The sequence below is a fragment of the Triturus cristatus genome, chromosome 4_1 (assembly GCF_964204655.1).
Source record: "Triturus cristatus chromosome 4_1, aTriCri1.1, whole genome shotgun sequence".
Taxonomy (NCBI): domain Eukaryota; kingdom Metazoa; phylum Chordata; class Amphibia; order Caudata; family Salamandridae; genus Triturus; species Triturus cristatus.
Window position 1 is genome coordinate 326,532,788 of NC_140585.1, and position 1,043,243 is coordinate 327,576,030.

General features: G+C 44.7%; 1 protein-coding gene across 2 annotated transcripts; it reads left to right on the forward strand.

Moving 5' to 3' along the window:
* Window positions 1-21,339: 21,339 nt before the first annotated feature.
* On the forward strand, window positions 21,340-531,664 carry LOC146854882 (sodium- and chloride-dependent GABA transporter 1-like). 2 transcript variants are annotated; one of them, XM_085652291.1, is made up of 16 exons: window positions 21,340-21,447; window positions 214,025-214,094; window positions 220,829-221,177; window positions 307,912-308,043; window positions 311,427-311,527; window positions 316,162-316,271; window positions 341,790-341,922; window positions 378,599-378,733; window positions 379,802-379,905; window positions 380,092-380,216; window positions 441,219-441,331; window positions 451,624-451,755; window positions 483,685-483,787; window positions 494,614-494,714; window positions 503,367-503,534; window positions 531,007-531,664. In XM_085652291.1, exons 3-16 carry the CDS (start codon window positions 220,949-220,951, stop codon window positions 531,112-531,114), a joined length of 1,794 nt encoding a protein of 597 aa, XP_085508417.1. In that variant the 5' UTR covers window positions 21,340-21,447; window positions 214,025-214,094; window positions 220,829-220,948; the 3' UTR covers window positions 531,115-531,664. The 2 variants fall into 2 exon arrangements, with proteins under 2 accessions (XP_085508417.1, XP_085508416.1); XM_085652290.1 differs by lacking the exon at window positions 214,025-214,094 and having other exon boundaries at window positions 21,381-21,447.
* Window positions 531,665-1,043,243: the final 511,579 nt, after the last annotated feature.

Here is a 1,043,243-nt window from a genome sequence, read left to right on the forward strand (position 1 = left end):
CATAGAATATATTTTAATAAATACAACAAGACTGAAACAACAGAAATACAATCAGTGGAGTAAGAGATATGCAATTTTAAAGGTTTAAGTGCAAATAGTGCCAAAAAGCACAAAGATTCAACTGTGGATATCTGGTCACGTTAGACCTAGACAAAATCACAAATTCAGGCTGACTTTGATGGAGCACAGGCTGGCTACATGGACCCACTCAGGCCACCTGAACAGCCACCTGAACAAGAGTACCTTAAATTCTGGTTGCGTAGCATTGCGAGGTCTCTTGACAAAGATGTGTCGCGCAGCCAAGCAGAAGCGAGGTAGGTCAGAGATGCATCGCGGAGCACCGATTCCGGGAAGCTGCAAGGCTGCGATGAGAGATCTTGCGTTTCTGTTGATGAGGCTGTCGACAAGGAGATTACGGTGCGAGGGTCTGTGTCTAAGATGAGTCGCGCAGAGGTGGTATTGATGAGGCTGCGATGTGAAGTCCTGGTGCCAAGAAGTCCACGCAGCAGAGGTGATGAGTTGGCTCTACTCAGGGTTGCATAGCAGAGATGCTTTCTGCTGGATCTATAAACGAGCTGGCAGATCACCTTTGGGACCACTACCAAGGGTCCAGGACTGGGGTGGCACCAAGTGGAAAGGTAGACTCAGGGTTTTAGAGTCCAGGTGCTGGGTTGCAAGAGACTAGCCATTGGAGTCACTCAGATAGTCTTGGGTACAAGTTGCAGGTCCAGTCCCTCTAACCCAGACAAGAGGATAGGAGGTCAGTACAGCAGGCAGCAGTCCTTCAGGTCAGCAGTCCAGCAGAGTGGCTATCCTTTCAGCAGCACAGCAGACCTTCTTACTGGTAGAGTCTTCCACAGGTTCAGAAGTGTACTGAAGAGTTTGTGTCTGGGGCCCAATATTTAGACTTGGGGCCTTCTCTGTAGTAGAAGAAACTTCTAGAGGATTCCCTTTAAAGTGCTCAGGTGTCTTGCCTCCCCAGCCCTGGCTGTAGACTGACAAGAGGTTGTATGCAATACGTTGTGTGAAGGCAGGACACATCCTATTCAGGTTTAAGTTTGGCTGTGCCTAACTCTGCCCTCCCATCCTTCCAGTGATGGCCGATCCAGGGCACACCAAAGCTCTCTATTGTGTGTGGCAGTGGCTGTGTGGCACTCAATGCTAAGGCAGGAAAAGTGCCATTTTCAAATCCGACTTTGCAATAAAAGACGGTTTTTCATTACAATTCAAGAGACACCAAATATTAATTGTTTGCCTGCTCCCATTTGGAAGTTACAGCTTATTAAATATAATAAGGTAACTCTCATGCTATCCAATGGGAGAAGAAGGCATGGCAGTAGTGAAAAACTAATTTAAGAGTTTTTCAATACCAGACCATGTAAAACTTAAAATGACATCCCTATATTTTAAATACATTGCACCCTGCCCTGTCGACTGTTTTAAAGCCTAACCTAGGGGTGACTTACGTGTATTAAAAGGAATTTTTGAGCCTGGCAAAAGGTTTATTTTGCTAGGTTAAAATTAAGCCAGGGAGTAAAACTCCGCTCCGCTTGTGGAGTTTGTGGAATTCGGCAACTTTGTGTTACGTGGAGAATGGGGAGTTACTGTTAAACTCCGTACTCCGCAAAGGAGCAGAGGTCTTTTTTGGTTAGCAAGCTCGTAATGTCATATCGTGCACTGGAGCAACTTGCTGGATGCTAGCGATCACCCACGAGATTTTCAGGGCTGCTCGCGGGTGCCACAAGATTTGCTTGCCGGCCATATACTCTCGCTAGAATTTGTGGTTGCCAACATGTTATATGGGCGCACCAGCAACTTTCGGTGGATGTTTTCTGCCGTATGCGGTCCTGAATGCGCAGGATAAACTGCAGCTGCAATCTGGGGGAAATTCTCTCCTCAAGAAGCATTAAAATTGATGATTTGTAGTGAAAAACCTCCATAAGTTGACATTTGGCATTGTTTTTTTTGTGCAAGGAGTCTTTTTAAAAAAAACGTTTTTTCCAACTGGAAGGAAGTGCCCCAGAGTCTCCAACTTCCTGTTCCTTTCCAGCAGGCTGTCCTATCCTTCATTGCTTTGTCCATCTCCTGGTCACTTTTCATTTGGACTTGGAGCTGGAAGGATCATTCTTTGTGTCTGCTGCATAGTCCATTGGATTTTAGGACTTTTTGTATTTGAGATTTCACAAGTAAGTTGAAAAACTGGTGTTGTTTGTTTGATTGGGGCCATGCACCTAGATTTATTTGCACTTTACTGCAGGGATGAAATGGATGGAAGTGATGCTAAATCCCAACATCCCTCACCTACCTCCTTCGCCCAACTTAGTCAAAGCAAAAGAACGAAGGTGGGGAAGGAGGGAAACAAAACAAGGGAAGGAAGACGGGGTAGACGTCCACTGGATCTTCTGTGGGGTGGTGTTCTAGAACCTTGAAGGAGAAAGCACAAGGTGAGTACTACACATGGGATAAAAGAGCTGGCTAAATTTTACCCCTAACTGAATATACATAAGACACTGGAGGTAATCAGTTCCTCTGTTGTGGCAAGTATGTGATAGATGTCACTGTATGCCTGAGATAATTGTCGCTGGGAGATCTGAATTTCAGATCATAATGCCCTCACACACCTGTTAGGGTGGCATGCTTCATCATAGGGCGCTCCTCGTCAGACCGGCGCTGCAATGTCCAACGGGTCTGGTGGCTTCTTTGGCGGAGTTCTTTTGATCTGTGAAGGGTGTATGTGGGCAACAGGTGCTGGGTATGTGTTAAAGTGAGTAGGTGATTTTAAAATAGGCTCCAGACCTATGAATATTTTAATTTAAAAAAAAGAGGGCTGGGACTATATAAAAACAGTGGTGCCACCAACAGGTCGTAAGGTACCTAGGTAGCTAGTGAATAAGTGTGGTCGACATGTTTCGTGTCATCTGAGCTCCAAAATCGAGCGACACTTCTTCAGGACCAGGGTAGGTAATAGTGATCCCCAATGGAGAACACCAAAAACGCCGCACCCTAATTATGGGGACGTGATTAGAACAAATGTAGGTCCCAGTAATGGAACCTACCATGCCTCTCCACCTAAATAGAGGGAGACACAAGGGAAAAAGAAAAGCCAGGAGGACAAAAAAGCGACATGAGTGGATCCTGTCCAATAAAATAGAGTATATTATACACACAAATTGAGCAAATTCTATACGCTAAAGTGGTCGCATAAGTGACGGGGTATGGTGTTGTTTGTTCTCATCCCCATCCTCACCAAGTATCAATCAGAGAGGGGTGTAGTGATAAAATTGAAGATTCTAAAAGAAGTAATCGCTCGCATTGGCTGCTGGCTGAGAAAACCAAACCACAGTTGATACCCCTAAAGAGTGCAGAACAAAACCAAATATAAACGGATAAAAACAAAACATGGCAATATTGGGTCTTACCTTATTGTTTAGAAAGACTCACTTCATGGAAGGTGGGGAAGTTGGCCCAAGTGCTCATGGGTGAACCAACTGAAACGAAAATAATGAGGGACAGACAAAACCAAAAGACAGCTAAATCAGCTAAGGGAGGTAAAACACGGAAAGAGCCATGATACGACAAGGGTGGTCTATCGCTGCACGATAGTGCGCATAGACACAAATATTCTACTGGATGTCAAACACATGTTTACAGTATCCGTGCGGAATAATACGTGTCTAGAGGTATGGTGACATTACGCTCCGAATGTCAATATCTTGTGAAGACTGCACGACTTCGTGCTGTGGAAAATGCTCATACGAATAAGGCTACTGAGAATGGGAATTTTGAGATTAAAAAGGTGAGCAGCCTGCTGCGTCCAAAAGGAAAAGACTATACATATTACCGGACGTAAGCGAACATCACGCTCGTATTTAGTAAGTGTAAACAGGGAGTCTGAAAGGGACAAAGGACGAGTGGTACCCTTACCGAATAGAAGGTGGGCACTGCCTGCTCATCTACGTTGTCCCCCGCTTCTGAATCTTACTCTGGATGTGGAAGCTTCGGTAATAAAAGGACTTCCGGGATGATGATCGCGTTGGTAGTCGCGTCGATGTAACGTGAGGCGTCAGAGGTCGCCTTCTTGTCCCAGGAATGTATGCCTGACTTAGTGTGAAAAGGCTATCTCCCGAGAGGGTGCAGAAACTCCGTAACAATTAGGAAGCTAAAGTGAATATGAAAATTAGGTAATAAAAATTATAAAAAGATAACAAGTAGAGGGATAATAACCTCACGGTCAATCAATAGAATGAAGCGATTTACATGGTAGTCAGAATTCTATGTCACAATGTCAGTGGAGCCCGACAAAGGGTCAGATGGGTTGACAGGTACTATGATGGAGAGAGATAAAAAGAGGGGTACTCAAACCAAGACTACCCAGTGGCACTAGAGTAAGAGTGTATCTGTAGGGGAAATGGGCCATAAGGAAGTATCGGCCCCCGATGTATAAATATTATATCTGTGAGGTCTCTACAGATACGGTCAGTTACCGAGTCCTATATTGAAGGTGGAAGTGACAGATTCTTCTTCCAAGGGTAGTCAGTATCCATGTCAGAGTTCTGACCAAGGAATGGCATCATTCAGGCCCTTCATTTGTGTCGGTAAGCGGAAAATCCATCTTTGCTCGGTTTCAAAAAGTTTTTGCGTTGTCCAGTTAATGTTGCTTTCAACCACTGTCCAAGACATTTCGTCCGCCCCATGTGGGTGGGATAGGAAGTGGGTGCTCATTTTGGTTGTGGATCTACCACATCGTATGTTGCTGCGATGTTCCATAATCCTTGTCTTTATTGGGCGCGTGGTCATCCCCACGTACTGTAGGTTGCAAGGACATTTGATGAGGTACACACAGTTTTTTGAATTGCAATTCGTATGTGTTCTTTGGGTCCAGGTTTTACCTTCTTCCAGATTGAGTTCCTTTGTCATCCTTGTTAGTGCGCACACTCCACAGTGTCCGCACGGATAGTGTCCGCGTACTGGTGTAGTGTTCCATAGTGTACCTTGTGCGTTTTTCTGAGTATTTTTTGGTCGAGTATGGACTAGTATGTCACGTAGGTCACTTGTTCGTTTATTGGCACACCTTGGTAGTGGCAAAGAAAGTTTGCCTGTGGAGAGGATTTTCCAGTGTTTGCGAATGATTCTTTGGATGCTATTTGATTCAGGCGTGAATGTAGTGACACAAGTTATCAAGTCTTCAGTTTTCCTTTGTTTTGGTTCCAAAAGTGCCTCTCTGTTGTTGTTGAGTGCTCTTTTTTTTGATTGTGTAATGATGTTCTGAGGATAATCTCGGGCTGCTAAGTTTGTACTCAATGTGGCTGCTTCCTTCCTGTAGTCAATGGTAGATTCACAGTTTCTACAGAGGCGCAGAAATTGGCCGAAAGGTAAATTATTCCTCAATGCTTTAGGATGATGGCTTCCATATAGTAGGAGATTGTTACAATCCGAGGTTTTTTTATATGTATGTGGAGACAGTTGTCCATTCCTGAGGATGATGGTAAGGTCAAGGAAGTGTATCTCAGTAGACGATACAGACCTGGTGAATTGTAGAAAGGGGTCCAAGGAGTTGGCCCATGTGAAAACGTTGTCACATGTTTGCATATCTCCCTTCCAAAAGATAAGGATGTCGTCTATGTAGCGCCTCCACAAGATGATGTTCGTATATACATTGTTGTCTGTAAGGTGGAGGCATTCAAATTCAGCTACATAGAGACAGGCCAGGCTCGGCGCGAATGTGCTGCCCATCGAAGTGCCCTGGGTCTGATGGTAAAGTTGGTCGTGGAATTGGAAAAAGTTGTCGCACATTGCTAGTGTGGCGCATTCCATTATGAATGCTACTGGCGTCCATGATGTCCAGTTCCCTGCAAGGAGGCGCTCTTCTACCACTCTGAGAGTCTCTGCTTGTGGAATATTAGTATAGAGCGCCTCTACATTCAATGTCATCATGAGGTTTATTTCTTCGCTTCTGGTGGTGTTGGAGATGAGGTTCAGGACGTCTCTTGTGTCTTGCAGGTATGAGGGAATTTTTTTCACCAAAGGTTGTAAAAAGCAATCGCAGAACTTACTCAGCGGTTCTAGCAGTGAGCCTATTCCGGATACTATAGGACGTCTGGGGGGGGGGGTCACCCCCTTGTGTATCTTCGGAAGTGTATGGAAGGCCGGGTTACATGGTTCCAGGTTCACCAAAAATCCAGCTTCATTTTTTGTAATCCAGCCCTGCACTTCTGCAGAGGTCACGATTGACTTGATTTTAGTTAGTAGTGTTCCTGTCGGATCCTTATTAATTTTCTTGTAATGTCTCTCTTGTGCCAGCTGACGTAGGCATTCCTGATCGTAGTCATCTGTGTCCATGAGGATAATGGCGCCCCCCTTATCTGCTGGTTTGATAGTCAATGTGGTATCTTCAGATAGACATTTGATAGCTTATCTCTCTGCTGTGGACAAGTTATTGAAATATTGTTTAGGATGAATGTTGTCTAGTTCCTTGATAACTGCCTGTTCGAAAGTGAGCACCTCGTGTGGAGTCATGTTGTCTTGAGGTGTAAATTTAGAGGGTGTTCGTAGGCCAGTGTCTTGTGGGTCTTGATAGTCTTTGTTCAGGAAAAATGCTTTAAGTCGTAGTTTACGAAAAAAGTCATGTCGTTCCTTATGTAGCTGGAAACTATCCAAATGTGGTGTAGGAACAAAGCCCAAACCACGGTTCAGGGCTTTGATTTCGACTGGGGTCAAGTTCCTCTTTGAAAGGTTCACTACTAGATTCTGTTGTTTTTCTTGCTTCGTAGCTCCATCCGTTCCTGTTGTTGTGGAGCTGGTTGGTCTTGCCATTGGACCTGTTTCTGTGCCCCGTTTCGTCTTCTGCCTCTTCCCCTTCCCCGGCCTCGTCCTAAAAAAGGCTGCTGATTCTGATTATAATGGTACATTGGTGGGGGAGCGTGGTAAATAGGGTTCTAAGGTGGTTGTTGACCGAAGAAGGGAGTCATTGGGTAACCATACATAGGTGGTGGTGGGGGTCCCAAGTTCTTTTTGAAACTTGAGCGGCTGTCACTGCTAGAATTGTTGCTGTTTGAATCTAGGCGTGGTCTAGTATCTAATGAACCTCCATCTGAGGCGTCATCGCCACTTGGCATTTGGTAGTCTTCTTTGATGTAAGGATACACCTTCTCTTTGTCAAATTTCTTGATGTCTTTTTGTAATTTAGAGATCTTCTGTCGCATCAGATGGTTTTTGTGGTCATCCATTTCGTTATTTATTTCTGCCAGTCTACTCTTGTAGGCAGTGATATTAACTGTTGTTTTCAGATTATTTTCTGCAGTCATGATCTCAATGAGTAGTTTGTCTGCAAGTCTTTTGGCAGTGTTTATGATTAGGATGAGCCAGTCCCTGGTACATTTCCACGCCACCAGGGACCATTCTCTTCTAAAGCCAATGTCTTCCAAGAAGAGTCTTGGAGCATTTGTAATCAGGAGTCCATTTGGGGCTATGTTTGCCCGCAAGTATTCAGTCATCATAGCACCATGAAGTGCTATCTTAGTTTGTAGTTTCTTCTGGTTGGTTAAAGAGTTCCAATCTTCAGTCGTGCTACTTGATGGATTACCTCCATCAGGTTGTAATAGAGAGGCTGCACGGAGGATCTCTGACACCATGTCATCGGTGAAGCTTAATCCCTGATTATCCATGTTCACAAAGATGTGTTAAGGATATATTGAGGAATGGGCAAGGTATGTAGAGTGGGGTTGAGTGGTTTTAGGCAATGCGTTTGAGTTCTAAGAAGTATAACAGTTCCTAGGTAAAGATGCCGTGCATGAACGTGCAATCAATAGGGGAACAGAAGAGCTAATATTTATAGAGGTCCTGTTCCTATGCTCCTCAATGAATATACATAAGACACTGGAGGTAATCAGTTCCTCTGTTGTGGTAAGTATGTGATAGATGTCACTGTATGCCTGAAATAATTGTCGCTGGGAGATCTGAATTTCAGATCATAATGCCCTCACACACCTGTTAGGGTGTCATGCTTCATTATAGGGCGCTCCTCGTCAGATCGGCGCTGCAATGTCCAACGGGCCTGGTGGCTTCTTTGGCGGAGTTCTTTTGATCTGAGATCGCCGTATGTATAGGGTGTATGTGGCCAACAGGTGCTGGGTATGTGTTAAAGTGAGTAGGTGATTTTAAAATAGGCTCCAGACCTATGAATATTTTAATTTGAAAAAAAGAGGGCTGGGACTATATAGAAACAGTGCTGCCATCAACAGGTCGTAAGGTACCTAGGTAGCTAGTGAATAAGTGTGGTCGACATGTTTCGTGTCATCTGAGCTCTAAAATCGAGCTACACTTCTTCAGGACCAGGGTATCAACTGTGGTTTGGTTTTCTCAGCCAGCAGCCAATGCAAGCGATTTTTTCTTTTGTAATCTTCAATTTTATCACTACACCACTCTCTGATTGATACTTGGTGATGATGGGGATGAGAACAAACAACACCATACCCCGTCACTTATGCGACCACTTTAGCGTATAGAATTTACTCAATTTGTGTGTATAATATACTCTATTTTATTGGACAGGATCCACTCATGTCGCTTTTTTGTCCTCCTGGCTTTTCCTTTTCCCTTTTGTCTCCCTCTATTTAGGTGGAGAGGCATGGTAGGTTCCATTACTGGGACCTACATTTGTTCTAATCACGTCCCCATAATTAGGGTGCGGCGTTTTTGATGTTCTCCATTGGGGATCACTATTACCTACCCTGGTCCTGAAGAAGTTTCGCTCGATTTTGGAGCTCAGATGACACGAAACATGTCGACCACACTTATTCACTAGCTACCTAGGTACCTTACGACCTGTTGGTGGCACCACTGTTTTTATATAGTCCCAGCCCTCTTTTTTTCGAATTAAAATATTCATAGGTCTGGAGCCTATTTTAAAATCACCTACTCACTTTAACACATACCCAGCACCTGTTGCCCACATACACTCTTCACATATGGCGATCTCAGATCAAAAGAACTCCGCCAAAGAAGCCACCAGGCCCGTTGGACATTGCAGCGCCGGTCTGATGAGGAGCGCCCTATGATGAAGCATGACACCCTAACAGGTGTGTGAGGGCTTTATGATCTGAAATTCAAATCTCCCAGCGACACTTATCTCAGGCATACAGTGACATCTATCACATACTTGCCACAACAGAGGAACTGATTACCTCCAGTGTCTTATGTATATTCATTGATGAGCATAGGAACAGGACCTCTATAAATATTAGCTCTTCTGTTCCCCTATTGATTACACGTATATTTTACCCCTCCCCGATTCCTAAGGAGATACCTGAACAGTAATATGCCAAGTACTTGCGAAGAAACGGCTCACATGGACGATAGAACACTCCCACTGACTTAAATGAAGGACAATGTTCAATATGAAGAAGGACTGCGGAAGTCTGCATTTCAAACAAGGAATGAACAATAATATACAAACCTAGGTTAGAGACACCATAGGAGTAGATAGGACTCTTAGATAAAAATAATAATGTATCCGTTACTCCTGCTTTTAGGGAAAAACCAAAAAACTAATTTCCCTGGTCAGGAGGAAACACGGAAGAAAAAGGCAAAAAAAGCAGGGGTCACAATAACCAAAAACACACACTAGTGGGGTTTTGGGATTTTGTAACAGTGTTTTTTCTTTCTCCTTTGCAGCCAAAAAGGAGTTTACCAAAAATAAAGTGGACTTCAAGAATCCCCCGTCAAGAGCAGAGAACCATCAGATAAATGCTTCTCTGAATACAACAAAACAAAGATACTATGATTCTTTATAACACTTGCCTTATTTCTTGTCTTTCAGAGACAAGTTACAAGGAAGCGAAGCGAAGGGTTAAGAAACAGAAGCTCCCTTGATATAAAGTTACCAGACAGGAAGGAGCAGCGTGTGGACAAGCCCCGGAAGAACACCAAAAGGACCCAGGAAGAAGGACACATGAGCAGCCCAGCAACAAGAGCGAAAGACTACAGAAGAAACTGCAGTCAACAGGGTTCAGGTAAGACGGGAAAAACCGGTGGGAGGCCTGGCGGGATCCGTGCTGGAACGCGAAGCGTGTTTCCAGCGCGGACCCCTTCTTTAAATACTGATTAAGCCCCCCCCCCGCGCCCGCTGACAGAGAACAGCGGGTGGGACTCGTGTCTCTTTCCTTGAATGCAAGAAGAGGCGCCACTGTAACCAGCGCGTTCTGTGAAGCACGACAAAATGTAGCCTTGGAGTATAGGATTTTTAAAATTTATTGTGGTGGGTAGCCTGTTGTTTCAGTAGAGACCTAGTGATCACTGATTTCTTTGCATTTCATTTTCCATCTTTTGTAAAGGAAAAATGTGTCACAGTTTACTACATTTTCTCCATTTCTTTAAAATACATTTGCAATATTAATTTAATAAGCTATGTGCCCTAATCTGCAAGTGGGCCTTCCAGCCAGTAAGCCCAGTGGTAGTCATAGGTGAATGAAACAATTGTTTCTCTGATGTCTGTTAAATTTGAAACATCATTTAGAACATGGATGGATTTGGATTGAATACAAAATGTGTTTTTTTGTGGTGTTTCACATATTTTTTTCCTGCAAACAGTGTTGAGGACTAGGTTGGGTAATGCTTTTGAAGGATGTATGTTGTTGTAAACAATTTTTTTAGCCCTAGTAATTTTCCTTTTTTGCACTGCTGAATTGATGGTGTGTTCTTTGTTTTACCGTGCCTCCTTTGTCTGGCCAGAGTGTGTGTGTGTGTGTTTGCCTTAGGCCACCATTTACCTTTGTTTCAGATGCCATATGGCCACTGGACATTTTGCATAGTCAGTGGACTGGTCATAGGCCTGCATGTGCTCTTTGTTTTACAGGCATCCTTCCTCTTGTTGTGAGTGACCATGTGGCTGGTGGCCATTTTGTGTTTACAGCCAGTGTGCTATTGCCATAGCCCTGATTGTCTTCTTTGTTTTGGCCATGCCTTCTTGCTGGTTGTTGTGACCATGTGGCTCATGGCCATTTTGTGTAGGCAGCCAGTGTGCGTTTGCCATAGGCCTGCATGCATTCTTTGTTTTCTAGGCCTCCTGTTTCTTGTTGTGAGTCTGTGACCATGTGGCTGGTGGCCATTTTGTGTTACCAGCCAGTGTGCCTTTGCTGTAGGCCTGCATGATTTCTTTGTTCCAGGCCTCTTGCTTCTTGTAACCATGTGGCTGGTGGCCATTTTGTGTAGACAGCTAGTATGCTTTTGCTATAGGCATGCATGCGTTTTAGTCTAGGGCTCTTGCTTTTTGTTGTTACAATGTGGTCGGCGGCCATTTTGTGTTACCACTAGCCAGCCAGTGTTCTTTTCCTATAGGCCTGCATGTGTTCTCTGGTTGTGATCATGTGGTCGGTGCTTGGCCATTTTTTGAGTAGGCTAGGCAGCCAGTGTGCTTTCCCTATTGGCCTGCATGCCTATTCTTTGTTCCCAATGCCTGCCTTCTCAGTGTTGTTGTTGATGACAATGTGGACCTGGCTGGCAGGCATTTTATGCGTCCAACCAAATTCAGCCCTTTGCCATAGGCTACATGGATGGTTGAGCAATAAGTTCACAGTTTATTAACTTATTATTATATCATTATGGATAAATTCACTTACGTTGAAATTTAAATATTCATTTTTTTCCATTTTTTTAAATTAATTGGTTCATTGAATTTATTATTTTTTAAACTTCTTTTATAGTTTTATGTATCATTTTTGTAATTTTATTTTTTTGGGACATACCAATTTTCCCCTACATCTGCTATCAATCAAGTCAACCACATTTCTGCTATATGTGCACAACAGCATTCGTTGTCTAGGGATTATTCCTCTCATTGTCATTTGTCAGCTGCACCTCCCTTAGTGCCACATCACACATGAGTGACGTCATATGACGCACATAAATCAAACTGTATCATCTGTATGTTGTTGTTGTTTTTGCTCTCTCTTATCCTTTCTGAGTGTACAGTCAGTCACCATGAAAGTTTATGTTGGTGTGGTTTTCCGTTATACACAAATAGACTATATTGTTAATTATTTTTAATAGGGAGTAACCAGTGACCACACTAAATAATATTGTGTATGTTTGTACTACTAATTGAACACCAACAATGCCACGTTTCACTGATGTCTTTCTTGCTTCTTCTCTTTCAGGTGCACAAGAGACAACATCACCCACATTACTGCCAGAAAGAAGGCCTGTGCACGGCATGACATGTGAGTGACCCACACATCACAGACATCTCTTCAACTTGTGGAGCTGAGTACCATTGTTAACTGACAGCTTCAAGATGGCCCCAAAGAAAGGTGCTATACTGCTACCAAGAAAGAGGCCAGTGAGAAACAGAAGGAGCTTACCACCACCACAACCACTGGTATGTCACCCCAGATCTTTTTTGAAAACAAAAAAATGTGCCCTCCGCACCGGCCTCTGGGGAGCAAGCTGGGAGCAGCACCCCCAAATCAGTGGATCCACCCCAATGCAGGCCCAAGCCCATGTCTGGTACAGAGGCAGCCAGTCTAATCATGTCAACGCCGATGAGCAGGGATGTGGAAATTGACTTCTCTCTATCGCAAAGTAGCACCCAATCACTGAAGGAAATTCAGAGAAGTGGACAACAGCCACAACCGCCAATAGTAGTTCATCCGAAAGTAGGCGCAACTCAAGAGATTGAGCTTCATGCTGAGGAAGTAGAGCAATCTGGTCCAGAAGATCCATTGCCTTCCAGATCTCCAACTAGAAAAAGGGGGTTAGTGGTGGATCATCTTCTTCTTCAGTGATGATCTAGACACCACTTGGATATCGCCTCAGTCTGAGAGTGAGACATAACATGAGATGAGGCTAGGGAAAAGGAAGGTTCCAGAAAGCCTTAGAGTTTTGGAGGCAGTTTTTAGAAGATGAGGATGATGATGAGCCCGCCATCATGGATGTTAGCCCAGCCCCAGTGGAGACTGATGTTAACCCATCCCAACTTCCCAAGGGGGATGTGGCAGTGGCACCACAGATCCAACCACCGCCAGCTGCCATATTTGCAAAGTCCCGGCAGTGACCTACATCCACAACCACCTCAGTAGAAGTAGGTACTGCAGAGAGTCAAACATCAAAACTCCCATCTACTTCCAGATAATCCGACATTGGCAGTGTCACCAGCATCAAAAAGTTGAGCTCCCCAGTTTAGGACTTCTTTTTGGTTAGCCAGAAGGAGGCGAACATTGCCATATGCTCCCTTTGCAGAGCAAGTGTTATTCGTGGTAAGCTTGGTACAAACTATAGTACTTGGGGCCAAACAACCAATTTGAGACAGCACCATACGATCCGTTGGGAGGCTCACCTCAGCAGCCAAAAAACTGCAAGTGTTGATGGTGAAGGGGGTGAAAGCCGGATGAGAGGGAATCTGAATCCGATCCAATCACGGTGAAAGGTGAAGAAGAGGAAGACATCGTCATTACGCAAAGCTGCCATCTCTCAAGCCGTGCAGTAGTATCTCCCACATCAGAAACATCGTAATGGCACAAGACTGTGGTTGAGATACCAAGGCAACAGAGGACAGTGACTGCCCTGCTAAAAAGCACAATGAGCCTACCACCGCCTGCTCTCCAGAAGTCACCTGCATCAGTGGCATCAGGAAAGAAACAATTCAGGCTTCTATTCTTGCCATGTTTAGGCCAGAGGGGCAGTATGAACGCAACCATCCAACGGCCCGTTTCTACACCGCGAAGCTGTCTAAAATGTCAGCACTGGACCTCCTCCCTTTTTCTTTTGTGGAAGGGGTTGGTTTTCTTGAATTTGTGGCAGCCATCTGCCTGAAATGGAAGGTTCCCAGCGGTCCTATTTTGTCAGAGTTGCTGTTCCAGCTCTATAATAAAATGTTCTTTTTTTATTATTGGTTTTTTTCTGGTCAGCAATAAGAAAATACAGAGTTACACATCACAAATATTATTTATTATTTTGACATACGACTGCGCGGTACAAAGGTCATACATTCGTTGACATGTTATAGCATATGTGGTACATTTTCTATGGCACTCTCCCAGTTGCTGCTTCCTACTTAGTACATTATATCTAAGTTACACATTGTTTACCCCTACTTCCCACCTCCAAGCTCATGTTGCTGTGTGTTCACCTTCCCAGCCTGTCTGGAGTGTCCCGACTATTCAGACGCTATGTGGGCAGGCTATATTATGTGTTCAGTCCTCGTTTTGTGCAAACCTAAGGTGTTGTACAAGGGGTTCCCAGAAATCTCTGGGTCTAGAGGCCTGTGGTAACTCTTCTGCATATTTCTCCAGTGTCTCTTTGCAATAGGTCATGTCTGCAATCCAGTCCTTTTGTCGTGACGGGCACTTGCTACCCCATCTTAGGGCTATGCGTCTCATTGCCAGCAATAGTGCCACTGCTAGAAGCTTTCGTCTCATAGCCAGCCAGATCTTATAGATACCCAGCAGGCACACCCGCGGAGCGTTAGGTACATCCTCTGCCAGCATTAGCATCAGAGTACTAGTGATGTCTTGCCAATATTGTTAGAGTTGGGGGTGCTATAATAAAATTAAACTCCCAGAATGCAGTGATATGTTAATTCAAAAGCCAGGCCTAGAGCATTTCTGTCCTTGTCACATGGATCCATCTGTTTCAACTTGTACTACCAGAAATGTTTAATATGATATTGTAACATATCAAGAGTTAAAACACATTAGTGGGTGGAGCTTACACTGTTATGAATAACTTTAGGAATGTTTAAGGCTGGGTGGCAAACTACGCTCTGCCCATGGAGCTCTTGGAGTTTTGCCTACTCCACACTGTGGTGGAGAGGTGACGTTTAGCAAAAAAACTCCGCTGGTCGCGTAGTGGTGGAGTTCACTGTGTAACCCTGCTTTGTGCTTTATATTATTTTACTCCTCCCCCCAGAGTAAAATGAATTGCTTGCATTTCTGCACAGTAGACTGTTTAATGAAGAACGATCAAAACAGACTAGCCTCTGTGTGATGATCCTTTGCCGGCTCCGTGAACACCACTGTCTTCTCTGTGAATGAATGACACACTTACGCAACCACAGAAATTCTGAAGGAGAAAAAGCAGCTGGACAATTACTTCTCTGGGATGCCAGCGAGATCTCCAGGGGCGGTGTAGCCATCGCTTCCGGGGCAGGGCGGAATGAAGCATTTTACTCGGAGGGTCAGAGTCCCAGAGACAGAGTAAATGGTCCCATTGATGAGTTTAGGCAGTTACTTCAACTCTGTCATTGACGGTCACCTCTGTCATTGACGGGCTGCATTATAGAGCAGCACCTATAGGTATAGGGAAAATAAAAAATATTCATTTTGTGTAACTAATTTTATCTTAACTGGCATTATTTAAAATCATGGCCAGTAGATAGCAGCAAACAGAAGTATTCATTGTGGGATTTTATTTGTAAATTGTCAATGTGTCATACAAGTGCATGCATGCAGTATCTGTGGATAGTTACAAAAAATAATAATAATGTATACATTGCTATAGTTTTGAATTGAGGCACAAAAATGAATGACGAAGCTACCTTTATGCAGTTTATTTGGAGTGATATTTTAAAAGTACGAACGGAACGGAGCTCAGCGGAATTTCACTGAGTTTTTGTACTACTACGCAGAATTCTGTGGAGTACAACTCAGTGAACTCCGCCCACCTTTATAAATGTTGTTGTTACATGGGAGGTTGATTTGTGGTCCAAATGTAAGGTCACGCCTGTTTGTTTGTATTTTCAGTATGAGTTATGTTAATGAGAATGATGTTCCAGAATCAGTAAATGGTAGATTGTCATTACATAGGGAACATAGTGAGTTGTGACAGACCTCAGGTAGATTACAGATTAGGGGTGAAAGAATTCAGAAAGGGTGAATTAATTAGTGTGAGAGACCTAGCGTTGGAATTGGCCCTTTCTGCTAGGGCATCTACAAACTTTTTGCCTTCACCTCCTGTTTTCTGGACCTGCTTTTGTTGGCTTTTAGCACTCTGAACACTTTACCACTGCAAGCCAGTGCTAAAGTGTGTTTGCTCTCTCCCTTAAACTTGGTAAAATTGGCTTACACCAATTGGTATGTTTAATTTACTCTTAATTCCCTAGTAAAGTGGTACTACATGTATCTAGGACCTGTGAAATACATGCTACTAGTAGGTCAGTAGCACTGATTATGTCACTCACTTACATAGTCCATTAAACATGTATCAGGCCTGACATTGCAGACTGTGTGTACAGTTTAAAGTGCCCTTTCCTCCTGGCAAAAACAAACTTTTTGTCAGGCCTATCTATATCTTCCATTTTAATACATATGTCAACCCCTAGGGTAGGCTCTTAACAGCCCATAAGGTAGGATGCAGAGTATTTAAAAAGTTGGAGAAGAACTTTTACCTTTTACATGTCCTAGTAGTGAAAAATGATTACATTTGTTTTTCACGGCTGCAAGGCATAACTCTCCCATAGTTATCCTATTACATTAAATAAGCAGTAATTTCCAAATGGGACCAGGCAACCAGTTCATGTTTAGTATTCTTGGAATTGCAATGAAAAATCCTATCATATGGTGAACTTGGATTTTTAGCTACAATTATGAAAATGCCACTTTTAGAAAGTTGCCATTTTCCTGCCTTAGTCAACTAGTGTCTGTAGCCTGTACCTGGGTCAAATGACTGAGTGTAGCTGACAGTTGAGCTTTGTGTATTCCTACTTAGCCTCACACAATAGGGAGCTTAGGTGTGCCTGGATGGGCCACCACTGTCAGGCTGGGAGGGTGGAGCTGGGCACAGCCCCACTTACATTTGAATAGGCCATGCCCTGCCTCAATACAAAGGGCTGCATACCCCCTGTAGTTAGTCTAGAGTCAGGACAGGGACAGCAGGATGCCTGGGGACTTTAAAGGGAAACCCCAGAAGCTTCTCCCACACTTCAGAGGTATAACCTGTTATAAATACTAGACCTCAGATACCAATTCTTCAGTACACTTCTGGACCTGTGGATACTCTGCCAGGAAAAGAACTGCTGTGCTGCCGGAGGACTGTCACTCTGCTGGACTACTGCCTTGCTGTGCTGCTGCATTGGTGTGCTGACCTGCTGGCATTCTACCCAGGTGAGAAGGACAGGACCTGCATCCCTTAAACCCAGAACCCAAGAGTGACTCCAAGAGCTAGAGGGCTAGACTCCTGACTTGAGTCTCAGGGACAGATGGCTCCAAAAACCATGCACCTGCACCAGGACTCTGCAATCTGTGATTCTTCCCTATCAAGTGGTGCCACCACAGTCCAGAACCCTTGGAGGTGGGCCTAACATACTCTGCCAGCCTCTGTGGATCCAGAGAAACTGATGCATCTCCTCTGCTGAGCGGTGCAACGCTGAGTACAACCATGCATCGCAGCTGCTGCATGGATAGGAACTGCTGCAAAAACCTACATCGGAGCCTGTTTCCGCATCCGAGCCGCCATAGCGCGACACATCCTCTGCATAGGCACTCGCATCCCTCATCGATGGGATCTTCAACGCCAATGCAGCAGGATCTTGCACCACAGCCTCGATGCATCTCAGAACCGACGCATTGGTTCGACAGCGCAACTCATCTTCAACGTGGATCCTCGCAACACTCCACAGATCAGGATTGATGGTACTTTGTTCAGTGGGCCTAACTGTGTCCATGTAGTTGGCCCACGTTCCATCATGGTCAGCCTGAATTTGTGACTTTGTCCTGGTTCAGCACGACCAGATAGCCAGCCACATTTGGCGCTTTACGCCTTTTGGTGCTTTTTTTTGTTTTACTAAAAGCATGAAAATCTCTGGTCTATAGATTGGATTTTTATTGGTTTGGTCTTGTTTTACTTCTTAAGTTAATATATTTTTCTAAATATGTAGTGGACTCTTTTTGTGGTGTGTTTTCACTGTATTACTGTTTAAAGTGTTACACAAATACTTTACACATTGCCTCTGAGTTAAGTCTGACTACTCTGTGCCAAGCTACCCGAGGTTTGAGCACAAGTTAATTTAGGGATTGCTTGTGACTTCACCCTGAGAAGAATAGTGCTTGCTATTTGAGAAGGGTTTCACCCTCCTCAACCATTAACCAATTTCTTACACCCATATTGGCCTTCTCTGGCTGATGGTCGTTGTCTGGACTAGCGCTCCAAGCAACTTGAACTAGTTGGAGGCACATTGAAACCGCTCCCTGCTGGGTACACTAAAATGTGGACTTACAGACTGAAATATAAAGATTTTTAATACTGGGTTTTGGAATGTATGGCTTGATTTACGCTCAGTGTCTATTGTTGAAGACCTATTGTGTACAATGCACTACATGGAGTGGTGTTTGGGCAGCTCCTTTCTCATGATTGGAGAATTTCACTGTCTATCTCTGTTAAATGATCCTGATTCGTTAGCTTTCTTGACTATTTTTGAGTTTGCCCCATCCCTGTAGTACTTCTTCTTTACTGAAAGATTTGTCTCCTTCCACTGCTGCCATCGCAGAATTATTGGATCCTTTGTCTTTTAGTCCCACATGTGAGTGCATGGCTTTCCTCTCTCTTCTCATTTGCCTTTTAGAGCTCTTTGTGAGCATATGGCTCTCTCTTTCTTTCTCTTGCTTTCTCATTTCCAAAAGCTGACCACCATCCCTTCTCTCCCCTTACACATCTATTGGCCCTTTCCCGTTCTCCCTTCTAGCATCATTGATTTATTTTAAAATACTTCGTGCAACAGGCCAACAGTTTCACACTGTTTTTAGCCCACTAGCTTTCCCTCTTGTCGTTGCTAGATGCCACTACTCCTTCCTCCACAGATGTTTTTTTCTTCTTCACATTCTTTCAGCAAGGGTCTGCAAGGAGGACGCTGCTACCGGGCTGCCCCCTTCTTTGCTTCTCGTTGTACCCGTCACTCCTCTTCAAGTTGTGCTTGCTTCACTTTCTTTTTGCAGTCTTTTGCCACACTGCTCCCTGATCGCGCGATCCTTTTGCTTTACGCAGCCTCTGACGCCCAAGTAAACAAGCATTGCAAAAATAATAATTCCGAATTTTGGCTTTGCAGATTCTTTTTTGCATTTCCAGCACAGACTGTCGAGACTGTAAATTGGCCAATCCAGACTGAAAACATTGCAGATCAGAGCTGTGCAGGGTGAGGAGGCCCCCCGCGGTGAGGAGGCCCCCGCTGCCGGAGAGCTTGTATGTACACTGAACTGAACATTGTGAAATAAAACGTTTAGCGCCCCCAAGAGTCGCTGCCAGGGTGAAATGAAGGGGCATATTATCAAGCCAGGCGATAAAATTATCGCCGCTTTAGCGGCAGAAAACTGCCGCTAAAACGGCGATAATGGGCTTGATAATATGCTCTATGGAATTCCAATTGAAGTCCATGTTAGATGTGAAGGACATCTAACCTGAGCTTCGATTGGAATTCCATAGAGCATATTATCATGCCCATTATTGCCGTTTTAGCGGCAGTTTTCAGCCGCTAAAGCAGCGATAATTTTATCGCCTGGCTTGATAATATGCCCCGAAGTGAGTCGCTCAACAGCGTTATCAGGCGCTGTCATCTGTTCTCTGGCTACATCTCTGGAGATTCGATTTTGCCACCCGTACCATGACTACCCCATGATTGCTGCACGCTATCCGAGTTCGATGCTCATTCTAGGGGGAATCTCAAACACTCTCCTATTTACACATATGGATGTACCCAGCTACTCTACTTGCTATATCGGATTATACCATTAATCTACATTGACCATATTGTCACTGCTGAACGCCATTCAAGTTCTTATCTTCACTTAATGGGGTACACTTCTTTGTGCAAATATACGGATGTACCCTGCTACTCAGCCTTTTAATATTGGATTATACCACTAGCCTTACGGATCTCCAATTCGCACGCCTTGAAAAAGTCTTTGTACTCATTTGTGTACAGACGAAACACGTGTTGGCCATTTCTCCTTATATCACATGCATTGAAGATCATTAAAAATCATCGACTAGATTGGAACCTAGTTGGATCGTCATTTCATCCTCGCCGCAATTTTGTGAATATCCTGCAAACTTTATGAATTATGGACTTTTTTGACATTCTTTGCATTTAACAACAGCTCTAACACTGCTACTGGTCTGTGATTTATTTGTAGTGGAATTGACCTAGCCTGTTACAATTGGGAGTGCTGTCTAAGCCAAATCTTTTGGATGAGTCGAGTGGATTTGAACTTCGGATAAAATGTGAAGGTAAGTCTGCCTTGTGAATTCGTGGTAGAGCCGATGAATACATCCTTGATTGCCTTGGTATAGTTACTGACTGAGTCTATCGTCAAAGAAAAAGCTGCGTTTCATCTACCTGGTGCTTTACTGGGATGTAACCAGCTTAGCTTGTCAAATAAAATGTTATCAAGACACTTGAAAGGCCTTATATTAGCAAAGGCGGTTCTTCTGGTTGGTAGGGACACAGAATAATAGTTTACCAAATATTTTCAGAAGCAGAATGGATGAGCTTCTCCCTTCGTTTCAGCTTCCATACACATAGGTGGGACTTCATTGTGGCTACATCACCTTACTAGACCCAGATTCGGGAATGTGTCACATTACAGCTGCACGAGTGTGACTGGGGCAAAATTCATGCTTTTGAATTTACATAGTTATCCAGTTTTTTGGGCTTCTGCTAAACGTCAACTAGAGCATTTTTCAGCAAAACAAACAAAAGAAACCTCCTAAAAATAAGAGACATCATATTCTAAAAAACACAATCTACAAATAAATAATTTGCGGTAATTTCCTCCCCAAAACTATTTTTCAGACTCTTTCTCCTAGATTTAAAACATTGTTTACAGTTTCTTGCATTTTGCAGTTTTTATTCAGTAGTGGAAACTTTTCAAAATGGACAACTTGCAATTTTAGCACAAGCCTGTGGCCACCCTGAGCATCTGAGTTTCTGAGGGGGTAAAAAAGAACATGGGAGCGCAACCTATGAATGTTTCAAAATGTTAATTTACTCTTATTCAGACTTGGAGCCCAGGCACTAACATGGTTATCTTTAGACGTTACTCCAGCTAGACATGCACTAGAATAATGCGGTAGGGGGGTTGTCAACTAGATACCAGGGGTTAACCACAAAAGATTTGTGAATGTCCTTCAGAACCGTGTATTCAACTCCTTTCCGTGTGAATTTGTCATTTGCCCAATGATGCGAACGTCCTTATCCATGATTTGATCAGACATGAGCCCGGATCTCATTAAATTCTCATCAATAGTAGTATTGATGGCCAAGAATAGAAGCTGGAGGGTGGACGGTGGTCACGCGAAGAGATAGTTAGTTTGCGCAGGGGGTTCACGGTGATCCTGCTTAAGCTCACCACCCTCAATGAGAAATTAGTCCTGGAGTCAGCATCCCAGAGAAGGGACCACTTTGTCCTGCCCAGATTAGCTGACTGGTGCACGGAAAGGTAACCGGGGATCCCAGAACTCTTACAGGTGAGGGAGTGAGGAGGGGTGAAGAGGTGGAAGCACAGAGCAGGCAAACATTTTATGGAATTGTATTTCATGCCATCCTATGTCATTTCATGCTATGTTGTTATGTTATGTTATGGTATGATATGCTATGTGATTGTGTTATATTAAGCTATATCTTTTTTTTATTATACAATGCTATTTTATGTCAGGGTATTTACTTATTATGCCCTGATGTATTTATGACCTTTTGTTTTGCTAGGGTAGGTTATGCTATTTTACATTTGGTTTATGACGTCAGGTTGTGCCGTGCCCTACCGTGTCCTGTATTAGTCTATAGTATTGTGTTATGTTAGACTGATATTTTAGGATGTTAGATTACATTTTGACACATTATGCTGTACAATGCTGTTATATTACTATATGATGCTATGTTATGACGTTTGGATATTAGCTCATGTCATATCATGATGTGAGGTCATGTGTTGTTATATATGCTATAAATCCACATCTTTAAAATACCTGAAAGAGATATGAAGCAGCAATGTTCTATTGATACTATCTGTGAAGTCTTGGTTTTGAAGAGATATTAACGCACACTCACATACGTAACTAGCGATGAGCACTACTTGTTGTATTATTTTAACTGAGGTTTGTGTAGCATTGTTCTGCCATCAGTGTGGCCTCGCAGCGCTGTGGGTTCGGGTACCGTCACTCCCATGTTTCGAGAATTCCGTCCCTGAGTCTGTTTTCTGTTTCAGTGGGGTCACCCGCAGTGTCGGTGTTTATATGAGTAGGAGACCCCTCAAGGTGATCGTTTATCAGTTGTGTGGACATGCGCTCCCTAAGTGGTGCACCTGTGAGTAAGATCCAGACACGCTCCTTCCTGACACCATCATTTCCACGAGATTCCAACAGGTGCAAGTCTCACATTCTCAAAATATCCATAACGAGATTGTTGTGAGTCGTAGGTCGATCCACCAAAATGCCAGGGGTATGCGAGCTCAAGTAAAGCGCTCTGATACCCGATATCTTTGGGTCAGGTTCGCGCTATATAAAACTCCACGTCACGGAAACCTTTAACTGCACCAAGGCCGTTTTGGGCGCCCTCCCATGACCCCCTTCTCGGATTCCCCTCTTCCCTAGGGCAGAAGTGCCCTCATCTCTCCTTAGCCCCCCTTACATACATTTCATTTATTTTAAATCACTGGTAAAGACTGGCTTTACTAATAAGAATGTATATATATCTAAACAAACACTTTCAGCAACATTAGGAATAGATACTAAAAGACTGGGGAGAAAAACAACAGCCTAACTTACTTTATACAATTTGCATGCAGCTATTTGATGACAGTTTGTAACAGTCTCTGTTCTATATCAGGGTTGTAACTTAAGAACTGAGGTAACAAATGAATCTCTGTGACAAAAGCAGTAATCCACTCAGCTATCCACATAAAATACAGATCTGTGATCTGCAGGATACGCGTTCTTTGCAGCAAGCACATTAACCCTCTGCGCTGCTTCATGGCGAGCCCAAACTGCCACTCTGTCGTGTACCCCACAATGCTTACCTCGGCTGTGGAGTGATTCCGCAGGGATGACAAGAGCGCCCGCCCCTGCACCCACCTACCCCCTTAAGGACAGCAGAACCCAGCAGGGATGAGATGGAAGCAGGGAAGGGAGCCAGTGGGAAGGCAGGAGGCGGCGGGTTGGGTCGTTGGACGGTGGCTGGAAGACAGGGAAAAGGACCTAGTTAGTAGGTAACCCCACTCTCTCTTGTTCCACCCCCGTAATCCACACACAAAGAAGAACCTCGTTGTTTCCTCTATCGAGGACTCACCAGTGTTGGACAGGCTACGGGCCTTAGTCCTTATGCCGCTCCGGGCAAGGAAGGCGAGGGGCTGTAACGCTGATCAATGCCCTCCAACTGTACCTCGCTTCTGAAGGCGCACGACGGCGCTTGGACAAGGTATGTACGGGCTCTTCCCCTTGGTTTGTGGTGAAGCAAAATAAGGAAAACCCAGAAAGCGCTCCTGCGCGATGCTAACAAAATAACTACAAGGCACTCCTGCGCGGTTCTAACAAAATAACTAAAAAGCGCTCCTGCGCGGTGAAAACAAAAACAAGCCCCGCAACACTCCTGTGTTTGCTAGGCTCCAGTTGTGGAGGAGAGGAATTACCTCGCCTCGATGTTCGGCATCGATCAGTCAGAAGGCTTCCCCAACGGTTCTTCAGATGAAAGGGTCGGCTCTTGATCGGCGCGGCTGGGCTCCGGATACGATCCCCGCTCCTCGGGAATCAAGAAGGAATTCGAAGCGGTGAGTTGGCGGGAAGACGCGATGATATGCGTTCTTCCCGGAAGTGCTTCTCATGACCTTACGTCCGTGGTGAGGACTAGACCGGGAACCTGCTTCGGACCGGAAGTGAGTCTCCCGGTTCGTGTCTGTGTGTGTGGATGCGGGAGCGCCGGCAAATGCCGCGACCATGACACACTAGACACAACTCCCATCTCTCTCTCTCTAGCAGGAACATTAATCACAAGAGTTGTCATGACATTTTTAATGCTGCCTGAAAGCTGGACACACTGCAACTCTGCAGCAGGTTTTTTTTAAATTGTTAGTTATTGCTAAACACAGCGCCCCCTTGAAGTCAGCGCCCACTTCCCCAGGTCAGCGCCCACCGCGGGTGCACCAGTCGCACCACCCTCAAGCCAGTCCTGCTTAGCACCTCAAAAGCCTCCTGTTTGCTTCTGTAGAGCAAGGAAGTGGATGCTATTGCAAGGAAACAGGACTCAAGAGTCCATGCTTACTGTCTGCTACATCCATGGTTTTCATGACCTCTGAGTCCATGGATAGAAAGTAGAAGTGGCAGGAGGCTTGTCATTCTTTTGTCGGATTTGCTATCTACTGGCTCCCGTTGAGAGAAAAGACTTAAAGCATGCACAATGAGATATGATACATACTGTACGCATATTTGCGTTTGCAATGGTTGCACCTCAGTCACACACTCACACACTGGTCCCTGAATTGCCTGGTACATGACCTTGCTGTTGCTGTATTGCTTACGCTAAGGAAGACCTCACTGAAGGCTTTCCTTGCACTGAGAGGCACATGTCTAAAGCTGTCACACAATTGATGGATGGAATGCAGAACAAATCAAAACATTCACCCCCAGTCAAGAGATCTGGGTTAAATCCATCATTCTTTTGCTCACCATGCCACCCCAGTTTAATGTATGACATTGTTCTGTATTCTGCCCATCAACTGTTCTTTTTGCATTTGTCACCTCAAGTGGGATGGGTATGCCCAGACGTGGGTCCCATGCTCTCCATGCCACTGGAGTCAAGCTATCCTGGCTGATGAGTGGTGAAACCCCAAAACCGGTCCCAGGATGCTTATTTCCAGTCCAGGGAGGACCTGGCCTGGCAGTTCGGGCTGGACGGTTCCCATTGGGTGCAGGGTCAAGTCTGATGTGCATATGGCTTGGTTCAAACTGGAATGGCATGGGGAGCAAAAAAACGATAGATTTAGGCCCAGATATCTGTACTGGGGTGAATGTATGACATTTTTGTGCATTCTGTCCATCAATTGTTTTTTGTAATTAATTGGTTGGGCATCCCTTGCAGGAATGGAACAGGAAAGGCAGATGAAAGGTTGTCTCTTCCTCCAGAGAAGTCCCTATACCCACCAACTCTAAAAACATCTGCATGCCTGCTAAATCTAGACCAGCCACCAGAAGAATGAGGTAGCATCTGGGCTAGACATCAGCTGTAGGGTTAGGCATCTGGACCAAACGTCAGCTGTACTTTTTAGCATTTGGGCCACACACCATTTGCATAATTTAACAACAATAACAGGCAGCAGCTGGTCCTGTAAACTTTTGGGCAGACACTGGTCGAACGTGTTAACATCGGAGACATACATCTGCTCCAGGACTAAGAACTTGGGCCAAATATCAGCTAAATCAATGGTACAACCAACGCCCATTGCCAGTGTTAGTTGCAGGAGGTAAAACTATTGCTTTAGTGACTGTTCTGAACTCGTCTTTATCAGTACATTTCATTTTGGGGGATACTCTGTATTGGTTTACCATGTTCTTCACTTGTAATATCAATAGCCCCTTTTTGTTAACATGTGTGAAATGAAATGCTCTGTTGGACCCTGTAAGATCCAAATTTCTAGCAGCTAGGCTACACATGGATTTCTATAGCAAATTCAACAACGGACAGTGAACGGCTATAGCTCCTGCTTGAATTAAGCTTCAGTTTCTCAGAGAGTTTTGAGTGGTGTGAGGCTACTTTCTCAAAGGTGTTGCAGTTACTAAGGTTGATTAGATCATTGGTATGTTGGGAGCTCCATTGAAAGCAATGGAGTGCTACAGACTTCTAATGACTGGTAGAAGCCCGGAGTTCCAACATTCCAATGTTCACAGCTGTCGCTGTGAACAAAGGGCCTCATGAAATCTCAAGGTGACAATACTATAGACTTAGAACCTGCTGTAGCGGGCTCTAGCACCCATTAAAGGTCCTCTCCAGCATTAAAGGCCCCAGCTGAAGGCGAGGGCCTTTAAGAAGGGAGCGGGCCTTTGATAGACAGTAGCACTACAGAGGGCTCTAAGGCTATTAGAAAATTCCAGCCTTAGAGGCAGAATGTTATAATTTGTAAAATAAAGGCCTTTCATTCACAGCAACAACTGAGAACAAACATTGGAATGTGGAGCTCCGGGCTTCTACCAGCCATTAGAAGCCCGCAGCACTCCATTGTTTTCAATAAAGCTCCCAACATTCCAATGTTCTAATCAACCGTATTTTCACCTTAGGTCATTACACAGACCTTTGCCATAGCTCTCTCACTGCAGTAGCTAATGTTTTGGTGCCCTGTAATAGAGGCTGAGAGCAGGGCCGGACTGGCTACCGGGCATTTTTGTCAACTGCAATTCTGGGGCCCGATTTTACTGCTGTGGGGGATGATTTATGGTGATGGGGACCTGCATTTGCTTCTAAGTAAAGAAAGCAAAACTAATGTTTTTAAAGCATACTTTAAAACCATTTGGTTTTCCATTCTTTATTTAGAAAGACCTGGTAGCCAGTCCGGCCCTGGCTGAAAGGGGGGGATCGAAGGCCAGCACCAGCTGGAGGTAGGGTGGGGGCTGTTGTAGGATGAGTTGATGTTTGAGGAGAAAGCAGCGACCTAGGCAGGTGTTGGAGATCAGGGCTCTGAAGGTGATGACGTTGAAGCAGTGGAAACAGAGAAATTAACTGACCCCAGCAATAAATAATTTTTCAATTGAACTCCATCCAAAACAGAAAAAAACAACACTTAGGACAACAGCATAGCATTAAGAACATCAAAAGTGAACTAAAGTGGGCTTTTCGCCAGATCCCTGAAATGTCTTGGTATAGAGTTCCAGGAACCTGATTCCAATGGAAGAGCCTCCCTGCTTTGTCAATGGAGCGGAATATATAAATGCTGGGGTACAATACAATACAAAATATATGTAAAATAGGGCATTTTGAGCACAGTTACATTTCAAATCGTTTTATTTACCACTTCACAGCTAGGTGTTTTCTGCCCCTTTTTAGCTATTTGGCCCCCGTAACATTTTGTACACATATAAGGTATTGACGCCAAATTTATGTCCTTTTCTTCCAGCATCCTGAGGATTCTAAAGATACCCAGGGTTTGTGGATTCCCCTAGAAGGGACCAAGAAATTAGCCAAAATACAGCTACATTTAATATTTTGGGGTGGAAAAACGTGCTGCACAAGGAAGTGTCTTTTTTTCCCTGCAAATGATATCAGCAAAGGTTTGAGGTGCTACAATCACCACATTCCCAGCTTTCAGGAACAGGTAGACTTATGTCAGAGAGCCAACATTTTCCACACAGTTTTGGCATTTTTCCTATTATTTGTGCTTTCAACCTCCTTCAAAGTTAGTGGTAGAAATTGGTGTACACCAATAATGGATCGTGGAAAGGTATACAATTCTGAAAAGTAGACAAACTTCTAAATTCAACTAGAGGTCATTTGTGTTGATCCTTCCAGGTTTTCCTATAGAAAGTAACAGTTGAAATAAAAAAAATATTGAAATTGAGTTGAAAAAAAACAGCCATTTGTGCCTATATTTTCACCTGTAACTCCTTCTAAATATGACCGATTTGTGAAAGCAATATACCATTACGTCAATAACTGAGCTGTGCCTTGCAATGGTTTTTCATTGTGTACTGGGTATACAGAAATTCATTTGGTAAAATATAAAAGAGTGAAAAATAGTTATCAAGGATACCTATGTATGGCCGAAATGGGAATAAAATATAGAGTTTAGAAGCAATGGTATTTGCATATACCCGAAATTGTGGGTACCCATACTAGCATGTGAATTAGAGAGAATTTTCAAAATGACTTCTTTTTTACACATTGTCTAACATCTGGAAGGCAGAGTTGCATAGAAAATCAGTTGGTAATAACACTTGTTCTACTATTCTGTATTCCCCTAAGTATCCCAATAAAAATTGTACCTCACACTTGTGTGGGCAGGCCTAGTGCCCGCGGCAAAAAACGGCTCAAAATGCAACTTTGTCGCATCACATTTTTCCAGTGACATCTGACCCTTATTTTGCAATGCGCCTAGCTGTGGATTTTTGACCCTTGCACAGCTGGCACCTATGGAATCCTAGCAAACCTGTACATTTTCAAAACCTAGGCATCCAAGGGAATCTAGGATGGGATGACTTGTGTGGCTCTCACCAGGTTCTGTTACCCAGTACCCCTTACAACCTCAAACTTTGTAAAATAAAACACATTTTCCTCACATTTCTGTGATGGAAAGTGCTGGAATCTGCGAGGAGCCACAAACTTCCACCCACCATTCCCTCTGGTCTCCCTATAAAAATGATACCTCACTTGTGTGGGTAGTCCTAGTGCCTGTGACAGGAAATGCTCCAAAACGCAACGCCGACACATCATATTTTTCCAGTGAAATCTGATGCTTTTTGTGCCTAGCTGTGGATATTGGAACCTAGCTCAGCTGGTACCATGGAAAACCTAGCAAACCTGTACATTTCTAAAAAGTAGATATCCATAGGGATCCAGGATGGTTGACTTGTGTGGCTCTCACCCAGTTCTGTAACCCAAAACCATTTGCAAAGATCACAATTTGTAAAAAAACAAAACAAAACAACTTTTCATAACATTTCTGTGATGGAAAGTTCTGGAATCTGTGGGGATCTACAAATGTCCACCCACCTAGCATTTACCTAAGTCTCCAGATAAAAATGCTACCTCAAATGTATGGGTATGCCTAATGCCCGCGACAGAAAACACCTCAAAACGCAGCATGGACATATCAAATCTTTCCACTAAAAGTTTACCTTTATTTGTAATGTGCCTAGCTGTGTATTTCGTACCCTAGCTCAGCTGGTACCTGGGGAAACCTAGCAAACCTGTGCATTTCTGAAAACTATACACCAAGGTGAATTCAGGTTGGGGTGACTTGTGTGGCTGTCATCAGGTTCTGTTACCCAGAATCCCTTGCAAACTTCAAACTTTGTAAGATAAACACAAACACAAACGTCCACCTACTCAGCATTCCCTCAAGTCTCCCAATAAAAATGGTACCTCACTTATGTGGGTAGCCCTAGTGTCTGAGACAGGAAACGCCCCAAAATGCAACGTAGACACATCACACTTTCGAGTGAAATCGGAGCCTATTTTTGCAATGCGCCTAGCTGTGGATTTAGGACCGTAGCTCAGCCAGCACCTAGGGAAACCTAGCAAACCTGAACATTTTTTTTAAATCTAGACACCAAGGGGAAGTTAGGATGGGGTGACTTGTGTGATTGTTATCAGGTTCTGTTAACCAGAATCCCTTGCAAACTTCAAACTTTTCCAGAAAAAACAAATCTTCACATTTCTGTGATGGAAAGTTCTGGAATCTGTGGGAGCCACAAACGTCCACCCACCCAGCATTCCCCCAAGTCTCCCAATAAAAACGGCAACTCACTTATGTGGGTAGGCCTAGTGCCTGAGACAGGAAGCACCCCAAAATGCAACGTGGACACATCACACTTTCTAGTGAAATCTGAGCCTTTTTTTGCAATGCGCCTAGCTGTGGATTTAGGACCATAGCTCAGCCGGCACCTAGGGAACCTAGCAAACCTGAACTTTTTTAAAACTAGACACCAAGGGTAAATTATGATGGGGTGACTTGTGTGATTGTTATCAGGTTCTGTGAACGAGAATCCCTTGCAAACTTCAAACTTTTCTAGAAAAAACAAATCTTCACATTTCTGTGATGGAAAGTTCTGGAATCTTTGGGGAGCCACAAACTTCCACCCACCCAGCATTCCCTCAAGTGTTCCAACAAATATGGTACCTCACTTGTGTGGGTAGGTCTAGTGCCCGCGACAGGAAACACCCCAAAACGCAATGTGGACACATCAAATTTTTCCAGTGAAATCTGACCCTTTTTTGAAATATGCCTAACTGTATATTTTGAACCCTAGCTTAGCAAGCACCTAGGAAAACCTAGCAAACCTGTACATTTTTAAAAACTAGACACCCAAGGTAATCTTGGATGGGTTGACTTCTGTGGCTCTCACCAGGTTCTGTTACCCAGAATCCCTTGGAAACCTCAAACTTTGTGAAAAAAATAATGATGTTTCTTATATTTCTGTGATGGAAAGTTCTGGAATATGCGTGAAGCCACAAACTTCCACCCACCCAGCATTTCTCCAAGTCTACTGATAAAACTAGTACCTCACTTCAATTTCAATTTCAAACAACTTTATTCAGTTTTCAGCGATTAAAACCATAAAAGTTACCAATACATAAAATCCATAAAAAGTTTACACAATTCATCACATGGTGGACCATTGAAATAATACGCAATTCATCACATTGTAGTCCTGATTCAAATAGGAGCCTATAAAACAATATTAAGTGCACAATTCCTTCAGCCCTTTAATTGAAGCAAGTCCTAGCCTTTACAGCAGATTTTAAACAACTAAGGACACAAAGGATACAATCTTCATGCAGCAGTTGTAAATAAATAAGCGCTGGGCGTACCTGCTTAAAATTCAACCTCTTTAAAATAGGGCTAATAAAAGTTTTCCGGTGGACCTCATAAAATTTACAGAACATCAAAAAACATAGCAAATCCTGTTTGAGACTCATGGTCGCAGCCACGGGGTGCTAACAGCTGTTCTCTACAGCTCCCCCGTGGGAATGCCAACAAAAAATGAAAGAGGACCAGGCGAAATCTAGTCAATAAAAAACGTTCATATGTCCTAAAAACCCGCAATAAATACGGCTCAGTCAATAGAGTTGTTTTCAGCATCATAAATTTCCGCACACTAGATTTCCTCAGTTCCAGTTCTTCCCTCTCTCTTATTCTTAGATTGATAAACAAGGTTCTCAGCCACCCCACATCCTTTTTAATTACCAATTCCGGATTGGTGTACAGTTCTACTCTTCCTAAGCGGCCAATACTACTCTTGATGTATCTGAGCTAGGGTATGTGGTGGGCGTAATCCAGAGTCATGCACTCTTTCAGTATTAACTGGTTCAATGACAGCCCTTTATTGAGCCAGATTTTCAGCCAGAATAATAAAGGGCGGAGTGCCAACATATCACTCAAATAGGACACCCCCAGGTCTTCATGAGCGGCCATGTTAGATGTGCCACAGGGCACACCCAAAAAGCTCTTCAGGAATACATTCTCAGCCACTTGTAAAATATCTGCAGTAACATGCCCCCAAATTTCACTACCATAAGAGACCTTCGCAACACGCTTAGCCTGATATATTTTCAAAAGAGCTGCGATCCGTCTCTTGCCCAACTTAGAGGCAAAATTGAAAATAGCTGTGTTAAGCCGTACTTGATCTCCCGTCTTTCTTTGCTTAAGGGGACCCCACTTCATCTGATCATCCAATACAACCCCCAGGTACGAGAAGGAGTCAGTGCGGGGAACCTTAGCGGATCCTACCCTGAACTGAAAAATATTTTTTCATGCGGAGGTCCACCTGCATGACATAAGATTTAGAGTCATTAATCGAAAGATCCCGATCCACCATAAAGGTAGAAAAGGAGTCAAGCAGCGTTTGTAGCCCCCTCGCGGTCCTAGATATAAGTACTGCGTCATCCGCATATAATAGAACTGGCAACCCACGTCATCCTACCAGCGTATAATCAACCTCTGTCCTCAATAGCTCTCTTTCCATCTCATTGATATACAAATTAAATTGAAAGGGGGCCAAAATAAACCCTTGACGAACTCCTCTCCTTATTTAAAAATTACGGGTGACTCTTGGGTCCTGCAACTATCTGACATGGGCCTTGGTTGCTCAATGAAGATCTAGAAAGGCAACAATGTTATTGTCAACCCCACTAGCCAACATGGACTGCCAACGTTTAATTCTGTTCACACGATCGAACGCGGAAGACAAATCCATGAATGCTAAGTAGACAGTACCAGGGCGGTAACCGTATATTTGTTGAGGATCATACATAAGTTGAGACACTGGGCCACAGTGGACCTTCCAGGGCGAAACCTGTACTGTACGTCTGACAAGATGGAATATTCCTCCGCCCAATTTGTCAGCCTATCTAAAAGTACCCTACCCACCACCTTGACCACCGAGTCCAGGAGAGAGACAAATCTATAGAAATAGGTGCTCTTCAATAGCCTTTTTTGAAGACTGGGACTATGGTCACTAATATGTGCATCTACAGCACTTCCACCTTCATCAATAAAAAAACGGCTATTAATAATACTCCAGAAACTTGAGCTGTTTCTCAGGGTGCTTGCCTCAATTGCCTCCTCCATGCTTCCTCCTTTAAAGTGGATTTGCGTCTACCCAATTCTAATTTATATTGTCTTCGACATAATCTCACCAAGGTCGGGTCTCGTGGGCTACTATTTAGAGCTGCCCGCAATTTCCTTGCTGCCCGAGAGCAGGAGGAATCAAACCATCAAAGGGTCTGCGCTACCTGCCGGCATGCCGGTGTGCTTAAAAACTCACTTATTTTAGCAGAGATGGTATTACACAGCAATCTGAAGATCTTGCAGACAAACTGATACAGAGAGCATACCCCAAAAGGGTAGTTAACAGAGCACGCAAAAGAGTCCGCAATACACCACGTGAGGTCCTTTTAGAAAGGAATGTTAGACAATCTGGTGATTGCTTGCCTGTTGTCATGATGTTTGACCCCTTGACTTCTAAAATTCGTCAAGCGATGAGGAAACATTGGCCATTGCTGTCCACTGCTGATTTTGAAATGCCACAGCCCAGATTCGCATTTAGACATGCGTGCAATTTAAAAGATAAATTGGTACATACGTGACCTTTGCAAAAACCGAAAATAACAAGGATGCCGGCTGGACACTACCCTTGTGAGGGTTGTTCTGTATGTAAACTGACTGAGAAAACCAGTACTGTACAGTTGAGGAGGGGTAAGATGTGGCACTTAAATAAGTTCTCCAACTGTAACACAGTGAATGTGATATATAGACTCACATGTCAATGCGGGCTCCATTACATCGGTTTAACATCCCGCAAGATTAAGGTCCGCATCCAGGAGCACCTGAACACTATTAAAACAGGAAAATTGACCACACGTTTGGTGCAGCATTTCTGTGAACAAAAACATGACTATCGAGCACTAAAGTGGGTGGTTTTAGAAAGGGTAACAGCTGGCATTGATTGTATGGACAGGATACTGGCAGTAAAAGAAGCACGCTGGAATTCTTTCTGTGAAAGCGGACCAACTGGGTTTAAATGATTCCATTGAGTGGAAAAAAGTTAGTAGATAGATATGTAATAAGAAATGTTGTCCCCACTCATTTAGGAACATTGGTTGCTTTCCGAGGTCTCGGCGATGGTTGTTGTCGGGATTTATGGATATGAGTCTGGAATGTGCTGAAACAAAATAGTAAGTATATGATTTAGAGAAGTACGTTTTAAGATTTACTACCATTGATGATAGAAGATTTTTTCAAAATAAATAAATAATTTGAAAAGTAAATGAAACCGAGACAGTGATTTTACTTGGAAGGTCCTTCTCTGGACTTATGGATATAAGTCTGGAGTATACTCGAATAATGTATTCAATATATATGGCTGAATAGCTGAGTTAAAATTCATCACTATTGATGGCACATGATGTTTTGAAAATAAAAATGTTATGTTATTAATACTTTTAGAGCGCACGATTATCCTAGGGTGTCCTGGCGCTAAGCACTGATTACCTGCGATAACAAGGATCTAAAACTGGGAAAAGAACCATGTCTTAAGGTTTTTCCTAAAATAAATAAAATCAGAAGCATTTCTCAAAGTGAGGGGGAGTTCATTCCAGGCCTTGGAGGCACCATCCACAAAACTTCTACCTCCCCAATTAGTTTTCTTAAAAGAGGGATTTTTCACTAGCTTGGCACCAGTAGACCTAAGAGTTCTGTTGGGGATATACCATGAAAACTTATTTTTGAGGGCCTCAGGACCTGTTCCATTCAAGGCCCTAAAAACAATACACAGCTCCTTAAAGCGAGATCTCATATGAGTAGGGAGCCAATGCAGTGTCTTTAGTTCACCTCTGACTAAAACAAACCTAGATGTCCCAGTCAACAATCTAGCTGCTGCATTCTGAACTACCTGCAACTTGTTCAGATGTTGTTTTTGCATATTGAGATATAGACTGTTGCAGTAATCAAGACGTGACATTATTAGTGCAGTCACCACCGTCCTCAGACTCCCTTCAGACAGGAAGAACGTAATTTTCCTAATCATTCTGAGAACCATGGAGCATGCAGACGTCACCTTGCTCACCTGGTCCCCCATGGTGAGTTTATCATCTATCACCATGCCCAGGTTTTTAGCTTTCCTGGATGGTATAGGACAGAGACCAAGATTCTCAGGCCACCATTCTGGTGTCCACATCCGGAGATTGTTACCGAATCTCAACACCTCAGTTTTAGCTGAGTTGAGTTTTAAACAGTTAGCAGACATCCATGTTGAAATAAATCCCATACATTCATGGAAGCGTGCACCTGTTTCCATTTCAGTTCCCTCCATCACTGACAACACAATTTGTGTGTCGTCTGCGTAGGAGGTGAGCTGGAACCCAAAGGATCTAATAATGCGGGCCAGGGGTGCCACATAGATGTTAAAAAGTGTGGGGCTAAGAGCTGAGCCCTGCGGCACCCCACATGGCAAAAAAAAGGGTTCAGAGATGTTACCGTCTAGTTCAACTATTTGTGACCTGTCAGTCAAAAAGAAGTTTAATAGTTTCCAGGCCCGGCCACATATCCCAATCTCAGATAACCGGTTGAGTAGTACCTTATGGTGAACCATGTCAAAGGCCGCGGATAGGTCTAATAGGATCAACAACGCATTCCCTCCCTTATCCACGGCCTCACTGATTTCCTCAGTTGATTTTAGTAGCGCCAGCTCAGTGCTATGGAAAGCTCTGAACCCGTATTGTGATGGATCCAGAGAATTATTAAGATGAAGAAAGTCACTGAGTTGCCTATTTATTGCTTTTTCTAGCAGTTTAGCTGGCAGAGGAAGTCTAGAAATTGGTTGATAATTCATTAGGTCCTTGGGATCCAGAGACTGTTTTTTCAATAACGGAAGAACTGAGGCTTTTTTCCATAAGTTTGGAAAGATTCCAGATGAAAGTACATGCAAACAGTATCAGCAGTCTGCTTAATGATCCACACTGGACAGGGATCACTCGGGGCACCAGATTTGATACTGTTCAACAGTTTCAAAGTATTACACCTTTCCAAAGGGGAAAAATGATCCAATGTCATGTCCGGGGGATGTGGGTTTTCCGATTTTTTTAAATTCAAATCAGTCTGGCTTTTATTTATCAGTCCCAACAAAGATAAAAAAATCGTCTCCACTTTAGACTTAAAAAAAGCAGCAATTGTGTTGCAGAAATCAGGAGCAACATGATCTCTTGGCATATTGGGACTGGACAATTTAATAACCGTTTTAAAAAGTTCCTTAGAATTAGATTGGGCCTTGGTTATTTCTAAGGAAAAATACTCTTTCTTGGCTAACATGAGAGATTGCTTATATTTGGAAATGGCTGTTTTAAACTCTATTTTGTCTGACTCAGCATAGTTGTTACACCATTTCCTTTCAGCATGTTTGCAAATTATTTTTTTAGCCTTAAGCTCTCCAGAGAACCAAGGTGTGGTGGGAGAGGTTCGTTTCGGTATCCATTTTTTAGGGGGCGCTAGTTGTTCGCATACATTGACTAACCATCTGTTATACTGAATCGTTGCCTCTTCAATGTCCCGCGAGGGCGTATACATTAAATCTATGAGGGAAGATTCCAATTTTTTGGCGTCCAATTTGCCCCATGCCCTAGTAACGATCTCCTTATTCTGTTTGGGGCCAGCAAGATGCAACCCGTAGCTATTCAGTTCAAACAGACCATGTGATAGGAAGGACTGAAATATTGACTAGATCACTGTTATTGGAATATATCCCATCTAAGGTATGACCTTTCACATGTGTGGGAGAAGAGACCAATTGTTCAAGACCTCCTATAGCCATAATGTGTTCTAATCTGAATGTATCAGAAACATTAGGTTTTTCCAGATGAAAATTGAAATCTCCGAGCATTGTGAAGGATTGTTGACTCAATCCTTGAACGATTGTGAATAAATAGGGCAAATCTAACTGTGTTTTATCTCAATTTTAATTGAAGGGGCCTACTGCCCTTTATAAATCACGGGGTTTTCTGTTTTGGAGGTAGTAAATTTTTCTCTTCTACTCTGTCAGTCTTCTTATTGGACACAATTCTGTTTTTTCAGTGAGTAAGTAGCCAATGATAACAAACATGGGCATGCTGGTGAGAACCTGCTGGTAGCCTCCTTGGTGTTGCGTACGTGAGGTGCTTTCTCACTCTTTCACTTATTTTTGTACATGTCCTATACTCACACATTGTGGTTAAGGGTATGTGTTTGCGGATTGTCTTGATGCAGTTCATTTTAGGAAATTTAAATGGTTGGGGGATCTAGGACTGGCCTAAACGGGACATATTGCCAGATATTGGGTGGAGGTAGATACCCCCACGTTATAAGCTTTTCCTCTGGAAAAACATTTCTACCCCTTTAAAAGCCAGGTCTTTTGTTGTATAAATGGTATTAAAAGTGCCAATAATCTCCCCTGGTTGCGAAAGCGGCATAGTGCATAAAGCTAACTCGTTGACACATGAGTCTGAGATGACCTTATAAAAAACTTTTGGTGAAATCTGAGCCCATCTTAACCTTCTCCCACCGTCCATTGGCCTCACCACCCCACCATGCCATGCTCCTCTTTTAGGTGATAATAATGGCTCACGTATGTTAACATACAGTGGATTATGGTCACTATGCACACTAGCTGTTATGGAAAAACCTACAAATAGGTCTTGTAGAGGAGATAAAGTTAGTATAAAGTCAATAAGTGAGCCCTCACCCCTTCCTTTAAAAGATGGGATAATGGCCTTGCTACATAGAGACATGAGAGATAGTAAGTTAAATTCCTGAAAAAAATCATTCAGTATGTCCCCTTGTACAGAATGTTCAAAATGAAACCCCCTCACTCGTGAGCACCCCAAATCAGCCAGACATGCTGCTTTGGGGTCCTCACATGGGTGGGTATTAAATTCCCCGGAAATTATAAAGTTTTGAAAGTCAGCATTACAATGTTGCCTAACAAAGGAGCCTAACTTGGTGATATTACATATTCCCTCGGTATCTGATGTTGAATTGTAAAAATTAATAAGCAGCATTTTGTTTGACCCCTTGCCTAATACCTTGGATTGGATACATGGGCTAGCTGTATCTAAGACTGATCCATTGCCTTCAACTGCCAGAGAGATGAAATTACAAGGCCACCTTGTGGTCTACCTACAGGTGAAGGAGTAGCTTGAATAAAGAAGGACTTATAACCTTCTAAAAGCAAACTACTATCGGTCAGCCAACGTATCACACAAAATTGTTTTATAAATACAATTCACAGCGGAACGGAATACTTACTAGCTAACCCCGCAATTTTCCAAGATATAAAGTTTCTACCACATTCACCCAGAGTCCCTTCAATTTGCCCTATAGCTTCCTGCTGAACAGATGGTTTCAATATTTCCATAGGAGGGGATCGGCTAAGTCAATCACACTCATCCATGGCAGCTAAAGATGCAAAACGGTTTGTCAGCTCCAGGAAAGGTGGACCTTTGATCTGCCTACCTTGAGCCATCTGTTCCGAGTAGGCTGGATTAAATAGCAATTTAGGAAACACATTACTACTGGATGGATTTAATGGAGTACCTCTATTGAATTGGGCCCTAAATGTATTCATCATATGATTCTGTTTAAATAACTCAGGTTTATAAAAAAAAAGCCAAGAGGTAAGGCCATAATAGATGACATAAGGCCAAAAAGGCTAGGGTTTAAGTTTATAGCCAAAACCCTTTCCGCAACCTGGGGTCAGTTGAAGTTAATTATAACACAGTCACCTTTACAGGTCTTGGGGGAAACTACCTATCCAATTAACCCTTAGTACCATGTTGATGTTCTTCTCTACTGTCATGCCTATGGTGGTATTACAGGAAACCCAGTGTAGGACTTTATTCTTTAATTGGGAAAAATCCTCCCTGGTACCCTGAACGAGAGTTGGGACATTCCCCAGTATCACAACATATGGGGTTGCTTCTGCTGGTAAAGAATAACAGGCAAGTTCTTCGTGGAGACCTCCCCTCCCCCCTGTGTTTGATCCCCAGATGAATTACGCTCCAAAAATGAAGGCTCCCGAGTAACAGGCCTATCCACATGGCCGTTGTTTAGACCAGAGTTTGCCTCTGGGCAGGGGGCACATGCCTGTCCCCCTAGTTGCTGTGCTCGATCCGTGATGTTAGAGTGTAAGATTGTCTATGCGGGGCGTTCCAGTACTGGGCAAATCGTTGATTGTCCTGTTTCCACGGTAGCAACTTCTCCACCGGGTGGCGAACAGCGTTTAAGGTCCAGAATGCCCTTTTCAATCAGAGTTAAACGTTGATTTAACAAATCTAGTTTGGAGTATATAAAAGCCTTCAAAGAATCCTGAAAAGATTCTATTAAACACGTTAAATCTGCCTTTGTCAATGCTTGCGCAATGGACGACTCTTGGGTAGACTGGATGGTTCTTAGCTTTTTAGCCTTTCCCCCTAGGGTTTGGGCTTTTCTTTTTACACTTGATCCAGGGTTGACAGCTTCCACAACTCCCAGTCTCCCCCTCGTAGTAGATCTGGCAGAAATTAATTTGTCTGGGCTCTTGTCAGAGGTTACTGCCCCACACCCCTGACCTAAAGATCTATTCTCGGCCCTAGAATTGGAAACTAAAATGGTAGGAGAAAGAGGTAACTGCTGAGCTGTTACATGACTATTTGATCCGTCGAGTTCTTGTACCAGTTCCTGAGCCCCCGAGCTATGTAACAGCTCGTCGTTGCTAACCGTGGATAAATAAATGTCTTTAGAATTAGAGAGGGGACCAATAACAGGAGACCTAGAGATGTGCCGGTTCACCAACTCGATCTCCTTATCCAGTTTTGCTGAGGCCCGCTGCAGGAATAAATCCATGGTTACCACCAAACCTGTGGTACATGTCTTGGCCATCCCCGGAGCTGTGGTCACCTTGCGCTTCCCCATATATGTTCAAGTCCACGTCCAGCACCGTACTGAGCAGACGAATCTCTAACACACAAGGCAAGGCATGCAAAGGCAGGGCAAATCAATATATGAATAGGGGGTAGCAAATAGACAGATGTACAAGGAGCCGTGACCTCTGATTACAAGCCCTAAGGCCAGTCATCAGAATACGGAAGGCTTTGAAAGTTGACAAAGAAAAGATTATCTCCTACCTGCTTTTCTATATGTCCTGGATACTACAACAGGGTCCTCAAGGTGGAAATCTTGAGAATAAGGTGAATCCAAAAAGGTGGATCCAGCCTGGCCTCCACTGGCCGTGGATGGGCGCAGACGGTCTCGCCCTTTGCCCGGACTGCCTGGGCACACAATCGCACGCCCCGCGCTGCGGGAGCCCGAGCCTCCTTTTGAACACCTCCTGGCGTAGAACAAACGCCTTGGTGCCTCCCCGGTGATTGGGACTCTGGGCGTTGAAGTCCCCACTGCAGACAGTAAACACTGGTGGCACTTCCAGAGACAAAATACGGGCTCACTTCTGTGGGTAGGCCTAGTGCCCGAGACAGGAAATGCCCAAAAACACAATGTGGACACATCAGATATTTCCAGTGAAATCTGACCCTTTTTTTGCAATGTGCCTAGCTGTGGATTTTGGACCACAGCTCAGCCGGCACCTAGGGAAACCTAGCAAACCTGTAAATTTAGACACTGAGGGGAATTTAGGATGGGGTTTTGTCACCCAGAATCCTCTGCAAATCTCAAACTTTGCCCAACAAAACATTGTCTTCATATTTCTGTGATGGAAAGTTCTTGAGATCTGTCGGGAGCCACAAACTACCACCCACCGAGCATTGCCTCAAGTTTTCTAACAAATATGGTACCTCACCTGTGTGGGTAGGTCTAGTGCCCGCGAAGAAAACACCCCAAAACGCAACGTGGACACATCACATTTTTCCAGTAAAATGTGACCCTTTTTTTTTAAATGTGCCCAGCTGTGTGTTTTAGACCCTAGCTCAGCCAGCACCTAGGAAAAACTAGCAAACCTGTACATTTTTTAAAAATAGACACCCAGGGAAATCTAGTATGTGGCTCTCACCAGGTTCTGTTACCCAGAATCCCTTGGAAACACCAAACTCTGTAAAGAAAAACACATTTTTCTTACATTTCTGTGATGGAAAATTCTGGATTCTGCGGGAAGCTACAAACATCCACCCACCCAGAATTCCTCCAAGTCTCTCGACAAAAATGGTACCTCACTTGTGTGGGTAGGCCTAGTGCCTGCGGCAGAAAGTGCCCCAAAACGCTATGTGGACACATCACATTTTTCCTGTGAAATCTGACCCTTTTTTTGCAATGTGCCTAGCTGTGGATTTTGGACCCTACCTCAGCTGGCACCTAGGTAAACCTAGCAAACTTGTACATTTCTAATAACTAGACCCGCAAAGGAATTCAGGATGGGGTGACTTGTGTAGCAATCATCGGGTTCTGTTACCCACATCCTTTACAAAATATAACTTTGTAAAAAAACAGCACATTTTTTCACAATTCTGTGATGGAAAGTTCTGGAATCTGTGGTGAGCCACACTTGTGTGGGTAGGCCTAATGCCCATGACAGGGAATGCCCCAAAACGCAACGTGGACACATAACCGTTTTCCAGTGAAATCTGACCCTAGTGCAATGTGTATAGCTGTGGAGTTTGGACAAGAGCTCAGTTGGCACCAGGGGGAACCTAGCAAACCTGTAAATTTTTTAAAGCTAGACACCCTGGGAAATTCAGGATCGGGTGACTTGTGTGGCTGTCATCAGGCTCTGTTACCCAGAATCCCTTGCAAACTCAACCTTTGTAAAATAAAAAATAAAAAAATGTCTTCACATTTCTGTAATTGGAAAGTTCTGGAATCGGTGGGAAGCCACAAACTTCCCTCCACCCAGCCAGCATCCCCCCAAGTCTCCTGATAAAAATGGTACCTCATTTGTGTGGGTAGGCCTAGTGCCCGGGACAGGAAACGCCCCAACACACAATGTGGGCACATCAAATTTTTCCAGTGAAATCTGACCCTTTTTTTGCAGTGAGCCTAGCTGTGGGGTTTGGACCCTAGCTCAGCCAGCACCTAGGGAAACAAGCAAACATGTACATTTTTAAAAACTAGACACCCAGGGGTATCCAAGCTTTTTGTGGCTTTCACCAGGTTCTGTTACCCAGAATTCCTTGCAAACCTCAAACTTTGTAAAAACAAAAACACATTTTCCTCACATTTTTGTAATGGAAAGTTCTGGACTCTGCGGGGAGCCAAAAAACTCCACACACCCAGCATTACCCCAAGTCTCCCTATGCAAATGGTACCTCACTTGTATGGGAAGGCCTAGTGCTTGTGGCAGGAATCGCCCGAAAATACAACCTGGACACATCAAGTGTATCCTGTGAAATCTGCCCCTTTATACCAATGTGCCTAGCTGTGGATTGTGGACCCTACCTCAGCCGACACCTAGCTAAACCTAGCAAATCTGTACATTTTTGTAAACTAGACACCCAGGAGAATCCCCAGTGTGGCTCTCACCAGGTTTTGTTAGCCAGAATCCCATGCAAACCTCAAACTTTGTATAAAACAACACATTTTTCTCACATTTTTTGTGATGGAAAGTTCTGGAATCTGCAGGGAGCCACAAACTTCCACCCACCCAGCATTCTACCAAGTCTCCCAATAAAAATGGTACCTCACATATGTGGGTAGTCCTAGTGCCTGTGACAGGAAAGCCCCAAAACACAATGTGGGCACATCAAATTCTTCAAAGTGAAATCTGACCCTTTTTTTGCAGTGAGCCTAGCTGTAGATTTTGGACCCTAGCTCTGCCAGCACTTAGGGAAACGAGCAAACCTGTAATTTTTGTTAAAACTAGACACCCAGGGGTATCCAGGATGGGGTAATTTCTGGGGCTCCCACTAGGTTCTGTTACCCAGAATCCCTTGCAAACCTCAAGACAAAAACGCATTTTACTCACATTTCTGTAATGGAAAGTTCTGACTCTGCAATTGAGGAAGGAGGCAGAGGCCGATCGGTTTTCAACACTCAGTAGGGTTTCTGCAGCATGCATCCCAAAAAACGTGCCCAGCAGAAACAGTGGGCCGCAAAACTTGAATCGTGTCATTTGGCCGCCGGGGTATTAATGATAGGTGACAGGTATAAAGGGGGAGGCTTGGTACGTACAGTATCGGAGCGTAGTTTGTCTTCCGACCTACCCCTGGCTCTGGTACCTTTCATGAGGATTGGTCCTAATTAATGTCAATGAAGAGACAACTCATTAAGATTACCTTACACGGCACACTGATGACAGAATACATGTTTTTTAAACTCTTTTTATTAAACAGGCTCATGATGTCCAGCAAGACAGAAGGTGTTCACTTGCACTTCATCGGTCACATATACAGCATCATGTTAAATTTTTTTAATACACAATTATATTGATTTTATTATATTTCAGATGGTATAAAAATGTTACTGTTGTTTGATGATACATACATAGGTGGAAGGGACCTTTTATTACAATACCGGATTATCAACCACTGTCCAAGTGATATGTCACATTCCACATGAAATGACCATTATAATTTACAAACAACCATACAATATGTGAATCATTTCTACATATAACACTACAAACTAACATTTCTTAATCTAAAGATTCCCCTCCCACCCTGGCCTCCCACCCATGTGTGCATACGCTGAAGAGTTATGTGATTTCTTGGATAACTATAGAATTTGGCAATAATGTACCGTTAATCGTTCCTATGCATTGCAGCATCTTTCAATATACGGCATTAAATGGGTTCATTCCTATTGGCGGGCATTAACGGGGAAGATGGCACTGCGACTTGGGAGACTGGAGGTTCAAGTGTATCTATTGCTTTTAGTGATTCTAACATCTGATCCCATTCCATAGATATGGGTATTTTACGTAAGCCACAGAATTCTTCTTTACGTATAATAGCACTCTCTGCCCTTCCCCAGCGAGTCATTTCTGTGTGCCAGGTAAGTGGTGTGGTTGGAAGGGCTGATTTCCATCTCAGAGTAGTGGCGCCCTGTGCTATAAGGGTGGCCATGTCTGCAAACCTATATCATACTTTCTTCCCTTTTGGACTACGGTGTAACCACAGTAGGAAGCTCTCTGGTGTTGTTCAGACATCAGTGCCCGTTAGTTCTTGTACTAGATATCCTATTGTGTGCCAATATCCTCGTAAATGCAAGCAATACCACAACATATAGAGTATATCAGCGTCGGGTTCCTGACATCGGGGGCAAGGGAGTTGTGCGTCTGGATACATACTATTAATACGGTGTGGTGTAAGATATGCCTTATGTAAAATCATACTGTATATATTTAAATTTTGCATTTCTAGGTACCTTTTTAGGAAATTCCAATATAGTTGACCATTCTTTATCCATGAAATCCCTGCCCAGATCTCCAGTCCACTTTGTACGCAGGGGGTGAGTGATATTCCGGCGTGTGTCCTAATGCCTTTATACAACCAGCGGGTAAGGTGTCACCCTTCCCCCATTAATTGTACTGTGTATACTAGTTCATGAGCAGAAGGCTACGCCCCATCGGGGGACCAGTGGTGCTTAATATAATAGGAGATGGTGGCATGTAGGATAAACAATGTCTGGGGACACTGTGTGAAATTTTCGTGATCTGCCACTGCCTTATCTATAAACAGTGCCCAATTGTCGTCACCCCTTCCTGTGTCCATTGTGTAACTTTATGGGTAGTGGCAGTAGGTATCCCAAGCAAAGGGATATTGGGAGAGTATGGGGAGACTCGTTTAGTATATTGTAGGTTCCGCTTCCAGAACAATATAGCAGCTTTAGGCAAAGGGGGAGCAGTGGGAGGTAACTTAGTATTAGGCAAGAGCAATGTATGAAGTGTACCTCGATTAAGGAGTTGTGGTGTGCAGCCAATCTCGTGCATGTTATGCCCTGCCAACCAGTAAGAAAGCCATTGTAGCTTATTGGCCATACAATACGCGCAAAAGTCAGTGGCACCCAATCCACCCTCCTCTGGCTTCAGTTGTAATTTAGCTAGACTCACCCTTCTGTGCCCATTACCCCAAATAAGTTCTATTAGAAGGGTATCAAGTGTACGAAAAATGTGGGCAGGAAACAGTGTTGGTAAATGGGTGACAAAATATAAAAGCCTCTGGAGCATCACCATTTTGGAAATGGCCACTCTGCCCATCACTGACAGAGGCAGCGATGTCCAGAAAGAGACCTGCGCCCGCAAGGGTCTAATCGTCTTCACTAAGTTTCCATCTAGCAGATCTTGTGGGGATCGATATATTTGTATACCCAAATACTAAACATTTTGTGCCGCGATTGATATAATAAGAACGCCAAAGTTGATATGGTCTGGGTTTTCCCTAAATTGCATGAAAAATACATATGATTTGGGAACATTAATTGCCAAGCCTGGAAACCATTCAAACTGTTGAACGTCTTTCAGAAAAAGTATAAGGTCATCAGCATATGCTACTACATGTGTTGATTGTCCTTTTTGGATCCCCATGGCTGCAGCCTCCTTGCAGAGATTAATGAGTAAAGGTTCTAATGATAAAACAAATAACAGTGGCGACAAGGGACATCCTTGTTGTGTTCCCCTCGCCACTGGGTAAGGGTGAGTATATGGGAACCCGTCCTAACACGAACCGTAGGGGCGGTGTATAATAATTTAACCCAATTTAGGTAGCCTTCTGGGATGCCATATTGTTTCACAGTTGCTAACATGTATTTCAAATTAAGCTTATCGAATGCTTGCTGGAGATCAAGAGAAATACATCCAGCTTTACAGGAAAGTTCGGATGTAGCTTCCATTATGTAATGTAGTCTCCTAATGTTTAGGGAGGTCAGGAATTAATTTTGGAAGATAAGGAAGGAGGCTTCCGGCTAGTATCTTGCTGAGTATTTTATACTCGGTGGGCAATAATGAGAGAGGGCGATATTCTAACATATCCCAGGGATTTCTGTTTGGTTTGGTGAGAGAAGTGACCAGTGCTTGCATGGTAGTCCGTGGTAGGGAGCGCTTTTCATAAGCTGTGTTAAAATAACTTTTCTAGACGTGGAACTAATTTATCAGTGTATGCAGGGTAGAATTCCGCCGATAAGCCATCTAGCTCTGGTGTTTTATTATTCGGGAGCTCTTTAATGACAGCCTTGATTTCAGTTCTAGTGATAGGATTTTGTAATTCTTTTTGGGCATTCAATGGAAGTTTGGGATATGTGAGATCGCTCAGAAATCTTCTATATGTCCCGGTGATGCAGTGTCAGGGTCACTATATAGTGTTTTGTAATAAGCGCTGAATGCAAGATTGATCTCTGCCTGTGCGCGAACAATAGTGCCATCTGGGAGGGCTTTTTCTGGTATTGGGACAGGGGGGGAGTGTCTCGTATAATGCGTGCCAGTAGGGTGCCAGACTTATCCGCCTCCACATTCCTGTGTTGAGTGTATGCTCTATAATCTATTAGGCGAAGTTGTTCGAGGAGTTCAGCATGTTTAATCCTTGCTACCTGTAAATGTTCTTGTTTAGATGGATCGGTATTAGCATCTCGTTCAACGACATTCAGGGAGTCTTTGACTATAGAGTCTTGTGTATTTCCTGTCGGGCTCCCACAGTTGCCCCTATGGCCGTTCCCCAGATTACAGTTTTAAAAGCATTCCACTCAATCAGACAAGATAATGTGAAATTATCGTTCTCTGTAAAATAGTTGGTAATGGCCATGTCCAATTTATCACAGAATACCGTATCTTCCAGGGTCTGGGGCCACAGTCTCCATGTTGGGACCGGGGTGGGTACCCTCCCCCATTCTAGAATAATCTCAAGTGGATTGTGGTCTGAGAGCGTCTTCCCAAGATATGTAGATTGGGAAATCTGGGGTATCAAAGGCGTGGAGCAGAATATTCTGTCCAGTCTAGTATGCAATTGATGTGGTGGGGAGTAAAAAGAATATGCCCGGCTAGCCGGATTTTGAAGGCACCATACGTCATACAGTGTCCAACCCGTAGCCCAGGACTGTAAGAATTCTGCTTGTTTGGTGGTAGCAGCACCACATGCCGGGGGATGGGAACAATCTAGTTGGACATCCAGGACGGAATTGTAATCTGTCGCTAGAACCCATGGAAAAACAAACTGGTAAAATAGGCATTTTGTTCATAGTTTGGGGCATATATACTACCAATAACGATTGGATACCGTCTAGCATGCCCTGTAGCAACACGTAGCACCCTGTTGCATCTATACCCTGTTCCTGCAGCACAAATGGAACCCCGTGTCTGATCCAAATGAGTGCCCCCCTCGCAAATGCAGAGTAGGATGTGTTAAATATTTGGCCCTTCCATTTTTTATGCATTTTGAGCACTTCAGAGTTGGTAAGGTGATTTTCTTGAAGCAGGGCTATCTGCGCTTTCCACCTATTTAATTGTGCGTGGATTCTGTGGTGCTTATGAACTGATCCCATTCCCGGCACAATCCAAGTTACTATTTTGTATTTACCTCTCATAGCCATTTAACATTCGTACGTGTACAATAATACAGCCCAGGAAATCACAGGAATATATTTGTTGACCATAAGGTGGGGTATGCCAGGAACCCAATAAGTACATTTGAACTACTAAACCCAATACTAGGGCCAACAGGAAAACTATGTTGGTCCAAACATTTACACGGCAAACTGTTTCCAAACGGTTACATAATGCAGTAACTGCAAGGGGGGCGGGTTCCTACTATGTACATGATGCTCCATACCTATGCAGAGCTATTCTCGTGACGGGACCCTTATCTAATATAAAGTAATGGAAGCTTGGGGAAAAGAAAGAAAAGGACAAAATATTTACACATTTGACATTATCTCACTTCCCTGCAGAGCTTGTAGGTGGTCTTTAACAGTCACACTTCTTTGTGTACTGTTCTGTTGTCTTTCAGCCAAATAAGTCCTTAACTATCTGTGGAGTAATCAATGGGAATAGTACCTCATTGCTTTCAGAGTCAGAGTGCATTAAAATATCATCTGAGTGTTCCGGTCATGTTATTTGGCTATGCTCTCACATAGAAGATGCTTCTGCCAACGCTGATTCTCATTCCAGTAATGCCTGTTCCGACGGTGGTTTCTTTGTGGGAAGTTTGTGCATAGATCTATTTCGGCGGGTTCCTGGTTCAGCAGTTCGTACTGAAGCTCGTCGTAACTGTTGGCCAATATTGTCCAGCATTCGAGAGGGAAGGTCGGACTCCAGCAAGTCATTTGCCGCCTCCGGACATTTGAAAAAGTGAGATTTTCTGTTATGTATATTTTTTAATCGTGCTAGAAACAGTAGAGCATATTTGAGATCTAATGCTTGTTGTTTTCGCTTCAGTGGTTGATAGGTGGCTCTTTGTCGCTGTACTTGGACAGTATATTCTGAATAAAAGGAAATCCGAGTGTTCTCGAATTGTATTGTAGCATTTTCTTTGGCTTTCTGGAGCAGAAGGTCTCAATCCCTAAAATTCAGGATACAGACTATTAGTGGTCGCGGCTGCATTCCTGCCGTTGGCCTGCCCGTGGGGATCCGATGTGCCCACTCTACACAAAAAAAGGCGGATAATCCTTCCGGAGCTATATGATATCTTATGCAAAAAACAACCGTTGATGGATAGAATGCAGAACAATGTCATGCATTCACCTCAGTACAGATATTTGGGCCTAAATCCATCGTTTTCTTTGCTCACCATGCCATTCCAGTTTGAACCCAGCCATATGCAAATCAGTCTTGACCCTGTGCCTCATGGGAACAGTCCAGCCCGAACTGCCAAGCCAGGTCCTCGCTGGACTGGAAACAAGCATCCTAGGACCGGTTTCTGGGTTTCACCCCTCTTCAGCCAGGATAGCTTGATTCCAGTGGCACGGAGCGCACGGGACTCACGTCTGGGCATACCCCTCCCACTCGGGGTGACAAATGCAAAAACAACAGTTGATGGACAAAATGCAGAACAATGTCATACATTCACCCCAGTACAGAGATCTGGGCCTAAATCCATATTTGTTTTGCTCACCATGCCATACCAGTTTAAACCCAGCCATATGCAAATCAGTCTTGACCCTGTGCCTCATGGGAACAGTCCAGCCCGAACTGATTTGCATATGGCCAGGTCTAAACTGGGGTGGCATAGTGAGCAAAAGAATGATGGATTTAACCCAGATCTCTTGACTGGGGGTGAATGTTTTGATTTGTTCTGCATTCCATCCATCAATTGTGTGTCTTTTGGTTTCTCGCCCTCAGTGCACCAGGTATGCCCAGACGTGGGTCCTGGGCTCACTGTGCCACTGGAATCAAGCTATCCTGGCTGAAGAGGGGTAAAACCCCAAAACCGGTCCTAGGATGCTTGTTTCCGGTCCAGGGAGGACCTGGCTTGGCAGTTCGGGCTGGACTGTTCCCATGAGGCACAGGGTCAAGACTGATTTGCATATAGCCAGGTCTAAACTGGGGTGGCATGGTGAGCAAAAGAATGATGGATTTAACCCAGATCTCTTGACTGGGGGTGAATGTTTTGATTTGTTCTGCATTCCATCCATCAATTGTGTGTCTTTTGCTTTCTCACCCTATATGAACTCTTAGCCATTGTTGAACAAATTGGGTCGCATTGGGGCCCTTCGAATGCTCCGGCATTCTTATAATTCAGACGTTATTGCGCCTAGCTCTACCCTCTGCATCATCTGCTCTATTAAGGAGGGTAGTCAGTTGTTTTTGCATTTGAGACAATTAATCTGTATGTTCTTTGTGTTGTGGCACTATTTCTAATAACGTTTGCTTATTACTTTTGATCGCCTCGGACAATTTATTATGGTCTGCACGTAGGAGAGTAAAGCTAGTGGTAAGAGTGCCAATTTGATGTTCAGTGGACTGACGTGAGTCTCCTATTTCTTGCAAAATTTGATCCAGTTTATCAGGTGCCGGCGTCATATTCGTAGGGGGAACACAGCTGATGGAGGAAGCTTGAGAGGCTGAATCAGAGTCCCCCTGGGCAGATAATTTCGCTGACTGCATTTTGGTCGGTTTCCCTTTTGTACGCCCCATTCCAACACGAGTGAGAAATCTGCGAAATGAACAGAGCGTTCGAAGTAGCAACTTCTGGGTGCGCTTTCCGTGTTGATATTTGTGTCAGCAACCCTGTTTGTTGTATTCCACTGCAGTCTCTGATCAGAGCACTCCGTTGGGGACTTTATGGTGCCAGATGGAATGTGGGCCTTGCACTGGTAGAGCTCAACACACTCAACTGGCGCTTAATGTACAGTATGTGGCAGCCTTGCAGGGTAATCACTGCCCAGTCCACACACAATTCTCTACCATCCAAGCCACTGGAGCCGCATGGCAGCCAGCCGTAATCAGATGGTCATGGGGACAAAAGGAACGTGTCAACTCTGTACATAGAATGATTCTGAAGGTATTATTTCCAGCTCTCAGACCTTGACATAGGCATAAGTATGTGCAACACTTGCTTCAGTGTACTTGGTATCTCGTTCAGAGGTGAAGGAAAAATTAAGCCCCAGGTACCTCACCCACAGTAGAATAGAAAGTTTTTTTTTTTAAACGTGTTCACACAGTCCATCTGCTTAAAATTCCCTGGAAATGCACCTCTTCACCTCGATGCATGTGCGCAGGTATGCCCCGGTTATGATCCGTTGTGTTCCGGTTCCACTCACTGCACGAGCGGAACCCAGTATCAGCACAATCTCAACGACCAAAGGGAGGTCTGTACGTAGGGACGACACAGGCCGGTAACTGCGGCAGAGGCGCACTGCTACTCCCAGAGTTCAGATAGAAGTGCCAACGGGGATTTAGCAGGTACAATGTAGCCGTGGCCTGTGATGACGCAGTTAGGCCGCTGTTTAGTATCGGTGTGTTGCCAGAGTCAATGCAGGCACCAGCACCAGATGATGGGTTAATAAAATATCCACTGGGCAAGTGGGCACCACAGCCAGAGCCCCAGGACGGCGCCAAGTAAAGGGTCACTAATTGCACACGTAGGTGTTACAGTTAGCGCTCTAGCGTTAGACGCTAGAGCGCATAATGTCACTACGCAACGCGTACGCCACGAACGTGGCGTACGCCTCGGTATAAAATAAAGGGGCGCGGCCTGCTGAGGCAGTCATGCGCCGATACCAAGACACAGAGTGTGGTGTCCCTTATTCCAGCGGCGGGGCATATAGCGAGGGCCTACATCAGCGCGAGCGGCCCCACAACACTGGCGACGAGAGCGAAGATCGACCACGTGTGCCCCAGCTGATAGACGCGCTCCGCGGCAGTCCCGCGCGCGCGCACGTGTTCCTGTCGGGCCCGACTGGAACAGGATCGGTCTCACGCGGGCAGTGCAGCTGGGCCCCTCTGACCAACGGTGAGTGCACGTGTGCACCGAACACAGCCCATCTCGGAAGATGAACATCCCTGCCTCTGAACTGTCTGACTCTGTGTCCCTGCTGTGCCCTGGCTGGGTGTTGAAGGCCTCTGCCCCAGTTGCCTGCTGTGCCCTAGCTGAGCCCTGACGTCCTCTGGCAACACCAAGTGTGGGCATCTCCTGCCTCTGCGGCCTCCTCTGCCTGCTGCTGTCCCTCCTGCTGTGCTGTGCCCCAGGGAACCATGGGGGATGATGAACGCCCCGCCCAGGCAGTGCCTCTGCACCCCGCGTCCGGCGTTCTGCCGCCATTTAGTGAAGCTGCTGACCCTGCCACTGCCGCCCCACGCTGGCAGACGTGGATTGGCCGACTAGACAACTATTTTGCGGGCACCAGGGAGACGGATGGCACCGTGAAAAGGTCCCTACTACTCCACTATGCAGGAGAAGAAGTCTATCTCCTATTCAAGCACCTCCCCAACACAGGGAACGCGGACGACTATGACGCGGCCGTGAGAGCCCTCAATGCGCACTTCGACCCCCAGTTGAACCCGGACTTTGAACATTTCAAATTGCGCCAAGCGAGGCAAAAGGAAGGGGAGTCGGTGGATGCATTCCACGCTCGACTGAGGGTGCTGGCAGACACGCACCTCGTGGGTGATAGAGCCAAGGAAGAGATCAGAGCCCAGATAATATGCGGCATACGCAGCAAAAAGCTGCGGACACTCATTCTCCGCCAACCGAACATCCCGATGGCGGACATTCTAGTGCTGGCACGGTCCCATGATCTATCCGATGCCCGCGCAGAGGAGATGGAGATGGCGCTCACACGAGGCGCCGGGTCAGGAGTAACAGTCAAAACAGAGCGGGCCGACGCAATCCAGACGCGTGAAGCTTCCCGCCGACCGGCGGCAAAGAAGCCTGCAGCCCCGTGCGGGTACTGCGGGTATGATGAGCACGGAGGCAGAACGTGCCCTGCGAAAGGGAAGGCGTGTGACAACTGCGGCGTGATGAACCACTTTGCGTCTGTTTGTCGCAAACGAGCCACGCAACGGGATCGGAGAGGAAAGAGGCCGGAGAAGGCCATGGTGAGACAACTATCCCAGCTGTCGCTGTCCTCCCCCACCAACCCAGGGTGCAAGCAAGCACAGGCCCTGCAGGAAGATGCAATGGAGTCCGATGATGACGAAGGGGAGACATACCTGATCTCATTCACCAGAGCCCTCAAGAGCTCGAGAAGACCACAACCGAGGTGCGACGTCCTAGTCGCTGGGTCCCGGATAAACGCAGTGATCGACACAGGGGCGTCAGTCACCGTGATGGGAGTGCAACAATACAATCGCCTCCGACCCAAGCCTGAACTCCGACGGTCAAAAGCCCAGATTTATGCCTACGGAAGTGACACGCCACTGCCGTTGGCAGGAAAGATGACGGTACCGGTGAAGTCAGATGACGCAGAAATAACAATTGACATACATGTGATCAATCAAGAGGCAGACACCCTCCTCAGCGGGCACGCAGCCGAAGACCTAGGGTTGATCGCATTCCTCCGGAAGGTGCAAGAATCCCAGACGACTACCCTGCTGGACCAGTTTCCGGAGCTGTTCACTGGTCTGGGGAACATCCGACGACCACCAGTCAAGCTCCACATTGACCGTTCAGTCACACCCACAGCGCTAAAGCACAGGAGGATTCCTTTCCACCTATGCCCGCTGGTAGAGGAGGAGCTGAGGAGGTTGGAAGAGCAAGGTGTAATAGAGACAGTAACCGGACCCACCCCCTGGGTGTCACCCATGGTGATAGCGGAAAAGCCCCGGCAACCAGGCAAGATTCGAGTGTGCATCGACATGAGGCTGCCCAACAAGGCCATCAAAAGGGAGAGGCACATCACGCCCACGATGGATGACATAATCGCAGACCTTAACGGAGCACGGTGGTTCTCCAAACTGGACCTCAACGCGGGGTACCACCAACTAACGCTGGCCGAAGAGAGCAGGTACATCACTACCTTCAGCACGCATCTGGGGCTACGCAGGTACCGACGCCTTAATTTTGGCATCTCTCCGGCAGCCGAAATATTTCAGAACACTATCAGAGACATCTTGCAGGGGCTACCAGGAGTACTAAATGTCAGTGATGACATATTGATACACGCCACAACAGTGGATGAACACTACCGACGAGTCCGATCCACACTGATGAGGCTGAGAGAGTTTGGAGTCACGTTGCACAAGGAGAAGTGCCAGTTCTTTCAACAAAGCATCGAGTTCTTCGGATACACGTTCACCAACCATGGCATTCAAGTGGATCCAAGAAAATCCCAGGCCATCAAGAACGCCCCAGCACCGACCTCTGCGTCGGAGGTCCGCAGCTTTCTTGGGATGGCCACGTACTGTGGGCGGTTCATCCCAAACCTGGCCACCACGGCGGAACCTCTCCGACGCCTCACGAAGACAGACACCCTGTGGCGCTGGGGGCAAGAGGAAGAAGATGCATTCCATGCGATCAAGACCACGCTGCTGGACCAGGCCACTCTGGTCTATTTTGATCCGACCAGGAAGACAGAGCTACTTGTCGACGCCAGCCCGGTGGGACGCAAGAGCAAGAACCAGGTACATGGGCCACCCTGGCATACGCCAGCAAGGCGCTCACCCCAACTGAACAGAGGTATTCTCAGATTGAACGTGAAGCACTAGCCATCCGCTGGGGTTGCCGGCATTTCCACCTATACGTCTGCGGACATCCGTTTACTGTGGTGACAGACCACCAGCCACTGGTGCCCCTGTTCAAAGGGACAGCACCCCACCCCCCCCCGAGGATCGAGAGGTGGGCCATTGGTCTACAGCAATACCAGATGGAGGTGACATACCGGCCAGGTGCGAAGAACCCGGCAGACTTTCTGTCACGACACCCGGAAAAAGGGGTGACGTCCCCGGTCGGGAAAGAAGAGGAAGAGGAAACTGAAGCGCACATCGACTTCTTAGCTGCTCTGACTTGCCCTCGGATACTAACAATCCAAGAGATCATACGTGCCGGGGAGCGCGACGCCGTGCTGGCAAGGACACGGGGGGCTCTTCAAAAGGGGTCCTGGGCTGATTTCCTGCACACCGCCAACTCGTGGGCAGACGAGGACAAGAAGGACTTGCAGCAGATGTGGCGAGTGCGGAACGAACTAAGTATGACCCGCGATGGTGTCGTCCTGCGAGGGTCTAGAATCGTCATGCCCGCCGCACTACGCCGTCAAGCCACGGCCATTGCTCACGACGGCCATCAAGGGACGGAGAAGATGAAGACCAGGATGAGGGCGAAGATATGGTTCCCGGGGCTAGATGGCATGGTGGACGAGGAGGTAAGGAGCTGCGCCGCGTGCCAGGTGACGAGCGGCCCGGAGCCTCCGGCCCCCATCGTGACAGAAGAACCAGGAAGGTACCCGTGGGACAAGATTAGTATAGACTTTGGGAGCCTCCCAAACGGAAAAGTGTCGCTGGTAGTCATGGACAATTTCTCGAAGTATCCCATAGTGGAAGTTCTACCATCTACAGCCTTCATGTTCGTGGGACCAGCGCTGGAGAAAATATTTGCCATGTTTGGGCGCCCCTCAGAGGTGAAGAGTGACAATGGGCCACCCTTCCACGGTCATGAGTTCCGGGAGTTCCTTCAGCATCAGGGAGTACAACATCGGCGAATCACTTCTCAGTGGCCACAGGCCAACGGAGAAGTAGAGCGATTCATGAGGACCCTGAATAAAGTAATTCGAATAGCCGGCGTGGAGCAACTAGACCCCGAGAGGGAAATCCAGCGATTCCTGGGAGAATATCGGAGCACGCCCCACTGCTCCACCAAACAAGCCCCGTGGTCTCTCATGCTCAATGGGCCTCGCCGCGATGGGCTACCCACAGTCCCTGGGTGGGTGCCCCCACCGTTCGAAGCGGAGGAGGCCTTCCAAAGACGAGCACACCGCAACCGACAAGTCAGCCGGGCCAGAGGCAGTCGAGACCGCGACATCAGACCAGGGGACAGCGTCCTCGTGAAGGACAGAAGGCCAGGAGGAAAATTCAGACCCCGGTATGAACCAGGCAGCTGGACCGTGGCACAGAGGCGGGGGACAATGGTCACAGCGGAAAGAGGGGTGGAGTCGACCACCAGGAACATCTCATGGTTCAAACGCATTCCGGAGGCCACCGACCGCGACCAGAGGGGACTGGACGGAGTGGAGGAAGAGATCTCAACTCCAGAGTTGGGACCAGGATTAACGTCCAGTGGAGCCTGCAGCGCCCCAGAGCAGAGCCATCACGCCCCCACGGAAGGTGAAGCCCCGAATAACCACCCACCCAGCTCCGGCACTCGTGCCACGGCCAGGTATGGTCTGAGAGCGAACCCCACGCCCAGCAGCCGCCTTAAAGACTTTGCCTGCCAAGCAAGTGAGTGACTGTTATGGACTTTGGTTTATTTTGTTGTCCAAGTTGGAGAGGGATGTTACAGTTAGCGCTCTAGCGTTAGACGCTAGAGCGCATAATGTCACTACGCAACGCGTACGCCACGAACGTGGCGTACGCCTCGGTATAAAATAAAGGGGCGCGGCCTGCTGAGGCAGTCACGCGCCGATACCAAGACACAGAGTGTGGTGTCCCTTATTCCAGCGGCGGGGCATATAGCGAGGGCCTACATCAGCGCGAGCGGCCCCACAACAGTAGGGTTCAACTGAATTGAGTCACGTTGCCGTAGCTTGTAAGGCGCAGGTCCCACATCTCCGCAGTCTCGGTGATTCTTTGCCTCCTCATCCGCCCCAGTCCGTACACACCTCTTGATAGGTCGTGGGTCTCGCGAGGGTCCCCTCTGCAGCAGCATGGGCAGCTTCTCCAGGGCAGGCAATGTACGTCCTCCGTTCAATCACTCCTGGGAGGCCGCGCCCATAGTCTCCACAGAGCTATGCAGCTCGGCGGCGGGCTCTATCATCAATTTTCAGCAAATGCGGGGCTCCGCAAGGTAGATTCTTCAGCCGATCGTCATCCATGGCATCGTGCTTGGATAGGGGAGAGGTTGCAGCGGATTATCCCCAGACTTCTCTAATAAGTGCAAGATTCTGTTGGTCCCGGACGGGAGCTCCGTCAATGTGCGGCCGCCATGCTTGACAGTTAGCCACGCCCCCCTGATGACAGAATACATACGTGCCAATAGTGCACCCAACGGAACTGCACACTTCTGGTATTAAACATGAACAAGACATCCAGGATGTCTTGCTACAGCCCATCTTTAAATGGTGCCCTTAGCTTCATCTTTTATTCATTATGGAAACTTGGCTAATTGATTCTAGTAACTCAGTTTTTTATATTTGCGCTACTGCATTATCAGATGATTGCCTCCGATAGAGTCAGTAAGGAGAAGGGAAGTATCGGCATCATTATGATGACTAGCTAACCCTTAAGTTAACACGAATAGACTATACTTGGGTTAGGGCTATTTTATGTTGTAATTGTTTTAGAGCGTGTTAACACCTGGGAGGTATACTGGTGCTGATGTAGAAACAATCTGGGCCTAGCCAAGCGCTGGACTAGTTGACTAGGCATATAATCAGCTTCTTGCAAATTAAAAAATGTATGAGGTGCTGGGGCATGTCCTTCCAGGCTTTAGTCACGAGCTAGGAGAGGAGAAGGCACAACTGCTGGCTCTGATTCTGGATATGCATGGGATGTTTGTGAGAAGGAGGCCGGATGAGCACAGGTGTCTGGTCGGTTTGTGAAAGTTGATGTGGTCGTTGAGGTATGCTGGGCCCATGTGGTGTAGGGCTTTGCAGGTGTTCATAAGGAATTTGAACATAGCTTGTTTGTGGATGGGAACCCAGTGGAGTTCCCTGAGATCAGTAATGATGTGTGAGTGGCATAGTAGGTAGAGTGTGCTTCCAGCCATCCGAGTGGGTGGCAATAGTGATAAAGGCGTTCAGGATCAGAGTGAGTGCTGAACTGATGGGGTTTAGTCCTTTGATGAAGACATCATGGGGGAAAGTGTCTAAGGGGGCTACAGAATGGGTGGATTGCATGGTGGTTGTGTTTCTTCTATTGTGATGGTGGGCCACGTGGTCACTGTCCTTCCTTGGGTGTTTGTTAAGATTGGTAGGGGAGCTGCAAGGGTGGAGAGCCCTGTTAGGGTTCGAAGTTGTCACAGATGTTGGCAATCTTATTGCGGAACAAGAGAAGAAGCTAGGTGCAGAGGTCCTGTGGTGGCCTGATGCAGGTAGAGATAGCTGCTGGGGAAGTGAAATATTTCACAATGGCAAACATCTCTTTGAATCTATAGGTGCTAACATCGATGCAGTTTGCGCAAATGCAGCATTTTGTTGCAGGATCAGCTAGTGGTAGCGTCTGAGAGTGGATTTGAAGGTGTTCCAGCCCATTCTGTCCTGGCTTAGGTTCTGTCTATGCTCTAATTGTTTGCAGTGGTGCTTGGTCATCCTGAGTTCTACTGCTTACAGACTGAGTTACTGTCTAGATCTTGAGATATTGTTGATGTCAACACAGGTGGTGATCAATCATTGAAGATGGGGATCGATTCTGGAAGGCTATTGTTGCTTAGGGGTCAACATTCGAGGAGTTCAAATGTCCAGGATCCTCCTATACTTTGTTCCAGTTTCGGCTTGTGGATTTGGTGGTGATGGTTCTCTGGCAAATCTGGATAGGAATACTGAGCTTGACTATTAAATGGTCAGACCAGGTGATTGGTTTGGGCTTGTTACCATAATGTCGCTGGAAAATTGGGTCCAGTAGCTGTCCAGCAGTCTGCATGGGCCATTCTACCCAGTGGATGAGGTTGAGTTGGGCAGGAAGGTTAGGAGGATGAAAGAGCTTAAGTTGAGGATCAGGGATATGATGAAATCTATGATGGTACTGGCGAAGTTGGTGCATGGTCCCGGTGGCTGGTAGATGAGGGTGCCACTCATGGTAAACTTGGCAGTGTAGTGGAGTTTGAAAATCAGGTATTCCATGTTGCTGGTGGTGAAGCATATGTATTCCTTAAAGATTATCGTGATTCCACCTTTGTTTGTGTGACCTGTCATGACTGTCAATCTTGTAGCCAGGTAGAATAGCCATGAGGATTCTGGGGGCAGATGCAGAGGTCAGCCATGTTTCTGTCGGGGAGAATCGGTCCGGTGAGTGGTTGTGAAGGAGGTCAGAAGATTTCAGTGGTGAGTTTGGTGAGAGAGCAGGTGTTTTGAGGGGCATGCAGGAAAGGGAGGTGTGTGGTGTTGTGGATGTCTGATGTGTGTGGTTGAGTGTGGGGTGAAAGTTGGGTGCAGAGGGTGCAGGTATTGTGAGGGATGGGTGCAGGATATTTTGCTAGTGGCACAGTAGATAGCCCCTTCAGTGTTATGAGGTACAGTGTGGTAGTAGCACAGCGAGCAGTGGCTGGGATTGAGTGCTTGGAGGGTTGCAGCACTGTAGCAGTGATGTTGTGTAGGAGTACCAAGTTCCTGGCACTGGGTGTGGGTGGGGAGCAGATGGGCACAGAGGGTTTGCCTTTGGCACCCCACTGCATGCATCTACTGTGCAACTGTGCTGCAGCCACCGTTAAGTTTGTCTGGGATTGGGTAGAAGGGCCGGGTCGGTGGGTAGGGCTGGAAGCTTGAGGATCTACTGTGCATCTGAGCTGTGGCCACCATTAAGCACATCTGGGAGGGGGACAAGGGCCGGTGTCAGTGGATAGGGCTAGAAGCTGAAGATGGGAAGCAGGAGAGCATGGGGTGGGAAAGCATATCTGGGAAAAGGAGTGCAAAAAGAATGGATTGAGCAAGAGAAAAATAGATCGAGAAGAGTGAAATGAGAAAATAAAAAAAGAGTGCTAAAAGGCCTGAGAAAGCATAGCAAAATGAGTGCAATAGGAACAGCAAAAGAGTGGCCAAAGAGCAGAGTGAGCAAGCGAGTGGAAAGAGAGCAAGATGAGCAAGACAGCGAGTAGAAAAAAAGATCACTAGAGCCGCAAGAAGACAGAGGCAAGATTGAGAGGTCAGCATAGAATCACACTTAGGAGGCGGCAGAAACAGTGCAACAGAAGCAGAAAAACAGGCAAAAAGACACAGACAAAAATACAGGCAAACATGGGTAAAAGAAGAAAAGAAGCCAGGCAGCAGTGAGAGAGAGTGGGACTGGAGTGAGAGAGGTGAGAGAGAGAGAGAGAGAGAGAGAGCAACAGCAAAGAGAAGCAGCAGTAGCGTTGGCAGGGAGCCTGACACACAGGAGTGGGGTTGGCAAGTGCACTGGCTGATCGGGGGGCCAGGGACAGGTAAGCCCTTGGTAGAGGCCAGGAAGCTTCTACTTAATGAATGGTCCACGATGCGGCAGCCATTAAGTAGGACCGTGTGGTAAATAAAATATATCTATCCATTACCGATCTGAATTTCATGCGAGAACTTTAAACAAATAGCTCAGAATAATGAGAGGCAGAATCCGTGGTATAAGAGGTTTCTGAATGGGCTTTATTCCAATATGGCCGACTCGAGTGGCGGACCTCAGGTTCCGTCACCAAGAAGGTTCAGGAAGTGAAGTACGATTCTTTATTGATATACATACATTTTTATAGTTATTACATTATAATGGAAACGAATGTAGGAGGCGTAACATTTGATAAGAAAAGTGACATATTAATGACGTAAACGAAACTAGGCGTAATAAGGAGTAAAAAGAAACATAATTGGTTAAAGTTATCAAATATAAGTGTTTCTATAAGATAATGCTTGACATAGATGCGCGCGCAGCAGCATGACGTGCATTTGACGTGTAACTAGGGGGGGTGAAGGGACCTCGTCACTAACTCTACGTGTGGAGACGAAAAGTCTAAGAGGTCAAGTCAACCTAATCCTAAATCATATCTAACATCCTATGTTTAAAGAACTATGTTATCCACAAGGAAGGACTGAAGGACTTTCGAACAGAATCTATTCTATACTGACTGTGTGCGTGCACGAACGCCTAAGTGTCTATGTGAAATACAAGAGGCAGAAAACTTTCCATGGCAACTGGGCTATGAATTACTTGCAGGAGGACAGCCCTTTGCACGAGAGCTAAAGGAAATGTTTACCTAAATCACTAGACAGGAATGCATCGGCTGAAGAGCAAAGTAGATAATTCGAAGGTGAAATACAGCTTCTTGGCAGACCGGCTAAACTGGCCGAGGCAGGCACCGTTAGCTGCACAGGAAATAGGACAAAGTTCATGGATACAGATGCAAGCTCAAGCTGACGCTTGTCAGAGACAGAGAGCAGGGAAAGGCTTTGAGGACAGAATCGGGCCTACTTCATCTGAACTGTAAAAATGGAGTAACTGAGCCATATAAAGTCGGTGGCCTTTCCTACTTAGGAATTGACTATCCAGCCCATTGATGGCGGATCTGACAGAGAACATATTGACGGTGGACGCACATGTATTTGCGTCTTCAAAACTGGAACTGGAGAGAACATACATGTACTTGTAACATGCATATAGAACCGTTGGGGTCCAAGATAGGGGACATAACTGATCAGGGAAATCCACTTTTCCACATTCCCTCCTTGTTCCCCTACTTGCCCGTCAAGAAACATCAATCTTCATTAATCCATCGATTTGCTCATGGAGCATCATTTCTTCTTCTTTCTTCTTCCGAGATTTTGAACGAAAACCTTGATGTGGAATACACGATGTGGCACACAGACCACAGATCGCTGGTCCACATTGCAGGCATAAGCAACAACTGAATAGTATAAGAAGGCCAATACCTAGGAAGGATAGAACTCTCCATCCCCAGGCTGATATCAGACTCCAAAACCACCCGGACCAAGTCCAAGTGCCTGGGTCTTCGTGTATCTGGCTCACAATCTTATGAAGGCGGGTTATAGCTTTATATACAGATGGCGAATTTTCTGGTATGAATATGCAGCAGCTGGATCCGATGACCCTACAAGCTCCGCCCCTATCGGCCAGGATGACGTCAAGGACAAGTCGATTTTGAAGGACAACGATCCTCATCACTGATTGTTCCTCTGTCAGATTGCCTAGGGCAGCTATAGTCTCATTCACTACGGCTTCAAGAGTCTTGGTTAGTCTACGTATTAGCTTACTATTTGTAATTGTACCTATATATGGGAAGATACCTTTATTGAAATCTACATACTTATCCCACGCCGTCTCAGTATAATCGACAACTGGGAGATCTCTTCGCTCTCTATTGTGTGCTAAACGAGTATTTCGATAATAATCAGGGGGAGCTAAGAAAACAGGTGGCAGAAGGAATGCAATGTAACAGGTACCATCCCAATCTAGAGGTAGACGCATGTATGCCGTCTGACCACATATAAAGTAGGAATGGCGAGAAGCTCTAAATGTAGATTTTCCTTCATCACTATATTCTACTGTAGTAACACATTTGCTATGGCCCATAGGTATGGAACCAACTTTTCTTACACATAATTCACCTTTAACTGGGAATACTGACATGGTGGGCAAAATTAACTCAACTTCGGAATTGACAATCAGAATCATGAGATTAGGTGTAAAATTACCCAATCTATATACTTCATTTTCTAAATCAGTTCCCGTTCTACTAGGGTGACCCTCCTTGTCAGGATGACAGACTTTGTATAACACTATATTCAGATTTCCCCATATCCAATGGTGTTGATAAACTGCTGTGTTTGAATCTATAGAATTCAATAAACTAAACCATGCTCCACAGGTGCCATTATATGTGAACGGATGTGGAAAGAAAGGCAGAACTCCTTTGTTATTCTGATAGGGAGGGAGTCGACCACACACCCAACAATTAGTGGCATTACTAGTCTGGTGAGAATGATGTAACATACTAATGAAAGTGTTATTACGCAGCGCAAGTCTGTAGGATAACTCATGAGGGGGTAGGTCACTAAAAGAATGTTCATCAGTTATATTAATAGCACGCCTAGAAACAGGATAATACATATGCAATAATATACTTGCAGTAACTATTATAAAACTTAAGACAAACAAAATTAATAAAGTCACAATACAGTGGCTACGCAGTAATTTACAGTATGTATGTCTTTTCATTATGATTCGGGACTCTTCATGATTCAGGCCTAAAGAAGACATGTCGGGACAGATTCAACCGCTTCACCTTGGAGAGGACTTAAACAATCAAATCGTCCGACAGTGTAGGCCTGGGCCTAAGTTTTTGTTTATAAAGTTCGGAGCTACTGGCCTCAGCCAAAGGTAGCTTTGAGTCAATGGAGTCAATGGGAGAAGATGCACGGGAAGTATTGTTCATATCAGGAGGAAGTCCATGAAATTTCTTAATATGGCTGGAATGGAGCCAGCCCTTCCTCCCTTCGATCTTCACGGCTGTTCTTGTTGTCAACAGGACCTGTCTAGGCAACTTCCACCTGGGCTCCAGTTGGCTTTTCCTATCGAAATTCCGAACGAGTACGAAATCCCCGGGAACCACGTCATGGGGTTTCACCTCAGTGTTGTCAGGAAAAGCTGCGACCACCTGTGAACGAGAAGATTGTAGTGCAGACATCAAGGAAGCCAGGTAATCCGTCAGCATATTACAATCAACATCAGTTATTTTACGCGGTATAGGCGTCCCCCACATATTCGGTGGTCTGCCAAAGATCACCTCATACGGGGATAGCCCTGTTCGAGAGTGTGGTACCATTCTCATGTAAAACAGTGCAACTGGTAAGGCTACTATCCAGTCAACACCTTTTTCCTGACATATTTTTGACAATCTGATTTTCAAAAGTTGATTATGTCGTTCCACGAGACCTGCTGCCTCGGGGTGTCGGACACAGTGGAATTTCCACTGATATCCCAGCAGAAGCGAAACATGTTTCATTAATTCGGATGAGAAGGGTTGGCCGTTATCTGAATATACCACACGTGGTAAACCGTACCGTGGGAAGAATTCTCGAACTAGCTGTTTGGCAGTAGTTGGGGCAGTGTAATCTGATACAGGATACGCCTCTGTCCAACGGGAGAGAGCGCAAACAACTACGAGAACATATTTGAATCCTCGACAACGTTCCATCTGAATATAATCCATCTGGAGGACTTCAAAAGGATGATCAGGAGGCTGAAATCCACCCTGTTCTACGGGGACACTCTTCCCTGGATTAAACTGACAACATATCATACAGGTACGGACTTTTTGTTTAGCAGCAGCTCGTAAATGTTTGTTAAACCAAATGTGCTGAATGCTGTCTAACATGGCCTTTTCTCCTAAATGTGCGGGACTGTGAACTGTAGCTATAATGACTTGAACCATGGAATCAGGGAGAAACCATACAGATTTTCCCTTCGTCATCCATCCTTGATCTGTCTGAATCCCTCCTAGTTCAGTCCACTTCTGTATTTCTTTCTCTGTGGCATGTGTCTGTATGTCAATTACGTCAAGTGCGGGATCCTTAATTGTCATACACTGTGTTGGTGTCTGAACTATAGGCTTTGTCATGTCGGATGTACGAGTCTGAGCAGTCTGTTTGGCTGTTCTGTCAGCTAAATCATTGCCTTGGGAAATGATATCAGTAACCTTCGTGTGTGCTTTACATTTCATAATTGATATTGCAGTCGGTAAATGAATTGAGTCTAACAAAGCATGAATGAGGGACCCGTGCTGAATATGGGTTCCATGAGAAGTCAAATAACCTCTCTCTCTCCAAAGCACCCCGAAGTCATGTACGACTCCAAATGCATAACGTGAATCAGTATATATGTTGACTTTCTTGTCTGTGGCTTGAATACAGGCTTGTGTTAGAGCAACAAGTTCTGCTGCTTGGGCTGACAAAGTATCTATACAGTTTGTTTCAATAACTTCGGTGTCTGTAGTGACTGCGTATGCGGCAACTAAATTTCCTGTATTTGTCCTTATACACGAACCATCTACATACAACGTCAGGTCTGGATCTAACAATGGAACGTCTGTTAAGTCTTGTCTGGGTTTTGTCTTTATTTCAATAACTTCGACACAATCATGGGCTAGTGGGTCGGTTCCAATTACTGGCAAAAGTGTAGCAGGATTCAGTGTATTACAACGTCTGATTTCTATATGTGGCTGAAACAGTGTCAATTCGTAACCAGTAAGTCTTGCTATGGTCAAGTGTTGTGTTTGCGTTCGGTTCACAAGAACCTCCACTGCATGTGGTACTTGTACTGTCAATGGATGTCCTAACACTATGGCATCGCTTTGTCTGATTGCTAAAGCTGTTGCTGCTACTGATTTCAGACACGCAGGCAAAGCCTGAGCTACGGGGTCTAATGTACTGGAAAAATAAGCACATGGCTTACATGCTCCTGCTTGTTCCTGAGTGAGTACTGACAAGGCAGTACCTGCACGTTCTGTAACAAAGAGTGTAAAATGTTTACTGTAACATGGTGTCGCTAGAACTGGTGCTTGACATAGAGCTTTCTTTAAGCTCTCAAAAGCTAGTGTGTGTTCCTGAGTCCAAGGGAGGACAGTCGATGTGGCTGCCTCCTGTGTTGTCAACTGAATGAGTGGCTTTGCTAGAAATGCATATTGGGGAATCCACTGTCTACAGTATGAAGTGAGGCCTATGAAAGCCCGCACTTCCTTTTGCGTCTGCGGTATTGGCATGTTTGCAATTAACTGAATGCGGTCAGGTGTAAGCTGCCTTCCCTCCTTGGACAGCGAGTGACCAAGATAAATAACTCGCTGAACACAGAATTGCAGCTTAGAAGGGGACACCTTGTGCCCCTTGTCCGCTAGAAAATGTAAAACCGTCAGTGATGCTTTTTCACATTCGGGTTCGCTTCGTGCGGTGATCAGCAGATCATCAACGTATTGAAGCAATGCGGTGTTAACGGGCATGTGTATACTGTCAAGTTCTCGTTTCAATGCTTTGCTATAGATGCTGGGGCTTTCTGTAAATCCTTGGGGAGCGCGTGTGAATTTAAAGCTTCGTCCATTTAAGCTAAATCCGAATAGGTATTGGCTTTCCGGATCTATTGGGACGCTGAAAAAGGCATTCTTGAGATCAATCACGGTAAAGAATGTAGCTTGAGAATCAATGGCTGTCAGTAATGATGAAATATCGGGGACCACGGGGAATTGTGGCACAATGCATTTGTTTAATTCACGCAAATCAATAACTAATCGATATACTGGTGGGGCCATAGGATCAGTTCGTTTAAGAATCGGAATTATCGGTGAATTACACACATTGGAGTTGGTTTCTACAACCACTCCTTGCGCAACTAGCTCATCAATGATTTTCAGTAAAGCCGCTACAGCATCCGGAGGTAACTTGTATTGTCGCATTCGTGGCAATACTACTCCTGCCTTCAGTGTGACTCGATATGGTGTAATGTTCATGCAACCAACATCAGTAGGGCCTTGTGCCCATAGATGCGTTGGTAAGTTCTGTAGTCGGGAATCCATGTCTCTGGATACATAATGACCTTTAAAATCACGTAAAAACAATCTTACTCCTTCCGGAGAACAACAGATAATAGCCCCTAGAGCTTTCAATGTCTTTATACCTAACAAGTTTTCTGGACATGATTTGGTAAGCAATAAGTCAGTAGTTTGTGTCAAGGGACCAATCGTAAGCGGAAGTGGCTGTGTTACTTCATTAACAATAGGCTTTCCTGAAAAACCAAGGGAAACATTTTTAGAGCCTGAGAGGGGTGCCCCTGGAACTTCACTACTTTTTATTGTCGTTCGACTTGCCCCTGTATCGAGTAAAAATTTTCTGTCATGACCTAGTAATTCACTATGGACGTAAGGTCCTTCTTGATCTACTGGAATCTCGATAAGGGGTAAGTCAACTTCCCTCTCTAGGCTGCTTCATGCGTAACGTTGATACTCAGGGTATTCGTACTGTGCGGTCTGATACATTTGTCGTGAAGTTACTTGTGTGGCAGCAGCAGGCAACGGTGGTGCGGCTGGCACGAACTGTATGGACTGTTGTGCGGCTGGCATAGACTGTTGCTGGACTGGCATGGACTGTCCATGCTGCATAGTTCCTTGTTCACTCGGATCTTGTCTAACTAATCGTGGTCTCTCTTTTGCAATACCTGAGGCTATATTACGTTTCAGGACTTGACAATCGTGTACATGATGGCCTGGTTGTTTACAGTAATTGCAGGTTCCTTTTACAGGAACTGCAGAGTCTCCAGAATGTGTCGCACCCTTTTTGTGACCATCCGCTGGTACTGTCTGAGAAACTAGCATTTTCATTTTAGTATCCTTCATGCGTCTATGCTCGTGTTCTTGTTCATCCCTAATTCTATTGTGGTGATACTGTAACATTTGTAGCATTTGTGACGGAGTATTACTTTGCCAGGTACTCTCGAATTTCAATATTCTATTCTTCACTGGAGGTAACGCATTTTCCACCAATTTAGTCACAAATAAATGTGGATATGAATCACTGCTTGCCTTTATACCACTATTTATACCAAAACATTTTTCAAATCGGGCATAATAATCACTTGTGTCTTCATCTTGCTTTTGTTTACAGGCTGAGATTGCACCCCAATCTTCCTTTTTCGTCGCTAGTAAACGTGGCAGTACCTGTACTAGTAAACCTGGTAACAGTTTAACTTTATCCCCGAGCCCTGACCCTGCAGTTCGGTCCCTTTCCTCCGCTGCTAATGCTGTCCAATCTATCTTTTGGTCTCCCACTTCCCACTCTTTTTCTTTCAATTTTTCATAAATGCCAGCAGGTAAAAGCACCTTTAATATTGTCATAATATCAGGAAAGGTATACTCTCCCATCAGTAACATGTCTTTAATTTCTCGGTGGAAACCCGCTGGGTCTTTATCATGACTGGGCACTACTTTCTTCATTTCTAATAATTCCATTTTTGATATGGGTGTATAAACAAATACACGATGAAACTGATTGTCATCACCCTTTATTGGGTGGACTTCTCGTAAAGGATTCTGTCTATCCATATAGTACGGTGTTCCTTCTTTGTTGGGAATCGAGAAAGGATCCGCATTTCCTAAAAGGATGTACTGTTTACGTGACATTAGTATTTCTTTGATTAACTTGTTACTGGATCCTCTCCATCTATTCGTGAGAAGTTCGGTTAACATATCAGGTAAGGGACCAGGATCAGCATGTTGGCTCTTATATTGTATAAGAAGTTGCTGGATCATATAAATCCCAGCTAAACATTGTTCGTCTGGACTGAGGTTCAAAAACGCGTGTGCGACTGTCACGTCACCATATTTACCGGGACTGTCCATCCAATGAACAGCTGCCCTTGCTAATTCTTGTTCGTCCATAGAATCGAGGAGGTGGTAACCCCTTCGTTCCTGGAGTATTTTATCTGCGGCTTGAAACAAACGCTCGGGAGATTTCATATTTATTATTGTTGGACGCGTAGAGTGTATCGGATCAGAAAAACCTCCGGTATTATTACAGGACCTTCCTCTGCCTACATAGGCTATGGTGTCTGCCTGTCTTTCTGACTCTCCTGATTCGAACTCTTCATCCTGCTCGAACTCGTCTGTTTCCAATCTCTCTGCATGTATGTGTTCTACTTCTTTCCTAATTTTTCGGCACATGGCTACTATACTTCCCTGTTTATCATGTTTTCCCTCGGATATATTCTGACTCCATCTAGTAAGAGTTTGCATTACTTCCGGGTCTACCCCCGGTCGGTCTTGATTTCTGATCACACAATTTATAAGAAAACGTAACAATTCTCCCTGTATCTCGACTTTCTGGTATTCCATAGCTCTGTTAATACATTCAGGATCTTTCCCTGTTTGCACAAAATGATATATATTATCTAGATGTGCGGCCATTCCTGGCAGCCTTCCTAAAAATGTCGCAGCTCGTCTAATACGTAATGATGTTATAATCATTTCATCCTCTTTACCAGGCACCGGATCATATCTACAATCTACCATAAGCTCCTTAAGCGTACGGTTATTTATAAGTTTGGGCGTACGTGCATGTGCTGATTCCAGGAAAGAAAATTTACTCCCTTTGGGTGGCGTAAAATGGAGGCTAGCAGCACCTCCAGTAGCCCCCTCTGAGGTGTCAGACGTGAAAGGGTTCGTTGAACGTGCTACAGCCACTACAGGTGTAGACACGGCTGTGGAAACAGTTGCGGGGACAGACGCGGCAGCAGATGTGCTTGCCGAAGCTTGTGTCGTGACTTGTGTCGGAGCTTGCTGTGGTACAGGGACAAGAACTTGATCTTGATGTTGAACCCCCCCAGCAGCCGGTCTGTGCGGTGCGGGGTTAGCATATTCGGGAACTGTATCATCTAAATATGAGGAAAGAAAAATATCTTCTGCGGTTCTAGGATGTCCTTTAGGATGTACCTTTATTGGAAACAATGGGGGTGGCAAGTCTTTTGGTATGGCCGTAATGGCTTGAGGCAATCCTTCGGCCAGAAGGGGATACATCCCTTTCATAAGGGCATTTCTTTGTCTCTCTGTTTGTTCTGTTTGTACTCTTGTACCTTCTTCAATCAACTGCTTATCTCGAACCTTATTTGCACTTTCTTTACTTCTCTCTTCTTGTCTCAGCGCCTTTTCAGTGCGCCTATGCGACTCTTTACGCCATAATTCAATAGCGTCTTTCTGTGACTGTCTAGCTTTCCTCTTCCACAACTCTTCTTCTACTTTCATGATACAGTCTGCATCCCAGGTCCCAGCTACGGGCCATCTCTGATTCTCTGGTAACTCTTTGGTGTAGTCCACCCATAGATCTAGAAATAATATGGCATCTAAGCCATGTTTATGGTACATGAAATGGCCTGGAGTGTCCCTAGGAGGGATAGGGACTGCCTCTTCAAGCACCCCTTTTCGAGTAGTAATTTGTCTTAACTTTGAAAAGAGTGGCATATTGACAACAGCTAATCTGGTACTTACTCTTGAACGGAACTGATCTGATACTTAAACTTAAACACACTTAGGACAAAAACACAATAATGAGCAAAGCACAGTAAAACAATCATTCATACCACAATATGCAGGACATTTTAGCACGTTAAAAAAATAAAATACTAAACATTTGTTAAAAATAACCAACAATGATGACAGTCTGCATAACTAATCACCAAGCAGAATTCTTGATAATCACTAGATACTTCGGAATACTTGATATACGGCTAAACCGTACATATACACTGCTAAACAGTGCAGACCGGATTTGTGTACCCAAATCCGTCTTGACCGGCACAACCTATGTGCACGTCAACACGCCTCCCCGGCGATGGTACTCACCGAGTAGCTCACAACGAAAGGCCTCGGACACTGGACTTGATTTCGGACATCGGAACTTCTGGACATCGGGACTTCGGAAACCTGGTGGGCCTCTGTATACCTCGGATCTTGCTCTCTCAGCTAGGCTCTGGTCGGGATACTTTGCGCTTCTCACCGCCTCGTCTGGGTTGATCGCAGCCTCAGTCGCCCCCGCTTGACCGGAGGGAGCTACAGGAAATCCTGCTGGTACGCGTTATGGTCCGTCCAGCTGTGGCAGGAGACCGGGCCTGCAACGCACCGCCGGCGCGTGAGATGAGAAAGTGTCCCTGTTCGGGCGCCATTATGTGGTAAATAAAATATATCTATCCATTACCGATCTGAATTTCATGCGAGAACTTTAAACAAATAGCTCAGAATAATGAGAGGCAGAATCCGTGGTATAAGAGGTTTCTGAATGGGCTTTATTCCAATATGGCCGACTCGAGTGGCGGACCTCAGGTTCCGTCACCAAGAAGGTTCAGGAAGTGAAGTACGATTCTTTATTGATATACATACATTTTTATAGTTATTACATTATAATGGAAACGAATGTAGGAGGCGTAACATTTGATAAGAAAAGTGACATATTAATGACGTAAACGAAACTAGGCGTAATAAGGAGTAAAAAGAAACATAATTGGTTAAAGTTATCAAATATAAGTGTTTCTATAAGATAATGCTTGACATAGATGCGCGCGCAGCAGCATGACGTGCATTTGACGTGTAACTAGGGGGGGTGAAGGGACCTCGTCACTAACTCTACGTGTGGAGACGAAAAGTCTAAGAGGTCAAGTCAACCTAATCCTAAATCATATCTAACATCCTATGTTTAAAGAACTATGTTATCCACAAGGAAGGACTGAAGGACTTTCGAACAGAATCTATTCTATACTGACTGTGTGCGTGCACGAACGCCTAAGTGTCTATGTGAAATACAAGAGGCAGAAAACTTTCCATGGCAACTGGGCTATGAATTACTTGCAGGAGGACAGCCCTTTGCACGAGAGCTAAAGGAAATGTTTACCTAAATCACTAGACAGGAATGCATCGGCTGAAGAGCAAAGTAGATAATTCGAAGGTGAAATACAGCTTCTTGGCAGACCGGCTAAACTGGCCGAGGCAGGCACCGTTAGCTGCACAGGAAATAGGACAAAGTTCATGGATACAGATGCAAGCTCAAGCTGACGCTTGTCAGAGACAGAGAGCAGGGAAAGGCTTTGAGGACAGAATCGGGCCTACTTCATCTGAACTGTAAAAATGGAGTAACTGAGCCATATAAAGTCGGTGGCCTTTCCTACTTAGGAATTGACTATCCAGCCCATTGATGGCGGATCTGACAGAGAACATATTGACGGTGGACGCACATGTATTTGCGTCTTCAAAACTGGAACTGGAGAGAACATACATGTACTTGTAACATGCATATAGAACCGTTGGGGTCCAAGATAGGGGACATAACTGATCAGGGAAATCCACTTTTCCACAACCGGGAGAAGGGAGTAGATCCTGCAGTGGTGGGCGGGACTGGGCGCAGAAAGCGGGAGTGTGGGTAAGAATGTGGATGCGGTGCATGGCAGGAAAAAGGTAGAAAGAGGTAAGGAGCAAGGGCGTGGCAAAAGGAGGGGAAACAAACTAAAGAGCAAGACAAAAAGGAGTGCAACAATAGTGAACTGAGCAAGAGAAAAATTGGGCAAAAAGAGTAAAATGAACAAAGAAGAAGAGTGATAAAAGGGCTTAGAGAGCATGGTAAAAAGGTAGAAAATTAGTCAAATGGATGCAGCCAAAGGATGGTGAGAGAGTACAGTGAACGCACACAGGATGGAAAGAGAGTGAGATGAGCAAGAGAGAAAGTACAAGAAAAGATTGCTATAGGCGCAAGAGAGACAGAGGCAAGACAGCAATGTCAGCACAGAGTCAAAATGACAGAAACAATGCAACAGGAGCAGAAAAACAGGAAAATGAAACAGAAAAAACAGGCAAAAGCAGGCAAATGAGGCAAAAACTGGCAAGCAGAAGTGAGAGAGAGTGAAGAAGGAGAGACAGGCGAGACAGAGAACAACAGCAGAGGGAAGGAGCAGGCGATGAGGCAGGGACCCTTATATTCACAGGAGCAGGGTCTGCTCGAGCCTTGCCTGGTTGGAAGGTCAGTTCTGAATAATTCCTGTTCCTGGTGGTCTGATCCATTGAGACCTAACTCTGTTGGTAAGTTTTGGCTTTTGCCCTTATGTCCTTGATGGCTCACCTACTATCGTATTTCTCGTTTGCAGTTAACAAAACCATTGGATTTTGTGTTTATACAGGTTGACTGTAGACATTTAGGATGTGATTCTGTGTGGCTGTGAGTACTGGGTTAGCACCTTCCAGTATGCTTGAGCGATTGGTCTTTTGGGTATTAATTATCCTGATTATTGACATCTATTGTGTTGCTCCTGTTATTTTGAATTTCCACATTGATTGATTACTTTGTTCCTTCTACTTCATTTATTTCCTGAAACTGGGATGGTGAGTTGTTACTAGGACTCTTTCTTCTTGGTCTGTTCTCACCTCGTTAGTGTGGGATTTTATGACATCGTTGTTTTAAATCATTGCCGCACGTTTTGGTGCTGTAGATCAGCTTGTGTTTGGTGACTGATTTACATTGTGTTTTTTGTTTTTTCTATGTTTCACTGAGGCGAACTCATTGTTTGCTTTATACTACGTAAAACATATATTAATTGCCATTTATTTATTCTACTTGGTTTCATTAGGGTCTTCCTTCTTGGCACTCTTTGGCGTGAAGATGGTTTCACTGAATTTAAACTCTGCCTATTATTAAAACAAAGATCATTTGAAAGGGCATTCATCTCCGAACGAATTATGGTTTAAGAGATGTATTTGCTGGGTGGATTTACCCATTGCCAATGATCACTATTCAATGAATTGTGATTAGTATCTTGTGATTATTAGTGGACGGCTATGTCTGTATGACCCTTCAGGATCATGAAGTGATGTTTGATATACATGTGTATTCACTGTATATATTGTATATAATTATCTTCTATATTGTATATATATAATTGTTATAATCTACTTAGAGTTACTTTATTATACTGAATCTTTTGCTGGAGTTATTTCTTAAATTGTCAGTGGCTGGATTCATTTGATACCTACCACATAGACAGGTTTAAAAAAGTTCAAATAATTAATTGCAAATTACTCTTTCATGAGCATCTTGTTTGGTTACTTTAAGCCTTTACCCAGTCTCCTGGGATTTATTGGGTAGCCCTAGTGTATTAACTGGTCAGAAGACCAGGCACAAGTAAGTCTTAGGTAGGGGTCAGGAAGCTCCTGCTTTTAATGATGTTTTTGGCAGGAAACCAGTGATGTAATTTCCTGTGCAGATGGACAAAGGGAAAATGAAGTGTGTCACTTCCTGTACAGATGGATGGGATTTATATTTAATTCATTGCAGATCACTCTCATAAACATTGTAGCTTGTATGCTAATCTATCAAACTACTGGGTGTTTTACTAAGTTTGTTAAATACCTTCACTGAGTAATTTCTGGTAATTAATGATTGGGGATTATAACTTCCTTAGAGCTCTCCAGTATAGAATGCAAGAGATGTGTCCATAAACATTCTGTTATTACTGCAATTTGCAATAGTAGACTCATGCTCAATGTACTATATTACCTAGCATTGTTCTGTAGAAAGGTCAGGCATGTATGCAATTTTAATTGCAGTTTATTCATTAGTGTTTTACTAAAACAAAAAACAAGCATTTGCAATGCCAATAGGTCTGGCTTGTGACAGCAAGTGCTGGGTCATTGATTAGTGATTTTGTGTGTGCAGTATTGTGGACGGGTGAGAGGCTGATTGTAAGTGTGAATCAACGGGGAGATGAATGCTTCCATACAGGCACTGAGTCACTTATTACTGCTGCACTCAACCACTTCTACTTACATCCATGCTTCTATTCACCTATCCATTTACCCATTCTTGAATTCATTCACTTGCCCATCCACAGCATCCGGCACTCAAACTCACCAGTCAATAAATAGACACTATTAGTTATAAACCAGCTCTAATGGCTTTTACATTGCTTATTGGGTTTTGGAACCTGGCCACCAATAGGTCTGTGTTATATAAATATGCAATATAAAATGTATAAATTGTCTAGGTGCTCTTTCATTTACTCACTGTTGAAAAGAAGAATCAAATCATGAACTAAAGATGTGCTGTGTATTTCTAATTCAGTTAGGTCTCTCTCTGTTAGGTCATACTCTCTCTGCAGAGGTAGAACATGCTTGTATTTCCTCTCTAATGCCTCTTGAGGGCTCTCTTTAGGAATAGATGGCGCATGCACTAATTTCCTCATGTTGGGGACATCATCAGATGTAGGCTGCTATGAGGGAGTGTTATGGGTTGTGGTTTTATTTGCTTTCTTGTAGAAATAAAACGATCAGTGGAGATGAGAGGGGTTGAAACCATGGCCTTGTATGTGCAAAACATACACTGTACCACTTAACTACTTACCCCAGGGGTATCAGTATCAGCGATAGTTACATTCATCGATAGGTGGTCAAATTCTCTTACGGCCATCTGGCCTTAGTGTTTAAAACAGATTTATGTTCTTTTTGCCATGTTGCACACTGTATGGTCAGACGCTTGTCTATAGACATTTTATATTCCCAGCCTCATCACAAGTCAATGAACAAACCTCAGAAGCCTAAGTCGAAGACATTTCCGACACCAATATCTCTCATGTCTGATGTTGAAATACAATTGTGCACTTTCTAGCAAAAAGTATTTGTTTTGTTGAAAAACCAAATGTAAAATATATAGAATGTAGATGGGTAACAGTGAACAACAGGGATGTTTCCCATGAGGAGTTCTGACTGGCATCAAATCGAGGAAAGTGAAGCTTGAGTTGTCTATGATGTCATTCAGAACCCCAAGGTTAAAAACATCCCTGGTGGTATTTTTTTAATCATCTATAATTTTAACATATAAATATGGCCCCCACATTTTTTTAGCTTGGTCAGTAAGATGGGGGTGTGAGCTTCAGAATCACGCTGGCGTATCATGTGAATCATTATAGAAAACATCGCATGAGGGGGGCTTAATGGCAGAAAGGAGGGCGAATTGTGAGGGATATTTACAGTATTTTGTCATTTAACCATGTTTTAAGGCCTTCAAAACAGAGATGAGAGAGAGTATGTGTGTTTGGGTGAGTGTGCGTGTGTGGGTGTGTGACCATGTATAAGCCATGCTGTGGGCACCAACTTGGTCCTCATAGCCCAGGACGAACTTCACAGCGCATTTCTATCTCAACTTTTTCCTCTCCACAGCCACATCAATTACCAATTACAACATTCACCGCATTGCGCCCATCACCACACGTACCTGCCTGGATGATTTAACAGCTCGATATCCACATCTCGTAAGCATTGTACTTCAAACTTCATCAGCAACCAACGGCTGGCTACATTACACAACAACTAGATAACTCCTTTAATTTGTACCTAGCAAATACCCCTATAGATAGTCCCTCCTCGATGACTACCACTCTACCGCTCTCTCCTCTATCCTTTTATCCTTCAAACCATTCATCATCACAGAATTCAACCAATCACAGTCAGGCTACTCCCATCCACCATACAGCATATTTATTTAATGACGAGCCAAACCCACCTAAGCGATAATTTTTAACATAAGTCATTTCATCCTGACTGCATCAATATTACAAGTGAAACTCCTCTTTACTCAAGTTCCTGAATTCTTTCATGGTGCATATGGATTTCAATCACATAGTTATTCAGAAATAATTAGATAAACAATTGATCAATCAACCTGACCGGCTGCTGCAAGCCAGTACCTCCAGTGGGACGCCTTATTAAAGACACTAGTTAATGCAGATAATCTGTACCTCATTTGTATCATCAGCAAATTGCACCTCCTTAGTTGCACCTCATTGTACCACATTAGTTTTACTAGTCAATTTTTGCACCTCATTGCCGCCTCATTAAGCAGAATGGTTAATTTAGTTACTTTGTACCTCACCAGGACTCATTGAACTGTTCCTGTCTCCCATGTATGACCTTATGGTTTGTCTCCACTCTTCCCACCACTGTGGGAGTTCATTCAATTTGAATTGCTGATCCCAGCCACCAACTCCTTGCCAAGTTTTATGTTGATAAGCAGAACTCTTAGCTCTGACTCTGGTAGACTCTACTCTTCAGTACCCTGATATTCCTTTTTTGCTAAGTGTCTTCCTTAAAAACAGAAAAAAATGCACTACAGTCATAAACGTATTTTCTCATCCAAAACCTAAATCCCTTACCTCCAAAAGTGTGCAAACATCAACAATCCTGAACTCTTAGCTAAAACACAGTCATGGCAACAAATCCCCTTCCTTGAACTGCAGGCTCCATAATGTCTGATCTGCAAATGCTTTTAGCAGTGCCATTGATAACCTTGTTGATAAGCGGAATCTGTATCTTCTGGGCATCATAGAGTCAAGGCTAAATAACCACTCTCAAGCGATCATTGACCTGCTGGTCCCTGAAGATTACACCATCTTCCATAATGATGGAAAATTAAACCATGGGGGGCCATAACTGTTATCGACATAGACCCTCTGGACTGCATGTTTATACCCTACATCTTATTCACTGCATTTGAATAATTGAAAATGTCATTATCTGTATTGCCTCAAAATACTACCTATATATACCTCTTATAATATTCTCTTATATTAAAGATAAACTTTGTAGATTAATTACCCAACGATAGGGCCACTATTACAAGCTATAGGTCAGAAATATATACTTAGGTGACATCAATATAGACTGGGCAACCAACTGGGCCCGATTCACAGAACTAACTTACTAAAAAATCCTAAACTTACTACCATTTTGGTATTCACAGAAGGCACTTACTCATTTTGGTATTCATAGAATGCACTTACCGGAATCTCCTCCTCCGGGCCGAAATCTCCACCACCGGGCCGGAATCTCCGGCCCGAGTGCGGACATAAAGTTAGTATGAGTAAGTGCATTCTGTGAATACCAAAATGAGTAAGTACATTCTGTGAATACCAAAATGAGTAAGTGCCTTCAGTGAATACCAAAATGAGTAAATACCTTCTGTGAATACCAAAATGAGTAAGTGCTTTAATGAGTAAATACCTTCTGTGAATACCAAAATGAGTAAGTGCTTTCTGTGAAAACCAAAATGGCAGTAAGTTTAGGATTTTGTAGTAAGTTAGTTCTGTGAATTGGGCCCAATATGAGTATATTTAGTATCTATTTTAAACTCACCCAAACTTTATAACTTTTCCCCCATACTTTACCACAGGGAGATCTCCGCCCTGGTGGTGGAGAGCCACCTAGCTGCAATAGTTACAAATATTAACTTACACTTATAAATTAGTCTCCAGCCCCTGAATTTAGGAGGTGGAGACATATAAGGCTACACTTTGTGGTTAATTTACACTTGTAAATGGTGAATAACCTAAAGTAGTATTTTTATTACAAAGTGTAAGAGTAAACTTGAAAATGTACACATGTCGATTAATTACAGGTAAATTTACCTTTGTGAAGCTCTTATCATGTCTGAAGGATATCGGCAAATTGAAGGCCTGCCTCCCAAAAATATCGTGCTGCAAAGAGTAAATCTCCACGTGTGAACTTGCTCTTGCACTTTGTAATAAATGTATTAAGCCTAAGCCTGGGAGGAGTTTGCGGACTTCCACTTCACAGAACTCAGCGAAGTACAAGCAAAACTCCACCATGCTATGCAAGCTCCTCAAGTGGCAGAGTACGTTGGATAAATACTGTTCACGGTGAATTTCACTGCCAGGTGCTTGTGTGCACTGTGCAATCATCGCGAACGGCACCATGCACAGCGCAAGCGGGCGCTGCTTCCTTTCTGCCGCTCGAGTAGATTTTTACTGGAGCGGCAGCTTTCTCAATGCAAGCAGACAGTTTCTCAACGCGAGCAGTCGCAAGCATAAGCGACCACTCGCAATGAGAAATCTTGCCGCCTGCGTTGAGAAATCTCGCTGGGAGGGCGATTTTCCACGCCTGATTCGCCAACTTGATATTGACTATCGCGAACAAGGAAAAAACTCACCTGGGGGTAGATTTTTCTCGCTCGCGCTCACCAATTTGATGTTGACAAATGCGAGGGAGGGAAAAAAACTTCGCTATGCTGAGTGGAGTTTTTCAGAACTCCGCGAGCTCCGTGTAACACGGAGTGGGGAAATCTCCGCAAACTCTGCGAGCAGAGTGGAGTTCACCGCCCAGACATAAAATGTATCAATTTTTTTGCTATTTATTATTTCTGAGTGTACGTTTACTGTAGACTTACATGCCCCGCTACCCTGAAACAAGGGGTGGAGCCAAATTTAGGAGATTAATGTTACTATTAGTAACTTTTCACATCTATCCGAAGTTTTCGGCCACTGAGTCAGCAATCTCACTATTAAACTTAAAAACAAATAGTGAAAATATTGTTCAGTTAAATATAGATTTAAATGAATTTGATATATTTATTTTAAATCCTTAAAAACATGTTTCCAGTGCTCTCTCTGGCCGGTGGTTGTGGGACAGGCGTCGAAAATGCCCATAAGGCTAATGATCAGTTGAATACCCTTTGATGCCTGTGGAATGCAATGTCAGTTTAAGTGTATGGTATCTAACCTAAGTGGATATCATTCATTTTGTTTACCATGTTATTTAAATAGGACTTTGGTTAACTGGTTTGTTATTAGTGTGCTATTGAACGCATTAATTTTTCCTGTGCCCTAATCTAAAAAGTAACCTTTCCAAAATGGCATTTGCGTAACTCCATTTACAACATCATTAGTATTGCCTGTTTTTTTATGTCACTCAGCACTGTTAAGAAGATCTTTGCTGCTGGAAAACCTTGTGTACGTTGAGCAGGGGGAAGTGTTACCCGAAACGCGTTGGGTGTCTCTGCTGCAGCTGATTAAAAATTCACTGCAACAATTACCTGGGCTCGTGGTTTAAGTGTTTTGAACATTTTGGAACGTGGTCTGTTCTTGAATTTACTTCAAATATAGAACAACATTTTAAAAATGCTACTGCAATATTAACCTGATTTTGAATTAAATATGTATTTCATTTAAATATATTAAATTAAATTGAAGTAATTTGTTAAAGATTCCTTAAAAAGTAAACTGTTTCCATTCATGTTTTATGTATTAAAAGTTTTAAGTGATGCATGGAATTCATTGATATTAACTTAGTTCCTTTTATTTTAAAAATACAATTTCAATTAAGTATAAATTACAAAGATTATAAAATAATTTTTCATTTTTATCTATATAGAATTTTGCAACATTAAATTGCATTTATATATTTATAAAAAACTGAAATGAATGAATTTAGTTTAACAATATTTCCTATGGGATTCTATTTTAAGTCCCTGACGTCACTATTTTCCATTCCATGGAGAATGTGTGTTACAGTACTTACCCCATTTCTGAGCTGGAGTACATTTACAACTGTGTTTGATCATTTTTGTCTGCAGTAACTTTAAATGTGCAGTTTTTGGATAGAAATGGGTGTACTCTTTTGTGGGTGGGTCTTTATTTCTCGATATTCCCTTGTTTGCCCTCTCCAAAGCTGTTCTTAGTCTTCGCTAAACCCCTTCGATTTAGTGGCAAGTATTTCCTATTTTCCAGCTATTCGTGCTTGCCACTCCCACATTTACTACTAAGGGCCCAATTCCGATGTCAGACGGACCGGAGTCCGTCCGACATCAGTTGGGAACTGGAACCGAAAGACCTCCTGTCGTTGGTTCCAGCCCAGAAAGTAGGATGCGACCGAACCCTGTTCGGTCACTGTCCTATACTTTACAACGGAAGCATGCATTCCGGACGGAATGCATGCTCTCATTGTAAAGAGCAGGGGTGCAATTCATCCCTGCTCCCTGTGGCAGGCACCTCATGGTGCCCGCCACCAGATGCAGCGATAAACAGGGGGGCACCAAAGCCACCATTTGGTGGCCTTGCACCCATGGGGGCCCTGCTGGGGGCACCCAAAGACAGATTCCAAAAGCCTTTCTGTGTCGGAAAGGCCAGCACAGAAAGGCTTAGGGAATCTGCCATCGTAATCTCTCAGCCGGAAAGAGCCAGTCGAGGGATTACTGAAGGCTTTCCGAATGGCAGACAAGCTCTTTGAGCTCGTCAAAGGCCATTCAGAAATCCAATTCGGATTCCCTTCTGACTGATGCCATAAAAATGGGTTGGTCAGAAAGGAATCTGACCAGCTGATTACAATGCGGGCTGAAGGGTTTCGACCGATGGTCGGAGCCATTTCAGCCCGCATCGCAACCGGGCCCTAAGCCGTAAACTTACATTTGTAAGGATCTCCTTTGGAAAAGACAGAAGAGGTGGGGGTTTTCACATGTAAGTTTGTGAATTGCATTTTGTAGTAAGTGAGTAGGACTAGTGTACCACTACTCTATGAAGTAGAAATTGCAGTTTGTGAATCCAGCCCTGGATGTCAAACAATTTCCTCCTGCTAAATACTCAAAAGACAGAATTCTTACTCATCATCCCCAGATATAAAAACAAACTTGATATAGCCCCTCCAGGATGAACTTACCATAATCAAATCACACCTGGATTACAGCCATGCAATTCTTATCTTATCAAAGTGATGTTCAATGCAACAGTTTTGGTGATCTCTTCATCAAGAAAATTAGTTCAGGGGACTCCAGTGCCGAAGGAACGCAAAAGGTTACGCATTGACACCAGGCGACAACTCAAAACTGGATAGTTCACCCACAAGTCCATTTATATTAAGACCCCTCTCTACCTCGATGGTCTCCTGATCATCTCTTAAGGAGACAGAGGACTTAGAAGCTGACCTCTCCTGACCATTCCAGCCTGGAATATTTCCTAAACGCTAAGACAGTCTTTCTCTTCAGGTGCTACTAGGCTCTGGAATTCTCTTTTTTTCATCAGAATTCCATCTGACTTGCTTACATTCCAAAAACTACAAAGAAAGCCTATTGTGACTTCATCTATTCTGCTCCAATTGTTTCCTTTCCCATTTACTCCTTGTTATAGTTTTTTACCCTTCTGCCATTCTTCTCTTTGGTATTGTATCTTTCTGGTTATTTTTAAAGCACAGTTAACACCTACCTTGCCTAACTGTGCAACAGTAAATAAATAGATTAATAAACAGGCCTACTATTCCAATTTCTCACAAACATGCTTTCAACCACAACCTTCACACTGCACGCAGTGACTCCTTTAGGACCTGATGCTCTTGTTACTGTGCACCGTCCATACCACATTATATGGCTCGGTTGACCCTACACAAGGAAATATCTAGTGTCTTAACTAGATGTCATGCTTGGGAGTTCAATTTTAAGTTTGTATTGTTATTTATGTTTGTTAATTACCCTCCCCGCAGATATGGGTCCCGAGTAGATGGTGTCATAACAAAGAGGATGTGGGATAATTTTCATCTGTTATTGCCCTGAGGGTAGAAACACAATTAGGCTATAAACAACCCTACCACAAAATAGAGAGGGCGGAGGGAAAACGAGCTACCTCTCACCCACATATTAGGGGAGAAGAAATAGCTTCATTCGCTTATGGTAAGCCTTCTGCCCTCGATGGATGCTACCTACAGCATTCTATAGAAAGGTAGCTGGTAGCACACTTTGCAACCTTTGCAAACCTGTAGCAGAAGGTATATACCATAAATAGAGCATTTTAATTGACTGGCATGCTCTCCACTTCCTATGAAGGATGCTAACATTTAAGAAACATTATTGAAACTAGTTACTCAAGGAAGAAAAGTTCAGTACAGGAGCTAAAAAAGTTATTATCCGCATAAGCTGAATTATATAATTAATACTGTACTCCAAAATGACCTGATAGCTCCTACATGAATGTCATAATCTCATGCCTTCACAATACATGTTGGACTATTGGAAGGGATTGGGCAATTGGCATGCCCAGATCACATGCATCAGAGTTTCATTCTCTGTCTTAATGAACATTTAATATTCTAGATGATGTCCAAGAAGCCTTTAACTTATAACAATACACGTTTTTTGCCTTATTTTCGTTGATTTCGGTTTTTGTTGACTTTTCGGACTCTGCAATCTTTACCACTGCTAACCATTGCTGAAGATTTTATGTTCTCTCTGTAAACATGATAAAATTGGCTTAAACCCATTTGGCACATTTAATTACCTGTAAGTCCCTAGTAAAGTGATACTACGTGTACTAAGGCCTTGTAAATTAAATGCTACTAGTGGCCATGCAGCACTGATCGTGTCACACTTTTAAGTAGCACTTTTAGGCATGTCTAAGGTCTTCCATTTCAGCCTGTGTGTGCAGTTTTAAACTTCCATTTCGACCTTGCAAAATAAACCGCTTGCCAGGCCTAAACTTTCCTTTTTAATTCATATAAGTAACCCCAAGGGAAGGGCCTAACAGCCCAGAGTGAAGGGTGTAGTGTATTTTAAACGTTAGAAAAGTACTTTTAAGTTTTACATGTCCTGGTAGTGAAAGATTCTTAAATTTGTTTTCACTACTGCAGACCTATCTCTCCCATAGGGTAACATTGAGTTACCTTATTACATTTAATAAGTGATAACATTCAAGTGGGATTGTCGAGCTTGGTGTCTAAAGAATTGTAATTTAAAACCCTCTTTAATGGTAAAGTTGGATTTTAAGTTACAATTCAAAAAATGCCACATTTAGATAGTTACAAGAAGAAAATAGTGGAATGCACTCTGCATTTATGCTTAACTCAAGCAGTGTAAACCAATCTTCAATGTTGCCTTTGTTTGCGTGCAAGCCAGAAGTGTGCTCTGTCCAAGTAGCACATCAATATGTCACAGATGTCTGGTGCGTTGTCATGCACCAACTTCACGTTCCACTACGTTCATTCCAGTCTCCACAAGGATACAAAACTTGAAACCAATTTTAATCCAGAGAGTCCGTCTTTATTCAAACTTATTCAATGTATTTTAATCCAATATTTAATACAGAGGCATCATGATTCTGAGCTTCAAATGCCTAGGAAATGCCCATCTAGGCATTTATCCCACAGCACGACAGAATACACTTTTATCCGGGGTAGCCATGATGTCAGAAAAACCCAATGCATTTCGGGCCGGTGGCCCTTCCTCAGGGGTCACTAGAACATAAAAACATCTCGTAAGAAACATAACGAATCTAATGTCTGAAAAACCCAGCCTAAAACTACCATCATGCAATGCATCTGGTGACAGAAATCAGAAGCGTGCTTAATGAAGAAAAACATGCTCAATTAGGAAATGTGCTTAGTAAAAGAATTACACTAGCAAAGAACATGTGCGCTTAATACTAACAAAACAAACTTCAAGAAAACATCAAAGAAACACATGCCTCAAATGAAAATGAACCCAAAGTGCTCCCTCAAACACACCCTAATCATGATACAAATAATCTATCCCACCCCCATGCCGTGCTCTGTGCAAAGAAACCACATGCAAATACATCAAGCTAAAAAACCGAACCAAATGCAAAATGATCCAAGCAAAGTTAATTTAGGAGCATATCAAACTATATTAAATAATGGATTCAAATACATTGAATAAATTTGAATAAAGACGGACTATCTGGATTAAAATTGGTTTCAAGTTTTGTATCCTTGTGGAGACTGGATTGAACGCAGTGCAACGTGAAGCTGGTGTGTGATGACGCACCAGACATCTGTGACATTTAGATAGTTAGCATTTTCTTGCCCTAACCATTTGGCGTCCGCAGTCTGTGTCTTGGGTCACATGACTAGGCATAGTTGGCAGTTGGTCTTTGTGTATTACTTTCATACAATGAGAAAAATAAGATACAGGAGGAATAAATGTTGTACCTCTTTGACTTGATAGGGGGTGGAGCTGTCACACTTGCACATCACAAAGACACTGCCACAGCACACTCATAAAGGGTTTCACACTAGTCTATTGTGGCCCCAGTCAAGTTGGGACCAGGGCAGGGAGGCAGGAAATTCCAGGCACCTCTGGGGGTAGAAACTTCGAGAAGCTTCTCCTACTTCAAAGCTGGCACCAATAGAAAAGAAATTGGACCCTCAGATCTAACACTTCAGTACACTCCTGGACCTATGGATACTACAGAAGAAGGTGCACTGCTGCTTGAGGACAGTGCTACTTGCTGAGAAGGAAACTTGGACATGCACCAATCATCCCAGGCTGACGTGGCTCCAATAGTCAGCTACTCATGCAGCTACTCATACAACCAGTCACTCACCTATACAGCCACTCAAACACCCACTCACACATCCTCTCAACACAGCCACTCACTCACCCAAACAAATACTCACACACTCACTCACACACCCATACAACCACTTACATACCCATTCACACATCCATGCAGGCGCTCTCACACCTGGTCACTCATCCATACAGCCATTCACACAGCCACTCACAAATACAGGCACTCATACACCAACTCACTTATCAAACACCCACTCATACAGCCACTTACATACCAAATCACTCACTCATACAGCCATTGAGACACCCACTCACCCATAGTCACTCACGCACCCACTTACCCACCCATGGAGCCACTCACAAAGCCACTCACTCACCCATAGAGCCACTGACATACTCACTTACTCACCAATACAGCTACTCACGCACCCACACAGGTACTCACACCCACTTGTACACCTATACAGCCACTCGCACACCCACTCACACACCCATACAACCACTCAGACACCCACTCACACAAGAATATATACAGTCACACAGCCACTCACATAATATATGTTGGAAGAAGTATCACTTGTTTGTAGCACACCTAGTATACTAATTTAACTTTTGTAGTAGCTTAAAAAATATGTTAACAATCAGAAACTCTGAGCAAATACTAACACTCACTGGATGATGTCATCAGTGATGTCATTTGAGATGTCATGAGTGATGTCACAGACTATGTCATGAGTGATGTAATATGTAAGGTAATAAGCAGTGCATTGCAGGGGCATAAGTTCTAGTCAGGTCAGGTAACTATAACTTCTTAATTTCAGTGGTTTTGTATGAGTGAAATCTGAGCCTAACTATAACGTCCCTGTAACCTTTAGTTTTTTTCAGTGAATATATATGCATATATCTTGAAAAAAAAACACTCCTCCTGGAGCCCAGGACCCTCCTGGATCCCAGAACAACTTGAAGTCTGGATCACACCATAAGTCGGTCGAAATACGTCATGAGTTTTGTTCAGTAAATCTTCAGTACTTTCTGACTGTGTCCTGACTGAGCGTTCATTTTCTCCTGCCAATATATATATACATATATTTTACCTACTGGCAGTCGCCAGTAGGTAGTTATAGTTAGGACCAAGTTTCCATAGGAAAAGCATTTTTTGATTTGCTTATAACTTTATGAAATTTTCCCCCAAAAGTATTTCTTCAGATCAGCTCCTATCTTGAAAGCTTGGGGGTGAATCGTCAAGGGGGGGCTGAGAAAAAAGGGGGGTCCCAAAACGTGTTTTCTCCATGCAATTTCCATAGGAAACTTTAGACAAGGCTTCAGGTCAAACTGCTGAACGGAATTATGCCAAATTTGGCAGGGAGAAAGGTCTTGGCCCAGAAAGCACACTTTTGTTCAAATGGTGTAAATTTGTTCAGTAGTTTTTGAGAAATATAAAAATTTACAGATATCGAAATTTGAGAATTCTGACGTCTGATTGGCTGAGGCGTTACGAGCACGAGCTTGCAGCTCATTGGCTGTGAACGGTTGAAACTAGGAAGTGTTGGCAGCCATTTTGTGACTCAGTTGAAAGGAGTAGGGGGGAAAAAGAGAACAATTGTATTAGAGGGTATAGCAGGAATACTGTGGACTTAGTTTAAGCAGTCTGTACGGTGCAGAGGCAGGGAGTTGGAATGTTGCGTAGGCCGTGGAAATCACGTCTGCAGAACAACGGTGCGCGGTATTGCGGCAATGTTCAGTAGGCTTGTGGAAATCATATCGGTAAAAGAACAATGCGCCGTATTGCGGCCTTCCTTTAATATAATGCGCAGTAATGTTTACTTATAATGCGGTGTTCACTTTTATCACGGATAGTGTCACTTTGTTAGAGGCAATTTAATATTATGTGGGAGGGTGTGTTCTGTCCCTGTGCGCGGAACAAAATTAATGTTTAATTGGCTGAGGTGTTCCAACAACGAGCTTAATGTTAATTGGCTGCGAACCATTGAAAGTAGAAGTGTTGCTAGCCATTACTTCCTCCTTCGCGGAGTAGCAAGGACATCTGATTGGCTCACATGTTCCAAGCAGGACCTTCCAGAGCTTAATGTTCATTGGCTGTGAACCATTGAAAGTAGAAGTGTTGCCAGCCATTCCCTTCCCCTCCGCGGAGTAGCAGGGACATCTGATTGGCTGACGTGTTCCAAGCAGGACCTTCCCAAGCTTAATGTTCATTGGCTGTAAACCATTGCAAGTAGAATTGTTGTCACCGATTACCTCCCCCTCCGCAGAGTATCAGGGACATCTGATTGGGTAACGTGTTCCAAGCAGGACCTTCCCAAGCTTAATGTTCATTGGCTGCGAAGCATTAAAAGTAGAAGTGTTGGAAGCCATTCCCTCCCCTCTGCGGAACACCATGGACATATTATTGGATAAAGGGTTCCGAGTACAAGTTTGCTCCTTATTGGCTGGGAACGGTTCACTGTTGTTAGCCATTTTGTGATGCACTTCAAAGGAGTACAGGGAAAAAAAGTAGTAGAGGGGAGGTTAGGAACACTATTAACTCTGTACAGTGGTCACAAGGTGGTGGACAGGGACTGTGAAGGTAAAAAATGTTTTTAATATATTTTAAGGTCCATTTATATAATTTGCATGGGGCCTACAAATCATGGCGGGAAAAAACCAGAGTGTGTTGCGGTCTTCTTTTTATTAAGTCCGCGGGTGGGATACTTCCCAGGAGCACTAATTACTTAGAATGTGGTGTTTACTTTTCTGATGGGGAGGTGTGGTTGCGCTGCAAGAATTTCAGTCTAGGTTTGAAACAGTTTTTATTAAGCAATCACAAATATACTTTCTTAGGAAAGTGAAGCTGTATATATCAGAGGGGTGACAAATAAAAACGCAATTTTTTAAATATCCCTTAAGCGTGGCCACACCCTCCCTTTTTTTGGTCACCTATAGTTTGTAAAAGTGGTGCCCCATATTCTTGTTAATATAAAAGGGCATCAGTTACTTTTAGATAAAGTAGAAAAGAAGTGCTACAAGAAACACTCCCGCACTACATCATCTCAGGTCACAACAACAATAACAAGTAAAAAACAGTTAAACACAAATGATGTCATATTACATAGAAATGTACGCTTTATCAAAATATTAAATGAAGCACTATGTATACAATTTTTTTTTAGCATCTACTATTTTATAAATCATTAGCAGTGTTACAAACTGTGAGGTACTAAGTTATCAACGGAAATAACTGTTGTATATATTGTTAATTTCTCGCACCAACCCCTTTGAACTACTATAAAGTCACAGTATTAAAATATACAGGGTGAGTTTATAGTATTCCACAGGAGAACAAGAATAAGGACTACAACAAAAAAAATCAAAATTGTTACTATTTCTATTCTGTAGAACTTGGGAAAGTTCTGTTGTAGTGCTTAGAGGCCGCTCACTGCTCCGCTAACAGATCACGTACTCCTTTAAGAACATATAGGATAGTATTATAATATACACTACTATTCCAATATATTCTATAGGGAGAAGGAGAATATTTTCCAGCGGTAAATATGTTCAAAGCTTCTTTTCTACGGGACTTCGAAATCTTTTGTGTTTGCGCCGACGGGTGAAAAACTTCACTGAGGTCAGTATGAATGTGAATTTTACAATATACATACTCACACTATATGATCCCAGGGGGGAAACAGAGAAAGAACCAGAAGCTGCTGACGTTACATATAAATATTTAGGGCCCGATTCACAGAACCAACTTAAGACAAAATCCTAAACTTACTACCATTTTCGTATTCACAGAAGGCACTTACTCATTTTGGTATTCACAGAATACACTTACTCACTTCGGTACTCACAGAAGTTAAGAGTCCTAACTTTAGGACTCCTAAATGCCTTCTCTGAATACCGAAAGTCTTAAAATTAGAATTTTTCTCAGTTTAGGAGTCCTAAAGTTAGGACTCCTAACGTTACTACTACTAAACTGAGAAAAATTTTAAGGCTTTCAGTATTCACAGAAGGCATTTAGGAGTCCTAAAGTTAGGAGTCCTAACTATACTACTACTAAACGGCGAAAAATCCTAATTTTAAGACTTTCGGTATTCACAGAAGGCATTTAGGAGTCCTAAAGTTAGGACTCCTAACTTCTGTGAATACCGAAATGAGTAAGTGCCTTCTGTGAATACCAAAATGAGTAAGTGCCTTATGTGAATACCAAAATGGTAGTAAGTTTAGGATTTTGTCTTAAGTTAGTTCTGTGAATCGGGCCCTCTGCCTTTGCGCCCACGGGTCACCAACATCCGATACGGATAAATGATCCGCTGATGTGGCGACCCTTCCTTTCCTCCTGTGCAAAAAAAGAGAAAAGAAAATGGTATAGTAAATATTATACAAAAACATGATTTAAAATTGCACACAGTAATACTATTACGTCATAGTACCTGTTATTGGCTAAAATTGAACATACATAAGCAACCAGCAACGGGACACATGTAACCTAATAAGTAATATTACGCTTAAGGTTAGGCAGAAAGTATACAGAAGGCAGGGATGAAACAAAATTTAGTCATCGTGTAAGTGTACACTAAGTTCTTCATCCAAGTTATGGCCCTTTGGGAACTTAGTCTCAAGTACAATTATCCAATTGGACTCTCGTTTACAGAGTAGTAAAGTTCTATTCCCACCTCTTGGGCCAAGATGGACTTGTTCGAGGACAAAGAAACTCAATAAAGAACTGTTAGATAGATGAAAAAGATCGAAATGTCTTGCAATGGGATAATTGCTGTCTTTCTTAGTGATAGCACGCATGTGTTCTAACACTCTTTTCTTTGCCATGCACGTGGTGCTGCCAACATACCATAGTTTACATGGGCACATCAATACATATACACAGAAAGTAGTACTGCAAGTTAAAAATTGGTTGATCGTTTTAGGTAGAGAATGCCCCGGAATAGTCACAGTTTTTGTCATGTGGCTATTGCGGCACGCTTTACAATGGCCGCAGGGGTAGAAGCCCTTCAGGTTATGTTCACTTGTGGTTGATCTCGAAGTGATATCGTTATGGACCAAAAGATCTCTTAAACTGCGGCCTTTCCTGTAAGTTATTCTGGGTCTATTTTCAAAAGTGTGACCAATAATAGGATCACTTTGCAATATATTCCAATTTTTCGTCAGTATTTTCTGTATTTGTCCAGAGTTACCATTGTAAGTGAGAATTACTCTGGTTCTGCCCCCTGAGATGTTATCAGGGGTATCGGTATCAGTTGATAATGTTTGGGCATGGTTGATTGAATTAACCTTAGTGACTGCTTTTTGGAGGACCCACTTGGGGTAACCCCCATCACTGTATCTCTTGATCATAACCTCTTTCTTCTAGCTCTCAGCAGTTCCCCATATGGAATGCTCCATTTGAGGGGCTCTGGGTGGCTGCTGAGAGCGTGAAGGAGCGTATTGCCTGCTGTGGTTTTCCGAAACAAACTAGTCAAACGTTTGTCCTGATGAGGTTGGATCAGTAGGTCCAAAAATTCAATTGAAACCTTACTCAAGTTACTAGTAAGGGTAATGTTGCGATCATTAATATTGAGTTTCTCTATGAATTTGTTAGCCATTTGTTCGGTATCGGTCCAGATCACAAAAAGATTGTCTATGTATCGCAGCCAGACTTTGACTTTGCTGAAAAAAGGGAGAAACGTGCTGTCTTTTCTAATGTCCTCCTCCCACTTGCCCATGAAAAGGTTGGCAAAGCTTGGGGCACAACAAGTCCCCATCGCTGTACCCAGTATTTGCTTGTAGATGGTACCATCAAACATAAAAATATTGTTAGTCAGGCATAGGTGCATCATTTCCAACACCATATTTGTGTGTTCCAAAAATTCTATAGGTCTTTTGTTGAGATAATGTTTGCATGCATGTATACCCTGTGTGTGGTCTATAATTGTTTAAAGGGAATTGACATCGAGTGTCACCATGAGATCAGTAGATTCCCATTTTATACTATTCAATTTGATTAAAAAGTCTTTGCTGTCTTTAACATACGAGGGGAGTTCTATAACAAATTCGTGAAGAAAGTGATCAACATATTTCGATACATTTTCCAATGTGCTCCCGATAGATGACACAATCGGTCTCCCTGGTGGTATATTTGGGTTTTTATGGACTTTGGGTAGAAGGTACAAGATTGATAGTTTTGGGTAATCACGTTTCAGGTAACAATATTCTTCCCATGTAATGTAACCTTTTTCTTCCCACAGTTTCAATTTCGCCCAGGTATCGAAAATGCTGGCATTGTACATGTCTATGTTGGTCTGCATGTAAAATTTGGTGTCGTTTAGTTGTCTGTACGCTTCCTCCATATACATGTTTTTGGCCCACAAGACAATGTTGCCCCCCTTATCGGCGGGGCGTACTACAATATTCGGATCATTAGCCAATGATTTCAAAAATTCTTTCTGTTCAATGGATAGATTGAACTGTATGTTCTTGTTTTTCTGATGTTTGAGCTTAAGTAGAGATTGTGTAACCATCTCTTGAAAAGCATCTATGTTGTCATGCGGGAGGTTAGGATAGAAAATAGACCGGGGTTTAAATTTAGTGGATGCTGCCGAATCGGTCGGGATATCCAAACCACTGTCTCACTGGAAATGGTGTCCTGCAGGCCATTATCCATGGCTAGAACATGCATGTCTCGTAAGATATCTGCATCGTCAATATTAAGATTTTGAAAAGGACGGCTTACACCTTCATTGGTGGAGAGCTGATTGTCATAGTCACGTTTGTACAGAAAATGCCATTTTTTTAATTTGGCCTTTCTAATGAATCTGTATAGATCAATGCGTGTATCAGCATAATTAAAGATTTCAGTAGGGCAAAAAGTCAAATCTAGACACAAAGTGCTTTTCTCAGTGAATGTCAATTGTTTAACACTTAAATTAATGATATTTCTATTTACCATGTCCGGATCCATCATTTCCTGTATCTTGAGCCGCGTGTCTTGTTTCCCATGGGCTCCTTTGTGTTTGTTTGATTCCCTTTGTTTTCTTCTTTTGCGTCTTTGTTTGCTCCTCCCCTCCCTCTTCCTCTTCCACGGCCTCTGCCTCGTGGTGTTCTCCCCCTTCTCGGCGGTGACTGTGTATTTGATCTTGGTACTTGTCGGCCTTTCCTCAAGACCCTGAAATCGTCTAAAAAAGTTGCCGTTCTTGTCGAGGTTGGTCTTTCTAGTGATGAGCTCGCAGTGGAGGCTGAGATGTCGGTGTCTGATCCATCGGCTTCTGGAACAGGAGGGCTAGCTTCTTTCTCCAATGGTTGTATTACTTCTTGAATAGGTGGTAGGTCATTATAAAGGTGGTCATATTTATGACTGTAGGTTAGTATCCGGCCGGATTCATAATCCACACAGTCTCTATGGAGTTTTCTTTGTTTTCGATTCCTTATGTCTTCCTCATGTGATTGTAATTTGTGTTTCAGATCTGCCATAAATTTTTGAATCACATCTTGTTCGTTACATTTGGATAAATCTGCTTCGATTGTGGTTATTTCAGATAAAATTAGTTCCCTGTCTTCCCATGCATACTTGATAAGTATATTAAGCATGTTCCTGGAACTGTTGGCTGAGTTCTCTTGCCAATCCTGCAGCATCCGTGGATTCTGTGATTCATATGAGGGCATGATGTAAATTCTCAGACCTCTGGGGACCATTTGTTTCTCCACGTAGTCCTGTAGAGAAATAGCTTCCCACCATTTTGCAGTTTCTGATTTCTTAAGTTTTTCTAGACGTTTAAGTTTCACATTCAACGAAGTGTCGATCTGTTGGACTGGTTTATGTGAAGTGGTTCCCACACCAGGTGTACGTGCTAGTAGTGTAACTGCTGCCGCACGTCTTTCTGCTTCAGTGTCCATGCTGGTATACACAAGTTTAGTGAGTCGATTACACACTTGAGCCAAGTGGCCATGCGTAAGTTAGTTTACATAAGGGCCCTTATGTTTGGTAATATGGTTGTTGTTTTTCCTTCCCCTCCTCTGAATTGGAGGTTCCTGCTGCCGCAAAACTGAAGATAAAGTACCAGTGCAACTCGGAGAATGTACGCGCTTCTTAAGCCACTTTGTGCTGTGTCTTTATCTGCAATCCACATCAGATGCTTCGTATAGTAAGAATACACATGTAATTGCGGTGTCAGCACGAAACATCCAAAGTAGCGCACATACGCGGTACAGCCTAGATGAAAGTTAGGGAAAACCGTGTCTCCTAAAGCAATATGAGTAGTAGGGGCAGGGTACGCTTGCTCCCAAACGATATCTACCCCCCACCAAACACAGGCTCCCCGTCTGGGAAAAAGAGACACTTACCTCCCGGAGGCTGTGGAGAAGCACGCAGTCTTCGGCTACACTCACACAGTAGCTTTTCTCGAGATCGAAGCGGCCGGCCGTTGGATTTCTCTGTATTATTCACCACAAATGACCCAGGTTGCTGAAATCCGTGTCCCATTGGCAGGTGGCGAGCAAAAAACCGAGCAGGTCTCCCTGTAAATATTTCACACAAGGCGCGTCATCCAAATTAGTTATATATGCATACATGGTTTTCGGAAACCATGTATGCATATATAACTGTCACTAGAACTTTTTAAATACGCTACTGTCTGCCACTAGAGGTGTGAATACCATATTAGTATTTCTATACGTGTGTCAGCACTATGTTGCATATGATTGTACTTTTAGCCTTGGAGACATCATGTCAGTAACGATACACTATGCGTATAACCAAATTGTTCTTTCAACATTTGAAAAACGATTAATACATATGTGGATACATGTTTTGGTATACAAAGGTATCTTGACACGTAAATGTATGTGTTGCTACCGCATTTGGACTTTCAGTAATGGCCGCCAAAGTCACAAACACCACTTGGCTAACATTTTGTCTGTTGTTTGTGTCTACAGCCATGTAAATACCTCTCATTTTTCACTAAACTTCGTGTGATCAAGTCAGCTTCAATGACGAAACGCGTAACGAGTAAACAATAAACCTTTGGTTTTTCCTTCCGAGTGCGAGTCCTTCTATGAAGAAGACGCTGTGTGTGAAATATATATATATATATATATATATATATATATATATATTTATTTATTATCTACTGGCGGCCGCCAGTAGATACTTATAGTTAGGACCGAGTTCCCATAGGAAATCTGAAAATTCTATTTTGAATAACTTTGGCGCCGGTTGACTTATCTTCGTGAAATTTTCAAAACTAATGGGGCGTTCCGCTCAGCTCCTACCCTGAAAGTCTCGGGGGATTTGTCAAGCAGGGGCTGAGAAAAAAGGGGGGTCCCAAAACGCATTTTCCCATAGGACCTTCAGTCGAAGGTACAGCCCGAACGGCTGAACAGAATTACTTGAAATTTGGCAAAGAGGTAGTCCTCAGGTCAGGCATGTGCCTTTTGCTTAAATGGTGTAAATCCGTTCAGTAGTTCCTGAGAAAATCAAAAGTAAAATCACATATGTATCTGGGCGGAGCCTAACCACACATCTCATCGTGAGATCTGATTGGCTGTCAGCACTTCATCCAAGAAGTGTTGGCAGCCATCTTGGGACCAATATACATGATAGCACCTCATCAAAAAGCATTGCAGTTAATAGAAGTGTTTCATTCTCACTTTTACTGTGTGCCACATAGGTTATCATTTGTCACACATTCTAGTTCCATTTGGAACCATCTGGTAGAAGCTGAGCTGAGACTGAGCCAGTTGCACTGGAGCTGTCTAGGCATCAGTTGTTCCTGTGGTGGTGCTGCATTTTTTTTACAATAAATCAATTTATTTCAACTGGACTACAATTTCTTTCAATGGCGACGAGTGGAGGAACATTCATCTCAACAATAAGAGCAGCACAGAAGATTGATGTTCCTGAACCCAACTTTAAGGATTTATACGATTAACAAAGGAGAAAAATTGTTATTTGAACCAAAAAGAAAGAGGGAACAACGAAATCATAACCTTTCCAAGAAAACTTCAAGGACTTTTATTTTTGAAGAAAATCATTCACCGGGATATTTGAAAAAGAATGACCAAACTTAACTTAAACAAGGATTTTAAAAGATTGCAAATCAACTGTATCAATGAGGTAAATGTAAGGCCGACGTTCCACGCTGAAAGTTTCCTGTCATACAGTAACAAAAGGTAATTACGAGCGTTATCTACCTACGAGATTGGAGGTTGCAACGCTCCCTGCATCTTTTGAAAGCGGGCGCATGGACTTCGCGAGTCTTCTTGGAACGGTGGCGCATGGTCTCCGCTGAACGATCTACAAACATCCTTTCTTCTCCTGGTGAGTGCGCAGGGTATGCTGGGAACTGCACTGAATTCTGGGAGCGTACGCCTGCGTGATGAACGAGGATTAGGTGGCGGCCATTTTGGATCGGGATTGGTACAGTTTTAACAAAATAACGCGTTGAAAGATAGAGAAAATCACCACGGACCTTGATTCAGCGGTAAGGTGACAGCGCTGAACAACGAATTCAACGTTGGGAGTCAGCTCATGGCGATTACAAGGAATGGACACTTGTAAGTGGAAGAAAAAAGTTTTTGGGGGGAGGACTTCGTTTGTGGAGAAGAAATTTAAAGATTTAAGGGGGAGAGACTTTATCTTTATAATTGCTGTTTTTTTATTGGTCTAATTTTTGTCAAGCACAAGATAAGAAAATACTGGAAAGGTTAAAGGGGAGAAACTTTATAACTTTAGACTCAGTGCCCCTTTTATTTAAGTTACTTTTGGTTCAAGAACAAGACAAGGAAATACTTACTTATGATGGTGATGTTGCTTTTGTTTGTTTAGGTTAATTTCAAGTTTATTTGCAGGTAGAATTGCAAAGAAGGAAATAATAAAAAAAAGGAGTGGTAAATTAAGTGCTGGAAAAGAGGGGTTCCAAAGGCTAACTAACAGTGTTCACAAGGTTTTAGTAAACAAAAATGCAGTTTGAACCACCAGCAAAGTTTTTGCAAATGAAAGGTGATCCACCTCTTCCATGGGCCAGATGGAAGGAAGAGTTTATAAATTACATGAAAGCCATCGATGGAGAGAGGATGGGTGCAGAACGAAAGAAAAGTATTTTACTACACTGTTTAGGCTCTGAGGGACAAATGGTTTTTAGAGCGTTACCACAAATAACACTTGCAGAAAATGGAGAAGCAACAAATGTGTACAATGAAGCGTTGCTTAGAATAGAAAAAAGATTTAAACCTAGAAGCAATATAGCATTGAATAGGTTTAGGTTTTATACTAGGGTACAAGAAGAAGGTGAGTCGTTTTATGACTTTTTAACAGCTTTACGCAATTTAAGTTTACATTGCAGTTTTGGTAACATTTCAGATGAAATGATAAGGGACCAGATCATAGTCCATGTGAGATGTAAAGAAACACAAAAACAACTGTGGGTGATGGGGGATCCCTAATTATCAGAAGCTATTTCGACAGCAAAAGCTTTTGAACAAACTGAAAAATGGATGCATGTGGTAAAGAATAATAGCAGGGTAGATAAAGGTGAAGAGATTGCTGCTGTGCAACGGCAAGATGAAGTTAAGAATGAACCGCATAATTTTAATTCATTATCAGCCCATAATACTAATTTCAGGAGAATGGGGAAGAATGTGGTTTGTTACAGATGTGGGAACAGGAACCACATGGCATCATTTGCTGGTTGTCCAGCCATAAAGAAAGAGTGTAAGAATTGTGGTAGGATTGGTCATTTTGCTAACATGTGCAGGGATCAGAGAACATTTTCCACTCAATATCGCCACAGAATATCATGTACATTACAGGGACCTGCACAAGATTTAAATGAGGGAGGTAATCTCGACATGCCACAAAATTCAGGTTTTGTGGTGTCGGTCTTGGGTGGCATGGCTAATCTTGAGGGGAATGAGGACATTCCTATTAAAAATCCTCCCATGTGTGTGGTTCACATTTCCGATGTGGATTTAGATCTTATGGCTGATTCAGGATCACCATGGACTATTATTGGTAAACAGTATTTTGAAGAAAAGATTGCTAGGGTCTTTGATGTCAATGAGATGTTGCCACCAGATATAAACCCGGTGAGTTATGATGGTTCACGTATAGACATGGTGGGGTATTTTAAAACATCAGTGACTTTTAAAAACAGGTCGGCTGACATACATCTATATATTGCAGTCAAGGGTATAACCGTATTGGGTTGGAAGGATCAATGGAAGCTTGGAATAATGTTGAATCCAAGACTTAAAGAACCGGTGGTTTTGGATGAGTCTATAAACAATAATTACATCTCATTTACAGGATGTGAGAGTATGGAAAAATTCATAAAAGAATCGTACAAAGAAGTTTTTTCTGACTCGTTGGGAAAATTTAAGGATTATTCTCATCAGATTAAATTTAAGAGTAATGCCACACCGGTTAGACAAAGGATTAGACCAGTACCCATAAATGTAAGAGATGAGTTAAACGAAATGTTAAAAGATCTGGTATCAGAAGGTATAATTGAGCCCATTATCTCATCTGAATGGGTTTCTCCCATTGTTTTGGTCCGAAAACCAGATAAAAATTTGAGATTGTGTGTGGATTTGAGAGCTTTGAATTCGGAAATTATTGTGGATTGTCACCCATTACCAAATATAAATGAAGTGGTGTCATTATTGGAAGGTGCAAACGTTTTCTCTACCTTCGACTTAAGGTCGGCATATCACCAAGTCCCTCTTCTTACTGAGGATTCAAAAATGCTAACAGCATTTATAACTCCACAGGGTTTATACCAATATAACAGAATGACGTTTGGCTTGGCCTCTGCGGCATTGGTATTCCAAAGAATCATGTTTAACATCTTCAAGGACATTGATGACTTCGTGAAGTGCTTTCAGGATGACATTTTAATTTTTTCACACAATAATGAAGAGCACTTAAAACATCTGGAGGAGGTTTGTCTTAGATTAAAAAGAAATGGTTTAACCCTTAAAGCTCATAAATGTAAAATGTTTAAAAAAAGTGTGGAGTATTTGGGTCATACCCTAACGGGTGATGATGTAATTCCGAAAAAATCCAATGTAGATGGAATTTTAAATGCTCCCTCTCCCAAGACTAAGGAACAATTATTGTCTTTCGCAGGAATGTGCGAGTATTATTCGAAGTTTGTATCAAATTTTGCGAATAAAATGGAGCCTTTAAGGAGGTTATTGCGTCAAAAGGCCATCTTTGAATGGTCAGAAGAGCAACAACATGCTTTTAATGTGATCAAGCACGATATTGTCAATGCTCCTATTTTAAGACCGTTTTGCATTAACAAACATTGTGTTATTACGGTGGATGCTAGCTTGTATGGAATTGGGGGTGTCCTATCGCAAAAATCAGGTAATGAAGAATGGAATGTATGTTTTGCGTCTAGAACCCTAAATGAAACTGAAAGGCGATATGCAGTTATAGAAAAGGAGTTGTTGGCATGTGTATGGGCTATTGAGCATTATAGAAACTACATTTGGGGTGGAAGGTTCACGTTGAGGACAGATAACAAACCCTTGCTTAATATACTTTCACCAGGAGGAGGATGGAATTCCACGGCCAGGATTGCAAGGTTAACCTCTAGATTGCAGGAATATTGTTTTAAGACAGAATTTGTACCGGGAAAAAAAATGTAACAGCTGATTTTATGTCACGTCATCCATGTGACTCATATCCTGAAAAAAAAAATGATGAAGTTGAGAATTTTCACAACCATTCAGGATGTTGTAGTAGGCGCATTTGCTGATATTTCAGAGGAGTCATGGAAATCAAGTGAGGAGAATGATTCCTTTTGGGAATTAGTGAAGAAATTTATTGTGGAAGGATGGCCAAAGAGGAAAGATGTTTCAGAAGAACTTATGCCACTGTTTAATGTGGCGGATGATTTGGAATTAGAAGGGGATTTTGTTTATCCTTTTTGACTGGACGCTCCTTCCAGGTGCGGGAAAACGACAGCTGCTCATCCACCATCCCCCTCCGGTGTGGAGTGCCACAGGGCTCATCTCTGAGCCCTACACTTTTCAACGTGTACATGGCCCCACTGGAGAAGAGGGTCAGCTCGTACGGCGTGTCAGTTATCAACTACGCCGATGACACCCAGCTGGTCGTTACCCTTTCTCACCCTCACCACGCCCCATCCGACCTCCACAGCTGCCTTTCCGAAGTCCACCGATGGATGAATCTCTCCTCATTAAAATTGAACGGGTCCAAGACTGAGATTCTCCTGATGGGCCACAATGGGCCCTCTCTACCATCTCACCTCTGGCCTAAGTGCCTAGGGGACCCTCCCGCACCCAAGGAAGAGGTCAAGAGCCTTGGTGTGTGGATTGAGAAGGACATGAGTTTTAAAACCCAGGCAAAAAGAACCGCAGGGACATGCTTTGGGCTACTTAGAGCCTGCAGGAAGATCTTTCCCCTGCTCCCAGATACCGCAAGGAGGCTCCTCATTCAGGGTCTAATCCTGGCAAGATTAGACTACTGTAACGCTATATACTTGGGAGCCCCTGAAGCCACCCTGAACTCACTGCAAAAAGTCCAAAACGCCGCAGCCCGCCTACTTACGGGCACACCTGGAAGATCCTCCGCCAGGCCGGCCCTCAACTCTCTCCACTGGCTCCCAGTCAGAGAAAGGGTCGTTTTCAAAGCCCTCTGTCTGGCCCATAAAACCCTCAACAACAACGGTCCCCCACTTCTGAAAGAACTCCTAATCCCATACAAAGCAGAGAGAAATCTCCGGTCCAATACAGAAAATCTCATTGCAGTCCCTAGAGTGAGAAAAGCCAAGACCGGTGGCCGTCGCTTTTCGGTTCACACGGCCAAACGATGGAACCATTTACCCCGAAAACTCAGGACAGAACCGAACTATCTCCAGTTCAGAAAAACCTTAAAGACCCTCCTTTTCCCGCAAATATAATTTTCACTAGTTGGCTAAAACCCCTGGAGAAGCAGATCAGCGCTGGGATGCTCTTCGGAGTTACTACGCGCTTTACAAAAACCATTAAATAAATAAATAAATTATAAAGCTGGTAAATGTGTACCACCCTTTGGAGTTCGAGAGGTGATTCTTAAGTTAGCTCACAAATCACATCCAGGAATGTCTGCTATGAAGCGCTTAATCAGATCTTATTTTTGGTGGCCAAGGATGGACCGCATGGCAGATAGGGTGGTAAGAGAATGTGATGTTTGCATCTCAAATGAGAAAATGCTTAAGATCAATATTCCTCCTCTTAAAAGTACAGATTGGCCAGAGGAACCCTGGAAGAAACTGTCCTTTGATATTTCTGGCCCTTTCTTAAATCTGCCGTTGGATTCACGGTATGCTCTTGTTTTGGTAGATTACCATTCAAAATGGCCAGAGGTCACGTTTGTATCAATGGCCACCACCACTAGAGTTTTGGATTTCTTTAAAGAAATTTTTGCAAGGGAAGGTTGTCCTTCGATCATTGTGACTGATAATGGTGTGCAATTGACTTCGAAAGATATGGAGGAATATCTTAAATGTCACCATATCAAACATGTTACCACAGCATTGTATGCACCACATGAAAATGGTCAGGTTGAACGTTTCAATCGTGTTTTAAAGGGTTACATTTCGGAGGTTCTTAAACATTCTCAGGATTGGAAGGGTGCATTAAGGGAGAGATTATGGATGTATAGAATTACTCCACATTCGGTTACGGAAGTCAGTCCATTTTGTCTTTTGAAGGGCAGAGATCCAGCCTCTTATATTTGTCCATGGTGGCTTAAAGAGAAGTGGGACAATAAAATAAGGAATGTTCAAGATATAAGAGATACCAGTATTAGAGTTAAGGAAAAACAGAAAAAATACAAAGAATGATATGACCGGAAATGGAATGTTAAGGAACACAATTTTAAGGTAGGGGAATGGGTGAGAATAAAAAAACCTGGTTTCCTAGGGAAATGCATGAGTAAGCTTTCTAAACCCATTAAAATCACCAAAGTGTTCAAGAATTCCCTTATAACTCAGGATGGTAAGCTTTGGAATATTAGACGGGTTTCTAGGTGTCCTACAAATTTTAGGTCCAGGCCTGAATTTGGTTATAGTGATACGCATCCTTCATCTTCTAATGTAGATGTTTCCGATGGCTCCCAACAGGTACCTTCCAATGGTCTGCATACCACAGGCTCACACAATGATTCTGTTGCTCTTAGAGTTAAAGATTCCACTCGTTCAAGATGTTTTCCCATGAAGTTGTTAAACTTTGTTAGATAGATCCAGCTTACAAATCTTTGTTATTTTATGTTCATTCCTGTTTTCTTTTCTTTATATAAGGGGGATATGTTACATTCTCACTTTTACTGTGTGCCACATAGGTTATCATTTGTCACACATTCTAGTTCCATTTGGAACCATCTGGTAGAACCTGAGCTGAGACTGAGCCAGTTGCACTGGAGCTGTCTAGGCATCAGTTGTTCCTGTTGCTGTGCTGCATTTTTTGTACAATAAATCAATTTATTTCAACTGGACTACAATTTCTTTCAAGAAGGTTTTAAGACTTTAGTGACATTATAAATCATTTGTTGATGGTACCATACTCATTTTAGGAATTGTGGTGTGTTCTAAGGGGATTTTACCATGTGAAAAAGCCTTCTGCTGTGATATCATGAATCATGTTTGAGAGAAAACTATTTTTTCATGCTTTTCCCACAGAGGTTTGGAAGGTGATCTATAAGCTATCTGAGAGCATATTTTCTGTAAATTCACATTATCTTTCTCAGTCATGTGAGAATGAAGTCTGAGATTCTCAGTAAAACATGTACATCCAACAAGGGCAGAGACTGTCAGTTGATTCCTTTGTGTTCTACTGCAGCATCCCAGAGTGTTCTTAAGAACAACTAGAGCGCTAACAGTCCTACTTATGACAAACGTATGGCACACCTGAAGCCATCTTGGTTGGAATAAAGTGGTAATTCTTAAAACATTTAATTTAAAAATGAACAAAATGAGGGGGTTCATTTTGCCATAGAAATTATGATTAGTGCTGCAGAAAGAAAAATTAGGGCACATTTTGAGTGACTTCTCAAATCCTCTTCTATTTCATTAAAAAATTCTGACATGCAGACTGAAACATGCACTTTCAATACCAGCAGCAGACTTCCCTTGTGAGCAGTAGCTTTACTACAGTGATCTGATAAGCAACTAGAGTGCTAACATTCTGAATTTATGGCACATTTGTGACACATCTGAATGCCTTCTTGATGGAATCAAAGTAAAAAACTGAAAGTATTTCCTACTGAGGAGACTGTAGTAAATGAGGAAATTAGGAAACATCATAACAAATAAGTCTCCCAAAATGGCCACCAGAGACAAAAGAGCCCAAATGTAGCCCAAATATCACCCAGATGTAGCCCAAGTATAGCCCAATGACAGAATGTCCCAGAGTGTTCTAACGAACAACTAGAGCGCTAACAGTCTTACTTATGACAAAAGTATATCACACCTGAAGCCATCTTGAATGGAATAAAGTGGTAACACTTAAAACATTTAATTTACAAAGGAACACAATGAGGGGATTCATTTTGCCATATAAATTATGATTAGTGCTGCAGAAAGAAAAATTAGGGCACATTTTGACTTCTCAAATCCTCTTCTATGTCATAAAAAAATTCTGACATGCAGACTGAAACATGCACTTTGAATACCAGCAGCAGACTTCCCTGGTGAGCAGTAGCTTTACTACAGTGATCTAATGAGCAACTAGAGTGCTAACATTCAGAATTCATGGCAAATGTGCGACACATCTGAATGCCTTCTTGATGGAACCAAAATAAAAAACTGAAAGTATTCCCACTGAGGAGACTGCAGTAAATGAGGAAATTAGGAAACTTCATAACAAATAAATCTCCCAAGATGGCCACCAGAGACAAAAGAGCCCAAATGTAGCCCAAATATCACCCAGATATAGCCCAAGTATAGCCTAATGACAGAATGTCCCAGAGTGTTCTTAAGAACAACTAGAGCGCTTACTGTCTTACTTATGACAAAAGTATGGCACACCTGAAGCCATCTTGATTGGAATAAACTGGTAACACTTAAAACATTTAATTTACAAAGGAACACAATGAGGGGATTCATTTTGCCATATAAATTATGATTAGTGCTGCAGAAAGAAAAATTAGGGCACATTTTGACTTCTCAAATCCTCTTCTATTTCATTAAAAAATTCTGATATGCAGACTGAAACATGCACTTTTAATACCAGCAGCAGACTTCTGTGGTGAGCAGTAGCTTTACTACAGTGATCTAATGAGCAACTAGAGTGCTAACATTCAGAATTTATGGCAAATGTGTGACATATCTGAATACCTTCTTGATGGAATCAAACTAAAAAACTGAAAGCATTTCCTACTGAGGAGACTGCAGTAAATGAGGAAATTAGGAAACTTCATAACAAATAAATCTCCCAAGATAGCCACCAGAGACAAAAGAGCCCAAATGTAGCCCAAATATCACCCAGATGTAGCCCAAGTATAGCCCAATGACAGAATGCCCCAGAGTGTTCTAACGAACAACTAGAGCGCTAACAGTCTTACTTATGACAAAAGTATATCACACCTGAAGCCATCTTGAATGGAATAAAGTGGTAACACTTAAAACATTTAATTTACAAAGGAACACAATGAGGGGATTAATTTTGCCATATAAATTATGATTAGTGCTGCAGAAAGAAAAATTAGGGCACATTTTGACTTCTCAAATCCTCTATGTCATAAAAAAATTCTGACATGCACACTGAAACATGCACTTTGAATACCAGCAGCAGACTTCCCTGGTGAGCAGTAGCTTTACTACAGTGATCTAATGAGCAACTAGAGTGCTAACATTCAGAATTTATGGCAAATGTGTGACATATCTGAATACCTTCTTGATGGAATCAAAGTAAAAAACTGAAAGCATTTCCTACTGAGGAGACTGCAGTAAATGAGGAAATTAGGAAACTTCATAACAAATAAATCTCCCAAGATGGCCACCAGACACAAAAGAGCCTAAATGCAGCACAAATATCACCCAGATGTAGCCCACATGTAGCCCAATGACAGAAGTGTGCAAAACACTTATTTGTTGTGTATTTGCAGTTTTATATAGTGCAGACTTGTCAGGTATTGGAATGCTTTACATGAGCATTGGTTACATCACACAAGATCAAATTCATTTTTGTTGTAGATATGGGGAGATTAAGTGATTTGACCACAATCACAGAATGTTGAGCTGAAGCAGAAACTCCAACCTGGTTCCCCAGTTGCAAAGTCTGCAGCTCTGGAAGTAACACCACATCCTCTCGCCAAGGTGCACCATTTAATCAAGTGGTCAACTGGATAAAAAAACACAGATTACAAATAATTTAAAAGTTCTTTTTCACTATTTGAAAACTCAGAAAATATGTCCTCATTTTAGTTTTTAGAGCACTAACCATAATTTTGATGCAAATAAGGCCCTCTCATATATGTAATTTCTAAAGGAAATACTCTAGGTATTACAGTATTGATTACATCAAGATGACGTCAGGCGTTCCACACTTTTGTAATAAATATAGAATGTTAGCAATCCCGTTGTTCATTGGGATACTGTTGAGAGGCAGAGGCCAGGGGCACGGACTCTGAAAATTGAAGGCAGGTAGGAGAGTGCAGAGGCAACAATTTGACCACACTGGGCAGGCAGGAAGGGCAGTGGCAGCACAACAGACTATGGAGGGCAGTGGAAAGGGGGGCAGGGGCAACAAACCAACAATACAGGACTGGCAAGAGAGGCTGTGGCAATATAATAGACCATTGTGGGCAGAAGAAAGAGGCAGTGGTAGTACAACCATACATGCCAACAGACCCGTTTCAGCCAGGAAACGTCCAATGTTTTTAAGTTCAAATGGGCTTTCTTTGATCTGTCTCCTGTCTACAATCTCCTCTTTTTCAATGTAACTGTAAGGGGAAAATCAATACCCCAGTTTTTTTTCAAAATCTCCCTCTTACCAAGTTCAAAATGTTCGCAAGTATGGTACATTGAATCATGGTAGGCAGGAGGAATTGGGGTAGGGACATGGACTTGGACAACAGAGGACAGGAGGGACATGGAGAGGTGCACCAAACTGACCCTACAAGGCAGGCATCAGGGTTTGCAGCAGCACAATACACCACACAGCTCATGCGGGACTGGAGTGCAGCACAACAATCCATAGAAAGCAATAGGGAGGGGACGGGACCATGCACATGGACAACAGAGAACAGATGGGAAAGAGGCAATGGTAGCTAGCTGACCATAATGGAAAGACATGAGAGAAAGCTGCAGCATAACAGACCATAAAGGGCAGGAGGGACGGATCAGGGGCATTACAATGGAACAGACAAGCCAGGAGGGAGGGAATAGGGGGTCTGCACATGGAAACAGAGGGCTGGGGGCAAGGTGGCAGGGCAGGAGCAGCAAAATGACCATGGAGGTCAGGCAGGATGGGCACTAGAAACAAGACACACCATGGAGAGCAACAATGAGACTATGGTGGCATACACACAGACCATGGAGGGAAGGTGGGAGAGGGTCAGGGGCAGCTAGCTGACCACACAGGGAAGGTGGGAGGGGCCATGGCAGCACAGAAGACCATGCATGGCAAGCAGGAGGGTTAGTGGCAGCACAATGGCTATGATGGGCAAGAAGGAGGGTGCAGGGGCATGCACAAAGGACCATGGAGGATAGAAGGGAGGGTCAGGACCTGGGCACAGACAAGAGAGTTCAGGGGAAGGGGCCTCACAACAGACCGCGCGGGGCAGGCAGGAGGAGCAGTTGCAGCACAACAGATCAGGGAGGGCAGAAGGGTGTGGCAGTAAAATGGACCATGGAGGACAGGATTAAGGGGATAGGGGCATGGCATGTGGACAGGCAGGGTGGAGGTGGCAGGGACAGGTTACAGTCATCTGACAATGATAGGCAGGTGGGAGGGGAGTGGCAGGTCAACAGAACACTCAGAGTAGATAGGAGTGGCAGGTCCATGGAACACAGTGGGCAAAAAGGATGGAGCAGGGGCATGCACAAAGACATCGGAGGGCGGGGGGAAGGAGAATAGGGGCAGCAAGCTAAGCACAGAGGCTAAGCAGGAGGTCAATGATGGGCCATAGAATTGGGCAATGGAGGGCAGGAGGAGTGGACTGGTACGTCATGCTAAATGGAGGGCAGTGGCAGCACATCAGACATGCATGGCAGGAGGGAGGAGGCTAGTCCATGGATTCAGACAACAGAGGATAGGGAGGAGGTGGATGGGGCAGCAAGCTAACTGTTCAGAGAAGTTGGGTATTAGAAACTTTATTGTTTTTAAAATGTGTGTCTGTGTGAACTACTTAAAATATGAACAAGTATGCAGCATAATATCACTTTTATTCAGGAAGAAGAGGACGTTTGTGACTGTGACTCCGGGCTCACTTGGCAGAAACACCCCCTGACCCTCCACCCCCATCGCAAAATGTAATGCCCGTGAAAAGGGTAGGTGGACGCAGTGTTATATAGAACATAGTCCTGAGAGCACGATTGAAAATGAAAACTAGATGTAGTATATGGTATAAACTATGCACCAAAAAGTGTGATATAAGATGAACCGGGCGTGAAATATAATATGCAATACATTGTGCGCAATGACAGATTCATTGGAGAGCGCGAGATAGCACAGGCACTAGCGCGTGCTATGCGATATGCGCCTTGGAGTGTAATATGCACAGGGCAGTGTTGTGTAACATATCTAGTTTCTAAAGTTGTAATATAAAATATGTGCTGGGGAGTGTAACGTTGCATATGCACTGTGACAAAGATATGGATCCCAGATTGTAATATGTATGGCATAGCGCTGTGCGTTATAACATACACATCGAGGAAGGAGCGTTAGATGGGGCAATATAACCCGTGCGAAGGCAAGTGTGGCATGACACATTCACGGGGTGGTGTTACAGTGCATATGGGCTATAGAGTGTCATAGCATACGTGCTAGCTGGTGGAATACAACACAGAGGTGTGAGGCAATCGGCGGGCACTGGTGGGTGTAACACAGCATTGGGCTCAGCCAGGAGCACGCTGTGACTCAAGTGAGGTTTGTCTCCTTTCCAGAGAGTGAAATAAAAAGTATTACACATCCGGCGGTGGATGTGTTTTTTATTAACTGTGAGGGGGGTCTCTTGCATAGTTTGGTCGAATTTTTGTCGAATCCCCTTTGAATTGCTTGGTGTGCGTGTATATTAAATGTGCCCGTCAATAGCTACCCATGTTTGTATAAATAAACGACAAGGGTGTCTACTTGGCGAGTACCCACCGGCGGGGGCGCCGGGATTAGGCACGGTAAGGCGTCAGACACGTCAGAGCTTCACTAGCGGTGTAAATACATTCCATGTGGATTCATTCTATGCATAGTCGCCTTTTAAGGAATATCACGCAAATCGTCATGGTGATAGGTACATACGGTTTGTCCAGCATGTCCTAGGTGTTTCTAGAAATATATATATTTTTAAAATAATAAAAAACAAAGGCCGGCCCCGGGGGATGGGGTCCCCGGAGCCATAAGTGGCCTGAGGAGGGGGGCAACGCAGCCCCCTCCTAAAGAATTTAAATTAAAAAAAGGCCATGACCCGGGGGTTGGGGTCCCCGGGGCCGATTAAGGCCTTGGGAGGGCCAAATTTATTTTTTTCAACAAAAATAATTAGGGTGCAGGCCCTGGGGGATGGGGTCCCCAGGGCCAGTAAATTAGAGAAAGAAGGGGGGCCACACAGCCCTCCTTCTTAAAAAAATAAATAAATAAAAGACCGGCATCGCGCTGGAGGCCACGCCCCCTCCTTGCAGCACTCTGCAAACGCGCCCCCTGGCCAGTTGTAAGTTGGGGAATTAATTCCCCTTCAATACTGAGGGTCCCTGAGGGCCAACTAGCCCAACAGGTATCTCCAGTGTGCGCCAGGGAGCTGCGTTCAAGACAGGTGTTCTGAGGCCACGCCCCTTTTTACACCTCTATGAAACGCAGCTCTGTGGCGCTTACTGGAGGTACCTAGTGGGCTAGTTTGACCCTAGGGACCCTTAGGATTCAAGGGGACTTAATCTCTCAACTTAGAACGGCCACAGGGCGCGTTTACACAGTGGTGAAGGGAGGGGACGGGGCCTGAGGTGACGTGTGCAAACACGCCCTGTGGCACGTTTTAAGTTGGGGAAATAATCCGCTTTCAATCCTGAGGGACCCTGGGGGCCAACTAGCCCACCAGGTGCTTCCAGTAAGTGCCACTGCTCTGCGTTGCAGAGAGGTGGTGCAGGCCGTGCCACTTTTTACACCTCTCTGCAATGGCGCTTACTGGACGTACCTAGTGGGCTATTTTGCCCCTAGGGATCCTCAGGATTCAAGGGGACTTAATCTCCCAGCTTAAAAAACGGCCACAGGGCATGTTTACACAGCGGGGAAGGAAGGGGACGGGGCCTGAGGTGACGTGTGCAAACACGCCCTATGGCGCGTTTTAAGTTGGGGAAATAATTCCCCTTCAATCCTGAGGGCCCCTGGGGGCTAACTAGCCCACCAGGTGCTTCCAGTAAGTGCCACTGAGCTGCGTTGCAGAAAGGTGGTCCAGGCCGTGCCACTTTTTACACCTCTCTGCAACGCAGATCTGTGGCGCATACTGGAGGTACCTAGTGGGCTAGTTGGACCCTAGGAACCCTCAGGATTCAAATGAACTTAATCTCCCAACTAAAAACGGCCACAGGGCGTGTTTACACAGTGGTGAAGGGAGGGGACGGGGCCTGAGTTAACGTGTGCAAACAAGCCCTGTGGCGCGTTTTAAGTTAGGGAAATAATTCCCCTTCAATCCTGAGGGCCCCTGGGGGCCAACTAGCCCACCAGGTGCTTCCAGTAAGAACCACTCCGCTGCGTTGCAGAGAGGTGGTCTAGGCCGTGCCCCTTTTTACATCTCTCTGCCACGCAGCTCTGTGGTGCTTACTGGAGGTACCTAGTGGTCTAGTTGGACCCTAGGGATCCTCAGGATTCAAGGGGACTTAATCTCCCAACTTAAAACGGCCACAGGAAGTGAGGGGACGGGGCCTGAGGTGACGTGTGCAAACACGCCCTGTGGCGCGTTTTAAGAGGTAGTTTTAATCCCCTGCCCTATTATATACTAGGGGCTTACAGAGGAGGTCATGCTGATCACAGGGGGACCCCAACGTATAGTGTTCCCTAGTGTATGTAGGTGTTTTCACTGTATTCTGAGTGTCTTTTAACATAGCACTGGCTCTAGGACTGGTTAGTCAGACTCAGTTACCACCAGTATCCGTCTGAAAAAGTTGAGGGTACAGGATGATTTTGCAACAAGGCTTCTTTCTGCTCTTCTGTTTGTTCTTTCTGCACGTTATCCTTCTTCCTGCACTTTTCTTCGTCTTTGAGGACTTCTGTTGCTTCTTTCTGCATTTCTTTTTTTTCTTTCTGTGCGTTTTTTCTTCTTTCTTCACATGTCCTATCTCTGTAGGCATAGTTAGAAATTAGCATTTAAAAAACCTTTGAAATTCACTGAAAAAACCATAGGTTTCAGGCACGTTATAGTTAGGAATTAGCATTTAAAAAACCTTTGAAATTCACTGAAAAAACCATAGGTTTCAGGGGCGTTATAGTTAGCTGGACTTTTCACTCGTACAAAACCATTGAAATTCCCCCGTTATAGTTAGGTCAGCACCCGCAATGCACTGCTGATGACGTCACATATTACATCACTCATGACATTGTCAGTGACATCACTCATGACATCACTGATGACATCTCAAATGACATCACTAATGACATCACTGATTACATCATCCTTGTGATAGAGTGGCAGACCTCCTCTTCCCCTAATATAACCTTTGATACACACATTCAAAAATAGAAACTACAATGTTCAAAACAATGGACATACCAATACCAGTTACAACAACCTATTCAGTAATTCTAAGATCCACATACACATTCACTCATTCACCAACAGTCCTATACAGTCACTCATACATGTACTCACTCATCATATGGACTCACACACCTATACATCCTGTTACACAACGCCACTCATCCATAGAGTTACTCACACACATAGTCACTCATGCTAATAAAGAATCAAACATCCATTTACTTGCATATACAGTTATACACACACCACCACACTTACTTCTACGTAAAATTACACATACTTAGTCTTTTAAACAGTCACTTATAGAAACACATACTTATTCATACAGGAACTCTTTCAATCTCTCACTCTCACATATACTCACTTATATACACCAATAGTCACATATACTAGTTTAAAACATATGTAGTTACTCATAAAGACACTATTGAGACAGTCTATCACTCACTAACACACCCATGCACACACTCATCCACCCATACAGTCCTGCACACATGCTGTCTTCAACACATACAAACAGTGAGTCACTCATTCATGCACCTATGCACTACGTAATACCCCCACCGAACCATACAGACACTCAGACACTCATACTGATACTCAAAAAACCAACTAATAACCTATATAGACACTCATGTAGCTACTCACCAACCCATGCAGCCACTTATACACAAAGTGAGAGACTGATACAGATATTTACACATTTAAACATTACTCACTAAGCCATGTATTCACTAAGATACACTTAATCAGTCAGTTATACAATCAATTTTTCAAAAACAAATCATCCATTTAGACACTTATATACCCATTTATTCTTCCATCGACCTTGAGATATACATATATAAAACATATGTAATTTTCAGAAAAACACACATTCACTGGATGATGTCATCAGTGATGTCATTTGAGATGTCATCAGTGATGTCATGAGTGATGTCACTGACCATGTCATGAGTGATGTAATATGTGACGTCATCAGCAGTGCATCGCGGGCGCGCGAGTTATAGTTAGCTGAACTAACTATAACAGGGGAATTTCAATGGTTTTGTACGAGTGAAAAGTCCAGCTAACTATAACGCCCCTGAAACCTATGGTTTTTTCAGTGAATTTCTAAGGTTTTTTAAATGCTAATTCCTAACTATAACGTGCCTGAATATACACAAATGTCACAATCTCATGCGCTCTCAGTAATCAACAGACTCCACGACAATCCAACTCTGTAAAGGTGTTTAATCCCACAACGCGTTTCGGCTTACTGCAAAGCCTTGTTCACGTGAAATTCGTGCACACTCTATGGTAACTGATGAAGTTAAGGATCATGAACATCGAAAAGGGACATAGTACATGCATCCAGCTTCAATGGCAAAATTCATAGCGGACATGTTGGAACAGTAAGCATATGCGTAAAATACAGCGTAAAGTTGCCTTCCAATGCATGTAGAAGAAAAAGATGAATATAATGTAAAATACAAAATACACAATGCAATATGTAATGTCCATAATGTCCACAAGTTATGTGCCACCAATGAGTTCTGAGCATCCAATTAATTGTCCCCCTCGCATGTGTTGGTTTGACACAAAGATCTAGGAATGCATGCGCAAGTGCGCGGGAAATTTCCCTATATTCTGGAGCTATAGTAAAAACCAGATGAAATGAAATGAAATGAAAAGGGAGGTTTATATAGCGCAAATGTCACTCCTAACGGAGTCTCCTGGCGCTGCAGATAACTGAGACTGACTGTAACTGTCCGGGCTAGATCATAGCCAAAGAGCGGACATCTGTTAGGCCGAAGATCCAGGTCTTAAGGACTCCTCTAAACAGGTCTTCACGTTGAATCGCTCTCAATTCCTTTGGCAAGTTATTCCATGCTTTTGCTCCCAAGACCATAGCTGATTTCCCTCCTCTAGATGACAATTTAAACCTAGCTATTGTCAATAAGTTTGCAGAGCTAGATCTTAGTGTCCTTGTTGTGGTGTATGGTTTAAATCTAGTGGAGAGATAAGCAGAGCCTACTCCACGAGAAGCTCTGAAAGTTGTCAGGAGCAATTTAAAAAGGATTCTTTTGTGAATCGGGAGCCAATGCAGAGTCTTCAATGCAGCAGAAGCAGACGCTCTACGAGGAAGTCCCAAGACCAATCTTGCTGCTGCATGCTGGACTACTTGAAGCCACCTCAGGGAAGATTTGTTCATCCCAACGAGGAGGCTATTACAGTAGTCCATCCGTGACAGTATAAGAGCTACTGTCACCGTTTTCCTAGCTGCAAGTGGAATAAGATTGAAAAACTTTTTCAATGTTCTGATATAGCCGAAACAGATCCCTGTTAATTTTAAAACATGGGGCTTAAAAGAAAGAGAAGAGTCAAACAGTACTCCCAGACTTTTTGCAACCTCAACCGTTGAAGGAGGGGCTACAATATCATCTGGCCACCAGTCTTTGGGTTGGAACAGATTGTTTTTTCCGATGAAAAGGATCTCTGTTTTGTCGGTGTTACAGCAGAGATGGTTGTTGTTCATCCATTTAATGACTGCCAAAAGACAAGCTTTAAAGTTTTCTTCCACTTTTGTCGATCTCTCTTCTAATGACAGAATAAGTTGGGTATCGTCAGCGTAGGACGTAGTCTCAATCCCAAAGGACGAGATTAGTGAGATAAGCGGAGCCATGTATATGTTAAACAACAGGGGACTAAGAGAGGCCCCCTGTGGGACACCCGTAGAGACAATGAATTCAGATGACAAGCAGGATCCCAAAGAGACAACCTGTTTTCTATTTGACAAAAAAGATGTAATCCAGGCCAATGCCAGGTTAGTGATGCCCCATGATCTCAATTTGGCTAGCAGGATGTCATGGGAGATGGTGTCAAACGCGGAAGACAAATCCAAAAGGATCAAGACTGCCTTCCTGCCACTATCCATGATGAATTTTAGGGTGTCTGATATCTCAAGTAAAGCTGACTCTGTTGAATGTTTTGGGCGAAAACCAGACTGGCGGGGATGAAGGATAGATGTAAACTCAGTGAAGCTGACAAGTTGTTTATACACTATTTTCTCTGTAATCTTACCCAAGATTGGTAAGAAAGATATGGGCCTATAATTAGATAAAATTGACGATTCAACATTCTGGTTTTTTTTTTGAGGGGTTTTACGATAGCAAGTTTCCATTCTTTGGGAACAATACCCAAGGCAAGGGAGGAATTCACTATACTGTTAATGATCGGGTTCACAACATCAATGATGTGATGTAAAAAAATTGGGGGACATGCGTCCAATGGTGAACCAGATTTGCAAGCTAATATAGCCTCTTTCGTTTGGACTAATGTAGCAGTTTGAAATGATTGCAGGACAGGAGAGTTCATACCGTAGTCTGGTATTCTTTCGTCAGTGAAGTCTTGTGGCCTAAAAATCTCGAAATTCCTTTGAATGTTCTTAACCTTGTTATCAAAGTAAAGTGCAATTTCGTTACAAAGTGCAAAAGACGGAGGAATAGCAGTATGCAAGGCTTTAGGATCTGTGAAGGATTTTACAATTTTAAATATTTCTTTTTGATTATGCTTGGCCATGATGATTCGATTGTGAAAATATTCCTTTTTTGCAACTTTGATGGCCAGCTTGTATTGTTTCCTAAATGCTTTGAAAATGTGCAGATTAGTTGCTTCATATCCCCTTCGCCACTTGCGCTCAAGCTGTTTGCTGTGCAGATGAAGATCCACAAGAGCTTTTGAGAACCAGGGGTCATTGTGAATTTTCTTTTTAGAAGTTCGAGTACCTCCTTTTGGGGGTTCTAATTTATTCCCTATAGATGTAAGCCAGTTATACATTCTAGCCGAATCCTCACCCGGTTCCCCGATAAGTACAGGCACCGTATCTTGAGCTGTATCTAATAGTAGGGGGTTTGAGACTAGCGAGTGCCATTTCCGGCTGCATACGTTAGTAATGTCACTATCACTTATGCCTATACTGGATTTTTGAGGAATTGAGAGGGCGAAAGGAATAAGGCTGTGGTCCGACCATACCTGTGGCATTGGATTGCTAGTCTGTAAAGAATTTAGGTTGGTGCAGACTGTATCAAGAGTGTGCGATGAGATGAACCTGGGACCATTTGTTTGAGTCCCAATATGGAGATCATTTCTAAAAAAGATTAAACTCCTGGGCTATTATCACATTCCAAGTGAAGATTAACATCCCCGAGCAGTGTAAAGTTTGAATATCTAAGCACTACCTCGCTAAGGGCATCTCCTAAAGATTCTAAGAAGACATTGCTGTTGCCTGGAGGGCGATACAGCAATTCCCCAGAAAAGGAGAAAGAGTTATGCATGGTACAGCAAAAGCCCATATTTTCTGCTCCTTTTAGTCCTTGCAGGGTAAAGGTCTTCAATTGTAAGGTCTCCCTATGTATGATGGCAACTCCCCCTCCCCTGCCGTCCTCTCTATCCTTCCTACACATAGTAAAGTTTGGCGGAAGAGCGACCACTATATCCGGGTTACAGTTTTCCCTCAACCAGGTCTCAGTAATGCATAGGAAATCAAGCTTATTGTCAATGATCAGTTTATTAATGTCTAAGGCATGCTTAATTAGAGATCGCGCGTTTATTAGGCCCCCTTGAACGGAGACCGAATGACTGCTTTCAATTCCTGAATCACTCGTGATATGATGGTCCACGAGAATTATTTGTGTTTGGCATTTCCAGCAGCTTATCGGGCCTGTGACATTATTGACATCTAAGATATGACCACATTGTTTACTAGTGTTCAATTTCTCCAAGTGACAAGTGGTCATATTATGTTTGGCAGGGTCACGGGCAGCATGGCTGGCGTTGGTCGCGCATCGGGTGCAGACGGGCTTGCCTTAGGTGCGCCTTCGGCGCGCCGCCGGAGCGCCCGCTACGCGCGTCCGCTGCGCGTCAGCGCCACAGCTTGACTTTATACAGTGCTGGGAAGAGTATGGCAATAGACTAGACCGTCACCCTGACAAGATGGCGGGCGAAGATGTCCCACCGGAAGTGGGGGCAGGTATATCGCGTAGATACTCCCTCCACACAATCAGCACAAGCTGTGGTGGACCGGGGAGTGAACGCAGAAAGCAGAATTACAAAAAGCGAAATATAGGCAGTAAGAAATGATTTCCCTTTCAAATTATTTTTGTCAAGTTTCAGGGCCAATTTAAAATACAAAATACAGACGGCGCAAACAAAATGAATACAATGATTTTAAAATAAGAATTTAGCCACAGAGAGAGAGCCTTAGCCTTCGTGTTACAGCTAAACAAGTTATCCAACTGAAAGGCAACTGCCCGAAAAGTTGTAAAGGGAAACATGCAAAGGGCTAGTAACAGGTTATCCTAAGGTAGCTGACTGTAGGGCAAGTGCCCACAGACTCATAGGTAATAAGAAAGGCAACCGGTGTAAACATAAACTGAACCAACAAGTCCGATAATAAGTCCCTGTACACATCCATACTGTACCCATCAGTCGACCGTAATCAGATAAGATAAGGGGAAAAGGGTAGGTTGCCCATGAACAGTGAGTGCCGGTGTCTGGGCACCTTCCTTTCCTCCTGTAAATAAGCAAAAAGAAAGAAAACAATAAATAACTAACAACATAATGCAATCCTTAATAAAAACAGTGCAGTATTTTCATTTCTAATGCACAGATAGAATATAGAAAAATAGGATGAGACAAAGTTTCAGTTTGCAAGGGCAAGAGTACGAGAGACACAAAGGCTAATTCAACCTCTCAAATGTATTGCCAATTCTTCGTCATGGTTAAGCCCACCAGGGCTTTTGGTCTGAAAGTCCACAATGTATTTGGACTCCTTCTGCCTGAGTTTGAGAACCCGATTACCGCCCCTGGGATTGCTAAGAATCTTTTCCAAAATGAAAAACTTCAGAAGTGCTGGGTTCGAAAAATGCTTATCTCTGAAATGGAGGGCCACTGGATATTTCTCATCGATGTATGCGATTGCCCGGCAATGCTCTAGTATACGTTTCTTGGCCATGAGAGTGGTGCTGCCAATATACCAGAGTTTGCACGGATACTCAATCACATAGATGACAAAGGTGGAACTGCAGGTGAGAAATTGGCAAATTTCTTTATTGATCCCATTGCAATTGGCCTTATTGCAGAATGTACTATTCCTGCATGCCTTGCAATGACTGCAAGGAAAAAAACCTTTGAGACCATGTTCTTGTCTTTTGGGATATATGGTGACATCACTATGTACTAGTTGGTCCCTGATGTTTCTACCCTTCCTATAAGTGATGCTAGGTCTTGTGGGAATGCTGTCTCCAATGATGGTATCACATCTGAGAATTTCCCAATTATTAGTCAAGATTTTTTGTATATTGCTGGAATCAGAATTATATGTCATAAGGATCCTGGTGTTGTTCTCACTATCTTCGCTGGCTTCTGGGGGTTTCTCTGAGATGGTGGAAGCTCTATTAGCCCCATCTGCTCTTCCTTTGGCTCAACGTAGTACCCAATTGGGATACCCCCTGGCTCTAAAGCGATCTGGCATGTGTGCACTTTCCAGTTGATAGGCTGCCTCAGTATTGCAATTTCTTTTTGCCCTCAGCAGCTCTCCATAAGGGATACTCCATTTTAGAGTTTCAGGATGGCTCCATACATGATTGTATTTCTGACAACAACAGTCTGGAGCATTGTGGGATTAAACACCTTTACGGAGTTGGATTGTCGTGGAGTCTGTTGATTACTGAGAGCGCATGAGATTGTGACTTTTGTGTATAAAAATAGCCAGCACGCTCCGCCGGCGTATGCACCACCTCTCTTGGGTCCCTCGCAGTCGGAAGGAGCACCGTTTTGAGATATATTTATATATTTTTTAATGTTTTCAATTGTGGCCTGTTTTAGAAAATGGTTCCATATATTTTGATATACTTTATTATTTCATAAATATTAGGTTTGGTGATATATTGTAGATTTTTTTTAAATCATTTTATATAGAAATATGTTTATATGTTTATATATTCTTATAAATCTATATGTGTGTGTGTATATATATATATACATATATATATATATATGAACTTCGATATATATCGACTATTTCCTACAACCTTTTGTCAAGCAACTTCCCTCTTACATCCAGGACACAGGGGATTTCTTGTACAAGATACAACAGATCAAATGGGAAGACGCTACTGGATGCTAGCGCTAGATGTCACAGCTCTCTATACGAGCATCAAACATGAGACTGGTCTTAAAGCAATCTTTCATTTTTTGCACCAAAGGGGTGACCAGGACAATGAGCACAATACCATGCTATTGCAGATGTTACAGTACTGTTTAAACAACAACGTATTCATGTTTAACCCCTTCGGCGCTCATGACGGAACGGTTCCGTCATGAGCGTCGGTTGAGCTGTGCTCATGACGGAACCGTTCCGTCATGACCACGCCCGCGCAAGCAGCGCTCAGCACAGCGGGGGAATCCGCCCCGCATGGAAGGGGTTAATAATTTGCTCTACCGTCAACTCCAGGGTGTGGCTATGGGGGCCAGTTTTTCGCCAAATTATGCCTGTTTAGTGATGGGAGCTTGGGAGGAACTGGTCCTCAGAACTCAATTTAATGAAGTAATGAATAACAATGTGGTAGCTTGGTATCTATTTATCGATGACTTATTCATTGTTTGGCGGGGTGAAGAGAATTTGGCCAAGAAGTTCATTGGAGAAATCAGCAGTAATGATTATAATTTAAGTTTTACTGCAACAATGAGCCAGTCGTCAGTAACATTCTTAGACACCGAAATCTATGTTCTCAAAGGGGTATTGGAAACTAGACATTACCGCAAAAAGACAGCTTGTAATACATTATTACATGCTATGAGCTCACACCCAGCCCACCTGATAGCTAGCATCCCCTATGGGGAAATGCTACGCATCAGAAGGGTATGCAGTAATCCAGTAGATCTGACCACGGCACAACTTTCTAGCAGCATGAGATTTCTTGAAAGAGGCTATTCTAAAAAAGTCATTGACAGTGCCATTAGCAAATCTATGCAGCACACCAGGGAGGAACTTCTGAGCTCCTATGCTATCAGCCAAAGCTCTCCAATTGAAAGCTTAAGTATCATTCCTGATGTAGAAAAGAACAATACATTCAGGGTTATCACAGGATATAGTAAGCAGCATAGAGACATATATAAAATAATTAATCGTAATTGGCCCATTGTACTTAATGACCCAGTCATTGGTGCTTCATTACCAACACGTGCCTCGCTTACTTTCAGTAGAGCTCCTTCGATGAGGGATCTTCTTGTGGATACGAATCCTGAAACTATTGAGAGAACATCATGGCTACAGTCCAACACAGGCTTTTACAAATGTAAAACATGCACATCATGTCTCCAAGGTATGAACACTAGAATCTATCAGGACGGGTTTAGTAGCTTGGATCACCAGATCACCAAGTTTCTTACATGTAAAACGGAGTTTGCAGTTTATATCCTGATATGCCCATGTCCATTAAGGTATGTGGGAAGCACCAAATTGCCGGTGCATAAACGTATTCTTCAACACCTTAGGGCAATCAACAATCAGGACAACACATACCCAGAGGCCAGACACTTCAGGGAGTCCCACAACAGTGATAGTCGCCAGCTCAAGTTTTATGTCATTGATGCTATTAATGCGAGCAGACGAGGTGGCAATAGGGAGGCGAAACTGCGCAAATTAGAAACCCAATACATATTACGCCTTGATACTAAACACCCGAAAGGGCTCAACACGACTGAGGACCTTTATACTTGTTTACCTTGAATATGAGATTTGATTCTATATGTAATTGATTTCTAGAATATCTTCTTTTATTGATGAACCAATTTTAACTCTAACTGTGTTCCGTTGTTTCCTCTCTTCATTCAATATACTTGAAGTTCCACCTTATTTACAATTTATCAATGAGAGATTTTTTATGTGTTATGTTCCTGGACAACCATATGTTTCTTGCTCTGATTGCAATGATTTGGAATGACATCTTTATCCAATATTATATCGTTACACATTAACGTTGGATGAAATACACGACTTTTAATTGCCTTTTTATCCCTTTCACAACATATGCACATATAATTCTATTAGTATCTATTTATGAATCCATTTTAGCCTTGATACATTTTATGTGAGACCTATTGATGCATATTCTTTGCATACGACCGCTATTATTCATTCAGGTTTCTTCCCTTTAACTTTAGAGACAGACAGCAGTTTGTAGTCCCCTACTTGAAGGCCCTAATTTACACATATCAGTGTGTCATTCACTTAGATAATCGATGCTTTTGGCATTTAAGCCATTATTGTGTTTCTTTAACTTGTTACCTACTAGAATAGCATCCAATGTCTGGTTTCAATTAGGGCTATAGGCATATGTTTAACAGGCATTTAAGCCATGATTACAGGTTATGCCCTGACCAAGAAGGGTGACACTAACAAGTATAAATAGATTGTATGTTTTTATTTTAACTTATTTATCTATTTATTGTCTTAAAATGTATTATCATGTATTATTGCGACAATTTGCACATTCAAAATTTCTTTTTCCTGCTGTATATTGGGATCAAGCCATTTGCTGCATTTTGCATAATACTATGTGAATGTAATAGTATTTTCTCTATATTCATGAAACCCAAGGTCACATGCTATCAAACGGTGCACTTTGAACTCTGTACCCTGGCTATTTATTGGTCTTTGTAATTTACTGACGTCATGTGATCAAGGCTCCACGGAGCCGAAACATTATGACGACAGCCTCACGAATCGATTAAAATAAGCACTTTACCAAAGGTCCGTGTCCGCGAGGAGGGCGCACCACCCAGCGGATTGCATGGGGCCACGGGGCGCTGAATTTTCCGCTGCTCCATAGGTGGGGACAAACAAGCCTTGGATTACAAGCACTGATGGACACTTTTGCGGCTCATTGAAGGGCCGTTTGCAACATTTTTCTCCCATCCCATTGGGGTTGAAGGTAGGCTGCAGCACTACATATCCCAGCAAACACTGGGGTTCTCATTTGAGGAGCCCATTGGAGGGCGGGTATTTAAATTAATTGCTGCAGCATTGCGAGACTTTGGGACTATGCCTATGATTAAGGGAATGTTCTCCCGAAACGCGTCAGGCAACAACAATGAATAAAGCGTCTGCAGTGCTTGATGGATGATTCTTGTGTCAGAGTGCGCCCTCGTTTTGCTGAGCAAACTGTGTTTGATGTTTTCGCGCCGGCTTCAGGGCGTGGAGGGCGCACCACCCAGCGGATTGCATGGGGCCACGGGGCGCTGAATTTTCCGCTGCTCCATAGGTGGGGACAAACAAGCCTTGGATTACAAGCACTGATGGACACTTTTGCGGCTCATTGAAGGGCCGTTTGCAACATTTTTCTCCCATCCCATTGGGGTTGAAGGTAGGCTGCAGCACTACATATCCCAGCAAACACTGGGGTTCTCATTTGAGGAGCCCATTGGAGGGCGGGTATTTAAATTAATTGCTGCAGCATTGCGAGACTTTGGGACTATGCCTATGATTAAGGGAATGTTCTCCCGAAACGCGTCAGGCAACAACAATGAATAAAGCGTCTGCAGTGCTTGATGGATGATTCTTGTGTCAGAGTGCGCCCTCGTTTTGCTGAGCAAACTGTGTTTGATGTTTTCGCGCCGGCTTCAGGGCGTGGAGGGCGCACCACCCAGCGGATTGCATGGGGCCACGGGGCGCTGAATTTTCCGCTGCTCCATAGGTGGGGACAAACAAGCCTTGGATTACAAGCACTGATGGACACTTTTGCGGCTCATTGAAGGGCCGTTTGCAACATTTTTCTCCCATCCCATTGGGGTTGAAGGTAGGCTGCAGCACTACATATCCCAGCAAACACTGGGGTTCTCATTTGAGGAGCCCATTGGAGGGCGGGTATTTAAATTAATTGCTGCAGCATTGCGAGACTTTGGGACTATGCCTATGATTAAGGGAATGTTCTCCCGAAACGCGTCAGGCAACAACAATGAATAAAGCGTCTGCAGTGCTTGATGGATGATTCTTGTGTCAGAGTGCGCCCTCGTTTTGCTGAGCAAACTGTGTTTGATGTTTTCGCGCCGGCTTCAGGGCGTGGAGGGCGCACCACCCAGCGGATTGCATGGGGCCACGGGGCGCTGAATTTTCCGCTGCTCCATAGGTGGGGACAAACAAGCCTTGGATTACAAGCACTGATGGACACTTTTGCGGCTCATTGAAGGGCCGTTTGCAACATTTTTCTCCTATCCCATTGGGGTTGAAGGTAGGCTGCAGCACTACATATCCCAGCAAACACTGGGGTTCTCATTTGAGGAGCCCATTGGAGGGCGGGTATTTAAATTAATTGCTGCAGCATTGCGAGACTTTGGGACTATGCCTATGATTAAGGGAATGTTCTCCCGAAACGCGTCAGGCAACAACAATGAATAAAGCGTCTGCAGTGCTTGATGGATGATTCTTGTGTCAGAGTGCGCCCTCGTTTTGCTGAGCAAACTGTGTTTGATGTTTTCGCGCCGGCTTCAGGGCGTGGAGGGCGCACCACCCAGCGGATTGCATGGGGCCACGGGGCGCTGAATTTTCCGCTGCTCCATAGGTGGGGACAAACAAGCCTTGGATTACAAGCACTGATGGACACTTTTGCGGCTCATTGAAGGGCCGTTTGCAACATTTTTCTCCCATCCCATTGGGGTTGAAGGTAGGCTGCAGCACTACATATCCCAGCAAACACTGGGGTTCTCATTTGAGGAGCCCATTGGAGGGCGGGTATTTAAATTAATTGCTGCAGCATTGCGAGACTTTGGGACTATGCCTATGATTAAGGGAATGTTCTCCCGAAACGCGTCAGGCAACAACAATGAATAAAGCGTCTGCAGTGCTTGATGGATGATTCTTGTGTCAGAGTGCGCCCTCGTTTTGCTGAGCAAACTGTGTTTGATGTTTTCGCGCCGGCTTCAGGGCGTGGAGGGCGCACCACCCAGCGGATTGCATGGGGCCACGGGGCGCTGAATTTTCCGCTGCTCCATAGGTGGGGACAAACAAGCCTTGGATTACAAGCACTGATGGACACTTTTGCGGCTCATTGAAGGGCCGTTTGCAACATTTTTCTCCCATCCCATTGGGGTTGAAGGTAGGCTGCAGCACTACATATCCCAGCAAACACTGGGGTTCTCATTTGAGGAGCCCATTGGAGGGCGGGTATTTAAATTAATTGCTGCAGCATTGCGAGACTTTGGGACTATGCCTATGATTAAGGGAATGTTCTCCCGAAACGCGTCAGGCAACAACAATGAATAAAGCGTCTGCAGTGCTTGATGGATGATTCTTGTGTCAGAGTGCGCCCTCGTTTTGCTGAGCAAACTGTGTTTGATGTTTTCGCGCCGGCTTCAGGGCGTGGAGGGCGCACCACCCAGCGGATTGCATGGGGCCACGGGGCGCTGAATTTTCCGCTGCTCCATAGGTGGGGACAAACAAGCCTTGGATTACAAGCACTGATGGACACTTTTGCGGCTCATTGAAGGGCCGTTTGCAACATTTTTCTCCCATCCCATTGGGGTTGAAGGTAGGCTGCAGCACTACATATCCCAGCAAACACTGGGGTTCTCATTTGAGGAGCCCATTGGAGGGCGGGTATTTAAATTAATTGCTGCAGCATTGCGAGACTTTGGGACTATGCCTATGATTAAGGGAATGTTCTCCCGAAACGCGTCAGGCAACAACAATGAATAAAGCGTCTGCAGTGCTTGATGGATGATTCTTGTGTCAGAGTGCGCCCTCGTTTTGCTGAGCAAACTGTGTTTGATGTTTTCGCGCCGGCTTCAGGGCGTGGAGGGCGCACCACCCAGCGGATTGCATGGGGCCACGGGGCGCTGAATTTTCCGCTGCTCCATAGGTGGGGACAAACAAGCCTTGGATTACAAGCACTGATGGACACTTTTGCGGCTCATTGAAGGGCCGTTTGCAACATTTTTCTCCCATCCCATTGGGGTTGAAGGTAGGCTGCAGCACTACATATCCCAGCAAACACTGGGGTTCTCATTTGAGGAGCCCATTGGAGGGCGGGTATTTAAATTAATTGCTGCAGCATTGCGAGACTTTGGGACTATGCCTATGATTAAGGGAATGTTCTCCCGAAACGCGTCAGGCAACAACAATGAATAAAGCGTCTGCAGTGCTTGATGGATGATTCTTGTGTCAGAGTGCGCCCTCGTTTTGCTGAGCAAACTGTGTTTGATGTTTTCGCGCCGGCTTCAGGGCGTGGAGGGCGCACCACCCAGCGGATTGCATGGGGCCACGGGGCGCTGAATTTTCCGCTGCTCCATAGGTGGGGACAAACAAGCCTTGGATTACAAGCACTGATGGACACTTTTGCGGCTCATTGAAGGGCCGTTTGCAACATTTTTCTCCCATCCCATTGGGGTTGAAGGTAGGCTGCAGCACTACATATCCCAGCAAACACTGGGGTTCTCATTTGAGGAGCCCATTGGAGGGCGGGTATTTAAATTAATTGCTGCAGCATTGCGAGACTTTGGGACTATGCCTATGATTAAGGGAATGTTCTCCCGAAACGCGTCAGGCAACAACAATGAATAAAGCGTCTGCAGTGCTTGATGGATGATTCTTGTGTCAGAGTGCGCCCTCGTTTTGCTGAGCAAACTGTGTTTGATGTTTTCGCGCCGGCTTCAGGGCGTGGAGGGCGCACCACCCAGCGGATTGCATGGGGCCACGGGGCGCTGAATTTTCCGCTGCTCCATAGGTGGGGACAAACAAGCCTTGGATTACAAGCACTGATGGACACTTTTGCGGCTCATTGAAGGGCCGTTTGCAACATTTTTCTCCCATCCCATTGGGGTTGAAGGTAGGCTGCAGCACTACATATCCCAGCAAACACTGGGGTTCTCATTTGAGGAGCCCATTGGAGGGCGGGTATTTAAATTAATTGCTGCAGCATTGCGAGACTTTGGGACTATGCCTATGATTAAGGGAATGTTCTCCCGAAACGCGTCAGGCAACAACAATGAATAAAGCGTCTGCAGTGCTTGATGGATGATTCTTGTGTCAGAGTGCGCCCTCGTTTTGCTGAGCAAACTGTGTTTGATGTTTTCGCGCCGGCTTCAGGGCGTGGAGGGCGCACCACCCAGCGGATTGCATGGGGCCACGGGGCGCTGAATTTTCCGCTGCTCCATAGGTGGGGACAAACAAGCCTTGGATTACAAGCACTGATGGACACTTTTGCGGCTCATTGAAGGGCCGTTTGCAACATTTTTCTCCCATCCCATTGGGGTTGAAGGTAGGCTGCAGCACTACATATCCCAGCAAACACTGGGGTTCTCATTTGAGGAGCCCATTGGAGGGCGGGTATTTAAATTAATTGCTGCAGCATTGCGAGACTTTGGGACTATGCCTATGATTAAGGGAATGTTCTCCCGAAACGCGTCAGGCAACAACAATGAATAAAGCGTCTGCAGTGCTTGATGGATGATTCTTGTGTCAGAGTGCGCCCTCGTTTTGCTGAGCAAACTGTGTTTGATGTTTTCGCGCCGGCTTCAGGGCGTGGAGGGCGCACCACCCAGCGGATTGCATGGGGCCACGGGGCGCTGAATTTTCCGCTGCTCCATAGGTGGGGACAAACAAGCCTTGGATTACAAGCACTGATGGACACTTTTGCGGCTCATTGAAGGGCCGTTTGCAACATTTTTCTCCCATCCCATTGGGGTTGAAGGTAGGCTGCAGCACTACATATCCCAGCAAACACTGGGGTTCTCATTTGAGGAGCCCATTGGAGGGCGGGTATTTAAATTAATTGCTGCAGCATTGCGAGACTTTGGGACTATGCCTATGATTAAGGGAATGTTCTCCCGAAACGCGTCAGGCAACAACAATGAATAAAGCGTCTGCAGTGCTTGATGGATGATTCTTGTGTCAGAGTGCGCCCTCGTTTTGCTGAGCAAACTGTGTTTGATGTTTTCGCGCCGGCTTCAGGGCGTGGAGGGCGCACCACCCAGCGGATTGCATGGGGCCACGGGGCGCTGAATTTTCCGCTGCTCCATAGGTGGGGACAAACAAGCCTTGGATTACAAGCACTGATGGACACTTTTGCGGCTCATTGAAGGGCCGTTTGCAACATTTTTCTCCCATCCCATTGGGGTTGAAGGTAGGCTGCAGCACTACATATCCCAGCAAACACTGGGGTTCTCATTTGAGGAGCCCATTGGAGGGCGGGTATTTAAATTAATTGCTGCAGCATTGCGAGACTTTGGGACTATGCCTATGATTAAGGGAATGTTCTCCCGAAACGCGTCAGGCAACAACAATGAATAAAGCGTCTGCAGTGCTTGATGGATGATTCTTGTGTCAGAGTGCGCCCTCGTTTTGCTGAGCAAACTGTGTTTGATATATATATATATATATATATATATATATATACACACACAGATACATTTATAAGAATATATAGAATATATAAACATATTTCTATATAAATGATTTTTTTTTTAAATCTGCAATATATCACCAAACCTAATATTTAATAAATAATAAAATATAGCAAAATATATGGAATTTTTTAAAACAGACCAAATTGAAAAAAATTAAAGAAATATACATTTTTTTTTAAAATATACTTATAAATAAAGCACCCTACATTTTTATACATAAATATAGGGTAAATAATAAACAATTGCTAGCTCCAAATTAAAATATTTTAAAAACTCAGCTTTTGACCTTGTTCCTCTATACCCTCATGGGCCTCCTTGTTGACTCAATATCCTTATAGTGTAACTCATCAGGTACTATATAGCATATATAAAACAAAGGACCCTGCAACCCATGTATAAAAGTCTGTCTCAAATTTCCTTATTAAAGGTGACGTGACATTTCCAATTGCCTGTAATATAGAAATAACATACATAGCCGCTCTACTGTAATTCATTATTACAGTTGAGTTGTGACATCTTAATGCCGGCAAAAAACAACTCACAGAACATATTTAAAACTGCAGTTTAAACAACAAAAACAAAACCTGGCATTTCCTTCTTCTGATCATTTGTAATTTTGAGTGATTTCAATTTTCGTAATAATTTTTAATAGTAATTTATTGTGTTGTAGCATGATGTTGGATTTCTCATGGGATAAGGTGGGAAGGTATTAAATAATTAAAAATGATTTCATACATTTTATCTATTTATATGATTGATGTGTATTATGTAATTTATTTAATACTGATTTGTTTTACTTATATTTTATTTGCAGTCTTTTAGGCTTATAGTTTATAGGTTGGGAGGTGAATTGAAAAAGAATCTAATAACAATTAATTATTAACTAATTATTTAATTTATTTGTAGCTATGCAATTTATCAAATACTTATTAATTTTATTTTAGTTGTGAGCTGCTAGGTTTGTACAGGTGTAGGGTGGGAAAGTAATTAAATAATCATTCATTAACAATTTGTTATTAATAATGTAATCATTTAATTGAATTGTAATTGTGTATATTTATGGAATACTTATTTAATGTAATTTAATTTTAGTTGGGGATACTAGACTTATAGGGGTTTATGGTGTGAGGTTTATTAAATAATAATTAATACATTGTTACTTAATTATTTAATGTATTTTAAATATGGAAGTTATGGAATACTTTTTTAAAAATTATATTTTAGGTGTGGACTGCTAGGTTTGTAGAGGTACACAGTGGGATGTTAATTAATTAATAACTGAATAACAAGTATTTATTAATTGATCATTAGTCTTTTTATTGAATAACAATTATTTAAATAGAATATTATTTTTTTTTAAATACAGATATATATATATTTTAATTTTTTTGTCAAGAGTTTAACATTTGTTCTACATTCATGTGGTTACTCTTATATGTAATGAGTTTAAAGTGAAGTATTTTATCCACTCTAGCTTACATTGCAGTAGGAATAGAAACATTAACCTCTTCGCAGTTCAACACTTTCCTTGCTGTTTCTCTGTTTGGAGTGGGAATAGTAAGTTTAAACTATTCCAAGTCCAACTCTCCCTACTGTCATGTAAACTGAACTGGGAATGGTGAATTTCACCCCTACCAAGCCCATCACTTTCCCTACTGTTGCACTGACCGAAGTAGGAACAGTAAATGTAACCCCTCCGAAGTCCGAGACTTTCCCTGTTATTATGGTGACTGGAGTAGGAATAGTAAATCTAACCCTTCCGAAGTCCAACACTTGAGCTACTGTTGCATAAACTAGAATGGGCATAGCATATTTAATATTCTTAGGGCCAGGTGTATGACCATTCCGTTTTGCTGGTTGCAAATTGCAGTTTTATTCGACTCGCAATTTGCGACTCACAAAACGGAATGTACTAATGTGTCTCTGACACTTTTAGCCATTCCCAATGGAGTCGCAAATGACCTGCATCATCAATATTCATTAGGCAGTCGCAACCATTCGGAATGGGCTACAATCACAGGGATGATGGCCTGCTGGGAACAGCAGATCACCATGTCTGTGTTTGCTTTTTAAATAAAGCTATTTTTTTTCAAATGCAGCCTGTTTTCCTTGAAGGAAAACGAGTTGCTTTTAAAAGAAAAAATGAAAAGGTTTCTTTACATTTGTTATGGGCAGGCAGTGGTCCCTAGGACCACTGCCTGCTCTTAAAAAATATTTTTACATACATTCATAAAGGGGAAGGAGGTCCCATGGGCACCCCTTCCTGTTTGTGACTGGCTTACCACCTACTTTGCTATTGTTTTGCGACCGCATATGCGGTCACAAAACAATCGTACACCCCCCTTTGACTCACTATTAGGAAGGGACACCCTAGGTCTGCCTATTTTTAATAGCGACTCACAAACAATATTTTGCGAGTCGATAATAGGTCACCGACTCTCAAAATAGGGTTTGTGCATGCTAAAACTCTTTTTAGCAGTCGCAAACGGCCTGATTTTCCATTTGCGACTGCTAATTACAGCCGTACATTTGACCTTTAGACTCAAATAGTTTTTATGATAATGGTTTATTAGATTTTATAGCATTAATTGTTTTCATTTTTACATTTATTTTAATGCATGAGAGTAGGTTTGAAATGCTCTTCGTGACACCTCTTTTCTACTAATCCTTGCTGCCTCCATAGGCGGAAAGAGTCACTGAATTACTTCTCAGGGCAGTGGCGGAGCAGATTTCTTTAAATTGCTCTATATTGGCTTTATTCATATACGTAAAGTCATACGCTATTAAATTGGCATTCTTTGACAGTGCCCCGTGCAGGGTAGCTATCATCAGAGGTAAATAAGGCCGGAATGGAAAACAACAGAATATCAAACAACTTCACAGCAATAATCCTGGTTAGGGACGTGCTAGAAATCAAGTTAGAGATGCATTCTGTATTATGAAGGGGAAGTGTGTTAGTGCATTAAATGAAGAGTACATGAGTACGGGTGGGTATGTGTGGAGGGTGGGATGGACTAATAGGTAGCTGGGAATGCCATGTTCCGGTGTCATTGATCCAATGTGGGTACACCCTATGGTGGTCTATCATCCACCCTGGGGTCAGGAGAATGATGTCCCCCACAGGTTTTATGGCCTTGTATCTTAAGCACCTGATAGCGTCATTGACTGCCTGGGCCCACTTCCAAAGTTCCTACTTTCAGAGCGCAATAGACAGGGAAACAGGATTTTCAGTGAACCGCAATGGCATGCTTTGAGAGGGCCAGGGCAAGTTCAATAAAAGTATAATGGACGCTGTTGATTTGGGCTGAGGCAACAAACCGAGGAGGCATGTTCTGGGTGTGAGAATGTGCTATTCGCCAGTAAGTTGTGTGAGCAGCATGCACACACCATTCCAGAAAGATAGGAGAGAACAGCATGTCCAGGTCATGTGGTAAAAGCCAGCTTCCTAGCTGCCACACCTGGGGTAGCCCTGTGGTACATTTACAAATAACAAGTGTAACGTGGTGGAAGCGAGATACGAGCAATGTACATAGTTGAACAGCAACAATTTAAGACAGGTATTCCTGGATTCTTTAGATATGATTAGATGTCTGAAGCAGAACGTGGTCGAGTCCCCATTGGTGTGTTCCATCTCAAGGTCTTGTATTCACTTGGTTCTAAGAGCTGATAGAGATAATAATTGCCCCCTTATAATCACCCTATATATGTTTGTAATTATATGGCAGTAAGAGCCTCGTGTCAATGGTATGTGTAATGTGTCATCCTTCTCCGGTTCTTCATTAGACCTACCCACGTTGCACTAACTGCTTTGTGGAAAGCTGCTCGTGCCAGGAATTGCCAGGGAGGACCTGGAAGTTCGGGCTGGACTGTTCCCAATGGGCGCAGGGTCAAGACTGATTTGCATATGGCTGGGTCCAAACTGGAATGGCCTGTTGAGCAAAATAACGATGGATTCAAGCCCAGATCTCTGTACTGGTGTGAATTAATGACATTGTTCTGCATTCTGTCCATCACTTGTTCTTTCTGCATTTGTCACCCCAAGTGGGACGGGTATGCCCAGAGGTGGGTCCTGTGCTCTCCATGCCACTGGAGTCAAGCTATCCTGGCTTATGAGGGCTGAAAGCACGAAACCGGTCCTAGGATGCTTGTTTCGAGTCCAGGGAGGACCTGGCCTGGCAGTTCGGGCTGGACTATTCCCATTGGGCGCAGGGTCAAGACTGATTTGCATATGGCTGGGTCCAAACTGGAATGACATGGTGAGCAAAAAAACGATGGATTTAGGCCCAGATCTCTGTACTGGGGTGAATGTATGACATTGTTCTGCATTTTGTTCATCAATTGTTCTTTTTGGAATTGCTCGACAGGCAGGGCATAAGCTGCACATATTTCAGTGAAGGTCATAAGAATCCCGGAATTAAACAATTGCCCCACATGCAATCCCGACCACTGCAATAGGTTAGCAACCAGCCCCTCCTTCCCAAATCTGGGTAAGCACCACAGTGGCAAGTTTGAAGATATCCGAGCATGCAAGAATGAGAAATGTAGAGGAGAGGATGTTGAGTGGGGACAGTCTCTCAATAGTGCTCCAGGACAGCCACCCGCCCTAGATAGTGATCCCAGTAACCCACCTCTGGGCAGGGGTTCGTGATGAACCAAGTCATGACCCACAGGAGCTGTGCTGCTAAATAGTTGGATTCAAAATCAGGTGCCCCTATACCCCCACCCTCCACTGGGAGAATTAACTTGTCCAGAGCCACTCTGTGCCTACCTGCACCCAATAACAGCTATGTAAGGCAACTATTGACTTTCCTGAAAAAGGGTCTATTTAGTGGGAGGGGTAGGTTATAGAGCAGGTTCAGGAGCTGTGATAAAGCCTCCATAGTGGACAGCGCTATGCACCCTATCAGGGACGATGGTAAATTCCTCCAGAACACAGAGGAAAACCTTAGGGATGCCAGTGCCCAATCTAGGCACCCAGCTCTGACATCTGGCAGTTGTCTATAAATTTTCACTCCCAGGTATATAAATGTGTGTGCCTCAATGAGTAACACAGCGGCTGAGCCAATAAGAACAAATACTTGTCAGGGGAAATATAAAGTGTCTAGCGTTGGACCAAAACACGTAATTATGTCCGCTAAGTATAACAATAATCATCTTTCTACATCAAGATGAAGTGTCTCTGGCCCACAACATCTAGTTGTGCCTCTTTCCTTCTTGGTGAATACAACTAGATAGTAACTCCATCGCGAGGACAAAAAAGAGTGGGGAGAAGGGGCTGCTACCCCTGTGGCTCTGAACTCCCTCCTGGTCCTGCCATGGGACATGGGTCAACATGTAGGATACTGATCCAAAAAAACATAACTACTCTGAAACTCATGTGCCACCGAATTGCAAATAAATATGTCCAGAACAAGCTATTGAATGTTTTTTTCCATGTCTAGTAACAGCACAACAGCATGGGCCTGGTTTATCAATATACCATCCAAATCATAAAACAGCCTGTACATATTGGAGGATGTCCTCCTGCCCAGAAATAAACTATTTTGATCCTTAAGAATCAGACAATGAGAGATATTGGATTGTTGTTGGCTGGGGTGTGGGCCCTGGTCAAGCAGCAACTACAAGCAAGCCCCAAAATAATCTGTGCACAACTCCCTGGTAAATTGGCACAGTGCAGTTATGCTTAGCTTAGAGGCAATGTATTTGTGCTACACTTCAAACCGTAAAACAGTGAAAACAATATGAACAGAAACGATACCTCACCAGGTTAGGCACATAGAGTAACATTTTATAAATAAAACAAGACCAAACTGACAAAAATCCAAATAGTAGAAACAAAGATAAGAATTTTGAAAGAATTTAGTGAAAATAGCACCAAAAAGCACAAAGCGCCAACTCGGGATATCTGGTCACACTTGACCGGGTCAAAGTCAAAAGTTCAGGTCAACCGTGATACAGCGCGTGCCAGATACACTCCCACTTTAGCCTTGCTGAGGTATTACCTTCTCAAGTTCATGCCAAGAGTTGTTCACATTGAAGAAAGCCGCAGGGACAGGGAGAGCATCGCAGAAGGCTGTCAGTGAAGCGCAAAGAGCTGGCCATCATTGCGGGTGGATGTTGCGGGAGCTTTTAGTTGGCATCCCTTGTGACCGGCGATGCTGCAGTGCAAAGAGTCGGGTTGTCTGCGCTTCATGCTGATTTACAGTGCAAGCAATGAGGTCTCGGTTTGAGCAGGCCCATTCGTAGTAACAAAGAGCCCAAAAGCTTGATTTCAGCATCCTTGAGCTACTAAAGGTCCAGGACCTGAAAGGCATCACTTGGGGTCAGGAACTCTCTGCAACTGGGTCCAGGGGCTTGTCAAGGATATTGGGAAGCCGTTTATGACCCTGAGGATCGGATCAGATCAGGAGGCCAGCAGACTAGCCCTTGGAGTTACTCTGGGGTCCTGGGTTCTAGATGAAGTTGCAGGTACAGTTCTTCTTCCCCAGGCAAGAGGGCAGCAGGTCAACATAGCAGGGCAGCAGTTCCTTTAGAGCAGCGGTTTAGCAGAGTGGTTGTTCTTGAGGCAGTCCTTGTAGCAGCACAGTTCTCCTTCCCCAGGCAAGTGGGCAGCAGGTCAACACAGCAGGGCAGCAGTTCCTTTAGAGCAGCGGTTTAGCAGAGTGGTTGTTCTTGAGGCAGTCCTTGTAGCAGCACAGCAGTTCTTCATACTGGCAGAGTATCCAAAGGTCTAGAGAGGTACTGACGTGGTGGTGTCGAGGTCCAGTATTTATACAGAGTTGTGCTTCTGAAGTAGGGAGAGGCTTCTAACTACAGGGGTTATGCAGTCGTTTGTGGGGAGACAGGACACAGCCTATTTAAGTGTAAGTGGGGATGGACCAAGCTCCTCCTTCCAATCCTGCTAGTAATGGCCCATCCAGTCACACGTAAGCTCCCCATTGTGTGTGGCTGTCTAGGAGGAATACACAAAGCCCAACTGTCACCATTGCCCAGTCATGTGACCCAGAGACAGGCTTCAGGCACCAAATGTCTAAGGCAGGAATATGGCAACTTTCTAAAAGTTGCATTTTCAGAATTGCAACTTAAAGGCTAATTTCTCCATAAATTAAAATGATAAATTAAGATTCTAGAGACACCAAACGTGAATGGGTTACCTTTTCTCATTTGAAAATTATATGTACAAAATGCAATAAGGTAATTCTAATGTTATCCTATAGGAGAGGTAAGAAATGTAAGAGTGTTTTACTACCAGGACATATAGGACTTAAAAGTACACACCCACCTTTTTAAATACACTGCACTCTGCCCTCGGGCTGTTCAGGGCCTCCCTTAGGAGTGGCATATATGTATTAAAAAGGAAGGTTTAGGCCTGGCAAAAGTTTTACTTTGCCAGTTCAAAATGGCAGTTTAAAACTGCACACACACAGGCTGCAATGACATGCCTGAGACATGTTTAGAGTACTACTTAAGTGGGGGGCACAATCAGTGCAGCAATCCAATAGTTTTTAATTTACAGACCCTGGGCACACATAGGACTACTTTACTAGGCACTTACAAGTACATTAAATATGCCAATTGAGTACCACCCAATGTAACCATGTTTTAAGCAGAGAGCACAAGCACTGGTTAGCATTGGTAGAGTGCCTCAAGTCCTAAGGCCAGCAAAAATGAAGTCAGTAAAAACAGGAGGTCTGAGGGCAGAATTTAAGGGATAAACCATGCCAAGGATGCCAGGTATAACAAGATGTGTGAGCAAATATTGGATTCATTTTGCAATGATTTTCTTCAAAATCTGACAGTCTAGGTTCAAGATAGACAGCGGGCAGTATGAACCACGATCGAGTGGGTCACCACTATATTTAGGCAGCATAATTATGCGATCTTCTCAAGATGACAAACAACTTGCCTTGCTCCATGGACACTTCAGACATCGAAAAGAAGTGCATTATCAGATCAGTTTGATAAATTTTAAAAAATTCCTGCAGGAGGCTGTACAGAGTAGAGTCTTACCCATCATGAGTTGTTTGATCGCAATCGCAATCGCAATTTCACCTTCTGTCACTGTCCCTTACATTTCGAGTGTCTGATCACTTGCAAACTTCTGCAACTGGGTAAATACCAAAAAGCATTCTATGCGGGTATCATCCATTGGGTCTGGTTGTGAATAAAATTGTTGGTAATATGAACTGAGCAGTAGCTTGATGTGTACTAACCTGTGCAAGCGATGCCCATCCAGGTGATGGATGGTTTTTATGGCCATTATGTGCTTCTCCTCTTGAATCAGACCAGCTAAGAAATGGCCAGGCTTGTCCCCCTCCATATGAATGAGGGCAATATATTCTCTGTAGTCATGATATGTCAGTCTATTACCAAGATCAGCATGCTGTTGTCTTTTTTGTAAAATGTCCTACCTTAGGGGGTCTGATTCGCCTTTCCTTATCTCGAGGTAGAACAAATCCTCCTTTAGACTCATTAATTGGTCCCGGAGTATTGCAAGAACACCAGTGGTGCTTTTGATACTGATACTAGGTATGTATACCTTGAAGATCTCTGATTTGTTCAGCAACAGATCATGCATTGTGTTGAAATAATGTTTAATCTCTTTTGCCATTGTGCCCCTATATGTAGAATCATCAAATGCTGATACTTGCAAGCAACTCATAGGAATTTTAGCCCTCAGATCAGTCCCCCAAGGACAGTAGCAGCGGATTGTGGTCTGAGAATGCCATCTCTAAGTATTTCATGGCTGGTATGACTCCCTTAAGGTGGAGTGAGAAACAAGTCATGTCTATGCACATGCGTAAGTATTGCACAAACCCAGTTATTTGCCCAATTGGCTGGCTCAACTGTAGCTTTCTGTGCGGATTCACCAGGAATGGGGATAGGGATCTATCAGATGCAGTGTCAAGTGTATAATTGAGAAAATCAAGAAATTGTATAACCCTCCAATCAAAAGTGGTTCATAGCCTGGGCAGTAAACGTAGCCAGCGTGTGCAAGTACACACCTTCACACGTTTTGGGGCAGTAAAGGGTGAGGATATGAACTGTGGTGCCATTCAACAATCCTGATGCATACATGAACCTCCCCTCAGGGTCAACTTGTTACATTTCCAACTGGAAGGGGACACCCAGAAAAAGTCTTACCAAACCCCTTGGAAGGGGCTGATAAGGAAGTTTAAAACAGCAGACCTAGGCTGCACTGTCATCATTGACACACAGGTGCTTCGTCGTCAAGACGTGAATCCCCACTCATCGCAACACCCATGGCATGATAGCAGCCCCCAGGGGCTCCCTCTAGCGCAGATACTGCCAGATAAATGTGGCTGCTAAGAAGAGCTCAGTTAGATAGCGACCGTCATCTTGTCCGGTTGGCCACACATGCCCCTGAAGTTTGGCTTGGTTAATTAAGCTTCATTGCTACTTCTATTGGAAAGGTAGTGAGGCAGTGAGTGAACTTTGTCTGGTAATGCTTCCACAGGACTTTGAGGTCAGAGGAACGGATACCCTCAATGTATCTTCTTTCTTATAGCACTTTTGGGGGTCATAGGAAGTGCCTCTCTACTGACAATGAAGGAAAATAAGAACCACTAAAGAGCATTTTACACATGGCTAGATAATTCAAGTCCCTAAAACAGTATGACCACGTCATGCATATTTCTCAAGAACTTCACTGGCTACTTCTGCCAGTCACCATGACTAAGCTGAAACACTGCTTTCATTCTAAGCACTGCACAATTTTTGAAGAGCGGTATGTCTACTTATTCCCTTTACATGATGGGTAGCTCAACCTTCTGTGTGCAGTGCTCCATTGCTCCATGTGGGGGTCTATACTATACAAGTAACCATTTATGGCTCCATACATGCACAGTCCTTGCAAGGCTGCCTCTTAGCTATGGCTGGGATCTGCAAATGTCACAGTATGTTTACAGGCTGAGGGCAGACAATTGACCCTTGGAAAAAAGCAGAAGCAGGTAGATTCCTCCAGAATGTTTAAGGGATCTAGTTCCACATCTACTTAATTACTGAAAAATCGGGTGCAAAATATAAATGATCTCTAGGTAAAAAGTATATCACTGCTTTTTTCCCAGTTTTTCTAGTCAATATCACTTTACATAGAGTATCAAAGATTGTGTTAATCTTTGGCTGTGATGAATAATTAAAAAAAGGAAAACTGCATGTCACTGTAGTGCCAACAATAACCAGCGAACATCACTGTATATACCACAAGTATTGTCTGAGGCTGTGCGCTCAGAGAACCCTTTTTTTATAGCTAGAGGCCATGCCCAGCATTAAAGTGTGTGGATGCGTGCTCAGTGTAACACGAATACGCATGGCACATTACATTAATTTCCAACATGTGGTGTGAACAAGCGTGTTATGAATCAAAAAGGAATGAACCACTTGTCCTGTGTTACCAAGGTCTTGTCGGTTGTTTCCGTCATAAAAAGACCCTCATACATTTACACAGGTCGAGGGCGGTATATTTTCATTTTCCGCCATTAGTGTACTGTTTCAGCAACATCATAGGGTCATTTTTTTGTAAAATGCTGACCTCCACCTGGAGGAAGACCTTTTTGGTGCTAACAGTAGTGGTCAGAGATAATAGTGAATATGTGCTCGTGATAAAGTGAGAAAAATAAGATGATAAAATCCCTAAGTCACTCTTAACCTCAATATTTTTATTCGGAGGCAGTGATTGGGAAGTTAAAAAGTGAGGTTGTGCGTTTAGAATGAGTAACTTATCGTACGCACTATTGAATGGTCACTGTTAGTACCAAAAAGGTCTTCCTCCAGGTGGAGGTCAGCATTTTACAAAAAAATGACCCTATGATGTTGCTGAAACAGTACACTAATGGCGGAAAATGAAAATATACCGCCCTCGACCTGTGTAAATGTATGAGGGTCTTTTTATGACGGAAACAACCGACAAGAACTTGGTAACACAGGACAAGTGGTTCATTCCTTTTTGATTCATAACTTAACGTGTGGAAGCCAGATGAACCTCAGCTTCTTTTTCCTTCTATTTGATTACAACACGTGAACAAGCGTGTAACATATTAAAAGCTTTCCATCCATCGATCCATAGTTCAAGTTATCACTCACAGACACACTGTCTTTGAGATGATAGAGGATCGGACCGGCGATGGTATGGGCTGGTATCCAGTCTTGGGCAGGGGGTAATGCTTGGTTGGGTCCTTCAGGGTTCTTGGGTTCTTATTAGGACTGTGAGAACAACTTGTTAGTTGAAGATCAGGCCCTTCTTTCCACTTATCTGCTTCTGGTTCAGGTGTATTAGCTTGTGCATGATCAGCTTGGCTACCTGGCTGCCTCCATTTCTTGAACAAAGACACATTCTGTGTTACTATATCACTTCATTCCGGGGCCATAACTAGTGTGACCTTCTTGTCTGTAAGAAATTGGGTCATTAGTTGAGAGAGGTGAAAGCCCCACTCTATTAATAAACGCACTCCATGTCGAGGCAATCCACAATATTCACAAAATAACACGTTTTTGACGCTCTAGTAGCTGGGCACAAAAGTACTTAGGCTAAACTTAGAGGCAATGTGTAAAGCACTCAAAAAAAACACAACATAAATAAAATTCAAAAGCAATTTAGTAACCTAGGGTCAATTTTATTAAGCAGAAAGGCACCAAAACAATAAAAATCCATGAAGTAAAACTGGAGTTATATATTCTTAAAATGTTAAGTAAAAATAGCACCAAGAAGCACAAAACACCCAATCAATGTTTTACGTTCATACTGGACCATGCCAAAGTCGAAAGTTCAGGCTGACCGTGATGGAGCACAGATCAGATACAGGACCATCTTCATCCCATTTGAGAGTTAAGTTTACCTGCTACTCAGTCCAATTCCATGCAATGATACTCAGTCGGAGCTTTGCATTGGCGGGAGCCCCAAGGAGATCATTGTTGGTATGAACAACAGGTCGTCGACAGAGATTTGGGCTGGCCGGAGGCGCAGTCGACCTTTGTGAAGAGCCCAGAAACTCTGTATTTTTATTTGGAGTCCAGGTTCCTGCAGTTTGTAGGTTAGAGGAGTACATTCGGACACCATTCAACGGTCCAGGACCTGGGAAGGCACCTCTTGGGGATCAGGACTCACTTCAGCAGAGTCCAGAAGCAGGACTCAGGCAGGTCAAGTTGGTCCTGGGCAGTTAAGGCCTCTGTAAGCTTGTTGTGTCACTATATAAAACAAGAGGTCAGCCAACTGACCCTTGGAGTCACTTCGGAGATCCTGAGTTCAAGGAAAGCAGGTCCAGTCTTCTCTTTTCATACAGCAGGGCAGTCCATCTTCTGAATCTTCACAGGTCCAGGAGTGTTCTGATAAGAGGTTCTGAAGAAATCACTTTTATACCCCATGCCAGCCTGTGTGTGGGGTGCAAGCAAGTCCAGTCTTCCTTCTTCAGACAGCGGGGCAATTCGTCTTCTGAATCTTCACAGGTCCTGGAGGGTTCAGATGAGAGGTTCTGAGCCTGTTGCTTTTATACCCAGTGCCAGACTGTGTGTGAGGTGCAATCCATGACCTACCGCCAAGCTGGTTCTGGGCATTTCTTCCCTCTTCAGTGGGGTTTGTTCCAATCTGGCTAGGGGAAAAAGGGAAGGGCAGGCCTGGTGGCGGGTTCATTGTGTGTGCTGTAGGTAGGTTCCTATGAGGTTTAATAAGGAAAAGGAACAGCTCCTCCCCAGCCATCCTGCCAGGATGCCCCACTCCCTCTACACCCAGGCCCCTATTGTCCCCTGTCTTAAAGAAACACACATCACACCCCAGGATAGTCATTAACATTAATATGACTGTGGACACTGGCAGAAAGACACATGTAGTTCAGGCAGAAAAATGTCAACTTTCTAAAAGTGGCACTCAGAATAGTAACTTAAACTCTGACTTTACCATTAAAGAGGATCTTAAATTACAAGTCATATGAATGGAAGAAGTATTTCTCTATCTGTTTCCAAACTGAAGTTGGCATTTAATAATAGTCATACTGTAACTCAGGGTTAGTCTATGGGAGAGTTAGCTTTGCTACCATGAAAAAAAGCTTTGGGTGTTTTTCACTGCTGGGACGCGTAAAACTTACATACACATGTCCTACTTTTAAAATACCATGCACCCTTCCCAGTGAGCATTTAGGGCTTATCTTAGGGGTGACTTATATGTATTAAAAAGGAAGGTTTTAGCCTGGCAAAAGGTTTGCTTCGCCAGGTTGAAATGGCTGTTCAAAACTGCACACAAAAGCTGCAAAGCCAGGCCATGAGACATGCTTACAAGGCAACTTGAGTGGGTGGCACAAAGAGTGCTGCAGGCCCACTAATAAAAGGAACAAATGCTGGATGGAATGCTGAACAAATCAAACATTCATCCCCCACTTAAAAAGATCTGGGTTTAATCCATCTTTCTTTTGCTCACCATGCCACCCCAGTTTGGACCCTGCCATCTGCAAATCAATCTTGACCCTGTTCCTCATGGGAACAGTCCCGCCCGACCTGCCAAGCCAGGTCCTCCCTGGATAGGAAACAAGCATCATGGGACCGGTTTTGGGGTTTCACCCCTCATCCTCCATGGTAGCTTGAATCCTGTGGCGCAGTGAGCACGGGACCCACGTCTGGGCATATCCTTCCCACTTAGGGCAACAAAAGCAAAAGGAACAAATGATGGACGGAATGTTGAATAATGCAAACATTAACCCCCAGTCACAAAGATCTGGGTTTAATCCATTGTTCTTTTGCTCACCATGCCACCCCAGTTTGGACCCTGCCATATGCAATTCAGTCTTGACCCTGTGCCTCATGGGACCATTCCACCCTGAACTGCCAAGCCAGGTTTAACCTGGACCGGAAACAAGCATCCTGGTACCGGTTCCGTCCATCATCTCCTTGTGCTTGCTTTATATGTAATAGCACATCATAGGGACTTATAACTAAATGACATGTACCAATCAGGTGCATACCAATTGTCCTCCAGAACAACAATTTCTAGTTGGCAAAGTATCTCCTGGTTGTATCTCACTCTCTCTGTTTGTTCAAGTAGATTCCTCATTGTTTCCTCACTATTTTTGTTGACTGAAGTCATGGTCAGGTGGTGCCAGGGACCATGTGGGTGACACTGGTATTGTGTCCTCCAGCGACCAATCAAACAACATAGTCGCTGAAGTGTAGTGAGTCACACAGTGTGGTGTATTGTCATAAGGTTCCAAGAACTGGTGAATTGCTAATTAATCATCCTCATTGTACACGAGGTATCTTCTGATGGTTTTATACAGATTTTGCATCTTCCATTCTCCTTGACCTGGGATTATCTGGGGGTTCTTTTCTGGTGGTGTATTCCAAGAGGCTGAACATACTGTTAAAACTATGTTCCTTGAAATGGAAGGCCATTGTCTGCCTTGATGATATTTGGACAGTCCCAAAGTACCCAGTATATTTTCTAGTTTTGTTTGTATGTATTTAATTGATGTTGAGATGTTCCACAATGGGAAATTTGGTAACCAGTAGGTGCTTTCTATCAGGGAGTCCACACTGAGTCCTTGTGAAAGTATTTGGGAACCTTTCTTCAGTTATAACAGGAGCGAGATGTTCCAGAGCTCCAGTGACTTGATACCACCAACATTCTAGGGCATCCACCCTTGGCAAACAGACGTTTTCCCTTAGCTTTGCTTTGGTTTTCAATGCCCCTTGTTGCCCTTGTTGCCCAAAGTGTGTCATGTGGTGTTGAAGAGACTGGCAGAATCCTGAGGTTGTCCCATCTCAGTAGCACATCTCGTTCTGAGATGCAATGCCGAGTTCGTTTAAGAGCCAAATGCCTGGTTTCTTCTTTATTGCGAACCTCCTTATACTCTACCAACAATCCCTTTCTGTAGGCATTCATACCGGGACGAGCTGCGCACAATGTCCTCTAGGGAGATCATTTTCCGGGACTGCCCTCAGTGCTATTTTATTGGCATATTCAATAGTTTCTGTGGTAAGGTCTATTCAGCCACAGTTGTCCAGTCAGGATTGTTGCAACAAGAATTCTCCTAGGTCATTGCACCCTGACTAATATGACAGAGAGAATTGTTAGTTTTGTATCTGAAGAGTGCATTTTTGGTAGAGAGGTGAACAGCAGTTCCAGCAAACGGGGCAGAAAGGGCTTGTGATCCATTACAGCTCTGAAGTGGTGTCCTACAGATACATATGAAAGTGAGTGCAGCCTCACTTGATGGCTGGGGACACTTTCTTAAATTCTCAGTACTGCTACTCAGTGCCTGAGAGTTCTCGCCTGACAAATGCAATGGGCCTGAGCAGGTTCAAAGTGGTCCATAGTTGTGTCATTTAAGATAGAGTCTTTAATGGAATGCAGTGCCTGTTGTTTCAGGTCACCCCACTACCATGGCGTGGACGATTTAGTCAGTGTCCCCTGGGTTTATATACGATTTGACAGATTCTGGATAAATTGTCTGCAAAATTTTGCCATCCCACTGAAGTTTCCTACTTCTCTCACTGGTCAGGGCAGAGCTGCAACTCGGATGTCTGCTGTGGGTCCACGTTTGACTCTGAGCTCGAGAAGACATCACCATAAAACAATGCATGTTATGCAGGGTAATCTTTATGTCTGAATACTGCTGCAGACAGGGCCATCTCAACTGCATTATAAGGCCCAGGGCAAAGCAGTGCACTGGGCCCTGCCACTCAACCACTCACAGAAATAAAAATGTTTAACAGAAAATGTATGTTAAATTCTGGTCTTCATAGGGCCCCTATGTTCGTGGGGCCCCCGGCCGACTGCCCAGCATGCCCATGTGTTAAGCCGGCGCTGGCTGCATTGTCCCTCTCGAACATTTGTGGTGTTACCTGATGGAATAGTATCGAAGTGAGGCTGTAGGGCTGCTGCTGCTCTTTCATCAACTATTTAGTGCTGACATTGTTGGCACTAATAAACACACAGGCACAATTATATACACCATTGCCGGCTCTAGGGAGTGCGATTGGTGCCACCTCACCGGGCAGCTGACTCAGGGTGAGGACGTCATTTTTGCAAGTAAATATTCATTTTAAAAGCACCTGCTGCTGCGTTCCTGGCCTCCAGCAATTTTCAGGCATCAATAAAATGTCAAGATAACTCCGTAGATTAATCGTCTTCCTGGGAAGAGACCGAAGGCTTGTGTATTGGAAGTCTTGACTCATGGTAAGGTTACGCAGAGGGTTAAAATGCCTGCTGCTAAGAACTTGTACAATCCAGATCACAAAGCGCATATAATGTAAATAGGTCAGTAGGTTACTGCTTCTGTAGGAGAGATTCTTTTTTTTACTTGTAGTTTATAAGTCAAAATCCTAATAAAGAACATTGAGCTAATAACTGTAATCAAAGAGCTGCATGCAAACTGCAAGGTATATGGTATAGCTATATGATTTTTTACACAGTCTTTCATTATCCTAATCTTGCCAAAATGGTTCATTCTGGTAGAACACAATTCTTATTATTAAAGAGAACCTCTAACAATGGTGTTATGTTTTAAATTCTGAATTTGTGCTTTTCCAGAATAAGAACTCAATATATGGGATTTATGGTTGGCTAGGAGAAGTGCCTAAGCCAGGCAGAAACCACCACTCTAGTCAGGGCAAGGGAGTTACACACCGAAGATAACCCCTGCTCACCCCCTTTGGTAGCTTGGCAGAGCAGTCAGGCTTATCCCAGAGGCAATGTGTAAAGCTTTTGCGCAATACATTCACATAGCAGCGACACACTTGGCACACCACAAAAGAAACTCCAACCAAGGTTATATCAAAAACAGCCTTTGTATTACTCATAAAACACATTAGAACGCAATCCCATATATACCCTCCGCCAATTGGCACTAGTTATTACTTTACAGGGGATTATATACATGACAGGGCCAATCGGGCCGCTGTCCGAACCATCACGACTCACAATTGTACAGTTAGAGAACCAACCAGTAACTACTGGCAATAGGGCACTAGCATGAACATTACATTTGGGGTTAACCAATAACCACTGGTAGCCTTGTACTTTGGCACAACACATTAGGTATAACCCACAAACCAACACTGACCATAGTATATTTGCTCATACACAAAATTAGCCACAGTTCCCCCATGGAAACACTCGCAGTAATGCCCACTAGCCAACAGACTTCCTGTAGTGCATCTGGGCATAACACATCACAGTATGGCACCTCATGCCCACCTTAGACCTATGCAGATCACCAATACTGCACATCTGGGTGCCTTTCTGGGTAATGCAACCCCACATACATGTGAGCACCAGCATTAGGATGAACAGTAACTATGGGCAGGGTTACACAGGGCCAAAAACATTATGTCCATATCACCCACAGTTTACCATATGCGGGCCACTGCACCTCTGTACTTCCGCTGTGCTTTAGGCCCCTTAATTACCATGTGTCCGGTGCCCTCCAGACACCTAGGTGCTCGCCTCCGCCTGGGCACTTCCAGCGGCCGAAGGGGAGAACACCAAACAGTGGCAGATGCAGGGAGACCAGTCTTCCCCGTGAGCCAGGATTCACAGCAGCTGCCCCCAACCAAGATTTGCCAAGTTGTCAGGGAGGCCTCGCTCGGTCCTTCCTGCATGCTGTGACCTTGTTGGGCCTCCCACGCAATGCCCCTTCTTTACAGTCAGGGCTGAGACCACTACTTACACCCCATGCACAGCTGCCCGCGATCTGGCAGTGCAGCTGTCAACACTGGCCTCAGGCTCTCTACACCGGGAGCATCAAGTGCGGCGGGGTCACTCACCCCACCGGCCTCAGGCACTACTGACTTTTCAGGTCTAACTCGGCAGTAGCGGGACACAGAGCGAAGTCTCCGTCGACGTCGTCCCCTCTGCCCTGCCTAATCCAGCAGCGGTCCCCGTCTCCTTCTGGGAGTGTGGCCACGCCTCCGTCCACACTCGGGAATCACGCGGGGCTCTCCTCTCCTCCCAGGAGTCCCGTTCAACAAGGCAACAGATGCCTGGCTTCCAGCACCTTCACCATTTTTCTAGCAGCGCCGCTTGCAATCATGCTTCCTGGGCATAGCTCCGCCCACAACCAGGCCAGGCGACTGACTTCCTGTGGCTTCTTTGTGCCCCGGCGGCATACTCACTGTGGGATAGGGAGGGGGGAGCACTCCTCTGTCTCCGCTCCTCCCTCCGGTAGCAACTTTTCTGAACCTCGCTGTTCAGCTGTGGGGACACACACAGGGCTCTACATGCACTGTCCCCAACAAGAACACTTCTTCACACTGGCAATCATGCCGCCTGACTAGTGCTTCGCGGTGTGGCTGCTCTCGCCCTTCTCAGAGAGCTGGGGCCCCTGCTCTGGCTCAAAGGGGCAAAAGATGAAGCGCTCACGATGCGCTTGAAATCAGGAGCCCCCCCTCCTCAGTCCCAAAGGCATTCAATCAGGGGAATTGTACGCGCGCTACTCACCCGAGTGGGCCTCAAGGCGCTGGTGGGGGGTGAGCCGCTCCCTATCAGTCGAAAAGCCAGGTCTTGAGCGTCTTCCTGAAGATGTTCAGGGAGGGGGCACGTCTGATATTGAGTGGGAGCTCGTTCCAGGTCTTGGATGCGATGTAGGAGAAGGTTTGTTGGAAATGGCCCTTTTTGCAGGGTTAGCCCCAAACTTTTTGCTTCTTCCGCCTATTTTTTCCTGACTGGTGGTTGTTGGTTTTAGGACTCTGGGCACTTTACCACTGCTGATCAGTGCTAAAATGCATATGCTCTCTGTGTAAATTGTTATTGTGATTGGTTATCCATGATTGGCATATTTGTTTTACCACTAGGTTCCTAGTAAAGTGCACTGAGTGTGATAGGGCTGGTAAATCAAATGCTACTAGTGGGCTTGCACCACTGATTGTGCCACCCACATGAGTAGCCGTTAAAAGAGGTCTCAGGTCTGCCACAGCCTGTGAGCAGTTTAACTGCTATGTCGACCTGGCAAGTGCACCCACTTGCCAGGCCCTACCCTTCCATTTCCTTGCGCAGAAGACACCCCTATGGTAGTCCCAAGGTACCCCCCTGGGCAGGGTGCAGTGTATGTGGAAGGTAGGACATGTACTGGTGTGTGTAGCATGTCCTGATAGTGAAATACTGCCAATTTCGTTTTTCACTATTAAAAGGCCATCTTGCCCATAGGACAGAATGGGGAATGCCATGTAAAATTTTACAATCATATCTTCCCATAGGAATAAGATTGAAAATTGGAGTCTGGTATCCCTGAACTCAGAATTTAATAACACATCTTTTAGTAAGGATGGTTTTTAAATTCTGTGTTTGAAAATAGCACTTTTGGAAAGTGGCTATTTTCTTATTCAACCTTTCTGTCTGCCTCTTTGTGGATTGACTGTCTGGCTTTGGAGTGACAGGGGCTGGGGAGTCACAGTGGCTCCAGGAGTCTGGATGAGTCAGCACCAGGGTGAATACGCATGATCTGCATTTGGAGTGGTGGGAGGAGTAGCCCCTGTGGTGCGTCTGAAACCAAGGCTCACACTGACAAAGGATTTTGTTGTGCACTTGCAGAGTACCCCCCTGAACTGGCTTGCACTGGGCTCAGAGCCCCTTGCACAAAGGGATCAAAGACATTTTGGGGCATAAGTATTAGAACTAAAACCCCTAAACGTTATACTATTGCTGGAACCAGGAGGAACCTTTGCTGAGGAGAAGAGCTGAAGAATGTGAGGAGAAGTACTACCCTTGCTGTGTGTCTGGGGTTGGCCTGCAGTGGCTGTTTCTGCCAAAGAAAGGAGAAGGGCTTTGCTGTGTGCTGTGTCCCCTGATTGAAGAAGGACTTTGCTGTGTGCTATGTCCACTGCTTAAGGAAAGTCTCCAAGTACCTGAAGAAGAGCTGGCCTCCTGTTTTGAAGTCCGAGGAACCAACGCGTGACCATTCATTTGGCCTACAGCAGAGAGACAAACGCTGTCCTGCTGTCTGTGCGTTGGACCTGCACAAGCTCAGGAACTCCCTGATCGATAGGATAATACTTACTGAGGACCACATCAGACTTAAGCTGCCCCATGGTTACACGTTGGTACCAACTGGACCAAGCATCGTATTGATTCATCATTAGGAAATCACCGCCTACTTGCCTGCCTAACCACAGTTGCTGACACTTTATTAAAGACACAGACCAGTGTGGTTGCACAACCCGTGTGCCACATCGCTTACTTGATAATTCTGAGTTCCACAAGGCTCGCACACATTGCTGTGTGCCTACATAATACCTCTACAATACCTGACTGATAGCATTGTGCTACATCCAGCCTTCCCCTACCCTCACTGGGGCACCCGGCTGGGTCCCTTGTGAGTATCTTTATCTTTTTCTTTATCACTCACCCATGGCATACCTTTACTCACGCGGCTGCGTATTCATTGAACCAGATGTCCCTACACTCTTAGGTCCTGAAGAGACCCTACATTGCCCAAAGGGTCGAAACGTCTTGACAAAGAAAATAAAGCAAATCATTAAACCAGTGCATATCATTGTATATAGTCGCAGTCTACGTTGTTTATATTTCCAAATGGTCAACTTAAAAATGCTTTGGAAACCGATCACAAATGTCACTAATTTGTCACCCATGTTTTAGGTTCCATTTTCACTGGGGACACCTTGCACGATTGTTTATATTTATTTTTGTATATATTTGAGAAATATAAAAAAGTAATTTGGATTAACTGTAACCAAGGTGTATTTGGTCCTTTCTCCTTCTGGCATTACTTTAACCCTTCCCATTGCTATTACGCACAGTCTTACCAGTATAGCGTTGTATATTATTCCACAGGAACCATTGTTTCTGATAATAAATTGACTACCCTGGTTTCATGTTAGTAGGGTCCCCTTGTTCCTTTTTTTTACCTTTTACCTACAGCACACCCTGCCCATAGGGCTAGCTAGGGCCTACCTTAGGGGTGACTGATATGTAGTAAAAGGGAAGTCACAGACGTGGCAACCACTTTATGTGCCACGTCACAGCAGCAGTAAACTGCGCGCACAGGCCCTACAAAGGCAGAGGCCTGAGACAGGTTTGAAAGGCGACTTTGGTGGGTGGCGCAATCAGCGCTTCAAGCTCACCAGGACCATTTAATTTATTGGCCCCAGGTATATGAGATACCACATTTCTGGGGACTGATAGGTAAATTAAATTAGCCAAACAGGTGTAGACCAATCTTACCACGTTTTACCATAGAGAGCACATGCACTTTACACTGGACAGCAGTGATAAAGTGCCCAGAGTCCTAATACCACCAACACCAGGTCAGAACAAATACTAGGGGGAAGGCAAAAAGTTCAGGGATGACCCTGCAAAAAAGGTCGAGTTCAACAGCCTACCAGTAGGGATGACATGTTACTCCCACACCTTGTAGTGCTGTCTGATGTACCATTTCCTATACAGTGATTTACACACATATGATTGTCTCTATGCAATATGTGTGCAATGTAAAGTGCTCTGACACTTTACACTGGTATGAGTGGTGCTATAAAACTAAATGAATCTGTGAGCCAGTGGTTATGGAGACTTGAGGGGCACTGTTAAAGAGTGGCAGTGAGGGAATCTGTGGCAGAGGTGGTCATTGGGGGGGCAACAAACATTGTCACACAGGGCGCCACCAGCACTAAAGCCGGCCCTGGTTCACACCTCACGTGATGGCTAAGCCTATGTGCTCTGGCCACCCTTTATTTACAGCCTGATGCCGTGGCTGGTGTCGGGGTGCGTGGATGGATATGTGCCCAGTATTATGCAGGTGATGGATGGCACATTACAGTCAACTCTTCTCACTCAGTCGCCCTCCATTTTGAATTCTCTCTGTCATTGTGTCTCAGCAGTACTAACCATGAACAGTGCTTGACAGTCCTCACAGGAGATGCATTTGGTAACTTGAGGAAGGATTTGCCAAAAATTAAAAACTAAGAACAGCATAATCTGCACGGAAAGGAAGGTGAAAGGTCTCAAATAAAAATAAGTTAGGAGAACAAAACACTGAAGACAATTGCTATGGTATGCAATAAAGACAAGATACCGGACGAGAAAGTACCAAAAGACACTGACTAATGAATGTTCCCTTTTGTCAATTTCAACTGAAAAGGGTAGTTAGTCAAAAAGGGCGATGGTACATCTGAGGAGATTTCACCCTGCGTGCATCATTGGTAGCAAAATCCATGCATATTGGCTTCTTTTCACCCTGTTTTACATCCGTCCGTTATGCTTCAGCATTGAGAGGCATTATGCATCAGTGGCAACTAACACGCGGAGTCTATATTTTCAGACAAATATAAACCTTCAAATGCTTAATCTCTGCTGAGATATATTTGTCGCCGGCTCCGCCTTCCTCCCCTGTGCTCCAGCAAATGTGTTGCGAAGTTAAAGCTACAAAATGTCCTCTCTTTGCGGCTCGACAAATGCAAACAGACAAAGAATAAACATTAGTTTGACAGACATTGCTCCCAGGGCTCGGTTTAATTACATCTGACATTTAACTGTCTTTGAACGCTTGCAAGTGCTGCCAGAGAAAAATAGAATAACGCGTGACAATGCCTCCTCATTACTTACCCATTATCCTGCCGAACTCTCGCTGGCCGCCTGGGGGTGCTGCAGCACCTGGAGCACCGCGTGTTCCAGAATCGCAGAGCCCAGGTGCAGCACAGGAAGTAAACACAATTATGTAAATAGGAAAAAGGAGCCCTCACGTGGCTTAGGTACCATCAAGTGAAGACCAAGGCTGCACCTGGTTCTCTGCAGGGGCTAGGCGTGGAGGAAGCATTGTGGAGCGAGTGCTTGCAGGGCCGCAAATAACGGGAGAGGAGGGGAGAGGAAAGGAGACGTGGAAACTAAGAGATTGGAGACAAAGGGAGAGTGGAGAAGTGCTGCAAGGAAAAGAGTGGATGGCAATGCAACGAGAAATCATTTAAACATATAATCATAACAGCAACAATAATGATAAGACCAGCAAGATCAAGACATCAATCTAGAGTGAAAGAGAAGTAACAAAAGAGATATATTTGGATACGAGAGGCAAGATGCAGTAGAAAATATACAGAGAAAAGGGAAATATAATTAAAAGGGAGAAATGTTGTATGAACTGTGTTTTATAAATCTAACCGAGCTGGAGATCAGAGTTTGTGTACGTAAAGTGATTTTTCAATAAATAAATACTGTCCACGAGGCAGAGAGATAATACAGCGAGACAAGGATGAGGTTAGGTAGATGGACGAAGGGAGAGGGGGGGGGGGGGGTCAGAGACTATATAAAATGGGGAAGAGAGAACACTTATATGTGGTGCCAAGAGAAAAGTGAATCTGCGAAACAAAATAATGAGCAGAATAACGAGAATACGTGAAAGTGAGACAACAAGAGAGAATGGGGAAATACACCAAAAAATAGGAAGCAGTATCTAAGAAACAAGAGAGAAAACGTGAATGAAAAAATGGCATAGATAGAAGCAAATTGTGTATTACAAGAAAAAGTTAAAGCGGAGTATACTGAAGAGGGACATTTAGAGTGCAATACATTTAGAAGGGGAGAGCAAAATATGTGATGATGGAGGGTTGCCCGTGTAATGGCACAGTGAGCACAAAAAAAAAAAAAAAAGAATGTCATATACCATGAGCACTGTGGATGTGATTAAGTCAATAATTCCATTCATCCTCGTTTGCGAAATCGAATTAAGGGGGGACCCAGGGGGTGCAGGGCGCGAGCCAGGTCTCCCCCTGGGTGGCTTCGCACAATGGAGCGGCCACCCAGGTGTAGGTTAGGGGTTTAATTAGGTGGGCGCGCGGCGCGGGGGAAGGTGATATGTAGCGGGAGGCAAGGGCGGGAAAATCACTGGGCCCTCGGGAGCGGGGAGGAGGGGCTGGTTGCACTTTTTGTCCTTTCTGGCATACCGTAGGTCGGCGGCGGAAGCATGTTGTCACAGGAGGCGGTACGGGAGGCGGCCCGGGTGCTCTGCGAAGCCGGCAGAAGCGACCTCCTGAAGCCTGGCGTGGCTGGCCAGGCATGGGTGGGCCTCAGTCGTGCACCGCGGAAAGCCAGCAGTGGGGTCGCGAAGGCGGTGGCAGCCTGCTTATCCCCGGGGCCCGCAGCAGTGGTGGAGGTTCCGCTTGGTACGGAGGTGGGGCTGGAACCGGCCCGTGTGGAGGGAGAAGAGGCGCAGGCCGGCCCTTCCAACGAGGTGTCCACAGTGATGCAGGTATGTGCGCCCGCCCGCTTTGCTGTGGCCGGGAGGCGCGCTACGGTGAGGGGAAGGCGGGGGCGGTCCCTAGCATCGGCCGGGCTTCGTGCGAGGAGTGCTGGGGGCAGGGCCGGTGTGCAGCCTCTGCGTGCTAGGAGAGGAGGGCGGGCACGGAGTTATGATGTGCTGGAGTCCCCCGGGCCGGTTCAGGAGCAAGCTACCCCCCAGTTTTCAGGGCCTGAGGGGTTGGTTTGGCAGAGCAACCCTCAGTTGGTGCAGGTTAATGGGCAGACTTTTCTTTTGAGCCCAGCACCAGCATTGCCTGTGCTATTTAATTCGGACGTGCCTACTGAGTGCCCCTCTGGGGGACCGCAGGGGGTAGTGCCACTTCGGGGCGTGGTGGGGGCCCCGGGTACGGTTGGGACAGGGGCAGGCCACGCAGGAGGAGGCGACATTGGACCGAGGAGCGCACAGGGAAAGGTGGATTACTCGCAGTTACCTGCCAAATCGCATACCATATTGGGCGCATGCCCCCTGGTTTCTCAGGGTGATTTCAGTGGCCAGGTTGCGGAGCGGGGCGCAGGCGTTGTGACAGGGCAAGAGCCACGTAACCTCAATTTGTCGGGGTTTTCACCACCCGGGGTACAGGATTCCCGGGAGGGCCAGTGGGTCTGGGTGGGTAGTGGGGGTGCTCCAGGCGTTGGCAGGAGTGGATTTTCGGGCGCTGGAGGGTTTGCAGCGGGCGAGAAGGAACAACATGGTTTGAGCGGCTTACAGGAAGATATGCCGGTTTTAGCCACGCGGTTTGCGGCCGGCCAGCGAGCAAGGCGGATGGAGCACGCTGCGGCTCTGTCTGGGGGGCCTACTGCGGGAGGGCGATCTGGAGCGGATTTCCTTTCCCAGTTAGGTCACCCCTCAGCTAGCACGGATGCACAGTGGCATTTGGGTTCTGGAAGTGGGGGTTTCTTGGACAAGATGGGGGAAAGTGGGGCACCTTCTGGTGTTTTGGGTGCTTTGGGGAGTATGGAGGTGGACAGTGATGATCTGGAGGATGGCGAATTGAGAGATGGGGATGGTGACGTGGGGCGCAAAATGGGGAAAGTGGTGAGGGGTAGGAGGGGTTGTTTGGGGCAACCACATGTGCTTAGTTTTTTGCAGACGTCTAGTGAGGACAATGCAAAGGAACAGGCTCTGGCAGCTACCAGTCGCAAGCAAGCGGAACGGCCAGTCAGCAACCCTCGACCAGCTCCATTGTCTACAGGTACGACGGGGTGGTGGTCGGTTTGGCAGCAACGGGGTCAACCGCCAAGAGCTACCAGGTCGATTGGCATTGGGGAGGATACTTTGGGGGACGAGGCATCCTCTGAGCAGCAAGGTTCTTCCATGGGTGAGGGGAGGGGGGGGGGGGGTTGCCCCTGGGTCACAGCCTCTTTCGGATCAGGATAAGGGAGCCCCGGAGGCAGTGGAGGAAGACAAAAATATACACAAAAAATTGCCTTATATGGGGATTGCTATGCCGTTGGGCTCCCATTTATCAGAAAAGACAAAAAGCAGGATTTGGCGTCATGAGTTTGTGGATGTTTTCAAATTGTTACACCATGACATTCAGGCAAAGGAGGGCTCCAAGGAGGAAGAGTGGGAGCTGGCGAGGCGTCCTAGGGTACCTACGACTATTGAAAACTGGTCTTCTGCGTTCCTGATATATGCCAGCGTATATTGTGAAAAATATCCAGATAGGGCGGTAGCGATTTTCAAATACATGGATATTATTCGGAAGGCTCAGAGTTACTTTGGGGGTTTTGCATGGCTGTCATATGACGAGGAGTTTAGAGCTCGGCTGAGTGTGTCTCAGGACAGACCTTGGAGCGATGTGGATTCCGAGCTGTGGCTACAATGGATGGCGTCTTCTCAGCCGCCTGCTACTACGCACACGGCTAGTGGTTTACCTGTATCTTATCGGCCCTTTCCCTCTCGTCCCGCCCAACCTGGGGCGGGGTTTGGGGGCAGAGGTCAGTCCCATAATTTTGGAGCCTGTTGGAATTTCAACAGGGGTTTTTGCACTAGGCATTTTTGCAGATACAAGCATGAGTGTTCACAGTGTGGCGGCAGACACCCCCTTACACAATGCTTCGCTGGCCAGCGGTTTGGTGACATGGGCAGGGGACAGAGGGGAAGAGGCAATGCTTTCCAGTTTGCAGGAAAAGGGTCCTACCCCGGTTAAGCTGGAGATTTTGGGACAATGGTTGCAGGAGTATCCGGATGTTGAGGCTGCCAGCAGACTTTTTTGGGGTTTCAGGGACGGTTTCAAAATAGGTTACCAGGGGCCGAGACAGAGTAGGTGGGCAGATAATTTGAAGTCCGCTAAGGAGTTACCGCAGGTGGTTCAGAGGAAGTTGCAGGATGAGGTGGAGGCAGGAAGGGTTGCTGGTCCCTTTTTCGGATGTCCTATGCCCAATTTGATTGTCTCTCCACTGGGGGTGGTGCCCAAAAAGAAAGCGGGGGAGTTTCGTCTGATACACCACCTGTCATGGCCTGAGGGCTCCTCCATTAATGATTTCATATCGCCCGACGATGCATGTGTGTCATACGCTTCAGTGGATGATGCCCTGCGTTTGGTTAGATCGGCGGGGAGGGAGGCTCAATTGGCCAAGAGTGATATCCAATCTGCTTTTAGGCTGTTACCCATCCATCCTTCTGACTTTGAACTTTTGGGAATGCAGCTGCAAGGGGTGTTTTATGTGGATCGGATGCTTCCTATGGGATGCTCTATCTCTTGTGCCCTCTTTGAACTGTTCAGCACGTTTTTGCAGTGGCGTTTCACTCAGGTTACTGGTCATACCCTCATTTGTCATTATTTGGATGATTTTCTTTTTATTGGCGTTCAGGGCACAGGTCAGTGCCGGGAGGCGTTGCTGTCTTTTCAGAACTTGGCTCAAGAGCTGGGAGTGCCTTTGGCCCCGGATAAGACAGATGGCCCGAGTACAACGATGGTGTTTTTGGGTATTGAAATAGACACTGTTGCTATGGTAGCGCGGTTGCCAGCAGCGAAAGTTCAGGAAATCACTGCTTTTTTGTCATCGGTGATTGAAGAGCGCAAGTTGGAGCTCAGGAAGGTGCAGAAGCTTTTGGGCTACCTTAACTTTGCCTGTAGGGTGGTCCGTGCTGGGAGAACGTTTTGCAGGAGATTGGGCATGGCCATGTCTGGGGCTTTTCTTCCTCACCACAGAGTGCGTATTTCAGCAGCTACGCGGGCCGATTTGGCTATATGGTTGACTTTTCTAGCAGATTTTAATGGTGTGTCTTTGTTTTTTGCGGATGAAGACATGATTTGGCAAGTGCAGATCTACTCTGATGCATCTGGTGCGCACGGCTTTGGTGTCTTTTGGGAAGGGCGCTGGTGTGCTGAGAGTTGGCCACGTCATTGGCTGTTGCAAGGTCGCAGTATTGCTTTTCTAGAGTTTTTCCCACTTTTGGTTGCCCTGTATGTTTGGGGTGAGGAGTTTCAGAATCGCTCAGTGCTTTTCCACGTGGACAATTTAACGGTGGTGCAGTTGATCAACAAACAGAAAGCCAGGGATTTGAGAGTTTTACGCTTACTGCGCGCTTTTATGCTCAAATGTTTACAGCTCAATGTTGTTTTTAAGGCGCGTCATATCCCGGGAGTGCATAACGGTATAGCAGACTCTCTGTCTCGTTTACAGTGGGCGAGGTTTCGCAGGCTGGCCCCTGGGGCGGAACACACCAAGACTCCAATCCCGCAGTGTGTCTGGGAGTGGGGGGATTGAGACTTGCCGCCTTCGTGGAGAACTCCATAGCGGCTTCCACAAGACGGAGTTATCAGCAAGCGTGGAGAGAGTTCTTAAGCTATGGTAAACTGTGTGCTGAGAATAGGCGGAGTCTGATCGATGCTCATTTGGTACTGGGTTTTGTTTTACACTTGATTGACAAAGGTCTTACACATACTACTATTTCTGGCAAGTTGGCGGGGATTTCCTTTTACGGGCAGTTGTGGTGGGGGAGGGATCTGGTGCAGGGGGTCCTGGTGAAGAGGGTCCTCAAGGGTTTAAGCAGGGTGCAGGCAGGGACGAAACAGTTACGCAGGGCAGTGACTTATGATTTGCTGCGAAGAATGCTGCTGCAGCTACCATTGGTATGTTATGATGAGTCTGAGTGCAGGCTGTTTAGATTATGTTTCCTATGGTTGTTTTTTGGGGCTTTCAGGGCGTCGGAATTGCTTGGGCTGCGACATAGGCCAGGTATCAGCAGTGATGAAGTTTTCCTTGAGGGGCACAGGTTGAGCCTTTGGTTGAGATTTTCAAAGACGGACCAGCTGGGCAGGGGTAAATGGGTCTTCTTACGCAGAAATGAAGATGGTTTCTGCTGTCCTGTAGGGGAATGGGAAAGTTTCAAGGCTGCTAGTGGTTTTGCTTTGGGACTCATATTTTGCCACGCCTCGGGGCAACCACTTTCCATGGCCCAGTTGCTGGCGGTGATGAGAAAGGTACTTCTTCTTTTGGGGGAAAACCCTTTATGTTTTGGAACACACTCTTTTCGTATCGGGGCAGCCACAGAGGCGGCCAGGTTGGGGTGGTCCTGGGCAGACATACGCCGTATTGGGAGATGGAAGTCCAAGTGTTGTGAGAAATATGTTCGGAAAGTCTCTGCATAGCTCCTCGTTTTTCTTTGGTTAATCATTGTTTTTCTATCTAGGTACGGCGCCGGGGCCTGTAAGTTCGAAAAAAGCAACATGGATAGTGGGACACTCCTTCGTTAAATGGGCTGCAGTCTATGCTGAACAACAGATGTGTGGGCGTTCCCTTGGACTGCGCAGTGCCAGTCACGAGGTGGTATGGAAAGGCAAAGGGGGAATGCGTTAGGAGGGTTTGTTTCCGGTGCTGGCCTCGATGTGCTCTGGAAGGGGACCGCCGAATTTGCTAATTATTCATTTGGGTGAAAATGACCTGGTTGATTTATCTGGGTTGTCGCTAATAAAGTTGATGAAACATGATCTGGAGGTCCTTCAGGCTACCTGGGAGAGTACCCAGTTGATCTGGACAGAGTTTATTACGAGGTTGCACTGGAGAGGAGCACGTCATCATGCAGCTATGGAAAAAGCGATACGGAAGTTTAACCGTACTATGAGACATTTCTGTGAGGGTCATGGGGTGCGGGTCCTTGCTCATCCCAACATAAAATGCACTGAAGGGTATCTGTTCGTGAAGATGGGGTACATTTATCTACAATGGGGCAAGCGTATTACGGAGTATTGGAGTATTGGAGTTACGGGATTTGATTGCGCAAATTTGGAAGGAACAGATATGGTGCTCTTGAAAAGGGGTTTGTTGCATTACCACCAATTTTCTGGGTGGGGCAGGAAAACTCTGTTGGTTTTCCTGGGTGGCGGGGTTTTTGCTGGGGGGGTGGGCAGCCTTGAGCGGGTTAGCCTATCCTCCAACGGGGGAGGGGGGGAACAGTCACGTGAACAGGAAATGAGAAGTAGGGGAAATGCACACAGGGGTCAGTATTCTGTTTAGGGGTGGGGTTTTACATTTGGGGTAGGTTTTGGGGAGATTTGAAGACAGACTTTGGAAAGTTATTTCATTGCAGAAAATTATGTTTTGCCACCTGTCTTAATAAAGTGGCCTTTTTTGCTAACAAGTAAGTGGTGGTTGGTGATTTATTGTGCGAGGGGGGACCCAGGGGGTGCAGGGCGCGAGCCAGGTCTCCCCCTGGGTGGCTTCGCACAATGGAGCGGCCACCCAGGTGTAGGTTAGGGGTTTAATTAGGTGGGCGCGCGGCGCGGGGGAAGGTGATATGTAGCGGGAGGCAAGGGCGGGAAAATCACTGGGCCCTCGGGAGCGGGGAGGAGGGGCTGGTTGCACTTTTTGTCCCACCCACCCACCCTCTTTTTCATAGCCATTGTTGTCTTCCCCCTTTTTTCTTGGTGTTGGCGATAAGCCGATGTTATTTTTCTTTTGCCACGATAAGACAGGTTTTTTCTTTTGTTTTTCAGGCCTGATAGTGTCCTGGGTAGGCGGGGTTTTTGCTGGGGGGGTGGGCAGCCTTGAGCGGGTTAGCCTATCCTCCAACGGGGGAGGGGGGGAACAGTCACGTGAACAGGAAATGAGAAGTAGGGGAAATGCACACAGGGGTCAGTATTCTGTTTAGGGGTGGGGTTTTTACATTTGGGGTAGGTTTTGGGGAGATTTGAAGACAGACTTTGGAAAGTTATTTCATTGCAGAAAATTATGTTTTGCCACCTGTCTTAATAAAGTGGCCTTTTTTGCTAACAAGTAAGTGGTGGTTGGTGATTTATTGTGCGAAAGACAATGCAGTAGTAAAGAAAGACAAAGTACAAAATCATATTTATTTCTAGAAAATATTCGTGTTAAGTCAGCAGCCTTTTGTCTTCAATGGGGTCGATGGAAAACTCGTCTCTGACTACCTTACGTTGAAGAAACGTTTTTCATATAATCCTGCACAAGGAATGGCCCAATTGTTTTGTGCCTTGATTACAGCAACGTTGTATGTCTTATTCTCTGGGCCTCATGCACCCAGGCTGGATGCATACTTTGTGCAAAGTCAGTGACACCTTTATTTCTCTTTATTGGCTCCTGGTGAAGCAAAGAGCTAAATTAAGTGCCTTTGCATTGTTCACCCCCGGACCTGGGATTCTGTCCATCGTACTGATACTTTATCTTAGTTTCAGGCGTCTCTGGACTAGCATGCTACATCTCCTTTCAGCTCCTCAATGTAGTCATGTCTGATTTTGGGGTAGAGTCTTCCAGGTCTTTGGCAAAATCTTCCTAGAACAAGCAGTTACCATTGAAAAACAAGCATTTGCAATGCCATAGGTCTCGCATTTACGCAAGTATAAGCAATTGGCTTTGTAAATGACAATGCCTTTAATAAATATCATGTTTAAGTTTAAAACTGAGCGTGGTGCCGCTTCAAGGACAACGTGCTCAGTTTCTTTTTAACTAGAACACTGAGCACGGTGTTCTTGAAGCGGGAGCCGCGGTTGTATGACTGAGGCGAGCATGGCTAAACCACCCGTGCCACTACAAAGCGATCCCAACCACAAATGCATCCTAACCACGTATTCCTTGACCACGCATGCCTTTACCATGCAATTTCGTTGTAAAGGCATGATTGGTGAAGGGATATGCGTGGTAAAGATCACTACTACCCGACCCACCCTCCCTGCCCTAAAAACTGAGCAAAATAAAACTTGCCATTACTTTAATGGAATGGAGAAAATTTCAAGAAAGAGAATCCTAAAAGATCATCTTTTGGCTTAAAATCTAACTGGACTATACCAACTAAATCCAGAGTGTTGCGATGTATATAAAAAGGTCCAGCCATTTTATAAGCTATTTCAAATACATCCTTTTCTCAACAAAATGTGAGTAGTGGCATGAACATCACAGTGCAAAATACCCTTAGATTATTTCAATATTTTGGTTGATTGGATGTCCAGTTTCTGTCTAAACAGTTTCAACAAGAGGTTTTAGAGTATATCCAAGAACAACCAAAGGAGATGCAGAACTAATGACACTGTCTGCACCATCCTCTTCTGCTCACCATGGTACACTCGCAACCGGCCTTTTGATGTCAAGCCAACTCCTGCCTAAGAGGTGGTATGGTTCCAAAAAGTTTACTTACATCCCCCACCCCCTTAAGTGTGAGAAGATTTTCAAACTTTCAGCACCTGGCAAAAACTTGTTGATCTTTTAACTCAAACAAGTCTCCCTCTTGACTGTTCCTTTCAAAACGTAAATGAAATTGGTGCGAGTAGCTGCATCCGTTCACGGCAGTTTACCAACCCTTCTGGTACGTGGCTCTTAGAAGGAGGTGAATCATGAATGGGAAGCCGCTATAATTAGACACATTTTGAAAGCCTGAGAGAGTGAAGGGGACATCAGATGAACTAGCCTGTCCTGGAAAGTTTCCAATGGATGGTACCCTGATTATTTCAAAATTAGAGACAAAGATTTTAAATCAACATACCGGTTACTATTGCTACCCGACTAGAAGTGGCCAAGTACATGTCTAAGAAAATTTGTGGTAAGCGCCTAAAAATAGCAGTCGCAAATTATCCAATAAACTTGCCAGTATTTTCTGAGATAATGGGACTTGAATATATTTAGGGTTCTGCTAAAACGTTGATTAGCACACATCTAAGAAAGAGCAGGTCAACTGTAGATTAATTAATCTTATTGCTATCAATCTGCATACAAACTATTAACGAGTATTCCAATTATATCTTCTCATCTGGAGTAAATGATCTTTTTATGTAACCTCTTATGGAGCCACTGTCATTTATGTGGTGGCTATTTCACTAGTACCATGAACCCATTTATGGTAGAAATTAGGCAGCTACAAACGAATATCAAATCAATTTCTTATCATGCTCATAACAGATTTAACCTTCAATGCCCTTCACTAAACCCGAGATCTGTCAACTATTGGCAAATATGCTGTCTAAAAAATGTCAGAGTTCCTTACTGGGAACTAAAAGTGTCATAAGACTGTTTTTGCTGTGGTAATGCCAATTGGACAAAATAAAAAGCTAATTAAAAAAAAACTCACAGCATACATTGCCCAGAGAAAGCCACGTTCAGAGAACTGCCCCTTAAAGGATTTATCAACAAGGCACCATGAGTCATGAAGATTCACAGCTTTCAGAAGTGGTTGACAGAAACTGGAAGCTCAAAGTACAAAATAAGAATTGCAAAATAAATCCCACAAATCATCAATGTTTAAGATTATGAAATTTCTTGCAATCCCCAAATATTTTAGGACCTCTGTCATACCATCTTCTCGGGTCATTCTAGAAGCAATAAAGACAGTCAAATATACTCCTCATCATACACTCCTTCCACTACAACCCCCCTCAGTCCCTAAAAAAATATCTTAACCAAACAAAATGTGATTCTTCAGTGGATACTTATTTAAGTTTTGCACTACAAATAATTCTATCACCACTGATAAAATGTTCATGTTCAAAATTCAACAAAAATATTCTGGATACACTTTAAGAGTTTAACTCTGGTATATTTCACAAAGAATGTCAAAAGACAACTTCAAGTTTGTTGTCATCAAGGTGTCAAACGCATTAGGCACCAAGTTGGGCTCTTATCTTAGATACCAGTTGGAGGGGTGGAGTATTAGTGTTCCTGTCTTGACCAACTAATAACATTCAGTGCAATGTAAAATCTGTCCACATATCAATATTATCCAATCATAGGCCAAAATATAATTTAGTAGGTTTACTTGTATATTAACAGTAGGATTTCTGGTGGGTAATCTTTGTAGCATGGACAAAGGTACATTTCAAAATGCAACAATGGGTGAAAATACAACAATGAACATTAAGTAAAACAGCATAGCTGGTTCAGAAATGTTCGAAACCTGTTAAATTCTTACCATGTGTCACCAATAATACAAACTAGAATTTTAAGATTAGCAAATACATTTTGGTGATTCAAAGGAGACTAAAGGAATCAGGCGTAGTGAGGTATGTCTTTACTGGTCTGTTTTGCGCTCCATAATCAGGAAAACACTTTGATAAGAACAATAGAAAGCAATGAACACAGAACTCTTCCTAAAGTCCCATCCCACACTGCTCTAGGAAGAAAGAAAATCCAGATTAGTGACAAACAGCTAACTACAACAATCATGTGCTCTATAGGTTTAGCTGTCTATTCTGAAAAGGCAGAAAAAAATGAAAAGTTAATTTACATCTACAAATAAAACATTGTTACATAAAATAAATACCATGGTTAAAATTAAAACTACATTTTCCAAGCCATTCTGGAATGAGAATTATTTTTGTTTCTAGGAAATCAGTATAGTCCATATTCCAAAGAGGTGTCAGTAAAATGTCCCTGAATCAAACGTGCTCAGTTTAAATTGGAAAGTATGATTTTCACAAGCAAACGTTTTTAAGTTACTTGCAAAAGTTATTTACAAGTGCTTTCCTTACTTATGCAAAGCTATGGCAATTTAGTGTTAGATGACATGCTTACTCACTGAAAAATCTTTACATAGTCGGTTCCTCAACATTTGCATGAAGCTCAGTTTTGCAGGGAGGAGGGCGGGACTGGGTTGTAGTCATATATGAACATTATTGTCACTAGGACACAATGTCTGTCAGGGCCAAAGTATTTGAGTTCAGAACGTCATATATGAGCAGTTACAGCAGATGTAAAACATAATACTGAGACGTGCAGCTTTATTGTAAAATTCTAAATTGCAGCAGCGACACTCAAAATAACTTTTTCAATAGGCGGGCCTTCGAGTTTTATTGTTTAGCTAGATTACGGGTGAGTTTAAGCGTTGACTCACTGACTATAAGAAACAAATTAAAAACACAGTACTTGCACAACACAGAACTTCATTTAATGGATTATTGGATGGCCATTTTAACGAGGCACCTATAAATGTGGCACAATTTTACATACATACCCACTACATGGGCGATGCTTAAAATTATTGATTAGAGGTCGACAAGGAATGAAAAGTTTTAGGGCATGGTGATAGTAGTGGGGAACACGAAGATGTAAAGTGACACGATCGTGAGTGTCCAATCGAGTGGACGCTAATGGGCAGGATGAAATGTCACCTATGACTTTCACAATGAAGGTGTTGCAGTGAGTGAAAAACAAGTAATGGAGGAGCGGGAAAAACATTCAAGAGCGGGAAATAGCTGGTTTGGAAGAGGAAATGGGGTAAATAGTTGTCTGTTTGAGATAACTGAATCTGCAGTATATCGTGAAGGGCGTTAACTATGCCTGTGTGGGATGCAGTGGCATAACGAAACCTGAGGGGGCCCCCCTGCAAAGTATATGGAGGGGGCCCCCACCCACCGCCCACCACTTTGCCCCACCGCCCAAAAATCTGGTATATTTTGAATTGAAACCTCCAACATTTAATTAAATGCCTCTACATCACGTACTCAAAGTTTGAATAAGAAAGTAGGAAACACTCTTAACATATAGGCTACGCAATTTACAACATTATTGTCAAGAGCAGATTGTTTAACTGAGACAGGAATCAGAGCAATACCAAGGAGCTGTCATACTCTGAAAGACAAACCCAAATCTGCAATTTAACAGACTCGACTGACAATATACACAAGTAGTACACAAGATATAATTCAGTAACCTGCCACCTCCAAGAGAAATAAACTGGTGTTAATTATCTGCATGCCACACACTTGTGTCTGTCAGGGATTTTGTATGATATTATGATATCTATAGTATTTAAAATGAACTGAGGATGCAATTTCCATATCTACCATCAGGGCTTTATTAGTAAGCAGGGCATAAACAGGCAGGCAGCCACACAATGCTGAAGAAAAAAACTGCTTGGATGCTTCAGAACATTGATGCAGATGTGTGTATGTATTTATCATTTCTGTATTGTAAATAAAGCTAATTACACAATTTCAGGAGCACATATTATAGACAAGTGCAAACATTTCCATCAATAACGCATCATGTAGGATAAAAACAAACCATATTAGCAAGTACCTAATGACAGAATCTATACTAACTGTAGCTGGTGAAGCAAAGGAAAAAGTGCAAATACTTTCAAAGTGCATAATAAAAGAATCAGCAATCCAGCAATATACAAAACTCAAGCATGTTTTGTAAAGTAATCCCCCTTTCTTCTTGCACCAAGGTGAAAACACTTTAATCAAAGTGCATGATAAAAACAAATCCAGCAGTATGCAGAAATGAGGCCAGGTTGGTCAAACAAATTCCCCTTTGGTTTTTATATGAAGGCGCAAATATTTCAAAGTGACTGGTCAAACAATAACAAGCACAACAGTGTACAAAAATCAAATCTAACCAGTTTAATCAGACTATGGCCCATTGATTTGTGAATGAAGGCGCACAAATTTCACAATGACTTTTTAAACAATAACAAGTACAGCAGGCAGCAGCATACAAAAATCAAACCAGTTTAGTCAACCAATGCCCCTTTGGTTTGTGCATGAAGGTGCAGATATTTCAAAGTCACTGTTAAAACAATAATAAGTACAGCAGGCAGCAGCATATAAAAATCCCTGTACTGTACCCTTCCCAGGCACACACACATCTAGCGCAGAGTCACTGCTCCTGCGCAGCACTGCACATCTACCTGAAGTAGGCCATGGGTGAGTTAAGCACACAGCAGTGGAACTTTAAAGTGAGTGAGCCTGATGGCCTCACTCCAGTGACAGGGTAAAAAGGATCTGTTCACTACTACTGATCACTAAACAGTATGCTGCTACCACGGCACGTGGGCTGCTTAACACCTGGCGAAGGCACTAGCCTTCCACCACTATAAGGTTAGCACTTTGGGTGCCCCACCTGGTCCAACAAGACCGCATACCGTGAAACAGACCTGTGTCATGGCACACCCGCATGATCTGTGCTCACCTATGAGAAAAAAAATCAGCCTTAGGGATACAGACGATAGATAGATAGATAGATAGATAGATAGATAGATAGATAGATAGATAGATAGATAGATAGATAGATAGATAGATAGATAGATAGATAGATAGATAGATAGATAGATAGATAGATAGATAGATAGATAGATAGATAGATAGATAGATAGATAGATAGATAGATAGATAGATAGATAGATAGATAGATAGATAGATAGATAGATAGATAGATAGATAGATAGATAGATAGATAGATAGATAGATAGATAGATAGATAGATAGATAGATAGATAGATAGATAGATAGATAGATAGATAGATAGATAGATAGATAGATAGATAGATAGATAGATAGATAGATAGATAGATAGATAGATAGATAGATAGATAGATAGATAGATAGATAGATAGATAGATAGATAGATAGATAGATACTTACTCTAAGGGGGTGAATGTCATGTGTATGCAATTATGAAGGCATTTCAAGCCAGGATCCAAATCATGATTCTAGGTTTCAAAAACCTCTCTCTGAAACCATATAGTATAGGCAACTAGCTTGTTACTCTTCTCTTCAAGCCTGAAGGGGGGCATGGTACCATAAATTGAGTTAACAATTCATCCCCTCTTACTTTGTCTATTTTGAGTTACTGCTAAAAAAAGATCCACAGTAGGGGAGAACTAAAATTTCTCTTCAAGATTAAAATACTCAGCACTCTCTTTTGAAAGCTAAAGTGGTATTTCTCATTATGGTTATAAAAGCAGAACATGCAGCAGTCATGGGTCATCCGGTAGGCACTCAGGGTAAGTCAATTCAAGGTGTCCCCAAAACTGGTGTAGAGAAAATGAACGGGTTTAAATGAAAGGAAACATTAAGCCCCCAATTACAGGTGGTCTGGATTGAGATGTCAGGATACTATCTAGCCAGAAAGAGCGATTCCAGATGGTATATCCAGACCTGAATCCTGCTGTTCTGAGTACTGGTCTCTAGAATGTGAATCAACATGTGAACTGGGAATTACCAGGTCCAAAACAACATCTTGAGTCTCCCTTCTGTGGACAAATCTGCTTCGATTCACCATCAGCTATTAGGAGGTGATAAATGGGTGCAGGACCAGGCCAGTCTTTGTAGGGTGGGTAGGGCTTCAGGGGGTATTAGAGGCAATGGGTTCTGATGTTGTAGGAGGTGACCAGAGAATGGCGTGTAATCTTGGGACTGATTTCCAGAAGTAAGCCAAGAGTTTTCCTGGTTTATTAATGAAATTTGGAAGTAAGCCAGGAGTACTGCAAGAATACGTCATACCTACTCATAACAAAACCTTTTGTGAATCGGGACGTGTGTGAATTGAGCTCCATGATCCAATTCACAAAAGATTTGCTGGGAGTAGGTGAGACTTACACATATAGTACTCCTATCTTACTCATGAATTGTAGACATAAGGTAGACTGTTCCTAACTTACTCCTTCCTTCCTCACAGAATTCAAGCATAAGCCAGGAGTACTACAAAATTAAGTTATAGCAAAAACCTTTGGAGATTGTGCCCTGTGTCTTTCCTTCTGCAATGTCATTACACATAGAAAAACTCTGCAAAAGGTAGACTCGCAGACACATTTTTCATCCTGGCTTGCTTTGTTGAAAGTGAAAAAATATATTGCTATGCAGTAGAAATTATCACACTATGCAGAGACAAACTTGCAATGGGCAACTTTGCAAGCGTCGCAAATGAAAATAATTGTGCGCTATGTAACTCCTTGCAAGTTAAAAACAGCACCCTTCTGCACTCTAAGCCTTAAACCTGTTGTGCAAATGTCCTCTTTTGGCTGATATCCTACTCTTTCCTTTTTTGTATGTTTTGTAAAATCAATATAAATGCGCTCAGAAATTAGACAAATCAATGGCATTAGTGTCCCAAACGTACTTTAAATGCACATTAAGTAATTTAACTTAAATAAAGGGTCAGTACATATAAAATATAGTAAAATGCAACTGAAAGGTACAACTGATGACAAAAAACAACCAGTACAATAAAACGAACCCAATCCAGGTTCATGATTAGACAGCCCTGCCAAGTGTCACACATCTTGCGTTATACTAACGCATTTTAAGTCAACATACTGCATTACCGCAAGCAAACATATTGTCACGCACATCAGCTTATTATAACATTTGAGCGTATTACCTGTTTTTGTGATCCATAGTATCAGCTCCCTATGTTTTTTCGTGAGCCTATCGATGCACATGTGGGTCAAGGGTGCTCAGCAGCAAATTGATGTTCTTACTAGTTACGATGAGGCTGGCCGATTCACCCTGATAGGATGTCATTTTATTTGTTAGCACAGTGATTGGTCACTACCATTGCGCACATGCGTGCTCTGTGCAGCCTGCCCTGCACCACGAGAATCACCACTGGTCGGCCAGAAGAATGTGTGCTGGTAAGGGATGTTTGGCAGTCGCTTCAGTATGGCCCACTGGGACTCAGACAAAAAAGCATCAGAATGCTAGCAAGGGTGTTCTGGCTGTGAGATGCTGTGATATCACCTAACAACAACTGCTTGAGTTTTTTCCGAGGTTCGATGGTGCCAGGTGAGCAGATCTCCATATAGGCCCAGCTTTTTATGACGTATAATTTCACTGCATTCTTGAGACACTTGGACTGATAATGGCTTTTCAGTAGCTCTGTATGAAAATGAAGCGTGTGCGTGCGTGTGTGTGTGTGTAAGTAAAGCTTTCACTGCCGCTGTCTATTTTGCTTTACTCTATGGGACTAGGAATGAAGCTTTGGGCCCTACGGGGGGGGGGGGGGGGGCAGCACAGACCACAGGCTAGCTTGTTGGTGTGAAAAAGGCCGCTTTATTGAAAACATCCCTTGGCCTGTGCTCGCACCAACCAACCCAGCCGGCCGTTGTGTCACGATCCACCGAAATGGTGGGTCGCCACACAAAATGGCCGGCTATAAACCCCACCAGCCCAAAAGGAGCCCAACCAGCCCAAAACGCCCAAGGAGCCCAAGTCCCGGAAGTCCGCCCCCGTGCTCCGGCTGCCCCCCCCCGGCCCAAAACCCCCCGGGAGGGCGAGCCTCGCGCTGGTCGGCCGCCCCCCCCAAAGCCCTATACTCCGCCTCTGCTACTTTTGGTGCTCTTCTGTGTTTGTGAAGCTTGAGCTGCCTATTCTGTGTGTCTTTTGTATGCATATGTTGCTAGCACTGCCATCCCAGAAGGCCTCTGTGCCCTTCGGGCAGTTCAGTGCCTGGTGCAGAATGTCAATGCTACAAGGGCCAGGTCATGGTGGCAGAAAGATAAGAGGGGATTTCATTTACACAGCTCGAGATCCTGTGTTCTTCGCTCTGTGACACGTAGACAATGCAGTATAAATGAGAGTATGGGAGTAGTGTGTGGTGCAATAACCACCACTGAAGCACAGAATCCACATTAAGTAAACTATTAAAAGCGCTCTCATCAGTCATGCCCTCCGTAGAACACGATTCTCTACACGGGTCTCTCACTGCAAAACATTAGACAAGCTGCACTGTAAACCATTCTTTCCAAAGATGTAGAGAGAACAGGCTTCTGTGTGCTCATGTGAGACATGTTTTGCCACAGATGCACCCTACGGGAAAGAGCTCAGTCAGCCTCTCACACAAACCAGCTGAGCTACTTCAATTGTTGTAGCTTTCAAGTGGCTTTCATCTTTTCATACTTTGTTTTAGCCAGTAGTATCAATCGTCCGAAAATGCAACGTCATCTAGGTTAATAAGTTAAAACTATAACAAGGTGTTACACAGGATAGAGCAATGTAGGAAGTAAACATTAAATAAGAGTCTTGCAGACTAAAAGAGTCAGTAGCTCTAAATATGAACAGGAGTCAGACATCAAGACTTGGGAGAGTGGAGGAGAGAGATAGACCAGGGTAAAAGTGGTGCAACCGAGGAAGTATGGAGAAAAGGAAGAGGGTGAAATGAGTGGAGAGAAAGGAGCAATACAAGAGACAGAGGGTGATGGGAGAGTGGTTGGTGGAGAGAGACTGTTTCCCTCGTCTTCATTGCTTGATTTCACACGTGATAAAGTGTTACTCATAGTCGTTGAAATATCACTCATAATTCCAATGAAATTCTGGAAATGTCACATACCAATCTGAAACCTTGGCAGCTATGATTAGATAAAATGCAGCACTAAATCTAGCTCATGATTGTAGGACAGTATCGACGCGCAGCAGGACAGAAAGTATAGAACTGCTCTCTGGATTGTTCTGGCACAATAGAAAACTGCTCGGAAACGGGAAATGAAATACTTGAAAAAAGTTACTCGGAGGACGAAGCAAGTAAGTGTGATAAGGATCAGCAAACAAGTCTGAGGCAAGCCTGACATTATTGAAAAGGAAAACTCGAATACAGAAAAGTAAAAAAACAAAAAACCTCGAGAACTGCAGTGTCTAGGATGGGAGGTGTTAGGAAAAGGGAGTTCAACCACCTCGGCACCCGTGAATATTCAGCGATCACACGTCAAGGGCGCACTCCTTAACTTATCAATCAGGCAGGGTAATTACAGTTGAGTTCGCCACGCGCTGCCACCCACAACCGCACCCACAGTCTGCCTCCTGAAACTGTTATCATGAAAAATGAATACCTGGGAACGGTAGGCAAGATGACAAGAGGCCGTCTTCTGTAGTGTCCACGGGAGCAAGCACAGATGACTGTTGCTGATGGGCGCAGTTTACTCTGTGCACCTGACCCACACTGCCCCACCCTGTAAAGCAATGGGTGATGGCGCGCAGGGGGCGCACTACATGTGAACGTGCGCGCGGCCACGTGATCCCAGCCTCTGCTCCGTCTCTGAGGCAGAGGGACTGTTTTAATAATGGCCTGCTGCCTGTGCACAGAGCCAGCCTTTGCAGTGCATGGGCGGCAGGTCATTATCATTTTGAAATACTCCTCTGCCTCGGAGACTCTTCCCAGGCGAATCGTGCAGCCAGTCTTCTATGTGCTTAGGGGGCCCATAGCTGCCAAGGTTTCAGATTGCTGTGTGTGACATTTTCATAATTTCAGTGTAATTATGAGTGACATTTGAAAGACTGTGACACTTTCTTGCAAGCAAAATCAAGCAATGAAGACAAGATAAAATGTATAAATATCAGAAATTACACCCATATGAGCAACGAGAAACTCTAAGACGTTAACTTCTGCAAAGTAACAGAAATGGAAAGGCACTAACCTTGTACCCTTGTAATCTGAAGTGGCCTTTGAGCTCCGTGGAACTGACTGGTGATTGCTTGCCTATGATGCAATTAGAGGAAGACTCCAAACAGCAGAAAGACGTCATGTAGAGATGGCAGGTAATGGGACATCCACCGAAAACTGATGGCTACAAAATCTGTCTTACCTCTCAGCACCCCCCAGTCCCACCCCTCCTCATTCAGAGGTTGGGTACCTCTGTGTGTTCGATCATGATGCTGAATTGTACAGTAGCTCCATCGTCACTGAAGCCTTGCAGGAGTGGTGTGGGGCATCAGCTGCTACAATTTGGTATGGCATTACATAAGAAGGCAAACCAAAACTGTTGTTTTTTTCTGCATTCTTGATGCAGAACATGGTGGTGCTGGTCATGGAAAAATTATCAATGGCTGCTGACTTTGGCAATGGGAGCCAGGTTCGAGTCTCAACGCACCGGCCCAAAATCTTGTGATTCTGGGAATATCAGTTAATATCCACGTGCCAAACAACAAATGAATGTGACCTTGTAATGAAACTGTGGCGCAAGTATAACCCTTCAATACCATCGGGTCATCTCCGCGCCTTTTAAAAAAACTGCAAAAGAAAGGATGCCCTTGGAGAAGGTTCCAGTGTGTTTGGAACACTGGCTGAATAGCGGACTAAAAAGGGCCTGCCTGAAACCTCCTTCGCACTAGGTGTCTCGTGAAAAAGCCAACTGAATCTCCACCGCGTGGCACAGTAGGTTGGGGAAAACTGAAAATGTCAATTAAGTACTCACGTAGTTTGAGAGGTGAAGTCCAAGTTGGGCACATAGCTGCAGGGTCAGCGGTAACAACAGGTCCTCGACGCTCCAGTAGCTTAAGTCTGAATGAGACCGTAATTAGTTTATTATTTAGAAATAGGTGAGGCGGCTGCAATAATTTCGGCAGGGAGTAAATGAACAGCTGAGCAACAGGCAAGGCGACAGCCCGGGTCAGTGCGAGGTGCCTGCGGCAGCGTTGTGAACGGCACCATGATTCAATTTTGCGGGACCTCCCGCAAAACGGCCAGCACGAAGTGGCACCTTCCTCAAATCTCCACGCTCCAGCAGCAGGATGTGACGTCCCCCATGGCGCTGCAAAGTACTAGCACAACCTGACTGGGCCCGGCATTCTAGTCGTTGGATCATGACGTCAGGCGTCAGAGCCGTGCCGAGGGAGAATGAACCCAATATTTAATGGTGATACATTTGAAGCACTAGTGAAGTTGAGAGAGTTATGAGGCTGCCAGTAGTCCAGACCTCACAGCGCACGGACTGTACGACACTGGGGGTGCGGCGCACTGTAGCTGCCACACTTTGTGCTTTCAGAGTCACGGTAGATATGCGTGACAATGCATTTTAGTGCGGTAATGCATATTACCACACTGAAATGCATTTGTGTTGCGCCTGATGCGTGATACTTGACAGGACTGGGGGCCCCCTAGACTTGGCCCCCCCCGCACCACAGGGGCTGCAGGGGCCTATGTTACGCCCCTGCTGGGATGGCTATGTTGGGCAGTGGCTCAAGAATGCCTGCTATACGTGATGACATGTCAGCACCACCGACCCTCACTGTCACCGCTCAGCCCTGAATTCCCTCCTCACCTGCCCTCTGCTCCAACTGGCTGTCATGGCTTTCCCCAGGCGGTGGCAGCGGTTCTCATGGAGATCTCTCCAGCTCACACACACACACTGCCCTTTCCTCCCCTCACAACCCTCTGCCTGTGCTTCCGCGGCCGCCCTCCGCTGCCATATGCCAGGTCTGAAATCTACAAGGACAAGTTACACCAAAAAGCCCAAAGTAGCTCCTCACCTCGGCAATAGCGAAAAATATGACTGAAGATAAGAATTCATTGACATTAAAGATATAGCTCCATAAACGTTAAAATACACACTTAAAACAAATATTACACTATAGGTGGTTGTTAATTTTTCAAAGATATACATTTAATGGGAGATGCACAAAGTCTTTCGGACTGGCTCAATTAAATGTTTTTCCATTTGTTTTTAAAGCTAAGACCGTTGAACAACAAGTAATAGTTAAATAGCGTTCTCACCCAGACGGTATTTGCTAACTTTACGGTGAAACATTTGCTTCTAAGATGGCCACCACGTCGCTTACATTAAACAGCGCTTCTGCAGAGATGGACAGTCCTTAAATTTCACATATTGGGAACAATTAATGATCAGGCTCATTCTCAGTCAAACTGTTAAAAGTAGCTAATTTTCCCATGTTAATCTAAAAAGCGAGAGCAAAAATTAAGATACTGAAGTAATACACGTGAAAAGAACAGTAACAAGCATTTGCAATGCAATAGGACTCGCATTTACGCGAGACCTATTGCATTACAAATGGGAGTGCGTATGGGAGGGGGGAGGGGATGCATCGGAGCGGGGTAAAATAGTGCTTATAAATAACACGTAGGGTACAGTGTAACACTCCAAGTAAAGGGGCCAATAGCCATAGGAGGGTACACATGACGACATAGACATAATAAGGAGGGACTAACAAGCCTCATAATCAATCAGAAGACAGAATTTAGGAAGGACAAAGACAGAAGCCAATTAAAAATATGGGCGGAGAGTGAGGGAAGCTTGTCTCCCCATACTGGACTATTGCATGCCTCGCAGAGCGACCAGCGCTTGCGCGCTGCTGCTAAAGCTCGACCTAACAATAGTTTGGGGTTAATCGGGACCTAGTTGTGATTTCAGGAAGCCCATGATAGAGCAGAAGTCTGATACACATTCTGTTTTAGGGGCTGATTTATATCTTGGTAGTATAGATACCCTGTTGCAATGACAACGGAGAATCTATACCGCCAAGATAAGATGTGGGTGGACCATAGGTTTAATCACAGTGGAGACTACTCCGTCTACTCCGTGATTAAACCCTTCCGAAGGCACTGCGGATTAAGGGCAGTAGGAGGCAGACCTCTAACTCCATTCACCTGTTTTTGATGGGCACTGTAGGGGTCAGTTTGAACTGCCTGTCACCGCCAGGAAAACACTGGTGGTAATGAGCAGTGAAAACTGCTAAATGCCAATGGCGATGGGGAGCATTTTATTTTTTATTTTCAAACAAGAAAATCCTGCTTTAGGATTTTCGTTTTGATAATAGGAATGAAAACCTTTTGGTGCAGAGCTCTGTCATGTTGACGATTCGTGGCAATCCTTTATTAATGACTGCCAGCTTGACGGCCATTTATAAATCTGGCAGGCAAGACTTCCACTAGGACGATGTATTAATTCACTACTTCACCCTGGCGTACAATGAGCCGTCCTCCAGGTTTTAAATCAGGCCCTTAGTCTCTGATGTGACAGTCAAAATTCTTCAATGAGGGAAGGTCCAAGGCCGAAGCTGGTGAGGATCCCTTGAAGTTAGACACAATGCCATCAAGCTCCTCCTGAAGCCATTGGTTTTGGCACAAAAAGTTCAAAGCAGAACAAAGCTTGAACAAAGCTAAATTCTGTAACCACCAAGGTCACTTCATCACTGGGATGTACAAGTTGCCAAGATTTTACCTTCAGACTTAGGGCCTGATTTAGATCTCAGCGGGCAGGTTAAGGTTACTCTGTCACAATGGCGATGAATATCCCATCAACCAAAATATAAATCCCATAGGATATAATGGGATTTATATTTCAGCGGACGAGATATCCATCACTATTGTGACAGAGTAACCGATTCGCCACGATCTAAATCAGGTCCTTATTTTATTTTTTGCTTCTCAAAATCTTCCAAAGTGGATGTTGTACCCGGGCACGGCTACATAAGGGCCAGATGCCTTTATGATGAGGTCTCGCTTAATCATTTTTCAGCATTGCAAAAAGCTCAGACTAGGACACAAATCTGGTTTACCACCTTGGATAAAACTTCCTTGGGCAAACCTCAGAACCTTGTCTTGGTCCTCTAGAGGTGGGAAAGAGTGATGCTTTTCTCCAAATGTTGCAAACCAAGGCCTTTCTCTGGAAAATCTATTCTAATCTACACAGTGAAAACAGCTTTTAGGCCTAGGATCACTGTGAGGGCACCTATTTCAAATATATAATGCGTTACCTTTTCATATGTTAGGCACACTACCACGTGGGCTCATAAGGCACACTTCAGGAGGGACTTATGTTTAAAAATAGGTGTACTTACATTATAGACGTGCTGTTCCTGCTATGAGTTACTGTAGTGCCTTTAACTTGCAGCCCAGCAAGAGCACCATGGTTGTAATCCGGTAATCTTATATTTTGTCATATAGGTGGGAGGTGCAAATACACACTGTAGCCAACATATGGCAATTCATGCCCATGGCGTTAGTGAACGTTTGGTGCTATTTACTGCCGTTCCTGGAAAGTTAAATAGAGCAATTGGATGAAACCAATTTTATCAATATGATATTAGGGCCATAGCATACGCACTGCAGTACCGAAGAACAATTTTGCAGGGAAAAGATTCCTAATACATACTAAAATATGATCCAGAAAAAGGCATTAAAGCACAGTTGACCATGAAAGAAGGGCAGGTTTCTACCACATTTCTATAGAACCCAAAGGAAAAAGCATTCCTCCATCTCGAGGCACCACCTCTCCTTTTTTCTTGGATAAACTTCATTGGGCAAATCTCAAAACCTTGTCTTGGTCCTCTGGAGGAGGGAAATGTGGGAAAGTAACTAAGGGCTGCTTTTCTTCAACTGTTGCACAAGTTCTTTCTGGTCAGTACTGCAGCCCAGAGGTCCTCAGGCTTCTAGGTACTAGAGCTCTCTCCAGTCAGAACTCTTGCAGGAACACCACAAATAGTCCATTCTTTGTTGAACCTGAATAATGCTTTAATGCATCAAACGTATCTAGGTTCATGTGAGAGTACTTGAATGGAGGTGTCTTCAACCCAGGACCTGCTGACCTTCAGGAGACTTCTCAAGACCTGGCTGTTCGATCAGTAGCTGCTTATCTCCCCCTCCCCCCTCCCCCCAACGCCTTGAGACCCTCATGGGTGAGTAGGGCGCTTTACAAATGCTTGATTGATTGATTGAGGGTAAACAAAACAAGATGTAATCCTAGTGAAACTCATAAAGACTTAACAATCAACGTTTAAGTAAGTGCCACCTTCTCATTGCGGGGAAAAAAAACAGAATGGCAAAAAACCCGCACAAACCAAAAAAAATAAGAGATCCCTTTAGAAAATGTTTGGTTTGACTACGCTTCCTGAAAGCGCCCAAGAAACCCACAATGAAGTAAATAAATTGCACAATGAACCTTGTCATTGAAGAGTGAGAGATGGGAAACAAACGAACAACCCTGTTACCTCACCAGCATGAGACCCAAGTGAACAGTCCAGCGAAGGGTGGAACAGAGTGCCTATCAGACACTCCAAGGAATTCTGTGCAGAATGTCAAAGGAGCTAAAATCCCAACAAGCGATTCCAAAGCGGGGCATGGAAAGAAGAAGACACAGTGAATCCAAGGGATGCTGTGGGCGAAGTCCTTCTAGTGGCGTGTACCAGATGCAAAACCAAAAAAGAGGTGAAGGTGGGCGGTGTTTATATACCTGTCGACTTCACACGGAAACCACCGCAGTTGCATCACACACTCTCAGCATCAAACCTAGGCAAAAAGGTAAGAAAGAAAACAAAAGGAGAACAGACCCAAGCCCCGCAAGACACTAACTATACTCAAAATATGACACTATGGTTGTCAAAGTTCAGCACTTCCTTCTTCTGCTGCGATGTTCTTCATGCAGTTGTGGAAGTTGGTCTTTGTTGTAGTGGGGTCTGCTGAGAGCGAGAAGGTGATCTAGGTGTCATTGGCGTAGGACTTGATCTTGATATTGTGGGCTCTAACGATGCCGAATCATGTACATGTTGAAGAGGGTGTGGCTGAGGGATAAACCTTGGGGGACACCGCAGATGGTGCTCCAAGTTGCGAGGTGAAGTGGAGAGACCGATTCCATACGTGAGGAATGATGGTGTCCATCTCAGTATTTCTCCTGTGATTTCAATATGGTGCAGTCTTTTGATGAGTGTGTGGTGGGACATGCATTGTAAGCTGCAGAGATGTCAAGAAGGATCAGGGCAGCCGATTCTCCTCTGTTGAGTAAGGTGCAGCTGTCATCTGTGACAGCCATCAGGGCTGTCTCGGTAGCGTGGTTGGCTCAAAAACCTGATTGGGAGGGGTCTTGCAGGTAGTTTCTCTCCAGGTGTTTGGTGAGCTGACGGTTGATGGCCCTCTCGAGGACATTGGCAGGAAAAAGGAGCAGCAAGATGGGGGTGTAGTTCTGGAGATTGCTGGGGTACAAGGAGGGTTTCTTGAAGAGAAGCCTGTTCTCTGTGTTGAGGTTGGTGGTGAGTTGGTGACTGATCTCGTCGCTTCCTAGGTTGAAGAGACATGAGTTGGTGGGCGCTACTGAGTGGATGGAGTTCATTAAGGTTGTGGTGTACAGTTTGGTGAGCTGTTCCCATGTGGTAAGAAGTTGGTTGGAGGTGGCTTCTGTAGGTGTGGGGAGGCTGAGGATGCCTGTGGGCTGGGGCTTGAAGTTCCTGTAAATGGTGGATATCTTGTTGTGGAAGTAACTTGCTAGAGCATAGCAGAGTTCTTGTGATGGGGGATTGTGTTCTCTGTGGCTGTTGGGCAGGAGAACTCTCTGATGATGGTGAAGAATTTCTTGGTCTGCTTGGCGGTCACCTTGATGCGGTCTGCAAGGGCAGCCTTTTTCGGTTCTTTGAGTTGATGGTGGTATTTGTTGAGAGCTGAATTGAAGGTGGCTCGGTCTGTATCTCCTCTGCTGGTGTGCCATCTTCTACCTAGTTTTTTGCAGCTGTGTTTCATTCTAGTGAGTTTCAGAGTTCACCGGCTGGCTTGTTTGGTGGATCTAAGAGTTCTGACTGGTTTGATGGGGGCAGCTCAGTTGGCAGCGCTGGTGATTCAGGTGTTGATTTTCCCGACAGCCTGTTTTAGGTTGGCTGTGACGTCAGGCTGGGTGGTGTTGAGGGTGTCAGTTTGCTTCAGCTGTGGAAGGAGGTGCCGGGAGGGTTGGGGTGGTGTGGAGGGGTGGCAATGGTGAAGTGGATGATGACAGGTCAGTCTAGGTGAGTTCAGTAGTATGGCTGTATTTGACTATGTTGCTGGATGTGAAGATAGGGTCCAGTGTGTGTCTTGCTCTGTGTCTGTGACCAACTGGGTGAGGCTGATGTTGTACATTCATTCCAAGAGGTTGGCAGAGTTTATGTCTGTGGGGTCAACCAGGCAGAAGTTGAAGTCTCCGAGGAATATCTATTCACTGGATTTGATGGCCAGTAGGGTGAAGAAGTCTCTGATGGTCCTGCCGAGGCTGGTTTGTGGTTCTGAGGGTCTGTAAGCGAGGGTGCAGTTGATGGTTGTTTTGTTGTTGGTGTGGAGTTGGAAATTCAGGTGTTCCATGATTGGCGTGGTTTTGTCTTCAGTTGTGGTGCAGCAGATTGATTCTTTGTGGATGATAGTGATGCCACCTCCGTGTTTGTTGGTGTAGTCCTGGTGTTTCATCTTGTAGCCATTGGGTGTTGTGGTGGCGATGTTAGGGGCAATATAGGGGTTGCCCCACGTCTCTGTGATAAAGCTCACTTCGGGGACGAAGGTGGAGATGGTGTCCGAGACTTTGGTGGCATGTTTGAACAGTGATTAGGCATTGATGAGGAGGCATCAGAGTGGTTCAGGGGTGGTGTCGGCTGGTGGGGTGGGAGCTGCGTGGGTTTCTTTGAGGACAAGCGGGCCTAGTATGCAGGAGAACTGACATCGGTGGCAGTTGAACAGTCCTGATGCGTAGTGCAGAGATGCGAGGCAGCAGTTATTGCGGCATCCAGGGTTTAGGGCTCGGAGATCTGCAATGGAGTAACTGTGGGTATCCAGAGGGCCTGGGTTCCTGGTGCTGGGCACGGTCCAGGAGCAGACGGGCACAGACAGACTTGCCTTTGGTGCACCAGCGGCATGCCAGCAGTCTGCGTCCGCTGGGTGGCCATGCTATGGCCTCCATTAAGTAGGTCCGAGGAGGGTAGAGGGGTGCTCGGGAGGCATGATGTTTTTTCTTCTTCTAAATCAGCTTACAGTAACCCCAAAAGGTATTATGCCTGAACTCCTCAATCCTATTCCATCTTGGCTATCTACTTTATTATCAATGTAACCATGTGGTGTGAAGTTAGAGACGACATGGCTTTAACAGATAGGACTTTCCTGGGGTGGCTATTCAAGTCAGCTGCAGAGCTTCTACAAGTAAGTCATTTAATAAACATTAATTATCTTTACATTTCTGGTGTAAGCATTAAGGGATTAGGCCTTTTGATGGTGTACTTCAATTTCCCAGGAAGACTTTGATTTGGAAATAATAGTGATATCTCTTTAGGCGCATTAGACTACTTTCAGAGTATCACAGAACTAGGTGAGAATCTTGTAGCCAGTGAGAGCCTGCAAGAGCCATCTACAGTAGGTGACTGCTGGCCTTTTTGCATTCCCTCTAGACAGCCACTCACAAAGGGAGCTTAGGTGTGACTGATGGACCATCCATAGCCTGATGGACCATCCTGGGCAGGATGGGAGGGAGGATCTGACACTTACACTTGAATAGGCTATGTCCTTTCCCCGCACAAAATGCTGCATACCACCTGTATTGAGTCTGGAGCCAGGGCGGGAAGGCAGGGACACTGTGCACTTCGAAGGCCTTTCTTTGAAGTCTCCCCTACTTCAAAGGCACAGCGGGTATAAGTACTGGACCTCAGACACCACCAACTAAGTACACTTCTGTACAAATGGATACTCTGTTAGGAAGAAGGAGTGCTGTGCTGCTATGAGGACTGCCACTCTTCTGGACTGCCACTCTTCTGGATTTCTGCGTTGCTGTGCTGACCTGCTGCCTACTGTACTCTTGTCTGGGAGTAAAAAAGACTGGACATCCATCTCTTCAACCCAGTACCAATTTGACTTCATCGGCTTGCTGGCTTGACTCCTGTTTGAAGTCTCAGGGACATAAAAGACATTCAACCACCCTGTTATAGCACCTGGACTCTGGCAACTGCGAGTCTTGCCCTGTTAAGTGGTGCAAATCCAGTCCTGGGCCCTTAAAAGTTGGAATAAAGTGCTGCTGCAGCAGAAATCCATGCATTGATGTTGTTGCACCTCTTGGAACCAACGCACCTCCATTAGGCCTGGGCTAAATTTCCGTTCCGCTCGCGAAAAATTGCGATAATTTGACTTTTTCGCGTTCCACGAAGAGCGCGAAAATGTCAAAATTTCCGCATTCCGCGGCTTAGCGATAATTTGTTTCTTGCTCGCGCTGTAAAATAATACATTCTCGCGCGATAGCCTTACCTGAATCCCCGCGTTCGCCGCCAAGTTTTCCCGATCCGGTCGCGTTCTCCACGAGATGTTGGATTGTTGGTAGCCATTTGCGCTGTCTCACGACAGTTCGCGCCCGCAGTAATGTCATTGGTCGCACGATCACGTCTTTCTTCTCGCGATCATGCACCGCCAGAAGAGTGAAAACAAGATGGCCGCGCCCGCGAGCAACCGCATGGGTAAGTTGGCGAGCCGCGACCACGCAGAAAATACCGCGAACGGGCGGGAAAAAAACTTCTGCATCTTCGCGATATTTCCGCGTGTTTGCGGAGATTTTTAACATTTTCGCGATAATTTGCGAAAGTCACTTTCGCAAATTCCGCCCACCCCTAATCTCCATCAACGCTGACGCATTACCGCTGCCACAAGGATTAAGTCCTTTCCTTCGTTGACTGTGGAGGAGGAGCGCGTTTAGGGCTTTCCTTCTAAACTGAAATTGGGTACCATATGTATCAATAGTTTATGACCATAAAACCATTGATAAGTTTCTGATTCCCAAGTTGGGGGTGGTTACTCAGGGGTTTTCCTCTCCCACTTTGCAACTTTCAGGAGAATTATTACAAGGGATGACAGCCAACTGAAGTATTTCACTGTCACTGAAGTATTTCAAAAGTGGAATTTATTTATGTATTTAATAATTTATTTTGGCAGTCCTGTTACCTTAAAAGAACTTAGACTGCAGTTAAAAAAAAGTTTTCACATTTGAAATGTAAAAACAATCATGATGGTCTGCTGCTCTTTGCAAGCCACCATCCCTATCTTTGCAGCCAATCGTAGTGGGATGCTAATTGAGACCTGCCAAATATATATACAGTACTAATGTCAGTTCACAAAATCCAATTGGATTCACAAAACGTTGGTGCACAATTTGTGACCGTTGTGTGCCAAAGCATTGCCTTAATCCTGAGGTTCGACAATGACACATCCCCTCTTTGCTTCTCACATCCAGGATCTGTTAACGACGTAACAAAGGTACTTTGCAGTGGGCCAAAAACTGGTCCCTGTATTCAACCCACGCTCCATCGCGGTCAACCTGAACTTTTGGTTTTCACCCAGTCTAGTGCTACCATAGACCCCCAAATGGCACTTTACGCTTTTAAACACTGTAATTCAGTACATTCTTTAAAAACCCATAACTCTGGTTCTACTGATTGGATGTTTATCGGTTTGGTCTTGTTTTGTTGATTAAATTAAGCTCTATTTTTCTAGCTAGGCGTGGTATCTTTTGTCTGGTGTTTTCAATGTTTTACTGTTTGAAGCGTTGCACAAATAGTTTGCACATTGCCTCTTCAGCTCTGTGCCAAGCTACCAACGGGTGAGCTAAGGTTAATTCAGGGTGTGTTTGTGAATTACCCTGACTAGGATTGTGGTTCTTGTTAGGACAGGGTGCATTCCCCTGCCAACAAGAAATCCAATTTCTAACAGCGGCACACATCTTGAATTCCTTAGGAGGCTCGTGCAAACCATTTTGCTTTAGTACACTGTGGCTTTCACTAAGAATGTTGATCATTCCACAAGTGGTTTGTTTGCTCGAGTAGCAGAAGGTTTTGATGCTTCGAAAGAAGGTCCCTTTAACCATTGTATTCACTAATCAAACTCTGAATCAATTAAAATTAAAAGGTCGCCGACATTCCCTGGCATAGTCCATGAAGCTGGGCTACTGAAGTGGTGGAGTTTTCCTGCTGGTGGAGCTATCCAGCATAAAGTTCACTTTTTTCTCACTAGTGTGTCCTGATCATCCAGTGGTAGATATTATACAAGCCAGGTGTAATGTTTGACTGTTTTTCCTTGTTTCCAGCTGCAGATTAATTTGTGTGTTATCTGCATACATTTGAAATTCCATCAGGGAAAGCTTGCTCTATAGGGCACATGTAGATGTAGAATCTGTGGGGGGATGATGATAATTTCTGACCTTCCAAAAAGTAGATTTGAGAGCACCAATCCTGAGACTCAGCTAGTGATTAATGAGTAATGTTTGGATTCAATCTAGGGTGGTGCTGGAGACTGACTCAGGTTGTTTCAGTGTTCTTATCAGCATGTTCATGGTGTATGGTGTCACTCTGTACCAAAGGCTTGAGGAGAATTGGGCCTGCCAGTTGCAGGAAAACCTTTCACTTCCCAGCACCAAGGAACATGAAGGAAGCACATCTGCACTTATAAAATTCATGTTTTTAGCAGTGTTCTAAAAGTATGTAGAATTTGCTGAGCTGCAGCGTTCTGCATAATCTGCAGATGCCTAATGATAAAGCGAATGGTGCCAAGATAGAGAACATTCCCCTTATCTAGGCATGACATGGTAGTTGCCAGGACTACTGTTTTGTGTTGGTAAGAGGCAGAATCCAAAGAAACGCTTTGAAACTTCCTAGAAGCCGACATAGCATCCAGACAGTTTCTTGACCTGGATGTCCATAGTCGGATCGGCATCCACCCAAATAACAATAATCTTGACCACATCCATACTAAGGGGTACATATATCAAGAAAATAGCATTTTAATACATTCCCAGGTCTACCAGTAATGGTAAACCTAGGAATACGCCCAAAATCTGTGGGTGTATGCGTGAGAAGAAACCCACTCTCCACCCATGGAACACCTCCTTGGGGCAGAGTAACGTAACACAGTGATTGGCGCTGCGTTCTGTTACTCTAGATTTATCAAGCCACTCAGGGCCATGCAAGGTGGCCTTGCGTGGCTTGATAAATCTAACTTGGTAGTTGTGTCGCTCTTGTCTCCCAATGCGTGGTGCAAGGGCAATGCAGCTGTTTGATAAATAAGCCCCCAAGGGTGCACACAGCAGTTAAGTATTCCAACAGTTAGCTCTAAGACTGGTTCTTTGTAGCTCTGTACCTTTTGCTTATTCCGCTCAGACCACTTCACCAAAGGTCTTTGTCAGAAGTTGTGAGCAAAAAAGTGGGGTGCATCTGAGAGTCCCCAGGCAGGATAACCAAACACAAGGACATAAAAGCAAGGAATGCTCTCTGGTGTAGTTGCCTGTTAACCTGTGAGGGGCAAGCCTTCCTGAGAACAATAGGGCAGGAAAGGACATGGGGAACACCCTAGCTCAGTGAGCCTCTATCTCCTCTCCTTAACAACCCATGGTGTGATACACTACAAAACACCCCTGGATCCCATGGCGGAGTTTTGCAATTCACATTTACTGTTGCTGCGCTCCCTCCAATCCTTCATCTTAGGAACTACTTAAATATAGTAGCAAATACAAAAAGGGATCCCGGTGTGGTTATAGACACCTGTGCCATGCGCACTCCACAGACACATCCTCTACAAATGCTAAACGATACACGCATGGGACATCTATTTCCCACATGGATGGGAGAAGGACCTGTTTGTGGGGGACTGATAGACCACTTATAGAGAAAGTTTGGAAAGGCCGGTATGTGACTCCGTGGTGTTGACACTTCCTTGCCGCAATGAACGGAATCACTACCCTCACTATCACGTTCTCTCTAGCCTGGTAAGCTGCACCCCTTCTCAAGTTAGGGTGATAAATGATTTGCAAGGGGGAAGCTAATCCTGCGACACAGCTTCAGATCTGGAAATCACGTCGGCATCCTCTAGATGCGCAGGTAGTGCTCCAGAGGACCACTATCTGCACCCCCCAATGTGCTATCAATGTTGTTTAAGGCAGCACCTGTTTAATGGGCACATACTGCTTTTTGTTTGCAGTTTTCTATAACACAAACTTGGCCAAAGAGCCTTAAAGTGCTTTACATGACCACTAGAATACATTAGACAAGGTCAGATTATGTTTTTAAGCACAGGGAGAGTAAGTGATTTGCCCAGAATCCCAGGATGTTGAGCCAATGCCAGCATTTGATCCTGGTTCTCCAGTTCCAAAGCCTGGTCGTTAAGCAATATCTTCTCCTTTTACAAAAATATTTCTTATTTGGGAAACCCAATGCAGGAATGGTGGGCAGCTGTCCATGCACGTCACCGTGCTGGCATTTGCAGTTGTTCATAGAGGTTCAATTACAACCTGCCCAATAAAAGTTCTTTAGGCAAGTCATTCTTCAACACCCTATGGGCAGTTTGCGATGTGACCTATTAGTACCTAGGTTGCATCCATGCTCGGAAGCTAGTCAGTGTGCAATTTGCCATGCGTGGCAGATAGGGGGAGTAGATCTAGCCCCTGAGTCTATATGACCTGAAAGCTTTGTCACTGTCAGGAAACTTCAAAGAGAAAATATTTGTCACAGGCAAGAAAATCCAATGATAATGTTTTTGTGTAAATAGAACAAGCTTCTGGTTTAGGGTTATAACCTCTTCAGTACCTGAAACAAGTGGTGTGAAAATGTTTAACCTTGTCACTATAAATGTGCAAAGTGAGAAATCTTTACTCAACTACAAGGAGGTGGTTTCATTTTTTTCTTTACAGCTGAATGTTGCACCCAAGAACGGTAGTGTCAGAAAGAGGAAATCACCTCCTAATTTCCCCACTACTAATCAGAGTTGTCCTGTTCCATGAGTGGCAGAGGGGAAATGCTTGAGGGCTCATCGGGTCATATATGCAATTGCTAAATAGGTTGAGGAATGCATTCTGGATCGCAATTTGGAGGGGCGTGTTTAGGGCGTTCCTTCTAAATTGCAGTTGCCTACCATGTGTATCAATAGTTTGTGACCGTAATTCCAGTTGCAAACCATTGATAAGTTACTGATTCCCAAGTTGGGGTGGTAACTCAGGGGTGGACCCCTTCCACTTTGCTACTTGAAGTGGCTGCTTCAGGGGAATTATTACAAGGGGCCACAGCCAGCTGAAGTATTTCAATGTAACTGAACTATTTCAAAAGTGGAATTTGTTTATTTATTTATATATTTTTGCAGGCCAGTCACCCTAAAGGAACTCAGGCTGCTGTAAAAAAACAATTTCACATTTGAAATGTAAAAACAGGCATGGTGGTCTGCTGCTCTTTGTAAGCCACCATCACAATCTCTGCAGCCAGTCGTAGTAGGATGCTAACTGAGACCTGCCAAATGAATACACAGTACAAACGTCAGTTTGCAAAATCGAAGACGTCGGTGCACAATTTGTTACCGTTGGTTGCAAATCCAATCTGAGTACATCTGGTCCTTTGTTCCTTTGATGAGTAGAAGTACAAGGGGCTGAGGAATGCTACAGCTGGCAAGGTGCACACAAGGGGGGCGAGGGTGGGTGAGCAGTGGCAGGACTGCAGTGGGGTGGCTGTCAGCCCTGATCTCGGTGCTATCTTCCCATTAAAAAAGAGTTTAGCACTTTGTAAAACTAATGAAGGTTCAAAAATTCTATGCAAAACTGTGATAGGTTGAGCTTCACAACTGTGTACACCTCCACTTAAAATATACTCATCTTAATTGCAGGAGGTGCTATTGACACAGGGTTAATGCCTATACCCTCAAGTGGAAGCATCCTCACAGATCTTAGGTGGGTCCGGATGTGCCACAATTGCAACGGGTCACACAAAGTAACTTGCAGTTCCAATTCTGTAAGCGCTAGAGCTTCCTGAGCCATTGAGATGCTGAATTCCATAATATTTTGCCATACAAGCAGGACCACAGAAATTAGCAGCTGCTGTAATCTCAATAGTATAATCGAAACCGTGACACTGGAAAAGATGGCAGATGCCCCAACGTCATGGGTTTTCCTATTTCTTTGCTTACCTTTGGATAAGGTGGTGGGTTGAGGGTTTAGAGGGGCAATATGAATCTCCCTCTTGGCCATATACAAAAGTCGGTATTTGGATCTGGGTGGGGGGGGGGGGGAGTGTAATTGTATATGGGGCCAAAACAGACATCCTGGGTAAGACCAGGGGGTCTGAAATTTGGTTGATTTTGACCTCTCTCCCTGACCCGTAGAGGATGCCAGGTCTATTGAAGCAGGAGGCAGCAGTGGCACGGCCAATGATAGGGGGAATGCAGGCTGTACCGTACCAATAGCCCCTCCTGCTATTAAACAAGGGATAATTGATCCACTGACAATGCTTGTTTTAACATAAATCTAATCAGAATGCTTATGATATTTGTCCTGCATCATTCTGCTTTTCAAAGCAGTAGCCAATGTATACGTAATAGGCACATGCGCAAAGATCACTTTTTTGGGGACACAATTCTTACTTTTTCTCCTTTGGACTAATCCACACCTAGGGGTATATTTACTAAAAGTTCTCAAAACACAGGGGGGCAAGCAAAGGTGCTGCGCAGCATTGCAAGAATGGAAGAGAACTGAACAGGGCTATTTCTACTCAACTCTCTACCCATGCTGGCATTTGTGAGGCTGCCTAGCCCCAACGCAGGCATCCTTGCACAACGGTGCAAGGATGTCTGGGCTATGGGCAGAATTGTTTTTCTGCAGGAAGAAATACCCTCCTGCACAACATGTCAATTTGCTTTTTCTATGTGTAACATACAATCCTATTTGTCCATGTTACTTCATGGTCTGGATGGGATACCATTTTGGCTCAATGCCAGGTTTACTAATTTTAGTGTATGTGGGACTGCGTCAAATTCCATGGGTGAATGCATTAGAATGCTCATGCTCCACCCATGGAAGGCCTACCACTATGAAATGTAACGCATCACAATACGCTGCTTTGCATTTGATTTCTTTACAAAGTCACGCAAGACAGGGCAAATCAACCCTTCCGTGGTCTTGTAAATCTTACGTAAGCCTTTGTGTTGCCTTGCGTCGCCTCGCATCTACTTGAGCATGCATTGACAACGCAAAGGCTTAGAAAATCTGGACCCGAATTCTGTTATGAAAGTTAGTCTTTTCTTCCCTTTCTTTCACAGTTAGGTTCGAATATATGACGGGGTGCAAAGTTATTAACAATGCAAAAATGTGCTTTCTTATGAAGTATCAGGCAACTTTAGCAACAGAGGAGTAAAGGCTATGGTTGTGATTCGCAAAGGTATGTTTGGATGTTTAGATATACCCATGAATAGATCAACTTCACCTAGGTGTAGATTTCCACTTGCTTCCTGCTGATCATTTCTGAGCACGGATTTAAACCTAGAAGTATACCGAAGAATTTTCACACCCTCAAATGAAGGGGTGGGAAATCCTAGTGCCCGAATGAAATTGTGTATTTGCATGTGCAGCTCTACTTACATATACATTTACTCCTACACTAAAGTGTAAATTTCTTCTTTTTTGCTATACAGTATTAACCACAGGGTGATACTCCTATGACTGAATATACAAGTGTAAAGGGATAGTAACTTTCAATCTGCTTGTGAAGATCTCCACCGCTGAGTCGAAGATAACCCTATTGAAAAATTAAAAGAACATTAATAATGATTTTTTTTAAACAAACATATTTAACAATAATTTAATGTAAATTAAGAGTGCCAAATGGTAACCAATTAATATTAACCCAGGACTAAATAAATAAAAAAAGACAAGGCACTACCTACTAAAATTAACTTTGTATTCAATTGTAAATATGTTTAATTAATTTTTTAACATTGTTTTTAACAATAGTTTAAAATTAAAATCTCCCGCCCTCACTAACATTTTATTTTTATTTAATTTGTACCAAACTTTTTAAAGTGAGTTAATTTATTGTATTTTAAATTTCAATTTCAATACAATTTAGCATTATTTACTGTTAAGTTTAGTTTTTTTACATTAAAATGTTTATATGTATTTGTATATATATATATATATATATATATATATACACACACATATATATATAGTACAACTAATTTAATTTATATTACATTATTTTCTATGGGGTTGTTGGAGTTCAATCCCACCTCCATTTATTTCAATGAGAGTGTGTTCCAGTTCGCTATGTGTGGTGCTTGACTTACTCCAAGGCTCTGTTTGAGTGCATTTAATCCTGTGTTGCCGTTATTAGTAGAATTAGAAGTGTATTTTGTGAATACCAGTTGTCTTACTCTTATGTGGGTGTGTGCTTTCTCTTATTCTCTCTCTCCCTAAGACCCATTTACTTTTCCCTTAACCCCACCCATTTAATGGTCATTATTCCCCACTTCTCACCATTTCTCCTTGTTTATCCCAAATGTACTACTAAATCCTGTGCTGTGTGCAGAGAACTCACCCACCAGGATGAAGAGCTCTGTACAGAGAAGATTGGAAAGGTTGTGACCTCAGCTTGTAGTTTTGTCAATTGCACTTGGTAGTATGTAAAGTAGTAATACTGGAGTACTATTTTTTGTACTTCAAAATGCCTTTTGTATATTGGGCCTAAACTCTCTAAGTTAAGGAGGTATACTCATCTCACATTGATGCTAACCATCCAACTAGTTAATCTCAAATCAATGATCTTCATGGCTGGGGATAAAATTGTACCTTATTACGATTTCAGTACAGCATACAATAGGTGTTTGTTTGCCTCACCTCCTGTGCTTTCTCAATGACAGTGTGAAAGTGGTTGGGTGTTAAAAGAGACGGTGAAAAGCCTAAAAAGTAGTATTCTGGGATTTTACTAATCAACAGCCCTGATGGTTAGAGAAAATATGGGGCGCGGGGGTAGGAGTAATGAAGCTGGGACAAGATCTGGGGCAAGAGCCATACCAACCAAGAAGGCTGACTCTGTGACTGGGCTATTCCTTCAAGTGTGGAGGTGGGTCTCCCTTCCATGTTGACTTCATCTTTATCTAGATAGAGAAGCGCAGGCGCAGCAAGAAATTCAGCATTGACTGGGTAATGCCTTTTCTACATAATATATAGATGTGTTGCAGTTGAATGGCAACGTAATATGAGATCATGTTTTTGCTTTTCCCTGTACTTTACCATAAGGAGATCTCACCCAAATCAATAGCATACATCCCTCTATAGTAAAATATAGGGAAAAGTGTACATGTTTATTAAACTTGAAAAACATAGTAAAGATAATTGCATGTTAAATATAAATTTAAGTTATTTTATATATTTAATGTAAAACAAATTAAATAGAATGCTACAGTACTATTAACTTAAATTTGATATACAAATGTGTTTTGAACATTTTAAATTAAATTAAAATGATTTTCCTGAAGATTGAGTTAAAAACCACCACCTAAAGTAGAAACATTTTTTAATTAAATATTAGCAAATACTAAACTAACAGATCAATCAAAATTGTCATTTTCGAATAAAAACATGTCATTAAAATATTAAGCAATAAAATAATTCTATCTTTTATGTTTGGATATTTTTAACATTAGATTAAATATATTTATATTTTTGACTAGTATAAATAGTTTGAATTATTTAAGCATTAAACCTTACAGAGTCTTATTTTAACTCCTCACCTCAATTACTTTCTATGGGATGGTGTTGCAGTACCAGTGGTTGGGTATGGGTGGTGCTGGAGTTACCCCAACTCTCAGCTGAAATACATTTGCTATTGTTTTGGATCCCCTTTGTATATAGTAACTTTAGAAGTGCAGTTTGGAACAGCAATTGTGCTTTCTCTTTTGTGTCTGGGTGCAATGCCCTCCCTAAACCCCTATGTAACCTTTTCCAAGCCCCTCCTTAGTCCTCCTATTTAGCAGTAAGTACATACTTTTTTCAGCCGGTCCCCAAGTCCCTCGCACATTTACTTCTAAGGGCCCAATTACGATGTCGTCAGGAAAGGCTCCAAACTGCATTTGATTAGTTCGAATCCGATTCGGAAGCCATGTTCCTGACCAAATCGGTCTGCTTACTGGACACCCAAGTACGATGCAAGGGAGCCGTCCAGGCTGTCTGAATCCGTTCCAAATGGGATTCAGGCAGCCCGAGTGATTCGGAGCCGAATTGTACAGCCCAATGGAGACGGGGGTCCCAATAAACAAGTACAATGACTGATTCAGACAGCCGTTCCGTATCGCTTTGGCAGAGATGAAACAGCTGTGGGAATCGGACTTTGGGGACATGTAGTCCCGCTTCACCCAGGGTTCTTTGAATCGGGCCTGTGGGGGTACCCATGGGTCTCCCATACCCATGCATGCACAGTGTGGCAGGCACCATGGGGTGGCCACCACAGGGTGCACGACTTTCCCCAACCACCTCTTTTTTTAATGTGAGTCTGTATTTACGTTCGGAACACAGGCTCCCATTGAATGGGAGTCCGACCGAATCGTATCCGGATGCATCCAAATCGCTCGGTAGGACTCCCCCGATCTGAGTCGTTTAGAAAGCATTCTGGAACCGATTCAGTGGAAATGCTTTCCTAATGACATTGTAATCGACCCCTGAGTATTAAATTTACTTGTGTGAGGATCTTACGTAGACCTGCACTCTTAGGATTGTGAATTGTATTCTGTAGTGAATAGCACTACTTTGCTTACTAAAAAATGCAGTTTATGAATGGGCCCATACGGTCCATAGATTGAAAAAGGAGCGCTTCTTAAAGTGAGAATTATATAACTGAAACAGCGTGCCATCTTTTGTTTGACTTATTGGATGTTAGGGCCTGTGTTTTTGCAGAGGGGTTGTAGCTGGCAGACCCATCATCCTAGATTAGCTGCTTGTTCTGCCTCTATAACTTTCATAACAAGTGCAGTAACACCTTAACTAGGACCAGCCAATGACAGGCTGTAATTCGTTTCCACTACAGATACAGAGGGTAAACTAGCCTGATTTTTCTAACTACCCTCTTCAAAATCAGACCAAGAAACATTTATTAACTCTGTTCCTTTGGGTATATATTTCAGAGGTGGATGAACTGCTGGTCTTCCAATGGCAACGTTTCTGATGCTGGAAACCATTAAACAGATGGCCCATCCACCACTGGACCACTGGTTCACAGTGTTAGTAACCATAGCCTATTAATGCAGGTTGTCTTCTCTGATTTTTCCTGCAAAGGCCTGCCATTCCAGGCAGGGACAAAGAGTGCAAACTTTGGTGTAAACTCCCTGCATGCCAGGGCTATTGATTTAATTGTGTTTCTCAAAAAGACCCTTACTTATGGAGTTTGATGCAGTAAGACAAATGCAGTGTGAGCCAAAATGAAAGATGCCCATCGCAAATTCTTTGCCGCCACCTTTGGTCAGTATCCTACTCTGCTTGCCCTGCCTGAACAGTCCCGGGGGGACTGCAACAACTTACTTGCTGCCACGCTACTCCAGCGACAGGGACTACATCTCCCAGCTTCTCTTAGTGGCGCCTACCACCTGCGTCAGAGAAAAGTGCCAGGAGGCGCTATAAAAACGCTCGATTGGTCCCGCAGCGCGGGTCCCTCGCAAATTCTTTGACAACAGGAAGTGACAATAGGGAAATGGGCTTACGGGAACAGGCACAGAATAGAGAGGCCATTATGAGGGGAACAGATACCTTGAATGGAAATGGAACTTTAAATCAACCCATGAGGAGGGTAGGTTTAGATAGAACCAAAAACCCAAAAGATAGTTCCCTGGCTTCAAGTTTTGATGTCATTGGCCTACCGCCTGCCCATATGTCCTAATCTTGGTAGGGGTTCTGGTGTTAAAAATAGGACAAAATGAATCATGGATGACCCTATGAAATAAAACAGCAGATTGGCTCACAAAACATAAAAAATTCAGCCCAAGACACATTAATGAAATCTTGATGGTCCGAAGAGTAGGATGGGTTGGTGATTCCCCTAAATATATAGACGGAGATTGCATAATAGTAAATTTCGGTCGGCCGCAGCTGGTTAGATCACTCCTGAACACCAGAGAGAAAACTTTTATACAAAATACCAGCATAAGTGCTCTCCCACTGGGGTATTTCTATAAACCTAATCTAAGGTCAACAGATGTTGTCGACACCCCAATACTATCTTCGAATAGATTCCAAGTTCTATCTACACTAGACGCAGTAGAATGACAACCAACTGAGGCCGTCAGCAAAAATCTTTATCTAGAAACAAATACAATTAATAGAAATAGGAGAGAAATACCCATCAATAATATTCAGTATCAAGAGGAGGGACTGGGGAAGCGAGAAGATCATAACATATATAGGTTTTGCATTAGAGTTAGGGACGAGGAGCAAGAACGGACATTATCAAGGTCCGTAAATGCTCCCCCTGATTTAAATAATAGTGATGAAAGGTTAAATATAATAAATTTAGGAAGAAAATGTGATGAAGCCTTAAGATGAACATCGTGGAATGTAGCAGGATTAAATAGGAATCTCAGAGACGCCGAATGGATGGAGTATACGGAAAAACGTGACATTTTATTTTTACAAGAGACATGGGCATTGGATTCCCCACACTGGGTAGGTTATAAGACCTTTAATGTAAAAGCCATTCCTTCAACGAGGGGCAGGGCCTCAGGAGGCCTTACCATATGGATTAGGATAACCCTTAAAATAGAATCTACGGCATTACAAACACTATCTGAGGATTTGACTGTTGTAAAAATAAAAACACAGGGGATTTTTTAAAAATATTTAATTCATGTTTACAACAGGTCGGGCCCAAATACAAAGGAATCGATAGTAATAAATCATCTGGGTAACTTTTTGAACTCATTAGAGCCCGGTGCAATGATAATTGTTGGAGGTGACCTCAACTGTAAGTTCAAACTGGTTGTGGGGTTCGGCAATTTATTTGAAGATGAGGACACCGCCTATAATATCCCTGCCCTACAAAGTAGCCCGTTAGTGTCCTGCACTATAGCAGTTGCCCAGATAATTAAATCAACAACAGGGCACGGGCTTAGAGCCTGTAATGGCCGTGTATCTTCAGATAAACCTAATACTCTTACCTTCTATAGAGGCACTTATAGGAGCTGTATTGACTACATAATAGCATCTGTTAATTTCTGGGCAAATATACTGGATATGAAAGTAGATGTTAGATCCGACAGCGACCATCGACCCTTGCATTTATTAATAAAACCAGACCTCTTTATGGGTAAACCTCAGAATAAAGGGGAAATAATGCCTTCACTTGATGGTAGTATAGTGAGTAATAATCGTCGTGCCTTAAAGTGGCCGAATATATTAGGCAAGGTGGAGTCCATGATACAAATATATAATGTTTTTTCCGATATTATTCAGTCACATTTAGACTTCCTAGAAGTGGAATTCCCGATAATGACTGCACATTCCCAGTTGCAGGAAGCACTGGTACCAATATTAAGTAAATTACCAGGAGAACAAGGTGGAGTGGGAAGTGGAGTAAAATTAGGTGCTAATTTGGGGTATAACAAGGAGTGCCGAGAGGTAAAAGCTGATCTCCTACTGGCAATAAAAAAGAACAATGTAATAGACACAAGGGAGAAGAGAACTAAATATAAGCAAATTCTAGAACAAGCAAAGTAAGAGTGGGAGGATAACATCTGGACAGAGTTAATTGAAGCAGCTAAATCTAAAGATCAAGAAGGTTTTTGGCGTACAATAGCCAAGGGTAGTAAGACAAGTAGGGATGCGAAGGACCTCTTTTTAGATGCAAAGACGTGGGAGGAGCATTTTTCTAAACTATATGCCGACAATCAAATAGTAGAACTACCCTGCCCTATATCAGTGGTCCCCAGTTCAAATACAAATATCCTGCATTTTAGCTTGGAAGAAACATTGCTAGCAATTAGAGCAGTTAAACCAGGCAAAGCCCCAGGGCCTGACTAAATCCCGGGGGACTTATTAAAACATGATGATAGTGTCTGGGGCCCTTATATTAACTATCTTTGTAATGCAATTGCTGGTGGTTCGCCGATACCGGAAACATGGAAAGGGGCGGAAATTGTTACTATTTTAAAAAAAGGTAATCGTGACGACCCTGGAAACTACCGAACAATTAACCTAATTGATATTTTACAAAAAATGTATTCCAGACATATTTTAAGGAGATTAATCAATTGGCTCGATGAAAACAAGGTGATTTCAAAATTCCAGGTGGGATTTAGAACAAAAACGAGAACAATCGATCAGGTTTTTCGATGTTTATGTTTATGCTGGAAATACATAAATATAAAAAAGGGCCACTTATATATAGCTTTTGTAGACCTTAAGGCCGCTTTCGATCTTGTGCCTCGGAATTTGCTCTGGGAATTTCTAAAACAACAGGGTGTTCCCGTTGAGCTACTGAAGCAAATAATATGATTACATGAGGACAACTTTGCTAAAGTAAGATGGGGCCCAAGGAGCGAATTAACAGAGGCAATTCCAGTCAGACGGGGTGTACGTGAAGGGTGTGTGTTGGCACCCACGCTATTCTCTCTTTATGTTAATGACATCCTGAGTTATTTATTGGGCTGTGCACATGGTTCTCCTAAATTGGGGGAGATCCTATGCCTATACGTACATTGTTTTAATTATTTAGGGATAATGTTGGATGCAAAGCTGTCTTTGAAACATCAGCTGGAAAAAAATAAAATTGCCCAACTTCAAAATTCGTTCCCAATAATAAAGATGCATGGGAGCAGCACCTCAAAAGCAATGACTCCTGCCCTGGAGGTGTATAAATATAAAGTACAAGCAGCTGCAATATACTGTGCCGAAATTTGGGGACCACATTGCAAAAAGACCTTTGAAGCGGGAGAAAACAAATTCATTAGGAGGGTGTTGGGGTTGCCAGTAAGAACACCACTAATACCCATCCTGATGGATCTAAATGTTAAACGTTTGGATCACCACGCAGTACTACGACCCCTATTATTTTGGGTGCGACTCTGGTCAACCCCTGAACTGATAGGTTACAAAGAGGGCCTCAAAGAGATTTTAGAAATTGATAAAGGTAGGGGTACTCCGTGGATAAAACATGTTTCCTTCTGGTTCGAGGAATTAGGTCTCAAATATTTCTGGGAAGCACCGACACAACTGATTGGGTGTAACAAAATATTGTTAAAAGCCACTTTTTGGACTTACATCCAAAATAACTTGATGTATATCGCAGATAATGGTATATTGACATCAAAGTTTCTACGACACAAGGGAATAGCCAGCTTTGAAATGTTTATGGACAAGATACGTCCTCCATTGGCTAAAGCCCTATATATGAAGTTTAGGTATGGTGTACTAAATATTAACGGAAATACATCAAACTGGGCAGTAAACAGGAATAAAAACAATAATGAATGGTGCGAACTATGCAAAAATACTTCAAAGGAGAACGATTTGCATGTCTTATTCTTCTGCTGTGCATATGACAAAGCAAGGAATAAATGGATTAAACCAATTTACCTTAATCTGAATATTAGAACTTGCACTGAGGCAGAAAGAATATTGAAAACGGATACATCCCAAAAAATAGTTTTTAGTATTAGTAGGTTTTTATTCAATGTGAGTCTTATACGAGCTAAAGTGGGACTATAATTTTAAATGAGTATAAGTCCCCTAAGGCTCACATGTCAATAACTACCGATGGAAAAGAATAGAGTACAAAAATAATGATTTTAAAACAAAGTGTACTATTCTACGTGCTCAGAAGCTTAAAATTATGGCCCAAATTGTACAAAAAAATAAATTAATGGAATTGTGTGGGATTGTTAGAAATAATATGCCCTGTAGAAATTATGTTTTTATTGATCGAATGAACAATTTTTTTTTTTTTTTTTTTTATGTCTAGATCATAATTATTTAAGTATTTTTAATAGGATTTTTTTGGTCGGTGTGTAAATGTATTAATGACTAGGATTGCCTTTTTACCTTTAAATAGAGCTGCTCATTCTTTATTTTCCTTTCCCCTACTGATGCCGGAATGATATGTATTTTCTTCTATCGTCTTTTTTATGTGACTTTTATGGTTTTATTTTGAGCCGAAATAAAGAATAAAATGAAAACGAAAGATGCCATCTGATCCACAGTAAGCTGTGACCACAATGTATCTGCTGCACTGGCTGGCTGGCATGTACTAACCCAAAGTCTAGGCCAACCCCAAAGTATTTAATGTGCACCTATTACATGTGACTTGTATTATGATGCTTTTATTTGTCTTATTTGGGTTATTGTCAGGATTCAGAGTCATAGAACCTTTGAAAGCCCCTGCCATCCCTTAGCCAGCCACTGTATTGGCAAACAGAGTGATGAGTATCACCAGACACCGCAATAAAAGGAGAACAGGGATAGCGGGTAAGAGAGAAATCCAGGAATGGCTGTCACTCTCCTAGACTTCTCCTATTTCAAAGGACAGCACCACCCTGCCTTGATGGTATGAATCTTGATGATATATCTGAAACAGGGGAGAGGGTCAGTATGGATACCAGCTGGAACGTAACATACAGATAACAATTAAAACAAGGCTGGCCAGTTCCAGCAGCAGATTATGCAATGACAAGCTCAGAGCCAAGAATCCGGTAAGGCCCCAGGACATTGCTGGACACAAACAGATGAAGCACTACAAGAAATGGGGTTTAACAGACAGGGCATTAATAAAGGAACCAAAAAGGTAAAAACAACATGTGGAAGTCATACAAAACTGTAATCAGGGGGTACATTAATCAGCAAAGTGGCAGATAAAGTGAGGGTGAGAACTGCAGCGTGAATGGGAAAAGCCAATGCAACCATGCAACTTGTTTACAGACAATGACCTAAGGTTTCCGGAAGTCTAAATAAGATTCTACCACTCCTGACCTGGAAATGACCTCAACTCAAGAAGTAAGCTCCCATCCGTCTAAACTTCCACTCGCCCATTTTCCAGCACTTCCGACCCCTCCATGCCTTTCGCCTAACCTGGTTCCTGACAGTTATTCTTGTGCATTTATACATTTTTATTATTGTTTCAAAATGGATCTTAAGGTATAAAATGTCTGATGGTTATTGGTGGACTTTCTTCAACTGATCTATGCATACTGATATTTGGTAAGCAATAATTGAGTTGCACTTCAATGGGCCAACCTATAAGTGTTTTGCATGAGAATGTGAGGGAATTAACAGTACAATTAACAGGAAAGAGTATATTTTAATTTAAAAGGTGGTGTGGAAAGGTCCAAGTTGTCCAAAACAAATGGGGTTAATAAATTTGTTCAAGGAAGACCTTAGCTTCAAGAAAGACCCCTGCCAAATTATTTTAAATACATGGCAGGGATTGGTGAAGGAAATAATAGAGGGGTCCTGCTAGTAGTTCGTTGTATCCATGCCCCTAATAAATATTTGCCATCTTTCTTCAGAAGCATGAAAGATATCCTTACTTAAATAAGGGGAGATAGGTTTTTCATTGAAGATTCTTGGTGTTAGATGGTGACGTTGGGAGCTCTGTCATACTAATATGCATGGTGCAAAGTCATTATAGGGAGTCTATGTAATGTAAAGCAACTTTGTCTTAGTTGATGGCTGGAGGACATAGCATTATAATGAGGTCATTTATACTTATTTTCTCCAGGGCATCAATATAGTTAACATATCGATTTTTACTTAATTTCAATGAGTCTATGTGATACTGTGACGAATACCAATGGAAAAGGAATACAAGTTTTATGTCACTTTAAAATAATTTTTATCAAATTTTAGAAAATTCTGACTTTACAAAACATCAATGGAACTTCAGTTCATTTATTTAGAATGATGAAAAGTTGTTATCACCTCTAGGCCAAAATCCAAATAAATTTTAGGCATAAATTCAAGGAACAGGAAATTCAGGAATGTTTTGTTTACGGAAGTCATGTAAAACAATAAACAGGCAGTACATTAATCAGCAAAGTGGCATATGAAAAGAAAACATCTTGTAAAATAAAACGAAAGAATTAAAGATGTGGAAATGTGTTACATGCTGGATAGGTAAAGTATCAGTTAGTTGAGACAGGCATGATCTCTTTATTCAGACTAAACCATTTGAAGAACTGAATCTATTATAAGATTCCTCACAGAAAGGGCAGTGATCAAGAAACATCAATTTTTCTTGACATAACGAGTGAGACCTAGGAGACTCTTAGTTGAAAGATTCCAAAAAGGAGAAGAATCAAGAAAAATCTTATCAGTGGTCAAGAGAAATGAAGTAAGCATTTGAAACAAGAACACCAGTGGTGCCTTTGCTCAATATTAGAGGAATCTGCTTAGTGAAAATATATCAGTGCCTAAAGAAACGTTTGAGCATTTTTCTGCAAAAGAGAATTATCTAGTTTTTGTGGAGAAAACAACACATCAGTTGGGCCCCCAATGCAAGCTGAGAAAGCGCTATTAATTTCATACAGATTGGACAGTCACATGAAATTCTGTGTTTTACAATGGAATATTATAGTCCAGTACTATGTGATTTTCTTAACTGAATTTCTGAAAGAATGTGATGTGCATTCATTGCTTTGATTGAAAAACTGAGGACAGATTTGACTAGTTTCGCTAATTGAAAAAAGAAAATGAGGAGAATGCTTAAAGATGATGGGGAGAGAAAAAGTGAGAGAAATGGAGGACTCCCTTTTGAATTTGGATGGAAAATTCTTTATTTATTTTAATGAAAAGGCTAGTAATCAAGACATTGATAAACCTATCTCAAACTGGTCTTGTCAAGTGAAGGTATGCTATCGATAACCTCTGTCAAATGATTATTATTTTGAATATGCGTAAAGGTTCTACTAGCTCTTTGCAAATGTAAAAATTGATGCTGAGAAACAAAAGACTGTTTGAATTTGTCTTGTGAGACAAATTCTTTCCAGACATACAACTATAATAGATCTTTTTGATTATTCAACACTCTCTATGGGAACACAAAATCAGTTGTGACAACAAATGACATTAAATTGCAACTATTTTATTTGGAATAAGATAAATGTATTTTTATTTGGACAACAACAGAACATGATAGACGGGTTACAGTTTGGTGTGAGAACAAGTCTTAATTATAAATTAGAGGCATGTTGATCGACCTACTGATAGAATCATAAACGTTGGCAATTAGTCAAGATCCCTGTACATCACCTTTTACTTGTGGGAAGATAAAGTTTCTCTGTGTAAATGGTATGTTGCTCCTTGTACCAAGTCCTGTAAAAAAAACTGAGAATTATTTCAATTATTTTAAGATTATGGTAAAATGTTTAGTAATTAGATTAATTAGAAAATATTTGAGGTTTTTCAACCCACTCCCTTTAGTCCATTTTTCGAATCAGAATGTAAAATGTTCTAAATAAGGGAAAAATATTGTAGGATTCACTGGGTGAAGAGTGTACAACAACTGATGACTAAGGGGCCTATTTAATTTTTGGCAGAAGAAGTAATCACCATTGGCCATACAGAGGACTTTATGCCTGCCAGGCTTAGACTACTCCGTCCACCAAATTTATAGATGATCACCTAGCAGGCGGTCATTTAGAAAGGCATTGGCAGGAACTGCCGTCACAGAGGATCCTGTCAATGCATTTTACTGTTTGTTACAGAGCTGCGTTGGAAGGATGCAGCCCTGCAACAAAAAGTAATCTTTTTTCCGTTCTAAATGAAAATCCCATAAGTGGGATTTTCTTTTTGTAAAGACCAAAAGTAATGATCCCCTCAGAATGGGAGGCTTCTCCCTTGGCATGGAAAGCATTAAATTGTTTTTACTGTTTCTTACCTCTAAGTTTTACCTGGCAGTAAGAAACAGTAAAAAACTGCTACATGTTCATACATCCAAATTGGGTTGGTGGACATGCAGTCATTTTTCTGATGGCCCTTACTCCCCAGTGGAGTTAGGGCCATCACAAATTATTGCAGTGACACACTGGAAAAGGGGTGTAAGAGGCCAACTGATCCCCAGTTATGGCTGCATCACAAAGCTTGGGTTCCGGGTCCCAGTTTTCCATTCTTGCATTAGGGGCAATGGCAACTTGCTACGCCACTGGTTGCTTGCTAGGTAAAATGGATAAATGACCTGAATATGGATTTTATTGACGAGAGGGGTAACTATATGTGTAGTTCAGTCATTAGTGGTATTAGCTATAAACTTAAATATGTTCAACAGAGGATGCTGTTTCACACATATTGTGCACCTGCACAAATGCATAAACTATTGTTAAGCGACTTTCATGTCTAGTGGGGGTGTGCTTTGTGTTCTGGTTCTATGAGGACCTGGCCCGGCACTTTGGGCTGGACTGTAACCATGAGAAGCATAGTCAAGACTGATTAGCATGTGACTGGGTCCAAACTGAGGTGACTTGGTGAGCAAAAGAACGATGGGTTGGGATGCTACGCTGAGCGATTGTCAGTCTTTAGACTTATAGCAAGCATTCCTCCCACCACCTTTTGTGTGCTTGATGTTCCGCACTAAGTGGCAAGGGTATGCCCAGACGCAGGTCCTGTGCTCACTCTGCCACTGGAACCAAGCTATACCTGGCTGATGAGCCCTTATTAGGGTGAAGCTGGTCCTAGGTTGATTGTGTTCTGGTTCGGTGTGGCCTGGCCTAGCATTTAATGCTGGACTGTTCCCATGAGGAGCAGGGTCAAGACTGGTTGCATATGGGTGGGTCCAAACTGGGGTTGTGTGGTGACCAGAAGAACAATGGGTTGGGATGCTACCCTGAGCGACTGCCAGTGGTTAGGCTTATTCCAAGCAGCCTCCCATCTCTTTTTGCGTTTTTGATGTACTGTAATGTCACCTGTTTGGATCTCCTCAAGACCATTGTTGGCCATAAGGAACATTTCTACTCTTTGGGAAAAGAATAGGAGAAACCTAAATGGGATGGCATGGCTGCATTTGCAAAAGAACAGTTTAACTTCTTTATAATATATAAATCAACTCGCAAATACAATTCTCACTAATCTTTGAACTGTACCAGACAGAAATGTAATGTTCACTATCAAGCACTTGTGATTTAATACGTAAATTAAGATATATGTCAGTAATATTTCTATTTTCTTTATTTTTCCTTTAGTTCCATTTTAATATTGTGGCTATTGAATTTAAGTTGGTTTATATTTTTTCTTGAAGAACCTTTTTATTGATGAAAATTTAGACGAATCCCGAATAGAGTAACACATTCGTCTAATGTCTGCATTAGATCTCATGTATTTTTTCTGAGTACTGAATGCTGAATCTGGTTTTGTTGTTTGATCGTTGTGCTACGTTTTTGGCATTTCATAATAATTTGAGTTTGTTAAAAATAATGTTACTTTTTCTCTGATTTGAGATGATAAACATGAATAATAACTCTGTCAACACCCAGGGTTAGCAGGGCTATTTCACCTTCGACCACTTAGCATGAAAACCTCCCTTTTCGCAGGTCATCAGTCTCCTTGAGCAAACATCACAATTATTCAGCAGCATTTTACTTCTAGTTCGTTTCAGACACCATGCGTCTAGTGCTCCAGGTGTGTGAGTTCTGCTTGCAGCATATCATGAATGCAATTTATCATTAGTTTACATCCCAGCATCATTACATCCATGCCAAGACCAGGATGTGTGTTATCAAAGGATAGTTCAAAACACTTGCAACGTCATGACGCTCCAATTCCAATCGCACAGCCACAAGCAATAATTGCACAATTCCTCTTATATTTTAGTCCATGTTTATTCCAATTTATCCTTAGTTGACCAGACTTTACTTCACAGTACACGATTAAACTGATAAAAGTCCCAGTTTCTCAAATGAAACAATTATGCCCATCCGGGCCTTTTCCTGATTCACGTAGGTACATACAATTCATGTTGGGCAGCTTTGGTCTTAAAAAATCCAACGCATTTCGGGCCTTTTTCTGCCCTACGTCAGGGTTAGCTGTCAAGTTAAAATAAAGAACCTCTGTTAATGTCTTTCATGGTAACAGCCGTAATGGATTCACAAAAATACATGTTTTCACTCAGTCATATTTAGATACTGTAAACCATATTAGAATAACACAATGGCTTTTTTAACAAGCATTTACAATGCAATGGTCTCGGCATTGGTAAAGTTAGAGCTATTGGCATTGCTCATGACATTATTTTTATTTATGTTTTTGTTTTTAAAACATTTAAATAAACGGCATTGTCATGAGCCATGCCAATAGCTCTAACTTTAACAATGCCGAGACCGTTGCATTGTAAATGCTTGTTATTATTAAGTGCTGCTCTGGTTCTGATCCAGACTTGTCTCAATGAATTGTGATTTTATAGCTTTTATTGCTGAATGAAATGTTTGTTTTATCATTGTTCTACTGATCTTGCTGTGTTTTATAGATTTTATCTGAAATAAACAATGAGTTGATAAAACAAATATTCAGCGATAGTGAATTGTGTTTTCAATGATGTTATTTGGTAGCAAGGCAGAAACTCACTAATATTACTGCACCCAATATCCGTGACACCTTTCTGTTTCCCATATGTGAGGTCCTGTTTTGATTTAAAATAAACTGTTTATGTATCTTGCATGAAACAATAAAACCAATTTTATCGCTGCAAAATATCTGTAATATACGCTCACACATCACACACATTAAAAAGAAATGAAAGAAAACAAAATTTACAACAATCTGTTTAAGAATTATTCAAGGTAATCAGGGCAAGACTGTGCAGAACAGATCTGACTCTATCTGTGGGGTTGGGGCTCTGAAAGCCTGGGCCCTGGGCCAAGGCACACTTTGCCCCTGTCTTAAAACGTCTCTGCCTGGTTGCTCCTCAAAACATTGGCCCCAGTAAAGTGGGCTCTGTGGAGGGTGGTATGTATTTCTTTCACCCCCACAGCGGAAACTCAAATAAAGTACACAATGCGCATGAACTAACAACAGCAGAGAACAGCCCTGTGTTAGCACGCTGATCTTTACAGTTGATGGATATGTCAGAAGCAAGGTTCAAATTCGAAGGAACCAATCCCCAACCAGGTTTAGCATTTAGCAAGGCATTTACAGCAACGGCAAACCTCTTGCATCTTGACTCACTGTGAGTGAAGCAGTGTGTATTCTTTTCAGCACCTATCAGAGTTTCATTTATTCATACAACAAACAGCAAGAAAGAAAATCGCCCGTTTGCCGGAATCAGGCACACGTGGGTTGTGGAAAGGGGCTGGTGTTTTGTTCAGTTATCTTAGGAGCAGGGAGCCTGTCTCCAGACTGTGGAAGTAAAGCTGGAGTAATCAACGGACCAGTAAATTATCAAAATATTTTAAAAAAATAACCGGGCGCAGAGGAAGTAGAATTTATGCTAAGAGAGACCATGTCAGATATGGCTCTGTGCATTCATTAATTAACGTGTGGAAACATTATGCTTGAACTGGTAGATAAATAGGACGTACAAAGTGTGCTGGTTTACTATGACACCAATCGGGTGCTCCTCTGCGCCAAACCAAAGGTTTCCCGAAAGATGCTCGAATGCCGAAAATAGTGTTTTCTCACCTCTTTGAAAGAATTCATAAAATTGCGCACAATGCCATGGTAGAGTGCTCCTTTCCTAATCTAGCATTAGCAGGAAGCAACATGCAGCTGTTTGTCGGCCTTATCTCGGAGAACAGCGCGCGCTGATTTGTTCACTTCTTTTTCACTGGTGAGTGAAGACGTGTCAGAGGAAAGCTCGTGGTGTAGACTTGGAAACGGTCTCAAAAGCTGATGAGTGACGACATGCACGCTGAGGGCCTTGAAGCCTGAGTACTGCTGATGAGCAATCAGTAACTGTGGTGTGGGGTTTGACTAATCTTTTTGGATCGCCCCTGTGGTCGAAAGCAAAGGCATTTCTGCCTCTCTCCGTTTGTAACAAACAGCGAGCAGCATCCGGGTCCTCACGCAGAGGCCTCCTATGCTCAAGAGAACCCTCGCAGAGGCAGTGCGTAACAAGTAGCTTCAACGCGTCTCACAGGAATAATTTATTTTGTATTTGTACCTAGAAGTGGAGTTAAGAATATTCGCTGGAGAGAGTCGGTCTTTTTACGAACAAGGAGATCAGGTGAGGGAGCAACGCCGGGACACCACCGCCTTTCTCCGAGGCAGAGAAGAACTGCCTCGGAGAAACGCAGCCTCGGTTTCGGATTCGGGGGCGTGTTTCTTTTTCTCTCCTCTTGCCATTGGCTGGAGGAGAGAAAAACACGCCCTGCGAAAAGCAACGAAAAAACACGCCCCCGATCCGAAAAGGACGGGGCTTCAACGGAGTGACTGGACCTCTTCTCCAGTGGCTGGCCAGCATTTAAGAGGCCAGCCAATGGAGAACAGGAGAGAAGAGGGGCGGGTGCAAGCCCCTCTTCTCAAAGTCACTCAAAGTCATTAAATCTCGGAGCGAGACTGCGCAAGCGCAGCCATCGCTAGCCGAGACCTAAAAATCACTACATTAATGAAAAACCATTACTTCACCCCAAAACGTAGTCATATCACATCCCTATTGAGTATCCGCTGAACTCTCAAACTGCATTCTTATCAAAGGATAGGCCACTGGCATGCGCCCATTATGCTCATCCTAAAGCTAAATGGAAATAATTGAATTTTTTATATTGACTTTAGTCTAGTTAATAAGTATTTAACTGTTTTGCCTGCTCCATGCCCTTTGTGGAGATGTTGATTGAGAGCCTCGGGGAAGCTCATTTTTATGTCAGCATCTGCCTTGATTGAAGGGCATTGTAAGGTGTGATTAAACCAATGGTGTTTGTTGCGCTTTCGGCTTAGATTCTCACATTCACAAAGAAGCAATTGTCAGCCTATTTTTATTCTACACCAAACAGGCTACTGCACACTTAGGGGCAGATTTATCAAGAGTTCACGCAGCGCAGCGAGCCACCTTGCTTTGCTGCGCTGCTTGAAAGGGAAAGGGCAGGAATGCGGCGTATTTAACATTATACAGAACATGCCTGTCCTTTGCTTGCACTGGCACAAGTGTACCTGTGTTGTAAGCAGGATTGTTTTTGTGCAGGAAGGTACACTTTCCTGCACAAAAACAATCTTCTGGGGCATTTTCCTCTTTCTATCATAGAAAGAGGAGGAAAAAGAGGCAAAATAAAGATATTTCTCCTCATTAAGCCTCGCCTGGGAAGGCGTGGCATTTTGACACATTCCCAGGTGTACCAGTAATGGTAAATCAGGGAATGTGCCAGGATCCATGGGCGGATGCGTGGAAACATAGAAGCTCCAACCATGGAATGCCTCTCTGAGGCAGAGTAACACAACACAGCGATTTGTGCTGAGTTGTGTTACTCTAGATTTATCAAGCCACTCAGGGCCAGGCAGGGTGGCCTTGCATGGCTTGATGAGTCTGACTCAGTAGTTGCGTCGCCCTTGTGCCTCCTTGCGTGGAACAAGGGGGACGCACCTGAATGATAAATCTGCTTAGATTCTTCAGCAAGATGTACCTAAAATGCCATTGCTAAGTATTGCAAGCAGTTTGAAAGGTCCTTTGTCAAGCTGTGAAGATGCTTATGTAAACAAGCACAGAAAAGGCCATTTCAGGCTTTTAATGTACTAACACATGCAAAAAGCATTTTTGCATGCCCATTTTTGAGTGGTTTAGCACAATAAAGACAGACCTGTAGCCCTTGCCAATGCTTCCTTCTTTCCAGTAGTGAACAGAATTGAAAAAGGAAGTAAATTGAGAGGCACAAGGGATTAATCATAGCGTAAATGGAAGATGTAGCTGGAGATTAAGGGCCACACTAGGACTCCCCTAGGAGCGAAGGTGAATAACCTGCACTACCCTAGTGTACTACCTCATGCCATACTTAGCAGTGGTCGAAGTGTGGGGAAAAAAGTAGGGGAACCGCGGGCGAAGAATCAGAGGGCGGGAATAACCAAATGATTGGGTCAGTAGGCGGAGTCGGAGGTGTGGTCAGAAACAGCAACACATCCCAATTTGTATTATTTGTGTGGCATTTCACTCGCCAGTTATAGCTTAATAAGTTAATTCAACCTATGGATACACATGTTTATTTAAGGGTTAATATGAGTTATCGACATTAAAATACATTCACAAAGTCGTATATGTTTCCAATCACAGAATGTCCCAAATACGCTTAAAAGTGAAATCACAAGCCATTGGCTTCGAGCCATGGAGTTTCTGTCAACAGCACTTCTCCCTTTTTGCACAAGAGCAGTTCAAACATGAATGGCAAAACATCCTAGTTCACAAATGTTTTCCAAATAATGATGGCGCTGCCATATTTGCCACATAATATATCATGTGCTGCATAACCTGACGATTATAACTAATAAATTGTAGCTCAAATGGAAATTACTAAAAAATTTGACTTTTGTAGCTGCAAAGTGGAGGGCCCTTTGCAAAGGTCACCTGGTCACCTTTCACACTGCCGCATTTGTATGTTACACTGGTACTAATGAGAGAAAATCTTTGAAGAGACTGCTAGTATGTGTAAAAATGTCAAAATAAAGTATTAGAAAATATACCGCATTACTCTGTAATCTTTTTTGCTGCAAATTGTAGTCAACACTGAGGCATAATTTTGTCCTCCATTGCTGCATAATTCCAGTGGCCCCAAAACAGGCAGCACAAGTTAAGAGTGCTTGTGCTGGAAGCAGGGAGACAATGAAGTTTGAAAACGTAGTTTGGTGTGCATGCTAATCCTGCATTGCCATTCCATGATGAGTTGCAGCTACTACTGCTAAAACAAAGCCAATGGAGGCATCAATGGGTGAGATGGACTGGCCTCAAGGGTTTTGTGACCTCAGTGACCGATTAACTGTCACTCTTGGGTGTGCTGCATCATGGGCCTGTCCGCAAGACTGGTGGTGAACTTCAGTATGGGTTGTGGTGGGCAGGACTTAAAGGTTAACCCACACTTTCCACCACTATGGTCCACCTGCTGGTGCTAAGACACCCGGGCTTCTAAGGTTTAGTGGGGCTTTCTAAGGTCTAGCATGGGAATGTGCTCCCTCAGGAGAGTGGTCTGGTCATAAAGGCTGGACCTGGATCCCTAGTTCCAAATTCGGCAGCTCTGGCCATAGTGTCATATCCTCTCACCCACTGAACACCAAACTACCCACCTAAGAGAAACTCACACTGCCTTCAGCAACAACCCAATTGTGCCCTGCTATAAACACCTGGATGCACCTCAATTCAAATTATGCACTAGACAAGAGTAACATACTGCCTACAAAAAAGTAACAACATCCATGAAAAAGCAAATACTCATAGGGAATGCAAGATTAAGTAAAGCATGTGAAATGTAAGCAGGAACAACATGGTTACCTTAACACTTTTACACTCATTATTCAGAAATCAATGAGTGTTTTTACCTGAAAAGTTAACGACATGACTACAGGGCCCAGAAAGGACGCGTTTCAATTTCCATTGCTTATATCCTTACAAAAAGTTAGCAGTATGGTTTCAAAAGATCACATCCATGAACAGGGAGCAGCAGTACACACTTTAAGAACTAAAATAAGGAATACAGCTGACAATGATCATATTAAAAGTTTTCCAATAGACCCATCAACCAGGTATTACAGTACCTCCAGGTATGGTGCACTTCCCCACTCGGGCAAAACAATTCTGTTCAAAGAAGGACCAGAAAACGAAAGTAGCGCCTCACTAGAAAACTCTGTAAAGTGGCATTAATATGTGTGGTTGTCCAAAAAAACAATCTGGTCCCTTTCCAACCACTCTGTCTAGCTTTATTCAGTTATTTATTTATTTTTCATCTTTTGAACGTTTTGTTTCTCTCCGTCCCCGAGGCTGCACTTTTGTAATAGAAAAATGTCAGAAAAAGATGACATTTCCAGCAAAAGTGTATTTCTTTTTTGGCTCCATTTCACAGGGGAACAAATAAAGGAAAATAGAGGTTAGGGGCCGTTTCTTAAAGTCACAGGTTTCAGCAAGTGAGGAGGAGCGAGACCCAGACAGAAAGAAAGGGAAGAAGAGGAGAGAAAGTAAGACAGGGGGGGCAGCGGCAGAGCAGGAGAAGTGAACACTGACTGTCCTTGTCGTCTCTGATCAAGAAGGAAGAGACAGAGCCCTTAGTATCACCATTGGCATCCTATCCCACCCCTCCAACATAACATACATGCAAATAAATAAACACACCACACATATTTTGTTTGGGTAAAGTTGCTGCAGATTTATTACATACACCATTATGTAATAGGTGGGTTATCTTACGGGCGATCCAAGGGCAGGCAACCAACTGGGCTGTCTGACCGCCTGATGAGCCAGGCAGCAATCCTCTTCCCGGATCACGTGACACATGGTCCCTTATTACTCACGCCCCTTTCAGGGCAGAGCGTAGCATCGCAAACCCCCAGTTGTTCAGGCCCACAACCGCCCGAAGGACTAACGGGGCGCCGACACGGTTTCCCAGGAACCTCCCATGAGGCTCCTAGGATTTGGCTCTAGCAACCCTATGGTGCCGCGCAGAGGTACCCATCTGTACCCATCTGCTTCCAGATCGCCCTATAACTCCGCCTGCAATGATAAAGAAAACATTACAACATTCTCTGCCTCCTGCCTGCCACAAACCACGCCGGGTAAGCGGTAGGGTGGGAGACAGTGTGTCGGGTGCGCAAAGAGGGCGCCAAGATGGTGGGGGAGGCATATATACCCTCCCCAAGTCCTGGCGCCCAGAAAGTGATGCCCCTAGCGTGCTACAACCAGCCTGGGGGGACTCCACCCAGAGTCCCTGCCCCTGAAGGAGGCAGGGGTCTGGGGTGCCCAGGTGACACTAGAATGCTGACCTCTCTAGTGGCCCCCTGCGGGGGCCTCGTTCAGCCGCATTTCCTTCTTTACCCTCCCCGCCTGTCCCCGAACTTCCACAAAAGTCAAGCCTTATCTATAGGACTTGGCTATTTCTGCCATCCTGGGATGCATTTTTAAAATAAAAAAGTTGTGGAACTGATTGCATAAAATTAAAGTAGGGGCACGCTGTGCCCTGTCGATCCCACCTACTTCAACCACTGATAGTTAGAGATCCCCACCGTTCTGACAGAGATCTCTATTCCTTCGGAAGAGCTGGCTGCACAGCCACTCCTCTGAGGGCATTGAAAGATTGCCATGCGGCTCAGCAAACTATTTGTTTTTCAAAAACTAACTCCCAAAGCCTGGCCTTGTTTTTGCCAAGCAAACAAATAAGGCCCAGAAATGCTGTTAGTTTTCTCCTAGGATGTGGGGGTCATTTTTTTATGGTGTTCCCCAGCAGTCCCGAACATAAAAAAAGTACATTGGACTGTCTGCTCTTAATAAGACTGACTGAGGTGCTTAGGGTGATGGCTCCAACTCTTTCAGGCTGTTGGTTTAAGTTTTCTGCCAGCAGAGCATGCGAGAGCACTGCGGGCAGAAACAGAATGTTCTATCTAACTCTAAATGGAACGGGTGGACCGCGGTTTAATGGGCAAACTCTAAATGAGGAGTGGAGCGTATGGTGCTGAAGCAGACACGAACCCAGAGGGCTTTATAAGCCTGAGGTTTCTCAGATGTGAATATGTATATAGTTCTTCATCTATGACATGGCTGTTATATAACACTTTTGCTCAATAGAGGATTCTGCCAGGTATCATCAACATCTCAAAGACCCCTTGTCAATAAAACCTCAAAAGAACAATGAGTCACTGGGGTATATTTACAAGGGCATTGTGCCACAGGAACGTCACTTTTTCCAAAGTTCTGGTGGCGCAATACCCTCTTCCATCTTTACAAAGTGTCATTAAGCCACATTTTGTGGCTTAATACTGCTTTGTAAATATGGTAGCCTTTCATGCAGGTATCTGCATGAAAGGAGAGTTCAATGGGTGTTGTAGTGGGCGTTCCACCGCTATACCCATTGCTTTTGACACTGCCCCAGATTTACAAGAATCTGTAAATCTGAGCCAGTGCCAAAAACGAAGGCCATGTAAGAGCAGGTGTTATAATGGTGAAACAAGGAGGAATACCTTTATTTCTCCTCGTTTTTGCTTTTTCTGTGTGTGCTGAATTCTGCAGAACACATAGAAAGAGCAAAACACCATGAATAATTGTTTATGTGCAGGAAGGTGTTCCTTCCTGCACAGAAACATTCATTAAATAATGTGGATTTTCTACTTCTATGTTTGCTGCATTCTGCAGCACACATAAAGTAACAAATCACCTTTATTGATTGTTTATCTGAAGGAAGGAACAGCTTCCTACACATAACCAATAATTCCCTGCAACACAGGCACCCTTGCACTATGGTGCAAGAGGGCCTGCATTGGCAAAAGGCAGCTAATTTTAACACCAGCGCTATGGAAAACACTGGTGTGCGCCGTATTGTTGTAAATCCGGTGCATCCCTGAGTTTTGGAAATGTCTGAGCATGGCATTGCGATTTTTGGCACAGCTCTGCGCTCCGACATTTCTTGGTACATGTGGCCCTTGGTTTCTTTCTTGGATAACGCTCAAAAGGTCGGCATGTGATCAGAGTGTTTATGCACGCATGGCAACAACTCCTAGGTGTTGTAAAGAAAGGAGTGTAGTCTGTTAGTCAGTGGGAAAAACAGAATGATTTGAGGCAGGCGATGGTCCTGAGAGCATTGTTTATAGATTCTTTAGGGAGTGTACATAAAGTAAAAAGAATTGAAAAGCGAGTAGTCCACTGCCAGGGATTACGTTTCATTCCCTGTGACCTGCCTCACAGTTCCTTACATAACTTTTCAAGTTAATTTGTCTCCTGCATGAAAAATTGTTGTAGCTCATAAAACACTAATATTACTGCCGTTCTTGTTATTAAGGATGATAAAATTACCACCGGTGAGCTGGATAATAGCAGCATCTGATGTTTCCAGCTGGTCATACATGGAATGAATGGCTTCAGGAGCTGGCTTCTCCTTTCTGTGTGTATTCACTTTTGACTTTAGTTCAGTAACCTCATGCTAAAGCATTATTGTTATTATTATTAGCCATAGTAGCAGTAGTAGTAGTAGAATTACTAATAGTAGTACTATAAATATTACTATTAGTAGTAATAGCAGTAATAGGCGTATTACAATTACTATTATTTTGATCTAATTATATAAATAAATGTTATAAAAATAAATGTTTATTCAGCTAAGCAACATAAGTATTAGAGGTATACATTTTTAGAAAATGAAAACATTTGTAATTGCTCTAAAGTTGTATATGAAATTAATAAAGAATAATAAAAAAATGTCATTGAATTAATATGTCAATGATTAGTTTTCTGATTAACAATTATAATCTAAATTGAAAAATCATTCACAATATATTTTAAGATAATAAAATTCAAACTATAATAATCATGCCATGCAATTGGTAGAAATAGCTAATATTATTGAACTATGTTTGGTAATTTAACCTATTCATCTCCAATATGACTAATAAATAATACTAAAATAGGATATTGATTAGAATGTTTAAAGAAGCTTCTAATATGTATAGGAAATAAAAATGTGAAAACTATGAATTATAGTTGTAAATGTTTGTGGATTATATACAATAAAATATGTGCACTTTTTCTAATGTTTGTGTGACTGGAGTTAGATTAGAAAACAGACTCCACAAAATGTATGCACTCTCACCATTGTTTTTAGGATTGGATCACAATAGTATATGTGAATATGTCAAATATTCGCATTTTCTCTTATGTTTTTGGGTATTGGAGTTAGATTTGTGAATCTGTCTGGGGCAGAAATGTATGCACTTTTTCAACATATTGGTGATTGGAGTTAGAAAAGTAAATTTGACCTGGTAAAATGTATTCACTTACCCCAAAGGTTTTGGGCTGCAGTTACAGTAATAAATTTGACTCCCTACAAATATATGCACTTTCACCAATTGTTGGAAACAGCAGTGTCTGATTGGCTGATGGGATGCCCAAGCCAGAACTACCACTCCCGTCAAAGGCAAGTGATTACACTTGCTGTATAACCCGTGTCCACCCTTGGGTTGGGTAGACTGGCACTGAGCAGTCAGGCTCACTACAGAGGCAATGTGTGAAGCAAAGACACAGCAGACACACACAATAAATACACTGAATATCACATAGAGACTTCACACAGGATGTATGTAAAAACGTTTATATTCAGCACACGTATTCAATCATTATAACATGAGCATCATATACTTTGCGCATAAAACACATATATAAAATATATTACTTGCAATACTAGGCCCACTTGTATTGTTATGATATCAATGTTATGCACACTGTGGAAAATACCTAATCTAATCCTCCCTCAAATGAGAGAGAGCACCTTTATGCAGTTCACGATATAAAAAGTATACTCATACACAAAAATAGAACTCTTTTTAGCAGCACCACGGGCTGAAACCACGCAGGAAATCTCAATGTCAAAAGGTATTGTGCTTTTGGCAACAATCAACGTATAATGTGGCACCGCCGACAAGTGTTGTGAATCACAGGCGGTCCACACATGATCACTCCCACTCATACACACTCTTTCTGCACCACTACAGTGTGCGACAGTCCGTATGGCATGCTCCTACACACACACATACATACTCAGCACTCTAATGCAGTGCCACTAGTACCCAGCAAGACAGTGGTTCACTGTCTTCATATTCTGTGGCCCAAGCCTCCCTCCACCCTCTGGTTCACCCCGATTGTCCTATACCCACGGAGGGAAGATAACCAGTCCCACCTCCCGGACACTGGACCGCATGCGGCCAAAATCACACTGTCTGGGTCCTTGGGAAGAGCAAGTGGGAATATGTAGGAGGTAGACGTAGACAAGGAAGAGGTTAGCAGCCACTTGATAAGTTCCCCACCAGGTCTCAAAACACAAAGGAGTCACGCAGTCTCTTGTCCGGCTTCTGAACTGTCTCAGAAGCGTTTCTCCAACCCAGTCAATCTCTCTTGCTACTACCTGGTGCCAAGATGTCTTTGGGAAGGCCAGGTGCAGAGAGGGTAGTTGGTCCACCGCGATGAGGTTCAACAGATGAATGGAGAGTAACACAGGGGAACCTCTCAATAGGATGAGGTGCCCCGATCAGTACACGATGATCCGGGTCGGGCCCAGCACCTTAGATTTCAAATACGATGCGTTGCAAATTCTGTGTCTCCAAACACTGGAGGCACAATGACTGCTGCACATTGAGATGGATTGCACCAGGCAATTCCCGTCAGACACAGCAAGGAGATGCAATTCTGTACCTCCCTGGAAAGGAGGCACCACGTCTGATGATACAGGCTGTACCAGACTAGTCCAGTCACACATACAGGCGCAGGTTCAGCAGAGCCACATTAGGTAGAAAGAGGCACTGCTACGGGTACACCTCCACCTCAGAGGGTCGTACCCTGTGAACTGAACATTGCACGCAATGAGAATGCAGTCAGCGTGTCGCACAAGAGACATGCGTCACGATTGATGAAATGGGCCACGTGGGTCCCGCAACCGGTGAATTCGCTCACCACTCACTAGACGCTTATTAGTGTTGAGTTGCCCGCTGTACAGGAACCACCTTTCTTAGATGGGAGCTAGACAATCCGGTCGCAAGACACAATTCTTAGTTCCATGCTCGCAGGACACTATCAGTGGAGATTCAGTAGCCAAGATGGGCATTTGAGAGGGCACCGCTCTCAAGAAGTCGCAGGTAGAGGGTGTAGGTCCCTTGTGAGAGCTCTTTGATGTCCCTGAGATCTCGGAGAGATCAGGAGGACCATGGTCGGGGCCTTTGGAGAGCACACTTCAGGGTGCCACACTTCAGCAGATTGTCGGCCCAGGCCAGTCTCAATATGGACAGTTATCCTCCATGTGCACAATAGAGTCCTCTGACAATGTGACCACCTAGTCCGGGTTCCCTGGCCCCATGTCCACACAAGCGTATCTCACCCTTTGCTGAAGAATAGCACCTGGAGTTATACTGTCATGTGGCTTAGACGTTCGGGGTGGTTTATGGGTTTCCCTTTGAACCACAGATATCTCTACTAAAGTGTAGGCCTGTCTGCCATATGGCCATGGAATGCAAATCTTAGGGGAATATTTACAAGACAATGATGCAGCGCAGTGCATCAAGAAGTTTTTCTGCACCAAGCTGCGTCATTGCAGGAATGCGCCATATTTACAAGAATATGGTGCAATCCTTTACTCACCCATGCAACGGCGCACATTTCGACTCTACCCATGGATACTCCAGGGGTGTTGCCAATTCTCTGGAGTGGTCTCAGGGCGCTGACCACATCTTCACTGTCAAGACCATGTGGAAGTGCGTGCGCCTCCCTACGTAGATGAGAATGAGGCTGTTCTGGAACATGGGCTGGCCTGTCAATGCATTCCAAGGTGTGCGCAGTGGCCCTAATGCTGTTTCGGATACGCGTCCTGCCTAGAGGATACAACTTGACACCTATGGCATTTTGCATAGGTGCATGGGCTGCCACCGTGGGCTGGTGAGCATACACCTACATTCCCAGGGTTCTAACCTCCAGGTTAGGCCTGCTGGCACAGGCCTAACGTGTCTACGCGCTCGCATCCATGGTGCCAGTGCAAGGTGCCTGGTCCGCTGTCACGGGATGGGAGTGCGCAAAGTTACAGTTTAAGGGGATCCAACCATGTCCGGCTGCTCCGAGCAGGGTGACGTGCACGCCACTGCACCAAAGGCGCTATGGTATGAGTAAGCCATGTGCCCGGCCTGGCCTGTGAAAGCACGTGCCCCATTCCTCTTCATGTTGGGAAGTGGCAATCCTGATAATCCTGGCTGAAGAGGGGTGAAACCCCGTAACCGGTCCTAGGATGCTTGTTTCCAGTCCAGGGAGGACCTGGCCTGGCAGTTCGGTCTGGACTGTTCCCATTGGGCACAGGGTCAAGACTGATTTGCATATGGCTGGGTCCAAACTGGAATGGCATAGTGAGCAAAAAAACGATGGATTTTGGCCCAGATCTCTGTACTGGGGTGAATGTATGACATTGTTCTGCATTCTGTCCATCAATAGTTCTTTTTGGAAAGTGGCAATGATTCCATGTTCTGAAACATGGGCGGACATGCCATTGTGCACACTGGTATCTGTCTGAGTAAACTCATGGGCAGCATGCCATTATTGGCTGTTGTCCGTATGCTCCAGCACCTATGGTGCCCATGATTGCGTGTGTCACTTGCCAACACAGGCTTGTGCGTGCGCACAGACACACATATTAGTTAAACCTGTGTCCAGTCTGCTGTGCAGACTCAGCCAAATGCAAAAAGAACACTTGATGGACTGTTCCCATGAGGAGCAGGGGCAAGACTGATTTGTGTGTGGCCTGTCCGCCATATGAATCCATCAAAGCTGTAGTGTAGTTCCTATATCCCTGATAGGCTCTGCGCATTGGAATAACATACACTATAGTTTTGACATAGGACTAAGGTCAGTATTTCTCTATCGAGTATATTAAACTTAATTACTTGTGTGTGCCAGCAAACTCAGAGGTCACTAGAAACTTCTTGAATATACAAGAAGGGATTAGTCTCTGACAACCGCATAAACATGACAACTTTGTTTCCTTTTAGAATTGGAACAGTCTCAGAATCGTGGAAACAATAGATAACAGTTTCACTCAGTCAATCGTGCAAGCTTTGTTTCTACAGAGTTGCACAGAAATAGAGAGACGGGCGTTTCAATAAAAGGGTTTATTGAACAGTCTTATTTCTCATGCAAGAGATATGAATTGCTACAATCGTAAGACAGACTGCAAAGTACAATATGTACGAGGTTAGCAGTTAGATAAAATAATACTGCAATAGCATGGTTTGTAGCTATGACATATATTAATCAAAATACATACATAAATAACATAAGCTAAAATGTGATACTCATCTGATGCTTCTAAATTGTTCTACCCCAGTGTACCTAACCTAAGTGAAGTACGAGGTTTGAAGTAGGTGCCATTTCTAAAGTATAGCTAGCTATGTTTTAGTTTAGCCAAGAGTTGTCAAAAGTTTCTCTAAGTTCTAGTCAGCTCCATACCTTTGAATGAGAGAGGTTGTAATCTCTTTTCTGGACTTGATAGTCTAACCCCCCGCAAGGGAGGTCAGTGAGCACTGGAGCTGGATTCTCTGCGAGGAGGATGACAGCGTCAGGTCAGTGCATCAGGCTGGAACTCGATCTCCTTCCGAACTTGCCGTGGCGAATCGCGTAGTTTGGGTTGGATCGAATCCTCCAAGAACCGCAATTTGCCAGGGCAAGTGCTGGTATATTTATACCTTGAAGGTGTCTAAGAATGCCAGTATTGACGTAAAAGTCCGGTAGAGGAACGTCATGAATGAACCCCTAAGGAATAGATGTTCATGCATACTTAAGGAGTTCTTGGAGAAATCAATATTCAAGCTGAGGGAAATTCCTAAAGGCTTACGGGTCTGGTTTTCCAAGAATTCGTTGTGACGTGGATGGACGGATGTAGGTGGCCATGCCTGTATTTGGTTTGTACGGACAATGTCTAAATAAGGGACGGATTTCGTTGTCCAAATAAGGGCAATGTGAATTGTACCTATATAAGGACATGAATCGGGAAATCTATATACGGAATCTAAATCTGCACACAACAAAGTATGGAGCAAATTTACGCCCCATATCCAGTCACACAGCAACATCCTGAGGGCTATAGTACAAGGCCTAGATAGTCATATCTATAGTATTTGTAAGCAATGGGAAAACATGATGCCTTTGATGTGGAAAATAAAGAAAATAATAATTTGACAAACAAAGGAATAAGAGTGATTAAAATGGATTATTAAATTAAGGATGGAGTCTATTGAGTATCGTGGATGTTGCTGTGCGACTGGATATGGGGCGTACATTCGCTCCATACTTTGTTGGATTCATATATTCGTGCTTGTGGGGCAAGGCATGGGCTAAGTCAGCACGCAAAAGGAATATTTAAAAAAACTTTAAATCATTTAAGCAAAGAAAGAACAGTGTGCATTCTATCACGCATCTAGATAGTCTGTCATATGTCCTTGGCATGCAGATCTTAGGGGCATATTTACAAGACAATAACGCAGCACAGTGCTGCAAGAAATGTTTCTGCACCAAACTGCATCATTGTTTAAGTGCAGGAATGCACCATATTTACAATAATATGGTGCATTCCTATACCCACCTATGCGCCGGCGCACAAACAGTAGCCGTGCACCAATGCAGACACCCTTAATAGTGGATTGCAGTGGAGCAGCCTCATGATATTTCATATCAATGGATTCGCAATGCCAAACCCTTTCCATTGGTGAAGGGGGTTTTGGCATAGCTCGCTTAGAAATGACACTTATAGGATATAGCAAACACAACAAGATGATGGACAAAGTGTTGAAACTTTTCAAACACTCATCCCCAGTCACAGATCTGGGTTTAATCCATTGTTTTTTTGCTCACATGCCACCCAGTTTGGAACCAGCCATATGCAAATTAGTCGTGTGGGCAGTCCAGCCCAAACTGCCAAGCCAGGTCCTCCCTGGACCCTAAACAAACACCCTGGGACCGGTGTCGGGGTAACACCCCTCAACAGCCAGGCAAGCCTGAATCCAGTGACACAGTGAGCACAGGACCCATGTCACATGCCCAGGGTTGTTCCGGCACTGGCTAGGAATGGGACATAGCACTGAGTGTGTCACCCACTGGATTGTCGTGAACCCTATATCGGGTCTGCCAGGACAGGCCTGTGGGGCGCCAAGATGCCCCTGCTTAAGTTGGCATCAATTAAGCCTCAGCCAACCCTGAGTGGGTCGTCCCATACCATTACGGCACCCCCCCTTCACTCCCCCCCCAGCAAAGCCCTGATGGGTACCGGAGGGTGGTAGGCTGAGGCCTAGTGGGCACATATGGATGTCCCTGCCCAGGTAGTGGGGAAGCTAGCATAATTTACCGACTTCACATATGCTATTTGTAGGAAATTTGATTACTGTTTGAGGAGGATAAAATCTTACTCAAGCAGCAACCACAATTCTAGTCAGGATGAAAGTCACAAGCAAACCCCCAATTAACTTGTGCTTAATCCTCTGGTAGCCTAGCACAAAAGCAATCAGGCTTAACTTAGAGGCAATGTGTAAAGTATGTATGCAGCACTTCAACAGTAATAAAGTGAAAACACAACACAAAAAAATAACCATACCAATTTAGAAAGATAGAGTAAAATTTTATAAATTATTTGAGACCAAAACGACAAAAATCCAATTAGTAGAACAGGTAAAGGTTTAGTAACTAATAGCGCTTTAAAGCACTAAGCACCAACTTTAGTCATCTGGTTACTTCAGACCGAAACAAAGTCACAAGTCCAGGTGGACTGCAATGGAGCATGGGTCAGATACAGATACCAAATTAGGTCCATAGAATGAAGTACCCTAAATCCTGCTTGAGGAGTGGCGGTTCTGGGTGGCAATGCAAAATCCCACATTGAGGATGCGTCACTCAACAGCTGTTCTGAGGTGCTGAAATGCGCGCTCCTGCATCAGCGATGCGTTGTGCAGCAGTGGTTCCAATGAGCTGCAGGCTGCCAGGCAAGATCCTGCATCACGCAGCAGCGGTTCCAATGCGCCTGCTTCGAGGAATAGCATTGCACTGCGTCAAATGTGGCAGAGACCTCAGTTGAGCTGGCTGAGCAACTTCAGGCCCACTTCCATGGGTCTAGGACTGGGTGGCACCACTTGGGGGCAGGATTCACAGCAGACAGAGTCCAGGTACATGGTTCAAGGTGGTTGGAACCTTTTCTGTCCCTGAGGCTCTGATGAGGAGGCCACCCAATAAGCCCTTGGAGGCAGTCTGGTGTTCCTGGGTTCAAGATGCATGCGCAGTCCTTCTTACTCAGGCAGCAGGGATGCAGGGAAGCAGAGAAGCAGAGTTTTGGGCAGCTGCGTAGCAGTCCTTCTTAAAGCAGTGCAGCACAGCAGTCCTTCTTGTGAGTCGTCCATAGATGCATATTTGTACTGAAGAGTTGGGTATGAGGGTCTATTATTTATGTCAGGGTTTAAAGGCCGGTTACGCGCTGTCTAAAAATGCGTTAACCAGGAAGTAAAAACTCCATTGCAAAATATTTCCCGGCATGCCTCGCGATATCACGTCGCACGTGATTCAAACGCCACGCCGGATACAGAGTAAAGGGAGGCCGGTGACCGCCAATGCTGCCGATTATCCTGACGAATAGCCTCGCAGACCACTCCCAAAGACTACGGTATCTAAGGCGGTAAGAGTGCCTAGAGCACCTATTTGCGGGCCGTCCTCTCGGGTGAGAGGCAGCGGGGTTCATTAACCTCGTCCACCTCCTCCGTGTACATCTCCTCCGTTGGTCGAGACCGGTATTTCGCGGTCTCTTGCGGAGGAGGTTTTATGCCCTCACGAGCTCACTTGCTATTTCTTGTGCATCTCCTCCGTTGGTTGAGACCGGCATTTGGCGGTCTTTTGCGGGGGAGGTTAGAAGCCCACACGGGCTCTATGGATATTCCTTGTGTTTCTCCTCCGTTGGATGAGACCGTCTCCTAGTGGTCTTTTGTGGGGGAGAGTTTCATTATCACGTCATTTTGGTCACGTAGCTGTTTGGTTCGTTTTGCTTGCTTAAAAAGAACAGTTCTCACTTGGAAGGCATTGTGATCTTTAACAGTCTGGTTACTTAGAGCGATAGAACTTTGCTGTTCCCCTTCGTGTGAGGAAACTGAGGGAACTGTGATAATACAAACAACCCTATGAACCTTTGCATTTTAGGCTAGGACTAGGATATCATTAGCCTGGTCTTACTTTATTCACTATTGGTTGTTCCTTGTTCTTAGGAGAGAGATATAAAAACGGGGTGTTCAGTCAGTCTCTGCCTTGTATCTACAGTTGCTACCACATGTATTCTTAGGTATGTGATAAGGGGGGATTAATGCAAATATATATATATATATAGAGAGAGTGGAAAGCAGGGAAGGATTTATTTCACCTGTATGTTCTCTTTCCTTCCTAGTTTCATGTGGGGAACTTGCATCCACCCTACTCTCTTCTGGCAGCAAACTCTCAGCCTTTTTACTTTTCAGGTAGGGTGTGTGAGGCCCAGAATTATAAGAATGTGGTGTTCTCTCTTGGCTGTGACACACGTATATTGGTTTACACTTACCCTGTGTTTCTGTGTCCCCCTCAGATCTCCCTCCAAGCTGTTCCTACCCTTTCCTTCCCTTGCTTGACTATCCCAACATTCTGTGTGTGTTCACATTCTAGACTTGGGGCCATCGAGAGGTGGACCCCCTTTGAGCATCAGCACAATCCAGAGGAATCTGGAAGGAGGAGTCTGACAATTTATACCTGGTACCAGCTTTGAAATAGGAGAAGGTTCTGGAAATTTACACCTCCGAGGTGTTCGGAATTACTTGCCTCCCTGCCCTGTTCTAAGCTTGTTTAGGGGTCCATAATACTAGTATTAAACCCATTGTGAGTGTCATTAGCCAGAGCCTTTGTCATGTGCAAGTGTGATAAGTGACAGCTCCTCCCCATCAACTCAGAAATAGCCGTCCTGCCAGCAACTATTCGACCTTTGTCTCACTGTCTGAGAGTAATACACAAGAACCAATTGCCAGCTATACCTAGTCATGTGACCCAGGATACAGGCTGCAGGCACCAATAGGATGGGACAAGAACATACTAACTTTCTAATACTGTAATTTTCAGATTTGTGACTTACAAACCCTATTTACCATTAAGAAGAGTTTTAAATTACAATTCTTTAGACACGAAACTCAGCATTTCTACCTTCTCTCAATTGAAAATGATCACTTACTAAATGTAATAAGGTAACCCAATGTTATCCTATGGGAGAGGCAGACCTTGCAGTAAAAACAAATTTAGGAGCTTTTCACAACAGCGACCTGTAAAAGTTAAAAGTGCATGTCCAACTTTTTAAATACAATGCACCCTGGGCCATGTTGGTTATTTATGGCCTACCGTCGGGTTGACTCATATCTAATAAAAAAGAAGGGTTTGGCCTGGCAAAAGGTTTATTTTGCCAGTTCTAAATGGCTGTTTTAAAAAGATTAAAAGACTAAAGTGGGTGGAACGAGTGCTGCAGGCCTACTAGTAGCATTCAATGTGCAAGCCCTGGGTACATGTAGTACTACTCTAATGGTAACTTATGAGTAAATTAAAGGCAGAAATTGGGTGTAAGCCAATTTCACCATGTTTAATGGAGAGAGCACCAGCACTTTAACACTGGTTAGCAGTGGTAAAGTGCTCTGAGTTCTAAAAGCCAAAAACAATGAGTACAGAAAACAGAAGGGTGAGGGCAAAATGTTTGGAGTTGACCCTGCAGAGTAGCCAAGTTCAACACTATTTAATCAATGTATGTAGGAGCAGTATTAGTTTAGCAATTATAATATTTTTTGAAAATGTTAATAGCATTTATTCACTATTAATAAGTAAGATTGCTCTATATTTTACTCTTTTTCGTGGAATTTAATGCTATTTCTTAAATTAATTTACTTTTCTTTCTTATTAGGTTTTTGTTTAAATTATTGAGACATATTTAATAAATTTGTAACAGGTTTATGACATTTTAAAGAAATGCTTTAACTATTGTATATGCATTTGATGATGAGGTTAATTATAATTTATTTTTTATTTTTAAACTTTACTTTAAAAAATATATTTTATTTAAAGTGAATTTAAAATGAGAAGATGTTGTATTACAACATGAACAATGTTTAGAAGTGTAGAAAATATTTTAAAAGCATGTGATAATGGTAGGTGTGCATGGGCCAAAAAGGTGGAATTGCCACAGGAATCAGGTGGAGTATTCCCAATTACTTTGGTACTTTTTATTTATTGGGGTCTTGTACACCATTGAAATATTGCAGTATTTCCCCCATCCCAGGTATTGGTAATTTCAAGATAAGATAATAATGATGCAATATTTAAACATGACAGAGTGGAGCTTTAACTATGTCTGCTTAACAACAATTCACTTGAAGTGTCTTTCAACTCGCCTACTCACAATACAGCCATTCACTTAAATTGTGAAGGTTCATATACTAAAAATCCAAATTACAAAGGCTACCTCCTCTACTTATACTCACACAGCCAAATTTCATGTGCTCATAATGTTGAATGCTTTTAAAGCAGCAAAAATATTGAACCCCAGCAACCCTGCAGGTCCAGACTCTACAAACCCTATGGGTACCCTATTGTCACCACCAACTGCTGAGCCAGTTCAGTAGACCCTCTCCTCATTTTCCACTCTCTATATGCCCATGTTGATAAATGTTGCTTGTTCATACTACATCTTTATTGTCAACATGCAAAATAAATCAAAAATGGCATGCCCTAGTAGCACTTGTTGGCAGCTCCCTACCAATGTTGAACCATTTCACAATGCTGATATCTGGTTTACACCCTTGATCATACTACATTTTGTTCAAACAATAAAGATGAACCATTGGTTCAAGTACAGGAAGACTGATTGATGACGTCATATGGTCATACTTGAAATAATGACTTAGGGGCTGATTACAATGTCGACACCATATCGGAATTCGGGACCGCTCGACAGACTGTCGGCGGTCACAACATGATACGACCGCCGCAAAGCAAAATAGGGACACTGTACATATCCCTGCCCTACTTGGCAGGCACCATGCGGTGCCTGTCACATGGGGCGGGGACATGTAGGGGGCACCATAGATGCCCCCCAGTGCCCACATCGGAGGGCCAGAGGGGATTGGGGGCCCGCTGCAGGCCCCTAATGTCCCTGTCCACCAGCCTTTAAAGGCTGGTGAGGAGAGACAACGTAATCTCTACAGCAGTGCCTGGGAGGCATCACCACCATTGTGAGGCCCTCCGTCACACCGGCAGGCTCAAGGAGACTGTCGGATGTGTGGCATTCGGTGTGCCCGACCTCCATCACACTGCCCACCATCCTAATGTGGCAGACGGTGAAGGTGGTTCAGATGGCAGTGAGACTGCCACCAACAGCCTGTCGGTGGCAGTCTTGTCGCCATTGTAATCAGGCCCTTAGTTCTTAAAATTAAAAGGTTTGGTACTTTATGCAAAAAGAGATGCCTGAAACTTAATCAGTCTACATGTTTCACTGCAATAAATGTTACTAGATATCACTTCTTTAAGGCCTTCTTTTTGAGCTGACATGTATGTATTGAATCAATAGGAGTTATCCTTCTCACGCCTCAAAAGAGGCTCTAAGTGAATACCAATATCGCGTCTTTCAAACACTTCCTACCAATGAGTAAATTCTTCCTCACAGGGTACAAACACATCATCTGCAGAACCAGTACATTAAACAAATTCTAATTATATAACAAGTGTTTCTTTAATCTGTACAAACAATAGGTCACACATGCGGGCCTTGCCAGGGCTTACTGAGGAGAGACAACGTAATCTCTACAGCAGTGCCTGGGAGGCATCACCACCATTGTGAGGCCCTCCGTCACACCGGCAGGCTCAAGGAGACTGTCGGATGTGTGGCATTCGGTGTGCCCGACCTCCATCACACTGCCCACCATCCTAATGTGGCAGACGGTAAAGGTGGTTCAGATGGCAGTGAGACTGCCACCAACAGCCTGTCGGTGGCAGTCTTGTCGCCATTGTAATCAGGCCCTTAGTTCTTAAAATTAAAAGGTTTGGTACTTTATGCAAAAAGAGATGCCTGAAACTTAATCAGTCTACATGTTTCACTGCAATAAATGTTACTAGATATCACTTCTTTAAGGCCTTCTTTTTGAGCTGACTTGTATGTATTGAATCAATAGGAGTTATCCTTCTCACGCCTCAAAAGAGGCTCTAAGTGAATACCAATATCGCGTCTTTCAAACACTTCCTACCAATGAGTAAATTCTTCCTCACAGGGTACAAACACATCATCTGCAGAACCAGTACATTAAACAAATTCTAATTATATAACAAGTGTTTCTTTAATCTGTACAAACAATAGGTCACACATGCGGGCCTTGCCAGGGCTTACTGGCATGGCTGTAACCCTAACACCAAATATAATCAATACATTTTACACAAACTCCTACCTATTACATACAGTGCATGGCCTTCTTATTAATAAAAATAAGCAGTGTTGCACATGTTTAGGACTGATTTGGCATATCAAATCAACAATTTGCACTTAAATACGTAGGACTTTAATTAGGTACTGGATAACACGTGACTGAAAATAGCTACAAAGCATCTTGCCTTTAGCGATGTAGATCAAGGTTAACTAGACAATTTAGACAACACCCTCTCAATACTCAGGGGTTAACCTTGGATCGCACATTTACAACAACGTCTCTCTCTAAAATATAAAAAAAAGATACACAAAAATATCAACACAGACATTATGGAAGATTGTTATTTTACCAGAATTTTGTTTGCGCGTCCTAATTCATTCATTGTTCACATACTAGCTAGATTTGTTTTGCACTTCTACAACCAATCATTTACTGGACTTGTGTATATACATTAAAAATACTGTTGTGCATAGGAAACCATGATCATTTATACAGGATTCTAAATCTAGTACCTCACTGCTATGACGTAGCAACAATTGATAATAAACTTGTTAATTACTGTTGCTGAAAACCTGTCAGTGCAGTGCTGTTTGTCAGCTTTCACTGAAAGCAGAAAGCACAGCGGCAGGAAGGGGAAGGAAGGCAGGGAATGTGGTGGAGATGGTTAAGGATGCAGGTAAGGTATTTTCCTCCACCTTTGTATCAAGGTGTAGAGACCATGTTATGTATGGCTCACCCATTATTTCTCTGCCCCTGCATGGCAGCTGAAAGCAGGTTAGATGATTATTGGTGCCATATATAACATAGGATTATGGATGGGTAAAAAGTGAATTTGTTGTTGATAATTTCATATGGTTCGTCTGGTCTTATATCCTGGCTAAAAAGCAAGCTTTGACTTTACACTGCTTTATTCTCACATCTGGATTGGAGTAAGTTGTATTCTGAAAGCAATTACGTGCATGGTATATTTCTTAAAAGAACAGTGGTGGGTCCTCCACTAAGGCGGCGGAGGAGCATCGCCCCACTGCCTTGCAGAAGTGAAATATAGGAAACAAAAAATGATAATAACTCGAGGTTATTATCATTTTATGTTTCTTTCTGCTGCAGCTTTGCGGGCGGAACACTCCGAAGACAGAGGTGCAGGGGAAGAGTGGTTTGCCCACTCCTAAGGGCACATGACTGTTTGGCAGGCTCTCTCGGGCCGGCCAAATCATCATGCGCACTTTGCATGTTCTCTACCCAGGCTGCATTAAAGCCTGGGTCGAGAACACGCCCAGGCTCCCATTCCCTGTCTGAGCCAATCACAATGCTGCATTGCAGCATTATGATTGGTCAGGGGAGCTTGGGTGTGCTTTCTGGTTCCTGTTAGTCTGGGAGAGAAGAAGGATGCGAGAGGCCGCAAAAGGTACATTTTACTTTTTTTTTTTTTTTTTTTACAACACTTTAGCCCCACACGCACTGATCCGTGCCGACTGCCACTGGAAAAGAAGCCCTTCAGTTATTGAATGTGGAAAGACATGTTATGTGCTCTCTTCCCAAACATTGCTATGGCTTATGACATCCTCTTTAGAACAAAGCTCAATCCCAGCACCCCTGGAGTTTTGGGGGACAATAGTCCTGCAGACTTTTGCAATCCCAACATTCCTCACTAGCAGGAAGAAGGTTTAGATTGTGAAGAATGGTCATGGAGCCTTTGAAACAACAAACATTATGCATAGGGGTCTATCAATGAGCATGGCATGGGCTCTGTGCACAGTGCATATTATAGAGAGGCTCTGGGCTTTCATGGCAGGTATGATCTAGATGAGAAAACACAGTGCAAATTTCTTGATGCAATCATCCTCGGAGAATGAAAATTCTGAGAATTAAAATTAAAGACTCATTTAGGGTGCAGGCTTCTAAAATGGTGGGATTGATGTGTGGCGTACACTCCCTAATATGGTAGCATCAGTCAAGGATGGATATGCACTAAAAGTGGTGTGGAATGAGACTCAGGACATCAGCGAAAGCTGGCAGGACATCCACCGAAAGAAATGTGACCAGGGGCAATTCCCACTTCTTAATTTTGCTGTGAAGCAATTGAATGGACAACCCCCTAAAAACCTTTAAGACACGATAAATGCAGTTCAACTATTGCACCTGATAGTGGTAAGATATCCCCTGCAATATTTAAGAATTTAGAATTAAATTACAGATCCGTATGCCAACATTATGCATTTCAGAAGTTTCTTTGAGTCGCAACTTGAACCTCAGCTGCAAGATATATCTTGTTTTGTAGTTGTGCAGTTTCCTTGTGGCTAAGTGGCTCAATCGGTAATGCCATCACAATGACGCCTGTATTAGTGATCCTGGGCCCTGGACCGGATTGAAGTGGTTACTCTCTTAATTTCTCAAGGAGATCCCTAAAGAAATTTTCGACACACTGCAAAGGTGCAGGATGGCGATATTTAAAGCCCTGCAGGTCTAGTTTGATCAATTTAAACTTGTTGTCAAGCTCCATGCACCATCATATTCATTTATAATTCTCTTGGTTGGACATAGTGAAACTGTGAGATTCCTAAAATCTCTGTCTCAGTCTGCTGATATTAGATCTGTACTCACAGATGCCACAGCTATATTTGGGGTATCAAAATCTGGTTGAGAGGAGGGTTTAAAGAGCTAAAAACAAACAGAATGCTACTGTAAAGAAAAGATCAGTAGAAAATATGAAGGCAGTTTCTCTTTAAAATCACCCTAAAACAGTCTGGCTTATGTCTTCTCTCTCTTTTCAGATTTCAGCGTTGGACTTCTAAGATCTTGGAATTTTTACAATTTGACAGCCATAGAGCAAAGCTCTGGTTCTTTCTGTGGCACATGTTTCCTGTGTAAGAAGACCATTGTGACAGAGTGTGATGGGGAAGACGGACCACACATCTGTGGAGCTTAACTCACCCTCTGAAGCAAAACTGGCTGTTCCAGAGGAGACCATCTCTTTAGTGGAGGAGAACCCTAGCAAAGATGAGCTCCCAGACCGGGGCAGCTGGAAGGGAAAGTTTGACTTCTTACTCTCCTGCGTGGGCTATGCAATTGGGCTTGGCAACGTTTGGCGTTTCCCATACCTATGTGGTAAAAACGGAGGTGGTAAGAAAAAGTCCTTACATAGACTTTTGAGAAGCAGTTGATAAAATGTGTAGCCGAAAAGACATGCAGGAACATTGTCATCTGTGTCCCAGCCTACAAATTCGTTACACTTTTATTGATTGCAATTGCTTAAAAAGAGACTCTGTTTTCCCCTTCTGCATTTACTTAGGACTTTTCTTGATCAAGATATGATCCAATGTCCTCACTTTCTCAACTTTGTCATGATCTGAAGCCTGCCAGGAATAATTGTTTTCTTAGGTGATTTTAAAAGATATATTGTTATATCCAGCCGAACAGAATGTTGAGGAACTTGAGTTTTGACAAACTATCAAACTGTTTTGTTGGTCAAGTTTTAATACCTTTGAACGCTTCTGTGCATTTTCCAATGTACACACAACAATGGACATTCTGCTTCATTACAAGCACTGTTAAAAAGCGTATTTACAGGATGAAAACCCTCTAATATATTTTATTGGTACATTTAGTTACATTAAATTTGAAAGGATGTTACATTTAAGTAACAAGGGGCTTTATGCATAAAGATGCCTTACGATTGAAAAGTTTGCAATTCACAAAATCACAAGGTTTGCAACTGCAAAATACCTTTTCTTTATTTACAAATGGCCTTTTAAGAGTTGGAAAATCCCTTTCAACAAATGTCTTTTCAACCTTTTCCGAACAGTAAATAGAGGGAGCATAAAAATGGATGCAGCCCTCCAATCTGAAATTCGGAGAGGAATGTATTGTATTGTATTGTATAAATATTTATATAGCGCATAAGAACTGTGACCCTTCGGGTATCCTTGTCTCAGTGGTTTACCAATGATCAGATACCCATATACCACCAAATGGGGTGGTATCTTAAGCGCAAAGAAGAAATTGCCTTCGTTGCATAACTTCTCCCTTGAGAATAATAGGACAGCCACGGAGAGGACCAAGCTATGATTCAGAGGACCACTGCTTGCTCCCCTCGATGACTTCCCAACAGGATATTTTTTATTTGAAAAGCATCACTGGTTTCTTTAATGGACATAGGCTGATTTAAAAAAAAAACAAAAAGAATTACCGTTTGAGAATGGAAATTCAGAGAGGGATTTCTGCTGTTACTTGCAGGCTTCCAGCTCTGCATTCCCAGACAATCAGATTAAGGCATACATTTTAACCTGCTTACCTGATATTACGTAAGCAAGTCATTGGTGACCCAAGGCAAGTGTACATTGCCATGCAACCTCTTTGTCCATAGGTCAAATCGCAAATTGCATTCCTATTTGTAAACCAGTTGTGTGCAAATTATACCTCCATAGTTTGCAAATGGGAATAGCATATCAGACACTAAGGGGCATATTTACGAGCCTCTTGTGCCGCCAGAGCTTCACTTTTGTGACACTGCAGTGGCATAAATCACAAAATCATATCTATGAGGTCACACAAAGCCACTATGTGTGGCTTTAAATAGCCTCATAGATATTGAGTAAGGCAAGGCAGCGCAAATCAGGGAGTTGCTTTACTCGGCGTTTGGAAGGTTTTCCATGGGCGTTGAGGTGGAATTTCTCACGCAACACCCATGGATTTTGACACTTTCCAACATTTATGAGAGCATGTAAACCTGGGGAAGCACCAAAACCTTACGCTGCCTGAAGTGAGGTACAACGAGGAGAAATATCTTTATTTTTCATCGTTTTTTCCCCTCTTTCTATGTGTGCTGGATGCTGGAAAATGGAAGACACCTCTTAGGATTGTTTCTATGCATGAAGGTCCCCCTTCCTACTCAAAAACAATCCTGCCAACAACACAGGCAACCTTGCACCATGGTGCAAGGGTTCCTGCTTTGGTGCTGGGCTGCCAAAACAGCGACAGTGAAGGTAGAAAGGAGAGGAATTCACCGTTTGTATGAATACGGTGCATTCCTGTTCTCTCACTTTGACTTATGGCAGCGCAGCAAGATCACTTGCTGTGCTGCCCTACGCCAAATCCCCATAAATGAGAGCCTAAATTCGCAGCATCCTATACATCTCAAGAGACATTAGATGAATCCCATGAACCACGAAAGCATGATTTGACACAGATATAATGATCAGTATGCACTATCAAGATCCATGGTCTCAAGGACTAGGTACCAAATAAAAGCCAATTATGTGTATTTCAAAATCACTCAGCTCTGGTCACGACCCAATTACACTTTTAATTTCAGCTGTATTTCTTCTTGTCCTGGGTAAATGCCATTAGGTGTGGAATTTTCGTGAGTACCTAGGATATTTCTGTAGCACTCAGTTTCCACACTTCAACCAGTTCAATGATTTTTCCTCTCTCTTATTCACAATTACCTCCATTCATTCTCCTACATTAGGAAGATGTTATGTGTCATATCACACAACATTTCAGATCCCGTAAATGGTGGCATAGCTATACTATTATTTAACACTTAGATATGCCTGTCCTGTAACAAGTCATTGGTTTCTGGGTTCTAGTCAGTAGAAGAGTCCTAGAGACATGACGTATCACAAATATGTCCAAGGCTTTCATCATAATGCCCTGTAAAATATGTTTGCAAATTGGCTCCTATCATTTATGTATTTTTATAAGGAAATGGGAGACAATTGAGAGAAAGGTCTCACATTCTAATGCTTGCTTGGACAGACATTAGGGGGCCTATTCATAAACTGCTTTTTTATTACTACAGTAGTACTACTCATGTACCCCAAAATACTACTCACTAACCTATTGATACTTCTTCTTCTCCTATCTTTTCTATTCGGCGATCTTCACCATGGTGCCAAAGTTACCTGCACCCATAAACCTATGCTTTCGTAGTAAATGGGGGAGGGAAATTAGGGAGTGGCTAGAAATATTTTCTCTATTCTCTTTGCCGCTCTAGCAGTAACTTTACAGTTGTAAATCCTGTTGTGGGAGGATCTACTAGGGGATGCAGACATGTTTGTCTACACATAAATGTATGTCTACACTCAGAAATGGTGAATAGCTAAACAATATGTAGATGTGTACCTAGGCACAGTAGAAGATTTAAACATGAGTAAGTCTATATGAGTAAATGTACCTTCGTGAGTAGGTCTTTAGAACATACGTCAGTAAACCATGCAAAATAAATCTCATTCAGATTGTGCAACTTTGCAGAGAGAGTTTGCTGCATGGATATTATAAAGAACTGTCATGCTATAATGATGTTAATGACTTTCAGTTATTGCCTGAACATTGTTAAAGAAGAAATTAATTTCTGAAAGACACGTTTTCCTAAAGCAGCTTTGCCCAATGTAGTGTTTGATTCTTATTCATTGGTTTTTATTGTATAACAAGCTACTTAGCCTGTGTCAGTTTCAGACCATTTTACATAAGTATGGCATTGACTTTAAGTTACATTTTTAGGTCTAGCTTGAAAGTGCTGCTGTCGTCCAATCTTATGTGATGAATAAAAAAGATCTTTCAAAAATGCTTTTCAGAAATACTACTGAGAGAGGGACTTAGGGCCCAATTACGAGTTTGGCCCTGTGGCGCCGGCTCAACGTTGGCTCCACAGCGCCAAACCCACACAAGGACGGCTGACCGTATCACGAGTTGAACTCGTGTTTCACAAGTTCAACTCGTGATACGGTTGGCGGTCCTTTGCCTTTCCCATGGTGGTGCCTGGAAAACAGGCACTGCAATGGAAACATCACAAAAGTTCCAGATCGGCATGAATGTGGACATCCATGCGGTGCTGGAACTTTGTGGTAATACAGACAGGAGGGCATATGTTGTGCACCCCTGAATGTATCCCTAAGGTGGGGGCCACATGGGGTGCCCTGTAGGACCCTCTTTGTTCCTGCTCCGCCAGACCTTTCATGGCAGGGAGCTGCCCATAGGAATGAATGCTATTGCATTCGCAATTTGCGAGTACCAAATAGGTACTCGCACATTGCGCATGCAATTTCAAGGGTGTAAGGGGGCCAAAAGCCACCCTGATGCACCCTCAAAAAAGGTAAGTATGCACATGTGGTGCACACACATGACCAAAGGGCATGTGTGTGCACCACAATGCACTTTGAAAACTGCAAAAAAGTTCATTTTCCTAAGGATTTGCAATTTACCACTAACTTAATGTTGATGGTAAATTGCGATTCCTTAATGCAGGGTCGCAATCTTTTAATGCTTCCTGCATTGCATTTAGGGAGTCAAATTGTGGTTCCCTAAATGCATTCGTAAAATAGGTAACTATTTAATTATATAAAATTTTGCGATTTGCTTTTGGCTTGATGCATCCCAGATGGCAAAATACCGGTCGCAAAGGAGCCGATTCTGCGAATCTGCCCGTTTGCGACCGGTATTTTGCTTGATGCACGTACCCCAAAGACAATAAGTCTGGGAAAATTAATATCTGACACATTAGGTCTGGTCTGTTAATTAAGAAAAGTTATAACAAAGGCAGTGGTGGGGCTTTTTTATTTTGTAAATTGCTAAAGGTAATAGGGCAATAGAACTGTGTTACAAACTATAGGTATTTTGCCACATGAAATATCACTGATTACCACAGTAGGCAAGGGTGTTTGGTGTCGCTCACCCCTGCGACAAACTATTATGGGTAGAATATTTTCCCTGTTACAATCCTTATCATACCCTTTTAAGAGAGGTTGTGTATTGGTTGTCAACTACAATTTTATAGATGTTCACATTTACAACTGTACAGTTGATGGTTGGCAGTTTATGCACACTCCAGTCTGTCTGTGTTGGTTATCATAATAAACCAATGGTAATGGCTATAGGTGTTTTTGTTTCATTAAGAAAAGCTATGTCAGATTCTATATGTTTGAGCTGTTTATTATAGAAAGTTATAAAAAGTTATGAGAAAGCCAGTCGGCCTGATTTATTTACTAGTAAAATCATGTGTTAAAGGTAATAAGCTTTTAAGGGTGGATTGTTATTATAGTGTGCTTAAGCCTGTATGCAGGTATTGTGTTACATGGACTATGACAGATTACCATAGCAGGCAAGGGTTTTAGTGCTGGTGACCCGCTTGAACAAACCCTCAGAATAAAAGATTTTGCACAATGATAATCCATATTACGCCTTCCTGGGAAGGTATTCTTTATTATTTTTATAATTTTGTGCATATGTGTAGTTTTATACTGCCTACCTGATAGTTGCCCTGTGGGTAAGCTTATGCTCAATACAGTAGGTCTCAGTTCATTATGGTGGCACACAAATGATAAAGACTAAAGGCCTGGTTGGTTCATTGAGAAACGTTATGTTAGATGCCATAGGTCTGAACTGTTTATTATGAAAAATTGACAACAAAAGAAATAGGCCTAAGTTTTTAGTTATGGGAATCATTATACTAAAGTCAATAGGCCTTTAAGGGTGGATTGTTTTGCACCATATTGAAATCTGAACTCGTACTTTGCTACATGGAATCTCACACATTAACTTAGTCGGCATGGATTTAGGTTTTGATCACCTGCTTTGACAGGCCCTAGCTCTAGAAGGTTTGCTCTGTGATAATAATTTTGCTAATATCCAATTGAAAGCCCTGGCAGGCCATGCAGGAATTTTGAAACAGGACAGCTACTGTCTACTATGTTTAATTTTATATAGTATTACAAGCCTATTCGCACCATGTTTAGGCAGCAGCATGGTTTTTTTCTACTTTTATTCTTCAATTTATCTTGCATACATTGTAGAGTGTCTGTATGTTTTTCATTCTGGTAAGTGGATAAATGCAAAAATGAGTCAGTGGGTGGATAAATTGATGAAAGAGTGCAAGGGTGAGTGGCAGAGTGCATATATGATAACTTATTGAGTGTGCAACCCTATAAATAACTGAAGGGGCACATTCATGTATAAGCCAGGCCTATTGACAATGCCAATTCTGGTTAATGATACAATATAAATGTAATAGACTGACCAAGTATAGAGGTCACATAATCAGAATCAAAAGATGCATGAGACATTCAGTACAAGTCCCTCTCTTTCTTCCTCCTTCACCCCAACAACCTCTGCCCCCACACCATCAAGGATTACGATCTGAGGGTGGGAGCATAACGATGCTGGAACAACATTTAGCCCAACCCTTCTCTGCCCTCTTCTTCAGATCTCAAGAGTCACTCCCTATTTGCTGCAGGATCAGTAGGTAGCACAGGACTCTTGGGCCCACTTTGTTTAGCACAACTTCTTGGTCATGCAGGCACAGATCAAGGTTCCATTCATATTATATGCTAACAAAAATTAGGAGTGTTATCTGGGTCCTTCATTGTTCTGAATATGGATATAAATCCCACAAACTAGGGATGATTTGCCCAGAACTCATTATTGAGTACCAGGATTTATTTCGCATGTTCAAGCTTTCACCCGCAACAGACGACAGGGATATAGGAGAAGGAAGATGAAAATAAGAAAACAGTTACATAGAGAGAAAGCAGTGATCAAATTGAACCTGAACGATCCATTTCCTGAATGGGGTAATGTTGGGTTAAAGGGGAAATGGAAAGAGGCTCTGGAGTTGGGGTAGCAGTCAGTTCCCTCTACCTATGCTAGCACTCAGAGGGTCTTTGGTCTCCATCTCTGCTTCCTATACTCTTGACAAAGTCTCTTCTTGCTCTGTACTCCCTCCTCATTCTCCCAATTCCTAAAAGACTTTTCATTGGAATTCTTCAATTTGTTGGTCTGTGTCCTTAGATGTACATTTGAGGCATCACTACATACTGTAGACTTGTGATCGGATTGATTTCCAGGCTCTCTGGGATTCCAACATAGCACAACAGGAAATATTTGCTGAATCCTATATTTAAGGTAGAGATTCTGTGGTGGATATGGATATGGCTATGTTCAGTCTATTCTTCTGATTTGGGCAATTAGTACACAAGAGGCATTCAACCCCGCTATAGAAACCTTATAATGTATAGATGTTGAAAATGTATGGTCCAGGGATGGAGCTTAGTCTCATGTGTGATGGCACCTTGGTCAGTTTGCTTCAACAAATTCTGGACCTCAGGAGCCACATTTCATCTCCGGATCCTCATTTCCTCTAGAGGAACCTGTGGATTCCTAATGGGAAACCCCTGGTTTCCCATTAGGAATCCACAAATATTTCTGTAACTGCCTCTGCAGGATGATGACCTCCCACTTCTTGCAGCTGACATCATGAACAGCACAGGCAATAGTCCACTACCAAAATGGCAAGTAGGAGAGAGATCCAACATTACTGGAAATCCATTTTGGTCAGAACCAGCAAAGGTGGGGATTGATGGTACTACTGCGACCTCTGCTAGGCTTCCCAAATTCATGAATGTCTTCTATAGGGGGAGAGCTGAGAGCTGAACAAATGCTCACCACCATGGGGATGCCATGTCAACACTTTCATTTTCTACCCACTGTTAAGCAGCTCCATCCCGCCCACAAACTGTTCTTGCTCACTGGCATTTGCAGCAGCCATTTGGTTTTGGGTTGGCTTCTGAAGGATGATGTTATACAGAACATTGGAGGCTGCCATCATTATTTATGATCTACTTAAGTCTCTTCTAGTGGTAACATCTCATCGTTCCTTCTTTTAGGTGAGACCCCAAGCTCCACTATGAAAGATTTTTGCCTCTAGTGTCCTACAATATGATATAACATTTTTTAAGTGCTTTGTACCAGACACTGAGATAATATGTAGTTTAATGCAGTCTCCACGATGCATGTGACATTCAACTGGAAATATTGTAAAACTATTACAAATGTGCTTTTTTTTCCCGTGATCACTTGATGTCTGAAGTCATTACCCTTAAATGCACAAAATATCTCTTCATGTCAGCCCTTTTACCCTCATGCCAACCATTCTTTTCAGAAGCTATCACTGCTGGGAAACAAAGCTCCTCACAAGTGGAACTTCCTTGTTTTTTGGCATCTGTTATGCTGGATTCAGTGAGGGCTGAACTGTAAACCATAAAGTTTACTAGGTCTAAGGTGAAACCCTCAATAGCTGAAACCAACTATAATATCAAAATTATTCACTTGTAACTGGCTTCCTTCAAGACAAGGTTTTAGATGCTCGACAACAGGACTGATGATTTGGAACAGTAAATTAAAATATGACCAGACTGGGGTAATGACGTATGTATGTTTGAAGCATCTGCGTGGGGCAAACCCAGCAAAAAGGCAGCAGTGCGCTGCAAAGGTAAACATGCAGTCAACAAGTGATAAGAGCGGTAGCTGGGTATGGAGACAAGAAGTGTACTGCTACTGCATTATGAGGCAGTGTTATTTAAAGAGATGAGTTTTCAACTCTTTCAGAACTGAAGCAGAGCTAGTGGGATCCTGATGGATACAGGGATGTTTTTTTAGATGCTGGGTTTATAGAGGGAAAAGTTCTGCTGCATTTTTCATCTATGACCATTTGAGTCTTCAAAGAACCCGTGACTGAACTGAAATATAAGAGTTGGAAAGACAATATAATAACTGTTGGGGTCCCAGAAAAAAGAGAGGGATGTTTTCTTCTTTTTCTGGTTATTCTGATCTCATTTTTACCAACACTCCTAGGGATAGACTTTACCCCCCACTGGAGTCCATAGGATTCATACTAAAAACATTGACTGAATCAAAACACCTACCCCAATAACAGCATGTCTGCCAGTACCTTCTGAGCCCGGAAGAACGCTCTGATCAGCTTTCTCTGTGGAATTATCATGGTAATCTTTATCTTTGACAACTTAGAAAATGATCACGTGTGAACTCTCAATCTGCTCTCTGAATGTCAACAGACTCTCTGCATATATCAGATAAAAGAGAGTACTCATATATTTTGCCACAAGAAAACTGACATTCCACTCCTATAAGACATTCATCTAATCCGTTGGAATCAACTTGGAATGGAAAACGACTGGGTGGAGAAAGTGATATCTGCATCAGGCCCATCATATAGGAAGGATGGTGTATTGTCATAACTCATAACTTGAAAAGGATCAGAAGCGGACATGAAGTATACAATCTGACAGGAAACAAGAACAGGAAGGAGATACAAGAAAAGACTAAGTTCTGATATCTGTGGGCTAAAGAAGATCGCACAGTGGAGACTGGGGCTAAAATACAGAAGGAGGGCCTTCCAGGTTAGACAGAAACAAGGGACCAATCAGAATAATGGAAGAACTGCACCCAGCATAACTTCAGCAGCAGATACATGGGAACAAGTTGCATAGTAACTACTTTAGGGGATGGTTCCTCTTCGTTCAGTTTGTTCATCAAATTTGCGATCTCTGCGCCCTTATATTGTTTCCCCTGCATCTCTTTCGTGTTTCTCTCCTCTACCTGGTCTTTTCATGAAGATGGCTCCTCTGTCAGACTGTCTGCAGCTTCCCTCAATCCGAAGGCATGCTCTCTGCTATAGCATCTCCTTGTGGTTCAGAGTTTGGGGAAGGTCTCCAGTTTTTTTATCAGCATTTTGAACGAGCACCAGGTGACCCACAACGGTAATAGGTTTGTGTTGTATTGACATCTATGAGCAGCTATACTGATACTCATGCTGAATGGGTTTATCTTTCTATCTTATTTGCTCTATGGCTGGAGCAAAACTTAAGCCACTTCTCTATCCATGCATATTTGGTGCAGGTACTTCTGAAACTAACTGAGACAGCTGTTTGCCCTCCAGTGTGTTTTTCACTTCTCTTCCCAATTTTCCTCTCACAAGAACCCGCTGGCTTGATTGGATTCAACTCTGAGACTACAGATCTTATCTGGAGAAGAGTGGTGGATTTCCATAGGGGCTATGACAACCAATTCTCCTATGATGTGCGTAGGTTGTAAAAAGGATTAATCTTGTTTTTACAAATGATTGATAGTTTACCCTCATAAGATTTGGGCATACCCACTCAGGCACTTTACCTTTGGAAAGGTTACCAATAAAAAGGCTCAACTCGTTGTTGGCTCAGTATATGATCCAATGGTAAAACATCAATCAGACACCATTACCAGTCTAAACAGATGCTTGAAAGAATTTGATGATTCCAAAGTTCTTGTTGGAGGAGACTGTAATATATAATTGGATGTTATTGATCATTCCGGGGACAAAATGGTGATAGATGCCGCCTTTCAAACTATGAGCCACATTACGATGTCGGTCGGTAAGCCTTCGACCGCTCATCAGAGGCTTACCGACTGACATGGTAGGTTTACATTCCGAACGTCTGAAGTACTGGGTATTTTAGTCCCAGCGGTGCAGGGGAAAACACCCTATGACTTCTGGGTTCACCCTGTTCCAGACCTACAGAAACACAGAGTCTTCTGGGTGAAGTCAACGATTCGTTTATTGGCTGCAGACCAATTACAGGTATCCTAGAAGTACAACAGCGTGTATGTTCTCAGGAGACTGCTGAAAATCATAGAAACGGACTTCATCTTAAATACAGTTTTCCCTGCCTCAAGCATACATTCCTAGGTTTATGATACGGCCATTACAAGTATACATTACAAACGAAAAAGCAGAGTCATGATGACCATCCCACATTCCAGTTCGGCCAGCCCACAATGATTTACACAGTAAGGTTCAGATCCCACATCGGATGTCAATAGACCCCCCAATAAACATGAGCATCTCCTGTTTTGGGAAACAAGTCATAAAGCAGGAACAAGCAGGTGTGAAAGAGATTAGCCGGAGGTTTGTGTAGAATGAAAGGGTTTTATGACGGGTCAAGCCCTGATGCTAATCACAGGTGGACGGAGGAAGGGGAGCTCGTGAGACCAGTTTGACCCGGGGCAGCAGAGCCAGCTGCCCAGGTCACAGAGAAGTCAGAGGAGAAGCCCATGTACTGTGAGGCCCGTATTTACTCCATTATAGCCTATGTGAGGGCAATGACAAGATGGCCACTGCTTCCAAAATGGAACCCGCGTAGTGAAGCAGAATAGCGTGTACACAGTGCATTCATGGCTAGAACGATATATAAAGCACTCGTACATGCCGCATTTACCATTTGCGGTTTGCTAATACCAAGATAGACAGGGGTAGGGCCCTGTCCCCTACGCGGTCCCGAATATTAACGTACGACAGACCCTCCTTTTGCCCTTACATAGGCAATCACTATACTCATCTTAATCCGAGTCTAGGTCGATGTTCACGAAGTCATGGAGATGTTGCTGTAGCATCATCCTATTACTTAGCTCTTCCCTCGATACAGGTTTCCTTACACATAAGGTAGCACAGAGGCCACATATCGTAGGAGCACACTGTATACACAGACAGAACAGGAAAAGAATGGCTAAGATCATTCCAATGACCATCAGAACTTTCCAACCCCAGGTAGATATCAATTCCCAGAACCACCCCACCAGTGACCAGTCTCCCTTATCCACGTGTATGGATTCAGATATTTTATGGAGTTTGGAGATGGCCTGATATACTGTTGGAGCGTTATCTGGTATGAAAATGCAGCAACTGGATTGGATAACCTTACATACCCCACCGCGGTCTGCGAGAATAACGTCTAGAACCATGCGGTTCTACAAAGTCATAAGGCGATCCGCTTGGAGCTCAGCTGTCAGATTACCAAGGGCACCGGCCGTTACAGTGACAGTGGATTCAACCACACGTGTCAGCTGTCTCAGGTTCCTACTATTGACCATAGGTCCCCAAAACGGCAGGAAACCCAAGAAGAAGTCTCCCGCTTCCTGACCGGCAGTATCCTCCTTACTAATCACACCTCTCACAACTCTGGTCTTGTGATAATCAGAGGCAGCAGTAAATGTAGGCGGTAGCAAGTTCGCAATATAACATGTGCCCGAGAAATCAGGGGGCAGCCATGTATATGCTCGGTCATTACAGATGAAATATGTGCCCTTGGCAGCCAAAAACGCAGGGGAAAACTGTGACGGGAAAGTGTACGTTTCAGTACAGTCACTTCTTCCCAGTTGAGCTCTAGGATTCTGACCATTACCCTGTAAGCAGAACCGACCCATGTGGGGTACGACCCAGATTGGAGATGAGATTTTTCGCTGTCTTTCACCCAGACTAATACTATACCCCGTCGCGTTCCATCCTACATAAGGTCTCAGCTCTTCTTTGGGAATGGATGAGTATGCATCGATATCTCTACTCATATCGGCAACTCCTTTCATCAAAGCCTTATTATTGGTGATAGGTCTGATGGAACGCGGTTGGCGAGGGGAGTATGTATCTAGAGCATAGAGAAACATGGTCTGGAATGCCCATGACGATCCATTGTAACTATACGGCAGCACCAGATAAGGAATACCCTTGTTAATGGTATGTGGCATTAACCCGCACACCCAGCAATTGGTCGTATTCATTACCAGTTGGTGCTGGTGCAAGAGCTGGATAAACGAGTTATTTACAAACTCTGATCGTCTGGTCTGTTCGTGCTCAGGCAAAGGGTGAAAAGAGTGAGAGGAGGCAGTAGAAAGAGGTCTAGGCTGTTCAGTGGGTGCAATGGGCTTTTGAGCGGAGGAGAACACAAATCCTACAATAAACATAATTATACTACACAGTGTAAAAAGGCACAAAAATACAAAACATTTACTTCTTACTATTCTACACATCCTTGCTTTGAAGTTAATTTCCTCAATCGGTCTCTCCATCTTAAAAAACTCCATCCTCTAATCGGGCCGCTCGCGGCGGATGAGTTTCTTCTGCTAAGGAGTACGCCTGTCAGTCCAGGGAAACGCCCTAGACCAGCCAGAACCGTTGACCTAACGTCTTCGGCCTGTACCCCAAAGTCTTGGCACCGCGACCCTGCGGCAGAACCCGGATGGTGGTTCGAAAAACAAAAATCAAGAAAGTTCTTCAGATGGGAGAGCAAAAAAAAATGTCAAAGAGGAAATAGTAAGGAAATCTTTATTTGTCCATGGGCCTTGGTCTCAAATTATAGCGGAGACGGCCAGGTGCTGTTTGGTCTTGAAACAAAAGTTCAGGCTCAGTGGTGTCCAGTCGATTTGATGGTGGCACAGCTTCCTGCAGAGTATTGTCACTCTCTTGGTCTGAAACTGTGCCTCTTATGCGTGCGTCACTGAATGGTACAAAACGAGGTACAGTGTCTGTCTCAGAGTTGGCGATACCCTCCTGGACCCACTGGTCATATGGCAGAGGCAAGGGGACTACTTTGCAGTGGGTACCATGGATCCAGTGCTTCTTCCCTTTTACTCGCACCGCTGACCTTGTCGACAGAAGCACAAGGTGAGGGCCGATCCAGCGAGGCTCGTCGTTGCTCTTGCGCTGGAAATTTTGGACCAGGACCCACGAGCCAGGGTTGATAGGGTGTCCGGGAGGTTCAGAGGCTTGAGGAAGAGTATCATGTACCTGTTGGTGCAAAACACGCAGTTTAACAGTCAAATCATACAGGTAATCGAGTAGTACTGGATGCTCAATCTCACTAAACTTCGTAGGCCTCGGTACACCCCATACGTTGGCCGGGCGGCCAAAGACGACCTCGTAAGGGCTAAGTCCCACTCGTGAGTGTATGGTCATTCTGGTGGACAGGAGTGCTAAAGGCAGAGCGTCAGGCCATTTAAGACCGGTGCTCGCTTGGATTTTGGCCAGCTTGAGCTTTAAGGCTCCGTTGTAGCGTTCTACTAGTCCAGCTGATTGGGGGTGATTGGCAGCATGGAACTTCTGCTTTATCCCTAGCCCTTCACATACATTCTTCATCACTTTACCAACAAACTCACTTCCATTATCACACCACACCATTCTTGGCATCCCAAACCTAGGGAAAAATTCCTTCACAAGGGCTTTGGCTGTGGATAGGGCAGTGTTATCTTTCAGAGGATAAGCCTCTATCCATTTTGAGAAAGCACAAACAACCACCAGTACATATTTCAGGTTGTTGCATCTTTCCATGTGAATGAAGTCCAGCTGCAAAACTTCGAATGGACATGATGGGGGTGCAAAGTGACCAGCTGGAGTTGGGGTTCCCCTACCAGGGTTATACTTCAAGCATACTATGCAATTCTTGACCACATTCTCTGCACACTTGGGAATCCCAGCATTCTGCCATACTGGAGCCAACAACTTACAAATTCCTTTCGTACTGATGTGTGCCATTCCATGTGCCATAGTAACCACTGGAAGCACATACGCGTTAGGCAACAACCATCGCCTATGTTCTGTCAGATCAATCCAACAACCATTCTCATCCAACTTACCCATACTTTCTCTCCACTTGCTTAACTCTTTCTCTGTGGCTTCAGCTTGAAGCGACTTCACGCTCTCTATTGTGTTCTCACACATCCCAACATCGTCAACCCATCTTGCGGGGCCTGCAACATACATTCTAGTCTTCACATTCTGTGCTGTTTCTTTCGCCGTCTCATCAGCAAACGCATTCCCACGTCCAACATCATCTGTGACTTTCCCGTGCGCACTGCATTTCATGATCGCAACTTGCAACGGTAGGGTCAGTGACTCAAGGAGATCATTCACCAACTTGCCATTCTGAATTTTAGCTCCATGCGAAGTCAGGAACCCACGCTCTTTCCACAAACGCCCAAAATTATGAGCCACGCCAAAGGCGTACTGGCTATCTGTGTATATATTCACTCTCATTCCTTCAGATAACACACATGCTCTTGTGAGGGCGATTAATTCTGCTGCTTGGGCCGAATTATGTGGCACTCGTGCAGTTTCCACGACCGTGTGTAAAGTAGTCGTGATAGCATATGCAGCAGTCGTGTCACCATTAGGGAGTTTGAAACATGAACCATCCACCCATAAAGTACCATCACACTCAGTCAGGGGAGTATCTTTTAGATCTACTCTCCCTTTCGTCTCTTCTTCTGTTCTGAACAGACAGTCATGTTGCTCAATCTCGTCTGAGTCTGCTGGAAATGGCAATAATGTAGCTGGATTCAGCGTATTACATCTCTTTATGTGTATGTGATTTGCTAACAGTGTAAGCTCATAGCCTGATAATCGCGCACTAGTTAAATGTTGTGTCTTGGTCCTATTTAATAATGTGTCTACAGCATGTGGAACCATAACGATCAATGTGTTGTCCATTACTAGACCAGCAGATTGTCGGATAGACATTGCTGCAGCAGCTGTCGCTCTCAGACAGCTTGGCAATGCCCTCGCTACAGGGTCCAAGGTAGATGAAAAATATGCGCATGGGCGCGGTCTGTCGCCAAAAGGCTGTGTTAACACTGACAACGCACATCCATCTTTCTCGTGAACATACAATGTAAAAGGCTTACTGTAGTCAGGGGTACCCAACACAGGAGCCGAACACAATGCATTACGCAATTCCACAAAACTTCTCTGGCACTCTTCAGACCATGGGATAGGATTCGGTGTGTCTTTGCATGTTAAGGCTACTAAAGGTTTTGCCAACAAAGAAAAACTAGGGATCCAATGCCTACAGTATGAAGTGATGCCCAAGAAAGCACGCACTTCTCTCTGTGTTTTCGGCACACTCAACTGTGCAATGGCTTGAATTCTTTCTGGGGTCAGTTTCCTTCCCTCCTTCGATAAGAGATGACCTAAGTAGGTCACCTCTTGTCGACAATATTGCAGCTTAGAGAGAGACACTTTGTGATGGAAAGCGGATAAATGGCGCAACAATGACAATGTGGCTTCTTTACAGATGTTTTCAGTATCCGCGGCGATTAGTAAATCATCCACGTATTGAATCAGAATAGCGCCACTAGGTAAAACAAGTGCATCAAGCTGCGCTTTCAAAGCTTGACTGTATATGGATGGACTCTCACAGTAGCCCTGGGGAGCGCGTTTGAAGCGGAAGCTTCGGCCTCCCAGACTAAAGCCAAAAATGTCCCTGCTCTCTTCTGCAATTGGGATGCTAAAGAAAGCATTCTTTAAATCAATCACTGAAAACCATGCAGCAGAGGCTGGAATCATCGTTAACAAGGCAGTTATATCAGGGACAACTGGAAACTGTGGCACAACAATCTTATTAACCTCTCTAAGATCGATCACAAATCTGTAAACAGGTGGCTGTGAAGGGTCCGTTCGTTTTAAGACAGGTAAAATCGGACTATTGCAAACGTTGCCTCTTGTTTCTTCAATCACACCCTTATCAATAAAGTCGCCGACAATGTCTAACAATGCTTTCTGGCCTTCATAGAGATTTTGTACTGGGGAATACGTGGCAGTCTGACATTAGCCTTTAAAGTCACCACATATGGCGGTATCTCCAAGAGGCCCACATCATTGGGACCAGTAGCCCAAAGGGCATCCGGAAGGGATGACAATTCAGGCGGCATTGTGTTTTTAGACAAGTACATTGGGGAAATCACTTTCTTGCCTAATGTAAGTTGTACTCCTGAAGGAGAACAATACAGTGTAGCGTGCAATCTTTTCAACAAATCTAATCCCAGTAAATTCTCACCACAACCTGTTGTCAGAATCAGGGGTGCTTTCAGCTCGCAAGGTCCAACAGAAAGTGACATGGGACTAGAAATCGGGTTCCTAATTGGGGCACTAGAAAAACCTACTGAAACATTTATATCGCCAGACAAAGGTGCGCCAGGGAGTTTTGAATGCATGATTGAACTCTTTGCAGCACCAGTGTCTAGCAGAAAAGGCTCCGTTACATTTGCTGTAGTCACCTCAACATACGGTCCACTCTGATCCACTGGCACTGAAACAACTCCCTCTCTCTGTCTATGGCTGTCCTAATAATCATTATTTTCTGCATCGCCATCCTCTGCATAATAATCATTATTATAATACTGGGCCGTATTACTAGTCGCGTTAGCTTGCTGCTCAAAGCTATTAATGGCGCTTTGGGGCGGAAGAGGACGCGCATTCTGGGGAACATTTCCTCGCCCTCTGCCTCTAGGAGCTTGCTGACCACCCCTACCCCTTGCGCCATACATATTACCGTTCCGCTGCATTAATTTAGGGCAACTATATTTATAATGACCTTCCTCTTTGCAGTATGAACATTGGTTGGGACCTACAGGGACACGTGGTTGATAATACCCATTCATTTGCTGGTTGTTCTGAAACTGTTGGGGTTGGTGATAGACACCTTGGGGTTGTCTATAATTGTTCTGACCTCCACGTGGCGGATAGGCCTGCTGTATAAGGACCTTTGTCTTTAATTCCATCGTTTTCTTTTTCTCTGTTTTCATAATACTGTGCAGTAGCCAGTATTTGCGCTGAAGAGGAAACAGCCCAAGAACTCTCTGAGTCTTTCAACTTTTTACACAGGTCAGGAAGTAAATTCTGCACAAACTTATCCACAAATAACCGTTGGCCAGCCTCAGTACTCATATCCTGCCCACTGTGGTCAATAAATGTTTCTTCAAACCTAGTAAAGAAGTCTGACACTGTCTCATCTTTCTTCTGCTTACATGCAGATAACTTGTCCCAATTTACGCGCATCGCGGGCATTATTGTCTTCATATACGTGATGATTCTACCAGGCAGTTCAGCTACTAAAGGTTCTGGTTTCGCGCCACCAGTTTGTCTAGCATCAGCAGCAACGATGTTAGCCCATGTATCCCCTAGTTCTGCATCGTGATCTGCATTACGAATTGATCCCCATAGAGGCTGTGGAACAACATTACCAAACAACATGTCTATGTCGGCCAGATTCATAACGCATGACCCTGCCGTCTGTGACAACTCTTTATAATAACCTGCTGGGTTTTTACGGGGATCAGGTAAGGACTGCTTAAGTGCTAACACCTCAGAGCGCTTCCATGGAACATGCACCCAAACACGCTGGAAATGCGCTGGCACAGCGGCGATACCGGCACCAGCTGCGACTGCTTCCTTCCATACCGGGGGAACTTCTCTCATGGGGTATTGTCGCGCTTTTACCTTTTTCCCCACAAGGACATCTTGTTCAAACAATGACTGTTGACAATCATCATTCCTGAAGGACAATACAACCGCAACTGCTTTATCTACTTCGCGGTCCACAATTATACCAGTTCCAAAATCAAACCTCACTCTACACAATTCCTGCGGGCTCGGATTTTTACCACTATCTTCCAATTCTTCACAGAGAATTTCGCACATTTTCTCGAACACATATCTCTGTTTTGGGGCATCCCACTGATGGAAAACGTTGACCACTGATTCCACATCATACAATGAAGGGAAAACGATCCATCTACGCGCCATGCTGTCTATTACCTTTTTCTCATCAGGGTTAGGCAATTGGCTACGCAATTGCTTACGCTGTAAACCAGGAGTCGCACCAGATGACTCAAAGAGAGGCGACATTAATGTGGTAACCACATTAGCTAAGCGCTGTCGCGCTGAAGGAGAAGTTGAGGCGGAAACAGGGGGAAAAACAGAGGGAAGAAAAGAGGATGTAGAAACAGGTACTGGAGTGGTGCAAGGAAGAGTGTCAGGGGAGGCAGCTGCTGAATTAGGCAAAGTCGCAGGAAGCGCGGGGGCAGTTGGGAACACAGCTGGCGGCCCTTGAGAGGGCTGCGCTATAGGGATAGGAGCCGGCTGCAAAGCAACTGGCGGTAGCGGCAAGGCTTGCAGTATATTGACTGGAGGGGGCATATTCACAAGCTGGGGAGGTGCCATGGCATTTTGAGCATACGGGGGTGGCGAACTCAACAAATGTGACATCAGGGGATCTTTCTCCTTTTCTTCTAACTCATTCTGCTTAGAATATGGTAAAGCTGGGTAACATTTGTCAATCCCTAACTTACGCTGCCTGTGCAATTGCTCATTCATCTGTTCCTCCTCATTGTCTTTAAATTGTACAGCTGCTTGCATTACTGTCATACCTCTCTCTCTTTTATTCTTTTTCGCTAACTTAATTTCCTTCTGTTTGGCTTCCTTTCGCCATAAGCGGAAAGAGTCAAACATCGCCGGCCGGGCTTTCTTCTTAAACAATTTACTTTCCAAATTATCTAAAATATCGGTATCATAACTACCATTTTGGGGCCATTTTAAAACACCGTCTTTCCTAGTGTAGTGGATCCACACTTCGTTATATGCAATGGGGCCTACACCATGTTTTACATAGAGCTCATAAGTTGAAGTTCCAACCGGAGGAACCGGACATGATTCCTCTAGCTGGAAATCTTTTCCACAACCCAAACAGAATATTCTACCAAATATTCCAGAACCAGGCATCTTCGCTCACTAGTCTAGATCCAAACGTCAAAGGATTATCGATTACGATAGTCTTGTGAATACACGAGTCCTCTGGCTTTGGCGTTTGCAAACTCCAAATTACCAAATTACCAAATCAAACGATCCCGAAGGATACCAAAAACAAATGGGAGACGCTCCACTTATACTTAACTGAATATTGCTGATCGATGGCGTCACCAGAAGACTCTCTCGATTGTTTCGCTCTCTCAAACTCGTCAAGGGTCCAAAACAGGTCGATTAATCAGGGCAGCAGTCCTTCGTAGCCGTCGGGACGCGGAGAACCTCGCAGAAAAGACTTTCGGACCACGTCGACATGCAGGGGTCGATGAAGTGGCGGCCTTCCTCCGGAATTTCCACACGAAGCTCCTCACGAACCTCTGGCTTGGACTGGTACCGCTGAAATCGTCCCGAGTTGGGCGCCAAACTGAAGTACTGGGTATTTTAGTCCCAGCGGTGCAGGGGCACACACCCTATGACTTCTGGGTTCACCCTGTTCCAGACCTACAGAAACACAGAGTCTTCTGGGTGAAGTCAAAGATTAATTTATTGGCTGCAGACCAATTACAGGTATCCTAGAAGTACAACAGCGTGTATGTTCTCAGGAGACTGCTGAAAATCATAGAAACGGACTTCATCTTAAATACAGTTTTCCCTGCCTCAAGCATACATTCCTAGGTTTATGATACGGCCATTACAAGTATACATTACAAACGAAAAAGCAGAGTGACCATCCCACATTCCAGTTCGGCCAGCCCACAATGATTTACACAGTAAGGTTCAGATCCCACATCGGATGTCAATAGACCCCCCAATAAACATGAGCATCTCCTGTTTTGGGAAACAAGTCATAAAGCAGGAACAAGCAGGTGTGAAAGAGATTAGCCGGAGGTTTGTGTAGAATGAAAGGGTTTTATGACGGGTCAAGCCCTGATGCTAATCACAGGTGGACGGAGGAAGGGGAGCTCGTGAGACCAGTTTGACCCGGGGCAGCAGAGCCAGCTGCCCAGGTCACAGAGAAGTCAGAGGAGAAGCCCATGTACTGTGAGGCCCGTATTTACTCCATTATAGCCTATGTGAGGGCAATGACAAGATGGCCACTGCTTCCAAAATGGAACCCGCGTAGTGAAGCAGAATAGCGTGTACACAGTGCATTCATGGCTAGAACGATATATAAAGCACTCGTACATGCCGCATTTACTATTTGCGGTTTGCTAATACCAAGATAGACAGGGGTAGGGCCCTGTCCCCTACGCGGTCCCGAATATTAAAGTACGACATGTCAAATTACAATGATGGCAGTTATAGTGTAAACTGGCTGTTCAAACCGTCTGGGTTCTGACAGGCTCGAAAGCCACACATAATCCCTTGATGCCGGCTTTTCCGCCGTCGGGATTAGGATGTCAGTTTCTGACAGCATTTTCATGTCGGTCTTTCCGACATGGAAAGGATGTCGTAAAGCGACTTTAGGGGCCCCTAGCAGGGCCCCCATCTCTGCGCGGCCTATGGTTGTGGCACGAGGGGGAGAGCACCTATAGTGCCTCCTTCACATCCCTGCACCGTGTGGTAGGCACCGTGAATCACCCAATTTGCAAACCCATTAAAGCTTAGTACATCTGCACATAAGTTCATACAGAAGATCAAATGGCATTAAAGGGATTCCACTGCATCTGTGAACTGTGGTGGTGGTATCTCTAAACACGTTAGGCTGCACAAGGCAAGGATGTCCCCTAGTACCTGCCTTTCTCTACTTGCAATGACACTTCTAGCAGCTCCATATTGAATATCAATACAGGTTAAAGGCATACTGATGGCTGAAGGTGTATTGAACCCGTTTTGTTTATAGAGAAGACATCCTTCTGGTGCTCTATAATACAAGCTTATCAGTACCTGTTGAGTTTGTGATTCTCTCGTTTTTCAGGATGCAACATAAACTGTGAAAAAGGCAAAGCTTTCCCTCTGAGCTCAGCCATGTCTCAGCCTTCTATTGATGGCTTACCTTTTAAATGGGTCCCAGAAACAGGGCAATAACTGAGAAGTTTGGGACGCCACACATGCCCACAATGATGTAAAACTTAACTCCTGGAACAAAATGACAGTTGACTTTGAGAGATGGAACAATTTCCCACTATCATTTTGATAAAATGGTAAAGACGATAGTAGCTCCCTAGTTCAGCTACATCTTTATCATGTTACCACTCCAGATCCCTAATTTACAATTTCTCCACAATGACTGGACAATAAAAGTGTATATATTTGGGAAAATAATGTCTGAGACTGAAAATGTACAATGTATAGGCTGGCATAAATAAATTATCTTCTGTCATATTGAAATGTATGTAGTCCATCACTTGGGAAACAGCAGACTGAGTGGTCATCAAAAGGGCATCGGGCAAAAGGTCTACCTGCGTCCCCAGTTGTAAGCAGTAATAGATCTGCAAGACTCGGATAAGCCAGCATTACAAGAGACAGACCTTGCTTCGACCTCTGCACATACAATCTCATGGGTCATTGGCTTTGTACGCTCTCAAGTGCCGGTTTGGAACTATGCTGACGTCATTATAAGAATTTTAACCGTCAGGATCATCCAGTCGTGATCCAAAGGCATATTTGCAGTTGAACAAATTCTAAAAGAAGGCATGCCAAAATCTTTTAGCAACTTACAGCTGTAAGTTTACATCAGCACTGAGCAAGCTAGGTGACATATACAGCTGAAACACTAATGACAAACCAGTAGGTGGAGTGCAGAATTGTTGTGAGGAGGGGGAAGTCGCTACTGCTGCTGCAAAGAAGAACGTACCGAGCAGGGCACGGGTGTCCCAATATCCCAGACTGGACCATGAGGGACATGGGGGGCTATGGTGTTGGACACCAATGGTGGAGGGAGGAGAGGCGTTGGTGCGCAGAGGTGGCTAACCCACGTAGCGGTGAGGCTTGAGCCCACGGAGCTCCCCCACTCCTCACTCTATGCCCTCTCCCCAAGGGAAAAAACCAGCGCAGAACAGAGAACGCCTAAGGAGGGGGTGGTGGGGAGGCCTTGAAATCTCAGAGAGCAGTGGTCAGAAGCAGAATGCTGCAGGACGTTTAGCTGGTGCATCGTTCTATCCCCAGCCCTCGATAGGCAAACAACGGTAGATATCTGGGAAGGTATTGTCCTGACCCAGATAAGAGAAAAGAGACAGCCCCTAACCCGCGCGTGTCCTGAAGCGACTGGTGGCATGGACATTTTAAGGATTGAAGGTTCCCTGGACTAAGTGTATTTTAGGGGCCCCTGTTCGGAACAGTTTTGAATTTATGATCCAATTTCAGCTCTTTCACGCCCTCTTTGGCCGGGACACTGACAGTGATCAGGCACACTCATCCAAATTCTAAATGTGTTTACATCTTATATTCAAGGATAATTGATGTGAGTTTTCAATATTGTCCCACAGGAGCAGCTCACTAATATGACTGCAAATATTCTCTGGGACACTCTCCCATTTCTCATATATGAGGTTCTGTTTTGATCAAAAATAAACTGTTTTTATGGATGTTGCATGAAACATAAGCCAACATTTCTCTGCAAAATGATGTCTGTAATAAGCTCTCACACATCACCCACGTTAAACATTAAAAACACATTAAAGGAAAATGGTATTTTAACAGTGTGTTTAAGAAATATTGAAGGTCATCAGGGAAAGGCTCTCTGCAGAACAGAGCTGGCTCTTTCAGAGGGCCCCCTGAAAGGCTGGGACCTTGGGCCAGAACCCACTTAGTTCATGCCTTAAAACGTCTCTACATGTCGGGGACCAAAGGCCGAGGTGAGTCGGGGAGTGCCGCCCCTATAGACAGTGACGCACCAAGCATCAATGGGGTTGATACAGGCTATGCCTCCGTGTATGAACCTAGTGATCAGAGGCCAGTATTTCCTGTTTAAAGCTCTCTCCACTCCTCCAGCCAACTTTCTTACTACAGCATGTTGTTGCCCCGCGCCCCCCGAGACAGACTCAAGGTAAGTTCACGGGGAAGGGGGATAGTTTCCTCTCTGCTTCATTGCTGTTTCGTAAACAACTAAAAACCCTGCTTTTTAATAGGTCTGAATAATCTTTAACTCCAATACGTGTACGTTTTGTCCGTAGCGCTAGGACGCCTCAGGGTAGCTATCGCGCTCAATAAATGGTCTTTTCATTTCATTTCATTTCTCAGGACATGTGTCACACCCTTAATATCAGAGCTCTGGGAACCTCCCCCCTGCACTGGCTTTGCCTACAATTTCTCAGTCCCCGCACTTGGCCTGAAGTAAGCGGATGGGTACAGCTAAGAGTTAACCAGAGCACTTCCCATGAATTATTTAATTAATTACTTGCATCCAACTGGGGCCGGCTGGGAGTGTGACGGTCAGGTTAAGGAGTAAATCAGCTCACCTCCATCACCCGCACAGCTCTCACAAGGACGAGGTGAACCTAGAGCACCCAGCAGAGGTAACGCGGACACTCGGAGTCAAGTTAAGGGCACTGAATGAGAAGAACCACAAGTCTCTCAGGAGGAAGACAATAAAGAGACTGCATCGGTGCCAAAAAAGTGGCAAAGCAGAGGCAAACCGAGCTGTACCAAGCACCCAGGCACAGTGAGGTCTGGAACAAGAAGTCGCCCCACAGATGAACCAAAGGAAGCGAAGAAATACATTCACGAACTGCTTAATGAACTACAATTAAATTAAAGCAGTAAATTAAGGGCAGAGGTTAATCTCACCCCTGGTGCATGTTTGAGAAAAACACGGAAAGTCATCTGAAGTTTAATGTTCTCATAGACTCTGAGCAGCCATCAGCATACACAACAAATGAACTACCAGGGCTGTCCCCCCCCCCCAGCGACTCCAACAATGAAAGACAAGGCAAGCTGATAAAAAGAGGGTGAATAGAACAGCCCAGTGGGCGGCAATGTCTATTCATGCAGGCTGAGGGGCAGCAAACGGTTACCATTAGAATGAACGACAAATCCAGAACATCTCAACTCTGGAACTGAAAATAAAGGAATGAATGCCTGACCTCAGACGGGGTAGATGTCATTGAATGTGCTGTGGACGGAGTGACTGGAGAACAGTCCCTCGTAAACCACAATGAGAGCCTGATAGATATAACTGCAGATATGTAAATAATATGCTGCAAAAAACAAGGAATCGGCTCAATATCAATAATGGGCAACTCACTCAAGACACTCAAGACCCGCAAAGGGACAAGGGACATTATCACAAGCAATTCTAAAAGTGAAGAAATCACCAGCAAATACGACAAGAAAGCCAATAAAGCAAAAAGCTCCGTGCCAAGCTATGACTCCATCAGAATGCATCACAGGCGAACTGCCCCTTTCGACAGCTCATATATACACAATGCATAAGCAAATGTAACTCCCTGGGCATGGAACCTAAGCAAAGGAACTTGAAACAGGCATCCCTCGTGGGTCAGAATGATCAGATAACGTGTAACACAGACAAAACACACTTGGACTGGGCTTACAGTGTGAGATGAAAAGAAGACGGAGACTTCTTTTATAAAAGAAAAAGTTGAGCTCTTTATTAAGGGTGGATGTCAGGAGGGAGCATGACACGGGATCGAATCCCGCTCCTCATCCCCGAACCCTCTACCCACTCCCGAACGCGCGGTGCGCCAGCATTCTCTCGGGCAGTAGGAGGGACACTTGTTCCTCCCTAACAACAACCAGACAACAAACAAAAAGCTCGAAATAGTAATACACCTGTTAGGTGTTTGAATAACATTGTTATTGGTACATGGAAGTGCTACATTGCTGATGCACAAAATAACTTCAAGCACTTGCATTTTAACATTAGTCAAAGATGTCTTAATCACTCCAACACTTTGGCTTCTGACACATTCTGACCCAATAATGTCTAGCTTGCTTAGCTCCATCTACATTCTTATTTTCTTCCAATACTGACCTTACACTCCGTCAAACATTCAGGCCACTTCACCACTTTCTTCTGATTCCAAACATTTCAATTACTTAACAGCACAGTGTAAGGATCACCCCTCTTCTCTCATAGGTGGTGAGAAAACCGCCACAACCCTTTGCCAAGCCCATGACTCCTCTTGACACTAACCCCAGTCACTAACTTGTCACTTATTAGCAGCCTAGACAAGCATATAATCTCTTGCTTCCTTGCATCAACCCCTTCTTTCTATATCTTTAGTTAGCAAAGCCCTTAATTTCCCTCCCCTCATGACCTCAAATGGAGTCTTCCTAGTATTAGCATGGTGCATGGTGCAATATGGACAAATCATTTCTCTAGTAATTACACTATAGAGGGTTAACCTATTTTAAAAAAATTCAGTTAGAATATTGTGTGGCCCATAGTATATCTCTTCAGAGTGTGAGATCAACACCCAGGTGAACCAGTGTGATCATCCCATCTCTTGGATATTTTTCAGGGTCCTCACATGCAGGTACCATCTGTGGCCTGCTTTATCTTCGGACCCACAGCCTACTCACTTAGGGCCTTATGTAGGTAGCCTAACATTTACTACTTCATAAATACCGAATTTTACCGATTCGGTATTTATGAAGTGGTAAATGCTATGTAGGTAATCAGTCGGTAAAAATTACCGAATCGGAATTGGTCGGTAATTTAGAATCGGTATTTACCGATTCGGTAATGGTAACTGGCTTCCCATTGATTCCTATGGGCCAGGAGGCCCAAAGGAATCAATGGGAAGCCAGTTACCATTACCGAATCGGTAAATACCGATTCGGTAATGGGGGGAGCACAATCAAGGGTGGCAGGGTGTCACAGTGACACCCTGTTGCACCCCTGATTCCTGCATGTGTGCACATGTGGCACACATACATGCCCTAAGGGCATGTATGTCTTCCACATTGCACACTTCTAAGTGCCAAAAAACTGCTTTTTCTAAGCCATTCGTCATTTACCACCAACTTTTAGTTGGTGGTAAATAACGAATCCACACAACACCCCCACACTCCCCCTACATCTCATTTCAGGATTCTGTATTTACCGAATCGGTAAAATTACCGATTCGGTAATTTTACCGATTCGGTAAATTACCGAATCCTGAAATGTCCCCCCTACATACCAAAAGCCTGAATACCGGTCGGTAACGGGATTTTTACCGAAAATCGGCCGTTACCGACCGGTATTCGGCTACCTACATATGTCCCCTGGTGTGGGTGAGCGGGCACAACTTGTTTTTAAGCGCAGCACTTAAATCACTGCCTAGGCACTAAGGGACATATGTAGGTAGCCGAATACCGGTCGGTAACGGCCGATTTTCGGTAAAAATCCCGTTACCGACCGGTATTCAGGCTTTTGGTATGTAGGGGGGACATTTCAGGATTCGGTAATTTACAGAATCGGTAAAATTACCGAATTGGTAATTTTACAGATTCGGTAAATACCGAATCCTGAAATCAGATGTAGGGGGAGTGTGGGGGTGTTGTGTGGATTCGTTATTTACCACCAACTAAAAGTTGGTGGTAAATGACGAATGGCTTAGAAAAAACAGTTTTTTGGCACTTAGAAGTGTGCAATGTGGCAGACATACATGCCCTTAGGGCATGTATGTGTGCCACATGTGCACACATGCAGGAATCAGGGGTGCAACAGGGTGTCACTGTGACACCCTGCCACCCTTGATTGTGCTCCCCCCATTACCGAATCGGTATTTACCGATTCGGTAATGGTAACTGGCTTCCCATTGATTCCTATGGGCCTCCTGGCCCATAGGAATCAATGGGAAGCCAGTTACCATTACCGAATCGGTAAATACCGATTCTAAATTACCGACCAATTCCGATTCGGTAATTTTTACCGACTGATTACCTACATAGCATTTACCACTTCATAAATACCGAATCGGTAAAATTCGGTATTTATGAAGTGGTAAATGTTAGGCTACCTACATAAGGCCCTAAGTGTGAGTTAAAATAGCCTGCTTGATCCTAATATCTTGTTTAGTCAGCAGGTCTTTTGGCAAGGTTAAAAACAGTGAGATGTCACAGAGTTACAATGGCCCTAGACATCTGAGCTCAGCATAGAGATATACTACGGGCCAATCAACAATCTTGCGGAGCATAACAGGATTTAAAAAGATAGGTTAACCCTCTATAGTGTAATGACTTCAGACGGTTTGGAGGGCTGAGAGTTCTTACCTAGAGATAGCTTCTCGCTCCTCCAAAGTGTTGGTCCACCTCAGCTCTCTGACAACTTCTCATCATCAAATTCTACTACACAATGCCACCTGGATACCTTATTTCAAAACATTGTTCCACCGCTCGACTAACCCTTTAACTTGGGGGTAACAAACAGGAGAACAAATGTGTTCTACATCAATGGATTCCAAAAATCGCTGTATGGCGTGCAACAAAAATGTAACACTTTTATCGGTTACAATGCTTTTGGGAATTCCCTCACTGTGCCAAAGGAAAGCAATAACAGCATCCATGGTCACCTGATGGGCCATCGTGAAAAATGTTCAACCACCACCAAGGCATACATGTGACTTGCATCCCAGATCACTATATGAACCAGCAATGTCTAGCACAATTTCCTTCTACAGGACAGCCATCTTGTTTTTTACAACAGGAGGATAACTAACAGTTCTCCGTGACTTATAACTCCATTCACAGGAAATGTAATTCATTATGCTTTGATCACCTTTGCGATCTAGACTGGGCAAGCAGTACTCTGCCCTTATTTGCTGTTTGGTGATACTCATGCCAATGTGACCTTTGTCGGCTGAATTTTAATTTTAATGTCTCTGGGACAGCGAGCACATCTTCCCTTAGCATGAGCTTTCCCGAACAAGACAACCCCAGGCTCGCATCCCACACAGCCTCTAATTGGATGGATAATGTAACTTCCTTGGACTAATCCTCCGTTAGATATTTATTAACGTTCCTGCAGCACTGCATCTCCTTGCATAGCATTCACCCACTCCATATGGGAAATGTCCCCTTGCGTTATACTACAAAAACTGCAAACTGAAATATCGTCCTGCTTCTCATCTTGCAGAAGTTCAACCAGACACTTGCATTGTAAATACATCCACCTATGGCCTACAGTCAGTATGCACAGTAAATCTCGTACCCCATACACACTTGTTTACATATGCAACAACGTTAATGCCTCTTTTCCAATGGTACAATATTTCTTCTCTGCTTCTCTCAATGGTCGAGACGCATAGGCAATGCATCTCGCATTACCATCTCTACAGTGTGATTACCAGCATCAGTGCTGATAGTACCACTGTCTCTGGTGTGAAATGCTTTTAAAGCTGAGCTGTAGCAATTGTCTTTTTCAAATCACTAAACTCCTTCTCACACTCGTCGCACCAGACAAATCTTTCACTCATCAGTATCACTTTACGCATACATTTGTTTTTGTCAGCAAACATAGGAAGGAAATGAGAATAATATTCACCCAACCCTAAAAAAGATCGAAGCTGGTCTTTGTTCACAGGGGGTGAGGCATCCTTGATAACTGAAATCCGCTTCATCTTAGGGTGAAATTCCATTCTCACCCAACCAATGCCCAGATAATCCACGCCCTTGACACCAATCTTACATTTTTCTTTCTTTGAGGTTAATCCACTTTTGCTGAGAATCTTCAAAACCGTCGTAAGCGCATGCATTGTTGTGAATTGGTTAATTTTCTACAAAAACCTATATGTCATCCTAAAAATACATCACATCCTCTGGAAAACGGCAGATGCCGAAGCGAACCTAAAGGACATGTGCTTGAACCTATATGTCACTTCAGGTATAATAAGGGATGTAAGGGCCCTGAAATCTGGATGAAGGGTCAAAAGACCTTTGCCCCCTTTATTGCTGCCAGCGTGTCACCTAGGTTGAGCAATGGATGTTTGTCCAGCCAGATCGCAGATTAAAAAATTGTGCAAATCCACATACAGACAAATCTCCTTTTGCTATCACCACTGGGGCCTCCCATTCGGAAGCCTCAGTTTCCTCTATGATGTCATCTACACACAACCTTTGCAACTCCTTCTTCAAGGAGTCTCTCTCGCTCTTTGTTTGCTTTGGAAACTGCACAGCTTTTTAAAATTATTTTACGCATAGAATCTTTGAGCAAGCCCAGGTCATCAGTAAATTACTGCGACCAACCCAACAAGCACAACCCATCTCTGGCCAAATATAATTTTTAAACTACCTTGACTCCTTGAATCTCTAAGGTTGCATCTATATATCCTACCAAATCTGTTTTTTTTCCCCATAAGTTACTAACCCCATATAAGGAGGATTCAATTGGTGCTTAGGGAATTGCTCAAATACTCTTCGCCAATCAGCGTGTACCAAGACCCAGAGTCTGTCATCACACGTACCCTCTCACCATCAACATTTATTGCACAGAAAGGATTACTCTTATTCAATTTTCTAATTTCATACACCTAAAGGATGACATTCTCTCCATCCGGATCGTTCACAGAAATATGAGCTCTTGGCTCTGCCACCTGTGCTGCTAAATGTACTCTTACACACCCTGCCTAAATGTCCCCTCATCCTACATTTCTTGCATAATTGCCCAATTGCAGGACAATTACCACAATTGGCCAAATGTCCCTTTAAACCACATTTATAGCACAGTCAATACATTTTGCTGCAGTAGACAACAATATCCATATTTGAGTCGTCTTTAGTGCCATCTGGAGTAGTGTTTGTACTACGGTTCTGCACAACTTTCAACCTTCTCATGAACCCCAGGTGACATTTCAATCATGCCTGTTGGAAAGTGGGTTATTGGTAGGGGCAAATGTAGATCTGCCACTGGCAATAAGGCCACTAACACATGGTAGGACTCAGCATAGGTCTTGGAAAATTATTCCTATGCTCAACCCCTGGTAACGTGGCTGCGAGCAGACAGGCTCAACTTCAAAGACAGGTATGTAAAGCATTTAAAAACACCAGTTCAGTAAATAATTAAGACACAACACATAATAAAAACCCAACACCAATTTATAACAATAGGAAATATATTTATCTTTAAAATGACAACAAAATGACAAAAATCCAATGTAGGGAACCGGAGATATGAATTTTCAAAGATGTAATAAAATATAGCACTTAGAAGATTATAGCACCATATAGTGATACCTGCTCGCAATAGACAAGGCCAAAGTCAGAGTTTCAGGCTGGGCGCGATGGAGCCCTAAGCGGCTTACAGTTCACGGCAGGTCCCGGTCTCAGTTTCTACCTTCACACTTAGAAACTTTTCTGGAGCTTTACTTGCCGAGGGCCCTCAAAGCTCCCAGCCAGTCCGGATCCGGTGAGGGTTCGCCGACTTACCTTTCGACGAGCTCCCGGTCAACTTCCGTGGAACGTACTTAGAAAATGTTCCTTTAACGCTTCAGCGGGACAACCCAGGGATCCAGGCCGGCACGCAATGGAAGGCAGGTGGCGTGACTCACGCGGTTGCTCCCGGTCACCTTTTCTACGAGCGCACTTAGCAACTTCTCTGGAACTTTTTCTCGTGGGGTCTCTCGATGCTCCTCATGTAGCCGGATCCGGTGAGGGTTCGCCGGCTTCAGATTGGAGCTTTTTGCGGGACGAACCTGGTTGGCTTGGCCGGCTCGCGGTTAAAGGCAGGAGGCATGGCTGGACAGGTTGAGTTGGTCCCTCTATAGAGCTTTTTTTCAAAGTTGCTCCAAAGTTCTCCAAACTTCTTGAACTTCTTCCTGAAGTTCCTCAAGGGGTCCCAAAGTGCCTCAAACTCACTCCAAGGGTCTGGAAGCTCCAAGATGGTCCTTGAAAGTTGAGGACTTCAGTTCCAGCAATCCACTGGTACAAAACCCTTATAAATTCACTGGTGGTTCTCCAAGGTGCGGATTTAGTTGGTGATGTTGTGGAAATATGGATTTTTCTGATCAGTTATGTCCCCTATCTTGGACCCCAACGGTTCCATGTATGAATCACAAGTACATGTATGCTCCCTCCAGTTCCAGTTATGAAGACGCAAACACATGTGCGTCCACCGCCAACATGTCCTCTGTCAGATCCGCCATGAATAGGCCGGATATTCCATTCTTAAGTATGAAAGGCCACCGGCTTTATATGGTTCACTTATGCCATTTTACAGTCCAGGCAAGTAGGCCCTGATTCTGTCATCGAACTCTTCTTGCCTTCTGCCTCTGAAAGCTCCAGTCTGAGCCTGCATCTGTGACCATGAACTTTGTCTCATTCTCTGCGCGGCTCACGAAGCCTGACATCAGCCTGCTGCCTGCCAAAAACTGTATTTCACCTTCGAAATTATCTGCTCCGTTCCCTGCCCGATGCATTCCTGTCTAGTAGTTTAAGTAAACATTCTTCCAGCTACCGAGCAAAGGCCCGGCTTCTCTGTCTTTATGCAAGTAATTCATAGCCCTATTGCTATGGAAGATCTCCGCCCTCGCATCCAGTGTAGACACTTAGACGCTTGTACACGCACTAACAGTCAGTATAGTCAGTATAGAATAAGATTCTACTCGAAGAAACCTCTCTCTCGGATAACATAGTTCTTTAAACATAGGATGTTAGATATGATTTGGGATTAGGTTGACTTGACCCCCCAGACTTCTTGTCTCCACATGTAGAGCTAAATGTCAAGTCCCCTTCACCCCCTAGTTGCACGTCAATCACACGTCATGCTGCTGCGCACGCATCTATGCCAAGTATAATCTTATAGATCCACCTATATATGACATCATAACCAATTATGTTCCTTTTTACTCCTCATTACACCCATTTTCGGTTACGCATGTGAATCGTCATCTTCCTTATCAATTGTTACGCCTCCCGCATTTATTTCATTGTAATGTATGTTCTATAAAAGTCATTTCTTGTCAATAATGTATGTACTTCACTTCCTGAACCTCCGTGGTGATGGAACTTGGAGCAACCGATTATAATCGATCATTGGAATAAAGCCCATTCCGAACCTCTAATACCACGGATTCTGCCTCTTATTTACTGAGCTATTTTATTATGTTTCCGTATCAAATTAACTCCCGGTAATTAAATTATTTACCACATGAATGGCGCCCGAACAGGGACACTTTCTCATCTCACGCGCCGGCGGTGAGTTGCAGGCCCGGTCTCCTGCCACAGCTGGACGGACAATTACGCGTACCAGCAGGATTTCCTGTATCTCCCTCCGGTCAAGCGGGGGCGACTGAGGCTGCGATCAACACCCAGACGAGGCGGTGAGAAGTGCGAAGTATCCCGACCAGAGCCTAGCTGAGAGAGCAAGATCCGAGGTATACAGAGGCCCACCAGTTCCCGAAGTCCGAAGTCGAGTCCAGTTTCCGAAGTGTTCGAGTCGAGTCGAGTCCAGTCCGGTTCAAGTTCAGTTCAGTTTCCGAGGCCTTCCGTTTCCGAGCTACCCGGTGAGTACCATTACTGGGGAGGCATTCTGACGTGCACATAGGTTGTGCCGGTCAAGACGGGTTTGGGTACACAAATACGGTCTGCACTGTTTCAGCAGTGTATCTGTACTGTTTAGCAGTATATCTAGTATATCAAGTATATAAATTCAGAATAATTCAGTTAAAGTCGAGTATTATGTTTTAGTGATTAGGTTTTCTTTAGACCATCATCATTATTGACTGTTCAGGTAAATGTTAAATGTTTTAAGTACGTTCTGCATATTGTGGTATGAATGACTGTTCATTATCGTGTTTACTGTATTAAGTTTGTTCAAAATCAAGTATCAGATCAGTTCTCAATATGCCGCTCTTTTCGAAACTAAGACAGATCACAACAAGAAAAGGGGTACTCGAAGAAGCCGTTCCTATTCCTCCTAGGGACACTCCAGGGTACTTCATGTATCATAAACATGGCTTAGATGCTATATTATTTCTTGATTTATGGGTAGACTACACCAAGGAATTACCAGAAAGTCAGAGGTGGCCCACAGCGGGAACCTGGGATGCAGAGTGCATCATGAAAGTAGAGGAAGAGTTATGGAAAAGGAAAGTCAGACAGTCACAGAAAGATGCCGTTGAATTATGGCGTAAAGAATCTCATAGACGTACCGAAAAAGCCCTCCGACAGGAAAAGAGAAATAGAGAGAATTCAAATAAAGTACGAGAAAACCTATTAATTGAAGAAGGTACAAGAGTGAAATCAGAACAAGTAGACAGACAAAGACATGCCCTTATGAATGGTATGTATCCCCTTCTGGCCGAAGGATTACCTAAGGCTACTCCAGAGATACCAAAAGACTTGCCACCCCCATTATTCCCAATAAAGGTACATCCTAAGGGGCATCCTAGAACCGCAGAAGATGTTTTTCTTTCCTCATATTTAGATGACGCAGCTCCCGAGTATGCTAATTCCGCCCCACATAGACCGCCTGCCAGGGAGGTTCAACGCCAAGATCCAGTACCCGTATCTCTACAGCAACAAGTCCTGACACAAGTTCCGGCAAGCACATCTGTTTCTGCATCCGTTCCTACAGCTACTTCTATAGCTGTGTCAACACCTATAGTTGCTGTATCGCGTTCAACGAATCCTTTCACGCCCGATACCCCAGACGGGGCTACGGGAGGTGCTACCAACATTTTCTCTACGCCACCCAGGATAAATAAACTTACCTTTCAAGAGTCAGCACATTCACGTACCCCCAAACTCATAAACGCCCGTACGCTTAAGGAACTTCTTGTAGATTGTAGATATGACCCTGTGCCCGGCAAAGAGGACGAAATGATCATGGCATCATTACGTATCAGACGAGCCGCGGTGTATTTAGGGAAGTTACCAGGAATGACTGCGCATCTAGATAATATATACCATTTTGTCCAAACAGGGCGAGATTCTGAATGTATTAACAGAGCTATGGAATATCAGAAAGTGGAGATACAGGGGGAACTGTTACGTTTCCTCATAAATTGTGTGATCAGAAATCAAGACCGACCAGGGGTAGACCCGGAAGCAATGCAAATTCTTACCAGATGGAGTCAGAATATATCAGAAGGAAGACATGATAAGCAGAATTGTATAATAGCCATGTGCCGAAAGATCCGAAAAGAAATAGAACGCCTACACGAAGAAAGATTAGCGGTAGACCAGTTCGAACAAAACGAAGAAGAAGGATCAGGACTGCCCACAGGACAGTCAGACACCATAGCCTATGTAGGTAGAGGAAGATCTTGTAATAGTAATAGATGTCTTATTGACCCGATGCGTCCGATATGTCCAGATAATAACAGGAGTTTCCCAACACCCATAGTCCATATAAGGTCTAACGAGCATTCGTTCCAAGCCGCTGACAAATTACTCCGAGAACGAAGGGGTTATCATTTTCTCGATTCTATGGATGAGCAAGAATTAGCCAGGTCAGCTGTCCATTGGGTTGACAGTCCCGGAAAGTACAGTGATGATACAGTAGCACGCACGTTTTTGAATCTCACCCCAGATGAACAGCGTTTAGCTGGAATTTATATGATTCAACAACTCCTTATACTATATCAGAGTCAACATTCGGACCCTGGTCCCTTACCTGATATATTGACTGAATTACTCATGAATAGATGGAGAGGTTCAGGTACTAAATTAATTAAAGAAATACTAGAATCAAGAAAGCAGTACATTCTTTTTGTATGTTCAGAACATGTTTCACTACCCATTAAGGAAAGAACCACGTATTACATGGACAGACAGAATCCTTTACGAGAAGTACACCCAATAAAGGGCGAGGACAATGAGTTTAAACGCGTATTTGTATACACGCCCATATCGAAAATAGAATTGTTGGAAATGAAGAAAGTGGTACCCAGTCATGACAAAGACCCAGCGGGTTTCCACCGAGAAATTAAAGACATGTTACTCATGGGAGAGTATACCTATCCCGACATTATGACAATATTAAAGGTACTGATGCCTGCTGGCATTTACGAAAAACTCAGGGAAAAAGAGTGGGAGGTAGGAGACCAAAAGATAGAATGGTCAGCATTAGAAGCAGAAGAAAGGGCCCGAACTGCAGGAGCAGGGCTTGGGGATAAAACTAAAGCACTACCAGGTTTACTAGTACAGGTACTGCCACGTTTATTAACTACGAAAAAGGAAGATTGGGGTACTATTTCAGCCTGTAAACAGAAGCAAGATGAAGATACTAGTGATTACTATGCCCGATTTGAAAAATGTTTTGGTATAAATAGTGGCATAAAAGCAAGTAGCGAATCATACCCACATCTGTTTGTGACAAAATTAGTGGAAAATGCCTTGCCTCAAGTAAAGAACAGAGTATTAAAATTCGAGAGTACCTGGCAAGGTAACACCCCATCACAAATGTTACAAATGTTGCAGTACCATCACAATAGAATTAGAGAGGAACAAGAACATGAACACAGACGCATGAAAGACACGAAAATGAAAATGCTAGTTTCTCAGACAGTTCCAGCTGAAGGACATAAAAAGGGTATGACACATTCCGGTGATTCAGCAGGACCTGTAAAAGGGACATGCAATTATTGTAAAAAGCCAGGTCATTACGTACACGATTGTCCAGTTTTGAAACATAATATCGCCATAGGTAATACAAAAGAAAGACCACGGCCACCTAGACAGGATCAGAATGAACAAGGAGCCCCGCAGCATGCACAGTCCATGCCAGCTCCACCACAGTCTGTACAGTTTGTGCCAGCTGCACCAGCGCTGCCCGTTGCTGCCACACAAACGACGACAAGACAACTGTACCAGACCGCACAGTATGACTATCCTGATTATCAACGATACGCATGAACCAGCCTAGAGAGGGAAGTTGACTTACCCCTTATCGAGATCCCAGTAGACCAAGAAGGACCTTATGTACATAGTGAATTATTAGGCCAAGACAGAAAATTTTTACTCGATACCGGGGCAAGTCGAACAACCATAAAACGTAGTGAAGTTCCAGGGGCACCCCTCTCAGGCTCACAGAATATTTCCCTTGGTTTTTCAGGAAAACCTATTGTTAATGAAGTGTCACAACCTCTTCCACTTACGATAGGACCTTTGACCCGAACTACAGATTTATTGCTTACTAAATCATGTCCAGAAAATCTGTTAGGAATAAAAACACTGAAAGCTCTAGGAGCTGTAATATGTTGTTCTCCGGAAGGAGTAAGATTGTTTTTACGTGATTTTAAAGGTCACTATGTATCTAGGGACATGGATCCCCGACTGCAGACTTTACCTACACATCTATGGGCACAAGGCCCTACTGATGTTGGTCGCATGAATATTACACCATATCGAGTCACATTAAAGGCAGGAGTGGTACTACCACGAATGCGACAATACAAGTTACCACCAGATGCTGTAGTGGCTTTGCTGCAAATCATTGACGAGCTCATTGCACAAGGAGTGGTTGTGGAAACAGACTCCAATGTATGTAATTCACCAATAATTCCGATTCTTAAACGAACAGATCCGAAGGCCCCGCCAGTATATCGATTGGTTATTGATCTGCGCGAATTAAACAAGTGCATTGTGCCACAATTCCCTGTGGTCCCTGATATCTCGTCATTATTGACAGCCATTGATTCCGAAGCAGCATTCTTTACTGTAATTGATCTTAAAAATGCCTTTTTCAGCGTCCCAATAGATCCGGAAAGCCAATATTTGTTCGGATTTAGTTTAAATGGACGTAGCTTTAAATTCTCACGCGCACCTCAAGGATTTACAGAAAGCCCCAGCATCTATAGCCAAGCACTGAAACGAGAACTTGACAGTATCCACATGCCAGTTAACACTGCCTTGCTTCAATATGTCGATGATCTGTTGATCACCGCTAGAAGCGAACCCGAATGTGAGAAAGCATCACTGACAGTTTTACAATTTCTAGCTGAAAAGGGTCACAAGGTGTCCCCTTCTAAGCTGCAATTCTGTGTCCAGCGAGTTGTTTATCTTGGACACTCGCTGTCCAAGGAGGGAAGGCAGCTTACACCCGACCGCATTCAGTTAATAGCTAACATGCCAATACCCAAGACACAAAAGGAAGTACGAGCCTTCATAGGCCTCACTTCATACTGTAGGCAGTGGATCCCTCAGTATGCATTTCTAGCAAAATCGCTCATTCAGTTGACAACACAGGAGGCAGCCACATCGACTGTCCTCCCTTGGACTCAGGAACATACACAAGCTTTTGAAAGCCTAAAGAAAGCTTTATGTCAAGCACCTGTTTTAGCAACGCCATGTTACAGAAAACAGTTTACACTCTTTGTTACAGAACGCGAAGGTACTGCCTTGTCAGTACTCACACAGGAACAAGCAGGAGCACACAAACCATGTGCTTATTTTTCTAGTACATTAGATCCCGTAGCTCAGGCTTTGCCTGCATGCCTAAAATCCGTGGCAGCAACAGCTTTAGCAATCAGACAAAGCGATGCCATAGTGTTAGGACATCCATTGACAGTTCAAGTACCACACGCAGTAGAGGTTCTTGTAAATAGAACGCAAACACAACACTTGACTATAGCGCGACTTACAGGGTACGAACTTACATTGTTCCAGCCACATATAGAAATCAGACGCTGTAACACATTGAATCCTGCCACACTTTTGCCAGTAATCGGAACAGACCCACTAGCCCATGACTGTATTGAAGTTATTACAATAACGACGAAACCCAGACAAGACTTAACCGATGTCCCATTGTCAGATCCAGACCTGACATTGTATGTAGATGGTTCATGTATGAGAACAAATACAGGAGAGTTAGTGGCTGCTTACGCAGTCACAACAGATACTGAAGTCATTGAAACCAATCGTATAAATACTTTGTCAGCTCAAGCCGCAGAGCTCATTGCTCTGACACAAGCCTGCATTCAAGCCACAAATAAAAAAGTCAACATATACACTGATTCACGTTATGCATTCGGAGTTGTACATGACTTCGGCGTGCTGTGGCGAGAGAGAGGTTATTTAACTTCCCACGGTGCCCACATTCAGCACAGACCCCTCATTCATGCCTTATTAGATGCGATACATCTACCGACTGCAATATCAATTATGAAATGTAAAGCTCATACGAAAGTCACTGATATCATTTCTCAAGGCAATGATCTAGCCGACAGAACAGCTAAACAGACTGCTCAAACACAAACATCCGACATGACAAAGACAATAGTCCCGACGCCGACACATTGTATGACAGTTAAAGATCCTACTTTTGACGTAATTGACATCCAGACACATGCTACACCAGATGAAATAAAGAAATGGACCGAATTAGGAGGGATCCAAACGGATCAAGGATGGATGATGAAGGAAAAGTCTGTGTGGTTCCTTCCTGATTCAATGGTCCAAGTTATAATTAACACTATACATAGTCCAGCACATCTAGGAGAAAAAGCTATGCTAGATAGCATTCAACACATTTGGTTCAATAAACATTTACGAGCAGCAGCCAAACAAAAGGTCCGTACCTGTATGATCTGTTGCCAGTTCAACCCAGGAAAAAGCGTTCCCGTAGAACAGGGTGGATTTCAGCCTCCTGATCACCCTTTTGAAGTCCTCCAGATGGATTATATCCAGATGGAACGATGTCGAGGATTCAAATATGTTCTCGTAGTTGTTTGTGCTCTTTCCCGTTGGACGGAGGCATACCCGGTTTCAGATTACACTGCCCCGACTACTGCCAAACAGTTGGTTCGAGAATTCTTCCCACGATACGGTTTACCACGTGTTGTTCACTCAGATAACGGCCAGCCGTTCTCATCCGAATTAATGAAACATGTTTCACTTTTGTTAGGTTATCAGTGGAAATTCCACTGTGTCCGACACCCTGAGGCAGCAGGTCTCGTAGAAAGACATAATCAGACCCTGAAAATTAGATTGTCCAAAATATGCAGGGAGAAAGGTGTCGACTGGGTAGTAGCACTACCAGTTGCACTCTTTTACACGAGAATGGTAGCACACTCTCGAACAGGGCTATCCCCGTATGAAGTGATCTTCGGCAGACCACCAAATATGTGGGGGACGCCTATGCCACGAAAAATAACTGATATTGACTGTAATATGCTGACAGATTACTTGGCTTCCTTGATGTCTGCACTACAATCTTGTCGTTCACAGGTAGCTGCAGCTTTTCCCGACAACACCGAGGTGAAACCCCATGACGTAGTTCCGGGAGACTTGGTCCTCGTGAGGAACTTTGATCGAAAGACTCAGCTGGAACCTAGGTGGAGGTCACCTCAGCTGGTGTTGCTCACCACAAGAACAGCCGTGAAGATCGAGGGCAGGAAAGGCTGGATTCATTCAAGTCATATCAAGAAATTCCATGGACTATCAGCAGATGTGAATACCGCACCTCGTGTGTCTTCACCCATTGACTCAAAACTTCCTTTTGTTGAAAAAAGTAGTCCTGAACTTTATAAACTAAAGCTTAGGTCCAACCAGTCAAGCAATTTGATTGTTTAAGTCCTCTCCAAGGTGAAGCGGTTGAATTGTCTCTGACATGTATCCCTTGGACCTAAATAGAGAAAGCCCCCGAAAAATGTTGAAACGACAGGCGTACTGTAAATCACTGCGTAGCCATTGCATATTGGCGTTATTAATTTTGTTTTTCTTGAGACTTTTAATAATTACTGCAAGTATATTGTTGCACATATATTATCCTATTTCTAGACATGTTTACAATGTTACTGCTGAACATTCTTTTAGTGAATTACCTCCGCTTGAGTTGTCTTATAGATTTGCGCTGCGCAATAACACTTTTATTAGTATGTTACATCATTCCCATCAGGTTAGCAATGCTACAAATTGTTGGATATGTGGCCGACTCCCTCCCTATCAGAATTATAAAGGAATTTTACCTCTCTTTCCATACCCGTTCACACACAACGGCTCCTGTGGAGCATGGTTTAGTTTAATTAATTCTCTAGATTCGAATTCTGCAGTTTATCAAGATAACTGGGTATGGGGAAATTTGAACTTAATTTTGCTTAAGGTCTGCTACCCCAACAAGGAGGGACTTCCCCAGAGAACAGGAACTGATCTAGAAAATGAAGTGTATGGATTAGGAAATTTTACACTTAATCTTATGATCCTAAATGTCGAATCCGAAGCTACTCCAATTTTGCCCGCTATGTCAATATTTCCAGTAAAGGGTGAACTATGTGTAAGGAAAAATGGTTCCATACATATGGGCCATAGTAAATGCACCACTGTAGTAGAATTTAGTGATCAAGGCAAGTCTACATTTAGAGCTTCTCGCCATTCTTATTTCATATGTGGTCAGACGGCATATGTACGTTTGCCTCTAGACTGGGATGGTACTTGCTACATTGGATTCCTTTTGCCACCTGTTTTTCTAGCTCCCCCTGATTATCACAGAAACACTCATTTAGTAAATAATAGAGTAAGGAGAGATCTCCCAATAGTCGATTACACTGAAACAGCATGGGAAAAATACACAGATTTCAATAAAGGTCTCTTTCCCTATATAGGTACTGTTACTAATAGTAAGCTGATACGTAGATTAACTAGAACCCTTGAAGCAGTAGTGAATGAAACTATTTCCGCTTTAGGCAATTTAACAGAAGAGCAGTCTGCTATGCGGATTGTTGTGCTTCAAAATCGTCTTGTCCTTGACGTCATCCTGGCTGATAGGGGCGGAGCTTGTAGGGTCATCGGATCAAGCTGTTGCATTTTCATACCAGAAAATTCGCCATCTGTATATAAGGCCATAACTCGCCTTCATAAGATTATAAGCCAGATACACCAGAACCCAGGCACCTGGACTTGGTCCGGTTGGTTTTGGAGTGTACTATCTACCTTTGGATGGAAGGTCCTATCTTTCCTAGGTATTGGCCTTCTCATACTATTCAGTTGCTGTCTATGTCTACAATGTGGACCAGCGATCTGTAATCTGTGTGCCACATCGTGTATTCCACCACCAGGATTTCATTCATCACGGAAGAAGAAAGAAGAGCAAATGATGCTATATGAACAGATCAATGGATTGATGAAGATTGATATCTCTTGACGGGCAAGTAGGGGACAAGGAGGGAATGTGGAAATATGGATTTTTCTGATCAGTTATGTCCCCTATCTTGGACCCCAACGGTTCCATGTATGAATCACAAGTACATGTATGCTCCCTCCAGTTCCAGTTATGAAGACGCAAACACATGTGCGTCCACCGCCAACATGTCCTCTGTCAGATCCGCCATGAATAGGCCGGATATTCCATTCTTAAGTATGAAAGGCCACCGGCTTTATATGGTTCACTTATGCCATTTTACAGTCCAGGCAAGTAGGCCCTGATTCTGTCATCGAACTCTTCTTGCCTTCTGCCTCTGAAAGCTCCAGTCTGAGCCTGCATCTGTGACCATGAACTTTGTCTCATTCTCTGCGCGGCTCACGAAGCCTGACATCAGCCTGCTGCCTGCCAAAAACTGTATTTCACCTTCGAAATTATCTGCTCCGTTCCCTGCCCGATGCATTCCTGTCTAGTAGTTTAAGTAAACATTCTTCCAGCTACCGAGCAAAGGCTCGGCTTCTCTGTCTTTATGCAAGTAATTCATAGCCCTATTGCTATGGAAGATCTCCGCCCTCGCATCCAGTGTAGACACTTAGACGCTTGTACACGCACTAACAGTCAGTATAGTCAGTATAGAATAAGATTCTACTCGAAGAAACCTCTCTCTCGGATAACATAGTTCTTTAAACATAGGATGTTAGATATGATTTGGGATTAGGTTGACTTGACCCCCCAGACTTCTTGTCTCCACATGTAGAGCTAAATGTCAAGTCCCCTTCACCCCCTAGTTGCACGTCAATCACACGTCATGCTGCTGCGCACGCATCTATGCCAAGTATAATCTTATAGATCCACCTATATATGACATCATAACCAATTATGTTCCTTTTTACTCCTCATTACACCCATTTTCGGTTACGCATGTGAATCGTCATCTTCCTTATCAATTGTTACGCCTCCCGCATTTATTTCATTGTAATGTATGTTCTATAAAAGTCATTTCTTGTCAATAATGTATGTACTTCACTTCCTGAACCTCCGTGGTGATGGAACTTGGAGCAACCGATTATAATCGATCATTGGAATAAAGCCCATTCCGAACCTCTAATACCACGGATTCTGCCTCTTATTTACTGAGCTATTTTATTATGTTTCCGTATCAAATTAAGTCCCGGTAATTAAATTATTTACCACAATGTTCCAGATCAGCTCTTTTAACCTGTAGCTTTCAGGGAGTCTACTCTTTAGTTCTTTTTCAGCAAGATAATCCACAGGGCTGGAGTTTCCAGATGGTGCAGTTTTCAGAGGTCAGGCTTTAGAAATCTTTGCACAGCAAAACTTCTCAACAGGGCTGTTGGACTTGGCCCTTTTTGGTAGGTTCACCCCTAAACTTTTTGCCTTTTCTGTGACATGGTATTAGTGGTTTTAGGCCTCTGGGCACTTTAACACTGTGGTCCAATGTAAAGTGCGTGCGCTCTCTGTGTTACATTTGTAAGGTTGGCCTGCACTCCCATAGGAATGCATTGGGGATTGCCTGATCAGTGTGTGTCAGTGGTAATTCTTGTTATGAGAGGAGCAGTGTGGTCAAGTCTGGTATGTATGAAATTGTGTGAATAAATGCTGCGCAATGGTGTGCGCAGATTTATTGTGGTTATTTTAGAAATGCCACTTTTAGAAGTTGGCATTTCTGTGTACTATGTGTCTGCCTGCCTGATGTGAATTGCATGTCTGGCTTGTGAGTGACACGAGCTGAGAGGTGTGGGTGACTCCAGGAGGGGCAGGGTGAGTCAGCGCTGGGCTGAATAGGACACCTGGGCTAAGAGTAGTGGGAGGGGTAATCCCCTGACTCTGAATAGGATGGTGCCTGTCCTAGTGAATGCTGGGTCCGCCCCCCTGTGGTGTGTCTGATGACGAGCTCCCACCTGACAAAGGGGAAGAGGAGCTTCCAAAACAATGTGCTCCAAATCCCCCCTGAACCAGTTGCATCTCGTTCCCCCATGCCCTGCACTAACAGACAAAGGAATTTCGGGATATAAATATAGGGGTTGTGATTCCATGATGTGGAACCGCCATGGGGACTTACCTCCCTGCTGGAGGGCCCTGTGTGCTGGCCTCCCTGGGCCCAGCTATGCCCCCTTAACCGGGAGGAACTCTTGCTTGGATCCCTTCTTTTTGAATGCAGGACTTTTTGTGATTCTGGCACCTCGTGAGCGCTATACTTTTATTGCTGGTGCCCCAGAGAGGGGGACTCCAGCTTTGCCCAAGAAGAGGAGCGTGTATGCTCCACAGCGCTGAGCTGCCGTCTGTGTAGAGGGAATCCCCGTTGTAGGGATTTCCCCGTGGTGCCGGAATTGCGGGTGCCCACCCCGCTTATACTTTTATTTTAGGCGGTTTCCCACCCCGCATCGGCCCGGCCGAAAGGAGATCACAGCCGCGGCCCGAGCCGCTTTTGGAATTCTCTCCGGGCCGCTATCAGCGCGAGCCATAAGACAGGCACCCTTGCCTGGTTGTGGGCGGGGCCTTGTGGTGGGCCGGAAGTAGGAAGTCCGGCAGGAGCCCACCCCGCTTTCATGGATGCCGCGAAGAGAAGCAGCCGGAGCAGGCAGCGCCTGTTCAATATCCCCTACGGGGCTCCCATGGTGAAGAGGGAGCCTCGTGTGCCGCAACAGGGTAGCCAGATTCCCGGCGGGGCTCTCATAAGCAGAGAGAGCCCCACATCGTCCTAGCCGTGCCGAGGGAGCAACAGTTGTCCACCTGTGAAGCAGAAAAGCGGAGTCCAGACAAAGCGAGTGAGCACCTGAGGAGGGTGGTTCTCCTGTGCATACTGCCCGGGACCGGAGGAGTATCCAAAGGAACTCCGGTGAGTGGGGAGGCATGCGGACCCCTCAGGAGTGCCAGTCCTTGTTTGTTCTTTACAACTGCACCGCAATCACAGGCATTTGCATCTTGGGGGCATTTCTCGGCACTCGACTGATAGTGCCCATCAGTACCGTGCCCTCCAGATTTGGCCATGTTTTCCCAGTTTCCACGCTCACCAGTGGGCAACTGCAACGATGGGGCAAGAGTATGTAGAGAGCCCCAGTGAGGCCCCGAGGGCACAGATGTTCCAGGGCCCCTTCATTTTGTTTTATTCCCAGCTGCACCACATCAGCGCGGGCAGCTGCAACACTTACGCACATTTGTTCAGAAGGCACAGTGAGTGCCCGGCCTTTATTTTTATTCACAGCTGCCCAGCAAGTAGTGGGTAGCTGCCACATTTAGGCCATCCTGCCTTTGGGGGCATTGTGAGAGAGAGGAGGGAGATGTACTCCTGCCCCAGCACAATGATGCGCTTTTGGATACTGCTGCATTGGCAGCGCGCCCTGACATTTTGGACACCGGGCATTTGAGCCCCTTGAGAAGGCCAGTTGGCCAGGGGGACTGTTAGGTTTATAGGTCGCCAGGCCCTAATGTGATTTATGTGGTGCATCGAATTGTGATTTATGTAGTATGATTTACGCACCCTGATTTATGCCTCTCAATGTGGTTTTATGATTATGAGGTTTTGCATACTATGTTTATGGTTGAGTTATTCTCTACTCTGGTTTATGCTAGTGAGATTATTTCCTAACGTGAGTTATGCTTAGGAGAATATGGTCTAATATGTTTAGGCTTAAGAGGTTGGTGCAGAATATGTTTCACCCCTAATGTGATACTGTGCATAATATGATTTATGTTACAGGAGGATGCTGAGTACAGTGTTTGCCAGTAATGTCCTATTACTTACCGGTAATCTTCATTACTCCGGGTCCCGTAGTCCTCGACACCGTCATGGACAAGTGAGATGTAACTATCTCACTGACAGAAAAAAGAACGCAGGAATGCTGGACCTATCCTCCCCCCTCCCACTGGGAGTACATAAGGAGTACCGGTCCCAGCATTCCTCCTGAAATACCAAGCCCCAATGAAGGCCGGCAGACAGGGAGGGAGGGAGGAAAGTCATGACGGTGTCGAGGACTACGGGACCCGGAGTAATGAAGATTACCGGTAAGTAATAGGACATTACCCCCAGGTCCCTACGTCATCGACACCGTCATGGACAAGTGAGAAATACCAAAGCAAACCCCGGCATTCATACCAGAAAACACAACAAACCACCAGAACAGCAAACAACCCCAGAGATTTATTGGAAACAAATAAGAAAAAAACATCAGGAGCGAACAGAGCTCAACACCCCCAACGCAAAACCTCCATCATCCCCCAACAGATTGAGGAGCCGATAATGCCTGATGAAAGAATTAGAAGAGGCCCACGTGGCAGCCCTACAAATCTCAGAGAGAGGAACACCCCGAACCTCTGCCCAAGATGCAGCCACCCCTCTCGTAGAACGACCCTGAACCCCCAAAGGAGGAGGAGACCCAGACAGAGAGTAGGCCAAGGAAATGACTTGCTTCAGCCAACGGCCGATCGACACAGAAGAAGCCTTACCCCCAAGCGAAGCCGCCCCAAAGGAGAAAAAAAGGGAGTCCGACTTGCGAAACACCGCCGTGCGGGCAAGATAAATGCGCAAAGCCCGGCAAACATCCAACAAGGACCACTGTGGACCACCAGGAGAATCCAAAACAGAACCCAGGGCAGGCAACACCAACTCCTGGCACCTGTGAAATTGCGAAGAAACCTTCGGCACAAAAGAAGAATCAATGCGGAGCACCACCCCACCCTCCGTGAAGGACAGAAAAGGAGCACGCGCCATCAAGGCCCCCAACTCCCCAAGACGATGAGCAGATGTGACAGCCACCAGAAAAACCACCTTGAGAGTGAGAAATTTCAAATCCACCTCATCCAAAGGCTCAAAAGGAGGATTGATCAAAACCCGAAGGACCAAAGGCAAATCCCACAGGGGAAAAGAAGGACGAGGCACAGGCCGAGAAATAGTAAAACTGTGGAGAAGACGAGAGACCAAGTCCTCAATATCCGAAAGATTCCCCCACGGGGAACGAAATGCCCGAACAGCGGCCCACTGGGCACGCAGAGTAGACACAGCAAAACCCTTCTCGAAACCCTCCCACAAAAATTGAAGGACAACCTGCAAGGACCAGAACAAAGGGGAGACGCCCAACGCCGAACACCAACGACCAAAATTACCCCAATGCCGATCATAAGCCTTGAGGGTAGAAGGCCGCCAGGAACGCTGAAGAGCCACCGCTAAATGCTCCGGGAAACCGCACAGTCTCCAACCCTGCCTCTCAACTTCCACACCGACAACCTCAACCGGAGAAGAGACAGGGACGGGGAAGACCGCAGGGGAGACGGAGACAGGGTAAGAAACCAGGGACCCTGAACCGCCAAAAGACGCACCGTCGGAAACCAGGACCTCCGAGGCCAAAACGGCAGGATCTTCCTGACACAGACGGGCCAGAAATCTGGGAACCAGAGCCAGAGGGGGAAAGGCATAGATGAGACGCGACGGCCAAGGTAGCGACAGCGCGTCTACCCCCCAGCAACCCTCCTGCAGAAACCGGGAGCAGAATCGAGGGAGCTGAGCATTGTGCCGGGAGGCAAAGAGGTCCAGAAAGGGACGCCCAAACCTCCCGCACACAAGCCGAAACGCAACCGGGGTGAGAGACAACTCCAGTGAATCCGGAAAGCAACGACCCAGGACATCCGCCACACAGTTGTGCACTCCCCGAAGATGAACCGCCGTCAGAGACAGCAGATGGCCCTCCGCCCAACAAAACAGGGGGATCACCACCGCATTCAAAGAGGCCGAACGAATCCCTCCTTGATGATTCAGATAAGCCACCGTCACCATATCGTCGGACTGCGCCAACACATTCCGATCGAGCAACAGACCCCGAAAACCCATCACAGCCCAGGACACCGCCGTGAGCTCTCTCCAGTTGGATGACCGGCGACTCTCCAGGAGGGACCAACGACCCTGAAGGGAGCGAGACCCCAAGGTCGCACCCCAACCCAAGGCGCTGGCATCGGTCGTCAAGACTAGAGAAGGAGAACACTGCAGGGGCAGACCCAGCGACAGATGACCCCTCACAGACCACCATAGAAGAACCGGGAGGACCACCAGAGACACAGGAACCAGAACATCCAAATCGCGGGACAGGGGATCCCAGAGAGACAGGAGGTACACCCAAAGGGGGCGCAGATAAAAACGCGCCCAGGCCACCGTAAAAACAGTCGCCGCCATCAGACCCATAATACGCAACCAAAGGCGCACCGGAAAGGCACCCCCGACCCTGAAACGTCGGGCAAGGGACACCAACGTCACAACCCGAGGCTCGAGGAGGAACACTCGGTTCAGATCCGAACGGAAGCGGGCCCCAATGAAAACCATGTCCTGAGACGGCGTCAGCTGACACTTGGGCAAGTTGATCAGGAAACCATGGGCCCGCAACGCCGAGCACACCACCTCCCTGGCCTCCAGCAACAGGACCCGAGATGGTGCATGGATCAACCAGTCGTCCAAGTAAGGGTACACCATCACCCCTTGGAGATGAAGCCACGTGACCAAAGGCGCCACCACCTTCGTAAACACCCTCGGCGCCGACCGGAGACCGAACGGCAACACCACAAATTGATAATGACGCCCCAGAACACAAAACCGCAGAAACCTGCGGGACCGAGGATGGATCGGAACATGGTAATACGCATCCTGAAGATCCAGGGTACACATGAAGTGACCCGGCAGCACCAAAGGAATCACCCTTTGCAACGTCTCCATGCGAAAAGGAATCCTGGTCACCCACTTGTTCATAACCCGCAGATCTAAAACCAAGCGGAAACCCCCCGTGTTTTTGGGAACCAGAAAGATAAGGGAATAAAAGCCCACCCCTCTCTCCGACGGAGGAACCTCCTGAATGGCACCCTTCCGAAGAAGGTCCAGAATCCCTTGAGAAAGATGAGACCGCTTCACACGACTCGACGGCCAGGGAGTCGGCCGAACTCCGGAGTCTGGAGGAGGAACCGAAAACTCCAGAGTATAACCCTGGCGAATGATCTCCAACACTCAGACGTCGGAACAAGACTGAACCCAGGCATCCAGGAAGAAGCGCAGCCGCCCTCCAACCAACAACCCGGGAACCATCGCCAAAGAGTCAGGAACGCGGCTTGGCAGGCGGAGGGGACTTAGCCTTACGATCCCGACCACGGCCAGAAGCAAACCTACCCTGGCCCCTCACAAACTGTCTACGAGAGGCAGGACGAAAGAAAGATTTGGATTTAGAAGGGACAGGAGCAGAAGCGGAGACTTTAAAAGAAGAAGAATGCTTTTTCTCCTTAAATAGCTTGTGCAATTTGGCCTCCAATTCCCCCCCAAACAACATAGTACCCTGAAAAGGCAACCTCAACGCGCATGCCTTCTGTGCAGAGTCAGTTTTCCAGTCCTTAAGGACAAGACTGCGACGTGCAGCCACACAAGCCCCTCCGGACAGAGCAGAAGCACGCACAACGTCAAGGAGACATCAGACAGAAGCTCCACCTGACGCTCGATCTGCTCAAGCAAACCCGAACAGTCCGTGGCATTGTCCATAGATTGATAGAGTAACTTCAGGTCAGACAGCAGGGACTGCGAAACATAAGTCCCATAGATGCCAGCCCGCAAGGCCAAGTGGGAACCAGAAAACACCTTTCGGAGTGCAACATCCGCTTTCTTGTCAACAGGATCTTTCAGCACAGCGTCCTCAGCAAGGGAAGTGCGCCCCACCAAACTAGCCACAAAGGAGTCAATAGGAATAGAATCCGGCAGATCAGAAGCCATATCCTGCAGAGGATAAAGCCGAGCCATGAATCGCGGAATCAAAATGCGATCAGGATCAGCCCACTCGCGCTTCAAAACATCTTTAATGAAGGGATGTACAGGAACATCGACTGTGGCAGCACTCTGAAATTGCCTTAACAAAGGGCCCCTAGAGGTACTAGGTGCGTCCTTGTCAGGGAACCCCATGTTCTCCTTAACATGCATCAGAATACTGGGCATTGCGTCTTTGTCCACATATTTGCCCTTCAATTCTCCGTCCCCCAACCACGCAGACTCATCGCCACTAGAGTCCGAAGAAACAGGAGCAGGGCACTTGCGACTGGACCCAACATCACCCATCTCGGTCAAAGTCTCCCTGATCAAGCGTTTAATATGCGCATCACCACCAGCATCACGGCGCCTGGACCTGGCAGGGGAAGGAGACCTGGAAGCAGTAGAGGAAGAGGAAGATGAAGACCTCTCCCGGTGATGACGTTTCCTAGAACGCTTCCCCATCGCAGAGTAATACATCAAACACAGCCAAAACTCAATAGCAAACAACCGCTATGCGGTACTCACCCCATCAGCTCGTTTTAAACGAGCCTCCCACAGCCAGGAACCTCGAGGCGCCTGACTTCCGTCCCCACGTCCAAAAACCGGAAGTCAGGCAGGACGAAATCCGGAAGGGGAAGGAGCTGCAACCAATCAACGAGCAGCACACCGACCGCGCCCCCTAGCAAGCCCGGCAGGCCAGGAGGGGCGGCCATCGGGCCATGATAGAGCCAACGCGGTATTACACCACCGCGCGGCTAAGGATCCAAAGAAGCCCGCGCCACTCCCCCCAAGCCCGGCAGGGAGGGAGAGGCCATCAACAAAGGGCCGCCGGCACAAGGAATGAACCAGTAGCCACCACGTAAGTCCAGAAACAAGGCAGGAGCGCCCTCGCTCCTGCCGCGTCCACACACTGTCAGGATGACAGAAAAAAGAACAGGAGGAATGCTGGGACCGGTACTCCTTATGTACTCCCAGTGGGAGGGGGAGGATAGGTCCAGCATTCCTGCGTTCTTTTTCCTGTCAGTGAGATAGTTACATCTCACTTGTCCATGACGGTGTCGAGGACGTAGGGACCTGGGGGTAATTACTGGTTGTCTTCTATGTTTATTCTATGTTCTACATTTACTATTTTTACTAAGTGATGGTTCTAACAGTGGTCCAAGTGGCCCTGTCAGGTATATATAAGCCCCTGTAAATATTGCCCAGTGCCAGTTGGCACAGTGTATATTGTGTGATTACTATTCTAATGTGTTTTATGATAATACAAAGGCTATTTTTGATATAACCTTGTGTGGGGTTCCTTTTGTGGTGTGCCTAGTATGTTGTTGCTGTGTGGGTTGCACAAATGCTTTACACATGGTCTCCGGGATAAGCCTGACTGCTCGTGCCAAGCTACCAAGGGGGTGAGCAGGGGTTATCTTTGGCGTGTAACTCCCTTGCTCTGACTAGAGTGGTGGTCTCTGCCTGGCTTTGGCGCAAGCCTTAACCAACCAGAGATCCCATTGCTAACAATGGTTGTCAGCGGTGAGGATAGGACTTGCGTTTGCGCAGTACCGCAGTGACAACTTGTTGCACTACAGGCTCTGCAGTTAGATAGTCACATGTATGGGGATTATTGTTTCTGATTTTGTTTTAAGTATCATTTCTTTTTTAAATATGTTTTCTTGTTGCACTATGAGTACTGCCAAGGACAGAAACCAGAGAATCTGGAGGAGTGCCTGCCCTTGTGCAGACTGCTATTTCTTGGGTTTGCCTGAAGCTGAAAGAGTTTTGTACTGACCTTAAGTAGACTATTATTTATGGGGTTGGCCTGCAGCGCAAGCTAAAGGAGTTGTTACTGCCCCTTAGCCAACCAGAGATCCCATTTCTAACAAGGGCACTTCTTGCTTCAGTAAGTTTCAAGCAGCACATCTGAAGGGATCTGACCCTCTCAGATGCGTATTCCTAGTTCTTTGGGTCAAGCAGGAAGTCACTTCTGACCAATGAGAGCAGGGTAACTCCTCTAATATATGACCACATCTTGTAGAGTGTGGCATTATTTTGTCCCAGAGTGCATCAAATCTTCCAAATCCTTAATGGCTGATTTTCCAGCAAGGAGGTAAGAGCTGACTAAACACACCCCTAGGATTGCTAATTTACTTAGACTCTCCTCCTGCATCTGCTCATACCTTCCTTAATCCTACCATCTGTCTAAGGTGGGAAGTTCAGAGCCGTAAATGACACTGGTCTCTACTTCTCTCTTTGAAGAACATAGTTTATGACTCCTCCCCCTGGCACACTGCCCTGCCAGCAGAGCTGGTTAACCCCAGGGGCTCTTTATCACCTCTTCAGGGCATCCTGGCTAATCCACTTAACTCTGACCAATCAGGGAAGACCACTGGAAGGCTAAATTTGGACTTACAAGCAAGAAAGTCTTATAATTGTATGTTCACTTTAGGAGAAATTCAACAATATGATATTGTTGGATTTATTAATACCATTCTGGGAAGTCTGTGAATGGCATTTCTAGCCCTCTCCTAACAAACGTTATTAATCAATAACCTCCTACCATGTTAACCTATGTAACAGGAGATTTGCAATGGGAAAACTACTAGGGACATTTTTCCAGCACCAGGACTTACAAAAACATATTTTATAACTACTTGTCTTATATCTACAGGAACCCCACTCCATGTGCAACTAGGGGAGACTTTAGGGGTTCTGAATCTATAGAAATATTGCAGATTCTCCCTCGACAGTGCTCCTAACATCAAATTCGAATTTGAGCAGCACTTTACCACAATGTGGGGAGTGAAATGTGAAATTTCACTTTACCCAGGTATATAAAAACTCATTTTATAAGGGTGTACCTTATAAATACCTGACCCCCCCACCCCAGGGATACCTAGGGGAGACCCTAATAGGCCAAACCATTGTAGGTTATCCATTTTAAGTGCCCCAAACACCAAAGTCGAGTTTGGGCACAATTTACTCTTTAAAAGCAGTCCTGGCACCTCAGGCTTCAGCAGTTCACACATGCAAGTGCAAAAAGAGCTTCTGGCCTCTACACTGCCATGCCCTAGGGTACTAGGGACTTCTAGGTAGTTTCAATCCCCCTGCCCTATTATATACTAGGGGCCTATAGGGTAGGTCATGCCAATCACAGGGGTACCCCACCATACAATTGTGTACCCTAGTGTATGTAGGTGTTTTAACTGTATTCTAATGTGTCGCTTTCAGCATAGCACTGGGCCTGCGCCTGGTTAGGCAGAGCCCAGGGTCAGTCAAAATCAGTTACCACCAGTACCAGTCAGCAAAAAGTTGGGGGGGTGCCCAGGGCACAGGATGACTTTGCAACAATGACTTTATCTGTAGCCTCAGCTCTATGCAAATCTCAATTGCTTTCTTGAAGGCCAGATTCTCAGTATTGATTAGTGTTTCCTGGACTTTCTTGCTGTTGACATTTTGTAACAACTGGTTCCTTACCATATTATCATGGAAACCTTTGTAGTTACACATGGCAGCAAGACATCTCAACGCAGCCAGAAAGTTCTCTATAGATTCTCTGGGAAGATGTCCTCTTTGCATGAACTTAAACCTCTCCACAACCTTACTTCTTCTTTTGCTAAAATCCGGGTCCATTTGTTTTAGCGCTACGGAACATTCATAAACGTCAGTATCATCCGCTTCCTCCTCAAGTAGTAGAGGAAGAAGTTCCAAAACGGGACATCCTTCTGCATCTACGCAGTGTTTTATTAGCACTTCCTGTAGACACCGTCTCTAAATACTTCAACATATGCCTCAAAGCCTTCACGCCATTCCTCCCAAAGAATGATAATAGGTTTAGTAATTCCATCCATAATACATAGGAATAATCTAGAGATCTCCTGCTGAATAGATACTCAAATTGCCACTAATAATCTTACAAGGAGAGACTTCCCTAATCACATTTAATATGGGGTTTCCAATACTATTCAGCTGTTTATAAGTCACTTATTAGTGCATTCTTCCTTGAGTCTCCTTTCGTTTGTTCCTTGTGTAGTGAATGTTTTATACCTCCATTTGCTATCACGAGATGACTAAGAGCAGAATCGAACTTACGTCAACACAAAGCAGAGTAAACAGCACGTGTGACCCTGAAGACATGTCAATAACTAAATCTTCCACAGGAACGAATCCGCTTAAAGTGGGCGTAGCATGAAGACGTTAGACCAGCAGTTATTTTTTCTTTTTGAGACACAGGTGCAATGCACCCCCAACAATTGCTGGCCACAGGTGTAACTCTCACCTACATCAACACCATATGAGCCCTACTCACAACAGCCTCTGACAGAGAGAGCAAGCACATCTGGCGCTCTTTTCCCTATCCACACTGCTTCTCGTCACAGGGCCGGCTCTAGGGCTGTGAGGCCGGTGTCACTACACCGGGTGCTGACCTCAGGGGGTGCAGGGTGTATGCAAGTTTATTTTGGTTTTAAAAGCACCTGCTGCTGCATTCCTTGCCTCCAGCAATTTCCAGGCAACAATAAAAATGTCAAGATAACTCAGTGATTAATGTTCTTCCTGGAGAGCGATCGGAGTTTTTTGTTTTTTGGAGGTTTTGACTGATATAACACAGTGGATAAATGTGCCTGCTGCAAGGAACTTGTTTCATACAGATCATGAAGTGCATATAATGTAAATAGGTCAATGGGTTACTGCTTTTCTAAGAGACATTCTTTTGTTACATGCAGTTTATAAGTTAATCTCTAATGTAGAACAGTGACTTATTAACTGTCATCGAAGAACTGCATGCATACTGCAAAGTATAGATTAGAGCATGGACTAATTTTGCAAAAAGGGTTAATTTGGGCAGAAATCGATTCTTATTTTTAAAGAGACCCCCCCCAACTATGGTGTTCCGTTATCAATTCTGAATTTGTGCTTCTCCAGACCAAGCACTCTTAAACTATACTGCCTACCAGTATGGGTGACATGTGACTCCTACACCTTGCAGTCCTCTGGCGTATGCAACATTTCCTATACGCTGATTTACACACATATGATTAATTATCTCTGTTCAATGTGTGTGTGATGCAAAGTGCTCTGACGCCCTACAAGGTTATGAGTGGCGCTATATAACTAATTAAATACATCTGAAAGAGACTGGTTATATAGACTTGAGGGGCACTGTTAAAAGATGGTGGTGAGGGAATCTGTGGTGGATGGGGTCACCACCTCCACCATGGATTGGGGGGCGCACCAACAAACTTTGTCACACCAGGCGCCACCAGTGCTAAAGCCAGCCCTGCCTCGTCACCAGTGAAAAGAAGACAGAGACTTATTTTATAAAAGAAAAAGTTGAGCTCAATTTAATAATGCGGAAGAGTACAAGTACCTTGAGGTGATCATAGAATCCAGAGGCTCCTTTCCACCAGAAAAATGGTAGATAAGAATAAAAGGCTCCCACTTGTAGCACTTCGAACATTATACAAAACACTAGGGGAACCATCGATAGTACCAATACTGAAGTAATATCTACAATATTTCTACTGACCCTAAACTACAGCAGCTTAGCACTGTGTGGGAGGAATAAAATAGTAGGGGACCCTATCATCCTCAAACCGTACATATATCTTTTTCCCTTCAAGAAAATACATCCCTCACTCAAATTCATCTGGAATTTAGGGTAATCAAGCAAACAATAGCGAAACAGGAGGCCTTTTTAAGGTAATTGTATTTATATAGTATTTAGTACCACAGACAAGGCATCAAAGTGCTTTTCAGTGAGTAGCACGCTACTCCGGATCCCAAAAAAGGGTTAGTGGTGGATTAGTATAGGGAAATATGAGTTAAACTGAGTGGTGGAATTGCGAGTCTGTTATTTGGACACTGGAGTGATAGAAGAGGGAAGAGTCTAGAAAGTGTTTTTTGGGAGATCATAGTAGAAAGATGAGGTTTGGGATGAGTAAAAGGAGAGATGGATGAGGGAAGTGTCTCTAGAAAAGGGATCAGGGAGATCATAGTGGTAAAAGGAGGTTTGGGGTGAGTCAAAGGAGGGATACTTGAAGGTAGAATTTAGAAAAGGTTGTTTGGGAGATAATAGTATAAAAATGAGGTTTAGGTTGAGTCAAGGAGGGATAGAGGAGTGAAGAGTCTAGAAAGGGTTATTTTGGAGATCATCGCAGTAGAATGAGGTTTGGGATGAGTCAGAGAGTGGAGGCAGACGATATATTGAGAGAGGTATAGGATGAAACATAGAGTAGTGCATTGGAGACAGTCAAAGGTTTTTTTTCTACAGTAGGAATAAAGTAATGCATGAGACACTGTTTTACATCCAAAAATACACCCACTCTCCAGTTTGCCACTTTCAAATCTAAATATGAATTTCCTAGAACGAGTCAATACAGGATGCAAACAGCATTGGCACTTTAAGGGCCGATCTAGCAGCTTTATCTATGGTTGTTTAGCTGTTATCCTGGCTTACCCCACATGATTTAGTTATGCATTGTGTGACACTGGACAGATCAGATGTCTGGTATGTTGTAGTCCTTTACTGTCACACTGTTGTATTATACATATTCCTGACATCTCAAAAGAAAATTCGACTTCTGAAATTATTAGCCCTTTGTAGCTGCGCGTAGATGTAAGTGTGTGCTCTGGTTAGAATGGGTTAATGGTGCAGTATTTAAGAAGAAAGGACACTATTTAGCATTTGGTATATGGGAAACATCCACCAATAAATAGCAGTTGTACCGTTTGCCGCATCTGGAGTGTATGAGGCCTCTTTGCACTTTAAATAGGTCCAACAGGACATCTGCTGCTTTTTGACGGATATCCAACATTGGTTAAACTGTAAATAAGGCATACAGTGGAAAGCAGCCTCCAAAGTCTCGTGATATAATATTTGCGGACCTGTTATGTTCAATACAGAAGGTAGCATCACATTCTCTATGGTCTAACAGCTGAGTATAAAGATGGAAATGCCAATAGGGCTTTCTAGCAAGGAATTGCTCTGTAGCTTAGACCTGAATCCCAAAGGATGGCATAATTCCAAGTCAAAACAATATCTCCCTTTCTAAATCAAATTTCAGTTTACAATATGGAATAGCAGGTCTCTGAGAACACAATAGATGTGTTAATAAAATACAACAATAGCAGTGTTCTGTATTTAAATACACCCCAATAATGTTGTTGATTTCCAGAACACCACAGAAAAATATTTTTGTTTGAAAAACACTAACCTTTGGGATTGCCTCCCCCGATACAAATCATTAGTTGCTTAGCATTAGCCTTATTGAGGAGACTACGGGGCATATTTACAAGAGAAGGGCAGAGCGCGACATTAAGCCAAAATTGCTAACGCTGTGCTCCGCCATTCTGAAAACGCAGGGATGTGCTGTATTTATAATAATACGGTGCACCCCTGCGTTTTCCCTAGCCTGGCGCTAAATTCAGCTGCATAGCTCCAATGCATGCACCCTTGAACCATAGTGCAAGGGTGCCTGCGTAGCATGGAATGATTGTTTATGTGCAGGAAGGCACATAAAGAATCACTTATGATGAAATTGGAACTCGTCATTTTTAAATGATTGTTCATGTGCAGGAAGGGAGAGCTTACTGCACATGAACAATCACTACTGGAGATTTACTGTTTCTATGAGTGCTGCAGAACGCAGCACACATAGAAACAGCAAAAACTAGGAGAAATTAATAATTTCTCCTCGTTTCGCCAGGTTACGACCATGTATTCACACCACCCTTGTAAATAGGGGGCAGGGTCCAAAAGCAATGGGTGTTGCGGTGGAACACCCACAACACCCACTGCCTGCCCCATTCATGCTAAGTGCTGCGTGAAAGGGTGGCTGTTAGATCTGGGGGTCTCTAGTTGGCAGGGTAGGTTCCACTGTCCAAGTAGGGACCCTTGCTTCTAGTCAGGGAAAGGGGGATACACTGTTAAGATAACCCCTGCTCACCCTCTAGGTAGCTTGGCCTGAGCAGTCTAGGCTATCAAAGGCAATGTGTAAAGTATTTGTACCAACACTCACAGTAACACAGTGAAAACACCACAGATTTACTCCACACCAGTTTTAGAAAAATAATGTATCTTTACTAAAAACTTCACAAGACCAAATATTACAGACAAACCAACATATAATTCAAAAAGGTTACTTTAAGGATAGTTCAAGAGTTTGCAGAAAGTACTCCAGGATGTCAAAGTCAGTGTCCTGCACAATGCGACTCTCAATGCACAAAATGCGACACTTTCGTGCCCAACAGTACCTGTAGTTGCGATAAGGTTCCCAAAAGCTATAACAAGGAAGATGGCAAAGGCGATGCGATGCTCCTGAGATCCTGGGGAGGCTTTGCAGCAGCCCTGCTTCACGCAGCAGAGGTGGATGCGCCGGCTCCGATCTGTAGGGGGAGGATGCGATACCTTTGGCTTTCGTTGCGTAGGTTTCTTAGGGGGAAGCTTCACGCACAGGTTCGATGCGACACTCTTCGATGTGGTGCGATGCGTGGCGCAGCGTTGCCTTCCGGCGCCGCAACTCTCGATGCGCCACGGAACGGGACTCTGCGTCGACGCACGCAGCGATTGGAGACTTTTCACGCACCGGCAGTGGTGCGGCCCGCAAACTGGTTCTGCGACAACCCTCGCAATGGCAGGAAGCTTCACGCTTCGGGACGATGCTCGACGCACTCGGCGATGCGGAGACCCTGCGTGTTGCGATGGTGCCGCGATGAAATTTTCCACGCACTCTCGTCTTGCGACACGCAATCGGATGATGCGCTGGGTACCAGTCACTCTTGTTCACGCTTCTGCTTCCCAGCTCCCTCAACACAGCAAAAACTACCTCCTGAAGCCCCAAGACTGGGCAAGCACTCCAAGGCAGGTCAGAACTCTCTCAGCAGAGTTCCAGGGGAGCTGGTGGTGAAGTCCTTTTGTTCCTGGGACTTCTTAACAGGGAGCCAGCTCTTCTCAGGCCCTTGGAGATCAGAATCAAAAGAAGGGGACACAGCAAAGTCCTTCCCCTCTCCTTGGCAGCAAAGCAAAACAGCAAGCAGGCAGTCTTCTCCTCTTCAGTTTCTTCCAGCTTTCTCCTTGGCAGAGGTTTCTTCTTGGTTCCAAAGTGATCTAAAGTTTTAGGTGTCTGGGGTCCTCTTCTTATACCCCTCCAAGTCTTTGTCTCTTGTGTTTCAGTGGGGGGATTCCCCTGCTCAAACCGGTTCCTGGGTGTGCTCTGCTCTGGAGCACCTGGTTCCTTTCAGAGTGAGGGGCAGGGTCGTTAGACGCTCAGCAGGAGGTGGAGCCTTCTTTGTGCCAGCAGAGGCAGAGTCCTCAGCCTGGCCAGCAGGGGGTGGAGCCAGCTTTGTGTTTGTCAGGGGCAGCCCTATTCAGACCCAGGGACTACTCCTCCCACCCATCTAAAGCAGATCTCCCTATTCACCCTGCTGCTGACTCATCCAGGCTCCTGGAGCCACCTAGCACATCACCTGACACCAGTCAGCCAACCAGCACACAGGCACACAGGAAGGTTAAACAGGAGAATAGCTACTTTCTAAAAAGTGCTATTCTCACACAGTGAATTTAAAAACCATCTTGCTAAAAAGATGTATAATTAAATTCTGAACACAGAGATACCAAACTTGGATTTTCTATCTTGCCCTTATGGGAAGATAGGCATGTAAACAGCCTTCCCCATTCTATCCTATGGGCAAGATAGCCTCTCAGCAGTGAAAAACGAAAATGGCTGTAATTCACTACCAGGGCATGTTACACACCTCAGTACATGCCCTACCTTTCAGATACACTGCACCCAGCCCAGGGGGGTACCTAGGGCCACCATAGGGATGCCTGACATGTACAGAAAGGGAAGGATAAGGCCTGGTCAGTGGGTGCACTGGCCAGGTCGACCTGGCAGTCCTGGACTGCACATAGGCACTGCAAGCAGGCCTAAGACATCATTTTAGCGCTACTCCTGTGGGTGGCACAATCAGTGCTGCAGCCCACTAGTAGCATTTGAATCACCAGCCCTGGCACACGCAGTGCACTTTACTAGGGGCTAACAGGTGAAACAAATATACCAATCATGGATAACCAATCAATATCACAATTTATACAGAGAGCATATGCACTTTAGCACTGATCAGCAGTGGTAAAGTGCCCAGAGTCTTATTGCCAACAACCACGGGTCAGAAAAAATGAAGGAGGAAGAAGCAAAAAGTTTGGGGATAACCCTGCAAAAAGGGCCGTTTCCAACACAACCCCCTTCCAGCCTAAAGCCAGGGTAGACCAAGCGATACCTCGATGGGATTCCCTGCTTAGGGCGATAGAACACGGAAACTGGCCCAACCAGCAGGGCACTATTCCTGTTCTACGCCTTCCTGAACCCGGTTGGATCTCTCCATCCATACTCTCAGGGTCCACCAAGCCCCCCCATGTGGAACCCTTCTCTTCACCTGTGGACACCACCTGTGCAGCACCTAGCCTTAACTTGCTCACAGATGTGTTTCCCAACAGACAGACAGCAAGCCGCAGTGACCAGTGACAGTGGTCAGGGATGAGACCCAGGCCTTATGCCTCTCAGGGCCCTCAAACCCCTGTGGCGTCAGAAGGTGGGGGGCAGTAGCCCCAGGTGCTGGGCACCCTTTGTCCACTTCTTTTCCTGTCAGGTCGGGTCTGACAACCTGGCACTGACCCACCAGCCCCGGGCCTGTATCCGGTGGCTGGACAGGAGGCTGTGGTAGGCTTTTCCATACCCAGTCCTTCTCTTCCTTGGGGCTCTGTACCCTCCCACCTGGAGCGGTACCCCCTTCTAGAATAGTCAGGGCACCTGTGGCAGGTGCCCTGCACCATTCGCCCACCAGTTCAGGGGTTCTATCCTGCAACTGGGATCCCAGGTCAGGGGGGACACCCCGGACCTGGCCCTCCAACCTAGGGTCTAAACCCTCAGGTTGCACCGGGGTCAGAGGCAATGACTCTCTCCCTCTGCACCCCCCCTCCAGAGAGTTGCACCCTCCCCACTGGAGGGGTACCCCTGGAAGCCAAACCGGTCAGGACACAGCTTACAGATGTCCTTCCCCCCAGGTCAGGCAGATCCTGAACCTTGCCTCCCAACCCAGGGACTAAACCCTGCGGTTGCACACCTGCCTGGCATGCCAGGACTTCTGGGGACTCACACAGTATCTCCCCGAGGGTGACACATGACTCATGTGTCTCGTGACAGTCTGCCTGGCGCAGATCTCCCGGCCCCTGTCCACCTGACAGTGCGCGAAGATCCCCCAGGACAGAAGTGGTGTCACCATGGTCACTCCTAGGGGACTCAGCCCTTCTGGCTTGTCCCTGACACACTGGTTCTCCCACTGGGGAACACATCCCCCTCTCACCCCTCAGTCTGGACTTCTGCACCCTCCCAACTGGAGCGGTACCGCCAGACACCAGAACCACTGGAGCTCTGTTTACAGAGGCTCCAGGTTCTCCTGACACTAGGAGATCCTCCTCAAATGGCCTACTAGCACCGTCTAGGCCCCCAACCTGGTGTTCCCTTAAGAAACCCTCCAGGCCCTGAGACTGGGTTTCGGGCACCTTGGGACCCACAGTCCCACACTCACCCCTTCTCCACTGAGACAGGACGTGAGCCCCTACACCCCTCCCACTACACTGGGACCTAACCGGGCTACACTGAACCTCTTCCACCTCACAGGTCTGGAAGATATCTGGGCCACTCCTTTTGGGATCACTCCCCAATGCCTCTCCAGACCTTTTGGCATCCAACCAAAGGTCTCCCTCCAACACAAGCTCTCTGGAACCAGAGAACTCACATTCCACCGGGTGTTGGCATAGCTCTGGAAAACAGGGACTTAAAATATGCTCTCCAACAAATGAATCACACAGCCCCCCACAGTTGTTAACCAAGCTACCCTTTGCCTCACTCTCCAGTGCCTCACACAAGTACCCCACACCACTCTCCTGAGATTGGCAAGACAGTACCTGACTGTCTCTGTCACACAACTCACACTCTTCTGGGCGGTCTTCACACTCACACACCAAGGTTTCTACCATGGGGGAACCCCTCTCCCTGTACCTCTCATCTAGGGTCAGTAGAGTGTCCCTCCCACCACTAGGAATATGGTCCCCTGTGCCAGTTCCCCAATCCACTTCAGGGACACTGCACTCCACTGGAACTACATCATAAACCTGAACTCCCTGGTGTATGTCAAACCCCTCTCTCAAGTTAGGCGCCACATCTCTGGGTGTTTGTACCTCTCCCTCAGCACTGGATATTACACTCTTGCTGCCACCATCCGAGCTGGACTCCACCTCCAACTCAGCAAAGCTCACTTCTTGAGCTAACCATTCTTCTTCACCTGAGACACTCATGGCCTCAAGCCTCTCGAGCTCCAAATCAAGCTCCCTCATCCTCAACTCATGAGCCAGAAGCAATTTCTTCTCCTCCAAGGCACGGGCATTCCTGCTCTCCTCCGCCGCCTTGTCTACTTCCGATTGCTTCATTTTCATTTTCATTATTTCTAATTCATGGTTTCTCACCCTTTGATTCTCCTCCAACTCCTCTGGAGTGAGCCCCCTACTGGAATGGGAGCTGCCAGCCCTTGAGACTGCTCTGCCCACGGGCAGATCTTGGGGAACAAAACCATTCTCTTCATCTGCATCATCTTCCTCTTGGGCCTCCCAACAGGCCTTCAAGAATCTTTGTAGCACATCCTTTCTAGATCCGCTTTTCACAGGGCAACCAAGGTCTTTGAAGAATTGCTTGAGCTCCTCAACTTTGTACGAATACAAATCCTCAATGGAAAACTCCAATTCTGCCCTCTCACTTGTTGCCACCTGAGTCATGATGCTCTTGAAGAGTTACTCAAAAATAGAATCAAAAATAATACAGTATGTGGTTGTCTATTGGTCTGCACTCCTAGTGATGTACACCAATTACTGTGGGTCAAGTACAAATACAAGTTCAATCCTCACCGCTGACCACCAATGTTAGATCTGGGGGTCTCTAGTTGGCAGGGTAGGTTCCACTGTCCAAGTAGGGACCCTTGCTTCTAGTCAGGGAAAGGGGGATACACTGTTAAGATAACCCCTGCTCACCCTCTAGGTAGCTTGGCCTGAGCAGTCTAGGCTATCAAAGGCAATGTGTAAAGTATTTGTACCAACACTCACAGTAACACAGTGAAAACACCACAGATTTACTCCACACCAGTTTTAGAAAAATAATGTATCTTTACTAAAAACTTCACAAGACCAAATATTACAGACAAACCAACATATAATTCAAAAAGGTTACTTTAAGGATAGTTCAAGAGTTTGCAGAAAGTACTCCAGGATGTCAAAGTCAGTGTCCTGCACAATGCGACTCTCAATGCACAAAATGCGACACTTTCGTGCCCAACAGTACCTGTAGTTGCGATAAGGTTCCCAAAAGCTATAACAAGGAAGATGGCAAAGGCGATGCGATGCTCCTGAGATCCTGGGGAGGCTTTGCAGCAGCCCTGCTTCACGCAGCAGAGGTGGATGCGCCGGCTCCGATCTGTAGGGGGAGGATGCGATACCTTTGGCTTTCGTTGCGTAGGTTTCTTAGGGGGAAGCTTCACGCACAGGTTCGATGCGACACTCTTCGATGTGGTGCGATGCGTGGCGCAGCGTTGCCTTCCGGCGCCGCAACTCTCGATGCGCCACGGAACGGGACTCTGCGTCGACGCACGCAGCGATTGGAGACTTTTCACGCACCGGCAGTGGTGCGGCCCGCAAACTCGTTCTGCGACAACCCTCGCAATGGCAGGAAGCTTCACGCTTCGGGACGATGCTCGACGCACTCGGCGATGCGGAGACCCTGCGTGTTGCGATGGTGCCGCGATGAAATTTTCCACGCACTCTCGTCTTGCGACACGCAATCGGATGATGCGCTGGGTACCAGTCACTCTTGTTCACGCTTCTGCTTCCCAGCTCCCTCAACACAGCAAAAACGACCTCCTGAAGCCCCAAGACTGGGCAAGCACTCCAAGGCAGGTCAGAACTCTCTCAGCAGAGTTCCAGGGGAGCTGGTGGTGAAGTCCTTTTGTTCCTGGGACTTCTTAACAGGGAGCCAGCTCTTCTCAGGCCCTTGGAGATCAGAATCAAAAGAAGGGGACACAGCAAAGTCCTTCCCCTCTCCTTGGCAGCAAAGCAAAACAGCAAGCAGGCAGTCTTCTCCTCTTCAGTTTCTTCCAGCTTTCTCCTTGGCAGAGGTTTCTTCTTGGTTCCAAAGTGATCTAAAGTTTTAGGTGTCTGGGGTCCTCTTCTTATACCCCTCCAAGTCTTTGTCTCTTGTGTTTCAGTGGGGGGATTCCCCTGCTCAAACCGGTTCCTGGGTGTGCTCTGCTCTGGAGCACCTGGTTCCTTTCAGAGTGAGGGGCAGGGTCGTTAGACGCTCAGCAGGAGGTGGAGCCTTCTTTGTGCCAGCAGAGGCAGAGTCCTCAGCCTGGCCAGCAGGGGGTGGAGCCAGCTTTGTGTTTGTCAGGGGCAGCCCTATTCAGACCCAGGGACTACTCCTCCCACCCATCTAAAGCAGATCTCCCTATTCACCCTGCTGCTGACTCACCCAGGCTCCTGGAGCCACCTAGCACATCACCTGACACCAGTCAGCCAACCAGCACACAGGCACACAGGAAGGTTAAACAGGAGAATAGCTACTTTCTAAAAAGTGCTATTCTCACACAGTGAATTTAAAAACCATCTTGCTAAAAAGATGTATAATTAAATTCTGAACACAGAGATACCAAACTTGGATTTTCTATCTTGCCCTTATGGGAAGATAGGCATGTAAACAGCCTTCCCCATTCTATCCTATGGGCAAGATAGCCTCTCAGCAGTGAAAAACGAAAATGGCTGTAATTCACTACCAGGGCATGTTACACACCTCAGTACATGCCCTACCTTTCAGATACACTGCACCCAGCCCAGGGGGGTACCTAGGGCCACCATAGGGATGCCTGACATGTACAGAAAGGGAAGGATAAGGCCTGGTCAGTGGGTGCACTGGCCAGGTCGACCTGGCAGTCCTGGACTGCACATAGGCACTGCAAGCAGGCCTAAGACATCATTTTAGCGCTACTCCTGTGGGTGGCACAATCAGTGCTGCAGCCCACTAGTAGCATTTGAATCACCAGCCCTGGCACACGCAGTGCACTTTACTAGGGGCTGACAGGTGAAACAAATATACCAATCATGGATAACCAATCAATATCACAATTTATACAGAGAGCATATGCACTTTAGCACTGATCAGCAGTGGTAAAGTGCCCAGAGTCTTATTGCCAACAACCACGGGTCAGAAAAAATGAAGGAGGAAGAAGCAAAAAGTTTGGGGATAACCCTGCAAAAAGGGCCGTTTCCAACAGTGGCCTTATCCAAAGTGGCTTTAACACCGCCTTGTAAATAAGGCAAAGGTCTTATCGCCACAGGAACATCATAAAAAGTGATGTTCCTGTGGCGATAAACTCTTGTTATTATACCCCTACATTCTTCATCACCCTCTCATCGATTTACTGAATATTCTGACTCAGGTAAGCTTCTTATATTGAAAACTCCTCACCTGGCCATTCAGACACACACCAGACATTCCCTGTTCGCACAGAGCAACCTGACTCCCATATTGATTACAAGTCTGGTATGTTACTACATTGATTACCACAATGTCAATCTGCAACAATATCACTGCCACCACATCTGCTACCACCTCATCACTAAGGTAACTTTTACCTTGATCAACACTTCACTGACCCTCTCCTACATCAAGCTTTATTTTTAACATTTATTATTCTTAATTATACTTTTTCCTTTTTGATAACTATTTTTACTATCCATAAAGTAACCCTTGCATATGTATATTTCAATTAATTTATTAACATAACACTTAGCTTTAAATATTTTCATTAATGTCTATGAATTTAATAACCACACCGAAACTAAATTGAATTAATTTAGATTTAATTTAATAAACTAAAATTTAAAAATAGTGTATTAATCTATACATAATTTAAATAACATATTTAAATTTAATCTAACTCTATCCTTTAAATATATATTTAAAGTATAAATATTTATAATTTTAAATACATAAATAAAAATAGGGGGAGTCCTCAAAATCCACCTCTTTTATTTTTAAATGTATTCATTTTCATGTATTTAAATTACTTTTTATTTTCCAATATATCCTGTAATATTCTTGATAGAAACATGACTTTTAAAATCTGAATTAGACAATACATTATAATTCTTACAATACGATGTAATACCCTACAATAAAGTGGTAGTAAGAGTAGAGTTCACTGTAATATAGTGACCGTGATGCAGATGCAATTTGTCAGTAATGCCACCCAACAAAGCCAAGAATAGCACCTACACCTTAGAAAGAAATACGAGCATGCACCAAGCCTGTACTCTTACTAATACCACCCACACTATTCCCCAAACACACTCATTTGCTCCATCGCCTGTAGGGAGAGCCTCCTATGTTGCCAACATTTAAAAAAGTGGTAGGAAACAGAAAGAAAAACATATTTATGGTATAGATTTCATGAGTTATTTATCGGTTGTGTTTTTTTCAGAGTTTAGCTTTAGTGAATAAAATAGTTGCATGCATATGTAATGCTATAATAAGTACGATTTAATTAATTTTGTTCCAGATATGTGGAAATGTAGGAGCTGCCAAACAGCCGAGAGTTCAGTTAACTTGAATGCGAAGCATACTGGGCTATATCAACCACATAGAAAATGCATTGGATTAAACAAGAAAAATATTGGATGGTTTGCAGTGCTATCAAATAATATACTGCCTGTGCTGCTATAAACTAAAAATAAGTACTGAAAAACCACTTGATCAATTCTTGTGGACACAAAAAGAAATGGCTTGGAAAAAAAAATACTTCTACTTCAACTTACCTGGAAATCACCCTGGATATTTCTAAAATAAAGCCTCTTTGGGACCTTCCATGCATGTATGCCCCTTTTTAAAAAAAAAAAAAAACATTAACACTGTGTGAAAAAACTTTCACTGATGGAGGACAAGGCAGCATGGCAAAACAAAATCATGCATGGATGTTGATGGAAAACTATGACATCCTAAAACTAAACCATGCTTTGGGGCAGGCTGCTCATTTTTTTTATAAAAATACAAATTTATGAACCTCAGGTTTGGGAACCTTCCCTTATTTGATTATACTCTAAAGTGGCTTAAGAAAACTGAGAATATGAATCCAGGTTATGTGGATCAGTGATAGGGGGCTTGATCCATAAAAGCGATTCACCCTGGATCACCATTTGTGTTAGCGGTCTAGTCTTTTTGACTATAAAAGACCATTGCAAATGCGACTACGCAGCCATAATGGGGGAGGGTGAGATCGGGCATTCAATCGGTGCTTTTAAGTGTTTTAATTTGTTGTTATAGTTTGCTCTTTTTATATATTTTTCTGCCTATTTCTATTGGTTTTACAGAGGTGTTCCTGAGTCAAGTGGTGTACCTCCTGTTAGAGATCGTCACCCTCAGCCACCATCTTTGTTAGTGGTCTAGTCTTTTTCACTATAAAAGGTTTAGAACTTTGTAGTGTATTTCCTGTACAATGATTTTAATTAATTAATCATTATTGTGGGACTGTGTTTTTTTTATAGGGGTAAGTAAGCACCTACCACTAGCAATAAGGCTACCAACGCAATATAATGTCAAGACAAGGTCTCAATAAATTATTCCCTTGCTCAACCCTTGGTAGCTGTCAACGAGCAGTCAGGATTCATTTAGGAGACAGGTGTGTGAAACATTTAAAAACACTAATACATTAAATAAGTAAAACACAACACCAAGTAAAAATCCACAACCAATTCATTAAAATAGGAAATATTGTTAAGCTTAAAATGACACCAAAAAGACAAGAATGCAATATAGGGAACATGAGATATGAATTTTTAAAGCATAAACACTTTCTATTGCTTAAAAACATATCGGGCCCACTTAGGACATCTATTCTTGCTTGATGGAGCACTGGTCAGATCCACTAAGTGGGAGGCCCCGTTCAAAATGTTACCTTCACACTTAGAAACTTTTCGGAAGGATTTTCTCTCTAGGTCGAGCAGGCCTCTCCAGCAGGTCGGATTTGCAGCGGCTTCGTGGGCTTGGTTCAGATTGAGCCCCCCGGCCAACTCCTGGAAATCTTGAGCTACTGAGCATTCAGCGAGACAGACCTGAAATCCAGGCCGGGTCACCATGCCTGGTAGTCGGCTTAACTCTCAACATCAGGTACGTCCCATTATGGAGCTTTCTCCAAAAGATGACAGCAACCACTCCAAACTTCTGGAACTTATTTCTGAAGTTCCTCTTGAGGGTTCAAAGCGTCCACATCACAATTCTAAGGTTACAGAGTCTCAGACTTACTCCTCGGAAGTTGGGACTACCATTCCCACAATGCACTTGGTCAAATCCTTAAAAGTCTATGGTATGCAATCCTGCCTGGGGAAGTCTAGGGGAAGATGTTGCAGGTAAGCTCTGTTAACATGTTGCTTTCAGGGAGGCCCATTCTTAATCCTTTTTGAAGCAAGGAAAAATCCTCAGGGCTGTAGCTCCAAGTGTGAAGTAGGTGCAGTCCTTCAGAGTGCAAGCCTTTGGGGTGTAGACCAGGGTTCCAGCGGGGCAGTTCTTCTTCTCCTTGTAGTTTCAGGCAGCAGATCTGAGTTGCTATGCAGCTCTCACCATATTTTTCCAATATTCTGGGGCAACAAGTGGGGGGCATCGCTGACCAATGGGGTACAGGGTGCCACCTAAAAGCATGACAGCTTCCTTCAAAGTGTTGCATATTCTTGTCCCACAAGCACTGCACTTTAAATGTAAGAGCAACAGCTTGCTCGGCCAACCTACTGGTGTGGCTCATTTCCCTTAACACTCTCTTTCCAGTCATCCTGCAAATTCCAATCTCAGGGCTGCCATCTGGCTAGGGGTACAGGAAGAGGGGGTAGGCCTGACTAACATTTGTTACTGTCCTGTTCTCTTTGAAGCCCAGTTTGATTTACCCAGCCCCCGTCCTGGCCTGGTCTCTGCAGATGCAGAGCTCTCCGCATCAGATTCAGTCTCTGTGCAGGACAATTATCACCTCATCAAAGCAGTTTGGCTACGTCTGTTAAGGGCTAGCCAATCAGGAGAGGCTGATAAAAGGCTATATTTTGGATCACAGAAAAGAAAGTTCTAGAACTTATTTTCTGTATTAGTTATTATAAATTCAACAGTTGGAAATTGTTGGATCATACCAATCGTTAAAGTCCTTGAAATATTATTTTAGCTCACTCCAGCCAATACACTGTATTAAAGTATTCCCATGTTAGCCTATGGAGCTAAAAGTGCTACAATGGGAAAAACTAAATTGGTAGTTTTTTCCTCACCAGAGTATATAAAACACATTTTAAAATGTCCCTGATTATTGTAACATGGCAGTCAGTATACCCTGGGGGCACCTGGAGTTGACCTGACAGATGACATATGTAAAAATAAAGTTAGTTTAATACTTTAGAAGTATCTTTAAATCCAAATTCGAATTTGCTTGTAATTTCAATCTAAAAGCAGCTTGCAAAGCAGGGCTGACTTTCAAAATGACACCAGGCAACACAGCAGTGCAGACTTAAGTGACTCAAAGCTACTGGGTCTCTAAACCTACACGCACTCCCATATACTAGGGACTTAGAATTCGGTTATCAGTACCAATTGTAATGACACCTAAATACCGTCTGCCTTTTCAATCATAGCCCTGGGCCTAGTTAGCAGAGCTCGGGAAGCACTCAGAGTCAGTTACTACCACTATCAGTCAAAAAATGAGAGTGATTTTGGCAAAAATTATGACTTTCTCACAATTATAGAAATCTGAAACTGTTGACCAAGCTGGATAAAATACCCTTTAGCTCTTAGGAGACTCTACTGACTCAATAGTCAAATATGATATATTTTCAGGGGTATCATGTCAGGTCTTTATGGTACTCTGATTGCGAAAATTCACTCTAAACCAGAAAGAAAGTTCTTAAAAAACAATCAGCAAAACCAGCTTTACAAAGAATAGCCATTACAAAAAATATACTTACGATGAATGGTTCACTTCACTGGAAATATATAGAAGATGATTGTATGAAGTTAGACTAAAGTTCTGCTTTTTCAAGTTATTACATGCACTGGTCCTCACTAAACCTTGACTGGGCAAACGTGAGCCTTAATTCAAATTGCTGAAGATGTGCAGGCCCAAATGGTTCAGAGGGCCCTCACATGGTACATCTAGTATGGTCTTGTCTCATTCTGCACCCATTATGGCAGAAAATATGGTCCACAATTGGTCTTGCCCTCGATCATCTCTCATTGCTCACATTGCACAACACATTTAGAAGATCGGGTGCTTCTTATCACTGGAAGAGATAGATATGTCATTAGCTATAACTAATGTGTCTATCTGTAAAGGAAGAAGATTTGAGTTTCCCCCGTGATGATTGGCTGAAAGACTTTGTGGCTCTACCAAGTCACACATAAGCGACATGACGCTTGCTAAATGAGCAACACCGCTTTGAGACAATATGTCCCTTCATCATAGGATAAAAGCATTTAGACAACATAGACTTTCAGCCCCTGATGAATATATTTTGTTACACCATACTGCGTTCACTAGTGTGTCTTGCAACTGTTATATGTCCTATGTTACATACCTTGAGCTGGGACATATAAATATGAGTATCTTCATATAAATGCATCCTCCATATCAAATGGCATTTATTTTGTGGTGATTCACAACCTGTTGCCAGGCTTAGAGCAGCCGGTTGTATATCCATGCCACCACTAAATTGTTGAAGACTTCAAACCTGATTTAGATCTTGGTGGTATGGATACTCCGTCACAAGAGAAACAGAGTATCCATAAAGCTAAGACTGTGTTCTGCTCATCAGATTTATAAGCAGACAGACCTTTGGTTTAATCAAAGCGGAGTCTACTCTGCGTGATTAAACCCCTCCAATGGCCATAGAGGGAGTAAGGGCCATCAGAGGCATACTGTAAGAATCTTGGTTACTGGTTGAAAGGGGAAATCTACTCAAGCAGCAATCGCAGTCCTTGTCAGGGTGAAACACAAGCAAACCCCAAATTAACCTGTGATTAACCCTATGTTAGCTTGGCACAAAAGAGTCAGGCTTAACTTAGAGGCAATTTAGAAAAATACACTCTATTTTAATAAATTATTTGACACCAAAATGACAAAAGTCCAAATAGTAGAACCAGAGAGATGCAATTTTAAAGGTTTCGGAAAAAAATATTGCTTAAAAGCATAAAGCGCCAACTGTGGTTTTCAGGTCACATCGGACCAGGACAAAGTCCCAAGTCTACCGTGATGCAGCGTGGGTCGGATACAGGGACCGAATTAGGCCCACTGAACAGAGTACCTTTGATGTGTTGCACAATGGTGGTTTCACGAGCGGAGGGGTTGCGATGCGAGTTCTTGTGTTAAGGATGTGTTGCACATGGTGGTTACAAGCAACTACAGGGATGCGATGCAAGGCCATACATCGAGGATCTGTTGCGCAGTAGGGGTTCTGGGGAGCTGCTAGGCTGCGATGTGAGGTCCCGCATTGAGGATGGTTTAGGAAAGCATCGCGTAGCATGGTTCTAATGAACTCAAAGGTCCTGCCTTGGGGATGCCTTGTGCAGTGGCGGTTCTGATACGGGAGCTGCAAGGCATTGTTGTGTTCTGCATCAGTTCTGCTGGGACTGCAGATGGGCTGGCAGGGCACCTTTAGGCCAACTTCCAAGGGGCGTGGGCTGGGGTTATCCCACTTAAGGGAAGGACACATAGCAGGGAGAAGTCTGGGTGCAGGGTTCAAGGTGGCTGGAGTCTTTTCTGTTCCTGAAGCTCCGATCAGGAGACCAGCCAACTAGTCCTTGGAGACACTCTGGTTGTCCTAGGTTCAAGATGCAGGTCCAATTCTTATCACTCAGGTAGCAGAGCAGCAGAGCAGAAGAGCAGCAGAGTAGCAGTCCTACTTGCAGCAGAGCATCCCACAGTCCTTGTTCTGGGTCTTCCACAGGTCCCGATGTGTTCTGAAGGGGTGAGTCAGAGGATCCAATAATCACATCTGGTGCCCACTTTGAAATGGTAGGAGCTTCTGTAGCCCTCCCCCTACGGAGGTGTCTGGAATGTCCTTCCTCCCTGCCCTGATCCCAGCTTGTCTGAGGGCAGAAAAGACTAGTGTGAAGCCCTTTGTGAGTGTGCTAAGGCAGAGCCTTTGTGATGTGCAAGTGTGGTAGGTGACAGCTCCTCCCACTCATCCTGACAGAGATGGTCCATCCTGCCAACACATATTCCCCTTTGTCTCACTGTCTGGGAGTACTACACAAAGGTCAACTGCCAGCTACATCCAGCCATGTGACCCAGGATCAGGCTACAGGCACCAAATAGTTGGGACAAGAAAATGCCAACTTTCTAAAAGTCAAACACAAAGAAATGTACCTTTACTAACACTATTTGGTGGCTTGAAAATGTTTTTGCGTTTCACAATTGGTATGAGGTTAAATAAAAATGTGCCCACGCTAAATTTAGTTTTGTGACAACTATGATGAATCTAATTATTTGTTAACTGATGTCAGTAAAGGTAAATTTATCTGTGTTTGAATTTACAGTGGCCTAAACTTACTAACATAAACAGGCCAAACCCGCTGATAATCACAACTCTGTTAAAGTGGCATTTTCAGAATTTTGACTTAAAATCCAACTTTAACACCAAAGAGGGTTTTAAATTACTATTCTTTAGAAACCATACTCAACTTACCTGCCTGCTCACAATTGAAAGTTACCACTTATTAAATGTAATAAGGTAACCCAAAGTTATCCTACAGCAGAGGCAACAAATTTAACAATTTTTCTCTATCAGAACATGTAAAAGGTAATAGCACATTGCCAACCTTTTAAATACATGGCATCCTGCCCTCTCGCTGTGTAGGGCCTCCCCTATGGGTGACTTATATGTATCAAAAATGAAGGCTGAGGCCTGGCTAAAGATCGTTTTTGCTAGGGCAACATGACAGTTTAAAACTGCATACACCAACAGAGATGGCTGGCATGAGGCATGTTTAAAGGGCTACTTTGGTGGGAAACACAATCAGTGCTAAAGGCCTACTAGTCAAATATAATTTCAAGCACTGGGTACATGTAGTACAACTTTACTAGGGACCTAGAAGTAAATTATATGTGCCAGGGAGACAGCACAAGCAATTTAGCACTGGTTGGCAGTGGCAACGTACATAGAAATCCTATGGCCAGCAAAAACAGGAGGGTTAAAGGCAAAAAGTTGTGGAAAACTGCACAAAGTATGTCAGGTCCAACACAGACCTCAAATTCCGCCCGCCTATTTTAGATTGGCCAAATTAGAGGTCAGTTTTCACTGCTCGTCAGGAATATTCCTGGCGGCAACGGGCAGTAAAAACTGCTGAAAACTCCCCTCACCATGGGAGATAACTACCATGGCTAAAGGAGAATATTCTTTTTTTTTTAAAAGAACATCCCACTTCTTTCTGAAAATAAAAAAAGAAAACAGTTTGATGGAAGGCTCAGTCAGCAAGCATTTAGAGGAACAGGATTGACGGTGGTTCATGACAATGGTTTAGAAATGTCTGCCAACTTGGCAGTCATTTCTAAATTTGGCAGGTAGAGTGTTATAACCCTGGCAGATATCAAGGCATCCCCCAAGTCAACAGAGATTGTTTTATCCACCAAGTTATGAATTAGTCCCTTAATGTTTTATAGTTTTGTCTTTCTGGTCCAAGCTCTAATAAGTGTCCAAGTTCAAGAACTCATATGAATTTGGTAAATTATGTCAAATATATTTATTTTATGAGAAATGCTAATAAAAGATTGTTTTTTAAAAGGAAAATAAGGTATATTGCTGTGGTAGGTTTCCCTAGGGCCCTGAGTTGATTCCAAAGAAACAGCAGGATAAAGGCTACGTAGCTACAAAGATTATACTGGAGATGATTCATTTTTGTGCAGAGGAGGTACAGCACCCTGACTGCAACTATGTATACTAAATGTCCTACAATGAGCAGACCCAGAAGGAAGAAGATATTTACCCACCAGAACACCTTATATTTTCTACAAGGAAAAAGGCTAAATAAATGCTGTGGCATTTTGGAAGTTTCTGCTAGAAATGTTAAAATAACCTCGTCAATGTGAACAGGTAATCAGCAAATTGAAGTGGCAGGTCACCCGACAAGGAAGCTACGAAAAGACCCAGAAACCTTAATATTTGGAGAATATGGAGAACAGGTCAATGAAAAATCTAGACAGGCATAGAAAGGGCAAATAGCTCCAAGGTTAACCCCATAAGTTGAGCTGCAAGATCCACACAAGGATCAGACCTAGCAGTAGCACTTAAGAGTAAGTAGAAGCAGAGATAGCATAGAGGCCTACACTTTGCAGAAGCAAGTCAATAGCAACCGTGGTTGTTACGACTCCTTCACTTAAATGTCAGTTCACACTCGGACTACTCGACCCCTCACATTTGTTGTTTTTTCCCCTTGTTGGTTCCCCTCACCTTGTGGTAAATAATTTAATTACCGGGACTTAATTTGATACAGAAACATAATAAAATAGCTCAGTAAATAAGAGGCAGAATCCGTGGTATTAGAGGTTCGGAATGGGCTTTATTCCAATGGTCGATTCGAATCGGTTGCTCCAAGTTCCATCACCACGAAGGTTCAGGAAGTGAAGTACATACATTATTGATAATTAATCACTTTTATACAATAGGCATTACAGTGAAGCAAATGCAAGAGGCGTAACAATTGATAGTGTGGATAATATATTCATGCGTAGCAAAAAGTAGGCGTAACTGGGAGTGACTAGGGAACGTCATCAGGTGTGACGTCATAATAGGGTGGTTCCATGAAAGAATTTCGCAATGTCAGCAGAAATACTTGGCAGAAATGCGCGCGCAGCAGCATGACGTGTGATTGACGTGCAACTAGGGGGTGAAGGGGACTTGACATTTAGCTCTACATGTGGCGACAGAAGTCTGGAGGGTCAAGTCAACCTAATCCCAAATCATATCTAACATCCTATGTTTAAAGAACTATGTTATCCAAAAGAGAGGTCTCTTAGAGTAGAATCTTATTCTATACTGACTATACTGACTGTTAGTGCGTGTACAAGCGTCTAAGTGTCTACACTAGATGCGAGGGCGGAAATCTTCCATAGTAATAGGGCTATGAATTACTTGCATCAAGACAGAGAAGCCGGGCCTTTGCTCGATAGCTGGAAGAATGTTTACTTAAACTACTAGACAGGAATGTATTGGGCAGGGAACGGAGCAGATAATTTCGAAGGTGAAATACAGTTTTTGGCAGGCAACAGGCTGATGTCAAGCTTCGTGAGCCGCGCAGGGAATGAGACAAGGTTCATGGTCACAGATGCAGGCTCAGACTGGAGCTTTCAGAGGCAGAAGGCAAGAATAGTTTGATGACAGAATCAGGGCCTACTTGCCTGGACTGTAAAATGGCATAAGTGAACCATATAAAGCCGGTGGCCTTTCATACTTAGGAATGGAATATCCGGCCTATTCATGGCGGAGCTGAAAGAGGACATGTTGACGGTGGACGCACATGTGTTTGCGTCTTCATAACTGGAACTGGAGGGAACATACATGTACTTGTGATTCATACATGAAACCGTTGGGGTCCAAGATAGGGGACATAACTGATCAGAAAAATCCATATTTCCACATTCCCTCCTTGTCCCCTACTTGCCCGTTCAGAGATATCAATCTTCATCAATCCATTGATCTGTTCATATAACATCATTTGTTCTTCTTTCTTCTTCCGTGATGAATGAAATCTTGGTGGTGGAATACACGATGTGGCACACAGACCACAGATCGCTGGTCCACATTGTAGACATAGACAGCAACTGAATAGTATGAGAAGGCCAATACCTAGGAAGGATAGGACCTTCCATCCAAAGGTAGATAATACACTCCAAAACCAACCGGACCAAGTCCAGGTGCCTGGATTCTGGTGTATCTGGCTTACAATCTTATGAAGGCGAGTTATGGCTTTATATACAGATGGCGAATTTTCTGGTATGAAAATGCAACAGCTTGATCCGATGACCCTACAAGCTCCGCCCCTATCGGCCAGGATGACGTCAAGGACAAGACGATTTTGAAGCACAACAATCCACATAGCAGACTGCTCTTCTGTTAAATTGCCTAAGGCGGAAATAGTTTCGTTCACTACTGCTTCAAGGGTTCTAGTTAATCTACGTATCAGCTTACTATTAATAACGGTACCTATATAGGGAAAGAGACCTTTATTGAAATCTGTGTATTTTTCCCATGCTGTTTCAGTGTAATCGACTATCGGGAGATCTCTCCTTTCTCTATTGTGTACTAAATGAGTATTTCTGTGATAATCAGGAGGAGCTAGGAAAACAGGTGGCAAAAGGAATCCAATGTAGCAAGTACCATCCCAATCTAGAGGCAAACGTACATATGCCGTCTGACCACATATGAAATAGGAATGGCGGGAAGCTCTAAATGTAGACTTGCCTTGATCACTAAATTCTACTATAGTGGTGCATCTACTATGGCCCATATGTATGGAACCATTCTTCCTTACACATAATTCACCTTTTACTGGAAATATTGACATAGCGGGCAAAATTGGAGTAGCTTCGGATTCGACATTTAGGATCATAAGATTAAGCGTAAAATTACCTAATCCATACACTTCATTTTCTAGATCAGTTCCTGTTCTCTGGGGAAGTCCCTCCTTGTTAGGGTAGCAGACTTTAAGTAAAACTAAGTTCAAATTTCCCCATACCCAGTTATCTTGATAAACTGCAGAATTCGAATCTAGGGAATTAATTAAACTAAACCATGCTCCACAGGAGCCGTTGTGTGTGAACGGGTATGGAAAGAGAGGTAGAATTCCTTTATAATTCTGATAGGGAGGGAGTCGGCCACATATCCAACAATTTGTAGCATTGCTAACCTGATGGGAATGATGTAACATACTAATAAACGTGTTATTGCGCAGCGCAAATCTATAAGACAACTCAAGCGGAGGTAATTCACTAAAAGAATGTTCAGCAGTAATATTATAAACATGTCTAGAAATAGGATAATATATGTGCAACAATATACTTGCAGTAATTATTAAAAGACTTAAGAAAAACAAAATTAATAACGTCACTGTGCAATGACTACGCAGTGATTTACAGTACGCCTGTCGTTTCAACATTTTTCGGGTGTGTTCTCTATTCAGGTCTAAGGGATACATGTCAGAGACAATTCAACCGCTTCACCTTGGAGAGGACTTAAACAATCAAATTGCTTGACTGATTAGACCTGAGTTTTAGTTTATAAAGTTCGGAATTACTCTTTTCAACAAAAGGAAGTTTTGAGTCAATGGGTGAAGACACACGAGGTGTGGTATTCACATCCGATTGTAGTCCATGAAATTTCTTGATATGACTTGAATGTATCCAGCCTTTCCTGCCCTCGATCTTCACGGCTGTCCTTGTGGTGAGCAAGACCAGCTGCGGTGACTTCCACCTAGGTTCCAGCTGAGTCTTTCGATCAAAGTTCCTCACCAGGACCAGGTCTCCCGGAACTACGTCATGGGGTTTCACCTCAGTGTTGTCAGGAAAAGCTGCAGCTACCTGTGAACGACAAGATTGTAGTGCAGACATCAAGGAAGCCAAGTAATCTGTCAGCATATTACAGTCAATATCAGTTATTTTGCGTGGTATAGGCGTCCCCCACATATTTGGTGGTCTGCCGAAGATCACCTCATACGGGGATAGCCCTGTTCGAGAGTGTGCTACCATTCTCATGTAAAAGAGTGCAACTGGTAATGCTACTACCCAGTCGACACCTTTCTCTCTGCATATTTTGGACAATCTAATTTTCAGGGTCTGATTATGTCTTTCTACGAGACCTGCTGCCTCGGGGTGTCGGACACAGTGGAATTTCCACTGATAGCCTAACAAAAGTGAAACGTGTTTCATTAATTCGGATGAGAACGGCTGGCCGTTATCTGAGTAGACAACACGTGGTAAACCGTATCGTGGGAAGAATTCTCGAACCAACTGTTTGGCAGTAGTCGGGGCAGTGTAATCTGAAACCGGGTATGCCTCCGTCCAACGGGAAAGAGCACAGACAACTACGAGAACATATTTGAATCCTCTACATCGTTCCATCTGGATATAATCCATCTGGAGGACTTCAAAAGGGTGATCAGGAGGCTGAAATCCACCCTGTTCTACGGGAACGCTTTTTCCTGGGTTGAACTGACAACAGATCATACAGGTACGAACTTTTTGTTTAGCTGCTGCTCGTAAATGTTTATTGAACCAAATGTGTTGAATGCTATCTAGCATAGCTTTTTCTCCTAGATGTGCTGGACTATGTACAGTGTTAATTATAACCTGGACCATTGAATCAGGAAGGAACCACACAGACTTTTCCTTCATCATCCATCCTTGATCCGTTTGGATCCCTCCTAATTCAGTCCATTTCTTTATTTCGTCTGGTGTAGCATGTGTCTGTATATCAATTACATCAAGAGTAGGATCTTTAATCGTCATACAATGTGTTGGCGTCGGGACTATTGTCTTTGTCATGTCGGATGGTTGAGTTTGAGCAGTCTGTTTAGCTGTTCTGTCAGCTAGATCATTGCCTTGAGAAATTATATCAGTAACTTTCGTATGAGCTTTACATTTCATAATTGATATTGCAGTTGGTAGATGTATTGCCTCTAATAAGGCATGGATGAGGGGTCCGTGCCGAATGTGGGCACCGTGAGAAGTTAAATAACCTCTCTCTCGCCACAGCACGCCGAAGTCATGTACAACTCCGAATGCATAACGTGAATCAGTGTATATGTTGACTTTTTTATTTGTGGCTTGAATACAGGCTTGTGTCAGAGCGATGAGCTCTGCGGCTTGAGCTGACAAGGTATTTATGCAATTTGTTTCAATGATTTCAGTATCTGTTGTGACTGCGTAAGCGGCCACTAACTCTCCTGTACTTGTTCTCATACATGAACCATCTACATACAACGTCAGGTCTGGGTCTGACAATGGGACATCCGTCAAGTCTTGTCTGGGTTTCGTCGTAATTGTAATAACTTCAATACAGTCATGGGCTAGTGGGTCTGTTCCGTTTACAGGTAAAAGTGTGGCAGGATTCAATGTGTTACAACGTCTGATTTCTATATGTGGCTGAAACAATGTTAATTCATACCCTGTAAGTCGCGCTATAGTCAAGTGTTGTGTTTGCGTTCGATTCACGAGAACCTCTACTGCATGTGGTACTTGAACTGTCAATGGATGTCCTAACACTATGGCATCGCTTTGTCTGATTGCTAAAGCTGTTGCTGCCACTGATTTTAGGCATGCAGGCAAAGCCTGAGCTACGGGATCTAATGTACTAGAAAAATAAGCACATGGTTTATGTGATCCTGCTTGTTCCTGTGTGAGTACTGACAAGGCAGTACCTTCGCGCTCTGTAACAAAGAGTGTAAACTGTTTATTGTAACATGGCGTTGCTAAGACAGGTGCTTGACATAAAGCTTTCTTTAGGCTTTCAAAAGCTTGTGTATGTTCCTGAGTCCAAGGGAGAACAGTCGATGTGGCTGCCTCCTGTGTTGTCAATTGAATGAGTGGTTTTGCTAGAAATGCATACTGAGGGATCCACTGCCTACAATATGAAGTGAGGCCTATGAAAGCCCGCACCTCCTTTTGTGTCTTGGGTATTGGCATGTTAGCTATTAACTGAATGCGGTCGGGTGTAAGCTGCCTTCCCTCCTTGGACAGCGAGTGTCCAAGATAAACAACTCGCTGGACACAGAATTGCAGCTTAGAAGGGGACACCTTGTGCCCCTTTTCGGCTAGAAATTGTAAAACTGTCAGTGATGCTTTCTCACATTCGGGTTCGCTTCTAGCGGTGATCAGCAGATCATCGACATATTGAAGCAAGGCAGTGTTAACTGGCATGTGGATACTGTCGAGTTCTCCTTTCAGTGCTTGGCTATAGATGCTGGGGCTTTCTGTAAATCCTTGAGGTGCGCGTGAGAATTTAAAGCTACGTCCATTTAAACTAAATCCGAACAAGTATTGGCTTTCCGGATCTATTGGGACGCTGAAAAAGGCATTCTTGAGATCAATTACAGTAAAGAATGTTGCTTCGGAATCAATAGCTGTCAGTAATGACGAGATATCTGGGACCACAGGAAATTGTGGCACAATGCACTTGTTTAATTCGCGCAGATCAATAACCAATCGATATACTGGCGGGGCCTTCGGATCTGTTCGTTTAAGAATCGGAATTATCGGTGAATTACATACATTGGAGTCTGTTTCCACAACTACTCCTTGGGCAATGAGCTCGTCAATGATTTGCAGTAAAGCCATTACAGCATCTGGTGGTAACTTGTATTGTCGCATTCGTGGTAGCACCACTCCTGCCTTTAGTGTAACTCGATATGGTGTAATATTCATGCAACCAACATCAGTAGGGCCTTGTGCCCATAGATGTGTAGGTAAAGTCTGCAGTCGAGGATCCATGTCTCTAGACACATAGTGACCTTTAAAATCACGTAAAAACAATCTTACTCCTTCCGGAGAACAACATATTATAGCTCCTAGAGCTTTCAGTGTTTTTATACCTAACAAGTTTTCTGGACATGATTTAGTAAGCAATAAATCTGTAGTTCGGGTCAAAGGTCCTATCGTAAGTGGAAGAGGCTGTGACACTTCATTAACAATAGGTTTTCCTGAAAAACCAAGGGAAATATTCTGTGAGCCTGAGAGGGGTGCCCCTGGAACTTCACTACGTTTTATGGTTGTTCGACTTGCCCCTGTATCAAGTAAACATTTTCTATCTTGGCCTAATAATTCACTGTGTACATAAGGTCCTTCTTGGTCTACAGGGACCTCGATAAGGGGTAAGTCAACTTCCCTCTCTAGGCTGGTTCATGCGTATCGTTGATAATCAGGATAGTCGTACTGTGCGGTCTGGTACAGTTGTCGTGTCGTAGTTTGTGTGGCGGCAACAGGCAGCGCTGGTGCAGCTGGCACAAACTGTATAGACTGTGGTGGAGCTGGCATAGACTGTGCATGCTGCGGGGCTCCTTGTTCATTCTGATCCTGTCTAGGTGGCCGTGGTCTTTCTTGTGTTTTACCTGTGGCGATATTACGCTTCAGGACTGGGCAATCGTGTATGTAATGACCTGGCTGTTTACAATAGTTGCATGTCCCTTTTACAGGACCTGCTGAATCACCGGAATGTGTTGTACCCTTTTTATGTCCTTCAGCTGGAACTGTCTGGGAGACTAGCATTTTCATTTTTGTGTCTTTCATGCGTCTTTGTTCATGTTCTTGTTCCTCTCTAATTCTATTGTGATGGTACTGTAACATTTGCAACATTTGTGATGGGGTGTTACCTTGCCAGGTACTCTCGAATTTTAATACTCTATTCTTCACTTGAGGCAAGGAATTTTCAACCAATTTTGTCACAAACAGATGTGGGTATGATTCGCTACTTGCTTTTATGCCACTATTTATACCAAAACATTTTTCAAATCGGGCATAGAAATCACTAGTGTCTTCATCTTGCTTTTGTTTACAGGCTGAAATTGTACCCCAATCTTCCTTTTTCGTAGTTAATAAACGTGGCAGTACCTGTACTAGTAAACCTGGTAGTGCTTTAGTTTTATCCCCAAGTCCTGCTCCTGCAGTTCGGGCCTTTTCTTCTGCTTCTAGTACTGACCATTCTATCTTTTGGTCTCCCACCTCCCACTCTTTTTCCTTGAGTTTTTCATAAATGCCAGCAGGCATCAATACCTTTAATATTGTCATAATGTCGGGATAGGTATACTCTCCCATGAGTAACATGTCTTTAATTTCTCGGTGGAAACCCGCTGGGTCTTTGTCATGACTGGGTACCACTTTCTTCATTTGTAACAATTCTATTTTCGATATGGGCGTATATACAAATACGCGTTTAAACTCATTGTCCTCGCCTTTTATTGGGTGTACTTCTCGTAAGGGATTCTGTCTGTCCATGTAATACGTGGTTCTTTCCTTGATGGGCAATGAGACATGTTCTGGGCATACAAAAAGAATGTACTGCTTTCTTGATTCTAGTATTTCTTTAATTAATTTAGTACCTGAACCTCTCCATCTATTTGTGAGTAATTCAGTCAATATATCAGGTAAAGGACCAGGATCTGAATGCTGACTCTGATATAGTATAAGGAGTTGTTGAATCATATAAATCCCAGCTAAACGCTGTTCATCTGGGGTGAGATTCAAAAATGTGTGTGCTACTGTATCATCACCATACTTTCCGGGACTGTCAACCCAATGAACGGCTGACCTGGCTAATTCTTGTTCATCCATAGAATCGAAAAAATGATAACCCCTTCGTTCTCGGAGTAATTTGTCAGCGGCTTGGAACGAATGCTCGGGGGACCTTATATTTATTATAGGTGTTTGGAAATTCCGGTTATTATCTGGACATATCGGACGCATCGGGTCAATAAGACATCTGGTACTATTACAAGATCTTCCTCTACCTACATAGGCTATGGTGTCTGACTGTCCTGTGGGCAGTCCTGATCCTTCCTCCTCGCTTTGTTCGAACTGGTCTACCGCTAATCTTTCTTCGTGTAGGCGTTCTATTTCTTTACGGATTTTTCGGCACATGGCTATTATACAATTTTGCTTATCATGTCTCCCTTCTGATATATTCTGGCTCCATCTGGTAAGGATTTGCATTGCTTCCGGGTCTACCCCCGGTCGGTCTTGATTTCTGATCACACAGTTTATGAGGAAACGTAACAGTTCCCCCTGTATCTCCACTTTCTGGTACTCCATAGCTCTGTTAATACATTCTGAATCTCGCCCTGTTTGGACAAAATGATATATATTATCTAGATGCGCAGTCATTCCTGGTATCTTCCCTAAATACACCGCGGCTCGTCTGATACGTAATGATGCCATGATCATTTCGTCCTCTTTGCCGGGCACAGGGTCATATCTACAATCTACAAGAAGTTCCTTAAGCGTACGGGCATTTATGAGTTTGGGGGTACGTGAATGTGCTGACTCTTGAAAGGTAAGTTTATTTATTCTGGGTGGCGTAGAAAAAATGTTGGTAGCACCTCCCGTAGCCCCGTCTGGGGTATCGGGCGTGAAAGGATTCGTTGAACGCGATACAGCAACTATAGGTGTGGACACAGCTATAGAAGTAGCTGTAGGAACAGATGTAGAAACAGATGTGCTTGCCGGAACTTGTGTCAGGATTTGTTGCTGTAGAGATACGGATACTGGATCTTGGCGTTGAACCTCCCTGGCAGGCGGTCTATGTGGGGCGAGATTAGCGTACTCGGGAGCTGCGTCATCTAAATATGAGGAAAGAAAAACATCTTCTGCGGTTCTAGGATGCCCCTTAGGATGTATTTTTATTGGAAACAATGGGGGTGGCAAGTCTTTTGGTATTTCCGGAGTAGCCTTAGGTAATCCCTCGGCCAGGAGGGGATACATACCATTCATAAGGGCATTTCTTTGTCTGTCTACTTGTTCTGATTTCACTCGTGTACCTTCCTCAATTAATAGATTTTCTCGGACTTTATTTGAATTCCCTCTATTTTTCTCTTCCTGTCGGAGTGCTTTTTCTGTACGTCTATGAGATTCTTTACGCCATAACTCAACGGCGTCTTTCTGTGACTGTCTGACTTTCCTTTTCCATAACTCTTCCTCTACTTTCATGATGCACTCTGCATCCCAGGTCCCAGCTGCGGGCCACCTCTGACTTTCTGGTAATTCCTTGGTGTAGTCTACCCATAAATCAAGAAATAATATAGCGTCTAAGCCATGTTTATGATACATGAAGTACCCTGGAGTGTCCCTAGGAGGAATAGGAACGGCTTCTTCGAGTACCCCTTTTCTTGTTGTGATCTGTCTTAATTTCGAAAAGAGCGGCATATTGAGAACTGATCTGATACTTGATCTTGAACAAACTTAATACAAATAAACACAATAATGAACAGTCATTCGTACCAAAATATGCAGAACGTATTTAAAACATTTAACATTTAACATTTAACTGAACAACGATGATGATGACGATCTAAGGAAAATTTAATCGCTAAACATAATACTCGACATTAACTGAATTAATCTGAATTTATATACTTGATATACTAGATATACTGCTAAACAGTACAGATACACTGCTGAAACAGTGCAGACCGGATTTGTGTACCCAAACCCGTCTTGACCGGCACAACCTATGTGCACGTCAGAACGCCTCCCCAGTAATGGTACTCACCGGGTAGCTCGGAAACGGAAGGCCTCGGAAACTGAACTGAACTTGAACCGGACTGGACTCGACCCGAAACACTTCGGAAACTGGACTCGACTCGGGACTTCGGAAAACTGGTGGGCCTCTGTATACCTCGGATCTTGCTCTCTCAGCTAGGCTCTGGTCGGGATACTTCGCACTTCTCACCGCCTCGTCTGGGTGTTGATCGCAGCCTCAGTCGCCCCCGCTTGACCGGAGGGAGATACAGGAAATCCTGCTGGTACGCGTTGTTGTCCGTCCAGCTGTGGCAGGAGACCGGGCCTGCAACTCACCGCCGGCGCGTGAGATGAGAAAGTGTCCCTGTTCGGGCGCCATTCATGTGGTAAATAATTTAATTACCGGGACTTAATTTGATACAGAAACATAATAAAATAGCTCAGTAAATAAGAGGCCGAATCTGTGGTATTAGAGGTTCGGAATGGGCTTTATTCCAATGGTCGATTCGAATCGATTGCTCCAAGTTCCATCACCACGAAGGTTCAGGAAGTGAAGTACATACATTATTGATAATTAATCACTTTTATACAATAGGCATTACAGTGAAGCAAATGCAAGAGGCGTAACAATTGATAGTGTGGATAATATATTCATGCGTAGCAAAAAGTAGGCGTAACTGGGAGTGACTAGGGAACGTCATCAGGTGTGACGTCATAATAGGGTGGTTCCATGAAAGAATTTCGCAATGTCAGCAGAAATACTTGGCAGAAATGCGCGCGCAGCAGCATGACGTGTGATTGACGTGCAACTAGGGGGTGAAGGGGACTTGACATTTAGCTCTACATGTGGCGACAGAAGTCTGGAGGGTCAAGTCAACCTAATCCCAAATCATATCTAACATCCTATGTTTAAAGAACTATGTTATCCAAAAGAGAGGTCTCTTAGAGTAGAATCTTATTCTATACTGACTATACTGACTGTTAGTGCGTGTACAAGCGTCTAAGTGTCTACACTAGATGCGAGGGCGGAAATCTTCCATAGTAATAGGGCTATGAATTACTTGCATCAAGACAGAGAAGCCGGGCCTTTGCTCGATAGCTGGAAGAATGTTTACTTAAACTACTAGACAGGAATGTATTGGGCAGGGAACGGAGCAGATAATTTCGAAGGTGAAATACAGTTTTTGGCAGGCAACAGGCTGATGTCAAGCTTCGTGAGCCGCGCAGGGAATGAGACAAGGTTCATGGTCACAGATGCAGGCTCAGACTGGAGCTTTCAGAGGCAGAAGGCAAGAATAGTTTGATGACAGAATCAGGGCCTACTTGCCTGGACTGTAAAATGGCATAAGTGAACCATATAAAGCCGGTGGCCTTTCATACTTAGGAATGGAATATCCGGCCTATTCATGGCGGAGCTGAAAGAGGACATGTTGACGGTGGACGCACATGTGTTTGCGTCTTCATAACTGGAACTGGAGGGAACATACATGTACTTGTGATTCATACATGAAACCGTTGGGGTCCAAGATAGGGGACATAACTGATCAGAAAAATCCATATTTCCACAACCTTAGGATTTCTATGACTTACTTGTATCCAATGTTTGTTAATGTGTCTCCTCCCTGGCATTCGTACTAGTGTTGAAGTCTCCTTCACTTATGAGGTTTCTGTTGAGTTGTTAATTTAGAGATTATAAAAGATTCTGGTGAGTTGGGCATCAAATACATATGTGCATTTCGATAAAATGAGATGCAAACACAGACTTAGCTCACCTAGTTCAACATAAAGGTTTACATATTAAATTTACATCTTTATAGTTTTGTTAAGCCTAGGACAGGCCATATGGAGCATAAAAGACTATATAGGTAGGGATAGTAAATGTATATGTATGCATACATGCACACAAATCACACAGCATGTTTCTTGTGGTCCTATGGCTGAGATAAAGTTCTTCACTGAAAGAAAATTGAAATATTTAACAAGCAATTACCAGCACTGTGGCAGATTTGGTATGAATATATACATAATAGTGAACAGAAGGTAAAAAAGGCAAGTGCAAGAGATTCAGTGGCTCAGAATATGCCAACAGTGATGCACGGTGCACAACAACAGTTATGATAAGTTTACAGGTTTGTTTATAGAAGAATGAAACACGACACAGTATAAAGTGAGAATTCTACCTTCTAATAAGGGTATCATAATACATAACTACACATTATATTGTGCAGTGCTTTAAGGATTAGAGGTGTATCTATTTTTTCCCGCAGGATCCAGTCAAAACAAAATGGCTGCTAATTACTTGGCTTTTCTGTAGATTCCCGGATATTAATGGGGCCAACAGTGACAGCGAGGGAGGTCCGCCCATTATCCGTTTAAATATTTATGAATCACAGCTAAATTAACTAATTTAGGGCCAAATGTACTAACATTAGGAATAGTGATTTCCTAATTGTGATTATATTCGAATCGTAATTAGGAAATCGCTATTCCTAATATATGTAACTTCCAATTATTAAATAGCGAATCCTAGTGGGATGCAAACCGACCTACCTCATGACTATTAATTAGGTAGGTCTCAGTTGGCAACCCACTAGGAATCGCTGCCATCACAGGGATGGTGGCCTGCTGGGTCAGCTGACCACGTCTGTGATTGATTTTTGATAAAGCAATCTATTTTTTTCAAAATGCAGCTCGTCTTCCTTAAAGGAAAACAGGATGAATTTCAAAAAATAAAATGAAACATTTAAGTTTCAGTTTTTAAGAGTATTAAGTGGTCCATGGGGCCGTGACCTACTCTTACAAAATATTTATTTTAGCATTCTCTAAGGAGCAGGGGTCCAATGGGGGCCCCTTTCTACTTGTGAATGGGTTACCACCAATTTCCATTTGGTGGTAAAGTAGTACTGTTCTGCGACCGAAATCCACTGGCAAAACATTAATACATACCATTCCAATACAGTATTTGGGAGGGACGTCCCTTCTGAATACCAAATAGGTATTTGGTAGCAAACACAAATTGTGATTTGGTGACGTGTTACTGAATCACAATTTGATGTTTGTGCATACGAAAAAGCATTCTTTACAGTCACAAATGGCCCGCTTCTGCAATTCCGTCTGTTTTCAACCCTAAAAAAAAACTGTGTACATCTGACCCTTACAGCAAGGGAAATGCATGAGAGTAAACACTTGCTCTGTGGCACAGCACATCAGACCGATTCACATGTGTAAACTGAGTCAAAAGTCTAACTTTACGAATTTTGGTGTCCGCAAAGAGCATTTACGGGTAGTAAAGTTAGACTTTTGTATCAGTTAAACTTGAGTTTTGGTATTAAGTTTAACTTAGACCAAAAGTCTAAGGACATTTGGTCTAAGTTAAATTTAAGATGAAACCATAAGATTAACTGAGACAAAAGTCTAACTTTACTACTCGTAAATGCCCTTTGCGAATACTGAAAATCATAAAGTTAGACATTCGTCTCAGTTTACGTTTGTGAATCGGGCCCATCTTGTACAAGCATGTTCTCACAGATCTTTTCACAATTGTAACCCTTGGTGAGAGTGTTACATTCGGTTTTGACCTGAACTGACTTGTTTTGTGTTTTTTCTTCATCAGGTGCTTTCCTAATCCCATATTTTTTGACTCTGGTCTTTGCTGGGATCCCTCTCTTCCTGCTGGAGATCGCTCTTGGCCAGTACACCTCCATAGGGGGACTAGGGGTGTGGAGACTTGCACCCATGTTCAAAGGTATTGCAAATCCAAAAAGCTCTGATCATCCCTCTTTCTTATATTTAAATACTGTTAAGTTTAATGTTTCTTAAATCATCTTTTAAAGGGGCCATCCAATGTATAAAAGGAAACAGCTGTTTTTACCCAGAACCCAATCACCAACAATAGGCGTTCTTGACTGTTGCTTTGTTTGATCATGTCTGCTTGTATTATGACATTATCCACTGTATGGCACCATTATGGAAAGGTCAAATTAAAAGCTCTGGCAAATTTACCCAGTGAGCATGAGTTGGGCTGTGTAGCTGTTTTGCCACATACAAGAGTCTACCTGCCAATTTGGATTTTCTGTTAGGGTATATATAATTTTTTCAGTCGATTGCAGGTTCCATCCTCATTTTATGTGTCCTAAACAATGACTGTCATTTACAAGGCTCTAGAAATCCTAAATACAATGTCTAACAGCTGTTTTTTTATGACGCTTCCACTTTAATGTCACAGGTGCCATTTTGCGTGGAGCCACTCAGTGATAGCTAGATTTTGTACTACTTATATTGTACAGCACTGTATTTTTCTCTGATTGTTATGCAATTAGATACATAATGTTCTGTTTGAAACAATGCATATCGCCTTATGGTATTCCTTTGTCGGCCAGGCACTGCTGCCCACCCCAGGTACTCACAGCCGGGAATGCAATATACAATTAACATAAAATCAACATTAAAAACGTTGTTGGTAAATTATGTTCATAACACATTAAATATTGTTTGAATAAAAACCTCAAAAATAAACTTAAAATATCACACAAATCTTGACATATGCTCCTGCCATTATATAACCACAAATTTCGGCCTACATGGACTGCTCATGAACTCATTACATATAATATACCGGATAACAGACTCCCTGGTGTACATTCTAAAGATATTGCAAGTCATGGAGGAGTTAGCTGAGTTCTGTTGTAAGGCTTTGGAACTCACAAAGTGAAAAAAATACCTGCTCAACTTGACACGAGTACATTGTTAGTATTGAGGAGGACATTAACAGCACTGATCAATATCAAGTTACCCTAGTTAATAGTATGCAATCATTTACCTGAGTGTTTTACTTTGATTGCTGAGTAAAGCTCCAAATAACATTTTAAAAGCTTGATGAAAATATTTAGCCACAACTTATCACTAATACATTTCTAACATTCCGCAAAAAATGACAGCTCTAGTGTAGGTCTTAGGGCCAGATGTATAAACATTAAGAATATTGATATCCTAATTGCAGTTCTCTCCAAATCGCAATTAGGAAATCGGTATTCCTAATGTATGAAACTCATTGAGTTTCATTTAGGGATTCCTTGTGTGTCGCAAATCGACCTATCTCATGAATATAAATGAGGTGGGTCACTGTTTGCAACCCACTAGGATTCGCTGCCATCACAGGGATCGTGGCCTGCTGAGGTCAGCAGACCACCATATCTGTGATTGCTTTTTAATAAAGCAATCTAATTTTTTTTAAACGCAGCCCATGTTCCTCAAAGGAAACCTTGAAGTTCCATTTTTTAAGAGTAGGCAGTAGTGTGTGAAACCATTGACAGCTCTTAAAAAAAATATTCCTTACATTCTCAAAGGGGAAGGGGTTCCTTGGAACCCCTTCCCCTATGCGAATGGGTTACCACCAGTTTTAAACTGGTGATAAAGTATTACTGTTTTGTCACTGGAATTCGGTCGCAAAACAGTAATTTAAATTCGGTATTTGGAAAGAACGCTCCTTCCAAATGTTGAAACGCAAAAGCAAAATGCGATTTGGTAACAAGCATTTTGTGAATTTCAAAAAGCATTTTTTAGTTTGCAAACGCCCCAATTCTGCAAATTGGGTGGTTTGCAACCTGAAAAATGCTTTGTACATCTGCCCCTAAATACTTTGAGTAATGAAGCGCCTTTGTAATAACTCTCAAATGTTAGTGCTGGAGAACAACATAAAAAATGTTGAAGAGACTCATGTTTACATTGGTTGAAACTGTTTCACTCACTCCTAAATTCATTTATTGGCAACCACAGAAAGCGCATGCTTATAATTCTCGCTGGTTGTATGAGTGATTGATTGTGTTAAGTAACTTCAGCCATTTGATTATATGAATCCATAATGTAAATGTATGGTTTCTCTAGTCAAAGTCAGTGTACTCTGTGCACAAAATATATCCAATAGTTGAGCTATAACAATGCAGAACACAAGTGATTTTAGACAGATATACAGAGCCTTGCTGGAATCTTTTAATTTTATGTCAATACTTGAAAAAAGCCACCTTGCAAGTAAAAGCCTTGCTAACCACTCCAAGGGCCAGAAGTATGTACATTTAAAAATAGCAATTTCCAAATAGCGATTTATTCCGAATTGCTATTTGGTAATTGCTGTTCTAATGTATGTATTTTAAATCAGTGATTCCTATTGGGTCACAAATCGACCTACCTCATGATGAGGTGGCTCGCAATCTGCGACCTACTGGGTATCGCCGCCATTGTAGGACTGTGGCCTGGTTGGGTCAGTAGTCCACCATGTCTGTGATTACTTTTTAATAGAGCAATCTTTTTTTTAAATGCAACCCATTTCCCTTAAGAAAACAGGACTGTGTTTAAAAAGAAAGTTTCTTTCTTTATTTCTTTTTTGTTTGTGTAAGGAGACACAGTGGTCCCATGGTGTGGGTTAAGCATTATTGTTTTGCATCTAGAATTCGGTAACAAAACAATAATACATACCATTCCGATTCATTTTTTGGAAGGCACTCCCCTTCTAAATATTGAATGGGTATTGGGTCACAAACTGCAATTCAGTAACGTGTTACTGAAATGGAGTTTAGGGTTTCATAAAAACCAAAATTAATTTTTACTGACGCAAATGTCCATTTGCAAATACAAATCAGGTAGATTTTCTTCTAAAATGCAGTAGTTATAAAATATTGGAGCTCGAGGATATCCTTGAAGGAAAGACTTCTTGCACATAAGTCAGGGCTGGAATAAGTTTTGCCTCCAGGACAGCATCAGCCAAAGGTCATTGCGCAATATCATTAAATACCACACTATGGACCAATTTATTAAAATAATGAATTATGGAGCATTCCAGTTTCATCTACGTTTCTTCTTAAATTACGCCTTTTGGGGTTTTATTGTCTTTTTCTACCCAGACAGGCATACCTTACAGTTATGACTGATTTCCTAGCTCTAAGCTTGCGCATTTGGCACATTTATTAAATATGCCCATTTATGATTGGGTTAATTTTTATTACTTTAAATTACATTTCGAAATCCTTTTTTTATCACTTACTTTTTTTACGTATCACGTCCTTTCTTAGTTCCTCTCCCCTGTGAAATCACGTGTTCCAATGTTGAAAACAGAGTTTTCTTCCTTTTTCTCAGGGGTGGGCTTGGCTGCTGTGGTCCTCTCATTCTGGCTGAATATCTACTATATTGTCATCATCGCGTGGGCGCTGTATTACCTCTTCAACTCCTTCACTGCTGTAAGTAGTAGGCATAATGACTGACATACTAACAAAAAGTTTTCTACAACTTAAAATATGTGGTTCATCTCATGCATCATTCCTCAACATTCAAGGGTTTGGCTTCAAAGTCATATTCAAGGGTGTGGCATCAAATTCCTATTACTGTTTGGTGGGATGTATTGTGCCCACCCAAAGGCCTCTAAAGGCAAGTAGATGAAGATTTTTAGAAAATGACAACTTTGTAGCTTTGTTCTAAAACAGCATCTTTAAAAGGGACCACCCAGTGCGGAGAAAAAGCAGGTCTCTTTGCCCATCCCTGCATCACTAGCAATCACAACCAATAGGCATTCTACAATGTTGCTTTGTTTGATGAGGTCAGCTTGGGTTTTGAGTTCTTTTGTGACGTCATTCACCAGATGCCCCCTTGAAGAATGTCTTGTCAGCTGCTCTTTAACACAAGAGCATCACACGGGTAGTCACCTTTCTCTACAAGCCCCGAAAAGGGCTCTGAATGAGGAGATGCTTGAAATGAAGTGTGAGTGAATACAATAATCTGCATCCCACAGATTAAAGACACTGCCTTACTAACAAGAGAAGTGGCAGCTTCTTTCACCAAAGGCTGGGTGTTCACTTTATTTGTGTCTTCCAACTATAACAACTATGTTGTAATGGGATGATAAGTACAACACTTAGATGTTCTTGAATCAATCTGTATTGTTGGAGTATCTGTTCACGTTCCAAAAATGTAATTTATGAAAAAGTGGGGGAAAAGACCCATCCGAATGATTGTCCATTACATTCCATGCAAACCTTTCTGCCTTCCTCCTCTGGTGCTAGATTTCTTTTGTGTAAATTACTTTTGTCGGGCTCTGTAATATTTTTAGCCCTTAGACATTGTTTTATGCATTAGGGAAAAAAAGAGTTCTTAAATCTATTAAAATTGTTTAATGCGCTTACGTTGGGGGGAACCTGTTCCTATTGCCTCAGTTGGCCACACAAATCTGGTACTACCCACCATAGGACTTAACATGATATTAGCACCAGTGATGCAGGGGAGTGCCCTTTCTGTAACACCATAGTCAGTGGCAGGTTCGGTAAAAAGACATTTATGTGTAGAGCTCCTGCTCACAATCTGGGTATTTTCAAGTCGTGTCCCAGACTTTGGCTTGACACTCCACCAAAATAACCTGCTAAAGTAACCCACCACTGAGTTCCATGGCCTTTCTGGTTAGAAAGCAGATGTATGTGAAGGATAACTTGATGATTTGAGGTCACAGATAGACCTGATCTGTCTCCGGAATTGCCTACTAGTAGGGCTGTGATTTTAGTAGAGGTCAGCTGCTTTACTTCCGCACTTGCACTATAGGTTTAAGCTGAAGCCCTGTGTGGATGGCTTGTGGGCTCTGGGCTTCAGATGTTCCCCACAGTTGAATGAGAAACTAGCAGTGACTCTTGAATCTGAGAATTAGTGTGAACATTCTAGATCAATGCAAGGTTGGACATATAGAGCTACAGCGGAAATATTCTGTCCTAATAAACACAGAACTATTTCACTGTTGTAAAGGTGCAGCTACACCACATTACCTGAAAATTATTGTTGAAATGCTCATTTGCAATTTAGCATTTAGGAAAACATAAAGGAAGTGGTAGAGCTGCACTTTTATAGCTGGATTCACCACCTTTCAAAATGACAATCACTGAGAAGTAAACATTGTTTGAACAAGTGGCTTTCAAATGTTTGTATTGTTATTTATATATGGCAAATCCTGCTACGGCGGGGTGTTGGGAGACAATCTCAAGATCACTTACATAAAGTGGGACAACATAAGGATTAAGTGATTTACCCAAATCTCTCTATGTTTAATCGAATAATGAGTCTGGGACTCAAGCATGTGTCAGCAGGTTCCCAAGTCAGCAGCTCTAGCCAGTAGACCACATCCCCTCTCTTAGGCACACTAGGTAACAGTTTCTCACTTGAAGTAGGAGCACCATCGTTGACAAGAGTAATCCTGGATGACTCCCCATACTTCGGGAAGAGCTGGATCATCATGACAACACAGTGATTGTCACCACTGACTTCATCTTGTCTGAATACCAGGATTCCAGTTTGAAATAATTACACTGCGGCTTCTGAGGAACTCAAAGGAGGTCACCATTATATCAGCCTCTTGCTTGACAGCCTCCATCTGCTACAAAGCTTTACCCAGTTGCTCTTTTAGGACTTAGATTGTCTGAAACTATTGGAGAGGCAGACAATAACATTGGCTTCTCCATATTCCTCTGACACAATTTTGCATTACTAGGCGTAGGAACCTTTACTGGGCAAAATTGATGAAATGTACTGGGCAAAATTGATGAAATGAGAGATACATTTGTCTCCAGTCCTTTCAATAAGTTTCAGTCAGAACTCCAGGAATTTGTAAGCAATTTTCTCTCATTGCAAAGAACTTTGTGAATGCAACAATTTATAAACTTAACATGGGTGGGTCCACTTTAGAGACTTGCCCAGATAGCAAATAGGTTTTGCAAGGGATGGCCCTGATTCTAATGGAAATAATTACTGACTTTTTTTGGAAGGTTTCTATCATAAACCCATACTTAAATAAGGTATGAGTTCCCAAATATTAACAAAGCATCACCCCTGGTAAGCCACCATCCAGCACTGAAAGCACTCTTCATCCAGCAACACCATTTAAGTCATACATACATTATTACATGCAGGCTCAAAAATAGTACTGTTTGTCCTCCATGATTGCCAGTGCAGTTGGATTTGACTTTTTTTCCCCAAGGGAGCTCAGCCCCACACTAGCACAGTCCAAGGATAGACACGAAAACTAATCTTCACACTGAGGCCTATGGATCATATCACTCACTAGCTTGTTAAGCTTCACTAGTTGCCAGTGCAATTCAGAACTACTGTTAAGAGCATATGTTTGATTCAATGAGACTTGCATGCCTCCGGTCTGCATTACCTTCAGTTTATTATTTGATGATACATTCCTTAGAGAGTTCTGCTCAGCTTGTGAAGCAAGCATGGAGAATCTTTTGTCTCTGAAGGACAGTCTTTCCTGTCAGTTTCCAACAAACTGACCACCTGAAGAGGATTAGTCAGCATTCTAAAACATAGCTGTTCAGGAACGCCTTTAGGCTGTGATTTCTAGAGAACCCTCTCACCATAGTCAGTGAGGATATAGCAAGATTTTTAGTTTGACTTTGTCACTCGCATATCCCTTCCCAAATCAATGATTTGGCTGTTAAAAAAGAACCGTTTTGAAGCTCTTTCGACTTCTTGGGTGCTGTTTTTCACCCTCATTGAGAAGCTCTGAGCAACATAAAATGTTCACTAGATGTCCTGGAAAGGGACTAGAGAGCCACAGGGTAGCTGCCAAGTCAAGCCATGCCTCCAGTTATAGAGCCCTCTTGATTGTAAATGGATTCCTGCTGCCCACCATGATAGATTGCTGTGGATTAAGGAATACATTACATGTCTGGAGAGAGAGCTTTTGCAGAGATAATCAATATCATACAGTAATATAGAAAGATTCATGGTGGGTAGATAGATTAGACACACAATCCCTATGTGGTCTTTAATGATTTTAGGACTTGCATTACTTTGATAAAAGTACAATATAGGCCTTCGTAGATTTAATTATTTTAGTGAGCAAACATGGTTATAAACATTTCTTTACATTTGTTTGCTTAACTATAACATTGAATACTTGGCATTCTGGTGCATAAGCCTACCTAATACATTTCCTATGTGTTCCTATGATGTATTTTTCTACTTGGTGAACACTTGTGATTTACATATAAAACGATAATATTGACAATTATTTACTTTTGAGTTCCTGTAAATTATAATTAAATTACTTAGTTACATAAGGAGGTTTTGTTCTGTGTGAGTAAGGTCTGATAAAGTTCAATCCGTTGGCAAGTTCTTTTTTGAGACATTGAAACCCAACCTGACATTTGCGACTGCTCCATTTACATCCAGATAAACAGTTGATAAGAACAGAAAATATGATTAATTAGGTACAATGCTTGAACTTCTTGGGTCCAGTTTGACCTTTCCAAGTTGATTGGTGAACTATAACTTACATAGTTTCTCGCCTAACAAATACCACAATCAACTATAATTGAATTATGACCTCAGTGCGGCAAATGTACATGGACCAGTAACACTATGATGTCTCTCCTTTGCTCTCAGTTTAAAAATGCTGATAGTCTGAATTGATTCATCTGCCATATACACAGTTGGTAGACATGGACTGTCTTTGATCCGTACAGGAACAGGGATGAGAGAGTTTGGCAATCAAAGTCAGTTGTGTTTGAGTATTGAATTACTACATGCATCCCCTCTTAACCCCAAAAACTGAATTTGATACATGATATTGGGGAAGAGTGGGAACAATTCTGAGATGACGGCATGAACTACAAAAGGCAGGAGGCTTCATATCCTCATTCCACTTGATTATATCCTACACGTGTCAAATCCACTGTGTTTGTTCTCAGTACCTCAGACTCTATCTGATTGATCAAGCCAACCATTTGATATTTGTTCTTCTTCTCATAACTGTGCTGGGCCAATAACCATTCTTATCTCCCTAAATCGATCAGGGAATGGTCTAATCTTCACACTTATCTTTCCCTAGAATCTTCCGTGGCAGAGCTGCGACAACAGCTGGAATACCGACAGATGTTTCTCCAACTACACACTCAATGATACAACCAACTTGACCAGCTCTGTGGCTGAGTTCTGGGAGTACGTCTTCAGGGTTTCATTATTGCTGGGTTCATTTGGGGGGATTGTGGTGGATTGGGGTCATAATGTGCAAGGTTCAATATCAGAATATTTTGATCACTCAGAAGCTCAGAAAGTTTCATCCACAACTACTAGGTTTGAGATCATTGATCCACCTCATGAGTCGCTATGAAATCGATAGTTGGTCCATTGATTGACTGCTTACTCTTGCCACAAACACGCCTTGTGCTGTCTTCAAATTTATGTATTTTTTCCCCCAGCCTGTCTTGTCTAGTTAGAGGTCTCCACAGACTGACCCCTCTGATATCATTTGATGTGACCTAGCAGGTGAAATGGCAATATGTGTGCACTGGGTAATCACACTGACAATAAAATTGACTTGGATTAAAAAGCCAATTCCAATGCCTTTGACATTGTTTTGCGTAAATATAGTAGATCGGATAATCCAATATGTGCCACCTGTTCAGAGGAATACTAGGAATTTGTATCAATTTGTATTGAAGCCTCACTTCTGCCAGGTAAGGTTTCCAAGGACAACTGTGTATTGTTCCGCTCTAATTGGTGAGTTGTGATTGGAAACAAATTTAAAAAGTTGTAATATTCAAATGTGCCAGGAAAGTGTAGCTAAAATAGGAAATTCAAAGGCCATAGCACATGGTTACTGAAACACTTACATTATTTAGATGCATTATTTAACCCTGTAGCAACTTACGTCCACTCACAAAAAGGTTCTGCACTGCTGCACTATTCCTTAAATTAACATGCACGTGTGTTGTTTAATACAAAAGTATTGAAACTCAATTACAATTTTTGTGGTTTATATCTTCTTTCAATAGATACAAAATAAAATGTTGACATTATTTTGCCTTATATTGGATCTATTTAGTTTAGTTTTCAGTTGCATTTTTTCTGGATATCTTTATTGTGCTAAATTGATGCATTACTTAGTGTGTGTTGACATTTCATTAACGAAAACCTAGTTGGAAAGCACTGCACATTTATGGGGGTTTGGGAACAATCAGAGACTGTGTTCAGCAAGATGGGTTTTATATATCTGCATTACACGTTTTTATATTACACATATATAATTTGTGTGTTTAAGACAGAGAGATATGTGTTGAGTATCTTAAGATGGTCTGGGCCCATCAAGTTGATTTTAGGAGCATAAACACCTTCATTTACTAGTGCAAACTCAGGTTTGTCAATCACACAATCCTAACTGCAGTAGATGAAAATGAACAGTAACATTATTAACACCATGATGTAATATTACACATACGAACGCCTGAGTAAAGTGGTGGGTTGTGGGCATCCCAGGGTAGCTTCCCTTGCCTCAGCTCTGATTACCATTATGAGGCTGGATTTTGACCTGTGCAGCATTTCCGTACATATTGGAAATCTGAGTTTTGCCACAGATGCCCCTTTGCAAATTTCCTCTAGTCCACTTCGACAACTTAATATACCATATTTAATCTGGGGGAAAATGCGGGATAAATTCTAACACATGCAAAATGTGGTGCACAATTTTGGATGGGGTGACCACTACCAAATTAATAAACACAATCTGGTTATCTCAAAACATAGCCGTGAGAGAATGGCGATTCTCCAATTAATATGCAGAGAGAATCTTGATTTCATTAAAGGCAACGGAGGCTAACATTATGCAATAACCTTTTGTTGCTGCCCCAACATTCAGCCCTTTAAAGAATAGTAATACATCATAAAGCATTTAGAATGTTCATAAAAGCATATATATATCCTTTGCACAAAGCCATCCTCCTTTTTTTGCTGCAACAAAACAGGAAACGAACCACTTTGAAGACTTCTGTTGAATTCTACGAAATATTATCTAAAACTAATGAAAAACGAAAAACTCACAATAAATGTAATCCAAGCTGCAAACCTCAGCATCATAAAAGAAATAGCTGTTCAAATAAGATACACTTTCTTTAAACATTTCCACAGATTTAGGGGCCGATTCTGATTTCGACCATTGTTCGGAGCCCCTCCGTCCGAATCAGAACGTTACGGCCGGAATCCTTTCCGACCGGGCCATTCCGATGGGCTCGGTCGGAAAGGAATCTGACTCGGATTTCCGGATGGCTGACGACAGGCTCAGAGAGCCCCTCTGCCATCCAGAAATCTCTCAGTACTCCCCCGGCCACCTCTTTACGACCGAGGTAGTACGATAGCAGTTTTTCACTGCTTTTTCATGACAGTCTTTCCGGCACGAAAAGGCAGTCGGAAACTGTCTTTGGGGGCCCCCAGTAGGGCCCCTATGGGTGCGAGGCTGCCAAATGGCGGCCTGGGGGCACCTATGGTGCCCCTCTGTGGATCCCTGCACCTGGTGGCAGGCATCTTGGGGTGCTGGGCACAGGGTGCAGGGATTACTGCACCCCTGCTTTTCACAATGCAAGCATGCATTCTGCTCGGAATGCATGCTCCCATTGTGAAGTATACGAGTGCGACCGAACCCTGTTTGGTCGCATCGTACTTGCAGGGCCGTAAACCGACGACAGCAGGTCGGTCGGTTATGGCTAAAGACCAATGTCGGACGGACCTAAGTCTGTCCGACATCGGAATCGGCCCCTTAGTGTTGAAATTCACCGTATTTAGATACTCACCATTTAAATACCACCCCTCAAGGGTGAGAAGAGTGGGATAATGTTAGCCTCCATTGTCTTGAATTAAATCAATATTCTCTCTGCATATTAATTGGAGAATACCCATTTCATTACAAGACCGGAGGCTACCATTATGCATTTTTAAAGCCATATAACGCTATATTACTAACATGCTGCACTGGTCTCAAATAAAACTTTGTAAAAGTGTTTGCTTTCGACCAGTCTGCTATTTTAAGTATTTCAGATAGGGAACCACCTGCCCAAAAGACCTTACGCCATAGCCCCTCTTAAGAATGGGCTCCAAACCTTGATCATAATCGTGCATACCCATCTGGCTAATGTGGCGGTAGTCACAGATTTATAAGGTTTTACATAGGATAAAAGCAGTTGGTCAACACCATCCGCTCTGAACTCTGAGATCTTGCTCTCATACTCCTTCATACAGCTTTCTAAGCACAATTTTTCACAATCATGGAAAAAAGGATAGAAGACTAAATTTTACATAGTTTTTGTTATTTTTTTTTTTTACATATTTTTATTGCCATTTTCATATTTCACACATCGTACATCATACAAAGTTATCGAATAGTGAAGTTAGACTGTACATTCCATGGTGGTACATAATATCTGTATATACTGGTGATACATCAAGTGGGAGCATAAACAACTTACAGATATATCGTGATGAGTGTACCCTGTTGTCGCAGGTTCCAGACATGGCACAGGAACTGGGGTGTAACGGGGCATAACCTAGGGAACGGGCATGGAAGAACCTCTCCAGAATCTCTAGCGAGGGTATGGAACGTCGTATGGGTAAGGCACCACTGTGACTCACGGTTGCCTATCAAATTCGATTCGACCTAAAGCCACGATAGCACCCCTGATGCTGGTGTTTGTGTGGAGTTCATGCTTACATAGTTTTTGTTATTTTCCAAATATCAAAGTGTACACCTCCTGATGAATAGAATATGTTAGAAAACTCTAGGGCTTTGATGTCTAACACTCTCCTAGAGGAAATTAAACTTGACAAGGTTGCCAACTTCATTGATATTTGTTTAAGAGAGAGGCAAGTATTAGTTGGCAGGGAGCTAAAGAGCTTGAAAATCAAATTGACGTCCCAGAGGATCTCATAACGTGCCTTAGGGGGCCTTTTTAACCTCACACCATTCATCACTCTTCTTATTAGAGCATTACTACCAATTTCCAAATTATTAACTAAAGCATGACAAGAAGAAATTGCAGATCTGTAACAATTTATTGTCCTATAGGAGAGTCCAGAATTAAAGAGATCCACTAGATAAATGGCTACCTGATGTACTGGGATTTCCACGGAATCCAGATCCCTTTCCTTGCACCAACTACACAATTTTTCCAAACACCCCTGTATTTTTTCCCTGTTCCTGGGGCCCATTATTCATCCAGTACACCTTTAGCTTCTCCTGAAAGCCTGAATATCTATTTGATCCCCTGAAATACTCCAAACAAGATGGTTCATCTTCCCCTCTAAGACCAAAGGGTGTTCATCTCCGTCTGAACCCTGTAGTAGACTCAGGGTTACCAGGACCAGACGTGGAATAGCTACTGCAAGTTCCATCACCCCCAGGAACCAGACCTGAGACCTCCAAAAGGAAATCAATAGAATAATGCTGCATCACTCTAACCTCACTTTCCACAACACTCTCTGAATCATGGAGGAGGGGGAAAGGCATATGCCTTGTCCTTGCCCCAGTGCTGAAGAAAAACGCCCACAGCCGCTACCTTTGGATCCAGCCTCTAACTGAAATACATCAACACTTGGAAGGATAGTTTGTTTCCAAATACGTCTACCTGAATTGGCCCCCATATATCTTGTATCATAGAGAAATCCTCTGGGTCTAACTTCCAATCGCTGGAATCCCAGAGAAATCTAGAATTCCTGTCCGCCCTTACATTCTGAAGACCTGGAATATGCTTCGCTCTTAACACAATCTTGTGTTCCCAACAAAAATACCAAATTTGTCTCACCAACTCTGCCAGTGCTTTTGACCTTACACCTCCCAATCAGTTTATATATGAAAATGCTGTGAAATTCGAATCAGTGTGTTTGAATTTATCAACAAATCCCTGAAACTCATTAAGGCATTCAGACCAGCCAACATCTCTAACCAATTTATGTGGAATGACTGTCCGTTTTGACCATTTTCCACATGCCTCTAAATTGTTTAGCCGTGCACTCCAGCCCCGGTTGCTTGCATCTGATTCCATGATAAAGTCTGGAACATTCCTGAAGATGACCTTGCCATTCCATGCTTGGTCATTCCTCAGCCACCATTCTAGAGCCTCTCGAGCGTCTTCTGACAGGGGAAGAGAATCCCCGTACCAGAAGCCATTCCATAACCCCTTATCTTCCCTCTAGGACTCTAATGTAGTGAGCCAGGGCAAATGGCCTGAATGGAGAATGATGAAAGACCCAGAACTCTTGACAGGTCTCTCAGAAATATTGTTTCTTTTGACAAATCTAATCTCACCTCCTTCTTTATTTTTGTCACTTTCTTGTGTGGAAGAATTAATTGAGATAGAATCGAATCTACTTGGAAACCCAAAAATTCTATTTTGTGTGAGAGGATCATGACAGACTCTCCAGAAGCTAATGTCCTTGACAGATGCTTCAGAAGCTTTAGTCTCTCTGAGACATAATAAGGATTTTGTCAAAATATCTAATAAGGTGAACTCCCCTGTGATTGAGCTAGCTTACCACAGGACAATGTACTTTGGTAAAAAACCACAGAACCATGGACAGCCCAAAAGAGGAGCAGAGGAATTGATGAAAAACGCACCTCCTTGTGCAGCCCAGATACTTCTGGCTGTCCTCGTCCATGGGCATCGTGAAGTAAGGATCTTTGAGGTCTAAATTTATCAACCATTTCTTGTCCTGCAATATGTCTCATGCCAGATGGATACCCTCCATCCTAAAATTTCTGTAGTTTAGAAATGAGTTTAATTCCCTTAAATTTACAACAGGGTGCCAACCTTTGTCCATCTTTTTTACTAAAAAGACTGTGCTCAGAAAGCACCCGGATGCCCCTTGTTCTGGGACACAAATTAATGCCTCTTTGTGTAGCATCCGGGACACCTCCAAGTCTTTGAGAGATATTTTCTATGCATACAACAAATCTTGGGTCTTACCAATTAAATTAGACACTCCCAAAAGTCTATTCTGAAGTCACCAACAGTCTCTAACACCCAAATGCCCTGTGTGATCTTCTAATTGTGAATAAGGAACCTCCCCCCTACATTTACAAGGGAAGAAGCTATATTGCTCACCTTGACATAATGCGCTTGAGGTCCTAGATGCGATTTCTTGGCATTCTCCCTCTCTGGGTCTACTACAGGGTTCAGACGGAGATGAACACAATTTGGTCTAAGAGGGGAAGATGAACCATCTTGTTTGGAGTATTTCAGGGGATCAAATAGATATTCAGGCTTTCAGGAGAAGCTAAAGGTGTACAGGATGAATCATGGGCCCCATGGGAAAAATACAGGGGTGTTTGGAAAAATTGTGTAGTTGGTGCAAGGAAAGGGATCTGGATCCCGTGGAAATCCCAGTACATCAGGTAGCCATTTATCTAGTGGATCTCTTTAATTCTGGACTCTCCTATAGGACAATAAATTGATACAGATCTGCAATTTCTTCTTGTCATGCTTTAGTTAGCTCTGATGTAGTTACCAAAGGTCCTCTGATCTTGAGGGTAAAAATGGGACATAAAGGACCCGCGACTGACAACCAGTCTCTCCTGTCAACCTGTCCAAAAATAGCCCACGAGCCATACTAGTGTGAGCCTTGCTGAAGACTGTGCAGGTGGAAACATATTTTCCTAGGAACTTCACAAAATTTTCCCAGAAAAGGAGACCTTTAGTATCACCCATGCCCTCTCTAGGGAACAGATCACCAGTTTTAGGGTTCATTCTCATTAACACCGTCTTTTGTCTTTAAGTAATCAGGCCTGCGTTTGCATTTCCCACATACATAAGGCACGTTGTGCCCAACTCCTTCAAAGGTCAATGGTTATTGTCCCATTTTTAACCCATGCATCCTCTGCCATATCTAGGATACAAGTAAGGGAGCCTGATATATGAAGGAATTTATTCTGGCATTGTTTCAAACCTTTTTCAAAACCCTTTCTAGGGTCCTTTCTGAATTTAAACAGAAATGTAATAATTTCTGGGTCCAATTTGGGTGTATTTCACACATTATCCTCTGTAGGACATTCTGTTCAAAGTAAATTGCGAGTTTCTTTGTCAAGTGACTACCTGACCCAATGTGTGAGGTACTTTGCCTTGTTCCATAGGCCACCATTCCACACTGCGTGGATGTTTAATTGTAGTGTGGTTAAACATTTCACCCTTAAAGAGATCCTTAATCTCATGGGATGTAGGGGCTTGATCCAGATCCCCATAATTAAAATCAATACTGCCCTGTAAATCAATACTGCCCTGTAAATCTTTTGTGCCATGAAGATCACTCCTTCCAATCATGCCGCTACAGACAACTTTTCTGTGTGGCCTGTCAAGTTGGCTTCTTTCATTTGTGCTGCTGGGAGCACCACTCTCGATTGAAGTGCAGAGGTTATCAGTGCTGTAGGCATGGTTAAATGCCTTATCCATATGTTTCCTCCAATGGGAAAACTTGCCCCCTCTCTGGGGAATCCCCGTCTGAGAAGGAAAAACAATTTTCCTCTAAAGAGGTCTCCCTCTTCCTCTCAGTCAATGAGTCATCCATAGCCTCTCTCAAAGAGGAACTAAGTTCCTCCTCTAAAAATCTTTTGATTGATTCTTGCATGGGTCTGGGGGTTAATGCTCTCCATATTTGGTATGATATATAACCAATATAATAGATCTTGGGTCCATCAGATGCCCAAAGAAGTTTACTCACTCTTTTTGTGCTTTTTAGGAAAAATAAATTGGATAATATGGCTTAGTAGTTGTTAAAAACCTTCCCCCAATCAATTGAATAGAATACTTTCTTCAATCAAATCCTACCTTTCACCACTAGGTGAAGGCAGAGCTCCTAGCATCCTAAATATGCTGTACTGCCAATGCCTGCCGATGTCCTCTTTCAGAAGCGCTGAAAACCGTTGCAGCCCTTTAGCAGAGATCTGTTTCCACAGTTACAAATCTTCAGAGAACATCAACATAAAGGAAGGACAGCTTCTGAGGCTGTCTCCTTCCTCTGCGAGTGCCCACTCATAAGCAGAACAACATAGCCTGGCTAAAGGACGTGATGCCGCCAGGCTACGAGAGATTGGTTGTTTGTTTCCAGGCAACTCCAGCGCTGCCTGGAAACCACGAAAAAGTTTAGTCTTTCTTTTTTTTGTTGGTAATTGCCCTATCCCTTTAAGGGCCTTTAATATAGACGGAGGGCGTGACACAGAGCTAACATGGACGCGCCCCTGCCTCGTGATTTATTCTGCTGTTTCATACGCCGACTTTTGGGAGCAGATTTTCATAATAAAAAACACTGGCGACAAATATCCCTATACCTGTAATGAATATAAATTCTTTGTTTTCTTTTTCATTTAAAACCGTGCCGATATTCTGTATCAATGCATAGATTACTAAAACCTACCTAGCCCGACTGCAGATTGGATGGGCATACATTCAAAAAAGCACAACAAAACACAACATCTTAACTGATATAATATTAAACATGACTTAAAAATACCTGGAAAGTAATCAAAAGCACAACAAATACCTGTATCTTGAAATAGCAAAGAAAACAGAAAGTCATGTATTTATACTTGTTGAGGAGCAGCTAATAAAAGAGGGGGATGACTTAGTGCACTGGATATTTATATGATTTTATGAACATTCTAAATGCTCTATGGTGTATTACTATTCATTAAAGAACTGCATGTTGGGGCAGCAATAAAAGGTTATTGCATAATTGTAGCCTCTGGTCTTGTAATGAAATCTCTGCTGAACCTCTAGTAGCTATGGCACATGCAGCAAGCAATCCCCCAGAAAAAACATAATGAGGAAGAAGACACCAACATTATTATGAGGGTATATGAGGAAATGGAGATATGATTTTTTGAAGCTTGTAGGCAAAAATCATACAGAAAAGTAAAGTACCATTGAAAAACAACTGTTTATAGTTCACCAAGACACAGGTGCAAATTCAGGTCGATCATGAAGAAGCAGATGCCGGAGTCATCAAGTAGATCATCCTGGTCAAAGTATATTTTTCCATCTATGTTCATTTGTTATTATTTAGCATTATATATTATTATTGTTCAAAATTCTGCCAGCCTTTATACAAGGTTTGCAATTTATAGTTACATTAAGTTTTAATGCAGTGTTTGATGCAGAAACATTTTACCACTTTATCACAGGAGTGGGTTTGTGGCAGTTGTGTTGTGAGTTAACCTCTTCAATGCCTATGACGAGCTGGTCTCGTCATGGGCCGCGGTTGCGCTGTGCCCATGACGAGACCAGCTCGTCATAAACCCCGCCCGCTAATACAACGGCCGGCACAGGGCGGGGAAAGGGGCGGGCACTGAAGGGGTTAAGAATATGTGTGCATGTTTAAGCAGCAGTACAAAAATAACACAGCACAATACTACAACAGCCAACAATACATTATAGCAAAGTTCCAAACTACAAAACAGCAGCACAATACAACACTACATAAAACTGTAAGGCAGGAGCTAAACATCAATATAGCAGCACAGTACAACATAATACACAATACAGTACAACATACCAACACAACAACGAACACATAAACACAACAACAAAGAAATAAAGCTCACAAACACAGCACAATAACACAATATGGGAACACAGCATCACAAACCAAGACTACAACCACCCAACAAAGCAACACAATACAAACAATACAACAATAAAGCAACATCTTAACAATTCAAGTGAGTTTTTGTTGCATGGTGTTAGTTAGTGTTGTTCCTTTGTGCTATTGTAGCATTGTGTTTTTGTTGTTTTGGGGAGTTTTTGTTGTCATATGTGTTACATGTCGTCATATGTGTTATATGTATGCATTATTTGTAGACCACGAATGCTGTACAGGGTCAAAAGCAAAGATAAAATCAGTAGGGATAGGTGGGTTCTGAAACTGGAAATTAAGTGTTACTATTTCGTGATGTAGTGTTCCTTGTAGAGGCTGAATATGAGGGAGGCAGAGATAGAGAGAAACAGGGAAACACAAGAGATGAATGAAGAGAAGGATCAGTGAACAGACAAAGTTAAAAGAAGGGAAGACAGGAAGTATGTGGAAAAGAATAGAATGAGTAAGAGAAATGAAGGCGGAGAAAGTGGAGAACAGAGAGGAGACTAGTAACACTGATAAGGGATGAGGGAACAGAAATCTCTAGAAAGCCACATGTGGAGCACAGCCAAAATGAAAAAAGAAAAAGGAAAGATGGAAAAAGAAAGACAGTAAGTTAGAAAGAAGAAAGGAATAAAGGAAGGAAGAGAGAGAGAGAGAGAGAGAAAAAAAAGAAAGAAAGAAAGAAAGAAAGAAAGAAAGAAAGAAAGTAAGAAAGAAAGAAAGAAAGAACGAAAGAAAGAACACATGACTGAGTGCGTAGCATGGACAGAAAATACATTTTGATAGAGGACAAGGGAGAGGAAAATGACAGGAATGAAATAAGCAGGGTAGTGAACGGATTCAAGCAGAAAATGGAAAGGAGACGAGAGTAGATACAGAAACCCAAAAGATAGAGTGTAAAGCAGATGTATGTAAAGGAGACAAAGGTAAAGATAGAATGGGAGCCTAGAGAGAAGCAAAAGGGGCTGCATAGCTGATTCAAAATAATCGAAAGGCACACTGATTCAAAGATAGTGTTCTACGTCCAGAAAAATAACTTTAGTTACCTTAAGACGTACAGAAGGAATTTACACTCAGAGAAGGCCATAAAAGACAGCAGAATACGTAACTATTCCTGACACAAAGACTCATATGTAGAACAATATTGCATTACCCATGAACCTTCCAAGTTTTGGCAATAAATGTAAACTAATAAGCCATTCCAATAACACGTTATTGAATTGAATAGAATTAAATTGTGTACAATTGAATTGAATGGATTCTGAGAAACAGGAATAGAGAGACAGGACTAGCATGGATAAAGAGAAAAACGGATGTGTATGTGCTGTGAAAATATAAGTGTAGTGGGGGGAGAAGGGTAGGTTTGGTGTGCATTTCGAATGGCTCTCAGAGAAAAAAGGGCAGGGTGCTGCCAGGCAGACTTCAGGGGCATCAGTGAAGCAGGGTGGGTTTTTTCGGCTCGGAAGAGGACTGCCGATCATTTTTTCACAGATGTTTCTATCCCAAAAGAGAATCGTGTGGGTATTGCAGAGCAGCGCCCGTCTGCAGTAGGTGTGTTATGTCTGTTGGTTTCAGTAATGGAAACGCAGGGTTGCTACCAGCAAAGCGTTAACAAACATGTTGCTGAGAGACATGGAAATGAAACCAAAGGCAAGAAGACAAGAGAGACATGAACGATAACATGGGTGTGCATGGAAAGGAGAAATAGGGACGGGAAAAAAGTTAAAGTTAATAAAGGGAGTGAGGAGAAAAGGCAACGGTGCATCGAGATCCAATATGTGTGTCTGTGTGTGTTATGTGTTTTGGCATGTTGCACACATGGAGACCAGACCCATTTTCACAGCATTGGTAAATCAGTGAATCGCCATCAGTATTAGGCCTCGGACATTATGATGTCCGGCCCCCCTAGTGGGTTTACATATTTTAGAGCGATTGTATTTGAAATATGAAAGTGCAGAAACATTTCCCCACAATTTGATATCCCAGCATCAAATTGTGCATGGAATCCAGTCTTAGAAGAGGGAGGGGGACAGATCTTAAATGGATCAGTTCCACGAATTGAGCCCCAGTGTAATGTGCTGACTTTGTCCTGGGGTGCAGTTTGCCGATACTCGACACACTCAGCAGAGCCAACACTTTGTTTTCTCTCAACTGAGAGCAGCAACTGCAGGGTGTGAGGAAGGTCTCTTAATTTCAGCTGAGCTCAACACAAAGGCCTCATTTAAAGAACAATCAGCACTCTATTGTGTGATACTCATCCTGGCAGGGAGCAAGCTGGAGCCTAACACCTAAAAACCCAAGCCATGGAGGCAACAAAAACTCTGAGCTTGCCATTTCAAAAGTGGCTATTGGAAAATCTGGAATTTGGGGTCAGGCTGGTGACTTTTCCAAACTTCTATGTAAGAGATATGCATGTCCGTAATAATGACAGATGTATCTGTCTATATGACTGATTACACTAATTCCTATTGATATATCACTTACAAATAAGTGTTTATTCCTATGCAGAAACCATTTTTAGCAACCAAATCATGTTCTAAACTTATCCCACGCATGCTGCTCCTTGATGCCGTTTCAGAACTCACAAATCTAAATTACACTGACGTTAACATGTGACATACAAGAAACACAAGGATCTCTTCAACAAATGCAGTAACCTATGGAGCTATCTCCAGCCTGTTGCTCACTGAGATATGCAGCAATGAGATTAACTCACTATACTATTTCATAATAAATCAAACCTGTGAGTAGTCTGCACACATATCTCCCCGGCAAGTGCATTAACCAGCAGCGTTAACTTCATGATCCCTGCAGGAAGTGGTACAATTCTGTGAGACAATTTATAATGCACTCTGCTTGTGAGAAATTAAATAAGCCAGAACAGATGTAATATAAAGTGTTCTTTTTGTCGGTTTCTTTAGGTCAGATCTTTTAAAAAATAATGGAACTGCACTCCTCATGCTTCGCCTGAGTGCAGTCATGCGCATGCACACACACACACACACTTCCGCACAGTCAGCATGCATTTACAGAAATCTTGTGAGGTCTGTTACTGAAATCGCGTTGACTAATGAAGAGCAGAATTGTTATGCATTGGTAGACCTACATGTGGGTCCTAGTAGTTTAATTGCACAGAGGCTACAGGCCTAGACATGGGATCATTGGGTATATTGTGTCGAGAAGAGAAATGTGTGCCAGCAAAACGTATTTGTGCTGGCAGAGCTCTGCATGTCCCTCTGTTGGAATAAGAGCAAGTTCCAAAAGCTAGGATTACGGTTTACCGGCAGACAATTTAGTCAAAGATCAAATTTGCTGCAGATAAGGATTAGGCTTTGCAGTGTCTTTGATATCATGCGCGCTAGGACCCTTGCGGTTCTGGGTGGACTCTAAACAGAAATGACGTTATCTGCTGGGAGGTGTTAAGGTGTGGTTATGCGCAGTGCATAATCACATGTTGAAGAATAAGGACATCTGTTGCAGTGCTCTGTTTGTGGCGTGTTCATTTGCATGCCCGTGGGCTGAAGAAGACGCTTCCTCTGCAGACGAGTAGGGGATACTTGCCCTAAAGATACAAGGCTGCTCTCCCTGAAAGTTCGCAACAGTACAGCAAACTGCTTGTGCATGCCTTGTGCACCCCAAAGCGAGGCAAAGCAGTTTGCGGTTGGCATACGTAGAGTCAAAGCCCCGCTCAAGCCCATATATAGCCATCAAAAAAGTTGAAGGCCCTGCAGAGGATTACATCAAAAAGCCCACAAGAACCCACTGGTAAGGCTAAAAGAAGACATACACAGAGCCATCATTCACACAAAGCACATGCTAAAGGCAGTGAGGACCAGGTACAAAAACAAAAATGTACTTACTGGCACAGGCGATTAAAGCGCCACACGACCTCCAATCGGACATAATGACCCAGGCACCAGGCTGATGGGTGCAAAAGTTTCAGGTGGCATCCTGTCCAATGAACACTGCCTGAACAGCATATACTCTCAAAGGAAGTAGAAGGAAGCAAAAGATACACCGCAGCTACATTCCTGAATCCACAACCACTGTTTTGACACAGCGAAGAAACTGAACATTGGTGCCAGGTGGGCTGCATGGATTGAAACGCTCGATGACTTCAAAAGATGCACTAGAAGAAGAACACAATAAGAAAATCATTAAATATTTAAATACCATTCCGGGGATGATGAGAAAGAAGTGCTAAAGAAAGTCTCACAAACTGATGCAATATCAAACTAAAGATAAAAGAAGCGTTGGAAGCCAAGTTCAATCCAATGTCAAATGTCGACTATGAAAGGTACATCTTCAACCAAGCACAAAAAGCTGGTGAAAGGGATGTATTTGTTGAGAGACTTGATGCACATATCAAAATCTGTAAGTTTTGTGACTTTAATGATGAAGTGGCCATGCACCTCAGAGTCACTGGTAGCTCTCTTTCAGACTCCTTCAGGAGAGGCATGTTGAGAGCGACAGTCAATTTAGAGAAAATGGTAATGGCTCCAAGGGCAGAAGAAGGAGCAGATCAACAAGCTGCTGATATGGAAGCCGGAATAGTGCACAATGAATCAATGTTTATAATGAAAAGCAAGTATAGGCACAAAATCGATTCACACAAGTCAACGTCTCCGAAGAAGAAAAAGTTATGCTTCCGATGTGGGTTTTTCTTTCCACATGAAAGTAAATGTCCAGCTATAGGACAGATATTCAAAGACTGCGTGAAAGAAAACCTCTTCATAACTGTCTGGAAAGCGAAAGAGAAGCCGAAAATGTATCACAGCGAGAAGAGAAAATGGATGCCAGAAGGTTCCAGAAGCATTCCAGCCATGTCCACAGAAACATCAGTTACAAGAAGAAAGTAAGCAAAATTGATTGTCGTCAAGTTCATCATATAAATGCTCTGCAACATCATTGCTAGCGAAGAAGACAGATGTGCGTTGATGATATCAACTAAGGAACAACATGCACATGTAGGATTAGCTGCTTGCAAAAAAGATCACAAGTTAAAAAGGAATCCTCAAACAAAGCAGCAAAATTAATTTGGACACTGTCCCAAAATTACATTAAAGGTGAACTGTTGCCCCATAACCTTCATTATAGATAGGCGTGTCGACTAATATCATGCCAGTAGAAACTTTCAACAGCTTATCTCCTGTGCCAAGCCTCACCCTGTCCAACACAAAGGTATACATGTGGGCTGCTTCTAAATAATAAGCCATATTTGTTAAGAGCGAACATATCACACCCTAAGGGTTCAAGGTGATGGGGGCCATTGGGGAGATTAAGTCAGCTATTGCCCAGAGTCACATGATGCTGAGCTGAGCTGCTGCTTACGAGGATCTAACTGTGATTCCCACGTTCCGGAGTCAGCCGCTCTGAACGCTGTGCCACACCTCTCTCTTCTTAACAGTTACAGAGTCAAGGGTCATTTTCAGCAACCATGCGACATAAAACAAAGACAGTACAAGTGCAAATTATTGCCCTTTAAGGAACGTCATCTAGTGCATGCCTACTTAGCCTTGCCACTGCTGCTGACATAGGACTGATATCTCTCAAGTACAATCTTCGTGTTCATTCTGAAGTTGTGAGTCAGTTTCTGTCATTGTTTCATGGCCTAGGAAAACTCAAGAAAATGAAAATGCAACTTCATATTAATGAGGGCATCTTCCCTGTTGCCCAACGGCAACGCACTGTCACTTTTCACTTGCAAGAAGATGAGAAAGAGCTAGAAACACTGTTAAAGCTTGATATCATTGAATGCTCGACCGGTTCTACACCATGGGTCTCGCCCATAGTTCTGGTGCCAAAAAAGGACAGTTGAGGTGCAGTGTGCATTTGTGCTGACATGCGCCAGGCCAACAAAGCAATTGAGAGAAAAAGGCATCCTGGTCCCCACATAGCGGACATGATCATGCAACTGAACGGAGCCAAAGTCTTCTCCTATCTTGACCTGAAAAAAGGATACCATCAACTCAAGCTGGAAGAGAACTGTAGGTATATTACTACTTTTAGACTCATGTTGGTTTGTTCAGGTTCAAAAGACTGAGTTTTGGAGTGTCTTCTGCTGCAGAGATATTTCAGGACTGTAGGAAAATGACCCTCCATGGAAGGTCACCCCAAACTTTTTTGCCTTCCCTCTCCTCTTTTTCTGACCTTCTTTTTGTTGGCTTTTGGACTCTGGGCACTTTACCACTGCTGACTAGTGCTGGTGTGCATGTGCTCCCCTCTAAACATGGTATATTTGGTTTATACCTCTTTGGCATATTTGATTTACTGTGTCTCTAGTAAAGTGGTATATCGTTTACCCAGGGCCTGTACTTCAAATGCTACTAGTGGGCCTGCAGCATTAATTGTGCCACTCACCTAAGTAGCCTTTCAAACCTGTCTCAGGCCAGCCACTGAAATGCCTGTGTGTGCACTTTACTGCAGCTTTGACTTGGCAGCTAAAACTACTTGTCACCCCTAAGGTAGGCCGTAAGTAACTCTAAGGCGTGTGCCATGTAAGTAAAAGGTAAGACATGTACCTGTATGTTTTGCAGGTCTGGGTAGTGACAAATAGACTATTTTGTGTTTCACTACTGTGAGGCCTACCCCTCTGGTAGGCCAGCATTGGGAATTCATTAATACACTTTTAATCTGTCATTTCTAATCATAGAGGAGTAGCTATTTCATGTTTCATATGTTTGGAATGGTAATGATGAATTCTCCTTACTGGTGAAGTTGAATTTCACATTATTGTTTCAGAAATGCCATTTTTAAAAAGTGGACTTTTCTCTCTACTGGCCTGCGAAATTGCACATGGGTCTGATAGTCTAGCGAAAACATTTAGGTGAAATGGAGTGGAAACAACCCTAGATTATATTCTGTTAACCCCACACTCACCAGAAGGGTCTGTAAGCTTAGTCACGTATTTAATATTTTTAGTGACCATGCCTTAGTCTCAGTAGAAATTAAGAAAATCTTACCAATGAGACATTACAGTATAAATGTTGGTGTCCCAAGAGTAGCAAGAAGAAATGGGATACAGTTAAAATGGGGAAAGACAGATAAAACTCGGTTTATCCCGGATCTGGTATCAAAATCATAGGATAAAATCACAGTGTGTTTGAATCTGGAAGCCGCACCAGTTGATGTGGTTCATGCTTTCTGTGGAATCCTAGGAGATATTAAATCAGGGTTAACAATTGGTGGAAATCCTACCGGGACAGAGGTAAAGACAGGATGGTTTGACTCATCCTGTACAAAGGCAAGGGCAGGTCTCCTCAACGAGCTAAGAGTTAAACCCAGAAACCCTGCGCTAATAAAGATTCTCCGTGCCTCATATAAAGTGGCCAGGAAAAATAGGGAAAAGGAGATCAGGGAAGAACTATGGGACGATTTAGATAAAGCCGCCCAATCAGGGAATAGCGGGGAGTTTTGGAGATTGATAAATGTCCCTTATTAAAACTCCAACAGACCCATCGCTAGATATAGACGTTGGAGAGGACGCGTGGGTCGCACATTTCGAAAAAAATGTGGCCGACCCAGACGCCTACGTCATCGATTATCCACCTCCAATAGATACTGAAACCCAAACCCTCACCTTTTCTTATAGCGAGGTAAGGAGAGGGCTGGAAGCATGTAGTCTGGCCAAAGCACCTGGGCCTGACGGCGTGCCCATAGACATATTCCGTTGAAAATGTAGATCTATGGTCACCACTTTAGACCAACGCCATGAATAGTATTACCCGGGTCGGCCCCCCTTTATCTTGTTTATCTTGGTCTTCGGGGGTGATCGTCCCTATCTATAAAAAAGGAGACAGGTCTGATCAGAATAACTACAGACCAATCTCCCTGCTGGACACAACATCTAAGCTAATGGGTCGACTCCTATTGTCAAGGCTAGAAGCCTGGGCAGGGGAAAATAACATCTTAATTCAAGCCCAATATGGATTCCAGCAGGGGAGAGGAATGGTGGAGGAAACTCGCGCAAGGTAGAAAAAGGGTCAAGGAGAGGGGTCTTACAGTCTTAAAATCTTTTGCAAAAAAACTGGGGGCAAAACCATTACCTACGATCAAAAATATATACTAGGCACAGGTAAAAGCAGCGGTAACTTATGGAGCAGGAGTGTGGGGGGTGGCGGATCCAACTATACTGCAGGTGACGGAGAATATATTTTTTAAATCTGTGGTAGGTCTCCCCCCCTCCCTTATGAATTGTATATTACACATGAGTTGGATTTCCCCCATATTGTAGAACAGATAAATTTGGCACCATTACTTTTATGGCACTCTACATGGAGGAGGGAATCTGTACCGCTTACTTAACTAATAATAAAGAACTGTTTAGATATGGTTTATTGGAAGAATTCCAGGTGGTTAAGATATGTGGAGCAGACCCTAAGTGAGATTGGCCTTCCAGAACTTTGTAAGGATCCGACAACATGCAAGGTTATCACGAAGCAGAAACTAACGAATAGTTTATGCAAGATGGCCGAGTATAAGAGGAATTAATTGGCTAAAGGTAAACAGACTTTTTAGTTATATTGTGAAAACACCCCAGTCACTGAGGCTCGGTTCTCCTACTTAGCCGCATCTAATATGCCACAACATCGATACATTCTGTTAAGGTTTAGAACAAACCTCATCCCGTGTATGTTGGGCTATCCCGATAAAACCTACAGTATTAATGAGTTAATTAATTGCCCATGTGACAATGCATCAGAACAATCCATAATGCATTTAATTCTTTTTTGTACTTTTTATAAAAAAGAAAGGGAAACTTATCTAAAGCCACTGTTAAAGAAAGCTAGATTCACACAGTGTCGGGTGGCTTTATATGCTTTAAAGTCTTTACCAGACCCGTTTGTTTGTTTTTCAATGGCTTCTTTTTTATGGGCATGCTGGAGGAAGAGAAAGGGGATGGACGTCAGATTAGTATCTTGATTTTTATAATATTAATTGATTTATATATTGTAAGGTTTTCTCTTTTTAACTGGGGGTGAATAATGAGAGAATTCCAATGATTTTAGATTGTGATTTTAATGCATTGGGGACTAAAAGTGCATTTTAACGAATTGGGGAATTAAATTGTATTGTAATAATGGGAAGCTAAGATATATTATGTATTTATTCTTTTATGAACAATTTTTTATTTTGATCGAATAAAGATTTCATTGGCATTGACTGCCCTTACTGCACTTTGTGTCTAACAGCCTGTCTCCCATTCATGTCTGGGTTGGGTGACAGCTACACTTTGAGCATTCCCTCTAGACAGTCACAAAAACAGGAAGGTGAAGATCATCTGCATTCTGAACACTCATCAGCATTCATATTGGTCTTCCTGGGTAGGGAGGAATGGGAGGGGCTGACACACTTCAAAAGGTAGTGTCCTGTCCACACACAAAGCACTGATATACTCCCACACACATAGCCTGGCAGACAGGATGGGTTTGAAAGGGATCCATGTGCACTTCAGAGAGTTCCTTTGAATTCACCCCCTATATCAAGGTACTTTGGTTGGGTATAAGTACAGGGTCTCTGACCCCCCCTAAAAGCAAACACTTCTGGATCTTGAATTGAACCTCTGTCAGAAGGACTGCCGTGCTGCTTAAAGGACTCAAATTGACTGCGTTTCTACTTGTTGTCCTGCTGCCTACTGCCTGCTGCTCCCTGACTCTGCTGGAAGCACTCTGCCTTCCCTCCAAGTGATCTCCAAGGGCTTGCTGGCTTGCCTCCTGTTCTTCTGAAGTCTCAGGGACACAAAAGACTTCCTACAATTCTGCTGGTGCTGCTGGACTCTGCCTTCTGCTCCCTTGCCTGAGGTGCCCCCCCGCGTTCTGGGTCTCAGTAGTGGGTTCTGCAGCTGTTTTCATTGAAAACTGATTCATTGCATCGACTGCATGAGACATTCTGCCACATCGCCCTTCAATGCCTACATAGAGGCTGCCTGTCGACAGCAGTTCCACAGCCTACGTGGCTCGGTGATGATGCTCAGCGCAGCTCAACCATGATGTATTGAATTCAGTCAGTCAGTCAAGAATACTTTATTCCGTTGCAGAGACCCAACAAAGCGAAGATATCAGGTAAAAACAATATTGGAAATCACTTAATTCTTCCTTAATAAGTCTATTACAGAGAATAAATGTGCAAAATAAGCAAAGCCTCACAATTACTAATATAATTATATTAGCAGCCTAATAGCCGTTCTATTACATGGAATCTCACAGTATTAAATGATCTAATTAATATTTTTAAAATCCTATAATCGAGTTCCTATGAAAATAGTGAGTGATATGAAATTCAACCAGCCAGCCTTCCCTAGGAAGTATGCACTTTATACCCATAATGATAGTTCTGGGTCCATGAAACCAGTATAGATTCTCGCTTCCACCAGAAATTCACCATGTAGCGGCTCGCTGCAAATACAATTAGATCTGATGTATAGGTTACCTGGTTACTCTGACTTTCAGGACGTATCCAATTCTGTCTGCAGCCCAAGTACTCTGGACACAAAAACAAGACATGCTCTTTGGTCTCAAAATCAACCTCAAAGGTTATACATACATTAAATACTGTATTTCAACCAGATGTAAAAGCTGTCAGTGGTAAACAACCAAACCAGAAGCGTAATTTTTAGATTTTGTCCAGTGTTTATGTGATACTATCCAGAAAGGGCTCAAATGATGGAAAAAGTGTAAGTTCCAGAAATTGGTTGGTTTGCCACCCGTTAATTCCACAGGCAACAACTTGTTCATGAATAAAAGCCCAGTACCAAGATTTCAAAACATCAACATCAGCTTTCCTGAGTGTGGTGGGTTCATCCCATTTTCTTTGTAAACCAATTTTCTGAAACCAGTTACAAATAAATTTGAGCCAAGGTACCCGAAGAGCATTAGGTCTTTTTACAAATTCTTTCAGTGAGTTCCTATACTCATGGAGCTCAGCTGTGACCCACAGACAGACCCAATACCTCAGTGGTTTAAGCGCAGCCAGGGTAGAAATTCTCCTGATACCAAAATTGTAAAAAAAAAAGTGGTATTATAGGAGTACTGAGAGGATAGCCAGTAAGCTGCATTGCAAAGCAATTCTTGGCAACAGCCAATTGTCGTGTATCAGTAATCCCCCATATCTCTGCCCCAAATAACACAGCACTCTGAGCTTTTACACAATGTGCTTGTAAAGCAAGGGAGACTGAACTTCAAAAAGTTGCCATTTGTAGTCAAAGGATAGCCCTAGATCTATGCTGAATAAGGAGTGCCCCTTGTAAAACAATCTCCCCATGATGCAGGCATCCCTGCACCATGGTGCAAGGGTGCCTGCGCCGGTGCACGGCAGCAGGGGAAGCACAGAGATGCAACATATTGTTGTAAATATGTCGCATCCCTGTGCTTCAAAACTAACGTAGTACGGCACAGCAAAATGACTTGCGGCACCGCGCTGCGTTAGTTTCTTGTAGATCTGCCCCCTAGATGAACGAGTTGAGAAAGAGTTGAAAGCATGCCACCAATGTAACTGTTTATCCCCCAAGGTGACACAGTATTCACTGACAATGCCTGACATTCCTGCTCGTGCCTAGGAGACAGTTCCATTTGATTTCTTTGGGCCTCTAGGAAATGGACATCATCTCACGGTAGTCATTGACGAATATTTGCATATGATATATATGAGCACCCTCAAGAGGTTAATTCAATGAGCATCAATAGAAGGAAACGATCTAACCCAAGCCAAGTGTCAAGCCTCTCGTGCCTATCAATCAACTCCTCACTCCACAATTTGGGAGAGCCAATGGAACCAAACTACCACAATGGACATCGGAACGATCGATGAATTCCAATAAGGTTTGTGTCGCACACACTATTTGAAAATGCAAAATGAAAACATATGCTGATCAGTGCCTATGCGCCCAGGAAACAGTCTTTGATAAAGAGGACTGGGTACCGGTCAAACAGAAATGGAAGCGAAAAACAGACAGTACATTTGCTATCGACCCTTTGGGGGTTGCAACACGCAAAGGACACATGGTGACAGCGCATCGTCCCAGAAAGTCCACCACAAGAGACTTGTCACACTTTAAACACCTACCTCAGTATTCGTCAGCCCCTGAGAACATGAGCAAGGCGGTCCGCCTGAATTTCCAGATCAAACATCTGAGCCTATTTCATTGGTGCATAATCAGGGTGCCTCTCAACTGCCTCAACCACCAGACCTGGAAGATCAATGTGAGCGCCTTGATGACTCATTGAGGAAATATGATGTTAATGTTCTTTGTACTTTTTATTTAAAAAAGGGGGGGGGATATAGTGTATTTGATATCATGCGCACTAGGGCGTGAGGGTCAATGTTCTTTGTTTTCCTTTGATACCACTAGGCTTCTTCTTGTTGTACCAAATAGAAAAAAGTACATTTGACTAATTGCTCCTTGGCGTAAGGTTTCCTCCAGTGAAGCCAACAAAGGGACCACCAGCAGAAACACGGTGGTCAGCCGGACTCTAAATCAGTTTGGTGGACTGGGTAGTCTGCTATGTAATCAGCCCCTGAGTCCTCTGCGGTACTTCCCTCATGCAAGTCTGATGAAGCACCATGAGTGCCAAAACATGTTGAGTCAGTATATATTTACATTACACAAAGAGAGTGTTCAATGATGCAGTAATAAGCAGGAAGCTTTAAAGCTGCTGTCTTTTCTTCTTAAAATACATGTGTTTTTGCCTGTAACCTGACAGTGATGCACTGGGTGTGATGCTACCGTCCATAAAATAAACAATTGGGAAGTGTTGGACAGCGTAACATTTGTAATAGACAAGACTTGGTTGATCTCCCAAAATTCCAAGACAATTAATGTTTTGTGAATACACAATGTGAATTAACAGATGTAAACCAAGTCATATTAGCACCTAAGTTACGCCGAGGTGCCAAATTGGCTTCTTGATGTAAGCCCACTGATGTCACATTTTCAGACTTATTCTATATTATCAGGTGCACTTTTCGAGCAAAATAGAGAAATCACAACTTCAAAATAATGTCAAATGCGACCTTACACCACCTAAAACACAAAAAAGCCCAGTCACGATTTTCAATATGAATCATCTAATGAGTGTCCCAGACATACTCTTGTTAAGAAGGAACTGTACCACTTGAGCGTGAGAAGCCAATCCACCATCTCACCATGAGGGAAAAACAAAATTAGCACTTTCTCACACAGATTTCTGACAAATACCTATCATTATGTGCTATTAGTTTATGACAATTTGCTCTTGTAAATAGACTTGCTCACATGTGCTATTGCTCCAGTGTTCTGTGAAATTGGATGCTAGTGGCTTTGCTTGGCAGGCCATGAAGTGGCAGCAGACCTATGTCGCTCTGCTTCAGCTCTGCAAGAAAAGAGAAAATAAAACACCCGTTGAGTTACTACACTGAGTAAAGAAATGTACCAGTTCCAGGGGGAAGATCCCTAGAGTAGGAAGGAGGACGGTAGGATACAGGCAGTGCTGTACAGAAGGAGCCAATCAACATGCACCATGGGCCAGGCACAGAGATAATGAAGCCCCCATCTTGGAAGAGGGTAGTGCATGCTGGACAGAGAATACTACTGGCCTGTTTCAGAAGGAAAGATATCAATGAAACTGGGGAATACCGCAGATAGGGCCTCATGTAGGTAGCGTACCAGTTACCACTTCTTAAATACCGAGCCGTACCGACTCGGTATTTAAGAAGTGGTAACTCGTATGTAGGTAATGAGTCGGTAATTTTTACCGATTCGTTACTAGTCGGTGATTACCGAATCGGTATTTACCGATTCGGTAATGAGGCATACCTTCCCATTGATGGGAAGGTATGCCTCATTACCGAATCGGTAAATACCGATTCGGTAATGGGGGGAACACATACAAGGGTGGCAGGGTGTCACATTGACACCCTGTTGCACCCCTGATTCGGCCATGTGTGCACATGTGGCACACATACATGCCCTAAGGGCATGTATGTATGCCACATTGCACACTGCTACGCGCGTAACAATGCATTTACACATACATTCATTATTTACCACCAACTATAAGTTGGTGGTAAATACCGACTCATAAACACACACACACTCCCCCTACATCTCGATTTTGCTTTCGGAATTTACCGAATCGGTAAAATTACCGATTCGGAAAAGTTACCGATTCGGTAACATTACCGATTCGGTATTATTACCGAATCGGTAATTTTACCGATTCGGTAAATTCCGAAAGCAAAATATGTCCCCCTACATACCAATGGCCAAAATACCGGTCGGTAACGGTATTATTACCGAGAATCGGCCGTTACCGACCGGTATTTGGCTTCCTACATGAGGCCCATAGTGTGCCATACCATGAGAAAAGATTTTACATGATAGGAAACAAGAACTAGTTCCGTGTCATAGTAATTCAAGCAGATAAAAGGGCTCTGTAAAAATCCAGGATGGATGATTTGAAGAGAATTAAAGTTCAGGCTGGATAACCTGGGTATGAGAGCTGAAAGCTGTCCGAGAAAGGATGGACAATGAAGTGTCAGAATTGGCAAAACTAAGTAATTACTTATAATTGAGGCAAACTGTGCAAGGTGACGGCCTGCAAAACCCATTCAATCTCGGCCCAAAGTGCACCCTGATCGATGAGGAGCGGTGTGGTCCCTAGAAGACCTTTGGTGCTCCCGCTGAACTCATGTCATCCTTAGGAAGTCAAAGGGGGCGATTACAGCACTCTAGAACGCATATCCCACAAGAATGACAGACGAGGACGTCTCAGCCTTAAAGGTTTAATTTAAGGACTTTAGTCGCACAAGAGTTAATTCAAAACAGGGAAAATCGATTAGACAATAAATCGAGTGCAAAGCTCAGTTAAGGTGCAGAATCAATTAAGAACTCAGTAAAGGTCAGATCACTAAAGTAGAGAGTTTAAGATTGGGAAGAATTACATCATAGATTCTCCTGCTAAATCAAGCGGAAACGAGCTCATCACTACATCAAGAAATCACACTGCTTGACAGAGTTCTAAACAAAGGAGTTCATACCTTCAATACCATAGAACAGAGTTCGCTGGTTCTGAACTCATCAGAGACTCCCATAATATTCTACACAGAGCTTCTCGCAAGCAATTGTCTAACCATTGAGCAGAAAAGGTTACACACCATGCGATTCTCCCGGAACCGCGAGGTTCAAGCATAAGTATGTATACTTCATCCAGGACAGTCTGTGAAAGTCTTCATCCTTCTCTGTGGGCCACATTTATTGCGGATTCTAATGAGACATGAAAATACGGGTCTATTCGTGTAGTGCAATGAAACGTCACATAAACATTGTTTGTAAGGTCTAGTTCACCTTAAGTTAGTTTGAGTACAAATGCTTATTACGGCAAAGCATCGATTTCAATAACGCAGCTATATCAAAAGTCATTTTAACCTTCCACAAGGTAAGACTGCCAGATTGCAAACACCTTCCATCAATGAAGGAATTGGAAGCATCTTGCTTTAGTGTCTTAGACAACTGCATGGCATAGGGACTTTCACTTGCTTCTGATTGGACTTTCACTGGATTCAAATATATATATTCTCACTAAAGCATGTGATTTGGGGGCTATAGATCCCTTGTGTCTGTGCATCTCCATGGTCCAAATGTTTTCAGGAATGGCTGAGCATACTATTAGTTAAAGGGAAGATATATCCATTACAAAGACTGATGCCTTTAAAATGTGTAATGTGCTTGGGAGTACCTGATGGCACCAGCTGAATGGGTGATCGGGAAATGTTGTCTGTATACATCCAATTTAAAAATGCAAAAGCATATGCCCTTTGAAAAATGTTTCTTTCCCTGTCCCTGTGCTCAGTTCTTGAAACTGTAAACATTGCAATAGAAGTAAACAGAAGGTTGAAAAAACAAAGGTCAAAGGTAAAACAAAACAAGTGACTCAATCCGACTGACTTTTGTGTAAATTAATAATAGTGTAACACATATGTTGCTGCATGGACGTCTGCTCTGGAGTAGGTCTTTGGTTCTCTAGGACAAGATTTCAGTCGAGAGGGAAAGCATTGGGCCCAGTCTTGCTTGTCTCACATTTGTGTTCTCTGCAGGAGGAACATGCACCAGGTCACAGATGGTCTGGGAGAGCCTGGCAGTATTCGCTGGCCACTTGCCTGCACCCTAGCCTTGGCCTGGATTCTGGTCTATTTCTCCATCTGGAAAGGCGTGGAATGGACTGGAAAGGTATTGGAACAGAGTGATTGCAACGCCATCAGGTGTCACGCCTGAGTTGATGTTGTTTTAAGAGTAACCGTGGGGGTGTACTTGACTTGGCTGCAAGTCTGCAAATGTCATTAGAACACATATGCCTGTTTGGAGACTCATTACGCCGTGGGTTTTCTAATGTTGCCAGACGTCTCCATGTCATCAGGGACTCCCTCTTGTAGTCTAGGTTGTGCAATCAGAAAATGTAATTAAATTAGTTGGACAACTCCCAGAATTCACTGGGTTGTTAATGGGAAGTTCAGCTAGTTACTTGGTAATCTTGGAGTTTTGCCCTACATTGAATGGTGGTGATGTGGAGATGAGGCAGATAGGTAATCCAATGCTACCATGATTGCTGAAGGTGTTAGCACGGAACAGGAGAACGTTTTAACTACTTAGAAATTAGATACTTTAATCCTATGATAACATGTGCATTCAAGTGACACAGGGAACCCTAAGGTCACTGCCAAAATTAGCAGCTCACTCGAAAATAATGTGCATAACCCACAAAAGAAGTCTCCATAGCAGGAGGTGCGGCCTCTACTGAAGTTGGGGGCATATGAATCAAACGATTTTGTATTCGCAAACGCTGCGAATCGCAAAAAAACAGCGTTTGCGAGTACAAAATCGCAAAATGAGATGTATGAGGCATTTCAGCAGCGCATTCTTAAGGAATCGCTAATTTTGCGATTTCTCAAGTTTGCGTAAGCATTTAAGAAATCGCAAATTGCGATTCCTTAAATGCTATGTAACACGCACCCAAGTTGTGCGATTTCTCCTTAAGAAATTGCAAATTACCACCAATTTCAAGTTGGTGGTAATTTGCGATTACTTTGAAAAAGGCACTTTTTGGCATTTTTCAAAGTGCCATGTGGCGCACATAAATGCCCTTAGGGCATGTATGTGCGCCATGTGCGCACACATGCTGATTTCAGGGGTGCATCAGGGTGTCATCATGACACCCTTGCACCTTTGAAAATATTCTCAATTTGCGATTAGCAAATAGCGATTCGCAAATTGAGAAAGACTTCCCATTCATTGCTATGGGTCTCCTGGCAATGGGAAGGTATTCCTTAATTGCGATTTCGCAATTTGCTAATCGCAATTAAGGAATTTTAAGAATTCGCAAAATTTGTGCGAATTTTTAGATACATCCCGTTTTGCAATTCTCAAATAGCGATTCTCAAAAAATCGCTATTTGAGAATCGCAAATGGAGATGTTGATACATATGCCCCTTGGTGTCTTGGCATTGCTGTGTTCGAAATTCTAAATAATGGAATGTAGTTAATTGAAAATATTTTTTGCCCATGAGTTTTTTCAGATTGGCACTAGGTTTACCAGGAGTGACTAGTCTTGTTCACATGTCCACTGCAGATCCAGAAGGGTCAAATTCTTGCACGATTTTCAGAATATACAAATTAAGAAAATTTGAATTTATTTACATGGTCTGTGATGATTGTAAATATTTACAAAAAAGTGATGGATGGAATGCGTGAATTAATCTCAGTCACTGGTAACTGCTCAGGCCACACCCCCGTTCATTGTTATTTTGCAAACCATGTCGCCTCAGTTTGGACCCAGCTCTATGCAATTCAACCTTGACACTGCTCCAATCCGAACAGTATATCCCGAACTGTCAAGCCAAGTCCTCCCTGAATCACAACACAAACAACTCAGGACTGTTTTCTGCCTAGTTATGGGCTCAATAGCCGGGTACACCTCAGTTTCAGCGACACAGCAAGCATTGGCCCCACATCTGGGAATATCCATCGCACTCAGGGTGACACACTAAAGTATACAAAAAAGTGATGGATGGAATGCGTGAATGAATCTCAGTCACTGGTAACTGCTCAGGCCACACCCCCGTTCATTGTTATTTTGCAAACCATGTCGCCTCAGTTTGGACCCAGCTCTATGCAATTCAACCTTGACACTGCTCCAATCCGAACAGTATATCCCAAACTGTCAAGCCACGTCCTCCCTGAACCACAACACAAACAACTCAGGACTGTTTTCTGCCTAGTTATGGGTTCAATAGCCGGGTACAGCTCGGTTCCATCGCACTCAGGGTGGCACACTAAAGTATACAAAAAAGTGACGGATGGAATGCTTGAAGTAATCTCAGCCACTGGAACCAGGCTATATCCAGCTGAAGAGCCCATGACAAGGCCAAAATCTGTCCTGGGTTGCTTGGGTTCCGATTCAGGGAGGACCTGGCCTGGCAGTTGGGGCTGCACTGTTCCCATGAGGAACAGGGTCAAGACCGGTTAGCATGTGGCGGGGTCCAAACTGAGGTGGCGTGGTGGCTGAAACATGATGTATTGGAATGAGGACCAAACGTTTGCCAGTGGCTGAGATCAATGCAAGCATTCCAGCATCATCTTGTTGTTTTTAATTATAAAAGTGTGGCATGCATGTGGCCCTCCAGGGCCCATGTTGGACGTGCCCAGTTTAGTTTACTATTCCCCTCTATATATTTTTTTATTTATGTATTTCGCATCTTATTAGTCCTTTGCTATCAACATGCACAAAACATCAATCTAAAAAAGACCCACGTTTTTTCAACTTATTTCAAAATAAAACCAGTTAGAAAATGTCTGTATTTCTTTCGAATAATCGAAACTTTTCAATGAGTTAACAATATTTTATACTAGTTGCTGTTTTGCCGTTGCCGTTGTCGTGGATATATAAAATTAGAGAGGGATAACAGTGAACGGAGATGTTGTTCACCAAGGGGTGATGAGGGGCATCAAATGAATGAGAGCGAAGCCCAAGGCGTCTTTGGTGCCACTCAGACTCACTATTTTCCATCTATGATTTTACATTATGTATGGTCCACTCAAATCAGCTGCCTTTACTCAAGGTCTATGCAGGGACAGAGGAGTATTGAGGGAGCTGTATTTAAAATGGCCTCTCCTCCCTGTGTCAAACAAAGCCACCTGGCGTCCTGCCACCCATCCCTGCCACCCTCTGTGCCTTGCTTGCCACTCTCCTCTCCCCAGCCCTTCTGATGTGTTTTCTGCTCTGCCAGCGAGCTCCGACAGGCTCTCAGACATCCCCGCTGGAGGAGCCTGCAACTCCTTTAGGACGTAGCAACAGTGGGAAACAGCTTATGTTAACCACTGTTGCCACGTCACAGCAGTGAGGTTCCATATTTAAAATCCTGCATTTACACTAGTGGGACTCGTTATGGTTCAGACCCATTTTCATTGAAATGCATTTTTTTTTGTTTACTTATAATTTTTGATCCCCTGCACAAATGTGCAGGAAATTTAACAACTCACAGAGCTAATGTTCGACATTCCAAGGTGAATGGTGAATCGCCCATGGGAAAGAAGTTAAAGGAAATGTCTGAATAAAAGTGTTTAACCATTTTATATACCATTGGAAATTTCGCTCATGTAGGTAGCCCCAAAAAGGTTTTGAGTTGTAAGTATTTAAAAAAGTGGATTTTATTGGTCAAATCTGTTTATTGCTAATGGTTGTAACACATCCACCCACATTCATTCACTGGACGGTAGGGATGGATAGAAGGGTCTGTGGGTGGGGAGGAGAGTCGGCGGGAGAGGGAGATTGGGAGGGATACAGGAGAACAGGGGATAAAGCAAAGTAATACAAAAATCCTCCACCAAAGGGTGTAGACAAAAGGAACATATTAGCATCCGCATGGGCTGGGTTTCTTCAGGTGTGTCCCTGGGCCTGCTGTGTGCGTTCCTGATAAGGTGAAGACAGGAGATTAATGTTGAAATGAGTCTCCAGGGCTAGAGTTAAGTGGGGTAGGAGAGTTCTTTAGATTATTAAGGCAGGTATGCTATACTAGACGGCGCATCTTGCCAAACACATTTTATTGCTTTCCAGTGTTGCTTTTATTTTTTCCATGCCTAGGAGGTGTCACATTTTATGTACCAAGGGGCAGATTTATGTTCCCTGGCGCATCCCTGCAAATCAGCATGGATGCGCCAGGGACGATGCGTCACGCAAGTTTGCCCTTGCGCCACCGCAGATGCGCCGCATTTACAATGCAGTGCATCGTGGCGCAAGGACAAGCAGATGCGTGACGTATCTGCCGGCGTAAGGTTGGCGCAGTGCTGAAGTTGTGTCGCAAGCGCGACACAACTTCAGCACTGTTCCAGCCTACCCCATACCTAACATGGTGCGTCAAGCCTTACGCCTGCTTCAAGCAGGCGCAGGGTTTTGACGCATCAGCGTTGGGAAAGTGACTTAGTGAAATCTTATAGATTTCACTGAGTCACTTTTCAGGGGCGTTCCTGTGACGGAACGCCCCCCCTGCGTGGAAACGCCCACATGAAACTTGACGCAGGTTTCATGTGGCGCAGGGCTTTACACCGTGACGCATCTCCATAGATGCGTCACGATGTATATAGGGCAAAACGTGGCACAGGGTTTATGCCGCCGCTGCGTCACAAAAGTGACGCAACGGCGGCGTAAAAGTGGCGCAACTCCAACATAGATCTGCCCCCCAGTCTTTATGTAACCAGTCAGTGCGGTCTGAACTTCTGCCTGTCCTCCATCTAGCAGGGATGACGCGACAGGCAGCGCAGAGGGCAGGGGCGATCCCCTTGCCTCTGCTTGCACGCAGCAGACCGGTTTGTTTGCTGGGAGGATCCAAGGTGAAGGATGTAGCTGGGAAAGCTTTTAATGCCCGTCTTAAAGGTTTAAGTTAGTTTCTCAGCGTCTCTTGAGTTTGCGGACTCTCCTAGGAGATGATGCAGGTACCGGAGCATCCACCGTTGCCAGCCTTCTCCTGAGGCACAGACCTTCTTCCCTGCCATTCGAGCAGGAGTGTCGTACCATTAATGAGTAACATTTTAAAAATGACCTCTTTACCTGCTGCACTAAATGCCGAAGTGCGGCTCCGTAGAAGATGTCCGTCCACTCATGGCTTGAGAGTGTTTGTTCTGACGCAATATTCCAAAGTCTCTGGGATGGGATTGAATTTACGGGGAATATAATATCTGATTGAGACATTGGAGTATATCGAGTTCATTCACTTGTCATCCTTCTTGGCAATCCGCCACTTCTCGAATGGGGTGAGGGGTCTGCCGGCGTGGGGGTCTGACAGTAGCGTATGTCTCACCCTGTCTGATATGGTAATATCGCCGTCTCTCTTCTCTATAGGACCCTTAGCGAGACTTAAATGACACTGGGCCCTCAGAAACATCCCTCACCTTCCTGCGATAGCCTTCAGCCAGGCCTGATACTTGCCACCTGTGGCTGCCAGGGTGAGGCCTGGGTGGTTGATGGTATGTGTAAGAGGGTAGGGATAAGAGGTCAGGACCCTGAAGATGGAGACTCTGTCCAAAGCCTCCGTTAAATAAAAAAGCATATGGTATTGCATCTGTAAATAAGAACCGATCTTCCATGCCTTGTGTGGCCAATTGCAATGATGTAGAATACCAGCAAAGACTTTTGTATATAATTCGTAGACAGTGTAACATTGTTCATATGGCACTGCAGCCAATCACGAACGAACAAATAGTGCATGGAAACCTGAACTAACAAGAAGCATAGAGCAAATCCAAAATCCCTTCACCCACGAGCAAGGAGTGAGTCACAAGAGTCAAGGGTTGAATTTGCATTCGGCTCAAGTAGCACCCAGGGCTTGACTGACCTGCAGAAACAGGCAATCCTCAGAGACCGCGGCCAGCCAATCCGCGCGCTGACTCCCCCCGTCAGTGGGATTGTCAAGTGTTGGATAAGTGCACATTACTGGTCCTGACATCGAGTGCAGAGTACTGCGCTGCCTAATGAGTAATGACAGGCTATTACTAGTAACATAATGAATTAATGGCCTGTTTGCTGCAGCGGCAGATGTGGGTATATTAAGAATATTGCATGGGGGTGGTGAACTGTGGCAAGAGAGGCTAAATCCCAAAGAAATAACCATTTTTTCGTGACCTAAGGGTCTCCTTTAATAGTATTAATATTCATGCAGCTTTCTCCATTACAATTCGTACGACAGTACCAAGCGTAAAAGGAGGCGAGCGAGAAACTAATTTCATAGTCACACAATCATACACAGGTTATTGAACATAATCAACGGTGTTTTTTAATCTATAAGACGCCCACATGTAATAACTACCTCTAAGCACCAGTGCCTGCTTATTCCATTTATGCAGATTCTTGCTGGTGGGAAATCATATGGTATTCTTTTCTTTGCCACAGTACTTTTATATCTGCCAAATGCTTAACTGGCCCAACAGACCAAGATGGCTTGCTGAGGGTTAAGGGCCAGATGTACGACCGTTTTTTGCAGTCGCAAACGGGAAATCGGCTCGTTTGCGACCACAAAAAAGGGTCCTGGCATACACAAACACTATTTACGAGTCAGTGACTCGCAAAATAGCATTTGCGACTCGCTATTAGTTAGGGGCGTCCCTTCGTAATAACGAGTCACAGTGGAATGTACCATTGTTTCGCGACCGCATTTGCGGCCCCAAAACACTTGCAGTTTACCACCTGTTCAAGTAGGTGGTAAGCCACTCACAAACAGGACCCCTTCCCCTTTGCGAATGGATGCAAAAATATTTTTTTAAGAGCAGGCAGTGGTCCCAGAGACCATTGCCTGCCCTTAAAAAATTGAACAGAAACATTTCATTTTTCTTTTTTAAATGCATCCTGTTTTCTGGTAAGGAAAACGAGCTTCATTAAAAAAAAACTGCTTTATTTAAAAAAGCACTTACAGACATGGCGCTCTGCTGACCCCAGCAGGCCACCATCCCGATGAGTGCTAGCCATTCCTAATGAGGTCGCAAATTGCACCTACCTTATGAATATTAATGAGGCATGCAATTTGCGACCCAATTAGGAATCGCAAACAGTGTCTGAGACACTGTTGTACATTCCAATTTGCGAATCACGAATTACGAGTCGCAAAATGATGCAATTTGCGACTCACAAATTGCTAGGCTCGTACATTTGGCCCTTTGCTAGGTGTGGATGAAATTTAAATTATTCTTGCAGAATTTGGGAATTTCACACTCTGTCTGTCATGCAAAATTCCTGAAATTAGGCGATTATGTCACTTTTCATAATTACACACAATTTTGGGTCAATATTTACTGCAGATATGAGTGGCTGTTGTTCACGGTGGTTTTGTTTTTTTGTACTTTTTCCTCCACAAAATGCGACACGAGCACGTATTTGACGCTAAGATACAGTACAAAATTACTGATTTGGCATTTTGCACAATTACCCATAATTGCACTAGTATTTGCTCTTTCGCAACTTTTTACACGTTGACCTGCAGCACAACCAGCTCAGGCACTGCTAAAGAGATCAATAGCACGTATTTTATACCCACATAAAGGATTCAAGGTTTTTTTGTAGGAAGAAAATGTCAGCACTAAACTTCAGCTGAAGCTGGGGCACTTACCAGATGAGTGGGGTGGGTTTTACTTGGGGTTATTCCATTAAAATACCTGGAGTAATGGGAAACTATGGGGGTCCTGGGGTTCAGTGACCTGATGTTATACAGAATCAAGAGCCGTTGAGAAGCACTAGGGCCCTGAAAAGATTCACACAAGGAAGACAGAAATGCAAAGGGCTGACAACCTACAATGCAGAAGGAGAACATACAACGGCATGTTAGAGTCTCGAACAGGGTCAAGCAGGTAGAAAACCATTAAAAACAGCGGGACAAAACAGGAGAGAAAAGTCCATATGTCATAAGCAAGGGCGGCAAAAAAGAGAAGGGAACAGTGCATGAGCATCAGAGCCCTCGGAGCCCTTTTCACATGGGAAAAGGCTGACCCACAAAACCCATGAATTAACCTGGGTGGAGGAACAGAAAGAACCAGTCAACCATATTCTGAGTCAAAGATCATCTGGGGTGCTATTACACTTTATCACTGTTTGCTCCCGGCGCACCTTTTAAAAGGCGCGCAGGAGCAAACAATGATAATGCGCCCCATTATGGTGCATGCGCTGCCTCCAGAGCAGCCGCGACCACACGCTGGCCTGGGGGCAGCGCATTCATGTGAAAACAGGGAGCTGCTGCTCCGTGTTTTCACAGTGCAGGCGGCACCCGCCTGCACTTTCAAAGGGGATTAAAGATCCCCTTGCAGGCGAGTATAGTCAGTGAGTGCACTCGCCTGCACGAGTATGCCTGGGAGGTCAATGGAACCGCCTTTTCCTCCTGCAGAGGGCTGCTCTCAGGTGGCGCACTGACAGTGCACCACCTTTTAAATGGCGCACTGTCAGTATACCTCCTGAGGACTTCTTTGACTCTGCGCCCGGGTCTGTAATATGGCGTGGGCACAGAGTCAACGGAATTCCCCCATTTGCATAGGGCAAGCCCCTATGCAAAGGAGGGAACACCTTCTGAAGGTAGCACTGGCACTTTAAGTGTGCCAGCGCTATTTGTATTATAGACGGGGACACACAAGCGTCTGCGTCCCCATCTATAATACCCAAGCGCCCGGGGGGCACTCAAAATGGGCGCAAACGCCCCTTGCGCCCCAGGGCACTTTCTGTAATACTGCCCCTGAAGAACAAACCTCCCTAAAGTAAGCCACACAGAAGGAGAACATGGCACGAGACCACCAGGTTCAAGGGCTTTAACCAGACATCACACATTGGAGAGAGGAGAACCAGCCAATATTGACAAGGCACACCAGCATACCCACCGTGAGTCCAAGGGCCATATTACAGATGGTGCCCCTGGTGCGCAACGGGCTTTTGCGCTCACTTTGCGCGCCCCAGGACACTTTGGTATTATAGAAGGGGACGCAGACGCTTTTGTGTCCCCTTCTATAATACCGATAGCGCTGACGCACTTAAAGTGTCAGTGCTATCAACAGAGGGTGTTCCCTCATTTGCATAGGGGCATGCCCTATGCAAATGAGGGCATTCTTTTGCCACATTACATACGTGGGCGCAGAGTCAAAGAAGCACTCAGGAGGCGCACTGACAGTGCGTCATTTAAAAAGTGGATGCACTGTCAGTGCGCCTCCTGACAGCAGCCCTCTGCAGGGGGTAAAGGGGGTCCTATGAACCCCACAGACATCCCCTTGCAGGCAGATCCAGTCACTGGCTGCACCCACCTGCAAGGGGATCTCTAAACCCCTTTGAAAGTGCAGGTGGGTGCCGTCTGCACTGTGAAAACACAGAGCGGCTGATCCGTGTTTCCACATGAATACTCTGCCCTGTTGGCAGCACGAGTTGGTGGCTGCCATGGGGGCAGTACATATACCATAATAGGGTGCATTATCACAGTTTGCGCCAGGCGCACCTTTTGAAAGGTGCGCCCGGTGCAAACAGTGATAATGTGTAGTACGGTCTCAGGAAGGTAAGCCATGGCATGATACATCAGTTGAATGGATCACACCCATAGGGCACAAGCATCCAAGACAGAACGATACTGATACTGATAGGCATTCAGAATCTAAAAAGGAGAAAGAACAACTTCCACACCCAGAAGCAGAGTGAGAAAAACACAACCAACAAGCAGGAGACTGCTAGACCAAGTGTCCAAATGACCCCAGCCATGCTAGTCCTAGTCATGTCAGTCATTTATACTTAGGATGGGAAACAAGCACAGGTCTACCCCCGACACAGCAGAAATAAGAAGAAACAAATACCCTTAAATGTAGCTTCACTAGCCAAAAAGCAGGGTAATTAAGTAGAGGAACAGGAAACCAACATGTGCACGTAGGCCATAGGGCCACAGACATCAGCTGGCACACATGAACCAAGTCGAGCAGGCACTGGAAAACTGAAAAACAGGACCCTAGGTCCGAGGGAAAGAAAAGCCAGAGGGGATGGCCAAAGGTGACACCAGCAAAGAAGGTGGCCCTGCAAGAACCGCACAACAACACTACCAGCCGGGAGCTTGAAGCATAAAGGCGGAGTTCTAAACCACTGAGCCCCTCAGTCATTTCTAGGTGAAACCAGCAGGGAAACAAGACCTCACCAACATCCGAAAGATTCTCTGTGAAAAGTGATGCAGATTGGGGTGTACAAAATCTCCCTACTTCCACGGTTAGAGTAATTTCACAGTTACACGCACATACACTCATCATACACTAGGGCCCATTTCACTAACATACACTCAAATACTCCACCAGCACTGAACCTGTGGAAAGAAAACTCCTAAAACTCCTAAACCCCACATCTACACCGAGGTCGATAAGACCTAGCTATTGCAATTGTCATAATCTAAACAATCTATACATCAATAATCAAATAGAGTACTCAATAATTGACAAGAAATAATCACCAACACCGTATTTAAAATTATGATTCTTTATCTAAAATTAGTCAGAAGAAATTAATCAGAATAAATCATTTTTCATAATTACCTATTCTAGCTAAATGTCAGAATGGGTCATCAGGACAAGTCTCTCAGTAGAAATCTCCCAAGTCACCGTCTTCACAGCATCGATCCTCACCAACGCAGGTTTGGGAAGAAAAATGGCAAAGTGGCAAAACGCAATGACACAAACCCTCTCTAGTCAAATATATTTATAATAATTCAGACAAAAGAAAGAAACATTTAATATTACTTCATCCGCTGAACCGCTGAGCAGAGCGAGAAGGAAAAGGATGTAGCATCGCTACATTTGGAAAAATCTCCGCTCAGAAAAAGTCACAAAAATAAAAAGACAGAACAGGAACCAAATATTAAATGTATCTTCTCAACTTCCACACATTTCCTCTGGTAAGCTCAGAGTTTAGAGTCTTTCTTTAAAGCTCCTTTGTTTTCCAAGGCTGTCAAGGCTGTCCCAATGCATCTGGAGACATGCCCAGATCTGCTGCTGTCCTCACGGAAAGTTTTAACCAGGCAAGGACTGTGGACAGATGACTCGCGTCCATATTCAGCAAGGCCTTTTCCATCACAAATTCTCACTCGAAACCTGGCTTCAAAAGTCAGCCATCTTTGATTAGGCCACAATAGGCCACAATAGACCATCTTAATTAAAAGAGACAAAAACAACGTTGCCACAGCATAGTGATTGAACAGTGTTAACCCCACTAATACCCTTATGTGTATGCAATTATCTAGCTTTAGCAACACAAAAAAGCATTAATTCAAAAGCGTTTCGTGCTTAAAAATAAACAGCACTCAGCAACGTTTATTTAATAAAACATGCACATTATTATTAGTTAGCACACATATGCATTCCCACGTGTATTTCTCTCTTGTTAAAACACACATGTTGATCAGTATAAAAACACTTACACAAAACAAATAATTAATAATTAGTAATTAGTAGATTAAATTATGACAAATAGACAAACCAGAGCTTCAAAACCCTATAGATTTCATTTAGAAAATCCTGCTCCAGCAAGATTTTATCACCAAATAACCCAAAAAAAAAATTTAGTGAAAATTTAGTCCCATTTTAGGAGAAATTTGAAATGTCTTTTTCCTCCTTACACAACACTACACACCAGACACTCTTTCATCATCCCTCTTTGTTTCTAAGTAGACACTCTCCCTTAATTCTTCTAATTCAATTTCTTGTGGTTCTCTTTTCAACCTTTTATTCCTCTTTTCATTATTTCTTTTAATTAACTTCTTTTTCCCTCCTCTGTTTTTACAACACAAACACACCAATCTCAATATCAATAAAGCAACAATTATACAAGTTAAAGGAAACAATATCTTACCTATAATAGTACTACCTATTTTTGCAATAAAACTCTTAACAGCTATCACCTTATTAGCTATTTTAGTCCAGATACTTTCAGCTTCAAGTGGTACTAATTCTTCATGCAAATCAGTAATATTTTTGATATAGACCTTCAGGTCTTTGCTTTCGTCTGGAATGTAAGTGCAACAATGTTGAACTTTCAGCATTCCACAAACTCCACCCTCCTTAGCCAATAAAATATCAAGAGCAAGTCTATTTTGCATAGACATAGCACGCACGGCAATTAATTCCGTATTCACCAAAAGAAACCCTCCAGCGGTATTTGTCGATAAGCGATCCACCACTGTTGACAGTTTCCGAATCCCATTAGCATTTAAAGAAATTCCCACTGCTGGAATTAAAGCTCCAAAAATGTCACCCACAATTTCAAACCAAGTTTCCCTCTTGAAGCGCATTAGTAAATTAATATGTTCTACATCTTCTATTCTATCTATATGAAAAATCTTTGGAAAAACCAGGCCCACATAACACGTGCCATACCAATGGTCAGGCAACTTGTAATAAGCCTTGTTCCCACAAACATAATACACTCCTGGAAAAATTGTATCTTCTCCACCTCTGAAACCCCATCCTGTTGCAATGAAGTATGTATCATGACATTCACTAGTCCCAACAAAATATGTATCATATTGGGATTTCCCTCTTGTAATGCACAGCTTACCCTTCTGTGGTGCATCTAAAGCTAAAGTTGGACTAGCTCCATTTCTCAATTCTTTTTCCATCTCAATGTCCCAAATTGTCTCACTCACTTTATATTTCCCTGCCTTTTCATGCATACTCAATCTCCTTTCCTCCACCATGTTCAGGAAAGCTTTCTCCTCTTCTTCCAAACTACAAGTTAAATTATTCTTAAAAATGTAATCTAATGTTAATTCTTCTTTCTCAATAAAAATCTCACCAAAAATGTTAGCTTCTTTAGCTGGATTCAGCTCTTTGTTCATTGGCAAGTGCCCAAAAATACTATCTTTGTTAGACATCTTATAATCTATTTTCCCTAACAAATAAAAAACACTACTTAATACACTACAAGAAATTCCATACGTAGCTGGTAAATGGTGATAAGTAACACCCTCTGATACGGATGCAGGTAATTGCATACAAACGTAGCAATCCCTTACTTACATTGTTTTCACATATTCGTATAACAACTTTGAAAAAACATTACTAGAAAAATCATTAATTGACCTATCTTTATGCATGTAAGTATTACTAATTCTAGTTGGAACTACTTTTTGCGAATTCTTTCCTACATTTGTCTCATTCTCAGTATGTATTCCAAATGTACCTATTGAAACTCTAAATGTAACTAATAAAGCTAAAATACCCCATAGTAGCATTAATAATCCAGTACAGCAGCAGCACATTCTACACCATCTTTTTAAGAAGGCACATCTACTTTGATTATTCTCTATGTTAGCCATTTTACTACTTTGACCTTGTCTTTTGACTTAGCCTCTACTACTCCACTACTGTAATTTCTCAAACTTTGGATTACTTCAGACAGCTGAGTTTCAGACTTTCTCCTTTTCACTTTTTCCAAGTGATTTCTTTAATTTAAATCAATTTGGATATTCATCACTTTTCACTCCTTCTTCTTCAGCAACATCAAATTGTATCAGATCATCAACAACATCCTGTGCATCTGACTCTTCTCCAATGTCAGTCAGAATAACTTTTAAGATTCCAACAGATTCTTCCTTTTCCTCAACCACTTTTCTCAAGATCCCCTCCGGATTATCTCGAGTCACTGTTTCTTCTTCTCCTTCTTCAGACAGTGCCACATAAGACCATTCCGGTGATCTGTACTTTTGGTTGGGTCTTCTAATTCTCTTTATTTCCTCAGGTTCTCTTGACTCCTTTTGTTCCTTTCTTTTTACCTCGTTTTGACTCGATACTTCATTCACTTGTTCAGCTTTCGATGTATTTCCTCTTATCAGTCTGTATCTCAGCCTCTTTACTCTGTTGTTAGGCCAAAAATCTCCTCTTACGACCTTTTTCGGTCTTATCTCTGTATTATTTCTTTCTCCAATCCAAGTTCTCTTTCTCAGAACTCGACCCTTTGATTTTTCACTTTCACTTTCATCCGATTCTGTTTCAAATGCCTCTTGTTCTTCAGCAGTTTTCTTTTGCTCTTGTTCTTCAGCAGTTTTCTTTCGCTCCACAGTCTTTTTCACCACTATTTGAGACTTCCCTACTTCTTTCCCTCCTCGGGTCTCCAACACGCAATCTTCTTGCTGTCTACTTGTCCCTTCACCTAGCTTATTAGAAGTGTTCCCTACACCTCCTCGGGGGTCTTCCGCAATCTGTCCCTCTCTATCTTCTTCTGACCCTACTTCTTCAGAAATAATCTCAAGTGGTTCTTCAATCTCCTCCTCTTCTGATTCAGGAGTAATTTCTGTGGAACTGCTCTTTTCTTTTCCTTTTCCTCCACTGCTTTTTGGAACTTCAGGCTCTCTTTCAGAATCAGATCTCCTTTCTGAAATTCTCAATGGTTCTCTTGAACTTGAAGAAAAGGCTTCTTTTCCTGAACCTTGATTCTTTCTCACTGGTTCTGGGTCTTCATCATCACTGGAATCTGACTCTTCAAAATACTCTCTACCAGTCCCATCCTTTGGGTTTGGAACTCTCAGAGTATGACTCGCATGCACCCAGTTTTTCACACCAGCACACTTCACTGCCGTCGTCGTAGTTAGAATGACTTGTCTTGGTCTTCCCCACCTTGGAACCAAGCAATTTCTTCTTCTGTGAACCTTAATCCTCACCCAGTCTCCTGGACTCAGATCATGAGCTTGCTTCTTCTCAAGTGTAGTAGCTTCTTCTCCAATCTGGTGAAACACAGAATGGACTGCGTCAGCCAGGCCTTTACAGTAATCCAAAATCATGTCATCAGTTATTGTCATCAACTTATTGACAGGTACATATGCATGTCGCATTGCACGTCCCATTATGATTTCATGCGGACTCAAACCAGTAGTTCTATCTGGAGTAGATCTAATAGTCATTAGCACTAGAGGCAAGACATCTGGCCATTTCATGCCAGTGGCTAAGCACATCTTACCAATCCTGTTCTTAATTGTGCCGTTTATCTGCTCAACAACACCAGAAGCCTCTGGTCTGTATGCACAATGTAGCTTCTGCTGTATGCTTAATGCTTCACAAATCAAACTCATGAGTTCATTATAGAAGTGTCCACCTCTATCAGACTCAATCGTTACTGGAAACCCATACCTAGGAATCAACTCTCTTAACAGTAACTTTGCCACTGTTACTCCATCATTTCTCCTAGTCGGATAGGCCTCAACCCATCTTGAAAACAAACAGACTACCACTAGTACATATCTCAGTCTGTTCACTTGGGGCATTTCAATGAAATCAATCTGCATTCTTGTAAAAGGACCTCCTTCTCTGCCTATTGTTCCCAGACTCACCACTGTCTTCTTCCCAGTGTTAAATTGCTGGCAAATCAAACATCTTTGACAGATACTTTCTGCAATTGTCCTGAACTTTGCATTGTACCAGGTCTGCTTAAAAGACCTAATCATTGAATCCCTTCCCAAATGTCCCTGGCCATGATACATCCTTGCCATTGCTGACAGCATGGAGTTCGGCATTACTGGTCTGCCATCTCTATAGACCCAAACATGGTCTGTCTCTCTCGGGGCACAACCTGCCTTAATTCAATCTTTCTTTTCTTCCTCCTCTGCCTCATCCTGCAACTGTTTCACTTCATCCCATGTCTCTAAGACATTAGTAAACATCACAGAACAAAAAGACATTTCACTCTCTCGTTCCCGATTAATAGACTGGTTATTCTTTGCACAATATTGTGCAATGTCGTTAGCATATCGGTTGCCAACTGTCACAAAATCATCTCCTTGTCCATGAGCAGCACATTTCACAACTGCTAATTCTTTAGGCAACTGTATCGCCTCAAGCAATTTCCCAATCACTTCAGCATTCTTTATTGGAGTCCCACTCGACGTCAAGAAACCTCTTTGTAGCCAAAGTTGGCCAAAGTCATGCACAACTCCAAATCCATACTGACTATCAGTCATCACAGTCGTTCTCAAATCTTTCCCAATTTCACAAGCTTTGTCAATGCAATTAATTCAGCAACTTGCGCAGATTTCACTCCTTTCAATGATGATGCTTCCATTACTTCTGAAACCTTACACACTGCATATGCTGCACATAGCGCACCCTCATCATTCCTCAGGCATGATCCATCCACAAACAACACATGATCACTCTCATGCAAGGGAAGATCCCTTATGTCTGGTCTCGGTTTTGTACAGTAATCAAGCACATCCAAACAATTGTGATCATCTTCTGTTTTCACACCTACATTCTCAATATCCGGCAACAATGTCGCTGGATTCACATTCACACATCTCTCAAGAGTCACATTTGATGCTCCCAGAATGACTTTTTCATATTTAGTCAACCGACTATGTGACATGTACTGAGTTCTGCTTCTTGTCAAAAGAATTGCCACATTATGAGGTACGAATACCCTTACAGGATATCCCATTATGATTCCCTCACTCTGTTCTAGGCTTCTGCATGTTGCAGCCACAGATTTCAGACAACCTGGTAAACCCACAGCTACAGGGTCAAGTGTCGATGAGAAGTACGCAATAGGCCTTCTCAGTAATCCATGCTTCTGAATTAACACTGAAAGTGCACATCCATTTCTCTCACTGCAGTATAATTCAAACTCTTTTTCATAATCTGGCATACCCAAAGCAGGGGCTTCACACATTCTGCTTTTCAGCTCTTCGAATGCTGCCATTTGTTCTCCATCTAGTTCCAATGGGTCTGTCATCTCACTTTTAGTCAGCTTAATCAGTGGCTTTGCTATCAGCGAAAAATTAATTATCCACTGACGACAATAACCCACCATTCCCAGGAACATTCTCACTTCCCTCTGGGTCTTTGGGGCTTTCATTTCCCTGATAATTTTGATCCTGTCATCAGTCACTTTTCTCAGACCTTTCTCAATATTGTGTCCAAGATAATGCACCTCTTTCTTGCAGAACTGCAATTTAGCTGGAGATACTTTTAACCCTCCATCTGCCAGATGATTCAGTAAAGCTATAGTATCTACTTCACAAGCTTCACGTGTCTTTGATGCCACAAGTAGGTCATCAATATACTGCACTAATACTGAGTTTTCAGGCATGATCAAACTCTCCAATGACTTTTTCAATAACTGATTGAATATTGAAGGACTCTCTGTATACCCCTGTGGGATACGACACCATGCTAAAATACGCTGGCCAAATCTAAATGCAAAAATCGGCTGGCTGTCCTGATGCAATGGAATTGAAAAGAAAGCATGACACAAATCAATCACTGTATACCACTCAGCATCATGTGGAATCTGATACAAAATCACTGATGGATTTGGCACAATAGGACAACATGCCACCACAATTTGATTAACTTTTCTCAAATCCTGTACGATCCTGAATTTCCCATTAGGCTTCTTTAGCCCCATTATCGGTGAATTACACGGACTACTCAGTAGTTCTCTCAGAACTCCCAGCTGAATCATTTTCTCAATTATAGGAGTTATTCCCTCAATTATTTCTGGTGTCATTTTGTACTGAGGAATGTTAGGATAAGTAATTCCCTCTTTCACTGAAATTTTCACAGGATCTACATTATTCATCAATCCCACATCCTCTCCAGTAAAATCCCAAACTGTCCTTTTCACTGTGTCTCTCAACTCTTGAGGCAAATCCTCCGGATCAAACACAGCATATGCACCAATTAACTCACTTTCTCTATTTTCTAGAGTCATTCGGTACAAAACATCCTCATCTGGTGTTTCAAAAGCTATTCCATCTGGTGTACAAAAAATTGTACAGTTCATTTTACAGAGTAGATCCCTACCTAACAGGTTCACTGGACTTGTGTCACAGACGATAAATCTGTGCATGTCTGAAAATTTCCCTATTTGTACTCTTACTGGTTCAGTAAGACGTGTTCTGATTTGTGTATTGGCTACACCAACTACTTGGATTGCTTCATCCGAGAGAGGAAGATTTCTAATATCTGTTGACCTGACAGTTGATCTTGTCGCACCTGTGTCTACTAAAAAAGTAACACCTTCTTCATTTATTTTTCCATCCACAAATGGTCCTGCCTGGTCTATTTCTAGAGTTGCACCAAGTATGCACTCTTCCTCCTCTCTTCGGCACCGTCAATAATCACCCTCAGACTCACTCCCTTCATTCTTTAATAAGTACTGTTGTACCTGGTTAGAACGCCTTGGTTTGTTTACCTGCTCATCATTATAGAATCCCGAATCCGGATTATACTTTTGTGCTCCTCTATTCTGCGGCAAGGGCGGTTTTGGCTCTTGACTCTGCTGTCTCACAACTTTCTGCTGTTGCTGCTGTTGATTTTTCCCCTCGTTCTGCACCTGTTGATTCAAGGAGTTTCCCTCATTATTCACTAATGGTGGATTGGTACATTCTGATCTCCAATGTCCCAGTTGGCCACAGTTGTGACATGGGAACTTTTTCTTAGCTTCCTCAAGATTCCCCTTTCCTTTCCCTGCATACCTAGGTCTATTCCCTGCATTATTTCCTGCATTATTCGCTTGTTCCACCAGCTGTGCTTCCTGTCTTTCCGCAACTTTCACTTGTGCCCACATTGCTTTCTCTTTCAGCTTTCTCTGTTTTGCTTCAATCTCATCACTGAAGTATTTTGCATGTCTCAGAATCTCATCTATTTTCTTACTCTGCCAATCCACAGTATGCTCACGAATTCTTTCACTAATCTCAGGCCATATACAAATCTGTATACAAAATGACTCAAATCCTTGTCACCCAGGTGTTCCAGTGGCGTAACGAAACTTAAGGGGGCCCCCCTGCAAAGTGCCTGGAGGGGGCCCCCACATTCCAGACCCAGTCTGGAGCTCACAGTGCAACACTGTGCTAGAGGGGCCTCCCTAGAGCTCGGAGCCCCCCCGCACTGTGGGGCCTGAAGGGGCTATTGTTACGCAACTGCGTTTCAACACCCACATAATGTGGGCAGAGATTCCAGTCCGCTTCCTCTATAAGGAGCCCATTTATTCCAGATTTTGGGGTCACCCCTTGGCCGTATAGACTGGCCTTCCCAGATTCATGGAAAAATTAACACCCCTCTTCCAATGCTCCAATGAAGGAGGGCTAACATCTGTCCAGTTTTGAGCTAAGTCCATCTTTGCAACCAAGAGACCAATCAGTAACAGTCTGAGTTTGTAATGGTTTCTATCTAGATCAATAGAAATTAGGGTACTTGGGATGCTGCCAGCCCAACACCTCTTCAAACCTTCAGCAACCACCCCACAACCCCAGACCCTATGTATAAAATCCCCATGTGTGGCTATACGGTGAACTCATCAGACCCGTTTCCCACAATTACTGTTGGGTAAGGTATGTACAATGAAAGTCATTTAGTTGGATGATACTAAAATGTGATGCGAAGACAGATTCCTAGGGAAGCACATGCCTCCCTCCAATCGCTTTCGAAGAGCGTACCTAGATCTCTCTTCCTCCCCTCATGGAGGTGGGGAAAAGTGTCAGGAAGGCTATTCACTAATGTTCTACAGATTTGCAAGAATGTATGCATCTGGAACTCTTCTGTTGGGAGTTTAGCTTCTAAAGGGCCAAAGTTATGGAGGACCTCATGTCGCCCCTAATCATGGACGCCAATTCCCCAACATGCCATGGGTAGCGGAAGTGACATCACATGTCCTTTGACCTTCACTTCCACTTACACATACATGCTTACATATACACACACATTCACAAATAAACGTGCTCTGCTTACACATACACATTCAATAATACACACTCTGTCTCTTACATAAACGCACACAACATGCATTTAAAAGAATGTTTTTCGGTGGGGATTCTGTGACTGTAATTCCCGATTGTTGAAGTATAATGTGATATGGCTGGTGCATTCCTTTTGTAAAATGAATCAAAATTTGTTTATCAAAAAAAAAAAAAAAAGGAAGGTTTTTTGACTTACCTCAGCTGTCATATAACTGCTATTTATACTCCATTTTCTATAACCCTAACAGTTAACTATGTAATATTATTCACCATTAGTAAAATAAAAAAAACTGAAGGAAAACAAGGAGAGTTGAGACCCAACCGACGTCCATAAAGATGAGCTGCCCCAGCACTCCTGGCACTGATTTTGCCACCTCTGAGGCCTGAGGTGTACAAAGGCAGTGCCAGGGGTCGCAAGGGTCAAGCCAGTGGTAGAGCAGCAACCCCTGGTGATCCATAAATTACGCCGATGCTCCTAATCTAGAGCCACAGTGCATGTCACAAATGTAAGTATTTGAAAAATTAGGAGAAATGTAGTTTAAATTCTTATTGTAGTGTCGCAAAGGACTTTATTAATGTTCTGGCCATGGCATCGGCAGTTTGGAGATCCCTATGGTTTCCCATTGTCAGAACCCGCAAAGTTCCGCCACTTGTCGGAGCCAGTCTTCGTCCATAAAGGTGCTTCTTTGGTAAGGTTATGTTTTGATCCCAGGGCTTTGGTTGTATTGTACTATGTTTGAAGTCCACTTAGTAGCAGGTGGAAGAGAAGGAAAAGAAATCCCTCCATATAGGAGATGCATAATCTGGGTTTTCTGGTATCATACCATCACTTATTTAGTATCATGACCTGTGCCTCCATGTAGTATGAGGTGATATCAGGTGCTGTAATGCCCCGAGGCAGCACTATTCTAAAATAATCCTTCTACATGGTACAATGATCTTTCTGAAGAGCAACACTCAACGTGTCTGTGGAGGGGGAAGGGCTTGTAGGTTTTATAGCATCATTCTACTCTGGTTATGATGAAAAACAAACATATTTTGCATTTTTTTCCAATCTGATTGTGTTAAGGGATGGCTTTGAAAATCGACTTGAACATCTCCCAGCCTCATGGAAGGGGTATTGGAGCTCATGTCCAGTAATGCCAAGCCGAGACAAAGCAGGCTTCTGAAAAGGCCATAAGTTAACATTTTTGAATGCGTACTTCAAGTTTTTTAAAGAGGGGTAAGACTGTTTAGCAAAAGCAGCACCCGTTAAGGTCACACACCGAACCCGGAGAAAGGAAATAAACTGGCAGTGCCTAACACAGACGTTACAGGTGATTCAGCCTGGAGGTGTGAAGTGGGGATAAGAGAGTGTCTGAGAAGTTAGAGAGGAGTGTTTCTGACACTAACTGAACCCCTAGGAGCCCTTTCCCTTTTTGTTCACCCACAAGTTACCATCATCTTGATGGCAGTGTAATGCACTAGAACGCTTTTCCCCTACAGTTGGGTCTTTCTGTCATTGGGAAAATATCCGTATTGAGTCTGATAGCTAGTTTTCATGTTTCTGGCCAAGATTTAGGTTCTACATCTCATGGCAGGAAAAGGACAGGCCCGGGACTTCAATCGTCTCGTTCCAGGGCAACATAATTCACAGGACCAATGTCTACACTGATTGGAGAAGCCTAGTGTAGCAAAAGTGCTGCTCAGATTAGACATATTTGTATTCAAAATACCTACCTGCACTGTACTCCCCGACATCAACTGCACGGAAATAACAAAAATATCTACAGGCTTATTTTAAAGCACTAATTTTGACTCACGAGTGAGTTGAACACCTAAACTAAGTAGGAAGAGGAAAAGTTCATTTAAAGGGTATAAATATTTATCTATTTACTGGTAAGCCAGCCACACTCTACTTCTGAACCTGTGATATCAGGGGAATGCTGGATTTTGTAATCCACACAGAAATTACACTGTTCCACAGCAGTTATTACACAATCTTAATGCTTAAGTAAAACACAACTAGCAATTGAAAAGATGTATATGTGAACCTGGTTGAGGTGCTACCAATCACCAGGGTCACAGATCTCTCCAAAATACTCATCTTAGGGGAGCATTAGAAAACAATGAAGATAAAAATGTAAATATATGGCTTCACTGAATTTCTATTTCACTTCAAAAATAGCTCTTAACTCATGTTGCTTGGAGAATAGTAATGCGAAAACCCCATGAAACGATGTGTGTTTAGTACAACAGCTAGCCGCTTAAGTGCAGATGTTCTAAAATGAGGCGCTCCTCGTTGACAGCCATGATAATGCCTGATGTCGACATGTCTATTACGGAAAGCGGAATATGGCCGAATTGCTGCAATTCAGGACAAGTCCCTTAAGCCAGCATTCTCCCTGCACCTCAGTTGAAAAGAAATGCTTTAAAACCGCAAGATGGCAGTAACAACCTGGGCACTAGTAGCTGCTCACAAGCATTTCAAATCACATATTTGGTATCCATATTTTTAAAGGCATTATGAGCCAGATATATAAAGGTTTTTACTGGTTAAAAACCACCCATTTCACAAACCAGAGGGCACACGACTGGTAAAAACATTTTTCTAATTTTCTAAACCCATTTAGCGGTTCAGAAATGTTTTTAGGAATGATTACAGATTTGAAATTTTAAAGGGGCGGGTCTCAGGCATCCATTCCAAACAGCGAATCAGTAACCTAGGTATCAATAGTTTCCAACACTAATTCTGGTCAAACCACTGACAAGTTACTGACTCCTAAGTCATAGTAACTGATTTGCAAAGCAAATGGGTCGCCCTCTGTGGATCCTTGTCCCCTTTGTGAATCATGGTGGCAGTAGGCAGAGGTCCAGGCCCACTCTCACTGAATCTTTTCAAAATTGGACAACATACTTTTTTTTAAAGCAGACCCATTTCTTCAAGAAACTCAGGCTGCTTTGAAAAAAGATCAATTTTAAGCTTCTTTCACAGGGGTGGAGGTTAAATTGTGTGTAGTATCACATTATTTCAGTAATTTTCTGTTATGCTTGTTATTCAAAATTCCCGAAATTATGCTATTACTCCATGGTACATAATTACATGCAGTTTGCGAGAAACATTTGGTGCGAATGCATGGGAACTATGAGAGCAACAAGAACGCGAGTCACTGCTGTTTGCAGCACTTGCATTTTTCGCACTATTGTTTAGCACCAAATATGTCTTTTGGCCCAAAATAGAAATGAAGACACATTTCATACTAAAATATAGCTCTAAATGTCAGTTTTGCATTTCGAGTATTCTTTCCTAAATTTCTCGTAATTAAACATAAGCAAATGAAGTAAGTTTGGCACACCTCTAACGGTATGCTTTCCCTCACAGGCACCATCACTGTGAAGGTAGCTAAACTGAGGGAATCATAATTTGCGTTCTGCCTACTGAATATTAATTAGGCTTGTCATTCTGTTAGCCCCTCTGATTCCTTATTTTGCAAATAGATATATTAGTACTTAGGTCGGATCACAAAATAAGCATCGCACTTTTAGGAGGAGGTTATTTGAGGAGGGAGAGTTTCCCTGCCGCTGGCCAGTAGTGCTGCTATATGGCTAACATGAGGGTTGATTTCCACACCTTAGAAGCACATCGGTCTGGACGTCACCCACGTAGCAATAACAGACTCTACTGACTGGATACCTCACGTTGATTAGCAAACAGGTGATAAAAGTGATTGACTTCAGGTAGAATAAAAAAAAATATGCACAACCAGTGCTTAAGTCCTTAACCACAGGCACGAGTAGAATGGATTAAATCCGTGCAGAGAGGCACATTTCAGCGCCTTGGCGAGCTAAAACTGCCCCTGAACTAACCTATTTTACCTTTGAAACTGTGGCTGCCCAATTACTTAAGTCTACACAAGTATGTCGCCAAACATTGCACGATAAACATGATTTTTACATGTTTGAAAAGTGAAAGGGGTCAAATCATCCACCAGACACTTGTGAGCGAGATCAGCCGCTACTGTTGTGGTTACAGGCAGCTTGCATTTCAATATGCAACTTACGGCGTTTCAAGGGGGTCTGTTGCCCTTCTACATCTATGTGACTCCCCCACGAAAAATAATTCATGAGTATCAGGAGCGCATTCTAATGCATGCTGAGGACAAAGAGATGCCTGACCATGTCCATCACTGACTGAAAGAGAGAGTCCGCTGTTTAAACTGCGCCAAAACGCAAGTTTTATTTTGGGGGCATGAAGGCGAGGCGGGCATTGTGCAGCCAAGCCACGTTTTATTTGACCTACAAACCTTGTTTCCCCTCCTAGTGCACACGTCAAGTCAGAAACCTAAAAATCACCTTCAATTCAAATATTGCTTGCGTTACCCCTCAATATAAACTTTCAGAAACAAAAGTTCTTCCACATCTTCAAACTTAACATCAATTAGTGCAGACACGAGCCGGGGTCATGTTCTACCTGGGTTACTGCTATGTGGAGCTCTCTCTGGGGCCCCACTCCCATCCTTTTTCCGGGGCCGGCTCTAACTGAAGAGAAACAATGTAACTTGTTACTTTGTTTCTCTTCAGTCCTGCCCTGGGTCAGCGCGAGGAGCTCAGGGCAGGCTGCACACAGCAGCTGCTTTAGAGCATGACTCTCACAGCTCTCTGCAGATGAGCTGCCTGAGGGGGCCCCCCTTCATATACTGAAGACTGGGGGCCCCCCGCACCGCGGGGGCTGCGGGGGTGTTTGTTACGCCCCTGAGGTGTTCATCTCCACTGAATTGTTTAAATGCCAGTATCAGCCTCTCGTAAAAAGCATGAACTGATTCTTTTGCTTCCTGATGTGTTCGATCTATTTTAACCCAGTCTGTTTCTTTTGGAGGTACTTTATTTTTCAGGTATACAATCACCTGTTCATACTTTCTCATTACTTCTGGATCTGGTGCTCCTGTTCTCTGATCCCTTGGATATTCCTCAGTAGGCCAACTCACAACTATTTTACACTCAGCCCACAAGTCTGCTGGAACAATTATATCAAACAGACTATTCAGGTCAATCCACAGCACTTTTGACAATTTCACAAACCTGTCTACCTGCCTATACCACTCGACAGGCTTTTCTCTCAATCGAGGGAAATCATTCGTAAATGATAAAATATCCTGTGTGGTCCATGGAACATGTACATATCCTCCTCCAGGTATTTCTCTCCTAGGATAAATATCCACTGGTTTTTCCTTTTCTCTCACAGGAAATGCTGAATAAGTCCTATCCCCTGATTCTTCTCTCTTTTTGTACCATCTATCCTTCCACTTTTCAACATCACCCCATTTTCGCAATAAAGCGATCATCTCTTTAATCTGTCCTGTTCTACCAGTACCATTCAAATTTTCAATATCCTTGTCTGTGAAATCCATCCTGTAAGACTTCTGCAAAACTTTCACTTTATCAATGTCAACTCCATAGTCATTTGCTATTGCTCTTAATCTGTCATGTGTATTTCTCGCTCTCCAGGTGATGTTCTTACACATAAACAATAATTCACCATCATGATGATTTTTTAGAATTTCTGTTGGAACTGTCCCTGCAACAAGCTCTTCTAATTCTACACGTAACCTAGCAACATCAATTGCTTGTGAATCTTTATCCCTCTTCTGAAGAACTTTCATCCATTCATTCAGATCCTCAGCTGTTATTTCAGTAGATTTTCTCACTGGAACCACTTTCTTCTGCGGTTCTAAAATCGGCATCCCTGAACAACTAGCTTCACCAGCATCCAGTCCTGAATTAGACTCCTCTAATCCTTCATTACAGGTGTCATGTCTGAATTTTCCTGCCCTTTTTCCTGAATCTCCTGAAGGACCAGCCAAACTTGTCAATCTATTCCCAACATATGGAATAACCAAACCATTCTCACCCTTCCTCTGCTTATCAAAAACAGGCATAACCGGATCTATGGTTACGGGTACCGTAACAGCGTCTAGATTTTTTGTCAGTTCCTTGATCCTTTCAGTCAACTCCGATGTAGTTCTGGCTAATTCTCTCGTATTTTCGCCACTGCTTCTATTCTCTCTCTCCCTGAAAGGATTACCACTTCTTAACTCAGGTGTCACATTTTCTGTCTCAATGATACGATGCGTATCTCTTATCGGAGAAACAATTGGTGTACTCTCTTCTGGTTCCGGTCTATATGGAGGTGGTCTTTTGTAAATCATGTCATTTAAAACCTCATCCTCATATTCATTAACTCCATATCTTCTCACTTCTGCCTCAGGAACCCTTTCTGCTCCCTCTTCAACTGTTCTCACAGGATATAATCCCTCTGACATACTAGCATCTCGCCATCTCGTCATTCGATCATGATGAGTTTCACGACCATGTCTCCTCCCAAACATATACCTATAGTTGCCTCCAGACCTCTGTTTCTCTCGCTCATGTACTTCCTCTTCCCATTCCACTAAAGCCTCGAACTGTGTCGGCCTTGGTCTTGGGTCAAGACATAACATCTTTTCCCGTAAATTTTTCAACACGGCCAGATTAAATGAACCATGTTCTGGAAATGCTAAAACTCCATCTTCTTTGGTATACCTAACCCAATTCTCCAACCATATACAGGTATGATACCCATATCTCGCAGCCATGAAGGATGCAGGCGTTTTCGATGGAGGTAACAATTCACCCTCTCTCGTTTTAACATCTTTATCCTTGTCGAACCAATTTTTAATCTTTCTGAACAAAGATTTTTTCTTTTTCTCCTCTTGGTAATACATTTTAACGCTTACCAAAACTTTCTAATCCCTTCCGTAATACAACTACACAATATGATTTTTCAACCAATAACAGCGCGACTCACACTAACGCACCAATCCTGGAACGTTACGTCACTAGAATAGCTCCACCAATCCTTGCGCGGCTCACACCAACGCACCAATCTCAGCGCGAGCACTATCCTGATCTAATATCCAATCAGAGCGCGGTCTGTTTGACGTTAGCAGTCGCTGCAGTCGCTCCTGTCTCCTGTCAGTCGTCTACCCCTCCTTTACAAAATTTCTCAGTAGACTTCGTGTCGAATTTCTACAAAATCTATTAGTTACAACATATAAACATCTCCATTGTCTGCTTCGCTAACCAAAGAATAGTAAAGAAAATCTATTTCACAAGAAACCTCTCGTTGACACAGTAGCACATCCCTCTACTCTGCCCTTCTAACATACATTCATTAACTGTTTCCTCTAGGACTTGTCCAAAGAGTCTTACAATCAACTAAATGTATACAAACATTCACGCACATTCATACAAGAAAATATAATACATACACACAGAATCCTGCTTTGCCCGAGAACAGCGAACAATCTGCTCCACTACAGAATTATAACACACATCAACCAAGCAGCTTACTTCTACCCAGTTTCTCAAACAAGCTCAGAGAATACCTATTACTTCTCCCGCGATAAGCTTTAACGGCGAACCTTACGGATCCCTGGGACTTAAAACCAGAGTTTCATAGATAACCTTCACTACCATACGCACTCCTTATATACCAGAAATATCTCTAATAGTAACATATAACAATGTCACTGATTCCGAATCCAGACAATGTGAATTTTCCCTGCATACGTACAGGACCAACAATCCCGTCTTTCCCGAGAGCAGCATATACTTCCTTCTGCCCTACTACGGAACTGCTACTAGCTCCCAAGTTCCAGAAGCACTACATATAACTCAACATGACGACTCCAACATATAGTATTAGTACATATACCAACATCAATCAATAATCAATAATCAATAAGCTAATGTACAAGCAATCTAATCAGATCAAGACAATCATCAATAACCATCATCCCTCTGCTACCAGGAACTTGATGCAGATTGGGGTGTACAAAATCTCCCTACTTCCACGGTTAGAGTAATTTCACAGTTACACGCACATACACTCATCATACACTAGGGCCCATTTCACTAACATACACTCAAATACTCCACCAGCACTGAACCTGTGGAAAGAAAACTCCTAAAACTCCTAAACCCCACATCTACACCGAGGTCGATAAGACCTAGCTATTGCAATTGTCATAATCTAAACAATCTATACATCAATAATCAAATAGAGTACTCAATAATTGACAAGAAATAATCACCAACACCGTATTTAAAATTATGATTCTTTATCTAAAATTAGTCAGAAGAAATTAATCAGAATAAATCATTTTTCATAATTACCTATTCTAGCTAAATGTCAGAATGGGTCATCAGGACAAGTCTCTCAGTAGAAATCTCCCAAGTCACCGTCTTCACAGCATCGATCCTCACCAACGCAGGTTTTGGAAGAAAAATGGCAAAGTGGCAAAACGCAATGACACAAACCCTCTCTAGTCTAATATATTTATAATAATTCAGACAAAAGAAAGAAACATTTAATATTACTTCATCCGCTGAACCGCTGAGCAGAGCGAGAAGGAAAAGGATGTAGCATCGCTACATTTGGAAAAATCTCCGCTCAGAAAAAGTCACAAAAATAAAAAGACAGAACAGGAACCAAATATTAAATGTAGATTCTCAACTTCCACACATTTCCTCTGGTAAGCTCAGAGTTTAGAGTCTTTCTTTAAAGCTCCTTTGTTTTCCAAGGCTGTCAAGGCTGTCCCAATGCATCTGGAGACATGCCCAGATCTGCTGCTGTCCTCACGGAAAGTTTTAACCAGGCAAGGACTGTGGACAGATGACTCGCGTCCATATTCAGCAAGGCCTTTTCCATCACAAATTCTCACTCGAAACCTGGCTTCAAAAGTCAGCCATCTTTGATTAGGCCACAATAGGCCACAATAGACCATCTTAATTAAAAGAGACAAAAACAACGTTACCACAGCATAGTGATTGAACAGTGTTAACCCCACTAATACCCTTATGTGTATGCAATTATCTAGCTTTAGCAACACAAAAAAGCATTAATTCAAAAGCGTTTCGTGCTTAAAAATAAACAGCACTCAGCAACGTTTGTTTAATAAAACATGCACATTATTATTAGTTAGCACACATATGCATTCCCACGTGTATTTCTCTCTTGTTAAAACACACATGTTGATCAGTATAAAAAACACTTACACAAAACAAATAATTAATAATTAGTAGATTAAATTATGACAAATAGACAAACCAGAGCTTCAAAACCCTATAGATTTCATTTAGAAAATCCTGCTCCAGCAAAAGCACCCCAGAAGGCAGCACCACAGGCCATGGACTAGGATGTCAATGGAAGGTTAACACACCCCAACTTGGCAATTCCAGACCAAAAACAGTTAGGGAGAATAACTAAATAATCAAAGAATTAGAAGACCAATATCACACTTGCGAGGCCTCCATTCTGAGACACAAACAAAACACATTGTGAGAAGGAGCCAAGGAATGATAAAAGGAGAAGTCAGACCCCATAAGAGAGTAAACCCAAAAAAGTGAAACATCAAAGGACCTCCTCATCTGTAATTAAAAGAAAACCCAACAGGAGGGAGCAGCACGGCCAGATGACCACTCCCGTCAAACCCTAATAACACCATGGGGACCAGGGCATTGAGAGGGAGCAGCACCACAATGAGAGTCACCTCACAGAAATAAATCTTCTGGGCAAGTCTACTTCTAGGCCAAGGAGAACAGAGGCTCCCACACCAGTCTAAAGATGGAGAGATACCATTGGCCAAACGACCCTAGGAAAGCGAGCCACCACTGCCCAGCCACCACTGACCACCGGTGCCTTTCACATTATCCCCATATGGAGGCTAAACAGCCAAGCAAGGCCATTGCAACTATCAAGGAGCAATTGACAAGCACTTGCGCAACCCTTTCTCTACTAGGGAGTTAGTTAAGTTTTTAAATGTAAAGTTACATACTCTCCACCAGAGTACCTTGATAGTACTCTCCCTCAAAATTATTTCAACGGAGAGCTAAACAAAGTTTGCTACAGGAACCTGCATCTTGTGTCTGCAAACAACACACTAATGGAAGTTAGGCCGGTACTGTAGTCTCTGAGTGCCAAAATCCCAATCTACACGCCTAACATTGAGCTACAGTTAAACAACAATGGGGTGACCATGTGTCCCTCAGAACTTGGGTATGGATATACAAACAAAAACAATGGTTCTGTTGGGCGTACGCACTATTTCGTTTAGAAGAATTATTTCTTTTTGTATTATTATACAACCTTCATTAATGTTATCCGCAATATTTAGAAACAATGGAACACATAGCAAAGAACACTGACGCAAATTGATGAGTATTCTGGTATTTTATATCAATTAAAGCATTTATATATACTCACAAGTTTATAAACAAGGCTGTCAAAACAAGGTGAAGTCTACAGTTATGTGTACTAAAGTGACATTTGTGCTCAGTGGTAGAACATAGTGCATATATTATGTACAAGTTGATTAAAACTACAGTGTATACAAGGGAAGTGAATGGAGAGGGCCAGAATGTTACGATAGACATCATGACTCTGGTGCTAGTACAAATTATTCAATCATTTGTACCCAGAGACTTGAAAAATCTGGACCATATAAGATCGCCGACGTGTCAACCCATTCAATGCTTAATTAAGAAGTCAAGGCGGGTCTTCATCAGGACAGGTGTAGGGGAGTATGAGATGACAGCCTATGGATGAGCAAAGTTTAAATCAAAGCGTGTTCCAAGTGAGACACCAGTCATGGTAAGCAAGTTAGTGTTAAGGTAAGGGTGACAACACTCACCCTAAATAAATCACCGTGTCAATCATGATTTATAGGTCATCACAAAATCACTAGGAGCAACCAATCCAAGTGATGCGATCTGTGTAGTGAACATCTGAGTATTAAATACACGTACATCCTGGTCCTACCTCTGGTTGCTGGACCACACATATTAATACTGTGAAACCAGAGCAAACGAGCCCTCAAAAGCAAACTCACCAGCTGTGGTCTTGCTGCCGGAGTGGGAGATCTAAAAGAAGCGGGATAATGGGTTTAAGTTAATCTCGCTACATGTTAACAGGACATGATTGTCCCTTCAAGACACCCGCCGAAACCCACTTGAGGGCTTACCTGCTGTAATCAAGTAACTTCCTAGATGCGCTGGGTAGTTTCATTCAAGTATGCGAAGTCAGGCATGAGTCCTGGTTTAACGCTGCCATCTCGTAGCAAGTAACAGCATTAATGGCAGGGTTAAATAAACGCTACGTGGCGCATGCGCTCATGTGCATGTGACGCGATCGGGCGTGCAGCAGCGAAATGCCGGTAAACTGATAGTTTACGGTGTAACTAAGGACCGCAGAGCGCGTCACTTGCCAGGAAGTAAATTTGATCATAGCCTGCGTCTGCAGCCTGAGTGGCTGGCATAGCCTAGAAATGAGATTTTGTTGGTGAGCAATTACGGTCATTGAAGATATCCTCATATTAAGGCTGTGACTGAAGACCGGCACAGGGATTAAAAGTACTGGGATTGGATTCAGTGACATGCATGATCAGTGCAAATGCGGGGATCTGTAAATTCCACCATATACATGTGTGGCATACCTACGTAACCCATGGTGCATCGATTGCCATATATTTACATATTGAGGCGGCCACCGCCTCGGTTGTGAATAATCCATGTACTTAAAATTGTGGGCATACCGAGGCTGTAACAATTACGAACTCCAAGTCTAGCCAAGTGAATAAATATATAGGTACAAAATTGCAACAGTAACCATACAACCCCAATTACATGCACAATTGGTGCAGGGTAACGTCCTCTTGTGTGTATCACATTGGGAAAGAATTACATCACGCCACAACAATTTGAAACAGTTGATAGGTGGCACATAAGGTGCATACACAATCGACATACAAATAAACAGTTAGTGGACATAGTAGATGGCACATTGGGTTCAGGCGGTTTTCATGTACATATATGCATATTTGAATGAGCGATGTTTTATAACTGCCCCATCTGTCTAGATGTTTCCTCAAGCTCGTTGAGTCCCTCAGCTACTGTATTTAGAGAGTGAATTCACCTACATTCTTTAAAGTTCAGAGACTCAGATAAGGAACCACCTCTAGGGTGGGGGCAGATTTTCTCTAGTACCCTCCATCGTAGGCTCTCTGGAGGGTGGTTGTATGTAGTGAAGTGCTCAACCATCGGGGCGCCTTGTACCTTACACCTCACTCTGCTCATATGTTGCAATACTCTAGCTTTTACCTTCTGAGTGGTCTGCCCTACATACAACAAATTGCACGGGTAACGGATGGCAACCAGCACATTAGTACTGTTGCAATAGTGGCAGCTTGTGTGTCCTGTTGTTGTGTGCAAAGGTGGATCCCTCAATAGTCAGTGGACAAGCCTTACATCGGCCACATTTGTGATGTCCAATTATAGGCGGCAGGCCCAAATGGCCCCTGAGATCAGGTGGCTTGGGAGGCTCAAGGAAACCTTTAACAACAGGTCTCATCATCTGATCAAATCAAATTTAAAATTAACACAAAAAGTGGGGGGGTATTATAAGTCTGTGGAACAAATCTTTGTCACATCCGATTGGTCCGCCACTGGAAATTTACAAAACTCAGGCGCGTGGGGCAGTAATATATGGTGCCGAACTCTGCGGCAATAACTGTGCCCCTGAAATTATTACGACGGAAAACAAGTTCTTACGTAACTTGGCTGCTCTACCAGCGAGTACACCTCTTCTCCCCCTCAGGCTCGATCTGGGTCTAAGATCAATAAAGGAGGTATCAGGTGTGAAGCCTTTGACTTTCTTGAGGCGACTTTGGGTAACCCCTGAACTTTCGTGCTACCGGGCTGAATTTATGGAATTTTTTCAGCACGCAGTTCTGCGAAAAATTCCATGGTTAATTTACATAAAGAATGAGTTATCCCGTTTGGGTCTATCGGCCCTGTGGATAAATCCTCAAGAAGCCTGTAGCACGTTATCTCGTAAAGCTTTGGTCGCATTGTATTACGAACGTAATTTGACCGCTCTTTTAGCAAATGATTAAACTGGGATGATGACTACTACTTTCGTAACCATGAAGGACTACTACAAGCTTGAGACAGTCCTGGACGACATTAACCCCATTGCCCTTAGGAAACTATTCCTTCAATGGAGACACAATGCATTGCCAATAAGAGCTCTTACTAGCAGCTGGCATCCATCCTCTCCTAAAAATTGTCCTGCATGTAATGATGAGCTAGAAAATGAAACTCATGTACTGTTTTTTGTCCATTCTACACGAAATCAAGAAAAAAGTGGATTATTCCCATCTGCAGAAACTGGGGTTTTAGGCACCATTTGGATGCCTTCCGACTGTTGAAAACGGACTTATCCCCTTTAACTGTATTTGCTGTTAGCAAGTATTTAGCTGCTGTATGGATTATTAGAAGAACTTTCTTGACAAAATGAAATTTAACTGGATTACATGATCTCCTGCTTCCTGGTCAATATTCTTGTAGATGCTATAACTTCTCACCAACAATTTTTAATGATGTATAATAATTGTAGTGTTTGGTTTTATTTCTAATGTTCTTCTTTTATGACTTTATGAAGTCGAAATAAAGATTAATGATTGATTGATTGATTTAACAACAGTGTCCTTGATATTCTTGCCTCTTTTGAAAGCAAACACCGGATCTTCTGTAGTGTTAAGTTCAGTAGCAACCAGATTCCAGCACTTTTTCACAATCTTTTTTATGTCATTACTTTTGGAATTGAACGTAGTCACACAGACGATATTTTCAGTTCTTGTAAGTTTGTGTTTGACTTGTAGCAGCTGGTCACGAGGGCAATTCCATGCTACTGAGCTTGACACTAAAGAAGATCCGGTGTTTGCTTTCAAAAGAGGCAAGAATATCAAGGACAATGCTGTTAAAGCCTACCTTAAGCCACCTGATCTCAAGGGCCATTTGGGCCTGCCACCTATAATTGGACATCACAAATGTGGCCAATGTAAGGCTTGTCCATTGACTATTGAGGGATCCACCTTTGCACACAACAGCAGGACACACAAGCTGCCACTATTCACCAAGTGCAACAGTACTAATGTGGTGTATGTCATCCGTTGTCCGTGCAATATGTTGTATGTAGGGCAGACCACTCAGAAGGTAAAAGCTAGAGTATTGCAACATATGAGCAGAGTGAGGTGTAAGGTACAAGGCGCCCCGATCGTTGAGCACTTCACTACATACAACCATCCTCCAGAGAGCCTACGATGGGTATAAGAGAACATCTGCCCCCATCCTAGAGGTGGTTCCTTATCTGAGTCTCTGAACTTTAAAGAATGTAAGTGGATTCACTCTCTAAATACAGTAGCTGAGGGACTCAAAGAGCTTGAGGAAACATCTAGACAGATGGGCAGTTATAAAACATCGCTCATTCACATATGCTTATATGTACATGAAAACCGACTGAACCCAATGTGCCATCTACTATGTCCACTAACTGTTTATTTGGACATTGATTGTGTATACATCTTATGTGCCACCTATCAACTGTTTCAAATTGGTGTGGCATTATGTAATTCTTTCCCAATGTGATACACACAAGAGATCGTTACCCTGCACCGATTGTGCATGTAATTGGGGTTGTATGACTACTATTGCAATTTTGTAACTATATATTTAGTCACTTGGCTAGACTTGGAATTCGTAATTGTTACAGCCTCAGTATGCACACAATTTTAAGTACATTGATTATTCACAACCGAGGCGGTGGCCGCCTCAATATGTAAATATATGGCAATCGATACACCATGCGTTACTTAGGTATGCCACACGTATATGGTGATCCTCGCATTTGCACTGATTGTGCAAGTAACTGCATCCAATGCCACTATTTTAATCCCTGTGCCGGTCTTTAGTCACGGCCTTAATATGAGGATATCTTCAATGACCGTAATTGTTCACCAACACAATCTCATTTCTAGGCTATGCCAGCCACTCAGGCTGCAGACACTGGCTATGATTGAATTTACTTCCTGGCAAGTGACGCGCTCTGCGTTCCTTAGTTACGCCATAAACGATCAGTTTGCCGGCATTTAGCTGCTGCCCGCCCGATTGCGTCACATGTGCTTGCACGCATGCGCCACATAGCGTTTATCTAAGCCTGCCATTAATACCGTTACTTGCTATGAGATGGCAGTATTGAACCAGGACTCACACCTGGCTTCACATACTTGATTGAAATTACCCAGCGCATCTACGAAGTTACTTGAGTACAGCAGGTAAAGCCCCCAAGTGGGTTTCAGCGAGTGTGTTGAAGGGACAATCATGTCCTTTTAACACGTAGCGAGATTAACTTAAACACATTATCCCGCTTCTTTTAGATCTCCCAGGTGGCAGCAAGACCACAGCTGGTGAGTTTGCTTTTGAGGGCTCGTTTGCTCTGGTTTCACAGTATTAATATGTGTGGTCCAGCAATCAGAGGTGGGACCAGGGTGTATTTTTATTTAATACTCAGATGTTAACCCCATAGATCACATCACTTGGATTGGTTGAGCCTAGTGATTTTGTGATGACCTATAAATCATGATTGACTCTGTGATTTATTTAGGGTGAGTGTTGTCACCCTTACCTTAACACTAATTTGCGTGCCATGACTGGTATCTCATATGGAACACACTTTGATTTATAATTTCCTCATCCATAGGCTGTCATCTCATACTCCCCTACACCTGTCCTGATGAAGACCCGCCTTGACTTCTTAATTAAGCATTGATTGGGTTGAAACGTCGGCGATCTTATATGGTCCAGATTTATCAAGTCTCTGGGTGCAAATGATTGAATAATTTGTTCTAGCACCAGAGTCATGGAGTCTGTCGTAACATTCTGGCCCTCACCATTCTCTTCCCTTGTATACACTGTGGTTTTAATCACTGTGTGCATAATATATGCACTATGTTCTACCACTGAGCACAAATGTCACTTTAGTACACATCATTGCAGACTTCACCTTGTTTTGACAGCCTTGTTTATAAACTTGTGGGTATATATAAATGCTTTAATTGATATAAAATACCAGAATACTCATCAATTTGCGTCAGTGTTCTTTGCTATGTGTGCCATTGTTTGTAAATATTGCAGATTACATTAATGAAGGTTGTATAATAATACATAAAGAAATAATTCTTCTAAAAGAAATAGCACGTACGCTCGCCAGAACCATTGTTTTTGTTTGTATAACATTGAGCTACATCAACCCAATGAGTCAGCTTGCCCGAACACTGTATCATCCCATACCTGAACGGCGTCATCAGTTCCAACGACATCTTGTACATAAGTGAACGAGAGCCACATTTATCACTGCCGCCTTTGTTGTGACAAAGGCCTGATGAACAGGGAAGCCATCACTTCCTTCCAACTTTGGTCCCTGCTAATTCTAGCCTGCAAACCTTCACGAAACCAAGCCGTTCAATGCCATTGACCTCATGTCATGTGCTTACTACCAAATACTCTCTGTTTATTTATTTATTAAAGGCAAACATCCGTGAAACTGGCTGGCTGCATTTGGTGCAAGTACATTCTGAGAAATCCACTAAAAAAGCTGCATAATCAGTGTGGGAGCATGAAGTTACATCAGTGAAGTTGTCTCAAACAATACACTGAGGACAAGCTGATCCCCAGGTATTGGACTGAGAAGCAAGAGAAAGGAAAAGTTAAACTTTATCAACAATGTTTTGGGAGGGGGGGTCGAAAGCGACATGTTGGGATTATCTTAATTTTATGATAGACTGAATTTTACAGGACTCTATTCCAGCTCCTCTCCATTCCCCTAGTTTATGGTGTTTTAACTTACCAATTCACTGCTGATTTGGTGTATTCGTGCAGTTAATATTTGCTGTACCTCTGCCTTTTAAGTATGCATAACGGTTTTCGACAATTGTAATACATTTGAAAGTTTGTAATTTGAGTAGGAAAACGTTCCACGGCAACAAAAGCAGTCTCAACAACAGATAATTCCTCAGTGATTACCGCGTAATCTTTTTCTGTCTTCACATCAGTGCAAAAGCAAGCAAATGCACTAAATCAGGTGTCTTCCTCTTACCATTCTGACATTTGTTCAGATGATGAATTAGTTATTAACCAAAAAATCGACCATTCATGTCTGTGTGGGGTTCCCACCCGGTCTATGTCACTCTTAGTCTTTCTTTACCTTCTATTTTTCTTTCTTCCTCTCCCAGGTGGTCTATTTTTCAGCTACCTATCCCTACTTCATGCTCGCCATTCTCTTCATTCGGGGAGTCACTCTGCCAGGAGCCAAAGAGGGCATTCTCTTCTATCTCACGCCGAACTTCAGCAAGCTCTACCAGTCTGAGGTATGTGATGACTGTTCAGGAGCCCCATGGCTGAGACATATCCTATTCCATAACCAATTTACTACAAAACATCAAACGAATATAACGTATTATGTCACAGAAAAATGGTGCGTTAGTGAAAATGCAGTTGATACTCCTATGACACTGTCCTCCATGTAAACATATAAATTATAATAATTTAAACTCAGAGTGGCTTTTTTAAAATTACAAATATATATATATATCATAGGTGACTGATTGAGGACTGAGGGCAGAATAACCTCATGGCTCTATTGGACACACAGACATGTAAGTGTAGGGATTTTATTTTAAGCAGTAGTGCTTATATGACGCAGTAGCAATTGCACATGGTTATTAAGTTAGAGGGCTCGAGGTAAACCCTACTCCACCCGCTGGTAAGTAACTAACCGTATGTGCCTCCTCCCTCCATCCCCCATCCGTGTTTGAAAACAATTACAATTGAAAATCAAGTCATTGCATTTCACGTGTAGTTCACATGTTGTGGGTTTTATTATGGCTCTATTTTAGGTGGAGCATGGCTTTAGCCTCATAGTTCTCTCCCCAAACTTCAACCTCTTTCCTCATACCTCCATCTCTCTCTTCATGTCTGGTTCACAATCCTTAAACATCTAACTCTGTACACAAACCCACACCGCTCACCCAATGATCCCAGTTCGGCCATTAAATGCCTCAAATGTCCAGTTTTGTGGCTGTCTGGGGGCTCACCGCCAAGGACCCAGCCTTGTGAGCAAATCAGGGCTTCATTCAATTAAACGGCCAAGCCTATCACGATACCTAATTCCAGACTGCTGAGACCCCATACTGTATTCCTGCGCTCAAAATAAAAAGCATTCTAAGATCCAGCAGTCTTTTGACTTTCCACGTTCCCCACCTTCCTCATGAAAGCAACTGTCGCGTGCAAGTGGGGCAATTTCCAAGAGATGAATGCTCATTGTGAATGGTGAGGGATTGAGATCCACTAAAAATGATCCTGCTGTAAAGCAGTGTGGGGGGTTGGGGGAGGATGTCACAAGGATTAAAGCACTAAGGTCTGCTATTTCTGTGCAGGTCTGGATGGATGCAGCCACACAAATCTTTTTCTCCTATGGCCTTGGGCTAGGCTCTCTTATTGCCCTTGGAAGTTACAACTCGTTCAACAACAATGTCTACAGGTGAGCTGCATCGATACCGTTCACATTTACCTTATGACTAAAGTCAAGAATGAATCCTCTGAACCTCACTCTGACAACACCCATTCAAACCTGCCATTGCCTTTGTTCTATTGCCTTCACAAATGTGGCCATATCTGCCAGATAGAGCATACAGTGGCTTAATATTAAACAACCTCTGTCTTTCAGGGATGCCATCATTGTGTGTGGTATAAATTCCACCACCAGCATGTTTGCAGGACTGGTCATCTTCTCCATCGTTGGGTTCATGTCTCACATCACCAAGAAATCCATTTCTGAGCTGGCGGCTTCAGGTAAAGCCAGTGACAGGACGTCTGGTAATGTTGCAGATGTAGGAGTAATAGGACTGAAAATATCTGGCATGAACTAAGCAGATACTTTTATAGTAATGGAATTAACATATCCCTTTCTGGTCTTTTGAAGGCTTGAAAACTTAATTCACTTTGCATGATAAATGGAATGGTATGGGAGAATAGAAAATGTCCCTTCTATACTGGCCTGGGAGGAGTTTGCGGAGTTCCAAAAAACTCTGCTGCACTACACGGAGTTCTGCAAGTGGCAGAGTGCCTTATGTATCTCCGTTTGCACAGATTTTTAGCACTAGGTGTTTGTCCCCCGCTGTAAAAGCGGGAATGGCACCACACACAGTGCAAGAGGGTGCTGCTTCTTTCAGCCTCTCAGGTAGATATTCTACTTGAATGGTGGCTCCCTCAGACCGAATGGAAGGTCTCTCAACGTGAGCAGTAGCGACCATCCGCATTGAGAAATCTTGGCTGAAGGTCCGGAGTAAGACTTTTCTCACTCGCGCTCACCAACTTACCATTGGTGATCGAGGAAAGAACGCCTCTCCACAGAGTTTTTTGGAACTCTACGCAGAGCGCAGAGTGGGAAAATCTCTGCAAACTCTGAGAGTGGAGTGAAATTACACGCCCAGGCCTATTCTAGACTAGGCAAGCCATGAAACGGGATTGTTGTTTACGACTTTGACATCATTATCGTGAGCCCCAGATTCATATATTACCTGCTATAGTGTATGAACCTCACAGCTGCTGCTTCCTCTATGTATAGTCTCCGGGGACCCTAGGGAAGAGGTGGTAGGGCAGACGCTAATCCAATTCCTCCCTCTGGTCTCCAGAGAACTGTGAGGGCGTTGGAATGGTGGATGGTGAATATCATCGCTGCTGCTTTTATGCTCTTCCCTAGAATCTCTGGCAACTTAAGTGAGATGGACCAATGCCAACTGACTCTTTGGCAGCATAAACCGGTCTCCCCTCTGCCTGTGGGTGCACAAAGCAGTGGAGGTACCATCTTGAATGGTAAATGTTCTCTGTCACTGGCCCCTGCCAATATGTTATGTTATGTTATGTTAGTGCTATTTGTATTGCGCACGGCTGCTCCAGCGAAGGAGCGTCCCGGCGCACCGACAAGGTGGCGAACACAACACAACTGGGGAAGGAAAGGGCGCCAAGATGCCAGGTATTAAAATTTGTAGTTTTAGGAAGGTAGGAGGAGCCTTAAGGAAAGTGGGAAAGAGAGGAAGGCTGTGATTTTTTTAAAATCAATATATGTGGATAAGGAAAGGAAAAGCAAGTCGGGTGGAGCAAGTGGGTTGGGGGATAGCAAGATGCCAGGTCTTTCTTTCATATTTAATGTGATGGTGGTGGGGTCTAGGAGTGAGAATGATTCAAGGACGTATTGTGTGTGGCTGTTCCGTAAAACCCACCCCACACACCTTTACCGTGGGATTAGCTTAAAGTGAAGGTGTTCATGGTGGTCACACACAACATACCTTTGTAGTTGGGGTAGCTGTCAATAATGTTGAGGTTTCCAATGCAAGAGTCCGAGTGACAATTTAGGCAACTCATCCTTAGTTCTCACTATCTATGATGTCACTTCGAATCAATATGTGGAAATCAACCCTGTTATTGAAAGCTGTCATTTGGTAGTTTTGCACAATTTGCACCTTCTTTGAGATGCAGTACCAACTAATTGCTCCCTAATGGAACTGTAACCATACTTAATTATGCAAAAACAACAGCTGATGGACAGAATGCAGAACAATGTCATACATTCGTCCCAGTGCAGAGATCTGGGCCTAAATCCATTGTTTTTTTGCTAACCATGCCATTCCAGCTTGAACCCAGCCATATGCAAATCAGTCTTGACCCTGTGCCTCATGGGAATAGTCCAGCCCAACCTGCCAAGCCAGGTCCTCCCTGGACTGGAAACAAGCATCCTAGGACTGGTTTCGGGGTTTCACCCCTCTTCAGCCAGGATAGCTTGATTCCAGTGGCATGGAGAGCACGGGACCCACGTCTGGGCATACCTGTCCCACTCGGGGTGACAAATGCAAAAACAACAGTTGATAGACAGAATGCAGAAAAATGTCATACATTCACCCCAGTACAGAGATGAGGGCCTAAATCCATCGTTGTTTTGCTCACAAAGCCATTCCAGTTTGAACCCAGCCATATGCAAATCAATCTTGACCCTGTGCCTCATGGGAACAGTCCAGTCCGAACTGCCAAGCCAGGTCCTCCCTGGACTGGAAACAAGCATCCTAGGACTGGTTGTCCGGTTGGATGTCCAAGGATGTAGGATGAAAATGGTAGTGATGGAAGTCAGACAGAAATCTATAACAGGCCATCAAACCCGGCTATAGGATATGTGAAGTGAGGTCCTGTATGAACTCTAGGACTGAAGGTAAAACAATAAAGGCACAGTCTAGCAGGTTCAAATTAACAAGAAGAGGTACCTCCAGCTTGGAGTTAATAGAGAATTCAGGCTGACGGATTCTAGTTCTAGTGGCAAAACTTATAACTTTGTCAAGAGCGAGAAGGCAAAGCAGTATTGAGTGAGGCCCTTGAGCAAGTTGGTGTAATAGTCTGGTTTAAGTATATCTACACTATTAACTAATGATCTGTAAATCAGTAAGAAGAGGTAGGAGTGCCTATTTCTAATATTTATCATGGCTTTGAGCTCTGAATTTTATTATACGTTCATTTGTATTGCCCTGTTTGTTATACATAGGGCTGTGATTGGATCAGTCTACAGCATGCCAGACTACAGCGGACAATGCTTGTTTCATGGTTTATTCATCTCTAAATCGTTTAATTCAGCTCTTCCCTCAAACCTTCGTCAGGAGTATGCCACAACGGAAGGCCGTTGACTGAAATAGGGAAGGCTAGAGACAGAGTTTATTACTTTACTGCCTAGAAGAAAAGTGGCCCCTACGAAGAGCCACCCTCTTTCAGTGATTTAAGAATGCGTTGCAGGGGGGGCGTGGCTAGCAGCTGCGGAAGATGGCCGCTAGTTGATCGCACTGCGCTAGCAGACAGCGCATTAGCCCATAAAATCTGTTGCAATCCTTGGCCCAGCAGGCAGATTACAGGAGATAGTGTGGCAGGGACGAGGCGGTGATAGCGCGGTGCGAGCAAACCCAGCAGAAAAGGGCAGAAAACCGAGTAAAAGCGAGTCGCGGACGGCGGCTCGCGAAAACAAGATGGCGACCTCCCAGGATTTGTAGATGGAGACCTTTCATCCAGCTGCTCATCTGTGGCGGCGGGTAACAGTGGCCCCAGACGGGCTCCTGAGGCTTTGCTGTTGCCGTTGGAGAGCTGCGGAGAAACAACGCGTGCATACCGGTGTGTGTAAGGCTCGGTCTGTGAGCTGCTCCGGACTGCACCGAAGGTCAGTGGCACTGCAGCCGGGAGATCAAACTGCTCCTCGGCCAAGCGTGTGGTGAGCCCGGCACTTGCAGGCTTGACTATTTAAGCATTGTGGTCTGAATGCGTTCTGGGCATTGGACACTGCTGTGATTTAGCGGCCAAGAGGGAGTTCAGCGGCATGATCCCCCTCACCCATCGGGCACACAGGTGGGCAGTGTCTTCCGATCCTGGGCAGTGGAGACTGCCACTACGTCCTAGCAACACCTGGGAATTTCAACCATCCGACAGAGTAGTGATCCTGACTTGTGGGGGTGCGTGGGGCACTGCCACCTACGTATAGGAGGAGGGCATACTCCTTGCTTACTCCTGTCTGGTGAGTGGAACCTGCGGCTTGGCGGTGGTGGTGGCGAACGGCAGACTGACATCCTGTGTAGCCGGGGAGGGTCCCCTGGGGTGTCAGTGACTGCGGGGGCACCCTTAATCTCTGGGCAACACTTCAGGCAGACAACGGACTACGCCATGGGCCGCAATAAAGTGCCGCGGCCTGGACAGGCCAACCAAATTGACAAGTATACAGTGGCCACGGGTCGTGAGGAGGGGGTGACAGGAGGGAGCCCGCAGGAGGAAATCGATGACCATACCCCAGATCCATCCTTCAAAGACATTATGAGGGCCATCAGGGAGCTGAAAGGCACTCTGGAGCCAAAGCTTGACTCCGTAACTGAGGAGGTGAACCTCCTGCGCGCTGACCTCCGCAAAATCTCCGAGAAGGTCTCCACGGCGCAGGCGGGCATTAGGGTCCTGCAGTCTAAAACAAAACGTCTCGAAGACCAGGTTGCCACTCTCATGAAGAATCAATCAGACATTTACGCCTGGCTTGAGGACCAGGAAGGGAGAGCCCGGCGCAACAATATTCATGTGGTGGGGGTGCCGGAGGGAATGGATGGACCGTCAACGAACTTGTTCCTGGAGGACCTAATCTTAAATCACCTGAAGCCCGAATGCCTGTCGAACTTCTTTTCAGTAGAACGTGCTCATAGGGCTCTGGGAGGCAGGCCTCATCCCAGGGCCCCCCACGTACAATCATTGCCCGCATCCTGAACTTCAGGGATAGGGATGCTATCTTGCAAGCGGCACGTATGCATGGCGACCTCCGGCAAGAAAATGCCACCATCCGCTTCTTTCCGGACTTTGATGCCGTCAAAAGATCTCTCCAGGAACAAAATGTGAAATATATGATGCTCTTTCCAGCCAGGCTTAAAATTCTAGATGGAGGGAAAGCATACTTCTTTGACACGCCGGCGGATGCAAGCGACTGGCTGGAGGGCTGGCGAACTGTCTGTCGCAAAGGAGGTCAACACTGGTCCGGGACGGAACAGGGCCGCGAGGAGCTTGAACAAGAGACTGAGCGGTCACCCAGTGGCCAGACACAACGGCAACGGACAGATAAGTGACCAGTGGGACACCCCTTAATTTGCTGAAACTGAACTGCATTCCTTTGTGAACACTATCTAGGGTGTCAGTGGGTCCTGGGAGGGAGGAGACATGACAAAGGGAGCCTTCAGCTTTTGAACAGTCTGCCGCAGTACATGGCCCGTCTATCCTTTCCTTTCTTGTCTAGGTGTGCAGGTGGGTCGCCTCAGCGGTTCGTCATTGTAGAGGGCCTTTTAACTTTATGTTACGTGCTTATAATCTCTGTCAGCAGACATAGACTACTTCATGCTGGAGGCTAGTCCACGGCTCCTCAGAAATGTTTCTTTCTGCACAGTTTGGGCGACAGGCACTCTGCACATTTGGGTGGTGGGAGGTTGGGGACTCACCCAGCAAGGTTGCAGGGAAGGGGGAGTTGGGTTTCTTGTTTATTTTGTTTGGAGGGGAGGGGATATATGCTCAAAACCTTGATATTCACCAGTTTTTGGAGGTCGACACAGAGAGTATTCTACTGGCGAGGGCATACTCCACTAATATAGGCACTACTCGTAACCATTGGAGACCCATCTAGTATGCAGATATGGACCTGGAATGTGAATGGTCTTGGGAACAAGACCAGGCACACATTAGTTCTGCAGCACAGTAAGAGGCACTCCCCAGACGTAGTTCTGATCCAAGGCCTTAGACCGTTTTGGTTACAAAATGATAGCACATTCTGGGTTTATGTCGGGGGCACGGGTGGTGGGAATCCTGCTACGCAACACACTGCCCTTTGTCATACTGGGCACACGGACGGATGATGCAGGATGTTTTGTTGCGGCAGCGGGTAAATGAGAGGGGCATCAGATTGTACTTTTCTCTTGCTATATACTGCGGGGTCTCCACTCGGTGACTCTCCCAAAGTTTAGTGCATTCATAGCAGACCTTCCCCTAGGTGTCCTCCTTATTGGAGGGGACACAAACGCAGTTATGGACCCAGAGATGAACCGGTCTGGCTACCTGACTGGCAGGCAAGGGGAATGAGGTCTGGCAGACTTCGTCATGGCGATGAGTATCGTAGACTTGTGGCGGGCGCACAATCCTTCATTGAGACACTACACCTTTTACTGCACGATATGAGTCCTTCTCCAGGATAGATCATTTCTTTACACGAAACGATAAGGTGGCGGACTTCCTCAACTCCAAACACATGGCACGGGGGATTTCGGATCACTCTCCAGTGTGCGTCACTCTTAGAGGCCCGTTTATCGATAGAGCTGCATTTCCGAGGATAGACCCTTGGCGTCTCCGGGACCCAACGATTGGGGACAAGCTCCGAGAGGGCTCGGATCTATATTTTAAAGAAAATTAGGGGTCTGTGGAGTCACACATTTCTATGTGGGAGGCCTATAAGACGGTATTGAGGGGACAGGCACAGGCGTTGATTGGAGCGCAGAAAAAGGAAGAGTCCTTGCAGATTCGACAACTGGAGCACGAAATTAGCCAGATGGAGGGAGACAGTGCAATTGCCTCATGTGCGGAATTGCGACACAGGATGGCACTGAGACAGCGAGACCTTAGGGCCCTGGCAGATGGCGAGGCGTGCGCCTATGCGCTAGCTATGCAACATCGGGTATATGACGTTGGGGACATGGTCCTGAAGCTCCTGGTGTGGCTGGAACGCCGTGACCGGGATAGATCAGGGGTGACGGGGTGCGTGATGCAACTGGATCGTTTAAGTCCACCAGCAATGATATAGCAGGGGCCTTTGCCGCACATTTTGAGCGAGTTTATGCACCAGTCTGCACAAGGTCGGAAGAGCACTGGGCAGAATTTCTGAGAGATTTTGCCTTGCCTGTGTTGTCCCCAGAAGTGTGCAAGCGACTTGAGGCGGACCTTACGGAGGAAGAGCTGGGTAAAGCTCTGGGCTCCCTTAAATCCGGGAAAGCATCGGGTCCAAATTGGCTCCCGGTAGAGATCTACAAAAGACAGGCCTAGATCATACTACCTCCGCTCGAGAAATGGTGCTAGAGGCATGCGAAATAGGGCAGCTGACGACAGACCAGAGGGCAGCGACGATAGTAGTGATCTATAAAGCCAGGAAGCCACCCGACCAGTGTAGTTCCTACCGTCCTATCTCCCTCATCAATGTGGAGGCCAAGGTTCTGGCAAAGGCCTTGGCAGACAGGTTGGTGTCTATAATTACTGAATTGGTCCACGTAGACCAGTCAGGGTTCATGCCCAGTAGAAGTACCCGGCATAATTTACGGAGACTCTATGGGGTGCCGCACATGACTAGTAGTGCTAAGAGACCACACTAGCCCCAGACAGTGCTGGGGAAGGGAACTAGAGGCAAACAGGGCAACAGGAGTAGGCCAGCCTCCAACATAAACTGTTATACACAAATGAGGCCGCTCCCTGTCGTCAGGTGTATGCCCGCCCTCTATCAAACCACGTTTTTAGAGGGCGAGGACGGCCGATGATGAAGCATGACACCAGGTGGTGTGTAAGGCAAGTCCTAAACTTTTTGTGAGATGCCTACACTCACGTACACAAAACAAACCTGAGCACCTTTTATGTATAATAGTAGTGCTGAGACCCAACAGACTGCAATGATGGCGCTGGATGCATCAATGGCCTTTGATAGTATTGAGTGGCCATACCTGTTCATGGTTGTCCAACGGTTGAGTTTCGGTCCTAATTTTTGCGGTTGGGTTAGGCTCTTATATGAGACGCCCACGGCCCAAGTGCGAGTTAACGGGGCACTATCCAGATCCTTTAAATTGCGTAGAGGCACCAGGCAGGGGTGCCCTTTATCCCCACTCCTGTTTGCTCTCGCGCTGGAGCAGTTGGCGCACTGGATCAGGAGGGATCCCATGATTTTGGGTATAGCAGCACCAGGGGGGTGGGAGGAGCGCAATTCCCTTTACGCTGACGATATTGTTTTGTATCTGGCACCAACCTTATTATTCAATGGCGCGGGTATTACATATTTTGGAGCTCTTCGGTAGCTATTCTGGCTACAATATTAATTGGTCAAAGTCGGTGATTTTTCCATTGTCAGGTCCCCCCCCCCAGGGTTTCATCACGGTGTTTGCTTCCACTGGTGTCTGAGGGCTTTACGTATTTGGGCATCTATGTCACGCGAGACCAGCAGGTGTTCCTGGATAGGAATCTTCGACCCCAAATGAGTCGCTTAGGTGCAGATGTAAGTCATTTGCGCACCCTCCCGCTCTCCCTCATGGGTAGGGCGGCTCTTTTTAAAATGAAGACATTACCGAGGCTTCTCTATATTCTTCAGAACACCCCTTATCCGGTCCCCCCAACCTTATTCAAACATACAGCGCTGGCAATTCGGACACTGTTGTGGGAGGGGGGCTCCCCAAGAATCGCGCTTCACAAGTTACAAAAGGGGGTGTAAGATGGGGGCTTGGCCATTCTGGATATCAGGCTGTATTATTGGGACTTGCAGCTTCAGGTCATAAATGACTGGATATATGTAGGCGAGGAGGAGCCGGCCTACAGGGTTGATAAAGCCGCCATGCAACGAGGAAATTGTGAGCCCCCCTTGTATTTTCGGAGATGGCGTCCGGAGTGGCCTGAACACACGAAAGTGGTGCTACAGTGCTGGAGAGAGGCCAATAAACTCTTGGGCTGGGCGGGAACACTGACCGGTAGCACCCCGTTATGGATGGGTGATCCGTTGCGTGACATGGCCGCGCTGATGGGTTTAAAGAGTGGAAACTGATTGGTATTGAATACTCGGGGGATGCATGGAAAGGGGATTCCCCCCTCACGTTTGAGGTTCTCCAGAAGGAATACAGCCTACACCAGTCTGAGAGATACCATCAAATGAGACTCATACATGCTCTGTGCACTCACATACACAGTGGGGTCTCGGTTCCGGAATACTCCCCTTTAGAAGATAGGCTGTTACTTGACCCCATCACCGAGAAACCGACTTCTACAATATACCGCAAACTGTTAAATAATGTACCAGCCCCTCTGATTACTCTCCGGGAGGCCTGGGTCTTGGTAGCATAGACAATAAGGAGTGGCAGGAGGCAATTCAGAGCCCTAGAGAGGTCGCAATATGTTCTAGATTTCAACTGGTGCATCTCAAGTTTCTACACCGTACTTATTATCCTCGTACCCATTTATACACATGGGGTAGAATCCCGACAGCACTGTTCGTCAGGGGATGTCAGTGAGAGGGTACTTTCCTGCATATTCTATGGGAATGTCCCGAGATAGTTCAATTCTGGTGGAAAGTCACAGACACTTTGACCAGAGTGGTGGGTGAGACTGTCCCTTTGGAGCCGAAGATCAATCAGAGGTGAATCTGACTGGTCCAGATATGTGGGAATATGGTTGGCCCTGGCAGCGGGTATAGCAAAGCGAAACATTGCCAGGGGGTGGGGGCACCTGAACCCCCGCAGTTGGAGGAATGGAAACGTGATCTTGATTGGTGCCAGCGGGCCGTAAAAGCAGTATATAGAAGTAGGGGATGTGCTAAAAAATGGGGAAAAGTGTGGGTGCCCTGGCGAAAGTATAGAGGGTTGGGCGTGGGTGTATAGATGCTTGTTGGATGTGTAAACTTCTCTTTCTTCCCTCATGAACATACTGCTATTGATCTACTGTGTTTACTCCATGATGTACTAATGGAACTGTTTTTGTGCTGTGTCTCTTGAGCTCTGTTAATAAAAAGAGATAAAAAAAAATAAAAAAAAGAATACGTTGCAGGATGACTCCTGAAAACAACTTCTGCACAGCCAAATAAAAAATATTCAACTAAGGCATTAAAATCCTTTTGGTTGCTACTTCGTTTGGCACTACCACTTCCCAAACAATGCTATTAGGTCTGTAAAAAAGGACTCGAGGGGCACTGTTCGAAGGGATCGTTAATTGTAGCATAAGAGGACTAAAATACCAATAAAATGACTAGATCTTCGCACTTCGGGTAAGTCAGAATCAAAACCTTGCGAATCAGAGGTTGTCAGGTCTAATGCTGGTAAAGTAGCTACTGACTCAATGTAGAATGCAGAATGTTGGTAATCAAAAAACAAAGAGATATTTTAAGAGTTCTGTCTTTCATGGAACTAAACGTAATTACAATTGTGAATAGATATACCTAAACTCTATCTCTGTGTAACGAACCCTCGATAGTTCAATAAGAAACTGAAAATTCCTGCAAAACTAAACTTAAGAGCAAAAAGTATTTCAAAAGTGACACGTGCATATAGACCTCTGCTTATTAGAACTGTCTCGTGTCATCACAACACGCTTTCATGTGAAGATGAATTATAGTTCCAAGCTGAGTTCTGTAAACTGGAGAGGTAACCAAATGTCATTAAGACCTTATTGTTCCCAAATCTAACATTAATATGTTCCTACTAAAAATCTCTAATGCCTTTTTGGTGAAATTATGAGCCTACTTATACATAGTGCATGACTAAGTGTTCAAGAATAGTTCAGGCTAGTTTCCATCATTAACATGATTTTAGAAAAGTCACTTCTCTTCTTTGTATATTAACCCCAGTTTCAATAGTTTTAAAATAGTTCAAGTCCCTGGTTAATTTTCCCTAACAATACGCTTTAAAGTGGTCACTATAACTCTATTGTGTAATAAACCCTAGTTTCAATAGTTTGGACATACTACAAGTTCAGAGTTCATTTTCATCAACAGCACGATTTCAGGATAGTTCTCCTTGGTCCATTGATCAAAACAAACATTCCTCAACAGGGGCGGCTGGTGACATTTGAAAGTGGTGGGCGTAAAATGATTGGTATACTGCACCGTTGCGAGCGAGCGTAGCAAGCGAGCCCGAACCACCATAAGGGGGTTTCGTTGCGATTCTCTTCCTGTGAAAATTTTGAAAAAAGAGAAGAAAAATGGTGCATTTTCAAGCAAATTTGAGAAAGCAGGAAGGTTAATAAAGCAATTGTGAAAGTGCCTCTGTGAACTGTCACTTTTCTCTTTACCCATCTCTCTCCCACAATTCACCACCTTCACCTGTAAGTGGCTGCAAGCTGCTCTATCGGTGTCACTCTCTTCCAGTGGCACTAAGTATCCCTTCCTACCTTATCTCTTTCGCTATCTCAGCATCTCCCCTCCTCTGTCACTGGCTGGGTGCTGCTGACACTGCCCGGTGACTGTCTCTTGCTGCCCCTTCCATTGTCTCGCAACCCCCCATGCTCTCCTCTCTCCCTATCTTGCTTCCTCTTTCTATCTTGCTATCTCTTCCTATCTTGTTGCTGTCACATCCATCTTGCTTGCTATCCCTCCCTACATCTCAGTATCCCTTCCTCCCTCGTCACTTTCTCTGTCTCCGCACCTCCATTTCCCCGTCATAGCAAATGACAAGTAGTTACGACAGAGCACATCTCACACAAGAATCGGATGAACTATCTCTAGACTCTACTATAGCGCCTAATATGTACCGGTGATTGCAGGTGGTGGGCACTTAGCGCTGCCACTCTTTTAAGGTCCGGTGTCCGGTCTGGGGCGTATTTCTCATCATCGGCCTTCACCCCCAGAGCAAGAGAGAAAAGTCAGTTAACCGGGGAATAGAAAGAGAAGGAAACAGTGACATAAGGGAACGAGGGTGTAGAAAGGAACGTGTGAGAGTAACGGAGCTGACCTAATGCCCATTGCTTTTATCATTACAAAACGAAATCAGAATGGTTTCAAAAGACCACGTTTGTGAATACAGAGCCGCAGTATGCATTTTGTTTTCCAATGCACGCACCCAACAAGCAGGTATTTCAGTACCTCCAGGAATAGTGTGGTTTCCCACCCAGGGAAAACATGGTTGTTCAAAGAGCGAGGAGGCGACAAAAGTAGGGCTTCACTGGCAAACACTGTAATGTGGCGCTAATGTGTTTAGGTGTGAATAAATCAATATGGCCACCTTGCTTTAGTTAGTTATTTTTCATATTTTCAATGTTTTATTTCTCTCTACCCTGAAGCTGCACTTAGAAATTGAAAAATGTCAGCAAAAGACTACGTTTCCACTCCAGCAAGTGTTTTTCTTTTTTGGATCCATTTCACAAGGAAGCAAATAAACGAAAGGAGGAAAGAGTATTAATACCTGTATCTTGAAGCCTCCGACCGGTTTTTTACTAAATGGGGAGGAGCGAGACAGAGAGGGAAGAGGGGGAACAAAGGAGGGGGGAGGCAGCTGCCAGCAGCGGGAGAACTGGGCTCAAGCAGTGACTTACGACAGAGCACATCTCACTATCGGTTGAACATCATGAACTAGCTATCTATAGCGCCTAGTAAGACCTAATGCCCATTGCTTATATCATTAAAAAACGAAAGCAGGATGGTTTAAAAAGACCACGTTTGTGAATACAGAGCCGCGCGCGCAGTATGTATTTTATTTTCCAATGCAGCAAAAACATTCTTCAAAGAGCGAGGAGGCAGTCGCAAGATGGGAGGGGGGGTTGCGAGGGAGGGGTCACGCGCGGGGGGTCGCACGGGAGAATAAAATAAAAAAATTAAAACGAAAACTTACCTGACCGCCTCTGCTCCTGGTCCGCGTTGGCGCCTCTGCCCTCTTGAAACAGGAACAGCACGTCAGCACTGGAGTGGCAACCCCTCCGCCAATCCTGGCGCTGCTGCAGCGCCAGGATTAGCTGAGGGCACCGATTACGCTTCGCCCGCCGCCTGCCCATTAGGAGACCGAGGGGCTCCTAATGGGTATGCGCAAGGCAGTGAAAACACAAGTGCGCATGACTGGGCACGGGCTAAAAATTAGCTCACCATGCCCACTCATGCGCACTTGTGCTGCAGTGCTGCCTGTCCCTGGCTTGTCTGACAATGCATGTCAGTCAACATGACGCCAGACGGCCCACGGTCCGACGTCATGCTGACTGACATGCATTGTCAGTTCTCCCAACCCTCGGCGTCTCTGAACTTAAGTAAACTAAGTTCAGAGACGCCGAGGGAGCTGCGGGTGTGGGCGGGGGTGGGGGGGCAACGCCCCAACGCCCCCAATGGACGCACTGCCCCTGTTCCTCAATAGGTAACAGGTCTGTATTAAAGGAATCCAGAATCAAGTAGCAAGTCCTGGCTGCAGCATGAGTGCCTAGAAAGGAGACTGTCAATCATGAGGTAAGGTAGACTCAGTAATCTAAGATGTCTTCTCTGAATCGTACTTCACATATTATGTGCTGCCACCCAGTGGGTCTTCATGTATGTGCCTTTTCAGTCCACACATCACCAGCAGTCTGCAATAACCGCTGATCTTAAACTGACTGCAAGACATATAGCACAGGGCCTACATATGCATTAATCCCACAGAAAGATAGGCAGCACCTCCAGGCCCACTTTCAATCAATGACACTTATAGAGCGCGGTACATACCCGTAGGGTCTCAAGGCGCTGGGGGGGGGGGGGGGGCTGCTCGAACAGCCAGGTCTTCAGCTTCTTCCTGAAGGAGAGGTGGTCTTGGGTCAGGCGCAGGTCGGTCGGGAGGGAGTTCCAGGTCTTGGCGGCCAGGTAGGAGAAGGACCTTCCTCCTGTAGTCGCTCTTCGGATGCGGGGGACGGCGGCGAGGGCATGGTTGGCTGATCGGAGGTGGCGTTTGGGAGCGTAGAAGTTGATCCGGCTGTTGAGGTAGCTCGGGCCTTGGTCGTGTAGGGCTTTGTGTGCGTGGGTGAGGAGGCGGAAGGTGATTCTTTTGTTGACGGGGAGCCAGTGAAGGTCTCTCAGATGTCCGGAGATGTGGCTGGTTCGTGGGATGTCGAGGATGAGTCTGGCTGAGGCGTTCTGGATCCGCTGGAGTCTCTTCTGGAGCTTGGCGGTGGTACCGGCGTAGAGGGCGTTGCCGTAGTCCAGTCGGCTGGTGACGAGGGCCTGGGTGACGGTCTTCCTGGTCTCGGTGGGGATCCACCAGAAGATCTTCCGTAGCATGCGTAGGATGTTGAAGCACGCCGAGGAGACGTTGTTGACTTGCCTGGTCATGGAGAGGGAGGAGTCCAGGATGAAGCCCAGGTTGCGTGCGTGGTCCGTTGGTTTGAGTGCGGTGCCCAGGGCGGGAGGCCACCAGGAGTCGTCCCAGGCAGAGGGTGAAGAGCCCAGGATGAGGACCTCCGTCTTGTCAGAGTTCAGTTTCAGGCGGCTGGTCGTCATCCACTCGGCTACCTCTTTCATCCCTTCGTGCAGGTTGGCTCTGGCGGAGGCGGGGTCGTTGGTCAGGGAGAGGATCAGCTGGGTGTCGTCGGCGTAGGAGATTATGCTGAGGTTGTGTTTGCGTGCGATGGCCGCGAGGGGGCTCATGTAGACGTTGAAGAGGGTGGGGCTCAGAGATGATCCTTGAGGGACGCCGCAGATGACTTCGGAGGCCTCTGACTTGTACGGTGGTAGGCGGACTCTCTGTGTTCTTCCGTCGAGGAAGGAGGTGATCCATTCCAGCGCCTTGTCCTGGATTCCGATGTTGCTGAGGCGCTGTACTAGGGTGCGGTGGCAGACAGTGTCGAATGCCGCGGAGAGGTCTAGGAGGATGAGGGCCGCTGTTTCTCCGTTGTCCATCAGGGCTCGGATGTCATCGGTGGCGGCGATGAGGGCGGTCTCGGTGCTGTGATTGGCTCGGAAGCCGGACTGTGAGGGGTCGAGGGATCCATTCGTCTCGAGGAAGGCGGCCATCTGCTTGTTGACGGTCTTCTCGATGACTTTGGCTGGAAACGGGAGGAGCGAGATGGGGCGGTAGTTCTTGAGTTCGGTGGGGTCCGCTGTTGGTTTCTTGAGTAGAGCGCTGAGTTCGGCGTGCTTCCAGCTCTCAGGGAAGGTGGCCGTGTCGAAGGATGTGTTGATGATGTCTCGCAGGTGGGGTGCGATGACAGCGTCGGCCTTGTTGAAGACGTGGTGAGGGCAGGGGTCGGTCGGTGATCCGGAGTGGATGGAGTTCATCGTGCGGATGGTGTCTTCGGTGCTGATCGGGGTCCAGGCGTGGAGGGTGGTGGTGGGGGGTGGTTGTCCGGTTATGGTGTGCGTTGGTTGGTTGTTGAAGCTGTTGTGTATGTCCGCGATCTTGTTGTGGAAGTATGAAGCGAGGGAGTTGCAGAGGTCTTGCGATGGGGTGATGTCGTTGTTTCCTGCGCTGGGGTTGGAAAGCTCTTTCACGATGTTGAAGAGTTCCTTGCAGTTGTGTGCGTTGTTGTCCAACCGGTCCTTGAATGCTGTTTTCTTGGCGGCGCGGATCAGCTGGTGGTGCTTCCGGGTGGCAAGCTTGAAGGAGGTCCTGTTGTCCGGTGTAGGTTCCCTTCTCCAGACTTTCTCGAGGGCTCGGCAGTTCTTCTTGGAGCTCTTGAGTTCGTCGGTGAACCACGGGGCTTTCTTGCTGCCGGGTCTGCTGGGCGGGGTCCTCAGCGGGGCGAGCTCGTCCGCGCAGATGCTGATCCACTTCGTGAGGTTGTCGGCGGCCTGGCTGGGGTTCGCTGAGCTGGCAGGAGGGTGCTGGCTCAGGGAGGTGGCGAGCTGGTCTGCTGTGATCTTGTTCCAGCTTCTGCGGGCGGCCTGTTGCTGGTGGTGGTGGGTCGTCGTTCTCTTGAAGGTGAAGTGGACGCAGTTGTGGTCCGTCCATTGAAGCTCTGTGGCGTGGCTGAAGTCGATGTCTGTGCTGGAAGAGAAGACTGCGTCGAGTGTGTGTCCGGCGAGGTGGGTGGGGGTGGACACCAGTTGCTTGAGTCCGAGATTGGCGAGGTTGTCGAGCAGGGTGCTGGTGTTGTGGTCGTTGTTGTTCTCCAGATGGAAGTTGAGGTCCCCCAGGAGGATGTAGTCAGCGGAGGGGAGGGCATGCGGGCTGACGAAGTCGGCGATTTCCTCGCTGAATTGTGTGCGTGGTCCCGGGGGTCGGTAGATCAGGGTGCCTCTGAGGGTGGTGTTCGGGTTGGTGTGGATCTGGAAATGCAGGTGTTCGGCGCTGGTCAGGGTGTTGTCGGTGCTGGTCGTGAGACGGATGGTGTTCCTGTGGATGATGGCGATGCCTCCTCCCATCTGGTTGGCGTTGCGGTCCCTCTGGACGATCTTGTAGCCCTCTGGGATAGCGATGGCGATGTCGGGAGCTGAAGAGGCGTTCATCCAGGTCTCCGTGAGGAAGGCAACGTCAGGGGCTGTGGCGTCTAGAAGGTTCCAGAGTTCGATGGCGTGTCTGTGGACGGAGCGGGTGTTGAGCAGGATGCACTTGAGGTGGGTGCTGCTGGTGTTCGACTTGGCGGGTGCTGGTGCGAGGCAGGTCCGGATGCAGGTGAATTTGCAGGCGTGGCAGCTGAAAGGTCCGTGGGTGCGTCGTGGAGTGGCTTGGTGGCATTCTGGGAGTCGGCTGGTGTTGAGTGCGATGAGGGTGGCGGCGGAGTACGACAGTCGGGTAGGTCGGGGTCTTCGTGGGCCAGCGGTCCTAGCGCTGGTCGCGATCCGGTCGCGGACGGGCGCAGACGGGCTTACCTTTGGCGCGCCTTCGGCGCACAATCGGCGCGCCCGCTGCGCATGACCGCTGCGCGTTCGCACGGTCGCCATTTAAGGCGAAGTGCGCCGGTGGGCGGAGCAGCTGGGAGGCGGGAGCGGGGAGGGTACAGAAGAAAAAAGGGGCGGGGAAAGCGGCGGTGGCGGGAAGGGAGAGCGGAGGGCGGCGAGGTAGGCGGACAAACAGGAAGGAAACGCACAACACAGGCACAACAATCCCAATAAAAAACAGGCACAAATGGGGGCAAAACAGGGCAAAAACACAAACCAGCAGCAGTTCAGGAGAACCGGCAGGCGATCACGGACCACGCCGGAGGGGGCGTGGTCAGCGGCAGCGAGGCAGAAGCAGCAGGGCAAAGGGGCACACGCAGCAGCTGGTGGCCGTGCGGCGCGAGGGTGTCCCACAAGTGGGTCACACTCACCTGCGTCGCACGGTCGCCATTTAAGGCCAAGTGCGCGGGTGGGCGGAGCAGCTGGGAGGCGGGAGCGGGGAGGGTACAGAAGAAAAAAGGGGCGGGGAAAGCGGCGGTGGCGGGAAGGGAGAGCGGAGGGCGGCGAGGTAGGTGGACAAACAGGAAGGAAACGCACAACACAGGCACAACAATCCCAATAAAAAACAGGCACAAATGGGGGCAAAACAGGGCAAAAACACAAACCAGCAGCAGTTCAGGAGAACCGGCAGGCGATCACGGACCACGCCGGAGGGGGCGTGGTCAGCGGCAGCGAGGCAGAAGCGGCAGGGCAAAGGGGCACACGCAGCAGCTGGTGGCCGTGCGGCGCGGGGGTGTCCCACAAGTGGGTCACACTCACCTGCGTTGCACGGTCGCCATTTAAGGCCAAGTGCGCGGGTGGGCGGAGCAGCTGGGAGGCGGGAGCGGGGAGGGTACAGAAGAAAAAAGGGGCGGGGAAAGCGGCGGTGGCGGGAAGGGAGAGCGGAGGGCGGCGAGGTAGGCGGACAAACAGGAAGGAAACGCACAACACAGGCACAACAATCCCAATAAAAAACAGGCACAAATGGGGGCAAAACAGGGCAAAAACACAAACCAGCAGCAGTTCAGGAGAACCGGCAGGCGATCACGGACCACGCCGGAGGGGGCGTGGTCAGCGGCAGCGAGGCAGAAGCGGCAGGGCAAAGGGGCACACGCAGCAGCTGGTGGCCGTGCGGCGCGGGGGTGTCCCACACTTTCTGACAGTTCCCAAACTTTAACACCTACTCAAACTTTTTTAACATGGTATTTTTAGTTTTCTTATTGAATGTTATCCATTGCTATTTTGTATACCCTAAACAAATGTGCCAATGTTTTGTAAAGGGAATAGAGAAACAAAGCAAGTGGTTTGATTCAGTGGCCCTGCATAAACTCTAACCAATCCAGCAAGACCACTGTAAGCACAACAAGACCACTGACGTATTGTCTGTGAAATTGCTCTCCCACCCTCGCAGCTCCAACATAAAGTGAGGCCCTCCTGAGCCCCTGCACTCTTGAGTGTTGGTGTTCGAGGCCCTCCTCCACCTGCAGGCTATACCTGCGCCTCATCCCTGGTGCTCCAGTGGACCTCTCACTCTTTCTCTCGCTCCATTTTTCTGCCTGCTTTTTTCTATCACCTAATTCCTTTCACCTTCGTTTTTCACCCTTTTACTATCACTCTCTTTCTATCACTTTTCATCCTTCTTTCACTTTTCATTTCTTTATTCTGTGCACCTCTCTCCCGCTTTATTCCCGCCGCTGCTGCCCCAATGGCCCCTCCCTCCCAGCGCGACCAGCCCAAGCCAGTTTCCCCTCCCCACTCCTGCCTCCCAGCTGTCCAGCCCTCCCTGACCCCTACATAATGGCAGCCGCTGCGGGGACTGGCGAGCAAAACCACTGACTTATTGTCAGTGAAATTGCTCTCCCACCCTCGCAGCTCAACCATCAAGTGAGGCCCTCCTAAGCCCCTGCATTCTTGAGTCTTGGTGTTCATGGCCCTCCTCCACCCACAGGCTATACCTGCACCTCATCCCTGGTGGTCCAGTGGACCTCTCACTCTTTCTCTCGCTCCGTTTTTCTGCTTGCTTTTTCCTTTCACCTCTTTCCTTTCACCTTTGTTTTTCACCCTTTTACTGTCACTCTCTTTCTATCATTTTCCATCCTCCTTTCACTTTTCACTTCTATATTCTGTGCCCCTTTCTCCCATTTTTTTCCCGCCGCTGCTGCCCTCGCGGTCCCTACCCCCCAGCACGACCAGCCCAAGCCAGTTTCCCCTCCCTACTTCCTCCTCCCAGCTGTCCAGCCCTCCCCGACCCCTACTTAATGGCGTCCGCTGCATGTCTGCGCCACTGGCACGCCAAAGGCAAGCCCATCTGCGCCCGTCTGTGCCCGTCCGCGACCTGAACGCAACCAGCGCCAGGAACCCTGGGCTTCTGAACCGCCAATGCTACAACCCAGCAGCACTCTACGCACTCAATCCAGGTCGCAACAACAACTGCAAACTAGCATCACCATCCGACACCCATGGTCCCTTCAGCTGTCGCTGCCACTCCTACAGCACCGCCAAGACCACGGATCCAGCACAACCCGCCCACAACAATGTGACCGCACCAAAGAGCCTGCAATGCATCCTCCTCAACGTCCGATCCCTCCACAAACACGCCACCGAAATCTGGAACCTCCTCGACAGCACCACCCCGGATGTCGCATTCTTCACTGAAACCTGGACCAACACCACCTCGGAACCTGACATCGCCATTCCCCAAGGATACAAGATCTCCCGCAAGGACTGCCCCACCCACCCTGGGGGGGAACACCCGGGTGGGGGGGAATCGCCATCATCAACAAACCCACCCTCCGGCTGAGCACACTTTCCGATGATCCCACAGACCTGATGGAACACCTATACTTCAAGATACAGGCCAGCCTTACCACCACCCTCTGGGGAACCTTCATCTACCGACCTCCCGGACCCCACAGACTATTCACCAGCTCCATCACGGACAGCATCACCCCGCAGGCCATCGCGTCCACCAACCACACCTTGCTGGGAGACCTCAACTTCCACCTTGACAACCAACAAGACCCCAACACCACATCCCTCCTGGACAACCTCCACAACATAGGCCAAATGGTGACTGAGCCCACTCAGCAGGACAAACCCTCGACCACATCTTCACCACAGGAAACTCCATCACTTTCAGCCACACCACCGAACTCCCGTGGACAGACCACCGCTGCATCCATTTCACCTTCAGAACACCCACCATCCACAGAACCCAGCACATGCTCCCACGCAGAAATTGGACTAAAATCACCAATAACCAGCTCACCACCTCACTCGGCAACGCCATCCCCAACCATCACGGATAAAGACGACCCCAACACCGCACCCCGAATCTTGCACATATGGATCTCCGATTGCGCCAACACCATTGCCCCCCTCAAGAAGAACAATAACACACACACCAGGAAAGCCAACTGGTTCACCACCGAACTCCGAGCGTCCAGACGCACATGTCGCTGCATCGAAAAGGCCTGGAGGAACTACAAATCTACCGAAGCCCACAACAACTTAAGAGCCGCCACCAACGCCCACCACCAACCAACTCATCAGAAATACACAAAAGAAAGCGATCAAAGACAGAATTTCCACGCATGCGCACAACAGCAAAGAACTCTTAAGCATCATCAAGGAGTTCGCCCAACCCATCAGCAAGTCTACAGACATCCCTCCCTCACAAGACCTCTGCGATAAACTCAGCACCTTCTTCCACCACAAAATCAAGAACATTTACGACAATTTTGTCGAAGACAGCCAACACACAGAACCCTCACCAACCACTCCCGACACCTTGAAGCCAATGATTGACAGCTGGACAGCCCTTACTACCGAAGACACACTGAAGATGATGAAGTCAATCCACTCTGGGGCCCCCACGGACCCCTGCCTCCACCATATCTTCAACAGAGTCGCCAACACCATCACCCCCATGCTTTGCCACACCATCAACTGCTCCCTCGTGAATGCCTCCTTCCCCTACGACTGGAAGCACTCTGAGATCAACCCCCTCCTGAAGAAACCCTCAGCGGACCCCATCAACCTAAAAAACTACCGAGCCATCTACCTGCTCCCGTTCCTGCGAAAGTCATCGAGAAAGCCATCAACAGCCAATTCGCCACCTTCATCGAAGAGCACAACATCCTTGACCCCTCCCAATCCGGTTTCAGAAAGAACCACAGCACGGAAACCGCCCTCCTCGCCACAACAGACGACATCTGCTCCCTCCTGGACAGAGGAGAGACAGTAGTCCTCATCCTCCTCGACCTTTCAGCGGCCTTCAAAACAGTCTGTCACCGACCCCTAACATGCAGACTTCACGATGCAGGGATCCGGGACAAGGCCCTTGACTGGATCTGCTCATTCCTCTCCGGCAGAATGCAGCGGGTCAGACTCCCTCCCTTCCTCTCGGACCCCACACCAACCACCTGCAGAGTCCCCCAAGGATCCCACCCACATCCTCACGTTGTTCAGCATCTACATGGCTCCGCTCGCCCCCATCGTCAGAACCCACGGACTCAACATTGTTTCATACGCAGAAGACACCCAACTCATCCTCTCCTTATCCAACGAACCCATCGCAGCCAAACACAACTTTCAAGAAGGCATGGAAGCAGTCGCCAAATGGATGAAGAGCAGCTGTCTACAATTCAAGATGGACAAAACAGAAGTACTCATAATGGGCCCACACCCCGACTCCTGGATCGACACCTGGTGGCCCCCTGCCATCGGATGCCCGTCCACCCCCACGGACCACTCACTCAACCTCGGAATCATCCTGGACTCCGAACTCAAAATGGACCGCCAGATCAACTCTGTTCATAACCTCCTGCTTCTACACCCTCCGCCTCCTATGCAAAACCTTCAAATAGATCCCCCTCGAACACAAAAAGACCGTTACACACACCCTCGCCACCAGCAGACTTGACTACGGCAAAGCACTCTATGCCGGAATCAACAAAAACCTCGCCCTCAAACTTCAAAACATCCAGAACGCCACCGCAAGACTAATCCTCAACCTGCCACGACACTGCCACATCACACAGCACCTGCGCACACTCCGCTGGCTCCCCATCGAGTCAAGAATCACCTTCAAGATTCTCACCCATGCACACAAAGCCCTCCACAACACCAGACCAGCATACCTGAATAGCTGACTCACATTCCACGCTCTCCTACGCCATGGTCCCTCACACCAGGAAGTCTAGATCAGGAGGCCACTCCTTCTCGCTGCCAGAGCCTGGAACGCCTTCCCGCTCTACCTCAGTCAAACGACATCACTCCCCAACTTCAACAGGGACCTCAAAACATGGCTCTTCAATAGACCTCCTCCTTGATGGACAGGACCCTGAGCCTTCTCCCCACCCCCCAGCGCCTTGAGAGCCTTAGAGGTTCACAAACCCATGATTGGTTGATTGAATGAAACGTCATATTTGACATTTGTAATAGTTTCAGACAGAGCCCAACAATAGGTTCTAAGATTTGGGGGAGAGTAGAAGCTATCTGTTTCTGTTACAAAATTAATATATAAAACATAAAACAAAACTGATAATATAGAAAAAAGAATAACAATCTTTAAATATTACAAAAAAGTAAAAGACATCAAATCCTATTACAATGAAAACATTTATATTATGTTCTTGTCTATTCCAGATTAGCATCAGACTCTTCAAGACTTCTTCATTGTGAAGAGTGGTCATTTAGTGCTCAAATAGCCAACACGTGGTTCGTGGTATTTTGACAATGCAAAACTGATTTCTTAGGGCAGTTTACCTTATTAGGGTTGATTTTCTAGCAGGACCTGTACTATGCAGTTTGAGATGCTTATTTACACACTGTATTGAGATACTTCTCACACTTACATACAAAAAAGAATTTCAGCAACAATTGTAACCAAGATTAAATATAGATCCAATATTATTAGTAACTCATTATCACATCAACTTTCCACATTCAGATATCAGAGATTACTCATACTAGATTTCCAAATTAGCTGGCCCAGTAGTTGGCAAGATCCCAAAAGCCGTAAAAAATAGTTTTTGTTTCAGAATAAGACACGTGGTCATTTCAAGAGACAAAGATTCCACTCTTGCATAGCAGAGAATATTGTAGTGAGTCTCACAAAAGGGAACTTTTGGGAGTCTACTTACAATGTCATCCACAATTATAAATCTTCCAATATTTGAATGTGGAAAGTTGCTGCGATAAGTCCTGACAAAGTGGTTTTGGGCTGAGAAAATACCACTAAACACTGTGAAAGTGGGTTGTTGGTTGACTAGACTTTGAGCCCTGGTCAAGCAACAGCTACAATCCCTTGCAGGGTGAACCACAAAGAGCCCCCAAATTAACATGTGCTTAACCCTGGGTAGCTTGGCACACAAGGCATCAAGCTTAAATTAGAGGCAATGCCTGAAGTATTTATGCATGTGTCGTAAAGGAGAGTGATCCAGGACTTTGGAGGCTGGGATCAGTACAAATTTTGTCATAAAGAATAGCCTCCAAGACCATCAATCAAATCCTTTCTCTATTGAAGAAACTGAATTATTGTTTCTTCAGGCATACATGATTCAGCAAGTTTTTACTTAATGAGTTGTTCAACAGTGTACACTTAGCTGACGCCACAATTGATTAATCCAAGTGTTTTTCAGCACAAAGAGTCCTCTTTCTCAGTTCATAATATTTTTAGTTTTTTTGAAAGGACACTTGTGAGCATATACAAACATTATACATGGGATGTTTTACATTAATTTAACAGATATTGCGTTTAAGAGCAAATTGATTTAAGACAAGACATGTATAGATGAAAAACATTACATGACATAATTTATTATACATTTGAAAAGAAATTAAACAAGAAACATACAGGAAGAAGGATACACGATTGTGCATCCAGTGTCCTACACTGTAAAATGTATGGGGCATTTATCACTGTAGCCCTCATGGTTGTAGTCTACAACAGTACTACTCGGCCCTATTCTGTTGGTGGTCAGATCTTAGCTATGTATTCGGATGAGATCTTTCATTTCCTCAACTGTAAAACACAATTTAATGCGCAGATGTTACACTCAATGGTTGCCCTTGACATTGTCTGTAGGTGCACCGACGCGTTTCGGCCTTCAAGGAGGGCTTATGATGTATTTCAGGGAAGATCTTCTTCAGGGCTGTGAGCTTTGTGGACACGTTAAAGTAGCGGAATCCGGTCGGATTTCGAAAGGGGTATGTCAAAGTCCTTTGGGGACACCTCCTAGTGCATCGTGTGGCCCTTCAGGTTTATTTGTAAATGGGGATCATCTGTTGGAATCTTATACTTGTCCTGCTTGGGGTCCCATGGATGCCTTCATATCTAGCCTGTATGTTAGCTACATATTTGTTTAGCGACCATCTGGTGGTTTCAATCGAGGTCCTCAGTTTGTTATATTCAACTCTTCAAGCGGGGGTCTGATGTCCTACGTATTCTTATTCCGATCCAGCAGCCGTCAGAAGCAATCATGGATGCCTGAAGAAACAATAATTCAGTTTCTTCAATAGAGAAATAATTTGATTGATGATCTTGGAGGTATTTCTTTATGAAAAAAGTATTTATGCAGCACACAAACAGTAATACAGTAAAAACACAGAATAGGAAAAATCCTCAACCTAGTTAGAAAAATCTACTTTATATTAATAAATTATTTGACACCAAAACGACAAAAAAATCAATGAGTAAAACCAGTGATGTACATATTTAAAGAATTAAGTGAAAATAGCGGCAAATCGCACTAAGCACCAAAAAGATATAGCTGGTCGCGCTGGACTGGGACAAAGTCAAAAGTTCAGGCGCAGACCAGCTACGGAGAACAGATTGGGCCTGCTGATCCAAAGTACCTTAGTCCAGGTTGCCTTGATGTGGAGGATCCTGTAAACAATGAGGATGCGGAGCACATAGAGGACGGTGCACCATGTTAATCCATGCATCAGCAGCGATATGCTCAGACCCAGATTTCTGTACTAGGGTTGAATATTTAACAATATTCAGCATTCTGTCCATCCTAGTCTGTGTTGCTATAGTGGCCCAAGTTGAAAGGGTATGCCCACTCATGGGTCCCGTGTTCACTATACCATCCTGACTGGTGAAGGGGTGGTACACCGAAACGGGTTCCTGGATGCGTGCTTCCAGTCCAGAGAGAACCGGGCAAGGCAATTCGGGCTGCATTGTTCCCATAGGGAGCAGGGTCAAGACTGATTTTTAAGTGGTGGGTCCAACCTGGAATGGCATGGTGATCAAAAAAACAATAGATTTAGGCCCAGATCTCTGTACTGGGGGTAAGTGACAGTTTTTAACATTCTTTCCATCATCTTTTTGTGTTGCTATAATCGCCCGAGTGGGAAGGACATGACCGGACGTGGATCCAGTGCTCGCTATGCCATTGGATTCAAGCTAGCCTGAAACCGGTCCCAGGATGCTTGTTTCTGGTCCATGGAGGACCTGGCCTGGCAATTCAGCATTAAGTCCTTCATGTTTTTGTGTTGCTCTGGTCATGCAGCAGTGGCGATGTGTCAGGTTCGATGAGCTGCTTACTGTGATTTTGAGTTTTACCTTGATCTTTGAGGCTGTTGTCGACGAACATGCAAGGACTTGGCTTTAGTAGAGTGTCACGCAGTGGTGAATTCGAAAGTGGAACTGTATCTCCAAGCCACACAACAGCAGGGATGCATCAGCTCTGGTCCATGCAACATAGGTGATGTGCCGGTTCCAATCCAGCATCGGTGCTGACCCATGCAGTGATTGTGATGTGCGGGACTGTTCTCCGCAGCAGCGGTGATGTGTTGGTTCTGCTGAGCAAACACCTTAGGCCCACTTCCAAGGGTCAAGGACTGGTGTAGCACCACTTGCCAGGGTAGACTCATAGATGGCAGAGTTCAGGAGCTGAAGCAGGACAGTTGGAAGTCTTTTATGTCCCTGAGACTTCAGATCAGGAGGCCAGCCAACTGGCCCTTGGATTTGTTTTGGGTTCTGGGGGTCAAGTGATGCAGGTCTAGTCCTTCTCACCCATGCTAGAAGGGCAGCAGGCAGCAGGTCAGCACAGCAAGAAAGCAGTTTTTTCAGAGCAGCGGTCCAGCAAAGTGGCAGTCCTTTAGCAGCACAGCAGTCCTTCATCCTGGTGGAGTACCCACAGGTCCAGAAGTGTAGGAAAGTGGTGGGGTCTGAGGTCAGTTCGGATATCCAGTGGTGCCTTTGAAGTGGGGGAGACTTCAAAGAAGGGTCTTTGAAGTGCACAGAGGTCCTGCCTTCCTGCCCTGACTCCAGACTCTTTACAGGAGGGGTATGCAGCCCTTTGTGGGGTAATCAGGTGTAAGTGTGCGGCTGTGCCTAGCTCCCAGGATGGCCCATCAAGTCACACCTAAGCTCCCATTGTGTATGGCTGGCTAGGGGGAATACAAAGAGTCCCTCTGTCACACCCTCCGCTGACATGTATCAGAGACAGGCTGCAGTCCCACAGGGCTAAGAGCAGAAACATGGCACTTTCTAGAAGTGGCATTTTTTTAAATTGTAATAAAAAGTTTTACTTTGCCATTAAAGAAGAATTACCATTACAATGTCATAGGTACCAGCCATGACAGATCCACATCCTCTCAATTAGGAATTACAGCGTATTAAATGTGATAAGGAATCCCAATGTTATTTTATGAGAGGGGTATACCTCACAGTAGTGGAAAACAAATATAGGAGTTTTTCACTACCAGGACATGCAAAACTTAAAAGTACAAGTCCTGCCTTCTCCATACACAACACACTGCCCCTATGGGCTATCGAGGGCCTACCTTGGGGTGACTTATATATAAACAAGCATTTGCAATGCAACAGGTCTCGCATTTGCGAGAATTAGAGCTATGGGTATTGTAGATGGCAATGTGTTATTTATGTGTTTGGGTTTGAGGTGGAGTGGATGTATGTGGTTTGGAGTGGAATTATGTGGGTTGAATTGGAATTGAGTCAGGTGGATTGTGTGGTGTTTTGTGTATTTGTGTAGTGGAATTATGTGACATGGTGAACACATAGGAGTGAGAGCTGTTATGTGGGTTGAATTGGAATTGAGTGAGATGGAATTGTGTGGTGTTTTGGGTATTTGTGTAGTGGAATTATGTGACATGGTGAACACATAGGAGTGAGAGCTGCACAGAATAAATAGAAAGGAAGATACAAAAGGATAGGTAGTTTGTGTACGAAGTGGTGAACGAAACAGAAGACAAAAAGGAAGGACTAGAGGCATGACTAACAACTAGCAAGGAAGGATTTTTAAAGGACACTGATATAAGCAAATGAAAAGAAATGGCAAGCAATGAGCAGATTTGAACTCTATAAACCATAAACATGCAGCAGAAGCTTTGTGTGAAAGTGGTGCCGCCCCCTTACTATCCCGTTTCGGACAAACAGTGTGATCCAGGGCAATTATAGCTAGCTACCTAATTTTGCACTCCCAAGCCGGCGAACAGACACGAGTATGTACGAGTAATGATTAATCACTGACATCAATAGCACACTGTGGTAATGCAGCAGACTTTCCCAGTATCTGCTGGCTTAGACAGTACCGTGGGAATCATGGAGTGGGGCAGCTATATTAGGGATCCGTTGTGCAAAATAGAGAGGCAAAGACACAAAGTGAAAGCAAAGTTGCATTTTCTAAGCATGGGGGGGTGCGTGTGCGTGTGTGTGTGTGTGTGTGTTTAGTAATGCGTGTTTAAAGTGGTCCAATATAATTATGTACATAGGACCTTTATAATTCTACTAAAGTTGACCAAGTTTTATGTGAGCCGCTTGTGTGACTGCTCACGTTGACATGGCCCTAGGTTATGATTTACACATATGACGTAGCTGTGCCAGCTTATATAGCATTGCTGCTTTTAATATACAAGTGCGGCAGCTACTTATAGGGGTCCGCCTAAATTAGGGCTGAAGCAGTGCTCTTACAGAAATGTAAAATTGATGGTCTGGGAGTTATCCTAGCCAAACACAGGATAGGTATACTTTGGCTCAGAGCAAAGGTACCACCAATGAATATTTAGGTGAGGGATATGATGGAATGGGCCAGGATTATGCTGATTAGGTGTCAATGCTACAAAAGATTTTGTATACCCTGAATACAAGATCTAAGGGAAGCTAACAGGACTGGCTGAAGTGAGTGTGCTTGACGCAGGAAATTGGCAGTAACCTATAGCTTTTTGCAGTGGGGTAAATTAAGATGTGAAAAAACAAAACTCACTTCGAATTCTGTAGCAAAAGATACTGGTGCCGAATGAAAAGTACTACATTTTTGCTGTTAATTCGGTACTGTTATGTTTATTGTCAACAAACATTGTCCAACACGTGTTTCACAACTTTAATGTTGATTTTTTGGGGGTCATAACAGTTACTTTTACATTGCAATCATCAAACGAACTGATAATAAGCACACCAGATACCGGAGAAAAAAAGCATTTGCAATGCAATATATCTCGCATTACTGAAAGTTTCAGCTTTTGTCGTTGCAAATAACAATGCATCGCCAATAGTTCAAACTTACAGTACTGCGAGAGCTACTGCAGAGCAAATGCTTGGAATACCACCAATTTTAGTGGGGCCATTAGGGGTGGGATTGCTCCAAATGGCACAAGACTAAAACATTTCCCACACTGAACATTCTACAAACACAAAATGTTTTTTCCATCTATGCACTAGTCTAGCGAGTCTAAGCATGTTATCCCTTACTCCTTTTTTTCGTGACACACTAAGGCACAGCAGCAAAAACACAATACGAGCAGAACTCTGGTTTTCATGCAAGATTTTAAAGGACGTCTTAAACAAGATATACTAGAGACCCACACACTTGCATCCCTGCAGAGCTTGTGTGCGGCGTGGCATGTGTCCACAAATGTGTGAGTGCTTCGTCAGCCCTATGAATTATTGTAGAAATGCAACTACTGTCCTGATGCGTGGAGTCTTTTGGTATCTACATTCTACATTACATTTTTTTTTTAAATAAGGGACTAAGGGCCATATGTAGGTAGGGACACATTTACCACTTCATAAATACCGAATTTTACCGATTCGGTATTTATGAAGTGGTAAATGATATGTAGGTAATTGGTCGGTAAATATTACCGATTCGGAATAATTCGGTAATTACCGAATCGGTATTTACCGATTCGGTAATGAGGCATACCTTCCCATTGATGGGAAGGTATGCCTCATTACCGAATCGGTAAATACCGATTCGGTAATGGGGGGAACACATGCAAGGGTGGCAGGGTGTCACATTGACACCCTGTTGCACCCCTGAAACGGCCATGTGTGCACATGTGGCACACATACATGCCCGAAGGGCATGTATGTCTGCCACATTGCACACTTGTAGGCGCTATGAAATGCATTTCACCATCCATACTTTATTTACCACCAACTATTAGTTGGTGGTAAATACCGACTCCAAACATCACCCACACACTCCCCCTACATCTCATTTCTGTATTCGGAATTTACCGAATCGGTAAAATTACCGAATCGGTAATTTTACCGATTCGGTAAATTCCGAATACAGAAATTGTCCCCCTACATACCAAAAGCCAAAATACCGGTCGGTAACGGTATAATTACCGAAAATCGGCCGTTACCGACCGGTATTTGGCTTCCTACATGAGGCCCTATGTATCAATATGTCTGGCTGAACGAAGCAACCTAAAAATGAAGGTGCATTCTGGGATAAATTGTGCAAATGAGGCAGTCACATTTCCCTCCCTGGCATTGTATGCTCCACCGCTGGCTCCTGTTATACCTGGCCGAACAATCAATGTTGTAAGGCGACCGCTGGTGGCACAGCTGATAGAGCTCAGTTGTATGTGGCACGTGAAACAGAGAGGAGACACACTGGGGGCAACGGCGTATTTCCTCTGAACGAAGTGGAAAGTTCCAATAATTGCCGAGTGGTAACCGCCTAAACCACAGAGCAACATCCTCCGGTGGCAAGGTAGTAAGCGCTATGCAAATGTTATAGTACGAATCCACACAATACATTAGTGCCTTATCCATCCCACATTCACCAAACCACACGTAAGATGGCCTCTGCTCTACAGCCGCACTCCACCCCACATGCGTGTTCTTAAAAGTTTACATTTTGGCAGTCCTACCAATGCATTCATTTTGCCGTCTGGGGCTGCGCACGTTTATATTTGGATTCTCTTACCTACTAAGAAACTGTTTACAAATCACGAACGTGACACCTCCCACTGGCATAACATTAGGGTCTGACTGCAGCGACTTTCATCAAGGAGCAAGGTGAGCCAATCGGAATGCCTGCTTAGGCTGGTGACATTTATTCAAGCCCCGCCCCTCACTGAGGGCCATATGTAGGTAGGGACACATTTACCACTTCATAAATACCGAATTTTACCGATTCGGTATTTATGAAGTGGTAAATGATATGTAGGTAATTGGTCGGTAAATATTACCGATTTGGAATAATTCGGTAATTACCGAATCGGTATTTACCGATTCGGTAATGAGGCATACCTTCCCATTGATGGGAAGGTATGCCTCATTACCGAATCGGTAAATACCGATTCGGTAATGGGGGGAACACATGCAAGGGTGGCAGGGTGTCACATTGACACCCTGTTGCACCCCTGAAACGGCCATGTGTGCACATGTGGCACACATACATGCCCGAAGGGCATGTATGTCTGCCACATTGCACACTTGTAGGCGCTATGAAATGCATTTCACCATCCATACTTTATTTACCACCAACTATTAGTTGGTGGTAAATACCGACTCCAAACATCACCCACACACTCCCCCTACATCTCATTTCTGTATTCGGAATTTACCGAATCGGTAAAATTACCGAATCGGTAATTTTACCGATTCGGTAAATTCCGAATACAGAAATTGTCCCCCTACATACCAAAAGCCAAAATACCGGTCGGTAACGGTATAATTACCGAAAATCGGCCGTTACCGACCGGTATTTGGCTTCCTACATGAGGCCCTGAGTGCTCAGTTTTGCATGAGCAGATAATGGGGGAAGTGTCCCTAGCTGCAGCGGTGTTCCATCTGTAACAGCTTCCAAGAATGGGGTGATTGTTTTGGATGAATTTATGTGCGTGGCGGCTCATGAATGAGCACCACGGTAATAAAAAAAAAGCGTTAAAAGTAGGCGCCGTGCTTAATATAAAGCACGGCAGGCTTGTACTTTTTATACGTGCAAAGAAAGATAAGAGGGGTCGTGCTAAAACATGATGCGCGGCGCCAGTGTAAATAGTAACACTAGCACACATTTTTAACAAGTAGTCCATAAATGAACACATAAACAACTACAGCGTAAGGAAACTGTAGTTGGCCAGTGCTCCTGAACTTCTAAACGGAAGTTATGTATCGGGAGCCTCACCAATAAGGAGTTGGAAAATACAAGCTATAGAGGAGTGAACCAATTAAAGCAGAAGGCGGGATTACACTCTGTATAGAGTGATTACTGCAGGTCTTGCAGACAGCGCATGAGCTTCCTAAGCTCGACCTAAAAAGGGGACTTTAAGGCTTGGCATGGGGCTTTAAATGCCTAGTCAATATGGCAGTGGGAAACTGCCTTTAGGCTGCAATGGCAGGTCTGGGACAAGTTCTAGCAGCCACGGCCCGTATAGGGCGTGCTAGCGGGGCGGTGATGTAGGGCGGGGGAGGGACAGGGTGGGGAGTTGTAAAATGCGGCATACGGCCGATTTCAGGCAAGTAACGAAAAAAATTAATTAAACAAATGTTGTTGCGCGCGCTGCATCGCATTTGGCGATGCAGCGCGCAACTAAATGCGTTTTTTTCCCATTACTTACCTGAAATCGGCTGTATGCCGCATTTTACAACCCCCCACTCTGCCCCTCCCCCGCCCTACGTCACTGCCCCGCTAGCACGCCCTATACGGGCTGTGGCTGAGTTCTAGAGAGCTACTTAGGTGGGTGGCACAACCAGTGCTGCAGGCCCACTAGTAGCATTTAATTTACAGGCCCTGGGTATATGGTATACCACTCAACAAGGGACTTGTAAGTAAATTAAATATGACAATTAGGTATGTGGCAATCAAACCATGTTTAGAGCACAAGCACTTTAGCACTGGTTAGCAGTGGTAAAGTGCTAAGTTCTAAGGCTAACAAAAACAAATTCAGCAAAATTGGAGTCAAACAGGCGAAAAACCACCTTTTAGGATTATTGATCTTTTACTCATCTCCATAGAGATGTAAGTCATGCTTATGTGAAAAACGTGTCCCTTAGGTAACAGGCTTTCTGAAATTTGAAAAACTTAGCAGCCAAAGAACAGTGCGTGGACAATGGGTTTCTCTAAACAATAATTCACAATGTAGTGCAAGGGCAATTCTTTATTGGACCTGATCTTAATTAATCTCAAATGTATTGGAACAATAGACACCAAGGAAGTACTGAAGGAGTCAGTATCCGTTTACCTCTGAAATGAAAAATTGTGTGGAAGTGGATTTAATCATCAATTTTGCTTGTTTGTATATTTGACTAATTTACCCTATTCTCTTCCTTGTTTAATAAATGGCCTCTAAATATGTTCTCTTTCAGTGGCTTCTGTAGCTTATTTAGAGTAGGACACTGGGGCAGAAATGTGATAGAATGGAAAACAGTAGGCTGGAATTAAAGATTGATTATCTTTATAACTAGTGTTAGCACCTATTTTTGCATCACATATGTGCAAGTAGTGGCCACACAACAATTTGTCCTAGTTATAAAGCAATTATTCTGAATTTAAATATGGTGTCTGATCCCTTAGGCATGGATGAGATTGTTTGATACACCCCTGATAAAGCACCAAATGAAAGTGAGTGTATAAAATGCCAACACATGTAAGCATAGTCAATTACAAATGCTGTTTACACATGTTGCATGCACAAATACTGTTTATCATGTTAAAATCTATCACTTGCAGAGAGATGGAGTCAGCGTTTTTTCCCTACTTTTCATTGCATTACAGTTGACAATATGGGCCTCATTTATGAGGCCTCGTGCAGCAGCTTTGTGCCATCGGAACATCACTTGTTTGTGCAATGTGCCGCGGTATAGTTACAAGGCCACGTAAAGCCTCTTTATGTGGCTTTTCATGGCTTTGTAAATATGTGCCCCTTCCACACAGAACACTGTTGTGGGGTGTTTACACACAACATCCATGGAATCAGAAGCATTCCCAGACTTACGGGGATTCGTAAACCTGGGAATTCTTCAGAATCTAACACCACCCTAGGGGTGGCGTTAGGGAGGTGCAGCAAGGAGAAATGTTTTCATTTCTCCTCATTTTTTTCATTTTTAATGTGTTCTACATTCTCCAGCACACATAGAAACAGGAAATTGCCTGAATTTATTGATTTTGAGTAGGAAGGTGTTCCTTCCTGCCCAAAATTAATCAGCCCCCCAATGCAGGCACCCTTGTACGATGGTGCAAGGGTGCCTGCGTTGGCGCTTGTTACCCCATTTGTACACCAGTGCAGGGGAAAAGGACAGCAATGCACCATATCTTATAGATACGGCACATTCCTGCCATTTTCTTTTGACGCAGGGCGGCGTATCAAGATTCCTTGCAGTGCTGTCCTGCACCAAAACCTCATAAATGAGGCCCTACATCTATTGGGATTAAATCTACTAGACTTAATATCATTGAACACCCATTAGAGGAGAACAAAGCATTTGTTGTATATTGTGCAGAATTCATCACATCACAGCGTGACCTGTCCAATAATGATAGCTGCTTCAATTACTTCAATCTACATTGGGGAGATTTTAAGGACAACTCACACCAAATGTTTTCTTAATCTCTGATGTATAATGACTTGACTCAACATTCCCTAAAACTCATGCACATCAAGGAAGGGTACTGCTCTGAATATTGGTGAAAATTATCTGATCCAAATTGTCAACCCTGTTCCAATCGTCTGATCTGATAATTACCAAGTCCCATTCGTCTTACCTTTCTCTAATCCAGCAAACTGCAGTCAAGTAAGAATATTAACAATCCTATATATAGACACAAAAAATGCCATTCAGAATAAATCAAAGCATTCTTGAAGCATGTCTAGCATCCTGTCCACCATATCCTATGATTAATCTATACCCAAATGTAGCAATTTACTAGTTTAGTAACATCTTAGTTTAGATCATGGGAAGCATTGTTCCTCTCAAATAGAAAAGGACCAAGAGACAAAGATATTCCTTATAGTACACAAAACAACTGAATGAAGAAAAAATGTTCCTCAGACTGGTCGAAAACTCTTGGTATTAAAAACCCACATGAATAATGTAGAATATCTCTGTAGTGCTAGAAAAGCTTAAAAACACATCTTTGAAGCTGAATTATTGTCCATTATATCACAAATTAAAGCTGGCCAAAGAGGATCAACAATCTTTGAGATAGTCAAAGCTGTACAAAGCCCACAGTTCTGTTGGACATAAAGAACCACAAAAGAAATGTGATGAATTTGCTCCTTCTCGTATACCAAGAACATAAACTATTCAAGCATATTTTTCTCCACTCCCAACAATCATCACTGGTCCATTTTCAGAGACACATCTTAGACTGAATTTCTCAACACAATCTCCAAACTCAATCCTTTGAGCCACTTCTTCGATTCTTTATATGCAAACTTGGCCAAAGACATGTGCAATGCCATAGTTCCATGTTGGTCTAGCCTCATTAATCTACCCGTACAAGGAATATTTTACACTTCCTAGAAAATAGGATAAGTGTGGCCTCTACAAAAATACCCACAGCTTATCCAGTGGATCACATTAATTACTGTCCAGTCTCCGAGCTTCAATTCCTTGCAAAAATCCTGGAAAAGCTGTGCCAACAGTCAACAAAAGTAATTTGAAAAAGATAACATCTTTCTCTAAGAGCTGTAGTCTGGGTATGGAGCTGGCCAGAGTACTGAGACAGCTACCCTGGATTGATGATTCTCTTCACATCTTGTATAATAGGAATTCGTGCCTGCTAATTTTATTGGGTGTGCGAATTGTGCCTATTCCTGCTACAATGGATTGCAGAGTTTACACACAGGGGAGGGCATGTACTGTACTTGATCTTTGCTGATAAAGACTCCATCGGAGTGGAAAATATCCTACCAGTGGGTTGGTCTGATCATCACTTGGTGAAGTTTCAGGTGTATAACCCCAGGTTGAGTGCTTCAACCACCAAGGTAGTAAGGAGTTTTCTGGGCAGGGAATGGAAGGGAGTTTTGAAGAGGGCAACATTGTCCCCTGTATTCCATATTATTGGGTCCTTTGATTCCGGAAAACAGATGGAAGAGAACTATGCAGCTTTTTTTGGACATAGAAATGAAAGGCTTGATCAGATCGCCCCTTTAAAAAATAAAAAAAAAATTGGGGAGACCTTAAGCCCCTTGGTATAGTGAAAAACTGAGGAATTTGAAAAAGGGATGTAAACAGGCAGAGCGGCAGTGGAGAAAAGAGTATGCAGATTAGGATAAAGCCACCTGGAAGGAGAAAATAGTCAGTTATAAAAAATAAATTGTTACTTCAAAAGCAGAGTACTTTGCAGATGTTATTCTGAAGGCACCCATTAGTACTAAGAGTATTTTTTTTAATTATGAATGATATTGCTAGCCCAGATTGCACAAAAAACAAGATTCTTCCCACACAAGATCTATGTGACAGTTTGGCAACCTTTTTTGAGGATAAGATAAGCAAAATCATCGAAGGGCTGAAGGTGGATGAATTGGTCACCTCCGGTGGGGTGGTTAGTAGGTCACCACCAAATAAACAAGTGGACTGGGTTGGTGGGGCCAGGCCATCAGATCAGGTGGCCCTTTTAGATCATTTCGACTTACCCTCAGAGGAGGACTTTAATAAAGTAGCCCTAGGTGTCTCCTCAGGGTCCCCTATGGACACCCTCCCTCATAAAATTTGGAAAGAGCTAGGCTCTGAAATCTTCCCGATACTCCGACAGTTGTGTAGTTAATCCTTGAGCAATGAGCTGGTACCGACATGCTGGAAACAAGCAATAATAATCCCACTTTTGAAAAAACCCACGCTTGACCCAGCTTGCCCTAAGAGTTATAGGCCCATTTCTCTTCTACCTTATCCAGCGACGATCACAGAGCGCTTGGTGAGCAAGGCACTCTCCCAGTTCTTGGAGGTTAATAACAAGCTGGACACGGGACGGAGACTGCCTTGGTAACCGTTCTGGATGATCTACGTATGCGAGCAGACAGGGGACAGTCAGCTATAGTGATCTTGCTGGACCTGTCTGCCGCATTCGATGAATATGACACTTTACAATACACGCGTTACAACGCGTGCCATTACAACACATTTTTTACATAGCAAAATCCATTACAGCGCATGTCGTTACAACGCATGTCGTTACAACGCATAATCCATTACCACGCAATTACTATTCTAACTCAGCCAGGGTGTTACTTTGGAGAATGCGTTGTAATGGATTATGCAAGGCAATGACATGCGTTGTAATGGATTTCGCATTGTAATATATTCGTTGTAATGACACGCATTGTAACGCATGCGTTGTAAACGATGCTTCCCGCATTCAACACAGTTAACCACGCGGTACTTTTAGGAAGGGTTGGTGGGGGTGGCACTGAAATGGTTTCAATCTTATCTGGCCAATAGACGACAGGCAGTGGCTATCCCCCCTTATCAATCAGATTTTGTTGATATTAGGCATGATGTCCCTCAGGGGTCTGTGATTTGTCCGATATTATTCAATGCCTACATGAGACCCTTGATTGCTGTCATTAAGTCACATAATGTAAACCTTGTGAATTATGCTGACGACAACAGCTCATTCTGTCACCGGAGGGGGATTATGCAGTCTCACTACAAATATTTCACCTCTGTATACAAGATACGGTACACTGGCTGAGAAATAACTCCCTGCAATTTAATGGTGACAAAACGGAGATCCTATGCTGTGCCGCTGGGAAAGTGACATTTGCACTCCCAACAGGTTTCTGGCCTATTCCCACGGGTACACCATTGGTACCCTCGGGGACCGTACGCAACCTGGGAATTAGCTTCAATGACAAGCTGAGTCTGGAAACTAAGTTAATAAGATTGTGGGGAGTAGCTTCTCTCTCATTAGAGTACTTCAGAAGATTCTTCCGATGTCACCAACCCAGGCCCAAGCACTTGTAGTAAGGAGTGTTATTTTGAGTCGATTGGATTACTGCAACGCTTTGCTGCTGGAGTCTCCTAGATACCTGATCGGGAGACTCCAGAGAATACAGATTGTGGCGGCAAAGCTTGCTTTAATGAGGCCACGACAGTCATCAGCTTCTCAGGCTCTGGCGGAGCTGCATTGTCTCCCTGTATTACAGAGGATACAATTTAAATCGCTCTGTATAGTTTTTAAGGCACTGCACGGTCTTGGGCCTAAACCGTTGCAGAGCAAATTTGGATGGTATGCCCCCATCCGTAGGCTTCGCTCTTCCTCAGCCAATTTGGTAAGAGTGCCCAGGATTAAAAGAACAAAATTGGAGGGAAGAGCTTTCAGCATTGCAGCAGCGCGGCTTTGTAATGGCTTTCCCACTGATCTTAGACAGTTGGAAGATCTGCTGCAGTTTCGAAAGAAAAAAAGACCTGGCTTTATACCAAAGAATAAGCATTTCGAATGTAGCATGGCTTCCTTTCAGCACTTATGATGGCAGTGCACATTTATCTTGGCGCCAGGATGCCCGTAGGGTTACAGTGCGCTTTATAAGTACTGATACCAATAACAATAACAACAATAATTTCCTTGCCCGTAATTACATGAAATTTCAGCAAACCTCCATGAAATTATGCTTAAATATGAAAAATGTGAATCAGTCATTTTATGCTATATTTTAGAGTTGGATGTTCCTTGCATCAATTTTTGACACAAGAATCCATATCACACGAAAGAGAAGATTCACACAAAAAATGGCCCTGCCAACAACAACCACTTGCGGTCTGTTCTTCGTATGCATTTGTGGTAAATTGTTAGTGCAAATGGAGTGATTGCAGGAAGATTGTTTTACAATAATTGGTATGTGTAAATACACAAAGTCGTGTAATGGTGTTATTTATTTAATTTGACACAGCAACACAAAATATCCCCAAAATAAGCAAATTACTCCATTGTTATTTAAATTTCACCAAGGCCTTCTAATTTTACTTCATCCTTCGGTGGCATTATTTACATGCTGTCAACCATGATATCCTTATGCACACCTTAAAAGACTGCATAAGGTTTGAAGGGAAAGTCCTGGATTGGCTCAAATAATACCAAGTCAACCACGTGCAATTGATTAAATTGCATCCCGCATTGTTTAACCCAGCAGCTGTATCCCAATGGGTACCCCAAAGCTCTGTTTTAGCCCCTGCTTTATTTAATGTTTACTTTGAACCACAGAGTGATATCATAAAATAATCAGGAATGTACCATCACCAACATGCTGATGACCCCAGCTGTAATTGAAAGTTTCATGTCTCTTGACTGGCTTCAACCCTAGCTAACACAGTCCTGGATGATGACACCCCATCTCAAGTTCAAAACTCTAAAGACAATTAGCCTAATTGTGATGTTGGTGGGACCACCACCGACTGGCCGTTGGTGGCGGTCCCACCGACATACAGGCCATCAGAACTACTGTTGCATTAGGATGCAGGCAGTCGGACCGCAGTGGTCAGGGGGAAAGACCACCGTTTCGACAGGATCAAAGATCCCGTCATGGCAGTGATCGGAATAGTATCCCTAACATTGTGGCAGTCGATGTCCTTTTTAGGCTGCATTTCATGGCATTTCAACCACCATGAAAAGGCAGACAGAAACAGACTGTGGGGGCCCTACAGGGCTCCTGCCCCTGTGGGCCACTCCCAAGTGGTCTGGGGGCACATGTAGTGCCCGCCCACACATACGTGCATCGTGTGCCAGGCACTACATGGTGCCTGGCACACGGTGCATGGATGTCCACAAAATTATTTTTGTAACTGCAGCTTGTGCTGCTGCCCTTTTTCTAGGCAGCAGCACAAGCCACAGTAGAAAAAAAAGCACTTTCCGACTGTCACCACGGCGGTCAAATCGCAATTGGGCAGAACACCGCCTCCTTCCTGTTTGGTGGTCCCGAACCGCCGTGATGCCGGGCTTCAGTCCGCCCAGCATTGTAATGATGCCCAAAGTTCCTTCTCCTTTTGCCACAGGGCTCATCTACATGAGTACCGGAATGGCTAGACTCCACAAACATTCAGGACTGCTTTCACTGTTAAAAAATCTCTTGCTTTCACTTTAAACAATAGACTGGATTATCATACACACATTTACAAATGGGCAAGAAATACAAATTATCAGCTCAAACTCATCCAGCACATCATCCCCTTCTCACATGAACGCGATATAATAAAGTAATTGAAGAGCTTGCCTTATCCAGGTTACACTACAGGAATGCTATGTTATCCATCATTCCCAAAATTCATCTGGTTCCTCTTAAAGCCTCCTTACATGCTGCAGCTTATCTGACCTCAGGGGCTGACCACTTTGATTACATCACCCCCAATCCTCAGCTCTTTCAGTTGGCTACCAATTAAGGGGGAATCCTTGTTCAAACTTGCCTGCATAGTTCATAAAATCATCCATGTGGATCAGTCGCACTGTCTGGGTACAAAACTGAAATTCTCCGATGGTTCCTGCTAACTTCATAATGCAGACTCACTATTACTCGAAATTCCAGTTTTAAAGAAAAAACTCACTTTTGAACAATCCTTCCTTGGCTGTGCCCTAGGGTGTGGTACTCTTTTCCCAGGGAAATTAGGAAATTATATTCTTTACTTTTTTTTTTTAATTCTTTTTATTAAACAGCAAAGAGACGTTATTTCGTACACAACTTGATGGGGTAGGTCACATTTTACAGTTACATTCATACAGTTCACCGTTATACAGTTCTCTACATGGTACAATAGTGTAGTGTCAGCTACAGCATGATGGGATCTCCCAAAGAGGGGACAGCTGGTGGAACACATATCTTACCACGATAGTCATTCCACTTACTCCATAGAGAAATCCATTTTTTTGGGCATCCCCTCGCAGCATAAACTTTTTTTCCCCTTATCATACACCAATCCATGTCAGCTTTCCAGGCCTCCTCTGTGGGCGGTGCCCCTGCTCCCCACAGCCTAGCCAGGTTCCTTTTGGCTACCATTTAGCCCAGAGTGGCCCATATTCTGTCTTTTCTGTTTAAGTGGGTAGGGTCCCAGACATTCAAAAGGCATCTTTTAGCCTCACTTCCCATCTCTAATCTGAAGACCTCACCAATACAGTCATGAACCCCCTTCCAATATCTCTGGATGTACACACATTCCCATAAGATATGTATAAACGTACCAGCCTGGCCACATTGTCTTCTACATATGACATCATCTGCTCTGCCCATCCTGACTAGCTGAGACCCCGTAATGTAAATTCTATGGAGGATTTTCAGTTGGACCAGCCGCAGTCTGGAGGAGATTACTACCTCTCATGGGGAGCCTACCGCCTCTTGCCACTCTTCACCATCGAGCTCCAGCCCAACTCTCTCCCAGTGTTCCCGGAGGAGCTTGAGGGGATCCAGGGCGTTATTGACCAGTTTCTTATAAGTCAAGGATACCGCTTTCGTTTGTAGGTATCAATCGAGCAATCTATCTTCCGACAGTAAGGACTCTGGGGAAGATCATACCTTTGCCAATTGCGATGTTAGTGCATGCCTCACCTGCAAATATCTAAAATATTCTGTGTTGGCCAGATCATATTCTTGTTGCAGCGTGGCGAACGAGACCATCTCTCCCTTCGTCCATAGATCGCCAATTTTCATGATCCCAATCAAGTCGCACTTGTCAAACCACTTCGAGCTTCTTAGGGTGCCCAGCTGTTCCGAGTCCCACAAGGGAGTAGCCTGTGTGAGCTTCTTTTTCCACCCCAGGCTCCTATTGACTGCATGCCACACTTGCACTGAGTGCCTAGTTGGTCCTGTTAGGGGAACTTTCTTGGGCTTGGAATAAAGGGCCAAGTTACCCCCAGTAGCAACCGTTTGCCCATCCTATACCCTGGGTCATCCCATTGACAGTACGTGTACTGATTGATTGTGGCTAGGTGGGCCGAGGCTATACGAGGGCGACCCTCCCAAAGCAGTTCCCTCTGGAGACTCTCTACTTCTTTAAAATATTTCGCCGGGACCGGGTCCGGGAAATTCTGGAGTGCATAAAGAAAGCGTGGCAGTGACATAATTTTGAACAGCGCTGCCTTTCCCAACAGCGAGAGCCGGAGAGCCTTCCAGACAGCTACATCTCGCCTCAGCCTCTGCAGTGGGGGGAGCAGGTTGAGTTCATAACTGGTTCTGGGGTCTGTTGTAATAAATATCCCCAAGTAATGAAAACCCTCTTTCGCTTCTTGCATGGGGCACCCTCTCGGTAGAAGGGGTGGTTCATCACTGAGGACATACATTGGGGATTTGCTCCAGTTAATTGTGTACCCCGAGTATTTCCCAAAGTTGGTGAATATGTTGAGTACCCTATGGAGTGATGCCTTGGGAGACGCAAGGTAAAGCAAAATGTCGTCCGCTTATAGAGAAATGCGGTCCTCCCATGTGTCGGCCCACTTCAGTCCCCAGATTACTGGGTCTCTACGAATCCATGCCGCCAATGGCTCCAGGATAATGGCAAAAAGTAAGAGGGACAGTGGACAGCCCTGCCGAGTCTCCCAGCTCATCGTGAATACTCCCAACTTTTTATTGTTGACAACTACTTGCGCCAGGGGCTCGGTGTACAATAGTCGCACCTACCCGTTGAAGTTGGGCCCGAATCCCATCTTAGTCAAGACTGCAAACAGATACGGCCACTCTATGGTGTCGAAGGCCATCGTGGCAGCTAGCGAAACCACTACTGCTGCTTCTTGGATCATGCCCTGGCACCCCAACACTCCGTGCAGTCTCCTCAAATTCAATCCAGTGTTCCGGTGGGGAATAAAGCCTGATTGATCCGGGTGCACTAATTTACCGATCACTTGAGCCAACCAACCGGCCAGAAGTTTAGCCTGTACTTTAGGCTCCACGTTCAATAAGGAGATGGGCCTAAAGGATGAGCATACATTTCTGGGTTTGCCCGTTTTGTGTATAGTGACCACTGTGGCAACCCTTTGATCCAGGGGGAGCAGCCCCGTGTCGCGGTTTCTGCGAACATGTGGGGCAAGTACCTCTGGCTTCAGCTTGTACAGCTCTATTGGCAGCCCATTGGGACCTAAAGCTTTACCTGACTGGTGGTTTCTAATTGCCTGGGTGACTTCGTCATTAGTATAATCACTGTTGAGCACTGCTCTTTCATCGGAGGCCAGGGTAGGGAGCAATATGTCTGAGAGCAAGGCTTGCAAGTCCTCTTCTGTTAGGGAGAAACTCGCACGATAGATTGAGCAATAGTAATCTGCAAATTCGTATTACAGAGGATACAATTTAAATCGCTCTGTATAGTTTTTAAGGCACTGCACGGTCTTGGGCCTAAACCGTTGCAGAGCAAATTTGGATGGTATGCCCCCATCCGTAGGCTTCGCTCTTCCTCAGCCAATTTGGTAAGAGTGCCCAGGATTAAAAGAACAAAATTGGAGGGAAGAGCTTTCAGCATTGCAGCAGCGCGGCTTTGTAATGGCTTTCCCACTGATCTTAGACAGTTGGAAGATCTGCTGCAGTTTCGAAAGAAAAAAAGACCTGGCTTTATACCAAAGAATAAGCATTTCGAATGTAGCATGGCTTCCTTTCAGCACTTATGATGGCAGTGCACATTTATCTTGGCGCCAGGATGCCCGTAGGGTTACAGTGCGCTTTATAAGTACTGATACCAATAACAATAACAACAATAATTTCCTTGCCCGTAATTACATGAAATTTCAGCAAACCTCCATGAAATTATGCTTAAATATGAAAAATGTGAATCAGTCATTTTATGCTATATTTTAGAGTTGGATGTTCCTTGCATCAATTTTTGACACAAGAATCCATATCACACGAAAGAGAAGATTCACACAAAAAATGGCCCTGCCAACAACAACCACTTGCGGTCTGTTCTTCGTATGCATTTGTGGTAAATTGTTAGTGCAAATGGAGTGATTGCAGGAAGATTGTTTTACAATAATTGGTATGTGTAAATACACAAAGTCGTGTAATGGTGTTATTTATTTAATTTGACACAGCAACACAAAATATCCCCAAAATAAGCAAATTACTCCATTGTTATTTAAATTTCACCAAGGCCTTCTAATTTTACTTCATCCTTCGGTGGCATTATTTACATGCTGTCAACCATGATATCCTTATGCACACCTTAAAAGACTGCATAAGGTTTGAAGGGAAAGTCCTGGATTGGCTCAAATAATACCAAGTCAACCACGTGCAATTGATTAAATTGCATCCCGCATTGTTTAACCCAGCAGCTGTATCCCAATGGGTACCCCAAAGCTCTGTTTTAGCCCCTGCTTTATTTAATGTTTACTTTGAACCACAGAGTGATATCATAAAATAATCAGGAATGTACCATCACCAACATGCTGATGACCCCAGCTGTAATTGAAAGTTTCATGTCTCTTGACTGGCTTCAACCCTAGCTAACACAGTCCTGGATGATGACACCCCATCTCAAGTTCAAAACTCTAAAGACAATTAGCCTAATTGTGATGTTGGTGGGACCACCACCGACTGGCCGTTGGTGGCGGTCCCACCGACATACAGGCCATCAGAACTACTGTTGCATTAGGATGCAGGCAGTCGGACCGCAGTGGTCAGGGGGAAAGACCACCGTTTCGACAGGATCAAAGATCCCGTCATGGCAGTGATCGGAATAGTATCCCTAACATTGTGGCAGTCGATGTCCTTTTTAGGCTGCATTTCATGGCATTTCAACCACCATGAAAAGGCAGACAGAAACAGACTGTGGGGGCCCTACAGGGCTCCTGCCCCTGTGGGCCACTCCCAAGTGGTCTGGGGGCACATGTAGTGCCCGCCCACACATACGTGCATCGTGTGCCAGGCACTACATGGTGCCTGGCACACGGTGCATGGATGTCCACAAAATTATTTTTGTAACTGCAGCTTGTGCTGCTGCCCTTTTTCTAGGCAGCAGCACAAGCCACAGTAGAAAAAAAAGCACTTTCCGACTGTCACCACGGCGGTCAAATCGCAATTGGGCAGAACACCGCCTCCTTCCTGTTTGGTGGTCCCGAACCGCCGTGATGCCGGGCTTCAGTCCGCCCAGCATTGTAATGATGCCCAAAGTTCCTTCTCCTTTTGCCACAGGGCTCATCTACATGAGTACCGGAATGGCTAGACTCCACAAACATTCAGGACTGCTTTCACTGTTAAAAAATCTCTTGCTTTCACTTTAAACAATAGACTGGATTATCATACACACATTTACAAATGGGCAAGAAATACAAATTATCAGCTCAAACTCATCCAGCACATCATCCCCTTCTCACATGAACGCGATATAATAAAGTAATTGAAGAGCTTGCCTTATCCAGGTTACACTACAGGAATGCTATGTTATCCATCATTCCCAAAATTCATCTGGTTCCTCTTAAAGCCTCCTTACATGCTGCAGCTTATCTGACCTCAGGGGCTGACCACTTTGATTACATCACCCCCAATCCTCAGCTCTTTCAGTTGGCTACCAATTAAGGGGGAATCCTTGTTCAAACTTGCCTGCATAGTTCATAAAATCATCCATGTGGATCAGTCGCACTGTCTGGGTACAAAACTGAAATTCTCCGATGGTTCCTGCTAACTTCATAATGCAGACTCACTATTACTCGAAATTCCAGTTTTAAAGAAAAAACTCACTTTTGAACAATCCTTCCTTGGCTGTGCCCTAGGGTGTGGTACTCTTTTCCCAGGGAAATTAGGAAATTATATTCTTTACTTTTTTTTTTTAATTCTTTTTATTAAACAGCAAAGAGACGTTATTTCGTACACAACTTGATGGGGTAGGTCACATTTTACAGTTACATTCATACAGTTCACCGTTATACAGTTCTCTACATGGTACAATAGTGTAGTGTCAGCTACAGCATGATGGGATCTCCCAAAGAGGGGACAGCTGGTGGAACACATATCTTACCACGATAGTCATTCCACTTACTCCATAGAGAAATCCATTTTTTTGGGCATCCCCTCGCAGCATAAACTTTTTTTCCCCTTATCATACACCAATCCATGTCAGCTTTCCAGGCCTCCTCTGTGGGCGGTGCCCCTGCTCCCCACAGCCTAGCCAGGTTCCTTTTGGCTACCATTTAGCCCAGAGTGGCCCATATTCTGTCTTTTCTGTTTAAGTGGGTAGGGTCCCAGACATTCAAAAGGCATCTTTTAGCCTCACTTCCCATCTCTAATCTGAAGACCTCACCAATACAGTCATGAACCCCCTTCCAATATCTCTGGATGTACACACATTCCCATAAGATATGTATAAACGTACCAGCCTGGCCACATTGTCTTCTACATATGACATCATCTGCTCTGCCCATCCTGACTAGCTGAGACCCCGTAATGTAAATTCTATGGAGGATTTTCAGTTGGACCAGCCGCAGTCTGGAGGAGATTACTACCTCTCATGGGGAGCCTACCGCCTCTTGCCACTCTTCACCATCGAGCTCCAGCCCAACTCTCTCCCAGTGTTCCCGGAGGAGCTTGAGGGGATCCAGGGCGTTATTGACCAGTTTCTTATAAGTCAAGGATACCGCTTTCGTTTGTAGGTATCAATCGAGCAATCTATCTTCCGACAGTAAGGACTCTGGGGGAGATCATACCTTTGCCAATTGCGATGTTAGTGCATGCCTCACCTGCAAATATCTAAAATATTCTGTGTTGGCCAGATCATATTCTTGTTGCAGCGTGGCGAACGAGACCATCTCTCCCTTCGTCCATAGATCGCCAATTTTCATGATCCCAATCAAGTCGCACTTGTCAAACCACTTCGAGCTTCTTAGGGTGCCCAGCTGTTCCGAGTCCCACAAGGGAGTAGCCTGTGTGAGCTTCTTTTTCCACCCCAGGCTCCTATTGACTGCATGCCACACTTGCACTGAGTGCCTAGTTGGTCCTGTTAGGGGAACTTTCTTGGGCTTGGAATAAAGGGCCAAGTTACCCCCAGTAGCAACCGTTTGCCCATCCTATACCCTGGGTCATCCCATTGACAGTACGTGTACTGATTGATTGTGGCTAGGTGGGCCGAGGCTATACGAGGGCGACCCTCCCAAAGCAGTTCCCTCTGGAGACTCTCTACTTCTTTAAAATATTTCGCCGGGACCGGGTCCGGGAAATTCTGGAGTGCATAAAGAAAGCGTGGCAGTGACATAATTTTGAACAGCGCTGCCTTTCCCAACAGCGAGAGCCGGAGAGCCTTCCAGACAGCTACATCTCGCCTCAGCCTCTGCAGTGGGGGGAGCAGGTTGAGTTCATAACTGGTTCTGGGGTCTGTTGTAATAAATATCCCCAAGTAATGAAAACCCTCTTTCGCTTCTTGCATGGGGCACCCTCTCGGTAGAAGGGGTGGTTCATCACTGAGGACATACATTGGGGATTTGCTCCAGTTAATTGTGTACCCCGAGTATTTCCCAAAGTTGGTGAATATGTTGAGTACCCTATGGAGTGATGCCTTGGGAGACGCAAGGTAAAGCAAAATGTCGTCCGCTTATAGAGAAATGCGGTCCTCCCATGTGTCGGCCCACTTCAGTCCCCAGATTACTGGGTCTCTACGAATCCATGCCGCCAATGGCTCCAGGATAATGGCAAAAAGTAAGAGGGACAGTGGACAGCCCTGCCGAGTCTCCCAGCTCATCGTGAATACTCCCAACTTTTTATTGTTGACAACTACTTGCGCCAGGGGCTCGGTGTACAATAGTCGCACCTACCCGTTGAAGTTGGGCCCGAATCCCATCTTAGTCAAGACTGCAAACAGATACGGCCACTCTATGGTGTCGAAGGCCATCGTGGCAGCTAGCGAAACCACTACTGCTGCTTCTTGGATCATGCCCTGGCACCCCAACACTCCGTGCAGTCTCCTCAAATTCAATCCAGTGTTCCGGTGGGGAATAAAGCCTGATTGATCCGGGTGCACTAATTTACCGATCACTTGAGCCAACCAACCGGCCAGAAGTTTAGCCTGTACTTTAGGCTCCACGTTCAATAAGGAGATGGGCCTAAAGGATGAGCATACATTTCTGGGTTTGCCCGTTTTGTGTATAGTGACCACTGTGGCAACCCTTTGATCCAGGGGGAGCAGCCCCGTGTCGCGGTTTCTGCGAACATGTGGGGCAAGTACCTCTGGCTTCAGCTTGTACAGCTCTATTGGCAGCCCATTGGGACCTAAAGCTTTACCTGACTGGTGGTTTCTAATTGCCTGGGTGACTTCGTCATTAGTATAATCACTGTTGAGCACTGCTCTTTCATCGGAGGCCAGGGTAGGGAGCAATATGTCTGAGAGCAAGGCTTGCAAGTCCTCTTCTGTTAGGGAGAAACTCGCACGATAGATTGAGCAATAGTAATCTGCAAATTCGTATTACAGAGGATACAATTTAAATCGCTCTGTATAGTTTTTAAGGCACTGCACGGTCTTGGGCCTAAACCGTTGCAGAGCAAATTTGGATGGTATGCCCCCATCCGTAGGCTTCGCTCTTCCTCAGCCAATTTGGTAAGAGTGCCCAGGATTAAAAGAACAAAATTGGAGGGAAGAGCTTTCAGCATTGCAGCAGCGCGGCTTTGTAATGGCTTTCCCACTGATCTTAGACAGTTGGAAGATCTGCTGCAGTTTCGAAAGAAAAAAAGACCTGGCTTTATACCAAAGAATAAGCATTTCGAATGTAGCATGGCTTCCTTTCAGCACTTATGATGGCAGTGCACATTTATCTTGGCGCCAGGATGCCCGTAGGGTTACAGTGCGCTTTATAAGTACTGATACCAATAACAATAACAACAATAATTTCCTTGCCCGTAATTACATGAAATTTCAGCAAACCTCCATGAAATTATGCTTAAATATGAAAAATGTGAATCAGTCATTTTATGCTATATTTTAGAGTTGGATGTTCCTTGCATCAATTTTTGACACAAGAATCCATATCACACGAAAGAGAAGATTCACACAAAAAATGGCCCTGCCAACAACAACCACTTGCGGTCTGTTCTTCGTATGCATTTGTGGTAAATTGTTAGTGCAAATGGAGTGATTGCAGGAAGATTGTTTTACAATAATTGGTATGTGTAAATACACAAAGTCGTGTAATGGTGTTATTTATTTAATTTGACACAGCAACACAAAATATCCCCAAAATAAGCAAATTACTCCATTGTTATTTAAATTTCACCAAGGCCTTCTAATTTTACTTCATCCTTCGGTGGCATTATTTACATGCTGTCAACCATGATATCCTTATGCACACCTTAAAAGACTGCATAAGGTTTGAAGGGAAAGTCCTGGATTGGCTCAAATAATACCAAGTCAACCACGTGCAATTGATTAAATTGCATCCCGCATTGTTTAACCCAGCAGCTGTATCCCAATGGGTACCCCAAAGCTCTGTTTTAGCCCCTGCTTTATTTAATGTTTACTTTGAACCACAGAGTGATATCATAAAATAATCAGGAATGTACCATCACCAACATGCTGATGACCCCAGCTGTAATTGAAAGTTTCATGTCTCTTGACTGGCTTCAACCCTAGCTAACACAGTCCTGGATGATGACACCCCATCTCAAGTTCAAAACTCTAAAGACAATTAGCCTAATTGTGATGTTGGTGGGACCACCACCGACTGGCCGTTGGTGGCGGTCCCACCGACATACAGGCCATCAGAACTACTGTTGCATTAGGATGCAGGCAGTCGGACCGCAGTGGTCAGGGGGAAAGACCACCGTTTCGACAGGATCAAAGATCCCGTCATGGCAGTGATCGGAATAGTATCCCTAACATTGTGGCAGTCGATGTCCTTTTTAGGCTGCATTTCATGGCATTTCAACCACCATGAAAAGGCAGACAGAAACAGACTGTGGGGGCCCTACAGGGCTCCTGCCCCTGTGGGCCACTCCCAAGTGGTCTGGGGGCACATGTAGTGCCCGCCCACACATACGTGCATCGTGTGCCAGGCACTACATGGTGCCTGGCACACGGTGCATGGATGTCCACAAAATTATTTTTGTAACTGCAGCTTGTGCTGCTGCCCTTTTTCTAGGCAGCAGCACAAGCCACAGTAGAAAAAAAAGCACTTTCCGACTGTCACCACGGCGGTCAAATCGCAATTGGGCAGAACACCGCCTCCTTCCTGTTTGGTGGTCCCGAACCGCCGTGATGCCGGGCTTCAGTCCGCCCAGCATTGTAATGATGCCCAAAGTTCCTTCTCCTTTTGCCACAGGGCTCATCTACATGAGTACCGGAATGGCTAGACTCCACAAACATTCAGGACTGCTTTCACTGTTAAAAAATCTCTTGCTTTCACTTTAAACAATAGACTGGATTATCATACACACATTTACAAATGGGCAAGAAATACAAATTATCAGCTCAAACTCATCCAGCACATCATCCCCTTCTCACATGAACGCGATATAATAAAGTAATTGAAGAGCTTGCCTTATCCAGGTTACACTACAGGAATGCTATGTTATCCATCATTCCCAAAATTCATCTGGTTCCTCTTAAAGCCTCCTTACATGCTGCAGCTTATCTGACCTCAGGGGCTGACCACTTTGATTACATCACCCCCAATCCTCAGCTCTTTCAGTTGGCTACCAATTAAGGGGGAATCCTTGTTCAAACTTGCCTGCATAGTTCATAAAATCATCCATGTGGATCAGTCGCACTGTCTGGGTACAAAACTGAAATTCTCCGATGGTTCCTGCTAACTTCATAATGCAGACTCACTATTACTCGAAATTCCAGTTTTAAAGAAAAAACTCACTTTTGAACAATCCTTCCTTGGCTGTGCCCTAGGGTGTGGTACTCTTTTCCCAGGGAAATTAGGAAATTATATTCTTTACTTTTTTTTTTTAATTCTTTTTATTAAACAGCAAAGAGACGTTATTTCGTACACAACTTGATGGGGTAGGTCACATTTTACAGTTACATTCATACAGTTCACCGTTATACAGTTCTCTACATGGTACAATAGTGTAGTGTCAGCTACAGCATGATGGGATCTCCCAAAGAGGGGACAGCTGGTGGAACACATATCTTACCACGATAGTCATTCCACTTACTCCATAGAGAAATCCATTTTTTTGGGCATCCCCTCGCAGCATAAACTTTTTTTCCCCTTATCATACACCAATCCATGTCAGCTTTCCAGGCCTCCTCTGTGGGCGGTGCCCCTGCTCCCCACAGCCTAGCCAGGTTCCTTTTGGCTACCATTTAGCCCAGAGTGGCCCATATTCTGTCTTTTCTGTTTAAGTGGGTAGGGTCCCAGACATTCAAAAGGCATCTTTTAGCCTCACTTCCCATCTCTAATCTGAAGACCTCACCAATACAGTCATGAACCCCCTTCCAATATCTCTGGATGTACACACATTCCCATAAGATATGTATAAACGTACCAGCCTGGCCACATTGTCTTCTACATATGACATCATCTGCTCTGCCCATCCTGACTAGCTGAGACCCCGTAATGTAAATTCTATGGAGGATTTTCAGTTGGACCAGCCGCAGTCTGGAGGAGATTACTACCTCTCATGGGGAGCCTACCGCCTCTTGCCACTCTTCACCATCGAGCTCCAGCCCAACTCTCTCCCAGTGTTCCCGGAGGAGCTTGAGGGGATCCAGGGCGTTATTGACCAGTTTCTTATAAGTCAAGGATACCGCTTTCGTTTGTAGGTATCAATCGAGCAATCTATCTTCCGACAGTAAGGACTCTGGGGGAGATCATACCTTTGCCAATTGCGATGTTAGTGCATGCCTCACCTGCAAATATCTAAAATATTCTGTGTTGGCCAGATCATATTCTTGTTGCAGCGTGGCGAACGAGACCATCTCTCCCTTCGTCCATAGATCGCCAATTTTCATGATCCCAATCAAGTCGCACTTGTCAAACCACTTCGAGCTTCTTAGGGTGCCCAGCTGTTCCGAGTCCCACAAGGGAGTAGCCTGTGTGAGCTTCTTTTTCCACCCCAGGCTCCTATTGACTGCATGCCACACTTGCACTGAGTGCCTAGTTGGTCCTGTTAGGGGAACTTTCTTGGGCTTGGAATAAAGGGCCAAGTTACCCCCAGTAGCAACCGTTTGCCCATCCTATACCCTGGGTCATCCCATTGACAGTACGTGTACTGATTGATTGTGGCTAGGTGGGCCGAGGCTATACGAGGGCGACCCTCCCAAAGCAGTTCCCTCTGGAGACTCTCTACTTCTTTAAAATATTTCGCCGGGACCGGGTCCGGGAAATTCTGGAGTGCATAAAGAAAGCGTGGCAGTGACATAATTTTGAACAGCGCTGCCTTTCCCAACAGCGAGAGCCGGAGAGCCTTCCAGACAGCTACATCTCGCCTCAGCCTCTGCAGTGGGGGGAGCAGGTTGAGTTCATAACTGGTTCTGGGGTCTGTTGTAATAAATATCCCCAAGTAATGAAAACCCTCTTTCGCTTCTTGCATGGGGCACCCTCTCGGTAGAAGGGGTGGTTCATCACTGAGGACATACATTGGGGATTTGCTCCAGTTAATTGTGTACCCCGAGTATTTCCCAAAGTTGGTGAATATGTTGAGTACCCTATGGAGTGATGCCTTGGGAGACGCAAGGTAAAGCAAAATGTCGTCCGCTTATAGAGAAATGCGGTCCTCCCATGTGTCGGCCCACTTCAGTCCCCAGATTACTGGGTCTCTACGAATCCATGCCGCCAATGGCTCCAGGATAATGGCAAAAAGTAAGAGGGACAGTGGACAGCCCTGCCGAGTCTCCCAGCTCATCGTGAATACTCCCAACTTTTTATTGTTGACAACTACTTGCGCCAGGGGCTCGGTGTACAATAGTCGCACCTACCCGTTGAAGTTGGGCCCGAATCCCATCTTAGTCAAGACTGCAAACAGATACGGCCACTCTATGGTGTCGAAGGCCATCGTGGCAGCTAGCGAAACCACTACTGCTGCTTCTTGGATCATGCCCTGGCACCCCAACACTCCGTGCAGTCTCCTCAAATTCAATCCAGTGTTCCGGTGGGGAATAAAGCCTGATTGATCCGGGTGCACTAATTTACCGATCACTTGAGCCAACCAACCGGCCAGAAGTTTAGCCTGTACTTTAGGCTCCACGTTCAATAAGGAGATGGGCCTAAAGGATGAGCATACATTTCTGGGTTTGCCCGTTTTGTGTATAGTGACCACTGTGGCAACCCTTTGATCCAGGGGGAGCAGCCCCGTGTCGCGGTTTCTGCGAACATGTGGGGCAAGTACCTCTGGCTTCAGCTTGTACAGCTCTATTGGCAGCCCATTGGGACCTAAAGCTTTACCTGACTGGTGGTTTCTAATTGCCTGGGTGACTTCGTCATTAGTATAATCACTGTTGAGCACTGCTCTTTCATCGGAGGCCAGGGTAGGGAGCAATATGTCTGAGAGCAAGGCTTGCAAGTCCTCTTCTGTTAGGGAGAAACTCGCACGATAGATTGAGCAATAGTAATCTGCAAATTCGTATTACAGAGGATACAATTTAAATCGCTCTGTATAGTTTTTAAGGCACTGCACGGTCTTGGGCCTAAACCGTTGCAGAGCAAATTTGGATGGTATGCCCCCATCCGTAGGCTTCGCTCTTCCTCAGCCAATTTGGTAAGAGTGCCCAGGATTAAAAGAACAAAATTGGAGGGAAGAGCTTTCAGCATTGCAGCAGCGCGGCTTTGTAATGGCTTTCCCACTGATCTTAGACAGTTGGAAGATCTGCTGCAGTTTCGAAAGAAAAAAAGACCTGGCTTTATACCAAAGAATAAGCATTTCGAATGTAGCATGGCTTCCTTTCAGCACTTATGATGGCAGTGCACATTTATCTTGGCGCCAGGATGCCCGTAGGGTTACAGTGCGCTTTATAAGTACTGATACCAATAACAATAACAACAATAATTTCCTTGCCCGTAATTACATGAAATTTCAGCAAACCTCCATGAAATTATGCTTAAATATGAAAAATGTGAATCAGTCATTTTATGCTATATTTTAGAGTTGGATGTTCCTTGCATCAATTTTTGACACAAGAATCCATATCACACGAAAGAGAAGATTCACACAAAAAATGGCCCTGCCAACAACAACCACTTGCGGTCTGTTCTTCGTATGCATTTGTGGTAAATTGTTAGTGCAAATGGAGTGATTGCAGGAAGATTGTTTTACAATAATTGGTATGTGTAAATACACAAAGTCGTGTAATGGTGTTATTTATTTAATTTGACACAGCAACACAAAATATCCCCAAAATAAGCAAATTACTCCATTGTTATTTAAATTTCACCAAGGCCTTCTAATTTTACTTCATCCTTCGGTGGCATTATTTACATGCTGTCAACCATGATATCCTTATGCACACCTTAAAAGACTGCATAAGGTTTGAAGGGAAAGTCCTGGATTGGCTCAAATAATACCAAGTCAACCACGTGCAATTGATTAAATTGCATCCCGCATTGTTTAACCCAGCAGCTGTATCCCAATGGGTACCCCAAAGCTCTGTTTTAGCCCCTGCTTTATTTAATGTTTACTTTGAACCACAGAGTGATATCATAAAATAATCAGGAATGTACCATCACCAACATGCTGATGACCCCAGCTGTAATTGAAAGTTTCATGTCTCTTGACTGGCTTCAACCCTAGCTAACACAGTCCTGGATGATGACACCCCATCTCAAGTTCAAAACTCTAAAGACAATTAGCCTAATTGTGATGTTGGTGGGACCACCACCGACTGGCCGTTGGTGGCGGTCCCACCGACATACAGGCCATCAGAACTACTGTTGCATTAGGATGCAGGCAGTCGGACCGCAGTGGTCAGGGGGAAAGACCACCGTTTCGACAGGATCAAAGATCCCGTCATGGCAGTGATCGGAATAGTATCCCTAACATTGTGGCAGTCGATGTCCTTTTTAGGCTGCATTTCATGGCATTTCAACCACCATGAAAAGGCAGACAGAAACAGACTGTGGGGGCCCTACAGGGCTCCTGCCCCTGTGGGCCACTCCCAAGTGGTCTGGGGGCACATGTAGTGCCCGCCCACACATACGTGCATCGTGTGCCAGGCACTACATGGTGCCTGGCACACGGTGCATGGATGTCCACAAAATTATTTTTGTAACTGCAGCTTGTGCTGCTGCCCTTTTTCTAGGCAGCAGCACAAGCCACAGTAGAAAAAAAAGCACTTTCCGACTGTCACCACGGCGGTCAAATCGCAATTGGGCAGAACACCGCCTCCTTCCTGTTTGGTGGTCCCGAACCGCCGTGATGCCGGGCTTCAGTCCGCCCAGCATTGTAATGATGCCCAAAGTTCCTTCTCCTTTTGCCACAGGGCTCATCTACATGAGTACCGGAATGGCTAGACTCCACAAACATTCAGGACTGCTTTCACTGTTAAAAAATCTCTTGCTTTCACTTTAAACAATAGACTGGATTATCATACACACATTTACAAATGGGCAAGAAATACAAATTATCAGCTCAAACTCATCCAGCACATCATCCCCTTCTCACATGAACGCGATATAATAAAGTAATTGAAGAGCTTGCCTTATCCAGGTTACACTACAGGAATGCTATGTTATCCATCATTCCCAAAATTCATCTGGTTCCTCTTAAAGCCTCCTTACATGCTGCAGCTTATCTGACCTCAGGGGCTGACCACTTTGATTACATCACCCCCAATCCTCAGCTCTTTCAGTTGGCTACCAATTAAGGGGGAATCCTTGTTCAAACTTGCCTGCATAGTTCATAAAATCATCCATGTGGATCAGTCGCACTGTCTGGGTACAAAACTGAAATTCTCCGATGGTTCCTGCTAACTTCATAATGCAGACTCACTATTACTCGAAATTCCAGTTTTAAAGAAAAAACTCACTTTTGAACAATCCCTCCTTGGCTGTGCCCTAGGGTGTGGTACTCTTTTCCCAGGGAAATTAGGAAATTATATTCTTTACTTTTTTTTTTTAATTCTTTTTATTAAACAGCAAAGAGACGTTATTTCGTACACAACTTGATGGGGTAGGTCACATTTTACAGTTACATTCATACAGTTCACCGTTATACAGTTCTCTACATGGTACAATAGTGTAGTGTCAGCTACAGCATGATGGGATCTCCCAAAGAGGGGACAGCTGGTGGAACACATATCTTACCACGATAGTCATTCCACTTACTCCATAGAGAAATTCATTTTTTTGGGCATCCCCTCGCAGCATAAACTTTTTTTCCCCTTATCATACACCAATCCATGTCAGCTTTCCAGGCCTCCTCTGTGGGCGGTGCCCCTGCTCCCCACAGCCTAGCCAGGTTCCTTTTGGCTACCATTTAGCCCAGAGTGGCCCATATTCTGTCTTTTCTGTTTAAGTGGGTAGGGTCCCAGACATTCAAAAGGCATCTTTTAGCCTCACTTCCCATCTCTAATCTGAAGACCTCACCAATACAGTCATGAACCCCCTTCCAATATCTCTGGATGTACACACATTCCCATAAGATATGTATAAACGTACCAGCCTGGCCACATTGTCTTCTACATATGACATCATCTGCTCTGCCCATCCTGACTAGCTGAGACCCCGTAATGTAAATTCTATGGAGGATTTTCAGTTGGACCAGCCGCAGTCTGGAGGAGATTACTACCTCTCATGGGGAGCCTACCGCCTCTTGCCACTCTTCACCATCGAGCTCCAGCCCAACTCTCTCCCAGTGTTCCCGGAGGAGCTTGAGGGGATCCAGGGCGTTATTGACCAGTTTCTTATAAGTCAAGGATACCGCTTTCGTTTGTAGGTATCAATCGAGCAATCTATCTTCCGACAGTAAGGACTCTGGGGGAGATCATACCTTTGCCAATTGCGATGTTAGTGCATGCCTCACCTGCAAATATCTAAAATATTCTGTGTTGGCCAGATCATATTCTTGTTGCAGCGTGGCGAACGAGACCATCTCTCCCTTCGTCCATAGATCGCCAATTTTCATGATCCCAATCAAGTCGCACTTGTCAAACCACTTCGAGCTTCTTAGGGTGCCCAGCTGTTCCGAGTCCCACAAGGGAGTAGCCTGTGTGAGCTTCTTTTTCCACCCCAGGCTCCTATTGACTGCATGCCACACTTGCACTGAGTGCCTAGTTGGTCCTGTTAGGGGAACTTTCTTGGGCTTGGAATAAAGGGCCAAGTTACCCCCAGTAGCAACCGTTTGCCCATCCTATACCCTGGGTCATCCCATTGACAGTACGTGTACTGATTGATTGTGGCTAGGTGGGCCGAGGCTATACGAGGGCGACCCTCCCAAAGCAGTTCCCTCTGGAGACTCTCTACTTCTTTAAAATATTTCGCCGGGACCGGGTCCGGGAAATTCTGGAGTGCATAAAGAAAGCGTGGCAGTGACATAATTTTGAACAGCGCTGCCTTTCCCAACAGCGAGAGCCGGAGAGCCTTCCAGACAGCTACATCTCGCCTCAGCCTCTGCAGTGGGGGGAGCAGGTTGAGTTCATAACTGGTTCTGGGGTCTGTTGTAATAAATATCCCCAAGTAATGAAAACCCTCTTTCGCTTCTTGCATGGGGCACCCTCTCGGTAGAAGGGGTGGTTCATCACTGAGGACATACATTGGGGATTTGCTCCAGTTAATTGTGTACCCCGAGTATTTCCCAAAGTTGGTGAATATGTTGAGTACCCTATGGAGTGATGCCTTGGGAGACGCAAGGTAAAGCAAAATGTCGTCCGCTTATAGAGAAATGCGGTCCTCCCATGTGTCGGCCCACTTCAGTCCCCAGATTACTGGGTCTCTACGAATCCATGCCGCCAATGGCTCCAGGATAATGGCAAAAAGTAAGAGGGACAGTGGACAGCCCTGCCGAGTCTCCCAGCTCATCGTGAATACTCCCAACTTTTTATTGTTGACAACTACTTGCGCCAGGGGCTCGGTGTACAATAGTCGCACCTACCCGTTGAAGTTGGGCCCGAATCCCATCTTAGTCAAGACTGCAAACAGATACGGCCACTCTATGGTGTCGAAGGCCATCGTGGCAGCTAGCGAAACCACTACTGCTGCTTCTTGGATCATGCCCTGGCACCCCAACACTCCGTGCAGTCTCCTCAAATTCAATCCAGTGTTCCGGTGGGGAATAAAGCCTGATTGATCCGGGTGCACTAATTTACCGATCACTTGAGCCAACCAACCGGCCAGAAGTTTAGCCTGTACTTTAGGCTCCACGTTCAATAAGGAGATGGGCCTAAAGGATGAGCATACATTTCTGGGTTTGCCCGTTTTGTGTATAGTGACCACTGTGGCAACCCTTTGATCCAGGGGGAGCAGCCCCGTGTCGCGGTTTCTGCGAACATGTGGGGCAAGTACCTCTGGCTTCAGCTTGTACAGCTCTATTGGCAGCCCATTGGGACCTAAAGCTTTACCTGACTGGTGGTTTCTAATTGCCTGGGTGACTTCGTCATTAGTATAATCACTGTTGAGCACTGCTCTTTCATCGGAGGCCAGGGTAGGGAGCAATATGTCTGAGAGCAAGGCTTGCAAGTCCTCTTCTGTTAGGGAGAAACTCGCACGATAGATTGAGCAATAGTAATCTGCAAATTCGTTGGCAATCTCCTGCGGGTCTGTTATTGTTTCACCTGACTCCATCAATAGTTCTGGCACTAGTCTGCTCGCAAGCACTTTTTTATCAAGTCACAACAATAACTTTCCAGCCTTGTCCCCCAAATCATATAGTCTACCCTCTTTGTCTCTGCTCGGCGACTTGGCCACGTCAGTAGCAATGGCTTTGTATTCATCTCTTTTAATTTTCAGTCTGTGATGTCAGTCTTGAGTCACTGGTCCCTCATTGTCTTCCTCCATGAGGGGGATTTCATTTTTTAAGCGGGCTAGATCTTTGGACTTTTCCTTCCGCACCCTGGCTATAGACGAGATTGATTGACCTCTCACTACCATTTTAAAGGCTTCCCACAGGGTTTGGAATGACTGTACTGATTCCCTGTTATCTAGAAAGTAATTTTCAATAGCTTTCACCAGATCATCTCTCACCACGGGGTTCTGTAAGTACCAGGGGTTAATTGGCACTATTCTCCCTACCCTCTTCTCGCCCATGACTACTTTTGCCCATAGTGGGGAGTGATCGGATATGCCTTGGGCGAGATGTTCGATTTCCCGAATATTTCCCACTTGGGATGCCGGAGTTAGAAGATAGTCTATGCGAGATAGGCAATTGTGCGCCTCTGAATGGAAAGTGTGTTGGATACTTTCTGAGTCTCCACGTGTCTACGAGGCCCAATGTATCCAGGAAATCCTGGAGCCACCTATGTGAGAGGCTTATAGTGCGGGGAGGACACCGGTCAAGGGAGCCGGAAACTACAGAGTTAAATTTGCCTCCCATGACCAGGTAGCTTTTTGGGAATGACAACATGATTTTACCTAAGTCTTTGAAGGTTTGGCTCTGTAGCCCAGCCAGGACGTACACTGCTGCTATTGTAAGTGACTTCCCCTCCCACTGTCCCGAAATTGCTGCATATCTATCCATCCCGTCAGTCCAGGTGTGTTGAATTGACAGTGGAAAGGAGATTTTTAACAGGATGCCCACTCCCCTGGAACCCGAGGTAAACCCAGGGTGGACCACAAGTCGGTAGCCACATCTACTCATGGCCTTACAGGAGTTGTCCACTAAGTGTGTCTCCTGAAGGAGTACCACATCCGGAGCGTGCCGCTTGACGTATTGTAATATGATACTACATTTTAGTTTGTCCCCAAGCCCATTTTCGTTCCAACTTAGAAGCTTAAAACTCTTATAGTCTTTACTTTTTAAAAAACTATTTGAAATCCTCAGCATACTCAGACTCCTCTGCCAGACATTATCGTACATTCATTTAGGGGACTGATGTTTGCTTCATGGATACCTAGCACTCCATTCTCACACCCCACCTAATTCAGGAGTGAGGCTATTGATTGTTCTTCGTGACTAGTATGATTGTCGAAGCAAACTACTTTTGCTCCATTGGAGATATTTATTGGATGAGTCTTCCTCCCCTTCTATAATCACGCTACCAAACTGGTTACAAATCAAAAAAGCGAATATTGGTTGCATTTGTTTTTCATAGACTACTTGTAACTCACTGTGGTCCGCGCTCCTGTCTTTTTATTTCTTTAATTAGATAAACATCTATCTATCTATCTATCTATCTATCTATCTATCTATCTATCTATCTATCTATCTATCTATCTATCTATCTATCTATCTATCTATCTGTCTGTCTGTCTGTCTGTCTGTCTGTCTGTCTGTCTGTCTGTCTGTCTGTCTGTCTGTCTGTCTGTCTATGTTAGCTATCTCTTTGTCAATGTATCTTTCACTCTGTAGCTCTACCTGTCCATCAGTCTATATATCTCCTTACTATGCCTCTCAATAAACAATTGAGCAAATTAGTATTGTGCCCCAGACTTATCGGTCTGTCTATCCATCCCTCTGTGCATCAATCTATCCATTCATCCATCTGTCTAATCAATCAGCCAATCAACCAGATAAATGGTGTCCAGTAGTGACACTGGACATCTGCAGAGGATACTTGTACTTTATGGTGAATTGAAGTTTTTAAATGTGAAAAATAGCCACAGAGTTAATTTCAGGACTGCAGGTGATGCCAGCAGGGAACCAAGTCTTGAACATAGGGCCAGTTGTACAAAAATTAGGATTGTGATTCCTAAATTGCGATTCTTACTGAATCACATTTTGGAAATTGCAATTCCTAATGTAAAAAAGAATATATTTAAAAATAGTGATTCCTAGTGGGGTCACAAATTGACCTAACTCATGGATAGTAATGAGATAGGTCGCATTTTGTGATCCACTATGAATAGCTGCCATCACAGGGATGGTGGCCTGCTGGGATCAGCAGACTACACTGTCTCTGATTGCTTATGAATTAAGATTTTTTTTTAAATGCAGCCCGTTTTCCGTAAAGGACAAATGGATGTGTTTAAAAAAACAGAAAAATAAACTTTTAGGTTTCATTTTTTAAGAGCAGACTACTCTTCATTTTTCTTTTTTTTTTGCAATCTCAAAAGGGAAGGCGTCTCTTGCGGACCCCTTCCCATTTGCGAATGGGTTACCACCTCCTACAAGGTGATAAAAAATTAATGTTGTTCCACCGGAACTTGATTGAAAAACATTAATACATACCACTGCGAATTGGTATTTGGAAGGGACACTCTAAACACACCCTTTCCAAATACCGATTCGCAAATCTAAATTGAGGTTCAGTAACAAGTTAACAAATCGCAATTTGGGTTTAGTATATTTAAAAAATGTTTTTTTGTGGTCGCAAATTCCGTTTGCGCCCTCTAAAAAAGCTTTGTAGAAATGGCCCATAGTCTCTAAAGATTGTTTAGTTTGTCAGAAATAAGCACACTAGTATTTAACATCTGTGGAGTTTGAAGAGATCTAGGTTTCATTGAAGTCAATAATCAGACCTCAGAAGTTTAGGAATGCTTGGTGGTTTGTGGCTACACTGGTGCATTAGACTTTCTCTACTAAGGTGAAGGCTCATTCTCCAGAGAAAAGTAATCCAATGTTTGTCAGTGGTGGACTGATCAACGCCAGATTTTCAGGCTGTCAAACTGAGGTAACCGTGCATAGAATCCAAGCAGCTAAAGTTTAACTAGTTACTAGTTATCCTGAAAATCTGGAAATGACTCCCCACTCCCTACTCGGGAGCTGCAGAAATAATGGATGAAGAATTCCCCCGGCTGCGGTGGACATAACTTTGAAACACTGCTCACTCCTAGCGCGTTCTTGTAGTCTTTTCAGCTGATCTCACCAGTTGTTTACAGGAGGTTTCTGATTTCCCATCGTAGGAGCACATAGCAGAACACTGCTGAGAGGGTCCTTGTGTGCCTTCTGTTACGGTTCAAAACTCAGCCCTTATAGAACTTTGGATATGGGGAGAGCCAGGTTTATCCTTTGTCAAAAGGCATAGCTTGCAAGGAGAGTTTCCAAACATCATCCACAGGGCTGTATAAAGGTTCACTGGGAATGGATGGATCTAGAGCAAATATGTTTAGTGAACCAATCAGAAAAGGCCAGGCTGGTATAAATCAGAGGCGTGTGATGCTCGCTTGATTATTTTCCTTTGCAGCCTGCCAAGTAAATAAATAGAGGAAGTCACTGAGTATGCAAGCAGTATGGGGTTGAGTACTTTTCCTTGGGGAAATATCGGCTAAGTGGGCCCATGCATCCTTGAAATGCCATGCAAGGCGGCAACAGGCAATGGATTCCCGCAGGCGCCCGCCAGCAGCTGTTGCCATAATTGTCTGGTAAACATTCAGAATACCTTATCCATTCATCACTGCGCTTGACGCGGTTCCTATTGGGAATTATATCCAGGCAGAATGGAGCACACACAAAGGAGCCGTCTGCTTCCATGTGACTATGTTAATCATCGCAAGAGTCACTGAGCCGCTGCTTGATTTTCATCTTCCAGGCACCTGTGAATACTGCACCTGAGATCCAGCAAATAGCGCAACTGACAATGCTTTTTCATTGGCTAGGTCCAGGACTGGCGTTCCTTGCCTACCCTCAAGCAGTCACACAGCTTCCGATGTCCTCTCTATGGTCAATTCTCTTCTTCTCCATGCTGATGATGTTGGGCCTCGACAGCCAGGTAAGAGAAAGTTTGGACCCACCATGATTTAATGGAATGGCTCCCCCCACAAGAAATAGATTGTATCAGTTGCCATGCTTTTGTTACAACTTGTGGTTATGGGAATAGCACGATAGGCTGGGACTTAAATGATACAATGTGTTGGTTTACTTATATAGTGCAACTGAAGTTTGCTGAAATAAAAAGTTTACCGTGACTGCTGCATGTTGCATGATCTTTTGAAATCGATGAAAAAACAATGACAGTAAATAATGGCAAACTACTCTGTGCAGTAACAGTAACATGAAAGTATCAAGAAAGACAATTTACTCCTCCTAATATTACACCAATAAAACTGTGATATAAAGCTTGACCACAGTTATTGTTATTGTTATTGTTATTGTTATTGTTATTTTAATTTTATACCGCGCCTAATCACCTGCAGGCCTCTAAGCGCCCGGAAAGATGGAATAGGACAATAACACAACAGGTCAGAACAAAAGATCGCATTGGATTAAGCCATGCTCAGGCTTCTCCTGAACAGTAGCGTTTTCAGGCTCTTTCGAAATTTTAAGAGGTTTCCTTCCTCACGTAGCCCTCCAGGCAAGTTGTTTCACAGCTGGGAAACCAATACCGAGAAGGCTCTGCCTCCCTTCGTCACTAGCCTGTACCGAGAGCAAGTCAACAACTGCAGGTCCGAGGACCGAAGTGATCTCGTCGGGCAGTACAGTTGTAGGCGCTCCTTGATATAGGCCGGAGCCTTACCGTAGATGACCTTATGGGCTATACACAGACTCTTGAATTCCACTCTCTCTTTTATTGGAAGCCAATGTAGGTTTTGTAGTAGAGGAGTGGCTCTAGACCTCCTAGGGAGTCTAAAAATCAGTCGGGCAGCATCATTCATTAGAATCTGAAGCCTATTAGTAAGGGTTTTCGGTAGGCCAAGATAGAGGGCATTCCCATAGTCAATTCTGGAAATGATAGTGGCAGTTACTATTGAGCGCATCATGGGCTCTGAAAGGATAGGGGATAACAGTGGACCATGAATGATTGAAAGGGAGAATTTAAAAATACTTTCTTCTAAAAAATGGAAATGGAAAAAATGGAAAAATAACTGGTTTTAAGTAAAATGTAAATAATGAATCTGCCCATGGCAAAGGTAGGAGAACATGGCTGCCATCAACCACCACCATAGTGCATTTACATAATTCATAACCAAATACGAGCTAATACATCTAGATAGCTCCCTAATGGATGACAATGTCTGAATTGTGTTGTGCCTACTATATGCCCATTGACTGGATAAACGTGCCACCTGTGCCTTCCTTACATGAACAGATCATTGGTGGATGATAGTGAAAGGAACACCTGTAAACTGGTGCAAGGACATTGAGCAATGGTGCCTCCCGCAAGTTGCACAGTCAAAAGGGGAGTCGAGGATTTGAGAACTCCACTCCCTCATGGGCCTGGTACTCTAGTCATGGAAGTTTAGAGAGACTTGTAACAGCTGTGGGCAGCAACATGGTTGTGCAATGCGGGTGGCATGTGTCTGCATGCCCAGCCGCGGCCAAATTACTAGGGTGACTAGTACCATAGCATAAGTGAGGAGCTGGGTGTGCAGCAGAGCTCAGAGCTGAGCAGAGCCCTGTGACCCACCAGAGCCACAAGGGATGGCGCCAGAGGTGTGAGCCCAGCAAGTATCCAAGGAGGAAGGAGAAGCGGTGCTGATGACTGCTCACTCATGTTAGGGAGCAAGGTTGGTGGGTCAGTCTGTCTAATGTATCAGACTGGCAGCCAGCAGTCCCTAGCAGGGCAACTGGGCTTCCAGTAAGTGCCAAGGACCCAGAAGCACAGTTGTGATGGGCAAGGGAACCGAGTGAGAGGCCAAACTCACAACCAACGTTTTAGAACAAGAGCTAGAAATCAGAGACAAATTATGTAGGGCTGTAACCCAAGCGGATGAAGTGAGCTTGATGGAATGGGCACGCAACAAGATCACAAAAATACTAACAGTGGCTGCTGTTTACCCGGCATGAAGTGTTCAATAACAAATTAGGGCAAGTAAAAGTGCTAGACTCAGAGGAGCAGAGCAGGGGTCAAAGATTTTGCGTGTTATTTGCATGTACACGGAACTTAACACCCTGAAAAGGGCAGGATAAAAAAAACAGAAAAACAGGATCTAATCTGACAGAGATATTAGAAACCCTGCAATAGTGAAATGTCTGTTCACTGTTGTAAACAAAGCTGCATAAGCACTGTTACAGCTAAAATAAATGTTTTATTTAAAAAACACATAGTAACAAGACATCTAAGATATTGGCTCACAAATTACAGGCCATTGAATATGCAACTTGCAATTAAAGTAATCAAGGAAGTGGTGGCGGCGGGGGAGGAAGTGAAATCAGTCACGTCTGAGAAGCAGAAAGTAGGAGATAACCAAATGGCTGATTGTACGTGAGCTAAACCCCCTGGCACCAAAAGTATCATTGATCAAGTTCCCTTAAGGGGGCATCCGGTTTTGCTTATAAACAAGCATTTGCAATTGAATAGGTCTCATATTTAGGAGAGTTTGAGCTTTTGGCATTGTAAGTGGCAATACATTTTATTTTTGTGTTGTTTTTAAAACAGACAAATGAAGGCATTGTCATTTACAATGCCAATAGCTTAAACTCTTGCAAATGCGAGACCGATTGCATTGCAAATACGTTTGCACCCATGCCATAAAGATTATTTTTTAAAGCGTTAGGAGAGAGCTTGTCCACAGCAGGCAGGACAAAACTATTTGAGAAAATAATGCTCAGAGGCTGTAATTAAAGCCAGCTGAGTAACAACACACATAGCAGGGGGTGTCCTCATGAGAGGTTACAAAATGAGACAAGGCGGTACTAAGGATGGACTACTAAGCCGATTGACCAATGAAAAGCCACAGTTTACAGTGGACAATGACACAAGCCAATTAAAATATGGGCGGAGCTTCAAGTACATACCTGAATACAGCATGCCTCGCAGAGCATCACATGCACAGCCTAGGCTTGACCTAAAAACGATTCTCTTTACCGAGATCCACATTTCTGACAATCAGCCACAGTAGACATCCAGTAATGCAGCTTTCTTTGATGATGTAATTTGGGTTTTGAGATGCACTACGACATCATCCAGCTGCAGCCCCTTAGAGCAATGAGTGAGCTTTTAGAAGGACCCATCAATCTCCCAGAATGAAGCACTGAGGTGTTTCCTGCCCACATTCCTTCAGAACTCAGCACGATTTAAAATGTCCATGAAATTATGACTGGCCTTTGTCATCCTGTGCAGTGATGACCAACTCCACCTCCAGATGAAACAAGCACCCCGCCGCCTCCTTCACAACCTGGATGACCTGTTGCTCCTCAAGGACACTTCAACTTGGTGACCTCAAGCCAAGTTGACTTTGCCCAGGCGTCTGATTTTGTTTTGCATAGCTGTCTTTGTAACAGTTACTTTTTTCCTTGTAGCAGGGGTGTTTCCTCTATGTGTAATTCTGGCACATGATCGCTCTAATTTAGTTTTTGATGCAACCTTTTTCACTTTGATGTCACCAAACTAGTGGCGTAACATAAAATGACGGGCCCCCTGGATAATGTGAAGAGGGGCCCGTTGTCTTACAGATAGCACAGATATTAGCTCTTGGGCTCAATGGGTCCACCCCATGCTGCAGGTGGCCTGATCAGGAAAGCTGAGTGACTTTCCCAAGCGTTTACCTATTTCTTAGTCCATGCCAGTGCACGCATTCTGCAAGGCATGCCATGGCATGGCTCTGGGAGGCGAGGAGGCCCCCTCCAAAACAAGGAACTCTGGGAGCCCCCCTCACTGCGGGGCGTCTGTTATGCCCCTGCACCAAACTTTCAATGGTGAGCAGTTTGCGAACACATAGCCAGGCTAGGCTTTTTTAGCTAATGAGAGCACTGCTGGAGTTATTTGACACAACTTAGCATCTAGGCCTTAATTATGGATCATCAGTAACTCGTGCACATTCCACTGGAATGTGCAGAACACACCTCGGTATTTACATATTCCAACGCAAAGCTTACTGCATGTTTGCAGTGCATTTATCCTGTGCTGTGTTCACACCTTCCCACGCAGTATCTTCACTCCTTCACCAGGATCTGCTCTGATTTTAGGGCACACTTTATGAAGCAGCCTTCCTCCGCCCTCTGCACCTCTCCCCTCGTGTGATTCAACCGTCTCCTCATCCTGGCCTTCTCCACAGATGCAAACTGCTGCTGACGCCTCTCGTGTGGCTCACGTGACCTGCCACGTGCCCTCGGGCTCCCTCCTAACTCTATTCTGAAAGGCCAACCAAGCGCAAGAAAGCGATTCGAGCAGAGGGAAGTAATCGAGGCTGACAGGCAGATACCTGTGCTCGGTGGCAGCGGAGAGGACGCTCCCGGCCCACCGTCACCGCTCAGAGGAGACTGTCACCGCATCCCGGAGCAGCCCAGGCCATCCGCAGCTCCAAGCCATGCAGGCGAGCTGTGCAGCCGGACACCGAGCTGTCTTAAGGCACAACACAGCATGTGGGATATGTGTTGAGAAGAGAGAGAACGGCGCGGGGGCTTTTTATAACAGCACCGGCAGCTTTTTCACAGCAGCTTTTTAAAACCACCTACATGGAAAAGGAGTTGGACATGTTCACTTTCAGAGTTGCAGCCCCAAGTAAAATACATTGTCAGCCGAGTTCTTTAGTTAGGAATAGATCAGGACAGGGAAATATTTGTATTCCAACCGCTGAAACAGGACAAGGTTCATAATGTGTGCACTGTTTGACTTTGCAAAGTTATAACAATTTTAATGACTTATGACAGTGGTACATAATTACTGGAAACTGCCCCACAAAAGGTACGTTTAAAAAAATCCAAATAGGTTAAAAATGCTATATTTATATTTCACTCATTTTGCTGAAAAATGAGTCTGAAAAACTGTCATTGGTTGTTTTTTATCCTCACCACCTTCTGCTCAACAGTTTTTTTCCCACAGCTTCTAGATTTATGCGGGAGGGAAGTATTGCAATCTAGCTCCCCCTCCTGAGAGACAAAATGGTCCTTCCGGGAGCTGCGTACCCCTTTTCGTCAGACATTCGACTCCTCTTTTCCTAGGAGCTGTTTGACGAACAGATGAACCTAAGAAGTTGGAGGAGGTAAACACCTATAGGAATGTTCTCCATTCTGGCAGGTTTTACAAACAATGCAAACACTTCAAGAAGACTTTAAAGGAATCTGAACTGAACTTATAAAAATAGCAACGCCACGGAAAACAAATGTTTATTAAAAGTACGTGCAATCAATCTAAAGTTAGCAAATAGAAGGAAGACATACTAATGTATTGCCATAATAACACTGACAATTCAGATAATTGCCACATTTACAAATCAGTGCAGCCACACAGCTCGAAGCCAATCGACATTGATCAAACATAGACTCTCGCCGACCACCGCTGGCACTAAAAGCGCCAAGCACCACGCGCGAAATCCTCAGGACCGAGCTAATGGAATACATCTTTGACATTTCTGTCCACGAGGTCGTTATTTGCCCCATTTCCCATGCAAGCATTAAAGTAAATAAAGTCACTCAAGTTAGCTTGTTTGCTTCACATGGCTGGGAGCAATAGAGGAGTCTGATGTGATGACTCTGTAGATGCTCAAGTAATTGATCCCCCTTAAAGGTGACACAAGGACTTTGGGACTTTAGGACTGATTACGAGTTCGGTGAGTTCTTACTGTCGTCCCGCCATGGCAGCACGACTGACAACTCCACCGCGCTGAAGGCATTCCCATCCGCCATATTATGATGTTGCATCTAGTAACATCTGACAGCACTCCGTGACCATGTTGGCAGTATACCAGCCAGCAATTTACAATATTCCCGATGGGCTGGCAGTCTCTTCCCGACAGTGTCCCTGATGGTGGGGATGCCTGTGCAATACGCGGTCAGCAATTCATAATATATAGTTCCATATATGTCAATCCTACACATATGTATTTCAACAGGGGGGGACAGAGGGGCTAGTTTTACGAGGTCCAATGTACGAGCCCCAGGCGACTGTATGCAAACAGGGTACAATGTTCCTCAGAAACAAGGAAAAGAAAAAGGGCTAGAGAGGAGATACTGAATAGTGCGGGAAAGGGTAGTCCCGCACTGACTCTAGATTAGCACAAAAGTGCAAAAGGAGAGGGGGAGAGGAGAAGGGGGAGCTCCCCTAGTGGAACTAGAGCTCTCACACACCCAGCGAGTTAGGTGTCATGCTTCATCATATGAGCTTGCCCCTCGTCAGGTCGGCGCTACAATACCTGACGGACTCCCAAACATGGGCTCTTTAGCAGGGATCTTCTGTTCCTGCCGGTTGGTGCAGTGGTGGTGAGGGGTCTAGTTTGTGTAGATGTGAGTGAAAGTGGGTTAAAACGGGTCAGTTAGTCCTAGTCAGTTTTTTTATTCATGAGGTAAACTGCCTGATTAAAATGGTGTAGAGTGGCTATGTACTAGATATAAGGTGTCTAGTCCTGTAGCTCTACTCTAAAGATCAACATGTTTCGTGCCTCTATAGTCAGGAGGATCTGGGCATTTCTTCAGGATCAAGGAAACCTATCTACACTATGTGGTTAAGTGTGCTCTACGTACCACGTTCACGGGTCCGTAACCTGGCCTGTCGCTTAGGATTTCTAGCAACAGTCCTGGTGGAAAATATACTGGACACCGATTGGGTCCTGCGTGAGGACACGCCAGGCTGTTTGACCTACCCTGCCGCCAGGAACCGGGGTGGAACTCCCCCCTTCCGCTCTCCCCCTCTCCTTTTGCACCTTTGTGCTAATCTAGAGTAAGTGCGGGACTACCCTTTCCCGCACTATTCAGTATTTCCTCTCTAGCCCTTTTTCTTTTCCTTGTTTCTGAGGAACATTGTACCCTGTTTGCATACAATCCTACACATATGCATGATACATGTGGAAAAATATATTATACAAGCACTTTTCTATTGTTGGGGACCGGACCATATGTGCTTAGTCCAGTCAATGGAAGTAAAGGGAGAAAAGGACTTACCTGAATTTCCGTGAAGGTGGGGTTATTTTTTGTGTGGCTTAGTTGCTTCTACAAAGGAGAGATCTGGACGCAGAGTTCCATGTTGAAGACTAAAGAAAAAAAGAAAGAAATGGGTGAGTTTGCTCCCCATTTCCTTAGTTGCTGCCGACTCGAAGCAGGCTGTCTCCCTGCCACAGTTGGCTTGACGGAAAGTCACTTTGTAATTCGGATGGTGGAATCGTAGTTTGTACTGTACTCTGTTAGTTGCTTTCCCTCATGCCTCCGTCGAGGCGGTTGGTAAATGGCTGGCGGTGGCGGCGATTCTCCGGTGGTCTTTTGTTCTGAAAACTGCCAACATTGAAACATGGTGATGGGGTTTCCAATGCCGTTTTCAATGGCGTTTCCCTTACTGCCAAACTCGTAATCAGGCCCTTAGTGATGCCCAATGACAGCATACTCTGCTATGCTATTTGAAATGTAGATCTTGCCTAGGTTGTACTACCAATGCACTCCGTTTTCTCAGGTGCAAGCACAAGAAGCCTACGCAGCCCAGCATTTATCTTTGGATTCTTGGATTTGTAGTCCTGTGTAGCCCACTTATACAATCAGGAGCACAGGTTCTAGAATGGTAAAAGACTGGGATCAGGGAGCTACTTAAACTTGAGAATTGAAAACGTGATCATTTCTTCTCATGTCTTCCAAAATTGAAATGGTGTATCAGTGAAAGTGTGGCATTTTCTTTGTAAATCTGCCCAGTATGTTTTGTTGAACCAGTAAGGACTGCCTGCCTAATCCAGCTGGCCTATGTCCAAGCCTACAATTTTTGTCTGTCATTATGACTCGGCACTATGAAACTGCCATTCAATGCCACAGTGTGACTGCTCTGTCCCTAAAGGCAGAAGGTACAGTTGTTTACACCCAATTGGCTTATTTGACTTTCTAGTGAAGTCATGGTAAACCAGTGGAGACAATTCAATAGTATGGTGGAAGAAAAATTACACATGTGGGCTGCAGTGTATATTTTCATCACCCTGATCAATGACTAAAAATGGATGGCTCCAGACACCCCATTGTGTCCTAGCTAACTGCAGTCTGGTACACATCAGTATCACCTTTCAAAGAAAAGTGCCCTCTCATATAGAAAAAAACCTATTTTCATTCATTCAGGAAGTCACCTCAAAGTGTCTAAGTTTAGACTAAGTGATTTTTACAACCAGGTTGGCACTATGGACAGTTCTTTGACATATTCTTTTCAATATTCCTTGTTCCGCTAATTAATATTTAATTGGTTAGGAAATGTCAATGAGTTGTGTGTTTAACTTTAATGTTATTTGGTTCTGTTTGGACCTGTTACCCATTAGCCTGTTCCTTGTGCGAAAGCTACCAGGGGTTGAGCAGGCTGTTCTCACTGAACTGCAACCCAACAAAAGTATGTGCTATCATGTTGGGAGCATCAGTCTCTCCCAAATGAATAGCCTGCTCTCTCACACACATTTTGTGCTATTTCATTCTGAGTGCCACAGGCATTCATGAATTCCATTGTATACTTGGCAGAAAATACTGTTTGCCAGTAACAAATGGTGTCACCTGCATTCAATTATCCAATGTATAGGTTTTTTCGACTTTGGACTGTGCATATGCTCTATGAGGAATAGTAGGACTCGGTGTAAGGAAGATTACTGGTAAGCAATCAAGCAAGAACCACCTTATCCTTTTCCTTATTACAGTCTTGACCATATATATAAGCAATCATCACTTTGACATGTTCATCACTGTTGCATCCACAATGGAGTGAACCTCATCCTACACAGAGGAACAGCAGCTCAGAGTGAGACCCCCAGGAACAGTCAGCAGTGTCAAATGTATTATTCGATGCCTAGATGGCAGCATTGCAAATGTCAGAAATAACAAGAACATAATTCCAGTTTATCTTAGTTCAGTGCCCTACAATCGAGACAAACATATTCCGTGATTCTTCAGCGCAGAAACAAGTTAAGGACGGTGACTGGGGGACAAGCCATTTGATGGACATTTGATGGGCTTACAGAAGGATAGTTCCTGTATGTGTAAAAGTATAGATACATATTTTTGAATAAGCATGGGTGCAGGACTACGGGGAGAGAGCCTCCTCTTCATACTAAACGCTGTGAAGAGGAACAGGGACATGGGCATGACAATATCAGAGCCGGGCTAGCGACTCATGCATGGAGACAAGGGACCTGATCTACTTACGATGGGGTTACAGAGCAGTTGCAGTTTTACAGCAGTGCTACAATGTGACCGGATCCTATTCATGGACTATGACGTATGTGCCCATCTGTAAAAGCACAAAATAGACAATCAGAAGCATTCACATAAAGCTTACCGCATGTATATTAATGAGACAGGATTCAATATGCTAATCCTTATGAATGCAGGGATGGAGGCCAGCATGAGATGGAAGATGACCATCCCTGCAGGCGCCTGCCCAGAATGGAGATATTGCAGGCCCAGCCTCATAGAAGACAAGGGCCACATCACTATAAATATTTTGCATGATGTGATGGGACATCGGATAGCAGTCACAAACCATTGATAAATACCCTTGCCATTCGCAAGGAAAGAGAGTCCCTTTCATGTCTCTTCTTCCTTACAAATTACCAGGACTCACAATTTGGGCATTGAGAGTCACAGTTCCATTTGTCACTTGTAATGCTTCTTTAGTACATTGCCAATGTGGGTTTTGCATCTACAAAGCCTGTGATTTTGTGCAACACAGGCTTTGTGGGCGCAAACACCTTTGATAAATCAGGCCACATGTCTTGTAGTTCTGGGCGGTGTTTGTGTTCTTAGTTAATCAATAGCCCATATCTATCTGCTGTAGGCTGTTTCTAAACATATTCATGCAGTACAACAGTGAGAATAATGACCGCATCTATTGTCAAAATATACAGGATCAAAAACAATAATGGAATGATAGTATCTATTAGAATTCCGATCGGACCTCCTCTAGCAAATTGTCATCAGCAACTGTTAAATATTTTGAGTTTTACTCTCAGAAAGACTGATTGAAAACACTTCTTCCTTTTGCTCAGGAGGAGGTTAAGCATAACGTAAGCCAAAGATGGTGACAACTATCACTGTTAACGTAGCTGTATTTTGGACCTGAAGTCCCTGGTATTAAAGCGTGGCCCTGGCAATGTTGGAACCAGGGCCCAGGATTAAATTAGAGAAGTAGCTGAATCCTTCAGGCTTCTTGTCTGAGTCTCTCCCTTGCTCTTTTTGCAGTTTTGCACCGTGGAGGGATTCATCACAGCCTTAATGGATGAGTATCCACAGCTACTGAGGAGGAGGAAAAAAGTCTTCATCGCGATTGTGTGTTTCATCTCCTACATCATTGGATTCTCCAATATCACCCAGGTAGGACAGATGAGCAGGTAACCATAACTTTTCTGTGTAGTGATTCATACCAAACCTTTGTTGCTGTGAGGGTTGCTATTGCCCAGTTCAATTGTGTTCAATTCAACGGCTTCATATAGATGAAAGGCTGAATTTATAGTTCAAAACTCGTGATCTTCAGGAACACAGAAGATGTTAGAAGTGAGCTTTTAACTCGTGGAGCCATTCTGTCAGCACAGTGACGGAACCCTCCATTTATATTAGTTTTTTAGGTTTTGGTGGACATCAGAGAAATCTGGGAGAAAAAAACAAAGAAGACAGTAAATTGTTAAATTCAGTCATTGCTAATGTTGGTGGTTCCTCGATTGAGATAGTTTTCTACAATCAGTTACAATATAGAAGGACTGCTATAATGCAATTATAAAAAAAACAGGATTGGAGCTGTTCATTGTTGCCGTTCATAGGTTATGTGCTAGTTATTTCAATTTCAATAGGTTATATTTGCTTGGGCAGCAGCCCTCCTATATCGGATGTAAGGGGAGCTTTTATGTCAGTGCTCGACACACTAATAGAGCAGGTGCTCCAGTGAATAGCTGTTTAACATTTGTGGACTGCAAAATGAGGAACTCTCTCTCTGCACTCTTCACACAGAGCTTTTTCCAAGTCTATCCAGCGAAAACATCATCTAATCTGCTCAGCAGATTTAAGGATGATAAAATTAGTCATAATGGAGAAACTGATGGACCATCAGCTGAGGAACCCTAAAAAACTGCTGTTTTTAAATCGGAAGGCATAGAATTTTTGCAGGGTGGTGCAAGTGATCCAGCGGCGTACCAACAACAGATACCCCAATACTATATACTCACCCGAGCCCATAAACACACACAGTTGGGTAAAAACCGCTAGAGTCAAAGTTTTTTTTTTTTTTTTAAATTCAAGATTAGTTACCTTTTATTCCTAACTAATCTTTCACTGATCAAAAAGTTCTTTCCTCTGGTTGAAGGACTAATAGTTGAACTAGTTGATGGTGAAATGACATAAATGAATCCTCTTATTATAATGAAATAACCACAGACTCGGGAAATGTTTAAATCTTTATCTAAATTATTTGCACGTGAACCTCTTCAAAGTACAGTACGGTCACCGTCAACTCATGGAGAGAAGATTCAATTAATCAATCATCAAACACATACTTTGTACTTTTGCAATGACTTATGCTCAGAAAGGAGAGGACAGAGAGAAAAGAACATCTGCAAATTCACGAGTTTATAATTACCTAGGATGGTGTGAAGACCAACCCCCTTGCCAAAGGGCTAGTAAAGGTCCCCCAGGATAGATCAGGTGACAAAGGCTTCAGGACAGGAATCAGGACAGGATAGATGACCTCTCTAGAAATGCCGACGACTGTGTCGCACCCCTCTCTGACACTCTCTTCCTCCTCGAGATTCTTCTGCGATCTTCTTTCTAATCCTAATAATTTAGGATATCAGGCTCGGCATTCAATTCTTCATCAGCATCTCAGCATTGACGTCTCTCTCAGACAGCATCCCTAGCTCTGCTAATTAATTAAATAAAACTACCTCAGTTATACCTTTCGTCCTTAATGTTCCACCCACTAAAGTTTAAATATCGTAAAAATACTAATTCTGATTGGTCAGGCAAGGAAGAAAGATTATCACACCATGCTTACATATCACTCTTTTCAGTTAGCTCTTTGTTAAGAAACCCATCCCCTTAATTTTTATTCATATTTTATTTTCCCACCTGCATTCACATTACATTTGCAACAAATGTATTTATTAGAACATATAGTCTTATTAATTCAGGTTCTTCACTGCTGGTTCCCAGGCTTCAGGCAGACTGTGACCTTCTCCTCTTTTTAACCTTCTCATCATTCTTCCGGTCTGTTTCTCAGTTGTCATGCGCAAAACCCACGAGTCTCGGCTCACTTCCGACATACCCAAGAGGCCCAAATGCATACTAGTGATAGAGTCAGAAAGACAGATGTTACTTTAAAAAATAAATGGTTTCACTGTATGCCACCCATCTCTACTCTAACCCCCTTTATTTATTAGTACCTTCCCTGCATTAGCATTAGTAAAATAGCTCAATATATGTTTCAGCTAAGCAGGTGCCAAGCACGCGAGTCTTCCAGACTCCATATCAGTATCTTCTGCTCATGCGCAAGAATTTTCCTCCAAGCGACAGCTTGTCATACTGCGTAGATGCAGTTGACGCATGCGCAATAAAGATTTCCCCTTTGCAGCCATTTTAGAAATTTGTTCGAGTTACTCACGTTAGTAAACACATAGGCAAGCTTCTCTAACCCTCATTTTTTATGTGGTGTGTATTAGTTTGACACAATATGTAATTAATACCATGTTAGGGGGTTAAATGAGAGGATTGCTTCCGAGCAAGTCTCTTTTCTACGAGTCCTTGCTCCATCAATCCCCTCTCTGATGGCATTTTGAGCCATCACAAAATTACCCATCCCAATCAGATGCCAACTTTAGCCTACCTCATTTCCTTTTCCTCCCTCTTCATTCTTAATTTCATCTTTGTTTTTCAAATCTCTCATCCTTTTATATAACTTTCCTTCCATTTCCTCCAGTTGAATTTCTTCCTATTTTCTTTTCTTTCACTTTCCATTCACTTCATATTTTCTTACCTTCCCTTTGTTTCTGCAAAATTTACACCATATCATTATTGTTAATACTATTATTGTTATACCAACTAACAGAAGAACTATTTGACCTAAAATACCTTTTCCTAAATCAGAAAACCAAGTCCCTATTGAAGAAGTAATTCCCATACACTGTCAACCTCCAGTGGTTTCAAATTTTCATGAAGTTTTGTAATATTCTTAATATACCCTCTGATTTCCCTACTCTTATCAGGTATGTAAGTGCAACAATGTTACACTTTCAACATTTTACAGACTCCACCTTCCTTTACCAATTATATATCAAGCTCAAGTCGATTTTGTAAAACCATAGACCTAATTGCAACCATTTCCGTATAAATCATCAAGAAAACTCCAGCAGTATCAGGCGAGAGACGATCAACTACTGTTGACAATTAACAGATTATAAGTGAATTTAGAATGACTCTCACTGAAGGTATCAATGCACCAAATATGTCACCTATTATTTCAGAAAAACTAGCTCTCTTTCTTCGTGTTAGTTCATTAGTGTTTTCATTGCTTCCAGTGATTCTTTTTACGTGGTATATTTTCAGAAATATAATCCCAAAGTGCAACTTCCGTACCATCGTGCAGGCAGCTTTTAGTAAGCATTATTCCCACACACGCAGTAAACCCCAGGAAATACTGGAACAGTTCCCTCTTTTAGTCCCCAACCTCCCAGAATCAGGAAGATATGTTCACATTCACTGGAACCAATAAATACGTTATTATATTCTGTCTCTAATCTATGGAGGCAGGTTTTCCCTTTCTTCACAAAGTCTAGGGACATCACAGCATGAGCGTTACCAGCTGTATAAATTCCCTCTTTCTCAGCCCATGGAGGTACATGGGTTTTCTGTTCAGCAGCTTTTCTTTGGAAATCCTGTGTCCTTTCTTCAACTAAATTCAAAAACACCTTCTCTTCTTCACGTAATGTACATGTTAAGTTATCTTTATGCGCCTTTACTATATTTATTGACTTTATTGTTAAGAAAAATTCACCCATAAACTGCACGTCTGGACTACTAAGCACTGGATTCATATTCTTTTGAATAGGAATTTTTGAAAATACTACATCTAAGTTTCAATAATAATACTGAAGTTTTCCTGTTCTATAGAATAGACTTGTCAATATACTACATGAAATACCATATGTTGAAGGTAAATTATGGTATGTGACTCCTTCTGCCACTGAAGCTGGTAATTTCATACAAACATAACAATCACTAATCTCCATTGTATCTACATACTGAAACAACAACTTCGTGAAGACATTTAGAGACGTGTCATTATCTGATACTGTGTGATGTAAATCTATCTCATCTGCTGCTTCTAATTCTGCTCTATCTCCTTTCATGGTAGCTGTCTTTTCATTATTATCTGTATCGTTCTTCTTGTCTGTTATCATGAGAAAAGGAACTGCTACTGTTAGGAATAGCCTTACTGTGACTACTAATAAAATGCTACACATGCAAGCCCTACAGCATTTCTGAGTGCAATTTCATTTTGGTCTTTCAGTAACCCTTTCTTTAGCCATTTTAGTCTAAGAAGATTCCTCTTCTTTTCTTTTCTTTACTTGTAAATTCATACTTTTGTTTCTCAAGGAGGCCTCACTTTTCCTTCATCAATCTGTGCAGCATTTATTTCTTCTTGTTCTGTCTCTTCATCCAAATCCAAATTTTCAAATTCCTCTAATATTGCGTAGGTCCACTCAGGACCCTTGAACGTATTGTTCAAGATTCTCAGTCTTGGACTTCTTTGAGTGTTTTTCACAATCGACAGCTTAGACTGAGTTTGACTGGTAACCTCATTCACTTGTTCAGGTTTTTCATTTGTTTTTCTCATATAGTATTTTAATCTTTTGACTTCACGTGGCCAGTTGTCACCTTTCCTAACTCTTTTAACATGTACTGCACTTTCCCCCTCTTTGTCTTTGTCAAGAGCTCTTTTATTTTTGTTATGTTTTGGCACAATCCGTTCCTCCTCTTCTTCAGAGTCACTCTCTATCAGTTCTTGTTCAGGTCTTGTTATTGTTGCTTCATCTGCCTGAACTTGTTCTTCTTCTTCTATCTGTTCCAGTTCGGGTCTTATTTCATATTGATCTTCTTCTTCCTGAACCTGTTCTTCTTTTCCTGACTGGTCCTGTTCAGGTCTTACTACAATTTGTTCTTCTTCTGTCTGAACGTGTTATTCTTCTCCTATCTGTCCCTGCTCAGGTCTTTTGATAGGTTTGTTTGCTTTTGCCTGAGAATGTTCTTCTTTCCCTGTCTGGTCCTACTCAGGATCTCGAATAGCTTTGTTCACCTTTCCTGAGTGTGTTCTTCTGCACCTATATGGTCCTCACTAGTTTCTTGCCTTTCTAATCCGGTTCTGCTTCTTGTTTGAATAACAACCTCAGGTATGTCAACCACTGGTATCCAGCCCTCCTGACTTGTGCTCGGTTGTTCCTCGTCTATTGTTTCAGAATCTATTACTCTCCGACTTCACAACCTTCAGCAGTTTCAACTGGTTCTCTCAGTTGTTGTTCTTTTTCAGTTGGATCTGGTACCTTTTTAGTATGACTGGCATGAATCAAATAGGGTAAACCTGCACACTTCACTGCTGTTGTAGTGACCAGTATGACTTGGTTCATCCCACCTGGGTGCTAGGCACGACATTCTGGCATGTTTCTTCACTACCACCCAATCTCCATGCTTCAAATCATACGCCTGTGCTAGCTGCCTGGCAACTGCGATTTCTCCAACCTGGTGAGAGACAGAACGCACTAGGTCAGCCAACCCTTTGCAATAGTCCAATACCAGATCATCAGTTATATTTAGCAATTTATGTCCAGGAATAAATGCTTGTCTCAGTGCCCTTCCCATGAGTATCTCATGGGGACTTAATCCTGTTTTCCTGTCAGGAATACTTTGGAGTCCCATCAACACAAGAGGCAATACGTCTGGCCAACTCAGTGATGTGGATGCACACACTTTACTTAGCATTGATTTGATTGTGCCGTTTAATTGCTCAATCACGCCAGAAGCCTCTGGGCGGTATGCACAGTGCAGTTTTTGTTCAATTTTGAATGCTTCACAGATCAATCAAATTATTTCATTATTAAAATGAGGTCCTCTATCTGATTCTAAAGTAACTGGAAAACCAAAACGAGGAATCAACTCTCTCAACAGTAACTTAGCAACTGTAAGACTGTTGTTTCTCCTAGTGGGGTATGCCTCCACCCATCGTGAAAACAAACACACTATGATAAGAATGTACTTCATTCCGTTGCTTGGGGGTAACTCAATGAAATCAAGCTTTAGTCTGGTGATTGGTCCTTCTGCCTTTCCAATTTTTCTCCAACTGACTACTGTCTTCCTGCCTGGGTTCTGCTTTTGACAAATTAAGCATCTCTGGCAAAGACTCTCTGCGACTACCCTAAATCTTGGGTTGCACCAATTTTGTCTAAATCGTCTGATCATGGCATCCCTACCTACATGTGTGTCTCCGTGATACATTCTTGCCATTTGAGAGAGCAAGCAGTCTGGCATGACTGGTCTGGCATCAGTATATACCCATACATCATCCTCTGCCCTTCTTTCACAACCTGATTTTATCCAATTTTCCTTTTCGCTTACCTCCAATCCATCCTGCAACTGTCTCACCTCATCCCATGTTTCTAACGCTGAAAACAACATAAGTTGGCAACTGATTTCACTTGTTACAATTTTTCCGTTCAATGCCATATTATTTCTCGCACAATATTGGGCAATCTGGTCAGCATATCGGTTACCTGCCGCCACATAGTCATTTCCTGACTGGTGTGCAGCACACTTGACCACTGCTACTTCTTTTGGCAATTGTATTGCTTCCAACAATTCTTTCACATGTTTGCCATTTCTTATAGGGGATCCTGAAGAAGTCAGAAATCCCCTCTACATCCATAACTGGCCAAAGTCATGCACAACCCCGAAACCATATTGACTGTCCGTAAATATGATTTTTCTCAAATTTTTCCCAATTTTGCATGCCTTTGTTAAGGCCACCAATTGGGCTACTTGTGCAGACTTGACTCCCGGTAAACAGGATACTTCAACAATCCCAGATATCTTGCATACAGCGTACACTGCACTGAGTCCTCCTTCCTCCATTCTCAAACATGAGCCATCTACAAATAGTTAATGATCTGGCTCTTTCAGGGGCTCCTCTTTTATATCAGGGCGGGGCTAAGTACACATCTCAGTCACATCCAAGCAATCATGATCTACTGTATCCTTCACTTCTTCACAACGTGGATCTGGTATTAATGTGGCAGGATTTACCATTGTACATCTAATCACTGTCACATTTTCTGCTCCAAGAATTACTCTTTCATACTTAGTCATCCGACTAGGGGTAAGATGCTGTGTTCTAGTTCTTGTTAAAAGAATCTCCACTGAATGAGGGACATAAACCTTAACTGGATGTCCCATCACGATTGACTCACTTTGCTCCAGACTCATACAGGTAGCAGCTACTGCTTTTAAGCAGCCAGGTAAAGCTGAAGCCACAGGATCCAAGGTAGCAGAAAAATATGCTGCTGGACGTCGGTTTAGTCCATGCCTCTGGGTCAAGACTAAAAGCACACAACTCTCTCTCTCGCAACAGAACAGTGGAAATTATTTCGTATAATCAGGCATGCCTAAAGCAGGGACCTCACACAGACAATTTTGCAATTTCACAAAGGCTTCCACACTTTCATTGTTCCAAACAATCGGATCTTTTGCTCTTTTTCCATGTCATCTGAATCAATGGGTTTGCCAACAGGGAGAACCCAACAATCCACTGCCGACAGTACCCAACCACACCAAGAAACATTCTTATCTCCCTTTGCATCTGTGGTAACTGCATTTGTTGTATTATCTTAATTCTCTCAGGTGTCACCTTTCTCACTCCCCTTTCTATTTTGTGGCCCAAATATCTGACTTCTGTTCGACAAAATTGCAATTTCTCTGGAGACACCTTTGTTCTCCATTAGCCAAATGGTTCAGCAACGCATTTGAATCAGTAACACAATCTTATCGTGATTTTGATGCCACTAGTAAATCGTCGATGTATTGTACTAGGACTGAATTTCTGGGCATAACTAACTTCTCTAGACACTTTTTCAGTATTTGATTAAAACTTGAGGGTCACTCTGTATACCCTTAAGGAACTCGGCACCATGCCAAGATATGGTCTTCGAACTTAAAGGCAAAAAGATACTGACTGTCTGGGTGCAAAGGAATAGAGAAAAATGCTTGGAACAAATCAATTACTTGTAAACCAACGTGCATTCCAGGGTATCTGTTATAGAATCACTGCTGGATTTGGCACTATGGGACAACAAGGCACTACTATTTTATTGATCTTTCTCAAATCCTGTACTATTCTGTATTTTCCGCTAGGCCTTTTAAGTCCTATTATGGGCCAATTACAAGAACTACTCATTATTTCTTTTAAAATGCCCTGTTTAATCATTCAGTCAATTTCTAAAGCCACTCCTGCTTTCACCTCTGGACTCATTTTGCATTGTCTGGTGTTGGGATAAGCTGCACCTTCTTTTACTGTCACCTTCACTGGGTCTACATTTGACATTAACCCTATTTCTTATCCTGTGAAATCCCATACTTCTGGGTTCACGGTTGTTTTCAGTTCTTCTGGTAAATCACTTATTGTCATTAAAGAATACATTTCATCTACCTCTGCACCTTGTTTAGCAAGCATTATTTTATATACAATATCTTCATCAGGGGTTTGAAAAGCAACACCATCCGGTGTGCAATAGATTGTGCAATCCATTTTACACAACAGATCCCTTCCTAATAGATTTACTGGACTAGAATCACAAACTACGAATCTATGCATGTCTTTAAAATGTCATATGTGCACTTCCATTGGTTCTGTGATTGGGGTTCTAATTTGTTGATTTGACACTCCGACAACTTGGATTGAATCTCCCGAGAGGGGTAGGTTTGGGATGTCTGCTGTTCTCACAGTAGAACTAGTAGCACCAGTATCCAACAGAAAAGTGATATCATTGCCTTCCACTTTCCCATCTACAAATGGACCTGACTGATCTACCGGTAAGGATGCGTCAAGTACACACTCCTCTTCCTCCCCTCTCAGGCACCGTCATTGCAGATAACTATTTTCATCATCAATATTTTGTAAAAGATATTGTGAAACCACAGAATTTTTGTTACCACTTCCTCCTTGAAATCCGGCGTCCGCACTGTACTTTGGCTGGTTCACAAAATTTGGCATAGGAGCTGGTGGCACCTGACACTGTGTATTAACTACCTGCTGCGGCTGATTCATAAGCACTTCATTCTGCGTCTGTGGATTCAAATTTTGGTTTGTCCCATTATTATTCAGAATACTCTTACACTTGTTCTTCCAATGTCCAAGCTTTCTGCACGTATGACAAGGAAACTTCTTCTTCGCATCCTCTCTATTCATTCGTCCTCTTGATTTACCACCATTCATCGCATGATCACTCTGATTCTGTTCTTTCATCTGACCATCAGTCTGGCTAATCAACTTAAGTTCCTGTTGTTCTGCCAATTTCACTTGTGCCCACATCATTTTCTCTTTTAGCTTTCTATGCCTTGCCTCAATATAATCCCCACAATATTTTGCGTACTTCAGACCATAATTTATCGGTTTTCCCTGCCAACACAACATGTGCTGCTGAATCATCTGACTAATCTCTGGTTTCAGACCATACACAAACCGATACACAAAATGTCCCATATCCTTATCTCCAATGTTCTCAAAGCCACTATTCTGCTTAAACACCTGTAGCAGTCGCTCATAATGCGCATGTACAGACTCATTCGGCTCTTGAGTTGTTCTATTTATCTTTACCCAATCTGTTTCTTTGGGAGGGATTTTCCCTTTCAGAAAAGTAATTACTTGATTATATTTCTTCATCACCTCATCTGAGGGTGCTCCTGTTTTAGAGTCCCTTAGATACTCCTCACTTGGCTAATCAACTGTAATTTTACACTCCGTCCATAAATCAGTATGTACCACTATGTCAAACAAACCATCCAAATCCTTTAGCAAAACCTTTGAAACTTTCACAAATCTTTCAACTTGTTTATACCATTCAACTGGTTTCTCTCTTAATCTAGGGAAATCATTCGTAAATGACAAAATTTCCTGTCTGCTCCAGGGAACATGAACATATCCACCACCGGGTACATCTCTCATGGGACACAATCTTTCTACCTTTTCTGATTCTTTTAACAAATATGTAGAGGACGCTTCCTTCGCCTGTGCTTCCTCCTTCTTTCTTGTCCACCTAATCCTCCACTTGTCAATGTCTCCCCACTTTTGTAAAATATTCATCAACTCCTTTACCTGTAGTTTCTTACTGGACACATTCATATTTTCTAAATCTTTATCCATAAACTCCACTCGATATGGTTTCTGTAGCACTTTAGATCTCCCTATATCTATTACCATCTCTGAAGCAAGCTCTGTCAATTTCTCATGAAGCAATTTTGCATTTCTGGTTATACTCCTACTTATAAACAACAACTCTTCCTCATTGTAATGGTTCAATCTTTCTATTCCCACATTTCCAGCTATCATTTCTTCCAATTCTACTTTCAATTTGTAAATATCTAAAATCTTTGGGGGTGAGCTTTGTTTTTCTATTCCCTGTGCCCATCTCTCCAAATATTCTGGAGTTACTACTGTTGAACTTCTGGTTCCTGAGGGTACCACAGACCTTCTTTCTTTTGAACTACTGGGTGTAACTCTTTTTGGCGTTTCATTTACCGATTCTCTTATCGGTAGAACTTTTAATGAAATTACTGAATCGCACTCACGGACTTGATCATCAGATATTACAATCTCTTTTCTAGGATTACTCAAGGGAGTTGTTAGAGCCTGTGGCTTTGGGTAACTTTTTTTATCTCCATATAATGGAATAACAGGACCTATAGTAACTAGCACTGTCAATGCTTCAGAGTTTAAACTTAATTGGCCTATTTTCTCTATTAGTTCCTCTCTATTTTCACTTAATGCTTCTTTTTCTCTGTCTTGAAGCACTCTATTAACCGATGTATCATGTAAAATTTGTGGAATTAAGGGTATTCCCATTACTGGTGCACTCGTGGTGACTCTACTGGGTCCTTCTTGGTACGGTGGAGGGATTTTAGTTAAAATGTCCTCCAATAATTCATCATCTGACTCACCATATCCTGTCACTTTCATATGTTTTGTTTTCTCCTTACACTTGCCCCGTGACTGTTCCTCAGCCATTAACACTGGATATAAACCTTCTGATACCATTGCTCTTCTCCATTGCTTCATCTGACCTTCATGTGACTCACTTAAATATCGAGGAAAAGGTCCCATATATCTCCCACTCCTGTTTTTCTCTCGTTCATATGACTCAGTCTCCCATTCTTCCAAAGCCTCATACTGTGTTAACCTAGGTCTTGGATCCAAATCATTCATCCTCATCCTCATCCTCAAATTCTGAAGAATTCTCCTATTAAACGTACCATTTTCAGGGAAAGCTAGAACACCATCACCTCCTTCGTATATTCTATCCAATTCTCCAACCACACACAAGTATGATATCCTCTTTCCATCATCATAAATGAAGCAGGTGTTTTTGGTGGCGGAATAGGAATTCCCTCTCTAGTCAACACAGGCTTATCTTTCTTAAAGAAATTCTTAATTTTCTTTATTAATGACATTTTTCTCTTTTCTCCATACATTCTGGATGCTCGATGTAGGAAACAATAATCTGCAAACCCTCAAGCTTTTCTGTCAGGCGACTCACACCAAAAGGCAAATCAGAATCAAACATACAAATGTTCGTCAACCAATCCTAAAGCAGCTTCTAGTCAATCACCCAATCGGATTCCGGCTCACACTCGTGGTCTGACCAATGCCAGTGCGGCGCTTTCAATGTTGTCAATTCTGCTCCTTACTACTGACCCCTCCTTTACAATCTGCTTCTGTTATACGCCCTCTGTTTCAGCCTATCCCAGCGTGGCTCTCTGTGACGTCAGTGCAACTCCGGCAACTGACCCTCCCTTCACGAGGTTATACGATCACTTATTTTTTTACTTTTCTTCTCTTAATTGAAGTTTGTTAGTAACAACATGAAAACATTCGCTACTCTGCCTGTTCCGCTAAACAAAGGATAGATTTCCAACTTGCTCTGGAGTCTCAGAATTGCTCCTCTTCCACTGCAAGTAAAAACCTCTGTTTACCCTTTATTGAAGCTCAAGAGAACCTGTTACTCCTTCAGTGTTACCCTTACTAGGTGATATAAGACCAAAGTTTCACCAGCAAACCTTTTAGCTACCATTCACACTCGATGTTTATACAAAATAGTCCCTAATTTAACACTGCCAGTCCTGCATAGCTTCTCAGTGCTATTCCAACAGACCAGTAACCTCACTGCAGTGTGGCTTCTGTCACCAACTGCTATTCATTCCCCGGGAATTTTCCAGACAACATAAAACAAGACACTAACTCTTTTTGTTAAACATAAACCAATAATCAATAATTAATACTCATCACCAAACTAGTCAATAATAACCATAACTCTGCTACCAGAAAACTGATTCAGTGGCGTACCAACAACAGATACTCCAATACCATATACTCACCTGGGCCCATAAAAACACACAGTTGGGTAAAAACCGCTGGAGTCAAAGTTTATGTTTTTTTAAATTCAAAATTAGTCACCTTTTATTCCTAACTAATCTTTCATTGATCAAAAAGTTCTTTACTATTGGTCAAAGGACCATTAGTTGAACTAGTTGATGGTGAAATGATATAAATTAATCTCTTATTAGAATGAAATAACTACAGACTCAGGAACAGTTTAAAACTTTATCTAAATTAATAGCATGTGAACCACTTCAAAGTACAGTACAGTCACCGTCACCTCATGGAGAGAAGATTCAATTAATCAATCATCAAACACATATTTTGTACTTTTGCAATGACTTATGCTCAGAAAGGAGAGGACAGAGAGAAAAGAACATCTGCAAATTCACGAGTTTATAATTACCTAGGATGGTGTGAAGACCAACCCCCTGGCCAAAGGGCTGGTAAAGGTCCCCTGGGCTAGATCAGGCGACAAAGGCTTCAGGACAGGAATCAGGACAGGATAGATGACCTCTCTAGAAATACCAACGACTGCATCGCACCCCTCTCTGACACTCTCTTCCTCCTCGAGGTTCGTCCGCGACCTTCTTTCTAATCCTAATAATTTAGGATATCAGGCTCAGCATTCGATTCTTCATCAGCATCTCAGCATTGACGTCTCTCTCAGACAGCATCCCTAGCTCTGCTAATTAACTAACTAAAACTACCTCAGTTATACCTTTCGTCCTTAATGTTCCACCTACTAAAGTTTCAATATCGTAAAAATGCTAATTCTGATTGGTCAGGCAAGGGAGGAAGATTATCACACCGTGCTTACATATCACTCTTTTCAGTTAGCTCTTTGTTAACAAACCCATCCCCTTAATTTTTATTCATATTTTATTTTCCCACCCACATTCACATTACATTTGCAAAAATGTATTTATTAGAACATATAGTCTTATTCATTCAAGTTCTTCACTGCCGGTTCCCAGGCTTCAGGCAGACTCTGACCTTGTCCTCTTCTTAACCTACTCGTCATTCTTTCGGGCTGTTTCTCAGCTGTTATGCGCAAAACCCACATGTCTCGGCTCACTTCGGACATACCCAAGAGGCCCAAAAGTGCACTAGTGATAGATTCAGAAAGACAGATGTTACTTTAAAAAATAAATGGTTTCACTGTATGCCACCCATCTGTACTCTAACCCCCTTTATTTATTAATACTTTCCCCACATTAGCATTAGTAAAACAGCTCGATTATGTTTCAGCTAAGCAGGTACCATGCATGTGAGTCTTCAAGACTCCATATTAGTTTCTTCTGCTCATGCGCAAGAATTTCCCTCCAAGCGACAGCTCGTCTTACTACGTAGATGCATGTGCAATAAAGATTTCCCGTTTGCAGCCATTTTAGAAATTAGTTTCAGTTACTCACATTTGTAAACACATATGTAAGCTTCTTTAACCCTCATTTGTTTATGTGGTTTGTATTAGTTTTACACAATACGTAATTAATACCATGTTAGGGGGTTAAATGAGAGGATTGCTTCCGAGCAAGTCTCTTTTCTACGAGTCCTTGCTCCATCACAAGGGACGCAAAAATGAACCATATGCTGAAGATTTTAGGGAGAATTTAGGTAGATGATCATGCTTTAGGGGGGCATGTATTAAAAGGAAAATGCAAACGCTTGATGGAAAAAAGCTGTGAGGTTGAAAGACCTGTGTAATCAGCTAGTCCGAGAGACATCGGATCAAAAAGCCCATAAATTTTGCTTAACAGCATGCAATAAAATGCAGCAGCGCAACCAATTCTTTCGGCTAATAATCTGGATTAATTTCATGTATACGTCTTCTAGATGTGTCAAGTTACACTTTGCGAGAGCAAGCAGTTACCCCATTTCTGTCTACTCAAAGTTTTACAAATTTAAAAAAACACTGAATGAGGAGAAACACCCATATCTAGAAGCATTGCAAAACAAGCATTTACAATGCAATAGGTCTCGCAATGACATTGTTTTGAGCTATTGACATTGAAAATGTTATTGTTTTTTTTCCCTTCGTGAAGCATTAACCCCTTCTGTGCCCCGCCCTTTCCCCGCCCTGTGCCGGGCTTTTTATTAGCGGGCGGAGTTCATGACGAGATGGTCTCGTCATGGGCACAGCGCAACCGCGGCCCATGACGAGACCATCTCGTCATGGGCACTGAAGGGGTTAATCAATTAATGGCGTTGTAAATGACAATGGGGCATATGTATCAAACTCCCCTTTAGCGAATCCTAATTTGCGAGATTTTGCGATTCGCAAATTCAGATTCGCTAAACGGGATGTATAAAATAAATCGCTAATCATTTGCGATTACTTAAAAATCGCAAATAATTCGCAGAATCCCGTATTGCGATTTCTTAATAGCGAAATTCGCTAATTAAGAAATCGCTAAAACGGGAATCTGCAAGCCTGGTGCAGGCTGATGACATCACAAACAGGAAACTGTAGTGATTGCCTGCACCTGCTCACCTGAGCCACACCCAGAGGCTGCTTGTGGAGTGTGAGGGGGCTTTCCTGGAGACAGCAACCAGCAATGGATCCCAAACAAAACCAGCAGGGCAAAGATGCAGAAAAAAGAAAGAGAAAACACAAGTTTTCAGAAAAGGAGCAGGAGGTCCTCATTGAGGAGATGGTCTGCAGCCATGAGCTCCTCTTTGGGAAGAAGGCACTCAAAGTCCAAGAGGCCAGGAAGAGGAAAATCTGGCTGGAAATGCAGAGCAAGGTGAATGCTGTTGGAGTCACCACACGCACCATCGAGGAGCTGCGCAAGCGGTGGTATGATATGCGCCAGAGGTCCAAGGAGAGGGTGGCAGCCAGACTCAAGGATGCCAATCAGACTGGAGGAGGACCATCCACTGCAGAGCAGCCAACCCCCCATGAGGAGCTCGTGGAGTCTACCCTCCTGCCTGAGAGCGTTGGTGGTTTGGCGGCAATAGACAGCTCCGACCCCTCATCCAGCAGACAAGGTAAGATGCATGCCAAATCACCCTGCACTCCTCCCATTCCCTTGCACACTCCCCCAAATGCGCATAGTAAACTCCCAACATGCCAATCCAGCCCAGGTCTTACAGCACACCCAGCAATGCATCATGGGACTCGTAGTACTGTGTCTGACTGTGTGTCCATGACACCATCACAATTAAATGCAACATATGTGTTTTGGGGATCATTGAATGGAAATGTGTCAGAGGTTAGCCGTCAAAGAATTGTAACTTTATTGAGTGCCACATGCAGACAGTAACACAAACTCATGTAGTCCCCTTTACATCCACAGCACACGTCATGCCACAAGAAGACAGCGCAGAGGGAGAGGAGCCTGCAGACCATGCGGACTCCAGCGATGAGACAGAGCAGCAGCCAATTCAGCGCAGGAAGCGCGCACATGTGCCCCCACTGCCTCCATTTGAGGACGAAGTCCCAGCAACAGGCGATGACACCGACAGGAGAGAGGGGAGTCAGGGTGTGACAGACATGCCCCGTCATGACGCACCAACACCAAGGCAAAGGGAACAAGCCATATCCAGGTCAAGGCCCAGGAGCAGCACTGCAACAGAAGGAGAAGGCACCGTGTTCTCCGGCTTGGAACAGTGCATGCTGCAGGAACAGCGCCTGCAAAGCAAGGCAATGCGGTCAATAAATCGCCAGCTAGGCCGCATACATCAGGACAATCGCAACATGGTAGCGGCAATACATGAGCTCTGTGCCACTTTGAGGGACACCCAAGCTGCCAATGACAGGGCTGGACGACGTGCCAATGCACGGCCACACAATTATACAAAGGCAGTCAACCGCCTCTGCACCACCACCAGCGCACTCACACGCAGAAGCGTAACCATGCAGGTGGACATGGCACATTGCTGCCAGGACATTGCACGAGGGCTAGAGCAGGTAACCACTGCTGTGGAACAGCTGCAGACAGCCAATGCTGGTGGCAGCGCACTAATGGCCTCTGCTGAGAGTGAGGACACATCGAGTCGCAGCAGCATCACTCCAACCTTGCCAGGTGAAAGACGCCGCAGTGGCAGACAGGTAGCAGGCCAAGGGCGCACCATGGGGGGCACTCACCCTGGACGGCACCGACGGAGGTGATCATCTGCGGGGACACTGACTGCAACACGGGTGCATTTACCCGAAAAGGCTGTTTGCCCTATTACTTGTGCCTTCTCTGCACTGTGTGTACAACATGTGCTGGGGACAATTACAATTTCTTTCATGTGAAGTGTGATTAAACACTTGACACATCATCAGGCTTTGTAGTCTCATTTCCTCAATACTCACCTAAAAGTAGTTTCGTGTGATCTCAGTCCGTCTCTGGCGTCCAGCAGCTGCCCCAACTCCTGGTGCTGGTCTGGCAGGGGGAGCAGGGCGCTCGTCATCCGATGTGTCTGTATCGGTCACATCAATTGTGGTGCCTTTCCTCATTGCCATGTTATGTAGCATTGCACAGCTTGCCACGATTTTACGGCAGGTCTCAGGGCTGTATTGCAGTGCGCCTCCACTTTTATGCAGGCACCTGAAGCGGCTCTTCAGGATTCCGAAGGTTCGCTCAATGACACAGCGTGTAGATCTGTGTGCCCTGTTGTAGCTCCTCTCACTTGCATTTGCAGGATCCAGGTATGGGGTCAGGAGGAAGTCGCGCACTGCATAGGCACTGTCACCTGCATGGAAAAAAACACAATAGGTGAGTCAATGTCCCCCCCCCCCTCAAGTGATGTAGTGGATGTATTGATGTGTGCAATGTATTTACCGAGCAGGTACCCCTCCCCAAACTCTCCAGCACTCAGACGTCTGTGTATTCCACTGTGTCGGAAGATGAAGGAGTCAAGTGTACTGCCGGGGTATTTGGCTACGATGTCTGTGATGTGATACTTAGCGTTGCACACAATCTGTATGTTGAGGGAATGGTAGCATTTCCGATTCCTGTAGACATATTCAGTTTCTGCTGGGGGTGTGATGGCCACATGGGTCCCGTCAATGCAGCCAATGACGTGGGGGAAACGTGCAATCTGGTAGAAGTCCAGTATCGTTTGCTGTAATGCCTGTTGGGTGGTGGGGAAGTAAATGTGATGTGAGAGCCTCAGTAGCATTGCATCTAGGAAGGCATGGAAGAAGCGCGAAAGTGCACTCTGTGACACCCCACCAACCTCCGCTATGACCCGTTGAAAACTCCCTGATGCCAGGAGGTGCAGGGAGCACAGGACCTGTGTGGGAATTGTTTGTGTCCTGCGAGAAGGGTGCTCCAAGTGGGGTTTCAGCTCCTCAATCAGGTCCATTATGGTCTGTGGGTGCAGTCTGTACTTGTCATAGATCTCCTCTTCAGTGTTCTGGAACAGGGTGATGCGCAGCCTGAAGATACGTTCCTGTCTCATTCTCCTGTGAGCAAGGGCCCGAATACGCAGCCTCCTGGCTATCACGTACATTGCAGCCATTGTGGGTGTGTTTGTTGCATTGTGGGCTGGTTTTTGTACCTTGCACCAGTTTACCACCTGCAAGCAATTGGTGTTAATAGCGATTTCTTAAATTGCGAATTTTGTAAAATCGCAATTTGCGACAATTTCATACATGTGTTTGCGATTTCTTGTTAGCGATATTCGCAACGCTAAGGAATCGCAAATTAGGTATTCGCTAGGAAATTCGCTGTTTTCTTGTTTCGCAGCCTAAGAAATCGCTAATTTAGCGATTTCTTATTTTTCAATTTGGAAGTGTGTTGATACATATGAAATAGCGAAAAATCAGTCGCAAACGCTGTTTTTTGCGATTCGCAGCGTTTGCGACTAATTTTTCCTTTCATACATATGCCCCAATGTCTTTTACCCCCGATTGACCCCCGCATACAGACATATATAGAAACCGCACTACAAATGGGCACACATGCATGCACACGCTGAGAAACACACGCACCCCATGAGACAGACACACTAATACATAGAGTCACACGGGTGCACCGAAGCACGTGATCACACACGCAGGCACACTGAGTCACAGGCACACTGAAGCTTTGGGTATGAATGGCCCCGTTCAAACCTGGCTGAAGCCTGACATTCTTTTTGACTGCCATATGATCTTGTAAAATAAGGTCAAAGATGAAATAAACAGAACGAAAAATTAGAAAAAAACAACGTACTGGCACACCTTTTGTACTTTTGGATGTAAATCCCATGTTCTCAAGTCACCAAATCATAACACTCTGGTGGGGAGCACAATCCTGATCACCATTTACTGCAACCAAAAGTCACTGGGCTCCAGAAAGAGTAATTCAAGGGGTGTAAGGATAAGGAAGGAGGCCAAAATATTAAGGGGTCTGGCGAAGCAGGGATTTCTGAGACCCAAATAAGGAACACTTTTGTCATTTAAATTAAGAACACATGAGTGTCTTAACAGCCTTGGGCTGCTCTCATATATCCTTTTAGATAGTGTCCTTCCTTCATGGAGTAACTATCCTGTACTTTTATGTGCTTATAGAGAAAAGGATATATTTAAATGATAATAAGGGATAGGAAAGAGAGAGGGGGAGAGAGAGAGAAAGAGGAAGGGAGTGAGTGAGAGAGAGAGAAAGAGAAAGAGGGAGAGTGTGAGAGATAAAGGGAGAGAGAAATAGGGAGGGAGAGAGAGCGAGAAATAGTGAGGCAGAGAGAGAAAGAAGGAACAAGAAAGAAAGAGATGCTCTGTTACAGAGCATCTTGTGACGAAAGACAAGATACTAGAACAACACCTTGGTTGCAAAATACATGACATCCAGCCCACTGAGACCATGATTATGAACAGTACTCTGGACCCTGACCTCTTTGAATGACCTGCTCAAGGCTAGTGGACCTGCAGCCTCACCATTAGATCCCAGTCTGGAACTCCAGTTCAAAAACATCCTACTCTCATTCATTGCTGCTACCCTATTGTCAATAACATCCCATAATCAAGCACTTCCACGCAGACCCCAAGATCTCCTACATACCACCACTCATCATGACTAATCTAGATCCAGTAGACTCAGGCTGCTACAGACTAATCTCAAATGACTCATTTTTAGGAAAACTAGTTGAAATGTTAGTAATCACTTAGATCTGCAACTTTCTGGATGAAACCATTCTATTTTCCGACTAACAAATTGGCTTCCATTCTGGAAGAGGAACCAGATCAGCTATGATTTCTAATAGGAACATTCTGAAGACTACTAAGGAGAGCAACAGCATTACAACGCTTCCAGTACGGGACATGTCTGTTGCATTACACACAACTCAGCCTCTCTCTATTCAACTGAGACTAATGGAAAGGAAATGTCTTTGAGTGAATCTGTTCCAACCTCTCGGACAGAGTCTGAATCATCTCCCACATCTCAGTTACATCACTACCTTGCAGGATCTATGCCAGCATACATAAAGAATTGATCATATCACAGCTCCCCTTCAATGCTAACTTCAGCTCTCCACACGATCTCAAGTCCTTCAGCCTAACATTCTGTAGCTTTGCTGACAAAACTCAGGTCATATTAAAAATAGCAAACCTCAGGCACCTGGACATCTGATGAATATGCCACTGCCTCCAAGCTGTAGACCAGTGGATGCTGAGGAGTGACCTTAACTTTAACATACCCACTAAAGAGATCTTAAAGTGAGGAAAAGGTAGAACTACCAGTCAGGGATAATCTGACCCCAAGAAATCCTTGTGCTACCAGCGGCATAAATGGAAGTGAGAAATCTTCCTCCAGCTATATTTCTAGCAGAAGGTCTAAGCTACCATCTCCCTAGTTCTCTATCGTCTTGAGCATGCAGACAGACACTGCCTGGGGGCACAGCTCCTAATGCCTGGAGCACTGCAAAGAATCCAGAATTTAGAAGCAATTACTACACCATCATGTATGGGATCACATTGAACCTGCCCTTCTAGTGTTTTGCCGGCTTACCCATTACCAGATGGCCAGATTTAAGGCTCTCTGCATCACATACAGATCATCCTTCATACAAGTGAAGCTGTAAAGAAATTCACAGAACAGAATTTTCTGCTCTAGATTGGCATCTCAGCTAAGTATCCCGTCATGAATGAATAAATGCATCAGTGATTCCTCCTTCTTTGTACAAACATCATAACTCTGGAATGTTCTAGAGGCAAAGACAAGTAACACCCAAGACCACCTAGAATTGAGGAAGGCAGTGTAAATGATCATACTTTGAGCAGACAGAATTCCATGCCATCAATGGGAGGGGATCTGAGGAGTGAGGACTCATACCCACCTGAAACCCAGGGAGCACAATAAGGGATCACACACTCTTCTTTGATATACCATAACTAGAAGCACAGCTACATATTTGCAGCTATACCATGAGCTGCCTCTGCTCACAAAAACTATACCAATATATTTCCCATATGCCACAGTGTATTCACACACGTTCCGTTCATACACTAGCACCTTATAAGCCGATGTGCCCAATCTTGTGTTGCTTTCACTTTACGTTTTCCCAGGAGGTCGCCACAAACCACAGTTAAAGCATGACTCTGATCCTCATGCATGACATGCTAACACTACCCTGGCTGTCCACACCAGACCAAAACACTTTTCCACCCAAGCATGCCCATGAATTGCATGCTCCCGATTTGTTGATAAACTTTTCAAGCCTCATCGGGGAAACTGTATGCACATGACTCTACAATCCAATACACTCTTATAGTGGAAGGTAGTGAGGAGGAGTTGTATGTACCATGGTATTCTAAGCAGCGTTGGCGCTCAACTGATGGCTGCCTTTCCTTTCTCATTTTAGAAGTGCTCGAGCAGCGTGATGGCTGCCTTTCCTTCTTTATTGCCTTTCCTCCAAAGCAGACCCTCCCACCTCCCAACACAGCATGTCCGCACCTTTATTTATTTAATAACACCGGCGCTTCCTCCCTTCTAAAAGATGCTGTAGTTGGGGCGAGCATCATCACTTCAGGGCCTGCCTCTCTATCACGTGGATCATGTGAGGCTGGGCAGGCTGAACCGAAAGCAACCTGGCTGGCCATCTGTTTTATAGTTGTGCTGGTGGGGGCTGCAGGTGACGTCACTGGGCCTCTCCTCCCCTTGCCTTGTTCTGTACTGGTGTTTTGAAGTCTTGTCATGTTTGTGTAGGAAGTTAGTTTTTTTTCTGCCTAACTGCAAATGAGTCACCTAGCTGTCTGACCTTGCCTTCAAGTTCCTGTTTTGCTTTTTGAAGACAGAATGTGACTGCTGTCTAGCCTGGGGTTTCCCAAGAGGTCGCTCTGCTATTAAACATGTAAATCAAAGTCACCTGAGTGCAATACTCTGACTCTAGGGCTGAACCATCCGAGGGCTCCGTAGGTCAGATCGTACCAATGACGCTAGTGTGTGTTCTGGGGTCCAAGTCCTGAGACAGGCAGTACTTCTGGAGGTCAGACTAGAGGCAGGCGGTTTAGGCAGATGCTAAACGGCGATGAGTCCAAGTCCTGAAGCCCATATAACATGTGATATTTACGACAGTTGTGTCTGCAGTCTCCGCAAAGAGGCCAAAGATTGAATGAGCATAGAAAACGATTAGCAAACCTTCCTGTGGAATTCAGTGAGGTGACAACGTATCTGTACTGTTCCAGGGCAAGGTGGAGGTATTTTGGATTCGTTGTACTTGGGCTCGCTTTCTTCTGAGAAGTGACGGTACTATACAAGTGAAAGTATTGTACCTCTGCTGACAAGTGCAGGTTCACTCCCTTTCTAAATGAAGACGTGCAGGTACAGTACCGGGCTGGTCCATTTAAAACACTCAGGCTCTAGGGCTGAACCATCCGAGTGCTCCGTAGGTCAGATAGTACCAATGACGCTGGTGTGTGTTCTGGGGTCCAAGTCTTGAGACAGGAAGTACTTCTTAAGGTCAGACTTGAGGCAGGCGGTTTAGGTAGATGCTAAACGGCGATGAGTCCGAATCCTGAAGCCCATCTAACATGTGATATTTACGACAGTTGTGTCTGCAGTCTCCGCAGAGATGCCAAAGACTGAATGGGCATTAGTGCCAATATCGGCAACAGTAGTCACATGTACACACACAATACATCAATAAACCACTCGACACCTTGTTAGTGGAGAAATTTGCTGCAGGTTTATTAGCATAACCAATATGCCAACATGGTGGCTTATCTTCCGGGCGATCCCAGGGCAGGCCAACCCCTATGCCGCCTCCCCGTCTGATAAACCTAAATTACACCGTGGCGGTCGTCAATTGGTGCATACCAAATCTTGGGAAGGGCCACCCCTCCCATCCGTGGACTACGAGTCCACTTGCTTACTCACGCCCCCCCCGAAAGAGGTGGGCGGAGCGTTCCTGGCAGCCCCCGGTTGCTCAGACCCACAACCGCCTGTAGGACTAACGGGGCGCCATAGTTCTTCCAGGGGACAAAGCTAAGACATCCCTGGGTATCCTGGCTTAGCACCAAGCTGTGCTGCTGCATGAAATACCCCTTGGTATCTGCAGACTCTGGATCGCCCTGTAACTCCTCCTGCAACACAAAACAACGTGTTAGAACCTAACCCCCCCCCCCCTAGAACCCTTTCTTATCTGTCCGCCGGGTAAGCAGAGGGGCGGGCAAGGCGAGACGGCGAGGGACAAGAAGCCGAGAGGTGGGCGGGGGACAGCCTAAATACCCCTGTCTCCTCCCCCTCCCCGGAAGTGGGGTCGGCCGAACAACTTCCCTGGACCTGACCCAGGGAACTAGACTGGTGACTCCTGTGCCTTCCTGTGGCACTAAGGCGGCCGCCCTATTGAGGGGCCGCTGCGCGACTTCCCGGGCAGCCTTGGCAAGAACACAATTAGCAAACCTTCCTGTGGAATTCAGAGAGGTGACAACGTATCTGTACTGTTCTAGGGCAAGGTGGAGGTATTTTGGATTCGTTGTACTCAGGCTCGCTTTCTTCTGAGAAGTGACGGTACTATACAAGTGAAAGTATTGTACCTATGCTGACAAGTGCAGGTTCTCTCCCTCTCAAAATGAAGACGTGCAGGTACAGTACCGGGCTGGTCCATTTAAAACACTCAGGCTCTAGGGCTGTACTATCCGAGGGCTCCGTAGGTCAGATTGTACCAATGACGCTGGTGTGTGTTCTGGGGTCCAAGTCATGAGACAGGAAGTACTTCTTGAGGTCAGACTAGAGGCAGGCGGTTTAGGTAGATGCTAAACGGCGATTAGTCCGAGTCCTGAAGCCGATCTAACATGTGATTTTTACATGTGGACGGATGGGAGGGGGGGCAGTCTTGCTCTCTCCTGGCACAGACCCCTTCACACATCGTGCTAAGCGGGGGCTCATGAACCATGCGGGTGGTCCTGGGAGTGAGCGCTCCAGGCACCAGCTCACCCCCCTCTCTGCTCTGCTCTGCACCCGGACCCGTGAATGTCTGGAGAAAGGACTACGCGGCTTTGGAACAGATAGCACAGCCCTCCCCGCGAGGACTGTCCAGTTAGTGGTGAGATGAGGAGGTCGCATTGAGAGGGAAGGGGGAGAGGTGCCAAGGGGGAGTAGAGTATTTTTCTCCCTGCGCTTTAGAACCCCTCTCCCTTTCTTTCCTTCGCTCTGTGTGAATGTCCTCTCGATTGCCCTCGCGCGCTCTTCGTCCCTCTTTTGCCTCTCCATTCTTCCCCGTCCTAGTTCTCTCTCCGCTCTTGCCTCTCCTTAGTCTCGTGCTCTCTCCTGTTCTTGCTCCGAACCCTTTTCGATACCCTTTATTCTTCCTTTTTTATTTTCTTTCCTTATGCTCTCCCCATTTGTTTCCTGCACTCTCTCTCACTCATGCATGTTCTTTTGCACACTCCTTCATTCTTATCTTCTTTTCTCTTGGGCCCCCCTCTTCTTGCTTTACCCCGCATGCTCACTCTCTCTTGTTTATCTTCTCACAAATACTATATCTCAGTCTTTTCATGACACCTTTCATTTTTCAGCATGATAAGTTATCTCACTCCATCGCGAACTCTCACAGCTTCACTATCTAGCTTTCACCGGCTATGTCTCGTGTGCTGCCAGTGAAAGCTAGATAGTGAAGGTGAGACAGGAAGTACTTCCCGAGGTCAGACTGGAGGCAGGCGGTTTAGGTAGACTAGGGAGAGGCAAGAGCGGAGAGAGAACTAGGACGGGGAAGAATGGAGAGGCAAAAGAGGGACGAAGAGCGCGCGAGGGCAATCGAGAGGACATTCCAAAGGCGCGTAGTCCTTTCTCCAGACATTCACGGGTCCGGGTGCAGAGCAGAGCAGAGAGGGGGGTGAGCTGGTGCCTGGAGCGCTCACTCCCAGGACCACCCGCATGGTTCATGAGCCCCCGCTTAGCACGATGTGTGAAGGGGTCTGTGCCAGGAGAGAGCGAGACTGCCCCCCCTCCCATCCGTCCACATGTAAAAATCACATGTTAGATCGGCTTCTGGACTCGGACTAATCGCCGTTTAGCATCTACCTAAACCGCCTGCCTCTAGTCTGACCTCAAGAAGTACTTCCTGTCTCATGACTTGGACCCCAGAACACACACCAGCGTCATTGGTACAATCTGACCTACGGAGCCCTCGGATAGTACAGCCCTAGAGCCTGAGTGTTTTAAATGGACCAGCCCGGTACTGTACCTGCACGTCTTCATTTTGAGAGGGAGAAAACCTGCACTTGTCAGCATAGGTACAATACTTTCACTTGTATAGTACCGTCACTTCTCAGAAGAAAGCGAGCCTGAGTACAACGAATCCAAAATACCTCCACCTTGCCCTAGAACAGTACAGATACGTTGTCACCTCTCTGAATTCCACAGGAAGGTTTGCTAATCGTGTTCTTGCCAAGGCTGCCCGGGAAGTCGCGCAGCGGCCCCTCAATAGGGCGGCCGCCTTAGTGCCACAGGAAGGCACGGGAGTCACCAGTCTAGTTCCCTGGGTCAGGTCCAGGGAAGTTGTTCGGCCGACCCCACTTCCGGGGAGGGGGAGGAGACAGGGGTATTTAGGCTGTCCCCCGCCCACCTCTCGGCTTCTTGTCCCTCGCCGTCTCGCCTTGCCCGCCCCTCTGCTTACCCGGCGGACGGATAAGAAAGGGTTCTAGGGGGGGGGGTTAGGTTCTAACACGTTGTTTTGTGTTGCAGGAGGAGTTACAGGGCGATCCAGAGTCTGCAGATACCAAGGGGTATTTCATGCAGCAGCACAGCTTGGTGCTAAGCCAGGATACCCAGGGATGTCTTAGCTTTGTCCCCTGGAAGAACTATGGCGCCCCGTTAGTCCTACAGGCGGTTGTGGGTCTGAGCAACCGGGGGCTGCCAGGAACGCTCCGCCCACCTCTTTCGGGGGGGGCGTGAGTAAGCAAGTGGACTCGTAGTCCACGGATGGGAGGGGTGGCCCTTCCCAAGATTTGGTATGCACCAATTGACGACCGCCACGGTGTAATTTAGGTTTATCAGACGGGGAGGCGGCATAGGGGTTGGCCTGCCCTGGGATCGCCCGGAAGATAAGCCACCATGTTGGCATATTGGTTATGCTAATAAACCTGCAGCAAATTTCTCCACTAACAAGGTGTCGAGTGGTTTATTGATGTATTGTGTGTGTACATGTGACTACTGTTGCCGATATTGGCACTAATGCCCATTCAGTCTTTGGCATCTCTGCGGAGACTGCAGACACAACTGTCGTAAATATCACATGTTAGATGGGCTTCAGGATTCGGACTCATCGCCGTTTAGCATCTACCTAAACCGCCTGCCTCTAGTCTGACCTTAAGAAGTACTTCCTGTCTCAAGACTTGGACCCCAGAACACACACCAGCGTCATTGGTACTATCTGACCTACGGAGCACTCGGATGGTTCAGCCCTAGAGCCTGAGTGTTTTAAATGGACCAGCCCGGTACTGTACCTGCACGTCTTCATTTTGAGAGGGAGTGAACCTGCACTTGTCAGCAGAGGTACAATACTTTCACTTGTATAGTACCGTCACTTCTCAGAAGAAAGCGAGCCCAAGTACAACGAATCCAAAATACCTCCACCTTGCCCTGGAACAGTACAGATACGTTGTCACCTCTCTGAATTCCACAGGAAGGTTTGCTAATCGTGTTCTATGCCCATTCAGTCGTTGGCATCTCTGCGGAGACTGCAGACACAGCTGTCGTAAATATCGCATGTTAGATGGGCTTCAGGACTCGGACTCATCGCCGTTTAGCATCTACCTAAACCGCCTGCCTCTAGTCTGATCTCAAGAAGTACTTCCTGTCTCAAGACTTGGACCCCAGAACACACACCAGCGTCATTGGTACTATCTGACCTACGGAGCACTCGGATGGTTCAGCCCTAGAGCCTGAGTGTTTTAAATGGACCAGCCCGGTACTGTACCTGCACGTCTTCATTTTGAGAGGGAGTGAACCTGCACTTGTCAGCAGAAGTACAATACTTTCACTTGTATAGTACCGTCACTTCTCAGAAGAAAGCGAGCCCAAGTACAACGAATCCAAAATACCTCCACCTTGCCCTGGAACAGTACAGATACGTTGTCACCTCACTGAATTCCACAGGAAGGTTTGCTAATCGTTTTCTATGCTCATTCAATCTTTGGCCTCTTTGCGGAGACTGCAGACACAACTGTCGTAAATATCACATGTTAGATGGGCTTCAGGACTTGGACTCATCGCCGTTTAGCATCTGCCTAAACCGCCTGCCTCTAGTCTGACCTCCAGAAGTACTGCCTGTCTCAGGACTTGGACCCCAGAACACACACCAGCGTCATTGGTACGATCTGACCTACGGAGCCCTCGGATGGTTCAGCCCTAGAGTCAGAGTGTTGCACTCAGGTGACTTTGATTTACATGTTTAATAGCAGAGCGACCTCTTGGGAAACCCCAGGCTAGACAGCAGTCACATTCTGTCTTCAAAAAGCGAAACAGGAACTTGAAGGCAAGGTCAGACAGCTAGGTGACTCATTTGCAGTTAGGCAGAAAAAAAACTAACTTCCCACACAAACATGACAAGACTTCAAAACACCAGTACAGAACAAGACAAGGGGAGGAGAGGCCCAGTGACGTCACCTGCAGCCCCCACCAGCACAACTATAAAACAGATGGCCAGCCAGGTTGCTTTCGGTTCAGCCTGCCCAGCCTCACATGATCCACGTGATAGAGAGGCAGGCCCTGAAGTGATGATGCTCGCCCCAACTACAGCATCTTTTAGAAGGGAGGAAGCGCCGGTGTTATTAAATAAATAAAGGTGCGGACATGCTGTGTTGGGAGGTGGGAGGGTCTGCTTTGGAGGAAAGGCAATAAAGAAGGAAAGGCAGCCATCACGCTGCTCGAGCACTTCTAAAATGAGAAAGGAAAGGCAGCCATCAGTTGAGCGCCAACGCTGCTTAGAATACCATGGTACATACAACTCCTCCTCACTACCTTCCACTATAAGAGTGTATTGGATTGTAGAGTCATGTGCATACAGTTTCCCCGATGAGGCTTGAAAAGTTTATCAACAAATCGGGAGCATGCAATTCATGGGCATGCTTGGGTGGAAAAGTGTTTTGGTCTGGTGTGGACAGCCAGGGTAGTGTTAGCATGTCATGCATGAGGATCAGAGTCATGCTTTAACTGTGGTTTGTGGCGACCTCCTGGGAAAACGTAAAGTGAAAGCAACACAAGATTGGGCACATCGGCTTATAAGGTGCTAGTGTATGAACGGAACGTGTGTGAATACACTGTGGCATATGGGAAATATATTGGTCTAGTTTTTGTGAGCAGAGGCAGCTCATGGTATAGCTGCAAATATGTAGCTGTGCTTCTAGTTATGGTATATCAAAGAAGAGTGTGTGATCCCTTATTGTGCTCCCTGGGTTTCAGGTGGGTATGAGTCCTCACTCCTCAGATCCCCTCCCATTGATGGCATGGAATTCTGTCTGCTCAAAGTATGATCATTTACACTGCCTTCCTCAATTCTAGGTGGTCTTGGGTGTTACTTGTCTTTGCCTCTAGAACATTCCAGAGTTATGATGTTTGTACAAAGAAGGAGGAATCACTGATGCATTTATTCATTCATGACGGGATACTTAGCTGAGATGCCAATCTAGAGCAGAAAATTCTGTTCTGTGAATTTCTTTACAGCTTCACTTGTATGAAGGATGATCTGTATGTGATGCAGAGAGCCTTAAATCTGGCCATCTGGTAATGGGTAAGCCGGCAAAACACTAGAAGGGCAGGTTCAATGTGATCCCATACATGATGGTGTAGTAATTGCTCCTAAATTCTGGATTCTTTGCAGTGCTCCAGGCATTAGGAGCTGTGCCCCCAGGCAGTGTCTGTCTGCATGCTCAAGACGATAGAGAACTAGGGAGATGGTAGCTTAGACCTTCTGCTAGAAATATAGCTGGAGGAAGATTTCTCACTTCCATTTATGCCGCTGGTAGCACAAGGATTTCTTGGGGTCAGATTATCCCAGACTGGTAGTTCTACCTTTTCCTCACTTTAAGATCTCTTTAGTGGGTATGTTAAAGTTAAGGTCACTCCTCAGCATCCACTGGTCTACAGCTTGGAGGCAGTGGCATATTCATCAGATGTCCAGGTGCCTGAGGTTTGCTATTTTTAATATGACCTGAGTTTTGTCAGCAAAGCTACAGAATGTTAGGCTGAAGGACTTGAGATCGTGTGGAGAGCTGAAGTTAGCATTGAAGGGGAGCTGTGATATGATCAATTCTTTATGTATGCTGGCATAGATCCTGCAAGGTAGTGATGTAACTGAGATGTGGGAGATGATTCAGACTCTGTCCGAGAGGTTGGAACAGATTCACTCAAAGACATTTCCTTTCCATTAGTCTCAGTTGAATAGAGAGAGGCTGAGTTGTGTGTAATGCAACAGACATGTCCCGTACTGGAAGCGTTGTAATGCTGTTGCTCTCCTTAGTAGTCTTCAGAATGTTCCTATTAGAAATCATAGCTGATCTGGTTCCTCTTCCAGAATGGAAGCCAATTTGTTAGTCGGAAAATAGAATGGTTTCATCCAGAAAGTTGCAGATCTAAGTGATTACTAACATTTCAACTAGTTTTCCTAAAAATGAGTCATTTGAGATTAGTCTGTAGCAGCCTGAGTCTACTGGATCTAGATTAGTCATGATGAGTGGTGGTATGTAGGAGATCTTGGGGTCTGCGTGGAAGTGCTTGATTATGGGATGTTATTGACAATAGGGTAGCAGCAATGAATGAGAGTAGGATGTTCTTGAACTGCAGTTCCAGACTGGGATCTAATGGTGAGGCTGCAGGTCCACTAGCCTTGAGCAGGTCATTCAAAGAGGTCAGGGTCCAGAGTACTGTTCATAATCATGGTCTCAGTGGGCTGGATGTCATGTATTTTGCAACCAAGGTGTTGTTCTAGTATCTTGTCTTTCGTCACAAGATGCTCTGTAACAGTGTTACGGATAACTTCAGAATTGAGACTATTTTTTGGTGACGCACTTACATTGCAGAATTCGGTGAGAATCTTGTGAAATGCAATTTGCAAGACATTTGGCACTGGAGATTCAATTAGAATAGTGTAGCATTTTGTCTTCTTAATGGATGTAAATCCTGTTGAGTTATTGAAGGCAGGTTTTGTTAAAATTGCTAGATTTGTTCTATTAGTCTAGGTGTACAATGATTTCTGTTTTGTATTGTTTGCGTGTTCATTGAGGCAAGAAGTCTTAAGTTGATGATTTGATTGTATAGGTGTCAAAAGAGGAACATGTTTGTCAAAGACTTTGGAGAGCCAAATGTAAACCTTCACTTTTATTATTTGGTCAGATGGTGAGATTACAGAGAAATGAGATTCAAGTGAAGTGCTAGGGTGGGATTGGCTCTGTTCATTTTCCTAAAGGGAAGGATGGCAGGAACTTTGTTGAACAAGGAATGGGTAGGTAAAAGAAGGTTGACGAGGATAAGTTGAAACATGTGAGTGATGTGAGGTATGCTATCCAGGACAAATCCAAGACAACAGGGAACAGTGGTGTGAAAGTAAAGTTTTGGGAAATAGTGAGATAAATGTATAGGGTTTGGCTCGCAAAGTTGAGAGCAGATTTGCTGTGCAGCAAAAGATTGATAAAATAATGAAAAATGTTGCAGTGTTGAATAATTGGCAGTTAAAGTAAATTGGCAGTTTTGCAAGATGCAGTGGAACAAAGAGTGTGTGGAAAGGTGGGTATGGTCAGCAGTAAAGTTTCATTTTGATAGATACTGTTCCATTTGTGGGGAAAATGTTCCAAAGCGAAGAAGGGGTAAACAATGTTTTTTAGAATATTTTGTGGCATATTGTTAATGTTAGTGAGAGCTCATAAAGCACACATTTACCATAGGTCTCTTGGGGCTAGATAGCAGCGTATTGAAGGGTCATAGATTATCTCAATTAGATCGCATTCGCTTGTTTAGAAAGCCAAATCCTCAGACTTTTCCGAAAGGAAAGAGTATCCATCGCACATTGGATTGTCCTCGGCAAGAGATCCCAACTAGAAGGGGGTATAACCAAAAATCTTTGGCCTCTAGATCTGCTCTTTCTGTATTTTGAAACAGTTAATAAATTAGTGTATGTTGATGACCTCACGTTGCGTAACGGATCAAGATAATTTTGTCTAAAATGAATTTCGGAGCTGAATTATTTAAGCTCTTAAAAATAGTGTGGCAGAGTTTAAGTTGTATTAGTTGTTTGAGTGGGAGCCAGTGCAGATCTTTTAGCAGAGGGGTAGCTTATGTATAGCTAGGCACCATGGAAACCAGTCTGGCTCCTCTGTTATGTATCACCTGGAGTCAGTACAACCCAGCATCAGGTAAGCCGGCAGATATTGCATTCGAGTAGCCTAGTCTAGACAAGATGGATGCAAAAACTTCATCATCTTACATGCTTCAAAAATCATAAAAGTATCATCTACTGTAAATACTGCCCGTTGTATGTTTGCCTCCACTTTTAGTTTTTCTGACAGAAACCTTGTCATAAATATCATCAATTTTATTGTGAGCATAGCCCGTACATATGTCTGTTGGGTTCCATTCTCAGTTCTTTAGAAACTTGTTGATGATCCTTTAACATCTATTATTAGGAGGGTTGTCTGGTGCCACCTGGTTCTATGTTTGCTAAATAGGTGGTATGTATACTGATGTGTTGGGTTTTACTTAGATGGGGGTTATGTATGTTCTAGAATTCTGGAATCTGGAGTTGGAGGTGGTCAGTAGTTGCTGCGAAGTTGGGGAATCTGTGATTATGCTATTACTTGTCTAATAAACAGGATTACGTCCACTGTTGTTCAGAGTCGCTGATGTTCATCCACACCCAATCTGTTATGTCCTGGTTCATATTATTTAAAATAATCTCAGACTTGTTGATTTCTCTCTGGATCATCTTCATTTATATCCAGATGGCACCAATAGATGTCTCATAATATTCATCACACAGCCCACTGCCAAGCATGTATTTTGGTACCCTAAATTCGCCTCATAATGCGCATCTCATTACAGTACTGAGATGTAAAATTGCATGTTTTTTTAAACATAATAGTTTGAATATTTGTACAAGTCACGATTGACAAAATAATGCTGACCTGCTTGTAATGTGTTGGTCATGCAAATTATGAATTTACATTTTTAATTGATTACCTAGACAGTCATTCTTCATCAACCCTGTTTCTTTCTCTCTAGGGTGGACTATATGTGTTTAAGCTATTTGACTACTACTCGGCCAGTGGGATGTGTCTACTTTTCCTGGTTTTCTTTGAGACCATTTCCATTTCCTGGTGCTATGGTAAATTTTTTACTCCACTTCTCTACAGCTGGTTCTTATCTTTTACATTGGTAGAACTCCATAAATCTGTTATCTCTTTCACCTAGTCTAAATGTCTCTTGCCAGTATTCACACACACCTATTGCTTGCAATGCTTAAAAAGCAGGGTATATCTAATAGAGTTTTGAGCGTACTGTCTGTCAGTATTTCCTTAGTATACACATGCCAACCTACATTTCTTAATGTTAAAGTTTATGGGCTCAACTTAGAGACGTTTGGTAATGAAAGTCCTTTGATGTGATAGAATGGTTGTGGAAATACCACTTCTGGATTATTCTCCTGATTTAGCACATACTTTTCAGATATTTCCACTTAGAAAATGAAGACTCAACTGAGCAAGGTTGGTCTCATCTCCTTATGGTGGGGGGGGGGGTGTAGGAAAGTAGGATGTGCTTTCATGGTCACCCCCACTTTTTTCTGGTGTCATTATGTTTTCTGACTAGTCTGACTGGGATCCTGCTAATCAGGACCCCAGTCTCTGTGCTTCTTCCCAAAGTTAGACATGGTGAGTACTTAGGTACACTCCATATTGGCTACTGGTGTACCCTTGTAAGTTCCTAGTATATGGTACCAAGGTACCCAGGGCAGAGGTACACCAAGGGTCTTCCATGGGCTGCAGCATGTGTTATGCCACCCGTGAGAGACCACTCAAGATTGCAGCCAATGTAAGCTGGTGCTAGCACCACTTAGGACAGATATAGATTTCCCTATATCTGAAGTCACTACACTTAAAACCTATAAGTCACCCCTAAGGCAGGCACTTTAATCCTGAAGTCACGGTGCTGGGTTCTAAGTGTGAGGGTGCCCCTGCATGAGCAGGGCACCCCTACAACATTTGGAGTCCATCATTACATGATGACCATCTCTAAACTGGCTGTGACAAACCCTGTCATGTTTGGTATCAAACATGTTGGAATTATCCCCCCACCGTATGATTTCTTGCACTGTAAAGCTCTTCCGTTAGGCACTCTGTGATCTCGGTACCAGTCTTCCAGAACCAGACAGCAAGCTAGGGCAGCTGCCGACCAGAGGCATGTTTCTGCCCTCCTGCTGCTGAGGCAAGCTCGAGCAGGGGAAGGCAGAACAAAAGGTATCCTGTCACAGGGAGGTGTGAACACCTCCCTGACAGGATTTAGTGTATTGCAACAGGTTGGGGGCACTTGCCAGCTCCACTGAGACTTCTTTTAAGGCACATTTGGTGCCCTCCTTGCATACCCCAGCTCACACCAGTTCAGGGAGCCATTGGCCCCCACTCTTGCACGAAAAAGGGCATAGGAGTATCTGCCCCACTGTCCAGACCTTCTTCTGGGAGGGATCCCTGAATCCCTGAATCATCCCAACCCTTTCCTAAGGGTATTTAAGGACTTACCTGGGGGTGGGACCTTAGATTCATCGTGGGATTCAATTCCGATTCAACTCCATGTCATTTTCAACCGCCTGGACAGTCTGACGATGTCAGACTGACCGTGTTGGACGGACCACATCAAATTCGCTTTGAGGACCGAGACTGCAACCGGGAAGACTCCGGCTGCTCCAGGTCTCTTTGTCCCGCAAGTCTGCTGCACCATCAGTATTCGTGCTCCATACAGGGTACTCACAGGGCCTGTGGACGTCCAAGGCATTTGAAGCAATCTCCCTTGAAGTGAAGGAGTCACTCCCCTGCATCTGCAAGCACCGCAACGTAGCTGACCGGTTTGCAGATCCTGGGCTCCTACGGACTCCAACAGGCTCAGTAACATAGGTGGTGGTTCTCCAAATCCCTCGGGCCTGCGCTGTCTTCAGACCGAGTCTGTGGCCAGTCTCCCTCGTCGGCACCGCTGGAACCAAGCCCCTGTGCACTGCGTTGGCTGGCCGTTGCTAAGGCTGGGTGACTCTTGTCATCAAGATCTTTGGGTCCTTTCAAGGGACTTCTTTGAATCCAGTAGGCTCCCCTGCTTGCCCAGGGCCTGCTCTGACTTACCTGTTCGTGGTGAGTCACTTGGACCTTGCTGGTCTTGACACTGCATCTTCTTTGATTTCTATGCCTGTTGCCGTTGCCAAGGGGTGTTGGTGCCTCTGACCCCCTGACTCTCTAAATCTGACGTGGGACAGCTTGTGAACGGCTCCTGGGCTTCCACAGCGTCACCTGGTACGCTCAGCGTTATCTTCAATGGCACAGTCAACCATCCTGCATTCATTGTCTTCAGTGCCTCCTGGTCACTCCTGAGCGGCATAGACTCTGTCCCCTCTGCTTGCAGGTACCGCTCCTCCTGAATCCACCTTTGGGTTTACCTGACTCCTTCGTCTTCTCCTCCAGCAGCATCTTTCCTGAAGTCCTCCATTTTGGTCGACGGTGGTTTCTGACGTCACTTTACACCTATGCAGCCGGCTCCCCTGGTGTAGGTATCCTGGTTCCTGCGGTATCCATGGGTGGGGTGACTCTCCAATCTTCTACCTTCCACAGGGTTTCTTCAGGGTCTGCTGGGAAGGGTCCTTTACTATTAAAACTGCAAGTGCGAAAACTGCAACTGCGATGCACCCATTGACTTGTGTTGATCATGCGGTCGTGTTTACACACTGCACATGGCCTCCGTGGGGTTCCTGGGTACTTACCTTGGGTGATTCCCAGGGTCCCCAACACTTCTCCGTCCTCTGGGTCCATCCTGGAATTAAGTTGTGGTTCGCATACCACTATTTTAGTATATGGTTTGGTCTCCCCCTGGAGACCACTGGTTATTTGTGCTACTTATGTGCTCTATTTCCTAAGTATTGTGTGTATTGTGTTTCTATCTCTCTGTAGGAGATAGTACACTTGTGTTAGTGAGTGTTTGTAATAAAATACATATTTTTATAACTACACTTAACCTATGCCATAAGATACGTACTAGTGAAACAATCTGCTTTACACTCCTTCTGGACTAAGCCTGCTCTCCCCTTAGAGAGCTTTCTAAGGTTGTCCAAGACTACTAAAATCACCATAAGCGTTGTCTGGATTAGTGCAAGGTGCTACACTTACATCAGTAGTCACCATATAGTAAGCCAGCCTCTCATAGTATCCCAATATGGTACCAAAAATGTAGATTTAAAATCATAAAAGCTTTCAATCAAAGGATGACCCATGCTTGCTCTAACTGCGTTTTCATCTAACCAATGCCAGTAATGTTCCTTCAACAATATCCAAGATAGCAGTTTTTGGACCTGTCTTAGCCAAGGTATTTTATGGAATCCATCAGCAGTCATCACATCCCTTAGTGCATCACCATATTGGGCCGGTTCAGGTTGAAGCCACAACCACCCCAAAACAACAAGGGTTGCAATTTAGCTCTATCTGCCAGTGTACGTTTGACCCATATCCATTATTAAAGGCTTAACGGGGAGTGCTTTCTGGTAAGTGTACCAGATTCCTCCAAAAACTATTTTCTGAACTAGTCAGCGGTGAGAGTTTGGAAAACCCCCACAACACTGAACCATATAGACAAGCACTAACAGCTTTAGCAGCATAAATTTGTAAAATAGGGGCAGTTGTTGTGTTCCCTTGCTATGACTCCTGTTGTTTGCATATGTTTATGAGTCAATAGGTCCATAGATCATTTCCTCCTGTGCAACGTCCACCAACATCAGTAAAAAGCTTCATGAAAGAAATTCCACAAAGGCAGACCTTGTTTACAGATACCTATCCAAATAGATTAATGGATATTAACATGATTTATCAATGGCAATAGCAGACAGGAATCCTCAAAATGTGATTGGGTGGGATTTTAAAAAGATTTAGGCAGCTAAAATTAAAATTCTCATATCGCGAAATCGCTGTACTAAACTTTTTTACTGACAACAGTGTAATCTTAAGGGATTTGGGGGCTCAAGCAAAACATACTTTAGGTGTCCCGTTCAGAACAGCTTTGTATGTTAATGCTGATTTTCTGCTAATTCAAGCCCCATGATGCCAAACAATATTGAATAATGCCTTAAAGGTTGAGATGGAGACGTAGACAGATGGGAGATAGAGAGAAATTTCACATTCCCAGGTGCCCCTTGCAAGGTCTGGGCCCTGGGCAATTGACCACTTTGCCCATGCCTTAAAACGTCTCTGATTGATACAATTAAAAACAGGCTTGCCTGTTTGTTGGAAACTGATTACCCACCATAGAAAACATTTTCCTTTATTTCTAAGTCATCAACTAGGTCACTCATTGCGAGTGGCCTTGTTCATTGTGATATGTGCGGTAACTCCTGCTGACACAAATACCGCAATTAGGAGAACTCCTGCAGTTTCTCCAATACATTTTGACTGTTCCAACCTAGCCTACAAAAATTCATCAGGTGAAAAATTCCCAATAATTACCTGGTTATGAGCATTTTCGTGTGTTAAGTACTAACATATGAATGTATGTCCTCACTATTTGGTACAAACTCATAATTGGAAGTTATTCGTTGACACGATCAATTGTTACCTTGTAGACTCTGATTTTATCGGGTCCAATAAATATCTATCCAGGCAGCTTGTAATAAGTGCCTATGGAGAGAAGAAGTTCACTAGGGAAGTAGAAAACATATGGCAGGGCCGAAGAAGAGATGAGAGCAGAACAGACGAAAGATGGGCTTGTTAGAAATACAAATAAGCATATACAATGCAATCGGTCTCGCATTTGCGAGAGTTAGACCTAAAGGCATTGTGATGACAATGTCTTTGGTTTGGAGTGGAGTGGATGTATGTGGCTTAAAGTGGAATTATGTGGGTTGAATTGGAATTGTTAGTTTTGGAATTGTGTGGTGTGTAGTACATTTGTGTCGTGGAATTATGTGGCATGGTGAATAGGTAGGGATGAGAGCTGCACAGAATAGATAGAAATGAAGATAGAGATTTGGCAAGCATGTTTGTTTCTAATTAGCAGACTGGCAGCATCTTTGTACCGTGTAAGGCCAGAGAGTGCACGTGAGGAGGTGGTAGAGTACCACGGCGGGTGTTGCGTTGTAGCAGGGAAGGTTGAGGTGTTAAAGGGTTGGAAAAGAGAGGGGCGTGGAATGAAAGTGGGTGGGCTGGTTATGTGCAAACAGAGGTTGTGGCTTGAGGGAGATGCGTTGTTGAAATATGTGCAGTGGGCAGAAGAAGGGCATGCATAATGTGTGTGAGAGAAGAGCTGCCAGTGCCACTTATGTTCAGGGAGGTTTGTGGGCAACATCTGGTGATGCATGTGTGGAGGGTGGAGATCTCAATGTGGGTGTAATAGTAGAGGAGGCGGGCTATGCTGTGGCTTGGGGCAGTCATTGTCAGCTATGTATGAAGTACTGTGGTTAGAGGAGGGGTGGTTTGTTGATATGTGTGCAGTGAGGAGAGGTAAATTGTGTGAGGAGGTAAGAAATGCAGACAGCGTGCCCATTACATGTGAGGAGAATGCCTGTAGTGCCACGAAGAGAGTGAGATAAGAGGAGTCATGCAGTACTAGAAAGACGACCAACACAGTAGTAGTGAGATGGCCCTATAGGAGTCCTCTGGGAAGCCATGAGAGATTAGAGAAGGTACACAGTCATTCCCCCTAACGTCCCCATCGAAGCGTGCAGCCAGTGCCGGCTAGTGTTGTACATTTCCACTGTCCTTCCTATGCAGCACCCTCTCAGCAACTCCTGCACGTCGCCCACTGGATCGCCACCCTTATTACCAACACGGCTGTAGCAGTGCCCCCATAATGGTAACGTATACATCATGCATGATTCACATAACATACTAGCTTTGAAAGGGGTAGCTGCCTGGCCTCTGGTGTCGTGCTTTACTGAAATATTGGGACAGAAGTAATGTTTGGGCTAAGATGCGAAGGTATACCTATATTTAATATCGTCCTCCCAGCAAACCTTGAAAATGTTATCTGCCACCTCTGTCCTACCCTACTGCAGCTGCCCCGACCAACATTAAAAAACAAGATGTGGATACCTCTTTTAGGAACAGATGCAACTTGTTTGTACCACAGATATTAAACATGCCCATGGAGATGAGCGCTGCATGTTTTAGAAATACAGCATTCAAAAGGCGAGCCGAGGGCCAAAAACATTTTACTGGCCCTGGAATCGTCTACCCTCCCTGCTGTTTTTCTTATGTTTGCAGAGGGAGCGGTGTGGGCAGGGAGACCTGTTGGACAGGCATCAATTGCTGAGGGAGTATGGCCACTGTGTATAGCAAGCGATGGGGGCAAAGAGTGAGAGGGAAAGACTGTGTGACCTCCAAAATAAACAAGGGGCACAGGCAGGCAGTCTGCAGACTTTATTAAATGAGGAATGGGATACAGAATATACCTCTACCAAGTCAGTGGGAGGCAAAGCAAAGCCCGGAAAGGTCCTGTAAAGTGGGGCCCACACATATCGGATCACGCTCCACACTCACCTCGTCCTCTGGTAGCACTGACCTCAATATGTGACACCAAACTGATGTACATGTGCGCTGTAGCACCCGCCTGTGAATGTCCAATGAACTCTCCCATTGGCACTGCTTAATTGAGCAATTGTTCACATAGAGAGGATGTGGCGTAACAGCAGAGTTGCTGACTATGGAGCTGGGGAACCAGGTTCGAGGCTTAGCTTCAACCTGCTGTGATTTTGAGCAAATCATGTAATCTCTGTGTGCCTACAAAAGTGGGCACATGCAGAAAATAAAGCGCAGCATACATAAGGCATACACCATGCTGAGCACGAGGAACACAAAAAAAATAAAGCGTGGCAGTCTTGTAGCATGTGCCGCGCTGAGGCCGGGATATTCAAGAAAGAATGTAGTCCCTAAATGAACACATAAACACTTAAAGCAGGAGGATACAGTACTTGGCCTGTGTTCTGTGGAAAGAAACAAAAAACAGTAGGGACAAAGAGGAAGGATTGCCTATGAGCAAGCAAGGATTTTGAAAGGACACTGACCTAACAAATGAGAAGCAATGGGCGGAATTGAACCCCTCAAAGCATATACAACAAGTCACTAAGCGACAGCGCAAGCACTGTCTAGGCTCAACCTAAAGAGGGGGATCAAAGATCTAAGAGCAATAAAATTAAGTTCGATTGTAAGAAAAAAGATCAGGAAATTATAGCTGATTGCCCTGTAGTATAATTTGTGACACTCATGGAGGTCTTGAGAAGGGAGACCAGCATCAGAAGAGATGGGGCAGTGGCAGAAAGTGTTGGTGCACAGATGGCATGCTTCTCTCAGTTTGCTTAGAGTATCTTGACCACGCTCTGAGCCAAGATTCACATGGCCCTGCAGATGATATGTTGCAACATGCGCACATCATCAATCTCTGCATTCCTGTTAGTTTTCTTCTTCTTCTCCTTCTTCTTCTTCTTCTACTTCTCCTTCTTCTTCTTCTTCACCTTCTAAAGGTATCATGCAGGAATCTATATGTTCCATTGTGACGCTAGTGTTCATTTAAATTCATGAAATGAAACAAAAGGAACACAATGTGTTTGAATGTTTGGTAGTGGACTAGGCAGGAAAGTGCACCAGCTCTTGTTCAGGTTTCAGCCCTTATAAGGATATCTGGTTTGCCAATGGTATCTACTCTGTTTGAAGATTGTTCAACTTCTGCCATCCAATTTGTTGAAAGCCACATTTTTCCTTTTTATGTCACCTTCTTTTTTCACGTGGCCCCATCAGCATCTCATGCTCTCTACGCTAGCATATCGCTTGCTCTTTGCTAGTAATTCACTGTAGTCACAGTTAACTTCCTTTTTTATAAGCAATGCTCTTCTTCTTCTAAAGTAAATTGCTCTTTGTCAAGTGTTCTATTCAGCACAGACTTTTCATACTTTATGCTAGCAATGCTCCTAATAAATTCACAAGAAAGTACATTTATTTATGGTTTGTTATTGCGTTTTTTTGTTATTATTATCATTATTATTTTTTACACCACTTCACTTATTCTCCCTAGTCTGAGCCCCTTAGTCTCCACCATTCCCCAATGTTGTATCAGTTTTTGACATGTTCTATGAGTTATGATTGGACCAATCTTGTGCTGACATGGGTTCCTTGCCAAAGATAGTGCTGCAACACTGTGCTGACATTTACAGATGTGATAGGGCTATAGAACGTAGCTAAGAAGACATTTTCATAAAATGCCCCATTTACCCTCTTTTCAATTTAAGTAAATAATGCTGCTGCCAAACAACAAACATCACCTTGCCAACTTCACATGCAAAGCTACTTTCTAATATGCCAGTGCATAAACATCGTATTGAAGGTATTGCCACTGTATGTCTGGCATTACTTTCCTTTATTGCTATCGTGTACCAGGGATTGCCCTTATGTGGCAGTAATCTCAATCATATTTGGGCAGCACCATCAGGTACGAGATGTCACAATAGTTTGCCATTCTATTGCCTCTTCATCCCAGGTTTACTCATCACATGCCAGGCAGCACGCATCACTGTCATAGGCTCAAAACCTACAGAATTTCTCACACATGCATGCCAACACACAGGCATACACACACACACAAACAAAATAACATACCTATTATTTTGAGGACCGGCCATTGACTGTAATGAAGTGTGTAATTACTATGCTTACTCCACGCCCGCTTTGATAGAAGGGAAGGCTATAAAGCGGACCGAAGCAAATATAACAGCGCTTTTAGTTTTTGATACACTCTCTAGAAAGTACCTAACACACAACTGTGATCGGTCCTCACAATGCACCGGTCCTCAGAAAGATAGTGCTTATTAGGTTCTGACAAGGTTAGTCCATGCTTTGAGGACTGAGTCGGTCCCCACAGCGTGGGTTATACATGCCCACACACACACAGTAAAACACACACAGTGAAACACACCAAGACACACATGCACACAGAGAGACACACACGCACGTGCACATACATGCAAGCACGCATGCATCAGCACGAGTACTCGTACACTAACCATCCACTAACCTCATTTTACTTAAGTCTGCGTTTGCATTAGGTCTATCATTTTAATATGCTACCAAAAAAGCTCACAACTTGGCGTATTCGATTTAATTCCCAGGTCTGCTGGTAATATTATCTTTTCTAGAAAAATAAACAATATTTTTGAGGAAACATTTTTGGAGCACTGTAGTTTGTATACAATTTATTGCAGATATTTGTTCATCCGAATTCTGTTTGATGTTACCTGAACATGGTAACAAAAGCCCTGTTCTGCTGTATCACAATCTCTTGTAAACAGGATGTACCAGAACGGCTCCTGACCCTCCAGATGAGATCATTGGCAAACATATTTTCTGGAACAGCATTTATATGACCTCAGTGCACATAACGTAACAAGCATATACAGGCATGTTCACAGCCATTTGACTTCTTCCATCAGAACCACAAAATATGCTTTGGTCTGACAATATCTAAGTTTAAGACCCTCTTCGAATCACCAAAGGAATTCCGCTAACGAAAATATACATTATCGAGCTGCTTTCTATCTTCCAATGTCTAATATGATTTTGCGGGTAGAAATAGTAGATTGGTAAATGAAAGAGGACCCTACTAGATATTAGGCTGGGGCACAATTTCAATTAAATCCAAAAGCAAACGGGGGAATGGGAGAGTGTTGTCAGTCCGTCTCATGTCTTCCCATAACTATACCATTTACATAAAAATGTGATGTTCCTTAAGATTCACTAAGCTACATCGAGGGTAGAGAACAAGAGGACATTTTCATTTTACATTGATCATCAGAGATATCCTTTTTAGGGTGCACGGATGCAAGGACCTTCTCCGACCAGAGATGGCATGCTTCATCATTGGGTCCTGCTCCACAATGGGCAGGCGATGTAATGCTCAGCGAGCCCTTCAGCTGAATACTCTGTGGTAGAGATAATTTTCCTGCTCTTGGTTGGTTATAGTGAATCAGTGGTGATAGTGGGTAGTTAGTACAGTGAAGCATGTTGAATTGTCTTTATAGATTTCCATTACGTGCTTCTTTTATTCTGCATTGGTAATCAATTACATTGGCAATCTATCAAGATTGAAAACTGATATGGACCAGTTGAAGATCAGTTATTCTTTAGTCCTTGTGTCTGGTCTACATGTTTGATGCCTTGCTGTCCAGCTGGGCCAAGAAGTGGTGTTTCTTCAGGAAGTTAATATATCTAACCCTACTCTTTTTGTACGTAGCCTAGTCTACAATGTTGATTGCTTTGATTTAAAATGTGTGGATGTGAAAACCCCAAAGAGTAGCCCAAATTTTAGGAACTCACATCCTACAAAATCAGTGATCTTAGTTTGTCATGGCTGCTGTGGGATGCAGAACCTAAACACCCTCTCTGTATATCGACTAATTTTGATAGGTGTGCCTGTAGGTCAACCTGTCCACCACTCCTGAGTTCAGGGAATTTTCATAAATGAAAAAAATTCAATTAATCCAGACTAATTTGCACAATATTTGGATATTTGGGTTAAGCTTGTTACACAAAATTTCCAAATGTATGCCCTTCTGTTCCATTGATAATATATGTCTCTAAATGACAGATATGCATTTTTCCTAATTATGCGTAATTTCACATAATTTGCCCCAAATATTGCATAATTATGCAACAGCAAATTACACAAATTTCATACACCCCTACAATATCCCAATAGCCCACTATACCCTTTACATGCGAGAGAAGTTACTGGGGATTTATTCAGGTATCTCTGTGACGATATTTGTATTGCCCATGTCTGAAAAAATACAAACATGGCTACTGCTCATGGAGAAGAGAGCTGCGTGGCAGACTCATGTTTGGCTGCCTCTAATATATCTTGACCATGCATTACTGAGTGAGAAGGCTTGCCCTTTGTTTTACTCTCTTGTCAATTGTTTTTCCCCAGGTGTGGACAGATTTTATGACAACATTGAAGAGATGATTGGATACAAGCCATGCATCTGGTGGAAGCTTTGCTGGTCCTACTTCACTCCATTTGTCTGTCTGGTAGGACATTACTGTGCAATAATGTTCCATTCTAACAATAGAAATATTGGTGTTATGCAGTTGTTTAGCTTGTGCATTCTGACATTGATTTTGATCTAGTGGCACTTTATCCTTGTGGAAAATGTCATTATTATGATGTATTCTTCACCCACTGAGAATCCTCCTATGAAGAATTTATCACTTCCTCCACAAATTGGATTATATGTTTTTGTAACCAGACTGTATATCGGACCCTAAGACTAAATAAGAACCTGCGGTGTGGGTAGGAGGAGAGTTGCTTTGAAAAACAGGGTAAGATTGCTTTTGAAAAAGCAATGTGTAGCATGGAAGTGAGACTGAAATCACCAAGCAGAAAGCCGGAGAACATTGAAGGATAAGAAAGGACAAGCATGCTATTAGATAAGGGGAAATAGCTTGATAAAGCAGACCAACTAACAATCATACAATGAAAGTCATAGAAGAGTAGAGTATTAAAAGGCATAAGCCTACAAATCATTTGCTCCAATTGTGGGAGAGGTGAGAGGAATTCTAATATATTTTTTACTTAAACCACACTCACCACACCTACCTTCCATGGAGTATTGTGGCTCTTATGTGCAGCTGTTGTTATGTGTCCAAAGCTGTTGGCCTCCACACTGCTCCCGATAATAGGTATCTAGCAGCAGAACTGCTCCCCTCCACATGAAAAGAAGCATATGCAGCTCAGGATGCCTGGCTTACCACTGTATGCTTTGCATTGGGCATTGAAAGATGTGGAAGCCTAAGCTGATCTCAGGGCTACAGAAGTGATTGCAAAAGTATTTGCTCACATTGGAATAGAAGGTTCCCCACTGTCACCAAGTAACCCCACTTCTGAAGTCATAATGTGGTCTTCTCTGCAGTCTTTCAGTACATATGTATATTTGTTTGTGTGTGTGTGATACTTATCCTGCATTTGTCTGTACTGTACCTACAGGTTCATGTAAAAAGCAAATTGCACCACTTTTGGTCATGTTGTGCCTACTACACTTGTACTAGAAATCTTGAGGTTGTTTTTTTTTTAAATTCCTTATTTATTAAGTGTCTTTGTAAAGGTGGGAAACTCTTTGGTGGCATCACAGCACTGTGGGCTGTAGGCATGTATGAAAATTATCAGGCAGCAGAATAGTGCTCTGAGGAACCTTGTAATGTAGAACCAAATAGTCACTCAGGTGGGGGGCTTGCAGAAGTCACCTTCCATTGCAAATGCTCCAAAAGATCACACACCCTTGAAAAGCAGTATCTTAGAAGCTGAAAAAGAAGAAGCCATGCTGTTACAAGCCATCTGAACAGTTTGGACGTTGAGAATCAACTAATGAGAAGTGTCGTCAAGAGGACTAGATTATTCTAATGGAAGAGAGAATAGTCAGGTTGGGGAGGTTGGCAGATTCATTGTCATCCTCTCTTTAGGAGCATATTATAACAGCAAGGTGTGCCTTGAAAACATCAAATAGCTGTGACTGTGACCAGACAAAGCCATAAAGTCAGTTTTGGAAGGAATTAACCCTCTTTGATGTGATGGGTCTGGTTTGTAAGTATGACACAAACCCTGTTAACACACTTTTCCTGCTGTAAGCTCAAGTGAAAAATGTGTTCAACAGCATTTGTAGTGTTGAAAGAAGCTTATATAGGATCAATATGCATCAGTGGCTCTGGTCCCGGGATAACAGTAAGTATGGTTTGGACAAACCTTGTTTGCATTTCATGGAAACACATTGGAGGCCTAGTTTTAATGGTAGCACTAGAATGAGCCACAATATGTGTTCCCAGGTATGCCCACTAGATATTAGATAAATCAATCGGTCAGACATTTATAAAGCGCAGCATCTCACCAATGAGGGTCTCGAGGCACTGGAGAAGGTGGCTGCTACATTGTGGAATGTTCAGTCGAACACCTGAGTTTTGAGTTCCTTCCTGAAATGCTGGATTAAAGGTGCAGTCCTGAGGTGCTGGGGAAGGCTGTTCCATGCCTTGGCAGCCAGGTGCGAGAAGGAGCGTCCTCCACTGTTGGTTTGGCGGATCCGTGTGGTGTCTGAGAGGGCAAGGGAAACAGATGGAAGGTGTCTGGTCGGTTGGTGGAAGGTCAGGCGTTTGTTGATGTATGCTGGTCCTTCATTGTGCAAGCCCTTGTAGGCTTGGGTCAGCATCTTGAACTGCCATCTCTTCTGGATAGGGAGTCAGTGTCATTTCTTGAGGTGGTACATGATGTGGGTCCTTCTGGGGAGGTCGTGGATGAGTCTTGCTGCTGGGTTTTATAAGGTCTGGAGTCTCTTCAGAAGGCATACAGAAATTCCTACATAGAGTGTATTTCCATAGTCCAGTCTACTGGCGAAGAGGGCCTGCATGGCAGTCCTTCTGATGTTGACTGGGAGCCATCTGAAGATCTTGCAGAGCATGCAGATGATGTGAAAGCAGGTGAATGAGACTGTGTTGACTTGTTTTCTTCATTGAAAGCTTAATGACAACTATGATGCTGACTGAGGTTGCGGCACTGGACTGTTGGGCCGGGGTCGGTGTGAGTTCCATGGGCCACCATGTGTGGTTCCATGGTGAGGTGAGGTTTCCAAAGATGAGGACATTCATCTTTTCTGTGTTGTGTTTGAGAAAGTTATATTTCATCCAGTCGGCAACGTCTTTGGACAGTGAGAGGATGAGCTGGGTGTTGTTGGCATAAGAGATGATTCTGAGATGATCCTGAGTCCGTGTGATCTGATGGTGTCAGCCAGAAGGGTCATTTAGGTATTGAAGAGGGTGGGGCTGACGGATGATCCTATGGGGACTCCTCAGATGATTTTCTTTGGCTCCGAGGTGAATGGTGGGAGACAGATCCTCTGGTTTCTACTGGTGAGGTATGAGGCGATCCATTTGAGGGTGTCTTCTTGGATAGTGATGTGGGAGAGTCTGTTGATCAGGATGTGATGGGAAACTGTGTCAAATGCAGCTGACAGGTGCAGGAGGATGAGGGCCTCTGTTTCGTAGTGGTCCAGTAGGGCCCTGATGTCACTGATGACTGCGATCAGGGCTGTCTCGGTGCTGTGGTTAGCTCAAAATCCAGATTGGGAGGGGTCCAGGAAGTTGTGATGTTCTAGGTGTGGAGTAAGTTGCTGGTTGATTGTTTTTCCATAGACCTTTGCTGGCTAGAGGAACAGAGAGATGGTCCAATCATTCTTGGATTTGGCTAGGTCGGTGAATGGTTTGTTCAGGAGGGGCTTCACTTCTGCATATTTCCAGTCCTCAGGGACAGAGGTTGAGATGATGAAAGTGTTTCCTGAGTTTGTCACCTATTGTATTGCTCCTTGTGTTTGCTTTGTTTGCCCTAAGTTGGCAGGGTATGCCCAGACATGGGTCCATTGCTCACTTGGCTGAAGAGGGCTGTTAGCCCCAAACCGGTCCCAGGATGTTTGTTTCCGGTCCAGGGAAGACATGGCTCGGCAGTTCAGGTTGGACTGTTCCCATGAGGCACAGGGTCAAGACTGATTTGCATATAGCTGTGTCTGAACTGGGGTGGCAAAGTGAGCGAAAGAATGATGATGGATTCAACCCAGAGACAGTTTTCATGCGGACACTGCCGTAGATCTTTCACTGTTGACACAACGCCAACAGCCACCGAAGGACCACCTATGGGACTACCCACTGAAACCCTGAACTGCATCCTTCTCAACGTGCACTCCCTCCTCCGACACGGCGTAGAAATCTGGGACCTGATCGACACCCTCGTGCCCGACATCGCATTCTTCACGGAAACCTGGACCAACGCCACCTCCGGCCCCGACATCACCACAGCTATCCCTGATGGTTACAAGATGCAGAGAAAGGACCGCCCACACCGCCCGGGTGGGGTACACACCATCGCTCACAAGACCCCCCTCCGACTCTCCACCTCCAGCTCGAGCAACCCACACTCCACCACGGAACACCTCCACTTCCAGATCCAGACGAGCCCAGGACCACGCTATGCGGTACACTCATCTACAGACCACCAGGACCCCGCGCCCAGCCCGCAACCGCCATCACCGAGCTTGCTGCACCTCCACTGACTACGTCCTGCTCGGAGACCTGAACTTCCACCTCGAGAACAGCCAGGACCCCGACTCCACCGTTCTCCTCGAGAACCTCACCAACCTGGGACTGAAACAGCTCGTCAGCACTCCCACCCACAGAGCAGGGCACACCCTCGACCCCATCATCGCGGAAGCATCAAACATCCATTTCAGCCACACCACCCAGCCCTCCTGGACTGACCATCATTGCGTCAACTTCACCTTCAACACCACCACCACCACCGTGCCCAAACCCACCCGGCGCCCACCTCGAGAGAACTGGAGTAAGGTCACCGAGGAACACCTGAACACCACCCTCCTCCAAATCCCCCCCAAGGTCACCACCGACATCAACTCCGCAGCCAGGGAATTCCACCACTGGGTCGCCTGCTGTGCCGACAAGCTGGCACCTCTCCGACAGACTGCCAAACAACGTCCGCCCAAGGCCGCCTGGTTCACCACCGAACTCCAAGAAGCCAGACGCGCCTGCAGGTGTCTTGAAAAGACCTGGCGGAACCAGAAGACCACGGAAGCACATAACAACCACAAGATCGCCATGAAGGACTACCACCAGCGTATAAGGTACACCAAAAGAACTTTCATCAGTGATATGGTCAAGACTAACGAATCCAACACGAATGAGCTATTTAACGTCATTCAGCAGTTCTCTAACCCCTCCTGCGCAGCCACTGGCATCGCACCCTCCCAGGAACTCTGCGACAAACTCAGCTCCTACTTCCACCTGAAGATCAAGGCCCTCTATGACAATTTCAGCGAGCCGGCAGAAGACAGCACCACACTGCCCACCACCGGTGAGAAACCAAGCATCACCTCCTGGGACACCGCGTCCGTCGAGCTCATCACCTCAACCATGAAGAAGACACACTCAGGAGCCCCAACGTAACCCTTGCCCCCCGCACATCTTCCACAGGGCTGCCACTGTCATCGCTCCCAAACTAGGCCATACTATCAAATCCTCCTTCACAGCCGGCACCTGCCCCGACGACTGGAAACGCGCAGAGGTGAAACCCCTCCTCAAGAAACTAACGGCCGACCCTACCGACCTGAAGAACTACCGGCCTATCTCTCTCCTCCTTTTCGCAGTAAAAGTCACCAAATGACTTGTGAATGCCCAGCTTACCACCTTCATCGAAGAAAAATGCATTCTGGACACCTCCCAGTCCGGCTTCCGCAGCAACCACAGCACCGAGACCGCCCTCCTCGCTGCCATCGACGACATCCGCATGCTGCTCGGCCAGCGACACACTGCAGCCCTCCTCCTCTTAGACCTCTCTGCCACCTTTGACACCGTCTCACATCGCACACTAGCCGCCAGGCTCCACAACGCGGGAATATAGGGGTCCGCCCTCGACTGGATACGATCCTTCCTCTCTGGCAGAACCCAGAGGGTCAGACTCCCCCTTCCTCTCTGACCCCACTGACATCGTCTGCGGAGTACCCCAAGGATCTTCACTAAGCCCGACGCTCTTCAACATCTACATGGCCCCCATCGCCGCCATCGTCAGACAGCATGGGCTTTACATCGTATCCTACGCTGACGACACCCAACTCATCCTCTCCCTCACCCACAACCCAGAAATCACCAGACTCAGCTTCCAGGAAGGTATAAGAAATGTGGCAGCCTGGATGAAGGACATCTGCCTAAAGCTCAACTCCGAGAAGACCGAGGTCCTCATCCTCGGACCCTGCACCTCTGCCTGGTACAACACTTGGTGGCCCTCCGCCCTCGGGAGCCCACCCACCCCTACTGACCACACTCAGAACCTCGACATAATCCTCGACTCCTCCCTCTCCATGAACCGCCAAATCAACGCTGTCTCCTTTGCCAGCTTCAACTGCCTCCGCATCCTCCGTAAGACTTTCAAATGGATCCCCCCGACTACAGAAAGACTGTCACCATGTACTCATCACCAGCAGACTCGACTACGGCAACGCCCTCTATGCCGGAATCTAAAAAACTCTTATACGTAAGCTCCAGACCATCCAGAACACTGTCGTCAGACTCGTCCTAGGGACACCGCGCCACGAACATATGACCCAACACCTGTGAGACCTCCACTGGCTCCCCATCGAGAAGAGGGTCACCTACAAACTCCTCACCCATTCCTACAAATCCCTCAACAACATCGGACCCAAATACCTCAATGACCGAGTATGTTTCCACGCACCCAAGAGGATCCTCCGTTCCGCCGACCTCGCCCTGGCTGAGGTCCCCCACATCCACAGAAGCAGGACGGGCGGGAGGGCATTCTCCTACATCGCAGCCAAGACCTGGAACGCCCTCCCTATCAACATCAGACGCTCCCCAACATTGCACACGTTCAGGAAAGACCTCAAAACCTGGCTTTTCGACTAATCCAGAGCAGCTTTCCCCCCCCCCCCCAAGTGCCTTGAGACCCTCGTGGGTGAGTAGCGCACTCTATAAACCGCTGATTGATTGAACCCAGATCTTTGACTGGGGGTGAGTGTTTGAAAATATTCAGCACTCCGTCCATCATTTCCTTGTGTTTGCATTGTCCGCAAGTTGGAGACATGGTGGGGGGCAGGGGTTCATTGGTGTTCCTAAGTGCACAGAGTTCATGATGGATATAGTATCTTGTGTGGAGAGGCGGTACCAATGGGTGAGCTGGTGTTTGGGATTTGTGTTTATGGGAATGAGCTGGTTGATGCTATCAGTGGTGGAGTATTGGCGTTTGAAGTTTTCGTAGACTGTCGTGGAAGAAGTCAGCAAGGTTGTTGCACAGTTCCTGGGAGGGTGTAATGTCATTCTCAGCGGCTGACCGCAGCCAAAAGCAGTCTGTCCACCTATGTTTGATTAAACTCTATGCTAAACCCTCATTGTACATTTCCATTATCACCAGGAAGGTTAACCAAAACAAGTCCCCAAACTCTTAAAACCATGACCAAAGTATGCTGCAGAAACATGGGCAGTGGCCTGACTGCATGTAATTCAGTCTGTATTTAGGCACAATGATGCATGTGTCAATCAAAGGTCAAAAAGTCACAAGCTTTAATCAGCCTTACATCCTTCCGAAGGTTGGTCCATTGAGTATCATTGATTTGGATATTGGTGACACATTATTTTCAGTGCTAAGAAATGTCAGAAGAGTGGTATGAAGCACTATAAAAAGACAAGTTACTCTTGTTTAGGAGAGAGATCTTGTGAACACAAACGTGGCCACTAGCATATGCTGCCCATGTTTGGTAAACCTATCTGATAATATGCACAGTAACCTGTAGCCACAGCTTGTGACTTTAAGGCTGGTCCTCAAAACCATATTACAAGTGCTTCATGCTTACATAGATATTCTGTAACACCTACAGCACGGCAGCAGTCTGTATTCACACATTTTCAGCACTATTACACAAATGACAGCAGTATGTTCTAATACAGGCTCACCAAACAGGAGGAAAGCAGCAGAGAAACAAGAAAGAATACAATGTGCAGCCAGAGCTTGTGTCTGGAAAACATAAAGCAAGACTGGAATTCTCTAATACTTGACATCACGAAAGCGTTCACCCTTATTGGCTTTAGATCCATCTCTTCCACAAAATTGCTAGTATAAGGTCCCCCAAACGTTGTGTAGTTGAATACAATTTTAGCTATGCTAATGTTAAAAATTCCATCCATTCTCTAACCTATTAAATTATCTTTGGTGTTTATGCTTACTTCTATAAAGTTTAACGGAATGCAAATGTTATGTATATGTAAATTTCATGAATACTAGGCAGCCCAGGAGCTTTTTCATTAATATTATATAAATGCAATCTTTAAGTCACATTGTTCTGTCTTCTGGGAAAGGCTGGTGCCAAATCATGGGACCTGGTCACAAAACATAGGCCTCCTAATTCCTATTGGGAAGGTAGCAGCAGTTACTTGCCTCACTGGAGTAATAATAGATGTGGCAAGAATGCAGATTTCTTTACTTTCCGCTGGAGACTTTGGCTGTTGAAGTCTGAGTGAAACAGGGGAAAATGAGGAATTGCTAGGGGAATTGGCCCCATAATTACCTTACCCAACAGTAATTCCTCAATTCTTCGTGGCCCCTTAGGATCCAGCTTGTAATGGGCAAAATGTTCCCCACCGCCAAGGTTACTGTTAGATCCGGTAATGGTAAGTCCAGGGGTGGAGGGAAAACTGGTCTATTTACCTGACCACTCCTAATGAGGACCATAGCATTTTAAGCAATATTTTCCAGAATTGTTTATACAAAAATCCATGATTTCATGTCAGACAATTAAATCCTGAGTTTTGGATTGCCATTCAGTCGTTCTTTTGAACTCAAAGTGTCCAACTATCTATATAGCCCACTAGCTGAACAGATATGTAGTTTGGAGGAACTCCTTGTCGCATTTTGAGATGCTCTATTTATTTTTGTTGCATTGATCACGTCATATCAAATAATATCAAGCAATAAATAGACACCACCTCTTTGATCTTTCTATAACTTTCTTCTGACCAGGTTTTGGATATTGTCTCATTCCTCCTTGCACAAGTACAAACAGGTTATCAAATGGTAAGCCTTCCTTATGAACTGTCAATATTGATTTCCTTCATCTTATCTCCATTCAGGGTGTGTTCATATTCAGTGTGGTAGAAATGACTCCTCTGACTCTTGGGAAGTATGTCTATCCAGCATGGGGACAGGGCATTGGCTGGCTGATGGCTCTCTCATCCATGGTGCTCATTCCAGGATATATGGTGTATCTCTTCCTCGTCTCCAAGGGGACCATCCGGCAGGTGAGAGGAGCTGTTTCTATTGCTCTTATAATATGAGATCATGCCAATTTCCATCCTTGTTAGGAATCTTTAAGAAAATATTCATTTTTTTTTGTTTAAACATTTTTTCATTATTTTTGTTCCAACATCCCAATACAATTCCCACAAGAGCCCCAGCACCCCACCGAAGAGCGTTACATACGACATTTCAACTGTGTATACATGGGAAAGATTACCCTTCCCGCTTGGGCTCCCCCCTCCCACTCCCTCCCACAACCCATGTCAGTGCGCCCGGTCTGCCTATCCTCCCCCAGATGCGGCCCCCCCTATTACTATGACTCGTGCAGGGGTATTCAAACCTATCTCTGGCAACTTGGGCTTCCCCCAGCTTCAGCCGCTTCGGATGCGTCCTCCCACCATCGTAACCCCCCCCCACTCCCCGCTTATCGCTTCCTCCTGTCGGTCAGGTATGCTCCCTTCCCCTCCACCGTCAGACACCAGCCCCTGAAGTTCAACCACCAATGACTCCCATGCACGGGCCGTCGCTAATGCTTTGTCGTCGTTCCTCCTATGCGCTAATTGCAAACGAAGTGTGCCCTCCGCGCCTGCCCATTTCGCAAACGCCGTCCTCCACCTCAGAAAGCTAGGTCCCACCCTTGACTTCCAATGCATGGTTAGCTTCCTCTTGGCCATAATCAACCCTAAGTCATAGAACTTACTAGTAACCTTCGTACGGCGGGTGTGGGGGAACCAAAGCAACAGGCAGGCCCCCATCTCCGAAGCAATGGTGCGCTCTGTCACTTGATTCAAGCAGTCTATGACGTCCTCCCAGTAACTACCCAACTCCGCGCATGACCAAAACATATGACGAAAATCAGCCCCATCTCCCCCACAGCGCGGGCACTGAGAATGCGTGCCCCCAAAATATTGCAATATCTTAACTGGCGTCAGGTAAGCCCTATGCAGTGTAAAAAACTGAACTAGCTGAAACCGGGCATTACGCGTTCCCTTCCAGGCCCGCCGCACCAGCGTTGACCATGTCGACTCGGGGATGGGCTTCCCAAGGTCCGCTTCCCATTTAACCTTCAACGTGTCCAGGGGCAGCAAGCGCTCCATCGACAGCCTTCGATAGAGGCAGGTAATAGCCTTGGACGTCCCCACGGCCATGACCACATATTGGCAGCCCGCGGAGACCGGCGGTTCCGAGAGACCCACACTCCAATGCTTCTGGAGGCCCGCTACAAGGGCAGCATGAAGTAAATAGTCTCCCCGTGGGAGCCCATAAGAGTCCTGCAGGTCCTGGAAGGGCAAAAGCACCCCCTCCTAAATAAGTCACCCACCACTTGTATGCCAAGATCCTCCCACGCGGCCAGTCCCGACCAATCGCCCCCATGCGGGAGCGCCGTGCACATACCCAGGGGGATCTCCGGGGCATAAGGGTGGACTATGGCGGCCCTCCTCTGACACCGGTTCCAGCACAGCCTGAGGGTGCGTTCCTCCAGAGTGAGCTGGGCAAGGTCCATCCGCTGTTGGAGGACTATGAAAGCGAGCACATGGCGAGGAATTAACCTGCCCTGCGGGCCCTCTGGGCCTCTATACTCCCTTGCCACCGCCTGTGTGAGCCATTGTAGCTGTGCTGCCAGGTAATACCACTCGAAGTCCGGGACCGCCAGGCCCCCCTCCGCTCTCGGCCGCCGCAATGTGGTCAAAGCCACCCGCCGCCTACCCGAGCCCCATATGAAGCCCGTGGATAGCGCACAAAGCCGCTCAAAAAATGATGCCGGTATCCATATGGGCAATGTACGAAAAAAGTACAGGAGCCGCGGCAGCGCCACCATCTTCAACAGCGCTACTCGCCCAGCACTGGATAGTGGGAGCGTGCTCCAGAAATCTATGCTGCCACGCAAGCCCCGGATTGCTCTGCCAACGTTCCCTTCCAGCAAATCAAGCTGGGTGTCTTTAAGAAAATATTCATACTACATACTCATTTAATAACTCACTGCGTCGCATTTGGGGATGCAGTGCACGCAACGAAATTCGTTTTATTAATGTATATGTTAACTTACCTGTAAACCTCCGTAATCCATCTTCCCCCACCCTGCCCCTCCCCACGTCACCGCCCTGCAGTTACTCCTACTACCGACCGCGGCTTCCCCAGCCCATGAAGGGGAATCCTAGCCTGCGACCCAATGGAATCCAGTGGTGTGGTTCCAGCTAAAGATTTTTGCCACATATGTTGTGCATGCAGCATTCTACAAGAAATGGCATTCCAGTCATCAGACACTAATTAACTGCATATACTGCTTGCAAAACACACCACCCAGATCCGCATGTTACCAGATAATGGGATGAACATTGTACATACTACATCCAGTATGTATTTTAAGCCTAAGTCAGCATCCTTAAAGTGGCTTTATAAGTGTTCAAAGCTGCTGAAAGGTAGACTGCAGGATAACACCGCCACCTCAACTTCCAAAACTCTCCTGCCCACTGAGGTATGCATTTCCTGCTTAAACTGCATGCAATCCAGTTCGGCATTTAAAGGATAGGAATGTAGGCAATTAGAGAAGTAGACATCCTAATTATACTTCTGGTGTTTACAATGTAAATGCATGGGTATATTAATTGTATGATACCATCACAAATTTCAGAATCAATGCTACCTTTCTTTTGAGTCTGGCAATCCCACATTTTCCTGCATAACAATTACTAACTATTAATAGGAAATTCAATAACCTTTCCCAGGATTCTACTGCAATTGCGGGAAAAAATTCAGAGAGAAGATTATAACATGAATTAGGGCCATTGGCTGTGATAAATATTGAACCGACTCCGATACTCAGATTCACATTCTTGAAGCTGTGCTACAGTTCCTCTTCATGGTACCAGTTCGAACAACAGTTAAGAAAAACAAAGATATTATGTTTGTGAGAAAGTAGTCATTTTTGCCCTGGTCACCCCAATGTTTAGACTGATATTGGTGGTTACTGAATATGATTGTGCCCTGGGTCCTGCTAACCAGGCCCAGGGCCAGTGCTCTGTTTAAAAGGTATATGGTAATTAGGTGAAATTATAATTGGTATGATAACCTGCCTGTAAGCCCCTAGTATATGTTAGTGCATGTAGGGTTAGAGGCCCAGCAGATTTAATGCACTTCAGTGTTCACTGCTTTGTTGCCTGCTGTCACTTTAAAAGCTAGCCCAGTCCGCTTTCAAAAAAAAAACTATGTCCACATTTGACTTTGGAATTAACCCCTTCGATGCTCATGATGGAATGGTTCCGTCATGAGCATCGGTGCTCCTGTGCTCATGACAGAACCATTCTGTAATGAGGACAGGGACACAAAATCCCTCTGCTGCAGACAGCAGAGGAATTTCCTTTTCTCCCCCAGAGCCTCAGCAGCTGGGGAAGAGCTTCCCCAGCTCCCGAGGCCCCCTCCCTGGTTTCTGTGAAAGGACGATCAGCGCGCACCTCGCGCTGTCGTCATTTCACAGAAACCGAAACTAAAATGAGCCTTTAGGTTAATTTCAGTTTCACTTTCTACGTGCTCAGGGGTCTATCTCAGCCCCCTGAGCACGTAGAAAGACGGGAGAGGTATCATTGGAAAGGAAAGAATCACCCCAGAGGATCCCTGCTTGGGGATCACCCCAGGATGGCGATCCCCAAGCAGGGATCCACCCACTAGACACCAGGGAGGGGGGAGCAGCTCCTTGGGCAAGTGCCTTTGCTCCCCCATAACAATTTGGGCCAATTTAGTCTTTCTGCCCCATGGGGGAGTAGCCCCCAATCTACCCCCGGGGGTGCAGAAAGCCCACTAGATACCAGGGATTTTCGTTTATATTTTAATTAGGGGTGGGGCTGCCCAAAATGGGCATGCCAATGCCCCCACCCCCTGCAAAAATGACAGCATTTCTGCACCCCTGGGGGGCAGATGAGGGCAGTAGCCTCTAATCTGCCCCCCGGGGGGGGGCAAAAAACCCACTAGATGCCAGGTATTTTTTGGGGCAAATCGGAATTAGGGTGGGGGCTGCCCCCACCCCTCCCCCACAAATATTACAGCCTTTCTGCCCCCCTGGAGGGCAGATGGGGGCATTATCCCCCAATCTGCCCCTCATGGGGCAAAAAGCCCAGTAGACGTCGGGGATTTTTTTGGGCAAATTTTTATTAGGGTGAGGGCATTGGCATGCCCCTTTTGGCTGCCCCCACCCTAATTAAAATTTGCCCAAAAAAATCCCTGGTGTCTAGTGGATTTTCTGCTCCCCCTGGGGGAAGGATGGGGGCATTAGCCCCCAATATGCGCCGCCGGGGGGGCGGGCAAAAGGCCCACTAGACACCAGGGATTTTTTTTGGGCAAATTTGAATTAGGGTGGGGGCTGCCCAAAACAGGCATGCTCATGCCCCCATCCCCTCCCCCACAAAAATTACAGCCTTCCTGCTCCATCTGGGGGCCAGATGGGGCAGTAGCCCCCATTCTGCCCCCCCCGGGGGCAAAAGCCCACTAGACACCAAGGATTTTTTTGGGCACATTTTAATTAGGGTGGGGGCATTGGCATGCCTGTTTTGGGAAGCCCCCATCCTAATTAAAGTTTGCCCAAAAAAATCCCTGGCGTCTAGTAGGTTTTCTGCCCCCCCCCCCCCCTAGGGGGAAGATGGGGGCAGGAGCCCACTAGATACCAGGGGTTTTGTTTTAAATTATAATTAGGGGTAGGGGCTGCCCAGTATGGGCATGCCAATGCACCCACCGCTCCACCCGCAAAAATACAGTCTTTTTGCCCCCCCTGGGGGGCAGAAAGGCCACTAGATAGCAGGGATTTTTAAAAAAAAATCTAATTAGTGGTGGGGGCTGGCCAATATGGGCATGCCCATGCCATCACCCCCCTGCAAAAATGACAGCATTTCTGCCCCCCCTGGGGGGCAGATGGGGGCAGTAGAACCTAATCTGCCCCCGGGGGGGCAAAAAGCCCACTATACGCCAGGGATTTTTTGGGGCAAATCTGAATTAGGGGGACTGCCCAAAATGGGAATGCCAATGCCCCACCCCACCCCCACAAAAATTACAGCCTTTCTGCTCCCCCAGGGGGCAGATGGAGGCATTAGCCCCCAATCTGCCCCCCGGGGGGCAAAATGCCCAGTAGACGCCAGGGATTTTTATGGGCAAATTTTAATTAGGGTGAGGGCATTGGCATGCCCATTTTGGGCAGCCCCCACCCTAATTAAAATTTGCCCCAAAAAATCCCTGGCGTCTAGTGGACTTTCCCACACAGAAATTTGAGAAAAAAGTGATTTTTTTCAGCTAAATTTGAGGTTTGCTGGGGATTCTGGGTAGGAAAACTTTAGAGGACCTACGCAAGCCATACCTCGCTGGACTCCCCAGAGTGTCTAGTTTTCAGAAATGTGTGGGTTTGGTAGGTTTCCTTAGATGGCCGCCGAGCCCGGGGCCAAAAACTCATGGGACCCCCTTGCAAGACCAGGTTGTTTTGTGATAGGTAATTTTGATGTTGCCTCAATAGGTTTTGGGCCCTTGCCTGTCACGGGTACTTGACCCACCCACGCGAGTGAGGTATCATTTTTATCGGATGACCTGGGGAAATGCTGGGTGTGAGGAAATTTGTGGATCCACGTAGATTCTTGAACTTAACCACACAGAAATTAGAGAAAAAAGTGATTCTTTCAGCTAAATTTGAGGTTTGCAGGGGATTCTGGGTAGGAAAACGTTAAGGGACCCACGCAAGCCATACCTCGCTGGACTCCCCCGGGTGTCTAGTTTTTAGAAATGTGTGGGTTTGGAAGGTTTCTCTAGATGGCCGCCAAGCCCGGGGCCAAAAACTCATGAGAACCCCCTTGCAAAACCAGGTTATTTTGTGATAGGTCATTTTGATGTTGCCTCAATAGGTTTTGGGCCCTTGCCTGTCGTGGTACCCACCCACGCGAGTGAGGTATCATTTTTATCGGGAGACCTTGGGGAACATTGGGTGGGAGGAAATTTGTGGATCCACGTAGATTCTAGAACTTTCCCACACAGACTCTTCTGAAAAAAAGTGTTTTTCTGCTAAATTTGAGGTTTGCAGGGGATTGTGGGTAGGAACACGTTAGGGGACTCACGCAAGCCATACCTCGCTGGACTCCCCCGGGTGTCTAGTTTTCAGAAATGTGTGGGTTTGGTAGGTTTCCCTAGATGGTCGCCGAGCCCAGGGCCAAAAACTCATGGGACCCCCCCTTGCAAAACCAGGTTGGTTTGTGATAGGTAATTTTGATGTTGCCTCAAAAGGTTTTGGGCCGTTGCCTGTCACGGGTCCTTGACCCACCCACGGAAGTGAGGTACCATTTTTTTCGGAAGACTTTGGGGAATGCGGGGTGAGTGGAAATTTGTGGATCCATGCAGATTCCAGAACTTTTCACCACAGAAGTGTGAGGAAAATGTGTTTTTTGGACAATTTTTTAGGTTTGCAAGGTATTCTGGGTAACAGTCAAATCACCCCATCCTGGATTTCCCTGGGTGTCTAGTTTTCAAAAATGTATAGGTTTACTAGGTTTCCCTAGGTGCCGGCAGAGCTAGGGTTAAAAAACTACAGCTAGGCACTTTGCCAAAAAAGGGTCATTTTTCACTGTGAAATTGTGGTGTGTCCACATTGCGTTTTGCGCCGTTTCCTGCCGCGGGCACTAGGCCTACCCAAACAAGTGAGGTACCGTTTTTCTCAGAAGGCTTTAGGGAATGCGGGGGGGGTGGAAATTTGTGGATTCACGCAGATTCTAGAACTTTCCACCACAGAAATGTGAGGAAAATGTGTTTTTTTTGACAATTCTTTAGGTTTGCAAGGGATTCTGGGTACTAGAACCCGGTGAGAGGCAGTCAAGTCACCCCATCCTGGATTCCCTTAGGTGTCTAGTTTTCAAAAATGTATAGGCTTCCTAGGTTTCCCTAGGTGTCGGCAGAGCTAGGGTTAAAAAACTACAGCTAGGCACTTTGCAAAAAAAGGGTCATTTTTCACTGTGTCCACATTGCGTTTTGCGCTGTTTCCTGTCACGGGCACTAGGCCTACCCACACAAGTGAGGTTCCGTTTTTCTCAGAAGTCTGAAATGAGAGGAAAATTTGTTTTTTTTGACAATGTTTTAGGTTTGCAAGGGATTCTGGGTAACAGAACCTGGTTAGAGGCAGTCAATTCACCCCATTCTGTATTCCCCTGGGTGTCTAGTTTTCAAAAATGTATAGGTTTGCTAGGTTTCCCTAGGTGCCGGCAGAGCTAGGGTTAAAAAACTACAGCTAGGTACATCGCCAAAAAAGGGTCATTTTTCGCTGTGAAATTTTGGTGTGTTCACGTTGCGTTTTGCGCCGGTTCCTGTCCGCGGGCACTTGGCCTACCCATACAAGTGAGGTACCATTTTTCTCGGAAGACTTTGGGGAACACGGAGTGGGTGGAAATTTGTGGATCCACACAGATTCCAGAACTTTCCACCACAGAAATGTGAGGAAAATGTGTTTTTTTGACAATTCTTTAGGTTTGCAAGGGATTCTGGGTAACAGAACCCGGTGAGAGGCAGTCAAGTCACCCCATCCTGGATTCCCTTAGGTGTCTAGTTTTCAAAAATGTATAGGCTTCCTAGGTTTCCCTAGGTGTCGGCAGAGCTAGGGTTAAAAAACTACAGCTAGGCACTTTGCAAAAAAAGGGTCATTTTTCATTGTGAAAATGTGGTGTGTTCACGTTGCGTTTTCAGCCATTTCTTGTCATGGGCACTATGCCCACCCACACAAGTGAGGTACCATTTTTATCGGGAACATAGGGTAATTCAGATTTGTAAAGCAAGTGGTATTACCTATTGACTTTCGATGCATTTCTGCCTTCCAAATGAAAGACAATGGGTAAAAAAGAAGTCATTTTGAAAAATGACCAATAATTCTCATGCTAGTATGAGTATTCCCAATTTTGGAAAGGTGCAAATATCTACTGTTTCTAAACTCTATATTTTGTTCCCATTTCAGAAATACATAGGTATCTTTCATACCGATTTTTCCATGTATACATTTTCCCAGAATAATTGCTATATACCCGGTACATAATAAAAAACCAGGGATGGCTAACGCGACACTCATTTTCATTTTAAACTTTTGGCATAGGCGTACCCGCCGACGCTACTTCATGGACCACAATTCTTTGGGGTAACACGCTGGTAGGACTAGCAGAGTGCGGCCAATCGGATTTTTGTACATAATAAAAAACCATTGCAAGTTGCTGCTCAGTTTTTGGCTCTGGGTTCGTCGGGTTCTTGGTGAAACTACAAGTCCTATATATCCCCACAACCAGTAAGGACCAGCGGATGTAATGGTATATTGCATTCTAAGAGCTGTCATATTTGGAAGAAGTTACAGGTGAAAACGTTGACACAAAAGGCTGTTTTTCTCAACTAATTTTCATTTTTTTCTATATTTAACTGTTAGTTTCTATAAAGAAACCTTGATGGATCTACACAAATGACCCCTCGCTGAATTCAGAATGTTGTCTACTTTTCTAAAATGTATAGCTTTCGAGGATCCATTATTGCTTTCATACCCATTTCTACCATTAACTGGAAGGAGGTTGAAAGCACAAAAAATAGCAAAAATAGTCTATGTCCCAGAAAAATGGCAAAACTGTAAAATGTTTTAGTTTTCTGACAAAAGTCTGTCATTCCCTAAAAGGTGGGAAAATTATGATTTCAGCCCCACAAACCCTTTTTTCATACCATTTGTAGGGAAAAACCCAGACGCTTTCATTTGCGGCACTTTTTTCCCATTTTTCCCCAAAAAAAACAAACTTTGCTGTATTTAGGCTAATTTCTGGGTCCCCTCCAGGGAAATCCACAAACTCTGGGTACCTTTAGAATCCCCATGATGTTGGAAGAAAAGGACGCTCATTTGGCGTGGATACCTTATGTGGTCAAAAAGTTACAGGGGCCTAAGCGCGAACTACCCCAAATAGCCAAAAAAAGGCTTAGCACAGAGGGGGAAAAAGCCTAGCAGCGAAGGGGTTAAAGGTACTTCGAATGTTTTATAACCTTATTATTTACATATAAGTCACCGCTAAGGTCTACCCTAGGTGTCCCAAGGGTAGGGTGCTATGTTAAAATAAGCATGGACATTATAAAATGTTTTATAAACCCTGGTGAGGCAAAAACTGCCAATTTTGTTTTCCCCATTGTAGTGCATTAGCTCCATAGGTTAACATACGAAGGCTTCATTAAACTTTAATACAGTCTAACTATTGACAGGAGTGTGCTAAAATGATACTTCAAATTTTCTAAATAATAGAATAAATCCAACAACTTGCCAAGGTTGGATTTATTATAGCTATGACAGAAAACATGTTATAGAACTTGCTTTTCTGATGTGCCTGAATCCAGCTGTAGAGTGGCCTCTCCTGTTGGACAGCCTTTGACAGGCTGAGCCAACCTCTATGATGTGGTGTAAAGTGGCCTGAAAGGATACAAAGAGACATCTGCTGGGACGAGATCTGCAAGCTGCAGAGCAAAAGGCAGGAAGGGGGCTTGGTAGCCAAACTGGTCTTCAAAGAGGGAAAGACACTTAGGGCAGGACCCAGGCCCACCCCCCTCTCCCTTCATCCCCAACCAGATGGAAGCCCCTGTAATTGAATTAGCAGTGGGGTTGGAAGGGGACTGTTAGGGGATGTTAGCCACACCTCTAGGGTGGGTTAGCCATACCTGAAGCTCCAGAAGAGATTTTTTCTATTTAGCTTTGGAAAGAAGAGTGTTTTCTGGGACAAGAATATGCCACACTTCAGGGTAAGTTGTCATGATTGAGGGGGGCACCCTGCACCCCATTGAGAGCCCTGCTTGTCAGTCCAGAAATCTGGATAAATATGGGAGAGCTACTCAGCAACTCGGATCCCTGCCTGGAAGAAACAAGAAGAAGAAGGACTGCCCTGCTAAATTCCTGTCCTGCACCAAGAGGACTGCACTGCGAAGGACTGCACCTTCTGCACACTTTGGGCTTCAGCAATAGAAGAACTTTGCCTGACTCTAAGAGTTTGAGAAGTGGACTCCCTGAAAGCAACAGGTTAAAAGAGCTCCACCCGCATCTACTCCAGCAAGAAGAACCCAGCTGGATAGTGTTCATTGGACCTTTAAGGATTTGGTCAGGTGCATTGTGGGTCTTGTAGTTCCAACTGCCCAAGGAGAAACTCAGAGATTCTGGAACCTTGGGCTGATGTTGTGGGCCCTTCAAAGGCTAAAAATGATGCTCTGTAAAAATATCCAGACGTTTGGAATCCTTTGGAGAATTGTTGTGAAAAAGCTCCATAAGTTGACTGACCCATCGTCAAGAGTCAAGCCTCCAACGTCAAACCATGACCCAGCCTGAAATTTAGGTGTGTCATGCTGAAAACTCTGGAGCTTCAAGATCTCCCGGATTTCACTGAAGCCTTGTGCTGAAGAAAGCCACTATCATCAACTCGCAAGCTGACCTGAAGCGGAGCCTGTAAACTCCGACCCACGCGGTTAGCCTGAAACTTTGACTTTGTCCCGGTCCAGTGCTACCAGATGTCTTAAGGTTGGCTTTTGGCTTTTAAGAGCTTGAATCTATATAATCTTTAAAAATGTGTATCATTCTCATGTTCCCTACATTGCATTTTTGTCATTTTGGTGTCATTTTAATCATAAAAATATTTTCTATTTTTACAAACTGTTGTTAGTTTTTTATTACGTTCTGTGTCTTATTTAATGTTTTAGTGTTTTGAAATGCTTTACACACCTGTCTTACTTTATTGTGAACTTAACTGGACCATATTTGTGCTTGTGGGGTTATTACTAAGTGTAGGTACTTACCTGCCTTTGCTAATAAACCACCTTCCAATAATACTGTTACAAGAAGCCCAGATAAATTGGAAAATTCTTAAAGTCCTTTTCATGAAGTGGCATGTGTTCTTGAAGAATTCAGCTGCTTTAGGGCAATGTGTGATGTATGTAATGAAAGGTGATTCTTTTGCATGACCCTGCCTTGTTATAGTCTTAAAATCAAATATATAAGGCTACTGAATAGAGTGATCTGTGGTATTTCAAGAAAATCAATTTAAATTGTAATGCTTTTTTGAAGGAAGACATGAAATGATATAGAAACATGGTATTCTGAATGACCATCGATACACTGGCTTTTGATAAGAATTTACATATTCTGAGTATTTTTCTAGATTCATTTGTAAACAGTAAACGTGACCTCTTCATAGAAAATCTATCACACGTTAAAGATTTCAAATTATAATCCTGGCCCATATTTGAGAAGTTTGCTATATACTCAAAAGAGCTGTTAAAGTATTTACAGATTTTAGGATTTTCTTATGAAAAACCTGTGGAGCTATTTGTCATGAAACCCTGAAATAACTAGTACATCCCTGAAGTGGACCAGTCTGATCACAGTTTACACAATAGTAGTACTGCATTATAAAGAAGGCCAACTGCTCTTCAGAGTGGACAAAGACCAAGTAACCATAGGCTATGTTAATTTATTTGTCAAAATACACATCCCAAACCAGCCACAAAATATTGAATGCAGTACTTTTGCATAATTTTGATCTACAATGATCTCTCAGTTCAATAAATAAAGCAATATGGGCAAAATAAATGTAGCGATATTTTCCAAACTGTTGTTTTGTGCAGATAGACTCCATGTGTTGTTAGAGTGTCCTGCCGTGAGGAGATTCTGGAGGAATCTAAGACCTGGCATATGGATATACCTTTGACAGCCATCATGAATAAATTTGCCGTCTCAGTTAATGTGTTTTATGGTCAAAGAAAGGGATATAACCGTATGTTTATAATTCACATAGATACAGGTTCCTTGGTGCTAAAGAAAATGTTCAGGAAAACAGCAAACAGACGTCTTGTAGATCCAATAAGTAGTCTGTCCCTTTAAATAGGGATCAGTGCATAAATCACAGGAGCTTTACAAAATTACTCATACCAGATTGCCTTCCATCAGCATCCACAATGTTGGTGCAATAAAGGAGTAGCATGTGTGAACCAGCATGTTGATCACCAGAGAACATTTATTATATTAGACATGTGGCTTTTCCAAAAAGTACTTAGACAATCTAAGACACAGTGCATTGCCGTAACCCAGCCTGGAACTAACAGTAACACCTACTACAGTGCTTAATTTGTAAAAGAGTGAATGCCGGTGCACAAATCTCTTTTCAGAAAACCTTGGCTGTTGCTATTAAATGTCTCCATGCCAAATGCCTAGGCTGTTAGTCTGTATTCCACCTCATGCCTCTTCAATCCACTACCAGATATTCTCTGCCCTTTATCTCACTGTTGCAGGTTCCTGCTTTCTCCCGTTGTGATGGTTTTTTCATCTTTCCCTTCATCCTTCTTTCCACTTGTGTTTTTTTGCAGCTTGACCAAGGGAAATATTTGATGAGGAAACATTAGTTCAGGTCCCCAACAATGAGTGGCTCCCATCGGCAGCCACCGGCACAAATGAAGCACTGGCCTACCATAGTTTTATAATGCTCTAGACATGATATATTTGGTCAATACACATTTAATTGAAAGAAGCATTTGAAATTAACTTGCACTCCATGAGCCTCAAAATTCAAAGTTTTCTCACACTGTTTGGGATTAGAGCAGGATCGCATAGTTGGGCACCTAGAGTTTTGTCCCACAGGTTTACCCCTGCTCATCACCCAGTGCCTCGGCTTCTTTTAGTCTCACATTGCAAAAGGTTTTTCCCTTTAAATTTTAAACACATGTAAGGGATGAATGAAGCGCTGCAACATTGTATCCCCACTCTCCCCTTAAATTGAGGAGATTCTAAATATCGTCAGCCTAGAAAGACCAGGAGTGCCAAGTAGATATTAGGCCCCAAAGGAACAAAAACGAGCCCTGAGGGACACCATAGTTCATCTGCTGAGCAATTGATATACAAATTGGATGAGATACAGGTGGGATCGACCAGTCGGGAATAACTGAAAACATCTATGGTGAGGACCAGGAATGTCAAGTGACATGTTTTGGTAGGCCCTGCCAAATCAGAACAGAGACATTGCTGAGATCAACTGCCATCATTAGGTCATCCAGCACCGAATTCAGTACTGATCTCATTCTACAGTGCATTTGAAAACCCACTTGAAAGCCATGTACACATTATGAGTGCTCTAAGATTTCATGGAGCAGAGAGGCCACCAAACATGCCAAGATATTGGCCACTACTGGAAGAAGAGACATAGTTCACTTAGGGGCTCATTAAGATGGCGGGCGGACTGATGTCCGCCCGCCATTGTTGCTGTGCTGGGACCGCCCGCCAGACGTGCGGCAGTCCCACCACGCATATTAATATGCACCCACCATACTGGCGGGCACATCCCGGGCCCTTAACATTAAGGACGGTGTTGCTGGATGCAGCACCGTCCGCAATGTCAAATTGGCATGCACTGCATTTCCCTGCACTGCATGGCAGGCACCAGGCGGTTCCAGCCACGCAGTGCAGGTGAATGCAGGGGGCATGGTACCCCCCTAGTGCAGCGACACCCCCACCAACAAGAGGGGCCCGCAACAGGCCCCCAAACCCAATCCCCGCCAGCCTTTCCATGGCGGCATCGCCGCCATGGAAAGGCCTTTCCAATACCCACATCCTAATTTGGTGGACGGCGCCTGCTAGGCACCGCCACCATTTTAGGGGCCCTGCACCGACTGCCAGGCAATCGGTAAGATTGCCTTTGGCGGTGAAGCGGCGGACAGACTTTGCGTCCGCCGCGGTACCCACCATCATCCTAATTGTAATTGGGCGGTGGGTAATACGCTTGGTGATGGCTGAAGGACCGCCACAGCCGGCCTGGCGGTGGTGGTCCTTCCGCCATCCCAATGACTCCCTTAGTTTTTAATATTCAATAGAGGGGCAATTGTAGCCACTATAATAGCATCTAGCACAATTCCAGACGCAAAAGGGCGAGTGTATTACTTTCTCGCCATAGGAACTTGTAAGAAGGACAGTGGTTCTACTAACAGTCGCAAGGACCCCGCCCACAGTTGAGGAATTGGCCTATTGAATCCTCAGGGCATCGAAGCAAAGAATGAAGGCCATTCTGTGGGATAAACTTGTGGGCGGAAGTACCTTTAGTGATGGGCGGTGGCCCCCATTTCTTAGTTTGATAAGGATTATAACAATGCACTGATCCTAGAAAGCTCTTATTTGTCTTTTAACTGTTTCAGTATAGGTGAACTAGTATCTGATGATCTTTGGTAAAGTTGTGTGCTTCTTGTAAGAGTATTGTTTTATTGGAACATTTTATGGATTTCGAAATGACGGAAGTAACAACTCATTTAGCAGTTGCAAACTCAGCAGATCACTAAATTGCCGGGTTTACAACTGTTAAATCACTTTTCTTAAGTTGCAAACTCATTTTGAAATATGGGAAAGTTAACCTGAATCACAGGCTGAGTTTCAAATTGATTCACAATTTGGAAAGGGCTTGTTTTGGGTGTTGCTTCAAAACTATGACTCGGTAACATATGTATCATATGTTTGCAAACGTCATTTCGGTTGCAAATCAGTGATCAATAACTGACTACAATGTTGGGATGGCAACTGATTCACAGAGGGGAAATAATCCCTTTTCCATCCCTTCCCATTATGGGAATCAGGGTGGCAAATTCAGGGGAAGTAGGCAGTGCTTCCACTTTTGCCGGTGTTTTTAAAAATGGAGGGAAAAAAGCAGCCCTTCTTCATTTATTCACATAGGGCTGCTTAAAAAGACTATCCCATTTTGGAATGCAAAGACAGGGATGGTGGTCTGCTGATCCTTGCTGCCCACCATCCGTATCACTGCAGTCAATGGAAAGTCGTTCTGCCGATCTATTCATACAAAAAACACTGGTTGCAAAAGTTGTGTTCAACTTGCAACTGCATCTAATGGCCTGTATATTAGTACATCTGGCCCCTAATTCCATAAACCACGTTCATACTGTCAAGTGTTTGTAAGTGAAATCCTTTATCTATGGCAAAACAAAGCAAAGTAGTAAAAATCACATTAATACCACCATGTTTATTTGAATTCGCAATGTTATTACAACTGAGCTAATTCCCAAAATTGGGTTTCATCACTTAGAGGCATAATTGAGAGCTATGAAAAAAGCACACCTTTTGTTTAGTCAGACTAATTACTGCGGTCATACTGCGGTCATACAGTGCAGTAAGGGTCCACTGACCACGTCATATGGAACAACTGATAGAGGTGTAAGATGTTCCATATAATTTCCCACAAGTCAGTAGACTGGGCAGATTCAGACATGTTTAAGCAGAAATGTTCTTGCATAGACTGCATTCACTCATTAACTTGCTGAAGGATTTGCTCTGCAGGAGTTGATGAAGAGGTGAGGGCACAATGGAGTATAAAAAAAATTATCTTGCACTTATGGTCCGCATTACAAGGTGGGTGCTAACTCACTTCAGTATCTCAGTTAGCGACACCTTGTGTATTGGTAACTACCGGCAACTCTGGGGTCAGAGTTACTGCGAATTACGAGGTGGATCACGAGGGCCCTCTCAGAAATAAAGAATAACTAGAAGAATCTAGTTTACTGGACCTGATTTGTCCCCTTTCTTTCATCCAGAGGCGGATCCAGTGTCCAACCACTAGCCCCTCAACAACCTATTTGCTGTTGAGGTGCTAGGGCTATAGTTGTGTCCTGTGAGCAGTCACAGTCTCCAGGTGAAAGGCAATGCAGCCTATGCAAAAGGGCATCTCATAATTAGGCCCCTAAAAGCAAGCCCATTTGATCCAGGATAAAATATTTATAAAAGATATGTATAGTTTGTAATTAAAATCAAGTATTTTATGTACGTATGTTGTATATATGTATGCATATATGTCTGCATCTGTGTATGTTGTGCATGTATGTATGTATATATGTAGGATTTCTATAGCATGAACTTAGCCAAAAGGCATGGTAGTGCTGTACACGGTCAAAGTCCAGCATAAAGTCAACTAGTGATAAGAGAGGTAGCTGGTTTGTGGACTGTTAATGCCCTGTGATGTAATGCTCTTTAAAGAAGTGTGTCTTCATCCCTTTCCTAAATTGAAGCAGTGTTGAGGTGGTCCTGATGGATACAGGTATGTTGTTCCAGATTCTGGGTGCATAGATTGAAAAGGCTTACTGCCTTGTTTTTCTTTTTTTTACTCTTCTTAGGGGCCGATTCCGATCTCGCTTGGGAGGGCTCCGAATGCGATCCGGCTGGAAAAAGTACGAGCCGTATGCGTGTTTGTCGACTGACTCGTACAGCTGTACGAGCGAGCAAGTACACGATGCGAGAAATGCGAAATCGCCGACCGACTTGTTTCCGGGTCCGAACCGCTCAGCACGTCTCGTCCGTAAGCAAACCGTGCCATGCAATAGAGGCGATTTCCGACCGAGCCAATATGATGCACGATTTGGACAGCCGGATCGAGTCGGAGTCTCCGACATGTAAACGCACCGGGAAGCGGACTTTGGGGGTCCTCGTCGGACCCCCCTTCACCCATAGCCTTACGAATCGGTCACAGGGGAAGACCCAAGGGTCCCCCTTACACATGCATGTACGGTGCGGATGGCACCAACGTGTACACACTACAGGGGGCGCCCTTGTTCGCAACGTACCCATTCAGTCAATGGCAGCCCGAGTACGCGTTGTTTGACCGGCTCCCATTGACTTCAATGGGAGTCCGAGCGACCCAAGTCCGTCAGCATACGGCTGCATTGTACTCGCTCAGTCGGACTCCTGGGGCACGGCTCAGTCGGAAAACCCTCCGGATCTGACTCGGATGGAGGGCTTTCCCACCGAGATCATAATCGGACAGTCCTTATGAGTTTTAGAATGCGTAGATTATTCTTTTTTCTACATGGATGGAGTAGGAACCCCTTTGCGGCGCTCACTGCGGACCCACATGTAACCATATTAGGAGTTTTTCTTTTAATGAGTTTTGTATAGCGTGAACTAGACTCGAAGATATCTGGTATCAGAGCGCTTTACAAAGCACCAGTTTAGTTTCACAAGGACACATTCATTTTTGGTAGGCAGGGGAAGATTAAGTGATTTGCCCAGAATCACAGGATGTTGAGTATCGTTGCCGAGACTCGAACTTTGACATCAACCGCTCTAGCCGTAAGGCTACATCCTCTCCCCTAAATTGGTGCAAGTGTGGCGAGTGGGGTGTCCTAACAGCATCACACTCAAAAAGCAACAAACAGGGAGCATATTCCTTCCTACAAATGTACCTTCTAATGCAATGGACGCTGGTGGCAGACATTATTAGACATTTTCTGGCAATTGATAGCCAGATTATTAAGGCTATGTAAGAACAGCGATGAGAAGACGTGCAGCATTCATAATCCCAAACTCTGTGCTGGTCCCTGTGTCTGCCCCAGCTGTAAAATATTCCAGAAATGGCAGGTACGGTATTACATTACCATTTGCAATGTCCTCAATATTTCAAATATTTCATGTGTTTTTGGAAATAACTGCCCCTCGTTACCAAAAAACTCCCTCAGAGCAAAAGGCTGCACGAGTCGCCTTGGATATGAGGTATGAGGTAGTCCTAATAATTCCATGAAATGCCGGTATTGCTCCGGGAGGGAAACAGCGACAAGGACCCGATTACCGGCCATTTATCCATTTTAAGAGCATTAGAGGCTTGTTTCGAATGAGGGAGTTAATGGGGCACAAAAACCAGAAGGAAACCCTGGAAGTCCCAGGGAGTGTTTGTGCTTCGAATTAGTGTGCAGCTATACATGAGTGCCTTAAACATCCTCAAACCCTGAAACATAGCTCAGAAAAACATTACAAACCTAGAATAAGCTAATGTAGCTTACTCGACTGTCACCTCCATTCAGTGATGATCTCTGTCTCTCTGGCACTGATTCAGACTGTTGTTAACAAAAGCCACGGCCGCACCTGGACTACAAGCCATGCATGCATGTGACAGGAATGCTGCAGCTCGTGAGGTGCCACTCCAGTATGTCTCCTGCTCAAAGGATGAAGAAAAATCACCCACGGGAATAACATGTGGGAATTAGAACCAGTCTCCGTATGTTACTCCCCATTCCAGCAGCCAAACTCAGAATTGCGGGGCATAGATGTGGCCATGTTGGTCTTTAGTGGTGATACTGACTGTGGTATTCCTGTGCCACTTTAGTGAGGATAGCTTTCATTCAATGCCATGTATGCATCCCTGGGCCCCAGAAACTGTGCTGGTTAACATTGAACTAGTGCAAAGACTGGAAAAAAGGGGTCAGGTGCATTACTAATCATTACTGTTCCTTATTGCTATTACATTAATCCGAGCAGGGAGACACTTTGCCACTGCTAAATTGAGCAACTGCAAAACAAACTAATGTCTTGCATCATCCAGTCCCTAACTGATGGACTTCTGTGGACCCTCACTGAGTCACTACTGAAAGCCAAGGAAACCCACCTGAGCAACTTCTACATGTGAACGTCAAAGCAATACACAAAACTACAGAAAGCAGTACGCATCAAACAAATACAAAAAATTATTAAATATTGTATTTATTTCACAAACAAACAAAATAATACAAACATTGAAAACTGTATTTATTACGAAAATTGAAACTTTAATTTTAAGGGGACCGTTGTAGCTTTTCGAAATTTAGTTTTATTCTAAAAACAGAAGGAAAATGCTAAACTAATAATAACTAGTTTTTTTCACATTTAATGCACACTCTCTTTTTGTTGCGGCTTCAGTTGAGACCACTAAAGATTTTTTTTGTTTTTGCTGTACCTGCACTGCCCCCACAAATCAAGATAATAATACTGTCCTAATTTCCAACCTCCCATTTAAACATCATTAATATTTTCAGAGTTTTTAAAATTTCTGTTTTCGATTTTCCTTTTTTATGTATATGCCCTTACCAGTCTGTTAATGTTATTTAATTTTCTAAGCAGTCGCAGACCCGCTGAGTAGGTGTGGTGGATCCCCAGTAGTCAGCGGACCCCAGGTTAAGAGTCGCAGACTTGGATGATATGTCACTTCACCCTCACTATGCCCTTTTGTGTCCTGCCATGCCATGGCATTATCCTGATCCTGAGCCCACAGAGGCAGCAGCTTCTGCATATGTTATCTCCATGGTTGATAAAGCAATTTCCTTCACGTTTTAATCTGCTGTTTTTTCCAAAGGAATCAGGGCTCCATCTGGGGAGACTGAAACTTGACGTATTGGAGCAGACAGGGCCGATGCACCAGGGCTGAAGGGTAACAAGCCTTGTAAGCGCGCGTACCTGGGATCATTCAGGCGGCTCTCAATATGCAGCATTTAACATCGGTTTATGCAAAATCCAAATTTGTGACATCAAGTATGATCTTCAGTAGTGCATACTAAATTATTTGTCATAGCCTCCTGCCCTTTTGTGCTCGCAGGAATGAACGTGATGCAATTTCGACCACTTAAGATGGATCAGTGACTTGAATGCAGATGTTCGCAACGCGCGCTAGAGGTCGCTTAATCAAAATCACTTGGCAAATTCCCGCCGACGTTCTCCAGCCAAGGAGAACGTTAGAGGATAATAGCGCCATTATCCTTCTACTTTCTCCATGCCCTTGTCCCTGACGCCTGCAGCCCATCCTCGGTAACATCACCGGCTGTGGGTATTAGAGTGGCCAGCCTCATCTCCAGGGTTGTGAGAGCTTTAGGGGCACAGGGAAGGATAAACACATCTTCTATCCGTCAGACTGTCAAGATGGGCGTGCCATGATGATGCTCACTTGAACAGTGCCTTTTTAGTCATTCAAATCGTTAAAATCAATCAATCAGGATTTGTATAGCGCTGCTGCTTCACCCATGAGGGACTCGAGGCACTGTGGGGTCCTGCTGCAGGATCACGCTACCTGTTCCTATTGGTGGAACATCCAGGTCTTGAGGTCCTTCCTGAACTGTTGGAGCGACAGTGATGCTCTGAGGTGCCGGGGGAGGGTGTTTCAGGGCAATAGGTGATTGGTCGGAACGCAAATATATAAATAGCTGGTAAGCCAATGAAACAATATCCACCAAAAACAAACTGCTTACAGAAAATCCTGCATCTATCCAAAACGGGTCTAGATAGAAATAGATAGAAATTTAGTTAGCAGAGGTGAGGGAAATGATGTCTGGACAGTCTTCACCTTCCTTGTCCCTTGCCCTTCAACTGGGTGACGCCCGCACCGCCTAACATTATTTATTATCATGAATTGTCTCATGTTATGGCTTGCAATCTACCTTTGTACACAGCATAGTGAATTGTTAGTGAATCACTATTCAGAGGTTTCACTAACCTCTAAAAACCCTCATTGACCAATCACTGTGCCTGCATCCCTTATGTATAATCTGGTTCGGCACAGAATAAAATAACATAATTCTTCCAGATTTGATAGGCACTAATGGGAAGCAGAACAAGCATAGACAACGGCAATCATTTTTGCTTTTGTGTACTAAAACGTATAACTTAAGTTTCAGTAAGACACACCGAAAAATATATTCTTTCTTTCTTTCTTTCTTTCTTTCTTTCTTTCTTTCTTTCTTTCTTTCTTTCTTTCTTTCTTTCTTTCTTTCTTTCTTTTTTTCTCTCTCTCTCTCGCTCGCTCGCTCTCTGTCTCTCTCTGTATCTCTCTTGTGCGCCCGCTCACACACGAACGCACACATGTACACTCACAAACACACACCTCATCGATATAACCATCCCTTGCAACACTTGTTACTAAATACGGGAACCCCTATGGTGGATTGGTAACGTCATGACGTCACAAGGATTATGGCGAGAGGGGACAATTAAGCGATGTATTAAGGAGTGACGGGGAACCCACGTCGCACATGTACAACTGAAGGACAAGCTCCCATCACACAAGTGTATGCTCCTCTGTGAGACTGAGAGTTCTTAAATAAAGCGGGCAACCGGCAGACTAGTTGCTCACTTTCTTGGTAGTCCGCGGGACGACAGCAACATTTTGGGGCACATTAGGATGGCGGGCGGACACATCCCGACGTGAAGAGGGACCACCCGCCATAAGGGCGGGGGTCCCATGGGGGCAATTAGGATGCGCCCGCCACAGTGGCGGGTGCATCCCGCATATTCAACATTGCGGCGGGCGGTGCTAAAAGCACCACCCGCCACAATGCTTAAAATGCATGTTGCACATTCCAGTGCACAACGTGACAGGCACCGCACGGTGCCTGCCATGTTGTCTATTGAAATGCAGGGGGGTACCATAGGTACCCCCCATGTGCACCCCTCACCCCCCAGAGTCCCTGGGGGCCCGCAACGGGCCCCCGCAAGCAATTCCCGCATGCCCATTGCCGCCACAGAAAGGCATGTTTCCGCGCCCATAGTAATATGGCTGGCGGTGTCTCACAGACACCGCCACCATATTAAACTCTTTTGCGCCCGGTCGACTTATTGACCGGGCGGAAAAGCGGCGGACAGTCTTTCCATCCGCCGCGGTCCCCCCGCCATAGTAATATGGTGGGGGGAAATGGGTGGCGGGTGGGGACGGATCTTGGGTGGATCGCCACCTCTATGCAGGCGGTGGCGATCCGCCCGAGATCCTAATGGGCCCCTTTGTATAAAGATTCATAGCTGCTTTACGGGATTCTGTGTGTGAATTTCTTTTTTAATCAGGCACTGGAACCCGTTTTTCTTGATTTATTGCTCCTCTAAGCATCTTGTCCTATACAAAATGCTTTATAGATATTGTGAAGGCCAAGCAAACGAAATGCATAAAAATTTACTATCAATTTAAATCCAGGACTGAAAATAAAATGAGGATCCTTTTCCAGCTTTTTGAGCAGAGAAGGTCTTTTTTCCGCCTCATTTACTATAGGTCCATGAAACCAGTTATAGTATACCTATGCTTGATAAAATTATTTAACATAACACAACAGGTCATACCATGAAATAATGTAAAATATCAGACCGCAGGATAACAAAGTGATATGGAATAACATTACGAAACAGCTTAACGTAACATAAATTGGTGTTGGAAGAGGGATCCATGAACCGACTGGAGATTGATTCATTGTACTCTTAAAGCATATTCTATCTGAGGGTCTAAGTGAGAAGGTCCTTGCAATTTTAGGGATAAGTTTAAACCAGGAATATGGAACAAATGTTATGAGATGGAATGAGCTGCTGTTCCAGACAGTCTAGGACACGTTCATGAATACACGTAAGGATAAGGTTGCCAACCCTACAAAAAATGCACTTTCCTGGTATAGCCAGCGAAGGGTGTGTCTAGTCTGGGTGACATGGTATTCTGGCTGGAGACCAATCAGACAGTGGCATTTTGGGTTTCTGTGGCTGATGAATCTAGTATGAGACCAATACAGAACAAATTGCGATAATCAAATGTGGAGTTGACAGTTGCCTCCACCACTAAAGTTGAGTTTAGCAATGATATTCAGAACTTCGTGCTCAGTTACAGGGAGGAAATTATGCCAAGAGGCATTGTTTTTTGGTTGTGAGTTAGGGTGGATGGTTTCAGGTGGTGTATTTGAGGGTAGGTATGGGGAGTAGTTTAGGGGGGTGTAGTAGTAGGTATGTGTGAGTAGTAGTAGAGGTGAGGAGAGGAAGGGGCGAGTGCGAGGAGGGATCGGGGCGGTGGGTAATGTGTCAAGGGCTTTGGAGGTGAAGTCAGGTGTAAGTAGGGAGTTGGTTGGGATCTGGGTAAGGAGGAAGGATTGATCTATTTTTGCGATTTTATCCGAGAAGAAGTGGGCAATTTCTTCACATCTAGCAGTCAAAGCCATCGGATTTGGGGTGCGGGGGAGCTTTGGTTATGAACAATGTTGAACAGTTCTCTGGGTCTATTTTTGGCCCAATCAAGATGAGTACGGGAGAAGGATGCTTTTTCGTTAAAAATGTGTTTCTCGTATGTGGATCTAGCTAATCTGAGGAGTGCCAGATGTGAGGGATATTGTCTCCAAGTTATTTATATCAGTCTTAGTGAGCGTCTTTTGTTGTTGAGCACAGAGTTAAACCATGATTTGGAAGGGATGTTTCTTTGATTTTCAAGTTTGAGCGGGGCCAGTTGGTCTACAACATCAGTGACAGCTCTATTATAGTGTTCTGTAAGCTCATTTGCATTTAGAGAAAGAGGAGTGAGGAGGAGTTGGGCTTGGAGTTTGGACTCAAGTTCACCAGGGGGGATACGTTTTAGATTTCTGGTCTATTTCCTAGGTTTACTGATTACAGTGGGGGGGAGTGTCGTGGTGGCAATGTTGAACAGTATGAGGTGGTGGTCAGACCAGTTGATGTGGATGATATTGGTCAGGAAGGCCAAATCCTTATTGGTAATTATGGCATCCAGGATGGCTCCTTTGGTATGGGTTGGGGACTGGCCTAATTGTATGAGGTCATTAATCTCAAGGAGATTGGTGCTGAGGGTGGTAGTGGGATCATTGGAGTCGTTCCAGTGGAGATTGAGATCCCCCAGGAAGAGATTTTATGAGTTGGATATTGAGGATTGTGTCAGAAGGTCGGATAGTTTATCAATGAAGGGATGAGGATCTCCAGGAGGGTGGTAGATATTATGTAGATGGATTGGTAGGGAACCTTGTATCTTTAGTGTGGCTTCAAGGTATTCGAAGGTGGTGTGGCCAGAATTGTTAACCAGGGTGAGCTGAAGTTCGTTTTTGAAGATCATGGCTTACCCGCCCACTGTTTTTTGGGTCTGTTTTTTCTAAGGATAGAGTATCCAGGGGGGGAGAGTAGGTCAAGTATGCTCGTTGAGTGGTCATTGAGCCAGGTATCAGTGAGGAAAACGATGTCAATGGTTTCATAGATTTCAGTGGCATGTCGAACGGTTGAACGACAGTTCACAAGCATGCAGGCGAGGGGTTTGGGGAAACTTTTAGGGGGTGGGCAGGAGTGGATAGTGGTGAGTTGAGGAGAGGGTCTGGGGGAGCTGGGGGAGGAGGGGATTTGGCTGGTTCCTAGAATAACAGGGATGTTAGAGTAGGGGGAAGGAGGACTGCTGATTGATGGGCTAGTATGTTTGGAGTTGCATAGGTCCGAAAGGTCGGACGGGGAGAGATGGCTCGGGGAGTGGCAAGGCCTATGCATATGGCAGTAGAGAGGGGTAGTTCTGCAATGTTTGTAGTTAGTGGGGTTATTACGGTCGGAGTAAGGGGAGTTAGCGCGGTTGTGGAGGGTTCTGTAGTTGAAGGAGTTAAAATCTTCTCTAAGTCGATAAGTTTCATTTTGAGCAGTTGAATTGCTAATAATTTTAGTGCAACCAACATGCCGTAACATGCTCTGTAGATGAGACACAATTATTTTTAGATCATTTCATACAGAACTAATTATTGTCATGCAGGATTGCGCTGCCACATTGGTATTGTTGAACGTCTGGAATTTCAGACCTAAATAAAGCTTTAGGAATACGGGATGAAGTGGGGAACCTTGAAAGGCACCACAAGAAAATCTTACTCAGAGCAGTACATGCCAAGCGACACTCTGGCCCTGATTACGAGTTTAGGATTTTTTTTGTCTCACATGATAAATAACGATACCAAAGGGCAAGTTATTTTATTTATCGTGTGCGATAACTAACCTACCAAAGTTTATGGGGAATAACATGCGGAATTTGGTGTTTAGCACACCAAAATTAGCATGGTGCAGTAAATACCGTACAATTTCCCCTGTTAAATATCAGCAGGTTCAACCTCCCAAAATTTAATCACAGCTATTGCACTTAATGCATCCGATAGTTAATGGATGCGTTAAATACAGCCAAACATGTAATTCCGACCTGTGCGAAAACAGAGGTTCATGCATGGGTCAGAATTGATTGGTCCACTTGTAATCAGGGCCTCTAAGGGCGATAGCTTAAAATGACTAGAATCACAGTAGAGTATCTACCTTGGCTTGTCTACTTAAAAGTATGGGCTAGTTCGTGAGATAAAATATGACAGAGATGTTTAACATGATCAAGACAAAACCTTCAACCTTCAAGCATACAAAATAAATGGCATTGACTAGACTCCAAGAAGGGTGTTGTATGTCCCAAGTTTTGGCTTCAACCCAGCTGCGGGGATTTAGTTAAAACCTCACTTCTGAGATCTGCTGTGTTTAACACTTCATTCGTTTGAATTATGGAAAATCCAGCTCAGCTTTGCATCCTTCAAAGTTCAGTAAACTGAGTACCTTTAACTTGGAAAATAATAATCCCTATTACATGAAGTTTTTAAGGATTCACATAATCTGGGCCCACGAGTTCTGGTTGATAGTCAGTTTAGATATGTATAGATTTTTTCACTACACTTGACCTACCACCTTGTTCCATCTTCCATCAATAGCAATGTCAACACTTTGAATCTAAGCAAGAGACGATTTTGTTAGCAAATGGCAACATTTTAGATTTCTTCTGCTTTTAACATTTATGCCTCCATTTTAAATGAGTTGGAAGATTAATTTCTCCCATAGTTTTTCCTCTAAATCTCCTTATAGCCATTCCCAAATCTTGTCATGTAAGCCAAAAGATATTAGGACTAGACTGCATATGAGGTGATCCTTCTTATAATATGTAGGGATCTTTTTTGGGGGACAGGGGAATTAGAAAAGAAAAACTCAAGCCTTATCAAAAGGGGTCTATCTTAGAAGGATGAATACAATTTAGTTTCCACGTTCAATTCATCATACAGTTCACATCAAAATATGGACCCTGCATACCATCGGACCTATTTACCAAAAATATTTTGGAATACATACTGTAATAATGCTTTACCTTCTTCAAAATATAATTCACGAACTTACAGCCAGAGATCTCTGCCTCCAACTCCTATCTTTTATGTATGGAGATCTTCTGCCCTAGTGATGGAGATCTCTTCCCTGGTGGCGGAGATCACACACTTAGATGTAGGACATAGTAGTAAATTAAGAAGGGACGATGGGGAGTGGTTGGAAAATGGTAAAAGTTACTCATAACTTGGTGGGCTTAAGGGAAATTGAAAGGAGAGTGAAAGTCTTCAATTTTACCAAAGCTCTACTACTGATAAAATACGCTACAGTGCAGCCTATCCTTGGAGAACGTTATGCACCATACATGACCAATCAATGGAGGCAGACAATAACACCAACTCATAAGGAGATACCTAAAATATATTATTAAATAACATTTTTAATTAATCATTATTTAATTCATTTTAAGTTTATTATTACATATTCTTTTAAAAATTACAATGTATGCCAATATTTTTTAATACATTGTGTAGTACTGCTTTACCTTCTTCATAATATAATTCACAAACTTACAGCCAGAGATCTCTGCCTCCAACTCCTGTCTTTTCTGTCTGGATATCTTCTACCCTAGTGATGGAGATATCTGCCCTGGTGGCAGAGGTCACACACTTAGATTTAGAACCTAGTTGTAAATTAAGAAGGGACAAAAGAGAGTGGTTGGAAAATGGTGAAAGTTACTCCTAACTTGGTGGGGTTAGGGGAAATTGAAAGGAGAGTAATATTCTTCAATTTTACTACAGCTCTCCTACTGATAAAATACGCTACAGTGCAGCCTAGCCTATGAGAAAGTCATGCACCATACATGACCAATCAATGGAGGCAGACAATACCACTAACTCATAAGGAGATACCTAAAATATATTATTAAATAACATTTTGAATTAATCGTTATTTAATTCATTTTATGTTTATTAATAAATATTCTTTTTAAATTACAATGTATGCCAATAACATTTTAATAAAATAAATTATAAATGGTAACTTATTAAAATATACAAATAAAATAATACATAACTTGCATCCACGATTGTGACACATTCAAAATAAATGATACTCTAAGTAGTGGGGGATGTACAAATGCTATTTAATTTAGTTTGATTTTATAAAAAAATAATTATGTTAAAATGTAATAATATGTTTTAGTACAGATGTGTTGTCTCTTTTTACTGCAATAGATCTAGATGAATAAGAGATAGGCAATGTGTTTTAATCTTTTTAATAAAATAAACAATCTTTATTTTTTAGTTTAAAGTTAATTTTCTTACAATTTCCAATTACTTTGTATGGAGAAATCTCTGCCCGGAGTTGATTTCCACCCCAGTGGCAGAGATCTCCACAAAGAGGCAGAAGGTAACAAATGATAACTTTCTAGTTATACATTGATTTGTAAAATCTCCAACCCCTCATCTGAGAAGTGTGGAGACTCACAAGTCCACTCAAGGTGTAAATCTACATGTGAAAATGGTGAGTTTCATTCATGTGAATATTTACACCTAGATGTTACTCAGATCTACATGTGAGGAGATCTATTCATACAAACCTATTTTTGTGAATAGGGCTCCATACTTGCAAAGTGGCAACCATAACAAAGGACATTTTAGACAATTTGAGGTACAAAATCTCTGATGGACAGGTAACGTTTTTCCTCATAACATGTAGTAAAGTAGAAAATGCTTGTTTCTCAAATTTTTTCAATACATTAGCTTTAGTAAATTACATTTTTTCATTTGTGTTTTCCTGGACAGCGCTTTCAACAGATGACACAGCCCAGAGTGGAGGACAATGCTCACAAGAATGAACTGAAGCTGAAGAGCCTGCAGAATGGAAAGGGCTCGGATCCCACTGTGGTTTAGTCAGAAATTGAAAATAAAAAAGTAAACTTTGAACTTGATTCCTAGCTGCTACCCATTGGTGCTTTTCAAAGATCATCTCCTCTATCCTGTCAGCTTTCTGAGACTCGCTCCCATCGTCACTTCCATCAGATAAGAAACCCCCTAACTTATGTCCTCTGTTTATAGAGTAACTACCATCGGTGTGAATCACTTCAAAACAAATTACATTTGCAGATTTGGAAATAAATAAACATTGTTGTTTACATTTCCCCTCAAACATTAATTCCTTGATCTATTTTTAATAAAGGTCACATGAGTATATTACATTACTATGTGTACACTAATAAATATTGCAGGTTGTAATCCAAAATCAACCTCACAGTTGATTTAATGTTTTGCCCACACCATCTTAGTGCTGATTGCCTTATTTGGGTCCTGCTGTTATCTTATAACTATGTAATGTTTTCAATGTGTAGTAATGTCAAATGTCTTCTAGATGGCACTAAGTAATTTGTGTCAATGAATTGGACATCAAGCAGACCAGTAAAGTCATTCTGGCCACAAGTGGCATCCTGGCGATAGGGAGGAGCTTCACTCTATGTTTAATGTATGCTGTAGATTCCTCTCCTGCTGGGAGTATGCAAATCAAAACACCACACATGGAGCTCTGAATTGTATGTCTTTATTCTCCAGCATATAATCTCACTCTGCTCACTGATTATGTAATAACAATTAATAACCACACCTTAATATCTTCCAACCAGTTATGTACTTCCTCTACGGAATCTACCCAGAACCACAAGGGTCCTAGCACACATAGTTTCACAACCCTTTGTTAAATAAAAAGTACAAACAACAGGTACATTATATTTTTTCAATGAGTCGCCGAGGCACTCGCAACATTCGACCAGCTCAAGTGACAGGAAGTAGTTAAGACGCACTCAGTTCAGGCACACATGATTCAGGTTCTGATGCCTGATCTGGACTGTCAGACGGGACAGCCTCATTGGTAGGTGTAGGAGCTGGTGGGGTAGGTGTTTGAAATGTGACGAGTCCCGTGTGATGGACTGTCCAGGATGATGTGCCGTCACCATGTATCCTTTGCACATCACAACCCTCAGCGGATAAACAGCAAATGGAGTCTCTATTTTCCTCTTTTGCTTCTGCCTAATGAGGACTTAGTCACTTTCATCGTAGACTCTCTCTTGGGCTTTCAGACGCCGATCGGCATATGTCTTCATCTTGCACTTTCAAGAAATGTCGGTGACACGAACATTGTCAGCACCCAAGGATTGCTCTGCTGTCCATTTTAGCAGTTTGGTTCCGATGGCTCTCCCAAACAGCAAGGTGGTGGGGCTTTCACCAGGTAGTGGAGTGAGGATTGAAACGATAAGCACAGAGGGCTTGACACAGGGCGTGCTTCAATTCAATCCCCTCAAGGGATGCTCCCGGAATAACCCTTTTGAGAGTACCCATAAAACGATCCATGATACCATTTGCTTGGGGCCACAGAGGTTTACTCTTCTGATGCTTGACATTCATTCTGACTAGGATCTCTCTGAACCCTTTTCCGTTAACCCCTTCAGTGCCCGCCCCTTTCCCCGCCCAGTGCCGGCCGTTGCATTAGCGGGCGGGGTCTATGACGAGCTGGACTCGTCATGGGCACAGCGCCACCGCGGCCCATGACGAGTCCAGCTCGTCATGGGCACTGAAGGGGTTAATGGTGGACTATTGTCAGATTTGAGAATGACAAGGATACCCCATGCAGCAAAGATGTTGTCCATCTGCTAAATGACCATGTCATGTGTTGTTGATAACTATTACTCTACCAAAGGGAAATGTGAATATTCATTAATAACTATCAGAAGATGATGTCTGTTCCCTAGGGGCCCAAAGAAATCAACTGCAATCTTTTCTCAAGCATTCATAGGTCGGACATGGTCATTGGAAGTTTAGTCACTTTGGGGTAAAGGCAGTTGCAAAGATGACACTCTTGAAGGTCTCTCTCAACTCGCTTGTCTAAGCGTTGGAACCACACGGTCTCTCTCAACCTGCTCGTCTAAGTGCAGGAACTGCACTCTCTTAGGGCTTATTTGGTAGCTACAATACCACAATGTCCTTCATGGACTGGTTCAATGACCTGTTGCCTCAGGCTCTCAGGTATCACAATTCTTTTTTTTTTTTATAAATCTTTTTTTATTGAAAACAAGTCAGTCTTGCAGCATAATGTCAATGTAAATCTCAGTTTCGCAAAGTGCTTATACATTACATTCTGTTTCATCAGGTCATGACATACGATTTGATTCACATGCGTGTTCCACATCACATCTCCGGTTGGACACCCCCTCCTCCTTCCCTGCACAGTTCATCCGCTGGAGACACACAGATTCCGCCTCTATACGTGTTCCACTTTGCCTACTTATGGCCCCATTTTCTTGGGCATCCTCTGTTTTTATACACGTCTATTTCAGCGATCATGGATCTATCCATATCCCTCTCTCATCCCTCCAACAATGTGTGTCTCCTACCCCCCACTTCTTGGCAATATTATGTTTGGCGAGGACCAACCCCAGGGAGACTCAAGATTGTTCAGTATGGGTTAAATTAGTGGCCTCCCATACATTGAATAAGCAGAGCTGGGGGGTGTTGGCAATCACCTTCCCACACACCTCCTTCAAACTGGATGTTATAACACCCCAGTATGATTTAATAGCGGGCACTCCCAGAAAATATGGTAGAACGTTCCCTTATGGGTACAGTTACGGAGACACTCAGCGTCTTCTCTTTTCCCCATTTTAGCCAAAGTCTTCTCTGAAAGATAGGATCTGTGAAGGATTTTGAGTTGGATCAGCCTGAGTTTCAGTAGAATAGCTACTTCGCGAAGGGAGGCTAGTGCTTCCTGTCAGTCTTCATCTTCTAAGTTCCTTATGTCTGCCTGCCATAGTTGTCTGAGATGTATGAAAGGGTCAGGTAGGTTATTTTCCAGTTTTCGGTGTAATGCCTTTTGGTTAATCAGCTCCATTAGGAGCCTGTCTTCCAGTGGAGACACCTCGGGGATACCATCTCCACCGAGAATAGCAGACGTAAGGGCATGACGTATTTGTAAATATCTAAACGCTTCACAACTTGCTAAATTATGCTCCTCTTGCAGCTTAGTGAATGGGGTCATCCCTTCCCTGGTCCAGAGATCACCTACTGTTGAGATGCCAATTATGTCACACTTATCAAACCATGGGCAGTTACTCAAACTGCCTAACTGTTATGCTGCCCACAAGGGCATTGCTTGTGTTATTTTCTTGTGCCAGCCTAATTTCTTGGTTGCTTGGTGCCATATTACGATTGTGTGGGCCTGTGAAGTTTTGGTGTTTTGGGTTTGTGTAGACAGATCTTTTATTTCCTCCTGGGGCCATTAGCCATCTATCCATCTGCTAACCCGGTTTGGCTTGTGGGCTGCTTATCCATTGATTGACTACCACTAGTTGGGATGCCCAATAGTATAGCTTGAGGTCGGGCAGAGCGATCTCCCTATCACAAGGTGTCACAATTCTTGAGCCTCTCGATATAACACCTTTTTTGGTCAAAGACAGTTCATCCTGTACATTTTTACATTTTTTGTAATTCGACATTGTGAACAAGAGGTCGAACACTCTTTTTCCAGGACTGAGCCAGAATGGTATCTTTTGAGAATATACATGTTCTTGTCAGCATTTGTAGCTTCAATAATATGTTTGATTGATATGGCCACTGGCATAGTAGACTTCATAATAAAGTTGATGTACTCCTCAGCTGTCTTGAATTGTGACGATTTAGTGGTACTCATGAAAAAAAATCAGCAGGGTTCTGGTCTTTTCCCGACTTGCGTACAGTTGTATAATCACACTCCTGCAATCGCAGATCTCACCTCTCAATGTGAGGAGCCATCTAGGCTTTCAGATTTTCGAAAATGGTGAGTAGCGTTTGGTGGTCTGTGATGATAATGAAACGTTTTCCGTACAGAACACATGAAGATGTTCACAGGCACACACTACAGCCAGACACTTTTGGTGTCAGACAGGCTCTGACTAGCATAGGCCACAATATTTCTCGGAGTATTCGGGTGACCACTATGTTGAGGAAGGATTGCCACCAGCCCCACCAGGCTCGCATCCACTGTATTCTCAGTGTGTAGTTTGGGGTCAAAGTAGGCCATCTGGGTTGGAGAGTAAGACCTGCATCAGCAAGTAATTATCACACTTGTGTAAGAGCTTTGTTGTGCTTCTTTTGTGTTGCTGCAAATTTTGGCACCTCCACCATGGGCAACACCCTTGCCATAGGACCATTGGAGCGCTCAATGATGTCATGCTTCAACAATGTTTCTAGTTCTTTCTCAATGGATTATTGCAAGTGGAAAACAACTCAGTAGTGCGGCTGGGCAACAGGGTGAACGTCCTTATTAATGTGAAGTCGCTCTCTCATTGTCTTGAGCCTGCCCAGGCTGTGGAATAATGAAGAGACAGATTCACAACTTCAGATTGAGTGTGGATGTTGTAATTGATAGATATTAGTCCCATGTTAGCAGTGGGGGCAAAGCTAAGTAGGCAAGCACTGGACTAAGCTTCTTGAAGAAAATGAATTGGTACTGGCATGGATACTGCTTTATGTATTAAAGTCACTGGGAATGACCCTTCAAACTGCAATGGTTTAGAAGCTGATCATGTGTATACTTTCATGTTTGACTGGTGGAGACGTGGCACAGGAGATAAGCTGTTGAACTTCTCTACTGGCAAGATGTTAATCACCACACCACTGTCTATAATGAAAGTTGTTGGGAAACCGTTGACCTTTATTGGAATCTTGGGGCAAAATAAGTTTTGTTGTTTAGTTTGGTGGTTTGCTTTGGTCATTGGTACTTCCCTGCAAGCAACCAGACCTAAATATGTCCATTGTTCGTCGTTTGATGCCATCAGCACACATCTTTTTTCCTCACTGGTGCTCGATGATGAGGTTGATGAGCCTCTGTAGGACGAACTTGACGATGATTGACTTTGTCGGTTTGTCTCCTTGTCGTAACTGATGTTGCTTTTTTGTTTTTGGTGGACTGGCGAGAAGGCTTCTGGAACTTTCTGGCTTCCATTTTCTTTTCTCTCTCTGATGCAGTTAGCTTCTCTTTCACTCGACAGACCATCATCAAGTGCCGCAGCCTTTGCACTTCTGGCCTATGGCGGTACATTTGTCTTCATGTGAATATGGAAACCCACATCTAATACACAACCTTTTTTTTCTTTGTAGACTGCGACTTGCATGTGTCTACTCAGTGTTTGTCCTAACTCTTCATGGCCAATGCTAATTCATTTATGCACGTTCCAGCTTCCATGTCCGTGGCATGTTTAGCAGCTCTTTCTTTGGTCCTGGCAGCCATTAGCACTTTCTCTAAGCTTAGCATCTCTCTCAACATGCTTCTTTTGAAGTAGTCTGAAAGATTGACATTGATAACTCGAAGGCATATGGCTTCTTCATCATTAGATTCACTACATTTGCAATGCTTGAAAAGCATATCAAGTCTTTTAACAAACTCGTCCATCGTTTCACCAGCTTGTTGTCATCCTTGATTGAAAATTTACCTTTCATAGTCAACGTTCAGAATGGGATTGAACTTGACTTTCGATGCTTCTTTGATTTGATGGTATAATATTGTGTCAGCTTGTGATATTTTCTTCAGCACATCTTTTACTCCATCACCAGCAAGGTTCTTTTGGTACTTAATGATTTTCTTATCATTTACCTCTTCTCTGGCATCTAAAAAATCATCGACTGTCTCTATTCATGCAGTCCATCTGGCACCTGCATTCTGCTTCTTGTGGGTGTCAAATGGTGGTGGTGGTGGTTTCAGAAATACGGCTGCACAGTTCTTTGCACTTTTATCAACTGCCGTTGGGAGGATATGCTGTTCAGGTGCTGGCAGCTGTTCTTTTGGGCCAGTCCCTCCTGCAAGTACTGGGCATGTGCTTGTACCTGGGTTTTCATGCCCGATCAGAGGTCTTAGGGTGTCATCTTCTTTCTTGGGACTAAGCAGCTGTTCCGCCTCTCGTACATGTTCGTCACTGCTTTTAGCTTTTTGCATTGCACCAGATTGTGGCTTCATATAGCGTTGTGCTCTGTATCCATTATGTTTCTGTGTTAGGCTGTGGCACGGTATGTCTTCTTGGCCTTTTTTATGAGTTTCTTGTGGGCTTTTGAATGTGCTCCTCTGCAGGGCCTTCAACTTCTTCGATAGCCGTATGTGGGCTGGAGCGGGGCTTCAATTCCACACACTACAACTTCAAACTGCTTCTCATCAAAACAGGCTCATGTGGTACACACGAGGAGTTTACAGTAGAGTTGCAAACTTCCAGGGAGAGCAATCTTGTTTCTTTGGGGCCCAGATCCTGCACTCATTGCCAGTTGTAGTGTCCTCCCCAGCCCGGGAGCATCCAATCAAAACGCCACACATGAAACTCTGGATTGTACGTCTTTATTCCTAAGCATACAATCTCACTCTGCTCTCTGATTACACCATAACCAATAATAACCACCACTTAACACCTACCAACCAGTTACATCCTTCCTTTTCTGAGTCCGCTCAGAACCACAAGGGTCCTAGCACACATAATCTCACGACAGTACATATTCATTCTGCGTTGAGTCTGCAGGTGACCAAGCTATTAAGGAATCTGATCTGTCTACCAAGTGAGAAGAGGTTGAAAACTCTCCACTCCAAGTTCAATCAGGAGGAATGAAAATGAAGAGTAGCAAAATACTTTTATAGAGAGCAAAACTTTCAGAAGTCACTCATTACTGCTTGAACGTGAAAATGGTTCGAAAGGGCAGATGGAGAGTAGCTCTTGACTCAAAAGGTCCTATGCATAACATAATCTAATGCTTACCGGTGTCAAACTAATTTGTATCTGCAGATGTCATTAATATCTTTTCCTGGTTTGTGCTGAGACATGATAAAGCCCTAAAAACCAAAATGCCATGGATGGGTAGAAGGAAATCATTCGATATGTTTGCTTCTTCACTTGAGAAATTTGATTACCAGCACTTTCAACATTAATCAAACACTGAAAAGGATTGGCAGTAGATGTTCAATATTAGGGGCAGACAAGGAGGTGTTCATAGAATATAGATCCATTGTTACTCTCACCTCTGGCAAAATAAACCTGACAATGAAGATTGAACTCTAAAGAATGCTATACATTTTATTCATATACTAGGAAGCAGGAAAAGAAATGTATATCCTGAATAATGGTAGTTTCTTTCTCTTTCGTCATCCTTCCAATGGTTAAAAAGCAGTACATTTAGAAATGTGTTGCAATAACAGAAAAAAATAGAACATGGCTGACGCTTGTGTATGGATGACATACATGGAGTACTTAACTGTAGAGAGATCATTTAGGATTGAAGATGCTATGAAGTGATAATAGAATAAAGATGTATTATTTCAACATGCAGAAGTCTAGAGTGGTATTGTGTGTGTTTTGTTTTAAATTTGGGTCATTTAATTAAATTAGCTCATTTGTGGTCATCTCCAGCAGTCCTTTGAAGGTTTGCTGATAGGTTAGTGATCAGAATTATGGCAGTAGAAAGCTTGGCAGCATAGACCACTTCTTTATGGTTCCCTTCTATCTGTTGAGGTCTTTAAAAAACAGAAATGCTTGAAATTTTTTGTGTGGGTGAAGGGCACAAAATGGTACTGGCACAGTGTTTTCCTCTTGTGTTGAAATAGCACTTGTTGAATACACAACATTGCTTTGCAGGAATTGCCTTGAGTGATAACCAAGCCCTCTTTTTCCATCTCCATGGAATATTTGAACATTTTTCTCTAGCTGTGAACTCATCAAATCACCTTCAGTGTTCTAGTGTAGTTGCTGTGGGGATTAATCACCTAGCAATAGTGAGTATATGATTCTCTTTTTCCACATTCAGCTGACCTCCAATATAGCCTTTGCATAAAATGAAGGTTTTAAAGTAGTTCCCATTTCTACAAGGGACATTTTCAAGATTTAAATAAATTCAAACAGTATGTGACAAGTGAAGCAAAACGATAACACCTTGTAATTCAACAATCACTAGTCAGACAAGTAATGTGCATGATGCATATGTTGGAAATCTACAATAATGAATGTGCAAGTGGCATTTTCACCTCATGACTCCTAAGTAGACATTCTCAAATTTCTTCTTAGAAAAAAAAGTAGCTGATGAAGGAGATACAATTCTAGGGTCTCCTATCAATTTTCTAAAGAAGCACTGAAGCGATGAGTAGCGGGACTGGACCAATTAAGCTTCACAATGAACACGAAATAGTCAGAAAGCTCACTTTTTGTCTTTGTTATTCTACTGTTGAGTGGTGAGAGACAGGAGATATAGGAGATGTGGAGAAGTGTGGCTCAATGATTAGAGCGGCAGACCCTGATGCAGAGGTCTAGCCCGGGACCAGGGTTCAATTCCCCGCCTCGGTGGGTCTTGGGCTCAAAAATTCCGCAGACCTGATCATTCTCGCCTCGGTGCCTATTCCAATCATGGAGTCCCATTCTGCAACTCTGGGCAATAGCTTGCTTAATCTCCTCAACGGTCCCCACAACGCTAAGGATGCCTGGCCTCCACCTTGGGGGTGCCCAGGAGTGGACGCCTCACAGGGAAAGCCAGGATGGGTTCCACAGCGGTATTCTTACAAGTGCCTTGAGACCCTTGCGGGTGAGTAGTGCGCTATACAAGTATCAATTTTACATTTTAGGAGCCACATTTTATTACTTTTTCAAACATCTTTCCTTTTCTAGCTATTCTCTAACTTGAAATATAATTTTTGGAGGGCAGAAAATACTCATAGCTCTATATAGTTAAATTATACCGGTCCCCTCCTTCTTATGCGGATAACGCCACCAGGGCCAGACTGGGGAACAAAATGCAGCACTGGCAAAAATGCTAAAACTACCCCTGCTCCCTTAATCTTGCACAATCTCTCTCTCCATCCATCCATCCATCCATCCATCCATCCATCCATCCATTCTCTCTTTCTCCTTATCTCCTCCCTCTCTTCTTCCTCTGTGATCTCTTTCTCTATATCTTCCCCCTTGCTGCCTCTCTTTCTCTTTCTATTCAAGCCTCCCCATGCCTGTTGCATTTAATCCCGGGGAGATGGGGAAAGTGAGGGAGGCAATAGGATTGGTCCTGGGCTTTCAAAACCTGCCTCCAAAGTCTCTAACACACTGGGGAATTGCCCAGGGCAAAAAAAAACCTTTCCAGTCCTGAATGCCAGAGTCCTGGTGGACTGGCGCAAGAAGGAAAAAGTGAGCACCTCTGTTTTAATATACCAGGGGGACACCATGTTAATATAAAACACCAAGGGCACCTGAGCGCCACCACTCTTGGATCGGAAAAGCCCTAGCCGCAGGCCCGAGTCCCGGGATCTCAGCGGTGTGCTCCCCTGCTCCCTAAGCTCATGTCTGCACAGAGGGCAACTCACCACCTTCAAAGTTCTACCTGTGCAGATGAGGGTGGGAGGCAGGCAGAGCTGCACCAGCCAGGCGGTGAGCCAGCAAAGTTGCACAGTTGTGGCCCAAAAACAGCTGCAGTGCGGTTGCCCCACAGAAAAGGGCAGGAGACCCATACTGAAAACAAAAATAAGCACCTGAGAGCACAGAAAAACGTAAAAGAAATTATTTTGTTCTGCAGCATGAGGCCGCCTATCCAAAAAAAGTCATTTCGGCCTGAAGAAGAACCCTGAGTCTACTGCATTTACAATTTGGATACGTTCCATATGATGCCCCTGGAAAGGCACGAGCCATTGTTGGCCACATTCTTTGGGGGCTTCCAAGAGTCAAGCAACCACAAAAGAAGCTGCCTTAAATGTTTTCGAATAAGCAACCTAATTCTCTATGGTCAGAAGAATAATGACCTGGGGAGGCTTTTGTGTTTTTTTTGCAATATTCCAAATCTTCCTGGAGCTGGAATTTTCAGTCTAAAGGCGCTATGGTGAATTGTTCTTCGTTTTGGGGTCCTAAGGTGACTTTGCAGCAGTGCAAATATAGAAAAAGACTCCTCCATAGAGTGCGCTGAAATTGGCAAGGTTTTATTGACAATGCCAAAGTTAATCTTCAATCATTGCATATATTAATAAAAGACATTATATAAGGGATAAATTCCCCTCTGCGGTACATGTTAAGGATATTGTAAGTTACAGAGGACTTCCATGACCATATAGAGGAAAGAGGACAAAGGCTGCATTCCTTTATAAGGTTATGGAACTCCAAGGTGACTTGCAATGTTCTTATCATGTATGGCAGGGAGTTCTTTATCCCATATAAAACATGGTCACACCAATACCTTTCCCACAAACTACTCAAAACCGTGGTGCGTAGCTCTTTCATATAAAAGAGACTGTATGTTTGCAAACACAAAGAATAAAAATAGACTCTCTAGTGCTAAATTAAAGACAAGAAAAACCTGTTGGATACTTGCTGCAGAAACATATTGGAAGCAGTTAAATACAAGTCAGTTATTTTTTAAAAAAATTAATAAGCTGCAAAATGTGTAGAAACTTGCAGAGCGATTCTAACTTTTCTAAAATTATCCAAGGAATGCAAAAAATAATTATGTTCTTCATGCCAGTCACTTAAAGCTAGAAAAATAGAGCAGAAGAAAGAAAAATAACATTTCATTTTCATTGCTCTAAACAGCTGCTCCATGACTTGCCTCTCACCTCGACTGCGGGCTTTGGCAGAAGTCATTGTGATTTCAGAACTAGCCTGCAACAACTTATTACAGTTGAGTTCTAACGTCTTGTCTTTATAACATTCCACTGGGTGTATCACAAGTCAAAGATTATAAAGAAATTAGATTTAGGCATTTATACAGGGATTGCAGAATCCTATGTATTATAACGTAATCCCATTGTGAGAAAGCTTGATGGTGCTTGCCTTAGGTTTTAGTGACATACTTTTGCTTTTACTGTTATTAAAGCCAGTTGGTCTGACTTTTATGAACTGCACCCAATTATGTTGTATACAGCATTTGAGGCGGTATGGTGGTTTTAGGGTTTGAATTGTTAGTGGGTGTCACCTTAGGTATTTCTTCCTGCTGCCATTTCCATAGTTGCAGTTTTATGCATAGCATTGAGTAGTGTGTGTGTGTGCAATAAAGTTATTTTCCTTTTTATAAGTAGATGTCCTGGCTGGACACTGATGTATTTAGCATTGTAGGTTGTGTGCCTAAGGACTGGGGTACTAGTATACCTGCCTCCCCTGAGTAGGCATCGGACTGCACTGCCTTGCTACCCAGTGTAGTGCTACAAGGGAATACTTGATTCTCAGTACAAGGAACATAGCGGACTCATTACTTGTGAAGGGCTCACATTCTTCCCAACTTTTAAAGAGATAGGGGGGTAGTGAGTGGATATATGAGGAGTAACCATGTAATAGGGGCCTACATTGCCATGGCGGGGGATTTAATGACATCATGAACCATGAGGTCGGAGGTTGAGTATTTTGTGAATGACATCAGCATCCAAACTGCCAATATAGGGACATAATAAACATGTTATCCGCTATGTTTTTTACAACACATGTTGATTCTGAGAGAGTTAGCATTCAAAGGCTGTGTTTTTTGAAAGTGCAGCTAACAATGGCCACTTATTTGAATATTGCTTTCCTTTCATGACTACATTGTTGATAAAACTATGATTTTATGCTGCATTTGGTTCATGATTTTTCTGCATCCGCCAGATAAATCTGCCACATAATTTGCAGGTTTTCTCAAAACGGTGGTTTTGAAGTCAAATGGATAAATATAATAGCGACAGAGAATACGCCTCAAATTTTTCATTCTTGCTATATAATTTAAATAACCTTGCAACATAACTTGGTCCTGTCTGTCACATAATACTAGGAGCCCTGTTATTGGTGAAGCAGTACAAAGTTGTAGAGGGCTGCAATTAGGATGATAAAATCTATATTTCACGGGAAACTGTAATATTTTTCAGATTTCACGGTGCCCTGTGAAATATGTGTTTTTATTCAGCTGCAATATGTGCAATAAAAGCAGACAGACAAGTATTATATGTAGCAGGTAACTCTGTAATACAGTCCAAAATTGTCATCACAAGATTCTGGTGATATCGTAATCCAGGGGGTTTTCCATACCTTAATCTTCAGGTGTAATCATTAAATAACATCGGCCACTGGTCGTAGGGACCTTTGATCAGCGACAAGGTGAAGGAAAAAGGAGCAAAAATCGACATTGATTCTGATAACATGGCAAATTATTAATGACTTTTGTACAGTCATTAAAGAGAATTTGTGGGAGTTAAAGTGTTTTGTTTTCAATTTCTAAAGTTTTTCGTCGTTTTATTAAATAAGAATTAGTCTTTTAAGCATCAGCATTAAAAAACATGTATAATCCAATAAACGATATTTCAATATAAGAAAGAATGCAATATTTTTCAAAATTACAGTTAATATTGTTATAATACAGCAAGCGTGTTTCATAAAGGAAGTTCCTTGCTCTAAATTATTTTGGAATGAGTATCAGATAAGGTGTCAGTTCAGATACCCAATTAAGAGTTCTGATGAGAGAAACGATGCTTAGGTATAAAGCCTTTTCATGTCAGCCTGGAAAATATTCTCTGCTATAAATCAGAAAAACGGTAAATAGGATAAGCAACCTCCCATGAAAAGGGGTATGAGCTCAAGAAACTCAGAGATGAATCTCCAGCAAATGCGAGTGGGAGAAGCCCCAAACAAAACAGAAAAGATGGCCCCTGAATCTAAGAACACACACTAATTTAAACACAATATTCTAGATGGTAGCAAGTGGCTTAATGTGTAAAGTATTTGCAATTACGCTCACAGCAATCCAATGATGACACCACAAATGGACTCCACACGAGTTTCATAGAAAACTCGTATATGTTTCTAAAACGATATACAATGCGACCACACAATACTAAACCAACATATGCGTCAGGGTAATGTTCCCCCTGGCCTATTATTATTGAGCTAAACTAAACAATCCTACGTAATCCTAATGTCGTAATATGCAGTTTGTTATGCAACAGTCAAGGACTTCACAACATAAGAATAATGCAGATCGTAATACGGTTATCTGGAGACTTGTACTGTCACTGTAATGCAATGCGTAAAACAACAACGTGGTAAACTGTTATGCCCCCGTAATGCAATGCGTCTGGTCCCCCTTCACGTACTCTGTTAAGAAAAAGCAATGCAACGTGTCATACAGTTATCAGGCAGTTTGTTATGCGAAACTAACGCAATGCGTAACACATATATCCGACAGTTCTGTATGCAACACTAATGCAATGTGTAATACGACAATCCTGCAGATCGTGATGCAGCACTAAGACAAGGTGTAGGACCTGGGGTCTCCAGGCCCTATGGGGCGGTAACGTGACACGAGCGGTCGGGCCACCAAAGGTCTGTGTGTAAAGCAACCATACAACACGCACCTCCCATGCGACGAGGAACACACACAATAAGTGACGCCACACTGTAGGAGTTATGTAAATACTCAAGTTTATCCAATTAGATCACGTTAGATGCAGTTCATGAGGTAGCAGTACATTTCATATGCGGATAATACAATAGCTAGCGATGTACATATCAGTCAGGAGCTATAAAGGCTCTTTCTACCACATATGCAATTCATGAAATAACAGTACTGCCTGGGGCACAACTACCACTCACGTAGCTGCACACGCGCGTTGGGCGCGCTAACCGATGACGACCTCAGAACGGGGCACCTAGCATGGAGAGCTACTCGTGATCTCTGGCACATAGCACTGTAATAGGGAATATAAATAACAGAGCGCTACTCGTAATCAATAGCGTTTAACACTTCAATATGGCACATGAATAATAGCGCGCTACTCGGACTTGATAGCACGTAACACTTCAACCTGGCACATGAATAACAGCGCGCTACTCGGACTTGATAGCACGTAACACTTCAACATGGCATAGGAATCACAGTGCGCTATTCGGAATCAATCGCACGTAAGACTCTAAAGCAGGGCATGTAAAAACAAAGCGCCACTCGTAATCGATGACTCTCAGTACCTTGGAGCGGAGCATATAACATAAAGCGCTACTCGTAATCAATGACTCTCAGTACTTTGGGATGGAGCATATAACATAAAGCGCCACTCGTAATCAATGACTCTCAGTACTTTGGAATGGAGCATATAACATAAAGCGCCACTCGTAATCAATGACTCTCAGTACTTTGGAACGGAGCATATAACATAAAGTGCCACTCGTAATCAATGACTCTCAGTACTTTGGAGCGGAGCTTCCAGCGGGGAGCGCCACGGGACCTGAGGAGCAAGTCTCTGGGCTCCGGTGCAATTCGTCGGGCACCGCGCTTCAGTACCGCTCGAGGGGGCACACGGAAAGGATCCCTCGGCGGGGTCTCTTCCGTCGCGAAGACAGGGGGGGGGGGATCCCACGGAGAGGAAACCTGGCTAAGGGTGCGGTGTGGCTCCCAACCCACAGGGGGCGCACCGGGGGCGATCTCAGCCTCCGGGCTTACCTCGATCTCGGCGTCAGCAGGCGTCCACTCCCACGATGATGGGGGAACTCGGCCCCGGCCTCGCACACCTCCTCACGAAGCTGCGACGGCAGCGACGGGGCCCCGGGGTTCTCCGCGGGCCTCGTGACACAGCAGGGCACTTCTCCAGGCCTCCAGGCCACGGCGGTGAGCGCGCTGGCTTCGTCGTCACCAGGGGGGGCTCAAATTAAGGATGGGGTTCTGTGCTCAGCGGAGCACGCTGCCGGGGGTCCCATACCAGGGCAGGGAGCGCAGGGGTCACAGCGCTAATACCTGGTCGATCCCCGGTGGTTCTCCAGTCAGCTTTGCATCAGGGTTCAGGGGTCAGTCTGGACACGCAGTCTCAGTGCTTGGTGAATAGGTTTTAGAGTTCAGTCTGGACACGCAGTCTCAGTGCTTGGTGAATAGGTTTTAGAGTTCAGTCTGGACATGCAGTCTCAGTGCGTGGTTTTGGTTCTCAGCTGTTAGATGAAGTCTTATTGGCGCAGATGTATCTGGCGCCCTTAAGGGGTTCTGTTACAGGGGGTTAGGAATGGAGAGGGCGACTAGATCCTTCCTAGTCAGGCTGGGCAGAGAGTCTCTGGGTCCTCCTACTGCTGGGCAAGATCAATGGGTTTCACAGGGTCCCTCACTCACTTAAGAGGCAGCACCTAAATCCTGTCACTCTCAGAGGCATAAGTCCCTGGCTAGGCCCTACCGCCTACACTCCTGGTGGATTCTTCCAGCTCTGCTTCACCCCAATGGCCAACTCACCACAAAAGTTTCCCTCCCTCTCTTAAGTAGCCCTAGGTCAGGTGACCTCTGGCCAAGGCGGCAAAAGAAAAACCACACCTCCCTTCTAGAAGGTTCCAGCACATTCCAGGAGCTTCCCCACTCTACCTATGGGACAAAAAGGCGGGCTGGAGCCGCAACATTGTTGTGGGGTTCCAGCCAGCTCCTGGCAGCTAGGGTGCTACTATGAAAGACCACTCTGCAGTAGCAGGGGCCTGTGGCAGCCATCTTGGGAGAAGGGAGCACCTGCACCTTAACACTGATTGGCAATGAAAAGGCGCCCGGAGACCTAGTCCAACATAAAAATGAGGGTGGAAAAAATGAGGCACGATACAAAAATAGAAGGGGAGACCACCCTAGGGCTGACAGGTCCAACACAAGGCGTAATACATCTATCAGGCAGTTCGTAATGCAAACCTTGTGCAACGCGTTGCACACCTATCAGGCAGTTCATTAGGTAAACTAATGCAATGGGCAATACGACAAAACAGGCAGTCCGTTGTGCAGAAATAAAGCAATGCGTTATACAATCATCAGATACTCCGCTACGCAGAAGTAATGCAATACGCAAGTTACTCCAGCACCGTTCACGGTGCCTCCCGCGGTCTCTCCGCCACTCGTGCTGGCTTGCGCTTAGTCTCCGGCCACAGTTGCCCCCCCACATGGGTGAGATAGAACACAGTAAATACAGCTTCGCACTCAGGCCCCGGTGCTGCCACTCCCTTGGCACACGGGCCTCAATCCGAGCCGAAGCAGAGACTCGTGCTGCAGAACAGAGAGAGAGGCCGAGAGCGTCTTTCCCAGAGCCCGCGCCGCGCCCCAGCATTCGACACACGTTACCTGTAGGGTGCGAACCCACTCTCCTCTCCTCATCATCCTGCGAATTGGGTCTCCGATGCAATCTCTGACTTTCCAGGCAATGGGAAGATCCCAGGCTACACACTACACCCGCACTCAGAGTCACTAGGATTCATGGGAACTCCGGGTGCACGATAACCAGACAACTCCTCACGAGGGTCTCAGGCTACGCACGACACACGCTCTTCTGGTGTGCACGATCATGGGCCAATCTACATGAAAGTCTCCGGCTGCCCCCAAGCAAACCCACACAGCGTCGCTGAGACTTACTTGGCTCCTTGGTACACACATTCACAGGATGATCCTCTCGAAGGACTCAGGCTAGTCAGAGCACACGCACACGGTGTATCTGAGTCTTGTTTGGAACTCCAGGTGCCCAAGATCACATTGAAAACTTGCGAAGGTCTGAGGCTAGACAGAGCACACGCACCCACAGCGTATCTGAGAGTCTTCTCTGGAAACTTTTGTGTTCCTGTGTTTCCAAACAGGGAGCCAGCTCAACTCAGGCCCTTGGGCACACAGCAAAGTCCTTCAAGTAGGGGGCACAGTACACAGCAAAGTACATACAGCCTTTCCTTGGTTGAAACAGCAAACTGCAGACCAGCCCCAGATCACACAGCAAGAGCAGTCCTATCCAGCAGTCTCTTCAGTTGTTTCTTCCTTGGCAAACGTTCCTCTTGATCCACGAAGTAGCTCCAATCTTGTTCCCACTTAATCAAGCCATTCTCCAAAGTTCAGGGGCTTCAGCTCGCATAGTTATACCCTTCAATGGCTTTGAAGCCTTTGTGTTACAGGGGGCACTGACGCCTACTCAAACCAGTTCTGTGTGCCTGCCTGCCAGTGACACCTTCTCCCTTTGATAAGTGGGGGTCTCGCTTCTCAATCATTCAGCAGGAGATGGGACAATTGTTTTATAGTACCAGCCCAGGCCTCTTCACCTCTAGGCCTACTCCTCCTCCTACACACCAGATGCAGGTCAGCCCATGCTGTCTCACCTCCTCCCCAGGGTCAAGACATTCCCCAGATCCTATCGCTTTCAAATCCAGCCTGTCAATCCACAACCAGGCAGAGACACACAGAAATGTTTAAAGCACAAAACTCAGCCACTTCTGAAAGAGTGGCTTACAAACACACAATGCAGAAACCATCTTCATATTATTGCAGGGTGAGTTCAGGCACACTAAACTTCACCTTTCCATCTAAAGCCTTTGGGAAGATAGTCTGGAAAACATATTACACAGCCTCCCCAATCTATTCTAATGGGCAAGATGGCCTTTCAGGAGTGAAAATGAAATGGAGATTATTTCACTGCCAGGGACATGGTACACACCGTGGTACATGTCCCACCTTTCACATGCACTGCACTGTGTCCAGGGGGTATCCTAGACCTACCATAGGGGTGCCTGATGTGTATGGAAAGGGAAGGGCAGGGAAATGCGTGCACTTACCAGAACAACGTGGCAGTTTAGGAAACTGTGCGCAGGCCCTGCATTGGCAGGCCTGTGTTCCCTTTCCAAGGCTACTTGAGTGGGTGGCACAATAAGTGCTGCAGGCCCACCAGTAGCATTTCCATTACTAGCCATTGCACACATAGCGCACTTCACTAGGGACTTTACTAGTAAAGCAAACATACCAATAATGGACAACCAATCACCATTACACTTTACACAGGGAACACTTGCACTTTGACACTGTTTAGCAGTGGCAAAGTGTCCAGAGCATCTAAGTTGGCAACACATGTCAGAAAAATGGACTTGGGGAAAAGCAAAATGTTTAGGGAACTTTAGCCAAAAAGGGCCAAGTCCCACACTTATTCACTAATTAACAGAAGGCTTCTGGAAAACTGAAGTAAAAGAGAATAAAATCTTGTGCAAACATTTCAATGTGAAGAATGGGCCTTCCAATGTTAATGCATTATTTTCAGTTAATATGGCATAGACAGTTAGGCTAACTTAAGTCAGTACATTAATATTACTTATATATGCTGATAATGCCAAAATACGATTGCTTACTGCAGATTTGTATTCAATTGTACATTCTGTTTTCACATATCTTTTGCACTTTTCTGTTAAATGCGTGTTTATTTGTAACAGATAAATTCACTTCTGCACCATCTTAATGGAATTAAAGCTGTAAAACTGAAAACATTAAAACTGTAAAACTGAAAGCATTAAAGCTGTAAAAACTGAAAGCATTGCCTGCAGAGGATACTGCAGTAGAAGAAGAAATGAGTGATTTCTTTTTGTCATAGAAATTATGGTTAGTGCTCTGGAAAGCTTTAATGAGATAAAAAAAATTAATGAGTTCTCAAATATCTTCCTCATCCATCATAGTAAAGCATTCAGACATGCAGAATCAAACATGTACTTCCAACACCAGCAGCGGTCTGTTAGTTAGCTCCCTAGTAATCAACGGCGGTGCCTCTAGAGAGTTCTAGTGAACAATAGAGCTAACGTTTTGTATTCAAGACAAAACAGAGGCACTCTTGAATGCTGTTTTGTTAGAATAGTAGTTGTTGAATTTAAATTCTTTCTCCAATAGCAGGATGAAGTAAACTAGCATTGAAGTGTTAATGCAGGCATGAAGCCAGTGGGTTAAAATGTGAGGGGTCTGTGGGTTTTTAGTATTTTGAGGCCTAATGTATTTCTAAAGTGGCTAAAAATAGTTAGAGAAAGACAGCTGCACAAGTACAGCATCCTCTTTTCGCATCCGTTTACTCAGCCGACCCATCCTCATATATATATATATTACCTACTGGCGAGGTAATATATATATATATATATATTCACTGAAAAAACCATAGGTTTCACACACGTTATAGTTAGCTGGACATTTCACTCGTAAAAAACCAATGAAATTCCCCCGTTATAGTTAGTTCAGGCAACTATAACTCACGCGACCGCAATCCTCTGCTGATGACGTCAGATATTACATCACTGTATTTAGACACTTATTTACTCATGTCTTCTTCCATTAATCTTTAGCTATACATATATTACAAATATTTATTTTTCATAAAGACACATATGTCATCAGTGATGTAATATCTGCCGTCATCAGCAGAGGATTGCGGTGAATTTGTACGTTTTTTTAAATGCTAAGTTATGTATTTCTTAATTTTTTTTTTTTTCAGGTTTTTCACCGTCCGCGCACCGAGCGCCCACGGTTCGCAGTGCGTGCCGTGCGCGCGCGGTGCACGCACCTCGTGATTTTCTCCCTTGGGGGTCCTTCTGTGACCCCCTGACCAAGCCTAGGGGGTCAGGAACTGTCCACTCTGCCCCCTTTTCACGTTCTCCACCTTTTTTTTCACCCCCTCAGACTGCGAGAGACAAAATGGCGGCCGACACTTCCTGGTTTCGACCGATTCGAATGTTTACCGACATCTAACAACCAATCAGAATTGCGCTCGCGCTCGCGCACGGCAGGGTGCGCGCACAGTGCGCGCACGGTGCGCGCGTATAGATATTGATATGCTTTTAAATGCTATTTTCTCAGGAAATACTGAACAGATTTACACCAGAACTGCAAAAGGCACTTCCTTGACCTTATGGCTACCTCTCCAAATTTCACGTAATTCTGTTCAGCTGATCGGGCTGTAGCTGCGACTAAATGTCCTATGGAAAAATGCATGGGGAAAACGCGTTTTGGGACCCCCACTTTTTCTCGGCCCCCGCTTGATGAATCACCCCGAGACTTTCAGGGTAGGAGCTGAACGGAGCGCCCCATTTGTTTTGAAAATTTAGCGAGGATTCGTCAACCGGCGCCAAAGTTATTCAAAATAGAATTTTGAGATTTCCTATGGAAACTAGGCTGTAACTATAACTATCAACTGGCGACCGCCAGTAGATAATATATCTATATATATTACCTCGCCAGTAGGTAGTTTCTATAGGAACATTATTTGCCAATAACTTTGGCTCATTGACAAATCCTTGCAACTAATACACCAGTCACGTTAGCTGCTGTATTGAAAGTTTTGGGGTGATCTGTCAAGCGGGGGCCGAGAAAAAGGGGGGTCCCAAAACGCTTTTTCTCATGTTAACTTCCATAGGAAACTTTAGACACAGTTACAGCCCGAACTGCTGAACGGAATTACACCAAATTTGGCAAAAAGGTAGCTCTTGGTCCAGAAAGTACTCTTTTTGTTAAATGGTGTAAATTTGTTCAGTGGTTGCTGAGAAATTTTAAGATTTTTCAGATATACAACTGTGGCCGCAGTGAACCCGCAACCCCGCGTGCCTGAGATCTGATTGGCTACAAATACTTTGAACCAGGAAGTGGTGACAACAATCTTGTGACGAAAAAAGATTTAAAAAAGAAAAGGGGCAGGGTAGAAACACCCTGACCCCCTAGGCCTCCTGGGGGATCCCACAGGGATCCCTCAGGGCCCCTCCAATTTTTTAAAAAAGAAAATTCAGCAGGAGTCACATTGGATTTGCGACTCCTGCTGAAAATGACACAAAAAAGGGCTTTGGTGCTTCATTTAATTTAGGCCCTCAGTGCCACAGGTCCTGAGGCAATTAAAAATAATGATGGGGGGCCTACTTCAGCCCCGGGGACCACCACCGCCCCGGGGACCACCACCTCCCCGGGGCTATATAAAAAAAGAATGTGTGCCCTCCATGCAGCCCCGGGGATGCCACCTCACTGGGGCATAGTCACACAAATGCGGAGGGGCAACACAGTCCCCCACAGCCCCGGGGACCACCACCTCTCCGGGGCAACTCTATATTCAATTACATTTGGGGTTCGCATACCCCGCAGCCCTGGGGATCACCACCTCCAGTGGCTTAATTAATATTGGAGGGGGGCCCACCCCCAGGACACTGCAGTTTGGAAGCAAGAGCATATTTGCTCTCTCTTCCATGAAGCAGAGCAAAATTGCTTTTGGACAGAGGGAGCTGCATGTCAGCAGTTCCCTCTGTCCAAAAGCAATGCCTCCTCCTGCAGGAGGTGGGTCCCCAATAAGGTGGCCATGCCCAGGGGGATGGGTCCTCATGGCAATAAAGCAAAAAAAACTGTAAACAACAGGAGCGGGGCTGGAGGAGCGATTACGATACAGAAGACAAAAATAAATACCACAATTCAATTAAGACATACCATAAATTGGTCCTCAGAGCCAGAGCAGAGTACATCGCTAATAAAATCTTGGAGAGTAATGATCCCCCTAAAACGTTTTTCTCCCTTCTTAAGGTCATGAAATGCTCCAGCCTGAAAGCTGATTCACCTATCACCTTAAACACTCAGTGTGACGAATTGGCTGGTTATTTTGTGCACAAGGTGGAGAAAATGTACAAAAGCTTCCCTTTGATCACTGTTAATTCTGACATGGGGGAAAGGCATGAGGATAGTGGACCAATTATGGAAAACAATACATTGTGTTCCTTTCCTCAACTATCCCTCACTGAGATTGAGTCCCTTTGCCTGAAAATCAAATCAGTCTCTTCAGTTGACTCTTTGAGACCAGCTCAGTTTCGTCAATTTCACAACATTATTTTACCAGTGGCCAGGGAACTGATTAATCTATCTCTGTCCTCAGCGTCCTTACCATCAGCCTGGAAGCATGCTAAAGTAACTCCTCTTTTAAAGAAACCATCTTTAGAACCATCTGAACTGGGTAATTACCGCTCCATCTCTCAGCTTCCTTTCCTGGCTAAAGCTACGTAATCTCATGTAAATACTATTCTTACAGACTTTGTAGAGCAAAATGAACTTCTGGAGGCCTCGCAAAATGGCTTCAGATTCCGCCACAGCACCGAATCTGCTCTGATGGTGGTGATCGAGGAAATCCGCAGCAGCCGAGACAAGGGAAATTCTGCGGCCTTAATTCTTCTTGATTTAAGTGCCGCTTTTGACACTGTATCCCATGAGATATCGCTACGCAGGCTACAGGAGATAAGAATTGGGGGTCTGGTCTTAGCCTGGTTTCGATCTTTCATGGAGGGTAGAACCTTCCAGGTCACTGTGCCACCTTTCCACTCCCAGGAGTTTGCCATCAAACACGGTGTGCCACAGGGTTTGATACTGAGCCCCATGCTCTTTAATAGCCATGTACAACCCCTGGCAGTAGCAGATAGAAGCAGAGGGTTGTCAATGATATCCTATTCCGATGACACCCAACTAGTTATCACTTTTTCTAAGCAATGCAAAAATATCCTTGTCAAATTTAAGGAGGATATGCTGGTGATCGCTGACTGGATGACAGCAAACTGCTTGCAGTTAAATGTAAGCAAGTCAGAGATACTTTTGCTTGGGAGAGATAGCGACATGTGGTCAGAGCAATGGTGGCCAGACAAATTAAAACCTGCACCCTTACCAAAGGAGGCTGTTAAGAACCTGGGATTTTGGATTGATAGAAGTCTCTCCTTTGACACTCAATCAAGTATGTCGCAGGGACTTGTTTCGGGCCTCTGAGAGGATTAAAACCTTTGCTTGTTTTTTTTACCCTAATATTCGTCAGACCATCCTACAGGCTACAATTCTATCCAGGCTAGATTATGGCAACTCCTTATATTTAGGTGCAAACAAATCCTGTATTCAACGACTTCAAAGAAAACAAAATGTGGCAGCTCGGACTCTGTTGGCACTCCCGAAATCATGTTCACTGTCTAAGCTTTTACCTAAGCTACACTGGCTACCAGTAGATAGAAGAATTCAGTTCAAGACACTCTGTGTCGCTCATAAAATCTTGACCCAAAAAGCACCTCCGGTTCTAGCCAATATGCTAGTGCTGTATGTTCCGAGTCGACTCCTGCGTTCAACTGACCAAGGGCTGGCTTGTATCCCCCGAGTTCAAAGAGCCAGAGCTGGTGGTCGCTCTTTTAAGGTTTTGGCGGCCAAACTCTGGAACTCTCTTCCCTCTTCTTTTAGAGGACTCCAGAACCACCTGGCGTTCCGTAAAGCCATAAATACCTGGCTCTTCCCGGCGTAACTCTCATTCCTTTTTCTGGACCGTCTCTAGTCACTTACACCTGGTTAGCACTGGGGCAGCTATGCGCTGTACAAACCCACAAATAAAGAAATAAAATATCCGCCTGGGGAGAGGGGCCGTACAATCCTCCATCCCATTTTTAGAAATAAAGATGAAGGCCTGGCCTCAGGGGATGGGTACCCCGGGGCCAAAATAGGCCTGTGGAGGGGGGCCACGATGGCCCCCGTGCCATCGCAATAAAAATATCCTGGGTCCTGGGAAATAGGGTCACTGGGGCCACAATTGGCCCAGGGAAGGGGTGCCACGCCCCCTTCCTTTCTTTAAATTGTGTTTTAAAAAGGAAAAGGCAGAGGCACGGAGGATGGGATCCCTGGGGGCCGTAATCGCCCCAGAGAGAGAGGCCTCATGGCCCCCCACCCCATTTAAAAATAAAAAAGACTGCCCCCGGGGGATCAAGTTTCTGGGGCCAAGGGAAGGGGAGCTACGCAGCCACCTTCCCCAAAAAAATATTTAATAAAAAATATATACTCTTGCACAATGGTGGTTGAGGAATGATATCCCCTTTAATGCTGAGGGTCTTATGGGACAACAAGCCCTATTGTTACATCCAGTAAGTCCCAGACAGCGGGATTGGTGAGAGGACTTGAAGGCCATGTCCCCTTTCTCCACCACTCTGAAAACGCAACCCTCACAACACTACTTGAGGGGGATGAGGTCCCCTTGCCTTCTGAGGGCCTCAAGACTAAAGTGCGCCACAAGGTGCATTTGCAAAGTGGTGGAGAAAGGGGGCGTGGCCCCTGACAACCTTTCAGCAATCCAGAAGTGTGGGTGATACTGGATATGGCAAGAGGGCTAGTTGGCCCCAAGGACCCTCAAGAGCCAAGGGGACTTCATCCCCCTACAGTTAGTACACCAGGACCTGCGATTGTACAGTGGTGGCGAATGGGGGCATGGCATCTGACAATCTTTCAGCAGTCCTGCTGTGTGGAACATACTGGAGGTAACATGAGGGGTAGTTGATCTCCAAGGACGTCCTTGAGGGCCAAATACCCCTCCTGTTACTGCCAGTAAGTCCCAGACAGGGGGACTGCTAAGAGGTCTTTGGAGGCCATGCCTCCTTTCTCCACCACTCTGTAAACACTAATTGGCTTGTGGTGCACTACTGGTTGGGAGATGAAGTCCATTTTACTCCTGAGGGACCTTAGCGGCCAAGGAGACCTCCTGCTACCTCCTGTAAGTCCTACATAGCGTGATTCCTGAAAGCTGATCAGAGGCCCACTCCCCTTTTTCCACCACTCTGCAAATGCAATTACTAGTTAAAAAACCATAGAAATTCACTGAAAAAACACAAAGGTTACAGGGACATTATAGTTAGGAATTAGCTTTTCAAAAAACTATAGAAATTCACTGAAAAAACGAAAAAACAAAGGGACGTTATAGTTAGCAACTAGAACTAAAAAAACCTTAGAAATTCACTGAAATAACCAAAGATTACAGGGACCTTATAGTTAGGAAATAGAATTTTAAAAAACCTTAGAAATTCACAGGAAAAAAACAAAGGTTACCGGGACGTTATAGTTAGGCTGACATTTCACTCATACAAAACCAGAGAAATTCAGCATTTATAGTTAGCTGAGCTAACTATAACTTGTGCCCCCGCAATGCACTGCTTATGACCTCACATATTACATCACTCGTGACATGGTCAGTAACATCACTGATGACATCTCAAATAGGCCCATAGAGATCTTAATGTTTAGATCAATGATGTATCTTGATTCTAGCCCTCTAAGATCTTTTTACTGTCTCCTCCTCTGATCCTCTTTGGTATGTCTATATCAAAATATTTCAAGCTCCTGTCATTGCTGATGTGTATTTCCCTGAAGTGGTGTGCCGCCGGGTATGTCATCTCTATTTTTGATTGCGCTCATGTTTTGCAATTTCCTTTTATGGACTTGGAAGATGGTAGTTTCCACTTATTACAATCTACAGGAACAGTTCAAGACATATAATATATAATCGCTCTTGCAGTGGTAAGTCCCTTATATCATTTTAGGGGAGCTGCGAAGAAGGGAATCAAATTCAGTATTATTTATTCTATACTGGCACGCTTTGCATCTACCACCTTTCTTAAAACCAGAGGTTCCTTCTAGCCATTATCCCTTCCACACCATCTCCGGACTGCTCTGCACTAGGTCATCCTTAATGGTTTTAGCTTTCCTAAAAGTGACTCCTGGATTACATGGGGCTGTTATGTCTATCACGGAATCATTCCTGATTATGTGCCAATATTTTTGTATTATTTTCCGAATTGCAACCTGCTCTTTACTGTATGTTTTTACAAGTATAAAAATTTGTTTTATGATTGGCTTATTCTTTTTTTCTCTTGAATAGCAGATTCCCATTCTCTTTCTGATTGGCTTTAGTTCTGGCATCTACAATTGTTTTCATAACTGTATCTTCTTTCTCTAAATCTATCTGCTGAATCTTCTTGGCTTTTGTCTGCTTGCTCTTTTTCACTACAGTTTCACCTAACACACAAACTTTCCTCATATGGTATACTTCTGTTTAGTGTAATAGGGTGAAAACTGGCAGTGTCGAGGACGATATTACCTGCTGTGGGTTTCCTATGCAATTTGCTCTCCAGCCTCATATACAAACTTGCATAGCTGCGGACAAAGCAGGTGCCCATCGTTGCCCTACTTTTCTGTTTAAACAATCTATTGTAAAACAAAAGCTGTGTCATGAAATGGTTGTAAAACAGTGGTTTAGAAAAATTCAATGATCTGTGCATGCTAATTTCCAGAACTTTCTAAAGATTGTGAGGCACTGCAAGTTATTAAATAATGTAGAATGTAGGGGAGTCCCACCTAGGGGTGGTTTATCTCATATTGGTGTTGAACATTGCTTTAAGGCTGTATGCCAAAATGCCCATCTCAAGAATGTGTATCGTGTAATTACTAAACTACAGAGCATTTTCAATAGCGCCAGACAGAAAGTATATTTACAGGACACCTGTCAACATATACCTATCAACCTCTTGACTTAAAAGTGTTCAGGAGGGTAAATTGCCCACAAGTGTAGCATGTTGAATTGCTGCAAGTCCAAAAACTCTAGAGGACAATGTCACAATGAATGTATGGTGTCATTAGTGATGTGATCAATGATGTCATTTGAGATGTCATCAGTAATATCATCAATGATGTCATTTAACATGTTATTAGTGATGTAAAATATGTGAAGTAATAAGCAGTGCGAAAGTTATAGTTAGCTCAATAAATTATAACTGGTGAATTTCTGAGGCTTTTTGGTTTTTAAAGGTTATCTTTTACCTTCTTTCAACTCCTAACTTTAATGTAATTTTATCTCAGTTTTTTCAGCGAAAATATATATACATATATATATATATATATATATACATATATATATATATATATATATATATATATATATATATATATATATATATATATATATATTATCTACTGCCGGTCGCCAGTAGATAGTTATAGTTAGGACCGTGTTTCCATAGGAAATCTCAAAATTCTATTTTGAATAACTTTGGCGCCGGTTGACGAATCCTCGCGAAATTTTCAAAACGAATGGGGCGCTCCGTTCAGCTCCTACCCTGAAAGTCTCGGGGTGATTCGTCAAGCGGGGGACGAGAAAAAAGGGGGGTCCCAAAACACGTTTTCCCCATGCATTTTTCCATAGGACCTTTAGACGCAGCTACAGCCCGAACGGCTGAACAGAATTACTTGAAATTTGGCAGAGAGGTAGCCATAAGGTCAAGGAAGTGCCTTTTGCAGGTCTGGTGTAAATCTGTTCAGTATTTCCTGAGAAAATAGCATTTAAAAGCATATCAATATCTATACGCGCACCGTGCGAGCACCCTAACATGTGCGAGCGTAATTCTGATTGGTGGTTACATGTTAGTCAACGTTCGAATCGGTCGAAATCAGGAAGTGTCGGCCGCCATTTTGTTTGTTTTCAGTGCGAGAGTGAAAAAGGAAGGTGGCGAACGTGAAAAGGGGGCAGGGTAGAGAGTTCCTGACCCCCTAGCCTTTGTCAGGGGGTCCCTGAAGGACCCCGAAGGCAGAAAAAATCGCGGGGGTGCGCGCACCGTGCGCGCAGGATGAAAACCCCCAAAAACCCCATTTTTTAATTTTTTTAAATCGCGGGGGTGTGCTCACCGTGCGCGCACGGTGAAAACCAAAAAAAAAAAATAATAATTTTTAATACGTAGTTTATTGTAAAATAAATACATAAAAAAATAATAATACATAAATAAATTAGCATTTAAAAAAACGTACAAATTCACTGAAAAAAACATAGGTTTCACACACGTTATAGTTAGGAATTAGCATTTAAAAAACCTTGCAAATTCACTTAAAAAACCATAGGTTTCACACATGTTATAGTTAGGTGGATATTTCACTCGTAAAAAACCAATGAAATTCCCCCGTTATAGTTAGTTCAGATAACTATAACTTGCGCGACCGCCACTCTATCACAAGGATGATGTCATCAGTGATGTCATGAGTGATGCCACTGACCATGTCATGAGTGATGTAATATGTGACATCATGAGCAGTGGATTGCGGGCGCGCGAGTTATAGCTATCTGAACTAACTATAACGGGGGAATTTCATTGGTTTTTAACGAGTGAAATATCCACCTAACTATAACATGTGTGAAACCTATGGTTTTTTAAGTGAATATATATATATATATATATCGTACCTGTCCTGGTTCGAAGGTAAGAAAAACAGGCGCCGACTCCGTGGGTGAGATGTTCAAAGAAAAATATTTATTCCGTTGTACTACAGGCTAGACGCGTTTCGGCGGTCTTGCCGCCTTGTTCACTACAACATGATCAACAACGTACTTCAGAATTTAACCTCTATACCAGGGCATTGATTGAACTCGTTGTCATATATAAATATATATACAGCTCAAACTTCCCCTCCAATAAGTGCGGTGCCTTCTTTTCCGTTGGAGGGGAAGTTTGAGCTGTATCTATCCATGGTTCCGCCGCCACGCCACAAACAGCACCCGTTCCGGAGTGCTGAACGGGCATCTTGGTGGATTCGGAGCTTCAATCTCTATATATATAGGATCAAAAATGTATAATGCGATCATAAAAACCACAAAAATGTAAACTAATGTACATAATGGTGAACACACGATGTAGAGGAGATGGCTTCTTCAAGATAGAGGCTTTTTAAATTGTGCAAATGTAGAAAACAAACGGATAGTCTGTTTTCCAGTTTTATTATGTAAAAAAATGAGCACTTGTCACTTTAAATAGTAGAAGAGAACCAGGATATGTTATGTGATCAAGGACCCTGGAGGTCTGAAAAGCGTCATGGCGGCTATGCACGGCGAAAATAAATGAAAAAATAGCACAGATTAAGTGGAGTTCGTGCCTTTTTTCGTCAAAATACGGTGTACCTACGGGGAACCGATGGGAGAAAAGGAGTAATGAATATTGGTCCAAGACGGCTTCGTTGGAATACACGAACCCCCTCTCGGGCAGGGCGAATCAGCAGGAAGCCAAGTCTGGTGTGAACCGGAAAAGAATTACCCTCCAGAAGGAGGACGCTGAATCGGCCCGCGGTTAGAGGAACGTAATCCACTGAGCGAGGCAGAGCGGAGGTTTGGTGTCGGGTGACACCGGAAAACCAGCGGAAGCTTCGTAGGAGGAACGACCCAGGAGTATCCGGTGAGAGGTGTGCATGACGATTAGGAGTAGGATATACAGCCAACATATCGTATAATAAATTAAGAAAGCCATAGTGCAAGATAATGGCCGCCGACATAGTACGTGGAAGGGAGGAGGCAGCTGAAGGGATGTTCTCTGACGTAGCGTCCCCCCCGTCACGGTTGCAAATCAGTGGGAATGGCAATAGCAACAACAGGGGCAATGTGACTTTGAAAGAACAATACAAAAAGTTAGAAAAGCTAATGCGCACGGAACAAGCGAAATGGTGGGAACACAAGTCTCTGTCAAGATATTTAGAAGTTGGCAGAATCCCACGAGGTTTGCGCATAATGTTGGCCCCAAGCTACGAGAATCCTAACCCCAGAATGCTACGTGAATGGGGTGAATGTAATTTAGAATCCTCACGACGACTGGTGGAAATATTGATAAAATACGCTGAAATTGACAGGAAGGATTTGTTGGAACAGATTGATTAACTCAATCAACAAATAAATCAGACAGAAACAAATGAAACGACATGTAAAATGCGAGAAAACATGATGACAAGATTGAAAAAAGAGGAAGAAATAATAAAGAAACGAAAAACATTTAAATTCCAAAGGGATAAAAACGATTATGACCAAGGCCAAATATTTACCTTCTCAAGGAAATATGATGCAATTAAATCAGCACAAAAAAGTGACACTAGAAGGAATGCTCAAGCATATGTGGCAAGTAGAGAATTACCAACTACTTCTTCAGTGTCAGATCTCAGCTCCTCCGTGGAGACGGAGTCAGAAGCAGAGCACAATACGGGACCAAATGAGGGGGCGAACCAGCAGTTAAGAAGACGATCGATCTGTGAGGAGTTGGATTTTTTAAGGGAAGCAAGGAGACAAACCCTACGCCAAACCCGACAAAGGAAAAACAAAAGACGACGAGAGAGAAGGACAAGAAGACGGCAAAAAGAAGAACAAGGGTTGGCGTCGGAAGTAATCCCATTATTGGAAAATATAATTCAGCCATCAACCTGTCAAATATCAATCTCGATGTGGCGGAGCTACAACTGTTGGCATTGGGACTCACATTCTGCATAGAAAGTAAATTTGATTATCCCCAAACGCGTGTGGATATTTACAAATTTATTAGAAAATTAAAGTTACGAAAATTTCATCTATTAAGACAGGACAAAAACAGGGAGGAAACAAAACAGGAGGCATCTGGTAGCACAGGGAGTGCATTAACAGCTTCGGATATCAATCTGATATGTGACCTCCAGCAGTTACAAAATGATGATGCAGAATTAACACACAGCGAGTCAACACAACAAATGATGATAAAACAAGGAATCAATGTCAACTTAGCGCCAAAAACAAAGTTCAAACCAAAATCTAAGTTAATTCCAGTATTACTGAGAGATTCCATCGACACCTTTAATGAAATTCTAATAAAGGAGGTGAGATTGTTACACTACAAAACCCAAGCGCAGAGAAAAAAACAAAATGCACACCAATTGAAATATCAGCAACTAATTAAAAAACTACGAGACCATTGTTTCTTTGTTTGTTTTTTTCTTTTAAAAATCAAAATATCTGTATCCTGCCTAGCTTCTGAGCTGCTTAGAATATCTCCTGTAACCCTGCTTCGCCTCTGGGGATCAGTCGCGGCTTTTTGACATCCAGCAACGGATATGCATATACTAGTGGCCTGCCCTGGTGGTTGTAGGCCCATATTTGTAACGAAACTATTTTTGCACAATAAAGTTTTTCACAAAAAAAAACTACGAGACAATGACACAGTGGTAGTACGAAACTCAGACAAAGGCGTAAATGTGGTCATTTGGCCAAAAATCCAATATTTAGAACAAGCCTCTAAACAACTTGATGATCGAGCATGCTACAAAATCAGCAATAGGATAACAGCTAAAGTAGCGCAAAATGAGCTGCATGGTAAACTATTGGCTTGGAAAAGCAGTGGCCTTATTAATCATGAAGAGTTAAAATATCTAAAGAATGATCACCCTGTATTACCGGTAATGTACTTCATCCCCAAAATTCATATGGACAGCTCCAATCCTCCTGGTCGACCAATAATTTCCGCTATACAAAGTCTCACAGAAAATATTTCAGTTTATATAGATTCATTCCTGCAGGAATTAGTGAAAGTATTACCATCATATATACAGGACACTACAGACTTCCTGAGGCAGTTACATCGACTTAATTGGCAGTAAGATTATCTGCTGATTTCCATGGATGTATGTAATCTATATACATCAATACACCATTGTGATGGAATCAAAGCACTGGAACATTTCCTAGGAAAAAGACCAATAGAGTTCCACACCCATAACAAAATGCTAATAGATTTAACGAAGTTTTGTTTGTATAGCAATTACTTTTTATTTCAACAGCAAGTATATCATCAGGTGAGGGGCGTAGCAATGGGTGCAAGTTTTTCACCCTGCTACGCCTGCCTCCATATGGGGTGGTGGGAGGAAGTGGTCGTAAAAAACAAATATGCGGAAATTTGGAATAACAAAATAATCAAGTGGATACGTTTTATTGTCGACCTCTTTGTAGTTTGGCAGGGGGATAGAACCAGTGCAGAGGAATTTATTAAAGAGCTGAATATAAATGATGTTAACATTCTACTCACGTATACCATCAGTGAAAGCGAAATATGTTTCCTGGACGTAGAAGTTTATGTAACAAATAACAAGCTGGAAACACGTTTACATCGTAAACCTACATCAGGTAACACAATTCTGCACTCAAGCAGTTTCCACCCTAAACATACAATTTTTAGGATCCCCTATGGGGAGATGCTAAGAATTCGAAGAATATGCAGCAAGGAGTCAGATTTAACTAGAGCTCAAAACGAATGCAAGAATCGTTTTTTAGCTAGGGGATATAAGGAAAGTACAATTGAGAAGGCAATAAGTCAAACTCTTTCTAAACAACGAGAGGACCTACTTTTTAAACCTTCCAAGAGTAAAATTAAAAGGGCAAATGACCTAACCACTGAAACCAGCCCACGATTAATCCTAACATACAATAAACAAAGGGACAGCCTGAGGAGAATTGTTAAAACCAATTGGCATTTGGTGCAGAGTGATCCAGTAATTGGCAAGCAAATGCCGGTAAATCCCCTAGTAACATATAGGAAAGCGCCAAGTACAGGGGATTATATAGTCAGCAGTAGCCCGGAGTTGATCAAGGGCACTAATTGGCTGTCCAATGGAAAAGGATTCATCTGTTGCTCAACATGCAGCGCTTGCAAATGGGGTGAAAGTAAGACCTCATATACTACAATATTCAAGAATAAAATTACAGTCATCAATAAATTGTTGACATGTAAAACGGAGTTCGCAGTGTATGTGCTGGAGTGCTCTTGTGGACTGCGGTATGTGGGGAGCACGAAGCTGCAGGTCCACAAGAGGATACTCCAGCACATACGGGCCATCACTAATAGGGATATGAATTATCTGGTGGCCCGTCACTTTGATGAGGTACATGCTAACAGCCTGGACCATCTAAAGTACTTTGTAATTGATAGTATCCCGCCACCAAGGAGAGGTGGAGATAGGGAGGCTATGCTCCGTCGATTAGAAACCAGGTATATCCTTGAACTAGATAGCAAGGCCCCGCATGGGTTGAATACAACAGAAGATTTATACACATGGTTATAATCGTAGTTATGATATCTTAAAATAAACAGTAGAAACTGAATTCAACAAAATGTGCAATGAAAACATGAAGTTCAGCAATTGATCATTTTTAATCTTAGTTTAAGAAAAGTTTTCCCCCCTCCCCATTGATAGTAGTACAGGTTTTTATCTTCTTGTTTGTAGTTGCAAAACATGGGCTCATGCGGCAAGACAAAAATGTATTTATATTGTAAGTTTGCACAGGTGAAAGGTATGAAAATTAGCACTTTTTTGCACATTAATTGCACTTTTTTTGCTAACATTTGCACATTATAGATAGGTCTATGGAGAACATAATCTTACATTGTTTACAGGCGAATGCGTATTTTGCACAGAAATCCACATGAGACCAGGATTTTATTGTATTTTAAGGACACTTCATTTAAATAATATATAAAAAAAAATAATGTATTTATACAGTTATATTTTTTGTAAGAACCTACATGCGTATATTGCACAATGGTGAAGATGATTTACTGTGTCTTGATTAATGAAAGAAAGTAATCAACAAGAGGATCAAAAATGTATAAAGCGATCATAAAAACCACAAAAATGTAAACTAATGTAAATAATGGTGAACACACGATGTATTTATACAGCTATAAAAATGTTCACTGTTTCTCCAAGAGGAGACCGCTTCTTCAAGTTAGAGGCTTTTTAAATTGTGCAAATGTAGAAAACAAACGGAAAGTCTGTTTTCCAGTTTTATTATGTAAAAAAATGAGCACTTGTCACTTTAAATAGTAGAAGAGAACCAGGATATGTCAAGTGATCAAGGACCCTGGAGGTCTGAAACGCGTCATGGCGGCTATGCACGGCGAAAATAAATGAAAAAGTAGCACAGATTAAGTGGAGTTCGTGCCTTTTTTCATCAAAATACGGCGTACCTACGGGGAACCGATGGGAGAAAAGGAGTAAGGAATATATATATATATATATATATATATATATATATATATATATATATATATATATATATATATATATATATATATATATATATATATATATATATATATATTTTTTTTTTTTTTTCCTAAGTTCCTAAGAGACGAACAAGACTACGCAACAGGACGCGTTCTAACTTTTGCCAAAAAGTTTGACGGACCCAGGAGAAAACTAAATCAACAAGGCACGATCAGAAGTGGTTACATAGACACTTCAGAATCGGAAGTAGAAACATCAGAAGGCGAACAAAGTTCAACGCCGGCAGAGCCAAGCAGAAATATGGAACCTCCTCCTCCTCCTTTTTTTCAGGAGTATCAACTCATGAGAGAAACTCGACAACGACCAACACCAAGAACCCACCCTCCTCAACAGACGCTGCCACGAAACAGAAGAAACGAAAAACAAGGAGGGGAAACAAAGGCAGGAGGAGACAATTTAACCCCGAGAATAACGCGCAGCAGAGGGAAGAGGGGGAAATGGTAAACCAAACTAACAATGAAATGACGGTCATCAATTTATCGAATAAGACTCTCACACAGGAAGAAATCAAGGTTCTACAGCTAGGACCCACTTTCTGCCCGACTTCAGGCTTTGACTACGCACGCACTAGAATTGATCTTTTTAGATACATTAGAAAGCTGAAATTCCAAAAAATATACCTGCTGCATCCAAACACTGGAGGTCTGATAACAACAGAAGACATAGGAATCAACGAGCCAGATGCCCTGACAGGTCATGATTTGGAAACTCTCCTGACTATGAAGCAATTAGGTTCCTCACCAACAGACACACAATCTGGGGAACAACTGACCAATGAATGTTTGGCAGAAACTGGAATCAACCAAGTAGGTGGACACAGTAACCTCAAAATGAAGTCTCTAGCAATTCCGAAAACACCGTTCGATGCCATCGATGTCTTCAGTGAGGCAGTAATTTTGGATTTAAAAACCTTGGCCAATCGTAAGGATTCTAATGAACGTCGTTATAACATTCCTAGGAAACACTGGGAGGCCTTAAAATCTTTAGAGAAAGACCAAACCATTGAAATCAAACCTTCGGATAAAGGTGGAAACATGGTGGTTTTTAATAAAGAGCAGTACCAGGACGAAGCGATGCGGCAACTTAATGACAAAGACTGCTATTTGCCGATATCCAGAACAATCTATCTTGAAAGCATCGATACATATCACAATCTGTTGCAAACCTGGAAAGCGGATGGCCTGTTAAACCAAGAAGAATTCCTATTCCTGAGATGTGAAACACCTGTGATTCCAACTTTTTACCATCTTCCCAAGGTGCATAAAAGTGTAACCAATCCCCCCGGCAGACCCATAGTGGCGTCCATCAACAGTCTATTGGAAAACACATCTATCTATATAGACTTATTTTTGGCTCCACTAGTTAAAGACTTGGCCTCCTATATCAAGGATACACACGACTTTTTAAGACTCATTGAAGATACTGCCTGGGAAGATGACATGCTACTTATAACTTTGGACATCACTAGTCTATACACCTGCATTGATCATGAGAAGGGCATAACTGCCATAGATTGGTTTCTGAACAAAAGACCCATTAAGTACTACCAACACAATAAGATGCTGATACAAATGATTACTTTTTGCCTCACAAACAACATTTTTACCTTTGCAGGAAAACTGTACCGACAACTGCGGGGGACTGCGATGGGAACGTGCTTCGCCCCCAGCTACGCGAATCTTTTCGTGGGCTGGTGGGAGAAGCACGTAGCCTGGGGCGAGGCTAATGAATGTTGGGTGGAAAAGATCGCCCTTTGGGCCCGATACATAGACGATCTTTTTATAATTTGGCATGGCAGCCGCACCTCGGCTGAGGAATTTGTGGCTTCCCTTAACATAAATGACCTTAATTTAAGATTCACAGGGGAAATCAGTGACAAATCAGTTACATATTTAGATCTTGAGATCTATGTAGACAACGGCACACTTTCTACTAAAGTCTTTAGGAAGCCCACAGCAAGTAACACGGTCCTGCATGCTGACAGCCACCACCCACGCAGTACCATAAAAAACATACCATTTGGGGAATTTATACGCCTCAAAAGAAACTGCTCCAAAACACAAGACTATGCTCAGGTTAAAACAGAAGCCACCAAGAGATTCAGGGAAAGAGGTTACAGGATCACAGACCTTTCCACAGCTGAAACCAAAATCAAAGACATAAATAGAAAAGATCTATTAATTACTAAGAAAGCTACTGAATCAGATTAAGGTCAGGTTAGGATGATAACCAACTTCAATGAGAAGTCGAGCCAGGTAATGCAGATCTTCAAAAAAAACTGGCACATTTTACAAACAGACAACATCCTCAAAAAAAAGTTGCCGGCACGCCCAGTAATAACTTACAAGCGTAGCCTATCAATAGGTGATTACCTGGTCCATAGTCACTTTGATCCAGTCCCCAAAGTCAAAAACAGGATAGGCCTAGCGGGATTTTATCCCTGCAACCGCTGCAAAGCCTGTAAATTTAGTGAGAAAACAACCACATATTCAGGCAGACCCAATGACCCTAGACCCATACGTAAGATGAAACTTTTCCTCAACTGCAACTCAGACTTCACTGTCTATTGCCTCACTTGTCCTTGTGCCAAAAGGTATATAGGGAGCACGATACACACTACAAAAAAACGCATTTTGGAACACATGCGGGCAATTACTAATAAAGACCCAGCATATCCGGTCGCCCGACACTTTGAACAATACCATCAAAGTAACCGTGACCTACTAAAATTTTATTGTCTCGATCAAGTTGGCAAGTCGGAGAGAGGTGGTGATAGAGTACGAAAACTTCGTATTCTAGAGTCAACCTACATAATAGATCTCCAGACTAAGACCCCTATAGGGCTTAACAATGACGAGGAATTATGGGTTCACTTATGAGGTAGAAGACATATACAAATTCTAAGGGTATCTCTTTAAATACATCTCAGATACCCTTCAGTTTTGGGTCTGCCGCTCCAACACTGAATTTCAAAACAAAGATCTGAAATCTGTTTTTTTATTTCCTGTTTTATGTCCCTACATATGTAAGTACTCTCTCTCAGTAGTTGGCTTTATGCCCATTCAGGGCTTTATCACCACATACAGGCAGATGACCGGGCAATATGGATGAGATGCCTGAAGAGGGGGGGCCTATTGGCAACATGAAATCTGGATGAATTATGTTCATGAATTAAGTGTAATTATACTGTTATTTGCTTGCCTCCTCGCCCCTTTGACACTCATGTAAAGCAATATCTAAGGTGTTCTTATACTTATCGTAGTCTTTATACAACCACACACACCAACTTAGAATATTGCTAGTTTGCATTCACGCGTCTCTCTCCTTAAACTCTCTGACATAGAAACACTAAAAGAGTCATTTGCCACGCCACACTGTCGTCCAACTTTGAATTTTAACCTGTACATATACTGTTTGCATGAATGTAAGGCACTTTACTTGGTTATATTTGTCGTTATAAGATGGCCGCCATGAATTTACGAGCAATGTTGCTGCTAGTCCATCTTCTATGCTAATATATTTTTTGTCATGTGACATGCGATTCAAGTTTAAATGTGCCGTTTGTATGCAATGGAAACTGACATTGAAAAAGCCAGTCGGCGAAACGCGTCTGTCAGCGTTTCAGGGGAACAACGGGGGGGGAACTTGCTGAATAAAGCATCTATGCTTTAAGGAACACTGTCCCTGAATTTTGCTTCGAGTGCTCTTCACTTTACACGTTTTACGTGTTGGTTGTTTCATATAAATATATATATATACCATTTTAGTCAACATTAAGATGGATTTTTGAGCATTTAAATTTCCAAATGGCAGAGGATTTATCCTAACCTAGCCACATTAACTCAACATTCCATATATTACTGGAATTTTACATGGAACTAACACACAACATATATACAAAATCCATGTTCATACATGTTGTTTTATATTTCAGGCATTTACGCATCTATTTTTGACAATATATGCAATGTATTTATACATGTGAACAACTCAATTTGTCGATTGGGACCCTAACTACATTTATGTCTATGATTGTGAACCTGCCAATCGATTGGCAGGTATCCAGCGCTAAATGAAGGTGTTGTTTATGTCTATTATCACGTGACAGAATAGTAAAAAAATGCACTCACACAAAAAAAAGCCACTTGGATATAAAAACTGTTGGCGGACTGCACTTCCGCATGTGAACAAGGATACTTTGTTATCCGAAACGCGTCGTAAGCTGCAATTTGAATAAAGACCTGATTTTGCCACAAAGAAAACGGGTGTCCGTGACTCTCTCTTCGCTGTCTTGCCGGATGGGAAGCGGGAAGAGCTGGGAAAAGTGTTTTGGATATATATATATATATATATATATATATATATGCCGATGAGTGGTAGTCCTTCTTGAGCAGCACTCGAGGAGACGGCGGAGGTTACCAGCCTCAGTCATGGGTATGGACAGTTTAAAAGTAGCAGGTTGGTTAAAGCAGCCTTTGCAATGCCTGACGCGTTTCGCTGTGTAGCTTCTTCGGAGGCTTTTTGCCAAAGGAAGTGCAGTGGTGTGCCTGCTCCCCCATTCATTGGCCCACAATGACACGCCCCTGATTGGAGCTGCCCAATAGAATGCTGCTATAGGCATTGTGGGGGATGTAGTGCAATTTATTTCACCATTTAAAAATTATCGTTTGCACAATTGCTGCCAGGGATAAAGTCCTTAGTGAACCCCTGCCACAGAGAACCGTCCTCAATCCCACGCCGCTCATCCGCTTCAAGGCCGGTGCATCCGACCTCACGGCCCCCTTTGTCACGGGGTGGTGCTTTCTCGACGGCCGGACCGCCGTCTTTGTATGCCGATGAGTGGTAGTCCTTCTTGAGCAGCACTCGAGGTGACGGCGGAGGTTACCAGCCTCAGTCATGGGTATGGACAGTTTAAAAGTAGCAGGTTGGTTAAAGCAGCCTTTGCAATGCCTGACGCGTTTCGCTGTGTAGCTTCTTCGGAGGCTTTTTGCCAAAGGAAGTGCAGTGGTGTGCCTGCTCCCCCATTCATTGGCCCATAATGACACGCCCCTGATTGGAGCTGCCCAATAGAATGCTGCTATAGGCATTGTGGGGGATGTAGTGCAATTTATTTCACCATTTAAAAATTATCGTTCGCACAATTCTGACATGCAGACTGAAACATGCACTTTCAATACCAGCAGCAGACTTCCCTGGTGAGCAGTAGCTTTACTACAGTGATCTAATGAGCAACTAGAGTGCTACCATTCAGAATTTATGGAAAATGTGGGACACATCTGAATGCCTTCTTGATGGAATCAAAGTAAACATGCATTGAAAATGCAATAGGTCTCGCCCTCGTTTAAGTTAAAGCAATTCTGTTTGTAATTAGGTGGCTTTTTAGCTTTTCTTGTATTAGAGTTTTTCAAACTTTCATGTACATACCATGCATATGTATGCATATATGTATATGTTTGCATGAATTTATATTTATATAGATATAAATATAATCTGCATATGTTTATATATTCACTGACAAAACCATAGGTTTCACACACGTTATAGTTACGAATTAGCATTTAATAAACCTTGCAAATTCACTTAAAAAACCATAGGTTTCACACATGTTATAGTTAGCTGGACATTTCACTCGTAAAAATCCAATGAAATTCCCCCATTATAGTTAGTGCAGGCAACTATAACTCATGCGACCGCAATCCTCTGCTGATGACGTCAGATATTACATCACTGTATTTAGACACTTATTTACCCATGTCTTCTTCCATTAATCTTTAGCTATACATATATTACAAATATTTATTTTTCATAAAGACACATATGTCATCAGTGATGTAATATCTGACGTCATCAGCAGAGGATTGCAGTCGCGTGAGTTATAGTTGCCTGCACTAACTATAACGGGGGAATTTCATTGGTTTTTTACGAGTGAAATGTCCAGCTAACTATAACATGTGTGAAACCTATGGTTTTTTAAGTGATATATATATATATATATATATATATATATATATATGCCAAGGTGCATTGAAGAATGAGTGGGTGTATGAGTGTCTGAATGGATGATTTAGTAGGTGCATGACTGACTGTATAAGTGAGTAATTAAATGTGTCTTACTAAATGCATGGGTTAGTGACTAAACTGTGTGAATGTCTGTATCAGTCTGTCAGTTGGTGTGTACGTGCCTGCATGGGTTGGTGAGTAGCTACATGAGTGTCTATATGGGTTATTGATTGGTTGTCTGAGTATCTGTATGGGTGCCTGAGTGTCTGTTTGTGTGGGTGGGGGGTGTGACTCTGTGCATAGGTGTGTCACTGGGAGTACAGCTTCAAGAGTGCATCTGTGAAGGGCTGTATGGGAGGATCAGTGTTTGTATGGGTGTGTTGGTGAGTGAATGGATAACTCAGTGGTACATGTGTGAGTGATTGTGAGATTGGCTGTATGGATGAGTGTGTGCTTGGGTCAGTGCTTGTATAAGATAGTAAGCATATGTTATTATCTGTATGAGTAAGTGAGGTGGTGTGTGTATAACTGTATAGGTGAGTAAATGGGAGTGTAATTGATTTTTTGCAAGACTGACTAGGTGTGTGAGTAACTATGGGTGAGTGGCAGTGTGTGAGTATCTATACAGGTGGATGAGTGCATATTTCAGTGGCTATATTGATGAGTGACTGCATGTATGAGTGACTGTATAGGTGAGTGGATATGTGTGTAGACCTATGAATCAGTGATTGGGTATGTACTAACTGGTATTGGTGTGCCTATGGTTCTGAGAATGGTAGTCTGTATTTTAGAGGGGGTGTATCAAAGGTTATATTAGAGTGTGAGGAGGTGCATCAGATGATCACGTGGATGATGTCATCATTGATGTCATTTGAGATGTCATTAGTGATGTCATAATTGATGTCACTGAACATGTCATGAGTGATGTAATATGGGACATCATCAGCAGTGGATTGCATGATCGCGAGTTATAGTTAGCACAACAAACTATAACGTCTGAATGTCTCTGGTTTTGTACAAGTAAAATGTCCAGCTAACTATAACGTACCTGAAACCTGTGTTTTTTTCAGTGAATTTTGAGATTTTTTAAATGCTAATTTCTAACTATAATGTCCCTGAAACCTCTGTTTTTTTCAGTGAATTTCAAAGTTTTTTTAAATGATAATTCCTAACTATAAAGCCCCTGAAACCTATGGTGTTAATATACACACACTATTCCTAAATACAGTTCTAGCGATTACAGTTCCATTCCGTTCACAACTCATTTGAGATGTCATGAGTGATGTCATGAATGATGTAACTGACCATCTCATGAATGATGTAATGTCTGAGGTCATTAGCAGTACATTGCGGGGGCTTAAGTTATAGTTAGCTCAGGTAACTATAACTGCTGAATTTCACTGGTTGTGCATGAGCAAAATCTGAGTCTAACTATAACATCCCTGTAATCTTGGTTTCTTCCTGCCAATTTCTAGGTTTTTTTAACGTTAAGTAAGATGCATATCACAATGGATGGTGGGGGGTTGGAAACAGGGCCTGGCCTGGCATTGTGCTGCCCCACCCAAGCTTGCTGCTCCTGCCTCCCCTCCTCCTAGCCATCCATTGTCCAAGTCCATGTCCCTGATCCCTTATTACATCCCTGTGTGGTCATTGTTCTGCCACTGGCCTTCCCGCCTTCTCTGAACAGTTCGCTTGCTGCCCTATCCACCTCCTCCCTATCCTCTGTTGTCTGAATCCATGCACTAGCCTCCTCCCTCCGACCATGCATGGTCTGATGTGCCACCACTGTCCTCCATTTAGCATGATGTCCGAGTCCACTCCTCCTTCCCTCAATTGCCCAATTCTATGCCCCTTCATTGACCTCCTGCGTAGCCTCTGTCCTTAGCTTGCTGCCTCTACTCTCCTTCCCCCTGCCCTCCGATGTCTGTGTGCATGCCCGTGCTCCATCCTTTTTGCCCACCATGTTCCATGGACCTGTCCCTCCTATCTACTCTGAGGGTTCTGTTGAGCTGTCATTCCCCTCCCACCTGCCTAGCATTGTCAGACAACTGTAACCTGTCCCTGCCAACTCCACCCTGCCTGTCCACGTTCCATGCCCCTATCCCCGTCCTCCTGTCCTCCGTGGTCCAATTTACTGCCACACCCTTCCGCCCTCCCTGGTCTGTTGTGCTGCAACTGCTCCTCCTGCCTGCCCCGCGTGGTCTGCAATAAGGCCCCTTCCCCTGAACTCTCGTCTGTGCCCAGCTCCTACCCTTCCCTTCTATCCTCCGTGGTCCCCTGCGCATGCTCCTGCCCCCTCCTTCTTGCCCATCATGGCCATTGTGCTGCCACTAACCTTCCTGCTTGCCATGCATGGTCTTCTGTGCTTCCACGGACCCTCCCACCTTCCCTGTGTGGTCAGCTCGCTGCCCCTGACCCCCTCCCCCTTCCCTCCATGGTCTTTGTGTATGCCATTATAGTCTCACTATTGCTGTCCATGGTATGTAGTGCCCATCCTGCCTGACCTCCATGGTCAGCTTGCTGCTCCTGCCCTGCCCCCTTGCCCCCTGCCCTCTGTTTCCCATGTGCAGACCCCTATTCCCTCCCTCCTGGCTTGTCTGTTCCATTGTAATGCCCCTGATCCCTCCCTCATGGCCTTTATGGTCCGTTATGCTGCAGTTTTCTCTCCTGTCTGTCCATTATGGTCAGCTAGCTGCCATTGCCTCTTTCCCCTCTGTTCTCTGTTGTCCATGCGCATGATCCTGTCCCCTCCCTTTTGCTTTCTATGGATTGTTGTGCTGCATTCCCGTCCCGCATGCCCTGTGTGGTGTATTGTGCTGCTGTAAACCCTAATGCCTGCCCTGTATGGTCAGGTTGGTGCACCTCTCCATGTCTCTCCTGTCCTCTGTTATCCGAGTCCATGTCCCTACCCTAATTCCTCCTGCCTTCCATGATCCAATGTACCACACTTGCTAACATTATGAACTTGGTAAGAGGGAGATTTTGAAAAAAAAACTGGAGCATTTATTTTCCCCATTGACTTACATTGAAAAAGAGGAGATTGTAGACAGGAGACAGATCAAATAAAGCCCATTTGGGCTTAAAAACATTGGGCGTTTCCTGTCTGAATCGGATTTGTTGGCATGTATGGTTCTAGTACCACTGCCTCTCCCTTCTGCCCATAATAGTCTATTATATTGCCACAGCCTCTCTTGCCTGTCCTGTATTGTTCGTTTGTTGCCCCTGCCCCCCTTTCCATGCCCTCCATAATCTGTTGTGCTGCCACTGCCCTTCCTTTCTGCACAGTGTGGTCAAATTGTTGCCTCTGCACCCTCCTACCTGCCTTCAATTTTCTGAGTCCGTGCCCCTGGCCTCTGCCTCTCAACAGTATCCTAATGAACAACTAGATTGATAACATTCTATATTTATTACAAAAGTGTGGCACGCCTGACGTCATCTTGATGTAATCAAAACTGTAATACCTAGAGCATTTCTTTTTAGAAATTACATAGATGAGAGGGTCTTATTTGCATCAAAATTATGGTTAGTGCTCTAAAAAACTAAAATGAGGACATATTTTCCGAGTTTTCAAATAGGGACAAAGCACTTTTAAATTATTTCTTAGCTTTATGTTTTTTATCCAGTTGACCAATTGATTAAATGTTGCGCTTAGGAGAGAGGATGTGTTGTTACTTCCAGAGCTGCAGACTTTGCAACTGGGGAACCAGGTTGAAGTTTCTGCTTCAGCTCGACATTCTGTGAATCTGGTCAAATCACTTAATCTCCCCATGTCTACAACCAAAAGGAATTTGTCCTTGTGTGATGTAACCAATGCTCATGTAAAGCACTCCAATACCTGACCAGTCTGCACTATATAAAACTGCAAAAACACAAAAAATAAAAAGTGTTTTGCACACTTCTGTCATTGGGCTACACGTGGGCTACATCTGGGTGATATTTGTACTACATTTGGGGTCTTTTGTCTCTGGTGGCCATTTTGGGAGATTTATTTGTTATGAAGTTTCCTAATTTCCTCATTTATTGCAGTCTCATCAGTAGGAAATGCTTTCAGTTTGTTACTTTGATTCCATCAAGAAGGCATTCAGATTGTCACACATTTGCCATAAATTCTGAATATTAGCACTCTAGCTGCTGATTAGATTACTGTAGCTGCGTTGCAGAGTGTTGTAAAAAGGGGCGTGGCCTCTGAACACCTCTCTGAAACCCAGCTCCCTGGCGCATACTGGAGGTACCTGGTGGACTGGTTGGCCCCCAGGGGACCTCAGGATTGAGGAGGAATTAAGTCCCCAACTTAAAACGCGCCACAGGGCGTGTTTGCACACATATCACCTCAGGCCCGCCCCCGTCCTTCACCATTGTGCAAATATTCCTCTAAAATCTGCCGAACTGCGAATTCCGATTTACTCACCTGTTATCAGGAGAGAACCCAGGGCTGCATTTTTTAGCCCAGCACTGACCCTAAAAAGTAATTCTAAGCGTACTTACCAGTAACTTGTATTTCCTTCCATAGGAATCCATTGTGTGGTTTTCACCAGAAAAGTTTCTGTGTCCAATTTTGAAACGTACAAATATTCCTCTAAAATCAGCCGAACTACGAATTCCGATTTACTCACCTGTTATCAGGAGAGAACCCAGTGCTGCATCTTTTAGCCCAGCACTGACCCTGGAAAGCGTACTTACCAGTAACTTGTATTTCCGTCCGTAGGAATCCATTGTGTGGTTTTCAGCAGAAAAGTTTTCAAGTGTCTATTTTCACAGTCTAAAAATATTCCTAAAAAATCGTCTGTATGACTTAAACACATTCTTTCAACTGTTTACAGGAGATTCACCAGTGCTGGTTTCAGGATCCACCACTGAGTAAGAAAAAGTAACGATAATACTACTTACCTGCTAAGTGAATTTTCTGCCATAGGATAACATTGGTGATTCTATGTGAAAACATTTCTAAGTGTCAACTTTTAAAATACAATAATATTCCTTAAAAATCACTACTGTAACCAAAACGCTTTTACTCAACTGTTTACAGGAGATGTCCAAGGACTGAATCTTGGATTCAGTCCTGTGGTTAGAAAAGTAATCCATAAAGTAACTTATTGCATTTGACTAGAAATTTACATTGAGCTCAATGTTGCATTTGAAATTGTGTTGCCCATTGCAACAACTGTAACTACTTTACTTAAAAGACTATTGCCTATTTGCAAAGTATTTAAACTAAAGTAATTCTTTCTGAGAAAGTATATTTTGTATTGTAATGTATAATGTAATTATAATGTAATTAAAAAAAATAAAATATCTAAAAATAAATAGTTTAAAAAATGTAGTAAATCAGTATAAAAAAATCAGTATAACAATTAATACATTAAAAATTGTCATTTACAAAACCTTTGAAATTCACTGAAAAAACCATAGGTTTCAGGCCTGATATAGTTAGGAATTAGCATTTAAAAAAACATTTGAAATTCACTGAAAAAACCATAGGCTTCAGGCCTGATATAGTTAGGAATTAGCATTTAAAAAACCTTTGAAATTCACTGAAAAAACCATAGGTTTCAGGCCTGATATAGTTAGGAATTCGCATCTAAAAAACCTTGGAAATTCACTGAAAAAACAATAGGTTTTAGGGGTGTTATAGTTAGCAGGACATTTCACTCGAACAAAACCATTGAAATTCCTCCGATATAGTTAGTTGTACTAACTACATCTCGCGCGCCCACAATACACTGCTGATGATGTCACATATTACATCATTCATGACATGGTCAGTGACATCACTGATGACATCTCAAATGACATCACTGAGGACATCATCCACGTGACAATCAGATACACCTCATCATACACTAGTATAACCGATCATCACTCACTGTAAAATACAGAGTGCCAGATTTAAAACCATTGACACACCAATACAAGATTCTAAACACCCACTCAGTGATTCCTAGATCTATACACGCATCTAATCACTTACCTCTCGATTCACTCATACATGTTGTCAATGATCAATAGAAAACTATCAAATATACTTATACACCTATATCGACACTACACACCAGCACACATCCTAATCACTTATGAAGTCATCCTACTCACTTATGCAAACAATGGATCATACTTACTTTTACTTAGCTATACACTGATAAAAACACTACTTCATCTATTCATATAGATAATAACTCATACTTAGTGTGTTATAAAATCACTATTACAAGTATACAGTTATCCATACAGTCACTCATACAATCACTGAGTCTTATGTATACTTATTTATATACAACAACTGACACATACACTGGCTTTTATTTTGCTAGTTGGTTGGACATGTACCATTGAGACATATATTTGCTCATCGCCACACCCATAAAGATATTCACTCACCCAAACAAATGTTATAACATGTAGTTTTAACTTCACATACCTACTGAATCAACTATTCACACATTCACAGTCACACACTCCCCACCGAACCACACACACATTCACTCTCCCATACAAATACTCAGTTAACTAATCAATAACTAATATAGACTTTCACATAGCTAGTAACCAACTGGAGAAGCAGTTTACACAACAACTGACAAAGTGATACAGATATTCAATGTTTAGTCACTAGCCAATATATTTAGTGAGACACTATAAATTAGTCAAGTGAACAGTCACACTGCTACTAAATCCTCCATCCAGATATTTATATTTATATATCCACTCATTCTTCAATGCAAATTGCTATATATATAATACATATTTAAATAACGAACCAAACCACATTCACTGGATGATGTCATCAGTGATGTCATCAGTGATGTCATTTGAGATGTCATCAGTGATGTCACTGACCATGTCATGAATTATGTAATATGTGACATCATCAGCAGTGGATTGCGGGTGCGCAAGATGTAGTTAGTACAGCTAACTATATAGGAGGAATTTCAATGGTTTTGTTCGAGTGAAATGTCCAGCTAACTATAACACCCCTAAAACCTATTGTTTTTTCAGTGAATTTCCAAGGTTTTTTAAATGCTAATTCCTAACTATATCAGGCCTGAAACCTATGTTTTTTTCAGTGAATATATATATATATATATATATATATATATATATATATATATATATATATATATATTTATTTCCACCAAGGTCGCCACCATGCAGAAACAACGAGGAACACAGCGGCTGATACTCAGGTAGGTTTATTAACGTTTTAAGGCATGATGCGTTTCAGCGAATGCCTTCTGCAGATGCCAAACAATGTATGCTTCTGGCGCGGTCAACAGTTCCCAATTTGAATGCAATGCATCTCTCTCATTGGAGGAACCCCAGGAACTGCAAGTACCAGCATCCTTAGTGATGGATACTGGAAAGCGCTGCAAGTCACTAAAAGTCCGATCCTTATGGACCCCCACAAGCCCACCTATATATAAACAGGGAGGCTTCCCACAGGACCCCGAGAAGCATAGGCGGCACACCCACACTGGTTTCAATCTTCTTTAATCAAATTATCAGCGTAGAACCATGTCTGCCTCCCCAACGCGTTTCAGCATTGCGCCTTGATCAAAGGTACTAACGCCAGTTCCTTCTTGTGGCTAGTAGGACTGCCACACCTGGTATTGATTTATAGTCCTCCAATGAGCTTCCTCAGCGGGACCCAATGCATCATGGTCCTAGTAATCTGCGTAATGAGGGCCTGTCTTGACTATATATTTGCAGTCTATGACGGGACTACTGGACTTCAAAAATTGTATGATTGTATTTTTATTGAATTTGGACCATGCAAATTACACCTATTTGGAGGGTTCAGATTGTGTGTGGAACTACTAGGACCATGATGTATGTCCCACTGAGGAAGCTCATTGTAGGACTATAAATCAATCCCATGTGTGGCAGTCCTAGTAGCCACAAGAAGGAACTGCCATTAGTACCTGTGCTCAAGGCGCAATTCTGAAGCGTGTTGGGGAGGCAGACATGGTTCTATGCTGATAATTTGATTAAAGAAGATTGAAACCAGTGTGGGTGTGCCGCCTATGCTTCTCAGGGTCCTGTGGGAAGTCTCCCTGTACACACATATATATATATATGTTGATAAACTACCAATCCCAACTCAATTCCGAATTAGGTATCCACGCCGGCAAAGACACCACTCCACTTTTCTTTTGATTTCGATATATTTTAATAACCGCTGTAACGCATTTCGGCGACAAGCGCCTCGATCACACATCAAGCGTCAATTTCAATAGCCATTATTTAAATAAAACAACACTCGGTTTCTTCCACAGTACACAATGCCACTGAAGAAAGACTCTATTACATCCCAGTGGTTTTGTTTGAAGTACAACTCATGCAACAAATATTTTGCGCTTGACCATTTGCAAATATTTTATAACATTAATTCATTTTGTTAAATGTCACAAATTCTAAAATTAATTTACAATTGGCTTCAAACTGATTCAAGCAATTAACTAGAGTGGCCTATGCTCTAACATGATTATTCTTTTGTTTCCCTAAAAAAACATAATTCATGGTGAGCAGTAATACATACTATGATGTCATTCAATTCCTTAATTTCCTCAATCCTTTACATATTATCAGAGGCACCAAATTTGAAAACTCTGCAGTGTTCATATGAACTAATCTATATGGGCACAAATGCCTGGTACAATTGTGCACAACAACCACCAATTCCTGGTTTCCAAAAGGTAGGGTAACTACATCATTTTGTGCTTGTGCTCTGGACATCATGCCCCTTTGGGTTTAAGATGTCATATCTATTTAACAGATTTATTCACTGTAATTCAGTTGTTGCCTCCGACCAATTAGCTGCCACCAACCATTACTTAGCACAGTTATCTCATTATACCCACTTGTACGGCTACTTGTGTGAAAGGGCTAGTGCCGCCTATTTTAACTAAGGGTGGGCGTAATGTGCGTAAGGGATCTACGCGGAGAGGCACGGAGTTGGAACTAATCTCCGCACTCTCCCCATAGTTCCGTTACGCACTTCCCGCCTCCCGCCCGCCTCCCGCCCGCAGTATTAAATACATTAATAAAGCAATTTTTAAATAACCTTACCTTATCTGCGGCGTCCCGGGGCTTCCATCCTCCTCCAGCGCGTCTTCTTCTGGGAACTGTGCATGTGCGGGCTCCCATTCCTCTGCAGGTTCCCAGAAGAAGACGCGCTGGAGGAGGATGGAAGCCCGGGGACGCGACCGATAAGGTAAGGTTATTTAAAAATTGCTTTATTAATGTATTTAATAATGCGGGCGGGAGGCGGGCGGGAGGCGGACGGTCAACTTTCGTTATGCCCGAGTGTGCGGAGATTTGCCCTGTTTCTCCGCCTATTATCGCGGAAGGTGGAAGGGCAAATCTCCGCACATTCCATGGGCGGAATGGAGTTGTCCGCCCACCCTTAATTTAAACATTTATTGTGCCTCTTTCTTGCTTGTTATTACTGCTTTTTACCACAACTCTTGTTTTATACAAGTGACCTACTCTCTTTCCATCACATTAAAACCATCTAAAATACTGAGGGTTACAACCTCGATGGATTACACTCCTAAGTGCACAGAAAGATCCTCCTCGGGGTTAAGTCTGAACGGGATTTTGGTCTTAAAAAGGATTATATACCTGGATTGCCGTTGGTGTAGCCTTCTCTCAAGATTCTCACCTCTGCTACTTTTTGGCATCTGGTCAATTACAAAATAAGTTAGATCCTGAATATTAACGTTGTGTGTCTCATTGATGTATATATACATATATATATTCACTGAAAAAACCATAGGTTTCACACACGTTATAGTTAGGAATTAGCATTTAAAAAACCTTGCAAATTCACTGAAAAAACCATAGGTTTCACACATGTTATAGTTAGCGGAAATTTTACTGATAAAAAACCAGTGAAATTGCCCCGTTATAGTTAGTGCTGGCAACTATAACTCACGCGACCGCAATCCTCTGCTGATGCTAATACTGTATTTAGACACTTATTTGCCCATGTCTTCTTCCATACATTTTTAGCTATACATATATTACAAATATTTTTTTTTCATAAAGACACATATGTCATCAGCAGAAGATTGCGGTCGCGTGAGTTATAGTTGCCAGCACTAACTATAACGGGGCAATTTCACTGGTTTTTTATCAGTAAAATTTCCGCTAACTATAACATGTGTGAAACCTATGGTTTTTTCAGTGAATTTGCAAGGTTTTTTAAATGCTAATTCCTAACTATAACGTGTGTGAAACCTATGGTTTTTTCAGTGAATTTGTACGGTTTTTTAAATGCTAAGTTACTTTACGCCATTCGAGGCGTGCGCGCCCACTTAACGCAGTTCGTTCCGTGCACGGTTTTTATCAACTTTAATAAGCCCTGTACATTTGGTGGCCTTCGGCCACCAAAAGCACAGGGGGTGGGGTCAATGTGGATAGTGTTTTTTTTATTTCGATTTTATAATTTCATGTTGCAAAAATTTAGTTTTTTTTACCTATTAATAAGCCCTGTACATTTGGTGGCCTACGGCCACCAAAAGCACAGGGGGTGGGGTAAGTGTGGATAGTGTTTTTTTTTTTTTTTTTTTTACCGTACGCTTACGGTAAGCGTACGGTAAGCGTACTCGGCGAAATTGCCGAAAAAAAAATAAAACCGTTTTTGCTCTTGGGGGATGTTTGGGGACTCCCTCAACATGACTATGTGGGAGGGAGTTGTCAAAACAGCCCCGTAACATGTTTTTGGCCATCTTGTTTGATAAACAACACTCAGTGCGAGAGACAAAATGGCGGCCGCCGCTTCCTGGTTTCGGCCGATTCGAATGTTTACTAAGATCTAAGAGCCAATCAGAATCGCGCTCGCGCACGCCACCGTACGCTTACGGTAAGCGTACGGTAAGCGTACCGTAAGCGGGCTCAGATATATATATTGATTTAAAGGCTATTTTCTCAGAATCTACTGAACAGATTTACACCAAACCTACAAAAGGCACTTCCTTGACCTAGGGACTACCTCTCTGCCAAATTTCTAGTAATTCTGTTCAGCCGTTCGGGCTGTAGCTCGTTCTAAAGGTCCTATGGAAAAATGCATGGGAAAAACGCGTTTTGGGACCCCCCTTTTATCTCAGCCCCCGCTTGACGAATCCCCCCGAGACTTTCAGGGTAGGAGCGGAGCGTAGCGCCCCACCTATTTTGAGAAATTCGCGAGGATTCATCGACCGGCGCCAAAGTTATTCAAAATAGAATGTTGAGGTTTTCCTATGGAAAAGGGGTCCTAACTATAACTACCTACTGGCGACCGCCAGTAGGTAATATGTATATATATATATATATATAGCGGTCACCTGTAGGTAGTTATAGTTAGGACCATGTTTTCACAGGAAAAGCATTGACTTACCTGTAACTTTGGCATATTTGATGAATCTTCACAAAATTTTCCAAAAATAGTGTGCCAGTAATTCTTGTGCATGAAAAGTTTTGGGGTGATCCGTATTGTGGGGACCAAAAAAAAGGATGTATCAAAAAAGTGTGTTTCCTATCATAATACCCATAGGTGCTTTGAACACAACTACAGCCCGAACCGCTGAACGGAATTACACAGAATTTCAGAATTTGGCAAAAAGGTAGCATTTGTTTCGCATATCCCGCTTTCAGTTATTTGCTTTAAATCCGTTCATTAGTTTTTGACAAAATAAAGGAAATCTAAATTTGTATATCTACTACAGCAAATATATCACGACTGTTTCGCAATGATTTGCAAATTCGCCCGCCAACAGAAATGTTGTGATTGGCTGGCCGCAACCTGAGCAGAAGGTTGTGGCTGGCATTTTGATTTATCCGACTGGTCCCTGGGGCTAAAGTAAAATGGAGAAAGTTGATTAAGGGGTCAGGTTGCGTGTACCCTGACCCCATGGGTGGAATATAGGGGTGTTTATGGGACACAGTATGGCTAAAAAACATTGAAGAAAAGGTTTTTCTGTGCCACGTATGAAATTCACGAATTTACTTACAACGGTCAGTGCGGCGCTCTTATGTAGGATCACGACGAATTTGCGAATATCACAGAATAAAAAATATATTTATATATACAGACACCCACTCTCAGTCTCACTTAGACACTCACACACCCACTCACATACTCACTCATTTATCACACACCAACTCATGGACCCACTCAGACACTTATGTATCCACTGAGAGATCTACTCAGACATTCGCGCACCCACTCACAGACCCACACAGACACTAACACACACATTCACTGTCCTACTAAAACAATTATGCACCCACTCACAGACCAATTCAGAGACTCATGAACCCACTCACAGACCCACTCACATACACATGCACCCACTCAATGACCCACTCAGATACTCACACACCCACTGGCAGACCTACCGAGGGACTCATGCAACCACTCACCCACCCACTAAAATGCTCACACACCCACTCCCAGACCCACTCAGAGACTCATGCACCCACTCACATACCCACTAAGTGTCTGTTGGGTATTTTGTCTGACCTGGTGTTGGTGGTTTTAGGACTCTGGGCACTTTATCACTGCTGTCCAGTGTTAAAGTGCTGTGCTCTCTATGGTAAATGTGGTAAGATTGGCCTACACCTGTTTAGCAAATTTAATTTACCTATCAGTCCCTTGTAAAGTGGTGTCTCATATACCTGGGGTTAGTAAATTAAATGCTACTGGTGGGCTTGCAGCGCTGCTTGCGCCACCCATCAAAGTAGCCTTTCAAACCTGTCCCAGGCCTCTGCCATTGCAGCTCCTGTGCACGCAGTTTACTGCTGCTGTGACGTGGCACATAAAGTGCATGCCACGTCTGTAACTCCCCTTTTACTACATATCAGTCACCCCTAAGGTAGGCCCTAGCTAGCCCTATGGGTAGGGTGCACTGTAGGTAAAAGGTAGGACATGTGCCTTAACTGTGTGGCATATCCTTGTAGTGACAAACAGCCATTTTAGTTCCTCACTACTGTGAGGCTGCCCTCTCATAGGAATGCATTGGGGATTCCCTGATGTGTGTTTCAGTGGTAATTCCTGATATGAGAGGAGTAGCATGGTCAAATTTGGTATCTTTAGAATAGTGGTAATAAATGCTGCATAATGATGTTCGCAGATTTATTATCACTATTTTAGAAATGCCACTTTTAGAAGAGGGCATTTCTGTGTGCTATGTGTCTTTGTGCCTGCCTGTTGTGTATTGCATGTCTGGCTCTGGAGTGACAGGGTCTGGGGGGGTGCAGTGGCTCCAGAGAGGCTGGGTGAGTCAGCGCTAGGCTGAATAGGCCGATCAGCATTTGGAGTAGTGGGAGGAGTAGCACCTGGGCCTGAATAGGGCTGTGCCTGCCTTACACAATGCTGGCTCAGCCCCCTGTGGTGTGTCTGGGTCCAGAGCCTACACTAACAATGAGGGTTGTTGTGCACCTGAAAAGAGTGGTGTAAGGGCCCCCCAGAACTGTTTTGGACCGAGTACAGAGCCCTGTGTCAGGGGGAGAACAAAGAACATAGGTGGTTTGAATATTGGGGTTGTAACCCCATGTAAAGGAGGAACATTTTGGGTTACCTGAGGAAGCCGAAGGACTGCTGGGCGAAGAGGAACCGCCGTGGGACACAGCTGCTGGCTCCTGGGGTCCCTATGTACTGGCCTGCCTGTGCCCAGCTCTACCCCAAGGGACTGGGGACTTAGCGCTTCAAGAGCGCTTCATTTTCATAGCCCTTTGTGCCTGAGGAGGGGGCTCCGATGTTGAGCCTGGTGCGCACAGTCGCACCGTGGCATAGGAGCCACAGAGCAGGAAGTCAGGTGGTTGTTGCCTGGTTGGGGGCGGGGCTCTCATGGTGACGAGGAGAGCCCCATGTGTTCCCAGACGCTCAAGGAAGAGGGCTGCCACTTTGCCCATGTGAATGCGTGGGAGGCACTTGGTGCTCCCTTTTCATGACCCTGAGAAGAGGGCTCCAGGTTTGCTTATTCCGAGTGCCGTACCGGAAGTCAGGCAGGAGAGCCTGACCATGGGCGGGGCTGTGCAGTGAGAACAGACGCCGAGGGCTGGATGTGGCCGCCAGCGGAAGTCAGGCCTTGTCTGGTGGTGGCAGAGACGCAGCGAAATCTGCATTGTGGTGGGAGCCACCCCGCGTGTCTGCCGAAGTTGAGAGAGGCAGAGGAGACCCCTGTGTAGTTGGCCAAACGTAGACGGAGCCTCACAGGCTCACCAGACCCCAAGGGAGAGGACCGGAGCCTCGCAGGCTCTCTGTTGCTGCATCCTTCCTGTTTGCAGATTGGCCCTACATGAGGAGAGAAGCCCCGGTGAGTGGGGCTTGAAAGGCACACTGTTATTGCCTGTTGGTTCACACAGCTGCACCGCCAGATCTCAGGCAGCTGCAACGTGGGGGCACTCCTGTTGGGGGGTCAAGGGTGAGTTGCACCCCCGCCCCTTGTGAGAATTGTGCCCGAATTTAATTGCTGCATCTGCAGCTATGTGGTCCAGTTGGGAGGCCTTGTGGAGGACTGTGCTAAGAGAGTGTTGGGAGAAGGGTGTTGAAGAGAGAGTTGTCTGTTATTTTCAAATTAGAGGTGTTCAGACTCATTGTTGAAGAATTAAGATTTGTTTTCATAATGGGGGCTTCCTTATAAAGTGTACTATAGTTTTAAATTAATAAAATAACGTAGCTAAATGTGGTTATTCGCTAATTCATCTCATTGATCTCAATTATTTAGCAAATATGCACAAATACTCTTCCGTATTGGGCTTCTTTGTAAGAGTGCATGAAAGGGTTAACACATGCTAACCATTCGGAAGTGGAGTAGCAAAACTAAAATATGAAACGCATGCTTTTATTTGCTGCCGTCCACGATGTCAGAGAGTGCAAATTTGAAAAGGTTGTGATTAATGGTTGCTTTGTATGAGAGTGGTGTGCCATTCTTATGTTTAGTTTTCTCTTTCTGTGAGAGTATTGCATCTGTCTAATAAAAACAAAAAAAAATATTTCACAAAAATACTCAATTTTCAGGTATGTGAATTAGATTGAACTATTACAAAAAATTGAAAAGGTAAATGTTTATCTGAAGTTGATAAAAGTGAGTATGATATACAGAAAAGCAATCTAACTGTATGAGACGATCTATGAGTGGTTGTGTGATTGTTTTTATATATTTATTAATGGATGAGTAATTCTCTTTCTGAGTGTGTAAGAATGTGACTGTTTCTCTGACATTGAGACTAGGGGACTGATTTACAAGCCTCTTGCGTCATCTTTACGACACCGTTGCGTCACTTCTGCGACACAGCGGCGTCGTAAACCATGCGCCACTATGCAACATATTTACAACGTGACACATCTAGTGAGATGTGTCACGTTGTAAAGCCCTGCGCTACATTATACCTGCGTCAGGTATAATGTATGCAGGCTGGGCGTTCCGTTGCAAGGAAGCCACGTAAAAGTTATACAGTGAAATCTACAAGATTTCACTGAGTCACTTTTATGTTCATGCTGCGTCAAAACCTTATGCCTGCTTGTAGCAGGCGTAAGGAGTGCCCAGCATTTCAAGTATAGGATGCCCCTGAGCAGTGCTGGAGTTGTGTCGCTCTTGCGACATGACTCCAGACAGATGCGTCATGCATCTGTCTCTCCTAGCGCCACTGTGCGCCGCATTGTAAATGCGGCGCATCCATGGTGGCGCAAGGGGTTCCTAACGTCTCGCAAGATAACTGGCACATCCCTGCTGATCTGAAGGGATGCGCCAGTTATTGTAAATCTGCCCCTTGGTATGTGTGAGATTGCTTAACAATGTGTTGCCCTAGAACTGTACATTGTACATTTGTTGCTTTGCTGCTTGCTCTAGTTGGCATAAAAAACTGCTTGTTAACATTTAAATTTATACTTAACCATTGACTAGAAACTCTGCCGAGTTTTACATGTCAATACATGATGTTCTGCTCAGTAGTAATGGTTTTCTTTGAGCTCTAGGAGTTCTAGGCCTATTTATTCTATTTTAAAAGAGGGCAACAAGTCACAGAATTAAAAGGAAAAATATGCACCGGAGTAGTACATAACACATAAATGTGAAGCATGGCAGTTATTTATTAGATACCCTTTACGGTGGGCGTTGGTAAGTTATAGGGCAGGTTTATATGTGCTTGATGGTAAGACATTGCCTTTTAAGCAATACTGAGTCACATGTGTAGTTTGAGACTCCTAGGTATCTATGCAATTTTAATGCCAGCTCGACTTGGCATGAAAAAGCCCTTTGCCAAGTCTTAAACCCACTTCTCAGCTGCCTTTGATACCATCTCTCACCACACCCTCTGCACAAGACTCCACGGCACCGGTATTTGCAACAACGCCCTAGAGTGGATCTATTCCTTCCTCACCTGCCGAACACAGAGAGTCAGACTTCCACCGTTTAACTCAGAACCCACAGAGATCAGCTCCCTGTGGGTTCTGAGCCTTACCCTCTTCAACATCTACATGGCCCCGCTTGCAGCCATCGTCAGAAGCCACGGGCTCAACATTGTCTCCTACGCTGATGACACCCAGCTAATTCTCTCCCTCACAGATGAAGCCATAGCTGCCAAGAGCAACTTCCACAACCGGATGAAGGCAGTCTCCACCTGGATGAAGTACTGCTACCTCAAGCACAACTCAGACAAAACTGAAGACCTCATCGTGAGCTCCACCTTCTCTGCCTGGAACAACTCCTCATGGCCCGCAGACCACACAAAAAACCTTGGCATCATCCTGGACACCTTGCTCTCAATGAAGTGACAAATCACCGCCGTTTCATCCTCCTGCTTCCGCACACTCTGCCTGCTTCATAAGATCTTCAAGTGGATTCCCACCAAGTCCAGGAAAATAGTAACCCATGCACTCGTCAGCAGCAGACTTGACTACAGCAATGCACTCTACACTGGCACCACCCAGAAACTCCAAAAGAAACTGCAGAACATCCAGAATGCCTTGGCCAGACTCATCCTGAACATCCCACGCCACAGCCACATCACCGGCCACCTGAGAGACCTTCACTGGCTACCTATCAACAAAAAAATTACCTTCAAGCGCCTCTCGCATAGCTGAAAAGGCCTTAACAATGCCAGACCTGCATACCTCAACCACCTTCACTCCTACCAGACATCTCTGCTCCGCCCAACTGGCCCTGGCCACCATCTCATGGATCCGCAAGACTACGGCTGGAGGAAGATCCTTCTCCTACCTTGCTCTGAAGACCTGGAACTCCCTGCCTCTGCACCTCAGGCAATCACCATCGCTGCCGCAATTTAGGAAGGACCTCAAGGCCTGGCTCTTCGACTGATAAGCAGATTCACCTCCCCTCCCCTCCCCAGTGCCTTGAGACCTTCATGGGTGAGTAGTCGTGCTTTATAAGAAACCTGATTGATTGATTTGATTGTCCTAATCCTTGCGAAATCCCAATTTTCTTTTTTTTTTTTTTATTTTATTTATAAATGTTTGGTCACGGATATCAACAAAAGCCTAGAAAACATACGTATCACAGAGAAAACATACAGATAAAAAGAAGGAAAAGGAGGAGAATATCCAACCTTTACATTGTGGGAATAGATATACACAATTTGATTATGGGCATAATATACAGAGTATTGACAAATCCAGATAGAGACATCTTATGACTAAAATTGGAAATAGTTCATGATCAGAATAGATATAAAAAAAAGTAATAAAATAATAATATGGCACTTATTCCCACTGGAGACTTGACCAGACCCTTCCAAATTTTACCTTGGAGCGTAAGCCCCGAGCTTTAGCTACTGCCAACTCCATTTCATAGACCCCCCCTCAATAATACCCAAAAATCAGTAATCTTGGGACACTCTGGATCAATCCAGACCCTAGCGATACAGAGCCGAGCAGTAATGATACAAATTGAAGCTAAAGAAATCGATAAATAGCCTGGGTCCGCTACCAGGCCCAAGACTATTTCTTTCTCAGTTAATTGTATTTCCTTACCAGCCAACCGACTCAGAACATTTGTAACATCATGCCAGAATGCAGCAAGTAGAGGACATTTAACAAACATATGTCTGAGATCCGCAGCATATTCATTACATTTAGGACAGAATGACTTTGATGGAGCCTGCAAGGTAGTCCATTTCGAGATGACCTTAGGAGTATAATATAGCATAAACATAGTACGGTGTTGTTGCAGCTTTAAATTAATTGAAATAACCGCCGAGTTAATTGTGGCCATTGAGTCAGCAATCTCTTCTATATTAATGTCAGTTGAAAACATGGAAGTGAGTTTTGCCGCAATCAGCGATCCGTCGCTTTCGCTTATGGACCGAAAACTCTGATATATTTTCCCAATCTGACCCCGGCCAGAAATCTTAAAGATAGCCTGAAGTACCTCTGAGGTACAGGGGAGGGCAAATAAGCCCTTCCCTTGTGCAAAATAGTCCCTAACTTGCAAATACTTTAAAAAAAGATTATGGGATAGTCCGAATTCCTCTTGTAGAGAGGAAAACGACCTGAAACCACAATCATCATATAGCTGCCCTAACCGTATTATTCCAGACTGTAACCACAGCCTGGATACCGAATCCGAAAATATACCCGGATATTTCCCACAAAACAATTAATTTGTGTAGATCAAAATTTTTGGCAATATCTTGCCAAATACGGTAAATGTGTCTGACTATCTTGAAACGAACTCTTTTGAAGTAGTTAGGGTCCGACATGTTATGTAAGAGAAACCCTGTATTAAAGCCATATGCAAGCTGATACGCTAACCATGTTTTAACTACATAAGGTCCCAGAAGTAGACTCTGAATACAATTCAGGAAGGCTGACCAAAAAAAAAGTCTTGAAATCAGGAAGATGGAAGCCACCTTGCTCATATGTCAGCTTTATGTATTTAAGTGCTCTTCTGGATTTTTGAAAACCCCAGATAAAGCTGCCAATAACAGAATCGAGCCGTTTAAAAAAGGAAATTGGAACTCGTAAAGGAATAGAACGAAACAAATACAGGAATTTCGGCAAAATATCCATTTTCACTATATTGCATCTCCCGATGATAGTTAGAGGCAGTCTATGCCACTTGCGCAAGTCAGCTGTAAAATTTTTTAAGCAGTGGTTCATAATTCAAAGCCCGAAAGTCCTCGGTACGGCCACTAATACGGACACCGAGATAGATAGCAGAGGTAGTTAGCCCTAAGTGAGGTATTGAGAGTGAAGTCACATAGTTGAGGATTGACTGTGTTTTGTTTATATTGAGCTTATACCCCGAGAAGGAACCAAAGAATTGAGCCGCCTGTGTTATTGCGGCGATTGCCATTTCAGGCCTGGTAGTAAATACAGCGATGTCGTCTGCATAGGCTGTGACGTTTCACGTTATACCGTTAAGTGATACTGGTGATATAGAGGTATTCTGAAGGAGATGTCTGATAAAAGGCTCAATATAAAGGGCAAATAGTAATGGGGAGAGCGGGCAGCCCTGACGCGTACCCCGCTGGATCTGAACGGGGCTGGATGTAAAGCCATTAAGTTTGATGACAGCAGACGGATTATAGTAGAGTCGCTGGACCGCCGAGACAAACCTTCGACCGAGGCCTAGAGAGAGCATAGTACACCAGAGAAACCCCCAAGCTACTCGGTCAAAGGCCTTCTCGGCGTCCAGCATTAACATGCCAATCCGATGACCCAAATGGCTAGCAACATCAAAAGCTGCAAAAGCAGTATTTATATGGGTTACAGTATCTCTACCGGGGACAAAACCGTGCTGTTCTTCTGAGACCAGCAGGTGTATATGGGAGGAAAGGCGAGAGGCGAGGAGCTTAGCAAACATTTTCGCATCCGAGTTAATAAGAGAGATCGGACGATATGATCCCAATTCTTCTACCGGTTTGCCCTTTTTAGGGAAAACCATGATATTAGTTCGATTCCAAGAGGGAGGTGCCACCCTCCCTGAAGTATGTCATTAATCAGCTCCAGAAGAACTGGCCTCAGCATGTCCCTAAAAAGTTTATAGAACTCGAGCGTGATGGTGTCCTCGCCCGCCACCTTGCCATTAGACAGAGACGTGATTGCTAAATTCAATTCCTCCAGGTCAGCGAAATTCTCCATGCTCGAGGTTTGAGATAAATCCAAAGAAGGTAAAGCACTTGCTTGTAAATAATTCATGGCCACCGGCTGATTAAAACTACCAGATTCCTTATATAGACTAGCATAGAAGATCTTAAATTGCTCTGCTATGTCCTCCGACTTCGTATAAGTAAGACCATCTACCCCATTAATAATCTTAATATGCGATTTAGCCTTACGATCAGCCAATTGATGAGCCAATACCCTGCCAACCCTTTCCCCGTATTCATACTGCAGAGATCTAAACTTGAAAAAATTATTGGCGGCCTTTTCCTTCAAACCTCTATTGAATTTTGCTCTAACTTCGATAATTTGGGCATAAATTAATGGCTCATTGATATCTTTTGAAGCGATTACCCGGGCATGTTGCTGCTCCAATTCGGAGTATTGCCGATGTTCATTACTCAGTTGAATACTATTGGATCTATTTTGCCTGATTATAAACTGAGTGGTAACACCTCTGACAAATGCTTTTAGACAATCCCATACCAACGCAAGAGAAGAAGTATAGCGATTATTAGCACTATATTTGTTTAGGGCCAGATGCATATAATCAATAAAAGCCGAGTTGCTTAGAAGATGCAGAGGAAATGAAAATTCCATGACTTGACCATGTCTAGATGATCAAAGATGTATAGAGAGCATAATAGGATTATGGTCCGAGGTTACTTTAGGACATACGACCATAAGTGAATTAGACAAAAGCCGACCAGTAGTGAAGATCATATCAATCCTAGAGTATTGTTTATGGGGATGAGAAAAAAAGTAAACCCAGGACTAGTAGGAAACAATGTTCTCCAAGCATCATCCAATTGATGGATATGTAGTAAGTCCCTTATTGCAACCCTGACCCGGACCATTCTAGCTCTGGCAAGCGCGTTTGTGGTATCGATTTTTTTTTATCTAAAATGCAATTAAAGTCACCCATCACAATAAGGTCACCAGCCCAATTCAAAAGTTCAGAATTCAGATAAGAAATAACCTCAGGACAGTCCGTATTGGGGCCATATACCATGCAAACTGTAACCTTCCTACCATAGATAAGGAATTGCGCAATTGCCCACCTACCCCGACCATCAGCAAGAGTTCGCAATATAGTGATTTTAGAGAATTTATCCTTTAAAAGGGCGACCCCCCGTATAGAAACTGTCTGTGAAGTACAGACGACCAAATCATAACCAAGCTGCTTAAAGAAATTTCTATCTTGATAAGACACGTGGGTTTCGACTAATCCGACTATTTGAGGTTTGAATCCTTTGAGCTCTTCAGCCACTAATCGTCTTTTACTGGCTAGATTCAGCCCACAAACATTCCAACTCATAAATTTAACTCTGGACATTCCCAGCCAATTCTTTTTCTGAAATACTGAATGATTCCTCCTCCTCACATTTCTCATTTTTAATTTCAGTTGTTTCCTGCGCCATTTTAACAATAACGTGACTATTTAACCCCACCGAACCCCCATCCCCCTTAGACCAACCCCAGACCCCTACCCCCAGTTTCTTAAGAAAGGAATCCCCCCCTTTAAGCTGTGCTGACCCGACAGCATATGAAGGACGCCACGCCCGCCCGCCCGCCCCCTCCAGAGACCACCAACCTGCCACCACGAACCCCCATCATAGTGTATTTTCCTCTTAAAGTGAATGCCACCCAGGTGAAAATTCCCCCCCCCATCCCCCAACCCCCCTAAAAGAAAAGGGGGAAAACCAGAGAAATTAGAAAAAAGGGGGAGAGCAAGAACATCATGCCTAACTCTTAAATTACAGTGATTATAATAATCAAGAATTAGGGGTAGTTTGCCATTTATCAAGCGCCATTTTGGCCTCCTGTTCACTTAAAAAAAAATATGAGCTACCATTCCTGATCACTTTAAGTCGAGCAGGCTCCTGCAGGAAGACTTGAGAGCATAAAGGCTTGAAGGAATCTATAAGCTGAAGAAACTGCTATCTTTTCTCCATAGATGATTTACACAAGTCTGATCTGATGAAAATTGACATAGAGTCAACCTGAACAGGAGTCGCTGTTCTAGCTTTAAAGAAGATAGCCTGGCGGAGTAAAAAATTACCCAGAAAAAACAAAATGGGCCTTGAAAATTTTGTTTTAGCTTGTAAGTTGGATTTTAAGAATAATGGGAGACGGTCTGCTCTTTGAACCTGTGTGTCCAAGTCCCAATCCCCCAAGTCCGGGAAGGCTTTCTGTAGTAAGTCCACAACAAATGCACGAGGGTCAGAGCCCTCCATCCCTTCTGGTACCCCGAAAATCCTCAAGTTATGTCGCCGCTGTCTGTTTCGAGATCATCGATCTTTAGCTGCATAGAAACCAGTTGTGACTCCTGCATGGTAACTGACTTGATGGCTTAAGTGTTGACTTCCTCTACGTCTGCGACACGCTCCGCTGTTAAATGATGAACTTTAGTAGTGACCTCAGATAATGCCTTTTTGATTTCAATACAGTCCACCCTTGCCAGTTGATAATGTGCTTGTGCTTCTGCTCTCTGGATATTTAGAGCCTGCATAATGTTAGATATAGAAGGCTCCTCACCCCCACCATTCAGTCTTTCCGACTGATTCTGCACAAACATATGAGTTGAGACAGTTTCTACAGTAGCCCGAGGACCTTGGGGGAGGGGGGAGGCAGAAGGATGAGGTCCTGCAGATAGATTATTACGCTCAGCTAGTATTGGACCCTTAGAGTGGTGGAACGTCCCGTCAGCAACGCTTCGGCCATAGTCAGTGAATTGGCCCTCGATTGAGGCTTGTACATAATCCGTAGTAGATGTATTAGTAACAGCCAAGGTAGAGTTATTAGGTGATAAGAGAGCTGGGGGGAAGGGCCGGTCGGAGCTGCCAGTAAATCAGCAGGCAAGTCTGAATTATTCCGCGAAGGAGGGACTGTTATACCTCCCAAACCTGAGTTGGATAATCTGGAGACAATGTTTCTAACTTCGCCCTTTTATGACACCCATTTACGTAGTGGGCTCACCCCTGAGCCAGCCTTACAGGAGCTGGCGCCCTACAAACGACCAAAGACATCAGTGATTTGAGCCATATTGCCAGTACCACCTCGACCTCGGCCTCTACCACCTTTACCAGGCCGATTTGATTTACAACCCTTAACTTTCGGGCTATCACCTTCTGGGCCATGCACAGCACTACGGCTGATCCTGGTGTTAGCACCTCCATGCCCAGGAAAGCCATGATTTGCAGGAGAGAGCAAATCCTTGCCAAATTCCGTAGGCAAATTCATGTCAATGTCAATGTCAAAGATTTTTATATAGCGCACAAATCACCAAAGGTCGCAGGGCGCTCGCAACCAAGACAAAGAAACTGGACAGTAACGTTATATTGATGTGCCTAAGCTTTTTGGGAAAAGAGCCAGGTTTTCAGCTTTCATCTGCTCCTCACAACCACCAATCACATTGTCATTATCCGTTACTTTTCCAGTGTTATCTGTCGGGTAATTATGATCATTACATGGGCTTGCCTCCTGTCCGGTACTATCAGGAAGCTCGCCGCCTATGATGTTAAGATCCTCCGCTTGGGAAATGTAAACAGGGACTGGAGAAATCGTTTCTACTACATCGACAAATGGAGGAGGATCAGGAGAAGCCAAGCCATCTGAAGCCGCTGAACATACCCCCGCAGCAGGAGATTCTGATCTTAAAATATGAGATGGTTCCTCCATACCCTCATTGATGGCGGCATTAAGGACTTCAGCCATCTGGGGGGGGGGGGCGACAGATTCAGAGTCACAGGACCGAAGAAGCGCTGTAACTTTCCCCGAGTGCAGAAGCTTTAAAATAGGCATCCCCACCTGAAGATCCACTGGGCTGGCTAGAGCATTATTGCCTAGTAGCAATATTACATTATCTGCAGTTGAATTAATCGTGAAGACAGTCTCTCCTTCCAGGCGCTCCACTGCTACAGAGTGACCATCATTTTCTACTTGAGCCTCGACTCGCACTCGACGAGTTGTCCGTGGGGGGGCCATAACTTCCAGCTGCTCCCTTAGCAGAATCGTAGATTCCTGAGTCCGCTTCTCGCAGCCAAGATTTCCACTCCTGCCCCTAATCAACAGGACACCTGCAGGTTCGCCGACGGCAAGCCGAGAGGCTCGAAAATCCAACAACGTGGGCGGGACGGGTACTCTGAGCGGACTCCTAGCTGTGAGCCATCTCGCTATGCGGGCGCCGTGAAGCACACTGCCGATACACACAAGCCGGCACATCCGTGAGTCCACAGCCCGAAGGAAAGAAGGAAGGAGAAGCACACAGCGCCGGGAAACCGGGAAAACCGTAAGTAAGTATCGCTTCAAAGATTAGGCTGTGGCAATGTTCTATTCAGATTCCTCGTAGATGTAGGAAAGTGATCACAATGGACGCGGAGGCATCGCGGCAGGCACCCGACCCCGGAGAGGGCGGACGTGTCCTTCAGCGGCGGATGCAATCTGCCATCTTCCTTTCCCGCAGTTTGTCCGTCCTTCAGCGGCGGATGCAATCCGCCATCTTCCTTTCCCGCAGTTTGTCGCGAAATCCCAATTTTCAGTTTTAGACTTTTGCAGGGAAAATTATGCAAGAAAGCTCTCAATATATCAATTGATTCCTTCTGAACACTACAAATACTGCAACAGTTCCATTTATGTACAGGGGCCTGTACCTCTTCAGCTATCACTTCCAGATTCAACTGCATGGAATTATGTGTTCTTTTGGAAGTTGCTTTCTTCTTTAAAGAAAGGCTCAATCCTAGAAGAATGGCTCCATTCACCACTGAAAACTTTGCAAAAGTTACTTCCATTTATTGACAAGTCTTTTTTGGCTTTTTTTCCTCATAGACAACACTATTTTATCCAATGTCCTCATTCTTTTTAGAGTAAAAATAAATAGCTTCCTCTTGAGAGCAAAGGCCTTATCAACGACAGTCTCAACACAATCCTTTTGTCTGACTCCTTCTCTTCTGCTTTCACACTTCTTCATAGTTTTTATCAGATTCTGAATTACTCTACTGTGGAACCTTGTAACTCTGAATTCCTATATTTTATTTACTCTTCATATAATGTACTTCTTCTCCTTTCCTAGTTGATCCCAAACTTTGTTTTTTATTTACTTGATTTCAATAACTTTCCAGTTGTCCACATACTATTTTAAGAAATTTCTTGGTTTTAGCACCATCAGTTATTTTCTCTTTCATCATGTTCTCTGCATTTTGCCCTTTTTGGTTGTCAGTTGTGAGGAGATAGTGTCCTTTTCTCAGTTTCATTCTTCTGTCACTTTTTGATGCCAATGTAACTGTCTGTACTCAACTAGAAATTGATGCCTAAAAAGAAAACAAACAAGTACATTGACCTTTTCATTATGTTGTATCAGATTATATACTTTAAATATTTAACTACAAACATAAACAGTAGTCGTATTATAATATAGCTAACATTACTCTATTCATTTTCATGTGTATGTCTCTGTAGCTCTATCTGTGTCAGTATATGCATTAGTTTGTCATTGGGTATACTACCATATCCATTACTGTGTACGTGTGTCTGCAACTGCCTTTGATAGTGGTGGAAACATAACTGGTATTGGAGCATGTAAGTGAATGTATAAGTGCCTGTGTGCTGTGTGACTGGGTGAGAGAGACACACTATGCTTTTGAGTACATGTATGTCACTTGCATTATGAGTGGTATACTCTAAGTAGTACTTGACATAGGGGTCTCAAAATACACAAGTAACTTAGTGAAACTGAAAAGGACATCTCTTACCTTTTAAATACAAACCACCATGCTTTATGACATACCTACATCCTATGTTGAGTTATGTGTATCAGAAAGTAGGGTTAAGACTTGGCAAATGGCTGTTTAATGGCAAGTTGAGCTACTACTAAAAGTGCACAGATACCCTTTGCAGAAGTAGGCATCACATAACAATGCAGAGTTACCCTCTGCAATACTAGGCTTGACCCATGTTTAAAGGACTTCTTGAATTGATGTGTGACTATGTTGTGTCAGTACTTGCCTGCATATTTCAGTAAGTGTAGGAGTACACCTAAAGGAGTGCCCTGAGATGTTTAAGTAAGTATATCAGTATATGACTGTCTGTTTAAATAACTCTATGGCTCACTAATTGTATATGTATATGTAGGTTGTTGAACAAATATAAACCACCGTGCATTATGGCATACCTACAGCCTATGTTACAGGGGAGTTATTTGCGAGGAGAGCGGTCCCTGTGCTGTAGTTGCTTCTGAAGCCCTATTGTGAGCATCCAGGATGTGGATTGTTTTGATGAACTCAGAGAGAGGGGCCTTGATGGCTTTCTCAATGACTTTGGCTGGAAAGGGGGGCAGAGAGCTTGGTCTGTAGTTCTTGAGGTCCGTCGGGTTGGCAAAGGGTTTCTTCAGCATGGGGTTGATCTCTGCATGCTTGCAGTCTTCCGGGAAGGTGGTGGACTCAATGGAGCAGTTGATAGTGCAGCAGAGTTCAGGTGCGATGGAGATGCCGGCTCTGTTGAAGGTGTAGTGAGGGCAGGGATCCAAGGGGGCTCCGGAGTGGATGCTCTTTATGATCCTGAGGGTGTCGTCAGCAGTGAGGGTGGTCCAGTAGGGCAAGGTCTGCTGGGGTCTGGAGCTATTGGGTGCAGTGGTTGTTGGAGGGGTTGGGGGGTCTTGGGTTGTAAAGCTGTCATAGATCTCCTTGATCTTGTGGTGAAAGGCGGGGGCGAGGTTGTTGCAGGGGTCTTGAGAGGGGGAATGTCTACTGTCTCTGTGTTCGGTTTGGTGAATTCTTTCACCATGATGAAGAGTTCCTTGCAGTTGTGTGCATTGGTGCTGAGGCATTCCTGGATGGCTGCTCTCTTTGTTGTTCAGATGAGGTGGTGGTGTGTGATTACGGTAGATTTGAAGGCTGCATGGTCTGCCGAGATCTTACTGCTTTTCTAACTTTTCTTGAGCCATCTGCAGGTGCGCCTTGGAGGGTGGGGGAAAACCATCTGGCTTTCTTGGAGGGGCTCCTGAGGGGAGCCAGTGTGTTGGTGTAGTTGGAGATCCAGCGGTGTAGGTTGCATGCTGAGGTGTTGGCATCGGTGGATGTCAGTGGTACGGTTTTGCTGAGGGAGGTGACCTTGTTCCAGCTTCTGTGAGGATTGCGGTGGGGGTGGTGGCGTATGATGAAGAAGAAGTGGATGCCGTGGTGGTTGGTCCAGTGTGGCTTGAAGATGTTGTTGCTTGCGGAGAAGATGGGGTCAAGCATGTGTTCTGCTGAGGGGGTTGGCTTTGTGACCAGTTATTTGAGTCCGATGGTGACAAGGTTCTCCAGTAGGGATGAGGTGTTGTGGTCATCAGGGTTGTCTAGGTGGAAATTGAGGTCACTGAGGAGGATGTAGTCTGTTGAGGCAAAAGCGTAGTGTGTAGATGAGGGTGCTATGGAGGGTGGCGTGTGGGTTGGTCTAGATCTGGAAGTGGAGGTACTCCATGTCGGGTGAGTGGTCGTTGCAGCTTGTTTTTGTGTACAATGGCGATGCTTCCTCGGGGTCGGTTGACGCGGTCCATGTGGATGATTTTGTACCTGCCGGGGATGGCAGTTGTGATGTCCGGGGCTGAGGTGGGGTTCATCCAGGTTTCCATAAAGAAGGTGACGTTCGGGGAGAGGAGGTCAAGAAGATCACAGATCTCCACTGAGTGTCTTTTGAGGAAGCAAGTGTTGAGTAGGACACATCTGAGGTGGTTGGGCCCGGTTCTTGAAGGTCGTGTGGTTGGTGGTCCATGCAAAGTAAGGAAATATACTAATTTACAGGGACATTCACCAGCATGTCTATCAAAGAAAGTGTACAGAAGCACCTTTCATCACTTTAGAATGTTAACTGTTCATCACTAAAATGTGAACTGTAGTTAGGAGGCTTTGGGCCAGATGTTCGACCCTATTTTGCATGCGCAACCCGTTTGTGCATGCAAAATACTATTGGGCCATGTACAAACCCTATTTAGCAAGTCAAAATTTATTTGCGACTTGCTAAATAGGATTTGCGACTCGCGTCCCTTCCTAATAGCGACTCACTACCCTATGTAAGAATGTTCTACCACCGCAATTGCGGTTGCAAAGCACTTGCAATTTACCGCCCTTTTGCAGAGTGTAGTTAAGCACTTCCCCTTTGTGAATGCAGGGGAAAATATTTTTTTAGGGGCAGGCAGTGGTCCCAGGGAACACTACCTGCCCTTAAAAAACTAAACGAAAACGTTAAATTTTTTTATTTTTTAAATGCATCTTGTTTTCCTTTAAGGAAAACGGGCTGCATTTGGGAAAAAAAACTGCTTTATTTAAAAGCAGTCCCAGACATGGAGGTCTGCTGAGCACAGCAGGCCACTATACCTGGGAGGGCCAGCCATTCCAAATGGGGTCTCAAATTGCGAGTGCCTCATGAATATTGACGAGGCATGCAATTTGCGACCCCATTGGGAATCGCAAACAGTGTCTCAGACACTGTTGTACATGGCATTTTGCGAGTCACAAATTGCGACTCACAATTGAGCACAATTTGCAAATCGCAAAATGCCATGGTTGTACATTTGGCCCTTTAATACATAAAAACTCTTGTGCTATATTTAGGAGAAAGAATAGAGCTCTTCTGCATGGTACAGAGCAGAGGTAGAAAAAGTTTGCGATGATCTTCTGTTTCGTTTCATTTGTCCTGAACGGGAGTTTAGGGAAAATTAGAAATATTTATCTGTAGTTATAGAGCAACAGGACACAGGTATTATTGTTGATGACTGTTGAGAAGAGATTACAAAGTTTAACACAGTTTGTTCGGAGAAACTGATCTGTGTTTGTATATGTTGTCAACACACTCGCTATAAAATTCAAACTTGTTATGTTGTTGCATCTTCAAACACTAAAGAAGACAACAGAGATAAGGGGCAAGAATATGCAGCTTCTTTATTTGTAGAGGAACGGTTTGATTATTCAACATGACAAATTATATGTCAGTACTGTTTTGATAAGTTGGAGGATGATAAAATGCCAGATAAGGCAGATCACAAGTTTGAATAAATTCCAATCCCACAAGAACATCAAGATTTAAATGTTTATGAATCAATTCTAATATAATGTATTCATCCATTCCAAGCTAAAATTCACATGGAGACAAAGACAGGGAAGTTACCTCCAGCCGAGTTACAGAAAGGGCTTAAAGGAAGAGTTGTGTACTTGCCATTAGATTTTAAGCAGAATATTGAAATTGTAGGAGTGCAGAGAGATTTTGAAGAAGCACTTATAATTCTAGTCAATAGCGTCCCTACTAAGAGCAAAACAATATAGCAAGAGTTAGTAGATCTCCATAAACTGTAAAAAGCAACATTATATCTGGTACAAAATATTATTTATTATAAAAATATAGATGTTCTTCAAGATATAACACACATGGAGTATGACACATCATCATCAAGAGAGTAGATTGAAATGGTGGCTCGATCCAGATCAGAAGACATTTATGAATATTACAGTATTCGTCCTATGCATTCTAAAGAGATTATTGGTGATGCTATTGATTCCTTTCCAATGAAAGAAGCAAAAGGATCTCATTTGAGTGTGTGGGAGAAAGGCTTAGAAGCTCACTTTTTTCACATCTGTTTCCTACTGGAGTAGATGTTATATATGATGACTGGCCAGTACAAATACCAAAAACAACAATTGATGGACAGAATGCAGAACAATGTCATACATTCACCCCAGTACAGAGATCTGGGCCTAAATCCATCGTTTTTTGCTCACCATGTCATTTTAGTTTGAACACAGCCATATGCAAATCAGTCTTGACCCTGTGCCTCATGGGAACAGTCCAGCCCGAACTGCCAAGCCAGGTCCTCCCTGGACTGGAAACAAGCATCCTTGGATCGGTTTCGGGGTTTCACCCCTCTTCAGCCAGGATAGCTTGACTCCAGTGGCATGGAGAGCACGGGACTCACGTCTGAGCATACCCGTCCCACTCGGAGTGACAAATGCAAAAACAACAATTGATGGACAGAATGCAGAACAATGTCATACATTCACCCCAGTACAGAGATCTGGGCCTAAATCCATCGTTTTTTGCTCCCCATGCCATTCCAGTTTGAACCCAGCCATATGCAAATCAGTCTTGACCCTGTGCCTCATGGGAACAGTCCAGCCCGAACTGGCAGTTCGGGCTGGACTGTTCCCATGAAGCACAGGGTCAGACTGATTTGCATATGGCCATGTCTGAACTGGGGTGGCAGAGTGGGCTAAAGAACGGTGATGGATCAAACCCAGATCTGTTGACTGGGTGTGAGTGTTTGATTGGTTCTGATGCTCCGTCCATCACCACCCCCTTTTGTACCGCTTTGTTCGCCATAAGTTGGCAGGGTATGCTCAGACGTGAGTCCCTTGCTCACTTTGCCACTGGATTCAAGCAAGCCTAGCTGAAGACGGCTGAAATGCCAGAAACCGGTCCTAGGAAGCTTGTTTCCGGTCCAGGGAAGACATGGCAGTTCGGGCTGGACTGTTCCCATGAAGCACAGGGTCAGACTGATTTGCATATGGCCATGTCTGAACTGGGGTGGCAGAGTGGGCTGAAGAACGGTGATGGATCAAACCCAGATCTGTTGACTGGGTGTGAGTGTTTGATTGGCTCTGATGCTCCGTCCATCACCACCCCCTTTTGTATAGGGGTGGGCGACAGTTTCCGTTCCGCCCGTGGAAATTGCGACAATTCGGAACGCGAAAATGTCGAATTGTCGCGATTTCCACGAGGGAACGGAAATTGTTGTCGAGTAAGTTGAACAAAATAAATTCAGTAAAGCATTAATCAGCACAAAACATTCGGGAGCTAGGTCGAGGCTGGGCAGGTGTGCTTTTCTCCCCATATCTACCGTCAAAAATTACCTGTGGTCCTGGCGACTCCTTACCTGATGGAGCTCTGTGCAACCATGACTTTCTCGAGCGCAATCCCCGTGTAGTTCCTGACACCACGAGGTTCTGTCTCCTCGTCTGCTGCTCTGATCGGTCTCTGGCCCTTTGTAAACAAGAGGCATGTGAACTGCATGGAAGCCGGGCCCCACACACCAGCGTCGGGCAACGTCTTCCAGCCCTTTCCCCCACTGATGGACAGCTGACTCGAGGGGCCCGTCGGCGCCGTGGTGTGCTGTGCTTTTCTCTCCATATCTACCGTCAAAAATTAGCTGTGGTCCTTGATGGAGCTCTGTGCAGCCATGACTTTCTCGAGCGCAATCCCCGTGTAGTTCCTGACACCAGGAGGTTCTGTCTCCTCGTCTGCTGCTCTGATCGGTCTCTGGCCCTAAACAAGAGGCATGTGGACTGCATGGAAGTCCCGCCCCACACACCAGCGGCGGGCAACGTCTTCCCGCCCTTTCCCCCACTATGAAACCCCAACCGGAAGTAAAATCTCCGCGATCACGCGAAATATCGCGAGATCGCTGAGATTTTGTGCCGTTTCGCGATATTTGGCGAAAGGCACTTCCAGGAATTCCGCCCACCCCTACTTTTGTACCAGTACAAATACCAGCAGCCAAGTACAGATCAACTAGACTATATTCAGTGGATCCTAGTTTTCAACATTGTATTTGTTATATATTTCCTCTACTATTTGAAAGTGACTTATCAAACTATCTTATGCAGTGAACCACATTTTCAAAATAGAAATGAATCTGCAAAATCTCACAGCAAGGGAAATTATTGACAAAGTTCAAGGAAAAGATGAAAACCTGGAATGCAATTTGATTAATTTGATAGTGTGCCAACGTTGCACCAACAAGTATCGGTATTATCGCCATGGTGAGCTGAAATCCATGTTAAGAAACCTAGGAGCACCTATACGGTTTCTAACACTAAGATGTGCTGAGTATGTGTGGGATGACCTACTTAAATTCTTGCAAGAAGCAAACGCAAACATAAAGGACACCAAAGCTTGAGAACTTTGCTCAATGGATCCTGTAAATGTTTGCAGATATTTTAACCACAGGTTTCAAGACATGATATCTTTCATTTGCAACAAAAGTACTTCTCCTCTTTGTGAAGTAACTGATTTCTTTTGGCGTAAAGAGTACCAAGCTAGAGGTGCTCTACATTTTCACATGCTGTTATAGGTAAAAGATGCACCAAAATTTGGAACAGACAGTGATGAGCCTGTCTTGAGTTTCATAGAACAGTATGTGACATGCGCCTTTCCAAAAGACACATGCAGACACTCACTCAAAGAGCTGTGCACACCCAGTCACTCATCCCTAGAGCTACAAACTCACTTATTTAGAGACTCACTCCTAAAATTACTCATGCAAGCACTCAGACACCCGCTCACTTCCCTTTAAAGCCACTTACACACCCACTCTCTCACCCATGCAGCCACGCACACATTCACTCGCTCACCAATAGAGGCCCTCATGCATTCATTTACTCATTCAAACATCCTCTCACACACCCTCTCACTCACTCATACTGCCACTTACATACCCACTATCTCACTTATACAGCAGCTCATACACCCACTTGTTCACTCATAATCCCACTCATACACATACTCACACACACAGTCACTCTCACACTAATACAGGCACTCACCCACCCACTCAATCATTCAGCCACTCATCATGTAGACACTCACACACCCAGTCACTCACTCACATAGTCATTCACACACACCGTGACTCAGTTATACAAACACTCACCCACCCAGTGAGTCACTCATACAGACATTAACACACACAGTCACTTACCTATACAGCCACTAACACAAACACTGACTCAATTATCCAGGTACTTACACAGACTTTCACTCACCCTTACAGTGCCTTATAGAGGCAGTCAGTCACTCATGTACCCACTAACACACCCCATCACTCACCTATGCAGCCACAAACACTCTCAGCCACTTACTTATACAACCACTCCTCTTTATACATGCACACACTTACTGTTTATCTTTGCTTTTTAACCACAAAAGTCAGTTCTGACAACAGTTGTTTACATTTTTTTTCTTTTTTTCTAACCTTTTGTATTTTGTTTGCATTTTTTCTTACATAAAATAGCAACTTCAAAAATAAAACATTAAGTGATTCTGAGTGTTTCATAAAAGTTTTTGAGCCTAACTATAACGTCCCTGTAACCTTTGTTTTTTTCAGTGTATCTATTTAGTAGGTAGTTATAGTTAGGACCTAGTTTCCCTAGACAAAGCACTTTTGTTTTCCTAATAACTTTGGCGCTGTTTGACGAATCAACATGACATTTCTTTACAACTAGTTTGCCACTCACTTCAACTGCTGTCTGGAAATTTTTCAGGGTGATCCGTTAAGTGGGGGCCAGGAAATAGGGGGGTCCCAAAACGTGTTGCCCATGCAATTTCCCATAAGGAATTTAGATATGACTACAGCCCAAACCACTGAACAGAATTACACTAAGTTTGGCAGAAAGCTAGATCTTGGTCCAGAAAGTTCTCTTTTTGTAATTTGGTGTAAATCTGTTCAGTAGTTATTAACGAAAAATGAAATATAGATATCATAGGATGCAAATCCTCCGTGGATCCAACAGATCTCAAAATGAGATCTAATTGGCTGCCAACACTTCAACCAAAAGTGTTGGCAACCATCTTGGGACTCCGACTCATCTGAGCTCCAAGAAAAGAGTTGAAAAAAAAACATAAGGCGGGAGCGTCGGAATATCCTGAACCCATAGATCAGGTGGTGGGCTCCCACAGAGACCCCACCGGGAGCCAAAACCTTTTTATTTTTTTTATTTTACTGTGGATTAATGGGGCATCTGCAAATCCGCAGTAAAATTAAAAACATATAACAAGTGTGGGTTCCTATGCTTGTGTTGTATATGTCCCCAGGGTGGGCCGGGTTCCAGGGGATGGGTTAATAGCTATAATTGGGGAGGAAGGCATGCATCGCACCCTCCTCAAGCTGACGACAAAAAGGGGGAGGGGGCTCTTACCATTGCAGTGCACTGCTAAATAACCCACATATCACATCACTCATGACATCTTTTATGACATCATTGATAATATCACTGCAACATTTGCTATAAAATTATTGATGAGAAAGCTGTGCATGATGGTGGCATGGCGAGGCGCAAGACATAGTTACCTTAGGGCACGAGTTTTAGTTTCTTGAGATAACTCTCACTATAACTGTTGAATTTCTATAGTTTTGTGTATGTAAATTCTGAACCTAACTGTAACGTACCAGTAACCTTTGTTTTTTTACTGAATATATATATATATATATATATAAAAAGCACGATTCAATTAAAGCATCTTGTTTTGACTTCTTTACCAAATAGAAGCTTGCAATCAAAGTACTCGAAAAATCAAGAACTATACTATTAATGAGCAATAACCCTTGTTTGTTCCAACAGCAGACGAAAAGCAATATAAATAAACAGCCAAGAAAAACAAGCACAAACATTCATGACCTTGGAAACTATCGCTCCAGACAAAAAGTACGACTCAATTTAAACACCGTGTTTTGGCTTCTCTACTAAATAGAAGCTGGCAATTGAATCACATAAAAAATCAAGGACTATATTATCATCAAATAGAAATCCTTGTTTCTGTTAAACAACAGTGCGTAATTTAAAAAGTTTAGACAAAAGGAAAGAATACATCATTAATATTCAAAAGGAAACAAGATATATTCTTATATAAAAAATATGGCAAACATTGCAGAAAGAGTAAATAAACGACAGATGAAAGCAACAACTTTGTTTTCACACAACAAAACTACCCAAGGCATTGATGAATTAACTGAATCTAATAGAAATGAAGAAAATGGAAAAAACTCTCAAAAATACGTTTTTTAAACTAGAAAAAGTCCTAAAAAAAGAAATATCTAAAGGATGGGAAATAATAACGATGGAAAAATATCTGGAAGTCGACAGAGTACCAAGGGGCTTGAGAATTTTCACATTACCTAACCATCCAGAAACCAGACCAGAAATGCTCGAAGAATGGGGGAGGAACAACATGCTATGTTCCCGCACCATGATGGAAATAATCATTAAATATGATAAAAAAAGACCTGGAGGAACTACATAAAACAATTGAAAATTTGGAGAAAGACATACAATCTTTTAAAAAACAAGAAGAAAGTGGACGCTATAGGACAGAAATGGAGTCAATATTAGAAAAATATGAAAAAGAGATTGAAGAAAGAAAACAAAGGAAGTTCCGTAGAGATGAGAGAGATTATCAAATGGGAACAATCTTCACTTTTGCGAAGCGATTTGTACAAATAAGAAAACAATTAAAAACAAATCCCAACAAACGAAAGGATTCAGACACCACTGTGAGTGAATCAGATGTAGAAGCAAGTGAAGGAGAAAATCAATCAATTCCAGAAAAAACTTTTTTTTAGACGAAATGAGACTGTTATACATAGATCAAAGGCCTGGAAAACATCAAGGAAGGGGAAGGAGCCAGATACAAAACCGAAGACGCGGACGTGGAAGAGGCAAACCAATGGAGTAATCAAACGTCGAAAAACAAGGAGAAGCCTCAGGAAACACAAACCAGTACCGATTACGCAGCAAATCAAAGAAATAAATAATAAATATAACTTAGAAAAAGAAAACAATCCCATTGTAAATTTGTCAAAAACCAAACTTACAAAAAATCAATGCTCATTACTCAACAAAGGCCTGACCTTCTGTCCGGAAATCCATCATGATATAGTGGAAACTAAAATTGAAACCTATAAATTCGTTCGAAAGCTGAAATTGGCAAAATATTTTGCAAAATTTCCTAAGGCGGCAACACCAATGACAATAAGCAACACAATAAACTCATCACCCCACATTACAATAGATCAAATATCTGAAATAAAAACAGTATATGATCTCACACATAATTTACAAGACGAAGAATTACAAGAATTGGAGATTATAAAACAATTGGGTTTCGAAACATCCGGAAGAGAAAAAACATCCTTTAAACCCAAATCCAAATTCTGCCCAATCCTCACCTAAGGCAACAAGATCGACCTCTATTATGATCTTGTAATAGCAGATCTAGAAAATCTACCAAATAAACAAAGAAAGAAAAATGAGAATCTGACAAAAATAGAGAGAGAAGCTTTGAAAGAATTGATGGAAAATGAAAATCTTGAAATAAAACCCGCAGATAAAGGGGGAAATATTGTGGTGATGGACAAAATCCAATATAAAAAAGAGGCCACAAGACAACTTAATGAGATCAAAAACTACAAAAAGCTAAAAACAAATCCTACAAATCAGCTGACAATTGAACTACAATCCAAATTGAAAACATGGTCAGAAAACGGTCTATTAACCACTGACGAATTGCGATACTTGACAAAGGATAATCCTACAACACCAACGATGTACTTCCTGCCAAAAATTCATAAAACCTTAATAGATCCACCTGGAAGACCAATAATATCGAGTTGTGATAGTCTCTACGAACCCCTCTCAAAATATGTGGACTTATTTTTGGCACCGATGGTAACTACACTAAGTTCTTATATCAAAGACACAGGTGATTTTCTAAGAATTTTGAATGAAATCCATTGGCAAGAAGACTACCTATTAGCTACAATAGATGTAGTCTCACTCTACACATCAATAAATCATGATGCAGGACTCAAAGCATTGAAATACTTTCTAAACCAAAGAGACATCAAATATCTGGAACATTCTAAAATGCTTTTGGAGATGGTGGAAATGTGCTTAAGGAACAATATATTCATATTTGATCAACAGATTTACTGCCAAATGTGCGGTACTGCCATGGGCGTTTCATTTTCGCCGAGCTACGCAAATCTCATTATGGGATGGTGGGAAAAATCAATTGCATGGAGTGAAGACATGGAAATGTACACAGAAAAAATTGTGCTATGGCTCAGATTTATAGACGATTTGTTTATTATCTGGAATGGAACATCAGAAGAATTCAGCACATATGTAAAAATGTTAAACATCAACAAGGAGGGCTTACAATTTACATTCAATGTAAACAAAACAAAAATCCAATTCTTGGACATTGAAGTATACCAGGAAAACGGCCAATTAAAAACCACAACATACTGCAAGCCTACAGCCACAAACAGCCTACTCCATGGAACTAGCTTCCATCCAAAATTATTAATAAAAAGCATACCCTTTGGAGAACTTTTACGTATGAAACGTAATTGCTCAGATGAGGATAAACTCAAACAAAAAATGGATGAAACAACGAAAAAATTCTTGGAAAGAGGCTATAAACCTACAGATATAAGACTGGGAAGAGCAAAGACAGAACAGATTGCAAGAGAAACTACCTTACAGGCTAAGCATGGACAACAAACAATTGAAACAACAGATATCAGAATGATCCTGTCATACAGTAAAGAAAATCATGCAATCTCAGAAATCATGAATAAGCATTGGCATATTCTATTGTGAGATCCAGATATGAAAAAAATCTTGAATGAAAAACCGAATATAGCCTATAAAAAGGCACCATCGATTCAAGATAAGATTGTGCATAGTCACTTTACAGGAATAAAAAAGAAAACCTGGCTCTCGGATCATCAAAGAGGTTTCAAAAAGTGTGAAAAATGCAAGGCCTGTAAAATTGGAATAAATAAAAAAGACATCATGGGTCCAAAAGGAAACAAATACATAATCAAAGAAAAGATCAATTGTGAAAGCACGTATGCCGTATACATGTTGGAATGCAATTGCGGAAGCAGGTATATTGGGAGTACAATATGTCAATTAAAAAAATGAATATTAGAACATATCCGCGCAATCCAAAACAACGACCAGACCTATGCAATGACTAAACATATGAAAGTACATCATGAATATGGATGGCAACAAATGAATTATTGGGGACTTGCGACGATCCCCATAAATGAGAGAAGAGGTGACAGAACAAAAAAGTTGAGACAATTGGAATCAAAATTAATAATTAGATTTCAAACGAAACAACCGAGAGGACTGAACGGTGATGAAGAACTCCATGTTCATTTGTAAATAACTTGTTCATGCATAAATGACAACATCGTAGACCCAATATAAAACATTGACAAAGAACTGATTGGCAAAAAATATGATACATTAATATATGTAGTACTATACCGACAATCGGGGCACTTAGCCACTAATGAATTGCCAAATGTACATACATATATATACAAAATAGCTATATATGTATTTTATACAAACTAAAGATTAGATTCATCCTTCAAAATTGTATAATATTGAGATGTAATACACTGTATATATTAATCACTTTTTCACAATGAAAACTACATATCCCATGATGCATTTCAATGGCCATATGGGTAATTGGATATATAAAGACATCACTTGTAGCACACAACTAACCGTGATCAAGACCAGAGTGGTCGAAACGCGTTGGTTAGCTAAGGGAACCAGATGGTGTTTAAGCTGTTTTTGAAAAACTTGAAAGTAAAGAAACTTTTGAACTGCTCTCCTGGAGTGCGAGTATCTCTTCTTCTTCGTGAAAAAAAAAATATATATATATGTATATATATATGCCTATGAGGAAGAAGAAAGTATCTTCGAAACGCATCAGGCATCGGGACTGCAAAGGTCGAAATGAGATTGTGCCTTCATTTGTTAATAAAAGGTTTGCTACCTACCTGGTGTGTAGTGTGCTTTCAAGACGGAGAGACTTTGGAAAGAAAAAAAAAATATATATATATATATTACCTGCTGGCGGTCGCCAGTAGGTAGTTATAGCTAGGACTAAGTTTCCATAGGAAGAGCATTTTTTGTTTTGCTTATAACTTTGACGTCGTTTGATGAATCTTCATGAAATTTTCCAAACTAATTCTTTGCTCTTATAACCCACCCATGTGGGAAGTTTGGGGGTGATTTGTCAAGGGGGGGGCCGAGAAAAAAGGGGGGTCTCTAAACATGTTTTCTCCATGTTAATTTCCATAGGAAACTTTAGACAAGGCTACAGGTCGAACGGGTGAACGGAATTACCCCAAATTTGGCAGGGAGAAGGGTCTTGGTCTACAAAGCACGTTTTTGTTTATTTGGTGTAAATCCATTCAGTAGTTTTGGAGAAATATCGAAATTTACAGATATCGATATTTGGGAATTCTGCCATCTGATTGGCTGAGGCGTTACGAGCACAAGTTTGCTGCTTATTGGTTGTGAGCGCTGCGAGCGGTTGCAACTAGGAAGTGTTGGCCGCCATTTTGTGATTTCATTGAAGCGAGTAAGGGAGAAAAAGTGCAAAAAGAGTAGGAAACAGGAGGATAGGAGCACTGTATCCTCTGTGGGGGAGTGCGAAGCGAAGTAGTCACACCTACCGGTCTGAAAGTGCGGTGTTGCTCAGAGTGACATGGTGCTGAGATGAGATGGTGCTACAGTCGGGTATGAAACCTAGAGCCTAAACTGGGAGGTCATTGCTGTAAAGTGATGTGCTCTGGTGTTTTTAGGATACCTGTGGAAGTAATGTTAGTAGGCGTTTATACCATACAGGGAGTGGGAAGTGAACTACTGAGCTCCACCGTGCGTTTATACTATACCGAAAGTGGGAAGCGAATTACTACGCCTACCGGTGTGAAGACTCGGGGATCAAACCGAGCTGATTGTTGTAAAGTGCTGGGCAGTGGGCGCTGTAGCATACTGGCTGCTGTAGTATAACTGTAAGTGGTGTTAGTATGCGTTTATACTATACAGGGAGTGGGAAACGAACTACTCATCCCTACTGGTCTGAAGACTCGGGGATTAAACCGTGAGCTCATTGTTGTAAAGTGATGCGCTCTTTGTACTATTTCAATGTAAGTCATAGTACAATGTTAGTATGTAATGATACTATAATGTAAGTATGTAATGTTAGAATGTAGGGCTGTCATGAGGGGAATCTTGGGGAGTTTGTACACGGTGCTGGAGAAGACGTATGCCTTGGTGTCTGGTCCTGTTGGTGGCTGTTTAAGCTGCCTTCTTTTCCTGCAATAAATCAACTTATCGGATCCACTGCTGTCTTCCTGTTCACTACATAAATTTGGCGACGAGCAGGAGAAGGTGAAAAGAAGGCAGCACTCACCAAGATTTTGCGCTTGCTTGCGTTGTGCTGAAGACCCGTTTTCTTGGTGAATCTGTTTCTACTCATCCCAGGGTCGTGTGCTGAAGACCCGTTTTCTTGGTGAATCTGTTTCTACTCATCCCAGGGTCGTCTGCTGATCGAACTATGTGATCCTACCTCTGGTAGGATTTATATTTTTTGATTTTGAGTTTCCTCTGCTTTTTCACTACACTCTGGTTGCTGTACCACATGTGTGCATGTAGTGTTAGAATGCATTATACTAATTCTGTAGTTATGCATTAAATAAAGCATCATGGTCCCATGGAGCGCCACCTCCCAGGCGCAGGTCATACAATGTCCTGGGGTGTGCAAGCGCGGGACATTTATGTTTGCTGTTACAGGGCGGGAGCATTGCTTGCACCCTGTGATAGTAAATTCTTGTTTGCCTCGTTGAAGCGAGAGGAGGAAAACCTCGTTTCGTTTCAATAAAGCGGAACCGGATGGTGAAAATGGAGAAAAAAAATGAAGTGAGGTCTCACCCATTCATTTAAATGAGCACACTGGTGGGTAATGTTCCGGGGCCAATCCTATTATTATATTGCGGGGTCTCTGCAGCACTGGGGATCTTAATCTCACATGTAAATTAGGTGCGGGAGGGCACAGAGACATTTTGAAGACTAGGGGATCGACACCTCCCCGGGTATTGTTTACGAATTGTTCGGGGGGCTTCGAGGCCAACTCAAGACCGGGGATCGGCAACCTCCGGTGCTTTATTTCAAAATGCAGGGTGGGCCTCGCCAGTCCTTGAAGCCTCGGTGGCCCTAGGCAGTGCCTTATTGGTTCTGAAATCACACGGGCAGTACTCATGATGTTATAAAGTGATACCCTCATACAACACTTGCCGTTGTGCAATTACCCAGGCTTCATTTATGTAATAGTCTGTTGGTTTATATTTGGTAGGTGCACCGGAAGATTAAACAAAATTTCCCTAATAAACTACTATCAACCGCCGATTTTCACAATAAACTACAGACAAGTGTTGTCAGAAAAAGAAGACCCATACACTCAGTTATTTATTGGAAGAAAAAAATAACTTTTATTAACACAACACAAATAAATGGAAATGTAACTTTATTGGAACAACAGTAGAACATGAAAGCAGTGGGTGGGACTCCTCCGGAAGCAGCGTACAAAACCTGCAAGACAAAAAAGAAGCATAAGTATGTGGGCCATGTCTAAGAGAAAAAGAAAGGTAGTGAGAATGAACAGAGGAAAGTGAGAATGGGACAGAGAGCGAGTGGGTGGAAGGCATAAGGGGAGGGAGAGTGAAAAGAACAGAGGGAGGAGGAGACAGAGTGCCGGCCTATTGCACCCAGCCCTAACTGTTCACCTCCCGTCACCCGTGTGTCTGGGACGCTGGGGTCCGCGAGAAAGAGTGCGGTCCAGCAAGTCCTTAAAATGAAACAAAAATATGAATGAGGCTAGAGACTTCATTATTATCTATGGCAACATCGCTTGCCTGCACCTGTGCACCCAGGCTGCTGGACCCTAGCCCCTTTTTCCGCTCTGTGCTCAATTGCAGCTCCTGCGCGCCGAGGCATGACTGCTCACCTGCCACAACCAGTGTGTCCAAGGACGTGCCGGTGTGAGCTCCAACTCCGGGGTGCTGCTATCAGGGTGGCCCAGCAGGTCTCCGGTCGGGGATGGTGTCTTGATACCACGGTGGAAGGCATCAGAATACCCAGGGCATCATCACGGGGTGAGCACCCACTCCGCCCATTTTGGCTCCATTAACCCAGTGTCTGAAAAGGGAGAAAAAATATAATGTTGGAAACATCTTGAGGTAAATGAAGGTTTCTTTCAACGTTGATAGAGAACACCAGTTGAGTGCATCCTTCCTTCTTGAAGTACGATCTTCGAACTGTTAGTGGTAATCGTGGTTCAAAGAGGAGTTGGAGTGCACAAGAATACACAAGGTTAAATAATAATATGTTATGCCAGCGTTCACATACAAAGGAACAGTGCGCATGCTAGAAGTATAATATGCGTGTGTAATGCAGTGGCGCAAGCCTGTGTGCATGTACACTTAGTAATCAGCTCACTACAGTGCCCCAAAAGCCAATGTCACGTGTCTGTAGGGCAGCGCTGCCCGCTGGCTCAGGCCTACAGTACGGTCCAGCAGGTCCTTAAAATGAGACAGAGATGTAACTGAATGAGGTTAGAGATCACATCGATACGCAGGGTAACATCGGTTGTTCGCACCTTTGCACACAGGCTGATGCACCCCACCCCTCCCGCAGCACTGCGCTCAACACATGTCTGTAGGGCAGCGATGCCCGCTAGCTGAGGCCTACAGTACGGTCCAGCAGGTCCTTAAAATGAGACAGACATGTGACTGAATGAGGTCAGATTATTAAGCAGGGCAATATCGCTTGTTTGTTGCTGCGCACCCAGGCTGATGCACCCCACCCTTCCCACATAATCGCGCTCAATTCCAGCCCCTGTGCACCCAGGCCCCACTGCTCACCTGCTGTCATTGTTGTGTGTCCAAACATGACGGGCAGAAGTGTTCACAATTCAGGTGCAGTGTTGATTGCGACGATGGTGTACGCCTCATGGATCCCTTTTTTTATAGCGCATAGTGATATGCAGGGTGGATGCGGCCATATCACCTGAGGCAGTGTAGAAGAACTGAGACATGTGGCGTCGTCGTTATCCTATTTATACGTACGCAAAGTGGGCTGGGCTTGCGTATGCCAGGTGAGCGTAGGGGTGTGAATAATAGTTCCGGGGACCTGGGCGTTGTTCAGTTCCTACCTGGCCAGGAAGTATACTTATGTGTGTTTCTGTTGCCGTTTTGACGTCGCAGAATGCGCAATTTACATTAATCTAGCATGTACCGGGAGGGCGGCAACTATCGCTAATGAGATACTGTTCGAAAACATTGAATGGCTAACATCAATTGTCGTTGTCAAGGTTGTGGATATGCGCAGACACTCATGTCAATGGTGTGCGGTATTATTGAAAGTGTTGCTATCGCGAAGCGCACACATGTGAATGTGCTCGGATGGAGGGAGTATCAGCAGTGAGGCTACGTCATAAATAGTGATAACGTTCATTATAGTTAAGCAATGCATGCCAAACGTGAATCTGAAAGTCTGACATATGACACACAACTATACTGGTAAAGCCTGACAGCAGAGAATACAGCAATACATATGTACACATTACTGTTTACTGTTTGTCACATGTAATCTAGGATGTGCACTCTGCCCATGGCTGATGATACCCCTTCGGGCCAGCAATACCCAGGCCGAAAGGCAGCACAATAATGTGCACACACACACACCAGGGGCAGTGTGTAACACACATTTGATTTTTGATGTAACGTTTGAGATGCAAGGCTATCACACGTGGAAGGCTAATGTATAGACCATGATTATTGATCAAGATGATCGTTGCATGTTGTGTGTAGTAGAAGATATGTGTACACAGCAAAAAGCTTTTCAAAAAAGCTCTCTAAGCAGAAGGGGTGTGTCTCATCAAACGCTGTAGAGAGAATGACTAAAATGGGTGGGGTCCTCCAACTGTTACAATGGGAAATGTTATGAACTAATCAAATGCTTTTTTTTAAGGTCACATGGCAATCGCACATTGAGTACGCGCAAGGAGGCCGCACCCGACAAGATTTTGAGAAAATATATTTATCATAATATAAGTTTATTACAGTTAGAAATATATAAATGTTTAAATTATTTTAGATTATCGTTTGTTCTCATATATAGTTTAAAGTTACTTAGATATAGTTTTTAGACATGAAAAAAAAACGAGGGAATGGCGTACCCGGTGCGACACCATATGTCTATGACGTAACACAGGGCCTGGCAGCGTGCACTCGTCGCATACGCAACGCGCAGCGGGCGCGACCTCATGTGTACATGACGTACCACGTGGCTTGGTACTGCGTACCCGTCGGATACCTATGTAGCAGCTGGCGCGAACTCATACGTACATGATGTTACGCGGGACGCGGTGCCACGAATCCGTCAGATACGAAATGCGCATCCTTTACGAGTTTAGCAATATGGCCGATAGGATTCGTGTGGTGATGGAGCTTGGTACACTACCAGTATGGGAGTGCAGTTTTCTCAAAAAAATAAAAAAAGATATACATATTTTTGGGGAAAGATATAAAACATTACTTAATGTTTTAAGTTAAAAAAAGAAGTATAATAGAGTTCCAAAACATTACAAAAAAATAGAAAAAATATAGGTTTTATAAACATTAAAATATGAAATTAACATTTAAAAAACCTTCGAAATTCACTGAAAAAACCATAGGTTTTACAGACGTTATAGTGAGGAATTAGCATTTAAAAAACCTTTGAAATTCACTAAAAAAACATAGGTTTCAGCGACGTTATAGTTAGTTGGACATTTGACTCATATAAAATCAGAGAAATTTGCCTGTTATAGTTCGTTGAGCTAACTATAACTCGCGCACCTGCAATGCACTGATGATGTCACATATTACATCACTCATGACATGGTCAGTGACATCACTGATGACATCTCAAATGACATCACTGATGACATCATCCACGGGATAATCTGATGCATATACTGATGCCCTAATATAAACTTTGATACACCCATTCTAAAATGCAGACTACAATTTTTGAAACTATACACACAACAATGCCATATACTACATACCACTCACTGTTTCCTAGGTCTACACACACATCCGGTCACTTATACATGTAGTTACTCATCAATACAGTAGTATAATATGCACTCATACATCTATACATGCAGTCACACTCCGCCGCTCATCCATAGAGTTAGTCACACACCTAGTCAGTAATGCAAATAATCAATCACATATCCATTTACTCATGTATACAGTTATACACACCAAGTCCGTTATTTATAGACACACCATATCACTTATTTATAGAGATACTAACACATATTTACTGTCTTATACAATTACTGATACAAGCAGACATTCATTTATACACAAACTCTTCAAATAACTTACTCTCATGTATAGTCATTTATATACTCCAACACTCACATATAGTGCCTTAAAACATATGTAGTTAGTCACACATATACCACATTCATTCACTCACCAACACACCCATACACACAGTAAGTCATCCATAGAGCCCTTCCCAGATGCGCTTTTAAATCCATACAACCAGTGAATCACCCACTCAGACATCTATGCACAGTCATACACCCCCCACCCACCCATACAGACACTCAGGGATGCATACAGATACTCAGACAACAAATCAATAACCCATATAGACACTCATGTAGCTATCCAGCAACCCATGCAGTTGCTAACACATCAACTGAGAGACTAATACAGACTTTCACACAGTGTAGTCACTAACCCATGCATTCAGTAAGACATGTTCAATCACTCACTTATACAGTCAGTCACGCACCTACTAAATAATCCCTTCAGGCACTTGTAAATGCATTCATTCTTCAATACACCTTGCCATAGATATATATGAAAAATATTTAAACTTTACAGAAGCATACATTCACTGGATGATGTCATCAGTGATGTCATCAGTGATGTCACTGACCATGTCATGAGTGATGTAATATGTGACATCATCAGCAGTGCATTGTGGGTGCACAAATTATAGTTAGCTCAACTAACTATAACATGCGAATTTCTCTGGTTTTATATGAGTCAAATGTCCAACTAACTATAACGTCCCTGAAACCTATGGTTTTTTTAGCGAATTTCAAAGGTTTTTTAAATGCTAATTCCTAACTATAACGTCTGTAAAACCTATGGTTTTTTCAGTGAATATATATATACATACATACATAAATGCATAAAGATAGATAGATAGATAGATAGATAGATAGATAGATAGATAGATAGATAGATAGATAGATAGATAGATAGATAGATAGATAGATAGATAGATAGATAGATAGATAGATAGATAGATAGATAGATAGATAGATAGATAGATAGATAGATAGATAGATAGATAGATAGATAGATAGATAGATAGATAGATAGATAGATAGATAGATAGATAGATAGATAGATATACATGATACAGCGTTTTGGGCAGTAGCAGTGTCTAAAGTTCCAATGGGAAAATGAATGGGGATAATGCGTTTTAGGACCCCTCCTTTTTCTCGGACCCACTTGATGGATCACCATGAACCTTTATATAGATCTATTTGCCACTGGGTATAGTTAGGATCGTGTTTCCATAGGAAATGTATTTATTCTGTTGCTAATAACTTTGGCCCCGTTTGACAAATATCCACGAAACTTTCCAGAGAAGTGCTTCTTTTCAAATGGGGTCCAAGAAAAAGGAGGTGGTTCCAAAATGCATTTTCCCCATTCATTTTTCCATAGGAACTTTAGACATGCTATCGCCCAAACCACTGAATCGATTTACATCAAATATGACAGAATGCTAGATCTTGGTCCAGAAAGAGTGTTGTGTGTGTTTTGGTGAAAATCCATTCAGTAGTTTGGATAAGTTAACGGTAGAAAAATTGTATATATCACACCATGGAGTATCCATGGAGCCGACAGATCTCAAACTGAAACGGTTTGGCTGCCACCACCTCACCAGGAAGTGGTTGCAGCCAGTCCTGAGTACTAAATAAAAGTAGAAAAAAGACATAAGGGGGAACGGTAGGAGTAAGAGTTACAGGAGGTCTGGTGGTGGTATCCCAGAGAGACTACGCCTGGGGTCAAAAACGTTTGCCATGAATACCTTAAGGCAAGCGCTGGCTTCCGCGCTTCTTTTGCAATCCACGTGGTGGGCCAATGCAGGGGGCAAATTATGTGTTTTATTTTTTGCAGTAGGGGGCATGCATGGCCCAACTCGCCAGGGCATTGATGTGGGCAGGGAAAAAGATCAACAGGTTGCTCCTGCCCAGAGGGAGCAGCATAAATAGCTGCTTCCTCCAGGCAGAAGCAATGACGGCTCCTGCAGTGGCCCCCCTCAGCCCTCAATGAGTGATGGTTGGCATCCAAATATTATATGGAGAGGTCCCTATGGGTTGGGGGGTGCTGTTCCCCTCCCCTTTAAAAACACAGCACTGGGGGATGGGTTCCCTAGGGCCTTTTTAAGGCTCAGGGAGGGTGTCCGCGTGGACCCCCCTCTCCTTAATTAGCACATTGGTTCCTGGGGGATAGGGTCCGTGGGGCCAAAATAGGCTCAGGGGCATGCGGCCACTCTCCCCGTGAAAATTCTAGGGCCCGGGAGCATGCTGTCCCCAGGGCCTAATGAGGCTCGTCACGCAACTCCTCTCCCCTTGAAAATATATAGGGCCCTGGAGGATGGGATCTCTAGGGCCTAATGAGGCTCAGGGAGGGGGCCACATGGCCGCTCTCCCCTTTAATAGAATGGCTGTGGAGTATGGGGTCCTCAGGGCCTAATAAGGATCGGGGATGGGTCCTGAAAAGAACCCATTATAGTTAGGTATGATAGTAAGATATTAGATTACATTAAAAATAAAAATAAACTGAAATCAACCAAAGATTTTGAAATAAGACAAATTATATATACTGTTATAAATCACATAACACTGAGACCAGGACAACTGAGTTTTCAAGAAGAACGTATGCAGGACTTCCCATGAAACTTGTCCGTCATGGGCGGGGTACAGGAGGAGTGAGGGGAGTGCGGCAGGGCTCAGCGGCTTCCTGAAGATGACATGCTCTGCGGTTTGGTGGCTCCCCTCGCAGCACCACTCTGCAAGCTCCGAGCAGGAGAGCAGAGGACGTAAAGTGCGTAGGGGGACAAAAACTGCTTCTCCAGCCACCCGAGCCTCAGCTGCGGTGGGAAGAAGGCAAGCAGGGGAGTAGACCGGAGTGAGCAGGAGAGGTGAGCAAGAGTGGCAAGCTGCATGATGGTAAGGATCTAGGGCCACAGGCTCATCGTGTGACGTGGAAGTGACTGACATTAGTTCCTGCGGTTTTTGTACCCCACAGTGGAATTAGCGCACTGCACGTCCTTATCCTTGCTTTAGTTGCCTGACACCACACCTCATCCTGAACTTACCTGTCTGAGTCTGCCTGACTTCCTCTGACCTCGCCTAGATCCCATCACAGCACCAGAGATCTGCTCGCACAGCCCTTCCTGCCTCCCCTATTTGTGTTTCCCATGCTCACCTGCTGTCTGCTTGCCTGGTGGACCTCTTGCTGCAAAGCTAGAAGAGAGAGAATCCCGGTTTAGTGAGGCTGACTTACCGGACTTCGAGGACGTTAGACCAACTAAGCCTGCCGCTTGCTTACTGGATCCCTGCAGCTTACTGGATCCCCTGTACCTGAGATACTCGAGCAAGCGCCCGTAACCCAGAGCCTGAGATGAAGCCGCTTGACCAATTAGACTTCCAAGGTTTGGGATGATTGAATTGCATGCATGGAGGATACTTGCGCAAAATTGAGCTGCCCCCCCACCCCCGATTCTGCTGCTCTGCGGCTCCTGCACCGTGCACCACACTCCAAATTCTGGGATCATGTTCATTGCTTGACCCTCGTGTGATTTGTCTGTTGCCACCTCGGGGGGAAGAACACTACAAAGACTGCCAAGATCGAGGATAATCAGACTTACCAATTGAAACCTCACAATTTACCTCTTTGCTGGAGCTTTACATCAGGACAAAGACCAGCGTCGACTCCTCCACCAACACCAACAAGCTCAAACCAGTGACAACATGAGGTCAGGAAGGACCAGAGAACCACCTCCAATGGGTGGGTTCAACAAAAACATAACCCTATATCTGACCAACAAAAGGCAAGCCTATGACATCAGAGACAAAGACAGGTAACAAGAAAGCCTCACTACAAACACCACATAAGAAACAAACAGAGGCACAGTTTCCCTCCACGACAATGTATAAACCTCAACCCAAAACGTTTACTAAATTCTTTTACCTTATGGACTTCCCGTAGCAATCTTTACATCAAATACTGAGATACTATGACTGCCCTCCCCTATTGAACCAACATTAATTCAACAAATTGCCGCATACGGTTTAGCTTGAGCAAAACTAAAGCACATACGGACAATGCCTAACACTGAGCAAACCTCAAAAGAAGAACAAAACCAGTACTTGTAAGTCGAGACCCAAGCCTCGCGGAAGGGCATCCAAAATGTAAAGGCAGACACCCTAAGCGCACCCCTTTAGGAGACCAATAAAAGCTCCCAGGCTCACAAGAGGGTTCACAGGGCAGAGTAAACTGCACCGACCAATAGCATTCAAGTGGTTGAAGGAGTGGGCATCACAAACAGGGATGTGAACAGTCGAAACATGACTGTGATGAGGTATCCCTTATTGTTAGAGTGCTGGAAGAAGAAATTGATCAAATAGTACAGCCCACAGCAAAAAGATGGTCAGCTGTAAGCTACAACTCAAGTAGGCAGAGTACTGTAGCTCCTCAATCAACTAACTGCAGTAAATCACCCAAGATAAAACCACAGGATAACAGCAAAGTTCAATCTCAGCAACCCTCCTTACAAGATATCAAAAAACTGTCATTGTAAGACATTTTGGACACCACACTGACCGCAAAGGGATCCGGGGACATAAGATGCCCTCACTGACCCCAGGGGAGTGGGAAGAAATGGTTGCATTATGTGAGAGCAGGACATCAGGAACTCCCCTGAAAGTCAAGCCCACAGCTCCCGAAACCGAATTATGCAGCACCGAGGATGAGGGCATCTGGGCCTCATTACTAAGAACTTTTCAGTCCTCTGTCGAAGTCCTTGAAAATCAATCTTACAAAAATTTACATTCAAATACCTCTCCTAAATACTATGGCAGAGTCCATCTCTGGCCTCAACATGAAAATAGAGAACTTAAATAGTCTTATAATGCGGACTCAACAAACAGTAGATACGCTACGACCTGCTTGCATCTGCTCTCCAATACTGGACAAACTAGAAACCTTACCAACAGTCCTGGGTGGACTTTTTGAGGATCTTAAAACCACATTAAAGACAGAAAAGCAGATCAAAAAGAACACACCGGAGAACATGCCAGTTAATTGCTACCAAGCAAAGGCACCCTCAAAAAGAACAAGGACCAATAGCCAGGAAAGAAGTATATGTGACAACTGGAGGCCAGACCATCACAACCTCCACCCCACAGAGCAATTCAAGCTCAAGTAATTTGGCCTTGAGTGCTAGGCCAACCCAACGGTTCTACACTCTACCTTGCAAGGACGCACAAATTTAGCAACTACAAGGAACTGCAATGGCATGTGGCCGACGACTCTCAAAAGCTTTGTAGACCTTGAGGGAAAAATCGCCGGAAGGCAAGGAGCAAGATGTCCAATTTGAGGCTGTATTCCAAATATTGACTGCTATGGTGACTTGCCTCATATGGGCGGGCAAACAAGCGCGCATAGAGTTACGTGCCCTAACACTACCTTTCTCCAAAGGAGGTTTTAAGGTCCCAGACTTCCTCCTCTATTATTTATGTGCTCAAGCACAATATGCGCGTTATTGATATCACCTCATCCCCTATCTACCCCATAAATGCAATTGAAGACGGTGATGCGCACCCCCTTCCATTGTGTAGTATTCTACCACACCGACGTGCCCGAATACACCCACATGCAATAAACACCATTGATACTACTAATGCAGCTTGGCAAAAGATGGGGAAGCTGGCAAATAAACTGCCACTCTACTCGCCGGCGTTGCCCTTACAATTTCACCCAGAGTTATCGGTCACTCAAGAAAAAGTAGGAACAGACTTATTACGGCAAGTGGGTATAGACAAAATGGGAGACTTGTATGCTAACGGCACCTTTATAGATCCTAAAGATCTACTGTACATTAGCAATCAGACGTTACTCTTTCAGTTTACTTACCATAGATTACAGGGAGCCATTAGGAAACTCTATCCCACGTATCCCAGCGAGCCAGCGCAACTAAATACCCTGCAAATGATTATCACCACGCCGCACAACACCCATATGGTGACACGACTATATACACAACTTCAAGGCGACATAGATGACAATACACACAAAGCATTGGAGCGATGGAACAATACGCTTTATACTCGTCTCATAGAGGAAGACCGGGCTATCTGCTGCACCATGCTCACACCGAATGGCAATTTACACCTTCTTCACTATAAGTACCTGCACCAAACATATCATACTCCTGCTCAACTATACAAATATGGCCTCCGTCCAGATGCACGATGCCAACGATGTGGTGCAGATAATGCCAATTTTATTCATCTTGCATGGCATTGTATTTCCATTAGAGCATACTGGACTGAGGTTGCGCAACTGCTGAATGAGATGTTGGGAGTTTCCATTGACTTTTCGATTCGAACATGTCTGCTGGGCCTAGTCAATAATGTACGAGCCACCAAACGTACATTTTGCATGATAGCACTGCTCCTGGCAAAACGTAGAATTTCATTGTGCTGGGGTAGCAGGGACATCCCACGGGTCAAACAATGGATTAAGGATATGGTTTATTGTAAAGATATCCTAAAAACATATGAGGAAGAGCTGCCCGTAGGATCCAAACCCAGAGACTATTGGATGCATTTGGTTGCCTATCTCCAAGCACACCAAACTGGATAGCTGTGAATTGATATATAAGACGTAATGGGATGGTTGATGGTAAAGTTGACATACTGCAATGTAATGTATGGATAATTTATCTATCTTGAAGCCTGTATGTTCCTTTGTTTTGAGCATTGTATGTCTTTAATAAAAAGCTTATAAATAAAAAATAAAATAAAAAAATAAACATGTCCAATTTGGCAGCAGTATTTACTCAATTTTTCAAAACACAAGTCATCACCTGAATAGAAGTAGTGAAAAAGAGGAAAAGAGCGGACCCAGACCAAATGTTGAATGATGCAAAACACATCAGAGTTCCCATAAATCAGAATGAGGATAGTGGCAAACACTCTACAGAATTGATAACTCTAAGGAAGTCTGGCTCAGCAGGCAACTTGCATAATCTCAACAAACCAGAGCTGCAGGCTGCCGTGCGGGTGATAGGAGCTCCATCCGAAAGCACAAATCTAAGGACAATGTAATCCCAAAACCGGCGCCATGCAAGGAACAGTCAGTGATACTGTTGAAAGGATAATGGCCACAGACACCGCATTGGAGGCCAAACTCAAGGCCCCTTTAAATCTACCCATTCACTAAAATGCACAACTACAATGTGTGGCTAACCCCACCAGAACCAACAACTGAGGACATATTCAAGTTGTCACCCTCTTCTAACAGAGCGACTTGCCGGCCGGAGAGACGCAAGCCCAATTGAGGCTGAGACTGACATCGGTCAGGAGCAGACCACCTCCCTTGCCCCCTTGAGCCCTTGCCATTGGGAACTGTCAATAGTCTGGTGACAATACAGTACCCAAAATACCAGTCAAGAGGGAGTTTTGATATATTGAACCGAGGCGACATCCTTCGTCTCCTCAATCAAATTTCAGAAACAGGTGGCATTTAATCAAGGGACCTTGTTTCAGTGAAGCTCACCACATTCAGATCAGGGCAGCCTAAATAGACAACCAGGGTCTCCTGGGCATCAACTGAAGCAGCCAAAAAGGTACTGTCCACAGCTAGGGTTTTAAAAGGATGGGGTGTACAATTGTCTACCCTCAAAGACCTGCTTACTCTCATCTCTTGGTAAAGCAGGTTAATGAGCAAGATAACACCTGCGGCCCAAAGCAAACACACTCAGTCCTTAATCCATCTAATCCAAATTCTCGATGGTCAGATGCTCTAATACTTTGTGTTTAGCTTGCACTGTTGGTGGTATATAAATATTCACTATCACCAGAGGGGTCACACTTGTTCCCAAGATAAAAGTTGTTTGAACTATTTGCAGGCCCGAGCATGCCGTTAACTTTGGCTTGCAAACTCCCTTGAGTTCAGCAGATATGTATACTGCCAATCCACCACTACTGTAGCCAAAGGACGACTCCTTCATTGCTGGCATGCTAAAGTTAATACAGCTTGGCAGTCCCTCTACCCAGGTTTCTTGCAGCATTATCACCTGAAACATCTTAAATATTCCAGAGCCTCTTGGTCATCTAGTTTGCTCAGCAAGTAATTGATGTTCCATAAACATATCCGCAAGCGTCCGGTTTGTAAAGGATTGATTTTATGCAAGAGCGCGATTCATTGTTGTGTTCTGTGTCTGTTTAGTGCTCCTGAGACCCAACTCCAGTCATAGATCTTGATATGTGGGTTTTATGTTACAGCATCTTTCACAACTCTCGGTCTAATTCTTGTATGGGACAGATCCAGCAGCTATCCTTAACTCAACCAAGCTAATTAAACTTAATCATCCATTAAATTAATCTATCTTAATGAAACTGTTATAAGCACAAGTTCATACTGTACTTATCTCTTGTGTGAGTAGCAACAAAAGAAGGAAGATGGCTGCCTGAGTTTGGATATTATGAATGTTCAGTGTTCTAGACTGTTGCTATTGTTCTAATTCTAAGCTCGTTGATGCTGCTGTGTGAGAAAGCAATAAAGGAATATGGCATAATATTGGCCTCCGGGTCTTTGCCATAAAATCGAGTTTCAATACTAGTAGACAAAGAAGCATTCTCAAAGCGACGACATGACTGAATAACAATAGCTAGCTATAAGACACTGAATCCACAACCCTACCTTGGATCGGGTTTCGGTGTCCACACTAAAGTAAGGTTTCTGAAATATCGCCTAGGGTGCCTCTCCTCACCTTTGCATCTGCCGTCATGGCAACGTACTGAGGTTAGGGAGTTATGTCGACTTGGCAAGGACCTGAAACGATGATATATGTCATCTGTAAAGCCACATTGAAGGACTGAAAAAGTTCTTTTGAAATCATTTAACATCAGGGGGCTACGACACTGCAGACAGGCTGTCAAAGACTGTTTTAATGCAACAGATACACAGATGAATTGTAGATTGCTGAAATAGCTGACGAGGGTTGAACGGAAATCAAAAATCGTTTGCAGAAAAACTGCGATGGGCTTAGCCGTTAGCCCGGACACAGGAGCTCCAACCTCACTCTAGGCACACAGACAGTCAAGCACGGTCAGACACAATTGAGAACACTGGCTGGGTATACACGGCGCACTCTACCCCTTGTATCCAAATGTCTGAAAATGAGTTGTTAAATCAAGCTTGTAGTCCATCTGGTGCTTCAGGAGGAGAGGAAGCCAGCCGTCCCTCCCAATCTGGACAGAGTCCACCGCTTATGAGGCCATTTCCTCCAAGCACACAGAAAGTAGACGCGGTTTCAGAAGTTGTTTATTCCGATATCTCTGTTGCTGCCCATATGCCAACACGTGTTCCATCTACAACTGTTTGAGTCACAGCAGACTTCACCAGGGCAAGTGCATTGTTACTCTCGCATGGGGGTGGAATGAAGGGTTGGTCCGCTGAGTTCGCGAGGACTAAGTCTGCTGTGGCTCAAACAGTTGTAGACGAAACACGTGTTGGCACATGGGCAGCGACAGAGATATCGGAATAAAGAACTTCTGAAACCGCGACTTCAGTCTAAGTTCTGTGTGCTTGGAGAAAATTGCCTCATAAGTCCAGCAGGGTCACTTTATTGCATCTCTGTGTGCCAAGAGTTAACGAGCAGGATTATTTTAATGTACCTTTGCATCACCAGAGTCAGTATAAGACCCTGGTACTTCAGGGTTCCGTCGTCTAAGTCAATCTACTGGTACTCCACCTGAGTCTGAATATTGACAGAAACCAATGCATCATTTCACCCTGCACTTAAACTCGAAACATAGCAGTGCGGCATTTAAACTAATTTACCGCTGACAGGAACTAACTTATCAGCAGGGCTTTAAGTGGGCCGGGTCCTGCCAGTGCTCAGCACTGGCAGTTCTAAAAAGCAGGTGCTGAGATGAGTTCCTGTCAGGCTTTTCATTTTTGCTCTCACCCCCAGGGCAGAAACCTCCGCTTTGCTCGACTCCTGTGTTCGCTGGGATGTCTTCGCTGCAGGGAAGCGTGGCTCTTTTAACACGGCAACACACTGTGCAGAACAGCAAGGCACTTTCTAATATAACGCTGAGTACATTATTACCGTGTTCACTAACTATCATTGTGCTCTACGCTGGAAGATTCTCACCCTTCATGTGCTTGTATACTTATGCATTCTAGGCAACGATGATATGCTGTTGTTGAACAGAAGGACATATGCCCCATCCAGGGCATGCCAGGTTATGCTGTTTTCCTTTCTTTTGGCAGTTTATATAGTGCAAACTTAGCTAAAAGGCACTAAAGCGCTTACATGAAAACCATACGTTTTTACATGAGAAATGTTCTGCAGGAAAAAATGCTTTGAGTGTGTAATCAAGGTATTTAAACATATATTTTGTTAAACGCTGTAGGAAACTGACTCTGTATATGATATTGCCACTAGGTGGTAATACCATGCCCAGAGTCCAGAGGTTCCCCAACAGTTTACAGGGCTCAATGTTAAATCCTAAGTGCTCTATTAGTTGTAGTGTGGGTAAGCAGCCTTATGCCTAACACAGAGGAGTGTAAGACATATATTGCACAACAGTGATCAGTAATGGACACACGACTCAAGAAGGCGATCCTGACCTATTTTATAACATTATTCTTTATTTGCACTTTATTTTAAGACCCATGTCTTTGTAATCAGGTAAGTAAGTTTTTAACTAAAAATACTTTTCACTTTGGAAAATCGACAGAAACTTTTTCACGCAGTCCAATGTTATCCTAGGGGGAAAATAATATTGCGGTTAAACAGGTAAGTATTTTACTTACAATCTCAGTCTTCAGAGCCAAAAGTCAGCAAGCGCTGGGGCTCAGGTGATTACCAGAACTGCACCACTAGCGGCACAGGGGCGGCCGGGTGCAGAGGTCAAAATCAGAGTCCGGTGCAATGCTTTTCAATTGAGATAGGGGGTGCCTGGAGCCACACTGCTTGCAAATAAGCAGATCGGATGCAGGGGCCAAGCTTTAGGGACTAGGTTAAGCACAGGGGTGGCCACATAGCAGCACCAAACATACATCATCACCGGCACAGGGGTGGCCGGGTGCAGGGTGCAAAATCGACGTTGGGCGCTCCATGCGATTCAATAGGGATGCTTTTTTCAGCAACAAGGCTGCAGGCATGACACCGGAGGTTGCAGGAAGAAGACCAATGAAAGCAGAGGTAAGTTGGGATGTAGGGGGACATAGTGGCGCAGTCAGTTCAGTTCACCAAGGCCCAGGGGCTTAGGTGAAGGGGTGCCTTTTAATGTCGGAGTCTTCTAACCGGAGCCGGTTACATTTGGGAGGAGCCTCTAGATTCACACTGCAGGTGCAGTCGTGGAGGGCAGGAGGAGTCAGCCAACACTGAACACGAGGTCAGGATCTCCGAGGAGACTTCACTGCACAGGTGGACCACTCAGAATAGGGCCATGGGCGTCGGGTGCAGAGTGGGCAGGATCGCCTGGATCCAGGGGTCCTTGGAGCTTGTTTCTTCTTGGACAGGTCCACTGTCCATGGGAGATAGGAGTCTTTTTCGAAGGCAATAGTCCTCTCAGGGTTTTCAGAGGTCACTGCTGTAAGACAGGTCACAGGGTTGTCGAAGCAGGAGACATGCCGGTGGGGCTAGGGCCAAGGCAGTTGTTGTCTTCTAGCTTCTGCTGCAGGGTATTTTTTTTCTGCTTAGGCCATCACAGATCTGAATTCTAGGTCTGGGGAAGCCTCCTTAATTCTACATTTCTGGGGCATTTTAGGGGATAGTAGGCAGGGCCAATGGGCACCTTGCCTGGGGTGACTACACCCACTATTGTGCAACCCTCCTGTGGGAGGGGGCATACACCTAGCCCTGATTGGATGGTGCCCTCATCTTCAAGATGAAAGGGACTGAAAAGTGTGTTTAACTTTACCTCCTCCACCAGAGGGGTGGAGTTGGCAAAGGTGGGCACGCCTCCTATCCTTTCTAAGTTTTCTTGACGGTTTTCCCACCCAAAGTGGGGGTGTAACTGTTAGCAGTAGAGGCTGGGGGTCGCATTACACAGGTGGCAAGCCTTTGAAGCTTTCCCTTTGAGCACTGGCCCATCCTGGGGGAAGTTTTTTGACACCTCTGCCCAGGATGTGCATTGTTTCTGGTCCCAGAGAGCAGAGGTTCTTTACCCAGGGGTCCAGAAACATTTCTGTGTGTGTCATGCTGCCTAAAGCCAGTCAGTGCCCCTACCAGGGTTGGTATGTTTTCAAGGGGCACCTCTGAGGTGCTGTAAGGCCTGCTAGATGGGTGACTTACCTATATCTTAGGCAGTGCTAGCTGTCATGGCACACAGGCAGTGTTGCATGTCGGCTTGGTCATTTTACCATCTCACAGGGTCATGCCAGCTGGAGGGGCAGTAGCATAGTCCTAGTGAGGGGGACCTGGGAGACCCTCTTCAGCCTCCAGGCCCTAGGTACCTAGGGTACTACTTATTAGGAACTTACAGGGGGGGGCAGTAGTACCAATTGTAGACATGATTTTAAGGGAATGAATGTTGTCACTGGGAACCTGGACAGCAGGGACCCAGAACCCTACAGTCAAAGTTGCATCAAAAACCAGGCAAAAAGCGGAGGGGGGGGGGTTACTGCAATAGAAGCCTATTTTCTCACAAACGCCAACGATGTTAATAAGAAGTTGTGCTTAAAAAAAAAGAAAAAAGAGAAAGGCAAGGGATATCCTGCTTTAAACTCTGGAAAAATGAAAAAAAATACAAGAGCTGGCCTATTTAAACTAACCTTTACAAATCCACCCTTTGATAAGCAGCCCCTAACAAACTGATTGAAAAGGACCACTCACGTTCACCATCAGATATATAGCCAATGGAAATACATACCATTGACAAAGCCGATAGTCCTGGCTTGTTGTAGATATAATGTTACTTGTTGTAGTATATATTTGAATGCAATGACAGACGCACCAAGATACCATGAGGCAGCACACTATGCAAAAGCATATATGTTTAGCTGAAGCGTTTTTCAGCCATGCGCCTTGGAGAGACCCGCCAGTTTTTTCGTCCCAGTTAAAGCCCGGCGTATCAGTCCACCCTGCACTGAAGCTCGAAATGCAGGCGTGCGGCCCTCTAACCTATCCAGCCCTGACAGGAGCGAGGACGCTCAGACACTACATCAAAACTGCTTCTTTAATTAACTAAACACAGAGGACTGTGGCAGGACCCGATTTCACAGGACATTTAGGGAACCAGATAATACTCATACAGTGAACATTCTGTGCATCACACTAAAAACTCAAGGACTGTTTAAAAGAACGGAATGAGTAATTGCTATGAATGACACCAACCCTCCAGTATACTCATGATTCTGAAGCTAGAAGATCGAGTAATCAATATGTAACTGTCACTGTCAACCTGAATAGTCTTGTTTAACTCTTTCTGTTTTTCATAAAGTTGTTGTCGGTATGAAACTGTCAAGGGTCAATCTGAACAGCCTTCCTCCTTTTAATATCTTCTTTTTCTTAAAGCTGTTCAGGTATTTGTTTTACATTGGTGTAGTGGTTTTAATTAACTATGCACTTTATAATTAATTTAGGGGCAAAATTCAAGACAGGCGATTAAATTATCGCCACTTTAGCGGCAGAAAACTGCCGCTAAAACAGAGATAATGGGCTTAATAATATGCTCTATGGAATTCCAATTGAAGCCCATGTTAGATGCGAAGGACATCTAACCTGAGCTTCGATTGGAATTCCATCGAGCATATTATCAAGCCCATTATCGCCATTTTAGCGGCAGTTTTCTGCCTGTCTTGATAATATGCCCCTAATTTACTTGCACATAACACAGATTTGAAAGTAAGATGCAACGCGGTTTGCTTTTCACATTGTTGCTTACTGTCTCACCATTTTAAAGAACCAGGGGGCATATTATCAAGACAGGCGATAAAATTATTGCCGCTTTAGCGGCAGAAAACTGCCGCTAAAACGGCGATAATGGGCTTGATAATATGCTCTATGGAATTCCAATTGAAGCTCAGGTTAGATGTCCTTCACCTTTAACGTGGGCGTCAATTGGAATTCCATCGAGCATATTATCAAGACCATTATCGCCGTTTTAGCTGCAGTTTTCTGCCGCTAAAGTGCCGATAATTTTATCGCCGATCTTGATAATATGCCCCCACATGACGTATGTCTGGTTTCTAAAGGTAGCTTTCTATGCACACAGTTCTGCAGTGTTAAGCATAACTTATTGCCATGGAGAAAGATCTCTTTCCATTTCATTAACTGGAATCCTGAGGCTTGTAAAATGAAGCAGGACTGTTTCCATCATCCAAAGAAAGCAGACTTACCACCCCTATTATCCACCCATTATACTGTCAGTGCATGACACTACTGTAGCATTACAACCTTCAGCCAAATGATCATTTGCGTTCATTCTTCTGTAATATTAATGCCCTATTGTTTCCCTCCAGAGCTTCTCTGTCAAGAAATGTAATATTTTCCCTGCAGTAAGTTGTCAACGAATACTTTAAGTCCTGATATTGATGGCGGTGATGTAATCTTGAATGCGTTCTTCTGCAGATCTTATTGCACTCGAGAGCAGGTGGCTTAACGGCTCGAGCGGTCGACCTCGAAGCTGGGGCACCAGGTTCGAGTCTCGGGAGAGACGCTCAATATTCTGTGATTCTGCACAAGTCGCCTAATCTCCCCGTGCCTAACAAAAAATGTATGTGTCCGTCTGTAACGCAACTAGTGCTTGTGTTAAGCACTCTGATACCTTTGGGTCAGGTTCGCATCATATAAAACCCCGGAATATATGTTTTTAGATTTTACTCTGTGGGCATTAAGGGGCATGTTTTGAGGCAATTCGTGAAGTCTTGTCTTTTATGAACACTCTGGTATTGACAAAACCTTTTTTTCTTTTATTAGAACTAAAGTAATAAACAGAGGAATGGTGTAAAATGTTTGTGGCCTCTTGTGAAACGCTAGTGTTGCTATGATTACTTACCAGTAATCCCCATTACCCTTAGTCCTACTCTTCCTCGACCCAGTCGTCACTAATGGGGATTACCGGTAAGTAATCATAGCAATAGCTCTACATCCCTCGTCCTCGATCCAGTCATCACTAATGCGGCATACCAAAGCAACCACACAGGAAGGCCTTTGGCACACCACACACAGAACACAGACCGATCACAAAAGTGGAATGCAGCAAGTGAAAAATTCTTTAATAAATACACAGAATCAGGTCGGGGAACACGCCCCACAGCATGCAACACACCATAACCAAAATTTGTCTGGTCAGACAGAGCACAATTCTGATGATAATGCTTCACAAAAGTAGAATCAAAGGCCCTAGTCCCAGCCCGACAGATCTCATCAAGGGAAACCCCATGAAAAGCAGCCCAGGAAGCACCCCTAGTAGAACGGGCCTGAACCCCAGAAGGGCAAGGCAAACCAGAGCCCTGATAAGCCAGAGAAATAACAGATTTGATCCAGCGAGCCAGCGTAAGCCAGGAAGCAGCCTTCCCCCGACCAGCCAGACCAAAGATCCCAAAGAGAGAGTCGGAAGAACGAAACACCGCAGAGCGGTTAACTTAGATAGACAACGCACGCTTCACATCAAGAGAGTGCAGCAGCAGCTCAGCAGCAGAGGAAGGAGAAGGACAGAAAGAAGGGAGGATCAAGTCCTGAGAAGAATAAAACCGAGAATCAATCTTTGGAACTAACCCAGGATAGAGAGAAACTCCGGAACAACCGAGAAACCAACAACCCACCTGAAGACGGGAGCGAAATCAGATCCCGGAAAGCCCGAACAGCAGCCCACTGGCCTTTTAGAGTAGACAAGGCATAGTTCTTCCAAAACCCATCCAGAAAAAACTGAAGGATAGAAGCGATAGAGCACGAGGTAGGAAACAGACCAAGCCCAGAACACCAGGAGGAGAAGGACGCCCAATGTTTAGAGTAGGAGGACAAAGTAGACTTTCTACGGGAAGCCTCCATCACCATGATGAGGTGGTCAGGCAAACCCCAGACCCCAAGAGACAGCCATTCAACCTCCAGACCGCCAAGGAGAGAGGGACCAGGAGAGAGGGAGAGGTCAACCTCAGGGGAGACAGGCAGCGAGGCAGAATCCAAGGAGGACTCAGCAACAACGGGAACTAGGACCTTCAAGGATAGTGAGGCAAGACAGCCACCACCTGGACCCCACTCACTGCACCTTCAGCAAGAAGGCTGGAATCAGAGGAAAAGGAGGAAGGGCATACAGCAACGAAGGTGGCCATAGAAGAGATAAGGCCTCCACCCCCAAACCTCCAACTCCGGAGTCCGGGAATAAAAGAGGGGAAGCGGCGCATTGCTCCTGGAGGCAAACAAGTCCTGCATGGGAGTCCTGAACCTCCGACAGAGCAACCAGAAAATCCTGGGGGAGAGGCACAGGGTCAGAGAAGATGGAAACCTGCGACTCAAGGCATCCGCCACCACTTTGTCCACACCTCTGACATGTTGAGCAGAGATGGCCAGAAGATGAAGCTCTGCCCAACCTGCAAGCGCACAGGGCACCAGATTCAAGGAAGGACTGCGAGTACTGCCATGGTGAATGATGTAAGCCACAGTGACGTGATGTCGGTCCACACCAGAACATTGCACCCCAGTGGATGATCCTGGAACAAACGAAGAGCACATTCCACAGCAGACTGTTGCTTCCAGTTGGAGGACCAGCGGGACTCCGTCCGCAGCCAACAAGCCTGGACAGACCACGGACCCAGAGTAGCCCCCCAACCGGACGCACTGGCATCCGTTGAAAACAGGGACCCGGGAAAACAGTAGTGGCCATATGACCCTGCACCTTGAGCCACTGAAGCAGGGGAGCCGAAGTCCGAGACAACAACACCTTCAACAGGGACTGAAGGCGTGGAAGCCGGGAAACAGGAAGGAACACCTTGCCCAGAACAGAATCGAGGTTCGCCCCAATGAAGGACCTACGGGTGGCAGGCAGAAGGTGGTACTTCGGAAAGTTCAGAAGAAATCCATGGCGCTCGAGTGTATGAATGGTCAAAGACATGTGCTGAGATATCACCATGGGTGAAGGGGCCTGGAGAAGCCAATTGTCCAGATAATGAAACACAGACACTCCCAGGAGGTGAAGATGCGCCACCAGGGGAGATACCACTTTGGTAACACCATGGGAGCGGACCAGAGACCAAATGGAAGGACAAAAAACTGCCAATGATGATCGCGCAGGCAAAACCGCAGAAACTGCTGATCCTCCAGAGCCACTGGTACATGAAGATAAGCGTCTTACAGATCCAGTGTAGACATCACCCAACACTCCTGAATCAAAGGGATCACATGCTGCAGGGTCTCCATCTTGAACTGGATTTTCCGGACAAACCTCTTCAGGGGCCGGAAGTTGATCACAATCTGAAACCCCCCTGTTATTTTCGGAACAAGAAAGATCATCGAATAGGTCCCTAGACCCTAATCCGCCCGGGGAACTGGAACAATCACCTTCTTCAGGAACAGGGAGTGAACGCTGTCCAACAGAGACTGACAACGAGCCAGGCCCAAGGGAGTAGGGATCCGCACCATGCCGGAAAGTGGAGGAGGGGAAAGAACCTCGATCCGATACCCCTGACAGAGGACATCCAGAAGCCACTGGTCAGAAGTTGTCTGACACCAAGCTGGCAGGAACAACCACAGTCTCCCACCAACCACAGGTGGACCACCAGTGGGATGAACCCGGGGAGCGGCATAGTCAGGAATGCTGAGGATTCTGTCCAGCATCCTGAGGGGGCTTCTCCTGGAAACGGCGGTGGAAACCTTTACCAGCCCATTTCTGGCCTCGAAATGAAGACTTCTGAAACTGTGAAGTCTGGCGAAAGACTTGGCATTAGAGATGAAAGAGTCCTTCCGAAGACGCTGATGCCTGAAGGACAGGGAATGCTTACGTTCCTTGAACACCTTGTGAAGTTTCTCCTCAAGGGCATCTCCAAACAGACGAGGCCCAGTGAACAGCAACCGCAAAGCCATGGACCTCTGCGTGGCATCCGTATTCCAGCCCTTCAGCAACAAATTCTGACGAGCAGCAACAGATGAACCACAAAACAATGCAGAAGCACGCAAAGAATCAAAGGCAATAGCCGAGAGGAACTCTGCCTGATGCTCCATGGAATCAAGCAGGACCGGACAACTGCCACACTCCTGCATGGTGGAAAACAAGGTCTTAAAGTCGGCCAACAAGGACCGAGCAACATATGCCCCATAGACATCGGCTAGCAAGGTGGGACCCCGCATACGACTTCTTCAGTACAGAGTAAATTTTCTTATCCACACCAAGTATATTATCGTCAGCCATAGAAGGACCACCCACCAAGCTGGCCATAATAGAATCCACATGCACAGATTCAGGAATCGTATCCTCCATGTCATGCAAAGGACATAAAGTAAGGCATCATGATATGATCCGAGTCCTTCCACTCCTTCAACAGAACGTCCATCACAAAGGGATGGATAGGCAGAGATGTAGCAGCAGGTTTTCTAAATTGAGGCAAGCCCGCATTCTGCAAAGTACTGGCCACAACCTCATCCGGAAAACCCATGTTCCGCCCGACATGAGAGAGGTTGTCCGATGTAGGACTTGGCCCTTTTTGGCTAAAGTTCGCTAAACTTGTGTGCGTGTGCTTTGAGCAGCCTGTGACCTTCGTGAGGATTGCCTTATTAACGTGCACCCGGAGTTAAAGTGAGTCTCAGCGACGCTGAGCGCGCAGAGACGTTTTAATGCAGGGGCAAAGTGGGCTCTGGCCCAGGGCCCCAGCCTTTCAAGGGGCCCCCTGACAGAGTCAGCTCCGTTCTCCAGAGTTTTGCCCTAATGACCTTGAATATTTCTTAAACAGATTATTTTAAATACTGTTTTCCTTTCATTTATTTCTTATGTACCTGATGTGTGAGTCTAGTACAGCCATTTTGCAGAGAAATGTTGTGTTTGTTTCATGAAATATACATAAAAAAAGTTTATTTTAGATCAAAACAAGGTCTAACATATAAGAAATGGGAGGGCGTCACAGAGATTATTTGCAGTAATATTGCTGAGCTGCTGCTGTGTTACAATATTGAAAACACACATCACTATCCCTGAGTATTAGATTTAAACTCATTTAGGGCCTTATTTATGAGAAGTGATGCATTGCTGTGTGAAAACAGAAATGCGCCACTTCTTAGTGCGCCCTCCTTGCGACTTGATGGATACGTCATATTTACTGTATGATGCATCATGTCGCAAGGAGTTACAGATACGCCAGTATTTCTGACATATCTGTAGGCGCAAAAGTGATGCATTGCTGGGCTGTGTCTGAAAATAGACGCAGGTCCAGCAATGTGTCCTTTCACATGTGGCAAGCCCCATGTGAAAGGGCCTGCATCAGTCTTACGCCTGCTGTGAGGCAGGTATAAGATATTGACGCAATAGCGTCCTAGAAGTGGTGCACTGAGTTCTCAAAGATTTCAATGTGCCACTTCTATGAGGCTTTTTGCGGGGGAAAACCCACCCTGCATACATTGTACCTGGCGCAGGTATAATGTGGTTCAGGCAGATCTTTTGGCCACCAAGAGCTCCGGCTAGGCGTTTCTGGATTATTTTATGTTATGTTAGTGGGTTTATAAAGCGTGACAGCTGCCCCAGCAAAGAGGCGTCCCGGCACTGACAGCAATGAGGTGACCAAGATCAGGGAGGGCCCAAGGAGGCCTACGAAGTCGGAAAGAGAAAGGTTTTGATGGCTTTCCTAAATTTGAGGTAATTATGGAGCCCCCACATGTGGGCCGGCAGCATGTTCCAAAGGATGGCCGCTAAAAGAACTACCTCCGGCACGAACCCTCCTAACCAGGGGGGGCCACCACCAGGTGTTGTCCCATGGAGCGGAGCTGACAGGAGGGAACATAAGGTAGAAGCAAGTCAGTCAAAATATTAGGAGAGGCAAATTTCAGAACTTTAAAGGCTATACAGAGAGCCTTGAACTCAATCCGCCTAGCCACAGGCAGCCAGTGGAGACGGCGAATAGCGTTTGTCACTGAGCAGGCTCTGTGCAGACCGAGGAAAGATCTTGCGGCCGCATTCTGAACTCTCTGTAGCCTATGTATTTCTGTCTTGTTTGCTCCCAGATACAGTGAGCTGGTGTAATCAAGTCTTGACATAATCAAGGCCTGGATTATAATTTGCCTGGTGGGAGCATCAAAGAAGCCCAGAATGGGTTTGAGCCCTCGCAACAACCCAAAGCAGGTTCCCGCTACCTTTTTCGTTTGAGTCTGAAAGTTAAGGGAAGCACCCATCCAAACCCCTAAGTTCTTCACTGCCTGCTTGGGGGAAGGGCAGTGCCTAGGCTCTTGGGCCACCAGAGCTCATTCCATAGACCATGGTCCTTTCCTATTAACAACACCTCCGACTTGTTGGCATTAAGTTGGAGACAGTTGGCAGTCATCCACTCGGCGACTACCCCAAGATCGCCTTGAAATTTAAAAGCATCCTGCTTAGTCGCTCGAGAGAGCCACCACCAACTATGTGTCGTCGGCATAGGAGACCATGGTCAGCCCTCTGCTCTTGTCTACTGTGGCCAGAGGTTGTACATATAGATTGAAAAGCAAAGGGCTCAGGGAAGAGCCCTGTGGCACCCCTTGCTTCATGGGAAAGATGCCAGAGGTATGCGGGGAGCTATCACCTGAAACATCCTATCAGCAAGGAATGAGGCCAGCCACTTCAGTGCTGAACCAACAATTCCAGCCTTCTCCAGGCATCGCAACAGAATGGCGTGGAACACTGAATCAAACGCGGCACTGAGATCCAGAAGGATCAGTGCCGATGTCTGTCCAGCATCCAAAGCTGTCCAAAGATGTTCTGTCACCGCCAAGAGAGCCGACTCTGTGCTGTGGCCAGAGCGAAAGCCATTTTGGGAAGGGTCAAGCCTGTTGTTGGAATTCAGGTGGTCTGTGAGGAGGGAGTTAATATAATATTACCAAAGAAAACAACTTCAGTTTTGTCAGGATTGCACTTCAGCTGATTGATCTTAAGCCAGTTAAAAACCTTTGTGAGGCAAGACCTAATCATTGCCCTATCAATGTCAGTTCCTTTTTCACATGTAAAAATCAGCATAGGAAACAATTTTGGCACCCTCTTCCTCTACCAGAAATGCAAGGGGGAGAGATATATATTAAAAAGGGTAGGACTGAGAATGGAGACACCTACATTCATGGCCGGAACCGGGGCTGGGAAAGGGGGGAGCCAGATGTCCTGAGATCGGTTTGCCAAAAAGGATGACATCCATGTTAAGGCGGTCCTCCCCAGGCCAATGTTAGCAAGTCTCTCCAGGAGCTTCTCATGTGGGACCGTATCGAAGGCTGCCGACAGATCGAGCAGTATCAGAACAGCCTTGCCTGCCTGGTCCAGCTTACCTTTGACAAACTCAGTCACTTCCATCAGAGCGGGCTCCGTACTGTAGTTTGCCCTAAAACCGGATTGGGACTCAGGAAGGAGCTTCCCATCTTCAATGTGTTTTTGGAGGGCCTTGTTTACATGCTTCTCTAATACTTTGGTGGAGAGGTCCGGAAGAAGGGAGATTGGCCTGTAGTTGGCAGGGTCCGTCGGTTTGGCTGTAGCTTTTTTTATCAGTGGGAGAATCTTAGAATTCTTCCATAAATTTGGCACGTTGCCTGAGGAGAGGGAAGCATTAAAGGGCTGGTTTACCATGGGGTTTATGGTGGGAGCTAATAGGTTCAGGATATTCACTGGACATAGGTCGGTAGGAGAGTCGGAGTTAATGCTTTGGAGAAGGTTCAGTGACTCTTCAAGCTGAAACTCAGGGAAAGCTAGTAAGATGGAGGATCCAAGAGGTAGAAGGTCAGTTCTTCCTCTGAGATGTTAGTGACGGCTTGTTGGATCATGGAGATCTTTTTGTGGAAGAATTGAGCTATTTGCTTAGACCATACTTCCATGCATGGCCATTGGTTTGTGCCGGCTTTTGGTGCGGTAAAGGATTTAACTATGCTAAAGATTTCCTTACTCTTATTTTGGGCATTTTCTATCTTGGTTTTAAAGAAGTTTTTCTTGGCTGCCTTCACAAGAATGTAATGAGCTTTTAAGGTGTCTTTATACACCTTCCTGGCTTCAGGTAGATAGGATTTACGCCATTTCTGTTCCATTTTTCTACAATTTCTTTTGCTAGATCTGAGGGAATCGTTAAACCATGGAGCTGGTGGGACCAACCTCTTTGAGGAGCGGGAAAATACCGGTACCGCTGCACCAATGTTGGTTCGGAGCCATGAATCTATTGAGAGCGCGTCTGAGTCGGGGCGGCTAGACAGCTCTGGTGAGGAACGACCGAGGGAGTCTGCTAACATCGGGATGGATATTTTATGGAACGTCCTGTAATTAGGGACCCCCTGCCCTGCGTTAGCCCGAGGGGCTGTGGCAGAGTTGGGAATAACGAATTTTAATAAGAGGTGGTCAGACCAGGTAATGGGAAGAGGTAGGCTTACTGATATGTCAAAGTTGTGAAAGATTTGGTCTAGGGTATGGCCCTTTCTCATGGGTGGATGAAGAAATAGATGGAAACATGTTGCACGCCTGCAGCATCTCCAATATGGAAATTGTTTGAGGGTCATTTAATTTCATGAAACTTTATTCGGTGTGTAGAAACAACCATAAAGGTATACAGAAAATACAGTACATCGCGAGTAGTTCATAACATAAAAACTCATAAAATGTCTTTAAAAAGATAGTACAATTACATCAAATCAACAAGAATTCAGCGCTCCATGGGAATAAATATGCTTTTACGTATATTAAGTGCATTTATAATAAAAAGCGCCATGTTAAAACAGACTCTAGCATCGCTGAGCTCGGACAAAAATTTTGCTGCACCAAGATGTGATCCACCACCAAATGCGAGCAAAAGTGGTTTAAGGTAGTAAATTCTGAAACCAGTATAAAATTAGCAAAACAACACAAAGAGCACTGTGCTCGGTTTACTTTGTCCATCGCATGGGCACGGAAACGTGTTTGAGGGACAGGATTTTTATGGGAAAAGCAACCAAATGATGGACAATACCCAATCTTAGTCCAACTAGGACAAAGCGATGCATGGGATTGTGTATATAGGTCAGCTAATCCTGGCAGCCCTGTACTTGGTTAAGCGTTAGATAAAACATAACTGATGGTTTCTTATTCTCACTAACTAGCCGGGTTTCCCTCCTAATATTCATATATAAGTTTCTCTGATGAACAATTTACTAAGTGATAAAACTTGAAGGGGGTTATTCTGGATTGACATATTAAACATTTTGCTATACACAGAATTGATATAGCTTAGCCAAGGGATCATAATGGCGTTGTCCAATTTAAGACTGTCTTGGATAATTGCTTTGGTAAAGCTGGTTTTGTCTTTGGACCATAGAGAAGGCCAAAGCAATAGGGGGCGTGATGCAACTACATCTGTGAGGTACTGTAGTCCGACTTCTCTGAGAATAATCTCAGATGAAGCCGAGGTAGGCAGACAAAGTAAGCGTTTTAGGAAACCATTTTCCTTAGTCTGCAAAACTTTACTATTATAATAACCCCATAAACCAGCCCCATATGTTGCAATGGATAAAACCCTTGCCTTATAAATTTCAGTCATCTCCTTAACTGGTCTGGAGCCCAACTTGGCAGAAAATCTAAAAATGCCATGTGTACTTCTGTCCATTTTACTCTTAACATTAATGAGTTCACGAGTCCAGGAGCCATTACCAGAGAAGGTAATGTCCAAGTAACAAAATGAATCAACAGAAGCCACTGGTAATTTATCCAAAAGGAATGATCTACATTTTTTAACCTTGGACCGACATGCCATTGTGTAAGTTTTACTTTTGTTAATGACCAGTTTCCGTGCACCAATAAAATTCCCAAAAGCATCCCTTAGACGTTGCAACCCCAGAGGGGTCGTGGCCGGCAGGACCGCATCATCTGCGTACTGTAGTACCGGAATGGGGCACCCATCCACTTGTGGGACATCAGCATGGACAGTTTGCAAAGTCTGATCCACCCCATTAATAAATAAAGAAAATGAAATAGGGGCTAAAACACAACCTTGTCGAATTGCTCGTTTAACTGCAAAATTATTAGTGCATTCTCCCAGAGAACCGTTGCACTATAGGGGACCCCCTCTAAAGGCTAGGGAGAAGAGGGGAAAGAACCAGAGACCACTAAATATGCTCCCTCATAGCCTATCTATTCCTTACATCAAGGACTTGCTCTCTCTTGCATATAATCACAACAGTGACACTTGACATTTAAATTTTCATTCATTTTATTATTTCATTGCTTTATATATTTTATAACATTTCACTTTTCTTTTTATGTATATCTTTCTTTCATTCAAATAGAAAAAACTGATTATGAAAATTCGTACAAAAAACAAAATCATCACAATAATTACATAAAATTTCACATGCACAAATTCATCTAATAGAAAAACAACCCTTGGACTAACTTCAATAAATACATCCATATCACAGCCATTCGAACACATGCATACTCTCACAAACTTCATACAACCAGCATCTGAACAAGGTAGAGGTTATGCGTGACGCAGAAAACCTCCACAACCAAATAGATTTTTATGTTCAGAGAACAAGGCTCAACATAAGGTCGACGCGCGTTTCGGCAGTATATGAAGAGTAGTTAGACCACCTTCATCAGGACCTTTCCAGATACCCACATCAATATCACAGCAACCAGGGGACAGGGTCAAAGGATTTATGGAAAATTGACAAATGGCAGCTATTCATATGGTCTCATTATCAGCGAAAGAATCCTCCCTATATTTCCAAGGCAAGTTCCTTAGCAAATGCGTAGTTTCAATATGTATTAGTCCTGGGGCCCAATGCACGAGGAAGCCAAGCTTTTTCCAAAAGTTGTTGATGGGCAAGACCATAGAAGACCTTCTACGTTTTTCTTTCATCAATTTGTATTCCTCAATCGATTTTTTTCTTCCCCCACTTATATCTGTTAGAGATTCAGAGTTGTTACACAACTCGTGCGTTCTGCTGCTCAAAGTACGGATGTCTGCACGCGATGGCCCACAGTTCTCCAATTGAGAACCATAATTGCTTACCAAATTCTCATACAGTCTGGCCAGGAAGCTCACAATTGGTCTAGAGCAGTGGTCTTCAAACTTTTTTGCTCGGAGCCCCCCAAAGCAAAATGTTTTGGAGTCGGGCCCCCCTGCAAAACTTTATGGCAAGGATCGGAAAAAAGGAGATGCAGGGCTGAGCGCAGAGGCAGAGCTTTTGAGATCATATCATGGATACTTTTTTTTGTGGCTCATAATCCACAATAAATGTGAAACATATAATAGGGAAAATCATCAAACAATAACAGAAATTGACTAAAAACTGTTCTCTCCATAATTTGGTTATTGTGACCCCCTCACACTCCTGGGCTCCAATGCTACTGCACTTACTGCACTAATGATAGCTGAGGCCCTAAGTAGAAGTCTACCCTTCTCTGCCTCTTTCACAACTTACCGACCATGGCCATCACTCCAATCTTGAATCAGGTTATCCATCCCTTTTTTGGTTTTTGGAGGGAGGACCTGGCCCAAGGGCATTGGAAAACTTTACAAAAGCACCATATACATTACACAAACACTATTTCATATTCATTCATCGTATATTTTTTTTTATTTTAGGCATTGGACGATTAAGTGATTTGAGTTGCGCTGACATGAGGACCTGAACTAGGTTCCAAAGTAGGCAGCTCTCGCCATTAGGCTACAACTCCTCCCTTTCAGAAAAAAAGAGCTCCAGCGTGTTGCCCCCACCTTTTTGCAGCAAAGGTGCTCTCATCTCTATATGAAAGGTCCTTTTCACAGCTTGACTAGTAGGCTTTTTGCTATATTTGGGTATTAAACCGGTATTAATGAGGTGAAACCTATGCCCAGATAGTTTTTGCCAAATGTAAAAATGACAAAATAACAAAATAAATGTATGATAAAATGTGCTGTATAACATCACATAATTTTCCTTTTCTTGCCACATAATTTAGTCAACCCTGCCACATAATTTGGTCCTCCCCTGCCGCATAATTCCGGTGAGCCTGGCTTTAATTGGCCTCATGACGCTGGACCCTATGCAACTGGTTAAGCAACACATACAAAAGCTGCTGAGGAGCTAATATATGCTCTAACTGTTGGAGTCAGAGTGCTTTTTACCACAGGCATGGAAGTTGTAGCTCTATAAATACACTAGTTACTATTTCCCACTTTAAAAACCAGGATTCAAATCGGCGACTCTCTGGTAAGACAGAAATCTGCAGTTATTGCTTTAGCTAACTGAGGTTTATAACGTAAGACAGTATATTTTCAAAACATTTGTTTCATTTGCTTTGTTTTTTCATTTATTGTGTGTGTCTGAAGACATGTGGTCTAGGAGCACCCATACCAAGCAAGGTAGTCCAAAGAGTGAGATGATCTACTAGATCAAAAGCGCTGCTCAAGTCAGCGAAACAAAGATATAATCTTCCACCTTTGGCACAAGTATACTTGCCTATAAGCAGGTCAAGATTCACGCATTGCTCGATAGACCCTAGGGCTTTCCGGAAACCAAACTGCGCAGGTGAGAGAATTGAACAGTCCCTGCCCATTCTTCTAATCTTTTCAGTAATACCTTGCTCATCACTTTAACAGACGAGTCTAACAATGAAATTGGTCTGTAATTTTTGGGGTCTGATTTATTGCCCTACTTATGAATATGAGCTATGATAGATGCACCCCAAGTAAGAGGAGGAGTTGATTCTGCAGCCATATTAAAAACTCTAGTTAAAATTGGTGCCCATAAACTAACATTTTGCTTAAAAACATCCACTGGTACCCCATCCAGGCCCGGTGCTTTCCCCTTTTGCTTTCATTCAGTGTCCAAACCACTTCCTGTAATGTATTTATTTATTTGAAAGATTTTATATAGCGCTGGCTAGACTCGGAAGTATCAGAGCGCTTTACATGAGTATCAGACCATAGTTGCAGGTTACATCGTTACAAAGGTTACACAGTTATTCAAGCATAGCTACATAGTTACATGTTCAGTCGAGACTAACAATAAGGGCATATGCGTAAGGGAAAAAGCAGGCAAGGGGAGCGATTCAGTGGGGAGGGGGTAGGAGATGGGGAAGTAGACAGCGAATGAAGGAGGGAAAGAGGAGGGGGATGGTGAGAGACACAGCATGAAAGAAGAGGGGGGAGGGTGACGGGGGCACAAACCAGTAGACAAGTAAAAGCTGCGTCCAAAGTCCAGTAAGCTGTGATCCCAGGGGAAGTGGTATCATTCCCCTAACTCAGATGCAAGAGCCTCCCTTTACACAGTGGACTCTCTCAGAGGGGTCTCTGAGACTCCAAGGCCTACCTACTGGATCCTTCCCAAAAAGGGGAGAGGGAGTGCTTTGGCAAGGGGCGCCATACCATGCCTCAACTGTGAGTGGCTCCCTTAGTGCTGTGGACTCTCTGATAGATCACTGAGACTCCAGAGTATAAGTAGTTGGATCTTTCCCCAACGAGGGGAGAAGGAGTGCTTACTTAAAGGGCACAAGGGACAGGGGGCTAGGAGGAGGGTCGGAACTGGCAGGTCAACAGAGGGGGGAACAAACGGCAAAAGAAAATCGCATTAATTACAGAAAGATAACACCTACAATACCCAGATAAATTAGCGATCCAGAAAAAGACAGGATCCACTAAAGGCAAGGGTCAGGGAGGACAAAGGGAGGGAGTCAGTGAGTTGAAGAGTCTCACTAGGAAGATCCGTGTTAAGCTTGGTAGATTTCGCTAGGTCGTGGACCATTTCCAGGTTCCTGAGTATCATGTCCATTATGCTGGTACCTTCACCTTTAATATCCAGAGGTAACGATGGATTTATCAACTGGCCCCTTCTTAGAGTGGGCACCGATCCTGCTACAGGGGGATTAAAGATACTAGTGAAGTGCGCCACCCATGCCTCACAGGTGACATGCCAGGAAGTGAGGAAGGGAATCATCCTTTAAAAGAGACGAGTTAACAGTGTCCCAAAAATAACTTAATATCCCTTATCTCCGCCGCTTGAGTCAGTTTTGACCAGGCTATTTCCTGCAATTCTTTTTTCCTTGCTAGAAGTACCTCTCTTTGTTTAAATCTAAGAGATTTAACCAGTAGGCTATCTCTAGGTTGTTTGAGGGTCTTTTCCATTGTCCATATGTATATTGAAATCTCCCAGAATAAGGCAGTTGTTGTATTTTAAGTCCAGGGAGGTGGTGGCTGTATTAAGTGTAGTAATAAAATTTCCAATTGCACCGAGAGGTCTGTAAATCAGAAAACCAGCTATGCTATGAATGGGGGGATAAGGTACAGCGGAAGCCTAAGGACTCTGCACCCTCGATGTTTTCCATTGGGATGGGAGAGCAGTCTATTTTTTTATTGTAAATTATGGTGACACCGCCCCCCTTCCCACTCAGTCTGTCCCTCCAAAGGATTTTATAACCCGTAGGAATGGCCGAGGTGATAGTAGGGTTGGAGGCTTCAGACAGGCAGGTCTCAGTGAGAAATAAAAGATCAGGCTGTTCGTCTCAAAGTAGGCCATAAATGTGTGGTTCATGCTTTTGCATAGAGCAACAATTTAAAAGGGTGGCCTTTAAGTCCTCTGCTTTCTTATTGTTTTTACACTTATTGTTGCGTGGGAGGATCTTGGGTGCGAGTTTCCTGGGCTGGAGGAGAGACCAGTTGCACTTATTGCTTCGAAAGTCTACCTCCAAGCTCATATCAGCCGCTGTACACTGACATAATGGTAGCTGCCTAAGGCTAAGCAGTTTTCCCTATTGTAATATAGTGGAAGAAACTCACCAGAGGGAAACTGGGCAGCATGGCTGGCGCCGGACGCCTCCGCGAAGCTGACGGGCGCAGACGGGCTTGTCTGTTTGCATCAGGAATATATAGGCTAATGCCTGTGATGCAAACTGGATCACTAACGCAGCTGAGGAAGCGGAAACTGCGTGGGCGGAAGTGAGGAGCCCGGTAGTAGCCCCAGCCCTCCGCACAATCTGCGTATAATCCGTGGCGGACCAGGACTGGAGGAAAAGCGAGATGCGAATTGGAGCAGCTAAGGAGGTGTAGGCAAGCAGAATCAAGTAAAGTGCAAGTGCGCGTAGGTAGGAGAAATTGTTAAAAAGCACAGAGTAATTCAGCCCCACATATACAATTTAAAAAGTATTAAAAACCTAGTAGCAGGGTAGGAAACACTAAATCCTGCCACTGTCAGTTGTGTGCGTCCGTTTGCAGCGGGACTATATAGGCTAATGCCTATGATGCAAACTGGATCGCTACCGCAGCTGAGCAAGTGAAAACTGCGTGGGAAACAGGGACTCAAATTGGATCATAAATTCAAAGCTGTTCTGAAAAGGGGCCCCCAAAATATGTTTGGCCCAGGGCCCCCAAAATCCTTAAGATGTCCCTGCGAGCGCGTGTTCTTTGTGCAGCCTGAGACCTTCGTGTGGAGTGTCCGGTGATCGTGCACCCGAAGCTCAAGGGAGTCTCAGCGACACTGTGTGCGTGTGCCCTGTAGCAGCCTAAGATCTTCTTAGCAGTAGGGGCCCGGACCGGGAGCCACGGAGGAGCTGAGCCGCCGGCCCAAGCCCGCCATTGCCAATTCACAAAGATTGCATCGGAGGCCCAACCCGCTGGATGAGGAGAGGAGAGTGAGTTTGCACCCCCCAGGTAACGTGTGTCGACTCCTGGGGCGGGGTGCGGGCTCGGAGGGAGCCTCTCTCTCAGCCCGGCAGTGCGAGCCTCTGCTTCGGCTTGTATCGCGGCCCGTATTGCCAAGAGAGTGGCAGTACCGGGGTCGGAGTGCGGAGCTGCACTTTTTGTTACACCATACCCGTGTTGGGGGCAACAGTTGACAGAGGCTGACTGCGAGTCAGAAGGAGTGGTGGAGAGAACGCCTAAGGCACCATGATCGGTGCCGGAGAGTATTACGCATTATATTATTCCTGCATAACGAACTAACTGATTAGTGTATGACGCATGGCATTATTTCTGCATAACGAACTACCTGATTGTCACATGACGCATTGCACTGTTTCCCGCATAACAAACTACCTGATTAGCGTATTACGGATTGCATTATTCCTGCATAACGAACTACCTGATTAGTGTAAGATGCATTGCCTTATTTCTGTGTAACGACGTACCTGGTGGTTGTATTACGCATCGCATTATTCTTACATTGCAAAGTGCCTACTTGTTGCGTTACGCATTGCATTATTTTTACATTGCAAGGTGCCTGATTGTTGCGTTACGCATTGCAATTTTTTTTACATTGCAAAAGTGCCTGATTCTAGCATTACGAACTGCATAACATGGTATTAGGATTACAGTGGAATGTTTAGAAGTGCTCATTAATATCGCCAGAACTTACAAGGGCTGGCTGGCCTAGCAACCGGCCAGGAGAAATAGTACACATACTCATATGTTGGATTTATATTGTGTGGTCTTATCGTATATATTTTTAATAAAATGTATACTCGTTTTTACAAAACTCGTGTGAAGTCTATTTGTAGTGTCATCATTGGGTTGCTGTGAGCGTGGTTGCAAATACTTTACACATTTGCCTTTAAGATTAGCCTGGCTGGTCATGCCAAGCTACCAAGGGTGTGAGCAGGGGCTATCTCAGAAGTTGATCATCCTTTCCCTGACGTGAAAACACGGGTCCCTATTTGGCCTAAGGTACCTACATCCGGCAACAACTCCTTGGAGATATATTTGCCCTTCAGGTCCACCGCACCCAAGGAGGAACCATTAGAAGAGTCCGAGCTAGAAATGTCCAAATAGAGGTCAAGACCCCCACCAGAACGACCACCGACAGACTTTTTGGAGGACTTCAAATCTGACAAAGTCTCCAAAATCAGGCGCTTCAACCGGCTGTCATCCAACCGGGTCTGCTTCACAGGAGGGGCAGTGTTGTAATCTAGTTGGAATGTTAGGTGTAGAACATTTGGATGTCATAGAATGTTAGTGGGGGGGAGATTCAGATTGGAGTGGGAGGTCGTGGTGAACGAAGACCGTTGATGCCTTTCCACCTTTATTCTTGATTAAACATCTTATCAACATTTCCTAACATGTGAAGAGCCTACTTTCAACACTGGCGACGAGGATTCAGCCCAAGCTTGAACTTGCACAGAGTGTGGTTGGAGCTCCTGTGCCAAAAGATAAAGAGCAAGTAAGATCGTTTTTGGGCCTTGCTGAATTTTACTCCAAATTTGTCAGAGGGTTTGCGAGTGTAACGGAACCTATCAGGGCTCTGCTTAAAAAGGGGTCGGTTTTTGCATGGTCTGAGGAGTGTCAGGAAGCTTTTGAGGTTATCAAAGGGGAGATTGGGAGGATGCCCACCCTCAGACATTTTGATGTTAATAACAAAACGATTCTGACTACGGATGCCAGCCTTAAGGGATTGGGGGCTGTTCTGTCCCAAGTGGTGGATGGTGAGCAGAGAACAGTGGCTTTTGTTTCAAGAGCGCTTAGGGATGCTGAAGTCAATTATTCGTGCATAGAGAGAGAAGCTTTAAGTGTGTTCTGGGCTGTACAGCATTTCAAGTTTTATTTGTGGGGAATACCATTTTTGGTTCGGACGGATCATCGCCCACTGGTGCAAATTTTCTCTTGCAGACATAGCGAACATATTACTCCCAGGATAAAACGATGGGGTGAAGGGTTACAGGAGTACAACTTTGTGGTGCAATATATACCTGGTTCCAGCAATAAGACTGCAGATTGTCTTTCCAGGTTGCCGGTTAACACGGTGAGTGGAGACGGTGAAAGTGATGTTGTATGTTGGGTGGCTGAACCATCCTTATCCTTGGAATCATGGATTGAGGGGGTCAACAAGGATAAAACTTTGGAGTCACTAAAAGACTGGGTGACTCATGGTTGGCCTGACTATAAAACTTTGGATCCTGAAATGAAAGCTTACTGGCTGGTAAGAGATGACTTGTCTTTTACAGGAGGTAATCTCATGACAGGTGAGAGGGTGATTCCTCCAGTAGAGTTCAGGGAAAAAATTGTTAACACAGGCCACGGAGGTCATTTGGGCCGGAGTCTTACGAAGGCCAGAGTGCGAGAAAGGTATTGGTGGCCATGTATGGATCGTATGGTTGAGGAGGTGGTAAGAGATTGTATGTCCTGTGCCATTAGTGATAAGTCACATGTCATTCGTAAGGTTCCATTGTCCCCTGTCGTGGTTCCTGATGTGGTTTGGTCAGAACTAGGTTTGGATATTGTGGGCCCTTTTGAGCTGCTGCCGTCTTATGAACGTTTTGTTATCCTGGTAGTAGATTATACCTCTAAATGGGTGGTCACCAAGTGTGTGAGTTCTGTGACCACGAAAGTAGTTATTAAGTTTCTAAAGGATGTCTTTCTATCTGAGGGGGTACCAAAGTTTCTTGTCACGGATAATGGTGTGCAATTTGTGTCTCATGAGATGGCTGAATTTCTCAAAGATTATGGTATTGTACGTCAAAAGACGGCATTGTATGCTCCACAGGCTAATGGGTTATCTGAGAGGATGAATAGAGTGGTGAAGGATTGTGCTCAACGGGCATTGAGTTCGAGAGTCTCGTTCAGTGGGGTCTTGAGAGACACATGGTGGGCACACCGTACCACACCTAATGCAGTTACTCAGGTCTCGCCATTTGAGGTTTTGAAGGGCAGAAAAGCTACGTCGAAACTCAATCCTTTTTGGTTGCCTGTGTCCACTGGGCCTGTGGTGAGCAGGGAGGATTGCCGAAGAAAAGTTTTGGAGTATCAGCATAGGTATAAGGCTGATTATGATTCAAGGATGAGGGTTAAGAGCAGGAAGTGGAATGTAGGAGACAGAGTGTTAATAAAGAATCCTAGACATAGTTTGAAAGGAGAGTCCTCCTTCATTGGTCCCTTTACTATTGTGACTATCAGAAAGAATGTAGTGAGGGTAGATTCTGGTGCTATGTGGAGCATGTCGAGGTTGGTGGAGCATCGGGGTAACTCTTACAGTGATGATGTGGTGGGGTAATTGTGAGGTTGGTGTGGGATCTCACAGTGGGATTCTTGAGAGTGGGGGTGCTGTGCCATTAGGTGTGCGTCCTTCAGGAGAGAAATGTATGCCAAGGAGATTCAAAGATTACGTGTTACAATAATTGTGACACTGGTTAGAATCTCTTTGAGGGGTATGCTCTAGTCATGCTAAAGTTTGGAAGGTGATTATTGATGTGAAATTGTATTATTATTTTTACTGCTCATTTTTCTTTTTTGTGTTTGCATTTCATTTAGGGGTAATGTTCATTGTATATTATTTTTCTCCAAGTAAAGGGGATGTGTTGTAATCTAGTTGGAATGTTAGGTGTAGAACATGTGGATGTCATAGAATGTTAGTGGGGGGAGATTCAGATTGGAGTGGGAGGTCGTGGTGAACGAAGACCGTTGATGCCTTTCCACCTTTATTCTTGATTAAACATCTTATCAACATTTCCTAACGTGTGAAGAGCCTACTTTCAACACGCAGCATCCCCACTGTCCGCCTGGGAAGAGGAAGAGGAGACAGGAGACACATGCAGGCACTTTCTCAGGTGTTTTCCCATAATGAACACAACCACACTGAAAGCAAAAAGGCGTAGGATCACAGAAGGAACCGTGCCCCCCCCCCTTTTTAAAAGTCCAAGACCCAGAAATTGCCTCTGCAAGGCAACCCACATGCAGAACAGCTGAAACGAATGAAAAATCTGGCGGGGCATGGCCAGCCGGAGTTACAAATGTTGACCAATCATGGCCGCCGAAGGCCGAATGCAGGAAGCAGGGACGAACTCCCCAACGAAAATGCAGAGAGGAGTACCCGGGTACCCCACAGCGAGACAACGGCGGCGCACCCGGTGTCTAACCCGGGCGTCCTCCTGGAAGTGGTTGCCCAATGAAATTCAAACGCGGAGCACCCAGAGCCCAACCCGGGTGCTCACAAACCAAAGGGCAGTCCCAACGCAAAACTGATTCAACGGAGCACCCGTAGCCCAACACGGGTGCTCACAACTCAAAGGGCGGTCCCAGTGCGGAAGATGCTGAAGCAACGGAGCACCCGGGGCCCAACCCAGGTGCTCACCGACTCAAATGTGGAATGAGGCCCCACAGTACGGCAAATCCACGGAGCACCCGGACCCCAACCCAGGTGCTCACTAACAAAGCACACACAATGCTACCTACATGCACACCAGCCCACTCCCCAGAAGAGTGGAGCCATTGCTTATGGCACTGGCCTTGCAGTGCTAACAGAAGGAGACACGGTCCAAACCACCGACCCAGCATAACAAGGGAGGAGGAGTAGACCACACGTGCTCCATACAAAGCCCAGCCCCACAGCCTGCGAAAGGGTTCCAGCGAACCCTGGCCCTCAGGAGACGCAGGCCACGGAGCCAGAGGCAGCGAGGAGCACATACCTCGTGCACCGTCATCCCGGGCAGCAGAAAGTAAATCAGCAGACTCATCATGGACTTCAGGAACCAGTGCCACCCAGCAGCATGGGAAACAGAGATCCAGAAGGAATCCAGGAAGCCAGGCGCCCCGAATCCAGCAACTCCCACGAAGGTCCCAAAGCACTCCCAGAGCCCAGCAGAGGAGAAAACAACAGGACAAGCAAGCAGGAGGTAAGTGCCCAGCACCAACCCCAGCGTTCCCCATCATGTCCACCGACAGGAAACAAAACAGGAAGTGCTTTCTGTTGGCTATATAATTATAGCCCCTGGCAGGAGGGTGGGTGGAGCCTAAAAAGCATTTCCTGTTTTGTTTCCTGTCAGTAGAATATACCTCATTAGTGATGACTTGGTTGAGGACGAGGGACGTAGATGTAAGGGCACTTTACAGTTTAGTAGAATGCCCAGGCTCAGAATTCCTTTCATATGCAGACCCGTGCAAAATTATCTGTAGTCTATCCTTAACGATGCACTCTAAGCCATGTCTCCTTTGGACAAATATGCCCAATATGGTATTCTTATCGGGAAATGACGATTCTCCAATTATTATGCAGAGAGAATCTTGATTTCATTAAAGACAAGCGGAGATTAGCATTATGCAAATACTTTTATTTGCTGCCCAAACATGCAGCCCTTTAAAGAATGTCATTACATCACAATAAACAGAACATTGGTAATATGACAAGTAGACTGTGCTGGTTCCAATCATCCTCTTGGGCTGCGATGACACAGCTATCCAACTTGAAATTCCAGGAAATCCAGTTAGTCCTTAACATTGTTATCTGCGAGTAGTGAAAAGAATAAATACTCAGATAATTATTGTTCATTGATGTATAATAATAATAACATATTAAATGCATAAACCTTAATCAACCCAAACCTCTCGGGGAGAGGAGGGTGGGATAATGCTAGCCTCAGTTTGTCTTTAATGAAATCAAGATTCTCTCTGCATAATAATTGGAGAATCGTCATTTCATTACAAGACCGGAGGCTATCATTATGCATGTTTAAAGCCATGTAGAGCTACACTGCTAACATGCTCTATTGGTCTCAAGTAAAACTTAGAGAAAGTACTTGCGTTAGACCAATCTGCTGCTTTAAGTATCTTGGGGAGAGATCCTCCTCCCCAAAAGACTTTGCTAGCCATTGCACCTCTCGAGGAATGAGCTCCGAATCTAGACAGATCCACTCCCGCCTCATGCATGATCGAGCGGATCCATCTAGATAAAGTAGCTGAAGAAACAGGTTTAAAAGGTCTGACATATGATAAGAGAAGTTGGTCACAACCAATAGGTCTAAAAGTAGAAATCTTATTTTCATAGCATTTCATACAATTAACAACACAAATTTTTTCACATTCATGAAAGATAGGTTAGAAGATTGATTCTGACATTGTTTTCGTTCTTTTCCAGATATCGAAGTGAAAGCCTTCGCAGGAGTAAAATCTGTTAGAAAGTTCTAGTGCTCTAATATCAGGAACCCTTCTAAAGGAAATCAGACATAGGAGAGTAGCCAGTTTCATTGATAATCTCTTAAGGGATAGTGAGCTGTTAATAGGCCAAGAAATGAAAAGATTAAAAATAAAGTTAACATCCCAAAGGGATTGATAGCGGGCCTTGGGAGGTCTCCTTTAACTGACACCTTTCATAACTCTTTTGATAAGTGAGTTGCTAACAATTGCAAGATTGTTAATAAGAGAATGACCAGAAGAAATTGCTGATCTGTAACAATTGCTGGTTCTAAAGGAGAGACCTAGATCGAAAAGATAAGCAAGATAATTAGCTACGTGTTGTAGAGGACAGTGAACGGGATCCAGATCCCTTTCCAGGCACCAACCAGACCATTTTCTCCAAACACCTTTGTATCTCTTTCTTGTTCCTGGTGCCCATGAATCTTCCAATAAGCTTTTAGCTTCTCCCGAAAGGTCAGGATATCTTCCTGAATTCCTGATATCCTCCAAGCAAGAAGGTTCATCTTCCCCTCTAAGACTAAAGGATGTTCTTCTCCGTCTGGACCCAGGAGTAGGCCCAAAGATGACGGGATCATCCGAGGAAAGTGCACCGCTAACTTCATTACCCCGGGAAACCACACCTGGGATTTCCAAAAAGGAGTTATCAGAATGATTGAGCAAGGTTCGAGTCTGACCTTCCACAATATTCTCTGAATCATTGAGAAGGGGGGAAAGGCGTAAGCTCTTATCCCCTCCCAAGATTGGATAAAGGCATCTACTCCCGAGGCATACAGGTCCGGCCTCCAACTGAAGTATCTCTTTACTTGGTGAGTCAATCTGCTGACAAACAGATCTAATTGGATTGGGCCCCAAATTTTTTAGATCATAGAAAAAATCTCAGGATTCAATTTCCACTCGCTAGAATCGTGAAGGAAACAAGAATTCCGTTCTGCCCCCAAATTTTGAGATTCGGGGATAAATTCTGCTCTCAAGGTGATTAGGCCTGGGCTAAATTTCTGTTCCGCTCGCGGAAATTGCGATAATTTGACATTTTCGCGTTCCGCGGAGAGCGCGAAAATGTCAAAATTTTCGCATTCCGCAGCTTAGCGATAATTTGTTTCTTGCTCGTGCTGTAAAATAATACATTCTCGCGTGCGCGATCGCCTTACCTGAATCCCCGCCTTCGCCGACAAGTTTTTCCGATCCGGTCACGTTCTCCACGAGATGTTGGATTGTTGGTAGCCATTTGCGCTGTCTCGCGACAGTTCGCGCCCGCAGTAACGTCATGCGTCGCGCGATCACGTCTTTCTTCTTGCGATCATGCACCGCGAGAAGAGTGAAAACAAGATGGCCACGCCCGCGAGCAACCGCATGGGAAAGTTGGCGAGCCGCGACCACGCAGAAAATACCGCGAACGGGCGGGAAAAAAACTTCCGCATCTTCGCGATATTTCCGCGTGTTTGTGGAGATTTTTAACATTTTCGCGATAATTTGCGAAAGTCGCTTTCGCAAATTCCGCCCACCCCTAAAGGTGATCTTTTGGTTCCAACAAAAATACCATATTCGCTTGGCAATATCTGAGAGATTTTTGGATCTCGCTCCACCAAGGCGATTTATATAAGAGACAGCTGAGAAGTTGTCCAAACGGATTAGGGTATTTGAGTTCTTTAGATGCTCTTTGAAGGTCATAAGAGCATTCAGAGCTGCTAGCATTTCTAGAGAATTTATATGGAGATATTGTTCTTCTATGGACCATCTCCCTCCTGTCTCTAAATTGTTTAGGCGAGCACCCCAACCGTGGTTGCTCGCATCTGATTCTAACGTAAAATCTAGAACATTCCCGAAAATAGCTTTTCCGTTCCAGGATTGAAGATTTTTCAACCACCAATGAAGATCCTCTCTCGTGTCTTCCGAAAGAGGTAGGGAGGCTTTGTACCAAAGGCCCTTTCTCAGGCCCATTGCTTTTAGTCTTTGAAGACCCCTGTAGTGAAGTGGACCTGGTGAGATAGCTTGAATAGAGGAGGAAAGGAGTCCTAAAACTCTTGCCAGATCTTTTAATCGAATATAATCTTTTCAAAGGATAAGGGAAACCTGTTTTTTTATTTTGGTAACCTTCTTGTGGGGAAGGATTAGGTTTGAAAGAATGGTGTTCACATTGAAACCAAGGAATTCTTATTCCTGTGAAGGGGTCAGAAGAGATTTCTCTAAGTTTATATTGAAGAGTCGAAGGAGGTCCTTGGTAATTTTTAAATGTTTCAAGATTTCTAACTTGTCTTGAGACATGATGAGGATATCCTCTAGATAGATTATTAGGCGAATCCCTCTCTCTCTGAGGTGGCTGACTACCGGACGAAGCACCTTGGTGAAACACCAGGGGGCTGATGAAAGTTCGAAGGGAAGGCACTGGAATTCGAAAAGAGTTCCCTTCCAAGTAAATCGAAGGTATTTGCGATATTCTTCGTGCATTGGGATGGTAAAATAGGCATCCTTCAGGTCCAACTTTACCAGCCAATCTCTTGTTTGCAAGATGTCCCTCAGAAGGTGGATACCTTCCATTTTGAAGTGTCTGTATGTTAAAAATTGGTTTAAATATTTGAGGTTTATGACGGGACGCCAAACTTTGTCCTTCTTTTTTACAAGGAAAATAGAGGCATATTTACAAGCAGGCGATAAAAAATTATCGCCGCTTTTGCGGCCGTTTTCGGCCGAAAAGTGGCGATAATTTTATCGCCTAATTAGCAAGGCCACGCTAACGCGTGAAACCTTGCTTTAGGGTGGGGATTCTTTACGCCCAGCTTTGCATCTCTAATGAGATGCAAAGTAGGCGTTCCAGACCTAACATGACAGGAGAAATGTCGCTAAGTGACATTTCTCCTATCATCAAGCCCCACGCTATGAAGCATAGCGTCAGGAAAAGTAGCGATAACCCCTGTTATCGCTACTTTCCTTACGCCTGCTTCAGGACTGACTTAGCCATGATATCCTATGGAGGGTGGATATCATGGCTAAGTTTGTGAGTCCCTATCAGCAAGCTAACGCCACATTGCGTGAGATTATCGCTGGGTTTCCAGCGATAATCTCACGTTAGGCAGTTAGCGTGAGGATTTTTATCGCTAAGGAGATAAGCGTTGCTAATAGCACGCTATCTCAGCGATAAAAATCCTCGTTACCCGGTGATAATTATCCTCACGCTAAGAGCGCTGAGCGATAATTATCGCCGGGTGTTGCTGATATGCCCCATAGTACTTAAGAAACTCTTTGATATTTCTGAAAGAGGAATTTTTATAATAGCTCCTTTGTCTAACATTTGGTGAATTTCCGTTTCTATTAATTTTGAATTCTCCTTGTCTAGAGTAATCTCGTTTGGAATCTTTTTTTGGAAGGGTTCTAGATAAAAGTCTATCTTGAAGCCACTCACAGTTTCTATAACCCATGGGTCTTGGGTGATTCGAAACCAATTCTTTACAAAATGTTTCAGTCTTCCTGCCACTTGGGAAGGGAAAGAGGGAATTAGACTTAACTTGGAAAGCTTGGCTGGAAAAATTTGATCTTCCACCAAGGGCTCTTGAACCCCTTCCTCTCTGGGGGTAGAAGTTTGAGCGGGAGCCTCTGTAAGGGCGGGACTCTCTTGTCTCATGTGGATAAAATTGGGACCTGAAGTAACCACGGCTGACAGCTTATCCCCTTCTGCCAGCCCTTCCAAAAAGTGGTCGTCCACCAAAGACTCTACGAATGTTAGATTGTGCTTTACTAAAGGCATTAAAGGTGGCTACGTATTTACCCAAAGATTTAACAAAATTATCACCGAATAGCATGCCTTTGGCGTCGCACATGTCTTCTTTAGTGGAGAGGTCCGCGAGTTTAGGATTCATTCTAAGGAGGACTGCCTTTCTCCGTTCAGTAATCAGATTGGCGTTGGCGTTGCCAATAAGACATATTGCGCGTTGCGCCCATCCTCGTAATAAATCAGAATCTATAGGGGTATTGTTAGATCTTGCTTGTTCAGTCATGTCCAAAATGTTGGATATTGGCCCCCTTATGTCGATTAGCATGTCTTGAGCTTGTTTGAGGCATTTTTCAATTCCCTTCCTAGGGTCCATTCCTGATTTAAAAAGGAAGGTGATCAATTCTGGGTCAAGGTTGGGTGTGCAACAGATCTTATCCTCCGTGGAGGGTCTAGGGCACTCGTTTTGCAATAAATTGCGTGTATTTGTATCAAGAGGTGTTCTGACCCATTTTGATAAATATTTACCTACGTGGTCCATAGGTCACCATTCAGTGCTGCGAGGGTGATGAATGGTTGTAGGATTAAACATCTCTTCTCCGAGGGGGTCTTTAACATTGAGAGAAGATGTTGAGGCTTGATCTAAGTCCTCATCGAGGTCCTCAAGTGTATCTTTAGGGTCAAAAATAAATTCATCCAAGTCCTCGTAGTCTGTTGTTTGAGTATAAAAATCATTATAGTAATCATTTGTCCCATAAAGGGTACCGCTTTCTACAATGCTGCTATGGGCACCCCTTCTCTCTGCCCCATGGAATTGGGGTCTCTCTATTGTGCCGCTCTGAGCACCAAAATCTTCTGTAGCGCGTGGGCTACCAAATCTCATTGCATTGTTGAATGCTTCAGAAATATGTTTCCTTTTCTAGGTAACCTTGCCCCTTTTTTGAGCTCCAGAGGTGGAGGGGGAATCCCCATCGGAGAGAGAAAAATAGCTCTCCTCAGGAGGGAGAGTCCTTTTCCTCTTATAAAGAGCAGCATCTACAGTCTCTCTGATTGAAGATTTTAACTCTTCTCCAATAAACCTCTTGAGGTTGTCATCCAATGTTTCCTTAGAGGAGTGTTGGGTGACGTTGCCAGCAAATTCCATAATAAAATAAATATATGATATTCTTATAATGAAGAAATAAGTCTTTGAATTATAAAGAAATCCCTAAGGATTCAATACCCAAAGGTATATATATAGGGTTAAACAATTCAAATTAAATTAAATCAATTGATGAGATGGCTTACCAAAACACTACTTGATGAGGATGCAGTTTCTTTGTTTGTTAAAACGTGGAAAATGAGCAACATGCCCTTCAAAACTCATTAAATGCTTTCTTTTGATGAAGCTATTGAAAAATCTGAGTATCCGCTAGGTGGCAGTGCTTCTTTGAAAGTCTTCACATGTTATTTTAGATAAAACGGGTCGGAAAAGGCTTCCGTTATGCTCACGAAGGGAGTGTAGCCATGGAAATCAGTCCGACCGTGTACAAGCGGAAGCAGCACGAGGACGACAGTGAATCGCGCTCCTGTGTCTCTCAGCTAGTCGCTAGGAGACGCGGGGAATGAAAGCCCATGTTTGTATTGAAAAATGTAAGTAAACGAATGTTACGTGAGAAAGCTTGTTACGGACAATTGCCATTTCGATTAGAATGCGAGCATTAACATTGTGGTTAAAATAGTTGTTAAGAAGGATATCTTTTACTTGAAAACGGGTGAAAAAAGGCCTCCTACGTGTAGCGAGGAGAGTTCAGCATGCAAATGGGATATCGTGGAAGCGTATGATTGTTATTATCACAAAGGGGAATTAGTAAAGTTTCAATAAGTGCTGAAAGCAGAAGTACATGTTTAAAAAATACATCATGCCTGTAAATCCTAGAGTTAACAATTGTATATAATGATATAATGATATAATATTGTTAACATATGAATATGAAGATATAAAATTGTCAAAAGGAAAGATAAATCTTATTCAATCAAGGCAAACAACAGTAAGGAAAATAAATTGTACTTAGCTGTGTCAGGGCAGCAAACAAAAGGGGATGATTGGAACCAGCACAGTCTTCTTGTCATATTACTAATGTTCTGTTTATTGTGATGTAATAACATTCTTTAAAGGGCTGCATGTTTGGGCAGCAAATAAATGTATTTGCATAATGATAGCCTCCGGTCTTGTAATGAAATCTCAGCTTATTTGTATTTACTTTCTAGTCCTGGCTTCGATAGCACTAGTACTATCAATCACTTAACTTTAGGTAAGGTTGGATTGACATCTGCCTGTGTATATTCCCTATTCTTAAATTTCTTTATTATAATTATATGATATTCTTATGTGAATATTCTCTGTTCCATGGGTGCAAACCAATCCACCCTGCTTTATGCTCTTCATCTAGCAGCACAGATTTCGTCTTCATATCTCTCACATCAGAGTCGCTGTTGTTAAATTTGCATCTCTGACATATTATCGAAAGACACATTATCGAACTACACAAATTTCGCAACAAAAAAATCGACATCAAAATTATCGAGATTGTATACTTAATTAAAAAACTACACTAATATCGACACTACAATATAGTAATACAACTATATCGATCACACAAAAATCGCACACATCAATATCGCAATACTAAATATCGACATAAATAAATAAATATAACACATGTAAGAAATATCGATAACTAAAATATAGACATCAATAATATCGTTTTTTTACATATATCGACAATTCTAATACAAATAAAACCAATACTTTAAACAACATAAATACAATATTTTCCTAAAACATACATTTTCCAATTATATTCAACTTAAACATACACATAACATTTATAACTATATAAATATTTAACAACATAATAAAAAAACACAGAAATAATTATCAAATAGGCATTTCGAACACATTCAAAAAAATTAATACACATTATAAACAATCATTTTCTATATAATTATTTAAAACTCTCCTCCTTTAAAACAAAATATACTCTTACTTAGCATTTTCCATAAAAGGAAACCAATTAAATAAAAAAAATTCAAAACATCCAATAGAAAGGCCACATACAGAAAGCAACCAATCACATTCAAGAAACAATTAAAAATCCACTATATAAACCAATTAAAACAAGTCTTCTACTGTGCCTTAAACCAAAGCATTGGAAGAAGAAGAAACTCTGCTAAACAGAAGAAACCTAAATCCTACTACAATTCTAAAAACGTAAGTAAATTACCTTTTCTAACTAAACCGCCAAATTAAACTAAAACACTAATTTATCTTCACTCAAAAAAATAACTCACTTATATATTCCATCTCTTTATGTTTCCACTACAGATATTACTCTAAACAGCTAAAGAAAAGATTGAACATTGCCAGAAAGGACTCACAAAAAAAGTAAGTATACTATCAAAATACTTTCTAAAATATTAATTAAATCCTACTCAAACCCCAAAACATCCTAAACCCCAAAACAAATCCATGTTCTCTTTTTTAAGTTTTTAATAACCTGTATAAATTAACACCTATAGTCTATACCAAACAGCAATACCACCCCACTTAAAAAAACTAAAACAACCAAAACAATATATTTTCTCTAACTTTCAGAGACTACATCAACTAAACAGCATTTTGTCTACAAAGAACATCTTCATTCAAATACAACCAAAAACACTTGGTAAGTATATATAAAAAAAATGCTTTTTTGCTATTTTCATTTAAATATATAAAGTACTATTGCATATATTTTCATATACATTTTTTCCAGATTTCTAACACATCACAATGACAGAAGAAGCCCAATTTATAACATCGCAGAAAGGAAAATTCCTATTGTGTTACATGGGTTACACATACACCCAAGAAAAGCAGACTGAACGAAAAGTGAACTGGAAGTGTTCAAAATATTATATTATTCAAACAAATGCTATGGACGAGCAACAACAAGAGAAACAACTGTACTATATACTAGAGAGCATAATCATCCACCCAATCTATCTGAAATAGAAGTCAGATCAACCCTTGAAAATATAAAAGAATTAAGCACTGGTTCACAAACTGCTACAAGTGTTATCCTAAAACAACTATTACCTAGAGTGCCCAAAGAAGCAAGAGGCCAATTACCATCAATTGCTTCTATAAAAAGAACAATTGCTAGGACCAAAAAATCAACCACAACAACACTACCATCACCTAAAACTTTTCAAGATATCATCATTCCACCAGAATTAACTATCACCAACAATAATGAACCTTTTATTTTTTTTTATAACAAAAGTACAGAAAAAAGAATCATAATGTTTGCTACTGCAAACAATATAACTAAACTCCAACAATGCCAAACATGGATGATGGATGGCACCTTTATAATATGCCCAAAACCATTCTACCAGCTTTACACAAGACACGGTCAATATCACAACACTTCCATACCTTTAATCTATGCACTATTACCTAACAAACAAAACATAACATATAATGAAATGCTAGGAAAAATAAAACAAGAATCAAACGATTTTTCCCCTCAAAGAATTATCATAGACTTTGAGCAAGCCATGATAAATTCCATTCTAAAACTGTACCCCCATACATCTATCCAAGGATGTTACTTCCATCTAAACCAATGTCTATGGAGACATTTACAAAAATCTTCACTAGTTGTAGAATATGCCACAAACATAACTTTTGCACATCAAATAAAACTTCTAACAGCCCTAGCTTATGTACCAACCACAGATGTTGCAGAACATTACAATCTTTTATTAGAAAGTCAATTCTACAAGCAAAATGAACTAAAGTTATCTCCCCTCTTAGATTATTTTGAGGATACCTGGGTGGGGAGACTACACAGATCAGGCCATAGACGTCAGCCAAAGTTCCAAATACCTTGGTGGAATGTATATCTAAGTACACTCAACCAACAATCCAAAACTAACAACGCAGTCGAGGGCTGGCATAATGCATTCCTAACTTCTACTGAAAGAACAACTCCAACACTAGAAAAACTACTAATTTCCATACAAAAGGAACAAAGTTTCCAAGAATTAAGAATGCAACAATCTGTCCTACAATTAAAACCAAAACAATCTAGACAAACTACTCAAATGTATAATTACCTACAACAACAGGTACAGCTATACCCATCCACAAGAGGACTTGAGTACTTAAATATAATAGCTCAAACTCTCTTCTAAACCATTTCAAATAATTAACCCACAATTCTACTAAAACAACTATCACAACATAAAGAAACCACTTTATTATATCAAATAATTAATTATGTTGTCTAAAATATATAAATAATTTATATATACATATATTTAGACAACATAATTAAACAAAACAAGTACACAACAACAATAATAAAAATACAATATTTTCCCACCCATAATTAAAATATTTAAATCAACTTACCTGTCTAGTTGCTCCAATACAATAATGACATTTCTTCCAAATAAATCCAGGTAGTTCAAAATCCATAGATATCAAAAATAAACCCAAATAAAATGAAAAAATACAACTGTTTTTCGAAAAAATCGTCTAGGCCAAAAACCGACAATCCAATAACCATAAAAATCCCGAAAAATATGAAAAAGATAAATAACCGCTCCTGGAAACCCGAACAATAAAGGAAGTGTAAAATAAATATTAGTAAACACAACTAATACACACTTCCTTTAAAAAAAAAATGGTGTTTGAAAGAGACGAAAATATCTTCTCCGTAAAACCTACAAAAGAGAAACAAACATTCCCACCCACACACAAACACACATAATGCACCTAAAAACATCACTACAAACATTATTCAAACACTATAAAACTTTAACACACCTAAATAACAAAACACTAACAAAGCCGGAAACACGGAACACAACGTAAATTATAAAACCGTATACAAACTATTACTAACACCCTAACTTCTAAAACATCACTCCATTCACACTTATTACAACATTACTACTTCCAGAAAACACTTAAAACTATTTAATAATAAAGAAAATAACTCTTACCTTCTCAAACGCGAAACAGCTCCCAACCGCGACCTGGATTCTACCAAAATAACTCAAAACAACAGCGAGCGGTTACTAAATAAAAGACCCAAACAAACATAACAACTAAAAAAACACCAAATAAATATCCAAACTATTTATTTAACATTACACATTACTTTAAAAATTAGTAAAACATTTGAATAAAACACTAAAAAATAATACCTATTTATTTTATATACCTGAAAATTATTTAACTTATAATAATAAATATAATAAAATAATTATATTTACTAATATAATAATAAAAATGTATATATTACAAAAAACATTCATGAACATGATATAATTAATATATTGTATCTACAACATACCAGAACTAAAAATAAAAAGAACAACTGTTATAAAATGTAAAAATAGTGTAAAACAGCAGAAACAAGGCTAACTTGCTAGGAAGAAAATAGTCATCATGCTGGGAAGAAACCACTCACATGTACGCACACATTGTTTCATAAATTGGGTGTGTTTTTCAAATAACGTTAGGAAGATTGATTGATTCGATGTTTATCGATGAGCCGCACTTATTGTAACTGTAAGAAGACTACATCGTTATGTGGTATGGGAGAGCAAAAATCCTAAAGGCTCTGGAATAACAAGTTTTGTTGGTTGATTATTTCCATTATGTATTGCAGTTAATTACATGCACTTTACGCACTATGCACGGTCACTTTTTCTTATATTTGCACAGCCCTTATATGATATTTGAAGATAGATTTGCTTATGCACAGGAGGGAAATTGTTGCTGGTTCAAACAAAATGACTGTAAAGTGAACCTGATGGTCAGAGTGGTCGATACTTGAAGTAATATATATATTTTAGTTTGTTGTACTTTTTATGGGATGTTTTATTGTGTTTTTATAATGTATTTACACTGCCTGGAGGGAAATGTTAAAATGTTAAAATTATGTACATTATTGCTATTATGAATATTTTAATGAACTGATTGAAATGTTTTTTGTAGTGAGGCTGTATTCGTGTATATAAGACCCAGTATTTTTTTCCCCGTGAATTGATTGTCTGTTTGAGTTTGTTTTTATTTGTTGTGTGTACTTTGATGGTTATTTAACCGAATAAAATTATTCACTCACTCACTACATCGTTATAACCTTAATTATGGCTTTAATCATGGCACTCGCACAACAAGCTTTCTGAGTCCGCACTTCCCAGACCCATCCAAGTTATGTAGCATCATTTCCAACTCCTGAGCACAACATGGCCACAGCAGATAGGAGTCTGCATAGATCTGCGGCTTGCTCTCTGCCACTGCTGCTAGTCACTGTCTGCACTAATGTTGTTCAACCCTCCCAGCTGCAGCCGCGGTCATCAGCTGCTTCAGGCTTCATTGCTCTCTCTTCTGCAATGATCATTTTCTGGATTGATTTCTTGGTGTGAGACAGCGAGTAAAAGAATATGTGCATCTTAAACGTTTCCAAGTTGTTGTGACCCCCGTGAAGCAGCCACAGCAGCCATCTGTCATTTGCATTGCCTCATAGCTCCCTCTGGTGAATTATTGGGGGGAGGGCTGCAGCTGGAACCACAGAAGTGAACCCTGGCTGATACATGTCCTGTTTGAGCTTTGAAGCCTTGAAGTAGATTGACTTTCTTCTACATATCTTCATTCGCTGAAAGAGAAAATAAAACACATTACAGGATAAAAGGAAATAAGATTAACACACTCCACTGATATCATGTAAACATTACCCAAAGCCAAACACGTGGCTCATCATACCTGACTTTGGGAACTTCCAGTTGGATGACATCGTGCAACACTCATTTTTAGGTCTCGCCTGACCCAGCGCATGCGCTGGTCTGGCGAGACTTATTGAGAGGGCTCCAAAAAGTGATACCAGGCCAGCCTAGAGCTACAGTGCATGTGCACGGGCGCGCGCGCCGTGCTTTACCGCGATTACTTTCACTTTCGGCCGCTTTGATGTTCGATCGCGATCGGATCGCGATCACTTTCACTTTCGCGGACCCACGGCCGCTTTGCATAGCCAATAGGTCTCCCTTTTGGGACCTTATAAGTATTTAGTTACGCAACTGTTGCATGGCTAAACACTTATAAGGTCCCAAAGGCGAGACCTATTGGCTATGCCAATGCTTGTTTCACCTGCTACTGACTGCAAACAGTTTACGAGAATGGCATGTGCTGTCAGAGGTGTTGGTTCAGAAACTGAGCACTAGGCCGCATGGCTGCCAGTTAAATGGGAGGCCACATATCTTTTATCAAGCATGTGATGTAACCTGTCAATGTGCATTTATGGGAGTGTATGTCTAGGGTAACTATCTGAGTCTGCACGTATGAAAAATGAGTGAAAGGTGTCACACACGTGTAATGTCAGAATGCACACAGGCATGCGTAAACTTGCGTCTGGAGGCATGCCATTGCGAGAGTGCGAGAGGTGGCAGTGTGAGAGTGTATGGGTGCAGCTGTTAATGTCCGAGAACGTGTGAAACCTTCAGTGGCCAGGAGAGTAAGTAGCTGCATATGCGAGTCTTGAATTGTGTGCATGATGAACTTGTGTATTTGTGTGCGTGGCTGTGTTTGTGTGCTTGTATATATGCATATATATAGGTCTATGTGCAGCTTTTTTAATTTATTCTTTTTAGGCCTGGCCTTTCCTACAGCTTTAGCTGTCTCGCCAGATTATTGTTTTTTCCGAAACAATTAATACACAATATGAGCACTAACAGGGACTTTTGGTGGACCATTCTGAATGATGATATCATCACCATATGCACGTCTTGCCCAAAATACTGCGATTAGTCAAATCTGAACCCTTATCGGTCCAGGCTTCTCCCTGGCATACCAATCTAGGAGGAGACTGGCACACCTTAAAGCGGATGCAGGCTGCCAGGATGCTGTGTATGATGCTAATTACATCTATTGACATACATAAATAAACACATAAATAAATAAGTAAATAAATAAATTAGTAGATAAATAAATACATCAGTAATAAATGGATCATGTTAGAAAGGGGGTTCTCTAGATGGCAGAGGTAGGTACCTTTGTCCAAGTAGGGACCCTTCTTCATAGTTAGGTTAAGGGGGATACACTTCTTAAATAACCCCTGCTCACCCCCTTGGTAGCTTGGCATGAGCAGACAGGCATATCTCAGAGGCAGTGTGTAAAGCATTTGTGAACACATACAGTAACACACTGAAAACACTACAAATGGACACCACACCAGTTTAGAAAAATAAGTAATCTTTATCTAAACCTAAAAAAGACCAAACAACAAAAATCCACAATACAGTACTAAAAATATGATTCTTAAAAGACAGAACCAGTTCTGTTCCAAGAAAATGTTGGATGCAACCCTTTTACACAAAGTACTGTGGATGCGTTGAAAAATGCAAGCTAAAAAGGGTCGCAGGGAAGCTGATGCATCGGTTCCTTACACTAAGGGAAGGTGATGCGTTGGTTTCTTTCTCCAGGGGAGGTGATGCGTCAGTTCCTTACTGCTGCGCAGGGGAGGTGATGGGTTGGTTCCTTACTGGAGAGGAGGTGATGCATCGGTTACTTACTGCGTGGGAAGGTGATGCGTCGGCCTCTTACTGCGTCCCGCAATGATGCGACAGACTCGACGCTTCAATGTGATGCGAGACAATCCGGTACGTTGCGATGCATAAAGATCCAGGATGCACTGCGATGATTTCAGCCGCGTCCCCTTGATGCTTCGGTTTCTCCACAACAGGACCTGTGTCAGAGTCAGTGTGGTGATCTCGGACGTCGGAGATCAGTGCACAGGATACGTCACACGGCAACCACTTCAGCCATGAGCAGGTGCTGCGTCAATTCTTCGATGCGGCGATGCGGCAGAAAACTTTTCCCAGACCGCTGCAACAGATGTGTCGATTTTCACAGTTCTTGTAATTTCTAGTCCTAAAACAACCTCCAGAGGCCCAGAACACTGGCCGGCACCTCCCAGCAGGTCAGAACTCCAGCAAAGGAGTTCAGGGGGGCATGGGGGTGAAGTATCAATTTCAACCCCTTCCTCAAGCAGGGGACACAGCAAACAGCAACGTCCTTCTCCTTTCCTTGGAAGAAAGTAGCCACTGCAGGCCAATCCCAGTCAGCAACCAGCACAGGGCAGTGTTCCTCCTCAGTTTCTGCAGCTTTACTACCTGACAAAGGTTCCGCTTGATTCCCAGAAGTGATCGAAAAGTCTGGGGTCTGGACTCCTCTTTCTATAATACAAAATCCTTTGTTCTCTGCGTCAGAGAAGCTCTTTGAACAGCCAAAACCAGTTCTGTCCTCTCTGGTGCAGGTTCCTGGCAGGAGGTGGAGACAGCATTGTCTAAGGCAGACCAGGCCCATTCAGGTGTGAAAGAAATCTCCCCCCCTACTCTGAATGCAGTCCAGGTCCATTCAGCCCAGCCAGTAATGCTCATAGGATGTAATGGACAAACTCCCCATTCTATCCTGTGGGCATGTCCTACCTTTCACATACACTGCACCATGCCCCATGGGGTACCTTGGGCCGACCTTAGGGGTGATTAACATGTAAGAAAAGGTTTGGGACTGGCGGGTGCACTTACCAGGTCGACATGGCAGTACTGGACTGCACACAGGCACTGCCATGTCAGGCCTGAGACCTTGTTGCAAGGCTGTTTGTGTAGGTGGCACAATCAGTGCTGAAAGCCTACTAGCAGCATTTGGTTTACAGGCCCTGGACACACACAGTGCACTGTACTAGGGACTTAACAGTAAACTAAATAAACCAATCATGGAAACATCAATCCATAACAATAATTTACAGGGAGCACTTGCCCATTGGCACTGAACAGCAGTGGCAAAGTGCCCAAAGCATCTAGACCAGCAAAACGAAGTCCAACACACAGCAAAAACACAGGATGCAAAGGCAAAAATACAGGGGAAACCCACACCAATGATGCCAGGTCTAACAGATCCCATGACAGTTCTCATCACTTCTATATATGTGTCATTGTTCCACTGAAAAGCCTGTGGTATAATATTAAATTAGCCATTAACTAGCTAATATAGTGTATAGCAAAGTGTTTATTATCTCCATGCCTTTGTTGTGTTTAACTGACGTGCAAAGATTTGAAAAAAGAACACATTAAGACAACAATTCCCAACCTGTCCAGTTGCACTCAAAAAACTTCATAATAACCAAGTATCATTTTGTACAAAAAGAAACCTGATACAATCAGAACCAATATCCCAATACTGGATCATTATACACAGAGGTGTCACTGAAGGCTTCATGTAGACTTGCCATAATACCCCATCTTGTGGTAATATGGCAGGGCAACACAGACACAAGAATTCTGGATATAACTGCTGTGAGGGCACATGCACCCTCCTCTCTTTTATCAGCAGGGTTATCCAATTGGTGATGCCTATAGTGGATGCATGTGGGTGAGTTTAGAGAGGGGGCTGTTACATGCACACTAAAGTCCTCCCAAAAACTCAAAAGGTTCAACAGTGGAAAATAAACAAACCAAACAAACAGCATCTTACTGTGAGTCTATCAGTCTCAAGAGTCAGTCCGCAAGACACCAGTAGACTAGTACATGAATGACATAACTGCTTAAGTTCATAATTCAGGGCATGAACAGTGATCCAAACAAGTCCTTGATCTTCTAACAACATCTCTGCAGGATCATGTTCAGAGAGTACAGAGCTGGTCCACTTTGCTGATGCTCTGGACAGTTCACGGTTAGCGGACAAGATGTAAACAGTGCATCAGGAGCACTGATGTTGAATTCATTGCGAAGACTGCTTTTGTTGTGTTGCTTGACTCTGCAAAGACAGCCTTAAAGGGACTTGTAAACTTGTCAACCTGCTTTGGCGGTGTTCCATTTGTCCATCTCTGAGTTTGGTATCCTCCAGTGGAACAGAATTAAGTCCATTTCTCACATTTGGAGTCACTTTAGATGTGTCACAAATGGGACAGTGTGTGGATTGTGTTGGGGTTGCATGTGCACCATGTGTGGGACATTGCAAGACCACTGATAAGCCACTGCCTAGTTACTTGTGGGTATTTGTGGGGTAGATGTGTCATGGTCAAGGTGTTGTGAACTAAATCAGGACACCGAGTGAGCAGATTGCTGCTGGTCATCTGTTGCTTTACAGTGTCATGGGTGCTTCATGAACTTCGCTTCGATGATGATGTCTGACTTGAGTCAGATTGCAAGATGCTCTTTGGGTGGTAGCGGTGATGCACAGGCAGGATGGTGTTGCCACTTGGGCGAAACTTTATGACTGTTGTTGACGACTTGCCCACAAATTCGCAGAGATTCTCCCATAGTGTGTTGATGGTTGGTGTGACAGTGACTTCGTATTCCATTGAATCTGTGAGTTGCTAATGATGTATGTTTATGGGCTGTGCAAGGCATCGGTGATTTTTGTCGTGGTTGTGATTCTTTGTATGGCAGTGTCTGAACAGTTGCTCTGTGAAGCTAGGGATAGAGACTCTGTTTGCACATCCATGCAGCTTACCCTAGAGGCCTGCTCCAAGTCATTGTCACAGCACACCAGTCACCTGCCTGCATGGGTGTCTTGGAGCACGCACAGTCAGCAGTATGAGTTGGTTATGTTGGTGTTGTTCTTGCGCGATCAAACCTGATCAGAGATTGTAGCAGGATTTCTCACCTTTCCTGCACAGGAGCAGTCTTCTGATTCACCATGGTGGAATGGCGGTTCACTCCCCTTTCATTTTGATACTCAGATGAGCTCCTTCTTGAATAGGCCAACAATGCCTCTGGGTAGATGAGTCTTTCCTCTTTCTTCAAGGAGTCTTTGTAATGAGCAGGACAAGCACCCATCCTCTTCCCATCTCGACATAATAGTTTGGTGTGGCATTAGGTCATGTGTTCCTTTATCAGGATACTTTTTGGACCTTCAGGGCTATGAAGAAAGGCTTTGTAGCTGCAGGTAGCTTTAGACTGTAGTGGCAGGTGAACTGTGTGTGCCTAAAGAGGCAGGGGTGAAGCAGTGTTATTGGGCCTGACTCTGGATGCTAAGTGGACTTGAAACATTGACATTTAAGCAATTTTCGTGGAAGCGGGGGGTATGCTGGTTCTGACTACTGACTTTGGGTAAGGAGGGAGCCTTTCTCAGCAGCCTCTCTTTCTCGGAATCCTTTTTTTTCATGGGGAGTAGAGTGTGAGACTGTGCAATCTCATAGACAGGAGTCATCAAGTATACCTCTTGAGCAGGGCACAATGGGGCTTGAAGGTGCAGGTGGTAAAGCACTCAGGTGCAGTGTGCTCCTATCCACCTCCCAGGCTGGCCATGCATATGGGGAAGGGGCAGCAGGAGCTGCTGTTATTCAAGCTTGGGCCTTAGAGGTATGTTACCAGGCATATACAGGGGGCATATCCTGCAAGTTGAGAGGTCGCAAAGGTTTTGGGGTCATGTTATGGATTGCACTTACCCTTGAGGATGAGTTATCATGTTTTCTTTTGCGTTCCCTTTCTTTATGCTATGAAGAAAAGGCAGCAGGATTACGCGATATTAAGGCCTGCTCCTACCTGGGGTCACATCGGCAAGCTTGGTACTCCAGGAAGCTAAAGAGCCGAGGTGTCTCTCCTCATCACACTCTCCAAGGCATCAGGGGTCTAGTGGGACCGGGTGCAGCACATACTCTTTTCTCTTTCTACTTTGCTACTATGCTAAATTATAGAAAATTGCCTGCCAAATTAATCACTTTTAGTTGCCTTAATACAGTCATTGTACCCATATGTCATATTAGGGGCATCAAAAGCACACCGGACTACAGGGATTCATCTTTTCGGGGGAGGAAGGCCCCTTGGGCAAGGAAAGACCTCCACGTCCCCAACAGGGGTTTTAGCCCCAATCTGTCCCCCTGGTGGAGGGAGCCCACTAGACACCAGGGATTTTTTAGACCACATTTTTGGAAGGGGAAGGGGTGGCCCACCCTGGCACAGGCCCATACCCACAACCCTAAGGGGACAATCCAGTCTTTCTGCCCCCCCTGGGAGGCAGAATGGGGGTTTGCCAAGTAGAAAGCCCGATAGACACCAGGAAACTTGTTTTTGTGAAAAAAAGAGATGAGGGTTGCCCACCCTGTCAATGGGCAACACCCCCATACCAGAAACGACAAGAGAGTCTTTCTGCACCCAGAGGGGCAGATAGAAAATGTACCCCGATTAAGGGTGCATCTGTAATCTGCCTCCCGGGGGATAGAAGGCCCACTAGATACCAGGGATTTTCAAGTGAGGTTAAAAAAAATGGGCTAAATTTATTCCACCATAGTATTCAGCCACACCATGACATCAAATATGGCAACATAGTCTTTCTGCCCCCTCAATTTGGCCAATAGGAGGTTTACCCTGAATCGGGGTTCTTGGAAATCGGGATACTGGTTGAGCGAGGGGGCAGCCACAGTTTCTTTCAGGGTGATGTCAAAAGCTCATCCCAAATTAACCTGTGCTTAACCCTCTGGTGGCTAGGCACAAAAGAGTCAGGCTTAACTTAAAGCCAATGTGTAAAGTATTTATGCAGCACTTCAAAGAGTAATAAAGTGAAAACTACGCACAAGAAAAATCAAACACAAATTTAGAAAAATGTTGTAAATTCAATTAAAATGTAATAAATTATTTGCCACCAAATGATAAAAATCCAATTAGGAGAACTAGAGAAATGCAATTTTAAAGATTTAAGCGAAACTAATGCTTGCAAGGAAAATGCGCCAATTTTGGTTCTCTGATCTCACCGGACCGGGTCAAAATCACAAGCACATGTCGGATTCAGAAAGCAGGTTACTCCAGCTGAACAAAGTACCTTTAATCCTGGTTGCAGAGCATCACAAGTGTTGTAATAGATAGATAAGAACAAAGTTTCTTCCACTGAACATGTAAAACAAAGAACAGAAGGTTCCAAATTCAAATGTTTTCGTTGTGGTAATCCCAATTACTTAGCCATCAATGTAAGATGTCCAGCTAGGAATGTTACGTGTAGGAAATGCAACAAACGTGGACATTTCTCAAAAGTTTGCAATGATGTAAGAAGTAATGTCACTCACATGATTCACAAGGATCCAGTTTCTAATGAGGACATCATATTCCAAGTAGGTGACCCTAAGGAAAGTTCTAACAGTAACTACCCTAAATGCGAGATTCTCCTTGATGATATTCCGTATATGGTATTTGCTGACTCATATTCCCCTTATACCCTTATCAATGAAGCTACATTCAAGGCTAACTTAGGGAGCAGAGAATATGAGATGTTGCCCCCTGATGTCAATCCAGGTGGTTACAATCATGATACTATAACTCTTGTGGGCATGCTTGTAATGCAGATCAACTTCAAAGACAGGGCTACAGTAGGGAAAGTCTACATTACAAAAAATGGGTCGAATTTATTAGGGTGGAAACACCAAAAATACTTAGGGATCAAATTTGATCCCAATACTTTGGAACCTGTGTATTTAGTGGAGAGGTCTGGAGTAGGGAAAGGAGTTTGTGAAGAATTTCCAGAAGTATTTTCAGAAAAATTGGGTCTGCTAAAGGGTTTCTTACATAAAATCAAGTTGAAGAAACAACATAAACCGGCTGTCCACAAAGCTAGATCTGTCCCTTTACTTATAAGAGACCCTCTTAGAAGAGAGTTAGACAGATTAGAAACCTGTGGTGTGATTGAGAGAATTGAGAGCTCGGAGTGGTTGGCACCCATAGTGGTTGCATCTAAGGAAGGAGAGAAAGGTATCCGCCTCTGTGTTGATCTGAGAGATTTGAACTCCAACATTTGGGTGGATTGATACCCTCTTCCCAACATCAACGAGATGCTCAGTGTAATACAAGGTGCCAAATACTTCAGTGTCCTAGACCTTTCCTCAGCGTACCACCAAGTAGCTCTCCACCCTGATTCCAAAGCCCTTACATCCTTCATAACACCTTTTGGAGCCTACCAATTTTGCAGAATGCCATCGGCTTGGCATCAGCCGCGGCAGTGTTCCAACATATAATGAAACACATTTTGAAGGGTTCGAACAAAGTGTTGTGTTTCCAAGATGACATCCTGATATATGGGGAGTCAGAGACGAAACACAACAAGATCTTGAAAGATGTTCGGGGGAAAATAAGCAAGGCAGGTTTCACCACTCAAGGAGACAAATGCAAAATTGGTGTGGAGTCTGTAGTGTACCTGGGCCACACCATCTCTGGGGAAGTAATCAAACCTAAAACCAGGTTGGTGGATTCGGTCAAGCTTGTCCCAGCTCCCACTAATAAGGAAGAACTAAAATCCTTCCTGGGCCTTGTTGAATATATGTCTAAGTTTGTGGAAAATGTTGCTAGACATGTACATTCTCTAAGAGAATTGCTAAAAAAAGGGGCCCCTTTTAATTGGAATTCCCAATGCCAGAGCGACTTTACTTATATCAAACAAGCTATTGTTAAAGCACCCCTTTTAGGAATGTTTGATCCCAATGCTAGGACAACATTAACTACGGACGCCAGCATGAAAGGCTTAGGAGCTTCAATCACTCAGTTGGTTAATGGTAAAGAGAGAGTGATAGCTTTTGCATCTAGGTCATTGAAAGAACCGGAATGTAACTATTCCACCATCGAGAAAGAGGCCCTTGCTTGCTGTTGGGTAATAAACCACTTTAAATTCTTCTTGTGGGGAATTCCCTTTACTCTGCGTACAGACCACAAACCCCTACTTCCCATGTTCTCCACTAAAAGCATAGAAAGGGCCACTCCCCGAATCTCCAAATGGGTGTTAGGTTTACAAGGTTTCAATTACACCATGTGTTATGTTTCAGGTGAAAAGAACCTTAGTGCTGACTGTTTGTCGAGACTCCCCATTTCTAATGGAGATTCACAATTCAACCCTCCAGATGAAAACATCCTTGCTATTGACATTCCAGACATTAACAAAGAAGAATGGGAGAAAGGGTTACAAGATGATACCGGTTTTTTTCGGATCTGAAAAATATGATTTGCAGAGGATAATAGTAGTAAAGATCTTCCTGAGAATCTCAAGCCTTTCTGGGTGGTGAGAGACAAATTATCTATAATAGGTAATCAAATCTTCAGAGGTCAGAGAATTGTCCCACCCACAAACATGCAGGAATGCATCATAGAAGTGGCACATGAAGGACATCCAGGGAGGAGTATGACCAAAAGTAAAATCAGAAAAGACTATTGGTTCCTTAACATGGACTACATGGTGGAAAGAGTGGTAAAAGACTGCCTAGCCTGTGGGTCATGTGACAAATCCAAAGTCACTCTCAAAGCTCCCCTCATTCCAGTGCCTGTCCCCTCCAAACCTTGGGACGAACTGGGCCTGGACATAGTTGGTCCCTTACACACCTACTAAATGTTCCTCAAAGATTCATGTTTGTACTTATTGATTATCATTCACACTGGATCTCTACCAAAATGGTTTTTCTATCACTACATCATCACTTATTGAATTTCTAAAAGAAGTTTTCTCTAAAGAAGGCATACCCAGTACCCTTGTCACTGACAACAGTGTTCAATTTGCATCAGATGAAATGACGCAGTACTTATCCAAATTAGCTATCTCTCATATCAAATCTCCTCTATAGTGTCCGAAAGCTAATGGTCAGGTGGAAAGGGCCAATAGAATGATATAGAACACCATTCAACTGGCTCTTACATCGCATGTACCAATAGAGGAGGCCCTGAGACGGATGCTATGGTCTTATCACGCTTCACCCAATGCCATATCTGGTGTTTCTCCATTTGTGTCTTTAAAAGGGAGGCTCTAAACTCACTCCCAATTGGCTAAATGGTGGATGTCCCGTCTGGGTAGATAGGGAGTCAGTCATGGAGAAAGTTGGCCGTCATCAATGTGATTACAAAGCTAGATATGTCCAGAAGTGGGGAACTACCAGTAAGGAATGGTTTAAAGGTCAATGGGTGGTCATCAAAAGACCTAATATAGGTCGTTCCAAAGTATAGTCATTTTCCAAACCTCTTAGAATCCAACGAGTTAATAGCAATGCAGTGGTATTGGAGGACGGAAGTATCTGGAGCATGGACAATGTTGCCCGCTGCCCCAAAGTGTGTATCCCAATGTCTACTAATAGGGAATGTCAGGAGATTTCGGTCTCTAACGCGCAACAACCTGTGGATGTCAGAACTCGCCGTCCACCACGGTGGCAAGAGGACTATGAAATGTAATGCTATTTTTCCATTTACAATGTATAGTGAAACCTTTCAGGGTGATTGTATTAACTATATTTACCTGTGTTTTATCCTTCCCTGTTCATAGGGAGGTGTGTTGTAATATACTGCCTTGTAATTCACATGTATATTAGACCTTACTATTAGCTTGTATCTCCCTTACCTCTCATTGTTCCTTTCCTCCCAACGTATAGACGTTCCCCCCCTCCTTCAGTCCCTCTTTGGTACATCCCTGCCTTAGAACATTAGAGTGAAGCTTACCTTGGAATGTTGGAGCCCCTCAGTTACCAGCAGGTGCCTGAGGATTCTGGTTCAACAAACAGCTTCTCTTGACTCTCCTGTGTCCGCTGTTTACATCTAACAACGAGATCCAGCGTCAAAGATGCGTTGTACAGCAGCAGTTCTAGGGAGCTTTGCAGCTACGATGTGGAGCAGGGCCGGCTCTAGGGCTCTGCGAGCGGTGCCACCTCACCGGGCGCTGACTTGGTCTGGGGGCGTCATTTTCGCAAGTATATTATCATTAAAGTACCTGCTGCCGCGTCCCGACCCCTAGCAATTTTTAGGCATCAATTAAAGTGTCAAGATGACTGTGGTGATTAATCATCTTCTTGGAAAGAGACAGGAGGTTTGTTTAGTGGAATGTTTGACTCATCCTAAGGTAGGGCAGAGGGTTAAAATGCCTGCTGCTAAGAATGTGTACCATGAAGATAACAAAGTGCATATAATGTAAACAGGTCAGTGGGTTACTGCTTCTGTAAGAAAGCTCCTTTTATAACTTGTTATTTATAAGTCAAAATTCTAATATAGAACATTGAACTATTAACTGTAATCAAAGAGCTGCATGCAAATTGCTAGGTATATGTTAAAGCTATATGTTTTTCCACCAGTCTTTCATTATCCTTATCTTGACAAAACGGTTCATTTGGGTAGAAAACAATTCATATTATTAAAGAGTACCCCTAACAATGATGTTACATTTTAAATTCCGAACTTGTTCTATTGCAGAGTAAGGACTCTTAAACTATATTGCCTGCCAGTATCGATCATATGTCACTCCTACACCTTGTAGTCCTGTCTGATGTAACATTTTCTATACACTGATTTACACACATATGAGCAATGTGTGTGTGATGTAAAGTGCTCTGACACCTTACACTGGTCTGAGTGGTGCTATAAAACAGAAGGAATCTGAGAGACAGTGGTTATGCAGACTTGAGGGGCACTGTTAAAGGGTACTAGTGAGGGAATCGGGCAGAGGTGGTCATTGGGGGGGGGGCGCCAACAGACATTGCCGCCAACAGTTTTAAAGCTGGCCCTGATGTGGAGTCCTGAATCATTATTGAGGATGCTGTTGATGGGATCTTGTGATGCAAAGTCCTGCATTGAAGATGCGTGGTGCACCAGCAGTTTGGAAGAAGCTGTGGGGCTGCACTGAGAAGCCTTGTGTCGTCTTTGATGATGCAATCGACAAGGGGCTTGCGGAGGAAAGGAATGAGTCAAGGATGCCTCATGCAGCGGCGGTTTTGATGAGATACCGGGCTGCGATGTGAAGTCGAACATCTGGGATTGGCCACCCTGTGCCTGTTCCGATGCGGCTGTGAGGAGATGCTTCGTGCTGCATTGGTTCTGCTCAAAGGACCACAGCTGGGCTGGCAGAGTACCGTCCGGCCAACTACCAAGAGTCCAAGACTAGGCTGGCACCACATGGGGCAAGACTTACAACAAGTAGAGTCCTGGTGCAGTGTTTAAGATGGTTGAAGCCTTTCCTGTCCCTGAGACTTTGATCAGGAGGCGAGACTACTAGCCCTTGGAATCACTCTGGTGGTCCTGGGTTCTAGATGCATGTATAGTTATTTCACTCAGGCAGCAGGGAAGCAGGGCAGCTGAGTAGCAGTCTTTCTTGCAGAGCAGCACAGCAGTCCTTATGAGCCTTCCACAGGTCCAGATGAGTACTGAAGAGTTGGGTCTGGCGTTAGTTTGTCGGGGTAACCAAAGACTAGTGTCAAACCCTTTGTAAGTGTTCTTAGGCAGAGCCTTTGTGATGTGCAAGTATGGTAGGTGAAAGCTTTTCCCCCTCATCAAGTCAGAGATGGACCATCCTGCCAACACCTAATGCCGTTAGGCTCACTGTTTGGGAGCAACTAGTCATGTGACCCAAGATACAGGCTGCAGACACCAAATGTTTGGGACAAAAAAATACCAACTTTCCAAAAAAGCCATTTTAAGAACTGTGACTAAAATGCAACTACTATTAACCCTTTCCCTGCCAGGCCTTTTCCCCCCTCCTGTGCCACGCCTTTTTTGGCTATTTGGGGTAGTGCGCGCTGAGGCCCCTGTAACTTTTTGATCACATAAGGTATCCACGCCAAATTTGCGTCCTTTTCTTCCAACATCATGGGGATTCTAAAGGTACTCAGGGTTTGTGGATTCCCCTGGAGGAGTCACAGAAATGAGCCAAAATACAGCAAAATTGTGTTTTCTTGGGGCAAAATGGGAAAACGGGCTGCAAATGAAAGCATCTGGGTTTTTCCCTGCAAATGTTATCAAAAAAGGGTTTGTGGGGCTGAAATCACCATTTTCCCAGCTTTTAGGGGATACCAGACTTTTGTCAGAAACCCAACATGTTTTACACAGTTTTGGCATTTTTCTGGGACATAGCCTATTTTTGCAATTTTTTGTGCTTTCGACCTCCTTCCAGTTAATGGAAGAAATAGGTACAAAAGCAATAATGGATCCTGGAAAGCTATACATTTTAGAGAAGTAGACAAAATTCTGAATTCAGCAAGGGGTCATTTGTGTAGATCCATCAAGGTTTCTTTATAGAAACTAACAGTTAAATATAGGAAAAATTGAAAATTAGTTGAAAAAAACAGCCTTTTCTGTCAACGTTTTCACCTGTAACTTCTTCTAATTATGACAGCTCTTTGAAAGCAATATACCGTTACATCCGCTGGACATTACTGGCTGTGGGGATATATAGGACTTGTGGGTTCACCAAGAACCCGACGAATCCAGAGACAAAAACTGAGCAGCAACTTGCAATGGTTTTTTATTGTGTACCGGGTATTTAGTAATTATTCTGTAAAAATGTGTACATGGAAAAATCGGTATGAAAGACACCTATGTATTTCTGAAATGGGAACAAAATATAGAGTTTAGAAACAATAGATATTTGCACATTTCCAAAATTGGGTATACTCATACTAGCATGAGAATTATCAGTCATTTTTTAAAATGACTTATTTTTTACACAATGTCTATAATTTGGAAGGCAGAAATGCATCGAAAGTCAATAGGTAACAACATTTCCTTTACAAATCTGAATTACCTTAAGTCTCCCGATAAAAATGGTACCTCACTTGTATGGGCAGGCATAGTGCCCACGACAGGCAATGGCTCAAAACCCAACGTGAGCACACCACATTTTCACAATGCAAAATTACCCTTTTTTTAGAAAAGTGCCTAGCTGTAGTTTTCTAACCCTAGCTCTGCCGGCACCAGGGGAAACCTAGTAAACCTATACATTTTTGAAAACTAGACACCCAGAGAAATCCAGGATGGGGCGACTTGACTGCCTCCCGCCAGGTTCTGTTACCCAAAATCCCTTGTAAACCTAAAACATTGCCAAAAAAACAAATTTTCCTGACATTTCTGTGGTGGAAAGTTCTGGAATCTGTGTGGATCCACAAATTTCCACCCACCCCGCGTTTCCCAAAGTCTTCCGAGAAAAATGGTACCTCACTTGTGTGGGTCGGCCTAGTGCCCGCGACAGGAAACGGCGCAAAACGTAACGTGGACACACCTCAATTTCGCAGTGAAAAATGACCCTTTTTTGGAAAAGTGCCTAGCTGTAGTTTTTGAACCATAGCTCTGCCGGCACCTAGGGAAACCTAGCAAACCTATACATTTTTGAAAACTAGACACCCAGGGGAATCCAGGATGGGGTGACTTGACTGCCTCCCGCCAGGTTCTGTTACCCACAATCCCTTGCAAACCTAAATAATTGCCAAAAAACACATATTTTCCCCACATTTCTGTGGTGGAAAGTTCTGGAATCTGCGTGGAGCCACACATTTTAACCCACCCCGTGTTCCCCAAAGTCTTCCAAGAAAAATGGTACCTCACTTGTGTGGGTCGGCCTAGTGCCCGTGACAGGAAACGGCGCAAAACGTAATGTGGAAACACCTCAATATCGCAGTGAAAAATGACCCTTTTTTGGCAAAGTGCCTAGCTGTAGTTTTTGAACCATAGCTCTGCCTGCACCTAGGGAAACCTAGCAAACCTATACATTTGTGAAAACTAGACACCCAGGGGAATCCAGGATGGGGTGACTTGACTGCCTCCCACCAGGTTCTGTTACCCAGAATCCCTTGCAAACCTAAAAAATTGCCAACAAAAACACATTTTCCCCACATTTCTGTGGTGGAAAGTTCTGGAATCTGCGTGGATCCACAAATTTCCACCCACCCCGCATTCCCCAAAGTCTTCTGAGAAAAATGGTACCTCACTTGTGTGGGTAGGCCTAGTGCCTGCTAAAGGAAACGGCGCAAAACGCATCGTGGACACACCTCAATTTCGCAGCGAAAAATGAAAATTTTTGGACTAAGTGCCTAGCTGTAGTTTTTTAACCTTAGCTCTGCCGGCACCTAGGGAAACCTACCAAACCCACATATTTCTGAAAACTAGACACCCGGGAGATTCCAGGGAGGTATGGCTTGTGTGGATCCCCCAATGTTTCCTTACCCAGAATACCCTGCAAACCTCAAATTTAGCTGAAACAAATCACCTTTTTCACACTTTTTTTGTGGGAAAGTTGTGGCTGCCAAAAATTTCCTACCACCCAGCGTTCCCCCGGGTCTCCCAATAAAAACAGTGTCTCACTCATGTGAGAGGCCCAAGTACCCGCGCCAGACAAGGGCCCACAACGTAGTGAGGCGACATGAAAATTGCCTATCTCAAAACAACCTGGTTTTGCAAGGGGGGTCACTTGGATTTTTGGCCCGGTGCTCGGCGGCCACCTAGGGAAACCTACCAAACCCACACATTTCTGAAAACTAGACACCCGGGGGATTCCAGGGAGGTATGGCTTGCACCACCACCCCCTTTTGTACCGCATGGATTCCCCAACATTTCCTTACCCAGAAAGCCCTGCAAACGGCAAAGTTAGCTGAAAAAATCACATTTTTCACACATTTGTGTGTGGGATGGTTGTGGCATCACCGGGCTGACACAAATTTCCTACCACCCAGCATTCCCCCGGGTCTCCCGATAAAAACGGTGCCTCACTCGTGTGGGAGGCCCAAGTACCCGCGACAGGCAAGGGCCCAAAACATAGTGAGGCGCACTACGTTTAGGACCCTTGCCTGTTGAGGCGCACTATGTTTTGGACGCTTGCCTGTCGCGGGTACTTGGGCCTCCCACACGAGTGAGGCACCGTTTTTATCTGTTACCCACAATCCCTTGCAAACCTAAAAAATTGCCAAAAAACACACATTTTCCCCACACTTCTGTGGTGGAAAGTTCTGGAATCTGCGTGGATCCACGAATTTTAACCCACCACGTGTTCCCCAAAGTCTTCCAAGAAAAATGGTACCTCACTTGTGTGGGTCGGCCTAGTGCCCGCGACAGGAAACGGCGCAAAACGCAACGTGGACACACCTCAATTTCGCTGTGAAACCCTTTTTTGGCAAAGTGCCTAGCTGTAGTTTTTGAACCATAGCTCTGCCGGCACCTAGGGAATCTTCATTTCGCCTCAATATGTTGTGGGCCCTTGCCTGTTGCGGGTACTTGGGCCTCCCACATGAGTGAGGCATCGTTTTTATCGGGAGACCCGGGGGAACGCTGGGTAGTAGGAAATTTGTGTCAGCCCGGTGATGCCACAACTTTTCCACACAAAAATGTGTGAAAAAGGTGATTTTTTTCAGCTAACTTTGAGGTTTGCATGGCATTCTGGGTAAGGAAACTTTGGGGGATCCATGCAAGCCATACCTCCCTGGACTGCCCCATGTGTCTAGTTTTCAGAAATTTGTGGGTTTGGTAGGTTTCCCTAGATGGCTGCCAAGCCCGGGGCCAAAAACCTATGGAACCCCCTTTGCAAAACCAGGTTGTTTTGTGATAGGTAATTTTGATGTCTCCTCAATAGGTTTTGGGCCCTTGCCTGATGCGGGCACTAGGCCTACCCATGCAAGTGAGGTACCATTTTTATCGGAAGACTTTGGGGAACGCGGGGTGGGTGGAATTTTGTGGAACCACGCACATTCCAGAACTTTCCACCACAGAAATGTGAGGAAAATGTGTTATTTTGGAAACATTTTTAGGTTTGCAATGGATTCTGGGTAACAGAACCTGGTGAGAGCCAGTCAAGTCACCCCATCCTGGATCCCCCTCGGTGTCTAGTTTAAAAAAATGTACAGGTTTGCTAGGTTTACCTACGTGCCAACTGCGCTAGGGCCCAAAATCCACAGGTAGGCACATTGCTAAAAAAAAAGTCGGAGCCCAGTGGGTTTTCTGCCGCCCTGGGGGGAATCGGAGAAGGGGGTTTCATCCCGATATGCCCCTAAAGGGGCAGAAAGACTGTGGCTATTTTTTGTGGGGGTGGGGGCATTGGTATGACCATTTTGGGCAGCCCCCACCCCACGCATAAAAAAAGCCTGCGTACTCGCTGGCGCCTATTGGGCTTTCTGCCCCCCCAGGGGCCACTGCCACCATCTGCCCTCCCAGGGGACGCATAAAGACTGGAATTTCTCTGGGGGTGGGGTGGGGGTATTGTCATGCCCATTTTGGGGAGCCTCTACACTAATAAAACAAAAAAATCCATGGTTTCTAGTGGGCTTTCTGCGCCCCCCCCTCCAGGGGGGGCCGGATTTGGGGCTACAGCTCCCATCTGCTTCCTGGGGGGCAGAAAGACTGTCATTTTTGTGGGGGGGGAGGGTGGGGGCATTGGCGTGCCCGTTTCAGGCAGCCCACACCCTAAAAACAATTGCCCCCAAAAAAAATCCCTGGTGGATAGTGGGCTTTCTGCCCCTCTGGGGGGGCAGAAAGGTTGTAATGGTGGCAGGGGGGTGGAGGAATTTGGGTGCCCATTTTGGGCAGCCCCCACCCTAAAAAAAATGCGCAAAAAAAATCCCTCACGTCAAGTAGGCTTTCCGCCCCCCGAAGGGACAGATTAGGGGCCGATGCCCCATCTGCCCCCCGGGGGGATCAGAAAGGCTGTAATGGTGGCGGGTGGGTGGGGGCATTGGCGTGCCTGTGTTGGGCAGCCTCCACCCTAAAAAAAACCTTCTAAAGACAAATCCCTGGTGTTTAGTAGGCTTTCTGCCCCCCCCGAAGGGGCAGATTAGGGGCCAATGCCCCATCTGCCCCCCAGAGGGGGCAGAAAGACTGTAATGATTGTGGGGGGTGGGGGCATGGGCATGCCCGTTTTGGGCAGACCCCCACCCTTATTTTCACTTTTTTAAAAAATCCCGGGTGTCTAGTGGGCTTTCCGCCCCCTCCGAAGGGGCAGATGAGGGGCCAACGCCCCATCTGCCCCCCAGGGAGGGTAGAAATGCTGTAATGATGGTGGGTGGGTGGGGGCATTGGCGTGCACATTTTGGGCAGCCCCCACCCTAAAAAAAAACTAAAAACAAATCCCTGGTATTTAGTGGGCTTTCTGCCCCCCGAAAGGGCAGATTAGGGGCCATTGCCACCATCTGCCCTCCCAGGGGACGCAGAAAGACTGGAATTTCTCTGGGGGTGGGATGGGGGTATTGTCATGCCCATTTTGGGGAGCCCCTACCCCTACACTAATAAAACAAAAAAATCCATGGTTTCTAGTGGGCTTTCTGCGCCCCCCCCAGGGGAGCTGGATTGGGGGCTACAGCTCCCATCTGCCTCCTGGTGGGCAGAAAGACTGTCATTTTTGTGGGGGGGAGGGTGGGGGCATTGGCGTGCCCGTTTCAGGCAGCCCACACCCTAAAAACAATTGCCCAAAAAAAAATCCCTGGTGGATAGTGGGCTTTCTGCCCCTCTGGGGTGGGCAGAAAGGCTGTAATGGTGGCAGGGGGGTGGAGGCATTTGGGTGCCCATTTTGGGCAGCCATCACCCTAAAAAAAATGCGCAAAAAAAATCCCTCACGTCAACTGGGCTTTCTGCCCTCCCCCAGGAGCAGATTGGGGGCTACTGTCCACATCTGCCCCCCAGGGGGGGTAAAAATGCTGTAATGGTGGCAGGGGGTTGGCGGCATTGGCATGCCCATTTTGGGCAGTCCCCATCCTAAAACAAATTGTGCAAAATAAAATCCCTGGCATTTAGTGGGTTTTCTGCCCCCGGGGGGGCAGATTGGGGGCTACTGCCCCATCTGCCCCCCAGGGGGGCAGAAAGGCTGTAAGGGTGGCGGAGGTGGGGCCATTGGCGAGCCCGTTTCGGGCAGCCACCACCCTAAATAAAATCCACCACCCTAAATAAATTGTGCGAAAAAAATCCCTGGCGTCAAGTGGGCTTTTCGCCCCCCGAAGGGGCAGATTAGGGGCCAATTCCCCATCTGCCCCCGGGGGGGCAGAGAAGCTGTAATGGTGGTGGGTGGGTGGGGGCATTGGCATGCCTGTTTCGGGCAGCCTCCACCCTAAAAAAAACCTTCTAAAGACAAATCCCTGGTGTTTAGTGGGCTTTCTGCCCACCCGAAGGGGCAGATTAGGGGCCAATGCCCCATCTGCCCCCCAGGGGGGGTAGAAAGGCTGTAATGATGGTGGGTGGGTGGGGGCATTGGCGTGCCTGTGTCGGGCAGCCTCCACCCTAAACAAAACCTTCTAAAGACAAATCCCTGGTGTTTAGTAGGCTTTCTGCCCCCCCCGAAGGGGCAGATTAGGGGCCAATGCCCCATCTGCCCCCCAGCGGGGGCAGAAAGACTGTAATGATTGTGGGGGGTGGGGGCATGGGCATGCCCGTTTTGGGCAGACACCCACCCTTATTTTCACTTTTTTTAAAAATCCCGGGTGTCTAGTGGGCTTTCCGCCCCCTCCGAAGGGGCAGATGAGGGGCCAACGCCCCATCTGCCCCCCAGGGAGGGTAGAAATGCTGTAATGATGGTGGGTGGGTGGGGGCATTGGCGTGCACATTTTGGGCAGCCCCCACCCTAAAAAAAACTAAAAACAAATCCCTGGTGTTTAGTGGGCTTTCTGCCCCCCAAAAGGGCAGATTAGGGGCCATTGCCACCATCTGCCCTCCCAGGGGACGCAGAAAGACTGGAATTTCTCTGGGGGTGGGATGGGGGTATTGTCATGCCCATTTTGGGGAGCCCCTACCCCTACACTAATAAAACAAAAAAATCCATGGTTTCTAGTGGGCTTTCTGCGCCCCCCCCAGGGGGGCCGGATTGGGGGCTACAGCTCCCATCTGCCTCCTGGTGGGCAGAAAGACTGTCATTTTTGTGGGGGGGAGGGTGGGGGCATTGGCGTGCCCGTTTCAGGCAGCCCACACCCTAAAAACAATTGCCCAAAAAAAAATCCCTGGTGGATAGTGGGCTTTCTGCCCCTCTGGGGGGGGCAGAAAGGCTGTAATGGTGGCAGGGGGGTGGAGGCATTTGGGTGCCCATATTGGGCAGCCCCCACCCTAAAAAAAATGCGCAAAAAAAATCCCTCCCGTCAACTGGGCTTTCTGCCCTCCCCCAGGAGCAGATTGGGGGCTACTGTCCACATCTGCCCCCCAGGGGGGGTAAAAATGCTGTAATGGTGGCAGGGGGTTGGCGGCATTGGCATGTCCATTTTGGGCAGTCCCCATCCTAAAACAAATTGTGCAAAATAAAATCCCTGGCATTTAGTGGGTTTTCTGCCCCCGGGGGGGCAGATTGGGGGCTACTGCCCCATCTGCCCCCCAGGGGGGCAGAAAGGCTGTAAGGGTGGCGGAGGTGGGGCCATTGGCGAGCCCGTTTCGGGCAGCCACCACCCTAAATAAAATCCACCACCCTAAATAAATTGTGCGAAAAAAATCCCTGACGTCAAGTGGGCTTTTCGCCCCCCGAAGGGGCAGATTAGGGGCCAATGCCCCATCTGCCCCCGGGGGGGCAGAGAAGCTGTAATGGTGGTGGGTGGGTGGGGGCATTGGCATGCCTGTTTCGGGCAGCCTCCACCCTAAAAAAAACCTTCTAAAGACAAATCCCTGGTGTTTAGTGGGCTTTCTGCCCACCCGAAGGGGCAGATTAGGGGCCAATGCCCCATCTGCCCCCCAGGGGGGGTAGAAAGGCTGTAATGATGGTGGGTGGGTGGGGGCATTGGCGTGCCCATTTCAGGCAGCCCTCACCCTAAAAAAAAACTAAAAACAAATCCCTGGTTTTTAGTGGGCTTTCTACCCCCCCCCCCCAAAGGGGCAGATTTGGGCTAATGCCCCATCTGCCCTCCGGGGGGGCAGAAATACTGTAATAATTTGGGGGATGGGGGCATGGGCATGCCCGTTTTGGGCAGCCCCACCCTTATTTATAGTTTCTAAAAAAATCCCTGGTGTCTAGTGGGCTTTCCGCCCCCCCCGAAGGGGCAGGTTAGGGGCCAATGCCCCATCTGCCCCCCAGGGTGGGGCAGAAAGGCTGTAATGGTGGCGGGTGGGTGGGGGCATTGGCGTGCCCATTTCAGGCAGCCCCCACCCTAAAAAAACCTAAAAACAAATCTCTGGTGGTTAGTGGGCTTTCTGCCCCCCGAAGGGGCAGATTAGGGTCAACTGCCTCATCTGCCCCCCCGGGGGGGCAGAAAGACTGTAATAATTGGGGGGTGGGGTGGGGGCATGGGCCTGCCCGTTTTGAGCAGCCCCCACCCCTATTTTTACTTTTAAAAAATTCCCAGGTGTCTAGTGGGGTTTTTGCCCCCCGGGGGGCAGATTGGGGGCTACTGCCCCCATCTGCCCCCCAGGGAGGGCAAAAAGACTAAATGATGCCAAAATAAACTGGGGGGAGCAAAGGCCCTTGTCCAAGGGGCCGCTCCCCCTCCCTGGTGTCTAGTGGGTGATCCCTGCTTGGGGATCGCCCTCCTGTGGTGATCCCTAAGCAGGGATCCACTGGAGAGAATCTCCCCTTTCCAACGATACCTCTCCCGTCTTTGTACGTGCTCAGGGGGCTGAGATAGCCTCCTGAGCACGTAGAAAGTGAAACTGCAATGAGCCTCTTGTAATGACGTCGGCGCGACGTGCGCGCCGATCGTCATTACAGGGAAAGCATGGGGGTGGGGCCTCGGGAGATGGGGAAGCTCTTCCTCAGCTCCCGAGGCTATTTTGGTTTAAAGGAAATCCCTCTGTTGCCCGCACCAGAGGGATTTCGCAGGGGATGCCTCATGACGAGCTGGACTCGTCATGGGCACACGAGAACTGTGTGCCATGACGAGTCCAGCTCGTCATGGGCATTCAAGGGGTTAAAGAAGATTTTCAATTGCAATTCTTACGACACAAAATCAAAATGTGGACCTGCACCTAATTGAAAATCACCACAATAAATGTAGTAAGGGAACCCAATGCTATCCTATGGGAGAGGTAAGCATCACAGTTGTGATGAAAACAAATGTAGGGTTTTCTCACTACCAGGACATGTAAAACTTAGAAGTAAAGGATCAACTTTTTAAATACACCACACCCTGCCCTCTGGGCTGTGTAGAGCCTACCCTAGGGATGACAAATAAGTTTAACAAAGGGAGGTTTGGGCTTGGCAAGAGGTTTATCTTGCCAGGTCGAAATGGCAGTTTACAACTGCACACACAAGCTGCAATACATGTATGAGGACTGTTTAAAGGGCTACTTAAGTGGGTTGCACAATATGTGCTGCAAGGCCACTAGTAGTATTTAATTTACACGTCCTGGGTACATGTAGTATCACTTTACTAGTGGCTTCAGGTAAATTAAATGTGCCAATCGGGTGAAAGCCAATTTTATCACGTTTAGGAGAGAGAGCACATGCACTTTACCACTAGTTAGCAGTGGTAAAGTGCACAGTGTCCTAAGGCCAACAAAAATGAGATCAGCGAAAATGGAGGAGTAATGCAAAAGGTTTTGGGACGATCACCCTAACGCTGACAGGTGTAACAGGGGTCTGCTCCTAATCTGCCTTTCAGTGGGTAGAAAGCCCACTAGACATCATGAGAAAAAGATGGTTAAAAGAAAGGGGTGGTGGGTCCCCCCACCCAGACATTAGGATGTGCCTCCAACCTAGAACAAGACGAACAACCTTTCTGTCCACCTGGGGTTTGCGACAATGCCAACATGGGGAAGAGGGGCAAAAAGAACACTATGGAGGGTAGATGGGCCCCATGAAATTGGGTCTATCCTCCATTCCTAAAGCATCAACAGATTTTCTTGCCACCTGGGGTGCAGAGCATGCTCAAACCAATGACAAACAAGAGGAAATGTGGGTTATTTTTAGCACAGTTCTGGGTGAAGATCTGTATTTCCTCTTACTTGCTATGCTGAATGATTGCACTATTTTGGCCTGTGCCTTTCTGCTGCCCAGGAAAACCTACTAAACTCAGAACTTTCTGTAAACTAGAGAGTCCAGGGTGGTGTGCCTTGTGTGGATTCCAGGAAGGTTTCTTACTCACAATGCCCTTCAAATGTCAAGCTTAGGCAAATAGCATTTCCTCACATTTCTATGAGAGAAACTTCTAGAATCTTTGGGGATTCTGTTTTCAGAAATGTCTGGGTTTAGTAGATTTCTTTGCGTGGCAGCTGAGCTAGTGCGAAAATTCTGCAGCTACCCACACTGTAAAATGTCAGTGCCTCCACGGAGAATCCACAAACCCTGTGTACTTTCAGAATTCCAATGATGTTGGGGGAAAAAATGATTCAAATTTGGTGAGGATACCTTGTGTTGAAAAAAAGTTATGAAAGTATAAATATGAAGTACACCAAATACCCCAAAAAAGGGTCAGCACCGGGGGTGGAAAATCATCAATAGCAGCCAGGGGTTTAATGGTTTGAGATGTAGGTATTAAGAGACTCAGAGGTATAGGAATAATGGAACAGGTCTAATGCATGGGTTGAAAGGGTTAGTTGGGGCATTGGGTTAGCAGTGGGGGATATAAAGTTTGGGTGTATATGTTTAAGGGAAGTAGGTTACAGGGTAAGAGCATAAGGAAATAGGGTCAGGACCAAGGGTAAATAGTTCAAGAGGATGAGTTGAGAGTTAAATCTGTAGGATAAAGATTAAGGATAAAGACTTACGAGAAATAAAAATACGAAGTGTAGCTTTCCACAGAAAAACGGCACTTTAATTCATTACAACTGAAAACACTTGTATTTTAAAGTGATACCATTAGAATTATAAAAAAATAATCTTGTGCAATTTCTCAGTTAAAATGGGAATTAGGAAGGTACAGCCGTTTTAGTTCATTTTCATTTGACCCTTTTTAGACCGTCATCTTAAGGTCTTTCCCTTCATTTTTGGTTGAATCACTTGTAGGAGTTCCAGAAGGCTCCCTCCTTTCACCAGCTTCATAAATGTTGATGTGGCTCTTCTGCAACATATAATGAACTCTCCCCATCTGGTCTGCTACCCATCTGCGGAAGACACATAGACCCATATTTTAACTCACAAATCACTTCAATGATTTTGAGATGCTGATGCAAAATAGTTGTCACTTGCTGAAGAAAATAAAAATGAATGTTATTGCGTGAACCCATGAAAAAACAACACTTTTCCACTTCATATTTCCGACTGTTACTGTTCTTTGACAAGGAATTCATGATCTGATATAGAGTGAAAAACAGCTGATTTCCATTTGGATGCTGACCTGCCTCACAGGACCCAATATTTTATCTGCTAGGGTACTTAATTTTTAAATTCTTCATATGCACTTGGGGGAGGTTTGTGTCACGTTTGCACCATTCAACGCGGTACATGCACGACGCAAACCTTAAGAAAAATGTATGAAGCCATGCAAAGCCACTTTGCATGGTCTGAGTGGCTTCATAAATCTGGAGTAACGCAACACAGCCCAAATCGCTGCATTGCATTAATCTGCCCTAGGAAGGCACTCCATGGGCATTGCATGGGTGTTCCCATGAGACTCCCATGGTTTTGAACGCATTGCCAGATTTACCAGTACTGGTAAATGCGGAAATGCACCAAAAAGTTACACCTTCCCATCTCAGTAGTAATTTGGAGAAATATCTCTATTTCTCCTCATTCTGCAGTGCACAAAGAAAGAGGAATATGCCTCAGGGGATTGTTTTTTTGTGCAGAAAGGTCCCCTTTCCTGCACAAAAATAATCCTGCATGCAACACCGGCACCCTTGCACCATGGTGCAAGGCTGTCTGCATTGACGCTAGAGTGCCAAAATGGCAACAATGCTGAGGAAAAGGCAGGAATGCGCCGTATTGCCTTAAGTAAGGCGCGTTTCTGCCCTTTCCCTGTGACGCAGTGCAGCCCAGCAATGTGACTTGCTGCACTGCACTGCGTTACTATTTCATAAATAGGCCCTTGTTGGTTTTATCTGCCAGAAAGAGGCAATCTTGTGAAACTTACCAAGGACGGTGTGTAAGCATTTCTAATTAAAATCTGAATTTAGAATTATAAAGCTAAATTTGGTAGCATGCTGGTAGCAACAGGTACAATAACAATGGCTTTTTTCGGCAATGCTAGTATTTGAACACACATTGTACTCTCTCATGTGTTTGCATGGTTCGTTCCAGTCACGTCTTCCTTGGTTATGAGGACTAGAGTAAAGTAGCCAACACTGGGTAGTAACGCATGAAAACATGGAAAAATAGGTGTTAAAATATGTACGCATGTTATGCCACATTTTGTGTGCATAGGTAATATTCAGATAACAAAAACACACTCAATACTGAGCACAAATAGAATCACAGCCATTATGACCATGGTGATCTTAATGACACTGCATGTATTTCATTGTGGCCGAGGGATTACAAGCAATCACAGAACCTAGTCACCTACTGCAGCATATTTCCATGTGGGGGACACCAGACTGTTTACTTTGCTAAAACCATGCCCAGTGCAGACTCTGGTGTGCACGAGGATGTAAGCAGAGAGTTGGAACCCATATCTCTGGCCGGTGTATTTGAGACTGGAGCCAGATATGGAGACAACAAACTGAGTGCAATGTTTTTTTGCCACTGAATGTGGCATTGGTACAATCATAAACTGCCACGTGAGACCTCATCCACTTTGCACTTAATTTCCACAGTGCTCAATTTGTAAAAAAAAAAAAAGCTAGTGCTGGTGCACAAAGTTTTGTTCAGAAGTCTGCGACCGGTATTATTGAAAGGCAGGGTACCAAATACAAGGCTGTGCAGTCTTAAATTCACCTCGTGCCATTTTAATCCATCACCAAACACTGCCAACCTCTTTATCTCACTCTTATGGGTTCTTTCTCATCCCTGGTTTCTGTCTTTGCCACTGTTTTTCTCTTTCTGTGCCTCTTTCTTTCTTTCTTCGTTTTGTGTTTTTCTTTTTTTTGGTCTGGATTAAAGTTTGTAGAGGAAAAATATGTGCTGGTCCCCAAAAGTGAGTGCCAGTGGTCCCCACATGCAACCACTGCTGCAGCTTGAAACTATATGATAATATCCAAGACTCTGTGCACCGCTATCAAGCCTAGTATGCCTGAAGACAAGGTCAACTCATCTACATATTGACAAGACTGTGTAGCATGGGGCACAATTGCTCCTTCCCAGATAATGCCACAGATTGAGGCCAAACTAAAAACAATGAAGAATGAAAGGGTAATTGAAAAGGTCTATCAAATGGATATCCCAAACGATAGTAATAACTAAACCAAAGCAACCAAAGGCAGTCAAACTTTAGACATGTAGTCTAACCACAAAATCAAAAGGAAAATCCATCCAACCCAGACAACTGATGACCTGCTGGCGCACCTCAATGATGCACAACGGTTTTCGAAAGTGAATTTGAAAGTCAGACATTATCAACTATATGACGCCAGTAGGTATATCATCACATTTTCTACACAAGTGGCTTAGAGGTTCATCAGGAGACTGAACTTCCCACTTTCCTCTGCTACAGCAATATTCAAAGATGCAATTTCAAAGCAATCACAGGTCTGCAAGAGGATATGAATGTAAGCAATACATTCTGATCTACTTCACCTCAACTGTACAACACCACAATTAGCTTCTGGTGGTGTTACAACAGGTGTCTGAATTCTGCCTTACTCTGCATAGAGAAATGTGCAAATTCTTGAAAGGCAATTTTGAATTCTTCAGTTATTGTATTTTCCAGCCAAGCAGTGAGCGATGATTCAAAGAACATCTGTGACATCAAGTTAACACCCCTGCCATAGACCGCGATGGTGGTCCCCAGCTTCTTGTACATGGTCATGCACGGTGGATATTTCATTCTCCATCTGGCTACAATGAATAAAACACTGAGCAGCTGAATGCAGAACATGACAGAATGGCCATTGGAACAAGCATTAGCATAGCCAATAGGTCTCGCCTTAGGGACCTTATAAGTGTTTAGCCATGCAACACTTGATGTTGTTGCACCAAGGATATTGAACTGGATAACTAAACACTTATAAGGCCCCAAAGGGGAGACCTATTGGCTATGCCAATGTTTTTTGTTTTTTTTAAAGGACAAGCAGTGCTATCAGGCTCCGGTTGCCATTTAGTCCACCGTATCCCACGAAGACGCTGCAGCCATCTTTGAGAGAGGTAGAGAGAGAGAGGTAGAGAGGGAGGTAGAGAGAGAGGTAGAGAGAGGTAGAGACAGAGAGGTAGACAGAGAGAGGTAGAGAGAGAGGTAGAGAGAGGTAGAGAGAGAGAGAGGTAGAGAGGTATAGCGAGGTAGAGAGGTATAGAGGTTGAGAGAGGTAGAGAGGTCGAGAGAGGTCGAGAGAGGTAGAGAGCGGTAGAGAGGTAGAGGTAGAGAGGTAGAGGTAAAGAGGTAGAGAGAGCGAGGTAGGTAGAGATGTGTAGAGGTAGAGAGGTAGGTGTAGAGAGGTAGAGAGGTAGAGAGAGGTAGAGAGGTGTAGAGAGGTGTAGAGAGGTGGAGAGAGGTGGAGAGAGGTGGAGAGAGAGGTAGAGGGAGAGAGGTAGAGAGAGAGGTAGAGAGAGAGGTAGAGGGAGAGAGATAGAGAGAGAGAGAGAGAGGTCGAGTGGTGGAGAGAGAGGTAGAGAGAGAGGTAGAGTGGTAGAGAGAGGAAGAGAGAGAGAGGTAGAGAGAGAGGTAGAGAGGGAGAAGTAGAGAGAGAGGTAGAGAGGTAGAGATAGAACGAGAGAGGTAGAGGTAGAGCGAGAGAGGTAGAGAGAGAGAGGTAGAGGTAGAGAGAGAGAGGTAGAGAGGTAGAGAGAGGTAGAGAGAGAGTGAGGTAGAGAGAGGTAGAGAGAGAGGTAGAGAGAGAGGTAGAGAGAGGTAGAGAGAGAGATAGAGAGAGGCATAGAGAGAGGTAGAGAGAGAGGTAGAGAGATGTAGAGAGGTAGAGAGAGGTAAAGAGAGGTAGAGAGAGGTAGAGAGAGGTAGAGAGATAGAGAGATGTAGAGAGGTAGAGAGAGAGGTAGAGGGAGAGGTAGAGAGGTAGAGGTAGAGAGAGGTAGGTAGAGAGGTAGAGAGAGATAGGTAGAGAGGTAGGTAGAGAGGTAGAGAGAGAGGTGAGTCCCCTGTCACGGGGTGCGTGTTCTGGGACCAGCTGGCCTGTTTATTCATTCACAGTGCAGTGTGCTGTGGCTTTCTGTAACCTCTGCGTTCAGCTATTGCTGTGGCAGCAGGGTAGTGTCTGGTTGTCTTAAAGCTTGTGTACGGTATTCATGCAGCGCGAAGGTAGGGGAAAAAAGACAACAGAGTAGATCCGTACATAGTCAAAGGCAACAAAATAGTCTACAGATGGGTGTAGTGTGGCCTTTGGCCGTGTGTGCTGTTACCTGGTCCATGAATCCTGTAAACAATCGGGTGTAATTTGCTGAGTCCAAAACAACTCAGTCCCCCCAGACAAACTCTATAGAAGTAGGGGTGGAAGTAAAAAAAATAGTCACGGCGAGTCGAGCCAGAGCCGAGCCAGGGGTCTTCCTGGGCTCTAAGAGCGTGTGCACGAGCCCAGCCCGAAAAATGTTTGGCATGTATATCATGTAAAAATGTGACAAACTCTCTTCTAAATTCAAACAACTACGTTTCTTTAAAATGCAGATGTTCACCCTGGTACAACAGTTATAAATCTTTGCAGTGTTTTGGTCATTTTTTTAGTGATAGTTTTTTTTTACATGATTGTGAACACATTAATGCCTCCCGCCCTGACAACTTTGCCACGAGTGCACAAAGAGTCATGTGGGTAAGACAAAGAATGCCAGCTCAGCTTTTCACGTCTTTCAAATGACAACAAACTGAGCACGGGTGAATTTGGACAAAGCAAATCAAGTTACTTATTGGTTAGCGCTGAGAAAAAGGAAACTGCGGCATTTGGTGCTATACTAAAAGCAAGTTATAATCAACCGCCAAAGTAGCGAGGAACAACAAGCATTGGCCGCGCGGCCGTAAAAATAACGCCGTGTGGCCGTGAAAGCGAAATCTAAGAGCGTGTGCATGTCCACAGCCCGAAAAATGTTTGGAATGTATATCATGTAAAAATGTGACGAACTCTCTTCTAAATTCAAACAACTACATTTCTTTAAAATGCAGATGTTCACCCTGGTACAACAGTTATAAATCTTTGCAGTGTTTTCGGCCTTTTTTTAAAGGGATAGTTTTTTTTACATGATTGTGAACACATTCATGCCTCCCGCCCTGACTACTTTGCCACGAGTGCACAAAGAGTCATGTGGGTAAGACAAAGAATGCCAGCTCAGCTTTTCACGTCTTTCAAATGACAACAAACTGAGCACGGGTGAATTTGGACAAAGCAAATCAAGTTACTTACTGGTTAGCGCTGAGAAAAAGCAAACTGCGGCATTTGGTGCTATACTAAAAGCAAGTTATAATCAACCGCCAAAGTAGCGAAGAACAACAAGCATTGGCCGCGCGGCCGTAAAAATAACGTTGAGTGGCCATGAAAGCAAAAGTCATCGGCGCACGCTTGTGCGTGTAACCGAAATATAGTGGCCGGCAACAGCCTTTGGAAGCATTTCCAAAAGCCGCTGACTAAATGTCTCGCAGAGCAGCGCATGCACTGACTCAGCGAGAGCTAAAAATGCACAAATAAGCCTTCCAGTGGCTAAAGGCTCTCACCTTCAGGAAATTATTATAAAATAGTTAGACCATGCGAAACCTGCCACATTGACACTCGATGGTGTCCCTTGAGGGTTGGGTACAGTACCCATACGGGATAAAAAAAGGAAACTGGGCATGCTTTGCATTTGCCCGCAGGACTTTTATAGACCTTGAGTTCGGGTACTCTGAGATTGAAAGAGGTCATCACTATCAAGCAGGATGACAGTATTTCTTTATAACTTTGGGCTACAGTGCAAACCATGGTGCCAAGCATCTGGCCACCTCCCAAATCTTAGTCACCAGTCAGCATAGAGGAGGAATGGCAGCCTCAATTACACTACTCACATTGGGTGGTGCCTGCTATTCATAGTTTACGCTTGCACCAAATACCCAAGTTTGTACAATCAACAGTGCTCAAAAACTTAGTCTTAGTGATATTTTCCATCATCACTACACATGATACCTGAAGACATTAAAAACAATATTGTTCCCCATTTTCAGGAGGTAGGCTTCCAGCACTACCTGCTACGCCTAAACAACAAATACATAACATAAAAATTCCTCACTGGCCGCCACAAGCAAACAGCAAGAGGTAGATTGGTCTTTATGAACTTTGAAAATTACTATGAGAATAGGAGACTAATCTTGAATAGTCGACTCACAATCTCCTACATAAAAAGGAATACACCTTACTCACTTACCCAGTATGCACCTGCCTCCATGCTGTTCAGGAAGGCAATAAGCAACATCATCCACGCTACCTCTGAATGGTCACACAATATCACATCTGGAGGTGAGAGCGAAAGAAGAAATTGACTCAACAATAATCAAGTCAGCTTAGAAAGAGGATTGGCTCCCTGCAGGGAAATGTTACATGCCCTATGAACGGACACCCTGGGCAGTCACAACAAGGAATGAAATAAAAGTGGCTCCAGAGTGGAAAGGAAAGCAAATGACCAGAAATGTATTGATGTTCAAAAGACTGCAGGAGGTTTCACACCTGTCATCTTTAGTTCTCCGCCTATCACAGCCGGCCACAAGATGGACAAAGACATGTCAGAGGTTTTTCCGGGGCCTGGGTCAGCAAACTCTCAGCCTTTCGTATCATCTCTTAGTATAAACCACGTTAAAGGACTTGTCCACCGTCCACACTAAATAACGCAGATTTGCTTTAGAATGTATTAAGTGTGGGGCCTGAGGCATAATGACTTCTCACACTAACCTCCAAGGACCCCGGAAGAGTGATCTAGCCCTTATGTGTCCAACTCATTACAAGCCACCAGCAGTCACATAGTGGTGAGTTCAGCACCCTCTGCTCCAACAATCCTTTGAAGGAATATGTGGTGTTAAGTCTCTTTAATCTCCCAGTCTGTTGAAACACTGGCCTGAAAAGGACTGAAAAACAAGCATTGGCATAGCCAATATGTCACGCTTTTGGGACCTTATAAGTATTTAGATATGCAGCACAATATCCTTGGTGCAACAACATTAATTGTTGCATGGTTAAACACTTATAAGGCCCCAAAGGCGATACCTATTGGCTATGCCGAAGCTTGTTTGTTTTTAAAAAAGGACAAGCAGTGCTATCAGGCTCCGGCTACCACTTAGAGGTAGAGAGAGAGAGATGTGTGGAGAGAGAGAGAGAGGTGTGTAGAGAGAAACAGGTGTGTAGAGATAGGTGTGTAGAGAGAGGTGGGTAGAGAGAGGTGGGTAGAGAGAGAGGGGTAGAGAGAGCGGCATAGAGAGAGGGGTGTAGAGAGAGGTAGAGAGAGGTAGAGAGGCAGAGAGGGGTAGAGAGGCAGGTAGAGAGAGAGAGAGAGAGGTAAAGAGAGAGAGGTAGAGAGGTAGAGAGAGAGGTAGAGAGAGAGAGGTAGAGAGGGTGGAGGAAGAGAGGTAGAGAGAGAGAGGGTGGAGGAAGCGAGAGAGAGGTAGAGAGAGAGAGGGTGGAGGAAGGGAGAGAGAGAGGTAGAGAGAGAGAGGTAAAGAGAGAGGGTGGAGGAAGAGAGAGAGAGGGTGGAGGAAGCACGTGTGTACGGGTCCAGGAAATGGCGTATCACATAGGGTTGTGCAAAATTTGCTTTTGCATAACTAAGCGAAATTTGGCAAACATTACAGGCAAATGTACAATATGCAAAACGGACATTTAGCATTATATTTTTCTGTGAAATGTATCCTTGTGTCCATTTTGGATAGAAGAACACATTTCGCGCTCAACCAAAAAACAAAACACAAAAACAACACATGTTGCAAGCAAGAGCTGCCAGTGTTCTGGTCGTTCACATTGTTTGACTGCTCTTGAGGTAAAATGTGACGTAATTCCGGGAATTTCACGTGACACGCAGAACGCGAAACCCCAGAAATGACGCAAGATTACGACGACGACCCACAAATCTCACCTGGGACAAGTATTAACCTCACTTTCCAATCCATCCCTAGCAAGCTGCTGTTTGTATATTTGTTATAACAATTAAGGGCATGAATTGCAGGCGTTCTACGGTATGGTGCAGTTTCTGCTTCCCAAGGCGCTACGACTCCCAGACTCCAGGCGCTGGACGTACCACTATGGATTGATAGAGCTGCAGAGTCAGAAGTGGGGCTGCGTCCCCTCCCCTCTAGGTCAGACAAGGAAAGGTTTGAAGAGTCCACTCAGAGGAGCTGGAGGGACGCTGACACCAGAAGGGCGAACAAGAGTTATATCATATATTTCTGCTACGTGCTGCCTCGACACCGGCAGAACTGCATGTTCAGGCTAGGTAGGTTTATTCAGGTGTGAGCTAATTTGTTTTAACTAATTAATCCATCCCTAGCAAGGTGCTGTTTGTATATATGTTATAACAATTAAGGGCATGCATTGCAGGCGTTCTACGGTAAGGTGCAGTTTCTGCTTCCCAAGGCGCAACGACTCCCAGACTCCAGGCGCTGGACGTACCACAATGGATTGATAGAGCTGCAGAGTCAGAAGCGCGGCTGTGCCCCCTCCCCCCACGGTCGGAAAAGGAAAGGTTTGAAGAGTCCACTCAGAGAAGCGAAAGGGTGTTGGAGGAAATATGTGCATAAAAAACTGACTCCCCCATGTGCACCTGAGCTGAGGGACCCTACCAGAATACATCAGACTGGAGATGATTTATGTCACAAGGCTCTGGAATAAAGCGGGTATACAGTTCTGGGATCATACGTTAGCTGAGGGGAACCTGAGATAGGTTGAGGAAATTTGAGAGGGGCATAACCTGGGTGCAGGCCAGTTCCTGCTATGTATTACCCTGGCGCAGCCGGCTACCACCAACTGGGTGGCTGGACAGGGTGCCCCAGTAACTTCACAACCACTGCAGGCAATATTCACACATGGCGCTTCCAGACGGGTTATTACTTGTCTCTATGCTGCCCTACTAAATCATGCGGCGCACAATTCAAGGATCTCAGAGAGGGATGGGAGGAGCGGAAAGGTCATCAATTACCCCTAGGTAGGTGGAAGTGAACCCTTATCAGACTTGTCCCTCAGGAATGCACAATTTTGCACAGACCTTTAGCAATGTGTCTCGTACTTTAATTCCTGATATCAGGGCTTTAAGTGGAATGAAAAAAGCTGGGGTGGGGTGTCTCTAAAAGGGGCTTGGCAAACCTGATAAAGAGGTGTGGCTCACCCAGTTAGGAGTGTGGCCTAAATAATTGGACCTAGCATTGTGTATTTGAGAAAATCATGAGGTATCACTCAGCAAAGGATGGTAAAGAAAACCCAGTGTGTGTGGGTACATGTTTGCTTCTAATGTGTGTGAGGAAGTTGCTTATTGAAGTGCAAACTCTTCCCTTGTGGCTGGATTTAACTGCAGTGTGCAGGCCGCTCGCTCCCTCTGAAAGGGCAGAGTAGGGTCGTACCGGTGTTTGAATGCTACTGGTTCTCTACTGGGAGCTATGACTCCAGTGGACAGAGCAGGGTCGTGTGGTGGTCCCTTCCGGTCCCTGGTGGTTCAGACGATCTGATTTCCTCTTTGGCTGGCACAACAATGTTGTTGCTGCTCTAGCGTAACAGAAAGGGAATGGAAATCCAGAGAGAAATTGTCTCTCTTTAAAGGATCCCCATCCCGCCTCAACACTCACCTGGTGTGACGTCACCTGCAACTGCTCCATTAGTGAAAAGTGAGCATGAATTTTCACACTAGCACGCATGCTTACTCCAAAGCTACAGCTCATGCAAAAACCAGACCGTCAGTGCCAGGGCATGAAAACACAGCCCAAGAGGGGCCCGTTTTGATGCCCCCATTTGAAAACTGCTGATGCTCCGCACCGGCAGGAACCGGCCCACTGAAAGCCCTGCCTAATATGTTGCACTAAAGATTTCAACTGCTGCCTGCACCTTAATGGATGCCCGGGGGGTGGCGTAGATATATCTTCTGCCCTAGATGAATGTGCACAGAGGCAGATTTTCTCTGCATGGTGTAGCTATGTCCAGTGATAGAACGGATTTGGGAGACAGTGTTGAGTTGCTTATCCGAACTAGATGGTAGACTGACCCGTAAGGAAGTGCTAAACAAGCACCAGCGCACTCGGCAGCAGGGGGAGGCGTGTGCGCACCTCGTGCGGCAGCAGGGGGGAGGAAGGGGGCCTGCGCGATTCCCTTGCGGGAGCGATAATTGCTACCATATGGCACAGCTCGCTCCCGCAAGTGAATTGCCACACGTGCACGCGTTGCCATTGAAGGCAATTGAACGTGTGCACGTTTTTGGCTGAAAAGCCGAAGCGACTGCTAAAGGTCTTTTTGCCTATGCAGCGCATGCGCGCTGAGTAGGCGAGACCTAATGAGTAGGAGTTGGCGTAGGGGTCTTGAAGAGGAAAAAAGAGGGATGAAAACATTGAAAAAGAAATATCTCAGCCAGTTGCAAATGAGATTTGTCATGCTTAAAAGGGAAAATAAATCAAAGTTATTTGTAGTGAAGCTTAAATTATATAAAAGCACAGGATACAAATAATATAAGACATATTTCTCTTAGAATGAAATTGAGAGCTTTGATTTTTTTATCACCTGAGCAAAACATTATGGGCCCAATTCATAATCCTGGGTTGCTATTATACATGCACAACAAGCAGCGCATGCGCGCTGCGTAGGCGAGACCTAATAAGTAGGAGTTGGCGCAGGGGTCTTGAAGAGGAAAAAAGAGGGATGAAAACATTGAAAAAGAAATATCTCAGCCAGTTGCAAATGAGATTTGTCATGCTTAAAAGGGAAAATAAATCAAAGTTATTTGTAGTGAAGCTTAAATTCTATAAAAGCACAGGATACAAATAATATAAGACATATTTCTCTTAGAATGAAATTGAGAGCTTTGATTTTTTTATCACCTGAGCAAAACATTATGGGCCCAATTCACAATCCTGGGTTGCTATTATACATGCACAACATTATAGTTTATTAAATCATGCACAGGAAAAGGTTTCACACAGGGCACATCTTGAAGTCATGTACTACAAGGTCCTCTTACATGTGATAATGAAGAAAAAAGAGGGAAAGTAAAATAAAACAATTGCCAGGCATCACACAATATGTTCAAGTGGGGAAGCCGAGTTTGATCCCAGGTTTTCTCGTTTCTCATTGTGCAATTCAGCCACTAGATGCACATGCTTCAGTTCCCCTACATCCATCTTACAGTCCTTAACGCCCCCCCCAACTGCCACTCGGCTGGCCTCAACACGGCCCTCAGTCATACCACAGACCAAACGTTTCGGCCCTTGGGGAAATGTTTGTGAGTACCCATGCTCTATACGTTAATGAAACTCCTCTGTGACTTGCAATATACAGCAGGGGTACTTTATCCCTTATAATTTATTAGCCCATCTGAGCTGTATAACAAACCGACAGTGAAATAAAATATCAAATGCTGACATACTTGCTCAGAAGAAATAGGATTTACCAATAAACTTCAAATTTTAATAATATGTTTTGAGCATTCAACCTAAATATCATCCATTCTAAGATTGTTGTTATAATTAATGTCGTAGAGAATGAGTTCAATGTTCTGGCCTTTCACAATGTCATTAGTTTTTGTGTGGGTGATGCTGCAGTATGTTCCACGTTCCCAGGCGTCCACCTTTCCTGGTATCCCCCAGACCACTTCTTCATTTCTGTATTTGCAGCAAGAGCGAGTTCCCTAGTCTCAAATCCATAGCCAACTGCATGAAGTCCAAAGGGATGCAGAAGATGCAATGGTCCTGCCAGATCTACTAGAAACAGTGTAGGCACCTATCAATGGGTAAGGAGGTGTAGATTAGGTCTGGGTGAAGGTATTATTTAGTTTGTGATCGGCAGAAGTGAATCCAAAGGCAAATACTCAGCTTTAGAGTGACTTGATTTCTCCTACAACAGAATAAAAAAACGCAAACTGCAAGTGATCTTGGACAATGAGATTATCTGTCCATATGCAAGATACAGCAGTTTCCCAATGGCCTATCTTATTGAATACTGATAGTCAATTACATTGCATAAAATTCTGATTTGTAGAATAGGTGGATTTCTGAAAGGTCAGCAATCTGATTGAGCACCCTTTCAAATAATTTTGGTGAAGTAATCCACAATCTGTGTTCAAGCAACAAAAGAAACACCTGTTTTTCTAACCTGACTGCGGAGCAGATTTTGGCTGTTTTTTCAAACCAATTTCATTCCACAGGTGGAATTATTTATCACATATCATGTCCACCCATGGAGTGGAGTCAAAACCAACTGGTGGGAACCTAGAGATCACAACCTATAACCTCTACAGCTTTTAATGATGATGGGCCTGTCAGGGTCAGCAAAGAGCCAGGATCCAAAAAGGCAGCCCTCAAATGAAGCTAAAGCCTACTATCCATCAATATTTCAATAAAACGTAGCCATCTTCATGAATCATATCTGTTTTGAACAGGCAGAAAGAATGGAGAAATTTGTGAGCAGCTTGATAGGTGTCTATGGCCCTGGTACCACAATTAGCTCTACCTCACCCCTAACAATGCAGACACATAGCAGGGCCTAAATCCGGCCTTTATGTGGAACCGCTACAAATGTGCAAATATTTGATGCTGCAGGTGGAGACTGGGATGGGTGTCCAGTAAGCGAATGCCAGAGTACATCGGCAAAAACTCAGTGACTGCTGGTGAGGAGACAGCTGGCAGTGATCAAGGCCTGGAAAACAGGGTCTGTGCATGACACACTCAAGAGCGATAAGGTCGCTGATCTAGGCTCAGAAATTGACCTGCATGTACACCAGTGGTACAGACAGAAATGCGAAATCTACTTATGCAAGCGGGTGAGTCTGGAAGTACTAATACAAAGCAAGTGGGCAGAAACACAGTAGGGGCATCAATATATAATTGGGAGTTTGCATTCATGGTTCATGCAGACAATGGAATAATGGTCACAATGAAATATAGTGGCATCTAAACAATGGATATGCAAATGAATATGATTTGTGAGCATCTGCTCTGCAGACAAATATAGCCAGGTTACAGAGAAAGATGAGAGCTCCACAATGCAGCAGGGAGGTTGAGTGTCCGAACTGGGGCAGCCAGACATGGCACGTACAAAACTGGTGTAATCAGTTGAAGTCAGAACAGTAGCAACCACTAAATAATTGACTGTGAACCACACATACGTGACTGTGGGCATAAAAACAGCAAACACAAACAAGCAAAACTGACCTTTCATCCTACACATATGACACATGCAACAGAAGGTGAGAAAGAAGCTAGTGAGAAAAAAAACTACACCCCAGATGGTAGACTCACTGACATCAAAATACTATTGTTTGACATGGAGAAAAGTTTATCCACTGTAGATAGGCAAATAGATGACAGTGTTAATGGATGGGATGAAAGAAATATAAAAATGCTCACCAATACCAAAATTGAAGACCTGGAGTCTGGATCAAAGAGAAACAATACACGGATAGTGAGAATGCTGCAGTCATCTTCCATGGAACAGATAGAGACATATGTGGAAAACATGATAAGAGAAATCTTCAATAGATCACAATTTCTCCAAATGTTTGGGATTGAAAGAGCATATCGGTCTGTGGCACACAGGCTCATTCCTGGAGCTACTGTGTGTCCAATGTTTGCTAGATTACTAAGCTACAGAGATCAGGATACATTTTTGAGATTGGCACTAGAAAGGAAAGAACTGAACAACAACAGTTCCAAATTACTTAAGAAAAAACTCAAACAGATGAGTACTCCATACAGAAAGCTGTACCCTGCTTGACTATATTTCAAGTTCCAGGCAAGACACATCTCTTCAATGATCCCCTCAATCAATCAATCATCTTATAGAGCGCAGCTAATCATCCGTTTGAGGTCTTATGGCACTGGGCCCCTCTAGAAGGCAGCAACATTTTTTAAGAAAAAGAAAAACTGTAGTGTTGCCAGTGTCAATGGAAACACCAAGAGACAATAAACTACACTAAAATGAAACAGAACAGAGAGAAAACAATCCAGAGTCAGAGCCCCTACTTGGTGTAAATGAATGCCTGATGAGGCGATAAGCAAAACTAGACTATGTGTGCATTATCAGACTATATTCAAAAGAATGAGAAATGTAAGCTTCATGTGCATCCTAAATGGCCAGAAGTAATCGCATGTATGATTGTATGCATTATTGGCCATTGGAACGCTGTCTAGAATGCTTTGCAAAATAGCTGATTGCCCCCGTGACCAATGTTATTTGTGGCTTTGTACAAAACCATTGCTTTGGTTTGCATGATGCATGATGCATAGGATGGAAATGGTTACTAGTAAAGCTGACCCTACAACACAGCTATTGAAACTGAGGCTGTTCAATATTATAATTGTTTGGAAAAATGAATAGGCACAGTTTGTTTGTTTGGATTTCACTGATGTGTTGGTGATCAGTATGGGAGGAGAGAGGCAGTGGGATAGGAATAGTTTGGCCATGGCAGAGCATGCACAGACATTGATCAATAGTCATGTAAACTCAGAGTCAACACCCAAGAAAGTCTATTGGAAAAATACAGATGCAAACACAGGACAAAGGGAGAGATAGAAGTGATAGCCTAAACACCTGCTACTTGACAAGGAACTTTAGCACACTAGAGGTGAGGTGGCTATTGGCTTATGGAGACAGATATAAAGTTGGCATTGCATTTCTTCAAGAGAACCACCTCACCAAAGAAAGATTGTGAAACAATGGAGCGCACACCCAATACTACAATTCCTACTTGGCATATTGTAAAGAAGTAGCAATAGGAGAGATATCCCAATAAGACAGCTTAGGGTGGAGGAAGATGAAGAGGTGTGATATATGTGAAGTTATGTTATAAAATTTGTACTGCGCGACTGTTAGCTGAAACCAGGCATCCTAGTGCTGAGTAGGATGCTGACAAAAGTTAACTAATCTTGAAAGAAGAGGCAGGTTTTAAGCTTTCCATTGGTGTGGATGTGGCAGGTAATTGTCCTAATAGCATTGGGAAGATTGTCCCTGAACTTGGTTACAATGTGGAAAAAGTAGTAACCTCCTAAAGGAACACAGTTAAAGTGTGGGAAATGTTTGGAGGAATACCAAAGAGGAAAGTATGGTTGGCAGGGAGTAAGAATATCCTACTGGTCCTGAGTTGAAAACTGCATTATGGACCAAGTCAAGAAATGTGAACAAGACACGTTTATGAACCAGAAATCAGTGAAGATCTTTGAGACGGATACTTGAGGAGGGAGGCTGTCAAAAATCCAAATCACAACTTTCTGGACGATCTGCAGGTGATGAACCAGATACCCTAAGATTCCAGAAATGGGAAATGCCATAATCCAATCTAGAAATAATCAGGGCTTGTATGACTGCTTGTATACAGGAAACAAATGGAAAGATTTTCTTCATCTTTCTGAGCAAAAAGAAACCGACATCGGCAACACAATCGACTTATTTCAATACGTAAGATTTAGCTTGACCACGAAGTCAAAATTTCTGGCAGAGGGACCCAGGACAGGCGGAGAGCCTTATTCCAAAGGCCACTGGGATGAAGAACATGGTGAAGGCTGTTTACCATGTATAGTTGTTTACCAAGTATAAATACTTCAGATTTCTCACCATTCATTTTCAGGCAATTCTCCTTCATCCAACCTGCCACTGAAGACATACAAGTGTGAACAGCCTCCCGGGTAGAAGGGAAGGATTTTCAAATATTGAGATGATAGTTTGTGTGTTCTCAGAGTAAGACATAATTACAAATCAGAAAGAACAAACAAGAGTAACAAACAGATTAATGTAAGCATTCAAAAGTGTTGGGCTTAAAGACTAGCCGTGGGGAACAACCACAAGTAATAGGGATTGCAGAAGTTTGAAATAGTGGAAGAGATACAGATTGAAAAGAAAAGCATAAAGCTAGAGGAGAGCTTGACTGTAGAATATTAATTTAAAGAGACTGGAAATTAGGATGGAGTAGGAGACCATATCAAATGTAGTCAAGGAGTGTAAATAAAACCAAGGCTGCAGAGCCTTCTCGGTCACAAATAAGCCTAAGGATTTCAGACACTGGTCGCAGGGCAAATTAAAACTGTGTGAAATTCGAAAGCTGAGTATAATTCTAAAAAGGAAGATTACTGTTTTTATGTCTTTCTCAAAACTATTGAAAGGTAACTCTAAAAATGATATCGTGTGGAAAATACTGAGTATGCTGGGATCAGTGGGTGGCTTCTTGAGAAGGGGTACCACAAAGATATGCTTCCATGAGGCAGAAACAGTAGATTAATGAACATGGAGATTGCAGAAATCTGAGAGAGAAGAATAGGTAGCATCAGCTGCTAGATCAAGAACATGAGACGGGCATGGGTCAAGAGCCAATTGTGAATTACTGGAGGTTAGACGATGATGCCTATCCTCTAGGTACAGCAGCAGAAATCAGAGAGAAAAGAATAAGTAATATCATCTGCTAGAACGAGAAAATGAACGGGGATATGGATTAAGATCCAATACCGAATTAATAGAAGGTAGAAGGTGATGGCTATCCTTTAGGTTCAGCAGCAGAAATCAGAGAAGCCTGATCCCTTACTGGACACTGAAAGAATGTCCAATAGGATAAAGAGGTCAGCGATGGTTGATTTGAGGAATCAGATTGTATTTTTTCTATTTTCTCGTAAACAAAAGAGGAGACAGTAAAACAGAGTTCTTCAGAGGGTTTTGCAGAGTTGTTTAAAGCCGTAGGTGCTAGATAGCTTTTAACATCAGAGAAGATGTACTGATATGACTTGCCACAGAAGGTCATGCGAAGACTAGTAAGATGCGAGCAGTACACATAAACTTTTGAGTTTTTAAAAGGGCTTATATTTAGGTAGCCTAAAAACAATGCTATAGACGTTCCTATGAAGGTGTCAGGAGATTTGCAGTATTACATAGCCTTACACAGCTCATAGGTATACCATGGGGAAGAGGTGTTTTTGCAATGGGCATTGAGTAGTTTATGGGGTGCAATGATGTCCAAATCATCAGATATGGTATAACTATCATGGCCCCTAATATAGAAAGGAACTTCATAATGATCTGCCAAGGAGAATGGAAAAGGTACAGCTACAAATGTACTGTTAAGGTTCATAAAGATAGCATACAGTATATGTCCTGCTATGAGAGTAGGCGCAGTAAACGTGTCGTAGAGGCTTAATGATCCAAGATCATCGATAAGCATGGAGGAGGCTGTATCCTGGGAATCATCTAAATGAAAATGTAGGTTGCCTACTGGAGCTAATGGGTGAGTGGGAGTTGGGGGGGAGTGGAAGATGATTTCATAATTAAAAGCTCCTGAGTAGGAGGGAGAGTGATTGAGCTTGAATGAGAAAATCAGCCCTTATCGTGAAGGCAAGGAGGGCACATCAAGAAGAGTGCATGTGATAGAAGAGTGAAAAAGAGCGCAAAATAATGGCCAGACAATCACCGAACTGAGTCTAAGGATATTTCACCCAGAGCGGCTCATAGAATAGATGTCAAGTGCAGAGGAGTCTCGCCTCCATGTTTCATTAATAAACATGATATTCGGTTGTTGCGAGATAATGAAACTGTATATCTCGAATGGATCAGCTAATAGTACGTATGGTCCGGCACCCTCTTCCTGTTGATTAGGAATACCCAATATTTGTTGCGGGTGAACACTTCAATGGGGTTTAGACCCTTATTACCCCAGTCATAAAGTAGTTTGAAGGCAGAATAGGGGGTCCTCCTTTTCAGACTAAACCAAGGTGGCCTCCATTCATAGTTTAACATGCACATCTTTATTTAAAGTGAATAATTCCCTGTTCAATTGAGAATATGATGTGCCATTTGATGTATAACATTTGAAAGCAGCTGTTTTGCACCCTTAAGGGACTTAACACCACGCCAACACAATGGCTCATGAGAGATTTAACCCATGGACCATGATATACATAGACCAAGACTGATTTTAAAGAAGACGTGAATGAATATGGTATTTTCTGAGCCTTGAGAATGAGCATATCAGCCATAGCCAAAATGGACCGCCAGATCAACTCCGTCTTGTCCTCCTGCTTCCACACCCTCCGCCTCCTACGTAAGACCTTCAAATGGATCCCCCTCGAACACAGAAAGACCGTCACTCACGCCCTGGTCACCAGCAGGCTCGACTACGGCACGCACTCTATGCCGGAATAAACAAAAACCTCACCCGCAAGCTACAGAACATCCAAAACGCCGCCGCAAGACTGGTCCTCAACCTGCCAAGACACTGCCACATCTCCCAGCATCTGCACGCACTCCACTGGCTCCCCATCGAAGCTAGAGTCACCTTCAAGATGCTAACCCACGCTCACAAGGCCCTCCACAACACCAGACCAGCATAACTTAATTAGTTGATTTAAATTCCACGCACCTCAAAGGACCCTACGATCAGCCCAGCTCTCCTACGCTGTGGTCCCCTGCACCAGAAAGACCAGATCGGGAGGACGCTCCTTCTCCTTCCGCATGGCCAGTGCCTGGAACGACCTTCCGCTCCACCTCAGACAGATAACATCGCTCCCCCTCTGCGCAAGAAACCTCAAAACCTGGCTCTTCGACAGACCCCCTCTTTGATGGACTGGAACCTCTGAACACTCCCCCCACACCCCCCCCAGCGCCTTGAGACCCTTACGGGTGAGTAGTAGAGCTTAACAAACACCTGATTTGATTTGATGCGAAATATGTGTCGCCTGCTTTCAAATGTTATACTATACATCAAAGGGCACATCCTATTCTCACTTGAACATGGAATTATTCACTTTAAAATGAAGAAGTGCATGTTAAACAATGAATGGATGCCACCATGGTTTATTCTGAAATGAGGGACACCCTTATTCTGCATTCAGTATCTCAACTTGATGTTTGGGAAGCAAATAAAAATAAATTAGAAAACATTTTATATGAAGTAACCGAGTTGGCAAGTCTGTGTATTTGAAGCTATGTCTGGGGCAGGTGGAGATTTAGGTATTATAGAAGGAGACCGGAGGGAAGAGAATGCACAGAGGTGGCAAAGAAAGTAGCCATAATGTGTTAAACGTGCAGTTGAGCAGAAGGTGCAATCCTTGCCATTCTGGTTGAGAGTGTGTAATGTATCTGTCGAGTATGTAATGAGTCCAGAATAAAAAGACATAGGGGCATATTATCAAGGACATGCGATAATTATCGCAAATTGCGCTTACCGCGATTTTCATTATCGCCGTCTATCACTGGAGTACATCGCCGTGTTAGCGGCGTATTAGCAATGCTTTGCACATTGGCGATGTACACTCCAGTGATAGACGGCGATAATCGGCATTTGCGTGAGAAAAGCAGTGATAATGTTAGTGTGCTATAGAAAACCTTGCTGATAGGGGAGTGTGGACTTAACATGTCAATCCACCTCCCATTGTGAATATAGCTTAGTCAAGTTTGAAGCAGGTGTTAAATTCCGGCGATAACCGTGGTTAGCGCGGCTTTTTTTATCGCTTGACCCGTATTGATTATAGGGCGATGTTGTGTTGGCGACGGATTCCACGAGGATTAGATGAGGAACGCCTACTTTGCATGTCATTAGCGATAAATATCGCTGATATGCAAAGTAGAAAGAAACAGGCAGCTAACTCAAGGAAACTCGCGCTAAAGCTTGTTAGCGAGTCCTTATAAATAGTGAGTTAAACAAATCGCTGCTTTTTCTGCGCTATGTTGAGAAAAAGCGGCCATATGTCTCTTGATAATATGCCCCATAGAGTTCCAGCCTAGGTGCAGATGGGTCGGAGACGTTTTAAGGCATGGCAAATTGGATTTCTGGCCCAGGGCCACCACTTTTTGAGGGACCCACTGTTAGGCTTTTGTGACAGTCCTAAACTGTACAGAGTTTTTAAATAACCTAGCTTACTTTCTTTTTGAGAGACAGTGGGGGTTAAACAAAAATTACTAGTAGAGTCTGGTTAAATTCAGAAAGCGTTTAGCATTGAAAAGTGTATAGGTCCAGTTTAATTGCACCAGTCTTTAGGCAGTAAGTGCCCCTCCCACTGCGCAGTAAAGATTGGCATTGTATGCTTCCTCTGCATCTTTCTTTTTGGAGCTATGTCAGGGGTTACCAATGTACTCTTACCTGTAAGGTTCCGTAGTCTTACCTGTAAGGTGATTGGAGAGTTTCGCAGAGACGCTATGGACCAAACTCCCAGTATCCCTATTCAACAACCCAAGGTTTTATATTCACTAGGAACTCTTGAACAGAAGTTCAGGGAGGAGGGCCGGTTTTCAGACGCTATTAAGTTTTCTTGTTCTCGACCTGCGAGGCAACAAGACATATATTTAGGGTACTACTCTGACTTCCCTTTGGTCTTTTAGATCTTTTTAGTGATTTATGAGATGTAGTAAATCCAGGAATAAATCCTACCTGCGATCAACACTCTTATTTCGTCGCGTCCTGATGTCGTCGTGAAGGTGTAGTCTGGTAGGTGTCCCTAAGCGACAGGCTGTGGGTGATGTAGTCAAGTGGGGCTTCAGATCTGAAGGATGCGGTGCTTCTCTGTAATTAGAAGGTGTGATTTTAACATTTCTATTCTATACACAAGATAATACTTTCATTCTACAAAACACTTTTCTTTATAGAAAATAACTTACTCCTATTGTACCCCTTGTCCAGAATCTCTTCACGCTGCTATAAATAAAAGAATCACCAAAGTACAATAATTCAAGGCTTTACATTTAGCCCACAATATGTCTTTGCGTTATTATTAATATCCTTTAACAATTGTCCTTTCTCGATTTTAAAGGCTGAACGATTTGTCCTTCATATTCTAGAAAGTTCCAAAAATGATTTAAAATGTTCGGGAATTAGCTGATCTTCTTAATGCTGCTGTCTTGCGCTGGGCGCCTTGTTAGAAAAGAAGAAATGTGCACTTATCTCTTGTTTCTTTTCTTTTCAGGTTTCCAGAGCGAGTCACCGCTGAAGATTGTCCTTCGGCAAACAGATGAGTCATCCTCTTTCAGGTAAGCCGCGTAGAAGCACTCAGCTGTTTCCTCATAGCGGATCTAGAAGGCAAAGCGTCTTCCGATCCTTGGGTGTGGCTTTTATAGCAGCCACACCCGAAGCGGCCGTTACGTGTAGCACGTTTCTGCGTGTTAGGCTCACATCTGTTTCTTCGTCTTTTGCGAAGTAGCACAGGAACTGCTAGCACGCATCTTTGATGATACTCGTTAATCACACGAGTCCAAACGTTACTGAATGCTGAAGTAAATCATGCTTTAAGACCACAGTAGAAAACCAACACAAATAATAACTATTACGATCCCAATTTGTGCAAACACAAATTAAACAAACATTGCTCACTACCAGAAATACACTTGGTGTTGCTCTCTATAATAGTACACTATTCTAGTTTACCATAATTTACATTTGGAGTGCGGGATGCACGGGAAGGGGGGGGGGTTATTTGGGGAATGACTAAATTTTGGGGAAATAAATGATGCGTGATGTGGCATCATGACAGTACTCCCCTCGCAGAATCCCCCCTAAAACCTTAGGGATTGGTTTTGGTTTGTCAGGATATCGAGTATGAAAAGCTTTTAATATTCTTGGAGCATTCTGTAAATTGGTAAGAGGTTCCCAAGATCGTTCTTCGGGACCATACCCTTTCCAATCCACTAAATAAAACAATTTGCCACGGACTCTTTTGGAATCTACTACTGCCTTTACTTCATATTCTGGAACACCATCAACATCTATCTCAGGAGGAGGTGTTTCCATTCGAGTCATTGGATTAAAAGGTTTCAATAAAGACACATGAAAGACTGGATGAAAACGATATCTCGAAGGGAGTGTTAACTTCATACAGACTGGATTGATTACCTTCTCAATAGAAAAGGGGCCAATAAATCGTGGACAAAACTTTTTGTAGATTTTAATTTTTAGATTTTTGGTGCATAACCAAACCTTATCATTAACAGCATATGCTGGTGGTTTAGACCTATGTTTGTCTGCTGATTTTTTCTGAGTTTCTTTTGCTTGAGCTAAATGATATTGTGCTTGTTGTTGGACTACTACTAAATTATGTATTAAATCGCTGACAGCTGGGGCTTTAATACAATCTTCGTCTTGTCCTAAAATTACTTTGGGGTGAAAACATTGTGCACAAAAGAAAGGAGACATTTCAAGTGATGAATGATCCATATTATTATATGTGAATTCCATAGCCCATAACACTTCTGACCATTCTGACTCACAGGTAGCCAACATACACCGTAAATATTGTTCAATAGTTTGATTTGTACGTTCGGTCAAACCATCCGTCTGTGGGTGGTAACTAGAAGACAAGCGCACTTCCATGTTCAAGGATTTTCCAAGATGATGCCAAAAATGAGAGATAAATTGGGCACCCCTATCTGAAATCACAACAGATGGGATTCCATGTAATTTAACCACTTATTTCATGAAAATTTGAGTTAATTCTGAAGCTGTGGGTAGTTTCTTTAATGGAATGAAGTGAGCCATTCGAGTGAAATGGTCAATTACAGTTAATATGGTAGTAAACCCTGTCTTGGTACGAGGTAGTTCGACAATAAAGTCGAGAGAAATAGTATCCCACGGTTGTGGTGGTAAGGGAAGAGGTTGTAACAATCCACTAGGGGCTTGATGCACTGATTTATTTTGTGTACATGTCATACAAGTGTCTACATAAAACTTAACATCATTGAACATGGAAGGCCACCAAAATTTTCTTTTAATCAACTGATACATTTTTGTGACTCCAGGATGTACAGAAAATGGAGTGTCATGATATGTTTGCATGATTCGCTGTTGTACTTGTTGAGCTGGTACAAAAACAAGATTATTCATATATAAATGATCATTATTCCATCGTAGTAATGGAAATTCTTTATGCCAGACCTCCTTTGATTTAGTTTGTAGTTCCATCTTGATATCGGCTAGCACATCAGTGTCCACTACTCCTACTTGAAAGCACTCTGCTGGGAGTATTGGTTGTGTTTTTTCCTCTTTGGTATTCACTTCATCATTTATACCTATGCGTGATAAAGCATCTGCTTTATTGTTTTCTTTTCCTGGCCAGTAGGTTATGATAAAGTTATAATCATTGAAGAATAAGGTCCATCTCAATTGACGAGCAGTGAGAGCTCTGATTGATTTCAACGTTTGTAAATTACGATGGTCAGTATAAATGGTTACAGGGTGTCGAGCTCCTAACAAATAATGCCGCCATTCTTCAAACACAGCTTTTATGGCCAGTAATTCCCTGTCTGCAATAGTATAGATTTGTTCTGCAGGGGACAGTTTTCTGGAATAATATGCTATGGGGTGCATTTGGCCTGTATTCTTATGCCTTTGGGATAGAATACCCCAATAGCAAACTGAGAAGCGTCTGCTTCCACAATGAAAGGCTGAGCAGGGTCGGGGTGCATCAAAATAGGGGCAGATATGAATTGATCTTTTGAAGAACGGAAGGCTTTTTCCGCTTCAATAGTCCAATTAAATTTTGTGTGTTTTCGTATTATTTTTGAGAAGTTGTTTATGAAACGCCTATAAAAATTGGCGAATCCTAAAAAACTTTGAACCTGTTTTATTGAAGTAGGGCTTGGCCAAGTAAGGATAACTTTAGTTTTCTTTGAATCTATTTCAATTCCAGTGGGACTAATAACATAGCCTAGAAAATCAACTTTGGTGGCATGGAACATGCTTTTTTCTAATTTTACATATAATGCATTTTGTAATAGCTGTTGAAGAATGGCTCTTACTTGTTTTACATGTTCAGATTCATTTTTAGAGTAAATCAGTATATCATCAATGTATACAATACAACAGATATCCAAAAAATCCCTTAGAACCTCATTTATAAAAAACTGGAATGCTGCCAGAGCATTACAGAGTCTGAAGGGCATGACTTGGTATTCGTACAACCCAAATTTGGTACGAAAAGCCGTCTTCCACTCATCACCCTCACGGACTCGTACTAGATGGTAAGCTCCGCGCAAATCCAGTTTGGTATAAATGGTAGCATCTTTAATCTGATCAAGTAAAGTTGGAATCAATGGTAATGGATATCTGTTCTTGATAGTCACATTATTGATTGCGCGGTAGTCGATACACGCGCGCAATTCTCCCCCTTTTTTTGGAATGAAAAAGAGGGGAGAGGATACTGGGGACTTGGAGTGCCTAATGAAGCCATTGGCTAAACATTCATCAAGATAATTTCTGAGGTGTTCATTCTCAAATTCAGTAAGGGCATAAATTCGACTGCATGGTAATGTTGCCCCAGGCACCAGATCGATTCGACAATCATAATCCCTATGAGGAGGTAAAGTATTAGCCTTTTTTTTATCAAATACATCCACTAGATCTGCATATTCTTCTGAAACCCCTTCAATTAGCAAAATGGACTTTGATTCTTTAGGGAATTCATAACCGTGTACCAGCAAGTCTGATTCCTGATGTCGAAAACATGTTTTGTGACAATATTCAGATTTAAACAAAATTGTCTTTTTCATAGGGGTTGTGTAGGACTAACCAGGGAATCCCTAATATCAGTCGGAATTGTGGAGCGTCAATGATATCGAAAGAAATTTCTGCGGTATGTGTCGTAGAACATGTCATGTTCAGTCTTTCTGTGTGATACCTTATAGGTCCTGATGTTAATTCTTTTCCGTCTACTGCTCGTACTATTTCTGGATTCTCTTTCAATACTTTCTGTAAACCTAGATTTTGCAATAGTTGTGAGTCTATGAAATTTCCAGTTGCTCCAGAATCCATTAAAGCATCAACTGACCAAGTTCGAGTTTTATTTTCTTGGGACTGTAAAAGTATTCGAATACTAAGATGACATTGAGCAGCTGCGGGAGCTGTGGAGGCCAAACTAGATTGTTCACTCGATAAACTGACCTCATTATTCACCGAGTTTGTTAGTTTTCCGACTGCTGAGACAATGCTACTTCTGACGTTCTAAGTTTATTTTTGGGTCGAGTGGGACATTCTTTTACAAAATGTCCTGCTTTTCCACAGTACAGGCATTGGTTAACTTTTCTACGTTTCTCCTTCTCCTCTTTAGTTAAAGGGCCTCTAATGCTGCCGATTTGCATGTGTTCCCCCATATCGGTTTTAGTAACTAATTCAGTTTTATTACTGGATCTGTCTTTAAAGAGAAACACTTTCTGGTCTGTTTTCCCTTTTTCTCCCTTACATTCTGAAATTCGATGATTTAACTTTACTACTAAATCTATAAATTCCTCACAATCTGTTGGAGGATCTAGAATCTGGGTCACCATATCTTTTAAATCATCTTTTAGTCCGCGATAAAAAAGGGAAACACCTTTTTCTGCTGGCCACTCTGCTTCAATCACTAATCGATTGAATAATGAGATATAATGTAGTAAATCTGAGGAACCTTGCTTTAAGTTAAGCAATTCCTGGTCTGCAGATTGCACAAACACATGTTTTGCAAATAACTTTTTCATTGTTTGTTTGAACCGTCTTAGATCATATAAAATAGGGGCATCACGTTCCACATACGGAACTGACCATAGCGCCGCGTCTCCTCCTAAGTAAGACAAAATGAAGGCTATTTTGGATGAATCATCAGGAAACGCGGCAGGTTTGGCTACAAAATGAAGATGGCATTGATTTAAAAAAATAGTGAATTTACTGCTGTCTCCAATAAACCTTTCTGGAGGGGCTAAAGGAACGGTAACTGGTGTTACGACCTGGATTTGTGTTGTTGTAGAAGTGGTATTACTGCTGGTGTAAAGAGTCTGAAAAGGAGGCTGAAAAGTGGATGGTTTTAATATTGGTTTTTTAACGGATGGCAAACCCCAAGTAGGAGGACTAGTAACGTTGGTGGTCTGCAGATTACTTTGCAACACTGTAAAGTCTCGCCGTAATGCCGCATTTTCTGCTTTAATATCTGCTAACATGGTAGCGATATCTTGTAACGAAATCTGTGAAGAAGGATCCATAGCGTCTGGGCGAAACTATTCACATGGGCTTTGCCTTCTGTCAGGGGTTACCAATGCACTCTTACCTGTAAGGTTCCGTAGTCTTACCTGTAAAGTGATTGGAGAGTTTCTCAGAGACGCTATGGACCAACCTCCCAGTATCCCTATTCAACAACCCAAGGTTTTATATTCACTAGGAACTCTTGAACAGAAGTTCAGGGAGGAGGGCCGGTTTTCAGACGCTATTAAGTTTTCTTGTTGTCGACCTGCGAGGCAACAAGACATATATTTAGGGTACTACTCTGACTTCCCTTTGGTCTTTTAGATCTTTTTAGTGATTTATGAGATGTAGTAAATGCAGGAATAAATCCTACCTGCGATCAACACTCTTATTTCGTCGCGTCCTGATGTCGTCGTGAAGGTGTAGTCTGGTAGGTGTCCCTAAGCGACAGGCTGTGGGTGATGTAGTCAAGTGGGGCTTCAGATCTGAAGGATGCGGTGCTTCTCTGTAATTAGAAGGTGTGATTTTAACATTTCTATTCTATACACAAGATAATACTTTCATTCTACAAAACACTTTTCTTTATAGAAAATAACTTACTCCTATTGTACCCCTTGTCCAGAATCCCTTCACGCTGCTGTAAATAAAAGAGTCACCAAAGTACAATAATTCAAGGCTTTACATTTAGCCCACAATATGTCTTTGCGTTATTATTAATATCCTTTAACAATTGTCCTTTCTCGATTTTAAAGGCTGAAAGATTTGTCCTTCATATTCTAGAAAGTTCTAAAAATTATTTAAAATGTTCAGGAATTAGCTGATCTTCTTAATGCTGCTGTCTTGCTCTGGGTGCCTTGTTAGAAAAGAAGAAATGTGCACTTATCTCTTGTTTCTTTTCTTTTCAGGTTTCCAGAGCGAGTCACCGCTGAAGATTGTCCTTCGGCAAACAGATGAGTTATCCTCTTTCAGGTAAGCCGTGTAGAAGCACTCAGCTGTTTCCTCGTAGCGGATCTAGAAGGCAAAGCGTCTTCCGATCCTTGGGTGTGGCTTTTATAGCAGCCACACCCGAAGTGGCCGTTACGTGTAGCCCGTTTCTGCGTGTTAGGCTCACAGCTGTATCTCCGTCTTTTGCGAAGTAGCACAGGAACTGCTAGCACGCATCTTTGATGATACTCGTTGATCACACGAGTCCAAACGTTACTGAATGCTGAAGTAAATCATGCTTTAAGACCACAGTTAAAAACCAACACAAATAATAACAATTACGATCCCAATTTGTACAAACACAAATTAAACAAACATTGCTCACTACCAGAAATACACTTGGTGTTGCTCTCTATAATAGTACACTATTCTAGTTGACCATAATTTACATTTGGAGTGCGGGATGCACGGGACAGGGGTGGGTTTTATTTGGGGAATGACTACATTTTGGGGAAATAAAGGATGCGTGATGTGGCATCATGACAAGCTACTGCCAGACAGTTGCGATCACACTCTAGTACCTCTGAACTCTGCATACTAGTCCCATGTAGCAGAGGCAGCGGAGTAAACAAAAGTACCAAGGCTTAATTGGTCCGGTGGTTTCCGGTGCTCGGCATCAGCGCTTAATTGTGAACACCGGCACTATGAGTCTACCACATGGTGGCGTTGTCTGTGAAATTTAGAGATGAGTTGAACAACAGCTGTTGATTAATGCAATATACATTAATAACAATTAATTCCTGACACCCAAGCCATTCTTATAGCTTTGGGGGCCTGGAATAGACTGAATAATCACACTTATAGGAGTGCCATGGTTAGTTGCATGGGAATTATCGTTGGCAGCGCTGACAAGGCAATGTGTGGTTAAAGCTGCAGTGTTCTACTGGCGAGGGCCCTGGTACTTATATTTTTTTAATTAGGCACTAAAAATGACCCATCACCACAATATGCCTGAATGGTGCTGACAAACTACACCACACAGAGTAAAAGGCTTGGACGGACCACTAGTCTTTCTGCTCTTCTGTCACAGTAGAACCACAGGGTGGACCACAAGTGTAGGTCACATATCAAGGTGCAGTATAGAGCAGCATTTTGTTTCCCTTCGTGACTGCACTGTCCTTGTGGAACTGCTGCTGGGCTGGTTTAATCACAGCATAGTGCCAACTGACTCAGAGTCCCTCTTCATCACACCGCAGGGACTGACGTACATTAAAAGAAAATGCACCCTCCTTTTGCACAAGCCCAAATGATGAGACACCAGCCAACTACACAATATGCAGCGGGCTTCTTCATGCCACTAGTCTTTTTGCTTCACTGGTGCTGGCCAGCCAGAGGGTATCTATTTATTGCAGGGTTGGGCCCAGATGTAGGCTGGCTAAGGAAGAGGTTAGTGAATGTTCCCACTGTGTTGCCGAGATTGTGACTGAGTTGAAACTATATTATAAATTCAGAGTTATTGCGAGCAGGGTCTCCAAAAAATGTTTATCCCGGGTGCTGACAGGCAAGCCTTCACTGTGCAAATGCAGATCAGCGTCCATGCAATAGGGAACCCTCTAAGGGTGTAAGGATGTCCCTTGCACATGGGTCCCCCAAGAGCAGCGCATTGGGCCCCCCAACGTTTCAGCTGGCCCCTCTTCAGCCCGAGGCCAATTCATTTTTGTGAGATTTGGGAAACTCAGGGGCCCCTCATTACATTCTGCAGGATTGGGCATCATGTTAGGTTACGCCACATGCGCCATCATGGAGGGGGCGCCATCATGGCAAATAGAGTACTGACTCGCATGTGCTTGAGTTAAAAATAAAGGAAAGGTGAAACTGAGTTAAAGTCCATTGCTATCAAACCCCCCGTTTTGTGAAGCAAAACTAGTTTAGACATGACTGGGTGAATTTAAGCTACATTTCTGTAATGCAATATGATCAATATTTTCACACTCCATATATATATATATTTTTAAAGTCTATTGAACCATTCAGAAAGGTTTTGTTGTTAAGGGAGTGTTACTGTTCACGCCTACGTGTTATATACAACTCAAGTACAAATGGTCCTAAATATTTACATTAAGTAAAATGAGTCAGTGCTGCAGCGGGGCTTAAACACTTTTAGCGCCGTAGGTTAGGTGGGTGCTATTACTGCATGTAGTAAGAGTGCATTGTTAATTTGCCTCTCGGACCGTCGTTAAGACTTTTAACCCCACATCAGATCTTATTGAATGCACTTTAAAATGTCTATTCTTCATGGATGGAATTAAAAACTATGTGATTGCCTATTGTGAAGGTCAAAGCAGAGGTTTACCCGTTTTTGATTTAGCACTTTTGCACTGTATTACTTAGTTTTTTATTGATGCTTATTATTCCACTCTATTCATTATCAGTGTTGTCTTTGTACAGGGACAGCTATGTTTTAAGGCCTGTATTAAGGCCCCAGGAGGGCTAAAATTGAAGCGAGAGAACTAAGTGATAGTATTACCTATCTCCGGGGAGACACATCTGAGTTTTAATTTAAATATATTTGTGCCGCCCAGTACCCTCTTACACTATTTCTGCTATTAGAAACACAAATCGTCTTTCCTAAGTCTAGTTAAATTAAATACTAGAAGCTCTTAAAAGAAATAAACAAAGAAAGATGTCCTAAAAATACACTGGTACGAAGTGCACCCATGTTTTTTTCATTACCAGTCCTCATAAGAATGACTCACGTCTTTTGCCACATCTGAGTTACTGCTGCGGTGCAATGCCAAGGCGAGACTTGCCGTCAGCACTCAGCCCTCCTCACCAGACTGGGAGCGCCCAGCTGAAGGAAAGAGGTACTTACTGTATTTGTAATACTGAGAACACCCCTTCACAGCAAGATAAAAAGGGAGTGTCTGGCCCTTGCCAAGCAGGACCGCACTGCTTCACCCAGTCGTCCAGTTTTTTAAATTCAAATATATATCAGCACACAGATTTGCATCCTCGTAATATGTCATGTGAAACGAGCCGTAACACCTTAGTTTTGAATGTTAAAAATCATGCCTGAATGTATTTTGTTTTCACATGGTTTTTAATTAAGCTGTAAATCATTGTAGTAGATTGTCTTATCGTAACCCTGCAGACGACTTTGGTGGTTTGTATAGACGCTGCTGCCTGCTTCAGACCTGTATTCGGTTCACCGCGGCCGGCAGCAGTAAAGAAGGTAACAAGCATTAGTGCTCATAATTAAAACAAGCAACTACACAATTAAATGAGAACTACTCCCTAAAGTTACAGGATGGTGTGGCGCCGCTGCACACTGACCGGTGCGGTCCTCGTGTCTTCAAAGTACTTGAAAGTGGAGCGTCGGCTCAACGTCACGTGATTCTGGGCAAATGAGGGGAGAGCTAGACTGCTAACTGAGGCGCTGGGGAACTGAGTTCGAGCCTCGGCGTCGGCTCAAAGTCACGTGATTCTGGGCAAATCACTTAATCTGACCCGCGCCTACCAAATAATGAATATGTCCTTGCATTATGGTAACTGGTGCTCGTATAAAGCTCTCCAATAACTCAACTGTTCGAGCTACATAATTAATTAAGCTGTAAATCATTTTAGGAGATTGTTTTTATCGTAACCCTGCAGACGCCTTTGGTGGTTTGTATAGACTCTGCTACCTGCCTAAGACCTGGTTTCGGTTCACCGCGGCCGGCAGCAGTAAAGAAGGTAACAAGCATTAGTGCTCATAATTAAAACAAGCAACGCCACAATTAAATGAAAACTACTCCCTAAAGTTACATGGTTGTGTGGCGCCGCTGCACGCTGGCCGGTGCAGTCCTCGTATCTTCAAAGTACTTGAAAGGGGAGCGTCGGCTCAACGTCATGTGATTCTGGGCAAATGAGAGGAGAGCTAGACTGCTAACTGAGGCGCCGGGGAACTGAGTTCGAGCCTCGGCGTCGGCTCAAAGTGACGTGACTCTGGGCAAATCACTTAATCTGACCCGCGCCTACCAAATAATGAATATGTCCTTGCATTATGGTAACTGGTGCTCGTATAAAGCGCTCCAATAACTCAACCGTTCGAGCAACATAATTCTGCAAAAAAAAAGTTTGCTCTGAGGTGATAAGGGCAAACCAGGCACTCGTGATGGAGCTTTCGTTCGCGCTTAAAAAAAAGTTTGCTTATAGTTGATGGAGGGGGGAGAGGGTGGGGGGGAGAGGCACATGTAGAAAGTAGTCTGCAGTAAAGGGGCCAATAGCTGTGGAAGGACACAAATGAAGACATGTCCATCATAAGGAGGGACTAAAGAAGCCTACAACCAATTTGAAGGCAGCATTTAAGACACAAGTCAATGGGTGGAGAGTGGGCGGAGCTCCCACGAAGCTTCCCTGCTATAGTATATACTGCAAGTTTCAACGAGACAGCGCAAACGCTGCCTAGGCGAGACCTAATAAAGATAATTATGAGAACTTAAAAACATAAAATTAATAAAAGTAGACCGAGCTGCAAGTCTGGAGGCACTTCTGCTGTTGGTAAGAAGCGAGAATGTGCTTTCTTATCGAACCAGGCACCTCCACATCTGTTAGAAAGAACGGAACGTAAACCACTTGCGGGATGCATAGTTCTGATATCGGCAACCCTCCCTGCTTAGCAGTAATTGGTCACGCTGCAATGAATAACCAGTCACACCAGTTTTTGGGGAAACAGTTTGCTGCAGGTTTATTTTCATACATGAAGTATGCCAATGTGATGGGTTAACTTACGGCGATCCAAGGGCAGGCAGCGGTGGGCCCCCCAACGTTTCAGCTGGCCCCTCTTCAGCCCGAGGCCAATTAATTTTTGTGAGATTTGGGAAATTCAGGGGCCCCTCATTACATTCGGCAGGATTGGGCATCATGTTAGGTTAAGCCACTGGCCCCATCATGGAGGGGGCGTGGCTTATGGCAAATAGAGTACTGACTCGCATGTGCTTGAGTTAAAAAGAAAGGAAGGGTGAAACTGGGGTCTAGCCTTTCAGATGCTGACAACTGAAGGGCTTCCTCGGCGGCATCGACTGCTCTACTGTCGAAGTTATATTAAAATAAAGATAACTTTGAGAACTTAAAAACATAAAATTAATAAAAGTAGACCGAGCTGCAAGTCTGGAGGCACTTCTGCTGTTGGTAAGAAGCGAGAATGTGCTTTCTTATCGAACCAGGCACCTCCACATCTGTTACAAAGAACGGAACGTAAACCACTTTCGGAATGCCTAGTTCCGATATCGGCAACCCTCCCCGCTTAGCAGTAATTGGTCACACTGCAATGAATAACCAGTCACACCAGTTTTTGGGGAAACAGTTTGCTGCAGGTTTATTTTCATACATGAAGTATGCCAATGTGATGGGTTAACTTACAGCGATCCAAGGGCAGGCAGCGGTGACTAACTGCCCGCCCGCCTGATGAGCCAAACCGCACCTTGGCCAACCCAATTGGTGCTACCCTTTTCTGGGGGATTTCCCCCTTAATTACCGTGGACCACCAGTTCATGGCTTTTCTCATGCCTTTTTAGGGGCGGAGTATTACAAGGCAAGCCCCCGGTTGCTCAAGCATACAACAGCCCGAAAGACTAGAGGGACACCGACGTTTTCATCCGGGGATCTGCTGTAAAGACTCCTGGGGTTTGGCATAGGGCACCCCTGTTGTGCTCCTGAAGAGGGTACCCCTAAGTACCAATCAGCCTCTGGATTGCCCTGTAACTCTGCCTGAAACTCAAATTGACACAGTAAACGTTCAATTCCTTTTCCCCCATCCAACCGGCCTGCAGGGTAAACAGTTGGGAGGGTGACAGCGTGTCCAGCAGGGAACAAAGAGGATGACCAGTGGGTGGGGGCAGGTTTATATGTACTTGGCCCCAGCACACTGCACGCCAGAAATGACGCCACAGAGGCACCGGACATTTAGGGGACTCCCGTGGGAAGGGGTCCCAGTGAATAGGGTACAGGATTGTGCCTGATGCGGCCCTAAGAGGGCCGCCCTCTTACTGGGGCACACTGCATGCACCGCGGGCAGCCGCAGTTCAGTAGAGCAAGTAGCCCGCTAAAGAATGCTGACCGGGTGCTGCCTCCTTGGCAGCATTTACTGGGAAAGTGAATTAAAATTAAAGTAATCTTCAGAGCATAAAATGGATGAAAGCAGACTAATCTGTGAGTCTGGAGGCTTCTCCTGTAAGCAAGGAACAAGAATGCACTTTCTTATGGTATGATGTATTATTCCACAAGGTACTCTCAATGGCACATTTTTAACACTGATTTATGTTTAGGCGCCCAATGTTGACGACCACTCGTTCAAGAAGTGATGCTAAGTTGTATTACGCTGGATGTTGCTGAAGCAAAAGTGCAATTTGAAATGTACGCAATAAAGTTATCGTTATTTTAAAAAGATTGTACCTTAGGTTGAGCGTCACTAGGGAGAGATTACTTAAGTGTAGACTTCAAGAAATGGACTACTCAACAGAAAATACCTGCTGGGTTCATCCCAATTGTTTATGTATTCCATTCCATATCCCTGACGTGGCAAAAGAAGTTCTTATATTATAATTCAATATCTGGAGAGTCAGGCTTTCATTCATGGCACTGGAGATAGATCAATTCATTGCATCCAAATTATTGCTGACAGGGCACGCAGCGTCAGCGTGAAGCATGACCACAATGCAACTGGCGAAGGACCCTGCTTGAGCGCTGTTCAGCCTCCGGTTCACCTTGCCTGCACCCCGTGGTGTCCTCATGGTACTCCCTGACTGTATCCCCCTCTTGTGCCTGTCATATTTGCATGCATCTCCCTTCCCACAGACGCTCGCTTTTCTCCAAGAGAACAAAGGCAGAGACAGTAGCAACCAGCTTTCTAATGGAATGGGTGCAAAACATAATTTACACAAAACTAAACAATAGTGTTGATACGGGAACCTAGGGGGTAACAAACTTTAGTCTGAGTTACAGATACGGGGGCAGATTTATGAACCCCTTGCGCCACTTTTGCGTCACTTTTCCCATGTTAAAAGTGACGCAAAAGTGGCGCAAGGGGCTCATAAATCTGCCCCACGGTTTATTTTGTATTAGTTTATATATTTATAAATTTGATAAATCACTTCATAACATCTAGGCCATTTCCGAGCGCTAGACAGAAAAGAAAACATGACGATGGAAATTCTGAGAGAATGAGAGCTAAAGGCAAGCCAAATTTTATTGGAGCACTTGTTACATTGAAGAAGAGCACATTGCTTTTTTGTGGGCACTGGGCATTTAAGTGGCTGATTATGACTATGGCGGTCCATAGGCTGTAGCCGCGGTGGTGTCCAAGCACTGCTGCACTAGCAGTCCGGCCGCCGTATTTTACATGCTGCGGTAGGACTACCACAGGATTGCCGTAACCACTGGGGAGCATGGATCCCTTGGCTGTGGCGCAGCGGTCTGAGGCTGCAATATGCTGGTGTGCCAGTGTGGGTTCAAGATGGTGGGAGCTTTTTTGTCACTGTGGCTCTGAACAGGAAGCCAGCAAACTAGCCCTTGCAGTCATTCCTGGTAGCCCTGGGTGCAGGTGAAGATGCAGGGCTCAACAGCAGGGCTGACCTCTGAGGGTTCAGGGCAGGCTCCAGGGTGTAAGGCAGTCCTTCCTGGTGCAGCAGATTCTGGGAGAGTGCTAAGCAGGTCACAGCAGCAGGCAAACCTCTGAGAGTTCTTCCACAGGTCCAGTAGTGAACTGAAGAGTGGGTCTGAAGGTCCCTATTTTTATACCCTGGTGCTCTTCTCCTTGAAGGTGGAAGAAGCTTCTGGAAAGTTCCTTTGAAGTGCATGTAAGTTCCTTACTCCCCTACCCTGGCTCCAAACTAGCTGCAGTGACAATACAGAGTCATTAAGCCCTTTGTGTGGAGACAGGACACAACTTATTCAGGTGCAAGTGGGGCTGTGCTCAGCTTCGCCCCCATCCTGTCAGTCAATCAATCAGGGGTCTTGTAAAGCGCGACTACTCATCCATAAGGGTCTCAAGGCGTGTCAGTGATGGTCCATTGAGGCACACCTAATCTCTCTATTGTCTGACTCTCTAGGAGGAATTCACAAAGTCTTACTGTCAGCTACACCCAGTCATGTTACCCAAGACAAAGGGCTAAGGGCAGAAAAATGCAAACTTTCTAAAAGTGCAAAAACAACAATTGATGGACAGAATGCAGGACAATGTCATACATTCACACCACTACAGAGATCTGGGCCTAAATCCATCGTTTTTTTGCTCCTATGCCATTCCAGTTTAAATCCAGCCATAGGCAAACCAGTCTTGACCCTGCGCCCAATGGGAACAGTCCAGCCCAAACTGCCAGGTTCTCCCTGGACTGGAAACAAGCATCCTAGGATCGGTTTCAGGGTTTCACCCCTCATCAGCCAGAATAGCTTGATTCCAGTGGCATGGAGAGCACAGAATCCACATCTGGGCATACCCGTTCCACTCGGGGTGACAAATGCAAAAACAACAATTGATGGACAGAATGCAGAACAATCTCATACATTCACCCCAGTACAGAGATCTGGGCCTAAATCCATCATTCTTTTGCTCCACTTTCTAAAAGTGGCATTTTCAAAATTGTAATGAAAGATCCAACTTTACCATTAAAAAGGGTTTATCATAACTGTTAGAAATGGGGTCTTTAGTTGGCAGTGGTATGTATCATGTCCAAGTAGGGACCCTTCATTCTAGTCAGGGTGAGGGAATTACACACCCAACATAACCCCTGCTCACCCTCTCAGTAGCTTGGCACGAGCAGTTAGGCTTATCTCAGAGGCAATGTGTAAAGCATTAGTACAAAAAACAGACAGTAACAGTACCCTGCAAAATGATGAAGTCCAGAGACGTTGCACTGCATCACAGAGGTGAGGCATCAATGGGCCGAGGTGGTGTCGGTTCCCTACTGTCAAAGAGGAGGCGAGGAATAGAGTCCTTGCTGTGCTGGGGAGGGGAGGTGCGTTGGCGGCGAGACGTCAGTTCCATACGACGGTGCGGTGACGATGAGTCTGGGAAGTCACTCACATCGGTTATCTGCTTTGCAATGATGTGATAGAGGTCCGGGCTGCACTGCGAGCTGCGGTGCTATGTCATGCACTCCACGAGCAGTGCCCTCAGCTCTGGTGCAGGCAGTGGCATCTCTGACAGGGTCAATGTTGCTTTTCTTGTCTTGCAACACCAGCTACATGATTCCAAGGTCCCAGGAACGGGAATTGCCACCACTTGGCAATCAGGACTCACTGCAGAGACGGTTTTGATGGCCCTGAAACTTCCAACAGGAGGCAAACACACAAACCCCCTTGGAGAAACTTGACAAGCAGGATAAGAAAGTAACGTCCAGTCCTTCCACTGCCAAAGGCAGAAGCAGCAAGCAGAAGACCAGCACAACACAACAACAAGCAGAATGGCAGTTTCCCTCCTACAGCTTCTCCAGCTCTTCTTCTTGGCAGAATCTCCTTGTTGAACATGGCCCTTTTTGCAGGTTTATATCCTGACTTTTTACCTGTCACCTCCTATGTTTCTGACCTCTTTTGGTGGCCCTATGACTCTGGGCACTTTATCACTGCTGATCAGTACTAAAGTGCATATGCTCTCTGTATAAATTGTATTGGTGCTTGGATATCCATGATTGGCATATTTGATTTACTGATAATTCCCCCGTAGAGTGCACTATATTTGCCCAGAGCCTGTAAATCAAATGCTACTAGTGGGCCAGCAGCGCTGGTTGTGCACCTACATGAGTAGTCCTGTAAACGTGTCTCAGGCCTGCTATTGCAGTGTCTGTAAGTGCACTTTTAAACTGGCATGTCCACCTGGTAAGTGCACCCATTTGCCATGCTGTAACCTTCCCTTTTACTACATGTAAGGCACCCCTAAGGTAGGTACATGGTAGCCTCATGGGCAGGGTGCAGTGTATTTGAAAGGTGGCACATGTACTAGGGTGTTTTGCATGTCCTGATAGTAAAATACTTCCAATTCCGTGTTTCACTATTGAAAGGACTAGCTCTTACATAGGCTATCATTGGAGATACCTTGTAACGTTTTAGAAGGGTAACTTTCAATTGGGAACAGCTAGAGATTTAGAGTTTGGGCTACCTGAGCTCAGGATTTAATAACATCTCCTAGTGATGATGGTTTTTAAATTGTGTGTTTGAAAAGGCTATTTTTAGAAAAGTGTGCATTTTCTTGTTTAACCATCCTGTGCCTCTGCCTGCCTGTGGAATCAACATCTAGTTTAGACTGACAGGGGCCTGTTTGTGCATTCACTATAGACAGTCGCACAAAGGGAGTTAAGGTGTGATCTGCATATCCTGATGGCCCATCACCAGACTGATGGGCCTTCTGGAGCTAGAGTGGTGGGTGCATAAGCCTGTGCCTGGCCTCTCACAATGCTGTCTCCACCCCCTGGACTGTGTCTGGATCCAAAACCAGGCATGTCAAGAATGTGTGTACTACTTATTTCAAAGGCCAAAAGGGGTATAAGTATTGGACCTTAAACTACAGACTTTTAGAACACTTCTGGATCAAGAGGAACCTCTGCCAAGGAGAAGAGCCGAAGAGCTGTGAGGAGGAGTACTGCCACTTTGCTGTGTGTTGCTTTGCTGGGTTGGCCTGCAGTTGTAGCTTCTGCTTTGGAGAGGAAAAGGACTGGACTTTGTTTTATATCCTACTTGTTAAGTTTCTCCAAGGGCTTGTGTGTGCTTGCCTCATGTGGGAAGATCAGGGCCAACAAAGACTTCACCTGCAGAGTCGCTGAACTCCACTGCTGGGAGTTCTGACCTGCCTTGTGGTGCTAAATCCAGTTCTGGGCCCCTCGAGGTTGTTCCTGCTGCAAAGACCTGTTTGCAATTATCAAAATCGACACGTGGCCATTCCAGCGCCTGTTTTTCAGAAGCAGCACCTCCGTGAGGCTGAAGAGATTGATGCAGTGCCTATCAGCGGCCGGAAAATCTGCCACAGCTCGAGTTCACTGTGTTATGTTACTTCCATTTTCTCAACTTTTAAACCTGCGGACCTGTCCTGTACCCTTAAGATTCTTAAGGCGCTTAAATCTGGCTCTCCGAAGGACCCTTGTGCAGCTAGGCTCCTATCTGAAGTGGCAGACTCGATTAATTTCGAAGTCAACCACATGGTCAATGCATTACTTCGTGAGGTCTGTGTCCCATTATCATGGAAGCAGGCTCTGATCCTCCCCCTCCTCAAGAAGCCTTCTCTTGACCCTCTGCTTCCTGAGAACTATCGACCTATCTCGCTCCTACCTAGTTTGGCGAAGGTCTGCGAGAAGATTGTCACATCCCAGCTTACCAACTATGTAGAGGCATCGGGTATGCTTCATCCAGCTCAATCTGGATTCCGTGCTTTTTATACCATGGAGTCAGCATTGCTGGAGGTGACTGAGGCGGTTCGGGAGTGTTTGGAAGCCGGTGGGAGAGCGGCCCTGGTTATGCTTGATCTCTCAGCGGCATTCGATACTGTGCCACACTCTTTGCTTATGGAACGACTAGAGGCAATTGGCGTTTCGGGAGCGGTGCTGCGCTGGATTAGATTTTTTCTGGAAAACAGATCACAGCAGGTCTGGCTTCCACCGTATGGTGTTCCGCAGGGGTCATCGCTTAGCCCTCTCCTTTTTAACATCTATGTGACTCCGCTGATTTACCTTGCGGAGTCACTGGGGGCTAAGGTGATGACCTATGCTGATGACACTCAGCTATTGTTCTCTTGGAGGAAAGACGAGGACTCGGTGGAGGCCGTACAGCACTGTCTGTCGGCCGTGCTTCACTGGTTGGTGAGTGCGCAATTGAAGTGCAACGAAGAAAAATCGGAATTGCTTTTGTATGGACTGTTCCCTGTGGACTTTAGGGAAAGGATTTGGCCTTCGGGTTTTCCTCGTCCATCTATAGGCAAGGGCACCGTAAAAAATCTCGGTGTCTGGTTCGATGAAAACCTGAACTTTTCTACGCATGTGAAGAAACTGGTAGGAACCTGCTTCAGCACTCTAAAAATGTTGAGGAAGTTTCTTCCTCTTCTACCTGTTAGTGCCAAGGAAACTGTGGTCCGGGCCTTGATATTGTCTCGGTTGGACTATGCCAACGCCATTTTGGTTAGTAGCCCAGGTTATTTGGTTAAAAAGCTACAAGTAGTCCAAAATTCAGCAGCCAGACTGCTCCTGGGCCTCTCTTCCACACACAGTGTCCGGAGCCATTTACACAGCTTGCATTGGCTCCCGGTTGAATCTCGGCTAAAATGTAAGATGTTATCCATTGTACATCGGGCCCTGTACGGGACTGGACCCTCCTACCTCCAAAAGAGATTTGTTTTCTATAGACCTAGTAGACAGCTTCGTTCTTCTGATCAGCTGCTGATGCAGATTCCTAGGTTTAAGCGCCAAAGGCTTGGTGGGAGCTCTTTTGTTCGTAAAGCTGGTCTGACCTGGAATGGGCTTCCTTTGGCACTCCGGGACATTCAGGACCCATTGTTGTTTAGAAAAAAGCTGACAACTTTGCTTTTTTAGTTTCTGAGGTGTGTGTGGATCACTTTTTTACTGGAGTAGTGCCGGGACACTTTGAGTAGCCGAGCGCTTTATAAGTTTAATATAACATAACATAACATAACATAACACATACACTTACTTTATATATTGCCTCTGAGATAAGCCTGACTGCTCGTGCCAAGCTACCAAGGGGGTGATCAAGGGTTATCTGGGTGTGTAACTTCCTTATGCTGACTAGAAGTAAGGTTTCCTACTTGGACTAGGTGCATACCACTGTCAACTAGAGACCCCCTTTTCTAACATTGGTGGTGAGCGGTGAGTATTTGGACTTGTGTTTGTACTTTTACATACAGTGATTAGTGTAGACTACTGCATTGTGCAGACCATTGCACAACCACATACTGTTTTTTCTTTGGTTACCTTCTGGATTGGTTTTGTGATACTTGGAACTCTGGTTGGCTATTGTACCTGTGAGGTTGTGGCAAAATGGAGATCCACTTTTGGCACTTGTACATTCACACTATGAAGCAGCTAAAAGGAGACTGAGAGAACTGGACCAGGAGCACAAGAGGGCTGAGGCCGAGAGAGCCTTAGCCTCGGAAAAGGAAATGTTTGTAGCTCATGAACTGTGCTTGGGAGAGCTGAAGTTGGAATCTATGAGAGCGGAGTCCACCTCAGATGGTGCCAGTAAAAGTGCTGTGACCAGTACTGCAGAAGTAGTGCCTGTGCCCAGAGACTTGGTGCCTGACTTTAAGGAAGGGTATAACATACACCAGGAGGTTCAGGTGTTTGTGTATGCTCCAGTGGTGTGCAGGGTCCCTTAGGTGGGAACTGGCCAAGGGTGTCATATTCCTAGTGTTGAGAGGGACACTCTACTGGCTCTAGAAGGGAGTTGCAGAGTGAGATGTTTCCCATTGGTAGAAGCCCTGGAAGTGAAGTATGGATGCACCCCAGATGAGTGTGGAGTGAGTTGTAGGGACAGTCTGATACTGTCTCTCCCAATCCCAGGAGAGTGATGTGGTGTACTTCTGCAAGGCACTGGATAGTGAGGTGAATGGTAGCTTGTTTAACAAATGTGTGGGGCTGTGTGATCTGACTGCTGGGGAGCATATGTTCAGTCCCTGTTTTCCAGAGCTCTACCAACACCTGGTGGAGTATGAGTTCTCTGGCCCCAGGGAGCATGCACTGGAGGCAGACCATTTGGTAGATTCCAGAGGGTCTGATGAGGCTTTTTGGGGCGACTGTGAAGGGGATGGTTCAGGTTTTCCCCAACACTGGGAGGTGGAGAAGGTTTGTAGTAGCCCAGAGAGGTCGCAGTGGAGTCGGATGAGTGAAGAGTCCCATGTCCTGTCTCAGAGGAGAGAGTGTGGGGGTGGGCTGAGTTCCAGGGTGCCTGAAACCAAGCCCCAGAGCCTGATTGGTTCCATGAGTGAGCACCAGGAGGGGGCCTAGTCTGTACCAGAAGGCTATCCACTGAAAGGAATCCCATTGTGTTAGGAGAGCTGGGTGGGGGTAGTTCTCAGAAGCGTCCCACCAGTTCTAGTGTCTGGCAGTACTGCTCTGGGTAGGGGGGTACAGAAGTACAGAGAACGGGTGAAGGGAGAGACAGTCCCAAGTGGGAGGACCAGTGGGGCAGGGGTTGCCAGCTTTGAGATCAGAGCACCCAAGACTGACTGTGGTAAGGCCACTTCTGCCTGCGTGATCATCATGCACTACCAGGTGGAGGCTGGATACCTGTGCCAAACAGACTCTCACACAACACCTGAGGAAGGTGTTTCCCTGGGGGGTGGGTGTACTCCCCCAGAAGTCCTGGCTTGCTAGGCACAAGTCCGGTCTCAGGGTAGAGACTCTGGGTTGGAGGGCCAGGTTCAGGGTGTCGGGAGAGGCAACTGCTAGCAATGTCTCTACCATTGTGCCTTCTAGTGGTGTCACGCTGGGTGGAAGGGTACAGAACCCCATAGAGAGAGTAGGGGGAGGAACTCCTCACTCCTGACTCCTGTCCATCAATCAATTAATCAATAAGGGGAATTATAAGCAGACTACTCACCTGTGAGGGTCTCAAGGCACTGGGGAGGGGTGGGGGTCAGCAGTTACATTCAGTCGAAGAGCCAGGTCTACAGAGCCTTCCTGAAGGTGTTCAGGGAGGGGGTGCATCTGATGTCAGTCGGGAGTTTGTTCCAGGTCTTGGACGCGATGTAGGAGAAGGATCTTCCTCCTGCTCTGGCTCTGTGGATGTGTGGGGTTTCAGCGAGGAAGAGGTTGGAGGAAAGGAGGTTTCTTTTGGGTACGTGGAGGGCGATTCTGTCATTGAGGGATTGGGGTCCGGTGTTGTGTAGGCATTTGTAGGCGTGGGAGAGTATCTTGAAGTCGACTCTTTTCTCGATCGGGAGCCAGTGAAACTTGCGTAGGTGTTGACTGATGTGTTCATGTCGAGGGATACCAAGGACGAGTCTGGTGACAGTGTTCTGTATCGTCTGGTGCTTGCCAAGTAGAGACTTGTTGATACCGGCGTAGAGGCCATTTCCGTAGTCCAACCTGCTGGTAATAAGTGCATGAGTGGCTGTCTTCCTTGCCTTGGGGGATCCATTTGAAGGTCTTACGGAGGATGCGGAGGGTGTTGAAGCAGCTAGAGGTGACGGCGTTAACCTTTTGGTTCATGGAGAGGGAGGAGTCGAGTACGATGCTGAGGTTTTTGGCGTGGTCAGTTGGGGTTGGGGGGCTGCCGAGTGCGGTGAGCCACCAGGTGTTGTTCCATGCCGATGGGGTGTTTCCAAGGACGAGATCTTCTGTCTTCTCCGAGTTGAGTTTTAGGCAGCTGTTGCTCATCCAGGCTGCGACGTCCTGCATTCCTTCCTGGAAATTGAGTCTGGTGGTGGCGGAGACCTTGGTGAGGGAGAGGATGAGCTGGGTATCGTTGGAATAGGAGATTATGCTGAGGCCTTGCTGTCAGACGATGGCGCCGAGGGGAGCCAATTAGATGTTGAAGAGGGTTGGGATTAGTGATGATCCCTGTGGGACTCCGCAGTTGATTTCCGTGGGTTCGAAGAGGAAGGGTGGTAGTCTGATCCTTTGGCTTCTGTCGGTGAGGAACGAACGGATCCAGTCGAGGGCAGTGCCTTGTATGCCGGTGTTGTTTAGTCTGGCTGCAAGTGTGCAGTGGGAGACGATGTCGAATGCTGCTGATAGGTCGAGTAGAATCAGGGCTGTGGTGTGGCCTTGGTTGAGGAGGGTGTGGATGTCATCGGTAGCTGCGAGTAGGGCGGTCATGGTGCTGTGGTTGCTACAGAATCCGATTGAGAAGGGTCGAGGATGGCGTTGTCTTTGATGAACTTTGTCAGTTCTGCGTTGATGATCTTCTTGGCGACTTCCGCCGCAATGGGGAGGCACAAGATGGGCCGGTCGTTTTTACGTCCATCGGGTCTGCTGAAGGCTTCTTGAGCAGGGGCCTGACTTCTGGCCACCCAAGCCATTCTTATAGCTTTGGGGTCCTGGAATAGTCTGAATGCCACACATGTAGGGGTGTGATCTTTGTAGGCGCGTTTGTACTACTGCTTGCAGCAATGGCTGTGGCAATGGGTGGTGCAAGTTTCAGAGGCTTCCAAAGGACAGTACTGGCACTTTTTTTTTTTACAAATTAAGCACTGGTCCAGCCTAAGGGTGCAGACCCTAGGCTGGGAGACCAAGTTGCAGGATAGAACCTATGAACTTGTGGGAGAACTATGCAGGGCACTTGTCAAAGGTGCTCTGACATTCCTGGAGTCTGGGGGTACCTCTGCACAGTGGCGGGTCCAGGACCCCAGAGGGGAGGGGAGGGTGTGGAAGAGCCCACCAAGTCTCCTGTACAGCCGCAGGGTACAGACCGTGGGAGAGTGGGCCAGTGTCAGGATGCCATCCCTGAACTGGCAGGAGGGAGAGCGGACAAAGGGTGCCAAGCATCTGGGGCTACCACCCTCTCCTCTCAGGAGCCACAGAGGTTAGAGAACTCTGAGAGACCTGAGGCCTGTCTCTCGTCACTGACTGTTGTCAGTGGCCACTGTGGCGTGCTTTCCTTGTGGACAGAGTTGCCCCGGGGGAGATAAGAGTCACATCCCGGGGGTGGACTGGCCATGGTGGTACTGTCTGCTTACTGGGAGACATCTATGAGCAAAGTAAGTTTAGGTGCTGCACAGATGGAAGCCACAGGAGAAGATAAGGATTCCCCATGAGTTAGCTTAGTGGGCCATGAGAGTATGGACAAAGGGATCCAATTGGGTTCGGGAAAGCATGGAACTGGAACAAGCCAAGTCCATGTTCCATCGCCCCTATCAGGAAAGTCCGTCAAGGTATTCATTGGTATCCCCTGGCTATAGGCTGGTGGAGGTTGTTTTGGACCTGGCCTGTTATGCAGGTTTATACCATGACTTTTTACCTTTTGTAGCCTATTTTTCTGACCTCTTTTTGTTGGCTTTATTACTCTGGGCACTTTAACACTGCTGGTCAGTCCTAAAGTGCACATGCTCTCTGTATAAATTGTATTGGTGATTGGTTAGAGGTCAAGTACTTATACCCCTTTCTTCCTTTGAAGTAGGCTTACTTCCAAGGAAAGTCTTTGTAGTCCACAAGTTCCTTGCCTTGTCCTGACACACTACAGGGGGGTGGAGACAGCATTGTGAGAGTACAAGCACAGCCGTATTCAGGTGTCAATGACAACTCCACCCACCACTCTAGCTCAGGAAGGCCCATTTGCATGCTGATGGGCAATCAGGATATGCAGGGCACACCTCAGCTCCATTTGTGTGTTTGTCCACAGTAAATACACAATCAGCCCAACTCTCAGATCAGGGAACCCAAACTCAATTTAAAGTTGCACTTACAAGGCAGCTCCAATGACAATCTAAGGGAGAGATAGCCCTTGCAGTAGTGTAAAGCGACATTGGCAGTATTTCACTATCAGGACATGTAAAACACACCCGTACATGTCCTACTTTTCATATACATTGCACCCTGCCCATGGGGCTACCTTGGCCTACCTTAGGAGTGCCTTACATTTAGAACAAGCATTTGCTATGCAATAGATCTTGCTTTAGTGAAAGTTTTAGCTATTTGCATTGCAAATAATAATGTTAGTTAGATTTTTTGGTTGCTAAAAATATCCCAGCAGTAGCATAAGTGATAAAAGAAAATCTAAGAAGCAAGGAAAAGGTGCAGTACAACACACTGTTACTAGGTGTCCCTGTGGAATTGTAAAGGGACCTCTATTAGCCACATACGTTCTGCACCCTTAATGTAATTGTAAAGAGAAAGATTACATATGACCATATGTTTCCATTTGTTTTTCTTGGAAGTTAGGTTTTTGTAAGCTTGTGTTTTAAATATGCACCATAGTTTATTTAGATAAATATCTTACAGACAATTCTAAAAAGATACAACTACAAGGAGTACAGGTGCTTTATTTGTGATTTTGAAATGGGGGCTGGCAGCCGGATGACCAACAGACTTTGATGAGGTAATTGTGTGCAAGCTTCCGTTTAGGAATAATGCTGCTAGTTCATTGCTTGGTGTACGATTTCATGAGCATGCGGTATGAACATGAAAGAGACCCACATGCCGCCTCGTGTAAGCATTGCTGTGTTTGTTGCTTAAGGCTGATGTTTCTAATGTTGGAAACACAACCAGTTCACGGTTTGTAACTTGAAGCATCAACCACAGTTTATTGGGATGGCCAAGATTGCACCACAGTCACTAAATGAACGAAGAAACGAATGAATGAATGTATGTATGAATGAATGAATGGACGAACCACCAGAGCCAAGCCAAATAACTTGTAGTGACTACGCAAATTCATTCCCATCAATGCACCACTTCTTGGCTGACACATCGGATGGGCACACTGGCTGGTGGGAGGAGGGGCATCTGTGTGTGTTTGTGTTTTAAAACATAGACAGGTTGTCTCTAACTGCATATCCAAGCGTCTGCTCACGTTAGGAATGGAGTGTGCGGGCACCACTGATGCAGCAGGTCCGGCACTGCGTGTGTGATGCTGGGCATTGGTAGTGTTCTTTCTTGTCTAGTTCGGTGAGAACAAGAACATCATCTCCCAGGGCGCGAACACATTCATAGCGATGCATCTGAGCGGTGCGACAAGGTGCACCCTAGGAGGTGCACGATTGAGCCATTTCTCATTCATATACGGAAAGGAGTGAGCAAACAGAGGGATACGTGCAGTCTCTAGGGCAAGAATGTTATCTTATGCTCATATAGGTGCACAATGAAAACGGTATCCTTGTTACAGATGCCAGTAGATGAGGTAGGAAGGAGAGAAGGATTTCGACAACAACTGATTAACTTGGTAATGTCAAAAATACGACTACACAGAAAAAAATGATTATGTGCTAAATGGTGTGCAACTGGCACACATGAATAAGTGAACATGTGTGTTTGTCAAAGGCCAAAGGGATATTAATTTGTGTATGAGTACAAGAGTGAGGATGTATTCACTCTTGCAATTTTGTGTGTAGGTGCATGCGTGACAGACAAGAGTGGGCACACGTTTAAGCATGTGGGTAGTGAAAGAATGTGTATTTTTGCGTGTGTGTGTTTAGGTACGCGTGCATTGCAGTGAGTGCATGCATGTGCAACATTGAAACAAGCATTGAAAATGTAATAGGTCTCGCATTTGATTAAGTTAAAGCCATTTGATTTGCTAATGGTATTGTATGAATGCATGATCGGAGCTCCCCCACTTCCTCCCAACTAAACCATCGCCCCCTTTCTTGTTCTAGTATGCAAGCACACGAGGAGCAGCGTGTTAAAATGCCTGCCCCCCCACCACCGCCCGGGAAAGGGGCAAACAGGATCAGACACACCTTCGGTACAGCTGTTAATAAATCTTAACAGCCAATCGCTTAATTCCCCTTATACGCAGGTACCATCCATACTTTATTTTGGAATGGGTCCATTATCTTTAGTTGACCCGGATCAGGCGGGAAAATGAGAATACTCTACACTGGGGGTATGAGTTTCTCTGGTGACATTAATCAAGTCACTTCTTCAGCAGTGTTATGTGTGCCTAGGAAACATCTTTACCTAGGCACACGCAACACTGCTGAAGAAGGTGTACCACCGAACAACTTATAGCACAAAAGAAGCCAGCGGTTGCATAACGGATGAGCTCATCCTCTGATATCACTTAAAAAGGCGGCGGGCAAATATGTGGCTTGGAGAAGTAGGGTCTATGAGAACAACAAGAGAGTGGGCCATATGCTGGCTATGCGTACAAGGGAGAAAATGGCTCAAACACGGGTTAGGGAAATTAGAGATCCGGGGGTTGGTATGATAAGTGAGCCAGATGCTATCCTCGCCACATTTCAAAACTTTTATCAAAGACTATATATGGAGGATGTTCTGGTTGAGGACCAGGCAATGGAAGACTATTTAAGGGGACAAATCTGTGATCAGCTTTCTACTGAGGAGAGAGTTAGCTTAGGACAGATTTGGACAACAGTGCATGGAACAGTACATTTTAATGTGCTTTACATCAGACATGTTTGCTTGTATTAATTGGAAATTTGCAATGATTTTAAGTAATCGTGCAATAAATTATTTTCTTTCATTTTCATTCATTCAACTGGGATCTGGTACAAACCAAGCGCTCAAGGGATGAAATGCTTTGAGGCAATCTCAAAAGTTGTTCTTAACTGGTACTTATGTCATATATTAAAGGGAGGCTGAGATCCCAAGTTATCATTGCCCCGTCTCTCCTGTTAGTACAAAGCTCTTAAGTACCTAATGCCGAATTCGATCAAACACTACCCTGTATAATTATCAATTTTACTGTGCACTATGTATATATTTTTCCAATAACTTCATGTATGTAGGTTATTTGGTGTTTATGTGAAGCTCTACTCTGCCCTGGTGGGTCTGGTTCACACTGTGTAAAGCAGCAAATTATTTACATAAAGGGGTAAGAAATCAGCTTCAGAGCAAATAGGGAACAATGCATTTGATTTCAAATGTGAAGCAACCAGTGCACTGTTACAGTGTTTCATGGCCGTATGGCTTGAATTGGAACTATACTTCAGTTTCCCAAGGAAAGATCTTATAGAAAATAACATCAGTCATTCGGATACATTTAATCTTTGCTTTCCCTCCTCAACATGTTGGGAATATTCTGTGTTGCGGGTAGGACTGGGAAAGGAAATGCTTCTCAAATAGAATGCTGTTATTTTGAGAGCACAGGTTCACATTCACCTGTGGTCAGCTTATTCCCTCCGCACTTGGAGTATGTGCTGTCTTTTCTCGGAATAACAAAGAAGCCATGAGTATTTCTGGAAATCTATCATAGTCTTAGTTTGCCAGGATACTCCTACTTTACAAAATGTCCTTATGCATATTTTCCAGTGGGAGTAATTCCGCACAAGTTAATTATGCGAAAATATACATAAACATATTTCTTTTTCTTCACAACCTTGAGAAAATAATATTTTCTATATCCCATGAAATATGGGGAGTGTCCTACCTCTGTCCATCCTGGAAAGGAAATCACTGCCACCTCAGCAGGAGTTGATTTCAGAGCTGGCTGAAGACTACTCGCAAACTGTTTGTGAAGAGCCACAAGTTGATGCCGCTATTCATTGTATTTTGCGGGGCCATTCCCTTGCGATGCTAACTTTTCCACCGCTAACCTACTGAAGGTGTCATAAATGCAAATGCACTTCAAAAATATTAGCGATTTTAAGCACCAATCCAATTAACAGCCACAAGATTACTGCACAGTCTCCCCAAATACCCAACAGCAGCTTATATGTGAAGTGTGTTCAAACCCTGAATACTTAGCTCATGGACTGTTGTTGCACAGCTTGCCCATGCCCTCCCCCGGAATCAGCTGCGGCTCCGGTGTCTCTTTACACTAAGGGGAGGCAGGGCTGTTCACCTCTGACTTTTCGGACAGTGCAACCAGATTCCTTCCGCCATCTTGACAACCAGAGACGCCGCTATCCTAGCAATGGTATCCCCTGGCAACAGTAGCAGTAAAGACAGAGGGGCAGGTCGACTTCTGACAACCAATAGCCAAAGGACAATGTACTGCCTACGTAGTGGACCGGACCGCACGGCGCAGGTTGTGTCAAGGCGTGTCACTCTAAGAAACCAGCGGACACATTTCGGTCTCCTGAAACGTGTTCAAGGCAGCATACTTCCATCGACACTCTTCAATATGGTTTGCTGACACTTGCTTACAGCCGCACCTCGCACACACCGGCTCCTGCTGCAGCCTTGCGCATGCGCCTTGAAGCGATGCCATGTTTACTTCAGGCAGACATGCGCGAGACAAAGAAAGAGTGCGAACAAAAGCGGACAAAAACTGTAGTTAGTGGCCGCTGCTTCCGGACTACATGGAAGTCAGTTTCAGCCACTAAAAAGCCAGCAAACAGGAGCTATGGCAACATTCAGCAAATGGGAAGCAGCAGGACAAACTACCGGCTGCTTGCCAACACATACAGATTACGTTAAGTCTCGCTGAGACAGCGCACGCAGCGCATGCGCTGCCAAGGCGAGACCTAAAAAGAGTGTTTGTGTGTTTATATATGTCTATATTTGAGTTGTCTTTGGGAAAAAGCCATTGTGTGCAAGCGTAAGGGCATAAATAAGTACGTGTACATATGACCAAGTGCATGTCTGTACATGGAAGTGTGTGTAAGTGTGTGCATATATTTACGCGCCTGCGACTCTGCCTGTGAATGAATGTATTTTTTGTGTGGGACTTGAGAGGAGAAAGAGGACAGAAGAGACAGGTCACTGAGATCAATTAAAATTACATTGATTCACTTGCTAGGAGCTAAGGGCTCTTCACACACCCCGCCATTTTACAATGGAGGATAGTGCGCTCTTTGTGAATGAAGTATGGTGGATTGAAAATCGATCGCTTCCAGGGCACGAGTCGGGGGTACACGCAGGTGGACGCCATCCACCCACTATTTTCATAGGGTGGACGCCGTCCACCCTTCCAAGAATTTGGGCCCCACTGAATAATGTGCTGAACTCGTCCCGGTGTCATTTCCAAACACCGGGACACTTTCAGCAGCGCCTGAACGTTGTCTGCTTTTTATCTGCAACAAGCAACAACGGGGCTTTCTTATTTTAGACTCCTGCTGGGCCCATAAAAAAAGAGGCTGAATTTAAGGGGTTATCAGGCCTCCTTTTGTTTGAGTCTTTTGGGTGGGAGCAGTCAGGAGCCTCACACCTGATGCAAATGAAGCAGAAGGGAAACGAAGGCTCACACCTTGTTAGTACTAGGCCTGGGCTAAATTTCCGTTCCGCTTGCGGAAATTGCGATAATTTGACATTTTCGCATTCCGCGGAGAGCGCGAAAATGTAAAAATTTCCGCATTCCGCAGCTTTGCGATAATTTGTTTCTTGCTCGCGCTGTAAAATAATACATTCTCGCACGCGCGCGATCACCTTACCTGAATACCCGCGTTCGCCGACAAGTTTTCCCGATCCGGTCGCGTTCTCCACGCTTGTTAGATTGCTGGTAGCCATTTGCGCTGTCTCGCGACAGTTCGCGCCCGCAGTAATGTCATTGGTCGCGCGCTCACGTCTTTCTTCTCGCGATCATGCACCGCGAGAAGAGTGAAAACAAGATGGCCGCGCCCGCGAGCAACCGCATGGGTAAGTTGGCGAGCCGCGACCACGCAGAAAATACCGCGAACAGGCAGGAAAAAAACTTCCGCATCTTCGCGATATTTCCGCTTGTTTGCGGAGATTTTTAACATTTTCGCGATAATTTGCGAAAGTCACTTTCGCAAATTCCACCCACCCCTAGTTAGCACTTCACACATACTTAAGAGAGGCAGCATTTTACTTTGTTCAGTCTCTGTTTAGAGATATTCATGCTTTGTAAGAATGTCAGATGTGTTGGCCTTTCCAAGTATTTACACAAAACAAATTGCATTTATATAAAGCTTACTTCCCCTGAGGAGGCTTTGAAATAATTTAAGTACCACAATTTTTTCTTGTATAGCCCTACTCATCACAATTCAGGGTTTCAGAGCGCTTTACATCAACACGCTCATATTACATGTACACTAAATTATATAATTTTGTAAATGCATGTACAGGATGTGTTACATAAAACTGGGGGATTGCAAGGTGTAGAGGTCACATATCATCTTCCATAGCTCACTGTGCTATTATCCTTGAAATGCGCTCAAACGTACACATGATAGACCTGCTAAACATATACTTGAGGGCTTTAGATCTGATGTCACTTCTTGTGATGCCACTTCCTGTAAAGTCGTGGCTTGCGATGCCTCTTTCTATAATGTCAATTCCTGTAATGCCATGTGTGATGTCATGAGCTGTGATGTTGTGCGCCCAGATGTAGCGGGCCGTGATGTTGCGCGCCATGATGTCACTTGCATACTGTCTAACTATGTTAGTCCCCCCACTTCTTTTTTTAGGACTTGTGCCCTGATCTCTTTCTAGAGTAAGGAACAAACGAGGAGAACTAATAATACAAAATGAAGAAAGGCACAGAGAAATGGGGCTTATGAGGGAGACATCAGGGGAGGATAAACAGAAGGTGATACAATGGAAACCGAAAGAGAGGTGAAACAGAGCCAGGGGACAGAAAACAAGGGACAGGTTAAGTGAAGAGACAGGAATGTGGGTGGACTGAGAAAGGGAGAGGGAGCAAAGCAGGTGTTTAAAGAGAGGAATATCAAAAGAGAGAACAAAAGAGGAGTAAGAGAAAATGCATCTTGAGACAGACATCGAGTGAGACAAAAGGAGGCAGTAGGATAGGTAGGCAGAGAAAAAGAGCACAGAGTGGAAAATAAGAGACAGTATACCTAACTAGTAAAAGCAGAGACATGCAAACATGTGCCCCTGTGCCTCTGCCCAAAGTTAGCCTAGGGGCTGGCTGCTACTCGCAGGCACAGTGACAGGAAGCCTACCTCCCGCCTGGCAGGCTGAGAAATGGCAGGGCTCAAAGCGAGCCTTTGAAAGCAAGTGACTAGAGTAAATTAAAACTAGACTCATCCGCTGCAAAAGAGGGGCTGGGGCTCTCCCGTTTACATTACCAGGCTAAAACACACAAATTGTTCTAGTTTAAAAAAAATACTTGTGTGAGTAATTCTGCGAGTCGAGGGCTGCTGCCTCCAAATGCCTCGTGGTCAGACTCGATTCATCGTCTTTGGCCGTTGTCATAATTTTGTCAGTACGTTTGGTCGCCCCCTCGTTTACAATCATGTGGGACACCACTGGCTTGTAAAATGATGCCCAGATGAATGCATGATGGAATTCCGTATACGTTTTTCACACATGCCTTAGGAACTCCGCCATTTAAACGAATGCGTCTTTAGCACACATTTGTTCTGCATGCAAGTCATTTTAACGACTTGCCTCAGGGAGGCGCTGGATAGTGGAATAGTTTTAATTTACTATTCCAACTCCAGTCTGCACAACAGTAGGGAAGGTTTTGGACTTTAATTCCAACACCACTCCACAATTGCGCCCTCCTAAAGCAAGTCTTTTTAATGACTTATGTGCAGAAGAAATGCATGCTAAAGACTTATTTTTTCTGTTGCCAGTGGAGTGAAGGCACATCGTAATTCTGGCTTCATCCTAAAGGATGTTTCCCCCAGACGCCCAATGGGAGGAGGGGTGATCACACACTGTAACTGTAGGAAGCGTGAAGGCACTTCAACTTAGTATGAAGGCCAACAAAAATGTTCTGTTATTGAAATCGCTGGGGAGGCATCTATGCACACAACTAAGGGACATTTATAAAAATGCACAAATGTAAAGAAAGCATTTAAAAATAGAACAACAAAGCACAAATGGCAATACATAGGTGTGCTTAAAGGCTATAGACTGATTGCTACATGTATTTCAGACAGCGCAAGCACTGCCTAAGCTTGACCTAAAAAAGGAAGATTTGGGCCTGGCAAGTGGGTGCACTTCTAAATCCTGCCGAAGATTAAACTTCTCCAGACCCCACGTGCACAGCTACATGAATATATCAACAAATGCAATACACTTTTAAATGAATCTCAACCAACAATGATTATATGCATTGTGTATTTTTCAATTCTTATGAAAAGACTTCAGTTTCCTATAAACTAATACAGAGTCCACTCCTGACGTTTCTAATAAACAACAATGATTTGAAAATAATAACAATTAACATTCTTCAATGTGTCAACATAACATTTTGAAATTTCCAAGGTCAGAAACAAACAAATCCGTTGGCCCAATGCATTTCAGGATGCACTCCCTTTTCAGGGGCCACACAATTTCAACTGGAAAAAAAAAATTAACATATATATAAACCATATCTAAATGGCCTTTGGCTTATTTTGCGCTATAGAAAATAAGATAGTGAAGATCACAAGAACTTCATGCTACAAAGGAGTCAAGACTGTGATAGGGCCGGATTCTTGACTACCTGATTTTTTCCAAGAATCCTCTCAGGTCGCCAGGATCTTTTTTTTATCTGCTAAATAGTGTAGAGGGGAGGAAAAACAATTATCAACACATAATCGCCAAAATTAGATTTCATTGAGAATGGACCACTGACTCAGAATCTAAAATGTATAGGATTTTATTACAACCAAAAATAACTGAACATAGAGACACCTCAATACAAGGTGTAAGAGATAAATGGGCACTAATGCAAAGCCAAGTCTACGGAGGATTCTCATCCGACTCAAAACAAAAAGAATCACTGATTCTAAGATCATCAAGAAAGCAATGGTTAAGCCAATATCCAAATTAGGAATCATTAGTCTAAAAAGGAAAGAAAATATTAGTCTATCCCTACTCTATCTCTAAGGTGACATCCCTACTTAACAATTCCCTTCCCAGGCAAGAGAAATAAAAAAGGTGTCAGGAGCAAAGACTTCATAAGAAGTACATTCACTCAGTCACAGCTCATTTTAAGATGCTCTTTCTAGCTTCCCGTCTAAACCTCAACTTCTCAACCCACGGGGCACTGTTCCTAATACAAAATCCCAAAAACTTAGAACACGCCCTTCGGCACACCTCTTCAGCCAGTTCTTCTTCCAATACTTTTTCTACAACTTTGTCTGGCGTCCAACGACGGTTAGCTCGACCTTGGGTCCCAGGCACCTTCTCCGCTGAAAGTATCATCCTCTCATTCCAATTTACTTCCCTGTTGGCTTCTTGCAGCATCCTAACTCTTAAAACAAAGACCTAGTCTTGCTAACGAGCTAAATGTCCCTGCACCTGCAACAGAAACATGGGAACGAAAAACATTTCACGTCTCCAAGATTTTACATCTCCCTGCAACCCAAAGCTTTTACCAAGGGGAATCATTTTCGGCCTACAACGTTTAGCTAACATAAGAAAATGAACAGGCCTTTCTCTTCAACCGTATATGTGATCAGGCCTTTACACTGTTAAACACACTCTAAGCATTAGTTCATTATTCGCATATAAGTAAATAAGCAACCTACATGTGTAATTTTAACATGGCACACGTTTAACCTAATACATTGCATTGCACGAAAACTAATCATTATGCATTTACTAAATACATTCACAATAGCTTGCAACGTTACTCTTCACAAAAGCTTTATTACATTTCTAATTACCCCTATGATGCACCCCTACATATTTCAGAATCACATGACGCTCTATCAGTTCCCCCCTTTGATGACAAATGTCATTGCACCATCACACAATTACTTCCTTTGGAGAAAGAACTGACCTAAACAGTACTTGTTGCCATCCTCCCCCGTCGGAACCTCTCCATATTCTTGAAATTCTGATATTGACTGTCCTGCAGTCTAGCCATTCGCCTCTCACTCGCTCCGAGAGCTCTTTCAATTCTGTTTCCTCTTTACCACCTATAGGCTCTGATGAGACCCCACAAGCAGATCACACAAACCACAACAATAATAAGAGGCTTGAGCACAAATCCAAGGAACCCTTTTCCCAAGCTCGCAAACCAACTTCCCACACAACCAAATCCTTTACCAATCTTTTCCCACATGCCTTCCTAAGTCAGATCCGCAATCTCTTGATGAATCGTGGTAATGTTGTCTATATATTTCTCCAGATCCTTGCTATTGTCTGGAATATACGTGCAACATTCCTGAACTTCCAATAATTTACAGACTCTGCCCTCCTTTGCCAATAATACATCTAAAGCAAGGCGATTCTGCAAAACCATCGTCCTTATCGACATCTCTCCATCCACCAGTAACAAAGACCTTGCAGTAATCATCGACAACTCATCAACCACAGTCGCCAATCTTCTAATCTTCACATCATTTAAAATCACACCCAAACTTGGTATCACCGCTCCAAAGATATCACCAATCACTGCTCCTGCACTTGCAGCTCTCCGTACTTTTGAATGATGTCCAGTCTCCAGAAGATTTAAATCTTCTGCATGATAGATTTTCGGAAAAATGATAGCCAAGTAACATGTACCATACCAATTTGCAGGCAACCTCACATATGCATTCCTTCCGCACACATAATAAACAGTTGGAATCACTTGCACCGGACCTTGCAAAAAGTTCTTAGCAGAGTCCTCCATGGTAAAGATATGGTCACACGTACTTTGCTCTACCGAAACCTTTTCATAATAGGTCTGAGGACGTCTCACACACAACTTCCCCTTTTGCACCTGATCTAACGCTATGGGTCCATAACTCCCCTTGGATCTGTCCAATCCACTGGACTCTCTCCTGTGTTTCATGTCTATGTTAGTTTTCTATATCTATCTTCTACTTGACCTATGAACTTCTTCTCAGTGTCTGACAATGAACATGTCAAATTATGTCGGTGAGCATAAGCCATATCCAATTCCAAAGTCGGTATGAAATACTTCCGAAGTCGGTCTTTTGACTTGTAATAATCGTGTTTATTCAAATGCTTATAAGCTGGAACTTCAGGAAGTACTGCATCGTAATTGGAAAAGAAATACTCAAATTGTCTTCTCTCATAAAAGATACTAAGCAACTGTCAGATCCCCACAATTCTTACCTCGTGTTTGTGGAGGAATCCCGCAGGGACGACATGGGCAACCCCCACCTGTACCCTTCTGCTGCTGGAAGGATAAAAGACACTACCCAGGTCAAGGAGGGAACCGGGGGAGGTTGCCAGGAAGGGTGGTGAGAGCGGAAGTGGATGACGTGAAGGGGCACCCTTCGTGGCTCTTGAGGTGGTGTGGCAGTCCCCGCTACCTAAAGGCAAGAGGAGACAGAGGTGACTAAGGCACAGATTTTCGGTAAGAACCCACATCCCATGGTCACCGGGGACATCTACAGAGATCTAAGGGGCAGGAATCCCTGCTTGGTTACCTGGTGGTCGGTGTCATTCGCTAGGGACTTGCTGAGCCGATATCTGCAATGTCCGTGCATTTGTATGGCTCGCCCAAAGAGGAAAGAACATCCATAAGCGCTCCTGCGCTACGTGGAGAGAAACTGTAACGGCGACTTCGTGCAGTCGCATGAGTCGTCAAAGCAAACGGGATAGCGCCACTGCGCTGCGGTAGGAACCAGGTTGTGGCGACTACGTGCCGTCGCACGAGTCGTCAAAGCAAACGGATAGCGCCACTGCGCTGAGGTAGGAACCAGGTTGTGGCGACTACGTGCCGTCGCACGAGTCGTCAAAGCAAACGGATAGCGCCACTGCGCTGAGGTAGGAACCAGGTTGTGGCGACTACGTGCCGTCGCACGAGTCGTCAAAGCAAACGGATAGCGCCAGTGCGCTGAGGTAGGAACCAGGTTGTGGCGACTACGTGCCGTCGCACGAGTCGTCAAAGCAAACGAGATAGCGCCACTGCGCTGAGGGAAACAAGGCTACGGTCCAGGGAGGGTGCAACGCTCCTGCGCTGTGGGAAGGAACAAGGAGGGGGCGATTCTGTGTTTTCGCTCGAGTCGCCAGAAAGAACTGTAGGCGCCCTTGCGCGGTCCGGACCGACTGTCCGGTTGCTGGTGGAGCCTTCGCTACGCTCCTGCGTGTCGGCGAAGCTCTGGGTGGAATCCGAAGCGCCGAGACTGCAGTTTCCCGCCGTGATATTCCAGTGCGGCCGGAAGTGACGACTGGCCGTCCCGAGGCATCAGCTGAGCCCCGTGTGAAGACTAGACCGTCACCTTCCAAGGGTAATAAGGGGAGGAGTCTCGTTATGAGGGATGTCCGCCCGGTTTTCAGGCTGCTGGCATGAGAGGCGCTAGGGAAACATGACAGCACCCACCCCTAAAACAGACCAACCCCGCGGCTAAAGAGGGGTAACAGGACGAGGTTTCTGAGGGTGTCGGGCATGAAAGGCTCTAACTACTGAGGGAGCATTGCGGACGTGTGAAAGGGGTTCCCAGGAGCGTTCCTCCGGGCCATATCCCCTCCAATCCACCAGGTAATAGAGCTTCCCCCTGGTTCTACGTGAATCAAGAATGGTCCGCACCTCGTATTCCACGTGGTCATCCATGGGAACAGGAGGAGGGGGCTCTGCCTGTGAACTGTCAGGGTGTGCAGGGCGCAAGAGGGAGACGTGAAAGACAGGGTGGATTTTCAAGTGAGAGGGCAGAGAGAGTTTCATAGATACAGGGTTGATGACACGGGTTATGGGATAAGGACCTACATAGTAGGGAAACAGTTTCTTGGGCCCATGGGTGTTGAGGTTCTTGATGGATAACCACACCTTGTCTCCCACTACATAGGCTGGTTCGGTTTGTCGGTGTTTATCCGTGTGGTGTTTGTAGTTTTCTTTGGCTTTTGCGAGTTCAAAACGAGCTTGTTGCCATATGGTGCGGAGGAAGACGTGGTGTTCTTGTAACGTAGGCATTCCGCATGACTGGACCTCTTCCCAAGGAGTCGTCCTGGGATGGAGTCCCTGGAGGCAATAGAATGGCGAGACTCCTGTTGCTGTATGCTTACTGTTATTGTAGGCGTATTCCACCATCCATAACGCCTTAGACCATTCCGTTTCCATAGAAAGCAGCAGGCAACGGAGGTATTGTTCCATAGTGCGATTTGTTCGCTCGGCCTGGCCATCAGTTTGGGGATGGTATGAGGATGATAAGCGGGCTTCCATATGTAAAAGCGAGCAGACTTCAGTCCAGAAGCGGGACACGAATTGAGTACCTCTGTCTGTTATCAGATCCGAGGGGATACCATGTAGTCTTACTACGTTCTGCATGAACAGGGCTGCCAATTCCGCTGCGGAAGGTAGATGGGTTAGTGGTACGAAATGCGCCATTTTAGTTAGATGGTCGACAATGGTAAGGATAGTGGTGTGTGCTGTGGAGGTCTTAGGGAGTTCTACCACAAAGTCCATTGAGACAGTGTGCCATGGGCACGGGGGTACCGGAATAGGGTGCAATAACCCTACTGTGGGTTCTGAGAGCGTTTTACCTTGCGTGCAGATGGCACAGCGGGCGATGTAGGCTTGTGTGTCACGATTAAGGGTTGGCCACCAGAATTGTCTCTGCAGTAGTTCCCTGGTTTTCTGGTATCCTGGATGAACGGCCAGGGGGTGGTCGTGGCACAGGACCAGCGCTTGTTGCTGGTGGGTGGTCAACGGTAAATAATAACGCCCGTCTTTGAACAGGAATCTGTGTTTTTCTGTGAGACCTTGGATGTCTCCGGCCCATTCGTCCCTGGTTTTCTGTTGTAACTCGTGATGGAGTAGTGTCAAGAAATCAGAGGACACCACTGCTCCCTGGAAGCATCGGAAGGGACTAATGGGTACCGGTTCCAGGGGGGGCGTCTGGTCTTCGTTTTCCTCTAATCGTGACAGGGCGTCGGCTTTAGCGTACTCCTTTCCAGGTCTATATGTGATCTGGATATCGAATTCGTTGAAATAGAGTGTCCAGCGTAGTTGTCTCGCCGTCAATGCTCTGGCTGAACGAAGGAACTTGAGATTCCTGTGATCGGTGAAGATGGTCACCGTGTGTTTAGCATCCTTGAGGTAGTGTCGCCATTCCTCAAATGCTGCCTTGCCAAGAGTTCCTTATCGCCAATGGAGTAGTTGCATTCAGCGGGTTGCAACTTCCTGGAGTAGTATGCTACCGGGTGAAGCATATTGGTCTTGCTGTCTGTCTGTGATAGTACTCCCCCGAGGGCGTTCTGTGAGGCATCGGCCTCTACAATGAAGGGACGTGTAGGGTCAGGATGTTTCAGGATTGGAGCCGAAGTGAAACGGGTCTTCAGTTCTTGGAATGCATGTTCTGCTTTGGTGTTCCATGCGAACTGTACCCTTTTGCGCAGGAGACAGGTGATGGGGGTAACAATTCGGGAAAATCCATCGATGAAGCGTCGATAGTAATTCGCGAATCCTAGAAATCTCTGGACTTGTTTCACGGAATTCGGGGATGGCCACTTCAGGATGGCGTCGACTTTTCTGGAATCCATTTGCACACCTCCTGGTGTCAGAATGTGTCCCAGGAATTCCACTGTTGTGGTGTGGAACACGCTCTTCTCTAATTTTACGTACAGCCCGTGTTGTTGCAATTGGTGGAGAACGGCTCGTACGTGTTGGAGATGTTCCTCCATGTTCGCAGAGTAGATCAGTATATCATCGATATACACGATGCAGAACCGGTCGATGTAATCCCGTAATACCTCATCGCTGAAATACTGAAATGCGGCTGGGGGGTTGCATGCAGAGTCCGAAGGGCATGACGCGGTACTCGAATAACCCGTACCGCGTCCGGAAGGCCGTTTTCCATTCATCGCCCTCTCGGACTCTGACAAGATGGTAGGCCCCGCGCAAATCCAGCTTGGTGTAGATGGCGGCGTTTTTCACTTGGTCCAACAAGTCGGGAATTAAGGGTAGGGGATACCTATTCTCAATAGTTATGGCGTTCATCGCCCTAAAGTCAATGCAAGTGCGTAGATCACCCTCCTTCTTCGCCACGAAGAAAAGAGTGGATGAGACTGGAGATTTAGAATGACGAATGAACCCATTCTGAAGGTATTGCGTGAGGTAGGTTCGGAGATGGTCATTTTCCTTTTCTGTGAGGGAGTACACCCGGCTACAAGGGAGCGTGGATCCCGGGATCAGGTCAATCCTACAGTCAAAGTGACGATGCGGAGGTAGGGTATTGGCTCCTTGTTCATCGAAAACCCGGGCCAGGTCTTTGTATTCGTGGGGTATGGTTGTCTGAGTGACCAGGCCCATGCCGTCTCTAGGCAGGATACAGGCCTGGACCTCTGAAGTCGCCGTTTTCCTCTCTGAAGGGTAGCAGGATTGGGTGCAAAAAACAGAGTCCAAACTTATTTTGCCAGTAGCCCAATTAATCAGGGGGTTATGCTGTACCAGCCAGGGAATGCCCAATATCAGCCTGAACTGAGGGGCATCGATGATGTCGAAGGAGAGGGTCTCAGTATGCTGGTTTTCCATCACCATCCGCAGATCCTCTGTTTGGTATCGGATCAATCCTGAGGTCAGGTCCGTACCGTCTACTGCCTTCACTAGTTCGGGTTTTCTTTTGGCTCGTTTCAGCATGCCCAGCCCCGTCATATAATGGGCATCGCTGAAGTTCCCAGTCGCTCCAGAGTCGATTAGGGCTATAACATGCCAGGAGGATCCTGTAGATGACTGTAAGAGCACCGGCACGCCCATATGGTGGTGGTTGACGCAGGTGTTCGAGGTCTGCTTCTTCTCGGTCCCAATAGACAGACCCCATTGTCTACTGGGAGATCCCGTTTGCCGGCCTTTCTTCTCTGGTGATTGATAGGGCAGAAGGCGTCCTATCCGTGGGCTGGCGTGGCTTTGCCGGGCAGTCCCGCACAAAATGACCGTTCTTGCCGCAATAAAGGCATAGGTTCTGTTTTCGTCTCTTTTCCTTTTCTTCTTTCGTCAAGGGAGCACGAACACCTCTGATCTGCATGGGCTCGGGCGTATCACGGGATTTCGGGGCGTCCCTGTATGCTGGGAGTCTGGTCTCACCTCCTTTGGATCGTTCGGTTCTTCGCTCTTGTAGGCGATAGTTTTGTTTCACTACCATGTCAATAAACTGACCGATGTCCTCTGGTGGTTCGGTTATCTGGGAGATGAGGTCCTTCAAGTCTTCCCGGAGACCCCTATAGAACATTGAGATTTGTTTGGATTCCGGCCAGTGAGCCTCCACTACCAATCGATTGAAGGTGGTGATGTAGTGCAATAAGGTCGTGTTACCCTGTTTTAAGTTTAGTAATTCATTGTCTGCGGCCTGCACGAAGGTATGGCGGGCAAACATACGTCTCATGGTCTCTTTAAACACAGGAAAGTTGTAGAGCAGTGGCTCGTCGTTCTCTACCAAGGGAATTGACCACTGAGCGGCGTCACCTCCTAAATACGAGAGAACAAAGGCGACCTTCGAGGCATCATCCGGAAATGCAGTCGCTCGGGCCATGAAGTGTAGGTGACACTGGTTGAGGAATATACTATATTTCGTACTATCGCCGTAGAAACGTTCTGGTGCGGCCAACTGCGCCATGGGTTGTGCTAGAACTTGCACAGGAGAGGAAGCAGTCGAGAGAGTGGATGCCGGACCCCACGGGTTCAATAAGGGTGGTCTCAATATGCCTTTTGGTCGGGGCTGTTGTACCGGGGGCGCGCCCCAGGTTCCTGTGTGTCCGGCACCCATTTGTCCTTGTAAGGCAGTGACATCGTTTCTCAGGCTCCGATTCTCAGCTTGGATGCTGGTCAACATTGCTGCTATGTCCTGTAAAGTAACGTCGGGGTTCTCCATGTTGTCCGGGTGGGATAAGAAACTTGGGCTTCGGATTCTGTCAGATCCCCAAAATTCTTACCTCGTGTTTGTGGAGGAATCCCGCAGGGACGACATGGGCAACCCCCACCTGTACCCTTCTGCTGCTGGAAGGATAAAAGACACTACCCAGGTCAAGGAGGGAACCGGGGGAGGTTGCCAGGAAGGGTGGTGAGAGCGGAAGTGGATGACGTGAAGGGGCACCCTTCGTGGCTCTTGAGGCGGTGTGGCAGTCCCCGCTACCTAAAGGCAAGAGGAGACAGAGGTGACTAAGGCACAGATTTTCGGTAAGAACCCACATCCCATGGTCACCGGGGACATCTACAGAGATCTAAGGGGCAGGAATCCCTGCTTGGTTACCTGGTGGTCGGTGTCATTCGCTAGGGACTTGCTGAGCCGATATCTGCGATGTCCGTGCATTTGTATGGCTCGCCCAAAGAGGAAAGAACATCCATAAGCGCTCCTGCACTACGTGGAGAGAAACTGTAACGGCGACTTCGTGCAGTCGCACGAGTCGTCAAAGCAAACGGGATAGCGCCACTGCGCTGCGGTAGGAACCAGGTTGTGGCGACTACGTGCCGTCGCACGAGTCGTCAAAGCAAACGGATAGCGCCACTGCGCTGAGGTAGGAACCAGGTTGTGGCGACTACATGCCGTCGCACGAGTCGTCAAAGCAAACGGATAGCGCCACTGCGCTGAGGTAGGAACCAGGTTGTGGCGACTACGTGCCGTCGCACGAGTCGTCAAAGCAAACGTATAGCGCCACTGCGCTGAGGTAGGAACCAGGTTGTGGCGACTACGTGCCGTCGCACGAGTCGTCAAAGCAAACGAGATAGCGCCACTGCGCTGAGGGAAACAAGGCTACGGTCCAGGGAGGGTGCAACGCTCCTGCGCTGTGGGAAGGAACAAGGAGGGGGCGATTCTGTGTTTTCGCTCGAGTCGCCAGAAAGAACTGTAGGCGCCCTTGCGCGGTCCGGACCGACTGTCCGGTTGCTGGTGGAGCCTTCGCTACGCTCCTGCGTGTCGGCGAAGCTCTGGGTGGAATCCGAAGCGCCGAGACTGCAGTTTCCCGCCGTGATATTCCAGTGCGGCCGGAAGTGACGACTGGCCGTCCCGAGGCATCAGCTGAGCCCCGTGTGAAGACTAGACCGTCACCTTCCAAGGGTAATAAGGGGAGGAGTCTCGTTATGAGGGATGTCCGCCCGGTTTTCAGGCTGCTGGCGTGAGAGGCGCTGGGGAAACATGACAGCAACAAACTACAAGAAATTCCGTAAGTTAGTGGAAGGTGATGGTATCTAATACCCTCATCTACTGAAGAAGGTAGCTGCATGCACACATAACAGTCTTTCGCATCCATTACATCCACGTACTCATACAACAGCTTTGCATAAGCATTAAGCTTAAAGTCACTTCTAGACAGATCTATGTGAAATCTACGACTCTCTTGAAGTAACAAAGGTCTTTGAGCTCCTATAGTAACCTCTTTCTGGCTAGAGGTGGTAGGTGTAGGTGTCCCCTGTACCTCCCCCTCCTGCTCATGTGAAACGATATATGAGGCTACAACTATCGCAACTATAGTGACTATTACTACCCCTAAGAGTGTACCTATCACTAATTTAGCCCTACGGTGAGTATTTCCAGCATCTGCCATCTTTACAACGTTCTCCTCCGGGTAATGTTTGTCAACCAGTTCAAACAACGCCTCAAAGCTGGAAATCCGCTTGCAATTTTCAGTTCCTTATTTACACAGTCCACAAAAAGACTTCCCTAGCCCTTTTTCATCATTTCACTTTGCTCAGATTCAGACGTTTCAGAAACTGGGGCAAGGTCTCTTTCAGGTGCCAATCTCAAGTTCAGCCGCCTCTGACTCGCGGGCCAAACTCTTTCTGCTTCTGTGACACTTCTGCTCTCCCTTCGAATACCCTGTGCACTACTTCCTTCTTCAACAGGATTTGACTCTACTCCACCCACAGCAACACTTTCTCCGTCTGAGTCAAATTCGGGGCTTCGATTTGCACAACCCCTTTCAGCTCGATCTAGTGCACAACCAACTGCATCAGCAACCCTCACAGCTTGGCTTGCCCTCTAAGATGGCCCTGCCACCTCAGCTGGATTTTCATTTACGAGAGGGGCTATATCTTCCAAGGGTGCTGGAACTCTGCGGGTATGGGAGGCATGCACCCAGTTCGGCAATCCCGCACACTTCACTGCCGTGTTCGTGACCAGGATTACCTGGTACGGACCATGCCAACGAACATCCGGGCAACTCTTCCTCACGTGTTTACGCAGGAGAACCCAATCTCCGGGCACAAGTCGTGGCACAGGTCACTTGCGGCTGGAACAGTTGATGCTTGCACCTGCTGGGACACAGAACGGACTACGTCAGCCAGTCCCTTACAGTAATCGAGAATCAAGTCATCAGTGATGTTAATCAAAGCAGTGGCAGGTATCGCTGGTATTCGCATTGCCCTCCCCATCAGTACTTCATGCGGCGACAACCCAGTCCTCCAATCAGGAACACTACGTAGGCTCATAAGAACCAAGGGCAGTGCGTTGGGCCACTTCAGAGATGTTGAAGAACACACTTTTGCCATCCGTGCTTTCAAAGTCCCATTAACTTGTTCCACTATCCCAGAAGCCTCTGGTAGATAACTGCAATGCAGTCTCTGGACCACATTCAAGGCAGCACAGAGCAATTTCATGATTTCGCTATGGAAATGTGTCCCTCTATCTGACTCCAAGAGGTCGGAAAACCGAACCTCGGGATAAGGTCTCTCAGCAACAGCTTAGCTACAGTGAGCGTGTCACATCTGCGTGTTGGGTAAGCCTCCACCCATCTTGAAAAGACACATACCACAACTAAGATGTACCTCAGTCCATTGCACTTTGGAATCTCAATAAAATCCAACTGCATCCTATTAAACGCCCCTCTTGACCTCCCAATGTGGCTTAATGTCACAGCAGTCCTCTTTCCTGCATTCATCTGCTGACAGGTAACACACCTCTGACACACAGCTTCAGCTACTGCACAAAACTTCGGATTGTACCATGTCTGTCTGAACACTCGCACCATTGCATCTCTGCCAAGATGTACTGCACCATGAATCAGTCTTGACATCCAACTATCTCGTTCCTGATCGGTAACCTCATCCTGCAATCGCTTTAACTCCTCCCATGTATCAGCCATGGCCAACATCATGCTGAGATCGGTTCTTTCTTTGCTTTCTCCAGTATACCCTCCAGTAAATATGAATCCTAAAACCGGGCGACTTTGTCAGCATAGCTATTCCCCATAGATACAAAGTCGCTTCCCTTAGAATGGGCTGAACATTTGACAACAGTAATCTCTTTCAGACATTGCAATGCTTCCGACAATTGTCTCACATATTCCCCATTTCTAATGGGCGAACCAGAAGATGTCATGAACCCTCTCTGTGACCATACCTGTCCGAAGTCGTGTACGACACCAAACCCGTACTGACTATTGGTATAAATCGTTATCCGAATCTGATCAGCAGCCAAGCAGGCATGGGTTAAGGCAATTATTTCAGCTACCTGTGCGGAGTGTACTCCCTCTAAACAAGCAGCTTCCACCACCCCTGTGATGGTACACACAGCAAACGCTGCCCTCAGTCAAACGACATTGTCTCTTAGACATGAACCGTCCACAAAGAAAATGTCATCAGGGTCAAGGAGCGGTTCATCAACAATGTCCGGTCTCGGTTTGGTGCACAGTTCAGTCACATCGAGACAGTCGTGATCCTCACAGTCATCTACATTTGGAGTAGGCATCAATGTCGCAGGATTTAAAACAGAACACCTCTTCAAAGTCACATTTTCTGCAGCAAGTATAACTTGCTCATAACATGTCAACCTTTTGTTCGTGAGGTGCTGTGTTTTAGTCCTTGTCATCAACAGTTCGATAGAGTATGGCACATAAACTGTAAGTGGATGTCCCATTACAATACTCTCACATATTTCAATGCTGACACCTGTTGCAGCAGCAGATTTAAGACATCCGGGAAACGCAGAAGCTACTGGATCTAAAGTAGTTGAAAAGTAGGCAACTGGTCTACGGACACATCCATGATTCTGAGTCAGAACTCCCAATGCGCAACCTTCTCTCTCGCAACAGAACAATGTGAATGCCTTGTAATCAGGCATTCCCAAAGCTGGAGCGCAACACAGGGCTTCTCTTAGCCTCAAAAATGATCTCAAACAGTCTTCGTCCCATGGTACCGGATCACTCACATCTTTGTGCGTCAGCCGTTGCAAGGGCTTTGCTTCAAAGGAGAAATTGGGAATCCATTGGCGACAATAGCCAAGCATCCCCAAGAACATTCTGACTTCTCAGTGGTAGGCACAGACATATTCATAATAGCCTCAATACGATCTGGTGACACCTTTCTCTTGCCTTTCTCAATTCTTTGACCCAAATACTGCACTTCACTCAAACAGTTCTGCAATTTGCTCGGAGACACCTTGTGTCCGTTCTCTGCCAAATAATTCAGTAAGGCAACAGTATCGATCCTGCAAGCGTCTTCAGATTCTGACGCTATGAGCAAATCATCAATGTATTGCACCAGAACGGAGTTCTGCGGCAACACAAGACCTTCAAGACTCTTCTTCAAAATCTGATTAAAAATCGATGGACTCTCCGTGTACCCCTGTGGGATACGACACCACGTTAACACACGGTTCTCCAGCCGGAAAGCAAAAAGAAATTGGCTTTCCTCATGTAGTGGGATCGAAAAGAATGCTTGACACAAATCGATCACTGTAAACCACTCAGCTTCACATGGGATCTGAAACAGGATTACAGATGGATTTGGTACCACCGGACAACATGGAACAACTATCTCATTGATTTTTCGCAGGGCTTGGACAATCCTGAATTTCCCACTCGGTTTCTGTAGTCCCATGATAGGTGAATTACATGGGCTACCCATGATCTCTTTCAGAATTCCCTGCTTAATCATAGATTCAATTACAGGCTTGATCCCTGCAATTGTCTCAGGTGACAGATTGTACTGGGACGTCCTAGGGAATTCTACATTCGGCTTGACCTGTATCTTCACTGGATCTACGCCTTTGACCAATCCGATCTCTTCTCCACTAAGGTCCCACACATCAATTGACACAGAATCCCTCAGATCAAGTGGAAGTTCTTCCACTGTCAGCGCTGGATACATTTCTATACACACACGCTGATTTGCAACCTTGAAGGTCGCATTGTCATCCTTTGTCTGTACTTCCACTCCCTTTGGCGTGCAATAGATGGTGCAATTCAACTTGCACAACAGATCTCTTCCTAACAGGCAAACTGGACTCGAATCGCACACCACGAACTGGTGTCGATCCTTGAAGGTTCTTATTCTCACTGGAATTGGCTCAATCAGTGGGCTTGTCAGTTTCTTATTTGCTACACCTACAACTTGGATTGCTTGTCCCGAGAGGGGTAGGTTGGGAACTACTGCTGATCTTACAGTAGACCTGGTAGCAGCAGTGTCAACCAAAAAAGTGGTAGGGTGACCATCAATGTCTGCTTCTACAAATGGTCCCCTCTGGTCTACCTCTAAGACTGCTCCAAGTGTGCAGTCTTCCTCCCCTCTCAGGTACCGTCATGCCAAGGGATTCGGACCAAACTCCTCACTTCCCTCGAACATGGGCATCTGCATGGAAGTCGGACTCCTTGTTGCATGTTCTGAACCCTAGGAGGTTAAGGGACTTGCACTTGTGGGCTATTAGTCCCCCCTTTGACCATCCTAGGTCTAGTCACAGTGGGAACCATTTCAGGTACAGGTACCTGAACTATCTCTCCTTCCTGCTGCACTTGATTCATCGGGTGCAAAGGACACTCGCATTTCCAGTGTCCAATCTGGTGACAAAGATGACACGCAGTGGTCTTCTTCAATGTCGCCACATCCATTCCTGCCTTAGGGGCAATTGACTTTGGTCTTCCCTGACCTTGGACATTCTGGTTTCCTCCTTGGTTATCTCCCTGCTTCCTTCCTAACGTTCCTCCGTTAGGCTGTCCCTGAGCTGTTTGCATCTGAACAAGCATCAATTTGTCTTTCAATTTCCTGTGCTTTGATTCTATCTCATCACTACAGTACCTAGCATACCGTAAGATCTCATCCACAGGCTTGTTCTGCCAACAAATCAAATGCTGTTGTATCATGAGACTAACCTCTGGCCTCAATCCCAACACGAACTTCGAAACGAACTGTCCCATGTCTTTCGTATCTAATACATCTAGTCCACTGTACTGCTTAAAAGCCTGCAAAAGTCTCTCACAAAACTCATGCACCGTCTCCTTTGGCTCTTGCACTGTCCGATCTATCTTCATCCAATCAATGTCCTGAGGTGAGATTTTGGACTTCAACCATGTGATCACCTGTTCAAACTTTTTCATGACCATAGGTGACGGACCATTTGAAATTGGATCCCTGTCTGGCTCTGAAGTTGGCCACTCAACAGCGATTTTGCATGCCGACCATAAGTCACTCGGAGCCACAATGTCAAACAATGTATTCAAGTCGACCAACAACACCTTGGAAATCTTGTACAAACCGATCAACCTGCTTGTACCACTCTACAGGCTTTTCCCTTAAACGGGGAAAGTCATTCGTAAATGCAGCCAAGTCACCCCAACTCCAAGGCACATGCACGTATCCTCCATTCTGTACCTCTCGTAAAGGGAAATTCCCTACCTCCGTCATCCCTCCACCTGGAGGTGGCGTCTCTCCTATCGTTCTTCTAGAACTCTTCTTCTTGGACCACCTTTCTTCCCACTTATCAAGCATGAGCCATGCACGCATTGCTATAATCAAACCCTTGATATGGGTTCTCAATCCCATGACTGTCTTCTCTTCCAATTCCTGATCGCTATACTGCAATCTATGGCTTCCCTGCAATGATTTCGTTTTAGACAGGTCCACATCATACTTCTTAGCTAAATCTGACAACTTCTCATGTGCAGTTCTTGCCTTGCGAGTCACATCTTTTGCCACAAAAAGTAACTCATCTTGTTCGTACATGTATGTTCTCTCAAGAGGCAAGTTTCCATTTATTATCTCATCTACTTCTGCTTTCAACCTTATAACATCTAACATTCTTCCTTTCAGAGCTCCCTTCAATATTTCTCGACAAGCTGCTCCATCCCGTTCATCATAATCGCATTCCTGTTCCTGACACCTACTTTCTTCTGACATGCTCATAGGAACAGAACGATTTACTATCGTGCCTCGTTCACTTTCTACAGTTCTCTCACTCTGATTCTGATTTCTCACCGGCGGTGCCCACATCCGCAAATCTGATCTTGACTCGGCCAAAGACCTCGGCCTCACTGGTCTTGCCTCCCCCTGTCCCCTAGAGGAGTCTGCTGTAGCTGGCAATGTAGTACTCCATTCTATAGGCTTTGGAGTCTGCTCCATTCCACTCACTGATCCATTTCCCTCGACCACACTCCTCGCTCCTAAATCTGACTGTACCGAACTTCCGACCTTCTCTTGATCTGGGTCATAAACAGAAACAATGGGTCCAATGGTAACCGGCACCTTTAGAGCGTCCGGTAACCTCACACCTCTCCCAACCTCTGTGCTGGCTACAGGCTGATTTCTAGTACCCTCAGTTCCTCTCGAAATTTTCCCTTCTACTCACTTCTGACTGTATGGAGGTGGTCTCTCGGACAACAACCTCTCTACTAGGCTGTCATCTGTATCACTGTCATCGTCATCCACACTCTTTACCTTTGAACCATCAGTCTTTACCAGTAATGGATACAACCTGTCTCCCTCTATGGTTTGCACTCTCCACCTTTGCTCTTCTGCGTCCCATCTTGCATCCTGAAATGCCTTAATCGACTTTTTCACCCTTTCCTGACTTCAATCTCTTTTCCTGTCATGCGCTGCTCTAATCCATGCATGCAACGCCTCAAATTGTGTAGGTCTCGGCAAAGGTCGTAAAGCCACCATCACAGATTTTAACTGGTACAACACTTCCAACCTGAAGGAGCCATATCGCGGGAAAACCAATTCACCCTCACCCTGAGTCATTTTATGCCAATTTTCAAGCCAAATTATGGTATGCAATCCCACATTTCTTGCCATATAATGTGCTGGAGTATCCTCGGGAGGGGCTTCCTCTCCCCCACGAGTAACCACATGTTTGTCACCTCTACATAACTCTCGGAAAACTTTAAAACATTTCATGATGAGCAATTTTCGATCGCACACATGTTTTCGTTCACTTCCTGATGTCAAACCCACCAATAGCAGCGCGACTCACTAGAACCGACCTATAGCAGCGCAACACCTTCTGACGTCACTCTTCCTCCGCTTGCAGCAGTTCCCTTCCTTCACAATTCACATCTCACCCTTGCATTTGTCCCATTCACACGCTGAAATAACCGTTTGTCCCAAACAAGTTACTTCTCTGACTGTCCATCCACAGTCTCTCGAAATTGTCGACCTCGGCTGGCAACTGTCTGTCCGCGAACGACCAGGCAATCACCTCTGATAGGTTACAAATACTCAATTTCCACGTACAACAACCCACGACCAGCGTAGGTTCCTCACGCACTCACACATTCGCACCCCCTATCTCGGTCCGGGCAATCGATGACGTCCCACGATCCCCTTTCGGTGGTCAACAACATCTACCTTGGGTGTCTTCTACACCACAATCACTTAAGCTACTCGCCGAGCCTAAGACTTTCCCGGGCTGCGCACGCTCACAGCCTGATCTCACAATCACTCAACACTCACTCCAACTCCGCAAGAAATCACACAACAAATCAACACCGCAATCTACAAACATCTCACCCTATTCATACTCACTCCTCCACGAACTGCTGCTTTCCGCCGCACTGCTACTCTCCATCAATTTCCATAAGCCACTGCCGTCCGCTGCTTCACCATCCGATGAGTCACCATCACTTGACTTCTATGGGCCTCAAGAATCTCTTATCCTGATCTAGATCTCCCCTCACTATCAGAGATAACCATCCTACTCTGCTACCAACTGATAGGGCCGGATTCTTGACTACCTGATTATTTCCAAGAATCCTCTCGGGTCGCCAGGATATTTTTTATCTGCTAAATAGTGTAGAGGGGAGGAAAAATAATTATCAACACATAATCGCCAAAATTAGATTTCATTGAGAGTGGACCACTGACTCAGAATCTAAAATGTATAGGATTTTATTACAACCAAAAATAACTGAACATAGAGACACCTCAATACAAGGTGTAAGAGATAATTGGGCACTAATACAAAGGCAAGTCTATGGAGGATTCTCATCCGACTCAAAACAAAAAGAATCACTGATTCTAAGATCATCAAGAAAGCAATGGTTAAGCCAATATCCAAATAAGGAATCATTTGTCTAAAAAGGAAAGAAAACATTAGTCTATCCCTACTCTATCTCTAAGGTGACATCCCTACTTAACAATTCCCTTCCCAGGCAAGAGAAATAAAAAAGGTGTCAGGAGCGAAGTCTTCCTAAGAAGTACATTCACTCAGTCACAGCTCGTTTTAAGATGCTCTTTCTAGCTTCCCGTCTAAACCTCACCTGCTCAACCCACGGGGCACTGTCCCTAATACAAAATCCCAAAAACGTAGAACACGCCCTTCAGCACACCTCTTCAGCCAGGTCTTCTTCCAATACTTTTCCTACAACTTTGTCTGGCGTCCAACGACGGTTAGCTTGACCTTGGGTCCCAGGCACTTTCTCCGCTGAAAGCATCATCCTCACATTCCAATGTACTCCCCTGTTGGCTTCTCGCAGCATCCTAACTCCTAAAACAAAGACCTAGTCTCACTAACGAGCTAAATGTCCCTGCACCTGCAACAGAAACATGAGAACGAAAAACATTTCACGTCTCCAAGATTTTACATCTCCCTGCAACCCAAAACCTTTACCAAGGGAAATCATTTTCGGCCTACAACGTTTAGCTAACATAAGAAAATGAACAGGCCTTTCTCTTCAACCGTATATGCGATCAGGCCTTTATACTGTTAAACACACTCTAAGCATTAGTTCATTATTCGCATATAAGTAAATAAGCAACCTTCATGTGTAATTTTAACATGGCACACGTTTAACCTAATACATTGCATTGCACGAAAACTAATCATTATGCATTCACTAAATACATTCACGAGAGCTTGCAACGTTACTCTTCACAAAAGCATTATTACATTTCTAATCACCTCTATGTTAAACGATTACAGCAATACATTTCTATGGCACTTCTTAACCTACATCGAATAATATGCGGGTGCTGACTAACTGTGAATATGATGCACCCCTACAAATTTTAAGAATCACATGACGCTCTATCAACTGTGACTGTGGGAAAAAGAAAGCAAGCTGTGTATAAATTGTAACGTAAATGTGACATGATAACTCATGGGTGGCGAAACTAGAGAGTGTACTCACAAAAACCAAAAATCACCACTTGAAAAAAACATTCTACTTGTTGGAGAAGATATGTTAACAAGTGCTGGGATAATTGACTTACTGAATGCGAAGAATCACCATGCCTCAATATCTATGAAACCAAATAATAGAGTGTAATACAAAGCAAACTAAAGCCTACTGGTGGTCTCCTCACTCCTGGTTTGGAAAAGTTAACAATCAATGATACCCGTTGTAACTAACACTGCTCCAAGCCGTAGTTGTGATGCTGCCCCATAAACACACATAAAGCCTATTGTTAACTCAATTTTGCGACATTCTGAGAATTGCAATATTCAACTAATAACTAGGGACTGTTCTTACCTCTGTCTTACAACAACTTGGGTGATTCTGGTCAAAACGTGGATAATCCACTATCCTCCATGTTCTCATTTAAAACTCTTCAGGGTTACCAACACTAAAGAAGGATTGAGCCTGCACGTATCACGGTTGAAGCACCGAGAACCTCCGCTATGTTGGACCAGAGTAAAGCTATATCAACGGACCACAAAATTCTCTTCTGACTCTGATTTCGTTCTATGGCCCTATACCTGTCGAGAACCATGTTGCCTGACTGAAAGATTATTCACGTATAAAATTACCATGCTGATGACTCTAGGAAATGCGTACTCCTCATACTGCTTGTACGATAAATGTTTTATAACGCATGTTAACTTCCAGATCTACTGAGACCTACTTCTGACAACAGGAACACTGACTAGCTATAACCTCTGGTTCATTATGCAGTAGATATTCACAGACTGTGCCTACTGAAAGTAGACACACCAAGTAGTCCCGTGTTTCAATTCCAAAATCGTTACATTCTATTTAACTATAGTATCGATCTGTGTGCATACAATTGTGCTGAAAGGCTGTCTGCTAAGTAAATGCCCTCGCACTACCAATCTGATTGCGATATTTTCACCAAAAACGGTGACCAAAATTCACCCCCCTCGATTTAAAAAAGTGTACGAACGAAGAGAACAGGGACAGATCCTTACCACCAATAGAAAAAATCATAACATTAATGTGAAGTAAATAAAGTATATGTAAGTGAGTTTCTTGTGTGGAATCTTCATGATCTTGAGAATATATATATTTTCTATGAAGCTGTGCATTATTATATCCTGAACGTATCGCCACTTTCTCAATAATTTAAAACCTTAACTGAGCTATTGCATGTTAGAACTCTAGCTAATGTACCACTAAGTTAGAATTTTTGTTCCTATTACGTATCATACTCTTATGCTCAGTGATGCAGATTTTTATCTGGCGTTTAGTTTTGCCTATATATAGCAATCCGCGCGAACATTTAATGCAATATATACAACATTATGCATGTCACAGGTCGCTGAATAACTCAATTTGACCAATTCTCCTGATCGGGAATGTGATATTTTGTCCCCTGAAATCACATTATTGCAATGTATGAAGTTGTAACAACAGTGCATTCCATTCATCGTCTCTGTGGTGGTTGTTCTTGTTGCCATCAGTCGTTCTTTGAGGTTTTTTAAACAAGTATCAGTAAATAAAAGTCTTTCAGAAAATAAACCTCTGAACTCTGGTTCATGTTGAATTAATTTCCGTTTTTAGATTGTGTCGAAAAGTTTGAGACAAACACTATTCTTTTTTGCTCCTTCTTAGTTTGTTGTTTCAAAAGAGTTTGTCTGTCGATAGCCATCGCTGCAGTCTCTGCCTTGTCTAGAACGTCTGTTGGATAATTTCTCTGTAAATATGTCTCCTTCTGTTTTCTGATGGTAACTTGTGCTGTCTCTGGTTCGGAAGAAATCCGCCGAATTCTCAAACATTGTGAGTACGGTAAGTTTCTTAGTAAATTCTCAGAAAGAAAGCTCTGGTAAAATAATGCTTTGTTCCTGTTGGTGGGGTTCATGTACACATTGGTACTCAGACCCTTTTCTATTTTTAAAATGCTCACATCCAAGAAAGTTATCTCCGTCTGGCTAATGTGACTGGTGAACTGTATCCTACTATCAATCTGGTTCTATGTTTTTATTTGTGCAAAGATTCTTGATTCCCTTTCCATATTAGAAATATATAATCTATGAAATGATTGTAAATGACCAGATTTTGTTGCCAACAAGGTTGACTCAATATATTCTCTGCTTCAAATTTAGCAATAAAAATATTGGCGTATGTTGGAGCCCCAGCAAAACCCACTGATGTTCCTCGTAGTTGTAAGTAGAATTTCTCCTGCCATTGGAAATACCTGTGAAGAAGACAGAAGTGTAAAAGTTCCAGTAAGAATTCTTTTTGAGCCTTCACATCTTCTTGTTGTAGTAGTGCCCACTCCACTGCCTCTAAACCTTCTTGATGTGGAATTGATGTGTAAAGAGCTGTAACATCGACAGTACAGAATATCCAATCTTGTGAACCCTCCATGGATAGTTGACTCAATTTATTCAGAAGATGAGTGGTGTCCTTAATGTAAGTCATCCATGACTGTACAAAAGGCTGGAAAAATGTGTCAATAGATTATCATTTCTAGCGGTGTGCACAAAACTCCCTTTCAGGTCCTCAAGTGGGTGCACTTGCCAGATCGACCTGTCAGTTTAAAACTACACTTTCATACACTGCAGTAGCAGGCCTGAGACATGTTTATAGAGCTACTTATGTGAGTGGCACAATCAGTGCTGCAGGCCCACTTATAGCGTTTGATTTAGATGCCCGGGGAACACGCACTTTATTAGGGAATTACCAGTAAATCAAATGTGTCAATCATGGATAACCAAACATAATCACAATTTACACAGGGAAAGCTTGCACTTTAGCACTGATCAGCAATTCAAACACCAGCAAAAATTAAGTCTGGCATTCAGTCAAAAATAATGGTGGTAGAGGGAAAAGGAGAGGATAGACCACGTCAAGGACGCCAGGTCTAACAATAACAATTTTATAGGTACAAAATATGACCTAGCTACTAGCTCCCATTTGGGAAACTACACTTTCTAATTGTAAGGAGGAATCCCCAATGTTATCCTATAGGAATGTTAAGCCTCAAAGTAGTGAAAAACTAATTTGGAAGTTTTGCACTACCAGGCCTTTTTAATTACACAGCACCCTGCTTTGTGGACCACATAGGGCCTACTTTATGAGTGACATATGTACTAAAAGGGAAGTTTAAGGCTTGACAATGAGGTTTAAATGCAGAGTCAACATGGCAGTCCAACACTGCATTCAGGCTGCAATGGCAGAAGTGGGACATGTTTTAGTGCGCTACTTAGGTGGCTGGCACAAAAAATGCTTCAGGCCCACTCGTAGCATTTCATTTACAGACCTGGGGTATATGGTATAGCACTCTACACAGGTCTTGCAAGTACATTAAATATGTTAATTAGGTATATGCCAGTCAAAACATGTTTAGGGGAGGGAGCACAAGCACTTTAGCACTGGTTATCAGCAGTAAAGTGCACAGAGTCCTACGGCCAACAAAATCTAATTTCAGCAAAAAATGGGAGGTAAATAGGCAGAAACGTTTCGGGGAAGACCACCTTGAGGTTGACATGTCTAACACTACCCAGCAGAATTTTGTGTAGGATCCTTACATGTTGACAGACAAGGTGTCAAAAACCGTAACTATAGAAACAAGAACCAGTGAGAGAGGCTTAGGGAGGTACTCTTGTGTCTGACCTCTTCTGGATGTTGACACTCCTCCTAGAACCAATGTTACTGGGTCAAGAAGTTCCATTTCAAACTAGGCAATGCACAAATACATTGGAGAGATCTTCAGCCCTTATAACGAGTGGGCTATATTAGATGAGATAATTATGGCACCCAACAAAATCCGACACTGGGGTGTTCAGAATTTAACACGTTCAATGATTATCACCTTAAAATGGGGCATGATATCTTGATACTATCCATTATATGCAGTTGTCGGATATTTGCGGAACCAAAATCTGCATGTCCTAATATTTGCTTGATATTTTTACTCCGATATATTTCGTTTGTTATACCCTGCTGAAATCTACCTGTGGAAATTGCTGTAGCGCGGGTGTTTGCCAGAATCATGGCATGTGTGGTAACATGAGTGACTGCACACACCAGAGTTTAACAGTCCACTCTTCATGACGGCCTTGGAAGGATTATTTGAAAGGTGTGCTGATGACCATAGCAGACTAGCTTCCATTGGACTGTTGTACTGCAGGCAGACCCTCGGAAGTGAAGTGCTTCTGCCGGTTTCACACGGTGGTACACCACCCTGGATTCATCTATTGGGGTGAAAGTGGCAACCCCTTTTCTTACCTCCAGGATACAGAGTGCAGCAGCGGCAAATGGGGAGGGGCTGAGGAGCAATCACCTTATGTTCCAGATTGCATAGAACAGCCTGATCTCTTCTTAGGTTTACTCCTATATGCCCAATGACCCCTGAGTGCCACCCATGCATAGGGAACCCAGTGAGGCTGACAAAAGTCCGTGTAGGTTAATTAGCCCCACCATGGTGTGATTAATAAATCAAAAACAATCAAACCAACGTGGTACTGGCAACGACGGCATTGTAGACAAGGGACCGTAACGTGTCATGTTAAACAAGGGTCACAAAAGGAAACTACAGGTTCGGGGTCACGACAGTGAAACGTCTGGGATGCCGTACAGGAGCCATTCGACTGGCATCTTGAGATTCATGTCTTTGTATCATTTTTATAGGCCTACTGCTTTCCTTACTGAATACATAAAAACATGGCAGCTGAAATGCGGCGACGCAGTGCGCAGTGTACAATAATTCCGTCATCGTCGCAGAGCACGAGGCAGTGCAGTTCTCCAGTGCGCGTGATCCGCATCAGATAAACGAACAGTAAACAATTGTAGGTTTCTGAGCATTTAACCTGTCGTTTCAGACCCCGGTAGTTGCGAGCCTTGAAACGAGTCTCCTCGGTGTGCGTTTTGAAGTAAATGATGGGAATTATTGACTGCTTCAAGTGGATCTTTGAGGCTCAAGGCCAAAGCTTTAGGCACCTGAGGAGAATATTAATCCTCTCAGAACGCGTCCGGGGAGCTCGGGCTGTTCCCGCACTGAGGAACGACTCTTGTGCGTTGGTGTCACGTGGGATCGGACATCTAGAGTACTTCGGAGAAACGTGTGTACGGAACTTTAGGTTTTATTTTATTCTAATAACTGAGAAGTACAATAAACCAACTATCTCATCTGATGTTGCACGCAGAATAGATTCTCCGGCGGCTATGTCTTCTTATTACAGTGCTTAATTTGTAAAATAAAAATTTAATATAGAAGCTATGAAGCTCGAAGTTTTTCTAAGGTACCACCGACACTACCAATGGCTGGGATGTCGAATAACATGACTGTCTAGTCCTGATTCCAACCGTGCCTATTTCTTCATCATCTCCACACTTTCTGCCTCTTTATCTCATAGTACCCCCAGGGGCACCCCGCTTTCCCCCCTCCCCCAAATTAGGTTACCCAAAGAAGACACAAGAAACAGTTGTAAGTGGGTAACAAATGCTGCAGGTTTTATTACATAATTCCAGGATATGTAATAGGTGGGTTATCTTACGGGCGATCCAAGGGCAGGCGGCCATCTACTTCACCTGCCCCGCCTGATGAGCCGGGCAGCACGGGAACGACCCGCAAGTGCTGCCCCCCAAGTGATTCTTTTTTCGATCACGTGCCGTTGAAAATTCTACTCACACCCCCCCTCTCGGGGCGGAGCGTCGCATAGCAAGCCTCCGGTTGTTCAGGCCCACAACCGCCCGCAGGCCTAGCGGGGCGCCGACCGGCTTCCGGGACCTCTCTGGAGGCTCCTCGTTTTGGCTCAGGCACCACGTGGTGCCGCGCAGAGGTACCCTTTGTACCGGCCTGCTTCCAGATCGCCCTGTAACTCCGCCTGCAACGAAAAGGAAAACATTAAAACGTTCAGCAAAAAACCCCACCCCACCACACCTACGCCGGGTAAGCGGTAGGGAGGGTAAAAAGGCGAGGTGGGCGACAAAGAGGTCGCCAGTGAGGGTGGGGGAAGGCTAAATAGCCTCCCCCTCACACCTGGGCCCGGAAGTGACGCGCATTGCGCGTCACTTCCGGCCCCCGACACGGAGGGGGGCAACAGTCAGGATCCCTGCCCCCGCCCCCCCCGAAGGAGGGAGTGGGGAGGGGTGACCAGGGGCCCCGGGGCCACTAAGGCGCCGACCGCCGAGTGGCCCCCTGTGGGGGCCGCGGTCAGCGGCATAGTACCCCCAGGGGCACCCCGCTTTCCCCCCTCCCCCAAATTAGGTTACCCAAAGAAGACACAAGAAACAGTTGTAAGTGGGTAACAAATGCTGCAGGTTTTATTACATAATTCCAGGATATGTAATAGGTGGGTTATCTTACGGGCGATCCAAGGGCAGGCGGCCATCTACTTCACCTGCCCCGCCTGATGAGCCGGGCAGCACGGGAACGACCCGCAAGTGCTGCCCCCCAAGTGATTCTTTTTTCGATCACGTGCCGTTGAAAATTCTACTCACACCCCCCCTCTCGGGGCGGAGCGTCGCATAGCAAGCCCCCGGTTGTTCAGGCCCACAACCGCCCGCAGGCCTAGCGGGGCGCCGACCGGCTTCCGGGACCTCTCTGGAGGCTCCTCGTTTTGGCTCAGGCACCACGTGGTGCCGCGCAGAGGTACCCTTTGTACCGGCCTGCTTCCAGATCGCCCTGTAACTCCGCCACAGCCCTGGAGGCGGCTAACCGTCGCAGCCAGGGCCCCCCACCAACCTAGCTCTTTACCTGCACCCTCTATTCACCAATGCTTCGCTTAAATCCAATAAAAACAGGTCCATGCCTATTTGGGAGAGGTGTACTCCATCCAAGTCGAAGTACCCCTTTACATTCCCCCGAATCATCTCATGGCGAATAAAGCCCAAACCCCTTTGGGATGTGAACTTACGCATTGCTCCATTAATGCGCCTCCTGGAGTGCTCTACCGCTTCTAAGGATTTAGCTCCCCGCCAAGACCTGCGGGGGATGATCTCCGACCACACGATCTCACACTCGCCCAGACGCTTGCAGATTTCCCCTAAGTCTCTTTTCATGGCTAATAACAGCAATCGTCTCCCTAGGGTAACAAGGTCGTTCCCACCCAGGTGTATCACCAACAGGTGGGGCAAGGTGGACCCGTGTGCTCTTAGTCTCTGCTCGATCTTATTCCTGAGTTCGAACCATCTCATCCCCGGCACCCCCATCCATTCCACTTCAGTCTGAGGGAAGTGTCGCATCCAATTCCGGTGCGATGCCCATTGGGCCGCCCGGGCGACAAATGAATGCCCGATCACCCACACCACTCGTCCTAATAAAGAGGAGACATGGTGTACACACAAGTTATTTAATCAGAAAGGGTGATTTCAACGATACACACTATAAAATCACAAACACATTACTAAAAGCTGCCTCACGGGCGAACATATATCTTATAGCAATCAGATTCCCAACGCCCCAATTTCTTCACCTGAGCGGCCTCTAATCCCGCCAGGTGAGCGGCGGTGGCAGCGCCAATGCGGAAGGAGTGGCTGGAATACCTTCTGTCCGGCCGGGCGAGCCCCGCCTTGGCTAAGCTGGCCCTGATTACCTGCTCGAACTGGTATCTAGTTACGGGGGTACCATTTGAATGCAACAGAAGATAACCAGGGCCGGGCGGTCTGTACTCCAACAACGCCTTTACCCATTGTACTGGGCAGAACCTGGGGTCACCTAGGGGCTGAAGAACCACCCTGATCCCCCGCCGGGCCTGGTCAGTCTTGGACTTGCGTAAATGAATGGTCAGTGACCCGGAAATGGACACATCTGAAATTGCCAGCGCATCCCCTGAAAAGTCGACCTTGGACCTAGCCACTAACTCGCTGACTCTGAATGCCCCAAAAAATGCTAAGCAGAACGTGGCTGAAAACAGCGTGGCCTCGTAATGAGAGTAGGTGACTAGCTCGAGAGCCCCTAGCATGCCTTTCAGGATTTCGAAATCAATGGGGGCCCGATTATCAGGGGCCCTGGGCTCCTCCCTAGCCCAGCCCTTCAAGGCGGCCCGGATGGAATAGGAGTTAGTGGGATCAGCCCCGCCAGACAACCTGGTGTCGTGGCTTACGGCCGCCAAGTGACTGCCTACCCATGAACGGCTTTTCCCCTGTCCCCTAGCCCACACCAGAAATGCTCGGACCTGGGACACCAACGCAGCCCCTGAAGTACCCAGCGCTACAGAAGTTGCTCTGAATGTTGCCATGTGGGCGCTGTAACGCTTTCTGGTACCTGGGGCCAGAGCTCTTTCTCCCATCGCCTTCAGGCTCAGTCCCACTGCAGGATCCTCCATAGATGGTCCGGGAATGGGGTCATCTGCGCTCTCGCCCGCGGCCAGGCCTCCCTGAATCGGAGCCACTGAAAACGAGAAAGAGCGTCAGCTGCCACATTTTGAATACCCTCAATGTGCCTGGCTTTAAACTCGACATTGATGCGCAGGCATGCCCGGACCAACTCCCTTAGTAAGCACAGCACCAGCCGGCACCTAGCGGACTGGTTGTTAATTGCCTGAACAACCGCCATGTTGTCAGACCAAAATACCACCTTCCTGTCTGACAACGCCGCCGCCATAGGTGTAGTGCAACAACAATCGGGAAGAGCTCCAGAACAGTCACATTTTTGGTGATCCTACGCCTGCGCCAAACATTGGGCCATCCCTGAGCGCACCCTTCCTCGCCCAAGATAGCCCCGAAACCTTCCCTGCCTGAGGCATCTGTGAAAAGACAAAGTTCCTGACTATCAATCCAGGGCTGCTTCCAAATAACCGTCCCATTAAAGCGGGCTAGGAATTCGCTCCATACCACCAGATCCTGCTTCAGACCTATCCCCAGCTTGACCCAGTGATGTTTCTTTTTTATACCAGCGGTCGCCCTTGCTAACCTGCGTGCAAAGACCCTCCCCATGGGTATGACCTTTACCGCAAAATTCAGAGTCCCTAGCAGGCATTGGATTTCACCCAGAGTAGCCTTGTCCCTACCCAGTAGATCGCAGATCTCCTGACGCAAGGCCTGTACCTTATCCGCAGGGAGTCGGGACACGCCCTTTACCGTGTCCAACTCGATGCCCAAGCATACCAAAACCTGCGCCGGACCCTCGGTCTTACCAGGAGCTAAAGGTACGCCCAAGTGTCCTGCCAATTCCTTGAAACATTGCAGCGCCCGTGCACAATCTTGCGAGTCAGCTCCCCCGATGAACAGGAAATCATCCAGGTAGTGGGTCACTCCCTCAATGCCATACCTGTTAGTTAAGGCCCACTGTAGGAAGGAGCTGAACGCCTCAAAGTACGCACAAGACACCGAGCAACCCATGGGCATACACCTATCATAAAAGACCTGGTCCCCCCACTTGAAGCCCAGAAGGTGTTGGCTGTCCGGGTGTACTGGCAGGAGCCTGAAGGCCGATTCGATATCAGACTTGGCCAACCAGGCTCCCTTCCCTGCCCTCCTGATCATGTCGACTGCCAGGTCTAGGGAGCAGTAAGACACTGAGCATCTACCTTCGTCAAGCCAGGAATTCACGGAGTCCCCTTCAGGGTGTGATAGGTTATGAATAAGTCGGAAAGCCCCTGGCTCCTTTTTTGGTACCACCCCCAGGGGAGAAATCACAAAGTGGGGCATAGGGGGTGAGGAAAATGGGCCCGCCACCCTGCCCAAAGACACCTCCTTCGCTATTTTATCCCGCACTACCTCCGGGTGTTCCCTAGCTGATTTCTGATTTTCCGCATCCCTGCTCACTAAGGGGCCTTGATACGGAATGCGGAAACCGTCTAAGAAACCCTCAGAAATGAGGGACCCCTCCCTGCTAGTGTAACCGCGGAGTGCGCTGAGGAGGTTCTTTACGCAGATGGGAGAGGGCCCTTTCACATGGTCGTGTGGGGCAAGGTGATGCGCGCTGGCAGATGCGTTCGCAGGGGGCCAGAGCGCAGGAGGGGGAAACCCCCCTGGGCTACTTGCTCGAGGAAGGCTTGTCGGGAGTGTCGCGCTTGGAGCATGCGGTGGCGGCATGTGGTGCCCCGCACACACTGCAATTGTGTGAGAAACGGCATGTTTTGTCCCAGGAGCAGAACCCTGCATTGAAGAGCCTGCAAGTTCCAGAAGACCGTGCCCGGAACCCAGGCCTGCGGCCCCCCCCACGACCACCCCGAAAGGACTTCCTGTTCTGCCATTTCCCCTCCTGTTTATCCTCTTTCTCTTTGCTCTTTACGCCACTCTCTGTACCTGACTTTGTCGTAGACCCCTCAGTATGCTTGCCCATGTGTTTTACCCATAAACGGACCTCCAACTGGTCCCACTCAAGATCTGGGCAGATTGCTCTCTGTCTGCGGAAGTCACAGTCATAGTGGTACCATCCCATGCCTCCACCCTTAGCAGCCTCTTCTGTAATCACGCTTGCATAGTGAAAAAGACCTGGCCCTTCGTCTGGGAATTTCTCCACTATTACTGCCGCAAAGATGGCAAAGGCCTGACCCCAGGTCACAATATTTTTTGCGGGATATAAATGATACCGCACCCTCTTGTCCTCTTCCTTGTTGCCCATCCTCCTGGTATCCACCCCCTCAGCCCCATGCATGAGAAGGGTGAAGATATCGATAAATTCCCTGCGCCAAATCCCTTCTTTGGCGACTAAAGGAACCATCCAAGCGAGTGAGCAGCGGCCCGACACTAGCGGGGCCGTAGTAACTAGAGGCTTAGGCACAACGGCTAGTGTTGGTGCCGGCATGGGTACCACCGGAGGAACCACTACTGCGGGATTGGCCGCACTTGCCGCGTTCTCAGCCACAGCAGCAGCTGGGGGTGGGGGCCGCGGGAGTTCCACCGCATCCGGCTGCTGACCCCAGACATGCGTGAAGCCCCCCGGCGCCGGGGTTACACTCGGTGGTGGTGGGGCGGACGGGCCGCCCACCAGGGGGGACCTGGCAAGCAACAGACCAGATCTGACCTCAGCCATGAAGTCTTTTAAAGTATCTGAAAGCTTACCCAGCTCCTCTGCTGATGCAAATGTCGCCTGGGGAGGGCAAGGCAGTCCGATATTCGTCCCCGTCCCCAAACCAACCGCCGCCTGGGGGGTCATTGAGGCCCTGTGTGGGGGAGCTCTATGTCGTGCCGGCGGTTGCTCAACTGGAAAGTCTTTGCTCGTGGGGCGGCAAATTCTTTTCGACCGAGACGGGCCCGCACCCTCCCCTACATCCTTATCCGTAGATGGAACGTCCATCGCTATCCCAGAGTCTGGGGGGGTACTGGCTTTCAATAGTTCAGTTGCCCAGGCTAAACCCTTGGCCCTTGTCAGCTCCAAGAAGGCGGCAATCCGGGCTTCCTCCGAAGTGCCCGGCACGGACTCCTCAACCTGTGTCCCTGGTGTGAAAAGGGGGGGGGATAATCCTTGGCTGTCCATCTCTTAACAGTTGCTCTCTCTTATCTGCAATTGGGAAAGAGAGAAAATTACCGCCTGTTCGCCCCCTTTGAGGCAGATTCGTTGCTCCAGAGTGCCACATGCTACTCCGAACAGTACCCCCTTCCTCCACCTGCCCGTACTTACTCCCGTCCGAGCCCCGAATACGGAGGATGTTTTGGCTCGCGTCTCCCTGTTGCCACTTAAAAAACCTCCAGTCACCGCAAGCGGACGAATATACTGAAAGAGAAACCAGCATAAGCACAAGAAATAGGCAAACAGGAAAAAGGGGGCGCTGTTACTACAGATCACATTTAACCACGCACACCCCGTTCGCCTCTACCCCTATCCCCACTTCGAACATGGCAAGCCACATGGCGCTCGCCTGTGCCCCACCACCGTACTTTCTTGGTGGCCATTTGCCCAAAAGTTGTTGTTTCGCGGGGCACTAGCGAATGTTGGGCGCGCTTTACATTACGCATTCAGGCACGGGGAGCAGGAGCTCAAGAAACGGATCTGGACGCGATGTCCCGATGCCACGAGAGCACCACAAATTGCGTGTCCACCAGAGGCACCCAAACGCGGGGAAGTACTTGCCAAATTACCGCATTTAACATAATAGTACCTCGCGCACTCGCAGCTAGTAAATTCTTGGCGCGCTTTACAGTACGCATTCAGGCACGGTGTGGGGCAGGAGCTCAAGCACTACACATTACGATTCCCCCAGATCCCTCAAACGTGTGAAAAGGACTTTCAAATTACCGCTTTTACCGTAATTGTACCGCGCGCACACGCAGCTAGCTAATTCTTGGCGCGCTTTACAGTACGCATTCAGGCACGGGGGGCAGGAGCTCAAGCACTACACATTACGATTCCACCAGATCCCCCAAACGTGTGAAAAAGGACTTTCAAATTAACGCATTTAAAGCAATTGTACCGCGCGCTCTCGCAGCTAGAGAATTCTTGGCGCGCCTTACAGTACTCATTCAGGCACGGGGGGCAGTAGCTCGAGGAAAAGGATATGGACACGATGTCCCGATGCCCCGAGAGCGCTACACATTACGAGTCCACCAGAGGCGCAAACGCGGGAAACGTACTTTCCTAATTACCGTATTTAGCGTAATAGTACCCACGCGCACTCGCATTTGGTAAATTAATCGCGCCCTCTACATTACGCATTCAGGGACGGGGAGCAGGAGCCCAGGAAACATATGTGGACAAGATGACCCAAATCGCGCTCTAAAATCACCCGCGCTGATGAGGGTTACTAAGGTAATTCGATCGCGCTCTCGGTCCCAGCGCAGCCCCATAATGCAGCGGGCCCAGTCCGCCTTCCTCTTCCACACGTTCCCGGACATGGACTCTCCCTGACCCCACGCGGGGAAACTACCTGAAAACACGCTGCTCTTCCCGCAAAGCCCCCATAATGCACAGCGGGACCCGGATTGCATCGGCCGGAACCACACGTGGGGCCCCCCCCGGAACAATTTCCCATACCCGCCGCCTACAGGAATATCGAACCAGGGAACCTAGGCGCCACATATATAAAGTACATACCGGCGCCGAGGAGAAACATGCTATGCCCCACAACTAAGATGGAAGCCAGCTATGGGGGGGGGGGGGACGGTCAGCGGGTAGCGTCCCGTCATCGTCTCTTCGCGCCCACCTGCGATAGCCATCCGTGGCAGCGGAAAAAACGCAGCATACACAGCCTCCCTCAACATCGCACGTTCCCGCAAACTTAAATCACGAGCCATGCTCTGTGCACGGTCCCCCCCCGCCCGTGGTACTCCGACCACAGGGCCCCGTCACCTGGTACTGCCCAGGGACAGGGCCGGGGCGAGGGGGCAAACCGGCAACTCACCAAGTATTTCGCAGTTCTTGAGCAAAGGCGACGGCGATGACGATCCCCGCGAGACGGTTCGGCGTCCGACAAAAAGGCGAGGTGGGCGACAAAGAGGTCGCCAGTGAGGGTGGGGGAAGGCTAAATAGCCTCCCCCTCACACCTGGGCCCGGAAGTGACGCGCATTGCGCGTCACTTCCGGCCCCCGACACGGAGGGGGGCAACAGTCAGGATCCCTGCCCCCGCCCCCCCGAAGGAGGGAGTGGGGTGGGGTGACCAGGGGCCCCGGGGCCACTAAGGCGCCGACTGCCGAGTGGCCCCCTGCGGGGGCCGCGGTCAGCGGCACTCTTGCGAATTCTTTTTCTTGCTTTTTAGGTCGAGCCTAGAGCAGCGCATGCGCTGCTTGTTAGGTCGAGCCTAGAGTAGCGCATGCGCTGCATGCTCGACTTTTAGTAAAGGGGTAAAAAAAAAGTGCTACCAGAAGCTGCCTAGAGCTCGAGTGCATGTGCGCGGGCTTACGCTTTTCGTGCCTCTCTCCACGCTTCAATTCCATCCCCCTCCCCCACCACAGATTTCGTCACTCTGCTGGCCTCATTAAGTGCATCGCGATGGCGAGCGCTTTCACTTTCGCACACAACTCCCGGGCTTCTCTTGCGTTTCTTCCCCCACTGTTCTTCCTTTAATTCCGGCTTCTGCGTCAGCTCTTGTTTTCTCTTTCCTACCATTCCCCGTACTTCTCTTCACCTACTGCTTCTCCCTCTCACCTTGCGTCTCTTTCACTGCTGTTTTTTCTCGTCCTATACTGTTGCTCTTCCCTGATATTACCTCACTAAGGTAATAGGTGCCTCTCTGTCTTGCTCGCCCCTCCCCCTCCCCCACCACAGAACGCGTCTCGCAGCCGCCACTTTCGCATGCACCACTCGCGTTTTTTTTTTGTTTATTTCCCACTCCCGGGCTTGTTTAAACTTCTGTGCAGACTAATGCGAAGTTGCCTCCGGTTTCGCATCCTCTTACCGACAATCAAAGTTTGAAAGCGTGGCTGATTGCTTTTTGAGTGTTTGCTTGAAGGAATAATCTTCCCACCGCCTATGCAGTAAGCTCAGAGGGTGTCTCCTAAATCCTCCCTTGGCGGTGTGCGGGCTGAACTTCTGAAGGTGTAAACATTGATGGAATTTCATTTATGAAGGTGAAGGGAATGGAAACGCTGGACCCATAGACTCTCTCCTGGCTATGCTGGCGGAATCAATTAGAGGCAGATGGAAGGGGTCGCATGTGTTTAGTTTTAAATGATAAAATTAAAAACAAGCCTTTGACAGTCAGCTTATCTCTTTATTTAAAAGCAATGCAGCCTCCCTCGTTAGCTAATGTTTTTTTGCTGATGCCGTTTGCACATTGGCAAAAACAACAAGCATTGGCATAGCCAATAGGTCTCGCTTTTGGGACCTTATAAGTGTTTAGTCATGCAACAGTTGTATAACTAAATACTTATAAGGTCCCAAAAGTGAGACCTATTGGCTATGCCAATGCTTGTTAAACTTGTAATCACCGTCTGGGCATTGGTTGCCCCTCATTAGTATGAGCTTAACACCCAAATATAGTAGTAAGCAACAGAAAAGTGACCCATCAACCTTTGCAAAGAACCTTACACAGCACAGCAACAAGTGTCACTTCGTTTTTATTAACTTTTGAACCGTTTAGGTTGGGACATTTGTTATGTTAAAATCTGCAGATTATGTGGCAGATGAATTATGTGGCAAGTGCAGCATATCTATATTTATGCAAAAATCGCAGATTCCTGTGGCCCTGGTCTTACCCCATCTACAAACCAGGCTACTATAACTGCTCAAGTCACTCTCTGCCTAGGTAACCACCTACCCACTCCAATAATGATTTATTTTATACTCAATACCACTGTACACCCAGGATCCCAGCAGAAACACATGCATCTTCTTGATCACCCACTGGAACTAGCGGTACACACAAACTCAATTTCGGCATGGTTCTTTGTTGATTTACATGCACATAAAGCACAAAAGATTGAATGAAACAGCTTCTCTCTGCCAGGGGCTCGCCTACCTTTGTCATGTCGTGTGGATCGGGCACAACAAACATTCCTGGAGGGGGTTCTTTGTAGATCTACATATTGTCTCTGAACAAGAGAAAACATTTTATTAAGACTTCCAGACACAGCACAGGCAGCAAGCACACACGTTTTGTGGGTGGGTAAAAGAATATACACAAAACGGCAGCAGCGCGAATGACTTCACTTGGTAAACAGCGATGAGTACCCAAGGAATTGTAATAGAGGCACGCTCTATAAAGCTTCAGAAAAGACTGGAATTTCAATGTGAAGAGACTATCGAGATTGCTCCTTCAGATGTGCAATGTGAGCTGCAAAAACGGGGGAGGCTACCATTTGTAAAAGTCACTTACCTCTTGCTACGGCAAAACTCAAATACTGAATAAAAAGAAAAGGCCAGGGCTAACGCTCACCGGGCTAGGAGGAAATCAAGAAGCAATGAGATCTAGCCAATTTGAAAAAAAAAAATAAGTCCACAAAAACTGTTGGGTAACATGGATTAAAGTGTTTTTTTTTTTAAACGAGGTTTGCTGTGTCACAGCGTTAAAAAAATCAAAAAACTTTAAGATGCCTCACTGCACAAGAGCACACCTATGCCTGCCGCCTACACAATTGCACAACTCGGAGGGCACATGGGGAGAAGAAACCGGTGGGCGGTAGGAAGAAGAAAGATGGCATTGGTTTAAAAGGGAGAAAAAAACCAGTTTGGAGTAAACAAACAGCAAAGGACAGTTGAAGGCGGCTACAGAGGAAGCAAGCAACGGAGGGAAAAAACTGACGGGGGGTCCGTTGACTGGTCTAGCAACAGAAGGTGAGCAGGGGCAAGCAGCAAGGTGAGCAGGGGCAAGCAGTGAGGTGAGAGGGGGCAAGCAGCGAGGTGAGAAAGTGGTAGGCAAACAGGGAAAGCAGCAACAAACGCGGGCACAGAAATAACAGTTGAGAGGCAACTATGGGTAAGGCAAACAATGAAGGGGAAAGCAATTACATGTCGGAGAGGGCGGTATCTGTAGATGTGAGCAACGGGAGGTGAGAGGGGGAAAGGAGCGACAGGAGGGAGGTGGTGGTTGGGGTTGTTAGAGGCAGCCTGCAAAATGATGCACTTTAGAGTGATACAGTTCTAAATTAAGCCCCCAAGGAGGCAGTACTTAGTCCAAGCGCCGCCCATAGCATGGACACGCACGGAGCCCGAGGAGGAACCCGGAGACAAGATATTGTCCAAGCGTAAGCAAGCACTGTTCAGATGCCCAGGGGGTAAATAATATTGTAGAGAACGATGATGCATAAATTAGGGATGAGGGCACTGGCTGAGGCATACATTGCCGCTCGATTTGCACTGCGTATCTAAGTTGGCTAATTACAAAAGGCAGTATGCTTGGAGGATTACAGAGTAATGAACAGTCATTGGCTAAACGTGGAGCCCTTAGATGGCGAAACCTCACGTCTAGGTTGGCGACGTAGCTGTAATTTGCACCACACTGACACTCTCTAACTATGCAGAACTGTTCTTTAGAAAGGACGGTATGAGTTTGAGGCTCCCCAATGTGAGGAGGTTCCCAGGTAATAATAACACTTTTAGATCTGGAGCATGCCTGTGCTGTTAGGGAAATCGATATAAAGGAGTCATTTTAAATTGCTTGCAGAGTGACTACATTTTAAGAAGAACAAGCACGCGCGACTTGCGCTCAAAGTTAAAACAAGCAGATTGAAAGTGTGGGTCATCGCGATTGCGATCGCTCTGAAAGCGAAAGTGATCGCGATGACACACGAGTTTTCGAAGTGCTGCTGAAGGCTAGCGCGCGAGCACGGTCACGTGAACGCAAGCGCTAGGCCAGCCGGCAGCACTTTGAAAGCTCACACACAAAATGTCTCTCCGAGCAAGCGCATGCGCTGGTCTCAGCGAGACCTAAAAATGCTTGGTTTCTGATGTTGAAATGCATCGGCAACGAAAGAAATAAAAAAACGCAGTGATGTGTATGCATTCACATGCTTCACCAAGCATGCATGCAGTTATGTCACGAGGCAGCCACCATTTTGTTTTTATTTAAACTGCTGCTCAAAGATAACCGGTGTTTATCTTGTTTTTTTCTTCCTGTCAGTTACTTCTTTTACACTATTTATTCAACTTGCTGTATGGATCAGAAATAAGCTATCTAGTCAAGAACCAAATGCCAAGCACAGTTTTATTCTTTTTTTTGCTTGAAGATAACACCGATTTTCTTTTCTACAAAAGAAGACTCGGTCTATGCTGCAGTAAACTAGCCACCGAGGGTAACGTTACACCCTAAAAACCAACAAACAGCCAACTTTAGGATCTTGGTTACAAAAAATACACCTACGCCACATTTTATCATATGAGAAAATGTGCACCTTTTGATCTTGCATGTGCCAAAAACATTCAGCAAGGCATGTACCTGACGCTTGAGGCACAGGTGTTATCAAAACACTTCGAGGAGAGTTAGGCCACAACCAGGACATGTTTCCGGGCCCCCACTACTGCAGTGAAGAAGTGAAATAGCCTTTCTAACCTAGTTTGACTGGCCGACCTAGTCTGATGCCAGCTGCCCCCTTTTCTTTTCCTTTCCTTCTCTAGACCCTTAAACCCCAGAACGCCTCTGCTGCTGTTCATGAATGTCTCTTTCAACTTCCTGCCGAAAGCCACCACTGAAAGATGGATCTGCCTGATAAGGTGATATTTATTTTATCTAGCCGTGTCAGACTCCCCATTTCCTAACCCCCTCCCCACCCCTTTCAGGCCTCTCAATCAGTGTCCCTGATCAGCACCTTCCTGGCATTGCGCCTTTCCAGTGTTTATTCAAGGCTGCGGTCGAGGGAGCTGCTGGTGCTAAGGCATAGGTAGGGGATAACTCCACCACGCAAGTCACCCCTGAAGCCAGACCCAAATCCTAGCAAGAATCTGATCCCCATTGGTGTGGACACTTAATTCACTGTCCTTGCACACAGTGGCGTTGCCACAACCGCACTATTGATTTTCTGCACCATGCTGCTGAGGAGGGCAAAGTTGTGTTTCAGGGGGGCTATGTTGTATTTCAGGCTTGTATAGTTATGGGCATGGCTGGAGTTTGCAACAGCACCCAAGTTCTTGATCATGCTACCAGTTGGATTATATGGCTGGAAGTTTGCTAGGCTATAAAAAATTTGCCCCACATTTACTATACTTTGCGTGGGCGCTCACACGTCCTATATACCTAGGCATTGAAAATGATAAGTATATGATGCTGTCTTTTGCATCACGCCAGTGCCTGTTCAAATCTTTGGAAAATGTGGGGCACAATGTTTCCCAGAGGGTATTGGGATCAGCTAATACAACTGGCATTTATCAACAAATATTTTTATTTTTGCATGGCTTATTTGTATGGTTTTGTTCCTTGCATCAGGGCCTGCTTTCTGATCTTCTCAAATTATTTGAAGGTATATAAATCATGTGCAGTGGTTTCAACATGCCATTTAAGTGAACAAGTGTCAGTTTCAAGTATGGTATGGGTCTTTATATAGCGCTTGCTACTGCTGAGGAGGCGCTGAAGTGCTTTGCTGACCGGTACCACGCTCTGCTGTTGGGTCCAAATGTCAGTGATTAGTTCATGCCGCATGATTACAGTTTGTCAAGCGGTTTATCCTTAGGCCGTCGTGCAGTTTTGCAGCTTTATCCCACTCTATTATGCAATTCCTTATGTAAGCTGATTATATATTGTTGTCATGTGCTTGAGTAATGGATGCTGCAGTTGGCCTTCTACAGTTGTCATGCAGTTTGCTACCTAGGGGTCCTATCATCAAGTGTCTTGTGCCTGTCACTAAGTCTGCACAATGGATTCAGTATAATCATCACTCAGCACCACCACAACATCACTCAGGGCCACTACATAATCACTCACCTTCACCACAGCATCACTCAGGAACACCACAGCATCACTCAGTACCGCCAAAGCATCACTATGCGCTACCACAGCATCACTCTGCAGCACCACAGCATCAATTAGCATCGCCACAGCATCAGTCAGCACGCCACAGCATCACTCAGGGCCAGCACAGCATTACTAAGGGTCACCACAGCATCACTCAGGGTCAGCACAGCATCACACAACGCCACCGCTGCAAAACTCAGAGCCAGCACAGCATCACTCAACAACACAACAGCATCACTCAGTGCTTCTTACACTTTTTAATTGCAACTTCTCAGCATGCTGCAGACCAGCCACACTTCTCTACAGAACAGCTAAAAAGCATTGGCAAAGCCAATAGCTCTACCTAAAAACGTATAAGGTCCCCCAAAGCATAGCCAATAGGTCTCGCCTTTCGAACATTAAAAGTGTTTGGTTATCCAGCACAATATCCTTCATTAAACAACATCAAGTGTTGCATGGCTAATCACTTATAAGGTTCCAAAATTTAGACCTATTGGCTATGCCAATGCTTGTTCCCTTTGCCACGGTTTTCATATGGTTCTCTTCCTCGTGCGTTCTCCATTTTCTTCCTTTCTCTATGGAGATCTGAGAATGAAAAATAACTCCTGGCCCCCAAAAATTAATGCTGATGCCCATCTGCAAGCTCTGTCACAAATTAAGCACTGCTGAAAAGAATGATAAAAGAAAACTATGATATGTTTCCTCCCTGTGACATAACGGAACTTAGAAACTACCACCTTGAAGCTTAAAAACTATTTACATGCTCTTGATAAAGCAAGACACTTTAGCTTAAAATAACACAGTTACCTTGTAAAACAAAACAAATTATATAAAAAACAAACAGAAAAAAATAAAAAAGTGCCTTTCGCTTACCAAGCAAATTAACATGTGATATGTTTAGCACTCAAAATAGTATATTGTGTAGGTGGAACTTGTGAGTAAACCACAAATTTTAAAAGCTCAACATCAAGTAAACAGAGTACCAAGACATTCCCAAAAAATAAGAAAATCGCTGGTGAATTTTTTATTGTAGTTATGAAAATTCTTTATTCTTTTTCCAATTTCTTAAAATTTACAATCGCCAACGCGTTTCGTACTCATACGGACTACTTCAGGGCTCCGCTGTACTTAAACATCTTTATTTAGCTACGAGGATTCATGTGTGAAATCCAATCTTTTGATGCTGAACCGGACGTTACTTTTACGAGAAGTGAGATACATATCCCAAATGACTCATTCTAAGAAATTCGAGTAGAAACTAGATCCCCTAGGATCAAGAGGAGCAACACGAATACACACATCTGTGTTTTCGTTGCATACCGTCTTGCTTTTTAAATTCGATTAGATTTCACACATGTATCCTTCTTATTTGGAACATATGGAGATCATGTTCCAGGCCTCTGTGCACCAGAAAATGTTACAGTAGACTCAGCCTGGATAGGGTATTTTTGGCTGGTGCGGGATCTCTAGCCTTGACTCTCCTTTTCTTTTTAAACCTAACATGTGATATGTTTAGCCTTTTTTTTCTGTGTTTTTCAGTAGTAAATATGTATATCTATTGTATTTTCAGTGTCAAGTTAAGCTAGGCCTCATTCAATCTTTATTCCTCTCCATTGCATTTCTTTTGCCTCTTAGCGTGTTTAAGCAGAATGTAGCATAGTGCAATATTAAATAAATGTAAAGGTAATTGACATTAACTTTAGAAAATGTCATTCTTGTAGAATGTGCATACTTCGACAAATGATTTCTTTCACTCCTAAGCTACATGTTCGCAGCGCTTTTGGGTGGACATGAGCTGTCACTTGTTCTTACTGATGAATAGTAAATAGCTATTAAACAATTAGTGTATGCATAGGATATGAAGCCTATGATGTAGATCCATAGAAACTTCAACTAAAATGTTTGGGCATTGTCACGTAGTGGAGTTCTGAATAGGTGATAGATGGAACTATAGGGTTTTCGTGGGAACTCAACGTGAAACCAGTGAACATCAGCATTTGCAACTTAGTATTTCCTTGTAGATAATGGTAGCTGCTTTCGTATGTTACAGTGGAAATGATGAAAGATGCGATTGCTCATCGGATGATTCTTTTACCACTGGCTGATGATGCTCTGACAGGATAGATACATACATTGTTTTGAGTGTAATATACGTTTTTGTGTGTGTAATATAAGTTCAATACGTTTAATATATGTTTTCGGACGGAATGCAGAACAAATCAAAACATTCACCCCCAGTCAAGAAATCTGGGTTAAATCCATCATTCTTTTGCTCACCATGCCACCCCAGTTTAGACCTGGCCATATCCAAATCATTCTTGACCCTGGGCCTAATGGGAACAGTCCAGCCCAAACTGCCAAGCCAGGTCCTCCCTGGACCGGAAACAAGCATCCTAGGACCAGTTTCAGGGTTTTACCCCTCATTAGCCAGGATAGCTTGATTCCAGTGGCACAGTGAGCCCGGGACCCACGTCTGGGCATACCTGGCGCATTTAGGGTGAGGAAGAAAAAGACACATAAAGACCTGGCCATATGCAAATCAGTCTTGACCCTGTGCCTCATGGGAACAGTCCAGTCCGAACTGCCAAGGATAGCTTGATTCCAGTGGCACAGTGAGCCTGGGCATACCCGGCGCATTTAGGGTGAGGAAGCAAAAGACTCACAATTGATGGATGGAATGCAGAACAAATCAAAACATTCACCCCCAGTCAAGAAATCTGGTTTAAATCCACCATTCTTTTGCTCACCATGCCACCCCAGGTTAGACATGGCTATATGCAAATCAGTCTTGACCTAGTTAGAGGTCAGTCAGAGTCTAGCAGACACTTTCCACCACCCATTTCCATAGAAATGCGCTGCAAGCTTTTATGCTGATCAGCCTGGTCCATGCTCATTGCTTCGTGACTATCTTCTACCTTTACGTTATAAGCTACTGCTGATGGTGTTTTCAGAAGTTTCTTTAGGTATGCACCATCTGCGATCTCTAATTCCTGATTTGGAGAAAACTTGGACGAGTTTTCCAGAACTACCATTTCTAATTGCTCCTTAATATTATCGCTCTTTTTCATAAGGACTCTTTATGGGTTCTGATAGGTTAGGATCTATTAGAGTAGCGCAGGGATTTAGGTAATATTAATTAATGGAATAAACTGTGATACTTATCTGTTTGCTACTAACCATTCTTCTTCTTGAGATTTCTGTAAACTGCTTTAACTGATTTGAATTTAAATAAAGAGAATACAACTGAAATCGCTAAATTAAAAAAGAAAGAGAAAACTTTAAAACATTTCTGAAACTCTCATTATTGACTGATCATAAGAAGCAGTGTTGAAATGTAATATTGATTTATGCTCCATTCTAAAATATGGTGGCAAAGATTCAGTTGACCTGGAGAAGATCAAGGCGCGGGATTGGAGAATATTGTTGCAAGTTAAAAGGGGTGAACTGATTTTAAACTATTCATGCACAAGCACTCTTCAGTCAAACCCTTCAGTGCCCTGCTTGACCAGCTTTTTACCTTCTGAAATAATACTTACAGTGCAAGCAAACAAACATGGCAACCATTATTTGGATACACTTGTAAAATATTCCAAAGCTACTTCAGAACAAGATTCATTAGACACTAAGGGGCTCATTACGATGGAGGGCGGACATAAGTCTGCCCGCCATCATTGTGGTGGAGGGACCGCCCGCCAGTAATGCGGCCGTCTCACCACACATATTAGGATGCGGCCGCCAATATGGCGCCTTAACATTGCGGACGGTGCTGCTGGATGCAGCACCGTTCGAAATGTCAAAATGGCATGCACTGCATTTCCTGCACTGCGTGGCAGGCACCACAAGTTGCCTGCCATGCAGTGCAGGAAAATGGTACCCCCCCCAGTGCAGCAACACCTGCCCTGGGACAAGGGGGGCCTGCAACGGGCCCCCAAACCCTATCCCCGCCAGCCTTTCCATGGCGGTGATGAAAGGCATTGTCCACACAACATCCTGATTTGGTGGTTGGTGCCTGCTAGGCACCGCCACCATTTCAGGCACAACGCACCGTCCGCCAGGCATCGGCACGATTGCCTTTGGCGGTGTGGTGGCGGACAGACTTTGCGTCTGCCGTGGTACACACCGCCATCCTAATTGGGCGGTGGGTAAAATGCTTAATGATGGCGAAAGGACCGCCACTGCCAGACCGGCGGTGGCGATCCTTCCGCCATCCTAATGACCCCCTCAGGCCTGATTTATGGTTTGGTGGTGATAGAGTAGAACATGTAGCTTAAATAAATGCCATAATTTACACAAGACATTAACACGAAAATGCCTGATTGAATGACATATAGGAAAATTTGCCTTTTCTAAAACCTGCAAAATGAACGTGGACCTTGAGTTTTTGCAGCAAGCATTCCTTTCTATTGTACTTACACTACTAGGCTAGACTAGGCCTCTTCCATTTTCCTACCTTTCAGTTAATTTTTCGTCTTTAAAATATAAATGCTTTTAAGAAATGGCGATCTATGCAATATTACTTGATAAATGATACACACTTTACCAGCTTAAACTTGTCATCTCTGTACAATATACTGATTTTAAAAATGTATTTCTTATTTTCCTAATCTATATGTTCTCATCGTATTTAGTTTGTTTTCTAGCTAGCACATATTTACAATGCTGAATGCTGAAAAGTGTATTAAAACAATAATGCTTACATGAAGACGTGGATCTCATGACATAATCTCGCAGGATACAACTAGAATGTTTCTGCCTAAAGAATAGTTCACTGTTACACAGTGGAATACTGAATAGCTAATAGTTTAGACTGCAGGGTTCTCGTGGGACTCAGAGTGAAGCTAACACACATGAATGTTTCGCCACTAAGTTGACACTTGTAGATAGTGATGGAGCAGGGTTTTTACTTTAAAACCGAATACCTGTTTCATTTTCGCATGTTATAATTCAAAGTACTACTGATTAATTAGTAACTACTAAAAGTTTGTCAAGTCTGGTTTAATCAATCTTATTAACAGAAGAATTACACGTGGGAACGCTATTGCATGGCTAAATTAATAAATGAACTAAGTTGGTGAGCAAATTGACGAAATAGGTGTTGCTTATGTGATGTTATTGTGTTTTGCGCTTATAATTAATATGCATTAATGGCTTTTGATGTCGCAAATGGCTATATAAATACATACACATAAGGGTATTAGCAGGGGAATAACACTGTATAATCATTTCCGTGCAGTAATTCTGTTTTATGTCTTATTTCACTTAAAGTTGACCAATGTGGCCTACCAAAAGATGGCTACCACCTGCAGCCTGCATTCGAGTTGATGGAAAATTTTGCAAGGAGGCTTTGTGCTGCCTGTGACCTTGCCCTCTCAACAAACTGAAAAGCCATGATCATGACGACAAACCCAGGACGGATGCCAAGAGCCCCTGAACATGATTTTTGTTGCAAAACCGAATACTGAACTTATGAACTTGAAATGATCCCACGACTGGGATACAAATTATCCAAAAGAGACATCCGTAGAAGTAACAAATTAGTTATGGACCCCTTATTTTTCTATTCATTATTTGGAATGATCTAAGTGTGAGAAAATCTCGCACAGTATCTCAAATGTACCAAGATGACATTATTTCCGCCATTCATCCGTTTTGAACAATGAATTGTAACATTTTAGAATGTAAATTTTAGTATAAATATTAGTAGACTAGAGAGGTCTAGCGCCACTTCTTCCCGAACTGATGATCCGAGGTCCCGATGCTGATGGAGAGGACGGTGACTCTACATGACGGCTAGAAACTCTGATTGAATTACTGAGGACCGGTTCTGACTTAGGATCTGACATTTAGCCAGAATAGGTAAATATGAGAGAAATGAATTTGCATTTAATTGGCTTTTCTTACAATTTTAGATAAACAAATATTCTGTTTGAATCTCTGTGTCGGGTGGTTATTTTATTGTCATGATTATTGAATTTATTTGCATTATTTGAAATGTTTTCGCCCGATTTATAGCAACTAGTAGATGCCATTGACCTCAGGGTACATGCAGATTGGTTAGGTATTGAAAGTGTTTCTCCTTATACAGGGCACGGATAGAGTGGTAGGATGAATGTTGGTGTAATGGGCCCCACCAGTGGTAAATAATTTAATTACCGGAACTTAATTTGATGCGGAAAATCTATAATAATAGCTCAGTAAAATAAGAGGCAGAATCCGTGGTATTAGAGGTTCGGAACGGGCTTTATTCCAAAATCAATTCGAATTGATGGACTCCATATTCCATCACCACGAAGGTTCAGGAAGTGAAGGACCATACTTTATTGACAGATAATCATATTTATAGAAGAGGCATTATAGTGAAACAGATGCAGGAGGCGTAACAGTTGATAACAGTGATAAAACATACATGCGTAACTAAAATGGGTGTAACTAGGCGTAACTAAAGAACGTCATTAGGTATGATTTCATAAATGGGTGGTTCCATGAAAGAATTTCGCAATGTCAGCAAAAATACTTGGCAGAGATGCGCGCGCAGCAGCATGACGTGTGATTGACGTGCAACTAGGGGGTGAAGGGGACTTGACATTTAGCTCTACATGTGGAGACAGAAGTCTGGGGTTATGTCAACCTAATCCCAAATCATATCTAACATCCTATGTTTAAAGAACTGTGTTATCCAAAAAGAGAGGTCTCTTAGGATAGAATCTTATTCTATACTGACTATACTGACTGTTAGTGCGTGTACAAGCGTCTAAGTGTCTACACTAGATGCGAGGGGGTAGGAATATTCCATGGTAACAGGCTATGAATTACTTGCATGAGGGCTGCGAGGCCTGGCCCTTTGCACGGAAGCTGGAAGAATGTTTACCTAAACTACTAGACAGGAATGCATCGGATGAGGAGCGGAGCAGAGCAGATAATCTTGAAGGTGAAATACAGTTTTTGGCAGGCAGATAGGCCGACAGGCCGAGTCAGGCACCGTTAGCCGCGCAGGGAGTAGGACAAAGTTCATGGATACAGATGCGAGCTCAGACTGGAGCTTTCAGAGGCAGAAGGCAGGAAAAAGGCTTAATGGCAGAATCAGGGCCTACTCGCCTGGACTGTAAAATGGGATAAATGAACCATATAAAGCCGGTGGCCTTTCATACTTAGGAATAGAATATCCAGCCCATTCATGGCGGATCTGAAAGAGGACATGTTGACGGTGGACGCACATGTGTTTGCGTCTTCATAACTGGAACTGGAGGAAACATACATGTACTTGTGATTTATACATGAAACCGTTGGGGTCCAAGATAGGGGACATAACTGATCCTAAAAATCCATATTTCCACATTCCCTCCTTGTCCCCTACTTGCCCTTAAGAGATATCAATCTTCATCAATCCGTTAATCTGTTCATATAACATCATTTGTTCTTCTTTCTTCTTCCGGGATCTTAAACGAAAACTTGGATGTGGGATACACGAGGTGGCACACAGACCACAAATCGCTGGCCCACATTGTAGACATAAGCAGCAACTGAATAGTATGAGAAAGCCAATACCTAGGAAGGAGAGCATTCTCCATCCCCAGGCTGACAACACACCCCAGAACCAACCGGACCAAGTCCAGGTGCCTGGATTCTGGTGTATCTGGCTTACAATCTTATGAAGGCGGGTTATGGCTTTATATACAGACGGCGAATTTTCTGGTATGAAAATGCAACAACTTGATCCGATGACCCTACAAGCTCCGCCCCTATCGGCCAGGATGACGTCAAGGACAAGACGATTTTGAAGCACAACAATCCGCATAGCAGACTGCTCTTCTGTTAAATTGCCTAAGGCGGAAATAGTTTCGTTCACTACTGCTTCAAGGGTTCTGGTTAATCTACGTATCAGCTTACTATTAGTGACTGTACCTATATAAGGAAAGAAACCTTTATTGAAATCTGTGTATTTTTCCCATGCTGTTTCAGTGTAATCGACGATTGGGAGATCTCTCTGCTGTCTATTGTGTACTAAATGAGTATTTCTATGATAATCAGGAGGAGCTAAGAAAACAGGTGGTAGAAGGAACGCTATGTAACAGGTACCATCCCAATCTAAAGGTAAACGTATATATGCGGTCTGGCCACATATGAAGTAGGAATGACGAGAAGCTCTAAATGTAGACTTGCCTTGATCACTGAATTCTATTACAGTGGTGCATTTACTATGGCCCATATGTATGGAACCATTCTTTCTTACACATAATTCACCTTTAACTGGAAATACTGACATAGCAGGCAAAATTGGTGCAGCTTCGGATTCAACATTCAGGATCATGAGATTAAGCGTGAAATTACCTAATCCATATACTTCATTTTCTAGATCAGTTCCTGTTCTTTTGGGAAGTCCCTCCTTGTTAGGGTAACAGACTTTAAGCAAAACTAAGTTCAGGTTTCCCCATACCCAGTTGTCTTGATAAACTGCGGAATTCGAATCTAGGGAATTAATTAAACTAAACCATGCTCCACAGGAGCCATTGTGTGTGAACGGATATGGAAAGAGAGGCAGAATTCCCTTATAGTTCTGATAGGGAGGGAGTCGGCCACATATCCAACAATTTGTAGCATTGCTAGCCTGATGGGAATGATGTAACATACTAATAAAAGTGTTATTGCGCAGCGCAAATCTATATGACAACTCATGCGGGGGTAATTCACTAAAAGAATGTTCAGCAGTAACATTGTAAACATGTTTAGAAATAGGATAATATATGTGCAATAATATACTTGCAGCGATTATTAAAAGACATAAGAAAAACAGAATTAATAACGTCACTGTGCAATGACTACGCAGTGATTTACAGTACGCATGTTTTTTCAACTGGATTTGATTATTTCTTTCTCTATTCCGGTCCAGAGGATACATGTCAGAGACAAATTCAACCGATTCACCTTGGAGAGGACTTAAACAATCAAATTGTCTGACTTATTGGACCTCAATTTTAGTCTATATAGTTCTGAGTTCGTTTGCTCAACCAAGGGGAGCTTTGAGTCTGTCTTTGAGGAAATACAGGGTTTAGTCTCTATATCGGATGGTAGTCCATGAAATTTCTTGATATGACTTGAATGTATCCAGCCTTTGCGACCTTCGATCTTCACGGCTGTCCTCGTGGTGAGCAGTACGAGTTGAGGCGATTTCCACCTAGGATCCAGCTGAGACTTCCGGTCAAAATTCCTCACTAACACCAGGTCCCCGGGAACTACGTCATGGGGTTTCACCTCGGTGTTGTCGGGAAAGGCTGCAGCTACCTGTGAACGACAAGATTGTAGTGCAGACATCAAGGAAGCCAAGTAATCTGTCAGCATATTACAGTCTACATCAGTTATTTTGCGTGGTATAGGCGTCCCCCACATATTTGGTGGTCTACCGAAGATCACCTCATAAGGGGATAGCCCTGTTCGAGAGTGCGCTACCATTCTCATGTAAAAGAGTGCAACTGGTAAGGCTACTACCCAGTCGACACCTTTCTCTCTACATATTTTGGACAATCTAATTTTCAGAGTTTGATTATGTCGTTCCACGAGACCTGCTGCCTCGGGGTGTCGGACACAGTGAAATCTCCATTGATAGCCTAACAAAAGTGCTTGGGTATTGGCATGTTAGCAATTAACTGGATGCGATCGGGTGTAAGCTGCCTTCCCTCCTTGGACAGCGAGTGACCAAGGTAAACAACTCGCTGGACACAGAATTGCAGCTTAGAAGGGGACACCTTGTGCCCCTTTTCGGCCAAGAATTGTAAAACCGTCAATGAGGCTTTTTCACATTCAGGTTCGCTTCTAGCGGTGATCAGTAGATCATCGACATATTGAAGCAGGGCAGTGTTGACTGGCATGTGTATACTGTCAAGTTCTCGTTTCAGTGCTTGGCTATAGATGCTGGAGCTTTCTGTGAATCCTTGAGGTGCGCGTGTGAATTTAAAGCTTCGTCCATTTAAACTAAATCCGAACAAGTATTGGCTTTCCGGATCTATTGGGACGCTGAAAAAGGCATTCTTGAGATCAATTACAGTAAAGAATGTTGCTTCGGAATCAATAGCTGTCAGTAATGAAGAAATATCTGGGACTACGGGGTATTGTGGTACAATACATTTATTTAATTCGCGCAGATCAATAACCAATCGATATACTGGCGGGGCTTTTGGATCAGTTCGTTTAAGAATCGGAATTATCGGTGAATTACATACATTGGAGTCGGTTTCCACAACCACTCCTTGGGTAATAAGCTCGTCAATGATTTGTAGTAAAGCCACTACAGCATCTGGGGGTAACTTGTATTGTCGCATTCGTGGTAGTACCACTCCTGTCTTTAGTGTGACTCGATATGGTGTAATGTTCATGCAACCAACATCTGTAGGGCCTTGTGCCCATAAATGTGCGGGTAAAGTCTGCAGTCGGTGATCCATGTCTCGGGACACGTAGTGCCCTTTGAAATCACGTAAAAACAATCTGACTCCTTCCGGAGAACAACATATTATAGCTCCTAGAGCTTTCAAAGTTTTTATACCTAACAGGTTTTCTGGACATGATTTAGTAAGCAATAAATCTGTAGTTCGTGTCAAGGGACCAATCGTAAGGGGAAGAGGCTGTGATACTTCGTTAATGATAGGTTTTCCTGAAAAGCCAAGGGAAATATTCTGTGAGCCTGAGAGGGGTGCCCCTGGAACTTCACTACGTTTTATAGTTGTTCGGCTTGCCCCTGTATCAAGTAAAAATTTTCTATCTTGGCCTAATAGTTCACTGTGTACATAAGGTCCTTCTTGATCTACAGGGACCTCAATAAGGGGTAAGCCAACTTCCCTCTCTAGGCTGTTTCATGAGTATCGTTGATAATCAGGATAGTCATACTGTGCGGTCTGGTACATCTGTTGTGTCGTTGTCTGTGTGGCAGCAATAGGCTGCGGTGGTGGAGCTGGCATAGACTGTTGCGGAGCTGGCATGGACTGTGCATGCTGCGGGGCTCCTTGTTGGTTCTGATCCTGTCTAAGTGGCCGTGGTCTTTCTTTTGTATTACCTATGGCGATATTATGTTTTAAAACTGGACAATCGTGTACATAATGACCTGGCTGTTTACAATAGTTGCATGTCCCTTTTACAGGACCTGCTGAAACACTGGACTGTGTCATACCCTTTTTATGACCGTCAGCTGGAACTGTCTGAGAAACTAGCATTTTCATTTTCGTGTCTTTCATGAATCTTTGTTCATGTTCTTGTTCCTCTCTAATTCTATTGTGATGGTACTGTAGCATTTGTAACATTTGTGACGGAGTGTTACCTTGCCAGGTACTCTCGAATTTCAATACTCTATTCTTAACTTGGGGCAAGGAATTTTCAACTAATTTTGTCACAAACAGATGTGGATACGATTCGCTACTTGCTTTTATTCCACTATTTATACCAAAACATTTTTCGAATCGGGCATAGAAATCACTAGTGTCTTCATCTTGCTTTTGTTTACAGGCTGAGATTGCGCCCCAGTCTTCCTTTTTCGTAGTTAATAAACGTGGCAGTACCTGTACCAGTAAACCTGGTAGTGTTTTGGTCTTGTCCCCAAGCCCTGAACCTGGACCTCGAGCTTTTTCTTCGTTTTCTAATGCTGTCCAATCTATCTTTTGGTCTCCCACCTCCCAATCCTTTTCCTTGAGTTTTTCGTAAATGCCCGCAGGCATTAATACCTTCAATATTTTCATAATGTCGGGATAGGTATACTCTCCCATGAGCAACATGTCTTTAATTTCACGGTGGAAACCCGCTGGGTCTTTGTCATGACTGGGTACCACTTTCTTCATTTCTAATAGTTCTATTTTAGATATGGGTGTGTATACAAACACACGTTTAAACTGATTGTCATCACCTTTTATCGGGTGGACTTCGCGTAAGGGATTCTGTCTATCCATATAGTACGTCGTTCTTTCCTTGATGGGCAGTGAGACATGTTCGGGACATACAAAAAGAATGTACTGCTTTCTGGATTCTAGTATTTCTCTAATTAGCTCAGTACCTGAACCTCTCCATTTATTCGTGAGTAATTCAGTCAAGATATTAGGTAAGGGGCCTGGATCGGAGTGTTGGCTTTTATATAATATAAGGAGTTGTTGAATCATATAGATACCAGCTAAACGCTGTTCATCTGGGGTGAGGTTCAAAAACGTGTGCGCTAATGTATCATCACTATATTTTCCGGGACTGTCAACCCAGTGAACGGCTGACCTGGCTAATTCTTGTTCGTCCATAGAATCGAGTATATGATAACCCCTTCGTTCTCGGAGTAATTTGTCAGCGGCTTGGAACGCATGTTCGGGGGACCTTATATTTATTATAGGTGTTTGGAAATTTCTGTTATGGTCTGGACGTATCGGACGTATCGGATCAGTAAAGCATCTAGTATTATTACAATATTTCCCTCTACCTACATAGGCCATTGTTTCTAACTGTCCTGTGGGCAGTTCTAATTCTTCCTCCTCCTCGGTTTGTTCAGGCTGGTCTACTGCTAATCTTTCTTCGTGTATTCGTTCTACTTCTTTGCGGATTTTTCGGCACATAGCTATTATACTTAATCGTTTATCATGTCTCCCTTCTGATATATTCCGACTCCATGTGGTAAGAATTTGCATTTCTTCCGGATTTACTCCTGGTCGGTCTTGATTTCTGATCACACAATTTATGAGGAAACGTAACAGTTCCCCCTGTATTTCCACTTTCTGGTACTCCATGGCTCTATTAATACTTTCAGAATCTCGCCCTGACTGGACAAAATGATATATATTTTCTAAATGTGTAGTCATTCCTGGTAGCCTCCCTAAATATATTGCAGCTCGTCGGATACGTAATGATGCCAGCAGCATTTCGTCCTCTTTGCCGGGCACAGGGTCATATCTACAATCTATTAGAAGTTCCTTAAGCATGTCGGGAGTTACTAGTTTGGGCGTACGTTGGTGGGCTAATTCTTGAAAGAAAAGTTTATTTACTCTGGGTGGCGTGGAAAAAATGTTTGATGCACCTCCTGTAGCACCACCTGGGGTGCTGGATGTGAAAGGATTCGTTGAACGTGATATAGCAACCATAGGTGTGGGTACAGCTGTAGAAACAGATGTGCTTGCCGGAACTTGTATCGGAGTTTGTTGTTGTGGAGGTACAGACGGAGGAGGGTCTTGGCGTTGAACCCCCTCGGCAGGCGGTCTATGTGGCGCAGCATTAGCATACTCGGGAGCTGCGTCGTCTAAATAAGAGGAAAGAAAAACATCTTCTGCGGTTCTGGGATGCCCTTTGGGATGTGCTTTTATCGGAAACAATGGGGGTGGCAAGTCTTTTGGTATCTCCGGAGTAGCCTTAGGTAACCCTTCGGCCAGAAGAGGATACATACCATTCATAAGGGCATTTCTTTGTCTGTCTACTTGTTCTGATTTTACTCGAGTACCTTCTTCAATTAATAGATTTTCTCGAACTTTATTTGAATTCTCCTTACTCTTCTCTTCCTGTCTACGTGCTTTTTCTGTACGTCTATACGATTCTTTACGCCATAATTCAATGGCATCTTTCTGTGATTGTCTAGCTTTCTTTTTCCATAATTCTTCCTCTACTTTCATGATGCAATCTGCATCCCAGGTCCCAGCTGCGGGCCACCTCTGACTTTCTGGTAATTCCTTGGTGTAGTCTACCCATAAATCAAGAAATAATATGGCGTCTAGGCCATGTTTATGATACATAAAGTACCCTGGAGTGTCCCTAGGAGGAATGGGAACAGCTTCTTCGAGTACCCCTTTTCTAGTTTTGATCTGTCTTAATTTCGAAAAGAGCGGCATTTTGAGAACTGATCTGATCTGATACCTAATTTTGAACACGTTTAATACAACGAAACACAATAATGAACAGTCATTCACACCACAATATGCAGAACGTATTTAAAACATTTAACATTTAACATTTAATGAACAACAATGATGGCCGTTCACTAAGCATAATACTCGATACTAACTAGATAATTCTGACTTCATATACTAGACATACTTGATATACTGCTAAACAGTACAGATACACTGCTGAAACAGTGCAGACCGGATTTGTGTACCCAAACCCGTCTTGACCGGCACAACCTATGTGCACGTCAGAACGCCTCCCCGACAATGGTACTCACCGGGTAGCTCGGAACGGAAGGCCTCGGAACTGAACTGAACTGGACTCGGACCGGACTGGACTCGACTCGATACTTCGGAACTTCGGAACTTCGGAACTGGTGGGCCTCTGTATACCTCGGATCTTGCTCTCTCAGCTAGGCTCTGGTCGGGATACTTCGCACTTCTCACCGCCTCGTCTGGGTGTTGATCGCAGCCTCAGTTACCCCCGCTCGGCAGGAGGGAGATACAGGAAATCCTGTGGGTACGCGTTGTTGTCCGTCCAGCTGTGGCAGGAGACCGGGCCTGCAACGCACCTCCGGCGCGTGAGATGAGAAAGTGTCCCTGTTCGGGCGCCATATATGTGGTAAATAATTTAATTACCGGAACTTAATTTGATGCGGAAAATCTATAATAATAGCTCAGTAAAATAAGAGGCAGAATCCGTGGTATTAGAGGTTCGGAACGGGCTTTATTCCAAAATCAATTCGAATTGATGGACTCCATATTCCATCACCACGAAGGTTCAGGAAGTGAAGGACCATACTTTATTGACAGATAATCATATTTATAGAAGAGGCATTATAGTGAAACAGATGCAGGAGGCGTAACAGTTGATAACAGTGATAAAACATACATGCGTAACTAAAATGGGTGTAACTAGGCGTAACTAAAGAACGTCATTAGGTATGATTTCATAAATGGGTGGTTCCATGAAAGAATTTCGCAATGTCAGCAAAAATACTTGGCAGAGATGCGCGCGCAGCAGCATGACGTGTGATTGACGTGCAACTAGGGGGTGAAGGGGACTTGACATTTAGCTCTACATGTGGAGACAGAAGTCTGGGGTTATGTCAACCTAATCCCAAATCATATCTAACATCCTATGTTTAAAGAACTGTGTTATCCAAAAAGAGAGGTCTCTTAGGATAGAATCTTATTCTATACTGACTATACTGACTGTTAGTGCGTGTACAAGCGTCTAAGTGTCTACACTAGATGCGAGGGGGTAGGAATATTCCATGGTAACAGGCTATGAATTACTTGCATGAGGGCTGCGAGGCCTGGCCCTTTGCACGGAAGCTGGAAGAATGTTTACCTAAACTACTAGACAGGAATGCATCGGATGAGGAGCGGAGCAGAGCAGATAATCTTGAAGGTGAAATACAGTTTTTGGCAGGCAGATAGGCCGACAGGCCGAGTCAGGCACCGTTAGCCGCGCAGGGAGTAGGACAAAGTTCATGGATACAGATGCGAGCTCAGACTGGAGCTTTCAGAGGCAGAAGGCAGGAAAAAGGCTTAATGGCAGAATCAGGGCCTACTCGCCTGGACTGTAAAATGGGATAAATGAACCATATAAAGCCGGTGGCCTTTCATACTTAGGAATAGAATATCCAGCCCATTCATGGCGGATCTGAAAGAGGACATGTTGACGGTGGACGCACATGTGTTTGCGTCTTCATAACTGGAACTGGAGGAAACATACATGTACTTGTGATTTATACATGAAACCGTTGGGGTCCAAGATAGGGGACATAACTGATCCTAAAAATCCATATTTCCACACCAGCGTGTGATGTGTGTGTGCGTGTGCGACTGTGAGATCACTCCGTCCGTGGAAGTAGAGGAGATTCGGAAGCTCCGATCTGCATCACGGGCTCTTTCACAGTTCATTAAAGGCAATAGCCATAACCATCCTCTGCTACCAAGAAACTGATGCAGATCGGAGCTTCCGAATCTCCTCTACTTCCACGGACGGAGTGATCTCACAGTCGCACACGCACACACACATCACACACTGGTGGGGCCCATTACACCAACATTCATCCTACCACTCTATCCGTGCCCTGTATAAGGAGAAACACTTTCAATACCTAACCAATCTGCATGTACCCTGAGGTCAATGGCATCTACTAGTTGCTATAAATCTGGCGAAAACATTTCAAATAATGCAAATAAATTCAATAATCATGACAATAAAATAACCACCCGACACAGAGATTCAAACAGAATATTTGTTTATCTAAAATTGTAAGAAAAGCCAATTAAATGCAAATTCATTTCTCTCATATTTACCTATTCTGGCTAAATGTCAGATCCTAAGTCAGAACCGGTCCTCAGTAATTCAATCAAAGTTTCTAGCCGTCATGTAGAGTCACCGTCCTCTCCGTCAGCATCGGGACCTCGGATCATCAGTTCGGGAAGAAGTGGCGCTAGACCTCTCTAGTCTACTAATATTTATACTAAAATTTACATTCTGAAATGTTACAATTCATTGTTCAAAACGGATGAATGGCGGAAATAATGTCATCTTGGTACATTTGAGATACTGTGCGAGATTTTCTCACACTTAGATCGTTCCAAATAATGAATAGAAAAATAAGGGGTCCATAACTAATTCGTTACTTCTACGGATGTCTCTTTTGGATAATTTGTATCCCAGTCGTGGGATCATTTCAAGTTCATAAGTTCAGTATTCGGTTTTGCAACAAAAATCATGTTCGGGGGCTCTTGGCATCTGTAGGAGAGTAGGGTCTGCAATCCTATGATCACCCAGATTTTTTGCTTTTTGCTTCATTGGTTTACGACTTTCCCTGGCTGTGGGCCTGCCAATCAGACCCACAGCCTAGCTGTTCTCTCTCGAAATTAACACACATGTGCATTAGGTGCATCCACTAATTGGAACTGGGCCGCCTTATCAGTCCCTGTATCAGCATACCATAGGTATCCAGGGCATCGGTGTACCCAGGGCCTACCAGGGGCTGCAGCATGTATTATGCCACCCCTGGATGGCCGCCCAAATCTGACACAACTGGCTGCACGACAGCTGGGGCAAGGTGGTGTAATCACCCGTTGCTGTAGGTGTAGTATTCCTATACCTAACCCTAAAATGGACACATGGATTCCTATCAGTCAATCCTGAAGGCAGAGTGCGGGGAATCATGTGGGATGGTGCTCTGGCGCGAGCTGAGCCCTTCGACGGCTTGCGGAACCAAGTCCTAATAGCCGTTCCATGGTGACGCGTGCCAACTACCTTAAAATGCATTATAATCCTCGCGGTTACTTGCTAACTCTGGCATCGCATCACCCACACATGTCGAGTAAGGTGTCATACGCATTGGAATACGAACCCCTCGCCAATTCTGGCGACGGGGTTAGCATTCCCCCCTTTTAGAGGGGCACGACATGGAAGTAACCTTGAACCCCGGTTAAAGTTGACTCAAGCCTCAGCATCACAAAATGGATGCTGCCACCAGACACAAGTCTGACCTCCTGCTGCTGGGAGACCTTCCAGCGAGGGGAGCTTGGACAAAGGGTTTCCTGTCGAGGGCGGTGTTAGCACCATCCCAGACAGGGTTTGTGTATCCCAGGTAGGCAGGGCTGAAAGGAAGGTGATTGCAAGTGGCACCCCGGTGCTCACTGTGCATAGCCCGGCTCAAACCAGTTTCGGGGGGCAACCCTGCCCCTGAGCTGGGGCGAAGCCGGACAAAGGATAGGGGTGTAACCACCCCCCTCCTGGCCCCACCCATAGGTAGGACCTAGTCACGGGCCAGCCCCTTTTCTAGAATAAAGGTAGGAGCGAGTCCCCTTCCCAAATTGGATAATTCTGAATCTTGAACTACTTTCCACGAAAGGAACTCTTGACTATTTCTGAAGACTCTCCCTTGTGGCTAAGGAGTAGCCACCCTGCACCCGCAGGCACCACCTAAGCGCTTGCGGTTTGCTGCACGTCTCTCCCACGGATCAAGACTGCCCAGCTCGACGAGACCCGGGTTCCCTGCCATCTCTGACCTCTACCTACATCATCAGCTCAGCTGAGATTCGTAGGTGTGACGAGACCTGCGGGGCCGGCCATCTTCAGAACCTGCACGACGCTTATCTAGCACGCCCACCGAGGGACCCTCGAGTGAGTGCACCTAGGGTTTGAGAAGCCCTAACCCTGAGCGGCTCCAGCACCGAAGTCTGCCTCCCCAGCATCCACGAGATCTGCGTGGGAGCCCTTCTGCTCCTTGCTGCTCACCGCGTTGTCCGACCACTCGCCGACCGGCTGGTGGCCCTCTTCACGACGCACCACGACAGACTTTCATCACTGGTCTGGTTGCTCCAGACTGGCTCTTGCTCCCCTTCAACAGAGGAGTACCTCGGACCCTCCTGGTCCACTCCCGACGCCATCTTGACTCCACCGCGTGGGTTTGCCACTGCCAAGACCTGCTGCCCCATTCCTGGGCCCAGCATCATCGACAGCAGACACCTTCGTGGGACAGCTCGCCCTCCATCCTGGTCGCCGCCGCGCCTCCTGGTCCGAGGAACAGCTGAGTCCGACGTCATCCACTCACCTGGTCGAGGTGACTTCAGCCGGTACCTTCCTGGTACCCACACGATCGCTGGCTAGCGGTTGAGAACTGAGTCCCCTCTGCTTTCAGGTTTCCTTCATCACCGATCCAGGCTTGGATCTCGCTGAACATCGACACTGGTCGCCTGCCAGCAACTTCTTCTTTCAGGCTCCTGAGACTACAACGAGGACTCCCGACATCTTGCTGAACCCCACGCAGCCGCAGCCTCGGGGCTAGGTAACTCGAGCATCTCGGTGCTCCATCGTAGGTTCACTCTACAAGTGTCCAGTTCCTTTTTCGTTTAGTCCCACTGATCGGATTCCTCCGGAATCAGTCACTTTAAACTTTCTAACCTCTCCCATTCCACTTGCAGTGGAATGGTTTCGTGCCCTTCGGGCATTTGTGTAAATTGTGCAACCAGAAGTATTTTCCTAAGAGTTTTGTAGTGTGCTTAGCTCCCTGACTCATAAAGAGCCAGGGTAGTCTTGTTATAAATAAATATCCTTTATTTTCATAACAACTTGTGTGGTGTCCTTTCACTTGGCGTTCAAGGGGTATATGTGATGGTAAACAGCTGGCTTAACACGCCCTCTAGAGTTTAGCCTGAAGACTGCTCTTGTCCACGCTACTAGGATAGCTGGTCTATAAGGTTGACTTACAACCAATCATCAATAAGGGTCGTTTGGAATGATACACAGTGATCACTAGAATAGTGAGCACTACATATCAGGCCAACTTCTCACATTGGTGAGCAGCGGTTGGGATTTGAGCTTGCTGTTGTTTTACCACACACGTATCCTAAGAACATCAAGTTGAAAGATCACATAAGTACCCAGGTACATATAACTTAACTTAGAATACTCTGGGTTCTACTGAAACCAGCTGTTGTAGTGTAACAGGGCTTAGCACACCCTGACTACAACTCTTAGCAAGGGATCAGTAGGTAAACACATAGTGTAGGTAGGTGCATCACTTACACCTCACTAGAAAGCATGTCGGTCCACGGAGAGTATGCAGAGACTCCCTTAGTGGTCATTGACCCTCCACAGGTCGTGTCACGATATGCAGCTCTTAGCTTCACGGAGATGAGACAGCTGTGTGCCTCCAGGAAGCTAAACCAGGGTTCTAACCCTACCATCACATTTCTGATAGGTCTCTTAGAGACTTATGATGCTAGGAGGTCCTCTAACACAGGCCCCCCTAATGCTGATGGGAACATGCCTCCCTTAGAGGGAACCCTTGGTGACCCTGACCTCGACCTCCATGGTGAGGAGGAAGAGGAAGAAGAGTTAGCAGAAGACGAGGCAGACGGAGGTCCCGTAGTAGTCAGTAGGCTCACAAGGACCAACTTAAGCAGGCATGAGAATGGAACTGGGGGAGCCCCGGGCCCACGCTCAAGCAGGCGTAACCTTGGGAATGGACGAGCTAGGTCTCTCTCGAGAGGCTCTAACAGATCTGTTCGAACACATGTTTCTCAGGCATCTTCTCAGAGAGGAATGACGTCCCCTCAGAGAAGGGAGCACGAAGCGAAGATGAGGGAAGTCAATCTGAGGATCAAGCGGGAAGAACTTGCCCTCGCCAAAGAAAGACTTGCCTTGGCCCGAGAGCAGAAATTGAGTGGGTTAGATCCCACTGGTGGCAGCATTCTCATTAGAGAGAAAGACAGGGGTATAGATACTAGACACCTGAGTAAAATAGTGCCCCCCTTTAAGCAAGGGGACGACATCCACAAGTGGATAACTGCCTTGGAGAGGGCTTGCACTGTCCAGTGCGTCCCCCCAAGTCAGTGGGCAGCTATACTGTGGCTCTCCTTTGAAGGTAAAGGACGGGACAAGCTCCTCACTACGAGAGCTGAGGATGCTAACAACTACCAAGTCCTGAAGAATACACTGATTGATGGGTTCGGCTTAACCACCGAGCAGTACCGGGTGCTGTGCAGGGACACCAGAAAATTCTGTCTCAGGATTGGACTGACTTTGTCGATTGTGCCACTAAGGCTTTAGAAGGTTGGTTGCTGGGTAGCAAGGTTACTGATTACACAGGATTGTACAATCTTATCATGAGAGAACAGATTTTAAACAACTGTCAGAACCAATTGTTGCATCAGCACCTTGTCGACTCGGAGCTGACCTCTCCCCAAGAATTGGGAAAGAAGGCAGACAGATGGGTCAGAACAAGGGTCAAGCAGAACCAGACTCAGAACCAGGGTGGTCAGAAGAAAGCAGACCAAAAGGGTAGTAACAAGAACGAACAAAATGACCAGAAGTCTTCGACAGGCCCCCAACAAACCAAAGAGGGTGTGGGTCAGGCTTCACAGCAGAAAAAGAAGACTCCAGAAGGCCAGTCAAAAAGGTGGTGCCAATACTGTAAAAGTAAGACTCACTGGTTTAGTGAGTGCACCAAGAAAGGAGGGCAAACTCCTGCCACTGCAGCCCCTAAGGCACCTGCACCCCCTAGTTCAGTCAGCAGTGGTAGTGCGCCTCCCAAGGCATTAGTTGGGTTAACCTTGGGAACTGAGGGGAGTGACGACTTAGTTGGCACACTCACTCAGGCCGTCCTTGTCTGTACAGGGGATATGGATATGTCCCCTGATGCCAGTCCCAATACTTTGGGCAAATACAGGCAGACGCCTTTGATCAATGGAAAAGTGGCTCAGGCCTACAGGGACACTTGTGCCAGTGTCACCATGGTGACGCCTAACTTTGTGGACCCTGGACAGATCATGCTAGGTACCGATTACCTAGTGACCAATGCCAGCAATGTCACTACCAATCACAGTATGGCAGTTGTTGATTTCTCCTGGGGAGGGGTAAGTGGCCCGAAGAACGTTGTGGTTAGTTCAGACCTCCCCGTAGAATGTCTGTTGGGCAATGATTTGGAAACGTCACAATGGTCAGAAGTGGAGCAGAGGACTCACATGGAAATGTTAGGCTTGCCAGCGCATGTCCGTGCTGTGACCAGGTCACAGGCCAAAAGATGCCCCACTGAACAGGTGCTGGATCCTGGAAGAACGGACCAGACACCATCCAAGAAAAGGAGCAGTAAGGGTAAGGCCTCGCATTCCCCCTTGCCCCAGGTCGTGGATCAAGTCTCTGAGGAGGCTGACCTTAAGGAACTGAGGGAAACTGAGCCACAAGAGCTTGAACCTGGTCAGGTTGAGTTTCTGGGCTCAGGGGGACCCTCTAGGCAAGACCTGGGGAAGGCACAGTTAGACTGCCCCTCACTTGAACCCCTCAGACAGCAAGCTGCTGCTGAGGCTGCAGGGAACGCCACAAGTACCCACAAAGTATACTGGGACGATGGACTCCTGTACTCCGAGGCAAGAGACCCCAAGCCTGGCGCGACCAGGAGGCTGGTCGTCCCCTTGTCTCTGAGAGGTTTCCTCCTTACCTTGGCCCACGAGATTCCCCTTGCAGGTCACTTAGGCCAGAATAAGACTTGGGACAGAATTGTTCCACACTTTCACTGGCCCCACATGTCCGAAGATACGAAGGAGTTTTGCCGCTCCTGTGTCACTTGCCAAGCCAGTGGTAAGTCAGGTGGCACGACAAAGGCCCCCCTCATACCACTGCCGGTGGTGGGGGTACCCTTTGAACGAGTGGGGATCGACATTGTTGGACCAATGGAACCCCAGACAGCATCAGGGCACAAGTTTATACTGGTGGTGGTGGACCACGCCACCAGGTATCCTGAAGCTATTCCTCTTAGGACCACTACAGCACCTGTTGTGGCTAGGCCTGGGCAAAAATTTCGTTCCGTTCGCGGAAATTGCGATAATTTGACATTTTTGCGTTCCGCGGAGAGCGCGAAAATGTCAAAAATTCCGGTTTACGCAGCTTGGCGATAATTTGTTTCTTGCTCGCGCTGTAAAATGATACATTCTCGCGCGCGCGCGATCGCCTTACCTGAATCCCTGCGTTCGCCGACAAGTTTTCTTGATCCGGTCGCGTTCTCCATGAGATGTTGTATTGTTTTTAGCCATTTGCGCTGTCTCGCGACAGTTCGCGCCCGCAGTGACGTCATGCGTCGCGCGATCACGTCTTTCTTCTCGCGATCATGCACCGCGAGAACAACTCAAAACAAGATGGCCGCGCCCGCAAGCAACCACATGGGTAAGTTGGCGACCCGCAACCATGCAGAAAATCTCGCGAACATGCCGGAAAAAAACTTCCGCATCTTTGCGATATTTCTGCTTGTTTGCGATAATTTTAAACATTCTCGCGATAATTTGCGAAGGTTAATTCCGCAAATTCCGCCCACCCCTAGTTGTGGCACGAGCCCTAGTTGGAGTGTTCTCCAGAGTGGGCTTCCCTAAGGAGGTTGTCTCTGACAGAGGTGCAAACTTCATGTCGGGATATCTGACTGCTATGTGGAAGGAGTGTGGTGTCAACTACAAATTCACCACACCCTATCACCCACAATGCAATGGGCTTGTTGAGAGATTCAACAGGACCCTAAAAGGGATGATTCATAGACTACCTGAAAAGCTTCGGCGGAGATGGGATGTCCTGCTACCCTGCCTCTTGTTCGCCTACAGAGAGGTCCCGCAGAAGGGGGTTGGCTACAGCCCTTTTGAACTTCTGTTCGGACATCCTGTAAGGGGACCCCTTTGTTTGGTAAAGGAAGGATGGGAGAGACCTCTCAAAAAGCCGGCATCAAACATTGTGGACTATGTGCTCGGTCTCCGCTCGCGGATGGCAGAGTACATGGAAAAGGCATCTAAAAACCTTGAGGCGAGCCAAGAATTACAAAAAGCTTGGCACGACCAAAAGGCTGTCCTAACTGTGTATCAGCCTGGACAGAAGGTGTGGGTGCTGGAGCCAGTGGCCCCAGCAGCACTCAAGGACAAATGGTCTGGACCCCACACGATCATTGAGCAAAAGGGAGAGGTCACCTACTTGGTAGACCTGGGAACTCCCCGGAGCCCCCACAGGGTGCTCCACGTAAACAGGCTCAAGGCATATGTCGACAGGGAGGGCATGGGCTTGCTCATGGCCACAGATGAGGGACAGGAGGAGGAGAGTGACCCTCTCCCAGACCTGCTCTCTCAGAACCCTGACGATGGGTCAGTAGATGGTGTTGTCTTTTGTGGCAGCCTCTCTGGACATCAACAACAGGATTGTAAACAGGTTCTTCAATCCTTTCGACATATGTTCTCTCTGACACCCAGTCAGACCAATTGGTGTACCCATGAGGTCGACACTGGGGACAGTCTGCCCGTAAAGAGTAAAATCTATCGACAGCCTGATCATGTCAGAGACTGCATCAAGACAGAGGTGCAGAAAATGTTGGAGCTGGGAGTCATTGAGCCCTCGGACAGCCCCTGGGCTAGTCCAGTAGTTCTCGTGCCAAAACCTCACACCCAGGGCGGTAAGAAAGAGATGAGGTTTTGCGTGGACTACAGAGGCCTCAATGCAGTCACTAAGACTGACGCCCACCCGATACCAAGAGCAGATGAACTTATAGACCGGTTGGCTTCGGCCAACTACTTAAGTACATTTGACCTGACAGCTGGGTATTGGCAAATCAGGTTAGCTGAGGAGGCCAAGCCCAAAACAGCATTTTCTACCCCGGGTGGGCATTATCAGTTCGTGGTAATGCCCTTTGGTTTGAAAAATGCACCTGCCACCTTCCAAAGGCTGGTGAATCGAGTTCTCACTGGGTTGGACGGCTTCTGTGCGGCGTATCTGGACGATATCGCTGTCTTTAGCTCCACCTGGGAGGATCACCTGGTCCACCTGAGGAAAGTGTTGGAGGCCCTGCAAAAGGTAGGCCTCACTATCAAGGCCACTAAGTGCCAGATAGGGCAGACACAGGTTGTATACCTGGGCCACCTTGTAGGTGGAGGCCAGGTTCAGCCATTGGAGAGCAAAATACAGGCCATCCAGGACTGGGCTCCTCCAACCACCCAGACTCAGGTTCGAGCTTTCTTGGGCCTGACTGGTTATTACCGGAAGTTTGTCAGAAATTATGGATCCATTGTGACCCCGCTAAACGATCTGACAAGTAAAAAGATGCCAAAAAAAGTTCAGTGGACAGCAAGCTGTCAAAAGGCATTCGATGACCTAAAGCAGGCCATGTGCACAGTGCCTATCCTAAAGAGTCCAGACTACTCCAAAACATTCATTGTCCAAACAGACGCTTCGGAGTTGGGTGTGGGAGCTGTTCTATCTCAGCTGAATTTTGATGGTCATGACCAGCCCATAGCTTTTATTAGCAGGAGGCTGACCCCCAGAGAGAAGAATTGGTCAGCTATTGAGAGGGAGGCCTTTGCTGTGGTTTGGGCCCTGAAGAAGTTGAGGCCCTACTTGTTTGGCACTCACTTCAAGATTCAGACCGACCATAAGCCCCCTCTTGTGGCTAAATCAAATGAAGGGTGAAAACCCCAAACTACTTAGGTGGTCCATTTCCCTACAGGGGATCGACTTCACAGTGGAGCATAGACCTGGCACTGATCATGGCAATGCAGATGGGCTCTCCAGGTATTTCCACTTAGAGCAAGAAGACTCACCTGGTCAAGGTAAGCTTATTGTCCCAAAGTTTGGGGGGGGGGGGTCATGTAGGAGAGTAGGGTCTGCAATCCTATGATCACCCAGATTTTTTGCTTTTTGCTTCATTGGTTTACGACTTTCCCTGGCTGTGGGCCTGCCAATCAGACCCACAGCCTAGCTGTTCTCTCTCGAAATTAACACACATGTACATTAGGTGCATCCACTAATTGGAACTGGGCCGCCTTATCAGTCCCTGTATCAGCATACCATAGGTATCCAGGGCATCGGTGTACCCAGGGCCTACCAGGGGCTGCAGCATGTATTATGCCACCCCTGGATGGCCGCCCAAATCTGACACAACTGGCTGCACGACAGCTGGGGCAAGGTGGTGTAATCACCCGTTGCTGTAGGTGTAGTATTCCTATACCTAACCCTAAAATGGACACATGGATTCCTATCAGTCAATCCTGAAGGCAGAGTGCGGGGAATCATGTGGGATGGTGCTCTGGCGCGAGCTGAGCCCGTCGACGGCTTGCGGAACCAAGTCCTAATAGCCTCCAGGATACAGAGTGCAGCAGCGGCAAATGGGGAGGGGCTGAGGAGCAATCACCTTATGTTCCAGATTGCATAGAACAGCCTGATCTCTTCTTAGGTTTACTCCTATATGCCCAATGACCCCTGAGTGCCACCCATGCATAGGGAACCCAGTGAGGCTGACAAAAGTCCGTGTAGGTTAATTAGCCCCACCATGGTGTGATTAATAAATCAAAAACAATCAAACCAACGTGGTACTGGCAACGACGGCATTGTAGACAAGGGACCGTAACGTGTCATGTTAAACAAGGGTCACAAAAGGAAACTACAGGTTCGGGGTCACGACAGTGAAACGTCTGGGATGCCGTACAGGAGCCATTCGACTGGCATCTTGAGATTCATGTCTTTGTATCATTTTTATAGGCCTACTGCTTTCCTTACTGAATACATAAAAACATGGCAGCTGAAATGCGGCGACGCAGTGCGCAGTGTACAATAATTCCGTCATCGTCGCAGAGCACGAGGCAGTGCAGTTCTCCAGTGCGCGTGATCCGCATCAGATAAACGAACAGTAAACAATTGTAGGTTTCTGAGCATTTAACCTGTCGTTTCAGACCCCGGTAGTTGCGAGCCTTGAAACGAGTCTCCTCGGTGTGCGTTTTGAAGTAAATGATGGGAATTATTGACTGCTTCAAGTGGATCTTTGAGGCTCAAGGCCAAAGCTTTAGGCACCTGAGGAGAATATTAATCCTCTCAGAACGCGTCCGGGGAGCTCGGGCTGTTCCCGCACTGAGGAACGACTCTTGTGCGTTGGTGTCACGTGGGATCGGACATCTAGAGTACTTCGGAGAAACGTGTGTACGGAACTTTAGGTTTTATTTTATTCTAATAACTGAGAAGTACAATAAACCAACTATCTCATCTGATGTTGCACGCAGAATAGATTCTCCGGCGGCTATGTCTTCTTATTACAGTGCTTAATTTGTAAAATAAAAATTTAATATAGAAGCTATGAAGCTCGAAGTTTTTCTAAGGTACCACCGACACTACCAATGGCTGGGATGTCGAATAACATGACTGTCTAGTCCTGATTCCAACCGTGCCTATTTCTTCATCATCTCCACACTTTCTGCCTCTTTATCTCATAGTACCCCCAGGGGCACCCCGCTTTCCCCCCTCCCCCAAATTAGGTTACCCAAAGAAGACACAAGAAACAGTTGTAAGTGGGTAACAAATGCTGCAGGTTTTATTACATAATTCCAGGATATGTAATAGGTGGGTTATCTTACGGGCGATCCAAGGGCAGGCGGCCATCTACTTCACCTGCCCCGCCTGATGAGCCGGGCAGCACGGGAACGACCCGCAAGTGCTGCCCCCCAAGTGATTCTTTTTTCGATCACGTGCCGTTGAAAATTCTACTCACACCCCCCCTCTCGGGGCGGAGCGTCGCATAGCAAGCCTCCGGTTGTTCAGGCCCACAACCGCCCGCAGGCCTAGCGGGGCGCCGACCGGCTTCCGGGACCTCTCTGGAGGCTCCTCGTTTTGGCTCAGGCACCACGTGGTGCCGCGCAGAGGTACCCTTTGTACCGGCCTGCTTCCAGATCGCCCTGTAACTCCGCCTGCAACGAAAAGGAAAACATTAAAACGTTCAGCAAAAAACCCCACCCCACCACACCTACGCCGGGTAAGCGGTAGGGAGGGTAAAAAGGCGAGGTGGGCGACAAAGAGGTCGCCAGTGAGGGTGGGGGAAGGCTAAATAGCCTCCCCCTCACACCTGGGCCCGGAAGTGACGCGCATTGCGCGTCACTTCCGGCCCCCGACACGGAGGGGGGCAACAGTCAGGATCCCTGCCCCCGCCCCCCCCGAAGGAGGGAGTGGGGAGGGGTGACCAGGGGCCCCGGGGCCACTAAGGCGCCGACCGCCGAGTGGCCCCCTGTGGGGGCCGCGGTCAGCGGCATAGTACCCCCAGGGGCACCCCGCTTTCCCCCCTCCCCCAAATTAGGTTACCCAAAGAAGACACAAGAAACAGTTGTAAGTGGGTAACAAATGCTGCAGGTTTTATTACATAATTCCAGGATATGTAATAGGTGGGTTATCTTACGGGCGATCCAAGGGCAGGCGGCCATCTACTTCACCTGCCCCGCCTGATGAGCCGGGCAGCACGGGAACGACCCGCAAGTGCTGCCCCCCAAGTGATTCTTTTTTCGATCACGTGCCGTTGAAAATTCTACTCACACCCCCCCTCTCGGGGCGGAGCGTCGCATAGCAAGCCCCCGGTTGTTCAGGCCCACAACCGCCCGCAGGCCTAGCGGGGCGCCGACCGGCTTCCGGGACCTCTCTGGAGGCTCCTCGTTTTGGCTCAGGCACCACGTGGTGCCGCGCAGAGGTACCCTTTGTACCGGCCTGCTTCCAGATCGCCCTGTAACTCCGCCACAGCCCTGGAGGCGGCTAACCGTCGCAGCCAGGGCCCCCCACCAACCTAGCTCTTTACCTGCACCCTCTATTCACCAATGCTTCGCTTAAATCCAATAAAAACAGGTCCATGCCTATTTGGGAGAGGTGTACTCCATCCAAGTCGAAGTACCCCTTTACATTCCCCCGAATCATCTCATGGCGAATAAAGCCCAAACCCCTTTGGGATGTGAACTTACGCATTGCTCCATTAATGCGCCTCCTGGAGTGCTCTACCGCTTCTAAGGATTTAGCTCCCCGCCAAGACCTGCGGGGGATGATCTCCGACCACACGATCTCACACTCGCCCAGACGCTTGCAGATTTCCCCTAAGTCTCTTTTCATGGCTAATAACAGCAATCGTCTCCCTAGGGTAACAAGGTCGTTCCCACCCAGGTGTATCACCAACAGGTGGGGCAAGGTGGACCCGTGTGCTCTTAGTCTCTGCTCGATCTTATTCCTGAGTTCGAACCATCTCATCCCCGGCACCCCCATCCATTCCACTTCAGTCTGAGGGAAGTGTCGCATCCAATTCCGGTGCGATGCCCATTGGGCCGCCCGGGCGACAAATGAATGCCCGATCACCCACACCACTCGTCCTAATAAAGAGGAGACATGGTGTACACACAAGTTATTTAATCAGAAAGGGTGATTTCAACGATACACACTATAAAATCACAAACACATTACTAAAAGCTGCCTCACGGGCGAACATATATCTTATAGCAATCAGATTCCCAACGCCCCAATTTCTTCACCTGAGCGGCCTCTAATCCCGCCAGGTGAGCGGCGGTGGCAGCGCCAATGCGGAAGGAGTGGCTGGAATACCTTCTGTCCGGCCGGGCGAGCCCCGCCTTGGCTAAGCTGGCCCTGATTACCTGCTCGAACTGGTATCTAGTTACGGGGGTACCATTTGAATGCAACAGAAGATAACCAGGGCCGGGCGGTCTGTACTCCAACAACGCCTTTACCCATTGTACTGGGCAGAACCTGGGTTCACCTAGGGGCTGAAGAACCACCCTGATCCCCCGCCGGGCCTGGTCAGTCTTGGACTTGCGTAAATGAATGGTCAGTGACCCGGAAATGGACACATCTGAAATTGCCAGCGCATCCCCTGAAAAGTCGACCTTGGACCTAGCCACTAACTCGCTGACTCTGAATGCCCCAAAAAATGCTAAGCAGAACGTGGCTGAAAACAGCGTGGCCTCGTAATGAGAGTAGGTGACTAGCTCGAGAGCCCCTAGCATGCCTTTCAGGATTTCGAAATCAATGGGGGCCCGATTATCAGGGGCCCTGGGCTCCTCCCTAGCCCAGCCCTTCAAGGCGGCCCGGATGGAATAGGAGTTAGTGGGATCAGCCCCGCCAGACAACCTGGTGTCGTGGCTTACGGCCGCCAAGTGACTGCCTACCCATGAACGGCTTTTCCCCTGTCCCCTAGCCCACACCAGAAATGCTCGGACCTGGGACACCAACGCAGCCCCTGAAGTACCCAGCGCTACAGAAGTTGCTCTGAATGTTGCCATGTGGGCGCTGTAACGCTTTCTGGTACCTGGGGCCAGAGCTCTTTCTCCCATCGCCTTCAGGCTCAGTCCCACTGCAGGATCCTCCATAGATGGTCCGGGAATGGGGTCATCTGCGCTCTCGCCCGCGGCCAGGCCTCCCTGAATCGGAGCCACTGAAAACGAGAAAGAGCGTCAGCTGCCACATTTTGAATACCCTCAATGTGCCTGGCTTTAAACTCGACATTGATGCGCAGGCATGCCCGGACCAACTCCCTTAGTAAGCACAGCACCAGCCGGCACCTAGCGGACTGGTTGTTAATTGCCTGAACAACCGCCATGTTGTCAGACCAAAATACCACCTTCCTGTCTGACAACGCCGCCGCCATAGGTGTAGTGCAACAACAATCGGGAAGAGCTCCAGAACAGTCACATTTTTGGTGATCCTACGCCTGCGCCAAACATTGGGCCATCCCTGAGCGCACCCTTCCTCGCCCAAGATAGCCCCGAAACCTTCCCTGCCTGAGGCATCTGTGAAAAGACAAAGTTCCTGACTATCAATCCAGGGCTGCTTCCAAATAACCGTCCCATTAAAGCGGGCTAGGAATTCGCTCCATACCACCAGATCCTGCTTCAGACCTATCCCCAGCTTGACCCAGTGATGTTTCTTTTTTATACCAGCGGTCGCCCTTGCTAACCTGCGTGCAAAGACCCTCCCCATGGGTATGACCTTTACCGCAAAATTCAGAGTCCCTAGCAGGCATTGGATTTCACCCAGAGTAGCCTTGTCCCTACCCAGTAGATCGCAGATCTCCTGACGCAAGGCCTGTACCTTATCCGCAGGGAGTCGGGACACGCCCTTTACCGTGTCCAACTCGATGCCCAAGCATACCAAAACCTGCGCCGGACCCTCGGTCTTACCAGGAGCTAAAGGTACGCCCAAGTGTCCTGCCAATTCCTTGAAACATTGCATGGCCCGTGCACAATCTTGCGAGTCAGCTCCCCCGATGAACAGGAAATCATCCAGGTAGTGGGTCACTCCCTCAATGCCATACCTGTTAGTTAAGGCCCACTGTAGGAAGGAGCTGAACGCCTCAAAGTACGCACAAGACACCGAGCAACCCATGGGCATACACCTATCATAAAAGACCTGGTCCCCCCACTTGAAGCCCAGAAGGTGTTGGCTGTCCGGGTGTACTGGCAGGAGCCTGAAGGCCGATTCGATATCAGACTTGGCCAACCAGGCTCCCTTCCCTGCCCTCCTGATCATGTCGACTGCCAGGTCTAGGGAGCAGTAAGACACTGAGCATCTACCTTCGTCAAGCCAGGAATTCACGGAGTCCCCTTCAGGGTGTGATAGGTTATGAATAAGTCGGAAAGCCCCTGGCTCCTTTTTTGGTACCACCCCCAGGGGAGAAATCACAAAGTGGGGCATAGGGGGTGAGGAAAATGGGCCCGCCACCCTGCCCAAAGACACCTCCTTCGCTATTTTATCCCGCACTACCTCCGGGTGTTCCCTAGCTGATTTCTGATTTTCCGCATCCCTGCTCACTAAGGGGCCTTGATACGGAATGCGGAAACCGTCTAAGAAACCCTCAGAAATGAGGGACCCCTCCCTGCTAGTGTAACCGCGGAGTGCGCTGAGGAGGTTCTTTACGCAGATGGGAGAGGGCCCTTTCACATGGTCGTGTGGGGCAAGGTGATGCGCGCTGGCAGATGCGTTCGCAGGGGGCCAGAGCGCAGGAGGGGGAAACCCCCCTGGGCTACTTGCTCGAGGAAGGCTTGTCGGGAGTGTCGCGCTTGGAGCATGCGGTGGCGGCATGTGGTGCCCCGCACACACTGCAATTGTGTGAGAAACGGCATGTTTTGTCCCAGGAGCAGAACCCTGCATTGAAGAGCCTGCAAGTTCCAGAAGACCGTGCCCGGAACCCAGGCCTGCGGCCCCCCCCACGACCACCCCGAAAGGACTTCCTGTTCTGCCATTTCCCCTCCTGTTTATCCTCTTTCTCTTTGCTCTTTACGCCACTCTCTGTACCTGACTTTGTCGTAGACCCCTCAGTATGCTTGCCCATGTGTTTTACCCATAAACGGACCTCCAACTGGTCCCACTCAAGATCTGGGCAGATTGCTCTCTGTCTGCGGAAGTCACAGTCATAGTGGTACCATCCCATGCCTCCACCCTTAGCAGCCTCTTCTGTAATCACGCTTGCATAGTGAAAAAGACCTGGCCCTTCGTCTGGGAATTTCTCCACTATTACTGCCGCAAAGATGGCAAAGGCCTGACCCCAGGTCACAATATTTTTTGCGGGATATAAATGATACCGCACCCTCTTGTCCTCTTCCTTGTTGCCCATCCTCCTGGTATCCACCCCCTCAGCCCCATGCATGAGAAGGGTGAAGATATCGATAAATTCCCTGCGCCAAATCCCTTCTTTGGCGACTAAAGGAACCATCCAAGCGAGTGAGCAGCGGCCCGACACTAGCGGGGCCGTAGTAACTAGAGGCTTAGGCACAACGGCTAGTGTTGGTGCCGGCATGGGTACCACCGGAGGAACCACTACTGCGGGATTGGCCGCACTTGCCGCGTTCTCAGCCACAGCAGCAGCTGGGGGTGGGGGCCGCGGGAGTTCCACCGCATCCGGCTGCTGACCCCAGACATGCGTGAAGCCCCCCGGCGCCGGGGTTACACTCGGTGGTGGTGGGGCGGACGGGCCGCCCACCAGGGGGGACCTGGCAAGCAACAGACCAGATCTGACCTCAGCCATGAAGTCTTTTAAAGTATCTGAAAGCTTACCCAGCTCCTCTGCTGATGCAAATGTCGCCTGGGGAGGGCAAGGCAGTCCGATATTCGTCCCCGTCCCCAAACCAACCGCCGCCTGGGGGGTCATTGAGGCCCTGTGTGGGGGAGCTCTATGTCGTGCCGGCGGTTGCTCAACTGGAAAGTCTTTGCTCGTGGGGCGGCAAATTCTTTTCGACCGAGACGGGCCCGCACCCTCCCCTACATCCTTATCCGTAGATGGAACGTCCATCGCTATCCCAGAGTCTGGGGGGGTACTGGCTTTCAATAGTTCAGTTGCCCAGGCTAAACCCTTGGCCCTTGTCAGCTCCAAGAAGGCGGCAATCCGGGCTTCCTCCGAAGTGCCCGGCACGGACTCCTCAACCTGTGTCCCTGGTGTGAAAAGGGGGGGGGATAATCCTTGGCTGTCCATCTCTTAACAGTTGCTCTCTCTTATCTGCAATTGGGAAAGAGAGAAAATTACCGCCTGTTCGCCCCCTTTGAGGCAGATTCGTTGCTCCAGAGTGCCACATGCTACTCCGAACAGTACCCCCTTCCTCCACCTGCCCGTACTTACTCCCGTCCGAGCCCCGAATACGGAGGATGTTTTGGCTCGCGTCTCCCTGTTGCCACTTAAAAAACCTCCAGTCACCGCAAGCGGACGAATATACTGAAAGAGAAACCAGCATAAGCACAAGAAATAGGCAAACAGGAAAAAGGGGGCGCTGTTACTACAGATCACATTTAACCACGCACACCCCGTTCGCCTCTACCCCTATCCCCACTTCGAACATGGCAAGCCACATGGCGCTCGCCTGTGCCCCACCACCGTACTTTCTTGGTGGCCATTTGCCCAAAAGTTGTTGTTTCGCGGGGCACTAGCGAATGTTGGGCGCGCTTTACATTACGCATTCAGGCACGGGGAGCAGGAGCTCAAGAAACGGATCTGGACGCGATGTCCCGATGCCACGAGAGCACCACAAATTGCGTGTCCACCAGAGGCACCCAAACGCGGGGAAGTACTTGCCAAATTACCGCATTTAACATAATAGTACCTCGCGCACTCGCAGCTAGTAAATTCTTGGCGCGCTTTACAGTACGCATTCAGGCACGGTGTGGGGCAGGAGCTCAAGCACTACACATTACGATTCCCCCAGATCCCTCAAACGTGTGAAAAGGACTTTCAAATTACCGCTTTTACCGTAATTGTACCGCGCGCACACGCAGCTAGCTAATTCTTGGCGCGCTTTACAGTACGCATTCAGGCACGGGGGGCAGGAGCTCAAGCACTACACATTACGATTCCACCAGATCCCCCAAACGTGTGAAAAAGGACTTTCAAATTAACGCATTTAAAGCAATTGTACCGCGCGCTCTCGCAGCTAGAGAATTCTTGGCGCGCCTTACAGTACTCATTCAGGCACGGGGGGCAGTAGCTCGAGGAAAAGGATATGGACACGATGTCCCGATGCCCCGAGAGCGCTACACATTACGAGTCCACCAGAGGCGCAAACGCGGGAAACGTACTTTCCTAATTACCGTATTTAGCGTAATAGTACCCACGCGCACTCGCATTTGGTAAATTAATCGCGCCCTCTACATTACGCATTCAGGGACGGGGAGCAGGAGCCCAGGAAACATATGTGGACAAGATGACCCAAATCGCGCTCTAAAATCACCCGCGCTGATGAGGGTTACTAAGGTAATTCGATCGCGCTCTCGGTCCCAGCGCAGCCCCATAATGCAGCGGGCCCAGTCCGCCTTCCTCTTCCACACGTTCCCGGACATGGACTCTCCCTGACCCCACGCGGGGAAACTACCTGAAAACACGCTGCTCTTCCCGCAAAGCCCCCATAATGCACAGCGGGACCCGGATTGCATCGGCCGGAACCACACGTGGGGCCCCCCCCGGAACAATTTCCCATACCCGCCGCCTACAGGAATATCGAACCAGGGAACCTAGGCGCCACATATATAAAGTACATACCGGCGCCGAGGAGAAACATGCTATGCCCCACAACTAAGATGGAAGCCAGCTATGGGGGGGGGGGGGACGGTCAGCGGGTAGCGTCCCGTCATCGTCTCTTCGCGCCCACCTGCGATAGCCATCCGTGGCAGCGGAAAAAACGCAGCATACACAGCCTCCCTCAACATCGCACGTTCCCGCAAACTTAAATCACGAGCCATGCTCTGTGCACGGTCCCCCCCCGCCCGTGGTACTCCGACCACAGGGCCCCGTCACCTGGTACTGCCCAGGGACAGGGCCGGGGCGAGGGGGCAAACCGGCAACTCACCAAGTATTTCGCAGTTCTTGAGCAAAGGCGACGGCGATGACGATCCCCGCGAGACGGTTCGGCGTCCGACAAAAAGGCGAGGTGGGCGACAAAGAGGTCGCCAGTGAGGGTGGGGGAAGGCTAAATAGCCTCCCCCTCACACCTGGGCCCGGAAGTGACGCGCATTGCGCGTCACTTCCGGCCCCCGACACGGAGGGGGGCAACAGTCAGGATCCCTGCCCCCGCCCCCCCGAAGGAGGGAGTGGGGTGGGGTGACCAGGGGCCCCGGGGCCACTAAGGCGCCGACTGCCGAGTGGCCCCCTGCGGGGGCCGCGGTCAGCGGCACTCTTGCGAATTCTTTTTCTTGCTTTTTAGGTCGAGCCTAGAGCAGCGCATGCGCTGCTTGTTAGGTCGAGCCTAGAGTAGCGCATGCGCTGCATGCTCGACTTTTAGTAAAGGGGTAAAAAAAAAGTGCTACCAGAAGCTGCCTAGAGCTCGAGTGCATGTGCGCGGGCTTACGCTTTTCGTGCCTCTCTCCACGCTTCAATTCCATCCCCCTCCCCCACCACAGATTTCGTCACTCTGCTGGCCTCATTAAGTGCATCGCGATGGCGAGCGCTTTCACTTTCGCACACAACTCCCGGGCTTCTCTTGCGTTTCTTCCCCCACTGTTCTTCCTTTAATTCCGGCTTCTGCGTCAGCTCTTGTTTTCTCTTTCCTACCATTCCCCGTACTTCTCTTCACCTACTGCTTCTCCCTCTCACCTTGCGTCTCTTTCACTGCTGTTTTTTCTCGTCCTATACTGTTGCTCTTCCCTGATATTACCTCACTAAGGTAATAGGTGCCTCTCTGTCTTGCTCGCCCCTCCCCCTCCCCCACCACAGAACGCGTCTCGCAGCCGCCACTTTCGCATGCACCACTCGCGTTTTTTTTTTGTTTATTTCCCACTCCCGGGCTTGTTTAAACTTCTGTGCAGACTAATGCGAAGTTGCCTCCGGTTTCGCATCCTCTTACCGACAATCAAAGTTTGAAAGCGTGGCTGATTGCTTTTTGAGTGTTTGCTTGAAGGAATAATCTTCCCACCGCCTATGCAGTAAGCTCAGAGGGTGTCTCCTAAATCCTCCCTTGGCGGTGTGCGGGCTGAACTTCTGAAGGTGTAAACATTGATGGAATTTCATTTATGAAGGTGAAGGGAATGGAAACGCTGGACCCATAGACTCTCTCCTGGCTATGCTGGCGGAATCAATTAGAGGCAGATGGAAGGGGTCGCATGTGTTTAGTTTTAAATGATAAAATTAAAAACAAGCCTTTGACAGTCAGCTTATCTCTTTATTTAAAAGCAATGCAGCCTCCCTCGTTAGCTAATGTTTTTTTGCTGATGCCGTTTGCACATTGGCAAAAACAACAAGCATTGGCATAGCCAATAGGTCTCGCTTTTGGGACCTTATAAGTGTTTAGTCATGCAACAGTTGTATAACTAAATACTTATAAGGTCCCAAAAGTGAGACCTATTGGCTATGCCAATGCTTGTTAAACTTGTAATCACCGTCTGGGCATTGGTTGCCCCTCATTAGTATGAGCTTAACACCCAAATATAGTAGTAAGCAACAGAAAAGTGACCCATCAACCTTTGCAAAGAACCTTACACAGCACAGCAACAAGTGTCACTTCGTTTTTATTAACTTTTGAACCGTTTAGGTTGGGACATTTGTTATGTTAAAATCTGCAGATTATGTGGCAGATGAATTATGTGGCAAGTGCAGCATATCTATATTTATGCAAAAATCGCAGATTCCTGTGGCCCTGGTCTTACCCCATCTACAAACCAGGCTACTATAACTGCTCAAGTCACTCTCTGCCTAGGTAACCACCTACCCACTCCAATAATGATTTATTTTATACTCAATACCACTGTACACCCAGGATCCCAGCAGAAACACATGCATCTTCTTGATCACCCACTGGAACTAGCGGTACACACAAACTCAATTTCGGCATGGTTCTTTGTTGATTTACATGCACATAAAGCACAAAAGATTGAATGAAACAGCTTCTCTCTGCCAGGGGCTCGCCTACCTTTGTCATGTCGTGTGGATCGGGCACAACAAACATTCCTGGAGGGGGTTCTTTGTAGATCTACATATTGTCTCTGAACAAGAGAAAACATTTTATTAAGACTTCCAGACACAGCACAGGCAGCAAGCACACACGTTTTGTGGGTGGGTAAAAGAATATACACAAAACGGCAGCAGCGCGAATGACTTCACTTGGTAAACAGCGATGAGTACCCAAGGAATTGTAATAGAGGCACGCTCTATAAAGCTTCAGAAAAGACTGGAATTTCAATGTGAAGAGACTATCGAGATTGCTCCTTCAGATGTGCAATGTGAGCTGCAAAAACGGGGGAGGCTACCATTTGTAAAAGTCACTTACCTCTTGCTACGGCAAAACTCAAATACTGAATAAAAAGAAAAGGCCAGGGCTAACGCTCACCGGGCTAGGAGGAAATCAAGAAGCAATGAGATCTAGCCAATTTGAAAAAAAAAAATAAGTCCACAAAAACTGTTGGGTAACATGGATTAAAGTGTTTTTTTTTTTAAACGAGGTTTGCTGTGTCACAGCGTTAAAAAAATCAAAAAACTTTAAGATGCCTCACTGCACAAGAGCACACCTATGCCTGCCGCCTACACAATTGCACAACTCGGAGGGCACATGGGGAGAAGAAACCGGTGGGCGGTAGGAAGAAGAAAGATGGCATTGGTTTAAAAGGGAGAAAAAAACCAGTTTGGAGTAAACAAACAGCAAAGGACAGTTGAAGGCGGCTACAGAGGAAGCAAGCAACGGAGGGAAAAAACTGACGGGGGGTCCGTTGACTGGTCTAGCAACAGAAGGTGAGCAGGGGCAAGCAGCAAGGTGAGCAGGGGCAAGCAGTGAGGTGAGAGGGGGCAAGCAGCGAGGTGAGAAAGTGGTAGGCAAACAGGGAAAGCAGCAACAAACGCGGGCACAGAAATAACAGTTGAGAGGCAACTATGGGTAAGGCAAACAATGAAGGGGAAAGCAATTACATGTCGGAGAGGGCGGTATCTGTAGATGTGAGCAACGGGAGGTGAGAGGGGGAAAGGAGCGACAGGAGGGAGGTGGTGGTTGGGGTTGTTAGAGGCAGCCTGCAAAATGATGCACTTTAGAGTGATACAGTTCTAAATTAAGCCCCCAAGGAGGCAGTACTTAGTCCAAGCGCCGCCCATAGCATGGACACGCACGGAGCCCGAGGAGGAACCCGGAGACAAGATATTGTCCAAGCGTAAGCAAGCACTGTTCAGATGCCCAGGGGGTAAATAATATTGTAGAGAACGATGATGCATAAATTAGGGATGAGGGCACTGGCTGAGGCATACATTGCCGCTCGATTTGCACTGCGTATCTAAGTTGGCTAATTACAAAAGGCAGTATGCTTGGAGGATTACAGAGTAATGAACAGTCATTGGCTAAACGTGGAGCCCTTAGATGGCGAAACCTCACGTCTAGGTTGGCGACGTAGCTGTAATTTGCACCACACTGACACTCTCTAACTATGCAGAACTGTTCTTTAGAAAGGACGGTATGAGTTTGAGGCTCCCCAATGTGAGGAGGTTCCCAGGTAATAATAACACTTTTAGATCTGGAGCATGCCTGTGCTGTTAGGGAAATCGATATAAAGGAGTCATTTTAAATTGCTTGCAGAGTGACTACATTTTAAGAAGAACAAGCACGCGCGACTTGCGCTCAAAGTTAAAACAAGCAGATTGAAAGTGTGGGTCATCGCGATTGCGATCGCTCTGAAAGCGAAAGTGATCGCGATGACACACGAGTTTTCGAAGTGCTGCTGAAGGCTAGCGCGCGAGCACGGTCACGTGAACGCAAGCGCTAGGCCAGCCGGCAGCACTTTGAAAGCTCACACACAAAATGTCTCTCCGAGCAAGCGCATGCGCTGGTCTCAGCGAGACCTAAAAATGCTTGGTTTCTGATGTTGAAATGCATCGGCAACGAAAGAAATAAAAAAACGCAGTGATGTGTATGCATTCACATGCTTCACCAAGCATGCATGCAGTTATGTCACGAGGCAGCCACCATTTTGTTTTTATTTAAACTGCTGCTCAAAGATAACCGGTGTTTATCTTGTTTTTTTCTTCCTGTCAGTTACTTCTTTTACACTATTTATTCAACTTGCTGTATGGATCAGAAATAAGCTATCTAGTCAAGAACCAAATGCCAAGCACAGTTTTATTCTTTTTTTTGCTTGAAGATAACACCGATTTTCTTTTCTACAAAAGAAGACTCGGTCTATGCTGCAGTAAACTAGCCACCGAGGGTAACGTTACACCCTAAAAACCAACAAACAGCCAACTTTAGGATCTTGGTTACAAAAAATACACCTACGCCACATTTTATCATATGAGAAAATGTGCACCTTTTGATCTTGCATGTGCCAAAAACATTCAGCAAGGCATGTACCTGACGCTTGAGGCACAGGTGTTATCAAAACACTTCGAGGAGAGTTAGGCCACAACCAGGACATGTTTCCGGGCCCCCACTACTGCAGTGAAGAAGTGAAATAGCCTTTCTAACCTAGTTTGACTGGCCGACCTAGTCTGATGCCAGCTGCCCCCTTTTCTTTTCCTTTCCTTCTCTAGACCCTTAAACCCCAGAACGCCTCTGCTGCTGTTCATGAATGTCTCTTTCAACTTCCTGCCGAAAGCCACCACTGAAAGATGGATCTGCCTGATAAGGTGATATTTATTTTATCTAGCCGTGTCAGACTCCCCATTTCCTAACCCCCTCCCCACCCCTTTCAGGCCTCTCAATCAGTGTCCCTGATCAGCACCTTCCTGGCATTGCGCCTTTCCAGTGTTTATTCAAGGCTGCGGTCGAGGGAGCTGCTGGTGCTAAGGCATAGGTAGGGGATAACTCCACCACGCAAGTCACCCCTGAAGCCAGACCCAAATCCTAGCAAGAATCTGATCCCCATTGGTGTGGACACTTAATTCACTGTCCTTGCACACAGTGGCGTTGCCACAACCGCACTATTGATTTTCTGCACCATGCTGCTGAGGAGGGCAAAGTTGTGTTTCAGGGGGGCTATGTTGTATTTCAGGCTTGTATAGTTATGGGCATGGCTGGAGTTTGCAACAGCACCCAAGTTCTTGATCATGCTACCAGTTGGATTATATGGCTGGAAGTTTGCTAGGCTATAAAAAATTTGCCCCACATTTACTATACTTTGCGTGGGCGCTCACACGTCCTATATACCTAGGCATTGAAAATGATAAGTATATGATGCTGTCTTTTGCATCACGCCAGTGCCTGTTCAAATCTTTGGAAAATGTGGGGCACAATGTTTCCCAGAGGGTATTGGGATCAGCTAATACAACTGGCATTTATCAACAAATATTTTTATTTTTGCATGGCTTATTTGTATGGTTTTGTTCCTTGCATCAGGGCCTGCTTTCTGATCTTCTCAAATTATTTGAAGGTATATAAATCATGTGCAGTGGTTTCAACATGCCATTTAAGTGAACAAGTGTCAGTTTCAAGTATGGTATGGGTCTTTATATAGCGCTTGCTACTGCTGAGGAGGCGCTGAAGTGCTTTGCTGACCGGTACCACGCTCTGCTGTTGGGTCCAAATGTCAGTGATTAGTTCATGCCGCATGATTACAGTTTGTCAAGCGGTTTATCCTTAGGCCGTCGTGCAGTTTTGCAGCTTTATCCCACTCTATTATGCAATTCCTTATGTAAGCTGATTATATATTGTTGTCATGTGCTTGAGTAATGGATGCTGCAGTTGGCCTTCTACAGTTGTCATGCAGTTTGCTACCTAGGGGTCCTATCATCAAGTGTCTTGTGCCTGTCACTAAGTCTGCACAATGGATTCAGTATAATCATCACTCAGCACCACCACAACATCACTCAGGGCCACTACATAATCACTCACCTTCACCACAGCATCACTCAGGAACACCACAGCATCACTCAGTACCGCCAAAGCATCACTATGCGCTACCACAGCATCACTCTGCAGCACCACAGCATCAATTAGCATCGCCACAGCATCAGTCAGCACGCCACAGCATCACTCAGGGCCAGCACAGCATTACTAAGGGTCACCACAGCATCACTCAGGGTCAGCACAGCATCACACAACGCCACCGCTGCAAAACTCAGAGCCAGCACAGCATCACTCAACAACACAACAGCATCACTCAGTGCTTCTTACACTTTTTAATTGCAACTTCTCAGCATGCTGCAGACCAGCCACACTTCTCTACAGAACAGCTAAAAAGCATTGGCAAAGCCAATAGCTCTACCTAAAAACGTATAAGGTCCCCCAAAGCATAGCCAATAGGTCTCGCCTTTCGAACATTAAAAGTGTTTGGTTATCCAGCACAATATCCTTCATTAAACAACATCAAGTGTTGCATGGCTAATCACTTATAAGGTTCCAAAATTTAGACCTATTGGCTATGCCAATGCTTGTTCCCTTTGCCACGGTTTTCATATGGTTCTCTTCCTCGTGCGTTCTCCATTTTCTTCCTTTCTCTATGGAGATCTGAGAATGAAAAATAACTCCTGGCCCCCAAAAATTAATGCTGATGCCCATCTGCAAGCTCTGTCACAAATTAAGCACTGCTGAAAAGAATGATAAAAGAAAACTATGATATGTTTCCTCCCTGTGACATAACGGAACTTAGAAACTACCACCTTGAAGCTTAAAAACTATTTACATGCTCTTGATAAAGCAAGACACTTTAGCTTAAAATAACACAGTTACCTTGTAAAACAAAACAAATTATATAAAAAACAAACAGAAAAAAATAAAAAAGTGCCTTTCGCTTACCAAGCAAATTAACATGTGATATGTTTAGCACTCAAAATAGTATATTGTGTAGGTGGAACTTGTGAGTAAACCACAAATTTTAAAAGCTCAACATCAAGTAAACAGAGTACCAAGACATTCCCAAAAAATAAGAAAATCGCTGGTGAATTTTTTATTGTAGTTATGAAAATTCTTTATTCTTTTTCCAATTTCTTAAAATTTACAATCGCCAACGCGTTTCGTACTCATACGGACTACTTCAGGGCTCCGCTGTACTTAAACATCTTTATTTAGCTACGAGGATTCATGTGTGAAATCCAATCTTTTGATGCTGAACCGGACGTTACTTTTACGAGAAGTGAGATACATATCCCAAATGACTCATTCTAAGAAATTCGAGTAGAAACTAGATCCCCTAGGATCAAGAGGAGCAACACGAATACACACATCTGTGTTTTCGTTGCATACCGTCTTGCTTTTTAAATTCGATTAGATTTCACACATGTATCCTTCTTATTTGGAACATATGGAGATCATGTTCCAGGCCTCTGTGCACCAGAAAATGTTACAGTAGACTCAGCCTGGATAGGGTATTTTTGGCTGGTGCGGGATCTCTAGCCTTGACTCTCCTTTTCTTTTTAAACCTAACATGTGATATGTTTAGCCTTTTTTTTCTGTGTTTTTCAGTAGTAAATATGTATATCTATTGTATTTTCAGTGTCAAGTTAAGCTAGGCCTCATTCAATCTTTATTCCTCTCCATTGCATTTCTTTTGCCTCTTAGCGTGTTTAAGCAGAATGTAGCATAGTGCAATATTAAATAAATGTAAAGGTAATTGACATTAACTTTAGAAAATGTCATTCTTGTAGAATGTGCATACTTCGACAAATGATTTCTTTCACTCCTAAGCTACATGTTCGCAGCGCTTTTGGGTGGACATGAGCTGTCACTTGTTCTTACTGATGAATAGTAAATAGCTATTAAACAATTAGTGTATGCATAGGATATGAAGCCTATGATGTAGATCCATAGAAACTTCAACTAAAATGTTTGGGCATTGTCACGTAGTGGAGTTCTGAATAGGTGATAGATGGAACTATAGGGTTTTCGTGGGAACTCAACGTGAAACCAGTGAACATCAGCATTTGCAACTTAGTATTTCCTTGTAGATAATGGTAGCTGCTTTCGTATGTTACAGTGGAAATGATGAAAGATGCGATTGCTCATCGGATGATTCTTTTACCACTGGCTGATGATGCTCTGACAGGATAGATACATACATTGTTTTGAGTGTAATATACGTTTTTGTGTGTGTAATATAAGTTCAATACGTTTAATATATGTTTTCGGACGGAATGCAGAACAAATCAAAACATTCACCCCCAGTCAAGAAATCTGGGTTAAATCCATCATTCTTTTGCTCACCATGCCACCCCAGTTTAGACCTGGCCATATCCAAATCATTCTTGACCCTGGGCCTAATGGGAACAGTCCAGCCCAAACTGCCAAGCCAGGTCCTCCCTGGACCGGAAACAAGCATCCTAGGACCAGTTTCAGGGTTTTACCCCTCATTAGCCAGGATAGCTTGATTCCAGTGGCACAGTGAGCCCGGGACCCACGTCTGGGCATACCTGGCGCATTTAGGGTGAGGAAGAAAAAGACACATAAAGACCTGGCCATATGCAAATCAGTCTTGACCCTGTGCCTCATGGGAACAGTCCAGTCCGAACTGCCAAGGATAGCTTGATTCCAGTGGCACAGTGAGCCTGGGCATACCCGGCGCATTTAGGGTGAGGAAGCAAAAGACTCACAATTGATGGATGGAATGCAGAACAAATCAAAACATTCACCCCCAGTCAAGAAATCTGGTTTAAATCCACCATTCTTTTGCTCACCATGCCACCCCAGGTTAGACATGGCTATATGCAAATCAGTCTTGACCTAGTTAGAGGTCAGTCAGAGTCTAGCAGACACTTTCCACCACCCATTTCCATAGAAATGCGCTGCAAGCTTTTATGCTGATCAGCCTGGTCCATGCTCATTGCTTCGTGACTATCTTCTACCTTTACGTTATAAGCTACTGCTGATGGTGTTTTCAGAAGTTTCTTTAGGTATGCACCATCTGCGATCTCTAATTCCTGATTTGGAGAAAACTTGGACGAGTTTTCCAGAACTACCATTTCTAATTGCTCCTTAATATTATCGCTCTTTTTCATAAGGACTCTTTATGGGTTCTGATAGGTTAGGATCTATTAGAGTAGCGCAGGGATTTAGGTAATATTAATTAATGGAATAAACTGTGATACTTATCTGTTTGCTACTAACCATTCTTCTTCTTGAGATTTCTGTAAACTGCTTTAACTGATTTGAATTTAAATAAAGAGAATACAACTGAAATCGCTAAATTAAAAAAGAAAGAGAAAACTTTAAAACATTTCTGAAACTCTCATTATTGACTGATCATAAGAAGCAGTGTTGAAATGTAATATTGATTTATGCTCCATTCTAAAATATGGTGGCAAAGATTCAGTTGACCTGGAGAAGATCAAGGCGCGGGATTGGAGAATATTGTTGCAAGTTAAAAGGGGTGAACTGATTTTAAACTATTCATGCACAAGCACTCTTCAGTCAAACCCTTCAGTGCCCTGCTTGACCAGCTTTTTACCTTCTGAAATAATACTTACAGTGCAAGCAAACAAACATGGCAACCATTATTTGGATACACTTGTAAAATATTCCAAAGCTACTTCAGAACAAGATTCATTAGACACTAAGGGGCTCATTACGATGGAGGGCGGACATAAGTCTGCCCGCCATCATTGTGGTGGAGGGACCGCCCGCCAGTAATGCGGCCGTCTCACCACACATATTAGGATGCGGCCGCCAATATGGCGCCTTAACATTGCGGACGGTGCTGCTGGATGCAGCACCGTTCGAAATGTCAAAATGGCATGCACTGCATTTCCTGCACTGCGTGGCAGGCACCACAAGTTGCCTGCCATGCAGTGCAGGAAAATGGTACCCCCCCCAGTGCAGCAACACCTGCCCTGGGACAAGGGGGGCCTGCAACGGGCCCCCAAACCCTATCCCCGCCAGCCTTTCCATGGCGGTGATGAAAGGCATTGTCCACACAACATCCTGATTTGGTGGTTGGTGCCTGCTAGGCACCGCCACCATTTCAGGCACAACGCACCGTCCGCCAGGCATCGGCACGATTGCCTTTGGCGGTGTGGTGGCGGACAGACTTTGCGTCTGCCGTGGTACACACCGCCATCCTAATTGGGCGGTGGGTAAAATGCTTAATGATGGCGAAAGGACCGCCACTGCCAGACCGGCGGTGGCGATCCTTCCGCCATCCTAATGACCCCCTCAGGCCTGATTTATGGTTTGGTGGTGATAGAGTAGAACATGTAGCTTAAATAAATGCCATAATTTACACAAGACATTAACACGAAAATGCCTGATTGAATGACATATAGGAAAATTTGCCTTTTCTAAAACCTGCAAAATGAACGTGGACCTTGAGTTTTTGCAGCAAGCATTCCTTTCTATTGTACTTACACTACTAGGCTAGACTAGGCCTCTTCCATTTTCCTACCTTTCAGTTAATTTTTCGTCTTTAAAATATAAATGCTTTTAAGAAATGGCGATCTATGCAATATTACTTGATAAATGATACACACTTTACCAGCTTAAACTTGTCATCTCTGTACAATATACTGATTTTAAAAATGTATTTCTTATTTTCCTAATCTATATGTTCTCATCGTATTTAGTTTGTTTTCTAGCTAGCACATATTTACAATGCTGAATGCTGAAAAGTGTATTAAAACAATAATGCTTACATGAAGACGTGGATCTCATGACATAATCTCGCAGGATACAACTAGAATGTTTCTGCCTAAAGAATAGTTCACTGTTACACAGTGGAATACTGAATAGCTAATAGTTTAGACTGCAGGGTTCTCGTGGGACTCAGAGTGAAGCTAACACACATGAATGTTTCGCCACTAAGTTGACACTTGTAGATAGTGATGGAGCAGGGTTTTTACTTTAAAACCGAATACCTGTTTCATTTTCGCATGTTATAATTCAAAGTACTACTGATTAATTAGTAACTACTAAAAGTTTGTCAAGTCTGGTTTAATCAATCTTATTAACAGAAGAATTACACGTGGGAACGCTATTGCATGGCTAAATTAATAAATGAACTAAGTTGGTGAGCAAATTGACGAAATAGGTGTTGCTTATGTGATGTTATTGTGTTTTGCGCTTATAATTAATATGCATTAATGGCTTTTGATGTCGCAAATGGCTATATAAATACATACACATAAGGGTATTAGCAGGGGAATAACACTGTATAATCATTTCCGTGCAGTAATTCTGTTTTATGTCTTATTTCACTTAAAGTTGACCAATGTGGCCTACCAAAAGATGGCTACCACCTGCAGCCTGCATTCGAGTTGATGGAAAATTTTGCAAGGAGGCTTTGTGCTGCCTGTGACCTTGCCCTCTCAACAAACTGAAAAGCCATGATCATGACGACAAACCCAGGACGGATGCCAAGAGCCCCTGAACATGATTTTTGTTGCAAAACCGAATACTGAACTTATGAACTTGAAATGATCCCACGACTGGGATACAAATTATCCAAAAGAGACATCCGTAGAAGTAACAAATTAGTTATGGACCCCTTATTTTTCTATTCATTATTTGGAATGATCTAAGTGTGAGAAAATCTCGCACAGTATCTCAAATGTACCAAGATGACATTATTTCCGCCATTCATCCGTTTTGAACAATGAATTGTAACATTTTAGAATGTAAATTTTAGTATAAATATTAGTAGACTAGAGAGGTCTAGCGCCACTTCTTCCCGAACTGATGATCCGAGGTCCCGATGCTGATGGAGAGGACGGTGACTCTACATGACGGCTAGAAACTCTGATTGAATTACTGAGGACCGGTTCTGACTTAGGATCTGACATTTAGCCAGAATAGGTAAATATGAGAGAAATGAATTTGCATTTAATTGGCTTTTCTTACAATTTTAGATAAACAAATATTCTGTTTGAATCTCTGTGTCGGGTGGTTATTTTATTGTCATGATTATTGAATTTATTTGCATTATTTGAAATGTTTTCGCCCGATTTATAGCAACTAGTAGATGCCATTGACCTCAGGGTACATGCAGATTGGTTAGGTATTGAAAGTGTTTCTCCTTATACAGGGCACGGATAGAGTGGTAGGATGAATGTTGGTGTAATGGGCCCCACCAGTGGTAAATAATTTAATTACCGGAACTTAATTTGATGCGGAAAATCTATAATAATAGCTCAGTAAAATAAGAGGCAGAATCCGTGGTATTAGAGGTTCGGAACGGGCTTTATTCCAAAATCAATTCGAATTGATGGACTCCATATTCCATCACCACGAAGGTTCAGGAAGTGAAGGACCATACTTTATTGACAGATAATCATATTTATAGAAGAGGCATTATAGTGAAACAGATGCAGGAGGCGTAACAGTTGATAACAGTGATAAAACATACATGCGTAACTAAAATGGGTGTAACTAGGCGTAACTAAAGAACGTCATTAGGTATGATTTCATAAATGGGTGGTTCCATGAAAGAATTTCGCAATGTCAGCAAAAATACTTGGCAGAGATGCGCGCGCAGCAGCATGACGTGTGATTGACGTGCAACTAGGGGGTGAAGGGGACTTGACATTTAGCTCTACATGTGGAGACAGAAGTCTGGGGTTATGTCAACCTAATCCCAAATCATATCTAACATCCTATGTTTAAAGAACTGTGTTATCCAAAAAGAGAGGTCTCTTAGGATAGAATCTTATTCTATACTGACTATACTGACTGTTAGTGCGTGTACAAGCGTCTAAGTGTCTACACTAGATGCGAGGGGGTAGGAATATTCCATGGTAACAGGCTATGAATTACTTGCATGAGGGCTGCGAGGCCTGGCCCTTTGCACGGAAGCTGGAAGAATGTTTACCTAAACTACTAGACAGGAATGCATCGGATGAGGAGCGGAGCAGAGCAGATAATCTTGAAGGTGAAATACAGTTTTTGGCAGGCAGATAGGCCGACAGGCCGAGTCAGGCACCGTTAGCCGCGCAGGGAGTAGGACAAAGTTCATGGATACAGATGCGAGCTCAGACTGGAGCTTTCAGAGGCAGAAGGCAGGAAAAAGGCTTAATGGCAGAATCAGGGCCTACTCGCCTGGACTGTAAAATGGGATAAATGAACCATATAAAGCCGGTGGCCTTTCATACTTAGGAATAGAATATCCAGCCCATTCATGGCGGATCTGAAAGAGGACATGTTGACGGTGGACGCACATGTGTTTGCGTCTTCATAACTGGAACTGGAGGAAACATACATGTACTTGTGATTTATACATGAAACCGTTGGGGTCCAAGATAGGGGACATAACTGATCCTAAAAATCCATATTTCCACATTCCCTCCTTGTCCCCTACTTGCCCTTAAGAGATATCAATCTTCATCAATCCGTTAATCTGTTCATATAACATCATTTGTTCTTCTTTCTTCTTCCGGGATCTTAAACGAAAACTTGGATGTGGGATACACGAGGTGGCACACAGACCACAAATCGCTGGCCCACATTGTAGACATAAGCAGCAACTGAATAGTATGAGAAAGCCAATACCTAGGAAGGAGAGCATTCTCCATCCCCAGGCTGACAACACACCCCAGAACCAACCGGACCAAGTCCAGGTGCCTGGATTCTGGTGTATCTGGCTTACAATCTTATGAAGGCGGGTTATGGCTTTATATACAGACGGCGAATTTTCTGGTATGAAAATGCAACAACTTGATCCGATGACCCTACAAGCTCCGCCCCTATCGGCCAGGATGACGTCAAGGACAAGACGATTTTGAAGCACAACAATCCGCATAGCAGACTGCTCTTCTGTTAAATTGCCTAAGGCGGAAATAGTTTCGTTCACTACTGCTTCAAGGGTTCTGGTTAATCTACGTATCAGCTTACTATTAGTGACTGTACCTATATAAGGAAAGAAACCTTTATTGAAATCTGTGTATTTTTCCCATGCTGTTTCAGTGTAATCGACGATTGGGAGATCTCTCTGCTGTCTATTGTGTACTAAATGAGTATTTCTATGATAATCAGGAGGAGCTAAGAAAACAGGTGGTAGAAGGAACGCTATGTAACAGGTACCATCCCAATCTAAAGGTAAACGTATATATGCGGTCTGGCCACATATGAAGTAGGAATGACGAGAAGCTCTAAATGTAGACTTGCCTTGATCACTGAATTCTATTACAGTGGTGCATTTACTATGGCCCATATGTATGGAACCATTCTTTCTTACACATAATTCACCTTTAACTGGAAATACTGACATAGCAGGCAAAATTGGTGCAGCTTCGGATTCAACATTCAGGATCATGAGATTAAGCGTGAAATTACCTAATCCATATACTTCATTTTCTAGATCAGTTCCTGTTCTTTTGGGAAGTCCCTCCTTGTTAGGGTAACAGACTTTAAGCAAAACTAAGTTCAGGTTTCCCCATACCCAGTTGTCTTGATAAACTGCGGAATTCGAATCTAGGGAATTAATTAAACTAAACCATGCTCCACAGGAGCCATTGTGTGTGAACGGATATGGAAAGAGAGGCAGAATTCCCTTATAGTTCTGATAGGGAGGGAGTCGGCCACATATCCAACAATTTGTAGCATTGCTAGCCTGATGGGAATGATGTAACATACTAATAAAAGTGTTATTGCGCAGCGCAAATCTATATGACAACTCATGCGGGGGTAATTCACTAAAAGAATGTTCAGCAGTAACATTGTAAACATGTTTAGAAATAGGATAATATATGTGCAATAATATACTTGCAGCGATTATTAAAAGACATAAGAAAAACAGAATTAATAACGTCACTGTGCAATGACTACGCAGTGATTTACAGTACGCATGTTTTTTCAACTGGATTTGATTATTTCTTTCTCTATTCCGGTCCAGAGGATACATGTCAGAGACAAATTCAACCGATTCACCTTGGAGAGGACTTAAACAATCAAATTGTCTGACTTATTGGACCTCAATTTTAGTCTATATAGTTCTGAGTTCGTTTGCTCAACCAAGGGGAGCTTTGAGTCTGTCTTTGAGGAAATACAGGGTTTAGTCTCTATATCGGATGGTAGTCCATGAAATTTCTTGATATGACTTGAATGTATCCAGCCTTTGCGACCTTCGATCTTCACAGCTGTCCTCGTGGTGAGCAGTACGAGTTGAGGCGATTTCCACCTAGGATCCAGCTGAGACTTCCGGTCAAAATTCCTCACTAACACCAGGTCCCCGGGAACTACGTCATGGGGTTTCACCTCGGTGTTGTCGGGAAAGGCTGCAGCTACCTGTGAACGACAAGATTGTAGTGCAGACATCAAGGAAGCCAAGTAATCTGTCAGCATATTACAGTCTACATCAGTTATTTTGCGTGGTATAGGCGTCCCCCACATATTTGGTGGTCTACCGAAGATCACCTCATAAGGGGATAGCCCTGTTCGAGAGTGCGCTACCATTCTCATGTAAAAGAGTGCAACTGGTAAGGCTACTACCCAGTCGACACCTTTCTCTCTACATATTTTGGACAATCTAATTTTCAGAGTTTGATTATGTCGTTCCACGAGACCTGCTGCCTCGGGGTGTCGGACACAGTGAAATCTCCATTGATAGCCTAACAAAAGTGCTTGGGTATTGGCATGTTAGCAATTAACTGGATGCGATCGGGTGTAAGCTGCCTTCCCTCCTTGGACAGCGAGTGACCAAGGTAAACAACTCGCTGGACACAGAATTGCAGCTTAGAAGGGGACACCTTGTGCCCCTTTTCGGCCAAGAATTGTAAAACCGTCAATGAGGCTTTTTCACATTCAGGTTCGCTTCTAGCGGTGATCAGTAGATCATCGACATATTGAAGCAGGGCAGTGTTGACTGGCATGTGTATACTGTCAAGTTCTCGTTTCAGTGCTTGGCTATAGATGCTGGAGCTTTCTGTGAATCCTTGAGGTGCGCGTGTGAATTTAAAGCTTCGTCCATTTAAACTAAATCCGAACAAGTATTGGCTTTCCGGATCTATTGGGACGCTGAAAAAGGCATTCTTGAGATCAATTACAGTAAAGAATGTTGCTTCGGAATCAATAGCTGTCAGTAATGAAGAAATATCTGGGACTACGGGGTATTGTGGTACAATACATTTATTTAATTCGCGCAGATCAATAACCAATCGATATACTGGCGGGGCTTTTGGATCAGTTCGTTTAAGAATCGGAATTATCGGTGAATTACATACATTGGAGTCGGTTTCCACAACCACTCCTTGGGTAATAAGCTCGTCAATGATTTGTAGTAAAGCCACTACAGCATCTGGGGGTAACTTGTATTGTCGCATTCGTGGTAGTACCACTCCTGTCTTTAGTGTGACTCGATATGGTGTAATGTTCATGCAACCAACATCTGTAGGGCCTTGTGCCCATAAATGTGCGGGTAAAGTCTGCAGTCGGTGATCCATGTCTCGGGACACGTAGTGCCCTTTGAAATCACGTAAAAACAATCTGACTCCTTCCGGAGAACAACATATTATAGCTCCTAGAGCTTTCAAAGTTTTTATACCTAACAGGTTTTCTGGACATGATTTAGTAAGCAATAAATCTGTAGTTCGTGTCAAGGGACCAATCGTAAGGGGAAGAGGCTGTGATACTTCGTTAATGATAGGTTTTCCTGAAAAGCCAAGGGAAATATTCTGTGAGCCTGAGAGGGGTGCCCCTGGAACTTCACTACGTTTTATAGTTGTTCGGCTTGCCCCTGTATCAAGTAAAAATTTTCTATCTTGGCCTAATAGTTCACTGTGTACATAAGGTCCTTCTTGATCTACAGGGACCTCAATAAGGGGTAAGCCAACTTCCCTCTCTAGGCTGTTTCATGAGTATCGTTGATAATCAGGATAGTCATACTGTGCGGTCTGGTACATCTGTTGTGTCGTTGTCTGTGTGGCAGCAATAGGCTGCGGTGGTGGAGCTGGCATAGACTGTTGCGGAGCTGGCATGGACTGTGCATGCTGCGGGGCTCCTTGTTGGTTCTGATCCTGTCTAAGTGGCCGTGGTCTTTCTTTTGTATTACCTATGGCGATATTATGTTTTAAAACTGGACAATCGTGTACATAATGACCTGGCTGTTTACAATAGTTGCATGTCCCTTTTACAGGACCTGCTGAAACACTGGACTGTGTCATACCCTTTTTATGACCGTCAGCTGGAACTGTCTGAGAAACTAGCATTTTCATTTTCGTGTCTTTCATGAATCTTTGTTCATGTTCTTGTTCCTCTCTAATTCTATTGTGATGGTACTGTAGCATTTGTAACATTTGTGACGGAGTGTTACCTTGCCAGGTACTCTCGAATTTCAATACTCTATTCTTAACTTGGGGCAAGGAATTTTCAACTAATTTTGTCACAAACAGATGTGGATACGATTCGCTACTTGCTTTTATTCCACTATTTATACCAAAACATTTTTCGAATCGGGCATAGAAATCACTAGTGTCTTCATCTTGCTTTTGTTTACAGGCTGAGATTGCGCCCCAGTCTTCCTTTTTCGTAGTTAATAAACGTGGCAGTACCTGTACCAGTAAACCTGGTAGTGTTTTGGTCTTGTCCCCAAGCCCTGAACCTGGACCTCGAGCTTTTTCTTCGTTTTCTAATGCTGTCCAATCTATCTTTTGGTCTCCCACCTCCCAATCCTTTTCCTTGAGTTTTTCGTAAATGCCCGCAGGCATTAATACCTTCAATATTTTCATAATGTCGGGATAGGTATACTCTCCCATGAGCAACATGTCTTTAATTTCACGGTGGAAACCCGCTGGGTCTTTGTCATGACTGGGTACCACTTTCTTCATTTCTAATAGTTCTATTTTAGATATGGGTGTGTATACAAACACACGTTTAAACTGATTGTCATCACCTTTTATCGGGTGGACTTCGCGTAAGGGATTCTGTCTATCCATATAGTACGTCGTTCTTTCCTTGATGGGCAGTGAGACATGTTCGGGACATACAAAAAGAATGTACTGCTTTCTGGATTCTAGTATTTCTCTAATTAGCTCAGTACCTGAACCTCTCCATTTATTCGTGAGTAATTCAGTCAAGATATTAGGTAAGGGGCCTGGATCGGAGTGTTGGCTTTTATATAATATAAGGAGTTGTTGAATCATATAGATACCAGCTAAACGCTGTTCATCTGGGGTGAGGTTCAAAAACGTGTGCGCTAATGTATCATCACTATATTTTCCGGGACTGTCAACCCAGTGAACGGCTGACCTGGCTAATTCTTGTTCGTCCATAGAATCGAGTATATGATAACCCCTTCGTTCTCGGAGTAATTTGTCAGCGGCTTGGAACGCATGTTCGGGGGACCTTATATTTATTATAGGTGTTTGGAAATTTCTGTTATGGTCTGGACGTATCGGACGTATCGGATCAGTAAAGCATCTAGTATTATTACAATATTTCCCTCTACCTACATAGGCCATTGTTTCTAACTGTCCTGTGGGCAGTTCTAATTCTTCCTCCTCCTCGGTTTGTTCAGGCTGGTCTACTGCTAATCTTTCTTCGTGTATTCGTTCTACTTCTTTGCGGATTTTTCGGCACATAGCTATTATACTTAATCGTTTATCATGTCTCCCTTCTGATATATTCCGACTCCATGTGGTAAGAATTTGCATTTCTTCCGGATTTACTCCTGGTCGGTCTTGATTTCTGATCACACAATTTATGAGGAAACGTAACAGTTCCCCCTGTATTTCCACTTTCTGGTACTCCATGGCTCTATTAATACTTTCAGAATCTCGCCCTGACTGGACAAAATGATATATATTTTCTAAATGTGTAGTCATTCCTGGTAGCCTCCCTAAATATATTGCAGCTCGTCGGATACGTAATGATGCCAGCAGCATTTCGTCCTCTTTGCCGGGCACAGGGTCATATCTACAATCTATTAGAAGTTCCTTAAGCATGTCGGGAGTTACTAGTTTGGGCGTACGTTGGTGGGCTAATTCTTGAAAGAAAAGTTTATTTACTCTGGGTGGCGTGGAAAAAATGTTTGATGCACCTCCTGTAGCACCACCTGGGGTGCTGGATGTGAAAGGATTCGTTGAACGTGATATAGCAACCATAGGTGTGGGTACAGCTGTAGAAACAGATGTGCTTGCCGGAACTTGTATCGGAGTTTGTTGTTGTGGAGGTACAGACGGAGGAGGGTCTTGGCGTTGAACCCCCTCGGCAGGCGGTCTATGTGGCGCAGCATTAGCATACTCGGGAGCTGCGTCGTCTAAATAAGAGGAAAGAAAAACATCTTCTGCGGTTCTGGGATGCCCTTTGGGATGTGCTTTTATCGGAAACAATGGGGGTGGCAAGTCTTTTGGTATCTCCGGAGTAGCCTTAGGTAACCCTTCGGCCAGAAGAGGATACATACCATTCATAAGGGCATTTCTTTGTCTGTCTACTTGTTCTGATTTTACTCGAGTACCTTCTTCAATTAATAGATTTTCTCGAACTTTATTTGAATTCTCCTTACTCTTCTCTTCCTGTCTACGTGCTTTTTCTGTACGTCTATACGATTCTTTACGCCATAATTCAATGGCATCTTTCTGTGATTGTCTAGCTTTCTTTTTCCATAATTCTTCCTCTACTTTCATGATGCAATCTGCATCCCAGGTCCCAGCTGCGGGCCACCTCTGACTTTCTGGTAATTCCTTGGTGTAGTCTACCCATAAATCAAGAAATAATATGGCGTCTAGGCCATGTTTATGATACATAAAGTACCCTGGAGTGTCCCTAGGAGGAATGGGAACAGCTTCTTCGAGTACCCCTTTTCTAGTTTTGATCTGTCTTAATTTCGAAAAGAGCGGCATTTTGAGAACTGATCTGATCTGATACCTAATTTTGAACACGTTTAATACAACGAAACACAATAATGAACAGTCATTCACACCACAATATGCAGAACGTATTTAAAACATTTAACATTTAACATTTAATGAACAACAATGATGGCCGTTCACTAAGCATAATACTCGATACTAACTAGATAATTCTGACTTCATATACTAGACATACTTGATATACTGCTAAACAGTACAGATACACTGCTGAAACAGTGCAGACCGGATTTGTGTACCCAAACCCGTCTTGACCGGCACAACCTATGTGCACGTCAGAACGCCTCCCCGACAATGGTACTCACCGGGTAGCTCGGAACGGAAGGCCTCGGAACTGAACTGAACTGGACTCGGACCGGACTGGACTCGACTCGATACTTCGGAACTTCGGAACTTCGGAACTGGTGGGCCTCTGTATACCTCGGATCTTGCTCTCTCAGCTAGGCTCTGGTCGGGATACTTCGCACTTCTCACCGCCTCGTCTGGGTGTTGATCGCAGCCTCAGTTACCCCCGCTCGGCAGGAGGGAGATACAGGAAATCCTGTGGGTACGCGTTGTTGTCCGTCCAGCTGTGGCAGGAGACCGGGCCTGCAACGCACCTCCGGCGCGTGAGATGAGAAAGTGTCCCTGTTCGGGCGCCATATATGTGGTAAATAATTTAATTACCGGAACTTAATTTGATGCGGAAAATCTATAATAATAGCTCAGTAAAATAAGAGGCAGAATCCGTGGTATTAGAGGTTCGGAACGGGCTTTATTCCAAAATCAATTCGAATTGATGGACTCCATATTCCATCACCACGAAGGTTCAGGAAGTGAAGGACCATACTTTATTGACAGATAATCATATTTATAGAAGAGGCATTATAGTGAAACAGATGCAGGAGGCGTAACAGTTGATAACAGTGATAAAACATACATGCGTAACTAAAATGGGTGTAACTAGGCGTAACTAAAGAACGTCATTAGGTATGATTTCATAAATGGGTGGTTCCATGAAAGAATTTCGCAATGTCAGCAAAAATACTTGGCAGAGATGCGCGCGCAGCAGCATGACGTGTGATTGACGTGCAACTAGGGGGTGAAGGGGACTTGACATTTAGCTCTACATGTGGAGACAGAAGTCTGGGGTTATGTCAACCTAATCCCAAATCATATCTAACATCCTATGTTTAAAGAACTGTGTTATCCAAAAAGAGAGGTCTCTTAGGATAGAATCTTATTCTATACTGACTATACTGACTGTTAGTGCGTGTACAAGCGTCTAAGTGTCTACACTAGATGCGAGGGGGTAGGAATATTCCATGGTAACAGGCTATGAATTACTTGCATGAGGGCTGCGAGGCCTGGCCCTTTGCACGGAAGCTGGAAGAATGTTTACCTAAACTACTAGACAGGAATGCATCGGATGAGGAGCGGAGCAGAGCAGATAATCTTGAAGGTGAAATACAGTTTTTGGCAGGCAGATAGGCCGACAGGCCGAGTCAGGCACCGTTAGCCGCGCAGGGAGTAGGACAAAGTTCATGGATACAGATGCGAGCTCAGACTGGAGCTTTCAGAGGCAGAAGGCAGGAAAAAGGCTTAATGGCAGAATCAGGGCCTACTCGCCTGGACTGTAAAATGGGATAAATGAACCATATAAAGCCGGTGGCCTTTCATACTTAGGAATAGAATATCCAGCCCATTCATGGCGGATCTGAAAGAGGACATGTTGACGGTGGACGCACATGTGTTTGCGTCTTCATAACTGGAACTGGAGGAAACATACATGTACTTGTGATTTATACATGAAACCGTTGGGGTCCAAGATAGGGGACATAACTGATCCTAAAAATCCATATTTCCACACCAGCGTGTGATGTGTGTGTGCGTGTGCGACTGTGAGATCACTCCGTCCGTGGAAGTAGAGGAGATTCGGAAGCTCCGATCTGCATCACGGGCTCTTTCACAGTTCATTAAAGGCAATAGCCATAACCATCCTCTGCTACCAAGAAACTGATGCAGATCGGAGCTTCCGAATCTCCTCTACTTCCACGGACGGAGTGATCTCACAGTCGCACACGCACACACACATCACACACTGGTGGGGCCCATTACACCAACATTCATCCTACCACTCTATCCGTGCCCTGTATAAGGAGAAACACTTTCAATACCTAACCAATCTGCATGTACCCTGAGGTCAATGGCATCTACTAGTTGCTATAAATCTGGCGAAAACATTTCAAATAATGCAAATAAATTCAATAATCATGACAATAAAATAACCACCCGACACAGAGATTCAAACAGAATATTTGTTTATCTAAAATTGTAAGAAAAGCCAATTAAATGCAAATTCATTTCTCTCATATTTACCTATTCTGGCTAAATGTCAGATCCTAAGTCAGAACCGGTCCTCAGTAATTCAATCAAAGTTTCTAGCCGTCATGTAGAGTCACCGTCCTCTCCGTCAGCATCGGGACCTCGGATCATCAGTTCGGGAAGAAGTGGCGCTAGACCTCTCTAGTCTACTAATATTTATACTAAAATTTACATTCTGAAATGTTACAATTCATTGTTCAAAACGGATGAATGGCGGAAATAATGTCATCTTGGTACATTTGAGATACTGTGCGAGATTTTCTCACACTTAGATCGTTCCAAATAATGAATAGAAAAATAAGGGGTCCATAACTAATTCGTTACTTCTACGGATGTCTCTTTTGGATAATTTGTATCCCAGTCGTGGGATCATTTCAAGTTCATAAGTTCAGTATTCGGTTTTGCAACAAAAATCATGTTCGGGGGCTCTTGGCATCTGTAGGAGAGTAGGGTCTGCAATCCTATGATCACCCAGATTTTTTGCTTTTTGCTTCATTGGTTTACGACTTTCCCTGGCTGTGGGCCTGCCAATCAGACCCACAGCCTAGCTGTTCTCTCTCGAAATTAACACACATGTGCATTAGGTGCATCCACTAATTGGAACTGGGCCGCCTTATCAGTCCCTGTATCAGCATACCATAGGTATCCAGGGCATCGGTGTACCCAGGGCCTACCAGGGGCTGCAGCATGTATTATGCCACCCCTGGATGGCCGCCCAAATCTGACACAACTGGCTGCACGACAGCTGGGGCAAGGTGGTGTAATCACCCGTTGCTGTAGGTGTAGTATTCCTATACCTAACCCTAAAATGGACACATGGATTCCTATCAGTCAATCCTGAAGGCAGAGTGCGGGGAATCATGTGGGATGGTGCTCTGGCGCGAGCTGAGCCCTTCGACGGCTTGCGGAACCAAGTCCTAATAGCCGTTCCATGGTGACGCGTGCCAACTACCTTAAAATGCATTATAATCCTCGCGGTTACTTGCTAACTCTGGCATCGCATCACCCACACATGTCGAGTAAGGTGTCATACGCATTGGAATACGAACCCCTCGCCAATTCTGGCGACGGGGTTAGCATTCCCCCCTTTTAGAGGGGCACGACATGGAAGTAACCTTGAACCCCGGTTAAAGTTGACTCAAGCCTCAGCATCACAAAATGGATGCTGCCACCAGACACAAGTCTGACCTCCTGCTGCTGGGAGACCTTCCAGCGAGGGGAGCTTGGACAAAGGGTTTCCTGTCGAGGGCGGTGTTAGCACCATCCCAGACAGGGTTTGTGTATCCCAGGTAGGCAGGGCTGAAAGGAAGGTGATTGCAAGTGGCACCCCGGTGCTCACTGTGCATAGCCCGGCTCAAACCAGTTTCGGGGGGCAACCCTGCCCCTGAGCTGGGGCGAAGCCGGACAAAGGATAGGGGTGTAACCACCCCCCTCCTGGCCCCACCCATAGGTAGGACCTAGTCACGGGCCAGCCCCTTTTCTAGAATAAAGGTAGGAGCGAGTCCCCTTCCCAAATTGGATAATTCTGAATCTTGAACTACTTTCCACGAAAGGAACTCTTGACTATTTCTGAAGACTCTCCCTTGTGGCTAAGGAGTAGCCACCCTGCACCCGCAGGCACCACCTAAGCGCTTGCGGTTTGCTGCACGTCTCTCCCACGGATCAAGACTGCCCAGCTCGACGAGACCCGGGTTCCCTGCCATCTCTGACCTCTACCTACATCATCAGCTCAGCTGAGATTCGTAGGTGTGACGAGACCTGCGGGGCCGGCCATCTTCAGAACCTGCACGACGCTTATCTAGCACGCCCACCGAGGGACCCTCGAGTGAGTGCACCTAGGGTTTGAGAAGCCCTAACCCTGAGCGGCTCCAGCACCGAAGTCTGCCTCCCCAGCATCCACGAGATCTGCGTGGGAGCCCTTCTGCTCCTTGCTGCTCACCGCGTTGTCCGACCACTCGCCGACCGGCTGGTGGCCCTCTTCACGACGCACCACGACAGACTTTCATCACTGGTCTGGTTGCTCCAGACTGGCTCTTGCTCCCCTTCAACAGAGGAGTACCTCGGACCCTCCTGGTCCACTCCCGACGCCATCTTGACTCCACCGCGTGGGTTTGCCACTGCCAAGACCTGCTGCCCCATTCCTGGGCCCAGCATCATCGACAGCAGACACCTTCGTGGGACAGCTCGCCCTCCATCCTGGTCGCCGCCGCGCCTCCTGGTCCGAGGAACAGCTGAGTCCGACGTCATCCACTCACCTGGTCGAGGTGACTTCAGCCGGTACCTTCCTGGTACCCACACGATCGCTGGCTAGCGGTTGAGAACTGAGTCCCCTCTGCTTTCAGGTTTCCTTCATCACCGATCCAGGCTTGGATCTCGCTGAACATCGACACTGGTCGCCTGCCAGCAACTTCTTCTTTCAGGCTCCTGAGACTACAACGAGGACTCCCGACATCTTGCTGAACCCCACGCAGCCGCAGCCTCGGGGCTAGGTAACTCGAGCATCTCGGTGCTCCATCGTAGGTTCACTCTACAAGTGTCCAGTTCCTTTTTCGTTTAGTCCCACTGATCGGATTCCTCCGGAATCAGTCACTTTAAACTTTCTAACCTCTCCCATTCCACTTGCAGTGGAATGGTTTCGTGCCCTTCGGGCATTTGTGTAAATTGTGCAACCAGAAGTATTTTCCTAAGAGTTTTGTAGTGTGCTTAGCTCCCTGACTCATAAAGAGCCAGGGTAGTCTTGTTATAAATAAATATCCTTTATTTTCATAACAACTTGTGTGGTGTCCTTTCACTTGGCGTTCAAGGGGTATATGTGATGGTAAACAGCTGGCTTAACACGCCCTCTAGAGTTTAGCCTGAAGACTGCTCTTGTCCACGCTACTAGGATAGCTGGTCTATAAGGTTGACTTACAACCAATCATCAATAAGGGTCGTTTGGAATGATACACAGTGATCACTAGAATAGTGAGCACTACATATCAGGCCAACTTCTCACATTGGTGAGCAGCGGTTGGGATTTGAGCTTGCTGTTGTTTTACCACACACGTATCCTAAGAACATCAAGTTGAAAGATCACATAAGTACCCAGGTACATATAACTTAACTTAGAATACTCTGGGTTCTACTGAAACCAGCTGTTGTAGTGTAACAGGGCTTAGCACACCCTGACTACAACTCTTAGCAAGGGATCAGTAGGTAAACACATAGTGTAGGTAGGTGCATCACTTACACCTCACTAGAAAGCATGTCGGTCCACGGAGAGTATGCAGAGACTCCCTTAGTGGTCATTGACCCTCCACAGGTCGTGTCACGATATGCAGCTCTTAGCTTCACAGAGATGAGACAGCTGTGTGCCTCCAGGAAGCTAAACCAGGGTTCTAACCCTACCATCACATTTCTGATAGGTCTCTTAGAGACTTATGATGCTAGGAGGTCCTCTAACACAGGCCCCCCTAATGCTGATGGGAACATGCCTCCCTTAGAGGGAACCCTTGGTGACCCTGACCTCGACCTCCATGGTGAGGAGGAAGAGGAAGAAGAGTTAGCAGGAGACGAGGCAGACGGAGGTCCCGTAGTAGTCAGTAGGCTCACAAGGACCAACTTAAGCAGGCATGAGAATGGAACTGGGGGAGCCCCGGGCCCACGCTCAAGCAGGCGTAACCTTGGGAATGGACGAGCTAGGTCTCTCTCGAGAGGCTCTAACAGATCTGTTCGAACACATGTTTCTCAGGCATCTTCTCAGAGAGGAATGACGTCCCCTCAGAGAAGGGAGCACGAAGCGAAGATGAGGGAAGTCAATCTGAGGATCAAGCGGGAAGAACTTGCCCTCGCCAAAGAAAGACTTGCCTTGGCCCGAGAGCAGAAATTGAGTGGGTTAGATCCCACTGGTGGCAGCATTCTCATTAGAGAGAAAGACAGGGGTATAGATACTAGACACCTGAGTAAAATAGTGCCCCCCTTTAAGCAAGGGGACGACATCCACAAGTGGATAACTGCCTTGGAGAGGGCTTGCACTGTCCAGTGCGTCCCCCCAAGTCAGTGGGCAGCTATACTGTGGCTCTCCTTTGAAGGTAAAGGACGGGACAAGCTCCTCACTACGAGAGCTGAGGATGCTAACAACTACCAAGTCCTGAAGAATACACTGATTGATGGGTTCGGCTTAACCACCGAGCAGTACCGGGTGCTGTGCAGGGACACCAGAAAATTCTGTCTCAGGATTGGACTGACTTTGTCGATTGTGCCACTAAGGCTTTAGAAGGTTGGTTGCTGGGTAGCAAGGTTACTGATTACACAGGATTGTACAATCTTATCATGAGAGAACAGATTTTAAACAACTGTCAGAACCAATTGTTGCATCAGCACCTTGTCGACTCGGAGCTGACCTCTCCCCAAGAATTGGGAAAGAAGGCAGACAGATGGGTCAGAACAAGGGTCAAGCAGAACCAGACTCAGAACCAGGGTGGTCAGAAGAAAGCAGACCAAAAGGGTAGTAACAAGAACGAACAAAATGACCAGAAGTCTTCGACAGGCCCCCAACAAACCAAAGAGGGTGTGGGTCAGGCTTCACAGCAGAAAAAGAAGACTCCAGAAGGCCAGTCAAAAAGGTGGTGCCAATACTGTAAAAGTAAGACTCACTGGTTTAGTGAGTGCACCAAGAAAGGAGGGCAAACTCCTGCCACTGCAGCCCCTAAGGCACCTGCACCCCCTAGTTCAGTCAGCAGTGGTAGTGCGCCTCCCAAGGCATTAGTTGGGTTAACCTTGGGAACTGAGGGGAGTGACGACTTAGTTGGCACACTCACTCAGGCCGTCCTTGTCTGTACAGGGGATATGGATATGTCCCCTGATGCCAGTCCCAATACTTTGGGCAAATACAGGCAGACGCCTTTGATCAATGGAAAAGTGGCTCAGGCCTACAGGGACACTTGTGCCAGTGTCACCATGGTGACGCCTAACTTTGTGGACCCTGGACAGATCATGCTAGGTACCGATTACCTAGTGACCAATGCCAGCAATGTCACTACCAATCACAGTATGGCAGTTGTTGATTTCTCCTGGGGAGGGGTAAGTGGCCCGAAGAACGTTGTGGTTAGTTCAGACCTCCCCGTAGAATGTCTGTTGGGCAATGATTTGGAAACGTCACAATGGTCAGAAGTGGAGCAGAGGACTCACATGGAAATGTTAGGCTTGCCAGCGCATGTCCGTGCTGTGACCAGGTCACAGGCCAAAAGATGCCCCACTGAACAGGTGCTGGATCCTGGAAGAACGGACCAGACACCATCCAAGAAAAGGAGCAGTAAGGGTAAGGCCTCGCATTCCCCCTTGCCCCAGGTCGTGGATCAAGTCTCTGAGGAGGCTGACCTTAAGGAACTGAGGGAAACTGAGCCACAAGAGCTTGAACCTGGTCAGGTTGAGTTTCTGGGCTCAGGGGGACCCTCTAGGCAAGACCTGGGGAAGGCACAGTTAGACTGCCCCTCACTTGAACCCCTCAGACAGCAAGCTGCTGCTGAGGCTGCAGGGAACGCCACAAGTACCCACAAAGTATACTGGGACGATGGACTCCTGTACTCCGAGGCAAGAGACCCCAAGCCTGGCGCGACCAGGAGGCTGGTCGTCCCCTTGTCTCTGAGAGGTTTCCTCCTTACCTTGGCCCACGAGATTCCCCTTGCAGGTCACTTAGGCCAGAATAAGACTTGGGACAGAATTGTTCCACACTTTCACTGGCCCCACATGTCCGAAGATACGAAGGAGTTTTGCCGCTCCTGTGTCACTTGCCAAGCCAGTGGTAAGTCAGGTGGCACGACAAAGGCCCCCCTCATACCACTGCCGGTGGTGGGGGTACCCTTTGAACGAGTGGGGATCGACATTGTTGGACCAATGGAACCCCAGACAGCATCAGGGCACAAGTTTATACTGGTGGTGGTGGACCACGCCACCAGGTATCCTGAAGCTATTCCTCTTAGGACCACTACAGCACCTGTTGTGGCTAGGCCTGGGCAAAAATTTCGTTCCGTTCGCGGAAATTGCGATAATTTGACATTTTTGCGTTCCGCGGAGAGCGCGAAAATGTCAAAAATTCCGGTTTACGCAGCTTGGCGATAATTTGTTTCTTGCTCGCGCTGTAAAATGATACATTCTCGCGCGCGCGCGATCGCCTTACCTGAATCCCTGCGTTCGCCGACAAGTTTTCTTGATCCGGTCGCGTTCTCCATGAGATGTTGTATTGTTTTTAGCCATTTGCGCTGTCTCGCGACAGTTCGCGCCCGCAGTGACGTCATGCGTCGCGCGATCACGTCTTTCTTCTCGCGATCATGCACCGCGAGAACAACTCAAAACAAGATGGCCGCGCCCGCAAGCAACCACATGGGTAAGTTGGCGACCCGCAACCATGCAGAAAATCTCGCGAACATGCCGGAAAAAAACTTCCGCATCTTTGCGATATTTCTGCTTGTTTGCGATAATTTTAAACATTCTCGCGATAATTTGCGAAGGTTAATTCCGCAAATTCCGCCCACCCCTAGTTGTGGCACGAGCCCTAGTTGGAGTGTTCTCCAGAGTGGGCTTCCCTAAGGAGGTTGTCTCTGACAGAGGTGCAAACTTCATGTCGGGATATCTGACTGCTATGTGGAAGGAGTGTGGTGTCAACTACAAATTCACCACACCCTATCACCCACAATGCAATGGGCTTGTTGAGAGATTCAACAGGACCCTAAAAGGGATGATTCATAGACTACCTGAAAAGCTTCGGCGGAGATGGGATGTCCTGCTACCCTGCCTCTTGTTCGCCTACAGAGAGGTCCCGCAGAAGGGGGTTGGCTACAGCCCTTTTGAACTTCTGTTCGGACATCCTGTAAGGGGACCCCTTTGTTTGGTAAAGGAAGGATGGGAGAGACCTCTCAAAAAGCCGGCATCAAACATTGTGGACTATGTGCTCGGTCTCCGCTCGCGGATGGCAGAGTACATGGAAAAGGCATCTAAAAACCTTGAGGCGAGCCAAGAATTACAAAAAGCTTGGCACGACCAAAAGGCTGTCCTAACTGTGTATCAGCCTGGACAGAAGGTGTGGGTGCTGGAGCCAGTGGCCCCAGCAGCACTCAAGGACAAATGGTCTGGACCCCACACGATCATTGAGCAAAAGGGAGAGGTCACCTACTTGGTAGACCTGGGAACTCCCCGGAGCCCCCACAGGGTGCTCCACGTAAACAGGCTCAAGGCATATGTCGACAGGGAGGGCATGGGCTTGCTCATGGCCACAGATGAGGGACAGGAGGAGGAGAGTGACCCTCTCCCAGACCTGCTCTCTCAGAACCCTGACGATGGGTCAGTAGATGGTGTTGTCTTTTGTGGCAGCCTCTCTGGACATCAACAACAGGATTGTAAACAGGTTCTTCAATCCTTTCGACATATGTTCTCTCTGACACCCAGTCAGACCAATTGGTGTACCCATGAGGTCGACACTGGGGACAGTCTGCCCGTAAAGAGTAAAATCTATCGACAGCCTGATCATGTCAGAGACTGCATCAAGACAGAGGTGCAGAAAATGTTGGAGCTGGGAGTCATTGAGCCCTCGGACAGCCCCTGGGCTAGTCCAGTAGTTCTCGTGCCAAAACCTCACACCCAGGGCGGTAAGAAAGAGATGAGGTTTTGCGTGGACTACAGAGGCCTCAATGCAGTCACTAAGACTGACGCCCACCCGATACCAAGAGCAGATGAACTTATAGACCGGTTGGCTTCGGCCAACTACTTAAGTACATTTGACCTGACAGCTGGGTATTGGCAAATCAGGTTAGCTGAGGAGGCCAAGCCCAAAACAGCATTTTCTACCCCGGGTGGGCATTATCAGTTCGTGGTAATGCCCTTTGGTTTGAAAAATGCACCTGCCACCTTCCAAAGGCTGGTGAATCGAGTTCTCACTGGGTTGGACGGCTTCTGTGCGGCGTATCTGGACGATATCGCTGTCTTTAGCTCCACCTGGGAGGATCACCTGGTCCACCTGAGGAAAGTGTTGGAGGCCCTGCAAAAGGTAGGCCTCACTATCAAGGCCACTAAGTGCCAGATAGGGCAGACACAGGTTGTATACCTGGGCCACCTTGTAGGTGGAGGCCAGGTTCAGCCATTGGAGAGCAAAATACAGGCCATCCAGGACTGGGCTCCTCCAACCACCCAGACTCAGGTTCGAGCTTTCTTGGGCCTGACTGGTTATTACCGGAAGTTTGTCAGAAATTATGGATCCATTGTGACCCCGCTAAACGATCTGACAAGTAAAAAGATGCCAAAAAAAGTTCAGTGGACAGCAAGCTGTCAAAAGGCATTCGATGACCTAAAGCAGGCCATGTGCACAGTGCCTATCCTAAAGAGTCCAGACTACTCCAAAACATTCATTGTCCAAACAGACGCTTCGGAGTTGGGTGTGGGAGCTGTTCTATCTCAGCTGAATTTTGATGGTCATGACCAGCCCATAGCTTTTATTAGCAGGAGGCTGACCCCCAGAGAGAAGAATTGGTCAGCTATTGAGAGGGAGGCCTTTGCTGTGGTTTGGGCCCTGAAGAAGTTGAGGCCCTACTTGTTTGGCACTCACTTCAAGATTCAGACCGACCATAAGCCCCCTCTAGGGGCTAAATCAAATGAAGGGTGAAAACCCCAAACTACTTAGGTGGTCCATTTCCCTACAGGGGATCGACTTCACAGTGGAGCATAGACCTGGCACTGATCATGGCAATGCAGATGGGCTCTCCAGGTATTTCCACTTAGAGCAAGAAGACTCACCTGGTCAAGGTAAGCTTATTGTCCCAAAGTTTGGGGGGGGGGGGGTCATGTAGGAGAGTAGGGTCTGCAATCCTATGATCACCCAGATTTTTTGCTTTTTGCTTCATTGGTTTACGACTTTCCCTGGCTGTGGGCCTGCCAATCAGACCCACAGCCTAGCTGTTCTCTCTCGAAATTAACACACATGTACATTAGGTGCATCCACTAATTGGAACTGGGCCGCCTTATCAGTCCCTGTATCAGCATACCATAGGTATCCAGGGCATCGGTGTACCCAGGGCCTACCAGGGGCTGCAGCATGTATTATGCCACCCCTGGATGGCCGCCCAAATCTGACACAACTGGCTGCACGACAGCTGGGGCAAGGTGGTGTAATCACCCGTTGCTGTAGGTGTAGTATTCCTATACCTAACCCTAAAATGGACACATGGATTCCTATCAGTCAATCCTGAAGGCAGAGTGCGGGGAATCATGTGGGATGGTGCTCTGGCGCGAGCTGAGCCCGTCGACGGCTTGCGGAACCAAGTCCTAATAGCCGTTCCATGGTGACGCGTGCCAACTACCTTAAAATGCATTATAATCCTCGCGGTTACTTGCTAACTCTGGCATCGCAACACCCACACATGTCGAGTAAGGTGTCATACGCATTGGAATACGAACCCCTCGCCAATTCTGGCGACGGGGTTAGCAGTCCCCCCTTTTAGAGGGGCACGACATGGAAGTAACCTTGAACCCCGGTTAAAGTTGACTCAAGCCTCAGCATCACAAAATGGATGCTGCCACCAGACACAAGTCTGACCTCCTGCTGCTGGGAGACCTTCCAGCGAGGGGAGCTTGGACAAAGGGTTTCCTGTCGAGGGCGGTGTTAGCACCATCCCAGACAGGGTTTGTGTATCCCAGGTAGGCAGGGCTGAAAGGAAGGTGATTGCAAGTGGCACCCCGGTGCTCACTGTGCATAGCCCGGCTCAAACCAGTTTCGGGGGGCAACCCTGCCCCTGAGCTGGGGCGAAGCCGGACAAAGGATAGGGGTGTAACCACCCCCCTCCTGGCCCCACCCATAGGTAGGACCTAGTCACGGGCCAGCCCCTTTTCCTAGAATAAAGGTAGGAGCGAGTCCCCTTCCCAAATTGGATAATTCTGAATCTTGAACTACTTTCCACGAAAGGAACTCTTGACTATTTCTGAAGACTCTCCCTTGTGGCTAAGGAGTAGCCACCCTGACCCACAGGCACCACCTAAGCGCTTGCGGTTTGCTGCACGTCTCTCCCACGGATCAAGACTGCCCAGCTCGACGAGACCCGGGTTCCCTGCCATCTCTGACCTCTACCTACATCATCAGCTCAGCTGAGATTCGTAGGTGTGACGAGACCTGCGGGGCCGGCCATCTTCAGAACCTGCACGACGCTTATCTAGCACGCCCACCGAGGGACCCTCGAGTGAGTGCACCTAGGGTTTGAGAAGCCCTAACCCTGAGCGGCTCCAGCACCGAAGTCTGCCTCCCCAGCATCCACGAGATCTGCGTGGGGGCCCTTCTGCTCCTTGCTGCTCACCGCGTTGTCCGACCACTCGCCGACCGGCTGGTGGCCCTCTTCACGACGCACCACAACAGACTTTCATCACTGGTCTGGTTGCTCCAGACTGGCTCTTGCTCCCCTTCAACAGAGGAGTACCTCAGACCCTCCTGGTCCACTCCCGATGCCATCTTGACTCCACCGCGTGGGTTTGCCACTGCCAAGATCTGCTGCCCCATTCCTGGGCCCAGCATCATCGACAGCAGACACCTTCGTGGGACAGCTCGCCCTCCATCCTGGTCGCCGCCGCGCCTCCTGGTCCGAGGAACAGCCGAGTCCGACGTCATCCACTCACCTGGTCGAGGTGACTTCAGCCGGTACCTTCCTGGTACCCACACGATCGCTGGCTAGCGGTTGAGAACTGAGTCCCCTCTGCTTTCAGGTTCCCTTCATCACCGATCCAGGCTTGGATCTCGCTGAACATCGACACTGGTCGCCTGCCAGCAACTTCTTCTTTCAGGCTCCTGAGACTACAACGAGGCTCCCGACATCTTGCTGAACCCCACGCAGCCGCAGCCTCGGGGCTAGGTAACTCGAGCATCTCGGTGCTCCATCGTAGGTTCACTCTACAAGTGTCCAGTTCCTTTTTCGTTTAGTCCCACTGATCGGATTCCTCCGGAATCAGTCACTTTAAACTTTCTAACCTCTCCCATTCCACTTGCAGTGGAATGGTTTCGTGCCCTTCGGGCATTTGTGTAAATTGTGCAACCAGAAGTATTTTCCTAAGAGTTTTGTAGCGTGCTTAGCTCCCTGGCTCATAAAGAGCCAGGGTAGTCTTGTTATAAATAAATATCCTTTATTTTCATAACAACTTGTGTGGTGTCCTTTCACTTGGCGTTCAAGGGGTATATGTGATGGTAAACAGCTGGCTTAACACGCCCTCTAGAGTTTAGCCTGAAGACTGCTCTTGTCCACGCTACTAGGATAGCTGGTCTATAAGGTTGACTTACAACCAATCATCAATAAGGGTCGTTTGGAATGATACACAGTGATCACTAGAATAGTGAGCACTACATATCAGGCCAACTTCTCACAGCATCCGTCCTGGGTTTGTCGTCATGATCATGGCTTTTCAGTTTGTTGAGAGGGCAAGGTCACAGGCAGCACGAAGCCTCCTTGCAAAATTTTCCATCAACTCGAATGCAGGCTGCAGGTGGTAGCCATCTTTTGGTAGGCCACATTGGTCAACTTTAAGTGAAATAAGACATAAAACAGAATTACTGCACGGAAATGATTATACAGTGTTATTCCCCTGCTAATACCCTTATGTGTATGTATTTATCTAGCCATTTGCGACATCAAAAGCCATTAATGCATAATAATTATAAGCGCAAAACACAATAACATCACATAAGCAACACCTATTTCGTCAATTTGCTTACCAACTTAGTTCATTTATTAATTTAGCCATGCAATAGCGTTCCCACGTGTAATTCTTCTGTTAATAAGATTGATTAAACCAGACTTGACAAACTTTTAGTAGTTACTAATTAATCAGTAGTACTTTTAATTATAACATGCGAAAATTAAACAGGTATTCGGTTTTAAAGTAAAAACCCTGCTCCATCAATAGCACCTTGCCAACTTTGTACTTTTACCATGGGAATGAAGGAAGAAGCAGCAGACCATCGGACGATCCTTCCTCATCGGCTTAAGATGATCTAACTCCAGCATGAATTGTTACATATGTTTTTGTGTTTTATAATATACGTATTGCTAGTTAGAATTATGTCAGTGATGTCCAGACTGGTTCCGGCCATTCTTCGGCAACCATCCCTTTTTTCCCTATTCCCTGTGAGCTACTGCTAGTGGTGATTTCTGTTGCCTATTACTTTGTGGGTGCCTATTTTCATTAATGGTTAGGGCTACTACTGTGACTATTTTCTTACCTTAGCTTGTAACAGTTGTTATGGCGACTTTGCTGATGTTGTTTTGAGAGAAGAGACTCGAACAAGTTTCTGGAACTGCTGTTCATGTGCAGTTCAGCTTCAAACTGATTCTATTTCAATGTTACTTTAAGTCTTACTCTTTTCCAAAAGGACTCTTTACGAGTTCTGGTAGGTTAGGATCCCCTTAGAGTAGAGTAGGGATTAAATTCATATATGGAACACGCTGTAATTTACTTGATTGACTCTAACCATGATTTTCTTGATATTTCTGTAAACTAATTTATCTGATTTACTAATTTGAATAAAAAGACCAAAATAATATACTAAACTCTTATTGATATATAAAGGTTTTTGAACTGATCCAAAACTCTCATCATTGATTGAACTAAATGACTAAACTGGTGATCTTGATGAAAATGATTTCGATTGATGCTTCATTTTAAAATGGTGGCAAAGATCCATTGCAGAGAAGAAGATTTTGGGCTAGAGCTGGAGACCCCTATTGTAAGTTACGTGTTGAACTGATTAAATTAAAGAAAAAAAATCTGTGCAGTTTCTGGTAGCAGAGATATGGTTCACAACCTGAATGGAGCTATAAAATAATTCCCAAGTCAGAATAAAATTCCCGATTCCTGAATCCAATGTCCAGTACTTGAGGTACTGATGAGGCAGTTGCGGTTTCAAGGTGTGAGTATTAATTGGGCGATGTTTTGTTTATGGTAGCTGTGTTTTGGTTTAGACTGTGAAATTATGAGTATGAAGGAGTAAGCGAAAAGTAGCTTTAAGAGCCGTTGACGATAACAGATTGAAAAATTCAGACTTGCTGTAGTCAAAAGATCCCCGGACGTATATAGATACATACATAAGATTGAATAGAATACTTGTTTGCAGGATAAGGTGTAGTGTGTGAGGTACTATCACCTATGCCATTGACATAGAGAAATGAAGCATTGTTGTAATTGATTAACATTTATCAGTGTTAGTGGAACCAAATTGCGCAAACGGGGAAGCTGCATTGATTTGGGTGATTTCACACTGGTCGAGTTAACTTGCAGGTGTGGAAAATACTCTTGAGTGATTGTAATACTATTATTTCCTTAAAAGAGCAAACAAGGTGTTTTAAGTTTTATTGTTGAAGTTGTGTGAATGCGACAGAAATTGTAAAGGAGGGCGAACTGCTGCAAGGAGTGAGATCATACGTCATATTGTTTCATGCTGAGATTGGTCGGTGTTAGACATGGCCCGTTTTGCAGGTTTATCCCCAAAGCATTTTCTGGCACATGCATCAAGGAAGGCTTTTGCGATTCCTTAATTGCGATTATTAAGGAATCACAATTAAGGAATCACAAAAGCCTATGCATGTAGGAATCGCTATAAAAATAGCAATTCCTAAACATTTCTTAATTGCAACTCGCAAATTGCAAGCCAGTAGGAATGAATACAAATTGCATGCACAATTTGGGAGTACTCATTAGGTACTCGCAAATTGCGCATGCAATTTCAAGGGAGCAAGGGTGTCAAAAGGATACCCTGTTGCACCCCCTGCAATTGTAATGTGCACCCATGTTGCGCACACACATGCCCCAAGGGCATGTGTGTGTGTGTGTAACATGTAACTTTGAAAAATGAACTTTAGTGCATTTTTCAAAGTTTTTGCAAATTTCCGACCTGTTTTATTTTTCGCTAATTTGCAACCCCTGATAGCGAAATCGCTATTTTGAATTGCTTCTAGCATTGCATTTAAGGAATCGCAATTTGTGATTCCTTAAATGCAATCGCAATTTTGATGCATCCCAAATGCAAAAATGCCCGTCGCAAAGGGGCAGATTCTGAGAATCTGCTAGTTTGTGACTGTTTTTTGTTTGATGTATTGGGCCCTTTGCCTTTTGCCTCCTTTTTTTCCTACCCTGTTTTTGTTGGCTATAGGACCCTCTGCACTATACCACTGCTGATCAGTGCCAAAGTGCATATGCTCTCTGTGTAAATTGTGATTCTGATTGGTTATCCTTAATTGGCATATTTGATTAACTAGTAAGTCCCTAGTACAGTGCTCTGTGTGTGCCCAGGGCCTGCAAATCAAATGATCCAAGTGGGCCTGTAGCGCTGGTTATGCCACCCAAACAAGTAGTCTTTCCCATGTGTCTGCACATGCAGTTTTCAACTGCCCTGTCGACCTGGCAAGTACACTCACTTGCCAGGCCCTAACCTTCCCTTTTCTTACATGTACATCACCCCTAAGGTAGATCCAAGGTATTCCCATACGCAGGGTGCAATGTATGTAAAAGGTAGGACATGTAGTGATGTGTTTTACATGTCCTGATAGTAAAATACTGTGCATTTCATGTTTCACCTTTGAAAGGCTGTCTGTCCCATAGGTTAACATGGAAGCTACCTTGTAACCTCTTACAAGTGTAACTTTCCATTGAGACAAGATAGAAAAATTGAATTTAGGTTCCCTGAACTTGGAATTTAAAGATACATCCTTTAGTGAAATTGTTTTCTAAATTATGTGTTTCAAAATGCCACTTTTAGAAAGTGGGCATTTTCTTGCTTTAGCTTTCTGTGTGCCTCTGTCTGTTTGTGCATTCACCATCTGGTTTTGAAGTGACAGGATCTGGGTATGTGCATTCACTCTAGACAGTTACATTGGGGGTTGAGATGTGTCCTGCCTTTCCTGGGTGACTCATAGCCAGGCTGAATAGACCTGCCTCCATTTAAAGTGGTGGGAGGAGTTGTCACTTGCACCTGAATGGACTGTGGCTGCCTTCTACAAAGCTGTCTCCTCCTCCTGTAGTGAACCTGGCCTGAGGAAGGTAGAACTGGTTTATGTGTGCAGCAGAGACATTTCTTTGAGCTGCCTTCAAAGAGAAACATGGTATAAATATTAGGGCTCTGGTCCCATAACTTTAGAACACTTCTGGAAACAAGAGGATCCTGCAAAGAAGAGCTGAAGAGCTGTGTGAGGAGCACTGCCCTTTGGATGTCTGAGGGGTGGGTTGACCCTCAGTTGCTGCTTCTGTCCCTGGGCAGAGGAAAAGGACTACCACTGTTTGCGCTGCTGTGGTATCCTGCTTGAAAAGATCTCTAAGGCCTTGAAGCAGAGCTTGCCTCCTCTTGAAGTCTCACGGAAATCAAAGACTTCAAAATGGTCCGTTCTGAATCAAAAATGAACGTGCCTGGAAGCAGAACTGAAAGAGCTTTGTGAGGAGCACCGCCCCTGATGTGTGTGGGGAGGGTTGACCTGCCGTTGCTGGTTCTGTTTGGGGCAGGAGAAGGACTGGACTGTTCTACGCCTTAAAGAAAGAAGGAAGCGCGTGGTGAGTGCTTTATTTCCTGGTGCCCTGGAACGCTGTGTACTATGACTGCGTCTCTAACCTTGAAACCAAGTAAGTTTGTCTGCTGAGCGTACTTGGGGTAGAGGAGCGTGTGGCGGGTGCCTCTGACCCCTTTCAGGAGAAGCTACAGTGCATGTCGAGGGAGACCATGATTTCTGACCTCAGGAAGAAAGGTGCCATCCGGTGGCACCATCACCTAGTACTTGCCGCCAGGAGCCCCACTCAGAAAGAGCCAATCCCAGCACGGCCCCCCCTTTGGAGATCACGTTGCCTGTGAGAAACCGAAGTGGAGCAGCCCTGCCACACAGAGCACCTGGCCTTGGGACGAGGCGGCCCCGGTTCCGTGGTCCTGACTGCGCTCCCCCAATGTGTGAAGTAAGCTCCTGCGTATAAGAGCACTGGCCCGGCATCCATAGGGAAAGCTGCACAAGTGGAAGTGAGCAGCTGTGCCGCGCAGTCTCAGACAGCTGCATAGGTGAAATTCTGCTGCGGGGGACCCAGTGTGGTCTCCCACTTTTGTATCTTCAGTGTGCAGGCCCCCTGCCCCGGGTGTGCCCACACCTTGGGGTCCTTGAAAAAGTTGAAACCAGCAGCAAGACGGGTGGGAAATCCACAACAGGGGTCCCATTCCTGTGGACACCATCAAGTACCGTAATCGCTGCTGTAGGTGAGCAGGTGGCCCAGTAATCTACGTCTAAGAAACAGTGTACTATGTTACAGTGAAGAGGCACGCAGGTAAACCTGTGTCCCACCTAGAATCTAGTCTTAACATATAATGAGAGCTCCGGTGAGCTATGCCCTATTATGTTAGGGTGATATGCATGGTATTGATGTGTTCAAGGGGATGCTGGGATAATTCTATATGTTTTACATTTCTGGACCCTGATGATTTCAAATATGTGCCTTTTGAAGCCTTGCAAAGACAGTATAATGAGTATCATTTGAGGACCTTCATAATATGTACAGTGATGGTGTAGGGTATTTTTATGATGTGTGCAACCTATAGGTACTTCCTTTATTGCACTAACTGTGATGTTGTGACAACTGCCTAGTTAGCAAAGTGTTATTGTAGTATGTATGTTGGATTTTTATTGTTTTGGTCTTGTTTAGTTTAGATAAAGATACTTTATTTTTATAAACTGGTTCAGTGTCCATTTACATTTATGGTTTTTTCACTGTAACCGTGTGCTTGGGTACAAATACTTTACACATTGCCCCTGAGATAAGCCTGTCTGGTCGTGCCAAGCTACCAAGGGGGTGAGCAGGGGTTATCTAAAGTGTGTAACCCCCTTATCCTGACAAGAAGGAAGGGTCCCTACTTGAACATAGTGTATACCTCTGCCAACTAGAGACCCCCATTTCTAACAGTCGGTGGTGTGCTTTTGCGCTGGGATTGGTTGGTGACGTCAGGGTGTCATGCAGGGGATGAGTTAAAAGAAAGGAAATAACCTACTTGGATTTGTTAAAGAAAATTGGAAAGCTAGTAGACATAATTATATTGCTTTATTAAAATTTGACCTATGCAGTACAAAACAATAACATTTGATAAACATTTGCCTTGCCTCTCATTGTATTGCAAAAACTAAATGTTTTAAAGAGTTTAAGAGCTTAGTAAGTGGGGATGTTACTATTCCAGTATGGAAAGGTGAAGAGGCATGTCCTGAAGGTACACCTGTACATTTTATGACAACTGAGTTTGGGTTACACACTTGTTCTTAGCTTTGCCATTGGAGAGAATCATTGAGAAAGAGAGTGCATTGAGCTTCCCTAGAAACAGACCAGACTTCTTGATAGTTTAAAATGAAAATTGCATGAGATGAAAACACCACCTAGACCCACTTAATATGAAGCTCTGAGGGAGAAGTAGAGGGAAAAGTACCAGAGTAGGGAAAAACGAGCGGTGCAAATTATGAGGATGCTCGATGGGATGAAGAACAGTGTAGGTGGGGAAAGGCTCTTATAGAGAGAGCAAGATTATATCCAGCTATTACTATGGAAGCAGTTAAGAAGGGAACAGAAAACGATCACTGGTGAGCTAGTGAAGTTCAGACATTCAGCAGATTGTAATTCATCTAACATCATCTATTGCATTAAATGTCTCTGCGGACTGATATATATTGGCATAAACCGAACGAAAGATCAGAACTAGAATTATGGAACACAAACGCATGATTCATAACAAAAACACTAACTCCAATTTAGTTGTTCACTGGCTAGGATTCAGACACAACATTGCCCAATCCATATTTTTAATCTTGGAAGCAATAACAGTAATTCCTGCCAAGGACAATTCTAAATTATTATCACAGAGAGAAATCTTTTGGATTAAAAAGTTCAATACAATAACCCGATGGGTATAAATGATAAAACTGATGTCAGTTGTTTTCTTTGAGTGTACTACTATGACATGAATAGAGCTACTTGGTAGCAGTTGATCACTGATCATGCGGTTGTTCAACATGATAACTGGACACTTATGGTTATATGTTTTAGATATGAGTGATATAAACATGAATATATTTTGAAATTAGACTGTAAATGCTATTTGGTGTGGTTTTGATGGTTGACTGAGATTTGGACAACTGGGGTCTGTGTTCATATATGTAATTTGGAGGGGGTAGTTTATCTTTGTTTTGTTTTTCATGTACATGAGCACTCTGGTCACTTATTGTATTTGCACGGATACATTCACGCATAGGTCAAGAGAAGTTTTTTCAGCTCATAGACACACAAACAAATCAGCATGTTTGTGTTCTGCTGACGGCAATCAGCATAGAGGTTCTTTCTTTGTTTTTTTGGCACACTCACGTGAAGTGAGAGTAACGTTTTAGTTTTATTCATACTTTATTACACACACTATCATCATAAGTACAGCTCGGGGTTACAACTTTAAATCTCACTTGGTAGATCATTCAGCCATTCACAGTGATAAGATAGTGACCCAGTTGGCCTTTGAATGATTTCGAGCGTGCGAGTCCTGTTTCTATATTGATTGCGGAAGATGCTAGTTGATTTCTAGGAGGTCTGGGAAACCAGAGCTACCAATTGTCTTAATACACTCTATTTATGGTAGATAAATATCAATGATATGGTCTGTTCTTATTCTCTTGTTTTCCGTGAATTTTAGAGTTTTCTTTATGCATTGTTGATCATCCTACATCATTGAGCCCAAAGGGTCTTGATTTTAGGTATGCAGACACAGGCGTTACGCATTGGTACAGTACTGCTAGAAGCATGCATCATCCCTTACGTTTTAAATGATTTCTAGAGTTTGTCTTCATCCGGTGTAATTCTGATTTAAATGAATCCAATGCGAGTAGTTTTAGGATTATTCCATGAGCACTGACGGGCAGCATTTGTTCAACGTAGCACTGTGGGAATCCCTCAGATTGTTTTCTTCTTAATGCAGGGATGAGTCCCAGTACTAGGTTTACAACGGGGAAACTCTTCTTCATATTTTCTTATTCACATGGGCTTAATACGTCCTTCATGTTTTCTTCATTCCAGAACACCAGTGCACACCTTACCAGGTTCACACTTTAGAGCATGGGTATTCCATCCATCATTGAGCATTACTATGGAGCTTTGTTTAATTTAGATAAACACAGTCAACATTTAAAAATACATGAATAGTGTGTTATTTTGACCAAATCACAATGGTTTTGTGACATGATCCTCCCTGTTTTTGCTTTTTTTGATTTTCTACAGTGGCCCCCAAAGAAGGGATTGCGGTCCCAAAATGCACTGGGCATTACAAAATTGATTTGGCATCAGAAACTTGATTGTTAAATTGGCCATTTCCTATACGTTGAGCATGAGCACAAGAAATAACAGAATTGTGATGTGTAATCTCAAAACAGTGAAAAATGTGAGAGATTTGCAAAATTGAAAATTTTTAAAAAAAGATTATAACGGAAAGTTTAATTAGTTATAACAATATTGATGAAATTTGTTTTATAAGAATTGTTGATAAATTCAGTTGCTATGCACTCCAGTCTCAAGTGATCAGTGACACTTGAGGTTTCAGAGCTTCAAGACCTTTCGCCATATACAACCCCTACCTATCAAAGAAAATCAGGTGCTGTTACTAGTGCCACAGTGACAAATGCTCCTGTAGATTCAGATTTATCACAGATTGAAAGACCCGTACAGATACTCCAAATTATCCCACCAGTTGTAGCTCGACCACAGGTTGCAGTTCTGACTGTGACTAATGCAAATGAAATGCATAGCACAACCCAAATAACGCCTGTAAGCATTAATAGATGGAGGGACATTAGTCTTCACAGCCCCTATTACTCCTAGTGACATAAATGCTCCTGCAGAGGGCTATATATCAGCTTGGTTAGAAGAAGCAGCAGGAGTTAGAAAGACAGAAAGCACAGAGGTGCAAGCTAAGAGGCCAGACACAGAAAGGGAAAAGCCTTTAAATGTTGCTCAATTGAAGGTGGAATTAGAAGAAATAATAAGTGGATGTTTAGAATTGATTTGTACTATGGTGTGTTAAACATTAGTTGCATATAGGACCACACTTAATTTATGTTGTGGATATTTTCTACTCAATTCAACAGACCTTATTTTGATCCTCATACATTGGTGATATATTCTAGCCACCATTTCAATTACGCAAAGCAATCGGCATTCCTGACAGAATACATTGTAGCTCATATCATTATACACCCAGTTTCTGAGGGACAAAGGGTAACTCCACTATTCTTTATGATAACTTTCCAAAAGTGGAATTTTCAGAATTACAATTTAAAATCTAACTTCACCATAAGTTAGGATTTTGATTGTGATTCCTGAAACACCAAGCTTGGGAGTCCCATCTCTTCCCAATTGGTGATTACAGTTATAAGAGGTGATAAGGTAATCCCAAAGTTAACCTATGGGAGAGATAGGCCTTGTAGTAGTGAGCAATGAATGTAAGAGTTCAAACTTAAAAGTACATGCCCTAATTTTTAAATGCATTGCATCCTGCTGTTGGGGCATGCGTCAGTCTTAGTAAGTGCATTGAGCCCACGGTAGTCCACACATAACCTAAGTTCAGGAGTGACACCTGGAAGGGAGCCTTGGGGACCAACACCACTGGGCTTGGCCAAGAGCTGTTTGAGGACTCAATAACCCCTAACACCAGCATCTTGGACACCTCCTCCTTAATGCTGGCTCTTACCTTGTCAGACAACCTGCAAATTTTGCTCTTTACAGGTGTGCTGTCCCCTGTATCAATATAATGGGTACATCATATAGTGAGTCCTGAGGTAAGTGTGAATAAAGAGACAAACTGCCCCAGCAACTGGTTAGTGTAGGATAGCGGCTGACACCCTCCACTGACCCATCCTGCTCCTTGGAAGAAAAGAGGTCGGGGAGAGGTTCACTTTTCTTTTCCACCCCATCATCAGCAGCCAGGAGCACAGTAAGTTCAGACCTCCCGAATTGGGGTTTGAGGCGATTGACGTGCAGGACCCTGAAAGGGTTCCTAGGAGTCTTGAGGTCCACCAAATAGGTAACATCACTCTTGCGCTCCCTTGCCTCATAAGGCCCAGACAAATGGTCCTGCAGGAACCTGGGCTCCACAGGCTCCATCATACACACTTTTTGGCCATGCCAAAACTCCACCAGAGTGCATTCTGGTTACACCAGCTTTTCATGTCCTCCTTGCTGGCTTCCAGACTCTCCTGTGCAAGGTTTCTGAAGCAGGCTGTTTGGTTACGGAGGGCCAGCATGTATCTGACCACATCCTGGTTGGCTCTCCTGGGAGCTTGCTCCCAGCAATCCTTTACGAAACTAAGAGGCACATACAGAACTCAAAGAGGTTAAAGCCAAACCCCTTCTGCGAAACCTCCCTGTAGGCGAACAAAAGGCATTGCAAGAGGACACCTTACTTCCACCTCAAGGGCTCTGGTAGGCCCATAATCATGTCAGTTAGGGTCCTGTTGAAGCTTTCAACAAGCCCATTGGTTTGGGGGTGTTAAAGAGTGGAGAACTTGTAGGTTACCCCCGACTGCTTCCACATTGCATTTATGGACCTTGACATGAAGTTGGTTCCTCAGTCAGATAACATCTCCTTGAGAAAACTCACATGGGAAAAGAGCCCCATTAATGGCCTAACCACGGCGGGTGCAGCCACAGTCCTTAGAGAGATAGTTTCTGGGTAACGGGTGGAATGGTCCACCAAGACTACAATGAATCTGTTGCCCATGGCTGTTTTGAGGACCAGAGGCCCAATTATGTTAATGCCCACCCTTTCAAAGGGGGAAGTGCAGGAGGGCCTCGCACTTCCCCCTGACTTGCCTATTGCCTGGCAGTTAGGGCAAGACCTACGGAACCCCTCTGAGGCCTTTCTCATTTGAGGCAAATAAAAGTGGGTGACAGGCCTGTCTAAGGTCTTGTCTTACCCAAATGACCTGCCAGGGTTACATCATGAGCCAGCTCCAGTAGGAAGGTCCTATAGCACATGGGTTGCACTAGGCCCGGGAGTCTTATGCTCACTATACAGGAGACCATTCTCCCAGTTAATCAGGTGTTTGCCAGAGGCGTCACCAGCTGCCCAAGACAAACAAGAGAAGGGCATTCCCAAGGTGCGTTGCAGAATTTCTCCCTGTTTGGACCCCCATCCTGTTGCCAGTTGGACAGCTCAGGCAGGTTCCCCAGTTGGGCGACATCCTCCACTGTAGGTTCTGCTATGTCCCCCAAAGGGCCAGCCTCCTCCCAGACCATGAGAGTTTCAGTAGTGAGTTTCCCATGTCCACGCCCTTCCTCTTTTAGGCAGGCACCTGGGCCGTTCTTCCAGACTCCAAGTCCTCTTGACTACCCTCTCGGGCTGCCATGGTCCATGTGTTCCAACACAACCACTCAGCAACCGTAGCATCTCCCAGTAGGACCTGAGCTCCACCTCCTTCCAGGTGGTATGCTCCAGGTCATTGCCAAGCAGACAATCCCCAGGCATGCATGAACTCACAGCTACCCTCAAGGAACCTGAGACTGCCCCTTCATTCAAAGGGATCCAGATCCACTGGGTAGTGACTTTGAAGGTTGTCAGCTGCAACATTTTGGTGGAACACATTACAGACTACCTGCTCTGAGGATGCTAGGTGGCACCTAATGTTGTCATACTGGCTCCAGAGTCTCTTAGAGCCCCCACCCTCTGCAGATAAATGGTGACCACTGCCTGTACTTCCAACTATTACTAGCAATGTTGGTTATCTGCACCATATATCCATCACCCAGGGACACTAGGGTAACCTCTACTCTGTCCCCAGAACTATCTGGGACAATCTCCTCCCCAGGCGCTACACTAGCTGGCCCCAGTGACTGCCACCGGAGGGAGGGTGTGCCTACTTGGGATTTTCCATGAAGTGCCCTTCCTGTTGCCATTTAAAGCACTTAAGTGGGCCTTCACTGCAGACCTACTGTCAGGGAACCATTTATTTTTCCTCTCAGTACGGGGATGGGAGTTCTGACTGGGAGAATTATTTTTGGGCCCTTTAGAGAACTTTGTTTTCGTCCCCCTACTTCTTCTGGTGAGGACCCTGCCCATTCTTGTGGGGATCCCCCCCACATACCTTAAGGTGGACCTTGGTGCTGTCCAGCTGTCCGCCTCCTTAACAAGCTCCCTGGGGTCAGGGAGCTTGCTGTCATCAAGGTGTTGGCACAGAGCTGGAAAACAACGACTGAACATGTGCCCCTGTGCAATCAGGTTATGTAGCCCCTGATCATCTTTTACTTCACAGACCTTCACCCAATCATCCAGTGCCTTGCAAAAAGAATCAACACAATCCACCCAGGACAGTTGGGAGAGTTTCTGACTGTCCCTGAACTTCTGCCTGTAATTCTCTGAGGTCAAACCAAATTTTTTGAGCAGGACTTCTTTCAAGGGAGGGTACCTCATACTGTCACCCGTTTCTAGGGCCAGTAGGGTGTCCCTCCCCTCACTAGGGATGTGCCTCCACAGACTAGCCTCTCAATCCCTTTCAGACATCTTGTGCATCTGCAGAGCAATCTCATAAGCCTTAAACATCGATCTATGTTGTTTCTCACCACAATTATGCACCAGATGTTATGGAATGTGGACCCTCCTCTCAGAGCAGAGGCCACTGAAGAAACGCTGCCACTATCACTGCTGCACTAAGCCTGTCTTGCCTTAATTCCTAGTTCCTTCACACTCAGATCATAAACAACAATATTTTCCTTTCCTCTATGGACAAACTCTTCATCTCCAGGGCCCTTTCTAAGACTCTTTGCTTCTCCTCCTTCTCCAGTTTCAAATTGGCTAGCTCCAACTTCAGCTTTCTACCCTCCCTCCTGTCCTCCAGTTCCTCTTGGGACAGGCCTCCAGATGAACCACTGCTCCCTGGCCGGGGTGGAATCTCCTGCAAGGATGTTTTCTCCCTGCTCCACAGGTAGGAGTCTCAAACTCTCCTGTGAGTCTTGGTCCAACTCTACCTCCTGATCCAGCTCCTAATCCCACATTCAAAGCAGTGCAAGCTTCTGCCCAGGCCCTCAGTGCCTTTTGCAGCACCAACTTATTTGTGGAGCTCTTTGCAGTAAGCCCAAATCCCTTTCAGAAATCTTTGAGCTGCTCCACAGTATAACCCTCCAGGTTGGCCGACTCTAAGTCCATTTTTACAGGTGCAGGTACAGATGTTGAACCTCTTGTTAGAGATTTGACTTTAGGAAAAAATTAAAATGCTAATTAAGTAGATTTGAAAAGGTTTCAAATTAGTCTTTGGTATGGATTGGTAGTGTATACTAAATTACTGTGTTGCACTGCACAAACACAAGTCCGATCCTCGCTGCTTATCATCAATGTTAGAAATTGGGTTTCTGGTTGACAGAGGTATGCACCCTGTCAAAGCAGGAACCTCAGTCCTAGTCAGAGTAAGTCAGATACACACCCTAAATTAACTTGTGCCCACCTTCTGGTAGCTTGGCAAAGAGCAGTCAGGCTTAACTTAAGAGGCAATGTGTAAAGTATTTGTGCAACATTCAAACAGTGAACAAGTGAAAACCCCACACAAAAAGATACCACATCTAGTTACAATGAGCATTGTTAATGCATCGGTTTCGCCTATGTAATAAATAAAAAACTGTTTCCATCAATCACCGTCTGACAGAAGGAAAGAGCTCCCTGACATAAGATGGGAGTGTAGAGTGTGTGGCGCAGTGAGCGTAGCTGCTGACTTCGAGTCTCGGCAGCCCTGCGCAAAATTCTATGATTCTAGGCAATTCACTTAATCTCTTTGGGTGATTAATTGTTATATAAATATGCTTCAATGGTAAAAGGCAAAACTTTATGAAAATATAGTTCCACCAAAGCTGATGTTATTTGGCGGTGGGAAACTGATAAGAGAAGCAGACTAGGAACAAGCATTGGTAAATGCAGAAAAATATGCTACAGCCAATAGACATGGAGGAAAGGTAAGTGGCATGCACAGGAACCAATAAAAAGCCAGGAAAGAGAGGAGGTTGGATGTAAGTCCCTTTTACATTTATTTAAAAAACAATAGATTTCTCAAGCACCGCGCCAGCGCTGTGCAGGTGAAACATAAAAATACATCTTAATTTATTGAACAAAACAAGACCAAAACAACAACAATCCAAACGATATATCTGGGGTTATGAATGTTTAAATAATAAACCAAAATGTAGTGCATAAAAGTATAAAGCACCAACCGGGGCTATCAGGTGGCAGTATACCAGGTCAAATCCAAAATTTCAGGTCAACCGCGCTGGAGCACAGTCGGATACAGGGACCAGCCATGGCCCACTGAAACAGTACCTTGGTTCGAATTTGCGTCGAGTATGAGATACAAGGTGCAGGGGAGGTAATGACTAATCGTCAATCACTTCAGATGTAGGCGATGCATCAGTTCTGAGCCGCGCAAGTTGGAGATGCATCGTTGTCGAACCCCAAGATGAAGGCAATGCGTCGTCGTCAAGACACGCAAGTTAAGAATGCGCAGAGAACTGGAGGCGGTGTGCCGCACAGTCAACGAAGTGAAGTCTTCAGTCCTTGCAGCAGCATCTATGCATCGGCGTTGAAACAGATGCTTCAGTTCCGAGCCGCTCCACAAAAGCGTAGCATGGGCTTTTACTGGAGCAGCACTCTATACCCTCTTCCAAGGGTCTGGGACTGGATTGGCACCACTTGGCTGGGCAAGACTCTCATATGGCAGAGTCCAGGTGCTGTAAATAAGTTGATTGAAGTATTTGATGTTCCTGAAACGTCTGACAGGAGGCAAGCCAGCAAGCCCTTGGAGTAATTTTGGTTCTAGGTTGTAGAGAGTCCAGCAGAGTGACAGTCCTTTCAGCAGTAGAGCAGTTCTTCTTCCTGTCAGAGTGTCCACAGTCCCAGAAGTGCATTGAGTGGGGGTGTCTGAAGTCCAGTTGTGCCTTTGAAGTGGGGGAGATTTCACAGAGAGGCCTTTGAAGTGCATCTTGCCCTGGCTCCAGATTCACTACAGGGAGGTATGCAGCCCTTGGTGTGGGGACAGGACACATCCAATTCAGGCGTAGGTGTCAGTACCTGCCATCTTTCCCCGGATGGCCCACCAGTCACACCTAAGCTCCCTTTGGCTCTGGCTGGCTAGAGGGAATGCACACAGCCCAGCTGTCACCCACCCCGGACATGTGTTCAGAGACAAGCAGAAAGCACCAAATGGCAGAAATTAAGAAATGCCATCTTTCTGAAAGTGGCATTTTCAGAATTGCAATTTAACATCTAACTTCATCATAAGTTAGGACTTTAAATTGTGATTCCAGAGACACCAAACTTGGGGGTCCTATTGATTCCCAATTGGAAATTTCCCTTATCAGAGGTAATAAGGTAATCCCAATGTTAACCTATGGAAGAGGTGGGCCTTGCATTAGTGAAAAATGCATTTAAGTGTTTTTCACTACCAGGACATGTAAAACTGAAGAGTATATGTTTTTCTTTCTAAATATACTGCACGCCTTCGTTGGCTGACCAGGGCGCACCTTAGGGATGACATATGTATTAAAAAGGAAGGTTTTGACCTGGCAAGAGGGTTAACTTGTCAGGTCAACATTGGCAGTTTACACATAGGCTCTGCAATGACAGGCTTGTTTAAAGGACCACTGAAGTGGGTGGTACAATCAGTTCTGCAGGCCCACTAATAGCATTTAATTTACAGGCCCTGGGCACATGTAGTGCACTTTACTAAGGATTTATAAGTGAATTAAATATGGAAATTGTAGATACACAATCTTGCCATGTTTAAAGCAGTGACCACATGCACTTTAGCACTGGGTAGGAGTAGTCAAGTGCCCAGAATCCGAAGGACAGCAAAAAACAAAGTCAGCAAAAACAGGAGGTATGCCGGCTACAATTCTGGGAAACCATGCTAAGGATGCCAGGTCTAACAGTCCTTAGCCCTGTGCTTCACTCTGTGGTAGCTAGGCATAAAAACAGTCAGACTTAAATTAGAGGCAATGGAAAAATTATTTATGCAACACACGAACAGCAATAAAGTGAAGACATAACATAAGAAAAATCCCAAATAGGTTAAAATGTAATAAATTATGTGACACCAAAATGACAAAAATCTTTCAGTAGACCCCAAGTTATGAATATTTAGGTAAGTATAGAGCCCAAAAGCACAAAGCGCCACTCACGGTTTTCTGGTCATGCTAGACCGGGGGAAGTCACAACACTGGGACAAGGTTTGTTCAGCTGATAAAGTTACCATGAGGAGAGCATCACGGATGGTCATTTCTGTAGCCCAAAGAGCAGGGTGGGTGTCACAGACAGTCCTCACTGTAGTGTGATAATCCTGTTGGGGGTTGTCGATGGTTGTTGCTGGTGCTTTGCCTTGGTGCTCAGCAAAGGCAGCTGTTTCTGTAGCGTGAAATACAGATCTTGCATTGCAGGTCATCACTGGTGATTGCAGTGGCGCAAATAGTAGGATCCACTGGAGCTTTGTGTTGGCGGTCATCACGGGCAGCAAGATCTCAGCATGAACAGGCCCATTCGCGGTCGAGAAGAATCTTCAGGATTTCTCCATTGACTTCAGAGGCGTATACTCTGTTGACAGCCCAGGGTCCTGGGCCTGGGGAGGCACCATTGGGAGTCAGAGACTCTGTCCAGCAGGGGCCAGCAGGGTTTAGGCAGGTCCAGTTGCAGGTCCAGCAGGTCCAGTGCAACAGGTCAGCTGGGAAATTGCAAGGAGGCCTAGGGAGCATGTTGTATCTGTGTAGCTCAGAACATGAGGTCAGCAATCTGGCCCTAGAAGTCACTCAGCCTGTGATGAAGGGATCAGGTACAGTCTTCCTTCTCAGAGAGCAGAGTAGGCCTCAATCAGCAGGGCAGTCCTCTGGCAGCAGAGGCGATCTTCTTCTGTAGTATCCACAGACCCAGGAGGGTCCAACATTTATACCTGGTGGCAGCTTTGTCGGGGGAGAAACCTTTAGTCTTCCTCTCACATCTGGAGTTTCCTTCCTCCATGCCATGGTCCCAGAACGTCTTTGCTAGTGTAAAGTTCTTTGTGTGTGTGTTGAGGCAGCTCCTTTGAAGTGTGTTGGGCTTGGCCCTCACCACAGGATCAGCTCCAAATTTTTGCAATCACCCTCCTGTTTTCTGAATCCATTCTCTCCTGATAATCGGGATCTTGGCCAAATAGGCATTAGATGAGCTCAATGATCTTCCAGGTCTATAAGGAGAAAGCCATGACCCAGAGATTGACGGCCTTTTGCCAAGAAGTGCCCCGCCGGTGATGCAGAGTGATTTAAATTTAGTCCTTTCTGTGAGAATTTGGCCTGGCATATGCTGTCCACTAATGAAAGTGGGCACCTTGCACCATCCCAAACGACCCTTATGGTGATTAGGTCAAAGATAACCTTTATGAAAGCTATCCTAGTGGTAGTTATGGAGAGCAGCCTTCAGGCTAAGTCTTGAAGGAATGTAAAGCAGCTTGTTTTACCAGATCAGAACCTCCTGAGTAACCAAATGAAACCACATAAGTGTTATATAAAATATATGTATTTATTACTAAACACTCTCTACTAACCTCTATATGAGATTAGAGCACAAAACACACAATACTTAATCAATAGAACGACAGTAAAAAGCACAATACACAGCGGGCTCCAGAGGGAGACCGAACCATATACAAAACAAATTGTATAACAACAATGACTTCAATAGACACAGGGCCTAGAGCCTGTAGAATCGCTGGGACCCCAAGGAACCACCCAAAGGAGTGACACAGGGAGCACAGGGAGCCCACGGAGGACGGGTGCAGTGTGGGAACACAGACATGTGCTCCGTACAACTCTATGGGAAAGTCGCGGTTGGAAAATTACAGTTTAAGGACACTTCGAAGAGGACTTCAAGCAAACCCTTTGGAACATAGAAGGTTCTAAGGCCAGCACCCTTGTGAGTACCAAAGTACCCGTGTTACCTATGACAGAGGAACCGGGTGCATAGGGATCAAGTTGTGTCGTAAACCCTCGTAGTTTTCAATGGTGTGATGCGATGAAGCGCTGCTGCCGGGAAGATAAAAAGTGTCCGGTGGAATCCAAGCCTGTATCCGAGGTGTGAAGAACCTGAAAGCAGAGAGGACAGAGTCTGGGTCACTTCAGGGTGACCAGGGGCTCGATAGACGAATGCCCACCGATGTTGGGTGCTTCAGGTGTGAAGATAGGATGCTTGACTCTGCAGCCGCGTGGACCAGGAGATGTCGACGATGACCAAAGTCTGGAGGTGAGCTGTCCCACGAAGGATGTCGAGTGCTGAGGGGTCAGTGTCCGGATGGAACACCAACAAGCCTTGGCAAAGGCAACCCAGGCGTGCAGAGGAAACAGGTTACGGTGAGGACCAGCAAGGTCCAGGAGACTCTCTAAGCTATGGAGAGTCAGGGCACGTCTGGAGCAACCAGGGAACCCCAAAGAAAATCAAAGTGACCCTCGCCAGGACCCACAGGCCAACAGACCAGGGATCACGAAGGGACCTCGAGCAGAATCACAAAGCACCAGCCCACAGAGCACTCGTGGAGTGGAGGCCGGAAATCATCAGTGGAAATACTGCACGGGTCGGGACTACACGGAGGCCAAAGCACAGCCTCGGTGATCGCCAAAAAGCATATGCTGCTGCAAAAGTACACGGTGCACAGGGGTTCGGGTTGCACGGTCCCCATGAGGGATACTGGTCTCAGGATTGCTGAGAGAGCAGATTGACCTCAGAGACGCCAGGGAACCCACCTCCTATGTTGCAGAAATCTTCGGAGTCCTCAGGAGCTCGGGAGATGCAAACGGGTCATATGCGTTTACGTGCCTGCTACTGCAGGGGAGCAACTCCTTTACTCCATGGGAGATTCTCTGTCGCCCAGCGAAGTGTAGACCGTCGAAGTACTTGGTTTCTGTTTGTAGAGTTTAGTCCAGGTAAAATCCAAAGTCCTGTAGTCAGGTTTCCCACTTTATACCCAGGGAAGGGGTTGGACTAACTCTGTGGACTCTCCTAGGGGAGGGGTAGGACAGTGTGGTGGCTACACCCATGTCCTTTGTCCAGCTTCGCGACAGAGCAGGAGCAAGTGGCTCCTGCAACCGGTTGGAACTGGGCTATGCATGGGGACACCAAATGTTCCCCCTAGTGCAGACGTTCTGGCACTCTAAGAGTGCACACACCCAGGCCCAATACACTAAAGCCTGTCTGGGAGGTGATCACACCTCCCTGTGACAGGAAACCTATTGTCAGGCCTTCCACTGCTCAAGCTTGGCTCAGCAGCAGGAGGGCAGTCTTGTGTCTGTGGCTGGCAGCATCCATTTTGTCATGCCCAGGTCGAGAAAGCTGGTACCGGGTGTACCGGTGTTTCACATAAGTCCCTCTAGAAGGGTAGAATCATACCTCCCCCGCCAGTTATTGGTGGGGAAGTATGGTTCCAAGGTGTTTGACACCAAATACGACATGTTTCTAAGCAGCCGTTTTAAAGTTAGCATTCACCGTGAAGTTATAATGCACTTAAATAGATATGGTTGGCTGCATCACAGACAACTTCGGAAAATAGGTTCCGAAGGCTGCAGAGGGGACCTACTCATGCAGGAGCACCCTCTCACATAAAATCCAGCACCCTGCCTTCAGGATTGTTAAGGCCTGCCATAGGGGTTTATATGTGTTGTGATTAAGAATAGATATAGGGAAACTATATCTAAGTAAGGGGTGCATGCACCACCTTACACTGGATACAGTAGTAGACCTCTGGTGTCATTTTGAAAGGCCTCTCAGAGGTGGCACAATACATGCTTCGGCCCCTGGGATGCCTCTGGGGTACCTATGCCCTGGGTACAGGCTATACAATATACTAGGGGCTGATAATGGTACCCCAGAATCCAATCTGGAGTGTACCTAAAGTACATGCAATCGATTTAGAGGAGAAAGCAGATAGACTGGGGTCCTGAATAGTAGGATCCCAGTCAGTCTAAGTCGAAAACAGTGATACATCAAAACAGTGGGGGTAACCATTGAGGCAGATCCTACTCTCCTACACAGCCCCCCAAATGTAGGGACATTAAACTAACCTTGACCAGTTGAGTCTTCATGTTCTATGTGGAAATATATTGAGAGTCCATCTGCATTGGCATGGTTACTCCCAGGTCTATGTTCCACTGTATAGTCCATCCCCTGTAGGGAAATGGAAAACCTCAAAAGTTTGTGGTTTTCACCCTTCATCTGTTTTAGCCATAAGAGGGGCTTGCGGTCTGTTTGAACAATGAAGTGAGTGCGAAACAAGTATGGCCTCAGCTTCTTCAAGGCCCCTCAGCTTCTTCAAGGCCCAAACCACAGCAAAGGCTTCCCTCTCTATAGCTGACCAACGTTTCTCTCTGGGGGTCAGCCTTCTGCTAATAAAAGCTACTGGCTGATCCAGACCTTCTTCATTCAGTTGTGATAACACAGCCCTTACCCCCAACTCAGATGCATCAGTTTGAACAATGAACTGTTTGGAACAGTCAGGACTTTGCAGAATGGAAGCAGTCCGCATGGCCTGCTTCAGGTCATCAAATGCCTTTTGACAGCTAACTGTCCAGGTAACTTCCACTGAACTTTCTTAGGCATTCTTTTGGAAATTAAATCATTCAAAGGGGTCACTATAGATCCATATCCTTTGACAAACCTCCTGTAATACCCAGTCAGGCCCAAGAAAGCTCAGACCTGAGTTTGGGTAGTTGGAGCAACCCAGTGCATGATGGTCTGGATTTTGCTCTACAATGGTTGAACATGACCTCCACCCAAAAGGCGGCCTAGGTATACAACCTTACTCTGCCCTATCTGGCACTTGGTGGCCTTGATAGTGAGGCTTGCTTTTTCGCAGATCCCCTAAAACATTTCTCAGGTGGACCAGGTGATCCTCCCAGTTGGAGCTAAAGACAGCAATATCATCTAGATAAGCTGCACTATAGGTTACTTTGTTCACCAACCTTTGAAACGTAGCAGGTGCATTCTTCAAGCCAAACGGCATCACCACAAATTGGTAGTGTCCACTAGTGGTTGCAAATACTGTTTTTGGTTTTGCATCCTCAGCTAATCTGATTTGCCAGTAACCAGCTGTCAGGTCAAATGTACTCAGAAACTTGGCAGAGGCCAAAGTATCTATAAGTTCATGTGCCTTGGGTATTGGATGGGCTTCAGTCCTAGTGACTGCATTGAGGCCCCTGTAGTCAACACAGAACCTAATCTCTCTCTTACCACCCTGGGTGTGAGGTTTTGGTACTAAGACTACTGGACTAGCCCAAGGGCTATATGAGGTCTCAATTACTCCCAGCTCCAACGTTTTCTGGACTTCAGTCCTGATACAGTCCCTGACATGGTCGGGTTGCCTGTAAATCTTATTTTTAACAGGCAGACTGTCACCTGTGTCCACTTCATGAGTGCACCAGGTAGTCTGACTTGGAGTCAGTGAAAACATATGGCTGAACTGATTCAGTACTTGCCTACAATCAGTTTGCTGCTGGTTAGTGAGGCTGCCCGCCAAGGCTACACCATCAACTGAACCATCAACAGGGTTCTGTGAGAGCAGGTGAGGGAGTGGATAACTCTCTTCCTCCTGTCCCTCATCAGTAGCCATGAGCAAGCCCATATCCGCCCTGTCAACATATAGCTTGAGCCTGTCCACATGGAGCACCCTATGTGGGCTCCTGGGAGTTCCAAGGTCCACCAGGTAGGTAAACTCTCCTTTCTGCTCAAGAATAGTATGGGGTCCACTCCACTTGTCTTGGAGGGCTGCTGGAGCCACAGGGTCTAACACCCATACTTTCTGTCCTGGCTGATAAACAGTCAAAACAGCCTTTGGTCATGCCAGGCCTTTTGCAATTCCTGGCTAGCCTCAAGGTTTTTGGATGCCTTCATCATGTATTCAGCCATCCGGGAGCGGAGACCAAGTATATAGTTCACAATATCCTGTTTAGGGGGTTTGAGAGGTAACTCCCATCCCTCCTTCACTAGACATAAAAGACCCCTAACTGGATGTCCAAACAGAAGTTCAAAAGGGCTGTAACCAACCCCCTTCTGAGGAACCTCGCTGTAGACAAAGAGACGGCAGGGCAAAAGGATGTCCCATCTACGCCTGAGCTTTTCAGGGAGACCTTTAATCATGCCCTTGAGGGTTTTGTTGAATCTCTCAACTAACCCATTGCATTGTGGGTGATGAGGTGGTACATTTGTAATTTACTCCACACTCCTTCCACATAGCAGTCAGGTAACCAGACATAAAGTTTGCATCTCTGTCTGATACTACCTCCTTAGGAAAACCCACCCTGGAAAATATTCCCAGGAGGGCTCTAGCCACAACAGGAGCTGTGGTAGTCCTAAGTGGAATTGCCTCTGGATACCAAGTGGCATGGTTCACCACCACTAGTATGAATCTGTGCCCAGACGCAGTTTGAGGATCCATGGGACCAAATATGTCAATCCTCACCCTCTCAAAGGGAACCCCCACCACAGGTAGTGGTATCAGGGGGGCCTTTTTAGTGCCACCTGCCTTACCACTTTGTGTCCTCTGACATGTGAGGCCAATGAAAGTGATCAACAAATCTGTCCCAGGTCTTGTTTTGGCCTAAGTGTCCTGCTAATGGGATATTATGTGCCAGTGTCAATAGGAAGCCCCTAAACCTCAGAGGTATAACCAACCTCCTGGTGTCACCAGGTTTGGGGTCTCTACCCTCTGAGTATGAGTCCATCGTCGCAGTAGATCCTGCGGGATCCACTGGCACTCCCAGCAGCCCCATCAGCAGCTTGCTGTTTGAGGGGTTCAAGAGAGGGGCAGCTCAGTTGCTCCTGGCTCAGATCTGCCTGGGAAGGGCCCCCTGTCCCCAAGAACTGAACCTGATCAGGTTCAAGTTCCTCTGAGACAGTTCCTTCTTCAGGACTAAGATCATCTCCCTCAAGAGACTGATCTGTATTTTGAGGCAGGGGGGAGACACTGCCTTACCCCTACTGCTCCTTCTCTTGCAAAGGCACCTGGTCCATTATTCCAGGATCCAGGGCCTGTTCAGTGGAAGACATTTTTGCCCGTGACCTAGTGATGCCAAACACATCTGCAGGGATGCCCAGCATTTCTGCATGTGTCCTGAGTTCCACTTCGGCCCATGTTGAAGTTTCCAAATCATTGCCCAATAAGCATTCTACAGGGAGGTCTGCACTTACCACAACCTTCTTAGGGGGAGTTACCCCACCCCAGGTGAAATTCACAACTGCCAAGGAATGGTCTGTCCTGATATTGCTTGCAATGGTCACTTGGTACATCTCACCAAGCATGATCTGTTCAGGGTCCACAAGATCTTTTGTCACCATGGTGACACTTGCACCTGTATCCCTGTATGCCATGGCCTCCTTATCATTGATCAAAGGCTGTTGTCTGTATTTGCCCAGACTACTGGGACTGACAAATAGGGAGGCAATATACATGTCTCCATCACAGACTAACACAGCCTGAGTTGGAATTCTGACCAGGCCAGAATCCATCTCAGATCCGAGGGTTAACCCTACTACACCCTTATTCTGTGTACCACCACTTTGAAGTGAACTAGGGGGAACAGTTGCCTTAGGGGCAGTGGTGGCTGGAGTAGATTCCTTGGCCCTTGGACAAGCAGCATCATTTGTCCAATGAGTCTTCTCTTTACAGATATGACTCCAAGGTTTCTTTTTGCCTTTACCCTTGTTGGATTGTGACTCCCCCCCGCCCCCAGATTAAGACTTTAGGGTCCTTGTGAAGACTTCTGGTCTTTACCCTTCTCCCCACCCTTATCTGAGGTTTTAGAATCTTGCTTCTTAAAGTCACCACCTTGGTTCTGAGCTTTCTGCTTCACCCTGGTTCTGACCCAATTGTCTGCCTTCTTTCCCAATTCTTGGGGGGAGGTCAGATCAGAGTCCACCAGGTATTGATGCAACAAGTGATTTTGGCAATTATTAAGGATCTGCTCCCTCATAATTAAATCGTACCATCCTTTTAAATCACCCACCTTACTGCCAAGTAACCAGTCATCCAGAGCCTTAGTAGCACAATCTACAAAGTCAACCCAGTCCTGAGTCTGGGCTTTCTGGGTGTCTCTGAACTTAATCCCATATTGCTCAGTCATTAGGCCAAACCCATCAACGAGAGCACTCTTCAAGACTGTGTAATTGTCAGCATCCTCTTCTCTAACGGTGAGGAGCTTATCTCTACCTTTGTCAGCAAAGGAGAGCCATAAGATAGCTACCCACTGCTCCTGAGGGACACTCTGTAGCCCTCTCTAGTGCAGTTATCCATTTGTAGATGTGATCCTCACTCTGATATGGAGGGGCTTTCTTGTTCAGGTTCCTATGATCATGAGAATACTCTCTAGTTCTAGGGATACTGTTGCTGCCACCATGGAACTCTAGTCCCAATCTTCTGGAAGCTCCTTGGAGCTCTGGAGATTCCCTGTCTAGGGCCAATTGCTCTTTCTTGAGCCTGAGCTTGATTCTCTCAATTTCTAGTAATTGGTACTTCTTATCATGAGAGGATTCTCTCCTATTAGATACAGAGGTCCCTACAGAAGTACCTGAATGAGGGGTTCTTGATCTTCTAGGCAAACTCTGTACTCTTCCTGGTGGAGTAAAGAGAGGACCACTGGCTTCTTCTCCCCCACCTGAAGGAAGAGTTGGATTTTCCAGGCTGGAATCATTTTGATCCTCCTGGCCAGGGTTTGAGTCCAGATCAAAGAAGTGTTCAATTCCTGCTCTGACTTACCTCCTGTCCCATACACTCTTTCTGCTTCATCAGACCCTGGGGTCTTTCTGAGGTCATCCAAGAGCAACATCTCTATGAGACGTTGGGTGCTTGCACTTCTCCCTGTACTCAGTTTCCGAGATGTATACATATTTCTCAATTCCTGGAATGAGAGATGGTCATACCTAGTTGGCAGAGAGCCACTGGCTTCTCTAGAAGGCATACTAGTGTTATGTGGTGTAGGTACCTAACTAACCTAGTGGAGACTAAACTCTCCTGCGTTGGAGAAAGGGAGTGCTAGACCCTTGACTTACCCAACTCCAAGTTCAGTAGAACTTACTTATTCTAGTCTTGATGTATTATATGTGCCTAATACTTTTAGTGGTTTTCAGTTAATCACTTAATGAGATTTATCTGGTAAAACAATAGCAAGCTTGGATCCCAACTGCTGCACACGAATGTGAGAAGTTGGCCTGGTATATGCTGTCCACTAATTAAAGTGGGCACCTTGCACCAGTCCAAATGACCCTTGTGGTGATTCGGTCAAAGATAACCTTTATGAAAGCTATCCTAGTGGTAGCTATGGAGAGCAGCCTTCAGGCTAAGTCTTGAAGGAATGTAAAGCAGCTTGTTTTTCCAGATCAGAACCTCCTGAGTAACCAAATGAAAGGAGAACCACACAAGTGTTATATACAATATATGTATTTATTACACAACACTCCCTACTAACCTCTTTACGAAATTAAAGCACAAAGCACACAATACTTAATCAGTAGAACAACAGTAAATAGCACAATACACAGCGGGCTCTAGGGGGAGACCGGACCATATACTAATAAATGGTATAACAACAATGATTTTAATAGACACAGGGCCTAGAGCCTGTAGAATCACTGGGACCCCAAGGAACCACCCAAAGGAGTGACACAGGGAGCACAGGGAGCCCACGGAGGACGGGTGCAGTGTGGGAACACAGACATGTGCTCCGTACAACTCTATGGGAAAGTCGCGGTTGGAAAATTACAGTTTAAGGACACTTCGGAGAGGACTTCGAGCAAACCCTTTGGAACATAGAAGGTTCTAAGGCCAGCACCCTTGTGAGTACTGAGGTACCCGTGTTACCTATCCCAGAGGAGCCGGGTGCATAGGGGTCAAGTGGTGTCGGAAACCCTCGTAGTTTTCAATGGCGTGATGGGAAGAAGTAATGCTGCCGGGAAGATGAAAAATGTCCGGTGGAATCCAAGCCTGGATCCGAGGTGAAAAGTACCTGAAAGCAGAGGGGACAGAGTCTGGGTCACTTTAGGGTGATTAGGGGCTGGATAGACGAATGCCCACCGATGTCGGGTGCTTCAGGTGTGAAGATAGGATGCTTGACTCTGCAGCCACGGGGACCAGGAGACATTGAAGATGACCAAAGTCTGGAGGTGAGCTGTCCCACGAAGGACGTCGAGTGCTGGGGGGTCAGTGTCTGGACTGAACACCAACAAGCCTTGGCAAAGGCAACCCACGTAGTCAAAGGAAACAGGTTGCGGTGAGGACCAGCAAGGTCCAGGAGACTCTCCAAGCTATGGGGAGTCAGGGCACATCTGGAGCAACCAGAGAAGCCCAATAAAAATCAAAGTGACCCTCGCCAGGACCCACAGGCCAATGGGCCAGGGATCGCAAATGGACCTCGAGCGGAATCACAAAGTACCAGACCACAGAGCACTCGAGGAGTGGAGGCCGGAGATCTTCGGTGGAAATACTGCTTGGGTTGGGACTACACGTAGTCTAAAGCACAGCCTCAGGGATCGCCAAAAAGCATATGCTGCTGCAAAAGTACATGGTGCACAGGGGTTCAGGTTGCACGGTCTCCACTCCATATTGGTCTCAGGATTGCTGAAAGAGCAGATCAACCTCAGAGACGATCGCGAACCCACCTCCTGTGTTGCAGAAATCTTCGGAGTCCTCAGGAGCTTGGGAGATGCAAACCGGTCAGATGCGTTTAGGTGCTTGCTTCTGCAGGGGAGTAACTCCTTTACTCCAAGGGTGATTCTTCTGTCGTCCAGCAAAGTGTAGACCATCGAAGTACTTGGTTTCTGCTTGCAGAGTTTAGTCCAGGTAAAATCCAAAGTCCTGTAGTCAGGTTTCCCACTTTATACCCAGGGAAGGGGTTGGAATAACTCTGTGGACTCTCCTAGGGGAGGGGTAGGACAGAGGGGTGGCTACACGCATGTCCTTTGTCCAGTTTCATACCAGAGCAGGAGCAAATGGCTCCTGCAACTGGTTTGAGCTGGACTATGCATGGGGACACCAAATGTGCCCCCAGTGCAGACTTTCTGGCACTCTAAGAGTGCACCCACCCTGCCCCAATACACTAAAGTCTGTCTGGGAGGTGGTCACACATCCCTGTGACAGGAAACCTATTTTCAGGCCTTTCTCTGCTTGAGCTTGGCTCAGCAGCAGGAGGGCAGATTTGTGTCTGTGGCTGGCAGCATCCATTTTGTGATGCCCAGGTCGAGAAAGCTGGTACCGGGTGTACCGGTGTTTCACATAAGTCCCTCTAGAAGGGTGGAATCATACCTCCCCCACCAGTTACTGGCGGGGTTGTATGATTCCAAGGTGTTTGACAACAAACATGACATGTTTCTAAGCAGCCGTTTTAAAGTTAGCATTTACCGTGAGATTATAATGCACTTAAATATATATGGTTGGCTGCATCACAGACAACCCTGGAAAAAAGGTTTCGAAGGCTGCAGAGGGGCCCAACTCATGCAGGGGCACCCTCTCACATAAAACCCAGCACCCTGCCTTCAGGATTGTTAAGGCCTGCCATAGGGGCGACTGATAGGTTTATACGTGTAGTGATTTAGAATAGATATAGGGAACCTATATCTAAGTAAGGGGTGCATGCACCACCTTACACAGGCTGCAGAAGCAGACTTGTGGTGTCATTTTGAATGGCCTCTCAGGGGTGGCACAATACATGCTTCAGCCCCTGGAAGGCCTCTGGGGTACCTATGTCCTGGGTACATGGTGTACCATATACTAGGGACTGATAAGGGTACCCCAGAATCCAATCTGGAGTGTACCTAAAGTACATGCAATCAATTTAGAGGAGAAAACAGATAGACTGGGGTCCTAAATAGCAGGATCCCAGTCAGTCTAAGTCGAAAACAGTGATACATCAGCAAAAAGTGGGGGTAACCATAAGAGGCAGATCCCACTCTCCTACACTCTCCACCACTGGGAGCCAGTGGGGGAGGCGTTGGCCTTCTTGCACAGATTGATGTCTCGGTATGTTATACAATATTCGTGTGGCCGAGTTCTGTACCACCTGCAATTTCTTGGCTTTGGCTTTGAGCGTGCCCAGATAAACTGAATTGCTGTAATCCAAGCAAGAGAGGATAAGCACCCGGACTACCATTTTTTCTGAAGTGGAAAGAACTTTGCAGAGCATCCTCAAGATGCCGTAGCAGATAGCAGCTAGTTTTATGGCTACAACCCTAAACTCTTTATGGCTGATTTTAAAGGTGGAGTGGGACCTAGGCAGCTTGGCCAGCCCACAGACGAACATGGGTCAGGAGTGTTGCCTAAGACCATAAACTCTGTTTTGTCCTCATTAAATTAGTACAAGCTCTTCATCCAATTTGCGATGTTCTCTAGACAGTGACCTTTCAAAGTGGGATGCAGAGCCATCTGTCTGGGTAAGCGAGAAGACCAGTTTCGTATCGTCCACATACGATATTATTGAAATCCCAAAAGGAAGGATGATATCAGCCAGAGGTCTCATGTATAGATTAAGAAGAGTAGAGCTCGACGACGAGCCCTGGGGTGCTCCACATTTGAGAGGTAGGCTCACTGAGGTATAGTCCCCCTCAATATCCAGGAAGGTCCTGTCTTCCAGGAAAGACTTAAGCCAGGCTGAAAAAAGTCCAATGATTCCAGCACTCCGTATTCTCTCCACAAGACTGTAGTGACTCACGCATCCGGCGCCTTATCCGTTTGATGGGGGACCCGCAGGTGAACGCCCGAACGCCACTGGTCTTATCCGTAGATATAGAGAAGGCTTTCGATAGCCTGGAGTGGGGTTACCTGTACAAAGCCATGCAGCGATTCGGCCTCGGGGAGGGGTACATCGGCTGGACGAAGGTCCTGTACACCTCGGCGGTGGCGAGGGTGCTGGTGGGACCCCTGGTATCGCGCCAGTATGGCGTGGGTCGGGGCACCAGGCAGGGATGCTCGCTTTCCCCACTTCTATTTGCACTGGCAGTGGAGCCCCTCGCAGCGGAGGCCAGAACAGGCTGTTATTACAGGGGGTTGGATTATAGAGGGGCCCCGCAACTCATCTCATTATACGCGGGCGACTTGCTCCTGTTCTTGGAGAATGCGGCGGAGGCACTGGACGGAGCGGAGCGGCTTCTTGCGCGGTTTGGCAGGCTATCTGGATTGCGGGTGAACTGGGCCAAGACCTGTTTGTTCCCGTTGCGACAAGGCGAGCCGCGGCCGGCCGTCCGGCCATTGCTTCATTAGGAACCTGATTGCCTTAAATATCTTGGAGTACATATATACCACACTGCCGCGGATATGCTGGACGGCAACGTGGGGCGCTGTATCCGGGCACTGAAGGGAAGCATGTCCTTCTGGTCCACACTCCCGCTCTCGGTAACGGGGCGTATCTCGCTGCTGAAAATGATTGCATTGCCGCGCCTTCTGTACTATTTCCGCACGATACCAGTGTGGGTACCGGGCTCTGTTTTTCGTCAGCTGCGATCCTTATTAGTCTCTTTCTTATGGGGTACAGGACGGCGCAGAGTCGCGATGGCGACTCTGACCCGGCCAAAAGACGAGGGGGGCCTGGCGGTGCCTGATTTTGAGCTTTATTACCTGGCAGCGCAGCTGCAGATTTTTACGCAAGAAGTGGCACGGGTGTACCGGGGGTCGGAGCAGGACAGGGAGGGGGGCACCCCCAGACATGTACTGGCCTACATCACGCTACAGCAGAGGCTGGTTCTCAGAGACTTATCCCTGGAGGAGCAGACGTTCCGGCAATGCTGGAATCGGGCGCAGCGTCGGGCTGGGGTGCGGCGACCGTATGCGCCGGAAATCCCGCTGGGAATGGTAACGGCGCTTCCGCACGGCGGAGACTGGTCGGGATTGCAGGTATGGGAGGAGGCGGGCCTCCAAATGTTGGGTGACTTATATGAAGAGGGAGCGCTGATCCCCTACCAAGCGCTGCAGGAGCGATTTGATCTCCCGAGAGGAGACTACCTGATGCACGCGGCGGTGATAAGGGCGATGCAGGCGCATTGGGGAGAGGGGCTCGTGGAACCCGCTACATCCGCAGCCTGCCAATACACCATGATGTCTGCAGGCACTTATAAGGCGGTGACGTGTTTGTACTCCAGGATGTTGCGCGAAACCCTGCAGCCGCTGGCGGCGCTAAAGACGAAATGGGAGCAGGATATACAAACTGAGATCCCTGACACTACGTGGGCGGGACTAGTGAGGAGGACTAGGAAAAGCACCAGGAACGCGCGCTTCCAGTTGATACATTTTTATATCCTCCACAGGGCCTACCTTACACCGAGTAAACTTGGGAAGTATTTTGGGGTAGCGGATGCGGCGTGCCCTAGGTGTGGAATGGTGGGGGCGGAGCTCGGGCATATGTTGTGGGACTGCCCTCACCTGCGAGAATACTGGAGGGCGGTAGGCGAAACACTAGCTGAGGTGACGGACAGGGACTTACAATACACCAAGGCGGTTTGTGTCCTACACTGGTTTCCCCACACGCCCAAAAACAAGAATACCAGTAAATTTATCGACATGGGCCTCCTTCTGGCCAAAAGGGAGGTGACGAGACTCTGGAAGTCAAAGGTGGGTCCCACACACGGGAGGTGGGCCAAGGAGCTACAGAAATGGGCGGCGAGTGAAAGTACACTTAGGTATCAACTAGCGACACGCAGGGCCGATGACAGGGCGCTAGCGACGGCCACAGCATGGGAGGGGCTGGTGCAGGCCTTGCGCAATAACGTGATGGAGGCGGACGAGACGCCATCTGAGCCCGAGGAGATCCCCCCCGGAGCATTCCACCCACGCACACACAGTGAATGGTTAAGTACTTCTGAAATGTCCTCCAGCCTCAATACTAAGGCCGGGAACAGTCGCAGTCGCGGGCGGGGGCATGGGAGGCGGGGAGGGAGGGAGGGGGTGGGGGATAGGGAGGGGGCAGTGTTGAGGTGGGGACGGGGGGGGAGAAAAATTCTAACGCGGGACGCAGGACGCAGACACCCTACCATGTACGCGACAAAAGTACAGTTCACGATATCGGCCTCCGGGATGTGGGCTCATGAGCTGTGTGCAGGAGTCTAGATGACTACGAGACATAGGGCGTTGGTAAAAGCGATGCAGGAAAAGTAAGAATGTACGCTGCTGATAATACTGTTCTGCAATAAAAACGGTTTTATAAAAAAAAAAAGACTGTAGTGACTCACGGATTCAAAAGCTAAACTGATATCTAGGAGGATAATTGCTGCGGAACATCCCTGATCAGTAGCCTTTTAACCTCTTCTACCACTGCCAAAAGAGCAATCTCAGTGCCCTGATACAGACAAATTCCAGTCTGCATAGGGTGCAAAATATCGTGGTTCCCTAAGAATTCCGAGAGCGACCGATTGGTATGTCTTTTAAGAACTTAATTTATCCTTGGCAAAAGAGATATTGGAAGGTCATTTCATGAATTAAGGGGATCCAAGTTGGGGGTTTTCAAAAGTGCTTTAACCATGGTGTGTTTCCAAGCCACCAGGCAAAGATTGGCTATTTTGAGCATGGTAGGGAGATTTACTTCTGCTTTGTTGGCAAATATGTGTGGGGGGACTGTATCCCTAGGGGAGTCCAATTTAATTCTGCTCAAAATATCTGAGAGGCTCTCAAGTGTTAGAGCTTCAAACTCACTCAACATGGAAGAGTTAGTGACCAACAACATGGAAGAGTTAGTGACCGGCACATTTTCTTAAGCCTATTGATATCAGAGTGGGGGATCAGTTGAAATGTGTCGTAGGTATTCTGAATTATCCTATGGAAGAAATTACATTGTAGGAGATGCTTCCAGGGTGGGGTCAGTTGAGAAAGGCTCTATATGATATTTCACATTGAACATTTCACGTGGAGTGTTGGTGGGACCATTCATTTTCTCCTCGAAATATGAAGCTTGAGCCTATTTTGATCTTGGCATGATAAGCTCTAATGGTATCCCGATATTTCTGTTTGGTGGCTTCTCCATAATCTCTTCCTTAAACCCTTTCTGCTTTTTTACAGACTTGTTTAAGTTTTCGAAGGTGAGGGGAATGCCAAGGTGCCAATTTGTCCTTGGCTCTTCCTGTGTGTGTCTTTATAGGGATCAGCAGATCCAATCAAGCTTCTGACCACTGAGAAATTCTGTCATTAGCTAGGGTTGGATCAGAACCTAGGGAGAGTTTGGAATTCCTTAGAATCTGTTTCCATGTTTCCAAAGGCAATTTAAACCAAACTCAGACTTTCCAGGTAACTGGGATTATGTTTAGGGGCAGCTTACAGATATCCAAGGACAGCGAGACCAACAAATTATCAGACCAAGTGGCAGGGAGTGGTTCTAGAACTTTTAACAGATTATCCATGGAGAAGACAGGATCAAGTAAATGACCATTCTCATGATTGGGTCCTAACACCGTTTTGGACAGTTGAATGGCCATCATGTCCTGTAAGAGACCTAAAGCTTGAGCATTCGCTGGCTCTGCTACGTGGAGATTAAAGTCTTCCAGTATGGAGAAATTACCTCCGGTCCTGGCCAAATTAACCGTTATTTCCAGCAGACTATGGAGGGAATTGCCACTGGGTCCAGGAGGTCTATACATGAATATCCTGGAGAACATGGTTATGGGAGGGAAAGTGATGGCAAAAATAACACTGGTTCTATGAGGCAACCAATATCCTCATTCAAAAAAATCGCTAACCCTCCACCCTTCTGGTTCTCATGGTCTTTCTGCAGAATATAGTATCCTGGGGGCATAGCCTGCGCCAAGTCAGGCCTGACTCCATGTGGAGCCAGGTTTCCCTCAAAAGACTGCCTCTGGTTTCCTCTCCTCAATGAGGGCAAAAAGTTACAACCTATGAGCTGGAAGCGATCTGCAATTTATAGCAAGCATGTACCAGCTATCTATACCATTAGTATGTTTCTTGTAGCCCCCCTCGCATGAAAAGGATTTTATAGGCAGCCGCAGTCCGGTGGGGCGGTGGGTCCGGGTGAGGGGGGATTTTGAGGGACAATGCTGAGGGAAAATTAAATAAATAATTAATTTTCCCTTGGCATCGTCCCTTGAAATCCCCCCTCACCCGGCCCACCGCTGTTACCTGCACGGACAGCGGCTGTTTATAGGCTGTTTCTCTAGTGCTCAGATTGATAGAGTGGAGAAAGCCTTCACTGACCTTCTCTGGTAAGGCAAAACATTAAAAAGCAGAATAGAGTTGCTTACTTACTGATAACGGGCCAGGACTCCTGGCCACTAGTCCAGTTTGGGCGTGAACAGGCGCAGACGGGCGCAGACGGGCGCAGACGGGCGCAGACGGGCTTGCCTTTGGCGTTTCACAAACATGACTTGCAAAACTTAAAAGTAGATGTCCAACTTTATAAATACAATGTGCCCTGCCCTATGGGCTGTTTAGGGCCTACATTAGGGGTGACTTATATGTATTAAAAAGAAAGATTTAGATCTGGAAAAGTTTTATTTTGCCAGGTAGAAGTGGCAGTTTACAGCTCCACACAGGCTGCATCAGTAGGCCTGAAACATGTTTTAAAAGGGCTACGTGGGTGGATGGCACAAGAGTTGCTGCAGGTCCACTAGTAGCATTTCATTTATAGGAAATAGAATACGTTAATAAAAATAAATAAATTAAATGTGACACTTGGGTGTAAGCCAATTTTACCATATTTTAGGGTGAGAGCACAAGCACTTTAGCATTGGTTAGCAGTGGTGAAGTGCACAGAGTCTTAAAAGCCAACAAAAAGGTGTTCAGAAAAAAGGAGGGGTGAAGGATCCTAATGACATTAACAACTTCTGCACTGTATCTAATCTGCCTCTATTAGGCAAGGTGATTGAAAGTTGCGTAGCCTACCAATTGTCATCCAACATCCAGGCCAACAACCTTCTTGACTCTCTTCAATCCATTTTCCGTCAGGGACACAGCACTGAGACTGCAATTCCACAGATTGTGGACAGTGTCCTCCACATCATTGACACTGGTAATTCCTGCCTACTTGTGCTACTCGACCTCTCTGCTGCATTTGACCCAGTCAATCACCAGGCTTTGTTAGACACCCTGAGACTAAGAATGGGTAACGTCCTTAAGTGATTCACTTCATACCTCACAAACTGCTCTCAAATAGTAAAAATTGGGAACACTATCTCAGATCCAGCCAGCCTGCAGCAAGTGCCCCCCCAAGATTCAATCCTCTCCCCAACCCTTTTCAACATCTATCTCGAATCCCTCTGCAGGATTCTCAGGATCCTCAGGAGGACTCTTCCATCTGTTCAATAAAATCTACCAGAAGATATCATGCCCAGAAGACTTCCCTCACCTACCCAAATCCCTGAATAGATTTCAAGCTTGGATGGCAAACAACCATCTCAGACTAGGCTCAGGGCAAACAGAATTTCTTCTCATCTCTCCAAAGAAAGCTAACTCTTCGATCCACGATTGGTTGAAACTCTTCCATCATTCAGAATGCCATCTCTCTTAGATTCCCCTTCGACAGATATCTTAACCTCCAGAGCCGTATTTCCTCAATGGCTTAGAGTGGTTTTTTTTAGCTTAGGCTTTGGAGGATTAGAAAACCCATCCCAGCACAAGACCTTAAATCTGCTGTACAGGCACTCATGCTGTACAGAATCCACTACAGAATTGCATTCCTTTCAGACATTCCAAAAGTCCACCCAGGATTGCTCAGAGCAGTCCTATAGGCGGCAGCATGTTTTGTGACCGGTCACAAGGAGTTCGATCACATCACTCCTATTCTACGCCCCCTTCAGTGGCTTCTCATGGAGACGAGAGCTCAATTTTAAACTCCTTGCACAGCTCATAAAAGCTCTTCTTTGCTATTTATCCTTGTACCTCTCCAAGAAGCTAAACATTTCAAGTGCCAAGAAATTCTCAACTACTCCTCCTCTAACCACCCACCTTTCATGCAGGAGCGGTACATGAACCAACCCTTCCCCAGAAGCGCCACAAGAATCTCAAACTCCCTGCTGCCGACTTGATCACATGTCATATTACCTTAAAAAAGATCTCAAACCTCTTCTCTTTAAATGACACCTTGGCTAAACCCCTCCTACCTCCTCACGCCCCCTCCAATTGGATACCAACCTCATCCCGCACGATTTATTGATGAACTTCACGTGGTACCACACCGCCTGCTTTTCATTGCTGTTTTGTTATGGACATGTATGGAGAGCTCTACCTCCTGGAGAGACTATCCTTGCAGTCACTCCACCTTTGACGTGCATGTATATTTTCTAATTGCTGTTGACGTTCTAGCTTTATGTGAAGGGCTCAGATGCATCCGGGCCATGTCCGCTCTCCATAAAATCACAAGATAAATAAATAACTAAATAAACAACCAGACAAATAAATAAATAAGCAAACTCCCTATCGCCATTTGTTCCATATGTACTCAGTAAACAGGAGTTTCTTTCGCAGACGAGGCAAAAAGCTGCTCATTTCTGTACTTAAAAGTATACTTTTACTTTAGTTTTGCAAAGAAACTGTGAAAGCGTGCATTAAAATGTCACATCGCCAGTTCTAACTAAATATAGGCAGCTTTAATTGCTAAGCATCCTAAAATAGACAAGTCTTTCGCAACTTAGGTGCAAATGCATCATTCTGATAGCAATGCAGAAGTGTTAGCATAAGTCATAAGAATATTCCTTTAGATCTGTGGGCTTCCTGTACACCAGATAACTCTGTGTAATTTGTTAAGAAGAACATTGCCTATAAAAGCACCAGTCGCTTTCTGCATTGTCTCCTTCATATGATGAGGGTTTAAGAGAGTGTGAGGTTGTGCTTAATATTATGTCTGTTGTCTCTCTGCTTTTTTCTTGGCTTGACATGCTTCACATTTTTTTCTGTTTTCTATTGTCATCATAAATGTTCCATTGAGTCTCAATTCCTTTTGCATTTATTCTCTCAATTTCTTTGAAATCAGCCAATTATGTCATTTAATTTATGCAAACTGCTTTAGTAAAAAACGATATAAAATAATTTACAAGTATCTGAGAATCTGTGTTATCAATCAGTTCAAGAAGCAGGCTGAATTCTAGGAATTCTGGTGAAAAAATAAAATATTCTGCGTAGCTCCTGTTAAAAAATATGGATTTTATATTATTCGGTGTATTTTGCGATGTAAGAGAAAATTTTCATTTGACACTTTCCTTCCCAAAAGAGCAGGTGCTTCATAGAGGGTTAGATTTTAGAAACTTGGGGTCTCATTTCGAGCACGCTAGGCAGGCGCCAAGATCCTCTGTCCTCTCCAGCTCTGACACATGGTACAAGCACTTATGGTGAACATTTTTGAGGCTGGCAGATATGTCAGCAAAACAGACCAAGCTGAGCTTTCTTTCCAATGGCAACCACCAAAGTTAGGGGTTATTTTTGCAAATCAAACCAAACCAAAACAAAGAATTGTCAAAGTCAGAAGGTCTTTCCTATGTGTGAACTATTGGATTTGCCAATGCCTTTCAGCAATGTTGTACAGCAGCGTGGCTGCTGTTTAGCTTATCTAAAGGTTATTAATGTGGTGTAGTGTGCCATAGAGGTGAGTGAGGTGAAGTGGAGTGAAGGGGGATAGAGTGGCATGTAGTGGAGTGCAGTGGCATAGAGTAGAGTGGAGTGGCAAAGGGTAGAGTGCCATAGAGTGGATTCTAATACAGTAGAGTGGTATACAGTAAGAGTTGTGTAGAGTAGCATAGACTAGAGTGGCCTTGAGTAGCCTTGAGTAGCATGGTTGAGAGCGGAGTGGCATAGAGGACAGTGGAGTAGAATGGGATGGCATAGAGAGGAGTGCCATAGAGTGGATTCTAATACAGTAGAGTGGTGTACAGTAGAGTTGTGTAAAGTAGCGTAGACTAGAGTGGCCTTGAGTAGTATGCCTGAGAGCGGAGTGGCATAGAGTAGACTGGCATAAAGTGGAGTAGAGTAGAGTAGAGTGGAGAAAAGTGTTGTAGAATAGAGTGGAGTGACATACAGTAGAGTGGCATAGAGTAAGGTGGCAAAATGTGGCATTGAGTAGAGTGGTGTAGAGTGGAGTGGTGTGGTGTGGATGGCAAGGAGTGGAGTGGCATAGAGTGGATTGGCATAGAGTAGAGTGGAGTGGCATAGAACAGAGTGGCATTAAAGTGAGGTGGAGGTATATAGTGGCATAGAGTAGATGGGCATAGAGTGGTGTGAAGTGGAGTAGAGCAGAGTGGCATAAAGTAGAATGAAGTAACGTATAGTGGTATAGAGTGAAGTGGAGTGACAGCTAGAGTAGAGTTGCATAGAGTGTAGTGGTATTCAGTGGAGTGGCATAGACTAGAGTGGTGTAGAGTAAAGTGGAGTAGAGTAGAGTGCAGGGGCGTAAAGTGAAAAGGTGTAGAGTAGGATGGCATAATGCGGCATAGAGTAGAGTGGCGCCGAGTGGAGTGGCATAGAGTGAAGTGGCGTAGAGTGGCACAACATAGAGTGTCATGGCATAGAGTGGCATTTAGTAGAGTGGAGAGGTGTAGAGTAGAGTGGAGTGGCATACACTAAAATGGCATAGAGTAGAGTGCCATAATGTGCATACAACAGAGAGGCATAGAGTGGAGTAGCGTAGAGTGGAGTGGCATGGAGTGGAGGGGCATAGAGTGGAGTTGCAAAGAGTAGGGTGCCATGGAGTAAAGTGGAATGGCCTAGAGCGGAGTAGAGTGATATAATGTGGGGTGAAGGGGAGTACAGTGGCATGGAGTAGAGTGGCGTGGAGTGGAGTGTAATAGAGTGGTGTAGAGTAGAATGGCATGGAGTTGAGTGGCATAGAGTGAAATGGTGTGGCATACAGTAGAATGGTGAACTGTGAAACTCCATAGAGTGGAATTCTGTGGAAAAGAGTGGAGAGGTGTTGAGGGGAATGGTGTGGATGGCTTGGAGTAGAGTGGAGTGGCATAGAATAGAATAATATTAAAGTGAGGTGGAGGGAAGTAGAGTAGGGTGGAGTAGAGTGGAATTGTGTAGAGTGGCATGAAGTAGATGGGCTTTGAGTGGCATGGAGTGGAGTAGTGCAGAGTGGCATAGAGTAGAAGGAGGTGGCTTTGTCATGATTTGCCATTACTAGATGTTGGGCCTTTCTATGCTCTGAAACTCTTTGTGTGCCTTGCTGCTTGCCTCCATCCACAATGGAGGTTGAGGGAGCACATCTAGGCATTCACCAGTGACAGCTATAAAACACTGGGCATTCAAGTGGGACGACCAGCCTCTGTCATTTGCGGGACTGGCTGCAGAGATTGTAGGAGGAGATTTCGTCACTTGGCCTTTGGAAGCCAGATCATGGCCCCACTAAAGATTAGGATATGCATTCCACAGCCTCATGGCAGTCAGGTCTGACATTTAGGGGAGACATTTGGTGTTCAAAAGCAGACCCTTTGAACCACCCCAACTTCAAAGACACACTCAAGTATAACTACTGGTGCCGTCCTGCAGCAAAGGGTGAGATACACTTGTGAGGACGTGGGACTGAAGAACCTGGACCCATGTGGTGCACATTGCCAGAGGAATATGTTTTGGACAAGGAGGGTTGCTGCCATTGAAAGGGACGCATGCCCTTCCTGAGGAGTGGCTGGCCTGGGCCGACTACCTGCTCCTGTGTGGCACCCTGAAGTGTGCTTTCCAAGGGGTTGTCAAGCTTGCCGCCTGACTTCACGGAGGTCTCAGGGATATCAAAGATATCCAAGGAGGGACTCACACGTCTATATGTGACATCTGAAGTGCGGTGTCCTCTGAAGCGCCCCCATCATTTGCTGGATTCCAGCTGGTAGCGCGGCGTTGGACACCGAATCGCCTTGTGCGGAGCCCCGAAGCATTACTTGCATCTAAGGTATGTGGCCCCCGCATCGTGCGGACTTTGGCACAAATAAGCATCTAGTTGGAATTGAGCGGATTCACTAGTTGTGAGACCCAGTGTGGCCCACGTCTTCAATCGTGCCTCATATCTCTCGTGCAACATGCAGACTGCATACTCATTGCGTGCAGTGTCTGATTCACAGTTTGCGACCCTTGGAGGTGGGGGTGGAAACGGAGTAGTGCTTCATTCTACCTCATGTGGCATTGCTGAACTCGCGCCTGTATGTGTGACCGGAACAGTCTGGTGCAACCAATATCGATGTGCACCGGACATTGTGCCTCATTTTAAGGGAGGTACGGAGTTTGCAACTCTTAAATTGTGTGAGTGACCGGAGATATCTGGTGCGGCCAAAATCAATATGCACCGGATGTTGTGCCTCATTTCCAAGGAGGTATGGATTTTGCAACTCTTCGTTTGTGTGACCAGAATGGTCCGGTGTGACCATTATCTTTGCACCCTGAGTGGCCTGGCTGCCACTCTGATCAACGTGAACATGACAGGGAGCCTTTTCCTTCCGAGAGGCCCTTCTGCTTCATTCTCCAGTTATCTCCTATTCCCTTACTTGGCCCTCAGCCCGGCAGACCAATGGCCTTCTCCTCAACCGGCCTTCCCCGAAGACACTGTGTTGCCAGGTAGTATTGTCAGCTTGGCTCTGGGTGGTGACGGTGGCTGACGGGGCTTGAGGAACGCCTCTGAGAACTTCAGAAGCTGGTCAAGAGACTGTGTGACCCCTGTATGCTTTACAAGCCTTGGCAGGTGTGACCATCTATTGCCCCTGGCCCATGTCTGCTCTGCATCCTGTGGGTGAACTTCTCGAGTGGCTGCCAAACCCCTTTTGCTGAGGAAAGCTTAGGGACATGGGATCTGCAGAGCGTAACCAATTGACCTACTGGTTATCAGTTGCACCACATTGGGGTGCTGAGTGCGTATCTGTGCGACTTAACTGATATCTAGTGCACCGAGTAGCAGTGCAGAGTGAGTGTTTGTGTGCTTGGGAGTGACAGTGGGGAACCGCATGTGATTCACGACACTGGACAGCAGTTTACCCGATACATTGATTACTTGCAGAAAAGCATTACGTTTGACATTGTTTTTTCCTGCACAACCTCAGCCCGTGGTGTTCTAAAAAGTGGAATAAGTTTGTGTATGTACATATTTCTTATATCGTTGTGACCCGGCATGCACCCTCTAACTATGTGGTATGGAATCATAAGAATAGCTAGGGTGGGTCTGTGGTGGACAATGTGTTGCACTGCACATGGGTGCTTGGGGGGTGTATATTAGGATCTTTTCCGTGTGTATATTGCTAATATCAATTGGAAACGGCTGGACCTAGTACTGCTAGTAATAATTCCAAATGTGATTTACACCCAGAAATACATGATGTCCAAGTTTTGTTGATTATTATGTGTGTTTAATACAAACTTTATTTACATACATCAGGTGTGTAGTCTCCTTTGTGATGCTCAAGGTATATATTGTGAGTGATGCGCCATTGCTTTACACATTGCTTCTGTGGTAAGCCTGACTGCTCAGTGCACATCTACCCAAGGGTGTGCGCAGGTTATACAGTGTGTGTAATAACCCACTCCTGATGGGAGTGGTAGGTTCTGCCCAGCTAGAGCATCACCTGAACTAACCAAAAAGTGCCAGTTTCAACACTTTGCTATCACATAAGGCAACACAAGTCTGCTGCAAGTTGTGTGATATCTACGTTTCAAGGTTTGATAGTAGATGTGTAAGAGAAATATGAAGTCCGAGTTGACATATTTTGCTGGTTTGGTCTGCTTATATCTCAGATTATTGGAAATTCCACCATATTTAAACTCCTTGGATTGGCTACTGAATTTGAGAGGCTTTTGCATATTCTCAAGTAAGGACCAGCTAGACTGCTGTAGCTTCCACTCTCATGCCAAGACTTGATACAGAGATTAGAGGAGCTGAATCCAGCTGATTGTTTGTTTTCCTTCTGAGGGAACACACTCTCTGGGTGAAATCTGGTAGGTACAGCTGGTCTGTTGAGAACAGGTATGCAGTGTGCTGGGCCCAAAGAAACTCTGGAGGCAAGTTAGCATTTGCATGATCTCTCAGTGTAGCACATCTAAATAGCTGTAGGGTGTTAGGATGCTAGGAACATTCTAATTATGTTAGAACTGTTGATTTTGTTTTCGTTGCACGTAAGATGCATACATTCTGTTTCAATTATAATCTGTGTGGGTATTACTAATGTACTAAGTATCAGAATGAGAATGTTGAAATAAAACACTTTTAAATATTAAGGGGCCGATTACGATGCAGCCTGTAAAGGCTCTGACCTCTGGTCGCAGCATTCAGGGCCGCATCGTAATGGGCCTTTTGGTTTCCTTTCGGACCGCCTCATTATGATGGAGGCGGTCCGAAAGGAAACCGCCCGGTCATTCCAGCTGACTTCCTACGGGCTTGGAGAGCACGTCCACCAGTCAAAGCTGGCTAGTAATCTAAATGTGGGTTTTTCTGCCCTTGAGATTACAATGCACATTTCCGACACGGTTTCCATGCCAGCCTGTCCAACATGAAAACCATGTTGCAAATCGTGTTTGGGGGCCCCCAGCAGGGCCCCCTTTGGTTCACGGCCTCCTGTTGGAGGCCGAGGGGCCTCCTATGGTGCCCCCCTGTTGATCCCTGCACCTTGTGCCAGGCACCTTGTGGTGCCTGCCATGGGGTGCAGGAATGAACCGCAACTCCCATTTCACTATGTGAGCATGCATTACAGCCGGTTTATGGCCGTGATGTATACTCCCATAGTGAAAGATAGCAATACGACGAACAGTGTTTGGCTGCATCCTAATGGACCTGGTGTCGGTCGGTCCCAGGAGCGAGTCGGTGTCGGTGGAAAGAATTCCACCTAACATCGAAATCAGGCCCCTAGCGTCTTTTCTTAGCGCAGTACTTCAGTGTGCTATTCTTAATAATGAAATTTGGTTTGAATTACCACTGCGTATCCCCTTAACGCGACTGTTAATAACACAGATAGCATGGGCACCTCATCAGTAGGTGTGCTTAGTGGGCTGTGTGACTCTAGAATAACATGGACAACCTGCTCAAGTGATGGTGCACTGAACTCAGCCTTGCACCAGTGAGTATGGAAGCCAAACCTTGTAGACCTGGGCTAGAGTGTGCACCATGTCCTGGGAATCGATAATACCATTATTCCCAACAATGGATCAACAGGGTGCATGATACACCCTGTGGAGGATGATGACACTGAATAAAATAAGACATTATGGACATTAGCCGTGGTAAAGAATATATCTGCCCATTGAGGCTCTCATTTGTGAACACATTGAGTATATATTTGTTATTTGTAGTGAACTGACTATAATGTAAAGATCCTTCAGGATGACAAGAAATTATCCCTACCACTGGCTCTCCAGCAGCATTGTGATGGTATCATTGTTCATGAATTAACGGAATGGTACTGATACCACTTGCATATGGAATAAGGGTGGCATGAACTTGGGGATATAATGTCTAGCAAAGCAGGCGGCTGCAGGTGGCATATTTGAAAAATAGAGACACTTAAAATTGTATGCACCTGTAACCCTAGAAGACATTGGTGGAATATAATGCCACTTTGGATAAATACTAGCCACAGTACAATGAAAAACACAACTACATAGGAATTGCTAGTTTATGGCTTTTCCTTTTTATGAGGTGCTTGCTGCCTGGGTGCCTTAGTCTTTAATAAAAATTGGGTTCTATTCACTAATCACTTTTTCATATTTGTTAGATCTGGGGGTCTCTAGTTGGCAGAGGTATACACCTTAGACCAAATAGGGACCCTTGCTTCTAGTCAGGGTACAGGGACACACACGATAGATAACCCCTGCTCACCCTCTAGGTAGCTTGGCTCGAGCAGACAGGCTTATCCCCAAGGCAATGTGTAAGGTATTTGCACGTAGACACCACAATGATCCCCCTTCCGTACACCACAAACTTAGACCACACAGGTGAGTTATATCAAAATTAATATATCTTTATCTAGTTTCCGCAGTTGAAATCAAGCATCACAGGTTTACACAATATTCGCTTTCTTGGTTGGTCGGGATCGTAAGACGATAGTCTCTAGTCTCTTGTGTGATTCGATACTCACTGAGAATGAATCAGTTTGTAGGCTCTTGTTGTTTAGGCAGCTATGTTGCTCCGGCGGTGTCGCTGCACTCGTTGTAAAAAGCGCTCCTCGGGCTGTTCGGTGCAAGGTTTCCACAACTCCCTCGACGAGCCCCCAGTGACGATGTCGACGTCACCGGAGTCAGCCACTCACAGCGCGGCTTCGTAGAGCAGGGAAGTACGACTCTTGATCTGCTTCAGGCCTCCGGGCCGCGGCAAGGCACGTGCCGATGAGCACGTCGGTCTTCTTGATGCGGCAACCGGTGTCAGGCCTGGATCAGCGCGGCACTCTCCAGCAAGACAGAGAGCAGCCAGCCCACTTCACAGGCAGATGTTGAGAAGCTTGGTAGAACAGTCCACGGTCCCTGCGGCACACAGCAGCGCAGGGGGGACACAGCAGAGTCTTGAGTTTCTTGGCAACCTTTCTATCCCTGGGTTGCGAAACAGGAGGCCAGCTCTTCTCAGGCCCATGGAGATTCGGTTTAAGACACAGCACACAGCAAAGTCTTGTTTAGTCAAGTGGGTAGGGTCAGCACACAGCAAGACCCCTTCTCCTCCTCAGCGTCAGTTGTCCAGCAGAACAGGTCAGCCCTTGGAGCACACAGCACGGCAATCTTCCTGTAGTTCTTCAGCGGTCCGTCTTTCAGCAGAGGTTCCTCTTGATGGCAGAATCTAAAAATCTGTTGTCAGGGGTCTTGTACTTATACCCCTAACAGTCTTTGAAGTCTTTGTGCAAGTGGGTCCTGAGCCCGGTCTGATCCAGTTCTGGGTGTTGCTGGAGCACTTTGTTTTCCTGGCTTCTGCTTTCTTTTCAGAGTGAGGGGCAGAGTCGTCAGCCACCCAGCAGGAGGTGGAGCCAGCAGTGTGGCAGGCAGGCACAGCCCTATTCACTCCCAGGTGCTATCTCCTCCCTCCACTCTCCTTGCAAATGTCGCCATTCAGCAGAGGGCTGACTCAGCCAACCTCCCGGGGGATCCCCAGCCCCTGTCACTCGCAAGCCAGACAGTCAATCCACAAGCGCGCCCATGCACACAGAAGGGTCAGACAAGAGAACAGCCACTCTCTAAAAAGTACTGTCCTCCAACTCAGGATTTAGAAACAACCTCTCCTACAAGATGTGTTATTAAATGCTGAGCTCAGGGATATCAAATACTCATGTCTTATCTTGTTCCTATGAGAAGATAGGCCGATAGCCATTGGCACCGGCCACCCCCATGTTAGCCTATGGAGCAAGATAACCTTGCAGCAGTGAACACACAAAATGGCCGTTGTTCACTACCAGAACATGTTACCTGCACTAGTACATGCTCTACCTTTTACATACACTGCACCCTGCCCAGGGGGGTACCTTGGGCCTTCCATAGGGATGACTGACGTGTATAAAAAGGGAAGGGTTAGGCCCGGTCAGTGTGGACACTGGCCAGGAGGACATGGCAGTCCGGGGACTGCAGGCAGGCCTGCGGCGGCAGGCCTGAGACACCATTTTAGGGCTACACAGGTGGGTGGCGCAATCAGCGCTGCAGACCCACTAGTAGCATCTGTCATCACCAGCCCTGGCACACACAGTGCACTTTACTAGGGACTTCATGGTGATACAAATATGCCAATCAGGTATATCCAATCAATATGATATTTTACACAGGGAGCACTTACACTCTGGCACTAATTAGCAGTGGCAGAGTGTCCAAAGCATCTAAACCAGCAAAAACGAAATCCAGCACAGCATCAAAAATCCAGGTAGCAGAGGCAAAAGATAGGGGAAAAACCCAAGCCAAGGATGTCAGGTCTAACAATATTCATTTGTTTTACTTTACTGCCATGATAACATGTTACTGAAGTAACAGCTTTTTCATAACAAACAAAAAATGTGCATGCACAAAAGCTATAACGAAAATGATTGCCCATTGCAAAACCTAAAGGTGCAGATTTACAAGAAACTAAGGCAGCATGGTGCACCGTGCTACATTTGTTTCGAAGCACAAGGATGCAACAAATTTACAACAATATGTTGCATCTCTGTGCTTCACCCTGCACTGGCGCACAAACTGCTGCCAAACGCTGGCGCAGGGCACCCTTGCACCATGGTGCGAGGATGCCTGCGTCGTGGGGAGATTGTTTTTGTGCATCTTATGACTTCTTTTTTTAAAAACTCTTCTTTTAAAGTAAAGTTTAACTCTTGTAATGATTCTCTACTAGAAAATGGCCTTAATTCCAGCTTCCATATTACAGTAACCCAACATGTTGCTTCATTATGGGACATCTAGGGGCAATACACACAAACTCGCCAAACCATTAGCAGACACTCCCCCTAAAAAAAGCCAGAGCTATTGGCTTTGCCAATTCTTTGTTATATTGCGATTGATGCTGTATTGTGTCAGTGGTTTTGGGTCAATTTTGTCCGTGTGTTCTCATCCATTTGCCTCTGCTTAGATTGTCGCTGTCACCCGCGCCCTCCACATAGGCTGTCCTTGCCCATTCCTGCACACTATAGCTATCTTGTTGTAACAGTGGTCAGTGTTTTTTTCAATGCACCCACGTTCTTCAGTCTTTCTTTATATGTCCCCAGACACCACACACTGTAGTCTGTGATCTCTGTCCTCCGCCACCTCACAGTCTATGCATACGTTGCACCTGCCCCTTCCTGTATACTGCAACCGTCATGTTGTGTTGACAGTGGCTGATTGCTGGGTTTTCCTGCAGTGTTCCCTGTTATCCGCCGGCATTCTCTCCCCTGAAGCAGGGCACCAGCAGATGGTATTCATGTGCATATGTTCTTAGCAGACACCTCATCGGTCTATGTAGATGTGTCTGTTGGAATCCTGTCCTTGGCCCTTGACTCCAAAGTTAAACCCATGAACACTTGGGCACTAGGTAAGCCCTGAACAGAGATCAGTATATGTATCCTGTGGTACTTGATTTTTAAAGCCACTGGAGTGATTGAGAATGTTCAAGACACAGGCTGTGCTCCAAGAAGCAAGACTCACACCTCCGGGTGAGCATGTGCTCTGAATGTAAGGTGCAGATTACACGACTTGGAGAGAGCACCAAGGTGTGGGTCTCACATGCAAGGAGTATACAGCCAAAGAGTCAGTCAACTCAAAGACATACAGCTCACATTCATAAAGTGATTTCATGCTCCAAACAAGCATTTACAATGCAATAGGTCTCGCATTTGTTGGAGTTGGAGATAATGGCATTGTAAATGGCAATGTTTTTATTGTATGTTTTTTTCTTTGCAGTGGAGCAATTCTTTAAAGAAAGAAAATGCACACTATACCATATTATATGCTTTTATAGCAACTGTACAGTAAAGCAATGGCTATGTTAACGTAAAGAAGTGTGAAATGATGAAAACAAATACAAACAAGCATTGGCAATGCCAATCGGTCTCGCCATTAGGATATTATATGTATTTAGCTATGCAGCCGATTAGCGTGGGTGCTGAATCACTTTCGCACTAGAAGTCAGGGTAACTGCGTATGAATAAGGATGGTGCTTTTTGAGGCAGCAGAAGCCCTCTGCCGACATCAGCTAAAATGCTGAGTGTCTAGCTCCCCCTCTGCTTATTTGCTGTACAGCTAAATACATATAAGATCCCAATGGCGAGACCGATTGGCATTGCTGTGGAGTGCATGCACTGTATTTCAAAATATCTTCACTGCCGACTCCACTTGCGATGGGCCTGGGGCCCGGAGTCACCGGATATTGAGCCTATGAGGGGACTCGAACCTGGTTTATCATCCTACAATCGGCAGGTAAAGTTATGCCCCATCTTGTTAACATAATTAGGTACTGTGTACCCATGAGGGCGTGTCATGGGCACCTGCCCACACACCCACAATGACAACTTGCTTTATCCGGCAATTTGCACAGACCCTTGAAGGATGAAAGGCTGAGCTGCGCTGCTTTCCCACGAATAATAAAGCTTTCTAATCCAGCGAACCGTATGATGAAAGGCGGGGTTGCACTGACCACATGGGAAACACAGGCCGGTGCTTTTCAAATGTCATGGGGTGCAACAGACACCTGCTTGCACATGCCTAATACGGTCTTATCCGACCGAGTGTACATGCCCTGCAGGATGACAAGCCATGCTGCACTGCCAACCTCCATGGGCAGCACAGGCAGGTGCCGTTCAGGAACGTGCTGGTGGGGGGAGGGGTGCAGCAGCACCTGACTGGCCTGGCAAATATTTAATAACACCAGCAAACTTTCCTGGGGGCCTATGCTGAGGCTCGAAGCCGGGTCTCCAGGACTCCAGTCAGCAGCTTTGTTTGTTATGCCACACCCCTCCTAAAGGCTGAGTGGAGTCAAAGGGGTTCAACCTGTGACCATGCCATTAAATACATATTCCTAAAGTGAATGCTTTATTCCCCAGAACCACCAGCGCAGACTAACGTGGGAGCATTGAAAACCTTCAAAAACATAAGCAGACACAGCCATAAACTAGGTTTGCTGGTGGTATTTAAATGGATCATTTCGACTTTTATGAGCGTGAAATAGGCTCTCTAAATACTTGTGCCTTTTTTGTAAATGGTGAAAACAAACAGAACAGAATAAAAGGGAAAAAACAGTAGCGAGTGAACTACGGATTATTTGCAAGAAACTACTTGAGAATCTGCTGCTATGTATGTGAAAAATATCAGATGTTTTCACTGACACATATTTATTCACCATTCCAAAGAAGTCCTACCCCCGGGCAGTGCCGACCTTTTGAATGACTGCCCACTCGCAATATAGCGCAGGCAAACCGTTGCGCGTGCAGCGTCTAAACTTCCCAATCCGCCTACGGTGTCATCTAAGAGCACTAGGTTTTGCCCACATACACCCCCCGCTGTGCCCTGTAGGCTCTACGTGCCCAATTGAAATCAAAAAGGAACATGTTACATATAGCCCTCAGCTCCGGCTACTTGCAGCGCCAATGAACCCGATTGAAAAGAAAACCCTGCGAGGCTGCGACTATTGCTACTGACTCACTGGATCAGGCGACTGTGGGCACATTTCTCTATGTTTAATTGCACTACGGGGTTGCGAGGACATTTATTTTGTGAGTGTGCCAGTCTGCATATCAGCCTAACTTTCTATCATGTGCCCTAAGTAATGGCCACACTCCAACTACTCTCTATGGGACCCCAGTGTGTCCAATGTTCCCATCCTTCGTATCCTATTGCTGTATAGGAACCCCTTACGCACATGCCTGTATTCTTTTTAGGTGAAGCTTAGACCGGCTAGACAAGCTTTAATAAGCGCTCGGCCCCCTCGAAAGTGGCGCAGGATGCCATGATTATGTGTTATAGGCTACAAGCAGGAACTCAAAGACTGGCATGACACAATCCTTTCCTTTGATGGGTGCCCCTGAGCTAAACCAACCACCTGCAACCGCAGATACAATCGCATCAGAGTCCGGCGCTCAAACTTTAATAGGAGTTATTAAGTGAATGATAAGAAGCAACCCCTCCAAAAGACCCATACAAGGGATGGGCCCCTTTGCCAAACATTGCAAATGTGCTCAGGACATTGGATCGCGTCCTTCCCCCGTCCTGCCATCGTTCAATCTACCGACGATGTACATTTTTAATTACAGTCACAAAACATGGGGACGGAAGGAGGTTGGCAAATAAATTGCAATTTCAGCACCCCTCCTGGTAAAAACATCAAAGCCTACTTAAATAAAAGAATAAACGTAATGACTTTTTATTTTGATGATGGTTAATTTCGGTCGATCCGGGGATCGAACCTGTGAACTTCAGGCTATTAGCAGAAAAGCTCTAATCAACTGAGCTAACTGGTCTACACCGAAACATTTGTCAGTCATTGAGAGATATGTGCGTTATCGTTATAATGCAGGCGCAGGGAAAGATGGATTCGCATCAGCTGCAATTATCTAGGCCACTGTTGGCGGCTAAACTGTAGTACATGATTTTAATAATAACTCCTTCCGGCTAGCCTGCGTTTCGTTTTCGTCATCAAAGAGCTTGGTGTTCAGTCGGCAAGCCCTCCTGCCCGCAAGAGCTTGTAGGCACCTCTGTGTATGTCGGAAAGGCAGCCAGTCTCCCAACGCGAGCTGCCCCGATCGATTCTTCTTGGCCCCAGGCAGGCTGCTCCTGTTGCATCCGGGAGGCCCGCCCGGTTTTGCTTTCCTCATTGCACGTCGAGTGGCAGCCGCCAGTGTTTCTGCTGCTGCTCCTGGGCACCTGTCTCCCATTACAGCTAGGGGGTTCCGAGAAGTTACGGACTGCGTGGGGGGGGGGGGGGGGGGCGGGGAGGGGACAAGACATGGGGGCGGAAGTTATCACGGAAGGACGTTGGCAAATAAATGGCAATTTCAGCACCCCTCCTGGTAAAAACATCAAAGCCCACTTAAATAAAAGAATAAACTTAATGACGGAAGGACGTTGGCAAATAAATGGCAATTTCAGCACCCCTCCTGGTAAAAACATCAAAGCCCACTTAAATAAAAGAATAAACTTAATGACTTTATATCTTCATGATGAGTAATTTTGGTCAATAAGGGATCGAACCCGTGACCTTGATGCTATAAGCAGGAAGCTCTAACCAACTAAGCTAACGGGTCGACAGTGAAACATTTCTCAGTCATTGAGAGATATGTGCGTTATCGTTACAATGCAGGCGCACGGAAAGATGGATTCGCATCAGCTGCAATTATCTAGGCCACTGTTGGCGGCTAAACTGTAGTACATGATTTTAATAATAACTCCTTCCGGCTAGCCTGCGTTTCGTTTTCGTCATCAAAGAGCTTGGTGTTCAGTCGGCAAGCCCTCCTGCCTGCAAGAGCTTGTAGGCACCTCTGTGTATGTCGGAAAGGCAGCCAGTCTCCCAACGCGAGCTGCCCCGATCGATTCTTCTTGGCCCCAGGCAGGCTGCTCCTGTTGCATCCGGGAGGCCCGCCCGGTTTTGCTTTCCTCATTGCACGTCGAGTGGCAGCCGCCAGTGTTTCTGCTGCTGCTCCTGGGCACCTGTCTCCCATTACAGCTAGGGGGTTCCGAGAAGTTACGGACTGCCTGGGTGGGGGGGCGGCGGGGAGGGGACAAGAAATGGAAGAAAATAGTGCTGGGGGGAGTGTTTAATGAGGCAGGAAGAGACCACGTCATCTGGCCGTTTCAGCTGCTGCGGGTGCTGGTGAACGCGGATCACGTGATGCTGCCTTCGGTAAAGCCGGCCAGGAAGAGACCACGTCATCGTGTGCGTGTGGTTGTGGTTAGGCCCTGCGCCAGAAGAAAGTGCGGTGAGTAAAGGGGGCAGTAGCCTTGGAAGGATACAAATGACGACATAATCGTCATGAGGCGGGACTAACAAGTTGTAAACCAATTGGAAGGCAGCATTGAGAGTGGGCGGAGCTTCCACGAAGCTTCCACACTAAAGTGTATACTGCATGTCTCGGAGAGACAGCGCAAGCGCTGTCTAGGCGAGACCTAAAAAGGAATTTTAAATGTAGGATGGAATGTATAGCAGGTGACAGGGACTACCTATTATATAATAAATCTATATATTTAAAAAGAACACACAGGTGGCCAAAGGCTCTTCTAGATTTTGTTTCAAAGAAAACAGGAGTTTGAACAAATCACTTTACCTTCCTTTCGTTATTCTCTTACTGAGATGAGCATTGCAGTTAATAAATCATGGGATGACCTCTGACCTTTTTGCTCATCGCTGGTTGTGATTTGACACCCGTGTCGAGGGCAGCACTCTCTTTTAAGGGGTGATGTGGTTTGCATGAAATGTGAAGTTGTGTGAAAGGTGTCGGGAGAATCTCAATCTTAATGTAAAAAGTGAAACAGGAGAGCATGAATGTCTCTTCCCAGCTGCCTGACTTGCTTCTATTTTGTTTTCTGATCCTGTCCTCTAGATTCGGCTAAAGAGCTGAAAACAACCCTGGTCAGTAGTACGGCCGCTGGGACCAGCGCCACTGGCAACACCATCCTGGGCAGAGCAGAGTGTGTGTTATCTGCAGCACTAGGGCCAGTGACCGCAGTGTCAGACGGCTTGCTCCGAGTATGGGGACACATGCGTGATAGTCACTGAAACTCCTAGCTCTGACACCATGTGTGATGAGCAGGTAAAGAAGGAGGTGTCCCGGAACCCCACCCCAGAGTAAAGTTAGGTGTGCAAAGGGCTGCTAGCTCTGAAGGGGGGTTTGCGAGATGCGGCATCTGGGGGCAGCGCTGAAGGAGGATTTGCAAGATGAGGCCATAAAATCAAATAACAAAAGAGATGGCTTGGAGCCTCGCCCCTGAGCACAGTTATGTGTGCAAAGAGGGGGCAGCGCTAAAGGGGGGTTGCAACATGCGGCATCGTGAGATGAGGCCATAAAATGCCCCTAGCTGCAACAGCAGAAGGAAGGGGGCCTCACTGAGGGAGGTTTCCGAGTACCGACCTCTGAAGGAGGGGGTGGGGGGGGTGGGGAAGGGGGTGGCGAGATGCGGTTGTGAGATGGCCCCAGCCGCAATGGGCTTCCGTGTCTGTGAGGGTGGAAGTATGCAGCAGGTCTAATCGTTGTAGGGAAGGCACCACATTTATACACATGCATGCAACCCTAATGTTTGCGGGGAGGCACCTTATCCATGGTGTGCTCCGCCCACCTGATGAGCCTTCTTATGTTGGGAAATGCTGCATTTGTTTGCATGTTTTTGCTTTGAGGCTGGGGGAATGGCTCATCATAATGATAACTATGAGTAGTCAATTTTTAGGGGCCATGGGTGGGAAGTTTTGGTTCTCCTGGCGTGGGATGTGGCCTGATTTAACTGGTTAGTTTCGGTGCGGTTTGGTTTTATTTCGTAATCCTAATTTCACCTTAACTTTAATGTAACATCTATCTGTTATATAGCCAGGCTCACTGGAATTGTGATTCAACGGTCGGGCCTTTTCCGCATGATTATTGCAATCATGGACGTGCCGCATTTGCCACTTAAAATCTGCAGTTCACACAGCAGATGAGTTTAACAAGAAATGTTTCTAGCTCAAACGGATCTAAAGATACCTGAGTCACAGCAACGTGTTGCCATGAGGTGTGTGCGTGGGATGATGCAGCGACGAGACCGGTTAGCATCACCTCGAGGAGCTAGGACCCGAACTGATGCATGTCAGTCGGGAACATCAGGTGATGTCCCATGAATGTGCTGTGTGGGGAAGGCGGGCAGGGTCCACTTATCTTGCTGGCCAGACACTGGTATCCCCGCCGGCGTGACTCATGCCGACTCCATGCCTCTGTGGCCCAGTTAGTGTATGGGAGAGTACCAGCCCCTCCCCCAAGGCGTCTTGCTCATGCAGCATGAAGCGCAGAGTGTGTGTGTTCTTTTCTACCGTGCCAGACTGTGATGAACTTCATGGAAAGTCGACGGTACTCACCCCAAGCGTGCAGGGCAGATAGGCCCAGGTCATCGTCAGTCCGGACGGTTCCTTAGGCAAGCTCAGGGTCACCGATGGCATCCCTTATGGAGACCCTGTGTACTCAGTTGAGACTAATAATAATTTATTCATATGTTCCTAAATAAGGGGTCTTTCTGTTTAGACCCACAGAAAACTAAACTTTGCCCATAACGTGGTAAGTTCCACAGGCACAAATAATGCCATCCATTGATGGAATAAGGACCCATTAAGCTCCGCATTAAAACAGGAGTACGCCGGCATTTTGTTTTGTAAATAGTGACATATCTTAATCCTATTATCAAACACGGTGCATCTCACCTTCCCGTCCAGTGATTAGTCATATCTGCGACCGCCTAAAAGTGCTGAGCGGGTGCATCGAGACATCTGTTTCCTATTATCGCGCACACCTCTGTGCACAATAATTGCAAACAGATGTCGGGCCTGCGGGTAACCGACACCAATAGGCCATGGGTGGAGCAATGCGCCTGCCTTTGGCCAATTGCGTGCTGTCTTTGTTAAAAAGACGCACGCAAAGGCCAATAGCGTGGGCCAAAACGAAAAGCACACGCACAAGCGTGTGCGATTATTAGGTTAGTTTTAGAAGCCCCTACATGAAGTCTCGCTGCGCGAGCAAAGCTGCGCCCTGCAACGCTAGGCACGAGACCTAAAAAGGAACTTTATATCCAGCGAGTAAGACTGTGTTCTAAGGCTCTGATCAAGAGATGCTATGCAACAGTGGCGTAACGAAACTTAAGAGGAACCCCCTGCAGGTACTTACCTGCAAGAGCCTCCCATGCTCTGGACCCAGTCAGGAGCTCTCATGCCAAAGGCCCACTTCCTGTGCACAGTGCCGGATGTGGCCTGCTGGAGCTCTGCCCCCCTGCACTGCGGGGGCTATTGTTACACCACTGCTATGCATTAAAGCAGGGCCAGCTTTAGCACTGATAGCGCCCAGTGCGACAATCTTTGTTGGCGCCCTCCCCCCAACAACCTCCAGCTCCACAAATTCCATTATCACACTACACCAGTGCCCCTCGCCTCTCCATAGTCCCTCGCTCACTTGTGTTTTATTTGTTTTATAGCACTACTCATACCGGTGTAGGACGTCAGAGCACTTTACATCACACACACACATTGTACAGAGCCAATGACTCATACATGTGTAAATCATTCCATAGGAAATGTTACATATGACAATGAGGATGACAAGGTGTAGAGTCACATGATAGCACAATATTTTAATAGTGTTTGGATTGAAGAAGCACAAACTCAGGATTTAAAACGTACCACAGTGGTGAGCTTTACAAATAAGAATGGATTTCTGTCCAAATGAACCCTTTTAAAAAACATTAGGATAATGAAAGACTGGGTAAAAACACAACATTCTAACTTGTACCATGCAGTGTGCATGCAGATTTTTGATGACTGTTTATACCTCACTGCGCCATATTAGGGTTGTAACATATGAACTGCAAGTAGCAAAAGGATCACCGTGAGAAAAGCAGTAACCTACTGAGTGATCCACATAAAATACAGTTCAGTGATTTGCAAGAGATGCGTTCTTTGCAGCAGGCATATTAACCCTCTGCACTACTTTATCATGAGTGGAAACTGTTACTAGACAAAACTCAGATCTCTCTCCATCAGGAACTGAAATCACCAGAGTTAGCTTGGCATTTATGTTGTCCCTTCAAAACCGCGAAACACACAAGGAACTCTGCAGCATGTGCTTTTTAAGGGCAGCGCCTGGTGTGGCTGCACCGGTTATACCGCCCTAGAGCCGGCCCTGCATGATCAAAATGTGTGATTTACATCTATTGAGCAAGACTGTACTCCAAGATGTGGCAGTCACACCAAATGAGTGACACTGTTTAGTAAGGTGTTGAACTTTCTTTAAATAAGTGAGGATATGCTTCAACAAAAGTTAATTGCAAGAATCATGTAAAACTGAGCCCCGAGAAATGTGACTTACAATGAGTGAAACTGTCCTCCAAGAGGTGAGACTTTTACTCAGTGAGTGAGGCTGTGCTTGAAAGTGATGACATGTGCACCCAAATTGTAATATTGTAATATATGCCTTTGCGGATTCTGTATCTGGCTTTCCTCGCCTTCCTGTGTATTTCCTTCCGATGCATGCTTTTTTTATGATCCAGAGCTTAATTTCAGACTGTTATTGCCGGTGCTCAACACCAGCACTTAATTGTCAACACTGGCGCTTGTGACAGTCTGGCACCAGGTGGCGCCCTCTGCCCAAGCCATTCTTATAGCTTTGGGAGCCTGAAATAGTCAGAATTGTCACCATTGTAGGAGTGTGGTGGTTAGAAGTTGTGTAGTTACTATCATTGGCAGCATGGCAGGGCCAATGTGGTGCAAGCTGCAGCGGACTCCTAACGAGAGCACGGGCCCTTGTCTTATTTTTTATAAATTAAGCACAGCCATGCTCTCTTGCTGTAATGCTGTGCTCCACAAGATCCAAACCAGCCGCTGCGGCTTCTGCTTCCGGGCACGTGGCACCCGGAGCAAAGAAAACTGAGCCCTTCTTGTGCATAAGAAGTTGACACCTTGTAAGAAACATTAATGTACAATGACTATCTTCCTCTCTGTTCACATCCTGTTCATCCTTTCCATGAAAATGAAAAAGGGTCACAAAGTGACTCACGACAATTCATCTATGCAATATCTGTGTAGCCTAGTACGTGGAATCCCAATGGTATGGGACTGAAATATAGACTTTAAAATGTCGTCTCCAATATATCTACCTGCACAAAACCATTGGGGTAATTAGATATTACAGCTGAATGGTAGGCATATTCTCCCTTATGTAGGCTTGCTTTAAAAATAATGTATATTTTGGTGACTATATGTTACAGGTCAATATTTCGGTGAACAACATTCAGACATACAACCCTCAATAAACCGATGCCAAAAGGGGCGGGAGCACACTATACTAGCACACAGTTTGCCCATAATAACTCTCACTTTATTTGAAAGTTTTTAACCTTCACCGTTGTTGGTTCAGCCAGTGCTGTGTATCTCTAGGCACACGTGTCTGTATATTATTTGCCCTTCTTCAGTAGAGAGTAACGAGTTACATGTTGGGGTGTTAGCAGTGCTACTCACAGTCTTCTCAGGTTTCTTTGCTACTCCCAGAGCCCAGGTGCATCACAGAGCTCGCCAGTCCAACAATTCCACAAGGAGACAGTCACAAAAGGAGAAGACATCACCGTGCCTGCAATACCAGCACACAACTTGCCCAGATGCATTTTGGTAAATGTAGTGCATAATAACACTCACTTTAGTTGAAAGTCTTTAGTTGTCACCTTTGTTGGTTCAGCCAATGCTGTGTATCTTTGGACAGTGTTTAAGGATATTTGCTCAACAAGGAGCCGGTCACTAAAAGGGGGAAGGCAGCACAGAATGGAGGGGAGGAAATGCACAAGGAAGCACTTTAATCTCCTCTGGGGCCCTGCATCTAATGAAGAGGAGGAGGAAGACATGACATATCTTTCCATGACTTGCACCCTTGACTTTAGATGCCCTACCTGCACCTACGGCATTCAATGAACTCCCAGAAAAGGGAGCATTGTTAAAAATCTAACACAGATGAGGAGCAGAGCACACTCCCAAGAGTGAAATGCGTGCAGCGAGCACAATTGTAGGTATTTCTCTAGTATAATTGCTGGGGTTTAATCCCCCTGCACAGGATTCTGATGAGGACTTTTGTTCCCTGCACAGTACTGCTGCTGCTGATGATCATCCTTTTGACCATGTTAGGGAAACATGCCATCTGAACTGTGGAAGGCCAGAGACAAAACAGATTTTCCATGCTTCCACGATCAAAAAACTTACGTCTGCTTTGTCGCTTTACTGGATGTCTGTGATTTTATTTAAGGTTTTTATAATCTACTGTTTTTAGCTAGCATTTTCAATGGTTTTTAAATATTTATTAATTAATGTATATTCTTATTGTGATGTGACTTTTATGGCTCAATAAAGTATTTTGATTGATTGATTGATACTGTACCCATTGGCAATTTATGAGGAAGAAATCCCTCAGGTGCCAAATGTCAATTTCCATTATATCCAGCAGGGCATCGTCTTCATCTCTAGCATCGGAAGAAACTTTGCTTTCAGATCCTGTGGATAAAAAGATGAAGAATACCTTAAAATGCTTCTGTTCAGTTTCAAAATTTGCAGTTCGCACTGGGACATCTGTAGTCTATGCTGCACCAGGCTATTGGACAATGCGACCGGTGCAGCCGCACCGGGCCTTGCCTTGTAGGGGAGGGGGGGGGGGGGGGGCAGACGTCATGTGGGAGCACTGTGTTTAGAAATAATTTAGGATTTAAAAGCAGCTTGTGCATCCAGATTTCAGGCAGCAATACAAATGTCAAGATAACTATTGTAATTAATGTTCCTGCGAGAGAGAGATCGGAGTTTTGTCTAGTGCCAGTTTTGACTTGCGATACAGTAGCACAGAGAGTTACTATGCCTGCTACAAAGAAAGGATGTGTCTTTAAAGTGATTATCTCAGTGGATTAGTAAAGCCAGCCTTTACCAGCGTTTTAAAACAAATGAAATGTATGCAAGAGAGGGGCTATGAGGAGATGAGAGGCTCTTTTGCCTGTTGACAGTGAAGGAATCTGAGGAAGAGTTCATATGGGGAGGGGTGCCAAGAAAGATTGTCGCACCGAGAGCTACCAGCGCTAAAGCCGGCCCTGTGTTGCACAAACTCCTTTAAAAGACATTCAATCGTTATTTGACTTTCTACAGGAGTGAGCTGATGTACATCTATTTTCGGAATATGGCATTACTGCCACAGTTTCTCTCAGATAAGACATTTACTTTTTGTGGTCATCTGTGACTGCTGGTGCTTCCCTGGCTGAATAGAGGACCCTTTGGCTAAAGTTGTGGAAGCTTGATGCATGGCAAAGGTAATAGTTCAATCATGTGCCTTTCCTTGATCCCCAAAAACGTTTCAGTCACCTTTGAATGACTTGATCCATAAAACTGCAGAAGCAGTGTCATCCAGCACTGTACTCTGCAGATATTTCAAGAACCTCAACATAGCATGTGTGACTGGCCGATAGGCCCAAAAATCCCAGTATTAGTCCCAATAGCAGCAGCAGACCCTAAAGCCAATGCGGAAGTGGGAAGAATGGTAAGAAAGGTGTTTCCAGTAGGAAAGCACCTAATTCAGAGCAGAAGGATGGTGCCCATCGTTCAAGCTGGTTATTCTATCAAATTCAGAAGTTCTCCTCCCCACATTATGCTTTGTTCAATACCTCTTCGGTGAGCAGAGATCTAAAGGCAAACTCTTCTCCAAGAAGAGGAAATACATTTTGGAGAAAGGGGTAGTAATGCCAGTGTCTCTATGATGGAGTCATTTCTAGGTGTTTTCCATCCTCATTTTAGTGTCAAAACTGAAAGCAGGTTTTGTCCCATCTTAGACTGAAAGAGCTGCATCTTTATGTACTTACACACCTTCTGATGAAAGAGGACTGGTTCTTTAGAATACATTTTCTCATACCCATTTATCCAGAGAGTTAGCAATATCTCCGTTTTGCAGTAGGAGGACAGAAATGTTGGATCTAAGCCCTTCCTTGTAGCCTATCCTCATCTCCAAGAGTTTTCACACATTTATTTGCTTCAGCTGTTGCTTCTCTTCAATTAGAATGAATCAAACTTTTTCCTACTTTGGTGATTGGGTAATTCTTTTCAGAGACAATAAGAATTTCTCCCTAAATCCATATGAGTCAGTAGCTGAAATTTCCATCTGCTCTAGCCAGGTCTTGGTAGAGGGTATTGTCCTAATGGCAGCAATCACAGCTGTTGTTCTGTAGGCCCATCATAAACTGAAGCCTGCTCTGTCCTATTGCTCTCCAGAAGTACATTACAAATAAAACTGTTTCAAATAAATACAAATATATTGCAGGACCTTCAGTGGTAGTGGAACCTGGAGAATCCTCAGAAAAAGGTTCATCTAATCCCCACAGCCCCAGACATAATAACAATAGAAACCAGCCAGTGGGCATGGGGAGCAACCATGGAAGGAATGGAACTGAATGGTCAGACAAGCACCCTACATCCAACTGCAGAGCACTGTTTGCAAATCTAAGAGCCCTTCAAGTGCTTTTTCAGTATATAGTGGGAAGAGTGGTGTTGATTTGAATGGGCCATCTAGTGGCCAATGTGTATGTGAATTGGCAAGTGATCCGAAAGTTTTTTATTTTTTTTATTTTTTATTTTATTTGTAATTTACAAACAAACAATAAAGAGATCTCAGCGCTGAATACAATTCTCTTAAGTGTGTCAAATACAAGAGATCCGAAAGTTCAGCTGCGGATCAAATAGTCCACAGTCATATAATTATTGAGCCAAAGTTGATCTTTTGTTTCCGAAAGCAATCTATATCCTTGGAAAGGAGAATGTGTGAGTGGACAGACTCAGTTCAATTTTTCCAACATCAGACTCTTAGCCCCCGAATTAGAAGGTTTTTCAGTTGCTCATTGTCTGCTTCAGTCAACCGCAGATACCTAATTACACCCCTGGGGAATGCCCTTCTGTCGCAGCTTTGCACAGAGACCTGGTGCCCACTAGATTGGGGAACTGATTAATTGAACACTGGGTCTGCCTTATGTTTTAGCCCACTTCCATCCTCCCAAAGGCACTGAAGAAGATCTGGGGGAGACAGTGATGGTGCTTGGCCTTGCTGGGTCTTGGCTTCCGGGCCCAGTACAGTTGGCAATGAAACCACATCTTCACCACACATTATGTCAATTTCCTTTCAGAGTTCTGTCCCTTTCTCATCAGAGTTTCCCCTATTCCATGGTGTGGAAATTGAGAGCGATGTTCAAGAGGAGTAGCCATCTCTTTACAGTACTCTTGAAAACTATCCACATTGGCATTGTATGTCACTGGAAATCTTTCAAGGTTTGGTGTAAAGATATTAGCTTAATTTTTGGATCCTTTTCAAGTTCTAAAATTGCTGATAGATGGGTGCCTAAAAGGGTTATCTCCTTCTACCTTACCAGCTCAGTGGGTATCTATTTGAGGCTTTCGTAAAGGCTAGGATGAAATGTCAAGCATTGTCACATTAGTGACCTGGATTCCTAAAAGTTGTTTGTTTTAAGAAACTCGAAATTCTCACTCCTCTTCCATCTTTGGGCACCTCTATGGATTTGATGGGTCTTCAGCCCCTTTGTTTGAACCTTTAGAGATGGCCTCTTTTTCTCGACATGTACTAAGGTGGCTTTCCTTCTTGCAATAACTGCTTCTAGAAGACTAGGTGAATTAGGTTCTCTAATTATTACTCATCCCTACCTGGGATTTAATTTAATGCGCACAGCCAGGATACACTCTTAAAATTTCACATTTCCCAAAAGAATGTTCTAACAGTTTTTGACACAGACTCGAGAGACACTTTTCTGTTGTCCCTATAACTCAGCTGGGCTTTATTCATTTATCTTGAAAGGACGAAACATTGTTGTTGTTCTGATTCTTTGTTTGTATGTTTGTCCCTGCTAATAAAATAAAAAAGCACACTACAGCAACCCTGAGTGGCTGGAGCTCTCAGGCAAAACTTGCGGGCACATTACGGGCGAAGAGTAGCAGTTTCAAGGCCTTTCTCCTTGAAACCTTCCCAAGAGAAAAATTCCAATGTTTTTTTTTTCTCCAGATTTTACAGGCCTGCATTTAACACTTAAAAAGGATTTTATATAAAACATCCATATTCATTCTTAGCATGGCTTTCCTGCCCTTGTTTACTTTAACTATCAGTCATGGATCATAAGGCAGCTCTGGAACAAATTTAAAGTGCTTTCTCCTTACATTTGCTAGTTTTAGTATGCACTAATAAGAATAAAAAAAGATCAGCTGTATGTGATTTTTATACTTTTTCTTTGCACTGACCAGGGCATTATATCACCCCTATGGATTATGGATTGCAAAGATGGCGGCGGCACTGGCCGGTAGAAGCCCCGATCAACAGGCCTCCTAGCTGCCGGAATACGTAAATTACCGGGACCGCCTTGCGAGATCATGGTCCCAGAAGATGCCCAGACCATCACTGCTGACGCGAGCGACCCGAAATGCGGTATCGGTGGGTGTGGAGTCGTCTGAAATGGAAGGCAGCAAGAAGGTAACTGCGGCCCCTTACACGGCATCTGAGATTCAGGGGAGCAGATCTTACTCCCCCTCCACTGTGGGAAGCCCGGTTGCTGGGGGCCCAGAAGTGCCTGGAGAGATGGGAGCGGCCCCACACAGCTCTCTGAAACCCGGAAATTAGGATGCCTGGCCTTAAGATGGCGGCCACCACCGATCGAGCCTGGGGACATTTCCAAGCAGCCTGTTGGGGAGTGGAGTGGCCCATAATTCCAACCTCCTGTTGAATAAGTGTTGTACTATCTAGCTTCTGAATTGTTTCTTTCCCAAATAGGGGAGGGACCCTAGTGGATGTAGCCCTGAGCGGTTTTGAGGTCACCCGGGACACTGCAGGCCCCGACTCATAGGAAGGAGTGTGCATGAATTTGAGGGTCTGTGCTCTTGCCCCCGACCCACCAGTCCATATGGTGGGGGGAGCGGCATAGGCCGTCAGAGCTATCTCAGACCGGAGCAGCAGCCACGATGAGTTTTTTTCTTCGACCACCCACCCCCACACCTGAGATGAACAGACAAGACACATCGGCCTAAACCCCCAATCCAGGCAATTTGTGAACAGCACCACGGCTGCAACAAGAAAATGTAGAAGGGTGCTGAAAGGCCCATAATAAATGTCTTTGTTGAGCCTAAAGTCAGGACAGGGAGAGTTGCACTAAGATGTATACCCTGCGTTCAAGAGCAACCAGTGAGTTGATCGCAGGGGCAGAGTTGTTTCACCCATTAAAAAATGCCCAATTTTCAAACGCCCAACTCTCACTACAGCTGCTAGGAATTGGGGTGATCTGCAGACTTTAGAACGGTCCCTTCCACCTCTCCTCTCACCACTCTTGACCTGGGGACGAGCTGGAGGATGAGGAGGACGGCGCTTCCCTGTAACTCTGTGACCGATGCTCTCGATGGAACTTTGACGGTGCCCCCTGGGTGGAAACCATAACTGTCTGTGCTTACCGCGGTGCAAGAGCAACCTTGGCTGATGCCCGGTGGAGCTGTCATATGCAGCTATGGAGGAGTTTGGCTCTGGTTCACCCCTCGGCCGTCACCTACCCAGCTGGACATCAGATATTGTTTTCCTCGTCCCCCGGTGTGCTTCCTACCTGCATTCCTTATTACTAATTTACCTTTCCCCCTTTACCTTTCCCTCCCCATAAGACGTGTGTACACACTAATAATTCATATTATTGTGTAATCTCATGTTTTTCTCCTATGTCTATACTTGGCTTTGTAATTTATGCAACCTGTAACTCGCTGATCCTCATGTAAAGTGCTCTGATACCTCCGGGTCTAGCCAGCGCTATATAAAACTTTGCAAATAAATAAAATTATAATACATGTCATGCGGGTAAAAAAACACCAGGTAGTAACTCAATTAAGGGCAGAAGCACACTGTAACTCCTTAGAAGAAAATTGCCAGGGAGCCACATGGGCTAATCCTCACACATTTGTTTGTCACTATTGTTTACATGTAGGAAAACACGATAATGTTATTTTTGGTGTAGGAGTACTGCGTGCTGAAACGCAGTGGGTTGGTATATTGTCATGTCATGTTATGTGTATTTGTAAAGCGCACTATCACCTGTAAAGGTATCCTGGCACTGAGCAGGTGTGTGTGCCCAGCCCTAACTATGTTAGGTTGGTTAATTGAAAAGCCAGGTCTTAAGCTTTTTATAAAATTCAAGAAGAGAGGAGGTGGCTCGGATGTGCAGTGGAAGGCCATTCCATGCTTTAAACACAATATAAGAGAACACCCATCCTCTGGAACTGGTTCTGTGTATGCATGGGATGTGTGCAAGCAGTAGTCCTGCAGAGTGGAGGTGTCTGGGTGGTTGGTGGAAGTTGTGACTGTTCAGTGGGTGCCTAGAATATGTGTGTGAGAGGTGTTTAAAATGTGTGTGTTTGTGCTCCAGGAGCCAGTGGAGCTCCCTGAGGTGTGATGTGATTTTATTTCTGAGTAGGAGGTTGAAGCTGCGTCTGACTGCTGGGTTCTGGATGGTGTGTAGTCTTCTAGTGAGTTGCATGGTAATCATGGCATAGAGGTTGTTCCCATAGTCCTACTTGCTGATGTTTGGGGCATTAGTGACAGTTTTTGTAGTTTTGCTTGGAAGCCATTTAAAGATCTTCCTCAGCATCTTCAGGGTGTGGCGCAAGGATACAGTGATGGCATTGATTTGGCGGGTATGTCCAGTTTGCTGTTCATGATTATTCTGAGGTTCCTGGCCTGGGTGTAAGTCTGAGTTCGTTTGGCCACCAGTTGGAGTCCCATGGGAAGATGTTCTTGTCAAAGATCACTACTTCTGTCTTGTTGGCGTTGAGCTTGAGACAGTTGGCTTTCATCCAGTTAGCGACTTTGGTCATACTCTCACCTTTTGCAGATGTTCAGATGAGGTACGTCCTTCTTGTGCTCGAGCATGATTTCTTTTAGACAATAGGGAAAAACAGAACTCCTAGTTACTAGTTCTCCACAGGAGAAGATTGTTTTTTGATATTTGGGAACTCACAATGAACCACAAAAAGAACTGTTCCAGCTTTTGATTAAAGAATATCAAGAACTTTGTGTTATTTAACATAAAGAACTGTAATTCTGTTCTTTCTTTGCTTAGTGGCAAAAACTAAATTTTCTTGGGTAAATCGTAAAAACAATTCTTCATGAACGTAGAACTTTAAATTGTTGACAAACCTTTTTCTTTCCAGGTCTCCTTTCCTGCAGTATCCACCATAATTCCCATTCTGGCTTTTTGCCACATTGATAGTCTGGTAAAATATAAACCTCACAGTTGGTGCTGCCAGAAGGAGGGCATCTTCAGAACATCACTTCCAAGGAACCGGGTCTGACACAGGGTGTCAGCACATGAGATATTCCAGCTGGTAAGGTTCTTGATTGTGTTTGGCATGTTGCTGGTGTGCTCGGGCCAGTGAGCGGAAAGGGCAGAAGTATTGTTTGCATTGATCTGTGGTCCTGTTTGTTCTTGGTGCCACAAGTCTTTGAAACATACATCTTCATGCAGAAGAGCCAGACTAATAAAGGGCTAATGTGTCTACTGATTCAAAATAATCTTCTTTACCATGAGTCGTAGTCTTCCTTGTCACAGTCCGTATTCCTCCCACCCTTCCTCTTCTCCTTCGGCATCTGAAAATTAAATGTTTTCATTTACAACTTACAAGGCTTCTGGAAGTAGGCAGAGAAGATATATAGAGAAGGGGTGGGGTTTGGTTCATTAAAAGGCAAGGAAGGTTATTTACTTAGTATTTCCCTTTCTTTGCATTTATATTAGTAAAGGTTTCTGTCTCTAGGAAGCCGGGCCTAATGCAGTAAGGACTGTGAAGAGGAACTTTAGGACCCTGGGTCATAAAGTTGCAGGTAAGTAATAGATAGATTTCCTGAAGATAATCATAGTTAACTTGCACATCTTTTTATTTTCCAGCAAGGCTTGTTTGTAACTAACAGTTTAGACATACAATTAATGTATTTCCTCATAACCTAATTTTGTCTGTCGGCCATGCCACTATTAATTTCTCTTGCATTTTGTTCCCACAAATCCCTTACAGAATATATTCTTTAGCAGATTGCTGCCTCCTAATATGCAGCAACATCAGTTTTCCGGGTTTAAGAAAACATATCTAATCTTTTTCTGTTTTTTAATCCAATTTATCTGATCAATGATTCAGTTCTATCCCCATCTTCCTAACCAATTTGAAGGCGTTCTCCATGGAAACCCCTTTGTCCCCAACTGCAATGATTAGTTAGGTACTGAGATTTTGTTATTGATGACAGTTTGTAAAAATAGGAAAATAAATTTCTTTAGAGATTTATCACAGGGGCTGCTGATTTAGGTGTGCTTTATGCTGTTCGAAGTTGGAGCCAGTGATTTATGAAGGGGTTAACTCAGCGATTTGTTTAAGGAGCAATTTATCACTAAGTTGACTTCCAATATTATTTCAATGGGGTGTGCAGTGGTGAGGGTATGATTATTATCCTATTGCAATCTCAGAAACATAACATGTCCTTGTAGGCTGCCCCAGGCTGTCTTTCTTCAGCATTCAGGCATGCAACATGCTATGCACACCTCATGATAGCAGATATTTTATGCTAATTATAATCAGCTATTATGTATTAAGAAAGGAATTGATAAAAGTAGCATGTTGTAAGAAATTGGAGTATAAGTTTCAAGGGGATAAAATCCCATCTCAAATAATAATCACATTCCTTATTGGGGTAAAGCCACAAAATAAAGCTGTATTTAACCCTCTGGTAAGCAACACACATAAGAACGATCCCAAGCCAATTTAGAAAAATAGATAGTATGTTAATAAATACAATGACACAAAAATAAAAAAAAATACCAGTAAGTAGAACCGAAGATATACATTTTTATAGTTTGAGTAAAAAATAGTGCCAAAAAGCACAAAGCGCACTAGACATGGTCAAAGTTAAAAGTTAAATGTGACCGCAATGAATCGGCCAGAAACAGGCACCAGGTTAATCGAGGTGCAAAATGTAACTTCTGCCTCAGTAACCTCTATGGAGAAAAAGTAGTTGTCCACTAGTCGCCGGCAGGTTCAGCTGCAAGCTGGATCCAAAGCGAGACTTGACAACAGCGGGTTGCTGAAGAGCAGGGTCCCATTGCAGTCGTCGAAAAAAATGGGAAAGTTCCAAGTGGGCAAAGTCTGAAGTCCATGCCCAGGAAGGCCTCAATATCAATCGGATGCTGCTTGGCCTCGGTCCAGATGAAGCCTTGTATGTTCAGACTTATGACATCAATGGCTGTGGGTTTGTCAGGGGTCGTGCTCTCTGTTGGTTATTCAGGCGGAAAGTTGGCAAAAGTGTCTAAATCCCATTTTGTGCAGTTTTGAGCCAGGTGGAGTACACTATAATGCCAGCCATGGGTCCAGCACCCTGGGGGTTAGGGCTCACTCCAGAAAAGGCCAGAAGCAGGGTCCAGTTGGAACTGGTCAGCTGGACGGTGACAGGGAAAGAGGCCTCTGGAAGATTGTTGCGTTCATCTTGCTAAATAAAAGGAGGTCAGCCAACTGACCCTTGAAGTCACTTGTGCAGGTCTGGATTCAAGGAAAGCAGGTCCAGGAAAAGTATGTGGGGTCCACTTGTATGCCTAGTGCCAGCCTGTGGGTGGATGGCAAACCTTTGTCAACCTCCTCAACCAGTTCTGGCCAGTTCCTCTTCTCCAACCGGGTTTGGTGCCAACTGGACTAGAGAGAAACAGGGAAGGCAGGCCTATGTCTGAGCTTCATCTGCCAGTTACAAGGTAGCAGCCGCTGTTCGTGCACTTAAGGATGAATAATGTAAAATACAATAGACTGAAGAAATAGTTCAGTTATCTCTTCCTCTGAGTTATATTTTCTCCGAAAATGTTATACTATGCTTAACACAAAAGTCAAAGGCAGTTCCACAAAAAAGTAAATTAACTTTTTAAGCTGATTTTTTTGTGTGTATTTATTATACACTTTTCATACTCCACATAATTATATACAGATCTTTTTTATATACAAACATTTACAATATTTACATACACATAAAACAAACATATATATTTACACCTTTTCACATTGCCCTATTATTTAATCAGGATGCTCCTAAAATTATTTCACCAAAGCATTCCTTTAAACGGAAGATCACTCTTCAAGAGACACTTCGAGATCTATTATTCAAACCTCAACCTTATTGAAGTACTCTTTACTTATTTTACAATGTTTTTAAATTCACACGAGTGTCTTCAAATTAGTTGTTGACGCGTTTCAGCCACAAAAATCTCAGGCCTCATCAGGACTAGGGCAGTTGAATGTATAACTTTTCAAAGTTGAACCTAAAAGATCGAATCAAATACACCTTTTTATCCATATATACAAAAAAATCAAAACTTATTTATATATATACACATAGGAACATACTACACATCAATCTAGAGTAGACTTCAATTACATTATAATATCTGGAGTGGCGGACCACTAAAGATAAATCAATTAACACACCCAAATGTGTACTTAAAAAACGCTTTTAACGTGCTCTACCTTACAGAGAAAGTGAAATGTGTCTAGAAAAGTCTTTACCAACACCACTCTTCTTAAATCTATTCCCTCTTTAAGAACGTTTAACTCCATGTCCTAACGGAATAGTAATAATATATACCAATTTTTTGCAATTTTATGTTAGTGTACAATGATTCGATATCGAAGGATACCAAAAATTGCTTTTCCTTATTGTAAGGTAACCCTTCAACCTTCGAAATCAAATCCATTGTGTCTCTAACAGAAGATGGAGTTTCTTTTACCAAGGGAATCAGAAATTTGTCAATATACTTTGCTAGTGGCTCCAAAATTGACCCACATGCAGACACTATGGGCCTGCCTGGTGGATTAATCAATGATTTATGTACCTTTGGTAAAACATATATATTAGGTACTTTGATTTTATCACTGTTGAGAAAATCAAATTCATTTTGGCATAGCCAACCACCTTCTAACCCTTCTTTGGTGATCTCTAAAATATCCGATTTCAGCTCAGCTGTAGGATTGATTTCAAGTAGTCTATAGTGCAAACTCAACAGACTGGAGGCCAGGTTGATAGAAAAATATCACACTGCTACAACGGGCCTCAATGACAAAGATGAAATTTGGGCATTGCTACAGTAAATTAGCTTCCATCAGAGTAGGTGGGAGTCAATGAGATATGTATATATAATACCTTACATGTTTATATACTTGAATCTGTTAATCCTACATATTTGGTTGCCAACAGTCTATAGAAAATTACTGTAGATGTAAAGATTGTAAGGAGTGGCGGCATAATAATGGGTTATAAGGTGTTTCTAATTATTCACTTTTTTATTCACCCCTTTTTTTAGTAAAAAGCATCTATAATATATTAGATTTAGTGTCCTGCGTATTGTTTTACTTGTATGTAAGTATAGACTGAAATACGAAGCATTTGCGAGTCTGTTTTTCAAGAAATGGGCCCGTTAGAGATCATGAGTCTCTTTTCGCTTTTTGTCAATATACGAATACAAGGTCCTTCTATAGTGTTTATGGTACACGCTTCCGCATAAAAACGTATTTCCGCGTCACGTGATTCCGGGCGTGCTGAGTACGTGTTTTGGAGACGGATCGATATTAGCGTGGACAGCTGAGATATTTAAGGTAGGAAATGCAAAGTAAAAAGCATTAGGTAAAGAAATTGAGCAAGATAATAAGCACTTAGATTTATGTTCGTTTGTTCTCCTTTTTCCGCTAGAGGCGATGTTAAAGATATTTGCCTTAGATTACAGAAGAATGTGACGGATTATTACATTGTTGGAGAGCTGAGAATTAAAAGGTATGAACCGTTACAGATTATTTCTGATATTGTTGATAAACCTTTATGGCAAGATACATTTGGATTTATTGGTTTATGTCCCCGCTGTAGAAAAAAAGTAGAGTGAACTGGCTGTAAAGAATTACGGGAGTTAAAAGTTCCCATAACGCGGAAATGGTGAAAACATTTTCTCATTTACCAGTAAGTGAAAAAAAACATAACAGTCTTGTTCGGGCCATTGACTAACGCAAATTATTTTTAATACAATACTCATTCGTTTCTAGCGCTTCAAGATATAGAAAAAAAGAAAGAAAATATCCGTATACCCTGAGTGAAAATTGCAAAAAATTGGTATATATTATTACTATTCCGTTAGGACATGGAGTTAAACGTTCTTAAAGAGGTAATAGATTTAAGAAGAGTGGTGTTGGTATAGGCTTTTCTAGACACATTTAACTTTCTCTGTGAAGTAGAGCACGTTAAAAGCGATTTTTAAGTACACATTTGGGTGTGTTAATTGATTTATCTTTAGTAGTCCGCCACTCCAGATATTATAATGTAATTGAAGTCTACTCTAGATTGATGTGTAGTATGTTCCTATGTGTATATATATAAATAAGTTTTGATTTTTTTGTATATATGGATTAAAAGGTGTATTTGATTCGATCTTTTAGGTTCAACTTTGAAAAGTTATACATTCAACTGCCCTAGTCCTGATGAGGCCTGAGATTTTTGTGGCTGAAACGCGTCGACAACTAATTTGAAGACACTCGTGTGAATTTAAAAACATTGTAAAATAAGTAAGGAGTACTTCAATAAGGTTGAGGTTTGAATAATAGATCTTGAAGTGTCTCTTGAAGAGTGATCTTCTGTTTAAAGGAATGCTTTGGTGAAATAATTTTCGGAGCATCCTGATTAAATAATTGGGCAATGTGAAAAGGTGTAAATATATATGTTTGTTTTATGTGTATGTAAATATTGTAAATGTTTGTATATAAAAAAGATCTGTATATAATTATGTGGATTATGAAAAGTGTATAATAAATACACACAAAAAAATCATCTTAAAAAGTTAATTTACTTTTTTGTGGAACTGCCTTTGACTTTTGTGTTAAACATAGTACAACATTTTCGGAGAAAATATAACTCAGAGGAAGAGATAACTGAACTATCTCTTCAGCCTATTGTATTTTACATTATTCATCCGAGGCATTATCTTTATATAATTGTGTTCATTTACCCAGATGCCGGAGGGTTATTTATTTGGGTTACCCCCTTTTTTGAAGAGGTTCGTGCACTTAAGAGCGGTGTGGCCGGGTGGGGGGGAGTTTGACAGATGACAAGGGAACATTTATTATTTATTTAAATTTCCTCTTGTCGTCATCTGTCAAATCTTCTCCCCAACTCAGCGCCACCTCTCTTACCTGCATGGGCCGCAGCTGCAAAGTAGGCATCATTTGAAGCTCAAGAGGGGGCTGGGCACAGCCCCAGGCCTTCCTGTCAAAGGAAAAATGGGGAGAAAAACCTCCTCATACTCGGAACCTTTTGTACACTGTCTGGGAGCAATACACATCCCACCACAAGGGAGCCATCAGGGGTCAGGTGACAGCGGGACACTGACAGGAAACTCTTTTGTTTTTCAGCACAAAAATAACAACTTTCTAAAAGTGTAATTTTCAAAACAGCAATTTAAAATCCAACTCGACCATTAAGTTGGATTTTAAATTACTAATAAAACGAGTCCTTGAACCATTTTTTAGCTATTCTCAAAATGAATTTAGCACTTATTAAATGTAATAGTATACCCAAGTGTTAACCTTTAGGACAGTCAGCCTTGCCATAGTGAAAAATGACTTTAGAGGTGTTTCACTGCCACGACATGTAAAACATTAAGGAGCAGAATAACTAAGGGCCTGATTATCATGACAGTCAGACCTCCACTGCCAGCCTGTCGGTCGCTAACCAACCGCCATTGTAACATTGTTTTCCGCCCGCCATATTACAATGGTGGGCAAATGGATGCCGGTCTGAAAGACTGACTGGTGTGCATCCATCGGAGGGAGCTGATATCCCTCCCTGCCTGCCTTTTCATGGCAGTTTACCCACCATGAATAGGCTGGCGGAAAGGGACATTGGGGGCCCGTAGCGAGTCCCCTTACCCCGTGGCCCTCAGACATGGGACCTGGACCTGCACAATTGGCAGGCAGCGCATGGTGCCTGCCACATAGTGCAGAGATATTCAAAATGTGAATTATTTTGGACTGCAGTGTGTGCTGCAGCCCGCAGCACACACCACAATACAAAAAATACACTTTGCGAACGCTTTGAAGGTGGTCGCATTGTAAATTACAAACAGGACCGCCGACAGCAAGTCGGGCGGTCCCGGTTCTGAAGGGATGGTGGTCGGACGTATGTCCGACCGCCATACTAATCAGCCCTTAAGAATTTGCTTTGAGGTTGCATCACTTTTGTAGTGCAACTCCGACTCAAAATAATTTTTGTGATTTACAAAGCCATGCAAAGTCCCTTTGTGTGTCCTAGTGTGGGTTTGGAAGGCATTTCATGTGTGAAGCATGGGCGTTCTCATGAAACCACCAATGGATTTTGGCCCATTCCCATATTTACAAAGACTCTAAATCTGGGAATGCATCAAAATGCTACACCTTGCCAGAAGAGGCGTACGAAGGAGAAATGAGTTTATTTCTTCTTGTTATTTCCTCTTATTGGGTGGTGGTCTATTGATATTATAGGCTAAGGGTTTCCTGAATCGTGGTCTGGGGCTCTGTCATGATGCAGTAAGTGAGGTTAAGATATATTTATGTTCTGGTGTGAGACTTGATTTACTCAGTATACCTGCCCAGATTTACAAATCTTCACCAGAGAAGAATATTTATCTGCCCAAATGAGCATTTCACTTCCATTCAGGGTACGGCAGAAAGCCAAATCGTTTCTATAATGTTTTAGCATGGAATGGATATAGGCATTCCTGTGCTGTTTTAAAGACATGCTTATTGATGTGGTTGTCTGTATGGTAGAAACATTTTGTGCCATTTATTGCGCTGTGAGTTTTTAAGATGCCAATTGGTTCAGCCAAATCATGGCATGATGCCATTTGAGCTCATCCTTTTATCCATACTGTTTGAGTTGGAACATTACACTCCAAAAATAAAAATGCTAACACTTTGCTTATGGCTTTTGATTTGCAGCGTTTTTGCCAGTAGATTGGAGAGGACATTACCACATATAGGAGACTAGTAGAATAGTTTGTGTTCATTACTGCAAGTCCCTTAATTTTGCCTAGGCAAATTTTGGCATGTGGCGTGTCAAACTTGCTAATACTTACTGAAGGAAAAAAGGCCCAGAAAATATAAGTGCCTGTGGAATTCATTGGGGAAGATACTGGATTCCACGTGATTCCCTATTTACTGTCAACTTGGAAAAGGAAATATTAATTGCACCCTCACCCCAAGGTTTGGGGATTTAACACGTGAGGTAAATAGCTTAGCCCAATCCATAGCACTTTTAATTGGTCTGTAGCATCATAAGAAAGTTAGTGCTTCCTTAATTCTATAAGCATCAGAAGATTTACGATGTTATTTAGAGTTTGGCATCCAGTGAACTCCTTAACACTTATAGTGCTGGGCACCACATAGTTTGTAAGAAGATCCCTCACCCACCAACCTAGTTAGTGGCATACTTCATCATCGGGTTCCCAGCTGGGTAGCCGAATGCCACCCAGCTGTGCTACAACACCTGATTATAGCAGAGCGGGATTTTGTGGTAGTGTGTGGTGAAGTGGTGAGATTAAAAATATCTCTGGGATTCCTTACTGACCGATTTTTTATTCCCAGCGGTCCAGGATATATTAAAAACAAAGATAAGGATAAGCATGGAGATTAGCAATTGGTCTTCATTATCCTGCTGGTCAACATGTTTCAGCCTCTTTCAAAAATTGTTGAGGCTTTCTTCAGGACCACATTAAAGTGAAGTAGTGTAAGGTGAGTGCAAGTGTGAAAAATCCGCCACAAGTATCTTTTGGCAGCACACCCGCTAAATTGTACTTACGGGCCCATTGCATAAACCTGTAAGACAAAAACAACAAGTAAAAGGACAAACAACAGACAGCTAAAAAAACTATACCTGGGTAGCTGGGAATAATAAATCGGTCAGTTTATTGTTTTTCCACATACAGAAACTATGTTTAACACATCCTAGATTGCTTATCATAAATTACATATCAAATTCCCTTTAGCCCTTTACATCAAGGGTCTCCAACCTTTTCAATAGCAATAGCTACGGCATAGCTATTCAATAAGGGTATATAAAGGCCCAGCAACTCAAACACTGCCCCTTGAACACTGAGTCCTGTTGCAGGAGACACAATTATTAATGGCATAATACTCATAACCTGTAGCGTCCCCAAGAAGCTGTTCAATCCTTTTGCTTTGACCTGTGAGAGGCGAGTGTTACTTTTGGTCATGAAATAGAGGGGATGGCACTATGCTCATTATACAGGACATGTCCTAAAGGACATCCATGAACTTGCTTATTGCCCTTAATTCCATTGGTTGCTGCCACTGGACCTGTCTTAAGATTCAAGATTAAGAATAGGATGAAATGCCCAAGCAGTCCAAGGCACGCACAGACACACACAAAACAAAGAAGAAAGTTATTTTTTAACCTAAAGGCCCATATTTATTAACATTTGGTACAAAGAAACACAACAAGACAACTTTCTGGGCTGCATCAAATGGAGAGAGCAGGAATGCGCCATATTTGGTAGCATATGGCTCATTCCTGCTCTCTCTTTCCGCTGGTGCATTTGTGGTTACCAAGCGCCAACCCAGGCACCCTTGCACCAAAAGAAAAAGTACAGAAAAGGCAAAGAAGAGAAGGAAAAAAGCAGATGAATAAAGAAAGGAAAGGGCAGGGAGGAAGGAAGGAAGGAAGAGAAGAAATAAAGTGGGAGGTCAGGAGAGGCGAGCATGGAAGATGGGAAGGAAGCAAGAAATAAAGGAAAATAAGAAAAGGTACTGAGATAGTAAGAAAGAAGAGAAAGAAAAGAAAGATGAACAAAGGAGAGATGGAAATGATGGAAGGACTGAAGTTGTAGAGAATAGTAAATAAGGAATAAGAAAAGGGACAGAGGAGGAAAGGTAAGGAGGGACCAAACAGAGGAATAGGAAAGGAAAGAAGGACTGAAGATAGGTAACAAACTTGAAACTGCGAAAATGAAAAAGAAGGGGAGAGAGGGAAAAGAATGGAAACACTGAACACAGAGGAGAAGTTGAAAGAAAGTGAGAGTTCACAAAAGGAATAAAGGAGAGAAGATGTGAAGGTGAAAAACAAAGACACAAACTTGTAAATGAGGGGCATCAAAGAAAGAGGTATAAGGGATAGGAAGAGAAAATTCAGAAAAGAAAGAAGGGAATATGAGAAACAGAAAGAAACAGTAAGAAGAAGAGGAAGAAAAGAGAGACTGTAAGAAAAAGAGAAGGACATGAGTGAAAGAAAGGAGAGATAGAAGAGACAGAAAGAGAAAAAGGGGAAATAAGGGTGAAGAGAAAGAGATAGAGAAAAAGTTGAAGAGAAAGGGAGAAAAGGGGAAGATGTAGAGAAAGGGAGAAAAACAAAAGAACTAAGGTTTATGAGAAAGTGAGACAGAAAGGGAAAAAAGAAAGAAAGAGAAAATTAGGAATATGAAGATAAAAAGAAAGAAAGATGAAGAAAAAGAAAGAAAAAGAAAGAAAAATTGAGAGAAAGATGAAGTATAAGGAGAAAAAAACGAAAGAAGACAGATGAAATAAAGAAAGTTGAAAAGGAAGAAAAAATACGTGCTGTACAAAATGTGTGTTTTGGATGTAGTGACATAGCCCTCCAAATATTTTACATTAAGTTAAATGAAATAAAAGTAACATTTTTCAGAGTTAAGTTTTCAAACAGTGTGTTTGATCTGATACATTTATTTATGGTCAGGTTTCTTTCCCTGGCAGTGCCATTGTTTATTTAAGGAGAGGGTGAGGTGTCTCCTACTCCTGACACCTTTCCCTTCACCAGAAGAAATGTACACAGTGTTTAACCACGCAGCATCTTCAGGGAGGCAGCTGTAAACTCCCAGACTCGAGGCAGAAGCGACGAGCTACTCCAAAACAGGCTACGAGCTACTGGTAACTTGCAATCGACCTGTTGGAAGGCATTCTGATGCCTGAACCCTTGTCCTCCACTGGCAGACATGTATCTACTGCTATCCGTAGTGCCCCCAGGACGGCCATTCTAGCCATTGCATCCTTTGGACAACCTATATAAAATGCCTTTTGTTTGGGCTTCGCTTGGCCCTGTTTGTCATACAGCCATTTTGATGCTACTGGCAATTAAATAATGACCCGTCGCTGCGTTTCTTTACAGCTATAGATCCAGTTCACCATGATTTAAACTTGTATTTGAACCTCTATCCAGGTCTTATTTCTTCATCAGTTCATTCAGTGCTGGTGTGTATGAAATATTTGCCCCACTGTTCTCATTACGGTGGACTCAGTTCTCTTTGCTAGGGCAGCAAGCTGGAGACCCACAGGCTTTCCAGCTCAGGCTCCACTGTTACTACTGGAGAAGGTCCATGGTTGATTTGTATATGGCAGGGTTTAATCCAGGGTGGCATGGTGGGCAAAAAAACGATGGGTCGGAATGCTACTCTGAGCGATTTCCAATGATTAGACAAATTGCAAGCATTCCTTCCTACAACTTTTCTGTGTTTGATGTAATGCCATAAGTTACCAAGGGTATGCATAGACGTGGGCCCTGTGCCTACTCTGCCCATGGGACCAAGCTGCACTGACTGAAGAGGCCCCATTAAGGTGAATCTGGCCTTGGATTGCTTGTGTTCCAGTTCTGAGAGGACCTGGCTTGGCAGTTCAAGCTGACCTGTTTCTACTGCAGCAGAGTCAAGGCTAAATTGTGTATGGCTGGGTCTAATCTAAATTGGAATTACGATGGCGTAATTGGAGTAATTTTGTTAATTCCATGTAACTGTTTCACTCGGAATTAGCAATAATAACTCAATTACTCTAGCTTGCAAAAATAAGAGTAATTTGGAGGAAAAATATTCTACTGTGAGAGTACAATTCGCGAGTGGAGTGTGAGTGGCCACTTGCTTTGCTATTCGTGTTCTACTGCATTTAGCACTGTTTCTTAGCCCACAATGCATCCTTGCGTCCATTTTGGATGCTAGAGTGCATTTTGTACTAGGAAAATAGCATTAAATGCTGGTAAAAAATCCAACGGCAAGAGCACATTTATCAAGAGGGAGCAAACGTTCTGTTGCATTTAACTCTTTTTAGTGCAAAATACATCCTCCCATCCATTTTGGACGAAAGAATGCATTTTTGCGCTAATCAATCAATCAAACATTTGTAGGGCGCTACTGGTCGAACAGCCAGGTCTTGAGTAGCCTCCTGAAGGTCAGCAGGTCTTGGGTCTGTCGTAGGCTCAGTGGGAGGGTGTTCCAGGTCTTGGCGGCGAGGTGGGAGAAGGATCTCCCACCGGTGGTTGTTCTTCGGATGCGCGGGACGGTGGCGAGTGCGAGGTCGGCAGAGCGGAGCTGGCGGTTGGGGATGTAGAAGGAAAGTCATCTGTTGAGGTAGGCTGGGCTGGTCTTGTGGAGTGCCTTGTGTGCGTGGATGAGGAGCTTGAAGGATAGCCTCTTGTTGATGGGGAGCCAATGCAGGTTTGTCAGGTGGGGGGTGATGTGGCCGTGGCGTGGTATGTCGAGGATCAGTAGTGCCGAGGCGTTTTGGATGCGTTGCAGTCGTTTGATGAGCTTGGTCGGGGCTCCCTCGTAGAGGGCGTTTCCGTAGTCGAGTCTGCTGCTGACGAGGGCATGGGTGACTGTTCTTCTTGTATCTGTCGGGATCCACCTGTAGATCTTGCGGAGCATGCGGAGGGTGTTGAAGCAGGAGGAGGAGACGGCGTTGACTTGCTTTGTCATGGAGAGCGTTGAGTCGAGGATGATTCCCAGGTTGAGTGCGTGGTCGGTGGGTGTCGGGGCTGCCCCCAGTGCCGTCGGCCACCAGGTGTCGTTCTAGGCTGAAGGGATGGAGCCGAGGATGAGGACTTCCGTTTTGTCCGTGTTCAGCTTCAGTCGGCTGATCTTCATCCAGTCGACGACGGCCTTCATTCCTTCATGAAGGTTGGCTTTGGCAGTGATGGGGTCCTTGGTGAGGGAGAGGATCAGTTGAGTGTCGCCGGCGTAGGAGATTATGTTGAGGTCGTGCTGTCGGGCGACGTGTGCAAGCGGGGCCATGTAAATGTTGAACAGTGTCAGGCTGAGGGAAGATCCCTGGGGTATGCCGCAGGTGATCTCGGAGGCTTCGGATCGGAATGGGGGGAGGCGGACGCTCTGTGTTCTGCCGGAGAGGAAGGAGATGGTCCATTCCAGAGCCTGGTCTCAGATCCCTTCGGCGTGGAGGCGTGCGCATAGTGTGCGGTGGCAGACGGTATCGAAGGCGGCGGAGAGGTCCAGGAGGATGAGGGCTGCGGTCTCGCCGTTGTCCAGCAGGGTCCTGATGTCGTCGGTGGCGGCGATGAGGGCGGTCTCGGTGCTGTGGTTGCTGCGGAACCCTGACTGAGAGGGGTCCAGGATTCTGTTTTCTTCGAGGAATCAGGTTAGCTGTCTGTTGACAATCTTCCCGATGACCTTGGCCGGGAACGGGAGCAGAGAGATGGGCCGGAAGTTCTTGAGGTCTCTAGGGTCTGCCTTGGGGTTTTTGTGTAGGGCGTTGATCTTGGCGTGTTTCCAGCTCTCTGGGAAGGTCGCGGTCTCGAGGGAGAGATTGATGATGTTGCGCAGGTGGGGTGCGATGGAGCTGCTGGCTTTGTTGAAGATATGGTGCGGGAATGGGTCTTACGGGGAACTGGAGTGGATTGTGCTCATGGTCTTGATGGTGTCATCGATGCTCACGCTGGCCCAGGGTAGTAGGGGGTCGTGGTCGATGGTGTGTGGAGAGTCTGTTGTTTTGCTGTCTGTTGGGGATGTCTGGGTTTTGAAGCTGTCGTGGATGTCTGCTATCTTGTGGTGGAAAAAGTGGCGAGGGAGTCGCACAGGGCTTGCGAGGGCGGGATGTCGTTGGTGTTGGAGCTGCGGTTGGAGAGTTCCTTCACGATGTTGAAGAGCTCCTTGCTATTGTGTGCGTTGTTGTTGAGGCGTTCTTTGATTGAGGTCCTCTTGGCAGTCCTGATGAGGTGATGGTGGTTGCGGGTGGCGTCCTTGTGGGCTGCGTGGCTGTCGGGAGTCTGTTCGCTGTGCCATTTCTTCTCTAGTTTTTGGCAGGCTCACTTGGAGGCTAGGAGTTCTGGGGTGAACCAGCTGGCCCTCTGGCTGGTGTCTCTGTGGGGGGGTTTCTTCAGCGGGGCGAGGGTGTTGGCGCAGTTGTCGATCCAGCGTCTGAGGCTGTGGGCAGCGTCGTCGGTGTTGGAGGGTTCGGTGGGTGGGTTGAGAGCGAGGTTTGCGTGTAGTTGGTCTTTGGTGATTTTTCTCTAGCAGCGGCGGGGGATCTGTTCGGTGCGGTTGTGTGTGGTGGGTTTCTGGAAGGTGAAGTGGATGCAGCGGCAGTCGGTCCAGAGGAGTTCGGTGGTGTGGCTGAAGGAGACGTGGGGGCTTGAGGAGAAGACGGGGTCGAGCGTGTGGCCGGCGGAGTGGGTAGGCGTTGTGACGAGTTGCCTAAGTCCGAGGTTGGCAAGGTTATCGGTCAGGGTTGTCGAGTTGCTGTCGTTGTTGTTCTCAAGGTGAAAGTTCAGGTCTCCGAGGAGGATGTAGTCGGTGGAGATCAGGGCGTGCGTGCTGATGAAGTCGGCGATGGAGTCACTGAACTGGGGTCAGAGTCCGGGGGGTCTGTAGATGAGGGTGGAGTTGGGGGTCTGTGTGGATCTGGAAATGCATGTGTTCGGCGGTGCTGAGAATGTCGTCGGTGCTGGTCGAGACCCTGATGCTGTTCTTTTGGAGGATGGAGATTCCTCCTCCGACTCCGTTGGTGCGGTCTCTGCGGGTGATCTTGTAGCCGTCTGGGATGGCTAAGGCGATGTCGGGTGCGGAGGAGTCGTTCATCCAAGTCTCTGTCAGGAAGGCAACGTCCGGGAATGATGTGTTGAGCAAGTCCCAGAGCTCGACGGCGTGTTTGCGTGCGGAGCAGGTGTTCAGTGGGATGCATCGGAGGTGGTTGAGGTCTTTCTTGGCGGGTGGTTCGGCGGCTCTGAGGCTAGTGTAGCTGCAATTCTGGCAGGTGAAGGGACCGTGTGTGCGTTTTGGAGCAGCCTTGAAGCAGGTGTGGGTCCGTCCGGAGTTGAGAGCGTGCAGTGTGCTGGCATCATAGTGGCGGCGGTTGTCGTGGCGGGCGCGGGGGCCAGGGCCTTAGGCGCACCCGCTGCACGCGTCCGCTGCACGTGGCCGCACAGCGGCCGCCATATATGGGGCGGTGGGAGGGAGGAGCAGCTGGGAGGTGGGAGGCAGGGGCAGTGAATGGGCAGTCCGGGGGCGGGGCCGCAGGGGATGCAGCGGCAGGAACTGGAGTGGCGAAAGGAACAGAAGGCAAGGGCACAGAGTCACGGGGCAACAATGGAAACAGAAGGAAAAACGGCAGAGAATCATGGGGGTAACGATGGGAACAGAAGGAAAGAGGGGTACAGAATAACGGAGGCAACGATGGGAACAGAAGGAAAAAAGGTTGAAGGGGAAAATACAGGCACAGGGTGAAGACAGACGACAGCAGTCACAGACACCAAAAAACAATAAGGGCAATACAATGAATAACACCGACAATAGGACAGACCTGAGGCCTACCACTGGCCACCAGGGATGAGGCGCAGGTGGTAGCCTGCAGGTGGAGGAGAGCCTCAACTTTCCTCAGCAGCGGCAGCTGGGACAGGGTCAGGACGTGCGAACGGTACTGTGCGGAGGGGGAGCGACCTACCTAACAAGGTCAAGGGCCGCTAAACGCAGAATTACTCTTCTTGCATAATTCTTTATAATCTCGTGGAATTCCTAGGTAATATTCCGTGATAATGCTACACAGATTTACGTATTTTTTAGGATATGCATATCATGATCCACTTCTGTATGGAACCGATTCACAAATGGCCTCCACGCTGTGGCAGAGGCCCCACAGTCATGTCAGGGGGCCCGCACTCGTGTTGGGACCTCTGCAATGAGAAACTGCTATGCGGAAGTCCCTCCACAAGTGCAGGCCCTCCACCCTGGGGAGTAGCTTCAGGGGGTGTTTGGGGAGTTACACCCCCTTAACAAATGTAGTTTGTGATAAATAGTTGAATGCAGTTGCTTTTCAGATAGATATGGTGAGGTGTCTGTTTTCACCTGGGAAATTTTACACACACAGACAAAAAAGCACACCCACTCTCACCTCTCTCTACTATCTTCCTTCAAAAATATTGTTTTTTTCTCAAAATTATTTGATTTCTCTCACTTAGTACCACTACCAATTGGCATTCCTCTCCCTTTCTGCACCCTGCTTGTTGTATGATTTATTTCAACATTATGTCCCATGGTGATTGTTGGGAAATCTGAAGCTCACACCCCCTCGATCCTCCCGACCAAGCTACGCCCTGCCCCCGCCACGACTGCGGGTCCTCCACCGTGAGCGCGGATGACCTTTGTGAATCGGGCCCAAATGAGTTTAGGAGCTCACATCCACTCAACCTGCAAACAGCGAGTACCAATTTACTACACTTCTAGCAGGCTGAAAAAGGTTCCCTGCACAAGCTCCTTCCAGCTCCATTCTAATGACTCACCACGCTGTTTAGTGCTCCACACAGACATTAACTGATTCCACTAAGTGGTCCTTTGGGAAATGAGGCCTGTTTGTTACATGCATTTGGTTTGAGGAGAGATTTTCATGAAAAATGTGTTATTTTCTTTTTCGAACGGATGCATCCCAAACCCAGAAGAACCAGGGGGCATATTATCAAGACAGGCGATAAAATTATCACTGCTTTAGCGGCAGAAAACTGGCGCTAAAACGGCGATAATGGGTTTGATAATATGCTCTATGGAATTCCAATTGAAGCCCATGTTAGATGTGAAGGACATCTAACATGGGCTTCAATTGGAATTCCATAGAGCATATTATCAAGCCCATTATCACCGTTTTAGCGCCAGTTTTCTGCCGCTAAAGCGGCGATAATTTTATCGCCTGTCTTGATAACAGGCCCCCAGATTCACAAAAGGCCTCCGCACTCGTGGTGGAGGCCCTGCAGTTGTGGTCTTGGCGGGACCTCCACATTGCAGTTTATCAAGCGCATGTCCCGCCACGAGAGCAGCCGCACCCCCCACGACTGCCGGGCCTTCGACATAAGTCCGGAGGCCCTTTGCAAATTGGGCCCCTAGTGTTTATGGTGTTTCTATTAGCTGAAAACAGGAAGGAGCTCTTCCTAAAATCAATGTTGTCATACGATTCATGTTTAATCAGAAAGAATAGTGAAAGTAAAAAATAAAGCTGCATGATGATTATATGGTGCATGCTGCATTTTTAACAGAAAGGCTTTGCTTCCAATACCAAACTGATAAAAATATGCTTTTTACTCTTCTGAGGGATCTACACTGGAAATAACCCTTGCCACTAACATGCCAGTGGGGCCAGAAAAAAAGCTTTGGTTCCTGCTGTTTCCTTTTCTAGACCCAACCTCGCTTCCAAAACCTGGAACGGCCTTCCCCTCCACCTTGGCACTTCACCCTCACTGGCCCACTTCAGAATGGTCTAAAACCCAGGCTTTTCGACTGACACTGCAGCACAGCGCCTGGATTCCGTCTCGGATGAAAAGCAGCACTTTATAAGTGATTTAGTGATTGATTGATAGAAAGGGGACCGGGCCCGAGCCACAGTGCAATAAAGAAGAGGAGGGGCTTATCTGCACCGTTCACTTACTCACGGCTTTCATTGATGACCTAATTTGCCTCACGGCATAGCTTGGTTGAAGGTACAGTGGTGCTGCGGGGACAGAAAGGTAAAGGATGTCCACAGCAAGGGCACTGTAGGTGATGGCATATGTCCAAGGCGGTGTGTAATGGCCACACGTGTCCTGCAGGTGTCAGGGACAGCGGGCTGAAGCGCCTACCACATCGTGACTGACATCTGATGATGCGGAGAAACTATGTTTCCCATGATTCAAAGGAAGAGGCTCATGGGTATTTATGACAGCTGACCTCGAGGACTCATCTCAGAGGTATTTGGTATTGCAGTAAACTCCCATGCGGGGGGGGGGAAACAGAGTGGCATCCCACTGTATCTATAGGCTCAGGATTTATTTTCTCTTCCCAGCCGTTTTTTCTTTTCTGTTAAAAAGAGGTTTCTAGGCTGAAAAGTACTATTGTTTCTACCGTTTAACTTACAGTGTGAAACTAGGTGACGTAAACATTGTTTATGGTACCTTTATTTTTTGGGGCAAATCAAGATGGCTATCTTCAGTTCTTTTCTTGGATGTGATGGATTAGCGTTCATTGTGAACGTGAAGAGGTGCATTAGACTCCCATGATAAGGAATATATATATATACATATAAATATATATATATATATATATTACCTACTGGCGGCCGCCAGTAGGTAGTTATAGTTAGGACCTATTATCCATAGGAAATCTGCAACATTCTATTTGGAATAACTTTGGCGCCGGTTGACGAATCTTCGCAAAATTTTCAAAACTGGTGGGGTGCTCCAGTCCGCTCCTATCCTGAAAGTCTCGGGGTGATTCATCAAGCAGGGGCCGAGAAAAAAGGGGGGTCCCAAAATGTGTTTTCCCCATGCAATTTTCCATAGGAACCGTTAATCGCAGCTGCAGCCCGAACTGCTGAACGGAATTACACAAATTTTGGCAAATTTGGCCCTTGGTTCACTCTCGTGCCTTTTGGTTAAATGTTGTAAATCCGTTCAGTAGTTGCTGAGCTAATCAAAAGTAAAATCATAGATATATCTATTGCCTCGGAGGATCCGCGCACCTTATGCGCAGCCAGCGTGCACCCTCCTGATCACGAGCTGCATGCTAATTAGCTGTCAACTGGCTGTAAACACTCCAAACCAGGAAGTGTTGGCAGCCATTTTGTGCCTCGGTAAAAGCGAGACTTAAAAAATCAGTGGATAAAGTGTGCAAAACGTATAAAGGGGGCACTGTAGAAATACCTTGACCCCCGGGCCCAATTTTTGTAATTTTTTTTTTTAAAACAGCAAAATGCGCGCTGGGTACACAGATCCTGCCATAAAAAAAAAACGAAGCGTGGATAATTAGCCCCCGGGGGGCCAAATCCCAGGGGCAAAAAAAATAAAATTTGATGGAGGGCCCGTAGGGGCCCCCGAGTACTGGGGACCGCCACCCCCGGGGCTACAAAATAAATGGGTCGGGGGGCTCAAAGGCCCCCCCAAGCCCCGGGGACCACCACCCCCATGGCTCTTTATATTGTGGGAGGGGGGCTGCATGTCCCCCCTCCAGGAGCCGTCGATGGCCCTGGGGACCGCCACCCTCCAGGGCCGGCTCCTGCAGTGTCTCGGGGTGCCCACCCCCGGGACACTGCTGTTTGCTATGGCAGGGCGTGAGCCGAGGCTCCCGCCCTGTCATAGCAAACTTGGTTTGGATTTTGAAAGAGAGAGCAGGAAACCTGCTCTCTCTTTCAAAATGCAAACCATATTGCCTTTCCACACGGGGAGCTGCATGTTAGCAGCTCCCCGTGTGGAAAAGCAATGCCTGCTCCCGAAGGACGTGGGGAGCCGGCTGGGACTGTGGGGGCATTGTGGCTCCCCCCACGGTCCCCAACGTTGTATATAGGCCCCGGGGAATGGGGTCCCCGGGGACAATAGAAATTAGTGATAGGTGCTAATGTTTTTTTATGGGCAAATTAGGAGTCGCGCACCCAGCGTGGCGCTCAGTGCGGCCCCCTGGTGTGCACGTGTTGGGTGCACGACTCCTCCTGTGTTGGGTGCACGACCCCTCTCGCAGCCCCCTGGTGTGCACGCGTTGGGTGCACGACTCCTCTTGCGTTGGGTGCGCAATTCCTAGCGCGTTGGGTGCGCGACTCCAAGCAAAAAAAAAGTAATATTTTTCAGATAAACATCAAGCTTATGTGTTTAGATCTTGAGTGGCTCTAAAAAGAGCCGTTATGTTTATTGAGAGATCTTGGTACCTACAAGTAAGTACCTATACAGAGTCTAAAGTTGTTGAGGAAGACTCTGTTACCCTCATCTGTAAAATGTACACCATCTCTACTATAGATGCCTATATTAAATACATATATATATCTCCTTTTTGACATAAAACAATTTTGAGGGACTCGCGCACTCACCGCGTCAAATACGTATATGACGTCATGCGGAAGAGCGCGAGCGTCATGTAACGAACAACGTATGTGTCGCGTTTGCGCCTGAAGTCACGTACGGGTTGCTTAGCAATCGCGCAGGAAAATACGCACCCATCGCATACCCTACGCGGATCCTTCACAACAATATTAAAGTGGCGGCTAGGTTCCGCGCAGTGATCGAGAACGGTACGCATTGGGTGCGAGAAAAACAATAAAAAAAATATAAAAAATATATTTTAAAAGATATAAAATAAGAAATAAATATTAGAGTTTAAATATTTTTTAAAACATTTTTTTAAATTTTACATTAAAAACATGTAATGTAATTAAAAAAATACAAATATGTAAAAATAAGAAGTTTAAAAAATGGAGAAAAACAGTATAAAAAACTGAATATAACAATTAATACATTTAAAAATTATGATTTAAAAACCTATGTAATTAAGTATAAAACCATAGGTTACAGATATGTTACAGATAGGGATTAGCTTTTAAAAAACCTTTGAAATTCACTGAAAAAAACATAGGTTTCAGGGGCGTTATAGTTAGGAATTAGCATTTAAAAAACCTTTGAAATTCACTGAAAAAACCATAGGTTTCAGGTATGTTATAGTTAGGAATTAGCATTTAAAAAACCTTAGAATTTCACTGAAAAAAAACATAGGTTTCAGGGGTGTTATAGTTAGCGGGACATTTCACTTGTACAAAACCATTGAAATTCCTCCGTTATAGTTTGTTCTATTAACTATAACTCATGCACCCGCAATCCACTGCTGATGATGTCACATATTACATCATTCCTGACATGGTCAGTGACATCACTGATGACATCACTGATGACATCATCCACATGACAATCAGATACACCTCATCATACACTAGTATAACCTTTCATCACTCACTGTAAAATACAGAGTATCATATTTGAATCCATTGACACACTAATATAAGTTTCTAAAAAACCACTCATTGATTCCTAGATCTACACACACATCTAAACACTTACCTATACATTCATTCATACATGCTGACAAAGATTAATAGAACACTATCAAATATACTTAAACACCTATATCGACATTACACACCATATTAACTTATGCAGTCATCCTACTCACTTAAGCAAACAATGGATCATACTTACATTTAGTCAGCTACACACTTATACAAACACCACTTTTACTTATTCATGTATATAGTAACTCATACTTAGTGTGTTATAAAATCACTATTACAAGTATACAGTTATCCATACAGTTACTCATATAATCTCTGAGTGTTATGTATACTTATTTATATACAACACTGTCACATACACTGCCTTTTATTTTTCTACTTTGTTGGACATGTACCATTGAGAGATATATTTGCTCATCACCACACCCATAAAGATATTCACTCACCCAAACGACAGTTATAACATGCAATCTTAACCTCATATACCTACTGAATCAACTATTCACACATCTTTGGGCAGTAACACACCCCCACCGAACTACACACACATTCACTCATTCATACAAATACTCCGTTAACTAATCAATAACTAATATAGACTTTCACGTAGCTAGTAACCAACTGGGGCAGCAGTTTACACAACAACTGACAAAGTGATACAGATATTCACACAGTTTATTCACTATCCAATATATTTAGTGAGGCACTATAAATTACTCAAGTAAACAGCCAATCACACTGCTACTAAATCCTCCATCCAGATATCTAAATATCCATTCATTTATCAATGCAGATTGCTATATATACATAATACATATTTAAATAACGAACCAAACCACATTCACTGGATGATGTCATCAGTGATGTCATCAGTGATGTCATTTGAGATGTCATCAGTGATGTCATCAGTGATGTCACTGACCATGTCATGAATAATGTAATATGTGACATCATCAGCAGTGGATTGCGGGCGTGCGATTTATAGTTAGTAGAACTAACTATAACGGAGGAATTTCAATGGTTTTGTACGAGTGAAATGTCCAGCTAACTATAACACCCCTGAAACCTATGGTTTTTTCAGTGAATTTATAAGGTTTTTTAAATGCTAATTCCTAACTATAACATACCTGAAACCTATGTTTTTTTCAGTGAATATATATATATATAAATTCACTGAAAAAACCATAGGTTTCACACATGTTATAGTTAGCGGAAATTTTACTGATAAAAAACCAATGAAATTGCCCCGTTATAGTTAGTGCTGGCAACTATAACTCACGCGACCGCAATCCTCTGCTGATGCTAATACTGTATTTAGACACTTATTTGCCCATGTCTTCTTCCATACATTTTTAGCTATACATATATTACAAATATTTTTTTTTATAAAGACACATATGTCATCAGCAGAAGATTGCGGTCGCGTGAGTTATAGTTGCCAGCACTAACTATAACGGGGCAATTTCATTGGTTTTTTATCAGTAAAATTTCCGCTAACTATAACATGTGTGAAACCTATGGTTTTTTCAGTGAATTTGCAAGGTTTTTTAAATGCTAATTCCTAACTATAACGTGTGTGAAACCTATGGTTTTTTCAGTGAATTTGTACGGTTTTTTAAATGCTAAGTTACTTTACGCCATTCGAGGCGTGCGCGCCCACTTAACGCAGTGCGTTCCGTGCACGGTTTTTATCAACTTTAATAAGCCCTGTACATTTGGTGGCCTTCGGCCACCAAAAGCACAGGAGGGTGGGGTCAATGTGGATAGTGTTTTTTTTATTTCGATTTTATAATTTCATGTTGCCAAAATATAGTTTTTTTACTGATGTAATAAGCTCTGTACATTTGGTGGCCTACGGCCACCAAAAGCACAGGGGGTGGGGTAAGTGTGGATAGTGTTTTTTTTATTTCTATTTTTTACCGTACGCTTATGGTAAGCGTACGGTAAGCGTACTCGGCGAAATTTCCGAAAAAAAAATAAAACCGTTTTTGCTCTTGGGGGATGTTTGGGGACTCCCTCAACATGACTATGTGGGAGGGAGTTGTCAAAACAGCCCCATAACATGTTTTTGGGCATCATGTTTGATAAATAACACTCAGTGCGAGAGACAAAATGGCGGACGCCGCTTCCTGGTTTCGGCCGATTCGAATGTTTACTAAGATCTAAGAGCCAATCAGAATCGCGCTCGCGCACGCCACCGTACGCGTACGGTAAGCGTACGGTAAGCGTACCGTAAGCGGGCTCAGATATATATATTGATTTAAAGGCTATTTTCTCAGAATCTACTGAACAGATTTACACCAAACCTACAAAAGGCACTTCCTTGACATAGGGACTACCTCTCTGCCAAATTTCTAGTAATTCTGTTCAGCCGTTCGGGCTGTAGCTCTGTCTAAAGGTCCTATGGAAAAATGCATGGGAAAAACGCGTTTTGGGACCCCCCTTTTATCTCAGCCCCCGCTTGACGAATCCCCCCGAGACTTTCAGGGTAGGAGCGGAGCGTAGCGCCCCACCTATTTTGAGAAATTCGCGAGGATTCATCGACCGGCGCCAAAGTTATTCAAAATAGAATGTTGCGGATTTCCTATGGAAAAGGGGTCCTAACTATAACTACCTACTGGCGACCGCCAGTAGGTAATATATATATATATATATATATATATATATATATATATATATATATATATATATATATTCACTTAAAAAACCATAGGTTTCACACATGTTATAGTTAGCTGGACATTTCACTCGTAAAAAACCAATTAAATTCCCCCTTTATAGTTAGTGCAGGCAACTATAACTCACGCGACCGCAATCCTCTGCTGATGACGTCTGATATTACATCACTGTATTTAGACACTTATTTACCCATGTCTTCTTCCATTAATCTTTAGCTATACATATATTAGAAATATTTATTTTTCATAAAGACACATATGTCATCAGTGATGTAATATCTGACGTCATCAGCAGAGGATTGCGGTCGCGTGAGTTATAGTTGCCTGCACTAACTATAACGGGGGAATTTCATTGGTTTTTTACGAGCGAAATGTCCAGCTAACTATAACATGTGTGAAACCTATGGTTTTTTAAGTGAATTTGCAAGGTTTTTTAAATGCGGTCGCCAGTAGATAGTTATAGTTAGGACCGAGTTCCCATAGGAAATCTGAAAGTTCTATTTTGAATAACTTTGGCGCCGAATGACTTATCTTCGTGAAATTTCCAAAACTAATGGGGCGCTCCGCTCAGCTCCTACCCTGAAAGTCTCGGGGTGATTCGTCAAGCGGGGGCTGAGAAAAAAGGGGGGTCCCAAAACGCGTTTTCCCCATGCATTTTCCCATAGGACCTTTAGTCGAAGGTACAGCCCGAACGGCTGAACAGAATTACTTGAAATTTGGTAAAGAGGTAGTCCTCAGGTCAGGCATGTGCCTTTTGCATATATGGTGTCAATCTGTTCAGTAGTTCCTGAGAAAATTGCAGTTAAAAGTACATAAATATCTATATGCGCGCACTGTGCCCGCACGGTGCTCGCACGGGGCGCGCACCAAATGTCTGCGAGCGTAATTCTGATTGGTGGTTAGATGTCAGTCAACATTCCAATCGGTCAAAATCAGGAAGTGTCGGATGCCATTTTGTGTGTGACAGTGAAAAAGAAAGGTGGAGAACGTGAAAAGGGGGCAGGGTAGAGAGTTCCTGACCCCCTAGCCTTTGTCAGGGGGTCCCTGAAGGACCCCGAAGGGTGAAAAAACCATTTTATTTTTTTTCAAAAAATCGCGGGGTGCGCGCACGGTGCGCGCACACCCCAGCTGCCATTTTAGAGGCAGAAGAGAGCTAAAAACACAAGTGGAGAACGTGAAAAGGGGGCAGGGTAGAGAGTCCCTGACCCCCTAGGCCTTCTCAGGGGGTCCCTAAAGAACCTCGTAAATCAAAAAAACCATTTCGTTTAATAAAAAAAATTGCCGGTGTGCGCACCGTGAAAAACCCTTAAAAAAAATAAACATTTTAAACTGTTTATAAGTTTATAGAAGATATTAAGTATGCTGTTCAACTTTATCCAAATTAAAAAAAAAAGAGCTGAGCCATTCCATATTACAGGATACAGTCAATCTATAACTATATACATAGGTAGTTTATTGTAAAATAAATATATAAAAAATATAATAATACATACATAAATTAGCATTTAAAAAACCTTACAAATTCACTTTTTTCAGTGAATATATATATATGTATATATATATATAGATATGGTCTCTTTTCTAATGACTTTACAGTGATTACAGGAGCATGTATTCATAATTGGCAAGACTTTGGAGAAGAAGAGATTACCTTCCGTACTGTTATATTCCCAATAACTATCTTTCATCTCCTGTATATGGTATGTAGAACGTATGGTGTCTTACATTTCTTTAGCAGTATAGTTTGAATGTATGCAGCATGTAGGACGGTGTTAATTCCCTTTGTTCTTATTTTAGTAGGTTCTTGCATGAAGAAATGTAATGATGGTAATATTTCCGAAGTACTGTCAAGTAGGAGACTGTTACTATATGTTTTAAGGTATATATCTATATTCTTAGTGAGACTTACAGAGAGTAGACTGGGGTTGTATGCCTTACTCATTCTTTGTGTTTCTTCCACAGCTTCCAATTCCCTGCAGTTCCTTTTCTTATTCCCTATCCCTCGCTTGACCACTTCACTACTCCGTGTATATATAAAATCATAGAGTTGGGGATGTCAGGAGGTGGCCCTCTTTGAGCAGCATTCCGGTTCCAAGGAGTTAAATTTTGCGGGTCTAACAGCAGTAGTCATTGATTGTCTCTTAGAGGCAAGAGAGGATGGTATGTAGCTAGTAGGGCTGCCATCTTTTTGCTGGCCTTCATAGAAATACTGATAAAGGCTGATAAAAACTGGCCGAGGTGAGAACCCCAGCTAGTGGTCTCACTTGTCCTACATTTCTGGGACCCTGCTTGTGGGTCTCCAATAGACAAGACCATTCTAGGGGTTCAAGAGGGCGTTAGTTTCAGTGGAATATGATAGAAACGGTCAATGGCAGACACCCTGATCAATACTCGCTGATGGGCACAGGAGGGAAGAGTACTACCTGAAGAGACCGACACTTCCACAGCACCTCCTTCAATGGACCCTTGCAGTAGAACTGTAGTTTGATGCAACATCGATGCCTCACTACACTGGTTAATACAAGAGCAATGGCCTAGCCTGGGTGAATGGATCCTAATGCAATCAAGGAAAATCGGCTCCAATTCGTGGTAAAATGAAGATAATGTTTGTGTGCAGTTATGGTGTTGCTGCACTAATGGTAGCAGCACGGATCTCCAAATCCCACATTCTCTTTCCTTCCATCCTTCCTATCTCCAATCCTCTCTTATCCTTCCTCCGTTTCATGCTTTTTCCCATCTATACCTTTACTCTGTCTCTCTTCTCCATCTTCTATCTCTCATGCTTCCTTATCTCCTTTCTCCCTTTTCTCGTGACATTCTTATTTCTGGGCCCTTTCTTCTCTTCCCTTGCCCTTTTCTCTGCTCCTTACCTCCATTATCTTTCTCTCAGGACATTAACTCCTCCTCCCATTCTCTTACGTTTTCATCTCCTCTCCTCTCTGTCTTTCATGTTCTTATTTTCTTCCATCCCATTCCCTTTCCTCTTCTCCATTTCTGCTTATCTTCTACTCCTTCTGTAGTCTCCCGCCTTTCCCAAAGAGTAAGTAAGGGCAGTCTCTAAAATACCTGCAGCCTAAGCAGGGCAGACTGGGCCCCTCCCTCCTCTGGGCCCCGGTGCCACTGCACTATCTGCATCACTGATAGCCGCTCCCCTGTTTAGGAGATGGCTATGCTTGAGTTCCAATCAATGGGATTTCCACTGTGTGAGATGGAGATTTGAAACATTATGCCTGGCAGTCAGAAATTTACAATTTTGTCCAGGTCAACCAGCTATCTTGTAATCGGAAGGAGAAATGAAGGAATGGATATTTATTTATTCTTTAGATCTATAAAGCGCATCTTCACCCAGACGTAACCGTGCTAAATTAATTTTTGATAGGAAATATTGCTACCCTAATACGCCACTATATATTGCATCTCTGAAAAAGCCATGTTTTCTTCAGCTTTCTGCATATAAAAATGTTGGATTCCTTTTGCAAATCAAAAGGCTGATCATTCCGACATTTGGGAGCTGCAGAGAAGATCAAGTTGCCTCCTAATCTGACTGACTGAACTGTGGGATATTTAAAAGGAACAGCCCTTCTGATCCTACAGACTGCCTACGTTTATAGAAGGTGAATCTTGCGACTCGGGGATTGGGCTGGGAATCATGAAGAGTGTTATGCACAAGGCATGAGGATTTTAATTTAATTCTTTGAGCTGCAGGAAGTAAGTGCAGATTTGTCAGAGCAGATCCCAGTGAGTCAAACTGTCTCATCTTTAATACCAATAATGAAGCAAGAAAATACAGCCACCCCTGTACACTGTGCAACAAGCTCATTAATCTGTAATCATTTGTATAAATATACAATGCATCCAATGAAGAGCCCTTCATCTATTTCAAGTAAAAATATAGGGCCGATTCACAAAGGTAAACTGAGACAAAAGTCTAACTTTACGAGTTTGTTATTCACAAAGGGTATTTACAAGATGTAAAGTTAGACTTTCATCTCAGTTTACTTTGTGTATCGGGCCCTTACATTTTATTTATTCAAACATGTATTTAATAATTAATCCATTCCTTTATATACATTTTATAGTTAATTCATAAACATAATAACCAAATCGAAATATTTCCCATGTAGAAAGATAAAAATGCATCCACTCCTCATTCACATATATACACACTCAGATCCTACTGACTCATTTTAAAATAAAAATATCGCAGTCCAGAAACCTTGCCAGCCATAGAAATAACTGAAAAGTAAAACTTTATTTGACAGTACATTAACTATGATTTTTAGGTTGAACCTAGCGTTGCAGTGCATGCGCTGCTCGCTTTGCGAGGCATGCAGTATCCAGTATGGAGTGAAAGCTCTGTGGAAGCTCTGCCCACTCTCCGCCCATCTTTTTCATTGACTTAGTTCCTAAATGCTGCTTTCTGATTGGTTTTAGGCTTGTTAGTCCCTGCTTATGATGGCCATGTCGTCATTTGCATCCTTCCATGGCTACTGGCCCCTTTTTTTTTTTAGTGTTGCACGGTATGTTTTATTTATATTGTGAGCACTATTTTCTTCCTGTGCCTCCCCCGCCCCCTGCAGTCCGTGCCTACTCAGACCCCCCACACCTGTTGTTAGTGCCTTCTCGCCCGCCCGCACTCCTGTTTGCCATGCAATAGGTCTCGCATAAATGTGAGTCCTATTGCATTGCAAATGCTTGTTTAGGAGCAGCCGCCCAAGGTGACGTTCAGAAAGAAGCCGCTGCCATTGCCCACAGTAGTGCAAGAGGGAGGACGAGAAACCGTGCTTGGATATTCGCTGAACCCTACAGAGGGAGAGTACTGACCTCATTACTCGGATATCGGAAGGACTGAATTGTTTGTGCCCGCAACCCCTGTAGGACTGACAGCACTCGGGCCGCTTGATATAGACGCCCGGCTCCCCAGAAGGACTGAGGGTCTGAACCCGGCCTCTTGTTATGACTCGGTACCGGCACGATCCGGAAAGGGGGGTTGAGGCCAAGAAGGGATCATCGCAGCCTGCACAAACTAATGTACCGAGGGACAACCAGGTTCCGTTTCCAGTAAGGACTCAGGTGCTTCGCTAGGGAGCGAGGACCCAAGTGGCTAACCAGCTACCGTGAGGGTGGCAGACACCAGATTCTGACCGCGGACTTCTCAGCCCCTCCGGTGCTCGGCTTGTGTCTCTGTTCCTCTCTTATTGACTCGTGTCTGGCCCCCTCCTCTAATACACGCTGTGCAGTCAGTATGTTGGTTTTCCGTGGTGTCCTTCGGGGAGAGTCTGTGCCCCTCTAGGATGGCCCGGGTCCCTGTGTGTGGTTGGTGGGAGGTGGAGTGTGATTGTTGAAGGGAAGGAGTTGGGGTCCTGTATCTTTGCGGTTGGGGGGTCAAAAAGCCTTTATCGTGTTGTGTGTGCATTACAAGTATTTCTCCAAACTGAACTATGACACGGTGACCTTCGACGGGATGCACATCTCCCTGAGCGACCTGAAGAAGCAGATCATGGGCCGGGAAAAGCTGAAGGCAGCTGACTGTGACCTCCAGATCACCAACGCGCAGACTGCCTAGAACCGTCGAAATATTACGCCCGTTTGTACTTTTTTGTGTGGTGGTGCTGGTGGGGATGGGGTGGGGCGAGTGGTGGAGTAGTGCTGTAACATCTTACAAAGTTGATCTGCTGAAATCGAGGTTTGAACTGCAGAACATAAACAGTCATTTCTGTACGCAAAGTTTTTTTTTTTATCGGACATGAAGAACCAGAACCTTTTGGACCTGGCGGTGCAGGGTACGCCTTAATCTCCTGGGTTCTCCTGCTTAGCTACACAGAGACTCGGGGACACTCTGTCGGCGTAAAAGATCAGATTTATTAGCTGCAGCTAGTACAGTTGTCCCAGAAGTACACGAGGTAGGTTCTCAGGAGACTGCCACTTCACTCCGTGGTGCACAATCTTATATACCACATAGGTGAAATATACATTAACCAAATACACACCCAGAACATAAAGAAAAAGAGCCAATAAGAAAAGTTGAAAAACAGGACAGCACCAATAGGAAAGGTTTGAAAACAAAGTATCAGATGCCTCAAAGAAACCTCTCCTCCAACTGTGTTTGTCACCCCTCCTTCAAACTAATTCATTAACAGATCCGCAACTAAATTGCAGGTGGCGAGATACGTTTGTGTGTGTTGGAGGACAGTTGTGAAACGAGAGAATGCTAGCAGATGACAGTGAAGGTCAGACGATAAGATAAAGTCAGAAAAGAATAGTGTGAACCAACAGATAGTTGAGACGGGGATTAGAAAAACCAGACAGGGATTAGTGTACTCGGCCAAACCTAACACCAGCTTTGCAAATAGAGGCAGAAGGCTAATTTTGGCACGAAGCTGCAGAAAAAGCAGAAAAAGACTTCGATCGTAGTGCTGCCTGAGTGAGGGCAACACAAAACGGCGGCGGAGTACAAAATGGCGGGTCGATACGATCACAATTGAAAATCGAAGTTCCTCAGACCCTCCTTTTGCCAGAACTCAGGCAAGATACTCAGACTCACATTAATCTGAGTCAATGTCGATGGCCATAAGGTCACCGAACTGTTGCTGTAGCATCATTCTGATATTCTCTGTTCTTTGTGACTGGGGTTTAGGGATGCACATAGTAGCACAGAGGTCGCAGATGGCGGGACCACAGTGCATACAAAGGCAACAAGAGAATATAATGGTCAAAACTATTCCAAGGAATGTCAACGCTTTCCAACCCCATTTGGACAGTAGTCCCCAAAACCACTCCGAAAAGGACCAATCTCCTTCGTCCTGATGAATCGACTCAGAGATTATATGCAACTTAGAGATAGCTTGGTATACTGTCGGAGCGTCATTAGGTATGAAAATACAGCAACTTGAGCCGATCAATTTACACACTCCACCACAATCCGCAAGAACAAAATCTAAGGCAACTCGGTTTTGTAAGGTCATAAGACGATCTGTCTGTAGTTTTGCCGTGATATTACTTAAGGCTCCTACAGTGATGTCTATGGTGGTTTCTACGACACAAACCAATTGCCTTATATTTCTGCTGTTGGCCATTGGACCCCAAAAAGGAAGAAATCCTTTGAGGAAATCTCCTCCCTCTTGTCCTGTTGTGTCTTTTGAATCAATAATCCCTCTGCCATATCTGTTTCGATGATAGTTTGCAGAAGCGGTGTATGTAGGGGGAAAAAGGAAAGCTATATAGCAGGTACCAGAAAAACTAGTTGGCAACCACGTGTAAGCCCTATTGTGGCAGATAAAATACGTGCCCTGAGACGGCACTAGAGGAGGAGAGTTTTGAGAGGAGTAGACATATGTGTGGGAAGAGCTATTTCTTTGTACAGTGTCAGCAGACTGACCATTTATCTGTAAACAGAAATTACCTTTAATGTGGTATAGTCCAAATCGGTGAAGATTTTCCTTTTTTAACTTTATCACTAAGGCTAGTGACGTAATGGGTGACGTTCCAGTTAGTGTACGCTTTTTTTTCGTCAACGGAGCTTTTACTATTTTCCATGATTTTAGCCATAGCTACCATTCCCTTTATCATCTAACTATGACTAAAATCCAGATCACTAATGCGTGAACTAACGGATCGTCTGAATTTGCTTTGATAGGCATTGGAGAAGATAACAAAATAAGCCCAAGCAGAACCTTCATAGGAGAACGGAAGGACTAAATACGGCATTCCTTTTTCTACGGTATGTGGCATGAGTCCACACACCCAACAGTCAGTTGTATTGATCACTAATTAATGTTGATGTAACAACTGGACAAATGAATTGTTGTAATATTCGGTTCTTCTAATGAGTTCATGTTGAGGAAGGGTATGAAATAGATGTGGAGAGACAGTAGAAGAAGACGAAGAGGTAGAAGGAGAGACAACTTTTTGCTGCAGAGCATAAATAATCCAACTTATAAACGCCAAAAGAATACACATTAATATAATAATACATAAGGTTATATTAAAACGACTATACATTAATTTACAGGATTCTTTCTTCATTTCATCCTTTCTCTCTCTTTTGCCTAGTGTAGTTTCCATCTTTCTAATGGATGCTCACGGCAATCTTCCTCAATCACTTAATCACGATTGTCTGCCGTCCTATGACACTGCAAGTCCTGCAGGCCTATTGCCACTACTTAGGTCGCAACTAAGACTCCTACCGTGACCTTGCAACCAGGACAGAATACTACATAGGAGAGAGAAATCTTAAGAGTTCTTTGGTCTAGGTCTCAAATTATAATGTTCTTTATCAGATATCGTTTGATCTCGAAACAATGTTCGTGGATTTGTCGTATCCAAGCGACGATGTGGTGTTATCGCTTCCTGCAGAATGTCGTCGTCCTCTTTCTCAGACAATGTTCCATTCAGGTGTGCATCACTGAAAGTTACGAATCGTGGAACTTTTTCACTTTCAGAGTCACCAACACCCCTACTAACCCACTGATCGAAAGGTAGAGGCAAAGGCACTTTCTTACAATGCACACCGTGAATCCAATGTTTCTTTCCTTCGACTTTGACTGCTGTTCTTGTGGTTAAAAGTACTAACCGAGGCTCCTTCCATCTGGGCTCCAAATTTTTCGTCCTTTGGAAATTCTTTGTCCAGACCCAATCACCTGGTCGGATGGAATGACCTGGGTCTGTGGAAACCTCCGGTAAAGCACTCTGAACCTGTTGGTGGAGAACACGCAATGTAGTCGTAATGTCATGCAAATAGTCAATCAACATTGGATATGGTAAGTCTGAATATTTCTTAGGGCGAGGGACTCCCCATACATTAGCCGGGCGTCCAAAAACCACTTCGTAGGGGGCGTGGCTAGCTGCCGACTGTAATGGCCGCTGCCTGAAGGAGCTCCGGGGGTGAGACCGTTCTCCCCGCCATCCGTCTACTGATCCGCGCCTTGTTGCGAGCCCACAGTCAACGCATATCACGCTGCAACGAAGCGGCGCCCAGCGACACCGCTCCGGAGTCTCCCCGTGGCCGTTGGCGCTGCCGGCGGTCTGCAGAAAGTTTTGGCCTGTCTCCTCGGCCGAGGCCGGGGCCTCGAGTAGTGGGACGCGGCCCGAGTGCTGCGCGGGATCGCCGCATAACAGTGCCCCTTGCCCTGCCATCGGACGACCTGGCTGTACTGCCTTGAACCTGGCTGCCCTGGCAGTCGCCCGGCTTGCCGGGCGGACTCACGGCGCATCGGAGGCGCCGCCGGACTGGTGAGAAGGGGGCGGATCGGCGCTACGGAGCAAGGGAGACTGCGGGGTACCTGTGACGCCGGGAATGACCGGACTGCCCGCCTGGAGGTTCCGGGGCCTGCAATAGAGACCCGACTGGCTGTCTGATGCGCCCGGTCTGAACTGTCTACAGCGTGTGTCCAGCCCGTGCATATCACGCTGCAACGAAGCGGCGCCCGGCGACATCGCCTCGCGGTCTCCCCGTGGCCGTTGGCGCTGCCGGCGGCCTGCAGAAAGTTTTGGCCTGTCTCCTCGGCCGAGGCCGGGGCCTCGAGTAGTGGGGCGCGGCCCGGGTGCTGCGCGGGATCGCCGCATACCAGTGCCCCTTGCCCTGCCATCGGACGACCTGGCTATACTGCCTTGAGCCTGGCTGCCCTGGCGATTGCTCGGCTTGCCAGGCGGACTCACGGCACATCGGAGGCGCCGCAGGACTGGTGAGAAGGGAGCGGATCGGCGCTGCGGAGCAATGGCGACTGCGGGGCACCTGCAACGCCGGGAGTGACCGGACTGCCCGCCTGGAGGTTCCGGGGACTGCAGTAGAGACCCGACTGGCTGTCTGACGCGCCCGGTCTGAACAGTCTACAGCGTGTGTCCAGCCCGTGCGATCCGGATGCGGAGGTGGTGCTGTGCGGGACTAAGTCGGACCTCGCGGCGAAGGGAGCGGCGGACTGTGGCTTAAGGGCGCGCACGGCTGTTGGAGCCCTGGACTGCTGGTGAGTGGCTCGCTAATGTGCCTTCCGGTATCAGTCTGGCCCCTGAGACGTACCAGTGCCTGAGAGGTGGCGGTGTGGCCTCGGGCTCTGCGTGGAGTGATAAGACGCCTGATTGTAACCTCTCGAGCTGTGGTGCTGATAGTCCTCTGCGAGGCCTGGTCCCCGGCCCCATCATGAGTGGTAAAGGGAGTAGGGCGCACCAACACAGGAAACTGGATAAATATGCATACACTAAAGACTCTCCTCCGGTGACGGACCCCGCAGTTCGCGCAGAGATGGCCCCCGCTACCACCGGCCAGCCTAAAGTGACATTGGAGGATATCATGGCCGCCCTGACCAGTGTACAAACGACGGTGGGGTCGATATCCACGGACGTGACGCTCCTCCGGGCTGACTTCCAGAAAATGTCCGCCAGAGTCACGGAGGTTGAACAGGTGACAGCTACTCTGTCAAGAGACTCCAGCTTGCTGCTTTCCAGAGTGTCGCAACTAGAGGCCGAAAACAAACGCATGGTTGAGAGGCTTGAGGACCAGGAAGGACGCTCCCGCCGTAATAATGTACGCATTACGGGCATTCCGGAGAGCGAAGGGAGCCCAGCCATGGATCTCTACGTGGAGAATCTCATCAAAAATGAACTGCAGCCCAGGGGACTCTCTGCCTTCTTTTCGGTGGAGCGGGCGCATAGGGTGCCCGGGGGTAGGCCTAAGATTGGGGCTCCCCCCCGGCCGGTCCTAGCCCGCATTTTCAATTTTCGCGATCGCGATGTCCTTTTGCAGACGGCCCGCGTGGCTCCTCCCTTGCGTATCCAGAACTCACAAGTGTCCTTCTTTCCGGACTACACGGCGGCTGTGTCGGCGCGCCGGAGGAGCTTCCTGGAAGTCAAAAAGCAGCTTAGGGCCCGTGAACTTCCTTATTCCATGCTATTCCCGGCCCGGCTGCGAGTGGTGGCGGATGGAAAGACCTGGTTTTTCGAATCACCTGAGGAAGCGCATGACTGGCTTGAGGGGTGAAGGCAGGTGAAACAGTCGGGCCGCTCAGACAGGCGTCACCGCCCGCCCGGAGAAGCGGTGGACCCTCCTGGCCGAGATGATGCTCTGGAAGCTGCGGCCCGGCTGCAGCATGAGGCGTAATCCAATGGCGATAAACTTTGACTCTTTGATGGAAGTTGCGGGGTGGCAGGGTGACTACGCATTCCTAATGTGGCTCGGAACACTTGAACGCTCAACACGGGGATGGTTCTGGTCTTCCTCGGACCTCCCGCTCCCTACACACAAGTTAGGTATTGGGATATGGGATGTAAGCACTCTGCTGAGTTGGGGTGGCGGGCAGTTTGGAGTCCGCATGGCAGGGAGGCAGGGAGGGGGGCGGGGGGAATGGGGGTATTCTTTCGGGTTCTTTTCTTTAGTTTTGTTCTTTTGTTCTGGTTATATAGGACACGGCCTTCAAACTTACACCACGCACCTGCTCAATACACGACCCGGGTTGCCTTTTACACTATCCGACTCCTGCTTTGTCGCTTCACCCACCCACCGTGAATCTGAACTCGTTTAGTGAGATAGCCCCTGACACTGACGGGACCCCGGTGCAGCCCCTCTCATTGCTTACCTGGAATGTTCGGGGTTTAGGAGATAAAATCAAGCGAGGCCTGGTCCTGCACAGTATCAAACGCTGCGCCCCGGCACTTGTCTTACTTCAGGAAACCCATCTCACAGGCACTGCTACTAAAGCACTGGACCGCTGGGGGTTTAAGATGGTGGTGCACTCTGAGTTCACCTCTGGGTCCCGGGGGGTTGGCATCCTGCTGCGCAAACAGTCCCGCGTAATCGTGCTGGGTACACATACGGATGGGGCCGGGTGTTTCGCCGCTGCCCACATACAATGGGAAGGGCATCTCTACAACGTAGTGTCGGTCTATATCCCTCCCGGGTTACATGCCGCGGCGCTCCCGGCGCTTAGCGAATTTCTCCTCACCCTACCAAAGGGGGAGGTATTACTTGGGGGTGACTTTAATGCAGTGATGAATGACCATGTTGACCGGACTCCGCCTCGAACGCGCGGCAGTGGCGCGACGCGACTTGCGGGCTTCACGTCGGCGCTAGGGTTCACGGATCTTTGGCGATGGTACCACCCGGAGACGCGCTCGTACACGTTCCACTCCGGGGTCCACGACACTCTCACCCGTATTGACCACTTTCTGGGCTCCCCCGGTTGCCTTCACAACGTTGCCAGTATTGACATTAGACCCAGGGGCATCTCTGATCACTCCCCGATCCTATTGCACTTCAATAGTCCTCACCTAATGCGCCGCCGCGTATACCCGATACATCCCAGCTACCTCCGACTCCCGAAGATTGGTAGAACCATCGCACGGGCGTCTAAACTCTTCTTTCACGAAAACGCTGCATCGGTCGACTCCCCTGCGATTCTTTGGGAGGCGTACAAGACGGTGCTGCGGGGTCAGGCAATGGCTGCCATCACAGGTTATAAGCGAACGCAGACTGCGGAGCTGCAGTCGCTGGAGCTTGCGCTCCGGACTGCAGAGGCCCGCCAGGCCGAAACCCCCTCCCGCGAAGCTTCACGTGACCTGCGATTGGCTCAGGTGCAGCACAGGGAGCACCTTACAGACCGTGTTAGACAACGACTTGAGGCCTCGCGGCACACGGTCTATGATGTGGGCGATAAAACCGGCAGACTATTAGCATGGCTGGACAGGCGCGACAGCGGAGCCCGATGGATCGCGCAGCTTGTCACGGCCGAGGGGTCGAAAACGTCAGACCCGCGAGACATAGTGCACGCCTTAGCGGGGCATTTTCGTGACATATATTCCTCCACTTCTTCCATGTCGATGGAGGTGGCACTGACGTATATCTAAGATTTACGGATGCCCACGCTCTCCCCTGAGGCTAGCGAGTCCCTGGAGGCCGACCTCACGGTTGAGGAGCTGCAGGTGGCCATTGCCGCGCTGCCGACCGGTAAAGCACTGGGTCCCAACGGTGTCCCGGTTGAGCTATATCAACGGCTGCCTGAGATGTTGGTCCCACACCTACTGAATATGTACAACCACAGCCTGGAGGTGGGGGAGCTCCCCGTGGAGCAACGAACAGCCACCATCGTGGTGATACCGAAGCCGGGTAAGCCGGCGGACCAATGTGCCTCCTATCGCCCCATATCGCTGCTCAATGCAGAGGCCAAGATCCTGGCTAAACTGCTGGCCCTTCGACTCACGCCTCATTTGACTGACATAGTGCACCCGGACCAGGCGGGCTTCATGCCAGGGAGAAGTACCTCACACAATCTACGACGCTTACACAGTGTGCTGGCCCGTGTGGACCGGTTGCAAGAACCGGCTGTCATTCTATCTCTTGATGCCCGCATGGCGTTTGATTTGGTGGAGTGGCCCTTTCTCTTCGCGGTACTGTCACGTCTGGGGTTTGGGCCGAAATTTTGTGCCTGGATCCGACTCCTCTACACCAAGCCGCTGGCCCATGTCGTGGCCAATGGGCATATGTCGGAGGATTTCCCTCTGGGGCGGGGTACGCGTCAGGGGTGCCCGCTCTCGCCGCTGCTTTTCGCCCTCGTGCTCGAGCCTCTCGCGACTTGGATACGGTGGGAGCCTATGATACGGGGCCTCCACTGGTCGCCGAACTGGGAAGACCGTGTCTTCCTATACGCGGATGACATACTGCTCTACTTAGCTTCCCCTCGGCGCTCTATCCTAACGTTGCTTAACGTCTGCGAGGTGTTTGGCCGGGCATCCGGCTACACGATAAACTGGTCGAAATCGGTCCTCCTGGTGCTGCGGGGCCCCCCCCCCCTCGACTGCCGGAGGGCTGCCGGATACAGGTGGCGGAGGGGTCGTTTAAATACCTAGGGGTACACATCACACGGGAGCACCAGGAATTTTACAGGCTCAACTTGGGCCCTCAATTGGACCGCCTCAGGCAAGATGTGCAGCACTGGGGAACGTTGCCCTTGACCCTGGTGGGGAGAGCGGCGCTCTTTAAAATGATGGCCCTGCCGAGGTTTCTCTATGTGCTGGAAAATACTCCATACCCGGTGCCCCCGGCCTACTTCCGTGCGGTGGCGGCGCAGGTCTCCAACCTTCTCTGGGGCAACAAACCGGCGCGCATTGCACAAGCAAAACTAGTCTGTGGGTGGTACGACGGGGGCATTGCGCTCCCAGATATCCAGCTCTATTACTGGGCGGCGCAGCTTAAGGTGATCAACCAGTGGCTTCATGCGCCCCAGTCAGATCCCGCGTTCAAGGCAGATAGGGACATACTGGGTGAAAGGGGTCTGCTGACTCCACTATATGATGCCCGGTTGGCCCCGAAGCTGATCGGTCCCCTGCGACAGACTGTGTCTCTCTGGCATGCGGCGCAGGCCAGGCTGGGTTGGCGGGGAGTTCTGACGAAACTAACGCCTCTCTGGGATACAAAACGACTGGGGCGGCTGAGGGACAGCAAGGGCTTCGATGCTTGGGACGCCATCGGGATCTCGGTGGTAGGCGATGTGGAAAGGGGAGGTGATTCAATTCACTCGCCTACAGCAGCAATACGAGCTAGCTCCCTCGGAATGGTTCCGCTATCTACAGATGAAACATGCCCTGACGACGCAGTTAACCCCAGGTGTGCCGATTCCGGAGGCCTCCCCACTGGAGGACAGGTTATTGACCGAATACATGCCTAAGAGAGCCACATCCTTTACGTACCGTAAAATGGTCAACAATTTGCCTGACTCTATGGGACTATTGAGGGAGAGGTGGGCAGGCGAGGTCGGCGAATTTGATGACCCAGACTGGCGGGAGGCGCTGGCCTCGCCGCGTGAGGTGGGTATACCCTCGAGGCTGCGGTTGGTGCAACTTCGTATTTTGCACCGCTCATATTACACCAGGAGCTTGCTACATAAACTGGGTAGAGCGCCGCACCCCTTCTGCCAGCGGGGTTGCGGGGAGGAGGGCACCTTCTATCACCTGATCTGGGACTGTCCCGTTCTCCAGCTATTCTGGAGGCGAGTGCTGCGCACGATGTCACAGGTGTGCGGGGTGTCATTGCTGCCAGAGCCCAAGCGTTGCCTCTTGAATGTGTGGGAGCCCACAGATCTCAATCGTCAGGCGCAGGGCTGGGTGACGCTTGGGAACATGACGGCCAAACGGAACATAGCCCAAAAATGGGGAGCGGTGGAGACGCCGTTGCTATCAACGTGGAAGGGCGAGATGGATAGAGCAATGTTTGCTGAGCGCTCCGTTTTTGTCAGGCGGGGTTGTCCTCGTAAGTGGGCCAGAGTGTGGGGAGCATGGAACAAGTATAGAGGTAACATATGTGATCCACCACCTCTTTCTGATGAGGACTCCTCTGACTCGGATGGCTAGGGAGGCCTTGGGGGTGGAAGGGAGGGTGGGCGGTACGGGTGAATGTCGGATATCCAACCTGGGCCTATTTGAAATAATTTTGACTGTGCACGGTGATTTCCTAATGTACTATATATACGGCCTGATTCTATTTCTGTTGTTTGTCTTTGTTGCAAAAACAATAAAAACGTTTTTTTTTTAAAAAAACCACTTCGTAAGGGCTAAGTCCCAAACAAGAGTGTACTGCAGTTCTGGTGGACAGAAGAGCTAGTGGCAAAGCATCTGGCCAATTGAGTCCTGTACTAGCCTGAACTTTCGCTAGTTTTAAATTTAGTGTACCGTTGTAGCATTCTACTAAACCCGCTGACTGTGGATGATTTGCCGCATGGAACTTTTGTTTGATACCAAGACCCGCTGCATGATTTGGCCCACAAATTCGCTCCCATTGTCACTCCAGACAACGCGCGGCAAACCAAACCTGGGGAAAAAATATTTTAATAGAGCTTTAGCTGTGGATAAGGCTGTATTGTCTTTTAGAAGGTATGCTTCTATCCATCTTGAAAAGGTTCATACTACCACCAGAACGTATTTGAGGTTGTTGCATCGCTCCATATGAATATAATCGATCTGCAACACCTCAAATGTATATGTCGGAGGAGCAATGTGACCTGCTGGAGTTGGGGTTCCCTTTCCGGGATTGTACATCAAACAGACAATACAATGTTTCACTACATTGTCTGCGCATTTTGGGATTCTTTCGTTTTGCCACACTGGAGCCAGAAGCTTGCATATACCTTTTGCACTTAGGTGAGCTGGACCATGTGCCATAGTGACTACTGGGAGTACATAGGCATCTGGTAACAGCCAACGTTGGTGCTCAGACAATTCCACCCAACAACCCATCTCATCCAACATTCCTGTACTTTCTTTCCACTTGCTCAACTCTTTCTCTGTAGCCTCTTTCTGAATCGCTCTTACACTTTCCACTGTATCCTCATACATTCCTCTCTCTCTAACCCAATTCGCAGGACCTGCCACATACATTCGAGTTGTTGCGTCTGTCGCTGTCTTCTTCGCAACTTCATCTGCAAATGCATTTCCTCGGCCAACATCATCTGTAATCTTTTTGTGTGCACTACACTTTACAATTGCTATTTGGGCAGGCAAAGAGAGTGACTCAAGGAGATCAGTCACTAATTGACCATGTTGTATTTTAGTGCCATGAGAAGTAAAGAAACCCCTTTCTTTCCAAAGACGTCCAAAATTGAACGCTACACCAAAGGCGTATTGACTGTCGCTGTACACGTTCACTCTCTTTCCTTTTGACAACACACATGCTCTCGTTAAAGCTATCAATTCTGCTGCTTGAGCTGAATTGTGTCCGATACGTGCGGTTTCCACAATTGTATGTAAGGTAGTAACAGCATAGGCTGAAACTGTATCTCCATTAGGAAGCTTGAAACAAGAACCATCCACCCATAGAATTCCATCCGGATTTTCTAGCGGTGTATCTTTCAAGTCAATTCTTCCTTTTGTCTCTTCCTCGGTACGGAGGAAACAATCATGTTGTTCTTGGTCATCTTTGTCTACTGGAAGAGGCAACAAAGTAGCTGGATTTAAAGTATTACACCGTTTGATGTGCATGTGACTAGCCAAAAGCGTCAACTCATATCCAGACAAACAAGCACTCGTAAGATGCTGCGTTTTTGTTCGGTTTAGTAAGGTATCCACTGCATGCGGTACCATAACAATAAGTGTGTTATCTAACACTATTCCAGCAGACTGTCGAATAGAAATCGCTGCTGCTGCTGTTGCTTTGAGACAACTAGGCAATGTTTTAGCTACTGGGTCTAACGTAGCCGAAAAATATGCACATGGCCGCTGTTTGTCTCCAAATCGCTGCGTTAGAACTGACAACGCACACTCTTCTCTTTCATAGACGTAGAGTGTGAAGGGTTTACTGTAATCGGGAGTACCCAATACAGGAGCAGAACATAGCGCAGTACGCAAGTGAGTGAAACTCTTCTGACATTCGTCAGTCCATGGAAGGGGCTGGGGCGTATCTTTCAAAGTGAGTGCCAACAAAGGCTTGGCCAACAGAGAGAAGTTAGGGATCCATTGTCTACAATAAGAAGTAATACCCAGAAAGGCATGTACCTCCCTTTGTGTGGATGGCACAGACATTTGCGCAATCGCCTGAATTCGTTCTGGGGTTAATCGTCGTCCCTCCTTTGATAGGAGATGACCCAAGTAGGTAACCTCTCGACGAACATATTGTAGTTTTGAAGGTGAAACCTTATGATTCAGATCAAACAGATGACGTAATAATGCAATAGTCACATCTTTGCAAATATCTTCTGAATCAGCAGCAATCAACAAGTCATCCATGTATTGGATAAGAGCAGCACCCGACAGCAAATGAAAAGCATCAAGATGACATTTTAAAGCTTGACTGTAAATAGAGGGACTTTCACAATAGCCCTGAGGTGCGCGCTTAAACCGGAAGCTTCGGCCTCCAAGAGAGAAGCCAAAAATATCCCTACTCTCTTCAGCAATGGGAATACTAAAGAAGGCATTCTTTAGATCGATAACAGAGAACCAAGTCGCTGTGGAAGGTATCATCGTCAACAGAGCAGTGATATCTGGGACTACGGGAAATTGTGGTACAACAGTTTTGTTTACCTCCCGAAGATCAATTACGAAACGATATACAGGAGGCTGAGAAGGATCAGTGCGTTTAAGAACAGGAAGAATAGGACTGTTGCATATGTTACCTCTCGTTTCCTCAACCACACCCTTCTGAATCAAATCATGAATGATTTCCAGAAGCGCTTTTTCACATTCAGTGGAAATTCTATACTGCGGAATACGTGGCAATTCAACATTAGGCTTGAGAGTGACAACATAAGGTGGAATCTCAAGACAACCCACATCGTTCGGACCCGTGGCCCAAAGCGTTGCCGGAAGAGAAAGCAATTCAGGTGGAAACTGATCTTTGGACAAATACATTGGAGAAGTCAGTTTTTGTCCTAAAGTAAGATATACACCAGAAGGAGAACAATATATCATAGCATGCATTCTTTTCAATAAGTCCAAACCCAACAGATTCTCACCGCAACCATTCGTCAAAAGAAGTGAAGCTTCCAAATCATAAGGGCCAATTGAAATAGGCAGAGGGCAGGAAACCAGATTACGAACAGGGGCGCCAGAAAATCCTACAGAAACATTCGGTAAGCCAGACAAAGGTGCCCCAGGGAGTTTAGAATGAATGATAGAACTTCTCATCGCCCCAGTATCTAGGAGAAATGGCTCTGAAACACCCATTGTAGTGACATTAACATAAGGTCCATTCTGATCTACTGGAATCGACACAACTCTCTTACTTTGTCCATGGCTGTCCTAGTTAGCATGAGGACTCTCATTCTCGCCTCCAACATAACAATCCTCATTGTAATACTGTGTAGTCCTAACATTTTGCTGATCAAAATAATTCACAGAATTGGGAGGAGGAAGGGAACGTTGTTCTTGAGTTGACATACCTCGACCTCTACCTCTGTTTGCGGACTGGAGACCAGCACGACCTCGTGGAGCAGATAATGCTCCATTGCGCTGCAATAAAACCGGACAACTACTTTTAAAATGACCTTCTTCTCTACAATAGGCACATTGATTAGGTCCTAACAAAGGTCGCGGAATATATGGCTCAGGTTTTTGATACAACCTCTGAAACTGCGGAGGCTGTTGAAACTGAGGCTGAACATAGCGAGGAGGATAAGCTTGTTGCAAGAGAACCTTTGTTTTCAGTTCTTTCGTCTTTTTCTCTTGGTTTTCTTTTTCTTCTTTATCTCTGTTTTCATAATATTGTGCAGTAGCCAATATCTGGGCAGAGGAAGAAACAGCCAATGAACTTTCGGAATCTTTCAATTCGTGTGACAGCTCGGGAAGCAAATTAAATACGAATTTTCCACAAATAATCGCTGACCACCCTCTGTAGCCATATCTTGACCACTGTGATCAATAAATGTCTCCTCGAAACGAGTGAAGAAATCAGAGACACTCTCATCTTTCTTTTGTTTGCATGCTGCAAATTTATACCAATTAACTCTCAATGCAGGCCTCATTGTTTTCATTAATGTAATAATCCTACCAGGGAGTTCTGAAATTAAAGCGTCAGGCTTTGCACCACCCGCTTGGTCTCTATCTGTGGCAATTATAACATCCCAAATAGCACCCAATTCCTGTGCGTGATTCTCTTTACGAATCCTAGCCCATATTGTCTGTGGGACTACATTTCCCATCAACATATCGATATCAGCTAGGTTCATGATGCAAGCGTCAACTGTCTGTGATAATTCTTTATAATAACCTGCAGGATTTTTACGAGGATCCGGTAGAGTCTGCTTAAGAGCCAAAACTTCAGATCTCTTCCAGGGTACATGTACCCATATACGTTGAAAATGAGCGGGAATAGCTGGATTAGCACATACTGCCGCAACCTCTTCCTTCCATACTGGAGGAACTTCTCTCATGGGATAATTATTCAGTGTCAGTCTAACCGACGGATCGGAATCAAGGAAAGCCTGAGAGGACAATAAGGATCTATAAGAAATAAGTGTCCTTACAGCTTCTTCAACCTTAGAACCCACAACAAGCCCTTTGTCGAAATCAGTCTGAGCATCTAACAGACCTTGTGGGATCGGACTCGAATTCACATCCTCCCATTTTTTAATGAGAGTATCACACATTACATTAAAAACATATCTTTGTGTAGGCGCATTCCATTGTGAGAAGGTAGGCAAAATGTCAGGTACACTATACTGAGGACCCTTCTTGATCCATTTACGTGCGAGAGAGTCCAACCTTTCTCGTTCTTCAAAATCTGGGAACTGACTGCGAGATTTTCTTTGAGCAAAAGCCAGAGACACATTTAAAGCTTCAAAGAAAGGAGATAAAATACCAGTGACGGTGTCCGTAAGACGCTTACGCACAGACGGAGAATTAGACATAAGAATAGGGGACAAGGTATTAGGTGAACTAACAGACGGAGAACCGATAATTGCAGGAGGTGCAGAAGGCAAAGGAGATCGAAGATCAGGAGATGAGGGCAAGGAAGTTGAAGTTAAGGGCAAAACTGGCAGAGGCGTTAATACTGGAGGAGGCAAATGCGGAAGAGCCGGAACAGGCAGAGGTACCGCTAGCAGCTGAACAGGCTGTAACAACTGGGGTGCATTAGTACGTTGTGCATAGGGCGGAGGCAACCTCAATAAATGGGACATTAGGGGATCTTCTTCTAAATCTTTCTTGTTATCGGAAGGGGAAACAGGCAATACCGGATAACATTTATCTATCGCCATACGATGCTGTCTTTCTGAAATTTCCATCGCATTATTAATTTCATCATCTTTGAATTGTTGGGCTGCCTGTATAATAGTCATACCCTGTGCTTTCCTATCTCGTTTTGCTTGCTTCATTTTTCTCCGTTTGGCTTCCTTACGCCAAAGGCAGAAAGAGTCAAACATTGCCGGCCGGGCTTTTCTTTTCAATAGAACTGCTTCCAAATTATCTAGCACATCAGAATCGAAACTACCATTTTCTGACCATTTTAAAACACCATCTTTCTTCGTGTATCGGGTCCATGTCTTGTTAAAGGCAATGGGGCCAATACCATGTTTTGAATAGAGCTCATATGTGGGAGTTCCAACCGAAGGAATCGGACAAGAGTCCTCAAGTCGGGAATCCCTATTGCAACCAAAGCAACAAAGTTTTCCAAACTTAGTCAGACCAGGCATCTCGTGATTTCACCTGACTGTTCACAAACTTCAAGGGGGTAAAACTCAGTTTACGCAGCACAAATGCACTTACCCTCGGCTTCGGCTATTGCAATAGTCGAATCTAAGAACCAGAGGTACTAAGGAACAAAGGACCAAAATTGTGGGACCCACGAAATACTTAACTAAGGACGTCTTCTTACACCAACAGAGGCCCGTCTATCGTCTCGCCTTACCATACATCATCAAAGGAAGGGCCAAGGCAGGGCGGCAGTCAGGGCAGCAGTCGTTAGTAGCCGTCAGGAAGGAGTAACCATGCTGCAAAAGTCCTTCGGACCACTTTCGACATACAGGGGTCGCTTGACGTGGCTCGCGAATCCTCCAGAATTTTCTTGCAGGGTTCCTCACGACCTTCGGGCAGAACCGGTACCACTGAAGCCGCCCCACGTTGGGCGCCAGTTGAAGAACCAGAACCTTTTGGACCTGGCGACGCAGGGTACGCCTTAATCTTCTGGGTTCTCCTGCTTAGCTACACAGAGACACGGGGACACTCTGTCGGCGTAAAAGATCAGATTTATTAGCTGCAGCTAGTACAGTTGTCCCAGAAGTACACGAGGTAGGTTCTCAGGAGACTGCCACTTCACTCCGTTGCGCACAATCTTATATACCACATAGGTGAAATATACATTAACCAAATACACACCCAGAACATAAAGAAAAAGAGCCAATAAGAAAAGTTGAAAAACAGGACAGCACCAATAGGAAAGGTTTGAAAACAAAGTATCAGATGACTCGAAGAAACCTCTCCTCCAACTGTGTTTGTCACCCCTCCTTCAAACTAATTCATTAACAGATCCGCAACTAATTTGCAGGTGGCGAGATACGTTTGTGTGTGTTGGAGGACAGTTGTGAAACGAGAGAATGCTAGCAGATGACAATGAAGGCCAGCAGACGATAAGATAAAGTCAGAAAAGAATAGTGTGAACCAACAGATAGTTGAGACGGGGATTAGAAAAACCAGACAGGGATTAGTGTACTCGGCCAAACCTAACACCAGCTTTGCAAATAGAGGCAGAAGGCTAATTTTGACACGAAGCTGCAGAAAAAGCAGAAAAAGACTTCAATCGTCGTGCTGCCTGAGTGTGGGCAACACAAGATGGCGGCGGAGTACAAAATGGCGGGTCGATACGATTACAATTGAAAATTGAAGTTCCTCAGACAGAACCACGATTTCCAACCAATTCTGTACTTGGCCTACGCGTCTGTCACGTCTTCTGTACTAAAATGCTATTTTCTGTGTATGTAGAGGTGAAGCTTCTTTAGTGTGTGTGTGCGTGTGTGTGTGTGTAATCAGAGAATCCCAAACTTTATGAACGCGTGCATAACGGTCTGAGCATTTAGTTGTATCGGAATAGTACTGGTTTTTATTCTTTTCCACGTGGTTTAGTTTCTTGTGCATCTGAATAAGTACACATTATTGTACTTGTGTCACATTAGAGGTGCTTTTCTTTTTGTGTGGCTCTTGACGTGGTGCAGTATATGGTTGGACATAACTTTCATTTACAGCAGCCAGTGAAGTTTTGGGGAGGGGCAAACTATACTATTACAATTCTTGCTTTCTCGATTTGATAAACAGTGTGTCCCCTTTAATCTTCCAAGAATCTTTCTCATTTGTAGTGGAAATGTATGCATACTCCAGCAATCTGCACTGGACAGTCTGTACACTTAAAGTCTGCTGTGAACATTTCCAGAAAACAGGCGGCTCGTCTTTCAACTAGATTATGATTCAGTGGTAACTGTGCTTAATGCTTTAGTGGTATAAAAGGATAATTAAGAAATTGTCAGTTCACCAAAATGGCAATGTGCCAGAAGTTACCTCAACAACCCATAAAGTAGTGAATGACATCAGATGGTTGTCTCGGATGGTGACCTAAATGGCATTCAGGTTAGCTTGTTCAAAAGACACCCGCTCTCTTGATAGTTGGTGCCAAGTTTCCTCAGTACCCTCTTTTAGTGTTAAACTATATTTCCACTATGTTGTACAACACAAACATTTTAAGTATTAAAATCGATATGAGATGTGGGTCATATACTTGTTCTCTGCTAGATGTAAGTTTTCTCTGCCATCTGCTCTTAAGTTACGGCTGTCAGTCGCCGTTACTAGAGGGTGCCTTTGGAATTATCATGGACTAAGAACACTGGTTTGTAGGGAACGTTGCTTATTTGTCTTCAACTAGGAAGGCTTTTGCTTTCATTTGTGGGTGAAAATGCACTTGGTTGTTAACATGGTGACACAAATATTAGCAGTGTATTAGGGAAGTGACACAGCCTACTCCATGTAGTTATTTACTGCAAAGTTGTATGCTCAAGTAAGTGTAATGAAGAAACTGCATTTTATAAGTATCAATGTTTGTGTAGTTCACTTAGAAATTTAATCTTTCTAGGCATGCAATTGGGCTCGAAAAAGTAGTTCTAATTCAGATGTTGCCGTTGGCACTAAGCCAACATTATCGTGCTCTCAGTCTGCTGCTGTTCAGTGTTGACACCAGAACAACATTTACCGTAATCTCAGCATGCCAATTGCAAACTATTGGTGAGGCAAATAGATGCCCAATAGATTTGGTAAAATAAGGTTAGTTATTGTTGGGTTGCATGGATATGGCGTGAAAGAAGGGGTGGTTGTGTATGAAATGAGTTGAAGATGATTTGCTGAACAACCGCAATAATAAAGGAGTGAGGCATGGAACTTAGAACTTAGAACTTTAGGGGAGAGGAGTTGGCCTAACAGCTAGGGCGCTCGACCTCGGACCAGGGGAACTGGGTTCGAGTCTCAGTAATGACGCTGAACATCCTGGGATTCTGGGCAAATCACTTAATCTCCCCGCGCCTAACAAAAAAGAATGTGTGGCCTCATGTAACGTAACTGGTGCTATGCAAAGCGCTCTGATACCTGATTTGATTCGGGTCAAGTTAAAACACTATAAAAGCACTATATAAAACTCTGCAAAAAAAATATATATTGCCTTTGCTTCAAGAGAAGGAATGTGGAGGACATTGGTATGGAGAGGCAGGGTAATTCAAAAAAGGATAGAGGGAATAATCAAAAGATATAATTAAGGTCAGAATTACAGGTATGATTTCAGGAAACCTTTTGGCGTAGCATTTAATTCGAGAACGTTAAACTGCAAAGCAACTATAGGTATTTTAATAGCCACTAAAATCATATAGTCTGTCCACCTCTAATTTTTTTTATTTATGTTTAAAAAAAAATAGGCATTGTCATTTACAATTTCAATAGCTGAAACTCGCGTAAATGCGAGACCTATTGCATTGCAAATGCTTGTTTTACAGCATATTATATTTAGTATATTCTTGTCTTGAAGTTTCATCAAATGTCATTCTCATATTTTGATCTTCACAGGATTATGTTATTGTAAATTTGCCAGGTTTCTTACGGTATATCATAATATCTTAAATTTGTCAGATATCCCATGATGTGCCAGATATCACACGCTGTGCCACATATCCCATGCTGTGCCAAATTTCCCATGCTAAGCTGACGCAGCTTCGGTGTAAAACGACTCTCAGATCATCCACCTCCCTCAGGGCACCAAGTAATGCCCAAGAAATAAAATACCATGACAAGGGACCTCAAAAGGGGGCAGGAAGCAACCTGAAGATTTCAGTTTTAAGACCTTGAGGATAAAAGGAAGGTCCCCTAGAGGATACTAGTCTAGCCCAGAGTCTTAGATATCCAAAACGTTCTATTTTGGAAATGATAGATAATATTAAATCAACAAGTTCTATAGTGCAGGTCCATTTTGGTGGTATTTTATTTGTTGGACATTGCTTGGTACCCTGAGGAAGGTGTATGACCTGAGTGTCATTTTACACCGAAACGCACATCAGCACAGCATGGGAAATCTGGCACAGAGTGGGATATCTAAAACATTTATGATATTATGATACATTGTGGGAAACCTGGCAAGTTTACAATATTTTAATACTAAGAAGATCAAAATATAAGAATGGCATTTAAGGATACTTCAAGACAAGAATATGCTACGTAAAAGGTATTGTTAAATAATTATCATTAATGTACCATCACATGAAAGTTCTACTATTAGGTTATTTCTCTGGATGGCTAGGTTTCTGGACTATGTGATAGTTTAATTTTAAAACAAGTCAGTTGTAAGCCTGGGAGGTGAACTCAGCTCAGTTCGTGGAGTTTTTGGCACTCTGCGGAGTTCCCAAAAATTCCACTCCGCTTGGTAAGTTGGTGAGTGAAGAAAATCTAGACCCCTTCTCAGGAGATTTCTCAATGCAGGCAGTCGCTACAGCTTTGAGAAACCATCCGTTCGTGTTGATTAACTTTTTCTCGAGCAGCAGAAAGAAGAAGCACCCTTTTGCACTGTGCGAGATGCCATTTGCGCTGATTTTACAGCGCAGGACAAACACCCAGAACTAAAAGTCAGTGCAAACGGTGTGAGGTAACCCACTCCGCTTCTCACGGAACTCCGCGTAGCTTGGCAGAGTTTTTTTTTAACTTCATGAACTCTGCCCAGGCTTAGTAAGTAGGTTGTGAGTGTGTGGTATGAAAGTGAATGAGGAATGGATACATTTTTATCTTTTGATAAGGGTCTCTCTGTGATGGTTTAGGGGAGTGTAGATAAATATTTCAATTTGGTTATTAAGTTTATGAATTAATTATGAAATATATATATATACCACACCACACAATTTCCAATACAAAATCATGCACGGACACCAGGGAGATTTGCAGTTCAAATTGGTTTATTTACTGCAAACACAACGCGTTTCAGCTTTCGCCTTGTTCACACCTAACGCAAAGTTTTTTGATAAAGTTAAATATACTACAATGTCATTACCACAAAGAACAGACTACTAGTGTCATCAATAGTCAAACATGGAAGGAAAGTGGCGGCCATCTTAACACTATATTGAGTTCAATACAGTAACTGTTTATAATAAACATAATAATATCTCCTAATTGATCAAACAGAAATTTGAAGTAAAATAATACCAGTTTTCACAAACATGATCAAATGCAAATAACGCCCCAGTGGGTAGAGTCCCAAAAGTATTCAATCAATCGAAATAGTCCATAAGCATTATTGTTGTACATATTCATAGATATCAGGTCAACCATAAAGATAATCTCAAATAATGCCATAATGGGGCAATACCTACAAAGATCAATCATTGATTGTTCTCGCAATCGGTCAAATAGTCCATAAGCAATATTATTATGCATATTTACAGGCATAGGGTCAACCATGGAAATAATCTCAAATAATACTTCAGTGGGCCAATAAATACAAAGGTCTATCAAACTATATTTATACATATATTTATACAAAAATGCAAAATACTTGAACTCATCAGTGGCCTGTTCAAACCTTCGATGCCACTACCTGAAAGATACAATAAAATGTGTTTCAATGTAAAATAACAAATCAAATTAACAACAAAATCATCTTACTCAATGTGACCCAATTACATTAACATTGCATTAATTGTGCAGATGCACGGACAGTTCCTCACTCGAATTCAGCCCTTTAGGGAACATCATTTCAAAATCAACAATGTATCTCGATTCCAGTTGTCTAAGGTGGAGTAATTTATTACCTCCACGTACATTATCGTACAAAGCATCAATCACTACCATCCTCAGAAGCCTCTCATTCTGTGAGTGTTTCTCAAAAAAATGTCGAGCAACGGGATATTGCCTGTTGTTATGGCGTATAGCTCTAATGTGCTCAAGCACTCTTTTTTTAGCACGATGCATTGTGCTACCAATATATGCCTTTTTGCATGGACATATCAGAGCATACAAGCAATATGTTGAGTTACACGTAAGGGCTTTTTTGATCCTAAACTCCCTACGCATGCTCGAAAAATGTAACACAGTACAATCGGAACTGCTTTTACATGCTTTGCAATTTTTGCAGCACCGAAAGCCTGGGCGGCCGCCCACTTTACATTTAAGAGAGTCGGTTATCATATTAGGACTAAGCTCATCTCGTAATGACTTGCTTTTCTGAAAAGTAACTTGTGGATGATTCTTCAGATATTTCTGCAGGTTGCTATCAGTAAGCAATACATGCCAATACTTATCCAAAATATGGCGCACATCATGTGCTTGTCCTGAATACATTGTAATGAACCGTAAACTCTCTGTTTCTGGTGCACGTTGAGCAGGATGTAAAAGATCATTACGTGCCACCTCATCTACTCTCTTACAAGCCTCATTAATAGATTTTTGTTGATAACCCCTATCTTTGAAGCGTTGTACCGTATTTTCATTTTCCTTTAAGGAACTGCTTTCGGTACTGCAATTACGCTTAGCGCGCAAAAGTTCACAATAAGGAATGCTGTAAACTAGCTTCCGAGGATGTGCACTGGCAGCATTCAAAATGCTATTACCAGCAGTCTTTTTGCAATATAGATGTGTGTGCATAGAATGATCTTTGATTTCCACAACAATGTCAAGAAATTCAACAGATGTCTTGCTGATGTTCTCAGTAAAGACCAAATTAAACTAGTTTAATTAAGAATGACATCGGAGCAGAAATGCCGGTTCCTTCTTAATAAAGTTCTAGCTGAACTGACTGCTGTGGGAGTGCGTCCTTAAAGCTTGGACATTCTTTGAACAATGTAACGCACGGCAAGTCCAGCCGTGGAGGATCGCACCGCCCGAAAAATGCAAGGGACCAGAGGGATTTGAATTATGCAAATCCTGAGATGGCACAGCAGCCTTTTGAAATTCATCGCGCATTTGCTGCCCTGAGGCCCACTGGAGGGCTGTGAAAGTATGAAAATAATTTGAGATCAAACAGGACCCACCGAGGGAAAAATTATTCCAGACACCACATTTCCCAGCATACTGTTGGAAAGCATACTCACCTGTGAGCAGCTGGGAAGGAATTGAAATCATCGTATTTAAAAGGTGTGGCTGGAACTTTCCTGTGAACATTTCAATCGATACCCATGATGAAGGAGTAAGGACTCCGAAACGCGTTGGTTTAAGAATGACATCGGAGCAGAAATGCCGGTTCCTTCTTAATAAAGTTCTAGCTGAACTGACTGCTGTGGGAGTGCGTCCTTAAAGCTTGGACATTCTTTGAACAATGTAACGCACGGCAAGACCAGCCGTGGAGGATCGCACCGCCCGAAAAATGCAAGGGACCAGAGGGATTTGAATTATGCAAATCCTGAGATGGCACAGCAGCCTTTTGAAATTCATCGCACATTTGCTGCCCTGAGGCCCACTGGAGGGCTGTGAAAGTATGAAAATAATTTGAGATCAAACAGGACCCACCGAGGGAAAAATTATTCCAGACACCACATTTCCCAGCATACTGTTGGAAAGCATACTCACCTGTGAGCAGCTGGGAAGGAAGTGAAATCATCGTATTTAAAAGGTGTGGCTGGAACTTTCCTGTGAACATTTCAATCGATACCCATGATGAAGGAGTAAGGACTCCGAAACGCGTTGGTTTAAGAATGACATCGGAGCAGAAATTCCGGTTCCTTCTTAATAAAGTTCTAGCTGAACTGACTGCTGTGGGAGTGCGTCCTTAAAGCTTGGACATTCTTTGAACAAATATATGTATAAATATACTTTGATAGACCTTTGTATTTATTGGCCCACTGAGGTATTATTTGAGATTATTTCCATGGTTGACCCTATGCCTGTAAATATGCATAATAATATTGCTTATGGACTATTTGACCAATTGCGAGAACAATCAATGAGTGATCTTTGTAGGTATTGGCCCATTATGGCATTATTTGAGATTATCTTTATGGTTGACCTGATATCTATGAATATGTACAACAATAATGCTTATGGACTATTTGGATTGATTGAATACTTTTGGGACTCTGCCCACTGGGGCGTTATTTGCATTTGATCATGTTTGTGAAAACTGGTATTATTTTACTTAAAATTTCTGTTTGATCAATCAGGAGATATTATTATGTTTATTATAAACAGTTACTGTATTGAACTCAATATAGTGTTAAGATGGCCGCCACTTTCCTTCCATGTTTGACTATTGATGACACTAGTAGTCTGTTCTTTGTGTTGATGACATTGTAGTATATTTAACTTTATCAAAAAACTTTGCGTTAGGCGTGAACAAGGCGAAAGCTGAAACGCATTGTGTTTGCAGTAAATAAACCAACTTGAACTGCAAATCTCCCTGGTGTCCGTGCGTGATTTCGTATTGGAAATTGTGTGGTGTGGTATATTCGGGGCTGCCGATTGCCCCTGCATGGACCGCCGTGCTAGACAGCCTTCACTCTTATCGGGATTGTGCTATTGGATATATATATATATATATATATATATATATATATATATATATATATATATATATATCCCAAAATGAAAAGCAATCCACGTGCGCTCTCAGGAGAAAAACCACAAACACGGAAGTGCAGGAAAGGGTTGTTTAATCCACAACGCGTTTCAGCTCGGAAGCCTTGTTCACGTGGAAGATCGCGTAAGACAAGGTAACTGATAAAGTTGTAATTCAAGAACATAGACATAGGACAAAAGGAAAGGCCTGTGGACACAGAGATAGACTGTGGCAGACATATTGGAACATGACATGCTGTATAGCATATGACTGAATTTCAATCAAAGGTTCCATCAAGCTTACTCGAAGTAAACAATGCTTGTAAAATAAAGCAAACAGACGTAAATGCCTTAATGCCACATAAGAATGTATCATGTAGTATCACAATCGCTGCATATTTATGCAATGAATACAGGAATAAGTAATCAAATCTAAAGCAGAGTGTAGAACTGTTTCACATGAATGCATAGTGCATGTAAACTGAATGAAGGTACCAGTGCCTTACAGTCTAGTCATAGAAACCATGTTGATATAACGACCCAAGTGAGTTACTGTAAAGGTGCGCAGCAACGTATGTACCAGGCAGAATGGCAGGTATGTGTGTGACATAAGATTAGATCAAATACCCATGGATGAAGGTAAAATACATATGTGCCACGGACATCCAATTGTAATGGAAAAGAAGCAGAATACATCAGTTACCGTGCTCGAAACAGTGAAGAAACGGAAGGAAGGGTAGGTGGCCCATGTGAGGTGAGTAGCAGTGAGAGGGCACCTTCCTTTCTTCCTGAAATAAAAGAAACAAAAGAAAACAATGTTCAAATTGCTGGAGCAAATACTTTAAAAAGTACATGGTACACAATCTGATGAGGAGAAGAAAATCGACCTGTGGTCTGGTAGACATCATAGGAAGAAAAAGAAAAAGAAAGGGCAAGGTCACAAAACCACATATGTTTGACATGATGTCACAAAATTGAAAACATGATTATTCCTTTAAATGAACAGAAAGTTCCTCATCATGGTTGAGGCCCCCCGGATGTTTGGTTTGAAATTCAACTATGTATTTGGATTCACGTTGCCTTAGTTTAAGTACCCTGTTGCCTCCTCTGGAATTTTTTGTAATCTGTTCTAGGATGAAAAAAGTGAGGAGTTCGGGGTTGGAGAAATGTATGTCTTTGAAATGTCGAGCCACTGGATATTTCTCGTCTTTGTGAATTATGGCTCTGTAGTGTTCAAGGACGCGTTTTTTGGCAGGAAGCGTGGTGCTTCCAATGTACCATAGATGGCAGGGACACTCGATTGCTTAGATAACAAAAGTAGTGCTGCATGTTAAGAATTCCCTGATTTCTTTGGTAATGCCATTGTAATTGAGTTTATTGCGGAACTTGCTGTTCTTACAGGCTTTACAATGTCCGCAAGGATAGAATCCCTCAAGGCCATGTTGCTGTCTGGTAGGATAAATAGTGACATCACTTCTCACTACCATGTCTCTGATACTCCTGCCTTTGCGGTAGGTAATGCTAGGTCTATTGGGTATGGTCTCACCAATGGTGTTGTCGCACTTTAGGATATCCCGATTTTTGGCTATGATTTTATGTATATTGTTGGAATCAGAGTTAAAAGTCATAATCATCCTGGTAGTGTCATTAATGTCATCAGTGGTTTCAACGGGTTTGTCAGAAATGGTAAGATCCCTGGGTATGGCGTCTGCTCTTTCTTTGGCTCTCCGTAGAACCCAGTTGGGGTAACCCCTGAGTTTGAAACGTGACATCATCTCTCTACTGGTGTTTTCATACGCCGCTGGGGTGCTGCAATTTCTCTTTGCCCTCAACAGTTCACCGTAAGGAATACTCCATTTGAGTGTCTCAGGGTGACTGCTGAGGGCATGCAAGACACTATTCCCAGCAGCGGATTGCGGTCGCGTGAGTTATAGTTGCCTGCACTAACTATAACGGGGAATTTCATTGGTTTTTTACGAGGGAAATGCCCAGCTAACTATAACATGTGTGAAACCTATGGTTTTTTAAGTGAATATATATATATATATATTCATTCTGTCCAGGCAATAATTTCAAATACCCACAAACTCGAATAGATGTTTTCAAATCCATCAGAAAACTGAAACTTATGAAACATTTCAAACTCAATAAAATGACCGAAAAATGCAATACATCTGAACCCACCAGTGCTATGAATGAATTGGTCCGAGTATGTGATATTCCTCTACTCTGCTCTCTGCATGCTTTAGCCCAAGAAGAACTCAATACAAACAATTTGACACAAGAGGCTTTGTCTGAAATGGGCATACAAAGTAACTTAAGTATCCCGACACCGTTTCGACCGCCCTCAACATTCATACCATTAATGCCTAAGGATGCGATTGATATTTTTTGTGATTGTGTTACGGAAGATCTAAAAAAACTCAACAAAAAAACATTAAGGAAACAAAAACATAGAAAATACAAAGAAATACAATATTCTAAGCTAATGCATAAATTACAATCACGCGAAGACCTAATTATCAATAAATCCGATAAAGGGGGCAACATAGTCCTGTGGCCGCGAGAACTATATATGGAAGAAGCTAAGAAACATCTAGGAGATGAGGACCGTTACAGCAAGGCAACGTTCAATGATTTGAAAAAAGTTAAAGAACTGGTGTCCAAAAAACTGTCAGAATGGAAAAGAATGGGCTTATTAAGTAAAAACGAGTTTGAATTTTTGAAAAATGACCATCCCATCACAACGGTACTATACTTTCTTCCAAAAGTACATAAATTAATATCCCCAGTACCAGGAAGACCCATCATATCAGCACAAAGGGGACTGCTTGAAAATATGTTGAAATATGTTGACTTTTTTCTCCGAGAGCATGTGGAATCTTTATGTTCTTATATCCGTGACACTGGTGATTTTATAACTAAACTACAATCTGTAGAATGGAAACAGGATTACATTCTATTGGTTATGGATATAAGTTCTCTATACACCAGTATTTGTCATGCTGATGGGATAAAAGCGAACAAATATTATCTATTTAAAAAATCAAGTGTATTTTATCAACATAATGAAATGATACTGGATATGATCAACATATGTTTGACTAACAATTTCTTTATTTTCAATAAGGAAGTGTTTCAACAACTTCGCGGAGTGGCGATCGGGGCATGTTTTTCCCCCAGTTACGCGTGTTTACACGTCAGCTGGTGGGAGGAACATGTCCTTAGAACCACTCACAAGAGGATGTTTGACTCACATGTGATACAATGGTGGCGATTCATAGATGACGTGTTTGTCATCTGGGAAGGTACTAAAGAATCAGCTTATGAATTTGTCAACAATATCAATATCAATGAGTTAAATCTCAAGTTTACAGCAGAAATCAGTGAGGAGAAAATACAGTTTTTAGATGTGGAAATCTATATCACAGATAATTGCATAAATACTAAATTGCACAGAAAAAGCACAGCAGGTAATGCAATACTGCATGCTAGTAGCTCTCATCCGTATCATCTGATTAAAAGCATCCCATTTGGAGAATTCCTGAGGATCAAACGTATATGTAATACAGATCAAGACCTCAAGGAATGCCAAAATGGGGCATTTCAGAGATTTATCATGCGCGGATATAAAGAGAAAGATCTGTTGACAGCTATGAATAAAGCCAATGCCTTAGATATAGAAACAACTAGAACTGTTTGTCATGATAAGGCAATGAATGAATCAGGTAACAACATAAGACTGATCACAGCATACAGTCAACAAGAAAAACAACTTAAAAGGATAATCTTTAAAAATTGGCCCATTATCAAAACTGACCTTACCATGTCTCAACTGGTGCCTGAGTTACTTAACATCACCTTTAGACGGGCACCTTCTATGAGAGACGCTTTGGTTAGATCTAGTCCAGAAACTATGACGACATCCAATTGGCTAATGAAAAGAAAAGGTTTCTTTAAATGCAGCTCATGCAGAGCCTGCAAATTTGGCAAAAACACAAGTGAAGTAATAGGAATAGCTGACTCTAACCCCATAAAAATCTCCAAAGTATTGACTTGTCGTACTGAATTTGCAGTGTATGTTCTTGAATGTACCTGCGAATTAAGATATGTGGGAAGTACTAAATTACAGGCTTTCAATCGCATCTTACAACATCTAAGAGCAATAGTGAACTCGGACCCCAGTTACCCAGTAGCCAGACATTTTAAACATGTTCATAACAACAATCTAAATGATCTTAGCTACTTTGTCATTGATATGGTACCTAAATGTATCAGAGGGGGAAACCGAGAATAGAAACTCCGATAATTGGAGTCATATTACATATTGACTCTGGATTCAAAAATGCCAAAGGGATTAAATAATGGAGAAGAAATGCAGCATTTTTTATAGGAATACATTTTGTAATCTGATAAATTTGTTACTATGACTATTTTAATTTCTCCTCATCACTGTCTGATATCATTTTATGATATCGTTTTTTTGATATCTTCTTGGTTTTTACTCATTTGACTTTTTACCTGGTTTTTAGACAGTTTTTAATCATGGGTTTTAATTGGTCTCCGGTTTTTTACCCCTGATTTTACCGCTTTTTACAGGTGAATTGCCGAGAGTATATAGTGACAATAATGTTATTGTAACACTATTTGTCTTAATGCCAAGGTTGTCTAGTTGTTTTCGTTATCAAGTTGTCTACCTATGTAAGGATTGTCCATTACTTTAAAGTTTCCCGATTATATTTGAAAGGTATAAGCACTGGGCAATAAATCAGGTTGAAAGTTATTGAAAATATGATTATATGATAAACCCACAGGGGATAAACATTGTTCAACATCATATAAGCATTGTATCTATCATTTGAGATAAAAACTTTGAAACTATATCTCACAAGAAAATCGGCTTCTCACAAAAAACATTTTTTTTTTAAATCTAGTTGTATATTTTATCAACAGTTATGCTGTTTTAAATAACTGGTGAAGTTTTAATATGATTTGTTTTTCATGTTTACATATTTATTTATTTATTTATTTATCAAATATTGCGATTTTGAACAATATGAATGCTAATATTTGTGGTAATAACATGAAGCAATATCACTGTCTAAATTTTATGGAACTCATGGATGATTTCAAAATGAGTCTTTTTTCACTGTCTATTCACCAGTATTTAAATTCAGTCGGGCCGTTAGCATGTCATGTGATCAAGACAGTGTTTCACTGTCGAAACGCGTAATGCTGATACATTAAGAAATGCTGAGAATTTTAATACAATAAACTGCACTTGACGAAGAACACGCTGTGGTCCGTACCTGCTTCCTTGAGGGATCCCAGGCACAACAGGAATTTGGAATCTCATATATATATATATATATATATATATATATATATATATATATATATATATGTATGGATTAATTACTAAATATATGTTTGAATAAATAAAAAGTATATTTTTACTTAAAATAGATGAAAGGCTCTGCATTGAATGCTTTGTATATCACACAAATTATTACAGACAAATGAGCTTGTTGCAAATGTACTGTTGGTGGTGTTTTTTCTTACTTCATTTTTGAGTTATGCCCCTGTTCTGCACCCTATGTTTACATTTAGTGGCCCTCGTGTTTTTGGTTTGTTATCTTTAAAGCCATTCTCTAGTTGAAGTTTCTTGCCGTTTTGGCTGGAAGTGCGAGAATAAATACATTGCAATAGTTTAATCTTGATAACACAAACCCATTGAAGATCTGACTTCTTTTATTTGTAGTGAAGAGATTGAATATCCTTCATAAGATCTGTATCTGAAGAAGCATGATTTAACAACAGAATTCCCTTGAACTTCCAATATAGCGTATTGATCTATGTGACTACCCAAACTTTAAATCGAGTCCACTGATTCTGGTTGTTGGCCTAGAGACGATGGTCAGAAAGGATGGCTCCAGACCGTAGATAATCACAAAGGCTCCAATATTTGTGTCTTAAAACCATTTAGCTTAAGTTGATTTTGGGTCTTCCATATTTGCACGTTGACCATGCAGTCATAAAATGAATCAGCCTTTAGTTTGGGAGGACCATGAGCCACCAGGATAATTTGCATATAATCAGCATAGATAAACAATGTGAAGGCTAATGATTGAATTAAATGTGCCACGGGAACCATACAAAAGTTTAAAAGTAAAGACAATAAAAGTGATCCCTGTAGTGCCATACAGGCTTTATATCTGGCACATTGGAACCATTTTAACCTGCATATAACATTCCTCGAAGAAATCTTGAAACCCGGATAAGAGGGTCCGTGTTATACAGAGGTCCATCATGCGCTTTAACCAGACCTGATGGTCCACGGTATCAAACGCTGCGGATATAGCAAGTGCCACTAAAGCTGCAGGTATATTCTAATCAGCACAGCAGCATGGATGATCCATAACCGCAGTCAGCACGACTTCTATGATGCAACCAGCACAAAAGCCAGCTTTCAGAGGGTGAGGTATTGTTTGAGATTCAACAATCTTGGAAAGCTGATTAAATACAACTGCTCATAATTTTGGTAGGTAAGGTAGTGGTGAAACTGGTCTGTAACTGGCCAGAAAGTTCAAGTCGCAAGTAGATTTTTTATCAATTGGACTAGCTGAGCTTTTTTCAAATCTCTTGGGCAATACCACAGAGTAGAGAATTCATTAGGACCTCAACAAGGGCTGATGAAGCTGATAGTGGTTTTTAGTTGGAATTTTGCTGGAAGGATCAGGCGCTGTACCTGACGCTTCACGGATCTCTATTGCAGCTGTGCAGCCTCGCTCCTTTAATGGAGTGAACTGGGCAAAATATATTTTAAATATCAGGATGCGTGGAAAACATGTTAGAGGTAGAATAAACAAATGGGAAGTGAACAAACCAAACACATTTGCTTTGTGAGCTAAAAGCTATCCAAATACTACTTTCGAGTGCATTGCTAGTGTAACAATGGTTTGTACCACAGTGGAAGTTTAAAGTTGTAAGTGTAATTGTATAGCGCTTTAAAGCCCTTGATCTTGAAGTCAATGGGCCAGAGAAATATTAATGCGCTGGTGTCAGGCAAACTTTCAGCTGTGTTGGGCGATCATGACATCTGCATTGACAAATAGTCCCAAAAAACACGGTGTACCTGTCAGTCAGAGCAAATGTCGGTTCAATGATGGTGCACAGTAGCCCGACATTTGTGCACTGTCGTCATCTACCCCAAGATGGTGCCCGTGTGAGGCAGAAGGAAAGATCCAGGGGCAGACGTCTTTCCACACACCCTGGCATCACCCAGGGGTAATCCATGCGTGAGCTGATGCCAGCGTGTCGCTCGGCTCGCAGAATCCATTTCCCGGAACAGCTCTCCGCCTTACATTATTTACAGGATTTAGTGCACCCTTGCTTGTTTGTCTTTCGGCTGCGCTCGGGATGTGCTTTGATTTTTAACGTGAATTTAATGTGTGTGAAATTAATTTTTACAGAATGCCTGCCATGCATCGCGCGCAGGTTTCATCACGCTGGCAGCGGGGGAAGTCGTGGGCGCTGACAGCGCGCTCCGCCCCGGGCTCAGCGCGCGCTGCCACATCCGATAAAAGACAGCGTGATCGGTCACGCATGTGCACGGCAATGACACATTCGCAACATCACCGATTCGTAACATCACTGACCACGACGGTGCATAGAATTCTGTGATTATTGCTAAGCACTAGTTAGAACGTCGCAGAGCAATCATTAGCATATCTAATGATGACAACACGATTGCTCGCATTAAAAGGAGCACTGCTATGAAAACTCGCTTAGATTTTCTAAGTCAGGGTCAGCAGTACTAAGAACTTGATTAAATCCAATTTGTGTATGCATAATTATGAATTCACCAAAGGTGGCTTTTTTTGAGCCAATTGCTTTTCGCCCTTCAGTAGTTACAAGCAGTTCTTGAAATGGAAAAATAGAAGTGCATGTACTCTGTAACAGAGTACCTGCTTGTTTCTGAGAAGTGCCGATACTCTGCAATTAAAAATATTACGTCACTCTTGAGAAGTGCATGTACTCTAACTCTGAAAATAAAAAAGAGCTGGTACTCAGTAACCGACAGTGCCGCCCCATTTAAAGCACTGGTGGATCAGGAAACGTCATTACCCCAAACTGTGGTTTTATCTAGGGATTAGGGTGCAACTGGCGTAATTCTTTGTAGTGTTAATACTCGGAATTGCTGCAAAATTACTCGTAATAATGCTTAATTACGCGACAAGCGCAATCCAGCATTCAGCGCTATTTTCTGCACCCTTGATTCCATAATGGGCCGGATTATGCAAGAAAATAGCACAAAATGCTACAGGACATGAACAGCAGGAGCCAGCAGCTGCACAATCTCTCTTAGGGGTATATTTACAAGATCCTATTGCCACCACAACGTGACTTTTCTCGACATTGCGGTCGCGATAGGGGCTTCACCGTATTTACAAGGCTGCTGCTGCCTTGTGATTAAGGCACCCTTTCATGCTACACTGAGCGTGAAAGGGGCGGGCAATGGGGATGGCTGTGGGCGTTCCACTGCAACACCCATTGATTTTGACTCTGCCCCATATTTACAAGGGTGGTGTAAATATGGGGAATCACCAAAATTAAGACCAGGGAAAACTTGGTTTTACCCTGGTGCAATGAGGAGAAATGTTTAGTTTTTCCTGGTTTTTGCTGTGTTCATGTGTACTGCGTTAGGCAGCACACATAGAAACAGTAAAACGCCATTGATTGTTTATGTGCAGGAAGGTGTCCAGTTCTGCACATAAACAATCATAAAAAAATGACGTTTTGCAACTTCTATGTGTGCTGCATTAAGCAGACCCTCCAGGATTTTGCGATTTGCTGCGAAATCGTCACTTTTGTAAAAATGCATTGATTTTTACATAAGTGCCCACAAAATTGATATATATATGTATTGATGCAATGATTTGTGAAATATGCTGATGGGTTAGAGGGTTTGGAGACTGCTGTTGTACGGGTAAGTGCATATAGAGCCCAGACGCCAGAAGTGGTGGGATGTAGGAAATGCGGATTACGAATAGTAGAGCAAGCAAGATTAGGGTGCTAGGGAAAGGGTTGGCTTCGAAGAGGGTGGTCATGGTCATTTCCATGCACATTGATCAGTGGTCATTACGTGTGAGGTGCTGTATATTGTCATCTTGGACAACCGATTTGAATACCAAAATGCAGCGTCTCATTCATTGATATAAATTGTAGAAAAGTTATGTCTATACTTTTTGGTTTCATATTCTGTGTCATCATAGTGTGAAACACTTTGTTGGGCATTTTGTCCAGTTGATTAGTCCTGTGACTTTAAATATATCTCCCTGTTTCTGGGGAAAGGATGGAGTGAGCTAATTCCCACTGGTGCTGCCGCAGTGAGAAATTATGAAGAAGCCGCTCTGCATCAGCTTCCGTCATGTAGCACAGTAGGAAGTCTGCAGGATCCTCAATCCAAGCTCCTTGAGAGAGAGGGAGTGAGAGAAGGTGTCTGGCCCTGTATGTCTGTTGCACTGGTCGTCTTTCCTGGATGAGCATTTATAATCCTTCTTGTATCCATGTTTGCTGCCAGCTTCTAGTCCTTATTCTATGACTAGCTTGTCCTGATGGGTCATTGTAGGGATAAATAGCTATTTAAACACTCTATGTGGAATGAAAGAGTCAGTGTTTTTACCATCTGAGACATTATATATGTTAAAAACATATGTCAAACTATTTGAGTGTTGCACTTGTCAATCTTTGTAAAAATGTTATTCACGTTAGACTTGGTTTAGAAAACGGCAACTGGATTTTTCCAGGAGGCTGGCATTTTGGTGCCTATTGACTAAAGATGACGCCTGACCTAAAATATCCACCAATATTCCACACTCTCTATCGCACGTGTTCTAGCTCCTGTTCTCAATTTATTCTTTCCCTCCCTCTCTGGCACGCACAAGCTGTGACAGTGTCAGCACGCGTATGCTGTTGATACTGTCACATGACACCTTAACAGAAACAATGCCCCAGAGTTTGGTACGTTATTGTAAGGATGATTTGAGATGTTCTGAGGGGCAGAGTGAGAGAAGTTATAGTGTGGCAGCAAGAGTACTCAAGAGTTATATATATGCCATTACAGGCGCGCAACACCCATTGGGCTCACCGGGCTTCAGCCCCCCCCCCCCCCCGTCGTGTGTGACAGCCCATGTGTGACAGCCCGGCTGAGACAGCCTCGCGGGCTGGCGTCCGTCTAATTGCAGCCGCACCAGAGTACTTCACGGGTCTTTAAAAGACCATTTACTCGTTAATGAGGCTTTTATTGTGTTTTCACCCCTTCTTACAGCCATTCTGCCTATGGCTGGAAGACTTAGCCCCGCCCCCGAAATCTTTTTCAGCCCCCCCCCCCCCGAAATGTGGCTCTAGTTGCCTGCCTGTGCCATTACCTACTGTGCAATAGTGACTGCACCAGATTCACCAACAGGGTGATAGTGCGACAGATAATGTGTTACATTTACTGACTAAATCACTGGCAGTGCTTCGCTATTATGTGCACAGGCTGAGTGACAGTGAAGTAGATAGTACGTTAGATATACTCGGGGCCATTGGAATTATCAAACAATAGAGGACTAGACTACGCATCAGGGTTGACTAAAAACATCCAGGCAGTGATAAGATCAGCTATGGCGGAGGAGCGTCGCCTTCCACCCCAAAAAATGGCAGGAAAGGAAAATAAAACAATAACAAACACTCCTTTTTAGGTCTCGCCTGAGACAGCGCTTTAGCGCTGCTCTGGCGAGACTTATAGTAAGCGACTTTTGGAAGTGGAAACGAGTGCATTTCAGGCCGCCAACTACAGTGCATGTGCTCCGGGCGCGCGCACCATTTGGCAGCCTGAAAGCATTCGTTTACTTTCACTTTCGCGGCCGCACGGCCGCCCGCGAAAAGTGCTCACCATTTGCCAGCCTGCATTGCCTCTCTCCCCTACCCCCTCCCTTATCCCACTTCCTGCTGTTGTTCTTGTTTAAATGTTTTACTTTTAGTTACCGATTCGAATCAGGTCTGTAACTAAAACACACACTTTTTTTTTTTTTTTAAAGTGGGGTGAAGTATCGTGAAAACCGTGACTTTAATGCCTACTGTGTGTGGGATCCCTGGCCACCCTGCCGTGTGCACGACTATTACTTCGGAAAATCTCCGTAAACTGAGGCCATATGATGTAGTGGTGTTCGTGCGCCAAGCACTGCTAGATCTGTGCCATTGATCGCGTTAAAGTTCCACCCCAAATGAAATACAAATTAATTTCTTTAATTGAAGCCGGCTGGTAATTCATGGCTTCGTGTCTGTTCTTGGAGTGTTACCGAAGCGGGCGAGATGCACACGGAGTTGAAATGCGTGCACAGTAAAGTTCTCAGCGTCGCCCTCCAGCCGCTGTGTTTGTTGTGCCCGGAGCCTGAGCTGGCAGCAGCCCCGTGGGGCGCTGAGAGCCTTTCTGTGGAGCCTTTGAAAGTGCGCAGCGCCCGGTGCCAGGAGCCTCTGTCTGCCTCGGCGGCCCGGCCGCCTCCGAGCTGTGCCCTCGTGCTGGGCGAGGATTGGATTGACGGGCCCCTTTCACTGTCTCGGGCGCCTAATCTGTGGGCCCCAGGGCGCTAATCTCTCCCCGTCCTCCACGCAGGAGGAATGTGATTATATACCCCAGATACCTCCTTGGGAGCGATCACGTGCTCTACAAATGTGGGTTAACGTGCTCTACAACTGCTGTGTTTATTTCCATCTCTGCGTCTTCTACTCCAGTCAGGACCCCCTAACACTTCCACTTCCTCGACAAACAGGCACACCTTATTAAGCCACCTTTTTTAAATGCGGTTTTCTTGAAATGTGGGCATTATGAGCAGAATCTGATATATTCCTTAGTTGGAACTGCACCTTTCTATGACAGTACGGTTAGACGTCAGTGATAGAGCAGATGCAAAAACATTGCATTCTGTGCACAGGAGCCAGTGTTCGTTTGTTAATGGCACTGAACCCATATATGAGAAAAGGGTCCCATTAGGGTTCTAGACTATCTCCTTGCAATTAAGCTTGTTTGAACTGCAGCAAGTCAATCCTGCAAGCACTCCAGGAAGCATCTGTGCAGCTCGGTGCTCGGCTTGCAATGTTTTGGAAGCCAGAGCAGGTATGAAGAGAGCAAAGGTCCACTGGCAGTAACCTTCCACTACTGGTGGTGCACCTATAACCTTTCCCATGGCCGCTTTCCTCCAGTTATTTTACAGGCTGATATAAAAATCCATGTTTTTTAAAATTAAGTTCTGATTTGAATTGTCCCTCCGGTAGGACACTTGTTTTCATGGCTTCCTTGCACTTTAAGCAGTGCAGATGATGAAGTGCCTGCTGCTAGGGTGGGTGCACGTGTGTCTGTCTGCATTTGTGTGCACTAGCAGTTGCAGGTTTTTGTTCTCCTTCACCCTTCCTGTGAATATACTGTTTTATAATTATTATTAAGCGTGAATAATTATAAATCTGTGTATGTTCGTCCATAGAAACCCCTGCTCTGACATCCTATTCTGTGGAGCTTTGTAGGCGCCTATGCATATATAGCTCCATGGCAAGGTATTGATGCAGTTGCCTGGGTGGACTGTCCAGTATGTTCATCAATAGATGCAGCCTGGCTTTAGTCAACTCAAAGTCGTTGTTTCCTTTTCTGAATTATCCTGCTTCCGATCGTGTTCACTTTTGAGAGCCGCGGGCTTGTACCTGCATTGATGGGGTGGAGTGGCTGAGCTGCTAACTTTCCAAAGTGGAGACCTGGGATGGACACCTGCCTCTGGCACTTGTGCCACTATTTTGACGCTGGGAAAATCGCTTAATCACGTTGGAAATCTGTGTGACCTAATGTAAAATCTCATGCATATATGGAAAATGACAATCGACGTACACTTAAATGATGTCCTAGTGCTCCTCAGCTAATTTGCATTATATATGTTTACATCCACACACCGTACCAATACAAACATACAATGTTTCTAGTTAAAGCAAAAGCTAAAAAAAAGCCAATCTTTATTACTCCAAGCATGACTAAATGCCTGATCCATATCAATACTGAAAACATGGTTATCTTTAGGTGCTCCACACTTCATGCGCCTAGAATGGATGGAGAAGAAACTGCTTGCAGTGCCTGCAGCCAATACGGTACGCTTCCGATGCCCAGCTGTAGGAAAGCCAATGCCATCCATCGCTTGGCTGAAAAACGGCAAGGAGTTTAAAGGCGAGCATCGGATTGGGGGCATAAAGGTAAGATTCACTTACATGACAACTTTTCCACCATCTTAGCTGCCCTTGTTGCTGATTAACCAGCAGCGTAGTTGCTTCTAACACGTTTGTGTATATTTTATATGTAGTTGTATAAGTGACTTAATGCTGATGACAGACCTTTTGAAGATGTTTTGCTCACTCAAATTGGTTTCTTCTTTTCCTGTGATCTAACAACTTGTATCTGAAGTTGATTTCTCTTAATTATCCAAAATGAAAGACTCTCTTTGCCAGCAGTTGTAATTTCAGGTGTCGTTTCTAGATGTACTTGCAGCTTTGTGTTGGCAATACTTTGATTAGGTGAGTGTATGAGGGAAGGCCAGGGAAAGTTTAAAAGTGTATAGATTAATGGTGCAAATGAGAAATAGTAGATAAGATAAATGCCAAAAAGTAGTCAGTCTACCTATTTTCAAGCTGTATTAAGTGGATTACCGTAGTCGCATTGAACGGAAAAACTAGGCACAAGTCTCACGAAGATTAATTTCCTTACTCAATGTTAACTGATTGCTTCTAGATTAGGGCATAGTAAAAATTCTAGAGCTTTGCAAAAAATTAATTGGTTGGAATCACCATGGTAAAATGAGCATTTGCAATGCAATAGGTCTCGCATTTGCTAGAGTTTAAGCTATTGGCATTATAAATGACAATGCCTTTTATTTATCTGTTTTGAAAACCAACACATAAATAAAAGGCATTGTCATTTACAATGCCAGTAGCTCAAACTCTAGCAAATGCGAGACCTATTGCATTGCAAATGCTTGTTATTTTTCCTTTCCTGCCGAGTCTTGGGGGTGGGGCCTGGAGGATGACCGGCTCTGAGGGGAGTGGTAGTGCACTCCCTTCACGGCGCATGGCGGTTTGGGTAGTGCAAAATGTGCCATGCCAAGCGACTAGTGACGTTTGGTGCTTGCAATTAAGAAACAAAACATATTTCCTTCACTCAGTTTTCAGAATTACAAGCTGCCCTGGTGGTCCCAGTGAGGACTTCACGCCGAGTCACAGGTCCAGGAAGTGAGATACAGTCTTTCAAATGTCTTCCTCTCTCACTCGGTGTGCCGATTACAAGAATGGGCTAAGCAAATGGAGGATTGCATTTCCAAAGGATAGCAGCCTTCACCTGTGGGCTACTTCCTCTGTTCCATTTCCCAGGTTGCCTATTTCAAAGTGGAATACTCTGCTAAAACAGTTTCCATTGTTTTAAAGCTGAAAATGGATAATTATGAGTAAAATAAAGTGCTGCAAAAATGCCGCTAACTTTCCATATTTGTGCCGCTAAATTTCCATATTTGTGCCGCTAAATTTGCTAATCCATGCTGCAATATCCTGGGGGGTCTGATTAAGCAGCACACATTGAAGTTGCAAAACGCCATTTCAGCTTGTTTTTGTGCAGGAAGGGACACCTTCCTGCACATAAACAATCATTCCCCTCAATGCAGGCACCCTTGCACTAAGGTTGTTCCTGTGCTCCGCTGTAGGTTTTTTGCTCAAAATGACTCCTAATTATTCAAGCTGGTGTAATTGTGTAAGTCTGGTAATTTGGCATCATAATAGTAGTGTATAATCACTGAAATTACTTTAATTACTGGGGCATAATTTAAATTTTGCCCAGGCCTACTTGTATTGGATGAGTTTACCGGATGATTTTGATGTCCACTTATATATGTGGGAGGGGACCTGAGGTTTAGGTTTTACTGAACATTAATCACATTATCGAATTGAAGGTACCAAAGAGTGAAACCACATTTGCACCCATGTTTGCTTTCCCTTTGCAAATTCCTTAAGATCATATTTCGATAAATGCGTGCCATAAAACATCACAGGTCAGGACGCAAGATGCACAGTAGTAGGACTGCTTTTGCACCCAATTTTATAGTTAGTGACACATTTCCTAGATATTAAGACAGGTGCCGAATAAGCGCTTGGACACTTTTACTATGACAATCGCAAGTGACCATATGACCTAACGGATGTGTCTTAACCGCTGGCATGCTGAGATCTCAACCATATATAACGCCAGATTTCTATGATGTGCCACCCATCTACATTTAATCATTATCCAATTGCAGACTGTGTGAGCACATAAATAAGTATAACATATATGTCATGAAAGGTGTTTTTGGGTTTGATCCTTCATTTTAAGAGTCATTTTTAAGAAGGAGGAGAACAGAAAGAATTTATAGGCAAAGTATCAACATCTTTGGAATGTCCAGGGAAGCTGTTATTTCTAGACTCAGCTTCCTATCTAATGTTATCTGGACATAGTTGCTGAGTGGGAGCAGGAGCTGGATTCAACTACAGCTGCTGCCCCTCTCTCCCAACCTATGTAAAAGTAGTGGCTGCACTACCATTTTTGCCACTGGATCTTTCTAGAGGTTGTCCTGTGACACTGTTGGTATCTCACAGACAAGCCAGTTCCGATTCTTGCATCAGGTTCTGAGGTGATTCAACAGAAGAGTAGGCCGGTTTTTTGCCATGCCGCAGTCACTGACGGGAAGGCAAAGGTTAGCGCAGCAATTTTATTCCATCTCCCAATTCTCTTGTGTGCGAGGAGCCATTGACCGCACCGACATGGCACTTCTGCCACTTCCCCACATAGCACACTTTTTCTGCAACAGACAAGGCTGCCAGGTAATCAACATGCAGTCTGTCTGGGTTGTTAAGGGTTGCTTCACAATGTGTATGCTGCCTTTCCTGAGCACACTCTACAGCTTTATTTTCCACCAGTCAACTCTTGCACTCCATCTGGTTGCTGATGATTTTGGGGACATTTGGCTTCTTAGTTAGTTTTAAATATCCATAAAGGGCTAGCATTATAGGGTGGCTTTTTAACAATAATACTAAATTAATTCCACACAATTAACACACCTGACTCCGACACATATTGCATGTAGTTAGGCATGTAAAATGCACTTAAAATAGAATAGAGCACCCATTAAATATTTCTTTTGTCCCTACAGGTGATGATGCTTATGCTCTCTCACCCCATCCCCTCACTCCCTTCCGTCATCCAGCCACATTATTCTAGAGGACATACATACACATGCCATTATTGAAAGCACTTTTGAGGTCCCGAAGTCGTAATTCAGATGTCTTGACCATACAAGGGGTGCTGGTGTACTCTCCTGAAGTCGTGTGCAAGAATAGTGTAGCTAGTTGTGTTGCACAAAATTGTCGTACTATTTATTTATTTAGAGTTTTATATAGCGCGAACTAGACCAGAGAAATCGGGTATCAGAGTGCTTCTCATGAGCACCAGTTTAGTTACAGAAGAACACATTCATTTTTGTTAGGCACAGGGAGATTAAGTGATTTGCCCAGAATCACAGGGTGTTTTAGCGTCGTTGTCGAGACTCGAACCCAGTTCCCCAGCTTTGAGGTCGACCGCTCTAGCCATAAGGCTACATCCATACCCCAATGGGGCTAACAGATAGATATTAAACCTCACATATGTCCACATGCAGGGAACTGGATTGTTGCCATGAAAGAGCTCACAGTATGTTGGTACGTGATTGGCTTGTCAACTCTTTTTTCCTCTTGAGCTTCTAGTTGATTTATTGCCTCTGTTGTTGGACAGTCTCTTGACAATGGGGAATTTTGGACACTTAAAATACTGTCTATGAATACTATCCTCTCTATTCCCTTTGCATAATGTATGTAATGTTAGAGCAGTGTTCATTAGTAAAAAAGATGCCCACACTTGTCTATAAACTGTGTTTTTCTTTGTACCTACCTGCAATGTTTTTGCATTTTGCTATAGTACAACTTTCTTTTATCTTAAACCATTGTAGTTTTAATCAAATGCAATCCTTTAGGCTTTACTTTGTTTTTAGCTGTTTTATTGTATGCTAGAAATCTATGCATTCAGAGGCTCCGGTCCGTGTACTGAGTTTCTCCTCTGCACTCAGGACGAAGACTCTGAACTTGGGGCAGAGAACTTCTCCTACATAGTACAATAAGCAATAGAGATTCTAATAAATAAAAATTAAGGATTGAAGCAGACTTATTTAAATAAAAATATCAGGCTGACATGGTTGAGATGGATTGAAAGAACAATGAGAAAATAGTGTAAGCAATAAGATTTTACATTTATTATAAAATATATAATAATTATAATAATAGAAATATACCTATAATTTACTAAGGTGAGGGGGTTGTATCTAACCGCCGAACATGGCAGACGTGTTTTGGCTGAGCTCCGGGCCTCACATCCTGCCAAATACACAACATTGCGAGGCCATCCCGAGCTATACACTGACCATCGGCTACCTGAGGCTCATGAATAGACAGATACAGAAGAAAGAGCCTCGAATCCTGTACGAAGAGCTGCGCTGACTGAGTCACCATCACCAGCTCAGGACACGGTATGTACGCAGAGGCCGCAACAAGCAGAAAGCAGCCATCGCGTTCATCCTGAACTAAGGTTTCGGCACAGTGTATGAGATGCTGTTCTGGTGTGGAGATTCCTACCAGACCCCCGCTGTGTTCTCGGAAGAATCGAGGGGCTTTGGAGCAAGACGAAGTGTTGTAGGGATGCTTCACATATACAGAACTATGCGCAGGAAACCAGGACCTCGGTGTATAGTGGTGTACCAACGTATCACCTCAGTGCCCAAAATCCCAAAAACCGACTAGCTATAGTGTCTCATTCCTTCTCCTACATATTCACGAAGCTACAAATGATTAGACAACCCAGAACACAACACTCCTGACTCTCTCAGGAATAACGGTAGCAAGACAACTCTTTCGCTCACTCACTCATACTTGTCCACAATAAGAATAATCAGATTAACAGTATAGTTTAAAATGTTAATTTGCTCTATGGTGCAGTACACATGCCTTTACCAGCAGCAAAATGCATAAACACAGTACCATTAGCATTATTACAATTCCATGGAATACAAAAGGGGATGTCATTTTTTAAAGACAGTGGAGAAGGATTATGGGACCTAAACACCCTCCCCGTGATAGGAAATGGTTTATTATAAAAAAAGAAGACCTCTGGGCTTTGTCAGCAGACCCCATATCTCAAGGCCTAGATGAAAGGTTTACATCATAGGAACAGCACAGCTCTTCTCTCTGGAAAGGTCTCTCTCCAAATGTGTGAACAACATGCATTTCTGTAATATTAAAGCACGCAACTTTCAGTAGTGCAGCTGTGAGTCATGTTATATCTGGGTGCTGGGGACTGACCAGAATAACAAGGGGCATTGTTTATCGACCTTGTACATCGTGTGCAGACTAAACTCTGGAGAATAGCAGAGAACGCGAAAAGCAGACAGTTCTCATGTGAAAGGCATAAACCGAGTCTAGCAAAATAAAGGCATGTAGTAACGTGCGCAAAAGTAGCCTCATGGCAGCGAAGCTCATGCTAACTTGACAATGAACCTACCAACCATATAACAGAAGCAACCGGTGCGGAATTGAGAGCTTTCGCCACGTCCTGTGTACTGGTGACCTACCCCACCTCCGGGTCTGGCCTGTAAGAGAAGCACTGAGCTGTACCACTCCCGGTGGGCCTCGAAGCCTACTGCACAACATGTCCTGGCCAGCGGTGAGTGCGATGCTACTACCAGGCTGTACACTACGCCAAAGCCACTATCGGCCTACATTTAACTGATCCCCCACACTGCTGTAAAGAGAGGAAGAAGCGGCGGAGCAGAGTGGAGGTGGAGAGACAGTCTCAGGCCTGTGGAGCTTATACTGTGATCATCGGGCGACTGTGCCGGGGTCGGGTAGAAGGGAAGCCCCATCTCTGCAAATCCAGGCAGACCCCGGAACCTGCTATTCAACAGGCCCCCCCCAACAAGCGGTGAGTGTGGCGCGACTAACAGGCTGTACACTACGCCAAAGCCACTATCGGCCTAAATTTACCTGATCCCCCACACTGCTGCAGAGGGAGGAGGAGGCACCGAAGCAGAGCAGAGAGACAGCCCAAGGCTTGAGGAGCTTACACTGTGATCAGTGGGTGACTGTGTCGGGATCGGGCGGAAAGGAAGCCGCGATCCCTTCAAACTCAGGCAGCCCCAGAACCTGTTATTCAACAGGCCCCCAACAAGCGATGAGTGCGGCGCAACTACCAGGATGTACACTACGCCAAGGCCACTATCAGCCTAAATCTACCTAATCCCCCACACTGCTGTGGAGTGAGAAAAAAGTGCAGGAGCAGGGTGAAGAGACAGCCCCAGGCATGGAGAGCTTACACTGCGATCACTGGGCGACTGTGCCGGGGTCGGACGGAAGGGAAGTCCAGATCCCTGCAAACCCAGGCAGACCTCGGAACCTGCTTCTTAAAAGGCCCCCTGACAAGCGATGAGTGAGGCGCGACTGCTAGGCCGAGCACCTCAAACAGGACCCACGACAGGAATTGTTCTTCCTCACCAGAGCGTATTGAAATATGAGGAAACCCCCAGGAAGATACCAATGAAAATGCCCTGCAGCGCCCCAAGAGTAATTGTGCTCCATAAATAAACCCCTGTCATCCCTCTGGGACCTTGCTTCATTTTTCTAGGGCCTACTCTACAGTAATATTGTGATCGAACTGCTAGAAGTGTTGTTAGTAAAACATTTTGGTACTACATGAGTTGTCAATGGAGAAATGGATCTTTGAGCCAAAACTTAAGTTAATTTGAGCCCAAACACTTTTCCAGAAAGTGTGCACATGCGGGCATGTAAAAAGTAAGTGTTTCAGATCAGCAGAAGTGGAAGAACATGTACAACAGGTACCAGGAATGTCAGTGTGTCTTTTACTCAGCATTCCCCCAGGTTTCCTGATAAAAATGGTAAATCACTTGTATGGGTAGGCCCCCAACAGGAAAACTCCAAAACGATACATGGACACATCACATTTTTCCAGTGAAATCTGACCCTTTTTTTGCACTGTGCCAAGATGTGGATTTTGGACCCTAGCTCAGCCAGCACCTAAGCAATCCTAGCAAACCTGTACTTTACATTTTTCAAACTAAACACTCAGGGGAATCTAGGATGAGGTGACGTGCAGCTTGCACCAAGTTCTGTTACCCAGAATCCTTTGCAAACCTCAAACTTTGTAAGACAAAAACACATTTTCCTAAAATTTCTGTGATGTAAAATTCTGCAAGGAACCCCAAACTTCTATGGGCCCATCATTTTACCGGTCTCTTGATAAGAATGGTACCTCACATTTGTGGGTAAGCCTAGTGCCAGCGAAAGGATATGGCCCAAAATGAACTGTGGAGGAACGTGCTGAGCTAGGATTCAAAATCCACAGCTATGGTCATTCCAAAAAAAGGGTCATTTTTGACTGGAAAAATGTGATGTGTCCACTTTGCGGTTTGGGCCGTTTCCTGTTGCGAGTTGAGGAAAAGTGTCCTTCTTGTCGGCATCCATTTTGTGTCAGACTCCATTATTTTTGTGTTGCTATTTCGTGTCAAACACCTCTGCATGACCCTCCTGGTCGTTTCTGCTGATGTTTGCCAAAGTTCTAACTGTCACGTCCGTCCTGCTCCTTGCGGTTAAGCCAATTCAGAAAAGGGAACAGAGAATTGGCCTCTCACCACCCTCGGACTGGATTCCTGCAAGCACCCATCTTGTTTCGCAAGACTTGGTCTCGCCACCGTCCCAGAACTTGTTTCTTTCTCATATCCTGTTTTTCAAGATCTGTTTGTTCTTTCACGTACATATTCCATTTTGCAAGATCTGTCGTAATCTTCTGTGCTACCTGTTGCAGCACCGGGGGCGCCAAGCCCCATCCGAACTGGTTTCTTAGGGTGGGGAAATGTGTATATAAGGCCTGTAAGCTGCAGAGTGAAGCAGCAGCCGCCTCTGTCTTGTCTCCAATGAGCTTGGGACTCTGTTCCATTGCCCGGGCTATTCGAATAAAACTTTGTTCCTCCTGCAGACGAAGGCTCCTGTGTCTCCTTTTACGATATATGGAGGGTATGGTAGACTTGGGCGGTTCCCCCGCCACCGAGACCCAGTAAGTGGGTATACCTGGCTCTACAAATGGTGCCCGAACAGGGACCCCACGAGCACGAAGGTCAGGCCCGGTGGATGTGAGGAGGTGCATGGAGAGACTCCGACGGAGGTACCCTACCTGAGGGATTCTTGCAGTCTGGTAGCTGAACGACTCGCCCGCTGTTCCTCCCCGCCCGGTCTGGGCCACATGACAGTGTCCTCGCTGGGGTCCCCTAACAGTGATTTCTGCAACAGGACACGGCCCTACATCTGCAGAAGAGAACTACCCCTGTCAGGTAAGGGTGGGCTGATCACCAACCGAGTCTGTATGATTGCGCTCTTATTGACTTTTGCAAAAGCCAAGCCAGCGAGGTGAGTTTTTTAAAGCCCGCTGTTGTTTGCATTATCTATTTTCGGTCCTTTTCAGTATGCCGGCGAATAGTAAGTTTAAGAAATTATGTTGTTGTATGTGTACGCAGGACTCCCAGCTGGAGGCGGCTTGCCCGCTTCCTCCAGAAGGGACTCCTGGTCACACTATGTACGCAAAACATGGCCCATCTCCCATAACGTTTTCCTCCCTTTGGACTAAGTATACCAAACGAGCCGTTCCCGAATTACAATGGCCCACTTATGGGTCCTTTGATCCACAGGTTCTTGCAAATCTAGAGGAACAGCTATTTAAACGGAAGGTTTGTCCCTCGATGTTTGAGTCTGTCAGGTTGTGGAGGAAGGAAATTGAGCAGAGAGCAAAGAAGGAAAAGGCACTAGAAAGGAAAGGGGAGCGGATGTCAATGGCTGACCATACTAGGGAGCACTTACAGGACCAAATTGGAAAATCTGTAGAGATAGCTGATAGGGAACATAGGGCGTGGGTGCAGAAGTGCTATCAGGCCCGTGAAGAGAAAGGAAAAGGCTTTATGGAAGGGGCAGAAGAGGGCGTTTCCCTGCTCGATACCCTGTTTGAAAGTCCTCCTGCTTATGCCCCCATGTACCCTGCGCTGACCCCCCCCTGCACCGCATGCAGCTGCACCAGCCGTGCTGCACACTCCTGCCCCTCCTACTGTTCCCCCGTCACACCAACCCCCCCTATTTTGACGCCTACAACATCGACTGCGCACGCTACCCCTGTCCTCGCTGCGGGATTGACAATGAGTCCCCATCCGCCAAATACCTGCAGCTTTACCCCTGCCCGCCGCTTCCCTTCTTCCCCGTGGTCTACGGTTAAGCAGGATTTATATAGATTATTGAATTCCCCCCGATTGGCTTCCTTGTGCTCTGCAGTCAGCTTTTCGTCCCTTCGAGAAGATGACCTGCAAAAGCAACAGTGTGAATACTGGATAAATAGCGGGAATATTTATCCATTTAAAGAAATATGGTCCACCTTTTCCCAGTGGACGATTATGGAACAGACCACCTGGGCTGAATACATGTGTACCTTGGTTATGCAGAGATTCGAGAATTCATTTATGCAGATACCCGGCGGATTGGGGGACCTCAGGTCACAAATAAAAAGAGGCAATGTGCAGGGAGAGGGGATGTTTGGCGCTATGTCTGCTTTGATAGCTCACCGTGATATGACCGCTTTCCACAGCCCCCCTCTAGAGACAGCTATGCCAATGAGAGAGGCGGCCCCTGTCTTTGTTAACGCACTCACCGATGCCCAAAATAATGGCCGAGGGGCTGTCGAAGCACACTGGTGCATGCGTTGTGTTCATGTTCCTTGGAAAAGGTCAGAAGTGATACAGTTAAAGGGACAATTGCCGGATCCTCGGAAGAATCCGGCTGCCTTCTACAAAGAATTAAGCCAGATAATATCTGCCGGTACCCTTATTCTCGAAGACATAGATTTGCTTTTTGGTACGGTCGTCCCTACTGAGGTCTGGGATAACATACGACATACCAACCATGAAGTAGAATTGGGAGGTAAATGGGCTGATCTAGAGGCCATGGAAGGTAATAGAGTGGGAGGGACGAAACAGGACCCCGCCATCACAGCCTTGCCTGGCAAAATCATAACATTCAGGAAGACGCTGTTGCCAGAAACAGTCATCAATTGGGATAAAATTAATGCCTGTAGACAGCGTAGGGATGAGAGTGTGGCGGATTTCTTCACCCGTTTTAAAATTGAATACAAGCGACACAGCGGCCTGGATCCTCGGGTCCCAGGAGGCGACCCGGTATTTGTTGACAAATTTGTCAGCAATTTGCTCCCTGACATTTCTGCCAGACTCAAGATGGTTGAGAGTACATGGTCCGCTCAGACTATGACCGGTATCTTGACCATGGCCCAATACTAGTTGAATAGGGAAAACGAGGATAAGGAGAAAGAGGTCAAGAGAAATAAAGACCTTAAAACAAAAGTACTTCTGCAACAGGCCTATCCTCCCAAAGGCCCTGACGCCCATGGCAATTTCCGGCCGCCCCCTCAGCGTCCGCCAAGAGCACGTCAGTCGGCTCCCTCCGGCCCCTCCAGGCCTCTCCAGACAGATCAATGTGCCTATTGTAAGGGTTATGGCCAGTGGGTGGATTAGTATCCTGTTTTGACAGAAAACATATGGACAGGTAAAACACGGCCTTGTGTTCACAGGGATGGGGTGATTGCTAAAGACCAAAGGCAACCCCGCCCTAGTGACCGAGAGGGGGGACATAGGGATGACAACGACATACGACAATGCCCCGCTAACCAGTTTGATGGGTATGAAGCCACACGTACTTATTACAATGAGGATTATGAAGAGGTAGACGAGACACGGTTTTATCAAGCATAGGATAGCCAGGGAAGGGGTATTTCGAAAGAGCAAATTCCGGTCGACCAGAAGGGCCCGTATGTTCAAGTGTCAGTTGCAGGGGATGCTCGGTCTTTCCTTCTGGACACAGGGGTGACTAGGTCTTCTATTGCACGTGTATCGGTCCCGGAGGCACCCCTTTCTGGCAATTTGAATGTCTCCGTGGGTTTTGCAGGAACACCCGTGACCAGCCCTGTCTCTGAACCCCTCCCTCTCAATATCGGCCCTGCCCATGTTGATGCTCCCTTGGTCCTTACTACAGGTTGCAGTGAAAACTTATTAGGCATGGATTTACTGAAAGCCCTGTATACCACTATATCATGTAGTCCCCAAGGCGTGTCCCTAACAATTTCCCCCACCCCCGCCTCCTATATGTATCTGTCCGGTCCTCTCCCACCAGAGTTGCAGTCATTACCTTCCTCCCTCTGGGCATCATCAGACACTGATGTGGGGGTGTCTCAACATACCCCCTCATGTGGTACGCATTCAGCCAGGCGCCCTTCTCTCCCGCAGTATCGACTACCCACGGAAGGAGAAGTTGCCCTTTTAACAATAATATCTGAATTGATGGACAAGGGCGTAGTGGAGGAGACACGTGGTAATATCTGTAACAGTCCCATTATTCCGGTTCTTAAGAATACCAATGGAGATGCTCTCTCCCCTAAAATATACAGATTTGTGATTGACCTGAGAGCCCTTAACAAAATAACGATCTCCCAATAACCTGTTGTCCCCGACATTACAGCCCTCTTGACGATAGTCCCTTCTGATGCCACGCACTTTTCTGTCATAGACCTGAAGAATGCTTTTTTTCAGTATTCCTATACATCCTGACAGCAGACATTTATTTGGTTTCTCCCTTGGTGGGCGGAGCTTTAGATTTTGCCGTGCCCCTCAAGGCTTCACTGAGAGCCCCAGTATCTGTAGTCAAGCTCTCAAAAGTCCACTAGATTCCTTGGAACTCCCTGATAATTCCACACTGCTGCAGTATGTTGATGACCTCCTCATTGCTACAAATTCTGCCCCGACATGTAAAGAGGCTACTCTCTGTTTGTTACGCCACCTTGCCCTCCATAACCACAAGGTCTCTTTTAAAAAAGCTTCAGTTTTGCCAAGAGAAGGTGACCTATTTAGGTCATCTCCTCTCGAAGGAGGGAAGACAGCTCACCGCTGATCGTGTAGCCGTTATCAATGCTATGGCGGCCCCACGGACACAAAAGCAGGTACGAGCCTTCATAGGCCTAACCTCATTCTGCAGACAGTGGATTTCCAATTTTTCGCCCATGGTCAAACCTCTTCTTGCCCTCACCACTAAAGACATATCAGACAGTTCCTTTCCATGGACTATAGAGCATACGCAGGCCTTCCAGGATTTAAAAAGAGCTCTGTGTACTGCTCCAGTCCTCTGTACTCCTACGCCCTCACGACATTGGAGCAAGTAGTAGAAACAGCTCAGATTCCGCAGTGCTCTGCTCAGGCTGCAGAATTAGTGGCCCTCACTAGAGCCTGTGAGTTAAGCCAAGGAATAACGGTCAATATCTACACTGACAGTCAGCATGCTTTTGGGGGGGCTCGCAACTTTGGAAGACTGTGAATAGAGAGGAATTTTCTTACTTCACATGGGACGAAAATTCAACATGGCCCCCTAATTCACAAATTATTAGACTCCCTGACATTTCCCAGAAAGGTAGCCATTATAAAATGTAAAGCGCATAAGAAAGTGACGGTTGATGTTGGAAAAGGCAATGCCTTGGCTGACCAGACAGCCAGACAGACAGCTCTTAAGAAAAAGGAAGGAATGTATGTGGGATGTCCCGCCAGGTGGGTAGCAGAAGGGGGCATGGTTGAAGACACAGTACAGAGTGTGATTGATATTCAGTCCCATGGTACCCCTGAGGAGCTGAGGATGTGGACGGAGCATTTGGCGGTAAAGGAAATAGATGGTTGTTGGGCCCGTATCACTATGGAGAGACAATAGATGTTGCCTGACAGTCATGTGCTACCGGTAGTTACGATGGCCCATGGCCCTGCTCACATTAGTACAAAAGGGATATGTAAGCTGTTGGAACCTACCTGGTATAACTCAAAGATACAAGCGTATGCTGAGAAGTTGGTCAAAACATGACATGATTTGCCCTATGTACGACCCGGGTAAAGGTAACGTAACTCCTGAAGGTGGATTCTCTCCTCCTACCTTTCCTTTTGAAGCCCTCCAGATGGATTACATCCAGATGGGCAGATGTAACAATTTAAAATATGTCCTGGTGGTGGTCTGTACCTTCAGCTGATGGGTGGAGGCCTACCCTGTCAAACACTGCACCGCTATCACTACCGCCAAAGTACTATTGAAAGAATACTTCCCACGATTTGGTTTGCCCCGTTTGATCTGGAGTGACAACGGGACACACTTTACGGCTCAAATAATGGAGTATGTCTGTTCAGCATTGGGTATGAAACAAAAATTTCATGCAGCCAACCACCCCCAGTCAGCAGGTCTAGTGGAGGTGTACAATGGCATCCTAAAGACTAAAATGGCCAAAATTGTAGCCGAGAAGGGTGTCACTTGGGTTGATGCTCTGCCCCTGGCTCTGCTGTCTGTCAGGACAATGGCCCATACCAAGATAGGATTATCTCCCCATGAGATTGTGTTCGGGAGGCCTGCCAATTTGTGGGGTGTCCCGCGGCCTAAAAAACTGTCTGAATACCCTGTGTTGACTGATTATCTGTACAGTTTGACTAACACCTTTCGTACTCTTTATCACCAGGTGCATGAGGCCATACCTGATAAAAGCGAGGGCCCAGGACATGTTATCCAACCTGGCGACTGGGTTTTGATTCGCAACTTTCAACGTACTAAGAGCCTCGAGCCCCGCTGGACCCAGCCCCATCAGGTGTTACTGGCCACCCGCACTGCCGTGAAAGTTGAAGGTCGGAAGAACTGGATACATGGAACGCACTGTAAACGAGTGCCTCTGCCTCTCCCCTATGATCAGTGGGTAATAGAAGGACGAGGAGACTCAGAGACAGAAATAGTCCCAACGTTTGTTCCATTCAGCGATGCAAGATTGCATTTTACATCTACGGAAGCAGAGAGTGACAGTATACTGAAGGGAAAGGTGGAACACCCCCCTAACTCTACTCAGCCTCAGGAACAATTATTCCCCGACCATACTGTTCCTACTACTACCCGATTTAACTTGCGTTCCAGAAGAAAGGTTTGTCCTTGACTTTGCCCGGGTACCTGTAGGCTGTAGGGCTGTGATCTCCCGGGTGAGACCAGTGCTGGTGTGTCACACTAAGGTACGCCCCTAGGGCTCTTGGCACCTGCACCCAGTGAAGCAACCACCAATCACAGACAGCCGCTAGTGGTCCCTGGCTTAGTACAATGGCAGCCGTTCAACACACCCAAGTCCAGAAATGATATGTCCGTCTCCTACATAACAAGTGTTTCATGGCCACCGTGGTGACACTGTTTGTCTCCCTCATCTTGTCTATCATCGGTTGGATTTTATTGATCTACTATCCTGTTACCCCACCAACTCCTACCCCGACTCCTGCGGAGCATCAATATTTCACGTTACCAGCCCACGAATTACCCCGCCGTGCAGAATTTTTCAATAACACCTTTGTCCAAATGTTGCATCATCATCAGCTGATCATAAATACTTCCAACTATTGGGTATGTGGGCTGATGCCGCATTCTATGACACACCCTGTCCCATTTTTCCCTTATCCTTTTTCCACCTCTGGGGCCTGTCTTGCATGGTGGATGTTGATGCAGGAGGCCAATACTGTCAATGGAACTGGCAATTCTACACTTGGAACATTTCGGGATGACTTCTGGCGGAATAGGTCTGGCAGTACCAATGCCCCTTTTTGCCTGACCAACCCATCAACATTGCAATTATCAACGGATGTGAGATGGTAGTATTCAACTCAACTTCTCGACGAACATTTTCCAAATTCCGTGCCAAAAGGATACTGCCTGATGTACGAAACACACTGAATGTTATAAGTGTGCAGGGCCGTGTCTGCATCCATGGCCTGGGAACTAAGAAAGTTGGTATTAGTATTTGTGATATTATTAAAACTTTAAACTCTACGTCTCCTCCGAAATTGGTGGCGTCCCCCAACACTTATTTTATCTGTGGCACAGTGGCCTACACTTGGCTCCCCCATAACTGGTCTGGTACATGCTATCTGGCCTTCCTCCTTCCACCAACGTATTCTATGCATGGAGGTTACCACCTGTTGATGAAGGGTGCTTGGCGCCGCTCGCGTAGGGGTGTCATATCGGCTGAGGAATCAGTGGGGCAGGAAGCCGGGGACTTCTTTAAGGGTTTCCTTCCATTCTGTGGCCCCATGACAAACAGTCAGGCTATACGAGGACTGGCCAGGCTCATTGAGGACACCATCACAGAAACAGCTGGTGCCCTCTCCAACATCACTGCAGAGCTACAGGCGGCCCGCCTTGTAACACTTCAAAATCGTATGGTCCTTGACATCATCCTCGCTGATTGTGGTGGTGTGTGTAAATTGATCGGCTCCAGCTGCTGTGTGTATATTCCAGATAACACACCTACAGTTTATGATGCCATCCAACGTCTGCATCGCCTTTCTTCTGAAAATCATCAGGATGAAGGCAATTGGTCCCTCACAGGTTGGATCTGGGGCCTCCTTTCCCAATAGGGATGGAGGGTCCTCATCTTCCTTACCTTGGGAGTAGCTGTCCTAGTCTCCTGCTGTTTGTGCATTCAGTGCCTGCCAAGGCTTTGTGCAGTGTGTGTTCAGGCTCTCAAGCCTCCACCCTCAAACATTCACAACACCAATATGAAGATGATGCTCCAACAAGAAACAGATGATCTCATGAATATCGACATTTCCTAGAGTATTTGCCACTCACTGGCAAAAGGAGGGTCTGAGGAAAAGTGTCCTTCTTGTCGGCATCCATTTTGTGTCAGACTCCATTAATTTTGTGTTGCCATTTCATGTCAAACACCTCTGCATGACCCTCCTGGTCGTTTCTGCTGATGTTTGCCAAAGATCTAACTGTCACGTCCGCCCTGCCCTTCCTGCTCCTTGCGGTTAAGCCAATTCCGAAAAGGGAACAGAGAATTGGCCTCTCACCGCCCTCGGACTGGACTCCTGCATGCACCCATCCTGTTTCACAAGACTTTGTCACGCCACCGTCCCAGAACTTGTTTCTTTCACATATCCTGGTTTTCAAGATCTGTTTGTTCTTTCACGTACATATCCCATTTTGCAAGATATGTCGTAATCTTCTGTACCACCTGTTGCAGCACCGGGGGTGCCAAGCCCCATCCAAACTGGTTCATTAGGGTGGGGAAATGTGTATATAAGGCCTATAAGCTGCAGAGTGAAGCAGCAGCCCCCTCTGTCTTGTCTCCGACGAGCTTTGGACTCTGTTCCATAGCTCGGGCTATTCGAATAAAACTTCGTTCCTCCTGCAGATGAAGGCTCCTGTGTCTCCTTTTACGATATAAGGAGGGTATGGAAGACTTGGGCGGTTCCCCCGCCACCGAGACCCAGTAAGTGGGTATACCCGGCTCTACAGGGTACTAGGCCTACCCACACAAGTGAGGCACCATTTTTATCTGGAGACTTTGGGGAATGCGGGTTGTGTGGAAGTTTGGTGATGCATTATGATTCCATAACTTTCCATCACAGAAATGTGAGGAAATGTGTTTTTTTTTTTTTACAAAGTGTGAGGTTTGCAAGGTATTCTGGTAACAGAACCTGGTGAGAGCCACACAAGTCACCCCATCCTGGATTCCCGAGGGTGTCTGGTTTAAAAAAATGTATAGATTTGCTAGTTTTCCCTAGGTGCCGGCTGAGTTAGGGTTCAGAATTGACAGCTAGGCACATTGGAAAAAAAAGGGTCAGTTCTCAATGGAAAAATGTGATGTGTCAACGATGCGTTTTGTGCTGTTTCCTGTCTCAGGCACAAGGCCTACCCACACAAGTGAGGTACTATTTTTATCAGGAGACTTTGAGAAATGCGGGATAGGTGGAAGTTTGTGGATCCACGCAGATTCCAGAACTTTCCATCACAGGAAAATGTTTTTTTTTTTACCCAGTTTGAGGTTTGCAAGGGATTCTGGGTAACAGAACCTGGTGAGAGCAAAACAAGTCACACCATCCTGGATTTCCCTGGGTTTCTAGTTTTCAAATATGCAGAGGTTTGCTAGGTGTCCCTAGGTGCCGGCTGTGCTTGGATTAAAAATCCACAGCAACGCACATTGACAAAGCCAATAGCTATTGCATAGGCAAGATCTATTGGTGACTAGAGAAATAACATGAGAATTCTCATGAATTTGCATGAAAACTTGTGAAAATCGAAATTTATTATGTGTTTTGTTTTTTTGGACAAGACATTGATTTAAAAATATAAGGAGTCAGAAATATTGGAAAATAAATATTGTGATACACAAATATCATGATTCACAAATATTATTGACAAGAATATAGTTTTTTTAGATACGTAATATTGTTTAAAATAATATTGATGTTTCAATAATATAGTGATTAAAAATATTGTTCTTTTATCATTTGGATGTGTTTTAGTTGATATATTAAGTTTATGTGTTACTAATGTTTAAATCAAGGTTCTTTTTGTTTAAAATATAGCTTGTAATTTAATTGCTTTAGAATTTTTTATCTAATTTTTTATAGTAATTGATAGTGTTGTAGTGGGTTTTTGGGTTTACTATTTACTTATTTAATATTTATTATGTAAATTAAGAAATATTTATTTATTTTTGTAATATGTTATTTGCGGGATGACAGGTTTGTAAGGGGATAGGGTGGAAGTTAATTATTAATTGTTAAGTAATTATTAACTGATTTTGTAATTTATGGAATGCTTATTTATTTTAATTATATTTTAGTTGCAGACTGCTTGGTTTGTAGGGCACTAATGTAGGAAGTTAAGTAATAAATATATAGTAATTTATTATTCATTTTCAATTGATTAATTAATTTTTAATTATGTTAAATATGGAATACTGATTTATTGTACTGATATTTTAGTTGTGACGGTTTGTGTTACCCGCTTACACCCTGATCTCTTCACATTGCGTAGTCTGGATGTTCCTACACTTGTTCTTAATTCACATTCTATTTTTGCATTGTTCTATTTACACTCCAAGATACAGATGGTTGTTGTTAACCTCATCCTTATCCCTTATAGAGTTAGGGTTTGGGTTCTGGGTCTTTGATTATTCCAATGTTTGTTGCCCTACCAATGCTGTAAAAGTTCTGCTTTTATTATATGCCTGGTCTATCTCAGGTTGCAACTGCCTATATGTTCATTTGATGGCTCATCCATGTCCTGTGGAGCAGTTGATCAGATTATGGGTACTCATGTTATTTCTCAGGTTTTGCTTTGCCTCATGCCTATATGCTCTCAATTGAGCCCTGATGATATGCTAGGGCCCTTATCACGACTTCGGCGGTCCATTGAACCGCCAAAGTCATGGTGGCAGTCCGTGGTCCTCCAGACTGGTGGTCCACCTGCCATATTATGACTATGGCAGTCAGACCGCCACAGAACCACTGCTACCACCAGGGATCCTTGGTGGTCTTGCAGCAGTGTGAGGCTGGTTATATGCTGGTGATGCTATTGCGGCACCGCCAAGCATATTACTAGTTTCCTTAATGCCACAGTTTTCATGGTGGTGCGACTGCCATGAATAGTGTGCCTCTCCACCAGGGGATGCATGCAGGAGGGCATGTGGTGTGCGCCCCTGTATGCATGCACCCCCAGTTCCTGCAGGGCATGTACTTAACAGTCCATATCCTGCAGGAACGTGCAATGTCGTACCCATTGCCGTGTCTTGCTAAGGCTCATGTATGAGCCTTAGCACGGCAATGCCATGAGCCAGCTGCCGCAGGATCATCCGACCTGGATACCAGTCGGAATCTGGCAGGTGGTCTCATTATGGGTTTGTCAGTCTTGGAGCAGGGTGCTGGCGTGGCTGCCAGCTCCAAGACCGTCAAACTCATAATAAGGCCCATGTGTTCTCCGGTACGTTTGCATTGTTTTGCCATGTAAGGTCATCACTCAATCAGCCGCACCATCTGGGCAGCCTCGACGCACTGTCCACCTGTTTGTTTGGCAGCTTTACTTCACTTCATATGTTTATAGTTCACTATATTGCCGGCGTACTGAGTTCCCTCTCACTCCATCCGATTCACAGATGCCCCCACAGCATCTTAGATCCATACCTCGTCCTACAGGACTCTCCCTCTCTTTTTATAGAGAGAGTTTTTTGTGTTTGTATTTTTCCTTAGATTTTTTCTGTTCCCTGTTTTTCCCATCTTTTTCCTCTGTCCATCGCGCCATGGGGCACATGCCATCAGGCCGAGACGCTATTACACTGCGGCCCACTTTTTTGGTCATCTGCTCTCCAGCATACACAAGAAGGCACCACTCCTCTCTAAGATGCCTGCATATAAAGTAATCTCTCTCAGCGTTAAGGGCCTGAACCACCTGGTGAAATGTGAAAAATTCCTAGACTACTGCATCGGTCTCAAAGGAGATATAATTTCCCTCCAAGAAACCAACGTTGGCCACCAACACTCTCTTTCTCTCTGGAATGGCTTAAGCTCTGATCTGGTCTTTTCCCCCATGATCTCAAAAAATAATGCTTGATTACACTCATTACAAAATGTTCTGGCCTCTCTCTCTCTTACTGCAGTGGAACAGATGGATGAGGGCAGATGGACTATCACCAGACTTTCACATAGTCATTGTGAAATTTATACCATCAATATTTACACCCCGAACCGTGACGATCCCCAAATTTGGCGCACCCTTAATTCCAAGCTTGCCTTCTTACCACAATCATCATGTATTGTTTTGGGAGCAGACTTCAATTTAATTATGGATGGAAATCTTGGCAGACAGTCGGGAAGCCAATACAGACCGCATAAAGCCATGCTCAATTTATGCATGACCCATACATTTTTAGATGTTTGGCGCCTTCAGAACCCTACGGGATGTGACTTCATGTTCGTTTCACCTCCTTACAGTTCTTTTTCTAGGATCGACTACGTACTGCTTGGCGCTGGTCTATCTCAGGACTTTCTATACTCAATAGCACCCATTTTAGTCTCTGACCACGCTGCCACCACAGTTTCTTTAAATTCTCTTCCATTTGCCCCGAGAGATGCGCCTAGCACACGAACACTGAGATCCTATATCCTGAAGAGGACAGACAATGGCTGGATAAAGACATTTCACAATTTGTAAAGGAAAACACAGGTTCAGTTTTCTCTCTGGTGGTCTGTGAGACGCCCTGAAGTGCGCCACTGGGGGTTTCTGCTTCACCCGAATGTCAAAAAAGAATAAGGACATCAAAACCTATTTGTACAACCTAGACAAAACAATTAAAGAAAATCCATCGCAATGTAGACACTCCTAAAGACTCCTCTCTGAAGACAGCAACTAAAAGACTCAAATATGAGTATAATTCCATTATCGGTATGAAAGCGCACTTGACAGTTCAGGTCCTAAAAAGTAAAAAACTCTTTTATCTAAGTAAGGCCAGTAAATCTCCATCAGCTTACCGAAAATGTAAACACAATTTAAATAGCAATGAATGACTTCCAGGGCACCACTCAGACCAAAACATCAGACATTTTAGAGATGTTGAAAACTTTCTCTGACTCTCTATACACCCCTAACATTGTAGCCTCAAAAGATGCTGGTGCAACTTTTCTTAAATATATACCCATGATGCAGAGAAACTATCCCTCAGTGAGACAAATTTGTACAAAGAAATCATTCAGGCAATTAAACTCATTCCCGGGGTAAGGCCCCTGGTCCTGATGGACTACCGATCGATTTCTACAAGAGCCTTTCTGAACAGATCTCACCTCCTTTAGAATTATTATTTAGACATTTTGCCTTTTTCTGGAAAGTCACTGGCTCAGCAGCTGAGGCTACCATAGTAGTCCTCCCCAGGGAGGGTAAGACCCCCTTGACACCCAGAATTACAGACCCATATCCCTTCTGAATTTGAAGGCAAACATCTTCAGGAAAATCCTAACTAAGCGACTAGAATCTCTGATTCCTAAACTGATTAATCAACGACAGTCTGGGTTTGTTAAGGACAGAATGGCGTGCAACAACACCAGTTATTTGCCATATAATCGAGAAAGCTGCCTTTCCCCTTACTGTGGCCACTACAGCTTTTGCGTTGGATGATGAAAAGGCTTAGGAGAGAGTTTGTTGGCCTTTTCTTGAAGCGTCCTTGAAAGTTATAATTTGGGTGACTACTTCTTTGATGGTTATGTCTCTATATGCTGCACCCATATCTAGAATAAGAATCAATAGCGCTCTCTTAACCCCCTTCTATCTACATCGGGGCTCTCATCAAGATTGGTCCCTATCCAGTGGCGGCTCCTCCGCTATGGCAGAGGAGCGTCGCCCCACTGCTTTTAAGCAGTGCAATGTAAAAACATAAAATGATAATAGCATTGAGTTATCATTTTATGCTTGTGCTGCTTGGCGGGTGGACGTTGCTGCTCTGCTCTTGGAACAGGGAAAGGAAAGAGTGGTTTTCCGCCTCCTAACTGCACATGACTGTTTGGCTGGCCATCTCGGGCCACCCAAAACAGTCATGCGCACTTTCCCTGTTCTCCATGCAGTCTGCATTACAGCCTGCGTAGAGAACATGCCCAGACCCCCAATCCCTGGCTGAGCGTTGAACCAGGATGCACAGACCAATCACAATGCTGCATTGCACCATTGTGGTTGGTCAGGGGAGCCTGGGTGCTTACCTATCACAATGCTGCACTGCAGCGTTGTGATTGGTCAGTGGGGCCCGACTATGCGTCCTGTTCCTTGAGTTTCGACAAGGAGAGCAGGAGCAGAGATGCAGGACCCGGCGGCCAGGTAAGTTAAAAAAAAAAAAGTATATCGCCCACCCCCGCATTAGCCCTCCCCGTGCCCATCCCGCCATCCACAAGCCATGCCAGCCTCCACTGTCCCTATCCCCCTTCTGTTCCTTCTGACTATAGACCCTCTGTTGGTGTTGTTTAATGAGACTCCTGATACCACAGGTGTCAGTTTCGGATCGCTTCCTCTCCATACATTATAATATGCAGATATTATACCTATCTTTTCAGAAAACCCTGACACAATGATCCCCAAAGTTATATTTCTGATTCAATCTTTTGTGAAATTTCGGGCTACACCTTAAACAGAGACCAGACAGTGGTTATGCCGCTCAATGTCCATTGTCTCTCCTCTTGTATTGGATAGACAGGTCTTCATTGGCAACCTAAAATTATAACATATCGTGGCATTTGGTTATCCAGTAATCTAACAGAGTCAATCTCCTGCCAATGAGCAGAAGACCTTAAACAAGGTCCAGGATTTTCTATGCTCTTAGTCCCCACAATTTATTTAGTGGGGGGGAGATTTGAAAGTTTGAAAATGCTGATTATGCCTCTTGTGAATTTTTTGTCCATGGTGCTTCCAGTAGGGTTCTCCCCAAGTTTCTTCAATATACTTGTTAAGCTATATTTGAACTTGCTTTGGGCCAAACAAAAACCCAGAATGAGCCTTAAGAATCTTAGACTGGCTTGTTTGATGGGGGGTGGGGTGATCTTCCTAACTAATACAGCTATCAAACATCCTTTATCGCTGCACATGGTGCGTGCTGGTTTGACACTCACTCCACTATAGGTGTCCCTTGGAACATAGTGGAAAGTTACCTTATCTCACCATACACACTACCTGTGGTGTTAACAATGCCTACTCTGGTGCTACTCCACTCCACCCGTATCTTTCGTGATACTTCTCATGCTCTCAAGATGGTGGATACATTTCTGTTCCCCACTTTATATGAATCTTCGGCCCTCGGAATAATACTAAAACAGTAACAATATTCTCAGCTGAAGTTGGCCCTGTCTTTGCGTCAAAAGGCATTAACGTGGTGGAGGGCCTCCCTCTTACTTTTGCCTCACTTCAAGAGAAATACTCCTTAATCAATATGGATTTCTAAATCGTTTTAAAAATCAATGCAAAACTCTCTAAATTGGATACACTCTCTTCTTCAGATCTATCTCAATTTATTCAGCATGAGAGTAGAGGTGGACACTTTGAGTCAAAAATATACAAATGATTACATAGCGCACTAGTCACATCTTCCTCGCCCATTCAGAAACAATGATCAAAGTACCTTCCGACCTCCCATTCCAGACTCCAGCTGGCCACAAATCTCTAACAATCTCCTCTGAATTTCTGTAATTCCTTCTCTGTCTCAGACATAGTTCTATAATGTGCACTTCTTATATTGGACACCATCTAAACTGTTTAAGCTGCATTTGGTGGAGCCTGATCTTGGTTGGTCCTGCAAAGAAGTTACCTGTAATCCTGACCATATGTTTCTGACATGCAACCACTATCTACTTAGTTGGCTGGGGTTCACGAGTGGCTCACCACTGTTTTCAATATGAGCTTTCCTTTAACCTTGTCTCTTATTATTTTGTGCCTACATGCACTAGTCCCCTCTCTGGACTTACCTGACATAGATCTGGTGCTATTGGACCTTTTGTTGATGGTGGCCATTAAAGTCACCTTATTAGAATGGAAAATGCTAAATAAAGTTTCCTTTCACACATGATGGGCTTGGGTCACTTACCTCAGCAGCACACATAAAAAATTGAAACTCTCTTCTTGGACTGCTGTTCTTTCACAGTTGATTTGGCACACTCTTAATAGCTTCATGTCCAAAACCTAGCGGCCTCTTTCTCACCGTTTGTCTCCACTAAGCGTAAGCTTTCTTATTCACTCCCAACATAGAAGTTATCCCCTAATGGCGTACATTCCCCTCCTTTCTCCCTCCTCTCCCCCTTACCTCTCTTTGACCAATGTTCTATCTTCCTTCCTACTATTCTGTAACCCTCACACTGTTGGCCCAACAATCTTCCTTTGCTGTCTCCATTTGACAAGACTTCTCTTCTGTATTTATGATCTGACTATTTTAGCCAATAGGCCTTTGCATAATCTCTCATTACTACACACAAAGTTTAATATTCATTTAGATTATTATGACGGTATGACATTTCTATGTTATGTTCCCCGATACATGTCCTCTGGCATATTTTGGTCAGTTCCTTACCTATACACCTGGACACCTATTATCGATATCAGTCATTGTGTCTAAATCCTTTGTACCATGTTAGGCCTCTGATATATGTAATGTGTTCATATATTTAATGTTTTCTTTATTTTCCAAACATTTTAATAAAATATTTGGAACAAAATAAATCACCTTTTGTACATTATGTTGTTCTTCTTGGGATTTAGAAACCTCCCTTTCCTACAGCTTAGAGAATGGAGGTTTTGCTTGGCTGTGTACTTCGTTGTTCGTTCCAGCCAGCTTATGACCTCATATATCACAATACTCATCACATTTTAAATGACATCATTGTTAGCATCACTGATGGCAGCTCAAATAACATCAATGATTGCCTCATTGATGGCATCACAAAATCATTGTGACACCATCCTAAATGGTTTGTGGTCTTGAAGTAATTTGACACTCTACATCTGTAAACAATTTTCTATTCTCTCCTTAAAGAGATTGCCCTCTTAAAGTCTTCATATACCCTGCAACTCAAGAGGTTGATAGGTATACATTTGCCACCATAAATACCCCTTCTGTCACACCTTATGGAGAAAGATCTGTAGTTTAGTAAAATGCACTACACACATTGCTGAGATGGGCATAATGGCATACAACCTTAGAGCCATGCTTACAACAACAGTATGAATTAAACCACCTCTAAGTGGGACACCCCTACATTATACCTTATTCAATAATCTGCAATGCCTCAAACTCTTTATGAAGTTCTGGAAATAAACAAGCACAGCTCATAGAATTTGTCCATATCACTGTATTACAACAATTCAACATGCACATGTGCCATGATGTCCACTGGTGGTTAATGTATTGTTGTGAGACCTGGCACCCTTGGCGTGGTTCTCCTCTTCGTTTTTGCCTTCAATCCTTCTGTTTTGCTGACTTTGTTTATTACTGGCTTTAGGGTTCTGCACACTCACCATTGCTAACCAGTGCTAAAGTGCTTGTGCTGTCTCCTTAAAACATGATAGAATAGACTTACACCCAATTGGCATGTTTAATTTACTTGATGTCTCCAGTAAAGTGCTACTGCTTGTTCCCAGGGACTATAAAAAAAACACTACTAATGGAACTGCAGCATTGATTATGCCACCCACTTAAGTAGTCCTTTAAGCATGCTTGCCTTTGCAGCCTGTGTGTGCAGTATTCAAACTGCCATTTCGACCTGGCAAGACAAACCTTTTGCCAGGACCAAACCTTCCTTTTTAATACATATGTCACCCCTAGTGCAGACACTGAATAGCCCAGAGGGCAGGGTGCAGTATATCCAAAACATTGGACATGAACTTTTCAATTTTATATGTCCTGGTAGTGAAAAGCTCTTAAAGATTGGAGTTACCTTATTACGTTGAATAAGATTTAACTTCCAATAGGGAGCAGTTAGACAGGTTGATTTTGGAGTCTAAAGAATTTTAATTGTAGTTGAAAGCCCTCTTAAAGTCAGATTTTTAATCATTATTCTGAAAATACCACTTTTAGAAAGTTGGCAGATTCTTGTCCTACATATTTAGTGCCAGCAGCCTTTTCCTGAGTCACGACTAAGTGTAGCTGGAAGTTGACCCTTGTATATTGCTTTCAGACAGTGATATAAAGGGATGAAAGGTGTTGGAAGAAATGGCCCTGAACTGGGAAGGAGCTGTCACCTACCACACTTGCACATCACAAAGGCTCTGTGTGAGTACTCTCACAAAGGAGTCTATCACTAGGCCTTTGTGGCCCCAGACAAGCTGGGCTCAGGGCAGTGACAAAGGGGATGCCTGACATCTCAGAAGAGTGGAAACATCTAGAAGCATCTCCCACTTCAAAGTGGTCACCAGGTATAAATATTGGACCTCAGACACCAACTCTTCAGTGCACGTCTGGACCTGTGGACTCTGCCAGGAAGGGCTACTGTGCTGCTGAAAGGAATGCCACTCTGCTGGGATGCTGCTCTGAAGAACTGCTCCCCTGCAGTGCTGACCTGCTTCCCAGCTGCATTTTTTCCTGGGGGAGAAGGACTTGACCTGAATCGCTGAACCTAGGACCCCATAGTGACTCCAAGGGCTAGTTGGCTGGCCTCTTGGTCAAATGCCTCAGGGACATAGCAGGTTTCCAACAACATTGAGCCTAGCACCTGTACTACCATCTGTGAGTCCTGCCCTCCAAAGTTGTGCCACCCCAGTCTTGGACCCTTGGAAGTGGGCCACCGCTGCATGACTCATTTCCACGCAAGGACATCTCCTCACCCAATGCATCCCATCGGAACCACTGCTGCGGGACGCATCTCCTCACCTGGACCTTGCATCTACTCTGTTGGGCGATGCATCCTCGACATGGCATTCCGCATTTCTTGGCAACCAGGATTAAGGTACTTTGTTTAGCGGACCTAAGGGGTTACCTGTAGCTGGCCCGTGCACAATCACGGTCTGCCTGAACTTGGGACTTTGAACCAGTCCGCCGCAACCAAATAACCACAGTTGGTGCTTTGTGCTTTGTGCTTTTTGGCCCTACTTTCCCTTAAATTGTTAAAATTGCATATCTCCCGTTCTACTGCTTGGATTTTTGATTTTGATTTATTTGTAAATTCTAAATTGGTGTAGGATTTTGTGTGTGTTTTATTTTTACTGTATTTAATGTTTGAAGTGCTGTATAAAAACTTTATACATTGCATCTAAGTTAAGACTGACTGCTCTGTGTTTCACTGCCCTCAAGCAGTAACCCAATTTCTTACACCTGTCAACAGCAGCTTTAGCCTTTCTCACAGAAGTTTTAGAACAAACTTTGGCTTTAGGCCACACCTACTTTCAAACATACCTCTGCACCACATTAGAAGAGCTCAGCCATTATCATGTTTAACATGGAGTACTTCTTCCACTCAAAGCTTTAATGATTTGTAAACGGTGCACCATGTAACTTTAAAAATGCACAATTACACTTTTCTCCAGGGATTATGTAAGGAAAGATCATTTTCATGCATGTCCCCCTCTAATTTTTCAACTGATGCTGCGAGTGTATGGACTTTTTCAAGCATTGGGGCACTGCCATTCAGTGCCCAGTGTAAGTGCTCTGATTCCTAAAAACATGTTGAAATGGGTAATCGCTGAATGGCATATTTTTTATCTTACCAATAAGTCGCTCGTAAATGGTGTCTGTGTACCCAGTGCCTGTAAGTTAAAAGTCACTAGTGGACTGTAGCCCCTATTGTGCCACTACTAAAGTGACATTGGAAAGCATGCCTTTAGGCCTGCCCCTGCAGCCTAAGTGTGCAGTTTTAAAAACTGCAACTTTGGCCTGGCAAAATAAATGCTTTGCCAGCCCTAAACATTCCTTTTTAACTCTTATGTCACCCCTAAGGTAGGTCCTAAGTGTCAATAGGGCCGGATGCATGGTATTTAAAAAGTAAGACATGGGAGCAAGATGTGTACTCAAGTTTTACATTTGCTGGTAGTGAAAAATCTTCAAACTACTTTTTCACTGTGGCAACGCTGAATCTCAAATGGAAAAGCACTAGGTAACATTATAAAACCTTAAAATGTATAACTTCAGTTTGGGAATAGCTAAAAGTGCAGCCATAGAACCAACCAGTAAAGGTTACCAAATTCCAACTGAAGAGCCTACAGCTCCAGCATGGAAAGCTTTGAAAAATCCGGCAAGCTCTCATGGGATCATATATTCAATGACCCAGGACACTTACTGTATGTTTTAATGTTGCTGAGGGGCTGCTGCACTCCATGCAGCCCCCTGCAACTTAAAAAAAGAAATAGTTGGTGGTGCCCCTGCCTCTTATATAGGCACGACCTAGAAACAGAAATAATTTATTTTAAACTCTGGGGCATTATGGGGTGCTCTTTGCTGGAGCAGTGAATGATAAATAAGCAGGTCCTGCCATGAATGTATTATTCCCTGAACAATGACTGCCTGGATCATGTGAACGTCATGTCCCAATGAAAGCATATTGCTCAGAAGGGGTAGTGAAGTGGAAGGAACATACATTCAGACTCTTTAATGACTATTCTACTAAAATGATCAAGCAATCAAGAGAATTCAAAGTAATCAGTGATCTTTTGAAGAGTGTTGTCTGGAGCGATTACCTCAAGTTCCAAACAGTTCTGCACGAACATCATAACCTTACATGAGCCAGGTCTAATCCCCGGAGGACATACTCCTTTTCATTTTAAACAATAATTTTGCTCAAGTTGAGGCTCTAGAAGTTACTGTTCCATCTCTCTGCTACTGGGAGTTACTGTACCCATGGAGATCACCATCAGAACTCAACCGAAACCCATGTATCACTTCTGTCTGCATGCCATTTCAACCTTGGGCTTGTTGGAAACTCTACACTTGCTTCAATGGAATACGAATCCCATGTAACACCAATCCCAAACATGAGTCAGCGCTATACCTCGTATTAGTCCTGTTTTTGGCAGTACTGGATACTCTTTTCAGGATCTGTGAGAATAAAATTACCTACACTGGTGACTAGTCTTGGGAAGCCCTGTCATGTTACCCAGCCCTCAGCATACTACTGCCAGGAACTGCTTATAACCTGCTGGTGCTTGAAGCTCCCTGTTAATGCATTTTCTGGTGAATCTCTTTGTACCAAACCCTGTATTTCTTGTTTGCTGTCTTGCTACTATCTTGCTACAGTATCAGTGCAGCTTGCTGCAGATGTCTCTGAGCTTTACATTGCATTTGCTTCTCTCTGCCATCTCTCTCTAATCTGCAACAATGTGCAGCTCCTGAGCTGCTCCCTTATTTGTTTGACTGTGCCTTCTGTTCCTGTTCCGGCTTCCCTTTGCTTCATGTTTTGCTTCCTAGTATCTGATCATGTTGCCCATTTACGTATTCCTTTTGCTTCTGTCCTTAGCTCTGTATTTGCTCTTAAATCACTTTGCTTTCCTTCTTGTTATCTGGCCATTGTGTGTGTTTCACATCTTGCAGTCTATAGTTTACTTTACAGTTTCTTGTCCCCTTGAACCTATCTCAATTTTAGTTTTCAGCTTCTACATACCTTGTTTTTTAAAATGTTCTAGTATCCTTGAGCTTGTCTTGAGGTATCGTTTCCAGGTCTGTCCGGTCTTGCTTTCTGCCTTGTTCAGACTTTAATTTTACCTTACTACTTTGCTCGTTTATGCTAGGTCCAGTTCTTAGATTACTTGTCTTTGTCCTGTTCTATTTGGTCTCTAATTGTGTCCATCCATCCTGTTAGATCCATGCTTGCATTCTGATTTCCACTGCCTTGAGTATGCTTGCTTATGTACAGTTTTTTTCTCTCTGCTGCTCATCTTCTACTCCTCTTGGGCTCTTAGTATTTTCTTAAGTGTAGTATTTTTTCCCTAACCTGTGTATAATGGTAAATAATCTCATTAAATTGCAGGAGCCCTTCATGACAAGTTACTCAATATATCTGTTTAGCTTTAGAGAACCTAAATCCTTCAGACATCTTGACCAGAAGAAATGATGAGTCGGAGTGGTCGAGTGCATGTCTCTGTTATTTTTTCCCTATTCCCCCTTTGTCAGTTTCTACCACTGGCCCTTATTTTCCTGTATGTGTATGGTCATTGGTGGAGGCATCACTCTGGTTGGAATCCGAGCACAAGGTTATTGCATTCTGACACCCTGTTCAGTAGTGTACTCTCTGAACTCTCTTCTGATCTTACTCCTTTGGTTATAACTAAGCAAAAGGTTTTGTAGGCGGCACAACAGTGTGGACATTTCTTTGGGGAGAAGTTGATTCTATTCATCTAGGTAATAAAGAAGCTTTGCTTATCTACACTGTGATAGGATCAGATTTAGGGCCTGATTACGAGTACGGCGGTCCATAGAACTGCCGTACCTGTAGTGGCAGTCCAACAACTGCCAGACTGCAGTACCGCCCTCAGTATTCTCCATCCACTCCGGTTCTCCGTCAGACCCATGACCACACCACATCTTCAACAAAGCCAGCACCGCCATCGCACCCCATCTCCGGAAAGCCATCAACATTTCCTTCAAAACAGCAACCTTCCCGGAGAGCTGGAAGCACGCCAAGATCAACTCCTTACTCAGAAAACCCATGGCGGACCCCAAGGACCTAAAGAACTTCCGGCCCATATCCCTGCTCCCGTTCCCGGCAAAGGCCATCGAGAAGACCGTCAACAAACAACTGACCCGCTACCTCGAGGAGAACAGCATCCTGGACCTGTCCCAGTCTGGGTTCCGCAGTACCCACAGCACCGAAACTGCCCTCATCGCCGCCACCAATGACATCAGGACCCTACTAGACAAACGAGAGACCACGGTCCTCATACTCCTGGACCTGTCAGCCGCCTTCGACGCGGTCTGCCACCTCACACTACATCCACGCCTCCACGGCGCCAGGATCCAAGAGAAGGCCCTGGACTGGACTACCTCCTTCCTCTGCGGCAGAACACAGAGTGTCCGCCTCCCCCTCTTCCGCTCCGAAGCCACCAAGATCATCTGCGGCGTTCCCCAGGGCTCATCCCTCAGCCCAACGCTGTTTAACATCTACATGGCACCACTCACCCACATCGCCCGACTGCACAACCTCAACATCATCTCCTACGCCGATGACACCCAGCTGATCCTCTCCCTCACCAAGGACCCCACACTGCCAAAGCCAACCTCTATGAAGGAATGAAGGCCCTCGCCGAATGAATGGGGAACAGCCGATTGAAGTTGAACTCGGACAAGACGGAGGTCCTCATCCTTGGGTCTACCCCCTCAGCCTGGGACGACTCCTGGTGGCCAATCGCACTGGGAACTGCTCCAATACCCACCGACCACGCACGCAACCTAGGGGTCATCCTTGACTCCACCCTCTCCATGACTAAGCAGGTCAATGCCGTCTCTTTCGCCTGCTTCAACACCCTCCGCATGCTCCACAAGATCTACAAGTGGATCCCCACTGAAACGAGAAGAACGGTCACCCAGGCCCTCGTCAGCAGCAGGTTAGACTACGGAAACGTTGAATAGTGGGTGGCGAATGGAAGCCATACTGCAGTGAGGTTACTTGTCTTGATCAGGAAAGTGCTGAAAGGTACGCAGGACTAGAAGCACTGATTTATGGATTATATTCTTTCGTATAAAAGTGAGAGTAATTGGTAGCAAAGGAGTCCGCTGGTGAAACTTTGGTCTTATATCGCCTAGAAAGGGTAATACTGAAGGAGTAGCAGGTTCTCTGATGCTTGTGTGAAGAGTAAGCGGAAGGTTTTACTCGTAGTGTGTGAAGAGTAAGCAGAAGGGTTTTACTCGTAGTGTGTGAAGAGTAAGCGGAAAAAGTTGACTATTCTTTGAATTTAGAGGATCAGACTCAGTAGCGAATGTTTCTATGTTGTTGATTAATGAAAATTATATGAAAAATTGTGAGAAAATAAGTTTTGTCTTGCAAAGGAGGGGTCAGTTGCGAGTGCTGCACTGACGTCACAGAGGGCTGCGCTGGGATTGGTTGAAACAGCGGGCGTGTGACTGACACGAAGAATTGTAAAGGAGGGGTCAGTAGTGAGGAGTGATACTGATGTCACTAAGAGACGCGCTAGTATTGGCTAAAAGATAGCAAAACAGAATCTGATTGGTGAGAAGAATAAGAAGCCGTGCTGGTATTGGTCAATTGGTTTTGCATGTGGAGACACAATCCTACTTTAATAGGGACTCGCCCAGACAGAAGATATTTAGGCTTTGCCCACGAACAGTACATAAAAGGAAGATCACGCAAAATGTATGGAGAGAAAAGAAAACTGTCATTTATGCAGATAATTAAGAATTATTTTAAAAAGGATAAACCCATTAAAACTAGAGAGGGAATTTTCATTCCTCCTTCGAAAACTCCTGCATCCTATATGATGGTAGAAAGAGGTTATCATCCTTGTGTATGGATAGAAAATTGGGTAGAATATACAAAAGATGATGGAATACTGGCATTCCCGAGTACGGAACATTTAATGGAAGAATTTTACATAACTTACGCACTCGAATGAATGAATTAGAACCAAGACCCAGATTAACTCAGTATGAAGCACTAGAAGAATGGGAGACTGAGGCATTTGAGCGAGATAGACCCAGGAGTGACAGACATTTAAGCAGATATTTTCCAAAGTGTTCATGTGAAACTTGAGATAAACAGATGAAACAATGGAGACAGGTCATGTTAACTGAAGGGTTATACCCTGTATTGGTGGAAGAGCAACAGTCAGGAGGAAAGTGCACAGAAAAGAAAAAGCATTTAACATTAACTGATTGCAGGGACTCAGAAGATGAATATTTATAAGACATCTTAATGAAAATTCATCCACCTTATTAAGAAAGACCTAATAGAACTACCCCGAGTGCTCTGATTCTAGATACGCCCTTAGTGCCACAAATAGTACATGAGAAACCCATTGAAAGGGTACTTCAGGAAAAAGAAAGAGAAGCAAGAAATAAAAACAGAGATGAATTAATATAGAAGATAACGCAGTTGAATGCTCATCCCAAAGCTTTGACTATACCCGTGACTATAGGTCCTGTTGTTCCACTGTACGGGGAGAAATCAAATTGTCCTAAAACACCTGTCATGACTACACCCATTATTGAGCCAAGAAAAGAGAAGTTAGTAGTTGATGACCGATATAGTGATTGTGAGTCTGTAATTTCATTAATGGACTTACCAATAAGAGGGCAAATAAATGACTCACCCAGAAGAGTCCCCCAGGTTGCTCAAAAGAGGTACGAATCGAGACAGCCACCAGATCGAAAAGTGCCACAATTGTAACCCCAGAAAAAATAGAAAGATGGGCACAAGAAATAGAGAAACCAAACTCACCACCGAAAATATTAGACATATTCAAATTGAGAGTTGAATTAGAAGAAATGATAGCTGGAAATGTAGGACTAGATCGGTTAAATACCTATAATGAGGAAGAATTGCTATTCATTTGCAGAAGCATAACCCAAAAACAAAAACATTTCATGAAAAACTGGTAAATTTAGCCTCTGAAATGGGAAATGAAATAGGGCGATCTAAAGTATTGCAAAAACCTTATAGAGCAGAATTTTCTGATAAGAATTTAGAAAATATGAATGTGTCAGGAAGAAAATTGCAGGTTAAAGAATTAATGACGATATTGCAGAAATGAGGAGATTTAGAATGATGGAAAGTTCGGTGGTCAAAAAAAAAAGAGGAAGCCCAGGCAAATTGGGTAACATCTGAATATTTAGTGAAAGGAACAGAGAAGACAGAAAGGTTGTACCCAATGAGAGAAGTTCCAGGAGGGGGTTATGTACATGTCCCATGGACGCGACAGGATATATTATCATTTACAAATGATTTTCCAAAATTGAGAGAAAAACCAGTGGAATGGTACAGGCAAGTTGAAAGGTTTGTGAAAGTATTGAAAGTTTTGTTGAAAGATTTAGATGGTCTCTTTGATATAGTGGTGCCTGCCGATTTGTGGACTGAATGTAAAATTACAGTAGATTGGCCTAATGATGAGTACCAGAGAAATAAGAAAACAGGAGCTCCATCAGAGGAGGATATGAAGAAATATAACCAAGTAATAACTTTCTTAAAAGGTAAAATTCCCCCAGAGGAAACAGATTGGATAAAAATAGATAGAACGACCCAGGAAAAGGAAGAGTCTGTACATGCGTATTATGAGCGCCTCCTACAGGTATTCAAACTGTATAGTGGATTTGAGAGTATTGGAGATAAGGACATGATGCATTTTGTGTATCGGTTTGTGTCAGGGTTACGAAAAGAAATATCTGAAATGATTAAGCAGCATAATTTGCGCTGGCAAGCAAAGCCAATAGACGAGATTTTAAAATATGCGAAATATTGTGGAGATGAAATTGAAAATAGACGAAAGAATTTAGAAGAAAAAGTGATGTGGGCTCAAGTGGAATTGGCAGAACAGCTAGAACTCCAGTTACAAAATCAGGCAGGAAATACAGGAAGGGGGCAAGGTCAGGGGGAAAATTATGTGGGTAAACTGAAAGGGCGGTTAAGTAGAGAAGAGGCCAAGAAAAGGTTCCCCTGTCATGGGTGCGGAAAATCGGAGCATTGGAAGAACGAGTGTAAAAGCATACAACATAATACTGGCCCAATCAAAATGTTATTCCACAGACACAGAATGAGGTGCTAATGAATCAACCCCAGCAGGTTGTAAACCTACAGTGTCAATTGCCACCTGCCCTTTTGCCAAATTTTGTGAGTCAAACCAAGTACAGTGCGGACACAGGATTCCAAGAAGGAAGTTGTAAGAAAAACCATATAAAATCGCAGTTTCTTTTGCAGCATACATATTTTGGAGATCAAGATCAATGACGGTGCCTGAAAAGGGAGGAAGAGGAGTGCGTACTTGGCGCATCCTTATCGGTAGATCAGTCCAGTCCGTACATTGATGGAAAGGTAGAAGGAAATGACATTACATTTTTGTTGGACAATGGTGCTACCCGTTCTACTGTGAGAACAGCAGACATCCCAAACCTACCCCTCTTAGAAGAAGCAATCCAAGTGGGGGCGTTTCTAATAAACAGATTAGGACCCCTATTACAAAACCAATGGAAGTGTGCATTGGGAATTTTAAAGAAATGCACAAGTTTGTAGTGTGCGATTCTAGTCCTGTAATTTATTGGGAAGAGACTTGTTGTGTAAAATGAATGGCACCATATTTTGCACACCGGAAGGTGTTGCTATTCAGACCCCTGATGAAGATGGAATATATAAAATCATGTTAACCAAACAAGGAACAGGGGTAGATGAATTATATTCAGTGATGACCAAAGACGACTTACCTGATTAGGTCAAAACAACAGTGAATCCTGAAGTATAGGATTTTACAGGAAAAGAAGTAGGTTTAATGACAGACGTAGACCCTGTTAAAGTGACTGAAAAAGAAGGTGCAGTCTGTCCAAATACTCGACAATACAAGATGAGTCCCGAATTAAAGTCAGGTGTTGCAGCAGAAATTGATTGAATGGTCGAACAGGGCATCTTAAAGGAAATCATGAGTAGTTCCTGTAATTCACCTATAATTGGCATTAAGAAACCAAGCGGGAAATATAGGGTAGTTCAAGATTTAAGAAAGATAAACAAGATTGTTGTGCCATGTTGCCCTATAGTACCTAACCCTGCAGTGATTTTGTACCAAATACCATGGAATGCAAGATGGTTTACTGTAATTGATGTATGCCATGCTCTTTTCTCCATCCCACTACATCCTGATAGCCAGTTTTTATTTTCCCTTAAATGTGAGGATCATATTTATGTTTGGAATCGTGTTCCTCAAGGGTATACAGAAAGTCCTTACATTTTTAACCACATTTTGAAAAAATGCCTTGAGACATTGGTGCTGCCTCGGGAATCAGTCTTGGTGCAGTATATTGATGACCTATTGGTCGCGTCTAAAACAAGGAGTGATTGTGTAACTGATTCCATTGCCCTATTAAACCATCTAGCAAAAGGTGGACATAAAGTGTCCCCTGAAAAATTGCAATTCTGCAGAAACGAATTAAAATATTTAGGACACCAAATAGAACGAGGATTAAGAAGAGTGACCACTGAGAGAATAAAAATAATAAAGCAAATGAAACTACGACAGTCACAAAAAGAAATAAGAAGGTTTCTTGGTGTTGTGGGATATTGCAGGCAATGGATTGTAGGGATTTCTCTACTGGCAAAACCCTTGATACAAATGACAAAGAAAAAAGCAAAAGACCCAGTAGAGTGGGATGATCTGAGCATGCAATCTTTTGTAAAATTGCGAAATTGTTTATGTGAAGCACCTGCTCTAGGTATGCCAGATTATTCGAAAGAATTCACATTGTTCTGTTGTGAGAGAGATAACTGTGCCCTCTCAGTTTTAACACAGAGACATGGTCTAATGCGACGTCCAGTGGCATACTTTTCTGCTACCTTAGATCCTGTAGCATCTGTATTGCCAGGATGCCTAAAAGCTCTGGCTGCAACGTGTGTCAGTATAGAACAAAGAGAGTTAATTGTAATGGGACATCCTGTTAAGGTATACGCCCCTCATTCAGTTGAAATTCTGCTAACAAGAACTCAAACTCAGTATCTCACTCCGAGCATATTAACCAAATATGAAAGGATCATATTGGGAGCAGAAAATGTGACCATAATCAGATGTACCATTCTTATCCCAGCTACCTTGTTGCCAGACCCATACAATGAGAAAGTGAAAGATGAAGCTGAACACGAATGTATTGATGTAACAGAACTCGGTACCAAACCCTGACGAGACATACAGGATGAGCCTTTGAGAAATGCTGAGCACAAGTTTTTTGTAGATGGCTCATGTATGTGCCATGAGGAGGGAGGATTGAGTGCTGCTTATGCCGTATGTACATCCTAGTTGAAGCATCCTATTTACCAGGAGTCAAGTCTGCACAAGTAGCCGAATTGACCGCTTTAATTAAAACTTGCAAAAATGGGAAAAATTGGAGAGTAACCATTTACACTGACAGTCAGTATGGTTATGGGTTTGTGCATGACTTTGGCCAGCTCTGGATGCAGCGAGACTTCTTGACTTCTTCAGGGTCTCCCATTAAAAACTGAAATTTTGTAAAAGAGTTGTTTGAAGCAATACAATCACCAAAAGAAGTGGCCGTGGTCAAGTGTGCCGCACACAAGTCAGGAAAGGACCGTGTGACTGCAGGTAATCGATACGCTGATCAGGTTGCCCAACACTGCGCAAAATTTTAAATGGCAGTAAAGAGGAAAGTTGAAAATTGTGGAATCAGCTGCCAACTTATGCTGTTGCCAGGATTACAAACATGGAGAGAAATAAGAGAACTCCAAGGTGAAGCAGAGACAAAAGAAAGAGAAGAGTGGGAGAAAATTGGTTGTCAGAGAAGGGCAGAAGATGGTGTATGGGTTTACTTAGATGACAGACATGTATTGCCAGATTGTATGCTTGCACCCATGGCTAAGATGTACCATGGAGACACCCACATAGGCAGAGATGCAATGATTAGACTCTTCGGACATTGCAGAGAGTCTTTGCCAAAGATGCTTGACATGTCAACAAATGAATCCCAGTAAGAGAGCAATAGTCTATACAAGGAAAATTGGAAAAGCTGAAGGTCCCTTTATAAGACTTCAAATTAATTTCATTCAGTTGCCTGTTTGTCGAGGATTAAAATATGTACTTGTCATCGTTTGTCTATTTTCGAAGTGCGTGGAGGCATAACCCACCAGAAGAAATGACAGCTTGACAGTGGCCAAACTCCTATTAAGAGAGGTTATACCGCATTTCGGTTTTCCAGGAAGTATTGAATCAGACCGAGGGTCTCATTTTAATAATGAAATAATTCAATGAATTTGCGAAGCATTCAAAAGTGAACAAAAGCTGCACTGTGCATACCGCCCAGAGGCATCTGGAGGGGTAGAATAATTGAATGGCACAATTAAGTCAAGGCTGGGAAAGGTGTGCGCATCCACTCCACAGGATTGGCCTGATGCTTTACCTCTTGTTCTAATGGGACTTAGAAGCATTCCAGACAAGAATACCAGATTGAGTCCCCATGAAATAATAATGGGAAGAACAATGAGGCAGGCATGGATACCAGGACACAAGCTGTTAAATATAACTGATGATTTGGTACTGGAGTATTGCAAAGAGTATGCTGACCAAGTGTGTTCTATGTCTCACCAGGTTGGAGAAGACGCAGACCCCAGACAGCCAATCCAAGCGCATGATCTGACTCCTGGTTACTGGGTCGTAGTGAAGAATCATACTCGAGAATCGTGCCTAGCACCAAGGTGGGGAAAAACCACATCAGGTTATATTGGTTACAACAACGGCAGTAACATGTGCAGGTTTGCCTAATTGGATTCATGCAAGCCATACTAAAAGAGTACCAGCACCAGACAAAGAAGAACTTCAACAGACTCAAGCAGGTGAAGGGGCTGAAGGTTGTACAGCTGAAGGATCACGAATAATAAATCCTGAAGTAGCTGAACAGGAACAACCGAGCACCAGTCAAAATGATTGGATCCCAATAGTTGAGATACCTGAAGAAATTGTAAGAACAAGGAGCCAAACTAGATTAGCTAGTCAGGAAAAGAGTGAGGACCAGGTAGGAACAGAAGAACGCACTCAGGTAAGTGAAAACACGATCGTTAGGGAACCTGAGCAGGACCAGATAAGGAAAGAGCAATTTACTCAGACAGACGAAGTCGAAGTTACAGCTACAGAGTCTGAGGAGGGACAGACAGGTTTTAGAGAACACGTTCAGACAGAAGAAATTTGAGAAACAGAAAGACCTGAGCAGGACCAGACAGGAAAATTCAAACAAGTTCAGGTAAAAGAAGAAGAAAAACAAATCAAAACTGAACCTGAACAGGGTCAGATTAGGGAAGAAGAACGCATCCAGGCACGAGACATCAAAATAAAAAGCCCTGGACAAGGTCAGGTGGAGAGGGATTCGGAAAACGAAAATAATCAAGTTGTGCCCCAACTTAGTGAAAATAAAAGAACACTCGAAGAAAGTGAAAGCGGGGTGCAAGCTAAAAGAATCAGGAGAGGCGATAATTGGCCTAGTGTTACCAAGAGAGTGAAGTACCGGTTTAAACCCATAACAGAGGAACCAGAACAAGTAGACTAAGTATCCAGTCAATCTGGACCGTCAACTGAAGTACCAAAACGAAGAAGTCCAAGATTTAAAATAATAAATAATAAATTCAAGGGTCCCGAATGGACATATGTTATTCTTGAAGATTTCGAAAATTTGGAAATAATTGGAGAAGATGATGAAAGCTTAAATGCAGAACCAATTGATGAAGAATTGAGGTCAACCTGAAAAGAATTGCCCTTTATATTCTGTCACGAAGTTAAATACTAAAGTAAAGAAGAGAAATCTTCTTATCCCATTTGATAAATGGCCGACAATAGAGCTGCTGGAAAACCGAATTGCATAAAGGAATGTTGTAGAATATGTATAGGTAGTATATTTTTAGTACTCATAATATGGTTAGTACTAACCAAGGCCATTCCTTATTTGATGGTTACAAATGTACAAAATAGCACTAATACACATGGAAAGGTAGATACCATCAAAGGAGACAAAGTAGAATTAGAAGCACCAGATGAGTTAGATTTACATCACACTGTTAATAAAAATGATACAGACTTGAATGTTTTTACCAACTTGTTAGTACAATATGTAGAAACCATGGAGGTTAGTGATTGTTATGTATGTATGAAACTACCCGCATCTGTAGCAGAAGGAGTAACAGATCATCATTTACCATTGACATGGTATTTCGTGTAGCGTTTTAGCAAGTTTATTCTATAGAACAGGGGAATCGTTGGAGGAACTGCAGGCTTCTGGAGCGGGATAGCGGGACAGTGGACTCCCATCCCCAGCAGCCCACGCGTCGCGAACGCCGCCGACGCCCTTTCCAGCGCCGAGGCGCGCACTTGAGGGCCTTAGCACTCCCGCAGCGCGGGAATGGTTGGAGGAACTGCAGGCTTCTGGAGCGGGATAGCGGGACAGCGGACTCCCATCCCCAGCAGCCCACGCAGCGCGAACGCCGCCGACGCCCTTTCCAGTGCCGAGGCGCGCACTTGAGGGCCTTTGCACTCCCACAGCGCGGGAATCGTTGGAGGAACTGCAGGCTTCTGGAGCGGGATAGCGGGACAGCGGACTCCCATCCCCAGCAGCCCACGCGGCGCGAACGCTGCCGATGCCCTTTCCAGCGCCGAGGCGCACACTTGAGGGCCTTTGCACTCCCGCAGCACGGGACGCGCGCGGGCATGCCCGGGCCGCACCCGGGCCGCACCCGGGCCAAGGGTGGGCCCGTCTGCTTCCGTCCGAGACCGGATGAGGCTTGGCTGGGTCATTTCCCTATCGACCGGTCCTGCTCCAATAAGCTGCTCCTATCTGCGTTCAAAAGGACATAAGGTACTGTGCAATTGTTTCCTTTTAATCCAGTTAAGGATCGGACTATTGGAAGAAGAGACTGGTATCCAAGTGGAGTGCTGTTATTGTGGACCTATTTGATTTTAAGCTTTTATCCTGAACTGGTGGTTTATTTTCTTGCACTCTCCTTTTTTTCTTTTTTTTGGCTTTTAAGGTGCTGATTGTTCATTGAAGTAATAAATGGGGAAAATAAAATTACCCTGTAATAAGCAATATAGGCAGGGCCCTAACCCATAACAAATAAAAATGTCTCTGCTAAATTATTTGACAGGTGCAGTAGGCGCAATAGACAAACAGATTTTAACTGTAGAAGAGTCATTAAACATAGAAGTGAAGGGGGTTCATGCTAACAAACAAGGAATACCTAATGATAAAATAATCTCTCGAAATGGGCTAGACGAGACATCCCCCCTTGAAATTCAGCGCATCAGCCCAAATAGAAATGGTTGTATTCAAGTAATTAACGATGATATTGAAGATATTTTAGGCAGTGACCAGAACAGTGATAACTTATCAGAACCTTAAAGGCACGCTAACTTTAAACTCCCTGTGGTAAAAGATTATTCTCAGGTAATAGTTCACAAAAGCCCCCCCAAAAAAGTGCCTACAAAAGTCCCGGGGAAAAAAAGAAATTGCCAGAAACAGAAAAATAAAGATAATCCTGCTCCTTCGAAAACTGAAAGTATAACTGTAAATCCCGTTGATGCTAGTAAATTGGAAAATATGCTTAATGAACTAACAAGTCACTTTAAAGCATATACTGATAGTCTAGGAGCTAGATTAATACAGATTGAAAAAACACTGGAAACCATCCTGAACAACCAGACTTCTATTACTCTAAATAGGAATTCGCGTGGTCAGGGAAACTTTATTGCCCCAGAAACGCTAACTAGCTCTCTAGTCATTCCTAATAAACTGGCTATTAAATCAGGATCCAGGGAGGGGACCCAAAGGAATCCTGTAATAGAAAAACATGACAGTGATATTAGTAATGGAGCTAAGATACACGCCCCGGGGAAAAGTATAGTGGCTACACAACAGGGAGGCAGGCTCATACATGACACTCAACCAAGATCAACTACTGCTTCCCCAAAACACTTACACAATCAAAAAGCGAGATATCATCTTGACTTACCCCCGGCTGCAGCCCCGCTTACTGTTGTTCTGGCAAATGTCCCAGCCCTTAAGCCAGGAGAATACGAAACATGGTCTTCGTTAAAAAATAAGGTCATACACATCCTGGGAAAAAAATTAGGTCTCTCGGTGGAATTGTTCAGGTCTTTTAAAATGGTAAGACGTGTACCATGGATAGGAACGAGTAAGAAAACCTTCTGTGGTGATTGTGTAGTTCTATCTCTTGGTTCATCGTCCCTGGTTAGGGAAGTATTGAATAGAGCAGAGGATATGATATTTACTGAATTAGGTATAAATATCCTTCTATCGCCCAAGCTGGCTCAACATGCAATCTGATATGCCATGTAGTACACAAGAATTTACCAGAATGAACTATAACCTGGAAACACGAAACAGATCTGAATCTTTATACCCATTAGACGCGAACGATTGACTTAATGCCAAAACCAAACAGGAGGCGGGTACTGGGAACTTAAACAACTTCAATGACCAGGAAGGGAGCAGGCATGAAAGTAATATCACTCCAATCCCGGAAAGGGCCGAGTATTGGGAAATCAAAGGTTTAGAGGGTGGAGGGGGGACTGGCATGATTGATTATTTAAACTCAAGCTCGTCTAGTACTTCAACCCATGATGAGTGCACGGGTATGGAACTAGACGTCCAGTCTGACACTAGCATAGGAGTAACTAAAATGACCGAATTAAATAACCAGAACATTTTTCGAGTATTATTTTGGAATGCTCCGGCCTGAGGAACAAAATACATAATCCAGCCTGGTATAATTTTATTTAAAAATTTGGTATCCTGTGCCTCCAGGAAACATGGATGATGGAGGAGTTACACTTAGAAGGGTACAAGACATTTTTTAAATCGGCCATCCATTCGAATCATGGCAGACACAAGGGAGGCCTTAGTATATATATTTCAAATTTAGTGAATTCACAAAAAATAATAACGTTGTAATGCACAAATTTCAATCAGCTTGTTCAGATTAATCTGGATACAAATTGTACTTTAATTGTGGTGAATTTCTATAATAACATCGAGGAGGACCTCTTGGGGGAGACCCTAAGTCAATTAAGTAATGAATTTGGCAATTTGAGTACCCCGAAGGATAAAGACACGATCATAATCTGGGAGGGTGACTTGAATGTTACTCTGTGTTCCAAACGGGGGCTAGGCTCTTGTGGCATAACAATTTCAGAGGACGACCACTTAGCTCACTTTGAACATACAGAGCGGGGCGACAAGTTTAATGAACTATTATTTTTTCATGATTTCGGATTAGCAAATAATCTGTGCTCTCCTAGTATCGATTTTAATTATACCTTTGTAGGTAGGGGTTGTCAATCCCTAATCGATTTTACCATTGTGCCAAACCGCTATTCAAATTGGGTAGGAAATTTTAAAACTCATGGTAACGTCTTGAGTGACCATCTTCCACTAAGCATTGACTTAATTTTACCAAATATAGTAGCCCAGCGAACAGACAACAAATTGGCATGGATCCAGGGCCTTCGCCTTTCTAGCCAAAATGGTTATAAACTGAGATGGGACAACTGTGATACGATCAAACTGAACAAGCAAATTATCACTAAGGCCAATGACCCGATTTTGACGTGCCTGCAGGAAGAGTCCTCTAATGAATTAATATTGAACGCCTTTTTACAGATTACCTCTATTGTTTAAGAATACCTAAAAGCTGGGAATTGTATCAGGCGCAATACCATAAATGGATGGTTCGACAAAAAATGTACAAAGGCATATTCTAGCCTAAAAGAGGCCATACACAAGCCAGAAAGAGACCATGATGAGATTAGGCAATGTAGAACATCTTACAAATTAGCGATAAAAAAACGAAAGAATGAATTGAAGCACGAGGCATGGATGAACTTATATGAAGCGTCAATTGGTAAAGATTGTTCCAGGTTTTGGCGGGCAGTGAATGCGCCATTTTTTAAGTCCAATGATGTTGCGTCCATCACAATTGCAATAGATGAAAAGGCTTGGATGGACCATTTCTCTAAGGTATATAGCATACAGAGATTTGATGTAACTCCCACCGATCTTTTAACTTCACAGGTGGTAACTTCTAACTCCTTCACTTCTATCGATTTAGAAATTTCACTCGAAGAGGTAATTGAGGCCATTAATTCAAGTAAGGGGTAAGGCCCCCGGACCCGACGGCCTTCATATTGAACTTTTTAAAACCACCCCCTTACTTTGGTCACCCTTGTTAACCCGGGTACTACAAGCAAGCTGCGTCAATGATTTCTTGAAAACATGGGCCGAGTCTGTCATCGTCCCGATTTTCAAGAAAGGAGACCGAGCAAACCCGGCTTCTTACGTCCGATTTCTTTACTCGATTCACTAATGAAAGTCATGGGACGAGTTGTTTTAAATAAATTACAAACCTGGGCTGATGACAACAATATAATTAGTGATGTGCAATACGGTTTTAGACAAGGGTTAGGGACAGTCGAACAATCCCTGAATTTAAGTATTTTAATCGGGAAGTACACACAGGCAAAGTCCGGGAAACTCCACCTGGCCTTTGTGGACTTAACAGCCGCCTTTGACTGCGTGATACATAATAAATTGTGGAGCATTCTTACTAATTTAAATGTCGACCCGGTTCTGATCCAGTTTTTATCACAATTATATTCGGGGGCAACAGCTAAGATGTGCCATGGTATGAACAGGGAATGTACTGCACCGATCACAGTGGACATGGGGGTGCGACAGGGGTGTGTTCTTGCGCCGCTTCTTTTTAATCTTTATACAAACGCCCTGGAACATGAGCTTGAAGAAGCGGCGCAGGATCCCCCATACGCTAATAAGTGGCCGATAGTTGCCCTCCTGTACGCTGATGACGTGGTTTTAATGGCCCGTACACAACTTGGTGTGCAGGAAGCACTTTTAACTTACGCATGTTTTATGAATAAACTAGGCCTAAAACTAAATGACAAAAAAACCTTTGTGATGAGTTGTGGGAAAGGGAGAGTTAAAAGCAATAGCCTCCTTCGCAAAAATTTCTTATAAAGCGTGGTGGTATGCTGTTTGCCATAATCATAGATTGGACACTTCTTTTGTGTATCCTATAGAGTTAGCTGCGAAACGTTTGGCTCTGTGGTCCCCTGTTACACTTTATCTTGATGTATGTGCTAAACGGTGTTTCCAGTTATCTCCTTCTCAGCAGGAAGTTCAACAACCCCCTTGAGCTCCTTGTACGTTCCCAGATCATTTATTATTCTAATGCTTCTATAATTTTCTTTTAGTGTATCAATATCTATCTCTTATCCATAAGCCTGATTTGGCTTTGTGTAATGCAACCTATTGTAGTGAATTGCATTGTATTGACATGATTTAACGGTTGTAACTCTTGTAATGCCACTTTTTCTTTCTATTAATAAAATTTTTCTTTCTGAACTTAAAAAAAAAAGCAATAGCCTCCCCTTGGGGGATAAAAGAGTAGAATGCACAAACTCCTTTTCCTATTTGGGCGTCTTATTCACTAATACAGGCTCATGGGGCCCAGCGGTGAAAAGTAGGAGTTTGCTATTCATGAAGGCGACTGCTGCCCTCGTTAACTTCACAAAGAAAATGGGAAAAATACCCCCCAATATATTAATCAGAATTTATCAGGCCAAATGCTTAGGCATAGTAATATTTGGGGCGGGGTATGGGGCTTTTATGATGTGTCCTCAATTCAACGTGTAGAAAAAGCTTTTTTAAGATTTATTTTAGCCGTACCAGCAAGCTCCCCGGTTTTTAGTTGCCATAGCGAATTAGGTATTCCCTATGTCTCTGTCATCATTAAAATGCAACCTATTTTGCGTTGGCATCGTGTATGGACTTCAAATAGTATGTCCTTGAATAAAGAAATAATTAAGGACTCTCTGAAACTGGACCATGTAAATAAGATCACATGGTTACAATATGTAAGAAGATTTTTGATTGATATCGGCCATCCGGAGTTTTATTCCACCCCCGAGAAAATGAATTCTATTTCTAGAAAGCATCTTAAAATAAGATGTTCTGCTCACCTGGACCTACTTAGATTTCTAAAAGAGTCTAATAAGCAAACGGTGGTTCAACATCAAATGACCTTATCTTTTTATGGCATGCAACTGTATCTCGTATGCTGCTTGAGGGGCTACGATAGATACCTTTTAACCCGCTTCAGGTTTAACAATTTTCATTGACTGGTCAGCTATCCTGAAACAAATGACTGGTCTAGAGAGCTACCTGCATGCCCTTGTGACAATGTATCTACACAATCAACTCTCCATGTGATCTTGTTCTGTAAACTTTACGGAAAAGAAAGAACATGATGGATCCTTCCCTTTTTAAAACGATTGGCCTGAGACAATGTAGACCAGCGTTTTTACATCTACAATTCCTAGATAACATGCTCTTAATAAGTATTATGTCTGGTTTCCTGAAAAATATTATGAGAATTAAAAAAAGTCTAACTGCTTAAAATCTGTTCGCGATTGCTGCTATAACACTTATATAGTTTGATTTACTTGAATGCACTTTTTTGCACAGTGAGATAGATTAACGTTTGTATATAACTCTTTTTTAACATATTTTAACTGTTTTTATTGTATGTCTGTGCTTTTATGATTTTAAAATGTCTAAAATCGAATAAAGTCAATATTGAAATGAATTGAATATAGAACAGGGAAATTGCAGTGTTATCATTCTAATGTAGATGTGATTTTTTTCTGAGGTTCCTATGCGAAAAAGCATGAACCTTGTCCTTAGTACGAGAGACTCACAATTTATGGGTGAATATTGTCTAACAATGAAAGCAATAGATATAGCTGAAGCACACAAGCACAATTTAACTTGTAAATTGCATGAAGAAAAAAAAATATTTTTGAATTTAGTTGAGGCAAGTAGGGGTGGGCGGAATTTGCGAAATTAACTTTCGCAAATTATCGCGAAAATGTTTAAAATTATCGCAAACAAGCGGAAATATTGCGAAGATGCGGAAGTTTTTTTCCCGCATGTACGCGAGATTTTCTGCATGGTTGCGGGTCGCCAACTTACCCATGTGGTTGCTTGCGGGCGCGGCCATCTTGTTTTAAGTTGTCTCGCGGTGCATGATCGCGAGAAGAAAGATGTGATCGCGCGACGCATGACGTCACTGCGGGCGCGAACTGTCGCGAGACAGCGCAAATGGCTAAAAACAATACAACATCTCATGGAGAACGCGACCGGATCAAGAAAACTTGTCGGCGAACGCAGGGATTCAGGTAAGGCGATCGCGCGCGCGCGAGAATGTATTACTTTACAGCGCGAGCAAGAAACAAATTATCGCCAAGCTGCGGAAACCGGAAATTTTGACATTTTCGCGCTCTCCGCGGAACGCGAAAATGTCAAATTATCGCAATTTCCGCGAACGGAACAAAATTTTCGCCCAGGCCTAGAGGCAAGGAGACAGGATTTTCAAAGGACAGCTGCTGAACCTAAACCTCAGATACCTAAATGGGCTAAGGAGGAAGAGCATTATGCAAATGGCAAAATCTGTCTTCATAGGTTAAAGACTGAATATAAAAATGTGTTTATTGGTTCCAGTGAATGTGAACATAATTTCTTAGTAATTGGGGGATTGGGACTAAAAGGAGGAATGGATCCAATATTTCCTGGAATCTATTATGTGTGTGGCAATAAAGCCTATTTTAGGCTGCCTGGCCACTGATGTGGGAGTTGCTATTTTGGAATAGTATTCCCTAAAGCTTATCTTGTAAAGAGAATCACTGGAATCAATGAAGGCAATAATGAACTAACACGTTAAAAAATAGCTCGTTTTTCAAAATAGTAGGTGACCTTTTTGGAGCATTGATACCTTCAGTGGGAAGATTTGTCAGTTATCAATATCTACAGTAGTTGATCAGTTATCTACTGACACTACTTGAGGATTCTAAATGATCAACACTGAATTAGTTGCGGTCAGATCTATGGTTATGCAAAATCGACTTGCTCTTGACATCCTATTGGTAAAAGAGGGTGGAGTCTGTAAATTATTGAAAGTGCAACATTGTTGCACGTATATTCCAGATAAAAGCGTTGAAATTGGGAAATACATTAAAAATATTACGAAATTAGAAGAAGAGTTGAAACCATTGGAAGTTGAAAATGTTTGGAAGAAGTTGACAAATAGCATTTCTATTTTAGGTAGTTGGTTTTCAAACATAGGTGATGGTATTCTAGGCCATATAATACTGCCCATAATGGGAATAACACTATTAGTATTAGCAATAATCTTTTGGCATAAATGCTGCAAAGGGAGGAAGAAATATGAATCGAATGAAGGAGGTAAGAAAAGAAAATTTGAGGAAATACAACTAGAAGAATTAAAAGGAGACTTTTACAAAAGAATGAGAGGATTACAGGGTAAGGGGGAGAAAGAAAAGAATGAAAGGGTTGAAGAAGAATTTAAGATGTGCTAAAGTTGGCATCTGATTTAGTAGAAATTAGTGATGCCATTAAATGCCATCAGAGACGGGATTGATGGAGCAAGGTTTCGTATTTAAAGAAACTTGCTTGTATGCAATCCTCTCAAAGAACATGTAACCACGTAACCAACATGTTTTGTAATACTAATATTGCATTATACACGACATACTGTATCTAGGGGAAGCTTTCCTATGTGTATTACTAACAAGTAACCTGAGTTTCTTAAAATGGCCGCCAAAAACGTGGGATTTCTATTGCGCATGCGTCTACTGCATTTACGTAGTATGACTTATTCTGTCGCTTAGTGGGAAAACCTTTGCAGCTGCGCAATAATTTTAAAAATGGCTGCTTGAAACTCACATGTTAACACATATGCTACTGCTTGAACTAAAACTAGTAAGTTATATTAAACACTAATGCAAAAGATTAAAATAAGTAAATGGGGATAGAGTGGAGATAAGTGGTATACAGTGAAATCATGTATTATCACATTCTAACGTGTCTTTTTCTGACTTTATTATTAGTTCACGTTTGGGCCTCGGAGGGTGACTGAAATCCCTACCACTCCTGATCCACACGCACGCGCATAGAAACTTGCCGGAACTCGGATGACACACTTGAATCACAGCCAAGGCCACATTAGGCGAAGATGCCTGGGAAAGTAAACCCCTAAACTGGACAAAAGCAACAATTTTGAATAAAATGTATAACTTATAATGGTCATAATGTGAAATGCGGGTGGGAATAAAGCAATGGGAAAGTAAATTAATGGGTGGAAATGTAGAACAATAGTCCACAGTAAAATTATTACTTTTAATATGCTGTGATGAGCTCACCTCCCTACCCCGACCGTTCAGAATAGGGGAAAACACGAATATTGTAATTCCTGGAAGTTGTACACAAATACAGAATAGTATAATTGAGGTAAGTTAGCTGGAGAATTAGTCAGACTTGTCAGATCCGTCATTCCGACTTGTCACCGACCCAACGCATATTCTGCTACAGACTCTGTCCGAGACGCTGTCTCAGACCCTGCTGCTGCCAAAAACTCTGCTTGAGAAACTGAGATACTGATCGCTAATCTAATCATCTAGAAGGGGATTTCGGAAGAGGGATACCCGAGGAGAATAGTATCAGAGAGGGGTGTGACGCTGGCATTGCACTTAGAAGAGGTCACCTTCCCAGATCCAAATCTGTCCAATCCTCTGCCTGCATCCTGTTCTGGCAGATCCTATCTGGCCTATCTTCAAAGAGTTGGGTTCATCTATCACCTTAGGTAAATATAATTCTGCGAAAACTGTCATTGCACCTGCTCTCTCTCTCTCTTTTTTCCAGGTACTGCCTTCATTGATCATTATTATGACTGTTTTATTTGATTTTAATCTGCCTCTTGGAAGAATGTGAATCAGCTGTGATTGACTCTGACACACAAAATTATTGATAAAGATAACGTTTTTTAAACTTTCTGAGTTTGTGGTTATTTCAAGTTTTTAAGTTAAATGTCATTTTCTACCTTAAACTATCTCAGAAACCTGATTCATCGAGAAAGGAATTATTAAGGAGCTCAAATTGGTAAGACTTGGTAAAGGTGAAATTAAGATATAGGTAAACTCAAAAATTGAGATCAGCGGGGTTTGCTAGCTAGCTTGTGTGAATGGTCTGGGCCCAGGTGAGTATTTAGGTATGTGTGTGTTTAACCCAAGCTGATGAACCGCACTCTATCTGGGTCTAATGACAGTTGGACTTTGTTCCTTCCAGGCAGCCACACAATAGAGGGATTAGGTAGGCCTGCATGGGTCATTAACTAGCAGGAAGGGGGCAGAGCTAGGCACAGCCCACCTTGCAACTGAATAGGCTGTACCCTGCCTTCGCACAAAGGGTTTGTCTCCCTTGCATTGATCATGCAGACAGTTAGGAGCCAGGGCAGGGGAAGTAGGAAACTTAAATCCCTACAAAGGGAATTCTCTAGAAACTTGTCCTACTTCAAAGGAGGTGACAGGTATGAAAAGAGGACCCTCAGACCCCCTCTTCAGTTCACTTTCTGACCTGCAGAAGGATTTTCAGAAGACTACCTGCTGCTGTGGCCTGCTATGTACTCCACAAGATTGATTTGCTACACTTGGATGGACTGATTTGTTGCCTGGAGCCTGCCTTGACCTTTGAGAGGCCTGCCCTGCTGCTTGAGCCCTGTTCTACGGCTGAACCCAGTACAACTAGAGTGACTTCAAGGGTGAGTTGGCTTGCCTGCTGATTGGACCTTCAGGGACAGAAAAGACTCCAACCATCTTAAGCAAGCCCCGGAAAACCGCCCGAGGGAGTCCCCATCCCCCAAGAGGCACCCTCCAGTCCTGGACCCTTGGCTGCGGTTTTAAAGTTACCCAGATAGCCAAAATCCAAAACTTGGAAAGTAGACAATGTTGGCTAGACCATGGAAAGTCATGGTACTTCACACCGCCTAAGGATGTGTGGGACTGGCTTGAGAGCGAACGAGTGAACAAGCAGCAGCGACAGTAGGAGCGAGACTGGCAACCACGTGGGGGCCATAGCGATGCCGCCCCATGTGGCACAGGATGACACTTCAGGTGAAAGACTCTCCTCAAGAGAATTGCCTTACGAGCCCAACTCGGTGAGCGTGTTGGGGGCAGCTCCGCTTGCAGAGGATGACTGACAAGAAACAGATTACGCTGAGCGTGAGGCCTTGGATGAGTACTGGGTGCGGCAAACTGAGAACTGAATCAGGTACTTCTCTACATTTCAAGGTCTCGTAAGTGTTAGGGTACTCGTTAAGACACATGGAAGGACACACATTGAACATTAGAGTAACAGACAAGGCGTGAGGGCTGCCACTGGTCTACAGGAAGCGGCGCCAGCTGCCTCAACATATAGGGCCATATGTAGGTAACATAAAATTTACCGATTCATACATACCGAATTTTACCGAATCGGTAATTATGAATCGGTAAATAGTATGTAGGTAAACAATCAGTAAAAATAACAGATTCGGTAAAATTCGGTAAATGAATACCAAATCCAAAATACCGGCCGGAATCATGAATCGGTATTTACCTTATCGGTAAATACCGAGGTGGCATTTACCGAATCGGTAAATACCGAATCGGAGTTTACCGAATCGGTAATTCAAATATACATCACTTGATGAATCAGCCAATCCAGTGCAAGGCCAACCCCACCCAACCAGGAAGTGGCCACACCCAGGCAGGTGCACACAATCAACAGACTCTGGAGAGGCTGGGAGTGCAGAGCAGAGCAAGGGAGCCAGTGCCTGAGTGTGAACCTCAAACTGACACTGTCCAGCCAGGAGACAGAGAGAGATGGAGGGGAAAGGAGGAGGAAACAAAAATTTAGCCCAAAGGAACTGCAGGTACTAGTGGAGGAGGTGGTGAAGCAGCACCAGAAGCTGTTTGGAAAGCAGTCCCTGCAAGTGCCTGAGTCGGAGAAGAGGTAAATCTGGCTGGGAATCCAGGCGCAGGTGAATGCAATCAGAGTGACTCCCAGGGACATAGACGTGCTGAAAAAGCGGTGGTGGTACGACCTACGTATCGTCACGAAGAGGAAGATGGGGGAACTGCAGAAGGAGGCCAGCCGGACAGGAGGGGGAAGGAACAGGGCACCTGCCCTTACAGAACTGGAGGAGCTGGTGGAGTCCACAATAGAGCCCGATAGTGTCGTGGGGATTGGGGATGCCGGCAGCTCTGCCAGAGCTGCCACCAAACAAGGTAAGACGCATGCACAGCAATGTGGACCCCCCTACCCCTATCCCAACTCCCCAATTGGGCAATGAGCATCCCACTCCAGTCCATGTGTTAGTGCATACTAGCAATGCATTATGGGAGATGTAGTCCGGGAAACCCCAACCATGAACTGAATAGCACAGAACAACAAGGCATGTTACACACATTAGCGAAAAGCAGGCAGAGGACAATGTGAGAGTGTTTTAGAATTGTATTGTGATGCTAGCAATACAGGGCTTCAGGTACACTGAGCTGATGTTGCATTTCTGTCCACAGACGATACATTGCGCAGGACTGCACATGAGACGGGAGAGAGGGCACACCGGAAAGACAGCTCAGGGAAGGCCACCACCAGTTCTGGCCAGAGATCAGCACCACATGCAGCCTCACCACCACAGCCAGCATCACCACCACAGCCAGCATCGCCACTCATGCTGGAGTCACCGGCATCATCACCGCCTGCATTGCTCAGGTCGAGGAGGTGTGCTGCTTCCAGGTTGCAAGTGTCGGAGTCCTCCTCCGAAAACTGCAGGGGGCCGGAACCATCCACTGTGCCCCTGGATGGTAGCCATGCCAGTGTGCCCTCCGCCTCTGAGGGAGCACACACAGGTGCCAGACATCGCCGCAGGGCTCGGGTGCAGAGTCCACCACCACAGGGTGAGAGCCATGGAGTGTTCTCGGGGCTGGAGGCCACCATGGTACAGATACAGCGCCTACAGGCAAGGGCAATGATGTCAGTGCAGCGGAAAATGCGGGGACTCCAAGATACATTTGTAAATATGGACAGGGGCATCAGCGCTATGGCTGAGGGGATGAGTGAGATGGCTGCGGGCATGCGGGACATGTCCCAGTCCGTCATGCTGCTGTGCAGTAAGTTTGATGCGGACAGAGCTGCACGGCGCTGGGAACGGCAGAGAAGAGACAATCATACACGGGCAGTCAACCGGCTGGCAACTGCCACTTCGCTGCTCTGCAGGCGCTCTGTGGCAATGCAGGAGGGCCTGACGCACTGCAGCAATGACGTCTCAAGGGGGATGGTGAGGGTCACCAGTGCACTGGAAGTGCTACTGACAAGCCAGTCGGCCACAACTGGTGCTGGGGATGCTGTGGACAGTGTAGAAACCACCAGCAGGAGCAGCAATACCCCCCTGTCCCAGATACATGGAGGAGCAGCAGGCGGCATGGGGCTGCCACTAGCGAGGATGCACAATCAATGGCATCCCGCACTGTAGTGCGTGGGCGCAGACACTAATGCTGCACAGTATAGCATGAGACATTTGGGTGAAGTAACCCTTGATTTGCAACTGGTGATTGCACAATATTGAGAGGACAGGTTTTTCTTTGTGTTGTGGCGTAGTGCCGCATAATTAAACTACGTCATGCCATCCAACTACTGGCTGTGTCCCCTTATTTACTCAGAAATAGTTGCATGTGATCTCTGCCCGTCTCTCTCTCCCATCTGTTGCTGTTGCCACTCCAGCTGCGTTGGCCTCTGGCTGTGCAGACTCATCATCATTGTCCTCATAATCAGTTAGCTCCACCTCTGTACCTCTCTTCGTGGCAAGGTTGTGCAGCATTGCACAAGTGGCAATGATTTTGCAGCAGATGATGGGTGAGTACTGGCGTGCGCCTCCGCTTTTGTGGAGGCAGCGGAACCTGCTTTTCAGTAGTCCAAACGTGCGCTCCACCACATTGCGTGTTGATTTGTGTGCCACATTATATCGTCTCTCATTCAGGGTTGATGGGTGTAGGTAGGGAGTGAGGATGAATGACCGCACGGCATATTCACTGTCGCCTCGGTGAGTAAGAGAGAACCATCAGTCACATGCCTCAATACACAATAATTTGCACTAAGTATTAAGGAGCGTCACAGTGATTTACCTAGCAGGTATCCTTCTCCAAATTCTCCGGCAAGCAGTCGTGTGTAGATCCCACTGTTCTGGAAGATGAAGGAGTCGTGGGTGCTCCCAGGAAACTTTGCTACGATATCAGTGATAATGTTCCCTGCATCGCAGATTACCTGCACATTTATGGAGTGGGTGGACTTTCTTTTCCTGTATATGTGCTCAGTGTCTGCTGGTGGGCAGATTGGAATGTGTGTGCCATCAATACAGCCTATGACATGCGGGAACTGTGCCATCTGGTAAAAGTCTGTCTTGGTTTTCTGCAGTTCAGCCTGTGTGTTTGGGAAGCTGATGTAGTGTTGCATTCTCTGCATCATGGCATCCAGGAACTTCCTGAAGAAACAGGACAGGCAACTCTGGGATACACCGCCTACCCCAGCTATCACCCCCTGGTAACTGCCAGATGCAAGTAGATGTAGGCTACAGAGAACCTGCACATATGGTGGTATGGCATGCGCCCCTCTTGTTGGCTGGTCCAGGAGTGGGTGCAGGTCCCTTATCAGGTCCATGATGGTTTGAGGGTGTAGCCTGTACCTTTCATGTATCTCAGCCTCAGTCTGTTGAAAGAGTGTGATGCGCTGTCTGTAAATGCGTTCCTCCCGTCTCCAAATCCTCAGACCTGCTGCCTGTAGACGTAGGCGCCTTGCAATCACATACAGAGCGGCCATGGTGACCACGCTGTTGCATTTTGGGATTGCTGATATGCACTGTTGCTGATTACCACCTGCTTTCAATCTGTGTTAATTACGACTCTTAAATACCGAATTTTATGGATTTCTTAAATACCGAATTTACCTACATCTCTTTTCTCGTTTTACCACTTCATATTTACCGAATCGGAAAATATGTATTCGGTAAATATGAATCGGTAATTTAGAATTCGGTAAATATGAATCGGTGTTTACCGATTCTTATTTACCGAAACCTTCTTTTTGGCCTCCTACATCTCAATTGACTAAATACCGGTCGGTAACGGGATATTTACCGAATTTCGGCCGTTACCGACCGGTATTTGGCTACCTACATATGGCCCATAGTGACTGTTTTAATTGGGTGACAGGCACTCTGAAAATTGGGGATGTGGGTAGTTTTAGACCTTCAGTGCAGGGTAGCAGGGATGGGTGTGTTCTATACAGGTAATTGTTTCTGCGTTTTTGTGTTATGCATGTTCCACGTTTATTTTGGTTTCGTTTCAGAAACACCACTACATGAGGTACGCAATATTCAGCCATATAGTTGCAGGGTGGAGAGGGAGTGGTAGGGAGGGAGAAGGGAAGGTCGCAATCTACCCCAGTACAGACATGGCACCACAACATACACAAGCAATGAAGGTCATGACGAGGAATGTCAATGGCCTAGGAGATAAAATTAAACGTACTATGGTCTTACAATACTTGCACAGACCTGGTTCTTTCACAAGAGACACCCTTGAGGGGCAATCACTACCAAGCATTCAATTGGTTAGGATACACCCTCTTTGCTCATGCGGGGTTCACATCATGTTCCAGAGGAGTTAAAATCCTAATTAAAAATACAGTACCCTTTCAGCCGCAACACACGTGGCAGGACCCATCAGGCAGGTACGTGGAGTTGACAGGGACATTAAGGGCCTGGTCTCTCAACATATGCTCCACTTACAGGCCACCGAAGTTCCACACAGAGACTCTCCCAGAACTCAGCAAACTAATATTAGAAATACCTCCAGGCATCCTCATACTAAGAGGTGATATGGACGCCACAATGTCAGAACAAACCAGGGCTGCGCTGTCTCCTCGGGCAACAGGGCCTCACACACTGCGTGCTCACAGATGTATGGAGGATGCACAATTTGACCGCTAGACAGTTCACACACATCTCGGCGGCACACAGTAGTGGCTCTCGTCACAATTACATTTTTACACAGACCGTATACGTGGGGCATGACACGAGGTGAGGGGCATATCAGATCACTCTCTAGTTGAGGTACTTAAGGGAGCAAACAAATCAGTACTTTGATGAAAATACTGGCTTGGTAGACTCCCACAGCACCCTATGGGAAGCATACAAAGTTGTGGCCCGAGGCTATGTGCAGGCGGTGGTTCAGGGTTGGAGGGAGGAGCAGCGCTCTCAGTGCAATAAACTGGCACAAGAAATAACTGACATGGAGATATGACTGAGTCAGGAGGGGATGACTAAGGCATAGGCTGTGTCTCAGACCGGGAGAGCTCAGGGACCTGGAAGAAAACGAGGCTCGTGCAGATGCAGTAGCCACGCAGAGGCAACAATACGATCTGGGTGACAAAGCCAACAAATTGATGGCAAGGCTAGAGAGGAGAGATAGGAGCTGGAATTGGGTCTCGGAGCTTCGAGTTCCTGGCGTCCCTCCAAGGTGGTCTGGAGCGGAAATAGGGGAGGCTTTTGCAGCCTACTACGAAGTATTATATTAACTGGTCTCTCGCAGATCGGAAGATGATAGCGCTGAACTGGATATTCCCCTGCCAATGCCCTCAGCAGAGTGTGGAGATGCAATCGATTGGGACCTGATGAAGGAGGAGATTGCAGGAGCCATTCGGGATTTACAATCCAGAACAGCAGGCCTGAACGGCCTCCCTGCAGAACTTTATAAGTGTGTAGCAGAGGGAGTGGCCCAGCCAATGCTTAATATGTTCCATACCACACAGGAGGATGGACGACTGCCAGAGGATCAGAGACTGGCTACCATTGTAGTCATTCCGAAGAAAGGAAGACCTCCGGAACTATGTAGCTCCTATAGGCCCATTTCATTACTTAATTTTGAGGCCAAAGTCCTGGCAAAGGTATTAGCCAACTGGCTGGGCCCAGTAATACCCACGATAGACCATCCTGATAGGATACTCATAGGAGTACTAGGCAGAATCTTCACCATCCATATGGACCCATGCATGTGACAGCGACCCGGCCAGCTGAGGCTGCCACATTGTTGTCACTGGATGAGCAAATGTGGTTCAATGGCATCGAATGGCCATACCTCTTTGCGATTCTGTCCAGGCTGGGCTTCAGACTAAAGTTCTGCGCCTGGGTTAAACTTCTATATCATAACCCGTTCGCGAGGTTCTGCTTGAACGGTATGAAAGCTAGACCATTCCCACTACATGGGGCATTCAGCAGGGGTGTCCACTCTCCCCCTCGCTCTTCTCATTGGCGCTTGAGCCACTCACGGTGTGGGTTCGTGAGGATCCGCCCATCTGAGTTGTTGATGCTGGGAGGAGCATATCTCCCTATAAGCATATGACATTCTGCTTTACGTATACAAGCCCAGTCAAACTTTTCACAGACTCACCCACATTTTCAAACTTTTTGGCAGCTATTCAAGCTACCAGATTATCTGAGACAAGTCCTTAGTTTTCCCTTTGACAGTCAAGATCCCACCCCTCACGTCTGCTTGTGCAGCCCTGGTCCGACGAGAGGAGTTCAGGTACCTAAGCATTTGGATCACCAAGTCAAAGGAAGACTTCATGGCTTGGAATATACACTCCCAACTGGAGAAGTTGCGAGGAGACGGGGCCCACTGGCATCACCTTCTAATCTCCCTTATGGACAGAACGGTCTTATTCAAAATGATGGCTCTCCCCACCTGCTATATGCACTCTAGAACCCCCAATATCGGATCCCGGAGGCCTTCTTTCTGGCAATCGAGGTGGAGGAGCATAACCTGCTGTGGGGGTGGCAGCCCGCGAATACCGTTACGCAAGCTACAGCATGGGGTATATGAGGGCGGCCTAGCGGTACCTGATGTCAAGAACTATTACTTGGCATCCCAGCTTATTAGGGTCAATGATTGGTTCATCGCACGAAAGACCGAGCCCGCTTACCTGGTGGACCGCCACGCCATGGGAAACGGAAGCTACCTGACCGTGCTGTATCGTAAAAGACGTGAGAAATCTGTCCTGGTACATATGCGGGTGGTGGCACAGGCATGGAGAAAGGCTAAAAAACTACTGGAGTGGGTTTTAGACCTGGCACCATTGGTGTGGGTCTCGATTCCATATTTTTGCTGTTGCCTCATATGTTTTTGCTGGTTTTAGATGCTTTGGGCACTGTGCCCCTGCTAATCAGTGCCACAGTGCAAGTGCTCCCTATTGTAAATTGATGTATGGATTAGTGACTCCAAGATTGGGTTATTTGATTTACTGGTCAGACCCTAGTACAGTGCACCATGGGTGCCCAGGGCTTGTAAATCAAATGCTACTAGTGGGCTTGCAGCACTGGTTGTGCCACCCACCAAAGCAGTCTGTAAAGTGTGTCTCAGGCCTGCCATTGCAGAGCCTATGTGCAGTCTGGTACTGCCATGTTGACTGGCCAAGTGCACCCACTTGCCAGTCCCTAAGCCTTCCCTTCTCTTCATATCAGACACCCCTAAGGTAGGCCCAAGGGCAGGGTGCATTATAAGTCAAAGGTAGGACATGTCCTGATGTGTGTGGCATGTCCTAATAGTGAATTACAGCCATTTTTATTTTTCACTATTGCAAGGCTACCTATTCCCCATAGGCCAGAATGGGCAGTTTAATTATAATACCTTATAATCCTAACTGACCCAGGGAACATGGTAGAAATTCGAGTTTAGTATGCCTGAACTCAGAATGATAAAATACATCTTTTAGTGAAGTTGGTTTTAGCATTCTGTGTTTGAAAATACCACTTTTAGAAAGTAGGTATTTTCTTGCCTAACTATCCAAGCCTGCCTCTGCTAGGTTGTGTATTCCTTGTCTGGAGTTTGAGTGACAGGGGCTGGGGGATTCCAGGAGACAGGGTGAATCAGCACAAGACTGAATAGAGAGATCTGCATGTAGAGTGGAGGGAGGAGTTGCACCTGGGACCTTAATAGGGCTGTGCCTGCTTTCCACAATGCTGGCTCCACCTCCTTTGGTGAGTCTGATCATGTCTGTGACCCACACTGTCAAGGGAAAGAAGGAGTCCTGTAAACAAAGTGCTCAAAGACTGACCAGAGCTGGTTTGGACTAGGCAAAGGCCTCTCTGCCTTCAAAGAACAAAGAGAAAATGAGTATAAATACTGGGGCCCAGACCCAAAGACTTTAGATCACTTCTGGGAAACAAGGAGAACCTTTGCTGAGGAGAGGAACCATAGAGAGAGACTGCAGGAGGAGGCTATCCCCATGCTGTGTGTGTTTGAGGATTGGCCTGTAGTGGTTACCTGATTGCCAAAGAAAGGAGAAAGGACTTTGTGCTACTTTCCTCAACTTGTAAGAAGATCTCCAAGGGCTTGAACTAGAGCTTGCCTCCTGCATGAAGTCTCAGGGATACAAGACTTCACCAACCCCTGAGTTCCTTTGCTGGAAATCTGAAGTGCCTGCTGTTGAGCTGGGCCTTCTGAGAGACTGCGTGTCGCTGGGAGCTAGAAACGCGACTCAAGACAAAGAAGTGTGTCGCCGCCGCCGCAGTTGTCGTCACATCGCTGAGGAAGTGTGCCTCCGCTGTTGCCATCACATTACCGAAGCGCCTCGCATCACTGGACAAGAGTGTCGCCGTCGCAGCAATGCCGTCGCATCACCAGAAAAGCGTGTCGCTGCCGCAGCAGCTGTCGTCTCATCCCTGAGGAAGCGTGCCGCCGCTGTCGCCAATCGCATCACTGAAGCGCCCCGCATCACTGGAGAAGAGTGTCGCCGTCGCAACAGACGCCGTTGCATCACCAGAGAAGCGTGTCGCAGGGCCTGTCGCGGCTCAAGAAGATTCACCGAGTCGCCGCACGGCCGTCGGGCGTGCATGAATCACCCCTTCGTTGTCGTGTCACCGTCCCCTATGCAGCAGTAGGGAACCGACGCATCACCTCCCCCGAAGCAAGGAACCGACGCATAGCCATTCTTGCGTGTAACCTTCCCTGCAACCCTTTTGTTTGTATCGCATTACGCATCCAAAGGTACATTGAACGCTTAGTGTTGCATTTACCATCTAAAGAGAACTAAGCTATTTCTACCATTCTAAAGTACAGTATTGTGGATTTTTGTCGTTTATGGTCTTGTGTTAAGTCTATATAAAGATACTTATTTTTATAATACAACCTGTGTGGTGTCCATCTGTAGTGTTGTCACTGTATTACTGTATGTGTTCACAAATGCTTTACACACTGCCTCTGAGATAAGCCTGTCTGCTCTTGCCAAGCTACCAAGGGGGTGAGCAGGGGTTATTTTAGGAGTGTACCCCCCTTACCCTGACTAGACGTAAGGGCCCCTATTTGGTCAAAGGTACCTACCTCTGCCAACTAGAGACCCCCAAATCTAACAGTGGGAAACTAAACTAACAGAACCTACCACGCTTTGGGAATGTGACCTGCTGGGTGAAGTTGTGCGCATGCAAGGTTTTCGTAGATGGGGTCTCATTGGGATAGACCACCCAGGAGATGTCTGCCGCAACAAGACTATGGTCACTTTCGGAAATGTACAGACGGAATATCAGATGGTAGACGGGGAGTGGTTCCATTACCTGCAGTTGAGACATGCCCTCCAATGCTATATATCGGACTGCGAACAAATACCTGAATATTCCCCGCTAAAGGATATACTCTTACTCGAGCCGTTTACTCGAGCCGTCTTCCTTACATATCGAAAGATTATGTATAACTCCCCGATCCTCTGGGCTCCTTGAGGAAAGCATGGGAAAGAGACGTGGGACTCCTGGACAACGACGATTGTGTTAAAGCCATACAGAGTCCTAGGTAGATTGCCATAGGGGCACGGTTCAGAACTGATTCAACTTCAAATCCTGCATAGATCATATGTCCCAAGAACACTTTAGCATCGTATGGGCTGCTGCGACACAGTTCAGTGTGTTAGGGGATGCAGGGAGTTGGGTACCTTCTTTTGAATCCTCTGGGCCTGTCCCAAATTCAGTCGTAGTGGGCTGGAGTTGGCATCTGTGGTGGGTCTCCAGGTCCCAGTGGAGGCAAGGTGGCACATAGTAGGAGTGACGGGTGAGGCAGACTGGCCAAAACATACTAGAATAAGGCTTATGTTTGCAGACAGTGTAGACGAAAAGGAACATTGCACGGGCATGGGGAGCTGCTGACACCCTATGGATTGGAGATTGGAAATGGAATGTAGATTGGTACCAATATGCAGAAAAAGTCATCTACCAAAGCAGAGGCTACCCCCCAAAATGGGAAAAGATCTGGGTTGCATGGGTACAGTACAGAACTCAACTACGCAGGGCTGAAATGGGTGGAATCTGGAGGGGGGTGAGATCGAGTGTTAGAGATCAGAATCTGATAGTCTCATTTCTCTACTGTCTACTTCCTTTCATATGGGCTATGTATGGTACCCTCGAATTACTGCTGCCAAATTATACCCTGTTTCTCTACTATACTGAATGGTGTATGAAGCAACTGTTTAATAAAAAGAATGTTTAAAAAACAAAAGAACTGCTCCGGGAACGGAGTGAAGACCAGGACCATCCTGCTCATTTATACGCCCAAAATGCATCACCGGTCGGCCTGAATTTGTGGCAGCTCCCATTACGTTCTTCTCCAGAGCAGCAAATCCTTTTGAGCAGTCCTTCACAAAAAGGGTATACGGCCTCATAGAACTCTCATCGGCTACAGCCTCCTGCCTCGACGTCTGAGACTGAGTCAGAATGTTGAAATCATCACAGCGACTTCGTCCAGCAGTCCCCGATGACGACACCTCCTCCTCAGACACCGCCTGCAGCTTCTGCCTCACAGAATTTTCTTCAAATTTCTTCAAAGTCCGAAGGCAAGCACCGATGGGCCCAAACCACTTTTTGTATCTGACTAATGCTCAACCGTTGTAGGCCATAGTTTTCAACTTTGTCCTGGTCTCACGCAACTAGATGTTCGCAGTTGGTGCTTTGACCTTTTAGGCACTAGTTTTACCTAAATTTAACAATTCAAAACTCCAGTTCTACTGATTATATTTGTGTGATTTTAATGTTAAATAATTACTTTTTCTAAATTGGTGTGGGAATTTTCTTGAGTTCCATTTTTACTTTATTACTGTTTGAAGTGCTGCATAAATAGTTTACAAATTGCCTCTAAGTTAAGCCTGACTGCTTTTGTGCCAAGCTACCAGAGAGCTGAGGTCAATTTAATAATGGCTTTTGTGGTTTAGCCTGAGGGGGATTGTGGCTGTTGCTTAAGGAAGGGTTAACACCCCACTCAACCAACAACTCGATTTCTTACAAGGTCTGTGTCATTTCAGAATGGCAGTCTTCACAGGACCTAATTTGGAGTGCGCTGTTATTTTGGGAGGTTATAACTCATCCAATATACACTGATACCAATGGGTGCAGAATTCACTGGGTGCAGTACTTTCTCGCTATTCTCAGATACCGTCTGGGGATACCCTGGTAAAACTGCATGGTTTCCTCAGTTCTGGGCGGCAAAATTCAAAAAGCAAAATATTGTCTGTAACGTTGGGCACTAGGCCCGCATGCTGGGTGAAAGGACTGACACCAGACACATAGATAGGGGTAGTGGGAATGGCCACGAGCACGTGCGCTCGGCCCTTTTATTGACCGCGTCACCTGACACAGTGACGTCGGTGGTGGGTGGGTGTACAGTGTGTTACACAGGGTTCGAACACTAGAACGTGTCCATGCACGGACACTACATCCCTCCCAATTTTTAATGACAAAAACCCAAAGTCAAAGTTCAACCTGTGGGAGAAAGAAAACCCATACATATGTAATACAGTGACCAAAACTTCTGTAGAGTCTCTTACGCCTCCGCTGCTTGGGGTCACAGACGATGTTCTTCCTGTCGCGGAGACCACCAGTTTACTGTGGCACCAGCCATGGGTGCTCGATGGATCCAGTCTGTTGACGGCTCTGCCTTGAAGTTGTCCTCACAGTCTTTTCTTCACTTTACTTCCATGGCGACAAACGCAGTCGGAGTTCTTGTGGTTCACCGCTAGATGTTGCCATTCATCTTTCAGTCCTGTCCTCTTCTTCATCGATGGCATGAGTTCTGTTTGGCAAAAGACGGATTGTTTGCAAGACACCCCTCTCACCATGATGCCCCTCTCGCAGGTGTTCCCCTGCCACGGGATGTCCCTGAGGCCCTCTTCATCAGATTTGTCCTGGGCTGAGTGTCCTGTATCGTGTTACTCCCACGCCAATTAGTGCGGGTGCGGAGGAGACGACAAGTCTCACCTCAGATTCCGCAGTCAGACCTGGAGGGTAGCTGTTGGCTCCTGTCTTCGCGCACAATGTCTTCATCCTCCCGGGACCTTTGCTGAAGGGCGGCTGATGACCATCTCTCATCGTGGGAATGCTCTCTCACTGGCATCCCTGAGGCCTCTGCCCCTGAGTCAACACGGCTGGCGTTGTCCAGTGTCCGTGTGACCCCAGAGGTGGATGTTCCGAGTGGTCCAGCCTGCTCACCTCTGCAGATCCCAGGTGTGCTGAAGCATCGTGAAGCAGATGGTCTTCTCTCCGTGCCACGGGTGTTCTCAGGACTTGCGCTCCGTGTTCTGACACTTGTCGCCTTCCTTATCTTTGGGGTGTGAGTAGTCTTGCCACACTCTTCTCTCTTTCCTCGATTCTTTTCTCCGTGAGGGTGTCGTGTCACTCTGACTTCTTCTCCTCTTCTTGCAGTGGCAACTGTGCCACTCAGATCTCTTCTTTCTTCTTTTTCTTGTAGTGGCAAGCGTGCCACTCCGATCTCTTCTTTCTTCTTTTCCTTGTAGTGGCAAACATGCCACTCCGATCTCTTCTTTCTTCTTTTGCTTGTAGTGGCAATGTGCCACTCCGATCTCTTCTTTCTTCTTTTGCTTGTAGTGGCCAACGTGCCACTCCGATATCTTCTTTCTTCTTTTGCTTGTAGTGGCCAACGTGCCACTCTGATATCTTCATTCACTTAACGACGTAATCTGGACCGTTTCTGTTTTCCTCTGGTCTGGCCAGGCTTCTCCATGCAGCGCGCGCACTCTGCACGTGTTCCCCCTGGTCTTGTCCTCGTCCGAGGACACTCTCTCCATCTTCCTCAGCATACCGAGTTAGCGTTGTGACCTTCTCTTCGTCTTCTCCTTTCACCAGCTACTTTGGTTGTCGAAGTTCGTGGGGCCATACTCTTGGTCCTCTTCGTTCTTTGACTTCTCGGACCACTTGACGGTCCACTCTGCCGATCACTGGCAGGATACCTTCGGTCTTTTCGTCAGACCTCTTGTTCCGTAGCTTCACTGACCCGTGCGTCGGTCACCTCCTTTTGCAACCCCTGGCGGGTTGGCTTCTGTGTGTTGACCACCTGGCTGGTCACTGGTTGGTGTGATTATTCACTCTGACCCGTGCGTCGGTCACCTCCTTTCGCAACCCCTGGTGGGTTGGCTTTGTGGTGCGACCATTTGGCTGGTCGGCTTCACGAGGTGCGTCACGTCGCGTGACTACCTGTGTTCACGAGGTGCGTCACGTCGTGTGACTACCTGTGTTTGCTGCCTTGTCAGGCGCTGGTGCGTGATAATATTCGTACCGTTGTGGTACATCTTCAGTGTAGCGTTGCTCCTTGTACTGTGTGATCTCTTGTTGTGGTGGCTTCTTGGCGCCACTGGGTGTGCCTTTGCATCCTTGTTGTGGTGGCTTCTTGGCGCCACTGGGTGTGCCTTTGCATCCTTTCCCTTGAGTGTCGTGGGATACCTGCTGCGCGCATCTTCGTCAGTGAGTTCCTCTCTTGTAGGCGCTGCTGTGTACCTTCCGCGTCCAGGGTACATTTGCGCTGAGTCCTTTAGCTCTCTCGAGGGTTCTCTCCACTTGATGCGGCGACAGCGCAGTCCTCGCTGGGGTGGATGTGGCTTGACACCGTTTCCCTTTTCTCTTTGTCGCTGTGGGATGGCGCTGCATCCCTCTGGCACACTGTCGTCTGCCTCCATGGTTTCCCCTTGTTTGATGACTTTGAACATGCTACTTATATTGCTTCCAGTGCAGTTGCTGGAACCGGCCACTAGATGGCAGTGTTGCTTCCCACTTCAGTCAGCAGCAACCTTCTTTGCTGCTAGAACCTTCTGCCTTGTTTCCTTTTACTCTTCCAGGCTTCACTTGGGCCGTGCAGAAGAGCTGGAGCCACTGCAGAGCACCGGGAGCAGGACACCGCCAGACAGCAGGTAAGTCTTTTGCATTTATCAGTGTTTGGGGGCAGGAGGGTGCAGGCATTGTCAGTGGGCTGCTCCGGGGATGAGGCATCACTCTATGGGGCATAGTGGCAGTCAGTGCCATCGCGCTCACGTTTTGGTTCCCTTTTGGCGGCGCTGGCCGCTTGCCTGCAGTTCTTCCGTGCCTCTGGGGGTCCTGCGAGGTGGGGCATGACCCAAATGGCCGCCGGCGGCCGTTCTTCGCTTTCGAACGCTTCCTGGGGCACACGGACGCACATTGCTCCTGGCAGCCTCAAAGTCATCGGACGCTTCTCGGGGCACGCGTCGGTGGTTGGGCACCACCAGAGGACTCCGCTTCCTGGTGAGTCCCTTTTCCTTTTCTTGGCGGATACCGTCTGGGGGCCCCTCGCGCTCTTCGCGCTGCTTCACATTTGCGCTTTCATTCGCTTTTCCATGCGCTGCCTGCCACCGATTGGGGCACACGCCTGCAGTCACAACTGGGGGCTCAGCTTTATTGTACATGCCCCAGCATTGTTCCGGCTGTGCCTACCTCGCGCCGGCGCTCCAGTCGGCCGGCAGTGTTCACCGGGTGCCGGCGCTGTTCTCCCCCTGCTCTTCCCACCCGTGGCAGCCTCACTCAGCTCGCATGCTGCGCGGGCGGTGGGCGGAGGAGACGGGGGTCGCTGCTCGGTGCTGTGTCTGCGGGTGGGCTCCACTCTTCCTTTTGTGTTCATTCCGCCCCCTCCTGCAGCCGGTCTCATCACCTCACGGGCCGCGCGGGAAGGGGGTGCTGGTACCGCTCTCTTCTGCTCACCGAGAGGAAGAACGGGGTGGGCTCACGCTGTCTTCCGATCACGCCGGGTCACCTCATCGTGTTCCCCGTCGCGGGGCTCACCTTTGGCTGGCGGGCCTCCTCCTTTCCGCGGGTGGGCACCGCGTGGTTCACGCCTCTTGCGGGGGTCGCAGCCGATGCGGGTGGGCTCGCTTGGCTTGCCGTCCTTCAGGGCACTTCCGGGCACAGCGGCAGGGTCGACGGGGTCGGGGTGAGCACCCGACCTCCTCCTGCAGGCTCACGGCGTTGCGGCCAATGCGGGTGGGCTCCGCTCGGCGTGCGCTTCACCAAGGGGCACATCGGCAGGCTTAACGGGGTCGGGGTGGGCCCCCAACTTCCTCGGCACTTTCTGTCTGCTGGGGGGAAGCCCTCACGCAGGCATCTCTCCCCCATTTGCGTAGATGGGCTGCTGCACGCTGGGGCACAGCCCCCTCGTCGCCAGTGTAACGTTGGGCACTTGGCCCGCATGCTGGGTGAAAGGACTGACACCAGACACATAGATAGGGGTAGTGGGAATGGCCACGAGCACGTGCGCTCGGCCCTTTTATTGACCGCGTCACCTGACACAGTGACGTCGGTGGTGGGTGGGTGTACAGTGTGTTACACAGGGTTCAAACACTAGAACGTGTCCATGCACGGACACTACATTGTCCTCACACAGGTATCTCCAGTCGTTAGCCAGCAGATTTCATTCATTAAAATATTGTTGGTCTTTTTACGGATGAATCTGGGTTACCAGACCATTTTTTTTGAGGCCCCGAAGGTTTCACAAAACTGAAAACCCTAGAAAGTTACTAACTTGTCATTTTCATACATGCCAAGCCACGGGGTCGGTTCCCACAATTAGGCTTAAGGGCAAAGAAAATATATTTTCTGAAACTGTGCTGTATTCCCCGTGCATATTAAACGAAACCAGGTGCAATGATGAAGAATTATCATATGACATCAGACAAATAATTATACATGATAACAGCACACAGCCTAGTCAGCCCCCGACAGCTTCCAGGGAATACAAGATTTGCTGAATGTAATCCCCTGTTGTTTGCCAGGACTTGGCTTCCTCGTGAGATCTCTCTTTACCTCTCGCCTCCTGCACTGTTCTCATCCTGGGGTTCTGAAGAGGGAGAGGCGTTGTGGAAGGTGCGAATGGCACATCTCAGGACTCCGCAGAGAGAGGGTAGGTGTCTAATTACATCTGAGACAAGGGGATGAAAATAAACTCACAGGGAATCATTGGGTTGTATCAAGTATCTGCAATAAGAAAATGGCGGCTAGTGGTCCCATATCTGCCGTCACAACATTCTACTACATTAAACGGAGAGTGAAAAGGCCAGTTGCCTTGGATAAAAGGTTTTTCAAGACGCTCTGATTCATGAAACTGGCACAGCATTGGCCGCAGCAGTGCAGGCTTTCTCATACACAAACACAGCACGCCAACAGAACCACAACAGTAGACAGAGAAAGGGCAAGTCTCTCACGCACAGCACAGGTAGTGTGAGGCAGAAGAAGGAAAGGCGGCCCTCGGGCACAGAGATAAATATAGCAGCAGCGGTGCACGCTTTCTAAAGCAGTGCAGTGCACACTGCCTTAAAGACGCACATACACGCAACGCGCCCAGTATGGGAAATGAAAACCACACAGACACACATATCTTGCACTGTATGGGAAGTGGCACTACAAGCTTCCTTACATACAAAGGCAGGTAACAGACACCTTCAGAAGTACAAGAGTCTCTCAACCACACATAATAACTGCAGGAAGCAGCAATACAATGAAACTTCCCTCACACTGAGAATATGTGCCACGCAGAGCAGCATCTACAGTAGGGCACACTTCAGACACAGACACGCGCATATGACAGCAGACAGTGAGGGTTGAAACAAAATGAACTTTCATATAGATAAGGACAGGGACAGCACATTCAACAGAGGCAGTGCAAGCTTCTTTCACACAGAGAACAGGTCAGACAACAGCAGGCCACGCTTATTCCACAAACACAGAACAGGGGAACACATGCACAAACGAACACACACACATAGACATGCAAACACACTCCAGGCAGCGTACAGATCTGGGGTAAGTTCTGAGATTGTTCTGCACTTTACTGTTACCAATTGTCCTGTAACCATCACTGACTGTACAAACAGTAGCAATGTTGTGTGCACCTAATAAGATTCACTTTTCTGTACACAACATACAGGCAGCAAGGCTGCCCACACACCTGTGACAGGGAAGAGCTGCAGCAGCAGGGGTACACGCGTACTTACACATACAACACAACTAGAAGATCTGCGCGCGCCCCTTAAAAGCACAAAGGTTACAAAATAGCAAGGCGCAAGCCTCGTTCACACACAGAGAAACGATAAAGCTCAAACAGCAACATTTAAAGCTTCCTTCAAACAGAGCAAATAATTACAGCACAGGTAGTGTCACGAGGTACTTTTCTTCTCTCTCTGGCTCTCTCTCTTTCTCTCTCACACACACACATATCACACATCACACCACAAGCAGGAGACTGCAAAATAGTGCCAGACCAGGGACTGTGCCACCCAGCTCCTGCAGGCTTTCAAGTGCACACATTTCCTGATCATGAATTGCTGTTGTTTCTCCTCCAGACAATGCACCTTCAATATTGAGTGGGAAACATTGTGGCCCCTTAGTATCTTGGACCTAAATATCAAAAGGTAAGCATGCATAGATTTTCTATACCTAACTCCACATATATGTACCATGATGGCATATATATCTCAGAGGGACATAGCTGTGGAGTTAATAATGATCACTATACACCTTTCTATATGCACTTACCTTCCAATATTTTCTCCCTCAACATTTTGTCCACAATATTCAGGTATTTTGCGACTTTCGATTTTCAAAACTGCAGTCCCCA

Bases quoted from the DNA above. Each gene is read 5' to 3' on its own strand.
- LOC146854882 (XM_085652291.1), top strand. From the start codon at position 220,949: ATGGGGAAGACGGACCACACATCTGTGGAGCTTAACTCACCCTCTGAA. The intron at 483,788-494,613 runs GTAAATTTTTTA...GTTTTTCCCCAG, and splicing joins TTCCATTTCCTGGTGCTATG to GTGTGGACAGATTTTATGAC. The intron at 503,535-531,006 runs GTGAGAGGAGCT...TTTCCTGGACAG, and splicing joins CCAAGGGGACCATCCGGCAG to CGCTTTCAACAGATGACACA.